The sequence below is a fragment of the Fusarium musae genome, chromosome 3 (assembly GCF_019915245.1).
Source record: "Fusarium musae strain F31 chromosome 3, whole genome shotgun sequence".
Taxonomy (NCBI): domain Eukaryota; kingdom Fungi; phylum Ascomycota; class Sordariomycetes; order Hypocreales; family Nectriaceae; genus Fusarium; species Fusarium musae.
Genome location: NC_058389.1, coordinates 2,914,755 through 4,011,100, shown reverse-complemented (window position 1 = coordinate 4,011,100; position 1,096,346 = coordinate 2,914,755). Strand labels below are relative to the sequence as shown.

The 1,096,346-nt window shown below is 48.3% G+C and overlaps 328 protein-coding genes and 3 non-coding genes across 331 annotated transcripts in view; 182 read left to right on the top strand and 149 right to left on the bottom strand.

Annotated features, from left to right (window-relative positions):
• J7337_004662 (uncharacterized protein) overlaps positions 1-1,141 on the bottom strand; it is a gene marked incomplete at both ends in the record, with an annotated part of 2,002 nt that extends 861 nt beyond the window's left edge. The window contains 2 exons of the mRNA XM_044822354.1: positions 1-880; positions 951-1,141. The exon at positions 1-880 is cut by the window's left edge and continues 263 nt beyond it. Coding sequence (XP_044683687.1) covers positions 1-880; positions 951-1,141 — 1,071 coding nt within the window. The remainder of the gene's footprint in view (positions 881-950) is intronic.
• A 2,002-nt stretch (positions 1,142-3,143) lies between these two features.
• Positions 3,144-6,362, top strand: J7337_004661 (uncharacterized protein; the record flags this gene model as incomplete). The annotated part of the gene is made up of 1 exon (XM_044822353.1): positions 3,144-6,362. One exon carries the CDS (start codon positions 3,144-3,146, stop codon positions 6,360-6,362), a length of 3,219 nt encoding a protein of 1,072 aa, XP_044683686.1.
• A 609-nt stretch (positions 6,363-6,971) lies between these two features.
• J7337_004660 (uncharacterized protein) lies at positions 6,972-9,856 on the bottom strand (the record flags this gene model as incomplete). The annotated part of the gene is made up of 3 exons (XM_044822352.1): positions 6,972-7,394; positions 7,451-9,330; positions 9,463-9,856. 3 exons carry the CDS (start codon positions 9,854-9,856, stop codon positions 6,972-6,974), a joined length of 2,697 nt encoding a protein of 898 aa, XP_044683685.1.
• Positions 9,857-10,264: 408 nt separating this feature from the next.
• PUP2 (proteasome component pup2) lies at positions 10,265-11,491 on the top strand (the record flags this gene model as incomplete). The annotated part of the gene is made up of 3 exons (XM_044822351.1): positions 10,265-10,285; positions 10,676-11,263; positions 11,318-11,491. 3 exons carry the CDS (start codon positions 10,265-10,267, stop codon positions 11,489-11,491), a joined length of 783 nt encoding a protein of 260 aa, XP_044683684.1.
• Positions 11,492-11,904: 413 nt separating this feature from the next.
• On the bottom strand, positions 11,905-14,913 carry J7337_004658 (uncharacterized protein; the record flags this gene model as incomplete). The annotated part of the gene is made up of 6 exons (XM_044822350.1): positions 11,905-12,249; positions 12,303-12,951; positions 13,004-13,066; positions 13,118-13,739; positions 13,796-14,704; positions 14,775-14,913. 6 exons carry the CDS (start codon positions 14,911-14,913, stop codon positions 11,905-11,907), a joined length of 2,727 nt encoding a protein of 908 aa, XP_044683683.1.
• Positions 14,914-20,451: 5,538 nt separating this feature from the next.
• J7337_004657 (uncharacterized protein) lies at positions 20,452-21,939 on the top strand (the record flags this gene model as incomplete). Its single annotated transcript, XM_044822349.1, has 1 exon — positions 20,452-21,939. One exon carries the CDS (start codon positions 20,452-20,454, stop codon positions 21,937-21,939), a length of 1,488 nt encoding a protein of 495 aa, XP_044683682.1.
• A 340-nt stretch (positions 21,940-22,279) lies between these two features.
• Positions 22,280-23,582, bottom strand: DDI1 (DNA damage-inducible protein 1; the record flags this gene model as incomplete). Its single annotated transcript, XM_044822348.1, has 2 exons — positions 22,280-23,004; positions 23,060-23,582. The coding sequence occupies 2 exons, from the start codon at positions 23,580-23,582 to the stop codon at positions 22,280-22,282; spliced, it is 1,248 nt and encodes a 415-aa protein (XP_044683681.1).
• A 3,172-nt stretch (positions 23,583-26,754) lies between these two features.
• J7337_004655 (uncharacterized protein) lies at positions 26,755-27,871 on the top strand (the record flags this gene model as incomplete). The annotated part of the gene is made up of 4 exons (XM_044822347.1): positions 26,755-27,021; positions 27,166-27,576; positions 27,630-27,716; positions 27,767-27,871. 4 exons carry the CDS (start codon positions 26,755-26,757, stop codon positions 27,869-27,871), a joined length of 870 nt encoding a protein of 289 aa, XP_044683680.1.
• A 303-nt stretch (positions 27,872-28,174) lies between these two features.
• Positions 28,175-28,879, bottom strand: URA5 (orotate phosphoribosyltransferase; the record flags this gene model as incomplete). The annotated part of the gene is made up of 1 exon (XM_044822346.1): positions 28,175-28,879. One exon carries the CDS (start codon positions 28,877-28,879, stop codon positions 28,175-28,177), a length of 705 nt encoding a protein of 234 aa, XP_044683679.1.
• Positions 28,880-29,453: 574 nt separating this feature from the next.
• Positions 29,454-31,552, top strand: NOG1 (Nucleolar GTP-binding protein 1; the record flags this gene model as incomplete). Its single annotated transcript, XM_044822345.1, has 3 exons — positions 29,454-29,583; positions 29,645-31,452; positions 31,511-31,552. 3 exons carry the CDS (start codon positions 29,454-29,456, stop codon positions 31,550-31,552), a joined length of 1,980 nt encoding a protein of 659 aa, XP_044683678.1.
• Positions 31,553-32,137: 585 nt separating this feature from the next.
• GDI1 (Rab GDP dissociation inhibitor alpha) lies at positions 32,138-34,068 on the bottom strand (the record flags this gene model as incomplete). Its single annotated transcript, XM_044822344.1, has 8 exons — positions 32,138-32,332; positions 32,381-32,535; positions 32,588-33,127; positions 33,190-33,535; positions 33,604-33,631; positions 33,691-33,750; positions 33,873-33,897; positions 34,023-34,068. The coding sequence occupies 8 exons, from the start codon at positions 34,066-34,068 to the stop codon at positions 32,138-32,140; spliced, it is 1,395 nt and encodes a 464-aa protein (XP_044683677.1).
• A 1,047-nt stretch (positions 34,069-35,115) lies between these two features.
• Positions 35,116-35,934, bottom strand: J7337_004651 (uncharacterized protein; the record flags this gene model as incomplete). The annotated part of the gene is made up of 2 exons (XM_044822343.1): positions 35,116-35,382; positions 35,434-35,934. 2 exons carry the CDS (start codon positions 35,932-35,934, stop codon positions 35,116-35,118), a joined length of 768 nt encoding a protein of 255 aa, XP_044683676.1.
• An 8,296-nt stretch (positions 35,935-44,230) lies between these two features.
• Positions 44,231-47,201, top strand: J7337_004650 (uncharacterized protein; the record flags this gene model as incomplete). Its single annotated transcript, XM_044822342.1, has 2 exons — positions 44,231-44,948; positions 45,004-47,201. The coding sequence occupies 2 exons, from the start codon at positions 44,231-44,233 to the stop codon at positions 47,199-47,201; spliced, it is 2,916 nt and encodes a 971-aa protein (XP_044683675.1).
• A 552-nt stretch (positions 47,202-47,753) lies between these two features.
• Positions 47,754-48,022, bottom strand: J7337_004649 (uncharacterized protein; the record flags this gene model as incomplete). Its single annotated transcript, XM_044822341.1, has 2 exons — positions 47,754-47,952; positions 48,015-48,022. 2 exons carry the CDS (start codon positions 48,020-48,022, stop codon positions 47,754-47,756), a joined length of 207 nt encoding a protein of 68 aa, XP_044683674.1.
• Positions 48,023-48,732: 710 nt separating this feature from the next.
• J7337_004648 (uncharacterized protein) lies at positions 48,733-49,686 on the top strand (the record flags this gene model as incomplete). The annotated part of the gene is made up of 1 exon (XM_044822340.1): positions 48,733-49,686. One exon carries the CDS (start codon positions 48,733-48,735, stop codon positions 49,684-49,686), a length of 954 nt encoding a protein of 317 aa, XP_044683673.1.
• Positions 49,687-55,937: 6,251 nt separating this feature from the next.
• On the top strand, positions 55,938-58,541 carry J7337_004647 (uncharacterized protein; the record flags this gene model as incomplete). The annotated part of the gene is made up of 2 exons (XM_044822339.1): positions 55,938-56,184; positions 56,242-58,541. 2 exons carry the CDS (start codon positions 55,938-55,940, stop codon positions 58,539-58,541), a joined length of 2,547 nt encoding a protein of 848 aa, XP_044683672.1.
• Positions 58,542-59,614: 1,073 nt separating this feature from the next.
• Positions 59,615-61,824, top strand: J7337_004646 (uncharacterized protein; the record flags this gene model as incomplete). The annotated part of the gene is made up of 3 exons (XM_044822338.1): positions 59,615-59,870; positions 59,933-61,724; positions 61,779-61,824. The coding sequence occupies 3 exons, from the start codon at positions 59,615-59,617 to the stop codon at positions 61,822-61,824; spliced, it is 2,094 nt and encodes a 697-aa protein (XP_044683671.1).
• A 548-nt stretch (positions 61,825-62,372) lies between these two features.
• J7337_004645 (uncharacterized protein) lies at positions 62,373-64,452 on the bottom strand (the record flags this gene model as incomplete). The annotated part of the gene is made up of 4 exons (XM_044822337.1): positions 62,373-62,460; positions 62,510-62,838; positions 62,890-63,674; positions 63,732-64,452. The coding sequence occupies 4 exons, from the start codon at positions 64,450-64,452 to the stop codon at positions 62,373-62,375; spliced, it is 1,923 nt and encodes a 640-aa protein (XP_044683670.1).
• A 1,181-nt stretch (positions 64,453-65,633) lies between these two features.
• Positions 65,634-66,885, bottom strand: J7337_004644 (uncharacterized protein; the record flags this gene model as incomplete). Its single annotated transcript, XM_044822336.1, has 2 exons — positions 65,634-66,479; positions 66,592-66,885. The coding sequence occupies 2 exons, from the start codon at positions 66,883-66,885 to the stop codon at positions 65,634-65,636; spliced, it is 1,140 nt and encodes a 379-aa protein (XP_044683669.1).
• A 1,103-nt stretch (positions 66,886-67,988) lies between these two features.
• J7337_004643 (uncharacterized protein) lies at positions 67,989-70,363 on the top strand (the record flags this gene model as incomplete). The annotated part of the gene is made up of 3 exons (XM_044822335.1): positions 67,989-68,176; positions 68,226-69,975; positions 70,028-70,363. 3 exons carry the CDS (start codon positions 67,989-67,991, stop codon positions 70,361-70,363), a joined length of 2,274 nt encoding a protein of 757 aa, XP_044683668.1.
• Positions 70,364-71,573: 1,210 nt separating this feature from the next.
• J7337_004642 (uncharacterized protein) lies at positions 71,574-72,211 on the top strand (the record flags this gene model as incomplete). The annotated part of the gene is made up of 2 exons (XM_044822334.1): positions 71,574-71,915; positions 72,005-72,211. 2 exons carry the CDS (start codon positions 71,574-71,576, stop codon positions 72,209-72,211), a joined length of 549 nt encoding a protein of 182 aa, XP_044683667.1.
• A 250-nt stretch (positions 72,212-72,461) lies between these two features.
• J7337_004641 (uncharacterized protein) lies at positions 72,462-76,591 on the bottom strand (the record flags this gene model as incomplete). The annotated part of the gene is made up of 8 exons (XM_044822333.1): positions 72,462-74,462; positions 74,515-74,617; positions 74,684-74,941; positions 75,062-75,092; positions 75,151-75,194; positions 75,250-75,325; positions 75,454-75,903; positions 75,961-76,591. The coding sequence occupies 8 exons, from the start codon at positions 76,589-76,591 to the stop codon at positions 72,462-72,464; spliced, it is 3,594 nt and encodes a 1,197-aa protein (XP_044683666.1).
• Positions 76,592-78,830: 2,239 nt separating this feature from the next.
• On the top strand, positions 78,831-79,474 carry J7337_004640 (uncharacterized protein; the record flags this gene model as incomplete). The annotated part of the gene is made up of 2 exons (XM_044822332.1): positions 78,831-79,244; positions 79,322-79,474. The coding sequence occupies 2 exons, from the start codon at positions 78,831-78,833 to the stop codon at positions 79,472-79,474; spliced, it is 567 nt and encodes a 188-aa protein (XP_044683665.1).
• Positions 79,475-79,823: 349 nt separating this feature from the next.
• Positions 79,824-81,076, bottom strand: J7337_004639 (uncharacterized protein; the record flags this gene model as incomplete). The annotated part of the gene is made up of 3 exons (XM_044822331.1): positions 79,824-80,015; positions 80,069-80,619; positions 80,671-81,076. 3 exons carry the CDS (start codon positions 81,074-81,076, stop codon positions 79,824-79,826), a joined length of 1,149 nt encoding a protein of 382 aa, XP_044683664.1.
• Positions 81,077-81,448: 372 nt separating this feature from the next.
• On the top strand, positions 81,449-81,961 carry J7337_004638 (uncharacterized protein; the record flags this gene model as incomplete). The annotated part of the gene is made up of 3 exons (XM_044822330.1): positions 81,449-81,490; positions 81,541-81,604; positions 81,702-81,961. 3 exons carry the CDS (start codon positions 81,449-81,451, stop codon positions 81,959-81,961), a joined length of 366 nt encoding a protein of 121 aa, XP_044683663.1.
• A 236-nt stretch (positions 81,962-82,197) lies between these two features.
• On the bottom strand, positions 82,198-82,862 carry J7337_004637 (uncharacterized protein; the record flags this gene model as incomplete). Its single annotated transcript, XM_044822329.1, has 2 exons — positions 82,198-82,373; positions 82,421-82,862. The coding sequence occupies 2 exons, from the start codon at positions 82,860-82,862 to the stop codon at positions 82,198-82,200; spliced, it is 618 nt and encodes a 205-aa protein (XP_044683662.1).
• A 1,582-nt stretch (positions 82,863-84,444) lies between these two features.
• J7337_004636 (uncharacterized protein) lies at positions 84,445-86,961 on the top strand (the record flags this gene model as incomplete). The annotated part of the gene is made up of 1 exon (XM_044822328.1): positions 84,445-86,961. One exon carries the CDS (start codon positions 84,445-84,447, stop codon positions 86,959-86,961), a length of 2,517 nt encoding a protein of 838 aa, XP_044683661.1.
• Positions 86,962-90,096: 3,135 nt separating this feature from the next.
• Positions 90,097-93,282, top strand: J7337_004635 (uncharacterized protein; the record flags this gene model as incomplete). The annotated part of the gene is made up of 5 exons (XM_044822327.1): positions 90,097-90,579; positions 90,650-90,919; positions 90,971-91,432; positions 91,481-92,212; positions 92,263-93,282. 5 exons carry the CDS (start codon positions 90,097-90,099, stop codon positions 93,280-93,282), a joined length of 2,967 nt encoding a protein of 988 aa, XP_044683660.1.
• Positions 93,283-94,424: 1,142 nt separating this feature from the next.
• Positions 94,425-94,934, bottom strand: J7337_004634 (uncharacterized protein; the record flags this gene model as incomplete). Its single annotated transcript, XM_044822326.1, has 1 exon — positions 94,425-94,934. The coding sequence occupies one exon, from the start codon at positions 94,932-94,934 to the stop codon at positions 94,425-94,427; it is 510 nt and encodes a 169-aa protein (XP_044683659.1).
• Positions 94,935-96,239: 1,305 nt separating this feature from the next.
• Positions 96,240-99,647, top strand: PIM1 (ATP-dependent Lon protease pim1; the record flags this gene model as incomplete). The annotated part of the gene is made up of 2 exons (XM_044822325.1): positions 96,240-99,425; positions 99,483-99,647. 2 exons carry the CDS (start codon positions 96,240-96,242, stop codon positions 99,645-99,647), a joined length of 3,351 nt encoding a protein of 1,116 aa, XP_044683658.1.
• Positions 99,648-103,646: 3,999 nt separating this feature from the next.
• On the top strand, positions 103,647-106,606 carry J7337_004632 (uncharacterized protein; the record flags this gene model as incomplete). Its single annotated transcript, XM_044822324.1, has 2 exons — positions 103,647-104,582; positions 104,630-106,606. 2 exons carry the CDS (start codon positions 103,647-103,649, stop codon positions 106,604-106,606), a joined length of 2,913 nt encoding a protein of 970 aa, XP_044683657.1.
• A 4,840-nt stretch (positions 106,607-111,446) lies between these two features.
• Positions 111,447-112,944, top strand: OLE1 (stearoyl-CoA 9-desaturase; the record flags this gene model as incomplete). The annotated part of the gene is made up of 2 exons (XM_044822323.1): positions 111,447-111,738; positions 111,809-112,944. The coding sequence occupies 2 exons, from the start codon at positions 111,447-111,449 to the stop codon at positions 112,942-112,944; spliced, it is 1,428 nt and encodes a 475-aa protein (XP_044683656.1).
• A 1,049-nt stretch (positions 112,945-113,993) lies between these two features.
• J7337_004630 (uncharacterized protein) lies at positions 113,994-115,446 on the bottom strand (the record flags this gene model as incomplete). Its single annotated transcript, XM_044822322.1, has 2 exons — positions 113,994-115,106; positions 115,222-115,446. 2 exons carry the CDS (start codon positions 115,444-115,446, stop codon positions 113,994-113,996), a joined length of 1,338 nt encoding a protein of 445 aa, XP_044683655.1.
• A 1,231-nt stretch (positions 115,447-116,677) lies between these two features.
• J7337_004629 (uncharacterized protein) lies at positions 116,678-117,334 on the top strand (the record flags this gene model as incomplete). Its single annotated transcript, XM_044822321.1, has 1 exon — positions 116,678-117,334. The coding sequence occupies one exon, from the start codon at positions 116,678-116,680 to the stop codon at positions 117,332-117,334; it is 657 nt and encodes a 218-aa protein (XP_044683654.1).
• A 2,226-nt stretch (positions 117,335-119,560) lies between these two features.
• J7337_004628 (uncharacterized protein) lies at positions 119,561-119,824 on the top strand (the record flags this gene model as incomplete). Its single annotated transcript, XM_044822320.1, has 2 exons — positions 119,561-119,679; positions 119,740-119,824. 2 exons carry the CDS (start codon positions 119,561-119,563, stop codon positions 119,822-119,824), a joined length of 204 nt encoding a protein of 67 aa, XP_044683653.1.
• Positions 119,825-122,280: 2,456 nt separating this feature from the next.
• Positions 122,281-123,390, top strand: J7337_004627 (uncharacterized protein; the record flags this gene model as incomplete). The annotated part of the gene is made up of 1 exon (XM_044822319.1): positions 122,281-123,390. One exon carries the CDS (start codon positions 122,281-122,283, stop codon positions 123,388-123,390), a length of 1,110 nt encoding a protein of 369 aa, XP_044683652.1.
• Positions 123,391-123,708: 318 nt separating this feature from the next.
• On the bottom strand, positions 123,709-124,434 carry J7337_004626 (uncharacterized protein; the record flags this gene model as incomplete). The annotated part of the gene is made up of 1 exon (XM_044822318.1): positions 123,709-124,434. The coding sequence occupies one exon, from the start codon at positions 124,432-124,434 to the stop codon at positions 123,709-123,711; it is 726 nt and encodes a 241-aa protein (XP_044683651.1).
• A 1,252-nt stretch (positions 124,435-125,686) lies between these two features.
• Positions 125,687-129,195, top strand: STU1 (suppressor of tub2 mutation; the record flags this gene model as incomplete). Its single annotated transcript, XM_044822317.1, has 3 exons — positions 125,687-126,154; positions 126,207-127,234; positions 127,287-129,195. The coding sequence occupies 3 exons, from the start codon at positions 125,687-125,689 to the stop codon at positions 129,193-129,195; spliced, it is 3,405 nt and encodes a 1,134-aa protein (XP_044683650.1).
• A 404-nt stretch (positions 129,196-129,599) lies between these two features.
• Positions 129,600-131,559, bottom strand: J7337_004624 (uncharacterized protein; the record flags this gene model as incomplete). The annotated part of the gene is made up of 3 exons (XM_044822316.1): positions 129,600-130,736; positions 130,783-131,166; positions 131,224-131,559. 3 exons carry the CDS (start codon positions 131,557-131,559, stop codon positions 129,600-129,602), a joined length of 1,857 nt encoding a protein of 618 aa, XP_044683649.1.
• An 882-nt stretch (positions 131,560-132,441) lies between these two features.
• Positions 132,442-136,274, bottom strand: J7337_004623 (uncharacterized protein; the record flags this gene model as incomplete). The annotated part of the gene is made up of 6 exons (XM_044822315.1): positions 132,442-132,588; positions 132,643-132,776; positions 132,826-134,655; positions 134,704-135,963; positions 136,097-136,127; positions 136,188-136,274. 6 exons carry the CDS (start codon positions 136,272-136,274, stop codon positions 132,442-132,444), a joined length of 3,489 nt encoding a protein of 1,162 aa, XP_044683648.1.
• Positions 136,275-141,370: 5,096 nt separating this feature from the next.
• Positions 141,371-142,063, bottom strand: J7337_004622 (uncharacterized protein; the record flags this gene model as incomplete). Its single annotated transcript, XM_044822314.1, has 2 exons — positions 141,371-141,879; positions 141,949-142,063. The coding sequence occupies 2 exons, from the start codon at positions 142,061-142,063 to the stop codon at positions 141,371-141,373; spliced, it is 624 nt and encodes a 207-aa protein (XP_044683647.1).
• A 1,682-nt stretch (positions 142,064-143,745) lies between these two features.
• J7337_004621 (uncharacterized protein) lies at positions 143,746-146,172 on the top strand (the record flags this gene model as incomplete). Its single annotated transcript, XM_044822313.1, has 2 exons — positions 143,746-144,042; positions 144,097-146,172. The coding sequence occupies 2 exons, from the start codon at positions 143,746-143,748 to the stop codon at positions 146,170-146,172; spliced, it is 2,373 nt and encodes a 790-aa protein (XP_044683646.1).
• Positions 146,173-146,609: 437 nt separating this feature from the next.
• On the bottom strand, positions 146,610-150,320 carry J7337_004620 (uncharacterized protein; the record flags this gene model as incomplete). The annotated part of the gene is made up of 1 exon (XM_044822312.1): positions 146,610-150,320. One exon carries the CDS (start codon positions 150,318-150,320, stop codon positions 146,610-146,612), a length of 3,711 nt encoding a protein of 1,236 aa, XP_044683645.1.
• Positions 150,321-151,298: 978 nt separating this feature from the next.
• Positions 151,299-151,802, bottom strand: J7337_004619 (uncharacterized protein; the record flags this gene model as incomplete). The annotated part of the gene is made up of 1 exon (XM_044822311.1): positions 151,299-151,802. One exon carries the CDS (start codon positions 151,800-151,802, stop codon positions 151,299-151,301), a length of 504 nt encoding a protein of 167 aa, XP_044683644.1.
• Positions 151,803-154,774: 2,972 nt separating this feature from the next.
• J7337_004618 (uncharacterized protein) lies at positions 154,775-157,220 on the top strand (the record flags this gene model as incomplete). Its single annotated transcript, XM_044822310.1, has 3 exons — positions 154,775-155,436; positions 155,486-156,271; positions 156,320-157,220. The coding sequence occupies 3 exons, from the start codon at positions 154,775-154,777 to the stop codon at positions 157,218-157,220; spliced, it is 2,349 nt and encodes a 782-aa protein (XP_044683643.1).
• A 4,691-nt stretch (positions 157,221-161,911) lies between these two features.
• On the top strand, positions 161,912-162,407 carry J7337_004617 (uncharacterized protein; the record flags this gene model as incomplete). Its single annotated transcript, XM_044822309.1, has 4 exons — positions 161,912-162,077; positions 162,127-162,199; positions 162,250-162,319; positions 162,390-162,407. 4 exons carry the CDS (start codon positions 161,912-161,914, stop codon positions 162,405-162,407), a joined length of 327 nt encoding a protein of 108 aa, XP_044683642.1.
• A 1,779-nt stretch (positions 162,408-164,186) lies between these two features.
• On the top strand, positions 164,187-164,777 carry J7337_004616 (uncharacterized protein; the record flags this gene model as incomplete). The annotated part of the gene is made up of 1 exon (XM_044822308.1): positions 164,187-164,777. The coding sequence occupies one exon, from the start codon at positions 164,187-164,189 to the stop codon at positions 164,775-164,777; it is 591 nt and encodes a 196-aa protein (XP_044683641.1).
• Positions 164,778-165,062: 285 nt separating this feature from the next.
• J7337_004615 (uncharacterized protein) lies at positions 165,063-165,514 on the top strand (the record flags this gene model as incomplete). The annotated part of the gene is made up of 2 exons (XM_044822307.1): positions 165,063-165,169; positions 165,220-165,514. The coding sequence occupies 2 exons, from the start codon at positions 165,063-165,065 to the stop codon at positions 165,512-165,514; spliced, it is 402 nt and encodes a 133-aa protein (XP_044683640.1).
• Positions 165,515-165,612: 98 nt separating this feature from the next.
• J7337_004614 (uncharacterized protein) lies at positions 165,613-166,637 on the bottom strand (the record flags this gene model as incomplete). The annotated part of the gene is made up of 2 exons (XM_044822306.1): positions 165,613-166,420; positions 166,495-166,637. The coding sequence occupies 2 exons, from the start codon at positions 166,635-166,637 to the stop codon at positions 165,613-165,615; spliced, it is 951 nt and encodes a 316-aa protein (XP_044683639.1).
• Positions 166,638-167,687: 1,050 nt separating this feature from the next.
• Positions 167,688-168,835, top strand: YOG1 (Zinc-type alcohol dehydrogenase-like protein YogA; the record flags this gene model as incomplete). The annotated part of the gene is made up of 2 exons (XM_044822305.1): positions 167,688-167,749; positions 167,803-168,835. 2 exons carry the CDS (start codon positions 167,688-167,690, stop codon positions 168,833-168,835), a joined length of 1,095 nt encoding a protein of 364 aa, XP_044683638.1.
• A 210-nt stretch (positions 168,836-169,045) lies between these two features.
• KRR1 (ribosomal RNA assembly protein krr1) lies at positions 169,046-170,118 on the bottom strand (the record flags this gene model as incomplete). Its single annotated transcript, XM_044822304.1, has 3 exons — positions 169,046-169,408; positions 169,459-170,042; positions 170,103-170,118. 3 exons carry the CDS (start codon positions 170,116-170,118, stop codon positions 169,046-169,048), a joined length of 963 nt encoding a protein of 320 aa, XP_044683637.1.
• A 467-nt stretch (positions 170,119-170,585) lies between these two features.
• On the top strand, positions 170,586-171,100 carry J7337_004611 (uncharacterized protein; the record flags this gene model as incomplete). Its single annotated transcript, XM_044822303.1, has 2 exons — positions 170,586-170,714; positions 170,765-171,100. The coding sequence occupies 2 exons, from the start codon at positions 170,586-170,588 to the stop codon at positions 171,098-171,100; spliced, it is 465 nt and encodes a 154-aa protein (XP_044683636.1).
• Positions 171,101-173,713: 2,613 nt separating this feature from the next.
• On the top strand, positions 173,714-176,355 carry J7337_004610 (uncharacterized protein; the record flags this gene model as incomplete). Its single annotated transcript, XM_044822302.1, has 4 exons — positions 173,714-173,765; positions 173,875-174,182; positions 174,359-175,679; positions 175,730-176,355. 4 exons carry the CDS (start codon positions 173,714-173,716, stop codon positions 176,353-176,355), a joined length of 2,307 nt encoding a protein of 768 aa, XP_044683635.1.
• A 614-nt stretch (positions 176,356-176,969) lies between these two features.
• On the top strand, positions 176,970-177,541 carry HSP10 (10 kDa heat shock protein; the record flags this gene model as incomplete). The annotated part of the gene is made up of 3 exons (XM_044822301.1): positions 176,970-176,972; positions 177,166-177,452; positions 177,517-177,541. 3 exons carry the CDS (start codon positions 176,970-176,972, stop codon positions 177,539-177,541), a joined length of 315 nt encoding a protein of 104 aa, XP_044683634.1.
• A 2,268-nt stretch (positions 177,542-179,809) lies between these two features.
• Positions 179,810-181,357, top strand: J7337_004608 (uncharacterized protein; the record flags this gene model as incomplete). Its single annotated transcript, XM_044822300.1, has 2 exons — positions 179,810-179,987; positions 180,045-181,357. 2 exons carry the CDS (start codon positions 179,810-179,812, stop codon positions 181,355-181,357), a joined length of 1,491 nt encoding a protein of 496 aa, XP_044683633.1.
• A 1,402-nt stretch (positions 181,358-182,759) lies between these two features.
• Positions 182,760-183,749, top strand: YPT2 (GTPase Ypt2; the record flags this gene model as incomplete). The annotated part of the gene is made up of 3 exons (XM_044822299.1): positions 182,760-182,789; positions 182,992-183,259; positions 183,436-183,749. 3 exons carry the CDS (start codon positions 182,760-182,762, stop codon positions 183,747-183,749), a joined length of 612 nt encoding a protein of 203 aa, XP_044683632.1.
• A 629-nt stretch (positions 183,750-184,378) lies between these two features.
• J7337_004606 (uncharacterized protein) lies at positions 184,379-185,460 on the bottom strand (the record flags this gene model as incomplete). Its single annotated transcript, XM_044822298.1, has 2 exons — positions 184,379-185,067; positions 185,121-185,460. 2 exons carry the CDS (start codon positions 185,458-185,460, stop codon positions 184,379-184,381), a joined length of 1,029 nt encoding a protein of 342 aa, XP_044683631.1.
• Positions 185,461-186,445: 985 nt separating this feature from the next.
• On the top strand, positions 186,446-188,823 carry J7337_004605 (uncharacterized protein; the record flags this gene model as incomplete). The annotated part of the gene is made up of 3 exons (XM_044822297.1): positions 186,446-186,926; positions 186,979-188,018; positions 188,080-188,823. The coding sequence occupies 3 exons, from the start codon at positions 186,446-186,448 to the stop codon at positions 188,821-188,823; spliced, it is 2,265 nt and encodes a 754-aa protein (XP_044683630.1).
• A 797-nt stretch (positions 188,824-189,620) lies between these two features.
• J7337_004604 (uncharacterized protein) lies at positions 189,621-192,418 on the bottom strand (the record flags this gene model as incomplete). Its single annotated transcript, XM_044822296.1, has 4 exons — positions 189,621-190,504; positions 190,552-191,978; positions 192,029-192,113; positions 192,334-192,418. The coding sequence occupies 4 exons, from the start codon at positions 192,416-192,418 to the stop codon at positions 189,621-189,623; spliced, it is 2,481 nt and encodes an 826-aa protein (XP_044683629.1).
• Positions 192,419-197,660: 5,242 nt separating this feature from the next.
• J7337_004603 (uncharacterized protein) lies at positions 197,661-198,209 on the top strand (the record flags this gene model as incomplete). The annotated part of the gene is made up of 1 exon (XM_044822295.1): positions 197,661-198,209. One exon carries the CDS (start codon positions 197,661-197,663, stop codon positions 198,207-198,209), a length of 549 nt encoding a protein of 182 aa, XP_044683628.1.
• A 1,356-nt stretch (positions 198,210-199,565) lies between these two features.
• Positions 199,566-200,917, top strand: J7337_004602 (uncharacterized protein; the record flags this gene model as incomplete). Its single annotated transcript, XM_044822294.1, has 3 exons — positions 199,566-199,682; positions 199,750-200,466; positions 200,516-200,917. 3 exons carry the CDS (start codon positions 199,566-199,568, stop codon positions 200,915-200,917), a joined length of 1,236 nt encoding a protein of 411 aa, XP_044683627.1.
• A 514-nt stretch (positions 200,918-201,431) lies between these two features.
• On the bottom strand, positions 201,432-202,928 carry J7337_004601 (uncharacterized protein; the record flags this gene model as incomplete). The annotated part of the gene is made up of 1 exon (XM_044822293.1): positions 201,432-202,928. One exon carries the CDS (start codon positions 202,926-202,928, stop codon positions 201,432-201,434), a length of 1,497 nt encoding a protein of 498 aa, XP_044683626.1.
• Positions 202,929-204,435: 1,507 nt separating this feature from the next.
• Positions 204,436-207,357, bottom strand: J7337_004600 (uncharacterized protein; the record flags this gene model as incomplete). Its single annotated transcript, XM_044822292.1, has 1 exon — positions 204,436-207,357. One exon carries the CDS (start codon positions 207,355-207,357, stop codon positions 204,436-204,438), a length of 2,922 nt encoding a protein of 973 aa, XP_044683625.1.
• Positions 207,358-208,979: 1,622 nt separating this feature from the next.
• Positions 208,980-210,144, top strand: J7337_004599 (uncharacterized protein; the record flags this gene model as incomplete). The annotated part of the gene is made up of 5 exons (XM_044822291.1): positions 208,980-209,091; positions 209,146-209,295; positions 209,337-209,469; positions 209,523-210,066; positions 210,115-210,144. 5 exons carry the CDS (start codon positions 208,980-208,982, stop codon positions 210,142-210,144), a joined length of 969 nt encoding a protein of 322 aa, XP_044683624.1.
• Positions 210,145-211,838: 1,694 nt separating this feature from the next.
• Positions 211,839-213,046, bottom strand: J7337_004598 (uncharacterized protein; the record flags this gene model as incomplete). Its single annotated transcript, XM_044822290.1, has 4 exons — positions 211,839-212,545; positions 212,592-212,674; positions 212,730-212,976; positions 213,037-213,046. 4 exons carry the CDS (start codon positions 213,044-213,046, stop codon positions 211,839-211,841), a joined length of 1,047 nt encoding a protein of 348 aa, XP_044683623.1.
• Positions 213,047-213,542: 496 nt separating this feature from the next.
• Positions 213,543-214,636, top strand: J7337_004597 (uncharacterized protein; the record flags this gene model as incomplete). The annotated part of the gene is made up of 4 exons (XM_044822289.1): positions 213,543-213,623; positions 213,674-213,836; positions 213,896-214,103; positions 214,153-214,636. The coding sequence occupies 4 exons, from the start codon at positions 213,543-213,545 to the stop codon at positions 214,634-214,636; spliced, it is 936 nt and encodes a 311-aa protein (XP_044683622.1).
• Positions 214,637-216,503: 1,867 nt separating this feature from the next.
• On the top strand, positions 216,504-217,855 carry J7337_004596 (uncharacterized protein; the record flags this gene model as incomplete). Its single annotated transcript, XM_044822288.1, has 3 exons — positions 216,504-216,722; positions 216,816-217,113; positions 217,167-217,855. The coding sequence occupies 3 exons, from the start codon at positions 216,504-216,506 to the stop codon at positions 217,853-217,855; spliced, it is 1,206 nt and encodes a 401-aa protein (XP_044683621.1).
• A 608-nt stretch (positions 217,856-218,463) lies between these two features.
• J7337_004595 (uncharacterized protein) lies at positions 218,464-219,689 on the bottom strand (the record flags this gene model as incomplete). The annotated part of the gene is made up of 2 exons (XM_044822287.1): positions 218,464-219,323; positions 219,371-219,689. 2 exons carry the CDS (start codon positions 219,687-219,689, stop codon positions 218,464-218,466), a joined length of 1,179 nt encoding a protein of 392 aa, XP_044683620.1.
• A 570-nt stretch (positions 219,690-220,259) lies between these two features.
• J7337_004594 (uncharacterized protein) lies at positions 220,260-220,916 on the top strand (the record flags this gene model as incomplete). The annotated part of the gene is made up of 2 exons (XM_044822286.1): positions 220,260-220,330; positions 220,379-220,916. 2 exons carry the CDS (start codon positions 220,260-220,262, stop codon positions 220,914-220,916), a joined length of 609 nt encoding a protein of 202 aa, XP_044683619.1.
• Positions 220,917-221,135: 219 nt separating this feature from the next.
• On the bottom strand, positions 221,136-222,143 carry J7337_004593 (uncharacterized protein; the record flags this gene model as incomplete). Its single annotated transcript, XM_044822285.1, has 1 exon — positions 221,136-222,143. The coding sequence occupies one exon, from the start codon at positions 222,141-222,143 to the stop codon at positions 221,136-221,138; it is 1,008 nt and encodes a 335-aa protein (XP_044683618.1).
• Positions 222,144-222,811: 668 nt separating this feature from the next.
• J7337_004592 (uncharacterized protein) lies at positions 222,812-224,060 on the top strand (the record flags this gene model as incomplete). Its single annotated transcript, XM_044822284.1, has 2 exons — positions 222,812-223,033; positions 223,092-224,060. 2 exons carry the CDS (start codon positions 222,812-222,814, stop codon positions 224,058-224,060), a joined length of 1,191 nt encoding a protein of 396 aa, XP_044683617.1.
• Positions 224,061-225,732: 1,672 nt separating this feature from the next.
• On the top strand, positions 225,733-227,013 carry J7337_004591 (uncharacterized protein; the record flags this gene model as incomplete). Its single annotated transcript, XM_044822283.1, has 2 exons — positions 225,733-226,317; positions 226,369-227,013. The coding sequence occupies 2 exons, from the start codon at positions 225,733-225,735 to the stop codon at positions 227,011-227,013; spliced, it is 1,230 nt and encodes a 409-aa protein (XP_044683616.1).
• A 9,310-nt stretch (positions 227,014-236,323) lies between these two features.
• Positions 236,324-238,774, top strand: J7337_004590 (uncharacterized protein; the record flags this gene model as incomplete). Its single annotated transcript, XM_044822282.1, has 3 exons — positions 236,324-237,031; positions 237,206-238,543; positions 238,658-238,774. 3 exons carry the CDS (start codon positions 236,324-236,326, stop codon positions 238,772-238,774), a joined length of 2,163 nt encoding a protein of 720 aa, XP_044683615.1.
• A 2,783-nt stretch (positions 238,775-241,557) lies between these two features.
• J7337_004589 (uncharacterized protein) lies at positions 241,558-242,052 on the top strand (the record flags this gene model as incomplete). Its single annotated transcript, XM_044822281.1, has 1 exon — positions 241,558-242,052. The coding sequence occupies one exon, from the start codon at positions 241,558-241,560 to the stop codon at positions 242,050-242,052; it is 495 nt and encodes a 164-aa protein (XP_044683614.1).
• Positions 242,053-242,801: 749 nt separating this feature from the next.
• On the bottom strand, positions 242,802-243,800 carry J7337_004588 (uncharacterized protein; the record flags this gene model as incomplete). Its single annotated transcript, XM_044822280.1, has 1 exon — positions 242,802-243,800. One exon carries the CDS (start codon positions 243,798-243,800, stop codon positions 242,802-242,804), a length of 999 nt encoding a protein of 332 aa, XP_044683613.1.
• A 1,313-nt stretch (positions 243,801-245,113) lies between these two features.
• Positions 245,114-247,571, bottom strand: J7337_004587 (uncharacterized protein; the record flags this gene model as incomplete). Its single annotated transcript, XM_044822279.1, has 4 exons — positions 245,114-245,689; positions 245,745-246,173; positions 246,224-246,385; positions 246,435-247,571. The coding sequence occupies 4 exons, from the start codon at positions 247,569-247,571 to the stop codon at positions 245,114-245,116; spliced, it is 2,304 nt and encodes a 767-aa protein (XP_044683612.1).
• Positions 247,572-249,058: 1,487 nt separating this feature from the next.
• Positions 249,059-249,414, top strand: J7337_004586 (uncharacterized protein; the record flags this gene model as incomplete). Its single annotated transcript, XM_044822278.1, has 2 exons — positions 249,059-249,235; positions 249,286-249,414. 2 exons carry the CDS (start codon positions 249,059-249,061, stop codon positions 249,412-249,414), a joined length of 306 nt encoding a protein of 101 aa, XP_044683611.1.
• A 192-nt stretch (positions 249,415-249,606) lies between these two features.
• J7337_004585 (uncharacterized protein) lies at positions 249,607-251,269 on the top strand (the record flags this gene model as incomplete). The annotated part of the gene is made up of 4 exons (XM_044822277.1): positions 249,607-249,679; positions 249,733-250,107; positions 250,162-250,811; positions 250,868-251,269. 4 exons carry the CDS (start codon positions 249,607-249,609, stop codon positions 251,267-251,269), a joined length of 1,500 nt encoding a protein of 499 aa, XP_044683610.1.
• Positions 251,270-253,951: 2,682 nt separating this feature from the next.
• On the bottom strand, positions 253,952-255,459 carry J7337_004584 (uncharacterized protein; the record flags this gene model as incomplete). Its single annotated transcript, XM_044822276.1, has 2 exons — positions 253,952-254,816; positions 254,867-255,459. The coding sequence occupies 2 exons, from the start codon at positions 255,457-255,459 to the stop codon at positions 253,952-253,954; spliced, it is 1,458 nt and encodes a 485-aa protein (XP_044683609.1).
• Positions 255,460-255,969: 510 nt separating this feature from the next.
• On the top strand, positions 255,970-257,458 carry J7337_004583 (uncharacterized protein; the record flags this gene model as incomplete). Its single annotated transcript, XM_044822275.1, has 4 exons — positions 255,970-256,014; positions 256,260-256,409; positions 256,465-256,578; positions 256,631-257,458. The coding sequence occupies 4 exons, from the start codon at positions 255,970-255,972 to the stop codon at positions 257,456-257,458; spliced, it is 1,137 nt and encodes a 378-aa protein (XP_044683608.1).
• Positions 257,459-257,819: 361 nt separating this feature from the next.
• On the bottom strand, positions 257,820-260,500 carry J7337_004582 (uncharacterized protein; the record flags this gene model as incomplete). The annotated part of the gene is made up of 3 exons (XM_044822274.1): positions 257,820-258,385; positions 258,438-260,183; positions 260,230-260,500. The coding sequence occupies 3 exons, from the start codon at positions 260,498-260,500 to the stop codon at positions 257,820-257,822; spliced, it is 2,583 nt and encodes an 860-aa protein (XP_044683607.1).
• Positions 260,501-264,479: 3,979 nt separating this feature from the next.
• J7337_004581 (uncharacterized protein) lies at positions 264,480-267,881 on the top strand (the record flags this gene model as incomplete). Its single annotated transcript, XM_044822273.1, has 2 exons — positions 264,480-265,243; positions 265,292-267,881. The coding sequence occupies 2 exons, from the start codon at positions 264,480-264,482 to the stop codon at positions 267,879-267,881; spliced, it is 3,354 nt and encodes a 1,117-aa protein (XP_044683606.1).
• A 1,596-nt stretch (positions 267,882-269,477) lies between these two features.
• On the bottom strand, positions 269,478-272,333 carry J7337_004580 (uncharacterized protein; the record flags this gene model as incomplete). The annotated part of the gene is made up of 3 exons (XM_044822272.1): positions 269,478-271,674; positions 271,729-272,132; positions 272,184-272,333. 3 exons carry the CDS (start codon positions 272,331-272,333, stop codon positions 269,478-269,480), a joined length of 2,751 nt encoding a protein of 916 aa, XP_044683605.1.
• A 702-nt stretch (positions 272,334-273,035) lies between these two features.
• On the bottom strand, positions 273,036-273,553 carry J7337_004579 (uncharacterized protein; the record flags this gene model as incomplete). The annotated part of the gene is made up of 2 exons (XM_044822271.1): positions 273,036-273,403; positions 273,460-273,553. The coding sequence occupies 2 exons, from the start codon at positions 273,551-273,553 to the stop codon at positions 273,036-273,038; spliced, it is 462 nt and encodes a 153-aa protein (XP_044683604.1).
• A 2,273-nt stretch (positions 273,554-275,826) lies between these two features.
• On the top strand, positions 275,827-276,384 carry CDC4 (SCF ubiquitin ligase complex subunit cdc4; the record flags this gene model as incomplete). The annotated part of the gene is made up of 3 exons (XM_044822270.1): positions 275,827-276,007; positions 276,065-276,298; positions 276,356-276,384. 3 exons carry the CDS (start codon positions 275,827-275,829, stop codon positions 276,382-276,384), a joined length of 444 nt encoding a protein of 147 aa, XP_044683603.1.
• Positions 276,385-277,245: 861 nt separating this feature from the next.
• J7337_004577 (uncharacterized protein) lies at positions 277,246-279,459 on the top strand (the record flags this gene model as incomplete). The annotated part of the gene is made up of 3 exons (XM_044822269.1): positions 277,246-277,977; positions 278,026-279,131; positions 279,183-279,459. The coding sequence occupies 3 exons, from the start codon at positions 277,246-277,248 to the stop codon at positions 279,457-279,459; spliced, it is 2,115 nt and encodes a 704-aa protein (XP_044683602.1).
• Positions 279,460-283,823: 4,364 nt separating this feature from the next.
• Positions 283,824-285,475, top strand: J7337_004576 (uncharacterized protein; the record flags this gene model as incomplete). The annotated part of the gene is made up of 4 exons (XM_044822268.1): positions 283,824-283,940; positions 283,992-284,036; positions 284,087-284,292; positions 284,344-285,475. 4 exons carry the CDS (start codon positions 283,824-283,826, stop codon positions 285,473-285,475), a joined length of 1,500 nt encoding a protein of 499 aa, XP_044683601.1.
• A 2,055-nt stretch (positions 285,476-287,530) lies between these two features.
• Positions 287,531-289,101, top strand: J7337_004575 (uncharacterized protein; the record flags this gene model as incomplete). Its single annotated transcript, XM_044822267.1, has 4 exons — positions 287,531-287,823; positions 287,878-288,079; positions 288,137-288,337; positions 288,391-289,101. The coding sequence occupies 4 exons, from the start codon at positions 287,531-287,533 to the stop codon at positions 289,099-289,101; spliced, it is 1,407 nt and encodes a 468-aa protein (XP_044683600.1).
• Positions 289,102-289,344: 243 nt separating this feature from the next.
• J7337_004574 (uncharacterized protein) lies at positions 289,345-289,961 on the bottom strand (the record flags this gene model as incomplete). The annotated part of the gene is made up of 2 exons (XM_044822266.1): positions 289,345-289,451; positions 289,499-289,961. 2 exons carry the CDS (start codon positions 289,959-289,961, stop codon positions 289,345-289,347), a joined length of 570 nt encoding a protein of 189 aa, XP_044683599.1.
• Positions 289,962-291,822: 1,861 nt separating this feature from the next.
• On the top strand, positions 291,823-293,600 carry J7337_004573 (uncharacterized protein; the record flags this gene model as incomplete). The annotated part of the gene is made up of 2 exons (XM_044822265.1): positions 291,823-291,895; positions 291,952-293,600. 2 exons carry the CDS (start codon positions 291,823-291,825, stop codon positions 293,598-293,600), a joined length of 1,722 nt encoding a protein of 573 aa, XP_044683598.1.
• Positions 293,601-303,306: 9,706 nt separating this feature from the next.
• J7337_004572 (uncharacterized protein) lies at positions 303,307-305,304 on the bottom strand (the record flags this gene model as incomplete). The annotated part of the gene is made up of 4 exons (XM_044822264.1): positions 303,307-304,386; positions 304,433-304,852; positions 304,908-305,166; positions 305,231-305,304. 4 exons carry the CDS (start codon positions 305,302-305,304, stop codon positions 303,307-303,309), a joined length of 1,833 nt encoding a protein of 610 aa, XP_044683597.1.
• A 524-nt stretch (positions 305,305-305,828) lies between these two features.
• Positions 305,829-307,511, top strand: J7337_004571 (uncharacterized protein; the record flags this gene model as incomplete). The annotated part of the gene is made up of 1 exon (XM_044822263.1): positions 305,829-307,511. One exon carries the CDS (start codon positions 305,829-305,831, stop codon positions 307,509-307,511), a length of 1,683 nt encoding a protein of 560 aa, XP_044683596.1.
• A 317-nt stretch (positions 307,512-307,828) lies between these two features.
• On the bottom strand, positions 307,829-309,118 carry LAP1 (Leucine aminopeptidase 1; the record flags this gene model as incomplete). The annotated part of the gene is made up of 3 exons (XM_044822262.1): positions 307,829-308,095; positions 308,149-308,889; positions 308,942-309,118. 3 exons carry the CDS (start codon positions 309,116-309,118, stop codon positions 307,829-307,831), a joined length of 1,185 nt encoding a protein of 394 aa, XP_044683595.1.
• A 1,379-nt stretch (positions 309,119-310,497) lies between these two features.
• J7337_004569 (uncharacterized protein) lies at positions 310,498-312,850 on the top strand (the record flags this gene model as incomplete). The annotated part of the gene is made up of 2 exons (XM_044822261.1): positions 310,498-312,392; positions 312,442-312,850. 2 exons carry the CDS (start codon positions 310,498-310,500, stop codon positions 312,848-312,850), a joined length of 2,304 nt encoding a protein of 767 aa, XP_044683594.1.
• A 191-nt stretch (positions 312,851-313,041) lies between these two features.
• PSF2 (DNA replication protein psf2) lies at positions 313,042-313,858 on the bottom strand (the record flags this gene model as incomplete). Its single annotated transcript, XM_044822260.1, has 2 exons — positions 313,042-313,686; positions 313,745-313,858. The coding sequence occupies 2 exons, from the start codon at positions 313,856-313,858 to the stop codon at positions 313,042-313,044; spliced, it is 759 nt and encodes a 252-aa protein (XP_044683593.1).
• Positions 313,859-314,671: 813 nt separating this feature from the next.
• On the top strand, positions 314,672-315,808 carry J7337_004567 (uncharacterized protein; the record flags this gene model as incomplete). The annotated part of the gene is made up of 1 exon (XM_044822259.1): positions 314,672-315,808. The coding sequence occupies one exon, from the start codon at positions 314,672-314,674 to the stop codon at positions 315,806-315,808; it is 1,137 nt and encodes a 378-aa protein (XP_044683592.1).
• Positions 315,809-316,070: 262 nt separating this feature from the next.
• J7337_004566 (uncharacterized protein) lies at positions 316,071-317,790 on the bottom strand (the record flags this gene model as incomplete). The annotated part of the gene is made up of 2 exons (XM_044822258.1): positions 316,071-317,310; positions 317,369-317,790. 2 exons carry the CDS (start codon positions 317,788-317,790, stop codon positions 316,071-316,073), a joined length of 1,662 nt encoding a protein of 553 aa, XP_044683591.1.
• A 707-nt stretch (positions 317,791-318,497) lies between these two features.
• CCT1 (T-complex protein 1 subunit alpha) lies at positions 318,498-320,374 on the top strand (the record flags this gene model as incomplete). Its single annotated transcript, XM_044822257.1, has 3 exons — positions 318,498-318,585; positions 318,705-318,790; positions 318,851-320,374. 3 exons carry the CDS (start codon positions 318,498-318,500, stop codon positions 320,372-320,374), a joined length of 1,698 nt encoding a protein of 565 aa, XP_044683590.1.
• Positions 320,375-321,101: 727 nt separating this feature from the next.
• Positions 321,102-322,040, bottom strand: FES1_2 (hsp70 nucleotide exchange factor fes1; the record flags this gene model as incomplete). The annotated part of the gene is made up of 4 exons (XM_044822256.1): positions 321,102-321,283; positions 321,341-321,491; positions 321,548-321,636; positions 321,755-322,040. The coding sequence occupies 4 exons, from the start codon at positions 322,038-322,040 to the stop codon at positions 321,102-321,104; spliced, it is 708 nt and encodes a 235-aa protein (XP_044683589.1).
• A 528-nt stretch (positions 322,041-322,568) lies between these two features.
• Positions 322,569-325,920, bottom strand: J7337_004563 (uncharacterized protein; the record flags this gene model as incomplete). The annotated part of the gene is made up of 2 exons (XM_044822255.1): positions 322,569-322,868; positions 322,918-325,920. The coding sequence occupies 2 exons, from the start codon at positions 325,918-325,920 to the stop codon at positions 322,569-322,571; spliced, it is 3,303 nt and encodes a 1,100-aa protein (XP_044683588.1).
• A 4,093-nt stretch (positions 325,921-330,013) lies between these two features.
• Positions 330,014-331,259, bottom strand: J7337_004562 (uncharacterized protein; the record flags this gene model as incomplete). Its single annotated transcript, XM_044822254.1, has 3 exons — positions 330,014-330,173; positions 330,221-330,767; positions 330,860-331,259. 3 exons carry the CDS (start codon positions 331,257-331,259, stop codon positions 330,014-330,016), a joined length of 1,107 nt encoding a protein of 368 aa, XP_044683587.1.
• A 901-nt stretch (positions 331,260-332,160) lies between these two features.
• J7337_004561 (uncharacterized protein) lies at positions 332,161-333,358 on the bottom strand (the record flags this gene model as incomplete). The annotated part of the gene is made up of 3 exons (XM_044822253.1): positions 332,161-332,905; positions 332,957-333,214; positions 333,282-333,358. The coding sequence occupies 3 exons, from the start codon at positions 333,356-333,358 to the stop codon at positions 332,161-332,163; spliced, it is 1,080 nt and encodes a 359-aa protein (XP_044683586.1).
• A 1,571-nt stretch (positions 333,359-334,929) lies between these two features.
• J7337_004560 (uncharacterized protein) lies at positions 334,930-336,243 on the top strand (the record flags this gene model as incomplete). Its single annotated transcript, XM_044822252.1, has 1 exon — positions 334,930-336,243. One exon carries the CDS (start codon positions 334,930-334,932, stop codon positions 336,241-336,243), a length of 1,314 nt encoding a protein of 437 aa, XP_044683585.1.
• A 492-nt stretch (positions 336,244-336,735) lies between these two features.
• On the bottom strand, positions 336,736-338,237 carry J7337_004559 (uncharacterized protein; the record flags this gene model as incomplete). The annotated part of the gene is made up of 2 exons (XM_044822251.1): positions 336,736-337,150; positions 337,219-338,237. 2 exons carry the CDS (start codon positions 338,235-338,237, stop codon positions 336,736-336,738), a joined length of 1,434 nt encoding a protein of 477 aa, XP_044683584.1.
• Positions 338,238-339,989: 1,752 nt separating this feature from the next.
• On the bottom strand, positions 339,990-341,193 carry J7337_004558 (uncharacterized protein; the record flags this gene model as incomplete). Its single annotated transcript, XM_044822250.1, has 4 exons — positions 339,990-340,322; positions 340,373-340,731; positions 340,794-340,935; positions 340,978-341,193. The coding sequence occupies 4 exons, from the start codon at positions 341,191-341,193 to the stop codon at positions 339,990-339,992; spliced, it is 1,050 nt and encodes a 349-aa protein (XP_044683583.1).
• A 1,971-nt stretch (positions 341,194-343,164) lies between these two features.
• Positions 343,165-345,604, top strand: J7337_004557 (uncharacterized protein; the record flags this gene model as incomplete). The annotated part of the gene is made up of 4 exons (XM_044822249.1): positions 343,165-343,310; positions 343,360-343,494; positions 343,733-344,571; positions 344,619-345,604. The coding sequence occupies 4 exons, from the start codon at positions 343,165-343,167 to the stop codon at positions 345,602-345,604; spliced, it is 2,106 nt and encodes a 701-aa protein (XP_044683582.1).
• Positions 345,605-347,115: 1,511 nt separating this feature from the next.
• On the top strand, positions 347,116-348,131 carry J7337_004556 (uncharacterized protein; the record flags this gene model as incomplete). Its single annotated transcript, XM_044822248.1, has 2 exons — positions 347,116-347,288; positions 347,417-348,131. The coding sequence occupies 2 exons, from the start codon at positions 347,116-347,118 to the stop codon at positions 348,129-348,131; spliced, it is 888 nt and encodes a 295-aa protein (XP_044683581.1).
• A 1,352-nt stretch (positions 348,132-349,483) lies between these two features.
• On the bottom strand, positions 349,484-351,679 carry J7337_004555 (uncharacterized protein; the record flags this gene model as incomplete). Its single annotated transcript, XM_044822247.1, has 2 exons — positions 349,484-351,625; positions 351,674-351,679. 2 exons carry the CDS (start codon positions 351,677-351,679, stop codon positions 349,484-349,486), a joined length of 2,148 nt encoding a protein of 715 aa, XP_044683580.1.
• A 4,654-nt stretch (positions 351,680-356,333) lies between these two features.
• On the bottom strand, positions 356,334-357,997 carry J7337_004554 (uncharacterized protein; the record flags this gene model as incomplete). The annotated part of the gene is made up of 2 exons (XM_044822246.1): positions 356,334-356,547; positions 356,607-357,997. 2 exons carry the CDS (start codon positions 357,995-357,997, stop codon positions 356,334-356,336), a joined length of 1,605 nt encoding a protein of 534 aa, XP_044683579.1.
• A 1,412-nt stretch (positions 357,998-359,409) lies between these two features.
• Positions 359,410-360,582, top strand: J7337_004553 (uncharacterized protein; the record flags this gene model as incomplete). The annotated part of the gene is made up of 1 exon (XM_044822245.1): positions 359,410-360,582. One exon carries the CDS (start codon positions 359,410-359,412, stop codon positions 360,580-360,582), a length of 1,173 nt encoding a protein of 390 aa, XP_044683578.1.
• A 2,832-nt stretch (positions 360,583-363,414) lies between these two features.
• Positions 363,415-364,272, top strand: J7337_004552 (uncharacterized protein; the record flags this gene model as incomplete). The annotated part of the gene is made up of 1 exon (XM_044822244.1): positions 363,415-364,272. The coding sequence occupies one exon, from the start codon at positions 363,415-363,417 to the stop codon at positions 364,270-364,272; it is 858 nt and encodes a 285-aa protein (XP_044683577.1).
• Positions 364,273-365,289: 1,017 nt separating this feature from the next.
• On the bottom strand, positions 365,290-365,625 carry J7337_004551 (uncharacterized protein; the record flags this gene model as incomplete). Its single annotated transcript, XM_044822243.1, has 3 exons — positions 365,290-365,323; positions 365,377-365,507; positions 365,572-365,625. The coding sequence occupies 3 exons, from the start codon at positions 365,623-365,625 to the stop codon at positions 365,290-365,292; spliced, it is 219 nt and encodes a 72-aa protein (XP_044683576.1).
• Positions 365,626-366,034: 409 nt separating this feature from the next.
• Positions 366,035-366,929, top strand: J7337_004550 (uncharacterized protein; the record flags this gene model as incomplete). The annotated part of the gene is made up of 2 exons (XM_044822242.1): positions 366,035-366,216; positions 366,263-366,929. 2 exons carry the CDS (start codon positions 366,035-366,037, stop codon positions 366,927-366,929), a joined length of 849 nt encoding a protein of 282 aa, XP_044683575.1.
• A 521-nt stretch (positions 366,930-367,450) lies between these two features.
• Positions 367,451-368,383, top strand: J7337_004549 (uncharacterized protein; the record flags this gene model as incomplete). Its single annotated transcript, XM_044822241.1, has 1 exon — positions 367,451-368,383. The coding sequence occupies one exon, from the start codon at positions 367,451-367,453 to the stop codon at positions 368,381-368,383; it is 933 nt and encodes a 310-aa protein (XP_044683574.1).
• A 516-nt stretch (positions 368,384-368,899) lies between these two features.
• On the top strand, positions 368,900-372,102 carry J7337_004548 (uncharacterized protein; the record flags this gene model as incomplete). Its single annotated transcript, XM_044822240.1, has 2 exons — positions 368,900-371,115; positions 371,166-372,102. The coding sequence occupies 2 exons, from the start codon at positions 368,900-368,902 to the stop codon at positions 372,100-372,102; spliced, it is 3,153 nt and encodes a 1,050-aa protein (XP_044683573.1).
• A 2,335-nt stretch (positions 372,103-374,437) lies between these two features.
• J7337_004547 (uncharacterized protein) lies at positions 374,438-376,449 on the top strand (the record flags this gene model as incomplete). Its single annotated transcript, XM_044822239.1, has 3 exons — positions 374,438-374,805; positions 374,923-376,109; positions 376,376-376,449. 3 exons carry the CDS (start codon positions 374,438-374,440, stop codon positions 376,447-376,449), a joined length of 1,629 nt encoding a protein of 542 aa, XP_044683572.1.
• Positions 376,450-377,033: 584 nt separating this feature from the next.
• J7337_004546 (uncharacterized protein) lies at positions 377,034-377,487 on the bottom strand (the record flags this gene model as incomplete). Its single annotated transcript, XM_044822238.1, has 2 exons — positions 377,034-377,310; positions 377,372-377,487. The coding sequence occupies 2 exons, from the start codon at positions 377,485-377,487 to the stop codon at positions 377,034-377,036; spliced, it is 393 nt and encodes a 130-aa protein (XP_044683571.1).
• Positions 377,488-378,236: 749 nt separating this feature from the next.
• Positions 378,237-379,712, top strand: J7337_004545 (uncharacterized protein; the record flags this gene model as incomplete). Its single annotated transcript, XM_044822237.1, has 2 exons — positions 378,237-378,906; positions 378,958-379,712. 2 exons carry the CDS (start codon positions 378,237-378,239, stop codon positions 379,710-379,712), a joined length of 1,425 nt encoding a protein of 474 aa, XP_044683570.1.
• Positions 379,713-380,983: 1,271 nt separating this feature from the next.
• Positions 380,984-383,251, top strand: J7337_004544 (uncharacterized protein; the record flags this gene model as incomplete). Its single annotated transcript, XM_044822236.1, has 1 exon — positions 380,984-383,251. One exon carries the CDS (start codon positions 380,984-380,986, stop codon positions 383,249-383,251), a length of 2,268 nt encoding a protein of 755 aa, XP_044683569.1.
• A 61-nt stretch (positions 383,252-383,312) lies between these two features.
• On the top strand, positions 383,313-385,529 carry J7337_004543 (uncharacterized protein; the record flags this gene model as incomplete). The annotated part of the gene is made up of 1 exon (XM_044822235.1): positions 383,313-385,529. One exon carries the CDS (start codon positions 383,313-383,315, stop codon positions 385,527-385,529), a length of 2,217 nt encoding a protein of 738 aa, XP_044683568.1.
• Positions 385,530-386,033: 504 nt separating this feature from the next.
• J7337_004542 (uncharacterized protein) lies at positions 386,034-386,606 on the bottom strand (the record flags this gene model as incomplete). Its single annotated transcript, XM_044822234.1, has 2 exons — positions 386,034-386,048; positions 386,073-386,606. The coding sequence occupies 2 exons, from the start codon at positions 386,604-386,606 to the stop codon at positions 386,034-386,036; spliced, it is 549 nt and encodes a 182-aa protein (XP_044683567.1).
• Positions 386,607-387,139: 533 nt separating this feature from the next.
• Positions 387,140-388,383, top strand: J7337_004541 (uncharacterized protein; the record flags this gene model as incomplete). Its single annotated transcript, XM_044822233.1, has 3 exons — positions 387,140-387,323; positions 387,371-387,682; positions 387,737-388,383. 3 exons carry the CDS (start codon positions 387,140-387,142, stop codon positions 388,381-388,383), a joined length of 1,143 nt encoding a protein of 380 aa, XP_044683566.1.
• A 647-nt stretch (positions 388,384-389,030) lies between these two features.
• Positions 389,031-392,325, bottom strand: J7337_004540 (uncharacterized protein; the record flags this gene model as incomplete). The annotated part of the gene is made up of 3 exons (XM_044822232.1): positions 389,031-389,658; positions 389,710-390,281; positions 390,328-392,325. 3 exons carry the CDS (start codon positions 392,323-392,325, stop codon positions 389,031-389,033), a joined length of 3,198 nt encoding a protein of 1,065 aa, XP_044683565.1.
• Positions 392,326-395,647: 3,322 nt separating this feature from the next.
• On the top strand, positions 395,648-397,450 carry J7337_004539 (uncharacterized protein; the record flags this gene model as incomplete). Its single annotated transcript, XM_044822231.1, has 3 exons — positions 395,648-395,731; positions 395,824-396,133; positions 396,186-397,450. 3 exons carry the CDS (start codon positions 395,648-395,650, stop codon positions 397,448-397,450), a joined length of 1,659 nt encoding a protein of 552 aa, XP_044683564.1.
• Positions 397,451-397,781: 331 nt separating this feature from the next.
• J7337_004538 lies at positions 397,782-397,853 on the top strand. Its single transcript has one exon. It is a non-coding gene; the product is annotated as a tRNA-Thr (tRNA).
• Positions 397,854-398,517: 664 nt separating this feature from the next.
• J7337_004537 lies at positions 398,518-398,589 on the bottom strand. Its single transcript has one exon. It is a non-coding gene; the product is annotated as a tRNA-Thr (tRNA).
• Positions 398,590-400,085: 1,496 nt separating this feature from the next.
• On the top strand, positions 400,086-402,569 carry J7337_004536 (uncharacterized protein; the record flags this gene model as incomplete). Its single annotated transcript, XM_044822230.1, has 14 exons — positions 400,086-400,109; positions 400,277-400,342; positions 400,410-400,536; positions 400,584-400,626; positions 400,683-400,829; positions 400,886-401,038; positions 401,091-401,452; positions 401,506-401,522; positions 401,585-401,792; positions 401,846-401,862; positions 401,918-401,995; positions 402,050-402,077; positions 402,132-402,477; positions 402,530-402,569. 14 exons carry the CDS (start codon positions 400,086-400,088, stop codon positions 402,567-402,569), a joined length of 1,656 nt encoding a protein of 551 aa, XP_044683563.1.
• Positions 402,570-405,218: 2,649 nt separating this feature from the next.
• J7337_004535 (uncharacterized protein) lies at positions 405,219-407,066 on the top strand (the record flags this gene model as incomplete). The annotated part of the gene is made up of 3 exons (XM_044822229.1): positions 405,219-405,747; positions 405,821-406,322; positions 406,376-407,066. The coding sequence occupies 3 exons, from the start codon at positions 405,219-405,221 to the stop codon at positions 407,064-407,066; spliced, it is 1,722 nt and encodes a 573-aa protein (XP_044683562.1).
• A 2,697-nt stretch (positions 407,067-409,763) lies between these two features.
• Positions 409,764-411,644, bottom strand: J7337_004534 (uncharacterized protein; the record flags this gene model as incomplete). The annotated part of the gene is made up of 3 exons (XM_044822228.1): positions 409,764-409,921; positions 409,947-411,466; positions 411,532-411,644. 3 exons carry the CDS (start codon positions 411,642-411,644, stop codon positions 409,764-409,766), a joined length of 1,791 nt encoding a protein of 596 aa, XP_044683561.1.
• A 1,858-nt stretch (positions 411,645-413,502) lies between these two features.
• Positions 413,503-413,839, top strand: J7337_004533 (uncharacterized protein; the record flags this gene model as incomplete). Its single annotated transcript, XM_044822227.1, has 2 exons — positions 413,503-413,518; positions 413,571-413,839. The coding sequence occupies 2 exons, from the start codon at positions 413,503-413,505 to the stop codon at positions 413,837-413,839; spliced, it is 285 nt and encodes a 94-aa protein (XP_044683560.1).
• Positions 413,840-413,892: 53 nt separating this feature from the next.
• J7337_004532 (uncharacterized protein) lies at positions 413,893-414,636 on the top strand (the record flags this gene model as incomplete). The annotated part of the gene is made up of 2 exons (XM_044822226.1): positions 413,893-414,127; positions 414,224-414,636. 2 exons carry the CDS (start codon positions 413,893-413,895, stop codon positions 414,634-414,636), a joined length of 648 nt encoding a protein of 215 aa, XP_044683559.1.
• A 416-nt stretch (positions 414,637-415,052) lies between these two features.
• Positions 415,053-416,020, bottom strand: J7337_004531 (uncharacterized protein; the record flags this gene model as incomplete). The annotated part of the gene is made up of 3 exons (XM_044822225.1): positions 415,053-415,183; positions 415,235-415,606; positions 415,927-416,020. The coding sequence occupies 3 exons, from the start codon at positions 416,018-416,020 to the stop codon at positions 415,053-415,055; spliced, it is 597 nt and encodes a 198-aa protein (XP_044683558.1).
• Positions 416,021-419,008: 2,988 nt separating this feature from the next.
• J7337_004530 (uncharacterized protein) lies at positions 419,009-420,389 on the top strand (the record flags this gene model as incomplete). Its single annotated transcript, XM_044822224.1, has 3 exons — positions 419,009-419,078; positions 419,137-420,304; positions 420,356-420,389. 3 exons carry the CDS (start codon positions 419,009-419,011, stop codon positions 420,387-420,389), a joined length of 1,272 nt encoding a protein of 423 aa, XP_044683557.1.
• A 1,085-nt stretch (positions 420,390-421,474) lies between these two features.
• On the top strand, positions 421,475-422,577 carry J7337_004529 (uncharacterized protein; the record flags this gene model as incomplete). Its single annotated transcript, XM_044822223.1, has 3 exons — positions 421,475-421,576; positions 421,628-421,798; positions 421,849-422,577. 3 exons carry the CDS (start codon positions 421,475-421,477, stop codon positions 422,575-422,577), a joined length of 1,002 nt encoding a protein of 333 aa, XP_044683556.1.
• Positions 422,578-423,628: 1,051 nt separating this feature from the next.
• Positions 423,629-424,712, top strand: J7337_004528 (uncharacterized protein; the record flags this gene model as incomplete). The annotated part of the gene is made up of 2 exons (XM_044822222.1): positions 423,629-423,860; positions 423,919-424,712. The coding sequence occupies 2 exons, from the start codon at positions 423,629-423,631 to the stop codon at positions 424,710-424,712; spliced, it is 1,026 nt and encodes a 341-aa protein (XP_044683555.1).
• Positions 424,713-424,870: 158 nt separating this feature from the next.
• On the bottom strand, positions 424,871-427,315 carry J7337_004527 (uncharacterized protein; the record flags this gene model as incomplete). The annotated part of the gene is made up of 3 exons (XM_044822221.1): positions 424,871-427,018; positions 427,074-427,216; positions 427,276-427,315. 3 exons carry the CDS (start codon positions 427,313-427,315, stop codon positions 424,871-424,873), a joined length of 2,331 nt encoding a protein of 776 aa, XP_044683554.1.
• Positions 427,316-428,602: 1,287 nt separating this feature from the next.
• On the bottom strand, positions 428,603-430,045 carry NUF2 (kinetochore-associated Ndc80 complex subunit nuf2; the record flags this gene model as incomplete). The annotated part of the gene is made up of 2 exons (XM_044822220.1): positions 428,603-428,719; positions 428,774-430,045. 2 exons carry the CDS (start codon positions 430,043-430,045, stop codon positions 428,603-428,605), a joined length of 1,389 nt encoding a protein of 462 aa, XP_044683553.1.
• Positions 430,046-435,889: 5,844 nt separating this feature from the next.
• Positions 435,890-438,322, top strand: J7337_004525 (uncharacterized protein; the record flags this gene model as incomplete). The annotated part of the gene is made up of 1 exon (XM_044822219.1): positions 435,890-438,322. One exon carries the CDS (start codon positions 435,890-435,892, stop codon positions 438,320-438,322), a length of 2,433 nt encoding a protein of 810 aa, XP_044683552.1.
• Positions 438,323-439,885: 1,563 nt separating this feature from the next.
• J7337_004524 (uncharacterized protein) lies at positions 439,886-440,434 on the top strand (the record flags this gene model as incomplete). The annotated part of the gene is made up of 3 exons (XM_044822218.1): positions 439,886-440,007; positions 440,069-440,176; positions 440,236-440,434. The coding sequence occupies 3 exons, from the start codon at positions 439,886-439,888 to the stop codon at positions 440,432-440,434; spliced, it is 429 nt and encodes a 142-aa protein (XP_044683551.1).
• A 727-nt stretch (positions 440,435-441,161) lies between these two features.
• Positions 441,162-442,397, top strand: J7337_004523 (uncharacterized protein; the record flags this gene model as incomplete). The annotated part of the gene is made up of 4 exons (XM_044822217.1): positions 441,162-441,187; positions 441,241-441,378; positions 441,425-441,522; positions 441,574-442,397. 4 exons carry the CDS (start codon positions 441,162-441,164, stop codon positions 442,395-442,397), a joined length of 1,086 nt encoding a protein of 361 aa, XP_044683550.1.
• A 250-nt stretch (positions 442,398-442,647) lies between these two features.
• Positions 442,648-444,053, top strand: ALG3 (dolichyl-P-Man:Man(5)GlcNAc(2)-PP-dolichol alpha-1,3-mannosyltransferase; the record flags this gene model as incomplete). The annotated part of the gene is made up of 3 exons (XM_044822216.1): positions 442,648-442,798; positions 442,853-443,097; positions 443,145-444,053. 3 exons carry the CDS (start codon positions 442,648-442,650, stop codon positions 444,051-444,053), a joined length of 1,305 nt encoding a protein of 434 aa, XP_044683549.1.
• A 28-nt stretch (positions 444,054-444,081) lies between these two features.
• Positions 444,082-444,547, bottom strand: J7337_004521 (uncharacterized protein; the record flags this gene model as incomplete). Its single annotated transcript, XM_044822215.1, has 2 exons — positions 444,082-444,178; positions 444,237-444,547. 2 exons carry the CDS (start codon positions 444,545-444,547, stop codon positions 444,082-444,084), a joined length of 408 nt encoding a protein of 135 aa, XP_044683548.1.
• Positions 444,548-448,728: 4,181 nt separating this feature from the next.
• On the top strand, positions 448,729-450,254 carry J7337_004520 (uncharacterized protein; the record flags this gene model as incomplete). Its single annotated transcript, XM_044822214.1, has 2 exons — positions 448,729-449,114; positions 449,162-450,254. The coding sequence occupies 2 exons, from the start codon at positions 448,729-448,731 to the stop codon at positions 450,252-450,254; spliced, it is 1,479 nt and encodes a 492-aa protein (XP_044683547.1).
• Positions 450,255-450,491: 237 nt separating this feature from the next.
• On the bottom strand, positions 450,492-451,346 carry J7337_004519 (uncharacterized protein; the record flags this gene model as incomplete). Its single annotated transcript, XM_044822213.1, has 3 exons — positions 450,492-450,625; positions 450,678-450,820; positions 450,871-451,346. 3 exons carry the CDS (start codon positions 451,344-451,346, stop codon positions 450,492-450,494), a joined length of 753 nt encoding a protein of 250 aa, XP_044683546.1.
• A 732-nt stretch (positions 451,347-452,078) lies between these two features.
• Positions 452,079-453,545, top strand: J7337_004518 (uncharacterized protein; the record flags this gene model as incomplete). Its single annotated transcript, XM_044822212.1, has 1 exon — positions 452,079-453,545. The coding sequence occupies one exon, from the start codon at positions 452,079-452,081 to the stop codon at positions 453,543-453,545; it is 1,467 nt and encodes a 488-aa protein (XP_044683545.1).
• Positions 453,546-455,877: 2,332 nt separating this feature from the next.
• On the top strand, positions 455,878-459,584 carry PKC1 (Serine/threonine kinase; the record flags this gene model as incomplete). Its single annotated transcript, XM_044822211.1, has 5 exons — positions 455,878-456,262; positions 456,352-457,656; positions 457,712-459,015; positions 459,068-459,473; positions 459,523-459,584. 5 exons carry the CDS (start codon positions 455,878-455,880, stop codon positions 459,582-459,584), a joined length of 3,462 nt encoding a protein of 1,153 aa, XP_044683544.1.
• A 612-nt stretch (positions 459,585-460,196) lies between these two features.
• Positions 460,197-461,641, bottom strand: J7337_004516 (uncharacterized protein; the record flags this gene model as incomplete). The annotated part of the gene is made up of 3 exons (XM_044822210.1): positions 460,197-460,242; positions 460,295-461,476; positions 461,529-461,641. The coding sequence occupies 3 exons, from the start codon at positions 461,639-461,641 to the stop codon at positions 460,197-460,199; spliced, it is 1,341 nt and encodes a 446-aa protein (XP_044683543.1).
• A 755-nt stretch (positions 461,642-462,396) lies between these two features.
• J7337_004515 (uncharacterized protein) lies at positions 462,397-463,021 on the top strand (the record flags this gene model as incomplete). The annotated part of the gene is made up of 2 exons (XM_044822209.1): positions 462,397-462,870; positions 462,947-463,021. 2 exons carry the CDS (start codon positions 462,397-462,399, stop codon positions 463,019-463,021), a joined length of 549 nt encoding a protein of 182 aa, XP_044683542.1.
• Positions 463,022-463,383: 362 nt separating this feature from the next.
• MNT1 (Glycolipid 2-alpha-mannosyltransferase 1) lies at positions 463,384-464,965 on the bottom strand (the record flags this gene model as incomplete). Its single annotated transcript, XM_044822208.1, has 4 exons — positions 463,384-463,448; positions 463,501-463,789; positions 463,838-464,830; positions 464,915-464,965. 4 exons carry the CDS (start codon positions 464,963-464,965, stop codon positions 463,384-463,386), a joined length of 1,398 nt encoding a protein of 465 aa, XP_044683541.1.
• A 2,742-nt stretch (positions 464,966-467,707) lies between these two features.
• Positions 467,708-470,201, top strand: J7337_004513 (uncharacterized protein; the record flags this gene model as incomplete). Its single annotated transcript, XM_044822207.1, has 2 exons — positions 467,708-469,863; positions 469,913-470,201. The coding sequence occupies 2 exons, from the start codon at positions 467,708-467,710 to the stop codon at positions 470,199-470,201; spliced, it is 2,445 nt and encodes an 814-aa protein (XP_044683540.1).
• A 463-nt stretch (positions 470,202-470,664) lies between these two features.
• Positions 470,665-471,936, bottom strand: J7337_004512 (uncharacterized protein; the record flags this gene model as incomplete). Its single annotated transcript, XM_044822206.1, has 2 exons — positions 470,665-471,314; positions 471,363-471,936. The coding sequence occupies 2 exons, from the start codon at positions 471,934-471,936 to the stop codon at positions 470,665-470,667; spliced, it is 1,224 nt and encodes a 407-aa protein (XP_044683539.1).
• A 662-nt stretch (positions 471,937-472,598) lies between these two features.
• Positions 472,599-473,687, bottom strand: J7337_004511 (uncharacterized protein; the record flags this gene model as incomplete). Its single annotated transcript, XM_044822205.1, has 1 exon — positions 472,599-473,687. The coding sequence occupies one exon, from the start codon at positions 473,685-473,687 to the stop codon at positions 472,599-472,601; it is 1,089 nt and encodes a 362-aa protein (XP_044683538.1).
• A 495-nt stretch (positions 473,688-474,182) lies between these two features.
• Positions 474,183-476,155, top strand: J7337_004510 (uncharacterized protein; the record flags this gene model as incomplete). Its single annotated transcript, XM_044822204.1, has 2 exons — positions 474,183-476,037; positions 476,088-476,155. 2 exons carry the CDS (start codon positions 474,183-474,185, stop codon positions 476,153-476,155), a joined length of 1,923 nt encoding a protein of 640 aa, XP_044683537.1.
• Positions 476,156-476,519: 364 nt separating this feature from the next.
• J7337_004509 (uncharacterized protein) lies at positions 476,520-477,613 on the bottom strand (the record flags this gene model as incomplete). Its single annotated transcript, XM_044822203.1, has 2 exons — positions 476,520-477,412; positions 477,466-477,613. The coding sequence occupies 2 exons, from the start codon at positions 477,611-477,613 to the stop codon at positions 476,520-476,522; spliced, it is 1,041 nt and encodes a 346-aa protein (XP_044683536.1).
• A 305-nt stretch (positions 477,614-477,918) lies between these two features.
• Positions 477,919-481,628, top strand: ALG10 (glucosyltransferase; the record flags this gene model as incomplete). The annotated part of the gene is made up of 9 exons (XM_044822202.1): positions 477,919-477,930; positions 478,040-478,083; positions 478,218-478,271; positions 478,460-478,553; positions 478,608-478,661; positions 479,522-479,610; positions 479,662-480,254; positions 480,303-480,440; positions 480,490-481,628. The coding sequence occupies 9 exons, from the start codon at positions 477,919-477,921 to the stop codon at positions 481,626-481,628; spliced, it is 2,217 nt and encodes a 738-aa protein (XP_044683535.1).
• Positions 481,629-484,417: 2,789 nt separating this feature from the next.
• Positions 484,418-485,323, top strand: J7337_004507 (uncharacterized protein; the record flags this gene model as incomplete). Its single annotated transcript, XM_044822201.1, has 1 exon — positions 484,418-485,323. One exon carries the CDS (start codon positions 484,418-484,420, stop codon positions 485,321-485,323), a length of 906 nt encoding a protein of 301 aa, XP_044683534.1.
• A 1,829-nt stretch (positions 485,324-487,152) lies between these two features.
• J7337_004506 (uncharacterized protein) lies at positions 487,153-488,956 on the top strand (the record flags this gene model as incomplete). Its single annotated transcript, XM_044822200.1, has 6 exons — positions 487,153-487,293; positions 487,346-487,643; positions 487,698-487,808; positions 487,862-488,223; positions 488,290-488,497; positions 488,565-488,956. The coding sequence occupies 6 exons, from the start codon at positions 487,153-487,155 to the stop codon at positions 488,954-488,956; spliced, it is 1,512 nt and encodes a 503-aa protein (XP_044683533.1).
• An 896-nt stretch (positions 488,957-489,852) lies between these two features.
• Positions 489,853-490,794, top strand: J7337_004505 (uncharacterized protein; the record flags this gene model as incomplete). The annotated part of the gene is made up of 3 exons (XM_044822199.1): positions 489,853-489,941; positions 490,019-490,571; positions 490,621-490,794. The coding sequence occupies 3 exons, from the start codon at positions 489,853-489,855 to the stop codon at positions 490,792-490,794; spliced, it is 816 nt and encodes a 271-aa protein (XP_044683532.1).
• Positions 490,795-491,364: 570 nt separating this feature from the next.
• On the bottom strand, positions 491,365-493,281 carry J7337_004504 (uncharacterized protein; the record flags this gene model as incomplete). The annotated part of the gene is made up of 2 exons (XM_044822198.1): positions 491,365-492,480; positions 492,532-493,281. 2 exons carry the CDS (start codon positions 493,279-493,281, stop codon positions 491,365-491,367), a joined length of 1,866 nt encoding a protein of 621 aa, XP_044683531.1.
• A 2,386-nt stretch (positions 493,282-495,667) lies between these two features.
• On the bottom strand, positions 495,668-496,902 carry J7337_004503 (uncharacterized protein; the record flags this gene model as incomplete). The annotated part of the gene is made up of 2 exons (XM_044822197.1): positions 495,668-496,672; positions 496,723-496,902. The coding sequence occupies 2 exons, from the start codon at positions 496,900-496,902 to the stop codon at positions 495,668-495,670; spliced, it is 1,185 nt and encodes a 394-aa protein (XP_044683530.1).
• A 986-nt stretch (positions 496,903-497,888) lies between these two features.
• Positions 497,889-498,879, top strand: J7337_004502 (uncharacterized protein; the record flags this gene model as incomplete). Its single annotated transcript, XM_044822196.1, has 2 exons — positions 497,889-498,105; positions 498,155-498,879. 2 exons carry the CDS (start codon positions 497,889-497,891, stop codon positions 498,877-498,879), a joined length of 942 nt encoding a protein of 313 aa, XP_044683529.1.
• Positions 498,880-499,221: 342 nt separating this feature from the next.
• On the top strand, positions 499,222-499,753 carry J7337_004501 (uncharacterized protein; the record flags this gene model as incomplete). The annotated part of the gene is made up of 3 exons (XM_044822195.1): positions 499,222-499,302; positions 499,358-499,501; positions 499,550-499,753. The coding sequence occupies 3 exons, from the start codon at positions 499,222-499,224 to the stop codon at positions 499,751-499,753; spliced, it is 429 nt and encodes a 142-aa protein (XP_044683528.1).
• A 2,657-nt stretch (positions 499,754-502,410) lies between these two features.
• Positions 502,411-503,378, bottom strand: J7337_004500 (uncharacterized protein; the record flags this gene model as incomplete). The annotated part of the gene is made up of 2 exons (XM_044822194.1): positions 502,411-503,064; positions 503,124-503,378. The coding sequence occupies 2 exons, from the start codon at positions 503,376-503,378 to the stop codon at positions 502,411-502,413; spliced, it is 909 nt and encodes a 302-aa protein (XP_044683527.1).
• Positions 503,379-504,432: 1,054 nt separating this feature from the next.
• Positions 504,433-505,842, top strand: J7337_004499 (uncharacterized protein; the record flags this gene model as incomplete). The annotated part of the gene is made up of 1 exon (XM_044822193.1): positions 504,433-505,842. The coding sequence occupies one exon, from the start codon at positions 504,433-504,435 to the stop codon at positions 505,840-505,842; it is 1,410 nt and encodes a 469-aa protein (XP_044683526.1).
• A 472-nt stretch (positions 505,843-506,314) lies between these two features.
• Positions 506,315-510,080, top strand: J7337_004498 (uncharacterized protein; the record flags this gene model as incomplete). Its single annotated transcript, XM_044822192.1, has 2 exons — positions 506,315-506,624; positions 506,680-510,080. The coding sequence occupies 2 exons, from the start codon at positions 506,315-506,317 to the stop codon at positions 510,078-510,080; spliced, it is 3,711 nt and encodes a 1,236-aa protein (XP_044683525.1).
• A 2,096-nt stretch (positions 510,081-512,176) lies between these two features.
• J7337_004497 (uncharacterized protein) lies at positions 512,177-513,849 on the top strand (the record flags this gene model as incomplete). Its single annotated transcript, XM_044822191.1, has 2 exons — positions 512,177-512,501; positions 512,555-513,849. The coding sequence occupies 2 exons, from the start codon at positions 512,177-512,179 to the stop codon at positions 513,847-513,849; spliced, it is 1,620 nt and encodes a 539-aa protein (XP_044683524.1).
• A 223-nt stretch (positions 513,850-514,072) lies between these two features.
• J7337_004496 (uncharacterized protein) lies at positions 514,073-515,577 on the bottom strand (the record flags this gene model as incomplete). Its single annotated transcript, XM_044822190.1, has 6 exons — positions 514,073-514,122; positions 514,173-514,728; positions 514,779-514,931; positions 514,982-515,273; positions 515,328-515,439; positions 515,514-515,577. The coding sequence occupies 6 exons, from the start codon at positions 515,575-515,577 to the stop codon at positions 514,073-514,075; spliced, it is 1,227 nt and encodes a 408-aa protein (XP_044683523.1).
• An 851-nt stretch (positions 515,578-516,428) lies between these two features.
• J7337_004495 (uncharacterized protein) lies at positions 516,429-517,112 on the top strand (the record flags this gene model as incomplete). Its single annotated transcript, XM_044822189.1, has 1 exon — positions 516,429-517,112. The coding sequence occupies one exon, from the start codon at positions 516,429-516,431 to the stop codon at positions 517,110-517,112; it is 684 nt and encodes a 227-aa protein (XP_044683522.1).
• A 1,125-nt stretch (positions 517,113-518,237) lies between these two features.
• On the top strand, positions 518,238-520,625 carry J7337_004494 (uncharacterized protein; the record flags this gene model as incomplete). The annotated part of the gene is made up of 5 exons (XM_044822188.1): positions 518,238-518,271; positions 518,330-518,367; positions 518,425-518,512; positions 518,569-518,918; positions 518,970-520,625. 5 exons carry the CDS (start codon positions 518,238-518,240, stop codon positions 520,623-520,625), a joined length of 2,166 nt encoding a protein of 721 aa, XP_044683521.1.
• An 846-nt stretch (positions 520,626-521,471) lies between these two features.
• On the bottom strand, positions 521,472-523,929 carry J7337_004493 (uncharacterized protein; the record flags this gene model as incomplete). The annotated part of the gene is made up of 3 exons (XM_044822187.1): positions 521,472-523,588; positions 523,649-523,751; positions 523,927-523,929. The coding sequence occupies 3 exons, from the start codon at positions 523,927-523,929 to the stop codon at positions 521,472-521,474; spliced, it is 2,223 nt and encodes a 740-aa protein (XP_044683520.1).
• A 1,455-nt stretch (positions 523,930-525,384) lies between these two features.
• On the bottom strand, positions 525,385-526,503 carry J7337_004492 (uncharacterized protein; the record flags this gene model as incomplete). Its single annotated transcript, XM_044822186.1, has 2 exons — positions 525,385-525,921; positions 525,976-526,503. 2 exons carry the CDS (start codon positions 526,501-526,503, stop codon positions 525,385-525,387), a joined length of 1,065 nt encoding a protein of 354 aa, XP_044683519.1.
• Positions 526,504-527,348: 845 nt separating this feature from the next.
• On the bottom strand, positions 527,349-530,648 carry UBA1 (E1 ubiquitin-activating protein; the record flags this gene model as incomplete). Its single annotated transcript, XM_044822185.1, has 3 exons — positions 527,349-528,077; positions 528,127-530,496; positions 530,643-530,648. 3 exons carry the CDS (start codon positions 530,646-530,648, stop codon positions 527,349-527,351), a joined length of 3,105 nt encoding a protein of 1,034 aa, XP_044683518.1.
• Positions 530,649-531,951: 1,303 nt separating this feature from the next.
• FPR1 (FK506 binding protein proline rotamase rapamycin-binding protein) lies at positions 531,952-532,611 on the bottom strand (the record flags this gene model as incomplete). Its single annotated transcript, XM_044822184.1, has 6 exons — positions 531,952-531,979; positions 532,035-532,076; positions 532,161-532,181; positions 532,242-532,302; positions 532,366-532,430; positions 532,487-532,611. 6 exons carry the CDS (start codon positions 532,609-532,611, stop codon positions 531,952-531,954), a joined length of 342 nt encoding a protein of 113 aa, XP_044683517.1.
• Positions 532,612-534,480: 1,869 nt separating this feature from the next.
• On the top strand, positions 534,481-535,518 carry J7337_004489 (uncharacterized protein; the record flags this gene model as incomplete). The annotated part of the gene is made up of 1 exon (XM_044822183.1): positions 534,481-535,518. The coding sequence occupies one exon, from the start codon at positions 534,481-534,483 to the stop codon at positions 535,516-535,518; it is 1,038 nt and encodes a 345-aa protein (XP_044683516.1).
• Positions 535,519-537,403: 1,885 nt separating this feature from the next.
• Positions 537,404-539,278, top strand: J7337_004488 (uncharacterized protein; the record flags this gene model as incomplete). Its single annotated transcript, XM_044822182.1, has 2 exons — positions 537,404-538,323; positions 538,372-539,278. The coding sequence occupies 2 exons, from the start codon at positions 537,404-537,406 to the stop codon at positions 539,276-539,278; spliced, it is 1,827 nt and encodes a 608-aa protein (XP_044683515.1).
• Positions 539,279-541,289: 2,011 nt separating this feature from the next.
• J7337_004487 (uncharacterized protein) lies at positions 541,290-542,856 on the top strand (the record flags this gene model as incomplete). The annotated part of the gene is made up of 3 exons (XM_044822181.1): positions 541,290-541,576; positions 541,626-541,827; positions 541,879-542,856. The coding sequence occupies 3 exons, from the start codon at positions 541,290-541,292 to the stop codon at positions 542,854-542,856; spliced, it is 1,467 nt and encodes a 488-aa protein (XP_044683514.1).
• Positions 542,857-543,108: 252 nt separating this feature from the next.
• J7337_004486 (uncharacterized protein) lies at positions 543,109-544,006 on the bottom strand (the record flags this gene model as incomplete). The annotated part of the gene is made up of 3 exons (XM_044822180.1): positions 543,109-543,615; positions 543,669-543,697; positions 543,748-544,006. The coding sequence occupies 3 exons, from the start codon at positions 544,004-544,006 to the stop codon at positions 543,109-543,111; spliced, it is 795 nt and encodes a 264-aa protein (XP_044683513.1).
• Positions 544,007-545,174: 1,168 nt separating this feature from the next.
• Positions 545,175-547,437, top strand: J7337_004485 (uncharacterized protein; the record flags this gene model as incomplete). The annotated part of the gene is made up of 2 exons (XM_044822179.1): positions 545,175-545,199; positions 545,246-547,437. 2 exons carry the CDS (start codon positions 545,175-545,177, stop codon positions 547,435-547,437), a joined length of 2,217 nt encoding a protein of 738 aa, XP_044683512.1.
• A 1,939-nt stretch (positions 547,438-549,376) lies between these two features.
• TR07 (putative dehydrogenase tr07) lies at positions 549,377-550,423 on the top strand (the record flags this gene model as incomplete). The annotated part of the gene is made up of 1 exon (XM_044822178.1): positions 549,377-550,423. The coding sequence occupies one exon, from the start codon at positions 549,377-549,379 to the stop codon at positions 550,421-550,423; it is 1,047 nt and encodes a 348-aa protein (XP_044683511.1).
• Positions 550,424-551,146: 723 nt separating this feature from the next.
• Positions 551,147-553,099, bottom strand: J7337_004483 (uncharacterized protein; the record flags this gene model as incomplete). Its single annotated transcript, XM_044822177.1, has 3 exons — positions 551,147-552,177; positions 552,230-552,441; positions 552,492-553,099. 3 exons carry the CDS (start codon positions 553,097-553,099, stop codon positions 551,147-551,149), a joined length of 1,851 nt encoding a protein of 616 aa, XP_044683510.1.
• A 2,687-nt stretch (positions 553,100-555,786) lies between these two features.
• On the bottom strand, positions 555,787-558,106 carry J7337_004482 (uncharacterized protein; the record flags this gene model as incomplete). Its single annotated transcript, XM_044822176.1, has 2 exons — positions 555,787-555,949; positions 555,999-558,106. The coding sequence occupies 2 exons, from the start codon at positions 558,104-558,106 to the stop codon at positions 555,787-555,789; spliced, it is 2,271 nt and encodes a 756-aa protein (XP_044683509.1).
• A 49-nt stretch (positions 558,107-558,155) lies between these two features.
• Positions 558,156-558,557, bottom strand: J7337_004481 (uncharacterized protein; the record flags this gene model as incomplete). The annotated part of the gene is made up of 2 exons (XM_044822175.1): positions 558,156-558,338; positions 558,429-558,557. The coding sequence occupies 2 exons, from the start codon at positions 558,555-558,557 to the stop codon at positions 558,156-558,158; spliced, it is 312 nt and encodes a 103-aa protein (XP_044683508.1).
• A 3,619-nt stretch (positions 558,558-562,176) lies between these two features.
• Positions 562,177-564,032, top strand: J7337_004480 (uncharacterized protein; the record flags this gene model as incomplete). Its single annotated transcript, XM_044822174.1, has 3 exons — positions 562,177-562,382; positions 562,441-563,427; positions 563,480-564,032. 3 exons carry the CDS (start codon positions 562,177-562,179, stop codon positions 564,030-564,032), a joined length of 1,746 nt encoding a protein of 581 aa, XP_044683507.1.
• Positions 564,033-565,684: 1,652 nt separating this feature from the next.
• On the top strand, positions 565,685-566,080 carry J7337_004479 (uncharacterized protein; the record flags this gene model as incomplete). The annotated part of the gene is made up of 1 exon (XM_044822173.1): positions 565,685-566,080. The coding sequence occupies one exon, from the start codon at positions 565,685-565,687 to the stop codon at positions 566,078-566,080; it is 396 nt and encodes a 131-aa protein (XP_044683506.1).
• Positions 566,081-569,291: 3,211 nt separating this feature from the next.
• On the top strand, positions 569,292-570,160 carry J7337_004478 (uncharacterized protein; the record flags this gene model as incomplete). Its single annotated transcript, XM_044822172.1, has 3 exons — positions 569,292-569,295; positions 569,371-569,785; positions 569,836-570,160. The coding sequence occupies 3 exons, from the start codon at positions 569,292-569,294 to the stop codon at positions 570,158-570,160; spliced, it is 744 nt and encodes a 247-aa protein (XP_044683505.1).
• Positions 570,161-571,171: 1,011 nt separating this feature from the next.
• J7337_004477 (uncharacterized protein) lies at positions 571,172-575,993 on the bottom strand (the record flags this gene model as incomplete). The annotated part of the gene is made up of 3 exons (XM_044822171.1): positions 571,172-571,249; positions 571,306-575,665; positions 575,779-575,993. The coding sequence occupies 3 exons, from the start codon at positions 575,991-575,993 to the stop codon at positions 571,172-571,174; spliced, it is 4,653 nt and encodes a 1,550-aa protein (XP_044683504.1).
• A 2,609-nt stretch (positions 575,994-578,602) lies between these two features.
• J7337_004476 (uncharacterized protein) lies at positions 578,603-580,540 on the top strand (the record flags this gene model as incomplete). Its single annotated transcript, XM_044822170.1, has 1 exon — positions 578,603-580,540. One exon carries the CDS (start codon positions 578,603-578,605, stop codon positions 580,538-580,540), a length of 1,938 nt encoding a protein of 645 aa, XP_044683503.1.
• A 424-nt stretch (positions 580,541-580,964) lies between these two features.
• J7337_004475 (uncharacterized protein) lies at positions 580,965-582,413 on the top strand (the record flags this gene model as incomplete). Its single annotated transcript, XM_044822169.1, has 1 exon — positions 580,965-582,413. One exon carries the CDS (start codon positions 580,965-580,967, stop codon positions 582,411-582,413), a length of 1,449 nt encoding a protein of 482 aa, XP_044683502.1.
• Positions 582,414-582,467: 54 nt separating this feature from the next.
• Positions 582,468-584,854, bottom strand: J7337_004474 (uncharacterized protein; the record flags this gene model as incomplete). Its single annotated transcript, XM_044822168.1, has 5 exons — positions 582,468-584,010; positions 584,058-584,250; positions 584,300-584,497; positions 584,553-584,721; positions 584,771-584,854. 5 exons carry the CDS (start codon positions 584,852-584,854, stop codon positions 582,468-582,470), a joined length of 2,187 nt encoding a protein of 728 aa, XP_044683501.1.
• Positions 584,855-585,583: 729 nt separating this feature from the next.
• Positions 585,584-590,652, top strand: J7337_004473 (uncharacterized protein; the record flags this gene model as incomplete). Its single annotated transcript, XM_044822167.1, has 14 exons — positions 585,584-586,349; positions 586,440-586,804; positions 586,852-587,068; positions 587,119-587,852; positions 587,899-588,072; positions 588,119-588,281; positions 588,331-588,678; positions 588,728-588,848; positions 588,898-588,961; positions 589,018-589,068; positions 589,124-589,178; positions 589,228-589,913; positions 590,036-590,373; positions 590,427-590,652. 14 exons carry the CDS (start codon positions 585,584-585,586, stop codon positions 590,650-590,652), a joined length of 4,308 nt encoding a protein of 1,435 aa, XP_044683500.1.
• Positions 590,653-590,707: 55 nt separating this feature from the next.
• Positions 590,708-592,557, bottom strand: J7337_004472 (uncharacterized protein; the record flags this gene model as incomplete). The annotated part of the gene is made up of 4 exons (XM_044822166.1): positions 590,708-592,042; positions 592,128-592,218; positions 592,278-592,417; positions 592,552-592,557. 4 exons carry the CDS (start codon positions 592,555-592,557, stop codon positions 590,708-590,710), a joined length of 1,572 nt encoding a protein of 523 aa, XP_044683499.1.
• Positions 592,558-603,575: 11,018 nt separating this feature from the next.
• On the top strand, positions 603,576-604,820 carry J7337_004471 (uncharacterized protein; the record flags this gene model as incomplete). Its single annotated transcript, XM_044822165.1, has 1 exon — positions 603,576-604,820. The coding sequence occupies one exon, from the start codon at positions 603,576-603,578 to the stop codon at positions 604,818-604,820; it is 1,245 nt and encodes a 414-aa protein (XP_044683498.1).
• Positions 604,821-609,063: 4,243 nt separating this feature from the next.
• Positions 609,064-610,592, bottom strand: J7337_004470 (uncharacterized protein; the record flags this gene model as incomplete). Its single annotated transcript, XM_044822164.1, has 3 exons — positions 609,064-610,027; positions 610,078-610,286; positions 610,341-610,592. 3 exons carry the CDS (start codon positions 610,590-610,592, stop codon positions 609,064-609,066), a joined length of 1,425 nt encoding a protein of 474 aa, XP_044683497.1.
• A 1,110-nt stretch (positions 610,593-611,702) lies between these two features.
• J7337_004469 (uncharacterized protein) lies at positions 611,703-612,954 on the top strand (the record flags this gene model as incomplete). The annotated part of the gene is made up of 3 exons (XM_044822163.1): positions 611,703-611,715; positions 611,774-612,035; positions 612,141-612,954. 3 exons carry the CDS (start codon positions 611,703-611,705, stop codon positions 612,952-612,954), a joined length of 1,089 nt encoding a protein of 362 aa, XP_044683496.1.
• Positions 612,955-613,471: 517 nt separating this feature from the next.
• On the bottom strand, positions 613,472-615,147 carry J7337_004468 (uncharacterized protein; the record flags this gene model as incomplete). The annotated part of the gene is given in 5 exon segments (XM_044822162.1): positions 613,472-613,809; positions 613,862-614,568; positions 614,622-614,805; positions 614,872-615,060; positions 615,072-615,147. 5 exon segments carry the CDS (start codon positions 615,145-615,147, stop codon positions 613,472-613,474), a joined length of 1,494 nt encoding a protein of 497 aa, XP_044683495.1.
• A 438-nt stretch (positions 615,148-615,585) lies between these two features.
• TIM21_2 (mitochondrial import inner membrane translocase subunit tim21) lies at positions 615,586-616,109 on the top strand (the record flags this gene model as incomplete). Its single annotated transcript, XM_044822161.1, has 2 exons — positions 615,586-615,861; positions 615,921-616,109. 2 exons carry the CDS (start codon positions 615,586-615,588, stop codon positions 616,107-616,109), a joined length of 465 nt encoding a protein of 154 aa, XP_044683494.1.
• An 88-nt stretch (positions 616,110-616,197) lies between these two features.
• Positions 616,198-616,443, top strand: TIM21_1 (mitochondrial import inner membrane translocase subunit tim21; the record flags this gene model as incomplete). The annotated part of the gene is made up of 2 exons (XM_044822160.1): positions 616,198-616,209; positions 616,258-616,443. The coding sequence occupies 2 exons, from the start codon at positions 616,198-616,200 to the stop codon at positions 616,441-616,443; spliced, it is 198 nt and encodes a 65-aa protein (XP_044683493.1).
• Positions 616,444-626,096: 9,653 nt separating this feature from the next.
• Positions 626,097-627,260, bottom strand: J7337_004465 (uncharacterized protein; the record flags this gene model as incomplete). The annotated part of the gene is made up of 1 exon (XM_044822159.1): positions 626,097-627,260. The coding sequence occupies one exon, from the start codon at positions 627,258-627,260 to the stop codon at positions 626,097-626,099; it is 1,164 nt and encodes a 387-aa protein (XP_044683492.1).
• A 7,851-nt stretch (positions 627,261-635,111) lies between these two features.
• Positions 635,112-635,598, top strand: J7337_004464 (uncharacterized protein; the record flags this gene model as incomplete). The annotated part of the gene is made up of 3 exons (XM_044822158.1): positions 635,112-635,169; positions 635,224-635,431; positions 635,574-635,598. The coding sequence occupies 3 exons, from the start codon at positions 635,112-635,114 to the stop codon at positions 635,596-635,598; spliced, it is 291 nt and encodes a 96-aa protein (XP_044683491.1).
• A 466-nt stretch (positions 635,599-636,064) lies between these two features.
• On the top strand, positions 636,065-636,606 carry J7337_004463 (uncharacterized protein; the record flags this gene model as incomplete). The annotated part of the gene is made up of 2 exons (XM_044822157.1): positions 636,065-636,271; positions 636,334-636,606. The coding sequence occupies 2 exons, from the start codon at positions 636,065-636,067 to the stop codon at positions 636,604-636,606; spliced, it is 480 nt and encodes a 159-aa protein (XP_044683490.1).
• A 4,483-nt stretch (positions 636,607-641,089) lies between these two features.
• J7337_004462 (uncharacterized protein) lies at positions 641,090-642,430 on the top strand (the record flags this gene model as incomplete). Its single annotated transcript, XM_044822156.1, has 3 exons — positions 641,090-641,184; positions 641,232-642,065; positions 642,130-642,430. 3 exons carry the CDS (start codon positions 641,090-641,092, stop codon positions 642,428-642,430), a joined length of 1,230 nt encoding a protein of 409 aa, XP_044683489.1.
• Positions 642,431-645,279: 2,849 nt separating this feature from the next.
• J7337_004461 (uncharacterized protein) lies at positions 645,280-646,137 on the top strand (the record flags this gene model as incomplete). The annotated part of the gene is made up of 2 exons (XM_044822155.1): positions 645,280-645,562; positions 645,635-646,137. 2 exons carry the CDS (start codon positions 645,280-645,282, stop codon positions 646,135-646,137), a joined length of 786 nt encoding a protein of 261 aa, XP_044683488.1.
• Positions 646,138-647,445: 1,308 nt separating this feature from the next.
• Positions 647,446-647,853, bottom strand: J7337_004460 (uncharacterized protein; the record flags this gene model as incomplete). The annotated part of the gene is made up of 2 exons (XM_044822154.1): positions 647,446-647,598; positions 647,728-647,853. 2 exons carry the CDS (start codon positions 647,851-647,853, stop codon positions 647,446-647,448), a joined length of 279 nt encoding a protein of 92 aa, XP_044683487.1.
• Positions 647,854-648,691: 838 nt separating this feature from the next.
• Positions 648,692-649,872, top strand: J7337_004459 (uncharacterized protein; the record flags this gene model as incomplete). Its single annotated transcript, XM_044822153.1, has 2 exons — positions 648,692-648,808; positions 648,865-649,872. The coding sequence occupies 2 exons, from the start codon at positions 648,692-648,694 to the stop codon at positions 649,870-649,872; spliced, it is 1,125 nt and encodes a 374-aa protein (XP_044683486.1).
• A 106-nt stretch (positions 649,873-649,978) lies between these two features.
• END3 (endocytosis defective- protein) lies at positions 649,979-651,273 on the bottom strand (the record flags this gene model as incomplete). The annotated part of the gene is made up of 3 exons (XM_044822152.1): positions 649,979-650,700; positions 650,750-650,984; positions 651,037-651,273. The coding sequence occupies 3 exons, from the start codon at positions 651,271-651,273 to the stop codon at positions 649,979-649,981; spliced, it is 1,194 nt and encodes a 397-aa protein (XP_044683485.1).
• A 1,052-nt stretch (positions 651,274-652,325) lies between these two features.
• IDI1 (isopentenyl-diphosphate delta-isomerase idi1) lies at positions 652,326-653,190 on the top strand (the record flags this gene model as incomplete). The annotated part of the gene is made up of 3 exons (XM_044822151.1): positions 652,326-652,515; positions 652,568-652,906; positions 652,958-653,190. The coding sequence occupies 3 exons, from the start codon at positions 652,326-652,328 to the stop codon at positions 653,188-653,190; spliced, it is 762 nt and encodes a 253-aa protein (XP_044683484.1).
• A 1,721-nt stretch (positions 653,191-654,911) lies between these two features.
• Positions 654,912-655,819, top strand: J7337_004456 (uncharacterized protein; the record flags this gene model as incomplete). The annotated part of the gene is made up of 3 exons (XM_044822150.1): positions 654,912-655,240; positions 655,289-655,541; positions 655,604-655,819. 3 exons carry the CDS (start codon positions 654,912-654,914, stop codon positions 655,817-655,819), a joined length of 798 nt encoding a protein of 265 aa, XP_044683483.1.
• A 475-nt stretch (positions 655,820-656,294) lies between these two features.
• Positions 656,295-657,233, bottom strand: J7337_004455 (uncharacterized protein; the record flags this gene model as incomplete). The annotated part of the gene is made up of 3 exons (XM_044822149.1): positions 656,295-657,011; positions 657,065-657,177; positions 657,230-657,233. The coding sequence occupies 3 exons, from the start codon at positions 657,231-657,233 to the stop codon at positions 656,295-656,297; spliced, it is 834 nt and encodes a 277-aa protein (XP_044683482.1).
• Positions 657,234-658,099: 866 nt separating this feature from the next.
• On the top strand, positions 658,100-660,939 carry J7337_004454 (uncharacterized protein; the record flags this gene model as incomplete). The annotated part of the gene is made up of 3 exons (XM_044822148.1): positions 658,100-658,568; positions 658,624-660,701; positions 660,766-660,939. 3 exons carry the CDS (start codon positions 658,100-658,102, stop codon positions 660,937-660,939), a joined length of 2,721 nt encoding a protein of 906 aa, XP_044683481.1.
• Positions 660,940-674,982: 14,043 nt separating this feature from the next.
• On the top strand, positions 674,983-675,843 carry J7337_004453 (uncharacterized protein; the record flags this gene model as incomplete). The annotated part of the gene is made up of 2 exons (XM_044822147.1): positions 674,983-675,593; positions 675,726-675,843. The coding sequence occupies 2 exons, from the start codon at positions 674,983-674,985 to the stop codon at positions 675,841-675,843; spliced, it is 729 nt and encodes a 242-aa protein (XP_044683480.1).
• Positions 675,844-676,222: 379 nt separating this feature from the next.
• On the top strand, positions 676,223-677,152 carry J7337_004452 (uncharacterized protein; the record flags this gene model as incomplete). Its single annotated transcript, XM_044822146.1, has 1 exon — positions 676,223-677,152. One exon carries the CDS (start codon positions 676,223-676,225, stop codon positions 677,150-677,152), a length of 930 nt encoding a protein of 309 aa, XP_044683479.1.
• Positions 677,153-681,498: 4,346 nt separating this feature from the next.
• On the top strand, positions 681,499-683,851 carry J7337_004451 (uncharacterized protein; the record flags this gene model as incomplete). The annotated part of the gene is made up of 3 exons (XM_044822145.1): positions 681,499-681,648; positions 681,718-681,897; positions 681,950-683,851. The coding sequence occupies 3 exons, from the start codon at positions 681,499-681,501 to the stop codon at positions 683,849-683,851; spliced, it is 2,232 nt and encodes a 743-aa protein (XP_044683478.1).
• A 266-nt stretch (positions 683,852-684,117) lies between these two features.
• Positions 684,118-686,137, bottom strand: J7337_004450 (uncharacterized protein; the record flags this gene model as incomplete). Its single annotated transcript, XM_044822144.1, has 2 exons — positions 684,118-685,692; positions 685,745-686,137. The coding sequence occupies 2 exons, from the start codon at positions 686,135-686,137 to the stop codon at positions 684,118-684,120; spliced, it is 1,968 nt and encodes a 655-aa protein (XP_044683477.1).
• Positions 686,138-687,097: 960 nt separating this feature from the next.
• J7337_004449 (uncharacterized protein) lies at positions 687,098-689,350 on the top strand (the record flags this gene model as incomplete). Its single annotated transcript, XM_044822143.1, has 4 exons — positions 687,098-687,677; positions 687,855-688,040; positions 688,103-688,477; positions 688,524-689,350. The coding sequence occupies 4 exons, from the start codon at positions 687,098-687,100 to the stop codon at positions 689,348-689,350; spliced, it is 1,968 nt and encodes a 655-aa protein (XP_044683476.1).
• A 1,369-nt stretch (positions 689,351-690,719) lies between these two features.
• On the bottom strand, positions 690,720-692,654 carry J7337_004448 (uncharacterized protein; the record flags this gene model as incomplete). Its single annotated transcript, XM_044822142.1, has 1 exon — positions 690,720-692,654. One exon carries the CDS (start codon positions 692,652-692,654, stop codon positions 690,720-690,722), a length of 1,935 nt encoding a protein of 644 aa, XP_044683475.1.
• A 421-nt stretch (positions 692,655-693,075) lies between these two features.
• J7337_004447 (uncharacterized protein) lies at positions 693,076-693,592 on the top strand (the record flags this gene model as incomplete). Its single annotated transcript, XM_044822141.1, has 2 exons — positions 693,076-693,078; positions 693,137-693,592. 2 exons carry the CDS (start codon positions 693,076-693,078, stop codon positions 693,590-693,592), a joined length of 459 nt encoding a protein of 152 aa, XP_044683474.1.
• Positions 693,593-694,316: 724 nt separating this feature from the next.
• Positions 694,317-694,991, bottom strand: J7337_004446 (uncharacterized protein; the record flags this gene model as incomplete). The annotated part of the gene is made up of 1 exon (XM_044822140.1): positions 694,317-694,991. One exon carries the CDS (start codon positions 694,989-694,991, stop codon positions 694,317-694,319), a length of 675 nt encoding a protein of 224 aa, XP_044683473.1.
• A 2,922-nt stretch (positions 694,992-697,913) lies between these two features.
• J7337_004445 (uncharacterized protein) lies at positions 697,914-699,754 on the bottom strand (the record flags this gene model as incomplete). The annotated part of the gene is made up of 2 exons (XM_044822139.1): positions 697,914-699,384; positions 699,438-699,754. The coding sequence occupies 2 exons, from the start codon at positions 699,752-699,754 to the stop codon at positions 697,914-697,916; spliced, it is 1,788 nt and encodes a 595-aa protein (XP_044683472.1).
• Positions 699,755-699,969: 215 nt separating this feature from the next.
• J7337_004444 (uncharacterized protein) lies at positions 699,970-700,493 on the bottom strand (the record flags this gene model as incomplete). The annotated part of the gene is made up of 2 exons (XM_044822138.1): positions 699,970-700,323; positions 700,449-700,493. 2 exons carry the CDS (start codon positions 700,491-700,493, stop codon positions 699,970-699,972), a joined length of 399 nt encoding a protein of 132 aa, XP_044683471.1.
• Positions 700,494-701,202: 709 nt separating this feature from the next.
• On the top strand, positions 701,203-701,868 carry J7337_004443 (uncharacterized protein; the record flags this gene model as incomplete). Its single annotated transcript, XM_044822137.1, has 3 exons — positions 701,203-701,316; positions 701,389-701,744; positions 701,796-701,868. The coding sequence occupies 3 exons, from the start codon at positions 701,203-701,205 to the stop codon at positions 701,866-701,868; spliced, it is 543 nt and encodes a 180-aa protein (XP_044683470.1).
• Positions 701,869-701,918: 50 nt separating this feature from the next.
• On the bottom strand, positions 701,919-703,553 carry J7337_004442 (uncharacterized protein; the record flags this gene model as incomplete). Its single annotated transcript, XM_044822136.1, has 1 exon — positions 701,919-703,553. The coding sequence occupies one exon, from the start codon at positions 703,551-703,553 to the stop codon at positions 701,919-701,921; it is 1,635 nt and encodes a 544-aa protein (XP_044683469.1).
• Positions 703,554-704,365: 812 nt separating this feature from the next.
• Positions 704,366-705,591, top strand: J7337_004441 (uncharacterized protein; the record flags this gene model as incomplete). The annotated part of the gene is made up of 3 exons (XM_044822135.1): positions 704,366-704,479; positions 704,534-705,213; positions 705,351-705,591. The coding sequence occupies 3 exons, from the start codon at positions 704,366-704,368 to the stop codon at positions 705,589-705,591; spliced, it is 1,035 nt and encodes a 344-aa protein (XP_044683468.1).
• A 3,317-nt stretch (positions 705,592-708,908) lies between these two features.
• J7337_004440 (uncharacterized protein) lies at positions 708,909-710,620 on the top strand (the record flags this gene model as incomplete). Its single annotated transcript, XM_044822134.1, has 3 exons — positions 708,909-709,022; positions 709,113-709,172; positions 709,550-710,620. 3 exons carry the CDS (start codon positions 708,909-708,911, stop codon positions 710,618-710,620), a joined length of 1,245 nt encoding a protein of 414 aa, XP_044683467.1.
• A 3,175-nt stretch (positions 710,621-713,795) lies between these two features.
• J7337_004439 (uncharacterized protein) lies at positions 713,796-714,596 on the top strand (the record flags this gene model as incomplete). Its single annotated transcript, XM_044822133.1, has 1 exon — positions 713,796-714,596. One exon carries the CDS (start codon positions 713,796-713,798, stop codon positions 714,594-714,596), a length of 801 nt encoding a protein of 266 aa, XP_044683466.1.
• Positions 714,597-714,684: 88 nt separating this feature from the next.
• Positions 714,685-716,313, bottom strand: NMD3 (ribosome-binding protein; the record flags this gene model as incomplete). Its single annotated transcript, XM_044822132.1, has 2 exons — positions 714,685-716,170; positions 716,246-716,313. 2 exons carry the CDS (start codon positions 716,311-716,313, stop codon positions 714,685-714,687), a joined length of 1,554 nt encoding a protein of 517 aa, XP_044683465.1.
• A 353-nt stretch (positions 716,314-716,666) lies between these two features.
• On the bottom strand, positions 716,667-717,653 carry ESF2 (RNA-binding ATPase activator esf2; the record flags this gene model as incomplete). The annotated part of the gene is made up of 1 exon (XM_044822131.1): positions 716,667-717,653. One exon carries the CDS (start codon positions 717,651-717,653, stop codon positions 716,667-716,669), a length of 987 nt encoding a protein of 328 aa, XP_044683464.1.
• Positions 717,654-718,473: 820 nt separating this feature from the next.
• On the top strand, positions 718,474-720,062 carry J7337_004436 (uncharacterized protein; the record flags this gene model as incomplete). Its single annotated transcript, XM_044822130.1, has 4 exons — positions 718,474-718,878; positions 718,944-719,658; positions 719,709-719,878; positions 719,949-720,062. The coding sequence occupies 4 exons, from the start codon at positions 718,474-718,476 to the stop codon at positions 720,060-720,062; spliced, it is 1,404 nt and encodes a 467-aa protein (XP_044683463.1).
• A 2,037-nt stretch (positions 720,063-722,099) lies between these two features.
• On the top strand, positions 722,100-722,533 carry J7337_004435 (uncharacterized protein; the record flags this gene model as incomplete). The annotated part of the gene is made up of 3 exons (XM_044822129.1): positions 722,100-722,192; positions 722,245-722,303; positions 722,356-722,533. 3 exons carry the CDS (start codon positions 722,100-722,102, stop codon positions 722,531-722,533), a joined length of 330 nt encoding a protein of 109 aa, XP_044683462.1.
• A 494-nt stretch (positions 722,534-723,027) lies between these two features.
• On the bottom strand, positions 723,028-724,570 carry J7337_004434 (uncharacterized protein; the record flags this gene model as incomplete). The annotated part of the gene is made up of 2 exons (XM_044822128.1): positions 723,028-724,090; positions 724,302-724,570. 2 exons carry the CDS (start codon positions 724,568-724,570, stop codon positions 723,028-723,030), a joined length of 1,332 nt encoding a protein of 443 aa, XP_044683461.1.
• Positions 724,571-725,540: 970 nt separating this feature from the next.
• On the bottom strand, positions 725,541-729,041 carry J7337_004433 (uncharacterized protein; the record flags this gene model as incomplete). Its single annotated transcript, XM_044822127.1, has 1 exon — positions 725,541-729,041. The coding sequence occupies one exon, from the start codon at positions 729,039-729,041 to the stop codon at positions 725,541-725,543; it is 3,501 nt and encodes a 1,166-aa protein (XP_044683460.1).
• A 3,906-nt stretch (positions 729,042-732,947) lies between these two features.
• DBP7 (ATP-dependent RNA helicase dbp7) lies at positions 732,948-735,179 on the top strand (the record flags this gene model as incomplete). The annotated part of the gene is made up of 1 exon (XM_044822126.1): positions 732,948-735,179. The coding sequence occupies one exon, from the start codon at positions 732,948-732,950 to the stop codon at positions 735,177-735,179; it is 2,232 nt and encodes a 743-aa protein (XP_044683459.1).
• Positions 735,180-735,863: 684 nt separating this feature from the next.
• J7337_004431 (uncharacterized protein) lies at positions 735,864-736,343 on the bottom strand (the record flags this gene model as incomplete). The annotated part of the gene is made up of 2 exons (XM_044822125.1): positions 735,864-736,200; positions 736,276-736,343. 2 exons carry the CDS (start codon positions 736,341-736,343, stop codon positions 735,864-735,866), a joined length of 405 nt encoding a protein of 134 aa, XP_044683458.1.
• Positions 736,344-738,942: 2,599 nt separating this feature from the next.
• Positions 738,943-739,635, top strand: J7337_004430 (uncharacterized protein; the record flags this gene model as incomplete). Its single annotated transcript, XM_044822124.1, has 2 exons — positions 738,943-739,298; positions 739,350-739,635. 2 exons carry the CDS (start codon positions 738,943-738,945, stop codon positions 739,633-739,635), a joined length of 642 nt encoding a protein of 213 aa, XP_044683457.1.
• Positions 739,636-742,710: 3,075 nt separating this feature from the next.
• On the bottom strand, positions 742,711-743,209 carry J7337_004429 (uncharacterized protein; the record flags this gene model as incomplete). Its single annotated transcript, XM_044822123.1, has 2 exons — positions 742,711-742,925; positions 743,191-743,209. 2 exons carry the CDS (start codon positions 743,207-743,209, stop codon positions 742,711-742,713), a joined length of 234 nt encoding a protein of 77 aa, XP_044683456.1.
• A 1,913-nt stretch (positions 743,210-745,122) lies between these two features.
• Positions 745,123-747,798, top strand: J7337_004428 (uncharacterized protein; the record flags this gene model as incomplete). The annotated part of the gene is made up of 3 exons (XM_044822122.1): positions 745,123-745,143; positions 745,200-745,411; positions 745,476-747,798. 3 exons carry the CDS (start codon positions 745,123-745,125, stop codon positions 747,796-747,798), a joined length of 2,556 nt encoding a protein of 851 aa, XP_044683455.1.
• A 117-nt stretch (positions 747,799-747,915) lies between these two features.
• On the bottom strand, positions 747,916-749,649 carry J7337_004427 (uncharacterized protein; the record flags this gene model as incomplete). Its single annotated transcript, XM_044822121.1, has 1 exon — positions 747,916-749,649. The coding sequence occupies one exon, from the start codon at positions 749,647-749,649 to the stop codon at positions 747,916-747,918; it is 1,734 nt and encodes a 577-aa protein (XP_044683454.1).
• Positions 749,650-751,690: 2,041 nt separating this feature from the next.
• On the top strand, positions 751,691-752,410 carry J7337_004426 (uncharacterized protein; the record flags this gene model as incomplete). Its single annotated transcript, XM_044822120.1, has 2 exons — positions 751,691-751,818; positions 751,876-752,410. The coding sequence occupies 2 exons, from the start codon at positions 751,691-751,693 to the stop codon at positions 752,408-752,410; spliced, it is 663 nt and encodes a 220-aa protein (XP_044683453.1).
• A 1,199-nt stretch (positions 752,411-753,609) lies between these two features.
• On the bottom strand, positions 753,610-755,220 carry J7337_004425 (uncharacterized protein; the record flags this gene model as incomplete). The annotated part of the gene is made up of 3 exons (XM_044822119.1): positions 753,610-753,732; positions 753,790-754,944; positions 755,074-755,220. 3 exons carry the CDS (start codon positions 755,218-755,220, stop codon positions 753,610-753,612), a joined length of 1,425 nt encoding a protein of 474 aa, XP_044683452.1.
• Positions 755,221-755,993: 773 nt separating this feature from the next.
• J7337_004424 (uncharacterized protein) lies at positions 755,994-756,866 on the top strand (the record flags this gene model as incomplete). The annotated part of the gene is made up of 3 exons (XM_044822118.1): positions 755,994-756,089; positions 756,191-756,273; positions 756,335-756,866. The coding sequence occupies 3 exons, from the start codon at positions 755,994-755,996 to the stop codon at positions 756,864-756,866; spliced, it is 711 nt and encodes a 236-aa protein (XP_044683451.1).
• Positions 756,867-757,645: 779 nt separating this feature from the next.
• J7337_004423 (uncharacterized protein) lies at positions 757,646-759,265 on the bottom strand (the record flags this gene model as incomplete). The annotated part of the gene is made up of 2 exons (XM_044822117.1): positions 757,646-758,840; positions 758,931-759,265. 2 exons carry the CDS (start codon positions 759,263-759,265, stop codon positions 757,646-757,648), a joined length of 1,530 nt encoding a protein of 509 aa, XP_044683450.1.
• A 4,161-nt stretch (positions 759,266-763,426) lies between these two features.
• Positions 763,427-767,191, bottom strand: J7337_004422 (uncharacterized protein; the record flags this gene model as incomplete). Its single annotated transcript, XM_044822116.1, has 3 exons — positions 763,427-764,123; positions 764,177-766,971; positions 767,021-767,191. 3 exons carry the CDS (start codon positions 767,189-767,191, stop codon positions 763,427-763,429), a joined length of 3,663 nt encoding a protein of 1,220 aa, XP_044683449.1.
• A 780-nt stretch (positions 767,192-767,971) lies between these two features.
• On the bottom strand, positions 767,972-769,236 carry J7337_004421 (uncharacterized protein; the record flags this gene model as incomplete). Its single annotated transcript, XM_044822115.1, has 2 exons — positions 767,972-768,997; positions 769,051-769,236. The coding sequence occupies 2 exons, from the start codon at positions 769,234-769,236 to the stop codon at positions 767,972-767,974; spliced, it is 1,212 nt and encodes a 403-aa protein (XP_044683448.1).
• Positions 769,237-772,311: 3,075 nt separating this feature from the next.
• On the bottom strand, positions 772,312-775,145 carry J7337_004420 (uncharacterized protein; the record flags this gene model as incomplete). Its single annotated transcript, XM_044822114.1, has 5 exons — positions 772,312-772,604; positions 772,660-773,337; positions 773,402-773,492; positions 773,541-774,859; positions 774,929-775,145. The coding sequence occupies 5 exons, from the start codon at positions 775,143-775,145 to the stop codon at positions 772,312-772,314; spliced, it is 2,598 nt and encodes an 865-aa protein (XP_044683447.1).
• A 2,014-nt stretch (positions 775,146-777,159) lies between these two features.
• J7337_004419 (uncharacterized protein) lies at positions 777,160-779,720 on the bottom strand (the record flags this gene model as incomplete). The annotated part of the gene is made up of 8 exons (XM_044822113.1): positions 777,160-777,222; positions 777,279-777,345; positions 777,395-777,941; positions 777,995-778,435; positions 778,482-778,590; positions 778,638-779,527; positions 779,574-779,611; positions 779,659-779,720. The coding sequence occupies 8 exons, from the start codon at positions 779,718-779,720 to the stop codon at positions 777,160-777,162; spliced, it is 2,217 nt and encodes a 738-aa protein (XP_044683446.1).
• Positions 779,721-780,814: 1,094 nt separating this feature from the next.
• On the top strand, positions 780,815-781,892 carry J7337_004418 (uncharacterized protein; the record flags this gene model as incomplete). The annotated part of the gene is made up of 3 exons (XM_044822112.1): positions 780,815-781,335; positions 781,392-781,473; positions 781,524-781,892. The coding sequence occupies 3 exons, from the start codon at positions 780,815-780,817 to the stop codon at positions 781,890-781,892; spliced, it is 972 nt and encodes a 323-aa protein (XP_044683445.1).
• Positions 781,893-782,192: 300 nt separating this feature from the next.
• Positions 782,193-784,970, bottom strand: J7337_004417 (uncharacterized protein; the record flags this gene model as incomplete). The annotated part of the gene is made up of 5 exons (XM_044822111.1): positions 782,193-783,396; positions 783,450-784,054; positions 784,110-784,552; positions 784,609-784,823; positions 784,876-784,970. 5 exons carry the CDS (start codon positions 784,968-784,970, stop codon positions 782,193-782,195), a joined length of 2,562 nt encoding a protein of 853 aa, XP_044683444.1.
• A 707-nt stretch (positions 784,971-785,677) lies between these two features.
• On the bottom strand, positions 785,678-786,955 carry J7337_004416 (uncharacterized protein; the record flags this gene model as incomplete). The annotated part of the gene is made up of 1 exon (XM_044822110.1): positions 785,678-786,955. The coding sequence occupies one exon, from the start codon at positions 786,953-786,955 to the stop codon at positions 785,678-785,680; it is 1,278 nt and encodes a 425-aa protein (XP_044683443.1).
• A 526-nt stretch (positions 786,956-787,481) lies between these two features.
• J7337_004415 (uncharacterized protein) lies at positions 787,482-788,070 on the top strand (the record flags this gene model as incomplete). Its single annotated transcript, XM_044822109.1, has 2 exons — positions 787,482-787,601; positions 787,657-788,070. The coding sequence occupies 2 exons, from the start codon at positions 787,482-787,484 to the stop codon at positions 788,068-788,070; spliced, it is 534 nt and encodes a 177-aa protein (XP_044683442.1).
• A 295-nt stretch (positions 788,071-788,365) lies between these two features.
• On the top strand, positions 788,366-790,268 carry J7337_004414 (uncharacterized protein; the record flags this gene model as incomplete). The annotated part of the gene is made up of 6 exons (XM_044822108.1): positions 788,366-788,470; positions 788,589-788,672; positions 788,730-789,383; positions 789,422-789,689; positions 789,770-789,911; positions 789,962-790,268. 6 exons carry the CDS (start codon positions 788,366-788,368, stop codon positions 790,266-790,268), a joined length of 1,560 nt encoding a protein of 519 aa, XP_044683441.1.
• Positions 790,269-790,770: 502 nt separating this feature from the next.
• On the bottom strand, positions 790,771-793,117 carry J7337_004413 (uncharacterized protein; the record flags this gene model as incomplete). The annotated part of the gene is made up of 3 exons (XM_044822107.1): positions 790,771-790,854; positions 790,904-792,719; positions 792,768-793,117. 3 exons carry the CDS (start codon positions 793,115-793,117, stop codon positions 790,771-790,773), a joined length of 2,250 nt encoding a protein of 749 aa, XP_044683440.1.
• Positions 793,118-799,928: 6,811 nt separating this feature from the next.
• Positions 799,929-800,714, top strand: J7337_004412 (uncharacterized protein; the record flags this gene model as incomplete). The annotated part of the gene is made up of 2 exons (XM_044822106.1): positions 799,929-800,126; positions 800,385-800,714. The coding sequence occupies 2 exons, from the start codon at positions 799,929-799,931 to the stop codon at positions 800,712-800,714; spliced, it is 528 nt and encodes a 175-aa protein (XP_044683439.1).
• A 1,145-nt stretch (positions 800,715-801,859) lies between these two features.
• On the top strand, positions 801,860-803,549 carry J7337_004411 (uncharacterized protein; the record flags this gene model as incomplete). Its single annotated transcript, XM_044822105.1, has 3 exons — positions 801,860-802,033; positions 802,085-803,340; positions 803,396-803,549. The coding sequence occupies 3 exons, from the start codon at positions 801,860-801,862 to the stop codon at positions 803,547-803,549; spliced, it is 1,584 nt and encodes a 527-aa protein (XP_044683438.1).
• Positions 803,550-804,072: 523 nt separating this feature from the next.
• Positions 804,073-804,824, bottom strand: J7337_004410 (uncharacterized protein; the record flags this gene model as incomplete). Its single annotated transcript, XM_044822104.1, has 3 exons — positions 804,073-804,598; positions 804,650-804,693; positions 804,750-804,824. 3 exons carry the CDS (start codon positions 804,822-804,824, stop codon positions 804,073-804,075), a joined length of 645 nt encoding a protein of 214 aa, XP_044683437.1.
• Positions 804,825-805,058: 234 nt separating this feature from the next.
• On the top strand, positions 805,059-807,799 carry DBP10 (ATP-dependent RNA helicase dbp10; the record flags this gene model as incomplete). Its single annotated transcript, XM_044822103.1, has 2 exons — positions 805,059-805,323; positions 805,371-807,799. 2 exons carry the CDS (start codon positions 805,059-805,061, stop codon positions 807,797-807,799), a joined length of 2,694 nt encoding a protein of 897 aa, XP_044683436.1.
• A 1,143-nt stretch (positions 807,800-808,942) lies between these two features.
• J7337_004408 (uncharacterized protein) lies at positions 808,943-810,530 on the top strand (the record flags this gene model as incomplete). Its single annotated transcript, XM_044822102.1, has 6 exons — positions 808,943-809,018; positions 809,063-809,112; positions 809,166-809,210; positions 809,718-809,738; positions 809,795-810,109; positions 810,162-810,530. 6 exons carry the CDS (start codon positions 808,943-808,945, stop codon positions 810,528-810,530), a joined length of 876 nt encoding a protein of 291 aa, XP_044683435.1.
• Positions 810,531-818,095: 7,565 nt separating this feature from the next.
• On the top strand, positions 818,096-821,728 carry J7337_004407 (uncharacterized protein; the record flags this gene model as incomplete). Its single annotated transcript, XM_044822101.1, has 1 exon — positions 818,096-821,728. The coding sequence occupies one exon, from the start codon at positions 818,096-818,098 to the stop codon at positions 821,726-821,728; it is 3,633 nt and encodes a 1,210-aa protein (XP_044683434.1).
• Positions 821,729-822,355: 627 nt separating this feature from the next.
• Positions 822,356-827,917, bottom strand: J7337_004406 (uncharacterized protein; the record flags this gene model as incomplete). Its single annotated transcript, XM_044822100.1, has 2 exons — positions 822,356-827,338; positions 827,387-827,917. 2 exons carry the CDS (start codon positions 827,915-827,917, stop codon positions 822,356-822,358), a joined length of 5,514 nt encoding a protein of 1,837 aa, XP_044683433.1.
• Positions 827,918-829,895: 1,978 nt separating this feature from the next.
• Positions 829,896-831,927, bottom strand: J7337_004405 (uncharacterized protein; the record flags this gene model as incomplete). The annotated part of the gene is made up of 4 exons (XM_044822099.1): positions 829,896-829,921; positions 829,976-830,805; positions 830,858-831,761; positions 831,918-831,927. The coding sequence occupies 4 exons, from the start codon at positions 831,925-831,927 to the stop codon at positions 829,896-829,898; spliced, it is 1,770 nt and encodes a 589-aa protein (XP_044683432.1).
• A 1,568-nt stretch (positions 831,928-833,495) lies between these two features.
• Positions 833,496-839,192, bottom strand: J7337_004404 (uncharacterized protein; the record flags this gene model as incomplete). Its single annotated transcript, XM_044822098.1, has 3 exons — positions 833,496-838,764; positions 838,817-839,000; positions 839,048-839,192. 3 exons carry the CDS (start codon positions 839,190-839,192, stop codon positions 833,496-833,498), a joined length of 5,598 nt encoding a protein of 1,865 aa, XP_044683431.1.
• A 538-nt stretch (positions 839,193-839,730) lies between these two features.
• J7337_004403 (uncharacterized protein) lies at positions 839,731-840,134 on the top strand (the record flags this gene model as incomplete). The annotated part of the gene is made up of 2 exons (XM_044822097.1): positions 839,731-839,845; positions 839,887-840,134. 2 exons carry the CDS (start codon positions 839,731-839,733, stop codon positions 840,132-840,134), a joined length of 363 nt encoding a protein of 120 aa, XP_044683430.1.
• A 100-nt stretch (positions 840,135-840,234) lies between these two features.
• Positions 840,235-841,299, bottom strand: LIA1 (deoxyhypusine hydroxylase; the record flags this gene model as incomplete). Its single annotated transcript, XM_044822096.1, has 2 exons — positions 840,235-840,751; positions 840,803-841,299. The coding sequence occupies 2 exons, from the start codon at positions 841,297-841,299 to the stop codon at positions 840,235-840,237; spliced, it is 1,014 nt and encodes a 337-aa protein (XP_044683429.1).
• A 902-nt stretch (positions 841,300-842,201) lies between these two features.
• On the top strand, positions 842,202-843,230 carry NBP35 (cytosolic Fe-S cluster assembly factor nbp35; the record flags this gene model as incomplete). Its single annotated transcript, XM_044822095.1, has 1 exon — positions 842,202-843,230. One exon carries the CDS (start codon positions 842,202-842,204, stop codon positions 843,228-843,230), a length of 1,029 nt encoding a protein of 342 aa, XP_044683428.1.
• Positions 843,231-843,320: 90 nt separating this feature from the next.
• On the bottom strand, positions 843,321-843,952 carry J7337_004400 (uncharacterized protein; the record flags this gene model as incomplete). Its single annotated transcript, XM_044822094.1, has 4 exons — positions 843,321-843,509; positions 843,574-843,707; positions 843,781-843,883; positions 843,911-843,952. 4 exons carry the CDS (start codon positions 843,950-843,952, stop codon positions 843,321-843,323), a joined length of 468 nt encoding a protein of 155 aa, XP_044683427.1.
• Positions 843,953-844,356: 404 nt separating this feature from the next.
• Positions 844,357-845,664, top strand: J7337_004399 (uncharacterized protein; the record flags this gene model as incomplete). Its single annotated transcript, XM_044822093.1, has 5 exons — positions 844,357-844,446; positions 844,670-844,764; positions 844,883-845,175; positions 845,223-845,442; positions 845,499-845,664. 5 exons carry the CDS (start codon positions 844,357-844,359, stop codon positions 845,662-845,664), a joined length of 864 nt encoding a protein of 287 aa, XP_044683426.1.
• Positions 845,665-852,778: 7,114 nt separating this feature from the next.
• Positions 852,779-853,670, top strand: J7337_004398 (uncharacterized protein; the record flags this gene model as incomplete). Its single annotated transcript, XM_044822092.1, has 4 exons — positions 852,779-852,796; positions 852,912-853,026; positions 853,101-853,376; positions 853,429-853,670. The coding sequence occupies 4 exons, from the start codon at positions 852,779-852,781 to the stop codon at positions 853,668-853,670; spliced, it is 651 nt and encodes a 216-aa protein (XP_044683425.1).
• A 1,073-nt stretch (positions 853,671-854,743) lies between these two features.
• Positions 854,744-859,168, bottom strand: J7337_004397 (uncharacterized protein; the record flags this gene model as incomplete). The annotated part of the gene is made up of 2 exons (XM_044822091.1): positions 854,744-857,152; positions 857,288-859,168. 2 exons carry the CDS (start codon positions 859,166-859,168, stop codon positions 854,744-854,746), a joined length of 4,290 nt encoding a protein of 1,429 aa, XP_044683424.1.
• Positions 859,169-860,326: 1,158 nt separating this feature from the next.
• J7337_004396 (uncharacterized protein) lies at positions 860,327-863,553 on the bottom strand (the record flags this gene model as incomplete). The annotated part of the gene is made up of 6 exons (XM_044822090.1): positions 860,327-861,366; positions 861,416-862,699; positions 862,750-862,840; positions 862,942-863,223; positions 863,277-863,366; positions 863,425-863,553. 6 exons carry the CDS (start codon positions 863,551-863,553, stop codon positions 860,327-860,329), a joined length of 2,916 nt encoding a protein of 971 aa, XP_044683423.1.
• A 631-nt stretch (positions 863,554-864,184) lies between these two features.
• J7337_004395 (uncharacterized protein) lies at positions 864,185-865,024 on the bottom strand (the record flags this gene model as incomplete). Its single annotated transcript, XM_044822089.1, has 2 exons — positions 864,185-864,852; positions 864,931-865,024. The coding sequence occupies 2 exons, from the start codon at positions 865,022-865,024 to the stop codon at positions 864,185-864,187; spliced, it is 762 nt and encodes a 253-aa protein (XP_044683422.1).
• A 6,644-nt stretch (positions 865,025-871,668) lies between these two features.
• Positions 871,669-874,957, top strand: J7337_004394 (uncharacterized protein; the record flags this gene model as incomplete). Its single annotated transcript, XM_044822088.1, has 2 exons — positions 871,669-874,001; positions 874,054-874,957. 2 exons carry the CDS (start codon positions 871,669-871,671, stop codon positions 874,955-874,957), a joined length of 3,237 nt encoding a protein of 1,078 aa, XP_044683421.1.
• A 393-nt stretch (positions 874,958-875,350) lies between these two features.
• RPN1 (proteasome regulatory particle base subunit) lies at positions 875,351-878,203 on the bottom strand (the record flags this gene model as incomplete). Its single annotated transcript, XM_044822087.1, has 4 exons — positions 875,351-875,377; positions 875,432-877,909; positions 877,962-878,035; positions 878,086-878,203. The coding sequence occupies 4 exons, from the start codon at positions 878,201-878,203 to the stop codon at positions 875,351-875,353; spliced, it is 2,697 nt and encodes an 898-aa protein (XP_044683420.1).
• Positions 878,204-878,678: 475 nt separating this feature from the next.
• On the top strand, positions 878,679-879,953 carry J7337_004392 (uncharacterized protein; the record flags this gene model as incomplete). The annotated part of the gene is made up of 2 exons (XM_044822086.1): positions 878,679-878,741; positions 878,796-879,953. The coding sequence occupies 2 exons, from the start codon at positions 878,679-878,681 to the stop codon at positions 879,951-879,953; spliced, it is 1,221 nt and encodes a 406-aa protein (XP_044683419.1).
• Positions 879,954-880,340: 387 nt separating this feature from the next.
• On the bottom strand, positions 880,341-882,291 carry J7337_004391 (uncharacterized protein; the record flags this gene model as incomplete). Its single annotated transcript, XM_044822085.1, has 7 exons — positions 880,341-880,518; positions 880,574-880,651; positions 880,701-880,961; positions 881,011-881,102; positions 881,157-881,246; positions 881,269-881,395; positions 881,447-882,291. 7 exons carry the CDS (start codon positions 882,289-882,291, stop codon positions 880,341-880,343), a joined length of 1,671 nt encoding a protein of 556 aa, XP_044683418.1.
• A 3,636-nt stretch (positions 882,292-885,927) lies between these two features.
• J7337_004390 (uncharacterized protein) lies at positions 885,928-888,123 on the bottom strand (the record flags this gene model as incomplete). The annotated part of the gene is made up of 3 exons (XM_044822084.1): positions 885,928-885,945; positions 886,013-886,291; positions 886,342-888,123. The coding sequence occupies 3 exons, from the start codon at positions 888,121-888,123 to the stop codon at positions 885,928-885,930; spliced, it is 2,079 nt and encodes a 692-aa protein (XP_044683417.1).
• A 2,576-nt stretch (positions 888,124-890,699) lies between these two features.
• On the top strand, positions 890,700-898,722 carry J7337_004389 (uncharacterized protein; the record flags this gene model as incomplete). The annotated part of the gene is made up of 3 exons (XM_044822083.1): positions 890,700-890,703; positions 891,023-891,708; positions 891,760-898,722. The coding sequence occupies 3 exons, from the start codon at positions 890,700-890,702 to the stop codon at positions 898,720-898,722; spliced, it is 7,653 nt and encodes a 2,550-aa protein (XP_044683416.1).
• A 508-nt stretch (positions 898,723-899,230) lies between these two features.
• J7337_004388 (uncharacterized protein) lies at positions 899,231-900,016 on the top strand (the record flags this gene model as incomplete). The annotated part of the gene is made up of 1 exon (XM_044822082.1): positions 899,231-900,016. The coding sequence occupies one exon, from the start codon at positions 899,231-899,233 to the stop codon at positions 900,014-900,016; it is 786 nt and encodes a 261-aa protein (XP_044683415.1).
• A 235-nt stretch (positions 900,017-900,251) lies between these two features.
• On the bottom strand, positions 900,252-901,982 carry J7337_004387 (uncharacterized protein; the record flags this gene model as incomplete). Its single annotated transcript, XM_044822081.1, has 1 exon — positions 900,252-901,982. The coding sequence occupies one exon, from the start codon at positions 901,980-901,982 to the stop codon at positions 900,252-900,254; it is 1,731 nt and encodes a 576-aa protein (XP_044683414.1).
• Positions 901,983-902,640: 658 nt separating this feature from the next.
• Positions 902,641-904,281, top strand: J7337_004386 (uncharacterized protein; the record flags this gene model as incomplete). Its single annotated transcript, XM_044822080.1, has 1 exon — positions 902,641-904,281. One exon carries the CDS (start codon positions 902,641-902,643, stop codon positions 904,279-904,281), a length of 1,641 nt encoding a protein of 546 aa, XP_044683413.1.
• A 146-nt stretch (positions 904,282-904,427) lies between these two features.
• Positions 904,428-905,368, bottom strand: J7337_004385 (uncharacterized protein; the record flags this gene model as incomplete). The annotated part of the gene is made up of 2 exons (XM_044822079.1): positions 904,428-905,095; positions 905,149-905,368. The coding sequence occupies 2 exons, from the start codon at positions 905,366-905,368 to the stop codon at positions 904,428-904,430; spliced, it is 888 nt and encodes a 295-aa protein (XP_044683412.1).
• Positions 905,369-905,819: 451 nt separating this feature from the next.
• On the top strand, positions 905,820-908,793 carry J7337_004384 (uncharacterized protein; the record flags this gene model as incomplete). The annotated part of the gene is made up of 2 exons (XM_044822078.1): positions 905,820-905,949; positions 906,002-908,793. 2 exons carry the CDS (start codon positions 905,820-905,822, stop codon positions 908,791-908,793), a joined length of 2,922 nt encoding a protein of 973 aa, XP_044683411.1.
• A 323-nt stretch (positions 908,794-909,116) lies between these two features.
• Positions 909,117-910,501, top strand: J7337_004383 (uncharacterized protein; the record flags this gene model as incomplete). The annotated part of the gene is made up of 4 exons (XM_044822077.1): positions 909,117-909,204; positions 909,254-909,360; positions 909,410-910,322; positions 910,377-910,501. 4 exons carry the CDS (start codon positions 909,117-909,119, stop codon positions 910,499-910,501), a joined length of 1,233 nt encoding a protein of 410 aa, XP_044683410.1.
• A 196-nt stretch (positions 910,502-910,697) lies between these two features.
• J7337_004382 (uncharacterized protein) lies at positions 910,698-910,975 on the bottom strand (the record flags this gene model as incomplete). The annotated part of the gene is made up of 2 exons (XM_044822076.1): positions 910,698-910,882; positions 910,933-910,975. 2 exons carry the CDS (start codon positions 910,973-910,975, stop codon positions 910,698-910,700), a joined length of 228 nt encoding a protein of 75 aa, XP_044683409.1.
• A 1,312-nt stretch (positions 910,976-912,287) lies between these two features.
• On the top strand, positions 912,288-915,841 carry J7337_004381 (uncharacterized protein; the record flags this gene model as incomplete). The annotated part of the gene is made up of 3 exons (XM_044822075.1): positions 912,288-912,357; positions 912,416-912,486; positions 912,545-915,841. 3 exons carry the CDS (start codon positions 912,288-912,290, stop codon positions 915,839-915,841), a joined length of 3,438 nt encoding a protein of 1,145 aa, XP_044683408.1.
• A 649-nt stretch (positions 915,842-916,490) lies between these two features.
• On the bottom strand, positions 916,491-917,890 carry J7337_004380 (uncharacterized protein; the record flags this gene model as incomplete). Its single annotated transcript, XM_044822074.1, has 5 exons — positions 916,491-917,000; positions 917,050-917,351; positions 917,410-917,571; positions 917,631-917,663; positions 917,833-917,890. The coding sequence occupies 5 exons, from the start codon at positions 917,888-917,890 to the stop codon at positions 916,491-916,493; spliced, it is 1,065 nt and encodes a 354-aa protein (XP_044683407.1).
• A 2,491-nt stretch (positions 917,891-920,381) lies between these two features.
• Positions 920,382-923,562, bottom strand: J7337_004379 (uncharacterized protein; the record flags this gene model as incomplete). The annotated part of the gene is made up of 3 exons (XM_044822073.1): positions 920,382-922,365; positions 922,432-923,054; positions 923,104-923,562. 3 exons carry the CDS (start codon positions 923,560-923,562, stop codon positions 920,382-920,384), a joined length of 3,066 nt encoding a protein of 1,021 aa, XP_044683406.1.
• A 5,737-nt stretch (positions 923,563-929,299) lies between these two features.
• On the top strand, positions 929,300-933,023 carry J7337_004378 (uncharacterized protein; the record flags this gene model as incomplete). Its single annotated transcript, XM_044822072.1, has 4 exons — positions 929,300-929,633; positions 929,693-930,983; positions 931,155-931,223; positions 931,412-933,023. 4 exons carry the CDS (start codon positions 929,300-929,302, stop codon positions 933,021-933,023), a joined length of 3,306 nt encoding a protein of 1,101 aa, XP_044683405.1.
• Positions 933,024-934,653: 1,630 nt separating this feature from the next.
• J7337_004377 (uncharacterized protein) lies at positions 934,654-937,228 on the top strand (the record flags this gene model as incomplete). Its single annotated transcript, XM_044822071.1, has 2 exons — positions 934,654-935,365; positions 935,415-937,228. The coding sequence occupies 2 exons, from the start codon at positions 934,654-934,656 to the stop codon at positions 937,226-937,228; spliced, it is 2,526 nt and encodes an 841-aa protein (XP_044683404.1).
• Positions 937,229-937,507: 279 nt separating this feature from the next.
• J7337_004376 (uncharacterized protein) lies at positions 937,508-938,557 on the bottom strand (the record flags this gene model as incomplete). Its single annotated transcript, XM_044822070.1, has 1 exon — positions 937,508-938,557. The coding sequence occupies one exon, from the start codon at positions 938,555-938,557 to the stop codon at positions 937,508-937,510; it is 1,050 nt and encodes a 349-aa protein (XP_044683403.1).
• A 517-nt stretch (positions 938,558-939,074) lies between these two features.
• Positions 939,075-944,370, bottom strand: TOP2 (DNA topoisomerase 2; the record flags this gene model as incomplete). Its single annotated transcript, XM_044822069.1, has 4 exons — positions 939,075-940,418; positions 940,469-940,738; positions 940,785-944,108; positions 944,308-944,370. The coding sequence occupies 4 exons, from the start codon at positions 944,368-944,370 to the stop codon at positions 939,075-939,077; spliced, it is 5,001 nt and encodes a 1,666-aa protein (XP_044683402.1).
• Positions 944,371-948,269: 3,899 nt separating this feature from the next.
• Positions 948,270-949,868, top strand: J7337_004374 (uncharacterized protein; the record flags this gene model as incomplete). Its single annotated transcript, XM_044822068.1, has 4 exons — positions 948,270-948,639; positions 948,692-948,765; positions 948,860-948,944; positions 948,997-949,868. 4 exons carry the CDS (start codon positions 948,270-948,272, stop codon positions 949,866-949,868), a joined length of 1,401 nt encoding a protein of 466 aa, XP_044683401.1.
• Positions 949,869-950,137: 269 nt separating this feature from the next.
• On the bottom strand, positions 950,138-951,370 carry J7337_004373 (uncharacterized protein; the record flags this gene model as incomplete). Its single annotated transcript, XM_044822067.1, has 1 exon — positions 950,138-951,370. One exon carries the CDS (start codon positions 951,368-951,370, stop codon positions 950,138-950,140), a length of 1,233 nt encoding a protein of 410 aa, XP_044683400.1.
• Positions 951,371-952,163: 793 nt separating this feature from the next.
• J7337_004372 (uncharacterized protein) lies at positions 952,164-953,851 on the bottom strand (the record flags this gene model as incomplete). The annotated part of the gene is made up of 3 exons (XM_044822066.1): positions 952,164-953,320; positions 953,371-953,736; positions 953,785-953,851. 3 exons carry the CDS (start codon positions 953,849-953,851, stop codon positions 952,164-952,166), a joined length of 1,590 nt encoding a protein of 529 aa, XP_044683399.1.
• Positions 953,852-959,003: 5,152 nt separating this feature from the next.
• J7337_004371 (uncharacterized protein) lies at positions 959,004-959,654 on the bottom strand (the record flags this gene model as incomplete). Its single annotated transcript, XM_044822065.1, has 2 exons — positions 959,004-959,510; positions 959,592-959,654. The coding sequence occupies 2 exons, from the start codon at positions 959,652-959,654 to the stop codon at positions 959,004-959,006; spliced, it is 570 nt and encodes a 189-aa protein (XP_044683398.1).
• Positions 959,655-960,187: 533 nt separating this feature from the next.
• On the bottom strand, positions 960,188-962,096 carry J7337_004370 (uncharacterized protein; the record flags this gene model as incomplete). The annotated part of the gene is made up of 4 exons (XM_044822064.1): positions 960,188-960,303; positions 960,352-961,730; positions 961,790-961,863; positions 961,920-962,096. 4 exons carry the CDS (start codon positions 962,094-962,096, stop codon positions 960,188-960,190), a joined length of 1,746 nt encoding a protein of 581 aa, XP_044683397.1.
• Positions 962,097-963,839: 1,743 nt separating this feature from the next.
• CEF1 (Pre-mRNA-splicing factor cef1) lies at positions 963,840-966,227 on the top strand (the record flags this gene model as incomplete). Its single annotated transcript, XM_044822063.1, has 2 exons — positions 963,840-965,843; positions 965,895-966,227. The coding sequence occupies 2 exons, from the start codon at positions 963,840-963,842 to the stop codon at positions 966,225-966,227; spliced, it is 2,337 nt and encodes a 778-aa protein (XP_044683396.1).
• Positions 966,228-966,384: 157 nt separating this feature from the next.
• On the bottom strand, positions 966,385-968,615 carry J7337_004368 (uncharacterized protein; the record flags this gene model as incomplete). The annotated part of the gene is made up of 3 exons (XM_044822062.1): positions 966,385-967,024; positions 967,258-967,444; positions 967,496-968,615. The coding sequence occupies 3 exons, from the start codon at positions 968,613-968,615 to the stop codon at positions 966,385-966,387; spliced, it is 1,947 nt and encodes a 648-aa protein (XP_044683395.1).
• An 824-nt stretch (positions 968,616-969,439) lies between these two features.
• Positions 969,440-971,106, bottom strand: J7337_004367 (uncharacterized protein; the record flags this gene model as incomplete). The annotated part of the gene is made up of 3 exons (XM_044822061.1): positions 969,440-970,784; positions 970,840-970,857; positions 970,919-971,106. 3 exons carry the CDS (start codon positions 971,104-971,106, stop codon positions 969,440-969,442), a joined length of 1,551 nt encoding a protein of 516 aa, XP_044683394.1.
• Positions 971,107-972,360: 1,254 nt separating this feature from the next.
• Positions 972,361-972,934, top strand: J7337_004366 (uncharacterized protein; the record flags this gene model as incomplete). Its single annotated transcript, XM_044822060.1, has 3 exons — positions 972,361-972,410; positions 972,464-972,746; positions 972,797-972,934. The coding sequence occupies 3 exons, from the start codon at positions 972,361-972,363 to the stop codon at positions 972,932-972,934; spliced, it is 471 nt and encodes a 156-aa protein (XP_044683393.1).
• Positions 972,935-972,966: 32 nt separating this feature from the next.
• J7337_004365 (uncharacterized protein) lies at positions 972,967-973,892 on the bottom strand (the record flags this gene model as incomplete). The annotated part of the gene is made up of 2 exons (XM_044822059.1): positions 972,967-972,974; positions 973,013-973,892. The coding sequence occupies 2 exons, from the start codon at positions 973,890-973,892 to the stop codon at positions 972,967-972,969; spliced, it is 888 nt and encodes a 295-aa protein (XP_044683392.1).
• Positions 973,893-974,773: 881 nt separating this feature from the next.
• Positions 974,774-976,681, bottom strand: J7337_004364 (uncharacterized protein; the record flags this gene model as incomplete). The annotated part of the gene is made up of 2 exons (XM_044822058.1): positions 974,774-976,238; positions 976,470-976,681. 2 exons carry the CDS (start codon positions 976,679-976,681, stop codon positions 974,774-974,776), a joined length of 1,677 nt encoding a protein of 558 aa, XP_044683391.1.
• A 3,628-nt stretch (positions 976,682-980,309) lies between these two features.
• Positions 980,310-981,694, top strand: J7337_004363 (uncharacterized protein; the record flags this gene model as incomplete). Its single annotated transcript, XM_044822057.1, has 5 exons — positions 980,310-980,638; positions 980,699-980,912; positions 981,028-981,463; positions 981,514-981,610; positions 981,658-981,694. 5 exons carry the CDS (start codon positions 980,310-980,312, stop codon positions 981,692-981,694), a joined length of 1,113 nt encoding a protein of 370 aa, XP_044683390.1.
• A 414-nt stretch (positions 981,695-982,108) lies between these two features.
• J7337_004362 (uncharacterized protein) lies at positions 982,109-982,981 on the bottom strand (the record flags this gene model as incomplete). The annotated part of the gene is made up of 1 exon (XM_044822056.1): positions 982,109-982,981. The coding sequence occupies one exon, from the start codon at positions 982,979-982,981 to the stop codon at positions 982,109-982,111; it is 873 nt and encodes a 290-aa protein (XP_044683389.1).
• A 1,915-nt stretch (positions 982,982-984,896) lies between these two features.
• On the top strand, positions 984,897-985,928 carry J7337_004361 (uncharacterized protein; the record flags this gene model as incomplete). The annotated part of the gene is made up of 1 exon (XM_044822055.1): positions 984,897-985,928. The coding sequence occupies one exon, from the start codon at positions 984,897-984,899 to the stop codon at positions 985,926-985,928; it is 1,032 nt and encodes a 343-aa protein (XP_044683388.1).
• Positions 985,929-986,735: 807 nt separating this feature from the next.
• PPH1 (Serine/threonine-protein phosphatase PP2A catalytic subunit) lies at positions 986,736-988,133 on the bottom strand (the record flags this gene model as incomplete). The annotated part of the gene is made up of 7 exons (XM_044822054.1): positions 986,736-986,758; positions 986,810-986,859; positions 986,909-986,981; positions 987,036-987,569; positions 987,622-987,727; positions 987,785-987,826; positions 987,975-988,133. The coding sequence occupies 7 exons, from the start codon at positions 988,131-988,133 to the stop codon at positions 986,736-986,738; spliced, it is 987 nt and encodes a 328-aa protein (XP_044683387.1).
• A 910-nt stretch (positions 988,134-989,043) lies between these two features.
• EXO84 (exocyst complex component exo84) lies at positions 989,044-991,175 on the bottom strand (the record flags this gene model as incomplete). Its single annotated transcript, XM_044822053.1, has 3 exons — positions 989,044-989,398; positions 989,448-990,940; positions 990,996-991,175. 3 exons carry the CDS (start codon positions 991,173-991,175, stop codon positions 989,044-989,046), a joined length of 2,028 nt encoding a protein of 675 aa, XP_044683386.1.
• Positions 991,176-991,951: 776 nt separating this feature from the next.
• J7337_004358 (uncharacterized protein) lies at positions 991,952-992,702 on the top strand (the record flags this gene model as incomplete). Its single annotated transcript, XM_044822052.1, has 4 exons — positions 991,952-992,012; positions 992,128-992,373; positions 992,430-992,530; positions 992,586-992,702. The coding sequence occupies 4 exons, from the start codon at positions 991,952-991,954 to the stop codon at positions 992,700-992,702; spliced, it is 525 nt and encodes a 174-aa protein (XP_044683385.1).
• A 615-nt stretch (positions 992,703-993,317) lies between these two features.
• On the bottom strand, positions 993,318-995,694 carry J7337_004357 (uncharacterized protein; the record flags this gene model as incomplete). Its single annotated transcript, XM_044822051.1, has 2 exons — positions 993,318-995,590; positions 995,643-995,694. 2 exons carry the CDS (start codon positions 995,692-995,694, stop codon positions 993,318-993,320), a joined length of 2,325 nt encoding a protein of 774 aa, XP_044683384.1.
• A 439-nt stretch (positions 995,695-996,133) lies between these two features.
• J7337_004356 (uncharacterized protein) lies at positions 996,134-997,236 on the bottom strand (the record flags this gene model as incomplete). Its single annotated transcript, XM_044822050.1, has 3 exons — positions 996,134-996,280; positions 996,329-997,041; positions 997,089-997,236. 3 exons carry the CDS (start codon positions 997,234-997,236, stop codon positions 996,134-996,136), a joined length of 1,008 nt encoding a protein of 335 aa, XP_044683383.1.
• A 2,614-nt stretch (positions 997,237-999,850) lies between these two features.
• J7337_004355 (uncharacterized protein) lies at positions 999,851-1,000,630 on the top strand (the record flags this gene model as incomplete). The annotated part of the gene is made up of 3 exons (XM_044822049.1): positions 999,851-1,000,141; positions 1,000,198-1,000,450; positions 1,000,509-1,000,630. 3 exons carry the CDS (start codon positions 999,851-999,853, stop codon positions 1,000,628-1,000,630), a joined length of 666 nt encoding a protein of 221 aa, XP_044683382.1.
• A 1,518-nt stretch (positions 1,000,631-1,002,148) lies between these two features.
• On the top strand, positions 1,002,149-1,003,258 carry J7337_004354 (uncharacterized protein; the record flags this gene model as incomplete). The annotated part of the gene is made up of 3 exons (XM_044822048.1): positions 1,002,149-1,002,440; positions 1,002,482-1,002,611; positions 1,002,664-1,003,258. The coding sequence occupies 3 exons, from the start codon at positions 1,002,149-1,002,151 to the stop codon at positions 1,003,256-1,003,258; spliced, it is 1,017 nt and encodes a 338-aa protein (XP_044683381.1).
• A 19,034-nt stretch (positions 1,003,259-1,022,292) lies between these two features.
• On the bottom strand, positions 1,022,293-1,022,382 carry J7337_004353. Its single transcript has one exon. It is a non-coding gene; the product is annotated as a tRNA-Glu (tRNA).
• Positions 1,022,383-1,022,734: 352 nt separating this feature from the next.
• On the top strand, positions 1,022,735-1,023,147 carry J7337_004352 (uncharacterized protein; the record flags this gene model as incomplete). The annotated part of the gene is made up of 2 exons (XM_044822047.1): positions 1,022,735-1,022,769; positions 1,022,826-1,023,147. The coding sequence occupies 2 exons, from the start codon at positions 1,022,735-1,022,737 to the stop codon at positions 1,023,145-1,023,147; spliced, it is 357 nt and encodes a 118-aa protein (XP_044683380.1).
• A 692-nt stretch (positions 1,023,148-1,023,839) lies between these two features.
• Positions 1,023,840-1,024,664, top strand: J7337_004351 (uncharacterized protein; the record flags this gene model as incomplete). Its single annotated transcript, XM_044822046.1, has 2 exons — positions 1,023,840-1,023,978; positions 1,024,030-1,024,664. The coding sequence occupies 2 exons, from the start codon at positions 1,023,840-1,023,842 to the stop codon at positions 1,024,662-1,024,664; spliced, it is 774 nt and encodes a 257-aa protein (XP_044683379.1).
• A 2,547-nt stretch (positions 1,024,665-1,027,211) lies between these two features.
• Positions 1,027,212-1,028,963, bottom strand: J7337_004350 (uncharacterized protein; the record flags this gene model as incomplete). The annotated part of the gene is made up of 4 exons (XM_044822045.1): positions 1,027,212-1,028,084; positions 1,028,136-1,028,392; positions 1,028,443-1,028,573; positions 1,028,626-1,028,963. The coding sequence occupies 4 exons, from the start codon at positions 1,028,961-1,028,963 to the stop codon at positions 1,027,212-1,027,214; spliced, it is 1,599 nt and encodes a 532-aa protein (XP_044683378.1).
• A 3,460-nt stretch (positions 1,028,964-1,032,423) lies between these two features.
• J7337_004349 (uncharacterized protein) lies at positions 1,032,424-1,032,845 on the top strand (the record flags this gene model as incomplete). The annotated part of the gene is made up of 2 exons (XM_044822044.1): positions 1,032,424-1,032,438; positions 1,032,495-1,032,845. The coding sequence occupies 2 exons, from the start codon at positions 1,032,424-1,032,426 to the stop codon at positions 1,032,843-1,032,845; spliced, it is 366 nt and encodes a 121-aa protein (XP_044683377.1).
• A 3,579-nt stretch (positions 1,032,846-1,036,424) lies between these two features.
• J7337_004348 (uncharacterized protein) lies at positions 1,036,425-1,037,755 on the bottom strand (the record flags this gene model as incomplete). The annotated part of the gene is made up of 2 exons (XM_044822043.1): positions 1,036,425-1,037,312; positions 1,037,366-1,037,755. 2 exons carry the CDS (start codon positions 1,037,753-1,037,755, stop codon positions 1,036,425-1,036,427), a joined length of 1,278 nt encoding a protein of 425 aa, XP_044683376.1.
• A 1,506-nt stretch (positions 1,037,756-1,039,261) lies between these two features.
• On the top strand, positions 1,039,262-1,039,823 carry J7337_004347 (uncharacterized protein; the record flags this gene model as incomplete). The annotated part of the gene is made up of 4 exons (XM_044822042.1): positions 1,039,262-1,039,278; positions 1,039,369-1,039,449; positions 1,039,507-1,039,631; positions 1,039,684-1,039,823. The coding sequence occupies 4 exons, from the start codon at positions 1,039,262-1,039,264 to the stop codon at positions 1,039,821-1,039,823; spliced, it is 363 nt and encodes a 120-aa protein (XP_044683375.1).
• A 1,254-nt stretch (positions 1,039,824-1,041,077) lies between these two features.
• Positions 1,041,078-1,044,212, top strand: J7337_004346 (uncharacterized protein; the record flags this gene model as incomplete). Its single annotated transcript, XM_044822041.1, has 10 exons — positions 1,041,078-1,041,330; positions 1,041,377-1,041,427; positions 1,041,477-1,041,511; positions 1,041,587-1,041,679; positions 1,041,732-1,042,163; positions 1,042,213-1,042,781; positions 1,042,833-1,043,105; positions 1,043,155-1,043,259; positions 1,043,306-1,043,943; positions 1,043,989-1,044,212. 10 exons carry the CDS (start codon positions 1,041,078-1,041,080, stop codon positions 1,044,210-1,044,212), a joined length of 2,673 nt encoding a protein of 890 aa, XP_044683374.1.
• A 445-nt stretch (positions 1,044,213-1,044,657) lies between these two features.
• J7337_004345 (uncharacterized protein) lies at positions 1,044,658-1,046,749 on the bottom strand (the record flags this gene model as incomplete). Its single annotated transcript, XM_044822040.1, has 2 exons — positions 1,044,658-1,046,650; positions 1,046,733-1,046,749. 2 exons carry the CDS (start codon positions 1,046,747-1,046,749, stop codon positions 1,044,658-1,044,660), a joined length of 2,010 nt encoding a protein of 669 aa, XP_044683373.1.
• Positions 1,046,750-1,049,485: 2,736 nt separating this feature from the next.
• On the top strand, positions 1,049,486-1,050,540 carry J7337_004344 (uncharacterized protein; the record flags this gene model as incomplete). The annotated part of the gene is made up of 3 exons (XM_044822039.1): positions 1,049,486-1,049,496; positions 1,049,577-1,049,685; positions 1,049,743-1,050,540. 3 exons carry the CDS (start codon positions 1,049,486-1,049,488, stop codon positions 1,050,538-1,050,540), a joined length of 918 nt encoding a protein of 305 aa, XP_044683372.1.
• A 506-nt stretch (positions 1,050,541-1,051,046) lies between these two features.
• Positions 1,051,047-1,051,650, bottom strand: J7337_004343 (uncharacterized protein; the record flags this gene model as incomplete). Its single annotated transcript, XM_044822038.1, has 2 exons — positions 1,051,047-1,051,280; positions 1,051,498-1,051,650. The coding sequence occupies 2 exons, from the start codon at positions 1,051,648-1,051,650 to the stop codon at positions 1,051,047-1,051,049; spliced, it is 387 nt and encodes a 128-aa protein (XP_044683371.1).
• A 2,438-nt stretch (positions 1,051,651-1,054,088) lies between these two features.
• On the top strand, positions 1,054,089-1,055,473 carry J7337_004342 (uncharacterized protein; the record flags this gene model as incomplete). Its single annotated transcript, XM_044822037.1, has 3 exons — positions 1,054,089-1,054,125; positions 1,054,486-1,054,910; positions 1,054,994-1,055,473. 3 exons carry the CDS (start codon positions 1,054,089-1,054,091, stop codon positions 1,055,471-1,055,473), a joined length of 942 nt encoding a protein of 313 aa, XP_044683370.1.
• A 449-nt stretch (positions 1,055,474-1,055,922) lies between these two features.
• Positions 1,055,923-1,058,323, bottom strand: J7337_004341 (uncharacterized protein; the record flags this gene model as incomplete). The annotated part of the gene is made up of 4 exons (XM_044822036.1): positions 1,055,923-1,055,952; positions 1,056,002-1,057,722; positions 1,057,769-1,058,089; positions 1,058,146-1,058,323. 4 exons carry the CDS (start codon positions 1,058,321-1,058,323, stop codon positions 1,055,923-1,055,925), a joined length of 2,250 nt encoding a protein of 749 aa, XP_044683369.1.
• Positions 1,058,324-1,058,933: 610 nt separating this feature from the next.
• Positions 1,058,934-1,059,217, bottom strand: J7337_004340 (uncharacterized protein; the record flags this gene model as incomplete). Its single annotated transcript, XM_044822035.1, has 2 exons — positions 1,058,934-1,058,962; positions 1,059,016-1,059,217. 2 exons carry the CDS (start codon positions 1,059,215-1,059,217, stop codon positions 1,058,934-1,058,936), a joined length of 231 nt encoding a protein of 76 aa, XP_044683368.1.
• Positions 1,059,218-1,059,682: 465 nt separating this feature from the next.
• J7337_004339 (uncharacterized protein) lies at positions 1,059,683-1,060,246 on the top strand (the record flags this gene model as incomplete). Its single annotated transcript, XM_044822034.1, has 1 exon — positions 1,059,683-1,060,246. One exon carries the CDS (start codon positions 1,059,683-1,059,685, stop codon positions 1,060,244-1,060,246), a length of 564 nt encoding a protein of 187 aa, XP_044683367.1.
• Positions 1,060,247-1,061,150: 904 nt separating this feature from the next.
• On the top strand, positions 1,061,151-1,061,859 carry GOT1 (Golgi Transport; the record flags this gene model as incomplete). The annotated part of the gene is made up of 5 exons (XM_044822033.1): positions 1,061,151-1,061,178; positions 1,061,292-1,061,318; positions 1,061,375-1,061,423; positions 1,061,479-1,061,494; positions 1,061,563-1,061,859. 5 exons carry the CDS (start codon positions 1,061,151-1,061,153, stop codon positions 1,061,857-1,061,859), a joined length of 417 nt encoding a protein of 138 aa, XP_044683366.1.
• A 560-nt stretch (positions 1,061,860-1,062,419) lies between these two features.
• On the bottom strand, positions 1,062,420-1,063,223 carry J7337_004337 (uncharacterized protein; the record flags this gene model as incomplete). Its single annotated transcript, XM_044822032.1, has 5 exons — positions 1,062,420-1,062,554; positions 1,062,612-1,062,758; positions 1,062,850-1,062,934; positions 1,063,031-1,063,046; positions 1,063,211-1,063,223. The coding sequence occupies 5 exons, from the start codon at positions 1,063,221-1,063,223 to the stop codon at positions 1,062,420-1,062,422; spliced, it is 396 nt and encodes a 131-aa protein (XP_044683365.1).
• A 3,543-nt stretch (positions 1,063,224-1,066,766) lies between these two features.
• On the top strand, positions 1,066,767-1,068,770 carry J7337_004336 (uncharacterized protein; the record flags this gene model as incomplete). Its single annotated transcript, XM_044822031.1, has 1 exon — positions 1,066,767-1,068,770. The coding sequence occupies one exon, from the start codon at positions 1,066,767-1,066,769 to the stop codon at positions 1,068,768-1,068,770; it is 2,004 nt and encodes a 667-aa protein (XP_044683364.1).
• Positions 1,068,771-1,069,477: 707 nt separating this feature from the next.
• YKT6 (palmitoyltransferase) lies at positions 1,069,478-1,070,335 on the bottom strand (the record flags this gene model as incomplete). Its single annotated transcript, XM_044822030.1, has 5 exons — positions 1,069,478-1,069,518; positions 1,069,578-1,069,943; positions 1,069,997-1,070,079; positions 1,070,157-1,070,239; positions 1,070,315-1,070,335. The coding sequence occupies 5 exons, from the start codon at positions 1,070,333-1,070,335 to the stop codon at positions 1,069,478-1,069,480; spliced, it is 594 nt and encodes a 197-aa protein (XP_044683363.1).
• A 539-nt stretch (positions 1,070,336-1,070,874) lies between these two features.
• Positions 1,070,875-1,076,832, top strand: J7337_004334 (uncharacterized protein; the record flags this gene model as incomplete). The annotated part of the gene is made up of 2 exons (XM_044822029.1): positions 1,070,875-1,071,777; positions 1,071,826-1,076,832. The coding sequence occupies 2 exons, from the start codon at positions 1,070,875-1,070,877 to the stop codon at positions 1,076,830-1,076,832; spliced, it is 5,910 nt and encodes a 1,969-aa protein (XP_044683362.1).
• Positions 1,076,833-1,077,341: 509 nt separating this feature from the next.
• Positions 1,077,342-1,078,577, top strand: J7337_004333 (uncharacterized protein; the record flags this gene model as incomplete). Its single annotated transcript, XM_044822028.1, has 1 exon — positions 1,077,342-1,078,577. One exon carries the CDS (start codon positions 1,077,342-1,077,344, stop codon positions 1,078,575-1,078,577), a length of 1,236 nt encoding a protein of 411 aa, XP_044683361.1.
• A 12,909-nt stretch (positions 1,078,578-1,091,486) lies between these two features.
• J7337_004332 (uncharacterized protein) lies at positions 1,091,487-1,092,467 on the top strand (the record flags this gene model as incomplete). The annotated part of the gene is made up of 1 exon (XM_044822027.1): positions 1,091,487-1,092,467. One exon carries the CDS (start codon positions 1,091,487-1,091,489, stop codon positions 1,092,465-1,092,467), a length of 981 nt encoding a protein of 326 aa, XP_044683360.1.
• Between the last annotated feature and the right edge of the window lie 3,879 nt (positions 1,092,468-1,096,346).

The window sequence follows — 1,096,346 nt, the reverse complement described above, 5'->3', positions numbered from 1 at the left end:
GCTGCGACCAATTCTCCAGCTAATCGTCTCGAAGTTGACGGCGGTGCGTGTGATTTGCAAACTCTGCATCCTGGCATCACCTTGTTCCACGCCCTCAGCCCTCATCTCGTCGATTGCCTGCTTAGTAGCATCAACAGCATCCTGGCTGAGCATGAGAATTTCGTCATAAGCACCAGCAAGTTCATAAGGTCCTCGCCCCTTGGGTTCAACAAGATCCTTGGCCAATCGATCCTTCGCAGCGAGCACAGCACCCCATGCCATCGCAATCTGCGCATCCTCGATGTTGACCTCCCGAGACCTCCAAGTCAGGGTCTTGGGTGCGCCTTCAGCACTGGCGATTCCATCCTTGGCCTTTGCTTCGTCTGATTTGAGAATAGTGGGGTCGATATCGTTGATTTGCTTGACGAGGTTCGAGTCAGATTGAGGGAACGCCTTTCGAGCAATGATGGGAATAGGGACAGTTCGAGGTGTCTGGAGTTGGTAGGCGGCGTATCGGATAGACGGATCGATGGTTTCGGTGAGCAGGTCCTTGTATAGATCGCCATTGGTTGCAGTTGCAAGCGCACTGTAGATGACACGTGCCGTTGCATAGTTGTGCAAACTCGGTTCCCAGCTCTGCTTTTCGAATGCAGCTGTACCACGGATGAGAGAAGCGTATGCGGTTGCCTCGAGGAGATCGGTTTGGGAAGCGCCAGATACGTCGGTTTGGGAGAGGGCCTCGACAAGCTCGTCGGCAGCACGTGTGGCCTTGGTGAGACGAGAGGCGATATGCGATCGAGTTCGGCCTGTGATTCCCTTGGTATCGCTCGTATGGCCGGACTTCATGCTCATGGTATGAGCCCATGCGCGCTCGCTTGTCAGAAGAAGTAGATGGACATATCTGGTTCCATGTCAGGCTTGTTTTCTTTTCTTTTTCTTTTTTTGGATTTCGATTCTCGGAATGTGCCTACTCATGGTTCTCTGCGATCTTTTCCGCAGTGACCTTGTCATGGTCGTGAAACTTTCCGCGATTCCTGGTGGCAATGTTGAGCTTCTTCCGGCAGCTTAGCAGTTTCTTGGACAAGCTCTTGTGATAAGTCGAGTAGTCGCCGTAGAGGAGAGCCTGGTCGCGGCCTTGGACGACGAATTTGGTGATATCCATGGCTGCTGATGGCGAGGGCGGTTCGACGGCTCTGATTTGGTATGGAGAAGTGCAATGAACGATGCAAGGGGAGAGGCCCTGTAGATTCGTTGCGATGGCCTTTGGAGTGAGGTTGATTAAGGGCTGATGAGGCTTTGCCCGACGTGCAGGTTCAGCGGGGGATCCAACAGTAAGGAAGAGGAAGGTGGGCGGAATGACGGGGCAGTTTGCTCATCCACAAAAATTTCATGGGCGAGTTAAGTTAAGTGAGGTGTAGTAAATTGTTAGTGGTGGCGCAGTCTGCATCATATCTCGACTTTATTCACTGACTCTGTTATAGGTGCAAATCTGACCTCAATTCTCTATTGATATGTAGAAACAAGGACTCAACAGAGGCGATGCTAATTGTTTTTTTTAAAGAACACGTCAACTAGTTTAATTAGTGGGAGGATCTCATCATAATTCCTCATACTATGTTATACCCTGCTTAAGCTCACAAAAGGTTCGATACACCTTCCTACAAACATTCATTATAGAATTATTATTTGTCCTGTCAGTATCATGAATATCGATCCATTACGGACTGATCATGGTAGGGAACACGGATATAGGTAAAGTAGGTCTTGTTAGTTAGTTGAAATGGAGAGTAAGCAATGGCTTGTGTTTGGGCCTCTTTCACATGATTAAACGTATTTATTTTTAAAGGTTATCGGGGATCAAAACGGCCACATGCAGAATTAGTACGGAGCTTTTGAAACCCAAATGTTGGTAGAGCGAGTGAATGGTTGATTCGTGTTAGTCGTGGGATATGGGATGGATCGAGATAGCTTCAGGCTGTATTATCAGGAATTACGTGCTGTTTCTTGGTTGTTATGAGACCATCTTTTCGACTAGCTTGGGGCTGTTCCTGATGCTTTAATCGTCTATTGGCCCATAGGAGATAGATCTGATAAAACAGCCCGTAGATGTAGTCAGAATCGAGAGGGGAAAAGCCTCGATTGCGTCCCTTCTTTTGATCATGTGCTCGCAGTTGAGAATAAAGGTGGGCACCTTTCACCCGTCTTGGTTTAGTTTTAGGCGCCCAGCGTGGGCTCTTTTGGCTGCGTGACCACTACATCTCCATCTCCTCCCAGTGAAAGTCACGCTTTGTCACGCGCCATCCAGGGGGCGTGCTTCCAAATCTACAGTACAGCCCAAGTTCAGCGAGCGCTCTAAAAGATCAAGCAGGTATCTTTTGGTGCTTCAACTTTTGATCTTGACTCTTTTCCTAGAGTCTGGTCATTGAAAAGGGCCACATCATTTCTCTCTAAATATTCATCTCCAGCTTCTGTCATCTCTACAAACTGGAGCTCTTCCTTCTCTTCTTTGCCCCCTCCGTCCTTGATAACGAGGCCGGCGGCTTATCATCGCATCACATCGCCTTGCATCGTCTCGCCTCTTCACATTCAACTCAACTCAACTCAACCTCAACCTCAATAACGTTCAACTGAGAGTGCATGCACGTCATCGTTTAAAACATCTCTTGACTGCACTCTGCACTCTCTTTTTATCCATTTTTGAGCACTCGTCCCCCCAACTGCTAGGCATATAAGGTACTTCTCATGAGAACGAGTACCTCTGCTCATGAAACTAACCCGCACAACACCCTTCTTGAACTGCATCCTGCAAGTAGCCGCCTGCCACCTGCGGCCTTCATAAAGGATGGCTACGAATGGTATACTCCTCTCCTCCAATCAATCTCCTTGCAGTTCCCCAACCAACAAACTCCCATTTCATCCTGTTGCATCTCATCATGATTAAGAATCAGACTCAAAATCAGAATCAGTGCTAACTTCATCCAGGTCAACCATCTCACTCTGCAAACGGTGTTCCACCATGGAATCCAGTTGCTCTCCTGCAGCCGAACCAGAGGGCGGTTTCAACTCCGAACCTTGTAAACTCCGGGCAGGGCCAATTCTCGCCATCTCCATCTCTTCATCATGGTCACCCAGCTCAGAGAATGCAGCCCAGGCCTCAAATGAACATGAACATGCACAACAACTCCATGGTGTTTCAGTTCTCCAGTCCTAATGACACCCCATCTGCTGGCCCCTCCAGTCGCTCATCCACTCCAGGCAGTAGTTATGCCAATGGCTTCAACGGTGCAGGCCACTTCATCGAGCGTTCGAATAATGTTCAGCATCGCTCTGTCGTTCCTCAACCAAAGCGAAGGAGAACCGAAGACAGCGAGGGTGTTCACAATTTTATGACTCCTCCAGCAACACAGGGCGGAAGTGGAATTTTGGGTCAATATGTTACAGACAAGCGCAAAGAAGCCAATAGTTCAACTGCGTCACCAGCCATGACAGTTGATCTGACTAGTGGTAAGACCCGTCGAGAGTCTCTCTATGCAATGTTGCTAACACGACCAGGAAATGACGACGAGGACATAGTCCTTCAAGATCCACGCGAGGAAGAGGTGTGCTACGGAATGATTAAGGCTTCATTGGGCTGCACCCGAGTCCCTTCGCCAAAGCCAGGCACCCAACAGAGTGTCTGGGGTCCAAACTACCAGCCCGCAATCAAAGTTGTGCTCAAGAGGCAGGTAGGTGATACATCGCTAAAGATACAAGCCTACGATCACACACGGCAGATCATTGGCCTGGTAGAGAACCAAGGTGCTCGTGCCGTTGCGCCTCTTCTCGACTCAAACATTCACCTGAGAACGGACAGCCGAATCCCGCCGCAACCAAAAAAGGCTGGCGAGGAGCCCGGCCAGCCCACCTCACGATCCTATACCCTCGACATCGTCATGTATGGGCCCCTCAAGTACGCTAGGAACGTAGGCGCTCATCTGAGCAAGTTTGGCCTGAAGCTGCTGGCCCCTTATCTCGTCCAGAAGGGAATTCGTGTTCAGAACCCTCATGTTCTCGAATACCGTCCCCCACCTCCAAAGGTATATTCTACTGCGCCTACTAACGATGGGCAAAATGCCTCTTATACCAGCACCTTCAGCAACCGAACCGTGGAGGAGATTCGTTCAGAAGTTATGGGCGTCTTCGATTCCCTCACACGAAACGATGATTTGCCAGAGATGGAACCTAGTCAGAATATCCTGACGCCTCTGCTTAAGCATCAGAAGCAAGGTCTGTTCTTCATGATGACCAGAGAAAAGCCCCGCGAGGCACAGGCATATGAAAAGACTATGGTTTCCTTCTGGCAAGATAAATATGGCCCCGCTGGCCAGCGGATATACTTCAACGTCATCACTGGCCAGAATCAGGCCAGACCGCCAGCTGAAACTCGGGGCGGAATTCTGGCTGATATGATGGGTCTTGGTAAAACACTCAGCATCTTGTCCTTGATCACGACATCCACCGATGCTGCGTATGAGTGGGAACGACAAGCACCCGTCCAGCCAGAAGCGCCCGAGCAGAAACCGACGAAGCACGAGGTCCTATCTCAGCAGCCAACACTTGCCTTGACTCCGTTGATGAGGAACGCGAAGACCACCTTGCTTGTCTGTCCTCTCAGTACGGTAACAAACTGGGAGGAACAGATCAAGCAACACATTCGACCTGGTGCTCTCGACTACCACATCTACCATGGCCCAAACAGGATCAAGGACCCTGCAAGACTCGCAAACTTCGACCTCGTGATTACCACCTATGGCTCTGTATCGAATGAACTCAGTTCTCGTCGGAAGAAGAAGGATGGCCAATATCCATTGGAGCAGATTGGCTGGTTCAGGATCGTGCTGGATGAAGCTCACATGATTCGTGAACATAGCACTCTCCAGTTCAAGGCCATCTGTCGACTCCAGGCAGACAGACGATGGGCCGTCACCGGTACACCCGTGCAGAACCGGTTGGACGACCTTGCTGCCTTATTGGCCTTCCTTCGGCTTCACCCATTCCACGATCGAACCAAGTTCCTTCGGTACATTGTGGAGCCATTCAAGGCATGCGATCCTGAGATTGTGCCTAAACTCCGAATCCTCGTAGACACAATCACGCTACGTCGACTGAAAGACAAGATCGACCTGCCTCCTCGAGAGGACCTTGTAGTAAGACTTGATTTCAGTCCCGAGGAACGCAGTATCTACGATTTGTTCGCAAAGAATGCTCAGGATCGAGTCAAGGTGCTCGCTGGAACTAATAATGGCCAGGCACTTGGCGGTAATACCTACATTCACATTCTCAAAGCAATTCTACGACTTCGGCTACTCTGTGCGCATGGAAAGGATTTACTCAATGACGCCGACTTAGACACATTGCAGGGAATGTCGGCAGAGATGGCAATCGATATTGATGATGACGACGATGATGACAAACCAGCACTTTCCGATCAGAAAGCACATGAGATGTTCACATTGATGCAGGAGACGAACAACGACGCATGCATTCAATGCAACAGGAGGATCAGCTCCAACGAGAGCTCTAATATTGAAACAGAAGGCCAGGATGACATTCTGGGTTACATGACGCCTTGTTTCCATGTCATTTGCCGAAACTGCGTCAAAACGTTTGAGGAACGGGCCAGGGCTCTGATGCCAGAGGGCGAGAACAGTGGATATTGTCCAGTCTGTAATGCCTATGTGAGACATGCTTTCGTACAGCTTCACCGAAGGGAGGTGGACGCGGAGCATGACGGTCCAGCTAAGCCCAAGTCACGAAATGCCGTCAAGAATTTCGACAAGTATGGCGGCCCGCATACAAAGACTCGTGCTTTGATCGAAGATCTTTTGAAGTCCAAGGCAGCGACTGAGGCAAACCCGTCTGAACCTCCGTACAAATCGGTGGTTTTCTCAGGCTGGACTTCTCATCTGGACCTCATTGAGCTTGCACTCAACGCCAACGGCATCGTGTTTACTAGGCTCGACGGCAGTATGAGCCGCACACAGCGAACTACCGCCATGGACAGATTCCGCGAGGACAACACTGTGCATGTGATTTTGGTATCAATCATGGCCGGTGGTCTGGGTCTGAACTTGACTGCTGGAAACAGCGTATACGTGATGGAACCGCAATACAACCCGGCCGCCGAGGCTCAGGCTATCGATCGTGTCCACCGACTGGGACAGAAGCGTCCTGTCCGCACCGTTCGATACATTATGCGGGACAGTTTCGAAGAGAAGATGCTGGAGCTTCAGGAGAAGAAGATGAAGCTTGCCAGCTTGAGCATGGACGGCCAAAACAGGAGCTTAGACAAGGCGGAGGCAGCTCGGCAAAAGTTGATGGATCTGCGTAGTCTTTTCAAATGAGTGACGAACAAATCTCAGTCCCATTGGGCACTGGAGCATTAATGACCGCATGAGACAGGAGTTTTCGGTTTATCTTCTTTCTTCCTTATCTACTTAGTTCTCTTCTCGCGAGGCCTTTTCTCAACTCACTGGAAGTGAGTCGTTTCGGGCTCGAGTAGCATCAACCTGAGTGTGAGCGCTCAGGCATCATGGGACGGGTTACTTCTTTTTTGTTCTTCGTTCTCGGGCAAGGGTATACACCTGGCTCTCACGAGATGGTCTTTATTTTCGTTTTGCATTACGGGATGGGATTATGGGCTGGGAATAGGAATGGGATGGAGTGGCAAAGCGTTGAGTGCATGCGGCACTACAAAAATACAACCCTGGGATTTGCTGCATGGCGTACCTGGGGGAAATAGGCTTTTCAGTGGGAGATCAATGGGAATATGGGGCCTCACGATATAGACAATGAAATCAAGTTTTCCAGTGGATCCTTGACCTTGGGAATTATCAGGTGCATGTCAGGGTTGAAAAGTTGTTTGGTGGTATCTTAATTTTGACAGTGATCCTAATCTACTGATCTCTATAACGCCCCTTTGCCATCGGCTTTTGTCTAACAAGTCTCATAGTCTAAGTTGACTCGTCCTCTTGCCGTAGTCCAGCATACTCTGTCCCCTGATTCGCAGTGCTCAAGCGTGCACACAGACTCAACAAGACCACTGTCTCGGTGGCAGCATAGTGATTCAGTGCATCAAGCAAGATCTGCAGATGTCGACTGAAATTGCCCTCCCATTTACGAATAATCTCGAACAGATTGTCAATGCGAGCATCTACCTCAGCGTTACCCGCCGAAGCAGCAGAGGTGTCATGATGAGCTGACGTTGAGCCACGTTGTACCGTCTTTGTCATCTGGAAGCGCGTCCATTGATCTGCTGTCATAGTAGGGGGCTTGTTGTTGCCTGATAGGTCTGGATCTGACTTTTCGAGCTCACGAGTGAGCCAGTTTGTGTAGGCAGCAAAGATGGTACATGTCTGCATGAGTTTGGAGTGGATCTGTAAAAGATTAGCTATACTGAACGAGAAATGGCTGGTGTATGAGAAAGGCTTACCCTCAAAAGCTTGCTATTGGTGAGCATGCACTCCTTGAGGCATGTGTCCAAAAAATCGACATGATCCTGCATCAACTCATCGACAGTCCGTGTTGGTACACCTAAGCTCGAGTCCACAGGCTCATCCTCTGTCTTTAGACGTGACATGAACTTGTTCCAGTTTGGTTCTATGACTTCAGCCGTACAAAAGTAGAGGAGTTGTTGTACGAATACCAACATACGCGCACGAAGTGTCCAAACACGTCGCTTCCAGATCTCGAGTTTTCGCAAAGCACCCTTGTGTGCCCAGCTGATACCCCGAGTCTGTGTTTGCCATGTAGTCGATAGTTGTGATTCAAGATAGCGGAGTGAAAGGAGATAACGGAAGAGTGCTTGATATCGCCATACTGTCTTTCGACTGATGACGAGTGAGACAGGGAAAGGGACGGAGTAGTCTAGTTGCAGGGATGTGAAGCCAACAGCGTTCTTATCGTTCTCAACAGGCTGATTAGCAACAGGCTGGAGTGCCTCTCCCTGCTCGATACCTGTGATGTTGACAACACGCTGCAGGGCCTTTGTGAGAACAATCTCGTTCATTTCAACCTTGACATCCTCCTTGAACGGATCAAGAGAGACAAGACTGCCGGGCTGACGCAGGACGAGATCCAGCAAAGATTGCAGCTTGCCGGTGTTAACAGACTTGACGGGTTTGCGCAACTCTGAGGCGCCCAGCTCGAGGAAATAGGAGAAGTAGTCTGAGGGATCGAGGAAGAAGTAGTGCTTGAGAGAGCGTAGACGAGCAGGTAGAGAGTGAGCTGTGAGGAGGAGTTGCATGAGAGATTCGTTGGCGTGAGCGTAGGCATTGTTGACGTTTTCGAGGAAGCGGTTGTCGTCGAAAGAAGCTGGGACATCCTTTGAGACTTTGCTCGCATCGACGCCGCCACATTCGCGGACAACGTTGAGATACTTGCCCGCCAATAGAACCTTGTCCTTGACACCCTCGAGTTGTGGAGGAACATCGTGATCCCGTATTGTGTATCTCCTCTCCCAGTATTCATCAGTATAGTCTTGTTCCAACCTCTCACGTTTAATGCTCTTCTGTTCCTTGATGAGGAACTCGGCATGAGGGTCATGGATTCCACCATGATGAAGCCATTCGTTAAGCATAACCATGTAAGGTTTGCTGGCGTCCCGCAACAATGTCGTTAACAACGCTCGAGCTGAAGGATCGCCTGATAAAGATTCGAGGCGTTTTGTGATTAGACCGAGAACCACGCCACCTTTACAAATCTTCTTGCCTGTCATGTTGCCTGGTACCAACTCGCCTCCATCTCGAAGTGTCTCGAGGATGTTTTCAAAATCGTCAGCACTATCTTCAGATTCATCGGTTTCATCATCGAGAAGAGCGTTCTTTTTGAGTAGCTCGTGGGCAAGTGAGTATAACTGCAACATCATCTGGCTCGTGGACATGGTATGAATGTTGAGCACATGAACAGTGAAAGTGTCGCTGGTGAGGAACTGCGTCTCGAGCTGTGCAATCATGACTAGATAGTCGTGTAGAAACTTGCGTATTGATGCGCAAAGAGCATGGTTCACTGCACCAAACTCTTCCCGACTCTGGACATCGACAAAAGCTTCTAGGGCAGAATAATATGTTGCCATCTTGAGCATTGACTGTGTTAGGTCCTGTAGACTTGGGTCAAGGCCAGGTAACGTTCTGAAGCTTGGTCCAGATAATCTGTCTCTCTCCTCGTTCGGGTTGTATCCTTTGGCGAATCTGATGTACTGTCCTTCATATCCCATGAATACAAAGAGTAGATCCTCCACTATAGCAGCTTCTTGTAGCTCCAAGCTCAGTTCGCCTAGAGGTTTCGGTTGAGGAGCTTGAGGTACGGTCGACGCTAGAGGAGGTATTGATATTCGTGAGGCTAGAGGAGCTGTTGTGTGTGGTAGGAGGGTTACTTCGGGGTTCCATGGTGCTTCAGATTGTCAGTTTCAGGGCCTTGAGGCTGGTTTGGAGAGTAGAGACAGACCCAGTGGAGTCTCAGCTCTCGACTGCCGAGCTTCAGGAGTATCATGTCTAGGTGCTTTCGACGTAGCTCTACTCTCTGAAGGCGCATTTCGTCGATGTGATCGTTCTGGACTCGTATTTCTCGGGACTGCACGCTCGAGGTGAGCTTCAAAGGTACGCTCCGTCACCCTCCTCGTCTCAAAGCGGCGCTCCTCCTCATTGCGACTGGATGTCCTCGGGTTCCCTGAAGCAGATCGTTTATGAACATTTGAGAAATTGGACTGGGTCGTTGAAGGAGGAGGACCCTTGCGAGAATCGGAGCGCTCGCCCTTGAGGTTGGTCGATACGCGGGGCCTTTCGTCGCGATAATCGTTGGCGCTGGTTCGGCCCGATGCTCGTGGTGCGCCGGAAGCCATTGTATGGCCGGGCTACATCTGAAAAGAGAAACTTGTGGTGATGTTTCTCTTGCGAAGGTTGTGGGAGAGAGTTTGGTTGTGGTTGTGGTTGTGGTAGTTCTAGTCAGCTCAGGCCTAGTATTATAGAGGTTGTTGATTTGGGGGAGCTGTAAGTGTTTGTGCCCAATCGAATTGCGCGACGAGTTCCAACGCGACGTGGGGTACATACAGCTACCTAGGTAAACAATATAGTACAGGTATAAGTACCTAGCTAGTAGCTGTTGTGCTTTAAATCATACAAAATCCTCCGTATTTATTTATCTTTCTATCAAGTAATCATAACAGCAATCCAACGCTATAACCAGATAGAGATTTGCTAAGATATAGATCGTAGCTATAGCCGTAGAAGTAGCCTCTACTATTATCGTCATGTCCAATTGGATTGTGGCGGTGAAACTGTGGCTCAGCAACTACAGAAGGCTCCAGCTCCAAACGTTAGTTACCTACCTGAGGTAGTGTGCAGCGCGGCTACGTAGGCGGACTGCTTGCCTGCAACTCCACCAGAGCTCGCATCCTCACTCCCATCATCCATCCATTGACTTGCTCTCTCCCCCTCAGCCTCAGCCTTCCCACTCTCGACTACTCAGCAGGCAATTCGACTTTTCGTCCACGAATTCAACTCGTCATATTGGCTTGGACAGTTCTATCTACGAACTCGGTCTCTTCATATACCAGGAAATCTTCCGCCCTCCTCTAGCCTAGCTGTCACCACTACACACAAACCGCCAGGATGTTTATGGCAAGATCTGAATACGGCATGTTCACCTCTTCCCCCTGAAGCCGAATGAATGCTCTTCATGCTCAGAACAAAAACTGACATCTGCGCCAGACCGAGGCATCAACACCTTCTCCCCTGAAGGTCGTCTCTTCCAGGTCGAATACTCTCTCGAGGCCATCAAGCTCGGCTCCACGGCCATCGGCGTAGCCACATCCGAGGGTGTCATCCTCGGCGTCGAGAAGCGAGTCACCTCGACCCTCCTCGAGACCTCCTCCGTCGAGAAGATCGTCGAGATCGACCGCCACATCGGCTGCGCCATGTCAGGTCTCCAGGCCGATGCCCGCTCCATGGTCGAGCACGCCCGTGTCGAGAGCCAGTCCCACGCCTTCAACTACAACGAGCCCCTCCGTGTCGAGAGCTGCACCCAGGCCATCTGCGATCTTGCCCTGCGCTTCGGTGAGGGTGCTGATGGTGAGGAGACTATCATGAGTCGCCCCTTTGGCGTGGCTCTGCTCATCGCTGGCTTTGACGAGGATGGTCCTCAACTGTTCCACGCTGAGCCCAGTGGTACCTTTTACCGCTACGACGCCAAGGCTATTGGCTCCGGTTCCGAAGGCGCTCAGGCTGAGCTACAGAACGAATACCACAAGGTACATTCACAGAGATACAGCCATTTAGAGGCAGCAAAACTGACGTGTTCATAGTCTTTGACGCTCACAGACGCAGAGACCCTTGTTCTCAAGACGTTGAAGCAGGTCATGGAGGAGAAGCTCGATGCCAAGAACGTGCAGTTGGCCAGCGTGACCAAAGAGAAGGGCTTCAGAATATACACAGATGAGGAGATGGCCACAGTCGTGGAGCGACTGCCGGCCAACTAAGGATGTTACTCATGAATCAAGAGAAATTACGAATAGACACAAGAGAAACCCACTCTCGGGTTATTGACGAGCATACAAACCACCACAAGCTAGCTCATCGGGCGATGTTTTCACGGAGATTTCGGCCAAAACATTGAGGGCCTCACAAGAAGAGGGCCGGAATTATGTATCATTAATGTAGTAGGGTCACTCGCCAACTGTGGTTCCGCTACACTTCCAACGCTTCTTGAAGTCAAACGAATATCGTGAATATTGCTTCCGTCCCTTCTCTCCGGTTTTCCAAATCGCCAAACGATACCTGAACTTGATATTCGAGGCACTAACCAAAAAGCAGAGCATACGCTGCATTATAAAAAGCTCCAGAAACATGGTATCCATAGCATATAACACGCCAGATCATGCTATACCCAGCTTTAATTGTCATCCTTAAGATCGAGAAATTCGAGATCTCGCTCAACACTGAGCAGGCCCATTGCAAGCGAAGCCCGCTCTGCCTTGGGTATTTGGATACGACGAACTTCGCCTGTCTCGACTTCGTGAATGAATCGATCGATCTGCCGTGGGTTCTGCCACCTTGCGACAGGCACTGGCTCGGCCTCTGGGGCACGTTGGTACGGAGGACCGCGACCAAGCTGCGCCGCCTTGATCCAAGAGGATTCGCATCCAGTGGCAATACGTTCTGCTGATTGCCAGCCCGTCAATCGAGTGATGTCCCGTAGGTGACGTATCACCCAATGCCGCTGTTTCTCATCCTGGTACTAACAAGTGTTAATGAGTTGTCTTGTCAAATGTCTGTGACTGGCGAACATACCTCAATCGCTGCTACAAAAAGGCAGAAGCAACTCTCGATGAACGCAGCACTGACAAGAGTTGTGATCTCCGTGGCCTGTGAGACATCCTCCGACAAGCCAGCCGCTATTCTGCCCAGTTTGTTCGAATATGGACCTGTCTGTCGTGCTGACATGCCAGCTGCTTGCATCGCCGCAGGAGGCATCGAAGGGTGGCATCGAACAAGATTTATCATGCCCATATAAAAGTTCATCCAGATTCCAGCAACAGAAAACGTTCGATATTGCATCGTCATTCCGAATGGCGAGTCCCGTTTGTCTGAGAACTCTGGCTTGAGCGGTTGAAACTCTGGTCCTAGGCTGCTCTCATATGCTTCAAAGCCCCGCTTGATGGACTCCCACTCTTCGAGGGCAGCCTGGTAGCTTGCGTCTGCATCATGGTCATCTGTAGAGTCACTCTGCGGTGATGTCTCACGAGGTGGTGTAAAGCCTCTTGGGACATGGAACTTTCCATCCGTAGGAACAATACCAGGAAATGATGGTGGTGAACTGCCACTAGCTCCAGGAGGAGGTCCCCTGGCGAGACTTGCTTTTCGTTTTCTTGAAACATCCTTTGAAGAGAAATCTGCAAGCCTGCCAAGTAAAAGCATAAGATGATCATACGATCCATATCTGTGAACCACGCATTAGCAGCAATCGGATATATATGGTGAATCCCACTTACATAGCTTCAAGTTTGGAAATTGGTGCTCTGGGCGGACACTGAGACCAAGATTCGTAGTTCATGCTGTAACAGTAAGCTTCACGATCGAAAGAAGAACGCGTGAAGGGGGCTTACAAGAGTCTGGTACCTGCCAGCATGCTCTGATACACATCCATTTTGCAATACCACCAGAATAAATCTCGGATGTTCTCATAGTGCTCGATATCTCTATCGGTCACCGTCTGAGATAGGTCGATTGGTTGTTTTTCTCCCAGTCCATAATCTTCTGCCGTTATATGCTGGCCCGAAATTGCCTGCAACAGGCTGTAATCCAGGTCATTGAGTTCGCTCTGAGAGGGGATACTCAGACCCGGGAAGAAGCTGTCCATTTGGTTCTGATTCTGGGCGTCTTTTTCTGCCTGCTTGTAACGCTTGACTGGCAGATATTTCCGTGACATTTGTCTTAGGGGTATTTCGCTAAACAAGATTCTGGCTCCAAGAAGGTGATTACACCATTTAGTATGATCCGACGACCACACCTCAAAATACGACAACAGCAGTGTCGCGGCTACCGTTGCAGGTTGTGTTCGTCTGAGGGGTGTGTTGACGTTTCGAGCTATTCGGCGGATTGCCAGGTGATAGTGTTTCATTGCAGCTGTGGCTGGTATGTTTTGCAGCTTGGCTATTTGCAAGGCACCCAAGGCAAGCATAGAGTGAAGCAGCGCGGGGTGGTTCAAAGATATGACGGGGAAAGTGTCTTGGTAATAGTTAATAACAGATATTAATGCTGTCATGAAGAGTAATGTGACTTACAACTCCAAAGATTATTAGCCCCTTTCGGGGTTGGGTCGAACGAGTTCTCGCCAGTATGATCAAAAGGATGTCTTTCATACAATGACATGCTTGGACCGGTAACTTGGATAAAGTGCATAAAGATCTGCAGCATTGCAGGATCCTTGAGTTCGGTTATTCGAGCTGTAGCTGTATAATCAGAGAGAATATTGCATTGAGCAAAGGTAGAAAAGGTCCGGACTCGTGTGCCGTTTGTGTCCCACGTTCCATTGAACTGCTTCATGACAGGTCCAAGAATTTGGCGAGGATCTTGAATCTCATCGTCTGATTCACCCATCGAAGCATCATCCTCCGGCATTTCATAGTCGTCATAGTCGAAGTCAGGTTCAGGTACTCTGTGGTTCAGCTCCTCCATCCTTTCTCTCTTAATGGCAACAGGTCCCAGCTGGTTGCTACCGGCGTAGGGCTGACCATCTTGTCCATTGAAAGGAGGTCCCTCATAGTGTTGTCGAGCGTCAGGGGGCGGCTTTGGATAACCCATCGGAGGGTCGGGAGGCATCATATCATTCGGTTGGTGATATTGATGAGGCATTGATGGGGTGTTAAAATCGTAGGGATTTGAAGGCATGGCTCCTTGTGCATGAGCATAATGCCCGTAGGGTGCCGGTTGGTGTCCATGATATCCAAAAGCAGGTGGCTTAGGAGCAATCATGGGTAATGGGCCCTGAGACGTCTTCGCTTGTAAGTGGGGGACAAGATGCGCAGATCCAGGAGGATAGTAAGCAGGTCCAAAAGGGCCTCCTTGTATGGCACCCATAGGGTCCTTGAAGACAACACGTTGGTTGTAGCCCTCGCAATGGCGCTTTGATTTGATACAATTGTTGCATATCGGCCTTCCTTCGTCACATTTTATTCGACGCTTGCGACAAGCTGTTGTCAAGCTTGCATTAGTATCGTTGTTCTCGAGTCACACTTACAAGGGGGAGATGGGTCGACTCACTTAAACATCCGGTCTTTGTCCTTTTGCGAATATTATTCCTTTTGCGGTCTGCCTCTTCTCTTGATTCATCCTGCTGGTTGGAGTTTGCAGGGACCTTTTGGTTCGCAGATGCAGACGACGATCCAGCTTCTTGATCCATGATGAGGGGAGGGAGGAAACACAGTACACAGGTTCTAAGTAATTCTCGATCCGCACAAGTCTCTATGTTGAGTGGCAATTTTACATGACGTTGATGAGTGTGAAAGTCTGTGGTTCAAGCTTGAATCTTAAGCCATATTATCGAACGGCACTAGTTGTATTTTGCAGAGGAACGAACAATGGAATGCCGACTGAAGTGGTCTTAGACGCTGTTCGCTAGAAGTTAGAGTCAAATTGATCAGGACGGACAAGGAAATGGCGAATGGAACTAGAAAGGAATTACAAATTGGGGCGGGAGACATAAATGGATGCAGAAATATAACTTGGGATATCGAGAGTAGGAAACGGGAGGTTGCATACAATGGGATTGACTCAAGTGGGAGAAGAAGTGATGTAGTTCGGCCAAGGATTGCGGAAGAGAAGGCCAGAAGAGAAGGCAGAGGCAGAGCAGAGCGTAGAGTAGAACAAGACAGCGGCCCAGGGCCTGTGAGCCGTCTATCAGTTGACTTATGGGAAGCTTCTGGAGGCAGGTAATGGAGCAACTGAAACATGCTTGTGTAACTCGAGAGTCGGCGGTTTGCCAATTCAACTGGGCCGTCGGAGCGAGAACTTGTCTGGTCTGGTATGGTATGGCCTGGGGTCTGATCTGTTTTGTTCTGTTGTTGGTCCCCTTGTGGGTTGAAGTATGGCCGGCGACAGGGACTCACTCCCAACTGCGGGTCAGGACTAGATACCTTAGATGACGAACTTGTGCTCAGTGCTTTGTCTTGCCCATCTGCGAGGTGAACAGTGAGCTTAGGATATGCTGTCTCTTAGTTTGACCCGCTGTCTCTTATAATAGATATTGTATGGTTTATCTCCCTTGGGTTCTTTTTATAGCCAAAGAGACAGACAGACAGATCATCTACGTCTGGCCGCGAGGAAGAAAGAGGGGTTTAGTTGGTTCGACTGTAGTAGTAAATGATGATTTCCCAAAAGTGTCCAGGTTTGTAGTAAAGTGATTTGGCGAGGAACGAGAAAGGGCCGAGGAAGGGCAGCGCAGCACGGAAGCCGGAGATACTGGAGGAGATAAGTCACCAAAGTGCCGAGGCCGACAAGAGATTGGGGAGAAGTAGCTTGTTAGGGCCAAGTTGGATTTAAACGAAAAGAGAGGTCAAAGATAGGATAACTATATGCGGCAACCAGGTCGGACGGTGGTGGAGTGGATGGATGGGGTTTATGGATGTTTGTGGTGATTCTCCCCGTGTTGTAGTGTACTCTAGTGGGGAGGGGGCTCCTTGTTGGGCTCTTTCCGGTGATGGGTGATAGGGCCTGGGCATAGGTAAATTGGTAGGCTCTAACGTTAGTCTAGAGGTCTCATAGCGCACTTCCATGTCTTCTTACACAGTGCAGTGATCCCCAAATGCCGGGGCCCAATCAGATAATAGGAAGCTCTAGATTAGAATACAAGAACCCGGTTTACGGTACTGGTAAGCTGCGTTAGGTCTCTCACTTCAGGTGATGAGCCTATCACGGAGTAAAAGAATAGCAGGGTACAATGCAGTGGCCGTACAGTGGTAGCTACAGTAGAGGCAGACCAAAAGCTGATGAAAGATCCATCGAGTGGACTCAGTGGAGAGAGAGGAGAGAGAAAAAGGTGCCGAGGGCCCCGGTGGATATGCCGGCAACTTCCTAATTCTGCCTTTTACCCCAGATCAAAATTAGATCTGAGCGAGCATCTGATGAGTCTGTCTGAGGCAGAAAAAGCAGAGTCAAAGCAACAGGTCAACAAGGGTAGCTAGGTAAGGATTAGTCTAGCCTGTCTAGGGGTGGGTATCACCAGAAGAAGCAAATGCAAATGCAATGCAATGGAGAGACACCAAATTTTGTAGTTTTGCCTGAATATGATCCAACATACAAAAAGCCCTAGGTTCTTTCGGTGACCATCATCATCATCATCATCAACTTGCTTTTTATAGACGAGGATGGATGATCAACAGCAGCACCTTTGAGGCACAGCAAAGGACTTGAGTCCGCCTTGTTTCTGTAATGATGATGATGATATCTCGAGTTGAAAAATGAAAGAGAGAGAAAAAGGACACTGTTGCACCACTCGAGAAAAAGAACTGACAAAGAAATCTGTAATAAATCATGTCAGTAGCATACATACTCAAAAGTCTACCTAGAGAGCAAACTACCCAAGTCCTTGCAGCAATCACAGGCACAGACAAAGTGATCAACATCGGCATCTCTCTTCTGAGGTAGTTTGCTTTTTTAGCAAATGGACAGGGATCACCACTGAGCCAAACAGATCAAGTCATCTCAAGAGACTAACAAGGACAAGACCTTCCGGGTGAGATGTCCCAGATGCCGACCGATACCAAATACGCTGCTGTACTGTGCCGTACTGTAGCATTGAGAAGGGGTTTCAAAGCCGCGCTTGGGAAGGGGGGGGAACTGCCGCTTCGTCATATCTCTTCAAATGGCTTGGAGCCTTGGGCTTGGACTTGGACTTGAGGCACAGGCGCTAAAAGGCAAAGACACCAATAGCCCATCACAGTTCCCTCCTTTGCTCCCAAGAGACAAGAACTGATACAAGTACCGCCGGTAGAGCACAAATTGTCTTATAAATTAGCGTGGGAGTGGATTCCAATGTGTAATAAGGCCTGTGAGTTGCAGAACTCAGTTAGTCCAGTGCAAATCCCGTCGTGGAACGGAGAGTGATGCAAATAGCAACATATATCACTCAATATCTCATTAATCACAAGTGAATTTATCAACTGGACATACAGATAATGGCCACTCAATGACATCGACCAGTTTGTTGTCAAGGAGACAATACATACGTCGACTACACCATGATATCAGTTGAAACAACGCCAAAAAAAGACGCTATTGTCAAGAAATCAGCGTTTAGCTTCAAGTCTCAACTCTATTACGCCCAACAATTCCGATCTCAGCTGAACTCCAAGATCTTTTTGTATTTGACAGCTCGCGTCTATCTGAGTACGATTGAAGTCTACGGCACAGGCTGGGTCTGACTCTATCGTATCTACGGAGTAACTCAGCCATTTTCCATTCTTATTTTGGGCATTCCCAGCCCTAAATGAGGCTCACCATGACGACCTGGCTGCTACCATCCATCACACCCTCTCACGTACATCCTAAACATCCCCTCCCCCCTTGAGCTCTTGTTATTGAGATGACTTTTTTAGAAAAAGGGGGCAATCTAACTTGGTACTGCAATCTCGCACCCAAAATCCTTCTCCTCCTTCTTCTAGACTAACGTTAACTTTACGGTCGGGCTCTTCTCGGACGGTTCCTCTTTTCCCGTCCGCCGAAGCCTTCGAACGAACGGCTGCCATAACGGAAATCCAACCTTATTACGATGGACACAATTACTAACTTCATCTTCATGTTTGTTACACAGCGTCAACAGTCTAAGCCTCTCCCTTTTCCCGATATCAACCGATAACAAGCCCGTTGGGCCGTCAGGTGAGTCCAACCGTTGGTCGGTGAACGTTTCTGTCCTGTATTTCTCGATTGTTCAGTCCATCCATACCAGGCTCTGGGTTTCTCTGTACAATTGTAACCAACACCCATTAACATCCAATCCTTGTGATCATGGGCCAACTCTTGACGCAAATATCAGCTAGCCAAGGTAGGGACCTTGGTGTCACACAAGCAGAGCACGGCGTTGCACACCCTTCGTTTCCCGTCTTGCCTATTGTCTAGAGTCTCTTATGTCTCTCACCAAGGTACGACAATGATCATTGCACAGTAGAACGCACTGCCTTTGCGTAGCCTCAAGGTTCTCTGTATCATCTATAGGTTTGGTCTCATTCCGGCTTTGATCGCCATTGGAAGCTCGTCCTTGTTGCCTATCATGCCGTGATCCCCGGCGCTGGACTTTCGTTTCTTCGGTGTTGAACCCCATGGAGGTCCTCGCCCTAAATCGACTAAAGTTGTCTGCGAGCAGCGATAGAGACATGTCTAAGATTCTTGAGTAGAATTCGGCGTTGAAGAGTGTCTCTATTCCGCTGTTGCAGTCGTTGTACAGGCACCTCTAAAATAACGTCGTGACGACAAAGGTGTCTGGAGGCCTACGGTTAGGTATACCTGTGCCTCGTGCTCTGCGTGTTCGTTCCACGAGTACGAACTTTGGATGTGCACCTGGCCTTACGCAAGAGTCCTTAGGGACAATTTGTAGGTGTCATGGTGCTTCAGTTCAGTATTCAGGCAATCGGATCGAGGGACCGCACCACGCTGTTGATCTGTAGTATCATCACGACATCAGCTTTCTTTGATCATTAACTGTGAGTGCTTCTGGCACAGCTTCTTCTAAGCTTGATGTCACGGCATCGCAGCCTTCTATTCATGGGCATGAAACTGTTGTGCCCAGTGAAATCTTCAAAGTGGACAGCGCCACCTATGATCTTGCGAACCACGACCCCGATGCCTCTTAAGCATGTTTCTCGTGTTCAGATGAGGCATTCACAAAGGAGCCCGGGGTTAGCGATTCTCGGTATTCATAGGACTGCATGTCCTTGGGCGTAGTCGTAGGTCGGAACTCATGCCCTCAAGGGCTTGTCGAAATGTTCAATGCCGCAGACGCAGGGCGGACCGCAATGCTTCGGTGTCCCTATGTGTGTGTCCTGTGACTAAATAATGCAATGATACCAGCTGCGAGTCAACATCTGCGTATAGCCGCTTCTCGAAGGACACAATATGCAGTTGATGCTATGATTCGTGCGCAACGATAGGCGTAAGGTTGAAAGAGCCAATCCGTTACAAGACTCTGTGGTCTCTTTTCACTATCATACCTAGCTTATCTCAGACCAGAACTAAGGATTCATGGATATTGATGCTTCGTAGGGTATTGGTTGGCCTGGGTGTTGTTGGTCAGCATGAATTACAACCGCACCACTCGAATTATTCCCTTTCACAGTCTTACCAACTTCCAGTAAGTAACTTAGGAGCTTTCAAACCCCCAAACTGTACAAGGACTGCGGATCATGTTGTCTCATTACACAAGCGAGCATTCCATCATTTTGGGTGGAGGACCTTGAGCATCGGGGATACGGACAGTGAATCCCGCTCGGAAGACACCATGTTTACATGAGTAAATGGGACATTTCTCAAGAGATCTATTCGTGAAATTATGTCTTGGTCCTTAGAAAGTCAGAACTTGGTAAAAATTGTTCTGCTACTCCTGTCAGCTAAGGATGCTCAGTTACGAAAATGAAGATTCTGCTATCATCGATAGATTGATGCGTAATTTAAACAACTATTTCGATACTAGAATAATATCACAGGTAACATACCTAGAGGTTAAAATGGAAGTCGTTGTCCTTCAAGCTTGAATGATACTGCCTTGTTGAGTGACGTTCGTTAGCATCCAAATGTGGCAGGTGCACGGACCATATGCGGATCTGAGGTGCCCAGACTTTAAGGTACGTACCTCCAGCAAAAATTCAGATCTACGAAATTTATCAAGCCAAACTTCATCAGCATCAAACTCGTCACCACAACCAAGCATTTAATCACTTCCAATCAAAAAATGTTTGCTGTTCCAGGATGGTCCGTCTCAGCGGAGGGCCTAAAGTCTGAGGCCCCCGGCCAGAACAATAATAACAGCGCGCCCGGCAAAAAGTCCAATAAGCGCAAGCGCAACAACAACGCTACTGAGAATGTCACAGCTTCAACTGTCGCTGATCTATGGGAGTCTGTGATTGAGGGAAAGAAGACTGAGCAGCTCAAGTCTGAAAAGGCTGCCAAGAGGCAGAAGAAGCAGAAGAAGGCCAAGGATGGTGAGGATGAGAAGCTGAAGGAGGGCGATGAGACGAAGGAGGTTAAGGAGGTTGAGGAGGCTAAGGAGGGCGGTGATGATGAGAAGCCCAAGCCTAAGAAGGAGAAGAAGGATAAAAAGCAGAAGCAAAAACAAAAGTCTACCGAGGGCTCAACAGAAACCACCACTTCACCAGCAAAGGCTGTCGTTGCAAAGGCAGCATCTCTACCTCCTGCTCCTCCCAAGCTCACTCCCCTACAAGCTTCTATGAGAGAGAAGCTCATCTCAGCACGATTCCGCCACCTCAATGAGACACTCTACACCCGCCCCTCCGAGGAGGCTTTCAGTCTCTTCGATGAGTCCCCCGAGATGTTCGACGAGTACCATGAAGGTTTCCGTCGCCAGGTCAAGGTCTGGCCTGAGAACCCCGTCGACAGCTTCCTCAAGGATATCCGCACACGCGGCAAGGTCCGCCAACAAGGCAAAGGCAAACCTGGAGCTCCTCCTGCGCCATTGTCCAAGACACCGCTACCTCGTACACAACAAGAGTGTACTATCGCTGATCTTGGCTGTGGTGATGCTCGTCTTGCAGAGGCTCTCCAGTCGGATGGCAAGAAACTCAAGGTCAATGTCAAAAGCTACGATCTCCAGAGCCCAAGTCCTCTAGTCACTAAGGCTGATATCGCCAACCTGCCTCTTGCTGATGGCTCCGTCAACGTCGCTGTCTTTTGTCTTGCTCTGATGGGCACCAATTGGGTTGATTTCATCGAGGAGGCCTACCGTATTCTCCACTGGAAGGGTGAGCTCTGGGTTGCTGAGATCAAGAGCCGCTTTGGTCCCATTCGAAATAAGAACGCCCCTGTAACCCACAGTGTTGGCAACCGCAAGAAGAACGCAACGGCTGGCAAGAAAGGCAAGAAGGGTGCTGATAACGATGCTGAGCATGATGAGGATCTGGCCGTAGAGGTTGACGGTATGGATGATCGTCGCCGTGAGACAGACGTTTCAGCGTTCGTCGAGGTGCTCAGGTCACGCGGTTTTGTTCTTCAGGGCGATCGAGAGGCCATCGATCTGTCCAACAAGATGTTTGTCAAGATGCACTTTATTAAAGGAGCATCGCCCACAAAGGGAAAGCATGTCAAGGAGCAGGAGGCCCCCAAGGGTAAGAGGGGCATTATTCGCAGGATAGATCCCATCGATGAGCAGCCTGAAGTTAACGAGGCTTCTGTCCTGAAGCCTTGCGTCTACAAGATCCGGTAAAGACAACCAGCAAAGAGAGAGGGGGGAGGGTTTTCATAGATTAAGTTAGTTCCTGCGACGAACAATACCCGCACCAAAAGCTAATGAGCAATTTGTACTTCATAACTACGTTTGAACCTTATATCTTGAGTACTCCAATGTGTCGTGCCGCATTATAGCGAAATGGTCGTACCTGTTCCTTAACCATCCCATCCCATTTGTAGACATGAAATCTTTCTATCCGCTCGCTAAAACACGGGAGAGTTGGATACTCATCTATCATTATGATCCTCCATTTTATTCATTGTGTTTTTTCTCTTTATCGTTCCCTGTCACCATCCAGCGTGTTGCCTCCATGTCCCTAGAAGAAAATCAACCCAGCAGCAACATCCGGGTCGCCTTCTGCGGCCTGGAGGGCCTGGATGGCTTGCTCCCGAGTGGCACCCATCGAGATAAGGCTCTCGATTGCTTGTGGCGAGATGTTTGCTGTTGTTGGAGCAGGCTGTGCAGCAGGAGGCGCTTGGGGTGCGGAGGGGGCGGGAGCTGCAGCTGCAGCAGGGGATGGTGCGGCTTGCGGTCTGGCAGGGATCTGCTGTTGGTGCTGGCCAGGAGGCACAACGGCTCCGGTACGTTGTCCGATTGCTGTGCCATCGGGACCAGGCAAAGTTGGCTCTTGTGCAGCCTCCTCCTCTTCCGCCTTGGGGATCTCAGCCTCTCCCAAAAAAGGAATCATTTCACCTTGGATAATGAGCTTGTCTCTAGCCAGATCAATAGTCGCTTGGTGTCGTTTCAGCATGTCGAGACCGAGCAAAAGGTCAACTGATCGGCCCTCCATGACAGTAAAGCTGCAGGGGAGGAACAGGTTTCCAATTTTGATCTGGGCGGAATGAACACGGCCGATAATTCTTGCTGTTCCGACACCGTGAGCTACACCAGCAAATCGAGTATCGATCAGTCTCATTATGCCACAGGCCTCAGCACAAGAGGGCGACATGATGGTGGCTTGAGCACCGGAGTCAACAAACGCCTTGACTGGGTGACCATTTACTTCTACATCAACGTAGAGCATGTGAACTCTTCCGAAAACTAGGTTCGAATGATGTCAATATTACAGTTCATAGCTGTCATATGAAGAACGTACCTTCGGGGTTGTGTTCCATGGCGTTTTGCAAGTTCTCCATGACTCGCTCCTGTCGAATCATCTCCTCGATCTTTCGCTGGTTCTCAACGTTGAAAGGGTCATCGTTCAGTCTCTCGATCTCCCGCTGTCGTTCCTGACGCTCGCGTTGCTCTCGATTCTGGCTGTCACGGAAGATTTGTGCAAAACGAGCAGGGTTGTCAACTGCAGCAGCCAGTTCTGGGTGTTGTGACTGGAGCTGTTGTCTCAGGGCAGGCTGGCCAAGAATCTGAAGGCGGATGAGCTCAGGGTCCTGTTCGTTCTGAGCCGGTCTCCTAGGCTGAGGGCGTCGAGGTTGTTCGGGTACACCAGTGCTTCCTCGCATATCCCTGACGTGCACGGCCAGCATCTCTCCATCCACAATCTGCAGCTGCTCCATGGTCTGGGTATCATCCGAAATTAGGCGGCCGTTGTGGTAGATGTGCTGCGAGGTTGGAGGAACAGTCGATTCTGCCTGAATAGACTCGCGAAGGGTAGCGAGTGTCATGTCGGGAAAGATCTCGAGGGTGAGCAGGCTATCCTGCTCCCCAGCCTGGGGGTTAAATATGTTAAGGGTGATGCGCCTGTTGTCAGTTAGCATCCAGTAGCCGAAGATGACGTAAATATGGCTGGGCAGTGAACTAACATTGTGGTGTCTGTTGTTGTTCGTCTGATATTTTCCGTGAGTATGTTTGAGATGTTTAAGTTTTGGCCAGAGAGGACGAAAGAAAGTCGTCGAGGGCTCTCGAGAAAGTGGCTGGTCGTGAGAAGAGAGGAGTAGGCGTGGCCACGAGGGTGGCTAAGAAAAGAAAGCCCAGACAACTAGCTACCTAAGCACAAGACTGTAACAGCTCCTGAGGTGAGGTACCCACTAGGGATCTTCAAAAATAGGAGCCCAAAGTGCCTAAGAAAAGCAAGTTGACGTGGTTAGCGATTAGTTGAAAAATATTGAAGTGAAAAAGATTGTGAGTTTAGTGCACGAGGTTGGTTGGTGTAAAAAAACGATCGGAGAAGAAAGAACAGATGAAGATGGAGATAGATGCAGGTGCAGGCTGGTGCAGGCAGTTGCACATAAAGTTCTAAGCAAGCTACTGGCTACAGTACTAACCTAAACGTTGGAGCTATAGGAGGGGCCGTTTCCGCTGCCGCTTAGGTTCCGCCGGAGGGGTAGGTAGTTATGCCGCTTGATTAATAAAGGGCAATACCTACAGTACCTAGACGGCGGCAAGAATTATAGGGATCACTCAGCTTTGCACTGGTTTCATATCTTGTCATAAGAGCAAGGAGTCTTTTTTATAGCTTACCCCAGTTGAGGAAGAACACAGGGCAACGGTACAGGCATACAGTTGCTTTGCGGTTCATCGTACCTGTAACAGTACCAGTCATCGACTTACATCATATTGCACCCCTCCATTCTGCCCTACCGTAGCTCGGGCCAAGAGGGCCATCAGCCAACCAAGTTCCATATAATAAGAGCAATCTTGACATGGATATTCAAGTTTCTCTTACGGTTACCTCAAAAACCCCCATCTCAATCCTTCTGGACAGATATTTTCCTGTTTTCGCAGTCAGCGCGGGCTTGCATTGTATCCCTCATGTACCGCTAGGCACAGCTGCACATACGCACGCACGCTCGCTCACAATCAAGGACCACGTAACTGCTGGAAGCCGACGGAAGCCTATGGATGCTGACTACAGTGCAGTTCGGTTCGGACATGAATGCGGAGAAACTAGGCGCCATTGATGATGACGAATGAGTGCTCTTCATGCAGCCAGGCAAAGGGGACAGAGCGCTCTATAGGTCATGGAGTTGTGACAGTGGAAGAGGACGCAATAAAATATAGCACATCTATCGTAAGTGACAAAAAAGACTTAGTTAGGGTTCTTATATATACGGCAGGCCTTGAACTAATCCTTTTTGGCGCCTCGTTCAAGGTCTGCAACTTTCTTGCTCCCTGAGAGTGGCGTATCCTTACAGATGCTACTGTACCTATGTACAGCACCACATCCAGGCTCCTTGTCCTCGCAGATCCAGCATTGGTAACCAGATCGGGCGAAATGCAACGATTTTGTTTCCAAAGAAGGCATCATGCATAATCCCCTTGGTCTACATACATAGTCAAACCCCAACCGCTCTTGTGATATTGAAGGCCGAACTGGGGAGAAAACGTGGGATATGCTTTGGCGATTCCGTGGCATACCAGGATAAAGGAACCCGGGATTGCATGCGGCTGCTGCCGTTTCAGGGACCCCCCAACTGCTGATCGTCTTGGTTGCGGCAACAGGGAGGTCATGCCGGGGAGGCACGAATGATCTCCTGCAGGACTGCCACCTGGAGGCCCAGAGAGGCACCCTTGGTTTGAGGCATGCTATAGGTAGGCTCGCTGCTCCGGTGTCCCGTTGCCTGAGCCAAGCAAGCTTTTTCGCTGTTAGGGCTACTAGTATGGTTTCATCATTGTTATCGTGAGCTGATTGACGTTGAGGTCAAGTTGGGATCTTCGTTTGTCTACTTCACTACTAATCTAGACCTAAGACAGTCACCGTGCAAGCTCTCATACGAGTGCAGTGTTCTCAGCCGCCATGCTCTGTACTCTTGTTACCTGACCGGTTAAAATTCCGAAATAACACAATGCAAACGCTTATCGTCTGTAATAAGTCTATTGAAAAGGTAGGTTAGCAACAACCTTGTCCACAATTGACTAATTAATTGTTGGATGTTGGTCTTCGTACTCAGACTACCCTAGACACCTGAGATGGCATCTCCTTACCATCACCACATTAATGAGCTCCCTCTTGATGTTTATTGACCTGGCAGCTGCTTGACCCATTTTCATCTGCAATTTGCCGTGACTTCCTATTCTGTTTGTTCTCCTTTGTTGAGGTCACGCGACTTTTGATATGTCATGTGCCAGAACCAAGCTACCACTGGCGATGGAGACGGAACAAGCTCTCCCCGCTCATGAACCCATCGGGACGAGAATGGTAAAGTTGGGAAAAAAGACAGTTTTTGAAGGTCGGTTCAACACCATCTTCACTGTTTGTGACTCCGTTGACAGTTGTACAGCACTCTCACAAGCACTGGAACCAACTGTCACGACGCCCTGAAGCCATTGTCACCTATACCCATCGATTGAAACTGGCCCCATTGCGGCACCGGCCTCACTGCATCATCCGATCGCTCGGCATTCGTGGGTCCACCAGAAGTTGAATGGGCAAACAGGATAACAAAACCTGTCGTCCCATGACGTTTCATTCACTGTCAAACGAGTCTGAATCTCTCTGTGTGATTCAGTAATCAAAAACTCACCCGATTCTGAGCCAAACGAGGTACAAACCTCCCTCAACGCTTCATACCTCAAGACGCCTGTGCCTCATACCAACGCTCAATGTGCACGGGTGAGCTTTAATTCCTCTTGTCGCATCATTTATCATATCATCAAGAGACAACATCAAATTTGCAATATAATCTCAACACAAGCACAATCGACGAAGCAGAAAGATCTTCTGCGACAGCTCTCACTGCTCGAAAAAGGCCCACAAATCTCACCTGCAGCTTTATTCCGACGACCGACGACTTATACTGAGGTAGTACCTCTAGTAACCATCACCGGCTCAAGCTTGACCCTTTTAGGGCTCAATCTTTCAACGTGGCAACCGAAACTCAAACCCTTATGCGAAGCATGGAAAAGAAGAAAAACAATGAATTCGCTTCTGCCGCCAGAGACATGATCTTCTCTGGCGGCGTCTTCGAAAACCTGGAGAACGACGATTCTGACGGCGCCATCGACGACGGAGACGCAGATGAGGACATGGTCAATTCGAAAAGGAACTTCTGTCAAATGAGAATCCAGAAGAGAAACTCAGAAGCTGGCCTTCTGAAGAAGGTCATTCCTTTTCATTGGGCTCCTATGCTCTCGCCCCTGACCGAGAATGATATCGACACATGCGTTACTCTTGAAAATATCGCACTTTCAGAAGCGAGGTATAGATCAACACGTGAAAAGGCAAGTAGTTATACATGGGTATCAATGCGTTGTTTGGAGGGCAACGGGACCACCAGCTCAGGTCAGATTTGTTAACTAGCAAAACAGATCGAATATCGTATTCGGAAATCTGGAGTTTGCTACGGTCTGTTCAATACCGTGAGGCCAAGCGATGTTAAGAAGATCTCGCTCACAACCATGCAACACAGTCGGCCTGTCGAGTCAGGACGATGTGATGGAGCCAAACATGTCATGTTTGCGCACGTCCTTGCTACACTTGGAACCCACCCAGTCGTAACTGATGCCGATATGGCCATGCCCGAGAACTGGAGGGACTCGAAAGCAAGCAAAGGCTCACCTCTAGGCCATCAATCGTCGGGAAGGACAATCTGTCTCCATTCCTTCATCGTGTGCCCAGAGGTCCAGGGAGTTGGCATTGGGAAAACAGTGATGAAGTCATATCTCGAGCTTATGAATGCATCCGGAATGGCTGATCGAGTTGCCATAATTTGCCAACCGGTAAGTAACTGCATCTGGCACCTTGAAAACTGCGCTGTGCTAATATCTTACAGTACGCAATTCAGTTCTACAAGTGCTTCGGTTTCAAAGACCTTGGCCCAAGCACAGAAGCCCTTGCTGATCAAGGCTGGCATGCTATGGTAAGTAATACCTCTATGGCATGAAATGAAAGCTACTGACATATGATTAGGTGCTTGAACTTCGTGGTCCTAAGAGAAAGACCAAGGAGGAACCTACACGGAGGAATAAGGAAGTGGATTCTCCAACCTCCAAGGCGAAGAAATCACCGTCATAGACTTTTACAGGCTTGTTGCTAGCATTTTCTTGGCAGTTGTTCAACAAGTCTCCTCTCAAGAAGCACATGTTCCTTCATCTCATTTCGCATTACCAAGATATCATCAAAGTAGCCGCATCACCGAAAATAATGAGATAGCTGGTCTATAAAAACCGCATTTGCGCGTCCAAGTTTTTTTTTTTTTTTTTTTTTTTTTTTTTTTTTTTTTTTTTTTTTTTTTTTTTAATTTCCATTCCGTCTATTTGTGACCCTTTGATATCATAAGCTCATCCGTTCACCATTTTCTTTTCTTCCATGCTGCACTCAGTCACTGGCCTTGTACTTGAGACGGTACTCCTCAGTTCGCTTGATGTCATCCTCTGAAGCAAAGCTCTTCATACCAGCAATGATATCATCGAGGGTCAGGATAGCGAAGATTGGAATGCCATACTCCTTTCGCAACTCGCCAATGGCACTGGGACCAGGCTTGGACTCATCGCCATCGGTAGCAGGGAGCTTCTCCATGCGGTCGAGGGCAACGACAATACCGACAACGATACCGCCCTCCTTTCGGATCTTGTCGATGGCCTCACGCTTGGCAGTTCCAGCAGTGATGACATCGTCAACAATGAGGATCTTCTTTCCCTTCAGAGGCGCACCGACAATGTTGCCACCCTCACCGTGATCCTTGGCTTCCTTGCGATCGAAAGAGTAAGAAACACGGTCGAGGTTCTCAGGGGCGATCTCGCCGAGCTTGACAGCGATGGAGGAAGCAAGAGGAATGCCCTTGTAAGCGGGACCAAAGATGATGTCGAAGTCAAGGCCGGTCTCTTGCTGAGCCTCAGAGATGGACTTGGCGAAAGCAGTAGCAATGGCACCGGCGAGACGGGCAGTGTGGAAGAGGCCGGCGTTGAAGAAGTAGGGTGAGATGCGCTTTGACTTGAGCTCGAAGCTGCCAAACTTGAGGATCTCGCCAGCGATGGCAGCCTGCAAGAATTCTTGCTTGTAGGGGGCGAGTTGAGAAGACATGATTAGGTATTTATATGGTTATATATGAATTGGTACGAGGTCAAGATTGGGAGTGAATGTTTCTAAAGCAAAGTTTGCGATCCCCTCTTGCAGGTCTCTCTCTCAGTAGTGTTGAGCCCGGAGCCGGCCTTGGACCCTTCGATGTATGGCGGCGGGGTTGAGGTGGGGGAGGTGTAGATAAAGAAGTACCACGAAAAAAAGTCTCGGTTAGCAGAGAGAGAATGGGAGCGAGTTAACCAGCACATGATTTTATGTTGTATATAATGCAATTATCTTTAATAAACACTCACCTGAGGAATCTACTATATCCTTTCAGGCCATCATCACTCCTCTAGAGCTGAGACTGCCGTGTCCATCACACAGAAAGTGACTTCCATTGTCTCTTATCGATAAGAAATCAGACTGACCGCCACGACCCACTAAGAAAAAAATATTCGATCCAACTAAATTTTGCCATCTCTGATACCTCTTCTTCGAGCGACGAGCGACACTTTCTCTCTCCGTCCGTCTCTATATCCTTTTTGATACCCCCCCAAAAACAAATCCAGCTCCAAAAAGTACCAGATCACCTAAGATGAAGACGACCTGGAAGGACATCCCCCCGGTGCCTACTCAGCAGGAGTTTCTGGATATTGTTCTGAGCCGGACCCAGCGCAAGCTGCCAACGCAGATTCGCGCTGGTTTCAAGATCAGCCGTATTCGAGGTTTGTGACTTTTTGTCTCGGTCGCAATAGATAAGATCACTAACATAGACCTCCTCAACAGCCTTCTACACTCGAAAGGTCAAGTTCACACAAGAGACCTTCTCAGAGAAGTTCGGCGCCATCCTCGAGAGTTTCCCTCGTCTGCAGGACATCCACCCTTTCCACAAGGATCTCCTCAACACCCTCTACGATGCCGACCATTTCAGGATCGCCCTCGGTCAGATGTCCACCGCCAAGCATCTGATTGAGACCATCTCCCGCGATTATGTCCGTCTCCTCAAGTACGGCCAGTCTCTGTTCCAGTGCAAGCAGCTCAAGAGGGCCGCTCTCGGTCGCATGGCCACCCTCATTAAGCGACTTAAGGACCCTCTTATGTACCTCGATCAGGTCCGCCAGCATCTCGGACGTCTGCCCTCGATCGACCCCAACACTCGAACACTGCTTATCTGCGGTTACCCCAATGTTGGAAAGTCTAGTTTCCTCAAGAGCGTTACTCGCGCCGATGTCGACGTTCAGCCCTATGCTTTCACCACAAAGAGTCTGTTTGTCGGTCACTTCGACTACAAGTATCTCCGCTTCCAGGCCATCGATACACCCGGTATTTTAGATCACCCTCTAGAGGAGATGAACACCATTGAGATGCAAAGTATCACCGCCATTGCCCATTTGAGATCCGCCATTATGTACTTTATGGATCTTTCAGAGCAGTGTGGATACACAGTTAGCGCCCAGATTGCTCTCTTCAAGAGCATCAAGCCTCTGTTCTCCAACAAGCTTGTCTTCGTTGTTGTCAACAAGATTGATGTCACCCGACCCGAGGACCTCGAGCCCGAGCTTCAGGCTGAGCTCCAAAGCATCCTCAAGTCTGGTGAGGTCGAGATGCTCCAATTGTCCTGCAACACTCAGGAGGGTGTTCAGGAGGTCAAGAACGCTGCTTGCGAGCGCTTGATCGCTGAGCGTGTTAACCAGAAGCTCAAGGCTGGTACCAACAACAGCGGGAACATTGGTGGCCGTCTGGCTGATGTTATGTCCCGTATCCACGTTGCTCAGCCCATGGGTGGTCAGACTCTTGAGACTTTCATCCCCGAGGGTGTCAAGGACCGCAAGAAGTACGACAAGGCCGACCCCGAACGCCGAAGACTCGCTCGTGATGAAGAGGAGGAGAATGGTGGTGCTGGTGTCTTCAACGTCGACATGAAGGCTGACTACATGCTCGCCAACCCCGAGTGGAAGTACGACAAGATTCCCGAGATCTACGATGGCAAGAACGTCTACGACTTTATCGATCCTGATATTGAGGCTAAGCTCCAGGCTCTCGAAGAAGAGGAGGAGAAGCTCGAGGCTGAGGGCTTCTATGAGTCTGATGAGGACATTGAGGATGATGAGGAGGCCGAGGTCATGCGCAAGGCCGAGCTGATCCGCGAGAAGCAGCAGCTCATCCGCAACGAGGCCCGCATGAAGAAGCGTCTCAAGAACCAGGCCATCATCCCCCGCAAGCAGATGAAGAAGCCCCTCTCCGAGTTCGAGGATGCCCTCGACCAGCTCGGTGTCGACACCACCGATATTGCGGAGCGTGCTCGCTCAAGGTCTCGGCCTCGTGGCCGTTCCACATCTCGCATGGGTACCGAGGATCCCGATGCCATGGATGTCGACGGTGGTCGCAGCAGCACCCCCCGCGAGCGTATGCGCTCTATGAGCCGACCTCGAAGCCGTGCTCCTACTGTCAGCCGCCGCGACGATGGTGTCACAGACGAGGCTACTCGATCCAAGGCCGATCGTATCGCCAGGCTCAACCAGAAGCGCATGAACCGCATGGCTCGACAGGGAGAGGGCGATCGACACACGACCGCTTCCATCACCAAGCACTTGGTAAGTTTTGTTCACATCCATATTTATCTCAGAACCGTCGCTAACACATCACTCTCAGGTCGTCGGAAAGCGTGGCATGGGCAAGACAAACCGCAGATAGAGAGCTAACACCAGGTTTCCTTTTCTTCCACCACATTTGGTTGTCTTTCTCTCTTTTCCGGCATATTTTCGCGGGTTCGCGGGCTGTGGGTTTGCCTGGGAGTTTGGGCGCATAGGAAAATGGATTGCGATTCCTTCGCTGCGTACGTATGTGCTTGACAAAAACAAAAGAATAGCTTGCGTGTCGCGTTGTTGCTTGGGATGAAGCTCTGTCCGAGTTCAGCTAGATACTAGTAGATATCACGGCGCCTCCTTGAGAAGTACGTACTAGAAAAGGGGCTGCCAAACTTTTCTTTCCTTCTCTTTTAACAGATGATGATTTATGAAGCATATAAAAGTTTCAATCAAATTTCATATTATCCACCCAAAATATTATTATTTGTGTATACAGTTCAACAATATTCATTTGGCTTGTCGTGTTAGATGCTATCGAAAGAGGTATAATGAGATTGTGCCCAAGACGCACCATCGGTATCGGCCAATCTTCTGAAAAAGCAAAACAATCCTCCTAACTTGGCGGCTCTGCTACAGTGGTGTGGCCTTGTCACTCTTTTATCCTATTTGCTAGGAAGGTCGCTGGGATTCTTTACTGCTCCTCGGCAACCTGGATACCTTCCCTCAATCCCTCAACCTTGAGCTCCTCCCCGGTGGCGCGGCGGTAGATGTCCTTGACGTCGTCGGTGGTAGTCTCGAAGTGGCTGGTGGCATCGTAGCTCTTGGAGATGAAGATGTTGTCCTTGGTACCATCCTCGAGAGGCTCGTAGATGGGAATAGGGGGACCCTAGAGATTGTTAGCGTGTATCTTCGTATTTCAACCCAGGTAACTTACCATGAACTGCTCCTCAATCTTGCCAAGGCGGTCAAGACCAGCCTGGAGCTCGACGTGGTGGTTAGCTGATGTCTCGGCAATAGTCGAGACAATGGCAATCCAGTAGCCCTTGGGGCAGACGTTGTGAGCGGAAGAAACGCAAGCAATGTAGATGTCTAAGCACAAATGTGAGCAAATATATATGATCATCGGAATCGGAATAATTACCGTTCTTCCGGCCAACTTGAGACTGGGGAATGATGAGCTGGGCAGAGTCGGCATCGTTGGTACCAGCAAGAGGGTGCTTCAGAATGCAAATAGCTCGGAGGACGTGGCCGATAACCTTGGCCTTGTTGGGGAAGTAGGAGGGGTCACCGAGGATCATCTTGGCCTTGGTCTTGAACTTCATCTCCTCAACACCAGTCATGGTCGCCTCGATGCCAACAGCCTTGTCACCATCGTACTGGATCTCGTCGATGTTGGTGTTGAGCATATAAGTACCACCGTAGATGGCAGACAGGCGGGCGAAACCCTGAGGAAGCTCGCCAAGACCGTAGAGAGGGTAGATGTAAGGAGACTTTCCGTATCGGGCAACAGAGTTACCATAAAGGCGGATTCGCTGGATGGCCTCGGGAGCCTGGCCAGGGGTGGTAATGTAGTCGTCGGTGAGGTAGAGAGCCATGGCGTGGCCAATGAAGTCCTTTGTGGTGGTCTCGAGGCCGAACTTGTCATAGACGTCCTTCATGGTGCACTTGTTGATATCCAGGCCTAGACAGAGGATTATTGTCAGCAAATTGTCAATGGTTCTTGCGCATATCCTCAGAGCGTACCCTTGTGTGTCGCGGGGTCCTTGGGGTCGAAAGTGCCAACCCACTCAATGAAGGACTTCATGCGTCGCTTCTCGAAGATACCCATGAGAGGAGATCGCAGAGCCTCGGCGGCATCAGAGGGCACCTTGGCGACGGTAGCCTTGTTGGAGGCACCCTGCTGGACGTAGCTGCCAGCGACTTGCTTGAACTCGAGGTACCGTGTGACATCCGTAGAAACGAGAATGTTGGTCAACTCGCCGGAGGACATGAGGAACTTGGGGACAAGGTCGATGTTCCAGTCGTTGAGGCGGCCATATTGCTTCCAGGGCTCCTCGCCTTCGCGGAAGTTTCCGTACTTCTTGAAGAGCTGTGGTATGTTATTAGATATCGGTCTGGCAAGATATAGATCGGGAGTTTTGGGTAAGGGTTGCGTACAGTCTCGAGGTTCACGGAAGCTGCCTCACTGGAAAACAGTTAGCTTTTTGCTTATAGGAAAGTAATTGCATTCTGAAAGAGACTTACCCGCCATAGTGATCATTGCGGTCGATGTGGAGGACCTTCTTGCCCTTGACACTCAGAACACTATTGAAGCACAATCAGCCATCACCGCCTTTACATGTGCTATACCGCCTTGCAGCTTGCGCAGGTCTGTAGCGCCCTTTGCGACACGACGAAGCGGCCAAAATCGATGCAGTTCGTCTTACCCAGAAAGAATACACTCGGTCAATCCTGGAAACAGTCAGCATCCGCTTAGGAATACAATAAATCGGCAGCATCAAGCCAAAGGCTCTCTCTGATGCGGGGATCCGCCTTGCGGTGGCAGAAACAGGCGAGGAGGGGGAACAAGAACGTACCAGTGCCCAGCACGATGACGTCGTATTCAGGAGCAATCTCATCCATGATGGCTATTCTCTGGTGTTGACGTTCGATGAACCTTTTGGTAGAATGATAGAGAGATAGGGAGTAAGAAAGAGGAAAAGAGGCGGATTAGGATAAAATGGAAGCGAAGCGAGGACGAGACGGGATGGGGAGGGTCGAGAAGCTTGAGGGGAGGTGCGGTGCTGTACGGTTGGCGGTTGCTTGCTTAGTGGCGGGGTCAGTCCCATTTACCTTTTAGTTACCTTACTTTACTTTTCTTAGGGGAGGGATCAACTACAACTACCTACAGCCTAGCTTCAGTGTGGGGACCCTTTTTATGGCTGGACAGTCTGAGTGTGAATATGTTGGACGCCTCTAACAGCCAGCGTCTTACCCAGTTCATGCCGTTCTAATCTCACATATTCTCGCCTACAATATCAAATTACATTAAGATGAACACTTGCAACGAGTTTTGCTGCTGTTAGACATCCCGTCACCCCCTAATTCCCCCTTCCATCGTGGTCCGCTTCATTATCAAATTTAGCTTAGCAGCCAGATCAATATAAGAGCCCCAGCCACGACCCCAGTATCATCAATGGTTTATTACTATTAGTATATTGAAGACAGGGTCTCTCGGTCGTATCTCCTTTCTTTGCCCCAACTGTTGACCTCCATATTGTTACATCTACGTTTCTGGCTTCTACTCATCTTGGTGGAGTGACCACCCCTTTCATGAGGTAACAAGACCTTGACTTATACGGCATCCAAGCTCATTACTGGGTTGGGATGCGAAGTCAAAAGAGTTTAATATGACTACAGCTGTCATATGCTTTAAGATTGTCATTACGGCTTGAGTCCGTAATCTACGATGTTTGCTACAACCAATCTTGAGTCATCATATGTATTCATGTCAACAGCTCTCAGAGCCCTTATGCTCGCATATACATGTGTGTTTCGTCTACTGTATCTTACATATCCTAGATGTACACGACGAATATGTCAACCTGTCCCTAATCGGACATCATAGAGCACCACCACCTCTCCCATCACTCAGATAGTACATGACGTCGTCTCGCTTGTAACGGTTTCTTATTGCTTCTTCAACTCCTTCTCGATCTTGGCCTCCTGTTCTTCTGTGGCAACAGGATCAATCTGCTTGGCCGCCTCTGACTCGGCCTCTGGTTGTGTCCACTCAGCAACATCAACCTCATCTTCATAAGCCGATGGTGTGTAGACTTGACCTTCCGCGCCCTCGAAGTTGATCTCGGGGTCGCTCATGGCGATACCGACGGCGTCTTGCCATGTGTAATATCGCTCCGTCAAGACGTGCTTTATGGCTCGCTGTGTCTTCAGGACCTTTCTTCAATGTCAGCTTCCCGCACATTATATAGCTTCGGAATATCTTACCTCCTCATCTCGAGTATCAATCTCTCGCTCACCGAATCCCATCTTGGATCGAATGAGCTCTTGCCTTGATGTAGATAGCATGTTCCTCTCTCGGCAACACACCCACCACAAAGAGTGTAGATCTTCCCACGACTTCTTTCGCAGCTCCTCGACAGACCATGCACGTCCATGCTCCTCAGTCTCTTTGGGTGTTGCCAATGTCTTTCCTTGTGCTGGGAAGAATCCCCACAAACCATGATCAGGGTCGACCTTGATCCTGGGCTTGAACTGCCGTGGCTTCGGTAGCGGGATGTTTGACATTGACAGAGGCTCGCGAGGTCCTGATCCGTACAGACTACTCACACCTCGCTTGGGGTTATTGTCTTTTGTCTTTCGTTTGCATTGCGGTGCGGTCGTGGAGAAGTAGGCGACTCGAGATGTGGTGGCGGAGACCTTTGATGATGAGGTCTGGATAAGTCGACCGGCCAATGGCCGTATCGTACTGGAAGCTGCCATTGACATTATCGTGCCTATCGTGGGGATAAGACGAGGCTATTCGCTATCCAGCTCGTCCCACGCATTCGCAAAATTTGGGATGCCGTAGCTCGCGGAGCCTCGGGTGTCGGCGTTACGTTGCGCCGACGACGATGATGGTCACGTGCCTGTGCGGACCACACATAACCTCCCCGAGTCTCACCTCAAGCCTCACCGAGCCTTACCAAGAGATGGATCTCAACAGTGGGTTCTCTGGGACAGGCGCTTGCAGCAAGCACGGATGCCAAAGTATGGTACAATGTACATGGTGTTTTGGGGTGGGTGATGCGGGGGAATACTCCAGATGCCCCATCTCATATCCATCTTCTAGAACAAAGCAATTGTTGCCAGTTCCTGACTAGGACCTAGGACGACCACCAAGAGCCACATCAAGGATGCGGGGAGAGATCCATCACAGGAACGGGCAAGGCATGAAGTTGCTAACATCATCTTGGGCTCCACGTTTGGAGATCACCACCGGTAGAACATGCGTCATCCATGGTTGTTTTGATACTACTGCGTCACCAAGAGTTTCAGGTTTCAAGGAAGTATAACAGAAAACAAAGTCATAGGAAACACATATGACGTCTCTCAAACCTTCGCGGACACATAATCACCGCACCATCGGGAAATGAACCATAAACCTTGTGAGGTCAAGAGGAGGAACTCACCAAGTGCAGTCAAACCACCCTATACCACAGACTTCACAAAGTCAATCTGCCATGGACAAGCCAGCACCAGCTCTTTGCGTTCGCGATGTTACCTTCAGGGTAGATCTGGACCCGGCATAGCCTATGGCACTTGCGCTTGGCTACTGTACGATAGCCCGCAAGCGTCTTGGTTCGGTACTTTACACGTGTGCATGTCTTTCGTGTCCCTTGAGGACACGCACGCATCCGTCCATCATCTCATTTTACGGGATTTTTATTCACGCGTTCGTCAGAATCACAAAGAACCAACGGATTTGTGCTGTCAGAGCGGTTCCGAATAGCAGAACGTACTGTGCTGTACATACCGTACGCAGACAGGAGGGGGTTGCAGTCAATGTCTCGGCGGCGTGGGGGTTCACACTGCATCCTTCATGATCCTTGACCATCCTTCGTAATTCATAATGCCTGATTCAGGGATTCAGGGTCATGCTGGACAAGCTAGAAGGCCATGCAAGTCAGAAGGGCAGACAACCTTCGGGGGTGGTGAATGCAACCAACCATGCCAACCAAGGCTGCAACTTGTCCTTGTTAGCCGCTCGCCTGTGGAGTGCAAATGGTGATTGACAAGGGAGGATCTGCCGTAATTATCGCGAGACAGCTGCTGTTGTTCATCTTCACTAGGAACGTTTCCCTTTCCGTACGAGTCGGATAAGTGCTGCAATGCCGCGGCATCCTCCGTCCGTGATATGCAACATGCAATTCACAAGATCCCGCACTCTGTCTGTCGTCATATTTTCGTCGCCAGATCAGAACATGAGAGTGAGATGATCCCTGTACTGGGTACAATGAAGCTTCTCAGCGCACCGACACAGGGCAAGTGCACGATATCCCACGTACCGTGCTCAAGTCACATGAGTGTAAGAAGAGTTTCGACATAGCGTAATAGCTCTCGTTCAGAAAAGAGGATAATTAATAGTAAGCCAGGAATGTCTGCCATGCTGTTGCTAGTTCAGTGGTTAGGAACATATGAAAAGCTCAACCAGTCCGTATCACACCTGATTGAGCATTGAGCCGGACGACAAAGATGAACCAACATCAGGTACAGTATCATCATTGTAAGATTGCAGTTTCCCTCGGATTCAAAACAGTAACAGTTACGAGACCATCACAATGCGTGGTTAGTTTGCCTAATCAACACTCACTCCCTTGCCTCCCTCAGATGTCAGTACAGTAAACGCACAGTACTCGATAATTCCGTCAAATAGCGAATGGTTGGTGATGGCGTCTTGGACTAAAACACACGCTTTGCTAGGAGTAGCCAAGTGTTGGTGGGGGGCCTCGTGGTGAACGGGACACCATGGACAAACTAGCCAGCCACGCCTGTCCGGTAAGGTTCCGCACTATCACCACCTAGTGAACAACGCCGGCGGTGATGGTTGTGGTGGTGGTGGTGATGGTGATGCGAGAAGTGTTGTTGGATGCAGAATGTGAAAGTTTGTGACGTAAATGACTGTTATGTGTGGTTGGGAATCATCTTAACACTCGCTCAGTGTGCTGCTCTAACCCCTTCAATTGGTCTGCTCGTCACGAGAAAAAGGGTTGAGAGCACTTTTGTGAATTCCGCAGTCGCCCAAAACATTATGTGTCTTGATGGCTGATCACTAGATTGGTCTAGGGCAGACCTTGATGTGAGGGATATACATTGCGATGATTTCTTTTGCGCTCATCACGATGTCAAGAATTTCGAAGTTCCGAAACTAAATGATTCTGACTCGTACAGGCGTGTACCTACAGTACCGTGTTTTGTATGCACGTCCAACATTGTAGGAATAGTGTAAAACCCTGACCAATCCTGATCAACGGTGATGGACCGTCTTTGTTGGAAGAGGAAAGTGTTGAGTTGATTGCAGGGAGTCGAATGAGTTATGTAGTTACCAGCACAACAAGGTTTGCGACTTGCCCTCGACTTGTTGTGTCGAGATGAAGCCATCACGACGTGCATTGCCTTATATTGTCTAAGGTATCCAGATCGTTGTGGCTTCTTACGGGTCTCTGAGCTCCTCAAGAAGCGGGAAGGGACCCAGTAGAAGAAGCTTGGTGCGTTGAGGCTCAACATCCTCTGTACGGCACCATCAGCGGCAGTTTATGCCTCCACCAGTCCCGCTTCTCCAACGATTGCCGAACATGGCACTGGATTGGTGTGGTGTATTGAAGTTTGAGTGTGAGTGTCGAGCGCCGAGTGTGTGTGTGTGTGCGCGAGTCTGAGTGTACGTGAAATGTGCTTGACTGGCTTCAATCATACTCAAGGAGATAATATCGGCGATCCTAAATAGCCATTTATTCTAACTTCCTCCCCCTGTATTCACCAAGCTGCGCGATTGTTTCGAAAGTGAAGCTCAATCATCAGAGATTGTCTCCATTCCTTCTTCAAATGTCCGAAGCATTGGGAATTCGGCCGTACATGTCAGCGACTAAGGATTTATCGGTTATCCCAATGAAGCAGTTCCGATATCTGAACAAGGATTTTCCATCAAGGTGTGTCTCTTCCGGACTTAAGCTGAGAAGGGCGAGCATTAACTTATCCATTCCCTACCAGATTAAGCCCTCGTTAGCGAGCTTTGCTTAGGCCCGTGATGACATCTTAACATTGTGGCCGACGACACCCGTTTTAACCTGATTAATAACCACGGAAGAAATGCCCAAACCGTTGATGAAATGGTATTGACAATACCATTTGTCAGCCATCAGCGGCAAAGCCTGCAATGTAGCATTGCCCGGTACAATCTTAACGCTTTTCTCAAGAGGAGGCTGGACTGCCATCAATAGTCTGATGTTAGAGCACAATTCATCCTTGAACACAAAACAAAGTGTTGAGACTCCATTAACAACGTTAGACCAGGAGTCAAGCAGAGTGGAGTACATGATACTGTTCTCGGACAGCAGAGCCCAGAACGGGGGCATGTGCCATATTTCGAGTCGGTGAAGTTTCGGTAAAAAAAAAAGTGAGAAAGAAAATAGACGTCATCACCAGTCATGAGAGGGAGGGATAGGAGCCTGGAGTGATAACTGGCCTGCACGAGTTTGATATCGACATCTGACGAGAATTGCGCAATGATTGCCAATGATTTTTGCACTTCAACACCACCATGATTTTATGTATCAATAAGATTGATAACAGGAAAGGTGTGTGACCCTTTTGCCAACGATCTGGCAGTTGTGTTTTCCACATCGCCCAGCCTTGACACATGCCTGGCATCCGCACCTATTCATTGCCTAAAGCGCGACGCCACCGAGGCAAGGGTAGGGTAGCTCTCAACCTCAGGGACATGGGCTTAAGATTCTTCCAAACCTCAATGAGCTAGCGTAACAGCACAGTCGTTCTCTCTTGTTGTTTCCCGGGAATGATGCCTGCTTGTCTCTCGGTGTTCCCGCTCCCTATGGTCTTCTCCAAGGTCCCTTCTTTGTTTCGAATTGGACGGTCATCGTCCGATCACGGAAAGGACTCGGGTTTCTAGGCAGCCAGATTTGGCGGCCGAGTGCCCGACTCCGACAAGTGAGCCAGAAATGCTATGCTACGAAGTCCTCGTGACGGACGATATGCTGTCGCATTGCTGCTGTTCAGCTAACAGTTACAAGATGCGAGGGTTCTTGATAGGCGAGCGTCAGCGGCTCAAAAGATGATGTTTTCTCCAACTATGGAGTCCGACTCCTCACGGGAAGGACTCCACCATAACCTTCTGGAGCCAGAATCGAAGCCTTCGACTTCCCACCCTCGTCCTTCAGCAGATGCAATGGCGGGAAGATGAGGGGTTTCCAAGGGACCCTGCTCCACTGAGATCTGCTTTGGTGGGAACACCCGCTATGCTTGCGGGAGCCATTGAACGGTTGGCGTCGACAACAAGATGAGGGACCCTGGAACAACGTCTCGAGACGATGCTGTGTTAGCATTGGGTGCTGGTCAATGTGATTACTGGCGTGCCTGCATTTCACGGACAGCTGAGTGCGTGACCAAGAAGTTCCTCTGGGCCGATGTCCGGCTTTGATCAAACCCAGGCGACTTTCCGATAGCGTTTCCTTTTTCCACGGACCATTGTCTCCAACGTCCCAGGAGTACCTTGTACTCTCGGTGAATTTTGCTTGCCTTCCTTTCCTTTTGTCCCCACCTTACTTTTCCTATTCTCTTGGCACGCTTCATCAGGACTGCAATAGCCGCCAGGCCATCGAAAGTCGATTCTGTCATGCTCAAAATTTCGATCGAGCAATGCACGAGTCAAGTGGTCGCCGTGGTATGGACATTGCTCGTTCACTCATAAACTGAGCGGATCGAGCACTAAGTTCGCATTCTGAGCAATGTCGTGTCAGCCTTGATTCAAGGCCCTTGAATCAACAGACTGGGGCTCGTTTTCGCTTGACTCGTGGATCCTGCATATCATCTTGGAAAAACGGCTTCTTCGAGTCACGAGCCGAAAGTTGACCCATTTAGGCATATGGCTGGCCTCTAACAGTTAGCTGGCCTAGGAAATTGTTGTCAAGTGTGTTTCGTAGTATGAGGCGGTATGTCGGAAAGCAGTATTATTAACTGAACAGAGTTGTTCAGGCTTGTTGCCAAGACCCGACACGGCCAGCGTTATCAAGTTGCACGCGACAGGCATGCCTGTGATGGTCGTATTCTTTGTCACTTGGTTTTATCATGTTCATAACATGACCACGGCAAACCAACCATTGGTTATCGACCGATATGTCATTAAAATGAAAGAAGCAATTCGTCGTCCGGGTAATTGTGAGACAAAAGGAAAATCAGGCACTGAGATCTGGACGTATGTATTCATTAAGCAGCAGTCTGTCTTGTCTCAGCTTTCTAAGGGCGATTTCATCTTGACACTGGTTAGAGCAATATTAGGTAGTCGAGAAAAGCTATTCGTAAACACTAGCTCTGCAGCGTTCGGACTAGCCTCTATACTTGTTCACAAGATCAGGCAAAAAACGCAGGGAAAATCGTTTAAGTGAGAAACGCTGCATGATCTGGTCGAGGAATCCCGGTGCGAACTCGGTGTCCGAGTCGTGTATGAAGTAATGCGGTGAGAGGACTGAATTTGGTGTGAAGCATCGTGACCTTGGGTGTGCAGCGAGGCCGGCTACGACACCGGGAATCGAAAGACCAGTGCCAGGTATCGTGTACAAGGGACACACAAGCGCGTTATGCATGCCAGGTAGCAAAACAATGCGTACCTGTTACGAAATCACCCAACCTCCAGCATTCCCTGCAGACGCCCCCACCCCTGCGAGTAACTTACCTTTTCAACCTATCAAGTGTACAGTATCGACCGTGCGAATCTTTGAACACAAGCCGTTTGTGAAGTTGTTCGACGCGTTGTGCATCATCCTGGATGTGATTTTTGATAGCAATGTTTCCCTGTCTGTGTTCAGGATCGCAAGATGAGAAGGATCGTTGCAAGTGCCGTCAGAACCCTGGCCATACAAAACGACGCAAAGACAAAAAACTTGGTGTAAGAAAGATGTCAGTTTAATGTCGCTGATGATGATAATATGACAACTCAGTGATTGCTACCAGACCTTTTATCATATGAGGCGAACTTTTCAATACAGACTCTTAGTACGTAGCTGATTGATTACAGCGATGTCGGACGGTGAGGCCGGTAGACTTGCGCCAACGGTGCCGCGCAATGCTTCAGTTACCTCGGCGCTGAGAGGACTCTCGATAGCTGTGCGTTTCTTTACAGGAGGGTTTGCATGTCATAGACGCCTCGTCTGGTGCACTTCGTTCAAAAGTCCCGAATCAGTTTGGCGCTCTTATTCGTACGATACTGCACAGTAGATCGCACTCTGGAAGTGTGTCTAGTAGAGACGGCACACAAAGTTTTTTCTTTCCCTTGTTGACGACTGGCAAGCTGAATGATGATGCCCTCTTGGACTCAATTGGAGTCTTGAGTTTCCAATACCATTGCTGATGATTTGGACTGACACTGTTCGCTCATAGTCTATTCCAAGAACCTGTGGATACGACGAGGGTACCTGGCCTGGACCTGACATGGCAGTGAGTCGGTAAGTGACGAGTAAGTATCCGTCCGTAGATTTCACCGCAAACTGCCAGCGAAATGAATTACCTTAGCTAAGGTGTCGAGCAAGCCCGAATCTGGCGGCTTAGAGCGGCAATGGCATGGCACCTGCGCTAACATCCAAGTTGAACAGGCCAGAAATATCGCCGTAGACCCGATTTGATTCAGATTGAAGAAGGATGAGGGGCGTGTGAAGAGTAAAACGAAAAAAATTCGAACCATCCAAGCTAGAAGAGGAACAAATTTGACACTGCAAACAGTTGGCGGCCAGTATTGAAGCGTCTTCCTTGCTTGGCGCCGGCCTCGGTAACAGGTACTTCCGTCTTTACTCCGGTTACTGCTCCTGCTCTATCTTTTTCCGCCTGTAACTGGCAAGCACGCTACCGCAGCCGCGCTCTCACTGCCCTGATCTCAGTGTTCCCAGGCGAGAGCAAGTAGGTAGGAGGTACCTCGGGGTTTTCAGTATCTTCCTGCCTCCCGTAGGTCGTTGTTCCCTCGTTTTCCATCTTTCCTCGTTCTCTCGTTCTCCCGAAAAATTTCCCCTCACACAACTCACATACCATCATCGACTCTTCTTTGGACTCTTGAAATTTCGTGCATTTTCAAATACATCGCCAAAAACCATCCCCTCAATTATCGTGATATCTGAAAGTCGATTTGCGCGTCTGGCGTCTGGCCCCATCAAACACGACCGTGACCCGCGACCCTCTGTGGCCTATTTTCGCCCTTTCCTCCAGATCCCAGCCGCCAGCTATTCTGATTGTGGTTCCTTTGCTTCGTTGTGGGCCCACTTCCCTTGACAACATTATCCACTTCCCACATCCTCGCTGTTTCTTTACTTGCAACTGGATTGGGAATTTGCGACCACGCGAGTACCGGCTTTATCTTGCAATACATACTGTGCGTGCCGGCCAAGGCATTTTTACTAACAGTTCCGCGACTGGCAACTTTTTCCTCCCTTCACTTCAGCTGCTGCTGTTGCTTTCTCTTGCCTTCGACCGCTCCTCGTGATTGCGTACTAAGCAAGACCGAAAAAATTATCTTAGTGCTGCTTCATCGCTTTTTAATCCACACCCGCACCAACCCACTTCTTTTTTCCCTCCTTCACTCGCCTCTTCTTCTCACACCCACCCACTCTGAACCCACTCAACGTTACCCACCTTTTCAAAAACTGCCCTGACAGCTCGACCGTCTAGAGGAGACCGCGAGAAGAAAAAAAAATAATACTTAAAAAGGTTCGGGACCCAGTTCTCCACTCTGTGCACCCTCTCCAAACCACTACCTTCAAAGAGGGACCTGCCACGAGCCTCATCCTCCACCATCCGGGAACATCTTCTGCGGAGCTCTACAAGGCATTGCATTTGATATTGCTTTGCTCTCTCAAGTTTTGCAAAACTCCTAGACCCCTCCTCTCCCTCCCTTTCTCCGCAATCCTCGACTTGGACTTGTCATCCACCAAGGTCCATTGTACCCCGGGCAGCTTTTTTTTTTTCTTTGCGTCGCGGTATTCTAAACACCACGACGATTGTCACCAGCTTCGCGTCTACCAAGAGTAGCATGGACGGTCCTCACTACCCCTCCAATGGTATAAACACGACTTCTTCTGGTCAGACTTATCCTTCACCAACCGCGATTTCTCCCAACCAACTTCAAACCGGCTCTCCTCTACCTCAGACTCTGCCACCGCTGCAGCCTCCAACCTCGGCCATGCAGAACATGTACGGTAGTCACCCTCATACGCCGCGAACCCCAGGCACCCCGAACACGCCTGGGTCGGCCTCCAACATGCCTACCTACCAGCAGCAGACATCGCAGCCCGCGAACCGCGCTGGTATGTACTCAATGGCCCAGAACCAATATCCTCCTCCCCAGGCTTATGGCACCTCTGCTATGATACCCCAGGCGACCACTGCCGCGTCTCACCCACAGCCTATCGCGCCTGCTCCTGCTGGCGGCCGAGGTCCTCCTGTGTTGCGTCCTATGCCCCCTGGAGGCATCATGTCCCAACCTGGTGTCTCGTCGCCTTATGGTCCTGGTTCTCTTATGCAGCCCACTGCGGTGATGCCAGAGGGCGAGCCTCCCACTCACGTTGTTGGATCTCAGGGACGACGCGGTATCCTGCCTAGTGCTCCTGGACGGCCTGCTGCCCCAGCCGCTGGTACTGGCGCTAAGAACACCGTGATTCCTGTCAAGGACGCAGATGGCAAATTTCCTTGCCCTCACTGCACAAAGACTTACCTCCATGCCAAGCATCTTAAGCGCCACCTTCTGCGACGTGAGTATAACAGCTTGTTGACACCGACAGATCTTACTGACATTCTTTCTCACAGACACCGGTGACCGCCCTTACATGTGTGTTCTTTGCCGCGATACCTTCTCTCGAAGTGATATCCTGAAGCGTCATTTTCAAAAGTGCTCTATCCGCCGTGGTAACCCCACTGGAGCTAGTCACTTGTCGCACCCTCAGGCTCACGTTAAGAAGAACCAGCAGCAGGCTCAGAAGGCCGCCGGCCTCGCCCATGAGGGTGACCTCAACCACCTTAATGGCTTGGGCAACCTGCCTGCAGACAACATGGTCCACCCATTTGGCATGGTCCCAGTCTCGGATGGCATGAACAACATGGCCCAGGATCAGAGCCAACTCTCTCGATCCAGCTCGCTTGGTCGTCTCGACAACGGTAACAACGCTGACAGACGGAACATGAACGGTCAGGTCATGGGTGCCTCGCAGCCCTATGGCGCTGATCCCAACATGAACCAGCAGCAGATGACTGGCTACAGCATGCCTCCCGCTCAGAACGGTCTGCCCATGTACGGCGGCTCAAACACAAACCCTCCATCTGGCCTTGATTGGTCTCAGATGTTCCAGGCTGGTGCGCATCAAACCTACGTCAACACATCTTTCAATCCTAATCTTGGACAGACTCAGAGCGGAATCAAACCCGAACCTAATGCCGGGCCCGGAACGACAGGCGCCAGCGCCAGTGACACCCTTTTGTCGAATATGGGAATGCCATCTCACCAAACCTCATACAATCTTCTTTCTGATCAGATCCTTAATTTTTTCTATCCTCCTAATCAGGCCATCGATCCTTCTAGCGCGGGCATGAATCTCTACTTCTCGCCTGACAACGTCAAGGACTTCTTGGACAAGTACACTCACTTCCACATCCACATGCCTTTCATCCATGTCGCGACGTTTAAGGTCATGGAGGCGTATACTGGCTTACTTGCAGGCATGTGTTGCATCGGCGCCTGTTACTCAGACAATGTCTCCCCGTCCAATGTTCGCGAAATGATGGATTTTCTTGTTGTCGCACTCCAACGCGACTGCAAGATGATGTCTAATGATGAAGCTTTGGCAGGGCAACCGAGTCACGCATCTCGGGCTGATATTGAAGAGCTTCAGGCTGTCTTGCTAACATGTATATTATTACTTTGGAATGGAAATCCTCAACAAAGAGAGCGGGCTCGACAGATCTACCCCTTTCTTGCAGCCAACGCCAGGCGACTGAATCTTTTCCAGTCGTCGCGGGACCCTGCCTCTTTGTCGCCCCTTCACCAAATCGATTTTGACCGGAACACTTTTGATTTGCAGCAATGGAACTGGGATACTTGGGTCGATCAAGAGCGTCGAAATCGTCTAATGTTTGGCGTCTTTTTAATGGACGTTGCCATGGGACTTTATTTCAATTCTCAACCCTTGTTCGATGTTATGGAGTTTCATCTACCTTTGCCTTGCGACGACACAGCGTGGGATGCGGATAATGCCGGGGACTGTGCCTCTGCGCTTGGCCTCAATGGCGATGTTGCCGCTCGCGATAAGAATCCTTATGGCACTCAGCGACCAAAACAACCTGAGATGGACTGGGCTCTCAAAGCTCTGCTGCACCCCTCTTATCAGATCCAGCCTGGAAGTACGAACCTTTATGGAAAGTTTGTTCTTATCCATGGCATATTGGCTCTGATTCGGCGGGCCCAAATTGACGGCAATGCGGCTCAGCTGTCCAAATTTGGAACACCTCCTCCCAATGATTGGATGACTCCAGCCGGTCACAATAGTGGACGGGGTACTCCTGTGGAGGGGGCGGCTGCCAACGTTGACCCACAAAGTCTGCAGGCACTTGTTATCGCTCTGAGCAAGTTCAAGAATAATTGGGATGCGGACATGGCCAATCAGTTCCCGCCAACATTGCCGGGATCCAGCAATCCTCGACGGCACGGGTTTTCGCGAGATGGTATCCATTTCTATTGGCTCTCCAACTACTTGCTCAAGCACACGCAAACAGCGGACTTACGGTTGTCGTCGGATGCACGCTTTGTCCAAATTATTCAATTATTGAAGTCGGTGAAATCGTGGGTCATGTCAGATGGCGCGAGCAGAGGAGAAGAATTAGGATCTGTTGGAGAGATTGATGATCAGTATGGAGCAATGGATCTCACATTAGAGATGGCAAAACTATTCAAACCACTTCCACAGGTGGTAGAAGACGCTGGCACTGCGTCTGTCAAGACGGAGCTTGACTAAGGGAAGGCAGTATGAATTTCTTACACAACCAAAAAAAAGTATTATAGGGGCGGGGGCTGCATCTGGAGGCGTTGCGCTGCATTCTGCTTTGTTTTCTTCATTTTCTTTGTTTCCTGGGTCACTGGGTTTCACCAATGTGATGGTCATCTTAAGGTAGACCGGATTGGCCTCACACATCCATGGTTGGCACTGTTGTGCAATGCATTTGTCGAGAATAGACGGGAAGAGGAGTTGTAACTGCATATTAGACTTTGATCAAGATAGAAAGGGAGGTCTAACCGGTTGATGGTCAACCGGTAGACCATCATGACTTGATGGCTTGGAGCAGGTTAATGATGTTTGCCTATATTCTTAGTGCCCAATTGTGAAGTATTATGTCATGCGTTTGTTTCTGATGTAATGAGATCAATCCTTGACACTGCTGCGCTTTGTTCACTAGGTATACCTACTTGACGAAACACTGCGCTTGGGAGACGTATAGATATGCCTTATTATATATGTATTGCAAACTTCTCAGTTCAGTTTCAGTTTCAGTTCAGTTTCAGTTTCAGTTCAGCTGCCGTCTTTCTCGTTCTTGTCAACAGTGGTGATCTTTGGTGTGTATTTGTCCAACACAGCCTTGTCCTCTTCAGTTGGAGTCAAGCCGAGAGACTTCTCAAGTGGATCAGTCAACATGAGTCCTCCGGCGCCCCAAGCGATGATCGCGACACCGACGCCGAGACGCGTCTTGGGTGAGAGGTTCTTGTAAGCCCTGGTTGTGTATGTAAGTCCGAGCTCGTGCTGGAGGCTACGGTTAAGGATGAGGCAACTTACTTGAGCATGATGAGGATGATGGGGACAATGAGGACGAGAATAGCCAGTCACATGACCTGCGTCTCCTTTGAAAATTGACTGTCATCAGCACATAAGCTCAACAGTTTTCTGGAGAATACTCACACTTGAGACGTTGGAGAGACGATGAGCGTATCGCCGTAAATCGGCGGATGAGAACTGGGATGAAATTCGACAGAGGTTGATGTTTGATGCGGAAAAGAACGTGATAGGTTTACCGTGGGGCGTGGCAGTAGGTACCTTAGGTAGCTCAGCTCCGAGGTTCCAGTCAAGACAGGACAAGATTGAAGCTGAACTCTCTCCATCTCTTGACATGAACATGCACAGACACAGTCGGCATTTGACTACATTTGAGGCGAGCGATAGAGCAAACCATTGATACTCCATAAACAACACCAAAGGTTACCCAGACGAACAAGAACAAATCATGGAGCATCACGAGCCAGTAGCAGCGTCATCGTCTTCGCAGCCCCGCCTTACACATCTCCCATACGAGCTCATCAACCATGTTGGCGTTTTTCTATCAAGCCGAGATCTCAAAAACTTGAGACTCTCATGTAAAACGATTGCGGAATGTACAAAATCACTCCTTGCGTTGCCCAGTTTCGATGGCGTCCCGTGGAGGAAAGATGGAGAGAGGCTGAATCATCTTTCCCTTGTACCGAGCTGCGCAAGGCGCATTCACTCCGTCAAATTCAACATGGCTCGCTTGGTTGAGGAAGAAGTCGAATACGCTACATCGCGAATCATCAACGCAAATGAACTGAATCGAGCCTGGGGTCCTTATCTCGAGACTCAAGATATCTTCCTCGAACCAATCGAGCTGCCTCTTGACTTGGTAGTTCCAGCTATCATGAGGCTACCCAATCTTGATTCCGTGTGCCTGACTTGGACGCAGTGTCCTTGGAAAGACTATAGAGCAATTGACGACGTCTTTAGCTCGGAAGAATCCATGGAATTAGCTGGCAACGAGATTCAAGAGTCACAACAAGCCATCTTGGATGCCCTACTCAGACGCAATGTACCACTCAAGAGCCTAACGCTCGAGCCGATAATGCACCCATACCTGAAACTACCATCCACGCTGGACCCAAGAGTATCAACAGTCTTTGGGTCGGTGACCCAGCTGCACTTGCATCTGAAATACGACGTTATCTCCTTCAAGCCAGACCTCCTCGATTACTTCATCTCACTGATGCCCAACATCCGAGATCTAAAAGTCCACAGCACTCCTGTCGAGTTTGAAGCCAGCGATGTTGACTTCTACATCAAGAAGAGGCTTCCTCACCTTGAGAAGATCGACCTAAGCTATTTACAAATCAACTTTGTGCACTTTGTCCGTCTGATCATCGAACACCGTTCAACACTCAAGGAAGTTGATCTGCAGAGTATATATGGATGGTGTGATCCTTTCAGTTCAACTGACATTGATTGGGATCTCATCTTTAAGCTCATGAGGGAGAAACTCGAGGTGTTGGAGACGGTTAGGATCAATGGCAGGTTCAGTGACAATGTGGGCTGGTATCAGATATTCTTTCGCAACGATGTGCCTGCTGTGGACACGATTGTTAGGCTTATGGGAGAAAAGAGTGAAAGGCTTGAGAGGTATATTCTCGAGGGAGGGGAGTATCCTCAGCCTTTGTGGAGGATATAAGATGTAATGCTGGGGATGGGGTAACAGGAGCGTAACGAATCATGACGAGATTGTTTTGGAGTTTTTATGATAACGAGGCGAGCAGTATCTGTACAAAGATATGAGAGGGAGCGAATATTGGGCCGTTGTCCTTATAGAGAGATATTGTGAAGCATATTACTACTACCTTTGTCTACATAAATTGTTTAACATTGGGTGGCTTCTTTCTTATCAAATCTCTACAGAAGCAGCTTCTGAGTTAGATGTAATTTATGTTAACATTGCAGTTCTGTAGTAGAATTGGGGTTGTCTAATTCACGTAAGATGTAGTTGAACATGCTATCAAACGACATAAGATATACAAAGTCAACCACTCAAAAACACAAGGACTGGAACGATTTATATGTGACTCGAGAGTGCAAAGACTCAAATTTCTCTGAGACGTTGTCTCCAGGAGTCAACAAAGGTCTGCCTGTCATGAGGAGTTATGGACTGGTACAGTAATACAGCACAAAGATGTATCAACAAAAATAGCTCAGTTTAAATCAAATTAGGCTGAAAATATTCACAAGGAGCTTATAGTCACAAAAGGTGAACCTGTTACATCGTTCATGTTCATAATCGTGTTCCTCACATATTTCTCAAAGATCAGCTCTACCAACTCTCTGAGGTCTTGAAGACATAGTCAACATCCCGGGAAAATAACCTAGACATCTCAACTTTGCATAATAAGGCGTTGAGACAAACAATAAGCCTCGAGAACATGCGAAATACGCCATCCAACGTTTTTGTCACATAATTCTTCCGAACTTCAAGTGGCCTAGCATGTCAGAGGCGTTGCTACACTACAATAGCCATCAGAGGAAACACTCCTCTCTTGTGTACTTCAGGGTCTGGCAGTTAATTCAACAAGAGTGAGCATGGTATGTCAGCCATAGTATGATGAGTCTCAGATATTGTACGTTTACCAGGCAGCTTTTAGAATACGAATGGCACAGCAGAGACCCAAGGTATGTCCTGAAATTTGCCTTCTTCCCTCTAGCATACTTTCTACTGATACCTGTACAGAAAAAGCACGCTATTCAAGCAATAGATAGGGGTTTGACAGGATGATGCCTGAGAAATCGAGACCAATATGGTGATCGATCAAACCTTCACGATATCATTAATGAAAGTCTATTCGGTGCTAAGAGTAAAGGAATGCATATAGCACGTCATTCGATTGTAAGAAAATTCTGGCGAAGAGAAATGGCAACACACTTCAAGACAAGAATCAACGGCTGCAGCAATCCCCGAGACATTAAGAGAAGAGCTGAGGGACAAGCAGAAGCCGTTTCCGCGCCTCTGTACCAAAAGCGTTCAAGGTTTGGCTGAAGATGAAGTTGAAGTCGAGTGGCAACTGAAGGGAGAGCATAAGACTCTGGGGCTGGAGGGGATGAGATGAATGAATGAATGATTATAATTGCTTCTTGGTAGGATTTGTCTCAAACTTGCAAACTTGTCTCAAAGCATCCAATCCATCTAACATCTAATATCGGCCGCGCATCCGCGGTTTAGACGCATCGAGTTTCGCTGGGCACTAAAGCATGTCACTTCCATTTCTCATCACGATAGCCTATGAACTGATGGTTAATGCTCCCTGGAACTAGAAACGGTCGTGAGTATCTGTGCGTGCAACAGTAGCAGCAGTAGTAGCTAATATCGGCCGCAGTCGTAAGCCGGTGACACAAGCCATTCTCGGTACTGCAAGCCTTGTTTCAGAAACATTCCCCTTTGAGGCGGCACGAGGGCTCCTGGAATGGCAGGGCGAGGACTAGAATTCTAGGGAGAGAGGGAGAGAGAACTACAGAAGTCAAGACCTGGAAAAGTGATTAATTGATGCAGACGCAAGGCGGGTTACACGTGGTTCGTGATACTTGCATAGAGCGTCAACTCTGAGACCATGATGAAGCTCGGGACAGATCTTTTCATTCCAACAAGACCATGCCAAGTGAATGCAACTGTTAGGGAGAAGAATGGCCTCAAAGACAGGAGCAAACTGTCAACTCTGACTGGCTGTTGACCTATATCAGACTAATCAAGTAATAAACCGTTCATATTATGCACGAGATAAATGAGGACGCACGCTACAGTACCTAGAGTACTAACTAGCAAGCCCCATCCCCCAGAGAACGACAACCGATGAGCAGTAAAAGAAAGAAAAAAAAAAAAAAAAGAAATTATAATGCATGCCTAACATAACTAAAGTAGAGCATGCAGCAGTGCATCCTTTCAAATATGACCAAGGAAATTAATATGTGACGTTGTATACACGGCTGGATACCAGAGAAACATGCCGTTTTGTTGTATGTAACTTCTCGAGTTTCCCGGGACTTTGTGTATCACCCCTTGAAACACATGTCAAATGGAGCTTTGATTTATTTAAAGGAAGAAGGAAAAAGACTCATTGAACCTAGGTAATCAAGGGGGATCCCAGCGTCAAACGCGGAAAATAAATTGTTTTCTTTGTTAATCTGATCTGGAGCTATCCCTGCAATTATCAAAACCCTTGACCCGCAGGTTTAATCTATCAAGCTACCTACCTATCTTATTATGGCTTATGCTCGCTCACAGAACCCGGGTATTACGTTCCCTTTGTTTCAAGCAAATGACTAACTATAGTGATTTCTTTGACAAGTGTCTTGGCTCGTTAAATTAATATCGTTTCCCTTGGTGCTGGAATGCAAACGCGGATTCAAGGATATGGATGCCAGCTTCAACGCCTCAGTCTCGCTGCCGTTTGCACGTCATGGTTTGCGTATGCTACACATACAGGATCAGGAGAAGTAGTGAGAGATATAATCTTATCTGTAACTGTTTACAAAAGTCTAATGTCGAGAAGGTTAAGGTACAGTAGGAAACGGATGGGATAGAGTGACATCCCGGCCGCGGAAGACCATTAAAAGATTTGAAAAAGGCCCTAGCTAGACTAACTTAGTCTGCTCGACCCGCCTTTGCTATGCGGCGCCGCTGCAGCTCTTCTTAATCTTTTTGCTTGTAGCGTCTTGGTGTGGTTGATCATGATCAAAGACCATCTCATCTTGACTCGCTAGACCTCGACAATCTGGGGAGATAGATCTAAAAGAAAGAAATTTCACTCAACATCGTGAGTCTTTGATTGAGTTTTGAGCACGTTAACGGTGCAAGAGTGTCTATTAGCTGTTGAAGCTTCTGCACATTCCTGAGTCAGTACTGTATGTACATACTGTATTAGTGCTAGACGTTTGGAGTTTTCCTTTTTCTCTTGGTGTTTCCTTTTTATTGTATCCAATTCTGATACGACTGTGTTTTGCATATAACGACAAACTATGGTTATTGGCTGGCTGAATGACTATGTATTCTTCTGATATGTGACAGTTGCAAATCCACTAACCTGTGGTTTCGGCCATATATTGTGAACAGAAGCAATGCCCTCCCAGCCGAGAACAATGATGAGACACTATTGGAATGCAGCTATTGCCCCCCGATCGTGAAATTCGACCATTAAATCTCAGGATTGGCCTGCTCGTGGGCAGGGGTCGCGTGGCGTAGAGGCAGAGACAAGACAAGATGAGGCAGACCAGAACCAAAAAAAAGGGCAAAGAATAGACGCAGCCAGAGCATGATGTTTGGCAATTCGCCTGCTCCCGCACAAGGCGCATCTTGTTGGTGGATTCCATATACAGCGAGGGAGTGTAGATGCGGAATGTGAAGCATTATGTATATGCATGTGTCTATGTATGCACCTATTCACGACGAAACGAAAAACCCTTGAAGTTGTCTCTCTCTCTCCCTCTCCCTTTACTTCGTTCCTGATGTTGAGGGTTCTGTGATTTTCTTCTCACTCTTACAAAGCTCAACCTGTTCTTACCTTGCTCCAACGATCTCGATCTCTTCATTGAGTATTCTTTTCTTTGTATTTGCTTGTGCTGGATTTTTTTCGTGATTTGATTTGCTGTCGTTTGGAAAGCGTGTTCGGACCTATACACAACCTGTCTGGTATAGGTGTAAGGGAGGACGAAAGAGACACACACAGAGAGGACAGACAGTAAACGGGCGATGAGAGGAACAGTTGGCAGCACAAGTACAACGTTGCTCAAACAGGTACGATATTTCTTTTTCTCTCTTTTTTTGTTAATCCTCTTTTTATTCCTCATCATTCATTGCTATCACGATATGGCCTTATACTTGACTATGATCTCTCTCGAGTCAAGTGACGATCAACATCAAGAGATGTAGTGATACTGGTACATCGCGGACCCATAGCGACGTCAAGCATCCAATCCGAGATCTGCTGTACCTTTTCGGGACGAGCTGAATAGCCTGGGATGGTGCTTGTTCTTGTTCCAGCATCGTAACACGCACTGCACTCGATACACCAGGTGCACACACAGGCAAGCATGTGCAGGGTCACCCGCACACCATCATGAGCTTGACCGGGACTGGAGACTGGGATTGAGCTGACGAGATGTTTGCTGCCGCAGTAACTGAACTGAACTGAACTGGTGCTGTACTGCTCCCTGTCTAGTACCAGCCTCAACCAACAAAGCGAAACATACAGATCAGAAATTCCTCATGACGGCGGCGCGAAAGAAGAAGCTGAGTATCAGCGGCATTGCAGGAAGCAACAAGAAGGAGAACATGAAGGGCAATGGAAGAAGCAATGGAACAGGAGGAGGAGGATGGAGTTTTGGGCGATGGGCCTCTACAAAGACAGCTTCAACAAACACAACGAGCAACTCGGTCAGTACCTGTATTCAATTCACGTTCTTTTCATTCTTACTGTACTGGTTGTCTCTTCTTTTCTCTTTTTGTTTTCCCCTCCACCAAATGTCCATTCATTCACATGTGCTTCACACCCACTCGCTTCACTTCCCGACCCCCCCATCAGCCATCTAGTCTACGCTTTGCCTTACTCAGGGCAGCCCTCTCCCCGGCATAAAAGTTGAATGGCAGTAACTGCACCTTGTCAAAGTTGGGTTTAGGGGCGTTACCCAAGTCCCTGGGGGTTTTTAAGAGGTTCCGTCATCAGACCAAAAGGCTGCCCCCCTGACTCAGCCTCGAGCGGGAGCAGCCAGAAAAAAAAGATGATGATCAGTTGAAAGAGAGTGAGGAAGTGAGTTTTTGAGGAAAAGTCAATTGCGCCGATGGAAAAGCGATCGATAAAATTCAATCCAATGAGGAAACGCTATATCATGACACAGCAACAAACCCCAACAGCCGTTCTATCCTCTCGTCTCTTCCATCCTCCTCTCACCCTCAATTTTGTCCCCCCTCCTCCGTCCCCTCTTGATCGAGTCTCATCTTGACCCGGGGAGGCTTGTTCAAAGGCGGATCATCCCATCCCCATTGCATCCCTCTCTCATTCTTCCCTTTCCATTTCCTTGCTTGCCCCTGCACGGATCCTTGCAAAAACGCACAAAACCGAGCTGGCCGCAGCTGAAGGTAGCCTACAGCGGCCTAGCCTCGGTCCTGTCCCAATGGCTCAGCGGCCCACGTCACCCACCCGTCCGCGCTGACAGGTCACCTCACTCTACATACAAGTGAAAGCCCTGTAAACTTTACAGCTAACATCGTGATTCCAGGGGACCACTTGTCCCATTTCAGTGTCTTCTGGCTCTGCTACTGGAGGCGCTACTGCTGCAAACGCCAGCAATAGTTCAGCCAGTCCAAGTCCAAGTCAGAGTCCAAGTCAGAGTCCAAGTCCAGGTCCAAGTCAGTGCCCGAGCACAAGCACAAGCACCCACCAGGACCAGCGCGGACACTACTTTCGATCCCACCTTCATCAACACGCCAGTTCGGCTTCGGCGCCGTCTCATTCTAATCCTCACTCTCATTCCCACTCCCATTCTCACGCTTCAGCTGTCGCCGCTTACAATTCGGCCCTCAAGAGACCCCTCGTCACTGTTCACCCTCTCTCCGACTCCAATTCCGTCTCCTCTGTCTCCTCATCCTCGACTACAGCATCATCTACACCAACATCATCATACGGCTCGCCCACTACCACCGCAACAACAACCCCGGTCTCGTCTCCTGCCTCGTCTGTCGCATCTCCAACCCCAAGATCGACATCAACATTCGCTACCCCCGTATCTGTACCGACCAAGCCCCCAAAGAGATCCGTCCACTTCCGCTCTGGCACGACAATCATCTCTAGCAGTAACAATAACAGCACCGCGCCCTGTATTCCCGTCCTCTCTGTCGTGCCTCCGCCTGGCCAAGACGGCGGCGACGGAGAGGCAAGACGGCCCGCCATGCAGCGAGTTTCTTCCTTTCTCCCCTCGTGGGACAAGAGGTCGTCGGGAGGTTCTAGAGCTGGCCTCTTCGGCTGGTCCTCCAACCGTTCCAGCACTTCCATATCCGGCGCAAACTCCAATGCATTGTCCAGGTTAAATACTGCGGCCGCTAATGCCAGTGGCCGAGTACAGCGGGAGGCTTTCTGGCCTGCCACTCTGGATCTCGAATGCGAAAAGGCTGCCCGCATCCTCAAGTCTTTCTGCAGTATGCTTGTCTCACTTTACTTGTCAGCCTCATTTCTTTGCTAACATGATTACGCAGCGGATGGATATCTCGTGCCATTGGAGGAAGAAGAAGACGCACAATCGACGACAAGCGAACCACGCTCCCCAAAACGAGTCACCAAGAAGATCCCCAAGCGCATCATCCAGAACGCAGCCGGAATCGCCATCTTTACCTGCATGCGCAGCGGTCTGTACATGACAGGCTCCGGCGGCTCCGGTATTCTCATAGCACGAAAGTCAGACGGTACCTGGTCACCCCCATCAGGAATCATGTTGCATACGCCCACCCTCAGCTTTATTATCGGCGTCGATGTTTACGATTGCGTTCTCGTTATTAACAACCTCGCCGCCCTCGAATCAATCACAAAGCCTCGTGTCACCCTAGGCGAAGACGTCGGACTAACTAGTGGCCCCCTGGTATCGCTTGACTCAGATGAGTCGCACATAAAATGGAAGGACCTGGGAAATACCGTTTTGACATACCTGAAAGCGCGGGGTCAAAATCAGGTCGTCAACTTGAACGGGTGTATCCTGGCCGAGCGAGGGAACGAGAATGAACGATTCTATTCCAACCAAGTAACACAAATGGACATTCTGGCTGGTAACGTCTCTCGCCAAGTAGAGGAGGTTGGGCCGCTCTCAGAGGTTATCAAGATGGCAGAAGGTAGGACAGACTACGATGCCTCTTTGATAAGCAAAATCGCTGCGGAATGTGCGCCAGGAGACGCCATGATCGCGACACCCAAATCGTCAACACCCGCCTCGCCTCGAACTGCCTTTGGAATTCCCAATGTCGATGATCCCGATCCTTTTGGCGTGTTGGCCCTCGAGATGGCTGGCTTGGAAATCCGAGAGGCAGGATCAAGACTGCGACCTACCAGCAGCCAATTTGACTTCAACCCCGCGCCTACGAGCCCAGCATTCTCAAAATTCAACAGGCAAAGTGTAGATACCTTTGTGACGAGGAGTAACCGAAACAGTTACATGTCCTCACGAACGGCGAAAAGTCAAATGACAGATGCTGGAACACAGACGGATGTGGGCATAACACCCGAGACAACCCCCAGCCCAGGTCAAAGCGAAGACGGTTTTGACAGGTCTACCCGCACGCAAATTCCCGAGGTCACGGAGGAAGAGGAGGAAGTTGATTACACAAAGGTCGACCTGACCCCTATAAGACATTTGAGCGGAGCCCATACTCCTCTCAGTGCGACCAGCCACAGTAGCATAACAGCTGTGGAACATGACACCCTCAAAGTCGAGCCCCGGGATGACACTGACAAGGCCTCGAGCAACTACGACAGCGACAGGGACGACAAGAGCAGCCGAAAGACCGACAATGAAGGTGACTCCGAAAGCGAGGCGGAGGAAGATGAGGAGGAGGAGGAACCCGTGGTGTTCGAGGTGGCTGCTGTCCAGCCGGCCAGAACCCAGGCTGTTGCATCCCGCATGATCCACGCTAAGGGTAACATGGTTACCATTGGCAAGAGGATTCCTCCCCCACTGCCCATGAGGAGCCCTGCCAGGACCTCGCGATCCAGTAAGAGCGAGATCGGCGATGTTTCAAACCTCCGAAGCCCTCTGCGAAAGGAGGCTTTCAGCGAGGAAGATCTTGCCTCTGAGGATGAGCAAACCAAGTCTGACTCTTCACCTTATCTCAAGCCCCAGGAGTTCAAGGTTGAGAAGGTCAGAGTTGAGGCCAAGAAGGCTGAAGAGTCTAGGTCTGAAGAGCCCAAGATTGAGGAGCCAAAGGCAGAAGAACCTGAGGCTAAGGAGGCTAAGCTCGACGAGGTCAAGGCCGATGAGCCCAAGGTCGACGCACCTAAGACTGTCGAGAACAAGGCTCAAGACGATTCGTCATCCGAATCCGACGTCGAGTTCTTCCCAGCCGAAGAGGCAAAAACGGACATTGCCAAGACCGAGGAGCCTCAAGCAAAGGAACCTACTGCTGAGCCCGCCAAGATTGAGAAGCTAGAGGAGGAGGAGGCTGCAACTGAGTCCAAGGTTGAGACCAAGGATGCTCAGACATCACCTACACTTCCCCAGACTGAGCGGGCAGAAAGCCCTGTGACACCCGAGAAGAAGCACACATCATCTATTTACACTGGTGTTACCGATGATCGATGGAGTGTCGATGGCTCTACACTTACAACCCCTACATCTGACCGACCTTTCTCAGTCATTGACGATGTGACTGAAGACGTGACCCCACGAAAGCCATCAAAGGAGGTCGAACCCACTAAGGAGACTGAGCCAACTGAGCTGAACGAAAAACATGAAGACTTGAAGAAGATTACATCGAATGAGACAACCCCCAACACGATCACGGTTGTATAATTGAGGACGACGATGGTTTTACATCAGTAGATGGGATATGGCGCACGACCTGCACTTTTCATGGGTAATTACTGGGCGGCTTTTTTGAGAGACGTTTCTTTTTTTTTCTGCGCATTCTTGTCAATACTTTGGTGAAAATGTACGTTATGATGGGATCTTTGTGTGTTCAGGGGTTCGATTTGTGACCCCTGATGGCGTTTGTTGGGTTGGTCATAACCACTTTGTCAGTTCTCTCGAGCAGCGCATAGCTTATACCACCTCGAGGAGCAAACTGATGAGAAGAGGAACGGGTCTTGGTCGATCGATGTACTGGATGTGTCATGGGATGGGAAGGACGAGACGAGACGAGACGAGATGAGACGAGTAAGGCTTGAACATATGGATAAAAGGAAAGGATCCTTGAAGAACGCAAGTGATCTGTGTACCTGGAGTTAGTTGTGGTTTCTTGGAGGCCTGGCCTGGTATAGTCCAGAGGTCAGACTATGATAAAGTATTATTCCTAATGCCATTGAATAGATACAGTATGAACTGGCTATTGTTTCCTATAATTGATTGTGAATGAATGAATGAATGAATGAATGAATGAATGAATGAATAAATATAGTGTCTGAGGTGAATGGTCTGTATTCTTTGACTGGCACTGCACTGCACTGGCAGAATCGATAGCAATGAGAGCCCACGCAACATTCAAGTATTTAAAAGTACATCAGAGATGGAGATTCTCTACTCATAAAGTTTGAGTCTCATTTTGGCTTCTTGATACAGGTATTTAGAGCACGCTCTGAGCAAGTTTTGAGTCTGTCATGATGGCCTATAGAACTCCAACCAAGCAACGAAGAGACCAGGGTGGTCACGTGCACCACAGCGCTCAAGATGCTGCGACACCAGCCACACTCACGCCTGTCGCGTCGTCCTCAGCCCGGTACCAGCTCCGGGCGCGCAAACCTCGAGAAGCCTCGCCAACACCAACACCAACGCGACCAAACAACGGCTCAGTAACGCCATCACCACATAAATACCACTATAACTACAGCCTCGATCTCGGTGCAAGTGCGAGGAAGCGAAATCGCACAATGTCAAGCACGGCCGGCAAATGGCGCGAGGAGCAGGTCCTCATCATCTGCCCTGGTAGCAGAACCACTATGGCTCAGCTGGGTTGCAGTGAATTGACTCCTCCTGCTCGGCGCATGCCCACCAGGATGTTTAAGGAGGGCGATCAGTGGGCGCCCTATCACAAGACGAAGCGCACGACTATTGTGAATGGCGTTGAGGAAGAGGAATGGTTGGAGGATGTTGACGAAGACGAGGGAGCTGTGTACCCCATTGAAGGTATGTGTATACAGCCATTGAAGGCCGTGTAAGGAATTAATGCTAATTGCGCATCTTTGTAGCTGGTCGCATCGTCAACATGAGCGCACTTCTCGCTTTCCTCGACCATGTCCACGGCCTGCTTACAACTACATACCACAACACTCCCATCATGCTCATGGCTTCACCACAATGGACACGACCCGACTGCGAGACAATTGCCCGATACATCTTTGAGAACACGAGAACACCTGCACTATGCATAATCCACAGCGGAATCGCTACGCAGTATGGTCTGAAGTGGCCTAACCTGACTGTGGTGGACATTGGCTACCAAAAGGTCGACGTTACAGCAATTCACGATGGAAGAGTTGTGAACCACATGGACGTCAGCGCATCTGATGCCGATGGTGAAATCAGCGGAGGCGAGGTTTTCACAAAGAGCTTGCTCAAGTTGCTAGAAAACAAGGGCTTCAACCATGATATGGCGGAGCAGCTGAAAAAGAGCAACATCTGCGAAGTCCTCCCCTATGTTGCTACTGAGGAGAACTTGATGGAACTTCCTACGGAGAATACTGCAGGCGCAACAGGTGGTCAACCAGCTTCTGCCATTGCAGAGGCCGCACCAAAAGCCCCTGAAGCGCCCAAACCCACAGACAATGGAGATTCTGATGAGGGCAATGGTAACCCAGAGGATGATGGAGTTCTAGACGTCGCAGCCATCGTTACAAGCGGGCAGACAAAGGAATTCCTCGCCAAAAAGGAGAAAGAGAAAGAAAAGGGCAAGGGAGGTCGAAAGAAGGGCGAAAAGGATGCTGAAGGCGCCGCTAAGACTGCGCGTCTACCCAACTCCAAGAGGACTCACAATACCTTCTTCTACGAGGAAGTCATTCAGGAAGAGGTTCCTCAACCGTCTAAGGAAAAGGAGACTCTAGAGACCGCTGCGGCTACTATCAATGGTAACGGCACAACAGAAGCCCCCAAGCCCGAGGGCGAGACCAACGGAGCTCAACCTCAGAGCGACAGCGCCGCTGCACCTGTGCCTGCACCTGCACCTGCGACAGAGACAGAGACAGAGACAGAGACACCTGCCACAGAAGCGCCCAAGCCAGAACAAACTCAAGAGCCAGCGCAGTCGATAGAACCCAAGCCTGGGGCTGAGCCAAAGCCCGACGCTCAACCCTCCACTGAGACCCCTGAGAAGCGACCAAAGCGCATTCGTCGAGATGTCGAGGTCGGTCTTGAGCGCTTCACTTTCGCTCAACGTCGCGAGATCGATCGCATTGTCAACGCTATCTATCGCACTGTCCAGGGCATCGATGACATGTACATGCGACCTCCATGCTGGGACAACCTGGTCTTTGTTGGCAACGGTGCTCGTCTCCGCGGTCTCCGCGAGAACATCCTCCAGACCCTCAACGCCCGCCATCTCGTCTCTCCATCTACTGCCACAATGTTCACCTCGGAGCTGCCCTCTAACATGGCCACGCCCACCGGAACCGGCGCTCAGACTCCCACTGGCTCCTTCACAGGCGCACCTCACCAGCTATCCTCAAGCGGCGTGAACCCCCTCCTCCAGGCCGCTACCACGGCTGCAGCTGCTGGCACCGCTAATAACATGGTCGGCACACCGCAACCAGCTTCTGAGGCTGGAGGACCCACGACAACCCACCACTTCCACAGCCAGACTCCCACGAGCATCAAGACGGCTACTCTGCCGAACTACTTGAGCGAGTGGACAAAGAATGGCTTCGAGGAGTCCATGTTCCTCGGTGCTCAGGTCGCTGCTCGTATTGCCTTTTGCCTACACTCTAACATGGATGCCCAGACAATTGAGGCCCAAAGACTTATGAGTTTGAGCAGAGTTGATTACAAGTAAGTTCCCTACTCCCGAGAACCTCACTAAGAATTTCACTAACCGTGTCAAAGCGAACTTGGTCCCAAGGGTATCCGCACACATTCTATGCTGGGCTGAAATCGCACAATGAGCTGATAATTTTATTTCATTATACGGGTTTCTCGTTCACATGGTCTCAGCACAGACTTTCAAACCGTGGACTTGAAAGAGGAGTTATAAAGGGGCCAGCGAAATGGTAAAAGGCAGACGCAAAATGAGTCAAGACTTGAAGTCGAGCCGAAGGGAACAGGCATAGCAGAGCAGAGCAGAGCAGAAATGAGATAATACCATAGATTCGGACATGTCTTGTACGATTATACACAATCAGTTGCTCAATTGAAAGAATTCCATGAAATAAACTTCGCAACAGTTGAGTACACCAGGCACGGGTCTAGCTGACTCCGACAAAAATATCACATTAATATTTGACTACTTGCACCAGTTCCAACTAAAGCATTATCGCGACTCCCATATAATCGTCAGCATTCGTCGTCAACTGTTCCTCCTTTTGCTATAACCACATGTCATATAACCACCACTGCATAATTCCACAGTACTTGCTTTGACTCCAAAAATGCAAGACCATCAAAGATCAATATGAAATAGACTACCAAGGGCATACGCCACTAACCAGCAGCGTTTCGAAGGGCTGCTTCCTCGGCAGCTTTGTGCCAGTCGGTTCGGAGTAGGTAGATATACTCAATCGATGCGACGCTTCATACAGTTAGAATATTGCTTCCAGTACGAGTATCTTTCAACTTACGACATAGTTCCAACTGTGACACCGAGCCACAGGCCGCTCAGCTTCCAATCAAGGCCAAAGGCCAGGGCGAGCGAGCATGGAAGAGAGAGGGCGTAGTACGCGATAATGTTGGCAGGGCCGCCAATCGACTGCTTTCCAATACCTCGGAGCAGTCCATGAGCACCTGCTGCAAGACCATCAAAGACTTGCATAACCGACACGATGGGCATGACTGCTGCAACAAGATCGATAACATCGTCGTCCTTGGTGAACAACAGCGGTAGCTGATAGCGCATGGTTGTGTAAATAGTTAGGTTGAACATTCCGATGATACAAGCAGCAACAAAAGCCTGGACCTCATTAGTATGACAATATCAACATTAGTTTAATCGTAAACTTACCACGACACCAGTCATCTTGGCAGGTTCAACAAGGCCGGCACCAATTAAGTTGGCAATACGTGTCGAGGCAGCAATCGACATAGGGAATGGGATCTCGTATGAAAGTGTCGTGATGGTTGTCACCACACTCTGAGCAGCAAGATACTCGGGTCCAAATCGGCTCGAGAGGAGCGTGAGAATCTCGAAAGCCAGCCATTCTGCCTCGACCATGATCATACCCGGTAGAGCAAGTCGAATCATGATCCACCAGTTGCTGAGAGCCCGTCGGCTAAATCCACCCCAGCATTGTCGTCCATCCACGAAGCGGACATACAAGAAGAGGAATATGGGGAGAAGGTTGTTACTGATGGCCACAGCTGTAGGAGCTCCAATGAAACCCCATTGCAGCTTCCAAACCAAGAGCCAGCTGAGGAAGACGTTGAAGGGTGCAACAATCAGGAGAACATAAGTCGTAGCGCGGAAGAGACCTTGAGCTTGAGTAAATCGCTTGCCACCCTCGAACAGGATGAATCCCGGAATACTGAAGATCATGACCCTGAGATACATGCCAGCAAGCTTTGCCGATTCGGGTTCTGGCACAATGGCTCTAATGATACCTTCGGAGAAATACCACAGAACAGCGACAGGGAAACCGAGCACAAACAAGAAACAAGTCATTCGTTGAAACTGAAGCCCAACGAGATGCTTATGGCCAGACCCATATGCTTGCGCGCATAGAGTGTCGAGAGATGTAGCAAGGCCCTGAAAAGGCGCCAGACAAGTAATAGCGGCAGTCATATTGGCCACTGGTCAAGTTAGTCTCGACTCGCAATTATTTCGCGACTATCCAGCTTCAGACTTACATGAAACAGCACCAAGTTCGAGCTTGCCAATTCGCCCAACAGCAAAGATACTGGTGACATTAATGGAGTATTGCAACAAGAACGTGACGATGAGTGGTGCGGAATAGGTCATGATGGTCTTGGCCTCTCGCTGCCAAGTGGTCTTGATTCGATGCTCAGCAACAGCGTGCTCCCAAGTATCGTTGAGGTGCTCGGGTAAAAGACCGTCATCACGAGAACCCAAGAGAGGATCTGTTTCGCTGGGAGGCTGCACAGTTAGAGCAGGCGTCTCCTCTTCATCCCGCGCAATCTTTGTACTAAAAAGACGGCGGTAAATGCGAGTGAAAAGCCCATGCTTCTGTCGATATCCGTGCTTGGGTGGAAGAACATGGTTGTCTCGTAGCAAGCTACGCTCAGCATTACGAGACTGTTTCCTCTCTAGAGCTGTCAGGCCTGGCTCATCATACGTCTGAGGGTTCATAATTGGTCGTGAGCCTCCAAAAGCAACACCACTGGGTCGACGATACATGATGGGGTCGCCCTGGAGGTCCGACACGGAGACATCGTCGTCAATCGCATTGTCTTCGAACCCGTCATCCGAGCATGCCGCAAGATCTGCAGCCAGAGCGGCCTCAGCTAGAGGCGAGCCCACACGCCATGAAGATGACAGCGCTGGATGTGCGCCAGCACCACGAGGAGTGCCATAGGGCGAGACTCCAGCTCCTCGTCCTATTGGATCCATGTCAACTCACAGTCACCTCAGCTGGAATCTTTTCTTGAGGCAGATGAAATTTCAGATGACAATTCTGCAAGGATCACACGAAAGAGACTTCTTCAGAGTGCAACAAGGGACGCCACTGAGTCAAATGGTGGAGTGGGAAAAAGTTGAGTGATACAAGGTAGTCAATGTGAGTTCAATTGTGCTGTCAACCCCATGCATTGAGACCAATGCGCAGATGGCAATCGTGAAGAGGAGAGAGAGACAGGGAAACAGAGATGAGGGAAACTAGATAAGAATATGAGGAGGCTGTATAGATATGTCGTTGTAGTCAAATCACTAGGCCCGATTGAAAAGAGGCAATAAAGCCGATTTTGCTGTTAGTCTGACTTTGCCATTCAAGCTAGCGTTAACTCAGACCCGCCACAGCAAAGGGAGCCATTGAATTGCCGTAAAGGCGGCTGACCCTGACGTGGTGGAGTCTTACCACTTCTGGTCAAAGACACGCATCTTTCGATTGGCAATGTCGTGATAGGCGAATTGTACCTCAGCCTCTCTCTGACAGGATGCGGGGGTGGATCGTCAAGAAGGGTTGTGGTTCGTGATGCCCAGATCTGGGATCATGGTTAACGGCGTATCCCGAGCTTGCGTGGGTGAGGCTTTGAGTTATAGTTCGTCCCGTTGTAGATATCTTGTCTAAGTCGATTGGCCCAATTCCTCAGCCAAGCCTATCGGCAGCCTTCTCATGACACCAATATCATGAAACTCCATCATTAAATCCAAGTCTGGCCCGCCCAGTCAGGCTCTGTATGGGACATTGACGCAACCCATGGTATCTCTTCGCTTGCGTAACGTTGTAGTGGAGTGTTGTACGGCATTCGCAACCCAACTATTGATTTGCATGCATCCTTCTCGCCCGTACTTTGTGTATTTTCTGGCATGTCGGTCTTGAAAGTGCCTATCATGATAGAGTCTTGTTCTATCAACTCTGGCCATACCAAGACACCAATCTCCCATGATGCAATACGAATTTCGCCTGTTGGTCTGGCTGCTTCACCCCAAGCTTGTTTTGAAATATTGGCTGACGTCAAAAGACCCCAGTCTATAGACGATTTGTTTGACCGAATGTACGTCTTGATATGCGGTGCTGCCCTTTTGCGGCCACTTTCTCGCAAAGGGGTGTCTTCGGGAAGTTCTGTGAGCCATTAGGCAAAAAGTCCAAGGACTACGTAGAAGTTAGACTCACTAGCACCGCGGGGTGAGTCATTGGCCCAATGATGGAAAATTGGGCGAAGATACTCCAATTGTTTTGCCTGCTGTGATGACTGGATTTTGGTATGTATGGAACCCCCGGACGCATATCCGTCTAGAGATTTCCGGATCTCATCAGCGGTAGGAAAGACAACCTTAAACCTAGGCCGGCCGAGGCCTGTGTTTTTAGAACGAGTCAAAGGCTCAAAAAGAGTCTTTTGTAACCAATCATTCTTTGCACCCAGCGTAGCAATAGAAGAAACCTGTACCACAATATCTGAGTCACCGTGATCTTGGCATGGTACATGCTGCAGACACCTTTTCAGAGCCGCCCAGCCCCAGGAAGTTTCTGACATATCCCGGGAGTCGTGCTTTCCCGGCACACTCGCAACTAGTGCAGCTTTGATACTTGAGAAGTCATGTTGTGTAAGCTTATCAGTTAGTGGTTTGCAGATGATCTTACGCCTATCATAGGCCTTTAAGTAGTTGAGAAGATCGATTTTGAAGCGTTGTCCGCTTCCAACAGAATGATCTTCCGGTGAAGCTTGAACGTTTTGTGCACCTGACAGTTTGGGGAGTAAGGGTGATTTCCAAACGCCGTTTGTCATGTTGGTCCAATCTTTTGGAATCATGTTGGCAGTATGGATGATGACTTGAGCAGTTTCATCATGTCTGAACAGAATCATCATTTTCGAGTGATGTGTTCCGAACATTTCTGGCATAGGGGCAATATGGATTTTGACGTTTTCAAATTCCGATGCTGCGGTCTGTAGAGAGTTAGGACGTGAAGGCATGCTATTCTAGCTGTGGAATAGAGGCTTCAGTTTCATGGCCTGACCACATTCTACAACTTACCTCTAACGCTATCCTATTCACATCTTCACGTTTCCAGAAGCCGTGCACTAAATGTACCTTGACGAGGTGGCGTGTGTCGGGGTCGAAAGAGTCCATGAGAAACGGGATATCGTGCAGGAAGTTGAACTCCCAACACTCTGAAATGAGAGGATCGCTGAGGAGGTCCTTAAGAGTCACGGCATCTTGATTGTCGCCCTCTGGGAGGTCACGGATCCAGGTCAATTGCCATGGGGACTTCACGACAGTTGATTTTCTGTCTTTCTTTCTAGGGGGGGTCATAGAACGCTGCAGTGACTCTGGTGTTTGGGCCTCAGGCTCCTCCATTCGCTGGCGTTTTGCCGGGCGACTCATTGTGGTGGTTTGGTGGTAGGGTCTTGCTTGAGGAACCTGTGGATGTTGGATGACTAGAGGAGGAAACCCCTGACATAAGGGCGTGAGATTGATTTACCGGTAGTTTCTTGATGTAATGCGCCAACAAGGGCTAGTTGAGAATCTCGAGATCAGTCGAGAAGGTGTTTGTGAAGCAATCGTCATGTATGTACGAGGTCGGGAAATAAATTGCTCTGTGTATCTCGGAGAAATCCTTTAAACGTGAAACAGATGTAAATGTGCTGCTTCGAAGGGGTTTAATCCTGAAGATTGAGTTGGGAAGAGGAGAAGTTGAGATTCAATTTGGTTGCTCTGATGGAGGTAGTTCCCTTGGTCTGACCCGTCTAGGCTGCTTCCTTCCTTGTCGTTGATCAGAGCGGGACATCTTATGCTCCAGGCAGCCAACACCGGTCACTCACTGTAAAGGTTGGAGAGATAGTGGATGGGATGTGTATATTGTTCCAATCGAGAATCGTATAAGGTAGCTCTGTTTACAGCCTATCAAATACTGCCCTTGGTGAATTTATACAGCAATAACCTTCGTCGACATGTTCTCCATCGTCTCTAAACTCACCTGTAACAAGAATCACCCCAAACCAAACAGAGGCAAGCGTCCCAATTTAGAGTGGAGTGGCTGAGCAAGGTCCCTCTCCCTCTAACTAGGTATCTGTCCCTGTGGCGTGGCGTCGAATTCCCATACGGAACGTGTTCTCGAATCGAATGCGCCTCCTGAATAGCGACTCTTTTGTCCTCCTTTATTATCTATCCTCTTCCTATCTTGTCTATTCTCATTTTTTGCCCCTCATCAGCATCGTCTCCTTTCGCGCCTGGTGAGCGTGATTGAGTGATTGCTTTTCTGGCCATTTCTTCTTGTTCTTTTCCGTATCGCACACCTTCAGCTCCTCAGCCTCACCCCATATGATCGCCAGTCGCTAATTGCTCGCTCTACTGCCTAATCTGGTTCGACCTTGCTTCCCTGATACGGCTACGGCCTCGATATATACTTCGATCGTTTTCGGTGTGCGATCTTTACAATATAAGCCCAAGCTGCTCTTCGCATAATACCTTGGCGCCCCTAGCCCAACATGCGCTTCTCGCCGCTTGCGATCCTCGCTGGGCTGTCAGCTGTAGCTCTGGCTGAAGAGGAGAGGAACCCAGTGACCGACCCTACGACTTTTAACGGAAAGTCAGTACCGCCATTCAAGGAGCTGACACCATCAAACTGGGAGGAGGAAACAAAGAAGAACAAGTTCTGGATGGTCAAGCATTACAGGTATGTTGAGCTGGGTCAGGGTGTAATTCATATGCTTATACGTTGTCAGTCCGTACTGTAAGCACTGCACGAGATTCGCTCCAACATTCCAGACACTCTACGAATTTTACTACACCTCGAAGCCCCCGACCGAAAACCCCGACGACACTTTCACAAAGTACTACGATTTCGCATTCGGAACGGTAAATTGTGTTGCCTACTATGATTTCTGTATGGACCACAACATTCAGTCATACCCGACGACGATTCTCTACGAAGACGGAAAGGTGTTCGACACGCTGCGAGGAATTAAGAACATGACAGCGTTGACCACCTCGGTCGAGAATGCGCTCTCCAAAACCCATCCAGGACGTCCTGCACTCGTGGAGTTGCCTCAGCCTGGTGATACTGTGTACCCTGCGCCCAAGGCTGAGGAACCAGCCGCCGAGAAGAAGGTGGAGGGAACTCAGGGAGATGCTAAGGCTCCTGTGGAAAAGCCCGCCGTTAACGCCGAGAAGCCTCTTGACGCCGCTGCTGAAAAGCCGGTTGAGGAGCCAGCTGGTAAAAATGCGGGCAAGTCTCTGGACGACATTACCGAATCACCCAAGGACGCAGAGAAATCCGACAAGACCGAATCAACCGAAAAGAAGCCTGAAGAATCTGCTGCTGCTAAGGACGAAAATAAGAACACCTTCGGCGCTGATTGGAAGGTCCCCAGCACAGGCCAGATGCTGAAGAAGACCAAGCCCAAGGATACCACTCCTAAGTACAATCTGGAGGGTACAAGTGTGCCTCTGACTCCTGAAAACTTCGACAAGTTGGTCACAAGCTCGAAGGATCCCTGGTTTATCAAGTTCTATGCGCCCTGGTGCTCTCACTGCAAGGCTATGGCCCCTACATGGCAGCAGTTAGCCAAGAACATGCAAGGAAAGCTCAACATTGGTGAGGTCAACTGTGAGGCTGATCACAAGCTTTGCACACAGATGGGCGTCAAGGCATTCCCCACCATCTATTTTGTCACAGGCACCGAAAAGGCTGAATACAAGGGTCTTCGTGGAGTTGGTGATTTCGTCGCATACGCCGAGGGTGCTCTTGAGGTTGCTGGTGGCGTTATTGATGTTGATGCCGAGAGCTTTAAGGAGCTCGAGAAGACCGAGGAGGTTCTGTTTGTCTACTTCTATGATCACGCAACTACTACCGAGGACTTCAAGGCACTTGACGCCCTCCCGCTCAACCTCATTGGACGTGGCAAGATTGTCAAGACAAGTGACCAGGAACTTTGCTCTCGATTCAAGATCACAACTTGGCCAAGACTTTTGGTTTCGCGCGAGGGACGTGCCACTTACTACACCCCTATCACTCCTGATGAGATGAGAGACGTAGATTCCCTCACATCCTGGATGAAGTCTACTTGGCTCCCGCTTGTCCCCGAGATGACTGCCATTAACGCCAAGCAGATCATGAGCCACAAGTTGGTTGTGCTTGCGATTCTGAACCGCAATGATGAGGACCGTCTACAAAACTCCATCTCAGAGCTCAAGAACGCCGCCAACGAGTGGGTTGATCGCCAGGTGCAGGAATTCCAACTTGAGCGTAAGAAGCTTCGGGATGCCAAGCAAATGAGAATTGAAGAGGCACAGAGCCGTGACGATCAGCGTGCCCTTCGTAATGCCAAGGCCATCAAGATTGATATGGACTCTACCCATCGTAAGGAGGTTGGCTTCGCTTGGGTTGATGGTATTTTCTGGCAGAGGTGGATTGCCACAACCTACAACATCGACGTTCGAGATGGCGAGCGTATCATCATCAATGAGGAAGATGTAAGATTTCTAAGTACCCCTTGTGTGATTGACTATACTAACAAATTCATAGCGACATCAATTCTGGGACACTACCCCCACAGGTAACCAGATCATGGTTAGCCATACCTCTATCATGGACACTCTTGACAAGATCGTTTATGGCCCCAACCCAATCTCCCCCAAGTACACTATCGGTACTCTGGCCAAGTTCTTCTTCGACATCAAGATGAACTTTGTCGACCACCCATTCCTCTCGATCGGGTTTATCATTGCCGTTGGCTTTGGTCTCTACTCTTGGATCCGCAACCGTACCAGACGGTCTCGCGGCACTTTCTTCCGCATGGACGATTCCCTTGGTCTCAAGGATGGTCTCCTGGGACAGAACGGTAACGACAAGTCTGACTAGACTTACAGGCTGTGAAACCAGTGCTGTTGAGCGGAAAAGGAAGAGAAAATTGGGCTGATACTTGCCAATGTGAATCGCCAGGGGTTATTGGAATGGGTTCACAACAGGATTTGCTATAGTTGTGTGTTGATAAATTGCGGAGTTTTGGGTCTGATATCTATTTATTTAGATTGCGTGTCACTGTATACTACTTATTTATTGAGCTGATACGAGATTACCACGCTTGCGTACTTATGTCACGGTCCGTCCTACCCTTGATCAACCTGTGTCTATGTGCTTGAAACGTATTGATGGTGGCCCATTGTTTTGGCCCTTTTCATTTGCCTCTTGTCTCATCTATACTTGACTCTTATAAGACCGTTTACACTATGGTCATACGACACAACACAGGAGTCTATGTCAAAGAGTGGTGCTGTGTCTCTTGGATAGAGAACATTGCGATTACTCCCGCCGCAGATCTTAGTGCCAGATTCTGGGAAGACCTGGTACATGCCTGCTTTCGCCTTGTCAGACGGGATATCTCCAGCACCAGCGCTGCATTATAGTCGCTATCGCCAAAATGAAAAGCACGAGAGTCATGGAAGCGACTGAAAGGTCGAGCTAGGGTGGACATAGAGAAGCAACTATCACAGTCCGAGAAACCTAGAACATCAGTATCTCATTCCCAGAGGCTGTCTGGACATTATCAGCGCCAACAGCTCCAACAATCGTTGCCCTCATAGCGATGAAACGAATTTGCAAAGATGGTTGGGCAACTGACGTTCAGATTCTGAATGCCGAATCTGTCCTGCAGTATACAGGCATGGCGATCGACGGTTAAGCGGTTAAGACAAGTAATGGAACCATTTGCGTCGGGGTCCGCCCCAACTGCTCAATCGCAGATCTCACGACAGTCGCAAGTCGAGAGCGCAATCCAGCAGCATTTATGCTTCTCCCCAGCCTACCAACCAAGCTGGAGCCTCGCGTCCGGAATGAGACCATCACAACTACCGTCGCGACCACATAAACGTCAGACGACTTCTACCGAGAACGTCGGGAGTGGTCAGAACAACTCCTCCTTCCACGGGTCGAGGCGGAGTCCTTATACGATGCGATTGAAGCAGCGGTTTCCGTTGCTGAGAGGTTCCGAGACAAGCCGACACTCTGGGGTACCAAGATGAGGTTGTTCACTAAGTGGGACTGGATGAACAAACCGACCAAGAATGAGACCATGGTTAACGAGGAGGTTAGCCAGCCGGTCATCTCTGGCGACCCTATGGAAGGACTTGCAGACGATATTGAGGACATTGCTTTGGAGATCAAAGATACTCAACCAGATCTAGCGCTTCGAGCCAAAACGACTTCTGAAAGACTCTTCTTATGCAATCGATTCATCAGAGATATGGATCACTGGTTCTTGGATGAGCAGCGTGAAAGAGCTCGGCTAATGAAGAACTACATCAGCAAATTTCGAACGATTGATGCGTACCAATTGTGCAAGTTGTTCACGGCAACTCATGTCGAGAGCCAGTCAGTCAACGGTAGACGAGCTTGGGAAGGCAAGGAAACTTGGGTAACGTTAGCCTAAGCTTTAGGACATCTTTTGCTGAGTTTATGTTGATACCCTAAATTTAGGTAAGTTTAGTGTTTTCGTGCTTCTAGGACGAGTTTTGGTCAGACACCACCGAGCCCCTTGGCCCAGAACTTCAGGATCATGAGTGGTTGCCGCATTATCGCGCAATGGATCAAGAGGCTGTCGATATTTGGTGTAAGCTATATGCTGCTATCAACGTGGATAGCCAAGAGAGGAACTCGCCAATTATGCAGAAGTTTCTTGATCTTGCCAAACACTCAGGCGGCGGACGATAATCTCGCCGATGTACTGGGTGTCGCAGATGATGACCTGACCACGGCCATCAAGGGTTGCTATAAAGCAGAATAGGATGCCCAACACAAGTAACTCTTCACAAATACCAAGAGTCGCGTTGATACTCCGTAATTTAGATATTTCTTAAGTTTAGTCCATGACTAATATTGACCTATGAACGAAGCAAGATACAAAGAGCCAGTTCCAAGCGTTTACCCCCTTTGTGTCCAAATACTCCAACCCTGACCGCAATCAAGTATAGAGCTCATTTGTGAGATTATTCAAGGTCAAGCCTTCTTTAGCGATATCTCCAGCATCAACCAAGAAATCAAGAGGCATCTCGACGAGTGTACCACGGATTCGTGACAACCACTCCCTAACCTCCCTCACACCACCAGGGAACTCAGATTTCACAATGTGGCCATACTCGACCTTGCCCTTCTTGAGCTCTGCCTTGACATCCTGGTCCTTCTTACCAGGGATGATGAAGTACTGAGAGAAGAAAGTATCGTACTCCTTCCAAGTCCTGACTCTGTTGGTGGGAACAGGGTGGAATGCTCGATCAAATGTCTCGGTGTTCACACGAGCAGTGCTGGTCCAGAGACGTTGAAAATCCGGGCTCAGCGGATCAACGACGAGGTGATCGGCTGGAGAACCCCAGTCGTAATCGTTGGGGTCTCGGTCGACGGGTGTCCAGTTTCGGTTTGGTTGATCCCAACGTTGATCGGGAACAAGGCCGAGGTGCTTGCGGAAGAGGAAGCGACGCAGAGAAGCAGCGAAGCGAGAGGCCGTGTAGGGACGTCCGTTCATGTATGACTCTACAGGTGTAGGGTCTTCGATGACAACTGCGATTTCAGAGTCGTGGTCGCCGAGTTGTGAGCGGTCGTTCAAGTTGGCTGAGCCACAAATAACAAGCTGGTCATCGACGATGAGAAGCTTGCTGTGGATGTACAACTCCTCAGAGACGAAAGCGTTAATCTCGTCTTCAGGGTTGCCATCCCAGCGCAGATCAGTGACTCTAGGTCCTTTGTCCATATAGCAGGAGCTGATAGTGTCAAGAGTGTTGTCGCCAACTTTGCTAGCCCCTTGTTGGTATCTTTGGTATGAATCTGCACCACTTCCTTGGGAATGACCCCCCTGGGAGTAGCCCCCTTGCTCCTTTCGCTGTGGCCGGTCGTCATATCTTGAATCAGAATGGCCCGAGTAACGCTGTTCCCGGCTTTCATATCGGGAAGAGCTAGAGTGTTCGCCATACTGTGGACGATCATCGCGGCGGGAGCCGTAACTATCAGAATCTTGTCTCCCACTGTAACGTGGGTCAGCTTGAGGATGCTCATAGGGGTTGCGCTCAGGTCGTCCATATCCTGCGTCTGGCCGCTCTCCATAGTCGCCCCGATCGCCGTAACTTTGCTGCGAAGAACCTCGGTAGTCGTCATCACGTCCATATCCCTGCTGAGAATAGCCTTGTGGCCTGGACTGAAATCGAGGATCGGCTCCAGGGTGGGCATATGGGTCTCGGGTTGGTTGACGCCCATACTTGTCGCCTCGACGGCCATCGTCGCTATCACTGTCACGTCGTCTACCGTAGTAGCCACCTCGGCGGTCATCATCACTGTCGCTATCACGTCTGTACTTGGACCCTGAGTGGCCTCCACGGTAGTCATCGTCCTGGCGTCTGCTGTCTGGTCGGGAGTTGTAGCCCCTCTGAGACTCCTGGTGGTAATCATCTCGCTGAGTTCGGTCCCCATAACCTCGACTTTCATAGTTATCGCCTCCTCGTGAGCTTGAAAAATCGCCTCGACTCTGTTGGTACTGATCTCGTGCTGCCCTTCCTGATCCCTCATCTGGGTAACCGCCCAGTTCACGGTCTCTCTCCTTTCGAGCCTCTTCGTAAGACACACCAGTTCGGGCTTCGGCATCAGCCATTGTCTTGGAAGTATTGATTCGATCAAAGTTTCGGAGGTTGTAGAATCCGATGTATCTGGATGTATCTCGGATGCCTGCCTTCTGAAGCTTTTCGATTATACTGTACCCACCACGAGAGATTGAATCATATTGAAACTCCATGATGGCTCTGGTTCCCAGCGCTCCCTCATCCTGTAAGTCTCCCGCAAAGGCCGGGACGGCTGGCATCAGAACCCAGACATGGAAGGGTGTTCCTTCATGGTCAGCGCGGATAATTCGGTCTACCAGCGCAGCACCGATCTTGTTCTTAACAACTCGTTGCTTATCATCGGTAGCAGTGATGAAAAACTGATTCGTTAGCAACACTTGTAAAAGGAAAGAAAGTTAAAATTGCACTTACTTGGTTCTCAATGTAAACGTAGAACCTAGAGTTCTTGATGGCGTCGATGTATGCGTTCTGGATCGAACGCTCAAGAGGGTGGCCAGACGACCACTCAGCACAGCTATACCATGTTAGTAAGTATTATACACTTAAACCCATAGAATAGGGTAGAAGCAGGTGAACTCACCTTCGAATCATCTGGATGTGAGGCATGTCACCATGGCCTTCAGATCTGTGCCCACGGTCACGGTGAGAGTCATCGTGCTCCCCAAACGATCTCAGTCTATCCATGCCACGGCTAAACTGTTGTGTTAAGCCACCCAAATAGTCATCTTCGCCCCTGGATCGTCTATCTCCAGAACCGGAGGTGTCTCGTGGTGGCAGCTCGAGTTTGTGATACTTGCCGGGGTTCTTTTCCTTGTACTTGTCTTTGAAGATGAAGTTCCTGTGCACGGTTAGTGACAATCTAGACTAATTAGAAATTGTGGTGGCTTGCCATCGGTCGATAAAGTGGTCGACCATGTCACGAGTGATAGGTCCGTTCATGCTCAGAGCAACATCTGACCAGCCCATTCTCGAGCTCTTAGTTCGGTCGACTGGAACAAATCAGTTACGGCTTGCTTGAAAAATACTCGGATTAGAGGAATGACTTACGCTTGTTTTGATCCCAGTCCTTAACATCAGCGAAGTCGTAGACTCTGCGGAAGCTTGTTAGTATGACCCCCAACTGTTCTTTTTGAGAATAAGACATACCTAGCATTGTTGTAGTCTTGTCCTGGGAAAATAATGGCATCCAAGTTACCGGGATGAGCGTCGGCGATGGGGTGACCTAGTTGAGATGGTGAGCGACAGCTTCCCCTATGTAACTCACAAACTTACTGTTTGTGTCCCATCTTCCAAAGCCTTAAGTCGCAAGAGTTAGCATTTGTCTTTATGAACAAAGCAAGGAGTTCTTACACATATCCAGTCCTCCCATAAACCCAATCTTGCCGTTGTCAATGACGAGGAGCTTCTCATGATGCGCCCAGTACAGAACAACTCCATCAGCAGTACCATAGACAGCCTTGATAGCATCTCCAGATGCTTTGGCAAGATCAAAGTTGGTTAGAGCCTTGATAGACTTGCCCAATTCCCTCTGCAGGTCGTAACCTGTGGGCAAGTGGTCAGGATGTCGGAAGACATGAATATTCTTGTGCAGCGCTTCAAGAGCAGTCCTCGTATGACTGCTGTTGAGAGTTAAAGCTGCTTCGACTTCCTTATACACGATGATGTAAACCTGGACGCCGCGCTGTGCGGCCTGTTGGAGCATTCGATCCAGACGGTATTGCTCGTTCTTAGCAGGAGGGCGACGAAGATACAACTCAGGGCTCAACCACCAATCGAGAATGTAAATACTTTCCTGCGCCTCTATAATTGACATGTCAGATAAATATCGAATTCAATTTCTGGGTTACTGTGACTTACGCTCAAGGGCCTGGGAGACGGCCCAGAAGTATGAAGCACCATCGACGTACCACTTGACGTTGCCCTTGGACTCTGAGGCGAATGAATGATATCGGTTCACTGCCTGCTGCCTTTGGAGATATTGAGCAGCAGAATCATGAGACTGGTCATCCTTATGAGATGGTTTTCCTCCTTGTGGACGACCATCGCTTGGTGGCCGGTCATAGCCTCCTTGAGTTGGGCCTTGGGAACCATAGCCTTGGGGCTGTCCGTAGTTTTGAGACTGCCCATAACTCTGAGATTGCCCATAGCTCTGAGGAGGACCTTGGTTGCCGTAGCCTGAGTCTCCATAGCCTTGGCTACCATGACCCTGAGATTGTCCATATCCCTGGGACTGCCCGTAGCCTTGAGAAGGACCTTGGTTGCCATAACCCTGGTTTCCGTAGCTCTGACTGCCATGGCCTTGAGATTGGCCATAACCTTGACTTCCATACTGGCCTTGTCCTTGAGACTGACTATAGCCGTAATCTTGCCCATGGGACTGCTGGCTCTGTCCGCCGTGAGATTGTGATTGAGAATCGTGCTTATCATCATCGTCTTTTTTGTTCAAAACGCTCTCGACGTGCTCGCCGACCTTCTTAAGGAAATCCATGTCGGAAGACGAGGATGAGGACTAATACCTCAACGAGCCAAGGTCTTGGCGGTGAGGCTCAAGCGGAAGATGGATAAAGACTTTCAAAATAGTTTGAGGAGGAACAAGCCAACGTAGCCAAGAAGTTGTAGATATTCAAGTAAGATTATGAGTTGTTTTTCACTCACACGACCAACAGTGATAAGCTGACGGACTGTAAGAAGACAGCTGAGCTTGGAAGCTCAAGTGGGGAGCTGATGACGCCGATGATGGCCACGGAATGCTGAGAGCCAATGAATGAGAGATGCCGTAAATAGGTACATCATCAGGGTTGCGTTATCAATTTAATTGCTCTAGACAAATAGAGAAGCTTCGTATTCTCATTGGAACATTTCATCGAGTTGCGGGGTTACACACATAAACAGACAGACAAGACATGACACTCACTCAGAGAGTCAGCAACTCTACACAACGAACAAACAAACAAACGTGAATCACAAACCATTTATACAGTGACAATCACTCTCGTTTCGTCTGCCTCAGGCTGATTAACGCTAAACAGCAATCCTACTGAACTTGACAGCTTTGACTGCCGAAACCAAACCCCGGTATCCGTAAAAGAGACCCTAATGCAGGGCAACCCATTGGGACAAGTAACTAATAAAAAATCTACCGAACTCGCATGTCCAGTTTATATAAGGCTCGTGTGAACTGCTGCTTAAACCCGATGAAACCTCTTGGCCTGCAACAACTCATCCAGAGAAAAATAGCCGTGATAGCCTGTTTGTGCTTCCTTGTATCAGACTCTATACCTGGTATGACATGGCTTCAGTCAACTGATCATGATATCAACGCTGATATATGGATCAACTCAGCCTGTTTTCGGCAACCGAGATTAACAATGTGTGATAGTCCTGGATCAGCTACAGGTGTCCATGACTCGGTGTCTGAACACCGAAGGATGAGCTGATAGAGTGGACTTTGTCACGATGTTATCCACGGAGTTGCAAGGAATATAGTGGACAGTACCAGACAGTATGAAGAGTTCCCGTTCCCCATCCGTCCCGTCCCGTCTCGTTTCATCAACCCATCCATGAATTCACTAGCTTTCAGGCCTCAACTCTTAGTTAGCCTTGATGGTCGGTCAACTCAACTCAACCAGCTCTAAAGCCATCGGCAAAGACAAAGGCAAAAGCAATTCTCAACTGCCAGATTTGTATATGCGCCATTTTATTCCGACAATATGTGGCAACCGTGGCGTGCAACCTCTTCACGATTGCTCCCGCAGAGAGTGAAAGGATTCGATCCAATCCAGAGTCGTTCTGAGGGTGTAAAAGAGCCAAGTTGGTTGTCTAAGGTAGCTAAGACGCCGACCGGGGAGGGTTTGAATTGATGGGTTGCGGAGCCGTCAAACTTATACGCTAAACTCCACTGAACACGCAGCCCGTACAGCACCTTCAAGGCCGCTGCAATTACCCGCCGGGACGGTAACTACAGGGCATCAGTGACGGAGGGGACCATCTCAGGAACTGGAACCTGGAAAACTTCCATCTTTGCTAGGCTAGGGCACCTTGTAACCAAACAACCTTGCATCCCACGAGCCCAGCCCAGCGTTACCTTAGCTTGCAAGTGGCTGCAGGGGAGAAGGCAACTTTTTTTCTAAGGTGGTTCACTGAATCACACTCACACGGACGGTCAGACAGACAGACAGACCTAGAGACCGGACCTCATCTTAAATACTGTAGTAATCTAACCTCTAACGAGAGGCAAGCCAGGCAATCAGTCACGTTTTGATGCTCAGCTCTCTCTAACATCCATGGCCTTTTAACTCCCTAAGCCGAGATCCCCCGACCTCTTTTTCTCAACACTTCATCTTGCAATTCTCACATTTCTTAACCTTCAACCGCTTACTTGAGCACCAGCCCAAGTTTAAACTCTTCAAGTAAGTCTACTACTGCTAGCTTGCACCGGGTTCGAGCTCCTAAATCGGATAACCCTTAACTAAGTTATCTCCCCTCGTCGAGTTGCCTAATAAGTCAAGCCTCTGATAAATCTTGTACAGAATTTCTACACCAGCGTTGACCGATATTTCACTGATCAAATTCAAATATTCCATTGCGGTTGGATACATGGTCTCCAACCCTGCAGATGCTTATACGACAAAGAAGCATTGTACACTGAGACACAGCTTACTCTCTTGGGGCCACTTAAACTCAAGACTCTCGACATAAGCTCGTCCAATCAACAAGATATCCTCAACATGACAGCTTCAGGAACAGTGGCTCTCTTCTCACCAGGGCAGCATGGGCACCTGATACCCTATCTGGCAGCCATTCACGCCTCCTGTATCACTCACGACCGAACTATCGCAGAATTCCTCCCGCCCCTATCTCACGAGAAACTCCTTGCTTGGTGGAAAGAGCGAATTGCAGAGGTGGCAGACGGCAAACGCCTCATATTCATTCTCCTGAACGACTGCGAGCCCGGAGCTCGACCGAACGGCTCCGATGTGGTGGGCGTTGTCATGTTAAACATGCCCTCTTCAGAAACTGGCCCTTTCCGCGGTGTTGTTGAGAAGCTTCTTGTCCACAAAGCTTTTCGCGGTCGAGGAGGTGCCAGAACCTTGATTTCTGCTCTCGAAGCTGAAGCAACCAAGCGTGGTCGAACTATTCTAGTAAGTTCAATGTCCATTGCAACTATACTGACGTTAGTTCTTCGGCATGCAAGTCCCGGTAACTAACAACTGCTTAGCTTCTCGACACAGAGACGGGGAGCCCAGCAGAAGAGGTGTATAAAAAGCTTGGTTATGTCGAGCTTGGCCAGATCCCAAAATATGGTCTAAGTCCAAATGGAGAACTTAAGGGCGGTACCTTCTTTTGGAAACATCTGACGTTGCAATCCTAAGGAGCTATCATGGAGGGGTTAAGTGAATCGAGCTCTTGTTGTTAACAAGGATCGACTATCCAAAAGTGCTGTAGAAAATTCCCATCATTGGAGGAAAACGAGGCGACTCGATATTGCTGTTCTTGTCACGGACTATGGCTGGCGGGGTGCTTCGGTTTGTGTTCTAGATATCCATCCAAAATATGAACATTTCACGACAAAATTGACATTGTACATGCCTGTATAAACTTGGGGAAATCTCGTACAAAAAAGAAACCGCTTTGGTCGCTTTCCACACTACAGGGTAGATCCACGATACTATTACAACTCCCAAAAAACGCCATCACCCAAGGTCACTTTTAGATGCCATTTACTCGTCATCATCGAGTTCTTCAACCCTTGGGGCCTCGTAGTGCCGTTGCTGCACACCAGCAGTCTTGACCTGGGTATCTGTGCCAGTTGTAGTCGCACTTGTGTTGACCTGTCCAGTAGCGGCTGCGAAGGCGGGGTTGGGGGTGGTTCCAGGGGCAGCAGACTTCTTCTTTTTCTTCTTCTTCTCGGTCTGTATGTATTGTTAGTGATTTATTTCATTCTCTCGCAGCATAGTCAACTGACCTCGTGCCAAGCCCAAACGGGTCTGAAACTGTCCATGAAAGAAACGTCCTCCCACAAGTTGGGGAATAGCCATAGTCCAGGTGGTGTTGTAAAGTAGGTGATGCAGAACAGGATAACTCGGAAGATGGCCATCAAGAAGAACAGTCCGAGAAGACCAAGGAGTCCCCAACTGAGGTAGTAAACACCCTGGCGCAGCACCAAAGGCCACAGAGGGTACAAGACGATAGCGAAGATGGCAAGGAGTGCAAGACCAGCGTAGATCTTGCGCTTCAGCTGGCTACCTTCCCACAGCCAGCAGTAGTACATATCCTCCTTTGCCTCTTGTTGCTGCTCAATCTTGACAGTCCACTGTCCCTTGACACGCTTGGGCTTCTTTCCGTTAGGACCAGCCTGCGGTTCGACCTTGGAAACTCGGAGGGCAAGCATGCTCAGGGGCAACAACTTGAATGTGTTCTCGAGAGAAGCTCTGTCGTTGATTTCGGGAAGAAGAGGGTTCTTCTTACGGGCTTTCTCATATGCGGGGGACTGAAGAGCTCGGAGGGCTCGCTTGACTAAATTTTGTCAGCTTCTGACGTGGAAGAGATTGGTGCCATGGGGCCTACCTCGAAACATGTCCTTTCGCTCGCCGTTTAGAATCACAGTTCTGGGCTTGAGATCCTGACCTCGGAGGAACGAGGCAAGAGCAATAGCTTTGGGGTTGGGGGGTCCCGGCGTAATAGGCTGGGCGCGACCCTGCTGGGGAGGTTGACCGTGATCATGAGAATGACCGTTGTGGTCGTGGTCGTGATCATGACCTTGCTGTTGCTGTTGTGCGCGCATTCTCATTTGCTCTTGTGCTTGTCTCTTAATATGTTCAATAAATTCAGGGACAGTCATGCCGTTCTTCTCAGCATCAATGGCGAGTTGGCGCTGCATTGCCTGGATCTGCTCGGGTGTCGGTCGCTGCCCAGGTTGCGGCATGGGAATCTGCCCAGGCTGGGGGCCTGGCTGGGGAGGTTGCTCAGACATAGTTTGCTGCAAAATTCAATGTAAAAAAGAGTGTAGAGAAAATGTTTATCGGGCTAAAGAATTGGATGAGAGAGACAGAAGCGCACCAAGGCGAAGTAAAAGATGTGGACTTGACAGGTTTAAGAAAGAGTGAACATGGTGTTGCTGCCACTTGGACCATGTCGTGCCAATCATGTCATAGCTCGCCCAGAGACAACGGTGTTCACTTCCCTCCATCACTGAGCTCCAAAATTTCGGGGGCGGATTGTTGATTGCCCGACCTCCGGCATATGTCCACGTGACAGCTAAGCCAGTGTGAGACTGAGGTGTGAGTGAGCCTTAAAAGCTGTAATTCATCAGAACTGCTTTGTTTGAGAAGTTACAGCCAACATCATGGGCGATCGACTAACACAACTGCAAGATGCTGTAGATCAGGTAAGTCCAGATTCAGACTCCTAAAATTATTTTGCTGATAAATCCTACAGCTGGCCACGCAGTTCGTTGCATGCCTCCACTATGTCAACAAGCGACATGACCTTGAAACACTAGGTCCTAATGACAAAGTTCGCGAAGTGAAAGATGCTCCAAAAGAAGGCATGTTCATACTCGTGATCTATTTGAAAGAAAATATGCTAACTTTCCTCAGTTGATTCACTTCCCCCAGATGAGTTTCGAGCTGGTATGGTAGAGTTGTCACAGGATCTCATTGTCAAAGAGCAACAAATCGAGGTCCTCATCTCATCTCTACCCGGTTTAGACAACAGTGAGATGGATCAGGAGAAATACATCAAAGAGCTTGAAGAAGATCTGAAGATTGCTGAAGCCCAACGCCAAGAAGCAATCAAGGAGAAGGATCAGATTTTGTCTGAGCTTGACAGTGTTATTCGCAGCATACGACGGCCATGATCACGGGTTCGGTCTGTTTTTGACACGTTTATTGATGCGCAGCGCGGAGTTCAGGGTACGAATAACCAAATGGAAGGCTGGCAGCCCATGCAAAGGAGCATTTTATTATTTTTGTTGAAAAACCATAATACAAAAGGTACCTCAGCCGAGTGAGCGCCTTGAACGCCACCGTCTAAAAACTCTATCACATGCCCTATAATCCCCTCTAGTTCGTAACCAACCACAAATGCCATAATCTATGCCTTGTTTGAAGTAGATTTGAAGAACTGCGGGTAGACGTTCCGTAGCTCTCGCAGATGCTGGATTTGGTATTGCGAAGCAGGGTTCTTGGGAGCTGGTACTCCCTCCTCAACGAGATGAGCTGCTGTCCAACCAAACCTTTTGGCTTCTGTGCAGTTCAAGGCAGAATCGTCTGGAAAGGGTTAGATGGAGGTATGAATACAGTGTGGGGGAACTTACCAACAAAATAACAATCCTCCACACGCTCGGCGCCTGCTTCGCGCATGGCCTTCTCGTACATGCGGGGGTCCGGCTTGCAGAGTAACGGTTGTTCCGCATAGTTGCAGTATGTGAGACCATCGAAGATATCCTCGATGCCCAAGAGGCGAACAACCTTCTTCCCGTGGTTCACATAGGCGTTGGTGAAGAGCCACACAGTGACCTTGGACTTGTCGATGTCCTCCAGGATTTCGCGTAGCTCAGGGTTGGGCTTGATGATTTCTTCAAGGGGTAAAGCATCGTCCACTTTAGCGTTGTAGTCCAGAGGATCAATCTGGTGATGGCGCACCAACCCCTCAATAGCAAGGCCATAGTTGGTGTAGTACTCTTTGTGCAGTTTCACAGCCTCATCCCAAGGGATCTCTAGGTGCTTGGAGAAGTACTCATCAATGAGTTTGGCCATTATGTCATGGACTTTTGTGCCTTCATTCACGGTTAGTTTCAAGTAGTCATAATCACTAATTTCAGTGTAAGCTTACTCCTCGGATAGAGACAGTTGTCAATATCGCTGCATCACAGTTAGCTCAGAGCCTATGAGAGGTAAATTTCAAAAAGACTAACAAGAATAGGACCGGCTTTCCCGGGTTCATGTCTTGAGTACTGCCCATAGTGAATTTGGTACGGGTCTGAATATGAAGGTTGGGGTTGTTGCTGTTGGTGGTGGTAAAGTGAGGATAGCGAGGTGTGAGATTTGGGTTGAGCAATAAAGAGGAGGCAACTAGAGGTTTTGAGAAGCGCTTCAATGGTGATGCTGCGGTAACACGTGGTCGTAATTGGTACATTGAATGGTTATGAGGACGAGAGAGACGGTTTAAATAGAATTTTATAGTGAATGGCGATCTGGGCCAAAAACGCAAGGCTAGTAAGTAATCAATCGCTTCTTTGGATCAAACCTGCAGTATCCGTAGGATATCGTCGGTATCCGTCCGTCGATGCGCTACGTTTCACCCAATGACTCTTGCGGTGTGGCTGAATAATGAGCAAAGTTCAGCGCGGATCGTCTTCCGGTCTCCGATCGCGGGACTGTCATTCTGTCACTAGTTGCTTTTGGTGACATATGAGTTGTTGTTGAGCAAACATTCGAGGACTTTCATGGAAGACGACCCCTTACTTTGATTAAATCTCTATTTAAAACACGTTTAAACAGGTCACAGGACTTGAAATCCTAGATCGTCATGGCATCAACTGTCGAGCCACGTGTAATACTATTGTTGACATGATCCATGCTTACAAGGAGTTCATCTTGAGCCTCATGGTTCGGGCACTAAATGACAGGGCAAGACATAAATACAGGGGCTTTAGACTAGTCAAACTTACTGAAAGCATGGATATTAGTCTTTGGTACCTGCAAGTATCGAATTTGTATGACATAAAGTGTCGTGTGCTTGATATTGAGGCTCAAAGGACAGTCCGTGTATGAGCTATGGTACTAACACATAACATTCAACCTAATGCCGCCGAAGTCAACGTTGTAATAGATTCAACGAAACTGTTCCAGATGATTAACTAGTTGCAGAGAAAATACAAAAGACAATTGAATTATTCATATATAATTTCGTCTTATGTCACCACTTTCATCTGATACCTTTTGAAGGTATAATTCCAAGACGTGTCGTGAAAGAATTCTGCCGCTTACACCGCCTAAATTGTTTGCCTTTCGCGTCCACCCGAGTCGAGGCGCCCAGTGGCCCTACCTAAAAACCACCCGACTCCATTAATTGCACAGACCTCCAACATCAAAGCTTCTACCAGTATTTCTTGAACAACAGCCGAAACAGCGCATTTGCATTTTGATCAGTAGTTCTCTTTGGTCCGCGTCATATCGCGTCAAGTCTGGCGTTGTCCGTCGGGCTTATTACCCAACCCTTTCGTTGAGCTAACTTGCTTGGAGTTGGTCCTATTGCTTGCTTGCTTGCTCCCTTTTTTTTTTATCTTAATCTGGTGTCACCTGGTAACGCGACGTGTACATTTCACTCGCCGCCATCATGGCACAAGAGATTGCTGTTCAGGGGCCTCTTGCTAGTATGAATGAGCTTGCTGGTCTTGCTGAGAAGGAACGTCACCAGATCGAACAGTATGAGAAGATTGTACGCTTCTCTACAACGGTTCTCTCTGGTAAACATCCGACTATCAAGGTCCCCTCTAACTTTATCCCTTCCACGCAAACTTCCATCCATCCGATAGATACTTCCACGCAAGATGGAACGCCGAGTAAGCAGACAGACGCTCAACGGCAAACCATCGCCAACGAAAAGCAAGCAGATGTGTCTGCTACCGACAACAGCAAGCCATATGGGTCAGGATCTACTGAGATCAATCCCATATTTCTAGAGAAATCTGAGGATTTGGTCAAAGCAGAGTTGAAGCTGCAGAGACAGAGGCTGGAACGTGCTCTGAGGGACGAAGTTGATCAGAGACGAGTAACTGCTAAGACCGTGGCGCAAGGGGAGCCTGTTGTCGAATTCGATCTTAACGAGGTCTTGACGAAAGCCTTGACGCTTGTGGAAAGCAATGCTGGTCCCGAAACTACCGCTGCTGCTGCTGCTGCTGCTGATGCTACTAACATTGACAATGCAAGTGATTCCTTCGATGACAACACTTTCTACTCGTCGCAGCACAACACTCCATCATCCGTTTTGACTTCCCGAGTCCGTAACGAGTCCGAAGAGGCACAAGTACCCGTCGCGGAGTCGCAACCAAAGATAAATAGGCAAAATGCTCCTATTCCGCAACAGCCTTCGAGTCGTTTTGAGCAAGTCCCTCCGGGGCCGTACGCACCGAGCCATACTAGACCTCAAGAAGCCTACGCAAATCCAGACCCTTTTGTCGGTTCGGTGAGCGTTAACAGCACTTCCCGCCCTGTGCAGGTTCCTGGCCTTGCCACTTATAATGCAGACAAGACAGCACCTAGGCAGGATAGAAGTGCCAGACAGAGTCCCAGTAATGGGGAGAGCGATAGGCGTAGAGCTGATTACGGATCAGCCTCTCGACAGCCTCCCCGTGAACACTATATTGACAGCCGTCCCCCTTCTCCTCTGATCAGAGCACATGAGAGACCACACCAGAATGCGCAGACTTCGCCATTAATGAATAATAGGCCACGACCTCGGGCTGCCGAAGCGACGTCGACTTCGTCGACTGGTACTCCCGCTCAAGTTGCTGCTCTCAGGAATGAGCCAGTCGCTGTCACTAGTCCTGAAAGCTCGCCTCAAGGCGGTGCATCGGATAGACGGAAACCAAAAAAGAAGAAGAGAAAGGCTGACAGGCAAGCGCCCGAAACTGAACCAACGCCTTATATCAAGGCCGAACCTAGATCTCCCTCCCCTATGAATGCCCCTTCCTATATTCGTCCCAATAAACGTCAAAGGTACGCTCAGCAACAGCCAGATGAACCTGTCTACGAGGAAGTTCGTTACGAGCCTCGCCCGGCTCTCTATCCCCCAGAACCTGTGCCTGTGCATAATCGTCAAGAGCGAGATGATCGAGTGCCGATAGGGTATGACACAGTAGGCTTTTCATCACAACGTGCAACGAGCACCACTGTTCCTGGAACTGCTGTCTATAGGAGAGAATATGCCGATGATCGACACGTTTCCGGTGGACCGTATCCTATTGAACAGTCCCCACATGGTCCCCCTCCTCACCAGAGGCTATCAATGGGAACTGCAGGCTCCCAGGTTCGACCTAACGACGGTTATCCACGCCCATCGTGGCCCTATGCGGAAGTACATGAAGCGTCACCTACAGGCTTAAGACCAGAAGGCGATGTGTTCATGGCACCGCACAGGCCGCCGCCAACTCGAATTATCGTAGATGCTTATGGACGTGAGTATATTGAGCCACCACGTTCGACAAACATCCGGCACTCCGCAGCTCCTCCCGCTCGATCCGGGGAGCCTGAGATCTTTTATGAACGAACTCCGGTTCGGAGGCCCCAGGCGATGGAGGCGTACGAAGAAGGAGGGGCAGTCTACAGGATACGTTCGCCATCGTATATGCCCAGGCGGGTCGTCACACAACCTGAGTACGTTTCGCAGGATTACAGGGACCATAGACCGCGTGAGTATTCAACACGGCCAATAGGTCCCTCAGGGGAATTCGTTGAGGTGATGGCACCTCCAGAACGAAGACGTATGGAAGACGGGACGAGAGATTATATTACAAGGCCGACCAGCGTGCGACCAGCAGAGCCTGTTCGGTATGAGGTCGCCCGGGACTACGGCCGAGTGCAGAGCGTGCGACCCGAGCCACCCGTACGTCAATATGCCACAAGCGTCCACCCGGAGGGCCGCCGTGAGGCTGTACAGCCTTACGCGCGGGAATACGGTGCCATTGCTGCAGAACCAGGCGTTGTGAGACAGGAGTACAGCACGCGGCCGGTGGAGCGATACTACAATCAACCGATGAGAGGTGGGGAGGAGATAGCTTTCATTGAAAGACCGCGAGGAGCAACGCAGGAGATTGTTTACGCAGATGATGCGAGGAGGGAGGTTTATCGTTAAGCTAGGTCAAATCGAAACAGTGTTAAAATAGAACCTGTTATAGTTGATATCAGACGGGATTACCAATATAATTTAATGACGAATGAAGACCATTCTTCTCTCTAAGAAGTTGAGTAACAGCGTTGATCTCTTTAACTACTATCTTGGGACTCAATGCATAGATTTTATGATACTAAGAAGTCGTGGTTCAGAGAAGCATTCGGGCACTCGTCTGTTCTCTGCAACAACAAACCCCAATTGGCCAAACATCGGTTTGCGTTTCTCTGTTGACTACGAAAGTTCATCATGGCCTGCAAGGATCCGCCTGAGCACAACAGAACATAGGTCAACACGGTAAACCCCACCACAAGGGTTGGTTTGTAGAGAATCGGAAGCGAGTATAGGCTACCAAACATGAGATAAAAGTCTATCCGATCTAAGCGCCGCTTATGACAAAATATGGCTGGTCATATGATAGACCGCTTGATCAATAGACAGGACTGTATGATATGGTTCGAAGGAATGAGGTGATAGGCAGGGGTCGTATAAATGCGACCATAGGCTTGTCCCAGGGATTCATCAAACACCACGAAGATGCTGCTCCAAGTGAAGTGGTATTAATCATGCTGTCGTGGCAGTCTCTCAAGACTCTGCAGAGTTCACGGACATCTGAGAGGTTGAGTCCCAATTCCTGACCAGTCGGAATCTGCAAGGATCCTGAAGGGTCAGTGCAAATGTCACGAGTCCAAGGTACCAATATGAATGTTTGAGACATGGCTGGTGAGTCTGACTATCAGCTCTCACATGTACTGTCGAGTCAGTTCACAAGAAAAAAACATATTGGGCTTCGCTTATCAACTGCTACTCAAAGAGGACATTCAGCTAGCCCGACTGCTGGACCATTTGCGGATGTGGTTAGTTGGGCCACAGACTATGTAGGTTACTGATAGCATGGCTATAAGCTTCAAGGTTGATGTGAAAAGAGTGGCGTGGCTCGTGATGACCATGCATTCGGCGTAAGCCTCTGGAATTCGAGGAGGCAAGTCAGTGAAGCAATCAACAAGCGGTGCTAGGACACGCATATGCGCGTCTGCCCGGCAATCCAGAATTGTTGCGCCACATACAAACGGACCCCAAGAATGCTAGCTCCCTTTATAAATGCAGGAGTTCGCGATGTTGCAGTACAGAAGTCGAGACTGTAGATCCTTGTGTCTTTTGGTCTGTGTGCACATTGCCATTCTGCATTCTGCAGTGCCGGCCAAATAAGGTCCCTGAAAGTCTGATATATTCAATGACGAGTTGCTAGTGGCTGAGCCGGTGCCGGACTCTTGGTGAGAGGCCGGCTTGCATGGGTCAACCCTCGAATCAGCTCCCTTGTTCGTCCTGGGACAAGTCACACAGACACCAGACGAGGACCTTGTCTTGTGTGGGGACGCCGTGTGATCGAATCTTGGCCTAACATTAGCAACGAAGCGAAACACAGCTGATGATGGACACGATGTGTGGTTTGTGTTGGTGTTTTCTCTGGTTACAGTCTGTTGTGCTTATTATGCGGTGGACTGCTTGACCAAATGATCGTCTTGGATCTGGATACTATCATGCAAAAACATGGGTTTTAGCTGCCCTTGACAATAAACAGACTTGAGTGGTTGGTCATTGGCGGAGGTGACCCATCCTCATGCAGCTGTTGCCCTGTACCAAAGCTCACTTCGTGTTAGTGTTCGAGACAGCGGTACTTGAGACAGCTTGTGGATTTGGTGATGTGTCGAGTATCCATACTTCAGGTCTTGACTGAGTTTCGCTACATGGACGAACCGGAGGCTTTGCTATGCTTTGCCGAAGCCCTTGAACATCCCACTAAAGTGTTTGGAACGCAGCCGGTTCAGCGTAGCGTTCCGCGGGAGGAGACTGCGTAAACCTGTTGGAGTGACCACGATGATACCATGTACTGTGGTCTGCAGGAGGAGGCTCCTAGCCCGGGCTGATGGTCTCCACTACCTTGAAAACATCCATGCCCTAAGACGCTGTTGTTCGAAGGCAATCGAACCGAGCTGAGGGCTGGCAATGGCTGAGTTTTAATGTTGGTTCAGTATATCGTCATTGTGAAGAATGAGCCGTATGATGCTTTGAGTTATGCTTCGAGTTATTATACTGTTTCATCGTTGGGGGTTCGCAACTTCGACGATCTGCGCAATTGAAACTTCTCATGGTTCCAGGGCAGTCAGGGATTGTCGATGATTTAGTGGTTCAGTATTCGCTGTGGCTGTTCTTATCAAAACCCTCGACCATGATTAGAGTGACCACCCATTCCGAGGGGTATTTGACGCAAAACCTTGCACCATGCGTGGGATGCTTGATATGCAGTTGTATTAGGACTTCTCTTATTTGAGTCCTGGTTTCGTTGCAATCCTGATGTTTCGCGTTGTCATTTCGTCTGTTGTATCGTGAAAATTGAGTTCAGATTCCCATCTCAAACAGAAACAGAGACAGAGACAGGCCTTCGAGTTTAGTCCCAGCCGTGCTAAGGCCCTTTAAATCTCCCCCCAGTTACTTCCCTGGCAAGTTACGGTAGGTGGACCAGGGCACTAAGCAGCTGTACCTGCCGCCTGGATCATCACCCACTCTGGCTGGTCTTGTACTCGAGCAGGTACGGACGGTATGGTACAGCACAGAAGGTAGGTACGTCTCTGCTGACTTGACTGACGTTCCTCGCTTTTTACGCCTGGCTCCGCTATACAGTACCTTATCCTCTCCCCTTCCACTTCCCTCTACTCACCTCACCTCACCTCAGTCAACCTCCACTCGACCTACCTAACCTAACCTCTCTCTCCCTCCCTCGTCAGACTTGGAAAGAGCTCACAAATACCACCATCTCTCTTTCTTTCCCCTTCCCCTACCCTTACCCCCTTCCCCCCATCCTTACAGCCCTTTCTTGACCTCAGCTTCTTCGATACCCATACAGTTTTCACTTTCTCTTGATCAATCTCGCATCATCCTTGTATTCTCTTCTCTTTGGCCCTTCTCCACCCCCGGCGTCCTCTTCCGTTCAGCCTCCTCCACCTTGGCCGACCGTCGCCGCCCGCCCACGATTCGGACGACGACGACGATACCAACAACGCAACTTTCTCGATCCTCATCATGAATAAGTTGGCAAATATGCGTCACTGGTCGGAAAGAATGGCTCCCAATTTCGTAATGGGCCGTCCTAATATGCCCATGAATGCCCTCAACCATCCCAAGAACGCCGCTCAACCTGGTCAGCCCATGGCTTCCCCTCAAGCCGCCGATGCCACCATTCTCTACTCTTTCAACATCCCATTCGCTTCCGATCTTGCGGGCCCCGACACTGAGGACATTCTTCACGCGACCACTGACGCTGTCCTGCGATGGACACACCCTGAGGACGCGCCGGACGACGTCCAGATTCACGAGCTGCCTATCCATGTTCAGAACCTAAACAACCTCCACAGGATGTGCCAGGAGATTACCAACGGGCCGCTCCCTGTTGAGGCGTATGTCCTGTCAACAATGCTCAAGGGCGGAAAGGGCCAACAGGTTGCTACTGTTTGTCTCTCGGGCTCTCCAGAGCTGGTCCACAAGAGCCGAGAGACTATTTTGAATGATACCCCAATTTCTCTTGTATGTTCCTACGCATATGCTCCGGCGCTTTCCCGGTACAATATGAAGCTCCTCTCTAACCTTTTAACAGCGCTGCACCACCATTGATATTGATGGCCAACTCGTCTGCGATCTCAATGCCGGAGTGCTCAAGAAGCCTGTTACTGATACCCTCGATTACATCTCCACCTTCTGTGGCGTAGATATCTTTCTTCTTGGCCCTAAATTGACCCCTGTTGTCGACGGTATGACTGGCGATGCTGAATTACGCATGGATCAGCGCTGGAGAGTTGCTATCTACGGTGATATACTATCATCCGAGCATGCAAAGGCTCGTGTTTTGATCCACATTGATACTCTGGTACTGTTTCATGCTTAATCATACTTATCTGCCGTTCTAACACTTACGCAGCTCGGCCGAATTGTCGATGGTACCAAACTCGAGATTTCCCTCCACCAGCTTGTCTGTGGCCGACATCGCAAGAACATCAAGCTCATCGAGTCTTCCACTGGAACTGCCATCTACTTTCCACCCCCGTTCTCGGCAATGTACCGCTACTGTCCTCCCAAAGCGACTCGCCGTGACCCCAACGATATTTTTATCACTGGTGAAACGCCCCAGGCTATTGAATTAGCAAAGCAGAAACTTCACGAAACTGTCCAGCGCATCAGATTGTACGTTAAGGACGTCACAATTCCTGCTGCCAAGATCGACAGTATTCTGCTTGGTCGTCTAGATAAGGTCCGGAAGATTCTTGAGGCCAATGGCACCTTCATCATGTTCCCTCCCTTGGCCACTCAGCGTAACATGGTCCGAGTTCAGGGAAACGAAGGTCTTCACGTTGAGCGAACTGTGCGAGAGATCATGTCCTTGGTAAGTAATATCTGACTTCGAATAGATACCTCGCTAACTTTAGCACAGGCTGGTCAATTCTACAGTGCGGGATGGTTCATTCAGCCCGCTGATGCCAGGCATTTCCCTCACCCCAACGACATCAAGAGTTTGCTTGTTGATATCTGCGCCAACTCCGATGCCGACCTTTCCTTCGATAAACTGAGCTTCACCATCACTGGCTCTGATGACGCTGTCAAGACAGCTCTTCAAGTCATATCAGAGATGAAGTTCATTTCTCAATCTCAGTACCAGATTCGCGTCAAGATTGAGCTTGCCAACGAGCACAAGGAATTCGTCAGTGGCAAAAAGAACGGCAAAATCAACAAGATAATGGGACAGAGCAATGTGCAGATCATTTTCGATGGTTTCAACGAGTACAATTTCAACATCGATGTCATGGCAGCAACTTATGAGTCCATGAAGCAGGGCCTTACTCTTGTGGAGCAGGAAATGCCTGCATCTATTTCGTTCCATGTGCCGGATCAGTACCACAAACGCATCATCGGTATTGGTGGTCAGCACATCCAGCGCATCATGAAGAAGCACTCGGTCTTCGTCAAGTTCTCCAATGCTATGGATAGAGGTCAGAATCGCCGTTACTACGCTGTCGGGTACAAGCTTACTAACTTTGGTACAGGCGGAATGGGTCGAGAAGACGACGATATCAAAGTCGATAATGTTATCTGCCGCACACCAGCCCGAAACGCCCAGAATTTGGACGCCGTCAAAAACGAGATCTTGGAGATGGTCGATCGTGCCGTATGTGTCACCCAATGCCACCGCTCACCCAATGCTAATAAAATCGATAGGATTCTGAGTATACATCTCAGATTGTCAGCGTTGACCGCCTCTATCATCGTCAGCTTATTGCTAGACTTCCTGAGATCGATGACCTGGAGCAGAAGTACAACTGCAAGATCAACTTCCCCAGCACTGAGCAAGCCAGTGATGAGGTTACTGTTAATGGTCCGCAGTGGCAGGTTCCTCACTGTGTCGATGAGTTTCTCGGCATGGTCCCAGATAAGCATGAGCTTGTTCTCGCCAGAACTCCTGAGCTGGTCAAGTTCCTCGAATCTCCTGAATTTGCTCACGACCTCGTGCCCAAGCTGAAGAGCCAGCATGAGGTTGAACTCAGCGTCAGGCAGAACCCCGACGAGCTCACTGAGGGTGGCGAGCCTACCGTCACTCTTCTTTGGGGTTTCACCCGCAACAACGCTGGCGGTCTCCGTGATGCTATGGACTTCATTCAGTCTCAATTCGCAACTTCCGGAGCTGAGATCAATGTTGTTAAGGGCGCTCTCCCTCGCCCTAAGTCCGACTCGTTTGAAGATTCTCTGCAGTACTTCGACTCTAAGCTTCTGCAGCACGCTCCTGCACCTGTCGCCACTGATTCTCCTATCAAGACTGGCTTTGGCGATGAAGTCGCTCGCGAGCGAAGCAGTATTCTCGACCGTCTCCGAAAGCCTGGCAGTATGACGTCAATTTCATCTTTCTTGGACCGCAGAAAGAACAGCTCCCATTCCGGTAACGGAAACTTTTTCAAGGGCTCAAGCAACGTCTCTAAGTCTTCGCTCATTTCGATCGAATCGACCCGCAGCTTCAACGCCGACCGAAACCCCTGGAACGATAGCGGCGTCAATCTCCCCGACGACGACAATCCTTGGGCTCCTCGAACCTTTGGCACTCACATGGACAACAAATTGTCCATTCCTCAACCTGGCGATGTCACACCTCGCCACAGCACCCGCGCGTCTGGCGACAGCGGGCGCCCTTCCACTTCTCATTCTATGACTTCAGGATACCCCGCCCCTATTGGGCCCTTCCGTTAGATTCCCCCCGTGTTAGAACCTCTACATGCAAATACCCCGGCTGGATATACCCTGGCGTAAAAATACCCTGGAACGTCGACTTGTGCATCGGTCGGTTTACGTCTTGCCATGTTTGTTTTACCTGATTTGCGTTTGAGTGCTTTCTTGTTTTTTATTTCATGTTACTTTTTGCTTTTTCCTGGTCTATGTGGAATCGGGGGTTCTCTTTTGATGACTTGACGTCCACTCCTTATACCCAGTCATGTAACGAAAAGCTGAGACCAAAAAAACGAAGAATACCCCTGGTTGCCGGTTGAGATGAAATTTTTGGGACACGATGGATGTTTGGCGAGAAAGATACCACTGTCAACGAAAACAATATCAAAAAGTCTGTCTTCAGACTTCTACACGGAGTCAAAGTTGGGTTTGTTTTGGAAGTCGTGTGGTTGCCATGAGCTCTCATGCCATGGAACCATATGACACATGAATTACACGCTGCGCCTGGAGGCCTTCGAGAGCCGAGGAGGCACAGAGACAAGCATTTCCAGCATGTGGTCATGAAAAGTTGAGAGCATTGCTACTGTCTAGGCAAACCGAGATTGAGAAATGGCAATGCAATGATACCTGCGGTTCGGCCGCGATTGCTCGATACACGAATTCTGCTGCATCATGTTGGCCATCATGTGAAGTCCTCAAATGTGTGTATCATCGTGTAGACATGATCCTATGGTCCAGAATCAACACCGTCGCGCATATAAAGTGAACTGTTTACGTCTTAACCCCCAAAGTACCTATGTATATATGCACTTCGGACCGGTAGCAGGGATTTGTTCATATGTATTTCTCAACCCTAGCAATTTGTGTGAGTACTCTGTCTTGTATCTTTCATCTTTGACTTGATATCACTCGGTTCAGTAGGTTCTCTGAGAGCTGGCTAGGAAGCAACATGCATTGTAAGCTCTTGTTGTTTGCCATGCAAGGATATACGCACTTGTTTCCCTTGTGCTTGCATGTGCCAATATCAACCCTCGCATTTGCCTGTAAGAGGTCTTTGAATCTATGCCAGTATAACACCTTCAAGCCATTGCTCTAAGTGGCAATGAGGGATTTTGATAAAGCTGATGCAAGAAACAGTCTTCCAAGCTTGTCAATAAGATATTCGGTTAATCGTCCCAAATAGCTGCCTTTGCCTTCTCAACATCAGCCTGCCGTTTCTTTTCCTCCTCTTTCTCCTGTTCCCTCCTCTTCTTCTCCTGCTCACGAACACTCCTCTGGTACGCCCTTTGCTCCTCCGTCTGCTTTGGTGCCTTGAGGCCTAGTCCAGCAGCGATCATACGACGAGCCACTGCATCTGTCTTCTCAGGCCGTTTGTCCGGGTCTGCTCCAGCGCGACGGCCGGAACTTCCTGAAGGTGACTCCCATGGTAAGCCACCGGCGGGGGACATGGGCGTCAGGGGAGGCGGTGCAGGTGTCGCAGTGGGAGTTGGCTTATTTGACTCTGACTCGGCTTCAGGCTCTGCCTCGGAGTCGGAGTCGGAGTCTTCCCATGAGTCTGCAACGACCTTCTTGGTCTTCTTTTTGGCTGCTGATTTCTTGAACAACACCGAGGGCTCGTCCTTTGTGTCGATTGACAGGTTCTTGAGTGAGCTTGAAACGTCTTGATCTTCTGACATGGCTGGGGCCAATAAACTGAATATGTCTCGATGCAGAGAGGGGAAGCTTGTCAAGGGTTGAGAGCAGAGTATACGGTTTCTACTGGAGATGATTGTATGCCATGGAATGGATGAAAGCCTTCAGAAGTTCAGGCTTCAGATCAACAGCAAAGAATTGCAGTTGGAGAAGGAAGCTTGTTAGTCGTTGCCAGGTTTGGCTGCGGAGAAGTATAGGGTAGTCTCAACTGTGGATCAACCATACCTACCAGGTAAGTCTGCTCATGACTTACAAGTACCTTACAGTAGGAATCGTGTTGTGTACCTTAGGTAAGGTAGGTATGTTTGAAAAATGACTTGAAGTTTAGCATGGTGCTGATTAAAGCGCTAATTACACCAAGTATGATACTGGCGATATGATTAAAGAAGCGAATACCTTGCGATACTGGGTACAATTGCAAAGCCTGATCTCATTTGCTGGGACGGAACGCTGTATGCCGTGTCAAGGTATATATTGTATTTAACTACCTAAAGATAAGTAGATGGCCCAATCATGTTATAATGCTCCAGTCTATCGCTTTGAGGTTCTGTCCAGTATAGAGCTCTAGATATACATAATTAAACAGGGTAATGAATGGTATTACTTTACTATAGCTCTTAGTCCTTGACTCTCTCACTAGCTGCCTGTCTATGACAGCATGATCTTATGATGACACACATAACAAGCCATGATGATCGATTCAATGTCCTATTGATCAATTCGAACAGCTAGATAGATACGTTGACCAGGCCACAAGAATCCAAGAGGCTATAGAAGTTGAGAAAGATTCGGCTGGAGGCGCGCGAGTAACGGTAGTTGTATCGCAATCTGATAACGGCCGGAGCAACAGCCCGGTAGCGGGGTCTCATTGGTGCAGTGGCTGACTAAACTCCAATTACCTTAGCGCGGAACGTCTTGGAATCGAAATTTTGGATGATGTAGTAAAGTCCGAGTTCGCGATTATTAAGTCGCCTCCACCAAAACCAACCAAAACCAAAAGCGAGCGAGGGTCAAGCCAAGCAAAGCGGTGATGCGGACAAGTGCGGCCTGCTGCTAGTCTAGTTGTATTATCCTTGTCAACTGCTTATGATAGACCATTTCTTCTCCTTTCTACCCTTTATTCTTCTTCTTTAATTCTTCATTGTATCAACTAGTCGAGTCGAGTCTAGTCTACCCTAGTCTCACAGCTGCCCATCGCGGGGAGCTTCTACTTGTCGTCTCTCAACCCCTCGGATCCTAGCTCTAGCTCCGTGTTCGCTGCAAATCGAATCGCATCTACATCCCCAATCATGATTCCCCGATCACGCCTCTCGGGGCGCCTCATCCTCGAGCGCTCTCTCGTCCACGCATCACGAGTATCTTCCGAAGCAACCGCTGCACGATGGGCTTCTGCTCCCGCCTACCGCAACCATCACATCTGCGGTCGTCGGCTTCCCGCCATTCAGCCGCGGTTAGTAGCCGCTGCCTTTTCCACATCTGCCCGAGTCACCAAAGAGAAGGACAGCAATGACAAGGGCTTCTTCGAGTCTGCGATAGAGCCATTGACGGAGCCCTTATCTGACGAGGAGGCCAAGGCGAACATCGAGAACAAGCGCAGGGAAGCCGATAGCCCACTACTGGCCGAGTCTAGGAATCCAGGCCCTGATTCGCCCGGCTCTGGAAAGAACGATAACGCTGGTCAATCGAACGATGGAAAGGCGGGAAGTGCTGCCGGAGGTGCTGGATCTGGATCTGGAGGTGACAACTCAGGTGGTGATGGAGGTCGTCGCGGTAGAAAGCCTTCTGCCGAGAAGGCTCTCCAGAAGCCTGTTGTTCCTGAAGTCTACCCCCAAGTTCTAGCGATCCCCATTGCTCGACGACCACTCTTCCCTGGCTTCTACAAGGCTATTACCATCAAGGACCCCGAGGTGGCGAATGCAATCACTGAGTCGATTAAGCGTGGTCAGCCATACGTTGGTGCATTCTTGTTCAAGGACGAGAACGAGGATGAGGATGTGATCAGGAACCCTGAGGACGTCTACGATGTTGGTGTTTTCGCCCAGATTACAAGTGCTTTCCCCATCCACGGCCAAGAAGGTGCCCTGACTGCCATCCTCTATCCCCATCGCCGTATCAAGTTATCCAGCCTACTGCCCCCTGGCGGCCAAGACAAAGATACTACTAAGAAAACTGATACCAAGGCCGAGCCCGAGCCGATTCCCCAGAAGCCCGCAGAGGAAGAGGCTACCCCTGAGAAGAAGGGAGATGTTGTTGCCAGCTTCGAAGAGAGCGCCGTTGAGAAGAAGCCTGATCAGACAGCTGAAAAGTACGAACCAACATCATTCCTCAAGAGATACCCCGTCAGCCTAGTCAACGTCGAGAACCTAGTCGATGAGCCATACGACCCCAAGAGCCCTGTCATTCGCGCCGTCACCAACGAAATTGTCAATGTTTTCAAGGAAGTCGCCACAATGAACAATCTCTTCCGAGACCAGATCTCCACTTTCTCTATGAGTCAGTCAACCGGAAATGTTACGTCGGAACCCGCTAAGCTCGCCGACTTTGCCGCTGCCGTGTCCTCAGGCGAGCAAAAGGAGCTTCAAGAGGTATTGGGTTGCCTCAACGTCGAGGAGAGGATGCAGAAGGCTCTCGTGGTGTTGAAGAAGGAGCTCATGAATGCCCAACTACAGTCCAAGATCAGCAAGGATGTCGAGAATAAGATCAGTAAGAGGCAGCGCGAGTACTGGCTGATGGAGCAGATGAAGGGCATTCGCCGTGAGCTTGGCCTGGAATCCGATGGAAAGGACAAGCTTGTCGAGAAGTTCAAGGAGAAGGCTAATAGCCTGGCCATGCCTGAGGCAGTTCGCAAGGTCTTTGACGAGGAGCTTAACAAGCTCGCTCATCTTGAGACAGCTGCGTCGGAGTTTAACGTAACAAGGAACTACCTCGACTGGCTCACCCAGATTCCCTGGGGCAGGAGGAGTGCCGAGAACTTTGGCATCCCTAACGCAGTCAAGATTCTGGACGAGGACCACCACGGTCTCAAGGACGTCAAGGACCGCATTCTGGAGTTCATCGCTGTTGGCAAGCTTCGAGGCACTGTCGAGGGCAAGATTCTCTGCTTCGTCGGACCTCCCGGTGTGGGTAAGACAAGTATTGGAAAGTCGATTGCCCGAGCTCTTAACCGTGAGTACTACCGATTTAGTGTTGGTGGTCTCACAGATGTTGCTGAGATCAAGGGTCACCGAAGAACCTATGTTGGTGCCCTGCCTGGCCGCATGATCCAGGCGTTGAAGAAGTGTCAAACTGAGAACCCTCTTATTCTGATCGACGAGATCGACAAGATTGGCCGAGGATACCAGGGCGATCCCTCTTCTGCTCTGTTGGAGCTGCTCGACCCCGAACAGAACAGCTCTTTCTTGGATCACTACATGGATGTCCCTGTTGATCTGTCCAAGGTCTTGTTCGTGTGCACTGCCAACATGACTGATACTATCCCTCGACCCCTGCTCGACCGCATGGAGCTCATCACACTCTCTGGTTACGTTGCCGACGAGAAGATGGCGATTGCTCAACGGTATCTTGCTCCCGCTGCCAAGGAGACTGCTGGACTTCAGAACGCGGATGTCAACTTGAGTGAGGAGGCAATTGAGGAGCTCATCAAGTCATACTGCCGTGAGTCTGGTGTGCGAAACCTCAAGAAGCAGATCGAGAAGGTCTACCGAAAGTCCGCCCTCAAGATCGTTCAAGAGCTCGGCGAGGAAGTCCTGCCCGAAGAGGAGGCTCTCACTGAGGAGGGTAAGTCTGCTCTTGAGGGGGCTGAGAAGAAGAACAAGACCGAGGAGGTTACCGAGGGCAAGGAGTCCACCTCTAACGAAACTGGCGCGACCACGGAGAAGCCCCGCAAGCCACTCAACGTCCCTGACTCTGTCCATGTCGTTATCGGCAAGGACAATCTCACTGACTACGTCGGACCTCCTGTCTTCACCTCTGACCGTCTCTACGAGGTCAGCCCTCCTGGTGTCTCCATGGGCCTCGCTTGGACACAGCTCGGCGGTGCTGCCATGTACATCGAGTCTATCCTCCAGGCTCCCCTCCGACCATCTACACGACCCCATCTCGAGATCACCGGTAATCTGAAGAACGTCATGAAGGAATCTACTACCATCGCCTACTCTTTCGCCAAGTCTTTCATGGTTAAGCAATTCCCTGACAACCACTTCTTCGACAAGGCAAAGATGCATCTGCACGTTCCAGATGGTGCCGTCTCCAAGGATGGCCCTTCAGCTGGTATCACAATGGCTACTTCACTCCTTTCTCTTGCTCTTGATGCCCCCGTTGATCCTACAGTTGCCATGACTGGTGAGATCACACTCACTGGAAAGGTACTACGCATTGGTGGTCTTCGTGAGAAGACCGTTGCTGCTCGACGAGCTGGCTGCAAGACCATCATCTTCCCCAAGGACAACATGTCTGACTGGCTAGAGCTACCCGAGGTATGTTTCCCCATCTTATCCGGTATTTAATTTTAGGTTACTAACGAGTACTTGTAGAACATCAAAGAGGGTCTTGAAGGTCATGCTGTGGCCTGGTACCCCGAGGTCTTTGACCTTGTCTTCCCCAACGTTGATAAGGAGAAGGCCAACACGTGCAAGATTTGCGAGTGGAAGGCTCAGCAAAGTAAGAACGACTCTGAGTCAGCTGAAGAGGAGGACTAAAATACCGAACGAGGCATTGATGCATTCTAGCCTTGCAACTATCATCTAGCACCGAGGAAGAAGGTTGATGCTCATGGACGTTGCAGGGCATGATTTGATGGCGTTTGGGCATGGGCGAGAAACTTAGATGAACGATATAAAGACTCCTACTCTTGTTATTCCCAAAAACGAGGAAATTGTACTATTAGAAGCATGCATTAGTGGTTTGTTTGGGGTGTCACAAGGCAGCGTGTAGTTGACGCCTTCATGTACAATTGTATATATAGGAAAGCGACGTCATTCTAGTTTACTACCCAGCTCTGGCGTATGATGTTATGATCACAAGGTGCTGCCTGAGCCAATGACACGGATCGTTATATCACAGAAATATTAAGAATTTGTCCCTAAACTTGGTAAGCGTTCACGATTCCAGCCGCAACGCGTAATGCTTGGTATGGAAGAACACTACTTTGATAGAGTTCGAGGCCTGCGATGTGGTGACAACCTTGGAGCATAGAGGATGCCAGGAGTTTTGGTAGGGCCTTTTGTCATAGGTCTGAAACTGTCTCTGGTCCAATGGATCGACAAGGCCCATGGTATTTTCAACCTCATTGACGGAGTAGGTGTCCGGATGTCACCAGATGGTTCCCCAGAATGATGATCCCGGTTTGTACCTTAGCTAGGCCAAGGCTCTGAGAGATCTCATCTTAACTGTGGCGCGGGATCTGTGGAGCCAGGCACGGGACGAGCCTAGCCGAGGGGAAGTTTGATAACAATGGATTGTAATCTAAAGTCGAATCTCGCCTTCTTCTCATATCGCATCTTTTGACAGTATCTCATGAGGTTTTTGAGTCCTGCGAAGCTTCATGGATGTTAATCAACTATTCGAGCTAAACATGCCGGTATAGCCATCGCATAAGAATTTGATTGACACCTAACCGAAGCCTATAAGACGTCTGGAAGCCTGTTCGTACATACGGGCTAGTGGTGTGTTGCGGCCCCATTGCTTGCATGGCGAACCGACAACCTGTCAAGTGCATATAGCCTCACTTGAGCGTTGTTCTAGCGGGTCGTTCTTGTGCTGCACTCATGCCTGACCCCATGCGAGGCTCTTATGGGATCTTGGCTTGTGGATCGGGCCTCAGACTCGGCTGCAGGACAATGTCTTGTGAAGCTGAAGGCTCTTGAAGCGCTTGTGTGACGTGACCAGTTCGAAAATTGAGACGAGAGGGAACAAAACGAGCGAATTGAACCAACTAAGGGGTCGGCAAGCTTAGGCATTTCCTCATCGAGGGAGGTGCTTGAAGGTGTGCGCGAATTGGATAAAACTGAGCCCGTCATAGTAAAGTCGCATTGGGCACTGGCACCCATCTGCTCCTGATTTGGAGATATTGCATATCACATCTCCATTGGTGAGAGAAGACTGTGACGTTTGACCGGAATCTGGTAAAAGACCAGAAGCCAATTTTGATACGACAATGGCATATGAAGTGTCTCGTACCATTATGCATGCCATTACCAACTCCTCTAGATCTGAGCATTGCTTTCTATGCGTACGCCTCAGAGTTTGCATTTGCATTGGCAAGTTACTTAATGCATGGAGTCCAGTGCCTCAAGCTCCCTATTTTCCGAATATGCGACATAAGATCTTGGCGCTTTGAGTGCCGGGCTACCACGATCTAGCCATTGATTGAAATCGCCCTGCTCTGACCAAACTTTGAGAACCTCCCGAGGACACCATGAAACCAGACAGTGAGCCGAAGGTTGAACAGGGCGGTCAGCCAAGCTGATATTACCTGGCTTAGATGGCGCCGTCGCTTGCGTATGTAGTTGGGCTAGGACATCTAGATCATCCGTCTTATGGTTCGAGTCTTGAGGTCAGCAGCTCAGAATGACACGCACCTACATGAGTGTAATCTTCGGCAAGATACGCGTGCGTTACCTGAGTGACTTCACACTTTGGCCTTTTCCCCATTGAAAGGTGGCTTGCTTGTCGGTTATTGTCAAGGATGCGACATAGCCCATGGGTGAAGCTGTCATGATCTCTATTTTGAGTAGACCGCACTGAGTGCCGAGCGTTGACGGAGAGTGATGTCATTAGGTGAGGCAATGATGCTTTCTGGTGATTCCATGAGAATTGAAGGTTGGTGTTTTGATATTAATGATGCTTCTGATACCCAGGTACGCCTGCTTACAGTGCCATTGTGCCTACCCTGCTTCGTTTCGGGAAGTTGCCTATCTGCACAGTAATCGGGGTTTCCTATTCGTGAATTCATGCTGGTTCCTTCCGTTGACTGAACTTGGGTCTTTCCTCTCCCGACTTCTTTTCTTTCTGGCAAGGGAAGGCTCAATGGGTAATTGCCTGTTACTTTCCCTGTTATGGCATGTTCTCGTGATACAGAATTGGGATGCTAAATCACACCAACTCAAAGAACCGTGCACTCACTCTTACACCTTCACATCCATCACCAAAAGAAAGCGACGCCGGCTATTTTCGATATCCGTTCGCAGCTCTTTATGCCTGACCATAATCTTTCTCTGTGCCTAATGATGCATCACCGCCTTCCCCTGCGCTCAAAGAGACGCAAACTCGTGTTTAGCGTCGACAGAATGGGACGAGACAAGGGCGTCTGAAAGGGGCCAGCTCATCGATGGTTCCCCACCGCAAGCCGTCCAGCGTCACCGTCTGTCTTGAAAGTATGACCCTGCAGCAGCAGACGCACGCAGCAGACTAGGCCACAGCTTGCTTGCCATGGTCGAAATCGCTCGCCTAGCAAGGTCCTTTGGCTGACTTCAAAGAATGAAGGTTCCGGCATGGTGGGATGAATGGACCATAGTCGCGACACACACGCCCAAAACCATGCACAACTGTCGTTCAGTCAAGCAACGACCCCTGACGCTCTTCGGCAAGTCTGGGGCAAAGTACAACCACAGCCCTGCGCTGACATCTGGGCCTAGGTCTAGGCCTGGGTTTAGTTAGGCTTGGGCAGTGGTGGCTTCGCAGCGAAGTGAGCAGTCGCACAGATGCCTTACGCTGCAATTCATGGCATCCAGCCCCTTCGCAGGGCGGTCCAGCTACAGCGTCATCACGAATCCCACGTCTTTAGTGTGGCTCAGGCTGCTATGAGAGGGCCCAAAATCATGAAAGCCTAAACGTCAGAAGCTCAGCGCCTCCGCCGCCCGCTCCGCCCGTCCCCCCGTGTCGTCCCGCCGCGACTAAGAGCCACTATCCACTCAGCCCACACACACTCTCCTGTCCAGTCACAATCCATATCCACCATTATTGCCGTTGGCTGCCCGTTTTAGGCTTTGGACCTCATCTTTACCATAGATATTAGCAGGGCGTTCATCGCAGCTCCATTTCCAATGACATTCTGATGCCTCAGGTCTTTTTTGATATATCTCACCCGAAAAGTCTTACTCATTTCATCACGATAATACCATATCTTTGAAAGCTCCTGATGCACTGATATTCATTGCGCCTCCGGCTTCGTTCCCCGCGACTTCGACCGCTTGTTCAAGACCCGCTCTTCACCGACCGTTGCATTATTATCCCAACCTCCTCGGGCGATATACCGACCACAGCAACGGTTTTTCTTTGCTTTCTCTTGAATGAGTCAAGCAAACATTTCCTTCATCCTGTTACTCACTTCAAAAACCCTCTTTTTCAATTGATAAGTTGGTTGTCCTTGTGTGGTTACTTGGCGGGCTTTCACCCTGTTGTGGTTTCGCTGGCTTGCATATTCTACCTATTTTTCCTATTTTATACGTTTCCCACCTGCGCGGCTATTATTTATCCATATGCATCTCCAGGTTTTGTTTTTATAACAGGCAAAAGTTGTGAAACGATACAGAGCGTGGTGTATGCAGTATCACAAGTATCGACTTACAATTGCGTTTTCGCCACTAAGCAATCGCCAAATCATTAAGTGTTAAGCCATTTCAACGTGGCTAACTACTGATATCGATTCTTATTGCGCCTGAACACAGCAGTACGCAGCAGGTCACAGTGCCGCGGCCATGGCTCAGGCCGGCGTAATAGCGTCCGAGCCACCGCAAACGCTTCGTTCACAAACAAATGCATTGTCTGGTACCCAGGGATTTTTTCGAAAGCTCTTTGGTAGACAGAGTGGCAGTAATACGCCATGTAAACCTACCGAGCAGCCAAAGAGTCCCCAGCATGAGGCCGACACGGCTGACCTTGACAAAGGCGGCTTGATTCGCCGAATGTCTCGAAGGGTTGTGCCTGGACTACCTCGGGCGCAGACATTCAAGCGCCAAGTGTCGGAAAGGAGAACTAACCTATCGCCTATTGAGCCGACTCCAGATGAAAGACGAGCTGTGTCTATGGACAGACGCTCTTACAGACCACGATCACCGTCAGCCTCGCAGCCCGCAACCAACCCTCGTGTCAGCGCCCCAAGCTTTCTCGGCTCCCCTCAGGACGAAATACCCCGATTTGTCCCCTCCATATCCGTCAATGATATTACGGATGAGCCACCTAGGGGACCTGCTGATGGAATACTGCACCCGGATGAGGAGATGACTCTTGCGGACGAGTGTCCAGCACAAGACAGCCTGTCTACTGCAGACACTCGTTCGATAACAGCATCCCAGTACGAAGCAATAATCCACGAAGAGCTCGAGAAGACATGGATACTGAATCTCAGTATGCACTTCCGAGACCGGTCAAAGAGGGAAAAGTTCTTCGTTACGTACCGTGAGCGTGATCACCTTTGGCGGCGTGTAACGATCTCGCTTGATTATCGAGATGCGCCACCAAACTCCCTGGAAATGGATCTGATTAACACGCATTACCAACGAGAGAAGAGTGCAAAAATTTATGAGGCGATCAGGGAAAGCTTGAGGGACATTCAATTTTATGACACTGTAACAAATTTGAAGCTTCAAACAACAGATGGAAGGCTTCATGTGCACGTAGTTGAAGACGGCAATGTCGGTATTTACGACACACTTACTGAGATCAAGCTAATGATATACAGGAAATTATACAATATCCCACTGTTGCCCAAATCAAGCATTTGGGTTGTCGCCGCATTCGAGAAAGGGACATCACTTTTGAGTCCCACATGTCAGGATTTGTTTATAAAGTCAATGTCAACGGCCACACACTCATCAAAAAGGAGATTCCAAGCCCTGATACCATAGACGAATTTCTGTATGAAATCAACGCCCTCAATGCTTTAAGATCCTCACGCAATGTCATTCACTTTTATGGTGTGGTTGTGGATGACCAAGATCAGAATGTTAAGGGTCTTCTTATCAACTATGCGGATCAAGGAGCCCTCATCGACGTCATCTACGAGCACTGCAAAGATGGTGACTACGATCTTCCTTGGGCGACGAGAGAAAAATGGGCCCGGCAGATCGTGGAAGGGCTGTCTGATATCCACGAGTCAGGGTTTGTGCAAGGAGACTTCACACTATCAAACATAGTTATAGATGGTTATGGCGACGCAAAGATCATTGACATCAACAGAAGGGGATGTCCAGTAGGCTGGGAGCCTCCGGAGGCAACACCTCTCATTGAGAGTAACCAGCGCATCACTATGTACATCGGCGTCAAATCGGATCTATACCAACTTGGAATGGTGTTGTGGGCTTTGGCAACGCAGGAAGATGAGCCAGAAGCGCAGGGACGACCGCTGATACTTGGCCCCGAAGTAAATATCCCGGACTGGTATCGACAAATGGCAGAAGTTTGTTTGAGTAATGACCCGCGCATGCGGCTTCAGGCGTCTGCTCTGTTGGAGATGTTCCCTCGACAAAGCGAAAGCGAAGAGACTGGACAACTGAACCCCCCTGAATCGATAGTTGACGAAGGCTACACCTTGCATCAATATCTGGTTGACGGATATCATCCAGAAAATCTTCCACAAATCAGGACGGTCGAACCCCCTAACGACTGGTCTTACGTGAATCAACCCGGTGCGGAAACAAGTCCTGTCAGATACGAACCATATTACTACACGCGGGGACGCTCTCCCCCGAGCCCGTTGCCTAGTAATTGTGATGAATACAATTCGCACCGCGGCCTATACGACATTGGTGCTTGGGCAGCGAATCGGAATATACCTTCATCTTACAGTGATGTGGGACCTGAAGGAACACCACTTGACGAAACGCCTACGGCCAACAAGTCAGCACTAATCGACTCGGATGCACTCACAGCTCCCGACTCGGCTTTGGAGAGGCACGAGACCCCAGCTACTTCGACTTCAACTCCAAGCCCAACCCGAGGTGTGGATCTAGGAGATGATTTGCGTGCTATTTCCATTGCGAAAGTTGGCGAGGTTCATGAAGGTCAAGGAGAATTTGTGAGCAGCGGCAACGACGATAATACAGGAATAATGTACAACGAATCGGCGCCCGGCTCAACACAGTCGGGGAATATCACTCCTGGAGACAACGGCACAGTGATAAGGGATGGTGCGCAAGACACTAAGGAGGATGCACCAGGAGAAGAAGGGAACGGGGGAAAAAGTCTTTTGTCAGCAGAAAAAGGAGAAGATGTTGGAGGCGAAGAAATCAAAGAGGCGCAAGCCTTGTATCAGGAAACAGGAAACACATTGGAGGGACTATCCAAGAAGAACGACAGCCAAGAGACTCAAATGCTTCAAGAAGGGGGCAAAACAGAGGATCATCAGACGACGTCTGCAAACGAGAGGGACGTCTCTGAGGAGCCAAACACAAAAGCAGAACTGGATGCGGAACCAATCGCGGCAGAAAAGCAAGGGTCCACAGTACCTGGAACCAATCAAGCTACAATGGAGAAAAAGGTGATCGCAGTGGAAGCAGACAGCCGGGAGAATGGAAAGGTAGCCGAGGGGGTGGCCGAACGCACTGAATCTGTACCGGAGGTTCAGATCTCACACTTATTGACTCACGACGAACCGACGAAAGGAGAGAACATGACTGACGACGTGTCCAAGGGCGCGAACTGTCCGTCCGGACTCTAATGAATGTCTATGAACGACATGCTTTGATGAACGTTGAGTTTGGATTCATTTGTATTGACTATACTATACTTTTACTATGTTTATTTCATATGTTTCTTGTTTAGCGGGATATAGGCGGGCATTTTGCATAATAGGGCGCAAATATAAATACTGTTGATCGAAATCTATGCTCAGTTCTGGTGCAATTACCTTCCTACGTGTGCGTAGCATCACAATCGATTTCTGATCTAGCTTGCCTCTGCATATTCTTTCTCATCTAGTCTCTCAACTTCACTTGCTTACAACTCTACAGTTCTTTACCTACACTCGTCTCCACAGTCACCAAAATAAAAGGCACGCCCTCGCGAGTCCGCCTAGCCCCTAAACCAGGATCGTCTTGTGCGATGAGTTTTCGAAGATATTGAGAATGAGTGTCTGTTACACAAGCTGATCCAGGAATTCAGATGGATTCAAATCTTTCACGAAGAGACTCTCGGACTGGGGCAGAGCCAGTGGTTCTTGACTTCTAAGATGCTTGCTCTGCAGGTGGTGCCTTGACATGTTTCATTGTTCTGAGTCTCTAGTTTGTTGCTCTCCGCCTGTGACATAGATTCAAATGAGGAAAAAGGTAAGAGTAGGGATATGGTTTGCCTCTGTGGTTGATATGGCAGCAGCCTCGCATGCATTGCTATATGATTTTCTGTGATTGTGCGGTTTCCGCTCGCCAGAGTCGTATGTTACATTCTGTCTTATCACGAGAATTGTCCAAGATCTCTGGACCATCGTAATATCCAGTACAGTCAAACACGAGCGTACTCTTTTGCATAAGGGCTTTTCGGACAGCTTCGTCTTATATCAGAAGTTACAACACAGCAAGAAATACCTGAACAGGGATCGAAAGTGTATTCACATTGCGCACGACCTCGTGCTACAATTTCGTACAACCGACATTTAAGAGATCAAGCGCACAGTCCGCATATCCAACATTGATAACCAGAATAAGGCCAACAGAAACCCCGACCTTTAAGCTTATCACAACCAGTCTTACGGCAGTATCCTCTGAATAAGATGACTAGAGAGGATATAAGCCCGAGTTTTGACTTCTTATCTCCAAGTCTGGGATCGTATCCTCTGAATCTTTACATGAGGTTAGGGGAGGGGGACCTAATATCCCCCCCGCGGGATAGGTGATACCGTTCGGCTGATAGTCCGAGTCCTTCTCGGTAGAGATATGCACTGGATGCACTACGGGAAACAGTATATCATAGTCCCCGACACAAGATGCTGGATAAGTTAATTGAAGCGAGGCCATAAACGAGATCCGAAATGGGCTCACCATGACGCCCTTAGATGATCTAAACCCCAACTTCTCCAAGAAACTGGTATATAGACATAACTCCACCTTGTGTGACGCAATACTGAGAATCTCAATAGTCGACGGTGCCTCCTAGTAGTTATTGTAGATACGAAGACCACGCGGGCCACCTGGAGACATCCATACTACAGTTACTAGGAACTTCATGAAGGCAGCACCTGGCAAGCTATCAAATTACAACCAGTGATACCGCCCAGAGTCACAGGACTCAGGTATAGGGTGCTGTATGAAATTTCTACGATGATTGGCCATGCAAATAGCTTTAGAATTGTTCTAGAATCCATCAAGAAACTTGACGTTTGACGTCACGTGAGATGATATGTGATGGATGGACGGATGGCTGTGGGGTGTTGAGGGTTAAATTTTTCCCTGCCTGAATTTTGATTGATGATGACAGAGAAATAAGGCCAAAACTGAACTGCAACTTTTTGAATTTGGAGGCGAATGTGGAGCCGCTTAAGCTTGGCGAATCCCGATCTTGTGTTTCTGTTGGGGAAACTGGGGAGAATGCACCAGGGGTGTGAAAGGTACGTACCATCCCTGCTCAGGACAGGCTTCAGGGCAGCTTGGCCTTGAGTTCGGGAGAACGGGACTGACTCTATCGACAATCCATTTCCATTTCCATTTCCATTTCCACTCGGACTCGGAGCACGGTAAAAGAGTCACCGAGAGACCCCTCAAATGGACAAGTCATGTCAGTAAACAGCCAAATGGGCCGAGGTATCGTTCGATCTGGGGGAACAGAGGTTGTATTGGCCTGAAGTTTGCGATAGGGCTGATATGTTGAAGGCTATCATTTTGATATTGTTTGCATTGGGATTCAACAATTGAAAACAATCACAATCTGATGAATTCTCGGGATGGGAATCATATGACGATTCTCAATCAGACGCCTGTAGCTCGAGCACATGGCATGATAACTCGGGATTTGGCGGACATTGCAGATATGATATCAAAAGCTGAGGTGAGGTGAGGTTGGCCAAGGATCCCTATCAAGATTTGAGGGTATCAACCCGAGGCATGCACTGTATAGTGAGAACTGTGCATTTACTATTGACTGGCACTGACTGATGCTAGCTAGATCTTTGAGATAAGCGTGTGAGTGCGAGTGAGTCAAAGCAGACGGGAACGAGCCTCGGCATTGCTCAACCAGAATTGAAGTGATTTACATATCAACAGCTCAATTGGGATCAATTCGCCACTTCAATTGTCAATGTAACAGAATTTCGTGTGCCTGTTTTGGCCTGCTGTTAGTCCTGTATCGTTCCGTTTGTGATACTATCCAACCTCATCATCATCATCACCAACGTCTAAAAGTCCATCTACCAACAAAACGTCTTGGATATCGATGACCTCCAATAGATCGGGACTTTTTCTCAATCATGCCATGCGAGATCCCACAATCGACTTCGGCAAATAGTATCGCCTCTTAACAAATCAGTGGAGATGTGGACTCTGCATTTTTTTCTCTCTGAATTTTGTTTTTTCTTGAGGCTTGACTTAGATCAAAGTCTCACTCACAGTCTCGAAGCTCAGGCGGCTCCGGGTTTTTCGTGTGAGCTCCCCTGCATGGAAGACACCTCATGCACTGGCGCGTTGCCTCTTGCAGGGCCAGATGTAGATGTGCCGTCCCTTGAAATAGAAGTATCCTCAAGCCCAAAAATGGCTGACAAGGTACTTCATCATTGGCAGGGGTACCCAAACGGTACCCGGGCGCCCAGCTGAGCCCCACACTTGATTGGAGCCGCCAAAAAGTTGTTGGGGAAGCAAAAAAGGTTGAGGGAAGGAGCGAGCAGGTCGACGTCGACCTTTCGTCCCAGCTACAAGACCCAGTATCTGTCCGAGCAGACGTCGCCCAGTTGATCTTTGTATTTGCGGAGAAAGACCGACACAATTTCAACACAATGAAAGCGTCTACTAACGATACCTACCTATCCTGGGCTGATTACTGGCATCATTCCTTCGTCTAAGTGACAGGGCATAAGGAAGATCTCGGTAACTCGAGATGCAGAGCAGAGCGGGAAGCTCGATGAAATACATCGTAAGTTGTTGGAGGACATGGTCATCTGAATTACAGTGCTTGCCAAAGGTTGATTGATGTGAATCACTTACAGCAGCTGTTATTAGTCGGTTGTGACAGGTTCAGTTTTGACTTCTAGGAGACAATGACACAACCAATTCAGTATCAGGTTCAGCCAATTGAAACGTCAATATGCTCAACTACCTTTAACAAGTCCTGCAACTCGCTGAACCCAATATCAAAACTCCTGATAATGGTCGAATTCATAATTATCCGTATCAGTCAGTGAAGGGTTCAGTACATACTGCACTGTACAGTAGAGACAAAGTCCCTGAATTCATGATGTACTCCGTATAAGCGCCTCTATAGATCAAGAGGGTTAGGTTGCCGGGAAGCGACGGGAGCTGCTGTTGCCTTTTCTTGGTCCGCCCGCCCCAATGGATTTTTCTCCCTTTGATGGGGAGACGGTAGGCGTGTGTCACATAATACGCCAGATTCAACCTCACTCACAACTTCGATACAACCGCAGAGACCATAGGCTTGTCTGAATGGATAGCAGCATTCCATTTGCTTCATCCTCATCAATCTTCACAAGCAAAGAATATCTCAGATCACCGAGGTTCGAAGCATCATGACGACTTAGACACGATTGTAAAGGCCTACCAGTCAGACGTCAACAGAGTACAAGCCTGCCCCAACTTTATCTTGAGCTTCCCCAACTCAAAACTGATACACAATTCTGGTCGAAAGGAAGAGCTTACCTGGCCTCCTCGCCGTTGTTATTCATCATCTGATTCTGTATCGGCATATGCCATCGTCTTCATTTGCCTCCGCCTCCTCGCTTAAGAAAGTCGATTCACACAAACCCCAGCTCTTGATGACCAAAACGGCTTCGTTTTACATACTTCCCCAACCTTGAGTTCGCCGCCACAACAAGGGTTAATTGTCAATCAGAGGTTCCACCCTGGCCCTGTGTTTTTTGCCTCCTCACTGAAGGAAGCGCTGTTCGGGGTGTCTGTCGCCCGGTCGCCGCTGAGAAGGAGGCAGAACAGCCTGGACAAGGCCTGAGACTAGGACCCTCCACTTGTCTCACGCCTCCCAAACCCACTACCTATACTTTACACCCCCCTCCCCAGTCTCTACCGCTTCCTCGTCCTCATCCAATTCAATCGATTCTTTCCTGCGCCCAGCTCCGGCTCGGGTCTGCCTCTGATAGTATAAAGTCCTTTTAGAGTCCTCCGCCCCAGCCGGAATTACTTCTCGATCAACCTCCTCCAGTTCCTTTCCCTTCTCATAAACCCTTCACCCTTTGTTTAGGATACTCTTCATCCTAAAAAGGTTCAGCTTTCCCTCCGCTTATCTGAGTAACCATCAACTTTGTGGTTCTCTCTGTGTTGGGTTCCTATATCTTCGAGTCGACGACAGACACTTGCCATCGCCAACCTATAATCGACAACTCGATCGATATGGCGACAGCTACTGCTGCGGGCAAGAATGCCCAGCCATTCCCTGATGGCACCAAGGACTATGTTCCTCTCCGCGCTGGCGGTGCCAAGAAGGATATCAACAAGGTCCATATTGCCGACACTCCCATGACCTGGAGCAACTGGCCTCAGCACATCAACTGGCTCAACACCACGTTGGTTATCTTCGTTCCCTTGGCCGGATTCATCTCCGCCTACTGGGTTCCTCTCCAGCTCAAGACTGCTCTCTGGGCTGTCTTCTACTATGTTCACACTGGTCTCGGCATCACTGCTGGTAAGTCAACTCCCAAGGAAGCACTGCTTCCAAAATTCGGATACCATCGATCAATTACTTACAATACCAGGTTATCATCGACTTTGGTCTCACTCTGCCTACAAGGGTACTACCCCTCTCAAGATCTATCTCGCTGCTGTCGGTGCTGGCGCCGTTCAGGGTTCCATCCGATGGTGGTCATATGGTCACCGTGTTCACCACCGTTATACCGATACCGACAAGGACCCCTACTCCGTCCGCAAGGGTCTCATGTACTCCCACATGGGCTGGATGATCCTCAAGCAGAACCCTAAGCGACAAGGCCGTACCGATATCACCGATCTCAACGAGGACGCCGTCGTTGTCTGGCAACACAAGAACTACATCAAGTGCGTTCTCTTCATGGCTCTCGCTTTCCCTGCTCTCGTCGCTGGTCTGGGCTGGGGTGACTGGTGGGGTGGTCTCGTTTACGCTGGTATCCTCCGTGTTTGCTTCGTCCAGCAGGCCACCTTCTGTGTCAACTCTCTTGCCCACTGGCTCGGTGACCAGCCTTTTGATGACCGCAACTCGCCCCGTGACCACGTCATCACTGCTCTCGTCACGCTTGGTGAGGGGTACCACAACTTCCACCACGAGTTCCCTTCGGATTACCGCAACGCTATTGAGTGGTGGCAGTACGACCCTACCAAGTGGAGCATCTGGTGCTGGAAGCAGCTTGGTCTTGCTTATGAGCTGAAGGAGTTCCGTGCCAACGAGATTGAGAAGGGCCGTGTCCAGCAGCTCCAGAAGAAGCTTGACCAGAAGCGTGCCACCCTCGACTGGGGTATTCCTCTGGAGCAGCTCCCCGTTGTTGACTGGGACGACTTCGTCGCCCAGGCCAAGGCTGGAAAGGGTCTCGTTGCCATTGCCGGTGTTATCCACGACGTTACCGACTTCATCAAGGACCACCCCGGTGGCAAGGCCCTCATCAACTCCGCCATCGGAAAGGACGCTACCGCTATCTTCAACGGTGGTGTCTACCTCCACTCCAACGCTGCCCACAACCTTCTGTCTACCATGCGTGTTGGTGTCCTCCGCGGTGGTTGCGAGGTTGAGATCTGGAAGCGTGCTCAGTTCGAGAACAAGGATATTACCTACATGAACGACTCTGCCGGTCAACGCATCATCCGTGCTGGCTCTCAGGTCACCAAGATTGTCCAGCCCGCTGCCAGCGCCGATGCTGCTTAAGCGGTACAATCTTTCTTAACGACGAGAAGAGGAGGAGGAGGAGGAGGAGGAGGAGGAGGGATAATTGATCGATGTGCAATGTGGAAGGATACGAACATCGTGTTGTCAGTAGAGACATGTCGTTGAAAGGGTGTGGGGATACAGTCAGCCACAGATCACATGTCAAAACATGGACTGTAGGCCAGCGCCACACCCATCCTTGGAGGAAGAGACAAAAGCACAGCACGTTTTTAACGCGAAATCATAAATTCGACTCATGAATGGCGTTGGGGGGTTTCTTTGTGTTTTGAGACTACTTAGCTTTGGACGGCTTTGAACAATACCAAAAGAGAATGGTTAAACATGAAATCAGCGAGTTGCACAACCACCACTTGGTTCTTCATCAGATAGTATGACTGCTCGGAAATACAATTTTTTGAATAATATCAGATCTCAAATCAGTTACGTGAATTCTATCTCGGCTACATATGTAATATGATCTATGCAGGCTCAAGCTGCATCATAACGAGCGCTGTGCATCTCTACATAACACAAGTATCAGAACTGTTGCTATGTCACTGTACACCTTGATGATGTGTTTGAAATTCTTAAAGCCTATTTAGTGGCTTGATGTATGCCAAAGGCTTAGTGTCCATCGGATTTCAAATCAGTCTGCCTATGTTTCACGGAGTGTCGTCCTTTAGGTTGCCCTGCTCCAAGATATCTCGTGACATGCATGCTTGATGCGGACTGTCCACAAGACTAGCCAGGGGCCTGGTGTTCTTTGACTTCATCCGAGTGACCTCGGCGCAAATCTTTCATATATCCTGCCCAATGCTGGCGTGAGGTCGGCGCGTCTTTTGCCCTTTGTGGCCATGCAATGCTGCGTTTGACAAGATCCTCAACTCTCTTGACTCGAATGTGGTGGAACAGGATGTAGTGCAGACAGGGGCCAGCCTCTGAAAGGTGCAAAGGTAGCGGGCCGCCTCAGCAATGCACATCGACTGAATATCTGTAACGTTGTTTGTCTTGACACTGCGAGCTGAGTCTAGCAGCTGTCAACTGTGACTTCATGGAGTGGCCATTCGTGCTTTCTGTACTGCCAATTCAGAGCTCTTGGCCCATGCCCCATTCGGGGTCTGACGATAACACAACAGGCGCCCGTCGTCACCTGTGCTGCCCAATATGTGACCATCGTCATCGAAGCCCACACGCCACACAGGGGTACGGTGGTTGTCCAGCTTGGATATCTCGTGGAAATTGTGCTTAACCTGGCCGGGCTGCCCCGACCATTGTCGATCATTGTGAGAGCCTGACTTTGCAAGACTGGCGCTGAGTCCAGAGGTATGGTGCTGATGTTGGTGGTAGCTGTGGGATGGCTGCAGCTGAGGCGTGGTAGCTTGTTTCTCCGTCGGCGTCGCAGTTCCGTTTGTTCTTGCTTGTGGTGTCGAGTCTCTGGTTGACATGTGTGGTGCTGACCGAAGGAGATCGGCTGCAGACCACGACTTGCCATCATCTTCAGAATAGGGTGTCTCAATTCTGAAAACGCGCGCATAACCATCCTGACATGCTGTCGCAATAACATCGTAACCTCTAATATTGCCCGCAGCCCATGCGACATCCCGGACCAGACCCCGATGACCCGTCAACTCAACAGCGAGATAGAACTCCTTCTGAGTCTGCTGGACGCCTATAGAAGTCGCAACAATATCCCGCGATCGATATACTTTGACGGTGTCCATTGCAGCCACCACGAGACCTAAGGAATCCGAGGGAACGCCTGCGCGCAGAGCTGTATAACATGGTTCTGGGTTGGGGTCGAAGCGCACACGAAAGGCGAGTTCTTCTCCTCTATTTGGTTTCGGAGCGACACTGAATTCGTCAATAGATGCATATTCTGAGAGGTTCTCGGGCTGATCGTTTTCGTAAACTGTTAAACGTCCGTCTGTCGCGAGGAGCGCAAGATATGTGTGCCTCGTCTCCTCATTATGCTTCATTGAAAATGATCGGTAGGGGGCTTTATTCGATCGTGTATCAAACGCCGGCTTTCCATTGCCAGCTCGTCCAGTACAAAATCGTCGACCAGGCGCAGCAGAGGGATCCTCGGCCCATAAGCGGAACCACCCTTCGATACCAAGGGAAGCGATCAAATTAGGATAAACAGTCGCGGGGAGCCATTGAATCTGGAAGAGTGAGGGAATAAAGTCAGCGCGCGTGTGCGACAGAATGACACAAGAGGCAAGAATACTACGAGACAAGGAGGTTTATTAGGTAGGTAGTAAAAGGGGGCTGCGTTACCTCTATAATCTCGCCGCCATGTGCAGTCCATGTATCGCAAAGGCGCCATGTGCCATCCTTGTGACGGTTAAAGACGCGGATCTTGCCATCTACTGAGCCAGTTGCGCAGCGATCGCCGTAGGTGTTGAATGCGACGGCTTGGACGAGATCTTTATGGCCGTGTTGGAGGTTGAGGTCGAAGGCTGGTGTTTCTTCGCCGGGTGATGGAGGGATTGAGGCGGTCATTGCGAAAGCGCCCAGACTATTGTAGCGGTTTACAGTGAAGAGGAGCGGTGAGTTTGTTGTATCTTGTACTATACGTAAACTCCGATATCGTCGTCTGATGTCTTGAGGTGGTGGTGATGTGTTGTTGACTTGGGACCTGCTGAAGCTCCACAGCGGCTCAAGCTCACCTCAGCTCAGCCCAGCTCGGTACGTACCGCAGCCTGTCAAAATGCAGGTTCCCCGCGTGAGGTGCCTGTGCCTGAGCAAGTCACCCAATCAATATGAGGCATCATGATATGATCAAGATTGCTTTATATGATAATATTGCTGAATAGTCCTAGCCATTTGTATACAGTTCTATCATATAGCAACTAATATTATATAGCAGACAATATTGTGTTTTACTGGTTGATATTATTCTTCAACAAAGATGAGGCGCACGCGACACAATGGTGTAGCTTTGTGCCCTTTGAACAGGAGATTGATTATAATTGGTGCCGATATTCATGTGAGTTCGTAGAGTTTGTTCATTGAAACTTGGGAATCTCTACATTTCTCTTCTCACAACTTCTTCATGAGACTCAGAATAGTAGTCATGATGGCTCGAGGTCACTCATGTTCGACTACTCTATACGCAACAGACCAACTCTCTTTTAGGAGAGAAAAACAGCCTTGGATGTAACCGTTAAAACTTAATCTTAATTACTAACAGAGCCCATTTCCATGGACTCAAAAAGATATTATGGAAGTTATCATGAGTGATGTAAATGCAGGGATCTTTGCCTGTTCCACAGTAAGAGTAAGAGGCCCGCTGATTTGTCCAGGCGAGTTCTCCACATGCAAGTTAGAGCTTCTCAGCCTTGCTAAACGTCCAACCCTCCCATCATCAACACCATCGCGTCTGCTTTGTGATATCTGACATACCCGACATGGCGCATCTTTTGAATCCCCTGGCAACGACATCTCAAATCTACCATAAATCTTCATTCTCATCTTTGCCCAAAGATCTCCAAGATACAATATTTATTACTTCGCAATGCCTCACACAAGCTGCTGGTCAGCTTCTAGAGCTTCCTCAGTCTGTCACTGCGCAAGCAAACGTCATTCTGGCGCGGTATTGGCTTGTCGACTCTCCAATTGCGAATGAATTTAGTGTAAGACCAAACCCCGAATAAGTCTCTCGGCTTTGTCTGACCATACTGGCCCATGCTTCTAGGACACATCTGCTGCTGCTCTCTATTTAGTCGCGAAGATGGGACCTCAACCCCGGTCAGCGCGCGACATATCAAATGTTTATGCCTACCTCTTATCAGAGAGTTCATTGTTCTTACGGACCCCGGAAAGTCCAGAGAATGACCCAAGGTCGTACTATGTACCTGAAGCAGACTACCATGCTTTTCAGACTCGCATCCTTGCCATTGAAGCTCGCATTCTTTACACTCTCTCTTTCGACACACACGTCTCGCTGCCTCATCCACTTGCGGTTACTTACCTTCAGACCCTCGATTTTCTGGCGCAGCCTAAATCGATCATTTCTCTACGCACCATTCAATATCTGAATGCAGCTCTTCTCTCACCTCAAATGCTGTATCTTACTCACCAGCCCCACGCGCTAGCTACTGCTGCTATATACAACGCGGCTCGTGATGTTGGTGCGAAGATGCCAGAGTGTGAATGGTGGGAGGTCTTCGATGTCGACCGAGAAGAGCTAGGGTTCCTTGTTGTCGGCATGCGAAGCGTGGAAAACTACCTTCGCAAGATCAAAGAAGATATGCCGGATCTAAGCGTGGGCATGCCTACACGAAAGTTGATAGATATCGAGCTGCAGAGGAGGGGCGTAGGAGGCGGGAACGATACTGCCGAGGTTGATGAAGAGCAACAACTCATGGACATGATGGACAGCAGATGATCGCATGCCTTGCCTACCTAGTCTTTTTGACTCTGTGCTCGGTATCGAAATCGGTCCTAATGCAGCAACCTGGAAGCAGACGCCACTGTTTCGCGTGTCGCATGTCAGACAAAACACGGCCAATGACCTGGTGCATGAAGTTGTGGTTCTGCATATTCCAGGTCGACTTTTGAGAGCATCAGGCCATTATCGCGAGTCTCACTGGCTACAGTCAGCCCGGTTGAACGGAAATAACAATCGATGGTCAAGTCAATGGATCAATTGTGACGGTGTGGCATATCAAGAGCTGAATGTGGTATTCAAGAAGCAATTTGCAAAAGTCTAGAACCAGCCACGAGGGAAAAACGACGAGAGAAGAGGAAATAATGCAGGAAGAAAAAAGATATGCGGGCGACAACAATATCCCATGCATGTGTACAGTATGCGTAACACTTTGCCAGCCGGGTTTCTGGTAATTGCGTCTATAATACCAGCTCTACCAAGTCAATATACCGACAAAGTGATACCCGGCATCATTTTCTTACATCGTCGTGACCCAATTCACGGTTCTAGAATTCATATACAACGTACACTATTACGTTTCACCCCGCGATGCACAATCTGAAGCGGCAGAGGCGGTTACTCTCAGACGCAAGTAGTTAAATCCAACCGCCAATTCACCCATGAAACCTGCCAAAGCTCCATCAAGCAAGCTTCTGCCGTGTCTGTTAGTGACATGCGGTGAGGACAAACTAGACTGTGGGCCTTCTTGTACCCCAACCAGCCTCGAGGGCATCGTGGAGTTGAGTGCGGGGGATTTGAGGAACTAGCGCTGCCCTCCACGACTTGGACTGGGCGTTGTTGGGAACTGCTCTCAATGTTACAACACAGTGTCTTGAAACTTGGGAATGATGTAAGTCGTGACCGCGTACCGGTAACGAGGCATCCAGAGACTGGGGTACAGGCTCCATTACCTACAGCCTTGAATGCTTGATCTTCCAGTCAAGTGACAACTATCGTGTACAGTACACGTAACAGTACATACATACCAACTGATTAGCAAACACCGTTTTTTTTTTTTTTTTTTTTTTGTAATACCATCTATTATCTTTGGCTTGTTGCAAAAGATATGAGACAGATTATCTTGGCAGAGCCTCTTGTTCAACCTTCAACCCCGTCCTACCAGCAGTAAAGCCGATATCAGGAATAGCCTCGAGTTTAGACAAATCGATCTGACATATGTACTGTAGCGCCGCAAAAAACCTTATCTTTCCGCGTAACAAAAAGCATAAAATAAGAAAAAAGAGGCTAGAAAATTCTCATGATAGCCAACTACCTATTCGGGGACAGGTCGTCGACAGTGCAGACTGCAGAGTCAAAGTAAATCAGGGGGAGGCCCGGTTAGCACGGAGTGCGAGGATATCCGTTGCCGCAGAGCAAACCAGAGCAGAGCGTCCAATTGAAGCGCGAGTAAATTATCCCATTGGAGCGAGCTCCGATCGACAAGGTCATCCCGCGGCTTTTTTTCTGAAATCTTGGGGTGAGGCGAGAAATCGGAGTCGTTGATTGGTTCAATGGACAGGATAGGAAACCCTAGAAATCTGCAGTTGGGTTTTCTAGAACGACGTCTCTCTCGTGTTTCCCCATCTTAGCCGGACGATGTTTATTGTACTTAATTGTGGTTCTTTTATGGGATTTGAGGACGGGAATAGTTGTAGGATTACATTACGTGACTAGAGATGAGTAGAGAAAAGAGCCGGTCTCGGTGCAAGACATGGAAGTGGCAATACCTTTAGAATCATCAACTGTTATGTACCGTTACACGGACTTGGAGGACCCCCATCCTTCTGGAGCATGAACGGACAAGACGGAAACAGGGGTGCACTAGTTAGTTGGTTATCGTCAGAAAGTTGGTGTGTGCACCCTCTAGTTGGCTTCACATCGTGGGGCAAAGCTGAGGGTGTTGTTGTTTGGTCCTGGTCCTGGTCCTGGTCCTGGTCTGTAGGTGAGAAAGATAGAAAATGGCTCACTCTGTTTAGTTTCGTGGAGCATCAGCATCAAAAGGCAAGGCAGGCACATCGTGGAGAACGAGATGACGAGATACGTATCTTCAATCGCGAAAGGTATATTAGGCCACCTCGACCTCTTTCTCTGAACCTCCCTACCTCTCTGTACTCTATCACTCTTCCACTGTCCATCTCCTTCACTTACACACAAACAAAACCAAACACCACCACAATCATCACAATGTCTGACTCCGTCACTCCCCAGACCCCTTCCCACTTCGGTGAGAACAAGGGCATCAAGTTCACCTTCAAGACTGGCAACGCCCGTTACCAATGTGTTCTCCAGGACCGCGCTCACTAGTACGTTATACCCTCTTACTCCTAACTTCAGCCTCAAGTCAAGTACTGACCGTCCTTCAGCGAGCGCACCAAGGCTTCTCGCCAGAACTCTACCGACTCTGTCTCCTCAAACGAGTCTATCAAGACTGAGAAGTCTTCCCACTAAGCGTGTATGGGATAATGGCACCTAGATATACCGGTGACCAGAACAAACAATCAAAATGGGGGGAGTTTATTATACCACAATCATCTGGCATTATTAGCGACGGTTATACACAGGGACATTTGGCGTCTCCATGAATCAAACAATCTATTTGCTGTTACTCTACTATTGATGTGCACTGCTGAATGTGAATGTGAAGGTTATCAATGTGTATCTCCATACCAAGACTCGTCTCTGGGCAACCTGGTATTTCACCCAGTGAGAGCAACCAAATGACAAACAGGCATTCGAATTGTCAGGTTCATCTGCAAGATCCCGAATGCCAAGTTTTCCCAAGTCGCACTCGGTCACTGCAAAAAGAAACGGGGACCCGACCCCGTATCTCGCTCGGTGTCTCGCCTTTTCACCTGGATGGATCAATACTAATGATTACTCCACTGACCGATCCTCTTTTGCCGCTGGGATCAGGAACAAAAGACCGAATCAGTGACTTGTGCTTATCCACTGCGGATTTCGGACAAGACGCGGCTCTAGTGATGTTAAGTCGGAGGTCGGTGGCTCTGGGTTCCGGCGGCTGAAGGCGATTTTGAGGTCGTCGGTCGGAAGCCCCTGAGGTGCGACGTCTGTCAGATGGGCCGGAAGACTCGGCCGGGCCGTCAGCTTCAAACAAACGTCAAGTATTGGAGCCGGTAGCTTCGGATATAAAAGCTAATGTCTCATCTCACTTACTTATATAGTTAGAGCTGTTTCTCCCTCTCAGCCATTATAATGCCGTGCACATTTTGGCTCATGCTTATTGAAGGATTGAGGGGAAAAGCCAAAGTCGTACGCCATGTACGACTTTATCCCGCCAGGCGTCGTCATATCGTACCTGGCTAAGTTGTAACAGACCGAAACCGATGAAACCATGCTCGCTTGGGTCTGTTGACGGAGCCAGGCTGACTCGAGCAACAGGCAATAGTCTACTGTCTACGGAGTAAGTCCCGATAATCGGTGCCGCGCAAGCAAATTACCACGAGCCCATAGAAGAGACGGATAATCTCACGTACTCGTAATAGGTTCGTCTTACTGCTAAGTTAATACTTTTGCGCCCAGCACTAACTACGAATACAATGACGTTTCAAAGGCAGCAGAGTTTCAGGGGCTTGTTCTCACTGACGCTTATCGCGAACTGATTTTGGTGTGCTAATAACAGTAGAACAGAATAGGCAAGCTTTCTCGAAATGTCTAGATAGTCTTTCTGTTCTTCCGCCAAGCGCGTGATGGTAGGTCGCTTGTACTTGTTAGTCGGCGCTGTAACTGTAATGCATATCACACATCACATCGCATCACGTCACGCGCCATCCGCAAGCGTCGATTGAGAATTGATGTTTGAGTCTGAGGCGACAAGATAGGTAAAGAAGAGTTGGTGATGTATACAGATGAAATCAACCAGATGAAAGCATTGTTATTTCAAACAATTGTATTATTATACTTTGGTGTTAGAAGTGTTAGAAGTGTTAGAAGTGGGCTGTGCTTATGATTCTTAGACTTTGGCAGCCCAAGTAACTCTCAGCTGGGCAGACAGAATGTGCGAGTAAGTCCGAATCTGAGTCGGAGTCGTAGTCGTAGTCGCCGTCGCCGTCGCTGTCACAATTGATTGATTGATACTGAACTTAATAGGTTTGTTTAAATGCTCCCTATCCCACCTCTTACGTCAATTTCTCTTCTACCCCTTCTATTGTTCTTTTGAGCTTACATCAAGCTCCTCTCTTTGTATCCCACAGTCACTCTTACTCGTTGTTTGAGTCGCTATTGGATCTGTGATTGACCTACGTACGACGTGCTCGACTATCTCTGTCGCTTTTTAAGAGAGGATGCCTCATCCTCTGGTGGCTACAGGTATGTAATTCAATCAATTCATAGCGCCACACTCCATTCCCTCTCATGATTTATCCACCAATTTCGCTTCTATTGATTATCTTCTCTGTATTCATCATCTTTTTACTGCTCATTCAGGCCAAGCCCACGGATGTTGATTACCCCGCGTCCAAGCTTGCGAATCATAGTGCACGTCTCGCCTGTGTCCGCCTGAGCTGAGGCCAAAAAGAGTGTCGCCTGAGCCACAGCCAGTTCGAGGTCGAGTCCCGAGGCTGCCTGTGGCGAATACAGACGCCAGAAGCAGCACGAGGCCTACGCAAGCTCAAACTTCCCCTTGATTTGCCTCCAGCTTCCTCCAATTTATTCGTTGTTTCTTCCTTTTTTTACTTTGTTATTCGAGTTTCTGGAAAGCTCTGTCTTTGCATTTGTTTTCTGTGTATCTCGCGAAAAGGAGAGAGATTTGTTGTCTTCTTTCTGTTTGCTCGCTTGACAGCTCTCACTCCACTCCACTTGGCATCCATATCACATCACGCCCATTCACACCTCTCTTTTCTCTTTTCCCTCCTCCATCTGCAGTCTCTTTGCAGACCTGAGAAGCAATGCCTAACCATATTGTCCTGGCATCAGGTGCTGTAGTCGCTGTTTCGGTCGCTATCGCCACCACTATTGCCATCTTCGAGTCGCCTGAAGTGCGACGATACGCCGACGATGTTCGAAGGCGGATAGCTTTCGCCCTCCACTCTATGGGTGAGGGTATCGAACCTCCCCACCGTGAGCCCAGGTTTAATAGACCTGAGGATGCCGATGGATTTTTCGAGTCCCGTCGTGGCGCTGGTGCCGAAGCTGGTGTTGACGCTGATGAGGAAACTCGCCGGCGACAACGTGAGGAACTTCTTTATTGGAACTCGGTCATGCTAGAGAAGCAAGAGAAGGAACAAAAAGACAAGGAAATCGATGAGAAAAACCTGGACACATCACGACGAGGCTCTCATTCATTTGATGACTTCCTTCGTCAGGATGAGGGTGCTGAGCGAGGCGCTTATGTCTTTAACACTGGAACTGATACCCGCGCAATGGATGATGGTCTACGACGTCGTGGCGATGGTGCCCGCGGCTTCTCATCTCTCTACACTAACCCCTTTGCCGATGAACACAACATTGACCAAGACGAACTGAACGACGATATTGAGCAAAGCCGCCACCTTTCTCCCGCCCAAGACGAAATCTCCGACATCTACAGCGCCACTACCCAGGACCGAGATGAGAAGCCCGCCGCTGCTCTTATTGACACTGACCCCACCCCCGCCCTTTCTGAGAGAGCCTCTTCCGCCACACTTGAGCGTGAAATCGGTGTCGACGAGTACATGACCGCTGGACAAGAGGACCGCGACGATGCTTATTCCTCCATCCAGGCCTGGGCGCAAAACACCAGCCCCGAGTTTTACTCTCCTCTTCCCGTTACCCCCAGCGCCCCCATGTCTGAGCCTGAAATCATCAGCGATGATGGCATGGTGACACCCACCGACTCTGTGTCTCTTGTCGGTTCCGGGGAGGATATTGCCAACGATGCGCAATCGTCTCGCGAGGGTGAGACTGGCCGCTACTTCGATGTCATGAGCGAGAGCTCTGGCATGGCTACACCCGCTAGCTGGTCTGAGGTCGGCAGCGTCATCAGCGAGAGCGACGCCCACATTCCTGTCCACCAATAAACTCTGTCATGTAGGAGTTTTAAAATCATCAAGTCGGAATATAGGTAGGGAAGCCAGTGTAGGAGTAGGATTTTACTTTGAGAGTTATATAACAGACGTATACAGACTTTGAGGGTCTGAATTCTTGGGTTTTCTTTTTTGTATGGAGTTGGAGTTCAGGTTGCGGTAGCAAACTTATATCCTTAGCACCTGGCTAATCTCGTTTCTTTAACAAAATCTATCGACTCATTTGACTCTGCTTGCTATCGTATGTGAACGCCTTATATGCATCCGTAAATCATCATCGTTGCCTACATCCAATGTGCATCTGTATATATACTACGACTCAAGCTTCTCTTTGTAATCGCCCCAAAGTTGCTCAACTGGCCGCCCAACCAGTTCGGTCCAGAACGGCTTCTCTTCATACTTCTGAATCCGTAGCTTCTCATTCAGGCGGCAAATGGTTCCCTTTCCAAACCGCTCCTCCAAGTAGTCCAGGAAATAGGCCGTTTGCTGATAGCCAGCGTCCCACTTTCCATTGCTGTCGCGTTTCCAGTGAGGGGGACTGAGAAGACAGTGAAGTCGCACCCAGTCTGCGATGCCTTCTATCAGACCACCTGGGCATGTTCCATGGCCGTTGTACTGAAGGCAGTGAACGAGCTCATGAGTGAGCACACCGTTGATTTCCTCTGTGCGACGAGATATGGGGTGAATGTTGGCGATATACTCGACTGAGAAGTGAATCTCCTTATGGTCGCTGTCGAGGTCAGAGCCGGTGGTGTAAGCTACACCTGACATGCTACGCAGGATCACTGTCACAGATCGTGTCGTCGGGATTGTTGTGGTGGGACACGTGGGCGATTCATACAGGAGCGCCAGTACATGCTGGGCCGCCTTGGCGAGGCACTCGGCAGCGTTGACAGAGCTGAGGAATACCGCAGCTCCAGGGTGAGAGAGATCGCGACACTCAAGACGTAGCTTGGGGACCTTGAACTTGCCGGCGCCGGGAATATCGGGACCATTCCGTTGGCCGGAGGGAGTGGGTACTTGGATCGCCGGTGTCATGATCGGGGCCTGGGAGAAGATGGAGGCGGGGGTTGGAATGGGAGTGACTGGGGGAAGATGAGGCATATATATATAAGGGCGTGGTGGTGAATCAGGGAGAGGGTTTAAGACGGGCGAACCACGATTTTGATGTTAGGGGTTTGGGGTTTGGCGAGATGTTGAAGTTAGATGAGGATGGAATGTAACGGAGGGGCAAGATTAGGTTAGAAATGGAGGCTTGCTGGGTAAAGATGAAAACGGCAACTTTATGTGATTATAGAAAATCGGATTAAAAAATCGAGTCTGTAGGAAGAGAACGAGAACGGCTCAAGCGTGTTGCTGAGATATCATGGGCAAGGAAGACAAATGGATCAATGATGAGGCTGTATCATGATTGAGATGACCCCTCAGTAGAATTGAACAGGGGTACGGAATTAGTGGCTAAAGCTCTGGAAGGCCCCGCGAAACTCGGTACGACACAGTGGAGTAGCTTTTTAGGCAGTTGCAGCAAAGCTTCCATGGCGGGACATTCTTCGCCGGGGCAACTGCGGCAACCTTGTTCGGGCAGATTGTTTTTCTTTGAATCTGCTGCGCCCGACAAAGACATTATTGACACCCAATCATTTATGATGACAGCGAAACCATAAGAAAAAAAATAGTTTAAAGTGAGAAATTATATTGTAGTCAAGAAAAACTACAACTAGAAGTATATCAGATATGACTCTATATAAAGACAGCGCATCAGGTATCAATGGTCCTGATGTAATACAGTGTTTGGGACTCATTTCTGGACTCTACGGCAGATTACAGCAATCATCGGGGGGTTGAGCCAGCTCCGTCAGCTCGCACTATTGGCCACAGAACCTACCTACCTACGAAAAAGGATACCCGTCTTGATCCCTAGTGCCACAACCACAACATCAACATAACAAACAACAACAACAACTGAAAAAAGAGCTCTCTCACGCTCTCAATGCGCACTCTCATCTAAAGCGGTTCTTCTTGTTTCGCTCTGTCCCCTACGGACTGTCTCGCAATCAAAGTCACAGGTATGTATGTGCACTTGCGCTTCTGCTTCCGACCCCCTTGTTTTAATTTCCGGACAACACCATGGCCAGCGCATCACCATGATAGTCTAACCCTTTGGATGAGAGTAGAGCTACTTTATCCCACTTCGCGTGGCCTGCGCGCGTCTCACTCAACCCCTCATTGAATCTTCATCCTGATCGCGACTAATGCCACTCTTCTTTACAGATTCGTCATAGATTCACCCATGGCCGACACAAAACTTACCGACCAGCAGGTCGCTGACCTCAACACCATCCTGCGCGGCGACGGAAGTCTTGACTCCAAGGTCCAATATGTCACAATCATCAAATCGGGTATCAAACAACACAATGTCCCCGAATCCAGTGTCGCTCAGCTTTTCGACGGTTTACGCGCAGCTACTACCTCGCAGCATGCCGCTCTGGTAAACGCTGGTTTCACTGCCCTGAATCATCTCCTCACGCGCCTCTCTCGACAAGACCCCAAGCTCCTATCTAAAGAAGCCGCGCGAACTTTACCAATTGTCGTCGAGAAGCTCGGCGATCATAAAGACAAGTTTCGTTCCCTCGCTTCGCACTCACTCGTCACTCTATACGCCGTTGCGCCAGCAGATGTCGAACGTTTTGTTCGAAACTCAGCCATGAACGGAAAGAACCCCAGAGCAAAAGAAACTTCAATGAGCTGGCTACTGCAGGTGAGTACAACCACACCTGCTGCGCTCAATCGGGTGTGCTAACGGAGTACAGATGCACAAGGAGAATGGCCTGCCTTTCCGAGGTTACGTCCCTGTACTCATGGAACTTCTCGAGGACGCCGATGGCATGGTACGAGATGCGGCCAAGAACACAGTCATTGAACTTTTCCGATCTGCGCCAAATGCTGCCAAATCCGATCTCAAGCGACAACTCAAGAACTTCAAGGTACGACCGGCAATTGAGCAAGCTATCGTCAAGGAGCTCGCCCCGACATCTATTAGTCGCCCCGAGACTCCCGCCGCCGAACCAGCCGCTCCAGCACCTCGTCCAGCCCTTTCAGCCAGTACTTCATCAGTAGCACCAGCCGAGCGTCCCATCACTCCTGGAATCGAGACCAAGCCGGAAACTCTCGAGCCACTGTACGTCAACACAAACCGCGAGCTGGACGACATTTTTAAGGAAATGGCGTGGTTTTTCGAGGGTAAGGAGTCGGAACAGAATTGGCTGAAGCGAGAAAACTCTGTCAATAAGCTGCGGCGACTCAACGTGGGCAATGTTCCGTCTGATTTCCCAGATACCTTCCTTGTCGGGGTTAAGAGCATGTTGGATGGTATCATCAAGGCAATAACCTCTCTGAGAACCAGTCTCTGCAAGGAGGGTTGTGCTCTTATCCAGGAGATGGCTAATACGTTTGGTCCTGCAATGGACCCCATGGTTGAACTGCTGATGCAATGTTTTGTCAAACTCGCTGCAGGCACCAAGAAGATCAGCTCTGGACTTGCCAATGTGACGGTCGACATAATTCTGAGCAAGGTTTCGTACACTCCACGCTTGATGCAGCACATCTGGATGGCTTGCCAGGACAAGAACGTTGCACCGAGAACTTATGCTACAGAATGGCTCAAGACCATTCTGAAGAAAGAGGCCCAGCACAAACATCATATTGAGCACACAGGTGGTGTGGAGTTGATTGAGAAATGCATCAAGAAGGGCCTGACTGATGCTAACCCTGCTGTGAGAGAGAAAATGCGATCTACGTATTGGGCCTTCTGGGGAATCTGGCCTGCGAAAGCAGATGCGTAAGTTGGCTTTAGTCCCGTTTCTGTCATTTTTATGGCTAACACGAATTAGCATCATGGCCGATCTGGACGGCACCGCCCAGAAGCTCTTGAACAAGGACCCTAGCAATCCTCATTCCCCTAAGAAGGGAGAGACGGCTGCGCGACCTGGATTGGGATTATCCAAGAGCACAATGGGCACAAGCAAGCCAAGTATTCGAGAGGCTATGATGGCTCAACGAAAGGCAAACGCAGCGAAGAATCTGCCAGCTCGACCAGGCTCAGCTATGGCTCACCTTTCACCCGTGAAAACAACCACTTCCACCGCATCAACAGCAGCAAGCAAGCCATCAGGAACCCGAACTCGTCCAGAAACTGGTGGCATGTCAGGTGCTCCGATGCGGCCAGCAAGGAGACGACCAGAGATGGCAGCGCGTCCTGCGACGGCGGGCCCCTACTCAGTGCGTGACATGGATGGTGGAAGTCCTGAAAGTATCAGGTCAAAGACACCCAAGCCCCGAGAGACCACGCCTAAGAGAACTGCTCCTCGACCACGACCTGGGCATGCTTCACATGCTAGTGAATCCAGTCTTGCGTCACCTACGTCGGTGAGGTCAGGCACCAAGCCCGCGGCTTCACCTCGCACAAGTCCTACAAAGTTGAAGCAATCACAATCTGTCATGCTGCCTATGAGCAGCCCCTCCCGAGCAAATGAGGACTTTACTCTCGTTGTTCCAAATATGGCTAATTTGAGGGCCATCCAGAAGCCTGCACCAGAGCAGCACCAGAGGGCTCCTCAGGCCAACCAAGAGGTTCTCTCTGAATTAACCACTCCTGTGCTTGAGGAATCACCAAATATTGTCCCAGAGGCTCTTAAAGAGGCTGCTCCAATCTCAGAGCCAGAGACCGTCCCTGAACCCACGGTTGCGGCTGAGGCCCAGGCCCCCGCTCAACCTATGGAGGAGGTTGCTGAGCCTCCCGTGGCCGTCTCGGAGCCCGTGGTTGAACCTACACCCCAGCCGTCAGAAACCGTGCAGGCCGAAACTGTTTCAGAAGCGCCCGGTTCGACACTGCAAGTGTATGAAGACCCTTTCACTGATGAGCAGCCTTCTCCAAAGCCGACCTTTAACGTTCCTGTGCTTGAAGACAAGCCCGTCAATGCTGATGCCGCCAACCTGCCCAATGCCCGTGCTCAATCCCCCGTGACACAAGACGTAGAATCCTCTGAGAGAACAAAGCAGAGCTCACGACTGCTTGAAAGCGGTATCACCAGAGTCAAGGCAAAGACTCTTGATGTTCATGGATTCCGAAAGTTGCAGTCTCTTTTGCGTGATACCAAGGGCATCTTCACTGATGATAAGTTTGAGGCTCTGTTGATTGGACTATTCCAATACCTGGAGGATCCTCTGTCTGGAGTGAGTGCTGAAAAGGCTCAGGATGTCAAAGCCCAAATCCTTGCTACAATCAGGCTACTCCTCCGAAAGGAACGTGACAACTTCCAGCCTCATGTGTCCAGGGGTCTTGAATCACTTCTTGAGACACGCAGTGCTTATGATATCCGTGCTCATATTGTCAGTGGCGTTGAGGTCTTGGCTGATGAACTCGTCACTATTGGCGATGGCTCTGAGATTGTTGTCGTCCTAACAAAGCGTCTTCAAAATATTGACAGCTCGACTCCCGAGGGAAGCCGTATGCTTAGCACCGGAATGCACGTGTTGCGAAGCCTGCTTGACAAGAGACCCAACTTCATTCCTACTGATACTGAACTTGGTCAACTGGCCAGTCTTACCGCTCGATGCCTTGTTTCTACAGACTCTGGTGTCCGTATGGACGCCGTTCAGCTTTGCGTTGCTCTTCATTCAAGGGTAGGCGAGCAGGTCTTTTGGAATGCCCTGAAGGATGTTCAGGATGACCCCAAGAGTTTGATCACCTACTACATTGTCAAGAGACAGCGGGAGCAGACTCCTACAATTGCGGCCTAAAGGAACACGGTGACTACAGGCTTTCATCTGTTGGAGTTCAGGGGATATTTCATGGGTCAGGCGTTGGATGCCGAAATTTCATTAGGGGAGGATGGCATGGCATAATGGGTACGGAATGGCAATGTCAAAAGCAAGGGCGAGTCATAAAAAGGTGTCAAGTTTCACTTCCATGATGCACTGGCGGCAGAATCGACGTGTTTTGGTTTCACATTCTTGAGTTATGGCTATTGAATAGTCTAGTTGCTATGTTTTTTAATGCCCTGAGTTACTTGTCCAGTTGTACATTTAGCTATTTGTAATTACTTGCACGTTTTATACATGAGACATTGGCCATTGCTCGTTTAGCTCAGCTCCAGCATTCTCAGTCTTTGATACTTAGAGTATAGACACAGTCATATATTGGTCTAGAAATGAGGAAACATCTCAACCCAAGCTGGTGATATGTAAACCCCAGCAGGAGACCGCCTCAGACTGAAGAAGGACTCGAAAACAACATATAGTCTGGCAGCCATGTAGACGAGCAAGGCAAGCCAAAATGCGATATAAGTCACTAGCCACGTCGTTCCATCGGTTCTCACAGCTGTAGCGAGTACTGCCATGACAAAATACAATGCCAGCGCACCCGCAATATAGAGACAACTTGTCTTCCACATCAAATGCTCGATAGAGTTGGGAAAGCTCCAGTTCCAAGCTGACAGATGAATACCACCATAGATACCAGACAGAAGCAGCGCAAGACCAGCGAGCCACGGAAACTGTTGGAAGAAGCCCAAGAGACCAAAGACGCCTTCGCTTTCAGTGAAGACGCTGAAGTTGATATCGAGGTTTCGTTTGCCCTCGCTGAAAGGCATGGTTCTGTACGCAGGGTCGAGGACTGGCTTGAACTCTGGTAGCCGAGCGAGGAAGAGATCTTGGCCAGCCTGAGGTCCAACATCGTCTGCGGGACTGATCATCTCAAAGTCCCAAGCGATACGATTCACTTTGACGAAACTCGCTGTCTTTACGAGAGCCTCGCGGTTGTGGAATGGAAAGGTTGACAAGATGGCGTCCCATCGATGGAGGAACTGCTCTGATAGTATAAGGGGTATATGTGCAAACTCGGAGTGATATAAGAGCCCAGATGGTAGGATATCTCCAGGCCACATCTCCAGCCCTGGCTCTGGCTTTACCCAAGGCCCTGATCGTGGGTTCGCCCAGGTATCGGGTAGTCTCTCATAGGCTGGAGGTCTTGCTAGTCTTCGCATCCAAGACCAACCTATCCAGTTTCGAGAAGATGATACAGGAGCTTCTTCGAGAAGCTGCATCTCTTCTGCCCTTGAAACATCATCAATGTTCATTCTGAAGGGTTTAGGTGTGACCCGATCTGGCTGCATCAAGCTACCTCTTCTTGGAGGAGGCGGTTGATCTGGATGTTGCTGTGGAGGGAACAATGCCAGTCTCGTTGACATGTAGGGATAGAATTGGTGCTGAACAAGGAGTGCTATCTCTCCTTTGAAATCTCCTGGGTTAACAATTTCAGGATCCAGGACGTTGAGAGGTTTCTGGTTGACGTTAGTCGATACATCAACGATAGACAAACGAACATACCCTAAACCAACACAAGTAAAGGAAAATCGCACACACAACATGAACCATAGTGTGAACCTCTAGCAAGCTAAGAGGCAGGTTCTGAATCTTCCTGGCAATGCACTGCATGACCATCCATATGGCCTGTATAACCACTAGTATCTTCTGGAAGTAATCCGCTTTGCTCTTGTCGTCGATCTTTTGCTTCGATATCGGGATCCAGTGCCCTCTCTCTGAAAGCCAGGTCACTGTTCGAGGGCTCAAGCGTACTGAATATGGTCGTTCCATCCATTCGAACAACCGAAAGGCCTTGTTGTGAAGTTCGGGGAAGGACAAGATATCGTCGATGTTGACTCGAACACCGCCCATGATGATGAAGAACGTGTAGGACATGTCAATGCCGATCTAAAGAAAGTTCGATTATTAGTAGGCTAGGCTCTTGTAATAGGGGTCCAGACATACATGATCTGGGTCCGAAGGAGTCGTGTTTTGCAACAATCGAAGCTTCGATCTCAAGTTCCAAGCCTGTTGTAACTGATTCGCTGCCATATACAGAGCAATCTCAGGTGCAAAGAGGGTTATAGCAACCCATTTGAGCTTGTAGAGAAATATGTAATGCCATGCCGTCTTGACGGGGACATCGAGATGAAGAGCCGTGTAGACACACGCAATGAGTGTCAGGATGCAACTCTGGAGGATATCCAGAGTTCCTCGAATATTAGGTGAGTCAATCCAGGCTGGGGCTATAGTGTTTGTTGGACTGTGTGTGATAATCCATGGTGCATCTGGAGTAGCCATGATTAGCTCAAAGTAATGAATGAGACAGAGAATCAGCAGCAGAAGAGAGTAAAAAGAGTGAAAGGAGTTTCCCAATGTTAAGAAGAAAGTGTAGAGTACGCAAGATACGGAACTCCGCATCTTGGCTTCAATATGTACCGAATCAGGCTGAGGCTGAGTATAAAGAATCTATAAATATCAGCTGCAGGCTCAGGTACTGGTTGGTTCAGACATTAGATCTGAGGAGTAATAGACATGCTTCCCCTCTTCACCTGCAGTAAAGTGATGCATGTCATCGCTCTTCGACATGATAGGCATGGGTAGTTGTGTGGGATATATGTATATACGATCAATAGTCATGGATAATATGGAGTTGATATATGTTACAAACCCGACGAAACTGGCATCAACGAGGGCATGAAAGAGATACAGTCGTCACTCCCATCAGAGGGAGCGTGAAGAATATAAAAAGCCGTCCTACCGAATCAAAAGAACCTCTGACCCCTTTTCGTCAACGTACAAAGATAACCAATACTCCCCCCCCTTTGCCTGCCATAAACCATCCTCAAACCCACCATCACCAAATGCACAAGAAATTTGCCAAAGTAGCCACAGCCAAGCAAGCAAACAAACAAACAAACAAACAAGCAAGCGTGAGAGAAAAAGAATTGGATATCATTAAATGCCCTGGCACAAAAAAACGCCCTGCGGGTTGGATGACACATGCAAGCGAACCGAGCCTGGGAGCTTGAAAAATCCAACAGTGCCCAAGTAATCTTTTCATGGCATCCCAGATCGTGCTCATTCGTTGGGAGCGAAGCCCAAGAATCCACGACTCGGAGGCCTCGTTAAAAAGTCGATACAGTCTTCATAAGTCCTTTCCGTATAGAGATCTCGCGCTCCCTAAGCATCCTCGAAGATCGTGTTACTGTTCTCAATGACAAACTGTATCGCAAGGTTCTTTGCGTGCATATCCGTCATCTCGCGCTCAAGACTCGTGTCACGCATGATGGTTGGCGCAAACACGACAGCCAAGTTCTTGGGAGACATCTAACCAACTGTTAGTGACTGTAGACGAAAGGAGCAATAGTCAAGGCAACATACCAAGTTCTCGGGTTCACGTTGAGCAACGCGTGCAAGATGGAACATGAGGAATTCAAGACAATCGCGATGCCTTTGAGGCATCGAAGCAAACGTCTTACGTAGGTGATCGCTTCGTTCCGTTTCATCGACAATAGCTGTAGGCTGTTAGCACCCCGTCATCCGACAAGCCACAAACGAACTTACCATTTGATTCGAGAACTCGCTCATAGACATCGAATGTGAGCAAGGGGATAGGAAGTTTGCGGAAGTATTGCTTCAGCACACTGGTAACAGCAGTGATATCCAGATCTGGATCTGAAATATCAAAGTTCTCATCCTTGCTGAAGCCGTCCTTGATCATGTTGACCTGAGAGTTACCACCAGTCTTTCGGTAGATACCCTCCTGGTCCATTCCTCTCAGTTCCACCTCTTCGATACATCTTGTGACTACACTAGGAATCTGTCGGCGCTCATGGTCGGCTCGCTCTGCGAGATCAGATCCAAAGAGAACCGTGGCAGGCTCAGCTGCGTCAACGTTGTTCATAGTGCCCGCAGAGCCGGACTTGGGCACGGCATTCTTCTTGCCGAAGAATCCAAACCCTTGTCGTTCACGCTCACGTTCGCGCTCTTCTTGTCTCTTGGTCAGTGCTGCAGCTGCACTGTGCTTATCATGCGAGTTGACGCCGTTGGAGGGAGGCCCAGCAGGCGCTTCGACTTGAGCCACAGTCATATTGTAAGGCATTCCAATGTTCTCTCCGTTCAGCTGGCCTTGTTGCTGCATCCTCTCACGGTCGTTCTGGAATGCGACGACAGCTCTGTTGACACCCTTGGCCACACCCTGGGCCAATCCCTTGGAACCCTTCTTCCAGTTGAACTTCTTGGCTTGACCCTTTCGGACTTGGACCACAGTTGGCCCGGCTTCGACGATGGTCTCTTCATCAGCAGGAACCAGAGTAGCACCCGTTGAGAGACTAGCAGCATCGAGGTTGAGCGAAGAGGCGTTAAGGCCGCCCTTGCCTGGTCCGTAGATACCCAGACCGCCAGGAGACTTGATATCTCCTCCAATCTGTGACTTGAAGCGTTCTTGGATCTGATGTGTCAAATCGTTATTCATATCAGCAAGCTGTGCATTCTTCGATGACAACTGCTCAAATTCAAGCAGAGCACGGTCTCGATCCGCAATAGCTTGATCCTTCTCTTCAAACAACAGATCCCGCTCTTCGTGTAGCTGCTCGATTGCGGCTGACATGGTCTGCTTGACCTTGTCGAGCTTCTGAACAAACTCCTTGATTGCTGAATCCTCAAGATCCCGGGGATCGATAGGTGTCTTGGTCTCCTTTGCACGCTCGACATATCCGGCCAAGACCTCCAGCTGTCGAATCATAATCTCAGTCTGGGTGTCAAGAACGGAAACTGTCTTTCGCTTTTCGACCAGCTTCTTGTTGAGGCTCTTGAGATCCTTCTCAGTAGTAAACTGCCTCTCGAGCTCCGCAACTCGCTGCTCAGAGTTCCGTAATTGCCGCTTAAGAAACGCGGGATCGTCGCCTGACGCCAAAGACATCGGGCTGCTGATCTCCTGTGCATGATAATCGTCGGCGACTGGAGTTCGTGGCCAGCGAGGCGACTGTGTCGCTCGTGTAGTCTCACTAATGCTTCTGGCATGGCCAGCTCTGTTCGATAGCTGGTTTGGTGACTCCACGCTGTTGGTGCGCCCATGTCTGACAGCGTTGGAAACTCTGCGGAGGATGGAAGTTGAGCCTTCGTCTGTACCTAGGATACGCGCCATGTCCTCATCCATACTAAAGTCACCGCCGCTGCTCCATCTAGGTAACTTTGGCGAAACCTTGGGTGAGGTACCGTCGTCCTTTGCCTCCTTGCCGCCAGAGTGGCCCTTGTTGTTCTGAGAAGCTGGAGGGATGGGAGCAGAACGAGGCTGCATGTAAGAATCGGCTGTTTTCTTTTGAGTGGGAGTCTGGCGGGTGGGTGTGGGATCATCAGTGGTATCTTGTCGGTTTTGTCGATTGTTGCCATTAACTACCTTTTGTCAGTATACCACTGACTTTTACTTTAGCTAAAACTTACCATTACGTCCTGGGGCAGCTGGAACTTCCTTTCGCGTAAGAGGCTTTGCGTTCTCTGGCCTAGAAGATGTTCTTGTTGACGAGTCCATAGATGCACGGAGCTCGTCTTCGTCCATATACCTCGACTCTTGGGATGAGCGAGACGCAGGTGTGGTGGCGTTGCTATCGGTGTGTGGCAGTCCGCCCTTACTAGGCCCGTTGCTGGTTCTCGCAGAGTTCGCCTCTGCAGGCAAACTCGAGGACTGTGAACTACTCCTTGAGAGAAGCTTCTTGCTCTTGGGAGCCTCCTGCAACTTGAAGTCTTCCGTAGGTGCGCGGCGACCACTTGTCTTCTGGCTCTTCTCGTCGGTAGGGGATGAGCGTTTACTGGAATCGGTTCGCGAGTTCTTAGAATGCTTGCGATCGGGAAGCTTTGGTGCAACGTCGTGCTCTGAATAGGATGGTTGACGCCCTTTCTCCTGGAAAGCAATATGTGGTGTGGAGGTATGAGAGTCGCTTCGTTTCTCAGACGCCGGTTTGGCCGCACTGAAATAGTCCTTTGACTTGCCTGACTCTGGTAGATTATCTGAAGTTGATTTCGGCGTTGGATGCGGGCTTGGGTCTAAAGCGACCGAGATCATGAAGCTATCGGCATCGTTAGAAGTATTGTCGTTGCGGGTCATCATGGTCGAGTTTCGGTTGCTTCGATATGTTGTAGCAGGCAAACTTAAGCCATCAGGCTTTCGTTCAGGAGAACGAGCTGGCCTGGAACTGCTCCTAGATGACGACTCGTTACGACCGTGATTTCTTGGACGAGGCGAAAGCTCTGTAGCAGTATCTGAATCAGGATCGACTCGATCATTGGAAAAGGCATTCGGTGGAATGGCGTTGGCGGGAAGGGCGGGCAGTGACTTTTCCGTGATCATGGGTGAATGTTCTTTTTCTCTTGCTTTCGCCGCAGCTGCAGCTTTAGATTTTTTCCGCCTTCGTGCCATCAGCGTTTCGTGGCAGCCCATGCAGAAGATGCCTTGTGAAGTGCGGGCATATCGTAGGTTCTCGATTTTGCGTTTACAGTTGCGACAGCGGAAACATGTAGCACAAAACGCCTGCTCCCCAGTCAGGATGGCTAGGTCTTCAATCTTATTGCCGCAGGCGCTGCAGCTGTATGTGCAGTTGTTGCAGATGAGTGAACCATCTCCGAGAAGTAGTAGGTTCGCATCAGAGTCGAGCAGTGTGCCACAGGTATTACATCGAAAGCAGTCCAGATGCCATCGGTTACCGGCTGTCAAAAAGTCAGCTTGTCCCAGGATACGGCGGGATGATTTGCAATCTTGCGGTGAGGTGCAGATGATCATCGTGGATAACAGTGACACATCCCACTAGACCAGCTAATGCTGAAAATTGTTGCAACGTACCTAACTCGAACGCTTTTCCTTCTTCGAGGATCTTCCAAGACTGTTAGTAAACCATTCCCCAGTGTTCTTTAGGTCGAGTAGAACAGCATACCTCTCCGCAACCTTTGCAGGGAAAGACGTCGTCGGTGTCATTGTCCATTCCAGGACTCTCCAAGTAATCCTCCACGATGCCGGCCATTGTGGGCAGTTGTGTTGAGAAGCAGCAAAAGTTTGTCTTGGAACTTGGGGTGAAGCGATCGAAATGTGGTGCTCACAGCGGATACGGCATTCAAGTACGGGGTTGTTGCAGCCCAAGGTAGCAAGCGACACGACGCAGCTAAAGAGCAGGCGTCATGGACGAGGTCGTAGCGGAGAGCAAAGGGGTCGGTTGGACCAAGCAAGAATCGCGGAGGAAGTCGTGGGAGAATCGACGCAAAAAGGACGTTGTTGAGGCGGTCGGCGGGCGGTCGAATCGGAACGGGGTAGGAATATTTGGTTGATAGCTGTCGCACGGTAGTGACCCTTCTGTGAGGGCGACTGACAAGAACTTTGAATGGAGTTCAAAAGTCAGGAAGCAATGGACAGCCCAGCGAATGTCAGGGTAAGGTCAAGGCCAAGCCAGCAGACAGCGAGAGAAGTCGACGGAGCCAGGCCAGGGGGCGTGTGGAGGGTTTGATGAGGACAAGGGCCTGGGTGTAGAAACGGACCAGGGGCTTTCTAACGATGGATTCGCTAGAGGAATGTCGACCAGGTTGGAGATGAACAATGCAGAAGGTTGTATTCGCAGATTCGACGCAGGAGGGAAAAGAAGCGAAAGAATCTCTACAGGAGGAGAGAGAGCGAGAGGCTAAGCTAAGCGATGTATGTATGATGGGCGTTGTGTTGTATGGAGGTCTGTGTCCTGTTCGATTGGATCGACGTATAACGGACAGAGCTGAGCTAAGTGTAAGATGGCGATGGAAGCAATGAAGAAGAAGATGATGAATTCGGCGAAGACACGATGTAACAGAAAAGGATGACAAAGAGATTTCGTTGGAACTCCAGGTCGTGTACAGCACAACAGCATAACACAGCACAATGATAATACGACACAACAAAAGGAAGGCAAGAAAGGGACAGCAGAGCAATGTGATCCGGATATGTCGTGGTCCTGGTTCACCCAAGGAGACTGTGAGGAATGAATGGAGACGGACGTCTAGTGAGGTGGGATCCGAATGTGGATGGGATACAGCCACTGACTGAAGGGGAGTCCCCAGCCCCAGGGCAGCCCAGGCAGTGAGCACTGAGCAGTGGGCCAGCCCAGGGGATCATCCACTAGACCTGGCAGGGACAAACAGCCCAGTGAGAGGGGTTACAGCTTAGGTTCAAGGGGAGAGCCCGCCCGTGGAGGGGGGGAGGGGACCTGGGACCTTGGGCCAACGCGCTAAATGGCCCCTACCTAGTTAGGTAGGTAGCCGTTCCAGGCCAGGGCGGGTTTAGCAGGTGTGACCAGTGTTCTCCAGCCCGTCTCACGATGAAGGGATGTTCCATCTGTCAAGAAGAAATGACAATGTCAATGTCAATGTCAAAGAGAATTGAGCGGACGGGCTCTTCTTACGCTGAAATAGCAGGGATTAGTAGTAGTACACAAGGGGCTTATCTCTAGTGCTGTACATGTACACGCAGGATTCGAATTGAGAGTTGTTCGCCGATATGGGATGTCGTCAAATACGTTGCTTGTCTCACCCAAGCTATACATATGATAAACCTCCGACAAGACCAGTTCACAACATTCACATGCTTGGGTCTGGTTGGAAAGGATATTTTAACTTTGCCTGGTTTACAGCCTAGAGCTGAATTATAACTCCTGTAAATAAATGCGATATGCATGCCCAAAACTAAACTGTCCCTGTCACTTCACGACGACTATAACAGGGAGAAAGGTATCGGAATGATATTGACCCACGTCTCAGCACCCGCCGTGTAAGATAGGTAGTTACTGTAGGGCTCTTGAGCAGGGTCTTATTTTAATTGGGAGCTGACGAAGTGTACACGTTGTCTATGAGACTATGACTACGGAGCATTTATCATCTGAGTGACTGAGAATTTAGTTCGAGTCTTGGTGAATAAGGGGGCGTTCTAGTTAACTGGTACTCGTATACTGTGATGCTGCAGATGCAAAGTATAAGGTGGCTTACAACCATGAGGTGCTGAGGAGTCTGAATACATACAAGGTATGCAGATTCACTATTGGGCATCAATGATATTTTATCCTTCCAGAGAAAATCATTACAGAATTGGTTATGATTGTCAATCTCTAACAGTGATGCCCGTCACCAAAACTCACCCCAAATTCGTTCAATCTCCCTCTCATCTCCAGCCTCAAGACAGTCTTCAAACTAACACCCACCACCTGCAGAGACGCCTTGGCTAGCGTATGCCGCTAGAGGCAGAGACCCAGGGGTAACGAACCAGGCCCCAGGGGGAACACAAAGGCAAGCTTTGCTGGCTGAAGGAATAAGAAGCGGCACACACACTCACACTCACGCACGCGATGTTGACGGAAAAGCCAATGCAGAAAAGAGGCGCTTGTGGCGGCCGCGGCTGGTAATGGACTGGACATTCGTGGGGGGGATTGGATCGAGCTTGTCCTCCTCCGCAGTGTCGATCCGATGACATGAACCCCGCCTGCAAGAGTGATGAAGACCGCTGACGACGGGAGACATTGCTTTTGTCAGATATGGAATTCACTTCACAATGGGCATTCTCCAACAAGACTATGGATACGAGCTCTGAGAAGGGATCGTAGAGCTAGGGAGAGCTGCCGAGACACAATCCACTGACCTCTACTGCAGCTATGGAATGAAGTGAATTTCATAGACGATAAACTTGTGGCAAAAGAGACCAAAGCTTCCTTTATTCAACCGTCAAAACCTACACATTAATCAACTTGGAGACGGACACCTGCCTAAACACGATGTTAACCTCTACGCAGCTGCAAGCAGCCATATCGTATGAATTAGGTTCGTTGCATATGTATGTGTACAGTGTATGTATGTCTTTGTTCAATTAATGGGTTAAAAGCAAGGGTACGCATACATGGCAAAAAGACGGTAAAGCTCGTGTTGTGTTGTGTTGTGTTGTGTTGCGTTGTCGTGATGGAAAAAAGCTCCGCTGTTTCAGACAGAGTGGCTCTTCTCTTCCCTTTCCCTTTCAGTTCAGCCTTTTGCGTAAGGCATTGACGAAACGCAAATCATGAAACGTGTAATGGGATGAGAGGATTTAGGCCCTTGCTACTCGGTAGAATATGGATGAATGTCAGTCATGCGAGTCTGAGTGTGCTCTCCATCTGGAGAGTAACCTAACATACAAGTAACACAACGTTGGTTGACTTTTGTTACCATTTGTTTGCTGAGTTGCTGGCTGATATTAGTGTTGTACTTGTGTCTATTTTGGGGTCCCCTCATAAGCCGGGTCTCTCCTTTGTCCAATTCCATCATGAAACCCACGACCCTGAAAATATATTTGATGCACGTGTTAGAAAGGGGTATAGTGGAGTGGACACGGTTGCATGGATCGGTTTCGTGAGCAGGGGTCCTCTTGATAGTGACTGGAGCATGCCACAACCACGACCACGTCCCTGGAACTTTCAATCTCCCCATAACATATGAGACGAGACATCTTGAGAGACTGAGAGAGTGTGACATTGGATACACGGCTGACAAGCATAATAAGCATTAATATGTACACGCTCAGCCTTGAACATTACCATTGCTACTTGCGGAAACTCCATTTGTAACCCTCAAGATTACACAGCCTCGTGATATACTGATAATGGATGGGTTCACCAAGTCAACTCTGATGTGACACGTCTGCTGACTGATCTTCTCTTCCTTGGGTCCGATCACTTCCTTTGACAGCTGACGAGGCATATCTTGAAACTCCCGCTCCATCACCATCGCTTGTTTCAAGTTGTCGACTCTTTCAACTCTTGGGCCACTCACTCTTTCGCTCTTGTTTCCCATTCTAGCATTTTTCGCTCTACTTCCGTCATCTCATTACAAAGCCACGTAGCTTAGAAATACATACTGTACCTTTGCAGATATTGCCCGATCACACAAGAGTTTCATGTTTGATCGTCGGCGTACCCTGCGGCGGCCTTCGACATAACGTTAGTTAGCCCCTTGATCTATCCGTCACTGGTAAGCGCGCCGGTAACTTACACCGGATCACCATATTCGATCTGACAGATGTAACGTTCATACCAAACCAGGCAGTAATAGGTAGGTATATGATCACTCATATATGCTGCTAAAACCGACAAGCTTTCGGTTTTAACACACGACAATGGGTAACTTTCCGTCATGTCACCGCCAAGTTTGTAGGGGCTGCTGACTTGACGTTTCATGACCTGGAGCTGTCACCATCAGTGACAAGTCATCATCAACCCGCTTACATATGCTGTATAGGGAAATACTCGCAAGCTAGTCCTTGTTAGATGACTGCATCATTGTATTTATTCCAAATTATCCATGGCTGAGGCACGGGTATAGAACAAAGTCTGGATGAAGCATCTCGAACTTGGAAGTGTCTCGTCACGTCTTCCTTCGAAACTTTATATTAGTGAGAATGATACCAAAACAAAGGCCAAGAGTTTCCAAAAGCCAATAAGAGAGAATCACACGGACTCGACGTTGTCAAGTTGCGACAACCTCAGTCGTGATCCATCATTGGTGGTTCGATTGTTGAATTCGATAATTGTCGGCCGCTGATATTACATGGAATAACCCAGTAATGACCAGCATTTATCAAGATCGTAAGTGGCATTTGACACAAATCCATCTAAATCTCGTCTTCCAGCCTTTCAGACTTGCACTTTCACAGGCAGGCAAACTCCAAGACAATCTATATCCAGTTTTGGTGATCTGTTCGTAGGTACATCCAATGCCTTTCACAAGATACATTGTCCTGTTGTGACTTGGCCCATCGGAGCCAAATAACTGTGACATACCCATCACATGAATATGATGCAGCTTGAAACGTCAACACGGCCTCACCGTGGCCTTGCTGCAGGTACCGATCGTCCTCATACCTACCGATGCGACCTCTGCACTGGCCTCTCTATCACGTCTCATACCGCGCCAAAATCAAGAAAAACACTTCGGATTTGGTATGATCTGACCTTGGATTCATTCGATTATAGCGGCCATATGGTATCAAACTTGTATGTCGACTTTTGTCTAACCCGATAACAGAACCTCTGAACGCCCTTAACGCAGAATTCATGCTTGGCTGAGCCATCTCTCACGCAAGCTCTCACTTCTCAGCCACAAGCTTCCTGACCTTATCCAATAGAATAGAACTCTCCCTGCCAAGCTTCTTGTTTCCATTGCGATCCCTCGTCTTAGCCATGGCCTTCTTGAACTTTTGTCTTTCAGCAATCTTCTGCGCCCTCTCTTCCTGTCTGCGCTCAAACTCCCGCCGCTTCATCTCAGCCTCCTCCTGGCGCTGTGCTGCTTTGGCGAGTTGCTTGTCGTAGTAGCCTGGTCGTCTGGTGCGCCGTCTGTTGCCATCACTAGTAGGCTGACCGACGGAGTTCTCCTGTGCCTTGGCTTCATCTGCAAGCATAAGCTGTCGTGTGGGATGCATCTCCTCGCCTTCGTCCTCAGGTTGCTTCTCCTCGCTGGCGTCTTCTACAGGAGCCTCATCTTGGACTGGCTCGCTTATCTTTGGTGCTGGTGCATTTTGTTGTTCACGGGCTTTGATCTTTGCGTAGGCCTTCTTGACCTTGGCTTTGTGAATCAACTCCTTCTTGACTTTTGTGACTGTGGTTGAATGTGAGTATGTGAAGTGAATGAAAATTTTTAGAGTGTAAAAGAGGAGAAAGGACAAACCTTTTCGTCGCCAAGGACCGTCTGGCAAATTCTCTGGGCCGACTCTGAAGCCATGCTTAGGCTTCTTTGCCTCCGGGGCAGCATCGTCGCCTTCGTTTTGATGTTTGGGAGCCATGATCGTGGTGTTGTAAGTGTATGAGGATTGTCGTTGATGAGAATTGAAAAATGTCTCCACTGTCTTCGGTGAAGGAGTGGGTCACACGCTGACCGTGACCGACACCGTAAGTAACGGACGGCACTTGTGATTTGTGGATCGGGTTTTCGGAGAGTTTCGGTGGAGCTGCGCCGTAATCTGATCAACAAAGGGTGACAGAAGTTCACACGACTGTCTGTTGTATTAGACTTGACTGCACTTGACTGCACTTGAGTGCTTTGTTTATTTGTTGTGTAATTGACTCAAACGAATACGGCTTGAGGACATCATTGGTCTACAGTTGTAAGTGGGCTGATGGCGGAAGATGCTGGTATAACTGTTTCGGGTTGAGGATGCATTGCCAGGTCACGCAAGAGAGAGTTTATGCTACCTCAAGATCGGGTGAATGGTTAGCGTATGGACTGTTGAGCTTCCTATATAGAGCTCATCAGCAATAACAAGGCACAGCACAGCACAGCACAGCATAGCACAACATGTCTCAGTGTTATGCTCAAAGGTTCTTACTACACGTCAACTCGGCATCACCCATCACACGATTACAGCCAATGCATGTCAGGGATCACTCTAGCAGGCGCTAAACGTCAGGTATCCGCAAGGGGGAGTGAGCACTGTAGATTAGCGCGGGTGAAAAGTTTCTTTTTTTGCTGTGCCTTGTGAGCAATAAGTTGAGATGCTTCATCAGAGGCCAAGCCAAAAACGTCGTTAGTTGGATGTGGCATATCTGGGGGCTATCTCCACCTCATGAGCTGAAGGTCACTTGATGGTGTTGAAGATATGAATACCAAGACATGGACCAGCCATCCACAGCAGCAGATATAGTACAATGTTATATCATTCCCGTTAAAGTGCTCTATATGACGAGAGATCTCATAGTGTTGTTCATACAAACAACTCCTCTATAAAGCATCTACTGTATAAGCATAATTGATCAAGGTATGCACATGACTTACTCTCGTGTTAGTCTTTGTTCTAGCGTTAGACTCGTTATGGAATGATTCACACATTCACCGCCATCGGCCCCAGTTGGTGATAGAATTAACGTCGTATCATAACTGCTTGTACCCGGACGGACCTGGACCTAAACCTAGACCCAGACCCTGGTGATTTCTGCCCGCCTCATCTCTTTGAGTCTCTCCGACTCTCTTTAAACATATGACCTTTCTCTCTCTCTTAACGCAACTCATTTCGTCTACTTATAAGCACCATCTCTTCTTCTTTGCCCTTTCTAGCTCTCTTTGGGGGAAGACGGGACCGCTCAAGACTCACTCCATCGTCAGTGTAACTGTCGTCATATTCGGTGGATGACGTCCCACGATACGATCCCAGATTCCCCATATCCCATACTCATACATACTCAGATTCGCATTCTCTCGACCCACGCCGTGCCTGGCTATTGCTCTAATCCTTCTTGTCGCATGATATATCATTATCCACATCTCTCGGCTCATTAATCAGACCCTTTCTCTACCTTAGCCACGCCCGTTGAATGGCAATATCAGCAACTCCAAAACCCCTGCATCGAATCACCCGCCACCTCTACAGAGTAATAACACCACTTCTCGGCTCTTTCGTCTTTCTTTATTCATGACGGATTATACTAAGAAACTGCACGGCTGCTGTTACAGCTATTCAACATCGCCGTCATGCCTATCTTTCAAGCCGATTTAGACAATCACGAATCTATCGAGCCACCAGCAGCAGCAGCAGCAGCAGCACCTATTCAAGTCGAAGTACCACCCCCAGCTCCGGGGCTTAGACGTCTTTCGGAGGAGAGTATTCGTACCGAACTTTGCGAAGGGCCTATCTTTGAGAGTCCACCACAATCAAACACCAACAGTCCCGAGAGAACCGAATGTGCTGAGAATGCGATATCGGATCGAGCTTCTCTAATCGAGAGGCTAAAGAGAGCTCAGTCTCCGAACTGGATCCCAAACCGTCATGTGCGTTCTTCCGTTTCTTTGCTGTAGCATCCAGATTCTAACAGTCTCCCACAGTTTGACTCTATTATTCAGCATCACGCTCCTCCTCCCGAGACAAAGCGACCTCAATCGCCATCCGAGCCTTCACTACTTGCGCCTGCCCAAATCACACCCGAAAAGAACGACTCCCAACCCGATTTCGACAACAGATTACGCGATGGCCTCAGCATCGAGCGACCGAGATCGGCCCTACACAGCGGCAACTTCACCGAGGAGGAAGCAGTAGCCAAGGATCGTGCGGCTCCCAAGAGTAGATATCCTGCACCAGCAGAGACTTCATGGATTGCTACTTCACCACCGAGACACTATACGCCGTTCCAGCACGACAAGGGAATCCCATTTACAGGGAGTGCAGAGAGCTTCCGATCAACTACATCGCCTCTATCCTCATCTCTCTCGTCGAGCTTTGTATATAAGCCACCTACTAGTCCTTTGGTTCAGGCCCAGAGTTCAGAAGAACATGACATGTCTTTACCGAGAGATGGATTTGGATATACTGGGAATAGTCGCTACGTGCCAAACTCTGCTTCTTCCTCACCTTGGATGTCTCCATCGCCGCGATATTCTCTCCCACAGCGTGTGCCCTCATATCGAAGAGAAGCGTTTCCATATCAGGCACATCAACCTCGAAGATCGTTGACTTCAACTCCAAGTTTCATGCAGGCCGGTGCATCTCCACCAACGCCTGCTCTTCTTCGACCACGAAGGTCCTCTCTAGTCGCAGAATCTTCGCCACTTCAGCACGCATCTATGGTTGGTTCGTACGAAGAGAGTATTCTTCGTGGCCGCATGTCTACGACCCCTTCTAAGCCACTCGACTTTGTTGCTCAGATCGGCGTCTTGGGCAAGGGGAAATGCAAGTCCAGTTTGAAGTGCCCGCCACACGTTACTCTTTCATTTCCTGCTGTGTATTACAGCTACAGCAGCACCTCTCATGGCCGATCCAATACGGACGACGGGCCGAGTCCCTATGTCGGTCAGATTGACCTTGAGAACGGTCTTCCTAACCCTGATGATGAACATCGGGCAAAGAAGAAAGCACAAAGCCGATTTGCAGACAGGAAACCCATCGAAGACATGATGGATATCGGTCTTGATAATCAAGGATCTGAACAAATCTCACGCAGAAATTCTCGAGCCAGCCGCAGGTCCGGCTCTGGCTCTGCGAAAGCCCCTCCAGGCGGAAGCTATCGTATTCCGGAGAAGGGGCAGATCCAAATCATTGTCAAGAATCCGAACAAGACTGCCGTCAAGCTGTTCCTGATTCCCTATGACCTAACAGGTATGGAACCAGGTAATAAGACTTTTGTGAGGCAGCGTAGCTACTCGGCTGGTCCTATCATTGAAAGCGCCCCCGCAGCTTCTGAAGCAAACACTAGTGATCGTCCTATCTTGAGATATCTCGCTCATTTGCATATTTGCTGCCCTGCCAAAGGACGGTATTACCTTTACAAGAGCATTCGCATTGTCTTTGCGAACCGCGTGCCTGACGGCAAGGAGAAGCTCAGAAACGAAACGACATGGCCAGAACCTCGCTATACCCCTTACAAACCCATTCGTCTGATGCATCCTCCGCTACCTACACATTCTGGCCCTGGAGCTATGCTAGCCGCTGAAAAGGCGTTACGCAGACGTAGCGTAGGGGTCTCCACTGGCCCTTCGTCTCAGGCTTTCGATGCCATGGAAAACATGTTTCGAGTCAATAATTCTCCTACTGGCAGCTCTGCAGCGGGTAACACCATGCCACTTGACCCGATTCCTTTCTATCTTCCTGGTCGCGTTCGCACAAGCAGCGATGTTAGTAACAGCACAAGCACAACTGCCGCCCTCGGCAACGACATGCGTTCTCCTGGCTCATCTCAAGCCAGTCGTCCCTCGACCAAGGACTCAACCAATGGTTCACCGTCGGGAAATGCACTCTACGAGAAGCTCACTAAAGGCGAACCTGGGTACGGCGGCAATGCCTTCGCTCTCAACAGGTCTGGATCACTTGGTGGTGCTGAAGGTCTACTTTCGCAGCGCTTGCGTTCCCTGGGGGTGAAGCACTCATCGCCTCCAGAGACACCCAATCGGGGTGACATGTCTCCTTAGACAAAAGTTATCAAGTAATTGCATGTTTAAGCATGCCTACCGTACATAAAGCGCCCTCGTTGAAGGGTCTTACTATAACCAAATATCTGTATGTATATTGGATCATAGAGGGTATCGATTGCCCTGGATGGCGTTCTTCGTCTCACCCATCTGATCATTGGATTGGATCAAAGGGACCTGGTCAGGGGTTATATTGCTTTCAAGGCGTTTGGTGTATCTCGATACCAGGCAAAATCTGCCATAGAAGGTTTAGATAGTCAATTGAATCTCTGCACACTCACTATACGACTCTGTCATAATTATTGTGAAAGAGCTGGCAAGAAATTGATCGTACTTAAAGCTTGAAAATAACATGTTGATCATGGCTTGAATTTTCTATTGTTATACAAAAATGGTAGAATCTTTTGGTTTTATACACATAAATCTGTTATACATAATTAATCATCAAACATCTGCCTCCTCAACCGCTCTGCCCGCTTCTTAGCCATTTGCTTGCGGTTCTCTGCTGTGAGTGTCCAGGTCTTTTCCCCATGATGATTTTCATGCGAGTATGGTATCTTGGGCCTCGGCTTCTCACCGTGAACCCTCTGATCGTAGCGATCCCAGAACGCGTTCCAGTAGCTGAAGCGTTCCCGGGCGACCTGGTCGTCTGGTTGCTCAGATCCCATTGCCTTTGCCTCGATTGTGATGTCGCCTGATGGATTGGGAACATCGAGTGCTTGGTCTAGCTCAAAGTTCGCATTGCGTCGAGAATGCCATAAAGCGGCATACCGTCGAACTCTGCTGTGCAGCATTTCCTTCCATGTCTTGTTGTCAATGTCCCTCAGGGGCTCAGATGCCACTCCAAGGTTCTGCTCACGCTTCGTCTCCTTCTGCAACTCTCGGAGCAGGGCCTCCTTGACCTTCAGTAGAGCATGGTAAGACAGACTCTGAAGCACTTTGTCGAGTTCACCAGGCGAAACCTCTTTACCGTTTACGAGATATGCCGTAGGCATCGACTGAATCTCTGATGTGACAAAAGCATGGTGCAGACGTGGGCACTTCTCCTCAAAAGTTGATAGCACGCGAGAGACGTCCGGAGACCAGGCTGCCATCTTACGCATCTCTATCCACTTGTGCTGCAGACGGTAGAGGAGACTGTTGGGTGGTTTCAGGGTACGGGTATTTAGCATCATGAGCGCATTGCGCCGAGGAGTTGCCCAGCCTTGCCACCCTGGCATGAGCATCTTCTCGCACCAGTACGCGGCCCGCTCGAATCTGCCCATGTCAGAAAGATCACGGATAATGCGTACCCAGTTTTGCCGGGTCAGCTTGAAACCAGCATCCGTAACCTTATCGACGGTCTTGCTGAGAAGCTCTGGTTGGATCGCCTTCTTGAATGTCGTTGCCACTGCGTCCACAGCGCGGGACAGAGAGTATTCGGTACCAGTCAAAATGCCACCACCTGAGCGTTTCCGGCTGGATGCGAAGGCACTTTCCCATGTCTTGTCCCACAGCGAAATGGCCTCACTGTATCTCTGATCGTAGTTAAGCGCGCGTATCAAAGAGGCCATGATATCAGGAGGAAGCTGCTGGTTCTTGAACTGGGGGAAGATTTCAACGAATAGACCCATCAATTCTTCAACGGAACCAAAGTCTCGAAGCTCGGTAAGTAGAGTGATCGCTCGACCGAGGAACTTAGTTTCCGCTCTAAGTCTTTCAAGGTTGCTAGCGTCAGTCGCTTCGATCTCCTCGTCCGGTATGGACTCCTCTGTCGTTTTCGCTGCCGCAACAGCCTTTTCAAAATACGTGACAAATTCCTTGGCCAGATTCTGGGTTCGCTTAACACCAGGTTTCCTCTTTACGGCAGCGGCGACGAGAGCAACCCAAGCACTGAAGGTAACAGGCAAATCTGACTGTTGCATGCGACGGAAAAGACTTTCAACAAGCTCGTACTCTTTATTGCGAGCAGCTGCAGCCATAATGGTAGCAAAATGTGCAGGGGTGACAAGGAACAGCTTCTCCTCAACACCACGCTTCAGTAAATTATAGGCGGGATGGATTTGGTTGACTCGGATAAGCGCCTGGAGAAGAAAGGTGTATGTGTTATCATCCCATTCCACGCCGAATTCTCTCATGCGCTTGAGTAGTTCATAAACTTTGGTGATATTCCCCTCGACGCCGTTGAAGTTGATAAGCTGGTTCCAAATAGCTTCGGATATGAGCTTACGATGGGTCAGCTCAATGCAAAGGCTCTCGGCCTCGGAAAGAAGACCATTCTGGCAGTATGCTACCACCAGAGATAGGCCCATTTCTACAGAGATGGGCACCTCAGCTTGCTGTGATTTGGTGAATAATTCCAGGGTAGTCTCCAAATCACCCCTTTTAGCAGCCATGGCCATGGCGTGTGCATAGGTGTACGCATCCGGCTCATGCTTTTCTGCGATGTCATCAAACAGTTTCATGACAGTATCATAGTCAGTCGTCCTCAGGTGAGCCTTGAGATATGTGTTCCAAGAGTCGAGGTCCGGCTCAACCCCGTATTCATCGGCCATCTTCTCCATCTCTTTCTTTGTATTCTCAAAATCTCCAAGCTGAGCATATACGTTTATTGTGCTTCGGAATCCACGGGGGGACTGAAGCACTTCTGGAAATTCTTCCACGTACTTGGGCCATAACTCTTTGACGGCTCGCACATCGCCCCTCTCTGCGTAGTATTTGAGAAACTTTTCATATCCCCATTGGTTGAGCCCGCCTTTGTAACGAATCCAGTCGTCTTTAATTTCTTCAAGTCTGGCCGACCTCTTTGGGAAGCAAATCTTGAACATGCCACGCAAGACAGTTATCGCAGGCTGCGCATTTGGCAGTTGCCTAAAATTCTGGTAAATAGGAATAAGACGTTCCATGGTAGCCCGACTCTCCTGTTTTACCATCCAGCGATCGATCATGGTGTTGAGGTATGTGTTGTATGCATTTCGATCCTTCAGAGTCTCAAGAATAACCACCGCATGTCTGGGGCGGCACGGTTCTCGTAATGCCATGTTGGCAAAGAACTTGCGGAAAGAGGACAAGGCGAGCGAGGCAACGGGGTCTTCCCTGATTTTCTTAAACTGCTCTGCGCCTTCGCCAACCAGATAGGCTCGAAAGCCGAAGTAGTGAGCTCCTTGCGCAGGAAGAGACGCAAGCTGTTGAAGTCGTGCCAAATCCGGGGCCAGCGCATCGGGCCTTTTCTTAATGCGGTCCTTGTAGAATGAAATCCATACTTCCAAAGCTGCCGCCCATTTTTTCGAGTTGATCGCATCCGCCATTAAGTATTCAAGTCCGTGGTTCAGCCCTCTTGTTTCCAATCCTGTCTTGAAGCACTCCACAGCCGAAGGAAGATCCCCGGACCGTAGAAGCAGGATGATTCCAGCAGTCAAGGTGTCATTATCCCATGACTTTGGCGGGATTTGGCGGAATATTGAGAGGGCTCTTCCTGTCTCAACGATGCTGTGGGAGCGAGACAGATACTGTACTACCTGGCCACGCAGGAAACTTCTTTGGTCATTGTCTAGCACCTGGTACTCGTCCCAAACATCTTGAAAATGGCCACCCTTTCCGTCCAATAGCTGTCGGAGTTTCCGTACTTGCTGCAGCTCTGGCCCAGCTTTGGTGCTCACCGTTGGCTTTCCACCAGGAAACAAGGTTGGGTCCTCCGCTATGTCGGCTATCTCATAACGTTGTGCCGTCTCGTGCGATCGGCCAGGCTGATTAGGAGTCGTCGCTTCGGTCTTTTCGTTATTGTCGTCTGCTTCATTCGTATCGGTCGTGTTCGGAGGTATTATCGATGAGTATGCTCGTCTTGTTGGAACGATTGCTGTCCTTTGCGCATACTGAGAGGTGGGTAGTTCAGGGTAGAGATTGCGTAACAGAGGAAGAGTCGATTTTGGGTAGAGGAAGTCGAGGACCAAGACTGAAGCAAGTAGATTTGACTGTAATTGCTTTGTCTCCGGTTCGGGGGCGGCAGTTTGAGCAGTTCTTACAGAGCCTGGCAAGGAACTGGAAAGGTCGATAGCGGCGGCTCCATGTTGCCAAAAGCCTGTATGTAATCGTCGAGATCGAATCGAAGTCTTGTGAAATACACGCTGGAGACTGCGCGACTCCAGATTCGCAGCTGTTCGCTCGAGCATTGAAGTCAGGGGGATGCTCTGTATTATGTCCAAAGGTTAAGGATAGACGTTGTTCATGCTTGGTGGCAAGTAGACGAAAGGACGGATTCCAATGGCAAAAGCTGAGAGGCAGAAACCCGAATTGGAGTACCTCGAAACTCGAACTGATAAGGAGCGGTCGTATTATACACACGGCAGGGCCGTAGAAGTGAGAAAGAAAAGGTCTATAAATCAACAAAGACTCCAATCGCTATGCACAGTAAAAAAAAAAGTTCTAGCTCGGCCCTCACAAAGATTGAAGTCGTTAACATCAGCCGATATCCACCATTAAAAATCGCCTAGGGATGTTTTCTGACCAATGAAATGATCTAGATGGCAGTTAGCGGGGTCCGCCGTTTTGCCTTCAAGGCCCCTTACAATCATCATCGAGTCTAGAAAGTGTGGTTCACCAGAGGATCTTTTACTGATGCCTCAGTAATAACACAGTTGAACTCATAAAATATCAGCACTTTGTTTAAAAGACTTCGGAAATATCAAGTACAGTGGCAACGACAAAAACATTCAGAGTACTGATGCTAACTATCACTGGGCGTTTGTTTCAATATTCATCAATTTATTCTGGTGGATGTCGATCCAGGATGTCTTTTTGCTCTCTCATACAAGTAAAAGCATCATACAAAATCTCATAGCGCCGCCATCTTATCCATATATACGGCGATTTCAAAGAGAAACAATTTCCCAAAAATAAAACAAATACCCAGTGGAACCAATATCATGACACAATCTGGTAACTCCGAGATAACCAGCTCTCAGCGCAATAGAACCCAGAAAAAGAAACCAAAGACAGTGCAGTCAGTATCCGGTCATCGTACATAAAAGAATTAAGAATATGGGGTATCGGTCTGGTTTCCGTTTTTTGTGTCTTTGTACACCCACTCCAGGGCGACAAGACATCAGCAGTTGAAGGCAAATGATGATAAAGACAAAGCAATGTCGCTTTCATGCGTTGGGCTTGGCCTCGTCTGTTGTATCAAAAGATGAGGCTCGGACCTCGTTCCGTAGTCCTGAGAACCCATCAGTGGAATGCTGAGCTGAGAGCTCCATCTCCAACCGAGGACCCCGGCTCTGGCTCCGAGTCCGCTGCCTTCGTCGAACTGGTCTATGCTGTTGGAGTTGCTGCTCGACAGGAGACGCAACACGGGAAGGACAATGCTCTCGGCGAAGGCGGGCATGGAGAAGTCGACGTCTTGTGGGGGATGGCACTCTTCTAGGTGAGGATGGCCGAGATGCGTAGCTCAGAGCTGGGGAAGCAGCACGACGGCGAGAGCGGCCTCGCAGGTTGCTGGACTCGTCTGTTGGAGCAGCTCGGAATGAGCGGACGCTTCCTCGGGTCATGCTTCGTTCTCTCTTACGGCCTCGTAGGACATCGTGGTCGGCATTAGGGGAAACGATAGCTGGCGGCTCAGCGTAGGCTGTAGAGCCGGGTGCGACTCGAGCAGTCATGTTGTGCTTTCTTTGCCGTGGTAAGTGATGGGAGTTGGAGTTGGGTGGTTGTGAAACCGCAGATAAGTCAAGGCAAGATAAGGTAGATAAGTAGTCAAGTTATATGCAGAAGATAAACAGAAAGGAGAATATCAAGGTAGCAACGACGGTATCGAGTCAACAAGCCAACTTTGTGGTGTTTGGGGTCACTTGAGCAACGACTGAGTGGTCAAATGCGAGGAGACGTGGCAGGGATGGGCATATAAGTCAAGGTCAGTTTTTTGTTTTTGCCTGGACAGTTGATCAAGAAGATGAGGGAGGTAGAGGGCCTCACTCGGGATTTATAAATAGTTAGGGATTACCAAGGAGAAAAAGGATGCAAAAGGGGGACAAACACCTCGGGAATGGGAGTGTAGTTCCAAGGGATTGAAACCTTGAAGGTCCAAGGAATGGACCCGATGGAGGGTTAGACTCAGTTAGAGGGTGTAGCGTAGCGTACCTAGAGGCTATGTAGGTAGCTAGACGCTAGGGAGTGTTAGTGAAGTGTGGGGTGCGGCATTGACATCCGGAGATGGCCCCCGTTGTTTGACATGGAACTTGCAGGCAAAAATGGAAAATGGACTTGGGGATGCGTCTCATCTCATGGTTTGTCCGCTCAATCATCTGATGGAATGGTCACTTTTTTTTTTTTTTTATACACTCGCTTACGAATAACGACCCCTGAAACGCTGTATATTGTTTTGTTTTGTTTTGTTTTGTTTTGTTTTGTTTTGTTTTGTTTTGTTTTGTTTTGTTTTGTTTTGTTTTGTTTGTTTGTTTATCTGCTGCTGCTGTCTAATGCTTGTCACGTAGGTATGCAAAGCAATGACAATACTGTATCATAATACTTCATGCTATAACTAGGTAACACTCACTCACTACCTTTACTTCATACAGTATGATGATGCTACAGCTGAACAGACGTAGTTATGTACTGATAAGCTGATGGTGTTACAGACATGATCGGCCTCACGTTGGTGCTGAACTCTGTTGCTTAGCCTCACATCGCAGGATCGAATCTTGAAAAGCAGCATCTTGTTGGCACCATGAGGCGTCAAGGTGTCTTCCATTGCTTTCCCCGCGCGGAGCAGACCGTTGGACAGACTGCTACGCTGCCTTGCCTTTGCAGTGTAACAATCTATCCCTAGATGTACTGGTCAGTCCGGTATGACTGGACTGGACTGGATTGGCTTGGCCCTCCCTCCAAGTCAATTCGTCAATAGAAGCCATACGCAACTGGTATGGAAGGGCTTCACTCCCAACCCCAGACGCAGGCAGAAGCAGAAGCTTGAAGCTAGACGATCATAACCGAACTAGAGCTGGCGAAACATGACGATGCATATCATGACGTACATGCCGACGTATCGGCTCTGATGTTATCTGTGCCTGTATCATGTCTAGAAGCTGATTTCCAGGTAACAATTACAGCCGAATCAGCAACTTGGTCGTCAAATATCGCATGCAACTCATGAGATAATGGCCTGCAATTGCCTTTTTGTAACCGTCATTATCAGCAGTTTAGCCATGTGTTTTCCAAGGTTGGCGTGCTTGTAAACCCTCCATCACAAGTTGCACGCGATCAAAGGAGTTTTGTTAGCGCCCAGGCACTCCAATGCTACCAACCAACTCAACTCAACCCAAGCCAACGCAGCCCAGCCCAGCCCAGCCGAATGTACTGTCTTTCTTTTTACTAGGTAGATTGCCGGCTTCGCCTCCAAGTGGTGGCGTTGTCGAAGATTCCTTGCGTCAATCATTTCAGTTCGTAGATATTCTATAAAAAAAAACATCCGTCAAACGAAAACCCCCCAAGAACCTTGGCTTGTTCCGAGCAAGGAGTGATGCAGATATGTGAGGTCACACTAGGGCCGAGACTATTCTACTGCTGATGCTGTACAACGCTCTTTGGTTGTGGGAAGTTTAAAGGAGGAAGGGCAAAGTAAATTCCGTTTCTGCTGTCACGGGAAACGGGGTGGGCTTTGTTAGGAGTACACACTCTGTGGTAACTTAGACTCGGGTTGATGCTCCGGCAATACGATAAACTCTACTAGTACTTCGTTGTTAGTTAGGCCAGATAACTCCGTACGCCGTGGTCTATTATTATTCGGCGGACTCAAATGTCCGTGAGGCCGTCCTCCGTATTACCATCCGGACACTTCGGCCCCCAATATTTGTTATTGGCACTTGAAGAGATAAATAAAGAAAGGAGGCGAGCATGAAGAGATCCAATGCAAAGAAAATAACAACTTCCGCATTTGTTAGTAAGAAGACATGTTAAGTTCATGCCCCGTTCCTCAACCAAAAAGATCATCATCACTAAAAGCCAGCCTATCGATCTCGACTCCCTTACGGGCCTTGGTTAGGTACGGCATCCGCTCAGGGGTCAGTATCCACCAATCACTTCCGGCTTTACTGGCTGTGGAGGCTGCTACTGTCAACTGGAGTTTAGCTCACTTTAGCCTTTGGCTGGTTTTGAGCCTGTCACAAGCTTTGGATGAATGAATGATGAGCTCTCGTCATGTCCACAACCTGGAACCTCAAACATTGGATCTAGGCACACATCGTCATTCTGTAACCAGCTTCGTTTTGGTTGTCACTGCCAACAAGAAGCCCCAAGGACCTACAGGTACTTGTTGCTGATTCGACTCCTTTCTCTTCTTGATACTGCTCTTTTTTTTTCACATTCTCTTCCCTACTTCCTTCTTGGTGAACTATATTACTCCTTTTTCTCGAATAACAACAGTAACATCCATTTATAATCTTATCCCTCCACCCCCTTTCAACCTAAATCAACACGCGTCACGATCGAGTAACCGACCGAATTCTGCGTCAACGAACCCTACTCCTAAGACTTCGACCTCTACCTAGGGAATGGCCTTGTAAACATTCTAATCCCGCCCCAGTCACTCTCTCCATCTCCATCTTCATCCGCCTTATTCCCATCCGTCAACGCCAACATGCCTCGATCACGGCCCGCAACAACAGGCTATGAACGCCTCGCACAGGCCGACGACATCAGCGACGACTCAGATGAGGATCCCCTCTCCCAATCCTACGCATCTCTACAGCCAGCGGCTGCTCCACGATATGCCCCCGTAACTCAACCGCGCCATCGTTCTGGCATGGCCAGTCCCAAATCATTTGCCTCGTCATCGCAACCCAAATTTCGCCATCGTTCAGGAAGCAGCGCCGGTGTTGACCTCAAGGCCATCAATGCTCGTCTGGAGCGATGGGCAGACGAGATCGCTTCGCGCTTCAAGCGCAAGGGGAAGAATCAGCAAGGCGAAGAGGAGCGCCTCGAAATTCACTATTCTGTCTTCCAACCTCCCGAGGGTGTTCGACCGGTGACCGCTGAGAGTATTGCGGCACCGCAGGAAGGCGTCATGACCAGAGCAGAGTTTGAAACTATCGTGGAAAGCGTCCGGAGTGCTATTCGGCAAGAAATCCACCCGAGTATGATTTCTCAAGGCAGTTCTGGTAGTTACTTTGCCCGAAATCCCGATGGGAAGATTGTCGGTGTCTTTAAACCCAAGGACGAGGAGCCGTACGCCGCAGGAAACCCCAAATGGAACAAATGGATTCACAGAAACTTGTTCCCTTGCTGCTTTGGAAGAGCCTGGTATGTCATCATCGTGAAGGCTTGCCCTGTCATTGCTAATGTTTCTCAGTCTTATTCCTAATCTCTCGTATGTCAGCGAAGCAGCTGCCTACGTGCTCGATTGCCAACTACGAACACATCTCGTTCCATACACAGACGTTGTATGGCTTGCTTCCAAATCCTTCCATTATCCATTCTGGGATCGCCGTAAGTTCCATCGCAAGAAGAAGCCTCTCCCCGCGAAGCCCGGCAGCTTCCAGGTCTTCCTCAAGGGTTTCAAGGATGCCAACGTGTTCCTTCGTGAACATCCTTGGCCGGATCAATACTGGTCAGGATTCCGTACAAACGATGGTCAGAGTAAGAAGAAGAGGAGATGGACAGAGAGCTGCCGGCCATCGGGAAACGCCTCGCCAAATGATGGATACAATAGCGAAGACGAAGAAGCTGCCCAAGCCACGAATCTTTTGGGTCCTGATAACTTCATATGGACCGACAACTTGAAAGAATCTCTGCGAGAAGAGCTTGAGAAGCTGGTCATTCTTGACTACATCATGCGAAATACAGATCGTGGTTTGGACAATTGGATGATCAAGGTTGATTGGGAGACAGGCAAGGCCTCGATAGCATCAGACCCCATCCAAATGAATATGGAACCAGTCGCTGAGGAAGAGGGCCCTCGACCTGTTGACCTTTCACAACAAGGGCCTCGTGCTACAAGAGCGTCATATCCTTATAAGACACAGAGACCTATGAGCGCCTCAAGCCGACAGCCAGCAGGAAACGAGCCAGCAATTACCATCGGAGCTATTGACAACTCACTTTCATGGCCCTGGAAACACCCCGATGCTTGGAGAAGGTAAGTACATATATCAACGCTGTGAGGTATGCTAATCTGTGTTGTCAGTTTCCCCTTTGGCTGGCTTTTCCTCCCTGTTGATCTCATCGGAAGGCCATTTTCTCAAAAGACACGGGATCACTTTTTACCGCTGTTGACTTCCACATCATGGTGGACGCAAACGATTCTTGCTCTCAAGAGGGTGTTCCAGATGGATGTTGATTTCCAGGAACGCATGTTTGCTAAGCAAGTCGCCGTAATGAAGGGTCAGGCCTGGAACGTCGTTGAGACACTCAAGACTCCTGATCATGGCCCTCTTGAACTGACCCGCCGAGCGAGAGTTTGCGTCTGGGATGATCTAGTTGACGTGCCTGTTGCTGTTCCTATGCGTAATACGTCCTCGGAAGTCCGCCGCAACCCCCACGTCCGCCAATCCATGGATGAGGCCGACATTGCTAGTTCGGCCCCGACCAGTAATCCTCCAATCGAGGACCTTCTCGGTCTGGCCAGTGCACCCGCCGATATGCCTCATCCAGGTAGATTTGAGCTCTCATCTCCGACAGGCGAGACTGCTCAGTCACCAGATGAGATGCCCCCAAGCGAACCCAGCCTCCTGGCACCAGCGGGGCAGCAACAAAACGGTGGAGACATAGCCAATCGTCCTACGGTCCAGGCAGCTGGGTTTAGGAACAGCTACCAGGGTCCCGTTCGTGCACTCAACATGTATGAGCCAGCACGCCAGCAGGCACCGCGACAGCAACGAAGATATTCATTTGCCAACGCGGCTGCCCGTCGTAACAGCAACACTATCGCACAGCAGTATTATGGCGACAATGAGAACTACACCGACGACCTAGAAGGTGACCTAGGATATGCTGCAGCCGAGGGGCAGATGGGCAACCAACGCAAGGTCATTGTTGAGCGGCTCGAAGCCGTCAAGAGTAGGAATCCCGTCTTTACCTGCTGGTAGCGGCCTCAACCTTGGCCGCAGCATTTTGTTTGCTTTTGATTTGAACGGCTGTCTGTCCTCAAAGACTGCAGGCATTGGATACACTATCTCTGCCAAGATCTCAGCAGTCACGTCACCTCGCAGTGTGGCCTTCACAGTACGACATTCCGTGAGGTTGCATCCCTCATTAAGGCCACCTTAATCTTAGGAATCCAGGGGTAACCTATTGCATCTGCAGTTCCTCTCTTGGCCAATATGCAGCTTGTTCGAATATTTGTTGAGCGTTACTGCTTCGGGGTTTATGTGCATAATGCTGGTCACCGGGGGGTTTCTTACAGAGACACAATGGTCCTTTTGGAACACTTGTCTCACTGCAAGCCAGGGTACCATTGCTACGAAAAGAGAAAACAGGCCGCCCAGGTTCGCAAGCAAGCCACAGAATCCAATCTGACTTGCATGAGGAGAACTCGAAAACCAACGAGGATGTGTGCGAGCGGAGCGGGGTCGGGAGCTGACATGTCATTGCTGTACAGTATAGTTCAAGGCTGTGGTACGGAATTTGCTGTGCTTATCCTGGTGCAGTTTTTGGTGGTGTCTTGGGAGTTTTGGGCTACTTAAGCCGCACGGGTTATGATGATAAAATTTAGATGTCGTTATGATAGCCCACCGCAAGATAGAAAGATATAGATATAGGCTATAGCCCAGTCATTTTTTGGACATCGTGCTGTAGCAACCATGACTTGGTTCATAGATACTGTTGAGATATTGGGCCTCCCATAATGCCGTACATACTGAGCTATCTGTGCTGAGAAATAAAAACCGGACAGTGTGGTAAATCACGGATTAGCGGAATAGCGCCCGTATAACCACGCCAACCAATTTCCCGGGTTTTTGGTCAGAACCCGAGAGTCTGGGTCGGTAAACCATGGCTTGAGCATGGTTCCCCTGTCTTTGTAGTATCAGCCGTAGCGCATAAGCGTTTTATTATCGGTTAGTTGGCAACAGTAGTGATTCAGACAAAATGCTACCAGAGCTGAGTTCTGTTTGCTCTGCAATCGTGCATATCGGTGTCCTGCGCAAACTACTACGTCCTGTATTGGAACAAGCCGCGGCTAAGTTTATCCGAGTGATGGAGCTATCCACGTAGTCAGAAAGGTAACAGTCAGTTGGCGATCCTCCTTTGGCGTGCAGCCTGGCAGCCTTTTGGACTCGGCGTTTTATTATGTGTATCCCCCCACAAACTCCATGATGGCGGCCCGTAGCGGCTGTTGAAAGCTTGCGTGTGGGTAAGGTAGCCACTGGATCCTCCGAAGCTGTGTGACAGTTAGAACGTTCCAACTTGCGAGGTGTCACTTGCGACATGCTCAGAATATGCTATTGATGCCACACAGCTTTGAAGGTCTTGGACGGAGCCAAGAACGCCATTTTGGCAAGATTTTCAATTTGCTGTCGCCTTCCTTTCCGAAGCACCCAACGTGATCTCTGGTGCGGTCATGGGACAGGCGGATCGTTACTTGCAAGTTATCGCAACCTCGCAAACCGTGGACACTTCCTATTCGTTGGTAGGGTTTCTCGTCGTCTCCGTATCCACAAGACCCTTTATGAGACTTAAATCATTGTGAGCCTATGGCCGGATCAAGTAAGTTCTCCCAGGTTACCCCTGTTAATATAAGATGCAGCAATAGGGACCATTGATTGTCATCATCAAGCTCCTCTCTCTGCGTGCCATGAGCTGACAGAGAGCTTTGGCTCGTCACCACCTGCAGCGTTACAACCTGCAACGGCCCGTCAATGTGTACGTCGACACTAGTGGAGGTACGACGTTGGGCGAGTAGCATTCTTTCGTCCCAGTTTTCGTTAAGAGGTCCTTTCAGAATTCGATGGTCGTATGATGTCGATCGAGAAGCCCAGAAAGTGAATTAGCCGAAGGGGGGTAGCAAATGCACGCCAGCCGCGAAAACCCATCCAATGTAACTTAGCGGCCCATCACCAGCATATATGCGGCCATGAGACCTCCCTTTTACACACCTCTGCCACTAGGAATCTTCTGAACACAGGCTTTGCATAAAACACTGCTGGATACACGAGGCGGTGAAGAGATGAATCGGTCTGAGAGATATCGCTGTTTGGCTTTAAAAGACCCCGGTGCTGTTGGGGTGGACCATGGCCAGTATCGTTGAGACCCATCGAGAGAAAGGGTGCCTTTTGGTGATAGGGAAGTGCTCTGACGGGGCTCCTTAGTCGCCTGCGTCACAATCCTGGCGCAACCAGATTCTCGTTGGCAAGAAGGTGCCAGGGCCTGATAGTGAGGGTGATTCGCCTGACTCGCTAATACATATCATCAACGAATCCCCCAGTCAAGCAAGTATTATCGGCCACCATGGTCATATGCGAGCTCCGAAGATACCAAGTTGTATAAGAGGACAGCAATTTTGGTGACCCGTATCCCGAAGGCTGTCCCAGGTCCATGCCATCGGTATTGACATGGATTGTCATTGGACTTGCCCCAGGGAGCTTTCATTGTGAAACCATGATCTTACTTTGTTCACCAAAAACGCTGTTACACATGTGACAAACCGCGTATCCGCTTTGTCTAGCTGATGATCACTACCGACGTTGGGGTAGGACAGCCTCACTATCGACGTCAAACGGTTCGTAGTCATTGGGCGCCACCTTCCATGGCAGGCACATAGTCTCAAGCCATCCACGGAGTCTGCACAAGTCCCGACAACCGGGTGCCTGAGCGTGATGGTGGGAAGGATTCCATCCAACACAAAATGGATGCATTGGTTGGTTCTGACGGGGTAAGACGAGAATGAGACCCTCCGCCAGACGCTGCACCTGTACGGAGCAGAGTCGACTGCAAATATGTCTAATAACATGCCGCAAGCCAATCTCTCCACTTCGAGTGGAACCTGTCTCGTCGACCGAAGCATGGGGCCATGGATGGGAAAAGGTTGCTAATGAGGCAATCAAGGGCATCCAGACTAACGATTTCCATTTGGCCCGTCGATGGCTACATTGGTGTCCAACGTGTTAGTGAGAGTGTCAAGAATTTGTGAATCTCAAGTTCAGAATCTTTCGAGCTCCCTGTTTAGCATTCATCAATGGCCAAAAGAGCCAGCCTCTAACCTATACCAAGGTGTTGATGCCCTGCCTGAATCTCAGCGTCATCTTACCATATTCCATAGGATACTGCGGTTGTGAAATAGCCCCTGGTGATATGTTCGCTGTTATTCTTCCGTACCAGGGCCAATATGAGTTGAACGACAAAGCTCTGGGGTGTCAAGATCGGCATTGGACCTTTAGGAAGCAGTCCTTTGCCGGCCCGTGTCTCGGCTCTCTGCCAGATCATCTCCGCATTCTTCGAGAAGCCCTGTTGCGCGTTTGAATGGTACGCAAAGCCGCTAGATGCAAAAGCCACCATAGTCAGGTTACGTCTTTGCACTCTGCATCCTAGCACCAGGGTGGCTCTTATACGTTAGGCTAGGGTCGCGCTTTTGGGTACCACATGTCTTCCTTAGGAATTGTTTAAATCCTTCTTGGAAAAGGCAGCTCTGCTTGTCCTGGCTATTGTCGTCCGAGCAAGCTTGCATCATACTTGTAGTATTGAGAGGTATTTTGTGTCCGAAAATTCAACCATAGAGAAAATGGATGCAGAGTAAGACTACCAAAGTTTCTTGATATGGAAGTTTCGCTAAGCCCCCATGCAAAGGGATGGAACCGTGCCCTTGGACGAGACGTTCACCGAGACAATCGAGCACTATGGGCGCTCTTATCAACATTACTCCCTCACGAATGGGACATATTTTGCACCCATCGATGAGGTAAGTTGATCATCTCTATCCAGTAGCGAAGTGGTTGACAGAAGGTAACAAAAGTCACTGAACTAGGACGAAATCTCGCGCCTCGAGGTGATGCACGGAGTTCTCAGCAGGCTCTTTGATGGGAGGCTCATATTCCCCCCTATCAGGTCGCCACGACGGATACTCGATTGCGGTTGTGGTCCAGGAGATTGGGCCATCGAAGTTGCCACACAATATCCTGACGCCGAAGTGAGTCCCCTACACCATTGGAAGTCTTCCCTTCGAGGGGCAATGTTTGTAGGCCATCCGAGTCAGGCGAATTCGATACGCCGTGTTCCATCATGTAGCTTGAGCTGTCTTGATTTTATATGCTCTCGTGGCCCCATCCTCAAATCTTGGGGGGTGTTTTTGGACATAGCCATGATCAACGGGGCCCGACTGACTCGATTCTTAAACCCTCAAGATAAGGATCTGGGATGAGATATTTTGTGGCTAAGTCTTTTGCACAGGTCCTTGGCATAGATGTCAGCCCGCACATGATACCAGAAAACCCTCCCGACAATATGGAGCTCCAGGTTGACGACCTTAACGGGAGGTGAGTAGCCGCAAGAAAGTCTTGTGATCGAAGCTAATCTGCGTTCGGGATAGGTTTACGTTTCGATCCAACCACTTTGACGTTGTCCATAGCCAAATGGTCGCCGGGGGCATCCATGCGAATCGCTGGCGAAGCTATATTCGAGACATTTTCCGTGTATTGAAGCCAGGCGGGTGGTGTCAGATGGTCGAGATATACTTCAACGCTCAATCTGACAATGGTACACTAAGTAGAGGTAATTTCCCCAGTCTCCTGAACACGGAAACTTCTGTATTTTAACAATTTTGCCGAGTAGACCACGCCCTGTCGCAATGGTCCAGACAATACTTGGAAAGCCAGCAGCCATACAAAGATCCTCGGGCACCACTTCAATTGGCCAGCTGGATGAGAAGTGCAGGGTTCACGGAAGTCGAGTCGAGACTCTTGACGTTGCCAATGTGCGGCTGGTCGAGTGGTATGTTGCTTTGATGCCAGAGTGTACGTATTGAGGCTGATGGCGTTGCAGTCCCCCGAGATTATGATATAGGCCGATCCAATACCGATAACGTGAACGAGCTATTGTATTCGCTAGCATTATACCCGTTTACGCAGTTTCTTGGGTATGTCGGTTGCAATCTGCCCGAGTAACGTGTGGCTGATCCTTGTACAGGATGACTTTCAGTGATTTCCAACTCTTGATAGCTCAAGCGAGGAGCGAAGCCAGCAACCCAGCATTCAAGGTAAGTTTTCATGGTTCTCGACTCCAAAAGGGGCGAATCCTGATATGATTCGATTTTTAACGATTTGTAGGCCTACTTTCCAGTGTAAGTTTCTATCGGCTATCCCACGGTTTTTGTTGTTCTGACGGATGGCATCGCAGTTATGTTTGCATTGGTAGAAAGCCACGACGGTAAGAGCCACGAAGTCTCAATTCGAGCCATTGGGGCATTCCTTGGTCAATCGCGAGTTATTGTGCGGCGGAGGATTATGATAGTCAAGTTTTACGGCGTCCCAAAGGCATCTGTGCTGCGTTTGAGCGCCCACGATGGGATGGAAGGATAGTAAATGGTATGTGTAAAGGGGAGATGGCACAGGATGCCATTACTCGATCTTGTAGTTGAAACAAGGTTTTGTTGGCTGAACAGGGAAGCGGCAGTGGCGCGCCATCAAGTGGATAATAGAGGAAGGTTGGAGGAAAATCTTGAGATTCGTTGCCGAACATGGCAAGCATGGTCTAGCTTTGACTGGGCCTGAAGGAAGCAACAACGGATGGAAAGAGAAGTGACGTGCAGGTGCTCGGACTTAAGGCAAGAAAGGCAAGATCAGGAGAAAGAGAGAAAGAGAACACCCATGAAGTGGCTGCTTGTCCCTTGTTATGATTTCCAGCGAATGATTCGTAATGACTGGTGGATGGACACTCGGTACCGACAGTTTGGGCCCGATGTGTCAGAGAGTTATTACCAGCGGCCGCAACAGGTCCGAGACCTCGCAATATCAAGATGGGCATGACATAGGGGGACGACTAAGGAGAAACGGTGTGTGGAAGAGACATGTTGGTGACATCTCACAAGTCATACGGCCTGCTCAATGACAAGATTGATATGATAATCTAGTCCAGTATCTATAAAATCACCGTTCCCCTTCTATACAAGCAACCCTGGTTCATTGTCTCGGGCCCAACTACCCATGAGTTCCTCTCCTCATCTCCACCAACGACGCGACCCGAGAATGAGATCTCGTTCCAGTTTCAGGGAAGAGAAGTTAGCAATGGAACCATAACCCTGACCTTACCGTCCGTCACCTGAGTTTCGACCGCCTCTCGGACCCAAAGACAGCTGAAATGTTTCGAAACAGAATAGTCGATCTGCATCTACGACACACAACGTTCGAGCCGCCTCCTGGTCTGTTCCTTGGCCGGTGAAGCTAGTGCGCTCCTACAGCACCTAGCGGAATGCAATATCAACGGGATCATCCCCGATCCTTGCTAAGGCAGTAGGCGAGCGGGTGCACCAATGATCAGGTGATTTAGCGTTGCCGAGATCATGTTGGACAATGTCGATTGAGAAGAGAAGAGAGAGAACAATATCATGGTGTTGATACTGGGGGGTAACTACGGAGTATTCGTCACTAAAATGATATCATGCCCGGTCCCTCTGTGTTTGAGATAATGCACCTCGATCTCAAAGTGGAGGTCTATGATGAGTGGCCAGCTAGCAGCTCTACTGCCGATCACTTTGAGAAATCAACAAGCCTCGCAGAAGCAATTTTTCTACAAAGCCTGCCGAGATGGCTCTCAACTGTCAACCCATCATAACATCTCCGACAGCCTGGTCGTGCAGCCCCCAGATTCGTACGCGAAGGTTGGCAGTCTGGGGACCCTGGTAGCTTGGGCTGCTGTTCCTTCACTGGGCCTCCACTAAGAATTGCTGGAGCTCGTCACACCGCCAATCAAAGTTGCCAATTGCATGCTTGGGAAATTTTGACCTGTCGTTCGACATCAGCTCAAGCTTTCTGGTAGCAACACCAAACCACGAGCCGCGATCGTCATATCGAGTCACCAACCAGTCTCTACACCGATAATACCGATTCAGCTGCAATTCCTTCACAATGTCGGCCAAACAATCGATGCAACTATTCCGGGCTCTGCGCATGTCGCAACCCACGCTTTGTCAGCCCATCAGCCGAGTCTCTGTCTGCCGATTCTACTCAACATCTACCGAAGATGCACCCCCTCCTCTGCTGTCCAAGCTCAAGGGCGATCTTAAGACCGCCATGCGTGCCAAGGATACTCCTCGCCTGACCGTTCTTCGAGCTATCATGTCCGCCAACCTCAACGCTTCCAAGACCTCAACTCCGGTCAGGACAGATGTTCAGCTCGTTGCTTTGATCCGCAAGATCCAAAAGAGCTCTCAAGACGCTGCCGCTGAGGCCAAGGCTGCCAACCGCGAGGATCTTGTTCAAAAGGAGGAGGACCAGATCAAGGTGCTGGATGAGTACCTTGCCAACAGTGGAGTTGAGAGCTTGACAGAGGCTCAGCTCAAGGCTATGGTACAGGATGCTGTTGAGGCTTCAAAGGCCGCTGGCACTCAAGCCAAGTCCGTCTTGGGCGACGTCATGAAGCGATTGTCCGGTGCTCTCGAGGGCAAGGACGTCGACAGAAAGGAGTTGGCCAAGATGGTCAAGGAGCTCACTGGCTAAAGTGTTGGATGCATTATAAATGCATAGTGTAAAATATGTATACTATAGTGTGGACTGGCATTACGATTGTCATGAAATCAATGAAATACCTACCTCTTGCGCGCCAATATATGAGCTTCAGCCTCCTCGAATTGGTCAAGCGACCCCACCCGGCAAACAATAGGAATAGCTTGGTGTAAGTGACTCACGTCACCTACTATATCTTCCCTCAAACCTACACTTTTGATTTCTCTCCATCGTGCCTTTTATATCATCTTTTCATCATTAATACTCAACTCAATTGCAATGACTTCCCGTCAGAACATCAGCTCTGGCTCTGCCTTTGAAGAGCTCATCGGATATTCACGAGCTGTCGTGACTGGCGATTGGGTTTCTGTCAGTGGTACCACTGGGTGAGCAAGTCCACTCTTATTGAGAACTCGAAAGCGGCTAAATGTTGCAGATATGACTATAAGACTGGAGAGATTTCCTCAGATGTTGCCGAGCAGGCCGATCAGACCATGATCAACATCGCTGCCGCATTGAAGGATGCTGGTGCTTCGGTCTCTGATGTCGTTCGTGTTCACTATATCCTCCCTGATCGCGATGACTTTCCCAAGACCTGGCCAGTGTTGAAGAAGTGGTTTGGCGATGTTCGTCCTGCTGCAACCATGATCCAGTCCTCATTGATGAAGGAGGAGATGAAGATTGAGATTGAAGTTACTGCGAGAATTGGCTGTGGGGATAAGAAGGATTAGATGGTCTACTCCGGTGCTTCTGAATCTCCGCAGTCAAAAATAGATATTCAAGGTCATATTTCACATAGTAGCCATGAATCTTTTATATCCAACCCAGTCTAGTGAAACAATGGAGCAACCAAGCTTCCAGCAACAAACGCAGTGCTCATGGTGACAAGACTTGATGTCGACATCAACGATAAACCACTAACGCCATGTCCAGAGGGGCATCCCCCTGCTAACCTTGATCCTACAATCATCAAAAATCCACCAACTCCAGCAAGCAATGGCTCTGTCTCGACGACATGGCCCTTGACGAATGAAGGGAGCACCTTTGCAAGAACCCAGGCACCACTTGTCATGCCCACAGCGAATAGGGTGTTCTGTCGACTTGTTGGCCAAGGGGCATCTCTTGTGAGCCACCAGAAATGGTTTCCCACTTCTTCGTACGAGCCTGATATGCCGATCATAGAGCGACGGACAAGAATTGAGAAGAGTTGCGAGAGACCGATGAAGAGACCACCACCAGCTGAGTAAAGTGACCAATCGGAGCCAGTAGTGTAGGCAACAGAAGCGCCAATGAGAGATAGACAAACAGATTCGAAGAGAGCAACAGTTGTATCGTTGGAAAGCCCAAGGTTCTCATCAAGCGTTACTGTCTCGGGCTGTGCACCCACCTTCTCCCTCTGAGTCTTGGCTGCTTGCGCGACATAACCTGTATAGGCGAGACCTCCAAGAATAGCACCTCCGAGAGTATAAAAACCAGTCCTCAGACCAGCTCCGACTTGTGCGAACAGAGTACCTGGACAAGATCCTGAAAGAGCCATGCCAGCTCCAAGGAGGAATCCGCCTATGACATTACCGTCATACTGTCCAAAGAGTCCAATCGGTGATGAGCTTCTAGGCTTAATCTTAACGTAGCCGTATCTTTCAGCGGCTTTATATATGATACTTGTCAAGTATTAGCTTCTTCTCGTGTCTTTGTGGGTGTGACTACTCACGCGCTGCTTGCAACCGCACCGAGAGAGGTTTGCATCATATGCCAATCCTGGAACTTGAACTGATTGATGATTGTTGAGGGCAAATAGACGCCAGCGGCTATCGTAGAGGCGCCATAGACGGCGCCCGAGAATAATGCGGCCATTTGAAAAATTATGCGCCGTTTAGCTGGTGTTTCAAACAACGTCGGTGTTGGTATTTGTTAGTTTGATATAACAATGATGCCGATTTTCGGAGCGTTGGTAAGCATCTAGAGAAGAAGGTTGCGTAGTGTGTGCAATGATGCAACGCTTCAAGCAAACAAACTTCGTTTATATTCTTATTATAGCATGATCTTCTGATTTCACGTGAAACTTGTGAGTATAGTTACTCTAATAATGTTCAATTGCTGTCAATTGAGGAATTGGATCAAGACCAGAATATTCCGATGTTAGCGCCAGTATCAGTGAGGTTGACGCCATACAAACCGGATAGTCCTGTCAGGTAAGTTGTGAATAACCATATACGAGACTATCATTCCTCACACACTGAGCGAAGTCTAACTTAAATCCTGTATAGACACCATTGGATATATATATAATGATTGCAAAGTTTGACAGAATATACAGTGTAGGACATACTCCAGATATATAGACGTATAGGGTATGTTATTCCTTGCAAGCGAATAATTGCTGTTTTCCTCTTCCGATAAGTCCGTACGGCTCTCATTATTTTGGTATGTGACCTTAAAGGGTTAAGCCGTTTCAGTTCAATAGCATTCTCAACGAGCCGGAAACTTGTCTATAACGTTGTTTCTCTAACAATCCGTACCTCCATGTTTAGTCTATCACACGACGTCACTAAGGATCATGAATATTGATAACAAGATGCTTGAATAGATCTTGAGCCCTCCGGGAAAGAAAGACTAGCCGCATTTAACATTATTAATCAAATCCCCGATTTTGACGTCAAAGCTCTTGTACCATTCAGATCGATCGTATATAGTTGCTGCTTTAGGTGCATCTTAATGCCGAGGTCTACGATGCGGGGCCAATGACCATGAGCATGATATCTAGGTCGTTCCAACTTGCAAGCTTCAACAAGACTGCGCCCAATAGCCGAAATCGAACCTTTTTCAAACCGCTATTACCGAAGGGACTATATATCTACCAGAAATACTCCACCAACAACAATTGGTCACATCACAGCCTCAATCATGCCTCGAGTTCTCACCCTACAGCAGATCGAAGGCGCAAAGCCTGGAAAGGTCTATTATCCGTTAGAAATACTTCCTCCACATGTCAAGAGCCAATTGCTAATATGAAATACAGACTTCAAGTAAAGCAAGTTCCAAAGCCAACTCCAGGCCCCAATGAGGTCCTTGTCAACCTCTCTGCGGCGGCACTTAACCACCGTGATCTCTTCATGCGCCGTCATCTCTACCCAGCCATTTCCTTCACCAACCCAATTCTAGCAGATGGCTACGGCACTGTGGTCGCCCTAGGAAGCAATGTCACTCGTAAGAACCTCCTCAACAAGCCAGTCATCCTCACTCCCATGCGCGGTTGGGAATCAGACCCTGCTGCACCAGAAGATAGCCGCAAGTTTGCAGTCACAGGTGGTTCTAAACTCACCGAGGTCGGTACTGCTCAGGACTATATTGTAGTGTCAGAGGAGGAAGTTGAGCCTGCGCCTGAGCACCTTACACCCGCTGAGGGAGCAGCTCTGCCTCTTGTTGGTGTCACTGGCTGGCGTGCTCTTGTAACAAAGAGCAACGCTGCTTTCCCTGGCTCAAACATTCTTATCACAGGCATTGGCGGCGGTGTTGCGCTCCAGGTCCTCCAGTTCGGCGTAGCAATGGGCTGCAACGTATTCGTCACATCCGGCGATCAAGCCAAGATTACAAAGGCCAAAGAGATGGGCGCAAAAGGTGGAGTTATCTACAAGAACGAGTCATGGGACAAGGAGCTTCGAGCACAGCTACCAGCCAACAGACCATATCTCGATGCTGTAATCGACGGTGCAGGCGGTGAGATCGTGGCTAAAACTGTGCGACTACTCAAGGCTGGCGGTGTAATTGTGCAGTACGGCATGACCGTGTCTCCCAAGATGGACTGGCTGATGGCCGCGAATCTGCAGAATATCGAGCTCAAGGGTTCAACGATGGGTTCCCGCAAGGAGTTCCGGGATATGGTTGCCTTTGTGAACGAGAAGAAGATTCGGCCTGTCATCAGCAGGACGATCAAGGGGCTGGATAACCTTTCAGGAATTGATGACCTGTTTAAAGACATGGATCAGGGGAAGCAGTTTGGTAAGCTGGTAATCGAGTGGGATTTAGGAAGCGATTCGCCCTACAAACTCTAGATATCATAATCAACAAGGCAAATGCAACGCCTTTTCACGAATTTAGACACAGAAATTGAAACCATATTTCTTTTTAGCTATTAATCCTTAAATAGAGACATGAAGAACGCCGAGATTTTCAGGGTATCATACAACTTGAGAGCTTGTACATGATGAGATTGAAACAACTCACACCAGTTGCCCATCCACGAAATACGATACTCTCCCTGTTTACTCTTCCGTCTTCTTGCGCTTCTTCTTGGGACGGCCCTCTTGCGGTGGGACGAACTCGGCCTCTCGCTCCTTTGCCTTCTCCTCCTTTCGCTTGCTCTGATTCTCCTTGCGCTCCTCGTGTAAAGCACGCTTCTTGTCGCCCTTGGCCAGGAAATACTCGCCAGTCTCGATTTGCTTGTCCACCTTGCTCTTTTCGGGAGCTGGAGGGAATGGTGTGTATGTCTTCTTGGCCTTGTCGGTGACCTTGTGGGGAACACGTCTGTGGCTGAGAGTCCTCTTTTTGAAGTTGGGAAGGAAACGATCCCAGCTCTCGTTGGCAAGCTCGGGATCCTTTGCGAGCTCCCTTTTTATCATCAGTTCCTGCCGATGGGTTAGCTGTCTGATTTCTTCTCCTAGAGACAATTTCTCACTTTGATACTATAAATTGGGTGGAGGTTCGCCATACAATCTTCCACGATACGTCGAATTTCTTTCAGGCCCTTGTAGGGTCCCATGACGGAGACTGTGTTTCCATGGACCAGGATGTATGTTTCTGTGAGCAATTCAAGCGCTTTGAGAGTTGAACCATTGGGTCCAAGGATTCGTTGTCTACGTTTGACGAAGCGCTCACGACTTCCAACCAAGTTGCGTATCTTGATCACATCACAGGCAACACCATCTTCGAGGATCTTGATAGCTTGAGGGGCGGGGACGGAGCGAGCCAGGAGCTTGATGAGGTCGCGTGCGTTGAGAATGGCGGCGGGATCATACGTCCGTAAAGTAGTTTTCACGGTCATAGAACCTTCAACCAAATCGAGCGTGCAGGCAATTCCGTGTTTTTCGAGGGCGCGAGTAACCAGAGGCCATGCTTCCTTCAGATAGACTTCGCGGTATTTGGGGAAGAGGGTGGCAAAGGAACTCTCTTCGAGGAATGCGCCGGCAGCATTATCCTTGGGAGTGAAGGTGTCGACCTTCCATTTATCAATGTCATCCGTATCCCAAGGCTTCGGTTTTTCTGCTTCATGTAAGCCTCTTGCTTACCAACATCAGGGACTTATGCTGGATTATGCCTTACTGTGAGTTGAAGGCATCGTGCCGTATGTACTAAGTCTCTTGTCGGGAGAGAGGCTCAAGGTTGGTGTTGAGCTCTTGTGGGGAGAAAGGCCGAAGACAGGTGTTGGGTCGCTTCTGGCGAAAGAAGCTGGAGAAAATTGCTTAAGATTCTTTGAGTGGAAGAGAATGAAAAATCGGCTGCGGCTCAAGATCTGTTTCTCAAGTGCGCATTCCGTTGTGGTTGTCCTGAGAGCGTCTTCTGATGAGGACGGTTGAACATTGATGCGCTCGAGATTTTTTTTAAAGGATTGGATGGAAAGGTAAATCTAGTAGGTAGGCAGGTAGGCTGGTGGGGCGACCTAATTATGGAGACATCCATCATGACACTTGCTGTGGGCCAATCAGGACGCTCGAGACATTGCCTCTCGAATTTCTTCAGCTCGCAAAACACCATCAACGTTTAACGTCGCAACGGGACACCACCAAATTCAACACAACAGCAACCATGTCAAAGGGTCGAGGCGGCGTTGACCAGATCGTTAAACTGATCGTGGGAGCTGGACAGGCTAGTCCTAGTCCTCCTGTTGGTCCTGCTCTCGGTTCCAAAGGTGTGAAGTCTATGGACTTTTGCAAGGTCAGTTTTATATGAGCTCAGATGCCAATCCTGTGCTAACTTGCGCCCAGGAATTTAACGCAAGAACTGCACATATTATCACTGGAACACCAATGCCTTGCCGAGTTACGGTCCGCCCCGATCGATCATTTACCTTTGACGTCCGAACACCGCACACCTCATGGCTGCTCCTCAATGCCGTCGAAGCTCCCATGGGAAAGAAGGGCAAGCGAAAGGGTGTTAGCAAGCCTGGGCACGAGACTGTCGGCACTCTATCCCTTAAGCATATTTACGAGATTGCAAAGATCAAGCAGACTGAGCTCCGACTTTCTGGTCTATCGCTAGAGGGACTTTGCAGATCGGTCATTTACCAGGCGAAGACGATGGGAATTGAGGTGGTGGCTTGAGAGCATGATTACGAAATGAAAATAAAAGACCACGGAATGTGGCGTGTACGAAGATCTCCAACCAGATATTATACATGTACAACAGCTTATGGATAGGGAGTTGGGCCTCTGATTAGAGGAGGAATTGTACGATGCATCTATTCAGCGTTCAAAAGGCGAAATGCTGGTTATTATTTCATACTTGCGTGTGTTTGGCAGGCCGATCGTATGCCAAGCTTTTTCCGATGGGATTGGTGTGAGAAGATATCTGTACATGGAGGTTGTTTGACACTTGAGGCTAAGTGAGTGATTACAGACGGCAGTTGTCCGAGTTTGTGAGGCAAGACATGTGAAGTTGATCTCGACCTTGATAACTCGCAAGTAGTCAAGACCTCACGTGCCTCTATTAGTACGTGGGCAGGCACTTATCCAGGAATCATCCTCGATCCACCATACGCGTGGCTTGTCTGAAGTCTCGTATCCCGTTGAAACCAATGAAGTCATGTGGAATACATATGACTGTATCCCATGTACATGTATCTCAGATCATGATTATATGGGAGTCAAACTATCATTGAAACCATTGGTTCATATGCTGTGTCGTCGATGCTTGGCAATGTATATACATGTCATGCTCTGTGTTTGATTGTCTAACAAACAGCATGAGGGAGGGAGAAAGTATAGGATCATCTCCCTACATAATAATTAGAAGAGTTTAGGATATTTTAGGATAGTGTCATCCTAAATTTAGCAAACTATTAGAATAATGATTTCAAGCCCTCTAATTCAACAGCCCTGACTTCAGACCCTCTGAAGACTGGGCAAATGTGGTGGACGAGTCAGGAAAAATGAAATGACTTGATAGGATCTTGATACAATAAGACCTTAAGATCTCAGGGCACAACGGGAAGAATGACGGATTTGACAGATCGTCTGGGGCCAGTTCCTGACAGTAACAGGTGATCACATAAAAAGTCTGAAGATCGAGATATCTCTATGGCCCCATCTGTTGACTTGACATTTATGGGTCGACTTCCATTGCCACTGAAACCACTTTAGCAAGACCGGAAATACGCAAACTTGACACCAACACGCTTGCGTATGGTCCTAAATAAGAGTTGAGCTTGACACGGGACTTGTTGCTTACACTGGAATAGCTCAAGGAACAGAAAACATTTTCGCTATTCAAATTAGTGGGGTTGATTATTTTGATGATACTTGACTGGTTGTTGATGAAGGGATAAAAAGATTCTGGCAACTTGGAGGCTTGGAGGCGACCGAAACTTGGCCGGGAGCTCCGCTGTGACTGGGCTGGGCTGGGCTTGGACATGGCTTTATGTTACGTATTAAAACTTGAAGGGGTAAAAAAAAAATCATCGTCTTCCATGTTTCCAGAAGTAGGTGATACTCGACATTGTCACATATTGTGTCTCACGTTTTCTTGGTTGAGGTTCACTGACACATGGGTCACTTACACAAAAGCCGCGGCACCAGAACGGAGTTTACACTTGTAGTACTCCGTAGCTCAAGTAACCTTAGATATCACCCCTGTTGCAGCTTCTGATGTTAACCGTATTACTTCAAGACACCGCTATATCGATCAAGGTTGTAAATATACTTTGGTTACATCGACTAGGAAACGCAGCTCAGCGAGAGCCTAAATCGGGTCAGATCGTTGAGTTTGACAGGGGGTCATATTCACGGATCTCGAACTGTTTGTGTCAAGTGAACTTCACATCAACACCGGAGAACTAACCGTCTTCCCGATCTCTGCATCGTTTGTGCACATGCTATGGATGTATGGCTGTTGGTGGCACCCTCAATGTAAAAGGAGTTGAGTCATAGTGACAAGAAGGTTTCCCAACCCAACGAGGAAATTGTTTTGCAACCCAACGCAATGCAATTGTAATTGTCCGAGGGCATTGGACTGCTTCCATTATTCATACTCATATGTTGAATTTTTCTCTTGACAAGGAGCCCTGTCTAGTGATGCGCCGGGACCATGAGATCAAGGAGAGCTTCGTAAGTCGAGGTACATGATCCTCGCTGCTTACTATGCCACTTCAGTCAAGCTATCAGCAGTAAAGATAAGTTAAAAGCTGACGATAGGGGGCGCTTCTGTTGGGAAAAGTGATCAGACGAACACGTCGTACACGTTGACTCGCGATCAATACGGACTCATCTTCAACCTAAATATTCGCATATGTCCGAGCAAGCCTCAACCTCTGAAGCCTCTTCACTGTACCTGAGGGAATCACCAGCTGCCAGGAAACAGTTTTTAGCGCACATCTAGCGTGTTTCTAGCACTCGCATTGCCGTAGAAGGACCTCCTCCTAAACGCTAACTATTGCCCGTAGCCCTGCCCAGCAAAAAGGGAAGAGAACCACTCGGACTGGGCTGCCCTCAAAAGATGGGAGAGAATGGAAGGAAACAAAGTGGAGCCCCCCACTAGGTAGGTACAGTACGTAGTAAGGTAAGTGCGGGCCCATGGCTCGTCCTCTTTTATCATCGTCGTCGCAACTCTTAGTCTGCTCAGTCTCGCTTCTTCTTACCACCCTCATCATACTATTTACTACCTTGGTTGCTTTTTGGTTACTTTGCTCACACCTCATCAAAGCATCCTTTTCTAACCCGATGAGTTCTTCAAATCCTCCCCAGGAGCTTCCTCGCTCCCAGGGCGTCTCTGGTAAGTCTATCTTCCGGTTCTGCCGAGCCTATTCTGCCCCACCTTGATCTTCTGCTCGGCGCACTGAAGCACTGCGAAACGATGTTTGTGGTACAATCGCTAACTGCAGATATGATAGAAGTTTCAGAGCCCGTTCAAAAACCTCAAGAGTCAATTGGAGACAAGGACGACGCATGCGAAGATGCCTCCGGCGTTCGCTTCTCATCCGCCGTCCAGGAGATATCACCCACCCAACCGGCCACCGTTGACCCGTCATCGTCGAACCCAGAGCATGAAGAGCACGACCAGTCAAGTCCTTTCACCGAAGTTACTGCCGATCAACTTAAAGCCTTCACCAAGTCTCTCCACGGCCGGCCTTTACAAGAATTGCGCTTGAATAACTGCCAATTTGAAGCTTTCTCGCTTCCACCCTCCCGAGTATGACCCCCTTTCTGTGTATTCACGCTTAATCAGCTTTTGGAAAATGCTCTCGGCCAAATTCCACTCTAATTGCTACCGGTAATTTGATTGTGGTATTTGAGCTTCGCGACGTTATGTCACTGCGTTGCTATAATTGAAGGTTTTGTGACTAACGCTAACTGATGTCATTGTAGGTCCCATCGCATGAGGATGAATCCGGACAGTCTACCAGATTGCCCACACCCACCTCTGCCACCTTCCAATCCCCGCATACCAGCCCTCAGGTCTCTACGCTGACTTCCCCTCCCCTAACTCCCGCGGGATCCGGTCAGGCTAGTTCAGATAAGAAGGGTAAGGAAGTGGCCAAGACGAATGAACCCCCGGTTATCACCCCACAGGCATCGTCATCCCATGAAAAGGCTTCACAAGCTCCCGATAGAAGACCTTCAGCTGCTCGAGCTGCTTCCGATCATGCGGTCCGTAGAGCGTCTTCCGCTGAGGAGCAGCACCAGTCCCATCGTCGAGGCATGTTTGGAGTAGGACCTGGTTCTGTGCCAGCTTCTAGAGAATCTAGTCCGTCCCGAAGCTCAGCGTCAAACTTCTACTCTAAGCCATTTACCCCTGGCGGTGATATCAACGATCCCTACGCCAAGGGCCGACGACCTGCACAAGCGGCACACACAACGAAACACACAATCGACCCCAGGTTCATCTTCTCACGTAAGAAGAAGCATGGTTCTCCCCATGGGTCCAAGTCAAATCTGAACGAGAAGCGCGGATCGTCGATCTTTGGTAGTGCAAGGAACAGTAGTGAAGAACTTGCACCGAATGATAGCGTCTCGACTGGCAACCTTCATCCCGGACACAGCTCAATGGCAGATTTGAAACGATTTTTCCGCAAGGGCGGACATCACAACAAAAAGAGAGAGTCATCACCAGCACCATCGATCAAGCTCGGTACGAAAGCTGCAGCTTCCAAATCGACCCAGCAATTGCCATTCGGAGATGATCATGGGCTGTCTTCCAAGTACGGCAAGCTCGGCAAATTTCTGGGCTCCGGTGCGGGTGGTTCGGTGAGACTGATGAAGCGCAAGGACGACGGTACCGTATTTGCAGTCAAGGAGTTCCGCGCAAGACACACATACGAGACCGAGAAAGAGTACAATAAGAAAGTAACAGCCGAATTTTGCGTTGGATCGACTCTTCACCATGGCAATATTATCGAGACACTGGACATCCTTCAAGAAAAGGGGCGTTGGTATGAAGTGATGGAATATGCGCCATTCGACCTCTTTGCAATCGTTATGACCGGTCGGATGTCCCGGGAAGAGATAACGTGCTGCTTCCTGCAAATCCTCAATGGCGTGACTTATCTGCATAGCGTGGGCCTTGCCCACCGCGATCTGAAGCTGGATAATGTGGTAGTGAGCTCCAAGGGTATTATGAAGATCATCGATTTTGGCAGTGCTCACGTCTTCAAATATCCATTTGAGACCGACACTGTGCCCGCAAAAGGTATATTTCTTCGCCAATATAGTGTGAGGACATTGGCTAACTGGTCTCAGGTATTGTCGGCTCTGACCCTTATCTCGCACCCGAGGTTTACGACTCCAAGGAGTACGACGCAGTAGCTGTGGATATTTGGTCTTTGGCCATCATTTTCTGCTGCATGACTCTTCGACGTTTCCCGTGGAAGGTCCCACGAATGACAGATAACTCCTTCAAGCTGTTCGCGGCGGACCCAACTCCAGGACACGACCCCAGGAAGCTAATTGTACCCTCAAAGTCAACTAATGATTTGACCACCACGCCAGCGCGAGACTTTTTGGCTGAGGATGAGACCAAGAAACATACTCATCATGAGCAAAAAGAAGAGTCGACCTCAAAAGAGGCCAGCTCGACCACCGACTCAAAGGACTCTAAGACGCAGCCGGGTGGTGAGAAGAAGGAAGTCATCCGTGGCCCATGGCGTATTCTGCGCCTGCTGCCTAGGGAAAGCAGACACATCATTAGCAGAATGCTTGATCTTGACCCCAAGACTCGTGCCCGGATGGATGAGATTCTTCAGGAGCCATGGGTTGCAGATACAGTCATCTGCCAACAACTTGACCACGGTGAGGTTATCCCAGCTGACAACCACACTCACATCTTGGAACCACCAGCCAACTCGCAACAACCCGAGAAGAAGTGATCATCAGACTTTGGCTACGACCGCAGGACAAATTGACTATTTCTGAAGGAAGGCCGGCATTTGGCGTTTTTGAGAGCAATGAAGACATAAATTGGGGGCTGTTTTGAAATGGATTCGCTTATGAGCTGCATTGATGAATGACGAACAGATAGATGGAGGATCAGCAATTGTCGAGAATTCCTTGGTAACAGCGTTTGATTAGTAGCAGTTCCAGAATATGGATAAGGGACTGTCAAAGCTTTTCAGCGATTAAGACAGAAAGACAGCGTTGAATTATAAAAAAAAAAACGATAATACTGAGTGTAGATCGATCACATGAATGATAACGAAGAGCTTTGTGGTGTAAGTCGTTCGGCATGATATACCGCTTTCGGACGGCAATCGGACGTGTAGTGCCGATTCTCGGAACCGGGGAAATCAAGAGCCGAGAGGAAGCTTGGGGGAAAAAATTGCTGACCTTCTTCTGGAAGCTGTTGGAAGAGACGAGATCCACCGCCGATTTGAACTCCGTTGAACACCGAAGCCGAACTCTTCTTCTTGTTTACTTCTCCAATTACGAATCTACGACTCTCTTGATCATATACCCAACCACCTACCTCTTTTACTTAATCACAATGGTACGTTGACGATTGCTACTGTAGCGAATTACAGAAGCAGCCCCGCCAATGCTTTAGTCTCAACTATCTAGCTTGTTATCCTCGGCAATTGGGAGCCATGAGGAGACTTGGATGGGAGAGATGGAAGCATTCGGGCGCATGGGCACTATGGGAAACAGGAAAGAACAGTAAAGATTAACACCAAACGCCGCAGGCCACCTCCATCAAGTCCATTCGAGCTCTCGCTCCCCTCCTTGACCGTGTTCTCGTCCAGCGCATCAAGGCCGAGACCAAGACCGCCAGCGGCATCTTCCTGCCCGAGTCCAGCGTTGAGAAGCTCAACGAGGCCAAGGTCCTCGCTGTTGGCCCCGGTGCTTTGGACAAGAAGGGTAACCGACTACCCATGGGCGTTGCCGTTGGCGACCGAGTTTTGATCCCTCAATTCGGCGGTTCTCCCGTCAAGGCCGGCGAGGAGGAGTTCCAGCTCTTCCGCGACAGCGAGTAAGTGACCACATACCACCAGACGCTGCATCATGGAAGCAGGTATACTGACTCATATCACTAGGATCCTGGCCAAGATCAACGAATAAGATACCCATATATCAAAAATAGCCTGCTTGTATCATACTGTACCATATCGAGAGCGGCGGACGCAAGAGATGGAACTCTGCTGATGTCGCTTTGGAGGGGGAAGAGGGAGGAGATGATTGTTAATGTAGGCGCAAAAACGACAGACCAATTATGCAAGGATTCAAGAAGTTTGTTTGTATAAGTGCGTATGAGGAGTTCAAAAGTGTTGGTCGCGCGGAACAGAATCAAATCTCCACTCTTGCCCTTTCAATTGTATGATTTATGGTCCATTACCTGTCTTCTCTGTGTGATGATGTTATCGTGGAGGCTTCGGCAGGTGAAGCAGCTAGATGTCGCATATATAGGACGGCAGAGGATCAATTGGTCTAGAATCGATCTGGTTGATGGGCCGGTATTTGGGCTACTGAAGCGCTGAAGAGCAAAGGCCGAAGCCTGGCGGAGGCTATTCTTGTACGACCTGTATCTGGGCCGATGTTTTGTTTTGCTTTCTGTTGAAACACACTTGGCTGCAGACGGCCGATGATGAAGCTGAGTTATCACTTGAGAAGAGAGAAAACATGCGGCTTGGTTAGAATGTACTCAACGTTAGTGAGTATGCAGTTTGGTGATGCCAAGTCGGAATGTGTGATTAGCAGGGGTATAAAACAAGCTTCATAAGTGATCAACATATGATGGGATGACAGCGGAACAGATTCCTCATTTTCCCAAGTTTGTTGGTTGTGTTTTTCTGAGTTTCGAACAGAACAAGGTAGTGAAGGGGTGATGAGATGATGGAGGTTTATGAAACCCCTGGTATTAAACATGTGGAGGAGAGGATCGACATGATCCTTGCTTGTCCCCCAGACTTGAATCGTGCAGCCTCAGAACTGCTGAGAGTTAAGGAGTTGATCTTTGTGTCATGAATCTGGTAGAAGAAGGCTGTACAGTAAATTTCATTATATACTATCGATACACTTCTTTTAGCATCGAACAACAATCTCACGATTTAAACTACACCGATTAACACTCTCTAAGCGATTTGCGGCTGAAGCTTACCCCTGAGGGTTGTGAATCCACGAAGGATGAAAACCTAGAATTGAGTGAATGAACACGTCCATAAATGATAGACAATTTTGAATAAGGGATCGAAAGGATGAGAGGGGTTGTATTCAAGAGTCGCACCATGATTAATAGACTGTCACTGCAGTCACTGTCATGACTTTGGATGATCATGGATAACCCCTGTATTTGTTTCCCTGGACCAACTTGGGAACTGCTTTTTGTTTCCCGCAAGAGTTTAGGAGGATTTAAGTTTGAAACGACGTCGTTGATTATAATGAAGGACTAGCGGGATGTTTATGCTTTAAGGTTAACGGGGACCATGAGTATAACATTTAGATGCAGAATGAAATGTAGCAATAAATGGACAGAATTATAGAAAACAGATCCTTCTGGCTGCAGTCATTGGTAGAGAGTATTGGAGGTTACATCCACAACGGAAACGCCCGTTTATCTGGGCGCTTCCTAGACGCAGGTACCGAAACTTAGCTTAAACCTCCCTCCAATCCTATCCAACTTCTACCATTCAATCTTACTTACACCCATCAAAGCACCCGCAGACCTAGACTCAGGCCTCTCTCACTACGTTTCACCTTGAATATCTTGGCACTCGGCGATTGACTCCCAAATGATGCGCCACAGGGATCACGACCATGGCCTTGACCTCTGTATTTGGTGGTCCGTTTGATTACACCTGGAAACATGCAGAGAGCCTAAACATGGGTATCCAGGATTATCCGTCCCTAGCTAACATAGCTATCCCGCTGGGGAAATAGAAAGGATCAGGCCAGGAGGAACGCCACCGTTTGAGGTGCTGGTGCTGCTTGTCGCCTACGCACCGAATAACTGGAAAGTCGGGCAGTTTTGGTGTAACTCGTCCAGCTTGGCCATCACCATGATCCTTGCATAGAACCAGGTCTGGAGGATCTGATCTGCAGGCTGACCCGAGCTGAGGAGTTGCAGTATATATGAGGCATGGCCACAAGTTCGTGATGCTTTCTCTCTCCTCTCTTCACCTTCATTCTTCCTCGTCACGGTGTTTCTCGAGTTGTACTGCGACTCTTTCTCTTCTCTTCACTTATTCATTCCTTACTGCTTCTTCAAGCATATACACTCCCTTTTCACGACATCAATCAACGACTTCAACCCTAGCGGTTTTATAGCAGAACTGGTTTTCTGCTCTCCTTCATTTGTGTTTGTCGAAACGATTTTCTTCTGAACTATCCAACATGAAGCTTCTTGCTACTGTTCTCGGCCTCACTACTGCTGCAAACGCCCACACTCTCTTCACTACTCTTTTCATCGATGGCGAGAACCAGGGCGATGGTACCTGTGTTCGTCAGCCTAAGGACGCCTCCAAGGCAAACAGTCCCATCTACCCCATCACTGGAGGTGTCATGGCTTGTGGTAAGTAGACCCTATGAGTGACCGTGACTAAGAGACAGTTACTAACGAGGAAATCAGGTGAAAATGGTGACAAGCCAGTCAAGTTCACCTGTCCGGCTCCCGGCGGTGCTCAACTGACCTTCCAATTCCGTGAATCCCCCAGCTACTCCAAGCCCGGTGCCATTGCCGAAGGCCACAAGGGCCCCTGCTCCGTCTACATGAAGAAGGTTGACGACATGAACTCGGACTCCGCTGCTGGTGACGGTTGGTTCAAGGTCTGGGAAGATGGTTACGACGTCAAGGAGGACAAGTGGTGTACCGACACTCTCCGATCCAACGGTGGTCTTCTTTCTGTTGATCTTCCTACTGGTCTCCCTGCCGGTTACTACCTCGTCCGTCCTGAGGTCCTTGCCCTTCACAATGCTCCCTCTGGTGACCCTCAGTTCTACCACAGCTGTGCCCAGATCTTCATCGAGAACGGCCCTGAGGGTCCTCTTGAGATCCCAGATAAGTACGAGGTTAGCATTCCCGGTTACGTCGACAAGAAGGATCCTGGTGTCACCTACAACATCTACAGCGACAAGGGCGAATATCCCATTCCCGGCCCTGAGGTTTGGAACCCTACCTCTAAGGAGACTGGCACCAAGCAGACTCAGAAGGATGGTCTTGTCCCCAAGGACTGCCTTGCCAAGAACGCCAACTGGTGCGGCAAGCCTATTGCGAAGTACTCTGGACAAGACAACTGCTGGGCTGCGGCCAAGAAGTGCTGGGATATTGTTGGCGACTGCTGGGACAACGCTCCCCCTACTGGTGGTAAGGGCTGCGATACCTGGAACGACTACTGCAAGGAGATCAACGCCGCCTGCAAAGCCAAGGATTTCGAGGGCCCTCCCAGCTTCACTGGCAAGGAGTACTTTGCCGAGGCCCCTGGTCCTATTCCTGCTCCCTATGGTGATTTTGAGGGCAGCGATCTAGCCACTGATGGCAAGAACTCCAACTCCAACGACAAGCCTGCAAGCAAGGAGACGTACGTTGCTCCATCAAAGACATCTCAGGCTGCCGCCGCTACGACTGAGGCCTCGAAGCCTGCTGAGAATACTGAGGCCACCCAAGAGACAGCGACCCGTAAGTGGGACAAGTATGAGAAGAACACAAAGTACAAGGACACTCCTGTTATCAAGTATCCCATGCCAGTTCAGACAAGCGAGCCTACTGAAGAGGGAAGCTCTGGACTCAAGGTTTCTGAGGATGGCCGTTGCGGGGGTGAGACTGGACAGACTTGTGAGGGCAGCAAGTTTGGTGACTGCTGCTCTCGTGGAGGCAAATGTGGTCGCAAGGCCAAGCAGTGTGAATGTGGTTGCCAGAATGCATTTGGCATTTGCAAGAAGTAAAACAACAAATTGTGATGGGGATTGTGGTTTGAGATTCTTCACTTCTTTTTATGTACTTTTTGGATGGATGAATGATTTGAACAGTTGAAAGTTCACTGGACTCGGTTGACCATGTTCGACGAGGTCTTTGTGGAATCACCTACGAGAAATCAATAGAATTACTCTTATGATGCCCATTATTGATTAAAGTTGGTGTTTGATACAGTGAGAGCGTAAGCGGAGGAGTATCGTGAAACACAACGAGCCTCAACTCTCTAAGTCGCATGAACCTGATTATTGAGTTCGGCCCTCCAACTTGATTTGTCTCTTGTCTTGTCTTGTCTTGTCGTTCAAGTTGTGCTCATGTGGCAAAGCTGGACGTAACGAGCGTGGCTGACCTCTTGATAAAGTGTGTCTCGTGATGATGATGTCTCTCAAAGATGACGTCGCGAACCAGGGGCAAAGTGTAAAAGGCCCCTCGATTTTGGAGAGGGGACGAAGCCGTTGTGGAACCCGAGTTTGAAGAAAAGCCAACTTTTGAGTATCAAAAGGTAGACGCCACAATCTTTTATTTTTCAGGGGCAGACACTGTTTGAGTGTTAGACACAGTCACAGATGCTCAGGTAGCCCGTCTGTGTTACTCGGGATGCATATTGTGCTGTATGAGGATATCAGGATATATAATTGAAACCATCTACGGATGGATGCATAATAACACAGTTTATGCGTTGAGGGTGTATTTGTTTTCTCTGTCAATATGAAGGCCATTCGCTTGCTGGTTTCAAGTTTGAGTAGGTAAGATGGGACGAGATAGGCAGACAAATAACGAGAGAATACGATAGAAATGACCTTGAGAGAATTCCAAATCACCACTTACAAAAAAGTACAGCCTGACACGTAGGCTCTTTTGAACGCTGTCCGCTGCTGAAACACCTCCCTCCACTGCCAACTGGAGTCCATCCTTTTGGCGCTGCGACAGCCTAAAACCAAGTAGAGCCGTGGAGGCGAAAGCCCCTGTAAACACGTAGTGCGAGTTAGTTCGTCACTGCCTAATAAGCCTGTGTGTGCCGTAGAGGTCTTGACCCCGATATCATTCGCCTGCCGTTCTAGGTACAGTACCTACAGTAGGTAGGTACCTACAGGCTACAGGCAAACGGATTAGTCCCGCGGTTCAAAGACCAATCCAATTCCCTCCTCCACTTTCACCCCCAGTCCCAGTCAGTCCCCGTTTCCATTTCCAACTCCATCTCCATCTCCATCTCCATCTTCAACCCTCGACGACCCTCAGGACTCAATCACCCACGCTCTAGCCTTTAGTCTACTCCCACCTCCCTCCGCGTCCTCGACCATCGAAAACTCGTCGCCATCGTCGCTTCGCTTTACTACACGGTAGCTTCTTCTGCTACTCTCACTCTTGGTCAACATGTCGAGTAATCGCAACTATGATTTCCTGGTACGATATCCAATTCCAATCTACTACCGTTCCTCACCCCCACCGCCCGCCATCCCGTCCCCTGCGTCTCTTGGATTCACGTCGTCTCGAGCCAAACCACGACGAACATGAACATACCAAATCGCATCGCACTGTTGTCGCTATTATTCACTGCTTGCGACCGCCTCGTGATAACTCTCCGCTGACCCTCCTCGTCATGTAGATTAAGCTGCTCCTGATAGGCGACTCCGGCGTCGGCAAGTCGTGCTGCCTGCTGCGGTTCAGCGAAGACTCCTTCACCCCTTCATTCATCACCACTATCGGCATCGACTTCAAGATCAGGACTATTGAGCTCGATGGAAAGCGCGTCAAACTGCAGATCTGGGATACCGCCGGTCAGGAGCGTTTCCGCACCATCACCACCGCCTATTATCGTGGTGCCATGGGAATCCTCCTTGTCTACGACGTCACCGACGAGCGCTCATTCAACAGTACGTCTTACTATTCTTCACGACACGGCTCGATATACACATTTCATGATATCTTGTTGTGTAGCCCCTCTCCTACCCGATAGCCAAATGGTCGCCCAGCGCCCTTGACTTGGCCCAACAAAGCAATGCGCTATCGAGCCACATATACCAATAGCAACTAACTGACTCTCCTATAGACATCCGAACTTGGTTCCAAAACGTCGAGCAACATGCTACAGAGGGTGTCAACAAGATTCTAATTGGCAACAAGTGCGACTGGGAGGAGAAGCGAGTTGTTTCCACCGAGCAAGGCCAGGCTCTCGCTGACGAGCTGGGCATTCCCTTCCTCGAGGTTTCCGCCAAGAGCAACATCAATATCGACAAGGCCTTCTACAGCCTAGCCGCAGACATTAAGAAGCGACTTATCGATAACTCCAAGAACGACCAACCCTCAGCGAGCGGTGTCAACGTCGGCGATAAGAGCGAAGGCGGCGGCAGCAAGTGCTGCTAAACCGAATACCATAAGGAGTCCGTTTATCTGCCATTCTCCGTTTGCCGTCGTTTTTATTTTTATTTTTTCAAGCTTATTACTTTGTAAACTCGAGGGAGGTGAAGACGCTGTGTGCGGATCAGCGTGGGATGAGAGAGTTGGAGAGTTCACCATTAAGAGGATGGGAAGAGAACCTGTGCTCTTCTCTCTGAGCATGAAGGATGGATGGATGAAAGGAAACAAAGGAAAGAAGCAAAGGAGCTGAGAGGGAGGAATGGATGGCTGTTAGTTTGAGCTGGGCGGCAAATCTCAGTCACGTTCAAAAGAATGAGTGACGACATTGCGAGAGGTTTTTGGTCATGTCTTGTTGTTCCCCCGATCGACCTTCCAACCCATCTTAGAGAGCAATTCCGGTCTGGAGTTTCGGTTTTTGATCTGGGTCTAATATACATTGCTTTCGTTATGTGCATGAGCGGTCGTTGTTGGAGTATTTAATTGCCTTGCCTGCGATTAGGTATCGGGTCAAGAGGAGCCAATGGCTCCTTTGTGAATGTGTTGATGTCTTATTTTCAGACCATCGGAGATTTGATGGGCTGTGAAGCGAGCGTCTTTGATTCTTTGATTCTTTTCGTTACAATAAAATACAATCGCTAAGTCTGAATATATGATGCTTTTACACGGTTACGAAAGATAACCTCGTCTCCTCCGTCATATTCAATAATGCGCTGATTCCAGTTACGAATGAATCGCCATGCAACTTCAGGATTCGCGCAGGTAAGGACAAACCGGGAATCGAGCTTGTGTCGAAACTCCGGGCTGCTTCGAAACAAAGGCACCCGGCGGGTGTTTCTGGGAAACCCCTCCTCGAAGTCCATGGTCTCCCTGAGACTGAACACATCCATCTGCCAATCGTGTCCACTTTCTACACCATCCTGCTTTATGATCGCCTTGAGCTCCGACGCCGAGAAGTTCGCCTGCGGTAGCTCAAGCAGCACATGGCTAGGATTCCTTTTATGGGAAGACTTTTTGACGATTCGATGCATAACTTGCTGCCATGCCATGTTTTTGACCCGTCTGAACTTGATCTTAGGTGCGGATGGGTAGGAACCTGGGAGGAGTGTGAAGCGCTCGACCTCAATTTCCGGTTTGCTTTTTCTATTGATGAGAGCGGGGTTCACTTTGGTGGCCCAGAAACCTGTGCCATCCCTCATCTTTGCTTGGGCGAGGCGGAGGACACGTTCGACTCTATCGCGGTAGATGTCAGCGGCGGCGCTGGAGGGGAAGGTTATGTAGTATGTGCCAAGCGGTTCCATCGTCCAGGGATCGCGATCTTGGTAGACTTGTATCCTTGTGAGTTCAATAGTTTACGATGGTATGGAGGATTTGAAGTACCATGGGTAATGACGTTTTCCCAGCCAGCGAGGGTACCTGGCGCAAGACGATGGAAGTCAGCAGCGACAAGCGACGTTGGCAGACCCTCAATGATAAGCATGTGTTGGGAACCAAAGCCCTCGGCCATTGCACCCTCCAATGGAGTGCGAGGCCTTGGCTTCGACTTGGAGATCCGACCGGGACTGCGCTTAGCCAGAGAAGAGTTGAGCTTCTCCTGCAGAGTTCCCCAGCTCTCATCTTTTTCGACGAACTTGGTGGATCTGGCGCCTGGCGAGGAAAGACATCTTTTCTGGGCGGCGAAGATGGCCCTGGCATAGGGAAGCCATTTTTGGCGGATCATCCGGGCGGCGGATTGTGAGGAAACATGGGATTTGAGGTTGGTGGAAGTGGAAGTGCAAGTTTGAGGGTATCTTGGAGCAGAGTAGCAATAGAGTCGAGGTGTTTTGCGGGACTCGGCCGAGTTTAGATCCGATTTGGTTTAGTGGGGTTCATTCTCATGAGAGATTGATAAAAAGTATGTTTGAGCCACGCTTATGAGTATCTCTTAACCTTTGAAGGTAAGAGTGAAGGAGGGATAATATCGTCAAAGAAGTCTATAATTACAAGTATTATTAATAATAATAATAATACTCTTTCTTCCTTTTTCTCAAATCACTCACACCTACTCCAAAGACTGGCCACTGTGTCTCCGACCCAAGGCGCCACATGAGTTTCTCAACCACTGACTGAATGACGTGAAATATACTGACGAAAGCAGAACAAATTTATGTTATCTTTGGCTTGAATAATTGTGACTCAGGGGTTCAAATGAGCATATGTATTTTTACTGACAGCTATGATGACTCTTCCCACCCCGCTTTGCTGTGTATATAATAAGGTTGTGGATGCTGAGGAAGTCAATACAGTGACTTGCCAAACAGAACTGACAGTAATCCAATTTGAGGATCTTGAATGATGCCTGAAGTATAAGAAATATATGGCTTTTATCGATGTGTCACATTGAGATTTATATTAGGTTGTTCAGAGTGGAGACATGTTAATATATCTGCTTCTGCTCTATAAATTGGGCCCTTCAACTTGGGTTGGAAAGAGCCTTCAGTCGCACCTGCAGATTTGTGAGTGGGAGTGGAGAGTATTTTCTTTGCGCACTAACACGGCAGTAGCAGCTCAAGTAACATCCTTCCTTCATCAACTACATTCAGCGGCAGTGCCTTACAATACCTTACCTTAACTTTTAAGGCGGCTACTTCGTTGATATTCTAAACTCATCAAATTTCACCAAACATTATCTAAACTTGTCACATAACAGCGCATCCGTCTTTGTCATGCTTGCGAAGAGTGTGGACGCAAAGGTCAGGCCTTTGGCCAATACAAGCCTCGAGAAGGCAAGTCTTCTCGGTGCCGCTCGAATCTATGTCAGCAAGGACACTCTTCTGTCTTTAAATGGAAATCTAGAAAACGGAAAACACTGCGTTGTCACACGCTTAGAATCTGCCGCCGCCAACAAGGAAGATGCTCCCCAAGAAGACCTGCAGCGAGAAGCCTCGCTATGGATCCTTCCAGAGAAGAACCTCAGCCCCAATGTAGTTATGATGACTAGGGCGTTCCAAGAAGCTACAGGTTTCAAAATCGGTGATGCTGTTCGCATCACGATTGCAGGCACAACACCGGAGGCGGAAGAAGTCGTTGTACAAGAAGTCACTGAAGTGACAGACAAGACAGCCGCCGAATTTGAAAGGATGGAGAGATTAGAGAAAGGCGCAAAGTACCCTTTTTCTTGGGAGAATTCACTTGCATCTGCCTTTGGTAAGCTTGAACCCCCTTATGCAGTTCACTACCCAACATGCTAACTCCTAAGATCGTGCTGATCTCATTTACCCTGGCATGGTTGTGGAAGCGATACACACTTGCAAGGCACGCCGAAACTTCAAGGTCATTTCCGTTGACTCGAAGGCCAATAGCGTTGCCAAATTCAGCAATTACACGACAGCCATAATCATCGCTGATGCCAATTCAACAATCACAGACTTAAATGCCCAGGACCGGGGCGATTTGGTCGTAACTGGCGTCCCAGGAATGACAAAGCAAATCAACACACTGAACGAATTCCTGCTCCTCATCACTCAGCCATGTAATGTCAAAGGAGATAAGATGTCGGCTGCTTTTGTTATACATGGTGGCTCCGGCACTGGCAAGACTTTCATTTTGAATCGCATCGCTGCAACGAAATGGGGCAGAGTGCATTGGATTAAGCCCTCGGACAAGATCGCGAGTATCAGGGAAACCTTCAAGGTTGCACAGAGCCAGCAACCGAGCATCATTTTGATGGATAATTTCGAGTCTCTAATCAGCAAGGATCGCTCAAATCGCGATACTGTAATCGAAACAATAGGCGAAGAACTGGATGCTTTGGCCGAAATCTCCCAGTCGAAAAACGCCTACATTCAAGTCGTGGTAATCGCAACTTGCTCCGATTTCTATACTGATATCCCTGAGGGACTTCGATCGTCCACTCGCTTCCTAGACCACACCCCTCTACCTATTCCTAGAACCCACGAACGTCTAGAAATACTTGAGTCCTTTAAGCCACCGATTAGAGGCGACAGACAAGCACTCCTCCTCGAACTGGCACAGATGACACATGCATACAGCCCCAAGGACCTCGACATCTTAATCACAACCGCCGTCCGTGGCCGCAAAACCCAGCTGCTCAAGGCAGGTGTCGATTTTGACGAGGAGAATTTCTTGGAAAAGTCTGATCTGGAACGAGCGAGAAAGCTAGTCCGTCCCACGGCTATGCGCGACATCAATCTCAACCCTCCTACTATTCATTGGCAGGATGTCGGTGGTCAGGATGTGCTGAAAAAGGCACTCAATCGAATGATCAAGTATACAAAGGTGCGATATGAGATTTGACTATCAAGATATCTTAACAAGACTCTGACTATCATGCATTTAGAACCCTGAACACTCTCTTCGGCCACCTCCCAAAGGTCTTTTGCTCTACGGGCCTCCTGGCTGCTCCAAGACTCTCTCAGCCCAAGCCGCCGCAACAGAATCAGGCTTCAATTTCTTTGCTGTCAAAGGTGCCGAGCTTCTTAACATGTACGTCGGCGAGTCTGAGCGAGCCGTGCGTACTCTTTTCGAACGAGCCCGCAATGCTTCTCCGTCTATCATCTTCTTCGATGAGATCGACTCTATCGGTGGACAGCGTTCAGGTAGTGGCTCTGCTACCCGTAGCACTGGCTCTGTCAATATGCTCACGACCCTACTCACTGAAATGGACGGTTTCGAGGCTCTCTCAGGGGTGCTTATCCTAGCAGCTACTAATCGACCCGAGGCCATGGACCCAGCATTAATGCGGCCGGGCCGATTCGACCAAGTCCTGTACGTTGGCCCTCCTGACGGAACTGCACGAGAAGCTATTTTCAACGTACATCTCCGCGGCCTACCTCTAGCATCAGACGTCGATATTGCAGACCTGTCTCGACTCGCTGAAGGTTATTCCGGAGCTGAGATCAAGTCCATCTGCGATCAGACCTGCATGCTTGTCCAGGAGCGTTATGACGATGACAGAACAGCCAACAAGCTCGAAATGACCATGGCCGACTTAACAGCTGTTCTTGAGAAAACACCACGGAATATCACAAAACAAATGATTGATGGGTACGAAAAGTGGTCCAGGCAGTTCAAAAAGGTGTAAAAGTTTAGATGAATTTTATAACGATTTCCCTCAAGGATAGAGTAGACTTAGGCCGCTTTAGAAGATACTATCAGAGTTTATGAAAGTTTACAAAAGTTCAGAGATGGAGATTATGTACCGGGGAAACTTAGATCAAGTGAAAAGAACTGGGCAAATATGACGAATATTTGTTCTTCATCTAGACGGGTCTTTTTCATTTCTTCGTTACGAATGGCCTGGGATCAGCACCAACTATCGTCCCTGAACCCGACTCAGCTCCTTGCTCGTCTCACAAGGGCCATTGAAGCCATAAAATTTATGATGATACAGCTCTGCAACTCAATAAACCACCCCTATGCACTACGGTTACTGCTCAGCTAGCAGGCCGCTTTCAAAATCTCCCCCTTTTTACAATCCTGCCAATCTCAACTTGCAAGCCCTGATTTCCTCCACACGCAATACGCGTGCCCTGCCGTCGATTCTCGACGACCCTATCGTCCAAACAAGGGGGCAGAATCTCGGTCCCGATAAAGCCCCATTAGACCAGACCAAGCAATGCAGATAATTCAAACACGCCTAGTCAAAGGGTGCCTGGGTGCAGCAGAGCTTGTGATACTAAGAATATAGTGACGGATGCCACAAGGATATTTCAAACATCAACGCCGGTTCTCACCACCTGACCGTTCCGTTAACCAGCAAGCTGTACTTGCTAAATGTGCTTGTGCGGGAGTGAGACCTCAAGTCTGCACCCCCCTTTCATGATAAACCAAAAACAGACCAATAACCGGTACGCCATCGCCGAAAGAAGTGAGGAGAACTTATGACTCCTCGTTGGAACCTGGGTCGCTGCCTGTTTTTAAGCCACTAGAGAGACTGATGGCGATCTTCTTGCCTCCAGTAGGAGAGTTAACGTTGAAGCTTTTGCGTCTTTGTGGGCCGCGAGAGTTGCCGAGGATCGCCGTGACAGAACCGCTGCTGCTGCGTCTCTTATTTTGCATCATTTTGCTCATCTCATCCTCGTCTTCCTCCTCTTCGCGTCGACGCTTCTCTGAAAGTCGCTCAGGCGGTGGAATACCGCCCCCAAGGCTCGAATCAATAGGCGAGTGCACAGCATCGGATGCAACATCGCTGTGCTGGCTGTCCGCTTCTGGTGTAGCTTCAGGGTCGGCATTTTCGTCAGTCTCTTCATCCGATGCGTAGTCGACCAGTAGCTTCGAGGTGATTGAGCCATTCGTGGACGGTGTCCTTTCCCCCTCTTTACTTGACTGGTCGTCCTCATCTTCAGGATCGGATGTCGCCCAGTATTCCTCTTGCTCTTGCTCAACAGTGATTTGCTCGGCCATCCTTGTGCTGGCTAGAGGTCTCCTGCCCATCTCGTCTTCGGCTTCCAGGAAATAGTCGACATTAGATGTGTAACCCTGGGTTTGGTCATATCTAAGAAGGATCTCCCGGAATGTCGACATATAGCTCAACCCTCTAAGCTTTTCTCTATAGTTGGCCACGAGATGTTTGATCAGGTCTTTGATATTCTCTTTCTTGATGAACTCGAAAAATTCCAGCGATGCTGAGCCTAAGAGGTTGTCTCGGGGCACGGTCTCGATAAGAACTTCGAGAATTGGTCCAAGAACCTGCTTCTCCATGAGATGTTTGATGTAGAACTCATCCTGCATTCCGATTAACGATCGGAAGAAGCGGATAGCAACTATAGAGAGTTAGCAAGGTCGAACACATCGGATCAAGTTTTCGTACCTAATCTCAAAAATTTCTCAGAGCATGTGAGAAGCTGAGCAATGCGCTTAACGATATCGTGAGACATGACATGTAACTTGACGCGTAACTGGTGACAGCGGATAAAGAATGTTTGGATCTCGATAAGATACGTGAACATGGAAGCCTGCTGCACAGTAAAGTTCATGTCCGTTCGCTTCTCTAAATCCATGAGGGGCTTGAATAGCCTTGGAGCCGACTTGTCGTAAAACTTATTGAGAAAAGTCTCTTGCTGAGGGTCCAGGGCGATTTGAGGTCTCTGTCTTCCCATAAACTCGCCATTAGCCTTGGCAAGGGCCTCGTTATTTTGCATTTGTGGGGGGCCAGGGTCTAATAAGACCCTGAGTGCTTCTGAGATTTGAGACTTGACGCCGAGATCAACTTCCACCAGTAGAAGATCAATCAAAGAGTCAGTGAGCAGAGTCTGGTTCTCGTGTAGTTGACGGTACAAAGTCTGGCGGATCATTTGGGGATCGTGATCGATGATAGAGATCAGGATGTCGGTTGCCCCAACTCTAACTCCCACGTCATGGTGTCTGAGCCCGAAGTGGATGACGGAAAGAAGTCCATGAGCGATAAAGTTGTTGTATAATGTCTGACGCGCCGGGGGTTGGATATTCTTGGCAATAGCACAACATTGCTGGATGAACAGCACCGCTTCCTTCTTTCTCTTCTGATCGCTGTTCGTGGGCCTGAAGATGCCAAACAACTCGTTAAGAAAAGCGGCATTCGCTTGCAGGTGCTGAACAATGTCGACTTGGTTGAAAAAGATGAGAGAATTGAGAACCGAAAAAGTAGGATCGTCGAGTATTCTAGCCAGAACAACATCCTTCAGGTACTGTAGACGGTATGTTTGGTGAATCTTCCTGCGGATTTGTTCCTCCTCTATAGGGACAACTTCTTTATATCGACCTTGGTTACCCAGCCAGTGTCGATGATTAGCCTTGTGACTAGGAAAGTCAGGGTCGTATTCCAGAGCACCAACAACACCTAAAACGCATTCGTCCGACACCGCATGCTCTATAATCGAGGTGTCGTTAAGAAGAATGACTGTTTTCATGATATTGCAAAGTCGGTGCAAGTCTTGAAGACTTTCGAGGTCCTCGGCCATCTCGACCAGGGGAACAATTTTGCCGATGAAATCCTCTGCCATAATTGCTTTGGCAAGAGCATCGCGGCCATTGGCTGTCGTGCTCATCATCCGCATGGTCTGTTCGATATCTCCGAGATTTCCAAGTTCGGCTGTGGGCAAGTTTATTGCCGGCGGAGCGTCGATAGGGAGATCGTCAGAAAGGCCGTCATCTAGGCATTGGTTATCAGTATCGTAGTCCATAGGTGATGAGCGGTCCAGCATACCGGCTCCTGGCAGATGGTTATGAAATGTCTGCTGAACATTGCTCACAAAACGCCTACTGGATGTCAGTAAACAAGTTGTATGTTACTGATAATCAGTACGAACCATATCATGGCGCATCCCTCGGCTTCTTGAAAACTGAGTGCCATGTCAACTCCACTACTAGGTTCCTGCCATACAATCAGTGTATCTGTGAGTCAGGTTAGACACATGACGTCTTCAATGCGCATCTCGGACCATGGTGACGTGCCTTGTTGCTTCTGGAATCCATCTTCTTTTTGAATTTTTGTTTCTAGCAGAAGACGGTCGGGATGATCTTCTGATTCAACGATGACGCGCGGTTCTTTGCGACCATCCTCAAGCTGCAGGCGCTACGGTCAGCAACTAATTCCGAGCGCAAAAGTGCATACAAAGATGCAGAATTGAAAGGACATCAACAACGTACAGTCTCAAAGCTCGCGCTGCAGAAGCCGGTGCCTCGATCGAACCAGTCATTGTTGCGGAGTTCGTAGACCTTGACGCGCTTCTTATCGGTGGGCTGATGAGGCACGGGCTGTGCCATCATCAAAGACTCGGGCTCTCCCTCGACAGTGAGGTTCGTATACGCAACCAGATCCGGGGCAAGTTCGAGATGCTGTTGCAGGGACAGCTCCGATGGTTCGTTGGGACTCAGAATCGTAAGCGCCGCCACGATTCCTTACGGTGCGCGCAGACGGTGCGCGACAGTGGAACGTCAGGATATCCTGATTTATGCGAGATGCGCAGCCGGCGCCGCTATCAAAAAAATGATACAATAAAAAAAGCGAGCGACGGTGCTTCAATGCGCCATGCAATGGGAATCTATCGAGATGGGGCGCGGGCGAAAATCGGGCGGGTCGGTGTGCGTTGGACAACTAAGGTAGGTACGGTAGGTTGGCGACACGCCACGGAAGCAATCGGCGGGAAGGAGGGAGCGACAACCGTGGGAAAAGGAAGGCGCGACAAGCGGAAGCGGAAAGCGACTTGGGCGACAGGAAGGCAGCCGTACAGAGCCGTGAACTCGGTATGCGGCAGGCGGGATCCGGGGCCAAGAAATTGAATTTGGGTCGGTTTTAGCGATAAGGGACCGATATATATCGAGGGACCGTTTGAGGCTGTTGAGAAATGCGGATTGAGGTGGGCAATGCGCGTGACCAGGCTGCCAGATGGTGTTGGGTTTAGGCCTTGGGATCCTCTTCGGGGGGCGAGGGGAGGGGGCCCTGCCTTACCAATGTCGTGTCAGCCACAGTGAGGCTGGTGAGAACGAAGCCTATCGTCCAATCAGAAGCTGTATCTGGTGTTGCCACTTGGGAAAAATGACGCGGGACTGGAGAAGTGAAAAAAGGAAACAAGTGGTTCTCGTCCAATCAAAGCTTGTTTCTCCAGTTTCTTATCAATTGCGCGACCAGAGACAAAAAAAGGACCCCTGAACCTGTCAAGACATTGAGGGAGGCAATGATGCAACCACGAACTAAATATAACTTTTCAAAAAAAAAAAAAACATCGTCAACAAGAAATACGAATTGAGTGGCAATCGTTGCCAGGCAGTATGACCAGACTTCGTTTATTACCAGGGCAATGGCTTTCAAGTTCGGCCCTTATGCAGATAATGTAGTCTATATCGTTTGCAAGTGTCATCGTGCAGGCGGCTCATCGTCATATGTTGACAAGTCGATTGTTTGTTTATGTTGAGCGACATTGATTCTTTGTTACAAGCGTGGATTTCACGTGAAACTCGCGTAGAGGCAGGCATTGTAAATGCACGTTGCCGGGAGAATATGGAGTTCGGCCGGATATGCCTAAATCCTTCAATCAAGCCGGACTGCATACAGTTGGCTCAGCCTTTGCGTGCTTGTGCTTGTGCTTGTGCTTGTGCTTGTATCAGGCAAAGGAAGCTTCCATAGAATCATATGTTTCTTCCATCTATCACTCAATGATTAGTACAAGTCGTTCCATTATTCTTCCACTCACTTTACATAATTCCCCCTCTCTCAACTTTAATCAATATTTATGCAAAGAGTGATCGACAGGGACAAATTAAACTCAACCTCTGAGTTAAATCATGACGCTACTCCTACTGCAGGAACGTGTAGGGCCGAGTCGGTTTATTAAGGGCTTAAAGCTGTTATTATTTCCCTGGGCAAGGTTTCTTTATTTCCCCGCATCGCGAGTTCGGGGAGCATAAAATGGCTTCAAGCTCAATGTTTGTTAGTAAATAGAGGGAGGAATGAGACAGGTATATTAGCACCAGCTCAGAAGCAGAGGAAAACCACGCAAATAAGGGATCGTGATCTTGTCGATGCTAAGGTTGGTGACAGCGAAGAAGCCACAGAACTCAATCGAAAGAGCTCACAATCGACTGCGTGACATGCTCAGCATTCTTATGGCATGTCACTGAGACGCCAGACGCCCTTATCTACTTGGGTGTCTTTATCGAGAGAACTATTAGTTGAAGGGCCAAAGCAACGGCACCGAGCTTTATCGGTATCGACATCAAGCACGAGCACCGGATACAAGTGCGGTCGCATGATAGCCTTGTCACTGCGCCATCGAGCTACCTGTTGGCTCTTGAGGGCTTCCAGACGTTGATAGTTCACAATCTAGTGTTCAATAGTAGCCCAATCGAGTCTCTTAGTGTTCTCGATATAGAAAAAGAGGCTGTTGAACAACGTGGTCATCGTGGTCATCGTGGTCATCGTGGTCATCGTGGTCAGCTGTGTTGGCTCTCTTGCTCTGCCCAAAGAGGCATCAGCATTCATCCACGAGGCAGCAGTAACGGTCGCCTCATGACCATAGCGAGCTAATTCAAAATCATCCTTTCCTGTAACGGTCGACACTTTGCCAAGATCATTGATAAAAGTAAAAGTTGCGAACTACTGAGCCTGTGGAGCTGAAGGTGTTGCGATATAACGAGAGGAAAGAAAGCGAGCGCGAAAGTAGCGAAGGCCAAGAGAAGAGAAGGTCTGTACAGGAAAGAGGCTTATTCTATTCACAAGGCACTAAAGTTCTGTATAATGTATTGTCAACCAACATTGATTCCTCTCTTGGCGGTTGTCCACAATGTAACACCAAAGACAAGGCATCCCCGTGAACAAGAGCTTTGATGTAAGCCAAGATGCAAGTTCCTGAGTCATCAACGAAACAACCCAAGCAGTTTTCTTAGTCGAGTCGGCCGCACCGCCAGGAGGATTCGTGACAGCGAAACAAGCCCAGCTTTGTTGGTTCTCCTGAATCTAACCGCATCCTCATGCAGCGTGGAATGGCAATGGGGGAGGTTAGATCTGATCTGACCTTGGCAGGGCATTGTAACCCTGGAAGGCTGAAGTACTAAACTCTTCTAGGAAGTTTGGTCTGGCTTCTAAAGCTTCTAGCGTGAGACGACGGCCTAATCGAGCTTGGGTGAGTTCTTAAGAACTGACAAATAGTGGGGGATCATCATGGTCCATCATGTCTCTGTTGATCCATTGTATCTTTTCTATGAGTTGACCCATTTACAGTACCGCTTTAATCCGATGCCTACCGGTGTCTCTTCATTGATACGGAGCTCAAGCTCCTATACCAAGAAATCAACCAAGAAGAATCCGTCCAAGAATCTCTTTAGTCGCGTGGTGGCTTGGCCTGGGGTACATCCCTGGTGCAGATCTGCTCTGGCAGCCAAGGACAGGGGGACCTGGACTGTCAAACCTGCAGACACACAGCACGTTCCCTCTGGGCTTATGCACGACAATGGAACCTTTTTACGACTACTGCTTCACGATAGAAGCACAATGATGACCAGCCAACCTGCAGTACGCAATTGTGAGTCAAGAGTGAGGCGAAAGAGGCGTTTAGATCTTTTAGCCAGGGGCTCAAAAGCCACAGGATCAATCCGAGATGCCGATAGCTTCAGACAATCTGTGAGGCCGAAACAGCTCGAGTGTAATGACTGACGCCACGATATGGATTGTACACAGATCTAGGCTATAGAGCAGCCACGCCGTCCTAATATGGTCAATAAAGTGAAGTAAAGAGGCACAAGACCGTTGGAGGGTCTATTTTCAACTGCTTTTTGTGTAATTGACATAGAAGAGGCGTCTGAGATGCATGAATTATTTCGACATGACGTGTAAGTGGTCTTTTTACACGAAAACATCTCGTATGGCAAAGAAGTGATCACGATAGTGCAGCAACGGATAAATCCTTGCCTCCACGGACGCAGAAATATAAACTGATGTAAGCCCTGTCGCTGAATCAGGACCTGATGACTCCATCAGCTTTTGAGTCATCGGGTTCTTCGAGTTCCCGAGTGAGCGAAGCCATCTCGGTATTCTCCACAGCACTTACACTGAATAACTGCCCCCGGCATCGGCAGTGGCAGAAACTCCGAGGAGCGATATGTTTTCAGTCTTGACAGGTAAAAGTGAATGATCTGACACGGTTGTACTCAGCTGTCTCTGCACCGCCAGGCTCAGGCTACACCCCAGCCATGGTGGCGTTTTAACCACACGGTCTGGGCGACTCGGCAACGAGCCACTCAGAGTGTTTGCTTTGGAAAAGGCTAGCTGAGCTAGCAAACAGCTTCTCAGAATATTCTTCATGTATTAGCTATACCGAAGGGGCGAGACCGAGGTCGATGGCCCCGTTGCAACGCGGTGCCGCAAAGATACACGGATGGCGTATGGCTGCCGATAGTCTACAGGGATAGGGATAGGGATAGGGCTAGAGACAAGGACAGGGATAATTATGCCTCGACAAGTGTTTGATGGCTGTGGAAGCTGTCCATCGAACGATTGGTGACATTTCTCTTGGGCGTGGTCACATATCAAACCTCGAGCGGTGACATCTCAATCGTCGATTTCAGATATGCAACTTTTCGACTGGTGACATTGTAATCGACGATTGATGACATCGCAATCGACGATTCTGTCCGTCTTCATCAACACGTGGTTTCTGGAAGCTCCGGCTTCACACGCGAGGCGGAAACTAACATGGGTTGGACGTCGTCTAAGACATGGGCAGACCTGGGCCTGGGCGATGACATGCTGAGTCCACCTTCGTAAGATCAAAACTCCCTCAGCGTCAAAAGTTAGAATTCACCAAAAAGTATTATTATTTTCTTAACATGACGAGAGTCATAATCATTCATGCTCTGAATCATGTAAAAGAAAGATCTGCAACATGTGGCGCAACGCCCTGCATAGATAGTTCCTCCATTCCATCGTAAAACCCCTGGATTGCCTCATAGTCGTTTCAACGCAGCGCCTCATGAGCAAACACTGACTGAGAAGGGCTTGGTTAGACCTGTTTCACGGTTCCGCAGGGGTTGGTGCGTCTGTGGCGCTTCACTTTAACGCCCTTTAGGCCAAGACCCTCAGCTTGACTTGCAAGTCTTGTAAGCCTCGTCTTGGGGGGTCTCGAACTCAGTAAAAGATCGGCTATAGCAGCGCCGTTGCGGGCCGTCAGGTTCTTTTTCGACGCTGATGCCAGCTCAACTTTGACGCCAGTCTCCAACGCATCCTTCACTTCAGCCATTACTTACTATGGACTGCCTACCTATCCTCAGCCTCTTGTTATATCTAGACCGCTTCGCCCGTTGGAAAGACGATTCTTTTTCTCATACCATCCCAACAACAATACAATACAATACAATACAATACCATCCACACTAACACATCCACTTATATGTACTTCACATCATATCACATCAACATCTCTTCAACTTATATATCTACCAACAATCATGTCTATCCTCAGTTCCATCAAGCGTGCTCGCGATCACAAGGAGACAGCCAGGGCCAAAGAAGTAGAGCAGCCCAAGGCAACAAAACCCACACAAAGATATCGCCATGTTCCCACACACGCAGCATGCGATTCAGTCAACGTCGGTCCAGCTGGCGCCCGTCATCACGACCGCTCCAAGGTTCGCGCTGAGAACCGAAAGCGAACGGCAAAGGCCGTTGCTGATGCCATGCACGGCAATCCCCACATCCAGATGAACTTCCCCGGATCATCAACGGCCTCTCCCTTCACCAGCGGCAGCTGCAGCACTACCTATCAAGCCAGCGAGACTGACTACGATGGAGACATCAGCCCCAGAAGTCACTCTCCCGTGCATCACTTTGAGCCTGCTCATATCTACGAGTACTCTCCTGCGCCAACTTTCCATCATCCCATTTCTCTCAAGGGCAAGGAAGTTGTCCGAGGTCCTCAGTATGGCTTGGCCTACACTGTGTCTCCTGACCCTCGGGATCGGCTCGCCGAGCGATTCCAGACTGGTGTCATGATCTAAGCGTGTACTTGATGAGATTTCTGCCCCTGGAGGGTGATTTCTCAGACATGATCAAAAGCTACAAACCAAAAGAATCAGCAAGGGACTGACTCCCTGCTACCATCCACGCTTCGGTCCAGCAAGGCCCATCAACTTACACCGATCCGTCCACCAAGCTCTCCATTGAGATCGAGCAGGACACGGTACTCTAAGTTTGGAAAGAATGCGAAAGCGACCTACCTAACGGGCCAACCCAACAAGACAAGACAAGACACGACACGACACGACACGACAGGGGTCGTCTTGTGGGGGAGAGAGCAAGCATTGGATATGGGGGGCCCCTCTCAGTTTCGGGCATTCCGATGTCGAGTTTGACACATCTTGGCAGAAATCTTTATACTAAAGTGAAAAAAAGTACGCCACACTCTACTTAGACTTAAGACTTGGTTCAGAGCAGGAATCGGAACCGAGCTAAGCCCTTTTACTTCATGTACATAGCGTTTAGACTTTTCTTCTAGAACCTTTCGGGTTCTTCCTTTTATTACTGTTACATACTTTTTTAGCTTTAGGCCTTGGCTGCAATGGCATGGCATGGCATGGCATCAGGTCATTCTTCGTTGGCTGGGACCAACTGTTACTGAAAAGAAACTAAGACAACGATTCACACTCACATTCTGTTTTCCATCGATCGCGATCCTTGTGAATGTCATGAAGACCACTGCTGCAGGGGTTGTAATTGAGTTTGTTACCAAATAATCAAATGCGGTTATCCGTATTGCAGTTGACTCAGTCTAATTGATCTTGTAAGTCGCAGAGCTTAGACTCGCCAAGTAGAGCGGTGTTCGTATCTCATGTTAGTTTCTTCAAGTCATTTATGGCCTGACATTGAAAATTATCATTTACAATTCATGCATTTCTTGGGATGTGCCTTATAGAGTAAACGATCAATCGTGGTTGTTCTCATTGTGAATGTCTTCAATTGTTCTAAAAATATTAGCCCCGGCAGTTTCCTACTGGTCATTTCACGACTTGGTCCCTGCCGATCCCTACCATCTTCACTATAGCACCCTTTGGCCTGTAGCTACGTAATCATAGATTAGATGGATGCAATGCAACGCCTCATTCATGCTTCGTGGCCTTCTAATGCTGTGCAACCACAATCACGAGCAACCTAACTCGCCGCATTCATTACTCTAAATCTTTCGTCGCCCACGGGCGCGTTCGCCTTTTTTATTTTCCTTTCCTTGTGTACGTTGCACCAAACTAATTGACATCTCAAATGAGCGTTCTTTGATTCTACAAAATACTCGCCTTTTCATCGCTGCATCTCCGCAGTCGCGAGCCGTATCAAACAACCTCCGTCTCTCCTCCGCCAAAATGGCGATCGATCCGCCCGCGGAGTTTCTCAGGCCATTATGGGCTTGGGCTGAAGCTACGCCCGTCTACATTCTTCTGACATTATTTCTCGCGTTTATTGCGCTGGCACTTCTTGGGGTATGCACTGCACTGAACCCCTCTAAGGCCCCGCGCGCGCAATCGCAAGCTGACCATTCATTCCTAGCTCTATGTCATCCTCCATCTCGTCGCGCCAAAGCCTCGACCCGTCTACGCCTCCGAAAAGACCTACCTTACCAGCCATCCAACCCAAGGACGCACACAGCCTCAACCTCTCCCCTGCTGGTACGATCGCTGGCTCGCTGAGCGACAGGCTAGTGAGCAGCACGTCCGCCCTGATGAAGCATTCCCTACCCCCGATGCTGGAAACATCGAGCCCGCTGAAGTGCGTCTAAGCGTCGTCTTCCCAGCCTACAATGAAGAAGCTCGCGTTATCCCCACCCTCGAGGAGGCTGTCACTTATCTCGATGAACACTTTGGCCGAACCAAACAAGCTGGACCTAGCGGAGCGAGTCCTACGACTAAAAGACATGTTCGGAATGCTCCTAAGGAGGATCTCGGCGGATATGAGATCTTAGTTGTCGATGATGGAAGCAAGGATAAGACAGTGGATGTTGTCCTCAAGTTTGCCCAAGAACACGGCCTCCATGATATTCTTAGAGTTGTCTCACTTGCTCGCAACAGAGGCAAGGGCGGAGCGACTACTCATGGTTTCCGACATGTGAGGGGTGAATACGTCCTATTCGCTGATGCTGATGGCGCGTCTCGTTTCTGCGATGCTGGTAAGCTCATTGAAGGATGCGAGGAGGTTGTCGATGGATCACACCGCGGCGTTGCTATTGGAAGCCGAGCTCATCTCGTGGGCAGCGAGGCCGTTGTTAAGGTAAACTAACCCTCTCGTCTATAACAATTATATCAACTAACACAAATAGCGCTCGGCTCTACGAAACTTCCTCATGCGATCTTTCCATCTCGTGCTCATGATCCTCACACCCCCGGCAACATCGCGCATCCGCGACACCCAATGCGGCTTCAAGCTCTTCTCACGAGCATCCCTCCCACACATCATTCCCTACATGCACACTGAGGGGTGGATCTTCGACATCGAGATGCTCATGCTCGCAGAGTCAGCACCAGCGACACCAGTTCTTGGCCACGATGGCAGTGTTATTGGCACCAGTCCCGGCATCAAGGTTGCTGAAGTGCCCATTGAATGGCACGAGGTTGGTGGCAGCAAGCTCAACGTCATCCAGGACAGTATCAAGATGGCTATTGGCCTTGCGGTGCTGAGAGCCAGTTGGATGTTTGGTGTCTATCGAAGACGATTGACATAGAACGGAGGTCAAGGGATCAGACAGAATATGAGCGCAAACGTTCAGTAATCATAATGATCACGTCTAGTTGAATAAACGCAGTCAACAAATCTTTCGAACTAATGAATATGAGGGATTCACCCTGCAGACGGTCATGCTAACAAGACACGGTAAAGTGAAGCTCAATTGCAATTAATATTAGTCTTGAAATGACCTACTTGTATCTCCCAGTTTCTAACCACAGGTAGTAGTATGGGGATCAAGCATGCGTATGTGTGTGTATCTAACAAAAACCCACTCCCGCTCAACACTCCGAAATGCTCAAATGTCTCATAACCACCCATGAAAAGAAGGGCATATGTACAATCGTCCCTCTGCTATAATCTAATGTCTCCCATTTCAGAGGAAATTTAGATTCGTTTTTAAAATTCGACATAAAAGTCCCAAGCCGAAGCTCCATAAACGCCGCAGCTCTCGCTACTTAGACACACCATGCTCTTTTTCTCTTCTTTTTTTTTTTTTTCAAACTCCAGAGTTACTGGAATGTCTCCCGGTACATGATGGGAAGGAAGACAATGCATGCCTTCCAGAGGATGAGGACGGCATCGATGATGGCGAGAGGAGCCTTGAAGATGCCCAAGATACCGCAGCCAATGACGGTGCAGGCATTGAGCCAGATGGCGAGAAATGCAACGGAGAAGAAGTGGTAGGCGAGGATGAAGGGGCGCTGGAGCATACCAGCCAAGAGAGCGACGGGGCCGTCAGTTGAACCGCGCTTGAAGTAGTTGAAGCATCCGTACTGAAGAGCGCGGAGCTGACGGTCGTTGGCTGCGAACAGGGAGTACAGAGCCTGAGCGAGAACGTTGATGATACCGGTCAAAGGCTTGCGCTTCCAGTAAAGCTGGTCGAGCGCATTGTTGATGGCCTTGTTGTCAGCGAGGTCAGACACCTTACTGGGGTGCAACTCCTCGGCGAGGATGACAACATCGTTGAAAGCGACAGTCATACCACCACCAGTGAGAGGATGTCGCATGTTCATAGCGTCACCGAGGAGGATGGCTCCGTTGGCGCGCTGCTTCGTAGGAGGAAGCCAACTGTTGGGCATGCTTCGGGGAATCTTGCCATCCTCAAGAGCCTTCTCGGCTGAGGGTCGGATGCTAGTAGGGAGCGCAGGAAGGACATAGTTGCGGATGTATCCACGAACGCCGCCATTCTCAGGCGAGGCTTCGGGGATACCTTGGGGCACATCGATAAGAGCGCGGGTCTCGTGAGTGCCGATCTGGTACAGAAGGATAGGGAAAGCATTGCCAATGATGACATGGCCGTGGCCAGGTTCAGGAAGATCGCAGTCGATGAGCTCAAGAGCGTAAAACTTTGAGCAGACCTTGGGCTTGGTCCTGAGAACCTCCTGGCGCCACTTGGAATCGTAACCATCAGCGATAATGGTCAACTGTCCAAAGTAGTAATCCTTCTCCTTAACACCAGTCTCCTTGTTCTTTGTGCGACTCTCGACACCGAGAATCTGGTCCGACACCTCTCCGCGCAGCGTCTTGACAACCTCTGTCTCAACAACAGTGATGTTCTTGTGGTTTATGCACGACTCTCGTAGCTTGGTGATGAAGCGGCCGTGGTGGAAACTGCATCCAGACGGTCTCTTATCCGCTGTGCTGTGACCTCCCCAAGCATGTGTGACATTGCCGCTATCGTCGAGACCGGGATAAGGAACGAGGACCTTCTCGCCGTGGTAGAATACAGTGTATCCGTAGCAAGGCATGGCATCGATGCCCTCGAGACAATGACCGAGGCCGATTTTCTGTAGTGAGGCGACTCCTCCAGGCTGGAGAAGTTCGCCAACGATGCGATCGGGCTCCGATAGCCATCGCTCGAGAAGGAGAACGGATCGGCCCTGGTTGGCGAGAGCGTAGGCGATAGTGCAGCCAAATACACCAGCTCCTACAACGACAACATCGGCCTCGTGGTATTGTTCGCGACGGCGAGTCTGCGACTCGGTTGATGTGAGTACTGAAGCCATGGTTGAAATTATTGGCTGTTGTAGGAGTGAAAGGAAGTTGAGTCGCGGTAGTTGAGGAATTGTTCTAACAAGACTTTCGATGGGGAGTGGGAGTGGGGGATCTATTAATCGCGGATCGGGGGGCGGCGAGAAATTGGATGGGTTGGCCCTGGGAATTAGGGGGTGGAAGTGGTCAGAGACTAACAAGAGCAGCAACAAAAGGCAATGAATGCTTCTATAAAGAGAATGAGATCAATGCTTTTATGCAGATTCTCAGTTTAAAGTCAAACAAATAATGTAAAGTCTTATCTCTTATAAATGTCAATCGGTTTTCGGGGACCACAGAGCCTCTGACAATGACGCTCTCGACTTTTTGGGGGCAAGTATAAAAAAGGTTAGGAGAGAGATCGATCAATTGAGTGGAATTCCGGGCAATTGGACCGATTTAAACACAACAGACACTTTCAAAGACGACAATTCCTCTCGCCTGATCACAATTGACCGGATATGCGCCGTTTATAGTCTCCCTTTCCCTCTCATTCTCGTGGGATTTACTCTCCAAGGATATCAACAAATCAGCCTATAAACCGTCATTGAATGTCATGTCAGGGGCCCAAATTCAAAGAAACCAAGAAGAAAAAACCAACGAGAGAAATGGACCCTTGGACTGCCATGGGGCGATCCTGGCATTTTCTCTAGGGCTGTCATTATCGTAGCTCCAGGGGAATAACCCACTGTAAGGTCCCCTGGAACACTTCACCCCGCAACGCTGTGGTCTCCCTTGGTCGCAGCAATCGCGCCACCAAGACCCGTAGACGCCCTGACCGCTAAAAGAGCAGCCAACCACCGAAGACAAGATCTTGCGGGCATGGTTCGATGCACGAAAAGGACACCGCCAGGTTCCGGGACTTTTCGCATGTGAATGGACGTCGTCTCATAGAGAGAGAGATTCAGATCGTACGTGGTTCGAACCAATTTCAACTCTGCCGAGTCCGGTATTACTTCGTCGAGAGTAAGAGAAAATACGTATTCGGAATGCGACCTCTCAGGGTTTCTCTGGTTGGGGTCGATGCTTATTTGATGTTCCTGCGTCTGTTCAGCGGCTAGTGGCCAATCAGTTTCTGGTTGATGACCTCCATTAACCAAATCTCATGATGACGGGGTCAAGTCTACACGAATACGCTGCTGCATGTGACACTATCAACCCAAGCCCCACCTGTAATCAATTCATCTCACAGCAGAATCACATGCGAAAATAAGGAATCAATTGACATGTGCTGAGAGGGGCACATTGAAACTCATAGACTATATACTATTCAGAAGATAAATGGATCTTTAAATGATATTTTATATTTTTTCTTTACAGATAGTACCATAACAGATACCATCATATGCCCTCATATTCTCAGGTCACAAAGAAAAGTTACCGTGACCAAGAAGCCCATATACCCAACTGCCTCTTCTGTAACCATATTGTCTACGCCATGCCAATGCATATCCATGTCTTCTAAGCATACAATCTCTGATCTCAAGCCGCCATTGCTCTGGCTATTTCCTTCTCTAAATATATGTCATCCTCAGTAAGCTCAGGCGAGGGCGTCCTCTCTCGTTTCGTCCGCTCGTGTCTTGCTGTTCGCATCTTATCTATTTTGTGCTGTCGAGTAGGCACTTCATCCTCAACGATCCTGTGCCTCGTCTCGCTCAATGCTTGGGGTGTTGAATCTCGTCTTGAAGACAGCTCCCACTCTGTATTCCGCTTATCCTTTGGCGTCTGGCGCCCGGATTGTGTGTCCGGGAAAAAGCCTCCCTCAAACGCCACTGGCTCTTCCGCCGTCTTGAAAGCTCCAACAACCTCCTTGGTGACAGCCTCCCGCTCTTGTTTGTTCGTCGCCCTCAGAGACTTGATATGTTCAAGAGCATCGTCAAGACGCAATAGTACTTGCTTATGCGTGTTCTCACGCCTGTGGTCCGTGGCTGCCCTTGATGCCACATGCTTCATAGCCAATTTGACTGATTCCTTGCACTCTTTGCTACCCTGCCACCATTCTGACTTGGATATGAAGCTTCCAATAAGTGACATCAGGTCTCTGTAACGCCCTTGTCCAGTATAGGAGTGGATGAGACTGGCAAAGTTGAACTTGTTGTATGCCAGCTCGCCCATACCATTCTGTTGTGCTGCCATTTCGCAGACCTTGATCGCTGCTTCAGGGTTACCTTTTTGAGTGAGGACACGAGCCGCTTTGTTGTATACACTGTCATGGATGTGTTGACCCTTGGCGAGATTCTCGCGGAGTAAATCATTTACGTTGTCGCCAGCCTCAAGTCGAGCGACTAGCATAGGAACCAAAGCACCGCTGATGTCGTGATTCCTGATGTATGCCTCATTGATGAGACACGTTACTGTGCCAGAATGGGGTCCTTCCAAGTGAATGTTGGCAACAACAGCAAGTCGAAGGCATCGTGATGAATCACCAAGGCCCTTCTTGGTTGCCTCCTTGTAGGCGCTGTAAACACCGGTCCAGTCGTTCTCAAGCGCCAGAGTATTCATATGTTTGAAAGCTGCTCGCTCATAGATAGATATTGAGTCACCTCGGCGTTCTGGCAGAGTTGGGGCAACTCCATAGCTGTCTGTCTTCTCTCCTGGCAAAGGCTTGTGAAGGTCATGCAGGCCGCCTTCACTGGCGTAGCTGGTCAACAGAGGGTCCTTCAGCCATGGCGCAGAAGTTCGTGCATCTTTCAGCATACGGATCACGTCAGCTCTCGATAGGTTCCAGTATCTGCAGCACTTGTCGGCAATCTCGTTGAAGAAGATCTGGTCCATCGCCAATCCACCATCTTGGCAGAACTGCACCCACGCAACGAGAGCTTGAAGATTGCGGGTTCGGCCGTGCCTATCCATAACAAAGAAAGCCAGGGGCTTGTTCAAACTCATGTGGTGGTTGCTGACAAGATCTCTCACAAAAATGTCCATCTCCGCGGTTGTGTGATCCTTGCAATAGATCTTTGTCAGCCAGGATAAAATATTCTGAAACTGTTCGGATTGCTTTGCTTTGGGTCCGAAAGCCTCGAGTCCAGCCATGACCTTGTCCCATTGTCCCAATTCAGCTTCGCGTACAATAAATCTGCCACGAAGCTTGACATCGACGCCCGAGGCCTTCGGTCTCATCTCGCGGAGCTGCGACATCTCTGCATTTGCAGTCGCGTCATCACCAGCATCAAGAGCAATGAGGGTAATTCTGCGTCTGACAGCATACTGAGTAGACGAAGAGAATACACTATTGTCAAAAAGACCGCCTTTCTGGAGTAATGTATAAATCATTTTGACCTCCAGGAAGTCCTTCGTCTTCCTCCAGTAATGCATAAGTAGCCGAGTGACCCATTCATTGCGATTGGTATTCACTGCTTCCTTCGACTGAGGCTCAAAGCGAGATAAACTTCGCAGCAGGTGCCTCACGCCCTCAATGTCGCGGCTCCGGGAAAGACTGTCGAGGAAGGGCACGGCCAAAAGGCAAATATCCTTGCAAACGGGACGGACAGCTTCGAGTATGAGAGGGATGGTTCCGTATTCCCGAGACAATGCTGTGGACTGAAGTATCCGGATGCCTTTTGATAAAACCTCCTGTGCATCTTCACTCTGTGCTGAGGCCAGCCTTTTGAGCATTTTTGTAGCTCTCGTTTCATTCTGGACACGCTCATCGCATGGCAGATCTTGTGTCTCCATTTCCATAAGGAGATTATCCAACCTTGACCACGATTCTTGTTGTTCTATCAAGGCTTCATCGACTGACTCTGACTTTACTGCGCCAAATTTTCCATCACTTGCCGTTGAGGTGTTGTCCGTCGTGGATATTTTTGTTGAACCTGTGCTAGCGTCCTTTCTGGCCTTGATTGTCCTGGAATTGGCTGATCGTGTCCTCGGTGACGATGTAGTTGGGAGCCTGATCTCTGGAGATAACCTAATGGAAAGGGCGTTGTGAGAGAACGTGCTGTTTTCTGATATTCGTGATAATTCCTTTCGTGCTGCGTCCCACTCGTCCCATCTCCTCTGGCGGTTCTGAGGCGTGCTTGTTGAGCCCCCATCCTCAGGCAATGTTGTCTCAAAAGACTCTATATGCTCAATCTCCTTCACGCGCGACAATTCATGCTCCAACGAGTCAATTCTTGTTCTTTGACGGCGTACAGCATTGTTGGTGGGTGCATGCGGGAAATCGTGGGCTATTTCGATTGGAAAGGTTTCTCGTCTACTGCTGTAGCTCTCGGCCAGCGCTGCGGAGTTGCGGTTCACCCGCGCAGTGTGAAGTTTCTTGGCATTGTCTAGAGCAGCTCGAGCGATGTTGAGTCGTCGACGTCGTTCCTCAGCAAGGATAATGACTGAACAGGACGTTGTTAGGAGAACACCACGGAGGGCGTTGACGGCGACCCTTGAAGGGGCAGGGCTTGGAGTGGCCATTCTAGGCGGTCGTCATCTTGATCCGGACCAATGCTGCCCCAGATCGGCTTTGTGAGGTCGTGGATTCGTAGGTTGATGTTCAATTCGTCGTCTCGGTATGTCGCTCGCAGTAATTGTCGTGGTGTGATGCACAGATTCTAGGCCGAGTGAGATCCAACTGGATTGAAGGCTAGGTACGTACCCACCCGGCCGAGGAATCGGGACTTTGGGCCAATGAGAGAGCTACGATGGCCAGCAACATCAGCCCATTTTAGGTCAACAGTTCTGGCAGTATCAAGCTCCAGGGTAAGCGGTTTTTGTATCATCTTTGTTGGGATGTCTTATTGTCAGAATTGACATTGTCTAGAAGTCCAGTGCATCTTATCACTTCAATTAGTTCCTAATAATATTATATGTATATGTAATTACTTCAAAAGGCCAATACATTTCGGGTGGCAGGTCATTCAGCTATTAGACCTTCAGACTCCCATTTCCCATATTGAGACCCATCCTCCGCAAGTGAGGTACACCATGGACAAAATATTAACGATGCGTTAATATAAGGTGCTGAGGATGTTGCACAAACCTAGAAAATCTCACACATCAAGGTGTTTGATGCCGATCTCGAACCACATATCTAGTGGATGCTAAAGATGTGTCTAATGCAAGTTGAACACTTCCCCATGTTCTAAGTCCGTTATCTCCATCTCTCAGCTGCTTGTTTCGATCATCTTGACAACTGCTTTTGCTGAATAATTACATGAACTGATCTTGATCTAGACGTATCAAGGTAGTTCCCCGTTTGAGTGTATCTCGAGAAGCCAATGGGAATATTTACGTGAGTTCCTCGGGTCAGTTTGAGGTCTTGTCACATAGGTTGGACATCAAGTCTTGTGGCATACGCCCGTATGCGCTTCGTTAGTGCCGTGGAATGTGAGTCAACTTCAGTATCGTCTAGGAAGCATCACGCAAGATGTCGCTATTCTTTCAGCAAGTACGGGTCCGAAATATCCGTTTAAGTCCAGAAGGTCCGTTCCAAAATGATATGGATGGGATTGGTATGAGTTGCCAGTTTCGTATGACCGAATGTATATATAAAGTCGGAAGAGAACCCTTCACTTACAACAGAGAAATAACTCGCAACTCTTGTATTTGATAACATAAATCGAGCCACCATCGATCGTTCTTATGCAGTGACGCCACTGCTGCTGCCACTGCCGCTGCCACCACCATCACCACCTCCATTCACTGTTACTCCATCCTCACTAACTCTACAAATACACGGCCACTCTACTACTACCTCTTTTCACCTCAACTTCGCACCTCTTCATCACCGACACTAGCAACCTATCGCAACAAACAATGGCTCTCCCTTTCGCACCACCTCCCAAAAGCCCTCTTGGGCGCTACCGACTGTTGTCACCAACTGCATCTGTTTGGGTGTCCCCTATTTGTCTTGGTACAATGAACTTTGGAAATGCTTGGTGAGGCACACCTCCAGTGATGGCATCTATTTACTGATGGTATCGTAGGAAAGAGTGGATGGGAGAATGCGACCAGTCCACATCGGAGTCAATCTTGGATTTTTTCTATGAACAGGTATGAACACCATATGTCGAATGTAAGATGTCGACAGTGTGCTAATGAAAGAACAGGGTGGAAACTTTATTGACTCTGCAAACAACTACCAATTCCAGGAAACCGAGAAATGGGTGGGAGAATGGATGCGGAAGCGCGGTAACCGGGATGAAATCGGTTTGTAACCCCTTCTCGCTCAACACCCATTCCTGTACTGACGCCTGCGCCCAGTTCTTGCCACCAAATACACCACCAACTTTCGAGCTGGACCCGGTGCTCCTAATATCATGGTGAACTTCACTGGCAACGGATCGAAAAGTCTGAGGGCTTCAGTTGAGGCCAGCCTTAAGAACCTGCAGACCGATTACATTGATCTTGTAGGTACTTTCTTCCGAGCGAAGCTCAGAATGATAAGCTAACAGTGCCACTGCTCTATGTTCACTGGTATGATGGCAACACCTCTATCCCAGAGATGATGCAATCTCTCAACCAACTCGTCCTCTCCGGAAAGGTCCTCCACTTGGGCGTCAGCGACACTCCTGCTTGGATCGTGAGGTAAGATGCAATGTGCCTTTCTACGAGCGAATAACTTGCTAAAAACTCCGTAGCAAGGCCAACGAATATGCCCGCTGCAATGGCCTTCGCCAGTTCTCTGTATATCAGGGTCGCTGGTCCGCGGCGTCCCGCGATTTCGAGCGGGATATTATTCCCATGTGTCAAGCTGAAGGCATGGGAATTGCGCCGTGGGGCTCCCTTGGAGGCGGAAAGTTCAAGACCGAAGAACAACGCAATGCGCGGGAAGGACGAAGAGTGGAGGCCAGCGAGAAAGAGATCAGAACCAGTAAAGTGCTGGAGTCGATCGCTAACCGTAAGAACACACTCATCACCAGCATCGCACTGGCATATGTCATGCACAAGACAAGTTATGTGTTTCCCATCATCGGTGGTCGAAAGGTGGATCATCTCAAAGCCAACATTCAGGCTCTCACCCTAAATCTCTCCCCTGAGGATATCCAAGAGATCGATGGGGCTACTGAATTCGATGTGGGCTTTCCCAACGACTTCCTGTATCGTGGGGGTAACTCTTTTGGAGGTCCAGACGTTTGGCTGCTCCAGATGGGTGGCACGTTTGACCACATCCAACCACCAAAGGTACGCCCCTCATAACAACATACGAATACATGTACTGATTTGTTATAGCCCATCTCACCGGCTGCGCGAGGGGAATAGGGCATCCGTCTCAAAGCGAACTTTTGGCGATGGTTACCAGCTCGGTCTCGATCGGACTGGACGGAATTGGATTGGAAAGAGAGAATTGGTGCTGTGGTGATGCCTTCTATTCGATGGTGAGCCAGACGGGATTGCTTGTTTGTTAGACTGGGACGAGAGCGAGCACACGGGTTCAGATTAAGAGGTTATTGGGGAGATCACCAGCACAGAAAACCAAAGACCAACCTTGCTTCGCAAATTCAAGACCTTTCTCTTAGAATATATTGTTATGTTGCTTGCTAATTAGCAGATGCACAGTGGTGGTAAAAAAACTTTGAATCGAATGAGTGGATAGGGGATGAACACTTGATATTTCTTCATCTTCGAAGAAAAGCTCTATTGTTTAAAGGTAGGAGCTGGAGGTGAAGCCTGCGTTAAAGAAACGGAGAGTGTCAGGAAAGAGCTATAGAGGGCAGGCCGCAGTGGCTCCTTCCTTCTTTCCCATCTGCGGTCGGGACGCACCTGACGTTGCCACTACGAACCGTAGGCCCCTCGAAGATTCACCAAATCATTCAAATATGTCTTTTCAAACAATTTTACCCTCTATAGAGGTGGACGACAGCCATTTTGCCGGTCGTCAAGTCGAGTTAGTGACAATGCACCAAATCCTCTTCATGGACGATGATAATACAGAATTCGACCAAGACATTGGCAGTGGTCGAAAGAGAAGTCGAAGTCAAAGCTCTGCATCCTCCCCAAGTTTGGAAGAACACGATGATGCCGTCAGCCCCGAATCTGCCACGGATGAGTTCACGAATGTTGAGTTGTGTGCCTTTATATCACTCTTATCTTCTTCAACGGTGTATTAATGCTTAAGAGTATCCCAGAAACACCTATCCGGCAGCGACAGACAAGCCAGCCCCTATTTGATAGCCCAGCAGGCGATGTTGAAAACCGAGCCAGTCAACTGCAGCTGCTACCACTTCGAGAAAGTCGACCAACGAAACGAAGGCGGATGGAGTCCATTCGTTCCATTGGAGATGCAGAGTATACCCCTGACCGACGGTCTTCACGTAAATACAGTCATGACACGCTTGCGCCTCAACAGAAAACTGACTGTCAAAGAAATCCAAGCGAGACGAAACAGCCAACAGCGAGACGAAACTCCATCACCAACTAGAACACATACGTCTGAGTCGCCGGTAGTGACAAAATTGAGGCCTGTTCCTCAAGGAGCTCCTCGTTTGATTGAGAAGAAGGGGCAATACACAATCAGAAAAGGAGTTCGAATTCGAGATTATAAACTTCCGGGGCCTTCTCCGTGGCCATGTGCTCTACCATCCAATAGCCTGGAATATCAATGCCGAGATGGATTCGATGTGAAGGAAATATCGCTTGGATATCCTCAACCAATGGTAATTCGGCTGCGGGAGAATGTACACGAACCAAACACAGGGAACTACAAGGGTCCAAAGCCAAGAAGCCCATCGCTTGGGACAACTGAAATCACCTAGAGATACCTATACGTGGCTGGTCAGTAGCAAAAGAACCAAGAACAAATAGTGCAACCATTCACGGCGTTATTTTGAGGCTGCTCCATGACGGGTATCTTGATGCCACTTCCTTTAGATCGAGAATAGTACAGAAATAATAAATCAAGCCCCGCAACCACCAGAACGCCTTTTGGGATAACAAGACTGTCCAACACCCACCGCCTATTTGGCTCCCTTGCCCTTCGCTTCGTTCTCACCAAGCTCACGGATCAATACCGATGTCTGTCCGGCACCGCTGTAGTCCTCTTGGCCAGTCTCAAACCCAGGGCAAACACCCACAGCAAGATATCTCCCGTCGCTTGAGAAAGCAAGCGCAGCAACGCTGTTGGGGAATTTCTGGTACTGTTTGAGTCGTCGCTTTGCTTCAGCATCCCACAAAGCAGCAGTGCCATCGCCACCCCCTGAAGCAAATGTCCCATGAACAGGGTGGAAGGCGAGAGCATTTACCGGATAAACAATATCACCGTCACCATCTGGTGCTGCCTGCCGATGGCACTTGAAGGCGTACTTTCGAGCTTGGGACTCGGCCGTGTCCTCAAACCACTCAACTGCAACACGGCCTTCGATGCTGCTTGTGGCGTAGCCGGCGTCGTTGGGCATGCAGGACACAGCGCGGGTCAAATATCGTAGAGATGATTCACGTTGTTGCCATGGCTGCAAGTCAGATGAGCCAGTTGCGAATAGGTCGACAATGGTCTTCAGGTCGTAGATGTTAATAACACGGCCGGCCATGGCAACCACGATCTTCGTAGGACTAGCAGCCAGCGCATGAGGCTTGCCAGGGAGAGAGACCCTTATGGGGGTGCTTGAAGGATCGCTGAGGTTATGGAGGTTCAAGCTGCAATCCCAAGACGCGGAGACCAAGATCGCTGGTTTCTGTTAGTATGAGTCAATCACAGGGGTTCAATGACTCACAAAACTTTGGGCTGTAGGCTATAGATCGCACTGGCGCAGCATGCTTGCTCAGCAAGGTCTTTTCACCAGTCTCCAAGTCGATTCTGTTCATTGTTGTCAGCTTAACGTTTCGAGGCGTAGCCATTCGCATCCACTGACCTGTTAACACACCAATCCACGCCAGCAGTAAACGCTTCATTATCATTGGCGCCGAAGCAGACATCCAAGACTGGCGCCCGGTGCTCGTATGTGTTGACGAGAGTCGCCTCACCAGCTCCACCTGCGATGTCGTAGCAATACACCTTCTTATCCCATGATGAGACAAGGAGCTTGGTTCCAGAGGACGGCGCAAACGCGATCGCCGAGATCGCGTCGGTTGGGGGCGGTGAAAGTTCGTACTGAGTCGCTGAAAATCAATTAGCAAACATTCGCAACCTGACCGCAGGTACAGCAGTTTGGAACTTACCAGGAGCCATGGCTGAGTATGCTCTTGTCGACAGGCTTGGTGTTGATGAAGTTGTTTACCTTTGGTTCAGTCACGTGGAAAGCTCCCATCATGGCAATGAAAGTCATGGGCGGGCCACCTCAGGCGCAGCTGGCGGCATTATGCCCGAATTTTCAGGTACTGCCTCCACCGTCACTGCCACTACCAATGGAACGAAAACGAATGAGCATGGGAACGAGCCACACCCCGCCACAACCCCACCATCATCAATCGAGTGCACTTGCAAAATGTCAAAATTATGACTCTTCCCCTCTACATCCACTGTTGACGTGACGATTTACGACTTGATCGCACGAGAATCACTACCGATACTATCGCAGGAATAATTTATCAAAAATTAGACTTTTGGCTCTTTTTGAAAGCCCGACTTGCGATCGTTCGTGCGACGGCTCGACATCGATAAAACCCCCCACCTTATTCTACAGAAACCCGACCGAACCCTCTGAAACCTCAACAACACCGTTAAGATGGCTCAAAATCAACATTGCCGTTTTTACGAGGAGAAGTACCCGGAGATCGACAGCTTCGTCATGGTCAATGTCAAGCAGGTCAGTAGCAACCTGATCTGTCCGAAAGAACTGCCTCTGACCAATTTCAGATCGCCGAAATGGGTGCCTACGTTAAGCTTCTAGAGTACGACAACATTGACGGCATGATCCTGCTTTCTGAGCTTTCGCGAAGACGTATTCGAAGTATTCAGAAGCTCATTCGAGTCGGTCGCAACGAAGTCGTCGTGGTGCTCCGTGTCGACAAGGAGAAGGGTTAGCATCAAATCTATGTCGGGCTGAACTTTGGGCATGGATATTGATTTTTTGGGCAGGTTACATCGATCTCTCGAAGCGACGAGTCTCCCCCGAGGATATTGTCAAGTGCGAAGAGCGATACAACAAGAGCAAGATGGTCCACTCTATCATGGTGCATCTCGCCGAGAAGACCAAGCTCGATATCGAGAGCCTCTATGAGGCCATTGCTTGGCCCCTAAACAAGCGATACGGGCATGCTATCGACGCTTTCAAGCTTTCCATCACGTCAGTTGCTCTTTACTAAAGTCGGACCACCTGTACTAACCTTGAGAAGAAACCCCGAGGTCTGGAACGATATTACCTTCCCCAACGAGGTGGCCAAGGAGGAGCTCAAGTCATACATCGGAAAGCGTCTTACTCCTCAGCCCACCAAGATCCGAGCCGATATTGAGGTCACTTGCTTCGGGTACGAGGGAATCGACGCCGTCAAGACTGCTCTCCGCACAGCCGAGGCCCACAGCACCGATGACACCCAAGTCAAGGTCAAGCTCGTCTCTCCGCCTCTCTACGTCCTCACATGCTCGACCTTGGACAAAAACGTCGGTATTACTTGCTTGGGAGAGGCCATCGTCGATGTCCGAAAGAGCATCGAGGGTGCCGGTGGTAACTTGACAGTCAAGATGGAGCCCAAGGCCGTTACTGAGAGCGATGACGCTGAGCTGCAAGCATTGATGGAGAAGCGCGAGCGTGAGAACGCCGAGGTCAGCGGTGACGAGAGCATGAGCGACAGCGACGAAAACATCCCTGAGACCATCTAGGTCATGGACAGACGAAGAGTCTCCAGGTCAGGATGAGTCGGCAAGACTGTTAGAGCCATGCCAAAGTAGCCCGCGCACGAGCGGGTTGTTGGACACGGAAAAGGGTGTAATAGAGGGCGTCTGGGAGGCTGAAAGGAAGCATGTATCCCGGAGTGCACAGCATCACTAAAAGTCCAGACTTTCATGTAGTTCTTCCGATGGTAGGAAGTGGCGTCTGAAACGGCGTTGATAACGAACAGTTCTTTGATTACTCGAGATACCGTCTCTTCATTGCATTGTGATTACTGTGTTTTTGGCTTGGTTCAGTGGGACATACTTAAGATGATGTTTCTTTAGAGTTATGATTCTGAAGCTTCATGTTTAATGTTGCCTGTCTCGTGCTGCCTTGCATGGCGGGTTGTCGGAACTAGCCGATAAAAGCTTAGACTCGTGTGTAGAATTTCTATACTTGGACTCACAACCAGCGATAGTCCCACTGCAACTCAAACTCACAGCAACGGGAATGCTGCTCTTCAACAACGCTCGTTTTGAACAATAGTTAGAGCCTTCGCAATGGTTCTCGGCTCAGTGTGGGCACGTCTCAGAGGTAATGGCCAACCCAGTCTGGCCAGGTCAACAGCTTTAAGACTCTTTGGATTCGCAACATGGATCCCAGTCATCGCCATGTTTAACCTGCACGTAGCAGAGCTGACTTTTGTCGACGGCGCATCTATGTATCCGTTGATAAACGACGACAAAGACTCTACTTTACGAAGAGATGTGATCCTCAACTGGAAGTGGTCTCCTCAAGAGAATCTGGAGAGGGGCATGGTTGTGACATTACGGTACGAGCAGACCCTTCTCAAAGCCTGGAAATAACCAATTGATGAGAATTAACATGAAAGTTACAAAAGGAGTCCGCTACATCCCGAGACAATTGCAGTCAAGCGCGTAGTGGCGCTAGAGAACGATGTGATCAAGACAAAAGCGCCTCATCCTCTGCCAACAGTGAGAGTCCCGCAAGGGCACGTGTGGGTTGAGGGCGATGGACCGCCTGGATCGAGTCTGGATAGCAATACGTATGGACCAGTATCTAAGCAGTTGATTACTGGGCGAGTCACGCATATTGTGTTTCCTTTTCGCAAGTTTGGAGCTCTTCCATGGCGGGATCACCAGAGGCCATTGATGGAGTAGGAAATGAGATGTATTATATGTACCAAAAACTCATGAAGATATGTATAGACCTTATGATCAACTCAATTTTACAGTCAATTATTCGTTCCATCAATAGCCAAACATCAGACTTTATTCATGAGATATGGATGTCATTAACTCATATGATCTCACTGAAGCCTCCCGTCACTATGAATTAGGTACGCGGGCAGAAGTGGCGTATGATGGATGAGGTGAGATAAGATAATAGACCGAAAGCCCGTTCGGTCATTTCTTGAAATTCTTTCATCGGGCATTCTTCCATTGACGTAGTTAGCGTCGGGTGCTCTGAACCTAAGGTAGGTAAAGTGAAGTGCGCTGTAAATCGAGGTGCGGTCCCTGATCGGCCACTAAGAAACCGCTGAGCAGAGCCAAGTAGAGCCGCAATTCGCCAAGACCGGGTTCCTTCATCAAAATTCTCATAAACGACATCGCCCAGACTCTCCGCTCTTATCTATTCTCTGCGACCCTGCGACGCCCGCCCACTCGCCCACGACCAAACATCGCGACAGAGCGATCCCTTCCTAACAGTTACTCTTCTCTCTTTCTTGGGGATCCTCTTGTCTTTCTCTTTTTTTTTTTTTTTTCGCTTCCGAAGTCTTCCGCCTTGGGCCCGTCACCGACTCGTCCAACTGTTTCCTCCGATCCGAGCTCGATTTCTTGCTGAACCCGGATTATGCCCTTGGGTCTTCAACAAGATTCTGACCTCGTCTTCGCTCAATCGACGACGGCGAACGACGGATCGACGACTGCGGCGAGCGATTTTGCGCCATCCCCCGAGCATCGTCATGCTGCTTGGACGGGTCGTCGCTCGGAAAGTAGTAGAAGCAAGACCAGTGACCAGAACATGACCGCACAAGATGTCGAGGCCGAGGGGCGACCGCCGTATCTTCATGTACGTTACAGACTATCAGGGTGCTATGATTGCATCGCCAAGCGTTTTCGACCTATTCGTTTCCAGGCGCGCTAACATGGGATCCCACGACAGGCCATGATCGCAGGTGGTATTGGAGGATCTACGGGCGATCTACTCATGCACTCACTCGACACTGTCAAGACGAGACAACAGGGCGATCCCCACGTTCCGTCAAGATACACATCGCTAGGACAGTCCTACTACACGATATGGAGACAGGAGGGTATAAGACGAGGTCTCTACGGTGGATGGATTCCTGCGCTTGGAGGCTCATTTCCAGGAACTGTTATGTTCTTCGGCACATATGAATGGAGCAAGCGCTTCTTGATAGATCACGGCGTGCAACAGCATATTTCATATCTCACAGCAGGTACGGCACCTCGATGAGATCTAGCATCAGTACAAACGCTAACAAATCCAAAGGTTTCCTTGGAGATCTCGCAGCATCCATTGTCTACGTCCCCTCAGAAGTTCTCAAGACACGCCTCCAGCTTCAAGGCCGTTACAACAACCCCCATTTCACCTCAGGCTACAACTACCGCGGTACTATCGACGCTGCTCGAACCATTGTGCGCGCAGAAGGCGCCTCCGCCTTATTCTACGGCTACAAGGCCACTCTTTATCGTGATCTGCCCTTCTCAGCTCTACAATTCATGTTCTGGGAACAGTTCACCACTTGGGCTCGCAAATACAAGCAGAGCCGCGATATCGGAGTTTCCCTCGAGCTTCTCACTGGTGCTGCAGCTGGTGGTCTTGCCGGTGTTATCACCTGTCCCCTCGATGTAGTCAAGACACGACTTCAGACTCAAGTCAACACACCAACAGAGTCCCGACACCCAAAAGACCATCATGCCAACTCACAAGTTCGGCATATTTCTACCTCTTCTCCCAGCACACATCGACCACGACCTGGCGCCATCGCTCTCGATACCTCCTCCGTCTTCACTGGCCTACGGGTCATCTACCGCACAGAAGGCGTTGCAGGATGGTTCCGTGGTGTCGGACCCCGAGGAGTATGGACATTCATCCAGAGTGGCTGCATGCTGTTCTTGTACCAGCGACTCCTTCGACAGCTTGAGGTTCTGATGCCCGTCGAACGAGAAGAAATGTAAAAATCTCCACACAAACACATACACATACACCTTGTTCTCACCTTGTCGTTAACTACCTTACTTGCGATGATTTTAAAAATATTTATTCACGCGCGGTCGCAAGAAAAGTTTCCTCCCCGCTTCACCCCCCACCCTGTATAACTCACGCATTAGAGAAGCGGACTCTATGAGATGAAATGCAATGGAGATTTATGTACAGATAGAAAGAGACGTTTGGGGCTGCGGACGGCCGTCATTGCTGGGCGTTGGGAATAGAAGGGAATGACTGATCAGACACATCAGGACATGAATAGAGATGAGAGCATGAAGCATAGAAGCTCTCTATTGACTTTTTAACACTTATGACTTTACAAATAGGGCAGATTACTTAACGACTGATTGAACGGGTCGAGATATTCTCCGATAAGGTGAATGGCGTTGAGGACTTGATAACTGGTACATGAAAACCTCTTGATAACAACAACGAAACTCCAAGTCAACACTGGTTTATAAAATCAGGGGTATAAAACACAACTTGAAAGCGCACTAGCAACAAACAGGAGTGAAACATGAATCTTGGTATTCCTTCCGGCGTAATAATCGTCATAATCATTGAATTATCCTGCAAATCAAGCATCCGGATCACTATCTTCCACGCAAGGTAGCTCCTCGAAGTCGGTCGCACGAGTACGTAGCTCATCACGAGCAAGGCACACCGCAATAGCGATGGTGAGGGCATTCCAGATCCCCTGGTGTTCATCTTTGAAATCGACTTGGACCTGGAAACTGACATGGGCGTTGGATCCTTTGGAGGAATCGACTGTGAGAACGAGAACCCAGGTGTTGATAATGAAGAGACCGTATACCACAGGAGGGTGGCGACGGTAGGTGTGTCGAGGAGGGGTCTGGGGCTCTTCGGGTAGAGAGGGCGATGGGGAATCTGAATGGTATGACTCCCTCGAAAGCATTGTTGTCTTAGGGAGTACTCCTGCCGAGATACCGGGGCTCTTAAATCCAGGTTCGATCTTGACAGCGACTTCATGGGTTTCGGTGGTTGGAACTACGTTTCCACTTTGAAGATGTGAGCCAAGTCGGCTCTGAGTAGGCGTCAGCCACCCCCCAAGCGATGTCGGCCCATCGTCCGGCTCAAGTTTGATTTTCGGAGATGCAAATACACTGGGCTTGATAACATCCCAGAACTGAGGGTTTCTATCCTCTCGGAGGAACTCTCGCTGAAGCTTTGCGAGAGCTCTCATACGTTTCTGGATGTGCTCGGTGATCTCATCTTCCAGCATTTTTGTGTCTACAATTTCCGTTAGGATGTTCGGAACAATGCGTAGATGCAGGTAGTCGCCGTCCTGTGCTGCCCAGCTCAGATACTTGTCGAGCTGTTGTTTGATGAGCTGCGGTACCTTTATCCGATGGCCACTCTGAATGGTTGTCCTGGTCGTTGCTGTGAGGTCCATGAGACGGATAAGGGCGGTTGTTGCTGAAAAAGAGTGAGCAATGTACTCCATAATAGGAGGGTAAATATACCTCGAAAGTTATTTGAGTGAGCATAGATGATAGGAGGAAACTCATCCGAAGTTTGGAATACAATGTCTGAGATGGGCACTCCTCTAAGATCGACATCCCACGTTGATGGAAGCATGGGCAGATCCTGTCGCATATACAATATCTCAAAGAGTCGTTCTTCAGCAGGGGCCCAGGTACTGGCACCGGGATATCGCTCCTTTTCCAGCTTCATCAGCTCTTCCATGCTATTAGAACAAGCGACCCCTTTTTCATCTTCTTCGTCGATGGTCAGGAAACTGAGTTGGACATCTTCATCATTATAGCTCGTGGGACTCGACATCTTGTGAGTGTCTGCATCATAGTTGAGTCTCTTACGAGGTGAGACCCGAGCCGTCGGGCTCAAAGAACGCTTTGATTTAGTGTGTTTTTGCATTTTGGGTGTTGCTTGGGCATGAGGACGGATCTTGAGATCGATGTTCTCGTTGTTTTGTTTTTGTTGTGGAGAGGAAGAATAGGCTTCGTTTTGTGTTGACGAGAAGGAGTAATTGTTGCACTGCGAGTACCCGTGAGACAACTGAGTTGGGGAGATGTCACTTCAACCCAGGTCAATGGTTTTCGCCGAATATGCTATAACAAATAGATAGGAAGATTCTAGAAGTTCTAAAATAGCCTCTGTTAGTGTTAAAATATTTAATATTTGATTCCAGTCACGAAATGACCTCGTGGAGTGAAATGATATTCACCTTCTTACACTGCTGGATGCGGGGCGTGCATCTATAGCATCTACAATCCCCACACCCCTCCCGGAAGTTCACTTTTGCCGTTGAAGCCAATCAGAGCCAGTCATCGAATTTCTTCACATCCCAACTCAACTATCGCCGACCACTTTTGAAAGGGCAAAACGACGACCATGGCAGAGGTAGCAAAGACTGTAGCTCGCCAATTGCCCGGCTTCAAGCTGGGCCAGAAGCAGGTTTTTCTGTAAGTGCCTTTGATCCATCTCTACATACAAATTCTAACAATCTCTAGGCCAAACCATGTAATCACCTTTCTTCGAAAAGATCACCTCCCACCAAACGAGGCCACTTTCCAGGTCCCTCTACGATTCACAAAGTTCGATCTCCGAGATTACCTCTGGAACCTTTACAATGTCGAGGTCACAAAGGTCCGATCATACGTTAAGCAGCAACCCCTAACCCAGCGCAACTCCCACTCGCGCTCGTGGTATCGCCCCAAACCCCTCAAGGTCATGACCGTCGAATTGGCAAAGCCCTTCCAATGGCCCGAACTTCCCGAGGACAAAACACCCTGGAGTAACCAATTGTTCCAGATGCGCGAGGATATGCTGGAGAAGCGAAATAAGGAGCATATTGCGCAACAGCGATTCGAAATTCCTCTCAAGAGCAAGCAGCTCCCGTCGAAGGAGAGACAAGAGTTGGCCAATATGGCACAAAAGCTGTTATCGGGAGAGGAGAAGTGGACCAACGATGTTATCTTGGATCCTAAATGGGAGAAGTTACTGAACAAGGAGGAAGCAGAGGTTAAGAAGGACGCAAATGAAGCTTAAACGACTACGACAGGCGAATTACGACTTGAAACTGCAGGAAACTGCTAATGAAAGAGGCGCCAATTCTATGAGGAGCCACGGATGATGGGCCTCTGTAGGATAAGCGGGCATCATAACTGTACATTATTGTAACTAGTCTTGGATGGGCAATGCATGCAGGCGGGTTAAAGATTATGAGCGCAAATATAGACGCTGAAAACTCGTATATTCTTCCTCACATTATTCCATGTCGTGCCAATGTTCGGGCTGTTGAAAGCGCAAGACTTCATTCCCCCAGGTCCACCAACCAGCAGTCAAGTTACGAGCAAAGATCTCGAGGCCAAGACATTCTTTGCCGATGACATCTTGAAAGAGGCCTCGCAGATTGGGCTTCCGTGAGTGGACATCAGGGACTGCCACGATGACTTTTGACCCGAGAGCATCTGGCTTCTTGCTCCCGATACGCTTCGCTATAATGAGCTTCTCCCATGGCTTCCTCCATGTTGACTCAATGTCGTAGAGCGGTTCACCCGACGCAGCAACCTTGAGCCACGTCCATTCAGTCACAAACTCGAGACCCCAAGCAGCGAACACCCCTGTTGGGGAAGTCAAAAAGTCGTGAATACTGTGTTTATTAGTGACCCAGACGGCAACTAGTCCATCTGGTGCAAGATGAGAAGCTAGAGGAATGTGTAGCAAAAGGTCGCGCATCTCCTTGAGATTTGATACAGTAGCATAATTGTCTGTCTTTCTCCTGGCAGATCGGTTTGGCCACGGAGGATCTAACACAACAAGATCAAACTTGGGAGCTGACATGTGAAAAGTATCACGCAAAGCCTCTATAGAGCCATCAAGAAATTCGGCTTTGTCTGGTATCAAAGGCGGCAGAGCGGATACTGACGGTGGTTGTTGTGGCTGAACAAACCGGTCCCGATGGAAAGGTCCAGAATATGAGTATGTGCTGGCAAGGTCCTGTAAAGCGCTGCTGACCGTTTCAGTGGTCATGAGCTCAGCCAACTGCGCGCCAGGAGACGCTGTCGCAAATGCCGAGTGATCGCCTCCTCCATGCCGGGGCTCCGGGGTCGGAAACGGACTCGCGCGGGGCTCTGCGGAGACGATGCGGCGGCGGGTGACCTGAGACGGGAGAGCCTGGCTCTCTTCTAGAGACGTGGGGATGTCTAGAACAATGAGGCTCTTGTCTGGGCTCTCAAAGAGAACAGACGAGTTTCTGTGGCTGTTGGCCTCCATAGCGGACTCGGATGACTATTCTTCCACCTGCATTGGCCTTTGCTTAACCCGCGGTTGAAGGAATAAATTCGCGGCGATGGTCGGCAAACCTCGGCTCGGTTATTGATCACCGGGACCGTTAAGCCTCGCTATGCCCTGACAGCCCTGACCTGGCTGTGAATCTGCTGAGAAACGACAAGTTTTCAGTGGATCATCAGCGCAGTAACCCACTGAAGTGACAAGTCTTGGACCCCTGATGGCCTAATTCCTCTATTTTTCTAGGGTTCTGGGGGATCTCCATTTCCGCGGGCGTGACCACCTTTGCTAAGGTAGCGGAGGTCATTCACTTGTAAAAAAACTAGTGGGGGGCCTGTATTCGCCCACTGAGCGTCGGTTTAATGACGTCCAAGCCGCCTCTGACCGGGGAAATTCTGCCGCGCCGCATGCCGGTATCATCTCCAAAATCCTCTCGTCCCCATATCCGAACTGCTTCATCCTCCCCGCAAAACCTGTTTCTACTACTAACTCCTCCTCCAACTTTTTGACAAGATCACCACCGAAACCGAAATATCTCAGTCGCGTTGGCTTCGAATACCGATCCCCATTCGACTCTGCCACGGCATGTCGCGCCCGTAGGCCTCGAATCCGTTCAACAAGGTCAGGCACGTGCTTCTGTGAGCCTCGGGGCCATGTCCTCTGCCGACGCTGCTCAGATGGAGCATGCCTCAATGGCCGATGTTGCGCGCAATAGAAATATTCAGAGCCATGTCTCTTCTCACACACTCAGCAAGTCGCCAAAAGAGCCTCCTGTGTGTCCTACGGACCAGGAGGCTGTAGCACCAAAGGCACAAATGAACAGCTTTGAATATGTGTGGAAATCTGGAGTTGCGGGTGGTTTAGCTGGCTGCGCTGTAAGTTTGTCAAGGTCGAAGACTGAGGTCTCCAGAGGTTTCTGACTGTTTGGAATAGGGCAAAACTGTCGTTGCGCCATTGGATCGAGTAAAGATCCTCTTCCAGGCCAGCAATCCACGGTTCGCAAAATATACAGGATCATGGGTTGGTGTCGCAAGCGCCATGAAGGACATCCATAGATATGAAGGCATCACTGGACTCTACCGTGGACACTCAGCGACTTTACTACGAATCTTTCCTTACGCCGGTATCAAATTCCTCGCATACGAACAAATTCGAGCCATTATTATACCCGATAAACACCATGAGACACCAATGAGAAGACTCCTCAGTGGAAGTTTGGCTGGTGTCACCTCCGTCTTTTTCACATATCCTTTAGAAGTTATGAGAGTACGACTTGCCTTCGAGACTAAACGTGACGGCCACTCTTCTTTGTCATCAATATGTCGTCAGATTTACAACGAGCAACCCGTTCAGAAAACAACCGCGACTCGACTACCTAATGCGCCTGTAACAGTAACTGCTGCAGCGGAAGCGACAGCAGCGACAGTTGGCGCCATTGCTCCTCAAACAGGACTTATCAACTTTTACCGAGGTTTCGCTCCCACCGTTATGGGCATGCTTCCATATGCGGGCATGTCTTTCTTAACTCACGATACTGTTGGTGATATCCTCCGATCGCCTCGTTTTGCGAAGCACACGACATTACCGAAAAAGGCAAACCACCCTGAAGGAAAGCCAGCCCCCTTACGATCATGGGCCGAGCTCACTGCTGGTGGAATCGCCGGTTTGATCTCTCAAACGGCGTCATATCCTCTTGAAGTCATTCGACGACGAATGCAAGTTGGCGGTGCTGTTGGTGACGGCCGTCGATTGAGGATAGGAGAGACCGCTGGTATGATCTTCCGAGAGAGGGGTATTCCTGGTTTCTTTGTTGGCCTCACCATTGGATACGTCAAGGTGTTCCCAATGGCGGCGGTCGCATTCTACACGTATGAGCGCATGAAGCTTGTCTTTGGCATATAGATGTATTTGAGTACTACAGAACCATTGGAGGTCAGGATTGATTTGGCGTTGACGGAGTCATTGCGCGGAATGGAAGCGGAATTGCACACATCTTTTGGGATAGGTCTTTGATGAAGTCGAATAGGGGCATACGGCTAGGTGTACATACAACAAGAAGTACAATACCTTGTGGCGTTATGAGCAAAGTTTTCACGTGTGGAAATATGTCTATTCCCATCCAATATCCGTGAACAAAGGCTCTTTTGCTGTTTCATGGCGGTGCCCTTGCCACACGCTATAAGATGAGGCGGCGGCCTCCGTGGTATCTTTGTGGTGTAATTTGTTCTGAATAGCGCCCCTTTTCTCATACTCTTACTAGATCTGGGAACCCGACGCCCTGTGAGCGTGGGATGTCGTCGTATTACTCATCGGGCTAGGAGTTCACCAGACCAAACAGCCGGGGCGAGTAAGTGATCTGCACGAACTGGCTTAACGCCGTTGAGAGAGCTAACGCTTATCCCAGGTGAGGGATCGCAGTTTACGGTTATGGGTCGCCCGCACGTGCCAGGCTTCCAAGGGTTTTCGATGTCATATTCTGACTGTGCAGACTCGAGATGGATGGGGCGTGAAGGGTAGTCGTGGCGCCAAAGTGCTGGTGTATGGCTAGATGCGGACTAGAAATCATGGGTGTGCGACGGCTTCTAGAAGTTGGGGTTGGATCGATGGCAAGTATCTGTACTTGTGAGTGAGTTGAGCATGGGGGTTCTAAGTAAGTTGTCCGTCAATGATTAGTGTTTGTGATCCCTGGATTTAGAGTATTTGTGCTCAGACATTAGAGACTGGGGTCAAATACGAGAAGATGCAGGTGAGCTATCTATGCATTGGCAAGTTTAGACTGTATCGTCAATCTGACAGACTTTTTCTTCATACCTGTCCAGCGAAGGAAACACTGTTAATGTGCTCTATGACGTGGCTCACATGCAAGTTCTCTAGCTGCATCTTCATGGTGTTGTGGCTATACCGGCAGTTGAAACAGAGTTACAAGTTACCCAAGAGAAACATGAGGACTTACCAATTAAAACATCCCAATGCACAGTAAGCACGCCAAACATGCATAGACGAATTACTACGCAGTAGGCGATATTCAATACTACTGTCCAGTCACATGAAATGTTGTTCAGTAGGTAGCGTTTTGACTAGCAATACTCCCGGAGTAATTTACCTACCCTAGGGCACTCCGAGTACCGTAGTCGTCGAGTCAAGCTGCCCGGGTATGACGGTAATAGCGGATCAACGTCAACACCACCAGAAACATGATCTACTTGATGCATAAAATGCAAAACGCGGGGCGACCAGTCGCATCATTATACAGAACGTGGATTGGTGCTGATTCTGCTGTCAATTGACGTTGAAGTTGAAGATGAGTTTATAGACCGTTGATTGGCCACATATGTGCCTGACCAATGACAGCCCGGTATAGGTGAAGCTAAGGGAGCTTGCCAAAATTCCAGAGCCTCAGCCTTAGCCTTTCATCTTCACTTCATCAAAGCTTCACCGGCAACAAGCACGCTGGACTCTCGATTCGCGAACCATTTAGATTCTAGTATTCATCAATTGGTGTTTCTTGACTAGCACAAACACATAGAGAGTCTCTTTCAGCCGTGCTCCCTATTCCCGCGCGTCCATCTTCATCATGGCGTCCGCCGCCGACCTCGACGGACTCGTCCTCCTTCGCCAATCCATCTCCTCCAACGCGCCCTTCATCCCCACAGCATCAGCTGATGCTTCTGCAACCGAAGTTCCCCTATCCCAGGCGACGTACTTGCGATTCCCCGATCGGGATGTCGCTGTTCCCATCGACAACCCGACGCGCTTTGTGTCGCAAGACAAGCCCGTCGACCTGCGCAGTATCTACTTTGCTTGGCTGAATCGCGAAGTCGCTATCCCTGAGTATAATGCTTCTGCGACAAAGCTTAACGAAGAACTGGCAGCTGCTGGTGGCTCGGGGAAGGTTCAAAATTTGGGTTTCATCGAGCGTTTGGATCTGATTACCTGGCTCGAGGGTGCTAGCGAGGAGAGCGAGTACATCAAGCCTTTGCCCAGTGACAAAGATGCGGCGGCTGCTGGCGCGACCGCAGCTGCGAAGACGGGTGCAGTGACTTCAACTGCTCAGTCGCGATCTGGTCGTGGTACTATGGACCCGAGACTGGCTGGTATCTACAACAGCGAACGAAAGATGGGCGATCGCAACACCGTTTTAAGGGGCATCAAACCTACGGTAAGTCCTTGCAATTTGAGAAACCCTTGAGTTTTGGTCTGACCTCGTTAGGACTTCTCCCATGTTCGCAAACTTGCTGCGCCTTTTATCCAGAAGAAATACCAGTCTAGCTCCAGCATTCCCACTAACCCATCACTCGCCCTTAACCAAAAACCCCCTACAAGACGACCAGACCCTATTATTCTTCTATCCCCCTCTGCTTCTTCTTTGCTTCGCCTATCAAATGCTCGATCGTTCCTCGAGGACGGCAAGTTTGTGCCTACTGATGGAGGTGGTGCGATGAGCAACATGCTTCATGTGCAGCGCATCATCCCCTCCATTGACCCAAACCGCCCAATGCGTTTCATTCTTGTAGAGGGTCCTGAAGCGTTCAAGCCCGAATACTGGAACAGAATCGTGGCAGTCCTCACCACTGGCCAGACTTGGCAGTTCAAGAACTACAAGTGGAGTGACCCCAACGAGCTCTTCAAGCACACGCTGGGCATCTATGTCGGTTGGCGAGGAGAGTCAGCTCCGGATAATATCCGCAACTGGGGTCACCGCGTCCTGTCCACTGGCATTGACCGATGGCGAGGAGAGGGCCACGACGCTTCACGATTCCGTGATAAGGAGATCGTGGAGCAGATCTGGAGGGCCATTGAAGAGAACATGCGATACAGGGGTTGGAAAAAGGACAGGGCCCCCTCATCGATATAGTCGAAGGACTCGCATTTCTATTGCACATGAAGTATTGCTAAAGACACGAGGCTCCCAGTGGATGGTTACTTCACATAATGGAGCTATGATCCAAATGGGAGAGAAAAGACTTGCATTCCCGTCTGTACCGAACATGCCTACAGGGTGGCGAGGTACAGGGGATTAAAAGCGATGGCGTTAGAACGGCTTTTTTGCTATGTAGACATATTTATCTAGTCTAACTGTACGATCTGTGGCGAGTGGCATACAGGATTTCAGAACCCAGGTCAATTGATATTTTGTTTTTACAGCGGGTGTCAGTATAGCATCAACAAGTGTTGAAGTGTTCTCATTGTGGAGTCAGACGTTACCCTGTTGCTACTGTTGTGTCAGCGGCATATGCATATAGATGTCGTTTCAACGTCTGCGACTCCGCGATGCCAAACTCTACCCTCCTTATCGACGATGATACCCAAGGAGCAGCATCGACTTGCTAGCAGCCTGGCACGAAACTGCATCCTTTCCATAGCTTACTTCCTCCATAATATCCGACTGGACGGTCACATATCAATTGCACACACATGCTTCTCTAGTTAACTCTACAGTTCACCGAGTCAAAGCTCCCCAAGCAGAGCAACGCATCGCGAGTTTTAGTCACGACATATCGATTTGCACAGATCCTACAGGCTGGAAAGGTTGCAGAAACCACGTATCTACGCCCGCAACAAAGACCCCAGTAACTACATGACAGCGACTTGTCTATGTCAGTATGTAGCGGCAAGTAGGGCTTGACCTTGTCGATCGGCACTGCACACCCCCAAGGCAAAACCTCTTGGTCCAGAGCTTCTATCCAATGTCGAGCTTGAACTTGGGCGACCAATCTTGAGCTAAAAGCCTTCAGCTTATTCCTTAACTAAGAGTGCTCCCCACAGAGCTTGCTACTGGCGAGTATGGGGGGAAGTCAAGAGGTGCAGCACACGAGTCAGTCGTTTTTGTTAGGTCCAAGATATTCCCGGGCTGTCAGACTGGGAGATCGTCATAAAGTCATGCGAAAACCTGTTCAGAGCTATGTATCAGGTGGTCACTACTCCGTAGATGCACTTGAGTCAAGCCCTGCCAGTTTTATCCCGCTGGTAGTCAAATTCGAACATGCTGGCGCGTATTTGGCCATTTATGTCTTGGGGCAATGATAACAAGTAGCGTAATGAGGTCTTAGCCACGACACAGGAGTCGAAGCTCTTTTCAGTGAGCACAGCCGCGATAAACATCACATAATTTCATTCCTTTGTTCACCGCATACAATAAGGTAGCATTCAGCATGTTGAATAGGAAATGCTCCGTGGGTTAAGAGAGATGGCGCCCAAGCATTGTCCACTTGCTTGGCGGCCGACGGCTTCTAGTGAGTGGAATCGCACGATGGATTCCCGCGGTGGGTGGACTTGGTGGATAGTAACTACGCTTGGAAAGAAAGTTGAGCACGGATTTCAGCCCAGAAAATAGGGGGCACTCGCTGCATGTTTGAGGCAGCTACTAGCTATTCATACGAGTTGCATTACACGGCTGAGAAATACAACCTCTAGCGCCCTATAGCGACATGCCTGTCGACATGCATATCTTGTATACCAAGATACACATATCATCGAGCCAAGACGTGATTGAGACCTGGAAAATCAATCCCGAATGTTGGCTCCCGTCTACCAGATCGCCCGCTAGCCGCGTACTGCTGTCCGCAAGGCTAGTCAATGGCCAGGCCTCACTCTACAAGGGCGCATCCTAGTCTGCCCTGATGTTGTACAGGAGTCATTATTAGTTCGCCGACTAGAAAATCGCACCTCCGTAGCCTGACCTTGCTCGTTTTCATATCCGGTGGAGGGGCCATATAATAGATATGATATAGTTACGCTTGCACTGGAGTTCGGGGTTCGCCGTGCTTAAACCTGTACTTGAGTGCCGATATGAAGGGTCTGCCACAATGCCGACAATTTCGTAATCACCAAGTGCCGTGACACAGGAGCTCGCGCCAGTAGGTCTACTAGCCGTCTAGCTGGCGATCGTACAAGGCCGTTGTCTTTGCAGGCGAACCAGGATAACGGTAAGGCTGTAGGCATGAGTATGAATCGTGCTGGAAGCTCAGATTTGAGGTCACACGTGACTGTCAATCTGCAATGAGAGAGCATCCATCGGGCAGCTGTATCCGCAGCTAAGCTAGGATATCAAGTCAGAGCCTCTGGCCTAAGTGACGGGAGCGAAATTGTTGGTCGTCTGATCTGATGTTTTGAACAAGACGGGATTGTCTGCAGATTTTGTGGATATCGTCATCCCGGAATGGTTAGACGGATCTCTTCCGTGATCGCTTACCTCGTGCGATGCACATGGCAAAGTACATTGTACCCTCTCGCGTGGCAACTTAAAAAGCAGCATGAACAGGGGGACCGAATCAGATTGATTTGGAACCCTGCAGATGTTGGATTTTCGCGAATGTTGTTGGTACGTAGAAGGAAGGATCTGGCGAAACAATGGATGTTCATCATACACAAGTTTCGTGACTCCACGAGAAGGCTGAATGTTTTGTCGACCGGATTGGGCGCTTTGTTTACGATTTCGTACCTACCTACCTTACCCAGGTGTCGGGGCTCCGCAGAGTCCGTAAGTACGGGATGTACGGTACATGTGAAACTTTGACCAAGGTATCGTGGACAAGTCTAACGACGACCAAGCTGCCACCGAGGAATGATGCGTCATGCGGTGCTCAATTTGGAGTTGCAAAGCGTTTCATTATGGTTCATGGCTCTCAATGCAGAACTGCAACGGGACTCTGTGTTGAAAACGTCAAGTCGAACCACCCGCCTCAGTCCAAGCCTTTCATGCACGTCTTCATAGCCAATCGTTCTCAACGATCAAAACAATCCGCCCAGGCAAGGCCAGCCAACGAGAAGTCATCCCGAAGCTTCAAGAGCTGTAGTGGATCGCGCGGTAGCACAAGCAGCTTTGACGTCGGCAGACTCTCGGATAGCGAGGGCCTAGAAGAAAAAGAGAGGCAAATCAACGGCGACGCCTTGACTGAGCATCGACTAGTACCGGTACAATTGGTGAGTTGAGGAGCATCGCTTGAACTGCCGTGACAAGTTTCCGGGATCGTTGGGCTGATATGAGGCCTAGAACGTGAGCATGATACGTACCTTAGGTTACAGTGAAGAGAGAGAAAAAGATGCCTAAGCGACTCCACAGCTTGGTTGTCACAAACGCGTGGCTCTCTCTAAACCCACGTGGCGGACCCCGCCAGAACCAACCAGGTAATACTGCTAAAATCACGCCTCCCACCCTCGTTCGTTTTTGCTTTTCTCTGTTTTGTTCTTGGTGTTGTTGCTTCTTCAACTGGGGATCTGCAAATCGTCAATACCGCCACTTCATTACCTCCTTTCCGGTACTGGACTCAGATGGTGCTGATCGCTGACAAACGTGTGAAATGCGCGCGTAAACGCGTCATGCCTGGCCAGGGATATTGATAGCCTTGTTGTCCCATAATGTACCGCTGTTCGAGACTCAGGAATACCTATTTGATCAGATCATATATCCACAGAACAGAAACAATAAAGTGGAGTTGCACCGTCGTGTCCTCCGTACGCATTTGAGAGGCGGTGTTTCGAAGCGAAGGAGGGGACCCATTGCTTCGTATCTGTATGGCAGTTTTACGTGCAGCGGATTCCTTGCACGGCACGACAAGCTCAGTCATGGAGCCACGTGGGAATGCCGACCTGCTTGGAAAGGTGACCAGTCACAGTCACAGTAACACCAAGGAACTTGAGAGTTGTGGATGGTGCCCTGATCAACTCGAACCCTGCGTCCCCAGTTTATACCCACCGCGCTCACAAATGAGCTATGAATTGGACTTGGTGATCGTGGCTCAGGTCACTTCGTGATAGGGAAACGGATTGGCTGGCTTCTTGTCAGCCTTCATCTTCAGTTACGTTGCGGTGTAAGGATGTGATGAACGCCATAGGGATTCATCCTCATCTGCCAGATTGACTGGTCATCAAACCCGACTATTCCCACTCTGACACCTGCCCCGGCTCACTCACTCACCCACCCACAGTTGGATTGCTTGTTATTATCGTCAAGGGTTTCGCAACGCTTGTGCAGTTTCGTGTGTATGATGAGAAAACCCCGAAACATACCCTATCTTATTTAACAACATCCAGTCTGCTTATACATAAAGTCACTGTGATATGTGAGATGGGGAGACATGCAGAGTTTCTTGGCTCCTTGTCTACTGTACATGCCTTTGGAACTTGAGACCGTTGCTATCGATTCAGCAGCGATCGATCAGGCAGTGACATCAACGTGCAGGTCACCTCAACACCATTAAATTTTGACGATTCAATCCAACATTGATGAGGCTTGCTACTCCGGAGACAGGCCAAACAGGATCGGTTAACGGTTAATGATAACCGTGCCACTGAGAAGCACCTAGTCATTAGGCTACCCCTCTAGTCCCTGTACAGGGCTTGAATAAGTGGCACTTTAAGAGTCAGCATTGTAAACGGTAGATGTACCCGAGCGAAGGAATGTATCAAACAGACTAACACGGAGATAAAGGACAAATGTAGATAACTTATCCCCAAGAGGCGCAATCGGAAACCGCGGTTGTGAATTGATGGTGTTGTCATGTTCCTTCTCTAACTATGTCCTATCGGCTTTTAGCCTCCTTCCAATAATAAATGGGTGTCTCGAACAGTCAGACAGGTCACTCCCAAATTCCAATGCTTGACTCCTTCCCTGAACTAACGTTAGTGGATGCTAGGAAGTTACCAGGGTCTTTGGCTTCCTTGTTGGTCGCCCGTTTTTTTCCCCCTCTCCATTAGGCAGTCTATTTCTGAAACCTGAGCCTCAGTCCCTCCAAGTTTCCTTCACCTTGATTCATACGAGACTTACTAGTGCTGTGAAGATTGCGGATACGTATCCCATATTGTTCAAGGTTAGGTACGTTGCAGGAGGAGATCAGCTGATCTAACGGCAAGACGACCGAGACGCTTCTCATCGGCGACAGATTCCTTGGCTCCTGGACGGAACTTTGAGTCGAGTTGAATTGCTCAGCCAGTCAAGATCCAAAGACCCTGGTCCATGCCGCGGAGACGAGTTTCCAGAAACCTTCTAGAAGGAGTGAGCTCGGAGCCAAAGAAGCCGCAGTGCTGCGAATCACAATTTCGCTTCGGCAGACATAAATCCACTGGCGTTCTTCTAAGCTGGGACGTCAGCCGAGCGTGACGTGAGCACCACAGAGCCGAGATGGATAATTTAGATACATACATACTGACAGTGACAGGCTTTTGTGTGAGATGCGGCTGGGTTGGTACATCTGCCCTGCCCGTTGAACCCAGCATTAATTAGTGCTTTGGGGTAATCTGGAGCAGCAGTCCAACCAAGGCTGAGTGCTACATACACCTACATGACTACACCACACACCGTAGTGATCCTTCTACCAACCTTCTTGACACGCACACTCGCCAATGGATGGCTCTAGCTCTTGGGAAGCATGGTGGTAGACTAATGAGGTTCAGCGATACTCCGTACTCTAATAATCAATCTCCGACGGAGACACACACACTACCCACTACAGAGGCCAGAACGAGGTCAGAGCGATCTATGGCGTTCGTTAGCCACGATTTGCAACCACCAGTCTTTTCACTCTAACCAAAATCTGGCCAATTTGCGAGAACCCTGAATGCCGGACTTATGAGGCGCAAGATCACAGATTCTAGGAGTCAGGGAGTCGAGCTACCACGCTTGAGCATGACATGGCACGAGGTAGCTATCAAGGAAGTAATCGGAGTGTCAATTCTGGGACGCCGACAAGGCCAAATTCATGCGTCAAGACGGAATCTGGTGTTTGATTCATTCGGGCATCTCCAGGTCGTTTCAAAAGTGTGTTTCAGTATCACCTCTAATCAAGGTGATTGACGGTTCCTGGTAAGATGAACAAGCATCAGCATCCCACACTCAAAACCGACGGCAGACACAAAACCCTGTCACTAATCTGAAAGACCACCGTAGCAATAAGCCAATGGCTCACAATTTGTGCATAGATATGGAGAGCTTGCAGCATGCCCATCAAATGAGGTGTGAATAACTCAGGAATAGCTTCGGATGCACGCTCCGATGCAATTTGGAAGCACTTCTTGGTGAAAGAGGCCGCGTGGGGCAGAGTAAGGGGCAGCCACGCCCAGCCGCGGCATGGTTGCATGCACAGGAACTTAGGCGCTTTGATCGCATGGCAGCAACGTGATGCGGTGGATGGAGGCACTGAGCATGGCTACAGGGAAGTTTACCAGCCGAAAACAGCCTAGCATGATGAATGGAATCCCTGGAGCCACGCGCATTCAAGGGGCCGGCTGAGAACTGATTGACTGTGGGAGGTGAGACAGACATGCACACGCCCGCGGCTCAGCAGCCACTCACTGGTTCACCATGCGAGAGAGAAGATTATTACCCAGCAGCCCAGATGGAATGGACGATGAGATGAACAAAGATAGGGACAGCACAGCACACTGAGCACAGCACAGCACAGCACAGCCTTTTCAGACATTTCCCCCCTTTGCTAATTATTCGCTAAAATACAGGTCACATTTGACCGGGGCTTGCCTACATTCTACTGTGCCATTGCCTGTGGCTGTCCCGGTCTGACGTTCCGGTTCATGCCAGCATGCAGCAGTCCGGCTTGGTTTCTCATCGACGGGAATCTGTGTACAGTACGGAGTAGTTCGTACGTGGTACAAACCTGTCTCACCTATGGACTGACAGCAACGGGCTTTTCGCGCAAATCTACCATGTAAGCATTCCTGTCTAGGCGTCTGCTATAGTGCATTGCCGCCGACAAAGCGCTTTTGGATGGACTAAGGATTTTGGCGCTGGTGAGGCGATGTCCTCAATCGCTGTGATTTGCAATGAGGCGTCGACCCAGGCGACACTCGCCTCTCATGGTTGCACAAGAGACGCTCGTGGCGGGCAAGCCACCGGCGGAATCCGTACGGATCGCTACAGTGGTGGAAAACATATTCTACATATGATGATTTGAGCAAGGTCTTGAGAATGGAGATTTGATCCCGGCTTGAGTCGTCATACAACGCCTCAAAACCGCCGTTTTACTGTCAATCAGTTGTGTCTCGCTCCCAATGCCTGTTGCACGCCAACCGATCAGATCAGTCAAGCAATGTACTATACATACATGGTATGGTGTAGCAGGGTGCGGAGGTGCTGCAGTTTGCTTTGCAGACCGCTTGCAGATCAGCAAAAAATGGTGCAGGCATTCCGCAAAGCTCAAAGAGTCGAATAGTTTCAGCCTGTGAACCCTCCTCAACATATCTGATGCCCTAACGCGTTACGTACAGCGCTCTAGTGCATATATGTATGTAGTCCCAAATGCAACAATAGCGCATATGAGCTATGAGGGCCCCAGCGTGCGTCAACACCAGACATGCAAGTTGCTGGAAGCGGGTATGCTGTATGTCAAAGTCTAGCCAGCAGTGGATTTGGTGGTTTAAGCCCTACATTCTTTTCACAGCTGCAGTGTTGATGGGGCATGGCACTGGAAGAGAAGAAATTGAAGAGGAACAGATACTTAGGATTGACGAAAACCTATGTCAATTCGGATGACATGTTATCGTGATCAAAAAGCTTCATCTCGTTTGTCATATGGACATGACAATGCCATTGGGCTGGATATCAAAGGATTTTTTGTTTAGTGCCAACGCCCCTGTTCGCTTAAAGTACAGCTGCTGACGGGCTTCTCCAGCTTGTTGGTATGTATTCATACATACCGCAACTAACAACGTTAGTTGTTGATATCTGATATCTATTTTCCTCTGTTCTCCATGTTTCAGTCGGAGCCGACAGGCAATGTGCTGTACCAAAGGTACGGGACCGGGAGCATTAATGGCGCTACGAAAGAGAGACTACTGTTGGCCGAGAGGTTACCAAAAGCCTCTTTTTACGACTCAAGGGAATTGGTTCGTCAATTCTGCAAAAGAAGCTGTAGGTAGGTGTCTTGTGCTACGGGACGCTACGCTACGGCAGACACGGCGTGGTGAACATGCATCCATACATATGGCCCTACCGACCTGCCTACCTTACATAGGTAGAATGAGATGACCGGTCAGGCTGGCGACATGTCGATACACCAACTCCAGCGCCAAGATGCGCTGAAGCCCCAGGACATGGGGTCTTTTGTTCTGGAGACATGTTTATCACTGGATTGAGAGTGAGAGACAGAAAAGCAATTCAGGCCCCGGCGTTCCGAGACGGATTGTTGCAGCATAGCATGAGAGACACAGGTGTTGTTGAAGATGGATGAAAGCAAGCAAGCAAGCAAGCAAGCCCACATGGAATAGACCCTTGTCTGCATTTTTCTTTCTGTTTCTTCTTTTTCTTCTCTCTCTGTCTCCGCTCTCTTGCTCGCTCTTTGATTCTTTTTTAGCTGCTGGAGATTTTCTACCCTTGCCCTGGTAGCTAGGTAGCTTCTTTACCTGCCTGCCTGCCTAGTAGTCGCGAGTGATTGCCCTGACCCTGACCTTGACCCTGGCTACTGCTTCTGCTACTGCTTGTTTAGTTTTAGTTGTGGAGAGGGAAAAGCCAAGGCCAAGACCATCACCATCTCCATTTCGCCCGCTATTCTCAGCGCCCACCTTTTGACCTCAGACAGACGAAGAGAACGGAGGTCGGGAGGGACCCACCAGGAGGGGAGGGGACCTTTTACAGTTAGGGCCACGCCCGTACATTCACTAGAGGGAATCCCGTTTGACACCCCACCCTCCCCCTCAATTCAGTTCAGTTCAGTTCAAGTTCAGTTCAGTTTTAGTAGGGGTTGGCCGGTCTTGGGGGAGGGCTTCTGTACCTGTACCAGTACCAGTACCAGTACCAGTACCAGTACCAGTACCTGTACCTGTGCCCGTACTCCCTCACCTTTTTTTTACCCTCTCTTTTTCTTTACTCTGGGGCTGCCAATCCCTAATCCCTATCCCTATCCTATCCTTTCCCTCTCTCTCTCTAGGCTGTTCAGTCCTGTCCTATTCTAGGTCCTGAGGGTATCTATCCTTTTCTTCCTTCACAGTCTGTGTCCCACTTGCTTGCGCTTACTTACACTTACACCTGGGTCTGTCTGGTCTTGCATGCTTTGACCTTTAGTTGGACTGATTTTCCAAAAAAATCCACATCCCACATCCACATCCACTTTCACTTGCACATCCACCACGTCCATCCATCCTCCTTCTTATTTGAACCTCTCCCACTGCCGTCACCGCAAAACTCCCCTCCTTCTGACCTTTCTCGTTCCCGTTAGATGGCCACTCTGTCGCAACACCAAAGGCCCACGGTTCACTCTGCCTCTCCTTCTGATACACCACTCGCACTAGACCACGACCAGGACCAGGATACAACCACGAACACACCACGCTCTTCTATTTCGGACCGTTCGCCTCTTCCTACACCTCTGCCTCCAGCACACATCAACACCTCCGCTACCTCCGGCAATTCCTCTGCCTCAACCTCAACCTCAACTTCAAATCCAAACCAGCCGGCCTACGTCCCTTATCATCCACAGCAGAGCCATCATCGCCATACGGCTTCCTCAGTTTCGAGATTGAACAACCGTTCTTCGACAAGCCTCTTTGCCCTGGCCGCTTCAGCTTTTGACCGCACACAAAACGCCATTGCTGCTATTTCAGAGCCTGCCATTCGACCTCGACAGTCTTCTGGTGCTCTTTCAAGACTCTCCTTGCTCACGAGCTCCTCACCCTCGTCGGAACCCTCCAGCCCGGACAAGTACCACCGTCTACGAAGTTCCTCAAACCAATCGCTTTCCTCGGGTGCATATCTGGACAGCAAAGTCGCTCCCCAGACTCTGCAGGCAAACAACCCGCCGTCCCAGCCTTATACGTCCACAGACCCGAACCTCCCGCCCCCCATCAAGTCCTCCACAGCAAACAAGATGCATCAGACTTCTTCGCGCTTGTTGCGCATGACGGACGATGACCGTCCATTCACAAAGGTACGCCCTGCTGTCCTACCCAACCTTGTTTGGTGTGCCTTTAAGGCGCCGTTTTACCTCGTGCGCGCACACGCGTAGCCTCTGCGCCATTGCGTATTCTTGAAACCCTGTTCCCCAAAAAGAAGGAAAGAAGAACAAGAAGAAAAAAACACCCACTGACTGTTGCACAAATAGGATTTCAAGGATCTCTTCTCAACTCTTGTCGTCAGTTTGCTGCCGCTCTCAGCCCACCGTGTCCGATTGACCAAGGTTGAGTACACTTTTCTGTCCGAGGATGCCATCAACAACCTGGGCTCCCTGAAGTTCTCTCAATCCAACCGTATGCCAGATCCCAAGGATCCTTCTCGTATCGTCACAACCACCACAACCACAACCTTCTCCATGGCCAAGGACATGGCCCGCTCTATCTGTCAACGATTTTTGGAGGCTCGCTTTATCGAATCAGCAGACGGAAAATATCAGCAGGTTTACACGATGAAGGGCTCTGTTTGGCAATTAACTCCCAAGGGTATCACTGTTCTGGATAGATTCTGCGCTAGAAACGGCATCCAACAGAAGCAAGTGTCGGAATTGGCTAACCTCGCCTCCACCCAGTTGGTGTTGTTAGAGCGAGATCCACAGACTGATAAGCTTCTTCACGACCAAGGAACAATCGAGGTCATCTTCCGCCGCTTTGCTGGCTCCGAGGGCCGCAACATCAAGACTACCGTTAACGCCGCCGATTCAGACTCGCTGCATGACTACCGAGATGGCCTTACAGGAGTGAAGATGGCTGCCGAGCGCAAGGTGAACGGGAAGACATACCGTGACACCTTCACTGGCAAGGCTGCTACTGACTGGCTCATGGATTGCTCAACCATCGTGGACAAGCGAGAGACTGTTGAGGTGGCTACTCTATTCGTTGAGTACGAATTAATGGAGCCCGTGGCCCAGGACCGCGCTTATATGTCGCAAAATCCCGGATGTAACCTGTTCCAACCCACCAAATACGCCATTTACCAACTCTCGCAACGCGGTAAGGATCTTGTCAGTGGTGCTGCCTCTCGGGGCCGACCTTCGGAGAGCGAAGGCGGTGCCGCATCTCAGCGAAACGGCATCACTAGGGACTCCAACACCCAGCGTCTGGACAAGATCCTCAACGACCCCGCGCTACGTCTCCTCTTCCGCGAGCAACTAAGAGATACCCACTGCGAAGAAAACTTGTCCTTCTATCAAGATGTTGACGAGTTTGTGCGTAGCTGCAAGGCTGCCACAAGGGCGGCTCAAAAGTCGCCCAACACTAACGCCATGGACGGAATCAAGGAGATTATGGCCTCGGCATATGGTATCTACAACGCTTTCCTGGCTCCAGGATCGCCGTGCGAACTCAACATTGACCATCAACTGCGCAACAACTTGGCAACTCGCATGACCAAGGCCGTTGGACAGGACGTGGCCATGATTGACACGCTGCAAGAGGTGACGTCGTTGTTTGAGGACGCTCAAAACGCAGTGTTCAAGCTGATGGCTAGTGTAAGTTTTGACTAAAAACCGCCCCTCCAGCCTCCAATTCCGTTCTCGGACATGCCGATCAGAGCGATGATGGTGCAGAATGACAGATGGATGCTAACGAGAGGGAAAAAATAGGACTCTGTACCAAAATTCCTCCGCAGCCCCAAGTACGAGCAGCAATTGCGAAATTACGAGTTTGACGTGGTCGGCCGAGGACCTGAGCGAAGCCAGAGCAGATCAAACCGAAAGTGATCATCTCCAAGGGATCTGACCTCAGACTGCACTAGGAAGGGCTGGCACTTGGCTGATGGCATGGCTAGCTACTGGCTGTGCTAGGCTTGAAAGGAGGGGAAATGAAAGCCTAATCCAGAAGCGAGCCGCCATGACCTGACCAGAAAAAGAAGCCTTCCTCACAGCGCTGGAGTACGAGCAAGCAAGCAAGCATTCTCACATCCATCATCTGCCTCATTTTTAAACGAACGAGTCATTTGCATAGAGACGTTTGACAGATTTGGCTACCCGAGCGTTTGCCACCTTCAAAACGATACCACCTAGAGCCATACCTACCAAGCATTATCGGTGTTATTTGGGTTTTCCGAGCTATTTTATTACATTTTATTTTTGCCTTTTGTTGTATTTTATTTGTCGCCTCGGCTTCCTTGTTCCAAGGCTAGCGTTCTGGGGGTCATGGTTATGCTATCCCTCCGCCTCCCGGCCCGGCTCTGCCTTTCCGACAACGGTCTCTTGTTTAAGTTCGGATGCCTCCGATCTTACTCGGCCGGTTCCTAGTTTCGGTCCCTATTTTTCTCATCGATTATGGACCCTCGATGAAAAAAAAAAAAAAAAAAAAATCTTTTACGGGGACTAGATCGCGCCTGGGTCGGCCGCCGATACATCGTCGGGAGATATGAGGTCTTGGTATCGCCAAGCGAGGCATTGGGGGGTATTTGGTAGAAGTGATATCACAACAATGTGATGACTACTGCCTGCCTGCCTATGTCGAGTACTTACTTGGCTGAATCGAGAAGCGCTGCATTGGGTTTCCAAGACCGAGATTCCGAATCATGACTGTGGATATAGGATGGACTTGAGTGTGCGATCGATTGATTGATTTGTACAGCGCGAAGAATGATTTTTGTTTTTCGTTTTTCGACGACCAAAACTCACGGCATCTATCTATGTTCTTGTTAGCTTTGTTGTTTGTGTTATTCTCTTCTTTTTCCTTCTACTTCTAGGAGGGGAGGGTGGTCCTATTTCTTCTCTACCTCACTCCGTCTCCCCCCCTCTCTCACTTTGTCTCTACTCATTTATTCATGCTACGAACGGGGCCACGTCGAGGAACCGAAAGTAATGCATTGCATTGGAAGGAGTCGGGTACATTTTACCAAACATTACACGGCGGGCCAGCGCTGAAAGACAATTGTACATAGAAAAAAAAAAGAAAGAAAGAAAGAAATCTGAGCAGTCTCTCTGATGGATTTTGTCGAGAGGAATAAAGATGAAGAAATGAATTCGAGTCAAGCATGATCTGAACATCTTGTGAATCATGTCATGACTTTGTGCCTGCGCCTGTGATTGATTGGTATGGCTGGTGAGGAGTTTGTATAATGGACCATTCTATATAGAGAGATATCGGCTAAAGAACTTGAGAGGAATGTGTAGCCATAATTTGGACACACCAAGAATGCTGTGTTTGTTTCTGATAAGGAGATTGCTTCACTTGCTCAAATTATCTTTTGAGCACGCGATATGTCGCGATTCGATTGCATGTGCCGTGTCTGAACAATGATCAATCTCATCATGCATGCATGCACGATCTACAGATACTCAACGTCTAGTGAGATAAAGATGCATACAATAGGGGCAGAGAGACGTTGAATGCATGTGCTCAATTAAACTACAAGACAATGACCTCTACGATTTTCTTCCCTTTTCTCCTTTCTCCTATGCTATGCTTATGATTTTGGGAGAAAAGCTTGTTCACAGTTCATGCCTCGGCACTCTTGACCCGAGAGTATTTGCCTCATTAGCCATAGAGTGCATCAGAGAGAGGCTTCATGTTGTTATTGTCCCAAGCTGAAGCAGGTAGTAATCTAATCTTTTTGGACAATGTCTATCGTGTTAGTGTCATGTCTGAGGTATGTGGGGGTCAACGGCAGATGAGTCAATAAGGGAGGGAGACTCAAGAGAGACGAGAGACGGGGCTTCCAGATCGACCGATTCTTGCACCATCGTTTCTTTTTGCTCTTTTTGGGCAAATCATGTGGATTTGTTGGAAATAGAATTAAGATTATAGTTGAATTGTTTATTCTCTAGTTTGTTTACTTCGAATGTTTTGAACACCACTTACACGATATTGCCTAACTAAGACTATGCTGTCTACAATTCATTTCATTGGCTGCCAAGATATCACCCGCTATCAGGACTCAAAAACCACTTACACTCATCAACCACAACCAGATAAAGAAAATAATAATAAAATTACACAGAAACAAAACATCTCAACAATCAATCTCTCGAAAATAGCCGTCTCAGAACATCTCATCTCACTCACTGCACACAAAATCCCCTCCCTGCATCATGTAATGTAACCAAGGTCAACAACTCCCTAGTTACGGAGCCCTAATCTCCCTTGCGCACTGGAATGAAGCCGCATGACGATGTGCCTGTTTACCATTCTTTCATGTGGCGGCTAGACTGTCGCAAGCTGAGAGAGCAGGAGAGTCAGGTCCAGACACAGGAGACACATGGGGGGCCAGCCGAGATAAACATATTGATTCTTCTTGGCCAGTGTCTGACTCTGAGCCTTCACTTACAGATATAAGGCAGCCTCGTCAACCACACCAACACTCTTTTCTTCCTCTTCAGCACTCAGCATCTTTCTCGTTCTTTGAAACCCACACTCTTTAACAAACCTCGCCCAAGTCACTCGCTTGACCACTATCTTTCACTCCAACAAAACTTTGCATTCGCTAGTCCAACCGGAACTCACTCCCTCTTTTTCAAGTCCCAAACAACCAATCAAGTCATTCAAGATGTACTCATTCAACACCGCCGCTCTCGTTGCCCTTGCTGGCTTCTCCGCCGTCCAGGCCGCCATTGTCTCTCCTGCTCCTCAGCCTACCGGCGTCAAGAACGGCACCGTCACCATCACCAGTGTGTACGATGTCTACACCACTGTCTGCGCTGGTCCTACCAGCTTCCACCTCGGAGGCAAGGACTACGTTGTCACTGAGCCTTGCACTCTGACCATCACTGACTGCCCTTGCACCGTCACTGAGACTCACCCCGCTGGCCCTACTTGGATCCCTGGCAAGCCCTACCACCCTGCTCCCCCCAAGCCTGAGCACCCCTCCAAGCCCGAGCAGCCCGAGCACCCTGCCAAGACCACCGGCGGCCCCAAGGCTCCTGAGTCTACCAACCCCGCCAAGGGTACGGATGTCCCCGAGACTCCCGTCGTCATTGCCGGCGCCGGTGCTGTCCAGGTCGGCCTCGGCCTGGCTGCCATGCTCGGCCTCATTGCTCTGTAAGCTCGCAAAGACAATTCAACTCTCTCACGAGTATCTTCAGTCTCAGAACACGATCAGTCACACAGCATCTGCTCGCCAGCTTGCCAACTTTCGTCTGAGACTGTCAGATCTTTACGGCTCACAACGCTATGATTCCCTACGAGCACTCAACGAAAACTTCGCTTCGCTTCTCATCACCAACGTATTAATGACAACCTTTTTTTGACTTCTTTGGGCCATCATGCACTCGCATTTAGACCGTTGAAGAGTGGGACTCTTGTTACTCCCATCCCCCACTTCAAACACCACACTCATGTCTCAGACACTAGAAGCTGGGTGTGGCTTGATCAAAGGAAGGATGAGGAAGAAAGACCATCTGTTCAGGGGCTTAGAGCTGGTGATCTTCTTTGTGAACCCCATCCCCCACTAAAAGGGTTTCCCGGGGTCGGATAAGTCACACTGAAGGGGATTTCTTTTGTTCTTTTGGGACTTTTTGATAGAACGGGAGCTTCGGATGGCATTTGCATTGCTAGGAGATGATCTTTATCGTTGGTATAATATGAATACGTATAGTACTCAACGTAATTTTATCATTATGCTCATTAAAGCTGCGTCCGATATTCTGTATATTGTCAATGTGCTCCGCTCGTACCTGATATGATATGATGTGATATTCAAAAGATAGACATAACAGTCCGGGCTCGAAATAACGCCCCTGCCAAACCAAAAAGAAACATAGATCGGCCATGTTATGCTGCAGCATGCAAGCCTCAAGGTAGCTCTGCGGGCCCTGACTTTTCTTCGTAGTGGCGAGGATGGTTATGGGTGCCATCGTCTAGTTCCGCAAAGTTCTCCCGCTCATCGTATGGGGTCCGTGAGTTAGCGTAGGGGTTCTGACCAGAGAACTCGGTGTAATGATCAGGCCTGCTGTTGCCACGATAGACAGTTCCTGCATGACCAAGCCCTGACTGATTCGAATCTAGCCGCTGAGGTTGTCCAGGGGGTACCAGACCGCCGCTTCTCTGCGGATGTACGGATATGTTGCCCAAATTTGAAGAGGAAGAGGGTGTGCCGTGGCCATAGGCAGGTGGTGAAGATAGGTCCGGGGCAAACCCGCGCTGGTCATTGCTCACGGCAGGTGGGAGAAGCGGCCCCATAGGCGGTACTGCTGAGGATTCAGACCCTGTAGGGGTTGGCGTTTGAAGACTTCCTGGAAAGCTGGACCCAAAGTTTTGCATAGAGTGCCTTGCCATCTTCATGGAGGTCTTCTGAGATAGCTTCTCGACCAGTGTCCCGTGCGACTTCTTAATAGTCTTCTTGACAAACCCCACCATGAGCATGTTACAGCGCATATCGACATCCTCACGGAGATAGAGACCCGTAGTAGGCGCCCCGAGACCAAGCTCAACAGGCTGCGGGCGCTCTCCTGGCATCGTGCCACCTACAGACCAACGCCCACGGAGATCAAGCCCCATAGGAGCGTAGCTGTGCGTCTGCAGGCCATCAGGAGAGTCGAAGAAGGCTGCGGTGTAAGAGACCTGGCCGGAGACAAGGCCGCCGGGAAGATAGTCGATACGGTCCGTCATGGAGTACCATACACACTTCTTCTCATCCTCCGGGGCGTGTGGTGGAGGAGGGATTTGGTGGCGTTCTATAATGAGAGGATTCAAGTCGATCATGGCGAGATGATCGTGTAGAAAGTCGACTACATGCTCTCTGGATATGTCTGAGGGCAAGGGTGTGATAGTTGTGAATGTTGACCGAGTCATGGTTTTGCTTTGGTGATGGTTGTGATCGATATAGTATTATACGTATTTTTCTAAGTTGGTGCAGTATAACTAGGTAGGTAAAGGGCAGGCTGCTGGGTGAGAGCAGTGAGATGATGAAATGCTGAGTAATGAATGGATGATGATAATAAAGAATAATAAGGTTGAGGAGCAATGATGATCAAAGAATATGTACGGAACGAAAAAAAGGGTCCGAGGGTTCCAAGTTTTTATGGGTTTGACTAAGTAAAATGTTGGCGATCTCTTAATTTGTTGTTGAAGATTTATTTGTGATGACGAAAGTTGATTCACTCTTGCCTCAGCAAGAATTTATTGCATCCAATCCAACCCATGTTATTGGGACTCATGGGCAAGTACGACACTGCTACGTTACTTGCCCATCTCCTGCTGAGAATGCGATCCTTCAGCCCCAGTTCAGTTCAGCTATGGAAGGCAGGCACGGCCGTAACCCACAAAATCTAACTAACCCTGCAGGTGCCGGCCGCTCCACGTATCGAACCTTCTATTCCTTGACCGAAGACGCTCGGGAACTGGCAAGTGTTGTATTCGCTTGCCACTAGCTCGAGCTCATCTTGACCTAATCTCAGCCATCTTCAGTGACGTGACCAGCTTTAAGAATAATTCATCAAGTACTCAAATACTTTCACTGAATAAAAATAGCTTCACTTGTTTCAAATATCAACATAAAACATCATCAAATCGATTACAAATTCGCGCTGTCACTTGACACGTCTCACTAAAACGCACCCTCGTCTGCCCCGTGAGATTTTAGCATGTTATGCCTATCAAGAGTACCTAAAAAAGCCCCCTAGTATCTTCAGACATATCCATAATATTGCCGAAGCAGAGTTCCAGTGTAGCATGGAGTAAATCTGGAAATATTCTGGAAATCTACAGATGGACTTTGATTTGCAAAGATCATCTCCTTGTAACCCTTGTCTACTATATTCGAAACCTCAAACTGTTTCTCCTCACAGAGATATCCTCACAGCTCTTCACTAGTGTGCCGTGTTTCCCGCGTGCCGTAAACTCGGGTCCCAGAATAACTCACCGCGATCTTCAAGGGGCAACTATCCTCTTGCAAGGCCGTCTTGTTCCCGTCGCAAACCTCTTTAGCAAACCAAGGATGTTAACAAAGTATCGCCGATGTATTCTTTACATGTCTCTACAAAAGACATGGAGATGCAGGGTCATCATTAATCCTGACTCTATCAATGGAGCACAGATGTGTATCTAACACGCCAGTAGGGCATCATATCGTAAAACAACATCCTCGCCTTGCCTCACCTCCTCCACTAAATCTCTCTACACCACCTCGCCAGTACAGCGTTCAGCTTCACCGCTGCCGGGATCTCCTCCAGTGCGACATCGACTTTCCACATCTTGCCCTCCAATCCACCATGTCCTAGGTTACGGGCACCACCAATACCGGCTGGCACAAGCAAACCAAGGGAGATCAGCCGTTCCCATGCTATACCAGCCACGCCCCGGCTCCAGACTCGTACACCTCCACCTACAGCAAGCATGCCTGCCGCTGCCGAGTGCACTCGCTGTTTGCCCATTAAGGAGCTGTACTCATCATACGCCATTGCCAGGTTGACCGTGTCCGTGTGTGCGACAATGTCCAATCGCGCTGCAGCAATAAGGAGACCCAGGTCCAGCTCAGACAGTGTAGACAGCAGGTGAAGTCTGGAATCAGGGGCTGTCAAGGATTCAATCTCTCCTTGCACAGAAGGTATCTTGAGTGTGACATCGTTAGCTGAGAGAGCCGACAGGGGCAAAATCCATTCGGTAAGGAATGCCGAAGTCGACTTGGTCGTGTAATAGTGATACTGAAGCAAGTCCTGGAAGGATCGTTCTCTGTAGAGGCCCTGGGCTGGGTGTTAGTATCCGGCAAAGTCATAGACATGCTTTGCTTTGACTTACCTCTATCTTTTGGCTCCAATACTGCTGAAACTCAGCATGTCCTTCAAGATAGGTGTTGATACTCTCCTTTTCAGCCTCATCACTATCGACAATCAATCCCTGCCTGCAAACTTGCCAGTAGGCTTGAAGGTTCCGGGGCAGAGAGAGGTAGACGTAACGATGACTGAATCGACTCTTGACTCGCTTCTCCAGCATCTCTACAACATCCAACCGGGTCGTACAGCCAATTACGGCGATGGGCGCCTTTCGTGATTGTGCAATATCAAACAAGTTGTACAGTAGTGTTTGTCGAGGGTGGGATGCAAACATGTCGAATTCGTCAATCACAAACACAATCGACTGTGACGTGACACCTTCGTCTGTACCGATAATTTCAGAGGGATGTGACAAGAGAGCCAGTAATGACGCCATGGTGTCGGCATAGTTTGTCTACATGGTCAGTAAAGCCTAGCCAAGGGTTGGGTGTTGAGACCACTCACTCTGGTCACCAAGTCATCCTCGACCTGCATCTCCTTGCCCAGCTGTCGCCAAATTTCTTTGAGCGCAAGCTTGTCGTCTGTGTGGATGAAACCATTGAGCCTCACGACATGGAAGTCGTTCTTGTGCTCCTGAGATACATCCGAGATGACCTTTTCTAACAACTGAGATGTGGAATTAGCTTTCGGTTCATCCCGGGAACAGTGAACTTACAGTAGTCTTTCCACAGCCTCTCCCTCCAATGACAAGCATTGAGTTTCCTTCACCAGCAACAACGGTTTGTTCCACAAGTTGGTAAACCTTCTCCTCAGCCTCCAGCTGGCCAGGCAACTGTAAGCGTCTTCTCCCTGTACATCGGTCCAGAAGAACTCGCTGTAATGATCGCACATGTTGTTCCAAATTAGCAATATCAGGTACATCCGCTGCGATCTTGATGGCCGGAACCTCGACACCTGCAGTCTTTTTCGGCGTCTTAAGTATGTCCTCTTGAGTACATGACTTGCAAAGCCAATCGCCTTCAGGGATATCAGGCACTCCGTAACATTCTTGATGAACGGCAAAATCACACATGTCGCATAGAATAATTTGGTTCGGAGGTTGGGAGTGCGGTTTGATGCAGATTGCGCATACAAGCTCGTCCGCCTCAGAGTTGGCCGCCTTACGAGGTGTCTTGGCGCTCTTCGGCAGGTCCTCAAAGTAGACCTCTCCATTTCGATCTTGGCCTGCCCCAAAACTAACATTTTTCGGTGGTCGTCCTCGTGGTCTGCCCTTCTTTGGAGTCAGAATTCCCTTTGGTGTAGGTTTCGCTACCGATAGATTTCCATTTGCCATGGCCAACTCGTCGGCTGATTCTTGCGTTTGAGTGACTTGCTGGTTTTCTTCCTCCCCCTCTTGCACCTTCTTCTTTCGTGGTCTGCCCCTGGGTCCCGGTGGTTTCTTGGCTGTTGTGGTTCTCGGTCGCCCAGGACCTACTTTTTTGGGTAGAGGTACAGGACGGGGCGCATCTTGAGTGTCCCATATTGTGCCTTTCAAAGCAGATAGTTTGATGGCTGGTCGAAATTTGGGCGCTGCAGAAGCTGGTGGTGGTGGTGGTGGTTGTGATGGTTGAGCTGCAGGTTGGGTGTTGGAGTTGGGCGCTTCAAGGTTGTTGTTCACCGGTGGCCAGGCGTTTTGACTGGATATAGTAGGAGGATATGCTGAGTTGATAGCATCGAGAGCTTTCGGGGTCGAGGGCGATCCCTGTGCGAGTCCGTCGACTCTTCGTTTCTTTAATGTTGGAGGAGTAGGTACAGGATCGTCTTGAAAATGATTTCTCTTTCGAGCGCTTGCGTCCTGGCTAGGAGAGTCCATTGTGGTTGCGTGGATGACAGAAACTACCGTCAAATGGTTTCCGTACTGAAAGCTAACATTGGATCGTCTCGAAGTTTGTTTTTGTTGCCCATTGACATTATGAGTTGGTTGCGCTAAAGTTACCAAGTCAAGTCAAGTCAAGTCTAGGGGGAGACGCGTTTGACGCGTCGAGATGAGAATTAAGCGCTTGAATGGAGCCAAGTCACGGGACATGGGGTATATGCACAATGGCCCACTTTACCAGCCTTATGAGATGCTGTTAGTTTGTGAGTTTCCTAACTGGGTTGCATCCTTCAAAGACAATGGATGTTGGTTCCGTAATTCGAGTCCAGGGGTTGTTGTGCTTGCATTTACATGCAGTGACTCGGTCTATTTATATGTTTCAGCCGCTAATGACTCAATTTGGTTGCATCTGACCGCGGGGGCGCAGGCATCTTCATCTCAAGTATCAGACCATACTCAACTATGATCTCTGCCATGCTACAGTGGATATTTATATTATATTGCACGTTGAATTTTATTTCCCCAACTATTCTATCTCAAAATAGTCAATTAGAGGCAAAACCAAACATGTTTAAAACCATGATTGCATGTCTATCAGACCGCAGAATACAGGGTACGTAGAGCGGCTGGACGCAAAAGGTCCCTCTGCATGCGAGTGGTAAGCAAAACCCAGCGAAGGATCCATCGCCAGCGTCACAAACAGTCAGCGCCACGAAAAATATAACCCAAAAGAGCAAAGACAAAATGAAACATCCTGGGAACTTTGGTTCAGCCGTTGCATTTAATAGCAACAGTCTCCACTAAAGACTCCAACGCTCTCCCAGCCTTGTGGATCACCACACTTTGCCAAGCTTTATCGGTGTCTCTAGAAACAGATCACCTGGCGAATCAGAGAGTCCAAGTCGTATTAGTGAGCCGTTCATATGCGCCGTGTGTCTTCAGCTCGCTGCCACTTAATATTAATAGTTGGGGGCTAAGATTGGCCCGCTCACGTAAGATTCTGATACTACTCTTCAGTGGGAATTGTTCAATCAGAGACATCACAAGGACGAACTAACCGAGTCCGGTTCGATGTTGTGTCTGCGCTAGTCTGTAGTTCCAGGTTGAAATCCTCTTATCAAGCCATTTCAATGTTGTATTCGCAACGGCCAAGGTCCTTGTTAATATCAGGGTGCATTGCAGCTGCTGCACCTGGCTGTATGAATCCATGCACTCGTGGCTCTGATCAGCGTTTGAAGTTATCATTGAGGCCCGTAATCCCTGTCAATCACTCAGACCCGAATATTCGGTCCAGTCTACATAACTACGCTTCCATCCTGTCTTGAAAATCAATGTAGACTGGATTGTCACCGTGGCCTGAGTAGTCTGTTTCAAGGTATGTGAAGAGATCCTGTCAGATGTGATGTGTTGTTGCATCTACATGATGTTATTGTACCCTGCAACGACGACGCTGACCTTGAATAAGGTAACTGTTTCTTTAGACAATGGCTAGAGAAGATCATCACGAGAGTGCTACAGCAGCTGAAAAGCTCGCTCTCATCAAGAGTCCTCTTATATCTTCCGACTCTAGCATCGATGGTCTTCCCACGAGGACCCCTACTGCTCCTGATCTGAGCCTCTTTGGTAACAGATACGACGATGACTGTCCACAGTTCCAAAAGGTCTACACCACAAGACGTCACTAAGGAAATCTGTACTGACACGGAAACAGCACGAAGATGCCAGTCTACTCGAGCTTTTCTACGATCTCTTCTTCGCCGCCAACTACACTGTCTTTTGCGAAACACAAGGTGTCAACAGTCACGAGCGTTTCAAAGCCTATGTCGGATACTTCAGGTAGGAATAGAGAGAGCATGATTGTGATGAGGAGGCTAACAGATAGAAAGTATTCTGTGGATCACATGGCTTACAACGAGTTTGTACGATGTCCGATTTGTAACAGACAGTCTCTTCGGTAGGCCAGTTTGGAATTACTTGTTGTATGACACTAACAGAGACAGAACGTGCGGCTCGAGGTGTCCATCTCGGAGTCATGGTTGGCTTCGCCGTCGTTGCACCCAAGTTCACACCACACGATCAAAACATGAAGACCATGAGAACAATGTGTATGTTTCTCAATCCCATCCTACCTCTGAATTTCATATCTGACACTCTCTAGCCATCATTCTCATGGTCTCCCGCCTTTGCTTGGCTGTCGAATATGGAAGCATCCTCTGGCACGTCCGAAAGTACAAGAAGCAGGTTTTGCCAATGATGCTCCAAATTGGCTTGAACTTTGCCCTTGCCATGATCTATCTCGGCATCACGTTCAGATTTACCGACCACAATAGCAACGTCTTCATGACTTGGTATGTCCTTGCTGGTGTAGAGGTAATCCTCACTTTCGCCATTGCCTACATCTTCCCGGTCTTGAGCTTCCAGGGTACACATTTGATGAAGCGCATTGGTCTGTTGACTGTCATTATTGTTGGCGATGGAATCATTACTATTTCAAAGAGCGTTGTCACTATCGTCGAAAGTCCTGATGCATGGAGTAAGTATTTTATTTGTATGCCCTTAAGCAAGGGTGTCTTCTAACGATTAATAGATGCTTCAACAATTGGCATTGTAACTGCCGCAGCGACAACAATCTACGCCGTCTTCCTCATCTATTTCGACTGGATGAAGAATCCTTATCTGCCCAAGTTTCGTCAGCAACTCTGGACCCTGCTTCATTATCCTCTGCATCTCGCCCTCTGCCTTTTCATCCAGGGCTTCACGCAGCTCGTCATCTGGACCAAGATATTTGATGTTTTCAAGCACCTGAACTCGAGCTCAGTACTCCTAGACAACACAAGTCTCATGGCCAAGGCAACAACCAAGATGATCGTCGACGAGCTACAGAAAGTTGTCACAAAGTTCTTCGAGACCTACACACCTCAGTATATCACGACTTGGAACACGGCCGACGCTGCGCTGAAGAATATCTCTACTATCAACGACACCTTCTGGCCACAGGTCGTCAAGTACTCCGATACAAATCTGGATAAGGATTACCCTGATGAGAAAGACTACCAGACTTTTGTCGACGCCATGGTTGGACTCATGAGTGCCATGGAGAACGCTCTGCTTGAGACCTTCAAGATCAACCTTGCGAAGGAAGTTGACGATGAGAATAAGAGCAAAGGCATACAGCAAACTGATTCTGGTTTTGAATCTGAACTCAATGAGAAGATGTGGGTTCGTTTTCAACTTATCGTAAGTCAATCTCACGCAACATCCTCGTATCTACTTCGAATCTAATCATGACGCAGTTTAACTATACCTACATTGCAGCTGGTATCTCCCTGATCCTCATGGTCTCTCTGGCCGTCATCTCACGAACGAAACCATGGAGCAAATGGGCCATTACCCGTCATATCCTTTTCACTCTCCTCGGCCTCAGCACAAGTCTCGTCGCATTGATAAGATATAGTGCAACACGATCCGCCGAATATCAACAGAGTCCTTGGATGATCCCTACTATCACCATTGTCTGGCTCATTGTTCTTGTACTGACTCACATTCGCAACCCGCCGCCTTTGTTCTTCCAGGGTAGTCAGTCCCTCTGGAGCAGAAAGAAGAATAATCAGCAAACTTATGACTATGTCATGCCTACAGAGGGTCAGACGGCATATAAAGGAGCACCGAGTACTCAAGTTAGGTCTTCCGTCTAAATTCACTTCTTAATTCTTGGAGCATAAGTTTGGCGTTTTGAGAACATATTTGAGTCAAGCAAGCCGAAGTGGGACGAGAGTAGGGTGAATAAGCGATCATATAAACTAAGGGAATCGGAATACACAGAAGAATGCTATAGAGTAGACTATCATCACTCAACACCATCAATCAATGCAATCATTGAATATGAAAGCACTGAACAAGAGTGTGCTGCCAACTCTATCACCTATTTCGTGTCCCCTCTTGCTATTGGTGTTATTACTTGATTCGTCAGTATACTATTACAAGAACAAAGCAGAATACACAAATCAAAGGCATAGGGGTTGAGGTCTACGGTGCTCCAAACCAACAGCCATTCCATACCCAAGGCATGGCCGCTCTGTCTCCCGGCTTGCTTCACATGGTAATTCGAATCACACTGGCGCTATTCGTGATGCACCCTTCCTGCGCCCATGGTAGACACAGACGCCAGTCCCACCACTGACATGTTTTTCGTTGGTCGGGCACATTGGGCTACTGGGAAGATGTTTCGGCAGCTGAAATTCAAAAGGAGGTCGGTCTTGAAAAGGACTCCTGCGAACGGGCTTTTTGGGCATCTTTTCCCACCACTCGTAAGTGTCAGCAACAATGCTCTGGCGACGAACTGTTTGGACAGAATTCCTTCTCGATGGAGACTCCGTTTCATTGTCTTCTGTGGGAGGAACCGTTTCAGTGAAGAATGAACGTGGCCGACCGTTCGCAGTGTCTTCGGCCAGAGGCGGTGTCTTTATTCGTCTTGCCTCCTACGAAAAAAAAGCTATTAGTATGTGGCGACCCAAGATCGCTTTACCAGAACATACCCCTCCCGGAAACTGGTCATTAACACAGTTGACATGCACTGCTAGGATGTCAGCATCGGCTTTCCAGATACCGTATATGTTCTTTAACATACAAGAAGTATAGCTTGAGGCTGCCGAGGGAGGAGGAGTCTCACCTTTGAGTATCTCCCTCACAGAGCTGGTAACGCTGCTGAAAGAATCTGCTGATTCCTTGCGAGCCCATGGTGCCCTGCTAAAGAGCCTTCTTCGAAGCTTGGGCTTCGCTGCGTCGCCTTTGAACCAGGAACCTGTTTTAGTGATTTGGAGCGTGCTGGAATAGTTTCTTGCGCCATCTATTGCCGCACATTGATGGACATGTTGTGGGATAGCTGAACACATCGGCTCCTAGTCGAGATTAGTGTCAATCTATTTGTCTACCTACGAAACAAACTTACCTCTTTGCGGGTCTTAAATTTCAGCTTTGATTCGAGACTCTTCTTTGCTCTGACGTAAAGTCCCACGGAACTCGGCGGCGAAGAGGGAGGAGTATTCGTCTGCCCGTTTATCCCAGAATTGTTCATCGGGGAGATCGAGTCTGTGCTGTTCAGGCTGGGGGATATGCCACTGGAATCTGGAAATTGATCTGAGAAGCGCGTGACGGAAGGATGCTGCAGAGAGAGAACGTGCGCCGATTCCGACACAAAGGGACTGGAAGGTGGTCTTGGCTGTGTTGTTTCGAACCCTTGGAAGTTGAGTGGCGCTGAAAGGGATGTTAAAGGAGATGCGAATGAATGACCTCGAACGTCTGATTCACTAGCGGACTTTGTCGAGCGACTCCTCCACTTGAAGAAGCTTTTCCCAGAAGTGCCCTTCCGTGGTACCATAATTTGGCGCTCTGCCCAGTATCCTTGAGGGAACCAGACCTACTCGAACCCGTCACGAGGAGGCCGTGGAGGGTCAACGCCGAAACTAGAGGATGATAAAGATTGTCGATAGGTTGGTCGAGGCGTAGCAACATTCGAAGTCAGAGGAGACGAGAACATATCCTCCGGCATTGAAGGAAGGCTCGGATGGTGTTTCATTAGGTTTTCATATTTTGGTTTGGATGCCGTGAACGCCGCGGCGGCGAAGGAAGGAGACGCAGTCATTCCATGAGGAACATTGAAGTAACTAGAGCTATCAGTATAGCTTCGAATTGTTTCATAATGTGGTATCGTACTTGGGCTCGTTCATATTATGACGAATTGTTGGCAATGATGGATCTGAACGAGACTGCGCCGGCATCTTAAACCTGAAGTACCACTGTTCGGGCGAGGCCGCCCTTCGGTCAAGATGATATACTCAACTTCGGGGCGACAAGATTGTGATGAAGTGGAACGATATTGGAAAAGAATTATATATTGGCTTCAAGCAGAAAACTAGGAGGCTGGGATAGAGAATATAGCACGTATAGCGTCAGATGCTAGTGAGAAGAGCTGTTCCATAGGTAGAAACTCAGGAGGATGAATGATGGGAGTATCGGATTCGCTCGGAGAGGGTGTTCCGATGCCTTCTAGAGGTGCATGGCAGTCGTTGTCACTGCTCCTTCCACATGCTGTGAGTGGTGGGCTCATGGCATCCCCGTTGGGTAACAAGGACTCTCACTGGTGTAGAAGGCAGGCAGGTGGCGGACAGTGCACGATGAGATTTATAGCAGAGATACAAATGGAACAAAAGAATCATATATAATTGGATTGGTATCGAGATGGGCTTGTTGTCTCCAACAGACTCAATTCTATCTTCACTCAAGTCGAACCAGCTTGAAACCATTTTAATACGCCATACGCCAAATTTGTCTTGCTTCATTAGAAATGCCGTTGATCAATAACATCAGTCTCATCACCATTAGTCAATGAGCATAGTGTCATCACCATCCAATGCTGGACCCTGGGGCTCCAGCGGCACACCACGTCCTCGTCCGGCCAACAACTCTCTCCTCACCTCAGGTCCGATAGCTGCGTGACCATGTGTAAGGAGGAGATCCAGAAGGGCCTCGCGTTGATCTTCTGTGACATCGCCCTTGTATCTCTGAGCAAATGCGAGCAGGCTCTGGTGCCAGATAACAGGCAACTTTGTTCGAGCATCGCCCTCATTCAGACCCGATATAGCGTCGCCAACCTGGACAGAGGCAGGGTCGACACTGCGGAATCGCAGAAAGTGGAAAACCAGGGCATCGATAACCTGGAAAGGGAGAGCATACTTCTTCTCAAGAAGGGCCTTGATGAAGATATTGGTGGCACCTCCACCCTCGGTTCCATGAGAGGCCTCCTGGGCGGCAATATCGCATAGACCCTTCAGGGCCGCGGCAGAGTGAAGTACGGGGATAGAAATTCTAGTCAAGACGGCGGAAATGATATGAGCCTCGCGGAGGGTGCATGTTCCACTGCCGACGAGGGGAAACAGGAAGCCCTTGAAGAAAGCAGCAGGCTTGTAAAGAGCCTTCTTAAGCGAGTTGAAGAGATGGACGTTGAGCTTCTTGGTTTCGTAGATATCTTCGCGAACGCGGTCGAGGATAACCATTTCCAGGAATCGCTGAACAACATGGGGCTTGCTGGAGACGAAGATTCTTGTCGCCTGGTAGCAAGCATTGGTAGACCACTTGTCGGGCTCGGTGATAGCAATAATGTCTTCCCAGTGAGGGATTGTGGGGAGAATCTTGAAGGGCTTTGGCAGAGGTCCGGACTTATATCGGGAGAGAATTTGGCCGACCCTAGGATTGTTAGCTTATGCCGCCATTTCATATTCCAATTAGGAACTTACTTGGTGTAGACCTCGATGACCTTGGGAGGAAGCTCGTAGTCCTCCTCATCGGGGGGTCCCAGGTTGTTCTCTCGCCTCTCTTGCGCCGCCTCGTGAGCAGCAATCTTTTCCAAGATAAGATCTGCAAGGTTGACGCTCTCTCCCTGTTCCTCCCCTGTAGGCTTGAGATCCCAGCCGTGCTTCAATAAGTCATCCTCCTCGTCGGGCATGAATTTTCGGTACATGTCAAGATCATTAGGGTCAACCTCGATTTCTTCCACAACTTCTTCATCCTCGCCCCAAGCCTCCTCGTCGTCATAGACCTTGTTTTCCTCCTCAGCCTCATCGTCAAATCGCGAATCGTAGCCAAAAGTGTCGACGGTAGGTTTAGCGACAGCCTTGCCAGCATTTTCCTCCTCGGCAAGCTCACGACCTATGCGCAGAATGGTTCTGGAAGCGCGGTCGTCGACAAAGTTTTCCTCCTCATCATCGCCGCCCTTTGATCTCCTCTTTGAGGGCTTGTTCTTGAGAATACCAGTGGCTGTGATGTCATCCTCGAGAGGGTTGTGTCGTCGTGTCTGCCGCGAGGCAGAAGGAGTAGTGGCTTTAGGCATTTTGGGCGTAATGACTTGGAGATGGCACACAATGTGGGCTTGGAGTCGCAGTTTGGGTAGAATTTCAAAAATTTTGCCTTATCGATAAGGACCCCTCTTGCTCGAATCCGCCTAGTGCGCTGTATCAGCTCACAAAGGTGGTTCACCGCTTTCGGCTGAGAAGTTGTCTATGAATTGGATCACTTATATCAGAGTAATTCAGCTTGAGAGGGCAGAAACACTGTTCATGTATCGATCTATAAGTGCTCTTTCCTGTTTATAGAGACCTATACCAGAGCTTCTACTCATTCTTGCCCCTGTTGTCTCTCTCGTCTTCCTTAAGCCCTCCAATTATTCACTATAAAATACTAAAACAAAACTATGTATTTCTTAGTTATGCAATAATGCCACTGGGAATATGTGAAACATGATCACTAATGCCTCACCGAATGACTGGCCAAAACCTCCAACAGCCTCCCTCATCTTGTTCTTGAAAAATATGATAGACCAGGCTGATTCTGCCCCGCCACCATGATGACACAAAAAGAGACCCTTGGAAACTTCTTCAGCATGTGGGTCCAACTGAAAATTCACTTGTTGACCACTAAAAACGATGCCCAGTCCTGCTGAAGCAGCGATGACTTCAGGCCTCTGCCCCCACTACTCTCATGCCCCTCCAAAATCATCGCCAACTCTAAAAATTCACTTCAACCACACATAGTGAAGATATTAAGGCAGAGACAAGATGCCAACTGAACTAGAAGAGGCAGGTTACCCTAAATACCCCAGAAGAGTCATCGGCTAACATATATCAACCACAGCTCGTCGGCTTCATCGCCAACCCCAACGCTCAGATTCGTCTGCTTGCTGCTGAGAACCTCGTCCCCTACTCATTGTCAGAACCCAGTATCTTCAAGGCTGAGAAACTCCAACCAGTCAAGCATCTCAGTTTCCTGGTCCGGGACCATCCTGTAAGTCGGGCATGTAAGGATGAAAAGGGTCTTCCTGAGACTAATGATATCTCAGAAAATTGCCGAACATGCCATCACAATGCTGGTCAACTTATCGAGTGACCAAGAGGTTCTCGAATTCCTTGCAAAAGACGAGAAGTTCCTCGGCATTGTGTTTGATCTCATAGTGGTATGTTTAAAGGCCAAAGAGACTCATTATCAGTCGCTAACACGGCACCTAGAACCCCGAAGAGCCTAATGCCAACTTGTTAGCCATGCTCGTGGCCAACCTTTCCAAGTGGGATGGCTTGAAAGATTTCCTCAAGCGAAAGCAAGAGCCTCCCAAGGAACTCGGCTCAGACCAGGTTGTTCTCAACCAACTACTAGATCTGTTCGTCAAGGGACAAGACGGCACATACAACAAGCACGCAGACTTTGACTATCTAGCCTACGTCTTCGCTGATCTCTCCAAGCACGCCGATATTCGGAAGCACTTCCTTGAAGAGCAATCTTATGACAAGGTTATTCCCATTACCAAGCTCAAGGTTTTCACTGAGCACAAATCCGATATTCGACGAAAAGGTGTCGCTAGTACTATCAAAAACGTCGCTTTTGAGGTTTCATCTCACGCTTCATTCTTATCTGAGGATGAGATCGATATCTTACCTTATATCCTGCTCCCTATCATGGGTAATGAGGAGTATGACGTTGATGAGACAATGGATATGCTGCCTGATCTCCAACTACTACCTCCTGATAAGAAGCGAGACTCAGACAATCAGAATGTGCAGACACATGTTGAGACACTTACATTATTGACGACAACACGAGAAGGACGAGACCTTATGCGTCGAGTTAAGGTCTATCCTGTTATTCGTGAGACACATTTGCGAGTCAACGATGAAGGTGTTCAAGAAGCTTGTGAGCGCCTGGTGCAGGTATTGGCGCGAGACGAGGAAGACGAGGGCAAGACAGAGAACGATATTAAGGCTATTGAGGACAAGCCCGAGGCTACCAATGGACGAGTGGAGGAGGTTGAGGACGAAGATGACCAGCTCGTTGAAGTTTAAACGGAATTTTTTTGAAGCTAAAATGGACGAGTGTTGTTTATGCATGATGAAGAACAAAAGTTCCTTGCTTTTCGTAACACAGCACAGGGTAAGGTCAAACAAAGAGCAGAAACCAGAGAGCTCTTTTATATGGATTGGATATTATGAATATAGGTACTCAAAAGTAACGTATATAGACATTGAATGTTTTGCAACAAAACGAGTGTAGTCCGCCATGAAACTAAACCAAGGTAATGTACTCCTAGAATGCTGAGCCTGTGAAAGAATGTCCTGCCGCCCGATATTGATATGTATGCCCATAGGTTCCATCATAAACCACATTTCAAACGCCATCCTCCGATTTTATCTCACATTAAAACATCTATTTAGAATGACCCATGTCCTCATCGCTTTCCTTAAACATGCTCTTCCGGATGGGGCTTGCTGATGCCTTGGCTGTGATATAGTCCCGACCAGGAGCCTCGCTGGCACTGGGAGGAGACACTGGTGCAGGGGATACTGGTCCTTCACCAATGGGTGAATTGGGTGTTGGGTCCGCGGGAGGAGAGGGAAGTGGCGGCGAAGGCAAGCTTGCATTATCGCTCCTTGGACTTATGGGAACGGCCGTATGCCTGAGTGTCAAGGCATTGCCCTCAGAGACGCCTGAAACATCAGATGTTACGCGAGTCGGTTTCCCGTCGCTTTCAGTCACCCCGGATACATCTGAAGTCATGCGATTATGACCTGCTGTGGGGGAGTCAGGCTGCGATACTTGGGGTCCTGTCGATCTCGAAACGGTGCTTGCATGTTCCCCTCCTATCGAGTAAGAGTTGCTGGAAGGATTTGACATGGAGCGGGGTTTGCCGTCTTTGGCAAAGTGGGAGTACTTTTGGATAATATCGATAGGTGAGAGACCTGTATCATGGAGCTCAGGAGGTCGTGAGGTGTCTGAAACTGTGAGTAACCCTCATCACCACTTAGGAAAGCAATTGCGACTTACCAGGCATCTCATGGATTTGGGTATCAGCCACCTCAGCTGGAGGTACAGGATAGGCAGGAGTATCAGACGGTGACGGTGATAAACCAACGAATCTCGCAGTTGAGGCAACTTCGGTTCCAGGACTTGTCGGGGTCTCGTCTGTTGTGATTGTAGGAGCCTTCTCGTTGTGCTGGCCCCTGATCCATGAACGGATACGCGAGCCTGGATCTTCAGTGCCATCGTCGCTTGATCTGTTCTTGAAGATCTTGCGACGGCGCCAGAGGCAGAATACAACAAGAATACCGGTCACAAACATCAGTCCAAGGACGACTCCGAGAACTGGTGCAACCCAGTTTGGAAGACCAGATCCACCGCTCTTGTTGTCGTTGTTGTCGTCGCCGCTGTCGAGTCGAGGTCTGCCCGTTGAGACTGCCTTAGTATAAGGCCAGTATTCCTTAATCTTCTTGGTGTCGTATTTAGTGCTAAAAATGTCTTCAAGGGCAGACGTCGACCAGCCATCTACAGGGGCAGTTGCCGTTGCACCACCTTTGGCATTGCCTCCGATTTCAGAATGAATCTTTTCGTGAACGCCGTAGTCACTGTACTCATCAGGATCATATCCATCTAACCACTGTCCACTGGTGACATTGAAGTTCACAATTGGGCCCTGGTCAAGACAAGTAATCGAACTTCCGGCTTGAGACGTGTAACCTCCAAAGACAAGCATTTGGTCAGGGTATGGCATGAAGCACTTGTGTCCGGCGCGAGCATGAAGTGACTTTCCTTCGTTGATCTTGATCCACGTGAAGGATGGCAGCGAGAGTGCCCAGACGTCATCACTGTAAGCGTCCACTGGATGAATGCCATCGAACCCGCCATAATAGAAGATGTTGAAACTCGAACGATCTGAAGCCGTAGCAACGACAGCACATCCTCGAGTTCGTGCGCCTGGACCGTCCTTGGTTTCCTGCTTATACCATTTCTTGTTGTCTATGTCGTAGATGTCGATTGTCTGCATAAACTCAGGGCTTTGCTTTTCCTTGTCATCGTGCAGTGTCAATATCATTCCCATACCGATGCAAGTTTGGATATGACTTACACTCTCTGCCTCATTTGCAGATTTGCCACTCCGTCCTGCCCATTCAGGGTAAACAACACCTCCCAGGACAACAAGAATACCTTTCTTGCCCACAGGCACCCAAACAACCTCTGCATTGGCACGTCCCTTGGGCCCTTTCAACGTAGTGTTGGTCCAAGTTTCGTAGAGCTGCTCCTCCATGTTCAAGGTAATCAGTGTGTTGGAAACATTTGTGGCCTTGTTCTTGGCATCGTTCGTGAAGAAAGCTCCGTATGTCGGTGATCTCAGGCCAGAGAAATAGAACGCAAGGTTTTCAGATGGTACATTTGCAGCCCCTCCGTACGCGACGTATCGAGTGACGTCTTTGTCCAGCTTGTCATCAACAAAACCTGGCTTCCATGTCGGCTTGTCCGGTCCGTACTGGTATGCCTGGTAGCCCAAGACGTCATCCTTATCGGGTGCTTGATATAAGTCGTCGTTCCGTAACAGATCGCCACCGTAAAGGAAGAATTCAGCATCATTACCAAGAAGAGCGCCGTCGATAAAGTTAGGCGCAGCGCCATTACTGTTTCCTGAGCCGCCTCGTGCTTTTGACATGGCTGGTTTGTCGAGAAGAATCTGCGTCACATTTGTCGTTGTATTGAATGGAGTGCTCAGGTTGAAGTTGAGGATAATGCCCTCATTGTTACCTTTAATTGTTAGTTTACCCAATATTAATAGAGCGAAATGACCAACCTGTGTCAAGTCCTGTGATCGCTTGGCCATCGTTCATATTTGCAGTCCATTTGATATCACCGCCATCTAGATACACCATATCCCGAATCATTATTGCTAAGTAGACATTAGGCAAAGCTTTGACGAGATCAACAACGATGTTCTCACCTCTTGGCTGCTTCCAAATACATATTTCAGTGCTGATTTGGCCATCTTGCCAGGCATCAAACTGTGCGACCGCTGGACCTATGGCCGCTGCCAGGAATGCCCACGGTGCAGTGTTTCCAAACATCATGACTGTAATCATGAATTATTCAGAGGGCGTCGCACAGAGCAGGCGTTTGAAAGAAATTAACTGCAAGAAGATGCTAGTGGACCATTGCTTATTCTGTCCTAGAGACGCTCCCAATGGCCGGCAAAGAGACCGAAATATCCGTTGGGAGGCAAAGTGTACACAGGTAACAAGGCTAGTTCGGGAAGGTAAGCAATCCCTATTGAACAAAGAAAAAGCCTCGGTCTAGAATCAAAGATCGCTAAAGTGCCCGAGCAGCTCGATGCTTGGAGGGTTTGCAATATGCAAGTAGAATGAGTGGGCAAGGATCTAGGAATTAGACGCTAAGACCAAATGATTGTGAGATGAAAAAGCAAACGGTTTAGAGAGGATCCAAAACGGTCTGTAAGACAGAATACCAAGATGGAAGGCAAGTGTACAGTATTCTCTGTAGAGCAAACGTTCGCCACTGAGACCAGTTGAGATCGGAGGGGATGGGGAAAGGATAGGGCTGAGGGATCAGCTGTTCCTCATGCCCAGACAGCAGATTGGGCAGTTAGAGGTTTAAACAGCCATTGAGCTCCATCCATGCTCTTCGGTGACTGCCCATGCGAATATGGGCTGTATGGACACCATCTTGCTGCGGTGCAGCATGCTCTGCATGCGTTGGCTACGGTCAGGGTTATGCTTCTGAGCTGACACCGTTCTGTAAGGACATTACTTTCGACCAGGATCACTCCATATCGCTCTACTCAGCCTCAATCCTCTGAAGCCTGATTCTGCCGCTAAATGATGAGAAGCTAGGCTGACCGTTGAAAATGGTTCACCCACTTGAAGTGTGGAAATTTTCAGAGTGGTAAACAGGTGGATATCCTGTTGCTAAGGGCTGACCTCGAGGAGTTTTTGATCTGGGATCGACCTAGGACTGGACCAGGGTGTAGGCACTGCTCCGAGCAGGCCCTTTCAGCTTATGCACCTGATGGAACGGACGGTAGCCGATGGCGGTAGAGGGAATAGATGACCAGCCCGAGTCAAGATGCAGGCTGTCAAGTTTTCTTGAACAAAGAACCAGTGGCTATGGCTGAGAAACAGACGAACCAACAGGAGCTCGTTGGTGGTGTTTTGTATCACAGACTATCAACAGCCACAACCGCTAAGTGGCCCAGGCAGTTGGAATCACGGCGATCTCGCATGAGGTTTCATGTTGATTGGACCAGTTGATCGGGTTGGATGAGGACAAGGCTCTGAGCAAAGACTTTTGCACTGTCCTTCTTGTGTTTTTTTTCTCGTCAGCACCGGATTTCCCTATTGCGACGGAACGTGGATACGGACATGACCGAACGGAACAACTGGCTCTTTCTGGCAGAGATGCCAGAGTCGCAAGAAGAAAGTGCAAATCCAAAAGTGCCATCCGTCGAAGGACGGGTAAAGAGACTTTGGAGGCTGGGCTTGTCCAGGATTGGACTGACATGGCCGATCTTACCATCCACATCCCTACCAAAAATAAGCACTGGGAGATGTGGGGGGGGGGGGGGGGGGGGGGCAATGTAACGAGACCGCATCTCACCCATCGGACCCTCTCTCCGTGAAGCCAAGGAGAGGAGAGCCTCCATCCATACGGGAAAAAGGTGTTATTTTTGCACTGCAAGGATGATCTCTCCATCAACTTATGCGCTGTGCTGTGCTGGCAACCTAAGGCTAACCATCCACGTCTCTTGGTCCGCTGCATATCGGACGCAACTCACCAAGGCCCCCGCAGCCACGAGGAGTGGCCATGACCATGATGAATCAAAAGTCGCGCAGATGTCAGACTGGATGTGAGGTTGTGACCAGGCGTGGGGGAGGTAGGAGATGATGAACTGTAGGCAACACAGCATCCGGCTTTGGCAATGTTTGGTTATTGAGGTGGGCAGGTTTAAATGAGTGTGGACTTGAGAGAACAAAGAAAAGGTTCAGATGATGATTCATCTGCCAACGCGTCAAGTCGGCGAAGGACAATATCTGATCCGAGCACCATCGACCCGTGATTGCAATGGATGTTTTGTTGTTGTGGTAGGTATCCTCAGAGAGACAGCCCGAAAGAGACCTTCAGTTGTAAGGCTCGGCATGTGGCGGGGGCTACAGCGGGGCTCAGGGTCGACCCAGTGGGGATCGCAGTGGAACGGGCAGTCAGCTTTTAGCTTAATTATCCTGGTATCCAACCTTGGATTGACCGACAGACAGACAGACAGACATCCTTTCTGTACCTAGTCAGGTACGCGAGAGCCTAGTATAGAATTTGCATTGTTTTTTCTCCGTCTCATAAAAAACAGGTTTTAACTGTGATGTTCCAGTATTTTCAGAGATAAAACTCCTGCAATGATCGCCCGTATTGAAACGGATCGCAAATCAGTGACAAGTGACGAAATCGGGGAGTCTCCACTCTCTCCCGCTATCGCAGGGCTGGACCGAAGCAAAAACTTCCGCCCTGGATTGATTGGGTTGCTTTGTTTAGACTCCCACCAATCACATCACGAGATGCCCTGAGAATCAGGCTGTGGCGTCTACCTGCCCGCCCGTTTCACTATAAGCCACCCACTAACTCTACTTGGCTTTCTTGGTTCCGATGGAAGGAAGGGGTGAGTGAGCCTCGAACTTGCCGTCTCAACCTCACTCGCTCGACGAGTCAACTTCTATTGAGGCCTCTCCACATTCAACTTTTGACATTCAACTCCAGAGCACGCATGTCTTTGTGTGTGCCGCACTTGTTCTGCTTTTCTGCTTACGCAACATAATTTCACAGCCAATGACTCGTCGAATCACAATGTGACTGGCTAATTTTGCACTTTTAATACGGGAAATTCTGAACCCCTCTACACCCAAAATGCTGCCGACATCCTCTGAGACCCGGCTTTCTAGGAGCCACAGCATCATTGGCGTACCTTACACATCGAGTCAGTGACACTTCTGCTGCATTGTCTATTATTATCACAGACCACTCCGCGAACTTCCTCTCCCGTGCCAACGTCACAATCTTGCGCGTCAGGCCTTGGCTTTCAGGCTGAAGAATGGAACGGAGAACGGAGTCCCGTTCGATAGTTTTCGGTCAATTCTATCTAATCCCAAACCATGTCAGATATTCCATCTTGTCTGTCATGTGGTGGCCTTGTTGTCAGCACAACCCTCGTGGGTTGTGATATGATATTGTCACTTCTCCGCCCCTTCACGGCCCGCAGCTCTGGATCTAAGAGCGTGCGTTCGTGATATTGGAGTCTCTCAGAGGCGTCAGAACAAGGCCCTTGTCCAAGTGGACCTTCAAAGGTCGTGCTGCTTCCTCAATTGGGACATATCTTAATGTGTATACCCCTGTCAGACCCTTGTTCTCATCCATGTTCTATGCATGTAAATGCATTGTTGCTCATGCTACGGATCGCTCAAGGTCAGCAAGCTCAGGCGAGGTACCCACAAACTCTTCCAGCACATTTTAGCTACAGTGTTGTACTCCTTCTCAATGGATCTTTTGTGATGTTCCTTGCTCTTTGTCTTAATAAGTCATCTTATCTTCGGTGACCAGACTAGGATCTCTTTAATTTGGCTGACACTTGGCTGTTGAGTTTGATTACATACAAACTTTTCATTCTGGTGAATCGACTCTGCTCTTACGTCGACCCGCAACTCGGCTCTCTCAGCTGCTCCCCTGCCGTGTTTATACTCCGGAGTGGCTTACCAGAGTAATTAACTCTTCTTGTGGATGTCGACGTATGTGGGCTTGAAAATCCGCATTGCCAGTTTCTGGTAAGGCTTCCTCTGTTTCTCAGCCCCCAACCCTGCCCCAGCTCCTCTATCATATATTTGTGATACTTCTTCAAAATCAATACATTGATCTCTTTGTTTGACCTTTTCTAACATCGCAACCAAGAAGAGTTAATTTTGACGTTCGTTTCAACCACACTCGCTACTAGGACCAGACGGCTCTGACATTGGTATCACTCACTCATTGCATTGAAGGCGGTTGCCTGTCATGCGCTTCTCACTATTACTCAGTGCCCTGGGCGCTGCAGCTGTTGAGATTCCAGCTCAGAACGCTGGAGAAGGTCTCTATCGAAGGATTGAATCAGCAAGCCTCCAACCTGCTGCTGCCAATACACAGGCACCCGCTCAAGACGGATACTTCGCCAGCGCTCCTGAAGTTCAGACTTCTGCAGCCGAGGTCGAGGCAGAAACAACAGCGGCTCCGGCTCCTCAAGTCACCTCTGCCGCGCCAGTTGAGCAAGACGATACCAGTGTTGGCGGGGCCGATACAGGAACCCCGTACATAGAGGAAGGTACAATGGTGGTTTGGGATGCTAAGTGCGGTTGTCCTGTACCCGTGACGACGACTGTGGTGGTTCCTCCCCCCCCTGTTATCACAGACAGCTATCCTGCCAACGATCCAACTACAGTAGATCCTCCGCCTGAGACTACCACCGAGCCGCTTCCACCGCCTCCGGTTATCACAGATTCCTACACCGTAGTTCCGCCTCCAACCTATGGGCCCTCAACCACCAGCGAGGAGCCTCCTGCGCCTCCAACAACAACGAGTGAAGCCCCTTTGCCCCCTACCACCACAACTGAGCCTTACGTACCTCCTACTACAACGACTGAAGCTCCTGAGCCTCCAACTACTACGACCGAGCCGTATGTACCTCCCACTACAACGACTGGGCCGTATGAGCCTCCAACTACTACCACTGAGTCTCCTGAGCCTCCCACCACGACTGCGCCCCCTGAGACAACTCAATCTTGGTAAGTTGCTACTGATTACTCAAATAGCTTTTGCTAACATGCTTGAAGCGCTCCTGGCGGCACCACCACTGTCACCGAAAAGATTACAGAAAAGGTCACCGAAAAGGTCACCGTTACTGAGACTGAGAAGGTGACGGAAAAAGTCACGGAGAAGGTGACGATAACCGAGACTCAAGCTGCATCCACAATCACAGAAACAGTTCATGAGGGAACTACTGTGGTTGAGACTCGACCTGGACCAACATATGTTGAGACACAGCCGATCACAGTGATAGAAACTGTGCCCGGACCAACTTTCGTCGAAACGCTTCCAGGGGAGACTATCGTTGAGACTATGCCTCCCGTCACAATCACGGAGCCTGGAGTAACAATCACCGAAGACGGGGGTACTGTTACTGTACCAGGACCAACAGTTATCGAGGCTGGAACGACTGTCACCGAGCCAGGCACTACTGTGACGCTCCCTGAAGTTACTATAACAGAGCCTGGCAGTACCGTGACTGAGGCTGGTACAACTATTACTCTTCCCGAGGAAACTGTCACTGAGCCCGGAAGCACTGTCACCGAGGCTGGAAATACGGTTACTGAACCTGCTTTGACAATTACCGACGTCGTTACTATTCCAGGAAGCAGGGTTACTATTACCAAGGCTGGAGAAGACGAGACAGTGACGATCCCCAGAACTATTGTCCAGCCTGGCGAAGATAAAACTGTGGTAAGGACTGTGACTCTACCTGGTCAGGAAACTGTTGTCACAGTGTCTGGCGAGGAAAGGACCGTCACAGTTCCCGGAGAGCGTACCGTTGTTACTGTCCCTGGAGGGCAGGCTACTGTCACCATTGAATCGGTCGTCACAGAGAGACTGCCTGCAGAGACTGTGACTCTGACTAAGGACGGTGAGACGGTTGTCACAGTGGTTCCAGGCCCTACAACTGTCTACACTACTACCTTGACCATTGGCCAAACAGTACAGCTCCCTCCTACCACAGTCACGGCTACTCCTGGACGCATCACCTTGTGCCCCAAGCCTACAGGTCGATCTGCGCCACTCGACCGCAAGTCTGATCTCACATTTGGTTGCGAGCCAGGCTACGTCTGCAACCCGCCGAAGCCAGCATGGTGCAACTTCTGGGCGGAGCCACCTGATGAGGACTATCTTTGTGAACCTCAATACTGTATCAAGGCTCCCAAGGTCAAGAAGGCGAAATGGCGCAAGAACAAGACTGGTTTCTACCCTCGTTCTCCTGGTTACTTCAACCTGAACCCAGAGGCTTTCGGGCTTTCTTATGATATCTTTGAGAAGCAAGTCTATGAGAAGATCGTGAGTGGAGAGCTGAAGACATTCTCGACCGGAAACTGGGCTTCACAGACAACCTTGAGTGACTGGCCTGATGCCACTACTTCGGTAGCAGAGTCCTATGGCAACATCCCCAGCAACAACCAACGACGTGGACTCCACATGTACGACAGGCGAGATGTCACTCCAGCCATTTGCTACGATGACTGTGATGGTGCTTACAAGATCGCACTCTCAATTGGGAAATCAGACAGACTCTGCAGAGCAGGTTCTTCATTCCGTGGTAGCTACGACATGTGCCGCGACTGTATTAGTGATAACACCTCCAAGAGCAAGAACACCATCCGCGATTATGTTGAGCCTGAGTTTAACCAATTCATCGATTACTGTGATGGAAAGGATACCACGACTGTCACCACAGCTGCATCTGGTCCTGAGTCCCAAGTTACTGGATCTGCGGATGTTGAGACGACAGGACAGGTCGAGGCCACCTCTGGCGGTTTCAGTGCCCTTCCAGTGACAACTGAAGAGTCTGAGCCCGAGTCTACTAGTGCTGAAGCCGAACCTACTACAGAAGCTGTTGTTACCTCGGATGCTGCTGAGGCGACTAGTGCTGGGGATGAGAGCACCGATATCGCAGAACCTGTTTCTGCAGAAGATGCTTCTACACGAGTTTCTGAGCAGGCCCAGCCGACCACAGATGCAGCTGGATCGACTTCTGGTGCATCACAGCCAACCACATCCGGAGAAGCTGCTGAAGAGAGTTCGGTTCCGGCTGAGACAACTGAAAAGGCCGAGGCGACCGAGACTGGGACAGCGGCTGAGGAGACATCAACCAATGGGTCTGAAAACTCTGAAGCTGGTGAGTCTACCACTTTGTCTATTACAGCCAAGAGTGTTGTCGGAACTGTCACATCGTCACTTGGTGACTCTGAGACTGATTTAGTTTCTACCCTTACAGAAACAGGATCGAGAACAGCCCAGACCAAGGGTATTGAGACGGATTCTGCCGAGACAGGTTCAGAAACTGATGCTTCTGGAGCTGCCACCGAGACGACTGTCAAAGCTACACGCTCTGGCAACGCAAATGCTACTGAAACTGGAACAGAATCTGGAGCTACCGCAACAGAGACAGAGTCAGGATCAGGGAGAGAAACAGAGACTGGATCTGGTGCTGCTGGAGCCGCCACAGAGAGCAGATCGCGCCTCGAGACACGCACTTCATCGTCTACCTCAGACGAAACTGCCGCACCTTCAACGGTTGAGGCTGCTGCGTCAAGATTGAAAACTAGCTTTGCCACAATCATCGCGCTTTTCTCAATGCTGATGGTGCTCATTTAATCTTCAAACGACAAAACGACAACCACTTTTTTGGACATTTTTTTTCACGACACTCCTTACATTAATGTCTATTCGACTATGACTTCACGTTTATGTTTACGCCTCATGGATACTCAATGCACATGCAAGATTTTGGAAGAGATGACTTTACATTTTTGGATATTTGACCTTTGCCACGACACTCATTTGGCGCATGGTGGGAAGCATATAGAATCAGCATTGAGACACCAGACACTCCTTATATATATACCACGGGGATGAGCGAGGAGATGAAATTGTTTTGGCAGGAGAATGGTGGCCATAACTCGGCCAGGTTTGATAGCAAGGAGAGCACATGAAATGCATGGCATGAGGTTGAAATTTGATCATATTGTCGCCGCCGATTTGGCAGGCTGGGTTAACAATCTTATTGTCTGTGCTGTTTTGTATGCGTTGGTGTGATTTGATGTGATGTGATGTGATATAGTACAAATATAGAGTACAATCGCCCGTCCTATCATATAGTGTACAATCTGACAAAAGAAATATTGATGATAATCGTGAAGTCGTCTCGAATCGTGCAACATCCGGCACCGCTACCAGGCGCACCGAAAAGACATGTCTTGCTGATTGTAAGTAAATAGTGACATATTCTGGAGTCTTCAGCTCACTGTTTTTTCTTTTTGCTTTTTGCTTTTCTTCTTCTCTTCCTTGTTTACCAGTCGCTTAGTCCAAGTTCCTTGCGTCTGACATAAAGAGGCTCGTCAAAGTTGCCGGCTTCAAGGCTCTCAAGATATGCGACCTCAGCATCCACTGTCGACCTGCGACGGGGGAAGGCCCAGAAGGAAGGAAAAGAGAGTCCAAGCATATTGACAATGTGTTTTTGGGTATGGCTAACAACCAGTGTTGCTCCGAGAGAGATATGAGTGTAATTCTTGTGAGTGAAGGTATTCAGAAACTGTCTCAGACGTTTCAGAGAAGCACTTCTGCCACCTCTTATATACCCCATATCCCCTCTCAATTTGAATTCTTGCAAACGCCTCCATCTTCAAATGATCCCAAAGCTCTATCGCCATGTCCGCGATCTCGGACGGAAAAGGCAAAGTTTGAACCCTTAAGGGTTCTGGGCTTTTAGCATGGAATGCAAGGGGCACCGAACGTCTAGTGGCGGCTATCTACGCTGATCAGCCTCTCAGAAAAATAGCATGTCCTAGTTTCTTCGGCATGGCTTCTGTGTGGAATGCTGAAGCTCATAGTTGCGGCTGTAGTGTAGAGTCAATTTCGTAGAGGCTTTGACGTAGAGATCTGCGGATGGTTCCTGAAAGAACGGCGTCGATCTCTAGAAATGTGACGACATGAGAGGCTGAATTCAAACAATCGAATAGGAAATGAAGAGTCTTTTTCCTTCTTTCATTCATTAACAAAAATCCAGTATCTGAGAAATGTTCATCATGTTCATCCCAACCAACGCCGTCATTCCTGAGCTTGTTTGTCATGCACATTAACTAAGTTACATCAAAGAGCAATAGTCAGAGTCTGTGTCTGTGTCTGTCTGTGTATGTATCATATCCAGCTTTTGCCTGCCATCCGTCATTCATCTGTCTAGAAAGTCATGTCTCATTCCACAACCAGTCCCTCAAGCACGCGCATTGCTTTTGATCCTTCACTCTCAAATCGGTTGACAATCGACTCGCACTCATACTTCAGCTTCTTCTCGGCCTCTGAAGCATTGTAGTAGATCCACTCTTGCACTGTCATCTGCTTCTCGGGTGACGTCAAAGTCTGTCCCTGCTTAAGGTATCGTTCTACGCCGTTCTCCTTGTCTGGGTTGACACACGGTGTTCCGAAAACAGCGTCGAGATCCAACTCTGTCCATGGTGCCGTGCTGCGGAGTCCCGCAATCACGTTGCGCCTGGATGGTGACGAGCGCGTTGGCGTAGAGTTCACGGGTGCGAGTGCTACTCTCTTGGGATTGGAACTCGTGGTAAGTCTGGAAGAGGGCGGTTGGTTCTCGGCGTCAGAGGATTGGGGTGATTGAGAGGGTGAGATGGCTGCTTGTCGAGCCGATGGCGCGGGAGAAATGATTCTCCCAGGGGTAGATGGCGGGTTCGCCAGGTGAGCCGAGCTTGCGGGTGGTGATGATGGCATAGGCTGTTGTGCGGGAGATGCCTGCGCCGATTCAAACGATACAACACGGGAAGAAGGTGGCCTTTCGTCCTTTTGTTCCTCAGACGCGTAGACTTCGACGTCCTCTTGCATGCGCTCTTCAACCGGTTGTGTGAAGGGCTGTGTGGATTCCTGGCTCGCCGCTGCTTCCATCGACCTCCGAGCTTCCAGTGACTTCTTCGAAGGACGTCCACGACCACGTTTAGGGGCCGCTTCACTCACTTGGCTCTCGTCAGGTCCAGCAGATGGACGAGATGCCAATGAAGCCTTGGAAGGACGTCCCCGGGGTCGTTTTGTGGGTTGCTCCTCAGCAGGCTCTGGAGTAGCTTCTTCTGGCGCTTCAACTAGCTCCAAATCATTGGCGGAAGCCCTCGAGGCAAGGGATGCCTTGGATGGGCGTCCACGCCCTCGGCTGCCTGTACTCAAGCGAGAATTATTAGACTTCTTGACAACAGTGTCAGTGCTAACAAGACTATCGTCGTGGGCTGTCTCATCGATCTGGGTCTCTGCTTCTGGTCGTGTGGCCTCTTCCTCTGGCATTTCGTGTTCCTGTAGCTGTGCTTTCTCGGGCTCAGCTTCATCTTCCTCAACAGGCTCAGGTGCCGCCTTGGCCTTCTTAGACTTGCTCTGCTTGGAAGCCTTTCTGGTTCCAGCCTTTCGACCCTTCTTGGGGATATGCAATTCCTGATGTTCAGGCTCAGGCATCTGCTCAAGTTCGACTTCTGGCTCTGGTTGGGGCTCATGCTGAGGTGCTGGCTCCTCATCAACCTCCATCTCAGCCTGTAAAGCTCGAAGTTCGTTATCAACATCGTCTTCATTCGGCTCCACTGGCTCGGGATTGAGCATGGCATAGTCTCGGGAATACTCATGTTTCTCAGCCTTTGCTGCCTTCTCTCCCTTCTCTTTCTTGCTCTGACGTCTTTCCGAATCAGAGTCAGCGGTTATCTCCTCGTCTTCGGTAAGCTGTCTCTCAAGGTCTGCTTCGAGTTGGCGCTCAATCTCATCATCGTCAGGGAATGTTCCAGGAGTTGCCTCGTACCCAGAAGTCACCACTTCCGAAGTCGCAGAGCCTGAGGATACGGTGCGAGAAGATTTGGCTGACGCCTTACGTGTCGTCTTCTTCTTCCCGCCCTTCTTAGAGACAGAGACTTCGGTAACATCAACCGACTCGTCTTGTTGCAATGTCGACTCATTTACAGAAGCATTGCCACCTTTCCGCGTGGCACGCTTCTTACCCGGTGGGGACATGGCCATGCTACCGGCGTCTTCCACTGCTGCACTGTCTCGCTTCTGTCCTCGAGCAGGTTTTGTCACTGGTGCCTCTTCTTCTTCAATGGATGCCTCAACGTCCTCGACGGGTGCTTCCTTCTTGGCTTTTGTCTTTCGTCCTTTCGAAGTCGCTTTGCGAGCCTTTGTCTTCTTTCCGCCCTGTATAGTCGAAGTTGTTGTCAAGACGCTGTCCTCAATGGCAGCTGTAGACTCGTTGATCGAGGTCACCTCCGATGCGACTGTAGCGACTGATTGCGCAGACAATCGCGAGGCCTTGGATGCGCGTCCAGCTTTGCTTCGGCCAGACTTCTTAGTAGACTGCTTCTCTTCGAGAAGAATAAAGAATGGGCAGCCAGGTGATCGGTTATAATGCTCATCTCTGTAGATACCCGGTCAGTCGACGCGATATGGGAAACGAAGGAGCAATACTCACAGAGGCTTGTCGCCAGGCTCCCAGCCGTCGAGGGCCAGTTGGCAGTAGGTGCACGTGGCCATATCGTCCGAGTCTTCAGTCGGTGTGTACTTCCATCCTGCGTCGACCAGCTGCTTGGTTTTGCACTTCCATCCCTTCTTAGAATCATGGGGCCACCTTCCAGCAAATGTGGCCTTTCGAGCATCCTTCATGTATGGTTGATCAGGATCTTGTTGCGCATAATCTCCGACCTCGGCTTCAATCGCTGCGACAACCGCCCAGCCACATTCGGGAGCATGCTTCAGGTGCTCGAGGAGAGGGTCGTCATTTGCTTCCCAGCCGTCGAGGCCCTTGTGGCATAGAAAACATGTGGCATTGTCGGGGTTCTCTGGTGTAGGATTGAAGAAAAGTCCAGCGCGGGCGAGCTACAGCATTGTCAGCGGATTATTATGGTGTAAATATCGTGGTCATCGTACGCTCGCGGGTGTGATGCTCTTGTGTGGCCAATTCAGAGCTTTTGTGCCCCTTCCGCTCGTTGTAGAACCTCGCTTTTTGGAGTTCTTGTGGAAGGAGGCCAAACGGCTCTCGTATGTGATGAATTGGTCTGTGACGTCGTCAAATGACATGGTTGTTGTAGTGTTGCGCGTGAAAGCGCGGTCAGTCAAGGGTATTTAAAACAAGACGCGATGCTTCGATTGTGGGCAAACAAATTGGAGAGAGAGCTTGGTCTACTAAGTCAGCACCTAGCAAGCGGTCGAAGACGTAGAAAAAGAGAAAATAGAATAGATAATCGCGCTCATGAGAGGATATGTTCAACTCGAAAACAAGGGCGCGCGCTGCGTCAACACAATAGAACTGAATGACGGTGAAAGACGGTTGTTGGTGGAAGGAATTGAATTAGAGGTGATCGTAGCGAGCGAGGATCTAGTCTATCCAAGTCAAGCAACGCAAAGTGTCGGGGTGGGTCCTGGCGCGTTTGTTTACTTTGGTGGATCCCTGCCAGCGACTCAACCCCAGAGATCTAAACATCCATGGCTTTAGGGCCCTATGTCACCAATAGAGGCCTGGGAAATACAGCACTTTATACGGTGAGTATCAGGTGAAAATATTTCAATGATGTTGGGGTTAATTAGACGACTGTCTATTCCGAGATATCCCTAAGTCGACATATACCTACCTATTATTATCATTCAATTGGCCCAATGGCTACTCCGTACTCCATATACTCTGAGCATTACCATCAATCACATAAGAAGAAGCAAAATTGGCAAGTAAATCGTAATAACCTGACTCGTCAATCATGACTTGACACCCTGTACATTGATCTATCACAGCTTGCCAGCAGCCTTCAGTCCTCGCTCACCATCAACCAAGATACACCATCCCTCATGGCCTCGGCCACCATCACCAGCAACAACAGCTTCAAACGTCCCAGGAGCGTTGGCAAACTTGAGGACAGCATCGTCAAAACTGCCAGGCTGCAGCCACACCGACGGAATGCCCTTCTCCTTTGCCTCCTGAAGCACCTTTAGGGTCGCTGCTGGTGGAGTAATGACTGACAGAGATGTCTGCGTAGGGTTTGAAAGAGCGGTCACACTGGGAACAGTAGGGTGGTCCTTGTTCAAAGCGTTGATGGTCTCTGAGCCCGGGTTGATGGGAGTTACTGGTAAGTCATGATGGAGATACCAGGCAAAGACTACAAGTTCCTTGATTAGCGAGGTACCATCACACACAATGAATAGGTAGCCTTACCGCGGTGTCCGAACTTGGCAGGGTTGGAGCTGGCACCAGCCACAGCATAAGCGGACGATGCAAAGAATTTGCGAACAGTAGCCTCAGTCGCCATTTTCAAGATAATGTATGTTGCTCAATGTTGAAGAAACAGGTGCTTGATGATGCTGTAAGTGAGTTTGTGCCGAGGATAAAGGTCATTGCGGGGCTCTACTTAAGACGCAATAGCTCACTCACACTCACACTTACAACTGATTGCCCATTAAACTGGACATTATAAATCATTGCAGTGTTCGAATTCTATAGACGAATCACGAGGCACCTTCCATATGAAACGCCATTGTCACTGGATCAATTCCACATTCAGGCAAGTTCCCTCGTACAGGAAATGCATCTCCTAGGAGATTGTTGAATTGACTCCGCCGTTGGAAAGCTGTGTACTGCGTCACATGCAGGTGTCAACTGAGTCGAATGATACGGCCATCTACCAAGAGGGATGTTGATAAAACTTTGGACTGAAAATCTTTGAGCTTGTTTTATGAACTATAGGGTGAGATTAGTTATGTGGGTTGTCAAACTAAATCTTATGCTTTTGGGTGGATGGACGGATGGGAATCATGCACTGATAAAAACCAGCTCTAATTAATTTAACACTTCAAAGACAGAATAGACAACAACGTGAAAGAAAGTATGCCGTCAGTGTAGATTAGCTAATATAGTCTACTAAAAACCTCATTGAATTTACCTTTGTGTCAGAAATGTTATTTTGGTCCGTTGCAAGCCACTGAGACTTCAGTGTTCAGGGTAACCAAAGATGACCTTGAATCATGAAATACAACATGGCACAGATCATGATCGGTAGTTAGCAAGCGAACAAGATCTACGATAAACTTCATTATTAGCCAGGACCTGAATGATGCTAGCCAAAGCTGGGAAGACTCAGCCAAGAGATAATTTCCAGGATCGCGGGATGAAATGAAACCCCCATGATGGATTCAAAAAGAGATGAAGCGATTACAATGACGTTGTTCTGTAAATTTCAATGTCACATGAAAGGTAGCAGTAATCTCAGGGTCTGGAAAGCTTAGGGCATCTTGTCGGAGTTGGCTTCAACTCATCACGGAAAAGGTATGATAAGTTAAGCAGACCTCCGTATAGACACAGAATATCGAGGCTATCCCGACATAGAGTCGCCAGAACAGATAGTCTATAGAGTTTTCATTCAGTGAATTGGCGCACAAGGGCCACTCAAAAACATGACGGCACGTGTCTTTCAAAATAAAAGGCTCCGGGGTGTCAACTAAAGAGGTTTGTTTGTCCGCGTACAAAGACGAGATGAAGCCTCGTAGCGACGAATATAGGGAAATGGATCCAAGAATATGATACAGAGTAAACAATAGTAATTTGGAGATTTGTTCTACGTTAGATCTCATAAAGGGAAACATGAAACCAAGTTATTGGATCATTGTAGAGTGTAGCCAAGTATTGGCAGCCTTAATTGACTATTTAATACTAAGGGTCCTTGTGAGGCTCTGCGGCATTTGGAGGGATGAATTCCGTCCAGTGCCACGATAGCCTCACCAGGAAGAGCTTCTACCAAGACATTGAAATATGAGTGAGAGCTGCTACTTCGGCAGTTGATTTTTATGTCGAGAGACCTCTTGGGCCGATGTTTGACATAACTTTGATTCATCCAAAAGGGGCCTTGCATTATTTACTCCGGTTTCAATAGTTTCACCGCCAAACGGCATTAGCAGACAAAGGACATAATTAAGTAGACAGCTTTGGTGGCTGGGCTAGTATAGGGATGGTCAGACCTTTTCCGTACCTACAGGCCTGGCTGACTTTGGCCCATAGGATGACCCCGTTGCCCCGTCAGTGTATGGGAAAAGAGCCCAGGGAGGCCAGAGCGTGGAGAGGAAATGCAAACGAGATGCAATCTTGGCCCTCTTTTCCTCTTTCTTCATCACTCAACCTCTCAACACCATTTTCTGCTCTCTAATACCATCTCAAAGACATCTCTCGACCGTTGTAGCACTGTTTGTTGTGTCACCAAACCAACGAGCCACACACACCGACACCCACTAACGTCAACGTTGACCCCTCTAATAAAACAAACCAAAAATGGTGAGTGAGCTCAGTTGCCCCGGACACCCCTTTCTTCGCCCACGTAAACAATGCACCCCGCCCTCTGATTCGACAGTTTGGTCTGGTCCCCCGAATAAGTTGGAAGTTGGTTTTGCTTCAGCTCGCCCGGCACAAGCCTGGGTTTTTTTACCTGCATCTCGCATACTTCTACAACTACCGAGCAGCAACACTTTCAATCGCATTCTTCAGAACGCATTTCCCACATACACTCGAGCCTCGAAGTCAATCAAACAAGCAATCATGTCTTCTAACAAGTTCGATTCTCAGGCTTCTACCAACTACAAGGAGGCTTTCGCTCTGTTCGACAAGCGCGGAAATGGCCGTGTCACTGTTGATAGCCTTGGTGATCTGCTGCGCGCCTGCGGCCAGAACCCTACCCTCGCTGAGATCCAGGACCTCGAGAAGAATGTCGGTGGTGAATGTGAGTTTACTCCCTGCGATGCGATTTAAAAGCGCATAACTGACGCTGGCGATACAGTCGATTTTGAGACATTCCAGCGTGTTTTGAACCGCCCCGGCGGTTTCCGCGACCCTGGCGAGCCTGAGGAATACTGCCGCGGTTTCCAAGTGTTTGATAAGGATATGACGGGTTTCATCGGCGTCGGCCAGCTCAAGTACATTCTGACAAACCTGGGCGAGAAGATGACTGATGAGGAGGTCGATGAGCTCCTCAAGGCCGTTGACACCAGCTCAGGCCAGGTCAACTACACTGGTAAGTTCTGCAGTACACGATATCCAATGAAACAAGCAGCTAATGGGATATAAACAGACCTTGTGCGAACCATTCTCGCCAACTAGACAATGTACAGATATGGGCGGGTTAGGTTATGCATATGCGTTGACGGACCGGCGTTTGCTTATTTGATTGATTATGGATATGGATGGAAATCGGCTATGGGAACGCTGAAATGATGAATTATTGCTGCGCATTTGCGACGCACTAGCAAGTTGGATTTTCGTAGATACCTACTTAGGGGAACAGGGAGTCTAGAAATGAAGCTCTATGTGCCTTGGCTTTGACGGTGTCTTTTGGTGAAGATCATGCATGACTTGAGCTCATGACGACAAGTATAAACAACCCCAACTAACTCTCGCTTCTGTTACATAAACAGTTTCACTATCGATTAGACAATTATGGCCTCAAGCCTAAATTATGCCATAATCATAGCACATGATAACTCATTAGCCGCCCTGATCATGACACCGCAGTCCGATTGCCCCGCGTTTTCCACCCATAAGCGGGTCCACGAAGGAGCTCTACCTTTAGCTGCACCTTCACTTAAGGTATCGCCCCATCTTGTTGCATCTTCAGTAACGCCTTTTCAACGCTTTTGACGCCAAGAAACGGATCAATCGACTTAGTCTCAGAGCATAAGCCCCTCTTTCAACTGTAGGTAGGTTGCCTCAATCATCCATCATCAAGCCAATCGGCTAACATCCCAAAGAAACATCCCGAGCCCGTCCATCATATTTGTATCCAAGCTGGATAAGCGTGCTTCCCGCAGACCCCTCCTCCTCCTACTCTCTCTCTTCATCCTTCTCGTCGCCGTCACTCTGGCTTCCTCACGAGCCTTCTCTCGTCTCGGCTCTTTAGTGGATCACTTCAGATTCCAAGCCCCACGAACTATTCTATCACGAAGACAGCTTGTTACTAGCACAATGGCTCCCGACAAGTATCGTAACCCTCCTCAGGCACCGCCTCTGTTCACCGCCACCCCCGAATCGATCGCTGCCGATACCAAGAAGCTTTGCGATGCTACCAAGAATGTGTTGGACTCTGTAACTGCCAATGTTACTGCCGACAAGGCCTCTTTTGCCAATGTGCTTGAGCCCATCCTCATTGACGAAAACTTGGCTGCCACCAAGAGACGCATTCTGACCTTCTACCACCATGTTTCCACCAACAAGGAGCTTCGCGATGCCTCTACTGAAGCCGAGAGTGCCTTCAATGACTTCGGCATAGAGTGTAACATGCGGGAGGATGTCTTCAACGCCGTCGATGCTGCCTACGCCAACCGAGCATCTCAGGATCTCACCAAGGAGCAGGCGCACGTCCTTGAGAAAGAGCGACAGAAGTACATTCGCAACGGTCTTCGACTGCCCGCTGGTCCTAAGCGAGACCGCTTCAAAGAGATCCAGAAGCGTCTGAGCGAGCTTGAGATAAAGGCTCAGAAAAACCTCAACGAAGAGAAGGGTGCCATCTGGTTTACCCCCGAGGAACTCAAGGGAGTTCCTTCTGACGACATTGACATTGATTCACTGGAGAAGGGCACTGGTGAAAATGAGGGCAAGGTCAAGCTGTCCTTTAAGTATAACCATTACTTCCCTCTTATCAAGTATGCTATCGATGCCGATACTCGCCGCAAGTACACCATTGCGGAATCCAACAAGGTGAGACAACCAACAAAACTCCAAAATCTCTGCTAATTGAACCTTCAGGCGAATGTCAATGTTCCTATCTTCCAAGAGATCATCACCCTCCGAGATGAGGCCGCTCGCCTTCTCGGTTACGACAACCATGCCGCTCTGCGCATCGAAGAAAAGATGGCCAAGACTCCTGCTGCTGTTCGCACTTTCCTAGACGATCTTCGAAACAGACTGGCCGAAGGTGGTGCGAAGGAGATCAACGCACTGAAAGAGTACAAGAAGAAGGACTACGAGGAGCGTGGCCTTTCATTTGACGACAGCTTCTACATGTGGGACACATCGTTTTACTCCAGAATACAAAAGGAGAAGGAGTATAGTGTTGACGAAGCCGCAATCTCGCAGTACTTCCCTGTTGAGTCGACATTCGCCGGTATGCTCAAGATTTTCGAGGAGATTTTCGGCTTCGTGTTTGTCGAGCTCAAGCCTGAGGAGCGAGCGAGGCTCAGCCCCACTGGCAAGGCGGAAGACATTGTGTGGCATGAGGATGTTCTGATCTACAGCGTGTGGGACGATGAGGCCTCGGGCTCAAGCTTCAATGGTTATCTGTACCTGGATCTTCACCCTCGAGACAACAAGTATGGCCACAACGCCAACTTCAACCTTGAGCCTGGCTATGTCACCGAGGATGGCAAGAAGCACTACCCCGTCACTGCTCTTGTTTGCAACTTCAGCAAGCCTTCACCAAAGAAACCTTCTCTGCTCAAGCATCACGAGGTTGTGACCCTGTTCCACGAGCTGGGCCATGGCATTCACGACTTAGCTGGCCGTACCCGCTACAGCTACTTCCACGGAACTTCTACGGTGCTTGACTTTGTTGAAGCCCCATCTCAAATGCTGGAGAACTGGTGCTGGACACCTAGCGTTCTTAAGTCGCTTTCCAAGCATTGGGAGACTCAGGAGCAAATTCCCGACGAGCTTATCGAGAAGCTTGTCTCTACCAAGCGCCTCAACTCCGCTATAGGTGCACTGGGACAGCTCGTCATTGGACTCTTTGACATGACTGTGCACACGCCCGAGTCTCATGAGGCTGTCAAAAAGCTCAATGCCGGCCGAGTTTGGAACACCCTTAGGCATGAGATATCTGGCACCAAGGGCCCTGAGGATCTGGGCGAAGGACTGTAAGTACCTACTGGAGATGAACTTTTACTGTTAAACTAACTTGAATGTAGTGAATGGGGTAACAGGCATGCCGGCATTGGCCACTTCATCGGCGGGTACGATGCTGGTTACTACGGCTACCTCTACTCAGAGGTGTTCTCGCTCGACATGTTCCACTCGTTCTTCGCCAAGAACCCAATGGACGGCAAGGAGGGTCGCCGATATCGCCATACCGTTCTTGAGAGAGGTGGAAGTATTCCAGAGTTGGAATTCTTGAGGGAGTTCTTGGGCCGGGAGCCTAGTTCGGAAGCTTTCTACAAGGAGCTTGGACTTTCTTCATCCGCGTAGATGGCCTTGGAAGATAGTCACGGAGAAAAGAAAGCCGCGTAGACAATATTTTATCGTATCAAACAAAGTCAGCGAAGCAGAAGAGAATAAACCATCAGCGATTGGCCAGACAAAAGGAATGATGCCGTGAAAGTATCGCAGCTCGGAATGTTTTTCGATAACCCACGTGGAAGTGTTGCACGAGAATAGTACCAAGTTCTTGGTTTTCAATGGATGCAGTGATATACGAGAACAGAATCTCGTATCTTGCGGCTACCCGCGCCGTAGATCTGGGTACCTTGGTGCTGTGCCTGGAGATTGACCATGCAATGACCACACTCTAATGTTGTTACTGGACGGGCTGTAGATGATGCAAGGTTGGCTGCATGGATAGTGGTGTTGTACGGTATTAGTGTGGTGTAACTCAGCGTTTTCGCCAAGTAGAGAACTAGTAATATGAAATTAGAAATACGATCCTCGCAAGAATTGAAAATGAGAACTCAGCTGCGTTTATCGAATACAATCAGCCGTTACTGGGAATTAGTCTTGGAGTACATCGTGGCCTGCAGGCTGCCTTTCGGTCAGGATTTACGAGTGTGATAGGAGCGCTTATTTAAGCTTAACTTGTTGAAATCGATTTGAAAGAGCTGATTGGAAGCACAGGGAGTGGCCTAATTAAAGTATTGTATTAACTGTAACATGGATAGAAAGGAGAGGCATTCAAGATTCAGGAGCACAGACTCTTCGAAATTGCTGGCTGGAAATACAGAACGAGAACAAACGCTTGCCGAGGACTGATGTCGAGAAATCCAATGCCAAGGAGTCGGTAAGAAAAATCTGACTGGAAGGATTGTGGTTACATTCAGTCAATAGTGTATCGAAATAATGGGCTGTTTCCTAGGATAAGGTACCGGAGTTTCGGACAACTTCCTCACCTTTCACCTGGCACCTTGTAAGTTGGATGGTGTCGTCTAGATTTGCTCATCCGCGATACCTAATCATAGTATCCTGAGTCAAGTGCCTCAAATGGCCTTGAACGGCCTAGTTCACTACGTTGTGGCATCACTCCCAGGATCTCGAACAGCAAGGAATACATTGTCAAGAATCGTGGGGAAGTGAGATTCACAATGCCGAGGCATCACCGTCCCGAGTTCATACTGAGATGCTCAGATCCTGGGGAATATCTGGTCTGTCATGAAGTGATTCTGGGGAAACATCATCAACGGGGAGATCCGGAGCCGTGTGGAGGTGAGAAAACGGCGCTTGATCTCCGCGTGGCTGACTCCCGCGGCCGCCGCGATGGCTTCATCAACTCACTTTGCCTGGAGAAGGTATCCGGAATGTTCAACTACCGGGGACTAAGCCGGGCGCTACGGCGTTGAACGGGCTTTGGCCTCCGCGCCGCCGGTTCCCTTTCATCAGACCACTCCAAAGATCCCTGAGGGGAAGAGATTGAAGAACCAGTAGGAATTGAGAATTTGAAAGACGAGGCGGAGGGGAACAGACGAAAATGACGCGGTTTGTATTGTATCTTGAGGGTTTGAGCTTGAGTTCGAAGGGGATCTGCGGAGAAGCTGGAGATGGGTTGAAGTTCTGGTATGGATGGCTTGAGTGGGGGAACGGGTAGTCTAAGTTGAAGATTGCGGGGAAGATGGGGTAATGCTGAGGGCGTTGTAGACGATGAGATGCTGTTATCATATCAAAATACAATTGATTATTATCCGATACTTGATACTTGATAATGCATTGTATTTCATTGCTGCCTAGAATAAGTGGAAATATGATAGATATTTGGACTGTTTGACCGGTGAGAGATAGCCTACTGCTTGTCCCATTACAAAGCAGCCACTGATGTATATTCAGTCAACTATTATACTGCGCCTTGCACATCTTCATTTCAACATGTACGTATCCGAGCTGAAATATCTATTCACCGTCTTTACCTGCTCTCGCATGCTGTAATAACGGCATCCACGGCGTGGCTGAAGAATCAAAAGAGCACGACTGGACAGACTCTCTTCCTCGCTTCAGGGCACGTTCCAGAAATGAAGCGTCATATGCAGGTTCCCTAGCGCTAAACCATCTCCAAAATGTTTTTGGCGGGCTGATGTTCCAGGCGATGTCACTCCCAAAAAACGTGGCGGGGACCGGCGGGAAGACCGTAGCGTGCGGAGCAAACACCGGGACTGGACCGTGCTATACCGTGGGAGGGGAGACTAAAGGAGGGAACGAATAGCCTTTTGAAGGTTGGTTTGTATCACGAAACATATTTGAGAGCCTCTGATTCGTTGGCCTTAATCAAAAGTGTTTAATGCGATTTACTAGTTAGTTAGCTGTTAGTATGAGAATACAGGCCTAGAATGAAGCCATGAGCTCTTCCTTGTTCCTGGCTGACGATCTTGGCTAGGGGAGTGATCATATCAGAGTATGCTGATTGGGTTGTCCGTGAGAAGAGGGGAAACCCAAAGTGCCGTTGAGAATGGAGATACAAAGTCTTGGCTGTGTTTAGAGTAGCGGTAGGAGAGAAGGATTGGGACTGATGAGGGGATACAAGGATAGTTTTGAAAGACGTGCTTCTGATAGTTGGACCTAATGCATAGTGACAAACAGCGGATCCGACGCAAGATAATAGGCAATGGCAATGTAGGGAGGGATGCGGATAGGGATGTGAACAAACAGTTTAGTCGATCATCAGTGAGCCCCATAATTAGATTCCGAATCTCTTTAGGGACATGTTTGCGTCTGTGTCAAGAATGGGATGACATGACATGGCCCGTCCCCCGTCATCTTTGAACACAAGGTCTTTCATCTGGGGACACAGTAACATGACATTACATGACACTACACTACATGAGATGAGATGCCATGCACGATTCGATTTCAGCAGGCTTCGAAATAATGGTACTACATGTACACCAATCAATTTCTATCTTACTATGTTAGTGCGTTGGTCCTCGGAAGACACGGCGCTGATCAATAAGAAAGTTGGGGAAAATAAACTTCAACTTGGCATTGGAGATTCTTAGTGATTGACACTAACGAAACTACCTACACCAAAAAACCTGATGATCTACTACCTTGTAAATCAATTAGTGGTCATATTCGCTAGTCTGACCCGACTCTCTCTATCCCTCTCTCACCTCTCACCTCTCACCTTTCCCTTCATCACGGCTCACACCTCGTACATGAGTTACATGGCCCAACACGCTCAGAGCGCCATCTCGCGTGGCAGCCCCTCGGAAACACAAGGAAAGAAAAAGACAAAAATCAGCGTCACGTTTGGCGTTACATGGCCCATCTGCCGGGCTCCATACTGATTTTCAATTAATTCAAGTCAAGTCATATCAAGTCAAGGACAATGGATGTAAGTTGATGAAGGCGTGCAAGTGCAAGGATTGTATTCCCTGTAAAGGTGACCCCAAGCCCCCCGCAAGAGGGAAAAGAAAAGCGAGATTCCCAAGATTCTCATGCGGCGAGTATTTCTTTACACCCCCTCCCCCTCTGAGACATAAGAGATTTTCAATACCCTGTAAATGTGGAGGAGAGATACATCGAGAAGGAACAGATTCTGACATGTGGTTCGCCGGTTAGTATAGGTAGTCGGCTGCAGTAAACGGACGGGCAAACGGAGGAGACAAGGGAATCCAAGGGTTGATGTTATGGTTGCATACTACTCCAATTCCTTCCTCTCCGCACTAACGAGACTATCATCCATCCCTCCATAGTTGGCTCAAGACGAGAAACGTGGGCGCCCAACTTCTCCACACGCCGAGTTAGAGAAGTGAGGCTTTCCTAGGATATACCTAGACTCAAGCCTGGGGGAGGTTAGAAGAATTGACTATTAAAAAGGCCACTTTCCCCAGGTTTTTCGAAAGAGATATCCTACCAGAACAGCCAAGCATCTACAACTATCACCAAGAAAAGAAACAGGATTAGAATTGGAAACTTGCTTCTTCTTTTGCTTGTTTCGTTTCTCCCGTTTCTCGCCTCGTTGATACTACGCAAATAAGAGGGTTTCCTTCCTTCCCCCTTGTTGCACCTGCACCGTCACTCCCGCGTCTGGGGTTCGGGCATTGCCTTCCATACTTGACTTGATTTGGCCCTACAGCTCCTTCTGTCTTGTCTCTCACATTGACGAGGCTCTGTTGCTCAGATACCACCTTCCTCCTCTTTTGAGCCTCCCATTCTTAGGTTCCTTCCTCCCCTTCTGTCTCGGCTGGTTGCTTATCTGCATCCGTTGTCCTCTATCAGTTCCTTCCCACCACGTTTTTTTAGAAGCCGGCCCTACTTCTACCCATCACCTTCTCGTGTGATCCTACGATAGATTACCTTGCCTAGGACCCTTGCCTATCAGATTCTTCGATTGTATTTTGGATTTCCTCATCATGAACGACTACGATCGAAAGGAAAATTTGGAGGAGAAGGCCTCTACCTCGGAGGTTGATCTTGCTGGTGTTAATGACCCTTATGCTGGATTTACTGAAGAAGAGGCGAGGGAAGCTGTAAGTGGCATTGAAACAAATGTTTGATGACCTACACTAACAAGGTTTCAGGAGAAGAAATTGCTTCGAAAGATTGATATGAAACTCGTTCCTTGGGTATGACAACTCTGCCTCATATAACATGTAACCTACTAACCACGATCCAGCTCTGCCTTCTTTACCTCATCTGCTTCCTCGACCGAACCAATATCGGAAATGCAAAGATAGCTGGTTTAATGGATGACATACATATGGACAGTCACCATTTTAACCTGACTTTGACCATTTTCTACATCTCATACGCTGTCTTTGAGCCTCTTGCCAATGTCCTTCTCAAATGGTCCAAGCCATCCATCTTCATTCCTGCAATCATGTGAGTTCAAACTCTCAGTAAACCACTAGCACACAACTAATTCGTATTCAGGGTCCTCTGGGGTGCCTCAATGCTGGGAATGGGCTTCGTCAAGACCTGGGACGGCCTCATGGCTGCTCGATGGTTCCTTGGTGTCACAGAGGCCGGCCTCTTCCCCGGAATTAACTACTACCTTTCCTGTTGGTATAAGAGATCCGAATTCGGTGCTCGTGCTGCGTGGTTCTTCTCAGCTGCAGCTCTCGCCGGTTCTTTCGGTGGTCTCTTGGCTGCTGCTATCCAGAAGATGGATGGCGTCGCCGGTATTGCCGGCTGGGCATGGATTTTCATCCTTGAAGGTCTCATGACCATGATTGTTGGCATCATCTCGTTCTGGATGGTCCACGATTTCCCTACCGATGCCAAGTTTATCACCGAAGAGGAACGAGCTCGTGTCATCTATCGACTCACCGCCGACAAGCAATCTTCTGCCCAGGACGAACAATTCAAGATGAAGTACTTCTGGCAGTCCATTACCGACTGGAAGACCTACTGCGGGATGCTCATCTACATGGGACCCCTGATGCCCCTGTACTCTTTCAGCGTTTTCCTGCCTACCATCATCCAGAACATGGCCTTCACCGATAAGAAGGCCGTTGTCAAGAACCAGCTTCTCAGCGTACCACCCTACGCTTTGGCCGCAGTTGTTACTATTTACGTTGGTATGTACTCCGACAGACTCAACAAGCGAGGCATCTTCAACCTGTGTGCTGCCCCTGTCGGTATGGCTGGCTTCATCATGCTTATCGCCTCTACCAACCCTGCTATTCAGTACACTGGTTGCTTCCTGGGTGCCCTGGGTATCTACCCTGTCATTCCAATCACCATCAGTTGGGTCGCCAACAATGTTGAGGGTGTTTACAAGCGAGGCATCACTCTTGGGTTTGTCATAGGATGGGGCAACCTCAACGGTGTTGTGAGCAGCAACGTCTTCATCAACGGTCCACGATTCTACCCAGGACACGGAACCGTTCTTGCCTACATGTTTGCTGGTATCTTTTGTGGAAGTCTGTTGATGTATGTTTTGCTCTCGCGTGAGAACAAGGCGCGGTTGGCTGGTGAGCGGGATCACCTTGTGGAGGGCAAGTCTGAGGCGGAGATCCATGAGATGGGAGATAAGCGACCCGATTTCCTCTACACACTGTAATGATTTTTACGATGCGTCAGAAACAGGAGGATTGTTAGTAGTGGATGGTATTATACAGGGTTTATAGTTTTTGAGCTCTTTTGTTAGCTAGATTGTAAAGTGGCGCTGAGCTCAATCGATCCATTAACTTAACTTGCTCACTTGTCTCTTTTCTCTGCAATTTTGTGACGGCTGTGTGCATAATTCTCTCACGCGAGAGCTGCAGGTGAGAAACTGTGCTGTGGGTTTGTCTTTGAGATAGCCAATTGAATGAGTTTTGTATGTTCTAGAAAAGTAGGTGAGCATAGCATTCCAGAGCCTGATTTGAGATTCAGCCAGCCAGACGCCAGAGAAAAGAAGCAAGCAAGCAAGCACACAAACAAACAGGGCAAATATGCAGATCGATCTGCTGACCTATACCAAGCCGGACCCGTACCTGAAATAGAATAGCCTATGCGATGCAGACATAGATATTGCCTAGACATGCATTGGATGAGCAGAGTAATTGGATCAAGGCTATTGTTTGTCGCAGCAGCCACCCGCCACGTTTCATAATTAGCCCAGCTCCAAACGACAGAGATCCAAGCCTCGTCAGCGGGTACAGTAAAGGGCTGATCGAGCTCGAGTCTGCGCCGAGAAAGGTGCTGGTGATGTCACACTCTGATTCAGCCCACGGGAGCTTACAGCTATAGCCTTGAAATTGAAGCCCATGTTTCTCTTTTCCCTCTCTCACCGCAATTGAATGGGACTGAAGCTCGGTTAAAAATCAAATCAATGTTAGCTCAGCTGGGACTCTTCATTTCGATTTAGTTAGGAGAAGCTAGGTCTCTCCGAGTCCGGGGAGGCTGAGAGTTGGGACAATGCCATCTCATCTGCCTCCATATTTGGAGATCGAGACTAACGAAACGCACAGGCGATGCCAAGGCCAAGCATCAGATCGCGGGGTGGAAGATGCAACGTCGAGACTCGTTCAGGGGGGCGGCTTTGTTTGTGTGTTTGGATCATAGAGAGGACCAACACTGCATAGAAGGAGTCGAGTATTAGCCCTATCAAATCACCGCTTTTGGTAAGGGCTGACCGTTTTGGTTGAAGCCTGAGACTATAAACGGGAGATGGGACAAATCTGGGGATGAGAATCTGGGGCAAATGGGTGTTGGTGGATTAGTATAAAGTTGGTGTTGGTCGATATGAGCGTGGCAGTGACTGACAGTGATTAACAGCTGGTGACGTCTTGGTTCTCAAGAGGCAGGGTATCTTGGGTTGTGGTGTGTCTTCTAGAGGGAGGAGAGATAGAGAGGGTGCTTTGGCCATCAGTGTCAGTGTCAGTGTCACTGACACTGCAAAGCCTACTTTAGCTAACATTATAATTTAAGCGTTGGTGAGATTTCAAAAGAGACGACACAACACACATTTACTCAATATCTGATATTCCCTCTCCTGGAGGACGACAACTCGAAAGGATTGGCAGATGAGAAAAAGGCAAGTCGCAGAGCCAAGGGAGAGAATGTGTATATGACATGTTTGGTCAAACTAATACGCTCTAACCAGCAGGCTGGCTATTGTAGTCTGCATCTCTCTCTCTCTCTGCCGAGTGTTCGCTTGTCGAGAAATGAAAACCATCCTTTCACAGTCCAAAAACATAAAGAGGCAAAAGATCCCTCGTCTAACGGCAACGGCAGAAGCGGGTGCTTGCATCGCGTTAATGTAACACGACGCTTCGACCTTGGCCCTCTTTGGACGACTCTCTCAAACCATTCATTGTTATCCCTCTTCTCTTCTCTTTTCCCTCTCACACTCTCTTGTGGTATCACTCATTTCTCTTCTCGTCTTGTACATTTGAACAACAAGTTACGCAAAAAAGGACATCACTTGACACTCCTTCACATCACCTCACTTCACCTCACTCCTCCTCTTCTCCTTCTCCCTCTCCCTCTCCCTCTCTTCTCTTCCACTCTCTTTATTCTCAATCTTTCGCCTTTATTTGCTTCATACCAATCATTCCTTTTGCTTCTTGCACTCGCTCCCCCACTCCCTTACTCGGGGACTCGGGAAACGAGAAAACACCACCTATAAAAAATGAGTCACCAGTTCTTCACGAAGAGAGGCATGCCCGTTGAACTCGAGCCGACTCAGAGGACGACGCTGGTGCTGTTTGAGCGAATAGGAGGCTCTGTCAGCTTGGTCGCTGTCCTCTGTATCTTCGTCGCGTATGCGCTTGTGCCCAAAGTTCGAAATGTTCAAAACACCTTTATCGTGTTTGCGAGCGTCGCGAATGTTGGTGCCAGTGTTGCGAGTATCATCGCCTTGGATGGGTTGGAACTAGGCGTCGCTTCACCTCTTTGTCAGGCACAGAGTTTCATGTTTCATATGTGAGTTGCCTGTCATAATCTCATTCTCATTCTGTTATCACTGACCTCGTATAGGTTCATGCAGTCTGATCCTTGGTGGTCTCTGGCCATGGCATTCAACGTCTTCCTCGTCTTCTTCTTCCGCGCCAAACCCGACTCATTCCGAAGATGGTGGTGGATATATTGTCTCATTTGTTACGGTGGACCTTTTGCTATTGCCATGGCGTTGCTTGTGGTTAGAACCCCCAACCGCGGCCTTGTGTTTGGTGAGGCCACTGTAAGTTTGCCCTCGGTATCAGAACAAAGGGGGCATTGTTTGTTGACTCGATGACAGATCTGGTGCTGGGTTAACCAGGACTGGGAAGGCATCCGTATATATACCTACTATATGCTCGTCTGGGTCTGTATCGCTGGTTCGATCATCTTCTACTTCATGGTTGGATATCATGTCTTCCATACTCGGAACCAACTCAGGAGTTTGACTGCCTCAAGGAGCAGAGAGCCAGCCCCCGTTGAGCCACCCCAGCCCCAAGCTGTAAGTCTGCCTGACACAAACATAACATAGACTATCCAGCTAACATTTAACAGCAACGCCAAGTCGAGTTCCTGTCGGTCCCTCAAGACTGCTTCTACGGCACTATCGTCACCGAAGTCCAGGTCGTTCACTCGACACCCTCAGCGAACCAACTCCCCAGTGAACCTAAGCCCGCTTACACTGCTGGTCCATCGTCACCTCAGGTCTCCTTTGACGAGAACCCACAAGTTGTGCAGGGATCCCACAGTCACTACTTCTCGACCTCTATATCTCCTGGTATTGGCAGCAGAGAGCGAGAGCGAACTAGAATATCCCCTCTCCGTCGCATAGCATCAGCAACAAACCGAACAATCAACAAATTCGTCATCGACGATCCCATCAAGCGGGCGTACTTACGCACGAGTTTCCTTTTCGCCCTTAGTGTGCTGGTGACTTGGATCCCGAGCAGTCTGAACCGCATCCACAGCTGGCTCGTCGGTACCTCGCCCTACGAGTACCACGTCGCCACGGCCGCCGTCCTTCCCCTCCAAGGGCTCTGGAACGCGGTTATCTTCTTTGTGACGAGTGGGAAACCTCTTCGAGAGTGGTACAGAAACCTACGCCACCCTCAGGCCCTGGATAGAGAGATGATCGAGACACGGGTTGAGCATGATGAGCATGTTGGAAGAAGCGACGAGAGTTTCCTGGACGACACAGACTCCGGTAGTGACGTTGAGCTGCGAAGAATGGGAGAGGCGCCGGGCAAGAGATCGACGAGTCTTTGAAGGGGAAATTTTTAGAAGGGACCCTTTTCTTATGTGTGGTCTATATGTACGATGATAAGATCTATGGCTTGTGATGAGTGGCGATGTGTGTATCGCAATCTAGGTAGACTAGAATTCTAGACTTGACAATAACTGAGCATCAATAAGTGACATGTCAGTGGCACGAAACGTGAACTGAAATCATATCTTTGAACTCTCAAAGGGAAACAGTCATTTACAAGTGTCTCAATACACTCGACTCGGTTACATGGCTGCGCCGTGAATCACAAGAGTCTTTCCAGAGTTTCCAATTTCCTGCACCGCAGATTGCTCCACGGCCAGGAGGAGACTACTCGTTCTTATGAGCAATTCTATCACTAATCAGCACATGTCACGCAATCATGAACTAGAATCATACCTTCGTATACAAGCTTGTAGTGAACTGGTGGATCATCATCTGGACCTGAAATCAGTGGCATCGTTTCAGATGCTGCCGGTGCAACACTGAATCGTATTCCAACGGTATTGTGCGTATCAATCCAGATGATATTCTCAGAGTCGGACTGGAATTTATCCTGTCTACTGGCCATCTTGGCGAGCCACTTTCGGAAGACGCGGATGACCCCATCGACAATGTTAACATGGCTTATGAACAGTCCGCTCCTTGGGCCCTCCTTGACAAGGTTCGTAACGGCACAAAGCTGAGAGAACATTTCCCCATCATCAAGGTTCACATCTTGGGTGGCGGTATCATCTTCAACGTCATCAGAGGGCTGCGCCTCCGTGGGACGTCTCCGGCTCCTTTTGATACTTCGGTTCTCGGGAGCGAAGACGGGCTTATAAGAGGCATACAACGCTCTCAGGTCAGACAGCTCGGGCATATCTTCATTGATGGACTGGCCGTCCTGCCCAACAATACCTTGATAGCGACATGCCAAATAAGGTGTGTAAAGCTGATCACTTGGGTGGTAGCACTCTAAAATAAGCTTATTGTCCGGAAGGGGCGCAGCTTGAAGCAGGCGTTGGTGAAGGAGACGAGTGACAAGAGAGCAGATGCGGCGGTTAATCGGGGCGAAAGAGAGTAAATCTTGAGTTGAGAAGGGGGTTAAGATTGAGGTGAGAGTCTGAAGGAAAGTCAATTCTCAAATGCCTCATGGTTTCCGGGGAAAATATACTTCATTTGGTAGAACATCGATGAAGCTATCGTGAGTCGTCATCATAGACTCTGGCTCTCTGAGCTCAGGTTGGATAAGATAGAGGTGACGATACGATAGACAACGGGTATGTTATCCACTAACAACAGAAAAGTTAATGATATAATAATGAATATTGGTTACGGGCGTATTCAAAGCCAGTGGAGAGAAGATTTGGGCGTTGATACAAGGATTGTGAGTTCTTGACCGTGTTATGTTATGTTGAGTGTAGCTTGATAGCTTCAACTTGAGGTGACAGCTTCATTAAATGTCCTAAAACGCGGGGGAGGGGCAGGCTAATTCATTTAGTCAGCATCCGCAAGTCCGAATGACGAAACACTATCTTTCCGTCTTTGATTAAGTTGATAGCATTATCCAATCTTGTCCCAATCGAGAATTCTCCTACTATTATACTATTAAACAGATAATGCGGATAAATTCTATCCTCACCGCCAATGATGCTTCAAAACGTGATGGATATAGGTTAATACCTAAGGTACTCTATAGTCTTGACATTAAACTGCTTCGTGTATATCTGGAAGCCACGAACTCTATAGACGTTATCCGCCCCTTGATTGGCCTTTTTATAGCTTGATCTTGTCTCAACAGAACGGCATGTGGCCATAAGTGTGTTGAAATCTACCACGCAGCTGTTGACTTTCGGCGTTGAATGTTTAACGCCAACATAAAAGCATGAGAGGTGACTTTTATACGAGAGCACACCCAATTACAAGGTGCATTATGAACTTAATTTCCCAATGAAATACCTTAAGTACCTGTAATTGTGCTTGTACAAGACTGTTTAGGTAAGGTACCTAAGTACCTACCTTAGGTTAAGAAGCACCATTCAGGTAGGACCCGGGACCCGGAGCGGGGTGGGGCCTAACGGACGGAGAACTCAGTTTGCGAACGACGGAAGGCGTCCCACTTTAATCCGGTTAACCTCAACCTTCCCTCAACCTTCAACTCAATGATCACAAAGAACTCAAACAACATAGAAAGGAACACTCTAAAGTCTAGAGGCTCTAAAAATATTCCAGGTTGGGAAACTGCATGCCTGTATCAAAATATCATTATCGTAGTCTCCAATCTCATCCAAACATATCATATGCTCGGGAACCTCAGATGTTCAACATCTTCGCATAGAGTGTTCCTCAAGGTTCAGCCTCAACACAAGGTGCAATCGATTGTCATTATTCAAATAATCGTATTATCAGCCTCTTTCCCGTATCGAACATATTCTCGGCCAAAAACAACTCAATATGTGAACGCCGTAAACATCTTTTCAACAACAAACACAAATCGAGAGCCAAGAATTGGCCGGAAAGATTTGAGGCTCAAAATGAGAGGCCAATAACTCTCTAAATGGTCCGATTATTGAGGGGAAGTAGACGCCATGGCCCTCAACTCACAACACAATCGGACAAGGCGTCCTATTCGCAGGATCAAGTGATCATGTTTCTATAAAGTCTCATGAATCCTGTGAGGTCCTTGCTTCTCTATCAACCTCCTTTGAACCTCTGTTACACGACACAGCTCTCCCCAAGCAATGCGTTTCAATAATCTGGTGGGCTTTGGCCTTCTGGCAGTCGAGTCTGCCCTCGCAGTCCCCTGCCCACCGGGTAAGTAGCAAAAGAGTCGTGAAAGTTACAGAGCATCTACTTACAGAACACTTTAGCAAGCACCGCAACCGCAACCCTCGATGTGACTACTACCGCGACGTTGAGTATCACTGATGCGGCGACCGACACCGTTACAGACACTGTGTTTGAGACCAATACCGTTAACTCAACGGCCGTGGTGACCTCTACAGAGGTGGATGTTATTGCTACGACTAGTACCGCAACTGTCAACGCCACAGAGACTGAGTTTACTACTGTCAACTCAACGGTCGTCTTCACGTCTACAGAGACTGATGTGGACGTTGCCTCCACAACTGCTACTGTCAACTCTACTGCTGTCTTCACCATTACAGAGACAGCGGAGGTCACCAGCACGGAGACTAACACTGTCAACAACACAGCTGTGTTCACGACCACCGAGGTTGATGTCGAGACCAGCACCGAGACTGCTACAGTCAACTCCACGGTGCTATTCACGTCCACAGAGACTGACTTCACCACCGAAGCGGCTACTGCCACAACTATTGTCTTCGTCACAAACTCAACCACGGTCACTCAGACTTCCACTGTCAATGCTACAGAGACAGCCTTCGAGACTGATACGGTTCTCACCACTGCTACGGTGAACGCTACCTCAACTGTCAATGCCACGTCTACAACAGTTGAGACCAACACGGCTTTCGTTACTTCAACTGTTGATACCACTGCAACTGTAAACACCACGGCCACGGATTTCGTCACTTCTACCGTCAACACTACAGCCACTGCTTTCGAGACTGATACAGCTTTCACTACTGCAACAGTCAACACCACTGCAACTTCATTCGAGACTGATACAGTTTTCACGACTGCAACAGCGAATACTACTGCAACAGACTTTGTCACTTCAACTGTCAACACTACAGCCACTGCTTTCGAAACTGATACGGTTCTCACCACTGCAACAGTCAACACCACCGCAACAGACTTTGTCACTTCAACTGTCAACACTACAGCTACTGCCTTCCAGACTGATACTGTGACTTCAACTGTGAACACTACAGCCACCGCATTTGAGACTGATACCGTGACCTCAACTGTCAACACTACAGCTACAGCCTTCCAGACTGACACGGTGACTTCAACTGTCAATACTACTGCGACAAGCACAAACACTGTGACAACAACCCAGACTGTCTTTGTAACAGCTACAGTAACCCCAACCGAGGTGACATCTACAGAGACCAGCACTGAGACTGAGACTGTAGATGCGACTTCTGTAGTGACTGATACTGTTGACTCAACTTCTACGGTGGTTGTTACTGCCACTGTGACATCCACCGCTTCAGCGGCCCCCGCTTCTTCGGACACAACCAGTGCTTCCGGAGCAGCAACTACTACAACCGTCGTAGCAGCAGTTACTACGAGCGCTACTAGCGAGGCTGCCGCTTCGGCCTCAACGTCTTCTCCCGCAGCAGCTTCCTCTGACACTACATCCGCAGCTACTGGAGCTGCCACTACCACAACCGTGGTAGCAGCGGGTACTACAAGCACTACTACTGATCCTACTGTTTCTGCCACTGGAGCAGCCACCACGTCATCTTCATCTGCTGTTGATGGCGCCCCCGTCGATGACACTCCTACGACTTCATCGGCTAGCCCCGCGGGCACTACGACTGCAACTACTACTGTTGATGCCACTACCACAACCACAACTGGTGCCTAGATTATTCGATCAGGGCTATAACTGATGGTATATCAGAGGGTCCATTTCTGATTTATGAGTGGTCTTTCTAAGATGTAACTGTGAAGTGGAAGATGGCCGAACAATGCTTCCTATGTATGTGAAGGTCTGGTGTCATAATGGAGGGGTCTCAAAGGACTTAGGTGTGGCTAATATAGGACAAGCATACTCCGAGCTTGGTTGATCTTCTGTTGCGAATAACTCAAAGCTTTTCCTTACGAATTGGATCTTTCATAGTTACGCTTGATTTTGTCCAAGCAATGCACATATGTTTGGCTCCCAGTTTGGTTGAGTATGACCATTACATGAGCCAAGTGATCAACATTGTTCCTCAGCATAATCAATTACCCCATTGACTTGACCGAGACATGTTACCAGAAAACAAGCATATGATCGTCAATCTGACAGATGAAATATCTGCAAGTGAGAAGCACATCATTTTATCAAAGTGTCACCCATCCAGGATATGGGGTTATCCTCTCACAAAGTAGATTGTGTAACTCGGCACCTTGGGCAGAGCGCAAATAGAGTCCCCATCGTCTGCCCGCCGATTGAAGGAGAAGAGCGAGTCTCTCGAGATCGCCGCTAAGTTGTGAGACGCTATAAAGGCAACTGATGGCGAGGGAAGAGACAGGGGTTTTGGTTATGCAGCGTTATGCTGCGTGGACCCTGAATTGGAGGAGAGAATATGTTGTCATATAATCTCCGATAAAGGAGTACAAAGACAGACTCGTCCAAAGAATGCCGTTTGCCTCCAGATAAGGAATAGGGAGCATAGGAATTTTGCCTGCTCAGGGGTAAACGCTAACAAGAATAAACGAAACAATAGATTGGCGGGATTCTGATGTTTCAGTTGAAACAGAACTCGATATATGATATCCGTATCATATCGGAGCTGCAACATATGCCGATATAATACCGTCTGTATGTCTCAGTGCGTAGCTTAAACAACCCCTCATTGTTACCTCCCCGAACGGGGCTTTGACAGTTTTGGGAGACCGGGGAGAAGAGCTACGATCATTGCCAACATGAGTCTTCCAGACATACGGAAAGATACACAGGTTATAACAAGATCACCGCGTTGCATTCTGCTGTGTGCTTGGACTGTCATGACTGGGATCGCTTCCGCTGTCATGGTAGAGACACTTACAGCAAAGTTCGCATACCACTTAGCTCTGTGGTTTATTCTGCATATTATCAGCTTTTAGCAGTTGACTGAATCCATATGTTCATCTCACCTACTGAAACCAACTAAAGTTGCTTTGGCATATGAGATCGGGGGATCTTCTATGTCCGATTATTGTCAACCTGTCGACAACTTCTTGGTGATACTGCATGAACACACTCCACAACATCCATATAACCAGAGAAACATGCATCATTTAGCATCTCCCTGCCAACTCTTGCAGTTGTGTCGTGACATCACAACGTAGTATCCCGTCAATGATATGCACGTCAGTCGCCCTGCCACTCAAATACTCGTGGGGTAACATCTCGTCAGCCCGGAAGGTCTGGCCTCCTCTTTGCCCGCTTAGGATTACTGATATCATAGCCAGCAATGACCGAAAGACGGAAGGGCTCTGGGTCGAGTTACACAGAGAATCGGGATCGGCGAGAACAAGTTTGCCGTGTCGCGCGCAATCTTGTGCGACATCGTTTGGAGAGATAGACATGGGGTTCATGAAGCAACTGTTGACAGCAAATGTTGCATTATCTATGCAGAGATGAGTTCGAGACTTGTGAAATAGATGGTGCGTGGTAGTCGGCCGATCCGTTAGAGATGGTGGGTTGTAATCTTTCATGCATAGCATATAGCCGACGCTCACTGTTGGTATTGTCAGATTGACGTTGAGATCTGGGGCCGATGTTTGTTTATATCCGCGAGTAGTTCGCGGACATAGGATTGAGTTAGGACCGATTTATACTTGTTGCGTTCTCTCTCCGGGTGACTAGATCCGTTGTAATGGTTCCAAGGTTGCTACCAACAATGGGAACTATCTAATTCCCCTGAAGTTGGTTAGGCTATAGAAAGCAAAGAATACCAATAACAGCCGTCGGGTTACATTGAGAGTTTGAAGTAGAACGTTAGTAACAAGTATATGTCCACTGATTGCCTCACAGATGACTGACCACTAGAATTGTAGCCGAATGTTACTTGGGCTTCATGCTTCTCTCGATGTAGCCTATGTAACTCATCATACTTTCCGTTCTTGACTAATTCGACTTGAAAAACAAAAGAACCCATCAAACGGGGTGAGATTTTTCAGTCAGATTTTCCAAGATAAGAAATAGCATGTGTGAGAATTGAGTGGCATGTAATTCTATAGGTCAGAAGTGCAAAATGCTTATCACCGCCTAGATATCATTTGACAATAAAGCGTCTTCAAAGACAACCGGGATACACGCCACATCAGCTGATATGCGTCAAACAACCTTCGGACTTGGAAGAAAGCGCGAGAGCGCGATCCCGAGGCCCAACCTCCGTCTGATATAAACATGCTCAAACCCAGCCAACGACCGTCATGAAAGGAGCTGAAGGTGACGTCCTCAATGAGTGCCCTTGCAGATTATCATTTTCCAAAGGAGATTTTCTGAAGGGTTGAGAAACAATGCCGTTTCAGACGTTGTGTTGTGTTTCGATACCCAGAGTCGTTACCTGCTTAGTCGAGTAACTGTAGAATGATCAAGGCCTCGTGTCAGCAATGGCACCGATGCCGTTAGCGTTGATTGATCAGTTCATAGGGCTGAGCGAGTAAGCGGTGATCTGGCCTCGCGGCTTAGACCCTGTTCCTGCTGCTTTCTTACTAGTCGTCGCGTTGCATAGGAGTAAGCATATCTCCGACTGGTTACAGCCCCAGGTTGTGCCCGGCTAGTTAGTTCTTCTTCCAACCTGACTAGTTACCCGTCGGCGTGTTTATACCACTCGGAAACACTTCCAAGGCTGGTAGAGAAAACCCGCATGTTACGTCAGACCGGCCCGTTCCCGCGTAGGCCTCATCCGTTGTAGCGCGGAGGGTATTTGCTCCGTAATTGTAATGTAGGCAATCCGTACCAATGTATCAGGAAAGCCGTGTAAGCCGGCGGCCGGCATTTCGGCATGACTGGATGTTCGATCCCCACTTATGCTGATGTTTGGGAACGGGGCCCATGGGTTGTGGGAGTAAGACTGACGAAACTTTGTTCATTTTCTCCTAGTCCGTATGCTTCTTTTGATGTTGTCTGTATTCACTTAGTTGCTTCGTGATGTTGTAAATTGTCAGCCACCACACCCTCAATTTCATCAGCTCTCCCTAGCGCAGGATCAATCCTTGGCTTACTGGTGGCGGCTCTCAGTACCTGAGTCCAATGTGTGTAGGCGTGCCCGATAGACTTCGGCCTCGCTTCCACGTGGTGGATGTTCCCATTCCCATTGCGGCAGCATTAAAGATATCGGTGATTATCCTCATCAGTCCATTCAGTGAGCAGCATGCCGTATATGTAAAATGATGACTCATATCTTCGATACGGAACAGGCAGCATTGGCGTGTATGAAATACCCCGAACCAGAAGCTTATTTATTCAGCCGGTGCTGGTTTGGTTCTGGCAAAGTCATTCGAGCCAGCTTGCCACCACCGGAATTTCAAGATCCTGTTTGCCCTTAGAAGTTTCGAGAAGTTCAACTATCCTCGTTGGGGATATCAAAAGCAGCCTCCGGATCATTGTCGATGCGAGTTGTAATGGCTGTCGATCAGCATGCAAGGATCCCGCCAGCAGATCCCCGTGTGGCACTCCAACACTTCCATGAGGAGGAGATGGGGGGCTTTTCTAGTTATCTGACAAAATTCCCCTTTTGTCTCTTCTATCTCTGTCTCGTTTCCTCGTCAAACGGTCATGGAAACAATGCTCACCCAATACGTCTCCCTGTGAAACTCGCTAGGCTGATCTGGCATGGGACGTTGAAAAAAGAAACTGCCTTTGAACGACGTCTTAGTCGTTCCATTACACAAAAAGCTTGCGCTTGACTATATTCTTCTTTTGAAACATTCTTGAAAAGCAACTCTTTGCTTGTGATAAAAGACTGCGGCCATTGTCGGACGCTTGGTTTCACCATCTGAAGTCTTCGGTGAGCTGGCTTTGGTATCTTTGTGCTCATGCTTATCGTTTTTTTTAAGCATGTTCAGTGTTACATCATTGCAACATTCCGCCCCGGTGCGCGGCTCTGTCATACTAAGCTGCCTGCAGTTCCGACTGGTTCGACCTGAAGAATGTTTCGGAATGACAAACAGCAGCTCAGCCTTGCCGTGTCGCAAAGGTTCACCCAATTGTAATGCTCGTATCGTTCTCACCCAACTACATAAATAGGGCCGTGGTCAAGAATCAGATTAAGCTATTGAGTAGTTCAAGACAGACCCTCGAGAATGTGGCACAGGACACGGAGAAGAATTTGAGCTACTATGGCGATACACGGTGTTCAATGGCCCAGATCTTTGGGATCTCGAAACTCGAAACCGGGACAAGCATGTGTTGATCGATTGCGTATTCCATTGCTCTCAGGAGATCTCCACGGCCATTTCTCTGACTGCGAAATGGAGGCGTGTGCAGAGTAAACCAGGTATTGTGAATGCAGGATGCCTGTCAAAGGATGCATAGCGCCATATTTGGTCCTGTAGCATGTGTGTGAAACATCTGCCGGCAGTGCAATCTTCAGCTTTTCTAGCCCGCCGCGGCAAGGATGAGCACCACGAATTATCATAGGCTGTCGTTTGCTTCGTGTATGCAAAAACGGAGGATCCTTGTAAAGTCGACAATTGTCAAGTCTCCAATGAGTTGTTCGAGCCTTGTTGATGGAAAATGAAGAAGGACAAAAGTGCCAAGATCATCAAGCCTGAGTTTGATGTGACGCAAAATCTTAAAGTAATTTTGGGGGCCTCCACTGTATAAGTCGTACCTACACTAAGGTTGGTATCTGAAAGTAAGGTGCTTGGCCCGCTACTTCCACACGTCGAGTTACAATTAATGCTGGAAGGAGTACCCTTAGCTTTGGCCAGTACTACCTACCTCAATGGAAAGTACGGGTAAGTAGGAAGTACATCCGTACTTGCCTTTCATCCGGGTAAAGCTGACTGCTGAACTTGGCTCATACCTAAGGTACCTTACATCTCATCCTCCATCAAAGCGTATACAAGTGAAGAATTCTTCTTTGTAATCCTTTGTTTTCTTACAAACACGAGCCCTCTAATACCACCCTTGTTAAGACTCTAGTGCCAATTTTCTGCAAGGCATTTCTGTGTTGCCATCAGAACGGCCCCCCCGAGTCCGGCGGCTATACGCAAGATGTAGCGATACCAATAACTAGACAAAGACGTACAGGGTTACCTACGATATGACGAAGTGTGTAACCTCGAATCCATCGACTAAGCTCCCATGGATGTACACGGATTTGTATGCTTGTACCGATGGAGCTGACGGTATCGCGGCCTTGATCATCATTGTGCCAGCGAGCAAGCCACTGTCTTGCCGTGGGGGAGACAAGACCTCCACATCTTCCTCGAAGTTAACTGTCCCGTTGAACCTTTCGCTGACCTGTTTCTTAAGATAATTTCTCACGTAATGATATCGGTTGTCGTACCGCGATTCTTGTCCTCCTAACGAGCCTGCCCCCCCTCTTTCAGACCTGTCAAATGACTGTATGCATCCAGTGCTTGGCCACTCATCTATATCCTTGTATCCTTCATTGAAAACAGATCGAATCCCAGAGCCTTTGACTCTTTTGAAACTGCAACCAAGAACAAAATGTGGAATAACCAGGGTAAAGAGGTTTGTTTAAAACCATCAGTGAACTTGCTAGCATTGACTGACGAGAAAGGAAACAGTCGCAGATGTGGTCTACACACGACTTGGCTTGTGCGCACTGCCGAGCACGGAAAATTAGATGTGGAAGAGAACGGCCGCAGTGTGAAAGTTGCAAGCGAGACGGTGTTGAATGTCGATACTCGTCTCCTGGCAAGCGCGTCAATCATGTCAAACTCTTGTGAGTCTGGAAGCGCCATTTGTTTCCCGCATGGCTGGTGCACAAAGGCTTACCAAACTATTATGTTTCAGATGTCAAAACTTTGAGACGCTCGAAGGCCAACTGCACAGCATCCAAAATGATCTCTCAGACTTGACATCACTTGTCAAAGGTGGGAGTAGTGTAAGATCCTTATCCCTTCCTGCTAAGGAATGGATGCCCGAGAACCATTCTAGGGCGGATTCGACGTCAACCCCTCACACAAACCGTCATATTGTCAGAAACACATCACAATCACTTGATCGTTATCATGGACCATGCTCCCTTTATGCCCTTTGCAAGGAATTTAGCGACCACCCATTATTTTCTGTTTCGGGGAACAATAACTCTGGGGAAAATGCTGTTTCTGAGCATATGATGTTGCAAGAGATGCTCAATGAGGCAAGTAACGAGCCTCACTTAGACATGCTGTCTCATCCTGTCGGTATATGTCTTCCACCTCGACAGTTTCTCAACCTTGTCATCGGTCCTTTCTTCAAGAATGTCGATTATGCAACTGATGTCTTTGTGCGATCCAATTTCCAACCCCATGTCGACCGAATTTATTCACAACCTATTGGGCCTGCAGATGAAGGCTGGGCTGTCTGTTTCAATGTGATTGTTCTTCTCGGCATCAAGAAAGAACCCACGATTCAGGGCAACAGCCACTTTGTCCAAACACTTTTGCAGACATTGAAAATGGCTGTTAATAATCCTCGAGTATTCTTAACGCCAAGGCTCATTAATGTCCAAGTACTTGCTCTTTTGGTAAGATATATCTTGGCTTTTATTGCGAAACTGAACTGACTGTTGCGGCAGAGTTACGTGGCCGAGCAGTACAGCACGACTTCGTTTGCAGAACTCGTCTTCGCCCAAGCCTGTCTGCTGGCTCGCACCATGGGCCTTCATCAAAGTAATGCATCTTCCGATGGCCTCCCACCCGAGGATATATTGGAACGACACAAAGTTTTTAGATCATTATATATCAGAGATAAAAATATCGCAATATTCCGTGGGTCCACAGCCTGGCTACCAGGTTATGATTCCGGCATCCCCCCTTCCTTTGACGAAGCCGGAACAGGAACGCCCGATTTATTAGCCCGCCTAGAGCTTGCGAAACTTCAGGATGAAATTTACCAGGCCTTCCATGCGGCCGGTGCACCCAACTTACATCATTCGAGACACCACCAGGTACTGGCACAGTTACAACAAAGACTGGAACAGTGGTCTTCGACTCATAGCATCATGCAGAGGGTTTTGACGTCCACTGAAACGTTTTCTCTCATGTTATCTTTCTTCGCAACCAGGATCTGTTTAAGCAAAGATAATGGTGACATGAGATCTACCCAGCCGTTCAGGGATGCCAAAGCATGCTGTCTTATCTTCTTACTGGCCACAGCTGCAAAGCCAGATGTGCGCCTTTCTGAGACTTTGAAAGAGATACTAGGCCAGCACAAATCCCTCGGCCAACCTAGCTCCAGAAAGACGAAAAGAAATTCTCGAAATCAACCTGCTTTGTCTGAAAATGATGAGTCTGCGGTCTCATCGCTTCCTCGGTTGGCTGCAACTTTCCCACTAGCGGCGGCTTTCATCGTTGCTAAAGATACCTTGTTGCAGCCAATAGGAGAAGTGGATGGCACCCCCGGTCGGCCAGAAGAGGAAATAACAATTTTGGAAGCTCTTCGGGATCGATTTGCAACGGCTGCCGAGCATGCCCATGTTGACAACCTCGCATTAGGTTTCAGTAGGATCCTGGGTCTATTGATTAGAGTTGTGCGCCAGAAACGATGGCCGGGAGCAAACAACACCCCTTCTTTAGCCTTCAACGACCTGCCAAGCCTGCATTCAACAAGATCATCCAGCTCTTTACAGGAAAGTGTGGTGAGCTCTTTTAGAGACACACCCCCAGGTCCCGAGAACTTTTCAACAGTTAGTTCTATCAGTGAAGCCGTATCAAATTCTTCTCTTCTCTTGCCATTTACTCAGCCGTTAGAGGACCCGGCCAGCGGCTCACCGTGGTTTACAAACGTGGGTCAAAGCACCGGACTAAATAACACCCCAGTCTTAATGTCCTGGCCTGTTCAACATAAGCGGCAGTCTGAGGAAGCGGACCATCTGACCAAGAGACCAAGGATGTCCTGCCAAGAGGAATACCTGGATATTCCAGCAGTGTATCATGATCATGGTTCACGAACTGAAGATGACTCTTTATTTACGTTCGACTTTCTAAACACAGGAGCGGATATTTCTGTTTTCGATATGGAAGATTAGCCGTTTACTCAATCTCTGTTTCTGTTTAGGGGGATCTATTGGTTTCTCTGCTATTTTAGGGCAATATATCGGACTTGGCTCTTCTCCCCCTTGCTCTTGAACCGGGGTTTCAGTAGAATATATACGAAACAAGTGTATAATGCACTACTTGGAGTGGCAGTCGGTGCTTATTTGATAGCGATGATAATTCGGTGATCTATCTATAACAAACTTCCCACTTCAAAGAGATCACTCGGTTGCTTCAGTATGCGGCATGTCCACTTGAGTATGAAAGGTTTCTGAGACATAGCCATGGGAGGTTCTAGCGCTCCTCACGATGCATATTCTGATACAATTGCGCTATATCTGACATTCTCCGCAAACAGTAAACACATCCTTTGCATATGCACACTGCTGTACGCTATTTGTATTACACTACATCCTATCACAAACTGACATCGCATCCGTTATTGCTATAAAATTGCGTTTCGCCTTGGCTGTCGCCTTTCGACTGACCTCAACTGAATCAAAGCCTTTCAATCTTGTTTTCTCGATCCCAAGTGTGCCGCTGAGATCATGATACAAGTGCGAGTTACTCAACTGACCTCATGCGGCGAGAATAGTCTTGGACTTTATCAATCTTGCAGCAGCTGTGCGACTCTTGCTCAGCGTTGGATTCTTTGGGTCCTTTGTACCAAGACTGTCTGCATTTTTACTTACTTGTCAGTTTCCTGATTGTCAAGGCTGCAGCTGTGAAGTGTTTGCATCATGGACAGGACTGGTCGCCATGCAAACGAAATACGAGATGTTGTCACCTGAGGAGGTTGGTCCAACCAAGGTTGAAGCACTAATCTGATGCCAAGATTATTGCTAAGGTCAGAGGCGTGTCCGGAACTCGAGGATGTGGAGGGTTGGTCGTATTGACAAGATACCCAGTTCAGCACCAAGATATCCTTCGCGCAAGTACTCGACTCAATACATCCAACCAACGACCGTGGATCTAGGAGCACCGCACCAAAGAAGAGCATCGCCCATCATCAGTAAATGAATACAACCGATGGACTGGTACCTGAGGCTCTTCGGAAAGATACATACATGCCTTTCGTGGTACCAGACACTTTTACAAAGTAGGGCTCTGCCGTTATGTGTAACCGTAACCCTCTGAAAATAGCTTGGATGTGATGAAATCAAGAATTTCGAGGCCCTTACTCGCCTTGATTGTTTGGAAAGGAGTACCACAGCAGGCGGTAGGAATAAGACCTGAAGCGATGCGACGCACACTGCATGCATCAAGATTACTGTTTGAGTACTATCCAATTTTATTGGACCTAGTCTATCTATCTGGCAGATAAGTACTTTCTATCTTTTCGCTATCAACGCAGTCGCTCGCTCGCAAAATCCTGAAGCTTTCTACTTGGCAGCAGCAGGCTCAGCAGCATTCCTTCGCTGCAACAGACAGTGCCTACCCCATTTTCTCTTGAACTTGTCCGGGATGAATGACGCATCCGGAACCCAAAGAGTCCTTGCGAGCATGTGTGTCTTGGCAGCGTCAAGAAAAGGCTCGCACTTGACAATTTCCCAGTTCTTCTCGTCTGCAATGTAGTCGGGTTCATTTGGTGGCAGAGGGTCGTTCCTCTCTGGATATTGAGTGTCGACCAGGAATGTGCACGCTGGGAGCTCAGTGTATTTACCCAAGTCCTCCTCGTTGTGATCATTCATACCCGCTGTTGGAAGCCAAGTACCGCTCCAGAAGCCGAAGCCAGTCTCGGCTTGAGCGAATTCACCAGGCAGAAGACCTCTGAATTCGGAGCGGACAAACTTGGCATGCATATCCCTGGGCAGAAAGTAAGATGAGGGGAAACGATACCACTCTTTTCCAAAGCAGACGGTATCCTCCTCGCGACCAATGGGCTCTTTGCCATCTGTTCCCTCCCACAGGGGAGAGTAAATCTTCATAGGTCCAGAGTAAGCGGACCAGATACCATAGACACGGAAAAGAGCGACATCGATAGACAGAATCATGGTGAGAGTAACAACCAGGAGCTTCAGCTTGGCAGGAATCTTTCCAACGAGAGACTTGGGATCAGAGTTGCCTAAGGCAGTCAAAATCATATGAAGAGAAATGGCTGCGTTGAGCGAAAGGAAGGGATATGCCGGATACATGAACCTTTCCTCCTTGTGAGGCTGTGTGCTGAAGATAGCCAGCCACATGTAGAAGGGGGAGAGAAACACAATGGTCCTCAACCCGGTCTGAAACCCTTGGCCAGATGGTGCAATGATCTTCTGGAGTATGAATAGAGGCAGAGCAGCAAGAGCCAGAACAAACCAGAGGTTGAAGTTCAATGCCAAATTCTTGAAGTAGAATGTCCAAGGCTCTGTTCCATATAGCTCTGGGCCGTGGTTTGATGAGAAGATGTTATACTTGACAATGTTCCATGTCACAGAAACCGCCTTCTTATAGAAAAAGAGGTTGACAAAGTAGTCGCCGGCCTAGAGGTGTTAGATCGATCATGTAGCAGGAAAACACGAGACTTACAAGAAGCAAGACTGCAGAAACTACACCACGGCCAATGCGAACAAAGGCTTCCCACAACGCTGTCTTGTCACCAAATGCAAGCAGGATGAGCTCTTCGAGCATGAAGGGCGCGCAAAGCGCGGCAGCAAAGGGCCACCCCAGAATTCCAGCAGCAGCAAACCAAAACATACCCTGAGAAGTCTTGAGACCACCTCGCCAGTTCATAAAAGCTGCAGCTCCCACAGTGACCAGGTACATTGCAAAGCTCGATGGAAGGTAAGCAGTGCTTGCATGGAAGTTTCCGGGGCTGGCAACGGTCGCGATGAGGAAGAAAAGGCCAATTCGGCTGTTGAGTGTTGTGCTGGTGACCATGAAAAGGATCGTCTGAGTAATGGCGCACACAAAAGCTAGCCCAAACCGCACGAAGTAGAACTCGGCAACCTGAAGATTCGGCGTCAATGGACCTCTCTTGTATATTTCATCGTATGCAACCCACCTTATTCGAGTGAGGAAATATACGGCGCACATTGCCGACAATGGCGTGGAAGGCGATGTAGAGCCAGCTGCGGATAGCATAGTCTGGAGAATATTCCCACGTCTGAAGACCGTAACCATGGGACAGGTAGTGAGTCGGTTCCCAGTAATTGAACGTCTCATCGCAATCTTGAATCGGGGCGAACCAGGCGGACACGAGAGCGGCACCGAAGAACCAGTAGAAGGCGGAAATCGGTTGCATAGAATATGCGCTTGGAGCTCTAAATAGAGAGAGACATGGTCAGTAGAGCTCTCAAAGTGGCATGAAATAAGCATTCTACATACTTTTTCTTGGCATGACTGGCAGTTGGATGCACAAACTGCCGCTGTTGCGACTGCTGAGCTGTACCAGGAGCCATCGTTGCTGTCGACCTCGATTTCGACGTGAGTTGATGATGGTTTATAAGGAAAGGAATGTTGTCGTCATGTCATAGTGAGTGAGTGGGTAGACAAGATGTGGGTGGGTATGGAATTTGGAGCTTCCTCCTTCAACAGTTGGGGAAGGGGCCTGTTACAGCACTAACCACTTAACACTAGCACTAGCACTAACATTTTATTAGAGCAGGTGCCTTTTAAGGCTTAACCGAGGCGCGTGGCTCACCGACGGTGAAGCATGTGTTGTGGGGTACTAGCGCCGGGAGCCCGGGTCCACTTTATCGTTCACCTTGATTTTTTCTTGCTAGCGCTAGCATGGAAGGGTCTTTTACCCATGAGCAAGAGGCGCTCTGAAACTTTCTGCTTTTCTTCATCTTAACTTTTGCGCTCGTCGCATTCAAATCTGTCTTCTGATTTTTACCCTCTCGTCTATCTCCAATGAGCCAAGAGTAATATTACATCTACCATTTTATTCAAGACACTATATAATAAAGCGGCCGCAATAAACATGTCTGGTTTTCAAATCCCCGGCCTCGGCCAGGCCAAACCCAACGAGACTCTTCCGCCGATGCCCGTCGATGTCCTTGCTGCTGCCGCAAGCGTTCAAGATACCGACATCACGGACGCTGCTCCCAACAACTCCAAAGACCAGCCTTCAGCACCTGCTGCTACCAAGGCCAAGCCCTCTCAAACTGAGCCCACACCAGTCGCAGACTCAGATGCCATGGCAGTTGATCAACCCGAAAGCCCTCCTTCTCTCACAAGTGCCCTCGAGGCCGCCATCGGCGGTCTAAACCCAACTCCAGCTGCACAACTAGCTCCTACAGAGAACACCTCCGAGACCGTACCACTTCAGAACGACCAGGGCGATAACCCCGAATGGGAAGTCGACTCTTCTCCGTACGAATCATCCTCAGAATCAAGCAGCTCTGATTCCTCCGACGAGGACTCCGACGACAACGAAGGTTACGAACTTTTGGGCGTTGAAGAGACCGCACGCTTGCTCATGCAGGCTGAGGGAGGATCCGATGATGAGGGCGATCGAGGAGCTTCTGGTACAAGAACCACCCAGGTCCGGACAAAGAATGAGATTCCCGAAGAAGTAATTCCCAAGCCTGATGTTATAATTACACCTGAGATGAAGGTCGAAGAGCTGGGAGCTATCGAGCACATTGTGGAGAACATGATGTTGATCAAGGCATTCACGCCTGGCGAGTACCAGGTTCTCGATTCCGGATCCGTGCTCTGCACAGCTGAGCGAGTAGTCATCGGTGCGATTGCAGATACGATCGGAAAGGTTCTGCAGCCTATGTATACCGTGCGCTTCACATCAGACGAGGACATCAAAAGTCTGGGACTCGAGGTCGGCCAAACAGTCTACTACCCTACCGACCACGCTGCGTATGTCTTTACCGAGCCATTGAAGAACATGAAGGGCTCAGACGCCAGTAACCTTCACGATGAGGAAGTCGGCGATGACGAGATGGAGTTCTCGGACGATGAGAAGGAGGCCGAGTATAAGCGAGCGATCAAGCAGAAGAAGAAGTATAAGTGGAAGAAAGACCCCGCCAGGGGAGGCAAGGAGCCTCATCCTCTGCGACAAGAATCTCGACCGGACGGAGGCCTCAACTACGACGACGAAGATGACGGTCCCTATAAGCCCCTCGCACGACCACCCGGTTATGGTTCCGGCCCCTCTACAACAGAGGCCTACGAGCCTCCATCAAGCAGAAACTTTCACCAGCGAGGAGGGCGGCGTGGCGATTCTCGAGGGCGTGGAGGTCGTGGACGAGGTTCTGGACGTGGTGGAAGAGGAGGCTTCAACCAGCCTAGAGACGGCTACTCGCTACCTCCTCAGGCATCTCCTCAGCCTGCACAACAAGCTGCTCCTCCATCCCCATGGGCCGGCGCTCAATCTCCAGCTCAAGGCGCAGCACCAGCGATGCCCAACTTTGGCTTCCAAATTCCCGGTTGGCCTCAATCACTTGTTCAGGGCAATGCCGCGGCTGTTCCACCACCTCCTCCTGGGTGGCCAGCTGCACAAGGTCAACAAAATGCTGCCAATGGCGGATCTTACGTCAACCCGGCATTCTTCGCTGCATTGATGTCTATGCAAGCGCAGCAGAACGGCCAGTCGCACTGGGGACAGCAGCAGCAGCCTCCTAACAATGGAAATGGGCAGGGTCAGTAAACGAGCTGTAAACAACGGGTGTTAGTAGGTCATCAATGGCGCTCAGGATCTTTCTTCAAGGGTATAGACAAAAGGGCAAATTAACTTATATGTAAGAAATCCATGATATGATTACAACCTTCTAGACAAATCTTCTGGACTGATTGGTGATCATTTTACTGTTACGCGTTTCAAGAGTTTCAAACATATGGTCTTATTCAATACTAGCTATGCGTGTATCCTCATATGCAATCCGTTGCTCATAATACCTGAATCGAGGCAACCCATCCAAAAACGAGATAGCTGCTCTTTAAACACAATTCCACAATATCGGTCATTCACAGATCACTCCACTTCTCCTCTGTCTTATCAGAGAAGTCGTAGAAGCCAAGCTCGTAAACGAGACCAAGAGTCATGCGAGCATGCTCAAGCATGTGGTCGAAAGACAGATACTTGATACTGTCATCGGTACCGTGGATATGAGGGTCAGAGTACTCGAAGGCGGACTCAATAACAAAAGCTGAGGGATAGCCGGCCTTGGAAGCAGAAGCGTGGTCGGAGCAGGCATAACCGCACTTGGTCTCGACCCAAGGAATGCTGCAGTACTGGAAATAAGAGTTAGTAAAAAGAACGTGCAAAGGAATCTGGACAAATGTACCTCCTCAACGACTGTCTTGATGAACTTGGTCAGGCCAGGGTCGACAAAGTCAGTAATCACACCAACGCTCTCAGGCTGACCGGCATCGAGAGTCTTTTGGACATAGCCTGTCATGTCCTGCTGAAGCATAGCCTTGACATCGCGGCCATTCTCCTCATACGACTTGAAGATAGCCTGGCTTCCGAGCAGACCACCCTCCTCAGCAGAGTACCAGTGGAACTCGATGGTGTTGGGGGCCTTGCCCTTAACAACATCCTTGGAGTTGAGAAGGGCGCGGAACACCTCCATGATAGTGACTGTGCCACTGCCATCGTCATCAGCGCCGGGGGCGGCGAGAATGGAAGGGAGGAAGAGGTTGATGGAATCCTGGTGGGCACCGATCACGACAGTGCTGTTAGACTGGCCAGGGATGGTCGCAATGACGGAGTGTTGCTTCCATGTGTGAGGGAAGCTCTCGGCGAAAACAGTATCCTCAGCACCGGCGTCCTTGATGATCTGGTTGACCTTCTCAAGAACCCAGTCGGAGGACTGAAGGCCGTAGTCGGACTTGAAGTATCGGGTGTGAAAGCTGGTCAACTTCTCGAGGTTGGCCTGCATGTTCTTCTTCTCGAGGTTCTTGGAGAGCTTCTTGACATCGTCTTGGTTGACGCACTTCTTAGGGAACGTGACAGTGGTCTCAGCGTTGATGCGCTTGGAGCCGAGCGAAGGTGTCTCGGTGATGTCCATAAAGTTTTGGCCTTTCTAGAGAGTGTTAGTGACCCAGCTGGAGCTGAGAGCATAACATGAGACTTACACGGCGCATCTCCCACTTCTCCTCCTCGGTCACCCATTGCGTCTTGCCGGGGGCGGTCTCGACCAGGAACAGTTCGTCTGGCTGGAGAATGACGTTGTCGGCCTCGGCAGTTTCGATAAAGCGAGCGGAGACAGCAGGCAGACAAGCCGCTAGGATAGAAGCCTGTGAGAACTTCATTGTGTCTGTAAATGCGATAATTGTAACGATGAATGGCAAAAAGATGATGTTTGGAAGAGGTTATGAAGAAGGCGAAGACGCGCGGAACTGCCTGGAGAGATAAGATCCGAGGCAGGTACCATGACGATCACGTAAGGTAGATACTTGCCGTTTCAGGCGATAGCGGTCATGGCTTGGTCGTGTGATTGCCCCGGAAGGTGCGGTGTGGAGACCCGGTTGCCATGAGGGAGGGGCTACCCCAACTGTACCTGCTTTTTGTCAAGCCATATGGATCTAAGCCAAGATAATGATGAGTATGATTCCCTAATTGATGTCTTCTCTCATAAAATGTATCAATATTTCCTTCTCATGTGGAATGTTCACTTTTCTGAGAAGACAACCTAGTTCTGAAGCCTGTGTAGAGGTCCTCATACTAATTCCACTTATACATTCTCAGTTACATACATCACCGTTAGCGTTGATAGCTGCTGCAACATGGATGTCATGAGAGCTTCTAGGGTAGCTTCGGCCATAATGATGAACTCAAACCAAGACATTTTTTCGGCAATTATCTAGCCTTCGGTAGTTGTGCTCACCAATCCATCGATAGGAGATCACCAGACATTGTGATTCGTCTAAGAAAGAAAACATTAAATCAAATCTAGAGCCTCATTGACTCACAACGATGAACCGACCATCATGTTTAGTTAACCTTAGACCAGCGGTACAACCATTGGAGAAGCTGGGGTACAAAAGCGATATCATGTTCCATAATCCAAACTACACAAATGATAGTTTGCTAAGAAAAAACCCAAAGAGGTTTGTTTCCCTCTCATTCGCTATTGGCTGCGTGGGAAACCTACAGCTAAGCCGTGATATGACGATATTCTACCACTCACGTGTAGTTTTACTTACACCAGATATTTACATCTAATGAAGGTCTTTTGGTCGTGTGAGTGTTCCAGTGAACGTGACAAGACTTATCTATTGCAGGCTCTGAATGCAGGTGTTTGAGCCTCTTTGTGAGTTCTGGGGAATAAAGAAACCTGGCTTCTTTGTTTGGCACATATTTGTTCATTAACGAACGTGAAATTATTCAAGCGATTAGAGTATCTTTAGACCAAGCTTCTACTTTGTCTTTGATGTATATAGTGTTCATGCAATACATAGCCTTTGTTTCGTAGGAAGAGACCTTCATAAAGCAATAGATCGTTGTTCATAACATGAACATATCGTTTATTCACAATCACCACGATGAGGAAAATATATAACAGACTTTGTGTCTTCTCAGTTCCAAACATGTTCAACCATTTAGTATCACAACCCATTACGTTACTAGCAAAGCAGAGCTTTGTCGAACATCCAATCCATTATCGAAACTATTCACAACTATAATCATAATGCCGAACACGAATCCGAAGGGAAAGGGGAAGGGCAAAGCCAAGGCTGCTCCAAGACCCCAGAACCCCAGACCTGCTCCAAGACCTCGAAGTCCTAGGCCTACTCCTGCTCCTGAACCAAGGGCTATGCGACTGACCCGAGCCCGCTCCAGGCTTAACAATGCCCCCCCTCTGATGGCGAGCCTTGAGTCTGATAGAGATTGCCAGGGACGTTCGCTAGTTAGGGACCCTGAGCCCTTGCCATTCAATGACGTTGTTCAGAGGCTCGGTGGCACTGCTAACATGGCTAACAGAGAAAGGAGAGTCAGGATAAAACTTAATTATGCTGCACGCCCTTCAGCTGCTGGCCCTTCGAACCAGGGGCAGCCCTCAGGTTCGACATCGTCGAGTTCATCTTCCTCCGCTGCAACTCCTGCTGCAGCAATTGCCACTCCGTCTCCAAGCCCTAGCGCAACCTCAGGCCCGAGTTCTACTTCAAATTCAGGGCATTCATCCCCCGACCAGAATGAGCCTGCAGCTCCAAGAAGGGGATTAATCAAGCTTAACACCCGCAATGGTGCAGCTTATCGAACTGCTCAAGCTTCAGGCCAGAACCAGCCTGCAAGCTCGAGCTCCAGCTCGGAGCTTTCATCACTACCATCTACATCTCCTTCCCCTCCTCCAGCCTTTCCTTCTGATCAGGATGAGCACTCCAGCTCAAGCTCGAGTTCAGGACCCTCATTACCATCTTCTTCGCCTTCAGCGGGAAATCAAGCCCCCGAACCCCCAATGCCTTCGGCAGCTGGGCCATCCAATGCCATCCTATCCTCGAGCACTGGCTCAGGCTCGAACTCGGACACGGAATTCTCTTCGCCGAGTTCACCTACTCGAACGTCTCCACCCCCAGACCATCCAAGTCCTGATACGATAAAGGTAGACGTACTTATCGCTACAGGTCACGAACAGCCGAGTAGCGACGAGTATGAAAGCAATGGCGACGGCTGCTCTGGCGACCCCCCAAGCGATGGATCTAAGGATGACTCAAGTGGAAGCGGGGGTAGCAGTGGTTATGAACCCTATGGGGAAACCTCTGACGACAACACGGTATTTTCCGGCTCTGAAAGCTCATCAGATTCGGAGGGAGACGATGGGAACAATGACGATGACGATGCGCCAGGAGGGCCACCCTCTGGGCCTTCTGGCCCCTCTGGCTCCTCTGGCCCTCCTGGGTCTTCAGGTGTTCTGATTGCTGCTGGTTCTTCCGCCCATGAGTATCCAAGCGGATATGAGGCGGACGATGAGTACAACTCAGGGCCGGCCGCTGGGGATTCTGCCAATTCACGCGATGATACAGGCGCGTGGGCAATTGTGAGTAACATGTCTGGGGCCAGGAACCGTTCTACATGGATTGCTGGATTCGACTCGCCCAGGCTCGATGGCCGTTCCAGACGACCGAGCCGTCCTACAGGTATCAAGGTTCCGTACATCGACCATAGCGGATATGATGCTCAAATTGGGGGTGGCGAGGACGGCAGCCCGGACTGCATTGAGGGAAGCTTATTCTCAGCCTCTGCTCGGTCTATCGGACGACTAGACACTCCTCCCGCCCACTCGGAAGGTGTCGTGGGAAAGCGTAAGCGGTCGTGTGGCGGCGATGAGGATGCTTCCGCAGCAGGAATAAAAAGAGCCCGCTCTTTGTCGCCGCGCATAGTTGTCGAACCTTCAGCAACCACAATCACGACCACACGCTTCGCCTCTGAGCCTTTGCAACCTATGGCCTGGACCTCTGATTCCCCTGTCTCCGATGAGCTTAGTCCTTTGAGGGACGAGCCAGTCGCATACGCGATGATGGCCACTCCTGTGGACGAGTCATCCTCAGGTGAAATCAGCCCGCTACTCTGGCCATCTTTCGATCCGTGAGTCAAGACATCCATTCATTCTCAGAACGCAAACTAACAATTCCAGGGAAATCCCAGGTATGCACGGCTCCGGACCGAGAGCTCGTCGCCATTACGACTGGTACGAGCAATTTCACTCTGTAGGATTCGAGTGCTACGAGGTTCATCCCTGTTTTCACAACCCGGGGAGAGGATGCCACGAGTGTCATGGTGAATGGCACAAGGATTGGGCTCGGTTCTTCAAGGCTGAGGAACTTCTGCAAGAAGCTGCTGCTGACCCTGAGAGATATCTGAGAGAGACAGGACTGGATATGCACGAGGACTTTGCGGGAGCCTTGTTGCAGGGCGCAAGTTGGGAGGTGCTGGCACCTCATCTTCAGCCTCCTGCTGGCGGGAGGGTTCGAATTCATCCTACGCGACTTGCTAAGCATAGGTTGGCCCTTGCTCAAGCGGCAGCGCAGGCAGGTATGAGTTGATGGCGATTTTAAGCATTCCATGGAGTCTAAAATAATGGGCTATGTTTTGATTTAGAGGTTAGACAGGAACTTTGGGAAGAATTGGTATAGAATGATAATCGACTTACAAGTCGTTCTCCTTTAATTGCGCCATGTATGCTTCACCCCTTTTCGTGAAATCGTAATTCTTCGCTCATAGCCTAGATGGAGGGTCATAGTCCCATCTCTTCGTCGCTCGCCTCATCCGACTCATCGCCACCACCTTGTTCCTCCTCCTCTCTCCGTGTTGCTTCTGTGCTTGCGCCGAGTTTCCTCACACCTTCCACTACACCGACGACAAATCCTCTGCTCTCTGCAAGCTCCATAGCCCCAACTCCTCGTAGGCTCATGACACCATCGACTCCACCTTCGAGTTGGGCGGTACTGGATCGCATCTTTGCTGCTCTGACTTCTTGTAGATCTCGAAGTAGCGAGCGTACTTCTGAAGAGGAGGCGACGTCGTCTGAGGCGTGGGCGAGAAGCATTTCTGCGACTTCGAACCAGTGATATGGCAGGGCACCTGAAGGCGCATCTGATGTACAGGACGGAAGAAACGGCGGTGATAGTACTACCTCGTCGTCGACAAAGGGATCTAGCCGTCTCGCATTTCCTCGGCTATCTGCCCGCACCGGAGGAGGTGGTGGCGGCGCCCATCCTTTAGGATCGACCTTCGTTTCGTGGTGTACAATATCGCGTAACGAATCGGGATGAAGCCAAGGAGGAGGAACGATATTCGCGCGCCGTTGCTTCTTTAACAGTATCGCAAGCCATAAAGGTAAGTTACTTCTGTGCGGCGGCCGGAGAGTCGGTGTCGTTCCCTGTGTAACGGATCAGGTCAGCGTCGAGCTTGTATAAACGCGACAGGGACGCGCTCACCGATAGAAGATCAATGCTTTCAAGGCGTTGGCGAGGAACGACAGTGACGAGTTCCATTTCACATAGAAATGCAACTTCGGAGGGAGTGAGCCCTGAAGGAAGTGGTAACGCCATTTTGTGTGGTCCAATGAAGGTTCGGTATCTTGAGTTGTAGGATATAAATTAGAGGTTTTCATAGAATGCCCCTCACCACCAGGGAGCTGCTCGGCGTGCCATGTCAACCCCACCACTAAGGTAGAGCTCCCTTCATTGAGGAAAGTTACCATTGGTATCATATAATTATCACATTTTATGATATTGGTTTCCCTTATGTTCAAGCCTTTTTAGAGTACTACTGATGATCTCGTAATTAACTTAACTCGAGCAAGGTAGTGTACAATGTTGCCCACTACGCTAACAGTTAACATCTTGTCTCTGCCAATCTCCTCATGGTTTACAAGTTGTCATGATATCAAAGTCTCAATTTGATTAGGGAAAGACACTCGTACTTTGGCTATCCAATTCCTCACCACGTATTTACTCAAATGCTGGATATTAACCCCCCACAAGCATTTAAGCATACTACCTTTATGGAAGCCAAAAGAAGTCACTTATAGACCTAAACAGATCAAGAAGGACTAATACAACTTCTCACAACAAGTCAAAATACATGATTTTACGAAATCGAATGATATCATTCGAGTCACGAATACTTGGCAACGTGGAATGTAAGACTCATCCGGCGTGTTCAGGGTAAATAAATGTCCAGCTCCACAGCCGATGCGGGGCCGCCTCCAGAAGGGCGTAGGTAGATCTGAATATCCTCTCTCGTTCAAGAAGTATAAGACGCCTGTGGATGAGACATTAACTTATTCCAGTTTATGAATACAGAACAAAAACCCGGTCAACACAGGAATATCTTATACACAAACACAGCAACAATTTACAATGGCGTCAACTGAAGCTCTCCCCCCTGTCACATCCCCTTCTCTTATACTTATAAACCCCACCTCCTCTGAACGAGAGCTCCTATGGAAGGGTACTCAACCCCATTGGGGAGCCGCTTTGTCCATGGATGACTATGTCGCCAGAGAATACGATAATCTCGAGGCCCCTCTAGCTCGAGATGGCGGCGTAACTAGCTGGATCCTCACCGACGGAGATAAAAAGCCCGGTGAAAGACCCCTCCTCTCATCTTGTGAGACCTACAACAAAAGAGCCTTTGTCCGAACCAAGGATGGAAAAGCAAGAGATGGAACTGCTCACGGTGTGGCCAGTGTCTTCACTTTTCCTGAATATCGAGGAAAGGGATATGCCAGAAAGATGCTGTCCCTAATTGCTGATGAGCTGAAAAGCAGACAGCAAAAGAATGAAGGCGCTGCTGATTTCTCGGTCCTTTGGTCCGATGTCGGACCCAAGTTCTACCAGACCGTGGGATGGGAGCCTTTCAAGAGCACATATCTCGAGTTTCCCGTTACTGAGACTGAGCCAACTGCCGATTCATCCCTGAAGCCTATCACCATTGACGATATTCCAGACCTGGCAGCTCGAGATGAACAACTTCTTCGAGACAGGATCTCAAAAGCCTCTCAAGTCAGCGCTGCAGTCATTCCTGATATCACCACTCTCAAATGGCATATTCACCGGGAGAACTTTATGTGCAAACACATCTTCTCCCGCACACCAACTGTCCACGGTGCCGTATACACTCCATCTGACGCCCCCAACTCAAGGATCTGGGCTCTCTGGACTTGCAGCTTCTACGGCATGCTTGATCAACCCGAAAAGAATGTCATTCGCGTATTGCGCTTGGTCATCGAAGACGAGAGTATCTCAGATGAGACACTTGCCAAAGGCATCCACGCCATTGCAAGTTTCGTCCAGAAGGAAGCCAAGGAATGGAAATGCTCCAAGGTTGAAGTTTGGAACCCCGACGATCGGGTGCGAAGGGTCACAGAAGGCATCCAATCCCTTGGTGCCAAATTCATCGTCCGAGAAAACAGCAACATTGCCAGTCTAAACTGGTTCAATGGTTCTGATCAGGAAGTTGACTGGATTGCTAACGAGAGGTTTGCTTGGTGTTAAATACTGATATATCCCGGCTCGAACAGCACAAAAGCAAGCAGTAACTCGATAGAAAGCCGTATTTAGACCAACGAGATGTCGATAAAATATCCTCGCTACGATCTATCTTCTTTTCTAACTGTTTGATTCCGTGACCAGCCCCCTTCCCATTTTCATGATATAATCACAATCACATCAAGTCATAAACAATCGCACTGGTGTATCATAAACATGCCAGGTCAACGCCTTCCCGCTCCCTGACTATAAAATTTCATTCAACTCCTTAATAGCTTCGTCCGAACATGGTCCACTTGTCGGCGTTAACCTGGCACTCAGGGTTGAGACACTTGGTCTCCCCAGGGACAATACCCTCGGGCTGCTCGAAGGGAACACACAGACTCTTCATGCCCATAGTGGCAAGCTTCTGGTTCTCGGGGACATCAGGCTGGTCCTCGCGAGTGGTGAGCTCCTTGATGCGGTCCTCACACTTGGGGGCACCGCAGAAGGGGATGAGCACAACGTTCTTGTCGTCGAGAGCGGGGAGAACATCCTCCCACTTGGTAATAGTGAGTCGGTGCTCTCGGAAAGACTTCTCAGCCTTGCTGTACATGTCGGCTTGGATGGTCTCGAGAAGCTCAGGGATCTTGGTGGCCACATCGGTGATGGCAATTTCTCCCTTCTCACCGGTGTCACGTCGCGCGGTGCTGACAACGCCCTTGGCAGCATCCTTGGGACCGAACTCGATACGCAGAGGAACACCCTTGAGCTCCCAGTCGTTGAACTTCCAGGCAGGAGTGTAACCCTCTCGCCAATCAGAGGTGACACGAACGCCAGCCTTCTTCAGGTTGGCTCGGATGTCCTCAACCTGCTCCTCATGCTTCTGTCGCTCCTCAGGGGTAGTCTTCTTGGTGATGCCAACAGGGACGATGACAACCTGAGTCTTGGCAACGCGGGGAGGAAGAACCAGACCCTTATCGTCACCGTGGATCATGACCATGACACCAATGACGCGGGTTGAGAGACCCCAAGAGTTCTGCCAGACGTGGATGTGAGAGCCCTTGTTGGCAGGGTCCTCAACAGTGATGTCGAACATCTTACTGAAGTTCTGGCCAAGGGCGTGAGAGGTGGCGCCCTGGATGCCACGGCCGTTGGAAGGAATGTAGCCCTCGACAGTGGTGGTGTAATAACCACCGGCGAACTTCTCATTCTCGGTCTTTCGGCCTCGAACGACGGGGACAGCCAAAAGCTTCTCGTAAACACCAGCGTAAAGCTCAAGAATCTCGAGCACCTCGGCACCAGCAAGCTCCTCAGTCAAGTGAGCAGTGTGGCCCTCCTGCCAGAGGAACTCACGAGTTCGGAGGAAAGGAGTTGTTTGCTTAGCCTCCCATCGAACGACAGAGTTCCATTGGTTGAGGCGGAAGGGGAGATCTCTGTGGCTGCGAATCCACTTGGAATAGTAGGGGTACATGACGGCTTCGGAGGTAGGACGGACCGCAACAGGAACCTCGAGGTCCTTATCACCACTGGAGGATTGTCAATTGAGGTTCGTAAAAGTAACATGGTTTGTATGGGCATCCTTACGCCTTGGTGACCCAAGCAAGCTCGGGGGCGAAGCCCTCGACGTGATCCTTCTCCTTCTCGAGAGACTTGGAAGACAGGAACATGGGGAAGTTGGTCTCGTCAACGCCCATCTCCTCGATGTGAGCCTGGAACCATTTTCGGATCTCGTTCCAGATGTGCATGGCAAGAGGTCGGAGAACGAAGAAACCCGAAATCTCGGTGTAGTACTCGACCATCTCGGCCTTGAGGACGACCTCCTGGTACCATTGGGGGAAGTTCTCGGCCTTGGACACTGTAATTCCAATGATGTCGTCCGCCTTCTTTCCACCGACGACGGGAAGATTGCTCTGCTTGGCAGCCTTGGCAGCCTTCTCAGCAGCAAGACGAGCCTGCTTCTCGGCCTTCTTCAAGGCGCTCTTGGACTGTTCGGCGGCGCCCTCCATTTTGGTGAGATTCGCGTGTTGGTCGAAAGGTAATTGACAGAAAAGTAATAGAGGATGATAAGTAGATTCAAGGCAACCGAACAGTGGCTTGCGCGCCTTTAAAGAATCGAGAAGCAGAGGAGCGACGTTATCTGTTGAGGGGGGAGAAGGAGAAGAAAGGCTTCGGGGTGTGAGTCGAAGTAAACGTCGGACGTGACTTTGTGCCCCGCAGTCGAGGTGCAGTTGGTGTGCGGTTGCCCCTCCTTCCCGCCCGGGCTTTGACTCTCGACTCTCAGTCTCTCACGGCGGCACCGCTAGAAATCTAGCCCAAAATTCAGGCCCAATGCCCTATCAGCCAATTGAAACAGCGGTCGCTCAGCTGCAGGGAAGTCCGATAACGCGGCAGGGGTTAGTTTTGGGGTTTCTGGGGTCCGTGCACCTTCTGTCAAGTGCCCTGGGCTTCGGGTGGGTATCCGATTGAGGCCCTGTAACCAGCACACAGCGGCAGCCCAGGGCAGCTGGCAGCTGGCAGCCTCCATGGCACCCATCCATTTTCAGTCGGCGCCGGAATAACGCCAGCCTCCGACAAAAAAGTCCAGTCGAGGGGCACTGGAGCTTCACAGCTCAGGTTCTGTCTGCGTACGGTAGCCTGCTGGTAGAATTTCCTGACTCCATCCCCACGTTGACGAAGCCGCCTTTCACCGTCAACGTTACTAATAGCTGCAACTATGGCTTCCATGTTCGAGCAGCCCCGAAACGGCACCCTTTTCTTGGGTGGCCAGAAGATCTCGGGTTCTGATATTAGAGACCAGAATGGTATGTCTGTCTGTCTTTATCTTGTCCCGCCTTTTGCTACATGTTAGGGGGAAGTGGGGGGAGACATGAGCCTTTGATATTGGATTTCAAATACGGACAACATGCTAACGGACCTTCAGTTCTCGCTACACAGGCAATCGCAAATGTTGTCAAGAGTTCTTTCGGTCCCAGCGGCCTCGACAAGATGATGGTGGACGATATCGGTGTATGCAACCTAGCCCTCCTCCTCGCTCCGCGCTCGACTATATCTCACACTTTATACTAGGATGTTACTGTTACCAACGACGGTGCCACCATTCTCAGCCTCCTCGATGTCGAGCACCCTGCCGGCAAGATTCTCGTTGACCTTGCGCAACAACAAGATAAGGAAGTCGGTGACGGTACCACCTCTGTCGTTCTGATCGCTGCCGAGTTGCTACGTCGCGGAAACGAACTCATGAAGAACCGGATACACCCTACCACTATCATTACAGGATACCGACTTGCCCTGCGAGAGGCTATCAAGTACCTCAACGAGAATGTCAGCATCAAGGTTGACGACCTCGGTCGTGATTCCCTCCTTAGCATTGCCAAGACCTCCATGTCCAGCAAGATCATTGGAGCCGACTCGGATTTCTTCGCCGACATGGTCGTAGATGCCATGCAGGCTGTCAAGTCTACAAACAACCGAAACGAGACAAAGTACCCTGTCAAGGCTGTCAACATCCTCAAGGCCCACGGAAAGAGCACACTCGAGTCTGTCCTGGTAAAGGGATATGCCCTGAACTGCACTGTCGCCTCGCAAGCCATGCCTACACGGATCCAGGATGCCAAGATTGCTGTTTTGGACATGAACTTGCAAAAGGAGCGCATGAAGCTTGGTGTTCAAATCACCGTCGACGATCCTCAACAGCTTGAGCAGATCCGAGCCCGTGAGTCCGGCATGATCCTCGACCGAGTGGAGATGATCCTTAAGGCTGGCGCCAACGTCATTCTCACAACAAAGGGTATTGATGATCTGGTGCTCAAGACTTTTGTTGAGAAGGGTGCCATGGGTGTGCGAAGATGTAAGAAGGAGGATCTTCGACGAATTGCCCGAGCAACCGGTGCCACCATGCTCAGCACACTCTCTGACCTTAACGGTGACGAGAAGTTCGAACCCTCCTATCTGGGTTATGCCGAGGAGGTTGTCCAGGAGCGCATTTCCGATGATGAGTGCATTCTGGTCAAGGGAACCAAGGCCCACTCCTCTGCTTCATGCATTCTCCGTGGCCCTAACGACTTTACCCTCGACGAGATGGAGCGATCAGTCCACGACTCACTGTGCGCTGTCAAGCGAACTCTCGAGAGTGGCAGCATCGTTCCCGGTGGTGGTGCTGTTGAGACCGCCCTCCACATCTACCTCGAGGAGTTCGCCGGTACCGTCGGCTCCCGAGAACAACTCGCCATCGGCGAGTTTGCTCAGTCTCTTCTTGTTATTCCCAAGACACTGGCTGTTAACGCTGCCAAGGATGCTGCAGAGCTCACTGCCCAGCTTCGATCAAGGCACGCTCTGTCACAGCGCATCGCTGAGGGTGACGGTAGCGAGGATGAGAAGACCATTGCCAAGAAGAAGGGTTATAAGAACTACGGCCTTGACCTCGCAAAGGGCAAGGTTGTTGACGAGATTAAGATGGGTGTGCTTGAGCCCAGTCTCAGTAAGGTCCGACAACTCAAGAGTGCCGTTGAGGCCTGCATCAGCATCATGCGTATCGATACCCTGATCAAGTTGGACCCTGAGCAGAGGGAGGATGATGGACATGGCCATTAAGATGAAATGTAATGAGTTCGGATTGTCAGGTATAGAGTCAAAAGCTTGGGTGTCCGTTCATGACTGAATGTTTTAACTCATTATTGTGTGATACCAGGCATCGTTATGGTACAGGGTGCATATACATGCACTGGCATATATTTAACTAGATAAAAGTGATTATAGTTTGTCCTGCCATGTACAACTCCATTCTTGATTTATCAACGACTTTGTACTATGCCAGGTTATGTAAGTAAAGTTACAGTCATTAGCTATAATTCTCGATTTGACAGGGCTGATGAGCCTCTTCAAGTAACGTCAGATACGCGACCTTGAGGTCGCTAGATGTTGGTTTCAAAATATACAGCCTGGATTTGAGTAGGTATGAGGGCTTCTCTGACACTTCACATGATTATATAACCTCAAAATAAAGGCAATGAAAATCAATTAGTACAACACCTCGTACACGAGATGCATCTTGCACTCATTCTCCCGCTCTTGTCTTCTCCTCAACCCCTCTCTTTGAGCCTGCTGACTGAGATTTTTCCTAGGACGTTTTATTTTTATACAAATGGACAGAAAGGCCACGTCTAAGAAACAGCAAACTTGCGCCCACCCAGGGGCCTCGGTATGGGCATGCGTCGAGTGTTGTGTGTTGTGGTCCGCCCGCCAGTCTAATGCGCTCCCACTCTCATCTCTCCTTTCCTTCGTTTCTCCGTTATAAAAGATATACTCTTACATGGTCTGCTTAACCGACGACCAGCTTGCCATCCTCGGGGAAATCGTACTCGGGAATCTCGAGGTTGAGAGGGGCAGGACCCTTCCTTATTCGGCCGGAGATATCGTAGTGAGAACCGTGGCAAGGGCAGAACCAACCGCCGTAGTCACCGGCCTCGCCAATGGGGACACAACCCAAGTGGGTGCAGACACCTGAGGATTCGTCAATATATAGGTTGGGATGCTGTACCAGTTCACCAAATCACATACCCAACATGATAAGCCACTCGGGGTTCTTGACACGGGCGCTGTCCTCCTCGGGATCACGAAGAGCAGAGATGTTGACCTTGTTTGCCTGGTCGATCTCGTCTTGGGTTCGGTGTCGGATGAAAACGGGCTTGCCTCGCCACTTGATGATAACCTGAAGAACCGTTCAGCAATGTTGCGTCGTTTTTGCTAGACTATATCCCGACTCACGTTCTTGCCCTCAGGGATAGAGCTCAGATCAACCTCAACCTTGGCCATGGCCAGAACGTCGGCGGAAGCAGACATGTTGACCAGGAACTCTGTCATTCCATCGTTAGTAACCATCAATTGACCATCCCGGACATCATGCCAACAAGGTACAACACCAATTGCAACCCAATGGCAAGACACCGGACCTAGAACCGGATTTCAACCCACCCTGAACTGTGCTCTTGGCTCCAGCAGCACTGACGGCACCGAGAGCACCGACCATGAAGTACGAGTAGAGCTTGTTCTTCGTCTCGTCGCCGGAGGAGACGTATTTCCCAAAGTTGGGAATCTGAGCACCCTTGCTCTCACCCTGGAATTTGAAAGGGCTGGAGTATCCGGAGGCGGACGCGCTGTCGGTTCGAACGGCGGTGGTGCTGAGGGCGCGCACAGCAGGGACGGCGGGCTTTGCAGCCGTGCGCAAGCAGAGACGAGAAGCGGTCGCGAGGGTCGCCATCGTGAGGGATCGTGGGGTGTGGCGGTTGCGAGGGTGAGGTCGTCGAAGGGAAGGTTTGAGGTCTTTTCCTTGGTGGTAATCGGCTGATGATGCTTTGCCGAAAGTTTTGGCTACACAATGTGGCCTCAGGCTGCCAGATCAAGTTGAGCTCGGAAATTGAAGCCTCGCCATTGGTCCGGTCACTTTCGGGTGGGGTTTCCGGTCTATCCCGGGCACCTGGGTTCTCCTTGCCTCTCCAGCTTTCACCTTGATTATGACTACGAAGATGGATAATCAGTCATTGTGACGCAAAAATACTCTTGAATAGAGAACAAGTTCGATGTACACTCGGCTCAGTCTCTCCAAGTACCTCATGCATACCAGTCACGACTCAATGGACTCATATCAATATCTCTATGACTTCATGGCTTCTGACCAATCATCTTTGACCCATTCGTCCTGAACATTTATCAACCAACATAACATCCATGTAAAGACAACCCCAGTGAGAGCCAGGGCAACATAACTCATTCATCTATGAGAACCATCTCAATGCATTCTTCTCAACTCCTCAATCAAGTTGCGCATATCCTCGATACTTGGTCCGAGACCTTCGCAAACAAGCTCTTGCTTTCCTTCATCCATATCCAAGAATCTCTCAACCATCTCCCCGTCTATAAATCGGAAAGGTCCCTCGCTCTCCCGGTTTTCATTACGGAAGGAACGCCATAGCTTAAATTCGACGCTTCCTGGTACGTGAATGTACTCTTCCATCTTTGACTGGAACGTCATAAGCAGGTCCTGGTACTGTGGTGCAATATCACCGTAAAGATACAACGAGCCCTCGGCCTATTTCCTATTAGCTTATGTCTCATGTTCTACTGCAGTGTGTGCTTACCGAGGCGAGGAAGGCTCGTGGATGGATAATTCCGTTCTCCGCCATTGGGACATTGAGTTTTCGAATCCGGTTGATCTGTTCGCCAATATTCATTTCGCTCGTAATCTCCAGGCGCATTCGGTCTTGCTCTGTCGGCGCATCCACGTTTCGTTGCAGGACAACGAGATTGCCCTTTGAATCAGCCTCCAGCCACCTCTCTCCTTCAATATGACAGACCGAGGTGGCCCATAGAGGCTCGAAGTGACGTGCCCGTTCCTGTAACTTGGCCTTGTTGCCATCTTGTGCAGGGATGAACTCAACCAAAGATAGTGACTGCATCAGATCAACCACGCCAATCATGTTGCCGGATACGTCAAGATCCAGAGGCAAGGCCGCCGGGCGATAAACAGCGAGCTTCTGGAGTGAACCGAAACTGCTTGTCTCTTGCAGGAAACTGTAGGCCACAACTGTCTTGGACAGTCCAGCAATGATGTTGTCATCAACCATGCCTAAACACCGGCAAGGGCCTTTCAAATTGTGGGAGACAATCTGGTACACCTGACGATTTGAGTCAACTCCGAGGACCAGGATACGGCCGCCAGTACCGTTTGGGTCTTCCACCCCATCACTGATGAAGCTTGTGCCAACAACAAATCTCTCCACATGGTTGCCGCCAACATCGGGGAGCTCAGTCCTAATGACACATTCGACAATCTCGAGGCTGCTTGAAGCATTCAATGGGAAAGGCGAACCGAGCTCCTTGAATACAATCTCATCAACAAGCCTGAATGAGCTCGACACAACCTCTTCGTTGCCGACTAACTCCTTCTTGATGGAGCCTAGACCAAAGGCTTTCAGTCCTGGGGAGTAGGCTACTCGTCTGACAGTTTCGTTGACAGGGAGAGCCTTCACGTGTGTAAGTCTCTCCTTATCAACATGACAGATTCGAATATGCTGGTCTGTAGACAGAATCACGGAATCTGGGAAGGCATGGGAATCAAATGGTGCAACAAAGGTGGCATCGTCGGCGGTTGTGGCAGAGAATATGATCCGTCCTTCGGCGCCATAGATGAGACTGGCATGCTCAGTCGTCACAAAAACGTTCGATGTCCCATCCTGTTGCGGGAGTATATGTAGTCGAGCTGGGTTACTGCCCAAAGTCACGCTTTTCCGACCAGAGACAGCGAAGCCCTTGGTAGATACATTGAACGTAACCACATTGCCGTCTTCCATTGCGACCAAAAGTGTAGGCCCCGATATCTCAGGCGGATGTAGTTGGACGAGTGCAATATCTCTGGGGACTGTCGCACTATCCTCAGTTTGCCTCATGGACTCTCCATGGAGTGGCTTCAAGGAAGCCATATCTATCAACGATATCTGTCCAGAAGACCACCAGCCGACTACACCGAGATCTGGTGGATCCTGGGCAGCATGTATGCATGATATTTGATCAGCTTGTGAGTCTGAGTGGTTTTGGCTTTGTTGAATGTTAACAGCCAGGTTCTGCAAGAGATTTAATGAGACAAGGGATGTTCCATCAACTGAAAGCAATGCCCACTTGCTGTTTGCTGACGCTCTTGTGATCGACTTGCCGCTTGGAACGTCCCATTTATTGGTTGCCGTGCCACTTTCGGGATCAAGTAAGACGACTGAGTGAGGAGTGATCTGGAGCAACTGTCCGTTGGGAAGATTTGAAGCCAAAAGGGTCTCGGTGTCGAGTGACATGCCCTGGAAAGAGTATATCTCTTCAATCCCGCCTTCACGGTCGAAACTGAGAACTCTTGTCTCGGTGATTGCTGAGACAACCAGGGTATCTACCAGGTCAGACCCGTATGAACGAAGTGTAAAGAGACCCCTGGTCCCCTCCAGCTCGTCCAGAACACCTCTATCTTCAAGACCGACACCGCTTCGAATACTTCGAAGGCTCCCATCGCGGTAGGCACCACAGCCTGCGACTATTCTTGACTGACCAGACGAAAAGGCATTGCCAGCTTGAGCGTCGCCTTCTCGGTTGCCCATATCCATGATGGAAAAATCAAGAATGGGCGCATTATTTGAGAAGGACTGGACCAGCGTGACAGTGGCGCTTTCCACGTCGATCTGATAAAGCTGCGAGTCACCGTGGTGTGAAGCCACAAATAAGGTGTTATCCCCAAGATAAACCAGATTGGACGCTCTGGATGTGATGGCTGGTGAGCGACCGATCTTGAGAGGCTCGAGTGTCATGCCGGTCACAACAACGCCGGTGGTTTCGAGGTTTGTCTCAATCGTCAACAGATCCAGTCGTCCATAGTCATCAGCCAACAAGTAATGTGTACCATCGTACTCAGCCCAAGAAACAAATATTCTCGGATCCTGAAGAACCGAAGATACACTTCTGTGTGTCAGGCCATCAAAATATGTAAGAAGAGTCTCTCCAATGACTAAGATGCCACCTAAATGTGCCTTTGCTCCTTCGGTGTTGCGCACATGGTAACGCTTTTCCTCGTCTAACGGAACAGGAATGAGCATTGAGGCGTACGGGTCAGGAATGACAACGTCGAGCTCTCTGTCTTTATGGGGGTCGAACTTGGAAACGGTGTTCCCTTTGTCATCGTGAGTTAACCTATATATGACCAATCGGGCTTCTTCCTGCTCCAACTGTGTCTTGTATAAAAAGGCAATGGTCGGGTGACCGGTCCGGCTGTGGATGAAAGTGCTTGCCTTCATGAAAAGTTCTGTGAGTCTAACCTGGTCGAGTCGTTCCAGCTTGTTGGTAGAGCCCTTGCGTATGGGGAGTTTGAAAACATTCAATACTCCCTCCCAAAGATGCATGGCTAGGAATCGTCCGGTCGGATCGACAATGCATTTATTCTGACTTGACGAATGTCGCATATATGGCTCTGCCAGGTCTTCGATAACGCGCTCGATGGTCTCCAGTTGCTTTGTTAACGGGTTCCACACCAGGTTGAAGTAATGCAGTCTATCGGTGCCGATAAACAATAGATCGGTCTCTGAACCTTTGGGTCGTAAACATTGCAGCATCGCTATTGAGCCGTGGATGAGTTTCGTCTGTAGGCACACGAGGCCCTCCTCTGTGAGGCGCCATATTTCGAGTCGGTTCGCCTTCCTGTGAAGCCTCAATCAGCATCTGCTCGAGGCGTCATCGAAGGCGTTGGAGCTCTTACGCCACAACCAAGTCATCTATATCAGGGGAGAGCACGTTCGCCCGTAGGGCATGGCGTATGCTTGTAGCGCGATGGATAGGTGCGACATATGCCATATTGTCTTGCTCGTTAAAGGGGTCGCAAGCGTTGGATGTAGAGGAGAAGCAAGGTAACGGTGTTTGCCCCTCGACGAGAACTGTCGAGGTTCAAAAGCTCTCCAATGCAACTAACTGCTTGTCTCCGGGACCAGGTGCGTCACTAGCCCCCGGAGTTAGTGCGGATTACAGCGGTCCGGTGGGGTTCGTTAAGTTCCTAGGCTCCTAAAATGGATTTGAGATGCATGTACGGAGTATGCCGTTTAGTGGGGGCATAAACACTTACACCCCATGTAAGAAGCAGCTGGAGGTGAGGGGAGAAAAGAAACATGATCCCAACTCCATGACACAAAGACTTGAGTAAGGTAAGTTAAGTATAGGCTTGAAAGGTCTCTAGCATGAGGGTTTTCGACAACCTCACTAATTCAAGCTCTGAAGCTTTCTTGCTGCCTTGGGTCAGAGACACTATGTCAGCCCTCTAATTACAAGCTTAACATCTTTACCTAGAAGAAATAGTTTATACCATAAAAGTCATACTCAAGAACTCTTACTAGATCATTGCGGCATAGTCTGAGGATCAGTCAGTGATGAGGCGTGCGCTGCCACTGAAGCAACCCTTCTCGTCTTCCATCGCACCCTCTGCACTCAGCCCTTGCCTAGGTGTCCACAATAAACATGAACATCAGACTTTGGAGGAAGGAGTCAAGGGAATACACCAATTCGCATAAGGTACCTTACCTAATATCTGATAAGGTACTCAGAGTCGATTCACCATGTGAAATCCAACTTGAAGTCTCTCTTTATGACATCTTAAGTCCTTACTACTAAGTTATCTACCTGATGTGCCTTACTTCTCAGCATGAGTTCAACTACAGCCTCAACTGCCAGAAGTCGAGAAGTCGTCGATTACGCTATTAAGAACCAATGTTTCCATAATCATCAAGGCGCCCCATATCGATTTCGAGATCTTGTCAGACAGCTACGAGAAACTGCGGAACCGGCAAAAGAGAATGGGCTAGTTGATCAGCCTGGACTAACTGCAGCACCTTTGCCTCGCACGAAGATCGCATTAGAGCCGTTTCTCGAAGAGGAAAGCTACGACATCCCTATAGACCCCAAGGTCCCTGCTTCTTCTGTATTTAGATTTCTAGGCCAAACAAAAGGCCTTCGACTCCCCTCGGAAAGCATGTATACAGGACATGATCTGCAAACAGAACTGTCACAATATCTACAAGATATCCAGATTGCAAGCTCTTGCAACATCCTGACCGAATGGATCCCATTGACCTATGTCAGTGCTGAGAAAGATGAAGGCCTTGGCTTTCCATCCACCGTCTCACGATGGAAAACATTAGCCTTACGTGAATTAGAGGGTGATGAGCCTACATTTACGGAATCTGACCACGCTTCGTTCTATACACAACAGACACCAAATCAGGCTTGCACGCCAGACCAAATCAAACAGATATTCTCTCTAGATAAAGTGAGTCAGGGTGGGAAAGCTCGGGATTTGTTCTGATTTCGTTAGCATTACCGTTCAAACTTAGAGCCGGTGTCTCCTCCGCTTTCCCCTGCCTCTGACTTGGACGAACCATTTCTTCCAAGCACAGAACATATGATGATCGATCTGACCTCAGAACCAAGCAGTCCATCCAATCCTGCAGTTGAGGACTTAGGTTGGAATATGCAACATGGCTTTGTGGACTCTGAGCCTCTTGCACCTTCAACTATGCCCAGCTCTCCTCCGACGGCTAAGGCGGCTTTCTTGTCTAATACAGCAAAGAACCATTCATCTCTCAGGTTAGACGTACCTATGTTGCCATCTAGCACTGCTACCAGTCCAGCTCGGGGTAATTTTGCAGAAACTTTGGCACCTCATCTCCTGCGTTATGAGGAAGCACCCCAATCTTCAGCTGATGATGGGGGATATTTCGAAGAAGCATTGCAGTCTATATTAGATGAGAAACACCACCAGGCAAATCAGCGATTGGAACAAGAACGGTTGAACCCAGAAGACGCTTTATTACGATTGCAGGTACCAGCACTCGATTTTCAGACACCTGATCCTGAATGGATGTTACATTTGTCCGCTTCGCAGGATCATTTTGAATGGCTACAACAATTTTTCTCCAAGGCCTTTCATTTGACCTGCTACAAGGACCTAAGGCGTCTCGAAGCATCACTTAAATGGACGCCAATCCCTCATGAGAGTGGCAAAGTTTCATTGACCGAGGCATCTATTCAGTTGGGACCTGTGGCGAGAGAATTGCTTACCCTAAGGCCTCCCCGACTATGCAGTCACGACTACATCGTTTGTCGAAACTTACCAATGGTGCTCCATATTCTGAATGATGAAGAGATTGAACAAGAAGTTGCCTCAGTTGTGGTGTCGTCACCATCAATTTATCACCAGAATCAGGACAGCTCGACGGCTACTTCTCAATCTCAGAAGCCTCATGTTGCGCCGTCCTTGAAGGAATTAATAGGTTCGTTACGACAGGGAACAGGAAATAAGCATGTTTGCGAGAGGGAGAATCTATTGCTGGAAGCCACTGACCCGAGTGCGTCCAGCAGCTTGTTGTCTAGTTTCATGCAGCTTCGACAACCGAAAAGGCTGAAGAAAGGCAGTAGCTCCTCTCGAAGTTCGGCAGCCCTAAGGGCCATGCCATTCATGGCTGATCCTACAATACTACCCGTTATCCAAGAAGAGGCCCAGAGCGAGCTGCAAGACGCTCCGGTTCCAAATCTCGACATTCCTCAGGAGACTTGTCGTTACATAGTCTCGTTGGACTTGAATCGCAGCACTCTCTCCTACCTGGAGAAAGTCTGGCCACAAGCTGAGCTCATCGACCGAGACTTCTCACAGTACAACACAGTTTCCTGGTCTCCTGGATCGGCTCAAAGAAGGGAAATCATTTCGTCTTTGGCGTTTGAGGCTGATATATCCATGAGCCCTGGTGCCGGCCTCATATTAACTACGATACTGAAAGTGAAGCAGAAACCTCTTCCTGGATCCAGTGCTCTCATACCATTTCGTGAAAGAGTCAGACAAGTAAGTGAGAAATACGAATCTTTATTTATATTGGTATCAGAATCGAATCCGTTGGGAGAATATGTCGGGTCACCAACACCCTCTGATATCTCCGGGTATGCTGACTTCGTACGTTTCACAACAAGTCTTCGAGCAGGCATATCAACACATCTGGTTTCTGGCTGCGATGAAACACTTTCTAAATGGGCTTTGTCCATAATGTCCCGCTATTCTTCATCAGCTCATCAGTTTCGGTCTTTTCTTGACTTTCGTGATGGTGCATGGGAGTTATTTCTGCGCCGTGCTGGTCTCAATATCAGTGCAGCACAAATAATAGCAGGTCTGCTAGTATCTGAATACGGTCAAGGCGGACTTGCGAACTTTTTAAGTATGAGGGCAGAAGAACGAGTTTCCAAATATGGTCAAATCATGGGAGGCAGGAGAATACTAAGCAATGTTTCGAGAATCTTGGACCGAGAGTGGGTGTAGTCAGCCACCACATAAAATGTACGGAGTAACTGGAGCACAATGTTTCTGTACTTTACGATGGGTCACCTACATTTAGACCTACCTGTGAGAACTTTGAGTCCCCGACTTGTGGATCAATGACCAGGTAACTAGAGATGCACTCGAGTACGCAGGGAAGGGCGTGTTACAGATCACAATGAGCAGCTTCAAGCAATATCACATCGCAGCACAACAGACTTATGCCCACCGAGCTCAGTGAGATCGCTTCTATTGCCCTACATACATACCCATGCTTACCGTCTACGCTTGTACGTCTATTCATGCATCTCAAACACTATTCAGGTTGGGTCAGATACCCCCCAAAAGTTCAAAATCGTTCAACAGACCTCCCACATTGGCCGCGGTAACTTTCGTAAAGGCAAGGCGCCCTGTGAGGCCTTAAGACCAACATAGACGACTCGACGCGTAGGATTTGAGAGATTGACGGAGCGAGATTGGATGCCGTAATAGTCCGAGATGGTATGTGTGAGCCAGCGCCTAAAAGTTGTTAGTAGTTGCACTGCACCCTCGATGTCGATACTCACTTGAAGGCGGCGCTTTCATCGGTGCCGAACGAGTCAAATAGCATACCCGAGTCGACCGTCTCCTGTGACACTTCACGATGCGCATGCTTCCATGTTGCCTTCTTCTCTCTGAGCTCCCTCATGGCGCCGTTCCTACCGACGAACACAATCTCTTCATCATCGGAGTCCATCTGCTCAGCTGCACTATCAGCATCGTCATCAGCAGTGACAGCTGGCGTTGTGGTCATAGCCTGCTGATTAGCGAGATATTGTCGCACAGGCTCTTCCAGCGACCGCACCCAGGTGCGCACAACGGGACTGCGCTTAGTGGCTTCGCGGAGATCGCGAGGAACCTCACCAGCTCCGAGACCCGTGGCGCTGCCTGCCTTGAGTTGCTGTTTCTTGCGTTCAGCAAGGAGACGGGCCGTCTTATCCTCAACCTGTTTGCGCACGCCACGGTCCCAGAACTGGGCAAGCTGGTAAGGCACTCGGTGGATCGGATGAGTAGGATGGACTTCGTAATCGGAAGGCAGAGGCGGTTGAGCGTTTGGAACGCCCATCAAGCGGTCTAACACAGCGAGGCCAACGATCAGTATGCTGCTGCGCAAAAGGAAGCAGATCCGAGTTCGGAGTGCTTCCTTATCAATGATAAAGCCATACCATTCTCCCAGCGACGCCGCTGGCGACTACCCTCCTTGCCCTTCAGAACCATATCCCGCTTTCGCTGGCTATCCCTCCTCGAAGGTGGTCGTCTCAGGGTCGATATCGGGGCCTCATCTTCGTTGAAATTGACATTACGCCCGGGGGAATTGGAGTCGGCTTTTACAGCCTCGTCTAGAGGGATCGCAAGAGGAGTGCCGGTTCCACGCGCGATGGGGGAAACGCTAAGAGATTGAAGAGCCGAAACAGTCCAAGCATCAATATCAATGCTGCCATTCTTGACTGGTGTAGGAGACGAATGTACTTGTAAAGCCTCCAGCGGAGGGTTTGTCGCCGCGGGAGTAGGAGTATTCGAGGCCGACTGTTGTTCGGGTGGCGGTACGGAGCTGTAGATAGCCATGATGATAAGACTCGCGGGGTGGTCGCTGACGATGGAGTAGAATAAAGATGAGATTTAAAGATGAGAGTGATTGAAACTCACGACGATGTCTTGAGACAAAGACTCTAGGTCTGATAGGGAGAAAGAAAGAATCTCTAGGTTCTAGGTCTTGAGATGGAAGAAGGAGGTAGAGATGGCTCCGGCAATGGAGAAAGGACAGAAACGATGGAGATGGTGGTTTAATTGATCGACGGCATTGGATTGGATGCTACAGGGCACCTCTAGACCCTCCCCCTCCTGTCTCATACCTCATTGAATGACATGCGGTGATTCATTCAACTTGATTAGACAAAATCAACCAATCATATCTCGACCGCATCCCACAGGGGGCAAGCCAGAGACACCCAATTCCGCATTTGCAGGCGACGCGAGTCACCCGTCACCCGCGGAAGCGGGGGTCATTTAGGGCCATGATAGGGCCCAGGCACCAGGCTTCTTCTATTCTGTCATGAGAAGCTGATGATGCTGTGAATGACCGCTACTCAAGGCTTCATTGGTAGAATGCAATATCTCAGCATTGACTTGGAGCAACACAATTTCCTCCCGAGTCAGCTGGCGCGGTATCTGATATTCCTCTTTATCTCGCGTACCTAGGGAGACAAGGAATGCTGTCGACAAGCATTCTCTTGATCTTGGCCTGGCTGACTTCGAGTCATCAAGGCCCCCACACATATCTTCAATGAGTCAAACTCGGACGGCTCGGGAGAAGAAGAAGAAAATGTACATTTCTAAAGAAGTATGCAAACCTAGGTAATCACTAAATACCAATAAAATACCTCAAATAATTATGGTATATCACATGCTCGCTGTCAACCCTGAACTCGTCTTGTAACTTTAAGGCAAGGTAAGAGAGGTGAATTCCTCAGTGTTCGGCGGTGGCGTCGTATGTCCTATGAGGGTTGCCAATACCGCCAGGTTTTAACAACGGTTGGCTCTCCCGCTCGATAGCACGCTCTTCTCTCTCTTGGATATCGTGCAGGTCCTCCTCCGTTTCGGCGTATCTCTCCGGGTGACCGGTGAAAGGTCCTGGAAGACCACGCTCCCAACCCTCAGAATAGGTCCTGCTGCCTGGCGGGGGCCTTCGGGGCGCGCTCGAGTACTGCACTGGTGAGTGTGGTGCGCTGTCGATGTGGCCGTTGGCATGACCGCCATGCTGCCGCGCCATGTATTCGTAATAAACACCCATGAATAGGACTGCTCCCTGCATAGATGCAGTGATCAAGTAGATGAACCATGTGCTCCATCCTTCCCAGCCCAGGCGGGCAAAAAGGCTTCCTGCGAATAAGAAGCCACCGGGCGTCTGGATGCACATCATGGGGATGCTCAGACTGCCAACATGTTTCAAATGGTATGTCATCCAGATCTGAGGCACGTATTGGATAGCGGCCAGGACTGTGGCCATGATTCCCAAAAAGTTTGCCCAGAAAACGAGATGATCGGGCAGAGCAATAAAAAAGACACCCGTCAGGATAACCACAATGAGGCCGTGAAGGACACAGAGTAGTCCAACCATGACAGCGGTCTGCCATCTGGGTGCATCGCCACGAAGATCCTCTGGTGGAACATTGGCTTCTCTGTATCTGAAGAAGATGAGGAATAGGACAAGACTGGTCAAATGTTAGTGGAGAAAACAGATCGAGCTGGGTGCGGAGGCTAACATGAGGCTGAAGCAGACCCATTGAGCGCCTAGCTGGGCAACGCCGAGCAGACCGGCGACGCACTCGAATCTACCGAGCTCTTTGCAGCATCCTATGGCAGCACGAGACGGTGGGACAGTAAGGATATTGGCGAAACCGGCAGTAGCGGAAGTGGTTCCAAGCAATACAAAGTAAGGTGAGATACCTTCGGAGGTGCCTCGGGAGATAATGCGATAATGCTGAGGGAGGTAGGACACGAGAATGCCGAGTAAGAGGACGCTACAACATCAAGGTTAATAACAAGGACACACGCCATCAAATTTAGAGAGGGGTTGCGCAGCCATACATAGAAACGACAAGCTCAAGATACGAGGGCGTCTTGAGCCGGTCGCATTGGTCGTCTTTTGGGGCAAAAACGTCCATGGCGGATATAAGGTGAAGTGCGCGAAGGTATAATAACACGGCCGCGCTACTTCGGGAGAGGACGATTGAGGATTCGTCCCAGCAGGTGTCGCGAGGAGGTGAGAGTGAAGCTCGCGAGAAGCCTGGCAGGCACAAAAGAGAAAATGATCACAAGTAATCACGAGATCAGACGAAGGAAAGTCAGGGTCCAGTCGTCTCTTGTCAAAGAGGTTTGCCCAGCTTAGCTTTGGACTGGTATTGGGCACGGGCTCGTGTGGAGAGAAATGATAGAAGGTCGGGCACCTTGCGTTGCTGGGGAGTGACGTATGATGGGTTATTTTAGTCGGTGTCTTGTCTAGGCGAGGCTGGCTGTGTTTCGCGGGGAGGGGCAGCGTTGTAGAAGAGACTCAAGAGAGCGTAGCGCAGCTGGAGCTGGATCTGGAGTGGAAAAGCGAGAGCGAGTCGGCACTGACCGATAGTCGACGATACAAGGATGTGAATTGCCTGTTTTGGCCAGCTGAACTAGGAGATCATGATTGGTGAGACAGAAGAGAAGAGAAAGTTTCAAAGAGGATGTTTATCTTTTGGTATGTTGAAGTCCAAAAGGGAGAAGTCTTTTTTGGATTGGGGTGAGATAAGATGAAGGAAGAAGAAAAGAGAGGTAGGGAGAAAAGGAAGGAAGGAAGGAAGGAAGTCGGAGAATTAATTAATGTAATCAAATGACGACCACCTCAAGCTGAATATGAGACTGTTCCTTCCTGTCTTCCTTACCTAAAAGCTAAAGGAAAAGCGGGTGGCTCTAAAAGAAAACCTTCGAGCACCTGCCCTGAATTCCATGTTCCAATAGTAGAAGTACCTCACTAGGGGTGCAACATCCAAGATTTCAAGTGGTGATCCATCTCCCACTGTAACTTAGTGCTAAACTTGTCCAACTACAGCGACGAATAGAGGGGAATACACTTCGGCTTGATAGCTTTTCACACCTCGCGTGTTTCTCTGCTTCGGCAGTACCTGACCTGACCCGGGCTGAGAACCTAAAATTATAGTGACCCGGAAACTGGGACGCAGCGATAGGTATCTCCTGAAATATACCTGTAATCAGCGCCTCTTTTCAACTTCTCGCAATAACTGCCAAGACGGAAAACGGCGATCTCGAGCTGCCCTTTTCGTGTAGTCACCCGCTGGACCCTGCAGAAGAGAACTAACTAGGCCAACGTATGGAGTTAGGGAGTACAGTACGGCCATTGGATTTGTCGGAGGCCGCTGAGGAGATCCTTTGTCTACCGGGGGGCTTGGCGCCAAACCATATGACGTTGCTATGAGGATATATGAGACAGTCGACGATGGCTTCAGCTGTTTGATCTACAGTGAGAGGTCCTTCGGAATCTGTTTCAATAGAGCGAATGTCACAGGACCCTTAAATTGTCCAACTGAAAAGGATCCTTGGATGTTACATATCTGAAGATTAGAGCTTGGCCAGGATCATGATAAGCGTGTAAGTGACAGTCAAACAACCTTAGGTGAAGGTCTCCACTCTTGTACCTCATTTTCTTGTCCATCGCCATCTCGCAACTTTCAACTCAACTTACACCATGGACATGGATGGTCCTGAATCGGCAATTGAACCAGCACCCTCACACCCAGAGTTGCAGCCGAATGATCTGCAGGATCAGGACAGGGACTGTGATCAGCAGCAGAAAGCACCATCATTAAACCTCATCGCTGAAAATCAAATCATTCAGCCTGATAATGACATAAACAACCAAAATTACTATACATCTGCACAATGGACTGCCGATGGAACATCACTCATCGTATCATCTGCCATCAACTCCATATCCACCTTTGTCCTCCCTGAAGATCTTCTCGACCCATCAGCTTCACGCCCGCGACAGCTCGAGTCTCAATCCTCAATATCACTCCCTGAGCCCTCTCAAACGATCATCCCGGCGCCCTTCTACTCTCTAGCTGAGCCAACCTCGCAAACAGTCCTCGTAGGATGTCGTGATCATCCTATTCAGCTCTACCATCTCTTCCCTCCAGATGATGATGGCCTCGCGTCGCGTTCTGCCCCACTTGCTTCGTATAAATTAATACGTTTTGAAACAGAAGAGTATATCACGCCCTCATCTATCCTCTGGGATTCACCCGGGACGCATTTCCTCGTCGGCTCAACGAACCGGCTTGATTACTTTGACATGACTCGACCAGGATCAGATGGTCCGATACTTACTATACCCACCATCCCTTCTAGACGTCATATACGGAAGGGAAATGGAGTTGGTATGAAGGGCACTGTCGCTGCTCTCGCTTCCTCGCCTGTGGATGGTAATGGGAGCTCTATTATTGCTGCAGGGACATGGACACGGTGGATGGGATTGTATGATACGCACCGCTCAGACAAGGTTATTGCAAATTGGTCTCTCCCTCGCTCTGAGGACATGCCAGGTGGAATAGGAGGTCAGGGAATTGTTCAGGTCCGCTGGAGTCCATGCGGCCGATATATGATCCTCAACGAGCGCCATGCCTCTGGTCTGATTGTGTATGACGTTCGCGGAACGGGTGAACTCCTCTGCACACTTCGAGGTCGGAGTGCACCTACACAGCAGAAGATGATGGTGGATGTCTTTGCCGGCGATCCCTATGCTGAGTTCCCATCTTTCGAGGTCTGGGCAGGCACACAAGATGGTGGTGTTGCAGTGTGGGAAGGCGTTGGCTCTCAAACTGGTGTTGTCGATCCATCATGGACATGGAAGCCCCATGGTGCGCCGGTAGGAAGCACTGCTTTGCATTCGAGCGGTTCTGTAGTCGCAACGTGCTCAGGAGGATGGGGTTTTAGAGACGCGTCAGAGACGAAGACAGTGTTCGACGAGTCTAGTATCAAGATCTGGACTATAGGAGGCTGAATTGATTAAAAACACGGTAGGAAACACGGTATGCTAAATGATAATCATGCAAGTTGGTAAGATGACACTTGGAGGAATCCACTGTTAAGCACAGGCTCACCGCGAGTAAGTATTGGCTTCAGTTCAGCGTCCAACTTTGGTTCCAATTTGATATAAAGAAACAAAGAATAACGTCACGATATACTAAATGATGAAAATTTCTTTGAGTTAATGTTGTTTAATTTCTTTATATCATAGCTATCTACCGAAAACCCATACCCATGACCGTGTGGCCATCATATCTCATGATTAACCCAAGCTGAAGCTCTTCTACTCCAGCACTGTTGGGAACCGCTTCATTACAACTTGCAACTCGTCCTTTATAGTAATGCAACTCCGGATATCAACTCCATATGCTAACCCAAGAGCAAACGCCAAAGCAATTCTCGAGCTGTGGTGCCACTCGCCGCCTGTTTATGTGCCGTCTCCCCTTTTCATCAGATTCATGTACAATTAGAACCACCCAGGCCCACGATTCTGCTGCCACAACGGACCTCCACCACCACCGCGGGGTCCAGGATACACTTGGCTCATCTGGCCTGGCGTGCTGATCGCTGTTCCAGGTCGTGGATATTCCTCGCTGATTCGTCCTAAGCCCGAGTTGTAACTGTGGTCGAAATCGTCGTCTCGCGTCAAAGGCACCTCATCATGCTCCATGTGCGATGATCCACCCACAGCACCCGCTGAGTTTCCATAGCCATAATTAGAGGAAGGATCCCATGGCTCGGAATATGGCTCCTCGTGGCCAGCAGCCGAGTTCATAGTGCGCTGCTGGTTCCTCACGGGAACTGGTGGGGGCGGTGCCATTTTGTCGGTCTCATGCATAAGGGGCACCGGAGCAAAATTATGGTTATTGTCTAATGGCGGACTAGAAAAAATCAGCAGTTAGCTTTTTGCGCGAAAAGTATAAAAGAGGCCTTTCATGGGGACGCTTACCCAATGTGTTGCACCTGGTGTTTCACGCCTGGCCCTTGGCGCGTATTTCCCTTCTTGCGCTTCCATAACCAAATGCCGAGAACTATGAGAGCTGCGAGGGCTGCTACGCCGCTGATGGTACCGCCGATGATGGCGCCCGTATTCTTGGAGCCATTGTCGTTGCCGTCGGTGTCAGGGGCATCAGAGTCGCCAGATTCTGTGGACGATGGGTCTGCTGTCTCTGAAGCTGTGGTTTCTGTGGAGGTGTCGGATTCGGTCTCCGATGCTGTCGAGGTTTCCGACTCTGTTGAGGAAGTTTCTGAATTTGTATTTGTATTTGTTGTTGATGCTGTTGACTCTGTTGTTGAGCCTGAGGAGGTTTCTGTAGATTTTGTAGATGCGCTCCTTGTGGTTGATGATTTTGTGGCGGAAATATCCGTCGTTGTTGTCCTTCTCCTTGTTCCTAGTGTTGTGGGCTCAGAGAGTGAACTCACTGGCTGTGTAAGAGGAACATTTATGCTTGTGAGGTCGATCGCACTCTTTCCTGAAGCTGTAGCCACCACTTTTGTCGCCAAACCAGATGTTGAACCGCATCCAAATTGAAAGAAACCACCCTCATAGCTATTTCTGTAGCACGAGTCGCTCCCTCTACATGTAAACACATATGGATTCACCTCTGTTTGTGGTCCACTGTCTGCATCCACACAGCCTGTGAATACACCCGATGTACAAGATCCGCCATCGGGACAACATCCCACAGCGCCGTGATCGACATCTACCACACAATGCGACCCAGCAGAGCAAGTTGCTGGTAGTCCAGGATCTCCCCCTAGGTAACCACAGATAGTGTTGAATTGCCTTCGCAACAATAATGAATCGTCGGGCGCAGGCGTCGCGGCGAGAGGATACGGCAGAACATTGAGTTCATAAAAGTCAATGGTCTTTGTCGGTTGTGGCAGAACGTGACCGGTAGCGAGATTGAGAACGCCAGAGATGACGAGAAACGGTGGCAGACGCGCCATTAGAAGGGCCGGGGTCATGATTTGCGATCTCGTGAATCTAATCTCAAGCAAACATGGTATAGTTGATCGGTTGAATCTGTAGTGTAATTAAGATCGTGGGCGGGTTTTCTTTTTGCTGAAGTCGTCGATATTAAGAGAAGATAGAGAGACGACTCTAGAAAGAGGACAGACACCCTTTGAACGGAACGGAAGAGAGGAAACTCAGTGCACGGGTAAAAAGGACAAAGGATGCAAAAATGATACGATGAGTAACCAAACTAACGATGTAACAAAGGGGTTAGAAAAGATCAAAGGAGGAAGAAATCGAAAAGCCCTTGAGTAGAAGGGGGGCCTGTGACACTGAACTCAGTCTGTGCCTCGTCAACCAACTTATCCAAGACTTGGCCTGACTTGTAAGCCAAGTGGAGTGAATTGTACAGTTAAGAAGTGGCTGGAGACTGTCCCAACTGTTGAAAATAGAGGACATGAACTAGGGAAGACCCTGAACGTTTCAAAATCGAGACGGTTTTGCTGCTTCTATGTATCCTCTCTGCCTGAGTCGCGTGTGGGCTTCCTTGCTACCCTGCCACTCTATTTCGGAGTCAAGCCACCTCTGACCAAGCCTTTTTGATTTCTCTCGATTACGACTTTCTCGCCAGATAAGACTCCAGGATCTGTAAGTTATAGCCCGTCGATGAGCGAACCAGGAACCAGAATAGAGCCGTTTAAAGTGCTGGCAGCCGGGGGGCGTCTTCCGATACTGCAACCCCGTATCCCACGGCAACTCGGGGTCCAATCAGGGATGGAGGACAGGCTGTTTTATGAGAGGCTGGTGTGGGCTTCGGAGGAGGCTGGGACGGTCGTTGGAAAACCAAGGAAGGTTTTGAAGAAGCAAAGTTTGACGGATTTGTTCAACTAAGTTGGATAAAAAAGAAAACGAAAAGAAGTAAGAAGAAATGAGAATTTGAGTAAACAACTGACGACATAGAGTAACTACATAGCAACCGGAAACAATTTGTTGATGTCTGGAATGCTTGGAAGGATTCTAGCAGCCAGTCTCATCTTCAGAACCTAGAGCCTCCTACGACACTTGGACAGGTGCACACCCTCAGAAGGGGCCTGAAGGGGCCTAGAGCCTAGAGGGGTCATATCTGCCACGTTGGCATGCGGCTTCTAACGAATGTCTCATCTCACGCCCTCAATTTGCGTCGATCATTGTGCATTAGTGATCGCTAGTGTCTCTTCTTTTGTTTGCGACCACATCCCTTCTTCTTGACCTTTTGTTCCGTTTTCAATATTTCCATCCACCAACGCCAATATTCTCCATCATGTCTTAATTGTTCTGTTATATCTCGTATTGAACTCACCTGCCACAAGTGTTCTAGCCGCCTATATTGTCTGTCAGTGCATCAGCTGACACACATCATCGTTTGGTAACTGTGGCGGTGTTTCACCATCCATTTCTGCTTCTAAATCGGGATACTGCACATCTTCACCGCAGATCTCATACGAATCCTGCACTATGAACTCGTATCGAGATGCATATCTAGCATGATTGCGGCCAGGGTACAAAAGAATATGCATAGAACATCATTTATTCCTCCACTCTATTGCTGCCAGCACATTTCCTTCCTATCCGTACATTCCGCGAGAGACAAGACCCTATACCATGCCATAACTCCTCAAGATCCAAGCCATTCTGTGCCACGAGCGTACATAATCCTTTTCAAACAAAACCACCACGACTAGCCGTGATGTAACCAATAACACCACAAAGATACTGGCGTCTTCCTAGACGAGCTCACGACTACTGTTAGACTGTCCCTCACAAGACAAATTCTTGAGTTCCTGGGCACCCGTCTTGCGGGCTTTCTTGGTCTCTTTAGCTTGTTTCTTCTCCATCTTCTTCTGTTGCTTGATCGCCTTCTTCTCCTTGCGAGAGAGCTTGGGAAATTCACTATCGGGTCCCCGAAGAACGAAGCCAGGATGCATGATGTTGAGCAATACGAGGGCGATCAAGATCGGAGTTGCATCGAGACCCAGTGGATACTCTTCATGAATCAAAAGTTGGTTGTGCTCATTAACACCAGGACCAAATTCGATCAGACGATACACAATTCGGATCTTGAAGTTGTCAGCTGGACATTTCGAATCAAAAAAGACGAAGTGCTTACCACAATGAGAATGAGAACCGTAAGCATAGTCAAGATGAGCCACTTCATGTGTCCCATACTTCGGCCCTCGAGTTGTCGAAGCTTGAAGTAGAAGAAAGCAGTGATACCAATGAAAATCAGAATGACAGCAAGCTGCAGACCAACACCAGCCATGTAAACTTTCTGTCCGATGCGAATGACATTCATATCCTCGTTATTAGAGAGCATACTTCCACCGGCTCCCTGGACCAGGAACAGAATGATATCGAGCCAGACGAAGAGGAGTGTCATGCGGATGGCCTTGATACCCAGGAGTTTTCGGTCTGGCATACGAAAATACACCATGCGTGCGACGGCCATGTAGACGAAAGCATTGACCCCTGAGTCAGTTAGCCTTTGGCCCCCAAAGTATTATCTTATACGGAGTACTTCAAGTACTTACAGAGAGGAGCAAGAAGAAAGAACAGTTGACCCAAGATAACATATGTCGTGTTCTGCTGATCCCTACTTCCTAAAGTCTTGAAAGCAAATCCAATGGTTTCCCAAGCTGCACCCATGATGGCTACCCAGCAGAATTTCTTTAACTGTTAGATACTAGAAGGCTACTGTTACTAGGTAGTACTCACCTTCTTGAAGAGAATTGCTTGTATGAGATGGACCATGGTCGTCATACCAAAGAGCACACAAAAGGCAAGATTGGCAGCAAAGCTGGGATCGAAGAAATAGTTGGCGTTGCACGCATCTACAGGAACACGGCCATATTTCCCAGGTACAGCAGTCGTGCAAGTCGCCGTTACTGAAGAAATCGTTGCGGCTGTTGAGGTAAAAGTTGTGGTAGACATGGTGTAAGTCGTGTAAGCCAGGCCCAGTAGAGAAGGGATTTAATGTGAGTCTAGAGGTGAGTATGGCTATTGAGCTGGTGAGCTGGTGAGCTTGTCAGATAAACGATATTCTGGTCATTCTCATGTCTTCCTTATATACAACTCCATCACGTTGTTTTGGCGTAATTACTCCATTTGGCGAGCTTCACTTCATGTCTGAGGCTCAGATCCAGCCCTAGAAGCTCTCCATGTCAGATTTGATCCGCTACAGGGGTCTCTCTGGCGGGGACACGCTGGCTCGCCAAAGCTAACGACTGCTCAGCCAACGAGGTGCGACCATATCGAGGCTGTGAGTCTCAAGCACATTCTGCATTCCCACGTTTCAAGAGACTGTCAAATCTGTAATTGACGACTAGGCCAGTCAGAGTCGTTCAAGCTGAAGTCGAGGTCCACTTTGTTGTTTGAAGGGCGGCGTGGCTTTGGGGAGCTTCATCTTCCTTCAAAGCTCAGCTTATTTTTAAGATGTGTCGTTATTGGCTGGTTCGTCTATTGAGAAGCTGATGTGGGGGAGTTTGTTGATGCGATTCTTAAAAGATAGCCCGTTGCTTACTTGACTTGATTCTTCGATATACAACTTCATTCCCTTAGATGATATTTCATTAGCTCGTTCGTTTGTTTTTGTTGTAGTTGTCACCATGGATGCACTTCTGATGCTGGTTGACGCGTTCTCCAGCTCAGCCTCCGCTAACAGCTCAATTGTTGAACATGGACGATTCAGAATTGCGTCCCAACCAAGCAAGCAATCTAGAGAAATATTAACTACTTTGCATGCCATTGATAATATAACTATGATACCTTCTGCCGGGTTTTCAGACGCCGAGTTGTCTTGGGAATAAGAAAACAACATATCCCTCGCCGTCTCAAACTCAGTACTCATGATAATCCTTTATAAGTAAACTTGTCATCATATATTCCCAAGTAATCCTATAGCCCATCGCAAGCTTCAGGGTCTTATTAGGATAGCCCATTGCAAGCCTACACGATGGATGAGTCCCAATAGATCATTTCGTCTACGATCTTCAATAGATTCTACAGAACTAACGTTAGGTATTGTCTACAAAAGTCATGTTTCAATATCATCAAATCGCTCGCTTCACAGTACATATCAGACACCAATTGCTGTATTTGCAGTTAGTGCTTCCCATGCTACTATTATTATATGAGGCCATTCCGACTTTCCAGATTTTTTGTATCATTAAACCTGACCTGGAATCCCGAAATCTTGATTTCTCGAGTCTAGATCATCCAATCCCCAGTTGCTAAAGAATGACAAGCATCTCTTAGTGGTGCCAAGCTTCGTACAGGGGACCCTTCTTCTCCACTCTGCCTGCCATGAACCCTTGAGACTGTCACCAGCCTCTGGTTGGAGCTCTTTTTTGCATCTGTCACCAGGAAAGATGCCTATTCGGAGTAGAGGATCATCAGTGCGCGCTAAGCTCGGAGGACAGTAGTTGATTAAAAAAGACTGTACACGTTTTGGTCTGGTAGCCGTGATACAATGACGGTTTAATTTGGATAGTGGTGACCTTCTCCTGAAACCCCCCAAAAAGTCACCTTCTCCCGCCTCCCACTCATTCTCGTGATACCATCATTCCATTGGCATCCATTTGTTAGTGGTCGGGAGCCGATCTACAGCGCAACTTGACTCGTCTTTGAGGGTGCACAGGCCCGCAATTGGTTGACCGCTTGAGCGCTTCTTTCCCCCAAATCCATCCCTCCTTCTCAATCCAATCCATCTCCGCATCCCCTCTCCCTCACGTACCATCGTGATAAAGTCAAAACAGAGGAAGGAGACGGATTAACCTTTCCGCTCGACTTCAAAACCACCTCGTGGCCCAAGGGACAGCTCCTGACAACTCCAACAAACCTAGGGCTCCTGCGGGGGATGTGCTCCATTGATCGGTCATATTTTATCTGAACTAGATCCTCATCATGCCTATCAAGGTCAAATCCAAGAAGCTTCCTGCCCCTCGCGAGGGTAGTCCTATCTCCATCCGCCATCTGGACGAATACGAGCGCGATCTTCCCAGCATTGGCGCTCACGATAACTTCAGAGATGTCGTCAAGAAGCTCTCACTGTAAGTAACCATGACTTGGTGCCAATTGACACTCACTGATGCTCTATAGATACTTTGTCGATGTCATTGAACTGCCGAGCACGTTTGAACAGCTGAGAACCACAGCTGCGGGGGCTCCTCTACGCATCTTGGTGGATCACCTCGCTGCAACCTGCACCAACCCGGCAATCGTCAATGCTCTTCTGTACGTATTAATCCGAAAAACAATTTACGGCGATATGTTCTCTATCAACATCACTCTGATGCTGTATCATAACCCTCCTGTGGTATCTGTCTGTGCCTGCAGATGACATGCTGTCAGGGGAGCCAATCACATATCTGCTCAGCCCATCCTCAATCTGACAGCATATGCGGTGCAACGATGATTCGGAACACATTCCTCATTGCTGATGAACCTTTGCTGACTGATCCAACCTCTACAGAGCTCTCAAATGGCATTATGCATCTTCGTCAGAACACCGCACTCTGGGAGAATCTCGGGCAGATGCATGTGAAATCGTTGCTTGGCGATTCCTGACTAGGCTTTCTGAACGCGAGGCAGTCAATTACTGCCTTTACGAGATCCCCGATGTGGACAATGACGATGAAGCTCAAGCTCAGGCTCAAGCGGCTGGTAATGGTCACACGGGCGACGAGGAAGCCGGCGAAACCGCCCCTCTGCTTTCTCATCTCCGCTCCATTGACAATCGCCGACGTGGACCAGGCCCTGCCGGTAGCAGCTTGAAACGTAACCAACTACTAAGTTCTCTCTCCCGCTTGACTATGACCTCGGATGATGATGACAGTGAGAGCGAGGGTGATCCCACTTCATCATTTAAGAACCTGAATGCTCTCGAGATTGCTGCCATTGCCGATGCCAAACGCTTCCTCAGCCAGCACATTGTCCAAAAGATCATCACTGCTATTTGGAGTGGTGACATAGTCTTTTGGGATAGCTTGTCTGTGCACTCTACAAAGAAGGTTCGGTTCTATAACCCTAGGACTGCAGATCCCTTTTCTCGCCTGCGCGTCCCCAAGTATCTCAAGAGCTGGGAGGTGCTGTTCTTCTGCATTTTCCTCGCCCTGTACTACGCTGTGCTCATTGTGCGAGACGAGTCACGTATTACAATCCCTGAAGTGATACTTTTCTTGTGGATCGCGGCTTTCTTCTACGATGAGCTTAGTGAGTGGCTTGATGCGGGCTCTATCTTTTATGCCACCGACATATGGAACCTATTCGACATGATCATGATCGCCATCGGGTTTACCTTTGCAATTCTGCGTAAGAACTATGGTCCTTCAGACAAGGTGATGTGCTGACACAATCAGGTATTATTGGCATTGTTCAGAACAAACCCGAGCTGAACGACCTTGCATTTGATATCTTGGCACTTGAGGCACTCTTCATGATCCCCCGTATCTTCTCGATTCTCAGTCTCAGCCCTGCCTGGGGTACTCTTATTCCATGCTTGAAAGAGATGGGCAAGGATTTCTTCAAATACATGGTACTTGTTGTTGTCGTGTATTGTGGCTTCTTGACTACATTTTCACTCGTGGGTCGTAATGTCTTTGCATTCAAGTCCATGGCCTGGATCTTGACAAAGATCTTTTACGGCTCGGCGCCCATCGGATTCGAGATAATGAACCAGATCGATCCCTTCTTTGGACCTCCTCTGATGATCATCTTCATTACACTTTCTAGCTTCCTGTTGATGGGCTCCCTGACAGGTATGCTGTCCAACAGCTTCTCGCGGGTTATCACCCACGCTAAGGAGGAGTACCTGTATGTGTACAGCGTCTACGTCTTGGAAGCGTCGACTAGTAACCGACTCACCCATTTCTACCCTCCTTTCAATCTGCTGGCCCTGGTACTCTTCCGACCTTGGCGTCTATTCTTTACGGCCGATGAGAAGTTCCGTGCTGGGCGTATCATGCTTCTCAAGGCGACTCATTGGCCCATTGTTGGCATCATCAAGCTGTACGAGATGTATCGAAAGCCAGGAGCCGTGGAAGATGAATTTGCTGGATTCAAGGGCCCATCGCGCTCTTCTCGACGCAACGGTAGGCACGCAATTGCTCAGAAGCGATCTGAGTCCAATATCGGTGGCCAGACGCTTTCTCCTAGGGGACGAGCGAATGGTAGGAGCATCGAGGTCCGCGAGGACGATGTGGATGCGCCAACAGCGATGGAGGTGCAGCTCACCGAGCTAAACCGGAAGATCGACCAACTCACTGCAGTTATAACGACTATGCAGGAGAAGCAAGCAAGTGGAAACGGCAGTGGAAGCTCAAGTACAGGTACCACTCCCGCCTAGCTACGGGTTTTTGGTGGTCGGGCCGGTCCTCGACAGCTTTGGAACATTGGAATATCTGGATTCGGGTTCTTCTCTGATCGGGTCTCATCGGTCGAGGTCAAGAGTGGGTATTCCAACAGAGGGGCCGGCAGCGAAGGGTTCCGGAAGAACTGGCATGATGTTGGGAGTAGCAGTGGGGAGACGGAGAGAAGCGGCTCTGGACATGTGCTGTGCCTGTGGATCAGGCCGTCTAAGAATGGGATAGGATACGAGTCGGCAACGGCCCGACAACCTGGAGCCCTCGAAGAAGCTTGTATTGGATTCGTCAAGTTTGCATTGTTTATGAGATTATCAGGAGTTATGAGTAGCATTAGATCGAGAATTCTTACATTCCCTATGAATAGAATGTTTTTACGATTGGCAATGGATGGAACTATGTAAATATCGAGAATGATATGCATGATTACCCTACTACTTGAACAGTATGTTTGTGTTGGTATAGAATTTGGGTATAAGCTAAAGCCGGTCTATGCCGTTGGAGGAGTTGGCAAACGGTGATCATCCTTTAGATGTGGTGCCTGCATTTGGGCTGAATCTATTCACTGGGGTGACCTGCAGAGTCTATAAATTCGTCAAAGACAAACCCGACATACACATAACGGCGACGAATGACTAGGTAGAGCTCCCGGTGAGCGGCAAACGTCGGCGTGGGGAAGATGGCGTGTAAGTCAAGGAGAATGGAGAACACTGCGGGGGATGAAGGGTCTAGTTAGTTAGTTTGAGACTGCTTTGATCAGACGGCGGTAAAGTTATCAACGCCTTGTTTATGGAGGTATATCGCTGTATATGGCTTTTGGTGTTTAATGCAAGCATTGATCTGGTGTTGAACGTGGGCGTGAGCGTGAGTTTTGTTGGCTGTTACTATCAGTTACACAATGCGCAAACAGTAACCAACCATGCAATTTAAACACATCTCATGAACTACTTTTGTCGTGCCAATCTCAAATTCCTTATACTCATACAATATCTATCTGTTTTCCGGCATCAATCGTTGGTATCCGTGACAAGCCGCTGATATCTGTCTCAAGTCCCTTATAAACTCGGCACCGGCTCCGAAGTCCCCGCCGAGATCGGCGCACCCCCGGACTCAAGTCAGTCAGAAGAGCTTCGGTTCAGCTAACTAATAAGACTAAAGAAAACCCCCAAAGTTGAAGCAAAAGCTCAGACGGTGCCCAACCAGCGCATGGGAATTAGCAGCTACGGCTACCGCCAGCTCATGCAGTTTCAACGTTTATCCACTGAAAGGGTTGCTTCGGGATCTAGTTAGTCTACAACCTCCCATTGACTTATCTAGTGGTTTTTTTCTATTCTAGTTTCCTTTCATTCCCCCAGGAACCGGAACCTGTTTTCTTTTCGTCATACCTTGTTTCCGTCATCTTCTTCTTCGTATCAGACTTTGATATTGTACTTTTCTGTGTTTCTGAACGAGTTACAAGGAGAAAAGATAAGAAAAGATTGGATCTTGGATCATCATGAAAGACTCTGATGCGCCGGCGCTGGTTCTCGCCGGGACAACTACGCCCGAGCAGATCACCACCAAAAACACATGGAATACCAAGAACTTGATATCGCGACTCGGCACTGACTTTCTTTCTGCTGCGAGCGCTGCTTCAATGGTAGCGCCCATCATTGCCATTATCGACCGGTCAGTAAATTCATTATCATGCCTCTTGCACTATCACCACCATTCATATGCTATGCCATATTTCTGAGACGCGCCGACATCGCCAAACTCCAACTCCAACTCCAAAAAAAAAACTGACATCATGACAGCTCCATCATGGAAAACGCCTCAGGCGCAAACACCCTCGCAAACTCAGTCAAATCCTCCCTCCGAACCCTCTTCACCCGCCCACACACAATCCTCTTCTCCAAGCCTACAGCGCTCATCTTCTGCCTCTACGGCGGGACATATCTCACCGCCAACGCCGTCGACACCTCGTTCTCGACCGTCAACAACAAGCCCGCCTCGAGCATCACAGCCGGAACCACAAAGTTCGCTGCGTCCAGCGCCACAAACATCGGAGTCTGCATCTACAAAGATCAAGTCTTTGTGCGCATGTTTGGTCCCCCTGGTGTTGTCCCTAGACCTGTCCCTCTCGCTTCATACACTCTCTTTGCGCTGCGCGATTGCTTGACCATCTTTGCCTCGTTCAATGTGCCGCCTTTGCTGGGACCGTATCTGGATAAGCGGTTTTCCGAGGAGATAAAGAAGAGAGTCTCTGGACTCTATGCAGCGCAGTTCATGGCCCCTGCTATGGTGCAGTTCATTTCTACGCCTATGCATTTGTTCGGTCTAGACTTGTACAATCGTCAAGCGACTGGACCCGGGGGAGCTGTCGTGACGATGCGTGATCGATTAGATCTTGTGCGGCGCAACTGGTTCATCAGCTCTGTCGCGAGAATATGTCGAATTGTCCCTGCTTTTGGAGTCGGTGGTGTCGTCAACATGAAAGTTCGCAAGAACCTCATGACCAAGCTGGAGTAGACGACGTCATATCCAACACATCATCTCATACTGCAAGAGACTATTTCCTCTGCAGATTCTTTTGATTTCAGGCGTTTACAGTTACGAGGCTATGTGGCTATGGTTCCATTTACTTGTTTGGTCTTGTTAAGATCCACGGCATCGGGAGTTAATGTTACATCTCATGGTTTTTCTACGGATGGTGGAATACAAAAGAGCATACGATGACGGTCCATCACTCGTAATAGACTTCTAGAACACGATAGACAGGATACTAGGTAGCGAAGGGAAGAGTCAAGACTGATTACGGCCAACTCGATGAAATGAGAAACTGATCCGATCTAAGGTATTCGACCTTGACCTGCAAGTGAGAGAAATGCAATTTGTGAACTACAAACACCGCTGACATTAACATTGATATTCACATGCATCGCTTACACAAAATAACACAATTGTCGCTTTCATTCATCACGCTCATGATGAGCGCTCATCTTTGCTTTCACCTCCACCACCACAAAGGCCAAAATACATATGTATCTTGCCTCCTCTGATCCTCGGGATCCATGCAATGCAAGCCTTTCGCGACACCAGTAACGTCCACTATTTGGAACCTATAGGCTTCTAATGCGGCTTACTGGAGCCACCTCATTGAACCTCCCCAACCATCTTCTTCCCCTATACTGCAACGCATATCACGTCCACCAACTATCAACCCCATATGCCGAATGGCCCCTCCAGGCCCTGTCACTTTCGGTGAGGAAGTACAGAAGAAGATAAAAAGTCAAGGGAAGGAAAGCACTAAGCTCAGTCGTGTGATATCAAAAGAGCATCCAAAAGGCCATATACCCGCCTGAATACGCATGGATGTGAAGAAGAAAGTTTTCAAAAGAGGAGCAAATAGGGGGAATGATAAATGCCCAAAGAAGAGACAACGAGCGTCAGGTACACTGGTCATGAAACTTATGCGTCATCCAGCTAATAAAATGGTATCAAAGAAGCATCAAGTTCCTCGCCGACGTGTCGTCATAAAATCCGCGTAGAATAAAATGGACAAGAAAAAGGGGGGGCAAAGAAAAAGTAAAGAAAAAAAAGTGTCGAGAGTATGCGTGTCGTCCATTGGGGACTAAAGAGAAATTGTAGATCCATCGAGGAAGAGAAAAACGCACGTTTTCGAAGTGGAGGGCCAGAGTCTGTACTGTACTGTACAGTACTGTACGGGCAAGGGTTCGGGAACGAGAATATACGCGTTAGTGTACACCCAACGCTCTTTGGTGGACTTTTCGGTTTTGGCTGTCAACTCAATTCCGTCCATGCAGCGTTACAATCAAGCTGAAACGCCGCAGTCGTCATCTCCAGTGAGCGGGCAGGGCTGTTCACACGGCCTCCACATAGAGCAGAAGCTTCTCGTTCCGCTGCAGGGCATAGTCCAAGTCGTTGTCACTAAGCATACTTGGCTTATCTCCAGTGGGCTCGTCCTTGTAAAACAGTTGGACCTCCTGACCCGCCGGCACCTTCAGACGATCACAAATCTTTTCATAGAGTGCTTGGAATGAGATGTCCGTTGGTACTCGGATGGCAATGAGATCTCCGTTGAAATACATCTTGATCTTCATCGCTGATGCCGGCTGAGCTTGGGGTTGCATACCGTTACCCAGAGATGTTTGTGAGGGCTGTGACAAAGAAGATGGCTGTCTTTGGATGTCAGGGGAACCTGGGCCCATCTGATGCGCTGGTGCAGCTGAAAGGCCGTATGCACTGCCGTTCAAGTTGTTCTGTGATCCACCAGCTGGGGACTCGGCCGATGACAGCTGTGATGCTTGTGATAGGCGGTACTCCTCTTCGTTGTCGTTCGGATCGATCTCGTAATCTCCTTCACGGGGTGCAAAGAACTGTCTCACCAGGTTGCACCTCGAAATGTAATGGGGCTGGTTCAGCATGTTCTTCACGTACGCGTCCAAGTTATGGAGGCGTCCTTCGGTGATTGCATCTGTGACATAGTTGACTGGTCCAGGCATGTATGGCAGTGTACGCTTCTGTGTCCCTGTGTTACCGGCCTCAGCTGGAAATTCGGTCAGAAGAGCGATCTGGAAGTCGTAAAAGTCCTCGTAATAGCGAGACAGCTCCCATTGTCGTCCGTCTTCTAGCAATGCTTCGATCACGAACCAGTACTTATCCTCTGCAAAGCAGTATCGCGGTATGCGTGCTTGTAGCGGTGCGTTCAGTTGTGAGGCCGGTTTCTGTACATGATTTTGCTGAGGTTGTTGCGACGTTCGAGGTTGAGACGCGTATCCGGCCTGCGCTCCATTCTGAGAAGGTTGTCGTGAATGCTGCTGTTGCTGAATGCTCATTCGTTCCATGCCTTGCTCAATACCCTGCCCAGGTTGCTGAGGACCGCCTCCCTCAAACTTGCCCAGTGTGATGCTGCTGTTCTTGTATTCCGCCGCCATCTTCTTCCATTCTTCAACCTTTGGAACACCGGCACGCTTTATGGCGTCACCCGGGTTCGCAATTGCCTTATCGCTTGCCATATCACGAATCTCGACAAAGGAAACGGGGATGAGCCCTGGGCCACCCAATCGACCGATGGGCTTGGCCACAAACCACTCGGGGTTCGATTGCGCGATGACGATGATAGCCTCGCCAGCTTTGGCCTCCAACTCGTCTGCTCTCTCAGCGGCAAAGTCGTACATAACAATTCCGTAGACCATGGCGCCTGACTTTCCAACCGACTTCGAATTACGCTGGTGGCCTTGCTGAGGCACGGCTGTAGTGGGTGACATGACGGCGGGCGCAGTTTGCATTGCTGGAGATTCGCTGTAACCAGAATCGTGGTCGGGGTTCTTTGTCGGAGTGGGGAGTTGGCCACCGTCGGACTGTGCGCTATCTCTCTCGGTTCGGCCAAGCGCTTGGAAGAAGGTGACAGGGACGAGACCCCGGGCGTCAGGGAGAGCTGGGTTACATGCTTCGTACCAATCTTGATCGTTTTCGCGGCCTATAACGTGGAAAAAGTCGCCTCTCGAAAAGCTCAGTTCTTGGCTCGATCGTGCCTCGTAATCGTAAAGCGCTCGAATGACCTGCAAATTAGATTGGGCATCAGTGTCTGGGCTCTCAGCGATTAAAGTCAAGTTTGTCGTGGAACCATGGCTGTACCGAATGTGGCAGACCATAATTGAATAGGATTTGAGGCTTGGGAGTGGGAGGCCACCAACCTTCTTTGGAGGAACAATGGCGACAGCCGATTTGGGAGCGACGGATCCTTTGTCCTTGTCACCTTTGATCGAACGTCGAAGAGCCTGCACAAAGCGCATAACTGTTAGCTTTTGACTCGAATATTTCTCGGGCAGCCAGCGAAGCCGGCGCAAGTAATGAGTGAAAACGAGCTGAATGCGGCGGGGGAGGGGGTTTGGCTCAGGCAGCTGAGAACATGGGAATAACGCCTTGTGAGGCACAAGAAGTTGGAGGCAAAGCACGGCATGATACAATACAATAGAGAGACGGAATGGCAGCTCAGGCAGCTGTATGAAGAGGCATAAGCGACGGGAGGGAAAGGGGCGATGACGAACCTTCATTTTTGTGTAACTGAATGCCTCCTGGGCAGTTGCAAGTTGGGAAGTTGTGAATCGCTCGAAGGTGGAGGTTGTTAGGAAAGGGATCGCAAGACGAGACGACCTGAGCAAGGTACGGTACTAAAAGTATGTACGAGACGAGGGACGACGACACGACCCGGCGGGACACAGCGGCGGGCTGGGCTACCTTATTTCGATCCAATCCGATGTTTGGTGTAAGGCCAGGCAAGGCAAGGCAAGGTACAGACAAGTACGCTACACCTTACAGTGGCAGTACCTCTCTCTATTAACCGCTAGACCGGGCACGGGCAAGGCAGCGAGGTGCAGGACGGACAGACCCCAAGTCAAGTTGTAGCGGTTGCAGAAGCAGCGCCGTTGAAGTGGAGGGGGAGAGGGAGAGAGGGAGGGACCTGAACCTGGCTGGACCTGGACCCTCCGAGGTAAAGGTAGGGTACCTTACAGCGAATGCCTGGGGTTGCACACGCACACACACACAAAGATTGGGCTGCGAGCGAGCGAGCGAGCGAGAGAACGAACGAACGAACGCGAATGTGAGGTACGGAGTACACGCCAGGGGGCGAAGTACAGTAGCCTGAGAGTGGGCTGGACAATGTTCCCTCGAGTGGATCGAACGTTGTGGAAGCGATTTGTGTAAGTTTTGGTTTGAGAGAGAGGCTGATGAGATGGGAGAAAAATAGTAGTTGCCGGCTGGAAATAATAAGGGACAGATTTGGTGTTTGCTTGCTTGATTTGCTTTGCTTTGCCTCTTTTGCTTCTTATTGATGACCTGATGACTTTGGTTGGTGCAGTCGTATAACTGTGACTGATCAGATACTCGGAAATCCAACGTCCGTGGATCTGTGACCCTCGACACGCACGATAATCAGTGATCCAAGACTCGAGGTAGAGGGCCTTCGCCTTGGGCTCCCTTTAACGTGATATTGACGCGAGCTGTGGGCGCCTTTGAGTTTCAGCGTTAAAGCGTAAAGTGGCTAATAAGGCTGCGTTCCTCAGCGAGAAAAGATGGAGGGTGAAATTAATTACCCTTGGGCTTGAGCTCAGGCTCTCAAGGTGGGGTGATTGATTGATGGAGGGGTCGCCTCTGACAACTACCTAGGCGCCTGCCAACGACTCGACGACGTCTTGTAAGTGGTTTTAGTGGATGAATCTGACCAAGAGATGTCATAAAAGGGAGATGGAGTTGAGAGAAGGCCGAGAGAAAGATGAGCAAAATGCGAAAGGATAAATCGTAAATTGCCTCAATGACAGTCGAGTACCTGAATGGCTCTGGTTGGTGGTCAGCGATGAATGGTCAACACTCATATCCAATCCCAATCAATCAATGGCTTCAAGCTTTGACTGAGCTTCAGCTATGTACATGTACTAGCCCAGCTACTACAGTACAGTTAGAGCATCACCTGTGGAAGCTGACATGTTTGAACTAAATGAATCCTAAAAGCTGAGCTATTCTCCTTTAGCTGAACCTCTCTCCCTCCAAAACCATTAGAAGCTGCCAAGCTCATCTCGAAGCCCTCAACTCGACAATCAAAGCATCCCAATCCCTGTCAAAGGCGTCAACTGTCAGTCCAGCGCTTACGAGACACCACAAACTGCACACGACAGCTTTCTCAGTGGGTAAAATTGTGCATGAGATCTGCCACACAAACACATCCTCCTGCACGCTCAAAATAACTTTTTTACCATTTACCACCTGCAAACAACCACAGGCAAACGCTTACACGACCAATCCCTATCGTACTCTACCCTACCCCTCATAGTCACATACATACAATCAGCAAAGAGGGCATCAACTTGGCCTGGCCTGTTGACTCGGGCCAACCGCTCAACCATGCCCATGTCTCGTCTCATTCCTCTCTCGCTCATCCCCGGGCCACGGTCATGGGCATGGGTGTACGGACAAATGATAAATTAGTCAGGGATCATGGGTGGGTTTGCGTACCAACTGAAAAGTCCCCTCTCTTGTAGTCTTGTTCGTTCGTGATACACGTACAGCACAGACACAGACACAGACACAGACACAGACGTTAGTTAGCTCTGCTGGCGTTGGCATATCACGCCGTCGGTGACGCTAATACAAGGGAAATTTCCGCAGTGAGTTACCTACAGGCTTCAGTCAGTAAGTGACTCGAGAAAACGGGGAAATCGTCGGGTGGCAGGGATGCATCACACAGTCCATCCATCCATCCACGGATGGAACAAACAGGGGGGCCACGCAGCGATCGCATTGCATCAAAGACTAGGACTGCGACCTGAATTCTAGAAATCGAGATAAAATGATTTGAGAGAACCAGAGCCAGTTTATGCATGCCATGTTAGTGCAGCATCTCGTCCATCTTTCTCTGACACTGACTTTCAGATATCCCTGGCCAAGATTCGGCATAATACCACATCTTAACATTAATGCCAGTTTCTATTCAAGACAAAGAACCACCACATACCTCACTACGCATAAAGACACATCCATCTGACGCCGGATGTTGGTAGCCCATTGTCTTGTGTTTATGCAAACAACTGCCGCGCGCACACATTTCCAGAATGTTAAGGCATGGCTGGATGTTGCTCCCTCCTGTCTATATGAGAGTCACCGATATGCTACGTTCCAGTCTATAGACCTTTGTTATTGATGGCTGATCTCATGATATCATACTGAACCACTCCACTATACAGGTATCAGCATGTAAGTGAATATACATGCAACCATCGTGTGTCTCCAAACTCTCTTGCTCTCGCTCTTTACGCGACATGTTGATCTCCAGTCTTCAAGTCATCCTCATTCCTTTAACTCATTCCTTGATCCAGTCCAACGACTGACCCCTCCCCTGCTCACTTTTTAGCAGATAATCCACCGGAAGCGCCCCCCGCCAGAAAAACCATGATGGATCATGGCGCCGCTGTCTCGTCTGCGGATACCGTTGCCCTGGGTTTAATCTCGTGTGTCAATCTCCCGTTCGCTTCAAAAACGACGGTTTCCGGGCGTCACCCGGGAATTATGACTCGTGAAGATCAGGTGCAACTGTTTTGATGAAAACCCTTATCAAAATATATGTAGATGTGGATCTAAGTGTATTTGTCTTGAAAAACACTTTTGTGTATGTACTCCGTAAGAAGGAAGCACTATTATTCCCTCCCTTGAGCCAAGGCATGCTTAACTAAATCCTGTCCATCCCGACACTTCGGGACTCCCTGCCATGTCAAATTTTCTCTCGGGCCAGTGTTTTTCTTTCAGCAGGGGGTTCGTCATTGTTCCCGAGTCTCGGAGCACAGCAGGTCATTTTCGCTATTGGCGTCCCACCACCATGCAGTAAGTAGCTAATGCCACTCACTTGGCCTCAAGTAAACGCGACAGACACTGGCATTTTGAACATCAATTACTGCCCCATGGCATGGGCTCGGAACAGAAAAAAAAGACAGCAATTGAATGAGAGATATACAACTACATATAGTGACTTTCATTATTAAACAAAAGATAAGTTGGGTATTTGATAAAAAATATAAATAAATAAATAAAAAAAGGGGAACGTCCAAGCCAGTCTCTCATACGCGGGCAACACAAGTCATTCTTATCTCCACAGTACTTGGAAGGCACTACCAAAGGCCTTAACACTGTGTTGCTGTTTTACGCCTTGCAAGAATAGGCGGTTCGGCCATTAACCAGAATGGAACGGCCGCTGTCAGGTGTGCTTGCCACAGACAGCACAAGGGAATCTCAGTAATTTAAACACTATAATTTTTGAACTCGGTAGTTGACATCGGGACGACGCCAGAAGCGGTAGTTATGCCTGGGATTCGAACGATCGATCAGTGTGGCCGACACAGGGAGGGCCTCCTGAAAGAGTTGCCAACTGCGCCCCGAGTCCAGTCGGACATTCCCAACAGGGGTCTCCAAACATTTGTCTTATATAGGCATTCACCTTTACAGTTAAAGCTATTCACCATCTGAACGGCGAACGGCTCAACGTCAACACAACATCACAAACAGAAAGATCATAGGCTTTTCATTTCCTCGAAAAACTGGAATACGATCAATTCTTACTTGTTAAAAATTACCAACCCACAACTCCCAGAAACGCCAAAACTCGTCCCATCAAGCTCGTCCTGATTCCTGTTGAGGCCAGTACGCCATTCACTTTGCAATGATAAAGCTGACGATTACAAGACCAACCAACAATCCACAAGCCAATTACCGACCTCAACAGTACCAGGAACGAGATGACGATGAGTTCCTGTCTGAGTTTTCCCATCAAGCCCACTGCATCTAAGTTCCCACCGAACATCCAAATTTTTTATTTGTCGTACAAAAACAGTGTCGCCTCGGTCGATAGAATGGAAAGCTGGTATCGAGGCTACGGTTAATTGATCAAAGCCCAAGGCAAAGCAGCATAAGAGACTTATGCATAGACTTAGCCCCGGGTGGTGCGTAGTAGAATGGAAGTCATTTCGTTGCCACCTAAGCAGAAATGGGGGTATAAAACGCCGAGTCGTCCACATGAATGAAAACGCAACACAAATGTGAAAGTATCATCATGTCTCGTCGATAAACATAACGACGGTCAAGTCTCAAGCCGTGAGACATCGATAGAAGTCGCAACGCAAAAGGGAAAAAAAGAAAAGAATCCGAGAAAGAAGCAGTAAAGGTTTAGATCTGACCCTTGATATCAACCTTTTGGAACGCCGTGCTGCGCGCGCCCTCAAAGAGGGGACCGGCTTTCCCAGTCAAAAACGCGATGTAGTCTGTTCGGTCTTCCAACAAATGTCGACCTTGATGATCGATGATGAACTGGGCTGCATCAGCATCAGACTCGAAGCCGAGTTCCTCAGTGATGAATCGAAGTTTCACATCCGGCTTGTATCTGTACAATGATTAGCAAATCATGTTCAGGAAAATCAACGAGGAATGGATACAACTTACGCTTTGCAAATATTGCACAACGCAGCAAGCCGTTCTCGAACAACAAACATGTCCATCAGGTATGCACCCATGTTAGGGGTGTCAAGGTAAAGCTGGAAGAACTTATGATAGTTGCCCAACGCCAATGATGATCGCACTTCTAAAGCATGCTTAATCGGCTTCTCTCCTTTCTCTGCTGTGGTTAGATCTGCCAAAGTGTCGTTCAATCCAGTTCGGTTGGCCGTGTGGATGAAATAAAGAATGCGATATGCCTTGAATTCAATGGGATTGCCTTTTAGGCCCATGCCATACAATGACCGTAGTTGGGTCTGGCACTGATTATACTCACCAATATCCCCCTTCTCCAAGGCAATTCGGGCATGAATTTCATAAACGGAAACAGTAAAGTCGTTCTTGATATGTTGCACAGTCAGATCTTGCCTCATAGACTTGAACTGATCACAGATGTACGAATAGTTGCTCTCCCGCTTCCACTTCTTCTTCAGAAGTTCTAGAGTTTGACGCAGAATGTGTTCAGGTCGAACCTTGGACGGAACTGGAGGAGCGGTAAGACGGAGATACTTCTTCTCAAGTACCTCGCATGTGCCAATAATAGGTCCAGATGAAGGCGGAGGCGGACTGGGCGATCTGAGCGACTTGTATTCGTTCTCGAACCGTCGCTTGCGCTTGTTGGCTTCCTTCTGGAACTTACTTGATTTCGGCAGGGGCTCGTCCATAGAAGCACGCTTTTCGGGGGAAGGATAGGAGATACGGTCCTCAAGTGAAGAACGCGAGTTAGTACGCCACGGAGGCTGGGAGTTGTCATTACTGGCAAAATCGGTAGATTTCCTCTTCTTGGAGTTGATAGGGACATTAAAACTTTGCTTGATATCCGCATCACGTTCGGCTTTGACTATAGCCTGTGGGAGGGGCATGTTATCCCAATCGAGTGTGTATAACGTGCCGTTTTCCTTTGCGGTACCGATGGTGCTCTTAAGTTTAGCCTCGATTTCCGCGCGAGACACGGTGGGTTCGTCATTTTGGGGGAGGAAAGATCTTTGAACATAGCTCCGAACAGATTCGGGCCAGTCCACTTTGGACTTGGCTTGCTCAGGTGTCGGGGTTACACCATTCACGGGAGAAGCGGGAGACATTTGATGTTGCACCGGGGGCTGTGGAGGCACGTAGCCGGCATAAGGAGCAGCTGGCGCTGCGTACTGACTGAATCCTTGACGAACGGCTACGGGAATGAAGGCTGGATCTGCATTTCGTGTCAGGGCTGTCGGGCGACATAAGGAGAGGTCGTCTGCGGGCTGTCCGGGAGAAGACTTACTCGTTGGGTAGGCGTAAGATGTCGGGACGGTTTGCTGAGTTACGCTCGGCGCTTGCTGCGCTGGCCAAGTTGGCATCATGGCGTCAGAATGCTAGCGGTGCGAGTGGTTAGTTTTACAAACGGGTTGGGGAGAAAAAAGAAGATGCCGGGCGGATAATGGCAGAAAGGCGAGATGATGAAGGGTCCTTGGTTGGAGTGGGAGTGGAGGTTAGGTTTCTTTGGGAGGTATTTTCGTGGTCAGAGGCAGGAGACTGACGGTGGCGGTGTGGTCCCTGCTTAAGGTATTCACGGAAAAACCGTGCTCCGGTGGAAGTGATGCCTGAATCTCAGTGAGTGTTGGTAGTGTAGGTTTAGGTTGGGATCCGCCGAGTGGAAGCTTATCGCCAACAGTGGGGCCGTCAACTGGAGGGGCCGATCAAGTCCCGTCTCGCGTGCCTTAAGACTCACTTGATACTGAAGTACTTCACTGTAACCTTTGGATCTACTTGGAGTCGAAACAAAGGCCGTGCTATACCGACTCTTGGTTACTGTTCTCTGATTGGAAGACCCATCAAGCGTTTGTCTTCTAGCTTGCTTCTGTTTGCTGCAAGTCATCGTCCACTTGCATCATCGCTCATCCATTCATCAACAGCCACAGCAATATCTTCTCTCTGCTTCAGTCTCACCCTCATGACGGATGTTTCTGAAACACATAGACCTTACTACAGCACTACGGCCCTCGTATCTTCCAGATGAGGTGCTCCTATTTGTTCAGGACAACGTAGGCTTGTATGAGGGGTAGGTTGTTCTTGGCGACTCAAGTTGAGGCTCTGATATTAACACGATGTTAGTAAATTCAAGCTGCCCAATCAACAAAATGGGCAGGTTTACTTAACCTCTCATCGAGTTTGTTATGTTGATAAGCAGGAGCCCCGTACCCACTCCGTTGCTCTGGATCTGAAAGATGTAGAACGTTACGAATTCTATGCTGGCTTTCTGAAGTCATCGGCCAAGGTGACTTTGATACCGAAGCCTCCAAAACGAGCATCCTATCACAGCCGTGCTCTGTCAAACGCCTCAAGCTCACAAAGAAATCTATCTGGATCACCAGGAATCTCTGAATCTGATTATAGAGCACCCCCTGAGCCTCCAGCCGTGACAAGCGCAACATGGGTCTGCACTATATGCAGTTTCTCAAATCCGGTCCCCTCCAACTTTGACCCTACTTCAGCAAACGCTCATACGCCTCTACCGCCCTGTTTAGCCTGCGGGATCAAGCCTACCTTATCTCACGTTCTCAAGGCTGCAATTTCCGGCGCGAGCAATCGCTCAGTAGCCTCACCAGCTCTCAATGCACCTCTCCCATTACGACCATCTCACTCTGGCAGTAGACCCCTATCCGAGAATCTGGACCAAAAGCCAGCATCAAGCTTACCTGATGCTACCAGTGGTTCAAACTCGGCTGCATCTTTCCAATGTCCTCGTTGTACCTTCTCAAATCATCCTTCCTTGATGACTTGCGAGATGTGTGGTGGGCCTCTGATTTCACAGAATGTCCCATCATCTATCCAGCAAAGCTCCACAGCTGATACCATAAGGACTGACTCTCCGGGGCCTGTACTGGACCCTTCCAAAATTAATAAGAATGGAAGCGATGCCCCTGAGAGTGTCAAAATTTCTTTCCGAAGAGGTGGTGAGAAGATATTCTATGAACGACTCAAGGGCTCTATGACACAACGCAAATGGCTGCTCCGAGATGCACCTCCTGTTCCAAATATCCGAGCTGCAGATGAAGGGTCCAAAGACACACCGGCCGGCACTCCCGGGCGACAGAAGGGGGTCGGTATTGCTGGTCTGGAGCAACTTGGCTTGAACATGCGCAAGAACAATGAGTTGTTAATAGGCAGTGCTTTCGAGGATCTGGAGGCTCTTATGTCATCTGCTAAGGAGGTCATCGCACTTGCAGAGCGATTCGCACGGCAAACAAATAACGGGCAAGGCAACGCATCAGCTGAAGAGAATGCCATTCTAGCGGAATCGGCGAGCCAACTTGGCCTGGTCACGACAAAGGATATTGTTGGTGGCGGGAGTTCCGAATCACTGTATTTGTCAGAGCTCGCCAGGAACCTGGCTGAGTTTCTCACTGATGACTCAAGAGGAGTCCTCAAGAAGGCAGGCGGTATCATAACGCTCGTCGATCTCTGGGCCATGTTCAACAGAGCTCGAGGCGGTGTCGAGCTCGTCAGCCCAGCAGACTTCGAGAAAGCTGCCAGGCTCTGGAGCAAGCTTAAACTGCCCGTTCGTCTGCGCACCTTCCGCAGTGGTGTCATGGTTGTCCAGGCTCGTGATCGTACCGACGGCACCACAGTCAGGGCCATACTTGCGTGGCTCCGCGATCTTCACGAGTTTCCTCCTGAGCGCGAAGTGCCTTGGGACTGGCAAGAGTTTGGCAGAGGAGTTACAGCCCAAGAAGCTGCAGAACGCTTCGGCTGGAGTCTTGGTGTTGCAGAAGAAGAGTTGTTGATGGCGGAAGAGCGAGGAGAGCTGTGTCGCGAGGAGGGATTGGAGGGTCTTAAGTTCTGGGTGAACTATATTGATCCGGGCGAGCACAAGAAGCACAAGTCTCAAGCTCAGAAGGATAGTGATGAGGTTATGAAAGCATTGAAAGCAAGCGGACTACTATAAACGAGGCAACGACCATGTTGGATTATACAGCATAGATAAGATATTTGTGAGCCATTCACGGAAAATCAACGAAACAAAAGCAAATTGTAAGGATCCATTTGGCATTGCCTTCCTAGAAAGATAACTTGAGGTGCGTTTTCACAAACATTTATAACCCGAACTCCACATTATTCGTCTACCGAAACTCCAAAAACCCAAGTCGTCAACCAGTACTCCCTCACAAGCCTGGCGGTTCTACATACTCCAACAAACTCTCAAACAACAACGTGAGTAGAAAGATGTTCCACGGCCTCTTTGATGGACCGCAGCATTCGTTGATTGACACAAAATGGGCATCGCACGGGCCGGTCATCTTGAGTTATAGGCTGTTCCGACGTAATAGGAGTGAGGGTGAGGTTAGTAGCCATTTCGTGCGCTGGTGTGGTCGTGTAGCGCTGGACGGAAGTAGCACGCACGGTCGGTGTGGTCAGAATGCTGTTGGGCTGAAGTCCTGCTCTTTCTGCGCGTTCACGCTCTTCTCGTACAGCCGCTGCCTGTTCTTCGGCAGCTTGTTCTTCTTGCTGAAGCTGGCGCAAAGCATTCTGTAAGACGACTTCAGGGTCATCATCGGCGTAGATGGGCTGGTCAGGCTGAGGAGGCGGGATTGAAGGGGGATCATGCGTCATCATGAGAGGTGGTGGAGGCACCTGTTGAGGAGGGCCTGTCATTCTACGGACCACTTCATCGCGCACCAAGGCACATGTGTTGAGGGTGGGTTCGATACCAACAGCGCGAATGATTTCTTCTTTGACCGCAGCTGGACTTGTGTCAGGGGCGACGCTCATGTAACGAGGGACACAATCTGCCAGGTATCCTATATCTTCGGCGGCATTGATCCCTCCATCCCCATGGCGGCGTTGTCGTCTGATCAAAAGTCCATACCGTTTCTTGAATCGATGGATCCAACCTGGAGAAAACTCAGGAGGGTTTTCATCCTTATATCGAGGCAACTGTCCGAATATTGATTTTGCCTTGTCACCAAGTTCTTCATTGGTGGGTTGGCGACCAGATGCTTGGACCTGTTGATACCATATAAGGACGAGCTTCTCTACATCAGGCCAGTTTCCGTAGCGCAGACGGGAACCCGAAAGTTGAGGATTGTCACTATCTAGACGCGAGTACTTGGGTGACAGCGAGTGTGACACGGTGGACTGGCTTATTTGCTGGCCATACTGGGAAAAGAACCATTCGATACAAGCCTTGTGCGAGGGACGGATAGGCTGGCTATTAGCCCATCGACGCAGAGCACGGCGTTGGTCGAGTGTTAGGGAATGTCTCTCCTTTGGCGATGCGCCGACGTGATCGCCGACATGGTCAACGGAGGTGACATCGTGGCCTACCTGAGCGACGGCATCAACAGGAGAGAGGTCCGGGGCAGGAGCGGCGACAAGGGCCGGGTCGGTGGTAGCAGCCGACATGCCCAGGACGGCTATCTCCTTAAGGTGTGGGTTCTCGATTTTGGGGGTATTGAATTGGAGATGGTGAGGCTATCGTTGTAACCGAAGGACGTGCGCTTGGGGGAGGTGGGATGTTTCGATTAAGGAGATAGTTTGATGGCAGTTTGGCGAGAGAATGTCGATGGCGGGGGAGGAGTAAGCTTTGTACGGACGTCACGTGATGCTATGTCAATGAATTAGAGGGCAGGTGCGTCAAACGGAGGATTAGGTAATCGTATCCGATAACTCATGATCATGACACTATTGAGATCAGAATACCATTGAAATTGAGCCATGGCCTTCGTTTTGGTCTTTATATCAACTTCGCCTGTGCTCTTGTATTCTTGTCTCGAGAATATTCATGATATTGAATGCTTTTTAGTGACCTCGATATCTGCCTCCTCGATAACGTACTAGACTGAATTACTAGTCCTGATTGTTTCAGCAACTTTGATAGAAGCATGGATGTCCACAAGGGTCATGGCCATAAGCATGCCAGGATAATTGGACATGGGGTTTCCTCCGTTTCGGCACAAATTTCCATGTTACCTAATTAGAAAAACGCATGCATGTCATGATCGGTCCTCGTGAGAGGATAAACTCCTCGCTACGACGATTCGCCAAGGCGTATGGTTACAGTCATTTCCAAACTCTTGTGAGCTGTCACCAGAGATTCATGCCAAGTTGAGTATAAATCAGGAGCTCATGTGTCAGTTGAATAACTCGGCCAACCGTTGAGAGTGGGTAGAAACGGGATGGACAGCAATACAACCTCCGGGCCGGTCTCGCACTGACTCTTTATTAGGCAGTGCAACGGATAACGGATCTTCAGGATGAAGAAAAACAGAGATGCTGCTCTAATAGTTTCCTCGTTCGCCTACTCCTTACAAGCATCAACCCCAAAGTATCATGAAGACTACGTTTAAGCTATCCCCAGAAGAACTGGTCAGACTGTGAGAAAGCAAACTAGAGACTTGATAACATGACTAGCGGCTCTCGATATGTCCGTCAACTTCCTGATCAGGTATACCCGCTCTGGGCATGAACCATGTCGCCACTTGGCTGAGAGTTCGAGAACTTTGAACATGTGCGCACTAGTTTCGTCTGCATGGCGATCTGCCGACACACTAATAAGTCGATATGTACCTGACTGGCTGACTATGTGATATTTCTGTTCCTCTCCAGCCTTTTCAGTCCCCTTTCTTGCTTTTTAACATGCCAGACATTGGTTGAGATAACGACTTATATGTACTGTAGGTAGTCGCCAATACGCAAACATTGCCACCGCTACTCGCTATACATCATTCCCTACCCTTGTCGTCGATTTGTTCCAGAACAACCAGAAGAATCCTCCACCATGGCCAGCACATTGGGAGACCACGATGGCTCCATGCCACATTATAGAGTTCCAGGAACCGCTAGATCTTCAACGGCTGCTTCGACGACATCTTCCTCCACCAGAATTGCCCTCTTTAACTCCCTCACTCCATCCAGTACAGCCCTGGTCAGCGAGTGTGTGGATACACCATATCGCCAAATACCAAAAACTTTGAAGATATCTTGGCAATGGAACAAACTGCGAACTTTCTTTCTTGGCAATGATGGCTGCTCAAAGATGTTTGCTGTATCAGAACACTCTGGACTTTTTGGCCGAAACTCAGGTTCGCCTTGTCTTCTCCTCCACAACGGACCAACCGGAAAGGACGAAATACTAGCAGCAGCTGGCGAGACACTGCGGGATGGCTTATCTGACCCAGGTGTTGTAGAGAGTATTGTCAATGTATCCGCAGCCCCTGGGTCAGACATCGATACTAGGGTTGCCACTGAAATCGTACAGGCACTATACGATGAAACCGAGCAGTGCGTGGTATTCCGTTGGGCAATAGAAACAAAACAAGCAGAGACAGTCCAAGACTGCAGCTTTGTTCGGGAAGAATTCGAGTGGTCCATGACACCGCTCCAAGCGGCCAAGGATCCTAAATACTGCCACGAATTCAAGCTTTACCGAACTGGAGATATGAAGGCGCCATTGGAATACCTCGCCATGGCCTCGTGGAAGGAGGCAGCATGGAAGACATGCAAGATTGAGTTCTCCGACAAAGCAATGCAGCAGAACTTTGGAGATCGGTGGTCTCTAATGGTGGTGATGTCTGCCTTGAGAATGTGGCAGCTCGGTCGAACAGGACAAGCATCTTTGGAGTATGTATCGAACTGATTGAATACTGTTCATTTTACTTTGTATCTTAGCGTTGTTGAATTTACCAAAAGGAAAACCGCACATAAGTGTGTAATAGAGATTATATAGATTTAATGATGACCACGTGTAGTGCAAGGTTGTGAACACAGCGATAAGATTGTCTTACACTTACGCTTTATTACATATATCCTTGCTTCGAGGGCATTGCCACTTATGGAAAGGGTGAACAAAGGGAAAGAAACTCACATCATCAATCTAAGGCGAACTGGATATTCATGCAACAGAGAAGAGAGCTTGTCTCCTTTTTCAGGTCTAAATCCGCATGTGATTCATAGGAGAGAATCGGCTGTATATCTGTCTGCAATTCTGTTCACCAAATAGTATCAACACGATTTTCATGTCCAAGTCGACATACGGGGTCCAATAGCATTCATGTAGCGATGCTGAAGTCTCAACAGATCCAGTTGATTGGTACCAATCGATGAGGCCCAGGCTGAAATACGACATACAAACATGATAGACCATAAGGCGGTGAATGAGCAACGCAATGCTCTAGCCAAGAGAATCAGTTCGAACTGGTTTAAGCCTCGCGTTGGTATTCCATGGATATCCAGTTTCAGTGCGTCAGGTGTAGATGAAAGTGAAAGGTGAGGCCAAAGTCTCCAAGTAACAGGATCGCACTCACTGCGAATCATCGTGGCAATACGACAGTAAGCATTCCTTCATATCACGACAGCTATGCAACCCCAGAAATCCTTAGTTCATAGAAATATGAAGGGCATTTTCTGGATCAGAGTTTTTTATCGAGCCCAGCCATCCCCGCATCGATCACAAACAGTCGCACTTTGAACCGGTAAGGTATCCTCGAATTCATCACAAGGGGAATAATAATTCGTTATGCCACAATTGGCGAAACCGGCTTTTGTTGGTATCTGAATTCGGCTGTCCGGCTCGAGGGACAGCTCATGTCTGCATGACTTATAAACGTACACCGCATCCAAACAACCATACAACCATCGTCCTCGATTCAAGCGTCTAGTTCTTCTTGTCCTGCTGATCAAGGAAGTTCCTGGTACCGGGTTAGCCCATGAAAGCTCAGCATCGTCGGGTGAATTCGCGCACTTGATGAAGTCGGCCTCGTCGGAGCTGGAGGCGTTGATGGGAGGGGTAGCGGTAGCAGTGGGCTTAGAAGAGCCACCAGAGAGGGCGAGCTTGGTACCGACAACGAGAGTTCCCAACCAGGCGATGGCGAGCTGTCATTCATGTTAGTTTTAGAGATCTCTAGTCTGCGTCGACTGCAATTGAGGTTGAACGAACGTGGTGACCGGCGACCTGCTTGCCAGCAATGGTGTAATAAGCGATACCAGCCATTGTGAATAATTAGACAAGACCGAAAAAGACGAATTGGGTGATGACGAAGGGCAATGGGTGTATGATCGAATGTCGCGGTTGAGATAGTTTGCCGAGCTCTCAAATTCAACTTAGAGCTTGTGCCTGGAATTACAGGCCCAAAGTGGATGAGCTGCCCCAGAGTGTGCGGTTATTCTCCGGATCATATCGTTAATCGGGATCAATCGGATCTACGGAAGCAACGTCACTGACCCAGGGTTATCAGCTTTCTTTGCAGCAGCCTGCAGCCATCTCAGTGGGTAAAGGTAGGGAGGGTAGCAGCGGGCCATCAAAATGGAAGCTTCTACTGCTCTGAAAGCTTGCTATCGCATCTTTCTTTTCTCCAAAAAACCTCACTAATTTGCCTTTCATTCTCTGTTCAATTTTTGAAATGTCTTGGTGGGGTAAATCTAAAGACCCCAAGCCGGAGGAGAAGAAGAACGAAGCAACTCAGATTAAAGACAATATCGTTGAGAAGCTTCCCTCAAAGGACCAGCTACCAGAGAGTGTTCAGAAAGCCGTCAGCAAGACAGGAAGAGACGGAAATGTCTTTGACGACATAACCGATGGCTAGTATGTGTGTCATTGAAAATGTGTAATAACAGCTAATCGAATATAGTGGCCCCGACTCAACCGACACCAATTTTCGATATGCTGCCTATGCCACGCGAATTAGGACAATTCTTTTGTCTGCGCATCGATACGTCGCCTACACCTCGGACATTGGAGAGTCGTTTCGCCCCGTAGCTCACCCGAATCTCGTTCGCGCCGCCTACGGCGTATCTTGGCTGTATCTTATTGGCGATGTCTCGTATGAAGGTTACAAGTCATACTGGCACAATCAGCGTGTGTTGAACCCCAAAGTGCAACTCTCTCCTCGACAAGAGAAGGTTACGGGCCTTCCTGCCACCGAGACACGCCTGATCGAGCCGGGTACGGTGCCACCGCTCGAAGACTATCGCACTGTCATGGTCCAGCGCGCAATCTTCCAGAGTGTCGCCAGTATGGGACTGCCTGCTTTCACTATTCATAGTGTTGTGAGGTATTCTGGTCGCGCCATGAAGAACATGAAGAACCAGGTCATCAGGACTTGGGCTCCAATTGGTCTGGGCCTCGCAGTGGTTCCTTTCCTCCCAGCTATGTTCGACGAGCCTGTCGAGAACGCTGTTGAGTGGGCATTCCACAAAGGATTCGAGACGTTCGGAGGTAAGGCCGCAGTCGGCAATGCGCCTACAACGGGTCGCGAGGATATGCTGGCCAAGAGGCCAAAGGAGAAGGAACTGTAATACAAGGCTTTGAACAGCAAACTTGGCGTTCTGGCAGGTGGAAGGCGCTCAACTCATCTTTTAATGTTCGATCAATGTAGAGGAATATTGTTTGCGACGCAGAGTCGGTCACTGACTTATACCAATACAATTATGCAACAATGAACTCCGTGGTGGGGAGACCCCGCGATCAACCTGGTCCCTGGAAGTGGCTGTGCGCCAAGGGAGCTTATAAGTTATTAACAAGCCTGTGATTCTTGCTCGTGATTTGTGTGCATGATTCACAAAAGCCCGACGGATCCTTGGCTTGTCTACTTGTTCTTCTCTCTGCAATCGCGCCTCATTCGTTTTGTCTTTTGACTTGTCAAAGCTTGTGGCACACTCGTTCGTAATCTGCCAAGCTTGGTCATACGCGGACCCTTCCAGACGTTTCCTCGCCGCCGCCATTTGGATCTGTCATCTTCATACGAGCACTTGCGACAACACCTCTGCCTACGGGTAACACCGCCTTTTAACATTTTTAAATACGAAACAACTTCACCATGGCGTCATCAAATACACCAGAAGCTCAAGGTACCAGCTACGTCGAGATGCACGACAAAAACGAAGCCGCGCTGATCGGCAAGCACTGCGAATATGACTACTGCAACCAACTCGACTTTCTCCCTTTCTTCTGTCAGTCATGCCGAAAGACGTTTTGTCTCGATCACCGAAGCGAAGGGTCACATAAATGTACAAACCCAGGTGCGTGGGCGGAGCGAAAGCGCCAGAGAGAGCTTGCGCATCCAAGCATTGGGCAAGGAAAGATTCTAAGGGACAAGGTGTCCCAAAAGCCTTGCGCATCCCCCGAATGCAAGACCACAATTGGTACATCTTTGACACCCGGTGTACACTGTCAAACGTGTAACCGAGATTACTGCCTGAAGCATCGTCTAAAGGAGGACCACAATTGCAGTAACTTGGTACCCATCGGGGCCCGGCCTATGCAATTCGATGTTGGTCAGAAGACAAAGACGGCATTCGACAAACTGCGCGCATGGGGTTCAGCAAAGAAAGAGCAGGCTGGCAGAGCTTTGCCCAAACCAAAGCCAAGCTCTGCATCGGCACGTATCGTTGCCGTGAACAACCTGAAGAAGACAGCCAAGGGCGACGACAAGACACCTGTTGAGAAGAGAGTGTACATCTATGTGGAGGCCGAGGCAGAAACAGCAAAAGCCAAGTTTCCCAAGGGGGAGTTCTTCTACAACAAGGATTGGGTTGTAGGCCGAGTTCTGGATGCTGCAGCAAGGAGTCTGCAGGTACAAAACATCAATAACCAAAGCTCAGATGAAAAGGACAAGCTTCGAGTCTTCCACGTTGAAGGAGGCAGAATTTTGGAGTATAACGAAAAGGTTGGAACGGCGTTGCAGAGTGGAAATACTGTGGTTTTGTTGCGTGGCGTTGGACCAGCTACCCCAGACCTGATTGAGGCGTGAGCGTTGTTTTATGGATAAACTACCTATAGAGATGCATGGCCTGGCGTTGGGCAATTTTGATACCAAGAGTACTGATATCAATATTTTTGTTTATTGATGAGAAAATAGTGTCCTAGCATATTTGTGGTTTCCATTGCTTCATCTGTGTTCCAATAGGAGAATACTGTCTTGCCTATCGTGCCTCAAGCCTACCTATTATCACAGTGATTTGTACATCTACTTCCCAAGACTCCAAGTAAAATAGGTAAAATAACTCAGCAGACTCTAGTTGGTGAGCATAAACTCTTAATTGAATTACTTGATTTGTAACAAATTAATACTTTGTTTGCCATTGCGATTGATTTCAAGCCCATGTTCATGTTGCCACCTCTATAATTGAATCACGTGATCGCGCGTCTGCCTCCCGTGCTCCCATCTTCTATGACGAAGTACCCACCACGCTCCAGTCTAAGCCGTTCATCAAGCTTTAATTCATCCTACTTCGCATAATGCGACAATCTTATTTACGATACCAAGATGCCTCCTTTAGTACCACGCAAACGCTTGCGTGAGTCGCCACCACCTGGAGAAGGCAGATCATCAAAAGCAGTCAAAGAGAAGCCCGATTCATCACGGCGCAAAGCAACACTGTACGATGATTTGGACGCATCTGCGACACCTAACTCAAACTCGATTCTCCACGGGTTTGGAGACGATGAAGATGATGAAAGCTCTTTGACATCGTTGTCAGAAGATGAATTCGAGGATGTTGTGCCACCAAATCAACCGAAAGCCAATGAAGCTGACTCTGAGGATGATGATGATATTGAGTTTGAGGATGTCCAAGCACCAGCCGCACCACTACCGGACGCCCCGGTAACATCCGGGGACTTGGAATTGACACTCACAAGGGACACTAGAATCTCGCTCACAAATACATTTGACAGAAAAGGGCCCTCAAAACGAGAGAGGAAAGTCCGGCATGCCACACATTGCGTTCACGTCATGTTACTTTTGTGGCACAATGCTACTCGAAATGCATGGCTTTGCGATCCCGAAGTCCAGGCGACCATGATCTCTCATCTTCCTCCAAGACTTTGGGATGAGGTGGATCGATGGAGGCGCAACAGTGGTCTAGAAAAGAAGCCGACACCTAAGAAGCCAGTGAAGGAAAACGCAAAATTGAAAGGCAAAGGCAAAAAGGCCCAAGATCGAAAGTCGCGCGACTGGGGTGCAGAGGCTGAGAGACTGGAAGAAGGCGCTGTTGATATGAGTCATGGAGACCCCCTATTTCGACTTATGCAAACGTTGTCAGCTTGGTGGAAACAGCGTTTTCGAGTCACAGCGCCAGGGCTGAGGAAATGGGGATATATGTCTCTTGAGCGATTAGACCGTCTTACGAAAGCGCAAAAAGCCGAACCTCATGATCCAGAGCAATTTGGTGAGAAGATCTCAAATCTGGAGGATTTCAGACATCATGCGCGAGTATGCGAGGGGAGCAGAGATGTAGGTGCCCAGTTATTTACAGCTTTGCTTCGCGGACTGGGCCTCGAAGCACGAATGGTTGCAAACTTGCCTTGTCTAGGCTTTGGATGGAATAAACTTGAGGAGGCCGAGCCTGAAAAGAGTGGAAGCGCGGATCAGAGAAACGAGACACCCGAGAAGAAGGCGAAATCGGCGACAAAGAGCGCGGCTACGGCAAACAAGAAGTCAGCGAAGAAAACAAAGGAGCCCACGAGAAATTCAACACGGAAAACCAGACCTAAAACTGAGGTTGAAAGCGACCCAGATGATCTGGAGCTTGAGTACAAGGACACTGATGATGAATCTGTCGTTGAGATGGATGTGACGCCACGGAAGACAACGGCCAAGACACCAACCAAAAAATATGACGCCGACATGGAGTTCCCGCACTATTGGACAGAAGTCCTATCACCGGTCACTAACAGATACTTGCCCATTGATGCTATTGTCAAAAACGTAGTTGGAACAAATCGAGATCTCATCGAATCGTTGGAACCCCGTGGAGCCAAGGCCGACAAAGCACGTCAAATCATGGCATACATTGTGGCTCATTCACAAGATGGAACCGGCAAAGATGTTACAGTCAGATATCTGAAACGGAATATGTTTCCTGGCCGTACCAAAGGAGTAAGAATGACACCAGAGAAAGTCCCCGTCTACAATCGTCATGGGAAGGTTAAGAGATATGACCAGTTTGACTGGTTTAAAACCGCAATATCTGGATATCTGAGAGGCAGCAAGGACCACCCTGTAACCGAAGTCGATGAGATGGAAGAAGCTACAGATCTGAAGCCTGCCAAGCCCGAAAAGAAGGAGGTCAAAGAGGGCCAGGAGACATTACAATACTACAAGCAGTCCAAGGAGTTTGTCCTCGAGCGGCACTTAAAGCGTGAAGAGGCACTCAGGCCTGGAGCCAAGGGTGTCAAAGTGTTCAAAAACAAGGGCAAAGGTGGCAAGGTCGAGGAAGAGGATGTGTTCCTTCGCAGCGATGTTCTGAACGTCAAGAGTGCCGAAACCTGGCATAAGCAGGGACGCGCACCACTGGCAGGAGAGCAGCCATTGAAGAGGGTACCCTACCGCGCGGCTACGATAAATCGCCGGCGAGAAATCATGGAAGCAGAAGCTGCCACAGGGCAAAAGGTCCTGCAAGGGCTCTACAGCTGGGAGCAAACCGACTGGATCATTCCACCACCGATCAAGGACGGTGTTATCCCCAAGAACGAATACGGGTATGTAGGCGATTGCTTTTTCACACTCGAATCCACTAACCGAACCGCAGGAATATCGATTTGTTTGCTGAACACATGTGCCCCGAGGGTGCTGTGCATGTACCCTTCCGAGGGGCTATGCGTGTTTGTAAAAAGCTACAAATCGACTATGCGGAAGCTGTTGTGGACTTTGAATTTGGTCACCGAATGGCTGTGCCTGTTATCCAGGGAGTTGTGATTGCCGAAGAAAACCACGACATGGTTATGGTAGAGCTCGAGAAGGATGAGGCAGAACGTGCACGAAAAGAAGATGAGAAGCGACGGAAGAAGGCGTTAGCTCAATGGCGCCGTTTCCTCATGGGCATGCGCATTGCAGAACGAATTCGACAAGAATATGGTGAAATTACTGATGAAATACCAGTGTTTGGACATACTAGAGACTCGGTCCAGACGAAGAAGCAACCACAGGTTGAGGATGAAGAGATGGCGGGCGGATTTCTTCCAGAGGGGTATGTAGAAGAAGAGGAGGAGGAAGAGGAACCCCGGGCCCATCACACTTCAAGCTTCTTCCCTGCTGTTGATGACGACGACGACGGCTATGATGGATTAGTGATGGAGCACGACGGTGCAGATCAGCAAAGTGAAAGAATGCAGATGGAGGTCGACAGCAAGCAAGAACCGGCCCCGGGATCGCAGGTCGAAGCAGGGTCGGAGTCTGGGCCGGAGTCTGGGCCGGTGAACACAAAGTTTGATGCAGGGCCGAAGCATGAAGAGGATGAGGAACCAAAACTGGATCCGCAATCCGAGGCAGAATCTGAGCCGCCACAAACGAGTGCAAGGAAAAGGAGGCGAGGTCCAGCGAAAGTGGTTAAGGAAAAGCCTTCAGCTGGGCGTGCAACGAGACGGTCAACACGGAGCGGACGGAAAGTTGTCTCATATGATGAAGATGCGGTGGAAGAGGAAGATGAGGTCGGAGATTCATATGCTGAATCTGTGGATGATGATTAGGGTTGGCCCCTGAGCGGCTCGGCTCAGTGTAATAATACATGATAGTAATGTGATAGTACGAATAATGATAATACCTATCAGTTGTCAGTTTGCAGAGACGGGAGGTATCCGTTTGCGAAGATTATAAGCTAACGAGATGAGTATTGACTCTTGGGCCGACAAACCACGGATCTGTGCATTGGCGGTTTGAAGGGATATGAATTTTGTGTAACTGGAAACTGATTTGTTTCAACTACCTTAGCTAGGAGAGGACAGACAGTTGAGGGTATCTCATGCAAAATCATGTTCATATGCTTTCCTCAGTATTATGCATCTACTCCTAGAGTGTATCGATTATGCGAATAGACCTTCTAGGCTAAAATGATAGGCAGATATTCGACCAGGCATGGAGTTGTTGGGTTGTATATTCAGCTGATGAATGACCAACTGACAACCCCTCACCCTCACTCATCTGGTCTGGCCATCCACATTCATCCACATACATACATGCATTTGAGAGGAAGCCATCTCATTTGATTGATTGACTGACTCTTTGATTCCCTTCCGAGGAAACCTTATACGCCACAAACGCCGTCGTAGCTTTTGCTCTGTTGTACTAAGGCAAGGCAAAGCAAGCTATAATAGGTACAGGCTACCTAACTAGACTAGACGACCACCTAATGCTACCATTCATTCAAATTGCATGTCGCATCGTATCATACCCAAGTGCGACAGCTTATTTATATACCTTACCAACCTTACCCAAGCTGCAAACCAACACATTGCATCCCTCCATCCATCACGAGACCCAAGGTTTCTTCCGTCATCTCTTTTTTTAAACTTGAGTTTCTTCATCCCTTGAATTACTTACTCCATCACCAAGGCTGACTCTTGCTTCTCCTGCATATCTCTGTCGAAATTCGTAATAAACTCCAGTTAAAGAGTGTTGCGGCCTCTATTCTATTCTGTTCTATACATATCTTGGCTTTTGTCGTCGCTCGCTCACTCAGCTCCTATCTCGTCTGACTCTTTTACTCCGCATCTCGTGAGCGTCTACCTACTTTACTTGCTCATGAAGCTATACCAACATTATGAGTTTTGGACCCCATGGTTGATGAATTAATTCTCGAAACATATCACGTCCTCTGGCATATTGCGCCTCCCTCTGGCTCTCCATCCTTCCACTTCGTCTCTCCCCTTACATAGTTTTCTCTTTTGCATTGTCAACTTCCATTTTATTGTTTGCGAACCTCTTCTCTATTGAAGCGAGCGGGGGCTTGAAACGAGGCAGCTTCGAACTGCGATAGTGCGATCACTGAACAATTGATCAATCAATCGCTATTTATTTCTCCATTTTCCGATGGAGTCTTGAACAGAGCACAAAGAAGGGATAGAAAGAGCAGGTCATTCATTCTCTCTCTCTCTTCCCGCCTTTCAACCTTCTCTTTTCTTCTATTCTCTCTGCATCGTCACGTCTTCTATCTATTCTCCAAATCCATCCATCTGCACCCGAAGTCGAATTATTAATCAACCTCAACATCACGATACGGCCTCGATCATTCATCTATAGCGAAACGAGATACGAGCGGTCACTTACGCACATCTTCCACTGTGCTGGGTTATCACCGAAATACTTACAGAATCATCATCTTTGTCGCAGGTAAGAATATCAAGGTTCTCCTATCTCATCCCGCGTTCTTGAACAAAGGAACAAATAAACGACAAGTCAAAACTCTCTTCACGCCGCAAAGTCGCGGGCTGGCTTCTCGTATACCTTGCTTCTCATCCCTCCGTGCCAGAGAAGAATGCCACTTACAGCCATGGACATAAGCTTTCGTGTTTAGCCGTGGCGTCATTATCACCACAGACGCCGCCCTTGTTTCTCACTCACGGCGAACCTTGATTCTCACTTGCTTTGCGTGCGGAAAGTGGAAGAGGTCATCGTCTCGGTGTGAAAGTGAAAGTCAAGGGTTGGTGTGAAAGTACGACGCCAACATCTTGGTTACTATCCATACTCACGCGACAGTCGTTGCGAGGGCTGAATCACTGTCGCAATTAACTCCTTCTGTTCCCCACTATCACCACATCTTACATTCATTACATATGCTTTTGCCTACCAGAGAATTTAATTGTGAAGGGCGGCTGCTCAAGCAGTGTCAGCTAGCGGCAACACATCATCCACAAGCCATCGGGATGGAAGTGATACAGATCGATCCACCTCCAGATCATAAACAAAACTCGGAGCTCTTCGATACTATGAATTATTGTCTTTTTCTCATTTCTAACCGTTGTCATCAAGTCTAGGCCTCAACTTTTGAGCATAAACAAGAAGTCAGAGAACTTGACCATCACGAGGATGGAGGATCCCGAAAGTGAGACAGAAGAATCATCTCCGCCTCTACAAGACACTTGCATACAAGAAGTAACTGCTCTATTTCCTGACATCTGCCTTGAGTATGTCAAGACGATTGCTGGGCCCCTCTCATTCGTCCCCCATGATGTGATCAATCATCTCCTCGACCTCCAAGAGTCTGGTCAAGTATATCAAAAGGCACAGCGACCAAAACAGGCCATCGGCAAGAGGAAGCGCACTTCCGAGGGACAAGATGACGAAGACGAAGACGAAGCCGAGAAACTACAGAACAGACTCTCCGAAGCAAAGCGCAAATACAGTAATCTCGAACCACAAGCCATTGCTCCCAAGAGTTCCCAAATGTCCACTATGTAAGTCTATCTCCCCGTCGACCGCAGATATCCCGTTATCAGGTGTGTGGCTTTTGGAGCTTCCTACCATCAAGAGCGAGATTAGGGCTGAGGGCTGTCCAGTTAACCTTTACACAGCAAGCAAATGATCGCAGGTGAATTCCCACTGGTGCCAGTCAAGGTCATTCAACAAACCCTCTCTGAAAACGGAAATCGTCTTTTCCCTACATTCAATATCATCAGTACTGCCATGAATGAGGCAAGCGATCATCGCCCGTTGCCTTGGAAATTGAAGAAGACGCCCTCAGTGCCTGTACCGCGATACAAAAAAGAGAGCATCGAGGCGTCCATACAAGCCTGTCCTAACGACTGGGAAAAGGAATTGATGAAGGAACTCGAGGCTGCTCGATTACTGCAGTCTGACGTAGCTGAAAAGCGTCGAGCAGAAGCATTGGCCGAGGAGGCCGAAAGGATGAACCTTGAGGAGGCCGATGCAAGAGGAGAAGTAACTGAGTGCGGTTGCTGCTTTGCCGATACTCCATGGAACAGACTTGTCTATTGTAAAGGCGAGGATCCCCACGCTTTCTGTATCAACTGCGCCCGCCGACACGCAGAGACACAAATTGGCCTTTCAAAGTACGAACTTGAATGCATGTCCATGAATGGGTGTACGGCTGGGTTTTCTCATAGCGAGCGCCAGAAGTTCTTGAATAAGAAACTGACTGCGGCAATCGATCGAATTGAACAAGAGGCCAATCTGCGCATGGCCAAACTGCCCAACCTCGCCAACTGCCCCTTTTGCCATTATGCAGAAGAGTACCCGCCAGTCGACGTCGACAGGGAATTCCGGTGCCGAAACGACGAGTGCCAAATCACGAGTTGCCGGCTTTGTAAATACGAAACACACATACCGAATACCTGTCAGGAGGCGGCCATCGAGCGAGGTGTCGACCTGCGACGGGAGGTAGAAGAGGCTATGTCGAAAGCACTCATCCGTAAATGCAACAAGTGCAGCACCCCCTTCATCAAAGAAGAAGGCTGTAACAAGATGACTTGCACCCGCAAAGGTTGTGGTAACGTTCAGTGCTACGTCTGTTCCAAGTCTTGTGACTACAATCATTTCAACGACGAGAGTCGAGGTGGCAAGCAAGGCAACTGCCCCCTGTTCGAGAGTTCTGAAGAGCGCCACGAAAACGAAGTCAATGCTGCTGAAAAGGCAGCTAAGCAGAAGCTCTTGGAGGAGAATCCAGAGCTTGCAGCAGCGCCCGAACTCCTGAATTTCCACATGTCTGAAAGGGTTAAGGCCGACGATATGAGGCGGAGAAGTAGGCTCGGACACAGAAATAGGGATAGAGTCAATTTTGTGCCTGTTCCGCCGATGCCGCCAGTTGTAGGGCAAAGACCATTTCTCGATCTTCCGCAGCTGGAGCTGCAACTTCAAGGTCGACCTCAAGCTCAACCACAAGCTCAACCACAAGCTCAACCACAAGCTCAACCACAAGCTCAACCACAAGCTCAACCACAAGCTCAACCACAACCGCAGCCGCACCATCACCATCACCATCGCCATCAGATGCGACCAGAACTGCAGGCACTGGCACACGGCGCAAACCATCTTCGTCAAGAGAATCATCTGCTGAGGGAAGCCCGTGGGCAGGCACATAGAGGAATCCGATATCACCTTAAGAATGCATTTGATCGCCTTGGTAATAGGTTAGCACCACCTGCGCCAGTACCGCAAGCACACCAAATGGCAGGAATACCGATCCAAGCACAACAACCCCAACCCCAACCCCAGGTCGGACTGTTCCCAGTGGCACCAGGAGACCCGGGTCAAGCGATCCCAGGGCTACCGTTGAACCTCCAAGGCGCGGTAAATTTTAATCATTTTTATCCGTTTAGGATGGATCATTTTGACCAAATGGGTAACTGGCGTGGCCCAGGGTAGCGAGCGACCTTAATGAGCGAAAGGCTTTGGTTGAGAGGACAGGTCACAGACAGGTGCCTACGTAGAAACTTGACGACACGTACTCTGTACTCTCTGGCAAGTGGTGCAAGAAGCGTAAAGGCCAAGGAAATGGGAGAAGAGAAAGGTTATGGATCCAGGAGGGCGTTACATGTATTTTGTGGGATAGTCTCGTTTACTTCATGAACTGCGAGACTGGGGTCTTCGTCATGTTATTAGACAGCGTTAATTTCTTTCAACAAGCAATCAGAGTGTATCATAATATTCATATATAGCCAGTGCACTACCTGTTTCTCCCGAATCGCTCATGCCACTTCCCTTTGCCGCCACCAAGTCCTTTCGCAGTACCAGAAGACACATCAGGAACAGTATCTAGCTCTACAGTTTCCTTGATGGTCGAAATAATAGAGATGCCCTGCTCAACGGGTCCATCTGATGATGTGGGCAGAGGCGTAGGTGTGAGGAGCATGAGAGCATTTGAAGTGTTCTTTTGACGAAGAGCATATGTCTTTGTAGGCGTTTTGATAACAGCCGATGAATCAGAGGACTCCATGGTCAATCTGACTAATATCAGTATAGTACTTGTGAGGGGCGCGAGGTGTGAAAGAAAGGTTGACTTACACGGGTGCATCTTCGGATTCTAGAAGAGATAATAGGTCGGGAGGGAGTTCGATGAGGCGATAGCTTGTTGAGGAGGGGTTGTGTTGGACTGTGATACCACCTGACTGGCTCGACATTGTGATGATGTTTTGTTTCTGGTGGTTGTGGAGGTTGAAAGGGAGAGTGTTTGGTGTAGGAGAGAGAGGAGGGATGTATCATGACGCGCTAAAAGTGAAGTGGGCATTGCATTTGAGTCCACGTGAAGATCTCCCGTTGGAGTTTGGAGCTGAGAGGAATGAGTTACACTGATGGACAGACAAACTTGACAGAAATGATTGATATATCAATAAATAATTGATTTTCCGACGACTCCGAATAATTATGAGTCAGGATATAGCAGATTGCCAGGTACAGACATGGCTTATGCTTATATACCTTGCCTACTGTATTGAAGGATAATCTGTCTGAGCATCTTATCTTAGTTTCCCCTCCATCATGACAGACGAAAGACGGAATTGAGCCTCTTTGAGAGGATTGCTATGGATTAAAATATATAATTGATCACGAATCTAAATAGGAATACATATTACAAAAGCGCAGATCCATCGCTTCAAGCATAAGATAAAGAAGCTTAAATTGCCTTTGCTGACCTCTTCCCCTCATCATGGTCGATCAATGAGCAAATCTCACCCTCACAAACAGTACGACCATGAGTTGCTCAGACCCAACTTACAAGGAATGCGTACAACTGCCAATCTGTTTCAGTTATTGGATGTCAGATTATAGCCTCAAGGATTTAGCCACCCTTGCTGTGTAGTGAGCGTATAAATATGTCAAGAGTAGCAGCTTTGCTCTTTTGCGCCTTGCTTTTCTCCTCATCTTAAAAATGACCATTACTAATTCGCACAAGCCTGAGAAAGTCGACGTTGTTGTCGTCGGCGCGGGCCTTTCTGGTCTCCGCGCAGCTGTCGATGTCTATGAAGCTGGCCATTCTGTTATTGTTCTCGAAGCCGGCGATAGAGTTGGCGGCAAGACTCTGAGCGTCGATGCCTCCCACTTGGGAGGTAAAGTCGACCTCGGCGCCGCTTGGCTCAATGATACGAACCAAAGCGAGATTTACAAGCTTGCGAAAGAGTTTGAATTTGACCTGATCGAGCAGAGAGCCACTGGGAACAATTTGCATCAGGATGTAAATGGCGGCGTTACCAAGATAAAACATGGTACTGGAATGCCTGTGCCACCAGATGCAGCTGATATTGTTCAGAAACTCCTCGAGAAGCTGAGCAAGTGGGTTGACGAGATTGACCCAGAGAACCCTTCAGCTCATCCCGAAGCCGAGATGCTGGACTCTATGACGTTCAATGAACTCAGCGTAAAGTTTCTGGGTCCTGAACTCGGTCCTGCTGTTGCTGATTCGGCCACGAGTCCTCTCTTGGGTGTTGGGCCAGAGGAAGTCAGCGCCTTGTTCATGGTTGATTACATCCGCAGCGGTACGGGCCTGGATAACATGGCTTCTGACAAGAAGGATGGAGGACAATATTTGCGCAACAGACAAGGTCAGTACCTCAAGTTTACCGTGGATTGAGCCTTTGGCTGACAAGAAACAGGCAACCAGACCTTTTCGGTCCGTCTAGCAGCAAAGCTCCCAGAGGCGGCCGTGAGACTTCGCAGCCCCGTCAAGACAATCAAACAAGGCTCTGACGGTGTCTTGATCGAAACAGCCAACCCAAGGCAGAACTTCCGAGCCGAAAGGGTCATTGTCTCAGTTCCCACGTGTCTATACCCTTCTATCAATTTCGAGCCGCCGCTACCAGAGAGTAAAAAGACACTAGGCGAGAGCACAGCACTAGGCTGTACGTCTAAAGCCATCTTTGTCTTTGACAAGCCATGGTGGCGCGATGCTGGTTTCAGCGGCATCATAGAATGCGAGACAGGTCCAATTCACTTCTCACGAGATACATGCTCACCAGAAGATGGACAGTACAGCATCACCTGCTTTGTCGTGGGTGACAGAGGCAGAGACTGGTCCAAGTGGTCATACTCAGAGAAACGAAGAATCGTGCTGGAGCAGTTCAACGGAGTCTTTAGTGGTGTCGGTGTAAAGGCACCCGAACCTGTCAATATCATCTTGCAGGAGTGGATCAAGCAGCCCTGGATCTGGGGTTGCCCGTCACCGGTGATGATGCCGGGAACGTTGACGAGTGATAGTGGAAAGGCCTTGCGTGAGGTGGTTGGGAGACTGCATTTTGTAGGTACTGAGACTTCGTTGGTCTGGAAGGGGTATATGGACGGTGCGGTGAGGAGTGGGATACGGGGAGCCGAAGAGGTTATTCGGGCTTTGAAGGGAGAGTCAGCAGAATAGCCGCCTAACACCTGCACCTGCACCTGCACCTGCACCTGCACCTGCACCTGCACCTGCACCTGCACCTGCACCTGCACCTGCACCTGCACCTGCACATGTAGTTTAGTCGTTTCTTGTTTCATGAATGAATATCAGATATGGACATGCTATTGTTCGTCTACTATAATTGATTTATAGAGAACCAATATTCCTTGGCAATTATATAAAGGCTTATCTGTTGTCGGAAATAGCTGAACGCGTCAGACGCGGTCTATGGAGACTCTATATCGGCGGGGCCCTCGCTCTCTATCTGTCTAAGTTTAGCGGTCAATGCCTTGGAATTTAGCAAGGGAGCTCCCGTTGATCCCCGCCCAGGGCATGGTCAGCATTAAATTTGTGTTTGACCGCTGTTGTTGAGATTAGGTTTTTTGTTGTCCAGGCCACCGAGTTTATTTGGGACACAACATGTAAGAACAGTAAAAGACTACTAACTTGGGCACTTGTTAGTCATGCTAGCTGCAGCCGTGAATAGCAACAACAATCAATACAACCTGATTCAGTAGCAATGTTTTTGTTGTTCCTTATCACGTGTTGTTGTTGATCAACTGTTGAACGGTTGAATGCTACATCAGAATTGAATCTGTGTGACGCACGATCGTATCGTATCGTGCCCGCTGTAGGGACCTGACCTGTAAAATTTAGTGGGTTCGGGCCCAGCGCAGTTGGTGTGCTAACCTACCTAAGCTAACTTATTTAGTGTGTTTACTTTCGAAACCGATGGGGCCCACTTGTTCGCTAGGTTGTGTTCCCGCTCCCGATTCTGGGCTGGGCCTTTGTTGACTCCCGACTAACTACGGCCAAAGCTCAAACCTCCAAAACCAAACCCTCGTCTTTGTCTCTGCTTAGGTTGTCTTGTCTTGTCTTGCCTTGCCACATTTTCTAATCCTAGCCAATTTTTAATTTTTCTCTCAACGAACCCCCCCCCCCCCCCCCCCCCCCCCCCACGAATTCTAGATCGACTTTGCCCGCATGCGCGAATCTCTGTGTCCGTGACGAGGGAGGAGGCGACTCGTTCATTTCCAAAAGGTCTCTCTCGTCTCTGTACTTTAGTTAGGCTTGAGTCTATCTTGGGCTGGGCCATTGGTTCATCGCTTCTCGTCGAATCGCCCTCCATCTGCGGCCCAACTTGGAGACCATCGCTCGTCAAGTCAAGTCAGATCAGGTCAATATCGACGTCAACACACACATCGAGTCCCTTCTTGACCAACGGATTTTAATCCTGACTCCGCGCCATGGTTCGCGTTACCGAGGAGTTGGCGCTGTCGTCTGACAATGTCACTCTATACCACGCCGCAGATCCGTTGCTAGGCCATCTTCCTCTGCTACTATTCCATGGGCCCTCGACTACCGCAAACTACACCCTCAACAGTTCCCGAGTCCAAGTCCACGTCTTCACCCCCGCCGGCTTCCAGAGCTTCCCTCGAATCACAATCTCGCCCAATTCTCCATTTTACGGTGTCGTCCACCATCTACCCCGCGAGTTTCAGGGCGATGAGGTCTACCGCGCTCTCGCCTTCGCCCTCTTCAAGTACTTCACAGAGCTGCCCGATGGCGTAAAAACATACCTCAAGAACCTATACCCTACGCGAGGCCGACGTCCAGGCAGTGCACCTACTCTGTTCAGCGAGCAACATGCTGCCGAGATTGTTAAGGACATGGTCCAGAGCGACCACACAGCCGACATCATCGAGACATTACAGGATGCTCTGCAGACACAACATATCAGCAATGTCGACCTCGACTTTGTTCTCCCACCGGGCGCTATTGTGCCCCTCCATGCCGCCGACCTCGAGGACGTGCCCGACGACGAAGACGATATCCTCGATCCAACTTTGCGCCAGTATGGAGGGTACACACCGCTGATAAAACTATTCGGAGAGCCAGTCTTCCTGCCGACTAGTCGCTTACGAAGAGCGCCCTCCAAGCCGACCGCCTTAAATCGGAGCAAGTCGTTTCTGAAAGATCAAAAGGTCGAATTGCGCATGAAGCTGACGGAATTGGTGGAGACTGAGGAGCGGTATGTGGGTAAAGTGAGGGAGCTGGTGAAGCACGTCGCAGCCGATTTTCGAGAGAGCGCTCAAGCGCGAGCTCCTGGTAGTCTGAGCCCTTCCGAGGAAGAGTTGGAGAAGCTCTTCCCCAGTTCTGCAGATGGCATCCTTCAGGTCAACTCTGCCTTTATGGAGGAGATGCGGAGGATCATAGACGATACCGAGGAAGAAGCCTTGAAAGATATGGAAACACCGACGATGAGTTTCATGGGATCCAAACTGGGCAGAACAAGAGACCCAAGTGGTGCCCTACAGATCGCCAGATTATTTCTGGAGTGGTTTCCAAAGTTCACAGAGTGCTATCAGGATTATATCAAGGCCAGCCAACATTTCCCCTCGTTACTCAACTCTTTTCTCGACCAGCAATCGAGTTTCAAGCAGAGGGTAGCTCAGGCTGGTGAGCAGACGATACGCTCTATTCTTATCGAGCCCGTCCAGAGACTTCCTCGTTATAGCTTACTTATAGATCAGATCGTTGGCTGTATTCCTATGACACATCCCGCCTTACAACCCATGTTGAAGGCGCGAGATATCATTACAAATATCTGCTCGATGGACGATCCCTTACCCGACAAGCCTCACGTCGCCAATAGACTTCGAAATATGGTTGAAGCCTGGCCTTTGAATCTTGAACCACAAGGACGTCTTATTGCGGCCGCCGATTTCACTGAGTTGGCACCGCCTTTCCAGCCATTGCTCAACCAGTCGGATAGATCTGGAATCTTCCTACTCTTTTCAGATTGTGTGGTTATCATCAAGAAGATGAGCGGGAACATGACAGGGCGAGAGCTTCTGCGTGAGATCGAGAAACCCTCAGCAGCCGGTCTACTTATTTCTATGACCAACGCAGCAGGAGGTCCAGCGGCATACGAGTTTGTGTTTACAGGGTGGCATGACATGGCTGATGTGCGATTTACTGAGGCAGTAGATGGCACATTATTCTGGATGACTTCGACGTCAGAAATGAGAGGAGCTCATCCAGGCGAGCATCGCATTAGCAAGGCCGTGACATCACGATGTTTCCTCTTACAAGAGATGTACGAGGCCAGAGCTTCCAAGTGGGGAGAGGATGTGGTCAAAGCGAGAGTCGAAGCTCGATTCTCGGAGAAAGAGCGAGAAGACCCAACCTGGACTCTACGATCAGCGCGAATGCCAGATAGCAATCTGGGACTTCACGCCGCTATCTTCCAGGAGGGCGCCGACCAGCTCATCGAGGGCCGCAAGGAGCCTGCCCCGATTCGAGTGGTTGTCGATCATGACAGGGGCACCAAAGGAGCGCCTGTAGGCCACTACGGTGTCGAGATTGTCGTAAACGTGACCACGAACGATATGAAGAAGGTATCGATGCTCACAGTTGGGCTGAATGGGAGGCAGTTCCAGGACGAAGTTGCTCTGGAAGACTTCCTCCCCACGATGTCGAGACGAGGTAAGAAGCAGCACTATAATCCCTAGAGCCCTACGCTGACCAGCAACAGTTATTCAACTATTAAGTACACAACATAGTATCTCAAATATGCAGTTGACGGCACCACTCGTTTCATATTACTCCAAGACACTACATGGACTCTTACTCAACACAAGAGCAGAAAAGACCAAATCGTTCTTGGCTTCATCTCCTGTCAAGCTTCTCTCTAGTTTCTGGGGAGGCAGCTCAGTTCACATCTCTGATACAGCAAGTCTAGGCTCAAAACACAAGCAGGTGCCTTCAATACACCGTAACAACAGCCAAGCATCTGTCGTAAGCTCAATAAGGGGAGGCAAGGACAGTGTTACTCAAGAGGAAACAAGGACCGAAAACCCATTAGTACGCCTAGAGCAGACGTTTACTGGATATGTTGCGGCTCTCCAGTCTCGCAAGGGTCTTATTATTGGTCGGACATTGCTCCAACGCTCTGTGGTTGATGAGCTGTCTGTGAACGAACTATATAACAGACTGATTGAGAGCCCGTTTGACGTCGATGCCGCCGCCGATCTAGGCACCGAGGTCATATTTGTGGCTTTCGAAAAGTTCCTTCGCATTGCTTGGACTGATCAAATCGGCCCTGTCATGTCAATGCATTCCCTAGATACGCTCCAGGCGCGGGTGAATAAGAGAGTGCCCGGAGACTTTGCGGACTTTGTCAACTTTTTGTTTGGAGACATGGCACCACAGAATCGTCGCGCTTTCACTGCCCTCATCAAGCTTTTGGCCAATCTGCTGGACGGGTGCGGCAACGATGGTGACAGGGGAGCGTTAACACTTGCTTTTGCAGAGCTGCTCGTCTACGACGGAACAGCTCCTAATTATATCAATCTTCTTGATCGTTTGGTGGAGGACTGCGATCGAATTTTCGAAGAACCTGGTTTAAATCACAGTTTCAATCTCGATAACTCGACATATGAGTCGATCAACTCGGCGATCCGTGGCAAGGGGTACACACCCTCACTGGCCTCAAACACTTCATCGCTGCGGCGCAAATTTGGGTTCGACAATCTGCTACGGCAAAATAGCAGAGACGAGAGACCTTCAGTATGGCGACAACTCAGTAAGCACAGAAATCCCGCCACAGGCGAGGTAAACAGCTTATCTAAAGCATCGTTAGGCCGCTCGAGGTCTATCGACGACAACACACTGCCCAAAAAGCTGTCAAGACGCCCAGGTTCCAAGGATCGTCCGCCCATAGCAGGGGCATTTGACGAAATGCAGAGACCTGGCAGCTCTCATAGATTATTGGAGACAATCGGTGAGCCGGAGACAGAGAAGCCACTCCCACGATCACCCAGGAAGAAGCGGCGTAGTTCATTGTCAGACCTCAAGAGTCTCATGGCAGCTACTACACTCGATGACGACGCTGAATCACCGCAACCGCTTCAAGACGCAAAGGAAACATCAGAAAAGGTCAACGCGAGCCCCAAGGCGACATCTCCGTCTAGAATACCTGTTAGTCCCGGTGTAGCGACGTTGAGAGGTTCCAAGCAGAAGGAGAATGTTCCAGATCCGTTCCAGCAAATTACGTCGCCGAATACTTTGGCGCCCAGTCCCATGGAACTTTCAGAAGAGCCAACACGACGCACGTCACCAGCCAAAGGTCACAGGCACTCAAGGACCCTGTCATCAACTAATATCCCGACACTGCGCCCCTACCGCTCAGCGCCTCCAGGATCTGAATCACCGCCCCGTCCAAGCTCAAGTCCAACCAGGCGAGGAACGCAGAGACTCCGCTTACAGTCACCACAAAAGCTTCGAGAGCGGCTCAACACTGAGAAGCAGGCTGTCGACGAGGTGGACGCTTCTCTCAGATCTGAGCTATCCAAAATCGGTGAGGAAATGGCACGTGTCAACAATACACGACCTCCGGGCTCCCAGTCTGTCGATATGAGACGAGTCAGTGCTGCTGTTCGGGAGTTGGAAGACCGCATTCCCACTGCTATTCAGGAACTACAAGACAAGCAAAATGCGATCCAGCGCGACATGGAAACCACGGTCAAGGCAGCCGAGGCCAAGGTGCGAGCGATTGACCAGCTATACAAGGAGGCAGTGGCAGAGAACGAGTTACTATATGAGAAGTTCAACGGAGAGCTTGGCAAGATAGTCAAGGCTCTCAAAGGCAAAGGCAAGGACGAAAAGGAAGAGCTCATGATGAGACTCCGCGACCAAAGCGACGAGACAGCACGGATGAAGAAGGAGAACGCGCGACTGAAGCGCGAGATGGTGAGTCTCCGCGCGGCGCTGAAGGGGACGACGGAGTAGGCGCTGCTGTCCTCTGGGAGGCTGGCTGGGAGGCTGTTTGGGCGTCTGTTTGGGCGTTTGAAAATGATTTTGATGGTAATGAGTCAAGGTATTTGTCATGTTTCCACGGCCGGGCTGTACATAACGCGGCGGGTTCTGGGCTTTGTCGGAATAGGGGGTAGGATCAGGGTCGCATGGCACGGGCTGGTACAGGTCTGGAAATGGGTGACCGGGACAATCAATAACGGATTGATGTCATGTTTATACAATATGAATTAGAGGTTGTGAAGAGTCATGATGACGATAATCTATCTGTTCAAAAGCTGGGTATCATGCATGTGAATTTTATGAGGTTGTGGGTTCGCTTTGTTCGATCCAGCAGTTAAAGAATAAAGGACCGGCTTGGACAGACCGAATCGCTATTGTACTTTGGCCGCCAAGAGAGGAGCCCTGCTTTAATGAGGTGTCGTTTGGTGGTTGAAGATTTGGCTGAGATGGTATCCAATGTTGAGGATGCTAGATCGGTCAGTCGATGTCGATCTTATTACTGATAGATATACTTACACCTATAGGTGCATTTGCATCATCACGTAACTCAACGGCAACAGTAAAGGTGCTCCCGTGAGGTAAATCAGGCATCATCTCAGCCTTCTGTGCTATTCTCGTCAGGGCACCTCTCAGCGCCTCATTAACATCGGCCCAATTCACCACACCATCATCGTCACCCTCTACCAACGCAGGATTGTAGGTCGCCTCTTCTCTATCACCCCACCCAGCAGGAAACAGATCAACATCAAAGACCCATCTCTCCAGCACATCAAACGTCTTGGCAGCATGCATCGCAATGGCTATCCGGCGTACTGTGCCTTTGCGTAGCTGTGCTGCTACTGAAGCTACAGCGTCGTTTATCCATGTGCAGAGGCCGGGATGACGAGATTGATGGACGGGGAGATTCAGGGCTCGAGCCGTTAGAAAGGTAGTTTTGGGGTAGAGAGCGCGATGGTAGAGGAGGGTGTGGAGGGTTAGTGTTAGGAAGGTTGTGAACGATGAGAGGAGATGGGATGCTTGAGAGGCGGGGATCAAAGGGCCCGTTTCCATTTTGAGGTAGGTTGAGGGTCATAGAGAAGAGAAGTGGTGATGGTAGAGATTCGTGGTTTGGAAGAGGGTACTTGGTGGGACGCGTTGAGTGGAACGCGATATCACGTGAGTGTCGTCATGAGAATGGTCTCCCTAAGGTTCTGAAAGCTAAGTGAGGTAACTACAACATGTTGAGGTCACTCAATATTACATGTTTCAAGCTTCAGATTGTTAAGCTCTAATGCCTAATTAATGCCTTATCTAGGCAACCAATTCTACACCAATAGTATTCCTGGCTTTTAGCTTTTGAATCACTGACACTGCCCCGCGATACCCAAAAGTACAGGATCCACATATAGGGCTGAAGAGGCAACTATTTCATGACGCCGCTTCCCAAACTTCCTCGACGTTAACTCTCCATCTTCTCCACTATCTGGTATCTAAGGTATCTTTAGCGACCTACCTAGGTACTATAACTACTCGCTACCTACATCCAACAAAACTCCATTCTTCGACACATCATCCAAAGAACATCAGAATCATCGCCCTTCATCATGTCAGAACCTCTCAGTGTTGCCGCCATTCTAAATGGCATGGCAGATGCGCTACCAACGCATCCCCCAAGTGACGATTCATCTGACCTCGCTTCATCGTACGAAGTTATCGCTCTCCTCATCCACTCATATCTCGCTGCTCTGGGCTTCAAGCTTCTTGGCTTTGATGAAGACAAGAATATACGTAAGTTTACCATCCATCAACATCATTACTTAGCTCACATGAAACAGCCGAATGCGAATCACTCGCTCCTCGTCTACCACCACAATGGAACTCAGGCTTCGGATCTTACAGTTTTGTCTATAAGCATAAGCAGTCGGCCATGACCTTTAGCATCCGTATTGACCGCATGGGTAAAAAGGTCGAGGTTCGAGGAGTAGCCGTTGGAGATGACAACATCCGTCGTTTCGAGAGGTCGATCAGCGACGTTGTGGATTCTAAGAAACTCCCTCTTCGCATCGCTATCAAGGACGGCCAGGAAGATCGAAGTGATCTTCCCGAGAAGCTCCGCGGTGTCTTTACCTCTGAGCAAGCTATTGCTGGTACGTACTTTCGCTTCCCTTTGATAGGTAACACAAACTAATCCATCTGGTCAGATATCTTACATGACCTCAAGGTCAACATCATTCAGAAGCTCATCCCAAAACTCCAAAGCGAAGGCTATGTCGAGACGGCTGAAGCCGAGGCTAATGCACGCTCCGAGTGTCGTGCTCAAGAAGCTCAGAACCCAGACCGTCCGTTCCGTGGCGATCCTGTACCACACCCACACCCGCTCCAACCCCCAGCGAATCCACTTCCTGAGATGGCTCGTCCACGACCTGCACCAGTGGGCGACTTTCCCCCTCCCGGCTTTGAGGATGAATACGAGATGAACCGGCCTCCACGAGGCGGACTTCAAATGCCAGGAAGGTCGCCCTACAACATTGGTCACGATGACTTGAATCCTCCTGGTCTCGGTCCGCACGATCCTCTTCGTGGCTCGTTCATTGGCGGAGGACTACCTCGTCCTGGTGGTGGCTCAGGGATGCATCCTACTTTCGATGATCCTTTATTCGATGGGCAACGAGGTGACAGTCCCTCTGGTTTCGATCCTCAAGCACCTCCAGGAGCCCGATGGGATCCCACTGGCCCCGGTGGCAATCCGAGATTCCCTGGTCCTGGCAGCGGAAGGGGGAACAATCCCTTTGGTGGAGGTTACGGTGGCGGATTTGGAGGAGGAGGCTTTGGCGGAGATATCATCTAGACAGGAGAGAAGCAATACTGTTGACTGCATGCGCTTGCTTCGGCAGAATGATTACTGATCAATTTCCTTCTACTCAACTACTTCATATTTCAACTTTTCCATTGTGATGTATTTCATCCGTCATTAATTCATACCTTGATATGGTGTGCCAAAATTGTACTTGAGCAAAAGTATCCTTAACATATGCCATGTTACCTATGTACCTAGCTGACGCTCAGTTGCCTGAGCTTATACTAAGTACTAATCAATACTGAGCTTATGCTAAGTTGTCTAATTTATATCAAGTCGCATAAGCTTAGGTATACTAAATTGTCTAAACTTCTATCAGGCTTCCTAAACTTATGTTAAGTGGTCCAAGTCTTTTCTTCACTTATGATCAATGTCCAAGGTTTCTTTTCTTTTCTTTGTCCATTTTTCTCTAATTCTATCTGCAATTCATGTCGGGTCATTAATACGATACCTAGGCTTTCTGATATACACTAACCCTGCTTCAGTGGCCCATTCTCCTCCTTTATGCGTCTATTCAGATTTTCAATAGCCGCGATTGTTTCCTGCAGTCGGAGAGCACTCTTCCTCTCGAACTTTCGAGAGGAGCGCTCCTTCTTCTTCAACATCGAAGACTCGTCGTAAGCATCTGCAATTCCAGTCTATTGTCCTGCTGAGCTAGCGGCGACCTCATTGAGCTTCGACTTCTCTTCTTCTGTAAGCATGTTGTACCACTCCTGGAAATTAGCAATGTTCTCGCGGCCACATCGGATGAAAAAGTCGGTCAGATACGCTTGAGTCTCATCATCTCGCTGCCGCTGGCCCCCTGACTCCATGAACGACATCAGGTCAGCTTTCGTGGTGCCTAGGCTGAGGTCAAGAGTATCGTCTTCATCCTCCCAGCCCTCCTCGTCGTTCTCGTCGTCAAAGCTAGCAGAGGCCACAGCAGCAGAGGCGGCATTCGCAGCAGCCCGTTGCCCGGATGCTGACAGGAGCTCCTCGATGAGGACCTTGATGATCTTGAGGGAAGCAGGAACGATCGTGTATTGGTCTGGGTCTGATTGTTGGTTGGTTTTATTAGCTTGCTGGCTTTCAGCGTATGGGGCGTAGATTGAGTCTAGGGTGGAGGTGGTAGTTGAAAAGTCGTGGATGGTTGGATACATACTCTGCTTTGCGCGTGAGCGTGTCTTAATAAGCCCATCATCGTTGTTGACGATCAGGTCACCCTTGACTTGTGTTTGGGCCAGTCGAGGATCATTTAGAGAGTAGAGCTTCGAAAGAGCAATGACGCTAGTAGTTCAGTTAGCAGTTGGAATCGTCCGATCCAGTTGGACTTCATACTTTTGTCGGATTTCATCGTATCCAGCAAAGTTGACAGAGTTTTCTAACCACTTGGCCATGACAACCTGCAGACCACTTTCGCCGTTGATCTGCACCTGGCTGAGGAACTCAACGACATCTTGAGCGCCAGAGAGGGTAAGTCGGGCGAAGACAAGAATAAGAGACTGGATAAAAGCTGCAGCTTGAGCAGTAGCAAGTCGGTTAGCAACAGCTTGCAGAAGCTGAGGTAAGAAAGGACCAAGGCGCTCCTGGCCAGCCTTCTCGACGAGCTCGGCAGCCAAACCGCCAACCTCGGAGGCTGAGTTGTCCTCGATAGAAGGGCCCAGGAGTCGGTCGATGATGTGCAAGCAGACCTCCAGGCCAGAACGACCATTGGCATCTTGCCAAGCAAGAACTTGCTGATGATCATGCTGAAGCATCCACTTCACAACTTCAGATCCAGGCCGGAGGACCTCTCCCTCGGTAGACTCCATAAGGAGGCGGTTTAGCTTAGGGAAAGTAGCCGCGACAAAACCTGCAGGGAGAGGCTCAGGTCCGTGCTCGGCCAAGACGGCCAGCAGCTCGGTGGCAACCTAGTTATTGTCAGTGAAGCACGGAAACTGGTTCATAGAGACTTACAGTGACCAGAGGGTTATCCTCAGTGAGGTTGGCGACGTCAAAAGCGCCGGTAAGCGTAGGCAGAAGCTTTGCACAGAGAGCAGTGTAAGATTCAGGGTCAGAGAGATCATCAACGATTTCTTCAAATGCCTCGGAAATCAGCATAGTGACTTGGAAGTTGCTTGCGCCTAGCTTAGCTAGCATGAAAAGCAGATCAACCGACTTAACATCGTTAGACAGAGCGATGCGTTTGTCGAGAGTAATGGCAGCGCGGAGGGATTCAGCAAGCGTAACGAGAAGTTCGTCTGCATCTTCCATATCGCTAGGGTCCTTGTTGTTCATGTAGTTTTGAATGGCGTTGATAATAGGAACCTGCCTGTCGGCCGACACCTGGCCAGCGTTAATCAACCCCTCGACAGCCTTGACACAGGCGACCTGCACAACCTCAGACTCCTCTTGAGTGATAGAAGTGATAATGCGGTCCAACAGCTCAACTGGGGTCTGGAAAGAACGGCAAAGCATACCGGCGACGAGATAACCTCTGGCGCGGAGAAGAGGCTCTCCGCGCCGGTTAACGGCGTAGTCAACCAGGGAAAGATAGGCGTGGGCCACTGCTTCGGGGATTTCCTTGTGCATGTCTTGGAAGTCACTGACCAGCATGACAAAAAGGTAGAGCGCTGCCTCTTGGCTTCGCCAGTCGGAAACCTCGCCGCCAAATAGGGATTGTGTTTGACCAAACAGACCGTCGATCGCCTTCTGGTTAAACCACTCACCCATCTTGATTAGCAGGTCCCCTGCAGCAGTTCGTGCGGTATAGTTGGCAGTCACGGAGGTCTCCTCAGCAAGATACAGGGAGCAGTCGATATCCCACAAATCCTCTTCTTCCCGAGTCACTCGCGAATAACCAATAAGCATGTTCATAATCTCCTTCATCCAGGGAACTTCTGAAGCTGAGGCATGAGCATTGAGGTGACCGTCCAGCTCGGCTTGCACAGGAGGGGCTCTAAAACATTGATTAAGAAAGTCCAATTCCTCGAGAATGAGAAAGTCCAAGGTATAGGGAAGGTTGTCCGAGTCCTCAAGGCGTCCTTGAGCATCGGCTTTGATATAGAGCTGCTCGTGCGGTCCTTGCAGAGTAGAGAGCTCTTTCCAGACTGCACTGAAGAAGATGGTACTTTGGGGAAGGAGCAGGTTAGGGAAGACGCGTCGAATTCGGAGGAGTGTCTTTACAACCTGAAGTTTGAGGGCGATAATATGGCTCCAAGAGTCAGGCTGAGATCCGCTCTCTAGGTTAGCCTCTGGAAGAGGGCTCTGTAGAACGGTAATGAAGAAGGGGTTCCATTGTTGAAGAAGACTGTCCGCAAAAGCGCGAACCTCCTTAGCGTGGTCCTCCTTGATCATATTGAGGAGATCGAAGCATCCTCGAAAGATGGAAATAGCAAGCGCTCGGTGCATGGGCTTTCGGTTTTCATTGAGGGCGACTTCAGCAAGGGCCTTGGCAATATCTTGGGCCATTGAAAAGAACTGGTCCTCGCTCAAACTCTCTTCAATTATGTCGTTCAGTAATCGCAGGGCACCGTGAAGCTGTGAATCGGTGCCGGCCGGGACGACAGAGATAACTGTGGGGAGGAGGTTTGGCCATTGCTCCGGGAAGTCGTGCACAGCGATCTTGCCAACAGCGTAACTGGCTGAGATCTTGACTTTCCGATCGTCCTCCGGGCTCAACACAAGGTCGAGCAAGACCTGCTTGAGCTGGCCTCTCGCCTCATCAGAGATAGGAATGATAGGTCCATCATCAGGCTCGTCGTTGCTCCAGTTGTTCTCGATGAAAAGTCGCAGGTTGCTTAACGCGGCCTGACGGATGTTGGTATCAATCGAGGTGTGGGCGGCGATATTGGCGAGAGACAGGGGAAAGGCGGGATTCGTTCGGGCGCGCTTCAACTCGAGTTCGGCCTGTACTCTAGGACCCTGTTCAGGCAGCTGAGTGCTGGAAAGAAGCTGTACCAACTGGTCCTCCATGATTGTATATCAAGGACTTTGGTAAATACTACCTAAAGAGGTTTGGATGAAATGGGTAAAGAAAAAAAAAGCTGAGGTTGGCGGGGAGAAAAGAAGCGGAATTGACGACGATGGTGGGGGAGAAACAAAGTGTGGGTCTAGAGCTTGAGGCAGGAAGAGACAAGGGGAGGGCAGAAAGAGCCCAGCTCATGCTTCTCGGAAGGAAGCACCTATTATTAAATTGATAGGCATCGGTTTACTTCAAGCATTCTCGGCACCATCTTCTTTCTATACCTAAACTACCTAAGGTACTTAAGTGTATATCTAACAGATTACCCAGGTACCTCACTTCTGATACAGTAATGAATTCTCGCAACTCTTCGGCACTCTCATGTCAATACTCTACTCAAATCGCGGGGCAGAAGCTATTGGTCCATTCACGTGTTTGGACCCTGTCATGTCTGAACTGTACATAGCCTTGGCTACTGGATCAAGGCACTAGCAGAGTCTCGGGATATCGGCAGTCGTCATTGTTGAAGAGCGGCGAGCTACTTTAGCTCTATAAATAGGTAAATATCAGTTCCTTATATGTACAACTTCTTTTTGATGTAGGGTATCCTGTTTGCTTGGATATAGTGTCCCTGAAGCTTGCTCCTGTTGTGGATGGTGACGCAGCATAAGTCGAGTCCAATCATAGCCTATATTTTCCATTACCTTACAAAGATCTTCACAGTGTGAATAATTCAAGAGCGATCTTCACGATGTCCTTTAGGATACGAATGCCGGAATGTTATAATAAAATCCAATTGTGCTCGAGAATACCTACCCTATATCAGAAGCTCTATAATAAAGATTGTCAGTTTTAAAGTAGTTATCATAAGATCCGAACACTCCTGATAGCATAGTGGCTGGCCTAAATTTCGACATCCAGGCTTTGAAACATTTACAATTGTCTAGAAGTTATATTACCGGAAATGTCTGATCGACGTTACACTGCGGAAACGCTTGACAGATCTCGAGATGCTTTGTGCAAGTCCTATCTTGGTCTCTTCCATAATTGCAAAACAGCCATACTTGGCCAATACAACATATCATTTTCTGACTCAATTTCATGGTGTTTATTTCCATTATTTGAGAGGGAAAAGGAAAAACCCATCAGATCGTATGAGGTCGTTTACTCTGCCCCATCAAATGAGCGAGTTTACAAAGTTCGCGGGCCGATGACCCGACCTATACATGTAACTAATGCCGGTTTCGTTCTCTTTGATGTAATTCCGAGACGCTGACTGAGTTGAAGTCGCGTCTGTGATTTCCATCAAGTAATACTTGCATATCAGACGCATTGACTGTCAATGTTCTTTGACACAAGAATGCTGATCTAAAACCGAAGAAATGCAACCACTGGCTTACTTTTATGGAGAAAGCAGCTCCTGGGGAGTTGAATCATACTATGCATGGGCCGAAGACTTATTCAAGTTAGTCTTATTGCTCCTTTGCCTCGGTGTTACTTGGATTCTAGATATACCGGCATGACTCTGCCACCGATTCGGCCATATCATACAGGAGAACTGAAAGCAGCCCTAAAGTACATGATTTCAATTGCAAGGTGGTGTGTTATGTGTGACGAGGTCGTTGTGAATATAACCATACGAAGTGGAAACGGTGAACTTTCGGGGCAATATGAAGCTGAAAAGGGTCATCGCGAGATGCTGCCAGAAACGGGAACAAGGGTTCTTATGCCGATATCAACCAGAAGGAGGACGGACCAACGCGTCGAACTCCAGATGAAGAGATCAGGCAATAGAGCTTCGGTTGAAACCCGAAATGACCTAAGCTGTTGACAACAAGATCGCATTTCAGTGACTACTACGTTGAAGAAGTTCAAGATAGTCCTGATAGGGCAGATAACTGCAGGCCTGGGCAATTTTACTATAAAAGAGACGGTTGACTCGATGAGATCGAGTAACAGAATTGTTCTGCAGTTCCAGACTAACTCGGTTTGGGAAAGGCGGTACGGTACCCGTATCTTAGACGCATCTTTGCGGTGATAAGGAAACCGATTTGTCCAATGATATTTCTTCGTTTATATCCGCCGCCTGGGGTACACTACCCTCCGATGGGTTGGCTCCTGCTCACATGGTGCTGATAGCGGCGGCCCTGCCTGCAGTTGCATTTTTCTGCAGAGCATCTTCTTAAGGTACCTTAAGGTAGGCCCAGAATTTCAAGAGGAGTACGTACCGTCCGTCTGCACTGCAAGCCTCTGTTTCCACGTTACCTTATGTTTTGTTTCTGTCACGCAACAAACCAACATTCAAGGTCAACCTTGGTACTCCGTACATCTCTCCTACACAAACCGATAACGGGATCCTCCCAACGTCTACATACGTCAACATTACCCGAAAACCACATTCAACAACCACTCATACCAAGTGTTGCTCCATGGATTTAGGGTCTTCTGTGGGGGCACCCACTAAAACACGACTTGGCTTCTCGGGCCCCATTTTCGTATCCATGTCCCTCGAATCATCTCTCCGCATCGTTCTATTCTATGCCGAATAATATACGTACCATTTCACGTTGATCGTATTCGAATGGATACCTATGAACGCTTCGACTTTGTCGTTGCGTGATGGTCTTACCATGCAGATCCTTCTGCTTTTCGAGGTCCGGACATCTGAATCTACAAACCGTCACAAATTGCTCGTGTGCTCCATGAAACAACGAGCAACTACGGACCGGAGATGCAAAGTCCTCTCGGTGCCAACACGGGGAAGGATAACCTTTCTCAGCTTGACCTACTACGGCAAAAGTGGCCGCCGGCGAGGGTCCTTGCGTGGTATGTTCCTTGTCGGCTAGTTATCTGCAACGGCTGGGTCTGGGGATGACGATCAGACTGATAGTGGGAGTGGCTGCCGAGCGCTGATAACCTCGAGCCAAGATGGGGTCGTTCTAGTTCCTCTTGTCAACGCAACCTTAACGCAACCAACGCGGCATGTCCATCTCAAACCACAAAATATAAATACTGCCTGTCACCCACTACATACGATGAGACTTTCCAAGACAAGAAGACGGTGGAGAAGTTCCAATTGGTCCCCTCTCATCCTTCAGCAAGACCACCATCTCACATTCTTCCATCATTTCTTGTGTCATTGGATTTAACCCCAGTCTGCCAGCCCTACTTGGTGTCACCTACACGTCATAAGCACCTCGGACAAGGTCTACCTATCACAATACAAAAAGTCTATCTTGCTTTTTGAGTTTCTTCTAGATCAAGCATTCGAAGCTTTTTGATACCCGTTCCTGGCTTACACTTCCACCTCTCACCTCGTCATACACCTCAGCCATGGAGACCAGATCACGATTTAGGGTCTGGGCTGATAAAGTCGCCGTTGAGTCTGAACCTGGCTTGACTAAGACCCAGCTTATGGTATGAAGGCCTTGCAAGCTTTAGCTTTCCATCATTGGAGTGCACTATGCAGTACGATGAATGAGACCGAGTTGTACTGAACTTTTATGCAGCTTACGAACCACGATCTCAAACCCGTCGAGGCGGAACGCCGACAATGGGGCCCATGGAACTTTGTTGGTTTCTGGATCGCCGATTCTTTCAACATCAACACTTGGATGATTTCATCATCAATGATTGTCAATGGTCTGTCATGGTGGCAAGCCTGGCTCTGTGTCTGGATTGGATACAGTATCACTGGTATCTTTGTCGCAATCAATGCTCGTTTCGGTGCTATGTACCACATTGGCTTCCCTGTTGCCAACAGAACCTCCTTTGGTATCTGGGGTAGCTTGTGGCCTGTACTGAACCGTGCTGCTATGGGTATGCTCTATCCTTCCGAACACAATCAGAATTCATTACTAACGCATGGCAGCCTGTGTATGGTATGGAGTGCAGGCTTACATTGGTGGTGACTGTATCTATCTCATGATCCGCGCCATCTGGAAGTCATGGGCCAATGTTCCCAACACTTTCAGCGACGGCTCGGGCACCGATACCGCACACTTCGCTTCCTTCTTCATCTTTTGGCTTGTATCGCTTCCAGCGCTCTGGTTCCCTGTCCACAAGGTCCGACATCTCTTCACTGTCAAGGCATACGTTGTTCCCGTGGCTGGAATTACCTTCCTGGCTTGGACCATCTCGCGTGCAGGTGGTATTGGCCCCATTGTAAAGGCTGGTAACAAGGTCCACGGCAGCGACTTGGCCTGGGAAATGGTCAAGGGCATCATGTCTTCTATTTCTAACTTTGCGGCACTCATTGTCAATGCCAGCGACTTTTCTCGATTTGCGCAGAAGCCCAGAGACGCCGTCTGGCCCCAGCTGATCACGATCCCCTTCGGTTTCGCCATCACTTCATTCATCGGCATCATGGTCTCTTCAGCTTCTTCCGTCCTGTACGAAGAGGCCATCTGGAACCCCCTTGATCTTCTGGATAGATTCATTGACGATGGAAGCTCGGGCGAGCGCTTTGGTGTCTTCTTCCTTGCTACATGCTTCGCCCTAGCTCAGCTTGCGACCAACATCTCAGCGAATAGTATATCAGCAGGCACTGACTTGACTGCTCTCCTCCCTCGTTGGGTCAATATCCGTCGTGGAAGCTACGTTTGCGCCGTCGTTGGCCTGTGTATCTGTCCCTGGCAGCTTCTCAAGGACAGCAATCAATTTACGACCTACCTTTCAGCCTACAGTGTGTTCCTGAGCTCAATCGCTGGTGTTATGGTTTCCGATTACTACATCGTGCGCAAGGGTTACGTTGATACCAAGGAACTCTACGACGGTCGAAAAGAAGGGCCGTACTACTTCACAGGTGGTTTCAACTGGCGTGGCTATCTTGCTTACATCGCCGGAATTGTCATCAACGTAGTCGGTTTCGCCGATGCTGTTGGCGCCAAGAACGTTCCACAGGGCGCGATCTATATCTATCAGCTCAACTACTTCTGTGGTTTCATCGTTGCATCGGCGATGTACTGGGCCCTATGCAGAATCTCACCAGTGCCAGCGACCAGCGATCGATGGATGGAGGTTGGTGATGAGATCGATGATATTCGAGTCGCTTATAACTCGAGAACTCCATCATATGACGAAGAGATTGCGGGGAGTGAAGCGCCAAAGGCAGCAGACGAGACGAAACATTTTTGATTTGGGCATATAGAATTGAGGGTTTATTTATGGGGATAGATTTATTATAACGACTGCTGATTTCGAGATGTTTGTAACATAGCAGCACCAGCTGTGTGACGAATGAATATAAGGTTTCGAGCCAATTGGCTTTCCTACACTCTGGATTTACTAAAATGGTTTTGCTATAGCATACTGAACTCCGCAGGGACTGCCAGGCCTGAGCCCTCTACCTGGCTCAATAACTTAAAGACTACTATGCGGAGTTCAGTGGACTCAAGTACCTACGAGTATTCCGCGATCCTGTTCGCCCTGGAGGTTCTTAGACTTCACTCTAAGGCTCGTAAGACAAGCCCCGTTGGCTCAGTGGTAAAGCGTATCACTAGTAATGATAAGATCACTGGTTCGATTCCAGTACGGGGCAACACATGATCACTAGGCGCGTTAAAGCACCTTAATTTTTCTTCAGTCTTGTCGCTAAGTTTATCTTGGGAGCTTGACTGAGGTACGTTGACTTTTTGGCGTTGTGTAATAACTGCGGGACGGCACGCGCGCTTATTGGATTTAAGGTTTATGCGGGATGATGTCATATATGCAAGCACTTGTCAGTATCTCGATCTGATTGCAGAATGTAATTCAACAACATGAGACAGAAGATAATTTAAGAGCGTTTGCGCTTTAATATGCTATCACCAGTCAGGAGTTGACTTCTGAGATTAAGTCACTCTCTGGGGAAGCACCTTATGTAATTTGCTGCAGATGTTTAAGACAGTATTAATTAATATACGCAGACATGGGGCTCTGTCTGCATGTGCAACATGCGATGATTTTATATTATCTATCGCGCTACTATTAAAGTATACTCCCTGTCGATCAGATTCAGTCGGCAAGAGAAATACTGCATAACTACCTATACAAAACTCAGGGTTCACCAAGGCAGGTGCTCCCGATGCGCCACGTGCAAGAAAGTAAGCAAGCAAGGCCACTACTAAAAATGGAAACAGCTGCCTCGACACCACAGAAGCCATCGCGACCACGAAAAAGGATACTTATCAGATCGACAAAAAAATGAAACTCGTTGAATCACGTGCCCCGTACTGGAATCGAACCAGTGATCTTATCATTACTAGTGATACGCTTTACCACTGAGCCAACGGGGCTTGTGAGGTGATTCCTCGCTTGTTAAAGACGGCAGCTGAGTTGAAGTTTATAATTGTGACAATTTCATCAAAAGAACATAACTAGGAGACTCTTGGTTTGGGTTTAAAACCAGCAGAGTATGGGGTACTGCGGAAATATAGGAAGAGGATTGGCAATGTGGGAAACTTTATCATTTGTGGATGATTGGTAAACTGGCTGGGGGATTGCGTCATACAAACAGATCAACCCTTGTCCAGTGTAAGATTGATTACATGAAATCGACATGGATGCAAGACAAGCGGCAACAAGGAGAATAAAAAATATTAAAAGCTTAGACTATTTATCTGACGACTGAGATGCTTGGTTCATTTAGTACTCCTCCCGGTAGATACCTACCTATGTATCAAAGGTTGTTAATACTCAAAACCTTGGGGTTATGTATACTACCTAAGTACTACTTATATACATACACATACATGTCTTAGTAGTCTTGTAATCATTCAAAATGCTGATGTTGCTTATGCCTAATTGTGGAAATGTAGAGGAAACCGGCTCATCAATTAAAGAAAATTAATTGAGAGTATTGCTTATAAATTAATCAGACAGTTTGCAGAAAATGACTCCTTGTAGCCGGTGACCAAACTGGTATTTGTTGCCGTCTTCCGAGAGTCCCGTGCTATGTGGGCTCCTCTGGTTTCTGCACCGTCTCCATATTGCGTATAAAGAAATCAAAGTTGTTTGCACTAAAGTTCTTTTATTCACTTAGAGAGCCTTTCGTGCTGAAACTGTGCTTTGCATAGAACTGGAATAAGTAGATATTTCAGAGGTGGCAGATTCGGAATTGCACCACAGATGTCATAAACTGATATTAAGAAGGATACCCCACATGCTCAATGAATAGACCCAACCGCGGTGAAGCTTATTAGTTGTAAAAACGAGCCAATGTTACATTCAAGTGGTCAGTTGACACGAGAACTTCGAAATGCGGGATTAATGTTCCATGAAGTTTCGATAGTCTGTTATCTGTTGCTATCGGTATCTTGGCTTCCACTTACACGGTTTGGGCATGTTTGATGGATCAAGTCGGATTGCAGCTTGAGCCAATTATCGATACTTTAGTCGTAATTATGTGTTTTAGAATATGTATTACACTGGATGATGTCTAGTCTTCTGCAATAACGACGAAATGACGAAGAAATGAAGAGATATCTTGACATCGTGATTTGATATTGAGTTCAACTGCCACTAACACGGAGTACAGAGTAGAGAAACGGCATATTTTGGGGGACCCCACCACTGCGGATCATTGTCCGGCCCGCCTCAGCCAATACAATACCCCGCCAAAAGATTTGTGGTCGCCCAAAAAAAATGACCGATATCGTCGTGACCAGAAGAGAAAAATTTTCCCGTAGGTTTCACAAACAAACTGATACAGGTCTAACTCTTGTTTGGGTGTAAGAACACTCGATTCCTCTTCAACCTCTCCACGAACTATTTCCGTGACACGATATTCAACATGTGTGGTGTTTCGGCCATTTTGGTGAGTCTACTCTCTTCTGCTCTTCTCTCTTATTGCCCCTCCCCCGCGCTCATAGAAAAAAGAGACCCTTGCCTGTGCTCGGACTTGAGACGGAAGTGCTACCAAAAGAGTTGAAGAAATGGAATACAAAATAATATCACATACAATGTACTGACATTCTTTGATAGCTGGGTGACCAGGAGGCTACCTCCGCTGCCATTGATCTCCACGAGACATTGTATTATCTCCAACATGTTAGTCCCCCATCGCGAATATCCCGAATCCCGAAATTCGATATCTACAGATATTAACCATCTGTAGCGTGGACAAGATGCTGCAGGTATCGCTGTCTGCCAGGGTGGACGGGTTTCTCAATGCAAGGGTCTCGGTATGGCCAGCAAGGTCTTTTCTGATGGCCGACGACTTGAGCATCTCCCCGGTTACATGGGTATGGCAATGCGATGCACAGATTACACAGAGACTGACTCTCCATAGGCCTGGGCCATGTTCGTTACCCTACCATGGGAACTGCTTCTGCGTATGTGTTACTGGGCACCCAATCTCGTACACCACTGACCGAAAATGCGACTACAGCTCCGAAGCTCAACCTTTCTATGTCAACGCCCCTTTCGGTATCTCCATGAGCGTCAACGGTAACCTCGTCAACACCGAATACCTCCGCAAGTTCCTCGACGAGGAAGCCCACCGACACGTCAACTCCGATTCCGACTCGGAGCTCCTGTGCGTAATCGAAGCTCGCGCTTATTCGAACCACGATGACTGATCTGTACCAATAGCCTCAACATCTTCGCCCACGGCCTCCAGCAGCTCGGCAAGACTCGCGCCAACTCGGAGGATATCTTCACTGCTCTCGGCGATGTCTACGCCAAGTGCCAGGGCGCTTTCGCATGCACTGCCATGATCGCTGGTTTTGGCATTCTTGCGTTCCGGTGAGTTATCGCAATTTTGAACGACCTCTTATCAAAAACTGACAGTACTCAGTGATGCCAACGGTATCCGACCTCTTTGCATTGGTTCTCGACCTTCCGCCACACTCCCCGGTACTGAAGATTACCTCGTTGCCTCCGAATCCGTTGTGCTGAAGCAGCTCGGCTTCTCGAACATTGTCGACATCCTCCCCGGCCAGGCCTGTTTCCTGCAGAAGGGATGTGGTCCCAAGTTCCGTCAGATTGTCAACGACCGACCTTACACACCCGATTGCTTCGAATTCGTATACGTTGCTCGTCCTGACTCAACCATGGACGGAATCTCGGTGTACCGCAGCCGACAAAACATGGGAGAGAAGCTGGCCAAGAAGGTCCGCGCGGTTCTCGGAGAGAAGGGAGTTCAAGAGATTGATGCAGGTATGAGATATCCATATTTCTCCTGCCTTTGAACTGTACTAATTGTTTTCCAGTCATCCCTGTTCCAGAGGTATGCCCAGTTTAGGAGTCATGATGTTGGTGAAAACATGAAAGCTGACTCACTATCAACAGACAAGTAACATCGCCGCTGCTACTCTTGCTGAGAAGCTTGGCAAACCATACGTCACAGCTCTAATTAAGAACCGATATGTTCAACGAACCTTCATCCTTCCCAACCAAGCTCTTCGAATGAAGAGTGTTCGCCGCAAGCTTTCACCCATCGACTCAGAATTCCGAGGAAAGAACCTCATCCTAGTGGATGATAGTGTCGTGCGTGGCAGTAAGTAAACTGACAACCTTACATAAAAGGATTAATATTAATTTGTAAATTAGCTACATCTGGACAAATCGTGAGTAAAATGATGATGAATTTGTCTATGAGATAGAACTAATGTGTGAATGCAGGTTCAAATGGCTAGAGAAGCTGGTGCTGCTAAGGTCATCTTTGTTTCAGCCTCTCCAGAGTGCATATATCCCCATATCGTAAGTTTTTCCCCCGGCATGGAATATCGAACATATTGCTAATAATAATTCAAGTATGGCATTGATCTTGCGGACCCTGTTGGTATGAAGATATTTGGTGCTGTTCTTAGCTGTCTTGTTACTAACCTTTGTGAAGATTTGGTTGCTCATGGCCGAACAAACCAACAAATTGCCGACTACATCGGTGCCGACCAGGTCATCTTCCAAGATCTTGATGGACCTGATGGTCTGAAGGCCGCGTGTATGGAGGCTGCTGAGGACACGAGTAAGGTTACAAGTTTTGAAACCGGTGTTTTCAGTGGCTGTTATGTCACAGAAGTGCCGGAAGGATACTTCGAACATCTCAGTGATCTCCGTAGCGGCAAGCGGAAGGCGAAGACCACCTTGACGAACATCAAGGCTGGTGGTGATGAGGGCGGAAACGTGGTTGTCAGCTCTGGGCCTACAAATGGGCCTGAGGCTGATGAGCGAGAAGATATCAGGTCAGTCTCTAGGAAGGGCTTAGTGAGTAACGTCTGCTGACAAGTTTTACAGTCTTCACAACATGGCTAGTGAACAGATCACAACCTCATAGGTGCTGGGAATGAGGCACAAGAGTATTTGAATAATGGAATCATACTCGCCCTGGAGCAGAGTATTGCGCTGCACAAGACGAATGAGTTTCAGTACGGGCTTGGAATTGGGATTTAAAGACGAAAAATAGAATGGCGTGTCAGACTTTGATCTATGATGCCACGAAAAATAATACAGCCGGTAGGGCTGCCAGCCAGCTGTTAGCAAGAGTACGGTCATAGAGTCACAGTCTTGGCTGACAGCCCTGCGAGGCATGAGGATACTAGAGATGCCGCGAGGCCTAGATGGGTACGAGATTACGAAAAGCCAAATTTATGAGCGTTGTTTGAACTATTGCTTGACCAATTGCTGCTATTATCGAAAAGGGTGATTTGTTGATAGACATCTAACCACCCCCATATTGTGAACTCGACTCCTAAACTCCGGTAATCGAAGGAACTATATTCATATAGAGTGGGCTGGAATGGATATCTTCGGTATGGGTGAAACTAGAGGAATCAGAACAACGCATAATGTGTTATCTGGTTTCCTATTCCAGGGTCACGAGAGTCTGGAGCTGAATCACTCCACTGTACCCATAGTCGCCAATTTTGCAACTCAGGCCCATAAGATATAAACCCAGCGGAACAAGTACGGTGAGCAAGGTGAAGAAATCCAAGTATCGTGAAGGTCAGTTGGCATTTTTGGTGGAGTTGTTGCAAAGGTGGGAGGAGCCTCATGAGGAGAAAGTCAAGGTTTCTCCATCAAAACAGACCCATGTCAGAGGATTTCCTTGCTAAAACCTTGTTGGCATTTAGAACTATTTTGCTTGGCTAAGGAAGGGAGGATTTGTTAGTTAGTTGTTTTATTTAGTGGCCTTGGTAGTTATGTATGGAGTACTATGGCTGGAGATGGTTGGGAAGGTTTTCAATCGGAGAAGCCAAATTTCGTATTGACTAAGTTCTTTGACTAATGTAATGCTGTGAAAGAATAGAATCATTGAAGCTAGTTGGTCAGAAGCCACGAAAGAGATCCATGCCGTTGTTACAGAGCATTAGGGACTTTATGCTAAGGCAGGGCAGGGCAAGGCAAGACAAAGCGAGGTAGGATGCGGATCATAGGCAAGGTAGTGAGTGCCACGGGCGGTTCATATGCTCCGTAGCAGGGGCTACATCACGATCTCCAACGCATCATACAAAGAACAGACACACCAGGATTAGTCTACCCCTCACAAAGGAAAGGGAGAGAGAAAAGAGGAAAAAGAAGACAAAAGGAACAAGGCTTCGAAGGGCAGCTGATTTCCAAATTGGGCAACATTGTCGCCTCTGGCTGGACGTGATTGCGCTGAACCCACAGCGACAAGCTTTCTGCGGACTCTTGTGGAAGCTTTGTAATGCAGGTCCCGGAGCTCGGCTGCACAGTATGTATTTTCGTTGCCTTTTTGGGGAGAAATAGCATCGGCCATAGTCGGGAGATCTGACAGCGAACGTGGGGCTTCTCTTTTTCTTCTTCATTTGCAGTGAGCCAGGTGAGGCGGGCATTGTATTCATTGGGGATCATGATATGGATCACAGAGAGAGAGGGAGGGACATATTGGGTGTGCCCAGCTATACAATTTACATACTAACTATTCCCAGATGCTTGATGCTAAGTATTGTCAGCTCTTATTGGAGCCGAGTCATGAGATCTGCTCTTAGCATAGACTAGTCGAATCGGTACTAGATTGTATATGTTAGTTAGTCGATGGCCTGTCAGTTTTTACTCATGTCGGTTGGACAGTATGTAAAGCTGGGTTGGTTTATAAGATGCCTACCTACATATGTACTAACTAGATTTGCACACCCTAGACTCTATGTTTGTACAGTATCCATACTCCGTGCCGTGTGATTATCTCCATGACAGACAGACTCTCTCAATTAGTTTCGTCTTAGAAAGTTCCATATGTAACGTGGGTGGCTCGAGCTGCTGATCTTTGATCTGTGTATGGACGGCACGGATGTTCTTCTCCAATTTCTAAAAAAGGTACCGAAAGAAAGAGTTGCCTGACATGGGCTTTCCCAAGGTAAGGTAGTCTGACGTATTGACTCAATCAATGTTCCTTCCTCCTGATCTTATTTCCATCTCAACCCGCACCCTTCCTTCCTTCCATTTACCCCTCCATGTTCCATCCAATTGTGCCATTCCATCCTAACGTTAGGTCGTCGTCGTGCCTTCCTGGTGCCGAGTTAGTTAGTAGTTAGCACCTACCTCCATTTCTACAATACTCCGTCCGTACTAGGTAGTTTTCCATAATAATAATAATAATAACTCCATTACATTTCTTTTCCGTCACAATCTTTTTCTATTCATCATCATCATCATCCTCCTCCTCATCACTATTACTGCTGTCACTGTCACCAAAACTTAAACTCCTCTCTACCCCTCACTTACACCCGCGGCAACGATATCCTCTCTCTGTATTAAGAGTCCACCATGAACCTTCTGTAACGACTCGCTCGTTACATCCAAACCGCTGTCTCGCCCGCCACAAAGAGCTCGAGCACGACCTGGACCTGGACCTACCTGTGAAATCATAGGACTCGACTGATCTTCCAGTCCAGTCCAGTCCAGTCCAGCGCAGCACACAAGACATCCTCTGTAGCTGTCGAGCTGCTCTGTCAGCACCCGGCGCATGCCGCCAAGCAACACCAAACCGTGTCACAACTGCCGTCGTCGACGCCTGCGCTGCGACCGCTCATGGCCGACATGCCACAAATGTGCGGTCTCAGGGCAGGAATGCCTCGGGTATGGCAAGGTCTTCGTTTGGACCCAAGGAATTGACTCCCACGGCAATGTCAATCCCCCTCCCGGCCGGCGACTACCCGACGAATCTGATGCTTCCACCTCTGTATCACCCACTGGCCACCAGCAGGGCCAGGGTCAGCATGATCGCGCTCGACCTCAGCCTCAACCCGACTATAGCGACCAACACCCGCTGGCGCGTCTGGTTCAACAGGCCCAGCAGGCCGCACAAGAGGCAGAAGAGATGAATCAACAGCAGCAGCAGCAGCAGCAGCAAAGCCAACAGCAGCAGCCAACCCCGCCAGATTCTGAGGACTCCCCTTCGCACGATCCTAGCATACCCTGGCCTTCTCCTGCTGCACTTACAGATCCGTTGTTCCAGGACCTTGACCGCACATCACGATACTACTTAGCGCATTGTAAGTCTTGGCTCCAGTTGTGGTTCTTTGGTTTTTTTTTTTTACTTTGGCCGATGCTAATGTATGCCCCCAGTCAGCGAGAGGGTCTGCAAAGATCTTGTGGTCCGAGACACGCCTGAAAACCCGTTCCGTGAGCTGATACCCTTGACGCGGAAGCACCCGCTCCTCTTGCAGATTCTTGTTGCCACTTCAGCGATCCATTGGTCCAACATATTTCGTCGTGTTACCGAAATACCGGCAGGCCTCACCAATCCCGCGGGCTATCTTTCCCTCCTACGTTCAAAAGATCTTGTGACACGACAGGCTCTCATCGATGCCTTGACGGCGAAGCAAAAGGCCATGAGCCACATGAGGGAGGTGCTCGATACCCTTGACCCGGCAGGCAGTGAGGTGGCATTAGCTGCCATGCACTTTTTTATCAAATTTGATCTGATTGATCTGGATAAGTCAGACAACCAGAGCTGGAGGGCCCACTTGGAAGGCGCCACAAGCATCATGGCATTGCTCAACCCGGACAGTAATCCCGACGCATCTAGTAGAATGTTGCGGGACCGCGTCATTACTGACAGCTTCATGTAAGTCTGTCCTAGCTACTGGTGTACTCGCTGTGGATACTGACTTATGAAAGCTACAACATTCTGGGCTCGACGTTGACATCTGGTGGCCTTGCAGCTCGTGTTGCACGGCAAGCTTTCCAGTTCTTACCCGTTATGAAACGTGTGGAACTGACAAGCTACTTGTCTTGCCCTCCGGAGATTCTGAACATTATTCTTTCTGCATCCGAGCTGTCCCACGAAGTGCCCTGGACAGACCAGTCTCTAGGTGCGGCAGACAAGGCAATTGCTCTAATAGATGAAGCTCTTGCTGTGGACATTCCAGCTTGGGCAGACTATTTACGACAACACAACCTTGTTCAGGATCTTGAGAGTCGAGTGTGTCTAGCTGCGGCACACCGGTCAGCAGCTTGCCTGTACATCCTCCAAGCGCTACCGCTAGTTCGGTCTGTACGGTCCATCGATACCGATTTCCTGCTGGAGGACGTTTTGAGAAATTTAGCCGCCATCGATGAAAATGACCCATACTTCAAGGCATCGTCGTGGCCGACTTTTGTTGCAGGGGCCGAGACACGAGACCCTGAAAAACGCACTTGGACCCTGGCACGGCTGTTGTCGATTTGGCAAATATGTCCATGGGGTTATCTCTTCACGGCAATTGAAATGCTCAAAGCGACATGGGCGATGCAGGATTCGCGCGGCTCAGATAATGTCAACTGGCTACATGATCTGCGGGGGATGGGATTTGAGAACTTGATTGTTTGATTTGATTTGATTTGGTCTGATATGATATGATGTTGTTGTGCTTTTGGTTACAGTGTGTGTTTACTGGATCCAGTCCATACGTACCATACTGCATGTCACTGCTGTGGTGTGTTTTATTTAGCGTCGAGCGAAAAGTTGTGTCGAGTTGAGACTTGTGCTTGATTCTAGGGTTCATTTCAGTTCGGTTGCAAGCTCGGAGTTAATGTAGTAGGTAATAGGTTAGAGGAACGCCGCGTGTCTTTTTTGGCCAGCTGTCCATGGTGCAGTGCTAGAGAGAGAATAGAGGGCGTTTTTGGGCGTCGGGAAGGGTCAATTCGCAATTGCCGGTTCTAGACTGATCGAATCTCACGATGGCTTCACCGATGTCTACCAGGTACTTTGCTAGCCTAGCTAAAGTACCTACCTTACCTCAAGACACGGGATTTATAAGCAGACCCACCATTCATACGACACTGGGTTGGATGATGGTAGGTTTTGCAAGATGTCACTTGACATTTATTGTTCTTTGTTGCTTGACTCGTTCTTGGGCTACTTATTGTGTTTCGAGTCTCGATTACAGAGGAGGCCCCGTTCTATCGTCTACGGCGTACGTCGACCCTGCAACTGTGATTTGACCAACGCTCAGATGGATCTGACAAGCAAGTCCATCATAGTTAAGGGTCAGGGTCAGGGTCAGGGTCCTATAGTCAGTCCCCACTGAGTAGAAGAACTAGAAACATGCAGCTTGTCCAAAGTAGGTTGAGCATGAAATCTCGGCCGAAACACCTGACGTCTTTTTGGCGCCTGCGAGCAGTCGCCTATTCTAGTCTGGTCCAGGTCGTTGTTGGATGAGCGAAATAACGGCGTCGGTTACACCTACACAACGTATGTGTAGGAGGATATGGGCTCTCGACTCTTGGACTCTCGTGTTACAAAGCAAAACGTAACGTGGGTGACACGGCATAGTTGTCATGTCAGATTCCTCTTTTCTCCTTACCCCTCAGATCTGAACCGAACCCAAAGCTGAGATTGGATGAGGGGTGTGCATTGTATACTCTGTTGGCTGTAGGTATAAGTTGGTTGGTAGGTAGGTATCAAGTTTCCGCTTATACAGGGGAGAGAGATGTTGGAACTTGCATGAGCATTGAGCAGCGATAACGGAATCACATAGTAAAAGTGGGACCAGAAGTTGTGCAACCACGTTTCTTCGCTTTCACTCTGCATATAATGAATAGGTACAAAGGGAATGGATAAGAGCGAGAATAAGATCTCAAATAGAGCTATTCCCATTGGCGGATCCTATACTCCGTATGTAGGTAGCCAGCGTTGAGACAGGTCCAGGAGCATTGCTTACTTTCATTAACACTGATCGGGTAACTCTATCCAAGTGATGGGACGGATTGAGTTGCTTCTCACTTGAGAAGACAGTAGACAGCCGTTCCCTGATATGAACCAGTGAACTAGTATGAGATAACAATATGAACTTGCTGAATCCAAACAGACAAGACTTACAACTCAAATCGTTAAAAAACAGATAACGCGTGGTTGTGAAATCAACCTCGCTACCAATGACAAAGGCTAGGCAAAACAGGCCCAGGCCTCCTGATACGGATACCGCCGTAGTAGAGTCTGCTACACGATAGTGATCTGCTAGCTATCAATACCTTGTCGTTTCTATTCTACTCATTTCTCTTTAATGCCATCAAAATTGGACAAGATTTTGTTCGTAAAAGCCATGAGTATATCTATGCAGAGGTCTACCTTGCCTCTCACTGGCAGTGGTGATAAGATACTGACCTTCGATCGTAGGACCTGAACATCAGAGCATTCACTTAAGGATAGAGTAGTAGAGGAATGTGTAGAGAAACGGCCAGGCACACAGTGTTGGTCGATGGCGCACCAACAGGTCATGGTTGATACCATGAACAGCCAGCGAACTGGCAAAAGCGGGAATGGTGAAATAGAGTATAAAGGTTGTAAGATTAAGAATGATCCCACGCATACCTCGTGAAATATAAGCCAGTCATGTAGCTTGTTCATGATGATCGTTAAAAATACTCCGAAACCACAGCGCCATTCTAATAAAGTCTAAGATGAAGAGAAGCACAAGCACAGCCCGTGGGTAGGGAGGATGCTTGACGAGCGAAGGGAAGAGAAGTGAAGTGAGGGAATAGTGCCTGGCCTAGATACATGGAATCATTGCAACGTGAGTTGCGGTTCCAAGTTGGAGAACGGGAGAGAGAAAACATGATGTACCAGTAACGTTGAGAAGCTGTAATACGCAGCCATTTGTCGTTGTGTAGCCTACCAACGACGACTATTCAGATGTTAGCTTTGGCTGCCTACACATACATACATGGGGCATCACAAGTACATACCTATACGCTGAATCGAGCTTCGCTTGTCGCCGTTTAGGCTTGAGCCCTGACATGGACGACTTCGGCCGTGGAGATCCTTCAGGAGTCTTTACTTTAGTATCTATTCCCAGCAATTCGGCTTCCAAGGAATCCAATCCTGAAGATGCAGCAGATACTACTGATGAGTCGCGTGACGTTGGGGTTCGATTGCGGCGACGGCTGCGACTAGGACTGCGGCTGCGATTTCGACTCCGGCTTCGACTCCGACTCCGACTGCGGTCTCGACTGAGACTTCGAGTACGACTCCGGCGACGTCCACGACCACGGCTATGATCTCGATCCCGATCTGGTTGGTACCGGTCTATCGATCGTCGCTGGTCGTCGACGTTACGGAATTCTGTAGGTCGACGTTCGGGACTACCTGGACGTGACCTGCGTCCTTGCGGAACGTACGAATCACGCGAGCGCGAATGCCGGCCCCGTGATCCTCTGCAGCCGGTGTCGAAGGAGCTTCGGGATCTTTGTCTCTTCACTGGACGCTCACCATGGGTATCGTCATCTGGGTGACCTCGTTTTGCGAGTCGCTCATTGACCTCGCCACTTTCGGAGCTTTCGCTCCGAACGATCTCCTCAAGTTTTGGTGGTGGCCTTGGCGGCAGACTGGCAATGGGATGTCCGCTAGGAAGCTTGCCGTCTCGTACGAACGCGGGGTCGTGTTGGATCTTTGACCAATACGGAGTTTCGTGTATCGGCTTCACGTATTCCTCAATATTGTCAGCTTGAACACAGTCCGACTCAATGCATTTTGCATCCCATTTTCTAGGAAGAAGCACCTCATCATTATATTCTGATGGCAATGGCTTACCAACCTCATCTGGTGGATGACGTGGCTCTGGCTCTGCGAATATGGCTTTCTTTTCCCATTCGAATTCATCGTCGGCAGCATTTTCGGGTGCTGTATCCGGTCTCTGTGATGAATCAGGTTTAGGAGTTTCAACTTGAACCTTTTTAGTTTCAGGAGAAGCAGCAGGTGGGCTTGGCTTTGATTTAACGGCAGTTGTTGAGCCTTTTTGATCCCCCTGTTTAGGAGACGGCGCAGGTTTAGGATGGCTGGGCGTCTTGGGATCAGGGCGTATGTTGTTGTTGTCTTGTAGCCTCTGATCCGGCCGAGAATGAGGATGGTTCTTCTTTTGTCGATTATCGTGGTTACGAGAGTGTCGGTCGTTCCTCCGCTTGTTACGGTGGTCTCGAGAATGGTCAGGAAAGTCCCGTCGTCCCCTACCAGGTTGACCATGCTGATTGGGCTGATTGGGCTGTGGTGGTTTAGGGGGTAGAGAGGGTTTAGGGGGCAAAGAAGCTGGCAAGGGTAATGTCGATGCAGGATTCTGGCGTGGTACTGAGGACGAAGCTGGTCGATGTGGACGTGATGCAGAAGGCGGTGCTGGTGACGGGAGAGGGGGCCGCGAAGGTGGAGGGTGCCCATATGACGGAGGCGCGCTGTGAGAGGGATAAGGGGGCGGGTATGATGGCGGCGGTGGATGCTGAGCATATGGTGCTGAAGCTGGCGGTGGATAGTGAGGATAGTGAGGCTGTGGAGGGTATGGTACGTGGTCTTGGCGAGGCGGAGGACCATATGCGCGTGGTGGATATGGAGGTGGATGCGCTGGAGGTTGAGTGGGAGGCGGAGGAGGAGAAGCATATGTGCCAGGAGGCCTGGGAGGTGGTGCCGGAAGACCTGGTGGAGGAGGACCACCATAAGAAGGTGGAGGATACGGGATAGAGTAGCCTGGAGGTGAGTAGCCAGGTGGCGGTGCGTAGTTGGATGCTGAGGACCCATAAGGAGGGTATTGCGAAGGATAGGAGGGAGGTCCTCCGGGGTAGTGTGTAGGTGGAGGAGGCCCATATCCTGGAGGAGGACCGTATCGAGCCACGCTTGGTGTTGATGCTGGCACAGGCGCAGGTGCGTATTTGGTAATGATGGGACCTTTGGACTTTTTGGAACCACCATGGTCTCTATTGCCTCCGTGTCCAGGAGCGTTGGCGTTTCTCCAAGCTGCGAGACCACTATTGTCGAGTTAATACGTGAAAGTATAAACTATAGAGGCAAGCTGAGTGAGTTTGATACTTACGCAGGAGTCTCCCTGGTGGGTTCTGGACATGCAACAGTCCAATGGCCAGCGTCACCACAGTTGTAGCATCTGGCGTCGTCTGGCCGCGACTGGCCAGGAGCCGTATTAGACATGACTGGTGTAGGAAAGCGTAGTTTGTGAAAGATGGCTTTGACCAGCACAGGACACTATCCTGTTGACAAACAAGGGCAAGAAAACACGGACCAAGTACCGCTGTGGTGTATATAATACTTGTGATGCTAAAGAAGAGCGACAGTGACTTGATCAGCAGAAAGTGAACGAGTTCAGGCGCGGACACGACCCGAGAGAAGGAAACAAGTTTGATGAAGCGGCCTGGGGCTGTGTTGAGTAACACTGTGATACGTCTCACAGCAGGGGCCTCGGCGCGACTGAGAGGCGAAGCAAGGCGACAGAGTCTGTGTCGGTGAGACTGAAAATATGGCTTGGGGATGTTACTGTTACAGCCCAAGCTCGTTGGTGCAAGTGCCCGCGCGCGGTCGCGACATGCGAAAGCGAAAAGAAAGCCCCCTCCTTGGACCTTCTCATGTAAAATGTCAGAGGGGCTTCATCCAGAGATATTTGGTGTGAAGGACCTAGAGAGAGGGAGGCTGGCGATGTCAAGTTGGTCGATTGATGACGGAGTCGAAATTGACTTGACGTTGGGAGCTGAAGCTCAAGTGACAGGATATTAATGGCGACGATAGTCATCCATTGGTGGATGGGCGATGCTGAAAGTGTTGTCGCGTGCGCACGGGCCACTTTTGAGTAGAGGAAGGTTGAAACTGAAATAGACTTTGGGGGCATTCCCGGCCGCTACAAATGGAATCAGGGCTCCTTCTTGGCATGCCCGTGGATGCATTATTAGAGAATAGCCCTATTGAGGAATGGATGGCAGTTGGGTGTTGTATTGTCTCGTTATGGTAACCTCAATTTAGTACATTGTTCCACCAAACAAGCTTCACTGTGTCTGTCCGAATGTTGACCATTTATGACCTATTCACCCAAACTAGTAGTTAAGTTACTGCATTCGCTTCCCTTGCCCAGGGTCATATTATAAGCTTATTGTTTCATGAAACTACAATCTCAATAATTGTCTAGACTCATTGTGTGCGTACAGTAACCAGTTCTCAGACATTTCTCAATACCATGGTCAAAAGAATGGCTACTGCGAGAATTGTAAGCTACATTACATACAACAGCTCGTAAGAACCACTGGTCTTCTCAAAGCACAATGATTCATTGCCAATATCAGTAGCCAAGATTTCTATATAATCATTGATGATATGATCGCTGCAAACTGCTATCCTCAAACCTTGCTGACTATACCCGTCATCCAGCCCAGCCTCACAAAGCATATATTGTATATTAACGAGCTTTATCATATCTAATCAATGAGCATCATCTTTGGTTCTATACTCACGCATTGTCCAAATGTCGAGTCTCTCCATCTTTGTAGTAGTCAAAGTGTGGGGAGATGGCCGGGCTTTCTTCCCGCCGACGCACCGTCATCAGCGACGACTAAGCAAACCGTTTACCACCACCACTAACTATTGATGCACAGCTAAAACATCCCACCGCCCAAAAAGCACATACCACCACCACTTCAACATCACCATCCTCCCGCTGTATATGTAATCACGGCCACGGTTCTACACGCAATTTGTCTTGTTTCATTGCATAGCGAGCCCTCGACTTTGCACCGCTCACGCACCGTTAATCACGAACGTCTTCGCCCTGCGCCCATGTGAACTGAACTGAACCACCTTGATCCCGATCATGTTGGTACAACCACCGAGTTCACCTCCAGACACCATCCTTGACAGGAGCCGAACCCAACACCTTCACCCTTAATGACACCGACGATCACCTACGATTCTCAAGTTTCCACGATAATACACATTCAGTGACCCACCCACCAGCCACATCACTACGTCCCGTCGGCATCTGCAGCAACGACCACCACGTCCCAATATGCCTGGGCTACCTTGTAAGCGCCGCGCCGAACCGAAAGGCTTCCCAGTCTGACCTATCCTCCCCAGCATCCGTCGATCTCGACGAGTGCATCTCGCGCTTGTACAACAAGGAGTTACTAGCCGAGTCTGTCATTGAAGCAGTCTGCGCCAAGACGAAAGAACTTCTTATGCGCGAGTCCAACGTCGTCCATGTTAAAGCGCCCATCACCGTCGTAGGAGATATCCACGGCCAGTTCTTTGACCTCATCGAGATTTTCCGCATCGGCGGCTACTGCCCCGACACAAACTATTTGTTCCTTGGTAATCGCCCGCAGAGTCAGACATCGACCATGTGAATAATATTTGCTGACCTCGGCGGGGTACAACAGGAGACTACGTTGATCGTGGCATGTTCAGTGTCGAAACAATATCGCTACTCGTTTGCTTGAAACTACGGTACCCTAATCGCGTACATCTCATTCGAGGAAATCATGAGTCGCGCGGTGTGACACAGTCGTATGGCTTCTATACAGAGTGCTCACGCAAATATGGTAATGCCAATGTGTGGCACTACTTTACAGACATGTTCGACTTTTTAACTTTGAGCGTTGTGATCAACGACCAAATATTTTGCGTTCACGGAGGTAGGCAGATTTTAAGCTTACAAACGTGGCTAAACTAACGGGATAAATCAGGCCTTTCCCCTTCTATCCATTCAATCGACCAGATCAAAATCATAGATCGTTTCCGTGAGATCCCCCATGAAGGTCCCATGGCCGATCTCGTCTGGTCTGATCCTGACCCTGAGCGCGACGAGTTCTCCCTTTCACCCCGCGGCGCGGGGTACACTTTTGGAGCACAGGTTGTTAAGAAATTTCTGGCTGTCAACAATATGTCGCATATCCTCCGCGCCCACCAGCTCTGCCAGGAGGGCTTCCAGGTCCTTTACGATGATCGTCTCAGCACTGTCTGGAGTGCGCCCAACTACTGCTACCGTTGCGGAAACATGGCCAGTGTTCTTGAAGTGAGTGACACGGGCGAGCGTTTCTTCAACGTTTTTGCGGCCGCGCCCGAGAACGATGTTCACAAGGACCTCCAACCCGGAAACGAAAAGTCTGCCGACGGTAATGCATTGCCAGACTACTTCTTATAGACGAATTTTGTTACGAATACACACCTACAATGCCCTGGAGCTTCAAAGCTCGGGCTTCACGATATTCCGCATCAATGATACCATGTCTTGAAAGCAAGCATTCACGTATTGCAACAGACAATAGACCTGCATTGCATAGCATAGACTTTGATGTATATAAGGATTTTTATTCTCCTCCAGCATTGAAGCTCCAAACCGAGCTCAAGTACTGTCTCGTCAGTGACGAGTAGATGATACGAAACAGAGCAACCACCTTTCTCCGGCCCAAATTGGGGGGGGTTTCTTTTGCTTTTATGTGAGTTTTTTGTGTGAAAATTCTTCTCCAATGTTCAGGTATCTCATTATCTCATGACGTGTGTGATATGTATTTTTTGAGTTATGTCGTCGGGTCGCGCTATCAAGGTGTTGGTGTCTGTCTACCAGTCCTTGGCGATGTCGAAACTCCACTCAAACTCGAGATGCTTCTTCTTATCGTCGTCCACGAAGCTAGAGATGGCGTTGTAGTGACCACGAGCAAGCATGCCGCTAGGTGCCTCCTCCTCTTGGACTGGGGCGAATCAGCAGCTAAATCTTGACCAACTTTAAGCGTGAAACTTACACTTCTTGACGTAGGTGGGCTGCTTATCAGTGTTGGGAGCATAGCTGCCAATCATCTCAGAGTCCTTGGAGACTCGGATACCCTTTCGCTTGACGACCTGGACGTAGTGAAGACCGCTGAGAATCTCGTGCTGGACCTTGAACTTGGCGCTCATGGTGAACTTGGCGCCCTCCTTGATGTTGAAAGGCTTGTCCTTGAGGGTGGTCTCGCTTCCGGGGGTAGAGAGATCGATGGTGACGGGAGGGCGACCAGGAGAGTCCATGGTCAGTGAGAGAATGATGCAGACTCGGGGGTCGTTGGGGTCGGAGATGTCAGTACCACCACCGAGACCGAGGGACTCCTTATATCGCTGGAGAGACTCATCGCCGGCATCTGAAGAGAATCCATGTTAGCTTTTGAGTTCGAAGAGCAATTGCAGTGGCTGGTGCGGTAAGTGGGCAAGGCGGAGACAGTCAATTCTAGGTGTTGGCTCAAATACAATAGGCAGAATTGTCCTATAGCAATAACTGCAGCTGCAGTATGGCTTCGACCACATCATACAGCAGAGAACAGGGCAGGATCTCAAGATCATGCCATGTCGGTGCCATGCTGCGAGACGGTGCCACATGCTCAGGGGCCGTGTGTTGTGCATATCGCAGAGCCTCACTAACGCGCCTACTGTACGGGTCGTCCAGGGAAGCGAGTGTACCTACCCATCTGCTGGTACTCAGCCAGACTCTGCTTGGGCTGAGAGAGCTTGTAGCCCTGAGTCTCCTCGGGCATAGTATCATCGTCGTGAGAAGCCATGGTGGATGAGCGGGGCGAAGCTGATGTGCAAGAGGCGGGGTGTTGAAGAAACGGAGGATGCTATAGCGAGGAATCGATACCTAGGAAGATATCGGGTTAGGTAAGAAAGTTGGAGGTAAGAAAAAAAGGAAGGAAGAGGAGAGGAAGGGAAGAGGAAAAAGAAGAAAGCTTACTCGTTAATCCCAGCCAAGGTCGAGTCGAGGTGAGCTTTGTCCCGGGCTTGCTTGGGCTTGGACTTGGTTTTTAGGTTGGGTCTGGGCGGGCTTTGGAGGGGCTTATGGCGGTGACGATAGAGGGGCTTCCCGTTCCCGCAGGCGGTGTTGCAACAGGTCGCAAGAGCTGGGCTGAGTTTGGGCTAGGCTAGGGGGAGGGCGGTCACTGAACGAGGTTGCTATGGTGGGTCAGGACACTTTATGGGGGTCTCTGATTGGCACATCAATCATCTCAGGTCAGAAATACGGAGAACAACGCCAATGGACGTTGCCGATTCTTATGGAGAATGCTTCGTTCAGGGGTTCAATGTGAGACTGGTCCCGAAGGTGAGGCTTATTTTGTGATGGTTAATGGCGGCTGAGGCTCTGAGTGTCTGGAGTCTTCAATGGAATGTTTGAAAAGGTGAGTAATGATACATTAAATAAAATGAGATTGTCTGTTGCCGTACCCATTGCCTTAATGTAGCTTGAGGAATGGGCGGTGGTGACTAGGCCTTGGTTCGTGGATCATATCAGATCAATATCGATCGAGGGCATCGCGATTTGGGTTGTGAATAGACGAGGCTCGTATTCTGTTGGACCACCCTCCTCTGATTAACAAGCATGTGACTTGTTGACGCGGCCTTTATACAATCCCCTGAATTTGTTAGTATATATAACTTTTCACTGTAAATTTAGTGTTTCTTGTTACTTGATTTCATGATCAAGGTTTTCAACAGTTTGATGTTCATCAGATGAAAAAGTATAGAGTTCGTCCCGACATGGTGAAGATATTCGATATCTGTACTACCATCTCTGCCAATTACGAGCTTTTAAGCATCTCCTTCCGATTCATGAAGCTTTTCCTGGCCAGATCATGGCACCTATATGATCCGAGCCTCCTCCAGGGTAGACTGATCACAACTTGGTCAGAGTCGAGATAAGAAAGTGATTTAGAACCTGCAAGTCACCAACTCTGAACGCGTGGACCAGTCGGTAATGGACCCATAATCCACAAACATCCGCGCTGCTGTCATGCAAGTGAATGCACGTCGACAGATTTGAGACATAAGCGGCAATACATAATAACGTAACCCAGTTATAGCCAGTCTCACAGGGCACTCCATGTAAGTCTCGCTTGTCACTACATGAGCAAGCCTGGCAAGCTAAACCTGGGGTTGAGACTCTGAAGCAGTGACAGGAATTACCTGAGCTGAGCCATTGATTAGCTTGAATTGCTTTTGGGATGAATCCGTTATCCCCAGTCAAACTCTATTCGAACGCTCTGAGGTCTGTTTTAGCTGTCAGATCTGGGCGATCAGCCGAGAAAAACACTGGCTCACAGAGCACAGCGTTGCCGTGCTTGACGCGCGATAAGTGACATGGTGCGCCGTCATTCGCCAGAGTCGCAGATGTTAAAAGCCCATCTATCACCGAGCCCAGCAGAGACAAGTGAGACTACTGTATGTACCTACAGAGGTCACACCCATACATTAGACATCGTCTTCTTCAGTGAGGTTAGCTCATTCAGCCCCATGCATGTCGTGTCTCTTGCTTGTTTCGCTTCCATCTGAATCCCGTCTCATGGCGCAACCGCAACCGCAATCCTAAATCTGAAAATCACAACCCGAACCCATGCGCATTTCCCCGCGTTCTGAAAAAGAACAAAGTCGCCTGTTTTCGCGCGCCGGGCACAGCGAGGTCCAGGGGGACCCTAGGGACTTGTTGGGGGTGTGGTTCATCCTGAAGATCGACGACTTTGGTTGGCGCTGGACCTGTTGGGCTGGTTGCTAGGGGCGGCAGAAGAATTGCTGGCTGGCTCTAGAACAGAGTTTCCCCACGTGCACTCCTGGCTAAGTTAGTAGCAGAAGTCGAAGTCGAAGACGACATCATGGACTGTGGAAGCGATGATACGCGACTGATAAGCTACCTAGGCTGCAAATCACGTAGGTAGTTCTCGACGCCGTTACTTGGCTCAACAAATAAAGAAATAATCAAATCAAACGAGCATCGGCGACTAGATCTGCCGGTAGAAAAAAAAAAGAGGGACGTGAAGAAGGGAACCTATTTCGTTGGTACGTACTTGTTGCTTCGCTGGCAGGGGGAACTCTTCGGGTAATAGCGCTAAGTCAGGTGCACGGTAAAATGGGGGTAATTTGATCAAATATTAACGGGCTACCTCTGACTTGCACAGCTTCACCACCCAAGTATCAGTACCAATCTATCTCGCAGCTCTCCACCTTCTGACATCACGCTAATCTCCTTCTAGCCCAACAGGGCCGTCTGCCAAATCCTCGACGCTATCGAGCATCTAATTTGCGCGACTGGTTTCCCGTCTCGTCTCAGCTCTTCCCTCGTCTCGCTCGTCGACTTTGTCGCGATCCTTTTTCCACCCTCACATACTTCATCTTGCTTTTCTTCTTCTCCCCCCTTATCTCTACGGCATAGGCACCGTTAGATTCGTCCACCTCTTATCAATTTTACTGCCTGAAGCGCCATTGACGTTCTTCACGGCTCCTTTCTTCTGCTGAATGAATTAAGCCCTGCATTGACACGGTACGTCCAAAGCCAAATCTACTACGGCCCGTCCCCCCCGAAATCGAGCCCGCGTCTGGAAACGACCACCTTTCATCGCAATCGATCACTGACGCGACTTTTATCCTTACACAGGCTCTACTACCTAATTTATCATCTTTTGCGCCCCGGTATACGAGCGCCAACACTGCCGCCCGTCGCGATTACGCTTCGATTTGTCGGCTCTCCAAATCGGTCGTGTTGCGCATAAGCATCATACAAAATGGCCTCCCATCAAGAGCGCACACTGCCCTCTAAGCACAATCCCCTCATGACAGAGGATGTCCCGGATTGTAAACACTCCCAAGCTATTTCAGTGTCGCGAGATCGCAAGCTTACAATTGTTTCTAGACACGGATTTGGTCGCGCGTAGACGTCTCGGACAAACCAAGCTGACACCTAAGATGGCCGGCACTGGTGAAACTGAGCAGGCGGCTCTTGGTGTTTTCGATTATGCGCATCTCCGAGCCCCCCTTCCCAAGGGCATCGTTTCGGGCATCTTCAAATCGAGCCCTTCCAGCTACTTCTTGATGCGACGCAGCTTTGACGGTTACGTCTCGGCGACAGGAATGTTCAAGGCGAGCTTCCCTTACGCTGAAGCATCCCACGAGGAGGCAGAGCGCAGGTACATCAAGTCTCTTCCTACTACGAGCCCCGAGGAGACTGCCGGCAACATCTGGATCCCTCCGGAGCAGGCTCTCGTCCTCGCCGAGGAGTACAAGATTGCTCCTTGGATTCGCGCGCTTCTCGATCCCGCCAAGATCACCGTGACCACAACTCCAGACTCTTCTTCGCCCAAGAAGAGCATTACCGCCCCTCCCAAGTTTGATCTTGCTAAGGCGTCGCATCCTGTGCTTGCACCTCCCACCCCCTCAACTATTCCTCGAAGTACTCGATCTCGTCGTTCTGCTAGTCCCACAAAGAGCACCAGGCGCGCCCCTGCCTCGCCTCGAAAGCGAAGCACCCGCGCCAAGGCCGAAACTGTGGAGACGATCACCGAGAAGACTGATCTCGTAAATGGCGTGGCTGAGACCGAGGCGAAGGTCGAGGAGACCAAGCGTGAGGACATTGTTCTGCAATCGACCGAGTTTGAGCCAGCTATCGTTCTGGAGCCCAGGGAAGAGGACCCCAAGGTCAAGGTGCACGTTGAGGAGGATATCGTCAAAGATGAGGACGGTGTTGAGACTAAGCGCACGATCACAGAAGTTGAGCTTCCTCTGCCCACAGCGGGTGAGCCTCCAACTGCCGAAGAGATTGCCCAAATGATGGAAGCAGCTAAGGAGATGGTCCAGAAGACCAAGGCTGACGAGGAACAAGACGAGGTCGATGAGGCCCCAGGTTCAGCCAAGAAGAGCAAGCGAAAGGCTGCAGATATTTCTGTTGGCGACAAGGACAGCGAAGGGCTAGAAAAGATACCAGAGCATCCTAGGGCCAAGAAGGTGAAAACTGAGACGGAATTAAGGAAAGAGAAGGTGAAGAACCGGGCGTTACTTGGCCTGGGTGCCACGGTTGCAGTTGGGTGAGTACAGACCTATCTCCTGACTGGAGATTCCATGCTAACGTTTGACAGCGCGATTGTTCCTTGGCTTATGAACTTTATCTAAGCAATGAATTGTATGTCATGTCTTCGGAAAATAAACACGGTCTTTTAGTAGGGACCTGAATAAACCCACCACGACCATGGCTGAGATTTGGGACGGGCGGACTGGATTGGATCGGCGCGGCTATTGTATTTCTTGGTTGTTTTCTTCATTTTCGTCTTCTGTCGTTGTGTCTCGTTTTAACGGAATCACTACCCAATACTCATGCACCCTGCTGCTGTAATGAGAAGTCGAGAGTGGCATCTCGTTGAGACGACACCCTTTCGATGTCTTTACTGCTGCTATTACTTACCATACCACATCACTATACCATACCTTATCATACCATACCAACTTTGACCTTTCCTCTTTTTTTTTATCAACTTTTATTACCAAAAACTTACTTCACCCCCCCTTGCACATACCCCTTTGACCTGGGAGATACCAATACTAGAAGAGTTGGTAGAGACTGGGTCTTTTGCTTGATTGGTTCTGTTTGCTTAACTGGAGATTTCGGAACGACAGAGATGGAGATGGGCATGATGAGGGATGTCCATATGAGAGGGGATGGTAGAGTTGACTGTGTTGACTCTATAGGATTATGTATGAAGACGTTGAAGTAAAATAAAATGAAAAATTAATATGATAAATCGTGTCTAAGTGAAACAAGTATGAAAGATTGGACAAGTCCTCAGTTATGATGAACCTGTGGTGAGTTTGCCCCAGGTTTTAGTGTCTTTGCTCCCTGAATATCCCCCGCAGCTCAGGTGCCTGCACAGGCTTCCCCGCATCGACCCTCCGCCTTTTTAACCATTCCATGGATCTCCAACTCGGTCATCGTGGCGTGTCATAGTGAGAGAGACTCCCCCGTAGATAAACTCGGTAGGTCTGGCTAAGTACGGCAATGGCCGGCTGTGATTCGGGTAACCATTCCCCCACACGCCAAACTTTGAGTGAGACCCAGGGCATTTTGTCTGGTATTGTAATGATTTATTTCTTGTATCTTGTCCAGCTTCTTGTTTAATCTTATATACCTTGTTCCAAGTCAGACATTGGTTGTGATCTTGTCTAGTAAACTTGAACTGTTCATCGTCCTATACTCAGCTATCATGAGACCTTCAACACGGCTTGGAAGCTTGATGCTTCGTCGAGGCTTTGCCAGTTCGGCACGACGACTAGACAATTACGGCTTCATCGGTCTAGGACAAATGGTACACATCTCCTTTCAAAGAATGGTGTTCAAATACTTACACAGAAAATAGGGTTATCAAATGGCAAAGAACCTCCAGTCAAAGCTGAAACCGTCAGACAAGGTCTCCATCTTTGATATCAACCCTGAATCAATGAAGGGTCTAGAAACAGAGATGAAGGCTGCTTCAACGGGAGCTCAAGTTGAACTGGCAGCCAGCGCATTCGACGCCTCCAAAGATGCTGTAGGTGATCCCACTCACCGTGTTTGTAGCTGTCTCACTGACACATCTAGGACACAATCATCACTGTACTGCCAGAGCCTCAGCACGTCAAGGGCGTATATGAATCCATCATCACATCATCTCTCCCCAGGAAGGACCGCGTTTTTATCGACTGTTCAACCATTGACCCTTCAACATCTCGTCAGGTCGCCAAGACTGTGTCTTCCGCCGGGCAAGGCACATTCGTTGATGCGCCCATGTCTGGAGGTGTTGTAGGCGCAACTGCTGGAACGCTCACCTTTATGCTCGGTGCTTCACCCAACCTCATTCCTCGTCTCGAGCCCGTCCTTCTCCTCATGGGAAAGAAAGTCCTCCACTGCGGTGACCAAGGGGCAGGTCTATCCGCCAAGCTCGCCAACAACTACCTCCTGGCTCTGAACAATATCGCTACCGCAGAAGCCATGAACTTGGGTATGCAATGGGGTCTGGATCCTAAGAAGCTAGCTGGTGTCATCAATGTCAGCACAGGACGATGCTGGCCCAGTGAGGTCAACAACCCCGTTGCCGGTGTTGTAGAGACAGCACCAGCCAACAGAGACTACCGAGGAGGATTTGGGATATCTCTGATGAAGAAGGATCTGAGACTGGCTATGGTGGCTGCTGAGGAGGCTGGCGCGAGGATGGAGTTGGCAAAGACGGCGTTTGCGGTTTATGAAGCTGCTGAAAAGGAGGAGAAGTGCAAGGGACGGGACTTTTCTGTTGTGTACCGATATTTGGGCGGTAAAGAGGAGCAGTCATGAAACAGTTGAGTGACCTTAGAAGAAAGGGGTGATGACGCATGGCTCGTCTAAGTTGGGTTGGTGTTGTTAACTCGTGCGTGCTCGTTGTGGAATAAAAGAATAATAGACCAAGAAAGAAAGAACAAATCCATGGCATGTGATGGTCACACTAAAAGGGCAGTGTTAGTGTTACAGTAGAGATAAAGCTTGTAAGGTATCATCAGATCTAGGTAGATCTCATCATGAAACATTAATAAATTACACCTTGAGAATCGGGTCGGCAGCATAAAACGATCCGAAGTCCTCAGCAACTAAAAAAACTGATTGTAATTTGTGCAGCTGCAACAAAGGAGGGCGGCCGCCAAGTGTAATACTACACCTTCATAAACGCTAGACGGACACGTTCCAGAAGCGGAAATGCCCTGTAAGCGAGCAGCAGAATGCGAGGCCCGACGCGAGAAAAGCGAGATTTACGAGCTAAACAAGCATTTTCAACGTTGAAATAAGCGGATCTGCACCCGGGAATAGACATAACCGGGCCTTGGCACTCGCATCACCAACTGTTAACGAGCTAGTTCACTCGAATTTAACCTACGAATTAGTTACTGTTACCGTATTTACAGTGCTCTCAGGTATGGTTAATGCCCCGAACTCCGGGTGTTGGTCCCGTAAAACCCGGAGGAATTGGGTCAGGTCGTAATGAGAAAGAAAAATGAAATGGATGGATCGAGTCAGCAACGATGGATCTTGTAGGTATTGGATGCGCATATGTACCGTAATCATATTCGGCCTATCTTTACACCTTGTTCCTCTCTTTCTTTCCTTGCCTTTCTTCTTCTTCTTCTTCTTCTTCTTCTTCTTCTCCCTCTCTTGTCGTCTTTTCTTCTGTTTCTGTTTCTTCATGAAACAAGGATCCTTTCATACAAGCGGGTCGCTTGAAACGAATCCATAAGTCATCATCATCATACACAGACCAAGAGGCAAATACCGGTGACAATCACTGCCCTCTCTCCCTTAACCTGGCATTCATTCACCTTTCACATATCGAGCACTACTCCAAGATAGCTTCAAAATGTACGAATTATACGCTCGTCGGCCGGCGAGTTTCGACGACTGTACCGACATCACCGCCCTCTGTCCCGTCAGCGCAACTGTCCTTGGTTATGTTCCCAACAAAGGATCCAGCTACTTCTTTACGATCGGTTTTGCGATTCTGTTCCTATCCTCTGTAGGATTAGGTGTTTGGAAGAAGACATGGACATATGCTGCGACTCTGGGAGCTGGTTTACTGCTAGAGACGATTGGTATGACAGGAACTCACTAACAGGAAGAGAAAGAATGATGAAATGCTAACAAGTTCAGGATATATCGGCCGTATTCAGATGGACCCTAACCCTTGGAACTCATCAGCCTTCCAGACCCAAATCTGCTGCATCATCATCGCCCCGACCTTCATCTGCGCTGCCATCTACCTTACCCTCAAGCACGTCGCCCTCGCTCTCAACCCAGATCTCTCACGAATTCACCCTCGATGGTATCCTCGCATCTTCCTCCCCGCCGATCTCTCATGTCTCATCATCCAAGCCATCGGTGGTGGTGTCGCAGCAGCAGCAAAGCGTAACCAGCCTGGCCTCGCAAGGAACGGTAACAGGACCATCATCGCCGGTGTCGTCCTCCAGGTCATCGTGCTTCTCGCCTTTGGAGCCATGGGCACTGATTACTACCTGCGCGTGAAGAAGTACCTTCATAGTTCAGAGGCTGCCCCTGAGTCGCTCCGTGTTTGGCAGGACAAGAAGTTCCGCATGTTTGGCTTTGCTGTTTCGGGCGCCTATTTTGCCATTCTCACACGTTGCATTTACCGGTTAGTGCAGAATCCTCATTTATCCTATCTTCTTACATCAGCTGACGCGAGAGATCATAGAATTGCCGAAATGGCCGGTGGTTGGGGTAACCACATTATGCAGGATGAGCCTAGCTTCCTCGTCCTCGATAGCTCCCTTGTTCTCGTCACTGGCTTCCTATTGACGGCCTTCCATCCTGGGATTTTCTTCCCTCAGATGGCTGTCACTATGCAACGCACCAAGAAGACCGAGGCCGAGACACCCGCCGAATCTTCCAGCGAGGAACGAAAAGTTGAAAACTCTCAGACTGCTTAGAGGAATATGGAATAGACTATGTTATGATATAGGGAAGGGTATCTGTTGTTTGATCTTGTTTCAACTAGGGCGCGAGGTATTGGGACGATATTAGATCAAATCTTGTAGACTCGGATGAGTCCAAGTTGAGCGTGTCTTGATAATGCTTTCTATCAATATTAGGATTTGACCAGTCTATCGGCTTCTCCACCGTCATCGCTATCCGTCTCTTCTTCCTCCTCGTCATCATCTTCTTCCTCATCGTCGTCCTCCTCCTCCGATGATTCCTCTTCTGTCTCTTCCTCCGTCTCCTCGCTTTCTTGCTCTTCTTCTGCAAGCCAGTCATCAAGAGTCTTGGCACCCACTGCTTCACCCGTGCCTGTCCCTGTGCCGTTTGACCTACTAGGCATGACTGTCTTGGCCGCCTCATCGAGCCTCTCACTGGCAGGAAGTGTACTTCTTTCTACGTCGTACCTAGAACTTTGACTGCCTTCAGGTTCTCGAAGTCGGCGATCAGGCTGTTTTCCTTCCTCGACCCAGTCAGGTAAAGGTTCATATCCCCGAAGACCATGAATACCCCCACCACCTGCAAGCACCAATGTGGAAGAACCCAAGAGGAATCCCTTTCGAGATTCTGATGGACTCGGGGCATGTGGCGCTGGCTTCTCAGCAAGGAGCATCAGTGTCGCCAGCTGGGGAACTGCAAGAAGTGATCGATACATTCTCGCGCGATCACGGAGATCGAACGATGTATCATATCTCACTAGTAGCAGGACGTATTCCCATAACCTTACGATAGGATGAGTATCTGTATCCATAGGCGGGCCCTCCTCAGCATCCCTCTCCTTTTCAGCTTCAGTCCTGCGGTTGAGATGGTGGAGGTAAACCTTGGCCCCCAAGAGCAAAATCTGTTGCTTAGCAACTGGAGATTCATTAGAAAACTCCTTGAGCAAGATGCGAAGAACATCTGGCGCAATGTTGTCCTCTCCATTTAGACCTGAGAATTCACCCACGAGCCAGATGATTGTAGCACGAGCCTGAGGGTCAGTTGCAGAGTCGAGATTCTTTGCTAGGCGAACAACCGTCCCAACATGTCCCTGGACGTCCTGTTGTATCAGGTGACGAATGACTGTCAGTGACTCGGCAGCGAGAGTGCCGTCCAAGCTAGTAATTTGACCCAGGAGTAACTTCAAGCATCGAGGAGCTGCAGAGGTATCAGTCTGGGCGCAGCGGCCAATAGCACGCACCGCCTCTCGAACTAGGGCTTTGTTCGTTCCTTGGGAGAAGTGTTCAAGTTCCTTCAGAATAAGACTTTTAACGTGTGGGGGGCTGTGAGGGAATATGATCGTCAGGATCTCCAACTTCAATTCCCACACAGGGGCAGTATCGGTGGCCCGAACCAGGAAATGGCTGGCATATTTGACAAACTCAGTGGGTCGAAGAAGACAGACGGAGACGATGTTGAACAAGGCAGTCTCCTGGATATCCTGAGCTCCACGAAGCAAGGCGATCAGGGGGCCAATAGCCTGCTTCACGTACTCGGGTGTTCCGATATCGACATAGCACCGAGTGACAGCGACAACAACACCAGCATTCCTACTCTGCAGTAAAGGTCTGATGCCATTTAGCAGCAATGCCAGATCCGGGTCAAGCACTGAAGACCCCTGACTTTGACTACCTTGTCGCGATTCCCCGTAGAAGTCGTCCACTCGCTGGTCCTCAGAATTTTCGGTCGATTCGTCTGGCGACTCTGTCCCTCGAGGGAAGCACTTTCTCGCATAATACATCATCAATCGTAGTGTTGCCAGTTGACTCCATTCGTCCATATCCACCACTTGCTTGATCAGCGTGCGATAATGCTTGTGAATAAGGTCTATCCGGTCGGGGCATATCTCGAGGAAAGCTGACACGGCAGCTCCAGCAACATAGTATTGCTTGTCACCTAGCAAAGTCGTCAAATAATCGATCAACTGCGGCGCTTGACTCGGGTCTAATCGATGACATTTCGGAATCGCAAGGGCAGCTGCTTTCCGCACGTAGGGGCTCATGTCGGCCACACCCTTCTTGATAGCGAGAGATACAATCTGGCTGATGACGGGGACTCGAATTCCGGACATGGTCTTAAGGGCGAGAGCTCGGACTTGGGGGTTCTGGTCGGATAAGGACTTCTGAATAGTGTTGATGGAGAGGAGTGCGAGATCTGGCTCCTGTTCGGCATGGTGGATGAGGTATATGTAGACAAGCTTCTTGATTTCGATATTCGGCGAGGCGACATTCTTGACGACGGAAGAGAAGAACGGTAGAGTCTTGTGGTTTCGATACATCATCTGCCTCGTCACCATTAGCGTCAAGATACGTAGTCAAGAGAACAACACAACGCACCGCCATAACACGCCGTAGACCCTCGAGGACCTCACGCTCGTTCCTACTATCCAACAACTTCCTCATCTGGTTTCGATCCAAAGGTCTTGAGCTCGTGCGCGCACCGCGCGTCGCCTGGGCAGCATCGAGGGTGAGCTCCCTCGCTGGATGATCAGTCAGTTTTAGCTACAGATGAAAGCGGTCTATTAATAAGGAGACATACCGGTCTCCATGAGACTCGAGATCCTCGCTATGGACTCCATTGCGCGAGTGAGCTTTTGTCGAGCTTACGCCGCGTTTGAGAGGAGGAGGAGCTTTTGAGGGTGGGTTTTAGTGTAGGTGTTTGGGATGACGTTGAGTGATTGATGCTGCGGACTGTGGAGGTGGAGGGGCGTGACAACTGGTGGGGAGCTCAACTATCTGCCCTTAGACATTACAGCTTCATCTTTATATCGACAGATCGAGTTGAAGATTGAGGATAATTCTCAAGTTTCTTGAAATGAAATCATGACAGTCATTCCACAGACTTTGTCATCAGGGCCTAAACATGCGATATTAAACCTCGAAACTCAATTCTCTTTGCTCAAACCTGCTTGATATGAGCTACCCTGGATAAACTCAATGGTAACATCACAGCCATGGAATCCTCTCAACCCATCGTCGTCTCACCACAAACTCCTTCCGAGCTTCTATCATATATCATATCCTGCCATAGATATCCTTCGACAATAATAGTCGGCTCGTCAAAGGAAGAGTTTCAGAGCTCACTCATGGAGGAAATAACATACCATCTAACTCTTCAAGAGGAACAACTACAACTCCAAGACTCAGGAAACTCAGAAACAAAACCTTCTCATCATCTCCTAAAGGCACCTCTCTACCAAATAGCGATATCCCGCCATATAAGATTTCTATTTGTACCAACCGTCACACATCTACGCGCCTTTCTCTCCGTCTTTACACAAAAGGATTCACCAATACCAGCACCACCAAACCATACGCCCACATCTCGACCACCACTGCTTCTAGTTTACGGACTCCTAGCTCTTCACAGGGACGCCAGTGAATGGTCTGCGCAAGGTATCGGCAACTCAGCCGCCCTTTTAGTCGATGCTGCCTCACGAACCGAGTTTAGAGCTGCCATCATTGAGCCAAAAGGGATAGGAGGACACGATACCCTGGATCACCTCGGAGAAGAGATGATTCCTCTGTTGAACGGCACTTCAAGAAGAGACGATGGATCATGGAGTGGACGGACCGTCAGTGCTAAGCAAGTCCTGAGTAGATGGTTCGAATTCGATACTCGTGAACAAGAATGTTGAATTGGTTGGGATGTTTATATTTTATCAAGTGCACGATATACTCGACCATGTATCCAGTACTCAATGAACATCATATCGTCGTTTCCACGATGAAAATAGTCATACTAGGCGTCAACATTAACATATCATCATTACAGCCTTCAACGCCAACCCATGGTATCTATCCCAAATATTGCCGCCAACCATAACATAAAGCATGACAAACACAAAAACTACCGTTGGACAGACCTAAGCAATGGCCTGCTCCATCTCAGCAATGTACAACTTGATATGTGCCTCCATCTTGCGGTACTCTTCATGCGCACTATGAACCTCATTCTCAATGTTCTCCTTCAAGTCAAGCATCTATGCACATGTTAATAATTTGCCACTTATGAGGAACATTGCGGGACAGCTTACCTTTTTCTCAGTCTGCTCGATTCTAACACGTCGAACCTCCATCTCCTTGCCCTTCTCAGTCTGCTCCTCAGTGAGCTGCTTGTGCACTGCCCGCAGCTCGTGCATCTTCTCCTTCGCCTCCCTCGCCTTCTGGTTGCTCTGCTCGCGGAGTTTCTCTGTCCTCTCTGTCCACTTGCTCAACTGACGTTTCAGCATAGTCTCGGTGCGCTCGACTTCACGCGCGTTGTTACCGCGCTCTGAGAGGGCATCACGCTGCTTTGCATTACGTGCTAGTTCTTCCTCTTCCTTGGCCAGCTCTGCAGCGATCTCATCGAGGATCTTGATGCATGATGCAACATCTGTTGAGACGACTGAGAATGAATCTGTCGAGGTCTGCAGGGCTCGTGCTCTCCGGTCCAATGCGTCGATGTGTGATTTATCGTTGTTCAGAATTTCACGCAGCTCGGCCAAGTTCTCCTGAAGATCTGAGGCGCTCTGGAGCACATAAGGTCGCAGCTTTGTGCTTTCCTGTTTCAAGGTAACCTTTTCGTGGGTCTTTTGTTCCAACACTGCAGTGAGCTCGCCCTTCTTTTGTTTGGCCTCTTCTAGACGTGCAGCCACCCTTTCCTGGTTCCGTCGAAGCTCTAGCAGTCTCTTCTTGAGCTCCTCGTTCCTCATCGTCTTTTCTCGGACTTGCGCCTCCATGGCCTTGCGGTTGTGTTTCATGTCTTCCAGACGACCCTCGTTCTCCTGGTTCTCGGCATAGAGCGTCTCAATGCGTGTCTTTGTCGACTCTGCCTTGTTATAGTACTGGTCGATAACAGCCGTTTGTGACTCGCGGAATCGAACAAAATTGATTAGGTAACTGAAGATCTTGACGAGGCGATCATATGTCGGCTTATACAGGTCGTTGAAGCTGAAGTCGGTGATGCCGCACTCAAACAACAGCCTGCGCAGCGACACATAAAAGCCCATCAGGTTGCGAGTGTCCGGAGGGATGACATCCGAGTATTCTCCAACAATATCCTCGGCGGCAGCTCGCATGGCCGGCTCAACAGTCTCACGTGTCGCATTGAGGAGGAGTTCGGCGAACCACTCAAAGATTTGCTGAACATGTGCTGCATTTGGCTTTTGAAGATCTGCGACGGTGAAGTTGATGCCGATGTCGGTGATGCAGCCAACGATTTCGCGGTCAGGGAGACGCATAAAAGCATCTGCCTCTTCCTCCTTTTTTCGTGTCCGCGATTGCTGCTGCGAGGTTGGAATAATACTCATTCGCGGATTGTACGCCATGGTTGCGGTTGTGTTTTATCTTGTCAAAATCGTATCCTCTCCTTTGGTTGCGCTTTTGGCTTAATTAGTTTGTCGCGATTACTGAAAATCATAAACACCATATACGTGTTGCCGTGGAAACATGGAGATGCGGCATCACGTGACGGGATATCGCAGCCCAACTCCATTGTGTCAGTATTGTTTCAGCAAATGGAGATTTGTGCAGATCTTAAACAGTGGCTTCAGACAAATACGACAGATGTCTTTGATAAACGATGACTTTACTATTGGTCATGTTTAATTTAGTCCCTAGTTATAAGAGAGTATCTTCATCTCTAAATCCTGCGACTGATCTCGATCGATATATGACAACCCTGACAAACTCAAGAGGTGCTCAAGGGATGCCATGTCGAGTTTCTGATACTATGAATGATGACTCTAAACTTCGAACCATCATCTGATCTCGAAATAACACTTTCGAAACCCAAAGAATGCTACAGGAAGAAGCACTGACATGTCCCACATCTGCTATCAGTGACGTTCGCTCGTATCACTAAATATAGTCCAGATGGTCACCAGCATATCATTGGCGAGGATCGACTGGTGATCCTTGACTATTCTGCACTTGTTCGTCTCACTTGCAGCCGTCAAATCGTCTCTGTGCATTTGCAACCTGTGAATTAATCACTAAATTCGCGTGGCTTGGTAATGCAGCAGATGCAAGCACAGTGAAGCAAATTGCCGTGACATCTTGTCTCTGCGGCACGCGGTGAACAGTCGCTAAGCATGGCTAATACTACCTTATACATACAACAACTCAGTGAAAGAAACTCAACTTGGGCTGTTGGCCGTTGGTCAAAACTCTTCTAAGGGAATGTGTTTGTAAGCCAGTTCCTCAAAAGTCTTCGTCCCACGTTGCCAGCTCCAACCACAGCTTCTGCGTACGGTATCTCATCCACGTGGCGGTACGCTAGCACGCCCGAGCCAGCCCCAGGGCGTTTCATTGCTTTTTGATCAATCAAAGTGACGCCCCTGAAACGAAACCACCATCCCTCTTACTCTAGCCTGTCTGCTTGTCCAGGGGCAAAGGGGGTAGGAAAGCCCGAAGTCTGAGTAGAAAAGCAAAAGCTCTACGACATTGAAACATGAGATCGGTTGGCTCAAAGCCTAGTCCCCAGAACCAATGCTCCCCAATGAAACAAGGGCTCAGGGGCATCGAAACGCTGGGACAAATCTGCCCCGATCGACTCTGACAAAGAAGCAAACCTAATCTTCGCTTTTGCCGAAGAGATCAAGCCCATTTACTGCGTACTGATTCAGGAACTGAGTGACTCGCTGGTATTGACCGCAAATAGTCCTTGGCTCGGAAATTGGCCAGGAACCGATTGGAATAGACAACGGGAAGCGACATATATCTTGTTGTGCGACACAATCATCCCCCGGCTATTGGCGACGACTAGAAAGAAGCCTTCAGAAATCCTCTTCATGCATGATTTGACATGCATGGTGCCTCGCGGAAACCTCTCTTGGGCAAGGAAACCCCGAGTAACTTGCTAAGGTTACGGAGGGATGGGCCGCCCTTTGTTTCCGTGGCGGGCGCCGGGAGCGCTAAGAATCACCACTGTTAGACAAGGATCCCATCCTCTACTGCATGAGTGAGAGTGTCGTTGACATTGCAAGATGGGACTATTGGGGTGTCGCAAGCTCGAAAGACGATCTCTCGGTGATCATCGTGTGATTTCTCAGCCGTTAGGATGCAGAGATGCCACACGATTCAGGATCACTGACCCTACTGTAGACTCATTGGCCAATCTGAAGTTCGGGCGAAGTCAAAAAAAGCCCTCTGGTCCCTGATTCGCAACGTTCATCAGGCCCAAGCTCCACGTTGCAACGGTCGTGCTGCGGGAGTGCTATAGTACAGTGTACGTACCAAGGCATGTTCCGCGATGGACTGGGCAAACTTGTCGACCATGCCACGGGGATGTATGACAAGTTCATTGTGTGACGTCGAATATGTAACTTCAACTTTCATGAAGGCTAAGCTGAGCCGGCCTGACCTGTCTACAATCTGCTTGTGTGATGGAAAGAAATCCTGAAATGCAATTGATCGACATAGAGCTTCAATTTGGTAATTGTTGACCTGAACTGCTCGTGTAATCATGACGCTCATTTGGATCAACGGTAGGAGGAGACGAAAACTTGGTTCGGAAATAACCCTACCCATGCATGCCATGTTCTTGATGGAAGTCAAGGACTGTTGTATGTAAACAGTGCTTCTAGGGACTTCAAGATTGAAAGAAAGAAACAGAAAGATCCCAAGGATCAGAATACGGTAATTGGCCGTATTTGTTACCCTGTCATATCTAAAAAAGCCAGCCTTTGCGGCTATCCTAACTACAGTACTTGATAGCATTGTGGCTTCGTTAAGCTTCTGGTGATAGACAGGGGATATATCGATCATCACATTCCAAAAGCCCATACAAGATCCAACGGCTAACAACAAACAAGATGCTAAGATTCAGTCAGCACTTTCTAAGCATCGGCTGGCGGATACGAAGGTCCCGAAGGCAACGAGAAATCAAGCGTCGGGGTTCAAAAGAAGTGACTTCGTACTCTTCAAAGTAAATACGAAGAAACACGCAGGGGCGGCGTAGACAGGCGCAAGTCGCATGGGTCCTGATGCGAGGTACATAGGTATCGGTACCTGGAAAACGGACGAGAGAGGCTTGGCAAAAAGGCCCAGGTACAAGTTACCTGATGTCGTCTGCCAACCCAACCTAACCTCTGCAACGTGCTACGCACAGTAAATCGATTCGCAGCTACAGCACTGGGCTGTATGAGGTAGTTTCGAAACATTGCTTTGTTCAAGTCAAGAGCTCAAGCTAAAGGAGGCGGAAGAGGGAGGGAGCAAGCACTGTGGTCTCTCGACACACTCTCTGTAGTCTCTGCATGCGCCGGACGGTTGTGAGACATGACTGAACAGCTACAGTAGTCACCTAATAGCAAGGGGCGGAGGATTTTGGCGTGACAGCCTCGATCGCATGGCGGCGAACAAGATCTTCGGACAGGGCGAAACGATGTCCCCTGTGGCCTGTGCCGAACTAGCGTCCAACCCAAGGTCTGTTGATAGTACATGCTGCACTCAATCGTGTGGCGGGTGTCGTGAACCACGAGACCAGCTATCGTGATTCACGGCCACGGGAGGAGAGAGAAGCCGACGAGAATAAGCGACGAGAACAAGAGTTTCTGGCATGTGCCTATGGCTGCTTGATCCATGGCCACTATTCAATGACGTCCCGCGAGGAGACGGAAAAGGCGTTTGACTCGATCTTGTCAATGGCAGGGAACTTTCCAAAGTTGAGCCAGGTTAATTTGTGGCTGCAACGGCGACGACAAGTGTGGCGAACAGTTGCGTTGTAGAAGATCACAGACGAAAGGGGAGCTGAGCACCGAGAAAGTGTCCCCGTGGCATACTGAATTATAGAGTAGGAGTGACGGCAAAGCCATCAACTCGTGGTTATACACACCCTCTTGTTAATGAGATTAGCCAATCTAAGGAAGTGGCCATTGCAGAAGGGCACGAACTTGACCTCATGCATTGGTTGAGGTGCCCTGAGGTAAGATGAGATTCGACATCTAATGTCCAAGCCAATGCGAGGAGAGGACATACACGGAGCTATACCGACGATCATCGACGGCTCGTAGCGGAGTGAAGATCCGGAGGGCCCATCTTTGTTCCATCTTCAGCTGTGATGATTGCCAAGTATCAAAGCTCAAATGGAGTTGTGTTCTTTTGTCAGTATCTTGTAATCCTTGACGTAGACACGAATAGCATATACTGAGCTCGTGACGCAAAGACAACATCTTCCATGCTGTTTGTTTCATGCAATTCCTTCAAAAGCGGCCAAAATAGCATCCGCTACGCCTTTCAGAGTTAAAACTTAGCGGCTGCTGAGTGTTAGTTGACAGCCAAGACCGCCCAGCCTCTGCTTGGAACACAAGTACCGACAGGGGCAGTGAAGAGAAGAATCCAGAGCATGATTGTAGGAATGCGAGAGCACAATTCGGGCCGCCTAAGCATTTGCCATGAATCAGTTGTTATCATCAGCTGCTGTGGTATCTGTATGATTTAGAGAGATAAGTCCTAAAGTTGGCTCCCTTTTACCACGAATCGTGCCTACCATTACTTGTACTCCCCGCCTTTTACATCATCTTCATGCCAATTGGCAATTCACTCTGGCGATGGTTTGCTTAGCTTACTGAGGTCCTGCCACATGAAAACAAACAAACCTGATCAATCACCAATACCTACCTCCATAGTCCATACCTTACGGAGCTTTCCTCGCTAGATCTTCTGCCCTCTCAGTTTAGACGAGTCAGCTTGACCTCTCATTGCTGCCCTCTTGTTCAATCGATGACCACCATCTGCTCAAAACACTTTGACTTGCATATAACTAAACACGATTCATTTGATCCGGGCTATCCACTAGATCACGAGGACTTGGAGCGGACTGCTTGCTTATCCATTGGATTGATGCGCATACTGTACTTATCTTATCGTACACTATCTTATGTACCTCTTCACCTTTCCTCTCGCTTGCTCTATCTGAGTTCCCTTGCTCCAGTTCTAGTTTCACCGAGTATTGCGGTGTTGACCGTCCAGTCTTGTCGGATGGTTTTTGCTCTACCCGTTCAATTACGAGGCTGCCCCGCCGCCTAACTCCCAGCACTTAGCCAACGCCAACAGCAGCAACTCAGCGGCCCCTCCAGCGGGTTGAGCGCCACCTCATCAGCAGCCTAAGTGTGAGGTGCCTGCCCCTCGACGCCCTGGAAGTCCCCGCCAGCAAGTACTGGTACTGGACATCGCTTATTGAGTGCCTACATCCACTAACGATTCTCGTACCACTACCTCGTGAGACCTTTTCAGCTTTTTTTACAGTGATCCACTTCCATTTGCTCTAAAAGGGCCCCGTTGAAAAGGGCTCCAGAGAGACGGGAGCCTTGCCACGTCGACCAGGGGGTATCTGGGGGCCTTTGATGTCCTTCTGATGCGCTAAGGTCTAAAAAAAAAAAAGGAGGTACGTACCTGGTACACACTGAAGCCCTTAACTCCCGTTAGCACTTTCCAAGTCGCAAGGGACCAGACCAAAAGCAAAGTACAATTCAGTGATTGTGGGCCTTTCCCGCCCTTCCCTGTCTGTCTCTGCTTCCGCCGAAGCCTGACGTCGATTTTCCCACTCAACCTGCAGCATCTCGTTGGCCGCAACTGGGAAGCTACCTCCCAGTTATTGGCTCGTTCCATTGACCCATTCCTTCCCTTCCTTCCCTGTCCTGCCGGCCCCCGGTGCCCTGAAAAATTGGTCTTTCTTTCCAACACCCATGATCCCCCCCGGAGTCTGCACACACCCAGCACCTGCCGTTCCTTGCACTTACCTTAATTACCTAGCACCTGCTGCTTCCTCAATACTCTTTACCACCACACACGTTTCGCCACGCACCAAACACCTACGACAACCACGACCTCGCTCGCGTACTTGCATTCTTTTACATCCACATACATACATACACAATCACCGCTTATTTTTACTGTCACCGCAGTAGCTGTACTTGTCTTGCAATACATCAGTACTTTCAACCTACCTACATCGTTTTGTTGCGGCCATCCAGCCCACCAGCGCAGCGAGTTGTTCGACACGACCCTGCAGCTCTCACTCGCTTCTCCTGATGACCAGCTTGGTACGAACGTTTTGACGACTCCACGATGCCCTCGCATACCCGATATAATCTAGACGATTTCGACTGTACATCGGCGACGATATTGGTTGCTCATTATTAGCTCCAGCATTTGGCGACGAATTAGGAACCATGGCCCTTTGGCCATTCCGGCGCCGGAGTAGCCGCAAGCGCTCCCGCAGCGGCGCTGCTTTCTCAGATGCAGAGGGCGTGCCGCTGCCTCACAACGAGGAACCCAAACTTGGTTTGAAGAAACGACGTACCGAACCGCCCAGACTTCAGCGAGCCGGTCGAACATACAGTTTCTCTCCGGGACGCCAAGATGACATTCGTACCGATCGAGACCGCGCTGGCTCGCCAGTCCGTGAACGAACAGGCCGAACAAGAACTACTGGCAACCTTGAAGAACGTCCCGAACTCTGGGATCGCACACCCACGCTTCGTCCGACCCACCAAGCAACAAGACAGCAGAGAAGTAAGAGGAGGAAAGAAGAACGCAACAGAGAAGCCGAGATTAAAGCAATGAGTAATTTTGCTCCCGTTCGGCCTGCTACGGAACAATGGAATTCAGGCCGACCCATGAAGAAAGATTCCAAAAGATCAAAAACTGGGGGATTCGGAAGGCATCGAGCTGGTCGCAATTCGGACGTCTCACTTCCAGTACCCGGATCAATACACTCCAGTCTTTCGTCCGACTCGGAGTTTGGCTCATATAGAGTCTCTGCCCTTGCAGCTCTTGCACCTCGGCCTACACTTCGCTATACCCCGAACGCACGATGGACGACTCCCCATGTGCCTACACCTCATCGGTCTGGATCACTCAGGAGGAAGCTTCTCGAGCAGGAGCCGATTCCGGAAGAGACGATGAGATCGCACAGGCGCATCGATTCCCTTGCTGACGACCTCGACGCCCGCGATCTTAGGGAACTCATGGAATTAGATAATCGACGACGAGAACTGAAAAAGCAGAAGGAGAGACAAAGAATGGAGAGGCGGATCACACAAAGGGCAGAGAAGCAACAAGCGGAACAAATACAGGCCAGGAACACAGGCACCCCTCCGCCAGAGAATCTTGAGAGAGGTGTCATGGGCCGTGAACTTGTAGGGCTGGGGATCGACCCTGCTTCCACTGTGGTCACTGAAACGAAACCTGAAGATCCAGAGCCCATGGACATTACTGAAGACGAAAGGGAAATTGAGTCTCAAAAGAAGGCCGAGGAGGAGGTCTTTCATCGCACAGACACAGCCGCCTCTGAGCAGCCAACACCTATGGAAGAGGTCATTACAAAGGATACCTCATCGATGCGTCAGCCCTCTGAAGATATGGGAAGCGTTTCTCCTGGAACAAGATTTTCTGATCTTTTAAGATCGGCTAAGTCGCGATCTAGATCGACGATTCGATCTGATCGAGATAGGATGGTTTCTCCGCCACCCGAGACCATCAACGAGGAGGATGTTCACATGCCCAGACAAAACTCCCAAGATTCTGACGGTAGTAAGAATGGGTTTGCTTCTATCAAAGCATTCCTGCGAATTGGAAGCAAACGGCAACGACGTGAAGGACCATCGTCCTTTGCCAATACCTCTCGGGAGGAGATGCAGGCAGCCGCAGCTCAGTCAAGAGCACAGGCGCAAGCCTACGCCCTCGCTAAGCTCGAGGGTGAGGACTCGCCCAACTCTTCAAGCGGTAACTATCTATCCCGTAAACCAAGCATTGGCGCCCCGAAGAGGACGCGCTCTCGGTTCCGGGAAGACTTACCTGAATTGCCTCTCTCACCGCCAGCTTCACGCGTTCAGTCGCCCGAAGCGGAGCCCCCCATGCCCATTCTCACCGAACAAAAGATCCGTGAAATGGAGGAATTGAGGTCCTTGGGCGTGCGCTATGACACACCAACATCGGGACACCGATCCGCTGAGGCCATCCGCCGTACGCCTTCGACAGTAGAGCGTGCATATGTTTCACCGTCACCAGAAGCTGGCATGTCCATGTCACTCGCCTCGATTGACTCTGAAGGTTCCTGGCTTTCCGGTAATGCCAGTGGCCGTCGAGCCGCCATACGAGATAGCATTCGAAGGGCCAATCAGCGTGAGCAAAACGACACGCACACGGATTCCCCAACGAACGGCACAGAAGAAAACTTGGAGATCGTTGGGGACGAATATTTAACGAAGCTCACTCCCCGAAGAAACTCGAATTCCGAGTTCATGGGTCGTCGTTCTGGTGAAGGAAGTCCCAGCAGCGATGAGGAAGAGTTTGCTAATGATGGAGAGATGAAATGGGGCGCTGTTGGTTCTCAACCCCAAGTTGTGCACAGATTCACCATGAAGAGCCACGAGGGACTCTTGGAGCTTGAATCTGAGGATGAAGGGAGCCCGACATCACCCGTAACTCCATCGCAAGAGCTTGCCAATGTTCAGAGCGCTAGAAGCGTCAATCTGGGCAAAGGTCACGTTCGCAATTTTAGCGCTGGAAGTGCTAAACTACTCGATCTCACTCCCCGACCATCCGTTGATGCCACAGGGAACTCAGAGAGGCGACGAAGTCACGTCCAACCAGCCATGTGAAAGCTAAAGTAATCTTGATCGTTCAGAAGAAGAGTCTCGCAACTTAACGAATGTCGACCAAACGACACCTGTCACTCCTTTTATTTCCTTGCCGTCTCAACTAACCTAAGTCACTCATTTCACATTTCCTTATCACTATTCTTATCAACAATGGAAAATCGACCAAAAAAGAAAGAAAAAAAAAAGAGGAAAACAATAAAATCAGCGAAGACTCTTCTTATGACGACTCAAGACTCTCAAATAGGCTTATCACATGGATGGTACTAGAAACCGACTTGCTCCTGATGTATGACACGACCTTGATGACTATGGCGCATTCCAAGTTCACTGCTAGGATTTCTTTTCTCGACTACATATACCGCACCTTTTGATACCCCGCGTCGACCGCCAATTACAGAGTACTGGGAGACTCGACGCGTTTGATTTACCAACTATTGGTGAGGGAGCTAGTCTCCTTGGCCGGTCCCTCTTCGTGCCCATTGGGCGCTGTCATTCCTTGGGGAGCCGGTGTGGTTTTCCTTATCTTGTCTGTGAGATGAAGGGAGCATTTTGTTTTCTACTAGCCGGGGTTTATGGGAGGCGGGAAAAACGGGTTTGATTTGAGCAACTGGGATTTGCTTTTGCACTTGGGCGTCCAGAAACATAAACTGGAAGCCCGAGATCGAGCTTGGCGCGAGAGTGGTTGGCTGCATGAAACAATAGATCTTGCGATGCGATAGCGCAATGGACATCACTGGGAAATGAGGGTGGACAAGATCACAAGACGATGGACGTGTGTCTGTCCACCTCAGAGGAGGAAGATGTAAATGTTTGTAAGCTGATAGGTTAATTGACCAGATCGAACAATATCCTGAGATTAAAAGCTGTTTCACCATACGTCAAGTGATGGTTATATTAAGATTAGCTCTGATCCACAGCCGTAGATGCATGAAATAAGTTTGTGCATATGTCCGTGGTCTCGGCAGTTGAAGCAGTAATTAATTAGAAGATGATCGTTGTAGATCTCGGGAACTAGCTTAGTTGCTGTGAATGTGGAAATTATCATGGTTATGCGTGCATTTGGGTGTGGCATATCCACAAGTGTGAGATGATATCGCCATGGTTTAAGTTGGTGAAGACTGGATAAGAGAGTGAGAGAGTTACTGAAGTCCGTGTAAAGCATGTAGATTATTTGTTTGTTGTTTAATCTGTATCTTGATTAGAACTGAGGCATCATTGAACATGGCTCTTGAGAGCTTTTAGAGCTGAGGTAGTTGTTTCATGTTATGCCATGATTCCGTCACGTCAATGGCATATACGCAATAAGCCTCTATCAACATATCATACATCGTCAAAGCGTGATATCGTCCCTAAAACATTATCATGAAGCTTTTGTGTTTCGATCATGAAACGTCCAAGACCAGTCATGAACTTTGCGTGATCAGAATATGATTGGCCAACTAATCAAGTCATCATACTCCACCCAATGAAGAGCCATCAGAGCTAACAATTAGAAATCCAATCCTCTCATACTAATCCAAGTTTACAACTTATTTAAACGACACGTATTATAAGACTTATACGATGTCCTCTCTCTTCCGTCTTATGCGGCCTGTCGCCCAGGCTGCTCGATCTGGCGCCGTAACTTTCGCCGCTCGGCCATTCCATACCACGGCTGCTCGACTCGCTGTGCAGAACATCGAGACGTGAGTTTAAGAGCTTTCATGAGAGGTTATGGGAATAACTTTTACTAACTTGATCTGGTAGAACAAAAGAGTTTAAGGACCTTGTTTCCACAACAGACAAGGCTGTTCTTATTGACTGCTTCGCGACATGGTGCGGTCCTTGCAAGGCCATCTCTCCCATCCTCAACAAGTAAGTGGCTCAAACTATACATTATCACTTCAAATGGGCAACTAACAATATAACCTCAGGCTCTCGGAAGAGAAGGCTCTTTCAGACAGCATCCAATTCGTCAAGTTTGATGTCGATGAGCTTCCCGACCTGACCGCTGAGCTCGGCGTCCGCGCTATGCCAACTTTCTTCGTCTTCAAGCACGGAAGAAAGGTTGATGAGTTGGTCGGTGCTAACCCTCAAGCCCTTCAGTCGATGCTGGCGAAGCATGCTGCATGAATTGTGTGAATCTTGTAACATCTCATGTCATTGGGTTGGACTGTCAAGGAAGGTCATGGCAATAGACTCAATCTGTTTATATTACCGAGGAAAGTAAAAACAGCTGTGTATTATTAGCATAGTTAGACTTGTACAATGGGTCGTTGAGGTCTGTTTATGATATCTTATCATGTATCACTCTGGAGAATCGTCCGAGTTCTTGAGTCTAGTCTATACTGATCGGCGGCAGTTACACCACACCTCTATGATTTCGGCTAGAAATGGTTCAAATGCCATAGGCTACTTAGTCAAGTTCTCTCGCGGCCTTCTATTTCCAGTATGGGCTGTCACGGAGGTGGAAGGCCGTCGTATTGCATATGGTCATTCGGCGAGTGTCATTCACGCCCAAGAGCCGTTTGACAGGTCGGCAATAGCTTCCAAAACAAATCGATTGGCTGATCAATATGCAATTTCAAGCCATTGTATTGCAACTGGCTTATCTTATCTTATGCTACTATCATGATAGAGCCGATCCCGGTTTCGGTGGCCCCGCGTTGATGAGCCAATCACAAGAGCCAATCCCCCGGTTTAGAGATCGGGGCTTCAACTGGGAACCGACGAGATGGCGTATAAGTTAATGCGACAACCTCTCCTCTATAGTCTAGTCCTGAGTTCAATCGAGTACTTTTCCATTCCGAGAAGATTTATACCAAATACCCAATTATCAAACAAAACGTGGCATATCAAAATGGCGAACACAATCGTCGTCGTTGGGTGAGTCTTGATTGACAAGTTATCTATTCTGAATGAAGCTGATCCTGTGAAAGTGCTGGTGTTTCTGGCTTGACATCTGCCTACCTTCTTTCCAAGAACAAGGGCAACAAGATCACTGTGGTGGGTAAGCATATGCCCGGTGACTATGATATTGAATATGCTTCGCCATTTGCTGGTGCAAACGTCTGCCCGTATGTGATCTGTCCCATTTTGTATCATCCTACTCACGATTTCCAGCATGGCCACACGAGAAAGCAGCAGATGGGAACGTCGAACTTGGGTAGAGTTCAAGAAACTGTGCGAACAAGTCCCCGAAGCGGGCATTCACTTCCAAAGTGCGTCACCATATTTTCTCTCATGGAAAATGACAGGCTAATATCTAGCAGAGTGCCACATTCAAAGACGAAAGAAGGACGCAGAAGCAGCAAAGAACCAAACGTTCCCTGATGCACTCTTCATGGAGGAGCCCTGGTATAAGGAGATCTTTGAGGATTTCCGAGAACAGAACCCTGATGAAGTCACTCGCGGTTACGATTCAGGCTGCGAATTCACATCTGTCTGCATCAACACCGCCATCTACCTTCCCTGGCTTGTTGGCCAATGTCTGAAGAACGGCGTTGTATTCAAGAGAGCCATCCTGACCGATATCAGTGACGCCAAGAAACTTAGCCACACGGTTAATGTTCCCAACATCATCGTCAACGCGACAGGCCTAGGATCCTTGAAACTGGGCGGTGTTAAGGATGAGACTATGGCGCCTGCGCGCGGACAGATTGTGCTGGTGCGCAACGAGAGCACACCGATGCTTATCACATCTGGAGTTGAGGACGGCGGTGCCGATGTCATGTATCTCATGCAGCGAGCAGCTGGTGGTGGCACAATCTTGGGTGGAACTTACGATATCGGCAACTGGGAGTCTCAGCCAGATCCCAACATCGCCCAACGTATCATGCAGCGCATCGTTGAGGCACGCCCAGAGGTCGCTGATGGTAAGGGCGTTAAGGGACTGAGTGTGATTCGACACGCTGTGGGACTGCGCCCTTGGAGACGAGATGGACTTCGACTTGAGGAGGAGAAGTTAGACGATGAGACGTGGATCGTGCACAACTATGGCCACTCTGGCTGGGGATATCAAGGCTCATATGGTTGTGCTGAGGGTGTAGTTGAGATTGTGGACAAGGTTGGCAAAGCTGCCAAGTCTAAGCTGTAGATTGACCACGTTTGTAGATTGGCATTAATTAATGAATATTTGATTCATTCATTCTTATGATTGTCCTCAGCTTAATAAGAATTGAAGTTTGATGTGAAGAATATGAGAATGAGAATTTATGCATATCGCGGGGCCCCGCATTTCCCACACGTAAGTAACCAGCTCTCTCCAAGCTCTTGAGCCCCTGTTTTAACTGGATGAAGCTTTCCTTTCCTCCTTTCACAAGCCAGCGCATTCTCCCTTATCAAAAATGCCAGAATCTGCACCTGGCACCCTGGGCCAGGGCGTGCGCTTCCTGAGAAACGTCCTCAATGGCCGCCATGCGCTCTCCAAGCTCATCCCCATCGCGCTCTGGCTGGCTGACGCGCTTGGTTGTGGCTTGATCATATGGAAGATCCCATGTGCGTGGCGTCCAATTCCCAAAGCCTCATGATGAAGCTAATCTCATGGAACAGATACTGAGATCGACTGGGTTGCGTACATGCAGCAGATTTCGCAGTTTGTATCGGGCGAGAGAGACTATACCAAGATGGTGGGCGATACTGGTCCCTTGGTGTATCCAGCGGCGCATGTCTACACTTACACGGGACTTTACTATATCACGGACAAAGGCACGAATATTCTTCTGGCGCAGCAAATATTTGCTGTGTTGTATATGGCTACGTTGGCATTGGTAATGCTCTGCTATTGGAAAGCCAAAGTCAGTAATATTCCGGAATAGTTGAGTTAGCTTGCTAACAATTCTAGGTCCCTCCGTACATGTTCACCTTCCTAATCGCCTCTAAACGACTTCATAGCCTCTTCGTCCTACGATGTTTCAATGACTGCTTCGCCGTTTTCTTCCTATGGCTGACCATCTTCCTTTTCCAGCGCCGACAATGGACCGTTGGAAGTCTGGTGTATTCTTGGGGTCTTGGGATCAAAATGTCGTTACTGCTGCCTCTACCTGCCATTGGCGTCATTCTTTTCCTGGGTAGAGGACTATGGCCTAGCCTTCGTCTCGCATGGCTCATGGCACAGGTCCAGTTCGCCATCGGAATTCCGTTTATCACCCAAAACCCTCGTGGGTATGCGGCTAGGGCCTTTGAGCTGTCACGACAGTTTCAATTCAAGTGGACGGTCAATTGGCGCATGTTGGGCGAGGAAGTTTTCCTCAGCAAGTATTTTGCTATATCTCTTCTGGCCTGCCACGTTCTGGTGCTCCTGATCTTCATCTCCAAGAGATGGATCCAACCGACTGGACGATCGCTCTACGACCTGATTCCCTCATTCTTGCGACTCAAGTCCCCATTTACCATGCAGGAACAGCTTCGCATCTCCCACTACGTCACCCCCGAGTACGTCATGACTACCATGCTCTCCGCCAACCTCATTGGTCTTCTGTTCGCTCGGTCACTACACTACCAGTTCTATGCCTATCTCGCCTGGGCGACACCCTATCTCCTCTGGCGAGCCACTGAAGACCCCGTTATCGTGACAATTATCTGGGCCGCGCAGGAATGGGCTTGGAACGTATACCCTAGCACCGACCTCAGCTCAACCATCGCTGTCAACACAATGCTGGCGACCGTTGTGTTGGTGTATCTGGGAACAGCCAGACTTGCCGTTCCTGTTCCCGCTGCCAGAGTCGGGAATGTTGATGATAAGAACAAATAGATCTGGATCTAGAAGTGCATTTTCCTTTTCACTCATCTTCGGAGTCACTTGGGGGCATTTTTCCGACATTGGATTCGTCCTCGGAGTCGCTCATGTCGTATGTGTTTTTAACGAATTCTTTGGGCCTGCGATAGACTTGATTAGCCTAGTTCATTTCAGACGAATAGATACCACAGAACTCACCAATAAGACTGTTTGCGCCAGGCCTTCTCATCACGGACAACGTTGACGATTTCTCCCTCTGCTCGAGTATCCTCCTTGCCGTCTTCGTATCGTTCAGCCAAGACAAACCCGCCACGCTTGATCCAAATGGTGTTTCGAAATCGCTGGGCCAGTTCCAGTACGAGGGTTTTGCCGTTTGGAAGCTCACAGCTGTACAGGTTATTTCCTTCAGGCTTGACAACGCGGACCAGAGATTGGTTGGGCTCGAGAGTGTCGGGGGGTGTCAGGGCAGCCTCTGCGGCCGCCAGAACATTTCGCTTCGGACGTCCCATCGTGAAGTTTATATCGATTGCTATCATATAAATGTCTGTCTTTGAATTTTCTAGACATGAAGGACATGGAGGGGTTGCTTGGAGGGGCAGATACCGATAGAGCGATATACCTTGATAGACAGAATAGCTCCAAGTATTACTTTATCCATAATGATCTTTAAGTGAGAGCGGACTTGCTTGATTTGGCGCCTCCGATGTCAACATAGAGTGCGCTCTGTTCATCAGTTAATATCTGAGGGACTAGTAAAGTAACATCATATGTTTATTGCAGAAGTCTGTCTTATAACCAACATTAAAACACCCGTACTGCAATTAATTTCTCTCACATAACTGAATTCCACTAGTATCTATTAAAACAATACTTATCTTAAAATAAGGCTAATAGAGCTAAGACTACTTGACAAGTAATTCAAGCTTTTACTATATTATATAAGATATATTAGAAAATATTAGAAAATATATATACTATAACCTTGCCTGAAGTTGGCGTGCTATAGTAAATGGTTATAAAGAAGTTGTGGTTCTCATCATAGCCCATGCCCTTGAACATGAACACACCTCCGGCACGTAAATTACCGTGGCCCCCAATGAGTTTGCCATCTAGAGCTCGCTTGAACACCCTTTCACCATTGGCAGCAGCCCCTTCACCAACCTTGACCAAGCCGGCGATTTCTCCTTCGAAACACCGCTGAACCCGTCAGCCCAGTTCTTTGTTTCTGTCTTTCCTCCCAGTTGTCGTCACCTAATCAGCACGGATTAGTAGTGTTTCTTTGCGCGCACAGGAGGTAAACGCACCCATGTAATCAGAGTCCTTGATTTCGCCCGTGAACAAAAATCTCCCGGTCATCTCAAAAGCATCTCCAACGTGACTGTTGACTAATCTACGGTAGCTTTTGATCTTGAACTTTGTATAAGAGCCGATAGTAAACCTCAATCTTGGTTTAAGGTCATCGTCAACATTCCGGAGAGGGTAGAAATTCTCATGTTTGATCTCGAGAGAACTGCCATCTGCAGACAGTGTTAGAACAGGGCACTCAGAATGACTCCGTAGACTTACATTCAAGCCTCAGAGTCTGTTGGGTAGTTCAAAACGTTCGTTGCAATGATCCTTCGAGGACCATTAAACTTGTTTTCGACCCAATAAACAATGTTCTGACTGAGTGCCTTCGCCGTATTTGTGACTTTTGAGCAAAAATACCATCCATTAGGGCGATTGACTTGCTTGCAATTGTATCTGGCAAGCTTGGTGACGGATTGGGTCGTTTCCCAAAAAAAGCTGGTAAGCAGAGAGGTGCGACAGAGCTTCCAATCCAATGATTGACAAAGATATCCTGGCAGAAGAATAATATACCCAAGCAGAACTGGACATTGCCCATGTCTTCATTCGAGAAAGGACATTCTCCTTGTGATAGTGTGGCTTTTTGGTTCGATGTGTGAGCATGCGGTAATTCAGAGTGCTTTGGAAAAAGCTACTCAAGGGCGATGGGTTGTATTGGAAGGACTTTGGTACAAGAGAGTCAGGAGTTGGAAGGTTTGCCTTGGTCGCAGCCGGATTCACAGTCGTCAAATCAGTCTTCTCCTGGGACACAGAATAGTCGAAGACAAATGGATTGTCAGGGGTCGGCACTCCTAGCTTGGACATGTTGCCGTTGATGAACTTCTAGATAAGAGGGGTTTGGAAGCCCTCGATGTGTTCTTTGACATTGACAGTCTTTCCTTCAGTAGTCTTTGCATCCTTGGGGATTTTGCCACTCTCATCCAGCAACTCGAACGATTGAATGAGTCGACTGCTCTGCATCGCACATGGGATGGTGTAGACTTGGAACTAAGAGGAGTCTACAGCCTTCAGGCCTTTCTTTGCATCCTTCGCGAGGTAGATCTGACTTTGCGACGAGTTGGCTGGGTCGATGAGCTCTGGTTATAGAGTCTGTCAGTCGATGGAATAGAAGGATTAAAGAGAAGAATTGCTTACCTGACATGACATTCTGAATAGCCTGGCTATTTATCAATCAAGGCTCAGGAAGAAGAGAAGAGGAGGATGAAGAGATGAAGAGATGAAGAGATGAAGAGGATGATAAGAGAGAAAAGGAGAGGGAGAGGACAAGGAGAAGATGGGTCATCTAGGTCCCTAGGAGCTCGCTCCTACCCCGAGTATCAAGACTTCATTTATCAAGCAGGCACCTCTGGCCTTCCTGTCATCGTCAGGAAACAAGGAATTATCGTGACTGCCATGCCAAACATTAAATGTGGCAGGCAATGAGCATTGACTAGGTAGGTAGTCTACTGAAGGCAGTCTTGATACCTGGCCAAAATTCAAAGCAGGAGGCCCCTTGATATCTAAATAGTACTAAGGTGCACACACAAAATAATCAAGAGATAGGTGTATCTGGGGTCATTGTAGGTTGTATCAATTTTGCTACCTGTCCAGGTGCCTTCATTGTCCCCGGATATAGTACCTGCATTAGATACCTAACTTGCTTCGACCCTACGTGTATGATCGATCAGGTATTGTTTTCTTGCCTGGCTGGAAAACGGTGACTGGCCCAGACTTGTAACTCCCACAGGCACTTGGCGGTATCACGACCAGTGATATATTGACACTTGCCGACTTGCTTGAAAGGACCACCGTTTCATGACCTCAGTTCACGGATACATCATGCTCAAGTGTAGAGACTGAACGGGTACTTAGAAAGCAATTGCTCTCTGATGCCGAGTGCTCATCGTAGGCCAAGACAAAAGAACGGTTGGTTTATGCAGAAAGAGAAATGTGGAGATTGATGCAATTTATCCTATTTTGTTATGCAAAAAGCCACAGCGTGTTTTAAATATTTATAACTGTGCTGCGTACTGTGACAACACGTGGTAATAAGGTGCTGTACTCTAATGTTAAATTCCGCAATAGAATAAGTGTTTTTTACCGCGGCGGAAATAGTCCTGAGGTCTGTTATTGGTTATTCAAAGTGAAAGGGAGGATAATACGGAGGTAAAATTGGACCTAATTCTGTTACAGTCCGCAGGGGTTACAAATATCCTATTCCGCACTTTAGCTTTGTACCTTGCCCCACAGCGGAAGAGGATCTATTACCTCTGATTGACTGAATTCCTTACTCAGCAGTCACGTGCTCATATCAATAACAGTAGTATACCCATAATATTTCTACAGTGGCAAAGTACCGGTCAGGACATTTGTAACCCCTGAGGACTGTAATCCAAATGGATCAGCCAGTCAGAGATTCATTTAGTCGGCAAATATAACCATCATCATGCAGGGATTGATCTAAGTGTATATCATTTAACGTTCAGAGCCCCTTGGGGCATATACTCCAGGCTTTAAGGCTGTAAGAGACCTATCTCCAATCAGATCACATAAAAGCTACTTAGCCATCAACAATGGTGTAACAAGCCTAGCGGATTAACTCTTGTCACTCAGCACATCAAAGCTTGCTTGTGAAGACTAAAGGAATCCGTCCACAATGTGGCGGACTTACTCGATCTGGATCGTCCGATCGTACCAACCCGATCTCGTGAAATTACCATATCGGGCTATACACTCATATCGTGATTGCGCATTAAGTAGGATACTGCTCGGCTGCTAGTGGTGGGTTGCTGGGGGTGTTACCAAAAGTGGTATTAGAGCCAACCTCATTATCATGAAGTTGAGTGACCAGTAACACAACAGTCAATATAATGTTACATGTTGTCAGCGCCTCAAGGTGATTGCATGTGTCTACGCTTGAGAACTACGTATACCGATGTCTCATCTTTATTTAGAGAATACCTTGAGTTACAACATCATATACTTCCCGTGACGCCTGGATAAATTACTCGGTGCAATTCAGTAAATCATAGAGTATGGTATTGTATAAGTGGACTCGGCTTGATTACCCCCTTGGCTGTCCCTCCTAGCATGGCAGGGTTCCAAAAACCACCAAATAGAGGCGTTCCACTCGCTAGGATGTCCCGTGGGGATATCAAGATCTGAGTGACCGGGTGACTCAAGTTGACCTTGCAGAGATTCATGATAATTTGATACTGAACCGATTCCAAGACCACATACTTGTCACCATAGACAGCCCGGCTCAAGCACACTTATCTCTTGCACAATGAGCTTGAATATTCTCCTGAACATCTATTACTATATATCAAATTATTAGTTCTTGGTGACCTAGTGCTCATACACCATGGAGCCATCGATTCTTTCAGGTCTCTCAGTAGTTCAGCCAGTACCTACAACTCCGGCAAAGCAAGATATGTCTCGTCCATTGACAGCCCTGCCAACAACTACCTCGAGAACCCATGTCGGTTCAGGCCATAGAGAATCTATTGACCTCGAGATACTGCCAGTCCGAGAGGATTCAAAACCAGAAAATACATCTTCCGAACCTGCCGATGACTTGGAAATGAGTCAACCGGGTCGTCCAGATTCGAATACTGAGACTGTCGAAGTTGCACCAACTATCTGGGACCCTTTTATGAACCGCTTTAGACTTTTCTCGACCTGTCTATCCCAGATAAATAATGCTCTAAGCGATGGTGCTACTGGTGCATTGATCCCCTATATGGAGAAGTATGTCGATAATATTTCCCGTCAAGGACATGAGCTAATATGCCTAGGTACTATGGCATTGGCTATGCCACCGTTTCTCTCATATTCGTCGGTAAAGCCTTTGGGTTCATTGCCGCCGCCGTACTCATCGATATGCTTAAAGTCAAACTCGGTCGAGCTAAACTTCTTGGTCTTAGCCAAGCCCTTGTCACTCTGGCATATATCCCCATCATCTGCGGGGCCCCTTTCATCGTTGTTGTTCTATCATTCTTCTTTATCGGCTTCAGCATCTCGATAAATGTGGCCATCGGAAACCTCTTCTGTGGTGGTCTGCAGAACGGAACATTCATGCTGGGTGTACAGCACGGGACTTACGGAATAGGGGCAACTATCGGCCCTGTCGTAGCAACCGCGCTCGTTACCGCTGCAAACATCGTGTGGAATAGATACTATATCATAACCTGTGTGCTCGGAGCTTTAACCGTCGCATTAGGAATATGGTCGTTCTGGAGATACGAACAGGAGTTGAGTCCTGCGGCGCGCCAGAGGGAGACAGCTCAAGTTGGAGACTCCATGTCGAACAGCATTTTTCTTGCTATGAATCTGCGTATCGTATTCCTTGGTTCACTCTTCATCTTCGCCTACCAGGGAGCCGAGGTCTCTATTTCTGGCTGGGTTATTTCTTTTCTCATCAACGACCGCGATGGTGATCCTTCTTCAGTTGGTTATGCAACAGCAGGTTTTTGGGCCGGTATCACTATCGGTCGATTCCTCCTTTCTGCCCCTGCGCAGCGAATCGGCGAGAAGAAACTTGTGTATGGTCTCATCATAGGAGCCGTTGCTTTTCAACTTCTGGTCTGGCTCATTCCTAACATTGTGGGCAACACTATCGCCGTATCTATTGTCGGTCTTCTCCTTGGTCCTATCTATCCGTGTGCCTCGGCCGTTTTCCTTCGAGGCATGACTAGACGGGAGGCTTTGACCGGTATTGGTATGATTAATGCTTGCGATAGCGCAGGCGGAGCTATTGCGCCCTTCGTCACGGGTCTTCTGGCCCAGGCGTTTGGCACCTTTGTCCTTCATCCGATTGTAATTTTCCTGTTTGTTATCATGTTGTTGTGCTGGTATTTTATTCCAGCTGAGGAAAAGAGGACTGAGTGACAAGGCGGCATCGAGAGGGAGAAAGTGGAATTGGAAAATGTATGAACAAGTGAAGTGACCAGGGTAGAAATTATGCAGGGAGTTGATTCGATCCAGGCTGACCAAGTCTAATCACAAATCTATAATGAATCTATGTGACCTCAGTAGATGGCTCCCACCTAGTCTATCCTTTATGTTTTAAATCGTCATGGATGCCATTTCCTATTCCCCTTTTTCATGTCATTAATTCATACCAGATTAGATACGGCCACGGGCAGCATCCTTGACAGAGACGGTACCGGCCGCAATGTCCTTGACAGTCTGAGTGATGCTAGACCAGTCACGGAATGTGACAAAGGGAACGTTCTCGTTCTCGCACCAGGTAACAAGGTCTATGAAGAGTCACTAATTGCGAACAATACTGGGAATCGATATTTTACTCACCCTTGTCGGCCTTGGCAAACAGAAGATCGGTCTCCTTGGCCGCTGAAAGATCAGAGACACCATCACCGGCGTAGAACATGGTAGGTCGGTTAGGAAGCGAAGAGTACTTTCGGATCTCAATAGACTTGTCATGACCATGAATACTAGAAAAGTCAGCATTTTCTCACTACATCAACGCATAATTCAGATTTACCTATCGTCATGGAACTCAATTTGCCAGCCTCCCTCATCCTTAAGAGTCTTGCCCTCTCGTGCCTTCACATCGTTGCTGACAATCTGAATATCCCAACCAGGACCCAGAAGAGTGTCTAGAAGAGCTCGGATGACAGGGGTCATGCCGCCACTGAGAATGACAATGGGAACATTGTTCTCCTGAGCCCAATCGTAGAACTCCTTGAAGCCAGGATCGAGCTTAATGTTCTTGAGGAGAATCTGAATGCACTCATCGAAAGGGGTCTTGACGCTGTCCAGCATCTCAACGAAGCTGTCGCGGAAATGCATGTTTCCATAAAGAACGTCCTTGTTAAGCTGACGACGGCGCTCAACACCGAAGCCAAGGTTGTCGGTCATGTAGTCATTAGAATCGGCGGTGGTTACTGTCCCGTCAAAGTCGGTAAAGAAGATGAACTTGGGATCGTTCTTGAGAGCTGGCGTATCGGAGGAAGCCATGATGACGGTCTGCAGTGTATTATTGCGCGTTTTTATGACTCAGTGAGATCCTTATTGGAGTCTATTCCAGTTCAATGAAAAGAGTGAGTGAATTGGATGTCTCTAGAACGGTAGTCTAAAAGTGACGATGTTGTTGAGAGAAGATATGACCGAGCAAAGAAAATGGCGGGGGAGGGGCACAAGTTTTCATGAGAGACAAACAAATAATCACAATAATAATGATCGACAGGAAATTAGAAACACCTGCTATAAACTAGCTGAGCTGATTGGAGGTTGATACTGAAGGATCCTTACTAGTAAAATGAGTAGCAATATAAATCACGTACTGTACATAACAGAAAACACCGCATATTTCGTTATCAGTTGTTCCGCCTTGGCCAAGGTTCGACTGTCGTCATTGTCATGACTCTCAGGAACTGCAGGACGTTGAATAGTGCCCCTCCACAGCCTCTTCTCCCTGCAATTGCACTGGAATAAAGCCCCTGGGACCCTGACTGGCCTAAGTCGCACTCAATAGCGCTCCCGGTGAAGGACCCTGGCCAAGGTGAGCAGGGCGGTGACTCTATTCGGCCTGGCTCCGGTGGCAGAAAATACCCCGGCTACGGAGCCGGCTGTAGCTTTATCGGCTCGGCCCATGCGTTCATCCCATCATCTCAACAATTGTTGCCGAGCTACAAGTCCAATCGTTCACCCTCGACGCCGCCGCTGCGATACACGCTTCCTTTGGTCGCAATGCAGCCGCTTGCTCGTCCTGCGGTTCGGCTTGTCTGGAACCATGCGCGATTTGGGCTTGATCGATCCGCGAGGGCCGGGAGGTCTTGCTGGAGCCCCTCGATAGTGCAGAGCTCAACAATATGTGTGCGATGCAATTTCCAGGCCATTGGTCTCCGATCAAGACTCTATTCGACGGAGCGGCCACCTAGAGATTCTGAGAAGAGTTCGAGGACGAATAAAGATGTCGAGGATGAGCTTGAATCTATACTTAAACCTCGGCCAAACGTTTTCAAAGAGCTTCAACCGCCTGCCGATATACCCAAGTTGAAAGATGTCAAATCTACCAATGCCACCCCCGAAAGTGCTGCCCCTAAAGACACAGAACCCGAGCCACCCAAGGCCGAGACAGATACAAAGCCTAGCGATGAAACCTCTCCATCGCAAGCACCATCAGGTCTTCAAAACCTGCGACACCTTACCCTGAACCATATGAACGAATTGAAGGAGAGATTTAGCGGTGCTATGGATAGACTGCAATCCCGAGCAATGAATGCCTCACAAACGCTGAACGATATTACCGGATACACAGACATCGAGGCCATCAAGCATCAAAATGCCAAGCTGGAAGCAGACCTTGCAGCAGCTCATGAGCGGGTCCGCGAGGCTCGTCAGGAATACAAGACATCGAACGCCAGTCGTGCGACAACACAACGTGAGGTCACAACACTATTAGCGCGGAAGGATAGCTGGTCCCCTATCGATCTTGAGCGCTTTACTGAGTTATACCGGGCCGATCATACTTTGGAGGGCAAGGTCGCATCGTCCCAAGAGGCTCTAACGGAGGCTGAGATGGAAGAGCAGCGCCTTAGCCAGCAACTAAATGCTGGAATCCTGAAACGTTACCACGAAGAACAAATTTGGAGTGATCGTATCCGACGGGCGAGTACCTGGGGTACCTGGGGCCTGATGGGCATGAACTTCCTTTTGTTCGTTATCCTACAATTCGTGGCAGAGCCCTGGAAGAGAAGGAGACTGGTCAGGGGCGTTGTGGCTGAGGAGAAGGCTGTTCTGGAGGAGGTTCGCGGTGAGCTTGAACAGGTCAAGCTGGCTATCGAGAACCAAAAGACCCTGTCAACCGTTGAGAGAACCTCTGAGGCCGAGGCTGAGGCAATTGCTGAAGCCGTGGCGTCAGAGAACGTGTTGCCAGGTGAGAGCCTCATGGTGGAGGAAACAAAATCCAGTCAGGAACCAATTGCCGCCTTTGAATCAGTGGCTGAAGTGCCTTTCTCGGAACCTCTGCCCACGCGGATGTGGCAAGAAGCTCTTATGGATCCAGAATGGTGGAAAGCCAAATCGCAAGACATCTACAGCGAGCGACGGATAGATCTTCGCATGCGGGACGTTTCATTATTGGTACTGGAGGGCGCATTAGCAGGCGCTGTGTTTACAGGAAGTATTGCGCTGCTTTTGGTTCGAAGATCATGACAAGATGTAAAATAGATAAAAGCTTATCATTGTATACTACCATAATAAAACTGTACATTCTCGTCGAGGACGAACATTGAACGATTTCTCGTTATAGAGTTCCTTGCGTGATGTTGATTCACGATGCTTCACGCCGTTGGCGAGCCAATCGGATGTTGGTGTTTTGCATGACCGGTAGGGCTGGTAGCCAGAAAGGCAATACCGAAGAAAGATGGAGTGGGACTAAACCTTCGGAGCTTAATGAAGTTAATATTTCCAACATGTCATATTTGATGTACATGTGCGTAAAATCCGAGACTGTTTGTTGAGTTGTCGATATATCACCATAGAATGAACTTTGTCCGCCAAGAACCACCTAGTTAGTTCATTATGACACTTCAGCCTTTAACGGCCCCTAGAACCCTTGTCATTCCACCCTCAAGGGTGACCCTGACCATTAATTTGAGCTTGGATGATGAAAGGGCACATCAGCAACATGATTTGCCAGACATTGAGATTAACAGCAACTAATTGTTAAGGATCTTGACGTTGCAGATATTGACCGCTTTCCGATATGCGGTTTTAATCGGAGGACAGAGGTGATTTAATGGTGGGGCTCTAGTCTAGGACTCGTAGGACTATGAAGGGTGACTTATAGCAGATGCAGATGCTTTTCCAGTGTAACTGCAGCTACACGGTGGGAATAAGGGAAATGCACATATTAGAGTTTGTTATCTCCTGATTCTTGTTGATGGACGGGTTTGGAACTTTGTGGTATTACTTATGCCTCCATGATAAGAAAGGCTCAAGAGTTTGGGGTTTCAGAGAATGGTTTCACAAGCATCAAACCAAGTTCCCATATTCATGCGAAACTATCTGGTGATGGGTCCTGAAACGCAATTCGAGTAGGACACATGCTTGTGAAGATGATATACAAAAGTGCCAAACAGACATCCATTCCTTTCAAGTAACTTTGGAGACTCTCTCTCGGGTATGGTTGTCTCATTGGAGTTCAGCCTCTTTGTCCACGTTATCATATCATCATTCTAGTCCTACCGAGGTTACCTCTTGACAAAAGGATATACTACTACGTATACCCAGTAGATCATATCGTATCTTTCCCCGAAGAACTGAACAAACAAGGATCTGTTGAACGATTCTGCTGCAGACAGTGCACACCGTCACCCACCATAAACCCAACCCGACTCGACTTATTATCCGGACGGAGAGCTACACCTACGCCGCTACAAATTGGAAGCTCCCCGCCAGCCAAACCCTGGATCTCCCCCACCAACAGCAGAGCGGCGGTGGTCTTAGCTCCTCGTGGTGGTCTTGGTCTTGGTCTCTGCCTGTGCCTAGGTGTTATCCGTACCCTGAGGCCTTGCCTTGGGCATTCATCACCCAGTACTAGGAAAAGGTAGGTATTGGGCTGTGCTTTGTCCTTCGACCCTCTCTTTTTTTCGTATTTGTCAAATTCTTTTTTGCACTGGTCTCCTCCTTGTGTCTCCTAAAAAGGACCTACCTGTATCTTTGAATCTAGTATCAACTTCCTTGGTCTTTTAGCTTACCGCTAAAGTCGCCAGAGTTAGCTCAGTGTTACTGCGCTGTGCTCTGCTGTGCTTCTGCTCGCGCATTGAATCTTTGGAAAACGCCCGATAAAAACCCCGCCAATTTTACCCCCTCCTCCACCGAGTGTCGATGCGATTCCCTAAGGTACCAACCAACTCTAGGAACTTATTGGATCACTGACGACATTTCTCACCTTTGACCTCCCAACCTACCTTACCACCTCTACCTAACTTAACTGCCCTGCCACCTGCAACCTGCCACTCAACACCTAAATACCTACCTAAAGAGTGAGTACCTGCCCAAGGCAAGGTACCACCATAATCTGCCTTTTGACAACGGCTGGGCTTAATAAACCCAAACCCTCTTTCCCTCAACCTCCCCTCCCCTCCTCTCCCCCACCCGCCAGCTTCGGCCTCATCCACCTGAAGCGAAGCTTGACGGCGAAAACCTCCGCCAGCCATAAACCACCGTCGCGGACTCACGCATAATTACATACACGTACCTGGGACCTTCTGGCTTCCCTCGTTCCGTGTGCTTCTGCCCGCCCGCCCGCCTGCACCTGGTTCGGCTCTCATAGGATAACGACATTCATTGGCGATAACGACACACAAGACGTCACCTGTCTAGTGGTCGTCTAGTTATTTTACCACCCGCTCGCCCACCCTCGCCCGCTCATTATTGAGGCGTTGTCCTCACCACCTGATATCGGCTGTATTTTCAGCCATCCCCTCCTCCTCCAACCTCCTGTCGTCCCGCGCGAACGTATCGTGCAGCCACTTTCACCATGAATGACGATGATGCGATCCATAGCATCCACAAGAAGATCGAGCGCGAGAAGGCTCTCATCAACGCTGCCAATTCCATGAGAGCACAGACCAACAATGAAGCCGTCAGATCTCGTCTCGACTCACAAATGCGAGATGGTCGTCGCAATCTGCAGTTCTTTGAGGAGAAGCTGCGCGACATCCAGATGCGACGTGTGAACTCTGGTGTTGGGGACATGTCCCTTGGAGGATCTTCTGACGACGCCGGCGGCCCTCCTGCACCACCTCCCAAGGATTCCCGAGAAGACAGAGGATCTGATCTCATGCCTCCCCGCCATCCTTATGCTCCAGGTCCCCCTGGTGCCACGGCTTTGCCGAAGCCACGTCAAAATTTCACCAAGTTAGGTGCGTCGTTGCTATGCCATCTCCATAGAAACTTCTCTGAGGCTTTCCGTGTTTTCTGTACTGTACTGTGCTAACGTGAACGAAAACAGACCTGATCAAATATGATACACCGCATCTGGGACCCCGCATCCAGCTCATGCTGTCGCAGATTCAGTTCAAGCTCAACGTCGAAGAACAATATCTTAAGGGTATCGAAAAGATGGTTCAGCTTTACGGTATGGAGGGAGACCGCAAAAGTAAGGCTGACGCGGCTGCCCGAAAAGTCGAAAGCAAGCAGAAGATTATACTGTTGAAGCAGGCACTCAAGAGATATGAAGAACTGCACATCGATGCGGATGTTGCGGACGCCCAAGATGGTGAGTTGACACTGCAGCATTTCTTACTTCGACGACATGTTGACAAAAGAGCAGACGATTCTATCAATGCCCCTAATCTGAGGAAGCCCCTTAGCGGACAACTATCGATTCGTATGCTGGCTATAAAGGATGTCGACCACCTAGCAACTGGTAGGTTTACACGAGGGCCTGAGACCTTTATTGCCGTCAAGGTTGAGGATACTGTGATGGCTCGTACAAAGGCGACCAGGAACGATCGCTGGGAAGCCGAATACCATACCATCGAAGTTGATAAGGCCAACGAAATCGAGCTGACGGTTTACGACAAACCCGCTGAGCACGCCATGCCCATTGCTATGCTCTGGGTCCGAATCTCTGATATTGTCGAGGAAATGCGTCGTAAGAGGATCGAGGCTGAGATGAACAGTTCTGGATGGGTTTCGGCCGATAGAATGGGTAGCACCGGTGGTGGTGCCCCTTCACAATTCCCCATGAGCCCATCTTCGGGCTCTTTTGGGCCAGGCTCTCCAGCTGGCGGCGCGCAAGGAACAGAGACCGGTCCATTCGGGACTGCTGGTCCCCAGCCTCAAGTGCAAACTGGGCCAATCGAAGAATGGTTTAACCTGGAACCTACTGGGCAGATTCAACTCCAGTTGGCATTCAACAAGACTAACGCGAACAGCCGCCCCGTCGACCTCGGTCTTGGCCGAAAGGGAGCTGTTCGTCAACGCAAGGAAGAGGTTCACGAGATGTACGGACACAAGTTCGTACAACACCAGTTCTACAACATCATGCGTTGTGCGCTTTGCGGAGATTTCCTCAAGTACTCTGCAGGCATGCAGTGTGAGGATTGCAAGTACACTTGTCATACCAAGTGTTATTCTAGTGTGGTTACGAAGTGTATCAGCAAGAGTAACGCTGAGACCGATCCCGACGAGGAGAAGATCAACCATCGTATTCCGCACAGGTTCAATCCTTATTCCAACATGACAGCAAACTGGTGCTGCCACTGTGGTTACATTCTGCCTTTTGGCAAGAAGAACTGCAGAAAGTGCTCAGGTGTGTTTTCTTTGACTCTGTTTGCTGCGTTGTGAAACTAATCCTTTATCTGTAGAATGCAATCTTACTGCACACGCCCAGTGTGTTCACCTTGTTCCTGACTTCTGTGGCATGTCAATGGCTGTTGCCAATCAGATATTGGACGGAATAAGATCACAGAAGCAGAGACAGGCAAAGGTCTCTTCACTAACAGAAAAGACTCTCCGGCCAGGAAAATCGAGCCCTACCAGCACTCACTCCCCGGCCCCGTCCTACTCCAGCTCGTCCGCACCTCCTTATCAGCCAGGACCTGCCTCACCTGAGGCAACTGAGGCCGCTAAAGTTATGTACTCGAACCAGACAACACCACGACCTGGGCATCCCGACCGAACCTCGTCTAGCTCAACGGCTGCAGCGGCAGCCTCTGCGGCTATGTCCGGAGGGCCTGGAGGGGCCCAGAGACAACAGTCTGATTATGGACGCTACAGTGGAGGGTATGACCAGCAACAAGAGGATCCATACGCTCAAGGGGGCCAATACGGCGCAGGTCAGCAGCGTAAGTACAACCCGGCTGACTATGCCAACGTCAACCCTAGCTACGGAGGACAACCGCCAGCTCAGGCTCAGCGACCAGTGCAACAGCAGCCAACTGCACAACAGCCTCCTCCCCAGCAACCGCTGCCTCCTGTCCCACAACACCAGCCTCAGCAGCAGCAAGTGGGTTACCAACAACCACCACCACTAGCACACCAGCCCCAGTCACCGGAAGCGATGTCTCCTAAGCAGCAGTCTGCATCTGGTGGAAACAAGGCACCACTGCCTAAGGCCACAGACCCAGGTACAGGCCAACGGATCGGGCTGGATCATTTCAACTTCTTGGCTGTGCTGGGTAAGGGTAACTTCGGTAAGGTCATGCTTGCTGAAACAAAGCGATCTCGCAAGCTCTATGCTATCAAGGTGCTTAAGAAAGAGTTCATCATAGAGAATGACGAAGTAGAGAGCATCCGCTCTGAGAAGCGTGTGTTCCTTGTTGCCAACCGAGGTAGGCACCCATTCCTCACCAACCTGCACGCATGCTTCCAGACCGAGACCCGTGTGTACTTCGTCATGGAGTATGTTAGCGGTGGTGATCTGATGTTGCACATTCAGCGAGGCCAATTCGGCACCAAGCGTGCCCAATTCTACGCTGCAGAGGTTTGCTTGGCACTCAAGTACTTCCATGAGAACGGTGTCATCTATCGTGATCTGAAGCTTGACAACATTCTGCTGTCACTTGATGGCCATGTCAAGATTGGTGATTATGGTCTGTGTAAGGAAGATATGTGGTATGGTTCGACAACAAGTACCTTCTGTGGTACTCCCGAGTTTATGGCTCCCGAGGTATGTCTATAGTATCCAATCCCTCCTTTTTCTTTGTGCTGACCTTTTTCAGATTCTTCTCGACAAGAAGTACGGCCGTGCTGTTGATTGGTGGGCATTTGGTGTCCTGATCTACCAGATGCTTCTCCAACAATCGCCTTTCCGTGGAGAAGATGAGGATGAAATTTACGATGCCATTCTCGCGGATGAACCACTTTATCCCATTCACATGCCCCGAGACTCAGTCTCTATTCTCCAGAAGCTGCTCACTCGTGAGCCTGACCAGCGACTCGGAAGCGGCCCAACTGATGCCCAGGAGGTGATGAGCCAGCCATTCTTCCGCAACATCAACTGGGACGATATCTACCACAAGAGAGTGCAGCCTCCTTTCATGCCTCAAATTAAGAGTGCTACTGATACTAGTAACTTCGACTCGGAGTTCACCAGTGTTACTCCCGTGTTGACCCCAGTCCAGTCTGGTAAGTTCCGCAACTTCCGAGTTCTTGATCTTCCACTAACAGTCACAAGTTCTCTCACAAGCCATGCAAGAAGAATTCCGAGGCTTCTCCTACACAGCTGATTTTGATTAAGCGACTGGACTAACAAGATTGACGATTTTACAATATTTTATCGAGATGATGGAGCCGCGGTGAGGTTATTGTCTTGTCTATCGAATACCCAGGGGCGATAGTGAAATAGGTGGCCGGACACCGCGGGCAGGTGATGTCGGTACAGTGAACCCAGGATGGGCGTCTTATCCAGGTGCCCTCTTCCCACGTTCGCTGGGTCGCTTATAGCGGTAGGCTTTCAGGATATTGGTGGTTGGGCGAGTAAAACATACGAGGGCATGACTAGTACCGTGCCATATTGAGACACTGAAGCAAGCGATCTTAGCGGTAGATGAATATCGTATACAGCAGCATTGGAATGCATGTTAGTTAATAGAGGCCAGAGAAGAGATGATAAAAAAATAGTTGCAGGCAGGCTATGGTTTTTGTTATATGTTACCCTGCACAGCGGTGATTGGTGGTGTGCTCTTTGGCCAGCTCCAAAGATACCTACTGCTTCATGATTCGTTTTCACATTGTCACAGTTGTGTTTGTAGGTGCGCGAGGGCATTGGCATGTTTTAGATATTTTTTTCACTTATGTTTTGTTTATCCCATTTGTACCTCCGCCTCTTTCTAGATTTTCTCTATCGTTCTACGATGTGTACTCCTTCTGTAGAAGCTTGGCAATAGTGTTGAGTCTATAGCATGTTAGTATTCGCTTCGAGATGTACTTATTAGACTGGAACTTACTGGATGTTGCTGGTACCCTCATAAATGGCACCGATCTTGCTGTCACGGAAATACTTCTCAGCGAGGCCTTCACGGACAAAGCCCATGCCACCCATCCACTCAATGGCGGAACCACTGACACGGCCAGCGACCTGAGAAGCGTAGAGCTTGGCCATGGCTGCATCCCTGACAAAGTCCTCACCAGCCTCCTTCTTGCGAGCAGCAGTGTAGACGAGAGCGCGAGCGGCAGTGATCTCGGTGTAAGCTTGGGCGAGCTGGTGCTGCATACCCTGGAACTCACCAACGAGAGAGCCGAACTGCTTGCGGTCGTTCCAGACGTAGCGAGCAGCGTTCTCGAAAGCACCGAGAGCCAGACCGGTCATCTGAGCAGCGATACCAATTCGCCCCTCGTTGAGAAGGGCAATGGCGTACTTGTAACCGTGGCCACGCTCACCGAGGAGATTCTCCTTGGGAATCACAACGTCGTCGAAGTTGATGACGCATGTGCTTGAGGCGCGAATGCCGAGCTTCTTCTCCTTCTTAGCGATAGAGAAACCCTTAGTGCCCTTCTCGACGATGAAAGCGGTGATTCCCTTGTAGCCCTTGCTAGGGTCGAGGTTGGCGAAGACAATGAAGAACTCGGCCTCCTTGGAGTTTGTGATCCACATCTTGCTACCCGAGATCTTGAAGCCGTCGGCGGTCTCAGTAGCTCTCGTGGCCATGGCAAAAGCATCAGAACCAGAGACAGGCTCGGAGAGACAGAAAGAGGCAACGGTGTTTGTCGCAAGGCGAGGGAGCCACTTCTTCTTAATTGCAGTGGAGGCGTACTTGATAATAGCTGTGTTGCAGAGGGTATTGTGCACATCAACCAGGACGGAAACGGAGGGGTCTGCACGGGCAAGCTCCTCAATGGCGATAATGGCGGAAGTGAAGTTCATGCCGGCACCTCCGTACTCCTCGGGGATCTCAATACCCATGAGACCCTGCTCGAACAGCTGCTCAACAACAGCTGGGTCCATCTCCTCAGCCTCGTCCATGTCACGCGCACGAGGAAGAATCACATCTGTAGAGAACTTGGAGACGGTGTCGGCCATGGCAGCCTCGATCTCAGAGAGGTGAGTGATGGGTGTAGGAGGGATCTCGGAGATGTCGATTTGCTCATTGCGGCGGATGGATGTTGTAGATAGAGGGCGAGCAGTGTTGCTTCGGCGCAGAGTTAGCGATTGCTTCTGGTCAGTCTCAAAATTGAACCCACAGGTTTATTCTCGTCAATGTTCGGGGAGCGGTGGCTCGTGTGGCAATGCGCTGTGTAAGACCTCGACCACCCTGAAGCGCAGGGCGCACGACTCGAGTAAACGACGAAGACATGGTGAGATTTGCGGTGTTGAGGAGAGGAGTGAGGAAGCGCGGTGACTGTGCCAGAGAAAAGAAGGAAAAGAGATGTAGGGGAGCTGAAGTGGCTAGGTTAGATCGAGGTGTCAGGCGGGTATGTTAGATGTCTGACGATCACAAGCCAAAAGCGACAACCAGCATGACAAGCTCTTTGAATGGTATGAAACAAGAAAGATGAAGGCGATAAGAGAACAACAAGGTCGAGATGTCAATTATTTTAGCCTCGGTATATACAAATCATCCATTGGCCCCTGTAGTTACACGTCCTTCCCTTTATACGGCTGAAGCGGTTGAAGAATCTCGCTGTTCGGCCTAGACCAGCCGAGGATAACCACCGAGGTCGTGGATGTCTTCGGTTGTACAGCGGTAATGGATGGAACTTTGACTTGACTTTGTTTGACTTGGATCGATTTGGGGAAATCTGTTAGCCAATGCGGGATGGGAGTTGGGGAGGATTGCGGGGGGAAGAAGATGCACCGGCGATTAACCGCTGACGTCAAAGATTGAGGTGGGGCATGATGGATTGTGGCATGTGATCTGCTGGTGAGCCCGGAGAAATAGAACATCCGAGAGATTGTAGCACGTGACACAGCTTCGAGAGGCTGAGATTTTGATATTGGCGGCATTGGATGAGCTTGGGATTGGGATAGCGAGAGGCTGCATACGGGGATCAATTCGACCCAGTTCTCACGACAATTTATTTCAATCCGACCATCGAAGACTCGCCCAACATGGTCGGCTCCATCCTCCGCCAGTTCTTCTCCCCGGCGACACGTCGTCCCCTCACCACAGCCCTCTCAACACCACCAAGCCGGCTGATCCAACCAACCCTCCGAACATTCACAACCTCAGCACCCCGCGCATTCGCTCCCACAACAGCTCGTCCAGCGACATTGAACCAAGTCCTCCGCGGTATCCGAAAGGGCAAGCGCGCTCGTCACGCTGTCTCACCTGCTCTGTCCAACACAAACTGTCCCGCTCTCAAGGGTGTCTGTCTGCGTGTTGGTGTTGTTCGACCCAAGAAGCCCAACTCTGGTGAGCGAAAGACCGCTCGTGTAAAGCTTTCCACTGGAGCTGTTGTTACGGCGTATATCCCTGGCGAGGGACACAATATTCAGCAGCATAGTGTTGTGTTGGTACGAGGCGGACGTGCACAGGATTGTCCTGGTGTGAGATACCATCTTGTTCGAGGAGCTCTGGATCTGGTATGTTTATTGCCTTGGCCATAAATTGAAGTTCTGGCCATATTTATACTAGATGCTAAGATACTAACTACTCCAGGGTGGTGTTGCGAGCCGAACAACAAGTCGAAGCAAGTACGGCACCAAGAAGCCAAAGAAGGCCACAGTTGGTTAAACAATTTTGCATACGGAAAACAAATGGACGAATTGGGTTAAAAGATGGCAAAGCGATGATACAAGACATGTGTCAAAAACCAATAGACCTGGCTACAGCCATGTAATGATATTGTACACTATTTCGAGCATTCAATTCAAGAAAGCATTCAAACGATCCCAGAACATTCTTGATTCATACACTCTACATGATCAAAAGCTGTCCAAAGTGCTTCAAACCCAGACGCCTGTTGTTGGTTCCCGTAAGAACATCACCTAATGCCGACCCATTGTGTGCAGCCCAGAAATCATTGCAGACAATCTACCGAGCATTACGACCTGTATGATACAACCCTATACAACCCCTTGTTAACACTATTTTGTCTACTGCTGCTTCTCGTAGCCCTTGGGCTTCTCCATGCCGTTGAGCTCGAAGAATCGAGAAGTGCCTGTTGCTTGGTTAGCGTATGATTCTGAAACAGTCTCCAGCAAAATACTTACAAGAGTAACCCTTCCAGTCAAAGTTGTTATCAGGGTTGCAGTGGCAACGGAGATCCAGACGTCGCTGCTCGTCAGTGGGGCAGTGAGTGAAAGGAACGTGGTAGTAGGCGATGTCCTCGAAGAAGTGAATCTGCTCCTTCTTAAGGAGAAGACCAGCAGCAATGGAGTGGACAGGAGCATCACCCCATCGCTCGTAGAAGAAACCACCGTCCTTATCAAGAGACTCGAAGAAATCGAGATAAGGCTTGCTGCGGAGCCAGGACAAGCTACCAACCTCAAAGTTGGACCACTAAACTCAATTAGTTGTGAAACGGGTGACAAGTAGAGCTTAACTTACGAAATGGCACTTGTTGTAGTTCTCGCCACCGTCATCACTGAGGAAGCGCATAGAGTTATCGGAAGAGATATGCTCAGGGTGGTTCTGCATGAACTTCTTGGTGCTAGCCCAGAGGGTGGGAATAGTGTCGATGTACTCGTAGAGAGAGAGAACGAAACTGTACTTCTTGTTGTTCTCGTGCATGACACGGAAGGGGTCGTAGTGGATGTCGCAGAAGAGCTTGACAGAGGGCTCAACACGCCAGTAGTACTCGTAGTTCATCATGAGTTCCTGTCGGAAGAAGAAACCAGACTCGAATCGGCACATATGACGGTAGCTGATGGAATCACCGTAGATAATCTTTCGCTCGTGCATATCCTCACGGACCTTGCGGGCCTTCTCCTGGTCAATCCACTCAGGGAAAGACCAGTGTTCCTCGGGAATCAGACCATAGTGAGTCTTACCAGAGCAGAGAGAGGTGGTAACCTTCTTGAACTGCTCATCGAAAGGTTTATCGTTGAGGAAGACCCAGTCGTAGTTGTATCGGCGATTGAAACGATCCTCGACTTGTCGAATGGACTCGGCAATCTCCCAAACGTCCTGGTTTCGGGCAAGAGTAACAAATGTAGCGTTCATACGGGGACCGGGAGCAGTGCCCTGGAGGTTGTTCCAGCCAGGGTCGTTGGGGGACATAGCCAGAGGAGCCTCAGCAAGCTGGCCTGAAGCAGGACCCTCCTTGGGAGTCTGAGGAGCAGGAACAGCGGGGGCATCGCCAGCAGGCTTCTGTGCGGGAGCATCGTCCTTAGTGAGGGCAGTGTCTCCCTCCTCAGCAACAGGTGCTTGCTGGCCAGGGAAGTTGACGTTGTTACCGGCATCGGGGGACTTGGGGATGGTGCCAGGAGCTTGCTGCTGGTTGCTGGGGCTTCCAGGACCGCCTGGGAAGTTACCGACACTGCCAGGAACGGGGATGGTATCGATCTTGGAATTGGAGAAGAAGTAGAACATAGTGAGCGTCTAAGGAGTCGGGTTAGCAGGTGGCGACGTAAGCCATCATGAGCATCAAAACCCATGGGACACGAATGGATAAAGGCGACGTACGAAAAGCGCGAGCGCAATATAGCGCACGTAGCGCGTATGACCTGCAGCCATGGCGAAAAAAGAATTGACGATATGAAATCGTCAATACAAGAAGAGTTCAAATGAAGTGGGAGGTTTGAACAGAAAACAAAGAAAGAAGAAAGATGGATGAGCCAAAGTCGACGTTTCAGTGGCAGCGCGCACGGGGAAAAACGACACCTAGAGCACCTAGCAGCCCGCCTAGGCACTTACGTTAGTAGGGAGCCGGGGGACTGAGGGGCTCCAGTAAAAGGAACGGTCGGTGATCTTTCTGATGGAACTAAAAAAAAGATGGATGGGCGACCTCGTTAGTCCTCCACGAAGTGAAGAACAAGGTCAATATCGTGAACCAGAAACAAGTATTAAGGAGAGAAAAAGAGATGGTTCACGATGAAGAATTCACATTCACGAATTGAGTATGTGCAGGAAAGTATCTACTTATTATCATGCAAAAAAGACAGTCGGAATCAATGGCACGCAACAAGTTGTTGGAGAGCACTGGAATGAGATGAACAACGTGTTCTGGGGGAACAAGCCCAGCCCTTGATCGTCAATTCTAGGCAAAGTCAGGTACACACGGCGACTACATAGAGAGGCACAGCTTGTCCTGATAAGAAGAGGGTGACTCGAGGTATCTTCGGCAGGGGCTTGGAGGGAAAATACCTGATTTCCAGCACTTGGCAGCACTAGGACGAAGTATTCGCCAAATGATATGTACTTGGTACGCCCTGGCGTCCAGGGCACGTATCCCGTATGTTAGCGCATCTCAGCTCCGATTACTGGCTTCTGTGTCAAACTATTGCCGAGTCCAGACGCTTTTGGGGTGAGTCTAATGACATTGGTTCCAATTCAATAGGTAGGTAGCAAACCCTTTTCAGCTTAACTATCCTCTCTCCCAAGTCCGTTCAAAGAAAGGTGGATTTTCGTTCGTTGTCAAGATTACGACGACATGCAGCAGGAGACTGATCTGTTTACAGGGATGCCCCAACCTTGGAAATCTCCATTGTCATCGACTTGATCCAGATACAACAGCTCGTTTAGGTTGCGCCATGCGCCTTTTGCAGAATGTTTAGGAATGAGGGATCTGCAGTTATTCAAGCCTCATAATCGAGAAGGTTTCTCTCAGCAAATCGAGGCCTGGATTGGGAAAAGTGTTACACGTCGAATGCAACACCAGCTTTTCTCGTATCGTTGAATGAGATGGAGGTGCCCCTTTTTTACGTTTCCTGGGCTTGTTTTAGGTTGGCAGCTTACAGCCCAGGAACCTTGCGTTAAAGGAACGGAACGCTGCAACCAGCCTGTAGCAGTTCCCGATTTCCCATCTTCTCTCCACTGTACGAGGTCACCAATTGTTTATTGTTGGTCTCTGAACCCGTTCGTTCCGTTTTTGTGGTTTGTTAGTCGACCTCTTCAACCTTGAATTGAGTCTCTGGGCTGGAGTCCTTGATCATGGATCGATAACCTTATTCAGGCTCAAACTCATGTCCGCTCGTATGTCTAATTAACTGATTTTTTATTCCAATGGATGTTTCACCAAAGGTCTGTGACTTTCTCTTCAAGAGCCCTCCAAAGGTCAACGGCTGAACCACTCGCAACCTACAATATCAATAGGGTAGAATACCTAGATAGGCCTGCGTTTTATAGAACGATACAAGTCAATGTCAAATAAAAGCGTCACTGAAGTGATGGACATTTATACCTATCTTCCAACAAAGAGCTGAAAACATAACGCAGTCAAGTACCTTGTTGCTGCAATATCAGTATGATATTTTCATCCTTTTATATAGACATTCTCCTTCTATGTCTTCATGAGGTTGTATGTCCTAGTCTAAACTCATAAATAGTGTACAAATCTTGTATGGCTTTTGGTTCCTATTGTCTAGACTCGAAGAAGCTCAACAATGACATCACGTGATTATGCACGTGAATGCATGTACCCTTCATCTAACCGCATGTGGGGGAAGCGGGCTTGGAGAACAACGTTGGCACTTCGTCGCATCATCGTCGGCATCAGAGCTTCGCCGCGCATCAACATCGCAGCCCGCTCTCTCCCAAGCGGCTGTTCACCCTTTTCGGTTACAAAGCTCATTGGTAGAGTTTCCGAACACTTCTAACAAACTTCTTCACAGCCAACTTAGCGCTATATTCGCATGCTTGGTCACGATACAAACATCTTGAACCTATTTTACTGGAAGACATCATGATAGATTTGTGCGCGCTGAACGATCCTGAACATATCTCATTCTCTTAGTGGTGAGTGGATTTACTTCAGCTTTTGCTTTCCTACCTTGCTCGCTTCCCCCGGCCTGGTCATTGCTGGATATATATGTCCGGGACTGGAAACCCTTCGACGCCCGTCGACCTGAGGACGAATTCTGTGTTGCACAAGCCTTCCTTCAATGCGAACCCTTCCAGGCTGGCTCAGATATTGGACCGTCGTCTTCTTGTCGGTGTCGGTAGTGATATGCGCCACATGATGGACAGTGAAACAGAGTCAAGCAGCTTCGACCACGACAGGACCATGCAAGAAAAGGACTCAGGAAGGAGAGCAATATGACATATAGAAAGCCCCGCCATCGCAGTCGTCGCGAACACTCTATCGGCGACCCGAATGTTTGGGATAAGAAGCTTGATATCTGGTCCAGGGAGGTCATGGGTCTTTTCCTGAGGATACCTCGAGCGGGGCACGGAGCTCAAAGCGACTATAGTTGACTGGCGTTTGTACTAATTTCTTTCATAGTACAATCGACGTCCACTTGCCCAAATTCTTTCAAAATGTCCTTCTTCGGTTTCGACACCACGCGCCATAACACGGCTGCGCCTGGCTTCTCCCAATCTCACGATCCATTTGCTGGTTTATCAGGCAGGGATGGTGATGATGATGCTCTAGATTTCGAGGAGACTTATGACGGTCTTGGAGACCAGCTCGAAGAGACTGGAGACGCTTTCAACGACGACACTTTCGGCGACAGTGGCACGGCAGTCTCTCGCAGTGCTGGCAAGGATTTCGACTTCTTTGGCCAGACTGCCAAGGTTGCGAATGCCATTGATGAGGAGCATCTTCGCTACAACCGCCAGGGGCCTGCGACTAAACCCGCTGCTTCTGCTCAGGCGCATTCTTCCGTCAACCAATATGCCTCGGCCGACTACCAGTCTTACTACTCTAACCAGCCTTACCAGCAACAGTCTTATCAACAGCCTGTGCGATCTGGTTACGAGAAGTACCGCGAACCCGAGGCGCTCCCTGATCTCCATGTTGACCGAAGCATCTGGGGCATTGGGCCGTCTAAGCCAGCCCAGCAAGCATCGCCTGCTCCTGTTCCTGCAGCTCAGCCTGCCCAGCATGCGCCCAGTCGCAAAGTCATGAGCTTGGAAGAGGTCGAGGCCGCCATGCGATCTCAGCCCAAGCAGCAGACACCTCAGCCACATGCCGCAGATCTTTCCTATCAACAACCGCCTCCCGGATTTACTGCTCATCAGCAACAGCCTCCTCAGGCCCATGGTCATGGCCACCCAGTGACTATCCTGCAGAGGCCCCAAAGCACTCAATCGAAGCCCACGCCGCCAGCCCCAGGTCTTCAAGCGACTCCCGTTCAGCATCAGCAGCAGCTCCATGCCAACCCGACCCAGATTCTGCAGAATCCAAACCGCGCCGGCCCAGATGCGCATGTTCCACCTCAGCATGGACACCACTCCAAGCAGTCCCACAGTGCCATCCCTAATGCCGCGCAGTTACAAGCTCACCCCCAAATGCAGCAGATGTCCGAGGAAGAGAAGGCCGCCTATCTGGATCAAGAGACCAAGAGGGCGAAGCGAAACCACAAGATCTGGCTTCTGTCGAAGGACAATGGGTTGATGACTCCTCAGGACAAGAATTTCATCACCCGTATCCAGCTCCAGCAGCTCGTTTCCGCTACTGGTAACCCTGTCGAAGGATCTGATGCTTCAATTGCCGAGGACTTCTACTACCAGGTTTACAGCCATATCCGGGCTGGTCAGCGTCAAAACCCCAGCCAGCCTCTGAGCAACTTCGCCCAGACATACCTGTACCAGACTGGTAGTCGTCAGGGTGGTATGCGTCGCCATGGACGTCCCGCTGAGAATCACTTCCAACGAATGGAGCAGCAGGTACAGCGTGCTGTTGAAGCTGCCAAGAATAAGCCCAAGAACCCTCAGCTGGTCATCGCAGGCAGTCTAGGAAAGATCTCCTTTAGCAACGCGAAGACCCCTAAGCCTCTCCTCAGCATCAAGCGAACCGAGAGTGAGCATCAGCGCCCCAATAATGGCAAGAAGGGATCTAGCCTTGATCGAAAGACCATCCTTCGAAATGTTGAAAAGGTTTATCAGACTCTGATGCAAATCGAGGATCATGTTCGACTTATCCCACCCCCCATGACCGGCCCCGATGAGGAGCTTGAGAACAAGCACAAGGAGTGGGCCACCATTCTCGAGACCTATAACGCCAAGCTCTGGCAAGAGCTTAAGGTCCATGAGCAGATTGGAGTTGTTGTTCCTCATCCATTCATCGCTTTCTTGTCTTGTGCCAAGGGTGAGAAGGCCATTCCTCGTCTTTTCCCTCATCTCTCTTTTGAACAACGAACTACTATCTTGACCATGATTATCTATCATCTCGACCAATTGGATGTCGTCCAGGGCGCTGCTATTACACCGGGCGAGGTGACAACCATCAATGCACGAATGCGAGAGAAGATTGAACTTTTCATCTCTACTGTTATGCCATCGCTGATGCAATATTTCAACGATACTGGCCTGGATATTGTTGATGGAGTTTTGAATCTGATTGCCACCAAGCTCAACGTCGATCTCATTTCGAGATCAAGAATTGGTGTGTCCATGTTGACACTTATTCTCAGTCGTGCCGTGCTTCTCAAACAGACAGGCGCCGGCACTCCTGAGCAGTGGGATAACTGGTATGTAAATTCTGGACCGTGAATCACAACTTTAGCTAACAAGTATCAGGGATCGAACATTTGAGATCTTGTTCAGTAGGCTCGAACCTTCGCTGCCTTACATTTTCCCTGGTAGTGTCAACACTGGAGAGGATGTCTACGTATGGCAGCTTCTTGCAGCTATGGGCGTCAGCGCCACTCACGACCAGCAAACTCGCCTGGTCCTTGCTGTCAAGGACCGTGTGCTCGACACTGTCACTGTTTCGAAGACACTCCCTCCTGCTATGGGAGCAGAGCGACTGAACAGTGTCAACTTGTTCATGCGATCCATTGGTTTGGATGTCGAGCTTCTCCAGTAAACATTTGTTTTATGAGCATGCATACAGGCTATTGTCGGTGATTCTTGGGCTTTTTTCTTGGGCTGGCATATAAGAGCGCTCAAGGCGACCGGGATATGCAGGATGCGACACAACACAACAAACAGGGTTTACATGCTGGCGAAAATATTATTGGGAGCGGCTCAGCGTATAGGCATACTGGGTGTACAAAATTCCTCACCCCTGATATGGCGAGTGCTTAGCGCTTTCATGTATACCGGCATTACAGTCGGATGATCATCACTAACTCATGGAGAGAGTTTGGGAGGACTCTTGTCCATTGAGGAAATAGGTTATATCGTATTTGCAAATTTTACGCGTGTTTGGCATAGCTTTTCTATACGGTGACCTTTGAATTTTTATATAAAGTTGATAGATCCTTTGCGCCGTCCCATGCTACCTATTTAGTCCCCTGAGTTTATTTCTAGCACCAAATTTTCACTCTTCATCCATCAACGTTGGCCGTCTTTGAAGCTGTAGCTCGAGGTCTACCTCCCCGTCGAGGAACGGTTCCCGCCGCTCCACCTCGTGGTCGAAGCTTGGGCTTTCGTGCCTCGTCCGCCCCTGGCGCAGGTTGCTCTGGCTGCTTAGCGGGGGCAATTGGCTTGAGATCTTCTTTAACAGGTTCTGATGTCGGCTGTGGCTTCTTTATGCCACTAACAGCTTCAAGAAGCTCGTCATCATCCCACCGACGGGCGAACTTTGGCACTGACTCCTCAAGGGGTGGCTCATTGTCCTCCGCACCATCGGCTTTCTCTGCTTCTTCTGCGGCCTCCTCTTGAGTAGGGCGCAGGAAGAGGCTTTCGTTATAAACCTCCCAGGCAGCCTCCTCGTTCTCATCTGTGTAGTGCATAGTTCGCCAATGCTCTGTCTGCACAGCTCGTAGACGATCAGCCATAGTTTCGGTGGTGACAGTATCGCCATCGCCAGTAGCCTTGACAGTCATATGAATTGCGCGAGCAGTGCCGGCTGCAGTACTGGGAGCCGACTCCTTAGTAGCTGCGTCTTGTCGTGCTTGTTGGACGGTTGCGTCGATGTGGTGAAGTTGTGGGCGTAGGTGGACAAGCGATGACACAGGTGTGAGATGTAAGTCCTCTGGCGATGGGTTAGAAGATATATGGGCTCAAGACCAATGCGACTTACTGCCTTGAAAGACACCGACCATATGCTGAACCTCCTTATACTCAGGATACTGTCCACCAAGGGTCTGTATCCGGAGCACTTTATCCTGCCTGACGGCCTCTGCCCAGTCCATGTTCTCCTGTTCATCCTCGGCCTTTTTCCTGCCACCTCGAGCCTGGACCGTACCAAAGCCAAATCCACCAGCCAGGCCATGGCTGCCGCCATTCTTCGTCGCCATGGAAGCATGTAAAGTCTTTCCCCATTTTTGTCCCTTCTCGCGATCATAGGCGACTGTGTTGTCGAGGGGAACATCGACTTCAACCATGCCAGCTTGAGCCTTCACCCGCAATTCGGTTGGTGGAGGTCGTGGAGAGTCATCGGTTCGGTTTGGATGTTGAAGAACAAGAAGACGGCGGCCTAAAGGTAGAGATGGGTTGATAAAGACGTTGTATGTTGCGGTGACGGGGTCATTGTTGTCGTCGTCGTCTATCGTGGTGGGATTGTTAATTGTGCAGGGCTTGACGCCTGAGTCGACATCCATATCATCGATGTCCATTGAGGCCGTAGGAGCCGGCGTATTCGACGATGTAGACATGTTATGCAACTATTTGTATGAAAACAAAGCTTTTCTGCAGAAATTGCTAGTCAAGAACCTGACTAGACCTTGTTATTCGCTGATCGGTATGGATGACTCTACGTCGCTCTCTAGGTTCGCTTTGCGACAACCGCAATGCGCAGCTGTTTCTCGAAGACCTTTGCCTCGTATGTCGATACCGAGTATATATACGTATTTTGTACCAGTATCTTAAGCTCCGGCGTTTTTGCGACAGGGTTGCGATGTGAAGTAGGTCAGCTTGAAGGTTGCAAGCCTAAGGGAAGTCAACGCTGGGAGGGGCGGTTGTATAGAAATTTCCATGTTCGTCCCCCGCCAAAGTTTGGACTGTTATCTTATCAGTAACAGCAATTCGAGAGTCGCAAGCCCAAAGATGAGAGTCACTTAGTCATGTCCCAATTATGATAATTAGGGAGCTGACTTATTTCAATAGAGATTTAATCTCAGATGGAAGATGTATTTACTGCATTTGAGATGCTTTTCCGGCAAAGCAGCCTATTTGCATTAACAAATTCTTTACACGCAACCCAAACTTTGAACTCCATTGAATCCAACAGGCATATGGCCATGAAACAATATCCGTATATCGTTTCGTTCCTGGGCACCCCAGAAGCCAGAAAACACATCGATTAACATCAAACAGTCTATCGACCCTTTCCACGGTCGCGACGTCCACCCTCCAACACCTTTACTCTCTTGTTGAATCTCTCTCCAATACCACCTCCCATACCGCTTCCTCGAGGTCCATCCGTTGTGTCGATTCCACGCTTTCGGCTCTTGTCCAGAAGAGCACGAACGTTTCCACCTGATTGCTTGCGCTTGGTAAGACGATCGATACGGTCGACACCCTCTCCCAGGTTGTGCCAATCCTCGCCACCAAACTGCATGCGGTTGCTGCGACCAGCCTGCTTTGCCTTTTTAGCTCGGTCCTTCTTGCTCTCCTTGGGAAGGCGTGTGAAGTTCATTTCTTCATAATCTCGGCGCTCTGCCTCCTCCTTTCGCTCGGCGTCGGTCTTCATCTTGCGACCGCCCTGAACAATTGTGGTACCAATACTTGGCTCCGCCAAAGGTGCGCTAGATAGCTCTGAAGCAACGAATTCCTCCATAGTGTGAGATCTGCCGGCGCGACGATCGTGCTTCTCGCGGCGTTGAGGCGCATCCATTGTGGCTCGGTCTCTCTTGGGTGGGCGGTATACACCGACAGCTCCTCCATCACGCTCCGCACGACGAGCGGTAACATCATCAGCCATGGCTCCAAAGTTACCGGGCTTGTGAGACAGAGCTTCAGCATCTGCCTCCTCCTCTGAGTCTTCCTCTTGTTCCTCGGAATCTGATCCAGCCGCAGCCTTGGCTTCCTTTGCCTGTCTCTCGCGCTCTGCATCGTCCGCTGTTCGGAGGAATCGATCAATGGAGAAGCGCAACTTTTCTTCCAACGGTCGGGCTCCCCTTTCTAAGTAAAGTCGCAGTTCAACCAGCTTTGCCCTCACAGATTCGTCGAGTTCTGATTCATCTTCAGCCTTATCCGAGTTTGACTTCGAGTTGCGCAACTTTAGTAGAATCAAGAAGACGAGGTTTTGTAGGTATGACAGTAGAAGCTCATTCTTCACATCGAGAAGTGAAATGCCATCCTTCTGGTGCTCGATAGTTGCGAGTTTTGGTGTGACCTCGAGTGCTGATGACAGCGACTGGGTTAGCGACGTCAACAGCGCTGGTAGTGTTGTAGGTGCTGCCATGTTGATCTGTTTGCCTGAGACTTGAAATCTCTAGACAATTGAAAACTCATGTCTCGTCGAAAAGTTTGGAGTACTTCCAACTTTTTAGCGGGGCATTCTCGGACTGTCTCCACATTCCTGCCTTGACAGCCACAAACGCCACAAATACCCTGTTCCAATGCGTGGCCCATTCTCCCTGACTCAGCTAATATCTCCATGACAGATTACAGCAAGTGCCTTGAAGCTCCCTGTTTGACGATTTACTCTCGCAGCTGTTTCGCTGGCTTGATTCACCACACGATCCTTTATATCATTGATCGGACGATACAAGAGGCAGAAACTGAGTGAAATTCTCAGTTGTTACTTGAATTTTAATTTTACTTCCTCATCAACTCGAAATTGCGGGTCGCGCAAGTCGTCGTCAGCTAGAGCTTTTGATCGACAGCTTCACATCTCGGCTTTCACAATCCTCCTTTGTCCACCTCTTTCGGTCTGCGCATGATCTAATTTACCAATATGCATTTCCGAGACTTTGCGCCTCGTACGGCGCTCATCAGCTCATTGCTAGCTATACCACAGCTAGCTTCTGCTTTCTACCTCCCCGGTGTCGCCCCTACTACCTACAAAGAGGGAGATAAGGTTCCGCTTTACGTGAATAGCATCAAGCCTGTCGACCGCTCCCAAGACCCGCGACTACACGCCGTTGTCTCATACGACTACTACCACCCTGCGTTCCAATTCTGCCAACCTGAAGGCGGCCCTCAATATGTATCGGAAAGTCTGGGTAGTATTCTCTTCGGAGACCGTATCATGACTTCTCCCTTTGAGCTTATCATGGGCAAGAACGAGACCTGCAAACCCCTTTGCGAAGTCAAATACACTGAGAAATCGGTTCAATTTGTCAAAAGCCGCATCGAACAGGGATACAGCCTGGAATGGCTTGTGGATGGATTGCCCGCTGGACAGGAAGTTCTCGATCAGTTGACTGGCACTACCTTTTATAACCCCCGATTCTTGCTCGGCCAGGATGATAAGGACGACAACATCCTGTTCAACAACCACTACGAAATCGCCGTCGAGTATCATGAAGTGAACAAGGACCCCAACCAGCGCCGTGTTGTTGGTGTAGTTGTGCAGCCAAGCTCGAAGGAGTACGGCGGCAAGGCTGATTGCGCCAACCACCCGCCCATCGTTTTGTCCGGAGGCGAGCAGCATGTTACCTTCAGCTATAGCGTGATCTGGCGCAAGTCAGACACTGCCTGGGCCACTCGATGGGACAAGTACTTGCACGTGTTTGATCCCAAGATTCACTGGTTCTGGCTTATCGACACTGCCATCATTGTCGTCATTCTTGTCCTCACTGTCATGTCCATCCTGGTCCGCGCTCTCAAGAAAGATATTGCTCGTTATAACAGACTCGACCAGATCGACCTCGACGACTTTGGCGGTACTTCGGTTGTTGAGGATGGTGTTCAGGAAGACTCTGGCTGGAAACTGGTCCATGGCGACGTCTTCCGAACCCCTTCGCGTCCCCTTCTGCTCTCGGTCCTGGCTGGCAATGGTGTTCAGCTGTTCTGCATGACGGGATGCACCATCCTCTTTGCTCTTCTTGGATTCTTGTCTCCTTCAAACCGTGGATCTCTTGGAACTATCATGATTCTCATGTATACTGTCCTCGGCTTCGTTGGTGGTTATGTCTCTGCTCGAACTTACAAGGCATGGCAGGGTGAGAGCTGGAAGTTGAACATTGCTTTGACCCCAACCTTGGTCCCCGGCATCGTCTTCTCCAGCTTCTTCCTCCTGAACCTTTTCCTTTGGGCCAAGCAGTCATCAGGGGCGGTTCCTTTCACCACCATGCTTGTGATTGTTGCTATCTGGTTCATTATCTCGATTCCTCTCTCCTTTGGTGGTTCTTGGGTTGGATTCCGCTCTCCTCAGTTCCAGCCCCCTGTCCGCACCAACCAGATTCCACGACAGATTCCTCCTGTGAGCACTTACCTTAAGCCTGTACCCAGCGTGCTTATTGTCGGTCTACTTCCCTTCGGTGCCATCTTTGTCGAACTTTTCTTCATCATGAACTCGATCTGGTTCAGCAGGATCTACTACATGTTTGGCTTCCTGTTCCTCTGCTACGGCCTCATGATTGTTGTCTGCGCTGCTGTCACTATCCTTATGGTGTATTTCCTGCTATGTGCTGAGAACTACAACTGGCAGTGGAGATCTTTCCTCGCTGCTGGTATGAGTGGTGGCTATATCTTCTTGAATTGTCTTTTGTACCTTGTTACAAAGGTCAGGGCGAGTGGATTGGCCGGTATTGTGCTCTACATGGGCTACAGTGCCATCATTTCATTCCTCTTCTTCATTCTTACTGGTAAGTTATTTATAGCCCCCCTCTTTACGATGCCATTCTAACCCTTACAGGCTCCATCGGCTACTTTGCCAGTTGGTGGTTCGTCCGCAAGATCTACTCGTCCATCAAGATTGATTAAGAGACGGGCTTGCACCAATAATGACGGATGGATCATCAACGACAAGTGACGAATGAATAAGAGACGGAATTTTGGTGTTTGTAAAATACATGTACGACCAGCGTCTGGAATTCGCGTTTACCATGAGCTGTGTTTTAAGCTGCAAACAAGGGCCAGATCGGCAACATTATGGTGATAACGGTCCGTGGTGTTGCATCAGTACGCTGCGAGTACGGAGTAGATTCATTTTCATTTAGACGGATATCAAAATCAGGCCGGTGCCAACAGAGCAGGGCCGTGTTGGCTATTGATGAGGAGGTGTTGTTCTGCATTGTTTTCAAGCTTATTATAGATATCAAAAATTCCTTGGCTTATTTCCTCCTGCTCAATCGTCGTCGTCATCGTCATCCAAATCATCCAGGTTAGTAAACTGAAACTGGGCCTTTTGCTGCGGAGGTCCAGTTGGGCTCCTTTGTTCGCCAGGGGCAGCCGGACCACCAACCAAACTGGCGCGTCTCCAAGCCTCCTGGTCCTTCTCTCTCTGGCGTTCTCTCTCAATGCGCTGGCGCTCGCGTTCCTCTCGTTGCTTCTTCTCGCGCTCTTCCTGGGCAATACGGTCCTCTTCTTCCTTCTGCTTCCTCTCCTCTTCCTCGCGACGCTTGCGCTCTTCTTCCTCAGCTGGATCGTAGCCCTTGGGGTCAATGCCCTGCTCCTGGAGGAGCTGGTTAGCAGCGAGGGAGCCAGCGCCAAGCTGGAGGTCATTTGGCCAAGGTAGGAAGATTTGGTCAGTCAAAGGGTTCAAGAACTGTGTCCACTCGCTGGGCAGAACGGTGTTGGCGGACATTGAGGACTGTTGAGTCGCAGGTTCCTGGGAGACGGCCGGCGTGCCATTTATAACTGCTGGGCTTTGAACCTGAGACGATGCAGGCGCAGATGGTGTCATAATTGAAGCCGCTTGCGACTCGGGTCCTGGAGTCTGTGCTGCTGGTGTTTGACCGCCTGGAGTCTGGACTTCTGGAACATCTGGCGTCGGCGGTGCGGCTTTAATGGTGCCTGCCGGTGGCATGGTTGTTTTGCTGATACGTCGGGCATAATTGAGAAGCTCTTCGTAGGCGATGGGGTAGCTTGGGCCAGAAGGAAATGTGGTGGTTTGTGTCGTCACGATGTCCTTGCGAGTAGTCGCTAGATTCGAAAGAGTATCGCGGATCTGCGTATCAAGGGCGTTTGAAGACTCGCGCAGTTGCTGGATACGTAAATAATTGTTCTGATGAGTCTGGACTGAGAAGGAGATCAGCTAAAACACCCATGGCTGGCTAAGTCGTATGAGTTACCTTCTTCCAAGCCTCTGCTTAGTTCTTGGTCCGCTAAATTGAGCTCTTCTCCTTGTTGTATAGAGGGATGGTATTTTGTGACTGAATCAATTAGGTTTGCGAGAGCTTTCTCTAGTCGCTCAAAACGACCATCGATATATTTGTCCATTGCAAGATCGTGGTTGATCACAATGACCTTTCTACGGATAGTATCAAGTGATATGAAAGTAAATAAAAGAAAGGTCAAAGGCAAGGCTGCTATAGCAGACGGAAGCTTGAAGGTCAATGTGGGTCTTTAGTCGGTGTTGTCATTGGTCGGCCGCTTCAAAGCTTCTTTTAGGCCTGAGGCCAAACAAACCCGATCTTTCCCGTTCGGCAAACTCGCGCAACCAAGTTCAAGGCCCTTCTTTTACGACGACGACATCGACGAGCAATTGAACGACGAAACAGGCTTCCACCGCCCTAAGATTCAAGATGGTCTCCTACGTACGTTCGAACCCTTCGAAACGACCGCCGAGAACGAGCTACAGACATTCACGAACGGCTCGAGGCGTCTTTAACGAAGAGTGCAATCGACTGACCTGATTCTCACCAGACTCCCATCCGCATGTCGGAATTCAAGAGCAACTATGGTCCTAAGTACGTTATATCAGTCTACGATCACCGAACGTCGAATTCGAAGCGCACTGTCAAGGCACAAACGAACTACGACTCTCGGCATTCTGCACAAGGGTTCATATGAAATAGTGACGTTGGCTAATACTCTGGAACAGGTACCATCCTCAACCCAACATTGCTGGCATCACCCCCCAGGCTGCCTTCCGAATGTAAGTACACGATTTTAAACCGAGAATACGATCGCGAACCGAATTTCGATCTCCCTTCCGTTTCTCCGAAGTCTTGCAATGATCAATTGCGGCTGAGATGGACATGAGGATGAGATATTGGGATTTGATTACGAACTTTTATGGACGACTAATCGTTATGCTGTGAATGGGAACTGACTGGGTTATAGTGGCTCCCGTCTGGCTATGTACGGTGCTCCCGCCGCTGTTGCTGTCCTCCTCTTCGCCAACGGTATTCCCCGTGTGCAGCGCGACGTTCTCCAGGTACGAACGAACATCTCTCTATACTATTCGACGATGATATTAATTCCTATACAGAAGATCCCTTTCCTTGGCAACTATTTCCGAAAGGAGATCCACCCCGCCGACAACGTAAGTCTTGATTATGATACGAAGCATTGGGGTCGATTACTGATAGTCCGTATAGCCTTTCTAAATTATCTGGTGGACTTGAGGAAGATAGACGTTGTTCAGCGCCCGTGCCGGCTCTCATTGTATAAGATATTCCAATAGACATGTTCTGAGCCTTGAATTTTGCTGTGAAATGTACGGCCTGTGATTGGTTGATGTTTAAGTGCTTAACTTGTAGCCAGAAACATGCATGACACCTTATGGAAGTCCTCTTTAAAAGAATAATATGTAGTGGCATGAAAGGATTGAAAAGAGGGTTTCTTTAACGACATTATTACAGTCTATAATACCTTTTGGCTGTCATATGTTGCTTTGGGCTATTTCGGGTTGTTGATATGATGTTCCACTCATTAAAGTACAGTGCCACTAACTCACTGCGAAACACTGGTTTCTCTCCTACATGTACAACTTGCCCGTCTTATACAACTTCAAGCTGACTTTCGCCATTCATTTATCCTTCATATTTCTCAATTATAAACTCTCTTGAAAAAAAATCTTTAGCTTCTTCAAGCCATGAGAGGATTCTAATCCTTCCAACACCGTCTCTTTCGCGCTCAGCTAACTGCTGGTGAACACTTGTCATGATGGAGATATCTCAAGGATACAAGACAGTAGCAGCTTTCATCATTGCGCTGCCTCTTTTTGCCAGGCGATTTAAGAACTCTTCAGTTCCTAACTCGCGCTTAGAGGGTTTCTTCTTTTATTTTCTTTCTGTCGCCTCTGTCTGTTGGTTGTATGCCGTCTCAGCACTGGTCCCGGAGCCTTACCTGGTACGCCTCATCTTATATCGTGCTCATCGCACAGATGCTAACTCAAGCTAGGATGAAGTATTCCATATACCACAGGCACAGAAATACTGCCAGGGGAGGTTCCAAGAGTGGGATAGCAAGATCACGACACCACCAGGGCTGTAAGTTTGATGCGCTTCTATACCCCGAAGCAAATGCTGAGCCCAATACAGTTACCTTCTTTCTCTTATAACACCTGGAGTTGTGCGTCCTAGTAGTTCAGTCAGTGGATACTTCTGCGACGTCAAGAGTCTAAGAGCTACCAACGTCGCTGTTCTGGTGATACTCGCCATCTTGGTCCTAAAGTGCCGTCGAGAGATCGAGGCACGCCTCTATGAAGCTTATACCTCGACCCGGCTACGCAATACTTCACAATATGCAGTTCACACTGCACTTAATGTCGCCCTATTTCCGCTTCTCTTCTTCTTCTCTGGACTTTACTACACCGATGTTGCATCTACTGCAGCCGTCTTGGTCGCCTACTTGAACCACCTAAAGCGCATTGGTCGAGATCGTAGTTCCGCACTGAACGATCTAACAACAATCCTCTTTGGAATCATCACGCTTCTCTTTCGTCAGACCAATGTCTTCTGGGTAGTTGTGTATATGGGTGGCCTAGAAGCTGTCCATGCTGTCAAGACCTTGCGGCCAGAGCAGGTTGATCAGCCAGTTATCTTGACATTTGTTGAGCAGATCAAGTATTTTGCCTGGAGGTATTCTCTTGGAGATATTCATGACCCCCCACTACACATGATGTGGCCAGATGGTACGCCAGCTCTTTCTTGCAGCTTAACTTGTCACTAACTACGATCAGACATGCTCTTCTGTGTATTGAGTCTGGGAATCGCAGCGATTTGCAACCCAATCCGCATCATTAGACAGATATGGCCTTACGTTGCTGTCCTTGTCTCATTTGGTGGCTTCGTAGCATGGAACGGTGGTGTTGTCCTTGGTAAGTACTCTCTTTGCATAGCGTCGAGTCTATGGCTAACGACAAAAAGGTGACAAATCCAACCATGTTGCTACTATCCACCTCCCACAGATGCTCTACATATGGCCTTTCTTTGCTTTCTTCTCTCTACCACTTCTGGTACCGTATGCCCTACCCGCCATTAACATGGTACTGCGAATACTGCCGCGGGCTCGATCGCCTACATCAACTAGCAAGCCAGCCCCCGAGGCAGAGACCAGTGCAAAGCCGCCCTCAATTTCCTTCGGCAAGTCACGAAGGTCGGGAAGCTCTAGGAAAGCCTCGGCAACCGGCAGTTCTGACAGAAAATACCCACGACTTTCGAAGCCACTAGAAATCGCCAGCTTCATATTTGGGGTCAAGCTCATACTCTGGCCCCTCTACCTCCTTGAGACCATAGTGCTCTCACTCGCCATCGTTCACTACAACACCATTATCCACCCCTTCACTCTGGCTGATAACCGCCATTACATGTTCTACATCTTTAGATATACCATCCGACGGGCTTCTTGGATTCGATATGCTTTAGTTGTCCCCTATACCTTGTCTCGGTGGATGACGTGGGGTACCATTGCTGGCTGCTCACGATTCTTCACTATTCACATGCGCGCCTGTTCTGTTTATGGGAATGGAACAGAAAACCCTCCCTTCCTGAGTCATCCTATGGTGACTAACGTTGGGTTTTCGCCAAGACAAACTTATGCCGCCTCTCCAGCTAGGATAACGGAGAATTCTCAGGATACTTCCAAACATCGAGAACTGAGCAAGGCTTTGGGTGATGACCCTCTTCTTGCTTCGATTATACCAGCTTCAACATCGACTGGACTCGTGTTCTTGCTTGCCACGACTTTATCACTCATGACGGCCCCGCTAGTAGAGCCACGATACTTTATCATACCCTGGGTGATGTGGAGGCTGCTTGTACCTGCGTGGAGGCTTCATGATCATGGTTATTACGGTGGTGTTACTTCCAGACTCTCAAATTACCCAAAGATCAGGCCTTTTTTTGAGTTCTTTCAGCACTACGATCTACGACTTATCATTGAGACGTTTTGGTTCATCGCCATCAATGCTGCAACAGGTTACATCTTCCTCACCAAACCTTACATATGGAAGGCGGAAGATGGGACTGTGCTGGACGACGGTCGATTTCAAAGATTTATGTGGTAAACACACAAGACGGAGGGGATATGAGCGGTGTGGTTGCAAAAGATAGTCTTTTTGTAGTTTTGTCTTGATAAGCATGTGGCCCTCTTATCGCTGGGAACTCACTTCATGCCAGATGTGAAATATACCCCAACACTGAACGCCATACCCATGGTCCAGCCCCAGACCAAACCAGACCAGACCTGTTTGTAGCCCTAACCATACCCAGTTTCATATCGAGCATCCCAAATTCATGCAAAAGTCAAGTTCGTGTGTTTGTACCAGAGTGGTTCATCATGCAATGAGTGATGCATGGACATATCTTTCCTGCCCCGTCCAGTAGTCGTAAAAAGTCTCATGAAAAACGTTCATGCGCCAGATTATAAGCTTAGACGATCCAAACTTAAGCCATCATTGCTTCTCACCCGGCGGATAACGCCAAGCTTGAAGAACTTCTCTTCACCGCCCGGTGTGCGTCCACCGATATACCACTTGTCGGCGCCTATCACATCACGGAAGCCTTCACTGCTGCTATCACTTCCACGTCGACCAGATGATCCAGGAATGGGAATGGCGGTGTTGTTGGCGGGGGATGTTGATGTTGGCGGTGATGAAGTGGTGTTTCGGGGCGGACGGATAGCGACACTAGAAGTAGTTGGCTGTTGTTGGGACTGATGATGATGATGATGGTGATGATGATGATGTGACGTAGAAGCAGCCGTGGTGGTTGTGTTTGCTACAGTTGCTGTGGCAGTTGTGGTCGTCGTTGCATCTCGGGTGTGCTTGTTTGGCTGATGTTGATGAGGAGCGGTAGTAGAGATGGAGGGGCCTTGAGGACGGAAGGCGGCGAGGAAAGAAGAGAGGAAATACGGTCGTTGTGAAGGCATCGTGAGGTTATCGATCCGATGTGTTGTGATGTGCTTTGGTGTGATGGAGAGAGGTTGGCCGTAGAGGTTGACAGAGTAGCCGAGCGACGGTCCGAGCAAAGCCGAGTTGTTTTTGTTCGCGATGATGTTGGTATATGCGCAGTTGAAAGAGAACCAGTGTCTTATTATCTGAGTTGTTTGTGTTTTGTGATCAGTCGTCGTAGCAAAGTGACTCAATTGTTTGTCGGTGGAAATGGGATGAAGAAGTGGAGTCGAGATGTGAAGAAGAAACAGTGACAGCGACAGTGACAGTCTGGGGAAGAGCAACGGTTTATCGTAGTCACTGACGTCGATTTTTTGTGGAGGAAGAGAAACGAGGGAGGGGAAAACCCGGAACCAGCAAATGCTAATGGCAGGGATGTCATAGGTCAGGCCTCTTCATTTAAAGTGTGCGCACGTGCGGTAGCCCAATCAGAGCAGACCAGACCCTGCTGTATTTACAGGCTGTTAGGGGGGGCACTGTAGAGGATGGTTCGGTTGGGCTTGCACTAATTGGAGTTGAAATGCGGAGGTGGTTTGAGAGTTTAGGGTGAGGATTTGATCTTATTGGGTATATAAGTTGAAGAGAGGGTTGATGGCTTCGTAGAGGTGTGATACTGGCTGTTATTTTGTGAACAAGAGGTACAGGGATCAACTAGTTACAGTATAAACAGTCTGTTCACTATGCTGTTCAGAATATCATGATGTTGGTAGCTACCAAAGTCAGTGAAGTGAATTAATTGGCTGTCAGTCGACTGAAGATACTGAAGATATCCCTTCGCCCGTCTTACTATACACATCCAACCGTTAAATGTCACCTCAATTCAGACCCCAATTCACAAAAAGCAAGCAGAAACAAAAAAGGGTCATTGTAAGCGAGATCCTTCAGCGTCCAACGCCTGCCTAGACCTTTCCATGCACGTTTGGGCATGCAGCATCACAACTCGTCTTGACTAGGCTTGTCCAGCTCTCGAAGATCACTTCCACTTTCAAAGCTAGGCGACACTAGTCAAGATAGTGATAACCCTGTTTTCAACCACCATTTTATCAATCATCGCGATGAGTATTGAGATTGATACAATGCTCTTGACCGTCCTGAACAAAGACTCCTTCTCCTTCTCGTTCTCGTTTCCTTGTACACAGTTCATGTCCGTCTTGTTCCCGTCTAAAGCAGCACTCACTCTTTCATCTCCGGACTCCCGGGTCAAAGGGCTCCTTGTGACAGCCGAAACGTGAATGCGTATGCGAGCATGATCTGATAGTTTCTGACAATGCAACTGCAGCAAACACATGGTGATCACTAAGTTAGACTCTGGGGTCGGGACTGGTGAGTAAAGGGCATCATCCGTTTGGTCGATCGGATTATCTGCAATAACAGTCGGATTATTGCAGCAATTGACAAGTAATATCGATTTATAGAGACAGGCTCAAGCTTGTAAGAGAATATGTACGATTACCTAACAATTCATGATGTTAGCCTGTCTGCCTCGGTTTGGGGTCGTCATGTAGACCAGACTACCCTAGATTATAGAGATAGACTGAAACTTAGACTACATCCATCGTCTTACAAGCCAACTCATACTGCAAATAAGCCAACTGCACACGAAATTCCCTGGCCATGCTGTGTAACAACGCTGCACTATTCGTTGAGATGCCTGTCTTCTCAACAACTTGCGCCATACCTTACTATAGCGGTGTAGACCGTAGACCGTAGACCCAGACCCCTCACCACCAGCCACCCATGACTGTTCGTACCCATATTCCCCTCCATAGAAAAAACCCGCCAGCGCATAATGACAACTGGCTATAGCTGCAGCCGTAGACCTTGAACATCCATTGTCTACTGCATGCAGTCTTTGCATATTCCCACTCCCGTGATACCCTCATAAAACTCCATCTCACTCAGCAATGCCCAGCTTCAAAGCCCGCATCCTCAGCTGGATCGTCTGGTGGTGGTTAAAGAGCACCTGGAGTTCAGCAGAGGGCATCAACAACCGCATCGCCAAGGAGCGTCTTCGTCCCGAGCGTGTACCTCCCAAGCACCTCTACAAAGAGTTCGCCGTTGAGGAGTATAAGAGAAAGGGCCACATCGCGAATTATGCCGTTTACATAGTCTCTCCCAAGACAGAGACGCCGACTCGCGGTCGAATCTTGTATCTCCACGGCGGTGGCTTCGTCTTTGATATCACGCCCCAGCACTGGGAGCTGGTGGCTCAGCTTGCGAGGCGTCTGAATGCTACTGTTACCGTACCGATATACCCGCTTGGCCCTGAGACGTCGCTTATGAAGATGTATGAGTTCGTGCAGCCGCTCCACGATGAACTCGCATCGGCACCAGATCGGACGCCGTTTTGGATTGTGGGTGATTCAGCTGGAGGAACCATGGCTCTTGTCCTTACGCAAAATGCAAAATTGGCTGGTATACAGACTGCGCAGAGAATTGTGCCCATCACGCCTTGCACTGATTCCAGTCTTGTCAACCCTGAACTCCACAATGCAGCGCTCAAGGATCCATGGCTCGACGTCCCTGGCATCGCCGAGATCACAAGACTCATCTGTCCAGAGATGGATACTCAGCATCCCAATGTTAGTCCCATATATGGAGATCTGAGACTACCGCCGATGTTGGTGTTTGCAGCTGGCTTAGATCTCTTGACGCCTGATACCAAAAAGATGGTCGAGATGGCCAAGGAGCAGGGCACAAAGGTCGAGCTTGTGTATGGAGAGGGCATGATACACGTTTGGCCTATTCTACCAATTCAAGAGGGAAGGCAAGCCGTGGACAAGATGGTCGAATGGTTGGGAATCAGTTGATTATTTCTTTGGGTGGATTGTCTTGGGCCAAGGCGTTGGGTTTGGGGTTTTGAATGGCATGAGGATACCCCTTGAGAAATGTGATGATGATGACGACTACTATATAAGAGAGCCATGTGTTTATGATTGGAATGAGATAGGATGGGATAGGATACAGCATACTTTCATATGTCTTGTTATGCTCAGACGACTTATGGCTACGAGATCAGACGTGGCCGAACAAAGGTATATAAAAACACTCACATACGCCAATCAATTTTATTATGTCTATCTGCATAATGAGAATCTTCATCTTGATGATTATGCAAGATGTCGTGTAGTACAGACGGATAGCAACTCGGCTTCCAAGTTCCTATCCATCTGTATAAAAGGCGGTGGCTCAAGGACCCCATCAGAGGGAACACAAGATCTTATAGCCCGGGATGACATGAAGTCGAGGTAGACTATTAGGAGAGTACATGCGTAGTCAGCATTGATATGGCTGTGTTTGCCATTCTCCCGCCAGAATACACAGGGTTTCTCATTTATAGTATCAACTCAAAGACTCAGCAGCTTACGTGCACATTGATTGGCCAACTTGGGAATTCAGGCTTTACATGTCAAACAAGGAAACCTGGATGATGATGATGAAACGATTACTAAGACATGTCGACTCGTATAATTGATCACTTCCAGATCCATGCCATCTGCACGAACAGTGAGTGACGTCCCGGATATTACTCAAACGTTGATATAAAACAGAATCCAGGAAACGAACAACAACAACACCGACGGGTCGATACAAACACTCTTCGAAAAGTCGGTAAGGCTATCATGTTACACAACCAACGGGAAAAGTGTTAAGTGGCTTACCTTGTGTGACATGCCACGGAAAGATCTGTAAGACGAACTGCAAGGCTGAGCAGAATATTTTATGAATCGACCACTGTCGTGAGTCGAAGCAAGCCATGTTTGGAGATCTTCAGGCCCAAGGTATCATCGCTTGAGCGCCACCACTCGCTACAGCGCAGATGATCTCGGTTATCTGTAACTAGAGTCTAATAGATTAGGTTGTTGACGTTTGTTTTTAATCCATGTCCCTACAACATTTGAAAAGTAAGGCCCCAATTGCATCAGTCGGCAAACTGCATCGTCCCAAAAGGGTATTCATCCAGCGTCCATTCGTTCCGAGAAACCTTGGAATCTATCTGTTCGGAAATCGCCACGCACGGCAGCAGACTCGAGTGACAGCGGACGGAATAGACTATAGATAACGTATCGTTGCATCTTCTCCGAATTGGTAGAGTGATCAGCCTGTTTTCTATTTTCTACGTAGTATTCGCTAATCTGCATCGACAACAAAGCTTCGGCCCCCATCTCCCTCCCCCCAAGACCATACCTAGATACCACGCCTTGGGACTGACTGGCACAGGCTGTGCCACAACTCTCCATGTAGAAACGCCCGATGTTCGATGCTCGATTCCATGTTCGGGCCTTGATCTCGCCCGTACCCGTAGACGTCAACTCAATGCAACATGTCCCGTCCATGTTCGCCAGCCGTCGTCCCCGTCTGCCACTGGTTGCCACCCACCAGGTGCGTGGACAGTGGACACTGAATGAATGACAGAGCTGCCAGTGCGATAATTAGCAGCAATATATATCGATATCCTGGCCTGTGTCATGGCTTTGTAATTCTCCATTCTCCATTCTACTCACAATCCCATTCTTGCTGCTCTTTGATAGATACCTCTCTGATCTTCTTGTCCCTCTTCATATTTTAGTTATTTCCACTCACCTCGCCCAACAACCTCGCTCGAGTACGACCGACTCGTTCCTTTTTTTCGATCAAGATGACGTCTTTGCTCTCCTTGGTACCATCCCTTTCAATGGGATTGGTCATCTTGGGTATGCTCGTCATGGGGATCATTGCCTTCAACGTCTTTGTATACCCCTTCTATGTATCCCCTCTTCGACATCTCCCCGGACCAAAAGTAAGTAAACTCCCCATTCGTTTTCGTATCATGTTGCTAACGTGGTTAATAGGACAATGCCTTCTTTCTCGGACAGACTGCAAAGTTCCTTCAGGTGCCTTGGTTCCCTGAACTCCTTTGCAAGTGGTCTCGCGAATTCCCCAACGCCCCCATTATTCGATACCTGAACTTTGCCAACGGTGAGACACTGTTTGTTAACAGTATCGAGGCATACAAGCAGGTCCTTCAGACCAAGAGCTCGTACTTTGTGAAGCCTGCCTTTGCAAAGCAGTTCGCGCACGAATTCATCGGCGATGGACTCCCCTTTGTTGAAGGCAAGCTTCACAAGCTCCGTCGAGCAGCCATCAGCCGTAAGTACAACCAACCCTGACCCAAATTGAGACCAATGCTAACTTCTTTCTTAGAACCATTCTCGGCTGCTCGACTCAGAGCCTTCTCCCCTGTTGTTCAGCAAAAGGCTGAACAACTGATCGATGTACTGACCCAGCATCGCAACGAAAACGGTAATGTTGAGAGTAAGTAACCCCCCTCCCCCCTTTTTTGTGCGACTGAGCTAACAATCTTATAGTCGAGAGCAATATTTGGAAAGCAGTCCTCGACGTGATTGGACTCGAAACGTTTGGCCTTGATCTTAACCACCTCGAATCCGACGAGTCTCCGCTGTTTGACACCTTCACCACGATGATGCAACCCTCCACGTTTGGCCATGTTATCAACTACTTGAACTCGCTAATCCCGATTCGACAGTATGTACCCATGAAGGCATGCATTGAGTTTTCTCAGAGCTGTGCCCGAGTCCGGGAGTTCATTGTAGGTTTGATGACGATCCGACGTAACCAGTATGAACAAGGCCTTGTTAGCCCCGAAAAGAACCGAGACGCCCTTCAGTGTTTGTTGGAACACTCCGACCCTGATTGGAACGACAAGAGCGTCGTTGAATATGCAAGTCACCCCCTGAATTCTGAATGTTGCGGATTGTGCTAACAGTTGTTATAGGTTTTGAATCTTTTGATCCTTGGACATGACACGACAGCTTGTTCCATCACCTGGGCCGTTCACGAGCTCTCACGCCGACCGGACTGCCAGCAGCGTTTGCGAGATGAGATCGCAGGCATGGACAGCACTTGCGACATGCCTGGCTTCAGCGATATCGACAAGCTCCCGTATCTGCACAACCTTGTGCGCGAAGTTCTGCGACTCTACTGTGCAGGCAAGTAACCCCATCCCCCATCCCCTGATATTAGAGAATTGATTAGTTAACGTGTTTATAGTGGCCATGGCACCTCGCCAAGCGACCGACGACGTCGAAATCGACGGGATTATGATCCCCAAGGGAGCCGTGATTCAACTCTCGCCCGCGGTGATGAACATGCACCCTCTGGTCTGGGGCCAAGACGCGCAGGAGTTCAACCCTGACCGCTGGAACGATCTCGCAGGCGACGCGACAAGCGCGTACGCTTTTGAGACGTTTCACAACGGCCCGCGAATGTGCATCGGCAAGCAGCTTTCTTTCATGGAGATGAAGATCATGCTTGTTGAGATGGTGCGCAAGTTCAAGATTGAGAAGCCTCTTGGAAGCCAAGACAAGCAGGTTGAAGTTGCTGGACCGGCTTTTACACTGCGACCAAAGGAGAATCTGGTAGTGCGTTTGGTGGCGATGTAAGAAAGAAGAGAGTACCAGTTGGCTAGGCGAGGCCAGGCCAGGCCAGGCCACTTTGTTTTGTTTTGTTTTTGCTGACGTATTATACGGAGTTTGGGGAGTTTTAGGATACCACTTACTACACGACATGGTCAGACAGGACATGACAGGACATGACATGATATGACATCCATGATATCCATTGCATTAGATATTGGGGGAGCATTTAGAATCAGGTGACTTGGAGACAAGAATCACGATAGATTGGGCATGTAGATTTTGAGCAATAAATGCATTTTTTATTTTTTATATGAATGAATATGTTTTCATCATGACTTGTCTGTCTCATGATGAAGAGACTATTGACATTGACAATAATCACCCCGCAATTTTCTAGGCCCGCCCGTTTCTCGAACTTTCCAGGGAACACGCGCTTAGAAATCCAATCAAAGGCTCTATCAAACCCTCCCAAAATCAAGGGTCCTTTGCTCTTCTCTCCCGTCCTCTAAACTTGAGTGTACCCAAGTCAAGTTACCTTACGTGTGTCGTTGTGGCTCGCTCGCTGTTTCCAGTAAACTACCTACTTACCTACTCCCTACTCCCTACTCCCTACTCCCTGCTTCTTGTCTTTCTACCTTATTAGAGTGAACAGCTTGGTTCCCGTCCTTTTCCGCCCACTTCACACTGCGACTTTTCTTGATTCTGTTTTGTTTTGCTCTGCTGTGCAGTTTATCCTCCTCTTCTTTCTATGCCGTCATCATCATATCAGCCAGCGAGCGCCTTTATAGATAACCGGGTTCCCTTGTCCGAGCATCCGGAATACAGTAACGAATCTTCTATTACGGCATTAATTACTTTCCAGTCTTACCACACCTCACTACCACTCGCCCCCCGGTCTCACGCACTGCACTTGATTCAACATGTCTAAGGCGCAACAGCTCAAGGATGAAGGGAACAGCCGTTTCAAGGTCGGGGACTACTTTGGCGCCGACAGCCTCTACTCCAAAGCGTGAGCACATATAATTAGCACAGCGCAGCTTGTGTGTGTGTAAGAGAGAGAGCTTATTCTGACAAACATCGCAATAGCATCATCGCCGACCCCAAAAACCCACTGCTCTACACTAATCGCGCCATGGCCCGTCTTAAGCTTGAGTTATGGGACTCAGTGGTCGCCGACTGCGAAGCTTGTGTGCAGCTAGCGCCTAACAACATGAAGGCCCGGTACTACCTTGCGCAAGCACAGATCGCTCTTCGTGATTATGACGCTGCGGTCAAGAGCGCTCTGCATGCGCACAAGCTGTGCGTTGAAACGGGAGACCGTTCACTTGCTGCTGTGACGGATCTCGTTCTTCGCTGCAAGAAAGAGCGCTGGGATGATCTCGAGAAAAAGCGTGTTCGCGAATCACGGGATCTTGAAAGGGAGATACTTGAATTATTGGCCAAGGACAAAGAGGCTATGCTGGCAGAGACTGATGATGATGCCATGGTGAGGCAAGAAATCGAGGAGGAGAGCGCTGCCAAGATTCAGCGGATGAGGGAGATCTTTGAGAGAGCAAGGGCAGATGGTGAGAAGAAGAGAGAGGTTCCAGACTGGGCCATTGACGATATCAGCTTTGGTTTCATGGTCGATCCCGTCATGGTAAGTTTATTCACCACAATCGAATGCCACATTTGCTAACAAGATACAGACCAAGACTGGAAAGTCATACGAGCGCGCGTCGATCATGGAGCACCTGAATAGGCATCATAGTGACCCTCTCACGCGCGAGCCACTTGTCCCTGCTGAGCTACGGCCAAACCTTGCACTGAAGCAAGCCTGCGAGGAGTTCCTCGAGCACAACGGTTGGGCTGCTGATTGGTAGAAGAAGAGGAAGAAGCAGATGACGACCAAAGTTGGCAGGCAATAAGCGGATCGGAGGTCTTTTGATTAAAACTTTGTTAAATGCTTGGAGTTTGAGGTGTTCAGAAGCTTATCCCAGAGATGCTTTGGACTGGTATAGCGTAACGGTTTGAACGAATTCATGAAATGAATAACGGCAATTCTCCTCTTAATCCTGTACGATCACTCGTGCAACCAGGGCTGCAGCCAGTCGTCTCGTAGATAGTATCTTTTAGCGTATACAACTGATCTTTATTCATCATGTCATGTTCCTAATCCTCCACTGACCCGGCCATCATGTCCCACAGCAGTTTTGTATATAAAGGTAGTCATCAAGCTCGCGCTCCGTCCAAGCCATGTTCTATACCCTACTTAACCCAGGCGTGACGACATTATACAATCGCTATGTAACCGAATAACCCAACCAAGCGAAACCCAGTGACCCAAAAGAAAAATGAACTCCAATAGCGCCGTGCAAATGCATGTTTTCACCCCTTCCTTGCTCATGTCATGGTACCACCCCGAATGCTGACTTTACCCATCGGATTGGCCCCTAGAGAAAAGATGGGCCCGGCTGGCTATCGTCCTTGACGAGTCCGGCCCGCTCTTCCTCCGTTGGGTCCGCGACGTGTGATGTTGATCTAGACGATGAGTGAGGCCGCCGGAATACGTTATGGAATGAAAACTGACGTCGTGTCGTATCCTGAGGTTGTCCATGAGGCGGGGGCGTCGGAGGCGCAAGGCTGCCACCACTTCGGAACGATGCCCCTCTGTACTCAGTATCCTGTCCGTTGTACTCGTGCTCCCGAGTTTGACCGTAGTAAGCGGCGTGTTCTTCGTCGGCCTTATCCCGGGGGACGGCAATCTCAGTGAGGGGGACCGGGTGCATCGGGCTGCGGGGCCGGGGTTTATCGTCTTCATGATCGTCGTTGGCGTGTCGGCCTGAGAAGTTGGTGAAGCCTCGGGCTCTACCTCGAATGGTACCTGCAATGCTAGAGAAGAGTGTGTTTGTTTCCTGACGGTTGTTGTCATCGTCGCTATCGTCTCCGTCTTCGACCGGCGGGAACTGCGACATGCCTAAAGGTGGGTGCCTTGGACTGCTTGGTCTTACAGCAAAACGGGGTGAGGCGGGAGGCATCGGTGGTGGAGGCGATGTAACTGATCCTGCTCTAGAGCTGCTAATCGTTCCGGTCCTGAAAGTCATTGTTCGTCTTCTTCTCAAGCCATCCCATTCCCACTCTGGCTGCTGTCCATCTTCTCGGATAGGGTCCATTGTGTCCATCATCATCTTTTCCTCGTGGAGTCGCTTGAGCTCTTCGGCTTCCATTCTAAGTCGTCGCTGTGAGATCTGTCGCACGATGGCAGCGGCTCCGCGGATGGCATCGGCCTTGGGTTCTGACTCTGGCTGTTCCTGCTCGGCAATAGTCTGGATCTGATCGAGGTCGCCGCTGAAGACTGCGGCGTCGGGCACATCCTTTGCGGATTTCGAAAGCTGTAGTAACACTACTCCGGAACAGATTGTTAAGAAACCTAAAACAACGGTGACGATAGACTGGGCGGTGCCCTTGAAACCTTGAAAAAGAATTGCTGACGTGATAATAGTTGTACTGGTAAAGTAGACGTAATATGTCGGGGTAACGAGGGCTGCGTTATAGATGTTGAGTGCTTTCTATGATGAGCTGTTAGTGACTGAGATAATAACAGAGAACCGGGCTCATACGTTGAGATAAATGATCTCTGTCAATAATGTGCCAATGACGAAGACGAATAAAACCCATAGGAACCATTCCTTGTACTGAGGTTTGCCCCCGATCCAAGCAATGATGGCAGCACCCAGTCCTTGAGTCGAGACGACACTGAGTCCACCAATCCAACTACAGATTGAGATATAGACCAACATATTCTTGTTACCATATCTTGGTCCAGCCCACAATGCAGTGGCGATGGATCCAACTATAATGAGGCCGGCATAGGTGAGAAATCCAGGCGTAATAAAGTATTTCTGCATCTCTTGAATGTCGCTGACGGACGATGTATGGGGAGCATTCATAACAATAACAACCGAGCCGACAATGCAGAGGAAGCAAGCAACTTTCCCGACCATGCTGAGGCGCTCTTTGAGAAAGATGGCCGAAAGGATAGCTGTAATGACAACGGACAATGCGCCGAGAGGAGTGACGAGAATTGCATCGGTGAAGGCATATGCGACAAAGTTGAGGATTTCGCCAATGATCATCAGTGTCATTCCTGCCCACCAGTAGAAGTTTTTGAGGTACCCATATCCTTCTCCAGCGACCTCGTTGTATTTCTCGTTGGCGCGCAATAACCCGACTTTCTTGAGGACGAAAGAGATACCAATAAAGACACCAGAGCCAACAGCCAAACCAATACCAACGGGTTTATAGAATCCAGGTCGATCGCTCGGGTCGCCGCCGAGGCCGCCACTTCGTGCGAAGACATCGGCGTCCATTGCGGTCCGATATTCGATATTCAAGACGGAGACGGAGAGGGAGGAGAGTCGAAGCGGAAATCTAGACTCTATTTAGAACCACATGGGCGATGGTGACGGGATCGGTTGCGGCAGCGACGAAGGACTCTCTGTGGTTTATAGGGGGTTGAAGCAAACTCTATAGCGATATAAGCTCATAAGAATGACAAGCAATTGAAAGTATGAGCCGTGGATAAAGTAAGATAAGGTAATTCTAGGAAGAGAATATACAAGAAGAAGCGTTGAGAAAGCAGATAGTCTGTCTGGTGTTCGAAAGTAAAGAACCTAGAAACCTTGGAAACGGCGTCGCACACTCCAGCCAGCTTCCATCCTTTGTGATGAAAGAGCCTAGATGAATGTGGGTGGGCTCCCGAGACACCCCAAACGAACAAGTATCGGTACATGCGATACCCATCTAGGCGCTGTCCCCGCTGCAAGCTGCCAACTTCCAGTGGTTCCCAGCCAACCACTTCACTCAAACCTAGACAAGCTACAGAACAAGCTCCTCCATCTGCTGGTACCGGTCCATTGGGCGGAGATCTTAGCGTCGTAGACATCAACAAAAAAAAAAAAGAGAGGACGCCGTCTACGTGCTACGTACCTCGTTGTTCGGCATGTCAGTGACAGTCAATACCCCGAGGCCGAAATAAGAGAGAGATCAATCATAATTTCCTTGGCCACGATTAATTAACCAACTAATTACTACCGGGGCATTCCAAGTTTATGACCGAAATGCCATGGGCCATCACCCGCTCAACGGGCTCTTGGGCCAACGGGCGCTAAACAAATCGACGTCAGCACCTCACCCATGATGAGCCTGAAACCCCATGAGACCTGTGAAATCTGGTTCTGGGCTGCTTCAGTGGCTTGCTGATGACTTGGAGATATCTGATAGGGGTCCTTGCATCGATCGATGCTCGACCTGCCCATCTCGGTAAGCCCTTGGCGCAGCATTTGGGGATTTGTATGTACAGGTACTTGATGGCCCTCCGCCCCAAAAAAGCCACTTACATACGTACGTCGAGGGGCTAGATGACGATGAAGCATTGCGCATCTCCTGGCCAAAACTCGTTCCGTTGGAGACAGAGTCTAAACGTTGAAGATTCTTTCTTTCTCTCAGATTGATCAAGTTGACCGCTTCTATTCGTCTGCATGTTCTGTAGAACAGAGCAACACTGTCAGCTGTACTGAGCTTGACCGCTGAACAACGAATGTTCTCTAAGGCACTGAGCTGATGGTGGCTTCGAAACTGTTAGGCCAAGGCGGACTCTACTCAAGCGCATCCGTCAAACGTGGGGTGGCTCCAGGGAGCAAGAAAACCTTTGATGCTGAACTAAGGCGTCAAAAATATCTAATCTAAGCGCCCCAAAACTTATACGAAGTTTGCTTAGATACTTTTCTCACTTAGAACCGACATCCCAAGTTTTCTTGCCTCCCTTCGGGTGGTTCCTTCTGTAGAATCTAGACCCAAAGTCTGGGGCCCTTTTTTCAGCTTCCAAGGTTGGTTCAAACTATGATACCGTACTCACCCATGTCCGTTGGGGTTTATATGGTCAAAAGATGTGACCATCACTATTCATCAACCATGTCAAAGACTCCCGAACCCTCCGGAACACAGCACTCACCTCTCAGGCACTCCCACTGCATTAATGTCTGGCCTTGAGTCTCTCACAGCCAGCAAAATGGAACTCTCCGCAGCTATTTCTGTCTCGGGACGACACTGCATGCACGCACGACTCAGCCTGTTTCGACTCCACACACCAACTGCACATGTGGTGTTTCAGAGAATGTTATTTTTTTTTAACCCAGTGATCGACAGCGAATCGATAAGTTTCAGTGTCTCAATTTGCTGGTGGGTCGACAAATCGACCGGCTGCACGCTCCGAGGAAGAATTGAGTTCCATTAATGTTAATCAAGCGAACCTCGCTTGATACGAACACGAACTGGGGCTGACGATATATGGCGTAGTTCTGCTGAACTACAAAAGCGTAGAAATCCCTTGTACTTGACCGCTCTTATAGTGGGCAGATATTCAAGACTTCGCGCGATTATAGTACCATCTAGTCATGCCTGTCACCAGACTCACGACTATAGCGTGCTATCGTGCAGCTTGACGGACCGTTTAAGCTGCCTGGCTGCATCTGCGTGGCGTCAAGAATTGAGTGATATCGTGTGGCTTGTGCTAAGTGAAAGTGAATCCATAATACATATAACTTTGACATTTCCTATCGTGTAAAGGGGGTATCTCGATCTTGTATTCATAAATGCCATGATGCAACCCATTCCACTAAAGACTGAACCTTCCGTCTCTTGCTGCCCGTGCCATGCCATGCCTTGCCTTGCCTTGCCTTGCCTTGCCGTATCGTGCTATTTCTTCTGAACCGGGACAATCTCCTTCAGCCACTTCTTGACTCTCTCATCCAGAGGTAACTTCTTGGCCTCCCCTTCGCTCATTTTCTTCGCAAACTCCTCTTTCAACTTCTTCTGCAGAGCCAGTTTCTTCGCGTTCTGCTCCGCAAGTAAAGCCCTACTTCTGGCGCGATTTTCAGCTAATTGTCTCCGTTTTCTCGCGTCATGCTCTACTAATCGCTCAGGAGGCACAGGCTTGCCAGTATGCTTCTTGACCTTGTTCCAGAAAAGCTTATGCTGCGCCTCGAAGTTGTTATGAGCACTATTGTACATCGCGACCCGGCCGTGGCTTTCGACCAGTTCCTTGAATACAATGTTGTACTCACTCCTCGTAGCTGTCTTTGAGAATCGGAGGCCCATGTCGATGACGGCGCATGCCAGTTCCTTGGAGCCAGGTAGGTCGAAATTGATTGCCATGAGAAACGATTGTGCCTCGGGATGAAGTGCGTGCAGAGGAGTGCCTAGGAGAGCTGACCGGACGATTCTAGGGATGAGTGATTTGGGTATCTCCTTTCCGCCGTATTGTTGCCACTCAGGTCGGACTGAAGGAGATGCCGGTTCTTGCGTTTCTGAAGCCTGTGGTTTGGGTGGTTCTGATACTGCGGATGGATCCATCTTCTGTCGTTTGGCCGGGTTCCTTGACGAAGGACATGGCGTTTCTTCGCGAGACAAAGCTCGCTTTCTGGTGATGAGCTCCGGTTCCGCATTCTCAACAGGCATGTCGAGAACAAGAAAGCGCAGAGAACCATATGAGCTCACGTCGTCAAATGCGTCATATAAACCATCCTCCGTTGAATCGTACTCATCATAATACTCATCATCTTCCTCTTCTTCCTCCTCCTCTTCTTCTTCCTCCTCCTCCTCTTCGTCTTCTTCTTCTTCTTCTTCTTGTTGTTGTTGTTCGACTTGAACTTCATGTACTACCTTTCTTCCCTCATACTCTTCATCGTCATCATATTCGTACTATGAACGTCAGTCTCACCCTGAAATTGAGAGGGAAAGTCGATACATACGCTTGTCGTTGTTTCATCAGCAGCCTCAGCCACAAGCATAACTGTAAGAGCCGTTGCGAGATCAAGCTGCTCTCTTCGGGTCATCTCGTGCTTGATAATGTCCTGGACGACGATATCCTCGATCGTCTTTGAGTCAATTCCCGAGCCTTCCGGATACAGGTTTTTCGGTAGCCACGACATGTCTCTGGGGGCTCTGTTGCGTTTATTTTGATGTGAAAGTTGATGATGTTGATGGCAAGAGGTGAGATTCTGTCCTCGTCGCTATTTTCTAGAAGGAAATGATTGATTTTATTCCGCTCGTCAAGGTCCGATATGGCGAGTGAAGAGCCCAACTGGTGGGGGAGATGACCTTCTCTGACCAATCACAGCCATTCTCGCTGACGATAAGGCCGTTCTAGAATTCTGAGTGGCAGAATTTACTTGGCATGGTCGCTTATCTCGTAATTTGTGTTCCGAGGCCGAGTCTCGCGAGTCGAGGCCTCTTGAGATTTGTTGACTAAAACACATGTAACCATGTGGCTCATTATTATATCACTACTACATAATAAATTCACAACATTAACTCAGCTTTTCGCGTGCGTCTTAAATTTTTCTTCAGCCACTTTAACTATCGGCTGAACCAAATACCGATGGTCCCCAGTTTTTAAGGCTAAATGCCCCTGGCGCTCGCCCGAGGACTTAAGTCTGATCCTGAAATTAGAATGTCGCTCTCTTACCAGGAAACAGATCCTCCGACCCATTCTCAGCTGTAGCGCTGACGGGAGAGATGTTCGATGCGTACACGGCCCTATCAGCCTAGTCATGACCCTAGCTTCAAGAGGTTTACTCCCAGCATTAGTTGTTTGAGGACGACACAACGCATTGAACAGCCTCAGGGAGGAACCAATGGCTTATATGGAGTGAGATGGAGATACAGGGGATTCTTCGAGTCCAGATGAAGCCTTGATCGCCTTAAATCAACTTTGAATCCTTCTTAAGGGATCCTTTTTCCTGAACTTTCGTGTCTGAGCTGTGCTAGCTTATTCCTTCGTGCATTGTCTTTGCTTCTGCCTCGGCCTCTCTTTCGTCTTTACATTCAAGTTTGCGCAGGCGCAGTTCTATCTGTCCACTTAAATCACATCCACTTGAAGTCATATATCAATCGATTGTCATATGCCTTTCCTACAATGGCCAACAAGAATGCAAAGTCCCTCTACGAGGCTATTCCCGAATGTATTAGCGGGTGCTTCGACATCAGTGTTGCTAATACTGGCTGTGCCAAGGACGACTACGACTGCTGGTGCTACAAGCCGAATCATCAAACCATCGTTGATACATTGGAGCAATGTCTCTCAAATAAAGAAAGGAAGACGAAAAAGAAATGCACTGAAGATGATGAATTCGGTATGTAGTTGTCGAGTCAGCATGTGAATGCATCACTAACAGAGGTCAGAATATGAGAACAGTTATTGGAAGATCTGCGAACAATATTGGGAACCTTATGGAACAGCCACCGAGCCAACATCATTCCCAACTGCTGTATCATCTACAGCCTCAGGAGCGCCGACAACACTAAAGATCTCGACAACAGTTGACACTACTGCATCATCTGAAGAGACAGCCGCCGCGGACGAATCTACCTGGACGAGCCTTGCACCAACTGAGACTGGCGATTCCGAGCAAGCACAAGCATCTGACGAAGCAGACACAGTAATACCTACTCACAGTGGTTTATCACCAGGAGGAAACGCTGGAGTGGGTGTTGGTGTTGCACTGGGAGTTATCTTGATCAGTATTGCCGTCTTCCTCTGGCTGCGTGAGAGAAAACGAAGACGCTCAGCCGAAGAACAACTCAGAATTGTTGAGATAGAGAAGGCGAACGCTTCTGAAGACGGATATTATGTTAGCAAGGGCTTGTACGAGATGGAGGGCGACCGACCTCATGCGGAGGAACTTCGTGGATGTATGAGAACGCCAGAGCTTGGTGCTGCAGAGATGACAAAATCAAGCAGTGTGACACATGTTGGACCCGTGAGTCCATCTGATGATGATAGGGATTCGTCGTTTTCGACACGGATTCACTCGTGGCCCATCTCGCCTGAGAGACCAAGTCGTCAGGAGTCGAGAGGTTTGGGCGAGATGACGGACAACAATACGGCAAAACCAGCTGCTTCTTGATGAGTTATTATCCCTGATGACGATGACATTCTTCTTTATACAAATTTACTTACATAACCATTCTTTATTGCTCTTACCGAAGACTTGGCATTGCTGTCAGTGGTGAAAGGAGGACTCAAACGAAAAGCCCCTACTCGTTGGTATTGACATTTGGAATGATAATTGAATACTGGTTTTTGGCTGTTAGAATTGCTGGAGTCGGGCCCAAAAATTACAGGTATAAAAGGCTGGGCTCGGTGGCATTCTATAAATTTTGACCCAGTCAACATCACCCTCGATGCCAACATCGACATCCCACACATCCATTTCAGCAACAGTTCATCAATCTCTTCAAACTTCAAGATGCCTGGAAACCGAGACACTATCATCCAGCTCCTCGAGCGTCTCAAAGAGGAGAAGCACCCTGGTGCCCAGACCCTGAAGGTATTCCTAACCACACAGATAGCTTTGTATGCAGCCGAACTGACCCGAGTTACAGGACTACATCAACGAGACCTCCAACCTCAAGGACGTCATGATGGCGGTTGTTAAGGACATCGTCGCCGCGAAGAATGATCTCGGTCTCACCGGTGGCCGTGCTGCCGGACTCAACGCTTGCCGCGAGGAACTCTGCTACGCCTTCGTAAGTCACTCTCTTCTCCTTGCTGCTGTACATGCTGATAAGATATAGGACAAGCACTGCTGCACCACCGAGGATGGCTACGACCGTCTCTACCACCCTCGATTCACCTGCCGCATCCAGACCTTCAAGGTTCTTGCTGCCGAGGAACAGGTCGAGGTCGTTCTCCGAATCCCGCTTCACGAGTACAACGACTCCCCCCATGTCCTCGAGCCTGGCAAGTGCGAGGTCTCCCTCATCGTGAAGGAGAACTAGCTGAGCGCTCGCTCATGATTTTGACCCGATTTGGAGCTTGGGAAATCATCACAGGGGTGTAGACAGAGACAGAGAGACAGAGGCGTAGAAAGCACAGCGAGATCAGATGGTCCAGACAGACTTCTAGCTATAGAATAAAACTTGGCCTTTGCTTAGGACACACTAGAATTGTCTCTAAATCATCAATGTTGCTTGTGATAGTGAGCATCCAATGTCTGCCATGGCGGGGAATAATAATCTATGACGATCTAACCAACAGACGATAACACTCACGTTTGGTCAATTACGTGAAACAAAATATGAGTAGTATGCAGGCCAATCTGATTCTAAACTAAAGAAATTTTAAATTTCTCTTCATGTTGAGTAGTTTAGTGCAAGCAAATAGGAAGATCGCATGGAGCCTGACATTAGGAGTATTGTTTCCCCCTCTCCACTATTTTATCCCACTACCAAATCTCCCTCTTTCAATATCGTCCCCTACTCCCTCGATTAACAGACAGCACCCAGAAATGGACAAGAACACCAATAACTCCAATGAAGCCAATGAAGAAGAAGCAAACGTGGCACTTCTTGCACCTTTTAGCTGCCTTCTTTGTCGGAAAAGCAAACTGAAGTGTGACCGTACTAGGCCATCCTGCAGTCGATGCAGCAAGCAAGGCTATGATTGCGTCTATTCCTTCTCAAGGCAACCATACCAAAGCAAAAACCGTGGACAGGCAAAAGAATTGGAGGCCAAACTCGGTATGTAGTGTTGCTCATCACTGGCAGAATACTTGTTGAATTTGGTTGCGATAGGACGCCTGGAGAGACTGCTTAACAGCTCGCAAGAGTCGAGGGCATCCGACATTGAAAGTATCCAAAACAGGTACAATGCTATTGCAGCAGTTGGCGCCACAACGCCGAGCCAGGAGGAAGATGCTGTCGTTAGGCTGGGCCTATTTGAGGAGGCGCCTCCTCGACAGCTGATCGAAACATTGTAAGACACACTTCCATACACTTCAACCCATCGCCTCTGATTTAGTAACAATTGAATCAGAATGAACATATACTTCAACAGAATCCATCAGGTAACGCCCCTACTACATCGCCAAAGATTCATGGCATCACTCTTCCTGCCAGACCATATGAAGCCTCCAATGTGTCTTCAATACATCGTCATGGCCTCTGCCGCAGAGACATCTGACGCTTACCGCCACTTGGGAATGCTATTTTACAAGCGTGCCGTAAAATATCTTCAAGACGACCACCTGGGTGTATGTGTCGGTTGTGACAGCTGAAGACACCTGCTAAGCAAAGGACACAGGACACTAGTGAAAGAGCAATGACTCTAGGATATGTACAAGCTCGGGCTCTGATATCCTGTTTCGAGGCTGAGCACTCTATGTTTTCAAAGGCATCTATGACACTTTGTTCTGCTATTAGAGCTGCACAGATGCTAGGCCTCCATCAAATTGACGTCAAAGGACCGGATAGGGGCCAGCATGTTGACTGGATAGGAGTCGAAGAACGACGCCGCGCATGGTGGACAATATTTTGCTATGATCGCTTTACCTGTGCCACGACTGGATGGCCAGCACTCATACATGATCACAACGTGAGTTTCCCCCCAAAGCCTTCCTGGCGTACCACTGAACTTCGTTTCAGATCAAAACTAGAGTTCCAGCCTCAGAAAAGGCTTATGAGAATGGCCAAGAGGAAAACACGCGCTTCCTCGGAGACCAGCTGCTCGAATCCGAACAACACTCCACCTTTGCAGGAGCAGTGCTCGCAGCGCATATCTTCCACCGTACCATAGAACATACTGGAACGAATAACAGCCAGGATCAGGACTTCAGCGGCCACTTGTACTGGCAGAGACACAAAGGCATTGATAATGATCTCAAGTTCATGTTGTTGATGCTGCCAAAGGCCCTTTGTCTTCCTGCCAACTATAGGACTCATAACGCCATTTTTGTCAACGTCATGCTACAGACGGCCACCATATGCCTTCACAGAGCAGCTTTGTGGAGGATGAAGTCGAATTTACAGGGGCTACCGAGTTACCTGATCCGGCTATCTCAAGACCGCCTACTTCCAGCAGCCGAAGAGATATTCAACATTTTTAGAATGATACCCGATCTTGGTGCGACGTTTACTAACCCCCTTATTTGCTTTGCTGCATATATGGCTGCTCTGGTATTTATGGCGAGTACATCTCCGACGGAGCCTAATGGAGAGCATGTTCAGAATCTAGATTTTATACTCAAGATCTTGGCTGCTTTTGGTAATACAAATCTCGTTGCCAATGCTTTGGCGAACGAAATTGTCAAAGAAATGAAGCAATGTGGGATCTCATCCCCTACTATGAACAAAGTTGATATAAACACTCCTTTTCTGCTACACAAATACTTACAATTCATGCTAGGTCAATTTGCAAGAGACGTCACTAGATATCCCATTACTCGCTACGCAACGCCCGTATTCTTATCCTCAGGGTTCATTCCCTTGAGGGTGCTAGTAAGCAAACATCCTGGATGTCACATTCTCAATTAATTCCATAAGACTCCCAAGACAAACACTACTATTATTACAACCCTAATGACTATCACGAAGTGTATCTTCAGCTTCATCATACGAAGAAACAAGGTTCGAACGGAGCTCCCTGATGACTGCTTCGACTATTTGCGAGCAAAGTCGCTTTCTGTCTCAAGCCAAGTTCCGAATGTCGTCAACTGGGGATACTCCTTTCTCAGCGCCTTCAAGTCCGCACAGAAACCCTGGTCCTTGAACCACTTGAACATATAACCCAACTCCTTGACCATCGCCATGATTGGGTAGACAACAAGACTATAGGTGTATGGGAGATCGCGGGCAGTCTTCTCCTTGAAGATTTTTTCGAATTCCTCGAGCGTCAGTTCGTCACCTGCAAGTGACACAGCACGGCCGGCATATTTCTCAGGCTGAAGGAAAGCTTGTGCGCCAGCGACGCCCACATCGGTCACTGTGACGAGTTGAAGAGGTTTATTCTTGACAACCAGCTTCCATGCCGTGACAAATGACTTTCCCAGGAAATTGTCCGTCAAGTTCTCCATGAAAGCCACAGGTCGAATGATAAACCATTGCATACCAGTACCAGTGGTACGGGAGATCAAGTGCTTCTCAATCTCGTGCTTTGTAATAAAGTGAGGAACTTGAGTTGGGTTGTTCAGAGAGTCTTCGCCGTGTCGGTCAACTGAAGTATAGACAAAGAACTTGGCCCCAGCATCCAATGCAGCATCGACAAGACCCTTGCCCTGGGCTACTTCAGCACCATCTCCTTGACCCATAGGGGACTAGTTACAGGATCACGTTAACATCTCAACTATAACCATCAAGAGGCGAGTGTACTTACCTGGACACTGAACACTCCCCAAATCGGCTGTTTTGTAACTTGGCGGGCATTTTTGAAGATTGTGGCAGCATCGGACAAGTCTCCCTGTACAAGCTTGATGTTGGAAGATTTCTTGAGAAGCTTCTGAGCTGAAGAAGAATTGGGGTTTCTGGTGACGGCGAGAATCTCCACGCTGGCCTTTTGCTTGACGAGTTGGTTGAGAACAGCACCGCCTTGCTTTCCGGTCGCACCAGATATGAGAATTGCTCGTGACATTTTTATGATGTTCAAGTTGTTGACTACTGAGGTAGAGTGGTTATAGTGGTATAAACTGATGAATCAATTGCCTATGGAGGTATCTATTAGGCCTACTATATAGTAGTTTCTGAGAAGGCAAGCAGCCATCGCGATCTGTAATCACTGCGATAAGACTGTGTTTATTATAAAGCATTTCAGTGGCCGGTGCCCGAATACACCGAAGCTATGACGGCCATGACCCCGGGTCCATACCAAAAACACGGGTTGACTTTGGAGCTCCGGTGCAAGAGACGGCCGAAGAAGTGGGGAAGGATTAATTTCGCACTCCGAATTGTGCGGTTCCGTCCGACCAGCTCCGATCTCTATGTTCGGATCAACTATCATCGGCAACACCAACGGCCAGTTTTGAATGTGGATCTTTCATGGCAGTGGTAATGAAACGATCAGTACATATATACAAACAAGTTTGGCCTGCCAATGACAAGAATAGATACGGCGAATCTGTAGTTTTGCCGAGGACTACTTAAAATATCTGCATGAGTTAAATTCTTTAGATATTGGTATCCAAGTTGTGGCAGCATCTTGCGTCCTGAATCCACCACTCTCGGGTGATCATCATTCGATACAATCGCAAACTATTCATGAAAAACGAAAACTTCAAAACCCAATGCGTATCTTCGGTGGTTTTATTCTAATTCAGGTTGTTTCTCGTGTCATAGAACGGGTCGAGATCATCTAGATGAGAACTCAATTCAGGTTACCGATGAGCGTTATCGGCGTAGCAAGTTAACGTGGTGTAAGATTTTGAATTGCTACTTGCAATTTCAAAGCGAAGCTCCTTAGATCATGAGACAGAAATGAGAAAGAAATAGATATATACCACGGCATCTGCACGCCAGGCGCTGATGCGCCTTGTATCTCGCTGCATACTGTGCATCACACTGTCTGATACTGTGCTCTACAACCCAGAGTCGGCAATTTGTGGATGCGTTTTGAAGCATCACCCGAACATACACTATCGCGACCCGTGAAACCATTGGGAGCTGGCCCGGCCCAGCATCACTTCCCAGCCATGTCTGCCGCTCTCTTCAGATCACGAGCTGCCGTCTCCGGCACCCGAATTGCCTCCTCCGCCCGTCCTGTCATTCCTAGGTCACAGCTCGTCCAGCGCCGCAACGCATCATCTTCCTCTTCGGCCGGTGACGGAGCTGCTCTCAAGCTTGCTCTCTACGGCACTGTTGGTGCTGCTGCTCTATACGGCTCATACCTCTATGCCACCGACACCCGAGCTTTCTTCCACCGTTGGGTTGTTCCGCCATTCATTCGCTGGGCTTTCCCTGACGCCGAGGACGCTCATCATGCCGGTACCGTAGCGCTGAAGATGACTTATGAGTTTAACCTTCACCCTCGAGAGCGCGACACGACCCTCGACTCCCCTGAGCTCGCCGTCAATGTATTTGGAACCGAAGTGTCGAACCCAATTGGAATCTCTGCGGGTCTTGACAAGGATGCTGAGATCCCAGATGTACTCTTTGAGCTTGGAGCTGGTGTCGTTGAGGTTGGAGGCTGCACTCCTCTTCCTCAAGAGGGCAACCCTAAGCCTCGAGTTTTCCGTGTTCGCAGCCTTGATGGCATGGTGAACCGATATGGTCTGAACTCTCGCGGAGCCGACGACATGGCTATTCGACTTAGGGATAGACTTCGACGATTCGCTCGATCTCTTGGTGTGACTGAGAAGGATGTTCTCAATGGAGAGGCCAATGTTCCTCCTGGAAGTCTGCGCAAGGGCCGTCTTTTGGCTGTTCAGATCGCCAAGAACAAGGAGACGGATGAACGGGATGAGAAGGCCATTGCCGATGACTACGTATACTGCGTGCGAAGACTAGCTCGCTACGCTGATGTTCTGGTCGTCAATGTTAGCAGCCCTAACACACCTGGTCTGCGTGACCTTCAAGCTACTGAGCCCTTGACAAGGCTCCTCAGCGCTGTAGTTGACGAGGCTGCCAAGACTGACCGAAAACAAAGGCCCAAGGTCATGGTCAAGGTGTCACCTGATGAGGATGAGGATACTCAAATGGAGGGTATCGTTGAGGCTGTTCACCGAAGTGGTGTTGACGGAGTCATTGTGGGCAACACGACCAAGAGACGAGATGGTCTTGTTCCTGAGGGTATTAAGCTCACTGCTCAGGAGCAAAAGAACCTCATGGAGACTGGTGGCTACTCGGGCCCTGCTATGTACAGCCGAACACTCGATCTTGTTCGACGATACCGCAAGTTGCTAGACTCGCGTTCTTTCGCAGCAACGACTGGATCGCCACAAAAGGTCATCTTTGCTACAGGAGGCATCACCAATGGCGAGCAGGCACGCAACATTCTCAACGCTGGCGCGAGCGTAGCCATGATCTACACAGCGATGACATATGGTGGTGCGGGTACTGTGACCAGGATCAAGCGGGAGTTAAAAGATGGTGGAAAGAATTAGACATGCTATAGCAACATTTCAGGTTTTATTTGTTCGTCATAGGTATAAAAACGGGACAAGTTATGAAGTTTAAGTGGTTTTATCTGCTTATCAATTCCCTCCCCCCCCCCAATATTTGTCTGTTTTAATGTAAAAGCCCTCTACATCCATACTTTGTTTTTGTCCAGTTGGAAGAGCGTAGAGTTTACATTAATAACTAACAGATGTATCGACTCTCGGGGATAAGTATCTAGATATCAAGTTGTACGGAGTAGATAGAGTAGTATTCCGAGATATTTACAGGGTATCAGTAGTGTCTCATGTTTATCTGGCTGCTCATCTGAGGAGCCATTCACGTGCGCTCAATCTGCACAAGGTCGTATATAAGCTAGGTGAGATGTAATTTGGTTAGAGGCCTAACACCTCAACATTCTAATAACAGAACAACGAACAACAGCAAACAAGAAATCAACACCCGATATTTGACTGAATCATGGGATGCGACTGCTGTGGCCCTCCCGCATCAGCTGCGGAGTTGGTCACTGCTGAGACGCCTCCTCCAAGCGATATCGGAAGTTGCAAGGATGCTTGCTGTGATGGAGGCGACGCTGGGACTGAAGTTAAAGAGGAAGAGTCAGCAAACAAGGAACGGGATGATGATTGTTGTGCTTCTGGTAGCTGTGAAGAGCCGAACATGGATGACGCACCGGAATGCTGCCGCGGAAAAACAAGCCCATGCTGCAATGCTTCTTGCATTGATCGTATCGCCATACGAGAGTGTGAGCTCAGTGCTTCTCACAAGCGTAAGTTCTGAATACTCAAAATCACTACTAACGGCACATTTCTAACACTTTGCAGCGGATGCAACGGGTTGCGGCAACTCTAGCTCCAGCTGCAATGGCGTAGCTGACGGCAAGGCATGCAGCAAGCACAGTCTATCTGCTCTCGACCGCTACGGTGCAACTCTGAAGGCGCTCGGATGCATCTGCCGCGCTCTCATTGCTTTGGGTCAAGAGTCTTGCTGCGAGACCAAAGGCCGCTCTGTCATCGCCAAGCAATGCTCCAAGAAGTCGTCTTCCCGCTCTCTGATCCGCACTTCAACGGACTCTTGCTGCAGCACCGGCTCTGTTACGAAAGAAAAGGCTGCGGAGAACCGTCTTCGCTTACGAAAGGGTTCCAATGAGAGTGTCAGGTCCGCCAAACAGCTGTCGATCAAGGAGAGCTGCACTAAGTCGTGCTGTTCCGCTGTTAAGCCCGACAAAGAAGCGACCCCTAAGAAGTCTGCCAACTCATGCTGTTCGGGAGACAACGCCAGATCTAAGGGAGACAACGCCAGATCTAAGTCTCCTGAACCAAGACCTGTCAAAGACAAAGACAAGGACGGCTGTTCTGGTGGGTGTGGTTCCAAGAAGGCTGCACCCAAGAGCCCACTCACCGAAAAGAATTGTGCCAAAAACTGCTGCAGCGATGGTGATCTTTCCAAGAAAATCGTTGGAAGCGGCGGGTGTCCCAATAAATGCTGCACAACTCAGCCGGAAGAGCCATTCACAGCCAAGAATGGACTAATGGCTGAAGTTGCAAAGAGCAACTGCCCAAAGTCCTGCTGTGACGAAGAAAGAGCGGCGATCGTCAATGGGCTACCCAAGTCCACATGTGCCAGTTCCTGCTGTGAGCCAACTGAGAAGATCATCACCAAATCTTCCAACAGCTGTGCCGATTCTTGCTGCGAGAGGGCTCCATCTATCATCTGTCAAGACTCTCCAGCCGATGCTTGTTGCGTTCCTACGTTGCCTAAGGGAATGAAGATTGAGACAGTTCAAAATCCCGAAGATATAGAGAACCAGACAAAAGGAAAAGAACATGTGGTTCTCAGCATCTCTGGTATGACATGTACTGGTTGTGAGACCAAGCTCAACAGAACTCTCGCTACAGTCCCAGCTGTCAATGATCTGAAGACCAGTCTCGTTCTCTCACGTGCCGAGTTTAACATTGATCTTCGCTTCGGCTCCGTTGATGAGGTTATCAAGCATCTTGAGCGAACCACTGAGTTCAAATGTGAAAGACTTCAGACGAAAGGGTCTAGCTTGAATTTCATCGTGAATGGCAGCACGTCTGAGTTTATTGGCCAAAAATGGCCCGAAGGAGTTCTGGATATGAGTCTTGTCGACAAAGATACTGTTCGAGTCTCATTTGATCCCAAGATCATCGGAGCGCGAGACCTTGCTGAAAGATCTTGGGACCCTCCAGTTAAGCTTGCACCTCCTCGTGGTGATTCGTCGCTTGAAGCGGGCAGTAAACATGTTCGCCTTGTTGGGTACACCACTCTTTTATCTGCTGTTCTTACAATTCCTGTTCTGGTCATGGCTTGGGCTCCGCTTCCTGAGAGAGAGGTCGCATACTCTTCGGCTTCCCTGGCTTTGGCCACCATTATTCAGATTGTGATTGCTGGGCCTTTCTACGCGAAAGCTATCAAGGCTTTGGTCTTTTCCAGAGTCATCGAGATGGACTTGTTGATTGTTTTGAGCACAAGTGCAGCCTACGTCTTCTCAGTTGTGTCATTTGGATATCTCATTGCAGGCAAGCCCCTCTCAACTGGCCAATTCTTCGAGACTTCCACTCTGCTCGTCACCTTGATCATGGTCGGACGATGGGTCGCAGCACTTGCTCGACAGAAGGCAGTTGAATCCATCTCCATTCGATCATTCCAATCCTCAACTGCCATTCTGGTCGACGAGACGACCGGCACGGAGCGGGAGATAGACGCCCGACTTCTTCAGTACGGCGATGTCTTTAAAGTCCTACCGGATACTAGGATCCCAACAGATGGAACAGTCATGAGTGGTTCGTCTGAGGTCGATGAATCGATGCTAACAGGCGAGTCCAAGCCCGTGGAGAAGCACTTCAAGAGTGTTGTCATTGCAGGGTCTATCAATGGCCCTGGAGTCATGACAGTTCGCCTAAACCGCTTGCCGAGCGACAACACCATCAACGCAATCGCTGCTATGGTCGATGAAGCCAAACTATCAAAGCCAAAGCTACAGGATCTTGCGGACCGAGTGGCCTCATATTTCGTCCCCGTGGTTGTGGTGTTGACTGTTATCACTTTTGTTATTTGGGTTGCAATTGGCGTAACAGTCCGTGGCTATGGTGGCTCAAAGGCAACGACGGAAGCAATCACATACGCCATTGCCGTTCTCATCGTGTCCTGTCCTTGCGCGATCGGACTTGCAGTACCAATGGTCATTGTTATCATGAGCGGAGTCGCAGCAGAAAGGGGCATCATTTTTAAATCTGCAGATGCTATTGAAGTTGCTCACAAGACATCTCACGTTGTCTTTGATAAGACTGGAACCTTGACTCAGGGAAAGCTTTCTGTCGTTGCAAATGAGTGTGTCGATGAAAGTACTCTTCCTCTCCTTTTAGGCCTGATAGAGAACAGTCGTCATCCAGTCTCCATGGCTGTTACGGGCTACCTTAGGAGTATTGGTATCGAACCTTCATTCGTGGGTGAGCCGAAGAGCTTGACCGGTAAAGGCGTTGAAGCAGTTGTAAAGGGTCAGAGGTTGAAAGCTGGAAACTCTACATGGCTCAATCTCTCGGATGATCCTCTTGTTCAGCCTATGCTTTCTCAAGGTTACACCGTCTTTTGTTTCACAATCAACGACGAGCTGCAGGCCATGTACAGTCTTCAAGACGAGCCTCGGAAGGACGCCTTTGTGACGGTTGAAGCCCTGCACATGCGAGGCATCTCAGTCCATGTGGTTTCTGGTGATGATGATTCAGCTGTTCAGAACATAGCAACCAAGTTGAACATCCCACGAGACAGTGTCCGCTCAAGGACTTCACCTTCTGGCAAAAGGGATTACATCCAAACTCTCCTCGGCACTTCCACTGATCGCAAGAAACCAGTCGTCGTGTTCTGCGGCGACGGTACAAACGATGCAGTAGCTCTCGCCCAAGCCACTATCGGTGTTCACATGAATGAAGGCACAGATGTAGCCCAGTCCGCGGCCGACGTCGTTCTCATGCGTCCCAATCTAAGCGGTATTATCAATATGATAGACGCGAGTCGAAAGTCGGTCAACCGCATCAAGTTTAATTTCGGATGGAGCTTCGTGTACAACACTTTTGCCTTTCTACTAGCTGCTGGTGCATTCGTCAATGCCAGAATTCCACCGGAATATGCAGGTCTTGGAGAATTGGTGAGCGTTCTGCCGGTTATTCTTGCGGCTGTGCTTCTGCGCTGGTCGAAGATCTAGTCAGGATATTGAGACTCAACTTTGTAACAGCGCAGCTTCTGTTTACTCTCATTCATCTTCGGCCAGGAGTCCTGTAGCTGAATATTTCTTTCATGTTATGTTTGATTTCGACCAGCACAGTGTTGCACGCCTGTCGTTACCGGCCTCTACTGCTTTGAATTTCGACGAGAAATAGCGTCCCTGGGCGCCCAGGAAACATCAGTACCCTTCTATCCAAGCTCCATGATGAGCTTTCTTAAACTACTGCGAGTTCTAAGACAGACTTGGAGAAGGCTGAAGGGAGATTCGCTCAGTTTCTTCTTCAGTGTTCACTCGCTTTTACTACGTAGGCAGATAGTCCTCATTGTTCGTCACCTTGGCTTTGTTACAACAGCGAAGCTGAGCTGAGCAATCCCATTGACTCATATAGTGCCTCCAGCCGTGTTTCTAGTCCCGATTTGTGATCTCAGAGTGAAATGACTCAATATCATATTCTGTTCACATATTGGCCTAGAGCCACTCGCAGTTGCACGACGTGGCAGTGTTAAGTAATAATCTGTCTTATTTATACTGCCAGAGTATAAAGGCTTACCCAGAAGTGGGCATAAGCTCAGTTTATGCCTCCAACCATTATTACTCCCCATAATCCGTTCCCTATTTTACAATATTAGTATTACATTATTATACCGTTAAACCAACAAATAAACAGGTTCTCAACGATTTTCTCAAGCCAGCCCCAGAAATCAAATACCAAATTTCAATATCCAAATACAAGTCCCCACGGTAACTCAGCCAGCCACACCCAGCAGGAGAAAATGGGTACAAGGGCGAGCAGAATCCACCAAATTTCAATAGTGAGTTTGATTTGCATCCAACGTGGTAGTGTTCTACTCAGCAATGAGCGATGGGAGCATGTCTTTGTCCCATAGACAAGACAGCCAAGGCCAGGCCGAGATTCACATTCCACATGTTCTCGTCTTCGTTGCATGAGTAGACTATAGCAATTAGTCGATGATTCGTTTCGGTCACATCAAAGGATATCGACTTACGGTACACTACCGCGGCAGAAACGCAGATCACTACCAAGATCGCACCGCCGGTCGTTGGGGCATTCTAGATGGAGGCTCCGTCGTTCCACTAGCCATTCCACTTTGAGGTTGATACCAGTGTCGACGAGACTGTAGAAATAGGCGCTGGTGTGTTTTAGAGATAGTGCATCCGGGTAGATGAGGAAATCGGATATGGCGAGATGTATTTCAGTTGGTAGGGACATGAATGTCCGCTGAGGGGATGTCCTTTTAGGCATGACCTCGGCAACGGAGCGGGACGATTGAGTTTCGGGAGGGTGACGAATTACTATGAAGCCTTTGGTCTAGATCTGGGAATATGTGAAACCTTTGTATCTGGCTGCTGCCTTGTACGAGGTCAAGGACTTGGAAGCCTAAACAATAGTTTTACCTAGGACAGGGCCAGGCCAGGGATGTTGTAGGCAGCGCCCAAGCCAATAGGGAGGGCAGTGCAGAAATCTAGGTCATTTATTAGGTCGTTTCAAGGCACTTTCGCTGTAGGACTATTGTTATAGAATAAAGTTCAGGGCTGAGAGAGTTCGACTTTTATGTTGATTATTGTTATTCGAGGAGGCAGCCAAATATCTACCCATTCTACCTATTTCGGTTGTTAGACGAGTGATTGAGAGTGAGAGTGAGAGCCGAATGCGGGCATGTCTGTTTGCAATAGAGACATGGTTATGGCTATAAGGTAGTTAGTATTGTTCTCCACACTCAGACTAGCCCCGGAATATTGTTATGGTTCGTCTTGGACTGGACTCGACTGATTCATCTGCGAACATCAATTATCATAATATCATTGCCTGACTTACTATAGGTATTCTGCCTAAGGAGACATTCTTAGGCAGTTGGGTATCACTTCCAGTGCCCCACGTGACTCCGTGTACTCGCTCGCGTCTTCTTCCCTCTTCTACCTAGAGACAGAGGCCAAAACTCCTCCTCGTCATTCATCATCAAAAACCCTTGCTAAATTTAGGTGCAAGTGCCATTTTCCCCGCCGCGTCCATTCCCTAAAACAATGATTCATCGCCTCCGACGAGAGCGGCTGCGATGACGTTAGATAGCGATAACGAGTTTGGTTACGATTTCTCTGCTGAGGAGGAAGAATTGCTCCTTCAGTTGTCTGCTGAAAACAACAACGTCCCGAATAACGCAGAGATCGCAGCTATAGACTCTGTTCCTGAGAGACACGATAGTCTACACCCTCAAAATGTCGCTGGTGGCACATCATCAACTTCTGGCGTGGACCGCCTTCAAACAGGCTCCACGCATAATCTGTACAGAGGCAAGGCTTTCCATCAACTCGACACGTCTTCTGGTCTGCCAACGCCGCCGCCAGCTTTATCCTCAATCGAGGACGTACTCTACCCGGATTGTACGTCATGATATCCTCAAGAGGCTTCAGCACTAACTGACCAAAGAGATTAGTGAGCAAAGCCTTGAAGGATCTGAAACCAAAGCCACCTCCTGAATCAGAATCAGAATCAAGCGTCACTCCGACACCAGCAACTGAGACAATAGAGGCTGATCCGTACGATGATGGCCGCTCACCTCTGCAGCGGTTCAGGTCATATCCTAAGAGACCACTGACCGTGACCGATCTTACGTCTGGTGCTTGGTGCGAGCTGCAGTACTGGTATACTCTCACCCGCTTACCTGGAGGTCGAAGAACCAGAACAGCAGCCATGAAGCAAGGAACCAAGGTTCACAAAAGGCTTGAAGACGAAGTCCACACTACAGTCCAAATTGACATCATGACCAAGGAAGACGCATTTGGACTCAAACTGTGGAATCTAGTTCAAGGACTCAGAACCTTGCGAGACACAGGACTCACTCGTGAACTCGAGGTATGGGGCATGATTGATGGGAACCTCGTCAATGGAGTCATCGATAGCGTGAGCTACGAGAACCCCAATCCTGAATTTGAAGCAGAGCTCTCTAGTCAAGAGTCTGACACGACTGGACGACAATCATCATTGACTGACTATTTTCCACCAAAAAACACAAATCAAAAGAATGATTCGGGACCAAAGATTTATCTCGCAGACGTGAAGACTCGCGGATCTTTTTCTCCTGTTTCCAACGCTCAAATACGGCCCGCCAAGATTCAGTTGCTTTTGTATCATCACTTCTTGTCTGATATGGTTGCTGGGAAACTCGATTTCTTCAAAGTCTTTCGACGATACGGACTTGATCCAGATGACACCTTTTCAGACACTTTCATCGCACAAGTCGGTAGCCTGCACGATGAGATCTTTGTGGATGCGTCAGAAACAGAAACGGAGTTCACGCAAGAACATCCTTCCTCGAGTTTCCAGAGCTCTTCTTCAGCAGGACCAGACCTGTTGCAGTATCGAACTCTACGCGAACTCGTCCCTCTTGTCGAGCATGAGATAGAGCTCACTTTCCCTAAGGGCGAACACTCTCTTGGACACATGCTTCGAGTTCAATACGTCCATCGCAGTGATGGTCGTGTGATTGATCTTCACGACTTCCCTGTTTCAAGACAAGCTTTGGAGACCTATCTTGCTAACTACATGGATTGGTGGAAAGGGAAACGCGATGCAAGAGGCGTCGATATAGAGGAAGCATTCAAGTGTAGAACATGTGAATTTGCTTCTGATTGTTCGTGGCGTCAGGGCATGGATGATGAGATGTTACAGAGAGCCAAGGCGCAGCAAAAGATACGGGCTACGCGTCGGGCGCGTAGCAATGCTGCGTAAGATTGGAGACAATCTGAATATCATGAGTTATGATGCATTGGAACATGTTATGAGAATTGTATGAATTGTTTAGGTCTATGAAATCCATAGAAGGATGTTGAGCATAAACAAGACATTTTTTTGAGTGATTGTATTGATTCATACTGATTTCTATTTATTGTCTATGCTGAAGTTGTCTGTGTGAACAAGAGGAAAAGGAGGAGCTGCATAGTGTTCTGTATGTTTAATGCTTTCTGTGTCGGTGATTACGGGTCATTCCAAAACCCCAGCCATCTATATCATCGTCAGCATAGTCTTTGAAATAGCAGATACTGGAAACTTACATTGAGAAGCGACGTGGATGTCAATATCCAGTTCATCCGCCCAGTGCCAGACAAGATTAGGGTCCTTGAGGAACCCCCGTCCCACCAAGACAGCATCTACAGAGTCATCACTCAGATAGCCCTGGGCCTGCTTTCCAGAAGTAATCATTCCAACCGAAGTCACAGCAACTCCGGTGTCCTTGACAGCTTTCTTTACGGCGGCAGCATACGGGACTTGATATCCGGGGCCAGAAGTGATTTTCTGACGACTATCCAAACCACCGCCTGAAATGTCGATCAGATCGATGCCGTTTGCGGCGAGGATTTGACCGAGCTTTGCGGCTTCTTCGATATGCCACTGTGGTAAGGACGAATCGAACTCGAGGTAATCTGTTCCTGGCACGCGGACAAGAAGGGGAAAGTCCTCGGGGACGACATCGCGAGTGGATTGAACAGTCTCTAGAAGGAGACGAATACGGTTCTCGAAAGATCCTCCGTACTGGTCTGTTCGTTGGTTTGAGGCTGGGGAGAGGAATGCGTTTAGGAGATAACCATGTGCAGCGTGGATTTCGATGGCCTAACGCAGTCAGTGTCTATCAAGTCAGATGTGCTATCTGGAGGTCTTACATCAAAGCCGGCCATGAGTGCTCTTTTCACAGCAGCCACCCAATCTTGCTTGAATTTGGCAATGTCATCGCTTGTCATCTCCCTGGGAGTGAGAGAGTCTGGGCTGTAGGGAATTGCACTTGGTGCAACCACTTCGTCCGGCCAGCCACCAGCCTGTGAGTAATAAGCCACTGATCGCTTCCATGTAATGGTGAGTGTCCTACCTCTTTGACAGCTGTGTTCTTGCGGTCCAGCCAGGGCACAACAGTACTCGCTTTTCTTCCCGCATGGCCCATCTGAATCGCAATCCTTGCACCCTGGCTGTGGACAAAGTCCACAATCTCCTTCAGAGGTTCGAGTTGTCCATCTTGCCAGATACCGGCATCTTGAGGGCTGATTCGTCCTTCTGGTGACACCGCATTTACTTCTGTGATGATGAGCCCAGGGCCACGTGCGGCGAAACTTCCGAGGTGCTGCTTGTGCCATGGGGTCATGTAGCCATCCTTAGCAGAGTATCTAGAATGTTTGTTAGGTAAGTATTTAGTAGTAGCATATGGGGGGGTTACATACTGGCACATTGGTGACACGATGATACGATTGTGGAGCGTTAGACCTCGCAATTTGAGGGGGGAGAATAGGCTGCCTTCTGGTTGGACATCCCAGGGGGTTCCTGCAGGAGGGTCTTGAATGGGAGTGTAGAAGGGGACCTGTGATTGTGTTAGTGAAGGATATGAATTGTGAGTGTATCAAAGAGACAAGCATTTTTGGCTCCGGCGTTGATGAGGATCTTTTGGTGACCGTTTGCTTCGACTGAACCCATGTTGATATTTGATAAGGCCAGGATATTATATGTAAGGTTATTGGTATTCAGTGAGAGTGGTAGTGCAAGAGTTAACTAAGAGCAATGGACTTGAGTGGAAGATGTTTTCCGATGGAGGAGGGAAGGCAACGTACTTATACTTCACCCAAGAGAAGTCGTTTACACCAATAAATATCTACCTATAGTAAAATATGCAAGTTCTCACAAACGCAGCGTTGAGCATTTTTCCCGTCCTCCGGACCAACTCCGCCATGTCACTATCATCACAAATTCGTAGACCAGTGACATCCAATGTCAGGACTTGTGATAAACCCGAATAGCGAGTCCTCTTAAAACCCATGTTTCACCAAAAGCTATTCAAGGTAATTGTCGTAATCACATCATGTTCTGCATCGGCTTCACCGAATGGGATTTCTTGGTTTTCGGTTTTCAGCATGATGTATCGCTTATGAATATGTGTGGCTTGCCTTACCAAGAATGCATGGAACGTTGAGTGACGAAAAATCTACTGATTATGTTGAGTGTTTCCCGAGTAAGTCGGCCGACTCTGAATTGGGCTCTATTGGGTCGTTGATAGCATTCTTATTATTGGGTTGGTGTTGTGCGATCAGCCACATACCTTGTGAAATTATTTTGCCGAGCCTGAAAATGTCTACAGACTTCAACTAGAATATCCAACAATAAAGAAGAGGCCGTAATTAAGTTACAGTTGTGGTGTTGGAAATACCTAACAAGTTCAAAGAGCCTCAGGACCCAAAAAGATTTAGGTTAGGCAACCTTTCATTCTAGAAGAACTTCCCTTCTTCAAGCATCACTTACAACTACAACTGACCCTCCACAGCCCTGGCATCATGCAGCGCTATAGAGAAGACGCCTCTGACGAGAGCCATGATGAAGAAGACATCCCTTTACATTACAAGCGGGCTTTCGGTGCGGGACTGAAGCGACAAAGGGTCGAGTTTGTTCCCGCCCAAGATCCCGATGCTGGAACCACAACCACAATAACACCAGTCAAATCAACAGACACTTCCATCGGCGATTTGTATGCTAGCATCGTTCTAAAGCCTTCCGAAGACAAAGATCCCAAAGCCTCAGAAGAAGAGCCAGAGGAAATATGTCCAGACTGCAAACTCCCCATCTCATCCACTTCACAGCCTCACGAAGCATCCTTCGCTCACCAAGTCTCACTCACACATTCACACCCCCCATCAGCACTTGATCGCTCGCGCATGGGTCTCAAAGCCCTGAAATCTCAAGGTTGGGACCCTGATGCCCGACGAGGTCTAGGAAGAGAGGGCGAGGGAATGCGATATCCCATCAAAGTGGTGGCAAAAGAAGATACCCTCGGCATCGGAGCGACGATACCGAAAGAGATCCAAGAAAAGAAAAAGGAAGAGAAGGCCAGGCCATTAAACAGAAAGGAAGCGAAGCAGCTGGCGGCTAAGGAACGACAACAGCATGAGAGACTACAGGGTGAGATTTATGGGAGAGTTGATGTGGAAAGCTATCTGAAAGGAAAAGGCGACGATGGTTGAGGATACAAGGCAATGAGAAAAGACAAACAAAGACGACTCGACGCACCGGATACATTGTATCCGGTCTACGATATCACAGGTCATCACGCGGTTAAAGAGATGCCTATTCTAGGACCTGCTCAAGGACTCACCGCCGGATCAGAACACTCACCCGGAAAGACAACACTTGACGACTCTGCTGTAGTCCACCTGAAGCCATCACAGCTGGGCATTTGGCCTCAGAGCATCGCGATGCCAATGCGATCAGCTCCGATCTCGAGAGCTATTTCCAGTCTAGGGGAGGAAAGAAAACAGAGGACCTTGATCCTAAATGACAAAAAGACTTAGGTAATATAGCCTAAGCTTAAGATAACTTTTGCTAAGTTTATTTTGACACCCTATATGAAGGTTCGTTGTTTTCCTGCCCCCCGAGTGCCAGTCAACTGGGCTTAAGCACCGAGGTAAATCAAGAGTTTCAGATTGAACCAAGTGTTTCATGTTGCATGAACGAAACAGTGATAAACATACAGATATATCTCTATCGAGATCTTCAACAGAATATCCACAAATTGTGTTCTACCTAAAAAGTCAAGATGTGAAGTCGAAATATACTCTGAATTCAAGCATCTGTGATGATGACCTCATCGAAGTTGAGGCTGAGGCTGATACACCGCCCCCTAAGTACCTTACCTATGTCATTGCTGCTGATGCTCTCCACTGTCCTGTAGGCTTCCTCCAGGGACCTTTATAGCAACCATCACTAACCAACCACCGGGCGCTAGCGACTGCAAGACCTGGACCCACCTTCTTCATGCCTTCTATTGGGATGATGAAACCCCGCCAAATGGAAAGCCATAGGTAGTTAGCACATCAACTCCTGACTTTGGGCCCAATCCCCAAACCAAACCAGACCAAACTTAGAATCCTCGATACTTGAGCAAAACCTCTCAACTTTAGCCACTTTACATTGCACCATTTTTCTTTTAACTTAACTTTGATACCCCTGCGCTTCCCTGCATCGCTTCAATTTCAAGGTTCTGGGCTGGATCCTACCGCCGCTTCTCTCGTTGCCAAACACTATCTCAGCCTTCCTCAATATCTCCATACCCAACGACGTGACAGGGCAGCCCGCCTTTACTATACACCATGGGGTTGTCCGTCATTCAAGAGCAGCATGATGGTATGATATATACAATTCAGATACTATAGACAATTCGTTGCTGATGCGCCGGCTTCAGCTATCTTGGGGCAGATCAAGAAGATCACTCGAGGCGATGTAAGCTACCAGCCAAGCTTTGAGCTCGACAGTTGACTGACGTCTTTGACGCAATAGTGGAAATGCCTGATCGTCGACGAGAACTCCAAAAAGATCATTGACAATGTCGTCAAGGAGGATGACATTCTCAATAACAATATCGCCAGTTGGTCTATCTGACTGCCGACTTGTGTGTCTAGTACTAACCAGCATTTCCTCCAGCTATCGAGCGAATCGAGAACCGTCGCGAACCGAACCCCGAGATGGACGCAATCTATATCCTGTCGCCTGAATCCTTCGCTGTCGAATGCCTTCTCGCCGATTTCGAGATGCGACGTTATCGCAGCTATTACCTCGTCTGGACCGGCCTCCTCGACCCCTCATTGCGACGCAAGATCGACGACTTTCCTGGAGCCCGACAGCTCCGTGCCGGTTTCCAGACCATGTTCGTCGATTTCTTGCCTCGAGAATCGCATCTCGTTACCCTTCGCGACCCCTGGAGCTTTCCCATGCTCTTCCACCCAGCCTGTAACGCCATCGTTCCAACACACATGAAGGGTCTAGCGCAAAAGGTAAGGCGGCAGCACGCTTTAGCCGGATGACGTTTGTTGATGAGAAGTTAGATCGCCGGTCTTTGTATTACACTCGGAGAATACCCCAAAGTTCGTTACTACAAGCCGCAAAGCGCACGCCACGAGGCAGCCGTCCTCTGCACTCACCTGGCTCGATTTGTCCAGGAAGAGCTCGATGCGTATGCGCAATGGGACACTAGCTTTCCCCCACCCTCACCGCGGCCACAAGCGACACTCGTCATCACAGACCGATCGATGGATTTGATGTCACCTTTGGTCCATGAGTTCTCCTACCAAGCCATGGCACACGACCTCCTGCCGATCAAGGACGGCGACAAGGTCACTTATCGTACGACAATCAACGAGGGAACACCAGAAGCTGAAGAGAAAGATATGGAGCTCACAGACAAGGACAAGATATGGGTGGACAATCGACACAGACACATGAAGGACACGATTGACAAACTTATGGGCGATTTCCAAAAGTTCCTCCAACAAAACCCCCACTTCACCAATGAGAATGCCGACACGACCAACCTTAATACGATTAGAGATATGTTGGCAGGCTTGCCGCAGTTTCAAGAGATGAAGGAGGCATATTCCCTGCATCTGACCATGGCGCAAGAGTGTATGAACATTTTCCAGAAGCACAAGTTGATGGACATCGCCTCTATAGAGCAAACGCTCGCATCTGGACTGGACGAGGACTTTAAGAGACCGAAGAACATTCTCGAAATGATCGTACCTCTGTTGGACGACGAGGCCGTATCACCTTCAGACAGGCTGCGCCTCATCATATTATTCATTCTCTATCGGGATGGTGTAGTTGACGAAGACATCAAACGACTCTTGGCCCACGCCTCCCTCCCTCAGTCAGACCGCGAGGTTGTATTGAATTTTGAGCAGCTTGGTGGACATATGACACATGCACTCAAGGATGTGCGCCAGATCCCCCCGCCTCTATTCCCGATCGATCCAAAATCGACACAATTGAACGAGGAATATGGATTAACACGATTCGAGCCTGCAATGAAACACATGGTGGACCATCTGGCAAGGGGCATGTTAGATCAGACTCACTTCCCTTATGTGAAGCCACCACTGGACCCCAATGAGGAGCTTCACTTGGCACAGGGAGGTTCTCTTCGTGCTGGTCGACCAAATTGGGCAGCAGCTGGACGCCGTCCACCAGAGAATCGACAGCGATTAATTGTCTTCATGGCTGGAGGTGCTACATACAGCGAGAGCCGATCGTGCTACGAAGTTGGTGAAGCGCGCAGTCGAGATATCATTCTCGTCACTTCTCACATGATTACTCCTCAGTTATTTATTCGCCAAGTGGGCGATCTCAGTCGCGATAAGCGTCAACTTGACTTGCCCCTGGAGCGACCGAAGCGACACGCTCCACGGCATCTCTTTGAGCGACCAGCTCCTCCTCGCCCAGCACCATCACAACAGCCCTCACAGCAAGGACTGCCGCCTGGTCCCACGAACCGACCCGGCGGCCTTCCTTCAAGACCTGGCCCTGGCCCTGGCATGGCGCCCCCAACAGCTGCCATGTCAAACATGTCGATTAATAATAGCCACGGTAATAACGCAGCACCACCACGACCGACATCGCACCACAGTGTTCAACAACACCACGAGGAGCCAGGCAAGCTTCACAAGGAAAAGAAGAAGCGTAACTTCCTAGGGATCAAGAAGTAGGGTTCTTGGAACGGGGGTCTCTCTTCAGCTTCTCCGCCGAAACACAGGACCATTCGAAGATCGCAGACCACAGAAACGTCGACTTCGTCTGAAGATTACAATACAAATGCGTCACATAAGCCAGAAAGGAGTGCTTCCAGTAGAGGTCGGTTGGATGGTTCTTAGGCCTAATGTGGCTTCTCAGTAAAGCACATGGTGGATTTTCTGGTTTCGTAATTCGTCGACGTAGCGTGGCGTTGTTCTACCGTCTTTTGTGTATTGGTAAGTATCTATCTTAGAAGTATTACTCAACTTGGTAACTCAAAGGGTCGGGAGACGTTCATCTGTATACATCAGCTGTAGTGTATAAACGTCGTGAATTCTTGGTTCTCGTTTCAATATGACCTTTGAAGTAACTGCTATTTACTCCTCATCATCACATTAATAGAGATCGTCATGATCATCGTCGGTAAATACCCAGACAAACAAAAAGAGGAAGCTACCGTAAATCGCCCATCAACCAATGCATTTGAATTCACTACCTAACTTTCACCGAGTTAAACCATCATGCCTATATCCCTTGATTCCCCCCCATCGCCGTGCTTCCCAAAAATGACACGTAAAAAACAAGTTACTAGCTACAGGGCGTACCCTGATTCCAAGCATGCGTCCAAAAGATGCGGTGAGTTGATTTCGGTAGATATTCGTACAGTAGTGGAAGAAGCCCCTTTGTTAATTGTAAGGCTTTGACTTTCAAAAGTTTCTGCAGACAGGCTGATTGGTTTTCCGTACAAAGGTGGTACAGACTTTGTGGTTGAAGGGTGTTTGATTCGATGTGTTGAAGCACGGTATTCGTGTGAGATGTGATTAAGGTCTCCCGAAAGCAGCGCCACGGCCGTTGCCAGGAGGAGGCATACCACGGCCTTCGAAGGGACCGCCAGGAAATTCAGGTCCAGGGGGACCGTTGAAGCCGCCGAGTCCAGGAGGGATGAATCCGGGGGGGAGGCCGCCGTAGAAGGCAGGTGGAGGCATGTTTCGAGGAGGAGGGCCACCCAAGGCCTCGAGAGGAGGCATCACGCCAGGAGGGAAGTTGGGAGGAAACATGTGAGGCATGGGCATGCTACGGTTTGGTCCAGGGCCGCCAGGGCCACCGAGACCAGCAGGAAGTCCTGGGGGAGGGATCATAGGACCTCGCTGCTGAGGAGGAGGCATTTGGCCACCAGGCATCCAGCTGGGAGGCATTTGATGGTCCAGACCAGGAGGTGGGGGTGGACGTTGCAAGATCTGTGTAGGCTGGTTGGGTCGAACATCAGCATCAAGAGGGTTGTGGAATCGGTCTTCCATGGGGAAACCAGGCGGTGGTTGACGCATTTGACGCTGAGGACCACGGTCGTCTCTGGGAAAATCGGGCTCCTGGGGCATCTGCGGTGGCTTCTGCTGCTGGGGACCCATGCGCATCAACAATTCATTGCGCTGGGCGTCAGGAGGTGCTCTCATGAGATTCATCAAGAACTCAGTATTACTGTTGTTACGAGCGGCATCAGGACGTCCAGAACCTTGACTGGGAGCTCGCTGGCGCTGGCCAACGAGATCTTGGAGAAGTTGCTCGGGGCGAGCAGCTTGTGGCTGGGGTCGGGGTGCAAGAATCTCTTGAACATGCTGAGGAGGGACTCGGCCAATGGGACCGTCCATTCGTCGATCAGGCCCATACTGCTGGAAAGGAGATTCGGGAGAGGTAATGGTGTTGGGCCTGGCAGCATTTGGCGGCGTACCTTGAGGGGCAGCAAATGCGGGCAGTCCTGGTGGTGTGGCGCTCATCGTCTGTTTCTGTAGCTTTGCCAGTAGTTGCTGGAAAGCTTGTCGCTCATCTTCGCCGCCTGCTGGAGGAGCTGGGCCGCCGGCAAAGGGGAGAGGCAAAGGCATACCGCTGTTGACAGGAGGTCCTGCCATAGGAGTTGGAGGTTCCGTTTTGCCTCGAGGCTCCTCCTGGGGTTGCGAAAAGAAAGACGTAAACCTAGAAGATTTGCCGGATGCTTTTGGCTTGTTGACAGGTTCCTTGGTCTCCTCAGCGAGAGGGGTGTCCAGACCAGCATTCGATCCAAACGCCATGAAGAACTTATCAGGTCCAGCTGGAATCGCTGGGGCAGATTGCACGGGGGGCTTTTCAGCCTCGATCATGGCTTCAGCTGCCTCAACATTCGCGGATTTACCAGGAGCAGCAGGGATTCCAGCCTTGGCCTTCTTCATGTCCTCCATCCACTTCTGGAAATCTTGCTGCGTATGAGCCTCGGGATGCTCCTCAAGAGGTTCGTCTAGCCATTCAGGCTCACGCTCGACTCTTTGATCACGGTCTCGTCCCCATCGTCGATCATTGGTGCGATTGTTGTTGTTGTTGTTGTGACTGTTGTTATTGTGGCGATCATCAGGAGTATCAGCGGTCGCATCGCGGTCTCTCCAGCTCTTCGCGCGGTCAATTCGTTCACGTTTGTCGGGGGTGGTAGTAGCTTCAACAGCCGGAGTGGTGACTGCGTTGGACTCGTTCTTGTACCACGGCTCAGTTTTGTTCCTGTTCGTTCCGTTTCGAGGTCTGCCCTCATCGTCTACGTCTCTGGCGAAAGTGTCAAAGGTTCGTGCAGGGCGATCCCGAGCAGCGTCGTCACGTTCTTTGGGCTGTCGCTTGTCATCTCGGAAGTTGCCTCCCATGCGTCCATGGAAACGCTCAGCACCCTCGTGGCCAAAACTCTTGCGTGGCTTCACAGTACTCCAACCATCTGATTCGCTCTCGCCTTCACGGCGGCGGTACCCATTGCTATTGCGTCCATCGCGGAATCGGTCAACGTCAAGATCTCCATTGCGACTTCTAAAGTTGCCGAAACGCCCTGAAGCGTCAGACTCCTTGGTAGTTTTGTCCGTTTCGAGCGATGGCTTGCCTCGCGCTGAAGCAAACGCCGTTCGGGGTGGTGCAAAGACGAGGTCTTCAGGGTCTGGATAGGTGCGCGCCGGTCAGTACACGGAGAGCCTAGGAGCGAACAGGAGAGACAAACTGGCACTATTCCTTGAAATGTGTCTCTCAACACCAGGACGGCGATTACTCTGGTCAAGCAGAGGGATGTCGTTGGATTGAGGTCGGTCACCAGGAACCTTTGTCTGTGTGCGATTTGGTTCAGGTGGGGGTCTAATCTAGGTCAGAGACTTAAATATGACTTGAGAAAATCATTGCTACTCACCCCATCCAGTCTTCGGCTGGAGGTAGACTTGGTGGTTTGGTACATAACGGCGATTCCCGTAAGTAGATCAAGAAGTTGGCTTCATAGCGGATTACCATGATGAAGAAAAAGTTGGCGCTATGAGCGCATTCGAGTTATCGGCGGTATAGTATAAAGAAGTATGCAGTGTCCCGAGGTGGACGGACGTGCGAGCGCAATCGAGGTAGCCTCTGGAGAACTGTATTATCTTGTATGACGGCAGCTTCGAGTTCGGCCAGAGTGTGGTTTTTGGAAATTTATTAGTTGTTGGTGTAACAAGCAGGGATGACGACGTGGCGACAAGCTGCGATAGCGGAATGATGATTGTGCGGAGAGTATGGAGTAGGACGATCAATTCGTTCGGTCGGTGAGTCAGGTGAGGAGAATCCGCGGGGTGAGTGTCGCGAAGTGAATTCAGGCAGCGGTGTCAACGGTCGAGGTAGGGGACTTTGGTGAACAAGAGCGTGAAAAGAAGATCAGGTCGAGCGAGTTGGTGGTTGGCGGAGAAGGGTGACGTCCTAAGGTAAGGTAGTGGTGCACTTTGTGGTTGTGCTGGACTGTGCTTTGCTTTGCTGGTGGTGGTGGACAAGGCGAACCAGAGGTGGAGCCAAGCAAGAGCTGGGCTTTATCGAATCGAAAAGCCCCAATCACGAACAAGCGGGGGCCCAGCGAGGGAGAGAATGTATTGTAATTATTGGTTCGCCGAGCGGGTAAATATCGATTGACTCGGTACAAGTATTGAAAGAAGTCCAAGGGTTCAGTGGAATGATGTCGAAGGCGGGCGGTTTAGCGGAAAGCGTGACAGTGTATAACTGTGCGCAAGACGCAGGAGATGGTTGAGGTGGATTGGGTCGGGTCTTGGGATGTACGGATATCGAGGGTTGTTTTCGGTGGCTTTTGACGTGGTTGTGAGAGGGAGAGACCGAAAGCGGGCGAGAAGGATGAGAGAGAGGTGAGAGAGTGGAGGACACGAGAGAGAACAGCGAGCGCGAGGGCTTGAGTGTCCAGCAGGCGACACTTGTTAGCGCTGTTAGCGTGAGTGACAGTTGGCAATGGATAGATAGAACAAGTCAGACCCTGTTTCTAGGGGAGGTATATGAACAAAGCAGGTATAATATGCTAGAATATTCAATGTATCTTTCTTTGATTGAAATAATTGCCTCGTGAGCATTGAGCTTGTGAGCATTGACTGAAAAGAAAACTGAGATGTTGAATGATTGATTGATTGATTTGTGGATGAGGATGAGGAGAAACAGTGGATAGACGCAACTGGAGTGCACTGTCTGATACCGCTGCACGCACTGAGAATGAGCCTCCACCCGATGGATTTCAGCCGTGTCGTTCCACTGCCTCCACTAAAATCTCGGGTACCTGTACTGTGCGCCTTGAAACAAATCAGCCATTGGGCTTCACCTCAGTTTCATCCCATCAACAATAAAACTCGGCTCATGATTGCATAATATAAACCATGCACATACAATACTCAATATTTCCTATTTTAACTAGTAACTATCCCATATTCACAGTATCCATTCCTATTTCTTCTGCGCAGCAGTCACCTCCTCCTCAAGCGGCAGAATATGCGGCAGAGGTCCAACAGGCGTGATAGAGAAAGGGTTGATCTGAGTGTGGCTCCGGGTGTAGTGCCACTTGATATGGTCAAACTGCGTAGTATCCTTGAACGCGGGATCGTTCCAGTAAAGGTTTCGCATCCACTTGTGCAGAGCTGGGTATCCTGAGCGAATGTCGCGGATGTTGCACTTGAAGTGCTGCACGTAGACGGGATCGAAGCGAATAATCGTGACGAATAGTCGAATGTCGACTTCGCTAATCTTGTCGCCGAACCAGTAGGGGCCTTGTTGCTCAGAGAGATGCTTCTCAGCGCGGTCCAGAGCTTCAAAGAGGGCCACGACATTGCGCTCGTAGGCTTCACTCGTGGTTGCGAATCCAGACTTGTAAACGCCATTGTTGATGCCGCCGTATTGCCACTCATGGACCTCCTCAATTTGCTTCTGGAGATCTTCGGGGTACAGCTGAATGGCCCTGTACTTCTCATCCAGCATGTCATCAAACTAATCAAGGTCAGCAACCATATATCAAAGCACACATTGAATTACTTTACTTACCTCAGTACCAAGCATTCGCAGAATTTCACTGCTCTCGTTGCTCACAATTCGGTTTGTCTTCTTGTCAAACAGAACTGGCACGGTGTATCGACCGTCATAGTTCTTCTCACTCTCAAAGTAAATATCCTTCAAGTGAGTGAACCCCTCATGGCCCTTGATGGGATCAGGAATCACATTCTCACCGGGAACGTCCTCATCCTTGGAAACAAATCGCCAGCCTCCCTCACCGAGATGCCAATGCACAACTGAGTAGGAGATGATGTCCTCAAGACCCTTAAGTTTGCGGGCGATGAGTGTGCGGCACGCCCAAGGGCATGCGTAGCTCACATAGAGGTGATATCGGCCAGCCTCAGCAGGGTACTTGGCATTGGGGTCGCGAGAGATCCATTCTCGGAATGAGCTGACTTGACGCTTGAACTCGCCAGATGTGTCACCGGGCTTGACCCAGTCAGTGACCTTACCAGTGCTTGCCTGTAGCTCTGTTAGCAAGCTGAGAAGAGCAGTGAGAGTGTCTGGTCTGTGTACCATTCTGATTTGATGTGGGGGCTGAACCTGAGTGAGGAGGGACGGTTTAAACGATGATGCTTTGATAGATGTGATGAATCTGATCGATTGTTGCTGCTGTGATCTCAGGAGGGAACTGCTGCTGAAAACTCGAGATGATCGAATTCGAATTCCTTGCATTGGCATGTCTATAAAAACGAATCGGAGCATTCAATGACGGCGACACCCAACACCTTTATAGCTGCAGCTCAAGAGAGTAGACTACGAGAAAAGTGGCCATCACCACGCGTGATGGAACCCTTGCTCACTCATGACTTGCTCAGCAGCCCCTCACAAGCTGTGGAAGCTTAGTTACCAACCAGATAAAGCCTGTCCTCCCAATCCCCAGGCCCTCTCTAGCCTCTCTCCCCGTCTGGTAGGTTCCCCGAGAGCTTCCATTCCTGAGCTATTCCGTCCTAGAGCTTTGGCTACCACGCTTGGGAGCATTTCATAATCGTGGCGTAATGATCGACCCCGCTTTACTGCGAGCTGCTTAGTTATCATGCTCTACTGTCTTGATAAGCCCATGTCCATCATGACGACTGGCTTGGTAAAGAAAGGTTCCCTTCCTCATCGAGTCAAGGTCGCAGTCTCGGCAGTTCACCATATGTTTACGTTTGCGTACGCGAAAAGAAGATCATTAGGGCCTCAGAGTTGTCAACAGCAAATCGAATAAAGGTCTGCATAAGCTTTGTCATACAGCAACGAATTTATCTATCTTTATAAGCTGAATCCTTTTATCGTTCATGTGCTCATTTGCAATCCAGTCGTTTCTAACATCCCATATACATATTTCAAAAGACTGCTCAGAAGCCTCAAATCCACAGTGTTTATGCCATCTTGACCTTGATGTAGGGCACTTCAACATCCTCCTCAGCAAGATCCTCAGCAACAATCTCAAAAATGACCTCCTTTTGGTGTGAAGGAATAGGCTTCTTTGAGATCGTCTCAACCAACTGGCTCAGCTTGAGGTCATAGCGCTCCTTCAACTTCGAAGGGGGGAAGAAAGAAGCGTAGAGAAGGCTGACCCCTGAGCTCAGCATGCTGATGGTCAAACCCTTAGCTTTGAAGGTATCCAATAGCTCCTTCAAAGTGATGTCATCAATCTCAAAACGATCCCAAATCTTATCCAACGTAACCTTGCCGTCAGGGCCTTGGTATTCCACCTTGGGGCTAGCAATGGGCTCGCTGAAGCCAAAGAAAGGCAGAGCCAGGTTGATGAAACCGTTCTTGTACTGCTCTAGATCATCCTTGCCGTCAATGATCTTGTACAGCTCAAGCACCACCAGGCCGGTGACCAAAGCCGTGGTCGTGGCGATGGCAGGAATGATCTTGCCAGCGATGAACTTGGTCTTGTGTCTATCAGCAGGCTCAATCTTGTAGTTCTCTGCTCGGAGGTTGCTGCAAGCAGTGATGAAGTCGATGTGATGATTCGAGTCATCGTCCTTCTCGAAGTCAACAGGGACCAACTGGAATCCAGACAAAGAGCTGGGCGACGGGAGGCTGGTGGTCAGCTTCTCAATCTCGTCATTGTCATCGAAGTTGCTTGACTCGGGCTCCTAGTCACGGATTAGTAATGGTTTTTGAATCAGATGTGAAAATACTTACCACAGGCTCCTTATCGTCGGCCTGGATCTTCACATTGGAACTAGGGGTAAAGTCGGGAACGATGACATTATCCAATTCCCGCAGATAGATGGACCTGTCGGTTCCAGGAGACTTGATGTTGTAGTTGAAAGCATGGAGGTTCGCTGCCGCAACAATGAACCCGAAGTGAGAAGGGTTGTTGGGGTCGAACTTGAGCGCGTCGGGAGCTCGCTTAGGTCCGGACCAGAAAGGAGTGCCAGACGAGGTCTCAGAATCCTTGGGAAAGTTATACAAGAGCTGCTGGATCTTGTTAGAAAATTCAGTCTCGAACAACTGACGAGCCCAGGCAATACAGTCCTCAAAGGTTCGTGGCCTTTCGGTCGTGAGATAGTTCCTAATCGTCTCAAGAGTCTCCTTCTGGTTGCCACCCTGCTTCAAAGAATTCTCAATGAACTGAGGCTGGGTCAAGTATAGATTGACGGTTTGAGGAGCCTTGACAAAAAGCTTCTCAAACATGTATTCCTTAGCCCAGGCAATAGTGTGATCGATCTTGTTGGGGAAACTTCGGATTGTGCACATAGGGAACTCCTTCTCGGGAGGGTCCTGGGAGGATGAATAAGACTCGGTGAGATGAGGCAGCACGACCTGCGTGTTGCCCTTGGTTCCAAGAGTACCGCTCTCGAGGAGTGGCTTCTGGAAGAAAACGCATCGGCGGTCGACGTATGTTCGAGCCTCAACGTTGTCGAGAGCGTTGGTGACACCATCAAGGTTTCGCCAGAAGTCCTCGTTGAAAACATTCTCGGTCTCGGGGCTAACGCGTTCCTTGAGTGTTACCATGTGGCCTTCGAGGTCAGGGTTCATTCGTTGAACAGCAAGAGCAGCACGGTCACTCTTCATCTGACCAACATCATCGGCGCGGAACAAAAATTGACGGTTCAGGTTACTCCTCTCGATCGAGTCCATGTCAGTCACCCAGATCTTGCCCTCGGGTCCTGTTCCGAGACCAATCATGGCCCAGTTCTTGAGCATCTCACAACCAATGGCGCCAGCACCGACGAGGAACTGCTTCAGGTTGGCGATCTTGTCCTGGAACTCGGTACCGAATACAGCAATTTGTCCATCATATCGGCTACCGATAGGTTTGCAGAGCTCGGCAGATCGCTTGGTAGATGTTGGCAGGGATTCGAGAGAATCGAAGTACATCCACTGGTTGATGGGCTGGAACTTGCCAGAAACAGCCTTGAGAACCTCCTGTGCCACAATACCACCAAAGTAGGCAGCCATGGGGTTAAGATCACCCTGGGCTTGGTAGCTCAGCTCCTTCAGAAGCTTCTCATCCAGCTCAATGTCAAGACCCTCCTGCTCGGCAAACTTCTTGGCGGCACCAAGAACAACAATAGCGTCATCATCGTCCATGGGGTTGGGAAGTCGCTTGTGAGTAAGTTGGAAAGCATGGAGCGCCTGGAAACCGAGGTGCAGCTGCTGAGGTCGGTCGAACTTGGCAAAATCCGAGATAAGAAACTCGGGTTCCTTGAGCGCAGTGGTGAAGTCCTTGAAGTTGATAATCTTGGGCATCTTGACCTGTTGGTACATGCCACCTCGCTTGTATTGACCGAGTCCAGAGACGTCGCCGATTGAAAAGGTATATGGGCCCTTAACCGTGATCTTTCGGGGCTCGGCTCCGTTCAGTGCCTCCATTCCTTCCACCTCGGAGAATGTCACGTAATCGCCATCCTCCAATCCATGTCGAGTTTCGTCAAGTGCAGACACCAAGCCCTCCTCGTCAATACCTGCCACGATGCCGTTGAGAGGAGTCTCGCCAGTAGGATCGATGCAAGTGAACTTCTCGCCAAAGTCACAGAAAACGGAGCCGAAAAGACCGTATGTGTCGGCAATAACGACGTAAATGCCCTTGCTGTGGCAGTAGTCGCCGATAGCCTTTTGTTGGTGGATAGGTGCACTGGTCAAAACAACAACTTGGTACTTGTCGAACTGCGAAAGTTCACCATCAAGGCCAGGTGACTGGTGGAGCTTCACGGGGGTATAGGCGTTGAGCTCGGCGACACGAGGCACAGTGACCTCATCTCTGGGCTTTCCGACGTCACTGGGTGTGAGGAAGAACTGGGACGAGAGATCCGCAATCTGGACTGGAGCAGGATCGTAGAGGGTGAGGCTCTTGACACCAGCCAGAGCAATGTTCTTGGCAATTTCCACGCCGAGACCCTTTAGACCGACGATGAGCACATTCGAAGCACCCATGCGCTTCATGGCTTCGTGGCCCAGCACATAAAGTTGTCGGCTGTAGAGGGACTCGTCGATCTCGTTATGTCCAACAACAGACTCATCGACCTGCATTCGGGTCGCAAGGTCGACCTCTGGTTGCTTTTGTTCCTATTGAGCCGGACTGTTAGAATCTTCGGGTCCTGTTTGCATGTTCATGGTGAAAGTGCCATTTGCGTTTCACATGTTCTGATGCTTCGAGCAAGAGTTTGACAGGCGACAAGCCGAGATAGGGAGTACAGAGGATCTAGACTTACGGCCATTATTCTTTTATGGGTAGGTGACTCCCCGTTGGAGAGCTTTCGCTTCCCCAGCTTGTCCGTTTTAGAAGAGGTGGTAATGTTGGAAACGCTGCGTCAGTCGTCGCGAGGGCGATCCAGCACCAGGCAAAGCTCAACCCCGCCAAAGAGTAGAAGAGGACGGTGAGAGATGGAGAAAGGAGAATGAGTTATCCGCGAGCGATATGAATCTCCGTCGCAGACCGTAGAGTCGTAAAAGTCGTGTTGTGAGTATGGTCAAATGTGGTTTGTAAGAAAAGAGGTTCTGACTTTGAAGGTTGAGTGGAAGAGAGTGCGACATGAAGTGTCCTATGGTGATGAGGTAATGGCCCGAGTCCCCAGGCAGAGCTGTCTTGCCCCACTGCCCATACTGTCAGCGGGCGCCTCAGCTTTAATAAGCCACCTGGCCTGAGGTATCAATCATTGAAAGGCATCGATATTCATCTGTTATTAGGTACCTAGATAGTTCATTTTGTATTCACTGAGGTAGTAATATATGCTTTATTTACTGCAATGAACAATTTTGAACTGTTTCGATGAATCATTCACCCAACATCAGCCTATTCTGAAGCGCCTTCACTACCTCACTCAAGTACACAAGCTCAGCGTGGCACAGCAGCCCCGCAGCCAGTCAACTGAGGTCTGCATGGACGTTCAAGGTTGCTAGGGTAAAAGCTAAACGTAGGTGACGCCCCTCTCATGCGTCTAGCACTTGATTGCTACTAATTCTAAGCTTCTGTTGGATTCCATTGACTTGACACGGTTAGTTTCGGGTGTATAGAACCCTTGCGGGCACATCAGTATGATTTTTCAGGGCACTGCAGCGATCTCGACCTTCTTGTTCAGGCACCCTCAAAACCATGCAGGTCCATCATGAGATTTAATGGCGGGGTCGATGGACGCGGGGCATTTTTACGCATGATGCCATACCAAGAGCTTCAGTTACGCCACAAAGAAACATACTTGACTAGCTTGGGACAGAGCACTGAGATGCTTGAAAATTATTGATGCATCTTTTGGTTCACCAGCAACTCATGCCAGCAGTGGTCATTGCAGAGGTTCACGTTGGATCTCAATTATTCTTCATTTGACCGTCCCTAAGAAATATGTAGAAGTCACCATGTTTGGTTCCTTAGTCCATACTGCACCCCGATGCCACATGTCTGTAGGGGTATAATGAGCATCAGGTCGATCGTTCTGTTTCTTGAGCATTGCAGCTCATCATAAGCCCGTTGAAGCTTCATGTTTCCAAAGTCGATCGAAGGATAGCGGTAGATAATTGGGAGACTTAGTTGATCTTCTGGAGCTCAACCTCGCTGAAGGAGTAGTCAGTAGGCTGTTCATTTATCTGGTAGCCTATAATCAACTTACAAGAGGAGAGTGGCGTTGGGAGGGATGGCACCGGGGAAGCCACTGTTATCTGTGTTAGCTGTTTCCTCATAGTATAGCTTGGCCACCAGAGGCATCATGGCCAATGGTCCGTGTTTGAGAGCTTACCGGGCACCATAGCCGTAGTCACTGTCAGTGATTGTTAGCATTACAAGTATCAGCTAATCTGAGGATGTTGATGTCACTTACGGAGTGATGTCGAGAAGGGCCTTCTCGCCGACCTTCATCTGGGTAACACCCTCATCCCAGCCTGTTTTGAGTCAGCTTTGTTGTCTTGTGCGTTACGAATCCGAAACTGTATAGGGAGACACACCCTTGATGACCTGGCCAACACCAATATTCACGACGAAGGCACCACGGCCGACGGAGCTGTCGAACCTGTGAAGAGAGTTGTCAACTACGTTCAAGAGCGGTGGGCGCACAAATGAACATACTGGTCGCCCTTGTTGTCAGGCTTGGACTCGTCCTTGATCCAGCCGGTGTATTGGATGGTGACCTTTTGGCCGACCTGGGGAGAGGGGCCGCTGCCCTCGGAGATGATGGTCTTCTGAACACCCATTATGGCTTGTGTGAAAGAAAAGTTGCGAGGTTGGGTAAAAAAGGGATTGATTCGAGTGGATGTGCGAGTAACGCGAGAGATGGATGCAGGAGAGAAAGGGCGCATCTTGAAAAAGAGGAGGCGAGCGTGGAGCTTTATACCTACAGTACCTACTGTACCTAAAGCAAGCGTTGGGACGAAGCAAGTGAAGTGCGGTGCTTGCTGATGCGGTGCCAGGCCCAGGAACAGGAACAATGGGATTGGATTTCTTCTGTTGAGCTCCCCGTATGATCAATGGCTTCAGAAGCTCGATAAGCTCTTTCAATTGGATCTCAGGGTAGCAAATGGCGGGGCAGTCAGATCGACGGCGGGGCAATGGTAACTGGAATGACGATTGGTACCAATCAGCTCGCCTGAAGGCCCCACTAGGGATGACGATTGGGAGAAGCTCACGGAATCCAAGGAGGTCACTGACAGCCAAAAGATACTTCCATTCATCAGCCTTTTCATCCCCCAGAACGAGTACACTTGGTTCAATAGGAACACCTGTTGGTCGGGGAGTTAGTGTCACTCATCATCAATCGGATAAAATACCGCATTAAAGTAGATGTCGTTATTGTCCTTGGCCGATGTAAGAAGGGACTCGGACCCTGAACAACGGCGCCTATCGATGAGAGATGTACCTTGTTTCGGAGGTACACCCGCTACGGCGACAGGTGCTGCAAAAAAAGAGTATATTTTTAAGTCGGTACTTAGAAGTTTTATCAACGTCATCCGCGTTAAGCATTTCGCAGGGACAAAAGATTAAAATAGTAACACTTAAGAAGAAACATTGGTCAGGAAAGCTTCAGTCCAGCGTGGTCTGAACCTCGCTTTAACTTGCTTCAGCCACCAGCTTCCCCGGATCTTCCTTCGTCGTAGATATTGAGGTAGCGCAGCAGCCTGCTATGGCGAAAATCACACTGTTCTAGGGTAAGGGATAAATGACAGGTGTATGGGTAGAATCATGTTGAGTATTTATATTATATTCCTTCATTTATTATACATTTCTATCAGATTTCACCCCTAGTACTATCTCAGCTTCATATGGTGATTATATACAATATAATACTCGCACTTGACAAAGCAGATTATTTAAGTCATCGTTAAGTGTGATAACTTGAAGTAACCGCTATCGAGGAAACACTATGTTACGTGGTGCGATATTGTCCTTCATTATCACTAAAACGTACACTGAGATATCGGCTTTAGATGATAAACTAAGAGATTCACTATATAAACGATACTCAGTATCCTCATTGAATGCCATAAAATTGTCTAGATACTGGTGTTATATACTGATGCATGTCTAAGCGCTGGACGCTGCCGCGGAAGACTACGGCCGCATAACATATCAAAATAATCATAAAGGGCTGAGAATAAAGCTGGCCTATGAGAAGTATGATCGTCCGGGCTCGAATCAGGGTTCAACAGTTTGTTTGATCTCCAGCGCACGGTTCACTTGTTATGGTGTAATTTTTATCAACTAAGGAGTAGCACATACTTTATGTTGTACGAAATATAAGCCCTGTTGCCTTAGGCCCCTGTGTAGGGTCCTTACATTTTGTGTAGGCCAATGGCACAGTGGTTTTGTTTAACACTTTAACTTGAGTATAAGAGCATGAAACACCACGGCGCAAAAGAGCGTTGCATTGAAAATTTCCAAAATCAAGAAGACCCGAATTTCTTTTCATTTATGCACAGTAATACTCGACTTGGGTAACATCGTCAAAGCTACAGAGTCCAGTGATAGTGTCGAAATATCTATAAAATGGCACGAAGCGCCGCGATTCAAGATGCGAGATATCAGCTTCAGCAGAACAATTACAACTCGACACTCCTTTTTGAAAAATGACCAACTTCTTCAAAGCAGCGCTGTGCGCTTCCATCTACTTCTTGGCTGGAGCATCAGCCAAGGTTAATCGCACCAATGCTGTCCTCACTGTTCTGGAACAGCACAAGGACTTAACTGCATTCTATGAACTCTTCAAGTCAACCGGTAATGGCAATGGAATCCCCGAGCCTGCCTTCGAGGAGCGTTTCAATGACAACAATGTTGGTCTCGACTTTACTATCCTCGCCCCTACCAACGAGGCGATTGCTAAGGTCCCTGGCCTCACGGAGAAGCTGACCACAGCAACTGGTTACCCTCTCTTGGCCGCTCTTCTGCGTACGCATATCCTGCCGGGTAAACTCACTCCACATGATCTATACAATAAGAACATCGTCTCAATCGAGGGGTTCTCAATCCATACCGACTCGAAGGGGGATATCACCACCAACACAGGCCTGACGAAGACTGATGTGCGTGCTGGCACACAAGCTAGACTCCTGAAAGACAAGAGAGGCAACCCACTTCGTGTTCCTGCTTCAAACGGCGTCGTGTACAAAATAGACAACATTCTTGATCCATTGCTCACCTATTTCGGTGAAGACTCCGCCAGGAATCATCGCTCTCTACCAACCATCAAGCATTCCCCTTCCAAATCAATGAAGGATATATTGGCCGCTGACCCTGAGACTTCTCGCGCTAGAGAACTGCTATACACCGTTGCCCCATGGTTCCCCAGAGATCGTCTCGACATGTCGTTCTCCGGACGTCGCAAAAAGGAGAATTCCAAGGTTGTCTATCTCGTCCCTTCGAATGAAGCGCTGAAGTCCTTTACGAAAACTGCTGAGGCCCCTGGTAACGCCGATGCGACACGGTTCCTCCTCATGGCAGGTTTTGGGAGAATGGATGGAAAACATATCAAGGGGCGCGCGGGATTTAAGCTTGAAGTCGAAGGGGGCAGGGTTATGAATGCGAATGTTGAGAAGAGAGAGTGTGGTTCGAATGGTTGTGTGTGGAGGATTGGGAGGGTGATTGATTCGGTTTATGGTCTCTTTTAATGTTTCAGCCACTAATTAGTGCTGGGATCGCTTTGCGTTTATCTGTGTCTGCATTTTATGTGAAATATGCCTTGGTCAAGGGAAGCCACTGCTATGTTGAATATCAGGAGTGTATAGCAATGGCTCAACGTTTCATCCACGAAGAAACAATATGCCACAAAGAATAGCACGAACTGTTTCAAATGATATATGGAAACAAATGCTCTCGAGTTAATATGCGTGCTTCCTACTTGACAATAGCCGGCGTTTGAGTCAGACCGCGGCACATACGAGGCAAAGGCATGACTTGAGTGAGTATCTTGCCTATGCATGTTTTGGCAGGAAAATGACCACCTAATCCATTCAAGCCAGCTTAACGAGCGGCTGAGACTTGATTTGGATGCTGATATGAGACCATGATAGTCCACGTGGGTTCTGTGCCGTAGCTGAATAGGCAAGTAGCGAAGCTATGTGCGGCTGAATGTATTGTTGTTGAGTGATATCGTTCACGGAGACGCCGAATACTAAGAAAATCGATCTATTGGTCTCCTCGTAGAGATGTGTTCTAAGTATGTATGTCCCGTGGCTATGAGATTAGTAGGTGTCGGTCTTGGATTGCTAATAAGAGTAACAACATGCATAAAGCATCAGAAAGCTTAAGAACAGGCCAATAAAGGAGGCGGAATGACTTCTCATTCGCTATTTCGTAAAACAAGAGTTCCTGAGTTATCGCTAACGCGTTCGGACATTTAAACTACCTTAGTTAGATTGGGCTGACTGGTTCGTATAAAGGTTAATTAGACATGGGTTTGGCAGATTCTGAATGATGGACATTAAACAGCCCTTAGAACTGATAGTGGAATGATTAGATGGAGGCTATGTTGTTGTCTAGAACAAAGGCCTGGCCAACATTGGATCCGAGATCCGAGCTTGAGCCTTCAATTACACATGTTAGTGTCTTGACTCGAGCTGAGGATTGTGATACAATGTTGAGAAGCAAACGGACGGCTTGCGTGTAAGCGAATATTGTTACTAAAAGTGGTAGTAGATGATGATTGGAGAGAATACATGAAACGTTAGAATGTCGATCATGAACAAGCAGAATCGAAATTTACGATGCCGATCTCATGATTGAACTAAAAGTCGTTTTTGACAAGCGAGCCGCGTTCCGAAGCCATCGCGTAAAGAATTGCTAGGCTGTGCCGAGAAAAGTGATCAGGGTCCCCCAAAAGCCCCATCCAAGTGGGTGAATCTCAAGGGGCTTCCACGCTGGGCGGCACTCATAGCCGCTACAGCCCAGCCCTTGGCACATCAAATGCCGCTATAGCCGGGAAGTCCTGCATGCATTTCCCTGTACACAACTCGAGGTGACGTCAGAAAATAGCAAATTCAATGGTGCTTTTAATGACTTGGCCATGAGAGCTTGCGACGCTTCATGGCGCCAAGAGGTGCTGAGTTATACCGCTGTTGTTGTGGGTAGGTAGACCAAGTCTAGCCTTGGCTGTGAAGTTCTCATGCCATGGACTGTAACGAGATTAGGACATTATCATGACCTGGTTGGCACGGCGCTCTTCAAATATAAGCCACCGTCTGCCGCCATCATAATAGTTGCAGTTCTAGTTCAGTTCCAAAGCCACGGTTGCGACGGCGCTTATCTCACCATCTATCGAAGACAGGACCCTTACGATCCAGCCTCTTTTAACCGTTATTGAACTCAACCCTCCTCCTTCATCGTCATAACAAAACCATCCCTCGGGTCCCCGGATGATAGGACATTATTTCCTTCAAGTGACGCAGTCTTTTTGGTTACTGTATCGAGCAGTATATCATCCGGCGCAAACTCGTTAGATCGCAATCTTGATCTTTCTTTCGCATTCTTCAGCAGAAACAAGGGTCTAGTAAGAAAATGACCGCTCCAATCAGCAGCACCAACGGTGATGGCCAAACAAACGGCCACAGCCACGACGAGACAGCGACACAGAATGGTAATGGGGTAGCACAAGAACAGGCAAACGGAACAAACACACAGGAGAACGGACAGGAGCATCATCATGATCATGCTATAAAGCGCCCTACAAAGATTGGAACCGGCCTTAAGGACCGTGTACATCAGATTACAAAAGGACCTCCTGGTGGCTTCGACCCGACCCCTCTTCCTGATGCACCGCAAGGCTATACCATTCGATTCATCTTCCACGGCGCCTCAAATCTTGCTCCTGGCGACTTTGTTACAGCCTCTTCAGATCCCTTCCTTCATGCGACTCTAAAAGGTACCCAGCCGAAGCGGCATAAGGAGGATCCCGATCTCACCCACCGCACGAAAACCATAAGGAAGACGACCGAGCCGGAATGGGAAGATGAATGGGTTGTCGCCAACGTCCCACCAACAGGCTTCACTCTCAAGTGCCGAATGTACGATGAAGACTTCCCCGATCATGATGATAGATTGGGCAATGTCACAATTAAAGTGCCCAGTATAGGCCCAGACTGGAAAGGCATTCCCGCTCCTGGCCGTGTTTATGAGGCTAAGAAGCGCATGATGAGCAAACGAGCATATCTTGCCAAAGCTATTACCAGTGTTGTCACTCACAACATTCACATGACACCTCTATTGCGTTTGAGCATGGAGCTTCTGGGACCATCGGATCCGCCGTATGCGCAAATGTACACTGTTGGACCAACAACATGGGTCAAACATTTCAGTCCTCTGATCGGTCGAATCGCCGGTGTCAAAGTCAACGCTAATGCCGAGGACGATGCCCGAGTGGATGAAGATCAGCAGGTTGACCAAGATGGGAACAAGAAGAGCAAGACACAAAAATACGAGTATGTTGCTTATTAAGATCAAAATGGGCTATGCTAATATGCTATCAGTTTTCAGGCAAATGAGATGCAGCTTCAAGGACCAGTGCCTCCCAAGCTGTATCATCGTTTTGTCGAGTTTAGACCTATTATTGCATCGATTTACTCTTCAGCGGGCTTGCGCGGCACAATCCTGAATAAGGCACTGCACAGTCAGCATCGCCGTATCTATAATTTCAACGCTTCGACAGAATACGGTGATTTCGATGCATGCTCACCGGAGGCTTCGGAGCAATTCCTGAAGCTTGTTCACTTCGACGAAGGAGGTCGCACCTTTACCTATGTTCTGACCTTGGACGGCATGTTCAGATTTACAGAGACTGGTAAAGAATTCGGTATCGACATGTTGAGCAAGCACACTATGCATTCAGATGTTGAGACGTATATCGCCTGTTCAGGTGAATTCTTCATTCGACGGCTTAAGAAGCCTCTTTCTTCAGATGATGTACACCCTCATACCAAGACACACCCACAGGAAGATATCCCTGGAGGTCCACCAAAGGAACATCCTCCACACGATCCTGCATATTATCAACTGATTATCGACAACGATTCCGGAACATACCGACCGGACAAGTCAACTCTGCCGTATCTGAAGGAGTTTCTCGAGAAGAACTTGCCAGGACTGGGTATAATTACGATGCACTGGGAGGATAAGGAGCTGCAGGATATGAAGGAGAACCAGCGCAACGTCAAGAAGAACGAGGGCAGAATGATCAACATGGTCATGAACAGAAGCCAGAGCAGTATCAGCTCAGCCGAGAGTGAGTTGGATGACCGAGAGGAATCTTGGCAGCAGGGACACAAAAGTAAGCGAGAGGCCGCCTACGAAGCTTTGGAAGACCCCCACAAGGTTAAAGATGCGGTCAAGTCGTATGTTCCTGGGTTGAAGTCGGAGAGAGGAGAGAGTTCTAAATGATCGGGTTATGACTAACGGCCGAAATAATGGGTACCTTGATTAGATGGACTTGTCGGTATTGGCGAAAGGTTCCTGTATGGATTTCATATACCACTTTTGCTTTGTTACTCTTGCATTCCTCGATACCTTTTTTTCTTATGTCTAGGAAGTAATAAAGTCTTATTCTAGTCCAGGAGTCTGCTCACAACCATATATGTTTGCCAACCTCCTTTGATCATAAGCTTGGTTTGAGTGCTACCCATTGGCTTGAGCAAGTCGCCAGCACTTCGCCCTTCTCATCCTTCATTTCACCTCTGACCTTTGTCTTTCGGCCATTAATCTCTTCTGCAACAGCTGTGATGCAGACAACACTGTCTGTTGGCACAGGCTTGAGATACTTCACATCTATACCACCCGTCACACTATGCGTCTTGAACGCCCTAGCCTCTTTACCCAAAGTCCCGTTCAAATCAAAGATGGTACCCATTGACTCATCTAACAACGCTGCGACGATTCCGCCATGGACCATCCCGGGATAGCCACTTACACCTTCGCCCACCGATACAAGCACCGCGATCTCAGTGACATTATGTGTAGGATCCTTGGCGACTTCAAGACTTGGCGCACGAAAGTAACTGATGAAATGCCCCAAGCCACGAGAATTATTGAGTGTGTTCCCAAAAAGTTGATCATGCGCTTGTGACTTTGGAACGCGACATGAAGGAAGAAAAGGGATTGCATCAGGCGCGCAGAGCAGAGAAGCCGTCCATGGATGGGAAGCAAAGAAGGATAATTCCGTGGCGAACAGATCAGGTGGTGCGTTCTCTGGCACCAGGTCAAGTGCAGGGCAGAGGATTGAATTGTGGAAGGGTGGAAACTCCATTTTGGCTGACGAGAAGGTTTTGATGTTGATGTGTGAGAGGGTCGTGTTTATTACGGGCGGTCCGGTGATGCGATTTAAGGCCCGGGAGTGCGGGGCCGATCGGGAGATGTAGAAGCTCGGCAGTTGAGTGGAGATGGGTCTTAGAAGCTTTGAAACTTGCATTATGTGAGAGTTAGTTCATCAATTGTTGAAAGGAGAATGAGAGGAGAGGAAATGCGAGGCCTTTGCCTCTGGTTTATGGAGGTCGATCGACATGAAATCAAGGATGTGGCAGTCATTCTGATGCCGAGGTACGTATGTATGCAAGCTTGTCCCATTATGGTGATCAAGGCCAAAAGAGGCCACTCCAATTGGATGCTACGCTAATGGTTGGTTTTATATAAGTTTTATATCTGCCATCGACGTGTTGAAATGATATAATATATAGGGATTTGAATATCGTTCTATCTTTTGACCGAAGGACCTCTATGGTCAAACTTCTATTAATGGTCTTTGCCGTGGCCTTTTATGTCAAGGCCTCGTAAATGCAGACTTGACGTTCCGTTAATCAGAGACTGAAGTGTAGTCTCCTTGGCAACATGCAATAATAGAAACCTCAACAGTTAGCTGAACAGCTGATCCCTGAAGCTCTAGTGGATCTGGAGCTGTTTAAGGCTATGATTAAGGTTATTTGCGTAAGGTTTGTCTAAGTGATCAAGTGCCATGTAAGCTTACACAAAAACCACAATGCAAAGGACTGCATAATCAATCTGTGCATAACAAGTAACAATAGCATTGAAACAAAAAGAGAGAAAGAAAGAAAGCATTGACTTTATTTGGCTTTTAGACATTTGTTCACTATCGGAGAGTAACCATCCCATCTCTCAATCTAGGTAGGTATTCGCTCCCATGATTCAATGTGGAAGGAACTAAGCCACCACCTTTAACCTGCCACTGATGGCAACTGCCAACTCTATCGCAGTCGCCGAGCGCCCCTTCCGTGTGTAAGTCAACCGTGTTGAGCTCGCAACATCTCCTTCCCCTTTTCCTTCTACCCCTCTTCTCCTTCCCTGGTTTGTGCTTGTTCACATTCTCTTGCGGAGCGAGCGCTTGGCCATCTCGTTTCTTCGCATCATCAACTCCAAGGCTTTGGCTTCACCAAAAGTCAACATGGAGGGCCATCCTGAGCATCACCGAGGGCCGACCTTGTCACCTGAGAATATCGAGATTCTCATCACTATCGAACGAGTCGGAGCAGGATGTTCTATGATCGCTATCATTCTGGTGCTGCTAACCTTCGGCCTTTTCAAGAAACTTCGAACAACTCCGAATTTGTTTCTCATCTTTGCCTCGATTGCAAATGCCGGTGCGAGTGTTGCATCTATGATCGGCTATGATGGTCTTGAAAGGGGCGAGGGATCGCATCTTTGCCAGGCACAGGCATTCATCTTTGAATGGTATGATATTTAACCCAGGTTATGGCTCAACACTAATCTCGTTCCCTAGGTTCATGCAGTCTGACCCTTGGTGGTCACTTGCCATGGCTATCAATGTGTTTCTCGTGTTCTTCTGCAATGCCGATCCTCGAATGTTTCGCAAGTATGCCTGGCTATACTGCCTGATCTGTTTCGGCGGTCCTTTCATTCCAGCAGTTGTTCTGATATCAATCCGCAACTCCTCTGAAGGTCTCATATTTGGAGACGCCACAGTAAGTGGTTTCTAGCCACTCTTCTTTCGGTCGTATACTGACAATTTGTAGCTCTGGTGTTGGATCGGGACTGACTGGAGTCTTGTTCGCCTCTACGCATACTACATCCCAATCTGGATATTTTCATTCCTCTCCATCATGATCTATATTGCTGTTGGATACCATGTTTTCCACACTCGAAATCAGATCAGGCATATGGTGATGGATGCTATTGGCAACATCGAGAAGAATGATCATATTCCTTATTCGAGTAGTGAGCACAGAGGCTCCTCAGAAGCGGTAGCCTCCCCGCCCGATGCCAGTGAGGCAGGCCAAGCTGACTTTTGTCCCCAGAATCTCACAACTCGTCAGGACTTCTATGGTACTGCAGTCACAGAAGTTCAGATTACACGAGAAGAGCCGAGGCCAGCAGCCCCACAAGAGACTACACTTCCAAGTCCTCTTCTTGCCGCAATGCCTCCGCGTATCAACTCTTGGGTCCTACCTAGTTCTTTCGAGCATATTGAAACATCGACTTCCAGCAGAGCTCAACGATTCGAAACACTCTGTACCTCCGACAGTTCTCGCCAGCCACCCTTCTCAGTAACAACCAAACTTCGTGCCGTCAAATCTAACGCTTCTATGAAACTCAGACAATTCGATCCAGTCAAGATGGCATATTTGCGCACAAGCTTCATCTTCGGTCTTGCTGTGTTGATCACTTGGATCCCGAGCTCCGCCAACCGGCTGTATAGCCTGACGCACCACGACAGGATCAGCTTCCCCCTTAGTGTCGCCAGTGGCTGTGTGCTTCCCTTACAGGGTGTTTGGAACGCCGTGATCTACTTCACTACCAGCTGGAAGACCTTCAATGAGGAAATGCGTGGTCTAAGGTTCAAATGGTTCGGAGCGCCCGAAGAATGTGCAAATGGGGTCCGGCTCAACAGCCGACTTGGTTCAAGCAAGGGAAGCTATCGAAACACCTTTGAGCGAACTCGACAACTACGTGCCTACTCGGTTGAGGATACCGAGAAGCCGGTTTCGACATGAGTTATTTTGTATGTAAGAGAAACTATATGGATGGAGTCAAAAAGGGTGTGTTTCACACATTTGTCTGAGGCAAGCACAAATGTTACATAACTTGTCATGTCATTACAATTCGCCTTCACAGGCATGTATCACCGGGTGTTAAAAACGGGGTATAAGCGTGGATCGCATCAGCTGCGATGTATCATTATGAATTCAAAATGCCTTATGACTTGAATCTTATATGGCCGTGATAACTTTGCAGGCAGACACCCTTCACGCATCATAGATGGCTTCGCCCTCAGCAGCATCCACATTCTCGCGCACAACTCTTTCGACAGCAGATGGAATATCCTCGTCGCCATCGAGAAGATCATACCAGCCGTTCTTGACGCCATCGGCAGCGAGAAGATGTGAGGCAACCTCAGCAACAGCCTCGCGGCTAACACCGTTCTTAGCGATGCTTTTGGTTTTGCCAAACTCAACTTTGGTGGCTGGGTCATCAGTCAGAGTTCCGGGCCTCAGATCGATGCCAACAAGAGTAGGACTCGTCTTGGAGACCTTGTAGAGGGTCTCATCGGCTTCGATCTTGGCCTTGTAATAGTTTGCCAATACGCCGTTGTTGACCTTTTCATTATACTCATCCCACTCCCCAGCAGGCCACCATGAAGCACCAGATCGACGAGAAGCTAGGTATGAGATAAGAAGGAACTTGGTGATGGTAGGTACAGATGCCGCAGCATTGATAAAATGAACGGCGGCATCTCGGTCCACCTTGAAAGTCTAGGAGGGGACAGTAAGTGAGCTGATCTGAAGGGGACGGGGCTGGTTCATACTCTTTCTGCGCCACCTTTACCTCCAGCACCTGTATCTCATCAGTATTGGTACAAGGGCGATTCTCATATGTTGGCCTACCAGCACTCCAAGCAATATAGTCGGGCTTGACTTCATTCAAGATACTCAAGGCCTTATCCTGGGATGTGACGTCCTCAATGCTACGTACTAGAACATTGAGTTTACCGGGGAGGCCGGCACCAAGTTTTTCGATGGTAGGGGTCTGTTCAGAAGTCCGGATGACACTGGTTACGGTCCACGAACGCTTGAGGAGGAGAGGAGTGAGAAGCTGGGCGATTTTGCCGTGGCCACCAAGCAGGAGAACGTGATGAGAAGCCATTGTGTAGAAGTGAGGATGGGTCAATTGGGTCAAAGGGAGCTTGGATATATCGATGAGAGTTAATGGACGTTGAAAGATTAGATATCGTTGGGATAATCTCATTTGAGTTGGACCCTGAGTACATAAGGTATTTATCTACTTTAAAGTTACAGGGCAACTGACGACTCTACGAGGTTATGACGACATTCGCAACAAAGCGGGGCAATTCAACCATTACTAATTCTGAGAGGATAACGGCATTTGATATTATGGATCTTGGGATTGACGAGATTCGAATGATTTCCCTCGCCATCAAGGTGATTTTTATATCATACTGACTCGAAGTGCCCTGGTTATGCTGGGGGTTGTGATGTCAGGGTCGATGGTGTGTGTGTTAGTGGTGTTGTTAGACTGACTCGGAGTTTAGCAGGAGTTGATGACATGTATAACCGGCACTTGAATAATATATTTCTACGTACTCTACTCATCTTTCTAATATTATGAACTCATGTTCGCTTAACTGATAATTAGCTAAATAATCTCTTTGGGCTTAAAAGCAAAACCCTAATTCTTAGCTCTCATGTTGGACACATAGTACTTCCACTGTGATGCCGCTTACACCAGAAAACAACATTAGATTCTGAGATGAGACAACATAAGCTATCTACGAAGCAGCACAGGCAATCTCTATGCCAATATTTATGGCATTATAGATAGCCATATCGCTCAAGCAAACAGAGCGTTTTTATCATCCAATAATGCTTTATCCGTTGTTTGAATAAATATGAATTCGCAATCTGTTGCATTTCACAAGCACAAGCGCTTAGGTAAGCCATCTACAACCTGGAAGATCTCGGGAGTTGCGGAGCTTTTTCGACTAAACCGCTTATGGTGAGCTCGACCATTGGATGCCTTTTCTCACTGAATGCTGTATATCACCCTAAGATTGTGTTTGCCTGCTGACGGCCAGTCGTAAAGGGGTGGTGTTCTTGCATTGATGAGTCTTATATGAAGGCCCGCTGTTTTCGCAAATTTGCTTATCCTCCATCAGTCCCCTCATCATAGCATTCTTGCTACAATTCGCTCAACCCTGTCTACTCATCGTAAAAGTGAGCCTCAGATAGGGATTGTATAGGAGTCATTGAGCTCTTATATGAGTATCTTCAGGTACTTATCCGGCATGAGAGAAATGGCCAAGACGGTTTGTATTGTTGGTAAGTCACGCCTTGCTATCTCTGATATCTTCGCTGAGTATCGTAGGCGCTGGTCCTTCAGGACTTGTCGCAGCCAAAACGCTGTTACACAACACTGCCCCTGGCGAATTCAAAGTCACCATCTTCGATGCCCAGAAGGATGTTGGAGGTCTGTGGCCTACGTCAAAGACGGACAATGGAAGACAGGTCCACCCATTTATGTGGGCGAACCAGAGCAGACATACAATGCAGTTTAGTGAACTTGCATGGGAAGATAGTGACCCTCAACTCCCACAGGGGTGGATGGTCGGGAAGTATCTTCACAGGTATCTCGAGCGGTTCCTAAAGAGCAACAAGGACTTTGAACTCAAGCTTGGTACACGAGTTGAAAGTGCAAAGCGGCCTGAGGGATCGTCTAATGGTTGGATTGTCAACACCAATTCAGATGCCGGAACCACAACAAAGAATTTTGACTATCTTATTGTTGCTTCTGGCTTCTTTGGAAAGCCTATTATACCCGAGAGTCTTGGAAATCAGACAGCTATCCCTGTTGTCCACAGCAGCCATTACAGGGATGTGAAGAGCCTTCTGGGCGAAGGTAGATCTGGTGGTGGCAAGATTCTTGTAGTTGGTGGACAAATGTCCGGTGTCGAGATTGCTGGAACCATTGGCGTGCACCTTTCTTCCGAGGCCAACTCTCCTGATCCATCGACGATTGCCGATATCGACAAGTACAGCATTCATCATGTCATCCAACGTCCGATATGGGTATTTCCTCTTTATACCAGTCCCAAGCCTGCAGAAGTCGCAGCGCCATTTCTCCCTCTCGACTTTTCTTCGTATAACCTCAACAACCGTCCTCGGCCCCTGACCAATACACAAGGACACATCCCTCAAGCAACAGCAAAGGTGGTCCATAGCGTATATAAAGGCGTTCTTGGCTCTGATCAATCGGAATACTCCCCACTACTCAAAATCGACGGCAGCAATGATGATAAACAGCCCTATTTAGCTGTCAGCGAATGGTACACAGATTTTGTCCGATCTGGAATGATTTCTTTGTCGAAAGGCAAAGTCGAAAGCCTCGAAGAATCTACGGCAACACTATCCAGCGGCACAAAGATTGAGGATATTGCAGCGGTGGTGGTTGCGACAGGTTTTGATGCTTCACCTTGCATAAACTATCTCCCTGAAGACGTCTTGAAGGCACTTCATTTTTCACCAAAACACATTGATCAGCCTGTCGCCTTGGCTTTCCAGGGAACTCACCACCCCGAAGTGCCAGATCTAGGCTTTGTCGGATTTTACAGATCTCCATACTGGGGGGTGATGCAGATGCAGGCTCGGTTTGTGGCTGCGCTGTGGTCAGACCACGTATCCCCTGGTCGTGAATCTGAGATCTTCAAGAACAAGCTTCGCGATGACATCTCGGTACAGCGAACACTCGAATTGCGAAATGACCCCCGAGTATCGCAGTTCCCAATGGGTGACTACCCTTATCTGGTGAATGAGATTGCGGAGGCACTTGAGTTAAGGATTCGCGAGCCTCTTGAGCCTCCAGTTCCCAGCTTACCGCATAACAATCTGCCATTGGACATGCTCACACCAGCGAGGTACTCAAATCCTAGTGACGATCAGGATTCAAAGGATGCTGCGACGAAGTCATTAGGACAGACACACAAAGATGCAATGGATGGTCTGACGACGTCGAGATTCGTGGCTCACGCTGTTTTTCGAAGTCTTCTCGGTACATGGAAACTCGAGCGCGATCTTGTGAGCAAATTGCCCTCACATCCAAGCGGACACTTTAGTGGGACTGCGCAGTTCCTCCTCCGTGAGAAGACAAACGATGGTTTGCGATGTACGGGCAACGCTAGCGAGGATGCCCCGAGTGATGATGAGCTGGGCATGGAGTATCTCTATATCGAAGAGGGAGAGTTCAGGACAGAACAAGGATTTGGCTTCAAGGCCACACGCCGTTACGTCTGGAGATATGATGAGCTCAAGGATGTGCTGAGCGTGTGGTTCGCTAAACCAGAGGATCTTAAGCGTGCAGACTATCTGTTCCACGAGATTGAGTTCACAGAACCGACGAGTAAGGGATGGAAAGCCAAGGCAGGACATTTGTGCATTGATGATTACTACGATGTCAAGTACAACTTTGCTTTCCAGGCCGTGAACCTGAAGGAGTGGGGCATCGAGTACACGGTCAAGGGGCCGAAGAAGGATTATACCATCAGTGGCACTTATAAGCGTTAGAGAAAAAACCAAAGAAGCCAAGATATTCAGCTCCCCAATGGCAAGGCATTGATTGTTGTGAGATCTCCGCGGAAAGGCAAGGCAAGGCAGGGATACGGACCGGGCCGATGTCTTGATGGATTGCTCCACACGCCGTGACGAGATGCATGATAAGTTACATAGCATTTAACCTTAGATATGATCTACTCGGGTAATGTGAGATGCATGCGGGTATCGTGGAGGATCCGATCGGCTGGGTCTTGTTGGCCTAATATGATCAGATCATCTGTAACTCAACTGCATGATATCTTTTAACCGCAGCCCTCGACTACAAATTGGCAATTCATATTTCACAGCCTGGGCATGGTCTTGAAGAGATTAATCCAGGAAGAAATCTCACCTTCAAGGCTATGCAAGGCCCAAAATGTCAATGTCTCTTAGAATGTTGCTTCTCAAGGATGTGAGATCTGATATTGTTGCGTATTCTGGGCAGAAATAAATGGTACAAAATGAGTTCAATCAGTCGTTTAAAGGAGAGTCATGATCAGTCCAATATCATGCTCTGGATAGCATTCAGACTCTTTCTTCTTAATAAGCGGCACACTTGCATATCGACACCGAGAATCCTCGATGGAGGTGGTCTCAAGTACAGAATTAGGTGTCAACCTAGGAGAGGATATTCCAGAGCAAATCAGGCCATTGCTGAGATGCAACATAGCCTCGTATACGAAGGGCCAATGCCTTGTCGATGACTCACGAGTCGCCCATGATATCAATGAAACCTTCAAATGAGGCCATAAATGAAATGCCGCAACGTTCACCGAAATGCACAAGCGTCCAATGGTCACCGTTGATATGTCACCCAAGCTGACCTTGTGTATATCCTTGTCCGTTTCAAGCTCAGCAGGGGCCGTTGGGGTCCTATCAAGATCGACCTCAGAAATTACAACTTTCGATTGTTGGAATCAGGCCATAAAGAAGGGATGATTGGGGCTCTGCGTGCCTTGCATATCAGACAATAAATAGTCCCATGCATTCGGGGCCGGGGGTCATTAACCCGGATCCCCGGGACACGGACACCGAACGATTCCGGGGACGTTTTCTTTTTCATGGGAGATGAGATTGGAGTTGGAAGAGCCTCGGTTGATTTGGCGAGCGTGGGGTGCATATGAACAGATTTATATATACTGGATTTTATTTTTACAGTGAGCTATTGTGATACCTAATGCATCTTGACGCCTATACTTGTTCGGTCGTTGGTAGTGGCGTAGGAATGTATCCCCAAAGAAACAGACAACAATGACAGCTGAAAATGAGTGCTAGCGAAAAGCTTAATCATACGTTGAAGTCTAACTCAATCGTCAGCCTCAAAAGATAATAACAACAACAACAGTAATAATAATAATTGCCTCCTTTTGTTGTACCTAACAGTTGCACACACGCACATGCTTGGCATCCAAGCTATGGATGTTGGTATGGTCTGATTTTCCAAGGCACATGCTGACGACACCGCTGTAATTGGATATGGTTGATCGGTGTGAATGTATGTGCTGAAGCTGGATAGAGTTAATGGATGTGACCTCCTTTTCTTCTCCTCGTGTAGGGGCTGTGCTTAGTGGGTTCATGCGTCGATTGAGTCTAAATTATAGACAATAGAGGGATGATTGCTGGGTATTCCCTATATTTTAGCGAGAGTACTCTGTATGTATACTTCAAGTTGAAGCTCCCCGTTTCTGGTGGAGAATGCCCAGAAACGTCCATATTTACCTTCCAAGCTTCAAAAACCCCACGTTATTGGATCAAGGAAAGAGCTTAGCTGTCGAGACATCCATTAGTACTTACCTAGGTACCTTATTTATTTCTTCCTCTTCAATCCCCTTTAAAAGGTTTCCATCCCTTACACCTCCATCTCTTCCTCCTCTTCCTCAACTCCAATCCGACTTATCCTTATCTTATCACCATGAAGCTCGCCGTATTCAGTACAAAACCCTACGATAAAAAATACTTGTCGTCAGTCCTCGGCGCCAAGCACGCAGAGTCTGGCATCGAGCTCATCTTTCACGAATTCGCTCTTAACGAAGATACCGTCTCTCTCGTTGATGGAGCAGATGCCATTTGCGTCTTCGTCAACGATGTCGTCAACGACAATGTCATCTCCGCCCTGTCAGAATTTGGCGTAAAGGCTATTTTGCTGCGATGCGCAGGCTTCAATAATGTCGACCTCGATGCTGCCCAGCGACTCCGCATCATGGTCGCCAATGTCCCCTCTTACTCTCCCGAGGCTGTTGCCGAGTTTGCTGTTGCTCTGATTCAGACCCTCAACCGAAAGACCCATCGCGCTTACAACCGTGTTCGTGAGGGTAACTTTGCTCTCGATGGCCTTCTCGGAAAGACCCTCTATGGCAAGACTGTCGGAATTGTCGGTGTTGGCAAGATCGGTCTTGCTACTGCACGCATCATGAAGGGTTTCGGCTGCAGACTCCTCGCATATGATCCCTTCCCTTCGCCAGCCTTTGAGGAGTATGGCGAGTACAAGTCCCTCGAAGACCTTCTGCCTCAGTGTGATATCGTCAGTCTTCATTGTCCTCTCATGGAGCAAACACGGCACATCATCAACCGCAACACTATTTCTTTGATGAAAGAGGGTGCCATGCTGGTCAATACCTCACGAGGTGGCCTGCTCGACACTGAATCCGTCATCCATGCGCTCAAGACAAACCATATCGGTGGCCTCGCGCTCGATGTGTACGAGGCGGAAGGTGAACTCTTCTACAACGACCACTCGTCGACAATCATTCAAGATGATAAGCTCATGCGCCTCATGACGTTCCCCAATGTGGTTGTTTGCGGTCACCAAGCCTTCTTCACCGAGGAGGCTCTCACCGAGATCGCCGAGTGTACCCTCAGCAACCTCGAGGAGTGGATAGAGACCAAGACAAGCAAGAACTCTCTGACCAAGGACCTCAAGTTGCGACGCCGTGAATCACTACCCGTCCGCGCCATCTAAAGGGGTCCCATTCTTTTGCTTTTACTTTTCTGTTCTGTTTTTTGTTTTCGCGGCGTTTAGGAGAGGGAGAGTCGATGATCCACTGGAGATAACAACCCTTTGCTCCTATCCTTTTTTGGGTAAAACTTCACACCTCTTAGTGGGATGCTATCGCGGCCGAGCCGGGAACTAGAAGGAGATAAAGAGCGATCCCTGCTGCCATATTCCTCACCAAGTGGGCCCCGTCGATGAAAGCTCTGATGCGACCCATTTCATCGCCGAACGGTACCGATGAAGGATAAGCTTGCATGAACGCCTTCCGACCCCCTGAAAAGCTAGTTTCTGTGTTGGTGATAGCAGGTTCGGGCGCCGTGTCTCTTTATTCGTTTTCGTTCCGCTTTGGTTCGGTTCCGATGGTGAAAGGAAATGGTTCTTTGATGATTCTGCTGCACATGGTCAGCAAAGGCTCGTTTATCAAGCTAGGATACTTCTCGCAGACACATGATAGAGGCACTGATGGTTCAGTGTGTTGATTAAAACGACATTAAATTCAAGGGTATTATGCTAAATATCCAAGTCCACTCCAAATGATTTTCCGCGCATATTATACCTATATGCAAGTCCTGTCCAGGCATTAAAGTCCAACCTCCTGGTACTACCCCAAGTCTAAGTCTAAGCCCCAGTCTATTTTTGATGTGGAAATGCCCAAAGGACAAGTAGGAGAACCAATCTAGTGTAATTGGCTTAAGGGTTGCTCACGTAGCTGCGAGCACGGCGAAGATCCTCATCCTCAGAGTCGTCACGGACTTGAGCGCCGCCATGAGTGTTAACATGGCCCTTGGCCTTCTCAATATCGTCGACAGTCTCGTCCTCACCAGCGTAAGCGTACTTGCTACGCCCACGGATCTTGGCACCGTACTTCCAGAACATGAAGGGAATGGCACAGCAAGCTAGACTGATGAAAGCAAGGAGTGTTGAGGCCCATTGGTCGTTGAGACGCTCATACATCTGCTCAGTGAAGAGAACAACTGCAGCGCCCCAGAAGCTTCGGATGCAAGTCTTTGCGGCGAGAGCAGAGGCAGCTTGATGCTGATAAGAGTCGACAAGGTAGTTGTTGGCAGAGTTGTAAAGGAAGATGAAGCCAAAGCCAACGGGGAAACCACCCATAGCAGGACCAGCCCAAGAAAGATCCTTGTATGAAGTCCAGGCAAAGATGAAGAGACCAATAGGAATAAACCAGCATGAGGCCATCATGGGAATAAGACGAACCTCAGCGGGGGGATGACCATTGTGCTTCTTGACGAGCGAGAGGTAGTGGTTGTTGACCCAAGGAGAGCAAGCGGCTGAGAGGAGAACACCGACAGCGACAGGAATGAACATGAGACCAGTCTTTCCAGCAGAGTAACCCTTGCCCTTCTGGTAAATGATAGGGAAGGCAACGAAGAACATGTACAGAAGACCGTAGAGGACACTCATGTACACGGAGATAAGGAAGACGATGAGCTCGCCGAAGAGAAGCTGGAAAGGTCGAATAAGGAAGATGCGGAGACGCTCAGAGAGAGGTCGAAGATCGAGTTCCTGCTCTGTGACGTGGTCGGTTTCACCAGTAGCAGCTCGAAGCTTGCGAGCACGACGGGCTAGAAGAGTAGGGGCATACGTCTCGGGAACGGTGAAGGTGATGAGGATCCAGACAACGAAGGCGAGGATGAGCTGGATCCAATAGAGCCATCGCCAACCAGCAGCATCAGAGAGGAAACCACCGACAAGAGGACCAACTTATTTATGTGTTAGTGTTTGGATAATTGTGAGTATTTAAAGGTAACTTACTCGCAGGGCCAATGAAAGGAGCAGCAGAGAATGCAGCCATGGGGACACCACGCTCTTCATTCTTCCACAGGTCGGCGAGTGTACCACCAACAAGGGTCATGGGTGCTGAGAAGGCAATACCATCGATGGCTCGGCAGACGAGAAGAGTCTCGATATTCTTTGCCACGGCACAAGGAATGATGAAGATGACAGCCATAAGAAGAGTAGAGCCACTGAACATCGTTAGTAACAATCACCGAATATCTTAGCTGACATGACTTACTAGATGATTCGTCGACCGTAAATCTCAGAAAGAGGTGCAAAGACCATAGGTCCAACACCAAAACCCACAACGAATAGACTGATACTCACAAGAGCAAGTTCATTGCTAACATTCAGATCCTTAACCACGCCTGCGATATCAGCAGTGATAACACTAGAGCAGAACGCAACAACGAAGCACGTCAGCGCCACACACATAGTGCACCACCACTTATAAGCCTTGCTCCAATTCTTAGGATTCTCCTTATCACCAGGAGTAAAGGTGACAAGCTTATACCGCCTCTCCTGTCCAGGCTCATGGTTCGTCGACTTTCTCGCGATCTCCTCAGGCTGGATAGGACCGGGGATGGCACCGCCTGGGACTTCAACGCGGTACTCGTCTAAATTTGCGTTGGCGCTGAGTGTTCGGTAGGGCAGGTCGATATCTAGGTCTGGATCGCGGTTTTCTTTCTGGGAGCCGTCGTGGGAGTGTGTGTGGGTGTGGGTGTGGGAGAGGGAGCGACGGATGCGGCTCATTGTTGTTTGGTGGGTGTTTAGGGGTGCGAAGGTGGTGTCGTCTTCACGACCTTCTAGAGTTGTTGAAGAGCGATTTGGATTTTGTTGATCCATTTTGTTTGTTTGTTTGTCTTGGTTGATAGTGTATTACAATACTCAGTATAAAGGGTTAATAAGATCAAGGAGAGTAGAGTAAAGGATGAGAATCAAGTCAATGTCTCAAGATGTTCAACAGAAAACAATTCTTTCATAAACTGGGCCATGCCCACCTCTATATACCTCCCACATCCCATCTCATCTCATCTCATCTCTTGCTCCAAAGATTTCTCATTCAATGAGAAAGGTAACCTTGTCCCCACATGAAATGATATCGCCGCACCCGAATTCCGGCGCTGGGCCGTCAAAGTGGGCCCCTCGCCACCCGGTCCAAGGACCCACCCACTCCTTGCGGATGCGGCTGCGAACCGTGCGGCTGCATCCGAGAACTTGCGTGTGTTTACCAATACAAGGATTAAGCATATCACAAATTTACCTGTTTTTGTTGCGGTCACTCGCTTGGTTGGTTGGTTGGGGATACTTCGGTGTTGGGGTGTAGCATTATCGATTCCTTATTTGCTTCTTCTGATCAGGGGACGAACACGTTACATGCCTTTGGCATCCTTGCTTGTTTGTGAGCCTCAACATCAGCCGCATCTTTTTCTTTTTCTTCTTCTTTTTCTTTCTCTTCAGTTCTTCCTCTCAATTCCAGTCTAATTTCTGTACTCTAAGTTCCATCTGTTACGGTTAATGGTTATCTTCCTCAAGTCTTCGGTCTCAGTCCGTTAAACACATCAACGGGCGAACAAGAACCTCCACATCGGAACCGTCGCTTCCGATGTGGACCCGTGATATCTAAGCTTCAGCGCCGTCACCGGAACTTACATAGACTTGTAAGTAAGTTACTGGGCTGAAACAACGAGACTAAAAACTCAAGCTTCACGCCAACGTCATTGCTGCATCAACCCCTGTTCACTCTTCGGTAATAATCCTTGTAACTTCTGCTTAGACTATCATGTTACTTATTGATGCTATCAACTGATAATGCAATCTCTGGTCTTTCCGGAACATCGCCGAATCTCTTGTCTCTCCTCTCTGAGTAAGGAGTCAAGCTCCCTCTCGAGTCCTCAATAAAGTTCATCTACCACTTCCGAAATATAATCTTAGTAACAAGTCTCCCATGGTCGTAGGTCGGCGATATTTGCCCAGTCGTGTCCGGTTTTGTCTTCAGGGCAATCTCTGCGCTTGTCAAAGCTTCAAAAGAAGAATCTGGCGCTGCAACCACCTGCTCCTCTTCTGTCATATTGTAGTCGCCCTTAGAATCGACCTGTCTCAGACTCCCATTGGCTTCCACAACTGTACGATGAGGCGTGTCTCGATGACCGGCACGCAAGACCCACGCCCGAGCCCACCCCTGCTCACAGAATGCCCAAAGAATCATATCAGCTCCCGAATCTAGGGCAAGCTCCACCAAATTGCAACAGATAGCAACTGGCAATCCTCGAATCTCGAGTGGATATGTTGTCACTTGTGCGAAACCATCAACCTCAGAGTCAATCTCGTTGCAACTTCCTTTGGGCCGTGAGTCTATTTCAACCAACAAGCTGCCATTCTCGTCATGTTGGGTGGCATTCATGCAATGCTGACGGCATAGGCCGTGAGATATGACGGAAAGCACATCTGGCGGTATCATGTAAAAAACAATCATCTGTTTGTCTGTCTCTGAAGATATCGACGGATCGGAGTTGATGGGTCTGGTTAAGATGTCCTCTTCTAGACTATCGTATCCACCACTCCCAACCGAAAATGTCGCCATGACACAGACCCCGAATCTCGTGTCAGACAAAGCTGTGTATATCACAGGCAGCGTTGACGTTGTATTCATTGGAGGACGAAATTGGGCCTTGCAAATTAAGCGATCCAAGGATCCTCCCGTTGCATCATAACCCAAGGAAAGGGTCCCGTTTCTGGGATCTGTGTACAAAATGTGGTCTCCATCGCCCAAGGGAACAGGTCTGTAGTGACCCCTGATGTTGCTGGTGGTTATTTCTTGGGTTGGGCTTTGCTCTCTACTGCGATGCTGCTGTTGTTGGTCATAGCCATCGCGTGCTTCTATGAACTGGGAGAATTGATCGTATGCCCTGACGTCTCCACTCAGAAGGGTCATTGCCGTGACCCCTGTGTCGCTCCCTATAGCCAAACCTCTGGGTTTGCTACCGGAATATTGAAGACGTTTCCGACTGGGCCGAATATATTACCGAAAGTCGCCGGAGGCCAAGTGCATCAGCCGCATATGCCTTGTTAGATCATGCGCTTAGCGAGGTCACGCCCGATGGTACATCGAGAGGTAGGCAGCCGCGATCTGATCTGAGCAGATCTCGAAAGGCGTGTATAGAATTGATATGTAGGTATGAGCGAATGTTCTCGTGATATGTGCTTGTTGATGGTTGGTCAAACGAATGATGGTGACGGAGAAGAAAATGGTCGCCCGAGTCATTATTGATTAAGGAAAGCACTGGCCGAGATCACGGGCCTGAAAGTGAAAGGAAGGGTCACGATACCTCTTGCTTGACAGAGTTTCACGACTCAACTGCGTTTTACTTTCATGATTTTTCTATGTCTTTAGTTATTCTAGACATGATTTCTACGGACAAAAAAGCTAACGCGTATTCTTGCAATAGAAGAAAAAGACATCGGGGTACCTGCTCAAACTTCAAACGCCATGCAAGCGCCATAATCATGCACGCCACCCTCAATCAGCGTCATTAAACATTATTTCCTCCGTTGTCTCTCCACACATTTTCGTCTCCTATACCAAGTGTGCTATCGACACCCTGGAGAACAGGGCGCTCAGTCTCCTCTGTTGTCTGCGTGTCATCCGTGGGGATGGGTGGAGGTGGCTCGTCGTAGATCCACGGCTGGGGAAGTCTGTATATCTGTCAGAATTCATGTCAAATAGTGGGAAACAATAACTTACGGGGCCACAAGACTGGGGTTGACGAATTGCAGTCCCTTTTCCTTGTACTCGTCCAGGGTACTTCCACGACGCAGAATGGCCTGTGAGGGTCGAGGGCGGTCCTCGTTCTCAAATGCATCATCCAGCGCAGCTGCATCATCTGGATCCCCATCTGCCCTGACAGCGCGAAGGGCAATGTATTTGGTCAGAGGCTCGAATCGCTGCTTGATATAGTAGCTGTACCAGGTGGTCAAGGGGAGCAGTGGCAAAATGCACACCGACTGAATGAAAGCCTTGTATGTGACAATCCGGCCCGCCATGACAATCTCCAAGACGAGCAACCCCACGATGATACGGTAGCTTATTATTCTCCACGCACCTCCAGTGGCATGTTGAGGCTGATCCATTGCGTACAGTACCATGTACTTGAAAGCAAAGTAGCCTAGACAGAAGTACACAGTGCCAACAATGAGGATAGCATACCCCCAATACAAGACACTGTAGATAAGACAGAGGTTGAAAACAAGCAGAGACGTGGGTAGGAAAAAGCCATATTGAAAAACAGGGGGTTTTTGGAGCTCAAGGGCATCGCGTGGCGTCTTAGAAAGCCACCGGAGGAACGGATGAAGGAATACACTCCCCGCCTCGAGAATTCGGAAGGGCATGAGGCCAATTCCCTGGAGCAAGATGAAGCAAATATAGAAAATCGATAGCGCCTCCACGTCGTCGGCCATATATGTCGCCATTTTGCTTGTATCCTTCGCAATTTCCTGAATCCGGCTCCAGAAATTGATTCCTGTCAATGACACCGCGAAAACAAAGAACGTGTTGAAGAAGGTGAAGAAGTAATTCTTGGAGATGACAGAGAGTTCCACGTCACCCTGAGAAATCATTCCTTGGTGGTTAGAGAGGAAGTCGTATAGATATGGAACGGCAACGTTAAGAAGCGATACAACTAAAGCGGGCAAACCGTTTTGGACAAACGAAAAGATAACGCCGTGCGCTTGTAGCCATTTGGCCAATGCTGGAAAGTAATCTCTGATTGTACAGTAGCTCAACAGTGTCGTGATGCCAATGGTGGGAAATATGAATGCGAGTGTGAGAGCCGTAATGAATAATGTCACAGCCCATGATTTAAGGCGGCGAATACCGCGAGGAGCGTAGGTGTTCCTCCAGACGAGATCTGAAGGAGCCGGTGTTAACTTGGTCAAGAGCCGGCCTGGTCTGGGGTCGATTCGCGCCTGGATAGCCATCTGACATGAAGCTACGGAGTCCATAGTAACAATGGCCATATCTGTTGGCGCGTATGACTTCTTGCGAGCCTCTGTAACTTGTGCATCCAGTCTTCGAAGTCGTTCCTCGTAATAATCGATGGCGTCAACGTTGCGGGATCGCAAACCAAGGGCCCCATAGCGTATGTTGACTTTAGGTCTGCCCTCATCGTCGGAACCCCATGGATCCTGTTGAGAGTCCAAGAGGCGTCCGTTCTCTCCAGCTTGGTCGTCATCTTCTTGGTCGCGAGGCACTCCATTACTGCCTCTCCTTTGGGGCCTATTGCTTTTTTGTTTTTGGCGCTGGTGCTTGAGAAAGATAGCCCATGCAGCTTCCAGGCGTCGCAAAGTCGCATCTCTCAGATCAACAAGGTCATCAAGCTTCTTCCAGTCTCGACAAAGCAGAACTCTCTCAACCTTTCCAATGCCCAATTTTTCAATAAGTTCCTTGATATCTCCCTCCGATCTCAAATCCTCGGGAATACCTGTAAGTCGGAATGTCCTATCTGTTACGGTGGACTGTGATCCGAGATAGTCCTGGCGGAATTTGATGACACGAAATGTCTCGAGGTTGAGATAGTAAATCGTCAAGCCAACAAAGAAGTACGTGAAAACGACATAAGCCCAAAGCCAGGACCTCTCTAAGCTTTTGTCCGTTTTATCCTTGTGCTTCAGTATACCGAGGAAGCTTGGATCTGAGAACACCTGCTGATCTGTTCCGAACAATGAAGCCGGGTTAATGGAAGTATCATTACCACTGCCGCCATTCTTACGGCCGTCATGCGCAAATGCACGATTGATTGGTAATAGAACAACAGTCGCAAAGATTGCCATGACGCTAAAGAGTCGGATGGCCATTTTGAAGAAGCTCAGAAACTATGACCCGTTAATGATTTATACACGCTTCTCAGGGTTTGTATCGTACCACAAAAGCATCGAGTCCGGCGGAAGCCAGGACCTGCTCCTCGGTAATTTTAAAAAGTGTCGGGATCCAGCCGAACGTGGAATTTGGAAGGGCAGGCAGGCCAAGGTGGTGGTCGAGGCGACGCTTTCGCGCAGCGTAAAGGGCGGGCCATCGTGGGCGTAGGATCTTTACTGGAGTCAGCTTTGAACCTTATAGCTTTGCCGGCTCATTAAAGGGCAGTAAAGCATCTTGCAGGCGTGCCAAGGACGAACGTACACAGAAGAGCAAGAAGGCAGAAACACCAATCACCAAAGACAGTACGAGCTGGACCTCGAGACTCTTGCCGGTGTCAGGGGCGATGGCCTTCTGACTCTGGTTCCAGCATGAATCGCTTTCGTTCTTCATCGCGAGGGACGATGATGATGAATACTCACAGCGACAAATGCTGAGAGTTGTTGTGTGAGACGCAAATGCAAGGCTGAAACTATTCAGGTTCAAGTTGTGGCACCTGACGAGTTAGAACCGATGACGTACGGAGACGGTGAAGATGGACCCACATGAGCTTTGGTCGCCGAATCATGCGTCGACACAAACATCTACCCTGTACCGCAAGGAAGTCTTACAAATTGTAAGCCACCAACTTCTTGTATAAGATAATGTACTGTTGAATTACTGAGGTGTACTTTCAACTTCGAGTGCAAGTCGATCAAATATGCACTCACGGCTTACTATTGGAACCAAGAACGCTCTCATCCTTTCAGAACAGGTACTCCAGTACCTATGTTGAGGAAAGCCTCTCGCTGAGTGTGAGCTGAAGGACCACAAAAAAAAACCCATGCGTTGTGTCGGAGTAGGATGAGATTCTCACGTGTATAATGGCGAGGCGTGCCATGGTAGAGTACGATGTCCATCCACAATCCTGGAGCCAATACCTTTTTACTGTCAAAATTCCCCGAAATGGTTTCTTTATGGGCGCGACCATAACCACAACCGCAACCGGCAGCTCTAAGAAAAGACAAAGCTGGTTCAATTGAAGCTTTTTGACCTTGCTGCTTTTGTCTCTCATCCATGAGGCTCATGATTGGTTGAAGTCCATAATTCGGTAGTCTTGCTGCGGCCGTGGCGGACACGGACTTATCGTTTGTGAGTGCTTCTACCTATAGGGCTGTCCCGCAGATCTCACATATCCTCTGAAGCCTCTATCCCCGCCCATGATTATGGCAAGCAGCATGCTGAGTCTTTTTTGTTGACTATTTCCACTATCTTGGGCAGAGAGCCTTCACGTTGCCAACGCTAGATTATCTAAGTGTTTGGAGGGCTGGCTTGGAGAAAAATATACTCTGCAGTACCTGGCTTCTCCAAGCATATGGTGCCCATTTGTAAGGAGGGACTCTATCGACACGATGGTACGCGAAGCTTATTTAAAGCCATCTTGAATATCACACGGTTTACTGACTCATTTGAGACGTTGCGCTGGTTTCCCATGGAAAGCTTAAGCCCATTTTGTGTAGAAAACCGGCCAAGGAAACCTTTGATAGCGAGCGCCACTTGTTGAAGGTTTTATATATCAGGTAAGGTCCTGAATGTTATTGAAACATAAGGAAATATTGTCATCCATACCATTTGGCAAGGCGACTCGAACAGTATATTCAAACTAGCCTGCCTTTATTAGGTATGCAAATGCCCTCTCAGAGCCTGAGACCCTAGTGACCTGTAGTGATGAGTAAATCACAGGTTTGGCACGCATCCCTTACCATCCTTTGCCACTTCATATACGAACCTTTAATTTGATATTACTGAAAACTAACGACGTTTTTAATGAAAATCAAATCAAGATAGATTCTTACTGTAGACCTCAAGCTATTGGACAGGTCTACGAGTAAATGCTGTCAACAGAGCTTGTTCTGGTATTGTCTTTGTAGGGTTGTTTTCAAAGTTAGATATAATCTCTGATGGAAAATGCTCGAGTTATTGCCTTTAGTAAACAAGACTGTTGTTTTCCTTATCTGACTACTAACACGATGGCTCTCATCCTACCTAATTCTCTGACCAACCATTGTTGATACCTTTCTGATCAGTCAAGATATTCATCTGAGGAAGAGTTACCTCGATCCTACGTATTTCACTGTTGCCAAGATGGAGATTAGATTATGCTCAAGGCCCCCGCGCCTGCTCGAACGATCTTCAAGGCAAGACCTTAAGACAAGAGAGAGTATTGGCTGAACGAGGGTCGTATAAGGCCAGAGGGCTCCACTGCAACAGAATCCTTCTTCTTCAAACCCTCCACTTTCCGCTGCACGAAGACTCCAATACGTCGGTACAGTCCGCAGGGGTTACAAATGTCCTATTCCGCACTTTAGCTTTGTACCTTGCCCCACAGCGGAAGAGGATTTATTACCTTTAATTAACTGAATTCCTTACTCAGCAGTCACGTGCTCATATCAATAACAGTAGTATACCCATAATATTTCCACAGTAGCAAAGTACCGGTCAGGACATTTGTAACCCCTGAGGACTGTAAACTCCGTTTCTGTCCTTCTTGGCCGCACAAGAAATCGTGTGCTAGTAAGGATTTCCAGTAAAACAATGTGGAACTGCCCAGGATCTTCAGTTTAGGTCTGCACCGGCTGGAGCCTGGAGGCGATGGCTTCATGTTGTCCACCGGAAACAACGCGCTTTTACCTACTAGTTCGCGATGAGGTACGAGGCGTTACTTGAACAGCAACCGACTTTGCCTTTCAACATCACGATTTTCTGACAAATACATAGAAAGACTATCTCGTCGGCTTGCAGTAATGCAGAACACGCAATGCCACGAGAAATGCGGACAAGGGCTGCTTAAGCGACAGGAACTGTGATGAACCAACATGAGAAACCTTATTTCATACGATCTTATCTTATCTAGATGATCAGTCGCTGGTGGCTGGAAGAGCCGCCAGGGCGCCGCAACATAAACCCAGCACGGCCTCAACTTGGTACGTAAAACTCTGCTAGTTCATCGGTTTCTTGATCAAATAATTTGCTCTTGGGGCCGGAAGGAAACGGATAGCTAACAGACTACCTCAACTAAGCTCACGACAATTGCCAAGTGAACTATTCAAGAATTGGTCATACCAGGACTAAACCCTGCATGCTTACAGCTAAACCACACTCGAGAACGACATATTTGATCAATTGCGGGTCATGAAGTTTCTAATTCGTGCTTAGGAGAGATCCATATCAATTCTAGCAACTCTTGTCGAGGACCGGACTGTGAGAGTTCACCCGACGGCATCGGTCATGAACTCATTATGCTGGGATCCTTTGTACAGGCTTGGATTAGGCGATGGGGCTCCCCACTAAATCACCTTTATCGGCTTATCTGATGATCAGATAAAGGCAACTTGTGCGAGCATCCCTGAATCGCAAAAGAGCCTCTGCAGCGGCCAGAGCTCGGTATTAGACCAGTTGCGGAAGTGATCTTCTACCAACATGAATCCTTCAAGCTTCTCCCAATGAGAGCAAAGCATTATTCCCTGACTCTACCTAGACTTCTCTCCGATGCTCAAGGGCTCTCATCCGTCTTACCGCACAAACTCCACTCAGAATCATCCACTGCAATACAGGAACCATGAATCCACGACCCTTCTTGGCCCTTCTCTGCGCACTTTTTCTCTGTAAAAGAGCTTGGCATTAGTCCGACTTCCGGAACAAGGCGCTGGTAGCTCTACTGAACATGTCTGGTGCAAGACCAGTCCCTACGGGACCCAGAAGATGGACCAATCCATCCCACTGTCTTGCCACTCATGGAGGAAGAGACGAGATGGGATGTCGCGAATATTTCTGGAGAATGTAACGCTGTCTATAAATCCGCGGCCTTAATCACGTCTCTGTGTTGCATTTATGTTCCTTCATGCCACTACCTTAAGTACGAAGGGCCTCAGCCAAGTGTAACCCACTCGTGGCACTTTTTAACCTTCTTTACAACTCTATTCCCAGCTCCCTGGTCATCGTTAGAGCTCGAAGATCTCATCAAGAAAAAAGCATGGCCGCTTCCACTAGCCCAGCCCAAGTCCAGGGCGACTTCGAGAAGCAGATACAGCCTGAGAACCATGTCATCAATGATTTCCCCGACAAGGAAAAGGAACATGATTCCGATGATGGCTCTGAGAACATACAGGATGGTGTCAAGCGTGTCGAGGCCATCACCAAAGTCTGGTCTCCTGGTATGATGTGGGCTGTCTTCATCTTGTATGCTCTTCAATGCTCCTGTTTATGAACCACTGAGAACCCGCTAACATTAATACAGCCTCTACTTGGTCAACTTTGTCGATACTCTCCTCCAAGCTGTTCACTCCAGTTTGGTGCCATATGTCACTTCTTCGTTCAGCCAGCACGGCCTTCTCGCTATCACCAGTGTTTTCGGATCCATCATTGCGGGTGTTAGCAAGCTCGCCATCGCCAAGATCATTGATATCCGCGGCCGAAACGAGGGGTTCCTGCTGATGATTCTGATAATTATCATCGGGATGATTATGAAAGCCTGCTGCAAGAATGTTGAGACTTATGCTGCTGGTCATACCTTCTACTGGGTTGGCCACGTTGGACTAAGCTACATCATCGATGTCGTTCTCTCAGATATGACTTCTCTCCGCAACCGTATGATCATGTTCGGCCTTTACATGAGCCCCCGGCTTGCTTCCACTTTCGGTGGCCCTAAGATTGCCGAGTTGTTCTTCAAGCACTCGACCTATCGTTGGGCTTTCGGATCTTTTTGTATCATTCTTGTCTTCTTCTCTATCCCCGTGTCTGCCATTTTCATGTACCATGAAATCAAGGCCAAGAAGCTTGGATACTTGCCAGAGAAGAGTCAGCGCAGTATCTGGGACTCAACCAAGTACTACTTTGTCGAATTTGACATTGTTGGCATGATCCTCACCATCGCTGGCTTCTCTCTTATCCTGACCCCCCTCAACATTGCCACTCGTGCTCCCAACGGCTGGAAGACTGACTATATCATCGCAATGCTTGTCGTCGGCGTTGTTTGCCTTGCCGGGTTTGCTGCCTGGGAGAAGTGGTATGCTAAGGTGCCCTACGTACCTTTCAAGTTCCTCAAAGACCGAACTATCCTCGGTGCTTGCCTTCTAAGCGCTTTTCTCAACATGTCCATCTTTGCCTGGGACACTTATTACAACTCGTACCTACAGGTCGTCCATGGTCTCAGCATCGCCACCGCTGGTTATACATTGAACGCATTTTCTGTGACCTCAACTATCCTGGCGCCCTTCATCGGACTGTAAGTTGCGCCAATATGTCAACCAATATCATTCTGCTAACATGGCATACAGGTTCCTCCGTTGGTATGGAAGATACTACTGGCCTGCAGTCTTCGGTATTCCATGGTGTGTCCTTGGCACTGCACTTCTCATTCACTTCCGACAGCCTGGAAACGACATCGGTTACCTTGTCATGTGCCAGGTCTTCCATGGTGTGTGCGGTGGTATCTGGGCCATGGCCGGGCCTCTGGCCATCATGACTCAGGTTACCCACCAGGAGATTGCCGTTGTGCTCGCACTTTACTCTATGTTCGGCTCCATCGGCCAGGCCATCGGTTTCGGCATCTCTGGTGCCCTGTGGACTAACGATCTACCCCGAGAGATGTACAAGGCTCTCCCCCAGGATGCCAAGAACCAAACCGCTGCCCTCTACGGTGACATGAAGCTGCAGATGGCCGACCCCATTGGCACTCCTATCCGAGATGCCGTTGTTCACGCCTACGGAGTCGTACAGCGCGAGATGGTTATTGCCGGATGCGCTTTCTTGCCTTTGATCTGCATCTGTGTCATTGTCTGGCGTAACAAGCCCATCGACAGACAGCAGACCAAGGGTACTGTCTTTTAGATTGTGCTAGGAGCATCAAACAAGTTGAAGTTTGAGGCTTTACAGTCTCAGTGGGAGGACCTACAAACAAGAACTAAAAGTGATTCATTTAAGATACCATCTCTCGTTTACAAAATTTAGTTATGCGGTTTATCCCTTATCGTGATTCACTTGTCTATGAAGCTGTTTGTGAGACTACTAAAGCCCTTTTGGCCCAGGAAACATGAGATTTTCACAATGAGGAAGCCCACAAACGAAATTTGATCAACTATTGAATGACTCTAGGGAGTATTCACATCCCAGAATCCTTCCAGTCGATCATGAATCGGGTTCTCGGCGCTATTTTCTCAACAACCTGATATCGAAGTAAGCTAACGTTGTGCATCTGTAGCAAAGCAATTTACAAGCGTATGATATCGGCAAGTCTCAAATTCCTGCTTATGCATTGATTAGACGGGTATCGACATTGATTCATGCCGATACGCATATTATTCAGGATACCCGCGTCAACACCTTACCTCGTGAGTTTGCCATCGCATCTGCCGTCCCTGTTTGCTACGCTCATAGGCTCACATGCCTTTTGTGCGACATCTAACTCAATAGCGCGACTGAGACAATTCTAGGATCATGCGTGGCTCTGGCCTCTTTTTGCTAATCTACAAAATTCTGGGAAACCTCTCATACTCTCTTCCTGATTCAGTCTGCAATCACCCGCGCTCACAGGATCGATGACTGCTTTAGCTTGTGGGACGCATTGCGTAAGATGCGAGAGATGCAGCAGGTTGAGAGTGCTAGTGGTTGTGATTGATTGGAGACCAGAGTCGAAGCGGCTTTACGCATCAAGACAACGGGTAGCCGCATGAGAATCACCGAGCGGAACTTCGAGTCTTGGAGATATATGGATAAACCGGCTGATATCTCGTCCGTCACAATCCCTAGCTTCATGTATTATTGTCCGAAATGGATGACAGGCATCATCATCTGCGTTTACTATTGCGAGCACAGAAGGGACACAATGATTGCATCTGAAAATTTGCGGATATGCGGTACCATAGTCCGATGAATGTGTAAGAAGGCAGATTCAGAGCTACCTTCACAGCAAAGAGACATGGTATTCTCGTCTCATGATGCATTGCATTACAACCCCTTCTCACTGATTCACTAAGCAATCAGTCTAAAGTGAGTGCGTATTATCCCAACCCGGCCATACACACTATCCAGAATAGAATACACATGCAGTAGCGTGCGTGAGCATCAGATTGTCCCCTGAGTGCTCGATTTCTAGATGAATCACCGACGATATAACTTCAACCCTAATCCCAGAGCATCCCAGTGTAACCAGTGGCCATACTTTGCGGTCTGGCAATGAGCCAACGAGCCAACAAACAGAGTATGAAGCAGTCTGCTTTACCACTAGAGTCATAAGAGGTCATGCTTGAGTTTCATTAGGAGAGTCTGCATCATCTGCAATACAAGCGGATGAGAGGGCCTCTCGTTCTCTCGGGCTATAAATGCTAGGCATTCTCCCCTTGGATATGATCACCAAGAACTTGTTAAAGACTTTAGTCTGCACAGAAAACACTTTCATCTTGAAGTTTTGAGATAACGCTTTGTCATCTGGAAAGACTCTTCACATACTCTGACATCAGTCTTCGCAGAATCTGCCTATCATCATGTCTGATCAATCAAAGAAGGCCAATCAGCCAAAGAAGGGCCCTAGCAAAAAAGAAGAAGCCACTCGGCCGGTGGATGGTGAGGCTTCTGGATCTGGGGGAAATTCATCTACGCAGAATCAATCAGCAAGCACTTACACACCGACCACATCCGGTGGAGAAGGAAATACTCAAGAAACACCAAAGACGCCGGAGCGCGTAAAAGCTTGGATGCATGAGAAGGAGGGTAGTTGGGATCACTTGAGTCGCCAGGGAGGAAACAATTACAATGTTGGCGCGTCTTCGTCGGAGACAGTATACCCCCCCGAGCTAGATCTCTCATCCGATGAAGAGAACGAGAATCAGCCTGACGACAAAGACGAATCCAAGGGGACCGGCAAAGGCACAAACGTCTAGGGATGACCTACACAAAGGCCGCAAACTATGCAAAAGGCCCGATGGAGCCAGGTTGGAGAACACAATCAACTGAAGCTGAGGCCTTTGGTAGTGACTATTAGCGTCTCATGGTGCCATATTTTACTCTGGGTCAAATGTCAGAGGAAGATGGAGACGTTTGAGATAGGGATTGAATGTTGAGGATATCAGAATGTGGACCAAGATATTAATCCGAGACAATTGTTTTACATTATTCATCCACTTTGATATGTTACAGGTTAGAGACCCTCATTCGACAGGGAGGAACTGTCACGTAAAATTCCAGACTCTTGACACGCTAGATGAACGTGTTGAGCAGTTTGTTATGTTTCTAGATGCTCTGATGGAAGCAATAATAAGCTAGTAACCACATGACTTGAGTGAAACTATAGGTAAACGCACGTCATGGAATGGTTCATTGTAAGTCGGGAATGGTCCGGAATAGCGATTTTAGGTTTAGATATGACATTAATATTTATTTTATAGCGATAAACCTGACAGAATGATCAAGTCAAGCGGTCAGCTAAAACACAATATGCTCAACATGAATGGCATGCCCAGAAATGAGGTTCCAAGATACCTCAGTCTAGGCAATATCTTGGCAATGGCTTGGTGTGGTGTGCATGATGAACTCAATCAATCAATGTGACGGGTAAAATACGGTGCAGCTAATCGAAGGCTTGAGGAAGCTAATTCTGACAGCGATAACATGGCTTGACTGTCAAGCACTGACTGCAAATGAATGCTAGAGTGCTAGAGGCAGAGCTGACAGTTGATCCGTGTGCTATAGATTACTGGTAGTAAAGTCGTCGTCATGGCTGTCGATATTACACGCATTAAACCCGCCAAGCGTGGATGGATATCTCACCAAATCGAGGCTGCTGAGGATGGAGGAGGAAATTTCTCGTATTTGAGCGCATTTAAAGTTGTATTACTGTATTCGTATCGAGGGATACCACATCGTCAAAGATGGTGTCGAGGTAAATAATAAGGGACAGTATCCGTAAAAGTAAATCACATACCAAAGTCTCAAAGTTGCAAAAGGTAAGATACAGGTGAGTCTTGTTCTTGGCAGGGGATAACACTCTAGAACACAATTTACCTGCCGTTTTCTGACAAAATCTCTATCGTGAGGTTTCTCTGTTGGGCAACATGAGAACAAGAGGCGCACGCATCGGAAATTGCAATGACGGAGAAACCCAGAATCCAACCAATCACCTGAAGGGTAGCAGTGGAGAAGCACTATTTCAGGCACGCAACTCCGCTGAATGGCCTGGGCTGGCTAGGCTGGGCACGATTTCGGCTCTTTTTTACCGTAGTCTCCCACTGAAAGAAAGTCAATCAGACTGGAGACCTCAGGCTTAGCTGACAAAAAGATCTAGCCCAAGTTTAGGTGTATCATTTATGAGTTTATTTTCGCATCCTGTGACAAGCTCAGCTGTTGAGGCCTCTGCCGCTATGGGCAGTACTTCATAATACAACCAGAAATGGTTAGATTGTGCCTGTCTAAGGTACCTAACAATACACGAGATGACGAGAGGCCTGCAAGACGGTAACGGTAATGTCGTTGTACGAGGTGGCACAGCTATACAGTTCAGCATCACGGATAATACGGACCATGATAATGGATGATACAGACTGTGGGCTCTCATCAATGTTATGCTGAAACTGAGACGCTCTCAGACGTTTTCTGTTCTACTGTAAGGGACAAGGCCAAGTAAACAAAACGAGACGAAAACACCAGAAACAAAAAGGGGCAGACTTGTATGTATGTACCTGACTATGCAAGCAAGATGGCATTTCTGGTGAGAATGATCTTCTCCGCATGATGCATCCAAGTGCAGCTTCAGTTGCCGATAATAAAATAACTGCAGAAACTCTCTTTCTTGTTGCCTTTGGACAAGCCCAATGCGCCTAGCCCAGGCCACTGGATTCGACCGCGTGATACAACCATACCTGAACCAAGATACATGGGGTCCATGTACCGACACCATATGTAGATGGCTTCCGGTCTTCCCGTAGATACCTGGGCCTCAAGTCCCTTGGCTGCTGGCACCATCTTTTTTTGTTCTCGTACCGACCTATAGGTTGGGGCTGGGCGGCTGCTACCATCCAGTGAAAGTGCCCAGAGTTGACTTACGCGGCAAGTTTATGTTTGTATTCCAAGTATTTCCCTCCCTCCTCCCTCCCTCCCTCCCTCTAGATTTCTCCAGATTTCTTTAGTGGATGAGTGAATGCTTTTTGGTGACATTCATTTTAACTGTGCATTCCCCTCCAAATGCTATCATCGGGTCATCTCCTCACAATTCCAATCCATTTCCGAGTTTGGCAAGACCGTCGCATCTAAAAGAGACGAGACAAGACCCCCTTCCCTTGCACCCGCTGCCAGAAAGAAAGGAAAAAGAACACCAACCAAAACATCCCTGGCCCTGGTCTTGTCCTGCTACAAAGTCGCCCGACTCTGCCGCTTATTCTTACAGTGAGATAGTGGCCCAGTTTTTCCCCGGCTGCAGGCTGTTGTTCACTGTGACTTCCATTGCTCCCACCCACTCTTTTTTTTCTCTGCCCGGGCTCTCTTCCTCCTCGTCTCTTCCCAGCCATTTATCTCCATCAAACATCGATTATCTATCGATCAGCAAGTGAAATCGATCCTTCTCTCGACCAACTACCGAATCCTCCTGGGTCTTCTGATCTCATTGTTCTCCTTCAGACGGAAAACAACACAAAGAAGAGAGGTTGGGCTTGGCTTCGGTCAGACTTTGTTTATTCCCCTCTACTCAAAGCGGTTTGGTGACGACACGACTCTTTCAATAGCGTATTGCACAAACGCAAGCCAGCCTTGGCTAAAGACAGGCGACAGACAGACACGGCATTTCCTTTCCAGGTCGCTTCCACGCTGTACATACCTACCTCCCCAGGCCTTGTCTTGTCTTGTCTTGCCTCCCTCACATACACAGACACACACAGACACACACACATACATACAAAGGACACCTCCCGCCCCCCCGGTTCCACTGAACACAACCTTAATCCTCGTCTCTCGTTACTGTCTGTGTCTGTATCGTATCTTTTCCTCCTACGATCCCGTCGCTCGTTTTCTCCCTTCGACACCGATCTCGACCTCGACCACGACCACGACTTGGACTATCGAACTCTCCCAACTGGGCTTAACTGACCCTTAATCTTCGTCAAAATGGGTGCGTCATCCTTCGGCTTCAATCCAGGTCGATTTCGCAAATCCCCTCATACTAACCTTGACTCAACCTGAACAGCCCAACAAGGAGGTGAAGCCCCCGTCACCACCATCGTTCCCTTCAACAACCAGAAGGTCCTTCCCGCTTGCGCCGCCGCTTGCGGTCCCCTCTACGATGCCAACGGCGCCTGTGTTCCTCCTCAAGTAGCCGCTGATGCTGGCCCAGCCGCTTACACACAATGTTTCTGTCTGGATCAACGAGTCGCTGCTTTCTCGACCGCCACTACGGGTGTCTGCGATGACGCATGTACTGCAGATCCCAAGGGCCTTTCATCCATCGCTGGCTGGTTTCGAAGCATGTGTAGCGTCTCCACAGCTCAAAATGGAGGAACAACCAAGAAAACTGGAACTGGCGGCTCTACGACTTTGACAGGTGACGATGCTTCATCAACATCTGGTAGCAAGCTATCTAACAATGGAGGAGGTGGTGATTGGTATGTTGGCGATTTACTTCCCATGCCTTCAATTGTTCTAACTGTATCAGGATCTCCAACCATTGGCAATGGGTTATCATGATTGTTGTTCTCGTTGTCGGTATCGCAGCCATTTGGATCGGCGCCTGCATCTGGCGTCGTCGTTACCTGCGCAAGAAGGATCGTCAGACTCACCTCGGCCAGAAGCACTCTGGATCTGCATCTCGACCATCGTGGGGTCCCGGCATGGAAGCCTCAGAGTCCGGAGGTCTTCCCTACGACGATGAATCGAACCGAAACTCTCACGGCCTCATGCTACCGGGTGCTGCCGCCGGTGCTCCCGTGGAGGAGAAGCCCAAGGAGAAGAAGCGATGGATCGTCCGCGACCGAACATGATACCTACTTCGTGCTCGACTTTGTTAACGCCAGTTCCGATCTCATAACGACTCTCCTTGTCTTGTCCGAGTTAAAAAGCACTTCGACATTCTGTTCGCCTTACGATATAAACCGTGCATTTATTCATTTAAACGGCCTTACTCCATTCGATATCATCGAAAACATATGACTTTTAGTTGGTGAGGGGGGCTACATCAGCACTTGAAAGAGGAGGAAACGAATGCTTTCGGTAATGGCCATAGGAACATGCAGACACTTGATTATTCAAGCACGGTTGAAAGATGCCGTCTGCATCATCTTTTGTGGTCCAATGCTCCCGCGTTTGTTAGTAGCAGTCGTGCTGTGCCCCCTGTGGCGTTCTCGTTCATATTTTAGGTGTATTCTGGCGTTGGGAGGAAGAGGAGGGTTGGCGTATCCTCCTGATTTGTTGTTTCTGTTTCCGTTTTTGTGGTGGCTGTTACCACGGAGCGAGTCTCGCCTCCATTCCCAGCATGCAAGTGGAATGTGACGTTGGCTCTACCACGAGGCGAGGAAGGGAAAAAACGAAGCTGTTTTATTTGTTTTATTTAGACCAGAACAGAAATACTCTCTGGTTAGTTATTTGGTCATCTTTATTACCTACAGCTTCCTCGGCATGGGAAGAGGTTTGGAGTCTATCCTTGATACAGCATTTACAATTCAACCACCCGCGAAATCTTCTACTCGCAGTTACCAGTTCTTCTTAGTGCGATACGTTCCCCTCAACTTGGTGCAATGTTGATCTACTCATGACTCATAATGCTAACGTCTTCCCAGCAACGCCTCAATGTCAACAAATCGGAGAACCTAATATGGACAATTTCATTTTGGCTTTTGGCTCAACAATGTTAATGCTACAACGCTTAAAGATGCTTGTTATTAACCTAATCAGGAGAATGCTATAGTAGTAGTTAATGCGTGGTATTGTATGCTTGATTCAGGCCCATGCCCAATCCTCAGGTCCCATCATCGCTCCCTTCTCTTAAAATGGCTCTATGTCTTGTTCTGTTCCTCAGTAGCGTCCATGTATAAGTCGATCAGGCATCCTGCCGACCAAGCCTGTGTGGGACTCTATATAGGGATTAATATACGATCAAAGCGTTCACATACTCAGAAAATCGACTTACAGAGTCAGCGCAGTATTCGCCGTTCTTTTGCGTCAGCTCTTGGAGGCCAGCCCAGGGGCTCTCCTGGATCATCTTCTTGCACCCACTCAATCTTCGGGTAACCTGCTGGAACGCCTCGGTGCGACCCTCAGGTGTTGTTCGTCTCTTGAGATCAAACTTGAGAAGGGCTCGGAGGAAGAAGCCAGTAGGCCAGATCCACTCGGGTCCCTGGTGGTAGTTACGGCCCTTGCTTGTAGCAAAATCGTCACTATCTTCACTATTGACGTAGTAAGGGCGGTAGTTCAGATCCGCAGGGTCCAGAGTCGCCATTCCTTGAGGTCCTCGAAGGGCCTCATCGGCAACACACAGCGCATGCATGGCATGGTCCGGGTCGAACAAAGCGGGTGCAGTAGTCATGGCAATTGCAAAGTTAGGACGCAGCTGGTAGTCCTCATACTCCTTGCCAGACTTGTAGAGATCCTTGTAAATCCCTCGGCGGTTCGCAATTGGCGTATTGACGTCGTACTTGGAATCTTCCTCGGGAGATATGGGGACATAGTAGCAGCGCTCGAAGTTGGCCCTGAGTAGACCAGCCCAGTCAGCCAAGGAGATAGAGCCACCCTCAGATTTGTCCACGCCTGCATAGGCATATTTTCCCTCCTTATGAAGCCCAGCGAGCCAATCGAGAGTGCTGTACAGCATGCCAGTAATCTCGATAGCAGCACCGTCACGAGGAGTTCCAGGGATTCCCTTGGATCCTGCACGTTCACTCTCACCCATCTTGTCCATCCATGTGCCACAGTTGAATTGGTTACCACCAAAGATGATACCGTTGCTCCAATCAACCTTGATCTCCTGGTTGAAACCCTCATCCTTCATTTGGGAATCAATTTGGGGACCGGCATTAGCTTCCCTGTATTTCATGCCGGAAGCATGTCTTTGGAGTGCTTCTTGGATAATCTCCTCAACAGTACTCTCTTTGGAGTATGCCCTCTCATCGTCGGTGGGGAACCATGTGTCATCGTAAGGCAGGAAACGACGCTTGACCTTGGCCTTGAGGATATCAAGTCCCTCTGGGGCAAAACGTGTATAATCCTGGATGCACTGAAGAAAGAACCAGATGGAGTCTCGAGAGTTGTATCTGGGAGCATCGCCACTGCTGAGAAGATTAGGGATCATGCCATGTTTCAATACACTGGCAAATGCAAGTATATGTTCTCTGGCGTCATCAAAACGGCCAGTACCAATAAGAAGTCCACGAAGAGCGATGAACACGTCTCGGCCCCAGCATCGGGCCCATTCAACAGCGAAGTGAGGAAGACCAGCAGCCAGAGAGGGAACCAACTTGAAGGGCCACAATGATGCTGACTTGACATATCCAACTTGCTGGACACTGACCATGGCCAAGCTTTGCAAAAACCATTGACCATCCCGGACGCTGGAGTTCATGAGCTCGAGAGATCTGTCCCAGCTTGCCATGTAAGCAGTACGCAGGACAAGACCAAAGTAACGAGGTAGCAGGAAACTAGGGATCTTTCGAATGGCATCGAAACGCTCCTCTAGCCATCTCAAGGGTTGGGCAAGTGCCTCATTACCAGGAGTGGCACTGATTCGCTGCAGTCTTGCAATAATATAGTCCAGAGCCCATTCACCATCACGCAAGTTCTGGCACAGTGGGTGGGCCAGGTTGTTGTCCTTAATGATGTTTTTGAGAAGACTCCACCATCCTTGGAGACCAGCATAGACAAGCTTTCCATGTCCAGGAATATCGTAGACACCATCTCGGCCGTCGCTTTCGGCCCTCTCTTCAGCTTCACATCGATACATCAAGAAGTTGAGGTCTGTCAGACTGAGCTCATTCCATGCAGCCTTGGACCCTGAAGTGACATAGTTGTCCAAGCCAGACGAATGCTCAGCAGCAGGGATCCAGGTCTCGAACAAGGCGATACTTCCAGGAGGGAACTTGTCGCGCACAGTGATGGTAGTGTCGTCGCCATTGATTTCCATGCGGATGCCGGGTACATCCTTCACTCGGCTAGGCAAGCCGCGCAGGAACTTCTTGTCCCCGAGCACTTGCTGCGTTGCCTCTTCACCGGCGTCAACCTCAAGCATCCAACTGCCGAGGTGTCGAGCTTTGGTTCCAGTGAGATGAACAGGGCTAAAATCACCGTTGCCATTGCCGTAGCCTGGGAAAGCTGTATGTGCAATGAGGAAGTAACCCTTGCGAGATTCGGGGTGCACTCGGTGAACAGTAATGTACTGGTCCTCGTGATGGATGTGAGTCTCGTCGTATCCATCCTTGCCCATCAAAGTGTGTATCTGGTTAAGCAGCTTCTTGACGCCGCCAATTCCCTCCTCGCCGCCTCCAATCTTAATAGGCTTCGTTCCAGACGAGGCAGATGTGTAGAGCCGGGTCTCGTTGACGAGGTCGACAAGCTTTGGATAGATTTCATCGTATCCCATAACACTACCAGTAGCGCTGGAGCACATGCATACAAGAGCAGCGTTGGGAAGAGTATCGCGGGCATCACGCTTCTGTGCCGGTGTCTCGTTGTCATGAGTGCAGTCCATGAATAGAGCATGAACTGGGCTTGGCTTGATCATGCGAATGATCTCTCTTGAATGCGATACATGCCCGTTCGTCTCGCCGTTCTTGAGCCTAGCCGGGCTACTCGATGGGGTGCGAACATCCGACTTGGAAACTTCATCGACCTCAAAGCTTCCAATGGGTCGGCCTCCGTGTCTGTGAACCAGTCGGCTAAGCTCACCCGTGCTCCATGCCTGCATGGCTTCACGAATAAGGGAGCTGAGACCAAGACGCTTCACAAAAACGTAGTCCATCTCTTCAGAGCCCGTGAACAATTCGGCCACAACATACAAGTCAGGTCGCACCCGGCGAGCCTCGTCAAGAATGTGCTCAGCCACATGAATGGGAGTTGAGTGGCAGTTATCGATACGGAGACCGGCAAAGTATTTGGCCAGTGTGCGAGCATACTTGGTCATATGCTCCCACAGCCAAGGGTTGTCTTCGGGGCCTGAGCCGTATCGTAACTTGACACAGTCACCCCAGACAATCACCTCTCGGCGAAGGTACACCCTGGATTCGGGGCCAGCGTTGTCGACCAGCGCATTACCGCCCCAAACCCATCCATTGTTGACTAAAGCCATCTCTTCGGGCTTGAGCTTGGATGTTGTCTCATTCTTGGGGAGTCGAGTGAAGTAAGGCTCAATCAGGGGGTTCTCCTTGTTGATCTCGCCAAGCTTGGGACCGTGGTCATCAAGTCGAACATACTTGATCCTGTTGAAAATCTGCTGAAGAATGTCATCCACTTCAGCATCATACTCTTTGTAGTAGTCTACATTGAGGATCTCCAAGATTTCGACAATCTTGGCCCTGGCTGCTTTCTCATCGGAAGAACCCACGGACGAAGCCAAAAAGCTAGCAGCTACGTCAGGCTTGACACGCCTTCGAAACCGCTCACCCATCCGGTCGGTGCCTGTTAAACCGAACTCTCTGAAGAACTCGACTTGGTCCTTGATTGATGCAGATTTGGCGCTCTCCAACTTCTTCTCGAAATCTGAAGCGTCCTCAGAGGTGTATTTCTTTCCTTGGGAGAAGGCTTGAACTGCCTCGTCGGCATCTCGGTCCACATCAACCGCATAGTATTCCCATAGCCTGATTTTGGCAAGGACCTCGGTCTTGATCGCATTCATAATGAGTAGCAAATCATCAGTAGACTTGACAACAGTGGGTAGTCCCAATTTTGCCAGGTTGTCGCTCAACTCCAAGAGACTTGTGTCTAGTTGATAAGCGGACTCGAGCCAGGGTGCTGTAATCAAATTGTAGCCTGCTTCGGGATGTTCCTCGAGCCATTTCGTGTTGTTTGCGGTGTGGTTTAGCACAATGTCAGTCAAACTCAACAAAGAGTGGTTGCGTTCTAGGCTGTCCACCATCTTCTGCACGTCCTCCTCTCCTGCTGGAAAGCAAGCAGGGTCCCAGCCAAGCTGGTCATACAAACTGTATGGGGAGTTGGACACACCGCGAACCTGGAGAGGAGTAAAATGGATCATGTTGTAGCCGCGATCGCTAATACCGTGAAGGTGACGCTCCCAGTCATTGGGGTATTTACCCATGAACTTGCTAATGACGGAGAAGATTGACAAGGCAGGCAACGGCAATGGCCGGCCGTCAAGTTTAAGTCTAGGCGCAACATCGATATAGTACAGGGGAGTCTTCTTGAGGTTCTCCTTCTGTTCAGAGCTGTTTTCTAGCTCCTTCTTGAGGTCGGGTAGCTCAGCGTAGGTAGTGTAGAAGGCATAGGCACCAGGTTGATAAATGGGAATGGAGATTTCGAGAGTTCGATTGAAATCGGGTGTAAGTCTGTAAAACAACTGTGTTAGTTACACAGAGTTGCGTATGCTGGTTACAGCGTTGGGACGCTTCAAACGGCCTCAAAAGTGATCAATTGGATCAAAGTGACAGCTAAAGCTTACTTAAACTCGCGAAAATGATCGCGACGAAACTCATCACCTTGGGCAGGGATGTTGACCCAAAGGCTGCCATGACGACAGATGGACGAGGTGCCCTCAATGGCAAAACGAACCGTCACAGGCTCGTGGGACCTGGGCGCGAGATAGATGTATTCACCTTGCACCTGAGGTGAGCCATCATCGTTGAGCGGCAGCAAATAAACCTCGTTGGATGTCATGGTGTGCGGTGGACTCATGATGAGAGAAGAGAAGAGCGGGCGCTTCGTGCCCCGCGAAACGACAAAAGCACAGCTCGGCCAGACACTGAAACTCGTAACCAAGGAAGCGCTGTTGCACTACGCAACGTGCCTGTCGCAGTGGAGCTATGATCGATAGCTAACGGTTCGCGTCCGCAGTAGGCAAGTTAACTTAGTGGGGTGCTCCGTGGTCAGTCAAGTCAGTGAGCTCCAAAGACGCTGCTTGGGTGGTTTTTAGTGGGCTCTTCGGTTCGGTTCAGGGATCTGGGATCTGGGATATCGAGCGGGATCGACGACCTGAGCGAGCGACAGGAGGGATAGTATCCCAAAGATAAGGTGGTGGTGGGAGGAAGAGGGGGATAGGCCTGAATCAGCCTACGGCATAGGCCTAAAAAGGGTTGAAAGGGAGAAGAAAAGGGTGTCTAGGAATAATTAAGGTAGAAGCCAATATTGGACGATGTGTTTTTTCGGAAAGAAGTGAGAGATTGAGCTCGGGGTTGACGAGGTGAAGGACATGAGTGAGAGGAAGAGACAAGAGGGCAGGAATGAGGAAGAAATATTTCGTCTACACCAAAAAGAAGAAAGAAGGGAAGGGAAGAAGAAAAAAGCAAACAGCTCCTCTCGATCAAGTCATTTTCATGTAACCGAATTTGGACAGCTCAACAAGTGCCTTACTTAGTACATACATACCTACTATACATACTACACACTCAGGTTGAGTGAGCTACCGCACATTGAAAAGCACTATAGGTCGGAATCCTACTCTATCACATCCCCCTCATCGCTTCTGGCCGAATCTTTTGGATACAGTCATATCAGCTTCGTATGACCAAAGCAAACCTTGGATGTCGTCTTTGGCGGTCAAGACGGGGAACCAGGTTGGTTGTCCGGGAGCGCCGGGTTGTTAATTCCAAGATATTGTTCCCAGTAGCTTCAAGAGTCTGCAGCAGCTCTGACTATCTAATACGTGGAGGGGTAGTAGTTGTAACTTGTCAGCCAACAACAAATCACTCATGGCCAATGGGGGAGCAATTGGCTTTTGTTAGTCGCGTCGAAGCTGAAGCAGACAAGGTACCGAGCCACGATGTTCCTGGCTTAGCTTCAAGAGATTCTCGATATTGATACACCAGGATACGAATGCAAGCCGTGCCTTGTACGGAGTTGGCCTATTTTTGTACGTCTCCGAGCTTCCAGGGGAAGCTTCGCACCGCATGAAGAGGGAGGGTGAAGGGAGCTTCCGTGTGCGGCTCTTGTTCTTTATGAGGAAATTGATTGGCGGTCTTTAAATTGACGGTAGGCTCTGTATAAGCTGGATTCTGAATGTTTTACCAGAAAAGAAGAGCATTTTACTGTACCTTACAATAGTTTGTTGGGAATAACTCGAGTACTTACAATTGAGCCAAATTCACATGCAAACTTGCATGTTTCGACGCAGTTACTACGTCATTGAAGTGCAACCCAATTTTCCCCCATCCCCCAAATTTTTTCATCTCCATGGGTCTTAGTGTCCCCGTCATCTCAACATACATGGCGGGGGGATCCTTGGAGTTCGCTTCCTCTAGGGCAGAGCTCGGAGCTGTTGCGCCTTGATCAACAGAGGCTCAAGCAGAGTTTTTTTGTTAGTCGATAGACATTGACTGTTAAAAAGATGTCTTCGATTGGTTTCTGGACTTGACTGACAAGTTGACCGCTTGACCCAAAGCCAAGTGCCGAGTCATGCAGTCAGATTGAGAGAATTAAGTGATGATCTGATCGTATACGACAACCTTCTCGGTCTGGTCTGGTCTGATGCGAGCAATAATGGTTCATGCCTCCACTCGCTATGGATCCGTGGAGAGTTGGAGACCTTCCCTGTTGATCCTTCTCCAAGACCGACAATTGCCAAAAATAGGTAGATAACTTACCCTGAAGCCATTCGGAGAACATGAATTGGTAGAAGCCACGAAGTTTATGGAGTATCAAGAAATTCTTCCTCCTGGTACCGGTGTTTTATCTCTAATTGAACCCAAAGTTCATATCATCCCACTAGGTTTGTCTTCTTTTTTGAGAGAGAGAGAGAGAGAGAGAGATTTCAATGTTAACCCTCGATGCCCTTTAAACGCTACCATAATTGTAGAGATGGAATTTTTCCTAGGTACGATATGGTAGCCATGAAATCATGCCAAGCTGTTAACTAATGATCCATGTAGACATAATCGAAGCCTTCTAGTTGATCAACTATCAAATTGAAACCGAGGAACGAGTATATTTATAGTCTTTTACTATTCAGATAGGCAATTGTCGAGTTTCGATCGTGGATCAAAGACGACTACTCTCACCGCCTGCCGTATACGGTCCGGAGCCATCGCAGACGGCAGAATTTTATAAAATTTAGCTTCAGTTAACCACAAGCTCTTCAGCCATGCAGATTCATTCGAAGCAACATTCTTATGTTTCGCGTTTTCTGGAGATCAAGATCGAACTTTGGCGCTGGAGCGATCTTGGATCTCACAAACCAGTTTTCGAAAACTCGGATCCTTAGCACAAATCGCAACTATCGAGCTCTTTGCGACAAAACGATTGCGCATCGCCAATTTTCGACCACAGCAAAAATGGTGGAGGAAAAGGTCAGCGTCGAAACTGTGACCGTCGAGGGGAAGGAGTTCAGGACGGTCACAGAGGGAAAAGCCACTATCTTGGTGCCTCAAGGTGCCAAGATCGGTGAGGATCGTGGGGAAGTTCAGCAGGTGTTCTACAATCCTATCCAGCAATACAACCGTGATCTCTCTGTCCTCGCGATCAAGACGTATGGCGAAATGTCTCTAGAAAAGAGAAAGGAGCAGTACGAGTCGAGGATGAACAAGCAGAGCAAGAAGCGCAAGCGAGGCGATGACGACCAGAAGCCTACCGAGGCCGTGAACCCTCCACCACAGGATAAAGCGCAAGCAAGTGAAGAGGCTGCGAAACCCAACGATGCCGAAGCACGACAACCCAAGAAAGAAATCAAGCCCTCATTTCGTATCCTGGATGCGCTATCGGCGTCTGGGCTACGAGCGCTTCGATATGCCCACGAATTACCTTTTGTTACATCTGTCAAGGCCAACGATTTGTCCGACACTGCTGCTGAGTCTATCCGGATGAACGCCAAGCACAATGGACTCGAGGACAAGATTACCGTCACGCAAGGTGATGCGCTTGCGCTCATGTATCGAGGCATCGCAGACGACTTGTCCAACCGAGACAAGGGTGGAAACCCAGGCAAGACCAACAAATTCGATGTTATCGACCTGGATCCTTATGGTACAGCTGCACCATTCTTTGACGCTGCTGTACAATCTATTAGAGACGACGGTGGCCTCTTATGTATTACCTGCACAGACAGTGCGGTATGGGCAGGTCACAGCTACTGCGAGAAGACTTTTGCGCTTTATGGAGGAATTCCCATCAAGGGAATGCACTCTCACGAAGCTGGTCTTCGACTTGTTCTGAACGCCGTTGCTACCTCGGCTGCCAGATATGGGCTGGCAATTGAGCCTCTTCTCTCGCTCTCGATCGACTTTTACACCAAATTCTTCATCAAGGTGACCAAGTCCCCGCAGTCGGTCAAGTTCCTCGCTTCCAAGACTATGCTAGTCTACAGCTGTGACTCAGGTTGTGGTGCTTGGGAAACGCAGCCTATGTTGAGAAGCAAGCCCGCGCCGAACAAGAAGGGCAGTGGCGCCTTTTACAAGCACACTATGGCCCAAGGGCCATCAGCCGATCGACACTGCGAACACTGTGGAATGAAGATGCACATTAATGGCCCTATGTATGGTGGTCACATTCATTCGCAGGAGTTTATTGAGAGGCTTCTGGCGCAAATCCCCGAGGCTGACCCCTCCATCTATGGCACGATGCCCAGACTTGAGGGTATGCTGCGAACAGCTCTCGAAGAGTATCTCCCTGGCCCTGAGGTCAAGGAACCAGTCGATCCCAAGGATGCTCAACTTGCAACCGTTGACCACTATCCTTTCTTCATTATTCCAAGTCGTTTGGCCAATGTGGTGAGCTGCGTAACTCCCAGTGAGGACATGGTTCGAGGTGCCTTGATCCATCTTGGCTACCGCACTGCTCGAAGTCACTGCCGACCAGGAAGTATCAAGACTGACGCACCCTGGTCTACAATCTGGTGGATAATAACGGAATGGATTCGCCAGAAGTCACCAATCAAAGAATCGAGTATAAAGAAAAACAGCGCCGCATGGAAGATCCTGACTGACGCTGGAATCATTGGACAAGAGAAGCCCGAGGCTACAAGTGAAACGGCTAAAGATGACTCTGCGATGGAGGGCGTGGAACAGCAGAGTTCAGAGGCGCCTGTCGAGAATACAGCAGATGCACAAAACGGCGATGGCAAGCTCCTCCTTAGTGAGGCGGAACTGCGTAAGACACTCGTATTCGACGAGAACCTAGCACGTCTCGCACGAAGACGAGGAGAGCAGAAGCTGGTGCGATATCAGATGAACCCCCGAGAAAACTGGGGACCTCTGGCTAAAGCGAGCCGTCGATGATAATGTACAATCTGACAAAAAGAAAAAAAAAAGTACAACTTTTGATCATTTACTTGGTCTTACCGGTTAAAGAAGGCGATCCTGTGGGATTTTTTGAATTGATTGCGCGATGCTGGCGTGCCTATCATCTTTTCGTCAGCAACACAGCCCCACAAAGGCCGAGATGAGTTTCACCGAGGGTTTTTGAACTTGATTTCTTCATCATTCACAAACTCACCTTTGAACACAATTCGAATACCGCTCAGCTTATACTCGAGCCTAGCGATTTCAGTTCCTGTCTCTGGTCCTGGCCGCATTCTGTTTGCCTCTGCGAGTCCTGTTGAACGTATTCATAATTGGCCAATAGCGCCTGATTACAATAAAGATACCACATATTCTTCTATTCCCCCTCTCCATCTATTCTTGATCTTGATCATTTGCTGCAATGTCTACTACTTTGAAAAACCTTCACTCAGTCGAAGTGACAACCGTGGAAAATGTTTCCGTCACTGAAGAGAATCTAACATGGTCTCACACCGGGACATCCGAGAGTACTTCACGCCATGAGCTTGTCTTGGTTCACGGGGCACCAAACTCACAATATGCCCTCTTTATACTCAAGGAGGATCCAGAGAACAAGGAAATGCCATTTCAACTCTCGATACTGAAGACGGGAGAAATACCTACTGAGCTTCGAAGTCTTGCAGTGGCTGGATTACCCCCTCATCTTAAGCATGGTTCTGCCAACGAGCATGGTGCCACAAGCCAGGTGGACATTATTGTCTCGATCAAGTCTGGTGTTGGACTAGCCTCCAAAGTCTGGGAAGACGTCCTCCATCCTATTTGGACATATATCGCAGGAGATGATTCTGGCAAATCTACATATCGTCTTATTCACACAGAAAGCCCAGAGACCATCCGAGACTATGCAAAGCAGTTATGGACTACAGATGAGCGTTTGAAAGCAAGGACTATAGTGCTTTTGAGTGGAGATGGTGGTGTCGTTGATCTTCTCAACGGCTCTGACGGGAATCAGGTGCCAGAGAACCCACCTACAGTTGCCCTTCTCCCTCTGGGCACAGGAAACGCCCTCTTCCATTCTACCCACAAGCCACTTTACACCGAGCCTGGCCCAAGCCCACTTGTACTCGGGCTCCGAACATTATTCCAAGGCGTTGGCGCTGACCTTCCCGTCTTCCGGGCATCATTCTCATCTGGGTCGCATATCGTCAAGTTCACGGACAAATCCAAGGAACAGTCTTCAACCCCGGATCCAAACCAGATACAGAAGCAGAAGACGTCAGTCACGCATCTTCAGGGAGCCATTGTAGCTAGCTACGGCTTTCACGCAAGTCTCGTCCACGAGAGTGACACACCTGAATATCGTGTCCACGGCGCAAAGAGGTTCCATATGGTCGCCGAAGGGCTTCTGAAGGAATCTCATCCATATGCCGCAAAAGTGTCTAATCGGCGTCGAGGCTCTACTACGTTTGAGGATATTCCTCGTGAGTCGCATGCCTATGTGCTCGTAGCTCTAGTATCGAACATGGAGCGAAAGTTCGCCATTTCACCCGCCACTAAACCTTTGCAATCACAGCTTAGACTGGTCCATTTCGGACCTATCGGTGGTGAGCGGACGATGAGTGTCATGATGAACGCGTATGATGAGGGCAGTCATGTTGGTATGCAGTGGCCTGACGGAGAAAAGGTTGGCTATGATGAAGTCGACGAAGTCAAAATTTCGGTTCTAGAGAAAGATGAGAGATGGCGGAAGGTGTGCATTGATGGGACTATCGTTGAGATACCTGAAGGTGGAAATATGAGTATCAAGATGCTTGATCACAGTCTCTTCAAGATCCTGGCAAGCCCCGTCGTTTTAGAGAGCCGGGAGTAGGCCTGATCCTCTATATACTTAGGAACGCTCTTCATGCACCTAAATAAACTTCCTCTAGTCTTGAAGCAGCTTCTTGACCCTCCTCTCCATGAGCCGTTCAAACTCATCCACACCATTTTCCAGTGTATCCATCTTGCCACCCTTCAACCTGTACACGATCCTTCTTCGCATGACTTCCTCATCGTCGTCATCTTCGTCTGTTTCCTCATCGTCATCGACCGCTCCCTCAATCACGCCTCGCATAAACCATCGATCGTGACTAACCAAAATCACTGCACCCTCCCAATCCCTCAATGCTTCTCTCAGTGCAGTCACGGTCTCGTAATCAAGATGAGTCGTGACTTCATCAAGAACAAGACAATGAGGTCGTCGCCACAGGAGGCGAGCAAGCTCACAACGCACCACCTGCCCTCCAGATAGTTTACACAGGGGCACGTCAGATGCAATGCGACCTGGAAGGCCAAGTTGGCCTAAGAGACCACGAAGGTCTCCTTCTGTGAGTTCGCCTTCGACTTCGCGAGTGAGAAGAGCAAGAGCTGTAAGGGCTGGTTCTTCACGACCAAGAGACTGCAGTGCCTCAACGGCATGCTGCGAGTAGTATGCCAACTTCAATCGGGGATGTGTACTTAGAGTTCCGGATGTAGGTCGAGTCTCACCGACGAGGAGTTTGATGAGCGTCGACTTGCCCGCTCCGTTGAGGCCAAGAATACCAATACGATCCCCCATGCCGACAGAGAGAGTGATGTCCTGGACAATCAGTGGTGTCTTGGCTGAATATCGGAACGCAACCTTCTCGAGAGAGATCAGAGCACCAGGGAAGCGCAGGTCAGGTGGTTCAGGAAGATTCACCACGACAGGGCGGTCTTCTGGTGGAATGTCGATGTCATCACGCGCAGTCAAGTGAAAGCCAACAAGATCCCGATTGAGCTTGAAACGGCCACCCCTGGCACTGACTTGTAAACCCCAGCGGTTATCAAGCTTCTTCTGACGAGACTTGGCCTGACGGAGTTTATTGGTATCGTCGTTGGCCTTGCCAGCTTTCATGTTGGCGGCGATAGACTTCTCGATATGCGCCTTTTGCTTGTCCTGAGCTTCTTTCATGGTGGTAAGCCATTGTTTGCGCTCACTTTGCGATGCCTCGTAAGTGGGAAAATCGCCATGGAAGTAAGTAAGCTGCTTGTCTTTGAGGATGAGCAGATCCGTGCAAAGAGAGATGAAGTCACGATCGTGTGATACGAGAATGAGGGTTGGTGGGTTCCCTGTTTCTTCTAGATTCTGAAGATAGCGTTGGAGCCAGATGATTCCCAAGAGGTCGAGAAAGTTGGTAGGCTCATCGAGGATGAGGATATCGGTTTCTTGAATCAGCGCAGTAGCAAGAGAAGCACGCATGTGCCAGCCTCCAGACAAGCTCGAGATGGGTTTCTGGATAAGAGCTTCAGAAAAGCCTAGACCGGTGAGGATCTTTTTAGCCTTGGACTCAATCTCTGATACACGAGTTGGATCGGCCTGTAGTTGAAGATCGGCGAGCATATCGACTGCCTCTTGGGTCTCAGCTTGAAGAGTTTCTGGTGAGATATCCTCATTGGATTGTTCCAGCCTATGGAGAGTTAGACATATTGACGAAAGATGGGAGACAATTTTTACAGTTCATTCGATTCAGCTACGACCTTTTCGAAAGCAGTGAGTGCCTTGCGAGCTTGCATACCGCGAGCGCCACTGCGAAGCCGAGCATCTTTATCGAGACGGAAGAGACGCTCTTGATGCTTTCTGTGCTTGAGATGCCTCAATGCTTTGACTGGGGTAAAAGGATCAGAGGAATTTATCCCTTCTGTTAGATCTGCTTAAAGAGTTAGGTGAGGTCTGGGTTAAAATGGTAGATGGAGTACCCTTTATATCCTGTTCGATGGCATGTTTGGCTGTAGCCTTTTCGATGACTTGTTCTAGCACAGATGCTTTGTCGTCATTATTGGTGTCGGATATCTCCTCAGGCTTTTGATCAGTCAGTCTAGTTTGCTGTAGAATAGCAATCCTAGTCTCCTCTGGGATGCCTGGGATGAGTTTCTCGGCGATGGCTTTGAGTAGTGCTGGGTTATCACTGTTAGCACCTCATCAACAACAATATCATGAGCACTTTCTTACTAGACTTTCCAGTTCCATTGCGTCCTACAAGAGCATATCTTTGGCCCTCCTTCAGACGGAGCTTGGCCCCAGCGAGAATCTCAATGCCCTCGCCTTTTGACTTTGCCTTCCCCTTGCCAGAAGGTTTGTCGCCTGAGGTTACGGTGATGTTGACTCCATCAATGTCAAGCTATCAATGGTAAGGGTCGAGAATGAGCGATGAAGTATTGATGACAAACCTCGCGATGATTGGTGATTTGAAAGCGGGTTTGTTTGGAGTTGCAGAGAATAGTCGCTACAGATTCAGAGGCTGCCGACGTCATGATGAAGGTTGAAGAATTGAATAAAGTGACAGGAACAGTACACGATCTAATGAATAAATTTGAAGATTATAGATGCAATCGCTGTAAGTCGAAGCTGCCCTGAAAACAAGGCTTGATGATATTGATGAATTGGTCTTGTTTTTTAAATTCTTCGAGTCTTGGGGATCTACATGCACAGTGTATCATTTCGATATGTTTTTCTTGGCTGAAAAACTTGGTAGTCGCACTATCCGCATTCCCTATTCGTAATGCGACTGTTTGCTTGAATTGTCGCCTCTAGTGCGGTTGATGTGCCACCATTTGTGGTGTTAATGTTACAGGTGCGTGAGTGACTCACGCCGGATGACTTGGCTCAACTCGCAATTACATGCACTTCCCCACGCTGTAATTAAAAGAAATATCAATTTTAGAAGAGAAATGGCGCTCTGACTGACTTTATATAATTTTGGTGCATGCTTGAGTCATACTCCCTTGTCCTTCCTCTTATGGTTTGATGCATGTATCTCTATCTCTTATGAGAACTTGTTGTTGTTCTCGAGTTGATATTTACCCTATTATCCTTATTCGCTGTAGTGATTATTAACCACCTTCCTAATTCTGACTCTCCTGTCTTATCACCTAACTACGGCCAGGGTAAATAAATATCTCCCAAATAAATAACAATCACTCTCTTCCCCCTCAACTCTTTTGTTTCTCCTTCTTACAACTTCACTCACTATCTCCATCAATATGAACTCTTCTGAGAATCTGTGCACTTCTTCTGTCGATGCTTCTTTCGGACCCTTTGTTGGCCCTGAATGTCGCGATGGCTTCGACTTTACTCTCGTCTTTGAACAATCCATTCTTGTGCTGTCTCCAGCCGCCCTTCTTCTCATACTCGCCCCTGTTCGTCTTTTTCGCCTTCGGAATGCCCCCGTCAAAGTCGCTGGCCACCGTCTTCGAACTGTCAAATTGGCGTTGATCACTCTCTTGGCTGTGCTTCATCTCGTGCTCGTTGTGCTCTGGGCTACGCGCCCTTCTAATTCGCGTCTAGATCGCGTCTCTGTTGCTGCTGCATGTGTTTCCTTTGCCTCAAGCTTGATGTCTTGTGTCCTCTCTCGTGTCGAACATGCCAAATCTCCTCGTCCATCTTCTCTCTTGAGTCTGTTTCTCGCCGTGTCTCTGCTCCTTGATGTCGCCCTCCTTCGCACCCTCTGGCTTGTCCGTATGGGTGCGGCCATTCCAGCTGTTTTCACTGCGGCCTTTACTCTGAAAGCGATTATCATCGTTCTTGAAGGGTGGAGCAAAGCTCAGTGTCTTGTCGCCGGCTCCGGGCCCCACTCTCCCGAAGTCACGGCCGGATTGTACGCCCGAGCCGTCTTTGCGTGGGTGACTCCGTTGCTGTTGACGGGATTTCGAAAGCTTCTACGACCGGCGGATCTGTTCGAGTTGGACGAGGAGATGGGCTCGGCGGGACTAATTGCCGGATTCTGGAAGCATTGGCATACCCAGAAAGGTTTGTCTATTCCCCTCGCCTTCTTAGATAGCTATATAGTATTATACTTTAAACTCTTCTGTGATGTCCATGTACTAAATGCTGGCTTAGCTCCGGCTCGCAAACACCGACTGATCTCATGTTGCGTCATGACACTGCGATGGTCTATCCTCGCTGTCGTTCTTCCTCGCCTGGCGCTTCTGGCATTCACCATATGCCAACCACTCATTCTCAACCGACTGCTGGTATTTCTCGAAGATGCCTCTCAGTCTATCAACATTGGTTACGGTATAATCGCAGCCTACGGTCTTGTTTACTCTGGTATTGCTCTTTCACAAGCCCTCTATTGGCATCGCAATGCTCGGTCTGTCGCACTGTTGCGTGGAGTGTTGGTGTCTGCCGTGTTCTCCAAGGCCACCGATCTGAGCATCACGATAACAGACGATTCGGCGGCGGTGACGCTCATGTCCTCTGACGTAGGGACCCTTTTACAAAACCATGTATCGGGCTGACTGTTTCCTAGGTCGATGTTATTGTGAGGGCGTCCAGAGAGATCCACGAGTTCTGGGCAAATATCATACAGCTTGCCATAGCTACTTGGCTGCTGAGTACTCACATAGGCTATGCTGCTGTAGGTCCCGTTATAGTCTCGCTCATAGCACTCATTGCCACAGCTCTCGTTTCGCCTCTGGCACGCAAGTATCAGATCTCTTGGTTAGACAAGACACAGAAACGAGTTGGTTAGTTCAGATATATTTCCATCCATCAGAAACTTACTCATACTGGCCAGGTATCACTTCTGCCATGATTGGACACATCAAGAGCATCAAATGTTCAGGCCTAGCTCAAAACCTATCTGACACCATCCTCAACCTACGAGCGGATGAGATCAAAGCCTCAAGACCATTCAGGATCGTCAGCAGTGTCACGTCCGCAATTGCCCAAGTCCCTTTGCTCATGTCTCCCGTTGTGGCATTTGCTCTCTTCCAAGGGGTTGCCTCCAATTCTGGCGAGACTCTTGATGCTACTAGACTTTTCTCCGCTCTATCTCTGATCGTTCTCCTGGCACAGCCACTTTTCTTTATGTTTGAGGTAATTCTTGACATGAGTGCTGCTTTGGGTGCCTTTGAAAGAATACAAACATTTTTAACTCAAGAGTCTCGGAGAGATTCTCGCCAACAAGGACCAGTTGTGGAGTTGAACGAACCTGATCAAGGAAACAGAGACTCTATCGAGATGCAAACACTGAGAGAACCCTCGTTACCATCTAGAGCAAACTCCAGTATGAGAGAAGTCGTCATTCAAGTCTCCGATGCCAACATCTCTTGGTCAGAGGATCGTGTCATTCTTCGAGACCTGTCTTTCACCGTAGGCCTAAATGAGCTTGTCCTACTTCTCGGCCCAGTTGCGAGTGGCAAAACGACTCTACTGAAAGCGCTTCTTGGGGAAATCCCCTATATAACTGGATCGATTGAAGTTAATTGCAAGGGAATTGCCTGGTGCGAGCAAAGTCCTTGGCTCCTGGTATGCCTAACCGATAGCTATACACGTTTCCAAGCTAACATGTCAGAACCGGACAATTCGTGAAAACATCATCGGCTACTCACACTTCGACCCCGTTCTATACCAGGCCGTTATTAAAGCTTGTGATATAGAGAAGGACTTCAGACAACTTCCCCAGGGTGACAGCACCGTTATTGGCAGCAAGGGGCTGGCCCTCAGTGGAGGCCAGAAGCAACGAGTTGTAGGTCAAGACAAAAGGAGGAACCGATTCTATACTAACTATATAGGCATTGGCCAGGGCTGTCTATTCAAAGCCTCGAATTGCTCTCTTCGATGATGTCTTCAGTGGACTAGATGGCCAGACTGCCCGTACCGTGTTCGAGAACCTCTTTGGCGAACGTGGTTTGCTTAAGAAGTGGAATACGACAGCTGTTCTTGCGACTCAATCGGGTATAACAGTCCAAGTATTTATCAAATATACTTACTAACGTGATTATAGTTGACTTTCTATCGTCTGCTGATCATATCATTTGTCTTAACAAAGATGGGAAAATCTCCGAGCAAGGTTCATTCTCTGATCTCAAAGACACTGATGGCCATGTGTACTCCTTACTGAGAGACAGGACTCATAGGGGTGAATCTTCCACGCTTACAACTGACGATATCAAAGAACAGACCTCCAAGGAAGCACAGGAGACTCCAAAACAACAAACCAGGGAAGAAGATATGCGCAGACAACGTGGGGACTCGGCGATATATCGATACTACTTCAGCAGCACTGGCGGTCTTTTTATGATAGTCCTTATAGTACTCGAGATCATCTGGGCCTTTCTAGAAAGCTTCCCAAGTTTGTCACCTGGCATCCACTTACTGTTCGAGATACTGACATAGACTAGCAATTTGGCTGAAATTCTGGACTGACGATAATGCAGGTGGAAACAGTCAAGCGGGCTATCACCTCGGTATCTATACCGCTCTCCAGGTCACCGCAGTCATCTGGTTTGCAGTTCTTATATGGTACTCTATAAGGATTCTCGTTGCATGTACTGGAGACTGACTGTAGCAGGTTTGTCATTGTCCTGGTAGCCGCAAAGTCTGGAATAACTCTGCACAAGAGACTATTATCTACAGTAGTCAGGCAAGTCGATGGATTGTCGTAGAAATGGACTATCAACTAATTCTATAGGGCACCTTTGTCTCTCTTTACCACAACAGACCTGGGGTCAATCACGACACGGTAAGCCAATGTAGCAGAAGTGGTATCGAACGCTAACAAATGGAGGTTCTCACAGGATATAGGAATGGTGGACAACCACCTCCCTCTTGGTCTCGTTGTGACTCTCGCTAGTAAGCCAAGATCCCGGCTCACCAAGGGATTAATGTACTAATAAGATAGGTTTCTTCGGTGCCATCGCAAAAGCCGGCCTCCTCGCCTCTTCAAACCCCTATATAGCAGCTGCATTCCCTCTGCTAGGAGCTGTCTACTTCTATCTTCAGCGTGGTTATCTCCGTACCTCTCGACAGCTCCGTCTGCTCGATCTTGAGGAGAAGGCCCCTCTATATACCCAATTCCTCGAAACACTCTCCGGTTTAGCAACCATACGAGCCTTCGGATGGAGAGATGCAGTTATTCAGGCCAACCACAGTCTCGTAGATCGCTCACAAAGGACCTTCTATCTCCTAATGATCGTCCAGCGTTGGCTCGTCCTCGTCCTCGATCTGACCACCGCGGCCCTGGCTCTCCTTCTTGTTAGTCTCGCGGTTCGTCTTCGTGGGCAAGTCGATGTAGGTTTAACGGGTGTATCTCTCGTGCAGCTAATCTCGTTAAGCGAGACCGTGAACCTGCTCATTCAGTTCTGGACTTCTATCGAGACATCCATTGGCGCTGTAGCTCGCATCAAGCAATTCGCTGAAGAGACTGGCGAGGAGAACTTACCGGGAGAGACACACCAGCCCCCAGCCCAGTGGCCTGACAAAGGAGCTATACAGATCAACAACTTGACTGCATCGTACGGTGATGGAGGCGGGGAAGCTATTAAAGCTCTTGATGCAATCAGTTTGGAGATCAGAGGAGGGGAGAAGGTAGGTATTTGCGGTCGCACAGGAAGGTCAGTATTTTCACCCCAATACCTCTCTCGCTCTAAACGTCTTTTGCTCCCAGTGGAAAATCATCTATATTTCTTGCTCTTCTGAGACTACTAGAGTCTACGTCGGGCAGCACCGTTATCGATGGGATCTCTCTATCTTCCGTTCCTCGAGAAACGATCCGTGGTCGTCTCATCACTCTGACGCAAGACCAGTTCGTATTCCCCGGCACGGTTCGACACAACGTTGACCCGCTTGGTCTCTACTCCGACGTGGAAATCAAAGACGCACTTCGTCTCGTTGAACTATATGATTCGATCGAACGACATGGGGGCTTGGATGCTTCGTTTGATCAAGACACGTTGAGCCATGGGCAGAAGCAGCTCTTCTTCCTAGCACGGGCAGTGCTGAGGAAGAACGACGGGAAAATCGTGCTTTTGGATGAAGCAACGAGCAGGTAAGTCGAGCAAACAATGCAACTACGAGCTAAAGGAACTAACAGAGCCATAGTGTGGACCAAAAAACCGAAGAGACCATCAAGGCCGTCATCGAGAGCGAGTTCAAGGACCACACCGTCGTGTTTATCACCCACCATCTGGATACGATCATCGATTTTGACCGCGTTGTTGTGATGGACAAGGGGTGCGTCGTCGAGCTCGGCAAACCAAAGAGTCTCCTTGCATCAGGCGTCAAGTTCAAAGCTCTCTGGGCAAGCGGACATCGATCTGGAAAATAATTCACTGACGGACAAATGCTGGGAGACAATTCCCATCCTTTTATGAGTTTCATGTCTATATATCATCTAAGCTGTCGCGTTCTACGACAATGAATCTTCCCTTGCCTGCTCTCATGGTTCTAATGTGCCTCTCGACATCCTTAGCCGTTTGAACTCCCTCTCGATAACGCAACCTCTCAGATGAAATTGCGTCAGGGCCAGGAGTCCACCCTGTATAGAGCCGAAGCTCAGTGATCTTGCCCCAATGATCGGCCCAGTTGACAAAATCATGCCCAGTTTCGGCCATCAGTGCAGGGAACCAAGGGCAGCAACCTGTGAGGTCAAGAAACTCGAGCGCATAGAGGTTCTTACTCAGCATGCGCAATACAAGTAAAGCCTCACTCCAATCGTGATCAAGCGAATGTGAGTAAAGGTTCGTCCCGCCATAGGCATAACGACCTTGCGGGCTCGACACGGTGGCCAGGCGAGACCTCGGTGTTAAGCATGGTTCGGGCCAGTAGGCCAGACTCAAATGCGTGAGCGTGGTAAGCTTAGGAGACAGGGAAAGCAGCTGCTTCCATGATGCCGATGAGGCATGTCCGGGATGCAAGGCGAGCGAAAGGTGGGTGAGGTTGGGCAGCAAACTTCGGGGAGGGCTTGGATTACTGTCGGAAGCGTCCCAGGATTCCTGTAGTTCTGTCGTGGGTTGATCTTCTCTGGCAGGGAATAACAAGTCACTGATCTCTTTCAGTTTAATTGACCGGCATGCGGAGCCCGAAAGATCAAGGTAGTTTACTTCAGGATTCGAAGCCGATAAACTATTCAACTCGGTCTCATCAAAAGTATCTGGCGGCGGCAACAGAATGAGCTTCAAATCACTCAAAGACAGCCCGGCTTCACTGGCGACTCCAACATAGCGGATGAGAGCCGCCTTCAGATGGTTGGGCACAAAGTACAGATGGTACTGATTGTACACTCTGTGGAAAGCCCACTCGTATGCGAGTTTCTGCAGCACGATGTCTATCAGACTCCCACGATCCGGGAGATAAGTGCCCGGCAAGCAAGTGTTTTCCAATCCTCTTGACTTCAAGCGCGACTGGCTCATGGAGGAGGCCTCATGAGCAGCATCCGATGAATTACGGGCGACCCAACTCCTGGGGGGAGGAGGGCCAGCAGGGAGTCTCCTGCCATTGCCATCGAATCTCTGACGTGCAAGACGGCGAGGAGCAGGGGCCGGCGTGTCTGGGATCTGGAGGATCTCCCTGATGGCCGGGGGTACACTGGGAGCAGCAACAGGCAGGGCTGACTGCGAGGTGGAGGAGGGGCTGATCGAGGTACGACGCAGGTTTGCTAGCAACTCATTGACGCTTCGGGAGGGCCTGTCTGCTGCGTATTGCTTGTGAGACTTTGGCTACCACGCGGTTTGAAGAAGATATGGGGAAGAGGGAGGGGGGGGGGGGGGGGGGGGGGGGGGGGTTGAAAGGAAGGAAGCGAACCGAGAGGTGGCCGGCCGCCGGGCGATCAACAGGAGAGGAGACCAGAGCAGACCAGAGCAGAGGGGAGGGGTGTGTGCTTGTTTCATTCCAGCTGCACAGGCATGATTGTACAGCACAGAAGAGCAAGCAAGCAAGCACTGCAGCACTCACCAGAATTGTTCGTCGATGTTGACGCAGTCGGAGAAGCCGTTGAGACTGGCTTGAAGGACTTGATGTTGTTCCTTTTCTTCGGCATGCCCGGGACAAGCAATGCACTTCTCTCTACTGCTGTTCTGAAGCTGAAGCTGGAGCTGGAAGAGTGAGAAGACACAGAGAGAGACAGTCAATCAGTCAGTCAATCCAGGTGCGACGACGCTATGAGGGTATTTGTCTATTTGTCTAGGACTGTGTATCAGCCTCGATGAGTCAAGCAAGTACCATAGACGCTCATCGTCTGCCTAATTCTGAGAGAGAGAGAGAGAGACAGAGAGAGAGAGAGAGAGAGAGAGAGAGAGAGAGGCAGGGAGTGGTAGGAGTGGGAGTCCAGTTTGACCGAGAAATGATGAAGGATCGAAAGAGTCATCATCAATGAATGGGTCCCTCATGAGTCCTCAGGTAACCAACAATTACGTCTGTTTTTCGCCCATGACGGCAGTTCCAGGCTGGTCTTAGTGTCCCCACAGGTGCCAAGCCACTGCCGATGAGCGCCCACAAAGTCATCACACTTCCATAGGTACTGTAGGTAGAGTACATAGAGAGACATCCACTGAGTTGAGGTGAATATTGATACTACTATAGGTAGACAAGATGATGTCGGCAGATTTGTCAGAACCATGACAAACTCGAATGGATCACAAGATTGCCAATATTGATCATTTGGCAAGCTCCTCCAATGGAGTTGCTGTAGCAAAGTAGCCCATATCAAGCAAAGATACGCCCATGCACGCACTCCATGCCTCCCTCACTTTCACTTGTTCGGTATAAGACAGTGGAAATGGATTCGATAATCCATGTAAACCTGAATCACCACCAAAGCCCGATCAATAACGCATGGCCTATAATCCTGTTTGTTTGCTTGTCTGCACTCAGTAAACCAGGTCTCTCATGGATCGTTCAGGACCAAATGCATATGCGATGAAATGCCGTGTAATAACTGCACTCTATTGCCGTGGCTTGTCAAGACAAAAAGCCCCACCGGCCGGCGATGATGTGCATAATAAGGTACCTATGGATTGGATGCCCACCTACTCACCTCGACTTACACGACTGCGCTGAGGTGTGGTCTAGAATTGATACGGAGGACACTATTATAACGTACCAATCGCTGACCTGAACTGTACTCACCCTTGAAATGGGGTCTATTATTATCTTGCATCAGGATATCCGTTACCTAGTCTATTGGTCTCCACCTACTTACTAGGTAGCTAATGCAATGCAAGTCATGAGCATGTCAGTCAAATTATTTCGTAAAGAATCTGATACAGTAGTTGTCAAGGGTCTCAAATGTGCGTGTACAGGTCGGAGCAGGGGTCTTGGATAGACTGTTCGGATACCTGCATGCCTCAGCAGTTGGAGCATCAGCCTGAGAACTGCCGCTACATCATCCTGCAATTTCTGTTGGTCATCTAATCATAGAAACAGTTATCTGTCACCGCTACTTGTCTTGGCCATGTTTGCTTACCCCAGAGACTAGTGCTTCAGAAAGCGATGCTACTACTGTAAGCCCGGCAGTTCTTTGTTGCCCCCTGGGGTCAATGATGGGATCTCCATCCTGGATGTGATGGATCAACGGTTCCTGAATCATTTGAACGTTCGTCGGCAAGGCGCCGCCGCGAACTATGGACAGCTGCGTGCCAAGTTTCATCCAGGGAGCTGGAGGGTTGCACAACTTCCTTCGCCACCAAAGTTACATGCTCCTGGGCAGGGTTATCAATGGCCATGCTACAGAATATACCGTCATGCTCATGTCAAAGAGAGAAATTATTGTTTGTTGGTATTCTCACAAGGTGGCAGCTGCCCGTTGCTAGTGGTGACCGGTGAGCAACAGTCGAATCATGCTGATTGGAAATCATCTCATTCCAACCTGGGGTGCTGTAAAGGTATTATGATATTCTGATAGGCACCCCACGATGAATACTTTATCACAACATTACGAAAGCAAGCCATCATTGCCTTGCCAGAATGCTGCAATTTCCCCTGGTTCATGATTAATTGGTTACCAAATTAACATTTATTTGTACTCCCAAGCTTGACCATGTCTCACAGAAAGACCTTTTCGACAAGACCTTGGCTGCCGGCTCATGCTCGAACTGCGGAAGGCTCAGTATCAGGATCCCATCGCGGATCCAGGAGCAGCATCCGGCAGAGGAACACCGCAGAGGGTCCACTTGTTGGTCAAGACCTCCTTTTTGCTTCAACTCCATACAATTCGAGATTAGCTCTTGTTGTTGGGTTTGACAAGATGCTCAATTGGGAAACCAGAAGCGAACAAATCTGGCTCACCAGCCCAATTTGAAGCAAAAGACGGCTATGCGGTCCCGAAGAATCCAGCAGGTATTCTCCGGCAGTGCCTCATGCCAGGAGTGTTGATGAAATGAATATTGATAACTATATCGAGATCTGACAATGAGACCTGATGTATGAGCGGTAAGAAGGCATGCTCAGCCAGCTGAGGGTGGCGATATTGATCCTGGACATGTCCAGGCTACTTACAGAGAGCCAGAAAGACTGTTGGTCTGGGGTAGAAAAGCAACCCCCCTTTACAAAGGGAATAACGTCACTTAGGTGAAGAGGTATTCTTGGATTAGGGCACCTAAGAATTCTTTGATTACTCTCCAGTTATTACCGTTCTGGGCTCGAGACAGCGGCGCCTTACCTATGCCAAGGGTCAACAGCCAAGTGATAGAGTTCCCTCTGCCTGGATTTGACCCAGCCAATGCCAGTTTTACAAAGCCACAAGGGGGTTATAGGGTGAATCCTTTCAGACAGATGCTCTTCATGCCAAAGGCTTGTCCCGATTAGGAGTAGAATAGCTTAACTGCAGGGCGGATTTTGAGGTGGAAACTCATGTCAAGCAAGCTTCATTGTCTCTCCTCCCAAGAATCTGTCTTGATTCTGCATCCATTAAGTTATGTGTGACCCCAAAACGACCTCGTGCGTTCTTGTTCTCAAGAGATGTTGGGGTGTTACTACGGATCGTAAGCCCCCTTTACTGACAGATGCCTGTTCAGTATTCATCGACAAGTACATTCTGGTCATATGAAGCCTCTTTACCGTATGAAGCGCCTATACTACCTGTCAGGTTTCTTTGTCCACTTTGAGATTACCAACAAGGCAGGCGATGGCAATCGCCGTCTGTACTATAATTCTTAGTCTGTCCCTGATGTAACAGAGTCAAAAGGCTAATAGAACCTTTGTAACGACTCCACTGGTGCATGTCGTGAACCAACAAAAGCCTCACCTTGGCGCTAATGTTATCGTTCGAGTAGAATGTTCGAAGAACGTTAGGCAACGAGATAATGAAGTCGGTTCTGCTGGGTGTCTGTCTGCACCTGCAAAGGACAAAGCACTAAGTGGTCGAGTGCTTCATAGGCTGTCGGTATTGAGTTTCAGACCATTCAACCGGGATCGAGAGACCAAACCAAGGCCCCTCATTGGATACGTGAGATTCGATGTGCAATCTCATCCAGGGCATACCTCACGTAGGATCTTCACAGGGGATGTTGAGGCACATGTACCTTAAGATTATACCTTAAGATTAACTCACATAAGAAGGTGCAATAAAGATGGCTTCCATGAGTGGATCCAGCGGGGAGCCTACACCGTTAGCCTCTAACAAGCGGCAGTCGAAAGGCAATAGTTATGGGGGCGCTGAAGGGCGGGGCATCTGGTTAACGTTGGTACAGTATCGTGCGGCGCCTTCCAATTTCCATGGTATGGCCGCGGTGTCAGCCAATAGCATTACAACCTTTCTTGGCTTAGACAGGGAAAGAGGCCATGTGGGAGATGGGGAAGGCTCGACCGGTCAAGGATGACTGCCCCGTGCGTGACGACTTCGCTTGTTGCCGCCTTTCAACCCCCAACCCCATCCTCAGACGTCAACCTCCACTAAGAGCCAACCTGGACTTGAGCGTCCAGTCCCTCCACCCCTGGATGCAATACGCTCGCATCTTCCACCAAGACAGGACAATTATGGCGCGCTCATTACGTACCTCTAATGATTTCTCCCACCCAGATTACGGTCCCTTTGCGGCCTTTCACCATCTGCCATCCGAGCTTTGACCCAGCGGTAATCAACGTTTCATCCGCCATGATCATTGCAGCTCTGATCAAGATCAGGACTACCTAAGCACGAACACTACCCTACCTTAGCATCGGGTTGACCAGAGGGCTGGGTCCAACCTGGTTGGTATTGCACCCAAATTAGCACTGGCTCAGATGCGGTGCACACAAGGCCTGCCAGCCCTTGCTCATTTGTTCCATCCTCAAATTTCAAGGATCACTGCCCTTGGATCCAAAGATGCATTTGAGAAAAGTCTCATGTCTGCTGTTCAAGCTCACAAAACGTAGAGGCCGATGCTGTTATTGGCAGCTCCAGCCTCAACCTCCTTGCCTGTTGGTGCAACACCCTCCTGTAGCTTGGGGTGCACCACTGACCTGCCTCTTTGCCTATGGTGTCGATTGACTGCCATCACTGCCGCCGATGTAGTTGTCCCGCGCTGCATCACTCACAGTGCACTCCTGCTTCATGATTTTGTATCACGCTGCAGCGAGAAAGTGATTGTACCATCACCAGCCTCAATCAGCATTCTGCGGCAGCAAAAGGAAGGTTGATCGGCTTCAGAGTCTGGAAATAGTCATATGTCACATTCCACAGAGATCCAACTGGAATTACGCCGAACGGTTCAAACTTTCTGGTCTCAGCTATTGCAAATGCGCGCGCTTGGTGCCTGTAGCTGTTCATTCAACGGCTTTAGTTCCACCACCCCTTTGACTACAACAATTACACCGCGGGCCACAACCGTTGGTCTGAAAGATACTCTTGATGGACGGCCCGATCCGACTCAAATTCGACCTTCATTGTCATTCGCCATGCTTTCGTTTACTCGTACCGTCGGTCTCCTTCTCATGACCAGCCACGCTTTAGAAGACAAAGCAATGTCATGTTACCTTTTTCAACAGTCCCTCAAAATTGCAAGCACGAATTATGCCCTGTATGCTCTTAGACGTCCGATGTGAACATCGAACGCGTCTACGCTGCTATTGGTATCGGCATCATCATTGTACCTACCAGGCCAAGCACTGCTAGACGGGAACCGACACCGAAATCAGATCCACTACAATGATGCTTTATGGAGAACACAAAGGCTTACAGCCTGTCATTCTACTAGTCAATGAGCTTTCCCGCGTCCCTTTCTGGGCAAGCTAATCAGCCTCTGGACCATGATATGGACCTGCGCCGCCCCCTCCTCATCACTTCGGGTACGGAGGTGTCTTATTGGCCCACCACCAATCTACGCAATCATCAACGCCCCCTTCGGAACTTCTGATCGTGAATTTGATGGCTCTTTATTTTGATCTGGTCCACACAAGTCTTCGGCATTGCCCTGGCCTGGTCATAGCATCAAGCCCCCAACCACTAGGTCGTTGGCCGTCGTCCCCATAGATTTCGGTATCCTGCTGTCCCAGCAGTGTTATGCCGCATCCGCTGTGCGTGGAGGTGAAACCTTTCTTCGGCCTCACGTGTCGTTGTGTAAGGACGACTGGGGCCTTCAAAGCCTGAAACATAGCCTGGGCATCTGACAGGGGCCCGACAACCTTTCTTCGCCCTACTCTACCAAAGTTGTCAGGCGTCAGATGTCACGACGCCAGGGTTGAAAGCCACTCGGCCGTCAAAGTGCGTGGATGGGGCTGACAAGAACCGAAAGCTTGAATGTTGAGGGTGGCATACCAATCATGGTTGGTTGGTGCCTTGATCGCTTGGCGACTGTGCCTGTATCCTGGCCGCACTTGAATGTGTGTAAAATTTCCGAACAAAGATGGGCCTAATTGTCGATCATTGCGTCAATTGTATTGTTATCAAGCTGACGGTTCTCGCCGCTGCGTTTCCCCATGTCTGCTCTAGGTGGGGGGTTTCGACGTATCTCGACTTCGTATCATAGACAAGTCTGCCCAGCAATCAGGCACTACGATCTCAGTGGCTGACTTTTGTCCCTCCACCGTACAAACCTGGGCTGCTCTGCGGTGTTCCGTCTATGGCGTCTTTCTCGTCAAAGCAGGACCTCTCCCAATCATAGTCGTGCTTGTGGCGTATCGTAGAAGCATTGACGGCCGGGTACTTGCATACTCACGCACTCGTACTGGGGCCAGGAGTGGATTATAATGGTCTTCAGGCTCAGGGCAGCGTCCCAGGCCGTACCCAACTTGAAGTATCAAGACTACAACTGCCGCTTTGTTATGCCCTGAGGCTGATATTTGCGTCCCCCCTTCAAGGAGCGACGAACCAACTACAAGCATACAGTGAATTGGACGCTGCTGGCCAAGACTAGAATCGGTGGATGCATCTTGTTCTCGGCGGTCAATATTCGCTGCCGTCTCGCGGCCCGTGAGCTCAATCGGGAATGAATCTAGGCAGGGCTCTCAAGACCTTTGCTTGGTCCAGATGGCGAGGATCGTGGAGGATTTGCAGCATAGCCCTGCACTTGCACGCGGCTTCCTGCTTCTAATTGTTACCGTGGGCTCCGTTAACATCGCGGATCTCCACTGCTGCCAGTCCTTTGCAGTTGGGCCATCCATTACACCGCCATGGCATGGTCGAAACAATTTTGGCTATCTCTAAGATGCCCAGAAGTCTATCATTTGATTAGTGCTGGGGCTTCTAAGCTCTCCATAACTTGCATGTCCTTCCCGTTGTCTCAGGCTCTGCGCAACCTCAAGTTTCCCCCATTCAAAGTCCCTGCCCCCAGCCGGTGACCCCGAGTCTGCTGTTGTTTCTTCGAGACTTTCGGCAGGCTTCCTTCTTAGGACTTAGCCCCTTCATTGTCTTCTTCTCACTCAGTCCTGTGCTACATGTTCTCATAATCACCCCCTAGAGCCTCTCGATTCTTAGTTCTCAGTTCATTCCTGTACGATCCCAAGTCAGCCACCATCACTTGAAATCGAAGCGTGGGTATATAGACAGCCAGATCCTGCACTCGTGCGGTTGTGTCTTGTCTACAGCTGTTATCTCTGGCAGTTCACCTTTTTAACATTGCACTTGTTCTTTGTGACACCATTTGCCCAGCGATACCATCACCCGACCCGAGACCGAAGAGAACAACATATATCGAACAAGTTATTTGTCGAAAGAAAACAAACTACGACAGTTATTTACTCAGTCTACTGAGTAAGGCAAGGGTGAGACACGACTATTGTTTTCGACTCCGATGCCCATGATCAACCCCGATATCATTACCACCCTCATTCTAAATACGACTGAGGATCCCTAAGCTATCAATCACTTAAAACTCACTCGACATATTGGCTCTTGAAGTTGGGACTAAATTCTTCTCGGCATTTTTGTCGTTGCTTATTGACAAAGTCTCGCCTCTGAGCTAGACTAGACTATTCCATGATGTTGCCGGATATCACCCCCGAGTCTATGAATACACAACCCTATACAGCACATATCGAGGAGTTATCAAGAAGTCGATAGGGTACAACGGCTCATTCTTTGATAGAAACTGCTGGCCCTCATAACTGACCTCTATATCTCCCGAGCTGGTGGCACTGTTTGCTTATCCATTACTCCAACTCACATCTTAATGATTAGATTGGCCTCAATGTTGATATGGAACGAAATTTGAAGCTGATACAAATGCAGAATTAGGCTCGAGAAACAACAAAAACGCGGGTGCCGATGCCCTGGTGATTGACAACAGTTGTACTTTAAGCAGGCAAGTGACCCCCTTTGTTTCGAGGTATGCAGTTTGCAATACACAATGGGCAGAGATAGTCATTTCTGATAAATCTTTATTCACTTCAAGCTAACTATGAAGACTTTAGTCGAGTGCATGATCCTTCAAACTATCCCGCCTAGAGTGTTGTTCACTGAATGACAGAGGCTGTGTTGTCTGCCTAAAAGTGCGCATGAGTTCTCAAATTCCCAAGGTAAGATCATTTAGTACCGTCACAGGTATATCCAGAGGTCTCTTCTGCACTTGTGCCTTTGAGGGATCGGCCAGCCAGTAATTTTGGAATGGTAGGTTACATACGAAACACCAAGTGCTTCGCCTGTGGCTCTGCAAGTCAAATGGTATGTGCAAACTTTCATCTTTTCGTTATCTGGTCCCCCCCCTTTCAAGCATATGAGAAACAACATCTGCATCCGCTGTCCTAGCTTTATGCTGTTCAAATCTGCGGGCCGCCACAGCGTCTTTCAAACGCCTCACACCGCAAGGCGTTCATGTCTGCTGGCTATCTTGTGAGAGGCAAGCTTCTCTTGAGGAGCTTCTTTATCAAAACAGGCCATGGGGAACTTAAACGAATGTTTGTCCACTGCAAGATTTAATGGTGTCATTCGAGCCAGCTTGTCATGTTTTGCCGCGTTGTTTGTGTTTCGTGCACCAAGACAAGCAAGCCGAAGATCTTGTCCATAGGAAGGTCACGTCTGGTCTTCCGAGTTCCACCAAATGTGGTTGTATGGCGTGTGGATGATAACAAGCCAGCGCTTACAGCAACTATGAAAAAAGGAGCAAAAGGCTTGCATGGCCTTGGATATTTCATGAAATTCCTTTTGATCATCACTATTGTCATTGACTAACATGAGACTCAGCTTGATCGAGCAAATGAGTTTGCAAGTCGTCATCGCATCGCTGCCAGACTTGTAATATGGTCGAGACGGTGATATCCACAGGTCTCATTGGATCTCCTGGATATGGTCACGGATTGGCCTTGCAATCGGGACAAAGGCTAACATGAAGCCTCTCAAACAGGACTACGAATCTTCGACGCCCACCATGGGCTACATGGATATGGCGACGGCTACCGGAGAGATGAGGTCAGTCTTGCTAGCACTTTTCCTTTGCTATTCCCAGCATGCATTGTTTTTTGGTGCTGGACTACGTTACGGCACGGCTACTTTAATATGCCTCCCTCCCCTTTTGGCCGTGGCTTTTTTACCTCCCTACGTATATATGCACCTACTCTGTATAGCTTCTGTCGAACCAGTCAGGTTGTACTTGACAATCCCCCATGGACTTCGCGGTGGTGAGTGGTTCGGCCTTGTTCACGAGTTGTGAGCTAGGAGCTGGGGTCATTCTTCGCCCAAGACGCCGTAGCCCAACCAAACTAAGGAGACCCATGTCGTTGGTGGCAAAGGCCTCGCGAGTTACAACTCTCTGAAAGCCACCATTGTATATTTCTCTAAAAAAAAAATAGTTGTTATCTTCCCTGCATATCAGTCGTCATTTCTGTACACTTCTTCAGCTGCTGTTCTGGCGGGCCTCAACCGTGGTGGCGGCTTCAAGTCAGGCTCTGGGAAGAGCTGATAACTACCTTAGCCCTTAACTCATTAGCAACTCACTATCTTCAACTCCCCTTGCCTATCGCTACAGAACCACCCCTGTCGCCTTTCTTTTCTTTTTACTATGTCTTAGTTCCATTCATGAGCCCGACATTGACCATTGTCTGTCTCTCTCATGCTCAAGGGAAACCCCACTAGATTTGTGAAACCATCAAACTGAGGGAAGTTTCCTCACGCAATCCCCTCGCACGTTACCCAACCATTCAATTGCTGATTTGTCTCGATCTCATCTACCCACCTACCTATTCTCTAGCTGGGACGATGTCAGGCAGGGTTCCATCACAGCTGGAGTAACTGGCAGCGAGCACAGCCCTGTCAGCCATTTTCTGTCAAGCATTCCATTCCCCATTCTTTAATTATTACGCAAGATCCCAAACCCAGCCTCCCCTCTCTGAGTTCTTCAATATTACCTATATCCCCTGTTGTTGCCGGCGGAGCGATCCCCTGCCGCATTTATTCGCTTGCTGAAGATTCCCAAGCTGGCCAGTGAGTGCATGCGTCTCACAGGCTCTCACGGTACTTGCGCGCTCGCTCGCTCGCTCGCTGGCATCCCGTTAATTCGGATCTCTCTCGGTGGCTTGTCACAAAGCAATGGATAGCTCTTTTGGTTTTGACATTGACGCCCGGGGTGTGGTATTCGCTACCTGGCCCGGAAACTAGTCCTAGTATCCTTCCAACCCTATCCCACCCATTCACTGGCTACACTGCTACTTTATTCGAGTTTCCGCTTACTGCTACTTGCTGTCTACTCCTCCCCTTTTGCACGCCCACTGCCTACGTTGCCTACATACACTGCAGTCTGCATCTGCCTACCTATTCCACATTGACTACACGCTGCCCCGTGTCAGCGCCCAGCGCCAGTGTCAGTGCCGGTGTACATTGTCAGTGCCGCGAGCTGCTGCATTGGCCGTCTTTGTAGCCTCTCGAAACTGCTCGGCGGGTTTTGTGGCACACCAACCGCCGACAGTATTACCTGGCGTGCACCTCCAGCTGTGACACTGGGAACACTGTATTTCCAGGACATGGCAATACAGCATCTCTGTGGCCGCGTCCTTTTGCCGTTGTCGCTGCCACTGCCAACTGCCACTGCCGTCCCGTAACCTACCTGTCTACCTGACGTTATCGCTACTCACTTCTTTTGCTTCTTGCTGCTCTCTGGTCAACCTGAGGTCGCCTTGCTGATGAGCCGCCAGATACCCGCAAGAGGCCAGTACTTCTTTGACGATAGAACCCTCTCAACCTTCGTCGCTCTTAAACCTATTCCATCCGCCTGTTCTCAGCTCTACCGCGCAGTACCCCCAGGACGGAAGTGCCTTTTTCCAGTCTCAAGCGGCTGGCCATCATCATCTCTACCCTGGTATAGACGTCCGCTCTCGGCTGGGTTCCAAGTATGTCCTCTTCTTTCCTCTTCATTCTTAAGCCTCTTAGCCCTCGCACACTCTTCTCTTCCTCACCACCCAGGTTGAGGATTCCGTCGCAACCGCACACCATACCCATTAGATCCCATACTTCCTTGTCTCTTTTCCTTTGGCTCTCCTTCTCCTCTGGCCATCTCGTCTCCTGTGTTAGCAAGCAAAAACAGAGACATGAGCTGGGTTGGACCGATTATGATATACGCCGAAGACAAGCTCTATCGAGCATTGCAGACAGAGTAGGAACTGACTGCTGCCGGCAGCAACTCATCTACGACGGGGATGGCACATCCCTATCCCCCATCACATCGCACCCCAGGCCTCCCGCATCCTGGTCCACCGATCAGTACTCGAGAACAGTACGGTCCTGCCACGCCAGGGTTTAGGAGGCCATCAGAGCATTCTGTTCGGTCGCCCTCCTTTGCCACGCAGCCAAGAGGAAGACATCCACTGTCGCCGACAACAAGCCCCAACGCGGGCTTCTCGGCTCCAAGCATGGGCTCCAACGGGTACGGCGGTAGGCCGGCTCAGAATAACATTCCTCCCTTGCAACCAGTTCATATGCTAGGAAGCCTTCAATACAACGATGGCGCAGGAACACCTGTCAAGGTGGATATTTCAGGTGTCATTGACAAGGGCTTCTTTTTATCGGAGAACGAGTGGACGTGTTATCGCAGGAACTACTTCTCTTGCGTCTGCTCCTTTTCTCTGAGCCCTCACATCCCCAACGTCACTATCCAGTACACTGCTAGTGGCTCATCACAACCCGTTCCGATCTTTGGATTCGCCATGTCTATCTCCGCAGTTGTCTCCGACAATGAGCAGCACAACATCGAGCTGGTACAGCATACGCCAAAGAGAGACAAGGGGCCTATAATGAAGCCTGAAAAAATTCGGCTCAGCAACAAGCCCCCACAGGCAAGCCACCACCACCATATGGGCATGTTCTCAGAGTCGGTTGTACCCAATCGTCCTGTTTACCCCGACAATTTCAGCAATCAGCCTGGCAGCCAACAGTTGCCCACAGAGCACACGTTTGAGCGAATTCAGTTCAAGCAAGCTACCCAGAACAACGGGAAACGCAGAGCTGCTCAGCAATACTACCAACTGGTTGTCGAGCTCTGGGGCGAGGTAGCTAATCAGAGCAGTGGTGATCAATACGTCAAGATAGCCACACGCAAGTCGGCCAAGATGATCGTCCGAGGCCGCTCGCCGGGCCACTATCAAAACGACAGACGCGGAAGCCAAAGCAGCGGGCCTGGAGGATCATCGGGCAATATGGGAGGTTACACCGTCAGCGGCATGGCCGACTTCAACAATCCCATGATGGGCGGTCCAAGCTATGCGACAGGTGGTTTCGACGCCCGCAGCAGCCTCTATGGGGTCCGTCATCACGATATACCGCACGAGTCGATGATTCCTCAGGAGGAATCCAAGGCCATCGTCACGACCCGAGAGTACCAGTACTACCCGGCCCCAATGTACGAGTCGCAGAGCGACCGGATCGAGCTGTTTAACCCTCGTGGAGAGCGCGATCACAACGTTGTGCCGCACATGGCCACCGGGATGGACATGAGTGGCAAGATCAAGCATGACTACGATGGTGCCGCTCTGCCCAGCATCTTCCACCCGCCAGCTCAGATTAATGATCGTCCGCCGGGACCCTTCGAGGGCAAGTCGACCTCGAGCGGGTACTATCCCATCCCTTCGTCCGGCATCAACATGACCATGACATCATGATTGGCTGCTACGAGATGCTACGAACATTGCAGTGTGGAAGTTGGCGGCGTTCACAGACCATACTAAGGCGTTACGGAGTCCAGCCTGTGATCTAAAAGTGGAAGAAAAATAAAGGTAAAAATCACGAAACAGATATCGGCAGAGTCTGGAGCAAGAATACAAGCATGGTATTGCATAAGTTTGGGGTTCAAACCCTGGGATCTCCTTCGTTTGATAACACTTTGGCACTTGGCGAGGAGAGTGGGCTTGAATACGCAAAGGCGGGCAGAAAAGCTGCGAATCATAACGACGTGTACGACAAGAAGCTGGAGAAACTAGATGCCAGGTTTAACCTGACATTTCATGTGCGAGCAAAAGCAGCATGGTGAGAGAGATTGTACGAGGAGCAGAGCATCATCATCAATAGCGGCAAAGGCAGCCGCAGCAGCAGCAGCAAAATGAGACAACAGGACAGACATGAAAACGTGAGATCAGCTGGTCTTGTTTTCTCTCTCTCTCTTTCTGTTTTTGGGGGCGAATGGAAGAAAGGAGGATACCCAGGGTGCATTTATTTTCACTTCTTATGGCACATGGTTTCGTCACTTTGTTTTTGGCACTTTTTTTTTAGCTGAATGTAATTCTTGTCATTTCGTTTCTTTCCTATCCTATCCTATGCTATCCTCTTGTTGCAGCAGGACACAGCAGCCTGTTGACTGTGAATACTTGGCTTCATGTTCGGCCATATGGCCGGCTAATGGCTTTCAAAACCTATGTGGGAAGTTGATGAGTAGTGTCTAGCTTGTAGGAGAAGGCGATGGGTGGATGGATGGATGGATGGATGGATGGATGGATGGTGGGGGGCTGAAGCATCAGGTGGGAGGACGGCGTTGAGACACAAGGACACTCAGAGACAGAGGCAGAGGCAGAGGCAGAGGCAGAGGCAGAGGGATAAGCCGAGAATACGAGGCTAACAGGATCAAGACACCGTCATGTCACATGCATGATTAGGTCCTAGCAGGGTATCTATTTAATGACAACCCGGTTTGCCTCTGGTGCATCCGCGACGGCCACGGTGGAGTGCAGTGCCTAGGTAATGAAATCCGACGGAATGCAGGGCCCCACGGTTGGTGGATGAATGAATGAATGAATGAATGGGTGGATGGGTTAGCTAGATGTGGTTGGATGCCACTCTCTTGATTTCCGTCTGGCCTTATAATGACACTTTCATTGATAAAGATGGATGAGATTGGTGTGCAATGATTGACTCGCAAGAATGGCCTTTTGAGGAAATGAACAAGGCCTCAACAGAGGGAACAAGCCAAGATCTTACACTACAGTGCATTACAGTACATCACAGCGCAGTAAAGTGCAGTACAGTCTTGCCGTTACTCAGACATTGGCTCTGGAGTCGCGATTCGAGGTTGCAGATGGAGAGGCCGTATCTACGATAGTCCAAAGGCGGATGCATTTTGCGACTGTTTTAGATGCAAGGGTGCTGCTAGGCTATTCATCATCCTTGCTATATCACATCAGTGGCCTACACAGTATGCGTAAGCATCTATTCATCCACTGCAAGTAATGGATGGATGGATGTGTATCGACAAATACGGGGTATTATTTGTTTGAGGTTGAGGCTGAGGTTGAGGTTGCGCGGTTGAGGCTACAAAGTTAGGTTAGTTGGATTAAGGTTACCCTCCGGACGCTAAAATCAACAAAACACGTTTTTTTTTTCCGCCGGCGGGAATGGGCCGGACCGCTAATTCAAATAGGCAGAGGAAGACGCCTTGACGTTTTTGCAGTTAGTTTAGTTCTACTCTACGGAGATTGAGAGGATATAACGGAAACGGTTTTGATTTAAAAAAAAAATAGTTGAAATGAGGCTATGGAGTCTTTGGGGTCGCGACAGGCCGAGCACGCACAGAGCGGGAGTGCCCATCCATCCACATCCCTGCATCCAATACTTGGATCAAATTATTTCTCTTCTTGTCATTTTAGGGCGGAGACAAGATGCGAGATGATGGAATTAGGCTTGTCACGCGGAAATGATCAGCTCTCTTTTAGGTATGTACTGTACATGCTTTCCTCACGACCCGCTGAAAAGAGAGAGAGAGTTTGAGATTAGATCGACGCTAGGAAAGTAAAGCAAGGTACCCAAGGTATACTGTATGTACGGAGTACCTAGGTATTGGATGTATCGTGAGGTTCTGGATCGCAGAGTGGAGACCAAAGCGGCTCGGAGATTTAATTACATATGACGATAAACAATTGAATCAGATGCTGCAGATACGAATGAGGCAATCTGCGTGGTTTTTATCGGGTTAGTAGAGAAGAGAGAGATGTTTTGGCCTATTGTTGGTAGATTGTTGGCTCGGACTCGTTGGTAGAAAATCAAACAGAACAAGACGGGACAAGACAACCTAGACAGGGTACAGTACAGTACAGTCACAGTGGACAAGGGCCCCGGAGATATCTATCGATGGAAGTGATCAGGTTAGTGAACCTTATATCGAGAACCCTGCTGCAAGCATGTATGTATGTATGTATGTATGTATTTCTCGCATTGGTGTGAGCTTTGGGGTTACGAGAGGGCCAAGAGGTGTGATTGACCAGGTAGACAGGCAGACAGACAGACTACTCAGTGAGAGTACGGATGGATGCCTACAGTAAAAGAGATCGATCAAGCCTCGATGCTACCATGCGCGTCAGTGAGAGTCATCAATATGAGAATGTGTGAACACATAGCTACCTAGGTAAGTAGAGTACGGAGTACCTAGATAGCCTATAAGTGGGGAGTTGTCTCTCTTCAGTGCATCAAAGCAAGACACCAAGATATGATATTCCACAGGCTATAGTCCCTTGTAAAAAGCAAATGAATTGAGGGAAAAAAGGTCCATGTACGGATACTTTGCTTTTCACTGCATTATACCCCTCACCTCCATGTCACCGAGTACCCGGTCGGGGCCTCTCCTGTTGACACCTCGACACCCTCCTATTGTCGACCGAGGCGGGTGATTTCTGCAGCCTCCATCTCCCCGGGTTACGCAGCAGCTGAAATGTGAGTTACATCCGTGCTACAATCTAACACATGCAGATTCTCAGTCGCAACCAATCATATCCTTGCATCTGGACAGACAGACAGACAGACAGAGAGAGGATCAGAGAACGCCAAAGGCCGAGGAACAGGACGAAGTCGCGAGTTTGAGACCAAGATCTTGGGATACTTTTAAGTTTTATATCGACCTCTCGCCTCTTCGGCTTTTGATCTCGCTATTATCTATCTATCCCACCTAGGAATTCTAATCCTGCCCCTTCTTTTCAGCCGAGACCTTGTATTATGATGTACTCGTACTACTCTGTACCTTACTCACTCACTCACTATACAGATGCGGATCGATACTAACGTCAACACACAATCTTCAGTAGATGAACTTCTTTTCCGTCTCCGGCGATGACGTAGGCTTGGCACATTCGATACGCTAATGCTCAATTTATAACAAAAAAAAAGAAAGAAAAAAAAGAAAAGAAAAGAGAGAGAAAAATAAAAATAAAAAGGGACATGTCAATTTGGTGAGACAAGCCCCCCCTCCCCCCCAGGCACTTTTTTCTCTCTCTCTCTCTCTCTTAGGTTTCGTTCTCTTTGGTTTTGTCTCACTGTCTGTCTCTACTAATCAACGCCAAGAGAAAAGGTCGCCCAACCCTGGATTTGAGGCTCATGCAGGTCTTTTCACCGGTGACGCATCCCCGCCTCCCTTGGCTACCATGTCCCCACTCATGAGGCCTTCCTCGGACGCCGGTTTGAAAATATAGGTACCTAGGCTACGAGAGGGCAGCGCCTACAAGGGATTTGAAATCGGCTGGGGTCAGGACCAGGACCAGGACCAGGACCAGAACATGGTCTAGGGTGGTGTGACTCGCAAGGACGCGATATTCTGATATATGACAGGCAGAACAGTCTAACGTGAGAAAAATCATTACCACTCTTGGTTTACGAGTCAGTTTGTCAGTTTAACGAAAAATGATATGATGTGATGTGATTTTGGTTTAGACTTAAAAAAAAATGAAAACCAAGCAAGATATAATATAATATAAATGGAGAGTCAAAAATGTTGATATCAAAAGACATTGACCACTGATTAAATCTAGATGCCTCCCTTCTGCATATGCATTTCCATTCTGTCTCTTCCGTCTATATTCATGCATATTCAACACACACACCGTAGACATCTAACCAGCTGCACTCTTTCTTCCCAAGGTACTCATAGTCTCATACCCTCCAGATAGCATCAGCCATCTTGGCCACCATGCCCATCTCCTGCGTGTCGTGTACCCTCACTATGTCCGCACCGCCCTGAACCGCCGCTGCCACCGTCGCCGCCGTGCCCCACGTCCGTTGCTTCGGCTCCGTGACTCCCGTGATCTTGCCGACAAAAGTCTTCCGGCTCGATCCAACGAGCCACGGCAGGCCCTGAAGCCCCGGCCAGTATCGCAGCTCCTCCAGCCGTCGAAGAATCTCGAGGTTCTGCTCTCCCGTCTTGGCGAAGCCGATACCCGGGTCCAGAATCATGCGCCACCGCCGGATACCCGCTGCCTCGGCCGCTGCTACGCGCTCGAGAAGCTCTGATGCTATTGTGGGAATAAGCCCATCTGGATACGAGGTCAACTTTGTCATGGTCTGCGGTGTCCCGCGCATATGCATCAGACATATCGTTTTCTCAAGACGGCCGACGGTAGAAAGCATATCTGGGTCCAGCAGACCAGCCGAAACATCGTTGATGATATCTGCTCCGCTAGCAATGGCTTCCTCGGCAACGGATGCACGATACGTGTCAATGCTGATAGCCACATCACGAGCTTCAGGAATCGATCGAATCAGCTGAACAGCAGGCACAACGCGGGATGCTTCCTCCTCGGCTGATACTTCTGGTCGGCCAGGGGCAGTTGACTGGCCGCCAACATCGATAATCGAAGTTCCGTTCTTGACCATATTCATAATGGTCTGAGCGAGGTTATCTCGATCGTGAAAGCCACCATCTGAAAACGAATCCGGCGTCAAGTTGAGAATGCCCATGACATGGGTCTTCCGCTTTGCAGCAAGAGGCGTCAAAGAACCTGCCGTCGAAGAAAGCGGTGTCATGGAAGACAATGGCTCGCCAAGGGGCAGCTCATTTAGATTATCCTGTATGAGCTTCCACGGTTTCGTCGGATCCAATGATTTTGCCGGAATGAGTCTGCAATTTGCCGTTAGAATACCTCGATTGTGTTTTTCTGTGCAACGTACTCGACCAGGGGTCTGAGAACAAACTCTCGCTCCAATATGCCGATATGGGGAACCTTGAGCCGCTCGTGGTCAACCTTTTCGTCGCCATACAAAAGTATGTCCAAATCAATGTTACGCGGACCCTTGTCGATGACCTTCTTTCGCCCCATGTCATTCTCAATGGCTTGCAGTTGGTCTAGAAGGGCTATAGGGTCAAGTTCTGTCTCGACCTAGTAGATTCGTCAGCGCGGGAACGCGAACGGGCGCTTTTTTGATATACATACCTCACAAGCGCCGTTGATAAAGCGATCCTGGTCGGTAACATACATGGGCTCTGTCTCCCAGAGGCTACTGGTCCTCTTGACCTTGATTCCTCGGCGGTCCATCTCGTTGCATGCCCGCTCAATCTCAGCAACTCTGTCTCCCATATTGCTCCCAAGAGCGATATATGCCGTCTTCTTTTGCGGTCCGCTGCTCCCACAGCCACCTCCACTCGCACGAGCACATCCACAGGCATTGCGCTTAATATCAGGCATGTTGCACCTTACAAGAGGACGGAGGCGCGCATGGTGGGCATAATATCGCTGGTGAGGCCTTGTTGACGTCAACGAACATCGCAATACCGGGGCGAAAGCCAGGACAGAGCCCGGAGAAGCATTGTGGCCGTTAATTCTGAGGCTCTGGATAAGAAATCGCGATGGGAGAAGAGGTTGTCTCATGGTGAGCGGTGCTGCTTCAGCTACATGACTGACGATTCAGAGCATGTTGTTGAGTGAGTTCGGAGGATTGAAGCCGAGAAAATTTGCGTTAACGAGACACTAGGGGTGGGGATAGTGTCTTCAACGGTGCTAACAGCTCTTGAATTCTGAAAGGCTGTGTATGAGGCTGTAGCGGATGTTGCGATACTTTTTGGAGGAGACAATAAGCTGACGAGAGCGGCATAGGGCTACGCGGTTGAGCTTCTGCATTTCCGAGCTGACTGTACGGGGAATGCGATGCATGTGAGGTGGTCGTTACGATTCATGTCACGGGGTCTTTTGAATCTTGGGTCTGGTCTGGTCTGGTCTTTGCTGACTGTTTCTGCCGTTAGCACCGAGCACATGTCAGAGACGTTGAACATGGGGATTACTAAGTTTGCCATTTTGGGTAGGTTCGATCCTTTGAGAGAACGAAAAGAACAGCACAATCATTTTAGCAGGTGCTTCGGTTATACCGGGTTCCGTCGCTAACAGTAACAGTCGAGTCAGGCCATTCTCACTCCATTTCAAAAATTGTTAACAGCTTCTCCTCTTTCGTCCCGAGGTATCTTCCCCGGATTCAAAGTGACACTATCCCCAATGCGGTAACCGCTCCTACTCCACACTCTTCCTGCTCAGGCTGAGACGACACTCTACCTAGAGACTAAGGTAGACCTCGGCATGTGGTCCCTCGTTACCTCCTTCCTAGGTAGTTCCTGTCATCGCGAGCCGTGCTTCTAACCTCTTTCCCTGCGAAACCCCCTCTCTATCTGCTGATTCTTTTTATACCCCGGATTTCTTCTCCATCTCTCGATTCCTCTTTTTCTCCATCAATCAATCTTGTTCCTGATCCCACCACCAGAAGCAACAAGTCAGGCGCGACACGATAGACAAAGACAACCAGACAACATGGCCTCACCACGTACGTCATCAGCGCAATCTCCAGATCCCTCAGCGATCGCTAACATGCTCCCTCACAGAGAAGCTCCGAACCCCTATCACCGATCTTTTCAAGATCCAACACCCCGTCCTCCTCGCGGGCATGAACGTTGCCGCCGGCCCTAAGCTCGCTGCCGCTGTCTCCAACGCTGGTGGTCTCGGTGTCATTGGTGGTGTCGGATACACTCCTGACATGCTGCGCGAGCAGATCGCTGAGCTCAAGAGCTACCTCAACGACAAGAACGCTCCCTTCGGTGTTGATCTGCTTCTCCCCCAGGTCGGCGGCAGCGCTCGCAAGACTAAGTAAGTCCGGGCACCGCGGATTCGTGGCCCTCGGCCTTGAGATTTTGCGATCACATGCAGATCTCACCAGTGACGAACAAAGCGCTGACATATGACACTCCGCAGCTACGATTACACCAAGGGTAAGCTCAACGAGCTCGTCGACATTATCATCGAGGAGGGCGCCAAGCTCTTCGTCTCTGCCGTCGGTGTCCCCCCCAAGGCTGTCGTCGACAAGCTCCACGCCAATGGCATTGTTTACATGAACATGGTCGGTCACGTCAAGCACGTCCAGAAGTGTCTTGACCTCGGCGTCGATATCATTTGTGCTCAGGGTGGCGAGGGTGGTGGCCACACTGGTGACATCCCCACAACCGTCCTCATCCCCGCTGTTGTCGACATCTGCAAGAAGCACAAGTCTCCTCTCACCGGCGGCCCCGTCCAGGTCATCGCTGCTGGTGGTATTCACAACGGTCAGCTCCTCGCTGCTGCGCTCATGATGGGCGCTGGCGCTGTCTGGGTCGGAACCCGATTCATCCTCACTGATGAGGCTGGTGCCCCCAAGGCTCACAAGGAGGCCGTCCGCACAGCTGGCCACGACGACAACATCCGCACCATCATCTGGACTGGCCGTCCCATGCGTGTCCGTAACAACGACTACATCAATGACTGGGAGGTCAACCGTCAGGCCGAGATCAAGGAGCTTGTAGCCAAGGGAGTTATCCCCTACGAGGCTGATCTCGACAAGCTCGCCGAGGCTGCTAGTGATAACGATAGCGACGACGATGAGGATTTGTTGGACAAGTACCGACCTTACCTCATGGGCAAGTGCGCTGCTGTTGTCAACGAGCAGAAGCCTGCCAAGGCTGTCGTGGATGAGTTTGTAGACGACGCTGTTGCCTGGTTGCAAAGGGGCAACAAGATGATTGCCAAGCTGTAAAGAACCTATAAGATACCATGTCTTGTCATTTATCCTTGATTTTTTAGTATATTTGTAGACTACGAGCATAGTTTGCTTGGATTTACCATTAACAGCCTCAATTCAATCGGTGTAGCGTTCCTCATAAGGTCTCCTTGAAAAGATATCCATCTGTCCTTGTAAAGGTCACTCTACTCTCTTCGGTGTATGAAATACCAAAATGAACCAAAATGATACGTTTTTGATTTCATAAACTAGGAAAACATCAAATCTATTTCATACTTCGAGTAACCAAGCAGTCAACATTGACTTCACACATGTACGCCAGCTCCAAAAAGCATCCCGACCCCAGATTCATGCCAAAGAGCATCTTCTCCGCGCGTCGATTCTCGCTCGATAGTGATAATCGAACAGGCGCACGCCTCTTTTGGTTGTTCTTCTCATCTGCTGCCTTTTCACCAACAGGACGCTCCTCAGCTTGAGAAACAGTCACATACACCTAAACCTAAACCTCGAACCAATGGGGGGCAAAGTTCGTCTAGTTCCCGAGGTATGATCGAATGGCTCCCTGGAGTCGTGAAGACACTTCGCCGGCCATTTGTGTGAGGTTCTCGAGATCGTCACCAGCTGTGATACCAAACTTGCGCACAAAGTCCTTGGCGGCAGACTCGAGGTCGCCGTATTCCTCTTCGGGCTCATCCTCTGGTCGGCCGAAGTAGGCATTTGATGAAATGGCGGTTGCACCCTCGAAGCCTTGGAGTCGGGTCTTGGCCTCGGCCTGAGAGTTGGGGTCATAGGCACCCTTTCCGAAGAACTCGTCAGATGAGATACCCTTCTGCGTACCGAACTTGTCGCGAGCATATCGCTCCGAGTCATCTACCATCGAATTAGTATCGTTTTACGTCATTGTATTCTTTCCAAAACTTACCAACAGCAGCGGCCTTGACAGGTCCAACGGAACCAAAGCCTCCGGCATTCTTCTTGGGGGCAGCAGCAGCCTTGGGACCACCAATCTGTCCGAATCCCAGTCGGCCCATGCCCATGCCCAGTCGCTCAACTTCAGCGTCAGATTTCTGGCGAGTATGCGATGAACTTGTGCCGCGGCTGGGGCTCACGGGCGTGGGAGAGATGATGGCGGCACCAGATCCAGAGGCGTTCTTGGTCGCGGGATCTTCTTCAGCATCAGGATCATAACCGAGCTTCGCAATTCGGTCAGCCTCTTCCTTAGCTTTGCGCTCCGCCTCGTCAAAGTCAATCACGTCGCTGGTGACCTTCTTTGCGCCCAGCTTGGTAGTCTTTTTAGCACCGAGAACGTTGGCTTTTCGGGGACCGGTGGAAGTGGTCGTCTTGCGCAGAGCGGCGGAAGTGGTGATTCGGCTGGCAGGCTTGTTGTCGCCAGTGGAAGATCGGGACAGAGGCGAAGCTGTACGAGCGATATCCTTGCCGTTACCCGTGTTTAGGAAGGGAGAGGGAGTGCGGCCGACGACAGGGGGGGTTCCGGTGCGAGAGACAGGAGGAGTAGGTCGCTTGATAGCAGGCTTGTCCCAAGAAGAGAAGAAGTCATCGTCGGGCTCACCAGCAGGGGTAGCGGCGCCGTCGTCGGTAGCATCAGTAATAACAACCTCGTTGGGGTATCTAGACACATGTCAGCTGAAGACAGGGGTACTATTTGCGACGTAGGAACATACTCCTGGGCATCTCGCGCAGCGCGGCGCTTGAGCTCATCCTTGTACTTGGTGGCGGCGTTGGACTGGTATTTCGTCTTAGGATCCTTACTGTTGAGCGCCGCAGTACCGCCATTTTGCTGGAAGAACTTGGTGGCAGACTCGTTACCGCCAACCTTCATAACTCGGAGCTGGTCCCATTGCCACTCTGTTCCAACTCGTCAGCACTGAAGTCAATTATGTAAGGGAAGTGAATGTGCTGGAGTCTACGTACGATCGAGATTCGTTGATCGCACAAATGAGATATGGACACCGAGGTTTCGGTGGTTGGAGGAGCAGTCAAGGCAGAGGTAAATGCCAAAGGGGACGGATGTCCACGTCGGGTTCTTTTGGCCGCAGTCGAAGCAGATCTGATAGTAGGCGCATTGGTCAGCTAACGTTTCTCCTGAATGCGCAGGAATGACTAATAGGTACATGCCTTGTTCGCAGGCTTAGTCTTTAACTTCTCAAAGATCTTGAGCGACTGCTGCTTGGAAGCAAGGGCGCTCATCTTGACTATTAGGCCGTAATAAGGCGGGAGTATAGAGGTGACACAGAAAGGCAAGCAACAGAAGAGGTCTCGTCACCGCGAAAAGGGGAGTTATATCCTAGCGAATTTGCGACGTGTCAAAGAGAGGACAGAATTGGATTGGGGGGTATCTCGTACTGCTAAGACAAGACAGGACAAGACAAGAGTCGAGAATTAAGGAGAAGTGTAGTCAAGGGCAGTTGTCGATAAGGTGGCATATCGACGGACGCTAGTCCTGTTTTGGCCACGACTGGCAACCCCACCTCGAATTCTGCCCGGCGGTGGAGCCGCAACAACGCTGCCTGCAACTTGAGCTTCTAATTGAGCTTGTTAAACAGCTCGATCACCCATTCTAGCTGACTCGCAATCAATTAATCAAGGCAATTGCCCCTGTACAATGGCTATTGTCGAATCGCCAGGATGAAACCGACGACCACAAATCTCATCGCGACCGGATCAATAGCCTTCCGGGGCATCCCATCAACGCTCCGACCTTTCCATGTCTCGAGATACTATGCGACACAACAAGGCTTAGGAGCAGCGCCTCAGAGCTCCAAATCGAAGCGAAGAGCAGTTACACCGTTCAACGATAATGGACATGTGCCTTGGACAGAGCTTTCGGTGGGAGAGAAGGCGGCGAGAGCGACGCAGCAGAGCTTCAACTTTGGCATGATCCTCGTTGGTCTTGTCCTCACGGTAAGTGGCTTTTGCATCAGCACATACAAGTGGCATTGACGAACACTATACTTCTTTAGGGTGGTGTAACGTATTTCCTATGGACGGACATCTTTTCCCCCGATAGCAAGATCTCCAACTTCAACCGCGCAGTCGACAAGATCAAACGTGACCCTCGTATAGTCGAACTCATGGGCGACTCCAAGAAGATTACAGCACATGGAGACGAGACATTCAACAAGTGGAGGAGGGCACGTCCTGTTGCGTGAGCTTAATTGCCATTTGTAAACAGGTCAAATTGCTGACCGGGCTAGATCTACGGAAACGACAGATGCTCGTGGAGACCAGCATATAATGATGCATTTCTATGTACGTCAAATACGGTTGCCGGTGGACCAGAAACATTAACAGCTTTAGGTTGATGGACCAAAGAATCACGGTATTGCACGGCTTCATATGGTCAAATACCGCGGCCACAGTGACTTTGAGTACAAATATCTCTTTGTCGACATCAAAGGTCACGACAGAATTTACCTCGAACAAGAGGATACAACATCTTCCAAGGGTGGCAAGAAACTCAGCTTCTTTGGAGTGAAGTGGTAATTGTTATATCCTTGGATGTTCAACGACTTACGAAGTCTGAACTCTTACCCTGCAACCATTCTGGACTGGGTTGGTGTGCAAAGGAACTCTGAGTCTTGTATCATATCCTGGAAGCCGGCTCGACTAGGCGACCTTTGTAATCATAGTCGGTTCGAAGCTTTGTGTGTTGTTATGTACAATCATCGCGGAGCCGTTAACGGGCAAGCCTGTATTTGTTGATGCTCGTTTTATGATAACAGTTCCTCGTATACATTAAACAATGACAAAAAAATGGAAAGAAGGAATAGTTATTACGCCTTATTCTGCTCGTGTAAGCTTGCCATTCACTGCCACGAACTAAGCCCGCCATGCCATCTTCAAGACCCAAAGGCATCTGAACTCACTCTCAGCCTTGTAGTCTACACTGGACTCACAATCGATACCTCAAACTGCCAGTTGCATCGACATTATAACTCCAGGTGGAGATTCTTATCATTTGTAAACTGGTCCTGAGGAGCATGAGAGCCTCCCCATTGTAACTACCTGGATCCTGGATATTAAGCACCATTGTACCTCTTCACACTTAGCGGTCATATGTATAGGTTATTAAAGTATCTCATTCCATCTTCATACATACCCTGCTCTGTCTCGTATATTAATAGGTGAAGGACCTCCGAGGTGTGTATAGGTCTGGCATGTATTCCTGTCTGCCTCAGTTGCCCTGGCCTCAGCCCAAACGATTGATATCTGGTGGCCGATCTCGCTGCAATCTTCGCGGTTTGGGAGATTCTGGATATGGATAACTTGCACGCTAGACTCACTACAATTCATCTGTCATAGACCGTGTGCTGTGGTGATACCACAAGAACATATATGCTTCCCACAACAACCTCATCCCTTAGGCCCAAGGGGTTGAAGGATGCCATATATATGCATGTATCCGCCCAGAGCGCGCATTCCGACCCAGAAAATAGATACCAAACTGCTTAGAACTGTTCCTCATATCACAGACTAACATTTTTGCCCTGTGATACAGTCTTTGGGGGGAGTTGACAACATAACCCTAAGCAAAGGCCCCCCTGGATACCTCTGTAGACTCGACTATATCACGAAAATGTTCCAAGCCCAGCCTGTCGGTCAGAGGTATAATCAAGATGAATTCCTTCTGGCTATAAGACAAAACCTATGTAGTCTTTCGCTGAAGGGATCATGCAACGGCGCTGATATGAAGGCTCCATTTCGTCATGGCAAGACCGCGAGACACTCAAAAGGATTGAGCTGAAGCACAGCACTTTAGCCGCAATTCTTCTATTTTATGAATGCTTCACTTTAATTGATCACAGTTCAACACAAGCTGCGACTCTAACCCTACAAACTAGCCGGTTCCCGGCGACTTCATAAGGCCCAGTCTCACTTGAGACTTGAGTTGATAAGAGTCTTGAATAGAAAGAATCGTACTCTAGAACCAGCACCGCAGTACTCAACTTCTTTTACACACCCTACGTACACTCTTAACGGCTCCCGACTTCCACTCATTAAATATTTATACTGAGGCAAGTTACAGAGTCATATCTGGCATCTAACTCTTGTCAACGTTGCCATGGCTTTATATAACACGGTCTGTTGACAATTGAGATGAATCAGAAGAACTCTTCCATTACTAATGAGAGAATAGCGAGCAAGAGACCGCGTAGGTCATACTCACTCATTCTAAACTCTGCATATCTATTCTTCTCCTAGGGTGAGAAACCATTTTGATGAGATACTCGCCAGTACTTGTCCATATGAATTGCGGTAAACGCTACGAGCACACCAAAAGGCCCGCTGAGATTGCTTCAATTACTGTCATAAACGACTACACCCATCTAATACGCTAGGGCCGTCTCACAATACCTAGCCAAGCTCTCATCATCCTGAGCATCACGGAACATGTGACTGACGACCAATGCATGTGAGAAACCATCAAAAGATCCGAAGGAGTCGCATTAGAACTTCTTGACGTATGAAATTCAAATCTCAAAAGTTTATTTATGACGTCCAGATTTCCTTGATTACCAAGTAGGTAAGAATGACACATGAATTCCAGGTACAGTCATAAGAACTGGGTTCTTGACTAGAGCGGATTTCCTTAGCTGATCGGAAACGACCTCAGTTTTCGGAACTTCCTCTTGGAGAAAAGTTCTTTTTTTCAGTGTGAGTGGTTCTCTGGTGAAGCCATCGTCATGGCTACCAAGGGTCCCTTTGCCTTGCTTTACATCCACACCGTTACACATCCATCAGCACTTTCTGGGGAACATCGACAGGGCGTGTGTCGAAATCCGGGGAAGCAAAATTATATCAGTCACCGAGATCGGGATCTGCGAGCCTGGTGCCTTTCTCGCCTCACCTTTGGAATGCCGTCATATAGTACCTCGGCCTACACCCAGGGTTGCTTCAGGAGCGCCCGTGCAAGTGCGTCAAAGTAAAATAAGAGCAAACCCGCAAACCGCAAAGCTATGCCGGTAGTTACTATCCTCGGTCCAGCGGCTTTGGCGCTCAATCTAAACTGCACGCCCCCCCTAAGTTAGAACGAGAACCTTGACTGACGGTTTTCTAGGCGCCATGAAAAGAAGCTGTTTCGTTATCATGTGGAGCTCACTAGGTTGCTCTAAAGGCTTGGTCTCAACACGATTTCTTCCGAGGCTTTGCTCGGCATATCCGTGTTGCCCCGAACAAAGATTCTTTTCCCTTTCAAACCCTGGAAATTGAGCTCTTTATGGGAATCCCTGTCGTAAATGTGCTTTTCCTTCACTGGTGAATCCTTTTAGTCTCCAGAGCTCTTATTAGTCTTGGAGTTTGGACCCTGGGCTGAGAGTCAGCCTGCTCCTCATCACATCCGGCTTACTTTTAGTTGTTTTTCATAGCCCAGTAACTTATCCGAAAACAGAGAGTGCAAGGTACTGTGGGATCGGGATTCACATGCCCTCTGAAGACAATTAGTTGGCTACCTGGTGGTTGCATTCTCACCGTCGCATCAATAATATTGTACAGTATCAACTTAGAGGTTGGTCTAAGAATGAGGCTCTCAAGATTCGTCCGGGTTTAACAAGCTCCTGCAGCTGCGACGGCCGAACATTCCGGTCTCTACGTGTGTGGCGTGGTATTCATGTTTGGTGGTGTGCAAGGCCTAGGCAAGCCTTCGGATAGGCAGAAAAGTGCCGGTAGTTTATTGAAATCAGTCAGCCAATCTTCATCCATTCAGGGCCTTCATCTCTGAAATCCGTCAACAATTGAAAGTCTTGGTAGCACCATGAAGCATCATCACATGACAGAAGACGATAGTTGATGATGGCCACTATCCTCACGTACCATCCAGCTTGATAAGTTCGAAGCAAACATCCGGTATTGCTCTCTCACATGCCTTTATCTGGACATCCGGCATCGTCACTTCGAGCTCCTGCCCTGCAACAAAAGGCCCGACTTGTCAGGCTCAGGTACAGTAACAGTAACGGAATCGTCCTGAGCGGCCGTGGAAACGATCCCACGAGTCGTTTGGCTGTTCAACGGCACGCGTCATTTCCTTGCTATTGTACGTGTCGAATGCCCTGAGCCTTGCTACCATAATCCCCACAATCATTAGGGATTTGAAAGTATGTTGACCTTGTCTAAGCCAACCATACTACAACGCTGCTGATAAGCTTGGCCATGGCGGGTTCTTCAGCTCACGATAGTATTCGAGGAGTTGCTGATAGCTTCGACCAACCAGCTCCTTCGGTACATTGAATACGTAGGGGTGCGAATCGAAGCCATGCATCTTATCACGTTCTATCCAACCCAACACGCATCGACTTTCACGTAGACTCGGATGCCTGTGCAATCAGCAATTGGGTCTTTAGAGCCTCAAAGATAAATAGGGTTTCACTGTTGGGTTGGTTGATAACCAGCTTAGGTCTTGATAGGCGCGTCTCTGGTCATATGGAGGACTCCTGCCTGCATCACCACTTGAACATGACCAGGCCTATGAACGGATGAGACACAAGCTAGGCGTCTAGAATCCAGTCGCTCGAGCAGCGACAGGCAGTTGTTAAGCCTCACCTTTGGCTAACAATCGAGGTCAAGGATGTGTTCCGTCATAGCCTGTCCCATCTCTATAGTTGCCATCCCACACTTGTAAGACCAGCATCAACCAGGTAGGGGATATGTTGCAATTGTTGGTTCGTCAGTTGGGTCGGGACGAAAACATTCTTGAATCACGGAGCAAAGGACTAGGCGAGCCAAGCTGGTGGGTGACCATCGTTATTGGAATGATGAGCCGGCCGTATAATCTGGAGTTGACTTCCAGTCATTATCAGTATTGAGTACTTGAACTTCAAAAAAGCTTTGCATGATCACTGATAGTGCAATTCCACAAGCATTCATAAAATCGGTAAGACTGCCCTACAAGCCCGTGTGATGCGAATAAACCTGGTAGTTAGCGCTCATCATGGGCTAAACCCCCATGTGATTGTTCACACCCCTCAGGCGGCGCGGCCCTGACAAGGGTTATAACTTTGTAAGGAGCTCTTCCCCATGCAGACCCATGCTTCTCTGACATATCGCGGGGCGTGAGCGTGGGGGAGAGCATCCACTGAGTGCTTGCCCAACGCTTGGCTGTGCTGCATCAGGAACAAGACAACTCAACACAACGGCCAATGCTGGCAAAGAAAAAAAAAAAAAAAAAAACTCCAGACTTTCAGTTGATCTTCTCACGAGGGCTCTTCCGTCACCTCAGGGTCCGCTTGTGACCTTTGCTCTTAGGGCAAAAGTACCAATTGAGCCAGGGGCTGTGACAGCCCTCGACCTCGTCAGAGTAGCCTCAAAAGGCCTCATTCCCTGGCCTCGTCTTGTCTCAGCCTTTGAAAACATGCCGTATGTATCCGGTGCAGAGCGCCCGTCGCTGGAAGTGTCAGGGGAACTATACGCTGGATACATCGTATATCGCTTGGGGTGCTTCTTTGTCGAAGGCATTTTTGCGTTCAACTGGCTGATCGACGTTGGTTGCCAGGCTAAATTTCAGGAGCGACGCTCTCTAAGTTCCCCGGAGATTCCTTGTCGGTTTGCTTTTCTGGAAGCATCATGGGCTGGGGTTTGTTACAGCAAGTTCCTGTCTGTACTCTGTATCAAAGGGTAATGGAACGTTGTCTGTGGTTGACATAAATAGACAGGTCTATTGACGTATGTCTAGACAGGCCAGGGGTTTCTCTTCTCCATATTAACTGCATCATCACCAACTGAAATTCAAAGAATGCGAGTCAGGCTCAAAGTCAATCAAGAAATACTCGAACAATGAAGATATTGCACTAGAAGATCAACAACATGATGCGGGTACTGGGGAGTCGGAAGCCTATGTCGACGTCAGTTCTTGCCATTTCAATGAACTAACATCGTCCAAGTGGGCGTACCTCATCGGATAATAAACTAAGGTACCTTACAATGCTGGGGAGGTGACTGTCCTTACAAACAGTCGTTCCTTTCTGATGAACTTGTCACCTGCCTGGTATATGTCTGGAAACACCTAGGTTCCCTCCACATAAGTGTTCCGGGGTTGAAAGGTATGACTGGGTATCCAGGTCTCCTCTGTTGAACGGTCTGCATCCTCTGCTTGCGCGTCAATGAGTACACTCTCCTTAAACATCATCTCGATCCAGACGCAAGGAGGTTGCATAATAAATGAACTTGACACCTGGAGTACATGGACATTCCACAACATCCGAGTGAGCCAGGCAAACAATCCCATTGTGATTGATGGCTTAATAGTTAGTTAGTATGCTCCCTTTTCGCGCGCAGCACGAGGGACGATCCTGATGCAATTCAAAATCTTCAGAATCAACTCCACGCACAAATTAGGCAATAGGTCTCTGATCAGCCAGCCATTTTACGAACACAACGCAAAGAAACCCCTTCAGAAGAAATGGCCAAAATTCCTCGTTTGAGTTTAGGCGGGTTAGCTCAAATTCAGGAACTTCAGCGCCATACCCCATGTTAGCTTTGAAAGAAGCAATTATGCGTTACACGACCATCCCACGCAAACTCCGGCCCGGGACGAGCTCTACCGCTCCAATGACCCGGACATGACTGAACGATCCTGAGATTCAGAATTGAGATCACGTTTTTCAAATCACGACACCATCCCTTCCAAGTTACAACTGGCCACATGCATTGCCCGGCTGATATTAAGCCCCTAGCTGTGGACGGTGAACTGGCTGGGCACTGGCACCACTACTTTCATGTTGGAGCGTGGGACAAGTCCAACAGGAGTTCTGCTACCCATCCTGTTCAACTGGGCTTCTGCTACCTAGACTTGATGACCAGCAGATTCAACATGAGAATCAGAGACCCCTGAGTCAAGATTCTGACTGAGACTGATCTTGGTCTTGCCCTGATTTGGGCCCCTTTCCCAAGATAAGACATCATCGTCGCTTGATAACGGCCCGAAATCGCGATCGCCAGCGCATGTGTGCGTGCCTTGCGCCTTCCAGCCGCCTGGAGCGATAACAGGAGTCATGTTTAAGCAGAAGTGAAAAATGATCGCCAGTTACTTGACGTCGTCGACGTGAGGTTGGCATCGCCTATCGGCCAGCCAAAAGCGTCCATTCCAACCCCAGTTTTCACTGGACGTGGTCAGGCTGCCTGACCCCGCGAATACCACCCTCCAAGAAGCAAAAACGGTACATTGAAAACAAGCCCAGAGCTAAAGTTGGCACACACCTGCATCTCGAAAGTTTGGGGGAGAAGCGCACACACCACCTATCCCCAGAATTTCAACTGACAAATTCGTCCTTGACTCCAGCCCAGATTCGGAAAACTTGTCAAAATTGGTGTCATCCGATTTCTGGCACAGCTCTCATTCGTTCTTGGTTTGTAGCGGTGAAGTTGCCTTACATTTCTGTGCCGGACTTGTGTTGCCGTGAGTCGACTGCTCTAATCAAACCGACTGTTTCCCTCAACTTGGTGCTTATCGTGGTCAGGGGTTGTTGAACCACTCAGCCCACGAAAGACGGCCACATTGAGAAAATCCCCCACTTGCCAGACACTTCACTGGTGTGCATCTGCCATTCGAGGCCATTGTGCTCCGTAGGTGTGGTACATGGCGCGTATCGCCCTGGGGCAATGCCCCTTCACCGACCATCCCGGTCCGAGATAGCTGGGCCAGCCAGCAAATGGCTGTTTTTGAACTTCACATGTTGAATTTTAATCCTCCCAACAATTACACGGGGATGACCGTGAACAAGGGGATGCTTAGCTCAGAACATTATTAGGCTTGATTAGAGACAGTTTCGCCATACTTTGTACACCGACAGTATGCGCGCAAGAAATCATCAGACATCCAATGATACTTTGTCACTTTGCTGTACCAAATCAAAATAGCTGCACCCTGAGTTTGGCCGGGCTGAGCAAAGACAGTATCTTGGTATCTGGAGGACGCATATCCTAAGCCCAGTGCCCTACCTCTCAGAAACAGTCTCAGGACCACGTATGACTTATCAGTGTGAGCCAGTCACCAGTGTACCCGTATCTATCAGGGGAAACCCTAAGAGGTTGCCTGGAAGGCTTGAACCCTCATGGGCTGACGTGATGCGATGGGTGAATTGATGCCAAGTTGAGGCGTGCCACCCAGAAGACTGACCGAATTGCAATTTCTTGCTGGCGGAATGATGGATGAGGCTGAAATGTTCTGTCCTCTCACCTTTTTGCTCTTTGGTGTCACCACCAACGCTCGCACACCCCACGGGAGAGTTCAAGAAGCCCGCATTCACTCGTCGAGGACCTTATACATGGCCTTATCAACAAAGACAGGCCGAGGGCATTTGTGGCTTCAATCTTTCCGATAGACTCTCAGCCCAGCGGTCCTGCACCCCGAAACTGAAAGGTCTCCTCATCTGGCGCGGCCGCTGAGGGGCACTTGTTGCGCCCTGAAAAGGTGAATAGCCGGGAGGGAGGCCCATATCATAAGCCGAAGAGGTTTATTCTCTGGTGGATGTGCATGGGTAGATAACAAAAGCGAGAAGAGACAACAATAAGAGTGAGTGCGTCTACCAATACCGGTACAGCATTATATCACTTGGGAGTTTTGCTTGTTTCCCATGTAATGGCCTCCACCATCTGAGAATTTCACCATCGGGGCGCTGACACACAGGGGCTAGGTTGGGGTTGGACACCCAGGTTAGGTTTGGATGGGGTGTGGTGTGATGGTGCACATCCATGGTGGGGGAATGCGGCAGATCAGATTGTGGCAGTTCTGCCCGTCAGCCATTTTGATCGAATGTGCATAGATCCAGAGGATGTGTCCGAAAGAAACAAAGAAAACAGGAGTACGGTAGTAGGACATCTGCTATGATGTATCTGAGCATTCCTCTTCCGAATCTCTGGACAGATCAACCTTCCAGATATGCCTACCCCGTCAGCAGCTGTCGCCAAACTCCCCGTCATGACGGCATCCTTAGATCTGTCTGATCTGGTTTATCTAAAAAAGGGGTACCAACGCCGAGCTGGGCTTGGCTTGGCCCCCAAGACAAGCCAAATTCTAAACCAAAGCTTGCCCTGCTTAGTAAATAACTCTCTCCCCCCAGACAGAGAGAGGAATAGAGGTTAAAAATATGTGCTATTGGCCCTTCCGATTCTGCGGTTCCGCTCTGGGAGACTTGTTTCTGTCTCTACATAACTAGATCCCCCCTCCTCGATCGTGGTTAAACCTTCTGCAACAGAGATAGCGTCATCCAAGGATGTCTCGACGTAAGGTATTCAGCATTGATCCTTTGAATTCCCTAATAGATAGCCACCCCTCCATGAATTGAAATGGCCATCAGTTACACGCGATGATCCTGACATAAGCCATCCGGCCAGCAGGTTTACGACACGATGAGTTCATCGCTGGCATTCCAGATCAGCCAGGCAGGTTACTTCGTTTTCAAGTGGTGGGTAACAAGCTCTGTGAGCATTGCAACCGTAGGCTTTTGTTGAATAACATCGCTGCATTTTTGATCTAGGTATCTATCTATCGCCGTGAATAATGCAAGTATTAGTTTCATAGTCTTCCAAGGAGCCACTGGCAACCCAGTCCTGTTAGCCTCCAGCGCAAGCTTGACAAAGCTGAGCTGAGGCTTACCTGAGTGTGACAGACCCTAGTCGACCCATTACCAAGTCCCATCAAGGCCCTCTTCATAGTTGAGTGATCCCGCACATCCAAAGGGAGGAAAAAAATGAGGTGACATGAACATTAAACATTTGACATGATATTTTTGATTGAAATTGTAACAGGAGTGAAGTTTCTTTCATAACAAGAAGTAAAGAGAACACAATCCGTGGATATCAAACAGAACTGCTTTTCCGACGGGGCAGTGATAGCCTCCGACGTCCCCCGAGGCAAGCCCGAGGGTTAAAAAAAAAAATCCAAGTGCTCCGCAATTCGAATTCTAGTTTCCGCCGCCTCCAAAACATGGGCCGGACTCGGTGTTGTTACCGTAGTCCACTCGCCCTTTGAACAAAAAATGCTTTCTTTCATTTCACAAATGCCGCCCATATCCTCGCCGAGTGCTCAATCCTTGAGATGATGTAATTCGAATGCCATGTTGTAAACCATAAACGCCATTCCTTTCTATTCCTCTATAACCCATAGTCGTCATCAAGTCGTGCGAGTTGCGATGCCATGTCGTGTCCTACATTCGATCCATGAGATCGCCGCCGGCCAAACTGCTGGTTCCTGAGCTCCTGCCGCTGTGGCTGAAGCCATTGTCAGAAAGTAGATCCTGGACAGCCACCTTCGGAACCTGAGGAACAGGGAGCTTTCGCTGAGATCCGTCGGGCCGGCTGATGATGTCCGTCAAAGACATCCCAGTAGGGCGAGACTGGGTAGTGGGGGCAGATCCCTGCTGGAACTGATTCTGCTCGAGATGAGGCTCCATAGGGGCCAGAGCAGGCGTCGTATTGTGCTGGAGAGACAAATTTCGGAGACTTGGCAGCTCATAACCAGTAGAGAAAGGTCGCAGACGAGGAGAGTGAGCAGGAGTAGCGATAGGGGTGTGGTCGGGAGTGGGTGACAGAGAGTCGTGAGAAAATGTTGGTGAAGAGGGAGCTGTAGAGTTGGGGGAGTTGGGCCTTGATCGCTTAGCATGTCGCATAGCGCCAGAGTAGTGGTCATCGCTGGGGTCCTCGTTTGAGTGAGAGCGGCCCATGTGGTAGGAAGAAAGCGTAGGCAGATGGCCTCGAGAGCTATGCATTCCGTGACCAAAGTAAGGGTGATGACGGTGGTTATTGCTGTGGTGAGGAGGAGCAGTCAGAGTCTCACGCTCAACCTGAGTAGCAGCCTTGGCCAGCATGGAAATGTCACCGCTGCGATTGTAGTGAACCGCAGAAACAGGCAGAGCAAAGGTAGAGTAGGAGTGGGGGGGAGACACATTAGGTGAAGCCAGTGCAGAGCCAGGGGCGGAGCGGATGGTCTTGGGCGCGGGAGGCGGCGCCATCATTCCATCAGGCATCATATGAGGCGGAAGGCCCTGCTGCTGATGCATTTGGTGCTGCTGCTGCTGGTGTGCTTGGGTCGCCTTGTTACCTCGCCTTGAGTTGGGGTTGTTGTGAATGCGAGAGTGGCGTGTGAGCTCATCAGATCGAGAGAACTTCTTGCTGCAGCCAGGGAACTGGCAGGCGTGAGGCTTTTCTCCAGTGTGAGTGCGGATGTGTCGAGTCTGATGCTCGAGGCGGTGGAAGGCCTTATCGCAGAGAGGGCACTTGTAAGGTCGGGGCAACTCATTCGAGTTCTCCGAGTTCTGGACACCCGGAAGGGGGCCATTGGGTTTAATGACGGTAACTGCTGCTGTAGCCATCTCGACGTCGCCCTGATGGGGTTTTTCGGATTCCTTATCAGCCGGGACTGTGGGGTTAAGTAGATTGGAAAAATCCACGGCCGACTGTGCTCGTTGCATGTGATAGACGTCTGGAAGACCCAACTCTCAACAAAGTAACTGTTATTGAGGTTGACAGAGATGGTGGAATAGCTCCAGTGTCGTCGAGATAATAATGGTGTATCGTTGGGTGTGAACGGGTATGTAGCGTTCAGGTTGTGATGGTTGCTGTGGTTGTGGTAGATGTTGTTCGGACTGGTACTGAATGAAAGTATCCTTCGATTAAGATCTCGGAAGTTGATACGAGTTGGTGGAGGAATCAAGTTCCGGGGAAGCTGGAAGATCGAATGCAGATATTTGGAAAGGACGAAAATCTGGAGGAGGGAGGGGATGGGGGGGATTGGAAGGTTATAAAAGATGCCGGGCTCGGCACTAGAAGCATGCACTGCACTGCGACGTCGACAAGCAGAGAGGGAGGCGCGAATGGAGCGAGGGTGGAGGGGAAAGAGAGGGAACGAGGGACGGGAAGGGCCAGCGAGGACACCCCCTTCCAAATCACACACACCCTGTTCACCCCACGTCCGAGGGCACCACGGTGGCTTGTATGTGCCTGCTGAGGATACCTGCTGAGGAAAACTGAGCCCACAAGGCCAGGCAACGGTAAAACAGAAGGGGGAGCGCCTACAGAGGAAAGTCACTAGAGGGTCCGGTCTACCGCTACAGGGGACAAGTCCACTGATTTTAGTTGGAGGGCCCCGTGGGCGGCCCCATTGTGGACTCCGTCAGTTTAGTTTAGTTTTTCTTTCTTTTTCTTTTCATGCTCGCTTTTGGAGTGCTTGGCTTGGGCTGGGGTGTCTATCCACTACTTCCAAGGGGGTGCATTCAATCTCAAGGATTAGAGGCAGTACGGGGCGTGGGGCGTAGGTATTGCGGGTTTGCATTTTTGTGTCTGCCCCTCCACCTTTTTCTTCTCTTACCCCAGCGGGAGAAGCAGGAGGCTCCAATGGAAGGTGTAACTGGGGCTCTGGAACATGAGCCCCGTTCTTCGGGCCTTATCCTTGGGGGGCATTAACGGGGCGAGCAAGATGAAGAGTCACAGTGAGAGAGATAGAGAGAGAGAAAAAATAGACAGCACAGCACAGCATACATGTTTCTGCATGAGGAAGGCCAACTGTCTCTGCCCAATGCGACCTAGGTTGAGCGACTGTATTCCTCATAAGTGGCCTATCTGTTCATCTCTCCATGTTTTTATTATGCCTGGCTCTGTATCCGCAGTGTGACGATAAGAGTGATCTCCCGCTATCGTTATCCGACCCCAGAAGGGAATAAAGGCAAAATAGAGCGAGTCATACCTTGTCGGCGCGACACGGGCCTGGGGGAGGTAGACGGGTAAACTGGGGAACTCTAACGTCACTCCTAAAGTAGGTAATGTAGGTTTTTGGCCAAGATACTTTCGCACTCCCCTTGGCCGAGCGTGCCCCGATTCTCTCCTCTGACTGTCTGTTCTGTCTTTGATCACCTCGGCTTTTACGTCCCGACCGCCGACAGCTTTTTTCACCTTGACTCTTTTTCTGTTGTGATTGTGGAGACTCTTCTTCTCCAGTCTCATTGGCCCGCTTGAATAGTCCCAATCCTTTCTGGCTCTTCTGGCCGCCAATGCCCGAAGAAGCTCAACGGTGAGAGTTTTCAAACGCTCCACTTCACCGTGGCTTTCTCCGTCGGCTCTCTCACATTCTCACGCTTTTGCCGGCCCGGAGCGTGGGGCATCAGGCCTTTCTCCCTATGTCGTGCTCAACTGATTGGCCTTCATTCCATCGAGCGGCTCCGACTGTGTTTTCTATTGTTGTTGTTGTTTTGTCTGGTTTTTTTTAGTGTATTCTACGACAAGACATGATATGTATTGACTCGTGGGTCGTCAACCTAACATCATCAACCTCGGGTTACTTATATCAGCATCCGTAGACAAATCCACTATTGGGGATTATCGTGAGTGAGGCACGAGAAGAGACAAAATTGCATGTCGATCCCCATCAGTAGTATCCTTCTGCCATTTTGTCATGCTCTTTCGCTCCGTAATCAGTAACCAATGTCGTGATAGCCACCAATTGTACGTAATCGTCCGTTTGTAACGTTAGACCTGTACTCCCAGGGCCATGTCTTCATCATGCCATACCACAGCATAACTCACCAATTGCAACACCTACCTACCTATAACCCAGATAACGCTGCGGCGTTCTCCCCAGTTTTCTCCTTTCCTCCGTTCTGTCAGGCTAGGGATCATGCTACGATAGCTAGCCCTGAGCTATAGTGGAACCTCCCAGGGACGCAGTCGACAGTACACCCACCTATCTCTCATGGGTCTTGACCTGATATGGAGCTCACGATGCTTCACAGGTGCCACTCCACTGGTTGTTGACCCTCATGGGCATCCATTGGTTTCTCATTCAGTTGAGATTGAATTTTCATCTCGGCACTATCTTTTGCGCTCCACGAGGGTCACGCTTTCGTGTAAGTCTTGACTAGCATCAAATCTATTACCCCAGAAGTCCACTCACACTTTTCTCCCCAGATTTGAGGTAATGATCCTCGTGCTATCTATCAATGTCAAAGCCGCCATGGCCGCCAACACCTCTTGGAGACTGTTCTGGGCCCAAAATGTAGGATCCGAGCAGTAAAATGCGCCAAAACACCTGCGGCTTGGTTTGCGATATCGCTCGGCTATTTGTCCGCATAGCCTTGGTGTTTGAAAGCCTAGTCTTTGTGGGGTTGACCTTCTCCCGGCTAATCACTCTCCCAGCTGATCATGATAAGCACGCAACCGAAGGAAGACTGGACCAGAATGACGAAGGCTCATCTTGGAAGTCTTGACGTGGAAACTCATCAATTGAATCAATGACTGACTCCCATATCAGTTGCAGCAATGTTTGTTCCGTGATGACGAAACGTTGCCGGCTGTTGAATTGCATACATACGCAACTTATCAGTCGGTAGCCGGTAAATGCAACGGCAGTCAGTTATCCATCATCCGAGCTTATCAGTCCCAAGAACCCCTTCTGCATATTACTGTACAAGTGTACATAGGTAGATAGGCCTGAACTCTGGGATCTTCTGGACACACACGAGACCAGTTCGTTCACCAACGGCTGCGCTTCAAGTGGTGTTATCTTCATACTGAGCCCCAGTATAATCGGGCCATTCACCGCGACAAGCGCGCTCCCCAGAGTCAGTCTCCTCCGTCTCAAGCCGTCGTCTGGGGGTGCGTGATTGCTCCTTGGCACTTGTCCAGGTTCTTATCGTCAGTTGTTGATGGTCTTCGGCGGCATTGTACGATGTTTCGGTACCCTTGGCGCTAGACCATTTGATGGGCAAAGATAACCCCAGAAGCGGACACCTCACGAGTCGCGGCTCTAAGACATTCATAAGTTAATACTTGCCCGTCCGTGACAAACAGATTAGTTTACCCCGGTTGCTCATCTTGTTAATTCAAAATTCGCCTCCCCCATACGCCATTATCCCCATCCCCGGATAATCTCCTCATTGCTGACGCTCCTGAGTTGCCGGTCCAAGGTCTAGATAGAGCCGCCCCCATACAAATCTCCGCAATCAACCCCCATCACGAGATAAAGTCGAGATCCATTACAAACTCCAAACTCGACGTGAAATAGCAATACTCCCCTGTTTTCCAAGTTAGTCTATAGCTCCAGGCTCCAGATAGCGGCTGTCCAAATCTAGGCATTCTTTTTTTCTGGCTGCAGCTGCGGCTCGGCGGATCGATGGCAACATGTTCCCCAGATTCCACGTCTGATCAGAGTTTTGGCCTAGTCGCCAACACTGCTGATACTCAGGGGTGTCCAAACTCTCAGAGTTCCAATCACAGGCTGTGATAAGCAAAACTTGACTGATATGATCCCCTAACCCCAGCCAGATTGTCGTTTTTGGCAAACCGTACTGTACGCATCCTGAGCCCCCAGGGGTTTCAGTGCCCGCTTAGAAACTCTAAGCATGCCCTTTTGAAAACGCCGTGCCGCCTCTGCACATGTTCTGCTCTTTGCTTCCCGGCTTCCGCCCACTGCGACGGCATGTTGGTCTGTCAGTGACCCTGGTACGCCACCTCGTCGTTTGACCTCCCGAGCGACCATTCAATCCCGTTCGTGTGAGCAGATAAGGCAATCCGACCCCCAAACCAGCACCCTAGCTCCTAGGTAGGCACTGGGAGGCTCTGTGCCCCATCTTTCTCCAGCTTCCCCTTGTGCGATGGCGCCCCGGAATCGAATGCCTGATGCTGGGTGATAAACCCAGGCGAACTAGCCTAATTGCGGCAATTCCGGGGGATTGATCTAAGATCTTATCCTGGCCCTCGGTGATTCGGAACGGCGAACACCGCCTGCATGGAAGCTATCCTCGACTTCGGCCCGGAGTTCAGATGCCTTCCAGATTAGATTCGCCATGGCCTGATGCATCTGCATACTGTTGTAGTCTTGAGCGGCTGAAGGTCTTCTTTGGCTTGCTGAGTATTGTTGCTTGCCAGCAACTGCTGCGGTCAAAAACCCGTGGAGATACCCGTAACAAAGGTCATTGCAGCTCCTGAGGCACTAGAGTGTTTCCAAAAGGGCCAGCGGATTCATGAGCCAAAATGTCGTGATAACGAGGCGGTATTGCCCAGCTCGTCGCAGGCCCTTAACGGGCCCGCAAACCCTACCCCTACGCCCTAGACTCGGCGGCATAACAAGATCTCCGATTTAATCAATGCTTGCGGCTATTTCCCCAACTCCTATCGCAGCTTCAATCTTGCTCATTGGATGCGCATATTGATTTGGCCGATAACAGCTAATAACTACCTAACGCGTTTACATGCGAGATGCGGCTAGTGCGGCACCCATGTCTTGCGGCTGAGGCCACTGCGTCCGCCCTGAATCCAAGTAACTGGTTAAGATTCACAGCCGCAGTGCCGAGAAGCTGATATGTTTGATGAGCGTCAACGACGTAGCAATATCATTCATCACCTCTTGAGCAACGCTTTGGTCACGACCTTGAAGCTTTCGGGGTGCAGCGGGCCAAGGCTAGGACAGGCAAGAAAACGAAAAAAAAAATTTGCGGCATAGGTTACAAAGAGATTTGGTTAGGTTCAATATAGACTTATTGTAGATTTAGTGGATCTTACTGGTAGACTCGGTGTTTCTGGCAGCTTGCCTCAACTCAGAAGTTTTCTTCCTTCCTCCCGGAGGCAAGGCTACTGTCTGATACTCACAGTGGATTGCATGTTCAGTGCTACCAGTCTGGGCTTTGCTTTGACTCGAGGCCCTGAGTTGAACATAGCCGAGCCAGCGAAAGGCCCGAAAACAAGAAGGGGTAGTCATCTCGGTTCGGATCTGAGCAGGCCTGAGTGAGTCGACAGCACTCAGTCAAGGTCTGGCCCCACGTGGTGCGGCAATTGGTGTGTTGTCGCTGCGTTAGTTAGTTAGTTAGTCAGTCAGTCAGTCACGATGAAAGCCATCCAGGTACAGAACTCAATGGTTGGTTCTTTGTTAGCAAGGTGCTGGTGGCTTGGCTTTTCAGAGGCGGCTCCTCTTCAAGCATTCAGGGGCCTACAAACGGATAGATCTCTGGCCAACAACAGGCAAGCTCTCTGCGGGGCTCCAGCTTTTTGCATGCACAAAGACACCGGCGTCCCTTGCAGAAAGCCTGCGGCTCACTGAGAGCTGGACTAGGCCCGATCAAGGAGGTTAACAGTCCCTTATCGCTGTACCTACCACCAATGGCATCCAGGCGGGTAATTCAGCAAGACGATGGAATTCTTGCACAACTCAGAGCCGAGGGCCTAATAAAATTGTGGTTAAGAAATCTTCATCCCAAACTGGACCCTCACTTGAACGTTGCATCGTGGGGGCATGACACAGCCTGACAGCACAGCACAGCGTGTTTGAGCCTGTCGTTTGCTCTCAATTTCCGTTATTCCCGTTCATGCCCGAACCCGATATTGACCGAGCCGTACGTGCACTGTCCCATTTGGTGTATGAGATAGTTCTGCGCACAGTAGAGTACTCGGCCTTTTTACCTAGGTACCTTACTTAACTCCATCCTACTTCAACATCGTTGGAGGGGGCTTTCGGTGAGATCATTGATAACGCCGAAATCACATGTTCCCCGCACCATTTGCATGAATTTGCTATGGCTTCAACCGTTGTCAGAAAGATTGGCCTGTTCGAATTGTATGGCCCTCGCACTGCCAATGTAGTATTGCCCCTCAGCAAATCTCGAGCGACCTGGCAGGCACTCTGGCCTTTCACATGCCTCTTAGCCTCGCTATCTCTCTCCATAATCACCAAGGGTCTACAAGAAACCTCCATGGATAGTGTTCCACGACTTCCAGGGCATGGTACCTTGCAGCTCTATTGGGACCCGCCGTATCTAGCCGTGTGAGACAATTTGGCCATAACACGACTCTTGATGTCTCCAGTGCACGACCACCCTTATAAGCCTCGTTGTGACGAAATTGACTAATGATAAACCCACAGATAAACGCTTTCAAAAGCTCGGAAATGGCGGCGCTAAGTCGGAGGCCGTGTTGCAGCTTAATCAATGTGGAGCGGTAAGGGTCATGAACAAGTGAACTTGAAGTCCAGATACCAGTGACGATCCAAAGGCCAAGGCTTGTCACTGTTTGCGCGTCAGGTTAACTCTGCCCCGTCGCTCGAATGCTCATATCGTAGAAGATGCAAATACCCGGGGACAGGCATGGTGTTGATGCAATGCGAGCACCGCCACCAATGAGCAAGACCTCCCAAGCATGGTATCGGAATAATCAAGAATACCACGCGCATCATACTCCATTCCGTTTGCTTGTATTTCTTCAACGGCGATACGGCTCGGTTTCCTGATCTCGGGGCCTCAACGGCACTCTCCTATCGTGGCCCAAGACTGTAAACCTTGTGACTCGAAATTTTGGCTTCTCGTCTGGGGTCGTGAGGACGGGGTAGCGTCAATTTCCCCACAGGATCCTCCCGCGGGCAGCCATGATCTAGACGGGAGTGAGAGATGTGTGGCATGACCGTTTCTGGTATGTGAGGATCGGCTGCTCGAGTCAAGGTGATCTACCATGCCATGGTAGATCATGCCGCGCTATCTTGTGTCTGGCTCCTGCATCGGAGATGTTATGGTAACCCGCAACCGTACATTTAGCAGCATTGACCTTCTGTGCACACTGCGGACGACGGAAAAGCATACCGATGGCATGTAGTAAGTCCTTTTATCCATGTCCAGTCATATACCTTCGTAGACATCTACCAAATCTTATCACATATGTTCCTAACGACAAACTGATGAAGGAAGTTTGTGACAACTCACTTCTTACGATGACAGTCGCCACTTTACAGCAACTAAAATATTTGTAGCAGACGGTTAAATGCTTTAGGCAAGTTCCATACAATGATCAAGCATTTTGTGGCATTCCCAGAATGCAACATATAGCTTATGTGATAGAGCAAGAGTACGAACATAGCGTGTTGATTCGTGGTGATCTGATGTTGTTCAGCTAAGTAACTCGCTTGCAACAACGACAGGATTTTATTCAGGAAACGTATTGCCGAGAGCTTCGAAAACCAGGAGCAAATTTCACATAACATGGAAGGTTAAATCGTCAATACAATGGAAGGCATCATTGATTTACAATCACCTACTATGTTGGAGGAAGGTGTATTAGTGGCTCATCATGTGACTCTTGGCCAATCATGCGCAAGACTTCAGAGTGAAAAGGAGGATCCACTTGTAGATAGATGCCTACCAAGGCTGATCTACCAAACACTGTATCGCAATGAGCATGAGTACTCGCTGAAGATGGATTACCATTCAATTCACGGCTATGATAGAGCAAGCTTTTATGCACCCGGCACGCGTCCGTTTTGTCACAATTTCCTACGATGTAAAGTCTAAGCTTACCTTGCAACAGACCGACTTCCAACAGTATCAGCTTCACAGGCTCTTGACGAGCTTGATAACGACGCGTCTACTCATGTCTCAACCGGAATTGAGGATTTGGATCGTTCTCTTATTTCTAATATAACCGCTGACTCTCAAGATACTACCAAAGGTGGTGTTCAACGCGGCCAGGTCACGGAGATCTGGGGTCCCCCTGGTGCTGGCAAGACAGCATTAGGGTGAGTTGGCTGTTGCCCCGTATGGTCATAGAGCTGACTTGTGGGATAGGCTGCAGCTTACAGCAAATGCATTGTGTGATGGCGATGCTGTTGTCTGGGTAGGTCTGTTGATTCCGATCCAACATTCTCATCCCTTCCAAAGAGCCAAGCTTACCCTTGCCTCGTAGATTGTTTTCAAGTTTTGCAGCATGACAGACTTCGGGCAGTGACCAATGCAACAAAAGCGCGTCGCAACAGTCAAACAAATTCAGCGCTTGATGCCTCAGAGTCTCAAGAAGGAGACTCGAGTCGATTCTATCATTACTCATGCTTCACTCTCCCCCATTTGGTTGCTCTCGTGTCACGGCCTACCGCCAAGCTGATTCCAAACAACTGCTCCTTAATGGTCATCAGTTCTTTATCAGCATTGGTCAACTCCGCCTTGCCAAAGTCCCATGATGGCAAAGCTACATCTAAGAGCAACAAGGGTAAGTAAATACGTTCTCGCCGTTCCAGAGTCTGGTTAACGTTTACACAGGTCCAAATCCATCTGCGAAGCGAACACAAGCATTAATTTCGATCGTGAATGCTCTCCACAAGCTTGCTGCAACTAGAAATTGTGCAGTTGTGGTTCTGTCTCAGTGTGCAACAAAAATGCATTCAGAAAAGGGTGCAACGTTGACAGCCGCGGTCAATGCCAGTGTATGGGAACAAGGGATTTCGACTCGACTTGTCATGTTTCGAGACTGGGCCTGGCAAGAGAACAATCTTACAAGCGTCTTCCTGGCAGGTCTGCAAAAACTGGACGGAAAGGCATGCCAGGAGGTCGTGGAGAATGTCGTCGCATTTAAAGTGGGGTTGGTACGTTCTGTCAGGCACCGAATCCTCGAGCCAGCAAATAGGGACTTACTTGATGTTTACAGGACGGTGTCAGCCAGGTTCCCTACGAAGCATTACAAACCTTTGAGTTAGCCCGAAACAAGCGAAAGCTTGGACAAACAGAACTCGAGGTTCCTGATAGTGAGGATGACGAGGATTATGGATGGGCAGATGAAGATGAAGCGGCCATGCCGGCGCCTCCGCCTCAGTGGCAAGGCAGTGAAGACCTCATTTTGGGCCAAGACATCGGTCAAAGCGAAGACGAAAACAGCGAACAAGAAGAGCCTGTCACTGATGATGAATCGATCATGAAATGAGGCTCTGGACGGCGTCTGTGTGGAGTCTGGGGATTGTTGGGGCATAGTCTCGGCACCGGTGAAGCACCGAGCATTCCAGACTGTAAAGCAGTATGGGCAGACTACGCAGAGCCTCACAGCGGGACGGAGAAGTCAAGATATCCCCACGGAGCGAAATGAAGGAAAACTCGAGCCCCTTTATCAGATAGCCATGGCGGCTCCGCCTTGAGCAAGAAAACAGCGCAAACTGGGATTGCTGGGAGCCACAATAAAGCCGCGCATCATGTTTGCTGGGCCATGATCGGGTTGCCAGGAAGCTTCGGACAAGTCCGGCCGTAGTCTGATGAGGTAAAGCATCGTAATTCGTGGTGGGAGGTATTTCGTCATGCTTCATGGCTAGCATGGTCCCAGGACGAAGACATGCTTCTCGAAGGTTAAGAATTTTCTACGAACACACAACCTCAGGACCTAGGTCCCCCAAACAAGCATAGCTTTACTTGGCGTTTCTCCATACAGGTCACCCAAGAATGAACAACGGTTGGGCGGCTGGCAGAGGTTTTACTCTCCTAACGTGGCGCTTGGAGGTGCGTGCTCCACCGGGCCGGTCGCTCTCTGAAGGGGATCTTGAAGTACCTACGGGGAAAAGATACTTGTGTGCTTTGTTTCTGCCCCCGGGTTTTGTACACACACACCACCCTTCCGACCTGGTTGTTGAAGGCTCCTGATACGTTCATCCCAGAGATTTTCTTTACGGCCCCTTATTTCTGTACCATTGATGGTGGCGATTTTGCTGAAGAAAACGTGGACACTCAACCTCGTGGACTGAAAAGCCAAGTGTTTGGAGAAAAGAAGCCCGGGAGAAGATGCACAGAAGCATGGCTGACTGGACGAATGACGCAGGAGTTCCCAGCATGGATGGCGCTATCACCGTCTGTCCTATGTACATGTACAGCGCCCATCTTGCTCAATGGCTCTTGACTTGAAATGATTTGCCATTCATGTCTCGACCAGCGATACCACACTACGGCGCATGCAATGCATGCGACAGTATTATATGCGCAATGCAAACCCGTGTTTTGCTTCCTTGTTATGGATACAATGCGCAGTCTTGAAACCCAGTGCGCTCTGTTGCGTGGATAAATCAATCCCCAGCCTCCAATAACGACGGTCTGCGTGGTGATTTAGAATGCACCAGTTGAGTCCCATCTGGGCAAGTGCGATATTGGTGGCCGAGAGGATTCAATGTTGCATGTTCATCTACTCGACAAATCAATCACCAAGATTTATGGCAGCTGCTGGGGGTGAAGTGAAAAGGAAAATTTTTGAACCCAGGCCAGGCACCAGGGGTCTTGGAGATTTCACGGGTTTGCGGACGTTTGACCACACACCGCCGTCGTGGCTTTTTCTTGTTGAATCGCATCTGCATTCTCACCAATGACTTGGCTTTCTTCACTGCACAGAATACGGGATGTGCACTAGCATGACTTCAGGCCCACGGCAGATCTCACGATCTAGGATTCACGCAAGTTGGGCCGAGATTCGATTGGAGTGGGTGCTGCTCTAGAAGGCCACTAGCCTCTGCCTCACAATGCTACGGGACCATGGTTTGCAGTCGTGCCGAGACATGCCCGCCATATGGGAATTTGTTGGCCTTTGCTCAAATATTTGTCGCACTCGCGATACTTCAAAAACGACACAGATCAACTAGCGACGCATTCTCCCCCATACATGTTGAACAACTTCCATTTTGGAAGGTTGTGGATAGCTACAGGGTCAGCGGTGTAGAATTCAGCAGCCTCATGTAGGCTTCGACAGGCAATTGCTCACGGCAGCGAGCGGCTTAAGGTGCATTGAACTTTTACTGCTGTGCTATACGGATACCACGACTCAACTTCTTGTCATTGATTTGATTCCCCACAGCAGTGCCTAGGTCAAGTCGTTTCCATGGGCAGGCATGCATCATTCAGTTGTGTGTGAAAAGAGTATCCATTCAAGACCAGGGTACGTCTACAAGGCACTCAGACGATTATTATCCATCAGCATGGGCCGATGGCAGCGGATAACTTCTCGGAGATATCCCCAACCACTGCAACAGCGACCTTTCTGTGCCAGAGAACTTGCCATGTCAGGCATCATGTCGCCGCTTGTTGAGGGTTTCAAGGCTCAGTGGATCGACAGGGCTAGGTGCCCCCCTCAGTCAATTTGCTCATCCAATTGAGGATTATCGGTGAAATGCCTTGAAGCTGTCGCGAGGCGAACCCCGCGAGATGTGGAATGTTGAAGCATGCGCCTTGACCAGCTTCTGGCCTGATCTTTCGAGTGCCCCGGAAGTTCGAGCTCTTGATACTTCCAATCACAGTTGTTGGTTCCTTGCTTTCCGTAGACCTCCAACTTGGATGCCTTATCGGCATATGCACGGCAGATGGCCAACGATCTTGCTACATTGACCCCACGGGAAATGCACCGCATTCTTCCACTTGCTTTTCTCCTTCCTTTGTTTTGCTTTTTCCCCAGTGTCTATCTGTATATAAATATGGATACCGGTGCTACGTTGAGGTCTGGGGAACTTGACTACGGTAGGGCATCATGAAGACTGCGGACAATATCGCGTGATGTGGAACACGGGCTTTGGCGGCGTACTGTGCGATCGTATCATCCGGAACACCTTCCTCGGCACTCCCCAACGGATGGAATCAACTACGGTCCCATTACCGGGCACCCGGACTCTGGTGATTTGAAGAACGCGTGACGGATACTCTATATTAGTAGTCCGGCTCAACATTTGGTTTGCCGACTACGTATGCGCATTAATCAGTCAACAGCTTTGTCCCCAGACTCCCCGTGAATAGATAGCAGGCTTGCAGTATAATTCTGGGGATGAGAAACCATGGGGTCCCCACAGAAACAGACTCTCTAGTATACCCCCAGGAGCGAGTTTATGTATCCACCTGGATACGTGTTATGTATCTTTGTTTCCTCACGTCGCCGAGATATGAGGTTCGGGCTGCATTGTGTCACAGCTCACAGATTGTCGTACGCTCTTTTGCTGATCCCAGTGGGTCGCATGTTTGGAGAGCGTTCCAGGTCTGTAGTTGACTGGCTCGATGATTATTCTGTTGCCACATGGATCTCTGTACTGACGATCATGTTGAGATTGAGTACTGCATGATTTTTGACCATGCCATTTCTCCATTCGGGTTGATACACTAACCCAACTGCATTGATGTTATCCATGAGCTTGGATAGAAGCTTCGAGCTTTAGCCAGCCGCGAGGGGACTTGCATGAAACATACAGATGTGCCTGGCAAGTCTGCTGGATGCTTTGTTTGAGCATCTTCCAGAACCATGTCCAGTACTATACTCAATATGGTGCATAATAAAAGAAACAAGAAACAACTCCCGAAACTTCTGATATCAGCAAGCATTGTCTAAGATATCCTCGGCATGTGGTTGGTATCTATTTTGAACTTGCCGTGAAGCTCACAGTATTCCGAGACATGCATCAGTATCGTATGACAGAACCCCGTTACTTATTTTGACCTTCGTGCACGGGTGCAGTGGGGAGTATCGGTAGGTTTGGAGTTTCCAGTAACTGTTGTATGTGAAAATGAGTGGCCTGGGGTTGATTAGAGTCACGAGTGGTTGTGCAAAGGTGATGTTAAGAGGGTAATATGATGTTGTTTAAACATTGCGTGCTGTGAAGGAAGACAATAATCAATGAGAACGAAATCACATTATGACGCATAACGCAATTCCCGGTTACTTGGCATCAGTAATAGTCAACTTAACCCTCAATAGCAGCATATTCATAACATAAGGTAAACTCAAAGTTGTTGTCCGTATCTATAGTACTGAGTCTTGGCCGAGAATTGGATGTCAAAAGTATAGATCTAGGGTAACCAACTATCCTAGGCCAAGGTGAGCCGGAAACGGACAATCTGCAGGCCGATCCCTCTCTGGAGTCGCCCCGTGATCTTATTGGCCAACAATCTCATCGCGACTTCTTTCTTAGCTTCACATTCACTTGAATCAGGGCAGAAGTGAAGATTAAGTTCAACTCATCATTTGCCGTCCTTTTTCATCAATCGACATCAAAATCTAGAGATATCTTATATCGAAAGGCCTGCAGATGCGTTTCAATTGACGCAAGGCTTCAAGAGACGGCGAAACGAGCGGTGGATGAGAACAAAGAAGACCCGAGTAAGATGGCCTCCCTATTTCACTGCATCAAACTCTTTCTCAAAATTGTGCGATTCTTGGCGAGGCTGAGACTCGAATTTCATATTCAATTGAGCAGGGGTTTATTTGGGGTTGTTCTGTGCACAAATACTTCATCCTCCTGACACTGCCATCGTGCCACTGTTCGGTTGTCCGTGAATAAGGTTCCAGGCTTACCACTGATTCAGATTTGCTTTGCTCAGTCACTCGACCCAACTCAAGACCTCGACAGTATACCACACGAAATATTTTGTGGGATATCGTTTTCGCACATCACATCGACATCATGTCCGAAACTCAAAACGAAGAGGTTCGTGCCTCAGTTCCCACGGAGACCAAGGTTGAAGATGTCAAAATCGAGAAGAAGCCATTCTCCTGGCTGTACGTTTATCGATGCCGTCCTATGAACACATATTGACATCAAGTAGCGAACCACATCCCACGTTCGTCATCATCCTCGTTGGTCCTGATGAGACTCCTTTCGGCATACAGAAAGATTTGCTCTGCTCTCGATCCGAATTCTACGAAAAGCACTTTTCAGGAACCACACCTGATGACAAGATTGAGCACATAGTCAAGCTTCCTGAGACCACAAAGGAAATATTTGGACTGGCTCAGCACTTCCTTTACATGGACAAGGTGATTGCGGATGAGGCGAATCTCCCATCGTACGAGGCTCTTGTTGGACTCTGGAAGCTTGGTCATAAGATCAATATCAAGGGACTCTGTGACAAAGCTCTTACCGCGATGATTGACTGTCGTCGAATCACGGAATCAATCCCAGCTACACCCCTTCTCATCCAGGTCTGGAAGGATACTCCTGAAGGCTCATCGATTCGAAAGCTACTGCTGTCATGGACCGCCGAGTACATGCGCTTTTCGGACGCTCGAGCAGAATTTGCCAAGTCGCTACCGCAGGAAGTGCTCAGCGAGCTTGTCGTTGCCATGAGTTCCTTCGACACGGTTCCCGCTCCCGAAGCATCAGCCACCGGTGCTGTTCCTTCTGCGACACCTCGAAAGAACGTTCATTATCTGGAGGACGAGCCCGAGAATGATGCCAAGAGGAGCCGACGAGCGAGCGGTGGACCAGTCAGTGCTCCAGCATCAGTAGATCGATCGATCAAAGCCCGTGGCTCCTTGCCTAAGCCCGCGCCTCGACGAAAGACTGGCGCTGGCTATACCGAAGGACGAGACTTTACCACATCACAAAAGCTGGATTTCTGCTCGGACCTGCTGACAAGAATGCTGTCCGGACCTGGCAAGTTCACCTCTGACGCTTCTGAAGCCGAATACAATCACTAACTTGGAGATAGGATTCTGGACCAGACTCGTCGGCCCTTTCAGAGACGCTGTTGAACCCGTCGAGGATGGCGTGCCTGACTACTTCGATAAGGTCAAGCGACCAATGGACCTTACTACGATCAAGGCTAAGATGGATCGTAAGGAGTATACTAGCGACGAGGAGTTCGTTGCAGACGTACGTCAGATTTTCGACAACTGCTTCACGTACTGGAAGAAGGGAGACCCAATGTGGCTTGCAGGGGAGAAGCTCCAGAAGACATTTGAAGACAAGTTCTCTCACATGAACAAATGGATTGCCAAAATGGGTGGTGATGAAGCCGACTAGATGGGAGCTTCATCGCAAAGATCGACTACGGCTGAAGGAGAACATCCATCCTCGGCGGATGGAATCCAAGGCGATGTTTGAAACGCCTGTATTATATATCTATGTATGAAGTGCGTCCTAGCTATCTTGTACTAGACAGTGGTTAGGAGACTAAAGGATGGGGATACGTCGTGCTTGTGCAAGTACGTAAGGTAATGTGTTTCTTTCGGGCGTCTCTTGGAGGTCTGGTAGAAGGAGAGTCGGATCTTTTTGTCCGCTCACCGTACAACAGTTCGAGTAATTGATTTATTAACCCTGATCCAGGTGGTCGATCGCTGCATTAGCTGACGATCCTAAGAACTGGCCAAATTAAGTTGAACTAGATCGAGTCACCAAGTGCTCCGGACAACGCCATCTCTCGTCAATAGATATCGAGATGAAGACCAATCTATAGGACATTAGCTAGAGCTAAGAAGCACTGACAAGCGCGAGTCTTTTGCTAGTGAACGCTATGGAAGAGGCTGCTTTCTTTGAAGCCGAGAGTGATGGGAAGATAGATGATGTGGTGTTAAGAGTCACTGGTCCTTATGGGTAGTTGCATGTCGATTATGCCAGCTCAATCATTGGGAGCTGACCTACGTGTTCCTTGGACTTGTGCTGTCCAGGTGCGTTGTTGATGTAACCGTCTAAGCGTCTGCGGGAAGCCGACGATGAGTTGTCAGTGGATTTATGCGAAGACAGCACAGCAGCCATGATGTTCTCATCGTGACATCAGTATGAAAGTTTATTTCAGCCGCCGCCAAAAGATTCATGGCACCACGATATCGTACTCATGTACGGAGTACGTACTTGTAGTTACAACAGAGCCATAGAGTCTAAGGAGTACGGAGGCTAGCAAAGTGATCGAGTCGCGCAAAGGTCAGTCAATAGACGCTCAGGCTGGTTTGGTTAGTCTGGGAACAGACTCGCATTGAAATTAAGATTGCCACTGACGTTACTGGGTCTAGGCCTTGAACCCCTGCCAATTGGCTGCTCTGTGGGTTCAGTGGTTGAGTTAATGGCGCATGACCTTGTCGTTTAAATAACCTGAAACCTATGCCAACCAAGCCCACTGAGCGAAAAAGAGAGACGAGGGTTGGTCGTCAGTCCTGTGAGAGAGAGCCAATAGAATTGTGTGGATGAGAAAGTGAAAGTCAAAGCACTCGCGAATTATATGTGAATGAACCAAATCGATAGAGAATGTGATATTCTATATCGAGTACCTAAGGTATCTTGCTTTTAGGCTAGTATCTAGGTACCTACTAAGTTGTCATTCTTTAGACAATCCGTTGTCTAAGAGAACAATGAATATCATCCGATACGTACCTACCTTACTCGATCAAAGGACGCCAAGTCTTTGTTCCTGTTCCTGCGTCAGGCGGGCTCTTAGCGCAACGGGCCTCGGGTAGTACCTGCAGCCTCCCACTAGACCCCTGGAGTTACACGACTGACATACCTAAGGTAGGTACAGTGAGGTGCTCAGATCAGCCACTCACAGGCTACAATGAGTGACATGCCCCAATATTCAGTCTCAGGTACCTGCCGTAAAAGGCAACACCACCATGCGCGCTGTCTCTTCTTTTTTCCCCCTCATAGAGACAAGACAATAGCCGGGACCTGAGAGGTCAGCAAAGAAGAGGCTGATCGCTATTTGAAGGAATATCACCCTTTGACGTCAAAAGGGACCTGGCATTTTTCGGTAAAGTATATGCAAGATTGACTCTTGAGTTCGGGCGAGAGACCAACACATCCATTCTCCAAGATTGCGCTCTATTGCACTATGGCCCAGTAGGGCTTGGCTTGGCTTGGCTTGGCCTGCTGTTGTTGTAAGTGGGCGGCTAATTAACCTGAGCTCTCAAATCTATCAACTCAACTCGTTAGTTTGTCTCTACTAACAGCTGTCATTTGCCCAAGCTGGCGATCATTTCAAAGGAGAGCAGAAGAAACAAGTCGCACCACAAAACCATGTGGTATCGTCTTGTTTTACCTTTTCGCTCCAAGGTTGCATCTGCTATTTATCTTCGATAGCTGTTTCAACACAAAACCCTATATCCATGCCTTTCAAACATCTTGTTCCTGTCACAAAACGCTCAAGCCATCAAGCAGCCTCCGTATCAGGTCCCGTTGCCCCCCGGCCCATCCATATTGGGCATGGTGTTTTTCTTGTTGTCCGCGGGTTGGTGGTGATTGAAGCAAACCACGATGGGCGTTTTAAATTAAAGAAATATCAGAAGCATTAGGGGGCCCCTGTCCTTGTTACCCCCGGGAACAGAACCACTGCAGGGCCAGACTGCTTCTGCATGATGCTCCGTTTGGACCAGCCTATCACGGCCTTGAATCCCGTCCCCATTTGCCAGGGAAGGAAGGGTCGAGTTTTTGAAGGTTCCATCCATTGCTGCTGCTTCCCGAGAGACGAGAGAGACAGAGAGCCCTTCCTTCCTTGGGCTTGGCGTGGCCCAGTCTCTCGCTGCCTCTACTAGTACTTACATGAATGTGCCCCCTTCTCGACGACTTCATCTTTTGATCTTCCCTCACACACCTCTTCGCTCGTCCTTGTTGTCGTCCCTGCTATCCTAGAGAATCGTCCTTTTATCGATACTCGTTCCGTTCTTTAACAACAACAACACCAGTCGTTTATACTCTGATCCTAGTTTTATCTGGTATTCACTCACTCGCTTACCGCTCAACGCAAAACCGCCTTCTCCACCATCATCGGTATACCCTGTTTGTGGCTCTCCTCCCTGTCTGCCAGATCGGACTCGTATAAGCCAACCAAGCTCAACTTCAACTTCGACTTCATCGAATTCAAGCCTTTTTGCTCGTCTGACAAGATGCTTTTCCGAACCATCGCTTCCATCGCTTTCCTGGCTTGTGCCAGCAACGTTGCTGCTGAGCCCCAGCCCTACAAGCTGGTCAAGGCACCCGTTGAGGGTCTTAGCCTCGCTCGCCGTTCTACTCCCGGATACCAGCCTGATCAGTCAGTCTGTGGTGGCGGCGGTGACACTTGCGCTGAGGCTTGTGGTGCTGGTTACGAGTCTTGCCCTTCTGAGGATGAATCTACCCACTGTTTCAACCCTACCGTTAAACAGTCTTGCTGCTTTGACGGCACTGGAAGTATGTACATCTAGACTCATTCATCTATGAGTCTTTTTCCTAGAGTAGACCGAATACTAACTATCTCTTTAGACTCTTGCGATGAAGGTTACTACTGCTCTCATGACACCAAGGCTCAGACCTGGTGTTGCCCTGAATCTATGGATCTTGCTCAGTGTGCCAAGGCGTACGGCGTTAAGGACGGCCTCAAGACCGAGAAGCTCATGACCTCCACCGCTGCTCCCACCGTTGCTACTACCACTGCTGCTCCTACCATCACCTCCGCCCTAGAGACCACTTCAACAACCGTCTACATCACCAGTACCTCTCTTGCCAGCCCTGAGCCTGCTACCACCACCAAGTCTGCTGTCGCTAAGACCACGACCAAGGCTGCTAAGACCACCATTGTTGCCCCTAGCTCTGGCTACAGCACGGCTTGGAGTGGTTCCAACAGCACCATCGCCACTGCCGCGCCTACTCAGCCATCTGAGTCTGCTCCCGGCTCTGTTGAGCCTTCCACCATTAGCAGTGGTGCTTCCCTCACCGGCGTGAGCGCCATGCTCCTCGCTGCTGCTGGCTTCTTCGCCCTTCTCTAAGTCGCATACTTCCCCGTGGAAACACTGGTTTTCGCGAGATACCACCCAAAATGACGCTCATGCGTCGTCGCGAATAATGACTCAATGATGAAGAAAGCAACGAAAGGCTTTATGCGTGGAACACGCCAAGTAAGAGGTGGATTGAAAACAAAACACGTGGTGCAATGTCGAGCTGCATTAATCTTCTGATGAAATACCCCCTTTTTCGATATCCCCCATTCTGTTTACGTCTTCAACCGGAGTTGATCGGCTTGGTTTTTTGGTTGGCTAGGAAAAGAGCCTGAGGAGGACGAGTTGAAACGAAATGAGAAACGCTCAGCGCTTGGAACATACATTCTTACAATCGGTATTCGGTTTTCGTATACCTTATTACACCTTAAACTTATTTACCATTCGTCACGTTGCGAGAGCTTAGTCTCCGCCTCGTATACTTGACATTATTAATTGCCCTGGTAGACAATTTTACTCGACATTGCACACAATTCAACCTAAACATTCTATACAATGAAGAGGAACAGTGGCGCCTATTTGTGAAATTGTCGTAACAAATGTGAGTCGTTGAAAATAGCAAGTATGCAAGTCTCATATATCCATTCTTCTCGATGCGCCATGCGCGAATGAGCTGCAGCTAACTTGATAGATCCTGGACTGTGGTACTGCTGTTTTGTGTTAGGGACTGGATGATTTGTTGACGGTCTACGGAGTAGCATAGCTCAATAGTAGCTCATGTCCATGTCCTAGGTTGTATTGATTTACGCACATCACATCTGGAGATCTGTCTCCATAGACCATCAATAAGGATATTGTAACACCTTATGCAATGACATTTGAGGCGGAAGGTCAAGGTCGAATTGGGACTCCAGGCAACGAAGTTGTAAATTCTCCTACAAGACTCTCAAGTCCTGCGACGCCGCAATGTCATGCATGGGTTGAGTAGTATTACGTGATAATGCACCACCAAGTTTGGGAATCACCGTCAGCTGTGAGTGATGTCACATGTGACCGGGAGCGAAATCCCATGACATGTTGCCCACCAAGGAACACATAACACACAAGGTCGTAGTCCTGGTACGATACGAGTACTGCTGTGGAAATCTGGACGGCATCAATGGCGCAAAACGAAAGGGTATGATTTATCTCGACAGCTAAATACGATGCGTGTTATAGGCAGCGTAAAAGGAACCACGAAAGGGCTTCTCCCATCTGATCTGACTCCAACATTGTATGGTCTCATATGCGTTTAGATATTCCTGCTCTTGAGTTGTTCTGTCGTAGAGGTTTGTCTATTCGAAGTGGTGATTTGGACACTTAGTTGCCAACGGCCTCGGGGACCTTGTTGGCATCGTAGCCGCATTTCTCCTTGAGCTCCTCAACCAGCTCAACGTACTTGGCCTGAGCGGCATCGGGGGTGAGCTTCTCCTCCTCGGCAGCCTTCTTCCAGGCGTTGTACTTGGCCTTGCCCTGAAAGCGGTGTTAGTTCGTCGTAGGCAAGCAATATAGGCTTCTCAACTTTCCTTGAGGTCGAACATGCCGGGGGCGGTAGCAGCGGAGAAGTCCTCACCGTTGGCGACCTTGTAGAGTCCTGAGAACGTTAGCTGAGAGGTCGAAGATATGGATCAGAGAGATTCTACCGTAGAGCCTGAGAAGATCGTCGGTGTTGGGCTTAGAGGTAAGCTTCTTGGAGTCTTCGACGGCCTTCTGGAAAGATTCAGACATGGTGGGCGTGGATATGAGAAAGTTGTTGAAGTTATTGGAAGAATCAAGTTTGGAGAAGAGAGTAAGAAAGAGAAGAGCTGTTGGGGTGTTTGTTGAGGAACTTAACTTGGCTTCTCCTGTCGTGCGGGTTATAGCGGGGTCATGGGATTCGATGGAGGGGCTTAGGGGCCAAGGTGCGCTGAGTGACGTCGTGATCTGCGATTGGTTACTTTGGGGGGGACCTTCTCTACCTTCCTTAAGTGAGATGAGAAGGGGATCTGCCGAGGGAAGGAAGGAGCTGGATACAGCTTAATTGAGACTGAATGGATGGTAAAGAGAGGCACGTGGGTCTATAGGTAGTCTAATTCTTGGAGATATATCATTTATTATGGTAGAGGTATAACGAAAGATTACAGACAATGCTTTGCTAATACTTCCTAAGGTACCTATACATCAAAATCGGATGCAAAGCATGAGCACAAGCAAGCTTCGAGAGCTCCCCACCTCGGGGCCTGAGACTGAACAAGAGACCAGAACAGAATAGATAGGCCACATGAATAACACCAGCTGAAGCTACGATAGCCTCAAATCAGATATTGCAGTATCCGGCGAGCCTGAAACATAGGCCGTTCCGGAACATCTTTTCGTTACACAGCCTTGAACTCGTCATAGGCGAGCTTAGTATTGCTCCAAGACCATCGGGAGCGGAACAATCATGCTCGCTCGGCTTTAAACTTTCACAGCTCACATGTCTCTCCGACGTTATCTACACGTTACATGAGCTACTCAATTTTGATAAAGAGTGCCACAAACCTCCAAGAAATAACCATCAAGCTCACTTCACATCAATTGAGCAATCATGACAAAGACCGTCGTCGTATTAGGCGGTAGCCTAGGCGGTATGGCCGTCACCCACCAACTACTCAAGTACACGCGACCTCGTGAGCAAGATCTCAAAGTTATACTGGTCTCAAAGGTACTCACTCAACAAATTCTGTTCTCTTTACGCCATTGATACTGACAAGCTTACAGAGCAGCCATTTTTACTGGAACCTAGCTTCTGTTCGCGCCATTGTCCCTGGCGTTATAAACGATGATGAGATTTTTGCGCCTATCAAGCCAGGCCTGGACCAGTATCCTGCCGGCAGCGTTGAGTTCATTGTCGGCACCGCTTCCGGCGTTGATCATACGGCCCGTACTGTAACAGTCGATACGGATGCCGGTGCTGACCAGAAGACCGTGCTCAAATATGATCATCTTGTCATTGCTACCGGTGCCGAAACCGTTGATCCCTCACTCCCTTGGAAAGCTTCCGGCTCGCACGAAGAGCTCGTGGAAAGCCTTCACAGCACAGCTGAAAAGGTTGAAAAGGCTACGCATATTGTTGTCGCCGGTGCCGGAGCCACAGGCGTTGAACTCGCGGGCGAGATTCAGTATGCTTATCCCTCGACTACCGTTCTACTCATCTCAGCTGAGGACAAAGTTGTCGCAGGCGACCAGATCGCTGGCAGTGTTGAGTCTGAGCTGAAGCGCCTTGGCGTTGAGATCCGTGCTGGTGTACGATCCGAGGACACGACGGAACTACCGGACGGCAAGACGTTGGTGAAGCTATCCAATGGAGAGGAGTTGGTGACAGATTTATTCCTCGCGACGATGGGATTGAAGCCAAATTCTGGGTTCCTGCCCAAGGAGTGGCTCACCAAGCAGGGCTACGTTGACGTGGACGATGAGATGCGCGTTAAGAATGTAGAGGGCGTATGGGCAGTTGGAGACGTCGTATCCAAGCCTCGCGCCGCATTCTTGATCACGGAGGCTCAGGCTGCCGGCGTCTTCAAGAACATTGACCTGGTACTCAAAGGCAAGGAACCACAGCCTGTGAGTGGTCCTCGAGTCGATGCTTTTCTATGCGCCACAGGTCGGAGTCGCGGAGCTGGGCGCCTAGGCAAAGTCCCGATGCCATCGCTTGCGGTATGGGCCGTCAAGGGTCGTACATTAGGTCTCGAACGTACCAAGAAGTACGTCAACGGAAGTATGTGGTGATTGAAAATATGTGTAGTGCAATGCCTTATATCCTATTCAAGAAAGCGCCATGATATTCCTACAAAGAAAAAGCAACATACCCACACCCATAACCTAATTAGTTCGCCTATCCTCTCTTCTCGTCTTCAATCTCCCGCCTGATCTGCTCAAGAACTTGCTCTCGTGTTCTCAAGTGGTTCTCTAGACCCTCAACCTGCTCCCGGACTGTCTGGAGATCTTCCTGTATGCTCTTGAGACTTCCTCCAGCCGCGCTCTTACCAGTTCCCTCTTCCAATTCCCGAAGTTCTCGTCGCTTGTATTCGAGCAATTGATCGAGTTCCTTCTTAACAAGTGCAGGCTTAGAATCGCGTTTGCCACCTTTCCGACGTTCCGCAATCTCCTCCACCTTCTTTATCTTATCCTCGAGGTCCTGGAGCTTGCGCTTCAGTCGAACCTCTTCCCAGTCCTCCGTCTTTTCCGTCGAGAAATCCGTGCCCGAGCTCTTGAAGCCGCTTCGACCCAGGCGCGTTAGGTATTGATCGCCAAACTTAGCCTTGCGGCCGGTGCTCGTGGTATCGTCGGCCTTGGTGGCCCATCGCGAGTTAGCGCCTGTTCGCTGATTGTCGACTTGATAATCAATCTGGTTGCGCTCAAAGCTCGATCGAAGCGAGGCCGGAACGGTACGGGGAATTCGGAAGCCCTCGTGTCGGTAGTTGAGGATATGTAGGAATGCGAGACAAGCATCCTTGTTGATAGTCGATTGCGCCGAGGGGTTGATTAGATTCCAGGCGGATCGGACATCAGTATCGGGAACGTCAAGGGATTCGTAAAGATCACTGAGCGCATGGACTATAGTCGTTAGTTTTATTTTCCGAACATCGGGCTGCCATAGACATACAATCCACCTCGCCGCGCATATCTCGGTTCTCCTGGTAGATCTGCTCGTATTTGGCCTTGTCCGCAGGCTTCATGTACCACTCGAATCCGTCTTTGAGCCCCAGGTCTTCCGAGTCGTCCTCAACCTGCTCGAACTGTACTGACTTTCCGGTGATAGCTTGGCCAGCCTGCACGAGATGAGCCTTGGACTCAGGGACAAGCCAGTCGGGCAATGTTGTCGGCACATCCGCGTATTCCTGAAATTCGTAAGTTACAAAGCCAAAGAACCTCTGAGCTACCGTGCCATACTCCGTTGAGGATATCAAAGATAATGCGCATGGCAACGCAAAACTCCTCGAAATCAAGGTTTCCATCATTATCCACGTCCGCAAGATCCCACACTCGTTCTAGCTGATCATCTCGGAGGCCACTGTTCTTCAGAACAGGAGCGGCTTGTTCACCTGTAAGGAACTTGCCGCCTCCTGTTCGTGTAGAGAAGATATTCCAGTACGTCTCAATTTCCTGCGCCTCGATCTTGGGAGCCATGGTCACGTCTGGGGGGCTATGGGCTGCCGCGTGGAGTTATTGTTCGAAGTCGAGGGGAAAAATAAAAGGGCGCTCTAATTAAACCGGATTAGAGAAAGATAGAGGCAATCGTTTTGGCGGCGACCGCAGAGGATATTGAATTAGCGGAAAGGCAAAGATGGAGGTTCTATGGTCAAGATTAGAGTGAGCTGGAGGTTGAATGACGAAGGCAGCTCTCCAGCCACGCTGGGACAGGCCTGCATTTCCCCTGATGCATCTGCGGCCCCCGCTTAGCCAATATCCAAATTAGCGCATAATCTTACTGGTAAGAAAGAAAGTTTGCTGATCAGTGAGAGAGGATAGAGCATGTAAGTCATTGGCATCACTTATTCAATTTACTCTTGTTCCAGCAAGACTTGACGATATGTCACTCTTGACAGAGCGATGCTCAAGATGCATCTGAGCCACTCGTGAGTTTATGGAACAGGATCCATTACCATCACCACTCTCCAAGCCCAGCCTGTGATCGAAGCTGTAGTTCGCCAAGGGCATGTACTGTCCAAGTTACTGCTGGTCGTGAATATGGTAGTTCATCATGAACTTGCGCTTTATAGTAGGAGGAGGATAATTTGCATGTTTTAGTTAGTAGCTAATAGTTGAGTCCTTTAACCATCATCTGGTAGCCCAGGCATACTTGTACATACGCTAAAACAAGAAGAGGTTCACCGAGAGTCACTGGCCAACAGCCACAGTCCAGGCTTTGAGTGGTTGAGCCCCACTGCCAAATGAGGAAGGGACCTGGAGAGAACCCCCATAAACTCAGCTCTCAATGGCTGATTCACAAGGTTGTGGGCCTGCAGTAGCGGGTAGAGGGGTACGGGTGCCACACCCGATAACTTTTTGGAGGGGCAAATGCTAAAGAAGGCGCGAAACAAATGACCCTTTAAATTAATCCTTTCTTCAGACCGCTTGACCCTGTTCCTTATATATATATGTATACTCTCTGTCTGTTTGGAGAACATCGCGAACTGCTTCTTCTCAATAGCCCAGACTCTTCTGCCATTTGAATCACCATGTCTACAACAACTACCACCACAACCCAGCCTATCACGGCCGAATCTATGCTCCGTCTCTTCCCGGACATCGACACCAGCTCAGAGCCTCTCTCCGGTCATGACGAGGAGCAAATCCGTCTTATGGATGAGGTCTGCATCGTCCTCGACGAGAACGACAAGCCAATCGGTACCGCCAGCAAGAAGATCTGTAAGGGAAACTGCACCACTATTCAATACTCTCTACTAACTTGGACTACAAGGCCATCTCATGACCAACATCGATAAGGGCCTCCTCCACCGCGCCTTTTCCGTTTTCCTCTTCAACGACAAGAACGAGCTCCTCCTTCAGCAGCGCGCAACCGAAAAGATCACCTTCCCCGATATGTGGACAAACACTTGCTGCTCCCATCCTCTCCACATCCCTACCGAGACTGGCGCTACCCTCGAAGACTCTATCGCCGGTGTCAAGCGAGCTGCTCAACGCAAGCTTGAGCACGAGTTGGGTATCAAGAAGGAGCAGGTTCCCTTTGAGGATTTCCATTTCCTCACCCGAATCCACTACAAGGCCCCCAGCGACGGCAAGTGGGGTGAGCACGAGAGTATGTACATCCGATATCATTAAATGTTACAGTATCTAATGGCCGGCGCAGTTGACTACATCCTCTTCATCAAGGCCAACGTCGATCTCGACATCAACAAGAACGAGGTCAGAGATACACAATACGTCACTCCTGAGAAGCTCAAGCAACAATTCGACGACCCCAGCCTGGTTTTCACACCTTGGTTCAAGCTCATTTGCAACTCCATGCTCTTTGAGTGGTGGCAGAACCTCGATTCCGGCTTGAATAAGTACATGAACGAGCAGGAGATTCGACGCATGTAACGGCATATGGAGAACGAGTCAAGGAGAGAAAATGCCCAAAACGAAAGGAGAAGCAGTGTAAGTGCCAGACCCAGACTTGGCATACGATGCATTGGGTTTTGCAGTCAGTCAATCAATCAGCCTAGATATCCGTTGTTAGATCTTGCTGCGTTAATGTTTACGAGCAACTGAGCCACATTCAATTTGAGACCGTTTCACTACCAAATTCACCCATCAAGATGGAGTATATCATGACCAACACGGCCAATCGGCGTTTCAAACTTACTCAGTACGGCCGGGCCGTGTTGGACATGGTTATCTTGAACCGACCTCCCGTGTACGAGCCAATGACACAGGATCATGATGCTTCGGTTCTCCGCATCATCCGGCATGACATACCGGTGGTGAGTCTTATCAAATGACACTGTACTGACAAAAGATTAGTGAGTCCTGGCGCCGTCGCAAGCCGTGGCCATCCACCAACACACAACATGCATGATGCTCTTTGACAACGCCTACTACGACCATTTCAGATTGGGGTCCTGCGACTGCATCCAACTGGAACATCGGGGCCAATGACGGGCTTCCTTGGCTTCTCAAATCAAGGGTTTTCAATCTCTCCGCACTCAGCTGCTGGTGGCTTGAGCCTTGACTTGGCTATGTCACTGCACCTGACATTATATCCTTGCACGGAACCCGCGACTTCTGTGCTTCAGTTCGACTGTATTCTATCTAGTCTATAACTGCACAATTGATTGGAGTATCTCGGGACCCGGACTTCACAATCTGCTTTGGCCGTGCAACGACAGCGTCACCCCCACGGTGTCGCAGCTGATCATGTGGTCTATGATCGTCGTCTTGTCAGCAAACACTGTGCTACTATCTCGCCTCAATTCCAGACTCGCTACTCACTGTCTCAGAATGGATCCCGAAGCTAGTCAATACCCCACGATGGGAGCTGTCATGCATCATCTGGCCAATGGAGTCTTGGTTCCCACCTAGAGGCGCTCCGTATCTATGCTGCCCATCTCGAGGCCCACACTGCGTAACTAGGACTCGCCCTACTTAATACCCCGAACATTTCCTATCTCTCAGCTCCTCTTTGTTCCTCACCTGTCAACTCAGTCACCCACATCTCTTCCACAGACACTTACTTTGCTGAAGCCCTCCCCCTTGACCAGATAACAGCTGCTGGCCACTAACAGGACCCTCAGTCAGGATATCTTGCTAAGCCCTCTCCCAGAGGAGGCTGCTTTGAAGAATAGCCAACTCGGCGTCTTGCTATTGCTGCTACCACGTGCTGCTTGCTGCACTCAACTTCTTTGCACAGTTGACGGTCGTTGACTATTGTGCTGAAACCTTGAAACACTCCCACTTGACAAGACTTCTATCCATTCTCGTGAACTTTCGAAAGGCTTGACCGCTTCGTCGACGAACTTTGTTCGATACATCCCCCTTCTACTAAGCCGTGATCTCGAGCCTGGCCCGCTCAAGTACCACCTTGATGTCGGTTGAAGTTCGAACCAGCCTTAATTGTCTCCGTCATCCCTCGAGGTTTACGTCCGTTTGCAGAACTCAACTATCACGAGTTCACACGGGCGATAATTGTCAGAATATACAATGTGAGTCTGGATGCTTGGGCAACGAACTTATCATGCTTAATACGCGATGGCGCCCCTTTCATGACCAGGAAGGGGCCCTTAGGTACAGCGAATAAATCCAGTACCGGTTAGACTGCCATCATGGAGATCAGCAAGAATAGTAAAAGTGGTATCCATGGCTCTGGGACGTTGGCCAAGTGGCGGCGACGCTCCCTCATACCATCTACCTGGGAAACCTCTGTTCGTTTCGTTAATGTGAACGAGTCTGCGGCAGCTGGTAGTGCGCTGGCCCAGGCCTTTGCAACCGATGCCATGAGTCAGTATGTACTCGACGGTGACGACATGGCAGATTATTCGGATGAACAAAAGTGGAAGCTTCATGTCGACTATATGACCTATATGGTTGCAGCGCACTGCTACAAGGGAATGGTGACAACCATCGGGTCGGACTATGATGCTGTAGCCCTTTGGTACGTGAACCACGACTATAACCGCAATCTGATTTAACAGTATTCCAGGCTTGCTCCGGGTCAGCAGATGGACGACTGGTGGACTAGCCTTCGCAGTGGTATGTGGAAGCTATACTATCAACTGTCAGCTGAAGGACGGAGACGATACTACAATGAGATGATCCCTGTTCTGGACCAGACCAAGGAAGAGGTCATGGGCGAAAGGAACCAGGATTGCTATTATCTCGTCTACATCGGTACCAAGCCTAATGCCCAAGGCAGAGGTTATGCCGGAAAACTGATCCGCGATATGGTCGCCAAGGTACTGCAGTTGATGAGCTTTTGTCCTGCCTTCCACCACTAGAGAAAACTAACAGGAGCCAGGCCGATGCCGAACAGCGTCCCATGTATCTCGAGTCCAGCACCGAACATAACAACGGCTACTACGCCAAGTTCGGTTTCGAGGTCAAACGTGACGTCGTCTTTGAGGGAGGCTCCGAGCCCATCACGATGTGGATCATGGTTCGCGAGCCTCAGAAGACTCGCCCCGCTTGCAGCTCTGTTATCGTTTCTGCCGTCAGCAACGCAGTCAAGTTCTAGGGAGACGAGCCTCTGATCCTTCCAAATGTCGACACAGGGTCGGAGGCTGAAGTCGAAGAGGTTGAGGATATCCAGAACCTCATCCATGAGCAAGAAGATTGGAACAAATGTGTTGTGATGTGAGTTCTGGTTGCGCGAGAATTTGCGTTAGTTGTACACCGAGTTCGTTGACTCTTTTCATTCTTTTGGGCATCGGCATCTTTTGATGATATGAAGCAGATATGGTTCTGGCCATTTCGTGTTGCCAACACATGTCGACAGTCTCTACCGCAATAGCTGTCTATCTCTTCTGTTTTTGCAGTGCGCCAACTAGCTCGAGTCATTCATTAGAGAGAAATAACCGATATAAGATTGTCATTCCTTCATAAGCTGGTCCCTCCTGTAACCGTAAACACCGTGCACCTAGCTTTTGTTGTTTGTATTCCGTGTAAATTGCCCTTCTCGCAGTCCATCCCTCGTAAACTCAATTCTGATGTTAGTATTCGAGGATTGCCCATGTCTCGTCATCAACTGTGGTGTAGATAAGACCCTGGCCAAGCAATTCGTCAGCAGCGGTGAGAGCGTCCCGCACTGACATGCCAGTAGAGTTGGTGATGACGTTGAGATGGACACCTTCATTGCCACCAGGGGTGTCGTTCATGAAGTTGAACATCTTCTTGGCAAGCCCACTGCAGCCAGCGAGCTTAGTAGGCGCCTGGCCAGCGTTGCCGCCTCCATTGTCATTGTAGCCACCACCATCCACGAACATGCTATCTCCGTCTCCATTGGCGCCACCTTGACCACCGAGAGGGCCCTTGGTAAAATAGAGATGAACGTATGTAGCCTCGAGCATGTGATAGTTGACCTCGTTGTAATCCGCCACAGGCCTAATAACATGAGCTCCGACATGGCGCTTGTTGTTGAAGGACTTGAGACGACCCCAAATACGAACGTGAGACTCCAGCTCGAAACCGGGATCAGCATCGTCCTGCTTGTCGACGTCGATCCACTTCTTGACCTCAATCATACCGGTTCCGTCGTCGATGTTGAGGGTGATATTTGTAGGTTGAGGTTGGATCTTGCGAATCTGTCCGACGAATGTGATCTGTGTCACAGGGGAACCGTCGATTTTGAAGTCTGCGCCAGCGTATGCCTCTTCGGCGTCGAGGATCTGCTTGATTGTGACAGGCCGCAAGGATTCGTCCTGGTATGACTAGTAGATATGAGAAACAGTGGTAAATATCGGTTGAAGAGAGTGTGATGTACCTTGCCGCCGGCGCCGCCTTGACTGCCCTGTTGTGAACCACCAGCGAAGAAGCCGCCAGAATCGTCACCCCCTTGGGCGCCATAGCTTGTTTTTGTGAATCCAGAGTAAGCAGCTTTGAAGAAGAGTCAGAATTGCAGAAAATGGGTGTCTTGTAGCGTACTTACACATTATTGTGGTTGTGTGATGTTTGAGTTGGGCTAGACAGAGCTCACGGTAAGGACGTGAAGATCAAGAGACGCGTTAAAACGCGCCTGAGTTTAATGGGTTCCATGATGCCCCGCCTTGGCTGTGTGGGGCATTGGCTTTTCCTTAGTCATCGATGTTATGGGATAGCAGGCACGTGCTTGGGAATTATATACCTACCTACCTTATCCATCAACTCATGCGGAAGCAACATATGCTTTGTTCTATGATAGTAGCACAAAGAAGAAGTTGATACAGAGTGTCCCCTTGTTGATTCCCGGTTGCTGTCTCTGTCAGCCCGAGATATCCTTGGACCTCTCCCAATACGGTAGGCGATCATGCATCTGCCGACTCCCTACCAAATAGCCATGTTCCATCTAGACACGCGGCAATGACTTGGATGGAAATCTATGGCATCACTTAGAATATGCCACAGCTTTCCGAAGCTTCTCCGCCGGCTTTTCCTGTGTTGGCATCACATCATTTGATATATAAAAATGATCACCGTGACTAGCAACGGGTACGGATAGGTTAGTAGCTTGAACCTCGGCAGGAACTGTGGAGCTGCTGCCAATCGATCCCCGGCTTCGGCGTTGGCCCCCGTGTTTCTCCAGGTTTCCTTCCTTCCAAGGTACTTGCCGCAATCACACCCTACATCGTTCGGCCATCGGCCACTGTATCCGTCCGTAGTTGCTTCTGACATCAACAACTTTCTCCTCTTATTTTATTGCTTCCATCACGGAACCAATCTCGATAATCACCTTTTTGCCCTCCTCTTTGGTTCATCGCCTTTTGCATAGCGTTTGCTTCGTCTCGTTCTAAACTTTGTATAATCAATCACCAGTGGCATCATGGCAAAGCCACAGACCGCGAATCTGCCCCTGATACCGCTCGCGCGAGGCACCATCCTTCTTCCCGGCCTCGTCCAGCGAATCCCAGTATCTTCGAACCGTCCCGATATTCCTGCTCTGCTCGCTCATGTTTACGAGCAGGCTGCTACAAAGGGCCCTGATACGCGTATCGACAGTATTCCCATCGCATGCGTCCCAATTTCGTCCCCTCTGATCAGTGGCAATGGCCAGCGACTCATTGGCGATGCTGAAGATATAGACCCCGCTGAGATCGAGAACGTCCTTCCCGGCTCCGCTAAGAAGAATGACCTGTTCACATTTGGTGTTGCCGCCAAGATCATTGGCATTGATGGGAGAGGAACAGGCGAGTTTGCGCTGCGCGTCGAAGGCACAACCCGTGTCCGGATTGACTCCTTCACCCGCGAACGCCCCTATTTCGAAGCCAAGGTGACATATTTCCACGAAGACTGTAGGCTATTCCATGTAACCGCTTGCCCATCATCTGTAGTTGACTGTTGTTCCAGACAATGCTACCGACAAACAGACGCAAGACCTGTTTGCTCTCCTAAAAACCCGTTCTCGAGAACTCGTCACGATCCTCAGGATTTCCTCCTTGCTTCCTCGAACCCGCGATGGCCCGGTTCTTTCACCAGTCCTTACAAGGCGACTTGAAATGCTAATCATGAGGAAAGAGCTCAACGAGGCTGGTCTACTTGCCGACTTTATGGCTAATTTGGTTGAGAGCACACATGAGGAGAAACTCGAGGTCCTTGCTGCTCTGGATGTCAAGGTGCGCCTGACCAAGGTCATTGAGTTACTGGAGCGTCAGGTTGGCGGTATCAAGAACAATTTTAAGATCACGACCTTCACTACTATGCCCGTCCAGATCTTGGATCGATTAAACGAAACCAACCAAAACCGCAAGCCAGGTTCGCTACCACAAATCCCTGGTATGGCATTTGTTCCGCCCAATGGACAGATGCCAGGTGGACATGATCAAAACGATGACCAGGAGGCCAATGAGCTTGATGAATTGAAGCGCAAACTATCCAACGCTAAACTTCCCGCTGATGCTGCCAAGACAGTCGATAGGGAGATGAGACGTCTTCAGAAGATGCAACCCATGAACCAAGAATATCAAGTGACACGCAATTGGCTCGAAACGCTAGCCGAAATCCCCTGGACAGTTACCACGGATGACCGCCTCGGCCCTGATACTCTAAACCGGGCGAGGAAGCAACTTGACGATGATCATTATGGACTGGATAATGTCAAGAAGAGGCTCATCGAATATCTAGCTGTCCTCAGGCTTAAGCAATCGATTAATGATGAGGTGGAGGAGAAGATCAAGAAGGCACAAGAGGAATTGGGACAGGCCGCCACATCCAACGAGAAAGAGAAAGGAACAGCCGAGGAAGGCTCAGAGATTGAGGGAAGCGCAAAGCCTGAGATGGCTAAGCTTGACATCCTCAAGTCTCAGCGTATGGTGGACAAGTCTCCTATCATGCTCCTTGCTGGTCCCCCTGGTGTAGGAAAGACCAGTCTCGCGCGATCGGTGGCTACAGCTCTTGGCCGCAAGTTTCACCGTATCTCGCTTGGGGGTGTGAGAGACGAGGCCGAGATTCGGGGACATCGAAGGACCTATGTCGCGGCAATGCCAGGTCTCATTGTGCAGGGTCTCAGGAAGGTCGGCGTTGCCAATCCTGTTTTCCTGCTTGATGAGATTGACAAGATCGGGCAAGCCAGCATTCATGGCGATCCTTCAGCTGCCATGTTGGAAGTCCTAGACCCGGAGCAAAACTACAACTTTCAGGATCACTATGTGGGCATGCCGATTGATCTCTCCAAAATTCTTTTCATTGCCACGGCCAATAGCCTGGACACTATCCCCGCCCCTCTGCTTGACCGAATGGAGACTATCTATATTCCTGGCTACACAACACTCGAGAAGCGACACATTGCTATGCAGCACCTGGTCCCCAAGCAGATCAGGGTTAACGGATTGGCCGAGTCTCAGGTTGCATTCAACCAGGAAGTTGTTTCCAAAATCATCGAGTGTTACACTCGAGAGTCTGGGGTTCGCAACCTGGAGCGTGAAATTGGCTCTGTTTGCCGTGCTAAAGCTGTCGAGTATGCCGAAGCCAAAGATGGGGGTCACATAGATGATTACCGTTCTGATCTCAGTGTGGAAGATATTGAGAACATCCTAGGCATTGAGAAGTTTGAAGAAGAGATTGCTGAGAAGACGAGCCGCCCCGGTATCGTGACGGGCTTGGTTGCTTATAGTTCCGGCGGTAACGGAAGCATCCTGTTTATTGAGGTTGCCGATATGCCCGGCAACGGGCGGGTTCAGCTCACAGGAAAACTCGGCGATGTGCTGAAGGAGAGTGTTGAGGTTGCCTTGACCTGGGTCAAAGCACATGCTTTCGAGCTAGGCCTCACTCCAGAGCCCACTACGGATATCATGAAAGAGCGTAGCATCCATGTGCACTGTCCATCGGGCGCTATTCCCAAGGACGGTCCCAGCAGTGGAATTGGCCAGGCGATCGCACTCATCTCCTTGTTCTCGGGGAAGCCGGTACCACCAACAATGGCAATGACGGTATGTCATTAACTCGCTGTGGACTTGAGATGACTCAGTATGCTAATATCATTGTGTGAAACAGGGCGAGATTTCTCTCCGGGGCAGAGTTACAGCCGTCGGAGGTATCAAGGAGAAACTCATCGGCGCCCTCCGAGCTGGCGTCAAGACTGTGTTACTTCCGGCACAGAACCGCAAGGATGTCAAAGATCTTCCGCAGGAGGTCAAAGATGGACTCGAGATCCTTCACGTCAGGTAGGCTACCCCTTACTCAAAGCAATCTCTTTGTGGCACGCTCAACCCTGCTGCCTATGCCCCGACGACAGGATTATGGTTTCACTGACACATGTCTTGGATAGCCATATCTGGGAGGCGATTCGTCTTGTCTGGCCAGACTCACATTGGGCAGAGGACACTAACTACCGAGGCATCGAGAGTCGACTCTAATGCTATGGACAAGTTGTGTCGGCTGTGTAATCACCTGCGAACAACGTCTTGCCGGTATACATCAGCCTTCTCTGCATCTTTGAAACGATCTGTGGCGACTTATTCGACCGCATCGCAAGTCTTCCCCCCCCCCCCCCCCCCCCCCCGCGGTGGGTGTGGCCTATCTATCCTTACCGAGATGGCCCAAACCAGCCCTCTTTGCGACGCATCTATCCGGGTCACCAAACGGCTCTTCGTCTCACAAAACCTCCCTCTCCCGTGATTCCACGTTCTCCTTGCTGGCGGTTCTAGCCATCGCGCCCTTGCGCACACGCATACTTGCTTCTGTTCGAGACAGCTGGAAAGGCCTGACCGTGGCGCCCGCTGAATTTGCATCCCTTGCACCATGGCGATGATGCATCATGCACTTTCTTCTCATATAAAGTCAAGGCCTGTACCAGACTGGAACGGTAAACGTAACGTCACAGGAAGCCAAGCGAGTCTGTGGACTTTACCGTGCTACACCAAACCGGACTCGGTCAGGGGGTGCTGAAGACGGCACCCGATTTGAGATATGTCTTGTGGCTCATCTGTTGCTATCTTCCGAAAGTCGTTGTGGACGATACTTGCACATGAGAAATCAGTGCGCCTTCGGCAGGCGATTCCCGAGCTAGAGGGTCGATTCCAATGAGCAGAACTTTGTCATTTATGATCGGCGAAAGGAGTCTTGAAATCGGCGTTCATTATTGTCTCGGTTTGCTTCCTCATCTAGCATCTTTCAACTCAGACTCCATGCCTACACTTAGTACAGTATGTAGATCCAGATATCTTTAGCGTGTCAAAATCTTCTTAACTTATCCCTCGCTGTCTTGGTTTCACATGTCTTAACACAAGTTGTCTTGTCAAGAATCTCCAACGAATCCAAAGTTTTGTAACGATACCCAAGATATATTTCGTGAAATAATAGAAATTTCATAACCCCAAGGTCAATAAGATCTCAGTCCAATTGATGACCACTAGTCTCAGAGAGAGAAGCCGGCAAGTAGCGTAAGGCTCGGCTCCGAATGTGAAGCATTCGCCTAATTAAACTGTGTTCAGCCATCGCTCTATTACTGCCTCATCGCTCATCGTGGCAACTTTGGCACATGGCTGCTTTAGCTGCCCAAGCCCTCGGTGACTGGAGGGAGGGAGAGACATCTACAGAAACAAGCCTTGACGCCACATTCTCAAATTGCCAGCAAGCTGAAGGGACTCTGGTCGTCCAAATTCAGAGGCACAGGATCAACAGCTTGACACTAGGGAAAAGTGAGCTGAAGCTGGCGCCTCGCCATTATAAGCCTTGCTCCACTGTTGGCCAGGCAGCCGATCGTGGAAACCAATACCGGCTGAAGCTATCCCCTGATTGTAGTTCCGCTTGTTTGACCATGGCTTTCAAGGTCAAGCATCAAGGATTGTTTTATTCTCCAGCTTACAGGGTCAATCACCTCGACCACAGTGCTGTTCTCGATCTATGATGTACAATGTGTCATGGCCTCGGGGTCCGCGAACAGGAGTGGGCTGAATTGCTTTTTCCACGTCGTTAGAAGATTCGATAGCGGCACGACGCCCCTCCCTTGGGTGGCGACGTAGATGTTCCAACGAGGCGGTAAACGATAGCCAGTTCACCTAGGTTCTCATCAACGATCAGATCATGATCAACAAGCAATCTAAAGCGCAGTACCCCCTTTTTTGGTTCCTGAATGTCTTTGATGGACAAGAGCTGAGAAATTATCCTGTATCGGAGTAAGGAGCAATAAGACGGCCTTCATTTTCATCTCGCGGCACATACCCTCAGACTGATTAAGATGCATGAGTTCCAGTACAAATCAGGTACCGGCAATACTCTCTGAGACAATAAGCCACCTCAACACTTCAGCACGCGGTAGTGGGCCTTTACGAAAATCAATTCGCGTGGCCATCTTTGCGAGTTCTGAGATCAGCCGAAAGCTCAAGAGATGGAGCCGGTACCGCAAAGCGTTGCACCAGGTGCTCCACGTCGAGAGTCTTACAATGGCCTGCTATCAACCACCGCCTATTGTTGTCTTGGTTATGTCTGTCACAGTGATAGTCATTGCCGATGGGAGCAGATGAGAAACCATGGGGCAGTTACCCGCGTGTAATGGGTTGGCACAACCTACACGCACACGGCCGCGTCCCAGGCCTTCGGGCTCGTGGTCATCAGGTCCCCCGTGTTGTACAATACAAGTCTTGGGAATCCTCCCTCTGTGGTACAGTATGCGTCGCCAGAGATCGATGGCAAGTGGCCCAGCATGTTACAAAACCGTTGGCTGGGCAAGGCCGACAACCCCTAGTTTGGCACTATGTGCAGTTGCATTTCTTGGGTGTCGTAAGGCATGTATCCTTTGGAGGGACATGTCCCACGAAATTGCGAATCTGCATCAAGTCATATTGAATTTCCACTCGAAAGAAGGTACCGTTCTCGGGATGGATAGGAGGATTTACGCCTGGTAGCCCACATTAGGGGTGAGTATGAGACGCAGATAAGTTGAGGTCTCGTGAGATGTCCGAGACAGACTGGAGATCCTGTCGATCCTTGAGGAAACTGAGCACCTTGAATCCTCCCATGTCTTATTGCTAGTACGGAGTAGTATCTTGCCATTGCTCAGTGGATATTGGATACCATCGTCTATGCTGATATGCCTTCTCATGGGTCATCCTCTCCACCGCTCACAAGCTATCGATTCTACAGGGTGTCAAGCAACATGGGCTGGCATATGGCGCAACATAGCGCTGTCTGTGGGATGTGACGTACGGTATTGGCGACCTGACGGGCTAGCAGATATGAGATAGTGCCGGCCTAGTCTGAATTTGAAGCTTGATCCTCAGGCTTCATAATAATCCATGACATCGTGTTGTCATATCATATTCTTCAAGGCCTCAAGCAACAGGCCAGTCGCAGAAACCTACGCAAAACTAGCGCTGCCCCTATCAGAGCACGACGGCACCAGCCGTCGTGGTCAAGGCTGATAACGGGCCGAACACTCTGTTCAACGAGAGCTCTAGCTTGAGCAAGCCATGTCGAAACTGATAAACATCACATCGTGAGCGTAAGCAATAACATCGACGCCGATAAAGATCATTTTGACCCTGTCGGGTATGCTTTCGCCATGCTAATCGTCTCTCAAGAAGCCCGGATCCCTGGTCGCCAGGGTCTGGTGAGATGAATGGTACCCATGGATGATCGTACAGTAGCTAGCAGCCAGCCTTTTGGAACTTCATCCTCACAATGGAGTCGGCTCGGCTCTGCCCAAAGTGTCAAACGGCCGTGCCAGGGAGAGGGGCCCGCTCAAGCTGCCGGGCACATAATCGAATCTTGGTTGAGGGTTTCAAGCATTAGTGAGATGAGGTAGACGGATCCAAGAAATGGAAGGCTCATTGACACTGATGGTGTTTACAGTCCCGTCATTAGCTACCATTTTGCGGGGATGGGGCACCAATAAAACGCAAGTGTGTGAGAAAAGCCACAACAGCTCTCATTGAGCTGCAGTGTCTTGGATCCATGGGCAAAACAGACTGTGGTCGCGACTCTTGGAGTCGTACGATGGACCACATCAAGTTGGTTATAGCCACAATAGCGCTCCCACGAGCTGCATGAAAAGTTACTTTTTTTTATTGGTGCCGTACTGAAGGCGTTGGAGATAGACTTTGACGGTTATCAAGCCCGTGGCTCAGGCCCATAAGTAGCAGGTCGATAGTTTGGCATGCTGCGGCCGGCCCAAGAGGGTAATTCGATGACAAGCGACATCTCCTGGTGCTGTAATCGATACTGTAAAAGTCTGCCCTTGGAGTGTGGTCAATGTCGTAACTGCCTTGTCCCGTAACTACTGCACTGTGATTATGGCCGCTGATGAGGTTGGTTTGCATGCTCATGTGGAGAAGCGGACGGGGGTCCACTGCCATGTGTCCGTCCCCTACCCGAAGTGTCCACGAGCTTCCTTCCCAAGAGGCGTGTAACATTACAGGGACTGGCCTTGCTTCATCCTGGTAGATACCCTAAAGTCGGGAGAGCCAGCATGAGGACTGTGCCATCGCTGTCAAATCCCCATGTACGCTGAACGCCACACCGAAGTAGTCTGAATAGGACATGGTTGGCTGGTTGTGACCTCAAGGTTGTCGGAAAATTCTCAGAGTCAAGTTGAAAATGTTGGGGATGAGCAGGCACGGGATTGGAGGCCTTTGGTAGCAGCATTGGCAACCTGAAATAAGATGATGGCTACTCCGTAAGGTCTGGTCTCGTGCTAAATCTCCGCTTTACGGCATTCTGAAATAAAAGACCCTAGTGGTAGCAGCCGGTACGAGCGATGATACTGTCCGATACATGATCTGCAGTGTCATCATCGCAAGCAAGGATCAGGCTGGCGGTACGGATTAGCTGGTGCTTGTGCATTACTGGGCGGTTGCTAATTTCCGCACGTTGCTGAACCTGACCGTTGGCTTGGAGGGTCAACTGATAGGATGCGGACGTATCTCTCTGAAGGGACCAACGAGAGGTCAGGCTCATGGCTCTTTGGTGATTTAGTTATGGTTAGGGTTCCTTGCTTCTGGCTGGGTGATGCAAGGCGTGTGCGTTTCCATATTTCCCCGCCTGATCAGGCAAGCGGGCGGGTTGATTGATTGATTTGTTCTCTGCAAGGTCGTAAGCCGTTTTTCTTTGGCACTGCCGATCCGATCAGACGCTAATCTTATGGCATCACTCAGTCTCAACCTTGGTGAAGGATGTAGATGGCATGATCAATCTAGAGAGACATTCCGGTGGTGCTAGAAAAGAGAGAAAAGCTCCGAGTTGGCAATTACAACATGGAAGGCCTGGACCCCCCCACCTACCTTAGGTACCTCGTATTTGATATCTATTGTGTTGGATGTATTGGCGCCTCCCGTCTCGTCCCGTCTGCTCCTTCCCGGACAACCTTGGTAGGTACCTACCTTACCCAGGAAATAACCAAGAGAGCACCTAGAGCACTTCCCGCGGAAGCAAGGAAACTTGTGGTGTTAACCTACTACCTACGGTACCAAGATTAAGTGATCTAAAAGGCATCCGAAAGATACGACATAGGTACACTACTTAGGTAAACTTATGTGACTGAGTCTTTGTATCACATCACCTGGAAAAGAAGTCCTGCTCTTTCTGTCAATGTCTGTTGTCTCATGAAGTAAAGTGATAAGCCATAGCAGATCACATTGTGATGTTATCTGTCTTGAGTTTCAGCTCTATCTGGTATTCACATCCACCCCTGTCTATATTATCATATTCGCTATTGTCCACTTGCGATATGCTTCGCAATGTATGTACGTGATATTACTCTTTATGTGGATCTGTATAGTTCACCACTAGTTAGGGCTGTGTTTAATCGCAGATCGATATATGCCCGAGCGCCTCATGTCTTTTCCCAGAGGTCTTATTTGTCCCTTGAAGCGTGTCGCTCTGATGAGATCTGACGATCTCATGCTGTGTACCCAGCATATTTACACACACATCTCGCATCCGACGCCTCTTTTGATGTGCAAGTTGTCGCACCGAGACTCGAGGAGAATTTGTCTCTAGTAAATGCAGTGTAGGGTAGCATTGCGGCCTGCACCTGCAGAAACGAACACAATCCCTGTTAAGGAACATACATACAGTGCATAACAAAGTCAGGCTATCTATTATCCAATGACGGGGTGCCCGTCTTGTCGTCCCTCTGCGGTGGAGCTGTCCTGTTTGATCGAAATGCCCTCATCCCTCGCAGCTTTGGTGGTGGACTTCCGACTCATTGGGCAGAACCAAAGACATGGCTTGGCAGGTTAAGTGCCCATGCTCAAAGGTAGCTGAACCGTATTATTTGGACGCTCTAGACCTTTTATTTTGCCACGATGGAGCATTTCCTTAGCAGATGTCTTACATCGGTGTGCCACACACGCCCACCATGTCCGACAACATCCGCGTCATGAAACTCCCAAAGTTGAAGGACAGAAGCAGAGCTTGCATTGCATTACCTTGCTAGCTTGCCTTGCCTTGCCTTGCATCGCATCGCGTTGCGCCCTTTCTTCCGCCTCCGTCCCAATGGTCACACACTGACTTGCTTTTCCTGTCTGAGATTCACGCGGGAAGCACCGCTAGTCAAATGTGATAACCTTTGCGTCGGTAGGGGGCGTCACAACTCGAAGGGATGAACCGCCATGCTCTGTACCGAGAACGTGGATTTGAGGCGCTGGTCTCCCTTTCCAATGCGCTATAACCTTTCATATCCAATCAACGCTTTGAAACTAGAAGCAAACCGAGTCAGAAGAAATGGTACTGCTGCATGCCAACGTCACAGCCAGCACAATTGCCCGATAGTTTGACCAACGCTTCGCTAGCTTATTAACAGCGTCCGTCGCCGCCGCCGATATCCACACCGAACCATCCTGCCGGTAGTGCCACCTTTTTTTTAATACGAATAACCTTCCCGGAGATTTCTTTCAGGAACAGAGCCGAAGTATCGAGTCTGCCCGCACCGGCAATTGGGCAATGGATTTCGCTGAGTGAATGAATCAAGCCAACAGCGAGATACGGTGACTCAGAAGAGGGACGAGTCTGGGTTAGAAAATCCAACGGGTGGGCTCTGCCTCAAATCGGCCAACTCTCACCCATTGCTAAGACTGTTGTTGTGTGGGTGAGACACTTAGGAAGAATCGCAGTGTTGACTATGCTGCTTCAGCTCTTTGCAGTTCAGACCTACGGTGAGGACGTGACTCGTCCCATCAAGCCTGCTAGACATGGCCTAACTAGCAGCCTCCCATGTCTCAATAGTGAGGGCTAGACTCCAGCATATTGACAGGCCCCTACCTACTTGGCTAGGTAGGTACTCTGTCAAAGCTTGGCCGACATACCACACCACCATGATTGTCAGGTCCGACGTGGGGTTAGCAGCTGAACAGGGGGTTGCCAGTAGTGTTGGCCGTTATTCATTCTGTCGGAGCGACTGGAGAAATAAGGAATAAAAACGAGAAACAACCTAGACCTGAGCTTGAAAGCTCCCAAATATAGACATAGCGCCTGTCATCATCCCTAGATACGCCAATGGAAGTTCCGGGGGAAAATTGATGGCGCTGGGCTCCGGAGGAAGTTATTTGACGGCTCCATATGACGATCGTGGCTTGAACCTTGTCCACCAACCAACTTCGTCATTGCCAAACGGTTCTGGTTGTTGTAAGAAATGACTTCTACTGGTAAATGCATAACCGTGAAGCCATATCCCAGCATTCGGTTCGTGGCTTATCAAGAGTTGCCGCCAGGGGTGCCTGAAGGGATGTATCACCTCGTGGTTTTACCACAACGGCACAATTGCTGGTGTCTAACAATTAACAAGCCATTACCAACATGTTCTGGACCACATGGTACTCCCGGTAAGCTGCATGAATGGACAGACAATCACCACAAACTGTGCCTTTTCTTTCCCATTCACCTCCGAAGTATGTATATGTGGCATCAGATGTGTTTGCCACAAGAGTCAAGCCAGATACGATCAAAGTAGTGGTTTTCAGGCGATGCCAGAGTTCTGAAGGAGCTCCCTGTTGTATGTAGTTAAGAAGAAGAGAAGAGGCTTTTGGTCTAGGTATCCCTGCCTCGGGAGCGTTCCTAGGCCCTTGTATGATAGATTACACGAGTTTCGGGGTCTGAGCTGAACAACAACTGCTAGAGCGTTCGTTATTGTCCCCCTTTCCAATATTGCTGTAGATCGATGCAGTTTCAGCTTGGTTTTGATTCATCTCGTGTTGAAATTGAAGACATCAGACATCGATTGTGTGTCATGACTACTGCGGATGAAACCATCTCGGACTGCTCGCGTGCAAATGGATATAACGACAACCACTGCGGTTCTGGACTCCCAGCTAAGTAACGACCGTTCGCCAGTTTCGATGTCTTGCCAGTCTTCTATCCATTCGTTTATTAGCCGGCATTTTGGCCTAGGCCATGGTTGTCATGATCAAGACACTAGGGGTTACCGATAGGGGCCAGACTTTTGGCTCGGGGCATTTTTAGCCAGTTGGGCCAGAGTTGGTCGGACATAACGGTCGCAACTAGGCCTAATACAGACTCGCTTAAAGGCCAAGGGACCTGTCACCAAATATAAATTTCCCTAAGCTTGAATCTCCCCGAACATACGGATACGGATATTCAGTTGGTATCAGAATCAGTATACGGCCATCTAGCCAGGAGAACATACCTCGAGGCGACTAGAAGAACTTTGCCCCGAGTTTTAGCAAGTCATAGCATGTATAGACTGAGCCCCCGTTGCAATATAACTACGCGATCCTCTTCTGTTGTATGGGGGGGGGATGTCAGTACGCCAATTCGACGTATTAATCGAGCTTCCAGAAGCAGTCTGTTGTGCCACACCTTGAGCTAAAATCGTGAGCAAAGGTATTGCAGCCAGTACACTCTCCTCCATATATAATACAACTTTTGTCCTGTTTGTGTGTATTGAGACTGTGCAAACGATTCTCCGTTTTCATCGAGCTTGCATGGTCGTGATGTGACTTTATGGGATGATAACGAGGAGCGGCCGCTCGGAGGAGGAGTGCCGGCGTAGAGGCACGACAACGATGTCGAAAATTAGTGACGGCGGCGGCGGCGTAAAACATCCTTGGAACCGGAGATTTAATGATAGTCGCAGACGTCAACAAGATGCGATAATATGCACTGGAGCCCATAAGCAACAAGGCTCATCCGGTATGTCATGCGCATGCCATGCTTGGCCCGCTTGAGCGACAAGGGTGTATATCTGTCTGGACCGCCATCACCACAAATCAACTCAGCGATCAAAGATCTAGCGCTCACCGAGACGGAAAATTTGTCTGCGTAAGTGTCCACAATGGTACTGTTGCATTCACTAGATAGTACGGATTGCTCCTCTTCCTGGGTGCGCAGTGCAGGGCCCAGATGTATTACTGCGCAATACCTACCTGATATAATTCGGAGTGGTCGGTGGGATCGCACTAGCCAGTACTCCGTAGTCAGCCGTTTATTAAAGGCTGCAGTAGTCGACGGCAGCCAGGCAAGGTCATGAAAACTTGATCAGATGCCATACCATACAACTCGAGTCAGTTTCGAAGCGACTCCACGCAAAATCTGGAAAGGAAGACATGGCACCATGAAGACCAGACGACCGAGGCAGCCAGGTTCGGATGTTTCTCTTCACGTTGTAGCTTTGAAATCAAGGCCGCCCAGATCTTTCTAACCTGACACTATACGCCTTGCAGTGACAGCCGCATAGTGGGGGGGACGGAACTGCTAGTAGAGGGAGCCTGAGGGGCTGCTTGCACTCCGAAGATGATGTGAAGCCGGAGTGAACATATTTAATCATCATAAAAACCCGGCCCTGACTTTGTTGATAGGCAAGTGCATCTGGATCATTTGTGAAGGCCAATCCCTGTACCTATCATCGAAGCCGCCTACTCCGTAAATGTGAGTAGAACAAATGTATAGCACCGTATAGTAGAGATCTGAGGGTCCCTCGTCACGGGCTGGGCTGCCACCCTAGCCACCTTATCGACTCGGGATGTTCCTAATAGCACTGGCACGAAGTCTTGGAACCTGCGATGCGTCATCAACGATCCCCTGGATCATGTGCTCGGTTGCAGAAGAAAAGGATGCCCCCACAAGATAGTGGGAGCCGATGCGGCGTATCGTCTTGTGTCGCTCAGCATGCTGTGATCCGGCGAGCGAGTCTCGAGTCGAAAACGTAGTGTTGAAGAACCAGGGGACAGGGATAATACGTGATACAATTGACTGGGGCTAAACCTTGCACCCCGACACCAGATCTCACGGCATTGCGCCTGTATTTCTCGGCATGCTGTAACGTCAGTATTTCGATGCACTATTTATTGGGAGGCAAAATAAGGTAAGAACAATGTCTGTAGCTACCTTACACATGAAGAGATCGCGATAACAAACAAAACTTAGGAAAAGTCAATCGCCGCTGGCCATGGTGGGAGTTGACCTGGCCTAACTTAGTAGGAAGGTTCCTTCCAATCTAAGTTGGAGGTAAGCACGACCTCGAAAAGTGACTGGGTTCGCTGTTAGCAAACCCCAGGGCAACTGCCATGGATGCAATTACCTATTGTAGAGAACAATGACAAGGCCCCGTGTCAACCAGAAGGCGCTTTCCTCAAATGGGCACTGTCGCTTGATTCCTGTCTACAAGCTTCGCCAAGGGAAAGAGGCGAACAAGGTATGAGTGAGGCCTCTAACAGTACATCTCATGACGATATCACAAAACCTACGAGCTACAGTCTATCTGCCATGAGAAGTGACGTATGTACTGGCGAACAGATGTCTTCACCAAATCTTCTCTATTTCAGGAATCAAGCTTCCACCCACCACAGCTCGTGCGTACATACAACCAAGAGCACCTAGCTAGTGCCTAGCGCCCAGCACCTGGCACCTGGCACCTTGGCCATGCCATGTTCCTGTGAGAACCCAGCCACCTTTTCCTCGTCTTCCGCGCCGCCCGTCGCTGTCGCTATGTCTGGCTAGATTCGCGATACTAACTTAGCCTAGGGGCTAGGTGTCCCATGCCCCAGGGTCCGATATCACAGGCCTCGAGCGGCAAGAAAACGGCGAACCTTAATAGGAGGTGTCAAAATAAACCCAGCAAAAGTTCTCCTTAGTTCAGGCTATATTGCCTGCGTCTTTTTGTCATTTAGGATGAAGGGCCTGTGTTTTCTTTCCTCCCGTAGCCAGGCCACTGGAGCTCGTTTAAGGGCTGATGGACGTTGAACGTTGCTGGCCGGAACAATAAAGCTAAACTTGTCTGAGTCAATATCGCTTGGATCGCCATCACCCCAAACCCCAAACGGCACTCTACCCTTCTCCTATCACGGTGATACAGTACCTAGTGGGTTAATAAAGCGTCAACTATGCTCAAGACAAGCCTCACAAGATACTAATAAGCGAGGCATGGAGCGGAAAACTCCCGACCTTCATTTTGTACAGGCCCGACCCGCATCTCATCTTGCTTGGCTGCTGTTTCTTTCATCATCATCTACTATTACTTGGCCCCCGTTTTCAGGAAACCCTAGCTGCAACCTCGGCCCTGCGCCCCTGAGTTTTGTCCGTACCCCAGTATCAGGACAGCAGGCCTCTAGAGCTGTATCCGTAACTCAGTTAGTTCCTATTGCAGTCGCAGGCATCATGAATGGCCTCGTTAATTCGGAGCACCGGCCGAACAATGGCTGCCAATTTTCACAACGTGGCTTTGCCTTCAGTTTAAGCGCCGCCTACACTGGAGACCCTAAGTCCACCAAGAGCAGTCATGAACGCCAACAATATGACCCAAAGCCACCGCTAACATACACACCCTGAAGGGATATTGTAATTAACACCCCCATACTGCGGCCAACCCGCGAAGCTTGCGAGCCTTGGAGCTTTCGGTGCCTGAATTCGTCCCTATCAATCATGTTTATTATGGACAGAGTACAAGTTTGTGAGCCAGTCGCATACGAGCTCCACCTTGGTCTTCCTGTGCACATCCGCGTGCAATGCACTGATGAATCGGCTTCCAGCAATGGACCAGCTGATACTACATTGCACTGCACAACTGATACACGACGCACAACGTCGACATTGAATGTCTATTCAACGGCGGACAAATCAGATCTACCAGTAATGAGGTTGACACTTGACTTCTCTTGGAGTCTGAAGCTCCCAGCCACGAGCGACGTGAAGGACACGATCAATTAACTACAACTCAGCCCACTTGCTGTAAGCCCATGGGCCATCAATTGGCCAATGCCTCTCTGTCCTCACTCGACTTTCTTCGACTGGCCACTCACCCTGTCCAAATGGTTCCTGAGTCTATCATTCTTTTGAGCTTCCACAAACGACTTCACAGTGGCTTATCTTGGTCGTGAGCTGTGGTGTTTCCGTCTTTCCTAAACCAAGTATGTCATGGGTTTCGACAAAAAAAGCTTTCAAGCTCTGTAATCACTTGCATGCTGCTCGACAACCAACAATCAAACAATGTCCGTACCCTGTTTGAACTTTGAAGTTTGGCTGACTACCATAATTTTGGCCACGAACTCACATATGTAAATCATGTGTCCTTCTTGACTTACACCTTTGTAGGGTTACCAAGCAAGTTGGCACTAAGGTGCTGGCTGGGTCAGGTTTGCTGGGTTCTCAGGGTTTTCCTTGTCGCACCCCTCCCCCTCGGCCAGGCGTTGAGCACTTCGACAACCTTCATAACGGGCCACCAAGACTATCTCCACAAGCCCTGAAGTATACATTCAGGGCCCTAGTCTAGCTTGCTTGGGCTGGGGTGGACTGGGCTTTCCATTGCGCGGGCCTTTCCTCGAAGAATGACAAGACTTTAGGATCGTACCAGGTCGAGTTTGTTAACACTTGCATTTACGTTTACATATCTGTCTTTCGTCTGAGCCTTAGTTTTGGTCTCAGGCGTAGGCTTTGGTTCTGGACTCAACATTCTCGATCTCATCCTTGTCTCTGCTTTCTCCTTGCTCAGGTACCTACAGATACAGATACTTGTTGCTGCTTCGATAGACATGCTCGTTGCTTGTCTTTGTTGCCCTTCTCTCTCAATTCCGTCTCTTCGGGACAGCCGATATCTAACCCAGCCAGTCGGCGCGAGTCCGACTTGACTACGGCGGTTCTCTCACTCCATTCAGCGTCTTCCTCGACCGCCCTTGTTCATCTTGATCTTGCCTTACACCCCCGCTATCAAAACTGAAGAGCACCATCCACCGATTACAAGAACCTCTCACTAGGTGCTCAGCGAGAAGCAAAGACTGGAAGGTTGTAGCTAATATTGCTTCTGCTTGTTCACACTATTACGTCGCCTATACCACTACTTCCAGCTGATATAACGCCCCAATCACCATCACGTAACCAGTCTTATTGCTTCCGCGCCAAATCTCTCATTCTGGTGATCTTCTGACGCATATTGCGAAGACCAAGGCGGAGAATTCTCGTTATGGAAATCTACCGGAACCCTTGATTGACTTAGCAGCTACTCTAAAATCCGAACCAGGGTCCTACTGCCCTGTCACCAACCCTGATCCATCCAAGCTGCATCTCAGTCGCGCTGCCACTCAGAGGGAAGGTTTTATTGCATACATAGTCTCACAAAAACCAGTCGTAGGCCACCGAACAGTCTCCGTCCACAGCCCGATCACCTGTGTTCACCTCCCGGCCAGCAAGGGGCCCGAATATACCTACTACCCGCCCTACCTCACCCGGTTCCGCCTCTTAGGTTCCGGCCCTGAGTATCTGCGGTTGGCCGCTTCCGTCTCGACCTCCCAACTGCACGGCTTGACGCTGTATCACCAAGCCCTCTCCAAGATCGCATCTCTGTAGTATCACGGTGCAGCATCTCGTCTCACGCCTCCTCGCTTTGGCACTCGCTTGTCGCTTCTTTGATCCCTGACTCGCTACCGTTGAAGTGTTCCTTCACAACTGTCAGCCTAGCATCCCGAATGCCCTTGGTAACTTCTGCTCCTCTGCCGCCCCAGCTCCGCAGGTCTTAGAAGCGGGGCACATCTCCGTCAAGATCAGCTTCAGCGACCTTACAGCTCGCAACTCGAAAGAAGGGGCTGTCGGACTGGTAAGAAGCTGCTGAATTTGCACCTGGAGCTTAACAAGAGATACCTCTTTGTCCAGGTCAGCTGGATCTTGAGCGGTGGCCATTGACGACAACTGGAAGTTAGCTCAGATCAAATCCGATTGTATCGCGAAGACAGATCAAGACGACAAACCCAGAGTGTATCTTTGTTGTTTCTAGCTCAGGGTTGGAGTTACTGTCTGTCCAGCCACTAATCCTGTAGCAATTTTGCCCTCATGGTCATTAAGGGATCCGTCTCCGATTCTGCTTCCGTCCAGCTCGGCCAACGCCGCGGCATCTCAGACCTGGCGCAAATTGCCTTAGACCTGGCCTGGGTATCCGAGAGCGCAGAGCAAGACTCTTTTGCTCGATATCGAGCATATCCCTCTCCACCCATGTCAGGATCTCCGCCCCTCCCCTCGAAGCAGCCCCAAGACGCTGGGGGTCGAGGGCAAGCACCAGTGGGATATTCAGCCTCCAGTCAGCCCGATACTTACTGGAGCAACTCAAACCAACAATTGCCGACTGATCACCGAGGGCCTGCCGACATGCAGACCACGCTTCCCAGATTATTCCAACCAGGGCCCCCAGACGCGCCGCCGTTTTCATATCGAAGGACAGAAGAGACCGTACCTCGACCTGTTTCGTACATCCAACCAGGGGGACCATCTATGCCCCAGTCATCTGGTTATATTCCTCCTGGAATTCCTGGGGCACTTTCGCCTTACACATCATCTGTCCGCCCGTCAGTGGTTGAGAATCAGCCTATGACTTCCCCGAAATCGCAGAGGAAAACAAAAGGTCATGTGGCCTCCGCATGCGTCCCTTGTAAACGAGCACATCTTCGGTAAGTGGTCCTCTATGTGTCCATATGAACTAGCCGTACTAACTCGTGATTAGCTGTGATGGTATGTTTTCAAGAACCTGTTCCTTTACGTTATGCTGTGAAATCCCTTTCCTTACTCGACAATCCTCCAAGGTTGAGAGATGATGCCAACGTGGCCAGTCCACGGCTGGATCTCTACACACTGGAATTCCTGTCATACACGAAAGACGGCCTGGTTAAGTGCATGTTGTGTCTCTTGTCGATGCCCTGAATATGGCCAGGCGGAATGCACATATCGATATACGCTTCTGATATAATTTGGCAAGGGCAAGGAGCGCTAATATATCAATAGCACAGCGTCCATGTTCGAGATGTATCACGAATGGGAAGGAGGAATCATGCGTCGATGTTCAACACAAGAAACGAGGACGACCGCGTCTAAGAGACGATCGTGAAACTCGCTATGATCCATCAAGATTTCCTCATCCGCAAGATACTACGGCGAGGCGACCATTGAGCATATACCCTTCGGGCGCCCCAATAGGACCTGGGTAAGGCGGATGAAGTGACGTCCTGGCATTTTGTCGAAGTGCTAACGCTTTGATAATAGGGAACATATGAACCCGCGATATACTGAGCGAGGACCCAACATGGACGCTCCCACTTTCCCACCTCCTCTATCGGCCGGGCCTCGAGGAGCAGACCCTGTTGCTTTCTTGAACATGAAGATGGATTTTGCGAAGGCTTCGCCAACTTTCATGGAAGCTGTAGGCCACGTGGAACTCCAGGGACAGAACTTGGGGGATGTTGTTGTCCCTGCGGAGAGGGAGAAAGTTGCGTCGATTAGAAGTCAACTGATCGAGGAGCAAACACGAAAGGAGCCGAACTATTTACCACCGATCCTTTCTCGACTCGACCATATCATCCAGGGACTTGGCTTTGGCGCAGAGGATATCGGGCGCTTCCAACTCGACCGAAATGAATACCTAACTTTCAGAGCAGCTGATGGACAACCGAGACATTATCCCGTTCGACTAGGGCTCGAGAAGGAGGGCTCGATCTACGTCGTCGTCATGGTCCTGAGTTTACCGCCCCGGCATGCGTATCCTTTACCTTCTTCGCCGGCCACCAGAGAGGCTTCGCATGCGTATGGTTCTCAGCCGCCAACTCCACAATCTCTTTACAGGACACCGGTGCCGCCAGGGCCACCCTTTGATATGCCCAGAGGTCGATTCAGCGAAGTCCCACTGGTATCTCGACCGGCTGCTGTTCCCCCAACACAGATGCCTGCCGCCATGAATCCCGGAGTTGCTGCTGGGGCGGGCTCAACTTCGTATGCTGCATCACCAAGTCATACAGAGTATGGAGGACCCCCATCATATAATGTTCCCCGAAGCGAACTGCCCCCTGCAAGCGTGTATCGACCTCAAGCAGCTTTTCAGCTTCCACCAATTCGAGCTCAGCCAGGACCAGGACCTGGACCAGAGCAGCCTCGGCCACGGACACGCGAGGAAAGGTCAAACCGAGTTGACATTGGCGGTTTGATCGACAAGCCCGATGACCCTGAGCGGCGACGATAAGCGTTGTTGATATTTGCACGGATGGAAGTTGAATCATGTGGAGCGTCCAGATACATCATACATGGCTTGTTTGATTTTTGTTGTTTTGATTTTAGTGCGGCGAGTATTTGTGTCTACCAGGACGCCACATGTACTATAATCCTCTTGTTATGATTGTGTCTTGTGTATCGTTACGTGTATGAGAGCGAGAAAGGAGGGTGAATATGGCCTGGTGGTGCCGCTGAAGCATCTGTGCATTTACAGCCGGCGGCGTTAGGTTGGGGAGAGCGACAACAGTTTTGTAGTGTCAAATATATCCATATATACAGTTGGGTTCAGCTAGGCTGATCTTTGTTGTTGGACAACTTTGTATGAGCAGAGAATTGGGGTTAGTTGGGTTTGGATGCGTTGTGGTATGTGAAAGAACGGGCAAACGAGGCCAACAGTGGTGGGTTGTGGCGGGACTGGACATAGAATAAGGCTGGCGGCATGTCTTGCCTGGGCTTGAGCTTGAGGAATAAGACTCGGCATAACAGAGGAGAGTGAGTGAGAGAGTGAGAGAGTGAGAGAGTCAGATTATGCAGGAGGAAAAGAAGAAGATGTGAATACCTTGACGCGATACAATGAGTAATAGCACGTGTTTGGTAACACAGACAGAAGCGTGCCAGAATGTGTTTCAGTGCGGCGCTGATGTGATGTGACAATGACAATGACAATGACAAGGACAAGGACAGGGCAGGCCAGAGAAGGGTCTTTAAAGCCAATGAGAGGCGAGTGCAACGGATATGTGCATTGCAATTCGGATATACATACACAAAACCATGGATCCAATAGAAAGGATGTGATGTGCGAGTCAATACCCGAATCTGGCTCTGTCGATGTGCGATTCGCAGGGGGTTCCCGGGGGCGTGTGCGTTCAAAGAGATCCAATAGATGTCTCGATGTATCCAATGTTAAAGGATAAGTACTAACCTTGTCTAAATTTTTTAAAATTAGATATTCTCCGAGTGTCCATTAGTTTAGTTCATCTGCATCTGCATCTGCATCTGCATCTGCCTGCCGCATCGTCCGCCCCCCCGTTATCCGTCCGCGTATGGAACGTTACGGCAGTTGGGGAGACGGCAGACGGGAGAAGGGGTGGGCACTCCCAGCTTAGGCAGATTCAGATTCGGAGGCGGACCCGACGCCCCGTAGGCTACAGTACATAGGTATTGAAATGAATGAGCCGAGCTGAGCTGTGGCGGTGCTTGACATGATGTCACGGGGAGGGAGAGAGGATCTTGCTTATATATGGATGTGTACAGATACGGAGTAGAGGTTATGTTATAGTGGAGTGTTTTAAGGTCTTGAACACGCTTTGAATTCTTCTATATTCCAATTTGACCAGATTTATCAACTCGACGTAGGTACCGTACCATATTGCAATAAGAATCGATACTTGAAAGAAGAGAAGAGCAACATTAGATGAAACTCTGGAAAGAAATAAACAAGAAATACAATGTTGTTATACACTTTGTCTCGCGACTATTGGTCTTGTATTCGACTCGCTGCCTCTCGACCCCAACATGCCCTCTTTTTTTCTCTTTCTTTTTAACTGGTTGTACCGTTATTAGGTACTCCGTACTCAGTTCAATTTCGACAAGTTGGGCAGACCATGGGCCAATTGAGGGCCGAGTTTCTGGCCATCTTCCCATTCAGCACGAATTTCGGCTGCCAGGGGGTCATTTCCATTGACGACACCCGTAGCTGGGCTCGAGAGATGAAAGTGTTTGAGATCGTTCTTGTCACGGTCTCCGGATGCGGGGCGTCCCGGAAGTGGAGATCCGGGCCGGAAGCTACAGCTCGAACATCGGTTTGATGCGGAGGAGCTGGATCGTGATGATCCTCCATGACTAGAACCTGAGCAGAGACAGCTACAAAAGATGTTTTGTTAGTATGGGGGGTTAATATAAAGGATCGTTGTGAAACAAACCTCTTGGATGACAGTGTCTTTGAGTTTGAGCTTGGGAGTGAGTCGGCCGCCATCCTGAATGGTTGAGACGTGTGCCGGAGGATCTGAGGTTGGGTTCTTATTGCAGGGAACAGGGTGGGATGGATCGGGCCAACAGAGATTGAATCGAGGATGTGAAGGATGGGAAATATGGAAAATATTGACAGAGATCTTATAGGGATTACTCTGGAGTAGTAAAAGGATAGATCTTACGAAATGATTCTTGGGAGTGGTGGATGGAATAGCCCATCTCTTTTTATGGGTTTGGCTCTTGATATATGCAAACCATGGGCGGACCATCTGCCTCTTGTCTGGCCTCCACTGGCACGAGGAGGTAATGGTGAATGAATGAATGACCCATTTCAAGCTGTCTAGTCTAAGAAACTGGAAAAATTATAGCATTGGGCTGACTACCTACTTGGCTTCTACGCACGATGAGATTCGTGGTACCTTGCATTTTGTACTGTGCCCTCCCACCACCTCAGGCTGTGCACATCACACCTCATTGTCTTGGTTGTGCCTTGACTTATTCAGCAACACCACCATCCACTGCAAGACCCTGTCCCAAGGCTTACAATGAGGCAATGCAACGGCTGAGAGGTGCCACAGAAGGGTATTTCTCTTGCTTTTCATGGGTTATAGAGGAGCAACGGACTTGGATTGTAGGCAGATGCATTGCGTGCCTAGATTTGCAACGCTGGATCTTAGACACAAGCATTATGTGAATTGCACTGCGACTTGGCGCAAAACACCAGTGGCAAACAATTATGCATCAGGTGAGAGAACATACAAACACAAAAACCTTGCGATGAGTTCTCTTCTCTCTTGTCCCTTACCACGGGCGTTGGTCCGCATCATCATCGTCCATCATCCATGCCTAGGCGCTTAGGCAGCCGTTCAGATCTTCACGCTCAAGAGTCCTGAAATAAGTCCTAACACAGTTGTCCCAATTCGGACGCGAGATGCAGCCAAATCGACAAATGGATACGCATGTTTCAGTCAAGAAAATCTTTAGCAGCAGCCACCAACCCTTCCATGAGGTGGCTACGTTTGCAGTGCATTTCAAGAAAGCGCCCGGCTGCTTGGCGATTGGAGCTTGAAAGTGAAAGAAGACTCATGGAACACAGCCAGTTCGTCCCAAGACAAGGCGTCCAAGACAGGGGCCGGCCAAGAAAAGCAAAGCTGACGTCAAATATCATATGTAAAAACAACCTTGTTTAGATTTGTCATGAAAAAGAAAAGAAGAACCGACAACTGTTTGACAGTATCAACAACCTTCGTCATGAGAGAGAGGCTGTGCTACCAGGAGCGCATATGCGCAATACGCCTTTGGACTACAAGGAGAATTTCAATGAATCACGAGCCCAATCTTGCTTACACAAAACGCTACCTACAACACAACAGCCAACCCGACCTTGTAAGGCTGGTGGCACAATCGAGAGATGATGCAAGAGAACGGTCCAGGCACATGAACCCCTTGCTCTAGTTTACTCACTCAATTTATGGTTGGCCTCTCCAAGAACCAACCAAGATGCTTCAGCTGTATCTAAATATGTGTAACTCTGCTGCATTGCTGACTGCATTTGTATCGCTTGCGATCCGCCTTACGCGCGGCGGCGAGAGCTGACGCAGCGCTGAGATAGCGAAAATTCGCGCTCGTTTATCATTTATCATCTTTGTTTCCCTTCTCGTTGCCTTTTTTTTTATTATTCCTGGGCGCTGAAAAAGTTGAGTCACTGACCGAGGCGCCCCCAATACGTCTTTCATCCCAAGTTGGTTCGATGCAGCTGAAGCCATAATCAAGGCGAGTTTGGATCCTTGTTGGCGTGTCCATCATTTGTAATTCTTAATGTGGTGAGGGCCAACAAGAAATAATTGGAAGTTACACGCGCCAAACACGGCAAGTCCTTTTCGAAGTGCATCCTGCCTGCCTTGAAGTCGAGATGATGAATTCCAATCTGAGAAGCTACTGGCAAGGTGCACCTTAGAGTCGTAATGCAGTCACGTGGCCGAGTTCATCCGCGCATTGCCTCTCAATGAGGCCTGCTAACAACCTGTCAATGACGGCCTGTCCTTGTCTCGCATGAACCGCTCCCTTTTCTCCTTTTTTCAACGTATCGGATTCAAAACAGGCTTTTCCCGGGGATAAGCTATCATCTTGTGTGGTTAATCCTAAGCGCCACGGGAAACGTAGATATGGGACGACACGCTCGGGAAACGAACTGAGAGAAGAGGAAATATCAAGCAACTTGCGCATGACCTGCAACATTTGTCGCCCGACCTATTCGCATTTGACTACCTCTAGAAGAATTCTTGGTACCACCTCACTGGCTGGTTCTTGTGCCCCGGCGCAACAACTCGGCTGCCATAGCTAGAAATGGCAACAGACGCGGATGTTGATATGGGAGGTGCCCCAACAGCCTCCGATGACATCCTGAATGTTCCCCCAAGTGGGACAAAAAGAAACGCCGATGGGCAGCCTATTGACAATTTGCCCGCAAAAAGTGATGCACCTCGCAGAATCAGGGTCAGCAAACTTGAGGCTGTTTTTTCAACGCCTTATGCATAGCCCAGCTCGCTGCTAACATGACTGCAGGCACTCGACCCAAATGTGGTGAACAAAATTGCTGCTGGTGAAATTATTGTGGCTCCTGTTCACGCTCTCAAGGAGCTCATCGAGAATGCGGTCGATGCTGGTGCGACCTCTCTGGATGTCCTTGCCAAGGATGGAGGGCTCAAGCTGCTACAGATAACGGACAATGGTTGTGGTATCCAGGTAATGAAACAATCACCCATATGTATATCTTCAAAGCTTACCATTGTAACAGAAAGAAGACTTGGCCATTCTTTGTGAGCGTCACACCACATCTAAAATCACCAGCTTTGAAGATCTGGCAGCCATTGCGACATATGGCTTCAGGGGCGAGGCTCTTGCCAGTATCAGCCACATCGCCCATCTCTCCGTGACCACCAAGACGAAAGATTCAGATCTGGCATGGAGAGCCCACTACCTTGATGGAAAGCTTGTGCCGGCAAAGCCTGGCCAGTCGGCAGAGCCCAAAGGCGTTGCAGGTCGTCCTGGCACACAAATCACAGTGGAAGACCTTTTCTATAATATACCGACTCGAAGAAGAGCCTTTCGTTCGCCGGCTGATGAGTTCAACAAGATCATCGATATGGTTGGTCGGTACGCTGTGCACTGCAAAGGCGTTGGATTCGCTTGCAAGAAGGCAGGCGAAGCCTCGACAAATCTATCGATACAAGCTCAGGCCACTGTCATTGATCGCATTCGTCAAATCCACGGTAGTGCCGTGGCTAACGAGCTTTTGGAATTCTCAGTCGCCGAAGACCGGTGGGGTTTCAAAGCTGAAGGCTTCACAACCAATGCAAATTACTCCGTCAAAAAGACAACACTTTTGCTCTTCATCAATCATCGATGTGTAGAATCAACCCACATAAAGAGGGCAATCGAGCAAACCTATGCTAATTTCTTGCCTAAGAACGGCCATCCATTCATCTATCTTAGTCTTGAAATCGAACCAGCTCGGGTGGATGTCAACGTTCATCCAACAAAGAGAGAGGTTCACTTCCTCAACGAAGACGAGATCATTCAATCTATATGTGAGCATATCGAGTCTAAACTTGCTGCAGTGGATACGAGCCGGACATTCATGACACAGACACTTCTTCCTGGTGCAAAAGTGATCGATTCCACCCCACAAACAGAAAGTGACGGCACGCCGAGTCGAAGAACTCCAGCATCAAAGAAGCGAAGATACTCGAATGACTTAGTGAGGACGGACACAACTGAGCGGAAGATTACATCGATGTTTGCCCGAGCTGGCCCAAGCGAGTCGACCGGCTCCATGGACCGCACAGCGGAAAAAACTACTGCCCCTGAAGCTCAGGAATACGAGATAGTTGAGCGCGAGCTGGTGCAATGCCGACTGAACAGCGTAAAAAAGTTGAGAGACGAAGTTAGAGAAGATACGCACCACGATTTAACCGAGATATTTTCCAACCATACTTTCGTGGGTATCGTGGATGAGCGAAGACGGTTGGCGGCAATCCAAGGCGACGTCAGACTGTACCTGATCGATTACGGGCGAACTTGCTACGAGTACTTTTACCAACTGGCCCTTACAGATTTTGGTAATTTTGGTGCCATCAAGTTCAACCCCTCGTTGGACCTTCGCGAGCTACTTCGAAAGGCAGCAGAGATTGAGAAGAGCTCTATAACCTCACCTGAGGATGATTTCGAAGTCGAAACCTTGGTAGACCGGGTAGCGGATCAGCTCATTGAGCGCCGCGAGATGCTTCTTGAGTACTTCTCTCTCGAAATATCACCTGCTGGCGAACTCGTGTCATTACCACTACTATTGAAGGGGTACACACCACCTCTCGTTAAACTCCCCCGCTTCCTCCTCCGCCTTGGCCCTAGTGTTGACTGGACTGAGGAAAAGGCCTGCTTTGACTCTTTCGTACGCGAACTAGCCACCTTTTACGTTCCAGAACAATTGCCAAGTTTGCCCGGGGACGCAGACAGTATTCGTGAGGAGGACATCCCAGAAGAGTTGCGGGCAAGGCGGCAACATATCAGACACGCTATTGAGCACGTCTTCTTTCCAGCATTTAAAGCGAGGTTGGTAGCGACCAGGTCGCTGATGGAAGATGGAGTTCTGGAGGTTGCAAATTTGAAAGGCCTTTATCGGGTTTTTGAACGGTGTTAAGAGAGGCAGGTTTGCTCTAGACGATGGGATATAATGGCATGTTATTTCGGGACTACTAAGATTTTGAGATCAACAGTTTCAGGGGCCTTGGTGCAAAGTACTGGGACCAATTTAAAGGCACCAAAGATAAATTCAGTACAATAATTGTTCAAAGATTCTCATGGGATGCAAAGTAGGTACCAAGGGCAAAAGAAATGGGAGGTAAATCAGAAATGGATCAAATTTCTATAGACGTCCAGAAAAATCAAGTGCTTTTATTTAACCAATCATGCCTGGGGCTTGTTCTTTCGTTTGTAAGTCAGGAACCGATTCAAGTTCAACACGGCCTCGTCGGCGCGAAGGCGAAGCTCGCTGTTGGCACGCTTGTCAATGCTCTTGATCATAGTCCGCACCTTGGGAACTGTCTCATCAAGGTGCTTCAGGAAGTTGTTGTTCCAGAAAACCTCCTTGTCGTATGAATAACCTTCATCGGCATAGATGTCAAAGACCTGGTTGAGGGCCTCAACGGCGTCAGCAGTTGGTGTCTCGGGAAGGCCAACAAGGAGAGTAATCAGGAAAGTACCGATATCTCGGTTTCGGTCAATAGGTGCGGGATCGAGAGCCAGCTGGCCGAGGACACCGATACATTTGACGCTGAGGGACTGGAAAGGATCCTCTAAGTTCTGGGTAACAGGTGAACCCTTCGTGGCCTGGTAGAGAGCGATGAAGCGGCGGTGTTCATCAGCGAAAGGTGTGTTGGGTCTGCCCCGCAGAGAGCGGGCAACCCCCCAGGCAAGGCTGGTGACATGAGTCGCTAGGTCGATGTCGGCAGTATCAGTTGCGAGAATAGGAGCGATGACCTGGGACCAGAGAGCGCGCCCAACAGGGTCCCAAGCATTTTGAATAGGTGCGTTATGAAGGTCAGAGAAGTCGATGAGGGAGACAGACCAGGCAATGTTGTTGAGAGCGGAGAGGGCGTGGCCTTGCAGGCGAAGGGAAGCGTCGTCGGTGGGGGAGAGGGATGCTATGCGGATGAGCTCAGGAAGGGCGTTATCAATGAGAGTCTTGAGGATGGGAAGGTCATCGATGTTGCTGTCTTCCTCGTTTCTGTCCGCGCCGGTAACCATCTCCATGTCGGCTTCGAGCTCATCGTCGTCCATCTCGTCATCATCTTCCTCGCCTCCCTCCTCCTCACCGTCAGAGATCTCTTCGTCTGCATCACCCATCTCTTCATCATCTTTGACGACAGGCTTCTCCCCCTTCCGTGGTTCGGTTTCGGCTGATGTGTTCAATGTTGTTCCAATAGAAGCTAAAATCTCGAGGGCGAGCTGCTGGTACTCGACGGGGTTGGCCCAGCCCACAGCATCTGTCATTTGGCCTGGCACAAATGTCTTGAGAGCCTGTGAAAGGGTGGGGATGAGAAGTGAGTTGTCGGCTCCAAGAGCAATGTCCTGGCCATCGAGAGAGGAAAAGAGGTTGTGGAGGACGCCACATGCAAGGACGCCATCGCTGTTAGCGGTCTTGCGCAGGGACAGCAAAGTACCATAAGTGCGGTACTCCTTGGAGTTCACGACCTTGTCAGATAGCTCTTCGTTATCTTCACAGAGGATCATGAGACAAGCCAGAGCATCACTCCTTAGTGAGACAATATCGGGGTTGCTGGCGAGCTCATCTGAAGTGAGGAGCAAGAGGAAGCGAGTGATAGTGGTGTTGCGGGAGATGGCCTCGAGGATATCGTCTTGAGCTTCTGCAAGAGCAGTAAGAAGAGAAATTAGTGATGAAGCAATGCTGAGAATTGTAGCTTGTTCAGGCTTTGACCGTTTTTGAAATTCGAGGTCCTTGGAGAGGAGCATCTCAGTGATCTATGGGTGTTAGTATAATATGAACCATGTTGGGAGAGTAAATTATACTCACCGATTTAGCGGCAAACTCGATAGCAGTGAGAATATCAACTCGATAAAGATGAACACAGAAGTCAGGCTCCTCCTCCTGCGCAAGGATTCTGAGAATACCCCAACCAGCAGCACGGCTCTCAAGAGCAGCATCGGTGAGAGTCTGGGTAGTGATCGTATGAACAATCTGCTCACGCAGAAGCAGCTTTCGGCACTTCTCATCCTGAATAATGTTTGAAATGGCCGAAGCAGCAGCAGAGCGAGACTTGGGATCGGCACTCTTGAGATCGTTGATGACTGGGAGAATCTTTGACTCGCGAAGAGCAGCAAGTTCAGGGTCTGAAGGAGGTTTGACGGTCTTTGCGATAGGGTCTTTACGGGCCGCGTGGCCACGGGCCCTTCGAGATTTTCCCATTGTAGTATTATCAGTTGTCAGAGAATAAAAGATAGGTACCTAGTTATTGTGTAAGTATCACTGCGAGTTGAGAGGCGGCTAAAAATTTACATGAATATTTTGCGACGGCGGAATTGGATCGTGCCCCACCATGAAAAATGTCCCGAGTTAAGCCTGACAAGGGTTGTTATAGACTCAAGAGGCCACATGTAAATGACTAAGTTGGTTACTTTGAAGTATGACGATCTGATAGTTATCATTCATTGCAATATGGTAAGTAGATATATATCTATCGTGCTGGCCTTGTGAATATTATGTAGGTACGCTTGATCTTTAATACCTGCTCTTCCATTCCTGTCTCTCCTCGTTTGCTTCGTTTCTGGACATGATGGTTTTGATATGAAGCAGTCTCATGAGGATCATTCTGTATGATGTTATTAATAAGCATCGATATTACTATCATGAAACCTTCTGGTTGCCCAGAGACATGGAACCTAAAACTGTTTGCAGTAATTGGACTTATACCGGTGGTACTGGATCTAGTTAGCCCAAAAGGACCTGAAGCTCACTGAAAGCTACTTACCTAGGTAAGGTAGGTAGGTAAGGTATGGAGCACCAACCAAACTGCAACAGTGACGAGACAAGCACGAGCCACGCTGTTCTAAGGTCTTGTCTTGGGGAAACAAGGGTCAGCAGCTACCGACCTTAACTAGGTTGGTAGGGTAGTGCTCTCTGTCATCCTCCATCATCTTCAATCCTTTAATACTCCTCATACACACATAACCATTCAGAACAAGCGTCGTTTCTTTTATTACACTCACTCCACATATCGCAACTGCGATTGATCCCTCTGCATGTTTATACCCGCCATATAAATACCTGTCTCTAGCCAGGTAACCGTCGATAAAGCTAGCGCTCATGAGCTCTATCGACTCTTGAGCTCCAAACGTTTCCGATCGACGACGACTATACCACAACAATATGACGCCTGCGCGCGGCAGAACAAAAGCACGCTTCTGGGCAGGGGATGAGGAGATGGCCAATAAAAAGGACGACGACCTTCACCTCCCAGGGCATCGCTATCATAACTCGGGATCTGGTCCTCAATGGCAGGCTACGCCGCGTGCTCCCCGCCGTAGCTCCGTCGGTCGCCTTATTTCATACCTAGTCTTGATATCGATCGTCTTCCTCATAATATACAATTTCATATCGTCCCCCGATAGCTCGACCGATGCGGCATCAGAGAGGTCTGCGCCGGGGCGCAAACAAGGACAGGACAAGGTCTACCACAGGGGACCCCTCAAATTCCCAGAGCTCGCAGAGACGTTGCGCAATATTCAAGGGACCGGCGGCGCTTACGAGAGGAACAAGAACATTCTATTCGCTGCCTCCAGTATCAACAGCGCCTCTACTCTGCTGCCAATGGCTTGCCAGATGTCGGCGCAAGAAAAGAACCATGTTCATTTTGCGCTTATGAGTAGGGAAGAGATCCCCATCAAGGAACTCCTCGAGATAAACGGCATCGACAAGAGCGACAGGAGCTGCAAGATATATGTACACGGTATGGGCTTCTTCCCAATGCTGTCGGGCCTGTTTTCTAATTGTGTGTGTAGATGCCCGTACTGACTATGCTTCCACGTCTTCCGAGTTGAGGCTGAAACTCGCTGCTATCCGTGCATTCTGTAAGCTCCAATTCGTACCAACCTGTTACATATTTGCCTAACAAAATGGTGTCAAGTCTATATTGAAAACTTCATGCACCCTCAAGCAATTATTGTTGACTCTACTCAGAAGGAAGAAGATTACTTCCTCCAAGCCATACGGGATCAGATCACTGGGACGAAGTCTGCTCTTATAGAGCTGCCAGAAAAGCCAGAAACTCGTCTTGCGTGGATTTCCAAGCTTGATGCTTCAGCATTGGCTGGTAAGTAGCTCTCCCTTCTTCTCGTTACCATGTACACTTGTGTACTCACTGACTGTTATCAGCCTGGAACAAGGTGCATTTCGACATATTAGTTCAGGCACCTCCGATTGGTACAGCCAATCTACAAAGACTCCTCACCTCGCTGCGCAAGGCCGATAAGAGTGCCCTGTCGGTTCCCCAGCTTACAGTCGAGCTGCCTCCGGTTGTAGAAAAGCCATTGGAGAACTTCTTGTCTGGTTTCCATTGGCCCTCCAAGGCTTCTGGTCAGCTCCCTCAATCGCAGATGCTCTCTCTTCGTCATCGAATATCATCACGGAAGATGGATGAGGAGGAGAGCTCAGTCCGATTTCTAGAATCGTTCTGGCCAAGCAAGCCCTCGCACAACCATGTGCTTGTCTTGGCAGCTCACACTGAGGTCTCACCTCAATTTTTCAACTGTACGTGATCTTCTATGCTTGGACCAGGCAACACTGACATAGCCAGATGTGAAATACACCCTTCTTCATAGCCTATACTCGCACTCTTCCATTCTTCAGGACTGGAATGAGAACATCATGGGCATCAGTTTCCACTCTCCCAGCACTCTTCTTGATGATACAACACCCCTAACAGTCCCGCCAGCTGAGGGCACGGACGAAAAGAGCGGTTCAAGTCCCTTCTTTTGGCAGGCCCCAACTAGCAATGCTGTTCTGTTCATGGGAGACAAGTGGGTTGAGCTGCATGGCTATGTGTCACGCATTATAGAAAAGCGACAAACAGGAACAGAGACGCCAGCCTTCTTAGCTAAGAAGAGCACGAGCAAGAAACATCCGGCCTGGTTGGAGTATGTACTTCAGCTATCACAGCTTCGGGGGTATGTGACTCTGTACCCGAGACCGGAAACGGCGAGCACTATATTGGGGGCACACAGCGACCTTCCCAACACTCCAGAGGAGTACTTGGGCGAAGGCGATGAAAATGATAAGACCAGAGAGGCAGACAGTGCAACGTCAAAGTTCGACCCAGCATCCCCAGTCGATATGCTCACAACATTACCTCGTGAAGGTGACCTACTGGCATTAGGTGACTTACCACTCGTTTCCTGGGATGGAAAATCAACATCACTCGCAGAGCTTGAAACGACCTCAATAGAGCTTACAAAACAATTCCGTCAAGAGGTTGGCGGGTGTCCACCGAGCGCCATAAACGACGAGGACGAGTTTGGGCAGCCGAGGCGCAACAAAGACGCCAGTGATCTCTTTTGTAAAAACAAGGGCACAGCCAGTGCAGATATAGCGACTGAAGCCAAAGGCATCAAGGAAACAGCATAAGGAATTGCCAGTCACAGCCGGAGCCAAGATATGGACGGCTTTTCATTTTCACTATCTATTGTATGGGGTTTTGCATGGTTGGTACTGGAAGCCCGGGCGCTATTGAGTAACGAACATGTATTGATGCAATTTCAAGGGCTTTTTTGGGTACATATGTCAAGAATTTGACGATGATTGTTGTCGAACCTTGGCAATGACGAGCAGAATGAGACAGGTTCCTATGATTGAGACTGCTGTGAGACTGAAAACCTGTGTGATGTCAGTACATAATCACCACGTTTGTCACACATTGACCAACTCACCGCATGAGTCTTCCAGCCAATCTGTACAATAGCCGCCCGTTTGCTGTACTTGTTGACGGTTGCTACACAGAGCGTTAGTTTGGCGCATGTGCTACGGCGGTAGTAACACTCACTTATATAGTTACCCATTCCAGCAAGCAGAGTCAAGACCGAAAGTCCCCAGAATATCGTCCCGAGAGGCTTTGCCATTCTCAACTCTAACGGCGTGGCTTCGTTCTTTAAGTGGAACGAAAGTGTAATGGCTACCGAGACGATGGCCATATATATCGATAACCGAAGGTATGAGAGGAACGCTATGTACAAGTATAAGATTATGGCATGAAAGAGACAGCGGAAGAGGATATGTACTTCTCTCATTGGCGCAGTGATCTCGCGCATCGCTGCTCTCGTTCTCTACTATCAATGGTCCAAAGATTGGCCAGTGAAAGAAAGGTCTATTCTCCTCCTCGCTAAAGACACAAGCCGTAAGCTCCTCCGTTCCTAGATTTCTCTTGTACAACTTTCACATACTCAAGCTCACTGAACTCAATGGGTCGAACTAGGTTGGTAATAGGCGCGCAGCAGGCATGGATAGTGAGGTCTTCATCATCGATATTTGCATCATGAGAAGCCATTTCAACGATATGATGAGCAAAGTAACAATTTTATGACAGGATCAGTCAGACTGACGCTGATTGATGTATTGAAAGCCCACGAGACGAATGTGAGCATGTGAGGCTGGGTGTTAGTAGACGAGGGTTGATGTGGTTGATGTGGTTGGTGGTTTCGGGGCTCGGCCGGGTACTCAATCGTACCGATTACCGGGCTTCACTTTCAGAGTCCAACCTACCCTATAGCGAGATCTAAAATTCTATCATATTAGCACTAATGGTGTGACGTTTGAAGTTCTTCGGCCTTTGACATTTCATTTCATCTGGATTCCATGATTGATGCTTTTGATGCTTTTGAAGTATCCTTGCTATTACTGGCTTGTCTATTTTCAACCAGATCGAAAATCTCATGTCTAACTTAGAACATGTGTTATAACGCACAAATATAGCATATATCACGTAAATCGTGGTCTTCCTTTAGAAACCCCATACCTCATGCCATCTCTTCTCGTCAGTTCTCAATGGCCCATCAAGTCTTCCAAATCTTGCTGCCCGTCCCGTGTTGGCCTCAGGAAGACACAGCCACTCTCTTACACAGTCTGGCACCTCCTCCTTCACATGGGCAATGCAGATTAGTGCTTGCTGGTCAGAAAGACCTGGGATCTTGACCTGACCAGACTTGGAGGCGTCACTCTCGATGATCTCTTCGCCTCGATATGTTCTGGCCTCACCTTCTTCAAGGAACAGCGTGCACTTGTCTCGTACTGCATCATCCATGCCACTGAAAGCTTCATCAAGAACTACAATATCTGGGCTCTTGATCATGGATCTAACGAAGAGCGCGACACGCTGTGCGCTGAAAGACAGACCACCAAACATGTAATCATCCGCCCATGAGAGGTTCTCGTGCGACGCTGAAGAATAGCCTGGATGTAGTTCAGGAGCAAACCAGCGAAGAGCCGCCTCAACCTTCTCTTTGGCTTCGCTGTCTAGCTTCGGTCTCGCTCGAAATGTTTCTGACCAAGCATTTTCAATCACCTGGCGCACCGTCAAGTTTCGAGGCATGTGCTGATGAACTTCAGGACTCGAGTGTCCAATTCTGGACTGGATATCCCAGAATGTAAGTGGTCGCTGCCCTGTACCAGGTTCAAGAAGACGAGATCGCCCGAATAGCTTGACGGGAAGGGAGTAAGACTGAGGATGATCCGAGCAGAGCAAAGACACTATGGTTGTTTTCCCAGAACCGTTGGGACCAAAAATTCCCCAACGCTCACCACGTCGAACTGTCCATATCAAGCCGTCTTTAGAACCGTCAGTGGTTTGCTGTGTCCAGTTTCCGAGTGCAATTTTCCCACGATACTGAACTTTGCAGCCATTCATCTCAACAAGGGGCTCTGCTTTGGGATTTATCGGCTCAAGCTCCTTGTATGATGCTTCCCCTAGGTTACCGGAGGCTTCCGTAGAAGCATTCGATGGTAGTACACGACCGATATCAACAAGTGAATGTAGCGGTAGCTTCTCATCTTCTGTAAGTCCACCCTTTCGGACTCCACGGACGTACTTCTTAAGGCCGTCAAGAACTTCCTCCTTAGGCCCCATGGACCCCACTTGGCAGTCTGTTCTTAAATATATTAGGTGAGTGATCCAGTCAGGGACAGGATCCTGTGGTCGTGCACTAAGAACAAGACGCGGGCTTGCTCTCTCAGCCAGCGAGTGTAGTAATGGGCTTAAACTTGAGACTGTAGGCGGGTCTAACCCCATGAAAGGCTCATCAAGTAAGAGAACTTCAGGCTTGGTGAGAAGCGCACGAGCGATACGTGCCCTTCGACCTTGTCCGTTACTAAGAAACGAGACAGGAAGATCTAGCAGGGGCTCAAGCTTCAAGTCCTTGACGACTCGAGAAAGAAGATCCGGCGATATAGTAGCCTCATCCTGGCTGGCTTCCGTCTGCAGGGGATTAAGCTCTGTGTTGCCCATGAGGAAATCCCTTAGTGAGAAATCCGTAATCTCGCGCCGCGACTCATATCGCGCGGAGAGATATGCACTCGTTGCAACACCGCCACTGAGCCCTCCTCCAGTCTGCTCAGCATCGAAACCCACGTACTCAATTGCCTTTTGCGGCGTTCGTAACCGCTTGGGTACTTCCTCAGTAGAAAGGTAGGGATATGATCTCGCGATAGGTGGTTCGCAGAGAAACCTACCCCTCAAAGCCTGAAGAAACGTTGTCTTGCCAGACAGAGACGGGCCTACAATGCACCAATTTCGAGGTGCGTTTGATGTAGAAGCCAACTCAAAGCTCAAGTCACTAAAGAGAGGTGGGTTTGGACGTGATGATGCTGAATTTGGATGATGGCGATAGAATGTGCCATTGGCAATCCGAATGATCGGAGGACGAGTTGGAATTGGCCTCATGGCTATATGAGAGTGTCCCTGAATAGATAAAAATTCATTATCAATGTAAAAGAGAGAATCTTGTCTCAAAGCGAAATCGGAATCTTTAAGTAAGTGACGATGTCTGCGTGGGTCTCTCCCGTCTCATCCATTTGAGAAGAAGCTGGGGTCAGAGATACGTACCCTCTGCCGGACCTGCAGCTTGCTCCCCGGAGCCGGGAAAGGTACGTACCCTCAAGTGCGGCAACGCCAGCGCAAGGCTGCCTTGACTTACCTGAAGCTGGAGCTTTCATCATCAACCGCACGTTGAGCCTCCGTCTATCAATCAAATCCACAACCCATCAACGTCGCATTATCCCCTCTGCGAAAGCGGCCTCAAATTCACCAAATTTCTGAACCTCACGACTTACATTTCTTCCAAGCAACAACCACATCCCTCAAAATGGTAAGCTTCAGCACCCATCCATCCTCTATATCCCAAGAGCTAACCCTTCTCTCCAAAGTCTCAAGCAATGCGTATCGTCCCCGGCAATTCCAACGCCCAGACCTACACTCACATCTCGCACACGTCCTCCGCCCCCTCCGCCCCAGGCATCCACGATACTCTCCGCCATGGTGTTGGCGCATCCCCCTTCGACTCCAAATCCACTCCCGCCTCTGCTCATCCCCTCGAAGCCCGCCTGAAGAACTGGGAGGCTACTCAGGAGGCTCTCAAGATGGAGACACTTCGACGTACCTATGGCATGGCTGAGCCTATTCGACGTGGCATGGAGCTCAAGATTGTTCAGAACGGCGAGTGGCGGCCCATGGCCCTCGGCAATGGCCTCCCCAGCGTTCACGAAGATATTCTTAGGGGCCGTGATGCTACGATCACCTGGGAGGACGTCTTCACTGGCGATGAGACAAGAGCCGTTGCTGGATTCCACGACGAGATGGAAAAGAAGCTCAAGATCCAGTAAACAAGCCGGCTGGCTGTCTTAAAGGAAACGATGGCATGGCCATCTCCTTGTATACCATAATTACAATAACACTTTAGACAAGCTCAAGAAAGTTAACGACCAAGATAACCAAGGTCTGTTCTTCTGCTGAGAAGATGGATGAGACCATGCAATCGCAACATAAATGCTTCCTATACTGCTATGAATGCGCTGTGATTGATAACGCGTCGACAAATATGCCGAAGAAGAAGATTACAGAACCAAAACACAACCAAACCCATAACTCAGAATACGCAATGATACGCCAATGTAGACTCCGGTGTCCCCGTCTCCCACACAGCAGAACCGTCATACGATTCTGCTGATAAATACAATATACCAAGGAAAAGCTTTAAGGAATGAATGAGTGTCACCCGAATGCTCATCAACTAAAGTGAAGACTACGGTGGCTAAAAAGACCCCGCCGACCCAAAACGTTGAGTGCATGAGAGTCTTTGGACCTGGCTCTTCTCGTAAGAGCATGCGTTGAGCACAGTCAGTCTGCAAGTTGCCTGTAGTAAAAAAAGCGGCCTTCACTTATAAAATGATACAGCAATTGCTGTCCCGCGAACGTTGGCCATCACCACCGCTCGATGAAAGATTCTTATTTCCCGCCTTAGGTTCTTCCTCATCAAGATCTTGTGGCCGAATGCTCATATGTACAACATTGGGGCTCTCGGTTGAAAGTTGGTATTCTATGGGGTGGTTAGCAAATGATGCTCCTTGTCTCAGGTCGACGGCGAGCCCTACTTTTCAATTGCTCCTTATCATCGAGGAGCTTTCCGAAATGAATCAGCCTAATGCTGCTGGGACTTGCTGGCTTTGCCTCCCAATCACTTCGCCATTCGCGCAATATCAATTCTTTGAGGGTATAAACGCTGATACTGAAGGGATCCGGAAGGCCACTCTCCGTCTGGTCTGGGATATCCACGCTCCTCCGACTCAAGTACTTGGCATCAATCTTGTACGGATGTCGGCTTCCTGAAGTAAGGAGAAGGGTAATGTTGCAAACGGGTCCGTCGGAAGAGCCCCCTGAAATTTCTCTGATGTCGTCCACAGCAGGTCCGATACCCAGATTCGAGTCTTGCTTAGTAGGTGGAGGAGGAGGAGCAGCTGCATCTTTCTCTTTTCCCTTCGATGAGGCTGCAGTAGTGGCTGCAGAGTTATCGGCGTTCTCGGATGTAGCTGGCGCAGGAGAAGACGGTGCTGGTTCAGTTAAAACGGTCTTATCGGCGGATTCGGATGCGTGATCGGCGGGCGCCTGCTCGGAGGATTGGGCAATGTTTTCCATGGCTACCGCATCGTTAGGCTGTTCGAGCCGTGAAGTTTCAACAGGCGCAGCCTTACCACCGCTCATGGTGGAGTCCGCTGGAGCCGACATACTGGGTGAAGGGTGATGGCGGCGCGGTAAAGGATGTGATCTGAGGTCACACCACGCAGGAAAGGGAAGGAAGAACGCGAGAGGAAGAGCGGCGTAAACGAGTGGCTTGTTCGCTAGGAGTGCGGTTTGATGCGAATTTTGCGACTATTTGAGGATGTCGGATCAAAGATGGGTATGAAAATGAGGAATGCGAAAGTGGATGGAAATGGAAATGGAGATGTGGATGAATGTAGTCGGTATCCGTAGCGTGGCCAGGTCTCGGGAGCAAGTGAAAGACGTCAAGTTCGCTGGGAAGATGGCTAAGGATGGATCGCCCAGGCCGGGGGCCGCAAGACCGGGGGTGGGGCAGTGAATGGCCCGGAGTCTCGTCCACTCAGATAAAACGCTCAGACATAAAGCAGATGCAAATGCAACGCGACAACCAGGCAGGGCAGCGTTGAGAAACACGGTTCTGCAGTACGTAGTATCAGTGAATCGCTTTGTGGTGTAGCGCTGTATGCACTCCAAGGCAAGCTGATGGGGAAACAGTGAAAGAACAAGCGAAGCAAAACAAAGCAGCCAAGGAGCCCTGGCGGCCAGCGGCTGGAGCGTGGAGCCTGTGTGGAGTGAGGGACGGTGCAACAGAGTGGACTTCTCTTGTCTTTGGTGGTGTCGCTGTCGCTGGACGCTTTGCCTGACAGGGAACGGGGAACGAGGGGGCGCTTGGCTTGAGCTAGGTAGGTAGACGACTCCCTTGCAATTGTCGGAAACGATAAAGTGACAATGACGAGAAACAGGCAGAGCTGGAGACTGAGACAGGCAGGGAGACTCGGCAGTGAAAGGAGCCGCGCTGCTTTGTTGACAGTTGTTGTCGATCAGTTCGACCAAGCCGGATTCGAGGCACACAATTGATGGCAGAGATAACGAGGCCGTTGAGAATACCGGCAAAGTCGGTTGCGTGATAGACGATAAATCCTGAATGCGATAAAGTAGCCTAGTTACTGTACTCTGTAAGAAAGCCAAGATAGCCAAACAAGGTAAGTTCCAGCCCAGACCGAGGTGACGACACCAAATACAGTGCTGTATCCGTGATCCGTAAACTACTTGGCGGGCAGATCTTGGCGCTCATTGAGAAAAGTTCAGCGAATGGATTCGTGCCAGTCGGAGGTATGAGTTATTCAGTGATAAGAATGAATCGGATGGAATGAAATCATTATTTGCTTGATCTCGTTTTGTTTGTGAACAAGACAATGGCAAGACTCGTGATAAACAAAGTCAACGGAAGTGACTCGCCAAACAAATCTACCAGACGCAACCTGAGGACCGCTAACTTAGTGAGGTACTGTACCTACCTAAGGTACCTAGGTAGGGAGGGGAGGTGAGGTGAGGTGAGGCAGTTGCCTTCAGTTCCGTTCGGTTAGGTTTACTGGTAAAATGTTAGGGAAGGTACCTACCTGCCTGGTGCTACCACCTTACAACCTGAGTCGGGCAGGTACATAAGCAGTAACAAAGTCAGTAAAACGCTAGGTACCTCAGCAAATGAATTCACTCAGGACATGACGCTTCTAGGTAAGAAAATTACATTCTGTAATTTATCTCACTTATAGAGATGAGGGCCTGTTCATTGAAGAATTTCATGTTTTATTTGCATACAGTTGACAATCTGAACAAGATGTCGTGGTGTACGGAGTACACGGAGTTTATTCTCAGCGGGTGATAAGGTATAAGCCACTGGAAGGTCAGGTAGAAAAGGTGGCGGCTACGGAAGCCGGCTGTGCCGCTTCCAGGCGACTTAGCCTATGAAGACCAAACAGAAAAGAAGACCCAGTGGCGCAAGCCATCTGTTTGGTACACTCACTGTATCTCGACTAATAACAGAAAGCTATTGAATATGGGGAACTACTCATGACTAGGACAAACATGACGAACAACTTTCGTCCAATCTGTACCGGATGAATTATTTACGATAGTATTTCAGCGGCTCTTAGATGGATTGCTCGTTTGGCTCTTCTGCTTACACTATTAGGCTGTTTTCATGAATGAGCGAGCCACTTACACGAAACGTATCGTATTCTACCTACCAACCAATCCAACATAAGCTATAGCCAATAGTTGCATGTTCAGCACATCTAAGGGTCCTCAACTGGCATGCATCCCTCAAGATCTCATCACTGGTACAGTATGTACGCCTCGGAGCTTGTTCCTGAATCCCCAAAGTTCCACCGAGAAAAAGGCACAGGGAACACCCTCTCCAACGGTCTAGTACGGCCGCTCACACCGATACATCGGATATATCCCGCACAAGACCACGCATTCGCCCACTTGCATACATTCAGAAGGTCCTTACAACTCATCGACGACATGTCTCTCCCCACTGTCTTTATAGACCAGACCAGGCCAGACCAGCAAGCCAAGTCCTAATCTAGCGTACTCCAGACTTCGCCTCAACCCCCCCCAGTCAGATGTGACCTCTCGGGGGAGGTTTCTGGATACAATGGTAGGCTCTGCTAATGTGCTTCGCCCCAATTGGCATTTGGAATAAGGTTATCGGGCCAAGCCGAATCGAGTCTACGCCGTTCCCCGGAGCAGTCACCCGCAGATTCCTCCCTTCAAATCGAGAATGTGAGAGAGATGGGGTAGCGAAGAAATTTGTAGATAGCCTCAGTGCTAAGAGCTAAGATTCTTCGAATGAATGTGACAAAGTATGTCTAGAGTATCATAAGTGAATAAAAACTCAACATTTATCATAATTTATAAATATGAAAATATGTAATAATTTCATATGAGTATGAAGCAACCCTTGGGCGTACCCTGGAGCTGGACGCACCGCCAGACTGTCCTCCCACAAAGTTCCATCACAAATTCCTGCCTAATATGGACATGCTTAAACGGCTTGGCTTCTGACTATGCCTCCCATCGCTAGTATACAAAGGTATCACTCACTTATAGCACTAACAAATCACCATTGCTGCCAGCACCCTGAGCTGGTTGAAGAACTGCTTGAGGTGCATGTGCGCTCACCACGTATCCCGTCGAGTGGCCATTACCTCCTCCAAAGACATCGTCCCCTTGATCATGCATCGGTTGCATCTGCTGCTGCGTTCCGATACTTGAAAAGTAGGCATCTGCGTCGTTGACTGCTTGCGCGAGGTCCCCTTGACCATTGCCTGATGTCGGGTTTCGGCTTCTTGGATCGATATCTGTTGCCGCTCCGGCGTTGCCAAACATGCTTATGCTCTTTTGGCTGTCTGCAGCAACAAGGAGGTTTTGCTTCTGCAATGCGGGGGAGTCCTGGAGTTTACGAGGTCGAGCAGATCTAAACACAGTCTGCACCGGCTTCAAATAAACTGTTGCTAGAGTTCCCACGTTCAGACACATCTCCTCTAGCGTCGTCGCATCCAGTCTTTCTGACTCAGCAGTAATCGCTGGTTTCTCTCCCATCACGATTTGCTTCGCCGCATTCATGTCTGTAGACAACAAGCGCCAGTACATATACGCTCGGTCTCGAAGATCAGGATTATCCGTCTCTTCAGTTGCCCACTTCAAAACCTTGGGGACCAATTCTTGACCCTTGGTAGGTCGCTGGATGAACAGTTTTACTGTAGCTGTGAGCAAGGCCAGCTGCACTTCGACAGGCTCCTCTGCGAACGAGTACAGGAAGTCTTCTAGCAAGGCATCACTGTTCTCAATCCGATCTGCGTATTGGCCAATGACCCAAACCATGGCTGCCTTGGCCTCCGGTTCATCCAGAGAATCCAGATGCTCGCAAAGAGTGCTGATGATGGATTCATATTGGTTGGGGTACTTTCGGAAGATGTTTCGGATAACCACTGTGGCTTCTTGCACAATATATGTGATCTTGGTTGCTACAAGCTCGAGGAGCAAGTTGATGCATCGTCGTGCAGCTGGCTCAATCTTAATTGCCAACTTACCGATAGCACGTACTGCCTTGCGGACGAAGTGAACATCAATTTCAGTGGCGTATTCTCGCAGTTCCGTCAGCACTTCATCGATGTTGTCCTCGTTGGCAAGCATGAAGATGAGTTCCAGCTTTGTGACCTTGACGTAAATAGGATCGTTGTACTTGCAGAAAAAGACACGGATATCATTTCGGAGCACTTCCGGCCGTCGCTGGAGAATCAATAAAGCATTTCGTAGAGCGAGGTACTGAACCTCAGGACCCTTGGCGAGAAGTGTGACCAGGGGTGGTGAGAGCTTCCTGCAGAGAGCCGAGATTTGCTTCTGATCGGCGATGTAATTCATCAGATACAGAATCACCCGAATGCAGGTCAACACGACTGACGAATTAGAATGCGACAGTCGTGGTGATATTCGTTCCGCTAGGAGTATCGCTTCTCCGGATTCTTGTGGCACATAGGACATCAGAGCCTCTAGGATATATGTCTGACCCCATCTGTTGACACAAGATTAGCGACAATTACACAAATGTACCGTGATTGGTCTTACTCGGAGCAATCAGGGAGAATGGCCACCATCTTGGAGGCATTGCTATAGTCAATGGTAAGTTTGATGGCGTCACTACGTTCCCAGATATCCATGAGTCCAGCCAGAGCGCTTGCAACAACTGTGGGGTTGTCATCCCGTAGCAAAGAGTTCAAACGATCAATGAGGTCCGAGTTCTCTACCATATGTCGGTCATGGTCGTAAAGTTTGGCGACGCAGAAAGCAGCCGTCTTTCGCACATATGGGTCATTGTCCTTCAGCATATGCTTGACTATTGGGACAGTAGCCTCAACAAACTCTCTGACATGTATGTAGGACATTGTTCGGAGAGCCAGTGCCCGTACTAAAGGATTGTGGTCTTCCATATCCTATGCTTTGTCAGTACTACTCCCAGAGTGGTTTTCGGCAAACTGACATGTTCCAGTACAGGGATTGCCTTGACGGCAATCTCAGGTCTTATCCTTGCATAATTGACCAGAAACAAGAAACACCTATTTGACATAAGCTTCTGAGCGAGTTCCGTATATCGAAATGCTCACATCTTCTTGATCTCCAAACTCTGGATACCCATGCATCCAATGATGTCGGGGAATAGGGCAACCATGTCATTATTACTCATTGTCATATTTGCGACAATCTTCTTGAGAGCAATCTTCTTGCCTGTATAGGCCTTGTCCTTTTTTCCTCCACTGTTAAGCTCGAGGCGTAGCTCGGCAACTTTGCCCTGCATATTACTTAGTCTCGGGCCATCATAAAGTGATTTTGGGGGCATATATGCGAGAAACATGGCGGCCATCACATGGTTCGCAGCGCTGCGACACCATGTATCGATAGTGACATTGAACAGGAAATATGATCTGATGCAACGAAGGCCTTCGCGCAACAAGGTCTGCGCAAAAGCAGGAGGGGATAAAGGAGACACAAAGTCGAGTTTCAGTGAAGTGGAGGTTCAAGGACTTATAAGACCTCAGGTCCTACGAGGCTGAGACATGATAGAAGGACGGGAAGGCTTACTCGAGCAAACAATTTGGAGTCCCCTCCACCGGCGGAGCTCGACATGGTGTTGTACTTGTATCCCAAATAAAGACTATATGGCGACAGGGACTGGGTTTCGGTAACGTTGAATGTGGAATAGTCGCCCTATGCCTTACAGCCCCTCACTTTGAGTTCTTCCAAGTATTTTCAGCCGTCTTTTCGATATTCACAACCTAATTGGGCGGGGATGCGTTGCCCAGCACAAAGAAAGTCGTAAAGGGTGGATGGTGGATGGCAGATGGGAGGGGATGGTCACATGTGCGCCAGATGCCAAACGGTTGTAAGGCGCTGTGATGTCGCTTCTCGATGGTGGATTAACGTTACGAGGCTTCTTCGGACTCGAGGAAGTAGAGGAATCGCTGGTTTCCTCGGATTTAGTTTGCGACGTGTATGTGATCGTATTTTGAACGTTCACGTCTCGAATCGGCGGCGTCGGAGTTGGGAAAGGGGATCACTAGACTCGAGTAATGTAAGCCAAATAGGTGCTGATAAGATAGTGAGTGAGTGGGTTGCAATTAAGCCGAAATTGCAGCTGCCACAACTACGCCACATGTTGAATACCACCCGCCAAGGCCATGGGGGTGGGCTACAGTCATCAGCTTAACCCAATCAATCCACGTCAACGTTGCCGCCACGAGCTTCCAACATCAACCATTAAACATCCTTGCCTGCGAACTTCAATCCGATACCTTCAATCTCTATCAACGGCTTTCGATAGCACGAGCGATATACTATGGCTGGCCCATCTGCCTCCCCTATCTGGGTCTCTCAACTCGAGAGCCCTCCTACTGCCAAGTCCAAGCAATCTGGTGTTCAGGACCCTCCTGGCTTCAGCTCCGGAACAACCGTCACCAACTCCAAGGCACGCAAATTCTCTATCGCGCGATCAATAACAATCAAAAACTAACACAGCAAGCAGAAGAACAAGGATGCTGTCAAGGTTCAGCCCCGCAAGCCCCCGACTACCGCCGAGATGGAAACCTTGAAGCTCAAGAAGGCCTGGGAAGTCGCGTTGGCCCCCGTTAAAGGTCTTCCCATGACCGCCATCATGATGTACATGTCGGGCAACTCTCTCCAGATCTTCAGTATCATGATGGTCTTTATGGCATTCAAGAACCCCTTGATGGGCTTGATGAACACGAACCAGGCCTTCGAACGCTTCCAGTCAGAGTCTCTTTCTTCCCAGCTGTTGCAGGTCAAGTTTGTGTATGTGGTATGCCAGCTGGTTGCGCTTGGTGTCGGAATCTGGAAGATCAATGCCATGGGTCTGTTACCGTAAGGATTTATCTCCGTATGCTTTATTCTTACACTACTGACACTGTCTAGAACAACACGATCCGACTGGCTGATGTGGGAGGCGCAAAGAGAGCCTCTTGAGTTCGCTGTGGCAGCTTTATAACCTGTCTATTGATACGATAAATGACTAGATAATTGATTGGAGTTGCATAACTATGCTGCATTCATTGCTTCTCGCTTTGCCTTAGCTGCCCTCCATCGCATGCCTTTCTTGTCCACAAGTCTCAAAGCCGGGATCATGGCCAAGTTTAGCAAAGCAAGAAACGTGAAACACCACCCTCTACCCATTCCTGCGATCATGTGGTCAATGGCGGCCGTCGCTGCAGCTCCAAACATACATCGCACAAGGTTGTTAGCCGCAGTTGCAGTAGCTGGAGCATGTGGGTTAAGATCAACAATGAGGGTATTGAGAACACTGAATGAGGTTGGAACAAACATGCCGATCAGGAAGACAAGGAACAATGGGACAGCAACTGAAGTTTCAACTTGCAAAGCCCATCCATACCCTATGAGTGTCGCGATACCAGCGAGGAGCGTTGGATAGACCGGCTGGATCCGCGCAGTCTCGATTGGGAACTTGCCCAAATCATCTCCCCGTTTAAGATTGATGGTGAAGCCAATCTTTTTTGCAATTCGTCGATAGTTCCAGTCCAAGACGTATCCTTGACCGACAACGGCCAGCGCGCAGCCAAATCCATAAGGCAAATAGCAAAGACCAACCTGAAGATCGTTATAGCCGTACGTCTCTTTGAAGAGTGTTGATAGGGTAGCCGCCACTAAAATGAAAGCAAGATAAATGACTGCATTAACACACAGAATAATGGCCATTTCTTTCTCAAAGACGATGTAAAGCGTCTTCAATGGGTTGGGAAACTTCAACTTCTGCTTCGGAGTATTCTGGCTTGTAACATCTCCTCGGCTGCTGTAGAGATCAAGCAGTGACCTGTTCCATTTCGGTGGTGCTATTGAGCCATTGTCAACGACTTTGCGGCACGTCTCGGGAGCAGAGAGGATAAAGGGGACCATCCAGACACCAGAAAAGATGGCACAAAACCAGAAGATGGCAGGCCATCCAAGGTACTGGCTCAATATACCACCCAGGACTGGCCCGAGAGCTGGCCCAACATTGATTCCGGCTCCAACAATGCCCATGTATTTTCCTCTTTCAGCTGTTGGTGAAATATCAGCTACCACAGCAAAGCCAAGAGCCAACGTTCCACTGCTGCCGGCACTCTGAACACAACGAAGGATCAGTAGCGCAACAAAGTTACGTTGCAGGGCCAAACCAATGTTTGCACATATATAAATCAAGAAGGCCAGTATATAGGCGGGTCGACGCCCGGCCATGTCACCGAAGTCGCCAAATATCGTTGGTGAAAGTCCCTGAAAAATCATATACGACGTCAAGGTGAGGTTGACAAGTGACACAGATATGTTCAAATCTTGGGCTATAGGGGGAATAGCGGGGAAATATATGTTGGCCGTCATAGGTGAGACGAAGCTGGCTGCAGTGACCAAAGCTAGAATCCATCTTTTTGTGTTCTTTGAGAAAACGCTGTATGCTGGACCGCTTGGCACTCTGGTCATGCTCTCGGGGTCACCCATTATCGTCTCGTCAGCTTGAGTTGCTGATACATCATGTGGCGCTCTGCCAAGTTTCTCGGTATTGTGGTTATCGAGGCCCTCAAGAGCCTCCGACTCGGTGCTCTGTATGCTGATATCGTCATGGTCATGTCTCGGAGGGGTTTCGGTGTTGGAAGAGGACTGATTTTGGCTTCTCTCTTTCATCTTCGCTGAACAGAAGGATAGAATATACAACAAACATGATGAGACAGTCGCCGAGAACTGGAAGACAAGTCTTTTAATACTACCTAACAATTTGCCCGCGATCGGAGAACATTCTCCATTGGTGATAGAATACTTATTTCCGGTACTCTTGGCTTCTATTCCCGCAAAAACCCCGGTTCACGGGCCCGGCGTGTCTCCACTTTACGCCGAGCTCCTCTCCGGTCCACCTCTCCGAAGGGAGTCTCATACTCAATTTCGTCGGCCTCACCGTTAAATCAAGAAAGCTTTGATCGGAAAGGGTACTCAAGGCCTTCATAGACGGACCGATATCTTCATAATTCTGGACTATCATCCAGTCTTTCGGAGGTTGAATCGAGTCAAGCTGATCTGCCCATCGTGCACCTTGAGTGTGGAAGTTGAGAGATGATCTTTGATAAAAGGATCGCGAAGAGTGGAGGATTAGAGGGTCACTATAGGTTTTGACTGATTGCAAATCATTATACTCCGTAAAATAGCCTAGAATGGTAAAGAGGTTGCATCACAGCTGAAGCATGGTTTCTTCAGCATTGGAGCTTGAGCTCGATGACTAAGCCACGTGGAGCTTTCTTCGAAGTGCGTCAGAGCTTCATACCAATGCAGCCATGGTGTCTACAACAACCCTGGACTGTTATTGATGAGAGAGCTTGACTCGAATGCTCAGACAAAGCTGGAATCACTCAGCCATAAAGCACATAAGCGCATGAACTCGGGTACACCAACGGCTCATCCTTTCAGCGAAAACCTTCGTCCTGGACTAATTCGGAGCACACGCCATGGATGTCACGGTCACTTTCAATGAGCTCCTGCGGGAACGAAATGCGCCGGAAACAAGAAAACGTGTCACATTGGATGCTATCGATGGTTTCTTAAAGGAGGCATATAGGATTGTAAGCCATACGCTTCGGTTCGACCTCACTCCCAAAGCTGACTAGTATCTCTAGAATTCGCATATTACCAGCCTGCATCGAGAGCTTCAAGATGTTCGACAAGCTTATTTATCGACTGCGCAGCCACGAAAAACACATAATCGAGTCGCAAAAGAACAAGCTCGTGTGCTTACGGATCGAGACCGAGAAGAAGTTGACGCCAATGCGAAGCAGATGATTCGGGAGTTGAATGCTGGCATTCGTGCTCTCGATGAGGCTGAACAGTTACGGCGTGAAACTGAATCAGCTATAATCCGAAAGAAATTTGGAGGCCTAGGAGCTTTTGGGGCATGGGCATCAGGTGGCATTATTAGCAGTAAAACAGAGGAGCATGCAGAAGCCGAAGCCAAGGCACGAGATTTGGGAATTCATCGAGATAGCATTCTCTGGTTTTTACGGCAACGACTCGAGCTATGCTGTCGAACGCAACAAGAAATGATGGAAACACGTCTCAAGCGTGAGTTGGAGAAGAACCGCAGCATGCTTTCAAGATCAGGCGCCACCATTGCTGGAGATTTCGCGGAATTTCCTCCATCTGCCCGACGAAACTCCCAACCAGCCCCTGCTGCACCGATCCCTATGTCCGAAGACGGTCAGTTCCCGAGCCAGGGGTTGACAGAGGAACAGATCCAGATGTTTGAGCAAGGGAACCAAGACATGATGAAGCATTTCGAGAATAGTTTGGACAAAGTCAGGTACGTGTCATATGTCCTCTCGATCTCCATCGGCACACCTTTGCCTGGTTGTATCTACATTAGAGTTCCAAGCGCAAGCGCCACCCCATGGGGAAGGGAAGTTTATTCATGCATATGAGCTAACACTCGTACGACAGAACTGCTGAGAAGTCGTTACTAGAAATAGCTGAGCTGCAGTCACTTCTCGTCAACAACCTTGCCACGCAGTCAGCGCATATAGATCAACTCGTAGCAGACTCGTTTGCAACCACGGAAAACGTGGGCGGTGGTAACAAGGAATTAAAAAAGGCGACACAGCGAGCAAGTCCAGCAAAGTATACATTCTTTGCGGCAAGTGGGCTCTGCGCTTTCCTTGTGCTTTGGGATCTGGTATTTTGAGTTGGCAAAGGAACAAAAGGGTGTGCAGACATACTGACACCTAGGCATTAAGAGCTGGGAGGGTGTGGGAGCCGCAACCAACTATATTATATCTCTATGCTATATACTAAGCAAATAGTCGAAGACGGAGCACATATATGTGCCTTGTTATGTTCATCTTCGTAGTGGCTAATGAGCTCATGAGAAATGTTTGGCCTGAAGACAAACACCACTTTGAGTCGGAACATATTCTTACTTCAGACTGAGCTGATTTTGGCCGTGAAGAGTGAGACCACGGGCCTGTCACTGTATGGAACCGTAAAACAGACAACCGAAGCAATGAAGGAGTTTTGCAATGGCAAGGTACTTATGTAAGTAGAAACCAGTAAACTTTGATGTATCCCCTTGTTGATAACGCCATGTAAGCAAGGACCCTAAGAGAAATATATGTATGGATGGTTAGACGCAAAGGCCATGTGTATGAGTCTCAAGACAATGAACGGAATGTCCTTGTGGTATCGATTTCAAACTATGATATATTGGCCGTTGTATTTGAGTGGTACTCTGCATAATATGGACGTGGCAATCCTGGCGACATCAGGAGATTTCATCTCACACCAGCAATCTTTCATAGTATCTAAGATTCAAACTAGACCTTTTTCCTCATTAAATCATTCGGCCTCGCCTTTCAGCTCTGGCAAGATCAAACATTCGATAATGCAAAGACATACGATGCAGAATGTTCTGTCGCCCAATAACGCAGGCTGGTAAACCGGGCCCGACGCGGGGACCTACTAAAAATTCAGGGGGCAATTCAAAGATTTACAGTAGATGTAGATTTCTGAGGGAGATGAACCTCGCATACGGAGTAGACGTCGCAAAGACCATTCCAATTTACAGAGTCAGTCATACGACTAATCAAATCCATCATGTTACGTTTTAGCCGGGCGAAGTCGGAGTCGCGCATGTAATAGGGCGCTGACGCTGGACCAGCTATTACCCAACAGTGCATTCTAAAGCCTCGTGATGTTTTGTCTAAAGATTTTTTACTTCCCCGTGACAGGACGGTAACGGGGCGTCCGGGGCCGCGAGAGCCACCCGGTACTGTACTGGCAATGCATGCGTGCTGTAACTTGTCTAAAATGGTAGGGAAGTGAATCGAAGGGGTCTGGAAGAATGAACCAGGTTCCTTTTTTCTGGGGAACGGATCCATTTCGAGTCTTGGGCTTGGTTAGTACCTAGGGGAGGGGTTTGGGGAAGAAACTGGAGAGATTTTGATGCAAAATGTCGATCCAACTCAACGGTCATGAAACTTGGATTTACATGTTACGGTATGGTAAGTTATGGAACTGTGAGCCTGTGAGGGCTAATTAGAGTTATCATCCGTAATGTGAGATGAGATATTTGAGATCAGATTCAAACATGTGAGTTCAAGGGACCACAGATCAGACCACAAGTGAACCATGAGAAACTTGATAATCAGTTTCAAAGGTCCTTTCGTACTTGTAGATTCTCTCCGCAAAATCGAACATGGGATCAGTTACTCGAACGGATAAAGATAGCACTGCGTCAGCCTAGCTCCGTATTCTAAATCCACCGTCACCCATGCCAAGTAAAGCAACAAAATGTACCAAAGAGTACATACCTCGGTGAGTTACGGTTGTCGGTCGGTCAGCTCCATTACGCGCGTGACGTTAGACTGTAAGAAGCCGAGGTGACGCTCACAGGCCTAGGTATCGGTAGGCGATCACAACGGGGAGCTCTGATATTGACGTGATGGAGGATGGAGCTTCACAAGCTTTTTCACAAGCTCGGGAAGTGATTTCGGTATGCCTGTTTGAGGACAAAGCATAAAAGATTAGATTGTCGCAATCCAAGGAAGAGATAACCGTAGTTATTGAAATTCGGCAGCGAGCATAATTTAAAGGCCCGATCACAACTTTCTACAACTGATGATTTCATTGTCAACTGTTTCACGATCTCTGTGCAAGTTCGACATCTATACTGTCGCAAATTCAATCCAATCGCAGATTCGTACTGCGTCTCAATTTGAACCGCACATGCTTTCGAGTCCGACCGTCACAAAACACTATTCCTCGACTGTTATCACCGTCTGCTAAGGCATCGAATACAAAGCCTATTTATATACGAAACAGCTTCAAACAGACCAGCTACACGTTGGGATCATCTGAGAAAAGGACGACGGAACTCCAGGAACCACAAAGGTACAACAGCTTCAAGGGTGAGTTGTCAATTTCTTCACAAACGCAAGAGGAAGTTTCCTATGTTTGCCTGCCCTTGGTCCGTTAGGCCTGTCCCTGTTGGGGTCGCGCGAGTTGAGCCCGAGTCTCAGTCAACCACAGACGCACCCCCTGGGGAGAAACACAAGCACAAGCACAAGTACAGTCACAAGTGGTTTGCGGTTCTGTTCTGTACCTGTATGGTTCTGAACCTACCTACCTAACCTTCCCTTCTACCCATGCAACGATAGCATCAACAAGCAGCAAAATAGCCCACCGCGAAAGTTGTCCGGTGAGCTCAGCCCACCTTCTACCTCTGTTTGGCATTGGGCGGCATGCCCCTTCCCCCGAGAGCTCCAGTGGTCCGGAATAACGGCGCCCTATTTGCCCGCCTGCAGCGAAGTAGCTGGGGGGGGGGGGGGGGGGGGGCATCAGGCCAGAATCTGGTTTACGCAACAGTCATAGCCATGCCATGGGGCCGTGTGGGTATTCAATGCTTTTGCCCGGCCAGAGACCACTGAGTTCTTGAGATAAGAATCGTAGGGCTCTGTAAGGGACAGTCTCGAGTCCCGAGTCTCTTACACGGGAAGAGTGTTGAGAGACGTTTCGGAGGCGAATTGAAGCATTTCCTCGTCAATTCATTGCCCAAAACAGTTCTGTTATTAATAACTGGCGTTCCATAACTTACTGACAAAAGTTGCTGTTAGGTACCTTTTTTGTTTTCCCCAAAGACGCACACTCCTACAGGGGCCTCTCACCTCAGTTCACCTGGGCTCAGGCTCTGTCGCATTCACCCGCAAGTCCAGTTCACCGACCTCAACTTTAAGAGACACACCCCCCCTGGTTCCACCCAGACCACCGGACACGGCGCCGCAGGACCCCAAAGGCCCCCCTCTTCCTCACTTCCTTACCCCCCTAAATCGAAAATCCTCAGGGCCGCAGCCCACTATGACACCGTCACTGAGTACACCCAGTCAGACTCAGTCTGGCAGCAACACCTCAAGCTCAAGCTCGACTGATAATAAAACGGCACCGACCTCTTCTTCGTCTTCCTCCATCTCTCGTCTCAACTCCATCGTTCGTCACATCTCGCCCAAAATGGTTTCTACTACAAATTTTCCTGCCGAAGTCGTGCCCCAGGCTCCTGAAGACCCTCTCTTTGGTCTTGCACGAGCTTACAAGGCCGACAACAGCCCCAACAAGATCGATCTTGTAAGTAGAAGCCTTCCAACACAACCTTTTTATCCAAAGGTTCTCCAAAGTATGATTGCTCTTGCTAACCTGTGCTTTCTCGTTGCTTAGGGTATCGGTGCTTACAGAGACGAGAAGGCAAAGCCCTGGGTGTTGCCAGTCGTTAAGAAGGTATGATGCTCTTATACACCTCGCTGCCCTTTCCCCTTCATGGCATTGCCGGCCACTTTCCCCTCAGTCGCATAACCTTTCAAACCTCAAGACCCCAGATCGCATTCACTTGCATTGCGCTCCACGAACGCATTGCTCTTCAGGCGTTCCCCTACCCGGATGACGCTTCCGAAGCGGATCCGTTCAAGCTCCAGTCTGCCTCATAACCCTCCCATCATTGCGATTTTCGGGTCATGGGGTCAGCAGCTTTCCACAATGCGCTGCCTGGATCCTTCTCATGCAAATATGCGTCACAACATGCCCCAACAGCCCCGCCGCCACGACTTGCGTGCAAACCTTGAGTCTTGGAATTTGAGCTAACCCCATGTGCGTCACAGGCTGATGAGATCCTCCGAAACGACCCTGAGCTCAACCACGAGTATGCCCCGATCGCGGGTATTGCCAGCTTCACATCCAAGGCCGCCGAGCTGGTCTTTGGCGCTGACTCCGCCGCCATCTCAGAGAAGCGCTCGACGACATTGCAGACAATCTCTGGTACCGGTGCCGTGCACTTGGGCGCTCTCTTCCTAGCCAGGTTCTACAAGGGCAACCACACTGTCTACCTGTCAAATCCCACCTGGGCGAATCACCACCAGATCTTCAAGAACGTCGGACACTCAATTGATACCTACCCTTACTTCCACAAGGAGACCAAGGGTCTTGATTTCGAGGGCTTCAAGCAGACTCTCAAGTCTGCTCCTGAGGGATCTGTCTTCGTTCTTCACGCTTGCGCACACAACCCCACTGGCGTTGACCCTACTCAAGAGCAATGGACTGAGATTGCTGCTCTCATGAAGGAGCGAAACCACTTCCCCTTCTTCGATACTGCTTACCAAGGTTTTGCCTCTGGTGATCTCGTCCGCGATGCCTGGGCTATCCGATACTTTGTCGAGCAGGGCTTCGAGCTTGTTGTTGCCCAGAGTTTCGCCAAGAACTTTGGTCTCTACGGCGAGCGTGCCGGCTGCTTCCACGCCGTTACCGCCCCCGCCGGTGATGCCTCAAACACTATCACCCGTATCGGCTCCCAATTAGCTATTCTCCAGCGCTCAGAGATTTCCAACCCTCCCCTGTACGGTGCTCGCATCGTAAGCACTGTTCTTAACGATCGTGACCTCTTCGCCGAGTGGGAAGAGAACCTGCGCACAATGTCAGGCCGCATCATCAGCATGCGCGATACTCTACGAGCCAAGCTTGAGGAGCTCCAGACCCCTGGTACCTGGAACCACATCACAGATCAGATCGGCATGTTCAGTTTCACTGGTCTTAGCGAGTCACAAGTGATGAAGCTCCGAGAAGAATTCCACATCTACATGACCAAGAATGGTCGTATCAGCATGGCTGGCCTCAACGACAACAATGTCGACTACTTTGCCAAGGCTGTTGACAAGGTAGTAAGAGAGTCTGCTTAGATCTGTCTAGATTGCGGTAGAAGTTGAGTGTTTGAGATGGTGTATGAAACTCATGGGACGTGGTCGAATACAAGACCCTGGAAGAAACTCGGCGTTGGGATTACAGCTTTACCATTATTATCGCACCTATCATGAAGGGGACTCTGCGAAAAGCACTGGACTATCCTTGTTTATGCATGCTGTTGATAGCTTTTAATATACCTTGACTGCAAGCCAATGCATCTGCATACTCAACTACTTGGTTCTATCTATGTTTCTATAAGTGATGTCGTGTGATGACGATGCAGTAGGACAGAGCTCAAGATAGCGTACTTTCTTTGGTTATCATGGATCGAGGGTGCTATCTTGGCGTACGCCAGACCTTGACCCGCAGATAGCATGAACACCTTGATGCCGCTTAAAGAAGAGCGATAGGCGATATCCAATACGAGTCTGTGATTGGCCCGCCTCTCACCTGGGAAAGACAGAAACTTCCTGCTTTATTAGGTAAAATTACTATTCTTGCTGTAGCAGAAACCATAAACGGACGCAAGCACGAGGATCCTAGAGAACAACTCGATGAGAAGAGGCTGGGCGACCTCCATAAGATAGAACTCGGGGAAACCTCGCGGTCTCGGAGTAGAAGGCCGCTGTATTTCTCTTTGTGTCCTCCGGGTTTCAGTGGTATCTATCGGCGGGGCGCGGTATCGAGACGCCGATTCACCGTGAAGGGAGGGTATGGGAAGGGGAAGGGTATTGCCGCGCACTCCCTTTGTCCCCTGCCACTATCTCCCGTCCGGGGAAGAAAAAAAAAAGAAAAGTATCTGGTTTTTTTTTCTTCATGGAGAGTCCACCCCCGCATGTCGCAATGCAATTTTTATCCTTTCCCCGCATGGGAGCCGCTCGCTTGCCCGGGGACAGGGGGGGCGTGTAGTAACCAGTTCCTTGATAGTCGAGTCTCAACTCTCGAGGTCAGTCATGGAAGAAAAGATACGGGGGAAACCGGCGGAAAGGAAGTTTTTGACGGTGGAGACGGAGTCTCGAAGCGAAGCATTGACTGAGGAAACGGTGAGATTGCCTGTGCAGAAAAAGGTGACCGTCTGCAATAACCTGCTGTTTGTTCAGTTTCCCTTATGTCATGAGACAGGCAACTTTACAACATAGTATCCATACAGAGCCCCGGCAAACCCCGAGTATCATGAAATTAACTGAAGCAATTACATCGCAGAGTCAAAAACTGTGAATCGTGCCTTGGGCTATTACACAATTGCGTATCCACTGCAGCGGGTCAGGGGGAAAAAAGGGTACATTGAGGAACTTGGGGAATCTCGAGACTATCGACGGGATTTGTCCGATACCGGGGGAGGGCGTGTGTGCCAGGCCAGACTGCCCAGGCCTGGAGTAAAGGGAAAGGGAATAGGATCCATTTCATGGGGTAAGAGAAACGTAGGTTGGGTCTCGCAATTGAGGATGTACCTTGCGTATTGACACGGTCAAGATGGAAATAGTCCGGTGTGAGGAATGGCGTAGGACACATGACTGTTTCGTTATCTGGGTCATGTTCCTAGATTGTACCTTATTAGCCAGTCTTGAGTTCGGTTAGACATGCAGAATTGGGAATCCGATTTCTAGTCAAGGTTCTAGGGAGCTAAGCTGAAGAATCATCAAGATAGTCATTTAGCCGCGTTGGGCAGTGTTTAGATAGCAGAGCTGCCACCGTATAGGTAGCATACACTTGGTGCTGCCATAATACAGTATCTCCCCTGATGCTGCTTGATAAGAACTATGAATGGCTTCAGATTACACAAGACTTGAGAAACTGCCTTAGGACTGGAGGCTTTTTCGGACTGGTAAGACCCTCTCAGAATAATATCAGCTTCCGCGGGCGGTCATAATCTTGATCAAGATCTACGACTACAGCTAACAGCTCACAGCACACTCACACTGCCGAATAGCTTGCCTTGGCCTAGGATAAGAATCATGTGGTTTAAAGTAGATACAAGATAATCAGAGCTTTATCCATCCTGAAGGGACTTCAAAATTATATTGAGCCCGTTCATTGGCACGAGTTAGAGCGCACCTTTGTGACTTACAAGTCCTGCTATGCCGCATCTTTCCAACAGAGCAGGCCAGACAACAAAATACGGCGATTTGTTCTCTTTTTTTATGACACGGATGGTCGGCATTAAGTCACAGTTTGGAAATTCTCAGATTGTGTGCTAAAGCACAATTGAGACTGAGCGGTAGGATCTGGCGTTCATGCTCACTTACTCAAGAAAGCTTTGCAAAGGGCTCTCCATCTATTTTCCTCTATTTTTTATAAGCGATGGACATGGGTAATGCTGGGGCAAACAGCATTGGTTTTTTGGCATGTTTGTCTTAACATGGCACTCCTCAAGCATCTGATTTAATAAAATGTTTAGACGTTTGAACCAGACCTGCTATATCATCGTTTTCTGGCGACCTTAGATCAACCTACTTGTCTATATAAAGAGAGAAACATTACCGTCTCTTTTACAGGCAATGGCGATCTTGCATCTCTTCCATTTTACATGCTAATAAGAAAAAGAAGTAGAAACAGTATACGAGCTTACTTAACCCGGCTACTGCCACTATTGATATCTAATAAATTTTATAAGAGATGTTGAGTCGTATGCCCTCTTACTTCATTTGACTTTCAAGGTGTAAGTGCGAGGTAGCTCTCGTTTAGCTCAACGCTGCGCTGCCTAAAGTGGCAACCCCCACCACTCATTACTAGGTATTCAGCTACACTTCTCAACCTCACCAATAATGAACCTCAGCCATGGGGAGAAAACTACCATGGAAGACTTCCTCGACCCCTTCGGGCCCTGAAAGGAAAACTTCAGTCAAGTCGGAGAGTCCACTACCCACACCATCACGAGCGCCCCGTCCGAGTACACCCTCAGCTTCCCGTAAGAAACCGCGTTGCGAGCGCGTGATAGAGGCAGAAGGTATTCCAGACTCAACGCTTTCATCAAAATGGCAAAGAAACCGACAATATCATGCAGATGCCACACGCAGTCCCTCAACCTCGCCTCCGCCAGAGCCGCCTAAAGAAAGGTTCATCTCACTCCCAAACTCACACTCATACCAAACACTGACCAGACTCAGATTCATGAGACCAGGCCTCGACCACGATGACCGATATCGTATAGTGGAAGACGAGTTCGTCAGCATGGCTCACCAATTCACACTTCACATTCATACTTCTGAATACAACCGCTTGAAGAATTTGGCTAAACACCGAAACGCAGACACAATCCGTGAGATTGAAAGGCCTGTAGTCGGCGCGCCAACCCTCCTCACAAGACATCGTCAGGAGGACGTGCGCCGCAACGTCAAACAGCGCAAGCTCTTAGGTACTAACTCAAACGAGAAGAAGGATTCCCCTTACGTAGGGTCAAGTCTGCAAGGTCTCATGGAGAGTCCCAGAAAGGAGCACAAGTGGATATCAGCAACAGGTCTAGCTGATACCGCCGCAACGAGAGCTTCGGCGGGTTTCAAGTCACAAAAGATTAGCCCGCTACGGTTAAATCAAGGATCCAGTTCAACTCCAGCAAAGAAGAGGCACATCCCTCTGGGTGATGACGATGAGACTGACGATGGAGATGACTTGGATTTAGCTACGCCCTCACGCGTTACGGCTACAAAGGCAGCACGCACGGCCCATACATCTAGTCCAGCAATGCCGCGATCAACTCCACGGACAGCATTTAGTACTCCTCGCTCACTGAAGTCAGCTATGAACACAACTTCGCGGCCGGGCTCTAGCGTCAAGCGACCAACAGCACCTGGAGGAAGCCAAGCACGTAAGATAAGCAAAAGCCGAGATACTCAAGAAGATATCGATGACGATGATCCTTTTGGGATCAACAAACGAAGGATTCAACGCCAAAAGTCAAGGGAACAGTTCCGCAAAACGGAAGAGAAAATAGCCTCTAAACCATCACTTGACGATATCCCTTCATTCCTCTGAGCATGTTCACTATCACGAAATCTCAACAGTGGACCAACAGGGCCTCATTGCTTGGAAATCAAATCAGTTCTTTTCATTCATGTAAGTCCTATTCTTGCATTGGCCGATCCTCCATTGTAAGCTCATCAAAGTCATCCAGCAACTCATTCATATCAACGTGAGGTGCCTCATCGTCCTCCTCAGTCTCAGCCACACTCATCTCCTCCTCGGCTCTCTTCTTAGCCTTATACAGGGCGAGCGTAGCACGGAGCTCCTCGTCTTCCTCGACATCTCGCAAGAACTGCTCGTACTCTTGATCCAAGCGTTCTTGGTCTGCCTTCTTGGGAAGAAGCTCGCCCTCGTCCTTGTCCATACGCTTAAGCTGCCAGTTTCTCTTGCGGTTCTTTCTGCGACGGGGATAGTGCTTCTTGACTAGCACCACGTCAGGGATCCTCGATGAGTATGTGTTGGAGCTCTCGATCTTCTCGTATTCGGTGTTGTTGAAAACGGTTCCGGCCAGCAGGTAACCCATAGCAGAATCACCAGGCTGGAGGAGTCGACCCAGATGAGTCCTTGTGAAGTATGTTCGGTCATTTGAGCCAAGATCTGAGGCACGAGCGACTGTGGCTTCGGCAAGCGTCCACTTGCCCTTCTGGGTCGTTGTGCGGTCGATATCCATGACAATGAACTCAACGAGTTCATGTGTATCAGTGAGTGATAGGAAAGGAGCTCGCCAATAGATGGGTGAGCTGATATCGCAAGTCTGAAGAGTCTGAGGGTCCAACAGGTACACAGAGGTACCAATCTTGTGGCAGAGGAGGAGAGGTGAGATGTTGCCGCTCTGCTTGGCCATCTTGATAGGCAGAGCGACCAAGTCGTCCTTACATATAGGCACCAGCTCGGCCGAATATGTGAACTTGTACGAGGACTTGGAGGTGTGGGTATCGTGAGAGATGAGCTCCTGCGACGCCTTCACCTTGACAGGCACCACAGAGTTGAGGAAGTCGATGAACTTCTCGGCCTGGTTCTTTTGGGCGAAGAAGAAGTCGATGCCATCCTTGGCCTCCCGAATGTTGAGTGTATCTTTGTGTGCGCCGTGCTTCATAATAAGCTGCTCGAGGAAGAGGAAAGTTCGCTTGTGAAGGACCTTTTGACGAACTTGAACAGCAGCTCGCCAAACGTTGGCAGTGTACGACTTGGCACACTCAGGGCACTGCTGGTACGCCACTACATAGACAACCTCGAAGCTCTGTTGAAGCAGCATACCATCTTGGACGGAATCCTGGATTGTGATCTTGACCTTTACTCGTCGCGAGTGAGGCTCGGTCCAGATAAAGCTCGCGTCCACGATACGGACTTTGTTCAAACCTCGAAGTTTCTTGAGGCACATGGCTAACAATTCGCGGGATTCGGGGGCGGCAACGATCCAGCTGTTGGGGGGCATGAGCCATCGGTCGCAATCTCGGCAGAAGTTGAGCGTCGCCTCTCGCTGGACGCCTTGGGAAATGTCGACGGTAAGCTTGATACAGTCGTAGCAGAGAGCGCCGCTGGAGGCGGTTCCATCGATCGGGGCACCGCAGTTGCAGCAAAGAATACTGAAGAGGCTCAAGTTAGTATTGCGCCTCAGAGACAGAACGAGTGCGGGGTGGTGAAAGAAGATCAGGACTCACGTAGCAGCGCCCTGCTGCTGAGTGGCAGGGGCTATAGAGATAGGCTGGTCATCCAGATCCATCGACATGTTGGGCAACGATGTCGTGTGAAATTTGATGGTGTTGTTTGAGTGGAAATGAATGATGTTCAGTGACTCTTAGAAATCCTAGAGTGGGAGAATTTGGTTCGCCGCCGCTTGATAAGCGCTTATCGGTGGGCAGAAAGGATATTTTTTTGCAGGCGCGGGGCAAAAATTGGAAAATGTTCCTCAGAGTCATAAAGTTCAGGGTCCACTTGGCTCCATGAGTTGGTCATGCCAATCATTGGATGCCTATCATGCCTTGCTTGAATGGATTCTACATCTTCAAAAGTCGTGGTTTTGATCAAATCAGGTATTATAGACAAAAATGCAACAAAAAAACAAAATAATGGCTATACAGATTAGAAAATCTTGCTCAGTACCCTCGTCACCTCGGCTGGTTGATCTTCCACTTCCGTCTTCTTCTTCGCCAGAGGAACTTGCTTGAACGATCTCTTGACTTGTCGCACCGAGTCTTCTCCCGCTCCCTCTCCCTCTCCCTCTCCCTCGCCATCTGCTTTCCTCTTCTTGGCCTTTGCCTTGGCTTCCATGCCGTCCAGCATCTTTGCCTTCTCCACGTTCCTGACAAACTCCTTGTTCTCCTTTGTCGACTTGCTGATCTCGGCTCTCATGCGGCTAGCGCGCTCAGCGTTCTCAGCAGCGATTTGCTCTGTGAGGTTGTGCCATTTGAAACCCTTGAGGTATAGAAGATTCCATAAATCGTCGTGGTAGTAGCTGCCCTTCTTGCCGCCGATGGTGCGCGCGTTGAGAAGATCGCATACAGCCTTGGCATCCTTCTTTTTTGTGAACTCGACCCATCCTTCGGTATAAGATTTCTTCTTGTTACCGCCAGCGCGAACGCGACGAGCATGTGAGGCTGGGTCCTCGGGGGTGAGGAAGATGCGATTGATGGTGCCATAGGGTTCGAGGAGAGATCGCAGCTTGGCGGGCTTCATGAAAGGTGGTATACGGGAGAGGTAGACGACGCCTGACTTCTTGACGGCGGCTTCGGAGGCGACGAGGTTCTTCTTTGTCAATGTTCTTGTGACATCGGGCAGTTCTGTCGAAGTTGTGTCTTTTGACTTGCGCTTTGGCTTTTCCGGTTTGTCGTCTTTCTTTTCTTCCTTTTCTGTTTTTTCTGCATCCTTTTCTGTTGGCTCATCCTCGTCGCCGCTGGCATCGCGCTCGATATCGCTACCCAGATTATCTTCGTCGTCCGAGTCGAGTTTCCGTCGCTTGGCACCTCGGCCACCCTTTCTCATATCATCGTCTTCAGAATTGTAGCCAACATCGTTCTCCTCATCGCTGTCGGCGGTATCAAGAAAGTCGTTTTTGGTTTCGGGTGCCATGATGAATGCGATGGGCAGCACTGAGCTTGAGCTGTGTCCAATGTGAGGCTGGAGAGTCCAATGTCAAAAAAAAGTAGTCCCTTGCTGATAAGATAAGCTGTCGGCACGCTAGACTGCAGGGATCTGTATTTGAGTTGGAGAAGGTCATGTGACTTGGAGGGGTAGCCAACGACGTCACTGATAAGAGGCTTCTTTGGGGGAAGAATTGTTCGACAAGATCGTATAGCAGGTCAAGGAATAGTACAATACTATGTAGAGTCATGGTATTCCTGGGAGGATGATGCTTGATAGGTACTCCGAGTGTCCAGTACAGAGTGTAACTCCATGCGGTAGTCGAATTGTCTTAAAACGTTCACCTCAATGGACTTGACATCTAATACCTTTGTACCCTAAGCTTCTTTGAAACAAAGCCTTATCATGGGGCTTAATGTAGCTATGATCATGACTGTTCTTGAGAACCAGGATAGACTTAATGGTATCTTGATAGTATCATGGGATCACTAGATATTCCCAATTAAATTATCATGCCTTATCAAATTGTAGCGGGGTTGAAGCCGCCGAGTTCGGGTTAAGTTAGGTTGGTTGGTATCCAATACGTGGGGCAACTGAAGCACCGCGAGCCGCGAGCCGCCAACCGCCGTCCGTCATGGACGATGGAAAGTACAAGTACACGTACAGTACAGTACAGCACACTCATGACCATCTCATATACTCCACTTGCAACTTCAGAAAAGTGGCCATCTACAAAGATATAATCTCGTCCACGATCTGTCACTACAATCTCACTCTCTTCCTTACACATACCTAATTATACCCCACAATGTCTCTGGAAGTCATCACCACAATCTCCCCAAACACAAACGAGCCCATCCTCACCAGGAATGGCGCCTCTCAAGCTGACCTCGAGTCTCTCCCCAAGGTCGCCACTGAGGCTTTCCAGAGCTATCGCAAGACAACGTTGAAGGAGCGTCAAGCTATTGTTCGCAAGTTCCTCGATGGCCTCTTGGCTAAGAAGGATGAGCTCGGCGAAGAGTTGACTGTTCAGATGGGCCGCCCCATCTCTTACACACCGGGCGAGGTCGCCACAGCTGTCAAGAGAGGTGAATATCTCCTCAAGATTAGTGATGAGGCCCTCAAGGACACCGACGGCGAGCCCGAAAAGGGCTTCAAGCGTTTCATCCGAAAGGTCCCTGTCGGACCTGTACTCATCATCTTTGCGTGGAACGTAAGTGCAGGCCTCGCCTCGTTTCGCTGGACCAGAAGCATCCTTTGCTGACTCTGCACTACCAGTACCCTTACCTTATTCTGGTCAACTCTCTCATTCCCGCTCTTCTTGCAGGCTGCAGTGTAATCCTCAAGCCCTCACCTCAGACACCTACCATCGTGGAACGGGTTACCGATCTCCTAAAGGAGGCGGGCTTGCCTGATGGCGTTTGCCAGTACTTCCACTGCGGCTCTCCCACTCTTATGGAGACCATCGTGCGCGATCCCAAGATCGCCCTAGTTTGTTTCACCGGCTCTGTCGCCGGAGGTCTCGCTGTGCAACAAGCTGCGTCTGACCGCATTGTAAATGTCGGTCTGGAGTTGGGTGGCAAGGACCCAGCATATGTTCGATCAGATGTCGATGTTGATTGGGCTGCTGCAGAGATTGTTGACGGTGCCATCTTCAACTCTGGCCAGAGCTGCTGCTCTATCGAGCGTGTGTATGTTGATGAGGAGATTCACGATCAGTTTGTTGAGGCTGTGCAAAAGGTGCTCAAGAGCTACAAGCTCGGTGATCCCTTTAACAAGGAGACTCAATTGGGACCTGTCGTTTCGAAGCGATCAAAGCAGACTGCCGAGGAACATGTCAAGGACGCCGTCGACAGCGGTGCCAAGGATGCCACTCCCGAGAACGAGACTTTCAGCAACCCTCCTACCAAGGGTAACTTTGTGAAACCCACCCTTCTGACTGGCGTCAACCATAGCATGCGGGTCATGACTGAGGAGTCGTTTGCCCCAATTAGTAAAGATGCCCGACGACAGTTGAAGATGTTTTGCTGACGAGAGATGTAGTTCCTGTTATGAAGGTCAAGAATGACAGCGAGGCCGTCAAGTACATGAACGACAGCGAGTTTGGTCTGACAGCCAGCATCTGGACCAGGGACACAGACAGAGGATACGAGCTTGCCGAGGATGTGGAAGCCGGCACTGTATTTGTCAACAGATGCGATTATCCGGCACCGGTACGTTTTTCTGATCCAAGCACAAAGGGTCTCTGCATTACGTGAATACTTACTGACCGGCCGACAACAGGATCTGGCATGGACTGGCTGGAAGAACTCGGGCAAGGGACAGACACTTAGCAAGTTTGGATTTGATCAGTTTGTGAAGCTCAAGAGCTACCACCTGAAGGACTACCCAAACTAAACTAGATGGAGAGGTCGCTATTGTTGATCACCAAACCCGGTCAAGGTGACTGACTGACTCTGAATGATGAGACGACGATCTGTGTCGACATGAATCAAACACTCGCTCGCTGCAAACAATCTGATACTGCCATGATCAAGAACCGAGTACTGTGGATTGACGTGCACATCATTTCTCTTAGCGACTGTCTCTAGGAAGTGTCTCCCCTGGCGAGGCGGGCAGGGCAGGGCAGGGCAGGGCAGGGCAGAAGCGGGTGAGACGAGACGTTTTCGATAACGGGCGACCAAGACAAGAAGAGGCAAGTTTTGGTCGTTCTGGGGAATGTGAAGTTGATGAGGGATTGCTGCATTCGGTAATCTCTACAGTGAGTAGAACAATCTGCGACAACTGACACTACGTGGCCTTACACGATTAATTACCTCAGTACCTAGTCACTGGTGGTGAAGTGACTAGCTCGGTGATGAAGGACAAAAGTGTTGAAGCTATTCAATAACAGTTTGTTTCCTCGCCCTGGACTGAGTTGGCGAACCTTTCCCGCCTCCCTTTGTTGCTGTTACACGAGATTAGGCTTGGGCGAGGGCTTGGGCGAGGGCTTAGGGCGCTACGCGAGAGAGGCATTGAGTATATGATATTCGACCCCCTTGTACATGGACGTAATTTCATCAGAGGCAATAAATCCCACACAAAGGATATGATAATTGCAACCGTGCACTTTTTGTCGTCTCTAGACTCTCTACTATGCTGTAATGTCACTTTTAGTCTCGATATAGTCTCCCAAGTTGGGTTCTCCTTGCGGGTCTTTTTTTCTGCTCTGCTCTGCTCTGCTCTCCCGTCGCACCATGAAGCGTCGTTCAGCTGAGACATTCAATGGATCCAATGGAGAACGAATGGAACCTCGCCCCCAAAATTAGGTGCTGAACCTTAGCCTAGGTGAGCGTGAAAGTTGTTGGTGGCGGGTTTGCACAGGACCCGAGACGCTGGAATTCCAGTGACCTGGATACATTCCAGAAGGAAACGTCAGCGTAGCGTTGACCCCTGGCGCTTAGACGGTTCAGGGCAGTCTTTCACTGCTGATTTGCCTGTTTCACTGTGCGTGCGTGCATGCGTGCATGCGTACATGCAAGTGTGCGTTGTGTTGCATGCGTTGTCTGCATCTGCGTCTGCGTCTCTGGAGTCATCTCTTGGATACCTAGGTACCGACCTAATTTTCTTCCTTTTTTCTTTGTTGCCCTTTGTTCAGTCTCGTATATTTAATTAATACATATGTACATATCCTCCTGTTCCTGATCTCCTGTTCCGTTCTTGTGCAGTTACATCGACTCTACCCATCACATTCCTTTCCTTCATCAACTGTCCTGTCCTGTCCTGTGAGTGTGAGGCTTATTATAGACCAACCTCCAGACTGACTGACTGTCTCTTGTCTTTCACTTATACACATTCTCTCCTCTCAACCTCCTCTCCCCCATCTTATCTACATACCTCAACTTTCTCTTCGTACCTGAGACTCGGATCATCCTCTTTGTATCAAAAACATACCAGAGTTAAACTCCACCAACCACTCACTCACTCTCTCTACTACTACACCACCACTACAGTCCAAAACAGAGCCACATGCCATTCCCCATTTGACATCCACTTCTTTGTCCGCCTCTAGACCGTGAATTTAAAGAACAAATCGAGGCTTCTTTTTTAATTTCCCGCCTTTTCCTCTCTCTCATACAAGAATTCCAATCTCGTACCTTTGTCAGTCAGCCTCTTGTCTCCCAACCCTTCTTTTAAATCTCTTTATCTCAGCTTGCCTCCTTCCTATCTTGCTTCTTCCCCAACTCTAGAACAACTCTCCACATACTCACCCCCTCACTCACTCACAACTACGACTACAACTTCAAACCAACCACCCTTTTTGAGGCTTCTTTCTATATAAGAAACCCTTCAACCCTACAAGTCGACTTGATGAGATCCGCTGCTGTTTATCCTTCCGAGAGACGTGATCCTCGGTGTATTAATCTTCCCTTGAATCGAATTCGATCTTCAAAGATGCATATCTCGGATGACTTCCAGACGCTTTGCGAGCGTGTCCAAACAATGGTTCGCCAACGACGCCGTAAGGAAAAGCGTCACATGGAAATTGTATGTCTATACGATTCACTGTCCTGTTCCTGACTAACCATTTATCTTTCAGTCTGCACCTTTTGGCTTCGAAAAGAACCCAGTCAACCTCCCAGGAGTATCAGAGGAGCAGTAAGTCAATACTTCTTCAACCACCACAAGATTGACAACTAACAATACAAAGACTCTCTATGCTTCGAGAACAAGCTGCCGCCAGTCGAATCGGCATCGCAGACCCTGCCAGTCCTACCGCCCCTCGCTCACCCTGCTCAACCTCGAGCCTCTTCTCCCATCCAGTCCGACCACCCATCAAGACTGTTCCAACATCCACTTCTCTCTCGTCCACCGACAGCCTCAACTAATCGAGTATGGACATTTATCATTACTATTGTTTTTGCCGCTATTAGAGGTTTTATCAGGGGCGTCTTAAAAAAGGAAACACAACACTGGCTTGGGTCTATGGAAAGGAGCAACTGTACGATACACACGGAATGGATTGGAATGGAATGGTAACAAACATGGGCGGATCATGGGGGAGTTGGGCATCTACGGAACCACGGGAACGGGAAACGGGAACGGCAACATTACAGAATATCATCATACCCGGCGTAATCTAATCTGATTAATTCTTTCACCGACATTGCTGCTCTCAACTTCTCCCGCTGATACCCCTAAAATTAGGGGTTCTGTGCTAAGCTGTACCAGTGTCAGTTAGGAATGTGAACGGAACAATGTCGTTGACGGGGAGCGTGACATGTTGTTTCATTTCAAGGTCTAAGACATGCATGCACGCATGCGTCCATCCTCGCTTCTCGCTACTACTGTACATTATACGGAGTAGGTTACTGCTAATCTTTTAGATCCAACCGGCGTACACGTCCAGACTCTCGGAGCGAACTCCCTCCATCTCCCCCTTGACGCCTAGTAGCTTGACCTTTGTACCTTTCTCCTTGGCCCACTTGTCCAGGAACTCCTCAACTCGCTGCTTCGTCTCCTCATCATCCTTCATCAGGAGAGCCAGGGCATCGTAGCCGCCCGCACCGGGGACGACACCGCCGTAGACTCCTTCGACGGTGCTGAGGGCGTCGAGGAGCTCTGTCTGGCTTTCGGGCTCAATGGGGACGTCGCTGGCGCTACCCATTTGTCTAATCATCTCTCGAACAGCTGTAATCTTCCCCGGCAGATTCTCGACGTCGCCGGCATTGAGAGCTGCAATCAGCTGCTCATTGCGCTTCTGGAGCTCATCCCAAAGCTTCTTTGACTCTTCCGGGTTTGATGACCTCCACTTGAGGACCTTCTTGACCATACCAACCGTCTTGCTTCCACAGTCCACATCGCACATACGCAGAACAACACCCTTGGGCATGATGACTGCATCCTTGAGAACCTCTACATCCCAAGCAGAATCGCCGTCGACGAGCTTGACCAATGCGTCAGCGAATCCGGCCGCACCGGGTTCGGGAATTGAAGACAGTGTCTCGGGAGAGAAGCGTCTGTATCTGCAAGATCCGTAGACAGCGGTTGCAACGTCGAATCCCGAACCGACCTTACCTTGCGCAGCACAGTGGGCAGCCTGAGCCAGGTTGTGAAGCGTCCTCTTGCCCTGATCAGACCGAATATTGAAGAGGTCTTCTGGCAGGTAGTGAGCCAGCAGGGCAGCAGTGAGTGAAGTGACGAGAGCAGCAGATGAGCCGAGCCCTGTCTTGTTGGCATCTCCCAAGGTCACGGGGAACTTGGCAAATCGACCTTGACGTGTGCTCTCGGATTCAGAGTGTGAGTAGTAATCATTGTCTGCGAGGATGATGAGACGAGCAGATGCCATGCTATGGCTAGGACGGTGCTTGGCCACTCGGTCGATGTAGGTGAGTGCATAGCTGAGAGTTGTCTCCACGAAGGGGTTGGGGTTGATTTGTGCTCCGCTACTGATGAGTGAGTAAGATGAATTGATTGCGTATAATATAAGATAGAGTGTCCTGTGAGAAGTTCATGATTGGCCTTGCTTATGTGATGATTGTCATCCAACCCATTATGAACCCCAATGGCTTTGAGGGTTGGCAACTCATCCAGTTTCATAGACGGTGTCATAGCCTCACATTACTCACTCATTCATATCAAGAAAAAGTTACTTACACCTGCAACTGGGTAACTTTGATACCACCTCCCTCGCCAGCCAGGTGATAACCATACCGCCATTGTGCCTCGAGGAACTGCGGACTGTCAACAACAATCTCAGTGAGCTGAACGCCAGCAGTCGTGTGAATGTCTCCAGCAATAATGTTGATACGAGCGTCGAGGCCGAATACAAACGCCGTGTACTCCTGGTCCAGTACGAGGTATCCGCCAGCGAGGAAGACCTTGCCGGGAGCTGAGACAGCGATGGTGGGGTGGTGGAGGGACATTGTGTATATGTGATATTTATATAAGAAGCCTTAAATGGTCGGAAAATAAGAAACGATAAATATTTAGGTGGTTTTGTGGAACAAGAGAGAACGGAAAACAGTCACTCTCTCAATCAGTCGTGAGTAAGCTCCTTAGTTACTTGAAATGCATGAGCAACGCAACCCAACAGATGAGAAGAATCATTAAACTCCAGCGGGGCCTCATTTCTAGGCTGTACAGTGCATGTTATTTTAACACTGTAATCTATTCATAGCCACACAACTGTCAATCACCCAATTGCAAAAGAGTTCACCAGAGTTTCAGCCAAAACTGCTCGGGTCTAGTCAACACCAACAGTATCGTGATGATGCCAATTAGACGTCATGCAATCAAGTGATAGAAGCCTCATCCCAGTCAAGATATGGCACCCTCGGGCACAACCATCAAAACTTCAGAAGCTCAAATCGCATCACAACAAGGACAGCTCTGTTTGATGACAATTTTGTCATTTCTTCGTTTCTTGTATTGTATTGGTGGTACAAGCAGCAGGACCACATGCTCTGCTTTTCCTTGACCAAATCTCTTCTTGGCCTTCATCTCTCCTCCCAGCTGGCCCTGTTCCCTGGCTCTTCTGATCCCTCTATGCTGCTGATATGTAATGTAATATAATGATTTCCCTTTCTTGGAGTGGTGATGATCTATCCAGGGAACGTTCGGCCCCTAAACTCAATCATTCAGAGGCAAACGCTCCACGCAAGTCCCGTTTTGATTCCCAAACGCCGTCCCTTTCCAGGGCCCGAGAAGATCCAAAACCTCTCGAGTCTGACATTTCGTCAAAATGCCGTCCCTGTATAAAGACAACCAGCCCAACCCAGCCAAACCAACCCAATCCCGCCTTTCAACCAGTACAATAGGGTATCAAACAAATTACGCCAACATTAAAAGAACATTACCACACTCTCATCACGAATCCCACGTCGTAACAGTCGTCTACTCCGAAACATCATGTCCTCCACCAAGAAGCTCCAGGACCTTGTTGACGACAGCACTGGGATAGCCGCGGGTGAGCATCTCACCGACAACACCCTTGGCCTCCTCTCGCTGCTCAACAGCTAGATAAGCTCGGGTCATAGCCTCGTATGTGCTAGGCTCGCGCTTCTCTCGGCCAACAGTATCATAGATACCTTGAGCTTTCTCAATCTTCTTCTCAGCAGCCCAGCCATGGATCAAGGTGTTGGCAATGTAAGGGGTTAATTCCACGCCTTTGCTTCGCATGTGAGCAAGCACAGGCTCAGAAGCAGCAACCTGGTGGTTGGCAACCATGGCCTCAAACAGAGCCTGATACAAGCTGGCACTGATGGGGACAAGAGACTCCTTGACAACAGAATCGAACATCTTCATGGCACCTTCCATGTCGTGGAGAACACATCCCCTGGCGTGAATGAGGGAAGCATAGTGAACAGGTTCGACGCGTTGACCAGAGGCACGAATCATACCAAGAACCTCCTCGGCAGCATCCATGTCAACAGGATCAAGGGTAGCGTGAGTATCGACCAGAAGCTTATAGGTATGGGCGGTAGGGGCAATGCCCTTGGCCTTCATGCGTTCGTAGTAAGCCAAAACCTTTGTCTTATCTCGCTTTGTGGTCAGGAAGAATTGCATCATACTGTTGTAAGGTGCAGGACGAGCCTTGTAGTTGGGCATCGCCTCCATCTCATCAAACAGTGTTTCGGCAAACTTTTCATCACTGACTCGGCAGAGTGCATTGACAATGGTACCATAGGTGACCGATGTAGGTTTGATTCCAAGAGCTCTCATCTCAGCAAAGTAGAAAAGGCAGTCGTCGATGCGGCGAGCCTTTCCGAGCTTACCAATGAGAGCGTTATACAAGAATGAGCTGGGTTCGACACCTTCAGCCTTCGCCCGGTGAAAGATACGGACAGCCTCGGAAGCCTCGTCAAAAGTCTTAGTCGAATCCTTGAGCGTGGTGATGTAGAGACCGAAAGTGTTGGCAGAAGGGCTGGCGCCGATTTCCAACAGCTCCTGGTGAAATTGCTCAGCTCGCCCACGGTTGCCCACGGTCAAACAAGCGCCGACCATGGCATCAAGAATGCTAGACCATCCATAGCGAACAACAGCATACTGGGGCATGATAGGCATATCAGTGCGAGCCATGCTGAGAATGTCATGGCAGAGATCGAACTTGCCATCCCGAGCAGCAGCAGAAATAAGCTTAGCATAGGTAATGTAGCGAGGATGTCGGCCAGCACGTCGAATGTTGCGGAATCGGTTCAGTGCCTCACTAAGACGAGGCCCCTTGCGGCCATGGTTACCCTCAAGATCGTCCGCAATAAGGGAGGATCCCTTGAAGTCGGTGTTGCTGGCGTAAGGGTCGTAGGTATCCTCGAAGGTGGAAACTGCAGGAGTCGACAGATAAGAAGCGGTCATAGGCTGGAAGCTGGCAACTTGAGAAGCAATCTCGCGGGGATCGGGGATGCCACGAGTCTCCATAAATCGAGTGACGAATTCGACTCCCTCATCGACCTCCTCGACAAGATGAGGTTGAGTCTGAGAAACAGAGGCACGAATACGCTGGAACATCATCTCGGACTGTGCCAGTCCCTCGGCAACTCGGCCAGAGCCAATCATGGCCACGGCATACATGGCTGTAGGCTCGATGAAAGTAAGATCCACCTGCACACCGGGGTTGCATAGAACTTGCCAGTACTTGGAGGCACCAACAACATCGGTCTGACGGACATTCATAGCGAGGAGAGCGGTGGCGGGAGTGATCAAATCGTCCGCGTAAGGAGGCATGGCACTGTAGGCTGCGACAGCGGTGTCTGTATCACCCTTGTCGGCAGCAATAGTTGCAATCTCACTCATGGCCTTGGCACGAGCTTCATCCGCGACGGATCGAGCCCATTCCAAAGCCTCCTGGTAGATACCACGGGTGATTAAACCCTTGACGAAACCGGTGGTAATCAGAGCATCCTTAATATCAGCAGCACGGACACCATATTGGTCGACAATCTTCTGAAAGAACTTCATGGCGCCTTCGATCTTATCAGTGACCACGTAGGCATTGATAACCGCGGCATAAACCTCAGCATCGAGTCGATCATTGAGAGTAGTCTCTCCATCGTCGTGGGCAATGGCAAGGTTGCGGTATTCGTTGTAGCATTCAACAGCACTGACCAGATCTCCGGACGAGGCGAAAGCAGTGATCATGGTGGGAAACAAAGCAGCATAAGGGACGATTTGGCTTCCCTCCATGTGCTCGTAAAGACGCAGCATGTCATCGACGCGTCCGTCTTTGGCACAGGCCGTAATAAGCTGGTGGTAAGTCTCGGCGGTGAAGTTGGCGGCATCAGTGTTGACTGAAGTGTCGAACAACTGAATTGCGAGATCGAGACGGTCGTCCTCGCAAAGAATGGCATGCTCGAGTTCGTGAGACGCAAGCATGAATTGGCCAACCTGGTCCATGCCACCAAACCGAACTCGCTTGGCCTCCAAGGCAGCCTTCAGCTCCGCGACCTCGAGGCATCGGGATGCCAGAAGCCCAACGAGAATGTTGAAAGTCTCGGCATCTGGCGAGACCTTTCTCCTAAGCATGTCGGCATAAACGTCGAGAGCCTTTGATACAATCTCGATCTTCTTCATAGGGATATGGATAGCCGACAGGAGGAGAGCATTGTAGGCACCGGCGATAGGCTGCACGCCAGTCGCCAGCATTGCCTCAAAGACTGCGGGGATTTCAACATATCGGCCATTCTCAGCGAGCTTGTGAAGATGGTCGGCATAAGTCAGGGACTGAGGGTCCACAGTAGGAGTGAAGCTGCGAGCGACACTTGCTGGAGTTTGGGACCTTGAAATCACTGGGGATCGTGACTTGAAGCCAAGACCAGACAAGGGTCGTCCTTCAGAAGCAGCATTCTCAGCTGCTTCCTGTAAACTCCGTACCTCGATCTCCCTCTCGAGCGCAGCATCGATATGCGCAAGGGCTGCCTGATCCTCGATCGACAGGTTCGATTTGACCTCAGCATCCTCAATCAAGGCCTCCTCGAGAACATCTTTAGAAAGTCCCTGGTCCTTGGTCAGAATGGAAGCAGGAGTTGGCTTCCATTCAATGCTCTTCTGAAAGTCGAATTGGGTCCATTCGGAATCGATTTCACCGGTGGCCTGCTGGTGCTGTAGGGCCTCGAAGTACGCGTCTAGACCTCCATGGTTCTGGGCAGGGCGATGCTCAACGGACGGGAGGCCCGAAGATGCTGTGCGCTCAGTGTGGAAGGCAGAATGAAGCTGAAGGTTAGAGAAGCGACCAAGTCGGTTGGTCTTTCGTCGTACAAAGCTAGGTCGGTTCTGAGAGTTGAGGACGTGAGGGTGAGCGGCAGCAACAACGGATTGAGCGTAACCGTGTGTTGTGATAGACTTTGCGAATGTTGATCCTTGACGGACGAAATTCGAGTAAAGGCTAGAGTATGTGGGCATTTAGAAACCACCCAGGGGGGAGAGAGGAGACTATAGAACCTCCATGTCAGCAACAAGAACAATGGGGGAGTGATCACGATGCGTCTCAAGTATACCCAACTGCCATTGGTATTGTGCCTGAGCAATGCCAAACATGGAGTGCAGTGGAACGATTATGAGATATGTGTCGGGCCATGCGATCTGGGGAGGCGTGGAGGAACAGTGGTGTGTAGGGGACCAACAAAAACGCGACAATGGAGTTCGAGGTGGCACTTACATTAGAAAAAAAGAGGAAATATCAATTGCAGGTTCATTTGACAGCAAGGACGCCGTCAAACAAACGCGCAGACCAGATTGATAGAATAATTATGAAAGGGGAGGAAAGATGTGAAGAAATGGGAAGAGATCAGATCGAGAAAAAAAAGAGACGAGGAAAAAAAAATAAGTCGTCTGGGGTTGGTTGTCTTGTCCTCGGGTGTCAGGATGGATGGGATGGAAGACGAGGGTGAATATTCGACATGAGCCCGGGCCTTAGGGTCGGGGGAGTGGCTGCCTTTTTTTCTCTTTGCCTGAGGTGCAGTGGAGTGGATACCTTGGCGACACTTTTACTGTCAAAGTTGCCCAGTTACGTAGAAAAATGTATGCGTCAAGAGGCAGCTTACAAGAGTCAGTGTGGGGAAACACTCGCTGGAGCCCTCACAACGGAGCTTATTACGGTCAACTATCCACTGAAGGAGCTTCCTCCACGGTCTGTTATCGCTACAAAGTACTTGGACACCTCTGTAGCTGCAAGTACCATTGATGAATGATGGCTGCGCGGCCATAGCGGCCTTGTCGGGGCGCGGAGTTCGGGTCGTTGTTGGATGCGGCCTGTTCAGACTCCGCAGTGGCTCTTCTGTGGGTGTCGACAGGGGTTAAAGTGTGTCTTCCAGCTTGTGGGTGCCTGGACTCCATCGGACAGAAGCAGGTTCTGGAATGACTCAAAGCTTGGGCCTGTAAACAAAGTTATCTCCATCCCATCCCGTCCCGTCTCTTTTTCTCTTACTCACTGAAGCTCCCTAGAACCTCCGGAGGCAAAGTCTCCAGGTGACGAGTTGAGCTTCAGGTGAACAAGTGAGTGACACACAGACAGACAGACAGACAGACAGAAGAATGCAACCATTTTGTTTGCGGGGGGATCTAATGCATGTGGCAACGATTCATACTGCTTAGTCTATTACACGCGCATTCACACCGATCATTGATCCTAGAAACCATAGATGCTTGAATTCCCACCGCTCGCATAATGTATCCATCTATGAGCAGAACATTCAGCGCTGCGAGCACCAAGACCACTTGGTCCTGGCGTTTGGAGAACCTGTTGGAAGAGCTTGATATTGGCTCGTCTCGACCAATCAGCTTTCATCGAATTTTGGAAACTCCCTCTCGTCCGATCACGACAGATTTTTATTCCTTGCTTTTTATAGTGGTATTTTTTTAATTTTGTCGATCTCATCAATCGCTTTTTCTGTGGAGGATCATCAGAACAACACAAATCATATCATTCATATCTGAACTACTCCGTACAACACACATATTTATCTGCAGCCATTTTCTTAGTTTCTACTATTTTATAAATTAAAAATTAAAAATCAAAAAAGTGCATCCGCATTGACGAACCCTTCTTCGCACGCGACCCTTGATCTGACGATTTTAGCGAGGAGCGGAACCGTTTTCTAGACCAGAATTCTCAGAACCTACATCCATCATCGACTTCTGCAACGACCAGGGCCAAGGGTCTCGAGAGTCATTGACTAATCAGCCACCAACTCTTCGATCTCTAATGGTGGCCAGGGCGAGAACAAACCGGTGCTTTTTGTCCAGTCCTCCCTGTCTTGGACGTTGGTTTAATGAGTTTCTATTGGTCGAAGTCTTCCTTCTCCCGTTAGCGTTGAGACTTCGTGGGAGAAGCCGGAACTCCACGTCCAGCCTGTCGGGTCGCTGCCAGATGTCCCGCCAGAGGACACTTGTCTGAGTGCTAGCCTTCCAAGGGCTTTTAACAAGGGTATTTCAGTTTTATTCAGCTTTACTTCTATCATTGTCTTGATGGACAGGGCATTGTGAAGGTGGATCTCAGCAAAGAACCATTCATGATAGTGGAATTACTGATGTCAAACGTAAAAATTTGGCCATATCCTCGGTTATAGATATTGTTGAAATTTTGGTTCATGAATTTTAGTGTCGTTACACCACAAAGAAACATCACGAAATTGAGAGTTTGGTGGGGTCTACACAAGGTGTGGCGAAAGCTTGTAAGCTCAACCAGGCTGTGTGAAAATACCAGCTGTCAGCTGCTACAGTGCTGCAACAGAATGAAACGGAGAGCACCCATTCAAGAAAGGCACCAAAGTACTGTATTATACCCAAATTACTTACGCCCCAAAGTCTCACCGGAGTCTCTGCCGGGGCAAGTAGTGCAACTCCGTCAGGGTTCCGTTTGCCCTAGCCACAGCCTCTGTCAGAACAATAAGCATTTTGTTCATGATGGTCATTGTATCCGTAGTGTGGCAATGTCAGCGAGCATCCTGTTAGTCCCACTCTCATGAGGAATGTGAAAGAACCATCAAGCTCTGGCTTTGCTTCACTTGGATTATTATCACCAGAGACTATCTATTATAGAAGCATCTCGTCATAAGGGCCACCATAAAAGGACAACCATTCCTCAAATAATGATAAATATTCTTCAATAAACACACTGGCCTATGATACAAAGTTCCGTCCCGGACTTGTTCCCAGCCATCTAAAGTCAGGAGGAGGAGTGGCAGAACTGTCCTGCCACAGGGCTGCAATTTTGGTCCGTCACAGGATCACTATCAACGAAAAATACCCGTTTACAACGGATACCACGGATCACTATGGATTATGGCTGAAAATCCCCTGGCTTTTCGCTTGTCATCCTTCAGGTCTCGCCTAAGATGACGGGTTAATAGCCGAGTCCGATCGGGTGTAAGCACATGCCCGGCATTTTCGCTTTTAATTCCATGAATATCCGCCCTCGAGGTAGCGATTTGGAGATTTGGAGGTTGGAGTACCATCCGATGGTTCGCCCGGCTATCAATAGGCTATCGCTTATCAATCTATGACCGTCTCCGGGGCGGGATGCAAAATGCTGCTCACCTCCGGCACGACGGAGCAAAGTTACGAGCGGCTTATGGAAGGAGATGTTTTACTCCGAACTACCTTATCCTCAATGACATACTGGTAGATAGACAAGCCAGGTCAGTGGCATTCGTAGTTGACGTGTAACTACATCCCTCGATGCCCCGCGGTTTACGCATACCTGACGTAGCACTGACTTACCAAAGGGTTTGTGCTTCCGTAGATTAAGATTGCGATGCGTATCACATGAAGGAGTAGGACCGTTGCAGTATTGGCATTCGCAAGACCTCCCTTTGCTGACGCGGACCGAATTCGCGATTCTGCGGGATCGAGAATATGCCTCGTCGCGCCTCATTAAACTCTCTGCATCATTTCGTATCGATCTCTTCCTCTTGAGGAATCTCGGGGAATTTGAGATGACTCAAGGGGCTGTCGGTCATTTGACAGCATAAACCCGGGACTTTTCGATGTGCATCGCCCAGAGTGCCCTGAAATGTCTAGATTCCCGATCTTAGTGGTCATGAGACAGTTCTCAGTTTCCGCCATGACACCTTTGCTTCGGATATACGAAGGAGCTTCTTTATCTTTTTTGGCTGGCCATGTCAACCTGTGACGATGAAGCCAGCCAGGGCAGAACTGTTGAGGTCTAAGAGTCTAGACCACATCCATGGTGTTTATCGATAAGATCTGGATAAGATAAGGTACTCCACTCTTTTTTTTTTCTTGCGCATTGCATCGAGAATCTAATGGCCCATGTGAACCCTCGATATCAACACCAACATCGCAATCATGGCTGACGATGGAATGCTTTTGAATTTTGACCTGGGCTCAGGTCCAATTAAGCCCCAGGTCAAGTTTAAGGGTGGTCGATGGCGTGACAGGAAGCAAGCAGAGAAGTCGGCAAGGATAGCTTCCGGGAAAACACCACAAGCCAAACCTTCTGGAGACGGATTCGATGAGGGCAGGTCGTCAAAACGCCAAAGAACAGATGATGGAGGAGGGGATCAATCATTCGACTACAAAGCATCCAGCAGACATGGTTCGCGACCGAAGATCAGAGATAACGATGGCCACGGAGGCTCAGGCCAGCCTCGCAACCAACAGTCAGATCGCAAATCTAGACAAGTCATCTCACGACTCTTCTCATTCAATCCCGCACAGACGACAGAGGAGGAGGAGAAGCAGGCAGAATGGACGGCTCCCGAAGCAACCAATGCGCCTTTATCAGATGTTGCGAACTTTGGCACACTGACGATTTCTGCCCGACTTGTTGATGAGCTTGGCAAGATGAACCTGGAGCGACCCACGGCTATTCAGAACAAGGTGATTCCGCACATGTTAACGAGCAGCTCTGATGCCTTCGTGCAAGCCGAAACTGGTTCAGGAAAGACTCTGGCATACCTCTTACCTATCTTACATCGTGTTCTACTTCTCAGCGAAAAGGGGAAGGCTCAGATTCATCGAGATTCTGGCGCTTTTGCCATCATCGTTGCACCTACTCGCGAACTTGCAAAACAGGTTCACACAGTTCTAGAGAAGCTCATCCGACCGTTCCCATGGCTTGTATCGACAGCAATTACCGGAGGAGAATCTAAGAAGGCGGAAAAGGCTCGCATACGGAAGGGTGTCAATTTTCTGGTTGCTACTCCTGGACGACTTGCTGATCATATCGACAATACAAAGGCGCTTAGCCTCAGCACAGTTCGATGGTTGATTCTCGATGAAGGTGATCGACTCATGGATCTGGGTTTCGAGGACGACTTGAAGAAGGTCATCACGGCTATCAAGGCAGTCGACGTATCCAACAAACTAACCGATGGAACACCACTCACGGCCCTTCCCGAACGAAGAGTCACGGTGCTGTGCTCAGCGACAATGAAGATGAACGTACAGAAGCTGGGAGAGATGAGTTTGGCGGATGCGACATTCCTGGCAGCAAAGAAGGAGGAGATGGAGCTTGATGTGGAAAAGACGGAAATGAAGGCGCCCGCACAGCTTCACCAGTACTACTCCGTTGTCCCGGCCAAGCTGCGACTCGTCACTCTCATCTCGTATCTCAAGGCGACATTTTCTCGGCGTGGAAAGACCATGAAGGCGATTATATTCATATCATGTGCCGACTCTGTCGACTTCCATTACGAACTCTTGCGAGACCCCAACAATAATGAGGCACCTGTCGCAGGCTCTAAGGATGCAGAGTCGGTTTCGAAGACAGTGGCAAAAGCAGCATACATCACTTCACCAGCAAGCCCCGAAGTTGTTCTACACAGGATGCACGGATCTTTGTCGCAGCCCATTCGTACAGCTACATTGCGATCGTTCTCAGCTTGCAAGTCTCCCTCTCTTTTGATCACCACCGATGTTTCCTCGCGTGGTCTTGATATTCCGTCGGTCGATCTGGTCATCGAGTACGACCCTGCGTTCAGTTTCGCCGATCATATCCATCGTGTTGGTCGTACTGCTCGTGCTGGTCGACCCGGTGATGCTTTATTATTCCTGCTACCCGGAACCGAAGAAGGATATATCGAACTCCTAAAAGCGTCAACGCCACCAACACCGCAATCCTACGACTCTATTCTCCAGAAGGGAATGATGACGAAACTCGAATTCCCGGTCGAGACGTCTGCGAAACCGGAGGATGGACAGTCCTTCCACGACAAGGCGGAAGCCCTTCAGCTACATATCGAGCAACGTCTCCTAACGGACACCAAGCGACTAGAGCTTGCTCGAAACGGCTTCAAGTCCCACATCAGGGCATATGCTACGCATACCAAGGAGGAGAGAAAGCACTTTGACATTTCAGAATTACACTTGGGACACACGGCAAAGAGCTACGGTCTGAGAGAGGCACCTGGGGGCATCGGCGCAGGTGTGGAGAGGAAGACTAAGAAGCGGACGAATAAGGGTGTCGAGAAGAATACAGAACAGGCAGCTGGAGATGAGCGGCAAAACCAGAACATTATCAGGAAGAAGAGTATGATGCTGATGAATTCCGCGGCAGATGAGTTCAACATTGGTTAGGTAGCGCATTCCTTGGTTCAGTTGAGTTTTATTAGAACAGCATAATTAAAAGCCGGGCATGATGATCATGCCCATGTTGATTTTTCCACATCTTCCTATGACATTACACATCTATTCACATGGTGCTCATGCGTGCGTGTCCAACGTCATGGCCCTCCAAGATCTTGTCGCCATGACGATGCAACTCAGCATCTCGCATCGCACAGAGATCTCAAGGTGCGCATCGAAACCTGCACAATATCAGTCGCGACTCTCTTGCTCGACCAGTCACAGCCTCACAGTCTGACAGCTAACGGACAGATGCGCCACAAAGGGAATCTCTCCGACCTTTCAAGGGTCCAAAGGTCCAGATCATGACATAAACTCCCCACGGCAATTGTCGGGGCATGCCTGCTAGCGATGCTCTTCTGCCCTATAACATCACTGAGGCGGACACCTCTGCATGCATCTCAAACACCGGAATGCGTAATTATGTGTTGAGGGACGTCATTTTAGAGGTGTGGTGTGGCTGGTGTGGTTAGATGTTGATCCAATGAACGGCCGATTGACGTCATTCGGTGATGCAGTCTGGCTGATGATTTACAGGACAAGATATTGTTAGGATTCCGATGGGAAGAGGAGATATATTTAAGAGTGGCTTCTTTCCACTGATTCTAGTGTTATTCATCTGCTACCTACAAGATATCAAGCCTCAAAACAAATCTCAAGACACAAACACCACACCATTAAAACACCAAATTTACTATCATGAACAACAACAGCAACAAGAACAGCAACCCAGCCGGCAACGTCGGCGAAACGGTCGGAGGAGGTCTTAACTTCCTCACCAGTACCGTTGGCAATACTGTCGGCGGCTTGGGTCGCACAGTTGGGGGAGTCACCGGAGCCGCAACGAGAGGTCTGGGCGATACCATAACCTCCGCGACTGGTGACGCTGGCCGTCCTCTCGGGGACGGAATCGGCAATTTGGGAACTGGCGTTCAGGGCGGACTCGACAGCATCTCCAAGGGTGTAGAGAACGCTGGACAGTGGAAGAAGCAGTAAAGAGCACAACGATATCAAGATAACTTTGAGAGTTGAGGAAGGATACAATTACCTGGGACTATCACGACGGAGTGTAGGATTACGATTTGAGTTAATATGAAAACAACTTCCATTAAACATAACACTCATCTATTCGTGACATCAGTACGCAAAGTTGCGTTGCCGCCGCGTTTCGCGCCCACAATCGCGTCCTCGCAATTTGCCAGCCAGATCCCTTCAACGGTCCCAAGACTACAGCGGGTATCTTTTCGGATTAGGTCCAACTGGCATCAGCATATTACTTGATTGAATCTCCTACGCGCATGTAAGGATTAGAAGCCAAAGTCACAACCGCCTGAATGAGCCTAGGACCTACGTGGTCGTACATAGATGCGTTAGAAAATTATCGCCGAGACCGTTCGAGGCAGGTTTGCCTGCTGCCACCCAGTGTACAAAACCCTCGCAGCGCATAGACATGGTCACCATTTCTATTTAAATCCTTCTTCATGACCCAGCATGAAGCCGAGCACACAATGAAAGATGGGTTCTAAATCAAAAATTACGCCTCTCATGGCCCCGAAGGACAATGAAGTGCGGACGACTCCGCGATGTGCAATGCAGGCCGTCACACACTGAGGTTCCTCATTCATGAGCGAGGAAACTCCAAGCAAGGTAAGTATGAAGAAGAAAGGAAAAGAAGAGCAGAAGAAGAGAGGCAGCTCAAGGTTATATACAGAATTTTTGGAGTGGCCCGTGCGCTGTTGACTCCCTCAGGTTGCTAGGCCAACGGGAGCTATGGGTAGCTGCACGTGACTGCTACCTGCTCGGCGCTGCTAGCATTTCGGAAGGTGCTGAGCCGTGACAGCTCGGCTGCGTGTGGAGAGCTTCATCTCCTTTGAGTTCGAGTTGGCCTTGGCCATTGCCTCAATTGGGCATTTAAGCCTGCGACTCGGTTGAATAGAGCATCCGCCTACTATCGTTGTTCGAGAAGCTTGAACCGCGCCAGTGGTAACGACTTAGCTGAGATTTACCAACACATTACAAACCTGAGGACCTACGTGTCGATCGTGGCGCAGGCCCGTAAGATCAAATATTTCCCTAGAGCCTCGCGAGACTCACCACGTGTTCTACGATGTCAAGCGATGACAAGCGTGAAGTATAAGTCCTATAGCTTCTACATCGAGATTTCATGCCCGAGGATAGCAGTGGGCCTGGAAATGCCAACCGGTTTGTTGATTGATAATGATGTCTTTAGGGTAAGACCTCGATCAGCATCATGGAACGCGAGGTATCCGACGAGAATACTACATGGAGCTTCTGACAGTCTTCACCGAAACTTGCAGTCGTATTCAAGAAAGCTGCAGTAGTATTTTCGCGGGTCTCGGCGTTCATTGTGTAAATTGTCATGGAATTGTTGTGCTGCGGAAGTGTGCAATCAGGCAACATGCCATAGCAACATTGTATCAAGACAATACTATCGGAGAAGCTGCAGTGACATGCCATGCCACTGGAGTTTTAGAACCATCCCCCCTACACCATTCGATGTTACGAGTCCTTCCTTTGTGTTTGTACTAGTCGAGATGTTACCAGCCGTTTCGAGCCGAGGGCCAACAAGACTCGTATCCGCGTCACCACAGTCACAAACTTACAATGTCTCTAAGCTACGGTTACATATCCTGAGTCTGACACGAGAGAACACATACCTTCTCGGAGGCCTCGCCTTTGAGAACATCGATAGCATTAACCGCATTATACTAGGCGAACCGAGCGCTAGAGATGCCTGGGGTGCTGCTAGCTTCGGTAGTTCGACCGTTCAGATCTGAATTGCGACTATGCTTGTCTTAAAATCGGCGAGAATGTGGGATTCGTATTCGATGAACCAAAAAGGACCAGCGCTTAACGTTATACACAACGGACAATTCGGGCCAAGTATCCCGCACCCCAAAGCTTACAGTGAGATCTATGAATACATTTCAACGTCAGCATACTTGTAGCCTCGTTCAGTGCCCAATACAATGTTGGATATCACGGCAGTGGCTTACCTCCATTGGCGCACAAGTGAAACGTGTAAGCCAGCCAGGGCGTTCCAGAATGCGGGCTCTCAGTCGGCACCAAAATGCCGAATTATCGAGCTTCAACATGGCTTGCTACACAGGGAGTCTCGGCTCGGTCTGGAACCCGGTTTGATCTAGCGCTCAGAGAGTTTCGAGGAGAAAGGTCAAACAGAAAACACTAAACGAAACCAATTCTGGTTCGGGGTATCAAACTGTCCGCGACGATACGGAGCCGCTGGAAACCTATGTAGCATAGCTAGCACAGCACCTGAATCTGTATGCACATGCCGAGACTGAGACACAGCCACTCACTATTTGTTGTCCCGCCTAGCTTGCTAAATGGATGTTTGGGGTAGGGCGGCCGCCCCTGTGCTTCATCCTGGTTTTAGGTTAGCAGACGACCCTTGAGGACCTTATAGCGAGGCCGATAGGGGACGAAGTTAAACTCGACCTCGACCTGACTTCATATAATTGGCATCAGTTGGAATGACTATAAAGAGGAGGGATGAACTACCAAGAATGGGATTGTATCATCAACAAACACTTGCACATTCACACTCACACTTGTAAACACAACAAACATCCAACCCGTTCAAACAAAACAGTTCCAAACCCATCACGACCACCACCATCACGTGACCACCTCAGGACCAACCTGCACCCTACCACCATCAAAAATCACCAAAATGCCCTCTCCCATCAAGCTTTTGGCCCTTTCCGCCAGCGCCGTCTCTGCTGCCGTCCACGTCGTCAAGGTCGGAGAGAATGGTCTAAACTTCACTCCTGCTCAGACCTCCGCCAAGGTTGGAGACACGGTAGAGTTCCATTTCTATGAAGGCTTCCACTCCGTTGCCCAGAGCAGCTTCGCCAAGCCCTGTGAGCCCATCAACAGCACTGCCTTCTTCAGCGGTGACCAGAATGTCAAGACCAAGGTCAGCGACAAGGTCTTCACCATCGAGGTCAAGACTGAGGATCCCATCTGGTACTACTGCGCTGTCCAGGGACATTGTCAAGGAGGAATGGTAGGAGCGATCAATGCTCCGTAAGTTGAACTATCTTGTAAACAACATTACATATGCTAACAAACGAATAGTACCAGCGGTGCTAAGAGCTTTGACAACTACGCCAAGGCCGCCGCCGACTCTGAAGATAGCTCTGCCCCCAAATCCACCGGAGGTGGTAAGTTTGGCGCCGCTGAGACAGGAAGCGCCTCAGGTTCTGCCTCTGGTACCGCTACCGCCACTGCTACAGAGAGCGGAACTGCTGCCAGCGCTTCAGCAACCGAGAGCGGTAACGCCGGTATTGAGGCTCGAGGACAGATCCAATGGCGTCTTATGAGTGGTGCCATTGCTGCTCTCTTTGGCGGTTTGATGATGTAGGAGAATCTCCTGCCAGTCAACGTTGTGTTATGATTCCAGCCCCAGAGGCATTATGTTTGTTTCAGCTAGCGAGTTACTAGTCATGGAACATTATGTATGTATAAACGCAGATAGACCATCTCCTGCAAGGAGTAATATGAATATATACCCTCACTTCCACAAGCCACAAAGGTGCTCTGTATTGACCGTGATGTGAAGCGACGCAAGGCATCAGCAAAGGTAAATGCGGCGTACGCAGATATTTCATATTAAATGGCATACACATGGGGTACCTGTCACGTATAATACCCGTCATATTTGTAAAAACGACATGGGCAATCTTTCTTCGGATCTCGTACCCCTTTGACTGACCGTTTCATTCTTGAAAACTATCATATAAAGCCGTTTAACGGGGATATTGTTTTATTCCGAGTTTCTCAACACAGCTCGTTTCTTTTCGTTTGTACTCCGCGTTAATCTGGACTCAAACTGCACTTGGAGCACCTATCTTAACCGCTCTGGCAGTGCGCCATCCACCGACTTTACATTCGAGTGGTATGGACAGGCAACTGAACGAAAAGAGGATCGTCAGTGACAAAAAGGCTTCCAGGACGTGCCAAGCTGAAGATGACATTGTCGTCAATCGTCGGACCCTGCATCTTGTGTACTGGGTCCTCTTGTTCAGTCACTTTAAATGCAATAGCCATGGTGGCAGTACTCATACTTATCACAAAATATTTGCCTCACATAAGTTGCGTAAACATGATATACATTATATCTCGTAGTAAATTGGAACAAATCACAGCCTGACTGACATGTAATCTCCCGTAACCATACGATCAGCCCTACCCAGGGCATGGTCAGTATGCTTTTTGGTGGCATTATTCCTAAACGTTGATCAATCCAAATGTGTGGCGATGTTCTGTTTAATATGACGACGTTGACCTTCAGTTCGCAATAGAGAGTATCACATTACTATTCGATATCTGATGTTGGACCTCTGGAACTTGAAGTATTGTCTTGCATTACTTCTTGTACTGAGAATCTTGGTAATCATTAATGAGAGGTTTATCTCGGTGCCATGCTTGTTTAAGGTAATGACTTGCTAGTCACTTCGATATTTCTTTCTTTAGTGATGCTAGTATTGCTCTTTCCTAATCTACCTAGGTGCTTATGGGAGGATGTTGCTTATTCCTAACGCCTTCCTAATGCACTCTCATGAGGAGATTGGGAAAGAGTAACGACAGCAGGATATTGGCATCACGCACATATTTACGCAGCGCAATCAATACAACATATACACATTTACTCAGCTTCAACGAGACAGCATACACACACTTTTACCCGAATTCATCGATACAGCACACACATTATACACCGTTTTGTCGATAGAGCATACACACTTACACTGTCATCAATATAGGTAGCATACACCGACGCACTTGTCCGACCATCGATACAACATACACACTTATCCTGTCGTCGATATAGCATAAGCAATTACCCTGCTTCTTCGATGCAGCCCACGCACACGTTTAGCATGCTTCATTAGTGCATCATATACGCATTCAACCTGCTCCGTCGATAAGCATAGGTACTATTTTCACCTGGCTTCTTGCTGCTTGGTTTTGAGGGCCGTGGTTCCTGTGTATCGCCTGGTAAGTCTACTTCTTATACTTAGGGAAAGAGACTAAATAACAACCAACTATTCAGTGCAAAAATCCCGGGCACGTTCGTGCTCAATGTCCGGTGTTAGAGCGGGAGCGGCGGCTCCAAGCCCCGTTTCGCTGTGGTGCCTGGTGATGGCACATTCTAGCGAATCAACCCTCCCCTCCGCCCCCTTCGCTGTGGCGGATGCTGCTTTGCCTCCGAACATACGTGCTGCCCGGATTGGGCCTCTCTGTTCAACAGGCCCCTCCGGCCTATACTGCTGGTGCCGCCTTTCCCCCCCTCTCCCGGTGCTGCCTCCGCCCCCGGCTCCCAACAGGGAAGAAGACCAGGAAATGGGTAATGGTTAAAATGTAAATAAAAAAGCCCCAGGAGGATTATGATTTCTTGCTTTAATATAAGTGATATCACAGCCTGAGGGAGTGAGAAAACATAGAATCTTAATATAGAGTATTAAACTAAACTAAGCAAAAGGTATCCTAACCTTAGTAAAGATATCCTAAACTCATACTGAGTTACCTTAGCCTTTTTGTCATTTAGGACTGAGGTCTTGAGTTTTGTTTCCTCCCCTAGCTCACGAGGAACATCCTTTCTACAATGGGATCTTTTGCTGCATTTTATCTCTCCGGATGTGACGTGATTTGACTGAACAAATTCCTCAGTAGTCCTTGATCAACTTTCCAAAACAACCTTCACACTCTCTGAATGCCGTTCTGGAGCCACTCAAATGTATTGAGCAACTCGAACCCGAATGTTAGAGACGGAGGAACCCCTATATCTAACGGTACCAGGTCTGTATTACCAGTTGGTTCGGAGTTCAAATGCTCATCAAGCACACGCTGAATGATTGCTTCGCAGTCTCCACAAACAACTCTGTTTGGCGAACTGGGACCGACCCAGTTCAAGAAAGCAACGAGCAAGCTCAGTTGTTGGACGATGTTGGACCGTGAAAGAGCAGGATTCAAGGGATGAACCCCTAAGAAGGTTGGTCGAAGTAGCTCTTGACAGAGAATGCCTCCTCCTAGTGCTCCGTACGCTACCAGCTATTCATAAAATCAGAATGAATGAATAACTATTGGGGGATGACGATACTCACAAGCCATTCAAAGTTCCGCCGCATAGGCGCAAAGCGATTTTTATGTATCCAGAGCATGACCGTTACTTTGACTAAATCAAAACTAGTTGCAAGTAAAGAGCCATCATCTATGGCACCATGCGTAAGAAGCAATCTCTCGACCACAAAGACATCTTTTCGATGAGCGAGATGAAGCAATATTCTTAGATAAAGAACATTTATGTCAAGATGCGGATCATCTAGATCTTCAAACTTGAAAATCAAATGCGAAGGCATGTCGAGAAATGTTTGCATCACCCGGGCTTTGATATTTCTTCATCCTATTAGCATATGCCAAAAGTTATCGCGACAACCTACTGAAGATATTCAAGCGTGGCATGGGTATCGTTGCCAAGTGCCACTTCTATCACCTCGTCAAAGACATACGCCATCAAGTAGCGAGCCCGTATGTAACTGTTGCTGGAAATCTCACCCTTCGTGTTCCAGCCCCTGTCATCGAGAGCGTTACGCTCTTCCATCAGCGTATCCTCAGATACCATACAGCTATCTGTCAAGTCCAATGGCGGCACTGATGAACAATAGCGGCGACTTAGAAGTGGTGGTCTACCAGTAAAGGAGACCTCGGATTTGTCATTTGCAAAGATGTAGCTGTAGAGTAAACGTTTATGTTCGACACAAAACGAAGGCTTTTGGGGCTGTGTTTGTGGCCTCGATGCCTCTCCCGAAGCATGAAGGCCCAAGAAAAGCAGCATAGAAACACATAGACTGTGGGAGTTCCAGTATACAGGGCCTAAAGAGTTAGTACAAGATACCGGACTTGATAGTGAACTTACTAGCATCGCCATAAACCATTGTTCCAAGAGCTGCATGTCGTCGACAGAGATCAAGGAGCATATTGTTGCCAGCTGTGAAACGGCGCGCTATCTCAATGCAGTAATGTATGTGATCGTGCGAGAGAACAGATGATCGCTTGCCTTCAACCCATTGAAGCTGACGATATGTTAGGGTGGATATTGCATCTGAAAGACCTTCGAGATGAGCCCACAGAAGCCCTATCGATTCCCATCGGATGTTTGGCCCACAGAACTGGGCTATCCATTCATCAAAACTATCAAAGGTATCGTTGACAGGCTTTGAAGTGTTGCGGCACAGCACATCAGCAACCTGCTCGTCGAAGCATTTACTGCCCTCAAAGCTTTGAAAAAGTTGCCGCAGAGACTTAATGATCCTTGATACAGCTGTGTGAGACCAACTCGTGGTGTTTTCAGGACCAGGTTCGTCATGAAATATCATATGTGCTTCTGGTCGTCCCGGAAGATACTGCAGTACAACAAGGCACATTTGCTGTGTTGGCAAAGGCAAACTGCGTAAACAAACATCATCGCTTCCAGGGCTTGCTACCTCTGGGCTGGGAAATTCAGAGCCTGTGTCAGAAAGAGACAGACTCTCTCGAGCTCCTTGAAAGACCGAGTTGTAGCTTGTAAAACCGAGGTAGCCTGGACTAAATGCGTAGTCTCGCGTCATTGGCTTGGCAGGTTGGGGTGAGAGACCTGGACTAGACTGAATCGAAGCTTTGACTCGTGATACTGCGGGTGATGCTGTGTAGACACAATTGTCTCCTCTCCTCTGGCATCGCATACAAATAGGTCGTCTGTGATCACAGGCGACTTTGCGTGCACGACATGGATCGCAAGCTTCTGGCCGTCCATTTGGTCGCCGGGACGGTGACGGCATTTAGTTCTGCATACAGCGGTGGCAGATTGGAATGAAGGATGAAATGAAGAGGCCAAAGCCATTTAATAACTTGGAAAATACGACCCGAAGATAGCTCTTCAGTCAAGACGATGATATAGAAAATGATGAGGCTCGAAGCGGTTGTCGGAGTCACAATCGACAATTATTGTTCAGCTCTAACCCAATAGACTAGAAAGAAGGCCAGGGTCGGGTCAGCATGAGTGCCGATTTCGGCTTGTAACCAACCAAGGAGCTGGGTTTAATAAACATTCATATCAAATAGTTTACTCACTACATCTCCGCTGGATCCATTAAAGGACCTGTTTCTCGTATTTAACTGCCTTTGGCCAAGTGAATGTGGTTAGACCGACAAATTTCAAAACAGTCATTGAGGCTCTGTCATCATGGTCTTCAGACACGATGCTGATAGTCTGAAGCAGGTTTCTGGGGCTATTACCGCGAGATCTTACGAAATTGTCAGAGAGTGAGCAAATATATATGCAAAAATGTTGTCTAGAAAAAAGATGCTGTTTCATAATCTTTACCTCGTCGTTCCATAACGATTATCATGACCAGTTTGGTTGGAACTGAGCAGATAACACTACAAGACGCTACAAAATGTTATTACTCATGCATTCAAGCGTTTCCTAAGTTCATATGATACTTTTTCTTTCAAGATATAAAGTTAAGATTCTATCATTCTCTTTTCCTACATAGTCTAAGGGAGGAAATAAAACTCAGGACCTTAATTCTAAGCGACAAAAAGACTTAGGCCACTTAGTACAGGTTTAGGATAAGTTTAGTATAGACTTAGGATACTCTTTACTAAGTTTATTTTGACACCCGATATTAATGTCTGATGTTTTCTTGCCCCCCGAGGCTAATGTAGTGAAGCTATCATAAACCCACTATAAACCTTGCATACTTTTAGCGCCGCCCATGCTAAAAAGTGGCGGGGCCTTTTTTTTAGTCCAAATTTTTTGTCGCATTGAATGTTCTCTCGATTCAACCACTTCAAGACATTTGCGACAATGGGCAAAAAGAGCTTCAGGGTGCGCATACACTTGACGCAACACCCCAATTGTGACCTATACTGATAACACAACAGGGAAAGAACAGAAGAGGAGGCGGTGGCGGCCGAGGTGGTGGTAACCAGGATAGAGGTGGCTGGAGAGATTATCCTGCCATTCCTAAGGAGAACGAGAAGCTCCAGCGCTTCTATGACACCCTCCTTCAGCTGCCTGAGGAGGAGAAGAACGCCTACTGGGAGGCTCTCAGACGTGAGCTTCCTAACAGCTTCAGATTCTGCGGCTCTAAAGGGTACGTTCTGTCGCAATCGCTCGCGTAACGCGAAATCTGTCTGCTAACCTCGATGTGCTTTCAGTCACGCCCTTCTTGTCAAGAGCCTTCTACAGACCAGATATATCCCCGAGATCGTCAAGATCGAGCATCAAGATGGCCGACCTGTTGAACCTCCCCAGCCTGTGCCCTGGTACCCCGACGAGCTTGCTTGGTGGATGACTACCCCCAAGAACGTCGTTCGCAAGTTCCCTCCCTTCGCCGCATTCCAGAAGTTCCTCGTCTCCGAGACGAGCGTTGGAAACATCAGCCGACAGGAAGTCGTCAGCATGATCCCCCCTATGCTGATGGATCTCCGCCCTGGCATGACCGTACTTGACATGTGTGCTGCTCCTGGAAGCAAGGCGGCGCAACTGCTCGAGATGATTCACCAGGGCGAGGAGGCCCGTGTGCGCAAGGTTCTCCGATCTTATGCTCAGGAAGATGGCCTGGATCTTGGTGCCGAGACCACAGATGAGATTGAGGCCGACCTCGAAGCCGACCCCAGCGACGCTGGACGGGCTACTGGAATCCTTGTCGCCAACGATTCCGATTACAAGCGCGGACACATGCTTGTCCATCAGCTCAAGCGACTTTCTTCCCCTAACCTTCTCGTCACGAACCACGATGCTACCCAATTCCCTTCGATCAGGCTCCCTGCTAAGGATGGCAAGAAGCCAACCTACCTCAAGTTCGATCGCATCCTAGCTGATGTCCCTTGCTCCGGTGACGGAACTCTGCGAAAGAATGCCAACATCTGGAAGGATTGGCAACCCGGAAGCGCTCTCGGCCTGCACCTCACCCAAATTCGAATTCTGGTCCGCGCTCTCCAGCTTCTCAAGGTTGGTGGCCGTGTCGTGTTCTCTACCTGCAGTATGAACCCTGTTGAGAACGAGTCTGTGGTTGTCTCAGCCATTGAGCGATGTGGCGGTCCTGCGAATGTTGAGATTGTCGACTGCAGCAAAGAGCTGCCCAACCTGAAGCGATACCCCGGAATGAAGGACTGGAAGATCATGGATAAGAGTGCCCGTATCTGGAGCTCCTGGAAAGAGGTTGAGGACTTTGCCAAGGAGAGCGCCGACGGTGTTATTCCTGGACGAGTCGTTGAGACCATGTTCCCCAGACTTGAGGGTGCTGAATGCGCTGACCTGCCTCTTGAGCGTTGCATGAGAGTCTATCCTCACATGCAAGATACTGGTGGCTTCTTCATCACAGTCTTGGAGAAGAAGTCTGAGTTCAAGGCTAAGAACGAGAACGAGTCGAAGGAGACCAAGCCCGCCAAGACTGAGGAATCCGCTGAGGCCACTCCTGCTGAGAAGGTTGCTGAAGAGGCACCTGCCAAGGAGACGACCGAGGTGAAGACTGAATCGGAGACTGCTCTTGCTGAAGTTGAAGCTACATCTGCCAAGGCCGAAGACAAACAGGAGGATGTTACTATGACGGATGCGTCTCCTAACGGTAGCAAACGACCTCTCGAAACTGAGGATGCTCAAGATCAGCCCGCTAAAAAGGTCAAGACTGAGTCTACTGAACCCTCAGCCGCTGCTACTCCTGTTGCCCAAGTGGCACAGGAGGGTAGCAAGCCTCGCCGAAACGGCCCCGTCGAGGAGGCTTTCAAGTATCTGGACGTGTCACACCCCACCGTCCAGAGCATTAAGGAGTTCTATCACATCTCTAAGCGCTTCCCTGACGATCGGTACATGGTCCGAAACGAGATGGGTGAGCCTGCTAAGGCCATCTATTACACCAGCGCACTCCTCCGCGATATCCTTATCGAGAACGAGGGCCGTGGCATCAAGTTCATCCATGGTGGTGTCCGCATGTACATGAAGCAGGACGCCCCCTCCGCTGATGTATGCAGATGGCGTATCCAGGCTGAGGGTATGCCCATCCTCCAGGGTTACGTCGGCGAGCCCCGTGTTGTGCACCTCCACAATAAGGAGACCTTCCGCAAGCTTCTCATCGAGATGTTCCCTCGCATCAACGATGGCAAGTACGAGCGCTTCGACGAGATCGGCGAGCGCGTCCGAGATATCGGCATGGGTTGCGCTGTTCTTCGCGTTGAGCCTGACGGCACAGACCCCGACTTTAGAGAGCGTATGGCTCTCCCTCTCTGGAAGAGCATCCACTCCCTTAACCTCATGCTTCCCAAGGAGGATCGATCTGCTATGCTACTACGCATCTTTAACGACACATCCCCACTCATCAATATTGCTGCGCAGAAGAACCAGAAGGCTGTCCAAGACGCCAAGGAGGCCGAGGCTGGTGATGATACCAAGGAGGAAGTGGATGTTGCGGATCTTCCTTCGCCCGAGGAGCCAGCAACGGAGCCAGTAGAGGCTGAGGAACAGAAGATGGAAACGGCTTAAAAAATGGGTCAATGTACAATTGCTTTATATTGTTTTTGATGTTGTTACAGTTTGAATCATGATCAGGGATGAAATGTTGATACAAATGGTATAATACAAGATGTTTCCAAACTTCGTCTACTCGTCCAGTAATCCCACAGTCCAGTGTACAATTCTATCTACGCCCTGGCCATTAATTGCGCTCACTGGAATAACAGCACAGTCTTTTGTCCAAGCATCCGTTACTCCACTTGGATGCGGCTTTTCGCCTTTTGTGACACTATCAAGGTATTGTTTTAATTCCTTGAAGTTTTCTTGTGTCTCTGGCAAGTCAGCCTTGGTTGCTACGGCAAACCATGGCTTTCCAGCAATCTGTAATCCCGGCTTTGAACTGAAATCTTCTTCATCGTTCGCCATACCTGGGGACAGATTCATAGGACCGTCCATATCCGACGTCACATCCCAGTCAATGTGTGATTCGATTGCGCGATCGGCCTCTTCTTCATCACGCATTTGTGCGTATAATCCAACCTCACGCCAGAGTGACTCCAAAGCCTTGACTGCATTGCCGGCGGACAGATCAATGACGAAAGCGAGGACACCAGCGCGTTCGACATGGCGTAAAAAAGCAATGCCCAGGCCTCGGTCAAGATGTGCACCTTCAATCAAACCAGGAATATCAGCAATCGTGAATCGAGTGCGTGGTTCGGTGTCGACTGCTTCGGGCAGACCCAGTTGAGCAGGATAGCGGCGATAACTCTTGATTACTGGCCGACCGGAATACTTGTCAAGAACAACCGTGCCGATATTGGGCTGCAGCGTTGTGAAGGCCCAGTTGCCCACTCTAGTACGGCTGTTTGTGATGGCACGAAGGAGGGTACTTTTTCCAGCATTAGGAAGGCCGACGAGGCCAACGTCAGCAAGGAGCTTGAGCTCAAGCTCAATCTTCATGGTAACAGCCTCTTCGCCTTTGGTAGCAAACATGGGCCGAGGATGCGCCCTGGATGTGAAGTGGGGGTTTCCCAAACCGCCGATACCTCCAGTTGCGAGAAGGATTGGCTTTGGGGTAGGGCGAGATAAGTCGAGATGGATGGTGGGAGGCGGTTGTTTAAGAAGTCGAGTTCGTTTAGGCAATCGAGGAAAGACGGTTTGTTTGATGTCAGTCTTAGACAGTCCGGGATATAAAAGCCACTTGCGACGCTCAGGATCCTGATCGCCCTCCTCATTCTCCTCTTCGACCTGTTCATCCTCCTCCCCCTCCTCTTCGTAACCCTCCTCGTTCTCTTCTTGCCTCTGCTTTCGCTCCAGAGCAGCCATAAGTTCCTCCTTTCTCTTTTGTTTCTGCTGGGCGCGCCACAAGCGCATATCCATCTCTTCGTCGAGCACCGGATCCTCACGCTCTATTTCACGGACTACTGTTCCCACAGGCACAGTTATAATAATATCCTCTCCTCGGGTTCCACTCTTTGCGCTTCCCTGTCCATGCTTGCCTCGACCGGCTCGAACAAATCGCTTCCGTGCCAACTTGTGCAGCGAGGTTTCGCCATGCGCCGCTTGAATGTAGACATTGCCGCCGTGACCACCATCACCACCATTGGGAGGGCCCTCAGCAAGGTATGCTTCACGCAAAAAAGAAATACAGCCGTTTCCACCTCTGCCAGCATAAAGAGTTAAGAAAGCTTTGTCCGAGAAACTAGGAGACGCATAGTCGTCCGGAGCAGGGTTTAGTCGGGACTCGGGGAGGTCGTTGATGGTGGAGTTGAAGCGACGTCGGAGAGCTGCTGTGCTGGCGAGAGTGTGTCTTGACAGGAGTATCGAAGGGTAGAGGAATGGTAGGAGTGTCGAAGACATAGCCGGGCACCGCGGAGCCATAATAAGAGAATTGTGCGACAATTCCGGTGCAGACTTGAAGCTGTTATGTTGAATATCTTTTGCTCATGTCTTCCATTACCTTGAGCCTGGTCGAAATTTTGGGGTTACTGATTAGATAAGATCCTTGTGAGTCTCTGGTTTAAACATGACAGAGCAGATGATGGATGAGATAGACTAGTACAAATACAATTTCCTGAATTGATTACCTAGGCAAGGCCAGAGTTTCTGTGCAATTATGTTAGCAGGTATACTACCAACAATTGATTTCTCTCTGGTACTTTGATCTCAGCCAACATGGATTGGATCTCATCATTGAAGTGGTTTTCGTGTAAGTCCTAAAAAGGAAAGAGGACTTCAGTGCAGAGCAACCTACCAGCACCACCAACCTACAAGGCAACCGCCGGCTTGGATCCATGCCTCAGGTCTCAGCTAGGACTAACGAAGGAAGGCAGTGCTAAAAGAGTTTCAAGGCCTACCTTATTTCTCTCCTCGTCTGATTTCTCCTTTCTAATACTCACTTCGTGATACCTTCAATCTCGTGTCATGTCAACATCTCGTCCCTCCGACATGTCGCAGCAAGTTGCCACTAACTACGGAGTACCTAGGCCATCTCTGTATCACACTCACGGACCTCACTTCCGGCGCTCCATGAAGGAAACGCCCACCCACGCGCTGTACGAATGCGCATGCGATTTCCAACATACTACTTAGTTTCTGATATTTATGCTCAAGATTGCCGACAACAAAGCCAACGTTTTGAACTCTACTCAGCTCTCTCTCGACGACGCTCCCCTGTCTGTTCGTTTCGCCTCGCCCCGACGGGATCCTGCAGCTCACCTAGAATGGCTCGTTGCTGGCGTCCATTTCTATTCGACCAGCATTGGGCTAGCCCCAGCTTCCCGAGCTTAACAACAAACGCCAGCTGACGCCAAAATGCGGTGAATCGGTGTTGCAGCAATGAATAAAGCCAGCAGAGCCTCTTGTGTGTCTGTGGTCAGCCTTTCAGTGTTCCCTCGCCGTCTTCTTCGCTACTAGGATTCCTAAAGACTGGCCTTACCTTCATTCGTCGACTCTTGATAGATGCTCACTGGCTTACCACCGTCAACCCAACCGATGACCCCATTTGTCACACCTGGCTCTTGCATTCTTTGAACTTCGCCAGTCGATCCAGCTCCAGTCCCTTCTGCCGTAAATTATTTCACGTCAAGCCTCACTCAATCTTTCTCGGTCAACTCTCGTCTCGACTCTTCGTTGACGTCCCACTCACCCCTCCTCCATCTGGTGTACTACTTACTGCTTGTCAACACCACCCTTCCTAGCAGAAAACACATGAGCCGCACAATCACCCAACGACAGTTCGCCGCCATCGACCCCTCCCTTGTACCAGTTTGAAGCCATTGGGCCAGCCTGCATACGATCCGTGGTCCCGCATTCGAGCCACGACTGTAGACGTGGTCGGCCTGCTCTCATTCGATCTCTCCACATAGCTTCCTTCCCTCCCCACGCGACTTCTTCCATCTCGCTCTTCAGTTTCTCCCTCCATTTCCAGCTCGAGCCCCGAGAGCTGCTGGTGCTTGCAGTGCAGCATACATACGGCTCCAGCGAAACAGCTGCTCGCCTTCCCAAGCTGGTTCTCGACGGGCAAACCAGACCATTTTGCAACCCATTGTCGTTATCTCCTTACCGCCACGCCGTCAATCGACTTTAACACGGCTCGTGCCTTTTAGCTAGGTCCGTTTTAACTTCTCTCTGTCATCCTTATCCCTACCTCCTACCTCCCTCCCCATTTCTTGTCTTCTCATTGTTCAGTCTCACTATTGCTGGTCTTCTCTCCCGCACATACAACCTTATGAAAGACGTCTGCGGGGTTGGAGGGGGATCTCACGTTGTTGTTATGAGTTGACCGTAGATGAATATTGTTTTACTGGCCATCTCTTGCACTACGCTCACCCACTCTAATTCGGTGTAAACCAATTCGCCTGATATCACAGCTAAGATGTTTCCCAGAAGTTATCCCTACAGTGGCAAGTCTATTTTCAGGATGGATCCTGATTGCGCGATATGCCACGCTCCGGCCAACATGGCATGTGAGTGTGAGGCTAAGGGCCTTGACGTTGCTGTCAAACAAGCCGAGGATCGCATGATGCGGTCGATATACAATGAAATACGGTACATAACTTTGCCCTCCCATCACGCTGCGTAGCAGTTCTGACTGTCAATTCATAGTTCTTGGGTCCGAGGACATGCACAAGACTACATACTTGAATACTTCCGCCTCCTAACTGATCAACGAAAAACTGCCCATGCTGCGCATATGGACCGAATTACTGCCCACGCCTATCACTACTACCACGCACCGCCTCATCCGACACAAGTTGCGGAAGCGCAAGCGTCCCTCAAACGCGGCATTGACGAAGACTGGCAAGCGAGCGTACAACGGTATCCTGAAGTTTTGGAATATTTCTTTGGACTTGTTGAACTCACCCTGCCGGCGGAGGATGAACCAGCTGTAAAGGATCCGCCATTGGGCTCGTTATCAAACTCGCGAAAAGTGAATCGTCGAAGCGGTACTGCCCCTCCTGGCGCCTCTGCTGTAGTAGCACCTCCAGGATATCGTGGTGATCCAGGCCAGATGCATCCACAGGAGCCTCCCATGCCCCGACCCGATCGCCGAACTCCCGGCCCTCAAATGAGGCGGCCTAATTTTGGGGCTATCCCGCCGCCAATGCCGGGTGCCTATAATTTCCCTCCTCCATACTAAGCGACTACAAATGGCCAATACGTTAATTGTGAGCATCTATCCAGGGGCTGAGTATGCTACCAAAATCCATATTACGATTTCTACGAACATCACGACCATTGCATAACTAGGCCCTGGAGTATTACCGGCCTAGCAGACCACGGTGGCACCATTACTGGGGATTTTGAAGTTTGGGCTGACGTTGCCATTTGTGTTTGAGTAGAAGCTTCCCGTCTGGCATTTTTTCTTTGGAGTAACCGGGGTAAACAAAGTTTGGCGATTTTGTCTGTATCTGAAATTACAAATACCACGCCACTGAAGGCAAAATTATGAACAACACCACAACTTACTTTGCCTTTTTGACATGCACCACGGCGAACAAAGCCATGTCTTGGTTGGTCGTGTGGGAAACGATGCGAAAGAGGGGCACGCATCCGAGGCAGTCAAGGTCATGGCGATAGGTCGAAGGATGTGAGCTAGGTTATGCAAGCTCATGCCGGCGTTTTCAACACATCATCTGCTGCAGTAAGACGACACTCTACTGTGCATACATCGTTACATGACCAGGTCTTGGCCGACTGCATACACGCATGCACACAACAGGAAAAACAAGCAAAAAAGTGTTGACCCAAAGAGGCACAGTAGTATATGCCCGACCCCAGGCTTAGCCCAACTATAACTTCGATGCAGATTTACATAAGCTCATCATGTTTGAGCAAATCTGTCCATGAACGGCAGTAAGCAATTAACCCGACCCTAGGGTTTAGATCTACAGGGAACCCGATAACCGAGCCTCAAGTCACGCAACTTTAAACGATAATAGATGCAATGCATCATCAAGTTGGAACAACTTTTTGTCATTTTCCTTGCGCATGACTTTAATAAGAAACTGCGCCTAATTACAAAAACAGCACAAAAAGCGCTTTTTAGATTCGAGCATGTGGCGTTGAAAGAGGGGGGGAGGGATGTATGAAGCAGGAAGTAACTCGGGCAATAAAGTTGGTGGGCAAGACAACTTTGAATAACGTTTGATATAAGCTCAACGTTTGATTCGGTATGCCGAGTAGGCGCCGGAAGAATCCAACAGATCGGAAAGGACGAGGACAATAATATCAACTAGGGCGAGGTAGAGAGCGCGCAGGGGGGAGTAGTAAGCCCAAGAAGCATCGACGGTATGGGATATTACCGACGAGCAACCGATGTTGCGATAAGAAGGAAGTTTACGACTCCTGCTTATCAGCAATAGAAGTCTCCTTCAGGTCTGCAGTGGTCTGCTCAACCTTGTCGCCATTAGCCTCAGCGGCCTCGAGTTCGGCGATCTCCTTCTTAGCCTTCTCAATGTTCTGAAATAGTAATTAGCATAGTCTCTTCACAGGCGCCTTGTGAGATTGATGACTTACACGCTGCGTCTGCGCATCCTGGTCATTCTTCCAGAAATCGAGCTTGGCACGGACCTTCTCAGCAACAGCAGGGATATCGGCAGCACTCATGGGAGGGTCGATACCCATGGCAGCACAGTCCTCGACCACAGCTGGGGGAACGTTGAACTTGTTCGATGAGCCGCCGTGAGCAGTCTTCTTGCCCTTCTTACCCTTCTTCACCGCAGGGGCGTACTCCTCATCACGGTCTTCCTTGCGAAGGAGTTTGGTACCCTTGAGGCCAGACTCGTCAACGCTTCGTTGGGCCTGAGCACCGAGACCCGTATCGGCCATCAGAGGACCCTTCTCAACCTTGTGGTTAGGATCGAGAAATTGGAGCAGGCTGTGGGCGCGGCGGATCTCGTCTAGGTAGGCAGGGTCGCTGGCATCACCCAGACGACGCTCAGCCTCAGCCTTCTTTCGCTCTTGGTGGTAGCGCTCCTGCTCAGCCCTTTGCTTCTCGCGGTAACGCTCTCGAGCCTCACGGTCGTAGGCCTGATATGCCTTCTTCTGTCCGTAATAGTCATCCTTGAGCTTACGGATGGCGGTGTACTTTTCCTGCTGTTCTGCCTGAAGCTTGGAGCGCTCATCACGGAGACTGGAAAGACCCTTGTAAGCTTCGTCCTGCTCAGCCTTGATAGCATCGATCTCGGCCTGGATCTTGTTATACTGGTCGGAGAGAGCCTTTTGCTCAGGGTCGTCCATGCTGTCCTTGATCTCCTTAATCTTGGCGCGAAGGTCATCGATCTGCTTCTGGGAATCGTCAAGCTGTCCGAAGTTCTTGCGCATCTTACGGAGACTGGAGATGTCTGACAAAGCCTTCTTTTCGTCCACCAGCTTCATGGTGCCGGAGTTGACCTTGTCGTCCAGACTAGCAATCTGGCGGTCGAGGTCCTCGAGGCTCTTGAAGGGAACCTTGCTCTTCGCAGCCTTTTGCTCATTGATTCGGCTTCGAACTTGCTCATCGAGACGCTTGATCTGGTCGAGCTTAGTAGAACGGGCGTTCTTTCCGCCAGCCTGCTTCTGTCGAATCTCGTTGGCCTGAGCAATGAGCTCTTGTCGTCGCTTTTGGGTTGGGTTAGGCTGGTCCTTGTTCTTGTTGGGCATAGCAATCTCGATCTTAGCCTTGACAGCAGCCTAGAAGAGTATAATTGTTAGTTGATGCCGACTCCAATAGATAGTTCTAGCTCATGAGGCCACAGATGTGGAATCTGGGTCGATCCAAGCCACAGTTTCAAAGGGAGGGGGGGTTGAGCAAGATCTTACCAGACGGTCCATTGAAGCCTTGTGCTCCTTCTCAGCCTTTGCGAGTTCCTGCTTAAAGAGATTCTCATCGGGCTTGGCAGGTCGAACATTAGCTTGCTTGTCGGCCTTGTCCGCCGCAGGAGCGGGAGAGGTAGCGGTTTCGGCCATTGCGATGAGAGGAGAGTACAAAGACGAGAACCAAGATGAATCAAGTGGAAGACAAGAATCCAGGAGCGAAATTGCTCGAGGGTAAGTGAAAGTGCGAGGCTTAAATTGAGCAAAGTTCGACACGTGTTGTCGAAAAGGAGGGAAAAAAAGACGACGACCCCAGAATAATGGAAGCTAAGGTAAGGTATAGGTAGGTAGTGCAAATGCAGTCTCGGCCAGTGGAATTCTATCACCTTCTGCTTCTGAAGTAAAGTTCTGGACCCGTGTCTCTTGCTGTGAATTCTCGGGGCAGGTCCGTGCGCCCCTTAGCTGTCTCTCTTTCCATTGTCTCCCGTCGCTCAGTATCACTGTACAGGAGACAAGCAGCTCACCTACACTCTCTGGGCTCTCTTTTTGCTCCTCCTAGGGGTGCCCCTCCCTTGGGACTCGGGTCCTTCCCCTAGCGTAGCGTTCGCTGGAAAGACCACTGAGCTTCACTGGCGTGTCCCAGGTCCAGGGGTTCGTTCCCGCCCCACCTTCCCTGATCAGTAGGTACTGTACTCACCATCTCGTGGTGGCTGATGCAGGGATTTGTGGCGGTGCGTGGCGTCTATCAGAATCACATGACCCTTTCTTCTGACCCGCTCGCTCAAAGAAGTTTGGACTTTTGCGGCGACGATGCGAGGCTGAACGAAACATTTTTGACGACGCTCGCGATTCCGATCTTTTTCTTTTTGCCTTTGTTATCTCGACCACCAACACCACATCTCGAATCGCATCTCACACTCGCCACCATGGATATTGATCACGTTCCCACCGACGCCAGGTCCAAGGAGGTTGTTCGTCTTTGGCGAGCATGGAGGACTGTTCATGAGATGGTCGCGGACCGAGTACGTTTGTCCTAACAGTCCTATTGCAGACTTGAGAGAAGCGCGCACCACTTCCGACTGTGTAGCTTTTCTGTAATAGGCATACGACTGACATCTAAAAGGAATACGAGCTCGCTGAAGAGGAAGTCAAGATCTCTCTCGACCGCTTCCGCGACGAATACTGCAACCCCGACGGTTCCATTAAGTAAGACCGGCTATACTTGCGACATCACAAAGAAACTATGGAACTAACAGCCCGACTACAGCCGCGCCAAACTTCAATTCTCGGCGCGTCCCAGCGAGAACATGATCCGCAAAAACACACCTCCCGTGACAGCAGCCAACCCCAATCCCAACCCCGGCGCCGACTGCGGTCCTGTCTGGGTTGAGTTCCTAGCTGATAAGACTTTCGGCGTCAACCAGATCCGACAATTTGCCAAATATGTGATCACGAACAACTACAAGACTGGCATCATGGTAACACACGTTCCTCTCTCGCCCGCCGCCCGCAAGACTCTCCAGAGTGTCGAGTCCGTCGCTAAGATCGAGTGCTTCCTTGAGGATGATCTTCTTGTCAACATTACCCACCATGAGCTTGTTCCTAAGCATGTCTTGCTCTCCCGCGAGGAGAAGCTCGCTCTTCTCAAGCGCTATCGCCTCAAGGAGACCCAACTACCACGTATTTTGCAAAAGGACCCTGTCGCTCGTTACTTGGGTTTGAAGCGGGGCCAAGTCGTCAAGATTATCCGAAACAGTGAAACGGCTGGTCGTTATGCCAGTTATAGATTGTGTGTATAGATGAGCAATTATGAACGGGACAGTCTTGAGAGATCAAGTCGAAGATAAGAGCTGTTGGACCGAAAGGTATGGAAAGGCTACTGGCACGAGGACGGAGGCGTCGCACTGCACTTGAAATTCTAAAAAAGCTGGCGTTTCAGGGGTTCTATGTATATTGTGCATTGCCGCGGCAAGGCCAATGAAGGAATATAAAGCATTTACGAGAGTTACTCTTTGCCCTTTGCTCTGTGTACCTAGATGCGAGGTTTGTGAATATCTTAATTATAGTCTTGTTCTTCTAAAGTAACGGATGCCACCAGAGCTTCGAGTTATCGTGTAACCTTGCCAGCGCCGTGTCTCAAATATGATCATGTTGTCCGACCACTCAGGATATTCTCAAGTATTGAACAAATCATGTCAATGCCATTAAACGTTAACTTGGCGTTTGCCGGGTATATATAACCAATAACCATGTCATCCTGACAAACAACCATAAAAATCCCAAACATTTCATAGTGCAAACCGCGATAGTTGCGCGGATGCTTAATTTCCAAATCCTGCCTCAAATTGAGGCTTCGCATATACCCAAGTAAAAGATCCCTGCCTGCGCATTACTCCTGTCCTGTCAACCAAAAATACATTCAGAGCCTGTAGCATAAACGCCCCAGGCCGTACATAGCTCTTCCAAGCCAGGCCGAATAAATCCCATATAAAAATCGCTGTTGTCGTGAGGTAGTCGCAAGTGAAAATGTGAAGATATCGTCAAAGGTGATCATAGATGATACCAAAGCTAATGGCCACTAGTTTAGAAGGCCACCTGGATCCCTTAGCTCCGCCACGGGCGGTCCTTGCAAATCGTGCCGTGACTCCTGTCGGGATTGCGGTATCGGCTGCAATTCCGTTCCTCGAGCCTTGGACCTGGAACGACTTGACCTTGAATTCATAGGTCCAAAGAGGCCACCGAGGTCTTGGAGCAAAGCAGTTGAACCTCGACGAAAGCCTCCGGATCCTGCTGGTAGTGAAGGTGCCGGGGGCGAATGCGACTGTGAAGATTCTTCCTTAGATGACGCACGGCTGTTTGCTCGAAGGCTCCCAGAACTCTCGGGGGGCACATCAAGCAGACCACCAACGTCGAAAAAAGACACTCTCCTTGGTGCTATGCCGTTCTCACTTTTCGACTGAGAGAGAGGGTCGTGTTGTATCAGGGAATCATCGCTGTGCTCTGCATTGCTGCGTTGTCTCTGAGGAAATTGCCAGCGCTCGAGGTCTTGATCCAGTTTGCGAAGAAGAGGGGCCGGGGTGTATTGCAGAGCACCGTTCTCGCTCGAGTTATCAGGCTGATCCTGAAGCTCTGGGTCAACCGTCATACCAACGTCCCGTACAAGGTCTTCATCGCTTCCCCAATGTCGGTGCAAAGTCGGGCGGCGAAGGTTGAGTGAAGGATCGAGGGACTCGGCCACCGATGAACGGCGGAACTTTTGCTTCTTCAGGCCGCGATCACGCACGAAAGATCCCAGAACGAGTGAGTTTGCCGCAGCCGTGGCAAAAAGAAGTTCAACCGACGCCAAAAGCGATCGATACTGCTGACGACCGTGATCATCAATGATATGAGGTACCCGATAAAGAGTGACCCCAACCACAGATAGACTGAGGGAGAAGAGAAGCACAAGCTGTATCTTCCTCTTGATTGTCATTCCGCTTGTCACAATGATCGGAATTGGGAAAATGACGAGCAATAAGTCAGTGACCACGTTGCAGACTGCCATCGTGAGAAGCTGCACGTATCCTTGACGGCATTGGCCACCAGGATCGGGCACAACCTGCCAATAGTGACTGTAAGGGCGGCATTCGACGAAATCACTGATGACAACCGCGATGAAAGTAGCAACGAGGATTATTCGAATGATGTATAAAGACGTCTGCCATGATCGTTCCCACGTCGCTCGAGTCAATCGGTGAAGGAACTCGAGAACTGCAAACTTAAGTACCCAAAGGCTATGACTAGTCAGCATCAAGTTCTATATTCGCATTGCCTTTTGAAAGAATGCGGACGATGAGCAACTTCCAAATGAGAGCGGTACATACGTTGCAGCGTAGAAAATCCGACTGGCGAGCACAAGGCCGCTACCGATGGCTTTTTGACGTAATTGAAGATCAGTAAGCTCAACACCATCGAATTGAGCATTGTTGGTTCCATATATAAGAATAAAATGAACGCATGCCATGCGAGCATACAGAGGGATCAAAGCTAGGGCCGCAACACGATCTTCAGTGAACAGCCGCTCGGTACGGATAAAGCGGCCTGCAAGCCGCAGAAGAATGATGAGGGTACAGAATGATGTGGCCCACCAGCAAACAAGGAGGGTCGGTTTATCGAATTTGAATTCGCGAAGAGTTGGAGGTTCTGAATAGAGAGCCATTCTTGCGTCCCCTGTCCGCGCCCGTCGTCCTCCGCAGAGGGCTCGACGAGCGAGGTAGTGATTAAACGACGAAGGTTAGAGCTTGGCCGGGCGTATCGATATGGTCGTGGTGGGTGGTCGAATATGTCGTGGTAGGGTGCCAGGAGTCGACCTTGAAGTGTTTTGGTGATTTACCTCAACATAAGGCCGCCAACGGTGGCACTCGAGTGGTAGTATTATCGATTCAACGGGAGAAGAATGCATGAAAATCGTAGACTCGTCGCTTCGTGGAAACCGGTATCAGCTTGATATATCGACTATAATCGTGATAGTCGGTAAAAAAACAAGAGCGACGCCTTTTGAACAACTATCGATCAAGCTTGTAGCTATTATTCAAATATGCAGTCGTGGAGAGACCAATCCAGAACCAAGGTAACTGCGAAATATCGTGGGTGATGCAGGTCCAGGATGCATTGGCGGATTTCGTCGCAGTTGGTCGAAGGATGAACCAGCAGACCGCGGCCAGGTAGGGAAGAGACCTGAAGGTAGTATTAAGACAGCAGCGTAAATGAGAAAGCAGCAGGTCAAGATAAGAGGAAGAGTGGAGGCAGACAAGGTGCGGCTGGTCTCAAGATATTGCGGAGGCGAGCGAATGTGGGCGAATCGACTTATCCCGGTTGGCCATCCGGAAGGCACAGTCAGTTCCTGTAGCGTTGATGGGCGAGTCTTGCGATTGCGCAGCGTACACTCACACGAGCCTATCGCCCCCAAGCCCATGGTCCGTCATCAGCGACCCTGTGCGTCCTTGGAGGGAGGGTCGTTGGCCACAACCATGTGGAGTTCCAAAATCGAAATGGGCCAGACAGACATAACGAGACAGGGGGGGTAATCAAGCATCCAAAGCACTGGTCGTCTTTGGCTTTTGCTCCACTAGTGCTGGGGCTGGACCGATGAGCATTTTAGGGTCCTGATGCAGGATCTTTCAGCTAGCGTGCTTGGGGTTCAACCATTTTGGACCTTCGACAGCTGGCTCGATGGCTACTCAAGATGTTGATTATGTGAGTATGATAATATGAAAACTTTCCGAATCTGATGATCAATCTCTGAGGTGCAATCGAGTCTGCAGACAAGACCAACAATAACCACGGGTGCCGAGTCTATGGCATCAAGGACGTCGAGTCTTGGCATCCGCATTGAGACAACGATTGGGGTTGGGCAGTCAAGCCAAGACAGAGAAGGAGGGAAAATGACAGCCTAGTGAATAAATGGCTTAGGCGGCCCAGCAGCCAACGATGCTGTACCGTGTTAACACCAACAGCCGGAAGCTAATAATAATAATAAGAGAAATCAAAAATTGATTGCGCAGCAGAATATCGACTTCGCATAGCACCTCAGGTGGCTTCCACCAAGTCGCTGGGTGCTACTGAAATGAATGGCCGAGCCATATTATGGTAGCACACGAAACATAGACGCCAAGGAGGGCATCAAGCTCTTGCCAACGAGCAGACATGTTCCTTCGGGGTGACATGCTAATATTGGTGAGCATGGCGAAATATGAGGATATCGTTGACAAGTAGTTTAATGGCTGACCTCTAGCCGGCGTGGTTGCGTAATATTGGCAGTGAAGCATCATTGATGTCGAAGGTCCCCTCTTCAGGATTTTGGTTCTTAGTTTCAAATTGCAAGGCTCCCAGCCCTTTCGCGCCTCCAGCCACCAGGCTTGGTGGCAGTACTGAACTCGAGGAATCCAAACTACCTAGTCATGAGGCAGGCTGTCAAGTACACAATGAACTTAACCCCGTGCAGGTTCCTTAACGGCCTTGTGGCTTCCTCGTGGTGAGTGGATTGCGGTTCCGTTGTCGGTCACCAAGTCGGGTGATAAACATAACCGTAACCGTGGCCGAGCCGCCGAGGTCTGCCATTTTCACCAGTTGAGGTTGGCTACTAACTAGCTCGCTGTTTTGTGAACGAGAGATTGCTTTAAGCTTGACAAGGGTTCGATGGTGACAGAATGCAACAACATCGGTCATTCGGTCTGGATCCAACAGCGATTTCACGTGTCTAGTACGGAACTGCCCGATACGTGAAAGGAGCAGCGGAAAGGTGTTACCATCTTGCTGTTGTGGCTGGACGCGATTCCATTTCGCTTATCACGGCGCCCAGGTTTGGCTTCCGTTGACTGGCCGCAGCCATTCCGTTGTGGGAGTACTTGATAAGTTGATCATGAGCTGTTCTTCTGCATTGGCATTGCCGTATCCGATGTGATAGTGACATCTTTGGGAGACTTGAGTTTGCCGGTCCGATGCTGAAAAGCGGGCAAAAACAGGCCGTCCAATATGAAGCTCGCATTTCCCCCGGGTTTAGACGTTGAAACAAGGGTCCAATCGAGCAGCCAGCCGCCCGTCAAGGAAGGACATGTCACATCACGCGACAACGTGGTTGCCAGAATTGATAAGAGAGGCATATGACCCCCCACGCACGTTCAGACCGTCCTACTGGGACTCTTGGAATGATGTGGTAGGTTCATGTGAAAGTCCAGCAATTTCGTGATTGAGGAAAAGCATCTCGAGACTTGAGTCGAGTTGACATTTTGACCGTGCGCGTTAGAGTTTAGGTAGCGAAGGCCGTGCTTGCCACGACTTGTTGATTTCCACATTCAAGGAAGGCAGATTGGGTCTAAGGGGGGTTTGTAGCTGTTTCCTTATCTTTGCAAGCCAAGCTCTTAAACCTCAGGCATCGAGGATCTCTGTCTCATAACCCCAGAATCAAATACGGAGAGCCAAGGCCATCTTGAGTCTTCCAAGGATGTCAGGTAGGCACACTTACATCAAAGTGAAGATACGAAATTGTGGGTGATTGTAATAACCCGCACGGATTAATGTCCACATATCTTTCTCCTTATCTGCAGAACTCCACATCTCACGATATATACATGCATCAGCCTTATCTCTCCCCAACTTTGACCGTTGGCCTCATCTCACTCGCCTCTATCGTCTCTCTAGCGCAGCTCTGGCTTCGACGCCTATAATCCTGTGCGGAGCAAACACGCCATGTTCGTCTCGTCTATTCACATGATATCCACCACAAAGCTTCAGGTTGAGCTAGCAAGTCAGAAATAGTAGTCAAAATAATGGGCTAATCTCATGGAACTACCCCTGAATATTGCAGCAACGGTTCCTATGCAGTTTTGGACCAAGTATCGGTCATAAAGGCCTGCCAAAACCACCATTCCCGGCCCGATTCCGCTGTCTTCTAGTTTGAGTGCCCAGTAACACGGCGATATTGTAACACCTTCGGGCTTGTATGACCTTGAAACAGGAAATCTCTCCTCCATACAATGTCGAAATCGGTTAAGCTCTGTTATGGTTTCACAAACATGCGCAACGAGCTCAATGCTTGAGTCTGTACCCTTAATCTTGATCCTTCTCATCAAAGCTCCTCAGTATCAGAACACATCAGCAACTTCATTCAATCAGCCATACCTAGTTAGCTTAATGGATGTACTGTACAGTTTCTGCCCATTCCTCCAGGCTATTGGCCTTAACTCCCATTAGCTGCCCTTCAGCTTGTTCTCCTCGGTCCCGAGACGCTAATGACATAACTAATAATGTATCCCCTTTCACCACTTCAACCCTATCACACTGGCTGCTATTTACGTGAGATCATGATCAAGAACGTTCTTCGCGGGCGTTCCGAGACATCTAGTGGCTTTTCTAGAACATCGGTAGAAACATGGCGCATTTCAATAATGTCTTGTTTCAATAGCCCGAGGTCGGCTGAACTTTGACGAGTCGGTCACTGGCTTGACTGGGCAATTCGTCAACCAAGACAGTGCCGTGGCTTTTGCACTACTATTCAAGCCACCAAGCTCCATGCAGCACCATGCATAGTTTTGCAACAATCCTGGTCTCACAAATCATTTGACTGGCGGTATTCATTAGAGGCTTGCTAATGGATGGCTGTTGGTTAACTCACCTTCCTCTCTGGGTCACAACGATTCAACAAGTCTGACCCCTACCAACTCTCTTGTTCGGTAGATATCGGTTCTTGACTTTTGCAGCGGTATTCAGCCTTGTAATCGCGGGTCGATCAGGAACCGAAGTTCAAGCCGCGCAGCCACTGCGACTCTGCTACACCTCCTCAAGCATTATTGAGCTGCCTTATTTGGATACAGTCTGAAAACTAGCCCAACCTCAGTTCTTCAACTGCAGTCTTGATCTGCGGTTTCCCGGCTTGGCCCCAGTCTATACCCTTCAACTTCTGTGCGATTTCCTCCTCCTCTTCAAGCACACCCCAGAGACCATCAACTACCATGCTCCTGACCTTGGGCCAGGGATGATGCAGCAAAGCACCCAAGCGTTTCCTAGCTTCTTGGACACCTGTCTCAGCGTCTTCCTGGCCAGCCATTGACGCAATACCGCAATAGACTTTGGTGCATGCCTCGAGCTTTCGGACGTTGCCTGTTTTGTAACTCGCCTTCTGTGTCTGCAAGCACAAGCTACGAAGGTTGACACTGCTTTTCTGGAAGAGGTGCATCTGGAAAAGGAATGCAATGATTTCTAGGGTTGGCACGATCACCCTATCCTGGCCCTGTCGGGACTTAAGATTCTGTAACATCGCATGACAGATAAGGTCTAGGTTCTCGTGGCTGGCCTCGCAGAAGTCGCAGAGCGCTGCTCGGCTAGCAATGACAAGGTCCTCGTTGCCCGTGTCTGCAGATCCTACAAACCCAGACATCAGTTCTGTGATCCATTTCTCTGTGTTTCCTTTAGCCATATCGCCAAGCAATGGGCGAAGACAACCGCCCGCCTGAAGCTTAAGGAGATTCTCGAAGTAGGCCCTGGAAGAGAAAGCGAGTTCGCGGAAGTGCTTCGCGTGGCTAAGAGAAGTCAATTGTTTGTTTCGGTTTCTGGTTGAAATCTTGGCACATACCCGTTTTCTAGAACCAATGCAACTGCGGCCTGAGCTTCAGGTCGCACGCGGTCGAGTTTCTCTGCAGCAAGACGAAGGACACTGAAAAACAGAGCCTGCACGGAAGCCTCCTCCCATTCGCCTTGGACAATTGTATCATCAAGCTGATGCCACAAGGTTTTCACGGCTCTCAGAGCGTGCACACGGACGTGCGATCCAACATCTCCTCGGGCATTCGTAGTATAATCGTTCAAACCCTCAGCGATCAATTGTAGAAAAGTCAGAGGCTTGTTATGCAGAACATTGCTTTGAGCCAAGCTCTGCAAGATGGCAACACGAGTCTCAACTTCGCTATCCCATGCCCAGCGCTCTAGGATCGCCTGGCAGGCCACATCCTCGGGCGAGCTTACCAGAGGCTGCGCGACTGTAAGTGCAGAAAAGTAACCAGTCCCATGTACTGAAGTTCTGCTTGTTGGGCGACGTTGAACAGTTTCTGCCCATCCACTCAGGAGTGCCTCCCTGTCAATGGGTTTAGAAAGAATGAGAAGAACTAACGATGCAGCAGCAGTTGGTTCAATTGTTTCCTGTTCGCTGCGGTTCAACCAAGTTGGGATAATGGCGCGTAATGCCGAGATCAGTCGTGCTGCCATCGCACTTCGGTCCTGATCGCAGGAATCGAGTGCAAATACGAGACCCAAATAGCCTGACACATTCCCAGGATGAAGGAGCTCTTGGCCTGGACAAAGAGATTGCTGTGAATCAGCGCCCAGAACCGAAACTTGTAAAACAGGCAACGCTGAAACGACTAGGCGGCTTGCGGCTTCAGCGAGCAATTCCGGTTTTCGATAAGCCGTTGACTGTAGGTTCTCCAACGTCCCTGAGACCGTTGATAGTATTTCGTCAATCAACACCAGGTTATTCTTTTCTGCGCTTGGGCTAAATAAGGCAGGAAATTTATTCAGAACAGAGGCAAAGCATAGCAACAGACCGTGTCTCTCTTCAACTTGACGAGGTTGAAGCGTTTTGAGGCGATCAGTCAGCAGTTGAATAATGCTTTTGAACCGTGCAAGAGAGTCTCCGGATTTGGTGTCCGATAACTCATAGGTAAGGACTCCGAAGGCGGCACCAGATACGCGTCTTGAAGCAGCGTCAAGGTCGCCGATACCTCTCCAGCCTAGGAGGGTGTCGATAATGGCCTCGCCATACTGGCTTGCAAGGCGAGTCGCGTTTACGGCAACCTCTTCGATTGCTCTGGAACGTCGTGCAACAGCGTGGTAATCAACAGTCTGCACCACCCAAATACCCTGCTCAACAGTGTCCGGATGTCGCCCAACAAGTTCTTGCAAGGCAGCCGATGCACCACGTCTGATGTTTCCCGCAGGGTCCAGAGAAGCAGTCACAACGAGCTCTGTTGCAAGGACTTGGAGGATCGAGCTTGTTGCTGGATGAGCTTTGGCTGCAAATACGGAGTGTGTAGGAATCGCTAGAAGCTCAGAGCTCGCATATCGGCGGGCGAGTGCCCAAATACCAAAACAAGCAGCATCTCGCACATTGGTTCCAACACTACCTCCAGACATACTTCGCTGCTCGAATGACAGACCAAGAAGTAGAGCATGGATGATATCTGATAATTGTTCAGTGGGCGGTGATCTTCGATAGAGTAAGTGTGATAGTGTGAGCATGAGCCCATGCCATTCGAGGTTATTCACTGCGGACAAGTCTCTGACTGGTTTGCCCCCAGCGGGTTTTGTCCAGAGGACATTTCGGTTCAGTGATTCAAGGACAGCCTCGACAACCTGAGAAGCCATATCGGGATCTAATTTCAAAGTGATGATGCTCAAAGACTTGCTTGCTGCGAACCGTACTGGTGTATCGTTGTCAGATACAGATTCGAGTAGATACCCAATAGCTGTCTCTGTAAGTTCAGTGCTGGTCATATCTTGTGGTGTCTGGCGAAGGCGCAGAACAACCACAGATCGAATAACCTTTAGAATCATTTTTCTTGCCAAGGCTAACGATACAATCGCTTTAGACAGCGCATTTTCGCCTGTGGATATTTCGTGGATAGCATAGAAGATAGTCGAAAGATATGGATTCATGTCAGATGTATCCGACGATGCGCGCAACACACCAGCTAGGAACGATAGGACTCCTAGATAGAAGTATGTTTTTTGTAGCGTCTGGTCCTTTTTCAGGCGTAGAGAAGCAAGGGACCAGTTTATGAGGCTTTTGAGGACGCCAAGCTGCTGCATATCGCGACGAATAGACATTCTCACCAGCAGAGCCTTTGCAGCGTCCCTTTCCTTTCCTGGAGTACCAAGGTACTTGATAGCAAGAGGAATCACACGTACAGTAATGGCAGGAAGATTCTCAGGCCAGACCAGACCTGGGATCTCTGGCACTGTAACATCTTGCAAGTCGACGGAAGAAATGGTGGAGAGGTCAAAGGGAGCCAGCAAGAGATGCGAAAGCCACAAAAGAACAACATAGCGTTCCTCCCACGACCATTTTCCAAGGGTAACGTCATCAAGGGATGTTTGCTCAGACTCTTCAATGGCAGAGAGGAGCAACTCTAGATACTTGGCTTCGACATTGAGAAAACGCACAATGACCTTTTCGCCGCGGATCTTGCAAAATGTGTATATGATTTTGCATATAGCAAATTCAACTGAGACCAAGAGCTTAGAGCGAGATGAGAGTATTTTCCCACGATAGCGAGTTTGGAGGTGCTTGAGAAACGCCTCAGCTAGGAGGGGAATCCACTTGGGCAGGTAGGGATCCAACAGCTGAGGAAGTTCTTGGAAGGGATCTAGGAGCTAAAGAAGAGGGTAAGTACATATACTATTGGTGTAAAAGATGACATACAGTGTTGGTTAGTCGGAATATCTCCTTTGCGCGCACCCGCGAGCGTACTCTTGTGCCGCCGTGGCCATCCGGCTTCCAGAGGAAATTTGGCAGGGAGCGGTCAAAGTCTCCTAGAAGATCCGCCGAGATCTTCTGGAGCTTGATATCGAAATCTGCTTCTGGTGCGTCCATTTCTCCAGTATCAACAGGGCCACTCAATCAGATTGCTTGAGCTTTTGTTATTAGGACTGAAGTTGCTACTTGAACATGCTGTGCGAGGGAAGGCAACGAGTTAACGAGATGAGCGGGTCCAAGTTTTGGATGGTAGTGATTCGAGGAGGATGGAGCTGAACCAATAGTAATGAGCCTGATTCTCATGAACTATCTCAACTTGAACTGAAAGTTTGCTATGACTCTACTGGATCGCAAAATGGTTGCAGAGAGTGAGAGCTGTTGTAAATTGGTGCATCAAAAGCTCACCGTCCTTGATTCAGTACAGTGCGGACAATGGTCGTGGTAGGCCATACTGTACACCACTGAATACCTCAGCAATTTGAGTCTCAACTCGCACTTCATGAAAGCAATCATACAAATTCAATCACTCCGATGTTTCGCAAGGGGCCTAAAGGTCAATAGATGCTTTCAATTCTATGGTGTCGTCATACTTTGCGAACTGATTATGTTTACAGTTATCAAGAATGTCTGCCTGCCTGTCTGTCTATGAGCGCCTCAAGCCCCCATATCTTTCTTCTCTTTAAATAGCTCCAGCTACATGTCTGTCCTCCAAATCCTCTAAAGGGGTATCAACCATTAACAAATAAGATAAACCAGGAGTCACAGACCCTATCTTGTCTGATGCTCGTAAGCCGTGTTCCTCTATGCCCAATGAAATAACCCAGGTTCGCCAATAAATCCAATCCCTTGTTTGTTCTTTTGCCCGTCCATGACGCCCAGTCTTTTTCCCGCTCTAAATCATAAGTTTGAAACTGCGATCGCTGCTACTATAGCATCCAAAGCACTGCTGTGCGAGGGGCCAGTGGCATCAATGTAAGGTCCAGCCCAGGAAACGCCTAGCTTGTTGTCTTTGCTGCGGCTCTTCTTCCAAATGGAGATGGCGTTCTTGGTGATAAAGCGACGATACAAGGGCTTTGGTGAAACAGTGTGTAAGTATCGGAGGTTTCTGACAAAGATACCTTTGAACTGCTGTCCGTCCGCACCACAGTGACCCTCCTTGGTCTCACAACCGTCACTCTCGATAAGGATACCATCTTTGTTGGTAAGTTCCTTGATAGCAGCATAGGCTATCTTGTGTGCTTTATCGGTATAAGCGTCGTCTCCTGTGGCAAGCGAAAGTTCGACGAGAGCGCCCAGAATGACTCCTTGGTTGTAACTCCAAGTTTGAAGACCGTTATTCTTGCATTCGCCGTTCAACCCATCATTAATAAGTCCCTTCTCGTTGATCATGCCACTATCGGAGAACCAGTTCCACTGCTTCTTGGCTATGTCGAGGTATGTGCTATTCTTTGAAACACGTCGTGCTAACGAAGCAGCAGTTGCGAGATATAGTTCGTTTGCAATTGCATTGACGTAGCCTGAGCCATCCTCTCCCTCCTTCTTCCACCTTATACCGCCACCGCAAGGTGTGTTTGTTCCGGTCTGCATGTCGTTGAAGATGTCGACAGCAGCCTCGAGATACTGGTCGTTGCCAGTTGCATCTGATGCTCTGATCCATGCCAGAGCCCACCAGCCTTCGTCGTCGTAAAACTCGTTGAGGAAGTCGTCGAAACCACGCTTTCCCAAGAAACCCCGCTTCATCATACAACCTGAGCTGGAGTCTATACAGTAGGAAGAAGCCACGAGGCCGTTTGTCATTGTTTTCATGGTATGGACCGTTGTCTTTTGAGCGTTTTCGTAGGTTGTGGCGAGAACTCCTCCAATATTTAATTTGTTGGCTTCTTCGAGACGTAAAGTTGAGAAATCAGAGAGCGTGGTTATGATCTGGTTGTTGTTAGCTTTGTGTCTAGAACAAATAAATCTGGACCTAGACTGACATTTGCACTCGACCACCAAGCATTATCCCACACACCGGTGGCAGAATTGTAGAATTCTTCATTTAGAACTTGGATAGCAGTAACTGCCTTCTCAGTATATGTGGTGACGTCTCGAGCTTGAGTTGAAGGTTTGACTGAAGTAACGAAAGTCGTCCCGGTAAATAGATCCGCCCAGGGAATATGCATATTGAAAGAATGAAAGTTAAGGAAACAAGGGTTTTGATGGCATTGAGGGAGGAGAAAGCAATATCAGAAATGAAAAAAACTTTCAACAACTCTCAGAGTTTGAATGAATCAGAGAAGAGGCGTGAAATGAAATAAAGCAACAGCTCGGGTATAAGATATGAGAAGGAACCAGGAGATCTATATAGCTACCTACATACAAACAAGAAGATCAAACTTTTTGCCCTCAAGTGGATGCCTCTTTGCCTAAACCCACACCAAACTCCCCCATGCATGACTTGCATTGCATTGACGTCCATTGATGAGTGAATGTTTCCTCCAACGTGGGCATGGCCATGGCCGCGACCAGCACCACTTACGACATGGCATAGCGAGAAAAGCCCTCCAGGGGTACAGGCTACGGGTACCGGACAGGATAAGGACGCCAACGCTACGATTAGCATAATGCTGAACTGTTGCTGTCCCAGCCAAGACTCAGTGGAGTTATGTGGACTCGGAGCAGCTCCCATCAGTGATTGGGTGAGGAAGTGGTTGAAGGTGAAGATGCGACGCGCCAGTGAAAGTCGTGATGGGGCGCTTGATGTTTCAGACCCAGGACTACGGGATAGGTTCCACAGAAGAAAAAGAGACTGCCGGGCACTAAGATAACCCCTGACGCTACAGGTGGGTTTTAGTGGACGGACGGCACGCTACTGGTTCTTTACCCGTCGTAGTCTCAGGACATCGACCTTATCTTTTGTTAGCTGTGCCACGTGCTTGACCTGATACTCAGGTCACCTTCAGCTACATCTGAAGATATTAACGATAGACTTTGATAGACACGGCACGGGGATAACTCCCAGGTTGATCCTGCAAAGCCTACATAGAGCAAGGACCAAAAGCAAGAGAACATCTCCAGATCTGCAGACCATTTCTTGGAGACTTGATGAGTTGTACCAGATCCCTGCAGACCGATCCTCAAATCATCTTGCGTATCCTTCTCTCTATGATCGCCTATTTTTCTGCTGTGCTGTCATGGCTTCGGAGCCGGGGTTTGGTGTTTCAAGCTGTATGCCAATATTATGCGATAACGACAATTCGCCAGTGGGTTTCCAATACTACCTACACAAATAAGATACAGTTAGATCTTGACCCTCTTCAGAATCATCCCATCCCATCTCATTCCATCCAATCCTAACCTATTCTTGTTCATGCCAGCGCATCTTGTTGGACAGCCCTAAGGTGACATTGCTGGTGCTCCTGAAGTATTATCTTGTCTGCACGACTCCGGGTTCATCATCCCCTTATTGAAGTCTTATCTCTGTGTTCTGTACAACATCTTTGTCTCTCGGAGCATATCAGCCTCCGCTGTAGCCGCCTCGGTCGTTGGCGCCTTTTGTGTCTAGCTTATCTTCCTTGTTCATCACCTTAAACAATTGACGCCTTTGACCTCGATCCTTGCACAAAGCCGATTGAATTCCCAAGCACGGTGTCACTTGTGTCCTGGCCGGAAGAGGGCGACAGCTGATCTTGTTGTATAAACGCCTCCATCGGGCCCGTGATTGTCGGAGGTAAAGTATAAGTTACTATATCGAGCTGCCAGTCGTCCAACTGAGACTCACCCTTGCCAGGAGGTTACTGTAAAAAGCACAACTGAGGTGACATCGGAAAAAGGACGGTCATGTCACAAAGGGAATGAATGAGTGTCGATTGTCACATTGTTTAATAATTTTGACAAAGCCTTTACCGACGGAATTACCATGTCGATCTCGGAGACGATCTGTTGATGCGGTGTGGCTCATGATCACATTTTGCATTGCTCAGCTTGTTCTCAAGAGGTAGTGATTTTCAGTTGAGGGCGGAGAGGCGCAGATGTTTCATCGAAACTTCCGATCAGTTGAAGCCTGAAGACCCAACAAGGGCCGCAACGCGAAATAACTCAAGGAAGATCGATACCTTGTCATGAACATGCAAGTCGCAGCCAACCAACAAAGTCGAGACCAACGGCCGTGTTCCGTATTTAGGACGGCAGAGAAAAAAACGGCAACTTTAGCGCGTCTAACATTTTTTCCCTCTACGGAATAGGTCCTCTCCTTTCCCTTCAGTCCTTTTTCCCCGAGAATCTTTAGTTGAAACAAACCATTTCTGGGTCAAGTGGAGGTTCATGACTAGGGTAGGAGACAGGCCCGTTGTACCTGCAGCTGCTGCACTGGAGATCTCTGTGCAAGTCAGCAAGTGCAGATGGATGCAGCAGCACCTGTGCACTAATAAATTCCACAGAGCCTCAACTACCTTGCCACGAAGGCTTTCCACATTCATCATACACACGTAACCTTACAAAGAAAACCAGAAAATGCGCCATTTACATTATCAGAGTCAACAAGCAGGATCAGGCGGCTCCCGCTTCGATTCGTTCTTCGCCCTTGTCTACTCGTCCCAAGCGCCTCACAAACTTTGATCTCAGCGGCAGCTGAACGACAGGACGGGTATCGTGGCGCTTAGGCCAACCTTGTTCAACTCCATCCTACGACAAGGTCGCTAATGATACCCTCGTTCATTGGCTTTCAATCTTCAACCCATCTTCCAGACTTGATAACATGGACTTGTCGTATTATTATTATTGAATCCGGCGGTTCAGGCAGCCTATCAGACCAGACTCTTCAGATATGGAAAACTATTCTTGGAAGAAGCCATGGCTCGCCAAAAACAAGATCCTAACAGTCTTGGCGGCAGTGAACCGAGCGCCAGACCGCAAGAACCCTTGCTTCGGCGCCGCCTCCTACCTGTAGTTGAACCTGCAAATCTGTATCGGGCTCAATTTCAAGCAATTATTGAATGGCAAACACGCCCTTCGCAGAACTGTCACGATACGGACTTTGTCGTGTCAATGCTCGAATTAGGCTATCAGTCATAATCCATCTGACTTTCTCCAACAGTAAAGGGGGATATGATCAAGACAATCTACATGATGAAGCAAAACAAATGAAAAGGACTAGTTATCCTGGGGTATAGTGCACATACGCCTCCCAACGCCCTTCGCCATAACGAACACATTTCGTCTTACACGTTACATTCCATCAAAAGGCTCCTCGATTTTACTTAAATGCGTACGCTTGCACTGCTTGTGATCGGGGTTGGAAGCGACGGTGTCTCGTTGCTGCTGATCGAGCCGGCTACGCTTCCGGGTCTTCCTGCTCGGCTGGCTTTCCGAGACGAGAACCGAGACAAAACAGACAAGGACTTGTTTCTCTCGTTACTCACGATACTTGCTCTATCGGAGCCTGAGTTGCCAAAACCGCGTAGCGTGGCTATGTCAATGAACGCCTGAGGGAAGATTCCTGTCTTGCCCTTGGAATTCGTCCCCGACCAGCACCAAAATTCTTGATAAGCCCCTATTTACGAGTCAGATAAACAGGTTTCCTTGACATTGTTCGAGGGACAACTTACAGCTGACGTTGGTAATGACTTCATCTTTGTCAAACTTAAGCCAGTCACCCTTGGCTTTGTCCTTCTGGTTAAACTTCCATCTTGCGGTGACTTGGACTGGGCTGGTACCGTCAATCTTGATCTGGCTGGATGGTGGCGGATCCAGCTTAATGATCTCAGTGGGCACTGACGCCCATTGACCGTCGTACCAACCCATTGCCCATTCTCCAAGGTACTTTGCAGGCCAAGTAAGACCACAGACCCTTGCGTTCACAACCAATTCAAGCGCCGGCGTCCTATCGTACAACAGTCTCTGCCCGTACATACGACGAGCAGCTTCCTTGCTGGTCGCGGTTGGCAAATACGATATCTCATCAGCCTTCTCAATTGCAGGGTGTGCTTCGACAGGTGATTTGAAATGAAGGTCGTAGTCGTTCTTGTATTCGGCAGGAACTTCAGTCTGGTCAACCACTGTGAATCCTGGGACTGCTGGCAGAGGACGAGGATGGCGAGCCAAATGAGCAAAAAGAGCTTTCTGGCTGATGAAGACAGTTGCGTCACTGGCGTGAAGAGTCTTTCCCTGCGTGATACAAAACACACAGCCATACAGAACATCATCAGATCGCCGCGTTGGCAAATGGGACTTTTGAAGGAATCGCAACCTATAGCCGATACCATTTTTGATGAAGTTCCCTCGTTCTGTGGTATGATTAGCACGATATTATACGACAAACACGATATCGAGAGGCTCCCGTGGACTTACCAGCTTTGTTGACATCCAAGTCAATTTCATTAAAGTCGAGCTCAAAGTGACACTTGACACATTTTGCAATTGTCGCTACGGTCGCAAACCCCTACGTCTCTTAGCATCAAATGACAAAAGGGACAAAGAGACGACTTACTGCTTTCACGGTCTTCTTGACTCCCGCACCACCATTCAAAATTTCCTTTGCTCCATCGCAAAAGCCTTTGTGAACATAGAAGGAGCTCTGAGGGTTGAGTTTGCAGTCAATGGCAAACGGATTTGGTGGGTGTTGGGGGATCGTAATTTCAGTTTCCACGGGAATCGGCAAGTTATCGACTTCTGGCACCATGACAGGCTGCACTGGTTCAAGCATGCCCTGGTAGTTGGTTACCGGCGGAGGCTTTACAGGCAGCGGACTTAATTCTGCAGTGCCGAGTGTCGGGCTACCATCTGCCACTGAATATGAAGATTCGCGGTTGTCTGTGAGGGGGGTGGTCACTCCATCGTGTCGTCCCGAGTCAAAAACAGAACCAGGATTGGTTTCGACTGATTCAGGTCGAGATTGGGGAAGCGAATGTGATCGAGGCGGAACCGTCCTTGGAGTTGGAGAAAGCTGCGAGACGTAACCTGAGCTGGCCCTTTCGGAAACGACATCTTCAGGGATAGAGGTGGATAATATGGAGTTGTGGCTCGAGTAGCGAGCTCGTGGTGTTGGGAAGACACTGTATGTTCGTTCGTACGTCCCGGATTCCATGCCCACTGAACTAACTTGGGAGTCGTTGCTGTACTGAGACGACCGATCTCCTCCCATCTTGAGTGGGCGCGGACGAAGTTCCCTACCTGAATCTGGGCTCAGAGATGGTGAAACCGGCTCAATGGGTGATTCCACTGGGGCCACAGGCTGTCTCCTTTCGAAGGAAAAGTCTTCTGGGTAATTATTATCGCGTGGCTTCGGTGAGGTCTTGACATTGAAGTCCCATGGGTTACCCGATGGTGGTCTTGGAGGCGGCTCAACTGGTGTGAGTACAGCCTGGGGCGTATGGCTGGGCCTTGGTGATTCAGCATATAGGCCCTCATCCGGTCCTGATCGAGATTGCATCATGCGCCGCAACTCAGCAGTAGCTGCTTCAACCGTTGCAGGGTCATTGCTAGAGCGGCTTTCAGCGAGCGAGGAAGCACTTCGGGGAATATTTTTCTTCAGATCGGAAAATGGGTATATCGGCGGAAGAGGAGGTGCATCTGGCGAGATTGGTCTTGATTGTGGCCCAGACATTCGAGTCATGATGGAGCGGCTGTCATGATCATAGGGAACCTCCAGCTTGAGGCGCATTAGAATATCGTAAACCTTTGGCGCGGCCTTCCTCGAGAGGGCCTGTAATTCGGCGAACTTTTCAGGCTCAAAATCGTCCAGTTCAATGTAGTCGTCGAACTCCCAAAGTAATTCGTTGAGCTCGGTTCGGAAGGCAGCGATTTCGTCTAGATTAGCAAAGTCAATCAATGTCGATCGAAATAACAAGGCGGGCTGAAGATGAAATGGCGACTTACCATTTTCCTTGAGAGCATCAAGGAAGTTAGAACCATATTCGTCGAGGTGTTTTCGACATAGGGGTTCAATTTTCTTGAGCGCACGCTCCCCTTCTTTTGTCAGGCTCTGAGAGGCTTTGAGCATTGTCTTGTCATCGCCAGCATTTTGTGTAGCCTCACGACCCTTTTCGACAATGTCGCGGAAGGGCGCGATGACAAGGTCGGCTACATCATCCATGATGGGATCAAGTAGTCAAAACTCGTGGAGAGGCTGACTGGAACTTCGGGAAGGGATGTTGTGGTGAAAGAGTATGTGACAATGAATGAGGTGGGCGTGTAAGTCAATATGAGGGCCGAAAATGGGGGGCCGAAAGAATGAGGAGGGGGATCATCACACGACAGGGTGGAATTGGGTAAGGCAACCGCAACGGTCATGAAGCGACTAAATTTGGGAACTAAGGTTGAAAGAAGAGGAAGAAGAAGGGAACCAACATGGGGATGCTGCATCTATAGGATTACCATGGCCATGACCATGACCATGGCACGGCCTACTAGCATACATAATGGTCTGGCTGGGCATTCACCAGGGCACACACTAGCACCCACTTGAGCTGAGAGCTTGAATCGACAGCAGTGCAGTAGGTTGCAGTCAGTGATAGTCCTAGACCTAGACTAGGGCCCTTCTTTGTTGCTCATAGGGCGATATGGGGCTGGGCTGTCTGGTGTCATGCGGCTTGAGAGATAGATGCGTGTATGTACTACATGATAGGCCGACCGGAAGCCGGGCCCCGGTGAGTGCAGTGGGAAATGGTTCTATCCCCGACAATCTAGTGCGAGTAGTTAGGGGTCGCCCGAGCATTAGAGACCTGTTTTCTGGGCTCTCGAAGCAGTTGTTGTCTTGAGAGAGTTGACTTGAAGAGACGGGCGAGTTGGATGGAACTAACTAGCGGGGGTTCGAGAAGACATGACATGGGGCTCCTTCCCTTCAGAACGATAGAAAGGCGGAGTTGCTCCACTTGCCGCTGCCCACGTTGACGGATCTACGCAACGGGATTGGGGGGGAACTCTCTACGGCCTCATGCACCAGATTATCATACTCACTCACTAAGTAACTATGACCTCTAGCAGTGGGATTTTTTAATCAAATTCTGCTCGGTCGATGCTCTCGGTAAAGTTTAGTCATGATAGCCAGGGGAAATATATGACTAGTCAGAACAAGACATCTTGACCGAGAGCTCCTTTGGGTCAGAACTGATGAAGCCGAGGCAGTAGTCAGGTACCGTACTGAACAGACCAAGTTACCAAAGCAGCGACAGGACAGCCAGTGTTTGCAGATTGGAGGTTCAAAGTCTCGTATAGCGGAGTTAGTAACACAACGAACGATCAGATTACCGATATTCCTTTGTCCCTGCTTTGTCCCCTTGTCTTGCAAGCAATTCACCATGTTTGTACATAATGTGGACCACGGCGATCATGGAATGGGGTCAAGAAACAATACAGGCCCGGATATGGTCCTGACAGCGCTGATCATTCCAGGCTTTAATCCATTCGAATGGATATCATCAAGGCAAACTGCATCTCATGATAGCCTAGTTAGCCTTACTGTGGGTGATCTGAGACATGGGCTACTAACTTATGACGGGAGCACCCTAAAGTTTGTGAACAATATCTTCTAGAACACAATCACGGCGTCGATAAGTTCATATCAAGTATCATTGCTGTCATGATCGCCCAGCAAACTGGCTTCTCATAGCCAATGCCCGACCACCCTCCAGATACGATACTGTAGGTTCAAGTCGATCAAACAAGGCACCCAAGCCTCTTCCCAATTGTCTTGCTCTGCAACTCACTTCATTGCTCTAGAATTTTCAGCTGCGGCGTTGTCAAGGAAGTGATCTTCTTGATGCGGCACAGCCTCCGCCCCGTTAGAGTGACACACGTGCGTTAGCGGCCCCCTGTATCATGAATGCCTCACCTTGGCGCTCCTGTGGCACGTGTCTGCCTATTTTGATCTTCATTCTTCGTCATGGTACGGAGTAGAAGGAAATGATAAGATGATGCAGGCGAGAAAGACTTTCAATTGAACGGGAAAGCACTCCTTTCACCAGCAAGCAATGCAATCTCTTCCAAACCATACCAATCGTGAGCTCATAACCGTTCGTTTACCGTGACCATCAGTCCATCTCTGCCAACCTCTTTCCATCCTCCGTATGCTATCCCATTTTGCTCCAGGCCTCAGTTTTCAACCCACTTCAGGCGGCCTTCATACTTGGCACAGCAGATTTGGCTTTTCCGTTCTTTTCCGAGGCAGCTTTCTATATAAATGGTTAGCTGATTCTCAGTCGTGAATCGTGAATCATCCAAGACTTACCTGCTGCTCAATCATTCTGCGTCCGACATCAATGGTCTCATTCATACCTCTCTGGCGTTGCCAGAACCTGTGAAATTCATCAGTACGCATCGAAATATCATTTCAAGTCCACTTACGTCTCCTCGGGCGTTCCGTGACCTCGGATGGAAGTTTGTCGGGCCTCCTCCTCCAAAGCTTCGCGGGTAATCTTCTCACTGTGATCAATGCCTGGAACCGAAGACTCTTCTGATGCACCTTGACCAATGTTCTCTTCGAGAAGCTTCCTCTTCATCAGGAAACGCTCCTTGCGCTCCTTCTGCACGCCTGGGCTGTCCAACTTGCTGAGAACAAAGCGGACCGCCAATTGGACAACCAGATAGAAATGCTCAGCCAAAAGAATGCTAAGCAGCAAACCCCAAGCCTTGAGAGGCGATGGTTCACCATGGTTTCCGTTACCTCGGACGCCGCTGCACAAGTACACAATAGCAGAGCTAGTGATACTCCCGAGCCAAGAAATAAAGCTCAGTGCGGTCAACCAGGGCCCGATTGAGTCGGTTCGCCACGGAATTGGTCGTCGGCTGCTGGTGGCAATCTTGAGGGCATCGGATCTCAACTCAACCCAGTTGTTGACGAGGAAACAGCAAGCTGCAAGTGGCCAAGCGACCGAGAACATGGAGACATAACCTATGCCCGAGGTCAGATATTGAGTTCCACAAACATTTCCAACGTCAGCTTACCGAACTGCATGACCATCTCACGGTAGTCTCCCGAGACATCGTACGTCTCGAGAGCACTCTCCTTGCGTACACGCTCAAGGAACTCGGCTTCCTCCTCGTGATCGTCTTGAACCTTTGGCTGGGACTTGAGGGCCTTGGCTTTCTGGAGCGCCTCTCGCTTGAGGTAGGGTACCACAACCTCGGTAGCAAAGTTCACGATTTGAGCGGTGACTGTGAAATAAAACATTTGGTTGCTGATGCGAGCAGGGTTTATCTGAAATTCCCTTGTCGGAAGCGGCTTCTCGCTGAATGTGACAACCTGGGCAGTCTTTCTCCAGAATTCGAGGAAAGGTACCAAGACATGGCCAAAGGGAATGTAGACGAAAGCTGTGAAGAAAAGAGCCATGTAAGAGGTCATGAAGTTGAGGACGAATTGTTTTTGGATGAGAGCAGCATCATGGGCTACAGAGGTTAGCTTCGCTTATGGTCGAAAGTCCAATATCCTCACCATCAACAGTAGCATAGTTCTCCATTGAATTCAATTTCTCAGCAGCGCTCATGAGCAGGCTGGAGATAGTTGGAGTACCCAGAACCAGAAGAATGGTTGGCAAGAAGCCCTATTAACCAGTCAGTCATGTTAGTGAGAGTATTCGGGTCAACTTACCAGATACTGCTTGCCAGGACCATTGTAGACTTCATTGATGAAGACCTCAAGGGAGTTGCAGGTCACAATCAAAGCGCCCAAAGCAATAACACAGGCCAGAGCAAAGGGAATTTGAAGCAATTGAGTCTTAATGCGCTTCATGGGCTCATATACCTTAACAACTTCGCCAGTGACAGGGTCCTCAGCTTCGCGATCCCACTCAAACTCAGGTCTCGCCTGCTGGATACTGGAAACACCCCGGACACCCCATTGCACGGCAAGGTCGACCTCTTGCTTCTTCCAGTACTCGAGAAAAACGACAGACCAGAGACCGCAGAGCAGGGCATAGAGGAAAGAGAATTGTCCGAGCAGAAGCCATGCGACAAAGCCGAAACCAGAGGGGATGACGAGGAAGCGGAAGTAGGATCGCAGGAAGGCGAAGTAGAAGGCAACGCTTTCACCAAACTTGTCTCGAATGTCGTCGATGTCGCTCTGCTCCAGGATATACTTGCTGCTCCATTTCTTGATCCAATCCTTGTTGAATTTGTGACTGTGCAGAGGAAATATGGACTCAACGTACTTCCATTTGGCATTGGACGGAGTAATTCCAGCACCACCTTCGTTACGCGGCTTCGTTATCATGAGGTAGATCAAGCGCAGGCGCTCGGCTTCAACCACGGGCTCATCCTGAAGGGCTTGTTTAACGTCGCCATGGGGGGCCGAGACTCGAACGCCGTGCAGCCAGTCGGCAAGGCGGGCGCGGTAGACTTGCTTCGCGAAGAGATCGGGGGAAGCGACTTTGACAAAGACGAGGAGGGAGTTGTTGTCGCCGTGACGAACTTCGGTGGCCAGACCAACGGTGGTGAGGGCCTGGATGAGCTGGACAAAGCCGGCTTCAGCTTCTGCGCGTTCTATGACGTGTTAGTTGCGCAAGGGTCATTGAAGAGTATTCTTTACCTGAGGGAGGGACCTTGTAGTGAATGACAAAGTCGACGCTGCATTGTGTTAGTTCTGCTCGATTGAATACTTGTCTCGTGCTGACCCAAAGTTGTTTGTCTGACTCTCATCGCCAGATTGGCTGTACAGGTCCTTTAGATTGGACATATTTAGCGGAGGTTGACCATATGCTATAACCTAGAGGAGATGTTGAAGGAAGAGAAGCAAAAGAGGAGGGGAAGAGGTTATCGACACAGAAACGAGACAAGACAAGATGAGACAAAAGAACAAAGCAGGGCAGGGCAGGGATATGAATACTGATATGCAGTGTATTGAGGCATCCAATCCAATGAGGTTGGGTCGATGACGATGGGTACTGTAAAAGGTTGGAGAAACAAGCTTTTGTTAAGATCCTAGCCCAGCTGAGGGGAGCTTCAGCTTTGCAGCTCACTTTCACTGTGCTGCTGTAAGGTAAGGTAGTGGGGAGATTGGCACATTAAGCGACGTCACCACACATTTTGGCCAAGATATGATGCATGGCAAGGATATGATAGAATTAATTACCTTGGTTATATATGATGCTATCCACTGAAATTATTATATATACTACCTAAGGTAATTGAGTATACCGTTGCTCTTCTTCGATACTCTCGTCCATCTACCACAACTTGCTTGAGAGGTTATTGTACTAAGGTATGAAGGTAACTCTAGCTTGGAGCATGTCGATGGCCTTCACATGTCCAAGAGTTGGCTCACTATGACGACCTTTAGTTATGGGTGCGCCTTGGAACTTTTCAATGAAAGAATGGTTTATGAAGAGGCTCAATGTCAATGGTCTTCATTCATCAATTTCGATATTAACACTCGATACTTTTTGTCTAAATCGTAGATTGTAACCTCCTGTAACATTTTCTCATGGCCATGAGTAAGGTAGAGAGAGGTAGGTAGGGATGGGTGCTGTCAAGTTAGCGTCACTGTGGGGTCGTTTATAGCTGGAGCTTTCGTCACCACCGCCCACAGCTCATGGCTCATACCTAAGGTAGCTACATTAGTACCTACCTAGCTCTTACTTGTATGGTCACTCCACACTACCTAACCTATTCTTGCCTTGAGGTATCACAGCTACAGCTCATCACCACCTAGCTATAGCTCTCCACTCACTCATTCAGTTACTGAGACATCTCAGTTTGCTCCTCTTGTCTAATTGAACACTCATTCTCAACTCTTCCAGCTCAAACTCCCTGACCTCATACACGCCCATCATGGGCCTCCTCTCCTGTATAGGCCTTCGTCGCCGGAATCGATGGGAGCCCATGACTCTCCTCGACAATCTCATCTCATCACCTTTAACATATCTTGCTTTCCTCTTCTACCACGCTGTGCTCCTCCTCCGCGGTCGACCCTTTCACCCACCGCGTGACAAACCCGCCATTCGCGTCGTCTGCATCTCTGATACACACGATCTCAAAGTCGACATTCCTAACGGTGACATTCTCATTCATGCAGGAGATCTTACAGATTCCGGCACCGTAGAAGATATTCAGAAACAGCTTGACTGGCTTCGGGAACAGCCTCACCCTGTCAAGGTCGTCGTTGCAGGTAACCACGACAGTTGGTTCGACACCAAGAGTCGACTTGAGGAAGATGCACGCTCGGGTGCTAAGCCTAACGTGGAGGGCCTTCATTATCTTGAGAGCGGCTTGACTGTGCAAAAGATAAAGGGTCGAACCGTCAATATCTTTGGTGTTCCTGATATTCCAAACATTGGTCCCAAGGAGTTTGCGTAAGTCCATAAAAGTTACAGCTATACCGTGATAACTAACAGAATGATGCTTTCAGCTTCCAATACACTCAAGATAAACACCCTTGGTTGAGCAAGGTACCTCCGCAAACCGACATTCTTATCACCCATTGCCCTCCGGTAAGCTCTCCTGTTCGAATGTGGCAACTTTTCAACTTACATACTGTTAGAAACATCATCTTGATCTTGGTCTCGGGGACAGCAATCTCCTCCGTGAAGTTTGGCGCGTAAAGCCTCGTCTCCATGTCTTCGGTCACGTTCACTTTGGCTACGGTACAGAATCAGCCTTTTTCGACACCTTCCAGGAGACTTACGAACGTATCATGTCACGGCCTCGCCGCGGTCTGATCCGAGACTTCATCCCTAACGAGGCGTGGCTGGATTATCTGCGTCTTGTAGCCCAAGGCCTTCATAGCGTGGCTTGGAAGTGGCTCATGTCAGGTCCTGGAAGTAACAATGGTAGTCTCATGGTAAATGCTGCGCAGATGAATGGCAACTCGGGCAAAGTCAAGAGTAGGGCAGTTGTTGTTGAAATTTGAAAGACCAAGCAAACAAGTTTAAGTATATATAAGGTATGTTTTCACCTCAGAATCACCTATAGCCTCCGGGAACCTAGTGGAAATATTTGAAATATCATCTTATTGGTATTATCGTGCATTAAGCTCTAATATGTCGTGACAAACAAAAGGAATATCGACTATCGTAGTTGAACAAACATGTACCCTTTCCAACCGTAATCAAACATGTCTATGTTTTTGTATATCCTGTACATTTCCGGTATTAGGTCCTCATGAAGAGAAGAACGGATGAAAAAAATATCAAATCAACACCAAGGGCGCCTAAAGAGACAAGGCAAGAATTGCCATGGCCACAATCGCAAAGTAAACAAAGAAGTCATCGACTCTCGATGAGGCACTGGAAACCACGGCTGGCGCACCCGAGGCGCCCGGTGTTGGTGTAGCATGGGAAATCGGAGTGTTTGGCCTTCCAGGAGACGGTACAGGTAGAATACTCATCGTCTCAATGTCTGATACAGTAAGGACAACCGTGCGTCGCAAGGTTCTTGTCTCGGTAGAGACGGAGTTTGTTTCCGTGCCATATGTGACCAGTTGGGTTGTCAAGTATGTTATCACGATCGTCGTTACTTCAGGACCAGCATTTGCATTGCTTCCCATTCCGGTTGGCACAATAGGAGGAATCTCTCGTGTCTGATCTGGGACGACTCCTGCAGCCGCATTGCCGGTTGCTTGGGTTGCATTGGTACCAGCACCAGTGACGGTGACGGTGACATGGACGGGCACAGTCAATGTGACTGTGTTTTCGCCATTTATACCACAGCCGTCGCATTCGACGACCTTGGTAGCCATCGCTGGCTGAATCAAGGTGGGAGTATCGCAGTAGTCACACAGTGAGTAACTCATGGTGACGATACTTTCTTGAGGTACAAGTGATCCGGGGTTCGTTGGGAGCACTGTGAAGAAAGTGATCGTGCTTGTGACAACTGTGTCGGGGATAGCTTGTGTTGCTTCAATAACTTCGCCGTCAGACAAAGTGCTGAAAACCACAGCGTCCGCATCAGTACCGGCTACAACGTCGGTGACTGTAGCAGTGTCGGCAACCACTCTGTTATTAGTAGCCGCGGGCAAGTCATCGCCTGAGCCAGCTTGTCCATTCGCAGTTTCTTGAGCAGATCCTCCTGCTTGGCTCCCTGATCCATTCGAGCCATCTCCTCCATTAGCAGGCGAGCTGCCTTGACCACTTCCACCAGTTGGACTCGATGAACCACTGGCGGCGGCAGTTCCATCAACACCGGGGCCCATGCCAGGTGGGACATCAGGCTGTCCAGCGTCGCTGAGGTCGGCATACACTGTGAGTAGGATGTTGTTGGGAGCATCTCGGCGGAGAGGAATGCTTCGTTTAGACCTTTGAGAGACCATACCACCACAAAATTGATCGTCGTTTCCAGGACAAGGGCGATTGCATGAAGACTCGTTGCGCAAAGCACGGGTATCGGCGTCAAGCTTAGAGGCGCAATAGCAGGTTCTATAGAAACAGTCAGTTGAATGTTGCTTTGCGTTTCGATTTGAGCCACTCACCCTTCAAAGAGACCGATATAAGTCAGGCCGTTACAAGCTTCAATGCACTTCTCAATGGTCATATCATCGCTCTCGGCTTTCTCATTGAAAGTCTGGAAACCAGTCTGCGATCCGAAACAACCAAGATATGCATAATCATCAATCTTAGCTGGGTTGACTGAGCTTCCACCTGTAGCAACAGGAAGAGAGCTAACAGTTGCACTATTGGTTCCAGAGCCAGGAATTGTGACCTCGACAGAAGAGATACCTGTCAATGTTGTTGTAGTTGTGGGCTCTGCTGTTGTGGATTCACCTTCCTTGGGCCGGGGACGAGTGATGATGGCGGTGCTGTTGGGGAATCTAGTGTTCCCTGAGATTGGAGTGTTAGGCCCAGGAGTGCTAGCTGAAGGGATGGAGATATCTGTAGGTGCTTCACTGGTTGACGATGGGACAACAGGCGGGGCGTCTCCTCCAAGGCGAGTGTAGACATCAATGTAGCTAACATCAAAATAGGCGTCTTGGAAATCCAGAGGGTTGTTTGCAACATATTCACGGCAAGTTGGGGCGAGAGCTCGGCAAGTTTCAGAACTTCCCCAAGTTCCCTCGCCATAATCGCCACAGAAGTTCTAGACAAATCAGTTAGTTCAAGATCCTCAGTTAATTATCGTGGGAACCACTTACAATGTTCAGAACAATCCTCATATTGTTGAAATACTCGTCAACGTTGCACTTTGAACCTCCAAACAGACTCTGAGGAAGTCCCCATTTCTTAGGATCAGGTCGTTTGGCTTCGATATCAGCCGGAATTGCGCCTCGTGGGAAGTGCCAGATCGAGATGTACTCTGAGTCCCATTCCATTGCATAGACACCACCGCCGACAGCGTTGAAGCCATCACCGTAAGAGGAAGTATCACTTGCGGGCGGGGTGAAGCCACATCCAACATTGTCTGTACCAACAGCACAGTCCAAGCTCTGGGGGTTTCCAGAGAAGAGATTCGAGTCTGCGGGGTCTAGCATGCAGCCATCGGCCGTGTGTGCAGACATGATATTAGTGTAAGCCAAGTTGGCGCCCTCAAGGATATCAACTTCGCCATTGTTGGGCCAGTTGGCACCGTATGCCCAGACTGCATTCACCACGTTAGTTCATCTTCTACTCGAGGGATAGTTTGGAGGATCATACAGGCTGGCCAAGTACCACATTGTGAAATAGGCATGTGTTGGAAATCTGCGATGAACAATCCATACTGATAGGATTCCTTGCTTTCAAGTCGAACACTAGGTCTTCCTTCGTTCAGACCAAATTTCCGAGCGGAGTCGGGTCTAAGTCGAACGGTATTGCTGAAAGGATCCACAGAGTATAAGCCATATTGCTCGGCACCCTCTAGGTCTTGATATCTGTTATAGTGTCAGTAACGAAAGAAGCCTGAGACGGATGAGTCTTTCTCACTGTACGAATCCATTCGAAGGATCACGGCCATTGAACCAGTCGAAACCAGAGATGAGAGAGTCTCCTAAGAAGGAGGTGGTTAATGAGTATGCCATCGCAATTCACGACGGATATGAGGACAAAAGACAAAAGTATAAGAGTTGTCTGAAGAGGGTGAGTCGTTTCATCTCGAAATGCCGCGGGCAGCAGTTCGTCTTTAAATTCTTTACGGTCCATTGCCTTACACGGTGAGCACCACCCGCATATGGAATTCGGTAGTGGTTGGCAAACGTCTGAAAGCATACGCATTCGAGGTAGTCAAGAAGTTGTGACACTGTCCTAAGACACCACGAGATTCTATGCTGAGCCAATAGCATCACGAGGGGCAAGTTGGAGAGAATGCAATGCTTTCCATCACCTGTGCATTTTCTGCAGGCTGGGGTCGCATTTCGCCTTGGGGAGCATGACGTTGATCTCTTTGTGCGCCATCGTATACATTCCATTTCATTGACTCTCCGGCCAGAGTGTGGCTGGCCTCTGAATCGCCTCACGGCGGCGGAGATTAAAGTGAGACATTGAGCGGTTGGCGTTGATATAGCGTGTCGACACAGGTAAATCAGACGTTGAGTGAAACATGGAGACGCGCATGCATTCCAAAGCCGAGAGATGCAATTGCGATAATGGACCGCAATAAGATGTAGTGAAGCTGCTTCAATTAAAAGGGTGAGACATCCAAGTCTCCTGGGTATCGAAAATTGCACGCCAACACTTTGAAAATCTCCAACTCGACGCATGCAGTAACTTATACTGTAAATGTCAACTTCTATACCATTATCCGCCTTAAGCCTTCAGTTCCACCCAGAACCCTTCTGCCTGTCACTGCGCATCTCCCTTGACCACTCTCCCACTTGCCCTCGCGTGACTCCATAAAATCCTCTTGTTTCTGATGTTGGCCCTCGATCCATTTGTGGATACACGTATAACAATAGACGACGCCGGTTTGACAGGCTGTTGGAGTGACGATCTCATCGACGCAAATAGGGCACAATGCCGAATCGCTGGGAAATGGAATCGTGTAGACAGGGAGCAACGAGGGAGTGGCGATGGGTGCATCTTCTGCTGAAGGGATTGAATCTCCCTCGTTGGACTCCTGTTTCTTCACTTCTGGCTTCTTCTTGCCGGAGCCTCCCTTGCCATCTGCCGAAATCACAGGCGGGGGCAAATCAACACTTTCAGTCGCTTTTCGTGAAAGTTGCTTCGCAAAATCCGACTGATACCACCATTCCAAAAACTTGAGGGCAAAGATACTTGTCGGTAGCAAAATCGACAAGCTTGACAACACCCGTGGGCCCATCTCACGGGGGTTTAACAACGACCGCCACCCAGGTCTGTGTCCTGTCTCGGGTGTCTGTGTCAAAGCCTCAATGGCCTTATAATCTGCACCCGACATTCTTCGAATACGTGTTCCTATCAGCCACAAGAGAGGGCTGTGGTACTTGCTCCCGTCGAAGAGGTACGCCACATTGAAAGCAAGCATGGCAAAGTAATAGCCGGCATTGACGCTCGGGTATATGTTCCTGAGGAACCATCGGTAATAGTATAGGAATCGGTCGCGAAGAGTCGGGTTATCTGGCATCCGCGTGTATGCCGCACCGAGAAGAGCTCTTGGCGCATTCACCTCGTAGCTCTCGTCAAGCTTCCGCTTCAGGTAAGGGATTCCAACGATGACGAGAAGATTCTTCCAGACGTCCCGGGTCGTGAGTTTCAATGTCTCGCGCACAATGTCGGGCGATGACATGCTCGCGCGTGGCACTTCGGCATGGAGGCCCTTTTCGCGCTTGAGGCCGTAGAAGTTCTCTGTGAAGGAGCCGCCCCGGGTGCGCAGGTAATGCCGCTCAACAAGCAGCATGACACCAGCATATATCTCATCAAACGAGTTTAGTATCCTTAGAAGATACCGTGGGTGTCGATGCGTCGCAATGGTAAGTAGGTAGCGGAGGGTCGGCGGGAGGAGGGCGTTGAGTTGTTGCTCAGAAAGGACTTCGAATAGAGACGGCTTCTGTTCGTCGAAGGTGCCCCGAAGGGCCGTGACAAACTCCATTGCCTCTAGGATATGCCTGGAGGATGCGGAGGATGAGTGAAGGAATGACAATGAACGGTGATAAATTCAAGGTTTGAGGATGAACGGAGATCAGCTGTGGCAGGAGATCTTTAGTGGAGCGGCAATTTGTTAGTGACCCCGGATTACTGTACTGTACTGTGCAGGTGCGATAACGGGTAAAGTGGATCCATGATCCATCCATGCGACGACATCAAGCTCGGGCTGATTGGCCCGACCGATGGAAGTGCCTCGGCTTCTGGGGTCATTGGCTGAAACGGGGAACAATCAGCATCAAGGTTAGGTACTGTAGCGTTTACAACGGACCGAGGTATCGTCAGTCAGTCAACTGGTAAGTAAAGATAAGCCAGATGTCAATTTCATTGTGATACCCCAGGTTTTACTTTTGTATCTTTTTGGAAGGCTCAGGCCATTTGCTGTCATATTTCATAATCCATCTTGATTCGAGACTGCAGCCTCACTTGGGTACCTTGCCTTGCAATAACTTGTACCTTAAAGACCAAACAAAATGTCCGACTCCAAACCAACAGACGATCACCGCAAGACCTTGAAAGAGGGCAGTCCAGAAGAAAGAGTCAAAGCCTGGTTACAGCTTTCGCAAAATGATGACGGTCATTCTAAGCAAGGAGTAAGTTTCTCACTTGTTCGTGTGCATCTTGGATGTTGACGATAAACAACCCTAGGATTGGATGAATACCCTCATTCCTCATCTCCAGCTCGTGTCCACCAATGCTGAAGGACCTCACCCATCATGTGTATTCTCATATACAGTTCAGCCCGATAATTGCAACAGGCTACAAAACCTGCACGGAGGTTGCGCAGCCACACTCTTTGACTGGTGTACGACATTACCCCTTGCCTTGGTGAACAAACCCGGCTTCTGGCAGTATATGGGCGTGAGCAGGACACTTAACATTACATACATGCGACCTGTGCCCGTTGGAACCGAGGTATTGATCGAGTGTTCGATCACTCAAGTCGGCAAGAAATTGGCCTCTCTGCACGGAAGTATGAGAAGGAGATCAGATAATCTTCTCCTAGCTACAGCTGAGCATGGAAAAGTAAACATAGATGACGATCTTAAGGCTAGGATGTAGAGGAGGAACTCATGATAAACACAAGACATAGATAAATCATTTCATAATATATATTCTAGAATTAGGTGTTGAATAAGGTACTATCAAGTAGATTTCGCTCCAGGGTATGCTTCCGAACGACGGGATAGGCCAACACGGCGCAACCCCCACACCTACCTTAAGTCCGATGCGATTTACACGCCGCCGGAACTAACGTCAGAACCCTTTCTATATCGTCATTACATGGCAGCCTCATCTCATAGATTCGTATTCTCTCAAAGACAGCACAACCAAACCACAAGATTTTATTCACACCATGGACGCTCCAAACGCTGCGACGCCGATTCTGCAGCTCCCAGCTGAAATACTGCATCACATACTACAGTGGATAGCACCGGCCGATCTTGTTATACTGCCCCGCGTGTGTACAGCCTTTCGTACAGTAACAAAAGGGAACCACAAATTATATCGAGATGTCTATATGAACACGCTGGTATGTATTCCCTGACGGTTCTCACAAATGCTAACAAACAGTTCAGGATGAACCAAGTAACCCAAGCCTTGACTACGAGCAAGAGATTCATGACTTTGTAAAGCTTGAAAGTATATGCAACAACCCAGAGGTAGGACAAGATAAGAGATCCATGCTTCAGTTGATGTAAGATCTAATGGACATGCAGAAATCCGAGCTCGAATTTGTACACGACACAGTCACTCGTCTGCTCAAAAATGCTTCACCATCTCACGACGAGGCCATCAACCTCTCCAAGACCCATGCGCCATCGCGCAATGTCGCTCACCTTCAAAGTCTTTTCTCTCGAGACGACACTGCCGAGGCCTTCCTCCAGGGTTCATCGCTTTTCAACCGCCTGCGCCGTCAACCCACGCGAGACAGTGTCTCTGCGCCCACCTCATGTGATGACGGCTACCGGACTCTCCAGCAAAAGAGCGCCCATCTCCACTGCCTTTATTCGAGGCCTATCCTCAACGTTGGCCGGCTCCGATCTATGAAGACGTATCCCTATGCTTGCTCCAAGGTCTACGACTTACGCCAGTTTACTCAGAACACAGGATGGGGGCCGTTCCAAGACGATGGCACTTTCAATGTAGACTGGGAAAAAGTCGAGGCTATTCTCATTGTTCTAGGCCACAACATTGGCGCAAGACGCCAGATTGCACGAATATTCGCAGAGGTTTGGGACAGCCCGTTCTCGGGTTCATTTCAAAACAGTTTTATGGCTCCTCCGCCTCGTGACATTACTTCACTTGAGGCCCGCGACCCTTACGGAGTCACAGGCACATGGTACCGCGTTCGTTGGCCCCAGGATACTCCCGTATCTATTTGCTTACTTCATGAAACCCAAGCTGACAGATAAGGTTTCAGATTGTGTGTTTTCTTGATTATAGCGATTTTTTCGCTTTCAACTTTGGTGATCCCGAACTACTCGTCACCTCCGATGCGCCGCGCCCACCACTTGATGTGGGTGAAGCAACTCGCCTTATTATGATGAAAGTCAATGTTACATCTATAGAAGAACCAGGCCCAGAGGACGGCCAAGAGCTGCCAGTAGTTCACTTTCGTGGTGTTTCGCGTTCTTTAGACGATTCTTTTGATGACAATGCCAACTCAAATATCCGAGGTAAGTAGAGTGTCTCCCTTACCAAAAGTAAACTTGGCAAGGTTCAGCCAGAGCTAACATGAGAACATTCAACGTCAAAGGCACTGTTCGTCTGACAAAAGAAGGCGAGGTGAGATGGACAACATTCTCAATCTTCCATGGTGTCGAGCGCTGGCGCAGTGAGGGTGTTCAGATCGGAGGCGTACGCTCCGCTCGAGGTGTTGTTGGAAACTGGTTCGATAGGTATAGCACCAACCACTCACCTTCTAGTAATCCACTAATGCCGAGTGCAGTGACTACGATGTTCACGGACCTGCCGGTCCCACGGCCTTCTGGAAGGGGGCGACCCTCGCGCAAGTCGCAAACATGGAGGACGACCTCCTGCCAAACGACTTCTTCTTGCCATACGGCGCTCTGATCGACATAGACTCTGAGACTGATCCGGAGGGAGAAATGCCGTACACTGGTGAAGATGACGAAGACGAAGATGAGGATGACGAAGAGATGGAAGCTGCAGCAGGAGAGGAACTGACGGCCCTACTTCACGATGCGAATTTACCTTTAGAGGAAAGTCTCGCAAATGGCCATGCTCTGAACTGATTGATTTTGGTACAATGGCGTTTGAATTTGTAGTGGAAAATATTTCATGAGTTGACGAGTCCGTTCACCTATGACTTGATTTTACACAAACAACTGGCGCAATTTTCTTCTCAGGACATTCCGCTTGAAACCATCATATTGTTAAGACCAAGCCAAAAGCTCGGGGAATCCTTACTATAGCAAGGTCTTCCTATGGTATATGACTGACTAACACATATTGTGCAAAACGACACTGGGGTATTCTAAAATGCAAAAGCAAGAAGCCGCATACTCCATCTAAGTAAACCATGCCGCTCTGAGTCCATCATATCTCATACCAATTGTAAATCCTCTGCATCCATGCGCCAATATCCTTTTAGATCCGTTGTAAATGCCATTCATCCTCCTTCAAAGGAGAAGGAATATCGTTCACTTGCCGTCATAGGCATAGCCCAGCAGCTCGTGCAACTCTCAAACTTGTTTACGCCTGCTAGAAACAAGGAGCTAGCTGAGTACCGTCGTCTTAATCAATTGTTCCGCCTTGGTTAAGGATAATGCAGTTGCTTAAAAGAGCCGATCCTTCATGAAGCAATTCCCAACGTGTTGTCTGAAAGCTTGTTAGTCACTACTCAGCCTTGAAGCTTACAAGAACATACCTGAAATGTGTCTTTGAGGACCATGAGAAGAGCTGTATTCGCGTTGACCCCTGATCTACCTTGTAGTGCACCTGGACTGTCGATGCCACCGAATTTGACAAAATAGTTCCTCATATGCTGCAGCTTCTCGTGCCTTGTGGTAGGTAGCGGAATATTGGGACAAGGTCCCTCGAGCGCAAATCCATAACTCCACACAACCAGGGCAGCGAAGTACATCACCCAAGGCCGATTCAGGAGAACATCGTCGCGGGCGTCGTAAGGCTCATCGAGGTGGTATCCGCCCGCATGTGCTGCAGATACTTGATCTGGAGCAAGCACTGAGCAGAGGAACTTGATAGCGTAAAAGGCTGCATCTCTCGCCCTCGCGGAGTGAGCCCAGTGGTCTTTGATTCGCCTTTGAGCACTATTAAACTCTTGAGGCCCAATCGTTCGACCAAGTAGACGCTTTGCTCGTGCAAACATTTGGCAATCCACGATATCAGCATGCATGGCCATGTGTGCCAAATGATGCAAAACCGTGCGACTTTCGAATACGACGTTGAACTCCTGCCTCTTAGTAGCGTTGTCTCGATATGGGTCAGCGGCTTCGCTTCGTTCAAGATGCTTGTCAAAATCAGCTTTCCAAGTGTCGTATGCTCGAGTGAGAGTAGCCCGCCACCGGTCACGACCACCAAGAGCCTGGATGATGCCACCGCCCAGCACATTGACCTGAAGATCCCGCTGGTGCATGTGCCATGAGACACTCAACAGGCCTGTCATGAGCACTGTTCTGCCGAATGATGTCGTGTGGACATCCTGACCACTCAAAGTTCTCTTGAGACCCTCCAGGAATGAAGTTGGCTTGATGCCATTTGACATCAAGTTTGATTCAATCCTCCAAACTTCAGAACTACTTCCGGCTCGCCACATAGACTCGTCACAAGGAAGAGGCAGTCGCATTTCATGAGCCACCATGACTGCAGAATGACCAAACATCGTTGCATGGATGGAATCGACAATGAAGGCCGCGAATGCTGCACGCCGGGTCGCCTCGTTTGTGACCCAGTGCTCCCACCATTTATCAGCTGTTCCTGTCGAGCTGGACGTGGAGGACTGCCGGGACCCATTGGATACGTCACGAGGGTTTGGCGGAGAGTCCAGTGCAGATTTGCCGATCAGAGATCGTCCTCGTCGCATGAGAGTGATAGTGGTCGCATGGTGAATGTGGGCCCGTTCGTGGAGCTCTCTGGTCGCAAACATCTTTTCGTATAATTCCAGGAGAATCAAAGCCTGGAAGATCCACAGTTTAGCAGGCGGCCTGAAGCTAACGTCCATGAAGATGTCCCAACGAAGATGCCAGGCAAGAAAGTTTGAGAGCTGGGCGCTTGCTCTCGTCACATTGTGTCCATGGGTCCTGTCGAGGCAAGCCCCTCCGATGGCCATCATCGCGAGGAGCAATAAGTTCGGTGTCTTGTCAGGAGAGAAAGTAGGCTTGTGAAGAATAGGCATCTGATCGCTGAAATGATACCAATAAGAACCGATGTAAGCCTGCATCATTCTCTTACTCAACATATGCTCGCCGTTTGATCGATCACCTTCAAGCAGATCGGCCCACTGACGATCGGGTGGAGCATGCTTGTTGTCATGGAAGCGCTCTTTGATAAAGTCGAATAGTTCTTGACTCTTTTCCTCAGATATCGTGGCTTCCGGAACTTGTTGATCAAGAAGGTTGTTGACAGCCATTACCTGCTGAGGAGCGCTGGGAAAGTATCCAAGTGAATTGCTGTCTGTGCCCAGAAGATTCATATTAAATTGATTTCCTTGTAATTCCGCATAGCTAGTTTCAACTTAGTACAAGTTCCATTATGTTTCAAGAAATACTGACTTGGTGTAGTTGGGGCCCATCACTGGTGTCATGGCTTGACTGGGGGAATTGAAGAGGTAAGCCATAAAGTCCTCCGGCATCCCAACGTAGGGTGACTTGTTCATATCGCCTCCCTCTCCGAAGACAGGAACAGTTGCGGGTATGGCCATCTGATCCAGCATCATCATCTCGCTAGGCTGCGTGGTTCCTGGCTCTGAGTATTCCGCTGAAGTAACCACGGCAGCATTTTGTCCGTTGGGGTACTGAGCCGGAGGGAGGGTCATAGGCATAACGTTTTGCTGGCTGACAAAATTATTCTGCGACATATTCTGTTGATTTGGGAACCCTTGCTGATTCGCAATTGGAGACATCATGTTGAATGGTGTATTGCCGGCAGACATAGACGGCCTTTGCTGAAATGAAGGGGATTGTGGTTGGCTGAGCTGTGGCGTACGATTATCATAACCCTGGGTCGGGGACATGTAACTATCCATTCCATTTGGCAGAGCTCCATTAGGGTATATGCCTGTTGGAGTGTTGTTCATGGGCGAATATGGGTTAGGAGTTTGAACTTGTGGTGTCTGATAAGGCATATTCGTTTGCTGGTGCTTTGAGTAATCGATAGAATTATTCCGACTGAAAATAGGAGGTTGAACTTGTTGGTTTGATTGACTCGGAGCTATGGATTGTGCCATGATAGAATCTCTCTGGTTGAGTTGCGAGCCCTTTGCAGCATGTCGGTCCATATGCCTTTTGAGAAGATCTCCTCTGACAAAAGTCCGTGTGCAGTTAGGAAAAGTACAGTGGTAGGTCTGTTTAGAGTTATGGTTAAGCTGATGCCGGTACCTGTCATATGTCAGCATGGAGCTCTAAGTGTCGCACAAACTCGAGACATACAGATGTTCCGCTCTTGAATAGCTCTTCCCACACCCTTCAGCACTACACTCAAATCTCTTGTCCAGGCCCTTTCGGCTCCGTCTTCGTTTTCTGGCAGGGCCAGGGCCGTCGGAGTTGGAAGATGCGCCATTTGGTCCATCTTGATTTCCTTCTGATTTTATAGCCTGGTCCGCGCCGTCATCTGCGGGTGAGCGACTTCTTCTTCGGCCGCGACCTGTAGGATCCGAAGTGTCGCGAGGCGATATATTTTGAGCTCCCATTGCGCCGGAGCTGACCGGGGATATGGGAAGGGTCGGTTTCACGTTATTTGTTATAACGGAGGCCATACCCAATGCCGTAATAGGAAGCCTATGAAGTGAAGGCGATGCGATGTTTGTGTTTGGAAAAAGACTCAGACAAGTCGAGCCGTGCTATAAAGCGACAGGCTAAGAATCCACCAGCCAGGCAGTGGTAGGCCAAGGCTCGAGGATGGCGGTTGGTAATCGCTGGAGTCGCAAAGTGTGGCAGTTGGGTCTGTCACCGAGGATAGCGGGGTCGTGATGGCCGGGGTTCGCGAAGGTGGGACTGGACGGAATTAAATCGTATAATTACTTCTAGGACCCCTACGCAATAATAGGATATTGCAATCAACGCATGACCGAAAGGGAAATCGATGTCGTCGAGCTGGCGTGACTTGTACGTCCAAGAGTCGCAAACAACAAAAGATCGGCACGCAAATAAAAAGTCAGGCTTGATCTTGGGGTCAATTTGGAGCTGAACTGGTTCCTTAATGTTAGCAGCGAAAGACAATGGGTGTCGCGTGTTTTTGCGGCTAATATGGAGGATGCTATTGATTGAGGTGGATCACACTTGGGGAAGGCCGGGATGTGGGACCATGACTGGAGACCAGAGACGGGGTGATGCCGAGAGACCATCTTAAAGTTGGTCATTTAAACGTTGTGAGTTGTCGTGTGGCTGGCCTGTATATCTCATGATGTGGAGAGAAGATAAGATGCAGACGTGATAGTGGTCGAGGCGTTGTTGCGGCGCCGGGTGAGGCTTCTTCCTTTTGTATAAGGTAACCAGGCTTGCTTTGTATATGACGGAGTTGACTAGAGGTCGTTGCTTATTTATGTTTAACGTTCGACAGGAACACGAAAGGTTTGGCTGATGAGGGACAGGATGATCCTTGAACAAAGTGTTTCGAGAAGGTATAATTCATCGTCGTCCTGCAGGCAGAACAAAGTCGAACGACATACGGCAGGGACGGAGACAAAGGGGTTGGGCCCAGTATTGGATATGATCTAGCCAGTGGTAGACAACAACAATTCCATGTTTTTCTCGTGGCTCACATGCAATGATCCGATTCAAAGTATGCGGTGATTTCGTGGTACAAGTAGACGTGCCCGAGTGTGGTCCTTGCTGTCTGAAGTGGCGCCGTTCATGGATGAGGATGCAGAGGAGCAGATGAGGCGTGAACAGAGAGAGAGAGAGAGAGAGAGAGAGAGAATTGAGTAGAGAAAGTTATATAATTACCGACCTTGAAATGAGGTTCGCAGATGTGCAACGAACGCAACACAAGTGTGACAGAAGGATGCTGGAAGCCGAGGGGGTTGTAAGAGAAGAGAGAAACGGAAGACGGAACAACAGGATGAGAGCGAGGTACTCGACAAAGATACAGCCTGAGTTGATGAGTGACTTTTCTGGCTGAGATAATCAGGAACAGAGATGAAACGGGCTTACACCACAAATAAGAAACAGTAATAAGAGTTCAGGTACGCTCAGTAAAAGCAAAGCAAAGCAAAGCAGTGAGTGCAGTACTCGAGATATCAAAGGGTCTCGGGTACCAGAAGAAGCAAGTACAGGTACTGACTGTAGTCGCTATACCAAAAGCTTCATTTGCAGAGCAAAAGCGTGGGATGGACGGGACGGAACTGAAGAAAAGACTGAGCTTGGTCTGGGGAACGTGGGTGCGGGTAGAGAGTGGGGGGTCGTTGACTTTAACAAAAAGGATGGAGCCCCTCAACTGTCCAAGTCTCTCGAGTCTCACCCATCAAAATTGCATAACCAAAATCCTACCTTCGAGGCTTCGACACCTTCACTGAATTACGATACAAGGGTCTCCCAATGTCCAATCCACGCTCACCATCCTAAATGAGCCTGAACCCTTTTCGTGCCATGTCTTTGCCTTCTCGGTAAAGCGTCCGTCTCCTCCTCCACTTCGCTTCTCCACCCTCGCCTCTCTCCATGCAACCTCCATATCCCTGCACAAACTACTAGCGCAGCCTCATTCACATCTTTGATGTCCGACCTGCCGATGACTTTTGCTGATCATGGAGAGATACAAGACGGTAAAATGCGTGCTGTAGATTCCTCCAGTCTTGGTAAAAGCCCAGAGGAATCTTCCATAAGTGAGGGCTTTCAAGCAACGTACGAACTCATATACCAGGTTGTGAGGACCCTTGCTCCGGGGAGGATGACTGCACAGGGATATCGCGCTTTGTCGATGTGATAACGTCTGTTCACATTTTGACCGGGCATCCATGATCAATCTCTTCACTGAGGACTTCTTTAGGTGAGCACTTGGGCTCGGCACCTTGGCAGTTCACCGAGAGCTGAGATCCATTGCGACATGCATAGACACCAACAAGTGTGACTTTCTAGTTACGTACGTTTAGCAGACATGGCCAGAAATAATTCGTAAGGCTCGAGGCCTTGTTGGTTCGATTTCGTGAGACATTTCATGGGTCCGACCAACCAACATTACAGCTCAGGAGGTGGACATGACTTCTTCATCGACCCCAATATCAATCAATGTTTACCCAATCTGGCATAACTCCAGCCTGGGATTCTAAACCACGTCCAATAACCGCTTACAATGAATGGCGCCTCATGGTCTCTCGGACCACTCACCCCGAAGCCAAGTTGGGTAGATGGGAGCCGACATCTCACGGGCCACTCCGGGCTCCCATTTGCGCTGTCACGCTGGCATTATTATGTACACCAGCCCTTGCGTGATGCGATGATGCTAGCCTGCGGGCCGTCTTAGGCTCACTTTCGTGTCATCAGCTCTTTAATGGTGGCATGAGCAGTGCGCTTCATCCCGGAATATCGGGGTGGGGAGATGGCCAACGCTCCAGTACGGACGCGTATCTGAGGTAGCAATACTCGGTACGTAATCCTTTAAACTCGAGCCGAGCTCATGTTATCTATGCTGCTCTAATTAGGAGGCATCGGCAATCTGACTCCTCGATTACATGAGTTGGAGAATCGTAGCAAAAAGACTTTCGTCAACCGTTTCAACTCTGACAATCTTCAAAATAAAGGTTGTCGATCATTGATCCACAACGTGAATCGACTATTGGGTATAACAATGATTCACCAGCTTATTCTTGTCTCTCTGTCTCTTTGCTTTTGATACCGTAAACATAAACAAGAGAAAACTTGGTATTGTTGATGATGTTTCAGTCACTGGGTTCATCAAGCATTCTGGAGATTAAGCTATCTAGACTCCCATAAGTCAAATCCAAAAGCTGTGAAATTACGACATCTAATAGAGACACTATCAAGATCATAGGCTGCAGTCGTCATGTCATCGACCATATATCAATTACAATGGATGCTAACAAGGATGATTCAATGGCCCGTTCTGTAAACTGATTGTCAAATTTTACGTAGTAATAGAAAGAGGCCTGCTTTTGTTCATTAGCTCCTAGGAAATCGACCAAAACTTGTGATAATGGCAACCCATCAACTACAACATGACACCTATCCTAATAGGTACTCAAAGCTGTTTATGTCTCAAAATTAAGACACTTTTTGAGACTCGTCAACTTTCTGGGCGCTAACAGGTCGCCTGACAAAAAAAAACCCCGAGTTTTTCGCAATGATGCTTCTCCACAACGGCTGATACATCTGGCTGGGGATTGTATTGGCTCGCATCACCTCCGCCTGCAACTATTTTCTCAGGTATGCAGGTCCCTCCCCTATGTAAGCGACCCTAATTAGCCATCTCCTTGTCCAAACTCTTGGACCTTATCTCAGGGACTCTTTATTGGCCATGAAACATGCAGGCGCTGAGTTCCATTCACTCATTGAAATCTCAAGATCAACGTAATGGATTGCGGAGGAGATAGGCTATAGGTAACCTGCAGGCTATGGCCTGGAGTCCGGGGAAGATCCCTACACCTGGAGATGCCCTATCTGTGAACAATCCATTCGAATATACACATGGTGTCACGAATTTCTTTTACAAACGTCTTGCTCAATACTCCCAGAGTTCCAGCTGGCGGGATCGCCCATGTCGTCCCACAAGACATGATATTTTGCCTCATGCATGAACTGGTAACACACAACACCGTGTCGAGTCTCTTGTCATCGAGTCTGATCGATTGCCCCTCGTGAGGCTGGAATTACGACAACATGCACGACCATCGGCCAATAGATCCAACAACGACGGAGTACGACGTATACCGCTCTCGACCGAGACGCCATCGTCGGTGATCCTTCTAGCAAGTTGCAGTAGCCTTTCATCCTTGAGTCTGCAGCCGTTGGGTCTGAACAGCCTATTCGGTGAGCCAGAATTGGAAAGCCAGGTCCCTGGAACAACCCTCCATGAACTAGCACTCATCACAACCCAATAGCAGAGGATATCGAGATGTTTCGACCACAGTCATCAGCCAAAGTGATACTTTATCCACATGATTTGAGGGTCCTGCGTGTTGACAATGTGAATCGATCGGTAGTTACAGCGCTGTATTCCATGCGGCCGGATCACAAAGTGGAGTGATGGGGTTTCTAGATCTCCGGTTCCAAGGCGATCACTGAGACTAGGACGATGCCGCGCTCTGCGATGTACCAGTGACGAGTGATGGGTTGGTTTGAATCACCAGCAGTCAAGCTTTGTTGCGTGGGGGTGGTTTTTAGTCTGGACCAGGTCCCACATAGAATCGGCGTATGGGAGTCTCGTGACGACCTTTGCGCTCAATGACCTGCAGACTGAGGCTGTCGCACTGGGTCATCATATGTTGATGCTGTCGTTCCAAGATTTACCATGCGCTGTTAAGGCTGCTCATTAGCTCCAGACTGTCGAGTCCTTCGGAGATACTCCGTATAACCTTGATCCTTGAGACTTGGTTGTTGTATCATGGAACGAAAGTCTTGGTACTTTGGGCACACGATCAGTTCACGATGACGAGTGGGAGCGACATCGGTCCAATCATATTGATGCAGTAAACGTCTCAAACACATGCTCAAAGACCTAGAAATGTGTCTCAAGCATATATTTGTCTTATGAAACAAGCTTCTCCTGACTGCATGGCTCTTTCCATATCGAACTCAAGTTCAGCCCCTTCGTCACCTCTTTGCTTTCGGAATATTTCAATGAGGGGCATCGTTGAGTTTATGGAGCTTCCTTAACAACGGAACCCCCCTGCACTAACGGGTAACAGTAAAGGCCAAAAGGCAAATGGATGACTGCCGTCCAGAACGTTTGGAAGGGTTCTTGGGTGATTTATTTCCGCACTTCAAGAGTTGATCTCTTCCTCTTTCTGTTGATGCTGAGATCTACATATGGATGCTAATCCAAGGTTAGTAGTTGATTGATTCTTGTCCAGGAATCTTGGGAGTCAGTTTGACACTTCAGGGCTGGCCAGAATAATATAACGAAAAGCCAAACCGAAAAAAGAATGGCCATTATAAGTTTTTGTTTCTTTTAAGTTTTCATTCTTTGTTAAATATCCAAGTTAAGGTATACTGGCCTGAACTGGACTGCCATTTCATAGAGATGGTAACCTTAAAACATGTCCTTCCTTATCACTCCATCATATCGAGTCGTATCGCTATATAAAGACCTTTGCTGTGATCGCAAAGACTAAATCTAGGCAATTATACCCTATCGATAGAATGGAAGTTGCGAAAAGTGCCCAAATTCCTTCAGGGACTCGCCCAAATCTTCTGAAAACCCGGTAGAATGGAAGTCAACCGCCAAAGGGGCGGGGCTATTCCGCTTTTGTAGTGGAGGTTTCTACTTGCGAAACACCCGACCTCAGCCAGCTACCTCGGGCGCTATCGCAGCGATAGTCCTGGTAAGGCGGTCCCTGAGGTAGTACCTATCCACCGAAAAATAAGTGATCACGCACCGACTCCGGCCAACTCTTCTCCCCTCTCATTTCCTCCCACAAACCGTCGATCATTTTGCTACTACCTACTATTCTATTATGTGATCGAATTTCTCCTCCCATTAGCCTCTCATTTTCTCGCGACGAGTCAATTCAACAACATCGACAAATCATTCAGCAGCCCATCATGCCTCCCGCAAAATCATCCCGCAATCACGACGACAAGGCAGACACACCCAATTCCAAGGAAAAGGGTGGAAATGGCCACACCTCAACGAAGATGCGTCGCAACGCCAGCCAACAGAACCATTCTCACCTTCGCGAAGTCCAAAATGCCACGGCCGCTGCCCCCCCTCAACCTCCAGCTGAGCCTTCTCCCCCTAGTGTTCGTCAACCCCCTCTGTTCCCTCATGATCTACGGTCGCGCCCCTGTTAGATGGCTGGAAGACTTAGAGCATACAATGGCTGCTAGAGAATACCTGGCACACTGTATCGTCGGTCTATCTGCTTTATTCTGCCGCCCTGTAGCTCCCTCTCACAAAATCAGCTCCAAGTCTCAAGTATTTATCGAACCATTTTGCAACACTTGCCACACCATGATCGCTCTGATTCCGCATCGAGATGCTAACTTGTTTCCTCCCAGCTGCACTGGGCCTCGTTTGACCGAGATGTCCTCCATGCCTACCGTCGCGAGCATCGCTTGAACACGCCGAGCTCATTCTCGAGCCCATACTGCCAATGGATCCTTTCGCAGCCTAATGGCATCGGCATCCATTCTCCAACGATGGTCCGACGCCGACAAGCTCGTCGCCAGAGCAAAGACCAGCTGGCACTCGCCGTGCGTAAACATTTCAATGGAATGGGCGTGCAAGAGAACGACGTAATAGTCGATTTTATCTACAAGATTCGTCACGATCCTAGTCGCATCTCCAAACCACAAACGGGAGGCAAGACCCCGACTTTTGCAAAATAAGGGTGCTTACGGAGTACAAGCGATGGATTTTACGCAAGGGACGGTTACATTGGTATGGAGTTTTGGCGTTCAACACAAGCGTTACAGCACCTTTGCTTCCAGCGACCTGCGAATTTTGTTTTTACAAAGGGCTGCAAAGGCATACGGGCATGATTGCATTGTGCATACGACATAGGCTTGAATGTCTTGCGCGGATTCAGATTACGTCATTAGGATACCACTTTAAGCAGAGCCGAACAATGGCTGCTTTAAATTACTATATGTTTCAGGGTACTTTGATACCAAAAGGTTCATGAAGGATTTAGAGACTATGCGTTCTTTCAGATAGAGCGCGAGAATACTATGGCACTGCTATTCTCTTTTATTTGTTTCGTTGTTTTGCTGACTGCGATTTTTTCTTTTTTTTTAAAGTTTGTAGGTCATAAAATTGCACATTGGCGTTGCCTGGGGAGTTATCATGATAAGCCATCAATTGATCATTAAGGTACGGATAAGGGTTCTCAAAGTCCGACCCCCTGCCGTACTCCATAAAAGGACAACCGAGAACATACTCCGTAATCACTTGTTCAAAGTCCATATGTACTGCACAGAAAATGACAAGTGATCTTGCTGACTCACCACTCGGGATTTGTCAAGCATCACGGCATTCTATAGCCTGTTCTCGGCCGACTTCTCATGCATGATATTGAATGTTCGGCAAGTCGGGTTACTTTCGGCATAAGACAGCCGCCGATATCTTTGCGATGATATTCGAGTATTGGGTTTCTTCTTACTCTGTTGGCTGTATATGATATATAAGAAAGATTCTAGACTGGAGATCACAAAGTCTGACTATCTTGCTGTTTTTCTTGCCTCAACTCATCATGAATGATATTTCCTGAGCGAGCTGCTTTATCATTGACTCCCGTTGTTCCTGAATACCTATTGACCAATAAGCATCCGTGTATAGCGCAGCCGAAGCCGGCCGTTATGACGAAGCTGGATGCCTGAGGCTTGCCAGTGGAAAAGTTCGAGATAGGTCTCGAAAAAAAGAGAAGCACGAGCTATTCCGCTAGTTGCTCGTGACGTTTTACTCTTCCCTCGTTGCACCTTTTGTATTTCTCTGTAATTTCTTTTTAGAGTCAGATGAATTCTTGCAGTTCAAGATGAATCCTAGTTTGATATCGAAGGCCGCCGGTCCTGCGCGTGTGCTGGCGCAAAATGCACCTAAGATTCAGTGCTTAAGGAAAGGTGCCCAGCTTCACACTGCGGCATGGCGGGCCGGCTCTCAAAACCGATCTTCCTTGAGGAAGAGGACTCGAGCTCCTTCAGCGAAGCGGGTGAGTAGCCCAATACCAATTGATGAAATTTTACATTCTGATATGTGATAGTTGTTCCATGCTACAAATGCCGTCCAGCAGAAGGATCCTTACCAAGCTCTTGGTGTTAGTAAGAGCGCATCGGCCGGCGAAATTAAGAAGGCATACTACGGCCTAGCGAAAAAGTTCCATCCCGATACGAATAAGGATCCCCAGGCCAAGGATAAGTTCGCCGATATTCAATCCGCATACGAGATTCTCTCCGACCCCAAGAAGCGCGAGCAGTACGACCAATTCGGCGCCGCTGGCTTCGATCCCAGCGGGGGAGGTGCACCGGGTAGTGGCGGTGGTGGTTTCGGTGGAGGGCATCCATTCTCTGGCTTCGGAGGTTTTGGTACGCAAGGAGGTTTCGGCGGCTTCGGCGGACAGGGAGGTTTTGGAGGCGGCGTCAACTTCGAGGATATCTTTTCAGCATTTACCGGACAACAAGGCTTTGGCCGCCGCGGACGACAGCAAGCTCATCAGCAGGAGATCTTGGTCGGTGACAATGTCGAAGTTCAAGCTACTATAAGTTTTATGGAGGCGGCGAAAGGCACCAGCAAGACGATTTCGCTCACACCTCTCAGCACATGCGGTACATGCAAGGGTAACGGTCTGAAGGCCGACACATCGAGGAGTGCCTGCGGTGCTTGTGATGGAACTGGCACTCGAGTACACTTCATGCAAGGTGGCTTCCAAATGGCATCTACTTGCGGAACTTGTGATGGCACTGGTACGATTATTCCCAAGGGAGCTGAGTGCAAGACATGCTCAGGAGATGGCGTTGTGAGGGAGAGAAAGTCTATCACGGTGGATATCCCTGCCGGTATCGAGGACGGCATGCGACTTCGAGTTGACGGTGCTGGTGACGCGCCTGCTACTGGCCGATCTTCCGACCCTAATGCTCGTGGCCAGAACGGAGATCTATACGTCTTTATCCGAGTCACCAAGGACCCCAAGTTCCGCCGAGACGGCTCTAACATTCTTTACACTGCCAATATTCCTCTTACAACAGCCTTACTCGGTGGCCATGCAGAAATCCCTACTCTGGATGGAACAGTCAATGTCAAGGTTGCCACTGGCACCAACACTGGTGACAAGATCACACTTCCCGGCATGGGAATGAAGCGTCTCGGTTCACGACGTGGTGTCAACGGTGATCTCCGTGTCGAATACCGAGTTAGCATGCCCAAATATTTGACAGCTAACCAGCGAACTATTGTTGAGTTGCTTGCCGACGAGATGGGTGATAAGACCGCCAAGCGCGTGATGGGCGTTGGTTCTTCCAGGTAAGGCACTGATTGCAATCTCAACGGTTTAAACAATTGACACTGACCTTGCAAGGGACCCAAATGACCCTGAATCGCACAAGAACGAGGGCTTCCTCAAATCGCTTTGGCACACACTGACCAACAATCCCGCTCACCAAAAGGCGAGTGAGGATTCAAGCAAGAATGATGACTCAAGCAAGAAATCTGATGATAAGGATAAGAACTAAATAACTTCCGACTGATGATGATATGTATCATATACTGGGGGTATTATTAAAATTAGAGTGGGAGAAGCGCATTTGTTGGTGTTCAAAAGGTTCATATTTTTTGTATGGCGTCGGTGGAGGGTTATGATAGCCCAACTACTCTTGTAGATCTGCCAACTGCATCAGATCTGTTGTATACTAATCCTGTAGTATAGAAGGAGCTATGAAGCTCCAACGAGGCCACTCTCCTCATTGAAATTGCATTTCAAGTCACTTGAAGGTGCACCTGGGATATGAATGATACTACGAATACATCACGCGGTCTACGTCAATGATACACGTCCATGATGAACTTACCGTGCTGAAAACCGACGTCTCAGGAGTCGAGTGAGGCTTGAAACCTGGGGGCACCTTGTCTGACTTGATTAGAGTCCAAACCATTCATCATAATTATTTAACTCACATACCAGCCGCGACATTGTTTAGTGTAGCCGTGTCCTTTCGTGCTGTCTTCCCAATAAACTCCCGTGAAATACCAATGTCTCTAGCCGATGGGCTTGAGCTTCTTCTTCTTTTTCTTCTCGCCACCTGATCCTTTCTGGAATTGTCGCCAGCTGCTGATCCGCTCATCCCGAGTGGCTTCCCAATCCTGTTCATGCTGTCGCTTGCGCTTACGCTCTTCCACCTCGGCATCAGTACGTCGTTGTTCACGACCTTCTTCCTGGAGCTGGGCTTTCATCTGGCGGCGTCGGCGATGCTCGTTATCAATGAGAACATCTCGCGCTTTTGCACGCCACATCTTTCGGAACTCTTCCGTCTTAAGCTCTTCGCTGTCGACAGTCCATTTGTTTTCGCGAATAAGCAACATTCGAGCGTCCGCAATAGCTTCATCTAGCCGTGCACGGTGCTTCTCGTCCATGAGCTCTGTCTGGGCTTTCTTTAGCCGATCGAAGGCATCTGGAGCCAGTGGATTCTTTGTTTTATCGGGATGGATGAGTAGAGACTTCTTGCGGTACGTAACTTTGATGTCTGAGTCAGGGACACCAGGTTGGAGATCAAGAACGGCATAACTATGAGAAAGTTAGATCTCAATGCAGAGAGATGACGAAGGTTTCACATACGCGTCGAGGCGAAATGCCTTCAAGATGCGATCAATCTCAGCATCCTGGAGAGAGTCAGCGCGAGTCTTGATGACTGATCTAGTTGTCGCAAACAGCTAACCTTATCAAATTCTTTGGCCTCAAGCTCAAGAGCATCGAGCGCATCTTTATCTTCTTTCGAATCTTTGCTGGACATTATGGGCAATGATAAGTTTCTAGAAGTTGAAATGATGAAGAGCCAACAAGGTTGAAAATGAGTGAAGATAGGTTAATAGTAGGCGATAGACAGTCGCAGGGCCGGAACAAAGTGGCCCACTTATATGCCCCGCGAGATAAGATAACAGAAAAAATTATTGGGAAAGAGAGCTACTGAGCCTCTTAGACTATCTTAATTCTACATACATATTGCTGATATCGACGGCGAGTCACAATGCCACAACGCGGCGTCTCACCGACCCCTTCTGATGGAGAGATTGATATCTTTGGATCGTTATACCCCGGCGACGGCGAAGACGAGAACGGCGCCAACGATGGCGGCGCGGACTTCGACTTCGATGGCCTGTTAAACGCCCCAGAGCCCGGCAACGATGACAACGATGAGGCATTCATCGCCCTTCAACAGGCGGCTTCTTTTCGAAAAGCTTCGAATCTCAAGGGCAGGACAGTCAAGAAGGGTGGAGGTTTCCAGGCAATGGGTAAGAATGGCAACATATGAGGTGAAGAGACGACTAATATCTTCCAGGTCTGAACAGCAATCTCCTAAAGGCCATCACACGGAAAGGTTTCTCGGTCCCAACTCCAATCCAACGTAAAGCCATTCCTTTGATTCTAGACAGAAAAGATTTGGTCGGCATGGCCAGAACAGGTTCCGGAAAGACAGCAGCCTTCGTTATTCCTATGATCGAACGATTGCGTGCTCACAGCGCCAGGTTCGGAACACGAGCGCTTATCCTTTCGCCTTCTCGAGAACTCGCGATCCAGACTTTGAAGGTTGTGAAGGAATTCAGCAGAGGGACCGACTTAAAATGCGTTTTGCTTGTTGGTGGTGATAGCTTGGAGGAACAGTTCGGATCTATGGCCGCCAATCCCGATATTGTGATCGCAACACCTGGACGATTCCTTCATTTGAAGGTCGAGATGTCTTTGGACCTCTCTTCTATCAAATACGTGGTTTTTGACGAAGCTGATCGCTTGTTTGAAATGGGGTTTGCGGCACAGTTAACAGAAATTCTTCATGCACTTCCGCCTTCACGACAAAGTTTGCTCTTCTCGGCGACATTGCCTGCCTCTTTGGTTGAGTTCGCTCGCGCCGGCTTACAAGATCCAAGTCTTGTGCGACTTGATGCCGAGACAAAGGTCTCTCCTGATCTCGAGAGCGCTTTCTTCTCTGTCAAGGGTGCCGAAAAGGAGGGATCTTTGCTGCATATCCTCCACGACGTTATTAAGATGCCAGTCGGTGCCCCAGTGAGCGCAGAGGACTCCGAAGCGGGATCCAAGAAGCGAAAACGGGGTGCTGACGGTTCAAGTGGCAAGCCTACCGAGCATTCCACAATCATCTTTACAGCAACCAAGCATCACGTCGAGTACCTCGCCAACTTATTGATTTACGCTGGTTTCGCTGTCTCCTATGTCTACGGATCCCTTGACCAGACTGCACGAAGAATTCAGGTTGAAGATTTTCGAAGAGGCAAGACAAACATTCTTGTCGTTACTGACGTTGCTGCACGTGGTATCGATATTCCAGTTCTTGCCAACGTCATCAACTTCGACTTTCCTCCCCAGCCCAAGGTTTTCGTTCATCGAGTTGGTCGTACTGCGCGAGCAGGCCAACGGGGTTGGAGTTACAGTCTTGTGAGAGATACTGACGCTCCTTATCTTCTTGACCTTCAGCTGTTCCTTGGCAAGAGACTTGTCATTGGCCAGGAGGCTAAGAATCCATCATTTTCAGATGATGTGGTTGTTGGTGCATTAAAACGAGACCCTGTAGAAGCTCAGGTAGAATGGTTTAACAAAGCTTTGTACGAAAGTGAGGACATCTCAGCGCTACGAGGAGTTGCTATCAAAGCAGAGAAGCTCTACTTGAGAACAAGGAACTCGGCAGCTGGTTCAAGTGCGAAGCGATCGAAGGAGTTGGTCGGAAGTGAGGGTTGGACACAACTTCATGCACTCTTTGGGGAGGATGTTGATGGAGCTGAACAAGCGCGAGCCAATATGTTGGCTAGAATCAGTGGTTTCAGGCCTCAGGAGACCATTTTTGAGATCGGTGGACGCCGGGACAAGGGAACTACTGAAGCTGCCGAAGTAATGAAGCAGTTGAGAAAGAGAATTACGCCACGAAGGCAAACAGAGAAGAAGGATCACGACGATTTCGATGGCATTGATGACGATGTGCCAGTTGGTGCCGAGGTGGAGGCCATGTCCGATGAAGATGAAGACCAGATGGATGTGGACGAGGCCGCCGAGGAGTCGGATGATGGTTTGGAGGTCACCGTATCAAACACCAACCCAAAGAAGGGGCAGACGGATTGGCGAGACTCAGAAGTTTTCATGTCTTACACGCCTCGGACATTCAACGCCGCCGAGGAACGTGGGTACGGCGTGTCGTCCGGTGGCCAGGACTCTTCCAATTTTGTGGAGGCTGCTCGTGGCGTGACCATGGATCTTACGAATGATGAGAACGCCAAGAGCTTCGGCGAGCCAACTCGCTCAAAGATGCGTTGGGACAAGAAGTCCAAGAAGTATGTGTCACGGGAGAACGATGATGACGGATCCAAGGGTGCCAAGATGATCCGTGGCGAGAGTGGTGTCAAGATCGCGGCCAGCTTCCAAAGTGGCCGCTTCGACAAGTGGAAGCGTGCCAACCGTCTCGGCAAGCTCCCTCACGTCGGCGAGGCAGAACGTCCTGGCGGTGCCAGCCATGTCGCCCACATTCCCTCCGGTGTCCGCTACAAACACAAGCAGGAGAGGGCGCCAAAGGAGGCAGACAAGTACCGCGACGACTTCCAGGTCCGCAAGAAGCGTGTCGACGAGGCGAGAGAGAAGCGCGTGGGCCGTTTCCGCGACGGTATGGGAAGCAAAAAGGAACTCAAGGGCAGGGACGATGTCCGCAAGGCCAGACAGGAGAAGGAGAAGAAGAGGCTCAAAAACGCCCGTCCTGCCAGGAAGAAGTGATTTGTCGATTGCAGTGGCATCTACGCATGGCGTTTGGTCGATTTGTAGAAAAAATAATGCGATTTGTTTCAATGGGTTCTTTCAGCACTTCAATGAGCTAAACTGTAGATATTCTTGAGTTTGAATCGGGATGTGTTGCCTTTCGTCACGGGCCAAATGAGCCAGAGAACCACAGTTTCGAGCCAAGCACTGTTTCTTTGAGAATTCTTACCCCTGAGCATCAGAGTCCAACGCTGGTTAATACACACCAACTTTGTCCTCTAATTCAGCAGCACACCGTTTTTTTTTTATTGCGATTTTAAACGTCTCTGGTTACAACTAATGTCGAATTTTACCATGGCTACCCTTCTGAAACCGTATCTACAAATTCTTTTGAGGTGGCTAGAATATCGGTGAATAGGACACAGATTTGCATACCCTAGGACACAGTGACATTACACAAGACGTTCAGCGAACCTCAAAACAGACCGCGATTTAAACACCGGCTATATAAATAGATACAAAACATAAAGTCTTTGAAGTGTATCAGATTGCTCATGGGATTGGCCACTTGTATAGTTTTCACTGCAAGCCGACCTTACCGCGTCAACAACCAACATCACCAACGCACACATCACGAAGCTTTATATTCACCAAGCACAAAGAGCTGTCGTGAAACAGAAATCCTAACCAAAACATACTTGTATTCCATCTTCGGCCCGGCAAGTTAATGCTACCCCAATCATTGTCCCGGAACCCGATCACGGATAGCTATATGAGCCAACACCTTGATAAACCACTTTCTAATATCCGTCTTCGCTTTGCTGACTTCTATCGGTATTCTCAATGGGTATGGGTGACGGATGTAATCTATATCTGACGTGTTTGGCTATTGTCGACAACAATACGCCGCTGTTTGCCCTGCAAGCTGATGGGATGTTATGCCAGCTCCCTCAGAGAGCTCACCTATTCAGACCTCTTAACCGTGGAAGATCACTCCTCGGAATTTTCAAAGCAGTATAAAGTCGAGCTGATTCCATTGATAATGGGAGCCACCTTAAAATCTGGATTTGCAAAGCTGTCAACTTAGGAGACCAGAAGCGAGAATCCAAGCGAATCTACAAAAGAATATCTAAACGAAGACCACAACCTCAAGATATCACAATGAGAATCACAAAGAAGCAGAGGCTGATAGCCACGATCTGTATCTCTTTCTCTTTCTTTGCAGCTGAATTGGCTGGTAAGTCAAATATCATCTTGAGAATCCTCACTGACAGCATATAGTTGGGTTCTATACTCGCTCGATCGCATTGATCGCCGATGCTTTTCACTACGTACGAAAATCCCTTATTGACCAAGACGGAAATGAATATCTGACAACAGACAGCTTAGTGATCTCATCGGAATAGTTGTCGCTCTAATAGCGTTGATGGTAGGTTGCGAACCTGCACCTCAAGTGTCGTCCTATGTAGCTTACTATGTTAGTTGCAAGAACATAAGAAACCAGCTCCACAAGGATACACATATGGATGGCACAGAGCAACTATACTGGGTGCATTCTTCAACGGAGTCTTTCTTTTGGCACTGGGGATCAGTATCCTGTTGCAGGCTGTTGAACGATTCGTTCATTTGACTCGTAAGTTCTCAGTTGATATACGGGATCACAACCAGAGGAAGCTAACAAAATAGGCGTACAGCAACCTTTTCTGATCATGATAGTTGGTTGCGTTGGTCTGGCACTAAACATTCTCGTACTATCCTTCCTTCACGGTGAGAAAAGACTCCATCCTTCTCTGATATTCGCGATAACACTCACTGACTTGCTTCTTCAGAGCATGACCATGAACATGACCACCAGGGAGATAGACAACACAGCCATGATGATAGACTACAGAACCAGGAGACTACTGGACCGTTAACTAACGAGACAATAAGCCAGAGCTTGACAGGTTTGGCACACGTGAGTCTAACATGTAGGCAGTTATAGAGTCTTTGTCATTAACAATAGCTCAACAGATTCCCATGGACCACCATAATCATAGGCACACAACTATGTCCGTGAAGGGCCCAGGAAGGGACTTGGGTATGCTTGGCGTTTTCATTCATGTTCTAGGAGATGCCATCAACAACATCGGAGTCATCATTGCGGCAGTTCTGATCTGGCAACTCAAAGGAGAAGGTCGATACTACGCGGACCCAGCAGTGGGAGTCTTCATCTCACTCATGATTCTCCTATCAGCTATACCTTTAGTCAAGAAAAGCGGCGCTATTCTACTACAAACTGCGCCTGAAGGCGTCAACCCTGAGGACGTCAAACGTGACATTGAGATGGTAACAGCGTATAGCTCATTCTGTTCAGAGCCAAGACTAACAAGCATTTTAGATCCCTGGCATCATATCGGTGCACGAGCTGCATATCTGGCGCCTGGACCAACGCAAATTTGTCGCCTCTGCCCACATCGCCGTCGATAGTAGAACTGTCCAGGGCTTTGCAGACAAGGCTAAGATCATCATGGAGTGTCTCCACGCATACGGGGTTCACTCAGCAACCCTACAGCCTGAGGTTCTCGAAGCGAGCCCCGTGATCATGCCTGACAGTGGCCCAGGGTCTCAGGACCAGGCAACTTCGATCGACGCCAATCACAGTGTATGCAGAACTCAACGGCCGCGAGGAAGTGAGCAAGAATGCCAGGTGATTTGCGGCAGCTCGTGTGAGGGGCTGAGGTGCTGTGCACCAGTGCACCCTGAGTGATCGACAGCCTGGATGCTGTTTGCTACAGTACAGTCCGAACCTGAGGCGAAATGTGACGAGGAGAGGGGTTTGAGGGGTCTGAGAGGGGCCAATTCGTCAAAGAAGTCGTAAAAGTTTATTCCTCAGTGATTTTGTGGTCTCCCCCACGCTAAGAGAAAAAGGATATCCCTGAAATGACTATAAGAAGCAAACAGACTGTGACTGTGATGCGGCTTTTGCCGCCGCCGCCGTGTTTAAGTGGCTTTCAGATTTAACTTAGTGGGCAAGGGCTTTTGAGTGATGTGAATTAGTTGGCGGGTGAAGCCGGGGGAAACGTTCATGAGGCTTTAACATATGCCTCAAATAACGGGGTTGTGAATTGTGAGGATAGCGGGGTTGAAGTTCATAACTCGATGCTCGCAATACAATGGAATGCAGCCAAGTCTCGACTAACATTACAAGTTTCACTATCAATCAGGTCAGGCAGGTCATTGCGTATTGTTAAGCTGTGTTCACGCACTGCAAGCCACAGAGCAAAGGGACCCCGCGGCTGAAGTGATGTGATGCATTTTCCACTGGATCAAAGACCCTTGACAGGATTGACAGTCAGCCTCATGAATGGCATATGCACAAGTCACACCACCACTTGCTTTGGACCCTTGAAATGTGATGGCGTGCTAATCTCAATGAGGAAAAGCTCATGAGCCACGCATTAAGAGATCTGAGGCCAGCCACCATGATCCATCCGAGCATATCAGCATATGTAGCATTTGAAAGCTAGGATGGCGATGATGGTGTTTTAACCTGGAGTGTGATGGGCGAGGGTTTAGCGTTACATTGATACAGGCAGCCAAATTAAAGACGTTGTGTTTTGAAGGTAAGATTGTCAATGTTCATAAAGTGACTTGACTGGGAGACATCTTGTCACAAGTCAGCTGCTCATTTCAGTGAGACGGTCAAGGGACGGCCCGCCCATCAACTAGTCGACTCAGGCCAATGATGATGACAGACATCTAACAAGACTCACAATGCCAGGGTGACAGAGTAAGCGAACAGCTGCTATGCTACCCATCTCATGACTGTGTGATGTGCTGAGAGTAACATTTGCCGACGAAGCATTAATAATGTTGCTTCCAATGGCCAAGATTCGCTGAAAGCTGTTCCTTGTGATCAGACGAGGTGAATCTCTGACCAGGATTATTCTGAGGTGGAAACACAGCTGTGTCTCTTGACGTGAACCGGTCTGCCAGGACATGCCTGACACACATTTGAGCGCAATTGTAACCGTAATTTGGTGTGGGGAGTTGATACGTATTGATCAAGTTCCGATCGAGTAACCTAGCAAATCCGAGACGATGATCCGGATGCAATCTTAGGTTCCCAAGCACTCGGAGGACACAGCAGGGATTCTGGTTGGTAACCTCTCCAACCGAAGATGTGACCTGTAACAATCCATAGCAAGGATGGAATAAAAGCTCATGCGGCCGCTCCCACGCGCGCCCGCCGGAGTATGTATGGTGGTTCATTTCATTTTATTTCATTTCATTGTCAGAGCATCTGCACCAGGGATCTTGAAGCAATCCCAAAGCTCCAAGGTGAATGGATATCCCGTAACTCCTGTAACTCGTCTGTTTACGCGGAGACGAGACAAAATTAAATACCAGTAACCGCCAAAGGCTGGTCAATTGCGGAGACTGGGGCTGTGGGTTAGGGCGGTTGCAATGTATGTATGAGGACCCTTTTTTCCTGCTGCAGCTCATAAGCTATGGTTACAGAAGCGAGAGCGCTGGGCGGTGAGATGGATGTTGAAGAGGAAGACAAGTGGAGTTGCGAAGGTGGAGGTGTTAATAAAGTTACACGTGATGAACGCCATGTTCGACGTAGGCAGGTAGACCACAATACATACATACATACAAGAGACAGTAAGTTATGGTTAGAGTTAAGGAGGGATGCATATATTCTGAAACCTGATAGAACGATATGTCATGGCAAGACATCAATAGAGGGCAAACTACTAATGTATGAAGTTGGAAAGGGAGTTGACGAAGCAACTTCTAGGGAGACAACTAAGATGATAACAACTAAAACATCAGCCATGATAGTTTATTAACTAAGAATGCAGCTATTCATATTATGGCTAGTGACTGCTGAAGTCACTGGACTCTCAGACCGGCACTTGTGTTTGTTTTCAAAGATTGATATTAGTTAGCCAGTCTCTTTGGCTCCATAGACACAACATACCAAGATACCTGCTGCTGCAGCCACATCTGTATGAAGCCGAGCAGGGGAGGAAACCAAGACTGAGACATGCGAATTGCCCAAATAGGCCACTCGTGTTGTTGACAGCTCATCTTGAGACATCAAGGAGGGTTATCAATTCAGTCGTCACTCTCATGTACCTTGATCATCACATCTTGAGGCTATTCAACAAGTGATCTGCAGACAGCCGGAAATTCGGACAGAAATTCCTCTTCACCGACAAGAAGGCAATATCGCAAGTCTGTTAATGAATACGTACTGTATATACCTTGTCCTGCTGATAGTGATCTTTACCAACGTCACGGAAAATAACAGATATGTGGTTGCAGTGGCCCGCTAACGGGATGAAGATCGACAGTCCAGACCTCCCGTCGTGTGAGTCTGTACTTGTACCGCTCCGACATAGCCTCGCACTCGACAGCCCCAGATTACTGATAGTGAACAAACAGGCCAGACCCGGACACATTCTATGAGAGTCGGTATGTATCGAGTCGTTGAGAGCAATGGTGCCTACGTGACTCATTCGCCACGGATTGGCCGTTGATCGCGTTTTTTCTTGTTCCTGTAGATCACAATGGAGGGGAAGACACAAGTGACATGAGCCTCGAGGCAGCTTATCGCGGGGCATTTCGTGGCGGGACATGACGATGGCGATGCAACCCCACGACGCCTGGCATCCAATGGAATTAGACAGGCATTTGCTCTACGGATACAAACGTGCAAGTGGCCGTTAGGGCCGAGGCCTCAGACAAAAACACTAAGGTAGCCAAATGTTTGGTTGCTTGTTAGTTAGTTACCATATTCTCTTGTGAATGAAGTGAATAATAATAAACAGTCTTTAAACCGAGCCCTTGAGCCGAGAAGGGTCCAAGAGCTAATTATCCGTACCTGAGCGTGGAGCATCGTCTGTTTCCATGCCTGCTCGGCAAAGAGGATTATTCGAATCGATCGAACCCAAAGACACGGTTATGGTACCTCGTGGCATTAGCATGCTCAGCTCATATCCATTATTTAGCATCGTGCTGCCTGCATCACATTCGCAAGGGGGCCATTGGCATCGAGAAGGATCAGGGATTAATCGGGATCCTCTTTGATTCAAAATTCCGATGCTCTGACTGACCAGGGACTGGAACTAAGGCATAGGCGAATTCAGATGCGTACAAAAAGCTACACAGTAATGTCAGGCCTACTTCTTGTTGGCTTGATCACTGGCATTGGCATGGCAGTGCGTATGTCTTGGCAGAATGTCATCCAATGTCATGTTGTAAAGGGGGGTTCCCGCGTCTTGATATCCTCAAAGGTTCAAGCGGAGCTATATCCGGCAATGCGAGTCAAGCTGTACGGATCGAGATGCCAATGGACACCGCGCGAGTCGAGCCCGAGTTATCCGTCAAGTACTCCGTAGAGTGATCCTACTAATTACGTACTGACTGAAGGATTCTACGACGGAGCCACCGGAGAATTTTTCATTTCTCACGGCACTTCAACTTCGAGTCGAGTGGGTGAGCGAGAGAGAGAGACGGAGAGACTGGGAAGAGGGAAATGTTCAGTAAATTGGAGGTTGTTGAAAAAACAAGCTCATCCTTCACACCATCAACAAACAAATTCGCATCCATCTCGGAGCCGACATGTGGATGTGCTAATTAAGTCAAGGACGTACAGCGCACACACACACACACACTCTCTCTCTCTCAAGTCGCATGTACAATAGCGTCATGTGTACGGTGCACGTTTTCTTGAACCAATAGAACAGAGGCCAACGGGTAGGCCAATGCTACCAGCCGATAGCGGCGGCTTGCAATTGCGCGCGTTGGTGATGGCATTGTGATGACCAGAACAAGGGGTTGTGATAATTTCATACAAAATACCCTTACCTGGCCTACCGACATGTACAACTACAAGAAATACCTACCTTACATTACATGCATTACAATTTGGGCTGCGATCGATACGCGCAATTTTGAAACTCTCACTGGTCGATGCCTTATCGATCATCCATGTCGATGAATTCGCGCTCGTAAACTGTTCGCTTACCGACTCGCTTCCCTTCAGTACCTTCTGTATCTCGAGTACAAGCCCGTCGAAGCAGATCACGAGGCAGCGGAGGACAGGACAGGACTTGACTGCGGCACCGTTACCCATGGCGTTCTTTAGCCGGCTTCTTGATGCTTGGCCTTGGCATGTCTAGCTTATACCGTAGCCGCTAGTGTGCGCGATGGTTGCTGTGTTGAGGATTGGGCTGAGTTAGCAAGCAGTTATTAGTTAGTTGTGGAAGTTGTTGTAAGAGGAGCGTCAAGTTCAAAGTAAACGTTGCTTGCTGCGTATTCGGACTTGCGGAAGTCAGAGAGTCAGTCAGTGTTGTAAGTGTGTAGTAATTGCAACACCGGAAAATTTGATAATATACCCGGAGCTTTAGAAGACGTCCCAACGTGGTCTAGGCGTCTATGAGTCTACAGTACTGTAGAGCGCAAGCCATCGACATGTCAGAGCACACCTAGAGTTCCATTATCATGACCGTCACCATGGTATTCAATCAGAGGCCTTGACCTTGTCTGCCATGTTTTGAACCCCGGAGTTTCCATCATCTACATATCTGTCTCCCTTGTTTATACCGGTATGCCTTTTGAGTCTCGAGGGAGAAACAGTCAAGACAGTCGAGTCTTTCTTGTCCTGGGGAATGTATTGGGGCTAGATAATAACAAAGTACCACTCAGAATACGTTTGCGCCTTTTCTCTTGAGATGTTGAGCCTCACGTAATGATTTCCAATGACCAAAATAGGAACGAATTCCTTGTCTTTCGTTTACTTGTGAGACGTGAGCTGCTGGTCTGGTCTTGCTGCGACTCTGATCAAAGTATCAGTACTACACATCTACTGCAACTCTTTGACCCTTGGCTGCTGGGAAGACCCTGGTCGTGGCCCGACGACTGCCGATTTAATGGTTGCTTTCACCGCAACTTGAGAGCCAGGGATTTGAGGATTTGCGGACGTCGTCTCTTTTGATGCTTACAAGGCGCTTGCTTGCTTGCTTCTCTTTTGAAGCTTGTTTGACTTGCATGTGCTTCCTTACCTTATCTTGCTCCTGAAGTCACTCCAAACAAACCCCCCGTCAAGGGCACAGGCTGAACTTCTGAAGTCAACAAGGGGCTTCATCAGGTCCCATTCGCATCCATTCTCGATAATCAGAAAGGACTCCATCTTCAGGCCTCGACCCTCTTTTCTCCGTATTTATTACTTCTTTTCTGTTTTACATACTATATTTACATTACTCCGGCTTGCCCCTCTACGATCAACCACAGACAAAAGGACCAGCAGAGCCGCCCACGACAAGAAAAGAAGGGAAAGAAAAAAAAAGGGCCGGGTAATTGTTAAAACAAGGCCCGCCGTTGTCGTTGACTTGGGCCTATCATCTTAAAGGCTTTGTCTGTGGAATGGCATCGCCCACCCCGAAGATCCATTTATTAGGTGTTTAGCCACCCACAGTGCCGCCGCCGAAACATCAACTCGAGGTCCAACTTGTTACATAAACATCGCCGCTTCGAGTATTCTCGCCGTCTTCGAGTTTCGGTTGAACGAGTTTAGCTCATTAGAGTCACGGCTCATCGGCTCGACCCAGTTTATTTACTGTACGTTCTCGACTCTACAGCAACAGAATAAAGGGACAATTTCAACGTGAACATTTTCTGGGCAAATCAGATCTAACCAAAAACCTAACCCGAAGGTTGACCATCTTCGGTTGCTATACAAAAGTGGCTCTGCCCCGGCTTTCAGTTCCAGCCACTTCGGTGTGTTTGAAGGGTGCTGTCTAGCATCGGGTCTCGTCATTCGGCATCAGAGTCGCTCTCAGCGCCCGTTTAATCTAAGACTCTGGGGAAACAAGATGCGGTCCATTCCTCGACTCTGATAATCTCGCCCACTCTCCTCTGATCCATCCATCCATCCATTTCTGCTGTACAGTACAGTACAGTACAGGCGAACGAGAACGAGAGAGAACAGTAACCCAGGCCCAGGTTGGTAATAATCCACATTTCGTCTGTTGTTGATTCTCCTCCGATCCAAATCCATCCAATTTATAATACCCACCCATACACATGCAATCTCCACTGAACTATTCCCCATCCCATCTCCATTCTCCATCCTGGCCCCGAGCTAAGAGGTACGGGGCATCTCGTACCTCGTGGTCCAAGCCGCCACCAGCGCCAACCCTTAACCGCCACTAACGAGCTGCCTGGAATACCTGGCCCTGAGGTACCGCCCGGGAGCTTCCAGCCCACTAGACCTCAGCGCACGCACACCCAAAACTGGGCTGCCACCCGCCCCGAGTTGGCCTTGACCCGAGCATCTGGATCAACAACAACTCTGGGCTTACTGAACCTCGAGCATTTCCGTTCCCTTGATCTTTTGACTTCACCTCGATTTACTTACCTTGACATTGACGTCTATGATAGCGTTTTCGAACTCAAAGTCCCTCTCGCTGCCACTACCTGTACAACAGCTTGTCCAGCTCGAAACCCCGCTATCCATCTCTCCACGATCTTCCACCTGCAGCTACTGACCCCCATCTCCTCCTGTTGATCACTCGCAAAGACCGCGCATATCGTCTGCCTCCACCCACGAGCTACAGATCAACCCCTCACACGAAGCAGAAGCTCCAGCACCTCCAGCACCACCAGCCAACGGTGACAACCAACAACAAACCCTTCTGCTCTCCGCATCTCGCGCTTCGCAACGCTTCGCAGCGCACCGTACCGTATCATTTGCACCTCGCGTCACCTCCAAGTCTCCCAGTGACCAAAAGGATTCAACCACTCATAGTCGATCCAGGATCAGCTGTGTATGCTCTTCTCATACATGGATACATTCCCATCACAGTTGCTACCCCATTGCTGAGCACAAACCACCATTGCCACCCTCCAGCTCCCGCCACAGCAGCAATCAACACTGCCGCCACCTTTTTCCTTTTGCGACGTTATTAGCAGACAACCAACCCAAGCTTGCCTCCAGCTTGGATCTTGCTTTGTTCGAGCATTGATTGAGCTTTGAATCTGATTTCCAATCTCCTTGACCCCTCCACCTTAGTCTGCGCCCGCTCCAGCTATTGGTCTCTCAAGCTCAAGCTCAAGCTCAGGCTGGAGTGAATCTAAGTTCCGCCTCTGCAAATTGATTGCAATTTCACATGCCACGCGCAGTGGTTACTATGCGACTACGCCCAGCTCGAAACACTTCGTTATCCATCTTGATTATGGCTCGCCGTCGTGATTAATATCGACGGCCGCCTTCCTTGTTAACTCAACCTGCTGCCCAAATCTCTGAGTGCGCCTCCCGACATGCTCGGCCGGCTCTTGCACTTGGGCTCTGGCGGCCCTTCAGCCACGCCTACACAGGCCAGTACAAAGACGTCGAGGCCAGTATCCTCACTCGAATCTGCCCAGGAGGATATGGTCACTCGAAATCTGCTTTTCCCAGACGCCGATGCTTTATATCAGCACCGCAATGATCAAGTGTTCCCCCTATCAACCACACCAACAACCCCTGCCACCTCTACGGCCAATGCCTTTGACTACAGCGGCGATGTCGACTTGGACGTACGTGATGTTAGGGTCATCATCATGCAGGATGCCCTGGGACCTTCTAATGCAACTCTTTTGTTTGACAGCCACCCTGCTCCTCCAGTATCGCCCACGGAGCGCCCGCCCATTCCTCCAGAGTTTCGAAGAACGCCAACATCATCGCGAAAAAGCAGTCTTGGAGGCGTTTCACGACCCCTAGTGATCCAACCGGAAGGACCTCAGCCTTCGCCTCGACAGGGTGCTTTTGACCGACGAGCCTCCCTCCAGGGGCGCAGGGATAGCCACGTCGAGTCAGATGGACAGAAGGCTGCTCGTGAGTATCGCGAGGAACTTGCAACCTTCTCAAGCTGCATCTTCGGTAACTCAGAATTAATGTCCTACAAAGGAACATCGACCAAGGTCCATGTTGTCCCTGGCGAGTCACGTCCTGCTGAACCTTCGAGCAGCAGTATTGGGGATGGCCGAAGCTCCATCGGACGCTCTAGCGCGCGTTCAAGTCGGCTATCACAATCCTTCTCCTCACAAGCTTTCTCCCCTACAAATATGTCCGCAGCCCAAAATTACTCCTCTACCTCACGACATGTCGAGAAGAAGAAGGTGCTAATAACTCGTTTGTTTCCTGTCAATCTCAGTATTGATGACCCAGAAGCCAACGTATCGCCCTCTAAAGAATATGCAGAAGAGAATACAGGCTTCCCCTTTCCAACGACGAGCGAGGAGTCTGTGCCGAAGAAGAAGAAGCCTCAGCCGAAGCAACGGCGAACGCCGATGTATGCCGTGGTACTGGTCGTCCAACTACCTGCTGCAAGTACCACCACAACCCGAATTTCATCTATGAACCAGTCCAAATCCGCGCAGCGCGAATCAAGCTCTTATAACGATCAGGAGTTTTTCCCATCATCTTTCAGCTCAGCTCGTCCTTCAGGATGGACAATGGTTGGGTCCGGAAATGGTGATGGGTCAGACACTTATACACCTGACATGGAGGATAGAATCGATTCTCTGACTCGACACTGGGATATCATTATGAGGACAATGACTCATCTTCAATCTGTGGTGGCCACTACGCTGGCCACGTTACTAAAGCAGGTCGACCTTGCTTCTCCCGGTCCAGCCCCTGGACCGGTTCTTCCAGTAGTAACTAACAAAAATGGCAGAGCACATTCCTTCTCGGACCAGTACCGGGGTGATATGTCTCGGATTAAGCCTTCGAAGAGCACCACCAAGTTGGTTTACCTTTGGCCAAACTGTCTCGCTGATGATAAGATTGTTATAAGAGAAGTCGATAACTCTCGACAAAGAATTGTCATGGGATTGAGCGCAGCAAGAGTCGTAACGGGCCAAGGGCGTTGGGGGATTTGGCGTGACGAAGCTCGATGGGCCTCCAAGTGGGTCGCTGGCACCGACAATCAGAACCAGTTCCTCTACAATCTCCTGACTGGGTTTCTGTCAACCCACACAGACTGGCTGCAGGCCCTTTGCCCTCCCTCGTATCGAAGACGGCTGTATCTTCAGCAGAAGCACCGAAACGAGGAGGATCTGTCATTGCCGGCACGGACCATTATCGTGTCTGATGACAAAATGGTTGCTAGGCGCCTCATCTTTCTTCTCTCTGCCTTCCTTCCTGCCAATTCTCATTTTCCCACGACCCGTGCTCATCGGCCCAGCACTTCAACTTCGGTCGGAACATATTCCAACTCGCCCCCAACCTTCGTAATTCCTGTTCTACGGGAAGAGTCTCTTCGCCGAAAGATCAACAGACGCACAGGCCTCCGCCGAGCCTCGCATTCTAGAACAACGAGCCAAAGCGCGAGGGCCCCAGCTGTTCCCATGCAACTCGCTCATCTGACTATGGATCGCAATCATGAAAGGAGAGTCTCGGACGCAGCTTCAATCCGACCCCCAAATCTTGCAATGTTTGGCAACGATGTTGTCAGCAGGAAGAGTAGCGCTGCGACAACCACAACAATTATGCCCGAGACGACTATACCACATTTCTCGACAGCTCAGCGAGTGGAATCCCAGAGAAGGCCTCGCCCGAGCAGCAGCGGCAGTGTCGCTACTGACGACTTGAAGCGCTCCCTGAAGCGAGGTGAAAGCACAGGCGCGATGAGCAATGCCAGTAGCGACGCTAGAAGTCAAAGTTCGCGCTGGGGGAGCGTCATCGGTGCCCTGTGGAACAGTTCCACTCGACGCCGCGACTCAACCTCGTACAGCACATATGGCGGGTATGATCCGAAATCGCCCACCAAGGCTTCGTTCCATAGAGGGGACAAGCTGTCTCAAATGGTGGAAGAAGCATCTCTAGCAGACAATTCTAGCGCCCCTTCACCATCGGCTCGCCGGCCTTCTACTGATGCTCTGAAAGGGACTGGTACACCAAGAGAATGCAAGGGTCACAGTCGAGAGCCATCAGTCCGCCCTGACAGGACACCGGACCCTAACGGCGCATTCGAATCGCCCGTTAAAACATCTATCAATGCCGACGATGGTGTCATTGACGTAGATATATCCTTTCCCGATTATATGACGTCCTTTGAGTCTGCCATCAGCTCGCCTTCAAGCAGTGGCTACTTGTCTACCCCTGGACTTCAAAGCGGGCTAGAGTCTTTTGAACAGGCCTCACGATTGTGCATCGATGGCGACCTCCCACTCAACGCTGCTGGCTGGTTGAACCGCTATCATCCTGATTTTGCTCTTCAAGCTATTCCTCCCCAGGAGGATTTGATGGTGCAAATCAAGGCATCTCTTCAGGCTGAGCCCACGCCTCCGCCGGTCCAGCCTATCTTGGGCGATCTAAATGAACGCTGGGTCGATATTAGCAGCGTCATGATTGCTGATACTACCACCAGCTCAATCACTCGTCTGCGGTACCGTCGACTAGTCAAACCACGATCGCCAGCTGACCATCGACCTCTCACTGGCCCACCTGGTCTGTCGACCTCTTACGGGGGGCTACTTACTCCCTCGATCCTCCCTTACGAGGTTCAACTTGAGGAAGAATGGATCGAGGAGCCTGTCTTGCACCCTGATGAAACCCTGACTGATGCCGTCGAAAGAGTCATCAGCTTGAGCCAGGACACCAGCAAAGATCACTCTTTGGCTTCCTCGCAAACACACAGCGATACTCGCATGAGTACCGAGGTTGAAGAACCTCTATCAATCACGGCTCCCATCACGCCAGCACTGCCTCAGGCACCCTTGGAGATCCCTCGTGTCCAGTGCAAGACCGTTGTCCTCTCTGCTCTTGAAGACAGTATTCGCGAAGTTATTGATATTCGCGAGAAGCGGCACCTAGAGACCAACCATGCTAGAAACGGCCGATCGCGAAGCCCACTTCACGATGCCATTGGCTTATGGCTTGACCATCTCGATATTACCGATGGATGAGTTCATCATAACCATTCTCATTTAACGACTTTACGACTTTGTCTTCAGCGTTCATCCCCCATACAGTTTTGTCTGACGGAGCTACAATTGCCATCGGACTTTTCCTCCCAAGACATCCAAATGATACCCCATGTGACGCCTCGTGCGTACGTACAAGTCTTGGAAACGGCCATACCAGGAGAAGCATGTGTAAACATTGTTCCGAGTTCTCTTGACCTTCGGTGCATCTTACTTTGTATTAGACCCTGTGCATTCTGGCATGTTTGGGTCAACTATATTTTCACTAGCGCTTTAATTTGCTCTTCTTGCTTCCTGGCGAAGTTTGACCGCACTAGAGGTTGGCGTTTCGTGATACGGCAGGAACAGCGATAGCCTTGGAGTTTTTGGCGAATATTCATAGCAATATCTACTGCGATAATAGATTATCAACATATTTCTTCAAATCTAACAAAAGAATCATTGTGACTTCGCTCGGTTTTGAAATACCAGGTGCCCGTCATGCCCCCAATGGCTTGTCGAGTCGTAGATCAGCCGTCCAGGATGGGCAATATTCAGGTACATGGACCATCAAACATACATTTCTTCACAATTAATAATAATCATTGTGTGTCATAATATACAAAGCACTCATCGCCCAGTCAGGCTCGATCCACTGTCATACTGAACACTGCTCCTTCGTAGAAACGACATTGGACTATTAAGTCGCTTCGTCGGCGCTCCGTCATTTCCTCCCAGAACACCAGGTGGCAGTCCCAAAGTGGGAATACTTGCTTCAGGCACGGCCTCCAGAGGTGTCGAGGCCGCTGCTGTTGCAGGCGTACCCTGAACCTTCTGCCCCTTCTCCATGGCTTCTTTGTAAAACTCCTCGAGCGCAGACGTATCATGGCAGAACGCGTCTATCTCGGCGTTTAGGGCATCAGGATCAGGGGTCGCAGAGGACGCGGCTTTGGTATTCTGATCAACTGGTTTCAGGGCTGGTGAGTGGTAAAAGTGTGTTGGCTTGACAACCGGAGATGCGAGAGTTGCTGACTCTGTCATTCCAAAGGTAGAATAAGGGCCATACGACGACATACGACCACCGCGTTCTACCAGAGGCGGGTCAGCTGAACGAACTTCTTTCTCACGAGGGTTTACAGATCGACTGCTGTACAATCGATTGGCGAGAATTAGGAAGTCACCCTCGTCGGTAATCTCTGCCAACAGAGAGCCGCTGCGATGGATATACTGGGTGTATTTATAATCCGGCTTGCCCCAAGAATAGGTCACATCGACATTACTCGGGAAGTTGGAGGCTGCCTCCATATCCAAAACGAAGTCGAACTTCTTCAGGATGGCAGTCTGGTAAAAGTGCTTATTTGGGGACGTCGTTGGACCCTGTGAGTTAGGGTCAATGTACGTCTCGGGCCTCTGATCAGGAGGACTCGCTGCCAGCTTGATGCGATATGGTCGTCTGAACGGATTTGTTTCAGTGATTGTGCATGCCTCCTTGATGGGGACTTCAACAAGTCGAAGGCCATATTGACTGGCCTCTCGGGCCCAACTTTCAACTGCGTCTTCCACCAGTTTTGTCGTGACGTTCATCCAGTCAATACGAATATGGTAGCAACCGTCAGGATTGTGAAGGCGGTCATAATGCAAGTCAATCCTCTCTGGCCTGTATGATCGCTTGCGGTGGTCAACATCGTACTTGATGACTTTGCTAAGAACAACTCTAGACCGTTTCACGCTTTGAGAAAGTGATATGGTTGGGGTCGTCGATGTTGACGCAGGAGAACCGCCTTCGTCAACGGAACGAGCCGACATCAGAGCTCGAGGTGAGTCTCGGCTGGAGCCTTCGAGACTTGGTGTTGGCGGCACTGCGGCTCGTCGCGAGTTGAACCATCCTACATGAGGTTTGGCAAACTCACTGGCGATTTGGTAGTAGTAGTTGCCATCGCGGAACTGATGTCTCTTGTCGACGTGAACAAAAAGCCCCTTGTCTTTAGAAATACCCGATTTCCCATCATCGTGTACCATCAGGGCATTACCCAGTGCCTCAGCGTCTTCTCTAGTATCGAGATCCTCAAAGTTGTCGAGCAGCCAAGTCACCATATCAGAGCCGATAAAGGACGCAGAGTAGAGGCGGAGATGCCACCTTCGGTTCTGTAGTCTAACGCCTCCATTCTCAATAGGCTGTTGCATAGCATCAGCCAACATGGCCAAGTTCAGGTTGGATTTCTTAAAGCGCTCCTTGGCCGAGACAAGACCCTTTCGATTACCAACCTCCAACCCTTCCGTGAGAGGAAGCGTTTCGACTTCAGCAGCAATCACCACGGAGGGGTCATCTGTTTTGTATACGATATCTAGGGGGTTGGGGTCCCTCTTGCGTTTCTGCTGCCCGACGGAATGATATCTTCGTTCAGATGGAGGGATGTAGCGATACTTCTGCCAGGATTGAGCAAGGCGCTTGATACCCTCAATTCGCACCTCTTCTGCATGGTCACCGCCCTGTGTTTTTGATACAGGGACATCTTTCCGTAAGACAGGTATAAGAACAAATCTTGCACGCCAGAAGCGCAGACTGTCCATCATTTCATCGTGGTGCCCAGCAATATATGAATCAATCATGTTCCAGTTACGCTCAGGGCGAGCGGTCAGGAGATCAATTTCCCGTGCCTCATATGCATCATCGAGAAGAGTTCGAATAGCAGGTTTGTAGACCGGCGAGATGCCTTGAGAGGTGAGCGAAGTGTCGGTTGGCTTTCGTACAAAGATGTTCACCTCGACTTCTGTGCCATTAACGCACGAAAGTTGGTGAATGCTGTTGCCCACAGACATGAAGATACTCGTGCCATCTTCAAGGGGTTGGTCTCTTGAGAAGATGTCGCCGATCTTGATCGAATTTTGTCCAAATGCACGGGCAACCCATGGTCCTACGACAACTTGGAAGCCCTGCGTGAATCTCAAGCTGATCAACTCTTGAATGAAGTCTTGCCGAGATTTGGGCTCCTCGCCCATGTCGTCATCTGTATCTTGTTCAACAGTATACGGATGGCGATGATACTCGGTATCAAACTGAGTCTTTGAGGGGAAATACTCGGTAGTTAAGGGTACAGAAGCAGGGCAACAAAGAGCTTTCCATTTTTGGACCTTCATCTGACCGATTTGTGGATAAACATGTTGCCATCGACTATACAAGACAGTATCGTCGATCGCAAGGCTTTCCGGGTTTGATGGATTCAGTAGAGTCAACCATGGGGTAATGGAAGTGGTGGGTGACAGAGTTGTTGGGAGGTCTTGAACGGCACCGCCCAACGCACCCGCACGTAGTTTGTTGGTGTAGAGTTTCTGGGCGTCATCAGCGCGGAGGGCATCCGAAGACCTAAGATCACGATCGTCCTCTCTCTTTTGCTGCCGACTATTCAACGACGAACCTATCGTTGATGAGGCCGTCCTCAGTTGCATCGTAGCAATATCGAGGTTTCCGGAATTATTTCTCTTGAGAATGGGAATGCTAGGAGTCATGGGCACCCCTTCGATGATGGTGTCAGGGGTGTCTGTTCGATATTTATGTACAGACAATGACGATGGGTGGCTTGCAATTGTTTGAGGCGAACTTGGCCGTAGTTCTGGGCGGATTCGAGGGGTTGAGGGTTGTTTTGCTTCGCTAGACGTAACGCCTGAGGCGTTGACTGTCTCGGCCTTGATCTCTGCAACTACCGCCTTTGGCGCAGCGATGCCAAATCCACGCTGTCCGAGGCTAATCTGCCTCATCAGCTTGGGTTGCTTTGCAACTGTCTTTGGGGGCTTTGGAGCAGGCGGCTCAGCGCTCTTTTTCAAGCTTGTAGGCGATGGTTTCTCGCCATCCATAATGTTCATCGACAACTTCCGCGCCGAAGGACCAAGAATCGGTGCCTTTTTCTCTGGCAGAGAAGTTCCATATAGACCAGAGTCCTCTGCCAGCTGCCTTCTCGTAATCTCATCCAACTCTTTTGCATATCGTGACGAATGATGTCGACTGCGGCTACTTGAGATTTTGGCCCTATGGTCATCAAACTCTTGTAACTGTTTCCACAGTGACTTTTCACCAGGGCGTGCAAGTCTATCTGGAACAAATCTTTGGAATCCATGAATGTGATCTAATAGACCATCCGGGGGGCGCTTGTTGGGAATGTAGACAGTGTCATTGATCCCAGTATTTCGATACTTCTGCGAGGATGGCGGTTCGGTGATGTTGGCCGGGAAATGCGTGTCAACTTGTAAAGGTGTTGTTTCAATTTCATTGGTTTCAAGGACACTTCTCATTTGCAAAGCATACATGCGGCATCGAATATTGAACTCGTCTTCGTCATCTTGCATGACTTTGTTAGAGACAGATAGGGCAATGCCTTCATAGGACAAGGCCTCGTCGGATGCGCCGGTCCAGAAAGAGACATGAAGCCATTGAGGCAATGCAAAGCACCACTGCTCACTTGTTGCCATGGACATGAGAGGATCTGAACGGCGAGAAAGGCTCATTCCCTTGGAAGGCGAGAAAGATTCGCCGAGAGACTGATAGCTACCGATCACTGGTGTAGGATGATTGGGTGTGCTATCCCGGCTGTGGAACGACCTTGAGAAGCTGGAGCGATGAGCATGGCCATGATCATCCGAATACTGCGGATTGCGGTACTTAAATAGGGGTACTGAATGGAGAGGCATCTTAGGCATGCATATTAGATCAATACCAATACCATTTCCAACTAACGCCTCCGTTGTCCTCCGCAGCGTCTCGTAGTCTACCTCAAAAACCCCAGAACCAGGGCTGATGACTGCGATGGAAATTCCAGTTCTGGTGAGATCCCTGTCGATATGATCATGGGCGAACTGGGACGAAGCGAGGTTGATCGCCTCGAGAACGTTGCCATACATGGCATATGTTGACTCAGCCTTGACACGGGTTGAAGGTGTATCCGTAGGGATGGAACCTCGACCATCAATTTCTGCTTGAGCATTGAGTTTATGATGGTGCAGACTGATATCCCGTCGGAAGAAGTTGAACTCCACCTTGAGCTGATGCAGGATTTTTGTCCACTCTCCGCTGCCCATCTCGCTGACCACAACTCGATAGAAGTCTTTGTATGGCCGGCGCGGCCCAGATGGCTGAATGCCTGTGTAATAATCTCCCAACAGGTTGTCAAACTCGGCTGTCAACCCAGTGTCATATTCCACGCGCGCAAAAAGGACGATGCTCACGAGGTGTTTAGCCTTGAGCATGGCCCATCTCTTGAACAATGCAGGGAGAAAGCCATTGACAACCTTGTTGAACATGATCTCGCCAGAGCTCTCGGCGTCGAATTCCCACATCTCTCTGGCCATTTGGATGAATAGGACGTATCTGGCGGATTCACTGCGGAAGATGGGCCGAGTATCCCGGGTGAAAAAGGCAGAGTGCGTTCTGCGGCCATCGACATAAATTGCAGTGACTTGCGCCTTGATTGTACCCATAAACAATACCGATTGACCTTTGTAAACAGTTCTTCCCGTCAACTCACCAACAGTCATCCTCCAAATGTCTGATCTGGACAAGTATTGATCCTTAAACGATAGTTCAACGTGCGATGCTTCCGTAGCTGGATTCTTCGCATCCACCTGTATGTTTGTTAGCAGCCTGAGCGGTATAGGTAGAGAGATGCTTACCATCGTCAAGAGGACCTGCGAGCCCTTCTTCATCCCAAACGCATCTGCAATGTGCTTCAAGACGTAGACCTCAATATCGGGATTCCGTGTTTTCGTCTCTTGTGGCATGTCTTTTGCGACAAAGAAGTATTTAAAACAGGCGCCGTCCCCGTTTTGAGTGCCCGCTGTCCCCTTCGAACCATAACTCTGTTCCTGGTTCTGCTTGCTACTGGCACCATGGCCGGTGGAGATCTTTCGCAGGTCATCTTTGACGGTCGCTATACACATCAACGCTCCCGGCTTTATATCCCCACCAACTACGTCGAAATTGAGCAGGACCTCATCTCTAGCGTAGCCCTCGTTGACTGTCACGGTGCATCGGCGTTCTATTCTTGTTCGCTTCTCTTCTTTGATAGTGGAATGAGTCGATACGCTGGCGGGCGACGCAGGGACATCGGCTTGGGTACGATCCAAACTTGATCTGCTTAGATGTCGCCAATGAGGCGGTCCCTTGCGAGGGACCGGGTTCCTCATGATACCATTTCGTGACATGAGATATGGTTGGCTATCGCTATCGCTATCGGTCGCTATGTGGCAGAATTCGACAGGGCGCGATGCGATCCTGTAGTTCGCATGTTGTTCTCAATAGATTGACACAGTTGACGAAGCCGATTGAGAGGCTACAGCTGAATTATCACTTGTCGCAATGGCTATCGTTGGTAGTATTTGCGACTGAGAAGCTGAGGTCGGATACCGCGGCAGAATCGAGCCACCGCCTGCCAACTTAGGAAGCTTGCTTTGGAAATAGGTGCGTATGGAAGCTAGCATTACCTGAACTGTGGTGGATATCGAAGCTCACAATCATATGATACATACAATGATCTTTATCGGCCGCGTCCTTCGAAAGGCTAATAAATATGACCTCGAGGATATTGACAGCAGCTATCTTGAACCACTATCGAACATCGAAATTAAACATTGTCAGTTGATTGAAAAGTCAAAATGTCCCTGCAGCAATACGCGAGGTATAGCCAATAAGGTCTCATATAATGAGAATAACACAATATAATGCTTATCTTTCAGCATGTCACATATAAGGCGTCATACACTACGCCAAGAAAAACACAACAACTTTGAATGGAATATCTAAAATATAATATATCACCTCTGTAGCTAGTAAGTCTGTTTGCTAATAGCGAAGCAAGTTTATACCCTAACGGTTACTGTCAACATTACTGTCACCACACTGGCAACATGAGTGTGTATTGCAGCTCTTGGCCTTCATGTCATATTGAGGTAAGGTTGCTGCTCTGTATGAGGTAGACACATGGCTTCCCTAGCTTCCCTGGTATTGTCTTGAAGCCCTGTGGTGTGGGAATGAGCGATAGGCCCCAGAACTTGTCTCAGTCTATTGGGCTTGTACTTGTTTGAGGAAGTCAAGAAGCTTGCCTGCGCGCACTGATGTGAGGGTAATGTGAAAAGAATGATTGGAAAGGATTTGAATATCCTGTAGAAACTGTAGGCGAAAGAAGGATGTTGAGATACAGCAGCTGAGATACCGGTAGGGCTCGCGGTCGCCGCGATCTCTTTGCTGTATGAGCGGCCAGCAATAGGGCTGCCTCGGGGAGCAAGAAAACGTAAGACTTTAGGAGAAGATGCTAAAACAAACTCAGTAAAGACTCCCATAAACTTAGACTACGTTACCTAAATCTTTTTATCACTTAGGATAGAGGTCTCAAGTTTTCTTGCCTCCTCCTGACGGGGTCTGAGATTAAGTATTTTGAGGAGAAATCTAGGTACTCCCGGTTCTAGCAGAAGCTTCGGAGTCGAATTACAGGCGTCTCTGTCTTATCGCGGGCAGTTTACAGAAGCAACCCTACAAGGAACAAGCAATGCGCTTATGTAGGCAAATCCATTGGATCCTCTTAAACCGCCTCGCGTCTAATGAAGTCCTGGCTCACCTAAGACGTAAAGTTTTCTTAGCCTAGCCACTTAATACCTTTCAATCCTTACAGAAATGCCCTCCGATAAGGGACTCTAACTTAAAGAGAATACTTAAAAAATAATAGAGCCTATAGAATCTCTACAAGCTAAGGATAAAGAGTCACGCTGCAAGCATACAAGCATCTAACAATACGATGCTCCAGTAATCATATTTTGGACGGGGTTCAATTTTTTTCTGTTTGTTACGAGAAATCAAGATAACATTTAAGAAAAAAATCTTTATAAATAACGCTTTAACTGACGATGTCCTAACTGAAGTGCAAACCAGACCTCCGACGCCTATCGCTTTTCACGCTTGTTTCTTTGCCTTTGCACCACCACCTCACCCACCCCACGAAAATCGCAGGTGTCTCCATTAACTATGTACTGTGAGGTTTGAATAGACTTTATCCAAGTACCTACTTGATTGAGAATCACTGCAGGATCGTTGGGGGCGGGAACGGGTGTCACATATAATCCAAAACGGAAGTATAAATATTGAGAAACCCCCCCCAAGAAATGTAGAGATTTGGAGAGAAAAGAATGACTACTCGTCTGAGTGTGTTGGATACCCTATTACGTGGTCAGTAAACATAGCATATAAGCATGCCAGGGCTTCAAACTTACACCATGAGCAAACTGCGATGATGGAATAAAGACAGATGAGAAGCCAACCCTCCAGCCAGTGACTTTTACCGTCTGCAATCAAGTAGTTGACGAGCAAAACAGCCACGAACATAGTTGCAACTTGGAACAAGTCGAAACTCAAGTTCATCTCATCGTTGCCCATTCCCCAGCCGATAATAACCAACAAGGGAATCAAAAAGAGAGCAACCTGCATAGAACTTCCAACGGCCACACCGATGGCCAGATCCATTTTATCCTTGATTGCGACGGTCACGGCTGTGGCGTGCTCGGCTGCGTTACCCACGATAGGCAACAGGATCAGTCCTACGAACTCTTCTGATACACCTCCAGTCTTGGTGACGGCATCAATGGAATCAACCATGAATTCGGCACAGAGAGCGATCAGGACGGTGGCGATTGTCAGCGTAGCGATGGCCACCCAGAAGTGTAGCTGAGGCTCTTCCTCCTCATCTTCGTCCTCTTCGGACTTTAGAAGTCTGTGAGGGTTCATAAGCATCTCAGACAAACGCTCATTCTCTTCACGTCCTGTCATGCCACCGCCAACAAGAGCACCGGGAACCATGATACCCTGTCGGATGTCGCCAGCTCCGGCACTTCCACGGGACCAAGGCTTAGCAGCAACCTTCTGGCCTTCCTTGGCGAATGTGCTCTGGTGAGTCTTGAGCTGGAAGAGGAGATAGGCGGCATAAACGATGAGGAGGATCACTGCTGTGCCTCTTGAGAGCCGGGCCACGTTAGCGGGCGGGGTACCCTTTGCTTGATCGAAAACAGTTGGCACAATGACTGAGGCGACGGCGAGAGCGAGCATGCTGTGAGACCAATTAGCAGTCGTCCAACTAACTAACATGTAGCGGCACTTACCTAGCGGCGGTTTGGGCGACAGTTTCGTTGAAATATTGACTCTCGCGTCGCAAGCCACCGAAAAAGAAACAGAAGCCCAGAACCAGTAGAAGGTTACTTAGAATTGAGCCCACCAGTGACGTCTGGACGATAATGACTTTTCCATCGACAAGAGCCAGGATAGCCACAATGAGTTCAACGGCGTTTCCAAAGGTCGCATTGATCAGACCACCCAAGACCTCACCTGTTCGCAGAGCGATCTCCTCTGTAGCGAAACTGAGAATGGCGGCTAAGGGTATAATTGCGATGAAATTTACCACGAAGACGGCGATTCGATTAACGCTGTGGATGTAATTGAGAGCGATACCGACCGGGGCGGCTATGAGGAGGATATTAATGTATGAGTTGAGAAAGGTTCTCTGAAGTTGGTTCCGGACGGTAAATGGCTCCTTGGGCTCGACCTTGCGGAATATTTTTGTAGACTCTCGTTTCTTAAGTTTTCGCTTTTCGAGATCGATATTGTTGTCTGCTGCAGCTGGGATATCCTCGCGTTTTCTGTTTCGCAATTGATTTTCGTCGCTGACGAGCGAGCGCTGTGAGACGGGGATATCATCGTTCCCCTCAATTGGTGAACCGCCAATCGTCTTCTCTCGGTCATAATCGCCTTCTTTGCTTCTCCTCATATCTGTCATCGTCTCTGCTGTTGACCAATCTCTGGCTGGTCCGCTTCGACCAGGTTCGGTGACAGCGTGTGCCAGGGTCTGGCCAGCTGTCTCCTCTCGTGTGGTTTGTTGTTCCAGGCGGCCGGCGTCAGAAAGAGCGCGTGTTTGACGTTTCCACTCGACGTGACGAAAGGGATTCCAAGATTGATCGGTGCTGGTACGGCTGAGAGTATGCGCTTGACGCTTGATGTTGAAGTGGTTGACTGTGAGTGGTGGTGTGTGTGAGTAGCCAAAATAGCAAGCAAAATAGCAGTGGCAGATAGCAGATAGCGGGAGGAGTTCTAGGGCATGTGGTAGAGAAACCAATGATTGACACTATGGATACGAGAAAAAGTGAAGAAACTGAAAGGGGACCTTACAGGAAGACATCGCCAAGAAACTAGGGTCCAAGTTCTTACGTGGGTCAACTGATGCGAATGTTCCGTATGTACCGTAAAGTTGGGCTGCGTTGCGTATCACTCGCGGCGCGGCACGGCACTATAAAGTATAAAAGAAAAAAGACAGAGACAAAAGATGGGGATGCCAAGGTTTCGAGAAAAAACAGGGACCAAGTTCACTCGATGGAGGTGGGCTTGGCCTAGGTTTTGTTTTGTTGATTGATTTCAGGTATTGCTCAATGTTAGGTAGGTACCTGGGGAGTGAGGTCACCAGCTTTTGTCTTCCCCTTTATTTCCCTGAAATGGGTTCTATGCTGGCCGGTTATTATGAGCGACACGACACGTCAAGGGGACCTCACGACTGAACTGGCAAAAAACAGGCTCCGTGAAAGGTCTCGCCGCGACAGGGAACAAGAGGCCTCCTCCTGTTCTGGAGCTCCCCAACTCCTCCAATAAGCTTGATTCTGGTTCCACTGGCATCATTAGCAGCCACAACGCCAGCTAACATGACTGAGTGGCTGTATTCGTGTCCATGGCCAGACGGTGATAGCCAGCGAGTTACAGAGTACAGTACACGATTCAGGGTTGTGCAGCTGACGACTTCACTGAGCAACAGCCCCATTGGCAGGCTATGTCCGTGGCTCATCAGCTAGTAAACGACTTGTAGTCTAACTTAAATGACCAGACGCCAGCCAGAGTCTTGTTCTTGCGGGCTGTGGGTCGTCGTCAACTACCTGAATACCTACTCCGTATCCGTAGGTACGTGAGAATTAATGCTCGCAGGATTAGGTACCTTAGTTAGACCTTGCCAAGCCGGCTAACTTTGCCGGCACGATCTGCTTATGCCTTGGCGATCTGACTACCACGACAAGCAATCAAAATTATGTCATCTATGCATCTCTTTATCCAATTGCCTTGTTTCTTGGCACTCACATGGCATATTCATTTCCGCCCTATGTCCAGCTTTGCTTGTTTTGGACTTGCACTTTTCGCATCGTCGTACAACTTTAACTTGAAAATTATACGATAAACCAGTCCCACTCCTCGAGGCCATTGTCATTCCCAAATCGAAGTTGAGGCCCCTCTTCTTTCTTTTGCAGTGTAGTGAGCTTTACCACTGTTTCCAAGTATGCTCAATTTATGTACAGCTAGTCAATTCTTATGCCAGTCATCATCACAAGGGGATAAGATCCAGTGGCTATCACAATATTGTCTTTGTATTTAAATGGTCCTAAATGCGCGAGCTTCGCTGATATGCATTGTATGCTGCGCTTGATCTCTTTCCCGTCCGACCAAAAGATGAACTATATGGCCTCGTGGCTATAGCTCAGGTATCATCAAATTGAAAAGCCACAATGCTCCAAAACGCCATTCCTCTTCTCTTAGCTGCATTTTCACTTCAGAAGACCAATGTATGCCCCATCGGCCAAAGCCATTTTCCCAATAAACGCTTTCTTCGATGCACCCTCGCGGGCTGACAAACGCCTGTCCCTGTCACTTTCGTTACTTGCTTGAAAGCAGTCCAATTCACTTCATAGCCCATGTCCCATCAACGTCTGCTCAAATCCAGTCTCCATCTCCAAGATCTGTATCCATCTCTGGCTCAGGTAAGGGGTTTTTTCGAGGTCGACCCCTTTTTCGTGGCTGGGAGTCAGAACGCGCCCGTTTCTTGCGGCCACCAGGCGTATGTCCTCCCTTTCGCTTGCGTCCCCTATCCGCAGCAGCTTCGCCCTCTTCATCCTCGTCTGCGCTGGGAGTCGATGGCCCTAAGTCCATCTGTTCGCCGTCATCGGCGACCTTGAACTCCTTGTCAACGTTGAGGAGTTCAACAAGGTCGGTACACTTCCTGATCATTCGCTCTTGATCTTGAAGACCAGCCATATGAGACTCAATCTCGTCCCAGACCTTATCTCCGTGAACTCCTTGGACCTTGACTGGCGTCTTATTGAGATCTTTAGCCAGTGCTTTGGCCTTACTGTCGTGTCGGCTAGTTCCCATGCCGTAAAGTCGGCGCAGATACGTTCGCGTCTCCCACATTGACAGCAGAATGATAGATGCCGTTGTGAGCTGACGAAGGCGGCTGGGCTCAACGTTGGCTGCAACCGCGAGCGCTGCCGGGGGCTGTCCATCGACGGGTGCTGCTAGAGCCATTGACTCGTTTTGAATTCCGGGGATGGTCGCTGGGGTGTCAGACGCCGATAATTGCAGGGCATCCACACTGACATTAAAAACTTCTGACTCGATGGCCTGAGCGACGGGGGCGCCCGTGCTCGTCACCATTTTTTCGATCGCATTGACGGTGGTTTGCAACTCTCCAACGGTCTGATATTCGAAGAAGGCCAGGTTCTCGGTGATGAACCGTGCAAAGGCCATGTGGGATGGGACTTCCTCGCTTATATCGAGTTTGACTAAATCAAAGTCCAACTGGCCACAGAGCTTATCTAAAAAGCGCTGACGATTCTTCATTTTGCTAATCTTCAGCACCTCCATCAAGAAGTGTAACTTGGACTGGAAAGGGTTGGTGGTGGCACCGCGCGTGTCCTCTACTACATCGCGTTGATAGGCAAAAGCCGATTGCACTGCTTTGGCATACTCTCTTTCCAGAACAGTTTCGTGCTTCTCATGCGAATATCGATGTTCGGAGAAAGCCAGTTCTGCAATTCTGCGGTTTGACGATGTTTCGAGAGTCATCAAGGTAACACAAGTCTCCTTGGGGTGTGTCAAGCCTTGTCGGTTAATGCTGCCGAGAACTTCCGCGGCGAGAAAGGCATGGTCGCCCTGGCTTGAAACTGCAATTCGAGAAACGTGCTTCAGGAACCTCTGGGAGGTGGCGCTGGCCACATCGTCAAAGTTTGTCCCTCCCATGACTGCGAGCTCCCTCTTCTTGCCAGTTGCTGGTGCTTCGGCCGCTGTTTCAGATCGCTTTTCTTCCATGAGAAGAAACTCTCTGATTGATCTCAAGATGAGTACCTCAAGACCAGGTATCTGCTCTTTGAAAACCTGATCAAACAAGGTGTACAGTTTAGGGACAACATAGTTGCGAGGCCATGCTTGGCAAATCAATCCAAGGGCGTCGAGCGCTGACTTGCGAATCTCGAGTGGTTTAGAAGGCGCGGCAAGCGGTATCAGCTTCTCGATGGCGAGCATAGGAACGGTTTCTCCTTTCCAGGCCGGCAACTTCGATTTGAACCAAGCAGTCCATTCGTCGAGCTTACAATGTTTTGCGATCATGCCAATTAATAGGCTATATCCATAGGTAAGAGTGGTGGCCGTCTGGTCGATAGGCCTGGCCTGGATTTGTACGAGTTTCTGAATGCTGGAATGTAGAGCAGAAACCAGAGGCGTGTAATTATTGAGTAACCCACAAACAACCTGAGTGCAGGCAACTAGATCGTCGAGAGGGTTCCGTTGGTTGACTCTTGTGATAGCCTTGAGCAAGAAGGTGCGTATTTCAGACAGAAACTCGGTATGGACACTGGAAAGAGTGGGCAACACTCGGCGATAGATGATTGTCACGTGCCGGAAAGCAGCCAACTCCTCTGGCGTAGAGAAGTTCGCAAGATGTGGTTTCAGGAGGCGTATCTGTTCGAAATTGAACAGTTTGGGATCAGCATTAGCAAATATCGTGAGCACCTGCAGAGCGTCGCGCCCAGACGGAGTTGACGGATCATCCGGATCGAGGTTATCGATTAATCCAAACATGTTAGCAACGAGTTTGGTACAGACTGTGAAAGGTCCACCCAGGGACTTATCCTTTGGTTTCAGGATGGTTCGAAACACCTTGTCAAGCATTTCAGTAACCGTACCGGACTTGACAGTCTGGATGACAAGCGACACGTGCTCGTTGAGTGAAGTTTGGTAAACTGCGGTTCCGTCGTCTTGGTAAAAGGGCGCAAACCAAACCTCCTCTATCATCTGGCGGGCTAAATCACGGACACCCTCATCTGGATCCTGTACTCGACGCAACAGCCCGTTCGCTATCATGCTCCGCAGTGCCTTGCTTGGATTGCGAAGATAGATATCGCGAGTAAGCTTCATTGCACGTTTGCGTACACCGAGGCCATTGTCATGGAATCGATTGACAATCATGGGAGTCAAGGACGTCTCAAGACGTGGTCGCATCGTCATGCAGTTACCAAGCAGTCCCAGAGCAGAGTCTCGCACTTGAATTGATGAATCGCCAGCACATTCTAGAATCAGATCAATCACGGTATTGTCGGCATCCAAGATTGAGGGGTCAGTCTCGAGCACTTGGTTCACGCTCTTGAGACTGCGGCTTCGGACTGTAGCTTGGTCACTGGCCATAGAGCCAAGAAGAATGTTCAGGATCTTGCTGAAAGCTTCGCATAGTGGTGAACGTAGTAAGATGATCGAGTAAGAAAGTTTGGCTTGATTTGTCGATACAGTCTTGATTTTGAATGTGTATTCATTGGCAAGCCATCGCCGGTCCTCGACCATCATCCTCAATCGATAAGCCAGGCGTCCAAGTTCCTCATCTCGTTCGTCATCTTCATCTGTGTAAGAGTCGTAGCCTACATGTACCTGGGATGCCCAGCCCGTAATGAGAAACGAGATGGCACTCGACAGATGTGGATCTTCGTCACTCCTGCTCTGCACATGCTCTAGAACGACCCGATAGGGCCCAGTCCAAGCTACCAGCTGTTCCAAGCGAGTTTTGTGTTCCAGAGCTTGATTGGCGACATCGGCAAGATATTCGGACAACTCGTCACCGTCTGTCCCATCGGAGGAACTCGTGAGACTTTGAACACGAGAACGGAGGCGGGAAATGGCAGCACTCAGTCCGCCCAATAGTTCCAGTGCCATATTTTTCGCTGGGGCAGCAGTCTTGGGTGCTTCGAAAAGCTGGACCATCATGATCATCAGAAGGCGAAGCAATAGTTCAGCTGACGGCCAGTCGGGTGAATCAAGGCAAGTAGTAAAATCTTCCACGAAAAGATCAAGAAGATTTCGGTAAGGGGTATCTCCAGATTTGGTCGACCCGATGGCACGTTTGACGATGAAGCTTATCACATAAGATGCATTGCGCTGCGCCGCATCAGACAATGGAGCAACAGAGATCTCAAGGTCCTTGATAGCAACAGCGTGTTGCTTCGCGCCCTGTACCTCACTCTTAATCGATGAAACAAATTGCTTTGCAAGTGGCGCGCGATCCTCCTCATCGGAAGTTCCTTCTTGCTCGTGATTGGGGTTATTGTTGAGATTGCGCATCAATTTACTGCGTGTTTGATTCTTGTTGTTATCCACTCGCCCCGAACTAGCTTGAACCAGCCTCATGATCAAAGCTGACACAGGCTGAATATTTTTCCCGTCGGATAGCTTGAACTGTCGAGCACTTTGCTTGCCGACGGGGAGCTTCTCCAGGGATGTAAGAATGTCGTCGATGATGCCTTGGCGTTGCTCAGGTTTGATCAAGAAGATCTGTGAGAGCATGTCCATTGCCACGGACCGAAGCCCGTCAAACTTTTGAACTCCCAGGACAGAGTCCTTCTCAAAGTATGCATTCTCCATGAAAATAAGTCGGGAGGCGGTGTACTCCATTGAATTGATCACTGACTCTGAGAGCTCGATCTTGGTAACAAGTTCTGCTAACAAGGCGAACAACTTCTGGCAAGAGAGGAAGACAGTGTTGATAGGCTTCTTGTGCTTGGAAAGCAACTTGAATACAACAGATGCAGGTCCAGATGGCCGGAGTTCCACGAGAGGCATGACAATGTCCTCGGTGACCTTTCTGAAGACATCAGCGCATCTCTGGATAACAGATTCCGAATACAGCTGCTTGTCTTCTCGTCCGCCCGAGAGAATACGCAGGCATGTGCGAGCTGACTTCAGCATTGTCTCCACGTCCGAAAGCTGTTGTACCCATGTATCAACGGCATCTTCGCCCCAGGTCTCGTCGACTCGAATCTCCAGATTCTCAACTTGCTTCAAGCTGGCATCACTCAGTTTCATGATTTCAATCAGATGCTCTACTGGGACGCGGTCGAAACATCTTAGAGCAATTGTCTTCTGAATAGCGCCATGCATCTTCTGTTGCGAAGAGGCGGTCATAGCAGCCTCTTGGTCTGGTGTCAGAGAAACAATATCGTCTTGTCCGGGTCCTGCTTCAAGCATTCGTCCTACTGAGTTGAACACAACGCGCACAAGCTTGTCGAGCGCATGGAGGGCTGCCTCGCTGCGTTGACGCTGATCAAGGCTCTCCCCAATCAGATCTGGACTACGAGAGTAGGCTTCTTGGCTCTCTTTTCGAACGGATAGATGATGGGGATCCTCCGGCCGAGCTTCGACCTCTATGTACTCTTCTCGATTGATATTGGCAGCTGGTAGCTCAATCCGAAATGCTCCATTCTGATTAGCTTCGGTGGTCGCTTGGATGGGAAGCTGAGCTGCTGTGGCTGGAGACTGCGCCATCGGCTGTATTTGCGGTTGCTCACGTTGGACTGGAACAACTGAAAGATCTTGCTGAGGCGCATCGCTCACGTCAACATAAGTTGAAGGATCAAATTGTCTCTTAGATGGTATCGCAACTTCGATCCTAACGGAGTTTGACTTGTGTGCTTTAGAGTTATGCGCCGGCAAGTTAGGCGGTTGTGGAGGAATCGGTGACTTTATTGAAGATGATCGTTGCTTTGGTGTCGGGTGGCCAGGTGCTTGACCGTTGACCTGCTTGGCATCAGAAGCCACGGGCTTTGTCGTCTTGAAATAGCCTCCAACTTTATCGAAGACATTTCTTGTCAGCGGCGACAAACCATCAATCAGGCTCTTGCTGGTAGGGGGGGTCGAGTTCATTCCTGAAATTGAGGTAAACTTGCTACTCGACGGTCAGATTGTGGTTCATAGTATGCACGGCATAGTTATCATACTAATGTGTTCGTTGACTGGGCTTGATTTCTTGGAGGACATGGTCAACCGCTTGCTTTACGTTGCGCGGCATCTGATTATGGCCCGCTGCTTCCTTATTTAGGTTGTTGAAGTCGTGTGTTTGAAATAGGTCATATAGAGGAAGCGCAGGGGAGCCTGAGCCTAGAATGGGGTCGGGGATGATGTCTGACGAGAGTTAGGCGAAGATATATCGAGAAGCGGTGATAACTGACCAGAAATGAGAGGAATGGTTGATGTTTGTGGTGAATAGGGAAGCGCCTCTTGGAGGGTGAACGGACGAGCAACAATGCCTTCCTCAGCCCCCATTTGAGCAAACTGCCCATTTGGGTCCGCCCCATGCTGCTGCGTGTTGTTCATTGTCGCCGGAGGGAAGGCGATTCATCGCATATCTTGGTTCGAAAGGAAGGAGCGAATGGATACCAGCGCATCGAATATTGACAGGATAGGGTCAGGTATGGATCAAAAGACACGCTCTGTGCGCGTGTGCAAGAGAAATATGTTCTCAAGAAGCATGTAGTCGGAGTCGCGGTAAGGTGATTGTGTTAAAAAAGCAGCGGGATTAAATGCAGCTAAGCACTGTTACCCGCTTTGCGTGAATGTAAACGACGAGGTCAACACCTGGGGAAACCAACATGATCAGCCTCGCGAGCATTGGACTTTCCTTGGATGTTTTCGAGGCAGCTACTGGTCTGTGCACAAAATGCACCACCACTCAGAGACTATTCCGTCATGGTCCACTCTTGCCTCGTCAGTTTTTCCGGAAGACCCTTGCAACCTTCAATTTGAGCCTATGATGGCTGGGCCAATTTTTTGTCTCTGATGAATTTGTTCAGCTTGTGCATGTAAATTGGTTGACCGAATTCTCCAATTCTGCAGAACTCACTCACGACTCACAATGGCTGCGATCGGAACTCTCGTCTTTTGTATCGACTGCGGTAATCTATTGCCTGCAACAAAAGGGACCCAGCGAAATGTTTTGCATTGCGAATGCTGTGGTGCAGAGAATCGAGGTTTGTACGCTTGGTGTGGTATTTGGCAAGATCTCTAACAGGTTGTGCAGATACTGGTTCCAAAGTTACCGTTACACAAACAAAACCCTCCGATTTCCCTTCTTTCTTGAGACAGAAGCTCCAGTCAAGTGTCCAGGCTGTTGAGAAGCACAATTTGCAAACTGATAGCACTGCTCACGAAACATGCCCCAAGTGCGGTCGTGAAGAGGTCAAGTATACCAACGTTCAATTGCGCGGTGCAGATGAAGGATCAACGGTCATCTACCTTTGCGATTGCGGCAACTCGTGAGAATCCCGAATCCATCTATTTTAACTAATCTAACATTCAAATTTTAGGTGGCATGAAAACAACTAGACGCAATACTAGACAATGCGAGCGCACTCATAAATCATACAGAAACTCCTGCAGTCTCGGGGATCAAAGCATACTCAGCCTCTCCACCCTTCTCATACTCAGCGATATCCAGCGCAACAATGCAACTCTCTCGAACAACCTTTTCCTTGTCATGAAGGAACTTTCTTAGGGTAGCCTCGACACCTTCCTCCTCGCCCAGACTTCCAAGTGCCTCGGCTGCTTCATGTCGAACCATGCTAGCCTCGTTGACGTCACTCAACGCCTCAGTCAGGGCTGGGATAGAAGCGGGGTGTGAAAGCTGGCCAAATACAAAGGCGATCTCGTGTCGGAAGAGTGCGGAGGAGTCGGACAATCCTTTAGCAAGAGCGAGAACAGCGGGGACAGCAGTGGGCAGGTCGGGAGGTGATGCCAGATCTCGGAGAGCAAACATGGCGCGGTAACGGAGGAATAGAGGCAGATTTGTATCCATGAGCTTATGGCCAAGCTCCTCGACTTCGGCCTTCTGTTCGGATTCGGGCATCGGGGGCGCAGGATCGATAGAGGCAAAATCACTAGACGACAAATGTTAATCAGGGGCAACCCCAACATGTCTTTGCACAAACCTAGGGCGCAACTTTTCCTTTCGTCGCTCTTCTGAGTTCTCCCACTCGATGCGCTGGATAGCGATCTCGCATGTCTCGATAATGCTTATGTCCTCCTCTTTGCGGTCTCGGTACTCGCGGAGGATGTCTAGGTTGTCAGCCCAGCCTAAGGCTCCAAGGGCTTCGGCAGCTTCGTGGCGGCACATTGGGTCCTCCTTCAAATCAGCCAGAACCTGTCGGAGAGGCTTGACAGCAGCGGGGTTGCCTGTCTGGCCTAGACAGTATGCGAGCTCATGCTTGAGCAAGGCTGAAGGTGAGGTGAATCCGGCAGCAATGGCTTCAATGGCCGCGATCCTTGTAGAATCATCATCCGAGGTGGTCGCAACGTGCTTCAGTGAGAAAAGAGCACGAAAACGGATGGGAAGAGGGGTGTCCTCAGAACAGAGGGATTTCCTCAAGCTCAGAACCGTGGAATCGGCGGAGTTGGAGGTCTCTGGAGTATCAGCAGAAGGAGACATTTTGGATTATTGGTTGGAAACAGATCTTGATGTACAGTAGGGTGCTCTAGATCAGCTCAGAATAAAATCTTCGCGGGGTCCTGAGCTTATCTTATCTCAGACAGATATGAAATAACCCCGCCACTGATCGGCTTTTTTTTTTTTTTTAGGTGTGTCTGTCGAGTTTTGGGCAGATCACCAACCGCCTTTAGCCGGTCCGATAACCGGCGCGCTCTCAGCGTATTGGGGTACGAAAATGTTGATATCAACTCACGAACAGTGAGTCGTTGGATAAACATTTCTTGGAAAGGCCATTCTTTCTTCTATATCTATCAGAAATGGATCAGTAGGTACCCATTGAGGAGTCAACGGTGCGAGCTTATGGAGTTCCATTCTTATTTCCCATACACTTGGTCCCCCGTGATCTAAAACAAATGTTTATACCTGTGAACAAAATGTCTCAAGATCTAGGGGATCCAGGAGACTCGTATAGTGATCTCACCTCCCGCAGCTTTCCTCGTAGAGCTATCTTAATGCATCAACATATTCATGAATCTTTATTACTACAACGTATCTTGACTCATTAGCATTTCTTATTCCGCGGCGATCCTTCACATCGCCGGACGCTTGCTAAGCAACCAATCAACATAGACGCTTAGTACTTACCCTAGGAGCAACCACATTGATTATCTTAACCTTGTTAACATTCTTTGGACTCTCTTGAAAGTTGATACAGAAACATACCAGATCCTAATCAGGAAGAATTAGCCCTCACTCCCTTTTCTTTCTTACTACCTACTCTTTTCCTCGCTGTTCAGTACAACCCTATAATTTGTTGCATTATTAAGCTTCGAGTTCACGTCGCCACCTCCAACTCACTTTCCTTTGCTTTGCTTTGCCTCACTTCACTTCACAAAAAGCCGATGGCACCCTCTCTCGAGGCCCCAGAGGCTGTAGACGATGTCCTCGCCAATCCGATCAAGCAGAAGCCACAACTAGTTGCGCCAGAGCCCCAGAACTGTGTTGGCCCTGATTCAGAGCAAGCCGGTAAAGCGGATGCATGCGCCGGGTGTCCAAACCAGGCCATCTGCGCATCAGCGCCCAAGGGACCAGACCCTGATATCCCTATCATCTCGGCGCGTCTGGAGAATGTCAAGCACAAAATCCTAGTACTGAGCGGAAAGGGCGGCGTCGGAAAGAGCACATTTACATCTCTATTGGCACACGCCTTCGCGACAAATCCAGACAGCACCGTGGGTATCATGGACACTGATATCTGTGGACCCAGTATTCCCAAGATGATGGGCGTGGAGGGCGAGACTGTGCATGTCAGTGGTACAGGTTGGTCACCCATCTGGGTCATGGACAACCTCTCGGTCATGAGTATTCAGTTTCTATTGCCCAACCGGGATGACGCTGTCATTTGGCGGGGTCCCAAGAAGAACGGTCTGATAAAGCAATTTCTCAAGGATGTGGAATGGGGTGACCTTGACTTTTTACTTGTCGACACACCACCAGGCACAAGCGATGAGCATCTGAGTGTAAACTCATTCCTGAAGGAGAGTGGGATCGATGGTGCTGTCATGGTCACCACACCACAGGAGGTATCACTTTTGGACGTGAGAAAAGAGATCGACTTCTGCCGCAAAGCCGGCATCAGGGTGTTAGGTCTTGCAGAGAACATGAGCGGCTTCGTCTGCCCCAAGTGCTCAACCGAAAGTCAGATCTTTAAAGCAAGCACAGGAGGAGGACGTGCGCTGGCTGAAGAGATGGGCATTCCCTTCTTGGGATCAGTGCCCTTGGACCCTAGAATCAGGATGGCATGTGATTACGGAGAGAGTTACTTCGACTCATTCCCAGATAGCCCCGCCTGCATTGCGTTTCAAGGAGTTGTGAAGAATGTTGCGATGCAGTTGGGATTGGACACCCAGGAAGTGCTGCCGGATGAGTAGGCAGATACCTTCAAGTTGCGTTTTTATGTAGATCATGATATATGGATTTCGCTGCCACACCGCGTTGCCTTTCTTTTGTGTGATTCTTGTTTACTCTGACTTAAGCTTGTCGGGGATCTCCTCCAAATCTTCCGCTGACTCGATATCAATAATTCGTCCGACCTCGGCCGTGTTGCGCATCAGCTCCTTGGCGCCGGCGTAGAGCATTCTAATCTCGGCGTTGCAGGTAACGGGTAGATAGAAGATAAGTACGTATGGCACAGACAAACGCCCATCGCCCTGTGCTCATATCAGCATCATGTCAAATATCAGGGAATCCTAACAGTTGCTCGATCAGACATACCATGGTGAGGGGGTAGCTCAGGAGGATAAATCGAGGCGCATGATCGGGGAGGTCATCGCCAATTTCTTCGAGGGAAGTATAAACGATCTTGTCTTCGTCTTGTCGGATTTCGTAAGTGTTCTTATCGATCAGGTCTACAGGAGGGACGGTTAGCAAGAGAAAGGAGACATACGACTGCCAAGTCTTATCACAAAGAGACGTACATACAAATAACAGCTTGGGGATCCTTGGCCCGAGAAGTCGTTAGTCTAAACTTGCGGAGGTGGTCCTTTGACTCTCCGGAGAAGGTGTACAGTCGCGATTCCGACGCCTAAACGCAAGATGTCAGCGGGCGAACTCCGCGGAAATGGAGAGGAAGGCGTGTGAGTGGTTGTACCATTTCGAAGCTTTATTCAACTTTTATAACAGATAGAGTCCCCTTTGTAGCTGTTCGAAAGCTGTGTCTGATACCTCAACTCTGTTTAGCAGTTATCAGTCGAGTTAAGTTGGTGTAGCCCAATGCCCCGCCAAAGGGTAGCTGTTGACTTGACCCCACATTGTCCCGCCATAGGTTGTCTAGCGCATCGGGTTAACGTCATCTACAGGCTGTCGAAATCGAGACAACATTGGATCAATAAAGGGAGAACTTGCATATTTAACCTGCTATCTGCCTATCACCTGATCCTCAAGCTCTCCTATTGCATCTGACTGTGACCATCCATGTTCTCACGCATCTCTCAGGTAACCCGGCATCTTTCATCTCCCGTTGTTGGCAACACCAGACGATTCGCCCTAGGAAGAACCATGGTTCCTATATCGGCAGATGAGCGCAACTCGCGCACCATTTCTACAGCCGCCTGCTTGATCATCGGTGACGAAGTTCTGGGTGGAAAGGTATAGTTATTTGGATACATCTTATCTTACTGTCCGTGTAACAGAATCGGGGTAACTGACATCATGAATGTAGACAGTTGATGTGAGTAATTGAAGTACGAGCTAGATATTGTATTAATCGAGATAGACCAACTCTGCCTATTTTGCCAAATGGTGCTTTAACCTCGGAATTGTAGGTCTAACCATGGGTAGCTAAGAATGCGCGAATGCTAAATAGATATAGAACCTCAAGCGCATCGAGGTGATAGAGGACGATGAAGGCGAAATTGTTGAGGCTGTTCAGAGAATGAGTGACCGTTATGACTTTGTTGTTACTAGGTAAGTCCTTCGGCGACACTACGTGGAAAGTGAATATCTAACATGAATCAGTGGTGGGATCGGGCCTACGTGAGGATTCACTACCCTCATTTTAATATAAGGCATACTAATATCTCAGGCACGACGACATTACTTACCAATCGATCGCCAAGGCCTTCAACCTGCCTCTCAAACTACACCAAGAAACCTTTGACAAGATGAAGCTGATGTCAAAGGTTCATCCCAACCAACCGAAGTTCGATTGGGATGTCGACTCGCCAGCAAGAAGGGCAAAACTTCGCATGGCTGAGCTGCCAATTGATGAATCTCGGGACCTTAAGAAGCAAGCTCTTTTCCCCCATGATGATCTTTGGGTTCCCGTATCAGTCGTGAACGGAAACATCCATATCCTGCCGGGTATCCCTAGACTCTGTATGTCATTTCCTGAGCGCCGCTTACTATCTGCTGACCGGGAACAGTCCAGAGACTTCTCGATGGGCTGAAGCCTCACATCCTGCCACGTCTCAGTGACCCCGAAGGGAAGGGTACGCATAGAGTACTGTTCTCTACGCCTCTTCCCGAGAGTGGTGTTGCTGACTACCTCACAACCTTGGCTGCTAAAGTTGGGCCCAAAGGTGTCAAGGTCGGAAGTTATCCTCGCTGGGGCAGGAAAAACAACACGGTCACCCTTGTTGGACGGTTAGCAGGAAACATTACCAAATGCTAAAGAGCCAAATATGCTGACGCAGATATAGGGATTTGGACTATCTTGAGAGTCTCGTTGATGAAGTCCAAGCTGGCATCCAGGGTCTGCGAGTTGATGCTGAGAGTGACGGAGAAGAAGACCCGAAGGAGATTAAGAAGCAGGCGACCGAAGACGCGGACAAGGACACCGCGGAGAAGGTTGTTGAGAAACCTTGATATACCAGTATCTTGATAACTGTGATCCTTGGATATTTGGAAATCCACAAGGTATGGTGGCGGGTTGTAGTTGCGCTGATCACAGTAACATCCGTTGTAACTCTGTAAAGAGCTGCAATTGGCTACATTGCATGCTTCGTTGATATCCTTGAATATATGTAGACAAGTGTGATAGAATGTTCGGAGTTGCAATCTGATACCGGCGCACGGGCTTGAAACTTTCGGTGATTCAACGGTCAAAACCTGATCGTCTCATCGATCATGGCGCTCTTTATTCAGACGAGCTGCATAGGCAGCATTTTTAAGCAACAGGCATCTCAGAGTAATCTAACGTAGACGAAAACTAGCACTTAGACCTGTGTATGGATTTTGCTGCGCAATTACCTGTGTAGGTATTCGACAAGTCTTGAATCGCCTATAGATTCAGCACTTGCGGCCAACACATAAAACATATGTCGTGCATCCTGGTACAAAGCAAAGGTGTTGAATCTTTGTTGTATCATACGGATACTGACTTTAGGGTTGGCAACCGAGATAAGACAATGGGGCAGACTTAAGTCTCATCTCCGACGCCCTGAGGGGCCGTAACGTAGTATCGGCGTTGAACAAGTTGACTTGCCAAAGTCATATTATCATACGATTTTAAGTAACAAGAGGGGTTGGTGATCTGTTGATGTTGCAGATCAACGCGTGAACATCAACTTCCATGAGACGCCTCTGCGTGGAAGGCTAGAGAGGAACTTGTGCTTCATGTGATGGCACACTGTATTCGGAAGCTGACTCGAGGCTCTTGCTTATAAGGAACCTAGGGTGTGACGAAGACCAGGGGGTATGAACAACGAGGATGGTGGAGGTGGAGTCGATAGATTGTCTTAGGCACATCGTAGCGGCGATAACAAGGGTCTATTCAACAGCTCGTGACATGATCGGCGCCGAGATCAGAAGTTAGACCTCGAACAAACCCACGACACCTGAGGGGGAGATTGAAGTATGTCGTGATGTGCGCTTGGCATAGAACTAAGCCAGAGTGTAATCTACCGAAAAGGGGCTGTTGCTAGGACGAGTCCTAGAGACACAACCAAGTGGATCACAACCTGGAACTGGTGGAGACGGATGCAAACGCAAATGCAAAAGACGTCATTTCGTTCTAGAAGCTGACTATAGAAGTTGTTGGAGATCATTCACATTCAACTTGATTGCATTGATGTTCCGTGTGGTTGCATTCGGCCGAAAGGGTCAAGAAGCGGAACTCCAAGCGACACAGGTGAATATGTTCTGAAATAGTGACTGGTAGCATGCCAGGATAATTGCTCATGAAGAGCTAGGGGTGGATAGACTCGTGTTATCTAATGAGTTTCTGAATATGTTTATAAATCGTCCTTGTAACTTCAAGCTCTCCTCTCCCTAAACTACAGGATCACGTGTCTGTCCGCTGCAGCTCTGACAGAAGCCCCACACGTTAACCTCACAAGTCCCGTCGAGCCGCAATATCACAGTTACTTCGTTCTATCGTCAAGTATCCTTACAAAGAGATATCTTCCCCTTGTAAAATCCTATAATATCTTCTGCTCGTAGAGGAGGATTTAATTCATGTGAGAAAATCAGAACATCTTTCCAAACGCTGCTACTTCTGAGAATGGTGGCGTACAGCAGTCGGTCGCTGGACGAGGAGAGTAGACGTGTCTACCCGTAAGGATTCAGCGCCAATTGGTGCTCGCAACATACCTAGATATCAGAAATACAGGGCCTGGCGACATGGTTCGCCCTTCCTGTTATATTCCCTTGGGAAACCTCTGTGGATATTCTGGGCGGCTACTGTTGAACACTTGGATGCGATACGCGACCTGGTTACGGCCATAACTCAATTCCGATCATACCCTGGAGGACGATTCTTCCATTTTTGTACCTAGGTACGTTGCTGGTTCTTTTAGGGTAAAGAACACTACTCACAATGACATATTGTGGCCCTAGGGAAGAGCCGTGGCGGACCCTACAGGCATATTCGGGATTGGTTGCCAGGCACGCTCGTTGTTGAAACTCGCAAACCATGATAGCCAGTTAACCGACGTGTGGGCTTCACACAGACACTAGACAGTTCGTCGAAGTTTTAATAAAGGGCTTGTTTGAGAGCTTTGTTCGTGTACCCATTATCCTAACCCGTTTACTTGACCGAAGCCCTATCCTAACGTGCGAGATTGGCTTTCGGCTCCTGGCCCCTTGGGTAGGTTCCTGGCAGAGCATAGTTTTCTTTGTATCATTGTGTTATTAGTCGATTATGTGATTGGCTTTGTAGGTTCATCAAGTTTTCCGAGCGCATCGCTGAAACTTCTATCTGAGGTCGGGAACCAACACCCACCCCGACTCAAGTGACTAGACACTACCATATCGAATTTACTTAGTAGTTGCCCTAGGCCTCTAGCCTCATGCTTTGTCTTGATATGTTCTCGTCACCTCTTATTCGACGTAAACCCAGTCATCGCAGCCTATCAGTGAAAATTGCTTAGCCCGGGATGATCTTCGAAGTGATAAGAGTGCTCGGCTTGACAAACCCAACTGAAGCTATCGCTGCGCTAAATCTGTTCTTCATATCACTTAACAGAACCCTTATGTAATGTCTTGAGAGGGGCAGTTATCTAGGATCTGTATCATAGTGATCAGATTGGGTTATCGACCTAGCCACGCCACGCATCGATCGACCCCCACCCGGCATTCATCCTGTTAACACACCATCACATCTTCAACAGCCTCAAACGCGCCAACGCTAGTAGTACAACGTGCTGGACGGGTGTTGTGGTTCATCTGGCGAAAGCGGCTGGCCATTGCAACGTTAAGTGGTTGTACATTGGAGGAGAATGAAAAGAACAAAAACCCTGAACGTGGTGAAACGTTTGTCCTGCAGGCACAAAGACATTTTCTCGATTGAGGTGCAGGCTAGTGTTCAAGCTGGGAATAGGGTCAGCTCATGGTTTGATTGCTGAATTCAGCCCAAACTTTGCAGGAGTCAAACCATGTCTGGGCTTTTTGCGTTTTTTAATTGTTTTGTAGACGGCTCATCTTCAACCTGAGACCAAACATATATGAGTTGACATGATAGTGTACGTACTGCGTAAGTTATACTAGTGTGAGTTCCACCAGATAAAACATCGTACATCGTCATTACAGCAGATTTTAGCGAAAGACAATGAAGTCGAGCACCACTCCTACCGCCCTGCACATTAGAAACCACGACCCTGGACTTGGACTCTGAGCTAACCGACTTGAGATTAAGAGCATCGGAGCTTGTTAACCTGTCACCCCATTCATTCCCCAGGTCCAGGGGCTCACCGATGGGACGGGGGACCTGGAAAGAGAGAGAGAGAGAGAGAGAGAGAGTAAGGGGTGAGGAACGTTGATCTGCATTAGATCGAGACGTGAGAGAATGACTGTGGTATGGATAATGGACTCACGCCAGTGTCATCATTGGCGCGTTGATGTGAAAAGGGTTCTCTTCCTTCTGTCACAAATCTGTTGTTGGTTGAATCCTGACAAGGCACGGCTTAAACGTTCTTTGCGTTCTTTGAAGGTCCTAGCGCTTGGGCCATGGGATTGGATGTAATTGGCTGTGATGAAGCTGTTAGTGGTGACAGCGACCGTTCAGACGACCAATTCGAGTGATAACTGGATATCTGGGCGCGAAATGGTAAAAGTGATTCCGAGGTCTCAACTATCTATACCCGTGCAATAAGAACGCAGACTCTGTTGTACGAGGAACCCACCAAGGTTTGTATGAACCAACGAAAAATGCTGGTGATGAACAGGACTAGCCATTCGGTCAATAATGTGCGAGGACTGCGAGGACGGTGCCTTGCACGTGTTGGATGAAGTATGAGGCCTATTCTAAGAGGCTATATTTTATATTGTGATATATATACATAGTTTAAAAGAAGGTTTCCCTATCAACGAAAGCCAAAGGATCACCTCGCTTATTTCTGGATTGATGAACATACGGAGTAGACATCCATGATATTAGATGCATACTGTCCAGGAGATAAGATACACACAAGCAACAGCCACCGAGAACAAACAGTAGAGTTGAAATGAGCAATTAGAGTCCAACAAAGGAACCATGCGACATGTCTGATGCCAAGGGAATAACATCGTTACCCAGCTATACTCCAAGGATGGTCATTATGTTGAGGCCGAGCTCTATTACTCGACGAAAATTATGAAGATAGATTGAAGTTTTGTTTCGTCTGATCTGGTTTATAAGTTGTGAAATAATGTCTAGGTTACTTAAGGAACAACAAACAAAAGATGGAGAAGACAACGGTCGCAATTATCAACGGTAAATAATGTGTATGGATGGTCGGCCTCATTTACATGGCTCGACCGAAAAGGCCGGGGTCACGGCGCCGGTGTATCTCGGGGGTGTTCCGCCGTCCATTCTCCTGCCTTAGCGAGTAAGACGATGGGGTTAGAAGAACGGGCTAATTTGTTCTATAAATCGTAGCTTAAAAAGAAGCGCGGAATAACTTTTAGACTTGACATATCACAACCAAGGATGAGGCGTGCCTTGGCAGCCTGGGTAGCCGTTAAGGATCTGCACCCTCGCTTGCTGTTGCTGGTCAGTGACCGGTAGCTTGGTGTTGTGATGAAGAGACGCTCCAGAACAGACGGGAGAGAGACCCTTGGCCTGGTAAGCAAATTATTTATTACATTCAGGGACTTTAATCCATTGCCCCTATTCCACCCACCTCTGCTGCCACCCCTCGCCCGTCGGTCTGCAGTCTTCACAGTGGGAGGAGTGTGATCTTGGTATAAAAGAACGGATACGGATACTTGGTTTGTGGTATTGGACGCCATCGCTTCGTCAATTATAGTAATTATATGCATCTGCTGCGGGAACACAGGCACGCGGACACGGTGAGGAATTGCTGCAGCGAAACGTGCAGGACAATGCACAATCAACTGCATAGCACGTTGTGGTGCGCTTACGATTGGCAGAGCAGACGCAGCCAGCCGCTGCCCTTGCAGAACTGCGTGGAGGAGGCCAGCAACAGGGAGCAACAAGACCAATCGCTAACCAGCAACAACTGGTGCTTTTGCTGCTCAACTGCAACTGCAAAGCCAAGCACAAGGAAGGGCCCCCATGTCTTGGCCCACAACCGACTCATTAAGTTGGGTTTCGCACACACGCCCCGACCCAACCTTTACCTACGTCCACCATATGTACATACCAACCTCGTGTGCTTGTCCAGTGGAGGAGCTGCTGAAAGGCCGCTGTAAATCAATAGGTGACTGGCAACCCGCTGGGGCCAGAACATCAACATTGAATCGTTGCTGCAGGCATGATCAGTCTCTCACCATCATGAGTCGAAAAAGATACGGAGGCGACCGAATGGCAAAGAGAAATTCTGCTCTTTGTCATCACAAGGCTTTTTTATCCCCTTCTTGCCTCACACGAAGCCTTGCCTGTCGCCACGTTAAAACATGGCAAACAACAAGAGCAAGACAAGGCCCGGTCCAGCTCTGTTCATTCTGTTGAAGCAGTACTAGCTACTAACTTACATGTAGTAGCTACCGTAAATCTCGCTGCCCGGGCTGTTGGTTTTGCAGCCACTCTTGTTGTGATATCGTTAACGCTTCTCTTGGCGTAGTTTTTTTTTTCTTTTCTTTTTTGTTGAATTAGAGGCTTCAATCAGATGGCATGGCCAGGCACCCCTAGGCGTCGTGGTAGGGCTGCAAGAGAGCATATGATAGGTTCATCCTGTGGTTTCTTCACTAGTTAATAGTGAAATTGTGTTTTCTCCTATGCCATAAACGGGCATTTCTAGATTCCGTAGAACATATCCTGAATGCTTTATCACTAACCAACAGCCAAACACAACCACAAGCTTGCCGCCTCTAACATCCATGGATGCTACCATGTTATGGATTGTATACCTCCTACTCCGTAGACCTCTCACCATCTGAATATCGTTACTCGTTACCCCACTACGCGCGCTCTAACTAGAGGCTGGGCTTTATCGACCCTACGGAGTAGTCTAGCCACCAATCCGGCCATCGGGTGTTCCCCTCCAGAGGTCTAGATACATATCCACTGACAGGACGGGAACGGGTAGCCTCCAGTGGTCCCTCCCTCCATTCATTGTGTGTAGGTTACTAACTTAGTTATCTATCTCAGCGCTCGGGAGCGCCCAGCGACATTGACCACCTGGAAAGCCGCCGTGGGGCGGGTGATGGTGACGGTGCTGTGGTGTTAGTGTTGGTGTTGGTATTCTGGATGCGCACTGAGCGCTTTATCAGCTGGAGTGATACTCAAGTGTCATGCCAATTGAGACAAGGCCAGCCCAGCCATGAGAAACCTGTTACCGTGTGTTCCTTTCTTCATCATCCCCGGGTTTCTGTTTGTCGGCGTGTATCGGATACTTGCCTCGCTACAGGTCGAAAGAAGAAGAAAAAAACAGAGAGAAAGAAGAGCAAGCGCAAACACCTAACAAGCGCGAGAAAATGGCTGGAAGTGTTGGATACTTTGCTGGGGGTCAAATTGCCACTGATTCGATGCCAAATGCAAACAATCAAAGAGTATCTAGTACCCTCAACTGCCCCATCCATTCCTAGGTCCCAATCCATCGACGCCCCCCCCTTCCCCTTCCCTTCCCTTCCCTTCCCAGTCCCTTGCTCCCCTTCCAGGATCCAATGCTTTCCTACCCTGGCCTTTCGACCCTTTCCCCTTTCAGGCCTTGTTCCCCTTCTCTCTCCTGGTCACTCTCAGTCTACCCTCGACTCTTCTGCTTTGACCTTTTTTTCGAACCCATTTGGCCCATTCGAATCGTCTCTCCCTCTCTCCACACATTCAAAGCTAGAATCCGCTCGCCCCAGCGGCAAACCATTCAGTGCAATTCAATCCGGTTCAGTTCATTTCGTCCTATTCCCCATCTCCCTTTGTTCCTCGCATCATCTCGTGTCGACCGCAAAGAGCGCCTTGCACCTCGAATCATCTCATCTCGTCCTGTCCTTGGTTGTTCGCCTTTCGACAAGTCCATTTCTCGCGACGTCCGGATCTTCATTCACGACGACAAGTCCCGGTCAAGAGATATCATTATCAGGGAGCGCATCTTGAACTCTAATCACAATGGCTGCGAACACAAAGGTAAAGCGCGAAACCACATTGCCTTGGCCGCAACAGCACCTGTCATCGAATTTCTCGACATAACACTGCATCATTTCGCCACACATGATCGATCGTGTTGCTGACCTTTCATTAGTTCCTGCGAGAGTACAAGCTCGTTGTTGTAGGTGGTGGTGGTGTCGGCAAATCCTGCTTGACTATTCAGTTGATCCAGAGCCATTTCGTCGACGAGTATGACCCCACGATTGAAGGTTGGTGACTCTATATTCATTTGCGTGACCATCACGTCGCGTCAGGAGCAGTATTAATCAACTGTCAATTACAGACTCGTACCGAAAGCAGTGTGTCATTGACGAGGAGGTCGCACTGCTCGATGTCCTCGACACAGCCGGCCAAGAGGAGTATAGCGCCATGCGCGAGCAGTATATGCGAACTGGAGAGGGATTTCTGCTAGTCTATTCGATTACTTCGCGACAAAGTTTCGAGGAAATCACCACCTTCCAGCAACAGATTCTGCGAGTCAAGGATAAGGATTATTTTCCCATGGTCGTTGTTGGCAACAAGTGCGATCTGGAAGGCGATCGAGACGTGTCACGACAAGGTATGTTGCATTACTAGTTAACTTTGGCATGAATCACTGACAATGGAAACAGAGGGAGAGGCACTTGCAAGGTCGTTCGGTTGCAAGTTCATCGAAACATCCGCCAAGTCCCGAATCAACGTCGACAAGGCCTTCTACGATATCGTACGAGAGATCCGAAGATATAACCGTGAGATGCAAGGCTACTCAACTGGTAGCGGTGGCACTTCAGGAGCGAACGGTCCCCCAAAGCCCATGGATATGGACAACGGCGAGCAAGAAGCTGGATGTTGTGCCAAGTGTGTACTTATGTAAAGGGAATAATATCCAAGGGCGAAAGGGAGAACATCTCGAGACGAGGCAGATGCGATCGGCGGGATATACCCGATATGTCTGGTTTCTGTCAACTGCACGCGACACGATGTGAGGATGCAATATAACCAATAGGCTTTAGGAAGAGCACGGAGATGAAAAGTTGATTGCATCGGACGGGAGTCAGGATCTGGGTTCATATTCACATTTGATTTGGACGCAGCCAACGGAGATACCCAGCGATATGGGATTTAGGGACCCGGCGTGCTTATGGCAGAGAAAGTGTCTTTGTGAGCAATGCCGATGGTTCATGCTTTATGACCCACGATCCATACGACATGGAACATGGATCGGCGTTTCTCTGGAGTGGCTCGCTATCTTGGACGTTGTGGATAAACAAAGAAAAGAATCGTCTTGATACTGGAAGAGAGAGAAAGACAGGGGAGGGAGTCTGCTGCAGACATTGCGAATGCCAGATGCAACTAAATGCAATGCTACTCATCCCATCCTCAGGACCTCGCGAGAGATAAAATTCACCCGACCATTTCCTTTTTTTGTTCTGTGTTGCCCGGGAGGATGAATTTTTTCAAAGTACGGCTTCAGATTCTCTATATCCTTATTTTCATACATGTAATTTTTTGCTTCTATTTTTTTCTATTTGTCAATCTCGAGGTCTCCTTCTCTCCAGCAGCAATGGTTCAGTCAGTCAGACAATACAAGTACACATCCCTTTTTCTTGCGGTTCAAACATCTTCGTCTTTTGTCTCTTGATGCAGAACATTCCGTTCGACTGTGTTGTCAGCCACATGGCTTTTCTCATAAAACAATCTGGAATGCTTCATATCCGAGATTCATCGGTGCGTCCCCTTGAGTTTCTCGTGCATGACAGGGTGGTCAAGTTCCTGGTTCGCTATGTTAGGTCAGTCTCAGCCTATCTGCGTCGTCGGCATCTTGTTACGTATGAAAACTGATAAGTCAATTGCAAACCTAGGTTCTATGTCTCAGAAACGCCAAACTCCGGAATCCTCCCACCTTAAGTTCACATGAACCAGTGTTTTCAGCCATTTATTCATTACCTAGACAGACACCACTTCCCTCACTACCCTGCCGGTGGCTATCTCTCGATGCGGACCGAGAAGCTTGCGCCCGATATTTAGATTCCACAGCGGCTTATCAATCACCTTTGGCTGGTTGTTCACGTCGTTCTGTTCATTCACAACCCAGTCATTGCAAACGACACAAGCCCATGCCGTCGGCGCGCCCGTTACAAAACCATCGACGTTGGCCGAAACATTGACCTGCTCACTGGGTTTTTGCGCAAGACAACTGGGACACACTGCCTTCTTGAAGCGTGAAAGCCGCCATTCTTGCATCAATGCCGCGTGTTTCATAACCTCTTCGGCATAGTACAACCTATGGAACCGGCAGAGCGATGTTCCTAGCATTCTGTTGGCACACGAACAGCCTGTCAGAGCCTCGGTATTCTTCTTGAGGTTGACGGCTTTCGAGAGGCCATTGACCAGTTTCCGTCTGTTTTGGGACTGCGCTTCATCAGCTGCAATGCCATATACCCGTCTAGTGCCGACAATTTGATTCTGGACCGCGTTCGGAGCACCGGCGCTCATCTGACCAGCACACTCATTGCAGAGATAAGCACGCATGCTGAGAAGTTCGCTTTCAGTTATGGGATTGTGCTCATGCTGGAACAAATACTTGACGTTGCCCCGGGTACAATCATTGCACACGGGGAAGTATGGCAGGGCTGTGTTGTGATGCGCAGAACTCTGGCAAGTAGCCTGACCATGCCCATCAGTGTTCCAAGCGGCACATGAACCCCATCCGCCCTCTCCCGGTTCAGCACAATAACGCTTTGTCCTTATAACCTTGTCTTCGCGAGGCACGTCACCAAGAACATTACGCACAGGTGTTGGTTGGTTTGTTTGACCATTGACAATGGAAAAGAGGCGAACCTGAGACTCCTCTTCAGGCTCTTTAGACTTTGACTCATGCCATTCGCTCATGTCAATACCCTCGAGATGATTGAAGACCTTCCAGCGTGAGCCCTTTGGCTTCTCCGTGAACCGAGGTTTCTGGTCCGGACCGAATGTAAAACCAAGGAAAGGATTGAAAGCATCTCGACCGTTTGCCTTCTTGGGCACCCGGTTTCCGCCAGCCGTTCTCTCTTGGGATGGCTTTTTGCTGCCTCTAGAGGTTTGAGGCTTGAGCCAGCGCTCCCCGCGACTCGCTTGGGAACGCCTATGTGTCTGCCCGCCTTCCCAATCTACCAAGCTTGAGAACTCATCCTGGGATTCGTTGCTTCCTTCTGGAGACTGATCTGGAGCCTGCGGACCACGGTGTGGCTCTTGTTGGTCATTTTCGGTGTCCTTGGCCAGGATGGCACTGTTAGCATAGGGCGGACGTTCACCACTTTCATCGTCTGCGGTTCCTTGCACAAGTGGAGCCAGCATCTCATACCAGTTTTCGGTGTCCCCCGATTGACTGTTTTGTTGGTCACCTGTTTGATCTTGAGGCAGTCCCGTTTGTGAATGGGGATCTAGTTGCTCTTGATTCAAGTTGCCCCAACCTTGCGGAGTTGGCGGAACGTGACCTTGTGCCATTTGAAGTTCCCCATGTGTATAGTCAAACGGCTCTTGGTCGGGGCCACCATGCATTGGCTGACCAGCTAGCTGTGAATTCCGTGTGAGGGTATGTAGTTGCTGTTGATCAAAGCCTCCGCCTTGTCCGAATGCTGCTGGATCTTGGCCTGACTCATTCAGGTAGTACGTAAAGTCAAGTGGTTGTTGTGCCGCTGAAGGTTGATGTAGCTGCGTTTGTGGTGCCGATACATTTTGTTGAGGATTGTATCCGTTTCCATATTGATTTGACGGTTGGTATGTCAGCGATGGTGAGAACCCCTGCGATTGTGTGTCATTCGCATTTCCAAGAGCACTCGGAAGCATAGGATCTTGCGTTCCCCAAATGTCAGAGAGCACAGGACCTCCCTGGAAGCAGCGCACGCCAGATATCGGCGGTGGCAGGTTGTGTTCCATACCGGCCTGCTTCATCTGGAGATTCTGATGGTCGCGCAGGAGATCCCAAACTTTTTGGTACCCTTGGAGATCGTTCTTTGGGACCTGGGGTTGTTGATTGAGCCAAAACTGAGCTACCAACCAGCGCAAATCAGAGGCAGATGTGTCCTTCAGTTGCTTGTCACCCGATGGAATGGGAGGGAGGGCAATACCCTCAGGCGGGCGATGATGTTGATGAGATGCGGCTACGAATCGATATTGCTCTGGACCACCCTTGGCGTCGGTCAGGCCGTACATAGGAGCTGCAGGACCAATCCAGTGTTCGAGCTTTTGACCATCCTTGAGATCGTTGACACCTCCAGCGCCATATCCCAAGGCCAGGTAGTACAAAGGACCAGGACTATAGGTCTCTTTGTTTTCCCTGTTGGTTAACTTGCGGCGGTCAATACATCCAAACTTTTTCCAATTAAAAGCATCGCATTTTGCTTTGCGATGTCTGCAACTATCACATGGTCTTTGTCGGTCACAGTTCAACCCATGCCTAACACATTGCGTGCAGGCATTGAAAGGGGTGAATTGTCCGAAACCAACCCTGCTCAAATCGAAGATTGGATGCTGTCGAAAACGACCCTTTTCTTCCTCGACCATACAGTCGATACCAAGCTGCGTACAGCGCTCACACGCGTTGTATGGCTGGTGCCACATGACCAGACAGTCAGTAATCTTCCCAGCTGTCTTGCATCCTTGACACGGCTTTCTCCAAGCTGTGTTGGGCAGCACTTCCGCATATTCATGCCATTTTTCTTTGTCCCCCTTTGTATTCTCTTTGTCCGCCTCGAACTCGGGGCGTATCTTCCAGCTTCGGGGAGTGTTCTTTTCATTGAAAGAAAAACCGTTCATGAGCTCTCCATGGTCCAAACATATTGTCCCATCTCTTTGACATTGTTTGCAGGCTTGACTTTCCTCCCACTCTCCCCTGTCTCTAATCCAGCTGCAGCAATCGTCTCCCTTCACGTCACCGTTCTTGTGACGCAAGAAACAACGATCGCATGGATGTCGGTACCACGGTCGACGTGTGAGCTTCTTTGGCCGTCTCAGGGGCATCGTTTCAGATAGGCCAACCTTGCACTCCCCCTGTCTTCGACAATTGAGGCAATAGTAGCCTAGTATCGTATCGACATCGCATATTCCTCCCTGTTTCTTCCTGGCACATGCGTCGCAAGCCGTCTTCTCATACCCTTGAGGATCGCCAACGCCGTACCTTTTGTGCTCGAAGTGGATCAGCGTTTTAGGACCTTGAACCAGGCACTTATGGCCGGCCAGCTCTGGGTTATCCTTGTTTTTAGAGCGGTGATCAGCGCAGTTGGTGCATTCTAGATCATATACTTCGGGGCCGTTGCTTTGTCTGACCTGTTCCCAGTTACAGTCCTTGCTCTGCGGGTTTTCACGACAAAAGATGCAAATTGTCCCTGCAACGACCTTTTCATGATCTTCTTTCTTGAGATCTTTGAGATAATTGCTCTTCGCCTTGGAGGCAGCCGGTTCTCCCCTGGGCTTCTTTTGCGGCCTGGGATCCGAAACAAGATCATTTTCACCATCGTGTTCCTCTTCATCAATATCCGCTTTCCGTTTCCTGGTTCTCTGGAGCTGCCTTGGTGAAGGTGATGTTGTGTTTGGGGCGGACCCGGGGATTTCAGAACTGTTGACGTTGTCTCCTTCGTCGCTAGAAGTGCTTGGCTGAAGATTTCTCATCCTTTTCGGTGCGGGCACCGTGGTATCTGGGGAAGCCGCACGACCTCTCTTCTTGGGACTGGGGCCACCAAATGATGCCTGAAAAGTTGGAGCAGAGGGAAGAGCAAGAGGAGTGTTGACCACATTGTGATGAACTGCAGTGGAATGAGGCTCATGTTGACTTTCAACAGGCGCAGGTTCCGCAGGCGTATAATCAACGTTCCCCGTATTATTCGGGTCAAGGTCAGTTGAGCCAGGATCTTCAATTGGAAATAGATTTGGAACGTCAAGAGAAGAATCGTTGCCGGGTGGAATCCTTGCCACATTATCTGTGTACCTCTGTAGCAGATGCCGAAGCCGACACAGAGCCGAATCACAAGCCTGTGCCTGTGCCTGAGGATTAGGAGCAGGGCGCTTGAATATCTCGTCGAGAATACCATGGGATATCTTAGGTATATCTCGCGTCTCACAGTTCAAGTCCTCCGGCTGAGAAGGGCTCGGCTGGTTCGCATGCTGTACTTGGGGCATCGGAGGTTGTTGCCCCCCAGGGTTCAAGCCAGCGTTCTGTCCGTTAGAACCCTGAACAGGCTCAATGGGAACTGTATTGCTCAAGCTTGGATCCCACGAATTTCCGTGTATCGAATACTGATTGGGATATTGGCCTGGGTTTTGACCCTGATTTCCGGTCTGATTCTGGTTCTCATCATCAGGAAGCATGCTGTTGTTAGGGTTTCTCGACATGTTGTTATGGTCTCGAGAGAGAAATTCCGACTGTTTAATTCTAGATGAATGATACGGTACTTTGAACTGAAGGAGTTTGTAAGTATTTGAGGGCAGATAAGTTGGAATCAAAGTGTGCTCCCTGAGCTAGTTTGTCAGAGACGGACTGCACAACAACATAAATAATAGAAACAATGAGAGTCCTGTTTATAAGTTTTAATACGGAATGTAATGAATGGCCAAAGATTGTCTAAGACTCGAGCTGGCGTTCTTGATCTAATCAACTCAATGTTCCCTCGCCCAAGCACTGGATCCTTTGTTCAACATATGTCAACCAACGTGAAGCGTCTTTGTTCAAGACTCTCTCTTGGCTACCTACAGCACACCGTAAGGCTCTTTGATACTAGATTTAGATCTCTCAGTTCCATTATTCGTCTAGTGTCGTTCAGTGTTCATTCATTCTTGATTGATGCACAAAGAACTTGAGAAGAATCGGGCAAAGTTCGCAGATGAGACATCCATGAGAGTAACTATAATGCCATTTCTAACCAATCGCCCTTATGCGTGAGCATCCTTTTGTCTTGACGGGTTTGCTGAGACTTGACCATTGTGATGTGCGAGTGCATCAGATGGACCCCTGGGCCGCATCTGATTCTTTGTTGACATCTCTATTCAGCGATCGAGCGGGCCAGTGCGTTTTCAATACACTCTCTTTACCATCAGGGCCAGCAAACCATTGAGACTGGCCCCCTCTTGGTCTGAGTGTGGACGCATCTCATATACTCAGAGGCTGGGGAATAGCTTCATTTCAAAAACGCCACTCTACCGAAAGAATATAATACGAAATTCTTGCTTTTATATCTACGCATACTCTTCACGCCATACCGCTGTGCTCTAGGCGACTAACCTTCCACAGGCGTACTAATTGTTAATACTTTTCGCTATGCCTTCCAAAGAGTCCGTCCCGTTTTCCCGGCAAAGGAACGCTCAATTATCCTCGATTAACCCCAGTATACATACATATCTAATGGTCTTCACTTCAGATTCCTCACGTGTCCATCTTGTCCCTCTAATACCGGCTACAAGTTGTGTCAAGAAGCAACAGAGCACCAAACCAGTCTGCCCATTTGCGCTTAACAAAGAGCCTCCACTATCTTCTTATTAAGTCCATAGCCTCGCCTAACCGGAAAACTGGAAGCGCGTGGCCTCGAGCTGGCCGAGTCCGTCGCGGGGTGCCACATTTCGTCGTCTGTAAGTATTGGTGAAATCTTGCAGAATCGCGCGCACATTGTTCATGGCGCTTGGGTCTCCCGACTCAAGCCTCTCCTTGATCTTGATCAGGAATCTGTTGGCCTCGGCAGGGGAAACAGTGCCCTCTGGTAGTAGCTGTATTGTATGCGAGACCCATTGGTGAGTCTGGAGAGGAACCAGCTCAAACGAAGCCAGCAGAACACCACTGCCATCAGCGAAACAGTCGCGGGGGAAAGTGATCATCATGCCCGCCATGACCTGCTTGACCAGATCCTCGCCAAGAGTAAGCAGCAGATTCTTGACAATGGCCTTGACCTCAGTAGCCGTTGCCTCCGGTAACCTATCGCTACTGGCAGGATTATCACCACCATATGACAAGAGATCGCGGAGGAAATGCAGCGTTGAGGACAGAGGGTCGCGCTGCTCTAGAGTTAGAGCGTAGATGGATGCCCCAAAGATAGACCTTAGAAGATGAGATGGAATGAGCCTCTGGGGGTAGTAGAGCAGGGCGTCGATCACAAGGCGGAAGAAGTCATCAATAACGTCAGGGAGTTCCTTGGGTTGTAGATCTGTCATAACTCGGAGGAAGGTGGTTGTCTGGGCTTCAAAAAATGTGTAAATGTTCTCAGTAGTGGCTTGGTCAACGTGCTCTCGTGCTTCAGAGAACTCGCGCAGAATTGCTGAACTGGCCCACAAGAAACATCCTTCCCTCGAGTTGTTGAAGCCGCCAGCAAGCTTGTTTGCCATTTCCGGGAGCAAAGGGGTCATGGCCGTGCGGTGGGCAGTGACCATATTGCGCCAGCACCTGCAGATGCGCTCACAGATGGGAGTGAAGTTCAAGAAGTTGTCCAGTACGGTGGAAAGGATGGGGAAAACCTCCTGCCAGTACTTGACAGCAGGGTTCTCTTGACCTGGGCTCACAAGGGGCAAGACGTATTGAACAAAGATGGTGATGAGCTGCAGATGATCTAAAACGGTGTTAGTCTTGCCTGTTGACATGAATTCGGGCTTGCTTACCAGCGAGCGCCAATTTGCCCTCCTCGTTCGCTGCATTATTGGCTTTGGCCATCAAACGCTGAATCAATGGGTCGCAGTATAGCTTGAGCAATCGGTAAATCTCCTCCGTGGGCTGGCAAGCCACAACGTTAGCAACGCCTTCTGTGATCTCTTCCTTACTCAAGTCTGGGACCTTATCCAGCACTTCATCATAGAAGGTCTGAAGCTGCAGCACTTGGCCACTCAGGAGGTGTTTGCAATCTGTGCAGAAGAACTTGATAGCCAAGGCAGCGGCGCGGATAATCTCCCTAGAATCCGACTGGAACGATGTGACGATGTAGTTGAATTGGGGCTCGAGATATTCCGGATGAGCAGCCGTCCATTCAGTATAGCGACCGAGTACCATGATGGTTGCGAAACGGAGCTTCTCGTGGCTCGGCATCTGTACGAGGAGAGGCATGAGCTGGCGAAGCACAATGCTCTCATCCTTGTCCACCATGCGACCGAGAGCGCGCATGGCAAATAAAGGCGCCTCCAGCTCCTGCCAGTGAGGTACTGAGTTGTCGTTCACTTGGTTGGCGTACTTTGACATCCAAAGCTGGATTGCTTGGAGAACCTTGGTGAGACAGTCCGTAACGCCCATCACCTCGCAGCAATCCTTTAGTGTGTCGCCCATCTGGTGCCGAAACTCTCTGAATTTCTCTTCTTGCTCGCGATCTCCGTCAAACAGGTCATTTTCGTTACCCGAGTCCGGCTTAGGGTATTCGAGGTGCTTCAAGAGAATGTCCACCAACTTGGAGTAGACATCAACTAGCTCAAGCCGACCTTGGATATAAATCTCCAGCACAAGATAGAGCTTGAGCTCGTACCAAAAGTGAAAGGTATGCTCAATAACATCACGCTCCTTGTCTCTCAAGGCGCATTCCAGCACAGCGTCAACCAGTGGTCGGAAGTGCGTAGGTTGGCGGGCGATTCCAACGACCCAGCTTTCCGCAGCAGTTGCAAACACCTTAGTCAAAGATTTGAGTGTCTCTGTGTCATCCTCCTCGGCTGCCTTGGCCACTTGGGGCTTCAAGGAGATGATTCGTGGAAATAGTAGCTCGATGATCTCCTGACTCTCGTCCACGTCGCTAGTCTCTCGAAGCATGGTGCAAAGACACTCGGAAGCCTCCTGGCTACAACCACCGCTGGTTGTGCCGTTGAAAACAATGTCCATGAGAGGCGACTTGACAACATTGCCTACTGGGACCTCTCGGAGCCAGGAAGTGATACACTCCATCAACTGGGGGTTCTGAGCTGCTGCGGCTGCGACAGATGTCAGTATCTTAACAGCGGTGGAAGGTCGCGCAACTTACGTGATGACTGAGAATAGTTAATAAGGAGTTGGACGACCTGGTCCGCATTATCGGCCAAGAGAGCCTGCGTTCGCATCGCAAGATCTTCTTCCTAATTCCAAACAATTAGACTTGAACTGGTGTTGAGGTCGACCGGATTTGACAATCTTGAAAGAAGCGAATTTCCGATCTATGGTTGCGCGATCCACGTACAGACAAGGTGATCTTTCGACCCTCGGTGACTTCTTCAGGGAGAACCCTCAGGAAATCCAGAATGCAGGCGTGGCTCTCGGGGCTGTCACTAAGCGACTGAACGACAGAAGGCAGAACATCGTTCCAGTCCTTCATTTGTATCGCTAGAATGGCCAGACACACACAGAGCTGGACACGGATAGGCTTGGGTCCCGGGGCGAAGTGCTTTAGAAGTAAGAGGATTTGGTTTCGAAGGGCAGGCAGTTCGCTCGCAGGAACTTGGGTAGAGAGGTCGTATGTGATCTAGAAGGGAGAAGTTAACAGTGAGGCCGAGGTGTATATCACAATATTCAAACCTTTCCGCGCAGGGTAATGGCCGCAAAGAGGGTGGCCTCTGGCTCAGCATCGGACTGCAGAATACCCATTATAGTTGCCCATGAATCCTTCTATACATATCCAACATTAGCGAACTAGCCGTATAGTAGGGAGCTTCCAGCAACGCACTGATTTCTGAAACCTCTCCAAGTACTCGTGGGCGTGCTTCTTGGCCTCTTGCTCCCCGCTCCTCATAGTCATAACAGCAGCCAGCACATCAGGCGGCGCAAAAGCCTCCTGGGCCCCGTTGGAAGCCATTTCGTCTTGAAGGGAGAGCAGAGGATATCAAAGTTGAGTATCGGGGTATATGGCTATGATGCGCACGATCGACCCTCACAAGTAGTGGCGCATGCAAAGGGGGGCAGCAGTTAGGGTCGACGAGGCTCCGATGGATCGCGAGGGAAAACTTTGGCGAGAGTATAAGTCGAGAGAACCGGTTGAGAAGGAAGGGAAGAATGGAAATATAGTACGAAGCCTAAAAGGCAAACAAGTTCGGAAATTCAAGAGAGCAGGTGATTCAATGACCTGGCTAAAGTTTGTTTAAGGTCAGGATAAGTGCCTACCAGAAGTATTTACGATTCTTAGGTTGCTCGTCATGGCCATGGCGGGGCAACCGCCCGGATATTAACCGACATCTCCAAGCTCGACTAACATGACACACCTCATGGACGGAAGATATCCACATCTCCGGTATTATCAATAACAGTTGAAAAACACGAGACTCGAACATTCGATTCGTGATACCTGATAACAAAGCTTCGTGTTTGTGCTGAGAACAGTTTGTCAACTAGGTACCTTATCTAAACAACAGCTGAACCTATTGTACGTGTACCTACGCTTGGGAATATCACGTGGCCCAAATCTTATTCCATGCCCTTCGATTCTAATGCTATAGATCTTGTCGTGGATATCGCGAAGTAGAAGATTCATGTACTCCGGCCTTGACCTCGCCGTTTCCAAGAATAAGGCCATTGAGTCTACGGTCGTGAGTGTCTGTGGGAATCTGAAGCTCCGACGTAGCAGGTACCATCTGCTCTGTCAAGGCCAAGCCATACAAATGTAGCGGGTTGTCATGCGCTATGCCCTTTGTCTCGAGTTTTGCCATGTACCTGTTGATAAAGAAGTCATAAAAGCCCTTGCCGTGACCAAGGCGTCGAATCGACCCTGACTGGTCAAAGTCGAAGGCGACTCCGGGCACAACCATGAAGTCTAGAATTGCAGGCTCGGAATTCTGAACATCTGAACCACCGAGTATACGTATTCTCGCATCGACAGTAGTTGGGTCCACGCTGGGAATCCCCCACTTATCCAACTTGAGGCTCTCATAATCATGGACGTCTTTTAGATGAACCATGTCCATTACCCGAGCTGGAGTGTCCGGTGTTTGGAAAGGCGACTTATGTAAGTAAGGAACAAAGACCTGCTTGCCAGCGGATAAGGCATGGCGCACAATAGCATCTGTCTGGACCTCAGCCGTCGGCATAGACAGATAGATGCTGACGCGCCGAGCATCCTTGTAAGGCTGAAACTCTTTCAAGGCCTCGAAAATACAGCGACCTGCACGACTGGTGTTAGGGGAAGCGTTCTACGAATAGACACACAACATGGTAATGAGTGATTGGTTGGTTGTCATACTCTGAGTTGTGATGGAGTCCTGGGTGATCCTGGACAGCTTCTGCTTCATGAGACTTCTCAGCTGCTGCTTAGCAGCAGGAAGGGATGACGCCATGGCGAGGCTGACAAGACAGATGAACCAATATAGTGGATTGGCGATTGTGCCTGTTTGTTGGTGGAAAACTGTATTTTGGATAACGTGCTGGAGAACCCACCACGGAAGGATGCTGCGCTAAGAATAAAAAGCTCCCGGTGTGACACGCTCTTGGGACCGACGGAGCGGATACGCGCCGAACCCAAATCGCTCTCTGGCGTCATCGCCATCATGTGAACGGAAGCCGACGCCGTCTAACGTGGAGACATGACAGGCGGCATCGGCGGTGAGGCCCGAGGAGATAAAATGAAAGCCTAGTTACACTTCAGTAGTCCTTGAATCTGGATTTCAGTCGACAATGGCGGATGCTGATGAAAAGACGACAAAACGAATGTTTGGAGGCTATGGATTGCTCGGCTGTTGCGGAGTCTGTACAAGGAACCTGATGGTAACCCCCACGCGAAGGCTATATGGGAATATTTGGGAGCGGCAATCATCGATCCTGGGCTTTGGGAGCGATGAAAAGACGGCTCAGTACGTAAGTACAGGTCAGCCCCTGAATATTTATTAGCGTATTACTTAGCAGGGCCCCCCTATAAGCCCCCTATAGCTAGTTATAGTTACTAACAATTACTAATCTTATATAATTAGGTAATCTTTAAAAGGCTAAACTACTTATATATTAATAAATAATTATTACTAAAATTAAAAGTAATATATTAACCTTATTTTTAAATAATTATATAGCTTTTTTAATAAAATCTATTAAAAATTTAAAAAAACTAACTTAATTTTCAGTATTATAAGGGTTAAAAATACCTATAAATTAACTCTTTTCTCTAATTTAACTTCTTAATTTAATTAAATTCCTTAATATTATAATTTTAACTTAACTAAAGTAATTTCTTTATTTAATTTACTTTATATTCTACTCTTAATCTACCCTTATAATAAAGTATATTAAGCTTTTAGCTTAAAAATTTAAGCTAATTAAAAAGCCTTAAACCCCTAACTAGCTAGTTATCTTACTTATAGAGGATTTTTTTAATACTATAGCTTTTATATCTTTACTAACTAATAACTTTAATAATAATAACTTTAATACTATAACTAATAAAAAATATAACTATAATAATAATAATTTTAATATTATTAAAAAGCCTTAATTTAAAGCTATTTAATAAAAGTATTTTTATCTATTTTACTTTTAATTTAGTTACTAATATTCTATTATAGCTAACTTTAACCTATAGATTATCTTTTAGCTATAATAAGGTCTCTTATTACTACTTAAAAGGTCTTTTAACCTTTAATTAAAAGATTATTACTTCCTTTTTTTAATATTAAGAATATAGCTATAACTAAAGAAAACTATATTACTATAAAGACCTTATATAAATATATTAACCTAACTATTAAAAAAATCGCTTTATAGCTAGGGCTTTTATAAAAATAAGTCTTTTATACTATTATAGCCTTATCTTAGCTTTATTATTATAATATAAAGTATTATTTTTCTATATTTAATTATATTATAGCCTACTTAAAGGAAATTATTATTAAAAAAATAAAATATCTTTATAATAATATATAAAGTATAGCTAATAAAGTCTTATAATAAAAATAATATAATATAATATTTATTTTTTAATATATTATATATAAGGTATTATATATAATACTAAAAAATATAATAACTTTAAAAGTAAGTCTTAAAGTTATATAATACTGCCTTTAACTTTATAATTTAACTAAATAAATAGCCTTAATTTATAAATATAAAAAGATATTTTCCTTAGCCTTAGTAAACTAAAGGCCTTTTCTATTATTACTTAATTAAAGTAATTAATATTAAGGCTTTAACCTTAAAAGCCTAATTTTAAATAAGCTAAAAACTATAAAAACTATCTAAAAATACTATATTATATAATTAGTATTAATAGCTATAACTATTTTATTATAGTAATTAATACCTATATAAATAGTAATTTAACTAATATTAATAATCTTAATATTAATAATATCTTTAATTTATATACTTTCCTTTAGTATTTAAATATTATAAGTAAAGACTTACTATATATTAATAAATTAATACTAATATAATAAGTTAATCTTATAATCTTTAATTATATTATAAAGCTTTTAAATATATAAAATATATTTATTATATTAACTATTATAAATAAATTAAAGGCCTTAAAAGACCTAACTAATTACTTAAAGTAAGATCAGGACTTATTAATAGAGTAATAGGCCTTTATTATAACTATTAGATTAGGTAGTAATAATAGCTAATACTAGGTATAGTTTATAGAATTAAAATATATAGTTAAAGTAATTAAATTAATAATATAAATATTATATTATAGGAATTAAGAGCTATTATAAGGTAAAAGAAAAGAAATAAAAAAGAAAAAAGAAATAAAAAGGTAAATTATAAAATAAAGGTTTTAGTATTAAAGGAAAAACTATAAATATTAGTAAGCTAAAGCTAGCTTAGTAGGTTAGTAATAGATTAGATTAAGTTATAAAGTAATATAAAGTAGTATAAAGAATATAAATTAAGAGTAAATATAGCTAATTAATACTTAAGAGGAAATTATTATAACCTCTTTAGGCTCTTATTATACCTTCCTTTAATTAAAGCTTAAGAAAAAGCTTCTTTAATTTAAAAGATACTTTAACTATACCCTAACCTTTATAATATTACAGGTAAAAGCCTTTTACTTTATATAGCTTATAATAAACTATTTTAGTAATTATAACTATTAGTAATGCCTTAATTTTACTTTTTATTAAAAAGACCTTCTTTTTACTAATTAAAAAAAGTAAATTTAGTTAAATAAAACCTAAGTTAATAGCCTAACTATTAATTAAAAATAGGTTATAGTTTTTAATCCCTAATTTAACTACTGTTTTATTATTAATTTTACTATATCTACAGTTTAGATATAAAGGCAGTTAGTTATATACCTAGGTATATATATTTAATTAATAAAATTGTTATTAACTTTAGGTTAATTTAACTTTTATTAACTAACTTATATAAATAGAGTTAACCTTATTTCTTTAAACCTTTAAACCCTGCTATTACCCTGCCTTTATCTAACTCTATATATAAATATACTGCCCTTTTACTATTATAATCTTAGACTATAACTAGCCTATTATTAATTTAAAAGCAGCTCCCCCTTTACTATAATAACCCTTTTAGCTATATTAAGAAGCCACTTTTTATATATATTTAAGTTTAGGCTTATAAAGGTAATAAAAAAAGTTACTTAGTTTAATTAAAAGAAATAACTTTCTTTTAAGTCTTTCTTTAAGTCTTTAAAAGCTAATAGCTTATTATTAACCTAGGTTATATTAATTAAACTAAAAAGGCCTATATAATAGATTAACTTAATTAAATTATAATTAAAAATAGCTATTTTAATAAGGTTAAATTAGTACTTTAATAAAAAGTTCTTTTTAATAGTAGCTACTATTATATATAACTTTTTATATTCTTTCCTATTAGTTACCTTTATAGTAGGCCTAATAGCTATATTAAGGTTATAGCAGGTTATATAATAGGCCTAATTATATAGCTATAGGCTATTTTATATAGGTATTATATTAGTAGCTATAATAGATATTAGTAACTATAACTAATAGTTAAGTTAGGGAATATACTTTATAATAGGTATACTAGGCCTATCTTTTAACTAGGGTAAAGGAAAAAGGTTAGTATAGCTGCTAAGGGGTAAACCTATAAGCAGTACTTATACTGCTTAGTTAAGGCAGTAATTATACTACTTAAGGTAAATAAACCTTAACTGATTTTAAGCTTTATAATTCTAACTTACTATAAGGGCCTTACTATTTAAGCTATTATATAAAAAGTTAAAAGCTTAATAGCCTTAAATAAGGCTAATAGTAATTAAAAAAAAAAATAGTTTTTAATAGTAAAGACCTTATTATATTTATAAGGCCTTATATAAAAGCTAATAAATAGTTATTTTAAAGCTATTTTATTAGTAATTATAAGGGACTTAAGCTTATATAAAATAAGTCTTAAAGTAAAATTACTAGCTTTAGCTATTATAAATATATTTTACTATTAATATAGAAATTTTAAATTTTTAACTAAAGACTTATACTTTAATAAGATAATATCCTAGCTTATAATATAAAAGTAATTAAAAACTTTATTTAAATATATTTCCTTAATACCTTTTAAGTACTTTAGCCTTTTTATAGCTTTAATCTTAACCCTATTAAGTATATATAGTAATAGATAAAGAGCTAAATTAAATATAATTACTATATTAAGCTTATAAGTAAGAAGCTTTATAAAGCTATTATAAAGGCTTAAGAAGTAGTCCTTAAAAAACTACTCTTTTAATTAATATACTTAATACCTTATAGATTAGCTATTATTATTAAAGTATAAGGCAGGTTAACTAGATACTAGGCTAGAAAATTAGTACTTAAAAACCCTTATATTTAGTTAATAATTAAAGTACCTCTCCCCTCTTATAATCTCTACTATAACCTCTTTTATTAGTTAATAATCCTTGCTAATCTACGCCTGATATTACAAGCTAATAAATAAACAGGGGGTCTACTGTAATACTTATAATAACATTCATAAAGGCGGTGTTAACCTGGGGTTTCATAACACTCATCAACTGGCAACCATGCATGACTGTCTGTAAGCACTGTATACTTAATAACGCAAGGAAGTATTATCTCTACCAGGTAGGTAGGTAAGTACTACCTAGGTAGCAAGTAATTAGGCTGCAGACCACGATTGGATGATATCAGATTGTTTGAATTGCCAGGTCTCGGATTGGCAGAAATTCTTAAATGGCACAGGTAAATTAGAGCCTGGTGCTACTCCGTACAGACCATGAAAAATCACCCGTGTCTCATGGCTCACCATGTGCCAGAAAAAGCTCATCATTTGCAATAGGCGACATTCTATTGCTCAGAAGTTGGGACGAACAACCCAATCCTCGCTAGCTAAAGCTATGTCTCAGGTATTGCTGACGAGGAACAAGTTTGAGCATGGGTGGTTAACGCGTGGGATGTCTGAAATGAGGATCCGAATTTCTTCGAGGGACTGGGGGTGTCGTAAGTGCTTTCAAGGGTCCGCTGTCTATAGAGAGGAATGGGATTCACTCACTACCAGATCGTTTCGCGACGAGACAGAAGGCTGAAGTATAATTGCTCGATTATTACGAACAAACAGCGGCAGATCTACAAGTTCAGTAACATAAGGTTCGGAGGCTGTTGAGCTAGGTATCTATCTGGATCGCCAAGGGGTCAGGGACGGTTCCTAGATGCTCTCATAGCAACAGAGACAACCAAACAGGCCTGACAGAGGACAGCCAGGGTACCATTGGAACACACAGGGATTTGGTGTGTGATTGTGATCACATCTTTCGGGTGTTATCTAATCAGATCCATCATCCATCCTCAGAAATTTGAACGTTCCCTGTAGCCTGCAGCCGAGATGGGGACGCCAGGGGTTTTGGTTCGGCCCGCTTGTTTGCTGCCGGTTGTGATGAGGTGCTTGGTGCTCAGTGCGTCTTGGAGACGGGAACAAGGGTTCATATGACTGAGAATGATGAAAGATAGAGATCAAGAGCATCTCTGTGGTTTGTGAAACACCAGTATGCTGCAGCCACTTTAAGGCTGTGAGTGATACCTCTTGTGTCTGATTTGGTATGACACCAAAATGAGCGGACTGCGGTTTGAAACTGATGAACAAATGGCCGGCAGACAACAAACAGGTGAGATGAAAGACAGCCAGCCATTTATTCATTTTGGCAAAGATATGGTTGTTCCCTTGTGGAATGGCACTTGGCTGCCCAATCATTTGTGAAATTGCAATTGGATAGTTTTCATTCCTGGCACCTTCATGAAGCGTTGTTTGTAAGTCATGCAACTATCAATAGTGCTATTCAGCATGAAATTCATCGCCCACATCAATGCTCATGTGGTCTATTCTTCTCATTCACCGCATACTCTCTGAATTGTACCAAAAGCCATTGCCCGAGCTGACTACTATACTCTTAACTCATGTCAATTGCTCAATGCACAATACCCACTCAATATTGTCCTGCCTCAGTAGGTAGACTGCCGTCATCCCGTCACCGACTCCCCTGCCTAGTCATCCGCTTCATCCTGGTCACCACCCACTCGAAACCCTTGAACTCTCCACGCGTAAAGACAAGGCAGGGCTGTCTTCTCCAAAAGCTTTTGCTTGCTTGATGGGCATTCCCGTAACGCGCCGTAGCCCTGCTTTTTTTTATGTCTTTCTACCTATCATTGCCTTTCTATATGCTTTGTTGTCATTAATGCCATCCACCTGCTGTCAATTGGATCCAATACTTTTGAGGCACTTTGCTAGCGGACGGCCCCTCTAACCACATTCTCTTATGGTATCAGGGCCCTTTTGATGCTGCTCCATACTATTACAAGGCAATGCCACACGCCAGATCGATGAGAGCTGGAGCCCGTTCGATCACGCCCCTCCAAAGCCGCTACCTGTTTCGTTCACGCTGGCTTGGCTTGTTAGTCAACGATAGTGTGGATATCATCCATATCCATAGCTAGGTAGGTAGGATAGCCAGCCAGATATTGATTGATACATCACGGTACACGCCCCCGCCATGGGTAAACACACCACCAACTCATCCTCGGCCTCCATCTCCTCCAGCAAACGAAGCCTAAGCCGCCAATCTTCAGCGTCTTCGTCCCTGGCAGAGAGGGTTGGAGACAGGGTTGCTGGTGATTCCCCTCCACTCCGCCAGGACGTCGCCCTTCAGCCCCTAACATCCACATCCACGTCCGCATCCTCATCCTCTGCCAGGTCCACCGTGACTGTCTCACCCTCACACCCAGTCCAAGCCAAGGGTCATGTCTTGCCGTATCAGGCTCCGGCCTCTCATATACCTCCTCCTTCATTAAGTACCGTTGCTACCCCAGCTGCATTTGCACTTGCATTTGCATCTACACCTGCATCTGCATCTACTTCTATTCACGCTTCGGCTCCAACCTCAGCTGCTGTTCCACCGGTTCTCGTTGGTGGTCAAGATGCGGCGCAGCCTCTTCATATCGATTCCGACGATAGTCTAGATGCCATTCCTCAACCCATAGACGACACTATAGATATGGCTTCCAAGAAGACGCCCTTCTTGCGCTCCGCCGCCGCTCGCTCCGATGCTGCTCCCTACGGTTCGGTCTCACTAACACCCAGTCGCAATAATTCACCCGCTGGTAGTGATCGCTGGGATCCCGATTCCCACCAGCTTCGTCACGTTCCGGATACAATGCGCAGCGAGACCTCGCACCGCTCCGTCCTTGGCAAGAAATCATCCTCAAGGTTATCCGAAGAGATCGATGGCGCCGTCCTAGTCTCGGGCCTCGAAGGCCGCCTGGGCATTACCGAACCTACACATACTGGTGTTCTCGAGGGTAGCATGAAGGACGACTTGTCTGAAGATGGCGCACTGCTGGATGACGCTTCTTCGGCCGCATCGGATTCTGACCATCAAGAAAACTCGCCTCACGAGGCTGTTCGTGCCTCTGTTCCGCCTACAGACAATACCACCCTCTCCATAAATACGCCACGCATGTGGTGTCTCTCTGTCATTTTCGCTATTCTAGGCTCTTCGACCAATCTGTTCTTCTCCTTAAGATACCCCAGTGTTGCCATTACTCCAGTTATTGCCTTATTGCTTGTCCATCCTCTTGGACATTTGTGGGATTTTGTGCTGAAGCGTCCTTATGACCCCGAGGAGGAGTTTATCGATGGTGTACGGACGACTTCCGTCAGTGACGATTCGCATGGGCCGCATAAGATCAAGAGACGCACGCGTTGGAGGAGATGGTTAGCGCAAGGTCGTTGGAACGAAAAGGAGCATACTTGCGTCTATGTCAGTAGCAATGTTGCATTTGGCTTCGCCTTTGCCACAGATGTCATTGTTGAGCAGACTCAGTTCTACAATCAGGAAGCTCCTATCGTGTACCAGCTTCTTCTCACCATATCCACCCAGATTCTCGGTTATGGCTTCGCAGGCATAACACGCCGCTTCCTTGTTCGACCCAGCGGAATGATCTGGCCCGGGACTCTCATGTCGGCAGCTATGTTCTCGACGCTTCACAAACAGGAGAACAAACCTGCCGGAGGCTGGACCATTAGCAGGTGGAAATTCTTCTACATCGTCTGGACCATATCCTTCCTCTTCTATTTTCTCCCAGGACTACTTATGCCGGCACTCAGCTATTTCAACGTCATTACCTGGTTTGCGCCCAAAAATGTAGTTATCGCAAACCTGTTCGGCGTCTCCTCCGGCCTTGGGCTCTTTCCCCTGACCTTTGACTGGGCGCAAGTGACCTACGTTGGCTCACCGTTACTTGTTCCGTTCTGGGCTGCTATGAATGTTATCGGGGGTTTAGCTGTGGTAATGTGGATTATCGCACCTGTTCTCTACTACACCAACGTTCTCTTCTCATCGTACATGCCGATTCTTTCGGCTGCTGTTTTCGACAACACGGGCAAGGTCTACGATGTCAGCAAGATTCTCACGCCTGATTTCCTCTTTGACCGAGAGGCCTACCAGAGCTACAGTAGAGTGTTCTTGCCAATCACATACGTGTTGAGCTATGGTGTTCAATTCGCTGGTCTGGCTGCTCTTCTGACGCATACTGCCTGTTGGCACGGTCAGGATATATGGAGGTCTTGGAAACGAGCACTTGAGGAAGCTCGCGAGGATGGGCAGCCAAAGTATGAACCGGTTGCGGATTCTCCTGGGCCTTTACCACGGCAATCGCTCGACGAGGACCATAGGCGCATGTCAACATCCACTTCTCATGTAGATGGAATTATTAGCCGCGAAGATATTCACAGCAAACTCATGAAGAGATACAAGGATGCCCCTCTGAGCTGGTATCTTATCACGTTTCTCTCCATGACTGCTATCGGCATCTTTGTTGTTGAATAGTAAGTCTCCGCCTAAGTTTATTCAATTGCCTTCCATTGCTAACTGTTCTAGCTATCCCGTCCATTTGCCCTGGTACGGCCTCCTTCTCGCGCTTGGCCTTGGAGCACTGTTTTTCATCCCCAATGGCATCATCATGGCCGTCACAAACCAACACAGCAGCATCTATCTCATCTGTCAACTCATCTGCGGTGTTGTGTTCCCAGGTCGCCCCATCGCAAACATGGTTTTCGTTACATACGGCTACATCTCATCAGCGCAAGGTATCAAATTCGCTTCCGACCTTAAACTCGGCCACTACATGAAGATTCCTCCTCGCATCCTCTTTCTTGTTCAGATCGTCGCGACACTTGTCTCGTCGCTGACTCAGATTGGTGTGCTCAACTGGATGTTCGCAAACATCAAAGGCATTTGCACTTCAGAGGCTCTCAATGGATTCACCTGCCCCATTGCAAGAGTGCACTTCAACGGCTCCATTCTGTGGGGTGTCGTTGGACCTAACGAATTCTTCGGTCCGAAGGCCATATATCGTTCCCTGGTCTGGTTCTTCCCCCTTGGCGCTCTCCTCCCCATTCCCCTGTGGCTTTACTGTCGACGTAACCGCTCCAGTATTCTCCGCAAGGTCAACCTCCCTGTTATCTTTGGCGCCATGTCCTGGATACCTCCTGCAACAGGCCTCAACTTCTCTGTCTGGGTACTCGTATGCTACGTCTTCAACTATCTTATCAAGAACCGCCACAATGCCTGGTGGAGCAAGTACACCATGACCTTGAGCGCCGCCCTCGATTCTGGGCTTGCCTTTGGTATAGTAGTTGTCTTTTTCGGCTTCATCTACCCTGGGCTTGCAAAGAACCTCAAGTGGTGGGGCACTGAAGTGTACAAGCAGGGTTGTGACTGGCAAGCATGCTCATATAATACCCTCCCAGAAGGTGAACGCTTCGGGCCCAAAACATGGTAGGAAGTCGACGACGTTGGAAAAGGGGGGTTTTTTTTTTCCCGAAAAACACTGCATATAGATTCTTATCCTCACCATGAGAGCCACAATGATAGACAGCATGGACAGATACGGTTGGCATTATTACAAAGGCATGGGTTATTTACATTGATTCAGAGGGTATCAGCTTTGACAGTATAGGCAGTTTTGGCTCAGCGTCAATTGACATGGCACGTTGCTTTTGAACCAAGATAGAACTCGGGACTTGGTTTTTCCGTCTATCATAATGCCTATTCCTACCCGCTTCTTTACTGCGCTTACGGCAGATTATCATAGAATACAGTGTAATTAAATCTGACGTTTGTAACTTGCCTGGTTTTACAAACCAGAACCATGCTCATAATAAGTTCAAACCGTCTATTTCTCAGCTTCCCAATCAGGGTTCTGCAAGTTTGAGTCAGTACGCGAGGATAGTTTGTTAAACATTGTGCGACTTACCTTCCGCAAAATTACTAAGCCTTCTAGAGTGCTGTTGAGACTGATGTACTCCTCATCTTCCAGCTCTGCTCGCTCACCATATCCGAGCACTACAGGTGTGCTCTGAGTTTGCCAGCCAGTGATTGTCTTGGGACGACCAGCTTGGCCAACGACATCGACGGCTTGACCCACACGGACATTGACCTTGAGAGGCTTGAGGTCTTCGTCCAAGGTAACAAGGAAGCGGGGGTGCATGGCCGTGACAAGGAAGTAGAGGAGGTAATGTGACTGGCCGGTGATAAACTCTTTGGGCTCAATCATAGCGACAAGAGTAGCAAGCAGACCAGCGGCCGCCACACGGGACAGAACCTGGCGATCGGTGTGGAAGGGACTGATTGATAGAGTACCCTTACCCATGTGGAGGAGACCCTGGGCGATTCGCACCATAAAAAGAGCATCCTGGTCACGGTGGTAATAACTGGCGAGTTGTCGAAGCAGCTGAGCTAATCGGGCATTGTTGGTGCCTGCACCCAGAAGACCCATGGCAAAGATGGCGTTGATAGCAACCTCAGGATCGTTGTCGTGACTGTATCTTGAGAGGGTATCATACACCTTCATTTGAGGGTTGCTGGGGCTAATGAGACCCATGGCAAGGGGCACAGCTTTTCGAATGTTGGCCTCGCCGTAGTGCATGAGATGGCCGAACTGACGCAGGACCATTTCTTGTCCAATATCTTCACCCATAGCCACCAGTGCAATACCAATTACCGCGTATGCCTGTAGAAGTTCGTCGCCCCTCTTCTCTTCAGACTCCTCTTGATGCTCATTGCAGATATGGAGAAGCTCCTGGATCTTGAGGACAGCACCAGTACCGGCCCAGGCGCAAATCTCAGCCATGACGGCCGTCGACTTGGCCATAGGATGCTCGATGGCCTTCAGGGTTTCGAGGATAACATCGACCTCTTCTTGTCGTCCAAAGAACAGGAGACCAAGACCAAGAGCCAAGAATCGTGTCCACTTGTCAGTCAGTTGGTTTTTGCGATCGTCATCCATTAGAGTAGTAATGATGGCCTCACTAATTTCCGGGTGAGAAGAGCCAGTGAAGATAAGACCGCAGGATAAAGCAGCCATTGCCGAAATCTGCATATCAACACTAGCATCAGATATCATGGGTAGCAAGTGCTCGAGAACGTCTTCCTTGTTAGACCCGGCATAAGCAAGTCCAAGACCCATGATGCAGGCAGTCCTGACGAGGGGGTTAGGATGTTCAAGCTTGTCCTGATCAGCCAACAGGGCAATAGCTGGATCTGAGTCCATTACTACACCCGAATTCATGATTCCAATAGCAAGCATTGCGCCAGCCGAAATCTCTGTCTCTGAAGAGTACGTGTACTTATCGATCTTGTCAAGCCCATTCTCGATATCCCACATCAAAAGAGTGCCCATGGAGGCAACGGTAGACATCATGCCATCGGCTTTGGTCTTCCAGACCCAGGTCTCCTTCTCACCGTCGACAAGCATCATTTTATCGTTGCCGAAACCAGCATTCACAAAAGCATTGACGAATGCCGCTGCAAGGTTATGCCGAGCAGAGTCCAAGTTAGTCATTCCTGCAACTCGACTGCTCTCCAGGTGGCTCTTGTAGATATCCTCGGTAGTCTTTGGCTCCAGGATGTTGAGCTCCTTGCCCAGTGACTTGAAATGTTCCGATAGCTTCAGGTTGCCGAGGGACTCTACAAGGGCAGTGTTCTCTTCTGACTGGTCATCGGCATTGAGAGCTATCCTTTGCCGAGCAGTTAGAAACGCGAGCTGCTTCTGAAGGGCAGGGTCTTCAGCCTTTTCGAAATCGGACTTAATGAGTTCGTAATCGTGTAGACGAATTGCGAGGACCATGGCCTGTGCAAACTGCTTGTATTCCATGTAAATGTCGTGTGCGGTCTTGAGAAAAGTCTCGTTGTCGGGGTAGGTGAGGAGGTTCACCATCGAAGACATGTACAAGCATACACGAGCGTATGTGTTTTCGTCCACGAACTTGGGCATTTCCTCAATGATTTCGAGTTCGCTCATAAGATCCACAGCATCGGCCTCGGCATTGCTCTTGAGGAAGAGGGGGATCAAAACAAGCGCCAAGTCGATCAGGTCCTTGGTGGACTCGTCATTTGCGATTCGCTTTCCATACACTTCTCCAATCTCAAGCGCGAGATGTCTGGTATACTCGTGGCCCCACGAGCTGATATCAGATGAAGGTGCTTGAAGTCTGTAAAACAGTGTGTCTTGTCGGTCTTCATCTGAAAACGTCATACCGATGACGGAGAGAACATCCGCCAGCGAGGTCCTGTCTTCGCCCTCGGGCCACTGCTCGAAAAGTTTCGTCAAGGACTCGTAATGCGGTCGTAGGAATTTGAGGGGCTTTGGAACTGCTGTCATGGATGACGTCGACGTCTTTATCAAGTTCTTCATTGCTTCAAGGGCGGGCTTGTAAAGTTCCGTGTTTGGCTCCTGTATGTTCTTTAGACCATTGAACAAAATATTTGTTTGCGGATAAACTTACGGTCAAGCGCTCGACCAGCAATTCAAGCTCGTTCTTCAGTTGTTGGTCCTCCTCGTTGAGCTCCTCCTCAGCAGCTGGGTCCCTAGTCAGTACATCATTTCATGCAAACGGCGGGGCCTCATACTCTCAATTTTCTCGTCCTCTTTCTTTCCGTTTGTCTGATGCTTGTCCTTCTTCGCATCGTCGACGGCCTTGCCCTTGCCCTTGTCGGCCGCCTTGGGCACCTCGCTGTCTTGAGCCATGTTGATGTTGTAGGCCTAGGCGCCTGGTAGAGTCCACTGAATAGACTGGCAGCAGAAAAAAGGCAGAAAAGTAAACTAATGTATGAGCCTGAGCTGTATCCTCAGTGATTGCGGCGTGTCAGTTGTGAGTGTTGTGCTATGTGGTCGTGGGTTGCTGTGGATGGAAAGTGACGGAGGCTGCTTGGCTAAGCTCAAGGTGCTTTGCTGTAGGCAGTGGTAGCTCTCTGCTGGGTTACGCGAAGCGCTGCCGCCTGGCTATCCCCAGCCTCATCACGTGCAATCCAGTACAATGGGACCCATATTGCCAAGCACGCAGACTTGTGATAACGAGCGATAAGATCTTCAAGAAAAAATAACCCCACCATACAAACATCGACCCCTCAGACTTCAAACAACAAAAAACATCAGTTTTCAACAAATCCTTGAGACAGAGGTTCAAGAATTTCTCCTGGAACTCTCTAAAAAAGCGCCTATCATGAAGTTAGATACACGGGCAATGCGCCACCTCGCCTCTGAGGATTGGCGAGTCCTGACAGCAGTATGCATATGCCCTGTTCATCACGGTTCGACACAAGACTCAAACCAATTATAGGTCGAAATGGGAAGCAAGAACCACGAACTTGTCCCAACATCATTGATCGAAAAGATTTCACGCCTTCGTGGTGGTGCCGGAAGCGTTCATAAGAGTATCTCAGCCCTTGCCAAAGTCGGTCTCATTGCGCGCGTGAAGGAGGCAAAATATGATGGATATCGACTCACATATGGTGGACTCGACTACCTTGCACTTCACACCTATGCCAAGAAAAAGGATGTCTACAGTGTAGGAGACAGAATTGGTGTGGGTAAAGAGAGTGATATCATGGTTGTGGCGGATCATAGTGGCACCCAACGAGTCCTCAAGATCCATCGACTGGGTCGAATTTCTTTCCGAACCGTCAAATCGAATCGAGACTACCTTAAGAATCGACAATCTGGATCATGGATGTATCTTTCACGGCTCGCTGCCATGAAAGAGTTTGCTTTCATGAAGGCTCTACGTGAAGAAGGCTTCCCCGTCCCCGAGCCCATTGCACAATCACGGCACACAATTGTCATGTCTTTAATAGACGCTTTTCCTCTTCGACAAATAGCGGAGGTTCCTGATCCGGCATCTTTGTATGCTGACCTCATTGCTTTGATCCTCCGACTCGCCAAACAAGGACTGATTCATGGTGATTTCAATGAATTCAACATCTTGATCAAGGAGAACATTACCAAATCCGAGCATGGAGAGGAGACCCTGACACTCGAGCCTGTCATTATTGACTTCCCCCAAATGATTTCCATGGAACATCAAAATGCCGAGATGTACTTCGATCGAGACGTGAACTGCATCAAACGCTTCTTTGAGCGAAGATTTCACTTTGTTCCAACAGAACCCGGTCCCTTTTTCAAGCATGCGAAAAAGACAGTGGGTAAAGATGGCGTGAAACGAATTGACGCTGCGGTGGAGGCTTCCGGCTTTACAAAGAGGATGTTAAAAGATCTCGAGGCTGCTATCAAGGAAAGGGGGGACCAAACGGCTCAACATAGTGGGGACGAAGACGATGAAGATGAAGGTGAAGACAGTGACGAAGAGAGTGAAAATAGTGAGGCAGATAACACAGAACACCCTCGTGATGGCCAGGTATCAGGCGGTCTACTTGGCGACGATGCTATGGCTTCGAAGGAGGATATGGTAGAGGAGAGTATGTCAAAGCTGACAGTATAAATGAAATGCAATGATACCCATATCTTAGAAGACTTAACAAGGTCAACCAAGCATATCTTCGCTCACAACAAACCTGCGACTCAAAATAACTGAAGGAATTCTATGACATTAAGAAATTTCTCTCTAAACGCCCTCCTCTGACTTTTTTTTTGGCGCGAAGCCCCCAAATCTAAACTACAAAAGCTCATGACATCATACCATGGCATGAATTCCTCGAGTGTAACAGCTACCTCAGACCATAAGATGTTCCGCGATGGCTACACTGTTGATACTTGAGCCAAACACTCCAAGACGGAAAACAGCGAGAGACGAATGATAAATGAAAGCGCGGGTTCCGGCGTCACCAGACAGATAGAAATCCTTTTCAACAATTGACAGTTCGAGATCTTAGATCTCCTTCTTAATCTCCCTCTTTACGTCCTTCTTGATTTCCTTCTTGATTGAAGGGGACGCATCGAAGGATGAGCCAGCCACCACTGCATCCGCGTGAACGGTGGTGTTCTCGCCGCATTCGGATGAGGCGGGTGTGGCAATCACTTCATCGGTGCTCCCAATAGCAGCCGTCCTATACCAAGGGTTAGAAAAAAGTCACAGAACCCCGGGGCAGCCCTGTCTCATACCCAATGGATTGACGCTGAGAAGCCAGGCGCCGAGTCTCATTGTTGGTATCGGACACAGAGGGAGCCGGGGGCATGGGACTAGGGAAGTGTCAACCTATGTGAGAAAACAGTGTGCATTAAAACTTACGGCCGGGTGATGGGGATGGCTGCTCGTCGGTTCTGGGCGTGGTGAGGGTACATGGAGCCACCATAGCCGACGAGGGGTGTGCCGTAGGCCCCGATGTTGTACTCGTTCGTTCGGAACTGACGACGCTCAGCGGTGACTCGCTTCAGTTCCTTCTGAGCTGGAGTATCAGCGTAGCGAATGTTCATGAGAAGTCCTTCATCGCCAACACTCGAACCATGGAACCTCTCGATAACATCATCGCAAATCTCTCGGTTCTCAAAGCTGTGCTTCTGTCAGCCACATACACTCATCCTTGGCCCTGAGCACCTACCGAGCGAAACCAACACCGCGGCTGTTCCCCATGCTATCACGAAGGATCTTGCTAGACAAGATCGTATAATCCCTGAAAATGGCGCCGAGCTCCTAGCAGCAGTTAGAGGCTGTAGAAAACATTGAGCCATGGTTTCCAAAACTTACCACTTCTGTCAGAGACTTGGGAAGATTCGAGATGTACAGGTTGGTAGAGTCGTCGTCGCCCTCAGCCTTGAGGCGAGAGTTGAAAGACTCCTGAGAAAAAGTGTCAGTCTACCTTCTCAACACTCATCCATGGGTTTGGGGAACATGCCCTAGCAAAGCCGACTTCGTATCCAAGACGATGGAATCCGCGAATACACATCTCAGAGTGAGCAACGTCAAAGAACTTTGCGAAGCCAAACCTTGTCTTTGTTAGTCGTTGTTTGTTCAAAGGTTTGCGTAACGAAACGTACCCTTTGCACGCACCGGTGGCAGTGTCAATGATCGCCTTGGAAGTCTCAACTTCACCGAAACGGGAAGTGAATTGATAGAGGGTATGATCATCAGTGGTCGGGTAAAGGCCACGGATATAGACATTGCGGTTGCCGGGGATTCGATTTTCGAGGCTTTGTTCAAGGCTCTTCATCTGACCTGCAGGCGTGAAAACTGCAGGAACTGCCGTAGGAATGGCAGGTTCCTTTGCCAAAATCTCATCCAGGACGTGATCAGACACCGGAGAAGGCTTTGCCTTAGTCGTAGCTTCGACGTGGTGAGAGCCGAGGAGTTGGTGGGGAGAAGGAGTTGTGTACGCTGATCGATCGCTGTGAACTCGGGGACCATGCTCACGATTTGGCCAGCTCCCGTAGAAGGGGGTAGCAGGTGCGGACTCTGTGGTCGAGTAGGAGCCGCGGCGGTTCTCCAAGCCAGGAACTTCGGACTGAGTTCGGTCACCACGAGGATGTCCAGCATTGGCGCGAGCAGGGGTGAAGGGAACGAGAGGGCCGGATAGAGCATATGGGTTCGCATAGGCTCCATTCATCTGGTAGCCAGGATAGGCCGATTCATTCGGGTGGTTAAGTGCAACCGACTGGGAACCTGGCATGGAGGCAAGAATGAGTCCATCGGGAGAAACCATGTAAGGTGGTGGCATGGGAACAGGCGCGCCCTGGGGAGCAGGCAAAGTCATGCCCGTAAGGCTCAACCCCTGAAAGTGGCCCAACAAAGCATTGTGATCGGTAGATCCAGGGATAGCGAGATGCTGAGGTCGCCTATCAGACTGGTTGGAGAGGAAAGGTGCCGCACCAGTGGCCGGTTCCATGGTCGCCATTGAATGAGGATGTATGACTGAGATATCTATGCAAATGTCAGTCAATTTTTCATTTCGTCGTGATCAAGGCCCGGACTTGGTTGGGCTTAAAGGATGAAAAGGAATATTGCTGCGCAAGATTGATATCCAGAGGGGTAACTACAAACACCTCACCTCACAAGCAACAGATCGGCTGCAAAAGGCAGTGCAAGATGCGAATAATCGGTGGATGTGTGAAAATCTGGCTGTATCCAGGTTGTCAGTTGAGAAATGCATGTGTGGGCGACGACCAAAGGGCATGGTAACTTGGTAGGATAGATGCTCCCAAGTATTCGAACAGAACATCCAACACTGAGTATACGGGACGAACGATATTCTGACAGCCTGGTACTGCATTGACGAGAGAAAGGAGTGAATGTGTGACAACAGAGTGACTAGGGCAAAGATCTGCAACAAACATACCTCGAGGGCTTGAATGATGATCAAGCAGTTGATGGACAAAGTAGGCTCAAACAAGCCGATGATGACGAACTCTGGGGTACCAAGACTGAGATGAAGCGAGGGTAAGTAAATTAACCACGATAGCGTGCAAGATGGAGTACAGAAGAGATTGGAGGTATGAGGAGTGTCGAATGAGGTCTGTGAAAAGAAGATGAAGAAGACAAAGAGAGGACGAGAGGAGAGGAGGGAAGATATAGGGGGAAATAGAGGAAGAGAAAGGATGAAGCAAGCACCTACCTAATAGCGCACAAAAATGATGATGTCGGAAAGAGGTATACTGATGAAAGAGGAAGGACCTTCTGCTGTTGAGAAAGAGGCAAGAATGATGCTATCAGTAAAACCTATGTCCGGGCAAAAAAAATGTTGTCAAAGCACTGTTGATGTTGAGTGACAAGGTCGGGTGAAAGATGTTTGGATGAATATTGAACAATGGGGAGGAATAATAAGAAGAAGAGGAACAAGAGAAATTCAATGCGGACCCTGTGACAGCCTCAGGATTCCTGACAGTGTCAATCTTAAGTAAGAAGGTGAATTATTTGTTGTAGCTGGCAAGGGCTGCAAAGCGAGGTCCTGCCTGCCACTTCCGAACAATGAATGATATTGGAAGGAAGCACCTCCCAAGTTTGTAGAACGACGGGAGCTTGTCAATATTATGTAAGTACCTCGGGATTAGACAATGAAAAGGGGTATCATGGGTAAGAATCAGAATAATTATGTACCTTGCGTAGTATGGTTGAGAATATCTGCAGTGATAAACACGGTGTCTGTCTATTGTGCTGCTGTCAAATGCGAACCAGAGCGATGGATACTTGGGCAGTGGTGATATTCGTGCGAGGACCGATTCTGCCTATCCAGATATCAGCATGAACAGCATCGAGAGCATCAGGAAACGCGATGTTGAAGTCCATGAAGCTAGGTAAGAATCCAAGAAGACCGAAATTAAAGCCAGTGAAATGACAATGAATAGGAAGGCTATTGTGGTGACCGATGGAAAGCAATTTCAATCAAAGCAGCATACCTGCGTGGGTTCCTAAAGTCTGTTTTTATTGTAGTCAACGTAAGTCTTTCGTAGATGTATCCCAGGTCGTAAACACGCAGAAGTAATGAGACTTATTACGGAAAGTCAATATGTTCTAAGGTCAGTCAGTATCTAGATTGGTAGCTGAAATGCTCTGGATCTGAAGCCCTTTCTTGTATAGGTAGGTAGGTATGCTGAGAGATGGCTTGGATCCCAGCTGAAGAACGCAGACACTTACATTGGGGAGTGTACAAGATGTCTATTTATAAGAGTGTCTTCCGTATTCCTCTAGGCAGGTATTTTGTGCATGGCTCATAGCGACAAACAGATCTCTCACACGAACCAACCCAACTGTTTCCCGGCTGCTCGTTCGAGCTCACATATCGGTCTCTTTGGTGCTCATTTTCCTAAAGTCTCGCGCTCCGATTCGTAGAAAATATGCAAGATCTTGTCAGACCAGGCGTGCATGTTCGCCATCCCATTCCATGAACGACTAAGTATGCATGTCACTGTAAGCTGCATGTTCGTGATGCTTTCTAAACCTTGGTTGTATTCGAGTATCAGCTTCCTAGCTCCTGACTTGTCTAGTATGCTTGGTTTGTGAGAACATATTGCTTTTCATGTGCTCTTTTGTATTATTGCAGTTTGCACCTGCATCAACCGCTCGGCTTGTCTTGTATGGGCTGTCCATGCGTTTGATGGCTTTCTTTTTGGTCAATTCTCAGACAGGCCATATTTTGAATCAATACCTGGGACGGCTACTTGCTGTAAAGTGAATATCTCGACTTTTTTTTCTTTCTTTATGTTGCCATCCTATGAATCCAGATTCTGCAGCCCCTAGAACAACTAAGACTCATAAAATTCCTCGGGTAATTTTGCAAACCAGCGAGCCAAAGAGCTTGAATTTCTGAAGATGTATGTATGTAAAATAAATAAAAGAACTTAGATTCATGTGGATTGTAGAGCAGGTAATAATTGGTCTTTTCTATCTCGATTATCTGCTAGAGTGTTCTTGATTGAAGTTCTGGCTAGAATTTCGTCATACGTTGTCGTAGTCAGGATCAGATTCGTTCGTTCAAGAATACATATGAGTACAATTATCGGCTTCCCTGCAATGCTCCATAATAATCTTGTGGCCAACAGGAGTCTGTGTACTTGAATTCTCTCCGCTTCCTGCTCGAGCCGTTCATCTCCACTTGTGTGGCTGTCCGATTTTGAGGCCTTCCAAACAAAACGACCCCGTTGTGGAAGTGGCATCTTACGGTTCATCTAGGCTTTCCGCCTAGGTAAGAGATGCGTATTTCTCGTTGATTCCTATTTTCGACCATTAAATATCATACCGTACCCATAGTATAGTTCATCTGATGAAGCATCTCCTTCAATTGCTCAAATGCTTGGGGTTGGCCCTTTTAACATGGTTTCATGATATTCTCCAAAGCCACAACATAGTACCAGTTTCCTGGTACCGGGTTGTTGGATCTTACGTCGAATGAGAATCGACTACATAGTGACTAGCGTTCATGTATATTGACGGAAAGAGATGAGTTTTACGATGGCAATATGCAAGGGGGAGAAAATTCCAAGCGCATCAATGAGTGGTGTCAGCAGCCAAATACACACTGTGGTGCAGGGTAGACTCCACGTCGGGGCGGTTTGCGCATAGCAAACGATGAATTGGGACGATCGTCTTCATTTCGCTCATCATCGTATACTTAACAACAGCACTGGACAATATTTCAAACATGGCGTTTTGATTCTTTACATCTTATACTTGGTTCGTCTTACTAAGGTAGCATGAGGTGATGATTTACAAACTTGCTTCTGTCGGCAAGTCCGTGTCTAAGTGGCAGAAAGGCTGTTACGACGCAGATAACCAACGCTCTCTCGGACAGGTTACAAACGATGACAACAATGTAGATGCCGCAAATCATATACCGTAATGTACCAAGCCATCATAACACCATCCCTCTAATTTGCCGCAAGAAAAGCCTCCATTCTACTTCGTATGCTCGTCAAACATCACCACCACGGACATAATCGCAGTAGAGCAGAACACCAACCATGAAACCTGAAGAGTCATCGCCGCTGATGACTTGACTTTAAATTTAGTATGCCATTCGCCCCATTTTCTATGACCAAACATCCTCCTGTAATTCTGAGTTAGCATATGCGGTTTCCTTGCAGTAGAAAGGGAGTAACAAAGCCATTACATACCTGGTATTGGTTCGCTGACCTCATGTTCTTCACGATCTCCTCGCCCTTGGCCTCAGAGACCCCACGTCCCTCGGCAATGATTTGTGCCAAGACGGTATTGACCTCACGGGCCATGTGGGCTGCATCACCGCAGACATAGAAATAAGCCTTCTGGGAGAGCAGGTCGCTGACCTCCTTGGATCGCTCCTTAAGTCGGTGCTGGACATAAACCTTCTTGGAGCCCTCTCGAGAAAAGGCGGTGATCATCTCAAACTTATCGCCAAGAGCCTCCTTGTATTCCTGGAACAGTCAGTATAAACCTCGAACGTTTGAATTCTATGTTATCTTACCTGCCACTCCTTCTGGTACATGAAATCCTCTGTTGACTTTCGGCAACCAAAGAATAAGAGTGTCTTTCCAACCTCAACACCATCACGGGCTTGCTTAGCACGCTCCTGAACGAATCCGCGGAAGGGAGCGACACCAGTACCAGGACCGATCATGATGATAGGCTTACCAGGGTCCGAGGGAAGCTTGAAGTTGGAGTGGCGAACATGGACAGGAACGTGGATGCCATCATACTTGTTGCGGGGGCCTGTAAGCTCGTAGCTCTGACCGAAAGGTGCAGGGTTGGGGTCGCCGTTCTGCTTTTGCTTTAGGGCAAAAAGATAGTTTGTGGCAACACCACGGAAAGGATCATCTCGGCCAGGAATCTGCTGGGACTCAACGACGGCAGTGATGGAGATCTTCTTGGGCTGAACCAGAGACGAGGAAGAAATAGAATAGTAACGGGGCTGGAGCTTGGTGAGACCCTCGATGAAGGCAGAGAAGGGGATTTTGGTCCACTTCTCGCCCTTGCTGACGCTGGCGAGGAAACGGGCAATGTTGTAGTAATGCGGACCAGTCTTCTCGTGGAAATAATCCTTGTCGCTACCAAGGCGGTTCATCTCAGCCTTGATATCATCGTTGGGAGCGAATGCGGCGAGAGTAGAGACGAATTGACGCGAAACAGGAGCGCAGATCTCGAGGTGGTATCGCAGAATGGCATCGTAGGTTGTAGGGTTGGGAAAAGGAACCTTGGCGGTTGGCTCGAGAGCCTTGACAGTGACAACGCTGTGCTGCTTGCCGGAGAGGTCGAGAATATCCAGGAATTTGTTGACCTCCTCACCAGGGTTGGTAGGCCAGATAGCAATATGGTCTCCAGTCTCGTACTTGAGGTTAGAACCGCTGATGTCAACTTCCATGTGGAGGCAGTTTCTGTCCTTGGCGGAGAACAACTCGTAAGATTCAGCGATAGGGGCAATGTAGGGGTTGTGAGAGTTGAATGGTCCCTTGGCGGTGCCTTCAAGGTGAAGCTTGTTGGGCTCACCGAGATACACTTCATTGGCTTCAGGAGTCAGGTCGTCGCGTTCGTTAATGGCAAAGATGGGCTCGTAGACGGCTTCACGCTCTTCCAGTCCCATTTTATTAGCAAGGGCTTCCCACATGGGATCCTTCCAAGCCAAGAAATCCTCTTCCATGGTACCAGCACCATCATCACCCTCACCAGCTTCACCAATGCGGTGAGCGCCAAGTTTCTCGAGAGCCTTGTTGACATTGCGGACCATAGAGTTGTAGTGCTCGTAAGTGTTGTTTCCAAGACCAAAAGCAACGTAGTTGAGGTTGCCCAGCGGCGGATCATTGCCTTCATTGAAGCTGGCATCCTCGCCGGTAATGAACTCATAGAAGTCGACCGCGTTATCGGTAGGCTCGCCTTCACCATAAGTTGCGAGAACGAACATGACGATGTTGTCACTTGGGACGGTATCCAGGTTGTCGAAATCGTAGTCCTCAAGATCGGCAATCATAGTGTTTAATCCAAATCGACTCTTACCCTCCTTGGCGAGGCGAGAAGCATAATCTTCAGCAGTACCGGTCTGAGAACCATAGAAGACAACACAGTTCTTGCCGGATTCTTCCATTGCCTCAACGATGTTCCTCGTGCGACCCGGCTTAGCAGCACCGCCGGCAGCGAAGCCATTCGCATAGGGGTCCTTGGTAACACCCCATAACTTGCCCTTTGTAAAGTATGCAACCGTTCCGAGGAAGATAACGCCGAGGACGACGATGTCCAGAGTGTCGAGTTCAGCCATGATGGCTACGAAAGCGCTGGGGCGAATTCGTGGTCAAGAGGTACAGAGCCAGCAAACACAACGATGCGGGTGACAAAATCAGGATCTGCCGAGCTTCAACGAGATTTCAACGTTTTTGTCCCAATACTCATCGGCCGGAAAGGAGGCGGGGGAGGAGGAGGAGGAGGAGGAAAGTGGGCCACGGCGTGAAGTGTCTAGAAAGAGAGTCAGTAACAAATTCGCGCTAAAGTTGGAGATGACCTGATGATGCTTTATCGTGCGAGCTGAGATTGCTGGACCGCACTTACAATTTAAAGGATCAGCACTAATCATGAACTTTGGCCACGTAAACCCATCTACTCAGCGGCCAAAATCCAACTCTTTTTAACTCGTAGTTATTATGGAAATACCTACCCGAAGCAGGGTGAAACGAAAACTCCTCAAAAGGGTAAAGGTGTGTGCTACTCAGAACAGCGACGGAATGCCACAGTGGTCTTTATCTCGCTCGGTTGTTGGCTCGGATTGAACCGTTAAAGCCGGGGTTCTTGTTGTTGGGGCTCAATTGCGGGATTGCAGGGGTTCAGGCCAGAGTCGCTTTCGAAATGGTAAAAGTGTCTCATTCACTGTCCAGTTGGTGATTCTTTGACGTGAAAAGAAAGACGTCCTGGGCTGGATTACTTGGACCGCACAGACGCCTCAAAAGCCAGAAGGGAATAGAACAATAAAGAAGACAAGGAAACTCGGAACTTGATGTGTGTTTTCCACTTCCTTTCCATGGAGCGACCTCGCAGCCGGCGCCCGGAAGATCAAACGGTAAGTGACGGCGGTCGAATCAGGAGATACTGTGGCCGGCGCCGGCGGGGTTCCGAAAACGAACACGCTCAATAGGTATGAAGCCGCCATTTGCACGGAATCTTGCACTTCCCGTCATCGACTCCCGGCCGACTTGACTGGCCTCGGCATATCGAGCAATAGCATTGCCTATTCATTCTCTCCATCCCCGCGTTTTTGTTCCACGTGGTCATCTATTATCAACTATCTTCGTTAATTCTGCTCCTCATCTTTATAAAGCCAGAAAATTTACCCCAAGATCTTCGAATCACCTTGCAGCATTGGACTTTAGTTCCGCCCTGAATTCTTTTGCGGAAACTATCCCGATGTTTCGATCCGCGGCTCCTTTGTTGAAGTGCCGAGTGCACATGCCTCGACCCCTCAAATTGAAGAAAACTTGTGCAGTCCAGAGACAAACAGTCGAACACAACATCCGGGTGTGGCTGTTATCAGCAGGCTACTATGTAGGTATTTGAATAAGAACAATAGAAAGCTTGGGCCTTATTTATGAGTCTTCCTATGTGGCACTTGCCTTTGTTTCTTTCACATCCTTTGCTACCAAGACAGCCTAGGGTACCATTGCCAATTTGGTTGCTCAAAGTCAATCACCCATTGGAATGCGGGACATCGACAACCATGACACAAGAATGTTTCACATGAATTTCTGCGAATTTTGTATGCAGGTACTATATAAACAAACGCTTGTGGTTTGTTGGTCAGGTCTACCAAACAGGTCGCATTGCTTAAAATATTCTTCTGGTCACCTTTTGATAATATGTGACGTGTTCTAATTAGCATCAGCTTCTCGAATGGTGCTTCAATGTACGGAGTAGTCTATACCCTTCGTGTTCTGCAAGCGAGCTGCCAGGATGAAGCGGAGATATCACAGATACTATACGGAGTATACAGGTCCCTGACTCATGGAAACCTCGCTTATACCATCCCTTCGCATGATGAAGTTGTGTGCGGTGCTTATACAAGTAGCGAGATATTGAACGACATGGAGATCCATTATGCTAACTCAAAGGGTTATCTTTTAAGCAATTCCACACTGGTACAATGATCAGCGGAGGAAACAAGTGCTATTACGCTGATGAGCATCTAGGTCTGTTGATCCTTGCTAACAAGTGCAGGTGTGCTCTCGTTTACATATGTATGTTCTGATAATCCACCAGCTTTGGCATTGGGGAGTATCCATACTTCAAGCCTCACCGAGTCATTCTCGTGAATTGATGTCTCCCAGATAAGATCTCGAACCTAGAGCCCCTCTCCAAGAAGCCAATCGACAGGCAAGAAGTGGCGCGCTGTCTCCCAAGGGCCCGTCATCCCATGTCGGTTGATCTTAGTTCCGTTGATAGGCCATGGCCCTTGCAGATAGCAAGGATATGGCCAAAAGAACACTGCGAATCGACTGCCATGTGTGCCATGTGTTAGAGCTCCCTGGGTTCGTTTGGCTCCATAACAGCCTCTTTATGTAAAGACTTGTCGGACAAGCCATACAGCGGGCCGGGCCAATACATGGGCAAGCTGACGGTAGCGTCATTGCGTGTGGTCCAGCCGTCAAAGTCAGTCGGTCTCTTGGGTCTTTGTCTTTGTTGTCAAAAAGACTCCCTCGTGTACTGCACATGCATAGTTGCATCCCTTTAGACCCGTAAATATCCTTCGCCTTTCTCGTTTTCCCTTCTTTTGTTTTTGCTCAGTTGCGATACTGACACTGAGATTGAAGAATCAACATAGATCATGGGACTGCGACATAGAACTTGAGGATGGGTAAGTCCGAATCCCTAGAAGGGGTGTCCACACTCCAATACGTTCAGTACCTGACACCAACACCAACCCCTCTCTTCCCGCACCACCTCTAAAATCTGGGCTCTATCGCGGGAATACCTTCGTCACCAGTTTCCCCCAAGAAAAGCCAGACAATTCAGCCTTGCGGGGTCTTCTGTATTTATAACTGCAATCTAAGCAGAGTTGGCGGTGCTTACATGTAGACCCTGCTCTAGGCGTCTCCGCTGTCGTTTCACCAACATCTTGAAACATTTGGCAAAGATATATCTCTTGTTCACTAACCCCCTTGTGTGACCCATAGTGCCGTCGCAGCCGCTGCCGGACCACCTGCAGGATACGCTCAGGTTCTCTCCCCGGCCTGTTCCTAGACTCGAAGAGGAGGAAGAAGAAGAAGAAGATGATGATGAGAAGAAGTGGGATAGAACATTACGCCCTGTAGCTTCAGAATCGCCGGTCGCCCATCGATTTGCGCACTCACGAGAATCGTCCGCCGAAAAGATCCCCCAGACGCACCCGCCCTTGACATCCCCACGACTTCATTCGAGGAGCCCTCTGGGCGGCGTTGTAGAGCGCATTATCGACCCGAAGAGCGCCGCATACGGTCATCATCGTCAAACTTCGATTGTCCACGGCATTCAACACTCGAGAAATGGCAGCTTGGCCAGCACCAGCTCCAGTCCCCTCAGCCCGCAGATGATAGCAGCCGCTGGCGTCGGCTTTGATCGTTCAGACATGCAATCAGTGGCCACCCGTATCGATGGCGACGCCAGTTATCCTTCTCGGCCACCTACATCTCTCTCCGGAAATGTTGCACCTATGGACCGTCCTAATGCTTCTGATGCTGCATATGGCATGACCCAGCGAAAGCTCGAACGAATGCATAGTAAATCTCGGCGCGATCATACCCCCCATCACTCTCACTCTTCACGTCATAAGGATGAGCAAAAGACGGTTGGCGAATATGCGCTTCATGTCTTGTTCACCTCAGTCAGTACAAACTTTAGTGTGTAAATGCTTACCACAACTAACTTGAAATAGTTTATTGCACAGGCGGAGGAGAAGTTGACAGAATGCGTCACGGTTCCGTTCGATCCCGAACCCAATGTTGAACAAATATGCGGACCCGGTGTTGACCCATCGTTCGATCAGTTGATAGTTGCCCTGGGCCATATCGCTAGCCCGAAACCGAAAGCCTTGGTAGACTCGATGATGCTCTGGAGAAAAAGTAAAAGTGATGCTGCCAACGAAGCTCGCAGTCATCTTCAGCAATCTCGGAATGCCGCGGTGGGGGCACCTCTTGTTCGAAGAAATACAGAACCAGTACAAGCTGCGATACCTGGCCAAGGAGGTACTGATTCTGTTTTCCCAAATGGTCCGTCAACACTCGCAGCAAGGCAAGAGTTTGTAGCACAAGCTGAACGTCGGTCGACCGTATCTATATACATCCTTTGTCGCGTTCTCCTCGAAGTCATCAGTCAAAGCAACTTGCCGTCTATCACCGCTGAAATGGAGGATAAGCTGGAAAGTATTATATTCGGACAACTCAAGATCGCCGATACTGAGCAGTTGATGGTTTCACCTCTGAAACTTGCCAATTGGAACCTTTTTGCTCAATTGCTCGGACACATGAGTGGAATCAACTTTGGTGGGGTTACCAGGAGGTTCATTGAAGACCTGGACAGCTCTCTCCAAGAACGTGTGGTCAAAAGCCCAACCTCCTCTTCCGGTCGAGATGCAGAGGGAAAGGTAGAGCTTGTTTTGGGGGGCATGAAGCACCTTAAGCTCAAGATCTCCCCCGAAGAGGCCTGGGAGCAATCCTGCGACTTTCTCATCTCACTTGGCCGTCTGTTCCAGAAATCTCACGGCCAAAAAGTCAAGACAGCCTTCTGCCAAGTGATAGAGATGCTTCTTCTTCCAATCGCCGCAAAGGCAAGCAACAGCCATTTCATGCATCCAAAGTGGGCGGAAGTACTCGCTGCTGTCGGACCTCGCCTCGCACAAATGTTTATGAAGCCGAGGCATTGGAACTTCGCATTCCCTCTTACTGCGACTTTGCTTTGTGTATCCTCTCCAGACAATTTTGGATCACAATGGCTGCAGTTGATATTGCCTTTACAAACTAAAGTCAAGGATCGAATGACTAAACCCCTTTGTCTTCAGGTCATCTCTCGCTTGTTATGGACATTTCTGTATCGAACTAATGAGACCTTCCAAAATAGCCTCCGCAAAATCGATGAGGTCATGAAACTTGTTTTGCCATCTTCCAAGCGAAGTTTAGTTGCATCGGATACTCCGTGCACTGAACCTCTGATCCAGATCATTCGGATCGTTGGCTTCAAATATCCTGAATACTGCTTTAGGAATGTTGTGTTTCCTCTTATCAATGCTGAACTTTTTACTTCTAACAAAGAGTTGAAAGTTGAGCAACTGGACCCTGACCGGGTTGTTGTTGGCATCAGGGCTTTCCTATACATAATGTCGGATTTGGAGAAGGGTGAACAAGGGCGACCTCCGTTCCCGCAATTCTTTGAAAGTCCAAACTCGAGTTCGACTCCCGATCGGTTTCCTGTCTCCCCTGCTGTGTCTTCGGCCCGCAACTCTCCGCTATCACAGCCAGATGCGCATTCGAAGGAGGAGTACATCACTCGCCCGGTCTTAACCCACGTATTGAGCGACGGAGTCCGCGACTTCTATCTCAAGTTCTGTGAAATCCTTGGGAAAATCACGATTATTTGTGACAATACCTTTGGTGGACAAGCGGCCTTGGATGAGAAGTTCAATAGCCCTTTGCCAAAAACCCCTATAACTGAGACCTTTACCTTCTCTCGCAAAGACGACCATCAGAGTGCCGCGGATCAAAAACAAGCGTTTTATGAACTCTTACATGTTGCTGTTCAGGCGTTACCCCGTTGTCTTTCTGTTGACATACCTTTCAACTCTCTGATCAATTTGCTCTGTACGGGAACAGCCCACGTGCAGTATAACATCGCAGAGTCATCTGCCAATTCTTTGAAAGCCATTGCCAGACAATCACATGCTCAACAAGTCACTATGGGATTCGCTCGTTTCATCTTCAACTTCGATGATCGATACTCAACAATGTCTGATGGCGGAATGCTTGGCCACAGTCATATCGAGAACACTCTGCGCTTATACGTTGAACTGCTACAGATATGGATCGAGGAAATCAGACAAAAGACCCGCGATGCTGCTACAGACCAACCTGAAGCTAATGCCTCTGATAAAAGAGCTATCAAGCTTGATCTATCTAGTATCTGGGCGGAGGTTGACCAAGCCGAGGCCCACGGATTGTTTTTCCTCTGTTCGCAATCACGACGAGTTCGTCACTTTGCAGTGACTGTTCTTCGTTTGATTGTTGAATTTGACAAGGCCCTCGGGAAAGAAGCTTCTGAGGATAAGGATTCCATGAGACTGATTGATATCCTTGAAAACGAGTCCAGTAAGGTCATGGATTTCAACGATGAGCAGCTATCTGTTGCTGAACGAAGCCGACTGCAGCGGGGTCTACAAAACGCCAACAACCAAGGTGCTCTCGTTGAGCTTTGTGCCAGTGATGTCTCTTATGATACCACTTTGTGGTTTAAAATCTTCCCTAAGCTCATTCGCATGGCTTATGAAAAATGTCCGTTTACAGTTACTATTTGTCGCGATCTCATTTGCAATCGTATTTTGCAGATGTACAAGCCAATCGTGTACCTTTCCGAGCCTTCAAGGGGCTTGTACTACAACAACGAACCAGGAAGTGCTAGGCTAGGGGCCCGATCTGCGACAACTCATCCCGAGGTGATGGTGGAGCAATGGAAGCTGTATCTAATCTTTGCTTGCACAACACTGGCAGACCCAGGCGCTTTGCCAACGGCTCAGGATCCTCAGCACGTCCGGAAGGCATCCAAAGCGTCGTCCAAGGACAAGATTGTGACGGCTCGGATGTTATTCAAGTACCTCATTCCCATGCTGTCCGTCTCCTCCGCATCTGTTCGGGACGCTGTTGTTGTTGCTATGGGGTCCATCAACATTCATATTTATCGGACTCTTCTTGAGGAGCTTCAGGGCCAAGTGTCTCGATGCAACGATGAGGCACGGGCTCGTATACATCAGAGGACAAACAGCAATCCTAGGAGGAACAGGAAGATGGATCTTCTCAGAACGGAAATTACTCATGTTTTCAAGTTGACAGCGCATTTCCTTCGAGACCCCGAAGTTTACAACGGCGAGTTTTTCTTAACGACTCTCACGACATACACAAAGGACCTGAAGCTATTCCTGATGGACGGAGAAGTCCAGATGGATTGGGAATTTCAGAAGCTCCGACGCCATTACTGTGGACTGATGGAAGCATTATTTGAAGGAATTAACAGAACCAAAGATCCGTCCCGATGGATGACTTTTGAATCCCGAAAATCGGCGTTCTCGCTGATGGAGGACTGGTGCGGATTCTCGCCGAATCAGAACCAGATCCGTGCTCGAGAGGACACCATGCGGCAATCGCTAATTGACCAACAGACCTTGGGCGAGCGAGGCACTGCTACCGCTGCGATGGAGATAGAGAAGAGAAACCTTCGGACTGCAGCCCTCAGTGCAATGGCTGCTTTATGTGGCGGACCAATTAGCGTCACAACTGAGAGTAACGTGGTTCTTCAGTTTGATGTTCGACGCATGCTTGCTTGGATCGACTCTATTTTCAACTCGGGAAGCGATAAGATGAACGTCATCGGCAGAAGAGCCCTCGAGAACCTGATTGTTCACAATCAGGAGGTTCCTTACTTGATGGAGCACTGCATTGCACGTTGCTATTTGGCTGAGGCCCCTAAAGTTCTCGAAAGCTACTTCACCGTGGTCACACAAGTTCTCCAGGATCACATTGACTATCCTTGTCCGTTCTGGAAGCTCCTTGGTTTGTGTCTGTTCACATTGGGCAATGATCAAAGCGAGATCCGGTCCAAGTCTTCTACTGTCCTTCGGAGCTTGGAGGCACGTCAACAGAGAAATTCCAAGATCCAAGACTTTGACATCAGCATCTCAGACAAAACGCAGGCCGTGTACAAACTAGCACAGTTCGAAATCTCCAAACGCCTTGCCAAGCAACACACAGAACTGGCATTCCACATCTTCTCCGAATTCACCCTTTATTTCAAGGATCTTCAACCTGCGGCTCAGCGAAATGTTGTTGCAGTCATGTTGCCCTGGATTCAGTCCATTGAGTTAAAGTTGGACCCTAGCGGTGGACCTGCGGCACAGTCATTTGTATTGCTTGCAAACCTGCTCGAGATTACTATCAAATCCAGTGGCGCACTGCATAATGAGGTTCAAGCTCTTTGGCAGGCTCTTGCAACTGGGCCTTACCCAGGAAACGTTCGATTGGTTCTCGAATTCATCATGCAGTTATGTCTTGAGCGTCGGGAGCAGAATTTCGTGGAGTATGCTAAACAAATTGTCGTTTTTCTCTCAACAACAAACAGCACGCCTGGCATCAAGGTTGTTGAATTCCTTCTTATGCAAATAACCCCGAAAGCCATGGTACCGAACGAGAAGCGAGATGCTGTTGAGCCCCCAGCTGACATTAATCTTCTGCCCTACTGTGCTAACTTGGCAGAGGCTCTTCCAGTTGGAACCAAGCAAGCTGGGTTTTCTCTCGGCCAACTGTCATTGATCTTACTTGTGGATTTAATGGTATCTCCAGTTCACCTGACCCACGAAAACGTCCCGCTTCTTCTTCAGGTCGTCACTGTCCTTTGGGATCATTACACTCCGTTGGTTCAGGAGCAGGCACGAGAGATGCTCGTGCATCTCATCCATGAGGTGGTCATATCGCAGATAGACGAGCAGACTCAGGATGTTGACAAGACAGCTATCGAAGATCTGATAGACATGATTCGTCGGCACGATCGCTCTGTGGTCTGGGGATATGAGGATAGCAACGGCAAGGTTGACGATCACGATAGCAAAGTGCCACCAAGTATGGAATTCCTTACAACAGAGGTTATCAAAACCTTTGAGACGACCTTCCCCGGAATCAAAGAGCATTGGGGACGCCTTTCGCTTACTTGGGCGACATCCTGCCCAGTTCGACATCTTGCTTGCCGGTCGTTCCAAATCTTCAGATGCGTTCTTACGTCTGTGGACCAGCCAATGCTTGGAGACATGCTTGCCCGATTGTCCAATACTATTGCTGATGAAGACCCGGAAATCCAATCCTTTTCCATGGAAATCTTGACGACTTTGAAGACCATCATTGTCAAGCTTGATGCTGAAGATCTTCTTAACTTCCCACAACTGTTTTGGACGACTTGTGCTTGTTTAGAGTCTATCAACGAGCGGGAATTTTTGGAAGCGGTTGAAATGCTCAATAAGTTTCTTTCAAAATTGGATTTGAGCTCACCAAATGTGCGACGAATACTTGCTGACGGCCAGCCGTCTCGCTGGGAGGGGATATTCGAAGGTATCCAGCCTCTACTTCACAAGGGTTTGCGGTCGTCGCTTTGTTGGCAACCAACTCTCGACACAATAGATAAGTTGGTACACCTACCAAGCGACGGCTTAGTCGGCGACGAGTCCCGTCTGTTCTTCTCGTTACTGGCCAACTTCCCCCGTTTCTTGAATGAACTTGAGAGACCCACCTCGGACGAAAGCGTTATCCAGACAGCAAGACTTCTTCAGGACGAAGCCGATAATCAAGGCTTGGCTGGTATCGTTGAGGCTCTGGAAGATTTCGCAATGGGGAATCCACAGGACAGCAGCAAAGATTTCATTGTTGATCTATGGGGAGCTTTACGAGAATACTATCTCCCGCAGATGGATTTCCAGATGGTGACTTTCCTAACCGGGCTCCTCACAAACTCGTTGTCGTGGGTGAAGATTCAGACCATGAGGATCCTTTGTGTCGCAATTCCTGAAGTGGACATGCGCAAGCCTGAGCTCGCTGGACATGGATCCGATCTGATCTCCCCACTTCTTCGGCTCCTACAGACAGAGTTCTGTATGGAGGCGCTTGAGGTGTTGGACAACATCATGACCATGTCTGGAAATCATATGGACAAGCATCATTTGAGGATGAGTATGACGCGGCCAACCTCGAGGGCGATACGCAAGGAATACGAGCGTACGCAGAGTTTGTTTGGAATACCCGAGGCATCAGGATGGGCCATTCCTATGCCTGCGAAGAAGACGGATGCTACGCGGGCCAATATCCATGCCGCTTTCTATACTTGCCAGGGCTCAGAAGGGATGTTGACCGAAACTTCGCCCACCCCCGATGTTGAGTTTCATGCCGACGACTTTCCATACAACTACTTTGGCGCACCAGAACGAACCGAAACGATGCTGTCTGATGAAGGTCGCGGAGACATTCACCCAGGGGATCTTGCAACCAAACTGGACAGCCTTGACGATTTCTTCGAGGAGCCGTCCAGTCCTACAACGGATGATGATGGCAGGTCTTCCAGAACAATCACCGAATATACCCCAGAGTCCTTCGAACCTGGAGCGGAACTTTACGATGAGCAGATTCTACCCATTCTTCATGAAGCCTCGAACAATACCTCCTTCCAAAATGGATTCTCTGATCGATCTCCAGGGTTATCGAGGGAGGGAAGCTCGAACACTATGACTCCAGGCGCCTTCAGTGTGGTAGTTCCTACTGTCAGACCAGGCCTGCATTCCAGATCCATCACATCGCCCTCAGCTCCAGCCTCTTATCAACCACAGATGGGCGATATTGTTTCTGACGATGAGTATATGGGGGGCTTCTCTGATGCTGATGATGAGAGGCCTGGCACAGGACATACCGAAAGCGCCTTTTACTTGGAAAATATGATCAAGCCCGCAACACGAAGACCTCAGTCGAGGATGAGACGTGGGCTAAGCAGCCGTTCACGAGACGAGAGGAGCAGGGAGAAACCACCGCCTCAACCGGCATCACGCCTGGCTAATAGTATATTCCCACCAGGTATGCAAGACCACGCAGAGGGCGATATGCTATGACATGTGAAGAAGACTAGTTTTATTGGCTATTTTTGTATAATTGCTGGATATGTTGTATGATGAGTGGGACTTGCGCTGCGCTGGCGCCAGGGATTTTGCATGTCGACTACCTTAGTCAAAGTATCGGATATGTTACTAAGTATATGTCTAAGAACAAAACCGATTGAATTCAACAATGAATAAACTATCGAACTCTTGGTTCGTAGCAAGTCCTGTGGTTGCGAGTGACTGTGGTTTCTGCTCAGCTTGGCCGATAACGTAAGGCATGGAGCCTCAAGCTTTTCATTCATCAAGCCCCGATAAATAATCCTAAACTCAAGACTAATGTAGCTATTCTAAGTGAGAACAATTGATCATCTCTCATAATGCACTCGGCTCGAATGATAGCACTTGGAAAACGCTGGCAGGGTTATATGTAACCCCGTTTAATGCATATTCTGGCTCAATCTCCATAAACCATGGTTTTAAGATGCAAAGGTTTGATGCATCAGCCAACATTCTATGAATAATGCCTATTTTGCTCCGAGGCTTTTTGAATGTCTCAAGGCATGCAAATCATTCGACAAAATGGTGCCGCGCCATAAATGGTGCAAGGCTGATGAGCAAGCGCAAAGCCAAGGCTCCAAAACCCTTTGAATTAATATATCCTGATGCTCCGACCAAGGAGCACTCCGATCTCAACTCCTTCTTATCATACGTGGAACGTGTCAGCTTAAACAAAAGATCTACGGTCTATAGAGGCACCCATTACGAATACACAGTCGCCGATACACTATCCCAGTATGGCTTCTTTCTCAAACGCGTTGGCGGGCAGTCAGACCGTGGCATGGATCTTCTAGGGCTATGGACACTCCCCTCCACGACGCGAACCTTCAAAGTGGTTCTCCAATGCAAAGCGGGTGCTCGGAGTGCAAGCCCAATGTACATTCGCGAGCTCAAGGGCGCCATGGCAGCAGCGCCTCCGGGATGGCGAGGCAATGATGTCCTGGGCCTCCTGGTGGGTGAGAAACCAGCCACGAAGGGTGTGCAGGGCGAGATGCACTCCGCGGATGTGGCGCTAGGCTATGTGTGCTGTTCTAAGGAGGGAGATGTTCTGCAACTGCTATGGAATATCAAGGCTCAAGAGATGGGGCTAGATGGAGTTACAGTTGGTTTGAGGTATGGAGAGGATACTAACAAGCTTGTGTTGGTGAGTGGAGGTGAAATGTTGCCCCTGCTGGAGAAGACCAAGACTGAGGAGGAAGACGTGGTGGTTGATGTGTCTGCCATTGAGATTGAAGGTTCACAAGGGTGACGTGGAATGGCCACTCTCTTGCATTTTATGTATTCTATGTAAAATATGACATATTTCATTTATTCACTTCATGTCAAGCCAGGGAGTACAGTGTATCAGATTTAGCACGTCAGAACGTTATCCAAAGTTATCTATGTGAAAACGTTCTATAATGACTTACTCCACGCCTCCTTTCCTTGCCTTCATACATACAATCACAAGCACAGACACCGCTGCATGTGGCTCATTTCCTGCACTATGATGACACAGGTCCTACTTTGACCTGCTCCCGAAGTCTCTTAGCCTCGGCCACCCGGGCCTGTTTATCTTGCCTTCTCTGTCCTGCCTCAATTCTCGCGAACTGGCCACGCGCGCCATGCTTGAGCTTTGTGATCATGTCCGCCGCCTTGCCCTTGTCCAGGTTTTCAAGCTTCAATGGTTCCGCCTTTCCCCGCATCTTATTGATGAAATCAACTTGTCCCTGTGTAGGTGGCAGTGTCCGCCATTTCTGATAGCGGTGAATAAATGTGTGGGGGAACATCTTGGCCGCGAAACTGTCCGCTCCATGCACGGCATCAGTGAATGTGGCTGCCGTGAGAATCTCCCGTGGCATTGCGTATGGTGCTTTGGCTACGCCAGGCGGTAGAGCTCGTACCTCTATGGCTCGGTAAAGCGGCCCCTTTGTGTTAAGCTGTTTACTGGCCCGCTCGATTCGAACATATGAACCGCTCGGTGACGATAAGACAAACTTTTCTTCTCCGACCTGAACCCATGCATACTTGCTTATGGCCCGGATATGTTTCTCGCCAGACGTATCGGCGATAAGATCTAAAACCGAGTCATAGTCTGTGAATGTGACACTATCGGCTCCAGGCCCGGGAGTTGTCTGGTATGACAAAGGTTTTTGAGTCGTGACATGCTCAGTGTCTTTGATCTTGCGTAGGTCATTCACTGTTGCCCTCTCAACCAGGATATCAGGGTCAAGACCGAATAGCGTTGGTGTAGTCACGATTCCAGTGTCCAAGCTCGAGACCAGATCAATGATATGGCAGTTCTTCTTTCCCGGGTGCAACCGCATTCCTCTACCGATCATCTGAACAAGTAAGTTGCGAGACCTCGTCGGCCTCGCGAGGATAATGCAGTCGATATTTGGGATATCAGTTCCTTCAGTGAAAACGCCGCAGTTAACCAGCACTGGAAACTCTCCTTTTCGAAAAGAGTTCAACGTCTCGCCTCTTTCAATCTTGGGGGTCTCTCCAGTAACGTATCTCGCGTCAAAGCCATGCTGTCGGAACCGATCTGTCAGCTCCACCACATGGGCGACGTCAACACAAAACACAAGTGTTGACTTTCTTCCTGGAGCTTTCGCCATCCAGCTGCGGACTGTTATATCGTTGATCTCACTGGTGTTGACAGCCTTGGATAAATCTGAAGGGAGGTAATCGCCGAAAGCCCCCTTCTTGACTTCGGATAAGTTTGCCTTGGACTCAACCGTCGTGAAAATGACGTCCGACAGCCACTTCTTAGAGATCATATCTACATAATCTTTGTGATAAACAATTTCGTCAATGGCTGCGCCCAGTTTCACTCCATCGAAACGTGAAAACGTGGCGGAGACACCAACTAGATTTGGGGAGTCAGGTCGCTTCTCATCTAATCCAAAGTGACGAAGGGTCTTGAGGTACCCTGGAGCGACGATGTGATGGGCTTCGTCGACCAGCAAAAGTTTGAAGCGGGACGGGTCGAATTTCTTAAGACGGCCTTGTGACGTTATGCTTCGTACGCTGGCGACTGTGATATCTGCCGTTCCCGTTGCATGGACATTGCCCATCTCGATCTCGATCCTCTTGTCAGGATACGCACGTTGACAGTGGTTGGCTGCTTGTTCCACCAGCTCACGGCGATGCGCCAATATCAGTGTCTGTTGCGCGTCCTCATTTGCTGTTGCGATTCTATCAATGAGTTGTGTGAATATGACCTTCTTCATGTCAATCGACTGAGCTTTCGTTGTAAGAGAAATGCGCTTACTGTTTTACCGCTACCAGTGGCTAGAGATATCCCGACTCTTTTGTGACCGTTCTTTAGAGAGCATAGAACTGAGTCTATGCATTCTTCTTGATAATCTCGAAGCTGTAATTTGGGGGTGTCATGAGTGACTGTTGAGGCAAAGGCTCTGAATGACTGTGGGCTTATTATGAAAGGCAGCCTTGCAGCTTTGGACCGTAAAATACATCGCGGTATAGCTCGTAGCATGGCACATGATGAGAGGTGCAGTGAAAATGCGTTTCGTCTCATCGATGTACGATAATAAAAAATACTTCATGGTTGAGATGACATGAGTCTTCGAATGCTAACCCAGACCAAGGTGTAAATGCATTATGTAAGCAACATTCTTCCACTAATATTTCATTTCAACGTCAACTGAAGGAGTGGACAAGCGCTTACAAGAACTCGGTGCAGGATGAGCGATGCCGTAACGTCAATATCAACTTTGTGATCATTTTTTTAGTCTTTAAAAAAGTTTTTTTTTTTTTCTATTTTCCTCTTCTGATACCCGCTCCTGGCCGGGAGTAACTCAGATTCATTCTGCTTGCTAACATGTTTTCACCCTCTCGTATTTTTCCAGCCATCATACACAAATCAGTATGGAGTCGGAAACCAATTATGAACCTCTCGATGAGGATTTAAGCGACACAGAGCAAGCTGGAAACCTGGAGTTGGGAGACGATGTCCTGTTACCGCCACTTGACGAGTCATACGTTGCTGATCAAACCGACGCATCTGGCAGTGTGTATAGTGAGAAGGAGGATGAAACGGACCAAGACAACGAGGATTCTTCCCTGAAAAGACGCGCTGATGAAGATTCATCCCCGAGACTCTTCAAAAGACAGAAAGGAGTTCTCAACACCGAGTATTTGGATCTTCTTAATAGAGATATTGAAGATGCAGCTCAGCGTGTCTGCCTTACCGACGATAGCGAAGAAACCGTTTTGTACCCAAGCCAAATAGGTCTTACTTACTGGTCGATACCGGAGAAGAAACTCTTCTTCGAAGCGATTGCTCGTCTTGGCCAGAGTGATCTTCCAGGTATTGCATCCCGTATAGGCACCAAGAGCGAGATTGAGGTGAATCATTACCTCGACGTGCTCCGAACAGCACGTCTCCTGAGACAACGACAAATCAGACGCCCCGCTGTTGAATTCCCAGAGATCCCAGCCGCCGTAGAACTAAGTCAGCAATGTTGCCACGCCTTAGACGAGGCTGCAGATGCTATTTCTGTGCGTCAGGAACGAAAGGAGGAACAGCGAGAGGAGAGCAAATGGGGAGACTGCTGGGACATCAGCCCAAAGATTGCTCGCCGACTAGACAAGGGCGAAACCGTCGTTGAAGGCCAAGTTCTTCCATTCTCCAAGCTATTCAACCTGCATACGTGGCTAAGATTATCTGAGCGTATCTTTATGAATTCCTCCATTCCTAGTGAGAACTGGGATTCTATCGACAACAGGCCTCCCTCGATGTGGGCCACTACATTCGACGACTTTCACTCTTTAGCAGTCTCAATCACGAAACGATTGGTTCAAACAACGATATTCCTCAGCGAGTCAAGAATCAGGGCGAAAAAGGAACTCGTACCGACTACTCGCGAAATCATCAGAGCACAAGATGTGGAAGCAGCCGTGTCGTCCTTGGGATTGAATCATAATTCCCATCAGTTTTGGAGCCAATGTGCACGAAGGCTTCGACTTGAGGTCCACGAGGAGCCGCCCCAGCTGGAGGAGGAAGGAGAACGTGAACCTCTTAGCTATGAAGAAGTGGAAACCATCCTTTCCAACGGCGGTGATGAGGCCAACCGGGCATTGGTAGCGCCATCTGACGTAGACGAAGCCGCCAACTCTTCTGGGAACGAGGCCCTAAGTTCTGATTTCGAGGAACCCGTCTCACATTTGAACGAAGAGGAGGCTGCTATCGCACGAGAGGCCAACGAAGTTTTGCTCTTCTCTGCCGCCGACTTCCCAGAAACCTATCGGAAGAAAGAGACGCTCAAGAATCGCATTGCGAGTGAGCGGCGACAGGAGCAATATGCCGAAGAACGCGACCAGTACGTCAGCTGGCAGGCTGAGGCTGAGATGTGGGATCTCCTACAGAAGAAACCTCTCACTGAACTACCCAGGATGCCGGAACCGGGCCCGTTGCAACGGTCAACTATGGATGTGGAGAGCATCTTTCCCATAAAAAGGGACTGGAGAACCACGGTAAAGTACCGCAGCGAGTGGGAAGGAGAATAGGAGACAATACCTGTGTTAGCCAGTGAAATGACATTAGAGCTCAGGAGCTCGCTTTTTAATGTGAATAAATACTTATTATGACTCCATGCCTAAGGGTATCTGAACCGCCCCATCTATCGTTTGCATCATACCAATGAATTCTCAAGTTAACGTCTCCTCTTCGGTCTTGCCTTTGCTTTAGTAGTCTTCGCCTTCTGGCCCTTCTTGGCACCTCGTGTAGACTTTGATACTTGTGTTTCGCTCTCTTCAGCACTTTCTTCTTCCTCGCTAGAAGAGCTTCCGCTGCCTTCCTCTTCGCTCCCCTCTTCTTCTTCCTCTTCCTCTTCCTCGTCCTCTTCTTCCTCTTCTGTGGTCTCGGCCTTTTCTTGCGTCTCAGTCTTTGCTGGGGTCGCTTTCTTCTTTTGTCGCGGAGCGCCTCGTTTGGACTTGGGTGCTGGTGATTGGGCGTCTGTACCGTCCTCCGTATCTTCTACCGATGTGCCTCTCGTTTTCGTATCACCTCGCTTGCGCTTCTTGGCTGGTGAAGGTGCCGGAGAAAGTTCGAGCTGGGGTGGTGATGTTGGAGCGTCGCTGACGTCGGCCACGGCTCTGGCCATCATGGCTTCATAGAATTCCGGTCTTGGCAAACAAAATTCGTTGTATTCGACCTCGTCATCGTCGAAGTTCTCTCTTTCATCGATCACCTCAAGATTGTAGTATGTTCGGAGCTTTTGCCAAATGTACGGAATGCGCGTGTGCTGGTAAAAATCAGGGTCGATACCATGGTTTCGCAAGTGCTCCGAAATTGCTATCATTCGAAAGTGCTTGTGCATGCCTATACAGTCTTGGTAAGTAATAGCTCGACGTGAAGGAAGAGATCTAACTGACCAGCTGGTTTCCAGCGAATGACACCCTTGAATAATGAAGCCACTTGATCATCCGTCCAAAGATCATTGTAGTTGTTGTCTGGCTGTTGCTCTTTTGTATCGCTAGAACCTTCATTATCACCAGTCTGGGGAGTGTCAACGTCCATTGCATCGTCATCTCGCGCAGGAGTTGGTGTCGCAACAGTTTGGGTGCTAGCCCGAGCGCGCTTCCTCGGCGCCATTGCGATTGTGATGAGGAGATCAAGATCGGGATCGGTCGATTTATGGTGATATTCGCGAGATATGCTGTGTAAGTGAAGATTGTGTATCAGGGTTGCAACTTGGGAATATGCATAATCTGGATGCCTCGAACAAAATTGAAAGTTTTAAAACCCGAACCCGTTGTCGAAGACCTAAGAAGGAGGTTCTGATGAAATCATACGGAGTAAGCTAGCATCCAATGGCTTGCGTAAAGCGGGCCCCGACCTAGGTAGGTAGCTTGTGGTGCTCCATTTTTAGTGCACAGGTGCTCTGAAGCGCGTCTACGGAGGAGCATGGATATAGGTTGATATCGCGTTAATTACCCTTCAGACATACCTTGGATAACAGGACTCAAGCTAAGGCCGACATCAATACACAACGCGCCGCTGAGCACTATGTTATTGAATTGCTTACATATTATGAGAAAAGATCATGGCTGAATCGAAGGAAGACCTGGGAGCTGTATTCTCTATACCTTACTTTTGGGAATCGTCGAAATTCCTACATCAAATAGATGATGACCCACAGACTCAGAATCCCTTCTTTTCTCCTGGACTCAGAGGTAATTTTGGACCTTGAAATTGGATCGTGCCCCTACTAATCCGTGTTCTTAGAAGTTATAAAATCGGAGCTTGTCCACCTTGGCCAAGTGTCAGTAGAGCAAAGTGGCTTCTTCAAGTTGCCATCCCAGCTTGAGATTCAAGACAAGCCAGAGCCAGAGCCAGAGCCAGAGCCAGAGCCAGAAGTAACTGCGTCTACCAGCAACATCCAAGCCTCCACGGAAAGTCTAGCTGATCCGGAAATTGATGATGACATCTGGGCACACACCGATGAACCGGAAGACAAGACACCAGAACACAGGACTTGGGATAGCTTCATCTCGGGTACGCCGGCTGGTCAACAACAGCCTTTGGTGACGGAAGCTGGAGCAGCGGTCTACGACGCCTTTCTAGGTTGGTCCGTCGACCCCCTTGAACTGAAAAGCTCCGAGGTTCCTATTGTTGATATCAAAACCTACTTTTCTTCATTGCTTGCTCTGGCCCTTGGTCAAGAATCAGTCTTCTACTCCAAACAGGAGAAAAGTCGCTCTCTTGCACCAGCGATTCCAAGCATGCGGGTCACAGGGTATTCCAAAGATGTTCTCCAGGGTCTGGAAAAACAATGTCACCGCTGCGGGTCAATGTTGTTCGAATTACGGTCCTTTGTCAATTCTACTTACGCAAAGCGCACGTCCAAATGCGGCGTTGCTCTGGCTGGTGTGCTTGATCAAATCCTTAAGGACGTTCAGCGGCATGTCGCTCTCCATAGGCAGACACCGCGATCGCTTTTGGAACTCCAATCAACAGTCAAGGGAATGCTTGCGATTCTGATACCATTTCAAAGGCTTGCTTCCAAATTCCGCAAAGGTTACGAAGACCAACATGTTCTCTCCCAGGTATTCCATGAAGCATACTCAGTCGACTACGGCGAGGAACAGCTCCGAGGCATCATGCGCGAAGTTTTACAGAGAGTCTCTTCGCCATGGATCGAGTTCTTGGAAGAATGGATCGGGACCAGGCAAGAGAAAGGGATTCCCTTGACTAAAGCCAATGTTGGAGCAAGCAAAGGCTTTGTCAAAGTCGACACGGAGAAATATACGGATGATTTCGGGCAGGAAGTTGAGGATATTGACTTTCTCTTGGACGAGACCAAAATGCCCCATTTCATGCCCTACGATATTGCCAAGTCTATTTTTGAGACAGGCAAGAATCTGCGGTTCATTAGGGAATGTCACCCCGAGCATCCCTTGGCTTCATCAGCCATCATCTGTGCGACCGACCCCCCGAAGGTCAGCTGGCTTTACGACTGGAACGCCATCGAGAACCTTGAGAAACGTGTAGCCAAGTATCACGATGATCTCTTAGGGGCAATTCGCGACTGTTCATTCCGTGACAGAGTCAACTCAGAAAGCAATGGACTTGCGATTGACTCTGAGATTGAAACCCCGTTCTTTCGTGAAGACCCCACGCCAGAAACATATGGAGGGCTCTTGAATACTCTTACGGCACGTATGGATGAGCCCTTGCCTGATGATGTGAGCCAAGAGGATACATTGAGCCAAATCTTGCGTGAACGTCTTACCCAGTCTGGTACCCACAAGCCTCAATCTCCTACCAATGGCTTCGACTTCACGCCTCACCCATCACTTCTCCCCGTGCTTTCGTTTGGGGGTATTTCATCTGCGCAATCTGAGGTTGTTAATCAGGAAAGCCTGAGGCTGCTGTTCAATAACCATGATTTACGGGGTCACCTGAAAATGCACCGTGATTTCCACCTCTTTGGTAGCGGCATGTTCGTAAGCCGTCTGTCCCATGCCCTATTCAACCCAGACCTAGAAACAGCCGAAAGGCAGGCTGGAGTTGCACGCCAAGGAGGTGTCATGGGGCTTCGCCTGGGAGGTCGAGATACTTGGCCACCAGCGAGCTCGGAATTACGTCTGGCTCTTATGGGCGTTCTAGCCGAGAGCTTCGATTCAGATAATGAGTTCGCTAAGGAAAAGCTGGCTAGTATATCGAGGGATGCATCCGAGCTCCCAGGAGATATGAGCTTTGCTGTCCGAGATTTGTCGCAGGAAGAGATCGACAAGTGTATGAACCCAGACTCCTTGGAAGCTCTCGACTTTCTACGATTGTCCTACAAGCCCCCTGCGGCATTATCCAGCATCATCACCCCTGTGATTTTGACGCAGTACGATCGAGTCTTCAAGCTGTTGCTAAGAATCATGAGGATGGTTTATGTCGTCAACCAGTTGTTCTTAGATGTCAATGCTAGGACCAGTCGCTGGAACGAACCTGAGGACATTTCCTACCGATTCACTCGAGAGGCCCACCATTTTGTCTCTGGGATCACTTCCTTCTTCATGGATGCCGGGGTCGCCATTCCTTGGGAAGCATTCGAGGCGAAACTCGACAAAATCGAAGCCGACTTGAAGAACCCCTCGACAGCCAAGAGTACAGCAGATAAGGTTGAGAGTCCTGATAGACTACGAGAGTTTCACTCCCGAGTGCTTGATCGAGTCATGCTTTCCCTTTTTCTCCGGAAACGACAGCAGCCAGTGCTGAACTTGCTCGAAGAAATCTTCGGTGCAGTTCTGGAGTATGCCAAATTTTCACGATTCAAGGCTCTTGGAAAGAACCAGACTACCGACCCAAGAGAACTGGAAGAATTACAGCGTTTGTATAGCAACTTCAAGAAGAAAGTGCAAATCTTCATGACTGTCTGTCGAGCCTTGACCGAAAAGAGTCGATCAACAAGTAATAAGGTCTCAGATGATTTGGGTTTGAAACAAGAGGGTATTGGTGAAGACCATATGGTCGCTCAGCTACTGTTAAAGCTCGATATGGGACACTACTACGCGAAACACTAGGACGCCATATATAATATTAAGTCTTAACTATGAAAGACATAAAGAAATAAATGAAAGTCTGTCAAGCCTGGAGGTAATATCTGTGTTCACCTATTCATTCTACATAGACTAAGGTAGGTAGGTAGGTAGGTATTGATAACCCGATACCCCGCCATCGATGTAGGTTGCACCCTCCATTGCTGTGGCAGGCCGTCTTTAGTGGTGGACGCCCCTCCAAATGACCCCACGCGTTACGTTAGTTCCTAACATTTACTTACTGGGCTGTTCCATTTGTTTATATTGAACCTTCAACACTGAACCATAGCAACCTACCCATAACTAAAATGTCGCGACAAAGCGTAGCAGCGCGCAATCTGTCTCTCACTGAAGAGCTTGAAAGACTAGAGCAGTCAATCACTCTGACTCTTCAAGGTATACATGGATCTTCAATTCTTGCGACCCAGGGCTGACCGTTGGCTAGAAATCGATCACAACTTTAGCAAATCGCATCGCATAGTAACAACAAGCATTCTACCGCTAGTAGAGCAGTATGGAGAACACTCCCGCGCTGTTTGGGAAGCTTCAAAGGTGCATGAAATCATCGAGATTCGAAGGAACTGATGCTGACGACATGTAGTTCTGGAAGCAATTTTTCGAAGCATCGGCCAACGTATCTCTCTCCGGTTATGAAGAGCTCGCCAACGACGACGAAAGCGAAAACGTGGAAGAAAGTACCGCTATGAGGGAAGATATAACAGAGGAATACACATCTCAGCATCACGAAGATGTCACCGCCACAACCGGCATCGAGCAATCTACCTTCCAAGCCGAGGACTCCCTCCTTGATGATGCTGAGCTCACAGGAAGCACGCCTCGGCCTGGAAAGACGAAGACACGATTTTCTGATATGGAATCTCCCTACGAAGCTATGAAACGCGAGATGGAAGGAGAGGGAAACAATACCACAGTCCTAGATGATAACGAGGATTCGACTGTCTTGTTCGCCCAACACACCGCTAGACTCCCCGATATGTCAATGACTCCGCAGGCCCAGCGCGACCACACAATGACCGGCGAGCAGTCTGTTCAGCCCCATAAGGATCCTTTGCTTCACCGTGTTCTCGACAAGAATTATCGCATTCAGGCAACTCCGCACAAGCCCGCCCTTCGCATCTCTCCACTCAAGAGCGCACAACGCAAGAAGGACGCCCCCACATGGAACGACTCACCAGGCTCCTCGCCCGAAATGGCAGTGCCGACTCTACGCAGTGAAGTTTTCATGTCGCCCTACAAAAGTAACGCTCGACAACGTCTTGCGGCGGCAACGCAGGGTCCTCGAACACCTGGTGTTAGTGTTCAGACGCCAGCGACAGCACGTAAGACGCGGGACGTCTTCGCTGATGACACTGTCACAGCCACTGGAAAGGATAAGTATGAGATCGACTGGGATAGTGATGAAGGGGATGAGGATATCGATTTATATGCAGGCATGAGCCCGCCCAAGACGATACAGTTTGCGCTGCCTCCTTCGAAGCTCTTGCAAACACCTGGTAAGGTCTATCCCGCTCTTGAATGGACTACCATATACTAATACTGTCTGAAAGCACGTGAAGCCAGCCAAAGGATTGTTGGCGACATTCTACTGGATGCTGGAGCCGATCCGAACTCGTCCCAATACAGCCCCTCTATGGTGAAGATGAACGAAGATATTTTGAACGATAGTTTCTAAAAGCCACAGCTCTCAAATCTAAAGAATGAACAGTTGTTTATTCCCCCATTCCGAAGACTCATCGAGTATGAGAACAGTCCTGCATTTCAACCAAAGATACCCTTCACCCCTTTGCAATTATGTGCCCGTGTCCTTCACCATATTTTCAGTCCGCTTTCTAAATCAGCACCATGTCCCAGGCCTTGAGTTCCATCGACTACATACTGAATCGAATCTGTGACCTGAGGGCCTGTTCTTGGAGCTTCTTGGTATCGACTTCTGTCCCATTCTTTTCCTTCTGATCCTTTTTGCAAAGGGGCGCGGACGAGGAAAAGGTAGCAATAGAGGCAGTTTCAGGATCAGCGACCTTGGAACTGTTGTATTTGGTAAAATCTACCTGGGCTACATTTACATGTTAGTCAAGTTCAGCTTGCTGAAAACATGATGCTTACAGTCTGAGGTTGTGGGAACATTGTTGCCTGAGTTGTTGGGCATATTGAAGGATGTGAAGGAGATTGGAAGTGATTGGGCAGTTATAGACAACGCTTGGATTAAAGGACTAAGCTTAATAGTTTCTATTGTTGTTCTTCGATGGAACTCTCGATTGCTTCTGCCTGAGAATGAAGTCCATAAGGCGTCGCATCTTGATTGTTATATACTCAATCCTGGCAATACAACTTGCAAGACACTCTTGTTACGATGACTACGAACGAGGGAAGACCACTAGGGTTCGTGCGAAGTCTACGACGCGCGTGAGTCATGACGGAAGCCATCGACCAGGCGTTAGGGCTGATGAAGGACTGTATGCATGCTGGCATGGTAGTAAGAAAGTCTACGTACACCATGGGTGCGTACAAGGCTGACGAAGAATCCGGGAATACGTACGTACTGTGTAAGCGTATACGCGGAACACCATCTTCTTCGCTGATGTGTGCGAGATATGAGAGCGTTGGATGCTGCTTTAGGAATAAAGAGGAGTAACATGCAACTGGTATTGGTCAATTCGGACAGATGGTCATGCAGAGGACTAGCTTCCATTACGCCAGTGCCGGGGATTACTCACTCGACCACTTGGTGTTTCCACCGGCCATTCAGCCAAATTCGAAGATGAGCTAGGGCCCTCGGATTGGCTAACACAGAATCCCGCGAGGATGTATCTACATGAAAACATAGGATCTTAGATCAGACAAGATAGTGAGACTGACACTCTGCATGCCTTGATTGGGTTGCATCTCAAGGCGGCTTCCTTCAATAACACTCTTAGTATTCCATGGTATTTACTTATCACCCACCATCTCATGACTGTTTGACACAACATGAATGTCACCCGCATAGAGTTGGTGCCTTTTTGATAGCAATTACACTTGATGGGCCAAAATTCAGCCGTGTCTTACTATCAGTCCAAAGACTCACCACTTAGTTAGAAACCGTAGAATTTGTTGGAAATGAGTCCCACAAGACAGCGGTCAATTATCAAAGCATGCGTCACCGGACAATATCTGGACACGCGTTGATTCTGCACGTTGACAAGACCATTGAATCTATGCTTAAACGGGTAGCTCACAAAATAACGTTAGTTAATAAATTTTAGAGTGGATAGGCCTAGGTAAGGTAATAGCATAAGCCACATGTGGCTATACTGAGAGCAGTGGCAGTGCATGGTCCCCGCAACGTTCTTGGCGAAACGCGATTCTTATCGATAACGATTCTATTAGCGTCTAAAAAAAAATTTGGAAGCAAAGTGAAAGGCGAAAGACCGTGCCAGTTAGTTGATGGTCTTCGGAAGGTGACGACGTCGCACGCAAAAATGGAAGATCAAGTGCACAAACCGCATCGCAAGTCCAAGGACAAGAAGGACAAGAAGCAGCATACAGGCGGTAAGATATTCTTATGCACAGTTCCGATTAGCGATTGGCGCATACTGACAAATATCAGAGCGCAACCCAAAGGCGTTTTCCTTCGCCAACCCCGGTAAGCTCCAGAGACAAGCAGCGAGATCGCAAGATGTAGGACTCTTCCCTGTTCCCTTGAATAAGAAACCCCAATGCTAAGACTCGGCATTAGATCAAGGAAAAGCGTCTCCATGTCCCGCTCGTGGATCGACTGCCCGATGAGGCCCCGCCTCGACTCGTCACAATCGTTGGCCCTCCCGGTGTAGGAAAGACGACGTTAATGAAATCGCTCATTCGACGATATGCCAAAGAAACGATATCGGACCCTCAGGGCCCTGTGACGGTCGTCACATCGAAGAAGCAGCGCCTGACCTTTGTCGAGTGCCCAAACGAACTGGAGGCCATGGTCGACATCGCAAAGGTTGCCGACATTGTCCTCTTGATGATTGATGGAAATTACGGCTTTGAGATGGAAACTATGGAGTTTCTCAACATTCTCGCCGCTACAGGTATGCCTGGAAACGTCTTTGGTATCTTGACACATCTGGATCTTTTCCGGAAGCCACAGGCGCTCAAGGATGCCAAGAAGCGTCTCAAGAGGAGACTTTGGACAGAGCTGTACCAGGGCGCCCACCTCTTTTACCTTTCCGGTGTTATGAACGGCCGATATCCCGACCGCGAAATCCACAACTTGTCACGCTTCCTCTCTGTCATGAAAAACCCACGTCCTCTAGTCTGGCGCAATTCTCACCCTTACTCTATCATCGACAGCTTCCGAGACATCACGCACCCTACCAAGATCGAGGAAGACCCCAATTGCGACCGGTCGATTGTACTTTCAGGTTACCTGCGAGGTACAAATTTTGCTTCGCACAACCAACGAGTCCACGTCCCCGGTTTGGGAGATTTTACAGTGTCTAACATGGAGGTTATGCCAGATCCTTGTCCCACGCCATCGATGGAACTGGCAATGGCGAAGATCACAGGAAAGACTGGACGAAGGCGACTTGATGAAAAGGAAAAGAAGCTTCATGCTCCCATGTCGGATCGTAGTGGCTTAAAGATTGATGGTGATGCCATCTGGATCACCAGCGACAAGGGCTTCAGCTTCGACCGAGAGGAGGATGATGATGCCGAGCGAGGAGAAGGAGAGGAGATGATTGTTGGTCTTCAAGCTGAACGAAAGCTTCTTGGCCAAATGGAGGGCGGCGTCCAGCTTTTCAAGGGCGGCAACAAGGTCGAGGCAGTGCCAGAGGAGGAAGACACTGGCAGAAAAACACATCGCAAACCTAGATTTGCCCAAAGAGAAGATGGCGATGATGACCAAAACGAAGACGACGAGAACTCTGTCAGCGGTGACGAAGACTTGGCCTCGGATGCTGAGGTTGAGTTCAGTGAAGGTAGATTAGGCAAGATGTTCCGCAAGGATGCCGATAAGGAACTCGGTGAAGATGATCTTGCATTCGCCGACAGTGACTCAGACCTCGGAGCATTGTCTGATGAGGAAGAGGTGGAAGACGACGAAGAATACGATTCGGATGAGGAAGCAGCAGCATTAAGATGGAAGGACAACTTAAATGGCACTGCGATGAGGCTTCATGGCAAGAGACGCTCATATCACACAAGTGATTTGGCTAGGTATATGTACGACGACTCACTAAGCCCTGAAGATGCTCTCAAGCGATGGCGAGGCGAGGATGATGAATCGGAAGAGGAGAATATTGAGGACGACGACGATGATGAAGATGACTTCTTCAAGAAGTCGAAACAAGAGCAAGAAGACGCTATAGAGGATAGATCAATACCCGCGTATGACTACGAGGATCTAGCGGCCAAATGGGCATCAGAGAAGAACGTCGAAGCTTTACGGAGGAAGTTCACTTCGACAGCCCTCGCTGCTGGCGATGATGATGACGATGATGGGGATTTGAATGGCAGCGACTTCGAGGGCCTGGGCGACTCAAATGATGAGGGCGATGGTGTCTTCGAGGATCTCGAAGCTGAAGGCCAACAAGAGCCAGCACAGCCCACTGTCGACGACATTGAGGCCGAGCGAGAGAAGAACGCAAAGCGAAAGGAGGAACTCAAGATGCGATTCGAAGAGGAAGATCGTGAGGGCTTCCTCAATGATAAAGCAAACGCACGACGAGAAGGTGGAGATGTGCAAGAGTTTGGTGAGGATCAATGGTATGAGGCGCAAAAGGCTATGATCCAGAAGCAGCTCGATATCAACAAGGAGGAATTTGAGAACCTCGATGAGCGCCAACGCTCTGCTGTGGAAGGCTACCGGGCCGGCAAATATGCCAAGGTTATCCTCGAAGGTGTTCCGGCCGAATTTGTCAAGCTCTTTGATGCTCGTCGACCTATCGTCGTCGGTGGTCTCTCCGCTACGGAAGACCGATTCGGCTATCTTCAAGTCCGCATCAAGCGTCACCGCTGGCACAAACGCATTCTCAAGACAAATGATCCCCTTATCTTCTCTTTGGGATGGCGTCGCTTCCAGACCATGCCCATCTACAGCACCACCGACTCGCGCACGCGTAACCGTATGCTCAAGTATACACCTGAGCATATGCATTGCTTCGGTACCATATATGGTCCCTTAATTGCACCCAACACAGGCTTTGTTTGCTTCAACTCAATGTCAGCGTCGACACCCGGTTTCCGCATCGCTGCTACCGGCACAATCCTCAGCGTCGACGAGTCCACAGAAATCGTCAAGAAGCTCAAGCTTACTGGTACACCTGCAAAGATCTACAAGAACACAGCTTTCATCAAGGACATGTTCAACACGTCTCTTGAAATAGCCAAGTTTGAGGGAGCTTCTATCAAGACCGTCTCTGGCATTCGTGGTCAGATCAAGCGTGCTTTGTCCAAGCCTGAGGGACAATTCCGCGCTACTTTCGAGGACAAGATTCTTCTTAGTGACATTGTCTTCTTGCGTGCTTGGTACCCAATCAAGCCTCATCGGTTCTACAACCCAGTCACCAACCTCATCGGCTGGCAGCCCATGCGACTCACAGGCGAGGTCCGCCGTGATCAGAACGTGCCCACTCCCCAGCCCAAGAACAGCCAGTACCGCACTATTGAAAGAGAGACCCGCCACTTTAACCCTCTCCGTGTGCCCCGCGCTCTTGCTGCCGACCTTCCCTTCAAGTCGCAGATTGTCGAAACCAAGAAGCAAAAGAAAGAGACATACATGCAGAAGCGTGCTGTCATCATGGCTCCTGGTTCCGAGGAGAAGAAAGCCCGGGCTCTCATGCAGCAGTTACTCACAATCCGTAACGACGCTGCTGCCAAGCGTCGTGCCGCAAAGGAGAAAAACCGCGCTGCGTTCCAGAAGAAGTTGGCAGACAGCGAGGAGAAAAAGGAAGCCCGTGAGAAACGGGAATCCAAGGACTTCTGGAGGAAGAATGGTCGCAAGCGTGCAGCCGCCGAAGATGGAGGTGGTGGCAAGCGCAGGAAGTAGAGGGGAGAGTGAATATCACCGTCACAGTTGCTTGAACTATATGCAAGTGATTAGAATTGTGCTAGCTGTATACCTTGTTGGGTTGGCGTTTCGAGAATCAAAAGATCAATCATATTTTTTACATAGCATAGAAACCTTCTTCCAGACAGCATAATAGCACTACTTGGACATTCAACTCCTGGATCTGATGACAAACATGGTGTAGGCACCGAACACATGGCAGAAATGAAGTGTTTCAGTATGTTAAAAAAGTTGAGTGAATAGCATTTGCTTCAGCAAGCTACACAGTAACAATCATAAACACCTATCCTCGAGACACAAACGTACAAAAACAAGCAACAGGCCAGATGCGATATCCTCCCATACGAATTAATCAAGAGTTTCTATAGGAATACTCTCCCTGACATCAGCATCTGCCCGCTCAATCCGTATTTTAACCCCCTTTCATCAACGTCAGCAATCGTCGTCGCATTGCGTGTTAAAGAATGCTCCCAAGAAACCATTTCACGCCCGAGTCCAATCTGAACAACCTTTGCTCCTAATTCAAGGATCGACATACGCCCCAAAATGCCGTAAAACATATTCATTGCTCGGGGCAGCTTTGCCTTCTGAGCTCGTGTACACATGGCACATGTCTCCTGTTGGTCACTTAAGAAGCAAGCATGGGCTCCTTGCTGGGGACAACGTCCTCGTGGGGGAGCTCAGGGGCTGCGGTGTCGATAGCGGTGGGCGCATTCAGTTCCTCCTTGAGAGCGGCAGGGGTAGGAATCTGAGGAGCCTCCGTGGCCTTGACGGGGTCCTCAGTAGGAGGAGAGGGAAACTGCGGCTGCTTGGTAGAAATAGGCTGCTCAGGCTTGTCAATCTTCTGGCGAGAAGGAGTCTTGCCACGGAGAAGGTCCTGGACTTTGCCGCTGTAGTCGCCAGCATATTGCTTGCTGATGTTAGAGACCTGTTCCATCTGCTTCGAGGCGACGCTCTGGATCTGAGCAGTCTGGGAGTTGATGAGCTCGGAAGCGTGGTGGAGTTGCTCATCGATTAGCTCCTGGTTGGATGTGTAGATCAGGGGAACGACGAAGGCGACGGTGGTACCGATAACAGCAAGTCCCCAGTAAGGAACAAGCTTGACGAGGTAGTATGAAATGAAAGCGGCGACGAAAGCCTATCCAATGTTAGTCCCAGTTATAAAATCTGTCGAATATGAGACTTACGGCAGCGGAAGCAAAGACGTTCTCGGCAAAGATGATTCGCTGGGCCTCGATGACAAAGAAGTTAATGAGCTCATGAACGTCCCCAATAAGGGCATCCAGAGTCTCACGAGGAACTGTGTAGTACCGACGAGGGCGAACCTGAGTAGCAAGACCGTTGTTGAGAATGACCTTGCCAAGCACCTCGGCAAGAATGGTTACACCAAGGATCATCCACGAAACCTTGAGTCCCCATCGGAGAAGATCCAGGTATCGCGCAGTGAAGATAGCACCGATGATAGTCACATAAGCAATGGCAGATGCGCCTATTGTGTCACTGATGTCAGCTCTCGCAGGTCGAACAGGAGATATGAGTCAACTTACGAGGGTTGTTCCATGAAAGAAGCTCAGAGAAAAAGGAGTGGTAGTGTGTGAGCGGCTGGCCGGTAGCAGCGGGATTCGCGGGAGTGCGTCGAGCAGCAGCAAGGTTAGAGAGCTCGTTGGAGGCCTTCTGAGTGTGATCGTAGACGTTCTGAGCAACAGGGCCTGAAAAGATCTAGCTTTAGCAACAAGTCAAAATCATAGTTCTTAGGGAATCGTCGTACCGTTGGCGACAGATTGATACGCAGCGGCAGCGTCTGGAAGTCAGGTCAGTTACATTGGACTATGGTAAGGCCTTGTATCATGGCGGGCAGTGCCATTGTCGCGCAAAGATCGCGGGGAAACACTGTAAAGTGAAATTAGCAAATCTGTTCGAGGTACCCCGTAAGATCTCAGCGCAGTTCAGCGCAAGAAAACTTACCTTACTGGTCTTGGTGGTCTCAAGCAGAGAGTTGCCGTTGGCGGCCAAGGTGGAATCAGCCATTTCGACGGTTTAGTGTGAAGAATGTGCAAAGAAGTGGTGCGCTCGCTGAAAGAACCGTCGTGGAGTTATAGTTGAAAGTATTGGGCACGAGGAATAGGAGGTGAATCGGAAGAAGATGTTCTCTAGAAAGCGAAAAGCGGCGTGAGCGAAAGTGGCCAGAGAAATTTTGGACAGTTTGGTTTGTTTGTTTAATGCAGGGTAAAAAAAGACAAGGGGACGACGCCGACAAGCTACTGCTACGTAGCGACTTCTAGCTCGCTCCGCTCCGCGCCTCTGGACCTACAACAGAGCTGCAACGGTCTTTTTTTCGTCTGAGCCGATAGGTGACTGAAAACAGACTTAGGGGGCATTCGGTCGAGGGAGCGAGGTGAGTGGCCGTGTGAGAGGAGCAGGCAAGTCAAGCGAAACGAGCGACCCCGTCAGAGGCAGCAGACTAGGTCCAGGATAAGGCATGTGAAACGTACCTGGAGGGTGCTAAATGTTCAGTGCGAGTGAAGTGAGGTGATGATGGTTGAGAAAGTCTCGTCGAGAGCGAGGAAGTAAAGTTTGGATGATGGAGGAGAAGGAATCAGGAATGACGTTTGTGTTCGTAGAGGACGGGACACTTCTCTTTTAGGTGTTGGAGGGGACCAAGTTTCGTCCTTGCTTCAGGTGGGAAAGAAGGCACGGGGGGAACGAACGAGTGACGACAGCGTCGCCGGCCATGGAGCCCACCGAAAGAAAAACTGGCTACCTTACCTTACACAACTCCAGTTGCTCATAGTGGTACCCACGCATTATCCGTCCATTACAACAAGATTTGAATTGCTATTGTGAATCACTGCAAATCTCCTTTTAGTGGACCGACGCTTAACAACGCCGGCGTCGACGAGAGAGCTCCTGTTGCGTAGCATTGGATCTCTGGGCTCTCGTTGTCCAGAAGCTGGATGATGGAGCTTGGATAAGGTACCAAACCATGATGCTGGTGGAGCTCTGTTACCCATGACGCAGGTGCTAGGCCTACCTATGGAGTACATCCGGTATGCGCTCCACCAGTCAGCAGCTGCAGGTACCGATAATGTCACCACTTCTCCAAATGTCCAAGTTGGTCCGTCAACAAGGGTTGATCCCGTCCTCAGGGAGCTTCAACGACGACATTCCAGGCATGCAGCTCTAAGAAATTGACAAGAGTCAATTCTCTTTGTGACATGTGGAGCTAACTAAGAGTAAACAGACGACAGTTTACCACTTCGAGCCAAAGTACGGGATACCTCAGAGTTCACCCGCAATGCTGCATAAACCTGTATGATGCTTTGACGTGATAGTCTGGTCATTTCTAACACATGTGAAAGTCGCACTAAAAAGGGGGGGGAGGTTCTTTATCTCAAAAATGACAGGGCCCTGCCATTACAGCTCTAACTTAAAGGGCACAAGCCTGCATCTTCTTATCACCACCACACCACGATGGTAAGATCAGGAAAGAATAATAACAGACTGTCCACAAGTTGAGAATGGGCTATTATGCTTTATAGCGTGAGTGGCTTAAGGCAAGTATTAAACGATATTCAGTTTCAAAATATTCATGTTACTAGGTAGGAGGACCTTAGAGAGCAAAAACCCTTATGACCTCTCGACTCAAGATGATAAAAATATTTAGATAAGCTTAGTATTAGCTTAGAGGAGTTTTTATGGGTTATTTTGTCACTTGGAACAAAGGTCTATTTCTTGTCTTCCCTCAAAGGATATCAACACGGAGAGTTTCTGATGATGGCATCTAGCTGTATCCTCATTGGTCACACTGTATATCGAATAGATGAGTTATCTGACCGCGACTGTTGATGCCATAAACTTCGCAAACCAGAGAGGAACAATGATTTTATGAGATTTCATATATTTTTTCAATGCCGATCTGAGATGGCGCCAATTTCATTCCTGGAAAACGGTACTGATCATGACATGTTCAAGTGCCCAGTTCAGAGGCTGAATGGCCTGTCGATCGATGGCTTGCATCATAGGCGATTACCAGTACGTACCCAACTCTGATTCCGTTTCATTTTCTCCTTCATCTTCCGGACATTGCAGGTATCTTCGGGCAACTGTGGAGCAACAATCTCGGGAATAAAAATGTCTTTTTCAATTACATAGACTTATATAGTATCTATCAATCCGCGACCGTGCGGCATTCTGAGAAACCCCGACAGAAGTCATCTTTAGACTCCAACTCCCGTGCTAAGTAGACAAACGCCCTGGTATGACGACAATGATGGTGCCTTTGTGACACATGTGGAAACAAGGAAAACAACCGTTAAAAGGGCACATGTGGCCCATGCCCAACACTCAGAGTTCCCAGCTTCTCGCCTTAACATCCCAACATATGCGCTCGACTGCACGAATCTCATGCTTCCCAAAATATGTACAAAGAATCGACAATTTTCACTTCAAGACATGTCGCGTGAGTGGATGGTGAACACGGTTCAACGTTCGTTGAGATAGAAGCCACAATCCTGACTCTCTACCTTCGCCAACCCCAAAAACTTCCTCCGGATCCTGGAGATCCAGCATTCGTCGATGCCGGCTTCATCGCGACGTCATTTGTGGCAGCTAGCCCGTGGCCGGTAAGAAGGCTGAACACTCCACCGGGTCCAGACTGTGATGCCGAAGGAGCATGCGCTGATACGGAGCGGCTCAATCCGTGAGATTTGCGTATAGACTCCAGCTTTTGCCGAGCCTCTTCAGCTTCTTGCTTCGCCACTGCTTCGGCGGTTTTGGCTTGCACTAGCTCAGCTAGTAAAGCCTCGTGCTCACTCTGAGATGGCGCAGGCCCGGTCGTAGTCACCAATGGTACACTGGCTTCGTGGTTCTGAGGCAGGGATGATATCCGCTTGTTGAACTTGCTCGTCGTGGCCGGCATAGGCTCATGATCCTGAGGCTGCTGTTGCGGTGGGTGCGGTGTAGTCTTACTGCGGTTGAGCTTAAACTCTCGAAGGCCACCTCCAGTCTTGCTACCTCGGTCCACATCGTGTTCTTTGGTTACCTCATGGGCTGAGCTGGCTGACGAGACCCGGGATTTTAACCCATGCATTTGCTTCTCGAGTCTCTGCTTATCCTGGTGGAGCGTCCTGACATGTGCATGACTTTCCCTTAGTTGCTCTTTCACACTGGCCATCTCCTGGTTGAGATCCAAGATCTGGCGGCTGTACTCTTGTGACTGCGACAGTGCAGCGGCAAGCTGATCCTTTGCGTGGTTCAGCTCATCCTGCAGCTGCGCCTTTGATATCAGCATAGATGAACGTCGTTTGTCATCCTCCACTTGGAACCGCTGTTCGACAATATTGAGCAGATTTTCCAGGTCCTCGGTGGTGGATGGCGCTCCTTTCTGAGCCTCGTCATCGCTCGCTAGGACTTTTTCCTCAGGATTCGGTGTCTTAGACTCATCTTCCTCTGTCTCCGACTTTTCACCTTTGTCCGACTCTGAGGTGTCCTCTTTATCGGATAAAACCGATGGTTGTGGGCTGTTGGGTCTTGACACAGCAGAGTCAGCCTTCTGTCTCAATCCATTCAAAAGTGACTGGACGGCCTTGCGGTCTTCTTGTCGCTCTTCGCGTTCCCGTTGTAGCTGATTCGATAATAAAGCATGGTTACGCTGGAGCTCACTAAGAGCGGTAAGGAGGTCTTCGATCTGACCATGTAGGTTTCGTTCGTCGGTGTTTTTATGGGCTGTTATTGTCTTATTGCCGACTGGTGTAGATTCCCGGCCATCCTCAGTATTGGAAGAATCTCTCGACATTGAGGTTACGTCTGTTGATGATGAACTTGTGACGCTAGCTGAGCTAGCCTCCATCGAGTTCAATGTCGATGCAAGACTTTGCTTGGATGCGCTTCGTCGCAGCATACTCGTCGGTCTTGCAGGCGCAGTGTTTCCAGGGCTAAGATTGGAAGATTTGCTGTTGGTAGAGGTAGCCCATATCCGGCCGAGAAAACGGCTAGCTGCAGTAGTAATCTCGGAACCTCTGACAGGGTTCGTGATGGCCGCCTTGGACTCGCGGTAACTTTGCTCAAGCTGCTGCATGTTTTCGGCGGTAACAGCACCTGTCAGCCCGACAAAGTCCTGAACAAATTCATCGGCGTTGTAATGATAGCAATCCCAAAGGCCCCGAGATAAAAGAAGTTGCATCACATCCTCCATTTCCGTGCAAGCCAATAGTCGCGCCTCGTTCTTCCGCATTAAGGATAGCGCGACTCTCATCAATGTCTCTGAAGCACCCTCTGCAAAGATCACATCGTAAGTGCGAAACAGCATTGGCAAGGGACAGGTCACGGCAAAAAAGCTGAGAAACCATTGCGAAACATAAGCAGGGTCAACTTGTAGCTCGTCAAGGTGATTCGACAAGACTGGGAGGCTTTGGCGTAGCAGCTCCTTGAATTGATAGATGCGTACGTGGAGACCCGACAGATCAGGGAGGAAACACGCCCTTAAGTCGTATTGCTCCATGAGGCTGAGATTGTTTGTCAGTCAATGTCACTGTGACCAAGGTGAGGGAGGGAAATTGGCTGCGGCTTACCGAACCAAAACACAGAATGCCTGTTTGTCGGGCATGTGCATCAACAATGGGCCGACCAGAAAGGCCAGCCCTTGACAATAGCCAATCTTGGTGTCGTAGAGACTGAAGCACTTGAGGACGCGGCCAAGCATACGCTGTCCATCACCCTCTGGATCTCGGAACATGTCTACACCTGGGAAGCTTCGGCCCAAGTCTTTGCCAATTATAACTTCGTATGGACTAGACTCGCCACAGAAGCGATCAAACTGTTCTTCCAATATAGCATCCCGAGCTCCAGACATGCTTTGCCAAACCACCCCACGCAACGGTGGAGGGATACCTTTACGAATCTTATTTGAGAGAAGAGTCGGAAGTCGGGCAGCTGTTTGTTTGTAATCCTTAACGAGAGCGGCGTAGAATTCGAGATCTGTCATGGGAGGTGGTGGTAGCATCGAATATCGTAGAGCAGGAGGCGTGGGTCCCTGGACCATCTGGCGAAGCTGTGCCATTGATGGCGGTCGAGGTCTGCTGACTGCACTACGTTCAGCAGTAGCACGGTCAACGCCTTGGACTTTGACGCTCTTTGGGTTCGTAGCCAGCTTTGCATTTTCCTGTTCAAGTCGGGCCAACAACAATGCAGTTGACTACACGAATTAACTTCAAGATCCGGACAGTTAAGGTGCCTGAACTCACGTTATCTGTTTCTTCGTCCTTGGTCTGTTCATCTTCCTTTTGCTCAAGTTGTGCCCAGTTCACTTCGTCCTGGTCGTCTGATATATTGCCATCATCAGCCAACTCGTCTTGTAGTGACCGCGTTGTTAAAATCGGTGGTGGCATAGCCGCTGAAGAAAAACGCAAAGCCTCTGTATCGACCACGTCTTCCTTAATCAAAGTTTCCGATTCGTCGTCCGGGCTATCGTCCTTTTCGTCCTTATCGTCCGTGTCGACTACCAACAGGCTAGACTTGCGAGATATGGGAGTATCAGCGCGGCCACCATCTGGATCCTTGGTAGGAGTTGTCTGGTTTGTATCAATTGTCGAAGTGGCAATGGGAGAATCAAGGACTATAGAATCCGGTTCGGAGAGGCGAACCGTTACCAAAGAATCGTGAGCCATCTTGGGGGTCTCGGGAGCCGGGTCTCGTGCCATCATGGATCCTCGTTCGGTAGGCGTGGTCAAAGGGAGAGGCTCATGTAGGCTCTCTCTAACTTGGGCGTCCATACCGGCCCGTCAGTTTGGTGGAGAACTGTGCAAGAGTCTCTGAGACTGGAACGAAAGACACAATCTAGCACCAGCGGGCGGGCAGGAATCCCCTATAATAACAGATAGGATAGGGCGTTTCGTCGCGTGTTGGTTATGGTTTGTGTATATCGTAAGAAAGATGGACGACAACAACAGGTCGAAAATCAGGTTCAGAGGTCGAGGAAAGGACCAGCCTGTCGAAGAAGACGCCTCAAGTACGGTTAAGTTGGCTCATCGAGGGGTGGTCCCAGAGGCTGAAACGGAGCTCCTGGGGCGATGTCGATTTCCGAGTTGGAATCCTACCCAAACTCTAAGAATAAGCTAATTATTTAGGTAGAGGGCCAAAGGACGGAGGAGTGGCGATGGTAGCGGGAAAAAGCAGTTACGGCAGACACAAAAAAGAGCGTCTCAACAATCGTGGGAGGCTGGCGGTGGAGTTTCAACAAGGTTGGATTTGGTTCGGGTCAGGTTGTCTGATTTAGATACCTATTCACCTTCTCCTAGTAAGAAGTTGAAGCCGGCCAGGGGTAGCACGTCCATAATCAGGACCCTGGCAGCTACAGCATGCAGTAGCGCAGTAGCGTAGTAGCGCAGGCTGCCCTGAGAGTTGAGAGGTGCCCTGAACTGAAGGCGGGTGCATTGACAAGGACTCGCCAACCAGTGACAGTTCTTGTTTTAGACCCGCTCATTTTATCCAATGTCATGGACCGTTCCAGCGTCCAACAGCCCTTGACCTTTGTTGACGATCCGCTCCAAGGCCGGCATTGAAGCGTCTCTCACGGCCTCTCCTCACTGGGCGGCGGAGGTGACGGCGGTCCGGGGGAAGCCAAGTGGAGGACCAAAGACCGGGGCTGGCTAGGTGACCGCCAGCCCGTTCTTTAGTCTCACTCTCAATTTCTCAAAGGAGACGAGTAACTACGCGCTTGCAACACAATGGATGTCCTTGACGATTCGCATGTCTTTGAACTGCCTCAATACATCTGGAACACTTAGTTACTGTGCGTCATCTGTTTGTTTACCTGCCAGATCATTCTTTTGTTGTCAAGGAGACAACAGTGAGCACCCTTAAATGCTTGTCAAGGGCAGATATGACTCCAGTTGCAAACGTGACGTGACATCCATGGTCAACGTTGGGGTCACATCCAAACAATAAGGTCCCGTCAGTGGTCAATGGTCGTTCATGCAGGTCCGTACAATGGAAAACAGTCATCAGAGGCGTCGGCTGTGGCTTATTCGCATGCACGCTTCCGGGTTCCTTGCATCTATCTTTTGAGACCCTGATCATTTCAGCAGCCAAACAATCTCCATTGGTCCTAGCAGATTAGATCATCGTTCCTCATCTGTCACGATCAAAGTTCGTGGTTCTTTTAACTTTGACCGATCTCGTTCGCTAGGGACAGGCCGCTCTGTCGCCAGGAATGGATCAAGGCATAGTCGCGGCCATTCTGGACCTTGTCTCCGGATTTCATCCACTTATCATGTTGCGTCAGGGTCTAAGCTTTCCAAACATTGCTGTGCCAAACGCCTCTTACCAACACCGACAGGCCAACATCAAGATGCTAGCGATTTTCAGCGTATTTTCCTGTGGTTTAGCATCTTGTACAGTCAATTACTTATTCGGGATCAATATGCTGTCTTCGTGTCCGAAGCTACTCGGTGGCAAGCTCTGCAGGCACATATTCTTCATCCTACCATTACGTCGACGATATACTCTTTGTCTAACAGATATAATACACCATTTCTTTTTTATCGTATTCTGACCATTGCCGTGCTGGGAGGTCCCATAACAGGAGTAGGATATAAAAGACTTCCCCGCGGTCCATCGTCATCCATCTGGCCGTCTACCCACTGCAAAGCCCGTTGAGATCCGTTTGATATGACTGTGGAAGTTCTCATCGTCGTGATGCCCTCGTATGTTATTCCTATAACATTCATCACAATCCCAAACCCTTTCAGGATCCATGACAGGCATCCATATACCACATCAGAGCCTGTACGTTCCCATATCATCAGTCCGCATAAAGGGATCCAACAGTAGCTGGTCAATGCCCATATCGATATTAACAACGGAAGGCTGCTGAAGAGCATTGAAGGCAAGTCTGTGATGATCTCAAGCGACGGGCTATGGCGAATAGGCTTGAAGGTGGCTTGGTCCTGAAGGTAGCGGATCAGTGGCTTTCGAGCCAGCCGAAGAATGGAATGTGAAAAGAGATAATAGACCAAGCACTCCAATGGTTCTTCTTCAGCTGTACGATCTTCTTCAGTAGTGCGGTCTTGTTCAGATATTTTATGTTTGTAAGCTGATTGAAGATCCGCTGTTGCAGATGACTTGTAAGAAGTGGACTTTGCTAGTCCTTCGAAGGTTGATTCAGTGCTCATTTTTTTTTCCCTAATGGGCGTAGTTTTGAAGGTAGATTGGCCGAGGAAGCAGATTATTTGTCATAGCTGGGAGGCAAGACGGTGAACATGATGGACCTCAATATCTATGACGGAGCAATGGGCAACGGGCAAGCTCATAACAGACTCAAGAAAAGGGGGAACACCATTTATATAGCAATATGCAACAACACGAACCAGCAAGCATTATGGGTTCTATTGTCACGAAAGCGTGAATACCTGGCAGGTCCCGAAAACATCTACTGTTTAATGCCGGTTGCGTGATGTCTCAAGTATGCTATTCATCCTGGATCACCTTTGTAGTTGGCCCTTGTCCGATGTCTCAAGTTAGGACAATACATACATCTAACCCCAGATTTTAATATCACACCAAAGTAGTTCTGGGGACCTTGTTTCATCAGTCAGTTGCTCATCAAAATTTCTTCAGTTTGCAAAAGTAGGGATATGGTATATCTGAACAGTAGTAGTGGTATACGTTTCTACTAACATGATGTCTCTAGGCTCCAAAGGGAGCCGTAGGCGACCCTTTACTCCTGTCTTTGATCGATCAAAATTGGTGATATAATTAATAGACGTTGCATGACCGAATCGTTCCCTAGAGAAAGAGTCATAAAACGGAACGATCAACATTGCCATTTCCTTGGTGGGCGTCAATGGTTGTAACGAAGGGATAAGCGTTTATTAAATCACCTCATAAGGCAATTATTATACTTTTGCTGTACAGATTGTAACACAAGCATTGTGCTGGTTCTATTCCGTGCATAGATTCTTAAGAACAGGACAGATACGAGTGCTCGAGGAAAGTGTCCTATGGGAACCTCGTTGGTGACAGAGAGTCTTTCAGCTCTTGTTGTGTTACCCACTGTCCGGAGACGGTAAATTATTGTTAACGGTCCTCCGTAGGTATTTGTTTGTCTCAAGGGGAGTGTTCTGTCATCTTGTAGCACCGTGTCCAATATCCCGTTAGTCCGCAGAGCAAAACCTGGTAAGACAAATCACACATAATCTCCGTTCTCAGGAGAGTCATTGAAAGCCGTTGCGGCTCAACTGATGAAAGTTCGCTTTAAACATTCAAGCGAGTATAATTGTGGATATAACAGCTGGAAATTACTTCCCTGCCGGTATTATGATTGAGAAGCTTATTTCGTCGTAACTCCTTGGTTGTCAAATCCTGGTAATTCAAAAACTCCAGGAAACCAACCTCAGTCGTTTGGTGGGTGGAATGCATTCATTGTTTACAGCAGCGGTGTGGCTTGCATACGAGACCATGTTCCATATTACATTGCTAATGTGATCGAAACACCCATAACCGAAAAGGGACGATATGATCGATCAGGTGAGGATATAAGGGAGCCAATTTCTCGTACGAAAATCATCCCCGCACACATCCGGTGCGGCGGTGAAGCAATGGACGTGGGGGAATCTACACTACATTCACTTGTGGCCGCATCCATACCACCCTACCATGTTACAGTCTGCATTATATCTGCTCACAGCGCGCGGGGTGACCTATCAAGATCACCTTGAAGCTCATGTTGAGCATTGATTGCCTGTTGGAACGATGAGCTCACGCGTACATACATAACGCTCAAGCATGAAGCCGGGGTGGTTCTGCAGGTCAAATGGAGCGAAAGAGCATCAGTGTTGCAAAGAAGTTGCTGATCCGGCAGCAAGCATGAACATGGGGACATTGAGACGAGATCTGCAGCACATGTCGAGGGACTTTGGCTTGGTGCTCGGGTAGTGGGATTGCGATAGCGAAACGAAGCTATCGCGAGAGGGTAATTGGGTGGTCTACTCTTCATCCCGGATCGTCTGTGCTTGCGATTATCATGGTCCGGAGCGATCTAACTAGATCTGTAATCCCATCGAGATGGCAAAAAAAGGCTGAGGCAGATTTGCAAGTCCAATCTAGGAAATGCCGTTGGTTTGATATTGTGCTTGTCAGACACACAAATCTAGCGCAGATAAGATACAAACATTATCACTGTGCATACCGGTTCATGACCGAGCAATTCAAAATCGAATGTCTAGTTGCTGATCATGGGATCGGTCTTGATTTTCTGTTGCAGAGGGAGTGGACCAGGGCGCAAGTGAGACGTCTGGTCGGGTCTTTGGGACTGCTCACTTGCGAATGATTGTGGATCAGCAGAAAAACAAGGAGTCAAGCAAGGATATTGCTTATTGCGACTACATTGACAACGAGACGAGTAATACTTGTAGAAATCGTCTTCACAGTCAAAGCTGTTACGGAAAGAAGTCAGTGAGTAAATAGCATATCATATTCAATGTTAGCCAGCCTCCAGGTCTTATCAGCTGGTGCTCGTCTTCACATTCATTATCCCAATCAACATCTCGAATTCCTCACCCACCCTGTACTCTGCAGAGTCCATCAAACTGCGAGTCAGAGCAAAACTGACTGTCCCGCAGATGCAGGAATTGTTAGTTCTGTTAGTCTAACAGGGTCATGGCTAATTTGATGATCCACCTTCAATCACGTTAGTCTCCTGCTCCATTGTTTGTATGTACGTTGGAACATCTATGCACAACAACAGAGATCCTCATACAACCTCATCACCAGAAGAGCAACAGACGTGAGCACACTTTTGCTCCAGACTCCCAATATCCAACATCTCCCCTAGAAGAAGCCTCTCCTTTGCAAAAGCCTTTCGGCCACTACGAAATCCCCAACTCTCACATGGTCTTCAAGTCCCACAAGCCATTAAATTTCCTTGGTTTTCATCCTCTCATAGTGCATGTAAGTCAACCGTTCGGTGGACCCTCGCCATCCCTCCAAATAGAACCTTGTCCACTGGCGTTACACCCTCACGATCCTGGTGACGCTAAAATCTAGTCTGTCCAGGGGCCTGCTCTCATGTATCTATTAGCAGCAGAGTAAGCGAATAGGTACGTGATTATCGCCTGCTTTAGCGTCGCCTGCCTCCCAAGGTTCAGTAGCGACAGCGCCCCGAGCCTTGAAGGTTGTGGTTGGACCCCAGCTACGTAGGGAACATCTCGCTCCTACACCCTCTTCTTCCTACTAAGATTGCAAAACTTGACTCCGGCAACGGGCTCTGTTGTTGGATTAAATCATACCTAGTCCCCCACACTATTTGCTGAGTTCTACTCTCACTACGTTCGTTCGACAAACACCAAGCTCTGAACTTCGCGCTACTTCCCCTCCATGGCGCGTTGAGACAACCCAAGCAAGGCGGAAAGCTTGCTCCCAAAAGGTCAAAAACACCAACAGATGTTCTCCTCCCTACTACGACGTCCCAGGGCTGGTCCCCGTCGAATCGATCGTCGCCGAAACACCAGTTTCTCTCCTTCTCCCGGTCCTGCTCGGCGACGTTATACCCTTGAACGACACGCAACGGCGGATTTTACAGAAGCCGACGACGATGACGGTGATGATACTCATGATGAGGGATTGAGCCGGTTTCGGAGTCATGACCGTCGTACGAATAATGATGGAGATGAGGACGACGACGAAGATGACGAAGTGGAGGAGGAAGACAGGCCTGGTGAAGACGGACGACGCGGCGGCCTTCCTGTTCTTCCTCTGTTCTCGGCGTCTCATTTAGGTACGCTCAAGACATTGGAATCACAAAATATCAAGTTCTGGTACTAATCTTAATTATAGATTCTTTGCCAGTTTACAGCATAACGCACGCCATCCGAATTATCGTATCGACACGCACTGAAACGACTCTGTCATGGGATCAACTCCGATCACCCCAGGTTTCTCAATTCCTCGTCAAGCCTATGCAGCAACAGATTCGTGCCCAGCATTTCAGCCGTGCAACTCTGTATGCTCTCATGATCAACTGTCTCCAATTCACCAAAGAGGGTGAACGCTACCCAGGCAATGCAGGAATTAGTAGCACTCGTGCCAAGGTTTGCGAATTGCTGACTCTCAAGCTACTCAAAGAGTACAATGTCCGCGAGTTGATCGATGCTCTTGCCTATGACTTTTACCCACTTCAAGGTCTCCCCGGATCTCAAGCACCTACGTCTCCTCGAAAATCACCGCCGGCCAACAAGTTGCCTCTGATAGCATCCCGAACGTCAACTCTCGAGGTCGCCATTCGAGCCTCAGCCAAGCACTTGCTTGCCCATCCCCTCGTCGTCCAACAACTTGAAGCTATCTGGAGCGGTGCGATCACTTTCCACTCGTCTGCCGACAGCTTACATCGGGAACCTCCACCAAACGCAGGCCTTAACTCGAATGGATATATTGGAAAAGCCACCGATAGAACTCCCCTGCTTGGTGCAATTGCTCAGAAAGAAACGCATTTCACCCCGCCAGGGCGTCGTACGGCGTCGCTCTACGATCCTCGACAAGCGTCTCTCCTCAAACTCTCCCGTCTTCGGGTTCCTCGATACAGATCTTTCCTTTCGACAATATCTCTCGCCGTTCTGATTGGATTGTTTCTTGCTGTTCTTGCTGAACGTTCGGTTCAAATCACAGGCCTGGAACTGATTTTTTGGTTCTGGAGTGCTGGCTTCATGCTTGATGAGCTCGTCGGATTCAACGAGCAGGGGTTCGCGCTGTACATCTTGAACGTGTGGAATGTCTTCGACCTCGGAATCCTGCTGTTGCTCATTGTATACTACTGCATGCGAGCGTATGGCGTTTTCCTGGCCGACTCTCACCACATCTACGACAATGCCTATGATATACTGGCGGCCAATGCGATTCTGCTGCTCCCGCGTATTTTCAGCATCTTGGATCACTACCAATACTTCTCGCAGCTTCTTATTGCATTTCGTCTTATGGCTGTGGACTTGGTGGCTGTATTCACATTGATCTTGGTACTCTGTAGCGGGTTCTTCGTGTTTTTCTCTTTGACAAAGAACTCGTTCGGTGCGAGTGATGTTGCCTATAAGATCTTTCAGATTCTGATGGGATTCACCCCTGCAGCATGGGAAGTGTAAGTATACTGCCAATTATGAAATGAACTGAGGCTAATACCATACAGATGGGATGCGTACAATTGGTTAGGACGAGCCTTGCTGGTTCTCTTCCTGAGTATTTGTCACTTCCTTGTTGTGTAAGTTCTCACAGCACGCGTTCCCTATTTCCTTTTTGCTAATCAGTCCAGGACAATTCTCATCACCGTTCTCACGAATTCGTTCATGGCTATTGCGTCCAATGCCAATGAAGAGCACCAGTAAGTGTCCCTGTTCGCATAATGGGTCTGCTCTAATCATGTTTAAGGTATTTGTTCGCTATTAACACAATATCTATGGTGAAGAATGACGCATTGTTCTCGTATATTGCCCCTAGCAACATTTTTGCGTGGCTTCTTATGCCTCTACGATATTGCATGCCGTTGAGAACCTTCGTGTGGCTGAACAGAACTGTCATCAAGATGACACACTTTCCCGTGCTGTTCTGCATCTACGTATACGAGAGATACTGGCTTGCCCCGTCCATGTACGAGGCAACTGACTTGGTGGAACACCCAGTTCGGGAGCGAAGTCGGCACATCTCTTTCATGGATCCTGTAAGCAGAGCAGCCATTTTTAGTCCAAGCATTAGGGTTCGCGAGGAATCTGTGGCTGGCTTTCAAAAGGACCGGGCCCTCGAAGAGGTGTTCCGGCGCTTACCCGATCCCCTAACATTGAGGACACAAAGACGCCAGGAGAGGCGGAAGACGCAGACAGCGATTCGCAACTGGATGGATCAACACGACGACAATGATGCGCCGCCAGGGAATTGGCAAACGCCTGATGGTACTATGCCTCCCTGGCAACGAAGATCCAGTGTCGGTCTTGCTCGTACTACTAATCTTAGGCGTGTTTCGGACGTTAGATCGACAGCGAGTGATCCTGCTGATAGGATGTCTAACGTGGGAAACCCACTCCGGCCGTCGCAGTTTTCCAGGATTCATCTGAATGCGGATTTATCCGAATACAAAGACCAGACTGATGCTGATGGCGATGACGAACTAGTGACAAATGACGAGGATGAGGATGATCATGTTACGAACGCTGGGCAGAGTCAAGTTGCTGTTAGCCGTGGAATCCACGAGGAAGCGGAAAGCTACTTTGCACCCAATGCCAATAACTTCAGAAAGCTGGCGTCCTCTGTGAGTTCTTCTGGAAAGATGAGCTCTTCTGGCAAGAATGTTTCTCAGACACCACGACCCAAACGAGGAGCACATAACCGAACACTTTCTACAAATACGATACTCTTCAACCCTCAGGATGTCAAGCAGATGCAGAGGGCGTCCTCGATATCGCCACCTCTGCCTGGCCATTCACGTCCACGAACTAGCGGACGAACAACCACCGGTGAAAAAACACCAAGACGCAGTTCACCTCGCCGCTCTATGTACGTCGCCAACACGAAACCTCGACCAGTGATGCCACCAAGAGGTATGACCGAGGCTGGTGCTGTTAGTCGATCAGCCCTTCTCAGCATCGAGCCACGAAATCGTCCCAAGGACATTAGAAGGTTGTCCTCGGTTGATCTGAGTGCGATGTCTGATCAAGTTGTGGGAGACCATATTGGTGCGATGCCTGGCAGCTTCCAGACCCAACTTGCAACTTTCATGAAGGATCATCGATTACGGGCAGGCGGTGGTAACGACTCCGGCGACCGCGACAGAATGGGAAGGCTGGTGTTGGCTAGAATGAAGACGCTGGAGGAAAGCTTTGCGGATGTGATCAAGGAGATGCGGGATCTGAAGAACTCTTCAACGGTCCCTACAACGCGGCGTAACTCGGGGGATGAAGCAAATATGGAGCCGATGATTGAGGTGGCTGGACGAGACCGCTTAAGAAAGTACCATATCGACAACAGCCAACGCAAGATTGCGTCTAAGCGACCCGTCAGCCGAAGAAGCCTTAAGGAGGAGAAACCTGGCATGTGGGATTACAAGGGGAAGGGCAAGGAGGTAGCGTATGAGTCCGACGATGAGGCAGAGACTGATGACAGTCTATTCAAGAAAGGGGGCTCATTGTAAAGCATAGGTGGCGTTTGGGCATAGCCTTTTGGTTTGATACGGTAATGAATGCATAAGATATAGGAGTACTTTGTAATGAGGTGGCAATTAAACGGTAACTTGACCGCTGTATGAATAGAACGCATTTTGCGCTCGAAATGATAGTCGAGAATGTGTTTGTTGGGATATGCAACTATCTCTGGTCTCTCCGGGATTTTCTAGGCTTAATTCTGAGAGGGCGCATACTGAAGAGAAATAACGACGGTAAAGAAGTCCCTTGCTAAACATCAGGCGAAAGTCTGACAGAAGAAGTCGATAAAACTCACCTAGATCTCATAATCTAAGTTAGTGACTCTGTTGCCAAGATAGACTGCCAGGGGGGACGTTAGAAGGCCCTGCGGGGAAGCTTGTCGCTCATTAAATAAAGTGGGCTCGTCAAAAGAAACTTTCTTCAACAAGCCCAAGGCAAGAGTTAATATACTCAACGTTCGCAGGTTACCTAGTAGGAACTACTGGGGTGACTAGTATGCACTCTCATCTATCTGGTACTAAGAAGCTTATTTGGAGTCTTGTAGAACGCTTCTAGTAATGCTATCCTAAAGTTGAGATTGGTGAAGGAAAAGCACTAACACCGGGAGGTTTCTTTTCGCTAGCGTTCGCACTGGTGCCCGTTTTGGTATTCAACGGTCTAATTTGTTGTTAGTTTTGCCTAGATACGTCTGTTTATCGCCACTTATGAGAAGATCAGGCAAGATTTGAATGGTCACACGTGTATAATTCCAGGCTGATTGGCTGGGTAGACCAAGCTGCCTACATTGGTGTTGATGCCTGCAATCTCCTTGTTTCCTTTACAATAAAGACGTGACTGCAGAGTCTACAGTACTTGTCCTGCATGATCCTTGTCTGACAATGCCAGCCGAGTGGTGTTTTGCTTGTTGACTCGCCAAACGGAAGAGGCGTTGTCTCGTCCTAACGTCTGAACGGCTCCAGTTTTAGTGTCACCCGGAGCACTATAGATGCAAGTATAGGAGGCTGAGCTGCCACACCTATGCACTGGGTCATTGTATTGCATGGCAGCCTCGAGGCAACCACCCCTCCAACAAAACATTCACACTCAGGCATCAGCTCTTGGTTATGGAGATGGAGGGGTAAAAATGGAAGCATTTCATTGGCATATGCCTTGCAGGCATGTGCATGTACTTTCATAGGGCTGTATTCAAACTTGCTACATGCCTGCCACTTTCCACCGTCAGTCAGCCCGATGCTTCCTTCTCTCTCTCTCTCTCTCTCTCTCACAACTCCTCAACTTACATTCATCTATTTCCTTCTTTCTTTCTATCATCCAACAAAGTAGAGCATCGGAATTTCCTTGAACAATTGCCTATCTATTTATCTGCGCATATTGTCTCTTTCTTACCCAAGTGGCCAACCTTGGCTGACCTACATAACCTGCGCGATCCACCTTGCGACACAGCTTCTGGGTTGGCTGCCTACGATTCCTGACGCCAGACCAGATCTCTCTCTACCTTTGATATAATTCTCTATAACCGAGCCTTTCAACTGCCTCTGATCTCTAATATCAACTGATCCAGAGATTAACAGTACTGGCCTTTCTCGAACTGTTGGCGTGAGCCACGTTTGTTTCACAACAATGGATGTCCCGAATGACTGGCAGATCGAACAAGCACATGTTGCCTGGGATGATCTGGCTGATCAAAGCAACCACCAACCTCAACATAGCACTCAAACTGCTCAGCAAAGCGAGGCCCAACCGCAATCTCAGTCCCCACATACTCATCATCTTCTTGGTATAGCTACTCACTTGGCCCTCGAAGAGCCATCACCCGCACCAGCCCCTCTATCAAGCTGGACGGGTCCTTCCTTCAACAAAGGAAACAATTTTTATGGTGGCCATTTGCCGAAACTTCTACCAACAAAGGATGTCGAACAGACTCGGCTGTTTGAGCTCTATCGACTGCATATGGTGTCCTTCGAACTCAATCAGGGGGACACTCTTGTGTTTATCGACTATCCTGTCCATCATAAAGGCGTTCTCGACTACACCGACTGCAATGGCATAGTCTATAAGTCACAGAAGTTTCAAGTTCACTCGAGCAAGCTGCTCGAGACCGGTTCTCCCAAATTCGCTGAACTTCTTGGCCCTACATACCAATTCAAAATCCAACGCCGTCGTAAGATGGTCAACAAACTGCCCGACGGTATCAAGTATTTGCTTGATCTGACTCCACCCTCGGAAGGAGATGAGTTAGTGTTCCAGATGACCGAGCTGTCTCTAACTCCTGGGATCATTAAATGGTGGAGCTCACATATTCTTAATGGCGTTGATCCATTCTTAGTTTGTGGTAAGTAATTGTACCTAGCTTGTAACGCATCGTCTGACACGCAAAACAGGCCATGATGATATTTGTAAGTGCAACAGACAGCCGAAACGCGCAGAAAACAACAAAGATATCGACGCAAATTCCGAGCATGACAGCACAACACCCACTGAGGCGAACGCAAACACCGGCTACAGGCTTAAATCACTGAAGCTTGATCCAGAGCGTGCGCTACAGCTGAAAGCAACGAATAAAAATGCGTACGAGACACCTCTATATCGGCAAATTCCTGATTATTGCCCAATTCGCCACCGAAATGGCATCGTGAGGCTGCTCATGTTGATCGAAGGCAAAGGATGTATCCTGGATTCGGCCCCGAGATTGTTCACCATCTTGAAGTTGAGTTGCCTCTTCGAATGCAGCTCCATGCTTACCGACCGTGTTACCCAATGGATAATGCACGGCCAGAACACTGCTTTTATTGAGGTCTTGCCCGAGGAAGCCTTGCAAATTGGGTCTCTGCTCAAGATTCCTTCTGTAATGGACTCTGCTTTCAGGATCCTCGTCAACGAGCTCGCCCTCAAACTGGCTGACACCAACCCAGCGAACAATAATGCCCACAGCCAGACGACGATATTTGGGAGACGACTGGGCCAACTTCCCGATGAACTCAGCAACATTGTGCAGCATGGGGCACAAGCACTCGTCGATAGAGTATCAGAAATCAACAAGACCTACACGAACCCAAATTTGTTCGCTTCATGGGACATTGATGAATGGGCCAAGCTGCAAGTAACCGAGCAGCTCCTTGAGCAGGAAAACAGCCCTTTGAGCCAAATTGCTTTGGGAAAGCTTCGTCTTCTCATGAGTGCTCTGACTCGCGAATTTACGCACGCATGGGAGGAGGCGATAGAATCAGCACCAGTGGATAGTCATTCAACATACAACGGAATAGACCGAGACCGCCTGACATACGTGGAACCCAAGGATTTTGACAATATGACTTGCCTCATGATGTTGTTTAATCCGATTCAGATGCTACTCTGTGCTGTGCCCTACAATGATCTCGGTGTTGAACTGGATAATCAAAGATGGAATCACAGCAGGTGCAAACTGGATGGATACAAGCACAAATCATACAGCGGCCTTGTGCAAGAAGCAACAGACGCCCTCGACGACTTTCTTGCATGCACGCCGGGGCTATCCAACAATCTGTTATGGAGCCGTATTCTTACACTCGGAGACCGCGAATTCCCAGAAATGGGTACGCGTCCTTCACGCATACCTATCGTATCACTAAATACCCTTGAAGCTGCCGTGAAAGATAGGCTGAGGCCGCTAACTCTTTCGTGGAGACGAGAAAATTTCTGGCCTCCTCTCAACTTGACCCGCCATTTACTCCTCACTCTCACCGAAAACGAACTCAAATACCTTCCTCTGTGGTGTGGAGGTAATGATGACGGAAGCGGAGGCGTATTTGGGGACGCAATTCCCTCAGCAGACTTGCTGGTGGCACCCAATGGCCCTGGACCTAGTTTCCATACAGGTCACACGATATCAACCCCTTCGAGTGTCTGTGGTTCCATCATCGAGGACATGGATGCGCTACGAGTCTGGGGTAGTACGTCCGCTGCTTCAATGACCCAAGATAGACGCATCGCGTTAGAGTCTTCTTTTACCCTTGGTGAGTCTGATGTTGAGTTCACGGACGCCAGATACGCCATCCCCGCGGACCATCAGACAATGGGCGAAGCGGTCAACATGACGGTCGAGACAACCGACTCCGAGTCAGCGTCCGCAATCGAAGCCTTGAGCTCAAAAAGAGATGACAGTGATGATGATGACTGCATGTGGGACTCTGATGACAGTGATGACACGATTGCCTAATGATGTTTATTTTCTTTTTTGGAACACGATAAAGGGGTAACGACACCAGGATCCAAAGAAAAAGGAGTATTCTCCTATAAATGGGAATGCATATCTCTCAGATACTTGTGCATATAGATTGGGAACGTGGCTACTATCGCTGGCTTTTGGTCTTAAGTGAAATGGTCAACAGCTCTTGTGAGTGCTCATAGATCGTGTCGCTCCCTGTGCTAGTATTTTCTACATCCTGCCATGCATGTACCTAAACGCCGAACATCTATACGATATTTCCAACACAGATCAACCTCTATTGAGAGTATTTCCTGCTCCCTTGGGATTATGATCAACGAACTCATCCCACTCGCGCTGCTTATACGTCTCACGATCTATAGCTTCCATGTCGTCCTCATCCACCACCTTCTTCGGTTCCACACCGCCCTGGAGAATATTTCCTTGTCTCCTCTCTTCCTCGAGATATTCATCAATGGACATGGTCGGCAAGTTGTGCCCTGAGCGAAACACGTCTCTTGACATTTGATCCCTTGAACCAAGCAGCGTAAATGGCTGCAAAGGTTTGCCTTGTTTAGACAGTAGAGGACCAGCTTGGATGGAGTGTAGACGGCGTAGAGGCTGATCAAGTCGGGAAGAGTGATCTTCGGGAGATGGCGCATTTGTAGCTGAGGGCGCAAGCGGTCGAGGTGCCTGGGCAAGAATCTCCACCTCGCGATTTAATGAGTCCAGCGCCTGAAGCGCAGAATGCACTGCGAAAGTGATTTGTGTCAGGTAAAGCTCCCGCACGAGCTCCTCGTCGCCGTCGTCCAGGTATCGTGGATTCCGTCTCAATGTTTCCAGCTTCTCTTTTAGCGCCTTTTCAGCGCGATAATTCGCAATCTTGCCGTCTCGTCGCGCCGCAGCATCATTACTAGCAACAACAGCAAATCTCTCAGGATCGTCGCGATACCGCTCGAGTACGCGGTCGTAAGGATTCTGCACTAGTCCATAGCTGTCGACGGTGGCGAGGAAGCGCTCGTAGGCGGCGCGAGACTTGGAGAGGACCTCAAGGCGTTGGTCAAGGCTTTGGTTGGGGGTCTTTTGTACGAGCTCCGCAACGTGGGCGTCGAGAAGGAGATAAGGGAGGTCTGATGTAGAGACGTCCTCGAGCCCTTCGTTGGAGGAGAAAAGGGCAAGAGCTGAGATTTGGTCGCGCGCGGAGGAGTAGAGGGATAGTGCAGCTTCAAGATCAGAGCGGTAGGCGGGCGAAGTTGCCTCGAAGGCGTTATCTAAAGCGCGGCGCTTTTCTTCAGCGGCTTCGTAGAGAGAGCGCAGGGATTGGGGTTCTTCTGAAGACATGATAACAATGATCTGCTGTAATGTGAAGTTGGTTGAAGTAAATAACGAGGGGCGAATGGAGGGGATGATAAATCTAGATGAGACCCTTGTATTCTTCGATGAGAACCCCGCGCTAACCTCAAGCTCTTATCGATAAGCACGCTTTAGGCAATATCTACTGGGGAGCTTCTCAACTTCATTGAAATGTTAGGACAGGGATCACCAAGAGTCAAATGACATGTACAAGTTATCATGAAGAAAGTGAAATGCTATTCATATGCGGATATCGAATAAAAACCACGCCCAGGCCCCAGATAGCAAATGCCTCACATCCGTTGACGCCTAGAACCCAAACCGAATTGTTAACTCAGATTCCAACCCTCCCCTTCCCCCACCAACATGTCATTCACTTGAAGTGGTTACCACACAACGTTTTCTACTCAGCAAACAAGAAATTACAGTCAAGAACCTGGCTGTGGTGGTTCTAGAACAACCAGTACTCCGTTCCTTTCATGCGCTCAACCACAGGTCGAATAGTCTAATCCTCGTCATCGTCGACCTCGAAAGGGTCGTCACTCTCATCGTCTTGCTGCATGACTGATGAGTCGTCGTCAACAATGATTGGCCGTCTCGAGGCAGCGGCACGTCCTGGTCTCGCTCTTGAGGATGCCTTAGGAGGGGGCGAATCTGGGTCCGCCATATCCTCATCTGAATCGTCGTCAAGGACAGATTTCTTGACAGCCTTCTTAGCAGCGTAAGCCTTTGCTGCTGGCGATAGAGTGGTCTGTTTAGTTACTGGACGCGAAGCAACCTTTGATGCAGCTGTCTTGGTTGCTTTGGGGGCAGCCTTTGGCTTCGCTGGCTCTTTGCTCTTCGCAGCAGCGGGACGACCACGACCCTTCTTGACAGTAGCAAGACCGGCCGGTGTTGGATCTTCAGAATCCGTGCTGGTAGGCTTAGACTTGGCCGCAGCTGACTTGGATGGAGCAACAAAAGGCTCATCGTCAGAAAGGAAGCTGTCTATGTGATCATCCTTGGTGGCCGTCTTGTGTGGCGACGACTTGGCGAGAAGCTCATAGTTGGTATCGTCAGGACTGTCGTCATCGAAGTCGAAAGCTTTGGCTGATTTGGGCCTCGACTTGGACGGTCCGCTCACGCTGGCGTTGCCCTGGCTAGAGTCTGGCCGGTTCATGGCGTGTAGACTAAACCTGCCCCTTTCGCGGTCGCCAGCTGGCTTATCGATGCCCTTGACCAAGGCACCAACATCGCCAAGCATCTGATCATCGTCACTCTCGGAGTCATCGTCGATAATTGCCTTGACCTTGGACGCCGCCGCTCGTTTGACCCGTGGATTATCCGGCTTCTCGGTTGGAGGTGATTCGGAGTTCTTGATCGCAGGTGCGGATGATTTGCTGCGACTGAGAGCGGCATAATCATCGTCAGAAAGATCCGACAGCTCCATAACATCAGCACTGGGTTCCTTCTTGACCTTTGGCTTGGAGCTGAACATCTCAGCAAACCGCTGAGCACTCTTGGTCTCTACCTTGGGCGCTGGTTTAGCGGTTGCCTTCAACGCTGTAGCCTTTGGCCTTCCGCGGCCCTTCTTGTCGGGCTCATACTCGTCGTCATCCTTGACTTTGCGGCCACGAGCGGTGCCAGCACCTATCTTTTTAGAAACGCGGCGGCCCATGCGACGGATGCTCGTCTTGATCTCAGCATCAACTGCAAGCTGAGTCTCCCATTCGGCCGTGAAGTCATCGAGGTCGCGACACCAGATATCCTTCTCACTGAGGGCAAGGAGCTCATCGTGCTCCGCCTTCTTCTTCTCGATAGCTTGCTTGAGTTTCTCAAGACGCTCAGCTGTCAGGGACCAGATGGGCATCTGCAACACGTTAGCTCACTAAACATATCCAAATGACGACATGTACTCACCGAGAGGAGGTAGTCGTAGTCGCGAGCACCACCCTCCAAATCACCCTCCACGTCCTGATTCTCATCGGCATCATCATCTTCTTCATCTGCGGTCTTCTTCTTCTCACCACCAGGGGGGAAAGCCTCGTAATCGCGATCTCGAAGTTCTTGCACCAGCACGGTCTTCTTCTTCTTGCCAACCACAAGCTGTCCATCGATGATTTCCTTGATGAACCGGGCTTGGTTCTTGAGCTTACGATAGTCCGCATGGAATACGCCTAACCAATGTTTCTGCGGCGAGTTAGCCAAGCCATCTAAAAGTTGGATCAGAACTTACCTTTCGGTCAGTATACATGTCGAGACGGTATAGATAGAATTCCTCAAGGATATCCTCCACCTTCTCGTACTTGCGAATCATGCCTCGGGTGTCGAAAGCAACCAAATTGGAGGTGGCGACTTGCTTGGTCAACTTGAAGCGCTCGAGGACGCCTTCTTCAAGGACCTTGCCCATATGCTTATCATCCACAGCGATCTCGAAGTGAACAGTGCTGTGATCGTTGAATTCCTTGTAATCCTTGATCCAAGCTGGGCCATCAACACCGGCGATAATCTTCTCCAGTTTGCCCTTGAAGTCATCGGTCCACATACGAATAGGCAGCTCGGTGATGACAACTTCGTTATCCTTCTGTTCGTTGTGATAGGCAATACCATTGAACTTGTACCGGTCAGGGCCAGCAACCTCGGGTGTACCCTTCCAGCCACGGAACCAGGGCATCATGGTTTCGAAAGGCTTTTCCTCAAGATCGTTATCGTCCAAGCGACCCATTCGACGCTTCAGGTTTTTGACAATATCCATCGGATGATAATTGGGAATGGAAGTGCTCCAACCTGTACCAATACCATCGGCACCGTTGACCAGAACCATGGGGAGGATTGGAGCATACACCATTGGCTCGATTTTCTTGCCGTCTTCATAATGATGCATCAAGTTTGGCTCATCCATGGGGTGGAAGATCTTGCGGGCGAATGGAGACAGACGAGTGAAGGTGTAACGAGGACTGGCAGCATCAGATCCACCGGCAAGTCGAGAACCGAAATTTCCACTGGGTTCCAGACAGTTGATGTTGTTTGAACCGACGAAGTTCTGGGCCAGGCCAATGATAGTCTGTTGGAGAGACTGTTCACCGTGGTGATAGGCAGTCTGCTCAGAGACATAACCAGCCAATTCAACGACCTTCTTGTCTTTGACGAGGTTTCTCTTGAAGCAGGCATATATGACCTTTCGCTGACCCGGCTTGAAGCCATCCAGCACGGAGGGGATAGATCGCATGTTGTCAGCCATACTGAAGAGAATAAGTTCTCTGTTGATAAAGTCGGAATATGTGATTGACTTGGTTGAGTGATCGAGGTATGTGCCCGGGACGAAGCTACCAAGCCACTCCTTTCTGGCATCTGCTTTCTTCTTGGAGAAAGCCAGCTCCAGTAGGTCAGCTTCCTCAGGCTTCATGGTGTCGAATTCCTTCAAGTGATCATCGAGGTTGGTGAAATAGACTTGTGCGTCTTCGTTGGAGCTGGTTCCCAGACCCTTGAAGTATTTGGAGTGCCATCGAGTGAGTTCGTTTTTGTGATCTTCCTTCCACTCCTCGTATTCAGGCTGTGTGAAGAATGACTTTAATCGCTGGGGCTTCTTGGGATTGGGACCCTGCCAAACCTTGACGATAGGGGTGATGAACTCTCGGAAGAAGTCAGGGATTTTGAGAAGCGATGGAAACTGAACTTGGAGAAAATTGATGAGAAGTCCCTTGATATGACTACCATCGTGATCCTGATCAGCCATGATCATCAGATGGCCATATCTAAGATTCTTCGTGTCTGTGTACGTTTGCTTGTGCTTGAGACCCAGGAACTGTTTAATGTTCTGAATTTCGGCGTTCTTCATAATTTGGTCAACTGAAGCGTCTCGCACATTAAGAAGCTTTCCACGAAGCGGGAAAACACCAATGCGGTCAGGGTCGAGAATGGCACGACCAGAAACTGCCAAACCTTTGGCAGAGTCACCTTCTGTCAAGATCAGAGTGCATTCGTGACCTCTTCTGGTGCCAGCAAAGTTGGCTTCGACGAGCTTTGCGTTGTTTACTCGGCTTCGTTTGTTTCCATCACCCTTGGCCAACATTTTGTCGGCCTTCTTCTCAGCAAAATCCAAGATATTTTGAAGAGCATCAGATTTTGCAATCTTCTTGAGGAAGTCCTCACCCAGTTTGCATTTGCTACCAAACTGGCTTGGCTTGGTGGTCATCTGCTCCTTTGTTTGCGAAGTAAAGGCTGGATTGTTGATGTAACAGTTGACAAAGATGAAGATATGATTCTTCAGATGATTCTGCTTCAGAGCATGACCCTTGCGCTTCTTGTTCAAAGCCTTGAGAAGAGCTTCAGTGACCTGGTCGGCGATGTAGTTGACATGAGTGCCTCCGCTGGTTGTGGCGATCGAGTTAACGAAGGAAACTTGCTGGAAAGTACCATCAGAAACAGCGAAACCAACTTCCCATCGAGGATGCGACTTGTCTTTATCCATCTCAACAGTACAGGTCGGAGCGCCTCCCTCTTCTGTGCTTCTCTCCTTGGCGATGGACTTGGCATAGAGATCACAGTAGGCTTTGAAATCCTTGATCTTAATTTGCTCGCCGTTGAGATAAACCTTGATTCCTCGGATCGTGCCCACCATGTCATAAACTCTACGGTAGAGGAGAGACTCGAGATCATCATCGATGCCATCTTCCATACCAAAGCGCTTGAAGTCGGGCTTAAAGGTTACTCGGGTGAAGTCTGAGGTCTTGCTGCTGGTGATTTTGGCCTTCTCCATCGTCTGCATGTTGTTTCTCCAGGTCTGTTTGTACCTCTTGCCGTGCTCACTGTCTTGGCATTCAAGGTTGAATTCGGTACTGAAGACGTTACACAGCTTGGCACCGTAACCGTTACGACCACCAACGGTTTTCTTCTCGTCGTCGTCGAAGTTGGAACCCGCCAACAGATGTCCGAAGATAAGCTCAGGAATGTATATCTTCTCCTTTTCGTGAATAACAATAGGAATACCCTTTCCGTTGTTTTCGACGCTGATCACACCGTTCTCACGATCGATATTGATCTTCATGTAAGTCATGGAGCCATCGCGCTGCTTATTGTCGGCAGCGTTGACCAAGATTTCGTCAAAAATCTTGTAGAGACCAGGAACAAAGCTGACGTTCTTGTACTCCATCAACTGGGTCTCTTTGCTCAGAACCCACATCTGTTGTTCCGTCCTCTCAACAGAGCCGATGTATGTATCGGGTCGCTTGAGGATGTGCTCTAGTTGCGACAGCTTCGTGTACATTTCGGTGGCCGTTTTCTTCTTGCCAGGTTTGGCGGGGCTGTCAATCACCATGCTATCATTCTCAAGCTCCTCCAATGGCGCACCAGAAGACTTGCTGACTGCAGGTTCCTTCTTTTGCTTCTTGGCCTTGGGAGGTGTGTTTGAGAAACCTGAGGCAACGCTTATATCATCGTCGTCGCTCTCCGGTGTTGGGCGCTTTTTGGGTGCGCTCTTCGTTTTAAGGGTTGTTTGCACCATCTTTTTGACGGGCGGCCGCGCAGCAGCCTTCTTTGGTGCAGCTTTGGGTTTCGCCTTCTGTTAAGGAAATGTCAGGTTAAGTTTGTGTAAAAAGTGCAGATACAAAAGTGCTCGGCGGGGAATGTGTTTGATGTAAATAAGTGTGAAGAAAGGAATTCAAAGAATGCGATGCAAATGGAGGAAGAGAAACAGGCACACAATGCGCAAACCGATTTATTGTGCCAACAAAAGAGGGGTAAAATAAAGGATTACTTACGGTTTCAGGGACATAGCCATCTGACTCCTCCCCAAGACTGAACATGGACGCATCGGAGTCCATCTTGTTGTTGTTGGCAGTGAGGGCAAAGAATCTGGCTTGTGGCGCCAGGACAGGATTTAAGGACAATGAGTTTGAATACAGGGGTCTCAATGAGGGACAAAACAAAGACAATGGGGTCAAGAATGGAGGACGACCAGGTCGAGCGAGTGGTGATGCTCGCGTACAGAGTCGCGATAACAAAAATGAAGAAACAAAAGGTGCCAGACTTCCCATCAACGATTAAATCAGTCCTACCTTATTATGTTGTTGTGACAATCAAGGGTCCCTATTGTAAACAAATCTTACAGGGACGCGACGTTGGCGACCCACTTCCCCCCGTCGTGGGGCCGCGCATCTATGCCTCAGGCCAAATCACATCTTCCAAACGCCAGACCCCGTGACTTGGCACATGATGCTGTAAGCTGGTGCGAGTGGAAGAGACGTCGAGCAGACCAAGGTACTAACGTCAAAGGAAATGGCTTTGAGTTGCCGATTGTTTACACATTTCTTGACCCTGGATTTCTCTGCAAAGAAAGGCGGCCTGAATAGTCCTTCGGGTTTCAGGAGGAGACATGAATTCGTTTCTGTCAAACCCGATATTTCTCGCCTCACCGGTTCGCTCAAAAACGGGATGAACTCAAGGCTCCCTCCCCTTATGCAAACTTACTTTCGGCTCAAGACCTCTTCAGGCCAAACCGGATCATATTTTGATTAATATGGAATGAAAAAAATCTCCAGGACAAATAAAAGGATAGCAAACCATCACTCACCTCGTTTGATTAACGCTTCGGCTCGTGCCACACGTGCCACAAATCTCCCAGAACAGGAGCTTTCCTCATAGAAATTGCGGCAACTTGAAGAGCATCCGAGGCCGGCCCTCCTCTAGTGGTATCGCGGTCGCTTATTCTCCGAAAAGAGCCTGTCAAGCTCGAAGTCAGACATGCACCGGTCTCAGCCTGGGCTAAGCGGGCCGAGTCAAAGTGTGCGACTTAGGATGAGAGCAAGTGTCTTAAATGCCTGTGTGTCTCCATGGCATGAGCCTACGAGACTTGTTTACTCTCCTGGTTTCACCATATTCGAGAATGACTTGACTGAGGTGGGCCGTATCACCACCAGCGGACTCAGCGAGGCATCGATTGTCGCCTCATCGCCAGACCAGCTTGCAGCTTGTTGCGCCTGCTGAAGCATTCGATGGGCGCCTTTATTGATCACCTTGTGGCATCGATAAAAATACGAATGTAGGGTATTCTCGCCATATTCTGATATGGGTTTTACACCAGGCGCAAAGCCGGAATTCTGGCTTCTACCCAAGCGGTATGGCCAGTGCTGCATTTCATTCCTTTGCACCTTGTGAGGCTGGATTCGATCAAACATCTCAGCTCCTCAAATCTAATCACAAAAGCACTGCCTCTCTTCACAACACAGCGATTTTACGCGGGCAACGAGACTCATGCCACACCAACGGGGGAGGAAGAACAGTGACACCGCCCGAAATTCGATGCAGGGAGCCGCTTTGTGTCCTTGGCTGCGCCTTGTGAAAAAGAAACGCTAACTCGCCATGGACTGCCGCTGTCATACTGCTCCGAAATCGTACAATCATCTGAAACCGAGCTCTGAGAACCAAGAAGGAATTCATCTACTCTGATACCGATTTGGACAATCAGTCGTTTCCAAATTCGTCAGAGCTCGGTCCGATAAGCTTGGTGAGGTGCCAAATATGCTGTTCAGCTTTCAGAATTAGGCACGGATGTCATTTTGTCCGAATCAGGAAGACCGAGATACCCAGACAGTGCCTCAAATGCCCAAATGCTGCAGACTAAGACGGTGTTCACTCAAGAAACGCCATAGCCCGTTGTTGGGCCCTGTCTCTACCCTTTCTGCACTTCCTGGTTGACTGGTTACTCCCTATTCAGTGACAGGACCATCACTGGTCATTTCGATTAAGTGGACAGAAGACCCGACCCCGGAAGAGCGTCGCTGCCCGAGCCGTCGGCTGGTCGCGTCAGATGCCATGAATTCGCGAGACAGCGATAATTGCCTAAAGGTCATCGACTTCGACCGGAGTCTCATGCCTACTCATGACAACAGAGTAGAGTAAATCATGCAACAACGTTATGGCGGCTTAGGTCATTGACATCGTAATTCAGAGATTGGGGTGCAGTCATATTACGCTAGTTGACGATATGGAGGGCACAACCCCCAACAGGTCCTTCAGGCTCTCTCACACTGGCGCGATCGTAACTTGAATCAAATGGTAAATGAATGGCAAAGCATTGATGGCTACTCCATGGGCAGGAGGGGCGAGCGTATTTGGCATAGGCTTGTGTCCCCGTTCGGGGAATTTTCTTGTGTCTGTACTCCTAAGAGCTCGTGAGAGTAACAAAGGTCAGAGACATGACAGGTTTGTTTCTGGCTTCACCACGATAGATCATATGAGGGGGAAATACACCGGACTGACTTCTGGAAGTGCCATCGAACTCTCATCGGAAACTTACCACTGATGTAGTATGCAACGGCTATGCACAGGTCTTTGGTCAGAGTAGAGGGACCCATGAAAGGTATTCCTGACAAACCATCGCTACCTCATGTATTTATTGACCGCAGAAACAGGAGACACGTCTGATAGGCCTGTTGGCCATGTTGATGTGCAAGCCGTCTCAGTAGGGAAGCGTGCCCCTTCTGGCTGTCAGTTGTCATACTGACACGTGGGGGCGACTCGAGCAATTCTGAGGGAGTGCTGAGATGAACAACAGAACCTCAGTGGCAGCAGGGCCGTTGTCTCCTGTTGTACAAATATCAGGAAACAGACTGGGGTAGAAGGTCCTGGACGATGTGGTATGCAAGCATCCGCCTGTACTTCATTCTGACTCTGAGCCCGTGGGGCTACCTTTGAAGGCGAGACAACCAATTCGTCATTCTTGGCTCTCCTTCGCGGCTCACAGTTCAGTCTTGATCTCCAGCCTCCAGACTGTACCAGGGAGTTAGCCATTCAATCAATGACAGACGAACTGCAATATTAATTAGACGAAGCCAAGATTATGTGGTGCCTTTTGGAGTTCAGAGCAAAAGAGAGGATGTATCCGGAAGTGCAACGGACGGCACGGAGTGAAGGCTGACCTATCCACACCCAACAGCTCCAATACGCACCCCTGTTGCAGTTCTTTCTGCCTTATGGTCCTCCTAATGCGGAGGGGAATTCTAGAGGCTATAGAGGAGCTGTTTGATAAAGCGGGACTCTGGACTCAAACATATCTCCCAGGTGGATGAACAAAACCATAGCAGTAGGACAACGCAACAATACGTCCCTATTCATAAAGTGTCTGGAAACCTCATCCTTGCATTTCTCCCTCGGCTTCAAACTGAGCCCAATTTCTTTTACTATATCATTAATAGCCTGCCCCGACATCGTTCCGTCATCTATCACTTGGTGGCTGTTCCTAGTATCTGCTAGCACCAGGCGGTGGGAGCTCGTCAACGGAGCTCTAGCCCTTTGGAAGCCGGCATTGAAACTGAAAGAACAAAGAAAGCATAACGAATAGTGTCGGCCTGACCTAGACAAGGCGTGACCGACTTTTTGGAGTTGCAGGTTCCCGAGCAACTTTGCTGGCCGAGCCAGCTCAGGCTAGGGTTCCTCACCACCGCCTATTTTGGTACACGCAGGCATATTTGCCATCCCCCGACTTGTTTGTCAAGCTGAGGAGTGACTTGAAAGGCGAAGAGTTTCCCCCAGCTGTAGTGTTGCGGCTGTCTGTCCTTCCCTGCAATCCAGAAGTAGTTATATCACGGCCGCTGCCCGCTGTACTATCCAAACCACTTGGCTTATCCATCTCTTTACGGCCAAATACCTGGCCTCCTGCATCTCTCGAACATCTTTACGCCTCTCAAACTTCTATTTCTTGCAAACTTTACTGGTTTTCATCATGTTGTCCCTTAAAGGTCTCCTGAACCCAGCACCAGCTGCAGATAATGATTCCCCCTTTCCTCGACCAAGTCTTGCGCTCGAGTTTCCACCAATCCCGAACTTCGAAGAAGCATCAAATCAATCTGGGAACCGTTTGATGATGGTTTCTGATAGATCTGGGCCGAAAGACGGCGACAATATGGCCAAGTCGAAGCTGCGCGGTCCAGTCAAGTTTCACCCTTTCGAGCGTCTCGACGAGATTGCTTTGCAAGAGATACGCCGATTCCGAGTCAAGCCATTTGGGAATATCCAAGATTCAAGCCTTCACATCCCATACAACAGTGGCAAAAAGGACTTTTACGAAAAGACAGGACGAGAGAGCTTCGAGGGTAAGTAACCAAGGCTAACGTCGACCACCAGTTATTGACGCAAGCGTAACAGTTTTCAAATACGAGTTCACCTTGGCTGAACAGAATACTGAGTACGCTGTGATGTGGGACTATAATGTCGGGCTCGTTCGCATGACCCCTTTCTTCAAATGTCGCGGCTACGGAAAGGCAAGTAAAAGAACAAGCCTCGATATGCATATACTAACTGCCAATGGAATAGACAATTCCGGCAAAGATGTTAGGCCTCAACCCAGGGCTCAAAGAGATCACACATAGCATTACTGGAGGCTCTATAGCTGCTCAAGGTTTGTTCCATTCATCAGCGCCCTCTGGTCGTTTGCTCATCAGTCTACGCAGGTTATTGGATGCCATACACTTGTGCCAGAGCTGTCTGCGCTACCTTCTGTTACTCTATCGCGGGGGCCTTGATCCCAATCTTTGGCCCAGACTTTCCGTCTCTTTGTATTCATCCCAGCGCGCCTGACTTCGGCCGCATGGTCATCAGCCAGCAAATAATCATCGAAGCTACCCATGAAGCCGAGATGACTCGGCGTATGCATATGAGCACGATCCCACCTAGCTTCCACGGCGCTACGAGCTATCCGAGAGACGACCGAAGTATTCCCCCGGGCATTTATGCTCAAGACGAGCGCCGCCATCGATTCCGACCTCGTCTCGTCTGTGATCCGTCGTGGGCCATGGACAGCGACGTCGAATGCCATTACATGTCAGCTCCCAACTCAGCCTCGAGTAGCGGCTCAGGACTTCCTGGCTATATGGTGACTTCCCGTCCGGGATCTAGCTGGACCGTTGCAAACCAGTCTAGCCCTGAGCCTAATCCCTTGCTCAGTGCGGTCCCTCGCATCCCACCTTTGCAGAATGAAGGAGCTCTCTCGTCTGCGCCTTGGGGACCTAAGAGACGACTGGAATACGAAGACTGGGACAGATTCTACAGAGAGAGTGCAAGCCCCGCCATGAGCCCGAGATCTGTTCTCATGGTTTCGACCCCTGAGGCCAGTCCTATGAGGCAACGAGTGATCAAGACGCCACACAGCGTACCTGATGCCGCCCAGAAGGACGCAGCCATGCTTCTCTTAAACCTCAGGATGCAGGACCAGGGGCCCTCTGCTCCCAACGCCGTCGATTCGCCGCCTCCTATCCAATTGCAGCCTGATTTCGGGGAAGGACGTCGTAATAAGAGACTGCGAGCCACTTCATTGTCCAAGTAACTGTGACAGAAAGGGGAAAGGCGCAATAGGTTTCTGTCGACAAAGGAGTCTTGGGGGTTATAGTATTTCACAGCGAATAGAATGGAAAATTCCGGACACTTGGGTTCACTCAATCACTCAATCACCAGTATCTGGTGGCATCTCGATCATCTCATAACGGCATATAGCACATCATTTAGGGCCTAGTAAACAGCAATCGCAAGTCTTAGTTAGTACACGAACATCATTGTAAAACAAAGTAACTTTTTAATTATTCTTTCCTACATCCATCAGCTTGTCTCTCCCTTTTCAGCCGCTCTCTTTGCCTTGTGCTCCTTTGTCCATGCCTCTGCCCTATCCTTAGGAACGACGAAGATCCTCACCACCTCATCCACTACCTCAACCTTACCCGTTCCCAAAACCTTCAGCAGCGGCACTCGCTTGCCCATCTTTAGGAGGCCACCCTGTGTGGTTTCCACAAACGCCTCTACGCCTGCTGTCGTGTACAAACCCTCCTTGTCCCACGGTAGAGGGAAGATATAGCTCAGATGATCCTCGAGCGAATGTGTTTCCTCAAACGCCTTGATGAAATCAGATTCCAGGTGTAGAGGGTACAGCAGCACTGTTGGGAACGCAAGCGTGCTGCGGGGATCATCAGGATCTGGGAGAAGCGCAATACCCGCGTCTTCCATCTCTGGCGGCTGAGAGGTTGTGCGTGTGGGTATATTCCTCGCTCGCAGTGCGGCTTTGATGAGAAGTGCACGTCGCTTCTCCTTTGCTTCGCGCTCTGCGTCCCTCTTTCGTCGCGCGTCGATCTCTTTAGCTCGCTTAATGATATCGTCCGCTACAGCACGCAACGAAGCATTGTTTTCGTCTAATGAAAGACCGCGCGCACAAACATCATCAGCCTCCTGGATACGGTCCACTGCAATGAGTGCTCGTGCACTGCGGAAGTATGCCTTGATGTTTCGCGGGTTGAGGCGCAATGCCGCAGCGCAATCAAGCCAGCAGCTGCGGTAGTTCTTAACAGCAAGGTGGCATGCTGCCCGGTTGACGTAGAGCGCTTCAAGAGTCTCGCGCTGCTTCTGAATCTCCTCCTCAGTGTCGATTACGCCCTCCTGGTTTTTCGTCTGCTCGCCCCTGGCGCGCTTGCGCTCTTCGCCTGCGAGAATAGCAATACCCTTTCCGTAAAACTCCTTTGCATCGGCGTAGCTCTTGAGTTTGAAGTACTCGTTTCCACGCTCCTTGAACTCCTGGCCGTTTTCGAGAGGTGTACCTTCATACGCGAGGGCCTGCAGTGCTGCAATGTCTTCATTCTCCTCACTGGCATCAAGGTCTGTCATGAAAAGGGGCGACTTGTTTAGATCTTCCCATACTTCGTCAACAGTCTTTCCGCTGGCGATGGCATGAGCTGGGGGCAGCTCAGGTTTGGTGGCCTCTGTGGCGCCGGTATTTGGCTGTGGTGAGGCCTGCTCCAGCTTCATGGCCTCATCCATCTTGTCGGTAATTTCCTCGATTTTCATTTTTTTACTTTTAGAGCAGAAGAACCTGCCGCTGCTGTCTTCAAATCAGGAATATTGTGGTGAGTCTTATACTTCAGATGCCATTGGTGGGTGGATTCGGAGTGACTCGATTGCTAAAATTTGAGCTTCTCCAACTTTAGGGTGGGTGGCGAAAATTCTATTGGGCATCAGCTACCTTAACTATCACGACTCTGGATTCTCATACAGGCTAGGGGAGGAAAGAAAACTAGGACCTTGATCCTCAGTGATAAAAGACTTAGGTAACCTAGCATCAGTTTAGAATAATTTAGGATATCTGTTGCTAATTTTGTTTTTGTACCTCATATCGGGGTCTGATGTTTTCTTGCTTGTAGAGGACAGGGAACCTACTAAGATGGGAGTGATCATGTTTGTAACTACTTCTATTCCTATGTACCTCGCTTTTATCTAACTTATATACTAAACCCCATCTTCAACCGTAAACCCAATTCAAAAAACAAACAAACTCCAAAAGCTTTTTTCTTCAATAATCAAGCCAAACTCCGAAAAGTAAAAAGTCATCACAAACCAAATCAATCATTATACCTGGGGTATACATAACTTCGTAAAAGCGGCCGTGATAAACACCATCCCATCTACCAGTCGTTTCTAGACGCAAATCATCAAAACATGCTTGAACTCCAAACTCATGAGGGTATAAAACACTATGACTTGCTGCAGGCACAGGCAATCAAGTCTACAAAGGGCTGCAAAACCCGCGAAGTCGCTTCTGCATGTTCGACCTGCTCGGTTTTCAAACTGCGCCGCGTGCTCCTCATGGGGAGTCATAAAACTCGGTCTCAGTCACCGTGACAGTCTGTTTGTTAGGCACCTTGGAGGTTTCCTCACAAGGCTCCTCATTGCGCCGGCGAGGAACAGAGAAGCACTGAACGGCTCCCAAAACAGCGACAATAGCGCTACCGTACCAGGCCAAGGCAGAGCAATCTGATTTGGTACCGACCGTCCACAAGAATCCAGCGACGGGTGAAGCAATCATTCGGCAAGCAGCACCAGCACTTGCTGCCAAGCCGTTCACTTTTCCAAGAGCGCTTGGGGCTGGTGTAGCCTCCTTGATGAGGATCATAAGAAGAGGATATAGTATAATGGAGAGAATGTTGCGGATGATGAGACAGCCGTAGATAGCGGGGTATAAAAGGCTCCCAGGAACAAGGAGGAGCATGGGCATCAGCACGTAGATGATAGGGTGGAGGACAGTGACAAGCAGGAAAAGGCGATAGGTTCCAAGCATCTTGACAGTCCAGGGGAAGACAAAGACTTGGATAAACAGAGCGATACCGCCGTCGATTGCCAAGATCACACCAACATCGCGTGGAGTCATGCCCAGGCCACCAGGCGAGTAGAAAGGAAAGATAGACCCCTGTTTGAACATCTCCACAGCATCGACACGGCTGTCTTCGAAGAATATGGGCAGCAAGTGGTCGAACGTCATGGAATGATAAGTGAAGATTGACAAGGCGACAATGAAGCCAACAACACGGCAATTCCAGATCTTGATGGGAGCTGCAGCTGTCTTTTCATTTTCGATACAGAGAGTATCCCAGTTCCCGATTGAGCCATCGGTTGAATCCTCGACTGTCTCTATCGCACCATACGCCTGTGGCTCAATCTCGGTGGCCATTCGGTTGTTCATCATAAGGGGGGTCTCCTCGCTGACGTGGTATTCGCTGGTAGGAACGTGCTGGACCATGTCGGGATGGGTTTCCTCGAGGAGGAGGAAACCGAGCACAATGCTCACGAGCAGCAATCCTGCGCAGATAATGTTGGGCAGCAAGTAAGGTTGGCGCTGGAAGAGGCTGCCGACTGGGAAAGATTCAGGCCAAGAGTCATGAGGGTTGGCAAACATCCCACCGATAGAGGGACCAACAATGGTTCCAATACTCCAGACAAAAGGCATAATAGAGTATGCACGTGCTAAAATATTGATCAGCCATGGAAATTCGAGCAATGGTTTGCAGACTTACGCTCATGCTCAGGTTTGGTGACCAGCTCGCCGACCATGGTTTGGATAACACCAATATTGCCATTAAGCAGACCACCAAGGAGACGGCCAAACAAGGCAACACCGAAGCTTGGAGCCACTCCTACTATCAGCATGCTGATCATTGTACCTAAAGATCCAATAATCAAAACAGGTTTGCGACCGATACGATCGGACAGGGCGCCCCAATACGTTCCCATAACAGCTTCAGCAAGCGAAAATGCGGAAATAAGGATGCCAGAGTAGAAAGAAGCATCTTCTTCGCGGCCTATTTCGAAGCTTTTGACAAGGGCCCAGGCGTATGGGAAGATGGACGTTAACGCGATAGGCTCAGCGAGTCGGACAATGGCTTATTTGGAGTTAGCACATATTGTTGAAGTACAATTTCTGATCTTACCCAGGAGAAAGAGCTGCATGGCCGGGAATGCATCTGGGTCACGAGGGCCAGCACGAAGCATACCCATGTTGGATAGATGTGATGGATCACAGCCTGGATGGAAAGAAAGGCAAGTTGTTGAGCTTGTCAAAGAAATCAATCGCCGCCTTGATCCCAAATTGGGTGGAAAGATAAGCAAAGCGACGATTCCACGGAAGGGATATTTGGAAAAGGCAGAAAAATGATGGTTATCGTAGCCCTTTGGGATGGAAGTGGCTGTCTTGGTGGAGAGTTTGGAGAGCCAGTTAGTTAGTACGGGATTTCACAAGGAAATCAGCAATAGCAGAATCACAACAGTTAAGATGGATGGAAGAACAAGAGCCCAGACTGGAGATGGGAAGTGATTCAAACTTGGATATAAAAAGTTTAGTAGTTAGACAGCAAGAAAAGTTCAGTCACGAAGGAAAGGAAAGAGGGTGGGAGATGGGATATTTCTACCAAAAGTCAGTCAAGCAAGGTGCAAGCGCAAGTTGGAGGAGAAGGAGAAGATGAACATGTATGTATGCCCGTGTAAGTGCGGCGACACCTTTTTGTGGGGACCGAAACCGCAATCAAGGGCCAACTCATATGGAACTTCAACCTTGGAACAAGCCCAGCCAGACGCTTCGCTTGGTTGCTCGCTCTCCCTGGCCGATAAGGTCCCGTCAACTTACTCGGCGGAGAAAAAAGAACCTGGCCTTTGCTTGCAGTGGAACAGTCGAAGCTTCGTTTGCAGCATGTGGGGCGGCCGCTAAGCTTGTCCTTGTTGCTGGGAGTTGCATACACCATCAGGAAATTTGAACCAACAGTTGCATACGACAAGGCCCAGAGAAGAAAAACTGGAAGGTAGAATAACGCCGGGCGAGGCCAGAGTGAGACAAAGTTTGCCTGATCTTCCTCCACCCGTTTGTTTGTCGTCCTGGTGTCATGTGTCAGAGATAAGAGACTCTGAATCATCTATGTACATACTGTACGAGCAATTGGATGTTTCTGGTGTTTCCGTTCACTACTACGAAGACATGGCATTGAAATGCTGCACCTTCTTGCCTCCCTCATATCGGTTCACCTGCATACATATGCATGCATCTCTGGTCTGAGGCTCAGCCAGATAACCACACCTCTCATGCTCTTCTCGTGCCACTGTTGACTGCAGGCATGAAGTGTCTCGTGATACAGGAAGACGAGACTGCTCCACGGACTATCGCAGACAAATTTCCGGACTGTCGGCAGGTGGTCACTTGGACACAGAGAGTGAACGGAGCCATCGTTAGACAGGACCGATGGAGTCGTTGGCGTTGGCGTTGGTGCTGCTTCACTCAAGTCCGTGTCAAGTGTGTCAAGATGGAGGGGAACTCTCGGGAGCGTCCTGGATTCTGCATGCAGCTAACGGAAATATGTCACCTGATTGGGCGGCTTGACCGATTGTGGTCTGTGTCAAGGTTCCATCCCCAACGTCGCATGCATGTCGATTGCCGGTGGACCACCCCTAGGTAGGATGCCATTGAGGCCAGAGTTCCTTCTAGCGTATGACTTTATCCGGTATCTGAGATTTGAGCGTATGTAATGATTGGCTGTGTCTTTTGTTTAGGCCCGCCACCCTGGAATTGAAAATTCTCTCTTCTGGTCGTTTCGTTGCATTGCATTCGTTTGTTCATTTCCATCGGAGCCGATGACCGGGCATTGGGCGACTGTGTACTAACGCAAGCGTGTCTCTGGTGTTGAATCATTCTTTTCGTAACATCAACTCAATAGTCGCGTAACGACTCAAGCCATGTCTTGGCTTGAATCAGCCATACAATTCTGTACATAGCAGAGCAGCTATGAAGATACAGTTGTTTAAGTCAGTGAAGGCCCCAGCGATGAGAAGGAAATTTGATCAGCACAACACCGCACCATATCCTGACAAAAGAAATGAACTTCATTATCGATATACTCGCGAATTTTACTTGTATGTGGTGTTGATAACTGTGTATCCATTTCACGGACTTGGGGAGATCCCAAGTGATCCAGATGGTTCCATGCAACTCAACCGCGGACAAGGCCCTTGCGACCGCAACCCTGCGTAATACCGGCCAAGCTCCGTTACTGGTGGATTCAAGCTCCAACATGGATGTCTGGAAAGCGATACGAACTTGGAAAAGGATGCGGCTCAACAACGTCAGTGGCAGATCAGGTTTCAGATTCGAGAATACGACAAAAGCAATAATTCACCACCTCCCGACATCATTGACTATTGACTACCTATCTTTGGAGTGGCGCGCTAAACAACGTTCAAAATAAACAACGTAGAAGGATACATGTCAACAAAAGCGACCCTGAGAAAGAAAAAAGAAAAAAAAAACATCCCGAGAACCGGGCGCATCCACTGAGCGGATAAGGGAACCTTGAGGCTAAAGCAGAGAGAGAGATTAGATGGCTGCAGGTCAATTGAAAGCGGAAAAGGTGCTGTTGCTGCAACGTGTGGGCGAGTTGGGTTTGGTTTGGCGCTTGCATTGCTTGGCTACCTACTTGGCTCATGGTGGTGGGAGTCTGTGCGCCTACGCCCGCTGCTGGTTCCATCCGAGACTTTGGTCTCTGCGACATTCCTCGGAAACTTTACGGCCTGGACTGACTGACACCCCTCCATCTTCTGGTCTCCCTCGTCCCGTCCACAACATACCTTTCTGGCTTCCCGACCTCCATCTCGATGGCCGAGTAAGGTAGTTCATCACAATTGCCCCTTTGTCAAACATCGTCATTTTCCCAATTTGACCTCCAATTGTATGTCATTCGATGAAATGATACATAACTTGTGCTCGTTCGCTTTTCATGGCTTGACTGGCGTTTCACATGCATCCACAAAGGTCATTTCCTTGGGCAACCTAAATTGAGTGTCTTTGCTTATCTCGCAGATCACCAGCGTCTGGCCTGTCGTTGTGCGACCCACCAGCTGTTGACCTGCATAGGATCCCTCCCAAGCACACTGCGCTGTCTGCGCTGCAATCATGGTTCCATGCAATTTGCACTTTGGTCAATCGCCGATAGTGCTCCGTGCCGAGTCACCAGCTTACTGTACCTCTCCCTTAGGCTCTTATGGTAGTGCGAGTAACGAGACCCCAACCACCATACATACAGTTGCAGCAGTCAACGCTCGTCCACCGCCTTTTGCTGACCGTACCAACCCTCACTCACATGCAAGGCATGAACTGGACTACCAAAGGAAAAGAGCTCCGGACTCTAGAGATTCCGGTGACCAGACGCTTTAGCATTCTCATTGCGGGGGAAGTATGAATTAGATCGCGTGGTCTATGGCTCTCTTGAACCTGGCCCCGTGGTCTCCAAGAGATTCCCCTTCGTCTCTTTGCGCTACGCATTGCAAAAAAGACCTGTCTGGGCCCACTGTGGTCTAGGGGCATCCGGCACTAATTACCCACCGCATCTCAGCGTATGCATCAAACGAAGCGGCTAAAAGCTGCTTGTGCTAGTTCCCGCCTTGTCCTCTGCGCCGACTCCACCAGTCAAGGTGGGACTATTTCAACGACACACCATGAACACGGCTGCGACAACGGCAACACCTGAGTCGAGGATGAAGGTGAGAGCGGCTTTCAGGCTGATCTTTATGTGAGACTGCTGATTGAAGGATCAAACTGGACTAGCATCTTCACATTAACGGTCCGATGCCCTCAGCTGGTCACAGAATTGAGGCAGCGTATCAGTTGTTCCATAACCTTTGCATTTCTTCGGACCATCGGCTCGCTCACCGACCCAAGCGCGACTCTTATTGCCAGGCTGGCACTTTTGACAGTAACAACCACAACACTCTTTCCAAGATATCCCGATGATCCGCAACTACCAGACCAGGCTAAGCTACCCAGCCAAAACATGAGGTCCAGGCCTCGTTTGATTGCGGATAGGCGAGCAAATGCTGGCAATCCCCGCACAGGGAAACTGACTTGTAATGTAATGTGGGGATATATTCCAGGATATGTTGCCAGTCTTCCAAGTGAGTGAAAACAACAGCATTAGCGTGTTTTGAGCCCGGAGCCACTGTGGAAACTATCTCGAAAAACCTCATTTCACTCTGTTCCATCACGTGAGCACTTCCACCCCCTCACCTAACAAGACTAAGGACATAGACCACGGATCTTGGGATGATTCGACAAAATCTCTCCATCTATTGCAGACTGAACTATACTGTTCGTTACTTGGGATCGAGGTCCTCTATTCTCTAACAATCAATCAGTCTGTAACATAAGGTCAGATGCCCAAGCATCGTGAACACACCGGGCGATCGCATATCGTATCCCGGCTGCAAGCCTCGCCTTTATCATAAGCTGTTCGGTTAGCTAGCGTATGGGATTCCCATGTTGAAGTGGTACATCAGCAACTTCAGATGCGTGCTACATATGGCATGCATTTTCTCATGCCTGCCTGAACTCATATGCAAGATGTGTTTACCACTAGTCTAACTTGGGATTCTTCAACTGCCTTACCGACTGGGCCAATTGTAACTGATTGAACCCCTCATTCTACTTCAGTCCCATTGGAGGTGTAGCTGACCAGGAAGTTGTTACTGTGGCACCCAGGCGGGATGCTTCGAAGTCAGATCAAACGTTGACACCCCCCAGATCAAGCTAAAAACGGTCGGGAAAGGGTGGTTGTGAACCCTATGCTGTAAGTTCTGGAATTCAAAGATCGGCATTCCAATTGTGATAGTCTAGGGTGGCGACTAAGGATAACTCATTGTTCAACATCAATCGTGGCGTTAGGCACGAGATAATCATCTATACTGTAGCCAGGGAACGGTGCCGGCATGAATTGTGCCTTGTAACATGGATGGGAAAAGCATACGCGTACTGCCTGTGTTTCGAAGCTCAACGTCTACATGTTCTCTCTGTGATACATCACCGCATTCTCAGGTACGCTCGCTTTTGTTGTGTATCCATTCAGACGCCACGTAACTATCGCCACCTTTTCATGGACTTCGGGGAAAGCTTCATCAGCTCGAAGTTCTCTTGGAGATCTGTTGTCTTTAGTTCATGCGAGCCATGCCACAGCAGATACTGTTATGCAATTAAGTAAGTAATTGCAAGTAAACACCAATGAAAAGTTTAGAGATCAATATTACGGTTATGTTACGACGCTCTCGAGTTCATTTCAAAATGACGCCTATCGTATATACAGCTAGACTTCTATGATCTACAAAGAATGCCTCACTACGTCTATTCAATGCCCATCTCCTTCAGAATAGCCTTATACCGTTCCGCCTCCTCAGCCATCGCCTCAACACTTCTTGCTCTTCGGTCCTGGTCATCGACTCTCCTCAACCCTCCACCCGGCTTCGGTCGGGCGCCCATCTCCTTATCCCATAACGCACCACCGACATTGCCCTCCTCCCCCGCAAGTTTAACATACACGGCATCTGGGCTTCCCATGTCCCCAGCCGTCCGCGGAACGACGTGGACGTGAACATGTGGTACCGTCTGCCCCGCGTCAGCTCCGTCTTGAACAGCAACTGAGAAGCTTCCGGCCTCAGGCTCGGGGGTGCGGAAGTAAGCACGTGCAAGTAGACGCTGGGTGAGCTGCACTGTTGTGAAGAGATCTGAGATCTCAGTAGGCGTCAAGTCTGTCAGGCGTTTATGCGGGTTATGCGGACAGACGAGAACATGGCCTTGAATCAGAGGTTTGAGATTCACCAGCGCGAAAGAGTGCGGTGTAGTGAAAAAGACCTGAAGAGTTGTCAGCATCTACTGACGATAAGAGCAAGCTCGGGTCTGAGCTTGGCATCGAGGCTCAACATGATTCCTCACCTGATTTGTAACCTCAAAGGGCCCAAATTTGATAGTTCGTCCGGCGGCTCCGGCTGCAGTCATGATGGTTCGCACTGAAGCACTCTTTGCAGTTGCCCAAGCTCTAGATGCAAGCATGCTCCAATTGGTAGAGGACACGTTTCTACAATTACGGTGGATCCCTTGGAATTCTGACCAGTTGGTGGAAGTGATTATTCTAAGATGAAATGAGAAGAGGGCTTTTCCTGAGTTTCGTTTTCTTCGTTGTGTATAAATCACGTCGTTTAATGGTGGTGATCTGATGTCATGAGTGAGCTCTGCTCCCCTGTGAGAACTCAAATGGGACCCACATCTTTTGCACCAATTGTCTAACACTGAGCAGTTCGGCAGAGATCTATAGCATTTCTTGATAGAAGAGTGTTTAATATGATTGCTGAGCAGTTGGTGATGGTATGTTTGATTCACGAGTTGCTTCGTATATATTCTATGTCCAAATGCTCCAAAGTGTCCCTGATATTATTGTACAAGAGTTGCCAATCACGGTGACCTGTGCACCTTTGTACTGTAACATAAAACAAACAAAGGAAAATCGCTTCTGCTGAAAAGTCGGGCATTCCTTAGAATCTGACCTGGTCTTCCTCATCAAGAGGAACTTGGCCATCTGGGACTGTGAAAGCTTCCTCTGTCTGATTCAGAGGCCGTCGTTCATCTTCAGGCTCATCTTCCCATACGACTGCAATTCGTTAGTCTCAGCCAGGTTGCAAAGTGAGTTTCGACTTACCGTATGGCTTAATAGTAAAGCTTACCACAAGAGCAAATCCAAATACGCTTGCCAGCAGTACAAAAATACCCTGATCGAAATGTCCAACTGTGAGGGCATACACTCCATTAAACAAGACTGGCCCCAACACTCGCGCAAGAGCATGCATCATACCGATTGCTCCGAGTAACTGGCCAACTCTTTCAGAAGGTACATGCTTGGTGATCATAGCTTGCCCAGTTGCACTCCCAAGACCCCCGACAGCGGTCATCATACCGCTGACGACAAACACTCGCGATGAACGGGCAAATACATATCCAAGGGATCCAATAACATCTGAAGTCAAAGCAATTCTCAGGATTAGGACATCAAGCTCGTCTGCGCCACGGTTCCTTTCGACGGGAGCCACACCGGACTCGCGACGACGACGAGCTGCTGGGCGGATGCGGCCAAAGTAGTTGATAACAGGGTATATTCCCATGAGGACCACGACGCGAACAAGTGAGAGAAGAGACACAAACCCCGACTTTTCTAAGAGATCCCAATGGTACGTCCGTCCGCAGTAGAGGACGATGACAGCACCTGCGGCCATGCTTGCTCCAAGGATGATGGTATCATTGATCGCAAGGGCGATCAAATTTCGACGAAGAGCCGGCGATGTGCCAGGGCCAGTAGGATAGAGAGCCTTGAGAGGAGCGAGAGGGTTTGCTGTTCGAAGGGTATTCACCCATGATGGCGAGACTGGAGATTGCAACTCCTTGTCCTTTTGGTACTTCTCCCGCGCTACCAATTGTTTCCTTTGAGACAATGACTCGGGAACAACAAGCCAGACAAAAAGCATGAAAGCAATGTGGCATCCCATGACAACATAGAAAATAGATAGCAAACTACCAGTCCACTTGACGAAGTAGCCTGCAAGAAGAGGACCAAAAGCAAGTCCCGTGAACAGGCACGCATGCACGTAGCCCATAGACACGGCGCGTTTTGAAGGAGGAGTGCAGTCACTTGTGTAAGACTGTGTCATGATACTTCCTGTAGTGAACGATCCTGTCATACCGTCAAAGACGCTACCTAGAAGCAACCAGCGATAGCTAATAACATCGGGGTATCGGGCAACCAGGATAGTGATGAACTCTGCTAAGATTCCACCAACAGAAGCTAGAGCCATAAGCCGTGTACGACCATATCGATCAGATAGATGGCCGATTTTCGGTGCAACTATAGCACTTAGGATGCCAGTGAATAAATTCATGACCAGCATGAATTTTGCCACGTTTGCTTGCACTTCGGGGATATCGCATTGGGGATTTTCAGACCCAAGAAGAACAGGCTGGAAGACTGCATCTGGATTACGGCTGTGTTCATCTGCGAAATACTGCCTGCAAACGAGCTGAAGGATCCTTATCGCATACACTGGTGAGTAAAGAAATTCTACATATTGCAAGCAACGGAAGCTTACAGGTCAAGTTTAGGAACCATTACACCTCCAAAGGCAAGGGTGAATATGATATATGGACCAAGCAGCCAATACACCTGCAAGCAAGGTCAGAGCTGAACAATGTGGTTTTGAACAACCTCGAGGCGCATACCGATGGTTGCCTCCACCAGGGTAGGCCTTCAAAGTCCTTGAAGGAATCCCAAGCGGGAGTTGTAGAAGACGTTTCACTATTTGCATCGCGAGCTTCGGAGCTGGTAGGCAGCAAATGTGTTGCTTCGTCTAGGATCGCTGACTCTTCCTCCTCGTGGATACTGTCATTTTTCGCCATGGTTTCCTAGCGCGCAAGCGGGACAAGTTTCGTCGGTTCGGGTCGGAGACAGAGAAGTGCTGCGCGCAGCAAAATGATGGCCAGTGAAGCCTGTATTCAATCACAATGTTCCTGGGGCATGGCCAAGGGGGAATCAAGAGCTGGACGAGTCTTTGAAAGGATAATAAAGACTAGATTTTGCATGTCTCAGAAGTCAAAACAAGCGGGAGGGTTGTGTCGCTTGGAACTGGCATGAGATAAGTGTGACGAGGAAGGGATCGGGTCTGGTCTGGTCTGGGGAGGATTAATAATGTATGATCTAGGCGCATTTGGGGAGCTCTCTTGCGGATACATGATGAGTCCAAGTGCTAGGATGGTGTTGTGGAGTCCAACATCCATGCTATCCACGTTGGGCCATGCCAATTGTCCCAGAGACAGACGAAACACGATCGTTTTAGAACCTGATAAGCCATGGATGGGGCTTTGCTTTTCCTTTTTACAGTTGTCAATCTCTGAGTTGCTGTCGCCTATGCACGTTAATGCCTTGGTCATTCTGATACTCAATCACGTTATGCTGGTGCCATTGTCGGGCTCATCACGGCATCACTCGATTCATGCCATATTTGCTTCTCTGGCACCTTTGTTGAGATAGATAAATGAATGACGCATTCCCTGCATCCTATGCATGCCATGCAAGCTGGGATCTGGCAGTATCTGATAAGCTAACAGCTATCCATGGGTGCTGGCGTGGCTAGTTGGTCCCTCGTTGGCTTGATCTGATAGGCTACTGCTCCTGAATCCTGAAGAGTGTGGCATCGAATCGCATCGGGTTTCGGGTTTTGATCCAACCGACTCCGCAAAGTCCGGGATCAACAGGAAACAAGCGCGCGGAATGGAAGATCATATTATAAATCTGCTTGAGTCGATGGCCGCGTATTGCAAAGGTGCCTACAAACCTGCTACCTACTCAAGCTACTGTGATAGTTAGTGATTAGCTTGCTCACTGCTTTATCTCTGAATTAAACACCAGATACTCAGATAGAAGCAGGACGATAATCCTTTGCGCACTCTCTGTGTGTTCCAGAGCTACTTACAGTTTGTGATAACTGACTTAAGTGGCAAGTAGCTCTTCATCCAATATGTTTCATTGCTGGATGTCGAGAATCCGTGCCCGGTCATAGAGGAATACATGAAAGAATTTGTCCTCGGTTATCATGATTTCGGTCATATAGATGTTGGGGCAACGCTGTATGATGTCCTGATACACTGTCGCAGCCGGCTGGCGAAAATCGTCGCTGAGATCCCCGCAAATCATGCATTTTAAAGGCAACAGCTCAGATCTCCCTATAACCACATCACCAGTGGTGACGACAGCTGCATTTCTCCAGGGGAAGAGTGATAGTTCGGCCTGCACCCTTTAACAGCCAAGGTAAGGCAAGAGAACCTAGGACCTTCACCCCAAATGATAAAAAATACTTAGGCAAGTCTTGTGTATCTTAAGTACAGACTCAGACTGATTTATTTTGGCATCCTCATTCAACGTCAGATGTTTTATGGCCCCCGAGGAACGGGCTACTTCGCAACTGTGGGGCTTGTAGAGCTTAACCTTCATCCAATGATAACCCCAGTCTGACTGAGTCAGCAACAATTGCGCGCTGCCCTGTAGATGGAACTTGGATATTTTCAAGAAGCGTGTTTCGCAGCTTCGTCTAGGCTCCATCGTATTCAACCATCATCAAAAGCGCCTTAGCCAACACCGCCGCGATGCCCGTCGTCAAAGGAGGCGTTTGGACCAACATTGAGGATGAAATCCTCAAAGCCTCCGTCTCCAAGTATGGTCTGAATCAATGGGCGCGTGTCTCATCGCTGCTGGCGCGCAAGACGCCCAAGCAATGCAAAGCCAGATGGAACGAATGGCTCGACCCAAGCATCAAGAAGATCGAATGGAGCAAGGAGGAGGATGAAAGACTTCTCCATCTCGCCAAGATTATGCCCACTCAGTGGCGCACGATCGCTCCTATTGTCGGCCGAACAGCAAACCAGTGCCTCGAACGATACCAGAAGCTCCTCGATGAAGCTGAAGCGAAGGAATCATCCAGCCTTGGGCTGATGGGTCCAGATGGAGGCGAAACGCAAGCGCCTAGCGCCGATGATGTTCGAAGACTCCGGCCGGGCGAATTAGATCCCGATCCTGAGACGAAGCCTGCGCGACCCGACACCATAGATCTCGACGAGGACGAAAAGGAGATGTTGAGTGAGGCTCGAGCCCGCTTGGCGAATACACAGGGTAAAAAGGCCAAAAGAAAAGCTCGAGAGCGTCAACAGGAGGAGTCGCGACGTCTTGCTGCTCTACAGAAGAGACGAGAGCTCAAGACAGCTGGAATTAATATCAAGGTCACATCCAGGAAAAAGGGTGAGATGGACTACAACGCCGATATTCCTTTCGAGAGAAAAGCTCTCCCTGGCTTCTACGACACATCAGAGGAAATGGTGCAGAACGAGGCGCAACGCGCAGCCTTCGATCCTCGGAAACAACAGCTAGCCAACAAGCGCAAGGGTGAGGGCGAGGATGACAACGACCGGAAGCGAAAGAAGACCGATAAGGATGGGGCGTCGGAATCATACAAGGCTGCTCTGAAGGCTGGTCAGCTACAGAAGATTCGAGAGGCAGAGCAGAGCAGTAAGCGTCGTGGTCTGGTTTTGCCCGCTCCCCAAGTCTCAGAGGGCGAGTTGGAGGACATCGTCAAGATGGGTAGGATGGGTGAGGCTGCCAATTTGAGAGCAAAGGAGAGTGAGAACGACGCTACCCGAGGACTTGTCAACACATATTCTACTCTGAATTCCGCTACCCCCATTCGAACACCAAAAGCCCCTGAACAAGAAGATCACATTGCCAACGAAATTCGAAATATTCGAGCACTCAACGACACAAATTCTGTCCTTCTCGGTGGTGAGAACACCCCGCTTCATGAAGGCGCAGCCTCGACCGGTTTTGATGGCATCGCTCCTCGAAAGCAGATCATTTCTACGCCAAACCCAATGGCCACACCTTTGCGGGCAGATGGCGTGGGGGCCACGCCTGGTCGACCTGGACAAACGCCCATGAGAACACCAAGAGACACCCTATCTCTTAACCAAGACGGGGGAATGTCGATGGTTTCGGCCACACCCAGAGACATCAGGATGAGAGATATGGCTTTGCGCACCCAGCTCAAGTCAGGTTTGGCCTCTCTTCCCAAACCAAAAGATACGGAATGGGAGTTCGACATACCTGAGGAAGAGAAGGAGGCTATGCAAGTTGATGAGATGACTGAGGAGGATGCTGCAGAGCGGGACCGCCGAGCACGTGAGAGGCAAGCAGCCGAAGAAGCCCTCGAATTTCGTAGGCGAACTCAAGTTATGCAGAAGAACCTCCCCAGACCGGTTCATGTCGATCTGCCCAGTTTATTGAAACAGGCTACCAGTATCTCAGATGTTGCTGAGTCCCTTATTGCTAAGGAGTCAGCGAACCTGATGGCGAATGATGCAATGAAATATCCTGTCCCTGGTGGCCATGTAAGTGGCGTACCTAAGCCTCTTGAACAAATGGACGACGATGCTCTCGCAGAGGCTCGTCTTTTGATCATGTCCGAAACGAAACCTCTTCCCAAGTTCGAGGACATCCAGACTGCATTCGAAGCACGCGCAAGCAGCTCGCTACTCCTCGGTCTGGGCTGTTACAATGATGGCGAGGAAGAGCAAGGGGCGGTCATGAAGGTTGCATTCGATGTAAGTTTTGATGAGTTGCAGAAGTGAACCTTTATACTAACTGTTATCCAGGCTGTTCAAGACTCCATCATGGCTTCTGCTGAAGCAGGCGCTAAGCTAGAGAAGAAGCTATCACTTCACCTCGGTGGTTATCAGAAGCGACAGAAGATGCTTCGTGATAAGATGGGCGATGCTTCTGAGGCCCTGGAGAAGGCACGCGTTGCCCTGGCTGGTTTCAAGACGCTAGCTATCTCGGAGGACGTGGCTATCGAGCGAAGACTAAGCGCTCTGCGCGAGGAAGTCGGGTTTGTTAACCGACGTGAGAGAGAAGCACAGGAGAGTTATAGAAATGCAAAGGAAGAGCTGGACGCGCTCATAGCATCTGGAGTTAACGGGGTTCATTGATTGATGTGTTATTAATGGTGTATAAATAGGGGCTCAATCGAGGCTAGCATATCTGGGTCTAATCTAACAATCTTTCCGCTAGGCATTACGCTTGTATACTTACTATCTTGTCCATTTGTCCTTTTGATTCATCTTGACTTAATATATGTTCTCGAGTTTATTTGTGCTTTCTCACGCCAAGACGGGGAAGCTTGATCGGCCAGATCATCACCACGGAGGCAAATGCAAACACGGCACAAGTGACGAATGTGAGCCGCAGCGCAGCTTCATAACTCACGATGACCTGCTCTCGGTACTTGGGCTCAAGCTTGGCCACCTCCTCAACCGATTCTCTCACACGACGAATAATCTCATCACGACCTTCTCCTGTGACGTACTGTCTGAGATAATGGAGCAAAGCGTTCTGAACAACAAGCGAGCTACTTGCAACGCCAAGTACCTGACCAAGACTTCGCCACAGCATGAGCGTAGATGTCACAACAGCTTGCTCGGCTTGAGGAGATGCAGCCAATATCGCCATGAATGTTCCCGGGAATTGGAATCCCTGCCCAATCGATGAAGGTAGAAGGATGAAGAGATAAACCCAAGATGGGAGGTCACGCTGGAGGAAAACCAGGCCTATGGTGCCGATGAGTATGCAAATCGTACCACTTAAGACCGGCCACTTCAAGCGGCCAGTCCAAGTCACGGCAAAACCAACGAAAGTACCGGTCGAAGAGGCAGCGATTGTCGGAATAATGAGGCGGAGACCAGAAGAGGTGGCAGATGTGAGGAGGACAGCCTGAAAATATAGTGGGCTGTATGACATGTTAGCAATGAGGTACTAAAGATCAGTTTCAGGCTGTAGGAGATGATCGAGGCTGCAAGCAAGTATTGAGAACACAGTAAGCAATGAGATACGGAACGTGCTGCCGTGTATCAAAAACGAGTTGCCCACAAGGAGCGTCACGTCGCACGTCAATCAGCAACGGATATGCTACAGTCCCATCAAAGGCGCAAATCTCTTGTTATACAAAGGGTAATGACTTACATGTTGAACAGAATTGAGTTGGCGACAATAGCAGCAATGACATTTGAAAAAATCAGGTTTCCACGAGGCTGTCGGCTCAATAGATGAAGGGGCATGATCGGTTTATGGACCCAGGACTCAACCCATAGGAACACGGGGAAAGTGATGGCGAATATTACAAGACTTGCAATAACAAAGGGGTGTGACCCTAAAAGATGTTAGTTAGTCACCATCAGCGTGAAATTAGATGTTGACTTACATGGAAGGACGTTGCCTCCAAGATTCAGGCCCAGAATCACAAATGTAATGGCAGTAGTCAAGAGTAACGAGCCCCTGATGTCGAATTCTTTAAGAGCCTGCCACACCCCCTTCCTCTCGCCCTGAATACCCAGATCATCTGGGATGGCAATCCATGCAACAACCATGCAAATCAATAGTGGCGGAATCTGAACCCCAAACTCCCATCTCCAGCCAAGATAATCAGCCATTGCGCCTCCTGCAGCGGCACCCAGACTTGAACCAACACCATAGTTCATGTTGATGTATGACTGATACACGCCACGGTTTTCAATGGGGACAAGGTCTGACACAATTATCGAACCAATGGTCATGACACCACCAGCGCCGATTCCACAAAAGGCGCGTCCGAGAATAAAACTCTCGATGCTGTTTGCAAGAGCACACCATGTCGTTGCGGCTGCGAAGATGCCCAGGGCTCCAACAAAAAGCGGCTTTCGGCCTAGGGCATCAGAGAGCCGGCCCAGTAAAGGTTGGAAGGCAGATGAAGTGAGGAGGAAAGCCGTGGAAAGCCACGATGCGGAGTTTGAGGCGTTAAAGTATGATGTAATGACAGGATGTGATGAAGCCATGATTGTACCATCGAAGCAGGATATGAAGTATGCTGTCAGAATCTGGGAGAAGATGAACCAGAAGCGTGTTGGAGATGTGTTATTGAGAAACGGTGTGTCTATCTCCGTCACAGCAGAAGTTGTTGATCTTGCTATGATGGAATGGCGTCGACTGTGGCTTATAAGAGGAGTCTCTTCATGGGGACGCACATTATCCAAGTCTTCAGGGATCTCGCTCTCATCTTCATCTTCACCTTCACCTTCACCTTCAGCCTCACTGATCACTCCCTCCTGCTCCTCATCGTGAAGGTAATGGCTAGCCTTATAAGAAGAAGGCCTTAGCATTGCACTCTCTAACGATTCAGGCTGCAGGAAGTGAGCACCAGTCGTCAAAGATCTCGAAAGGTTTTCAAATTCTGCTGGATCAACGATACTTCCATCACTGTCGCTGCTCCGAGAATTGGTCCGTACCGGAACAGGTACCGGAGCGGGAGCGGGAGCGGCACGGCCGGGGTCCGAGACCGGAGTCATCACGGCGGTCTAATAGCTTCTGCAGAAAGTCTTGTCTGAAACTGACGGGGAGGGAAAAGAAGAGAGGGAAAGATTGCAACGAAATAGAAGGATCCGACAGAACCTCTTTAAGGAAATAGGTTGGGGGACCATGTAGAAAAGAGTGGAGTCTCACTGTCGTGATCGCAGACTTTGCGGCGGATACAGCCAGAAAGTGGCCCCGCAAAGATCATCGGGATATTCCCGACTCGGACTGCCTATAATAGATGCATTGTCAGTGGAGGATTAGAAATGCGGTATCTTCCACAAAAGGTTTCTCGGTGCGAGTGTAGGTGTGAGTCAGGCAGAGGATTCTGACTATCTCTGCCGGCCGTTATGCGGAACCATCACAGGAGGAGAGGAGTCACCTGCACGTGAGCAAGACTACGGTGTGGAGGGGTCAGTTAGATAGTTGGTGTTGTAGTTGTAATTGTAAGTCGGAATCTCCGCCAATTTCAATTAGATAGAGGTGCTGGTAAAATATACTGCTGAGAGCGGTTAGCACTCAGCTATGAAAGGGTAGACCCATACAAAGCATACAACGGAACTCGTGAGAATAGTTATCATTTCTATAAACCAGCTAATAATCAACCGTCAGCTTTATTAGCTTATCTCAAGCCTCTCCCCCTACCTTCCCCTCCTTTCATTAACCCCGGCTTACAGCCACCCATGCTCATGTTCGTGAACCACCCCAGACAGATGCAAATACCCACCATCTGCAAGTTGGACTGATCAATTACCGAAGCGGTCCCCCCCCCCCCCCCCCCCCCAATCACCCCAATGCAGTATGCAACCCAATCCTGCAACTATTCTATCGTCTTGCTCTGGGACGCTGCAGCCACAAGAATGCCCGCTCCCGTAACGCCTCCATCGTGACACGGGCTGAGTACGACTCGTAACGAGCTCGCCTCGCCGAATCGTTTGCGCAGGAGCTGATCCAAAAAGTCCTGGCAATCCTGCAGGTAATCCTGAAAGTGAACAATACACCCCCCCGTGTAACCTACACCGAGTTCGTAATCCCGATCAAATGCCTTTGACCCTTCACCTGGAACTTCCTCGGCCAATGTCAACAAAGCCAGTGTGGCGGCTGCCACAATACCAGCCGCTCGAACCTCAATGGCCTTGGCAATTCGATATACTGCCGTGGCAAGGTCCTCGGTCCACTCGAACGGCGGTGATCCTGTCGATTCGGGGAATTCTTGCTGTAGCATAGCGACAAGAGCCGAGGGTCGGAGGGGTCTGAAGTGACTCAGGAACGTTGTTGTAAGGTTGTGCTGTTGCAGAAGGCTTTGAGGCAACGTTTCCGCAGCGATACCTAAGTGTTCCGTCAAGTAGTCGACCAGCATGATTCGTCCGAGTTCGCCCAGGTAACGGCCTGCCGTCATGAATTCGAGTGGCTGAAAGCCATTCAATTCACCTTGGATGTCCAATGTTTTGTCCCATTGGCTGACCAACCCAACTTCGTGTAAGGGAGGTGCAGTACCGTTGATGCTCCATTCAGTATTGATCGCAATCTTGACATCCTCTACCCTCTCCTCCGGTCGGGCAACGACACTCTTTGGGCGTTTGGATGGGTTCAGCTGGCTCAGCTTCAACGGAATCGTTGCATTGCAGCCCGTTCCGAGAATGAGACCCATGGCAGCACGCCGATTCAAGGCTTCATCGTAGTTAAAGATGAATGAGACGAGTGTCGATACCGAGTCATTGGCAATTGCCTCAACTCGAATAGGCGGCAGCTCGTGTGACTTTGCACGATTGTATCCATCGGTGAGGCGGTCGCCCAGATCCTGATCGGGGGAAATGGCGAATCCCTTACCCATTTGCATGAGTGTAGCTTGGGAGAGTGAGTGCTGCACCATGGGAAAGCTAAAGGTAACACCAAGAGGCAATGTTTGGTCGCTTTGTAGGTGTAGCGTATCGCATCCATCTTGGACTACCTCAGCAATGCATTTGCCAATCCAAAGGAAGAGACTATCCGGATTTTCGTTCTTGAGGTGTTCATCGATGGGCCAGGACTTCTCCAAAAGCCTCCTCACATGTCTCGTGGCAGAACTGTCTTCGGATCCGTTGGTAATATGGCCATTGGCTTGGTCAGATGACGCGGCCTCGTTGCCGAGTTGGACGAAACCCACTCTCAAGTTTGTGCCGCCTCTATTCTCACGTTAGATTTATAAGGGATAGTGGAACTTGAAGGCTAGTAACTGACATGTCTATGGCTAAGTGGCTACATCATATGTCAGTCCATATTTTTTTTTCCTTTCGATCCTCGAGTAAAAATATCTCACCAGCCTTGTTTTCGCTTCGCCTCTGGTCGTAAGATAGCTTCAGATATGGGCGTAGGTAAGAACTGGTTCTCGGAGCCAGCGGCAAGCTTCTCAAATGTCTTGAGAAACAGCTGGGATAGTCGATTGATCTTGTCAATATCGACAGACAAGGGTTCCAAGAACTCTTCGATCGATACAGGGGCTGCCATGGTTCGAGTAAAGTCGCTGCAAGATATAAATGGTGGTTTTTTATGAAGTTGATGTGAGGTAGTTCAGGGTATCATTCTAGACAATCTGATACCGGCATTAGGCAGACGTAGATCGATTGGAAGTAAGTAGATCAACGGTAGAAGGATGCTAGGGGTTGTATAATCGAGTAACGAACGTAGCAGGGGCCCTTATAGGTAATGCTGGTGTGCTAGGCAGGCTGTGAATGTGAGTATGAATACCTAAGTATGAAATCGCAAGTCATGAGAAGGTGGAAGTTATTCACCTGTGTTGACGATCCAACGCAGACGCTAGCGCAGAGAAGCTGCACCCTGATGCAATGACGTGGAACCGCGATCTAAATATATCTGGCCTTAGCGGTTATTCTTAACAATTAGACATTGGTGGCCGTAATCAATGATTAGTAGGTAGGTAGTTAGGTATCTATATCATATCATTGAACGCATCTCATCTCATGCATGCATGCACCAAGCAAGGAATTGATCATGGAAGAGATTCACACGCGATTTTCTGCGGGGTCAAACATCAGCCTTTCTGTGCCCCGCCGGTTACCCCTGAAACGGTTGACTTACAGCAGCACTTCTCACTATCAGGGATGCACTGATGATCTTGAAGTTCCGTCTTGAAGCGCATTTCAAAGTTGGAAATTTGAGTATGTAATATCAGGAAAAATCGACTCTTTGGATAATGCAAGAGACGCTAGACAGAGCATATAAGTATCAGTATGTATGAAAACATTATGAATCACTGAAGCTCATGTCCCAAAACGTTTTCCCTAACCAAATTCGGATAAACAATGCAGCCGCATGTGAATGTGACGCGCATTCAGTTGTCCATAACGACATCTCCTCCACCTAACATCCCCGGATTCTCTACCTGAGTAGTATCCTTAATCATCACCACTTCATAAGTATATAATGGACGAGAAACGCCCTGCTCCACGAGCCATGTCGCCGCCTCGTTCCCTTCGTCGCAGTCGACCTACCCTCACAATAGCCTTTGTAATAGCTGTTGTTTATACATTCTGGATATGGCAGCCTTTCAACCCTATACTTAACCAAACGATGGTCGATATCACGAGCGACCATGTTCATACTACCGATAAGCTTGTGCCACTAGAGGCACACATCATGAGTAAATGTCCCGACGCAAAGGTACACATCTACCCATCTACGTGAAGAATAACAAATGCTCAATATCTCCAGGATGGACTTGAACTACTAGTACTGCCCGTAATGCAACGCGTTCATGATAAGGTTAACTTCACATTATCTTACATTGGCCGGTATGTCGATACACAGCTCTATTCTATCATGAGACTAAATTTCGGTTCCATAGGCCAACTGCCAACGACGGTGTCGACTGCATGCATGGCCCTTCAGAATGCATGGGCAACATCATCGAGCTCTGCGCCCGCGAACTCTACCCCGATCCAAAGATCAACCTCGGCTTCATCATGTGTCTAAGCCGCGACTACGGCGAAATCCCCGAACGGTCCCTCGTCGAAGACTGTGCTCTTGAATCCGCGATCGATTTCCAGCAACTTAACGACTGCGCTGTAAAGGAAGACGGCGCCTATGGCTTGAGCCTCCTACGGGATAGCATCAAGAGAACTGCAGATGTATGCCAAACTCGTCCGGAATACCATGCTCGTGCTAATATGATCGATAGGCCGGTGTGACCAAGAGCGCCACTATTCGTCTCGACAACAAAATCTACTGCATCCGCGACGGTGGCGAGTGGACCGACTGTCCCAACGGTTCTGGCGTCAACGATTTAATCATTGCGATCGAGAAGCTGCGCCGCTAGACTTGAGTGGCTCGAAGATTTCGGTCCACAACTCACTTGCCTCTCCTAGCGTATAGCTCATAGTAATGCCATCCATACCCGCCTCGTCGTCTCCTGACATTGCGCCCAGCGTTTCCATGATACTCTCGAGTCCGACTGCCTTGCCCGTCGCCTGAGTGGCACCAGCTTCGAGCTGGACATGAACAATATGAATGTGAAAGTGGTAATATGTGGGCTGGTAATGCACATAGAGTTTCAGCTGGTCCGGCTCGATAGATGGGTACGTTTTGACAGTGGCGTCGATAAGATGGGTCTTCATGTGCTGTAGCCAGGGAATGTGCTTCTTGCGAAGGTCTCTCAGCGACCAGATATCACGTCGTTCGACAAGCGCCAGCAGGTGCAGCGCATCGAGCGTCTTGCGGTCCCAGTTGAGGTCTGGCAGCATGAGGAAACCCTCATCACCGGCCTCACCAAGCCTCGTTCTGTAGATGACATCTTCTACCTCCTTGCGTCCTTCAATAATGTTAAATACCCAATTGAGTCGTCCTTCCTCCCTCTTGCTGAGCATATACGGTCGAATACGGTCTTTGTAAATCTCTGGTGTCTCTGTCACGAACCGAACACCCTGCTTGCTATACTTTTTGACGTGCGTTTCGGTACATGGGTAAATCAAGTTGATTTTGAGATCAGCGAAGAAATCGGCGTCGTCAGGCTTGGTCGTCTCAGTGCCGCTACGGCCCATGAACCAATGGTAGATATCATTCGCGCCCAGATTCTGAATCCGCGCGAGCTGAGCGGGAACATCGGTGAGGTAGGTTTGTGAGGTTGGGAAGGGAGCTCGTTCGAGGATTAGTAGAGCTGGCTGGTCGTCGATAGAACCGTAAAGGGAGATGCGACGTCCTGCTTGGTCTTGGTTGAGGACGCGATCGAGCTTGAATTTGGGCACTAGGGCCTCCGCCTTTGCTTTTACATCGGCCATCGTTGCTTTGAGATTTGAAAAGTATTGGTTGTAGTCTACAGGTTCAGAAAGGGATCTTCTTCAGAACCTCTCTGCCCCTCTTTAGCAGCGGAGGAATTGACGGGAGGGAACACCCCACGGTGGGGCTTCTGTTGACACCACTTGACACTCCACAGCGGTAGACAGAGGAACCCGCATTCCATGAGATCCATCTCAAACATGGATGGACCCTTGGTCGCTTATTATTAGCAGCCGGCTGGCTTGTGGCATTCAACTGGAATTCTACTTTCAACTTCACTGCTTGAAGAGAGACCGAGTAGTGGGTAAATCATCAAAAATAATGAACTTATTTGCAGTATCGCTAAAAAGTCGTTAGGCGTCATAGCCGCCCATGAAGAAGGTGCTCTATCTATGGTAGTGAGTGTTTATTTATTGAACATCATCATAAGAAGCCTTGAAGGCGTAAGGAACGTGGTGCAGCTACTTCATCTTGCCGCCATCTTCTCTCCTCTCGTCCCCTTGTTTTCCCCACGCATTACTTGCACTGTCATCCTCAATTCTGCAAAACAGCAATCCTGGGTGGTTCGCACCGGGTATATAATTCAGCGATAGAATTGAAAGTAAGGACCTAGGTCCTAAATTCGTCATAATTCCTTAGGTCCAACACGAACAACGGCGTAATACAGATGGTTGGTAAGTTGATCGGGATTGGGATATCTCCGAACGGCGGAGCGTGAAAAGTGATATTCGTATTGAACTTGTGAAGATATCGGATCAAGTTTGTGCTGCGGATGCCAACAGGGTGTGTCGAGAAACCAGAACGCCATAGCCATTAAACCAATGTACCGATAACGTGTACCTTCCAGGGCCGTATTCAAGTTAAGGTGTCGTGACTGTATTAATCATGAGAACGATGAGTGAGCATTGAAGCCATTGGAACCAGTTTCCGTCGATCCATCACCCTCAATCGTCTTCCTCCAGTGCTCGGGGCGACAGACACAAACCAGAGGGAATGCTTTTATTTCGCCCTCTGCAGCAGGGGAACTATCGCGGCGACCCGACGCGTTCGAGACGCCACTATCGCGTTGAGCTTGTCGCCGAGCCTCCCACTCATCTGCCCGCTCGTTGAGCATTACACCTGTTGCCCAACCATCGTCCCATATGCCCACAACCTTGAGCATATCTCCCCGTTCCAAGGCAAATTCGTCGGTTGCCCGTGGTTGATAAGCCCAAAGAACAGCTATTCGGTCACCGGGGTGAATGTCGTCCTGAGAATAGTAATCCTTGAAAAATGGTAACTGCTCAGATTGTTGGCTAGCGACGCCTTGAGGCGATGAGAATCCCCCAGCACTAGACGGGGACTGCGGTACAGAGCTGCCAAGGACCGAACTACTTGAGAGTGAGCCGTGTCGTCGAGGTTTAGTAGGTGGTGGACGAAGGACTCCGCCACGCGTTTCTGACGAGGGTGGGCTTGACGTGAACTCGTCAGAAGATGAATGATCCCTGCGAGGGTATGCGCCTACGGCACCAATACCACCGGCGGCTGATGAAGTGTCGCGATGATGAGAAGGTGAATCGCCAGAATGACCTTCGAGAGCAGACATCCGTGCTATTCGTCCACCGGGAAGAACTTCGTATCCCTGAGGGGCGGCGGAGGGTGCTGCTTGAGCCATGGTTGTTCCACCTTGTCGGGCCGGCGACGGCTGGTTGAAAATGCTTCCCTTGGGACTGCTCGGTCGTCGTCTCCTTCTGAGGCACAACAAGAGACCAAGGGCAAGTAAACCTAGGCCAGCAAGAACGCCAATAACGATGCCAGCAATTGCTCCGCCGCTTAGACCTCCTCCCCCTCCTTCATCGTCATCTTCATCGGAGTTGTCATTCCCGCTACCTGCAGTGCTTGATTCAGTAGCTGAAGATGTTGGTGATACTCGGGTAAACGTCATGGTGGCGGTCAAAGTCGGTAATGTGACATCTTTGCATCGTTCCTCGGCATTTGAGTTGTAACAGCAGGTGTCGGTCGAGTTAAGGCCGCCTGAACCACAATAGGTACAGAGTCCCACGGTGCTGTTGCCGTAGCCACAGTTCTGTGACTCGTTCTCGATTGCTGGAATACATGTCTTACTGTCCAGGGAGCCACCAGGAAGGGCACAGTTCGTGAAGTCTGCTCTGATCAGCTGTAGCAGATTGCTTGACGGGTTCGAACAGAGCTCGTTGTCTGAAGTTATATAAGCCTCGCTTTGGGCATACTCGGCACAACTATCGGCGCAGAGAGGTCGCGACTGCGATGCTGACAGGCCACAGGGCTCAATTGAGTTCTGGACAATGGAATTGCATAACACGGTCGTGGTGAAGCGAGCATACAAGTCGCTGGTGTTAGTCAAGTCAAGATTGCTACATCCAAACAAGGATTGATATCTACGGGTGGTTAGAATTGCTCGAAAATGCTGTTCGTAGGTTGACTTACTGCCTCTGGACATAATCTCTCTGCACATAGTTCGAAAGCTGGCTATCGAAAGATGCTCTGTCGGAAACATATCGCAAGAAAGGGCTGTTTATGGAGTTAGTAAGCTTGAGAGGTCACCAGTCAAGAGAACTCACAAGTAGTCAAGCAGACTATCTGCGGTAGAGATGGATGCGGATGTGAATGCTGGGCAAGCTTTTGAATCCTTTAAAGATATGCAGTTCGAATTTTGAGCCGAAACAACCATTGGTGATGTAGAAAGTAAGCCAAGAATGACACTCTTAGGGGTGACATAGTTCCGCGACTGACGAGCCCTCGAAGGGACCGTGTCTTGCTTGAGCGCAGCCATCTGCAGAATTGGGTTGGCGTGGTAGACAAAGTTCGACAAGCTGATGCAGGAATCGGTGATGTCTTTAGCTTCAATAACACCTAGGTCATGGTCGTCGGGATAAGAGCTTTGAATGATTTGCCTGATTCGTCGAAGAGTTGTTGTCGAAAGTGGTCTGGAGTGGTCGATGCAATGATCGATGGAGATATGTTGGGCGGTTAATAATCGTAGCCAAAAACTGCTCTCCTGAGCAAACAAGTGAGTGAATGTGTGATTAGTTTAGGTTGAAGAAGTCGAATTGTCGGGGCGCAATCGATTTCGTGACGTTCTCAAACGATAGTAACAGTTGGTGAAAGATTAAATTACGATTAATTTTCCACGGCGGGAAAGAGCGAATGTCGTAGACGAATTAAAGAAGGTGAGATGGTCCTCGAGAAACGGCCCCTATCGCGAGAACACGGACCTGGAAGTTGGTTCCTTTCGATTGTCGTTCAGGCTAGAGTTGATTGAGCGCGTGCAATTGAAGGCAAACCAGGTGATGCTACGCACGCTGGCTGGGCACGGGTGGGGGGAGGAGGAGGAAGGGGGAGAAGAAAGAGAAGAAGAAATTCGACTCGAGCGAAGAGATCCCAGCGACTTCAGACCCAGCAGCGGACACGACGGATGGTGGTTGAAGACTGACCCTGGCTGGGATATTAGGGAGTGGGTTAAGGCAGTGCGAACCGCCTGGGGGTCCGTTGAGAGAAGGATGACACGGGTGCGCAGCGCAGTGGGAGAGAGAGAGAGAAGGGAGAGGCAGAGGCAGAGAAGGAAGCAGGGATTTAGAGAAACATGAAGGACCTGAGGATGATCAGAGTGGGCGAAAGTCGTGCCGGCGCCTGGTGTTTGGACCCCATGCTCCTGGCCAAACAAAACTGACTGGAGGGAAATGGCGATAGCCAGGGTGAGTCGGATCGTTCTAGACCCAAAGAGGAATAGTCCAGGGCCAGCTAGGATAACGGCCAAGTCTCAGATGTATTTTTGCTCCAAGATTGTATGATTCAGATACCTTCTCTTCTCAGCTAGCCTGCACTTGTTTAATCTTGGGGAACAAGGATCCAACGGAAGCCGAGCAGGGTCATTAGCGCCATTCTAGCCGTCCACCACTTAAACAGCGCCTTCTATGGCCTTTCCGGGCCGCTATTTATCGCTCCATGACCCCATAAACCTAGCATCAGCACCACGTTGCTGGGTCTCCATAACTTTGTTAGCGAGACTTTGCATTGAATCTTTTGTTGATGATATGTTCAACAATGGTTCTGTTGCTACATGAGACACAAACACGGACACAGTCACAGAGCACAACGCTCTCACAGACTGTTGCGGTCAGCGCAATCTGCAAGGAGGGACTCCTTCAAAAGTTAATCGCCTCCAACGATAGCATCTCGTCTGCAAGTCATCGTCATTCCGTCCCCCCTCACATCAGATCTTGACCCATTTGTGTCTCGACTCAGATCCAAATTTGCCTTCCCTACTCCCGATTGCGTTGGACTCCACGTGCACTAGACAGACTCAGAATTTATGAAACTACTAGCCCAGTCGGAGCTCATCGACACAGCGTTGGCCTCCACGCTCGACATCGAGTCAATCGACCTCCTTGCGTTAATGACTCTCTGTTACGCGACCATGCACAATAGCTAAAACAAGTTTTTTGTCACTTCCTTTCTGATTTGCCGTGATTTCGCTTTCTACCGCCGCTCTTCATCCGTCTATTGTCACACACATGATCAACGGAGAATGTACCCAGCGTTGCGCGCAAAGTGGAAAACAAAAAGCTTGTGAGAGAAAACGCGCAAGTCTCGGCGATTGGCAGTAAGTATACGCACCACAAATGGAAACGTTTGTCCAAAAATGGTTCAAGAGGAAAGAAACGCATCGGATGCAACCCTCTCACCGTTCTGCCGTGCAGCCACCCCAATCTTGGCCCTCAATGTGAACTGTCAGTTCGAGAGCGACTGGCTGAGACGTGCCCCAGCTTAGTAAATAATGTTTACTTTTTTTCCGAGATTACATTTGAACATCAGCTCTATTGCAACTCTGGCCAACTGTTCACATCAGCAATATATCTCATACACACTTTTTCATTTGCGGTATTTTAGGGACGAGTGCTTCCCTTTCTATGACCTTGTGTAGCTCGCCCAGTAGCTCTTGTCAACGTCGCATCGCTGCACAGCCCTCGGGGGGGCAAGAAAACAGCGAACCTTAGTAGGAGGTGTCAAAATAAACTCAGCAAAGGTTATCCTAAGCTTAGGCTATATTACCCAAGTCTTTTTGTCATTTAGGATCAAGATCCTGCGTTTTCTTTCCTGCCCTAGACAGCGTAACATTATGACCTTCTTGTGCCTCTTGCGTGCTCTAGTGGAGACCCTGCCATATGTCATGGATTGTATTAGGGGATTTTCCAGTAATTGCGATGGTAATGCCGATATGCATAAAGTGGGTTTTTTGTATCGTGATGGATATTGAAACATACTACACAATGCCTTTGAGATTGATGCTCGGGAAATGTGACAGGATTCTTGCCCCGAGACCTCATGATCATAAGTCCCTGACCTTGAATGCCTCACAGTCCCAACTTTGCCCATTGTCGAAGTGTCAGAAGCTACTATGTAGTATATAACTAGGTAAGTACGGGTGAGTATCAATGAATAATTTTATACATAAAAGCATCGGTACGTATAGGTATAACAAGCTCGGGTTCCTGCAGATTAATTTCCAGCCCTTGTCCAATCCCTGCTCTCGCTCGAAGCGCGTTTCGTCTGGACAAGGAACATCACGAACCGCTTTGTCATGCCACGATGTGACCCTGTTTTCCGCTGCTCTTTGAGGGAGTATTTGTAGAAACGAGGATGCGCTATCGCTGTCTAAAAGCCACTACCGGTCAAGCGAAGTGAGCTGCTTGGCAGTGTGCCGATCAACAAACTGTTATCGGCACAGAGAACGGAGTAAAGTAACAGGATGAATGTGAGACACGGCGTGATTGACCTGGATTAATATACTTGATGTCGGTCAATGCTTTCCCGTCCTCATGATATCTCTTGAAATCGATCGGATTGGTCAAGTGCTTGGATTGGAGATTACTGTTAACGTGTGTTTGACAAGCCAATCGCGTCGTAGGTTGCAAGACATCATTGTTGGAGTCGACAGCCTGAGCAGATTGCAGATAGCCATTATCCGTATCTTCCCTACATTTTCTCGAGAGGATCTACATGCTGTTCCTGGCCCAGGTGATGGAAAAAACAGAGCTCAAAGCATCGATACAGGTTAGGTAGCTTGTGATACTACAAAATGTCTACCCTAAACAACATTTTACACATATCAGCATCTTGCACTTCAGCTACCACTCGGTCAAGCACTTGACACTTACATCAGAACAATATCCGAGCCTTTTCAGCAAAGAATTAGAAGAATCTTGCACAGGAACATACCCAACACTGTGTACATATCACAAAGGTAAAAGTCAACCCAAGCTGCGCCGTTTACCACTGCCGGATTGGTAGTATGGGCCGAGGCATATGCGGGACTAGTTTACATGCATTATTAATACGCAATTAATTACTCCCAGATGTTCAATCCTAGAATAACTCCTAAACACCATTAGGCATACATTATGACGCTCAAGGAAACGACAAAGCTTTTCACTCCCGTCAAAGTGGGAAAAGTCGAGCTTCAGCACCGAGTGGTGCTTGCTCCTTTGACACGACGACGTGCAGATGAGACCACAGCAGTCCCGGCGCCCTATGCTGCCGAATACTATGCTCAAAGGGCATCTTCTGGCGGTCTGCTCATTTCTGAAGGCACCTTCATCGCTCATGAGGCCGGTGGGATGTCGCGTGTACCAGGTCTCTACTCTCAAGAGCAGATATCAGCATGGAAGACGATAACGGATGCTGTACATGCTAAAGGAGGGTTCATATTCTGTCAGCTCTGGGCCTTGGGGTAACCCTATCAATGCTTAATATGTGTGTATCGAGACTGGATACTGACTGTGACCTGTAGCCGAGTTGCGAACCCGAAGATTGTCCCTCATGTCTGGAGTGCCGGTTCTGTGCCCTTCGATGCGAAGGGTACTGGGTCGGCTGAGCCGCCCGCTAAGTTTACAGTGATGACCGAATCAGATATTGATAGATTTGTGGGACATTACCGACAAGCTGCTCTCAATGCTATCGAAGCAGGCTTTGACGGAGTTGAAATTCACGGAGCAAATGGATATGTGAGTTCCGAAACTTACAAAGCGATGTTCGCACAGCTAACTTTCCCTATAGCTTATTGACCAATTCGTGAGTTCAGTGCTCTACTCCCAAAAACTGCCACTAAAACCTTTATAGCTGCAAACCAACAGTAATAACCGCACGGATTCGTATGGAGGTACTCTCGAAAACCGTTTCCGTTTTCCATTGAAAGTCCTTAACGCTGTTTGCGAGGCCATCGGCCCTGATCGCGTTGGAATCCGCATGAGCCCCTTTTCGAGATTCCAAGGTATGCGTGAGACCGAACCTATGGCTGTCTTTGCCCCCTGGGCCGGAGCCATCATCAAGGCCCAGCCATCTCTGGCATTCATTCATGCAGTTGAACCTAGGATTTCAGGAGGAAGTGATTCCCCTGACAAAATCTTAGAAGAGAACGAAGATCTCGCTCCCATTCGAAAAATCGTTGGCAGTTCACAGATTAAGTTCATTGTTGCAGGAGGTTATACACCTGACACTGCAGTTATGCATGCAGCTCAGACCGATGACCTTGTAGCTTTTGGACGCTTCTTCATTCGTAAGCTATGGGATCAATATTTCCCAATACGATTACTGAACTAGCAACAGCAAACCCCGATCTACCAGCCCGAATTCAGAATGGCTGGCCGCTGACGAAGTATGATCGTTCGCTATTCTACACGCCGGATGAGCACGGCTACACTGAGTAAGTTTGAGTTCTCGCTGACTGAATTTGCTGACCATGCCATATAGCTACCCTGAATACAAGCCGGATGCATCCAGACTTTGACGCGGGATGGTGGAAATCCGCCAGGGCGGTTAACGTTGCTGGGCTTCAAAACTGAGCACAAAATAAACCTAGAATATGATTAGAGTCTTAGAAGATCATGTACCGTGAGTTGATTACGCACGAGAGTACCTCAACCAAACTGTTTTGCCAGCTCAGAGGTCAATTATCATGATTTAGTTGTTGGGTTTGCTGCGCATCAGATGTCTGTTCTGGCTCCTTTTTGCCAGTGGTGCTGGCCTTGTTTGAGATGAGGACTTCAGAAACGTGATGTCCCAATCGTGTACGCGGAATGGGCGTTCGCTTGAAAGGTCTACTCGCACACTCCGTTAGAACTTCTTTATTGCGTTGTATCACAAGGCACATTAAAGCCATGGACATCCAAGAGCATAACACCTGCAGGAAAGGAGACATAACCTACAGAAGCATATCGCGTTTGCTGTCGAGTTGCTGTTCATCTACAGGCAGAAACTCGACGAGAACGTCGGTGCTGTGAACAGATGTCCATCCCGTTCTTGCCATCGCTGCCCCTTTATCAGCGATGACATTGCCCATGACTCTGCCTCGCGGAACCCAGTGCAGTTCGGCCATGACTCCAGCTTTTGAAAGCTCATCTATCATGACGGAGACTTTCTCTGCTGTTCGTTTTCTCATCCCGTTTTTCGTGTAAGGGTTGTCGCCCTGTGCATTTCCGTGAGGTCCAGTGGTAACCATGCGTCTATTCATTCTTAGGAGGCGCAAGGCAGACTGACTGTCGGTGAAAACCTCGACAGATCGTAAGGGATCGATGTTTTCCTCCTTCATTTTGGTGACTTGCACCGCATAATCCAGCGCAAGACAAACAGCCTCAAGTTCTGCAACTTCTAGAGGAGTGGCGTGCCCTTTTTCGGAGATGCGTACCCAGTAAGCGCCAGTTAGAAATGCCACTGCAAGGCCTGTAGAGGTCTTTTTCTTCGAAGCATCGGCCCAGATAATCAGCCGAGAGCCATTGCTGACCACCCCTGTGACACTTTGAGCTCTCATCACAGCCATCGCAGGAGGTTTGATAAAAACACTGGTCAACGGTCCAAGCTGATGGCAGAAGCTGTTTATCTTGGGCTCCTTCTTTTTCCTCTTCTTGGTCCCTTTCGTGCGTACCAGTGCCTCCGTAGTAGTCGCAGGTGTCGCAATCTTGGATGGCGGCTCCTCATTCCATGCCTCGCACGCTGCAAGCCATGATCTCTTTGATCTTTCGAGGAGGTCTTGGACCTTTCCATAAAGGTCCAAAATGGGGACTGGGACGTAGGACATTCTGTTTGACTGCAGGAAGCCGTAGCGCGGTGAATGATGATGATGATGGTGGAAGGAAGATGCAGGATGGAAGGACAAACAACAATTGGAAGCACAGGGTGGAAAAGAGAGGAGTAAGAGCGCGGCAGTGCCTAACAGCCTCTGAATCAGAGAAGCTGTGTGTAGGAACGTCTGAAGTTAAGTGCCTCTCAGTGGCAGGAAAATGATGAAAATGTTAATGGCCTTGAGCGCCACCTCCTGACAGCCTGGAGGCCAGAAGCTACCACCTGTAAAAAAAAACTTCAAAAGAGCGACGGGAATCAAAGGCAAAGATGTAAGAGAGGAGAACTTGAAGTGCGGGCGAGTTGTGGCTATGGAATTCTATGCTGAAGGGGGAAAGACCTGAGTGCGATAAAAGTCCATTTAACTCCCCTGCTACTGTACAGCACCCAGCAGTCTAGTTACAGAGAATGGCGGGAGATATCGATCTCATGTATACTAGGTAGATATATAGGGGCTACTAGACGTATTAATACCAGAATACCTTACTAACCTTAAATTCCTGCGTATAGCACGGCATATGCAAACAAGAATAGAGTATACCTTAGTTAGCCCACTCTGTCAGGAGAACCAGCACAACCCGAGAGTTGGAGCTTAGATAGGTAGTTAAGTTTAGAAAGCCAGAAGGATACCAAGAAAATAAATACCTAATCTGATTCTTTTTAATGTCCTGGCCTCCTGATCGAAGTGTCTTGAGAATGTAGGTCATCAAGTCATCCGTAGCTGAAGTTTTGAGGAGAGGAAGTTGGGTGCCATTTTCAGGCCCTGGTTTTTCTTATTTCCAATTATGCAGCTGTCTAAGGTACAAAACTGATTCGTGTGACCCGTAGGATACCTAGGTAATTAATCACGAAGGTAAGGTAGGTTAGGTAGGTAGTCTTTGCGGATGCTGTGGATGCGAGGCACGGATGACTCAGTTTTTACAGTACATAAAATATCCCTGGAGGGAGCGGAAGGTTGTATGTAATACACGGTATCTCGTCGTGAAATGACTACCTGTAACATCCATCTCCATTTTCTTCTTGACATCGTTCAGGGGTTTCGTCAGCGTTCCCAAATTACGAGATCCCTTTACCAACAACAGTTGGTCTCACTGGCCCTCCAGCTGGAAGTTGAACCCGAGGATGGGGGCGATAGGGCTGAAGCAGGGGCTTGGGTATCATAGAAAAGCTTGGCGCGTTAGGCTTCCGACGATGAAATTCTACTGTCGTATTGCCATCAGATAAGGCTGAGATTCATTCACATTACTTATACACTGTATCTACACTGATGCTGGGACTGGACGAACATGAATCGTTATAACATGGAAAGCCTCTGGAGCTCGGAAAGACTATTGTATATCTCCAGTTCCAGACATGCACGATCCTTTGACAGACGGTGTTAATATCACAAACCCCGATCAATGACTAAAGGGGCCTCGAGCTCACCTCCAAAGTCTCGCCAATCAGAATATCCAAAACCCACCCTCGCTCTAGTCTAGTGTGAAATATTGCTTAGATTCAGCCTTAAGTCTAAGTTCACCAATCATAGCCTTTTCGCTCCTCTCGCGCTCAAGTCAACCTCCGACATGCCGTCTTAACATTGCCTAAAGAGGAAACGGGGCAACTCAGATCTGCTGCTCTATCTGCTGATTCGGGGTGCCGATGACCGATACCGAGTGTCTGGTTTGGTGTTGCTGAAGAATGAGCATTCCCATAGGGGTATGTATATAGACGACATCCTCCCGTTTGTAGGGTGATTTGTTTTCAACTTGATTAGGTTGCTTTACATTCATCATTTTGAGCTTCCGTTTCAATGCGAGGCATACATTCGATTGATTCAACACCCGCTGCTCTTATGTATAAGTCATCGACATAAACACAATTCATTCAACAAGATGTCAGCCGAAACGCCTCCCCAGGGGCCTCCCTATCTCCCCAAAACAGCTGGTCTCGGCGGCAGACCTACGCCCAGCGTCGACGATCCCATCTGTGCTGTTATTCTGGCCTTCTTCGTTGGCGGTGCCATTCTCAATATGACTATCTTTCAGCTGAACAAAAAGCGATCCCACAAATTCGTCCTCAGCGGTTTGCTTTTTGGATTTTGCATGGCCCGTATCACCGCGAACGTGCTGAGAATCGCGTGGGCTTCGAACCAGCATGACACCAGTCTTGCCATCGCTGCCCAGGTGTTTGCAAGCGCAGGCGTTGTGCTCTTGTTCGTGGTGAATTTGATCTTTGCCCAGCGCATCTTGAGGGCATATCATCCACATATTGGATGGAGCAAACCTGCTTCGCTGGCGTTCAAGTTCTTGTACTTTAGCATCCTTGCAAGTCTTGTGATGCTAATTGCAGCTGTGGTGTATAACTTCTACACCCTGAACCCTCATACGAAACAGCAACTTCGCGATGTTCAACTCACTGGCAGCACGTTTCTCGCCATTCTCGCTTTTCTTCCATTGCCCATTATCGGAGCGTGCTTCATCATCCCCCGACGAGCACCAATGGACAAATTCGGACAAGGCCGTATGCGGACAAAAATCCAGCTTCTTATCTTCACAACTACACTACTTTCTCTCGGTGCTGCTTTCAGGACTGGCATATCCTTCAAGCTGCGGCCCGCGAACGATCCAGCTTGGTATCATAGCAAAGCATGTTACTACTGCTTCAACTACGTCATCGAGATTATCGTCGTCTTCTCCTACGCTCTCTCGCGTTTCGATCGACGCTTCCACATTCCCGACGGTAGCCATGCCCCTGGCGATTACTCTGGTCGCAATACAAAGACCCAAGAGCGTATGTACCGTGTTAACACTGAAGAGGAAGTCTTTGGCGAAGACGAGCGACCACGAACAGCTGAGCAGCGTCAACAGCAGCAGCAAAACTGGGAGGCAGGTCTAAAGGAGGAGCTCAAGGAGGAGACCGTTTAATGTCAAATATCGTGTTACACGACTGTACTAATTATAATATATAGCCAATTGTGGGCGTACAAGGAATGGCTATGGATTCTGTACGACCGTTTTGGCCCTCAATACAAGCTGCTGTACAAGACACACAGAGGGGGTGGTCTATGCGCCCCAAGAAATCGGAAAGTCCAATATATCTTCGAACATCTTGGCTGATCCTAGGCTGAAGTGTTATGTAATACTCGAAGTTAACTTTGTCAGATATTAGTCTAGACGTATTAATGTAGTCGAAACGATTCAACTTGTCAAACTTACTCGGACCAATACTGGATCAACTCAACATATCAACATAAAGCATCCAAGTGATGGGCGTCATCTGCTATCATGACTTTGTTCGTACGAGACCTCAGGAGGTAAGCATTGTTCACCGACATTGCGAGGAAATTGGCTCTTTAATCACTTCAATGCCCATATCATGAGGAAACAGACAAGTACTGATCATGCATGCGTGTTTCTTTCTCTTACAGCGCGTAACTCAAATATGCGTATCGAAGCAGCCATGAGGTGGGCGCCGCAATCAAGTCTACCAACTCTTCCCTGCACGTACCTCCAAAGTTACGGTCGCTTTGCAACATTCGGAAGCTCTCCATTAGCAAAGATGTAATATCCGTACAAGCCATGCTCCATGAAGTTCTGTTTTCGTTCGAGGAATTCGTCGTGGAATCGTACATGGTCGAGCTGCAAAGGACTTAAAGGCTGGCGTGATTGCACCAGGCATGGCACTTTTACATTTGACTCGAGCTTGGTAAAACGTGGGTATACGTGACGAGATTAGAGGAAGTAGTCGGGAGTCCCTGGTCATGGTGTTAGATGAGTCCAAGTAATCGCTTGTGGGTGAAACTTACGCCTTGAGACCATGGGCTCGCCAGCTCTGGGGCATGGATCAAATTGCAAGCTGGTTGTGGTCAGTTCGTGTATTTCATATTGAGAGTGGATCGACTAACAAGGTGTACTTCAGGTGCTCATCAATCTCCATGATAGCAGCTTGGTTACCGCATCGGTAGCAGTAGTTGGGTGCTGTAGTAATGTTAATGCTGTACAGAAGCGTAGCGTCTCGCGTGCTGAGCGTACCTGAGAAAATGGTGACAACATTTCGGTCTTGGGACCAGTTGTAACCCTCCATAACAAGCTGATGGGCGCGAGCAATCAAGGTCAAGCCATTGTTGTGGTTGAAAGCTTCTGAAATGTCCTGTCCGAATGTGTACCCCGCACCTCGAGGAGAGATTCCCCAGCCGCATCGGTCGTCAGGGTCTGACCAGAGAAGATCACACATGGGACCCTCGTGAGGAACCTCCTGAATACGATCAAGAGCTCGGATGTTATCCAAAGTATCAATGCTTGGGGAGAGGCCGCCATGAAGACAGAAGATTTGGTTGTCGATCAGGGCAGTGAGGGGGAGGTAGTCAAAGAGGTCGGTAAAATACTTCCAGACATTAGCGTTTCCATATTTACGGAGGCATTCGTCGTAGAAGCCGTAGACCTGAGTGATCTGACGGGACTCGTGATTTCCTCTGAGGATTGTGATTCGTTGAGGGTATCGGATCTTGAGGGCGACAAGGAGGGTGACGGTCTCAACAGAGTAGTAGCCTCGGTCAACGTAGTCACCTATCGAGAGTAAGTATCGACTTCGTGAAGCTGAAATATGATTGAAGCGTACCCATGAATAGGTAGTTGGTATCGGGGTTAGGGCCGCCAATTTTGAAGAGCTCCATCAAGTCGTGGAATTGACCGTGGATATCACCACAGACGGTAACGGGACATTTCTGGCGGTATAGTATCAGCTCAAGCACTTAGCTTGCCGGCGCATGTTGTAAACGTACCACTGGCTGCACGTTCGACTCCTCCTGTAGAACTTCTCGTGCCTACATGGCATATTAGCATTTGGTTGCATCACGCGAGAAGCCGAGCTAGTCGAGTATGATGCACGCTTATTCTGATCGCGACTTGATCATCGAATGTACCATGCATTAGACTAGGCTCTGCATCCCGCTGAGTTGATAGCCTTCTCACCTTATCGCATAGTCTCTGAACGTCAGCTTCGGCCAGCTGTTTGCAAGACATCAAGCTCTCGATCCAACCGTCGAGGGTGGGGATCGTAGTAGGCTCGAAGTTGAGCACGGGCGAAGCTTCAGCGGGCGCTCGCCCAACATCCTCCATATTGGTATCCATGGCTCAGCGGTGTCGAGTCGGTTATTGATGTGTTGATTAACGGGAGTGAGGTTGAAATGACGTTGATGCGGTCTGAATCGCGAGAAGTCGGGTGGGGCACGCCGCACGAGGCACAAAGGCGGCGGTCGTCAGGGGAGGAGAAAAGGGAAACAAGGGAGATGAGATAATCAGCAGCTGCCGATACCAGCAGCAGCAGTTCCTGTCGCTAAATCGTTCTATCGCCGTAAAAAAAGGAGGATGCGGAAAAAAGGCGCAGAATGGCGAGAACGCGCGAAGCTCGTTAGTGAAAGAATTTTTGGTGGGTGTTGTTAGGTGATGGATGATGATGGGGAGCGAAAGGAGGAGGGAGGGATGGATGATGTTGGTGGTTGCCAGCCAGCCCAGCCCAGGTCCAGGCCGCGGACAGCCTAGCACTAACACACCAAGCTGGGGCACCGCCAGCGCAGTGCCAGTGTTTGCCCCTTCCACTGCCAGCCTTGGCTTTGCATACCATAGGTAACGCCTCATGTGGCGTAACGTATCTCTATAACAGGACTTCAACAGGTAATTCTATGGGACGATCGAAGAAAAAGAGGCCATCGCGATCTTATAACAATTTTGATTCCTATTTCTGAATGCGGCGCTTCAACGCTGAATGACGGTGGTCATAAAGTCGCGGTACCTTGGCTGCAGCCCAAAGCTGTCTGACGACGGGTGTGGCTTGACTTCTCTCTTCAATAACAGCTACATCAACATCACTTGGGCCTCATCTGATCATAACCAGCTTCGTTTCTTCGATAATTGCTACAATGGCACTCCAATTCCAGCCTGGGTATTGCCATACGAGTAATATGTGACGCTGATAAGGTAGCCAAAGGGTTACTGACGCCAACCAATCCATCCACCTCAACCGATACCTTAAACTTCCTGTTCATGACAACCCCAGTCCGACAGAAGCCTCCTTTTCCACACGCTCATAGTTCAACAAGTTCTTTCCGACCAAGTTCTCAAAGTCAAGGCCCACTTCCGATAACAGCTTAGAATGTTCCTTCGCCCTCTCCATGCACTGAGTCCAAACCTGTCCCCCAGGCTCCGTACTACTAAGTTGGCGTGCCAGGATGACGTTGAACGCATCTACTTCCTCCTTTGCCCATTTAACACATACACTCATCATGGGCGGTGGAAAGCAAGATTGGAAACACTGCACCGTGTTATGGATAACCATAAAGTACACAAACGAGAGTTCCCAGATATACAAATGCAAGTCTCCCTGGAAAATGCATTGCCTGATAACACGTTAGCTTGTCGTCTCATATAAGTCACGACATCACTCACCTGGTTCGTTTATGGATAGTGCCACTTCTCGCCGCCAGATACGATTCTCGGGCGCTATCTTCAAATCCAAGTCTCGTCAACCAGCTGACATTCCGCCTTGTCTTTGTGTTGTTATCGTGCGTCAGTTCCAACTCACGAACAATCATGTCCGCCAATTTAGCACATCGTTCGCCAACCTTGAAGTTGATAAAGTCCTGAGCAATGGCATGGTTCTTTAGCCCACGAGCGATCGCCTTGAGCTTCTCGACACGAGCTACAGCGTCTTCGAATCGTTGCATCGCAATGTCTATGTCGAGGTCATCCATCTCGCTCTCAACCCAGCGCAAGTTCTGCTGTTTGCCGTCGACTTCAATGAGCATATCCTTGATGTCCGACAGCGTGGCTAGAAGCTCAGTCTTTTGAAGAAGACCGGGATCGCGAGAGGCGAAGTAGTTGATCGTTTCACGCGCCTTGTTGTTAGCCTCCATCTCCGATCGAAGGCCCTTGCGAAGCTGTTCTATAGCCTTGCGCACATTGAGGAGTAGCTGCTTCTTCTCGGGGTCCTGGGGTTTCTCCGTCCGATAGATGAAAGATTCCTGGCCAACACCCCGGACCATAATAGCATCTGCAAGCTTATTGCGTCCACTAGTCGAAGATTCTCCAGTACTGGACATGTCCACCACTTCGACATCTAATAGCGGCCAACAACGGTCGGCCACCAGCTTCATCATCGGCCCTCGTGCGTCTGAACCTGGCGCATCTGCTTTTCGCTTCTTACGCGATGCGATGAGGAGGTGATCATTAAGCAGAAAGATCTGCATCGCTCGGCGCGACTTGTATGTAGCATTATCAAGCTCAATCCAAGGCCCTGCGTCTTGGACAACATGACGTCCCGCCGCATTAGGGAGAAACTTTTGCGATCCTTCAACACCCTTGAATAGGGCCTGCATTTGTGAGTTCCACATGGCGCTTCTATCGGCAATAGAGGTGCGCCTGTCTCTTCTGCTGCTGATACCAGGAGCGCTTACGAGATCCCCCGGCATTGAATCATCATTCTTGGCAGCGGCAGCTCTCATAGCTGTAGTGTTGACTTTGAGCTCTGACATGAAGTTCTTGAGATTCCTCATCTCGCTCTTTAGCTTTTCCGCTTCCTTGCTGATTTTGATAAACTGTGTTCTGTTTTGCATAACGCTCTGTTGTAGATCCATTCCCACTCGCGTCTTGACTTTTCGCAACGAATCTTCGAATTCGCGGATTTGGTCTTCGGTTGCATCGCTTAAGGCAGCCTGAACGTAACGGTCTGGCTTCAGCTTCGGATCTCGCAGACCCTTGATATCGACAACTGGAGCAACTCCAGGTCCCGCACGCGAGGGAGGCTTTCTGATGGCGGCAGCAGTCGGAGGCTCGTAATTGCCAAGCGAGGGCATCTGCGGCATTGGAGGTGCGGCGCCATTGGGACCTGAGGGCGGTTGATTAAATCGAGTCGAGTATCGTCGTTTCACAAGATCCGAGGTCTGTTAGACGATGTGAGTATAGAGACACTGGAGACAGCCTCTCAAGGAGACTTACCTTTCCACCAGCCATCGGGGGAGGACGCGGGCGAGGACGAGCTTGGCCCGGGTCGCCTGGAGGAGGCGGTCTGTTTGTATCATCTTGAGCAATCGGACCTGAGATCTGGCGAGGAGCACTGATAGTTGGCCTCTTCTTTCTCTTGCCGCTGCGGAGGGATATCTTATTGCGGTCCTCCATCTTGGGCAAGTGTTGTAAGTACAATGGCGACTCGACAGCTTCGAGCTTGGTAAGTAAAAAGACGGTATCAAGCTGGAATTACAAAGTAGCAGGATAAGCGAGTGGTGGTGTCTTGAGAAAGGTCTAAAATGCTTGTCTGGCTTTTTGCGCCAGCAGACAGGTGGTCTATTCCATGAGCTGTACGTGTAATCGTCAGGCCTCTCTTTAGTGAAGCAGCTACCTTCGGAATGGAAGTCCAGTGCATCAGGAGGTGGGGGTACGTACCGAACAAGCCCAGCCTCAGTTGGTTACGTGGGTTTCATTGACAGCATCGATGAGACAGACCTTGCCCAAAATACTCTACAGCATATAGATTCTCTTATAATAAAAAATTGAAGAAAGTTATGCTTCTATATAGAGAAATAAAACCACCATAATGATTGTTTTTACTTGCCTACTCTCACAATTACCTACCGTTTCTGGAGATCCAGCTTTCTGCCCAGCTTCAACATTGGACCCAAATAGGCTTAGCGCCACATCATGTGCTTGCTCCGGTTCTAAAAAATTGGTTTATCGCGACGACTAAAGCTTGCCGCTCCCGACGCTCAACCAGAGAATAAACCCGACCTCGAGCATTGACGACATAGTATCTTCCGTCTCTTGGTCGCCGACGTCGCCAAGCAACATCTCGAGCCCTGGAATTACTCCTTGTAATTGATTCGGTTGGAATAAATCCGGTCTTTTGCTTATTACGATCCAAGCTATAAACCTCCTCACCTACATCATCAATCTCCAAAATGGTGCAGCCCACCACTCTCGTAACGGCATCCGTTGCTACCGCCGCCGCCGCCATTGTCGGTAAGACCTCGCCATTCATTCTGCTTCATGAGATTGCGTTATAGAACACAGTCAATCAGTCGCAGACCATCGAAGCTATGGTGCACAATGGCTAACGAAAATGCCCTCTGATCAGGTTACGCCATCTACTTTGACTACCAACGTCGAAACCAGGCCGAGTTCCGCCGAAACTTGAGGAGGAACGAGCGCAAGCAGGCCCGCGTCGCAAAGGAGGAGGCAGAGGCTTCTACCCAGCAACAACGTCAGAGCATTCGCATCAGAGTGGAGGAGGCCAAGGAGGAGGGGTTCCCTACTGGTGTTGAGGAGCGGGAAGCTTTCTTCAACGAGCAGGTCATGGCCGGAGAGATGCTCAGCCAAGATCGTAGGAATTGCCCTGGTCTAGACATCACTAATAACTTGCTGACTGTTGTTCTGCAGCTTCCAAGGCTCTTGAGTCTGCTTTGGCCTTCTACAAGGGTCTCAAGGTCTACCCTGCCCCCGGTGACCTGATCCGAATTTACGACAGCACTGTTCCTAAGGTATGTTGGCGAGCACGAGCCTCGAATTTGAGTTGTTTCACTGACACCTGTGTAGCCCATATTAGACATCTTGGCTGAGATGATCGCATACGACTCATCTCTCGACATCCGAGCGCCCGCCGCTCCCGCAGGCATCAATCTCTCTGACATTCCTAACGTTGGTCTCGATTAAAGAGGGATGTCATCTGTCCGAGTTTCCTCTCCGCTCTTGGCACATATATACCCAGACGTTGGAAATGCTCTTGAATTTTAACACCCTTCCCCCCAAATCTGTACCATGAAAAGTCTGAACAACAGGCTTTCACAAAGAAATGTCTAATGGAGACCTGACGGCCTTCAATGTACCATAGTTCCGCTCTTCCAGCTTCCATAGAGCTTTGTGTAAACAAATGTACGTTGAAACGAATAGGTTTATGAACAAAAATTGCTGGCTGTATTTCAGAAGCACAATGCCTCATGAGGATGCCAACTATCGGGGGAAGGAAGCCACAGGATTTCCTAAGATACATACACCAAGACCATCCGTGATGAACAGGTTCGATACGGGCTTTGTTGTGGCCTGTGACGTAACAAACGACATGGCATTGGAGGCTAGTGACTAAGTAGCTATGGTATTATGTTTGCTGAATTACGAGTAGAATGACTAACAGACCGAAAACTTCATATACTAACATGCGGCGGTGGGATGTCACTCAGGGCATCGAACTGTGGTAGACAAGTGAGTGCAAGAGATATGGCAGATGAAAAGCTTAATTATCTTCTTTTTCTTTCCTCTACTTATGGACTATTAAGCCTCAATCTTCCGTCCCTTCCTATCTACTCTTTCATCCTCTGGGTTAAATCCGCCGTTACCCCAGTTCGCCCATTCTGGAGTTGGTGTTGCGTCCATGTAATCCTCAGGGGTCCAGCCACCTTCATCTGGAGGCCCCCTTGATTCGAGCAACTCAAAGAACTTCTTGTAATCGATCAAAGTGTGCCACTTGCCATCGACATAGAACCTCTCGCTAGCTAATAAGATACAACAGCTGTGGGCGTGCTCGGCAGCGATGCCGTACTTGAGTCCCTTTTCCTTCAACCTCTTCTCGAGCGCCTTAACAAAGTCGCAGACTTCCCAGTAAAAGGGGACATTGGACATGCTCAACCCAGCATTGGAAGATGTCGATGTGCCACAGTATGTGACACCCTTGACCTCAACAAAACAGGGCAGACCTTGTTCCACAAGTCTTGCGTAACCCTCAGCTTCTTCCTCGACATTGAAGCCCTTGACGAGTGTCAATCGGAAGACAGTACGATGGTGGAAGCGCTTCTCGCGAAGGATGTCAAGACATCGGTTGAATCGCTCCCAGAAGTCTCGGTGGAGAGGTCTGTCAATCTTCCGTAATGACTCCTTATCAGCTGCATCAATTGATACATAAAGTTGAGTCACAACCTTGAGAGCAGCCAATTGATCGGGGTGCTGAGCGTTGCACACAAGGAACGAGGATATACGTTCAGCATGCAGCATACCGAGGAATTCGTTGATATAGGGGTAAAAGATTGGCTCTCCAACGAGCGACAAGGCGCAGTGCTTGATCTGCATAGCTTCGGCAAATCGCTCCGCTCGCACACCAGGAACACCGCGCAACATCTTGATCTTTTGATAGTGGTTCTTTTTGACTCCTTCGAAGATCAATTCGGGAGGATCAACGACCCAACGCCACGTTGTTCCAACGGGATTTGTGCCGTGACGCCAACAGAAAACGCATTTATTCGAGCAAGACAGTGAAGGGGTCGTTTCCATGCACAAGTGGCTCTTGATTCCGTAGAAAGAGTACTTATAGCATGAGCCTCTTCCGCGGAGAGCCGACTTTGTCCACCGGCATGTCTTGACTCCGGAATGAGATCCCACGATTGCATAACCTTGTTTAGTGAGAGCTTTGTATGTCGGTGATTCCTTTGCGACCATTTCCTTGGGGCCTTGAGGGACAGTCTTCTTTGTAGAGGAGCCATAAGTGGTGAAATCAACAGCGAGGGGTGCTTTTTGAGTTGTCGAGCCGTCGTCTTTCTTGATCATGCGTCCCAGGTCTTCAACATCATCCAGATCTCTTGCACCCTTTGACTTTTTCTTGGGTTCTTCATCATCAAAGACAACTTCGCCATCATCTTCGTCCTCTGCGATATCTTCAACATCGCTTTCCTCGGCTGCTCCGCTACCAGGAACTCCTTCGCCTAGGCTTCCAGTACGTGCGACATGCTCAATGACCTCTTGCACACCCTTACTCCATTCTTGTAGGCGCTCTTCGTGATCACTTTTCATGTCACCCATTCCAACTGGGTACGCTCTCTTTCTAGCAGTAAGCTTAGCCATCCACTTGTCGACTTCCATAGCCTGAAAACAGAAACCGTCTGCTTCTGTGGGCCAGTTTTCACTGTCGCCAAAACCGAACACTGAATAACCGAGAATACCCGACAGAGGAGCGGTGTCTACTCGGAAGTCATGATGGGTTTCTTGGAGGTGTTCAAGGAATGTGTCGTTGATGGTATCGATGTTGTAGCTAGGAATCAGGAACAGATAGAACAGATCGGTGTCACCGTGGCCCTTGTACGGCGCAAGGAAATAATCATCGAAATCAATTTCGGTGAGGTCTCGAAGTTCGGGCTTGAGAAATTGACGACTGGATAGCTTGGATAATTCATCCAACTTTCCACAGAAATCCTCGATGTACGCCTCGGCAATCTTAGCTGTCTTGGTAGTAATGGAGGAGAAAAAGACCAGAGGTGCGACAGGTCGGGTGCTATCCTTCTCTTCTTCCTTGTTCTTCGACGGCTTCCTTGCTATTCCACCCTTGATCCTTCGAGGGCCCTGAGACTTGACATTCTTTTTCTCTTCGACTGGCTCGATGGTGGGGGTCTTTTCTTCGACGACAACCTTGGGCTTGGCAGGCTCTTCGTAAACCTTCTTGAACGCAACTATTTCCGCTTTTTGACCATTGATGTGGAAGTACGTTCGAATCGCGACAAGGATAACACAGAGAGTCAGGAGAATTGGAGTTCGGTGAAGATGCCAGACATCAACCAGATCTGTAAGAGTCAGCGGCAAGATTTGCGACCATGGGAAAACGACGAGACTCACCATCGACAAAGGAGTCGAGCCGCGAAGGCGATGAGTAATTAGCCCAGTCCATTGTGACAATCTGCCGACTGCTCGACTAACCCTTGGAATCTGCGATGGGAATAATTTGGGAAGAACAAACACACACAAATAATTGAAGAGACATCTGGGGAAAAGCAAATGCCCCGCCTCTGGAATCGAGAATTTTAGTGGAGCTTTGCGCTATCGTCACGCAACACCAATGGAGGGGCAGCGATTAGATAGCAGCTTATACTGTACGATCTGGAACAGAATGGCCGGCCAGGTTTCGATGAATGTCAAAAGAAGATAAAAGGAATAATATAATTATTTTGTTCTATATATAATTGATGTCAGAATTCTGGACAATTAAGTCGTGAGTTCATTCCCGTTGAGGATTGAACATTATTTTGGTGTGTATCATGAAAGACCCTGTTGTCTATCAATTTATTGTACATAGTCAAGCTGTTAGATGCAAGAAAGACGAAAGTCATCTAGACTCTTCTGTCTGAGCCTGCAGCTTGAGACTTGTCACGAAGATCCTTTAAGCAAGGTGCGTGAAACATTTCACCTGTGATAGCAAGCTTGGCGGTTCGAGTCGCAACCACAATCCACAGCAATATCACAGAGAGGGCTATCATCTATCGTCATGTTAGTAGTTGATAAGTAAGGCATGTCCAGTTCCTTACCGCCGTGGAAACTCTGAAGTATTCGCTATCAAGGTTTTCTGCCAGTAAGTTCGAGCAGGTTGCTAACACACCGAGTGGGAAGGTAAACCCCCAGAAACCAATACTGAACGACGGGGGTTTTGTAGCAATGCTGATGAGGGCGAAAGCCAGCCATACCAGAGCAAAACCGTACATGATGAGGGCGAGGAATACCCCAAGGACATAGAGTATCTCACCAGCTCGAACTGCAACATCACCGAAAGCATTGGTCTTGGGAAGCACCTGCATAGCAACTTTGCCAAGCTGCTGAATGCCGAAAGCTCCCTGACCAAGCGGTCCTATTGGGAGAAAAGACGACGTTATCACCTCTTTCGGAGGAAGCGAGTGAATGGTCAGCCGATGGAAGTATAACGCTAAGACACAGGCCGAGAACAACTCGCCGATACCCCAGAGAACATATGAGGCCACCAGAGTTGTTAGCGCATGGTGGTGATTGGGAAGAGCCTCTGCGACGATTCCTCCCGTGGCAGCCGCAACCACTGCTGGAACGATGGGTAACAAGAGTGCAGCTGTTATGTTTTCGAGGCCAGGGCGATGGCGGTGCATGACGATAAAGGGCATCGTGATGCAAGTGGCAATGGAGAGCCAAACATCAACCCACCAGAATGCCCACGCTAGATATATTACCCATTCTCCCCATGGCTGTAAGCAGAACACCATCATGTTGATGATAGCTATCAGAACGTCAGCATCCACATAGACTGGGGAACGTGTTGCTCACTTGCAAAGGCCATGGGCATGCATCCTAGGAACAAACTCTGGCCAGCATGGGCAAGCATCGCCGACCAGATCTCTGGGTACAACACATAGCGTGCAAGGCTTATACCAAGGAAGACAATAAACAGAACAACGTTAAGCGCGAAGAACATGTAAGAGATATACTGAAGCCATATTGCTTGGTAAGGAAAGTTATGAAGCAATATGGCAACGATACCAGTACCCATACAAACGGCGAACCATCTGTTGCTGATGTCAGTGTCCAACCCTTGTCAAGATGAATTCATGACTTACGATGGTGTGAAATTGCGTACAAGTCTCCTCCAGCCAGTATTCTCCTTGCATGGCAGAGTCGATTCGCAAGGCTTAGGAGTAGAGCCGCTACATACCGCGCCGTTCGGAGTTGAAGTGGTACAGTCAGACATATTGCCGGCTCTTGAGGATTCAAGGGTGTCTGATGTTACGTGAGCTGCTGGTCGCTGGGTGTGACGATGCAAAGCTAAAGTTTCCGGCTCACAAGCCAATCAGAGTGGACGGTAGATCGCTAGAGCCGCTAATATGGCACAAATCTGAGAACCTAATAGGATGTAAATTGCAATTGTTTTTATCGAAAGGAAATAAGTTTTAATATGGGAATAAGCTGAGAAGGAACATCATTTTTCTTGCTTTTTCTACCTTGACGAAGCCGTCACAGCCGTGGCGATGATGGATTTGTTCATAGTCACCGAGAACCGCTAATCCCGCCTAAAAGAACTCCAAGCTGCCAAGTTACAGTGGGGGAACAAAAGTTCCGACATATCCTAGATTAGGTTAGCTGCCCTAATTAAAGACTACTATTTTACTCTATAATTAACTAGGTAATATTTATTTAATTATAATAATATATATATTAATTTATAATAAATTAAAAAGAGAATCTAAAAATAGTATTTAATACTTAATATAATATTTATTTATATTATAATAATTATTTAAGTATTTAAGTATTAATTTTATTATATTTTTAATTACTTTATCTTTAATTTTAAACTATAGCTTTTAAGCTACCTTAATTAGCTAGTTAATTACTATAGCTAACTTTAAATAAGTAGTAATTTTAAGATATATATTATAGATTTATTTTTTTAAGATTTTTTAAAGGTTTTTAATAGGATTAAGGTTAAAACTATATAAAGGCTAGTCTATAAAAGATAGCTCTTATTTTCTTACTTAAAGTTATAGCTAATCCTAAACTTTTCTAGACTTAAAGGTATAAGTATTATTATATTAAAAAGTCTCTCTTTCCTTAATTAATTTAGGAAAGTAATCTTATAAGTAAGCTAAAATATACTAGCCTATTATACCTCCTTTTATAAACTATAAATTACTAAATAAAAGGATAATTCTAAATAATTTATTATAGTTAATTATACTAAAGAATATTTAAGAATATCTTATAAGCTATTTATAGGCTTAGATTTTATCTTAATAAAGCCTTTTACTTTATAGTATTATTAAAATAACTATTAAAAATAGAAATCTTTAGATATATAATTAAGTAAAATAATTACTTAGTAAAGTTACTATTTATATAGTTAATTATAACCTTATTAAAAAACTACTAACTATATTAAAAAAAACTTATTTTTATAATAGTATCTATTATAAAAAGCTTTCTTTAATTAAGTACTTTCCTTATTAAAAAATAAGTATTAAAAAGTAAGTCTATACTATATACTTTAATTAAAAAGCTAGTAATAAACTATTAATTTTAAATACTTTAACTATACCTAATCTATAATATTTTTATATAAAATAAAAGTATTATTTTTAATAAGTATTTTAATATATATTTTATTTATATTTAATAATACTAGTAGCCTTTTATAGTAAAGAAAATCTTTTATAGATTATTAATATTAATACTATTAAATAACTCTATAGATTATATACTAGCTTAACCCTATACTATTTATAATATCTTATATATAAATACCTAATTTATATATTATTATAAACCTTATTTTTTTATAAAAAAAAATAATATATTTTTTCTTTATATTAAGGTATATTTAACTATTTAAATAATATAATAAAGTTATAGTATTAATATTATTATTTTATTAAAAGTAGGGTTAGACCTGGGATATGTCAGAACTTTTGTTCCCCCACTGTACTAATGTTAAATGGGTCCACATGTGGCTCAAGTCGGCGATAGTGGGTGTCGCAATAATGCGAATTTGAGTCCCCGAGAAAAAAAGTAAGTATTAGTTTACACATAAACTGGCTTGTCGAGAAGTCCCCGTAAACCATTCGCTCTCACGTAATTGTGATTTCTCCCATTGCATCTTCAGACTCGTAACAAGTGACCTCTGTGTTATACAGACAAAGCGGTATCTAGCCCGTCAACCCGTATACCGCAAGGTACCTCAGGTACATTGTTGGATTCCTGGGGGTTCGTTAGCGTTGTCGCATCCAACCAGAACCTTCAAATCGGTTCACAGGACCAGCGCTGCTATGTCGTTCGCCGACTGAACCTGTCTGTGCCGCCCCGAGATATGATGTCGATTGCAATCTACGACCCACAGCAAGATGTCGGTGACACTATCTGCCGGCTTGTCAGTATCGGATCTGACCGATAAGAATAAGGAAGGGGATGGCCATGTAGTGTTGACCCCGCCCCTTATCCCAGAGTCTTTGTTGTCCTCTTCTCAGATACCATATATTCAAGAGGTAGAACATCAATATCATCGTAAACAACCAAGCACCATCAACAGCATAGCAAACATGGCCATCGGTATCTTCACCAAACCCTCTGCACTTGGCGTCAGCCACAGCACAATCCCCAACGTGGGTCCCTGCCAGCAAAATCGTTTCGACGAACTCGTGATGCGACTCAAGGATGCCCTTGGTCCATCATCGGGATTGACTTCTGATGATGTTGACGTTGACTTCCTTCAACAACTGATGGAAGGATATGACGGATCTGACAACATGTGGAAGCCTTATGCCTTCGGTGATCGCAGTAAGGGATATACCCGTAATCTCGTTGACGAAGGCAACGGCAAGAGTAATTTGGTAAGCTTGCTAGAGTCGACTTTGACCCTTCCGAACCGTGACTGACTCCTTGATAGCTTGTTCTCGTATGGTCTCCTGGAAAGGGGTCCCCTATCCATGACCACGGCAACGCCCACTGCTTGATGAAGATTCTGAAGGGCAACCTCACCGAGACTCGATACGCATTTCCGAACGAGGATGAACAAGCTAAACCAATGGATATCATTGGGGAAAGAACATATAAGGAAAACTCCGTCGCATATATGGCAGACGAACTAGGTCTGCATCGTGTATCCAACAGGGGCAGCGACTTTGCTGTATCCCTCCACTGTAGGCAATTCCCTGAATCCACGGCACTTGTCACAGAAACTAACCTGCAACTTTGCAGTGTACACCCCCCCCAACGTAGCTAAAAAAGGATGTCATATCTTCGACGAGAAGACAGGACGGAAGAGCCATGTGCCAGGTTGTCACTACTACTCGGCTTATGGGCGGCTGCTGAAGGAGTAGTTGACGCAGGAAAGGCCATGATAGCCACGATTTGATGAGATATGACCTTGTTGTAATTAGCGCCGCAAGTATTGAGAGCTCTCCTTTTAATCGGAATGGCCAGATTGTTTTTGATGGCAGATGATGGGAGTGGATGTTGGACGGGGGATGATCTCAGTAGCTATAGGAAGTATGCACTTTGATACTAGCATAGAATGAACCGATTTGATCGAATGAGACCCGCATTGTACACGAAGACGTGCGAAGAATGAATAATGAGGTGGAAGAGGAGAATCGACTGACTGCTGCTCGTCGTCTTCTTCATCCCTCATCGCCGTTAAGCACGCAATCCAAGCCTTGCCCAAAATGGGAATGGGTGCGATAAGCACTGTGATACACTGTATTTGCAATCGACCGACCCGGCCGATAACCGTCGATGATGATATTAGAAAGTGAAGACAATAGGGCAAAGAAATAATTATAGACTATGTGGACTTGGTTCCAAATGCTACAGTAAATAGGTCAACATGTTCTTGACGTATTGCTGAGAGAAAGAAGTTGTTTTGTCTACACCGATAACCGAGTCTCAATCGTGACTCCGTCGCGCGATTGTATCAGTAAACCCCGACTACCTCGCCTCATGTTTCCAATGGTAAGCTGGTTGTGCGAGTTGTTTGACCAATTACGATGTATCTCTAGAACCCCAATTCTATTATAGTAGTCTTATAGAGGCTATGCTTTCATTATTCAGTTGCCTTTGTTATCAGCAACATGCTATTCGTCTCTCTGAGCTCGTAACTTCCGATGCCCTACAGAGAGCTGCGATATAGGTACTCTGAGACCACGGAAGTTAGCGGTGTTGTATGTTGAATATCGCAGCGCCTAAATAAGACGTTTGATCTGAGATCGAGTTGTCTATTTTGTTCGCTGATATTTGTTCTAAGTTCTTTGTGGTGGAGGCTGAGCAATCGTGATCTCACCATTTGGTATCAGCATCACAGTCTCATGCTGTCGCCCGACTCGAGCGCAAATACATCAATCGGAACTGCCTAACTCGTCTTGATCATCGAACTTCCCCAGCTTGCAATATTTCTCCATGGGGTTTTAAGCTTATTAAAAATCGCATCTTCGCCCCTCATTCGTTTATGCGCCGCCTGTTCACTGGAGCGCTTCAACGACTATCTAAGTGACATGGGTATTATGAGCCGAGACCGAAAGATCGACATTGGAAACAATGGCTTCCCGTTTTCTACCCGAGGCATCATTAGAGAGGAATTTAACATGATTTGCACGGATCGATCGAATACGCGGGTGGCCTGCATGAGGTTGGTTATCTGATTGATCATAGTCATCGGGACTCGTGAAGGGACCTTTGAGATGTGGAGGATCGTCCCAGCTACGCATGAACAAATTATATAAAGACAGTCACTTGCCATGTATACTGATTCTACAGACGACAAGATATAAGACCTGTTCTGACTTACAACGGGTCGAGTATGTTTAATCTAAACCTACTCATCGTCTTAAGACACGTCCAATATGCGTGTCGTTACGCTCCTCGCAACGGCACTCTCAGCATCTTTTGTTGAAGCCATTCCTGCCGACAATACAAGATTTGCGGACAGCAAATATGCCGGCTACCTTATCTCTACCTTTAGTGACCCGACCCCTCAAGTTCAATGGTATCTGTCAGATGGCAACTCGGCTTCAAGCTTTGACTTCCTCAACGGAGGAAAGCCTGTCTTGACATCAAATGTTGGAACCAGGGGCGTCAGGGACGTCTTTCTCACAACCAATACTGCCAGATCCGAGTACTTTACTATTGCCACTGGTAGGTTACTGAAACACTTTCAGTAGGCACATTACTAACAGGCTATGTCAAAGATCTGGACATTAATGCCCCAGGATTCTCATGGGATCTTGTCACACGCAACGGAAGCCGGGGTCTTGTTGTGTGGTCTTCGAAAGACCTCATCAATTGGTCCAAGCCTTCACTCAGAATGTAAGATGCAAGAGGCTTCGTTCACACGCGAGATCCCACTAACTCTGAACAGTGTAGAGTCAGACACGGCTGGCATGGCCTGGGCACCTTCTGTAGTCTGGGATGATCCTTCAAGCCAGTACTATGTCTTTTGGGCAGCCAGGCACTACGCAGCTTCTGACACGGAGCATAAAGGCACCGCAACTCTCGATCGCATTCGCTATGCCACGACCAAAGACTTCAAGACTTTCAGCGCACCGAAGGATTACCATGCCCCCGCAGACACTGGCCTCATCGATCAGGAGTTTCTGTCCCTAGGCAAACCGGGGCATTTCGCACGTTTCCTCAAGAACGAGACCGTTAACAAGGTGTATCAGGAGACCACAACAACCGGTCTTTTTGGAACTTGGACCCGTGTTCCAGGCTACGTCCGACCCGAATCGCCTCTTGAAGGCCCATGCGCATTTGCTGATCTTCGCACATCTGGACTATATCATCTTCTGCTCGATGATTACACTCAGTATATCCCTTTCCAGACTTCCAACATTCTGTCTCCGAACTGGGAGAAGTCAGACATTCCCAACTTTCCCAAAGGACTGAAGCATGGCTCCGTGACGCCCCTTACGAAGAAGGAGTATGACGCTGTAGCTGCTAAGTTCGGCAAATAAGCTCCTTCCATTGGCTTTTCGAGATCGCCGCAATTGAGGTAACAGTGGATCATCTTGTTCGTCTTATGAAGCTGTCTCGTAGATTTGACAGATCAGAGTATCAGACAAGAGAACCGAGCCTGTAACAGGTAGTTAAATGTGGATAATATTAATTCATGCTAGAAACTATAATGTCGATGTCTGTATAAGTTGCGCCAACCATAAATCCCTATCTATTGCCTCCTCATCTGACTCTGCTCTGGGTCCAAGCTTTACAGTCTCCCCCAGGAAGCAATCTATCATTGTTGCACATTCCGTTCCTCAATATCTTATCTTTGTGAGACAAATACAGCTTTCCTAACGCAACTCGCAAGATGTAATTGTGTCTAAGGCCATGGGGATGCGATTTGCTCGCCACCTGAGTTAGCGAAGAGGCAGAACACTGAAGCACGATGATGCGATTGTGTTCTATTGGGTATCTGGCTGAGATATACCCTATAAGTACTTAGAAACAGCCTAGGATCCGAGAGAGGTGTTGCAGGAGGTAGAGGGCAGCGATTTCGAGTACGAAAAATGCGTTTCGCTTTCGTCAAGCACGAGACCCTGCACCAAGTATCGAGCGCAGATAGCGAAGCTGGGACGATGATGTTCTCTTTCTTTTAAGATTCTCTATGATTCTTTAGCTTGACCAGGCGTCTTTCTCTATTAATTTCTCTATATCTCGTATACACAATTCCCATAGCTCATATTGATCAATTATCCCCTCAACCGGCTAGGCGATCATTAGTTCGAGCATTGGAGGAATCGAGCGCCTTTCTCTCTTTACGAGCTTGAAACCAAGCAGAAGTATCTCCCATTGGGTTTGGAAATGGTAGTACGTCTTGGCAAAGGGAATTAGCAACAGTGTAAAAGCCGAGCAGACCTGTGATGAAACCAAACACTCCAGCAGCATGCATCAACGCCTTGCCTTGTGCAACATTGCCATCCGCGGAAGCAAAGTATGAAGAGGCGTTAAATATAAGACATAACTCCCCAAGTGTTGATTAGCTGTGTTTACCCTTAATTTATGTTCCTTATACTGCTTTATATTACCTTATAACCTAATCTAATCTATTACTAACCTACTAAGCTAGCTTTAGCCTACTAATATTTATAGTTTTTCTTTTAATACTAAAACCTTTATTTTATAATTTATTTTTTTACTTTTTTTTTTTTTTTTACTTTTTTTCTTTTATTTTATAATAGCTTTTAATTTCTATAATATAATATTTATATTATTAATTTAATTACTTTAATTATATATTTTACTTTTATAAACTATATTTAGTATTAGCTATTACTATTACTTAATTTAATAGCTATAATAAAGGCTTATTACTTTATTAATAAATCTTAATCTTATTTTAAGTAATTAGCTAAGCCTTTTAAGGCCTTTAACTTAATTATAATAATTAAGATAATAGATATATTTTATATATCTAGAAGCCTTATAATATAATTAAAGATTATAAGATTAACTTATTATATTAATATTAATTTATTAATATATAATAGGTTTTTACTTATAATATTTAAATACTAAAAGAAAGTATATAAATTAAAAATATTATTAATATTAAGATTATTAATATTAGTTAAAATACTATTTATATAGTTATTAATTATTATAATAAGATAGTTATAGCTATTAATAGTAATTATATTAATATTAAATTATAGATATATATACTTATAAAGGTATTTAAAAGGGTTATATAAGTTAATTTTAAAAGTAAGCCTTAGTATTATAAGATAAATACTAAGACCTAGATTAACTATAACTTATTATTTAAAAAAAGCTATAATTATTATATATTATATAGCTAGCTTTTAAAGAAACTTTTTAGTTATCCTTAACTGCTTTATTATTATTTAATATATATATTTCTAGTATTAATTAATTCCTTTAATTAATCTTTTTTAAAATCTTTTTTATTTAACTGCTTTTTTATAGCTTATTATTAATAAATTACTTAGGATATTTCTTATAAAAAGACTTTATAAGCTTTTTTAAGATATTTATAGTCTTTACTTACTAATTATATTTAAGACTTTATCCTTTTTAATATATAAGAAATCCTTTAAATAAAGTAGTATTTTTTCTAAAGTATTATACCTATCTTTTAATAATAAAGTTAACCTTATAATAATTTTTATTAATAGGCTCTTTTTTTACTAGTTTAAGCTATTTATTAATAAAGTTATTAATATATACTAAAAGAAAATACTTTATTAAAATAACTAGATAAATCTTTTACTAATTTAAAAACTTTAATTTATAAGCTAAATTATTAATAACTTATTTAATATAAAAAGGGCTAGTTTACTATTATAATTATTTCTTTAATAGCTTTTTTAGGAGGTTATAGCTTTTATAAAGTTATAGATATATATAATTACTTTCTTTTAATAAAATAAGATAATACTTCTTATTATACTAGTATTTTCTTTTTATTATAGTAAAATCTATAGCTAGTTAAGCTTTTTTATAAATAACTTCTTAAAAATAAAGAAAACTTATAATATTTTTTATAAAGGTAATAAGATTAAAAGCACTTATAGGCTTAAAGCTATAAAGAAACTTATATATACTTATTTTTATTTTTATATTATATACTTTATTTAGATTTTATTAAAATATTAAAAAAATATAAAATTAGTTTATTAAAGGATTTTTAATATAATAAAAATATAAAATAACTTTAATAATTTAATTTCTTTTTTTAAATAGTTTATTAGCTTCTAAATAGTATATTATAATTATAATAAGCTTATATCTAAATTTACTTTATAGCTTTTACTAAAAAGGTAAAGTAAACTTTTTATTATAATTAAAAATAATAACTTTTAAAATTCTTTAATTTACTATTAATAATATCTATAATAAAATAATAGCTTAGTCTTTAGTATTATATATTAAATATCCTAGGATTAGAAGATATTATTTACTTATAGTATAAGTTACTATTATAAGTTAATTAAAAAAATTAAAGCTTTTAATTACTTATAGGCTTTTAATTAATAAAACTAAAGGAAAATTAGTAATAAAATTAATTATAATAATATATATAAAAGTAATAAGAAAATAAATTAATATATAATTACTAATTTATTATTAATAGTCTATCTATCCTAGATAATATATCTTATAACTATAAATATATTTTTAAATCCTTATAGTTAAATTATATATTAAAAGTCTTAATAGTTTTTTTATTATTTTCTTTATTTTAAGATAATTTTAATCTTTATATTTTTTTTTTTTTTTTAATTACTATTAGCCTTATTTAAGGCTATTAAGCTTTTAACTTTTTATATAATAGCTTAAATAATAAGGCCCTTATAATAAGCTAAAATTACAGAACTTAAAATCAGTTAAGGTTTATCTACTTTAAATAGTATAATTACTACTTTAACTAAGTAATATAAGTACTGCCCCTTAGTAGCTATACTAACCTTCTTCCTTTACCCTAGTTAAAAGACTAAGATAATACTAGGCCTAGTATACTTATTATAAAGTACATTCCTTAACCTATTAGTTACAGTTACTAATATCTATTATAGCTACTAATATAATACCTATATAAAATAGCCTATAGCTATATAATTAGGCCTACTATATAATTTACTATAACTTTAATATAGCTATTAGGCCTACTATAAAGGTAACTAATAAGAAAGAATATAAAGAGTTATATATAATAGTAGCTACTATTAAAAAGAACTTCTTATTAAGGTATTAATTTAACCTTATTAAAATAGCTATTTTTAATTATAATTTAATTAAGTTAATCTATTATATAAGCCTTTTTAGCTTAATTAATATAACTTAAGTTAATAATAAGCTATTAGCTCTTAAAGACTTAAAGAAAGACTTAAAGAAAGGTTATTTCTTTTAGTTAAATTAAGCAGCTTTCCTTACTACTTTTATAAGTAACTTAAATATATATAAAGAGTAGCTTCTTAATATAGCTAAAAGGGTTATTATAGTAAAAGGGGAGCTACTTTTAAATTAGTAATAGGCTAGTTATAGTCTAAAACTATAATAGTAAAAGGATAAAGGTAAGGTAATAGTAGGGTTTAAAGGTTTAAAGGAATAAGGTTAACTTTTATATAAGTTAATTAGTAAAAGTTAAATTAACCTAAAGTTAATAATAACTCTATTAATTAAATATATATACTTAAGTATATAATTAACTGCCTTTATATTTAAATAGATATAATAAAATTAATAATAAAATAGTAGTTAAACTAGGGCTAATCTTTATATACTATCTTTAATATTTTATTAATTATAATATATAAAATATATAGCTAAAAATATCTATTAATTTACTTATAATATAAAAGTCTATTTTTTAAAGTAAAAAGTATACTATACTTTAAAGTAAATACTATATTTTTACTATATAATTAATTAATATTAACTACTTTATTTATAGTATTAAAAATTATTTTAAAAATAAGTAAATATTTTATATTATTAATATATCTTTAAATAAACCTATCTTTTATCTTATTAAATATAAGTAACTTTATACCTATATATATATTATCTAGTACTATATAGTTAAGATAAAGCCTATAAGTATTATAATTAGTCTTTAAAGCCTTTAAGTAATTAAAAGTATTAAAAATAAAGTTTTTCTTTTTAAAGATATAAAAGACTTATAATTTATATTTTAAAAGGTAAATTAAAGTATTAATAAGTTATTTATTAATATAATTAATACTTATTATATTTAATATTATTTTTTTAATAATCTACTTTATTATTAAGTAATTTATAAATATAATAAAAGACTTTTTAAAGGATTTAATATATACTTTAAGTCTTTTTATTACTTATATAAGTATTACTATTTTTAGCTTTATTAGCCTATATCTTATCTCTATTACTATTAATATTTTACTAATAAAATAAATAGGTATAATAATATTAAAAGGAATATAAATACCTTTTTTTTAAATATACCTATTCTTTATATAATCTTAAGTATTTATTAGTTATATTTACTTTTAATTTATATTCCTTATATTGCTTTATATTACCTTATAATTTAATTTAATCTATTATTAACTTACTAAGCTAGCTTTAGCTTACTAATATTTATAGTTTTTCCTTTAATACTAAAACCTTTATTTTTTAATTTACTTTTTTATTTCTTTTTCCCCTTTTACTTCTCTTTTTTTATACTATAATAGCTTTTAATTTCTATAATATAATATTTATATTTATAATTTAATTACTATAATTATATATTTTAACTTTATAAATTATAGTTAATATTAATTATTATTACTATTTAATATAATACTATTAATAAAAGTCTATTATTACTTTAATAAGTATTAACTCTATTTTAAGTAATTTATTAAGTCCTTTAATATATATATTTAATCTATAATATAATTATTAAAAGCTTTATTTTTAGCTTTATTTTTATTAATATTAAGTAATTATATTTAATAGCTAAAGATTATAAGATTAATTTACTATATTATTAATAGTTTATTAATATATAATAAGTATTTTTTTATAATTTTATAATACTTTAAGAAAGATTAAAAGATTAATATAATATTAAGCTTAAGGCTATAGATTTTAATTAAAAGGCTAGATATATAAGTATTAATTACTTTAATTAAATAGTTATAGCTATTATTAATATTAATTATATAATATTATATTTTATACTAGTTTTTATAATCTTTAGCTTATTTAAAATTAGGCTTTTAAAGTTAAAGCTTTAGTATTAATTACTTTAATTAAGTAATAATAAAGAAGGCATTTAGCTTATTAAAGCTAAAGGAAATATCTTTTTATATTTATAAATTAAAGCTACTTATTTAGTTAAATTATAAGGTTAAAGGTAATAGCGTTATATAACTTTAAGACTTGCTTTTAAAGTTATTATATTTTTTTAGTATTATATATAATACTTTATATATAATATATTAAAAAATAAATATTATATTATATTATTTTTATTATAAGACCTTATTAGCTATACTTTATATATTACTATAAAGATATTTTTACTTTTAATCTTTTATATAATATAAAATAGCTTTAAAATTATATTAAATATTAATATTAAGTTAAAGAAAAAGATATTTCTTTAAATTAAAATAAACTAATTCTTTTTTATAAATAATCTGTTTTTATATAGTTTAAAAGGTAATCTTTTTTATTAATATAAGGTTATAGTATATTATTTTAATATATAATTTTCTTTTTTTTTATTATTATTAATAATCTTATTATTCTTTTTTCTTTTAGTTAAAAGAGTAACTTTATATTTTTATAATAGCTTTATAATCTTTATATAATATAAAATAAAATATTACTGTTAATATTACTGTTTATTGCCTTAGTATTAGTTATTATTTTATAAGGCAAATGTACTTAGTTAGGCAAATTCTATTTAATTAACTATAGCTTTATTTACTTACTAAAGGGCTTTTTTAATTTTTAAATAAAACTCTTTTTTATATATAGAGTCTTTTTTATCCTATATAATTAACTTTATAGATTTTCCTAGGTAATTCTATTATATATAAACTCTAAATGCTACCTATAATACTTTATAAGCTTACTTACTAGTACTTAACCTATAGGTTAGTAAAGATATAGTTTATAAGTATACTAATACTTTAGATCTAGAAGCTATACTTATTCTTTAACTTATAATAATATAGGTTTTTTTTACCTAAGGTATTTAGTTATTATACCTTTTTATTAAGCTACTTTTTATAGAGAGAGCTTTTAGGTAAGTAGTAAAGGAGCTTATACTTAAAGATAACTAGCTAAAGTAACTGGTTATCTATCTGCTAATTATAGCTAATAGCTAATACCTATCTAGCTTCCTTTTATACCTTAAATTTAGCCTTAGGGGTTAAATTAGTTTAAAGGAAAGTAATATTATTATTATTAATTAGTTAGTTATTATAATAGCTAGTAGGGATAGGCTATAGGTATTATTAAATAATCTCTACTAGTTATATATTAAGTAAGTTTAATATTTTAACTATAATTAAGGTTAGTGTTATTAATTTTATATAGTTAAGTAAAGAACTTATATTTAATAGAGGCTTAGTTAGTTTTTTAATAATTTTATAATTATTAAGATAAGTATTTTTAAGGATAGATAGATTAGGAAAGGTTAAAGTTATAGGGGAATTATAGACCTTATTAGTTAAGCTTTTTATAGCTTTTTAGCTAGTTAGGTAATATATTTATCTTAATTAAAGTTACTTAAGATACTATAGCTTAAAGGTAACCTTATTAATTAAATTTATTAAGATTTTAGTTTAGCTAGAGACTTTATAGTTAATACTTTTATAGTTATTATTAGAATATCTAGGTCCTATTTATTAGTTATTACTAGGTAAAGGCTATAAAATAAAATAAAATATTAAATATACCTAATTACTTTAATATATTATTTAAAAGCTATAAGTTATTATAAAAACTCTAGTTTAGTAAAAGTAATAACTCTCTTTACTATTATAAATAGCTTAAAGGTATTAATATAAAATCTTAATACTTAAATATTTAAGTAGCTTATCTAGCTTTTTATAAGTAAAATAGATAAGTTTTTAAAAATAAAAAGTTTAAAAAGTATATTTATATATTAAATATACTTCTTAATAGACTTAAAGAAGATTATAATATTATTAATAAAAATATAATAAAAGCTATAATATAAATATAAAAGCCTATTTATATATTACTAAATATATATAAGAAAGTTATAAAAGCTTATTAAAGTAACTATAAATCTTTTTAGTTTTTTATAACTTATAATTATAAATCTATTTTAATATTTTAATATAACTTTAAATTAAAAGAAAAAGGAAAATATATTAATTACTAAAATATAAGTTATATTTTATTTTTTTTTATAGCCTTAACCTAGTAATAACTAATAAATAGGACCTAGATATTCTAATAATAGCTATAAAGGTATTAACTATAAAGTCTCTAGCTAGACTAAAATCTTAATAAACTTAATTAATAAAATTATTTTTAAGCTATAGTATCTTAAGTAACTCTAATTAAAATAAATATATTACCTAATTAGCTAAAAAGCTATAAAAAAGCTTAATTAATAAAATCTATAACTCCCTTATAACTTTAACCTTTCCTAATCTATCTATTACTTAATAAAGATACTTATTATAATAATTATAAAATCATTAAAGAACTAATTAAGCCTAGGTTATCTATAAGTTCTTTACCCTAACTATATTAAATTAATACTACTAACCTTAATTATAGTTAAGATATTAAACTTAAATAGCCTATAATCTTAAACTATTAACTAACTAAGTATATAATCCTTACCCTTACCTAGCTATAGCTAAGAGATTAGTAATAATAATATTATAAACCTTATCTAAAGTATAACCCTAAAAGCTAAAATATAAATATAAAAGCTAGTAAAAAAGGTATCTATAATTAGCTATAATAGTTAAATAAATAAGCAGTTACTTAGCTTAATTAGATTTAAGTATAAGATATTTTATTACTTAGACCCTAATTCTAATACTATCTAAAGTTAGTACTAAAGTAAAATATTACTTTTAAGTATTAAGTAGTAGTATACTAATACTTTAAGCCTAATAATAGATTATTAAATTAATAAATTAAAAACTTATTATAACCCCTAAATTATAATAATTATTAATCTTATAAATATAATCCTTATAAACCTAAAGGTATACTTTCTATAAGTAATATTTAGAGTTTATATATAATAGAATTACCTAGAAAATTCTATTAAAGTTAATTATATAGGATAAAAAATTCAGTATATAAGAAAAAATTTTATCTAAAAGTTAAAAGAGCCTTTTAGTAGGTAAATAAAGCTGTAGTTAATTAAATAGAATTTACTTAATTAAGTATATTTGCCTTATAAAATAATAACTAATGCTAAGGCAATAAATAGTAGTATTAATAGTAATTTAATAAAGAAGTTATATTTTATAAGGCTATAATAATATTTTCTTATTTAAGTAATAGATAACTATTAAGGATTATAACTTTATTTAAAGCTTTAAGATTAACTATAGTTTAATTTTTAGGTTTTTTATTAATAATTTTCTAGATTATAAAAACTAAAGCTATAAATAATATTAGCTTAGTTATTTACTTTATTTATTTTTAATTATATAGCTTATTAAAGATTTAATTAATAATATTATAATCCTTTAATTTATATATATATAGCTATTAAATAACTCTTTACTTATATTAATTATTAATAAAAGGTATAGTTATTAATTTATTTTTTAAAATATAAATAAGTCTAAAATCTATTTATAAAGTAATATATTTTATATATAGGTTTTAGGCCTATTTAGTAAACCTAGAATTATTATTATAAATATAAATTCCTTTTTAAGTTTTAATTTTAAGAAGATTTAGTTATTTCTAGATATATACTTAATATAATATAAAAGGAGATTTTAAGATAGATTTATAAATAATTAACTCTAGCTTTTTATTAATAGGGAAAGCTAGGCTAGATATATCTTTAGCTTATATCTATAAGTTAAGGAGCTCTTTAACTTTTAAAAGTAATTACTTCTTTTTATTCTTTTTTTACTACTTATATAGCTATTATAAGTCCTTAATATTAATTAAGATTATATTCCTTAAGTCTTATATTAGGTCTATAGTAGCTCTTATAAGGGATACTTTAAAGATAGAAGCTAAAGAGTTATTTATAGTTTAAAGAGTAATCTTTTTAGTAATTATAGTATTAATTTTAAGAGTTAAATATATTTTAAATAAGATTATAACTTACTTATTAATTTTAGTAGTTTTATTTAATATATTAAAAGCTATTAGTCTAGCTATTACTAATAAGGCTAAGCTAGTAGCTTTTTATATATTAAAAAAGTATATTTAATTTTCTTTATATTTTTTAATATTTTTTAGCTTTTACTTTCTTTAATATATAATATTTTTATTAATATTATTAATAATTATAATTCTTAAAGTAGTTATTAAATTTATAAATATATTAGAAGCTTTATTAATATATTTATTAAATATAAAAGTTTTTTCTTTAAGGACTTCCTTTTATATTACTAGGATAAGGTATATTTAGCTTATTAAGATAGTTATAAGTCTAGTTACTATTACTTATTAATTAACTTTTTAAAATAGCTAAGAAATAGTAAAAGGAATAAAGAACTTATTAAAGCTAGTATAATATAAATATTTTTTAATTATTATAATATTTATATTATATAATACTATTTATTTATTTTTAAGTAAGGCTTTTAAAAAGGATATTAGTATTTTATTTTAAATCTAGGCTTTATATATAAACTCTATATAGCTTATATTAAATCTATTTTAATAAATACTATTAATATAAAAAGTAAATATTACTTATTTATTATATAGCTTTTTTATTTTATTATTAACTCTTTAAATAAAAATAGGTATTTTTTTTTAATAGTATATTTAAAAGTTTATAGCTATTTTCTAAAGATAACTAGTTTTTTATACTTAATATTAATATAAATAGAAGTTATCTTTTTCTTTAAAGAGCCTATAGTATTAAATTTAAGATATATATAGTTACTATTAATCTTATAGACTTATAGCTAGTAATAAATATATATAAATAGCTCCTTTAAAGATATAAATATATTATAAAGCTAAGGTATAACCTCTTAAATAACTAGTATATTAAAATAACTTAACTTTAAATATTAATAAAGTTTATTATAAGATAGAAAGTCTTTATAATAATAAATATAGTACTTAGATTTTATAGATCTTTATTTACTTACTAGTTATATAAAGGTAATATAAGATCTAGTAGCTTTATATTCTTAAAATATAGTTTAGCTTAAAAAGACTTAATAATAGATATTATAAGGAAACTTTTATAAAGTATCTTCTAATATTATATTACTTATTATATAATTAAAGTAAGCCTATTAAAAGGATATTAAGTAAAAGAAGTAAATACTTTTACTATTACTATTAATATTAGCTCTATCTAGCTTAAATTTATTTTCTTTTTTTTCTATAATAAAATACTTTTACTTAAAATAAACCTTTTTTTTCTCTTTAATATCTTAATAGATATAGTTATTATTATAAAAATAGATATAATAATCCTAGTTATTACTATAATAATAATTATCTTACTTTTTATTATTTTTACTATTTTTTATATATAATTATAATAGTTAGTTATTATAATATAAGTTACTTTATTTTAATTAATTATAGTAATCTTATTATTATAAGCTAAAATACTTATTATAAAAGTATTAATTAAATTAACTATTTCTATTTTTACTTAAATATTTATTAAATTTATATTAACTTTTATTCTTACTATTAAAATTAAAATAATAATAAAAGTATTTAATTATAATTTAAAGTTATTTATATTATTTAATAAATAATATTAATAATATTATAAGCTTAAAGTACTTAAAAAAATACTAAATCTTAATATTAATTTAATTAAATAATATAGTTATAATAATATAATCTTTATTATATTTAACTTACTTAACTAGCCTTACTTTTTACTAAGCTTATTAAGTAAATATAATATTATATTAAGTAAATTTAAAAATATATTAAGTTTAATAAAGATTATTAAAGATCTTTATATTAAGATACTTAAATTATTTAATAAGCTTTTAATTAAATTTAATAATAGGAAGATTTAAAAGTTAATTATAACTAGCTTTATTTAACTTAAATATTAATTAAGTATTTACTTTCCTTATAAGTATTTTAATATAATACTTTATAAAAATAAACTTACTAAAATATTTAAATATAAAAAGATATTTATAAAATATAAAGATATTAATATAAATAGTTTTACTTATACTTATTATAATAAAACCTTAATAGTCTTTATTATCTAAATTATTAAAATTAAAGATATTAAAGATATCTTTTTAGATCTTCTTACTGCTATTACTAATAGTTAATTATATAGTATTTATAGTAATTTTATATTATTATTATATAGTACTATTATTATTAGATTCTTTTAAAAGGTTATTTTAAAATACTAATAATCTAGCTACTTAGACTTTTAAAGTAAGTCTTATATTTAAATAATATACTATAATTAGCTTAGCTTAATTTTATTAATTAAATTTATAGTACTTATATCTTTTTTATACTTTTTTTTATTACTAAAGAAAATACTTAAAATATAAAACCTTTATATAAAGATACTTTAAGATCTTATTTATAATTAGAAATTAAAAAAGCTAATAAGATAGTATTTATTATATAATATTAGCTATATTACTATCTTAAATAGTAAGTATATTAAGAGCTTTAATAAGATAATATTTTTTTATTATTTAATAAAAATACGCTTTTTAAGTAAAAATAGATTTATTTTACTTAATTTAATATATAATATTATCTTTTTATTCTCTTAAATTATAAAAAATAAAGTAATATCTGCCTAGTTAGTATATATATTATATTAAGAAACTTAATTTATTATCCTTAAACTTATTATTATATTATAATTAAAAATTAAAGTAATTAATAAGATACTAAAGAATAAAATATTAAAGAGAATTAGTATATTAATTATTATTAGAATTACTATAATACTTATTTTATTATTACTAATAAGGAGGATTTAATTAATTATTATATTATTATTTTAAGAAATTATCTTACTTATTTTTATAGTTAAACTATATTATTATAGTAAAAATATAGTTATAATAGCTTTAATTTTAGTATTAGTATATAAGTATATAAAAAAGTAATAATAAAATAATATATTAATTAAAGTAATATAGTAGCTAACTAGAAAGTAATATAATAATTAATTTAAAAGGTATATAACTTATAATTATATTAATTACTTTAAGTAATATAAAGATATAAAGTATTTTAGTATTAGTTTAATAGGATAGTAGCTTTTTTCTATTTAATAATTATAAAAAGTAGCTACTTTATACTAAAAACTATATTACTTACTTAAGCTATCTTGCTTTTTTAGTTTTAATTTTATCTTAAAGTATTACTTAAAGGGTCTTATTTATAAATATTAAATAGTTTAATAGATTTATTTTACTTAACGTTTCTTAAGAAATATCTATAGCTAAGTAATATTTTTTAAATAAATATAATTAAAAGACTTTTTTTATAATTATTAATAAAGATTATAAAATAAAATAAATAAAAGTAAAGTTATTATAAAGATATAAGTAACTTTATAAAAGAATATATAAATAAAAGTAATTATTTTTTTTTTTTTTTTTTTTAATTACTATTAGCTTTATTTAAAGCTATTAAGCTTTTAACTTTTTATATAATAGCTTAAATAGTAAGGCCCCTATAGTAAGCTAGAATTATAGGAATTAATATTAATTAAGGTTTATTTACTTTAAGTAGTATAATTACTGCTTTAATTAAGTAATATAAGTACTGCCTATAGGTCTTTTAATAGCTATATTAACCTTTTTCCTTTACCTTTACTAAAAGATCTTTAATTAACCCTTATAATATACTAGGCCTAGTATACTTATTATACTTAAATATATTTACTAACCTAACTATTAGTTATAGTTACTAATATTAATTATAGCTACTAATAAAATACTTATATATAAGAGCCTAGAGCCTAATTAGGGCTATTATATAACTAACTATAACCTTATTACTATAATTAAATTAGTATTAAGCTAGGCTAATAGTAAAGATTACTATAAGCTTTATATAATAACTATAGCTATTAAGAAGAACTTCTTATCTAAAAGCCTATCTAGCTTAATTAAAATAGCTATTTTTAATTATACTTTAATTAACTTAATTAGTTATATAGATCTAGTTTACTTAGGTTATTTTATTTATTTAGTTTAGCTAGCTAAAGAGCTAGCTAGATTAAATAAGCTAGAAAAGGCTATAAAAAAAAGCCTGCCTCTTAATATAAAAGAGGTAGCTTTCCTTATTATATTAATAGGTTTAGCTTTATATAAAAAGTAACTTAAGAATATAATTATTAAGGCTAATTATCTATACTATATCCTCCTAATTATATAAAATTAAGGGTAAAGGTAAGGTAATAGTAGGATTAGATTAAAGGTTCTGTGAAAGTTAGAATTAAAGGAAGAAGGTTAACTTTTATATAAGTTAGTTAATAAAAGCTAAATTAACCTTTATTAATTAAATATATATACCTAGGTATATAACTAACTGCCCTTATATTTAAACTATAGATAAAGTAAAATTAATAATAAAATAGTAGTTAAATTAAGGAAAGGTAATTATAATCTATATATATTAGTAATTATATAAAGTAAAATATACTTTTTTAAGTAAATATTAAAAAAGCTAAAGGTTATAGGTTTAAATCTTATAAAAAAAGGCAAAAATGCTAAAAATATATATAACTATTATATAAAGGCAGGGATCTAGGATTAAGGATTAAAAGTATATATATATATATAATATAATAACTTCTTAATTAATACTTTTTAAAGAATTAAATAACTAATATATTTAAGTATAATTTATACTATTAAAAATACTTCTAATAATACTTATATAATAATAGTAATTAAAGTTAATTAAAGTTAATTAATAATACTAAAAGTAGTAATAACTTTTTATAAGTTTAAAGATTACTAAATAATAATTATAGTACTAATTATAAATAGTTAAGTACTATAGATCTTTTATAATTACTACTATTTAATATTAATTATAAGTATATATACTTATAAGGGTATTTAAAAAGGTTATATAAGTTAATTTTAAGAGTAGGCCTTAGTATTATAAGATAAATACTAAGACCTAGATTAACTATAACCTGCTATTTAGGGAGGGCTGTAATTATTATATATTATATATAATAATATATTTTATAATAGCTTATTTAATTTTTAGCTTATTTTAAGATAGTCTATTTAGGTTAAAGCTTTAGTATTAATTACTTTAACTAGGTAATAATAAAGAAGGCATTTAGTTTACTAAAGCTAAGGAAAATATCTTTTTATATTTATAAATTAAGGCTATTTATTTAGTTAAATTATAAGGTTAAAGGCTATAGTACTATATAACCTTAAGACTTACTTTTAAAGTTATTATATTTTTTAATATTATATATAATACCTTATATATAATATATTAAAAAATAAGTATTATATTATATTATTCTTATTATATAAGACCTTATTAGCTATACCTTGCGTATTGCTGTAGAGATATTTTAATATTTTAATAAGATATAACTTAATGCAAATAAAAATGCAGATATAAGCAAGATTGCTAGGGGGGGTAATTAGCAGGAGAGTATGGGGCCAGGGTAGGCAGACATACAGCTGGATTGAAGCGATGAGAAAGAAGACGTTAAACACTGCCCATATCAACACAAAGAACCCAAGTGCGTTTTTGTATTGAGGTGTGTCGACTCCTCCGTAAGCGTCGATGATACCCCATGAGGGGAGTAGTGTTGCACCGTAGCCTCCATAAAAGAGAGCTTGACTATGTTAGTATTGCCTCACTAACGCCTTCGAGATATGGCTTCCAGCTCACCAAAGGCTGTTAGAACAGTATATGAGAAGGTATCTCCCTTGAGCATTGACCATTGAGCAGAGATAAGCATCCCAATACAGGCAACAAAACACAGGTCTCCGATAAATTGGGTCTGTAAGGAGATGCCTCGGAACTCCATCATTGCCAACGAAACTGACAACAAGGTTGTAGCAAAGCCGCCCATGGCAAGAGGAGCCTGATCTTTGTTAGCTGTCTGCATGACCCAGCGCCAATATGCCATACCGGATTGCCTATCCTGTCCCCCAATGGCTTATAGTGCTCGGAGTTGAGAATCTTCTCATTGTGTTTCGTGGAGGATACTGAGTGTGCAGTCATGGTTGAGATTTGGACGTCGATCGAATAATCCCGTTCAATATCTCACTGCATATATTTGAGTTACTGTAAGCAGAAGAAAAACAGCTTGGCGACGATCAGGTCCAATCGAATATCAATGCCAACAGCTTGTATGAACGAAATAAGTGAGTTTGGAAGATATGGCTAATATAAAGGTCAAAGGGGGAACAGTTTGCAGGATGAAGCCGGTCTGTTATATATAAGCAAGGTAGCCTCTTGCATCAACCCTTGTGTCTCACGGAGTGGCCCTCGGGATAAGTAGGCCAGGCTATCCAAGGTTAATGGATCCTGTGGGGTAGTCTTTGAGTTAATCTAGTCTAGAACATGAGGGTGTCGCAGACTCGAGAGCCACTAGGTAGACTGCGGAACGTTCGTGGTACACGGCAGATTATTTGAGGCTCTTCGTTCGGCTATGACAATGAGTCGCATTCTGAATAGACTGATTAAGGATTTCGTAGCCTCAAGGAACGTCCACGCTTAAGTATTGATACGGTATCAAGAACTTTTTCGCTTTTCATTAACTGAAAGTCATGCTTCGTATGCTTGCACCTCATTCCTTCAGGTCAAATCTTGACACCCTAAAAGATCCGCACTCTAGCTTAGTCCTATGAACGCACGAACCGAGGATGGAATCGGTATCAGCTTAATGACACACAGAAACGACCAGTGATGCGGCTGCTATCGGAATTCCGGAATCGCGATATAATTCATACGTGTGAGTCTGACTTACAAAACATCCGAACTCGGCTTCCATACGCTAGTGGTTGGTTGCTGGCCCCAGATTCCGGAACAATTATGCGACGGATAGGCTTGTTTTAGTGACGTCCATAGGCATTGGATCAATCTACTACGTAAAATGGTATCAACCTAGTCCCACTAGGAGCATATGGCTCAGTCTAGAATCGGGTTGCCCCAGACTTTGTATTCTTCTCTGGCCGGGATAAACCGCTATTATGGGGAAAAATAAGGTGGTCGTTGTTTTAGTCTTTTTCAACGAGTTGTCGGCTAAACTTTCAAAAACGAGCGATATAAAGTATGAGAACCAATATATGGGTTAATATCTATGATCAATGAATGACATTAAAAGCTCAAGATACTCTGATACTGTATCGATATGTCTGGTTCGAAGCCACTTGGGCCACTGGGCAACTATCGAGTGTCTAAGTCAAGTACGCAAATGTCCCGTTCCAGCAATCACCGTAACTTAACATGAAAAAATCTATTTAATACAGTTAAAGAATATTACAATATGCTAAGGCAAACAAAGTATTAAGCTTATAAGCCACAGACTCGATGAGTCTGAATTCTTCATTAACAAAAGAACAAGATGGTCAAGCAGACAAGGACATAAACAGTCAGACCAAAAAAGAGTAGCTTTAACTATAAAAGTATCCGAATCTACTAGGAAAATCTTTAGTTAAACCATGAACTAGTATGAAATCAACACTTTGTCACAGTTCTCACAGCCAGTACCTACCATCACAGCCTTGCTGAACGCCTTGCGCTTTACATATGAGCCTAAAAGTCTAGAACAATGACTTTAGAAGCACTGGTATGGCATAGCCTCAGCCCATAATGTTCTAGACCTGCACCTATTGGTTGGGATTCAGCCTCAAGCCACAAGTCTAAAGGCCTCCGATCAATGATCCGTTAGAAAGAGGAGCTCCATTCTTAAGCTACGTCATTCTTTAAACTAATAAGAACGTTTCAGTCGCATCGAAATATAGGTGATATCGCTTTTCAAAGATCATCACTATACAGTACCTCCTTTCTCCCCTCTATTATACTTATCCAGGTCAGAAACAACGAGCACACAATATGAACAAAAAGTCAGCCTTGATCTATATACGCGCTCCAAATCTCGACTATGAGCCACTATTTGCTCTGCTTTTGCCGATATACCAAGGGACTTTGAAGGTGTGGTCCGCCCCTCCCCATTCCCGAAGATATGGAGACGAACCATACCTTCAAAGTCCCTTGGTATATCGGCAAAGGCAGAGCAAATAGTGGCTCATTGGGGATCTGGGCCAATTTCCTCCAGGCTGTAGGAGTTACAGCAGAATCCAATTTCGACTGAAACAACGCCAAGGATGTGTCTCATACATGCGAGAGACTGGATACGTACTCCATAGAGCCAACGGACGATTATGTCAAGAGAGCGTCAAAGCCGTTGCTGTTGAGATTGTCGAGCGCAGAGAACGTCTATTATGGCGACAGGCGTTAAGATAGCACGTGGTGCAGTTGGCTCTATCTCCTCCTCCTCAAGGCGTGTTGGGGGCGGTGCAAGACCTGGGTTTGGTGGTGAAAGTTTAGGTGTGCCATTCGATGGCGGACCGCAGTTCAACATATCCAGGGATATTTACGACGAAGAGACATATGGTATATCATCAGATTTTGTCTTCGCATATCGTGTCCGCCGGATCATGTATCCTAGAGGAGGCTGGGAATCGACGCACGCGGGATCCAGTATTGCGAATTATGGACAACATGAAGCAGACGTAGGAGTGCCTGTTTCGATTGGATTGAGGGCTTCGCTTTTCAAGTCGAGGCTCGAGTTTTCTGAGGGCGAGAAGGCTGAGATACCAGGCCCTCTGCTGGTCGGTTACCCATCGACATGGCAAAAAGTATGCGAGAGAGAGGGCAAAGGCAGTGTGCAAGACGGAAGAGCCAAACACGAAGTTGTAGTGTCTCCGGAAGTTGGCCACTTTTCTGTGTTTTCTGTGTCTTCAGGGGCAAGAGTTGACATTTCTTGAGAAATCCATAACCTTATACTTGGGGATGATCATTTCGCATTGGAGGAGTTCGGCCATCAGGCCAACTGAATACCTTTTGTTGATGACAGTTAGGTTGTGAAGACGGTCTGTTTATCTGTTTTCGCTCATGAACTTTACCAGTCCTTTTTATATATTAAATCTCAAATAGTTATAACTTCTCAACAGCTAATAATATAAAGTTAATTAAAAAATAAAACCAGATTTATAGTAACATTAAGATAGACCAAGCAAGAATAGTAAAAATACTAATATATATAGATAATTAGCTATAACTTAGAATATAAATGCAATCAATATAGGCAAAAAGAGAAGATGGCAACAGTCTCCGGTACAGGGAATCGAACCCTGGGCTCCGCGGAACTGATCTCTCAGATTATGAGAGCGCGAAATGTTAGCCACTACACCATACCGGATTGACTTTTTGGTTCGCAATTGAAAACTAGATCGGACCAGTGTCTATTCTCCGCCGATTTCCGACGGCTTGCGGGGTTTTTCTCTCCATCCTCACTATCACTTGTTGACTGATAATGACTGACAAAAGAACACGTGAGGACTCAGCAACTGGTTCAATTGGGGCTCAGGAATCAGTATCAGTTACTCCAGTCGAAAATGAACCCTCCAAGAAGCGACGCCGTCGGATTCTCTCTTGTGACGCCTGCCGCCGACTAAAATGCAGATGCGAGCTGGACTTTGGCTCCGACACTTGCTCAAGATGTCGAAACTTGAGAATACCCTGCCTTAGAAGCGATAGTTTGGATCAGTCATATGGAACACAAGAAACGGCCCATCAGCAAGATCTTGTGAAAAGGTACTAATGACTCTCAGTTCAGCCAAAATCTCTCCTAACCTTGGATAGTTTACATCAGAAGGTGCTCCACTTGGAAAGCTCTATGCAAGATATAAGAGCCCAGCTAGTCAAGCTACAATCAGGACGTGACTCAACGCAGCAAAGTGTCGTCGAGCAGAGTGCTTCTCCTCAAGCATCAACAAACAGTCGTGTGTTGATGGACGAGATCGAGCCCGCGGATCAACATGTTCATGCTGCTCCAGCTGAAGTTATCCGGCGTGTCGCCTGCCAGGTGACTGGCGACTTGAGAAGAGCTTTCCACACAAAAGAGGATGTTGTACGCATGGGTATGCTTAACGCCACAACTGCTGAGACCCTTGTCAAATCGTAAGAAGGTTCCCATCTCCCATCAAGGCTCAGAATCCTACTGATACCAGCCTAAAGCTTTATTCGACGACGTCGCCACGTTCTTTTTATAAATGACGAGAGCGATCTGGTAACCAGAGGTTCTTTGATCCAAACATCACCATTTCTCCATGCCGTATTGTGCTCGCACGAGATGAGGTTTACCCACACGAGCCAGACAGATGCCTTGAAGCACCGGCAAGTCTACGAGCATATGCGAAACATGCTTGGTCAGGTTGTGCTGGGTAGCCCTTTGCATCTTGAGGAAATTACCGGCGTTCTCATTTGTTCTCTTTTCGCCGGATCACCATCGGTAATGCCTCCAGTGCGGTCTGAACGTATCTTTACTGATAGATCTAGTGCGAGGCTGAATATGTCGATAGCTGGCTTCTGAGTGGTATTTGTTCACAGCAGGCGATGCTATGCATTCAATTTTCAGATATTCATCAGCGAACCAATGCTGGGACTTCCACAAAGCTGGACCTTCGATCAATGAGAATCTGGGCAAACATATGCTTGAACCACCTGCAGTGAGTAAACCTTATAACTTTATTTATAAAAAGCCAAAAGGCTGATACTAAATTCAAAAGCTGGTCAGCTACTACAGGCAGACCATCCATATTACCCAGCTCGTACTTCAGCCAGTGCAGGAATCTTCTCAATTTCGAGCAGACCACAATGCGCGATGCGATGCTGCTTGCTGAAATTTCACTCTACTGTACACTCCAGAAAGAAGACTGCGTTAAGCCTACCTTCACAAATGATGGTTTCAGCTCCAAATTTGCAATTTGGAAGCAGCAATATGGATACCTCCTTGGTAAGCAATTCATGATATTCTACTAATACTCTGGGTGCTAATTGTTGCAAGATCTACCTACAGGTCTTATGCTGAAGTTCAGTTACTGTATTGCCAACGTCATCCTAGCAAAACGAACTCTGGATAGGGTTGAAGCAGATGCGTTGAATCTCGCCTCGTCGCTCTCGCCACAGACGTCTCGCAGTTCTACAGTGAACCTCCAAGACCCTTCCACAAAGTCCCTCCAAGGCCATGTATACGAACTCAGCTTCCGAGTCATACAGGCATTCATCGCTATACCAAGTTCAAGCTCTGGAGATTTACCCGAGTTCCATTCCCTCTGCGTTGCTTATGCCCTGCTTATTCTGGGTCAATACGATGAGCTGCCCCCGGCCGTAGCCAAAAATGAGCTCTATTCTGCCTTGCAAGAAATGAGGCGACGCTGCAGTGAATCGAATGCGTATTCCGTGGCAGTTAGACTCAGTGTTGAACGGGCATGGGACAATTTCTTGAGGGTAGATGGTGTTAATTCGGCCGAGGTTGTACGGCAAGAGTCGCAGTTTCATAGCCATGCTGCTCAGAACACCAACGCCAATAAGGCATATCACAATACTGGGGCTGGGGGTCAAGTTGAATCTCTTGATCTCGACTTCTTCTTCAATGGAGGTTACTTGGACCTGCTCGACGTCGACAACTTCCTCGTCTAGCATTCAGTTGAGAAACTCTTTTGCCTCGCTTTGAAATTATAGCTCTCAGGCTATGACCCGAAGGACTCTTCATCAGAGAATCCTTTCAATTTCCTTTGTAGTCCAGTTCGAGCCGCATAACGTGTATTTCAACTACATTGGTTAAATATCTAAAGTGTATTCCCATGACTGGCGTTTCCTCCTATATATGGCATCAAGTGGTATTACTTTTGAACAACAAACGTTCCAGAGAAATTATTATTGATATTAAACTCTACAAAAGATGTTCGGCTTAATAATCTTTCTGCTCATAAAAATACATACATGGCATTATTGTCTAAACCGCTTCTTCATGCTCATAATCATAGGCGTCCAATAAAGCGCATCCAGCCTGTCCCTTAGATGATGATTGAATCCATAAGTAACTGCATTCGCAAAGCCGATGAACTGTGTTGAGGTATTAAGAGCAGCAATTGTTGTATCTGATACTGGCGTCTGAAGCGCTTCCAGAAGTCGATTTGTAAGTCCCGGAATCCAGAGAAGAACGTACATAACCGGATACCCATTTAATAACATCATCCGCTTTATTTCGACTTCAACATCGTGTGTGGCCCGGCGTTGAGGGAACTCGCTGGCATTGGTTTGTAATACGTTGATCTGGTGCTGCGGAGTCGGTATTGCTTCGGTTGGTTCAGTGTTAGCAAGTCCTGTATCGGCCATTTCTGCTCCTCTTCTTGACGACGTTGGCCGATGACGGATAGACTCCCCCCTTGCTCTGCTATTGCTAGCCTCACTCTCACCTTTTCTTTCCATATCCTCGATTTCGTCTATCTTATGCCCTCTCTCAAATATGGGCGACATGGGAGTATCAATGTTCCGGTATCTCGTCTTAAAAGTGTCCAGCTCAACTTCGTCCTCTTGCATAACTTGAAATCCCGCGTCCTTGGAGCCTTTGGAAAAGAGCGTATTGGTATTCTGCGTCGAGAAGGTCAAGGGCTGCCGAGGTTGTTTTGGTTTTGAACTCAGATGTCTTCTCAAGTAAATCCAGATGTAGACGTAGATGACAATAGTAGTGAAAATAACGAAGAAGCGCCAACCATGCGTCATAGCGTAGCGTAAGTCTGGCCGGGTTGCTGATATCCAGCACCAGTTCCCGCCCACTGGCTTCATCTCTCCCGCAGCAGTCGGTATGATACTTGTGATGAGAGGCATTGTCCATACTGCAGCACAAATCAATGCTTTCTTCGTTCTTGAAGTTGTCGGTATGTACAACATCCTCTTCACAGTGAGCAGGGTTACAACCGAAATAGCCAGGACTGAAAAGTCAGCTGCTGAAACTGACAACTGGCCGATAAACCCGTTGATGACGCATGGTATTCCAGCTTGGAGCTGCCCAGTCTTGAGGAATATGCTGCCTGATATTGAGTTGTTGAGAGTGTTGATGAACTCTAAGAAAGAGTATTAGATTTCTAGTCGACAGCAGCAGAAGATATGCGCACCTGCAACCATAAGATTCAACACGAGGACATGTCGAAAGTTTCGGAGATGCCGACGATATATGGCGAACGAGATAAGGACACATGTCGTGGCAACGCAAGATAACAGGCTTCCAGCCAGTGTCACGGATGAGATGAGTTTATCGACTTTGCCAGTCATATTGGCCGGAACTTGCGGTCATAGTAAAGGTAGCCGCCGATGGGGAGAGCAGGTTTGAAAGGGTATGATTCAGGTATTATATCACCTCCTTGTTTCCTCATGGAATACCCACTCGTATTTCAAACAAGGGTTTGGCCCCTTGTTCTTCGGTATGGGTCTTGGCATTCCGTGAAGCTTATTTCCCCACAGCAAGAAGCATGGTATTCATGGGGATGTTTAAAGCCTCTAGTACTATTACGTTGTCTCTGGTATGTCGACATGCTAAGTATTAGAAAGTTTAAGAATGCCAAGTGAGGTGGCTCGCACAGTCTTGGACCAGAGCGTCTTGAAGAGTTCAAAATAGAGTTTCATCGTGCTACAAATACCCGGCAAGCGAGTTTGAGAAAGTCCAGGATACACTTGATTATATTTATTCCGTGCACTATACAAGGTTTGCACTGTCCATCGATACTACCATTCTCGCAATCTCCTCCGAAAATCCTAACTGCTTCGAGTGGTGACACAAGGTTGACTCTTATAGCGTCGGTAGCTGGAGTCTTCCGGGCTAGCATTGCCTTACGAGGCAACTTGAGATGGAGTAACATGCAAGGGTAATACTCGCATTGTTAGAAGCGAGCCTCGGCGTCGCCGATCTATACGAGTACCGTTAGAAATCAGATGAAACCAGGACCTCAGAGCGATCGAGGACCTGGGGTCCTTAGTCTGGGGGGCGGAAATAAAGCAAATGACGAGCTTTGCTAAATCTATCTTCAATTATCATGAACTTGACTATGTATTCCACAGGATTACCACTTGAGATTGAATTCTTGAATTGCGTCCCAACCCCTAGTTAGGTTAAGTGAACTCCTTCATTAGATGATGCTCCAACTTGATATTTCCTGTTATGGTATCTTTTGGCAAGTCCTCCCGTCTCTAACCATATAGCTCTCGTGCCACCTCATAGGAGTTTATATACTCAATACCCTGTTTCCGCCAGGTATCATCCTCAACCCAGTTCTTCGTGGCATTGAGCACCATATTCTTGGGCTTTGACTTGCTGTACTTTGGCCATTTTGGAAGCTTCCCCTTCTTGGAATTGGGATCTAGACTGTTGACGAACCTTACATAAGCCTGTCCAATGGTGTTGGCCAACACAGCGTGACTATCGTACTGCGGACTTGGACCTAGCAACCCAGATATGTTCTGGAAGCTAAATGCAACATTATCGAAATGCTTCACCCCATCCCACTCAGCTCTCAGGTATGGTCTTTGGTCGAAACGGTAGGAGTATACATCCTCGGATTGTGCATATAGTTCTGCGAGCTTCCTGCGCCCTGAGATCATAGTTATGTCGGCGCCGATAGCACAGGCACGTCGTCCTTGATAGTTTCCATCTTGTCTTGAACAATTCGTGATGGCATAGGGAGGTTGATGGCATGGATCGTCAGGATAAAGTTCCATGAGCTTTCGGATTGTCGGGGCGCTCAGAGCGTAGTTCCGCCACCGAAAAGCTTCGTAGAAGAGATCTTGATCCGTGTTGACTTTTCCGATACAGAAGCCTTCGTCAGTGTTTGCTCCAATTATCATAGGCACGGTGTGATAGTTCTTCTCGCGGATGAGCTGGCTGGGGTAACCGGTCAAGAAAGTGCCGTCGATCAGAGGGTTGAACGTCAATGAAGGGCGCGCAGCATATAGCGACTTCTCATCCAAGTCTCGAAGACATGCAAGCTGATCCTTTTTGTCCCAGCATCCGACAGTCCTTGTAAGATTTTCAAAGGCGACATTGTAGTAACTGAGATCGTGAATCTAGTCAAAGTCAATCGGCAAACTCAAAAACGGGGGTGATAGAGTTCATACCTGTGCACCTGTAATACCTCCCGACTCAAGAATAGCTCCTCGATACAGCCCGTCATCTCGGCCATCGTAACTAAACATCTGATACGCTATGCTCTGAGCTCCAGCGCTCTCGCCCCATACAACAACTCGTTCTGGGTCACCTCCAAAAGCTTCAATGTTCTCTTGGATCCAACGCAGTGCAAGCCGTTGGTCTAGGAGGCCAGCATTGGCGTTACCTTCCTTCAAAAGGCTGAAGTTCTGGAGAAACCCCCACATTCCTGAAGATCAGAGAGTTAGTAATGGTACTTCAAGCGGAACCCGGACGTACCCAATCTGTAGTTAAAGCTTACTGCTAGGATAGGCTCTTTGATGTCTTGACTAACTTTGACAATCCCACTGAGGTTGTACTGTGGGTCGGCAGAGCTTCCAGCATATAGACCACCGCCATAAATCCAAACTCTATGTTCTTACTATCAGTCCCGAGGAAGTTTTTGTTGTTTGGGGAACGTACAGGACTGGTAGAAGTTTCTTTGGTTTTCCAGCTGGTCGAATAACATTCAGAGAAAGGCAGTCCTCTGACATGGTCCAGTTCTGAGTGTACTGCATGCAACTGTCTCCATATTCGGTGGCTGTGCGTTCCTCTGTGAAAGAACTGTCCAAGCTTTGAGGCCACTTGAACCGCAGATTCCCAACAGGGGGCTGAGCGTAAGGAATGCCTAGGAAGGCATCCTGATCCCAGCCCGGCAAGTTCTTGCCAACGTATGTTCCGTTTAATGTTGTGGCTTTAGGAGAAGCTGCACTTGTCGTCCAAGCTAACGCAGTCAGGAGGAAGAAAGATATTGACTTCATATTGAGGGGTGTCACTTTGGCTGGCGGGTATTCACGACACTGAAATCTCTCTTGACTTCCCTAATACCAAGACTTGAGCATCAGAGGTCTTATAAGTCAGTCACACATATTGTTCTCAGACCTCGCACTACTACTCGAACTAGGGGCCACGTCTTATTTCCACGGTCACAGTGTTTCCACCAAGGATAATCTAGGAAAGTGTTATCTATTCTACGCAGTGTCGTAGCTCTGACGGGGCATGAGATTAGTTTGACTATTCCCCGCGTTGCTAGCCCCAGGAAAGGATGTCGATCTGGGGTGATTGAGTTGCGGGGTGCGGAGCAACCCCGAGGGGAAGGAGATTCAGATCCTTGTTTAGATTTTTTCTTTCGATTTAAAGCCATTCGGATCAGGAATTCTGAAGTGTTTGAGCTCTTGCAATAATGGAAGCTTCTGTGCAGATAGACAGACTTGGTGGAGGAGTCAGCAGGCAAAGAGATACAAGGTGATCAAACCCTAGAAATATCTGGTGATACACGCTTGATACAAATTATCTTATTCCCTGGTACTAATGCTACTGTCGCCTTTAGGCAAATATCATACTTGAAGCAGTAGACCAGTCTAGCCAGTGTACGCTTGTCGACTAACATGACCCTTGCACCTGAAATTTAGCCCCGGGATATTCTTTTACCACCAATCAGCATTCACCTTGTGACTCGTTCAATATCAAGTCCTCCTAACACAATATCTTCATTGCCTGCCGAGATACCCAGTGGTCTAGTCTATTCTATCCCCGAATGGTCTAACTTTGAAATTGAACTTTGTTACCTCACCCGTCCTGTCGCCTCGTTTACAGAATTCCTCCGCTAAACATGATGGAAACTATCTTATCTCCTCCTTTGTTCCAGTGTACCAATCCCTAACTGTTCGAGAATCTCTAGAGCAACCGCATGGAGGATCTCAAGATTGCCCTCCTCAATTTTGGCAGCTATTCCAAGTGCCCTTTTCACCCCAAGGCGCCAAGTATCTTAAGACGCATCAGCGCCAACTTTGCCAAAAAAATTGCCCTTAATAGATCGACGTAAGTAGCGTACAGAAACGTCCCGTTCTGCCAACTTCCTCTAGATGTTTTGCCTTGGCGTTAAACACGCGTGAGAGATTTTGAGTTCTTCGACATATTAGTGACAGTGCCTTGACAGCACCCGCAGCATTAGCGAATGTTACATCTTTTTGTGCGAGATAGAATAGAAGATATGCTGGTGCTGGAAGATTGCATCCATTAACACCCCATTCCACTTACTCCGGATCATATGTCAGGTCGTTGACAAATCTTTTGACCTTAAGTTGCATAGGATAGTCCGGCAGATGACAGTCTTTAGCGTCAGCTCCCAATGCTTCAGCACCAGCCATCATGGCAACATGCTTTCCGGAGCAATTATTACATATTCCTGTTGGCACAAACCTAGTCTTTATCCACTCACGGTTCACCTCTTCGGAAACTGCAGGACGACCACTCTCTGCTTCGATCTTGCTCAGCATATTCTTGGTGCGCGTGATGTGAAAGTCTTCCCTTGAGTGAGAGGCACACATGAGAGCAAGGTCAGTGTCGCCAAATCCAAATTTATCAACAGTGCCAGTCTCGATCACAGGTACGGCTTCGGAAGGCTTAGCTGTGGATCGAGAATGGGTAACACGAGAAGGGTTCCCAGCTGAGAAGAGGATATTACCCTCTGTGTCCGTTAGAGCGACGTGTACGCCGTGCGTGTTTTCGATAATACCTCCTCGATCGTTCACAACGCAATCTCGCTCGAGCAGAGTGTTCGAGTCATGTTGAGTTCAATTATGGTAAGTCGATTTAGTCTATCTGGTGAAGCGAGTCGAGGTTCAGGTAGGAGTCCTTGTGAGTCTGTTACAACAATTAAGCTAGAAAAGGCGCCTTCCCCCTTATATGGCGTTTTTCTTACATTTCCCTCTTAGTAATACTCTTCGCTAGAGCAATGCAGTGATACGTCTCAGACAACCACGGACTCAACAAGGTGAGTCAAACCTGTCCCAAAAGACTGTAGTTCATCAACTAAGCCCATGCCATGCATTACGAAGTGAGTCAGAGAGCCAGATGGCCCAGGGTTGGTTATCTCTCGTAGCAAGATTACGAGAACAGACTTTACAGTAAAGGAAAGGTGAGCTGCAAAGCAACTCAGAGTAGCATCTACAGCGGCACTATCAATTAAGTGACTCTCGGGTTATTGCATGATTTAGTATCTATACAGAAAACTAACTTTCAGACTCTGGCATCCGGATGTGTTAGTTTCAGAACCAACGGCACATGTTAGTCAGTCATATAGGTACCATAGAAGACTTTGCTATAGTAAGGAGTTCCCCGAGTTTCGGCTTGGTCTAATGGCGCATTCGTGTAAATACCTATGAATATTCTTTGCAATTGATAATTGAGTTTTCACAAAATGGAACAAAGTTTCTCGAAAGTTGTATATGGTGGCAAGATGGCCAACTTCGTTAGCTTCCATACATGCTAATAACTGTAAGATATACCTTCAGGCAAGACAGTTTAGTAGCTCTTCTCATGTTTATCTGTATCAACATACTTATTATACAGCTTCAAGGATAGGCATTTATATTGGAGCCTTTTTTACACCGAGAGTAAGAGACTTGACAGTTCAATATTCTTCTCCTGACAGTGGTACGCGTCGATTCTTTTTGTAAGTCACATCGCTTTGATCAGACACTCTATTGACATATTGTCTAAACTGAATCTGGACTCGGGAACCTAACTTGAACTCGTCGTGATATTGGTGGCTTTTCGTCATGGTTACCTAGGAACAGAAGCTTATAGAAGAGCAATTGGCTATTTACCGTAGCGCATTTGCGCTGGATTTAACGTGCTATATAAGTTTTGATACACTTTCGTGCGTGATTGAAGTTTCGACTTGACCAGCTACAGATCCAGCCTCTCCATAGAACCCAGATATACGAGCCCCCCACGTGACCTGCACCAAAACCGACCAAAAATACAATGCAATTGTAAACAGATCCAATGATTACAGGGGAGCAACATGCATTTATTTCATATGCCAAGGAAAGCGACGTTATGGCATCTGAAAGCGAGGTCTTGTTTCATGTATTGGCCTACGTACCAGCCACATCATTACGTCACAGCACCCTTGAGGTCGCACCCCCTGTAAGTTCTGGGGTCAAGAACTTGATTCTAGCGGTAAATCATGGCACCAGTCGCTATTATGACGATTTGCGCGTCAGCCTCTTTCCAATCTCGATGATGGATCCTGTTTGCACTTTTGCGGAGAAAGGAGAAATCAGGAAATCTGCTGTCTTTGATTCTAGATACTTATTTAAAAATATTCTATCTTCTGGTGGAGTTTTTCTGTATCCTTCTCTCTACATCTTCATTCCAACACTTTCTTCCCTCCTCCTATTTACACTTTGATCTTTATTCCCGGGCCGCAATATGTCGTCATCATCCGTATGTACCCCAGGTATTCTTACTGTTTGCTCCATCACTAACAGTGTTCCCGCTAGGCTGAGCAGAGAAGCGATCTCGAGGAGGAGCAGCTCGAGCAGGAGAAGCCCGTGCGAAAGACAAAGACCAAGAAGCAAAAGTCCGAGCGACGCAAGCGACGCGCCCGATTCGAAGACTACGATGACGAGCAGGACAACAGCCAGATGGCCCAGAGCAATTACAACGCTCAGCAGCAGCAGTTGCAGCAACAGCAAATGCAGCAGCAACAACAGCAACAGATGCAGCAGCAGCAGCAACAGGGCGGTGGTGGAAAGAGCGATGCCCTCTCCCTGCACCTTGAATTGAACCTTGAGATTGAGATTCAGCTCAAGGCGAGAATCCACGGTGATCTTACTCTTTGCTTGCTGTAAGTTGAACAACAATTATTGCTATGATCATTGCTGACATTCTCAGGAACTAAATAACGACTATGGCCTTAAGGTTGTTGTTAATATCGGAAAACAATGAATAACATATGACTTCGGTTGGCGGCGTTGGGGCTCCATTTGCATTTCCTTGGGTATCTACACATATATGTTCAACAGTATTCTTTGACATGTCTCAGACATTGTCTGTCTATTTTATATACTTATTACCATTTTGAACGTCGTTTTTCCCTGAAGCTAGTGACCGTTGAACGCCCGGACGTTGACTAGCCTCAAGATAGCCTCAGATTTGCGATGTTAGCTCTGAAACCATCCAAGGATCGGCTAGTGCTGCTAATCAAGGTCTGATCTTCAGGCCCATTGAAGTCCTAGCCAGACTGTACGTAGCCGCACAGCCACGTAAGCCTCCGTCATCTTGCACGCGACAGCCCCACACTCGCGTCACCGTGGTGTTTGATGATAGTGGAGATGCATTCATCATCATGATTGATGCTGATAAGGATTAAGGTCAACAAGCAGGAAACAATTATATGGCAAGGCATATGATGGTTTTATTACTACATCTTTTTAAGAGTGTTAAGGTTTACAATTAACACTTACTACCGTCAATAGCTGCTCCGCATTATCATTGTAGGCCTTATCTCTTTTGAGAATATTCGACATACCCTGCATCACAAGCTGTGATGCCATTGCCGAATCAATAGTGCTTGGTCACTGTTTCATTTCATTGATTTAATCACGATCATCTCAGTATTCGGGAAACATTCTAGAGCGATAACAGGTTACCTCGTGATGGCTAGTTTCAACAAGCCTCGCCCAGAAAATAGTCAACTGATTCATTGTTGAAGCTCATGATGTCTCAGTGAGAAATTTCATGTTAAGAAGTCATCCTCAGCCAATTACTAACCGATGCGATATCTTCTGATCTCGGAGAAATCTATGGAAGAGGCCAAAGTCTTGAATATTTTCTTCTAATTTCATAACTTGTGGGTAATCTCACTGTCGGTCGACGGTAGAGCTGCCTCATCCATTTGTCGTCTTCGTAAGTTCACAATGAAAATTTACCATGAACTATTCCCAGTTAAGACTCAGATGACATATACTTAGAGCATGTATCTCTATCATCCAAGTCTGTCTGCACAACTTCAACTTCAGGTCTATAATTCATCCTAAGTTTCATTTCCGATGGCTTAAGTTCTTAACTATAAGTCAGAAGCGTTCCCAGAGCTGAGACTCGTGGCCAAAAGTCCAACCGTGACCCCTTTGTCATATCCCCAATAGCGGCTGTATTTGAAAACTTATTCCATATTTATTCACATATGTTGGGTGCCTTTGGATATCTGTATTGATGACCTTTCGTAAGACACGGGGATGCTCTTAGTCTGGTCTTGAAATTCAACTTCAATATCATCGTCTTAACGTCACAATTATTTGCACCGGGCACCATCTCTTACATTGATGCTAGCTGTAGTATTCTACTCTTCTCAGCCTCTTGCATAAGATATTTCTACCTACGATGAGCTGTCCATTGTAGTTAAGCGATGTATGCAAAATTCGTGAATAATAGTCTGTAGTTGAACAGCTGAGGAGCTAACGTTTATCAAAGAGGCATTGCCGTCACCGAAGGTTTAGGAGGTTGATGTCCGATACTAGACACGGAGTCCCTTCGCGGCGCACATATCCAAACCATGATATGGGTCGAGGAGGCTCTATAGAGGACTCTAATGGTTTCTGACGGGAAAGGAAGCTTATGGAGTAACCTCAAAGTATGAGCAGTTGGACTCTTTGACCTGTAGCTCTCATCCTGTAATATCCCAAGATGAATGGTGCACCAATAACCGAGGTAGACTTTCCCAGCGGCATTAATAAGAGAGGTTGGTATTGATCCAATATGCAGACAGGGGCGGCATGTGGAGTTTAATGCCAACGAAGTGTGGATCAGATATATATGCCGAAGCTGAATACGAATTGCTACTTCATGTTTGCTTTTGTTGATTTCGGCGAACCAACCCTTGAACCAGTATCCTGACCCAAGTATCTAGCAGCTGAATATCGAAACAACAAGGACTCTTGATGGCCATTGATGCAGAAAAATACGCATCTGCTCCACGTATTTGCCAATAAAGGGCCGGCAAGTGGAGGGAGAAGTGAGAAGATTGCCCGTGTCTTGGACAAACGCCCAGCTCATCTCTGCTGCTGCATGTCAAAAGGACCTTCTCGGCTCCGAGGCGGGATATTAACATGCATGTCAGAGCGGCTCTGCGGGTGCGGGATGAGATGGGCGACATCTGATCGAGTGCAATTTGACAAATCGAGGCGGGTAAGAGATTCACGCCGACAAGGTTCAGCCGGGGCTGAGAGAGTGGATGAAGCTATAACTTCAAATAGATCACGAGCAAGACAGTATCCACTCGTAGGCAGGAAAACATCTTCTTTCTTTTCTTTTTGAAGTTGAGCGCTGAGATATCAGTCAGACCCATCCTCTCAAAATCCACTCTCATGGCGGAATATATCGGGTTCAAGGGCAAATGTCTCACTTTCAGATGTCACGCATAACCGCCCGTCCGAGACTCATTCTGGAATCAAACCTGCCAGCGCAAACATGCACCGGATATGCGCGCAGCAGCACATCATTTCCGAATTCATTCCGATAGATCTCTTCAGATCCTAGTCCCTGTGCTTGCTTCACCCCTGCTTCACGGTCTGGGGAAGAAATCCCAGCATCCAATGGCCACATCTTGCTCGAGAAGTAGGAGGGTTACATGATCTACCCTTCGTTGTCAGATTTTACGGTCGTAGCGAGATTCTAAGGGGTCGTGGAAGAAACGCTTTGTTACCGATCTGCGAGACATGTTTTGTCGCGCGAGGTTTAATCTGAAACATAGCCACAGAAAATCGAAAGATTCTAGTATATCATCATATGTTTTCTCCAACTTCTAAACAATAGAAGAAATCCCTATGCTCTCAAACCTTCATCGAATCCTTCGGTTCGGTAGAGAATTTCTAAACCTCTCCGTGATACACATGATCTGACAGAGTGAGGCTTGCGAAACTGATGCTGCAACTCCTCCTGCAGCATGCATGCGCCCCCGGGCTTTTTCTCAATGGCGCATGGCAACGAATACTTGTCCTTGCAGAATTATGCATTAAATCTGGTCCTTGTTCCCGGGGCGGTTGTGGCGGTTCTGGGGGCGACCGGATAGAAACCGGATGCATGGTCCTTATGCTAGACGCCTCATCACTGACGCTTTACTATAGCAATCATGATCAATTAACTTTTCAGGGGTGTCGATTAGGCTATGAGATGAATTGATAGTAAGTCCCACGGTTGGGGGCGTCACTTGCAGGTTCATTAGGCACTCGAAACGTGGACAAGGTTATCAGATAACTCAAATCAATTTGACACTATCATTATAGTACATGCCCTAATATTGGCCATAAGAATAACCGTAAGTCCTCGAGAAGATCCAGTGTACATGATAGTTCCTTTCCCCGTAATATCAATGATCCCAAACGCCAGTGACCAAACGAAAGTGAAAGCAACACCATACCGAACCAAATATTCTATGATGTAGCATCTTCAACGGTAGCCTTCCTGTACGATCCCGCCTCGCTTGTAGAATCGTTCTTCTTGTGGTTCTTATCCTTCTCTTTCTCTGGCTCCCAAACTGAACTAGCCACTGTACCGCCCTCATCCCCAGTCAACTTCTTGGCCATTGAGAAGATTGAGAAGTCCTGGCTCAGACTCGTCAAGATACTTCCATCTGACCCTCCCTCACTCTTGGTGGGGCTATCAATGTTCAGGCGGCTCAGGGCATCGGCGATACGCTGGCGCTTAGCTTCCTTAGAGTCCGGATCTAAGAGCCCGTTCTTCTTCTGCTCAGGCTTATAAGCTGGGGAAGGTGGCTCAGCGCCGGGATGACGACCAGTTGCGACAAATGCGGCACGGTCGGCCTCGTCTTTGGCGGTTTGCTCTTTGTGCTGCTTCATCTTCTCATCCATGGTCATGGGCTGTTCGGGTTCTCCTACAGGCTTGGGCTCCTTTTTCTCTCGCCTGGTGAGCTCTACTTCTAGCACGCGAGTCCCCATGGCGACCTTTGACTTTAGGCCATCATCGTCGCGGTCGTAGTAGAGAGCCCAGATGCCGGGGAGTTCTTCGACAGCGCAGAAGCCCTCCCAGCCCTCACAGGTCATACGACGGTCTTGCTTGGTGCAGTCAAATGGGCCAGTGATGTGGCCCTCTGTGTCGGCACGAACGCCGTACTTGACTTCATATGTCTTCTTGTCAATGTAGATCCAGTTCAAGAAAGGAGGGTCATCACTGATAGTAGTGACGAGACCCTCGTACTCTGTGTCTGGGAAGGGGAGGAAGTATCCTGAAAAGGCGTAGCCTTTGCTGACATTGTTTTTAGGATCATGGTTGTATAGTGGGTGCTCATTGGCGATATAAAGCTGTTGTGATGTTAACTATTACCCTGCAAAGCTTTCAAAACACATGGACTGACCTTTGAATCTTTCAAGACAACAAGTTTGTTGTTGATATCTCGAGACCTGATACTGGGCTTGACACAAGAAACAACTAAGTTGCAGCGTCGGCCACGATGTTCTTCACGCTTCGTCTTTGCCTGAGACTGTCTGATAGCTTCTTGCGTACCCAGCATGGCCGGGCAGACAGTCAAAGCGAGAAGCATGGGTAAAGACATGATGACTTTCTGCGGGTCGTCTTTCTGGACAGCTTCCTTGAGCTTATCAACTTCTTCTAAGAGCTTCTGCTTGCACAAGCCGCCAAAGAGTTGCTGGAGTGTGCTTTGGGTCGAGTCTTGTTGGGATTGTGCTGAGGAATCAACCTTGGGAGATGATGATGCAGAGTCAACGTTCGGGGATGGGGACGACATTGAACGTCGTCGGACAAGTGGCGATATTCACGGCGGCAAAAAATAATAGTAAACAAAACAAGGAGTCTTCAGAAAAACTATTGGGATGGGTCGAATGCGAGACACGCACAGAAGAAGGGGTGTGTTACTCCAGGATGCTCACAGTAATCTCTGAGCGAGATTATACAAAGTGGCAAGCTATATATCAGCTATTAACACATTGTACCTTAGCTGATCGTTCTCGTCAGCTGAAGAGACACCCCCAGCCAAGAAATTTCAAAAACGCACAACGGTTGTATAAACCAGGATGATGCGTGTCGGACATGTCGGACTGCCGGTGTTTCCCGACAGAATCATGCCATCCTTCGATCCGAGTGCTACAGTGTTGAAAAAACAAAGTTAATCGAAGCGGACCTGATCCCTGTATGTATGATCGAGATTGGACAGAGGGGCATGATGCGAAACATAACTCAAGCACGGATATCCCTGACTTCCCGTAAGCCACCCCCGTTTTAAACCCCGTCCTTAGAGGCTTAAATGCTTGTTAGCTGGAGGGTGTTAAAGGACCCTTGTTGGTGGGCTAGAGATTCTGCCACCCTTTTGAAGAAACGTTGTGTTTCGACGAATTGAGGTTATTTGACGATAATCCGACGGGTTTTGTTCAGAAAAAAAAGTCAATTCAAATCGTACACAGTTTCTGGAGTGAACGAATTGTCTTGACAGAGTCAATTGGCCCAGTGACCAGCAATGTCTTCGTCATCTCAGTAGAGACTGAGCACAATCAACAACTCCCGCTCTCCTTGTTTCCCCAGGACAACATCTGTAACTAGCGCCGCCAGAGCACCTACCAACATCAGACGATATCGCGGGATACGATACGTGTGACTCCATGGCCCCTCTCTTGATTCTACAGCACAAAGGTAACCCCGGTCTGTAACCGTGACACTTCCATCTCAGCCCATTCTCCATACCGGATCTCAATACCCGTAACAGCTGGAAAGGCCCCTAGAAACCCAGACGTTCTCGAATCTAAAGATCTGCGGCTGGAGGGCTTTCCCCCCAGGACCACCTTGTATGCGTCGTGGGGCACGAGACCCCCAGGAAATGTCAATATCCACCGCAACGCAGATATACTCGTCATCCTAGAACCTAGGTAGGCAGCTACAGCGTGCATCAGTGTGAGACAGCATGTACGGGATGACAGCTCATCAGCAGGCCCTTTTGAGTTGCCGGGTTCTGCTTGCCAGGTCCGGTCGACATTCTCGTCGTTCGTCGGGATGTTTCGCGTGTGAGGTACCCTGTGACAGTCAAGACACAGCTATCACGACTTGCACATTGAAGAATGTCACCCTTGACTGAGGCCAAATCGTGTATATAAGATGGCCTCTCCGTCTCCTTCATCTCAACTTTTCTCATCAGCACTCACCATCCAAACCATTCAACAATCATCTACTTGAGCCCCCAGCTCCGATCACCACTCCAAAACTCAACAACTTTTGACAAGTTTGTCCCTCACAATCCAGCACAATGTCTGCCCCTACTTCGTAAGCATTCCCTTTTGCTTCATACCATCTTCACTCCCCTCAATGGCTCAGTCTCAACACACAATGGAGTCCTCACACTGACTAACTTAGCACCACTTCTCCCCCTCCCACTTCTGAGCTTCCCTTTGCCAATCTTCCCTCTTCTCCTGCTCCTGTTCGCAACTCTACCGCGTAAGCAACTCATCGTTCAGTTCTCAAGTAATAGCTAACGTGTCTTGCCATTAATAGTCTGTCCAAGCCCGCCTACGCCTCCGACTCTGACTCCGACGGCCAGGCTCGAGGTGGTCGCCGCAGCCAGAAGCAGCAATTCGTTGTTCCTCTGCCCACCTCCACTGGTCTCTCACAGCCTGCTGGTATGTAACTTACTCCTCCGTCTTCATTTTTCCCCTGCTCACACAGTCTTAGGTCAACTCCTCAAGGGTGCTACAGATGAGAACGGTGCTCAGAAGTCCGCTGCCCTCCTCGTGGGTATCAAGCTCGACCTTGAGGCCGAGGTTCACTTGACTGCTCGCGTCAAGGGTGACATCGTCGTCGGCCTTTACTAGACAAGGATGGATTCCAACACTGAAGACTGTACTTGGTGGTTGGTCGCAGGATACGGCTGGTGGCTATGTGATGATATAACGAGAATGGTGAACGCCCGAGCAATGCCCAACAATTGACGGGCTGTCAAAAACGGATGGGATTTCCTTTTTTCTGGACTAGCATATAAAACATATGTAGCTTGGTTAATGAACACTCTTTGCTGCTGCATTTCTCTCTATTGTGTTCCCTAAAAGTGGTGGCGCACCAACTTTGCATCGTATATCCCCAAGGGTGATAAAGCATTGGGGAGCGTTTAGACGCTTTAGTGAGTAGTATTGATTGGACTGGTTTACTGGAGATAAGTAAAAACTGCCTGTACCGGGCTATCAATAGCATGCATGCCCTTGTAAAGCCAAGCCTCTGTCTGCCCATAATGGTTCGTGTACCTGACACTTTTCCAGGGTCAGTATAGCGGGCCACCGGAAAAGGGTTGCATCGGGCCCTCCCGCCCAATTCTCCCAACGTGGATGGAGTGGGAATTAGGACTGCAGTGAATAATTCTCCGTGAAAGCCAGATCTATTGTTGTATTATCACTGGCTGTGCCACGTCCCTACTTTTTTCCATAACTAAATTCGAGATAACTGCGGTCTGGGCTACAACTGGGTTATTCATTGTCCTGAGTCCAACTGCTGCAGATAGAGATCCCAATAATTGCATCATAGCGTTATTCAATCAACAGATAGGCTCTCAATGAGGAACTTACAATATGAGATTAAAATCCATATACCGCAAACAATGGCACCTGTTATCTAGAGGAGGTGCATTGTGCAATTATGATTGACCCATTAAGTTGGGATGGTCTCAATTGCAAGGCAGTGAGTGACGTAAGGTGCCTGTCATGCTAGTCGCCCGACCTTGAAGTGTTTACATTCACTTGTCATGCACATCACAATAGAACGATGCATTTCAAATAATAAAATGAACAAATAAACTCGGGAGAAGCCTTCCTCTGATTTTATACTGATTGCATTGTTTATTACATGGACTATTCCATCTGCTTCTATTTAGAGTTTACATCCCGGGTTATCCAATTGATCCGCACCATCTCCAAGAAGCAATTAATTCTGTGACGCGAGATCATATACAAGGCGAGGGAAACGCAATCGTGGGGGGCAGCGTTTCACTTCTAAATTTCATCAAAAAGGAGAAGAGCCTCTTTTGCTTCTCTTCTTTCGCTTCTCATCGTATCACAATTCTCACATCGATCGTCAAAATGCCACCAAGACCTGCCAAACGCGCGCACGACCTCATCGACCTTACGGGTGACGATGAGTCTGAGACGCGTCAGAAACGGCCCGCCCCTAACGGTCACCACAATCAACAGCAACATTCCCCTGGACGAGGTGGAACAAGCGTCTATGGGAGTTCTTCATCGCAAGCTGCGCCTTCATCTACCGCTGATCCAGATTACCTTGACTTGACACAAGATGATGACGGCCCCCCTCTTGAACTTTACGGGACCTTTCGTACGACACCCTCATCTCACTTCATTCAACTCACTAACATCAATAGATGGGAAGATTGTTGGTGTGAGGTTCTACAGAGGATATGCTTCAGCGGGTGGTACGTTTTCGTGCTTCAGGTTGCGCGACAAAGACTCACAAGTTTACAGAAAACGTTCTTTGCAGGCGAGAACCCAACAACCAGGTTCGTGCTACTCCAAGTGGTCTCATTCTTAGTCTCTCCTGCGACATGGCCTGGAACTGACGTCTTACATCTCAGTACGACTCCAACGCCATTCGCGTTGACAACGTTGTCGGTGATCAAATCGGCCATCTCCCTCGAAAGATTGTTGAGACGCTCGCCCCATATGTGGTAAGACGAAACGTTGCGCCGTTAATCATTGCCATGTCTGACGCGAAACCAGGATCGTGGCGACGTGGTCCTCGAAGCCCAGCTCACGGGTGAGAAAGGTTTCTACGACTGTCCAGTTAAGCTCTTCTTCTATGGACCTAGTGACCCGGAGGAGCGTTCCAGAATTGAAGAATCGCTAAAGAGGGACAGGCTTGTCAAAGCTACGGAGCTCAAGAACACTAGAAAGGAAGCTGAAGCCCGTAGAAAGGCAGCTATGGGTCTTGTGAATGGCAGCTCGACTCATGGTCTTGGCCACGACCTTGCTGTTCCACAGAAGCCTGAGATCACGATGGACAATGTCCTCCAGAAGAGTGAGGCGGTTGAGATGCGCAAAGGCGGAGACGCAATCAAGTCACTTGCTATTGGCGAGGATGAGCTTGCGAAGATGCCAATGGCCGAGCAGCCCGAACAGCTCAAGGCACAGCTTCTGCCATACCAACTACAGGTTTGTCTCTACCTCGGCGATGAGCGTTTTACTGACTTGGTGATTGCAGGGCCTTGCGTGGATGACCTCCAAAGAAAATCCTCAGCTCCCCGAGAAAGGTTCCAAAGAGCCAGTGCAACTTTGGCTTCATGAATCCAATAACCGTTTCCACAATATCGCATCCGGCTTTGTCACAAGCACAGCTCCAAAACTCCTCTCAGGCGGTATTCTTGCAGATGATATGGGCCTCGGAAAGACCCTTCAGATCATCAGCTTAATCCTTACTGGTGGCAAAGGTCCAACTCTCATCGTTGCGCCCGTCAGTGTCATGAGTAACTGGAGTCAGCAGATCAGGCGCCACGTCAAAGGAGACCAGCAACCTAGCATCTTCGTCTACCACGGTGGTGAGAAGTTACACCCATTGCAACTTAAGAGGCATGATGTTGTGATCACTAGCTATGGAAGACTTGCCAGGGAGCGAGACTCGAGCGTTCCCAGAGCTATAACTTCTCCACAAATTAAGTGGCGGCGAGTTGTTCTTGATGAGGGTCATACCATCCGAAATTCCAGGACAAAGGTGGCCTTGGCAGCTTGTGAGATCAACGCAGAGTCTCGCTGGGTTCTGACAGGAACACCTATGTAAGTCCCACTCCTTTTTGATGGCATAAAATAGCGGCTGATCCGATATAGCGTAAACTCAGTTAAGGATCTTCACTCCCTGGTCAGGTTCCTTCATATCACTGGCGGTATCGAGGAAACCGAAATCTTCAATGCCCAAATCACTCGCAAGTTAGCCAATGGTGAACGCCATGGCGAAGTACTTCTGCAGGCCCTCATGCATGACCTTTGTCTCCGTCGCAGGAAGGACATGAAATTTGTAGATCTCAAACTGCCGGCCAAGAAGGAGTATGTCCATAGAATTCCATTCCGCAAGGATGAGAAGCGCAAGTACGATGCTTTGCTGTAGGTTCATGAAGTCCTGGGTCTCTAGAATTGACACTGACGATTATAGGGACGAGGCAAGAGGTGAGCTCGAGCAGTGGCAAGCAGGCTCACAATCAGGACAGAAGGGACGATTCCAGAACGTCCTTGAAAGGCTTCTTCGTCTTCGACAAGTGTAAGGTCAGATCCCACCATCGCAGGACTCTGCTAAAGCTTTCTAGCTGCAATCACTGGACTCTCTGTAGAGAACGTGTTAGCGATATTCTCAAACTCCTTGACGAGCATGAGGTTGTTCCCCTCAACGCCAAGAACCGCGGCCTTCTCCAAGAAGCTCTCCGCCTATACATCGAAAGCCAGGAAGAATGCGCCATCTGCTACGACATACCGAACGACCCTGTCATAACGACCTGCAAACACGTCTTTTGCAGAAACTGTATCCTGCGCGCTATCCAGATACAGCACAAATGCCCAATGTGCCGCAACAGGTTGGACGAGGACAGTCTTCTTGAGCCGGCGCCTGAAGACGCAGGCGACGATACACGTGATTTTGACGCCGACTCGCAGAGTTCCAAAACAGAAGCAATGCTGCAAATTCTGAAGGCGACGATGAATAAGGAGGGATCAAAGGTGGTTGTGTTTTCTCAGTGGACATCGTTTCTCAATATTGTTGAGGCGCAGCTCAAGAAAGAAAACATAGGCTACACTCGTATTGACGGCAGCATGAAAGCTGATAAGCGAGACAAAGCCATAGAGGCTCTCGACAGCGACCCCAAGACACGAGTGATGCTCGCCAGTCTTTCTGTTTGCAGCGTCGGTCTTAATCTCGTTGCAGCTGACACCGTCATCCTCTCTGACAGCTGTAAGTCCAATTTATCACATTTCTAGAGCATGCTAATACATTCAGGGTGGGCACCTGCCATCGAGGACCAGGCTATTGACCGTGTCCATCGTCTAGGACAGACCCGCGAGACTACCATCTTCCGACTCGTCATGGAAGGTTCTGTTGAGGAGCGCGTGCTAGATGTGCAGGGCGAGAAGCGAGAGCTTGTGACAAAAGCATTCAGAGAGAAGGGAAACAAAAAGCGTGAGAATTCACGCGCCGCAGACATTTCCAAGCTACTTGGTTAGGGGCGTGTCTGACAGCATAGGCGTTGGTTTGGTAGGGAGTTACTGGTTGTGAAATACCCAGGCTTGCAGTGTAGAATAATTGTGCGGAAAGGGATATGTATACTCAGCATCGGAGATGCGAGAAATGGGTTGTCAATAAGTGTAGCCCGTAAAATAAAGAGTCTTAATCGACCTGTAGAGCTTCCTTTCGTGATGTCAACATGCTGGCATCAAGCTTGTATGCTGATGGCGACACAGAGTCGTTCCTGGTACTAGGATATTTGGTAAGTATACCACTACAGCTCCAGAAGGTCCATCGCCAAACAAATAATTGTATGCATCTAATCATGGCTCGTTTATGCAATCTACCTATGTGTATAAGTACATTGGTGTTATTTTACCTGCCCAGCAAGGGCTAGTATACATGCTATCGTTAGACCTGTGACGAACACCTTTCATGGCTGGCCTAGTGAAGCCATCTCGCATAAGCCCAACGAATGCGCTCCAGCGCCCTAGTCTGCAGCTGAATACCCTTCATGTTTGACAAATCATCGAGATCCTCAAGGAACTCCCTCGCAATCTCACGGGGCATGAGCTTATCAACGAGGTCTCTCAGGATATGAACTTCAGAAAGCAAGAGACCGTGGTCCTTGTAAGAGAGAAGATTGGTCTCTGTAGGTCGGGCCTCAGAGAGGATACGATCGATGTTGCGGAGAACACGGATGGCTTTGCCGGCTTTGTGGGTTTGGCGCTGGCCAGAGCGGCCGCCAAAAACACCGCGCAGATACTGGAACATGCTATAAGAGACGAGGACACCAGGAGTAAGACCAACGAAACCAAAGACAAGCTCCTGGCTCTTGAGAAGGGAGTCGATGCCAGTCATGGCGACCTCAAGGTCAACCTTTGTCTTCTGAACCTGAATGAGGAGTGATCGAACAAGATCTCCACGAATAGTGCCCATGAAAGGGCTTCGCAAATCCTTCTCGAACGCCCGGAGTACTGGAGTGACGTCGCCTTCGGCAACCTTGTGTCGGATGTCAGCAACTTGAGTCTCGGTCAAGGTGCTACCGGTTTCATTGGCAAAGTGAGGCTTGTCGAGGGCAAAGTCAACAACCATACGCTCGAGACTCTCACGGTCTGCCTTAAGACTATCCCTACTCATGATGGCGATCTCGCTGGTCTTGTCATGTCGAATGGTTGAGATAATCTTTGACGTGGGTTCGATAACCCAATTAAACCAGAAATCACGAACAGTTTCACCAAATCCAACGAACCACTCGATGATATCGGCCTTCCGGTTGACCAGTATACGCAAGACAGTTGTCGAAGAGAGGAGACCAATAATCGCAGGGAGCCAATATCGGATTAGGGTGGACGGTCGACCATTTTCCTTGGCCAGGGCGTGCATTGCAGAGAGATGTTCAGGGAGAGATTTGTCGATAATGGTGAGCAGTCGTCGGGCTAGAATGGCTGGACGATCCGCGGTGTTGCTGTCTTCGATGTGAACAGAAAGTTCAGGGTCTTCCTCGACACCAGCAAAAACCTTGTCCTCAAAATCGCTAATATTGACGTCGAGAGTAGAAACTTCCTTGAGAACCATATCGATAAGCGCAACACTACGTTCCACGACGCCCTTCAGATCGTGATGGTCCTGAAGCTCAGCCTTATCATCGTCGAGGCCGAATTGCAAGCCTTCATCCATCAATACACCAAGTCCACTTGCCGTTATCTCACGAAGTTTCTTGAGCTGTGCCTGTTTGCGTCGTGCTTCGGATCGAGATAACGCGACAGGCGACAAAACTCTTCGTTGAATGTTGGCAATTGATCGTTCTCGGATACTATCATGCACGATACCATAAAACTGCGTCCACTGCTGCGACAGACTTGATGTCGTGGAATCCACGAGTTCACCTGGGGCATGATGAAGAGAACCAGCTTGAACGCGCAACTTGGTTGCAGTGTAGACTTCTTGAGACCATGCCCAGACACGCAAAGGCGAACTCTGAACAGCATATAGGCTGCTGTAGGAATACGAGCCTAAAACATCATCCCAGTACCAGATGTCATCGTTGAGAGGTACAATTTGATCCAGGAGTGTGTTGAGAACAACGCCATGGAGTTGAATGGTGGCCTTACTCACAAGCAGCCACTCAAGCTCATTCTCATAAGGGCTTTTGGCCTCATCGCCTGGCTGTGTCTCTCTCACTGAGAGGTGGGCAGATGCAGGGATATCAGATGATATGAGAAGATCCCTGATGCGCCATGCCGGCAGAAGAGGTTGCGAGGATGATGTAGTGCTCAACGACTGGATGGTACGGAGCAAGTGATCAAGACGCGGTGATGAGAAGGCAGCAGCTACAGCAAACCCATGCTCTTCGGTCTCTGACTGATCATCCTCTGAAGCAACTTCGGATAAAACTGGAAGACGGTCAAGGTAGGCATCCAGCCGCCGTACTTGACTATGAGCAGGGTTAGTAACTCGACGGATTATGTAAGGTGAGGGGCAATAGTAGCAGGGCCCGGGTGTTGAGGTTGACGAACTCGGAGACAAGCGTCATGGTAGGACCAAGGATGAACTTGCTTAGATCTGGTAACGACAAGGCTGGTGTGTGAAGCACGGCATCTGTCAGCAGCAGCCGAAGTTGCAGAGAGCAACTATAGACCGGGGATAACGCGGAATGAGACGGGACGGCAGCTCCGAAAAATCGGTGGAGAGCTCGGCGAAAGCCCCGGGGGTGACAACGACGACGAAGGCGGCGCCAGCAGCTTCTCGGCCGGATGATGAGCGCCAAGTCACGGGGGCTCGACGGAGAATTCGGAGCAGGGCTGCGCAACGGGCACCGGGGCGTCGAATCGCGTGTGAATGGAAGCGAGACGAGGGTGAGAAGTGTGAGTGTAAGCTTGAGCTTGAGCTTGTACCTCAAGCTCCAAACACGAATGCGGGCGGGAGATGAGCAAATGTGGGGAACGCTTATCGCATCATGCCACACGGATCAGCTCAACCCGGCTCCATACATGAGAAGACAACCAAAAAACGTTGCAAGATGCAGAGTTGAACTGGGATTGAATGGTTGCAAGGCTAACACCCGTTGCAATCATCAATTACACAGCTAGCCTTGCACAATGCATTGCATAATGATCTAACCACAATATGACGTTTCACAAGCTTGAAAATAAGGTGTGGTTGCTGATTAGAGATTTATTCGTATTCGGCAGCAGTTCACTTGAATCTTATTGCTGTCCAAAATGCGAGAGGGAATGCCATGATCTACCTCTGTACTGAAGCTTTGAATGTGTTCTTTGAGCATATGTTTCCAATACTAAGATATTCGAGTTTAATTCTCTATAAGAGAATTTAGAACCGCCATGCTACTTTGCTTCGATTGGCTTTGCACGTTAATAGCAAAATCTCTCTGCGCAGACACAAAGTGAAGTGAAACCCTGATATGCTTGAGATAAGTTGCCTGTTATACCCGCCGGCCTATCCCAGGATCCAACCCGATGGACCTAGCTTGTAACAGTTCCAGGACATAGCCCAAATACACAAGACGAAGCAAGCACTGGCATAGAAACTGATAACTAAATTCGCCGACTAACCTAGACCCTAAAACGAAGACCGTTTTAGACGGCGCTGGCGTTGAGGTGTCATCGTATTCGGATTATGCTCAGATACCGAGTACGGGGCACTAAACCCAAGCTGGAATGCATATGTACTTCATCTAAAAGCAAATGAACATAACAGAACAGTACAGTGAATACCAAGTCATGCAATCTTATGTTAAAAAAACAAATGTTTCAATAATAAGGTGCCCGATTGGATGTAACGGAATACATGTGAAGAGATAATCGAGAGTCGCTGCAATTGCAACGACTTCATCATGCTAGCGAGAACGAGCGGGAGAGGCGTAGAAAGAACGTGCAGAACTTCTAAAAATCGAGAGCCGAAAACGAAAAAGAGACACGCCTCATGAGATCATTGGAACTGGGCGATTGGTGCAAGGGGCGGCTGATCCTGACCCAGTAGATCGGTTGATAATCTGATACTTTGCCCCTGGCGCGATCAGCACTCTATCGATGAGTAACCATCTAACTCAGAAACTTGGCCGCAAAGGCCGCTTCTCAACCCGCTGCTTAGAACACACCACTTTCTGCAAATCTCTCGCGTCCCGGGAGAGCGCCATCCGATGGAGTTTTCACGGCAATGCTTTGTTTAATGAGATCCTAGACTGAAAATCCCTGTGTTGAATGTTGCCACTTGATCCATACAGGACGCGTCCAATGTAAGAATCAGCTGTTGTGATTAGGACAGTAACAAGGGTGCTCCAGAGACTGAAACATGAGCACTCTGTGTTATTTTGTGTTACAGGAACCAAATCTACCTCAATTCAATATCCGTAAAAGACGTCGCTCATGGGCCAATCACAAGTCGTGGCAATGGCCGAATTGGGTCTGATTTCGATCTTCACCGCTTTCAATGGCAGTGTGTAAAAAGAGATGGGCTTGTCCCCCTCAAAGTGTTGGACCCTGGACAAGGGACGAAAAAAGGACAACACCATGGACCTCGAAATGATCTGAGAGTATTCCTCAAATTCCCGTGAGACCCCCGTAAAGTCGATAAACACACATACGATTCTTTTCAGGCGGTGACAATGCTAAAGCGATATGTATTCGCTCTGACTGGTGCAGAGGCATGTAGATGGACCCGGAAGCCGGGAGGACAAATTGATAGTGGTCTCATTCTGGAACCATTGCTTTCTTCCATCTGGTATCGCGCACAGACCAAACAAAAGCCCAGGGGTCCTGTGTCGTGAATGGCTGGCTGTCACAGGGCCTGGGAGATTCACATTACTGGATTACCATCTTTGGCTTACAAGGTTGTGTGAATGCTCTGTTGAGGCGTCGTTGCTGGTGCAATTTTCGCAACGGTACGTACCGAGACGGCGCAAGAGCAGGTGGTCCGTTTACTTTCTCTAGCAGTAAATCTCCGTAAAGTTAGTGAACTGAATGCCTGTAGTGGGCGTGTGGCCAGGCCAAGGCCCGCCGCCCACCATTTTGGATGGGACCCCCCTTAGAGATTCTCTGGGCCAGGCAATCGAGGAAATGATAAAACCTCCCCAACAGCCGCCGTCTGTTCTCCTTTTCACTCCGCCATCACCATTGTCAACACTCCTCTTTTATAAAAAGAGCCGCCTCTCCGACGACTCTTGACTGGACCCGGTGCTTGCTGGTGTCTTTCTTCTTTACCTAGAGGGTCCCCATTCAGTCTACTTTGCCATAAGTTTGCTAACTTCACCATGGATGCGCTGTGAGTAGCCTCCCTGATATTGCCATTCGAACACACCAATGTTTTGAACAGCCCCATCTAACATCATTTTTTTTTTGCAGAAACGCGACCACCTTCGCGTCCTTCAACCAGACTAAGGACTACTTTGTTGTCCTCGAGGAGGTCTCCAAGTACAATGTCCAGCTCAACATCGTTGAAAAGCTCTGGGCTGTACGTCCAACCCGATCCAACGTCGCGAAACCACAACAATACTAACATTAAACTCAGGCCTGGTATCTCTGGATGCAGAACGACACCCTCGCGACCGGCATCATGAGTTTCGTCCTTCACGAACTCGTCTACTTCGGCCGCTGTATCCCCTACATGATGATGGACTACATCCCCTATTTCCAACAATTCAGAATTCAGAAGCAAAAGGTTCCTACCCTTAAGGAGCAATGGGATTGCGCCGCCATCGTTCTTATCAGCCATTTCACCGCCGAACTTCCTCAGATCTGGTTCTTCCACCCCGTCGCTACCTACCTCGGTATGGACTACGGTGTGCCCTTCCCTCCCGTTTGGAAGATGGCTCTCCAGATCGCTATCTGCTTTGTCATGGAGGATGCTTGGCACTACTGGTTCCACCGTGCTCTGCACTACGGTCCTCTCTACAAGGCTATCCACAAGATGCACCACACCTACTCTGCTCCTTTCGGTCTCGCCGCTGAGTACGCTTCGCCCATCGAAACAGCTCTCCTCGGAATTGGTGTTGTCGGATGCCCCGTTGTCCTCCTTGCCATCACTGGCGAGCTCCACCTCTTCACCATGTACACCTGGATCGTTCTCCGTCTTTTCCAGGCCATCGACTCTCACAGTGGCTACGACTTCCCTTGGAGTCTGCGACACTTCCTCCCCGTCTGGGCCGGTGCTGCCCACCACGATCTTCACCACGAGAAGTTCATTGGCAACTACGCCTCCAGCTTCCGCTGGTGGGACTACTGCCTGGACACTGAGGCTGGTGCCGAGGCTCACAAGCGCCGTCGCGAGAAGAAGCTTGCTCAGATCAAGGCCAAGAAGGCGCAATAGAGTGCTGCAAAGAAAGCCTGACACGACGACAGATAATCGATTGCGGTGAATCGAGTCCGACTCAGGCATTTCACGACCGGAATTAAAATGAAGGGGGTGTGGATCATGAAAACTTAGACTGTTCGCAAACCGGGCATACATTGTCTACGTCGCTTAACTCGCGGCTCGAGCATTCGCATGGCGTTGGGGATGTTTACCAAGAACGACTTTTTACGCTTGTATATAGAAACTTGCCCCGGAGAGGCTTTAGACATATTTAATTATCAGCATCGTTCGTTGACTTTCAACCATACCATGACCGGTAACCATCTATATGTATGACATGACACCTGGTCATGATCGCAGTGACGTAGTGGCGCAGTTGTCGGAGTTTATCATGATGATACACCCAGCCACATGGGCTCGTAGACACGTTTCTAACAAGCTGGATGCGTAATTGGAAGAACTGGCCGAATTCTGCCCCGGATGAATTCATTTCGCATCATTTCAGATCAGCCGTAGCCTCTCTATTTCCTCTTGGGGGTACAGCAGTCTCCTGCTGCCCCAGCTGCGCGGTCTGCCAACCCGCGAATAGCACAGCTCTGGTCTTCTGTTTCGGCCGCAACTGGGGCGGTCGGCTCCGGAGGTAGCTCACCTAGTTGTTTTGCGAGAGCATCACATTCGGCAGCCATGCTTATGTCCTTGTCCGAGAGTCCAGCTGGATTATGGGTTGTCCAGCGGACGAAGGTTGTGTTATAAACCTTGAATGTGATTAGCTGCATGATAGTTGACGTGCAAGCTGAAGAAAAGTTTACATTGGACCATTCGGGATGGTGGTTCTTGATTTTGCATTGTAGAGATACTCCTGTCATGAAATCCTAAAACTAGTTAACTCTGACGGAACTCCTCAACGTCCGTACTTCATGGTGGTTCAACTATTTTGAGTGAATTTTCAGTATCACCCTCTCAATGGCTTACCCATGTTCTTGCAAATGTCTTAAACTTGAACTGTCTCTCTAAGGCAGCACCATCCTTGGTAAGTGTCCATCGTCCACCCTCGGAAGTGAGTGCTTTAAGCGCAGGCGTGACGCTCGCAGCATCAGTGCCAGCAGAGAATTGCGGTTGAGCCATCGTCGAAGCTAGACGGGAAAGAGATGGAAGACGATGTGAGATATGAGAAGGGCGCATTGTAGGGCGACCGAGGGATGAGGTTGTAAGTGAAGGTGGGTTGGAGGATGAGGCTGAAAGGATTGATCGATGAGTGGCGGAAGTGGTCCAGATTATGAGTACTTCTGACATAGAGCGGGACTGGCCGCGGCATAAGTATCCACTAACATATCATATATCCAGGTCGACTAACACCGAACAAACTCCAAATATGTAGGGTTATGTCTCTTTTACTGCCATCTGAAGCTAGGAATGAAAGTAAATTCTCGAAACCACTATCAATTGAGTGATCATTCGATCCTAAGTGCTTAGCTGCCTGTGTGCTGTCATACACCGATGGTCCCCGAGCTCTGGCTCAACAATCTCACAACTTACAGGGACTATCAATGTGCACTAATGTGCAATTCTGCGTATTCGACCAGAAGAGACTTAGCCCAGGCCAACTCAGAGGTTAGGACAGGCAAGCCTCATCAGCCTAGACGCAAAAGTGCTCAGTATGTGATACATGTCCATGGCAATGACCAGGAAATGAAGCCGAGCTAGTGCAAACGCTGCACACCCTCGCTGGATGTTAACAAGCACCTATAACGGTTGAAGGAGCATTGGTAATTATATCCGCTGGTTCTTTTTATATCACAGCGGGACGATCCATGAGCTTGAGAGCTCGACCAAGCTGGATAAGTCGTATATTTGATCGTTTGTAACTTGACACTGGCCGGAAGAGTCGGAAGTGACTCCAATATAATTGGACATAGCTCTTGAGATGGATAAATTTAAGCGTCTTGGCTGTTTAACAGCATGAGGAGATCGATCTGATGTTTGGAGTCTCATGGGGGCCAGGCAGGCAAGAATGTGTCGCTACCCAGCAGGCTTAGGTAGCATATTCTGACATGGCGCGGAATTGTCAAACAGATACACGTTTCGCCCTTTCACGATAGGTAGCCCCGAGAAATCATCAGAGACCTGTGTTTGAGATGAAAGTAGTGAGACCAAAGAGGAGTCATCGAGCGAATGGAATAAGCAGTCCCCAGGGAGCAAGAAACCACCGAACCTACCTAGCTATAGGGTGTGAAAATAAACATAGTAAATAGTTACCTAACCTTAGACTAAGTTTACCTAAGTATTTTTATTACCTAGGATCAAGGTCCTGAGTTTTATTTCCTCCCTTAGGCAATGTTGTGTGGTGTTGTGGTGTTTATATATCACGAACAAAGCTCCGTCGTTTTTCACTAATCAATAGCCTGGAAAAAACAACCCTACACCGCACAAAAGTAGCTCAGCTCGACTCGTGGTTATGCATGATTTTACCGCAAGATTCGAGGTCGTATTATGTGGTTATACGCCATGAATGTCAGATGGGAAGGACCCCGAAGTCTCGAAAGCCAGGACTTTCCAGAATAGGACTTTTATCTCGCGAGTGGGGTCGCAAGCTCACGAGGAAGGTGCATGACTGGCATGGGCGGGTGCATGCATTTGATGCCTGAGGTGGTCCAAGCTCCTTGCTTCTCTTCCAGTTCTGCTCAGGTTTGGTTCGCTGACAAATATTTTCTCTGCTGCAACAACGTTCCCCTCTCCCCATCAGTCAGCAAATCCATCCAATCTTTTGGCTTAGACCCCGTCGTTTATTCCCATCGCGGCCAGTATCAGAAAGTTCAGAACTACCAGTGTCGGGGTAGAAGGGAAAGAAGTAGAAGAAGGAAAGCCGAACAGGATTTTTGACTGGTTATTGCCCGGACTCCGAATTCTCCTCAACTGAACCGGCTTCTTTGTACAGTTTGCGCGTCTTTCTCTGCCCTTCAAATTAAGAACACAGTAAATATTACCTGTTGAAACGGGCTCCTTGACTTCTAATACAGGATATAACAGCGGCCCGCGTACATTCTTGGGGGGCATTTCCCGCACCAGCCGCAGAAATCGTCGTCAGCACTTACGCTTGCTTCAGGGAGCAAGATAAATTCGATCCTAGCAGAACGAGGAACGGCTCCGAGCTCCGTCCACACGTACGTACAGTACCGTACTACGTAAGTAACAACCGCCGTCAGAGTTCGCGGGACGAGCAAGCCAAAAACAGAAGCGAACAATCCAAGCGAGCGATAGCCAAATCGTTCTAGCTCCTCCAGGTTTAGACTCGTCTAGTTGGTCCAGCAAGCGGAGAGAAGAAGCCTCCCGCCGCTCCGCGGCCCAGCCACGCCATTTTCCGACTTGATCACCACTCACAGTCACACTTGGAAGGTCCCGGATCCAGGTTACATAATCCGTCATCCATCCGCCGGAACTCTCTCTTCACTCGTCTCCGTCAGTCAGCGTCAGGTCCCCCCCCTCGTTGTAGTAATCATCATCGCCCGCCCTGGGTCATTGCTACTTGGATGCTGAGTCAGACTCTCCTTCCCCCGAGCTCAAGCATGCAGAACTCCTCAGCCAGCGGCGCCAATAATCAAGGTTAGTCAAGACAACTCTTCTTCTCTCTTTTCCTTTCCTGTTTTGCTTTGCCTATTTCCTTGTCTGAGCGCGTCTTGGTTCTTGATTTGGACCTACAGCTCTGTCTAATATCTACACTATACTACGCCTCACTTGGGCCTTGGTCCATCGCGACTTCCATAGAGCTCCTTGCATCTGTCTACTATTTGAATGGCATCCTTGTCGCGTCATTTGCGCAATCCCATATACAATACACTTAGAGGTTCTTGTCCTCAACAGTTGGATCCGATATTCGTTTCAACCACCTCGGCTTCGCGTCTGGTTCAATTACTGTTGACGTAGATGCTGGGTGCATTGGCTAACACCGACCCCTCCACATAGAGCAGCATTTGCGCGCACAGCTCGAGCTCCTGAAGAGCCACGACGCGACAGGCTCATCCTCACCCACTCCCCCTGGACCTCGTGAATCTCGACCTCTACAGCCCGCTCCTGCGCGGCCGGCGAATGGCTTCGATCACTTGTCCAGTCCCCAAGACCAACATCGAGTTCTAGCCACGAAAAGCGAAGTTGAAGCTCACATTCATCCTGATCTTCGCGCGCGAGCCAACCACGCACCGACAGGAAGCATGATGCCCATTGCTCCTCCATCTGGACATAGTCCAGGCGCATCTGCTGGCCCGTCAAGCGCTGCACTTGCTCCAGCGCCCCCAGCGCCTTTGTCGGCAGACGATCATATGGGAGACGGTCGCAAAGCAAAGCGGGAGCTATCCCAATCCAAGCGCGCAGCACAGAACCGAGCTGCACAAGTAAGTCACCTGATGATGACTCGTTGACTGGCGCCATCGCATCATCTTACAATTGAGCTCCTGGGCTAACGATTCATCAACAGAGAGCATTCCGACAACGAAAGGAAGGCTACATAAAAAAGCTGGAGCAGCAGGTACGCGATTTCACGGAGATGGAACAGTCTTTCAAGGCAATGCAGGCGGAACATTACGCGCTTCGGGAGTATGTCGTTCACTTGCAAACGCGGTTGTTAGAGACGTCAGGCGACTACCCCCCACCCCCACCGAACGTGAACCTTACTCCTGCTCAGCCAGCATCGGCTTCAGCTATAGCAGCTCCTGCTCCTCATGCCGAGCCTGCGCCCAGTAATCCAGCTGCAGGAACACCTTTGGAGGCTGTTGCGCAAGCCGTGGCTGGCCTTGCGGCTCAGGAGCAAATTGAGCGTCAAAGGTATCCCTCGCCGCATTTCAAGGCTGAGCCTTTCAAAGTTGAGCCCAGTGCTGAGGATACAAGGACTGCTGATGAGATCAACAAGCAATTGCAACACTCGGAAGAATCCCAAGCACAACAACCAGCGGTCTAGAGAACCGCATGATATCCATGTGCGCGGGGCTCTGCAACTGTTATTATGGCGTTAAGGTAGTGATTGTCTTGATTCAATATTTATAAAGAGAGGGGCGTTCGGGGCTATTTATGTGAAAGAAAGGCTCCTCGATCATACCATGTAGGCTTCGCTTGGCGAGTCCTATTTACCTGGGCTGTCATGTTTACGGATGATATCACCAAGACGGTTATACTTCGTTAGTTCAGATACTACTCCTGTAATAAAAATAAGTGTCCCGGAAAACACATTTAGTGTGGAGCAGCTGCCTGACGATTTTGCTTGAAAGTGTCTATCGTGTTCGCCTGTGGCATCTTTTTACTCTTGACAAGAGATCCGTGATTAAGGCAACATGTAAATTATTCTCATACCCCGAACCGCTCCTAATAAAAAAGCTCGCCTTTGACTCCAGGTTTCCATCACTATACAATTCAAGCATACGAGTTACCCATGTCGTGTTCCTATACATATTAGTAAGAGCATGCCGCTGTGGAATAAATATGGACAAACCTTGATGTATTCTGGCCCCTTTTCTTGGTACTCTTCTTTAGAGATTTTTGCTGACTTCCAAGCGGATGTACCCACCCATCCAGCCGCCCCCTTCCAAGCATCTAATAGGGCGTCTTCGGCACGACGGACAGTCAGTGGTGAATCAGCGGGGAGGAGAGAACGAAGACCCTCGCGAACACGATCATCAAAGTTCTTGAATAGAGTGTTACCGCCTGTCAAAAAGACGTCGCGAAGGAAGTCATCGCGGTTAGGGACATTGCCGAGACGCTGGTTGAGGATATCACCGGCTATCTCAACGATGCCTGACTGGTCGACACCAGCAATGGAGGGGCGAAAGACAACCTCGGGAACACGGATTCGCTCCACGTTGAGGTGAATTTGGTTGAGCTCGGCTTGTGAGGAGGGGTCGAAAGGTCGGGGACCTCGGGCAAAGGCGTGCAGGAGGGACTTGGACCAGTCAGACTGGGCTTCGTGGGTGTGCTCGTACTCAAAGTCAGGATCGTAACGTAAAAGGTCCTGCTCTAGTGACTTGAGAGTCGAATGGAGGTCTTCCTCCTCATGCTCGTCATCACTGTTGTCACCAACGGCGATTTGGCGGTAGACACCCCAGTCATCATCGTCAGCACCAAAATTGTCATCATCACCGCCACGTCTTCGCTTCTTGGTCGGATTGTCCGATGCGAGATTGGCGATACTTTTCATACGAATCTGAGAGGCGAGGGATTTACGGTTGCCCAGGTCCTGCTTTAGTCGCTCTCGTTCCTTCATTTTCTGCAGCGTCTCAGCACGTCGTTGACGCTTCTCATCGAGCCAGTTCTCGAGGTCATTCTCTCGTCGTTCAGTATCGGCGCGCTCTTCCTCAATGACACGGGCCTTCTCGGCTTCCTTCTCTGCCTTCGCACGTGCTCGAGCCTCGTGGTTGGATTTGAGGAGGCGCTGTTGACGCTTTTGCTTGATCTGGGCCTCATCAAGCTGGTCGTCGGGGATGTCAAGAAGATCGAAGTTAGGTTGTTCTTGCTCCTCCTCTGGATCACCACCAACGTCCTTTGTCCGGGCCTTCTTGATGGCCTTTTCTAAATCTTTGATGATCTTTTCCAATTGGTTCTCATCTTTAATGTCGTTGCTGTCAAGTTGACGCCGAATCTCTTTCTTGGTCTGATCTGTGATGTTTCTTTGCAATTGCTTGTAATACTCCAGATCTTGCTCCTTCTTCATCAGTTTCTCCAGGCGCATCTTAGCTGCCTGTTGTTGAAGTCTTCGTCCACTCTCTTTCTTGCGCTCCGCTATCCTGGCCAGCTCTTCTTCACTCTTCTGCACGATCACTTCTTCTGTGAAGGGATATTGTATGACAATATCGCGATCCTCGAGCCCTGTCCATTCGAGATAATTGGCGAGCTCGTTGTCATAGTCCCGAGATACGTAGCCATGGTCCCGTAGCATGTGTTCTGCCTGTGAGACGTTAAGCTTCCCAGCGAAGGCCGGGTATTTGAGTCGAATGAGTTTGAGAAGGTATTCGGCGTTGTGATAGCCTCCCCAGTTTAATCGTGTGGCTTGTCCGAGTAAAGCTTTCGAGTTGTATACAGGAATTACATGAGTGGAGGTGTATGATGACGAAACCACGAGACCAGTCTTGCCCTTGTTGTGTCGGTATGAAAAGAGTGAGTCGATTCCGTAGGCTAGCGAAGGCGCGCCGTAGCATTCGAAGATGATTTCAGTCATAGCTAAGAACCTCAGTATAAGCTTGCGGGAAGGAAGCGTTCCACGTACATTTTCTTGAGTAAGGGAGATTAGCAACAGCCTCTGTCATGACAATTGGCACTTCAATGGCACCGTCCGCATCATTCATGCCAAGTTTCAAGAAAATGTAATCGAGTACATGCTCCATCACATCCCAATTACTGACAATTCCTGTACCAGCCTCGAAGGCGCCTCGGATGTGACCTCGCGCGGTCGTGTCGGCATAGCAATCCGAGCCAGCAAAAGAAAAGGTCTTGCCCAGTTTTCGGTCGCGGTATTTGGCCATAATCGGAGGGATGCTGAACCTTGGCTTCGAATCGAAAGACCAGCCGGCGCGCACCGCAGACGATCCTAAAGGCGAAATGTCAATTGCTAGCCATTGCAAACCCCTTGCGCTCGAAGCTCACCATTATCAATGACGATAGCAGCGCTATCAGGCTGCTTCAAAGCGCGTTCGCGGCCATCCTTTGTAGGTTCGATGTAATTCTCGAAGCGTGTCTCCTTGACGGGGAAGATCTTGGCGGAAGGATATGTCTTTTGTTCGGGCGCCTTGATGGCGGGCTCATCGATGGCAGAGGGAGCCATGATTGCGAATAGGATGGTCGGATGGAGTTTACAGGTAATGGACAGAAGTCATGGCGGGAGGATCAAAAAAGTTTAGGTTGGTCGATGTCTGACTCTAGTGGCCAATTGTCTGTCAGACTCGCAAAATACGGAGCTTCGTTGTTGGAAATTGAGAAGGTGTGAGGCTACAAGGCTGATCTAGGCCGTGTCATTCAATCCCGGGGATCCACTTACGCGACAATGCAAGTGACGGACTGAGACGGCACTGCCTATTGACCTCCAGCTCCCAGTGTGCCGAACAAGTTCAGAGATTGTAATGCCTTCAAAAGAAGCAAGTCAAGGCGCCATATCAAATATCTTCGTTGGCTTGCTCCAGTCACATATTCGAAGATGCACTGTCAAGCATGGCCTGCCTTCATTTCAGACAGGTTTATACACAAGGTAATTTGGGCAAACAGTAGGCAGGTCAAGGTAAGGTTAGTAGGCAAGCTTGGTTCTGGTAAAGCAAGCCTGCCTCGTGTCAAATTCCTTGCTATGTTGGAAGAGTTGGCAGTAAGTCATTATTTCATGTACAACCATGCGCCATCATCATAAATGCAAAAACTCCAGCCTTAGCCACCCATGTCAATACTCAGTTCGGCGGCTTAAGGTTGTCCGTGGCTAACCAATATCATCAGCGGTCGCGTTCACATCACCATACGAAAAACACTTACCCTCCAGGTGAAATAGAACGTTCGATTGGTAGTTCTTGAACATTTGTGCAACCAATTCAACGTTCATGTTCTGAATGTTGATGTCCTGAAGCGGCTTATTAGTCATGCCATTGATGTGAAATGGGATTCTACTGACCTGAAGACTCTTATTCATAACAACGACAGCTTCGTTGAGCTTTTCCTGCATGCCCTTAGTATCCATCTCTTACAAATTCAGCTTCGCCGAACATACTACATTGGTAATGATACGGGAAAGCAGTAGGTTCTGCTGATGCTCATGAGGGGATTCCTATAAACGCGTCCGGTAAGGCTTCAGAGCGATATTTTGTCACAGTTCTCATGAATCTTACCATTTCGGCGGGCTATCGGGTTTAAAGTGATAAAAGGAGCGCTTGAGGCAGTATTCCTTGTTGGCAGAGTGCTCTGTTTACTTTATGCCATGTTTAGGCATCTCTCTGTATGCCAGAGCTCCAAGCTAGGAATACGGTGAAGCACGGCAGAATCTCCAACGCGACAAGCTCATGACAGCGACAACCAAGAGAGACCTCAAGCCAAAGCACTTTCTCCTGCATTAATCACCGATTGTGAGCAAGTCTATAAAGCCGCTGACACCTTTCGAGCCGAATTTCATAAATTTTCGATACCAGCTACCCAGAAACGAGACACAATGGCCGCCCCAACCGAGGCGCAAATCGCCCATCAAGAGCTTATAGAGAAGCTTGACATTCACTCCACCCATAAGAACTTCCGCAGTCCGACCTGGAAGCCCAACCAGCGTCGAAACAAGAACCTCAAGGCGATCGTCGGTGATGCTTCCCGAAGAGAAGCCTCAGCTCTTGGTACGCCGATGGACGCGAGTGGTATTGCTACACCAGCCGATGATGGACTCTCAACAAGCGGTACAAGCACGCCAGCCACCGAGAGCGGCAAGGAGCCCCCAAATCTGGCGCAAGCATCACGAAACCTGTCTAAGCTTGTCCTCGAGAAGAGCCTCAAACCGACAGGTGGTGTGTCGGCTCCAACTGCCACTTACACAAACATCGAATCGGCACCATCACTCGCGCATAACAAACATTACTGTGACGTGACTGGACTACCAGCTCCTTACCTTGATCCCAAGACGCGCCTTCGCTACCACAATAAGGAAGTGTTTGGCCTCATTAGGACGCTACCTCAGGGTGTGGCAGAGCAGTTCCTTGAGGCTCGTGGTGCTCACACGGTCCTTAAGTGAGCATGGTTCTCAAGTTTGGGATGCTCATTTAAAGAAATTACGAAAAGCTTTGAGACTAACGAGGCCTGGGAACCTATCATACGGGGTTCATGCGAGGCATCACCAGACATATGCGTGTTATACAAAGATACCATTTTTAAGAGTACAATAGGAGTGTCCGACCAACAAAGTCAAGCCCCAACTATGCACCCTTAGCCTTTCGGCCAAGGGATGGCAATTGACGCTCCGGCTTAATCGTGATCATGAATTTGTTCTCTGCCTAGGTCGACAGACTACCGAGAACGTATGGGGAAGAAACGAATCTCAGTTGCCAGGGCGAAGAACGCCTCTAGCCGTCGCGGCAGGGACAGGAAATCTGTCAGAAGAAATGTATAGCAAGCTGTTCCATAGAGTGAATCAAACGTATTGTTTCTCAACGATCTTCTTTTTCTCTGGCAAATAATTAAAACCCATTTGACAAGTTTTTAGTAGTTTGCACTGCAATCGTATTGGATTGCCGTTGGCCGAGAGCGTTTAATCGTGAACTGTTTCCAACTCTCACTGGAAGATGAAGAAAAATGCAAGTCTCGTAAAGTTGGTCCTCAGCAAAATTTCAAGACAATCAACGCTCGCCCACTTTCCCACAGCACAGCCAATAGGTAGCCACGAAGCAGCTCCAGGCACCACCTAAGCCCCGTTTGGAACAGCCCTGTCAATCGCATGTAAACCCCTGGAACGTGTCCTCGAGGGAAGCAGAGCTGGTGACGAAAAATGGAAACATTTCAGTGATTTGGCATCAGTTATTTCTCCCTGCTCTCAATCCCGCCCTTTTCCTAGTCGAAGCTTCATTGTGCGCTTTTGTCATCGAAACCATCAGTACCGATCGAATTTATCAATCAAATCAGCGATACACAGAACCGCAAACATGTCGATGTGGTTGACAGATACTCAAAGTACGCCTTATCTTACACTGGCACGCGAGTTGCGATCATAAGCACTGCAACGATGCGCTACCCCTTGGGCAAGAGATTGCTCAATATGGACGAAAGCTGACCATTTGCGATAGAAATTGGAGTTGTTTTCTGCTCCGGCGGTGCGTTTGCGCCTGCGATTGCGTGGTCAAGATATGGAGGCTGACGTTTAGTCTAGGAGGCTTCTTCCTGATAGGAGGCGTCATGCTATTCTTCGACCGATCTATGTAAGTATTGACAGACTCAATCATCTAGCGTTTCTCTTTGCTGACTTCTATTCAGGCTTGCTATGGGAAATGTATGACAGCCCTTCCTTTCCTCTATCATAGCGAACGAACGATTGCTAACGACCGACGTACGAAACAGATCCTCTTCCTTATCGGCTTGACAATCATCATCGGACCTCAAAAGACACTTCTCTTCTTCGCCCGAAAGCAAAAAGCAAAGGGCACAGCGGCATTCTTCCTAGGCCTGATCCTGATTTTCATGAAGTGGACCTTTATCGGGTTTATTGTTGAAGCATACGGCATAGTGGTCCTGTTCGGAGATTTCCTGGGGACAATTGCTGGCTTTGCGCGAGGCTTGCCTGTCGTAGGGCCGTATATTGGAATGATCGCCGATAGGATAGGCCTTGGACGACGAAACGCCGAGCTTCCCGTTTAGATGCTCCTCTGAGTCTAGCAGGCACTTTTGTGCATCACCCGAACGAGAACAAGATTCATCACGTGTAAAAGGCATTCGACGACACACGTCTAACAAGAGTTGAATGGCGGAGTTCAAGAGAAAATATTGTGTGGGAATCGGCGTTAACGGCATAAAGAACTATCATGAGTACCTATAATAAGGTGGACAAAGTACTGTACATCACGGATACGAGCGGAGAACAAACGATAAAAGCAGTTTTAATGGAGTCGAGTTGGCTGACATTTGATGATCATTTCAAATCTGGCATACAGGTGACAGGTTCTGGAGGGCACTCGGATTGCCTATATGCAGAATCGTGTAGAAACAAACTCGTCCGACCGATTTTTGGTCAAATAAGGAAAATGTCCTCCCCCTGGTAACACACTCGAGCTCATAGCCCAGTGCTCTAAAACAAAGGCGCTCTTCTCGGCATAAGCTCGTTATAGCTGCGTTGACTGTCCGCTCCACGGACAAACAGCGTTTCCCTGGCGCTTCTCACAGTTGATTCCGTCCAGACCCTTGCCTCATACGCTGAATGTCTAATATCCTGACTTGACGAGGTAGTCGGCAAGACCTTCGACGGTAGAGGTGGCGTTGCCAGCGACCTGGGCCTCACCATGGTGGCCGATGACGATGGCCTGGCCAGTCTTCGCAACAGCAACACCGAGGCGGCCCTGTTGTGATTAAGATGTTAGTCAAAAGAGATGGGATTCGTGAATTGGGCGTCGTACCGATCGGGCGTAGATACTCCGGTCCTCGGCTCGGGCCATAACGTAACGCTCGCCAGCAATGTAGAGACCCTCAGCGAAAGCCTTGTCCTTGGCAGCCGAGTCACCGCCAACGATGGCAGATATGGCCTTCATCTCCTCGGGCTTGAGCTATAGTGGGGTTGCAAGGTCAGTTTTGTTCATTAACGAGGGGCTAGCCCATCGATCCGAGAGGTCGAGTCGGTGAAGGAGGGTGCCGTACCTGGAGGTCAGGAGAAGAAGCCCAAGCGCTGTCGCCCGCAGCACTGATGATGGCGCCCTTGTCAATATGACCGGAACCGACAAGGCTATCGAGACGAAAAATGTCAGCATTCGATTGGTATTCGTGCCGGAAAGCATGATCAAAGGTTATGATCAAGACTTATGGGATCGATTGTATATACCTTGAGTCGATGTATGCTATATCGATGGAAAAGTCATCATGTCAGCTTTTTTGTCCAACTTCAAGTTAGGGTTTCGAGATAGAGGTATTTGGAGGCGGTGATGAGGAACAAGGAGGATGGCGGGGGAGGGGAAATCGATAGCGGGACGGTGTAGAATAGTAGAGACAGTGAGAAACTGACCTTGCCACGACATAGTGATGCGAGATGTGTGAAATTATAGGAACTAAGTGGTTGCAAGTAAGACGAGAAGGATGAGAGTTGCGACGCGAGGGCAAGAAGGTTTAGAGGTGAGGTTTGTTTTGGCGGGGGAGGTTGTCGACTGCTCTGATGTGGTGATTCTTTGGAGCTTTGCCCCTCCAGGCCGCCATGAGTCCCCGCCAAAAAATGTTATCAAGCTCCAATGCTGTCCAATGAGTATTGGATACTTTTGTCGGTGACAGTTCATCGGTCATGGGACTGGTACTGTGTACTTGCAAACCCAACGGTTCTCAGACATGTCGGTCGGCATGATCAGCAGCAGCATGCTTTCATGTCACGCATTTTTCTGCATTCCGAGATCACTTGCCTGTGTGACGTTCGATCCAGGCACGCAGAGGCTGTTGACTCAGCAGTAAAATGATGTGAGATCTTTGGACCTAACCTATACCTAGTAGCTGAGGAAGCTATTCAATTTTCGACGTCACCTGTAGAGCTTGAACTGGCGTTGGAGCTACGGGAAACGACTCTAGACGGCCCGTTGCTACTGTAGACGGCAATATCCGCCAAGACTTCGTGTCCCCTTGGTCCATGTTCGCTTCTAGGAACGACCTCGTAGACGAATATTAACCCCAAGAACTAATATCGCAAGAGTATCTAATTGTGGTTACGCTAACGCCCACTTGACCGCCGCTGGTAATTGAGAGTTCGTTGAATGTTTCACATTCGCATTAGTTGTCGAATGATGGAGGTAGCTTTCGGTAGCGCTGGCAATGTTTAGAGATCGACCAGATCAACTGCCGTCAAACATGGAGGTTCTGATTCTCGAACGTTGGCTGTTGAATCAATCAGCTTAAGCTTAACGCTATCCGACTCCATTAGGTTGCGGGCGAATTTTATCTGTTACATCGACCATGTCTTCCTAGGTTATTGGAGAAAACAGCAAAAAGTGTCCGTGTATGTTCCTGTGAGTAAAGGGCCGTTTGAAAGCTCCAAGTCACTAAGTCTGGTCATAACTGCCAGCTTTCATCATCAAGCAGGTATTTTGTGGCCGAAGGTCAGTCTACAGAGTTGTATCTCGGTTATCCAAACACTTCTAGTAAAACCAACAAACCTTGAAATGAGGCCTACGAGAGACGAACTCTAAGCGAAGCACAGGCCGGATATTGGTTGAAGAGACTTTTTACTGACTCAACAGCCGCTCATCGACAAAGCTCCTAAGTGATATCCAAGCTCCAATACCCTTGGTGTTTCATGTCTTAAGAGACATATTAAGAACAATAGCATGGCCGATAACTCAATGGAGCCGGAGTCACCCGTAGTGAAACAGATGTATCCTTCATCAAAGACACTCTGAAGCTTCGAATGTAACTCTTGGCATGCTTGCTCCGACGACTTCTAGGAAACTGTCGGATGCTACGAACATACGAATTGTCTTCTCTAGGGTATGTGAGCCTGGTTTCCTTTTTGGCCCGTGCTGGTGGTTGTGCTACAATTGGAAATTGGCAATCTGAGACGAGTTGCAGAGACCCTAGCCGTGACATGAAACGGCGATTTGAATGGGCAAAACCCCCTGAGGATTATTTGATTTCATTCCACCTTTCTTACGACTGTATCGCTTATTGTTCGGTGACGACCCAATCACTCACAACGGAAGCCTTATATCCTCAACTTCCCCTTTTGGGTACATATTTCCACCCAGCCGATGTTACTGAGCACGGTCCAGACTCAGCTCTACAACCAGCCCTACTGTAGATTGGATGGATCGGGTGCAATTGAATCCTCCCGCTGTCTCTAAGTGAGATGAAGGGCGTTGGACAGACGCGCCGAGTGAGGCCAATGGCCAGCCCACGAGCCGCGCGCAACGTAAGGTTCAAGTTCCGTGCCGCCACCTGAAAATTCTAGAAGACGGGCCAGCCACTTATTCGCTCGCTGATATGATTATTGGTCTTCTGATGGGTGGTTGCATGCTTTGCAGTGGAGGTTTGCCTGCAGTAGTCTTCGAAAGCTTGTGTTTCATAGAGGGCTGTGACAGGGTGGATATCGTTTGGGATACTCCGCGTCTTGTTCCTCTAATCTAAAAACCAGCTCAGCACTTGCCCCATACTCGAGCATCATGCAAGTGCCGTTAAAGCAGTACGGCGCAGTAAATGAGGTATCGTACACGAGTCCCTTCCGGTGCTCGTTGGCTGGGAGGGAGGTTACAGTGTTGTGTTAATACAGCCTAGCTGTTTGTCTTTCTTGCCAACGAACACTTACAGGGATCGGATCCTTTTTCGTCCCTCGTTGACAGGTGACTACGATTCAGTTCTCAGGATCGGCCCCATGAGTCGCTGTCACATTATGTCTGTGAGTCTTGCTGTTACAGAAGTTACCAGCCTTGGCCGTAAGTCCGTGTGAATGGGTTGCGTGTGTCATCGGGATCAGCGTTGACGTTGAAGATCCCAGCAACCGCGTAGATTGCCGCGTTCGCCGACTGAGACACATATTCTGTACGTGTACATACCCATACCCATATCAAGACTTGTAGAGTCTCGTTCGTTGCTATTATTGTAGCTAGCGCCTCTATTATCACCACCAATCTCGTACGTTACGTTGCGGCGGCTAAGGTTACTTCTAAGAAGCGCCACAAGCAGTGAAACCTCAACTAGACAACCAACGAACCGCATAATTATTTCTCTCAAAGCATTAAATGAACCTCCAGGTTTGACGACTCTGACACACGACACTGGGGTCTCTTAGAACCCCCAAGGGTCCACTCCTTGATATGCTTCCGACAGGGACCCCCCTGGCCAGAGTAGTTCCTTGGCCGTAGCACCCGTTGCAGAGAATCTTGAAGCAATCAATGCCGTCGGGCGTTAAAGATTTCTAAGTCAACATTCAGGAACCGTCGTCCCATCAATCTCAAACATTGACCAAAGCCTCTTAGCTTGTTTCCCAAGACCGATCCCTGTAAATGTCAAGATGGGGTGTCTTTTCAGAATCTCTGTCGTTGGACAGATGATAAGCTGACGTTTCTTCTCTCTCATGTCCGCTTGCATATATCTCATTTTGCTTCATCTGAGGCGTGGCAACCAATCCGGGGATCGGCTCTTGGACATCGAAATTGCTCTTGCGCTTATTACATTCCATCCTTGCACTCCATCGTCATCTTGGACCCAGTTCCCTGCTTGTTGCCGGCCGTTTAACCGCATTCGACTCGATTCTCATCAACGGCTTCGTACGATAGGCTTCCGTCAAAGGCGGGGTGGTCCCTGTGAGACGAGGGTCAGTTCTTGTCCAAAAATCATCGCAGGCTTTGTTTAAGAGAATCCTGGTCCCTGAGAAAGTCGGTCCTTGGTGAACCATCTTCTGTGTCAGACCCTGTCGATGCAGGGAACTACTCAGTCAAAACAAAGGCCTTTTATCCTCAAAATCCAAGCATAGATCTCGCCCCCGCGCTGCATTGGGCTTTGCTTTGCTTCACCCACTGTTCGTGTGTCAATCTATTCTAGACGCTTTACAAAACGACCCCCTCGTGCAGTCGCGAGACATTTCAATCATGGCTACAAATCTGTCACGGGCTGCTACTGTATCGGCCGCCTCCGGATATCAACGTCGTAGGGGAAGCTTCACCGCCGACTGGACAGACAGCCATTCTCTTTCCAAACATTCATTCGACAAGCGGGTTTCCAGAGACGATCTTGCACTCATTCTCAAGAGCTCAAAGAAGGGCAACGTGACGGCGTTTCATATACCGATCCATGGCCGACTTCCATCCCCCGAACACAGCCCGCGAACCTCGTCACTGACGAGAACGACTTGGGTGCGAACTTCAACTCCGGATTCTATGATAGATTCTGGTGAGTCTGGTGTTATTGCTGTTGGTATGGCAATCGGAAGTCCAACACAAATGGGAGACTTTGCGCCCGCACCCTGGAATCCACAGAACAGAGCCATGAATGCAGTCGTCGACATCCCGGAGCCGATGCCAGAGCCAGTGCCAGAGCCAGTCGATGAGACCCAGCAGAAGGCTCGTAAATGGGGTCTTTTCCGATCAAAGTCGAAGCGAGCTACACGGCCAGAGAAGCCTCAACGATCTATGACGGAGAGTGTCAATACTTCTACTACATCATTAGGTTCTTCTGGAATGCCGACTTCAGCACCAGCAGATCAGAGTTCACGGAAAATGCCAAAGCATAAACCGATCGTCATTCGATCTCAAACTGAACCAATTATATCAGAACCCGCGCAGACGATTGCTGAAGTGCCCCGGTCGGTACCAACGTCAGCGGAGGTGAAACCTATTTCGCCAGGAAAACTAACAAAGGAGAAGCCTGCTCTCCAGCGCAAGGCATCAAAGGAATCGAAGCTGAAGGATCCAGGTTCGGGAGGTATAGGCCGAAAAATGTCGCTAAGGGGCCTTCGAGGTGACTCTAGTAAGAAGAGATCAGAAAAAGCAATCGCACCACCGCCCTCATCACCGCCTCCGATGCCTCCGATGCCTGCTATTCCTCACTCTCTGCTAGATGTTGAGATTCCTAGCATCAAGATGGATCGATATAGTGTCATGTTTAACAGTGTTTTACGGCCACCCCAAGGGTCGGCCTCCTCACTTCTTGCTCGACGACAGGCTACTCTCGACCATCTGAAGTCTGTGAAGGACGCAATCGCCGAGAATCGAGACGAGTCTCTTCGGCCACGGAGGGCAACATCGCCACAGCCCTCCCCAACGTTTGTTTCACAGGATAACTCAAAACCTCTGCCTTCACCTCGGTTCCGAGCCAACACATCGCCGGCTTTATTGGACTCATCATATTATCACTCAGAAGAGTCCCCTGAGGCAGTCACACCAAGAGTCGCCCAAATTTCGCGGTCAGAATCTCAGCACAACAAGTTCGCAGCGCAAGCTACGCATTACCAGCCTGCACTTGTCTCCAAATTTAACAGACGTCCCAGTGCTGCGTCTACGGATAAGATTAACGTTACTTCTGCAAAGCAGACCTCACCTCCTGTGCCCATTATCTCGCCCAACACCCACTCCAAGCATTCGTCTCCATTTACTCCCTCACCTGGCACAGTTCCTGAATCTCCTGAACACACAGACGACGAGAAAGATGTTCAGGTAGCTAAGGGAAGACTCTCTTCTCCTTCGGAACCCTCGTGGCACATGATCTCGCCCCCAGCTTCCATCACGTCCTCCAGCGCCGAAACCTCGAGGCGATTCTCACCATCTTCATCATTGGCTTCGCCCAAGAAGCAAGCTCCCGAGGCTGATGCCCAAGAGGCCTTACGCAACGCTGTTGAGATCTCCATCGCTCGCCAGATCAGCGTCTCGCACCAGCAACGCAAGATGCTGCACCCGCTAAAGAGCAACCCCAGCTTGAGACATCGAGGTAACGGCAGCCCGAGCGGACCAGGTTACATCGCGATTGAGAAGGATGAGCGTCTAGCTGAGACCAAGTCATCTACCCCTACCTTGGTGCACCCGAGGGAGTTGACTCACTCTCCGGATGCTTACCAAATACACCGCAAGAGTGAGAGAGTGATTCTCGAGGAATCTTAATCTCGCATTTCATAACGAACAACCGGATCACCATTTTAGTTTGATTTCATCTTGGTCACGATTTCTACAATACCCTTTTCATGATGCTCTGGCAGCATCTCAACATGGCGGACTCAACTGGTTTGAGCCGCCCTGTACATACTACAGAGGGTATCTTTCCCTCCTATACGTTTGTCTCCTTTGTATACTACGCTTTCAGTGACGGATATGTTTGGACATTATGGATTACGGATTACAGCAAGGCGCCAGAGAAGCATGAATGGGCAAGACAGGGGACAGCAGCCTCGTCCCTAGAGCATCTCGTTGGAGTTTCTTCTTCTTCAAAAAGCAAAGGGGTTGTCATTTCTTTTAAGCACTCTGGGTCCAAAGGCCCAGATTTTATTCTTCTTTGTGTATCTTTCGATCATATTAGGCTTGGTGATAAGAGAGCATTTCACGCTTATCCAGTTTATGGACTTTTTTTTTAACATGTCAAAAAGAATGATTCCCATTTGGCACCCATCTGCCTTCGATCGTACTGCCTGTGATAAGATTCTTCTCCGTCTCTTCGACAAGTCTAGCTGCTGTAAAGATATGGCCCTGCGAACGAATGATGGACAAAACGATTGGAAGTATCTGCGCCACACGAATAACCAATCTCACTACCGACATCTCTTATATGCTGAAATGAAGCCAGGTCCAACGCCGGAAAAAAACGAAATGATCCATTACATCAAAATACAGCATGAGTTCTGCTTCTTGGCTTGCTCTGTGGGATGGGTCAGTTGATTTCCGATGAAGGGAAATTTGGAATGAACAGTGACATACGGTAAAACATCTTGCTTTGGGCGCTAAGACCGTCACTCTTAGCCACTAGATCGTCGATCTTCTCTCCACGCTGTAGCACACTCTCGATGGTCTTGTGGAGAACGATCTTGGTCTCGTCAAGCTCCTTCTGAATCTTGAGGATGCTGTCGGCCTGCTGGGGGTCCTGGTACTTTGTGAGGTACTCCTTCAGCTCGGGCATGGAGAGAGCGGGCGTGCCGGTGGCCCAGCTGGAGCGGGGGTTCTTGGAGAGGAACTCGTCGACAACCTTGCTAAGAAGCTGATGTGCCACAAGGGCAGGGTACTGGTGATCGGAGATGATGATACCGCAGACACCCTCAGTTCGGCCGTAGGCGTGGAAAGTGTAGTCTGTATAATGCGCATGTAAGCTTGTGATTTCTCGACGGAAGAATCAAGCATACCTTGCTCCTCAACATCCTGTCGCTGTCCAGGGCGGGTGCGCTCGGCGACGGTCTTTGCGAATAGGGTCATGAATTCGCCATAGCTGTTTCAAGTTTGCGAGTCAGTCCATGGACCGTCCGGATACGGAGATAGCGGTCGCAATGATAAGGCAGGACTGACTTGTTGCGGGTGAATCGCGAATAGCTGCTGAGCTCCTTCTCAGCGACAATCTCATGAGCCGGCTGGCTCTCGTTACGAAGGATCTGGTCGCAGCAGCTTTGTTAGCCCAACTGGACGGAGGTCTCGATCGATCGGTGAGGGGCACAGGGACAGCGTACGCCGATGTAATGCAGTTTCATGTTTGCGGGATCAAGTTGGTGATGAGAAGTGGCGGTTATAAATCGAGGGCGGAGCGCGCAGTTGGGCGACAGCGGGAGGGGAGGATTGGAGGATTAGAGAGAGAGTTGAAGGAGAGGGAGGATTTGAAGTTTGGTTGAATGTTGTAACCCTCCGTCACCGTAACAAGAACTGAGTTTAGGGGCGTCACATGTTCCCCACGACGCGGACGGGCTCTTCGACTAGGCCGCTGAATTTCCAAGGGCAGTTAGTGGCTGTAAGCATTACAGCCCACTGGCGGCTAGGCGGGGGCTTGTTTAGTGGGGTACCTGATTTGTTTGGTCCAGTGCGGTATGACTCTTCGAAGAACAAGCAATCCACCGTCATGAACCAATCCTTTTCGATCAAGGACTACATCAAAAAGACGTTGGCTGCCACCCGACAACGACAGGCAGCAGAGTAACGACTCTTTCACCTCACATTCCTGTGTTCATACAGCATCAGAAGACTTTCCCAATAGGCAACACGTAAAAACACTCATCTGGATAGTTTCGATTACATCATGGCATCCTCGCAACTCAGTGCTGCGGAGGCACGATGGCGCGAACAGGTTGCAGCTATGCAAGAAGCTATCGCCAACCTCAAAATTCCTCAGGAGAATGGATCAGGTGAAGACGACCTCAATGATGACGAATTTGGTGGTTATTCCAGTGAAAACAGCGGCCAGGATGTCTGGGACTTTATCTCCGATGACGACCAAGAAGCCTTAAGCAGCGATTTCGCTGATGGAGACGCCCCAGATGGATCAGCTGTGGCAGTTTACGGGGCTGAATGGTTTGCAATTAGATGCTCAGCCATCGCAGCCAAGAATGGCCTCTCTGCTGATGTGTTTGAGAGCCAAATCATGAGTGTCCTCAACTCTGATCGCTCTGATGATGAACTTCAGATCCAACTTACTGACTTGGTAGGCTTTGATGATTTTGACTTCATCATCGAGATACTGGGTCACAGAAATGAGATCGTTTCCGCTGTCAACAGTCAGAGTCAGGGGAGCTCCAGCGAACCTCGACTCCTGACCAAGGCTCAAAGAGAAGAAAACCTGCGTCGCCAAGATCAAGCACACAAATCTGCAAGTCTTGCGCCAGCACACTCAAAGGAACCCCAGTATCCACACGTCTATAAAGCATATAGCGCTGGAAACACTCTAAGCTACGCCGGCAAGAAATACGGACTGCCAGTTGGTAGTGAGCGGTTATCGTTTGACAAGTACGAGGAGTACTTTATCCCCGCTGGCAAGAAGGGTGTCCTGGGTCCTGGACAGCGGCTTATACCCGTCAAGGAACTCAATGGGTTGTGTCGAAATACGTTTAAGGGCTACAAGACGCTTAACCGCATGCAGAGTCTTGTCTATCCTGTAGCCCATAAGACTAGTGAGAACATGTTGATTTGTGCTCCTACTGGTGCTGTGAGTCCACTTATCCCAACATTCACTCTCAGCTACTAATATGGCCAGGGTAAAACGGATGCTGCTATGCTTACCATTCTTCAAACAATTGCCCAGAATGTTGAGCCTAACCCGTTCGAGGACCCGTCAGCCACCGAATTTGCAGTCAACGCCGATGACTTCAAAATCGTCTATGTTGCTCCCATGAAAGCGCTTGCTGCTGAGGTTACAGAGAAGCTAGGCAAGCGCCTGGCTTGGCTTGGTATCAAGTGTCGAGAGTACACTGGAGATATGCAGCTCACCAAGTCTGAAATCATTCAGACTCAAATTATCGTTACCACCCCTGAGAAATGGGACGTCGTCACACGCAAGGGCACTGGAGACACGGAACTTGTTCAAAAGGTCCGTCTTCTCATCATCGACGAGGTACATATGCTTCATGATGAGAGAGGTGCTGTTCTAGAATCCCTTGTGGCTCGAACAGAACGGCAGGTTGAGAGTACGCAGTCTCTCATTCGAATTGTTGGTCTTAGTGCCACACTGCCCAATTATGTTGATGTCGCCGATTTCCTGAAAGTCAACAAATATGCAGGCCTCTTCTACTTCGACTCATCCTTCCGCCCTGTACCTTTGGAACAACATTTCATCGGCGTCAAAGGAAAGGCTGGAACAAAGCAATCGAAGGAGAATCTTGATCAGGTCGCTTTTGACAAAGTCAAAGAGATGCTTGAGCGTGATCATCAAGTCATGGTATTTGTTCACTCACGAAGAGATACGCAGCTTACAGCGCGAATGCTGCACCAGAAGGCCATCGATGCCATGTGTGCAGATCTCCTTGACCCGAGCTATCATCCTGGGTTTGAGCAAGCTTCGCGTGATATCAAACAGTCCAAGTCCAAGGAGATCCGTGAGCTCCTATCCAAGGGAATTGGTGTTCACCACGCTGGAATGGCAAGATCTGACCGAAACTTGATGGAAAGACTATTCGGAGAAGGTGTCCTGAAGGTTCTCTGCTGTACCGCCACTCTAGCATGGGGTGTCAACTTGCCTGCCGCAGCAGTCGTAATCAAAGGAACTCAGGTTTATAGCGCTCAGGATGGTAAATTTGTTGATCTGGGAATTCTCGACGTACTGCAGATCTTTGGTCGCGCTGGTCGCCCTCAATTCGAAGATACTGGTATCGGCATGATCTGCACAACTCACGACAAGCTCACCCATTACCTGACTGCTGTCACGGAACAACAGCCTATTGAATCAAAATTCTCGACGAAGCTGGTCGACAATCTGAATGCTGAAATTGCACTCGGAACTGTCACTTCTATTCCGGATGCTGTTCAGTGGATCGGATACTCGTACCTCTTCGTGCGCATGCAAAGGAGCCCAATGTCTTATGGCATAGAATGGTCAGAAATTCGCGACGATCCAAACCTAGTTCAAAGACGTCGTCAGCTTGCTATCCAGGCTGCCAAGACCTTGCAGCAATGCCAGATGATCATCTACAATGAAAGGACAGACGAGCTGCGCAGCAAGGATATCGGAAGAATTGCCAGTCAATACTATATCCTCCACACAAGTATTCAGGTCTTCAATGCCATGATGCAGCCTCAGGCCACAGAGGCCGATATTTTAAAGATGATCAGTATGAGTGGAGAGTTTGACAACATCCAATCCAGAGATAGTGAGGAGAAGGAGTTGACTCATCTACGTCGAGAGATCATTCCATGCGATGTTGATGGAGGCATTGACACCCCTCAGGCAAAAACAAATATTTTGCTGCAGTCTTACATCTCGAAAGCCCAGCCAGAAGATTTTGCCCTTTCAAACGACATGAATTACGTTGCTCAGCAGTCTGGACGTATTTGCCGAGCACTCTTCATGCTTGCCCTCAATCGCCGATGGGGCCACCAGTGCCTCGTGCTTCTAACTCTGGCAAAGTCTATTGAAAAGCGCATCTGGCCCTATCAGCATCCTCTTCATCAGTTTGATCTTGCAAAGTCGGTCCTGAACCAGCTCGACGCGAAAGAGAACTTGACAATAGAGACCATGAAAGACATGGAGCCTGCAGAGATTGGGGGGTTGATACACAACCAGAGTGCTGGCAAGAACATCGCCAAGATCTTGAATAACTTTCCTACTGTTCACGTCGAGGCTGAAATCGCTCCCCTAAACCGAGATGTGTTGCGTATTAAGCTCTATGTGATTCCCGATTTCCGATGGCATGATCAGATCCACGGCACCTCAGAATCGTTCTACATCTGGGTTGAGAATTCTGAGACTTCAGAGATCTACCATCATGAGTTTTTTATCCTCAATAGAAGGAAGTTACATGATGACCATGAGCTGAACTTCACAATTCCCCTTTCAGACCCCTTGCCTAGCCAGATATATGTCCGAGCCGTCTCAGACAGATGGCTGGGAGCTGAGACCGTTACCCCAGTCTCTTTCCAGCATCTCATCCGCCCAGACACTGAAAGCGTCTATACTGACCTCCTGAATCTTCAACCATTACCCATCTCGGCCCTCAAGAACCCTGCGCTTGAAGAACTCTATGCCAAGCGCTTCGAATATTTCAACCCCATGCAAACGCAAATCTTCCATACGCTTTACCATACGCCTGCCAATGTTCTTCTTGGATCACCTACTGGTAGCGGCAAGACTGTTGCTGCTGAGCTTGCCATGTGGTGGGCTTTCCGTGAAAGACCCAAGTCCAAGGTTGTCTATATTGCGCCGATGAAGGCACTCGTCCGTGAGCGAGTCAAAGACTGGGGTGTTAGATTGGCGCGACCACTGGGCTTGAAGTTGGTGGAGTTGACTGGTGACAATACTCCTGATACTAGAACTATCCAGGACGCTGATATCATCATCACTACGCCTGAGAAGTGGGACGGTATTTCTCGTTCCTGGCAGACAAGAGGATACGTTCGACAGGTGAGCCTGGTCATCATTGACGAGATTCATCTTCTGGCTGGAGACCGAGGTCCTATTCTCGAAATCATTGTGTCTCGTATGAACTACATTGCTTCCTCGACCAAAAATGCCGTCCGTCTCCTGGGCATGTCAACCGCGTGCGCCAACGCGACAGACCTGGGTAACTGGCTAGGTGTCAAAGAGGGTCTTTTCAACTTTAAGCACTCTGTTCGTCCTGTTCCCCTGGAATTATACATCGATGGCTTCCCAGAAGTCAGGGGATTTTGTCCTTTGATGCAGTCTATGAATCGCCCCACCTTCTTGGCTGTAAAGAACCACAGTCCTGACAAGCCTGTCATTGTTTTCGTTCCCTCACGAAGACAGACTCGTCTGACAGCAAAAGATCTCATCAACTTTTGTGGCATGGAAGATAACCCCCGACGATTCCTTCACATGGACGAAGAAGATTTGCAGCTTAACCTTGCTCGAATCAAGGACGACGCACTAAAGGAGGCCATCAACTTTGGAATTGGTCTACATCACGCTGGTCTAGTTGAGTCGGATCGTCAGCTTGCTGAAGAGTTGTTCTTGAACAACAAGATCCAGATCCTGGTCGCTACTAGTACTCTCGCCTGGGGTGTCAACTTGCCTGCTCATCTGGTTGTCGTCAAAGGAACACAATTCTTCGATGCCAAAATCGAGGCATACAAAGACATGGACTTGACCGATGTTCTGCAAATGTTGGGTCGTGCCGGTCGTCCTCAGTTCGATAACTCGGGAGTTGCACGTATCTTTACCCAAGATTCCAAGAAGGACTTTTACAAGCACTTCCTTCACACTGGCTTCCCAGTAGAGTCCTCACTTCACACTGTTTTGGATAACCATCTTTGCGCCGAAGTCTCGGCTGAGACCATTGTCACCAAGCAGGACGCGCTCGACTATCTTACATGGACATTCTTCTTCAGGAGACTACACAAGAATCCGTCGTACTACGGACTTGAGATTTCTGCTGAGGAGCACAATAGCATCGCTGCTCAGCAGCTTGCTAATGAATACATGATTGAGATGGTTAGCAAGTCACTAAACGAGCTTGCTGACTCTAAATGTGTTGAGGTGTTCCCCAATGGCGACGTTGATCCCACGCCTCTTGGCAAGATCATGAGTTACTACTACCTCTCGCACAAGACGATCCGTCACCTTGTCAAGCATGCGAAAGCTCAAGCCTCATTCCTCGACGTCTTGTCATGGATGTCCCGCGCTACCGAGTACGACGAACTCCCCGTACGCCATAATGAAGACCTCATAAACAACACTCTTTCGGACAATTTGCCATTCCCTGGTCATGCCTTTGGGCTCCCTATGTGGGATCCCCACGTGAAAGCTTTCCTGCTTCTCCAAGCACATATGTCTCAGATAGATCTTCCAATCACTGACTATGTTGGTGATCAGACTAGTGTTCTCGATCAGGCTATCCGTGTCATACAGGCATCCATCGATGTTCTGACCGAGCTTGGATATCTGTCCAGTTGCCTGCAAATGATGGCCCTTCTACAGTCGATCAAGTCGGCTCGTTGGCCCACTGATGCACCAGTGTCAATCCTACCTACGGTCGAGCCCGACATCAAGAACGATACACCAATTTCTAAGATCAGCGCGCTGACTAGACCTCAGGCGATGCAACTTGCTAAGAAGCTTGGTGTACCTGCGAGCCAGCACAACCGCTTCGCTCTCGCTGTATCTATCCTACCCAACGTCGAGGTGTCCATCGCTGCAGCCACAGCACTCTCAGTGACAATTGGCCTTAAGCGTCTCAACCAGCTTGTCGAGCGAGAGGCTCGCATTTACGCACCCAAATTCCCTAAACCACAAACTGAATCGTGGTTCGTTATCGTGGCCGATTTAACAAGGGACGAAGTCGTTGCAGTGAAGCGTGTGGGTTGGACCACGAACCCCAATCGCAAGCTCGAGGCTGGTGGTCGGCCCACGGTGAAGACAACCATCAAGCTCCCTCCCGCTCAGGCAGGCCAGGCCCGCAAGTTCGACGTTCTTGTTGTCAGCGATGCATATCCTGGTCTTGAATATCGTGTTGAAGGTGTCGATATTCCTGCTCCACCCACAGTGGATGATGCTGTGCAGTCGAAGAAGGCAGATGCGTCTGGGTCGAAATGATAAAGGCTAGATTAGGAATGGGTGTTGACTCGAACCACGCGGCAACAACAGATACATTGAGCGATTTACAGTGAATTCAGGTAGACCCATCAGTCAACAAGAGTAGAGAACAATAGTTTGGTGTGCCTCCCGTGTTATAAATCGAGTGCTTATGACGACCGGATTGTCATCAAACTTCCTCTACAGTACGGAGTAGCCTTGAACTCATCTGTTATTAAGGTGGTAACTATTCTAGCTTCAGCACAGACACTTGTCCCATTTTAATTCCTGGTTGCTGGACTAGTCCAGGATTGAATCCTTGGAGTCAATGACACCTACATTTTGACGAAGTAGCCATTTATAGACAGAGACCCGGATTATCTTGACCAAATCCAACGTTTGTTGTCAATCTCCAGAGTCTTTCACATCTCATTCATTTGTTAGCGTGTTCGCAGCGAATATCTTAGCGAGTATTCATGCACTTCGTTTCCAGGCATAGCATTTTGCTCTTAGACATAGCGTGTTTCTAAATGTCGAAACTTCGGATTCTCATCTCAGGCGGTGGCATCGCTGGTCCATCTGCTGCTTTCTGGCTCTCCCGTCTTGGCCATTCCTGCACCATTATAGAAAGATTCCCCTCACTACGCACTGGAGGTCAACAGATTGACATTCGCGGCCAAGGGATCGAAGCTGCGAAGCGCATGGGAATTCTTGAAGAGATCCGAAATAAAGCGGTTGATGAAGATGGCCTACAGTGGGTTGATTCGCAAGGGAAGCAGAAAGCTCTGCTCGAAAGGAATGATTCGGGGAAAGGGAGACAGTCGTTCACAAGTGAGTTCGAAGTCATGAGAGGAGATTTGTGCAAGATCATATACGAGGCGACGAGACAAAGAGCCCAATATCGCTTCGGAACATCGATTGAGAGCTTTCAGAATGTTGGCCATGAGGTCAAAGTCAGATTTTCGGATGGAGCTGATGAGAGCTACGATCTTGTCATTGCCGCAGACGGTCAAGGCTCGAGAGTCCGACGGAAGCTATTCGCTAATGACCCTGAAGCTGTTCATGTGCGCGACCTCAATCTGAATGGATGTTACTATAATCTGCCACGGGAAGCAGGCGACAAGAATCTTGCCACTGTATACAGCGCCCCAGGCCGCCGTGTGATCTCAACGCGTTGGCACTCAAAGGATAGAGGCCAAGCATATCTTATGACAATGTCCCACGTGAAAGAGCTGAAAGAGATCATGAGTCAGGACGTTGATGCTCAGAAGAAGCTTTTTGCAGAGATCTTTGAGGATGCAGGATGGCAGGCTCCGAGGCTCATCAAGGCTATGCATGAGACCGAAGACTTTTACGCACAGTCTATCGTCCAGATCAAGACCAAGACGTGGTCTAAAGGGAGAGTTGTTCTACTAGGTGATGCAGGATATGCTCCATCTCCACTGACGGGTGTGGGAACTACACTCGCTTTGATAGGAGCCTGTGTCCTCAGCGGAGAAATTGCGAGACATGGCCATGATATCCCCAGAGCTCTCAAGGCGTATGAAGATACTCTGAGACCATACGTTGAGAAGTCTCAAAAACTGCCGTCGTTCGTCCCCGGTATTGCATATCCAAAGACGAACTTTGGGATCAAATTGCAGTACTGGATTATTGGACTCATCACCAAGCTGAAGATTGATAAGGCGATTCTTGCTGTATTGCCGGAGGATAGAGGGACTTGGAGAATACCTGCTTATGAAGAGCTAGGTGGTTTAAAAGGATGAACTATCAGCCATGATTTGATCGCACAAGGATGTCGGGAAGGCCAATCGGGAGGACACTCAGCAGAAGGCCAACTTTAGGCAATCATGGAGGAATAATGTCATAATTTAGAGTAGTTTACTAAAAATTGGTCTAAATAAAAGTTTGAGTGCTTCAAAGCCATTTTTTGGTCCAAAACTCTCTCGGAGTGAGTCACTCATGTCCACAAGAAGTAGCAGTTAATATACACTACAAGTAGGGGATTCTCGCTCCTTGAACCCCCTGTACTCTTTCACATCTCGAAACTCGCAAACATAGCCAAATCTACCAACAATGGTTACTGCGATGCATGCAAGTTGTTCACTTTACCTTTCCTTTGAGTTGAGGGACATGATCTGGGGCTTTTCAGCTTCAACCGGAGATGCAAACGGACTATTGAGATGTTGTCGACAGACCAGAAACGAATTTTCTCCTTACTGCCAGCTCCCGGACAAGGCCAACGAACTCCGAAAGCTCAAGATCCTGGTAGACTCGACGTACGACCATGGAATTTGGCTAAAAGTTTGATTACTACTGGAAGCAGGATGGTCACATTCGCCACGCTGTGAGCGCCATTCAAGATATGAGCGATCCTATGGTTTTTTGTCTTGGCAGGATGAGAAATATTGACGATATCGTCGTGATACTACGCGCCCCAAGACGAGGTTACTCTGTCGGGGCGTTTATGATGATGTCTACACCTTCATCTACATCAGGTCAAGGTTTCGCAAAGGCAAGAGCTGGCCCTGAGACGCCAAAATCACAATTCGTTTTACCACTGAAGGTGTACAATCCAGCCAGTCAACAAGAGAAGCAAAGAACTTCTGGGAGTGCCGAGCAACGAAGATACTCGAGGATCCATTAAGGAAGCATATAACAGACCGGGCACAGATGCCCTATTTCTATGAGTACCTACTTTCTTATCCTTTGTGCTAAATTGCCAGGCGTACCCACCATTCTACACGACGAAGCGGTACAGAGTCATGGGCATCGAGGCTATCAATTGCCCGCTCGCAACGCCATGCCTGGCTGTGCGCGAAAGGAATTTAAGGAGACGCTTCTCAACTTCCAGAAGAATATCGCCGCGTATGCGGCCAGGATGCTAGTTGAAGAAGACATAGACATATGGGACCCACCATTGTCTTATAAACTGGTACCTCCAGATCAACTGGCCTAGGAAAATATCAACTACCACAGAAAGAGTTTCAAGGCCAGGTACCATTTTCTACTAGACAACTTGATTGGCCCTGTCGGAGGCTGTATGGATATGTTGCGATTGCATCGTTTCAAGACGATGTTTTCCTCACGATTGAATTACTTTAACCGCCATGAATGGGTTGCTGGAAGAGACAGTGGTGGACTTGCTGGAGCGTCTAGCAAGATCAATCAGCGTCTGAGAGCACTATTTGATCCTTACGCTGCAGAGGAAGCTCTCCGTCTGCGACAAACATGCTCGCGTCTTCGTGCTGTTCCTTGGGCCACTGCTTCTTCAGAACTCCCTCTTGAGTGTCGTTCTTCCTCCCTCTGGTTAGAGCACTATCCCCATGGCATTCGGTACCACTGGAGCGGCAGGAACCTCGTTGAATGGAACTTTCGATGGGGAGCAAAGAAGCATCAGATACGCAGGGGTAGATCAAGTCACGTCCCAGGGAAACTACTGCGGAGAGGAAGAAGTCCAAGTTGGTATGCTACGCATACTCAGTTGAGGCTTTGTGTAATGAGCGAGTTGATCCATGAAAGGAATATATCACTGTCTAATACGGGTGGTCTCGAGGAACATGTTCATATAACGACAGTAATCGCTAGAGTATATATAGTGAGAAACCTAAGTGTTAATTAGCTATATTTACCCTTAATTTATATTCCTTATATTACTCTATATTACCTTATAACTTAATCTAATCTATTATTAACTTACTAAGCTAGCTTTAGCTTATTAATATTTATAGTTTTTCCTTTAATACTAAAACTTTTATTTTATAATTTACCTTTTTACTTCTTTTTTTCTTTTTATTTCCTTTTTTTTACCTTATAATAGCCTTTAATTCTTATAATATAATATTTATATTATTAATTTAATTACTTTAACTATATATTTTAACTTTATAAACTATACTTAATATTAGCTATTATTATTACTTAATTTAATAGCTATAATAAAGGCTTATTACTTTATTAATAAGTCTTAATCTTACCTTAAGTAATTAATTAAGTCTTTTAAGGCCTTTAATTTACTTATAATAATTAATATAATAGATATATTTTATATATTTAAAAGCCTTATAATATAATTAAAAATTATAAAATTAACTTATTATATTAGTATTAATTTATTAATATATAGTAAGTCTTTATTTATAATATTTAAATATTAAAGAAAAGTATATAAATTAAAGATATTATTAATATTAAAATTATTAATATTAATTAAATTACTATTTATATAAGTATTAATTACTATAATAAGATAGTTATAGCTATTAATACTAATTATATAATATAGTATCTTTAAATAATTTTTATAGTTTCTAGTTTATTTAAAATTAGGCTTTTAAAGTTAAAGCTTTAATATTAATTACTTTAATTAGGTAATAATAGAAAAGGCCTTTAATTTACTAAAGTTAAAAAAAATATCTTTTTATATTTATAAATTAAAACTACTTATTTAATTAAATTATAAAGTTAAAAATAATATTATATAACTTTAAGACTTACTTTTAAAGTTATTATATTTTTTAATATTATATATAATACCTTATATATAATATATTAAAAAATAAGTATTATATTATATTATTTTTATTATAAGACCTTATTAGCTATATTTTATATATTACTATAAAGATATTTTATCTTTTTAATATAATAAGAAAACTTTATTAGCAGTTTATTGTTTTACTTTTAACTAGTTAACCTATAGTTATTATTAAACTGAATTTCGTGTATTCCTTATTCTATCTAATTTCTAGTATTCTATTACCTCTCTTTTAGTCTTCCTTTAGTTATATAATTAGCATTCTTAATATCTAAAGCTTATTTAAGTTAAACTATTTATAGGCTTATATAATCCCTCTTAATTATATAATATTACTAGTTTAATATACCCCTTTAGAGTAGAATTACTATAATACTTTAATAGCTTAAAATACTATTTTCTAGATTCCCTTTATTAATATACTAGAAATTATTTAAAGTTATTAATTATATCTTATTATATAATACTTCCTATTATAATTTAAATTATTCTTTACTTTTTTAAATAGTTAATTAATAATTAAATTATTATTATATATTAATAATAAATAAGTTTTATAAATAATAGATAAATCTTTAAATTACTTTAAATAATAGGCTTTTTATTTTTAAGATATATAAGCCTTTCTTTACTATAAAATCTAATCTTTTTTTCTTTTCTTTAAATATTAATATTATATTTAGTATATACCTCTTTTTTTTAATTACTTAACTGCCTCTTTAAGCTTTATTTTCTATTTTTATAATATATTAGCTAATTATTTTTTTTTATAAAACCTAATATAAATTTTTAAATTTTTCTATATTATTTTTAGTATTATATTATATATTTTTTTATACTTTAAAATATTTATTTAATACTTATTAGTTAACTTTAAATAGTAAATCTCCTCTCTTTATATCCCCTTTAATTAAGTAAGTTACTTTTCCTTTTAAGCCTTAAATTATTAAAATACTTTACTAACTTATATTTAGTAAAAAAAATACCCCCTTTTACCTATTTTATACTAAAGTCTAATATATTAAGTAAGTAGTATAAGTTATTATTATTAATATAATAAATTATTAAATATAAGTCTTTTAGTACTTTATTTTTTTATTTTAAGTTATATTCTAATTTTCTAATTTTCTTAGTAACTTTAAGTAATACTATATCCTATACTTAGCTTACCTTAATAGTACTACTACTAGTTAAAGTACTAATAAGTATTAGGCTAAGCTAGAGGTCTTTTATTATAAGTAATATAACCCTAGTAACTCTTATTACTTAATATAAGTAGTATATATTATAACTTTAAGCTATATTTAGCTAATTTAAATTATATAGTTTTCTTAATATATTATTTACTGCTTTCTTTTTTCTAGATTATATTTAGTAAGATAAGTTTTTTATTAAAAAATTAGTAAGTATTTTTATAGCTTATTTTATTATTTTAAATTATATTAATATTTTAGGAAATTTTTAAGAAAAAAATAAGTATTATATTATAGTTAAGGTTATTTTAAAAGGTATTTAGTCTTATACTTTCCTTTTATTTAGTAATTCCTATTTAGCTTTTACCTAAGTAAAGCTTATTTTCTTTTTTTATATTATAGCTAGTAGTTTTTATTTTCTTTATAAAGGAAAGTTTTACTTTTTAGGCTTTTATTTATTAATTTTAAATTATTTATTTCCTTTTTAAAATATTTTCTATATTTTAAAGTAACTTTATATATTCTAAAATATAAAATATATAAATAAAGCTTAAAATATATAAATAAAATCTAGGGTATTTTAAGTAATATTAAAAGAGATCTTATATTTAATATATTAAAAGAGATCTTATATTTAGTATATTAAAAGAGATCTTATATTTAAGATAACTTAAAAGAGTTATAAAATAATAAAAAGTAATTTATTTATTAAATATCTAACTTATTTAAGATCTCTTTAATTAATCTTTCTATAAGATCTATATTTTAATAATCTTAAATATATTTTTTAATATTTATAAGGCTAAATAGCTTATAACTCTTTTTTAGCTTTATACCTTATAATGCTTTTATAAGTATATTTACTAATAGCTTTAAACTTACTTTATAACTTAAAAAAATTATTTTTTTCTAAATATATTTTTATAATTAATAATTATAAATATTAATATATTAGAGTTTAGCCTTTAACTTTTATAAAAGACTTTTTAAAAAATAAATTATTTATTAGTTATTATAAATAAGATATAAATTAATATTTTAAAGCTTATTTTATAGGCTTTAGAATAGCCTTTATTAAAATAGCCTTTCCTTTATAGCTTATAAGAAAGTAAGTAGCTTTACCTTAATTATTAATATAGTTACTATATTTTACTTATTTATTTACTATCCTATAAGTCTTTTATAGATCTTTATTATATAACTTTATAAGCTTTTTTAATTAAGGGTATTATTAGTAAATAATATATTATTATATACTATAAATTTTCTTTTAAAACTAAACTATAAATTATAAAAATAAGTTATATATAGGTAATTAAGTATATAATTAATAGCTTTTATATATATCTTATTTAGATTATTTATAAATTAAGATAGTCTTAAGATTATAAATATAATATCTAGTTAACTAATAATACTTATATATAAAATTAATTTAATTACCTTTTTATATTAGTTAGCTATATATTTATTTACTTTTCTTTAATTAAGAAAGAGTTCTTCTTTTCTTATTAAAAAGGTATTTATAGTATTTACAGTATATATCTTATATATCTTCTTAAGATATATAGTTTAAGTTACTTAAATCTATTTTAATATATAATTTTATATAACCTATATACTAAAAAACTACTATAACTTATTTCCTTTAGTTAATTTATATTTCTTTTAAAAAGATTATATAAGTTATAATATAGATTTTTTATTTTTTTTTTTAAATATAAAGACTATATTATCTATATAGAAAATAATTAGTAGGTTTCTTTTTTAGTAATAGTAGCTTTTATTTAATACTAGCTTATAGTTTAAGGTTTATAGTATATTTTTAAGCTCCTTTTACTATAAAAGTAATATATTTTATAATCTATATAATGCCTTATATAAAAATAATATTTAGTCTTCTTTTTTACTCTTTCTAAAGCCTAAAGGTAATTTTATAAATATATTACTTAGCAGTTTTATATTTATAAATATATTAACTATATTATATTATATTAGCTTAAAATTATACTTTATAGTAATTATAAGTAACGTTCTAAATAACTTTTTAATAAAGGTTATAGTATATATTTTATTAGTAATTAATCTTATTTATTAATCTCTTTAAATAATAAGTCTTGCTTTATATTTTTATAAGTAGTTATATTTATTAAATTTATAAATAAATACTTATATATAATTAAGTATTTTTAAGTTATTAATATATAAATTACATTTTATAATCTTAATTTAAGATCCTATTTACTTATAACTCTCTAAGTAATCTTTTTATACTTTTTTAAATTCTATTTCTAACTTATATTTTAATAGATTACTATAAGAACTTAAAGCTAAAAGTAGATTTTTTTTATAATATTTTTATCTATTAAAAGAGAAGCTTATTTAAGTTATTTATATCTTATACCTAGGCTTTAGTTTTTTACTAATATATTTATTTCTTATTACTTTAGTTATTAGCTTCCTTTCTTTCTTTATAATAAAAGTAGCTATTAAACTAGTACTAAAAGCTTAGTTTAGTATATAAAGATCTTTTTCTATTACTTTTCTAGCTTTTATACTTTAACTTATTTAAATTCCTAATTTAATAAAGAAGCTTAAAAGTAGGCTTTTTAGTAATATTAAAAGTAATTTAAATCTTACTTAAGTATACTTTATTAGTATTATATTTTCTTTATCTTTTAACTTTATTTTTTAAGTAAGTAAGTTTTTAATTAAGCTTTTAAAGTATATTTTTTATATTTCTTTCTTATTAATACTTTAAATTAGGTCTATTATTTAATTAATTTACTTAAAGCTTAAAAAAGCTTATAATTACTATTATAATTCTTTAAAAGTCTATTTTTTAATAGTATCCTTTATTTATATTTTATTAATACTAAAGAATTCCTTTTTATTAAAAATAATATCTTAAATTATATAAACCTTATTTATAATAAGGTTTTATACTTTAAAAATATTTAAAGAATTATATTTAACTAGATATCCTATTTATATTTTTAAACTTATTTTTAATTAAAGGTACTTTTTTTTTTTTTATATTTCTTTTATTAATAAGAATACTTTATATTTAATACTTTTTATATAACTAATTTAAAGTTAATTACCTTTTTTTATAATTAGAATATTTAAAAAAAAGCTTTTATATAAGGTTTTTTACTTTAGGTATTACTTTAATATTTAATTTAAAATATATATTACTATTTTTACTATTTTAAGCTAAAGACTTAAAAGGAAATTACTATTAATTATTAATAGTTTTACTTTTTTTTTTATTACCTTTTTAAAATGCTTTTTAAAGCTATTTTATTATTAAGTTCTTAATATACTTTTATTTACTTTAATCCCCTTTTTTAAAAACTATATATAAGTTAAATACCCCTTTTAAAGCTTATTATCTATCTCTATAACTTATAGTTTAACTTTATATATTATCTTAAGTATTTAAATAAAATACTTAAATATTATTAGTAAATTATTATTATAGTAGTTTATAAAATAATAGTTTTAATATATTCTTAAATAGTAGTTTATAATAATTATATATAATATATAACTATTAATTCTAACTAGATAGTTATAAAAATCTATTAAAACTCTTTTTTTAGCTTTTAAGGGTTATTTTTAAGGTTTATAGTACTTTTAATACTTTAACTTAGCTAACTTATATATATTATATTTTACTATTATTAAACCTTTAATTTTAGCTTTAAAGGTATAGTTTATTAAGTATTCTAGGCTCTTTAATCTTAAATATCTTAATTAGTAATACTATATCTTAGCTAGAGCTTTATTAGGCTTATTTATAATCTAGGAATTATAATATAAGTGCTTTATAGTAAATAAAGCTTATTTACTTATTTTAATAAAGTAATTAAGTATATATTAATTATATTTTTATTTAAGCTTATATAATACTTAGCTATTTATATATCTTAATATATTAGCTTTATTTTATTAGTTTTACTAATACCCTATTTATTATAATTTTTATAGTAATATTAAGTTAATACTTATTTTTAAGTAATAAGTTATATAATTTAAAATTATTATTTAAAGCTTATTTTATAAGTTTATAACTTAGACTTTTATATCTTTATATTTAAGTATTAGTAGCTATTTAGACTTTATAAATACTTTTTCTTTATATTATATAGTTTTTATTAACTTAAATTATTTTAAGTTATTAAATATATAGATTATAGTTCTAGAGTCTAGGATAAATAAGTTATATAATAAGTATTTACTATTTAAGGTTAGGAAAGTAATTGCCTTTTTTAAAATTAAAGGCCTTATTAAAGATAGTTAACTTAACCTCTTTTTTAAGGCTTTATTTTTAATTTAAAGTCTTTAATATAGTTTTTTAATCTTTTTATTTCTTTTTAAGTATTATTTAAATAAATCTAGCTATTTTTAATTTAGCTAGAACTTTTTAAATACTAATTTAAGGAAAGCTACTTAATATAATATATTATTAAAATATTTATAACTTTTCTTATATAATATATATCTTTTTAAAGTCTTAATACTTAGCTAGGCTTACTTTATTAAGCTTTCTTTAAATTTATTAATAGCTAACCTACTTTATTTCTTATTTCTTAATAATAAGCTTTAATTTTTTAAGTTTAAGGCTTTAAATATTAGTCTAAAGCTCCTTTTTATAACTTAATTAATTTATAATCTATTACTTTTTTTTTTACTATCTTAAATTTCTTATTTAAACTATATAAAGAAGTTTAATAGAAAATAGAATTTATTTTTAATTTCCTTTTTATTTTAATTTTATTTAATTTATAAGAAAATCTTAAAATATTAATCTAGAGCCTATTATAGGTTTTTAAACTAGATATTTAAATATTAAGCTTTAGTAATACCTTTAAGCTTTTTAACTTAGATTACTATTTCTTATTTTATAATTTACTCTTTTTAGTTAATTCTAGGGTTTAAAGTGCCTTTTAATACTTTAAAATAGTATTTTTAGGCTTATTTCCTTCTTATAGTATTATTAATACTATATATAGCTTTTAAATTAAAAAAGAATTATAATATATTATTATATTTACTTAATTTATTTATAATAAGTAAATATATTTTAATAAAATAAAGGCTTATTTTCTTAATTATTTAATTTAATATATTATAAATACTATCTATTTATTTATTATATTAATTAAAGTTTATATAATAGATATTTATTTTAGCCTTATAGGCCTTTTATTATATAAAAAGTAAGTTACTATATCTATTTATATATTATTCTTTATATTTAATACTTAAGCTATTTAAAAGTAATTTAATATATAGTATTACTTAGTAATCTTTAATCTTAAGTTTTTATAGCTTTTTAATTTATAGATTTATAAAATATATTAAGTTTAAAAGTTAGCCTAGTTTATATACCCTTTTTATAGTTATTTTTATAATATATAACTATTTAAAAGAATCCTAGTTATTAAGGTTATTAAGTAAGTAAGACTTTATATTTATATTATAAGATATTATACTATATATAAGAAGTAGTACTTAAAGTTTATTTTAGTAATTTACTTTTCTTTCTTATAATTATAGCTATTTTTAAGAAATATAGCTTTAAGACTTTTAATTATTAAACTAAATTTTATTAAAAAGATAAAATATCTTTATAGTAATATATAAGGTATAGCTAATAAGGTCTTATAATAAAAATAATATAATATAATACTTATTTTTTAGTATATTATATATAAGGCATTATATATAATACTAAAAAATATAATAACTTTAAAAATAAGTTTTAAGGTTATATAATACTGCCTTTAACCTTATAATCTAACTAAATAAGTAACTTTAATCTATAAGTATAAAAAGATATTTTCTTTAACCTTAGTAAGCTAAAGGCCTTCTTTATTATTACTTAATTAAAGTAATTAATATTAAAGCTTTAACCCTAAAGGCCTAATTCTAAATAAGCTAGAAACTATAAAGACTATCTAAAGATACTATATTATATAATTAATATTAATAGCTATAACTATCCTATTATAGCAGTTAATACCTATATAAATAGTAATCTAATTAATATTAATAATCTTAATATTAATAATATCCTTAATTTATATATTTTCTTTTAGTATTTAAATATTATAAATAAAGACTTACTATATATTAATAAATTAATACTAATATAATAAGTTAATTTTATAATCTTTAATTATATTATAAGGCTCTTAAATATATAAAATATATTTATTATACTAACTATTATAAGTAAATTAAAGGCCTTAAAAGACCTAGCTAATTACTTAAAGTAAGATTAAGACTTATTAATAGAGTAATAAGCTTTTATTATAGCTATTAGATTAAGTAGTAGTAATAGCTAATACTAGGTATAGTTTATAGAGTTAAAATATATAGTTAAAGTAATTAAATTAATAATATAAATATTATATTATAAGAATTAAAGGCTATTATAAGGTAAAGGAAAGAAAGTAAAAGGGAAAAGAGAGGTAAAAAAATAAATTATAAAATAAAGGTTTTAGTATTAAAGGAAAAACTATAAATATTAGTAAGCTAAAGCTAGCTTAGTAAGTTAATAATAGATTAGATTAGGTTATAAGGTAATATAAAGTAATATAAGGAATATAAATTAAAGGTAAATATAGCTAATAAATACTTAAGAATTAAATTTTATATATTTCTTATTTTATTTAACTTCTAGTATTTTATTACCTTTTTTTTAGTCTTCCTTTAGTTATATAATTAGTATTCTTAATATTTAAGGCTTATTTAAGTTAAACTATTTATAGGCTTATATAATCCCTCTTAATTATATAGTACTACTGGTTTAATAGTTATACATAATAGAAATCTATATATTTGCAGTTGGCCTTATCCTGGAAATATGGACTTTGAACTCTAGGGTGACACTCTAATCTAGGGATACTGGGATGTGTATCGGATTGAGTGGTTTCCCCAGCAGAGCCGGCGGGTTGGTTCTCGAAAGGAGAGCGGCTCTGCGGTTCGTCATTCCGAATTGCGTTTATCGAGACGGGGTTTTCGGGCCGTGATACCTTGTTTTGCATAGCATTAACTTTGTGCATCACAAACAGACAATGCTACTCTATGAAGCATAGACTCAGATACTATGCACTATGACCAGCGCTATTTTTCATTCCCTTCTCCCGTTACAATTGATTGCACATTTTATTAACGCAATATCAATTGTATTTCTGTATAATATTTATTCATATCTCTAATATTATCTAGAATATTCTCCCGAGCCTCCTGTAGTTACAGTAGCAATGGCAGATGGTATTACGCTCCCGATGTTGTATTGGCGATCTGTAGGGTAGCATTGTCTTAGCGCCGCGCCTCAAACAGCTTGTGTCAGAGAGGTTGCAAGGGCTACGTTGCACAGGGAGATAAGCTCTGACAGGCCCTTGCCAGGTCAGTTCATCCTTTATTCAAGCTTAGTATTTACCTTGAAGCTTCGAGTTCTATGCTTAAACCTAATGCTGAGTATAGTTAATTTGAAGTTTAATCAGACTGTCATTTGTGACGATTCACAGCCACGTATAGCCGTCGGAACCACAGACAATGATTTTCGCAACCCAATCGATGCGATATTCCTTAAAGGCCTTGTTTGTTTGTCTGTGTCTTGACGTTTTGTCGTTTTGAATTGATTGCACGTTGTTTGTCCTGATCTGACAGACAAGAAACATCAAACCTGTCGAAACACTCTCGTTTGCATTTCTCGTCCGATGCCATCCTCGCATCGTTCAATCGTACAAACGTACAAACGTACACGACTTGTTTCAAGAGAATGCAACTCCCCGAGGAAAACCTACATATCATCTTTGCATAACTCCTTGAAACTAGACACCAAAATACCTCGGTCGCACATACAAAATTCTCCCCCAGTAGGAGATGGCAATTCTACGGTTTCAGGTGAAGAAGCGGATCTGCCAAGACAACAGGAGAGGAAGAGAATCGAAATTCCCGTCGTTTACCGGCGCCTACTTCTCGAAAAGAATAGAGTCGCCGGTGCCTGGGATATTTTAGACTTGAACGGTGGATGTGGACGTGGACGTGGATGTGGACGGGAACGGTGGCGTAGGCGTAGGCGTAGGCGGGATCGCTCCAATGGGATTTGCTCCGATATTAAAGGTGCCAAGGGGCTAGGTTTCACCGTTAGACACTCATCCAATCATGGGAGTGTCCTATAGAGCCTCAAACCGAACTTGGCAGGGGTTTAGCGTAACGCCTTGGTTCTTTTTTTTTTGACAGCAAGGTCCGGGGTCTAGCGTAGTGTAAGCCAGCTAGGCCAGCTAGCCCAGGCCCAAGGGTTTCAATTTCCGCTATGCGTTTGCTGCAAGTGAGCTTATTTTTCCGTCTATCAATGTCTATATCGTTATGGAGTACGCACCAAAGGCGAGACGCCTGAACTGCAAGGGACCCTTCTCCTGAGGGTAGATTTGTTCCCTGATCTGATCTAGATTCAACTGTCACTCGCTGGACATGGTCCCAGCACACCATGTTTGAGGTTATGGCATGGCTTCTTGACGAGATGAAGTCAACTGGACTGAAGTGAGCCGATCCTTGTGGTGGGACTGACCGTAGTTTACGCCTTGGAGAGGAATAGGACAGGACAGGACAGGACAGGATAGGAACAGGAATAGTTGGATCTAGGGCGGGCCTAATCTCAAGCTCAAGCAAGGCGTCGAGATTCGATATATAAGTCGACATCCTTCGTCGTCCCAATACCTCTTCTTTTCTTTCTCTCCACACTCGTCGTAGCAAAATCAGTCTTTCTTCTTTCTATCTTCACTTTCTTTCAATTTGGCTGTGCCAAACCTTCATTCTTTCTAACAAACCACCGAAGCTCGAACTTTTTCACTTCCGCGACTTCTCGCTTCATCCAATCCTTTCTTTAAACCAACACCAACTCAAACAGATAACTATCTATCAAGATGCGTTTCTCCGCTTCCGCTGCTGCTCTGGCCATGGCCACCACCGTCTCGGCCCACGCTCAGGTCTACGGCCTCTGGGTCAACGGTGAGGACCAGGGTGATGGACGCAACGTCTACATCCGATCTCCCGCCAGCAACTCTCCCGTCAAGGACCTCACCAGCCCCGATCTCGTCTGCAACGTCAATGGTGGCAAGGCCGCTCCCAAGTTCGTCAAGGCTGCTTCCGGTGATGAGCTTACCTTCGAGTGGTACCACGATAACCGTGGAGATGATATCATTGATGGCAGCCACAAGGGTCCCATCATCACCTACATTGCTCCCTACACCGAGAGCGACGGCACTGGTGCTATCTGGACCAAGATTGCTGAGGACGGTTACGATGGCAAGGAGTGGGCTGTTGACAAGCTCATCAAGGCCAAGGGCAAGTCCACTTTCACTCTCCCCTCTGCCCTGAAGGCTGGCAAGTACATTGTCCGCCAGGAGATCATTGCTCACCACGAGTCCGATGTTGCCTACGCCTCCAACCCCGCCCGAGGTGCTCAGTTCTACCCCTCTTGCGCTCAGGTTGAGGTCACTGGCTCCGGCACTGCTGTCCCTGATGAGAAGTTCGACTTCAACAAGGGTTACACCTCCACTGACAAGGGCATTGTCTTCAACCTCTACGGTTCTTACACCACCTACGACATCCCCGGCCCCGAGGTCTGGAAGGGAACCTCTTCCGGCTCTGGTTCCGACTCTGGCTCTACTCCCGAGACTCCTGCTGCCACCTCCGCCGCCGCTGAGGCCCCTGCTGCTACCCAGCCCGCTGGTGGCAACGCTGGTTCCGAGACTCAGGCTCCTGCCCCTACTCCTACCTTCGCCACTGTTGTCCGACCTTCCGAGGGTGCCTCCGCTCCCACTTCTGCTCCCGTCACTCCCCCCAAGACCGGCTGCTCTTCCAAGCGCCGCCGTGCTCGCCGCGCTGCCCGCCGATCTCTGTAAAGAGCTCGAAAGAGTTCTAAACAGTGGAGAATAAGCAACATGCGATACGTCCGTGACGTGTCCATGCACTTCTTTGCCAGCAAAAGAAACGGATTTGTTCCTCCCTAGTGGAGGGCGATGAAACTGCATCTTTGCAGATGGCTTTCTGTTTGTAAATAGATTGTGCGCTGGCTTTTCAGTTGCATATCTTGTATAAATTTTATTACGACGATTGATCTTACTTTTCTCCCTATTGCAATGTGATATGACACTTCCAAGGTTCTTTAAGTGCTATAAATGTGTCGAAGGTACTGGCTGAGGCTTTATGACATGCTTCATACACTCACCTAGTGACGCTGTAGAGACCGATGGAAGTGTATTGGCCAATTCCAATATATGTATTAAAACTATAATTAAGCCTCAAACTTGGTTTAAAAAGCTATTCCGACTCTTAAAGTTGAACGATGGTATCTGCAGAGTAAAGACAAGCCACTATGAAGAGTTGTCCCTTGTGTCTCGGCCGGGAAAAGTGGACCCTTCCGGGCTTCCTCCGTCTCTACTCATTCGGTAGAGTAACTTAGGCGGTAATACCTAACTTTTCTTGTATATTACCCTCTAATCGTTTGGCCCCGAGAGAACTGGGGTTATAGTTTTAGGTTTGTTCTGCGCAAACTTCATCGTCATAAGCGAATAGCACTAGGATTTACTCCCGAGGAAGCAAACAAGTCTTCAACATGTCAGCACTGCTCATGCATTTCACATCACATCAGTGACGTTCACCAGCAGAGCAACTATAGGCTTTTCAGGCATCAAAAGGTTGATTCGTCGGTCCAATTAGCTTCTTCAGGATGGCCCAAAATGCAATATCCTCTCTAGTATGATCTGTCACTAAGTCCTTCACATATGAAACCTAGTCCCTGAAGATTTCACACCCTCTCGCGCTTGTGGAACCTATCACGAACACGAATCGAGTTCACATATGATCGATAACATGCGAGTTATGAAAAGGCAGCAATATCAAACCTTCTTTCATTGGATGTAATGTGTGCAATGGAGTCGACTAGTCGATATGCGTACGCAGACCGAGAAAAGTGAGGCTGACGAGGAGCTAGTCTCGCCTGGAAGTTCCAGGACGCTCGAATCATTGTTGCGGATACCCTCACTCATGTCCAGAAAGCTCTGACATATTCATTGTGTTTTATGAGATAGATGGGTGGTTGGGTAAGGCTCCAGTTGCATGTTCCAGTCATTGGGACTTTGGGCCACAGCGAATTGGACGGTACATTTGTAGCGGCCCAACGCATTCTCGAGCCCAACACGTATGACATTGATCCCGAACCAGCCGGTAGCTTATACTCCCCAGCTTGTATAACTTGTACTTGCACGAGATCCTTCGCCAAGCACAAGCCAACTGATCGGCTCTTGGGTCGTTGCACGCCCAGCAACCATGTGTGACGACGAGCGAGTAGATCCCCAGGACGAGGTCACTATCGGCAATTAGACTACTATGAGTCTGCCACGTGGTGTGTCTACCAATGCCAGGTTTGTTCAACTACTCCCTCAATGCTTCATGCGTGGTCCTTGTAATGCCACAGTCGCGGCTCTGCGTCTATACGACCAATCACCTTCAGGTCGGATCGACGACACCTCACATTTGTCATGGTTGAAATGATCGTGGAAGTGATTTCACTTGATTTTGACTTGTCCAACGACTGACAAAATGCTTTTCAGATAATGTAGCGGTTTAAACTTGAGGCAGATGTGTTGTTGTAGATGTATTGCCAGCGACAACGGTGTTATGCGCCAGAGGTAGCCGCACTCGAGTTGAAGGAGGCGAGAATCCAGACCAAACCTGCCAGATGAGGCACGAAGTGAAATCATTTGTCAAAATTGACACTTTTTGAACTCATGGTCTCGAGCTGGGCTCAACGCAACGGGACGGACTTTGTCACTCAAGGATTTGCGTTGGATGCCGGAACTTAATGTGATCGGATTAAATGCAGATATCATTCATACCATTCATCTCCGTGACTGAATTGCGCATAAGAAATCAGGCCAAGAAACTCGTTCTAATTTCGGAAATTCAGGGAGAGGGAGGCATCAGGACCGCCCGACATTCCGAATTATGAGAATGCCCTTTGATAGCCTCTTGAGTAATTTGGCACGAGATAACCTAATGATTGGTAGAAAGCTCGACAAAGTAGTTGCCTAAGGGGCGGGTGTCTGTATATAAACCTAGAAAACTCACACTCTGGGGACCCTGCTAATTCAGAGAAACATTGATCGAAAGATCTCCAAAGGCCGATTACTGCGATTAACCTCCGAACATTAGAATCCGCGCATGTGAGTAGAATCCTCTCGGTGAGCTGGGTCCTTTTTGCAGTTGTTTACTGTCTTGTCTTGGGGAGTGGACATGAAAGGGCAATGTGCGTCATGGCGTGGTGGAAAAGGGGGCGATGCTGAGGAAAGCTGTGCAGCTTCATCAAACTATTAGCTAGGCTTTATTCGAGTGTATCTCAGGGCTGTTACCAGATACCAGAGGCGAAGCTAGGCAACGGCAATAGACATGCAGCACTTTTGGTTCAGGCGGTTTCCTGCACAGCGACCAGCAAGACGCATATCTTTGGACATTTGCAGTGAAAATATTTCCATTGAGGCCACTCCACGTTCACGTAATCTGTGTGGCAACGAATCAGTCGGTCTGCAATTTAGGAAGAGCCGCAAGTCCGCATGCCAGGAAACAAGTCATAGCTGCAGCGATGGCTGGGTGCTAAGGATTGGCTACTTTGCAGCGACTATGAGACCTGCCGATTATGCCGTTGGACAGGGCGGTTGAAAGCCAACAAGTCGGAAATGTGACTAATATCCAGCATCATAGGGCAGTGCAATCATGATTCTCCCCTCTAATCCGAATAGTGTCACAAGAAAGTCCACAGCCCTGAGGCGTAGTGTCCGCAGAGCCAGGGGCGGTACTCACACGGCTGTGCCTAGCAATGATCTTGAGGTACGACTAGCAGTTGACACAGTTCTGCTTTGGGCACGAATGTGGGTACCTAAGGTCTTTGAAGGGATCAAGTTGCTATTGAGCCGCATGAGATGGTAGAGTATAGAAGGAGCTAGGAGGATTTGATGCCCATGAAGGGCGAAGTAGGCAGCAATCAATACGAAAGTGTTTTCTTGCAACTTATGGATCCATCAAAAGCAACGCATCTCAGACGCAGTAGTCGGAAGAAAGTCTTGACGACTTCGTTTCACAGCGGCTGGCCACGCACTGTACCATCCAAGGGTGGTTATGCCTCCACACATAGCACTGAGACAATCGGCCATAGTCAAGCGAGAGCTTCTCTTGGCAAGGCTCGCATCGACATCATAGCCGCCTCTACTGGGAATCAGACCAAAGAAGCCCAGGTGTGGGCTTGGTTGAGGGATGCTGATCGGCCCTGGGAAGGCTTCAGTTTGTCGGACGTATGCAGTCCACAAGTCGTTCAAAAACCGGCGAAAGGTCTTTCCTACAAAACGAAGAGGGATCGAGGTCTATCCTCTCAAAGAGAGCAGGACCAAAGTGACCTAGGCAACAAATCTCGGCCGGTGGCTTCAGAAGGTAGCTTATTCAGGGAACAGGGGGAGGGACCACAACCAAAAAGGCCTTTTGCAGAACCTCTAGTAAGTTCACAGCCCGATTTGTTCGACAGCGCTCTGATATGCTGCCATCAGTAAAGTGATCCTGATCTTTGCAGAGTCCCAACGCGAAAACAGGGAGCCCAATATCCTGTTGACCATTGCTTCAACTGTGGACTTCACCGAATACTGGCTTGCTCTCTTTCAGTCCTCTTTCCTTTTCGAGGTACCTGAGGCACAGGATATCACGCCACGTCTTATCCCAGCCAACAACGTAATTGG